The sequence below is a fragment of the Lichenostomus cassidix genome, chromosome 11 (assembly GCF_008360975.1).
Source record: "Lichenostomus cassidix isolate B80296 chromosome 11, HeHo_3.0, whole genome shotgun sequence".
NCBI lineage: Eukaryota > Metazoa > Chordata > Aves > Passeriformes > Meliphagidae > Lichenostomus > Lichenostomus cassidix.
Window position 1 is genome coordinate 1,366,102 of NC_139492.1, and position 1,118,334 is coordinate 2,484,435.

Here is a 1,118,334-nt window from a genome sequence, read left to right on the forward strand (position 1 = left end):
CCCCAGGTGTGTTTCCATCCCTGCCGCAGCCGCGGGGCGCAGCGGGGTGGGAGCGGAAACGGGGCTGGGAGCCCAGCGCTGGTGGAGAGAGCAGACAGCACTGCTGCAGGCCCTGTGCCCCGAGCGCCATGGCACAGCTCCTTCCTCACTGCACAGTGCACAGTGCCCCGAGCGCCATGGCACAGCTCCTGGAGCACTGCACAGCGCCCGGTGGGGTTTGGGTTTCCTCACTGCACAGCTCCCTCAGCACTGCACAGCTGTCCATGGCATGGCTCTCCATGGCACAACTCTGGCACAGTTCCCGTCACACAGCTCCCCAATGGATGCGTTGCATGGTTTCTCCCCCATTTCACAGCTCCCCATCACAGGGTTCTCTCTCCATCACACAGCTCCCTCCTCATGTCATGGTTCCCCATCACAACCTCTGTCCCCATTTCATATCTGCCCATTTCCTCATCCCTGTTGCACAACTCTGTCTCCGTTGCATGACTGCCATCACACTCCTCCCTCTCACTTTCTCACCAATGCACAGCTCCCTTCCCACTTCATCCCCATTTCTCATGTCCCCATGCCACAGATCCCTCCATGTTTCTTGGCTCCCTCCCCATGGCACGGCCCTGTCCCCATTTCCTCCCCATTGCATACTTCCCCATCACACACCTCCTTTTCCAGCTCCTCCCATCACACGACTATGTCCCCATTGCACAGCTCTCACACCTCCCCACTGCACACCCCTGTGTGCTCCATATCTCCCCACTGCACACCCCTGCGTGTTCCACGTCCCCATTGCACACTCCCTTCCCGTTGCACACTCCCTTCCCATTTTACACCTCCTCCCCATTCCACTGCCCCCCGAGCTGCTGCAGGAGGCTCCCCACACACCCAGCAGCCCCAGTGCCAGCGGGTGCCACCTCCCCACAGAGGGTTCAGCTGTGCCCACTACCCACCCCAGCCCTGCCACCGCCAGTGTCATTCTCCACACTCCTCACCTGTCACCAGCCTCCCGCGGTCCCCTGCAGGGATTAATCCCCTACCCGGGTGCCTCTGGAGCCAGGAGGTCACCCACACCCCCGCGGTGGTCCAGGGGGCGGCGGGGACAGCGTGCACGTGGTGGGGACAAGGGCTGGGACAGCCAAGGATGTGTCCGGAGCGGCCCCTCCAGGCCGGGCAGGGATCCCGCCCGGTGGGGGTGACACGGCCGTGCTCCCCCCGATGGTGGCAGGCGGCGGGGCCAGCTGGCCTGGGGTGACAGCAGATGTCACCCCAGCCACCCTCTGCCGCTCCGGCCCCCGGCACCTGGTGCCCACCGGCCATCTGGAGCCGGCCACATCCCCGGGGACGATGCTCGGCCGCGGCCGCTGCGGCCATCCCGGGATTCCGGGGCCGGGAGGGAGGGAGGGGTCAGTCCAGATGTGCCATCACAGCTGGAGCGGAAGCCAAGACCCGGGTGCACCACAGCCCTGCCCGCCCACGGAGCCCCGGGCCCGGCTTGTGGGGCTGCTGCCACTGTTCCCGGGGCGCCGGGCTGTCCCCAGGCTGCCACCGCGGGTTCTCACGTCCCTCCCAGCCGGGTGTGAGCCCCTCAGCCCGCGCCGGCGGGAGGGTTTTCCGCCTGCTCCCCCCTGCCTCGCTCAGCTCGGTGATTAATTATGGATCCAGCAGAAAGCTTTTATTGCGCTGGAGTTTACTTGTGGCACATCCGTATTTATTAAAAGAAAAAAAAAAGGAAAGTAATTACTGGGGTGGTGTAAACACCACAAACACCGCCGGGCTGTGGGAATGCTCAGGGTGAGCATTGTGGCTGATGGTGAGCTAATCCCAGTGCTCTGTGGCGGGGTGGGATGGGATGGGATGGGATGGGATGGGATTGGTCACTGGGAGCTTCCACTGTGGCACTGTTTGGGGTGAAGGTGCAGCACAGCAAGGTGGGAGCCTGTCCATCCCCACTGGGACACCCCAAAACTACAGGAAGCATGTCCCTATCCCCCTCCTGCCCCAGCCCAATGCAGGACAGAGCTGGAGCACATGCCGTGGTCCCTGCTGGCTGCCCAGGAGGGTGTTGTAAACAAGGAGCAGTGAAATGTTTGATCTTCACCCATCTGCCAGCCCCTAATCCCCCACCCCCTTGTGCCCCTTGTGCCTCATCACTTCCCAGCCTCCCTAAGCTGCTCCCCGCCAGGCAGAGGAAGGTCAGCGCTGGGGCTGCTGGCCCTTGTCCCCTGCCACACCCACGTGCCATCGGCACCACCGCACGGTTGCTAGGGCTGCCAGGGCCACGTGGTGGCAGAAAACAGATTAAGTGTCCCCGTTTTGGGGGTTAACCTGTGCTGCTGCTCCCATGGTGGGATGGCACGAGGCAGGGGAAAGGTCTCCCTCTTTCCCTCGTTTTCCTCCCTATTTCAGAGGTCCTCCCTTGCCTGCATCCCTCCCAGAATGAGCATCCGCTGCTGGAGCCACTGCCCACAGCCGGCAGGGCCTGCTCTGTCCCCAGGGGCCTGCGGGGGACACGATTGCCATGGGGACTCCCTGGGGACGGGAGCAGCTCGGAGCTGCTCGGCGTGAAGTGGAGCTGTAAGTGGCTCCTGCGTCACGTGGCGAGGATAAGTGCAAAATGGCCCTATTATGATAATTGCCCGGAATTATGATTGATGGAGATTAGCTGCTTATTTGAGGAAATGGCAGGCGCACGTGTGACACGGGCAGCCCGGGGACAGCCACCAGGGCACGGGGGCACAGGGCACGCTGGGATGGCTTCGGGAATATTCCTGTGGCACAAACAGTCACTGCCATCTCGGGAGCTTCCATATCCTTGGTTTGGGATGTGCCACCACACAGGGACACCGTGTGAAGCGTGGCAGGAGGATGGGATGGGCCAGTGTGACCCACTGACGCCCCATCCTGCCCTGTGGAAGGTTCCTGGTGGCTCCTGCCAACCCCATTAAAGACATCCCTGATTAGGGGGTAAAGCTGTTAACCAGGGATGGCCGTGGCTCTCTGTGTGCTCTCAGTGCCTGCCTGGGCCATGCTGTGGAGCTGGGGAGGGCAGTGGGAAAGCCTCACCACCCCTGTGGCTCCCAGTAAATGACTTGTTTTGGGAGACAATGAGCAGGAACTTGTCTGGCTCCAGACTGTTCCTGCCTCCTGCCCAGCCATTCCCATCGGTGTCCCTCAGCCTCAGGGACCCTCCAAGATCATTGACACCAGGAGCATCCACGCTGCAGTGGATGCTCAACCCACATAGCCATTTCTCCCGTCAAATGTGAGGAATTTTAGGAAGAAAAGCCAGAAAACGAATGGCTGCTATGCCAATGTCTGGCCAGGATGGAGTCATGGCACGACTGAACCGCTGGGGCCAGGATTTTGGCACGAGGTGGGGATGCTGTGCGTTCAAGGCTGAGATGGCCATGACGAGCAACACACGGCCAGAGGGCACCCCAAAACCCCCCACCCATCACCACAAGTCCCTCCTCCGCTCTCCCCTTCCCAATTTCCCGGGCCCCCCTGTGCAGCAGACGGATGCTGGGTAAGAGGTGTGTCTGTGGGAGCCGTCCTCGCCACGCAGCATCGCCGGTCTGCGGCGGCGCTTGCCATCCCTGCGATGGGCTTTCCGGCTGGGCTGGGGGCACCAGTTGGGACAGACGGGGCTGAGCCTCTCCATGTGCTGCCTGCTCCACAGACAGGCTCCAGAGCCAGCGCCGAGGGACGAGGACACCGCCCAGCTGGCTTTGGCGAAGGGAAGGGGTCCCTGGTGGGTCCCCGCCACCGGGCACGGCGATGCCAACTCCTTTCTCCGCGTTCTCCCCTTTTCCTCCCCCCGTTTGGCATTTGGCAGCGGAGCCGTGGCGGCGGCTGGGGCGCGCGGTGCCGGGGAAGGGCTGCCAAGCCTCGGCAGCCCCCCGCAGCCCCACGGCCCCCCGTGCCAAGGCTGGTGGCTGGCAGAAGGGCTGCCTGCGCCTGGCAGGGCTCCGTCAGCTGCGGGAGGATCCCTGTGCCGCGCTCGCTGCCAATTTCCCTGCGAGCTGGCACCGCAGGCGGCTCCGGAGGCATCGGCAGAGAAGGCTGGGGAGGACGGATTGTGAAAGGGAGACAGGGAAAAAAAAAATAATGGACACATGCCATCGCTGGAGCGGCGAGGCTGCCAAAACGCCAGCAGGCAGCGGGGGCCAAAACCCACCAGCGGCAGAGAGGAGGGTCTGGCAGCGCGTCCCGGCACGGGCACATGGAGGACGGGCAGCGTGGAAGAGGCACGGCGTGGCCGAGGCAGGACGGGCGGCTGCTGGAGGAGCCGGAGAGGACAGAGGTATTTGTCTTCGTTTCGCAGGGTGTGCGTGTGCATGCATGTGTCTGCGCCGGGCTCTGCATCCCGGCCGGCTCTGCTCAGCTCAGGCTGCCCGCGGCCTCCCGGGCCATCCCGCCATCTCCTGCCTGGCCTGTCCCGCCATCTCCTGCCTGGCCTGGCCCACAGCCCTTCCCTGCCTCCCCGCAGCCTGGTCCGGGCAGTCACAGGCTGTGGTGCCGGCTAGGGGCTGAGCAGAGGCTTTGCCGCACGCGGGGCTGGCCGGGGAGGTTGTGGCTTTGTGCGGTTGGGCTTTGTCTGGCGGCGGCGGAGCGGCCGGAGCTGGCAGGGCTGCGGGAAGGGAGGTGTGAGCCAAAGTCCTGCCGCCAGCAGCGCTGGCACGTGGGAAATGTGCCCTGATCCCAGCCCGGGGCTGCCGCGGAGCAGAGCCTTGGGCTGGGTGAGAAGGGAAAGGGAGGGTGGGCAGAGAGCTCCTGCATCCATCACCGTGCTGGGGAGGAGGAGGAGGGAAGGGCAGGAGTGCAGGAAGGTCATGGTTCCATGGCTATGACCCACACAGTGCTGGGGTCACGGCCACAGGGTGCTGGGTGAGGGACACGGGGTGGGAGTGGGGGTTTGTGTGGGTTGGAGGTGTGGGGGAGTGAGGAGCCTTGGGAGGGGGTTGAGGGTGCAGGGCAGAGATTGGTGCTGCCGTGTGCCCTGCAGCCTCCTGCCTGCCCGGGGTGCAGCAGCAATGTTGGAGCCATTCCCAAGCCGGGAGCACCGTGGCACCGCCGCTCCACTGGCACCATGTGGAGAGGCTGCCAAAAGAGTCCCCAGGCACCAAACCTGGCCCATGCCGGGGGAAGGAGCTGGCACCTGGAGGGAAACAGGGATGCTGGCAATCCCAAATCTCACACCATCTTTATTCCTGCTGCTCTGCACACCTGAAGGACCCTGGCTGTGCCCACCAGCACCCATGTGCCCAGGGATGTCCATTCTGCATCAATCCCAGCAGGACAAACCTCCCTCAGCACCCATCACCTGCAGGGGCCAGGGCAGGAACCCCAGCATCGAGTTTCAGCATCTCCCTGGGAGTGATGTGGAGTGAGGCAAGAGGAGATACCTCATCCCATCTCATCCCATCCCATCTCATCCCAATGTTCCAGCATCACTGACTGGAGGGCACCTGTCCACCCTGACTGAGCTGGAGGAGCAGCTCTGCCCATTCCTGCATCAGATATTGGGATTAAACACGGCGACCCACTGCAGCCTGGTCCCCAAAATGTCCAGAGAAGGATCCTCCACCTGGGTGGCACCACCACAAGCCTTTCCACCTCCCATCATTCACTGGAGGATGAAGCTCCCCACTCCTGTCCCACGCTGCTCAGTGCAAAGCCAGGAGGGCAGGAACGCTCCCCGTGTCACGGGATGATCCCCCCATCTCCCCCTCTCCCTCGTTTTCCTCCGTATTTCACAGTTCCTGCTTCCTGCACAAGGCAGGGGTCTCCAGGGACTCCAGCCAGATGTTCTCTGCAGCACACCACATTGCTTTCCTAATGAAATATTCATGGAGCCTCTCCGCCTCTTGCCATGAAAGCCTTCTGCAGCTCCCAGCCATGGAAACGCTGCGCAGGCAGCATTCCTGCAAAGCTCCCGGCCCCCTGCTTCCCGCTCGGCACCTCCACCTTCCTCTTCCTCCTCCCACCAGCCGTGCCAGAGCGGGGCTTTGTCCCATCTCGCCTTGCAGGTGAGGCAACAGCAAGGGCACAGCCAGAGCCACGTGTGGTGTCCCCACACGGCTGTCGCCCACCCCGAGGAGGGTCCCTGGGAGGGAGAAGGGGGCAGGTGGGTGCGGAGAGCGGCGTGGGGCACGGAGAGGTCTCACCAACCCGCTGCCCATCCCGTCTCCCGGTGCTGCTGGTGCTCCCGGTGCTCCCGGTGCTCCCGGTGCTGCCGGTGCTCCCGGTGCTCCCGGTGCTCCCCGCTCCCGCCGGCTCCCAGCCAGCCCGCGGCATTAGCGATGCTGTGCACTATAATCCAATTAGGTTGTTTATGCAAACAATCAGGTTTTATGTTTTGGTAAAAAGCTTAAATAACCTTAATCAAAGCGAAAGACCTGAAACTATTGCCGGCGGGGGCTGCGGGGTGGTGGGTGGTGGGCAGGACACCCTGGCTGGCTGGTGACACCCTGGCTGGCTGGTGACACCCTGCCCAGCTCACAGCCCCTGCAGACAGCCCCAGGATCTCCGGGGGCTCAGTGGAAATGCTCTGCTCCATTCCAGAACTGCTACCAGAGGATCTGAGCTGTTCTGCTGGTGCTGGGGGCTCCTGGTTCCTTTCATGTCACATCCAGCAAGCCCCAGCCTGGCTCCGAGATCCTGGGACCTCTTGTCACCTCTGTCCCTAAATGTGGCATCATGCCAGGGGGACACAGGAGATGCCAGCCAGTGACTGATCCAGCATGCTGCTACCATCCCACCTCACATCACCAGCCCTGGGTGTCCCAACAGCACCACAGCATCCCTGTACGGGGAGAAAATCCCTTCAGCCCCAGCTCGAGTCAGTGCGAGGTGACACAAGGGACTGTGCTGTGTCCCTGTGCCTGCCCAGGGATAGGCACAGCAAGGTGGGGAGCAGGGCTGGCTCTGGAGGGCTGTGCCCATGGCGCTGCCTCCTGCACACCCCGAGTTTCTGGAGGAGTAATAAGCTATGCATGTAGTGTAGAAATAAAACATGTTCTGCAGAACAAATGATGTTAATTTGCTGAGAGGCTCTGAAGCCGAGTATTAGCGAAATGCCTTGAGGGAGAGAGCGGCAGCTGTGCTGGAATTAATGGCAACGTGCCGAATTAGCACCGCTATGCATCATAGTCAGAGGGAAAAATTACCGGAGAGATGAGGAAAACAACCCCCTCCGTGTGCCAGCCCCGACCCCGGGGCTCGCTGCTGAGCACGGCTGGTCCTGCAGGTCCTGCTGCCCGTGGGGTGCCCGTGGGATGCCCTGGCCCTGACCAGCCCACCACGGCTCGCTCCGAGCCCAACAGCCTCTCCTGCCAAGGTGTGTGTCCTCAGGAGTGCTCAGATCCCTCTGGAATGCTCACCATCGCTCCTAGGAGCTCTGCACCCCCTGCACCAAACTGTGCTATTCCATCCCACCCCTCTCACAGGGATCGCCTCCTTCAGGATGTGTATCCCTGCTGCTCCCCCATCCCTTCCCCTGCTTTCCGGGGTGTTATTCATCTCCTCCTCTGTTTATTCCTTCTCTTCATTCCCGGTGGTTGAGCGCCTCAAGTCTGTAGCTCCTCATTGATTCCTAGCAGTGCATCTGGTTTACAGCTCTGCAGCCTCCTCCGGAGCATCCGTCTTCCTCCCCCGCCGCCCTCCGCCCACCTCGGCATGGCCCGGCTGCCGGGAGCACGCTGCGGATCGGGCAGTACCTCCTAATGGATGCTTCCAGTAGATTCCACACCTCTGATGAATATTTAACACCCACATCCATCTCTGCTGGTCCCACGGTGCTGCTGGGTCTCATGGGAAGGTTGGTTTAGCCCTTGGGTGGCTGCATCCAAGCCCGTGCAGATGGCAGGGAGCAGCTATCCCAGTGGAGACTGGGGCTGGTGACATCCTGAGCCAGTATTCCCATGAATCCCTCATCATCCCATGTGATCACCACAGCCTGTGGCTGCTCATCCCCAACCTAAAACATCCCCAGAAATAAAACATCTCCCTATTTGTCTTGTCACCCTTAACTTTTTCCCACTTTTCCTCCGCAGGTCTCAGTCCCATAGGAGCAGCACCAGCATGGCCCCAGATGTCACTGTGCCACCCTTCCCTGTTGTGGGACAATCCTGGGGCTGTGGCTAACATGATGTGATGGATGTGGAAGTGCCACCAGCCTGGTTCTTACTGGGATGTGCCAACAACTGCTGAACTCCAAATCCTCTGGGATGTGGCAGATTTCAGATCTGTTTGATTGATTGTTCAGATTGATTTCAGATCAATCCCAGAAATGCTGGGATTTTCCGCTGTGACCCTCCTGCAGTCACCAGGATTCACCATCCCCTGTGTAAAGGAGGTTTATCCATCCAGAGGTTTATCCATGCCAGCACCAGCACAAGTGGAGCTTTAGTGAACATGCCCAGGCCCTGCTGGATGCCTTGGGAGCCAGGATTCTGCCTGGGAAGGAGGAATGTGCTCCCAGCCATGCTCCAGACCATGGGAGCACAGAATGTCAACATCACCCAGAGCACCTGCATGGATGCTGTGAGAGCTGAGCCAGGAGCTGCTTTGCTCACCTGGAGCACCATCAATCCTAATGCCAGCCCTGCTTCTCCACGTCCTGGGGATGCTCGGGGTTATCTGCCCCATCCCCACCCCACACTCTGGCCCACAGGGCCATCCCACCCTTCCATCCCCAAGGAACTGAGCTGGGAAACCTTGTGAAGGGGTTGGTTTTGGAGTGGAGGAGCTGAGGAGGTTCTGGGGGTGCTGGGGTGCTGCGGGTGCTGCCGGTCACTGCCAGGTTACGCCTGCCGGGGCACGCAAGAGTGACTCCAGATGCATTAGAAGTGCCGTGCTCCAATTTCAATTTCATCGTCTCACAATCATTTTCAGGCTCCTCTTAGTGCCACATTAACGAAGCCTGCTCGTTTGAATGCATAATTAGCCCAAGCATTCTACCTCGCTAATTTCGAAGCAAGGGGGGGGGGAGAGAAGGGGGGGAATTTGCATATTAATTTAGCAGAGGGAGAGAAAAACTGTTTACCACTTGCTTCTTGCTGTTGATCACAGCGGACTTAACTCTTTCCCGGGTGCCATCTGGAGCTGTGGAGCCGGCGCCCAGCCGGCACGTGGGACGGGCTGCAAAGGTTACACACAGCAATTAAATCCTCCCGACCACCCGGGCTGCCTGCCGGAGCTCGCTGGGAGCACTGGGATTGCAGCTCCCGGCAGCACGGGGCAGATGAAGGGCGGCTGAGGTGGAGGTGGCAGTGCCCCCCAGCCCTGCTCCCCGTATGGTTCCCGGCTGAAAAGTGCCATTGTCAACCCCCTCAGGGTGGCAGGTTCCCATCCCGGATCTGTCGCTGCCATCCTTGGCAAAGCCGGGAGAAGGGATTCCCGGCAGTGTCATCCCTCCTGCAAAGGGTGGCTGCGTCCACTCTGTCACTCTCGGTGTGTCCCCTTCTAAGGGACACATTTGCCCTCGTGTCTCACTGATTTTTAACATCATCCACCCATAATATGATGCTGGATGAGCATCCCCAAGAATCCCTTTGCAGCGGGAATGTCCCATGGAATCAGTGTTTGTGGGATCCCCACAGATGCTGCACACAGTGAGCACCCAAGGACCAGGGTGGGCAGCCTGGCTGAGCACTGACAGCTCACTGCATCCCCCAAACGCCATCTCCCTTTGTTTGGGAGTCTGTGGGCGTCTTGAGCCGAGGTTGGAGGTAATTTGTCTGTCTCCTGCAGTGGGCTGTCATCTCGCATCTGTGAGCCACTTCCATTTGCACTGCCATTAAAAAAATCTCAGGTCTGACAGGTAGTAAAAAAAACCATTAAAAATAGCAACAGGATGTCGGGAATATCACGGGCTCATCTCAGCTGGACCACCCTCAAGTCCAGCTATCACCATCCAGGTATCGCTGGATTTCAGGGAGGTTGCAGCTGCAACTGTCCCTATTTTGGCCTTTGGACGTGTATTCCCGGGGATATCCCCTTTGCACCTCCATCCCAGCTCCCCGGCATGACTTCCTCACCCCCGGGGACCCCCTGCCCCACCATCCACCCCGTCTCGCTGGCTCGGAGCCATCCCAGTGCGTCACAGCGATTTGGGGACACCTCCATCCTCGGCATCCCCGTCTGACTCCCGCATCCCGGCCGGCACGGAGCGATGCGCGGGGGGTTTATCCTGCCCCCTGCTCCAGGAGCGCGGAGCTGCGGGGAAGGGGAACATCCCAAATGCGGGTGTGGGGTCTCCGGAGTGGCCGGAGCGGCGCCGGCGCTGCGGAGGAGCGCGGGGCCGGCTCGGTAAGGGTTAACAGTTGATTACAGCCTTTGTCTCCGCATCAGTGTACATAATGCGCCCGCATTTGCATACTGCAGTGTGCGCTCAATTAAAATGAACTTTTAATTTCTTCTAAGTAAATTACTTCTTCCCGCTACGTGACGCGCACAAAATGTCAGAATAATGGGAGAGCCTTAATGAGCTGGGAATGAGGGGCAGGGAGGGGAATGCTGGGGGCTCCGGCTCCCCTCTGGGCCACTCCTGCCAGGGGAAAGGATGGATCCTGCTCTCTTCTGCCTTCCCTGCTGGGCCACAGGACATCCCTGCTGCCAGGATGTCCCCCGGGCAGGGCAGGGGTCGTCACCTCCTCCCCATCGCCTCCTCCTGCTCGCGTTCCGGCAAGGAGCTGAGCTCTCCGGGTGCTGCAGGCAGCCCGACATCCAGGGATGTGTGGGGCACAGGAACATCCCTGCGAGGGGCTGAGGACACGGGGACATCGGGGCATCCCTGCGAGGGGACATCGAGCATCCCTGCGAGGGGCTGAGCTCTCCAAATCCTGCCCGCATCCCGACATGCAGGGATGTGTGGGACACACGGACATCTCTGCGAGGGGCTGAGCTCTCCAGGTCCTGCTCGCATCCTGGCACTCCGCACCATCCCAAAAATGCTTCCCGGAGCATCTTCTTCCCAGAATGCCTCACTCCACCCTCGGGCACCCCCAGCCCGCTCTGTCCTTCCCACGGAGGATGCTCGGGGAGGCACGCGGAGCCCCTCGCCCCGACCCTCCCGCTGCCTCCCGCCCGCCGGGGCGGCCGCGCGTCCGCGGGGGCCAGATGGCAGGCGAGATTACTGGAATTTGATTTTCAGATAAATCACAAACCTGGATGAGCGAGTGCTGCTCCAGATGCATTATCCGTAATCCCCTGGAAGGGAACCTTTCGGAGGAGACGGTCCCCGTGCCAGCTCGGCAGCAGCTGGGTAATCCCGGCCGGCGGCACAGCCCGCACAGCCCGGGGGGATCAGCTGCTGCCCGGCCGCTCCGCGGTGTGTCACCCGTGCTCGCCACGACCCACATTTGGTCCCGCCGAGGCCGGGCGGGAGCAGATGGAGCCAGATGGAGTCACACCAGGAGCGCACGGGCACCAGGACGAGCCCGTGCCCGCGGTGCCCGTGCCTGGCTGCCGCACCCGCTCTGCTCAGCCCCTCGGGAGGAGGGTGAGGGGGTGCTGGGGGTCTCTGCCGGGCTCTCTCTATCCCAGTTCTCCCAGTAAGTGCTGCCCAGAGCACCCTAATGCTGTGGGGAACATGGAGACCCCCTCTTCTTTCACCTCACCATGCCTGTCCACACCAACAACATTGCTAAATCCTAAAGATGAACCTACACATATTCCACAGATTAACTGGGATGTGGGAATGACTCCCAGGTTGCAGGGCCAGCCCTGGTGAAGCTGTTGAGGAAGAGAAGGGACAGTCAGGGCTTGGCACCCATGGGGACTGCCTCTGGCCTTCCCTGGGGTGCTGGTGCTTTGGGCTGCCATGGGGACACAGCACCACGGAGCTGGGCAGAGCAGGGAGTTCAAACCCCAGAATTCCTAGGGGTGCTCAGGGCCATGTTGGGGACTCTCCACTCCATTTTGGGGGCACATTGGGTTTTGGAGGTTCTGAGCAGGCAGCAGCTTCCCTGACCTCAGGTCTGGTCCATGCCCACCTGTCTTCTACACCACTGTGCACAAGGATGGTCCTTGCACACCTCAGCTGCATCCCTCCTAAAGGACAATCCCAACCGTGTCCCCCCTAAAGGGAAGGGACATGGCTGTTGGTGACACTGAGTGTATTAACAAATGTGTACCTGTGGGAATCAACAGAACTCCAAACCATGGCTGTGGCTAGACCCTGCTTTTTATTTTTCCTCCCCAACCCTCCTCTGTTTGCCTCCTCATTTGGAGAGAACGGCAGTTCATCTCCCTGGGCTGGTGGTCCATCTCCTGGGGCACATGGTCCATGTCCTTGGGCTGGTCACCCTCTCCCCAGGCTGTCCCCCCCTCTCCATGGTGACAGAGCTGGGATGCAGCACTGCCAAACCCCATCCTCGCCGAGGGCAGGCATTACCCATCCCCTTGTCCCCCTGGCTGGGCTCACTGCTCCCCCAGACCCCCCGGCAGGTCCCGGTGGCAGTGAGGGAGCACGTGCCAGCTTTCCCCCCAACGCCAAAATTTACATTGAACCACAAATTAATTTCATAATTTTTTCCTCTCTAATTATGCCAACATCTGCTGCGAGGCCCAAGCTGTGCGCATGCATTTTAATACATCCCTCCCCCCGCCTCTCTCAGCACTGAACTTTTCCGTAATTATCGCCAGGAGAAGGGCTCCTTTCTGCGGGAGGGAGAGGCACAGGCTGGCAGCGGGCAGAGCGCACGGGGTGAGGTGCAGGCAGGGGCTGTGCCCGGTTTGTGGGCTGGCATTGCCTCTGCCGAGCCGTGGGGCATGATTTCCAGAAGGAAAGGGAAAGAGGAGGGGTGAGGCTGCTCCAGAGGCAGCTTGTGGGAGCAAAGGGGCAGCAGGGACCCTCCATGTCCAGGGAGCTGCATCCTGTGCCAGGATGGGGCCTGTAGGGCTGGCTCTGCCCCAGGGATGCTTCCTCCCAAGCCAGTTCCCAGCTGTCCCTAGGGACGCTGAAGGCTTCCAATCCTGTTTTCACCCTGGCCTTGTCCCTGTCACACCGTCTGGGTGAAGCTGGTGGCGTGTCACTCCTGTCACATTCCCACTGCACGGCTGCTCCCACTCAGGGAGACGTTTCATGGCCTCGCTGGAAGATGCAAGAGGTCATTTGGCTGCCAAGTAATTAAACCTGGCAATTATCAATGTAGAGCAGCAAGCTCCTGGCCTGGCTGGTGCTCCAGGGATCACTGTGAGCTGCAGGAGCAGCAGAGGGGCAGCAAAGGGACAGTCGGACAATGCACATCCCCCATGCTGGGACCTCACCTCCTGCACGGGCAGCGCCCCTGGAGAGCCCACAGGGCTGCCACGATCTCATTATAAAGTTCATCAAGTGTTTTAATTAAAAGGTGAGGGGATGAAGGTGTTGCTTGGATACAGGATGAGCTTGGCTGCCATGCTCCAGGGAGGAATGTTCTGCTCCGGGCAGGGATGCACAGCCCAGCCCCAGGTTCGGGCAGCACCTCGGAGCTTCCTCCAGCCTGGAAAGAGCCAAATCCTGCCCGGGGCTGAGCTCCAGGTGTGCCACAAGCCGGGCCACCCACGGCACGACCCGGAGGGTGCAAACTCCTTTCCCTTTTCCTTCCTCGGGGCACCCAACCCCTGGAGCATCCCCCCGGGGGGGCAGCGAGGACATCCCGCACCCCGCCCGGCCGCCCGGGGTGCCACCCCCGCGCAGGGCCACCTCCCGCGGCAGCCCAGGTGTGACAGCAGGAGTGGGGCCGCGCAGCCCCGTTAGGCTGCTGCCGCCCGCCCGCCGCGCAGCCGGAGCAGATGGCAGGCGACAGAAGCTGCCGATGAATAATACACATCTAATGAGCGCCGCTCCCGCCGCCCGCCCGCGCCGCCGCTGCCCCGCGCGCCCCGCTCGCCCCATCTGCGCCCGCCGCCTCCGGGGGTGGTGGCCCTGCCGTGCGCCTGGCACCCAGGGGTCCTGCCCCACACCCTGCCGTGTCCCTGACACCCATCAACCCTGCCCCACACGCTGCCATGTCCCTGGCACCCATGGATCCATTCTCATACTGATGTGTCACTGCAGTGCAAATGGTACCCACAGGTCCTGTCACACACAGGGATGTCCCTGCTGTGCGCCTGGCACCCAGGGGTCCTGCCCCACACCCTGCCGTGCGCCTGGCACCCAGGGGTCCTGCCCCACACCCGGGTTCCCCTGCCATGCCCCCTGGTACACATGGATTCATCCCCACACCGTGGTGGCCCTGCCGTGCTCCTGTCACTCGCCAATCCAGAACTGCTCCTACCACCCTGAGGATGCTGAGGCAATAGGATGGCACCAGGAAGGGTGCTGGGGATCAAGCAGTGTCCCTGGTGTGGGGCTGGCAGGGAAGGAGCATGTGGGTGCCACAGAATATGGCAGCTCAACATCCATGCTGCAGGAGCAGAGCAGACAGGATGGGGATCAGCTTCCCAAGCACCTGCTGGATTCCTGTCCATCCCACAGGCTAACTGGGCTAACTGGGGCTCCCCAGCTCTGGCTGCTGCACCAGGGAGCCCCGAGTTTCTCCTAGTGAGAAGCACCCAGATGAATTTTCCATCATCTGGGCATGTGGGTCCTGCCCCTCTGTCCTGGGATGCTCCACTCGCTGGCTCCAAGGGGTTTGTGCCTCCATGCCCTGGGCTGATCTCCCACCCATCATCATCATCCTTCAGCCAAGCTGCCACCTCAGTTCCCCCCTTGGCTCCTCTCTGCCAGCCCGGAGCAGCACAGGTCAGTGGGCACCCAAAGCCAACACCTCGGGAAGGGGAGGAGGAGGGTGGAAAACAAAACGCTGATGGATTGTAAAGCTATTGAAGTGCCAACGAGTAAACTCCATATTTTTAACGGCATTTAAATGCCTCCAAGCAGATTAATAAGGTCTAGGTAATAGCAGCACCAGTCTATATTTATTCTATCTTAAACGCCAGTTTGTCAGGCTGTATTAATATTGATGGTAAGGCTTGGATTGAGGACAGGAAACGCTGGGACTTCACTTTATCTCTCCCAAACAGGCTGCTCAGCCCCTTTATCAGGGCTGCGGCTGCGGCAGCAGCTGCCTCTTCAAGGGCTCAGCGCATCCCCTCTCCCCCCCCACTCCCTCTTTTTAATCAGAGGAGGAGAAGTTGCTGGCTTGATCGTTCCATTTTTATCTCTTTTATTTACTCCATTTTCATGTCTTTCAGTGCATATTTTATTCCCATCAAGGCAGGACCATTGATAGCTTAAGCTGTGTCTCCCCCGGCTCCCTCCATGAGCCTGGCTGGGAAGGACGAGGGGTAATTACCAGGAAAGAGCCCCCCCTGCCCTCCCCTCCTGCCCCACGGCAGCCACACACAGCGTGGCCCCCCAGGAGGGGCTGAGCTGCCATTTGGGGGGTTTTGGGGGATGACAACCACTCCTGACCCAGCCTTGGGGGCTCCACTGCCCCCCAGCCCTGTGAACATCTCTTACTCCTGTTATGGTGCTGCTGCAGAGCATCCCAGCCCTCCTGCCACCGACCCCAAAATCCCACCCCATCCTGCCCCACTGTCAACCCCAAAAACTCCTTAAACAGCTGCTGGGCTTCCCAGGGTGATGCCATGTGGGGAGAGCACACGGAAGTGCCACAAGTTCCCACCCCGAAACCTCCGTGGGCCGAGGCGAGGCTGAGGACAAACCCCATTTTCTTCCTGAATATTCCCCAAAGCCCGGATTCCTGCCTGGCTCTTCCCTGCCAGCATTTGAAATGCAAAGTGCTCTGGGTCTTGATTAATGCTACAAATCATCCAGCTGGGGAGCAGCCGCGTGGCCACGTGGCTGGGTGCAGGACTGGCACTCCCCGAGCCTGGAATATTCACTGTCTGTGCAGCCCTTCCCTGCAGGAGTGGGGAGAGCGAGGCAAAGGGAATTTGCACGTGATTTCAAATGGGGCAGAGCGCTGGCTCGGCGGGTAATGAATGCAAAATAATCATAATAAATGCTAATTGCGGGAGGAGGGAGGCAGCCTGGCACGGGTTTTGGAGATAGTGTGGAAAAATCCACGGGAGCAGGACAAGCTGAATGGGCACTGGGGAGCCTGGGGGTGCTGAACACCCTGGGGCTGCAGGGATGCTGGGTGTCCTGGGAATGCTGAGTATCCCAGGGATGCAGGAATTCCTTGGGGATGCAGGGGAATGCCTGAGCACCCCAGGGACACACAGGAACGTTGGGTGCTGTGCTCCTGTGCAGGACAGCCCATCTCCCACCCCGGATGGCCACGAGTCCTTGTTCCCATGTGAGCCTGGTGGGGATGTGCTGGGAGAATCCTTATCCTCTCTCCACAGTGGCCCATGGCTCCCAGGGATCCATGGCAGGAGCAGCCCCTGCTCCCCATCACCCTCCAGCACTGGCAAAGCGAATAAGTTGAATTTAACAGCCATTAGTCCTGGAAACATCAAAGGGCTCCTCTGCCGGAAAATGAAAATCCTCATTAACTAATAAAAAACCCATCGCTCACTCTGCCTTTAATATAATTAACACCAGCCAAGACTTCAATTAAGGTTTTATCCAAACTTCAAAATGCCACTCTCTCTCCCTCTCTCTCTCCATAATTACGGGGGGCACAGCAGCTCCAGCCCTTCCTGGGATCCTGCAGCCATGCACACGGCCGAGGCTGCGGCGTGAACATCCCAAATAGGAAATGTTTGTGCTTGGCAGCAGCCAGGGGTTCTGCCGGGTGCCTCTGACTTCAGCAGGGAAAAATGCTGCCGGGAGGGAGTGGGATGCCGGCCGATGGGAACGGGGCAGTTCTCACCGCTCTCTTCCCTGCGGGGGCAGGGCCGGCAGAGCTCCTCTTGCTCCAGGGATGGGGAAGCCCAGGGATAAAAGCCTCACAGGGATATGTCACCCTGTCCCCTCGGCAGCATCCCGGCTGTGTAGAGGCAGCCCGAAGCCAGGGGGATGCCCTGGATACCCCAGGGATGCAGGAATGCTGGGTGTCCCGGGGGTGGGCAGGGATGCTGAGCACCCCAGGGATACAGGAGGATGCTGAGTGCCCAGGGTTGTGCAGGGATGCAGGAATGTTGAGCACCCCAGGGATGCACAGCAATGCTGGATATGCAGGGGATGCAGGGAACCCCAGAGGTGTGCATGGATGCTGGGTACCCCAGGGATGCAGGAGGATGTTGAGTGCCCAGGGTTGTGCAGGGATGCTGGGTGCCCTGGGATTGCAGGGATGCTGGTATGCTGAGCACCCCAGGGATGCACAGCAATGCTGGACATGAGGAGATGCTGAGTACCCCAGGGATGCAGGGATGCAGTGCTCATTGCAGGACTGCACTTCTGCCACCCTGCATGGCCATGAGCCCTTGTTTCCAAGCAGCCCTGGGGGTGACAGAGCGGGATGCCAGCCTAGATGGGTGCAGAGGGTCAGTGCTGCCATCCCCGGGGCCAGCAGGGACAAGGGAGAGCCTGGCTGGACACGCTGGGGCAGCAGAGCCGTCAGGAGACACGCAGATGGCTGCTCTCCTGGAGAGACGGGACTGTAATCCTCCCCATGGGTCCCATTATCATCCCTATCTGGTGAAAAACTCTCATCCTGGATGTGTCTAATCCTAATCACTCCCTATCGCCCAGGACCACTTCAGACGGGCCAGACGGACAGACGAGGCCTCTCCTGCCCGGAATATCTGCACAGGCAGCCCCCGGGGGGCTCGGGGGGGTGGGAGGACAGGCCACCCCTTCGCTCCTAATCCCTCGGCGAGCCCTTCATTTAAAAGGGGATTTGCTGTTTATTCCCTCCGCAGGCTCCACCATCATCGCAGGGGTCAACATCTGAGCTGGGAGAGCCTTGTTAAAACACACAAATGGTGTGTTAATTTGGGGGGGAATGGGTGGGGGGCTGGGAACTGCACTGGGTGGTTTCCAAACCCCAGAGCATCGCTTAGGCTCAGCACCTGCAGTGAAATGTTTGGGTCTCTGTGCTCCCAGAAATCCACTTTGACCTTCCCAAAACACCCAGAGGTGGTGAAATCCAACCTCTCCCCCCCGGCATTTCCTTGGTGGGGCTGAGATTTGGGTACCACACGACCCCTCTTGGGCATTTAATTCCCCCATCTCCTGCTTCCACATCCATATTTATGGCAGGGATGGGCATGGGGCAGGAAGGTCATCATTAGGGGGGTTCTCCTTCTGCCCGCCCAGCCCTGGGGGCTGCCTGGGGCTGCTGGGGGGATGGGGATTAAATCCAGAAGGGAAAATATCCTGCAGCAGGTGCAGCTTGCGACAGGTCTGAACGGCTGCCAGCCGGCTCGGAAATCCCAAACACATCTGTGCTCATCAGTTGGACACCAGATGGGCCCCGGGTTAGTATTTTGGGCTGAGGTTATTTGGGGGGGTTGGGCAAGGCTGGAGGGGGGGTTGGCTGCTCCAGCCCGGGATGCTCACACCCCGCCTGCATTCCCTCATAGTTATCCCGGTATTTTTAGCCTGTTTTATCAGCTGGAGGTCAGGCCTCTCTTGGGATGTGGGGCAGCTTGGGGCCACACCAGAGCTCCCAGCCAGGCACTGCAGCTTTCTGAGTCCTGGCTCTGTCCCCAGATCCAGCTCCTCGCCCCAAATCCCTCAGGGACACCAGCCCTGCCCCTCTGGAGCATCCATCAGACAGGAGCTGCAAATCCCTGCCTGCATTAAAGCCCTGCCAAGGTGCTAAATATTATCAGCCCTCAGTATTCTTATCCACAGCTGCACATCTAATTCCCCAGTGCTTTAGGACCGTCCCAACACCACCAGCATCTCGTCCCCATCCCAATGTCCTCCTGTCCCTGGCACAGGCTGGCACAGGGATGGCTGGATCCTTCCAGGCTGGTGGCTCCAAAGTCTCCTTGAGTCAAATTCTGCTGGGGCCAGTCCTGTGCCCCCCAATTCTGTTCACCCCAGTCCTGTGCATGCCAACTCTGTTCACCCAGTTCCATTCACCCCAGTCCCACGGGATGAAGGCTGGAGCTCTGTGTCTGCTCCCTGTGGCAGCAGATGCAGCTCTGCAGCCTCCCAGCTCCTGGCTATTTTTAGGAGCATGTCTGTGGCTAAATCTGGTGTTGTGTGGGCTCGAGGCTTCCCGGCCGTGTAGCTGCTGCCCTGTGAGGCTCTTCTGGGCTCTGTGTCTCCTGGTGGGAGCAGGGAGCATCATGAGCACCCTCGGGGCAGTGCTCCATGGCCAGGGTGTGCTGAGCATAGGATGTGCAGGATGGGAAAATCATCCCAGAGCAGGAATGGCTGCAGGAGGAGAGCAGTTTTCAGCCCCGAGTGAACGTGGGGCACAGGGTGGGTGAAACCAGGGTGGGTGAAACCAGGGTGGGTGACACCAGGGTGGGTGACACCAGGGTGGGTGACACCAGGGAAGCACCAGCACCCCCTGCCATATTGGACAGCTCCTGAGTGTCAGGGGAGAGGGACAAGGCCTGACCCCAAGCACAGTGATTTAGAGCCCACGAGGATCCCTGATGGCTTCAGCTGGCCTAAGCACAAGCAGGGAAACGCCACCACCACCCAGCCCCTCCTTCCCCCCGGCGCTGGGGCCATCAGGGCACCTCTTCCCTCCCTGCCTCCCCCTGGGCCCCGTGGCCCAGCCGAGCTGGGAGCTCATGGTCACTTTGATAAGAGGAGAAAGCTGTTGAATACAGAAATGTGGCTGTGGGAAGCTAGCAGGGCCTTGCATGCCCAGGAGGAGGAGGAGGATGTGCCTTCTTCCAGTCCTGCCTCTGCCCAGACAGAGCTGAAACAGGGTACTGAGAGGGGTCTTTCCCCCGTTTTCTCTCAGTCCCACTGCTCCTGTGCATGCACAGACCCATTCCTGTCCCCTTCCCCATCTCTGTCCTCATCTCAGTATCTGTCTGCATCCCTGTCTCCATCCCCATCCCTGTCCTCATCCCCATCTCTATCCCTGTCGCTGGCTCCATCCCGATATCTGTCCTCATTCTCATCTCTGCCCCATCCCCATTTCCATCCCTATCCCTATCCCTGTCCCCATCCCACCCACGTCTCTGTACCCATCCTCCTCCCCATTCCCATTCCCATTCCCATCCCCATCCTCCTCCCCATTCCCATTCCCATTCCCAATCCCATTCCCATTCCCATCCTCGCCCCCATCCCCGCCCCTCCCCAAAGCCGTGCCGGTGCCGGCAGAGCCCCGGGGATGCTCAGGGATGCTCAGGGATGCTGTGCCCGGAGCGCAGAGCCCAGCGCCCCGGCAGGGCCCGGCTGCGCGTCCCCGCGGCTGCCGACGGCCGCCGCGCTCCCCTCTCCCCCTCCCCTCTCTCTCCCTTTCTGAAAATTGATAATTAACCTTTTGTCCGTGGGGCTGTTGTGTTTATTTGGCGCAGGCGGCTGCAGGGCGCTGATATGGAAATCGCAGCCGGCAGCCAGCTCCCGTCCCCCCGCAATCTGCAGCCGCGCACAGCCGCTGGGCAGAGATAAGCAGGTGCTTATTCACAGCCCCGCAGCTGCCGCCGAGGGCAGCCCTACCTGATCACTCCAATCTCAGTGAAAAACTACTTGAGGTTGGGCTCCCGCGATGGAGAGAGGCGATAGGGACGCGCCAGACAGCTCCCCCGGCTCCCGCTTCGCCTCCCCGCGCCGCCTGCCTCCCTCTGCCCGCGTCCTCTCCGCTCCCTCCGTCTCCCTGCTCTGTCTTCCCTCTTATCTCCCTCTCCACATCCCTTTGATTTCTTTTTTTTTCCCCTTTTTTTTTCTTAAAGAATTTGTCTTTGTGTTCCCTGTGAACTCTCGGCAGCTCCCATCTCCCTGGCTTGGCCATCACTCTCCATTCCCAGCTCCTGCCTGAGCTCCTGCATCCCCATTTCCCAGGGCTGGAAGAGGCAGATTGAAGCATCGATGTATAAAAAGCCCCATCCCAGCCCTTTTTGGGAGGTGATGGTCTCATTTTGGTTCCGGCAGCTGCCGGTGATGTTTTGCTCACCGTTTGTTGCTGCTGCCTCCTTTCCCCCCCTTGTTCCCCCACCCATCGCTCTCAAATGGAAAGGGGAAGGCAGTGGGGCGCTGCAGGCAGTGGGGCACATGGGCACGGGGCATTTCCCAGCTCTGGGGAAGCTTGCCATGCCGTGCTGTGCCATGCTATGCCATGTCCCGCTGAGCGCAGGGCTTGCACAGCCATGGTACCTACGAAGGCGCCGAGACCCCAGCTGCCCCCGGGGCTTTTTGCCTTCCTTCCCCCACCTCGCTCGGAGTGTGGGGGAGGTGGGAGCCCGTCCTGCTTCTCCTTTAGCAGGGGGAAGTTTCTGCTCGGCAGCAAGAGCGGCTCTGACTCAGAGAGAAACCGGCTGGGCTCCCCGAGCGTGGGCGGGAGGGGTCACCTGTGACGGGGCAGACCCCGCGACCCAGGGGTTCCCCCGTGCCGGGGTGAGCCTCACACCCCCAGGGGCTCCTCTCCGTGTCAAACCAAACCCTGGCACCTCGGATGTTTCCCCTCGTGGAGCCAAACCCCGGCATCCTGGGGGCTCTCTGCCACAGTGAGGCAGAACTCTGGACCCCAGGGGTTCCCCCTCCGCCAAGCCAGACCCCAGAACCCCGGGGGTTCCCTGCACAGTGGGGCAGAGCTCAGAGCTCTCCCCATGCTGGGGCATTCCCTATCCCCGGCAGAGCCGGGCCTGCAGCTGCCCGGCCAGGTGCTCTCTGTTTCCTGGCGGAGAAAACCCTCCCGCGAGGGTGACACGGGGACACGGGGCCGCAGCTGGGTGGGATTTTCCTGGCCAGCCCTGAAACCCTCTTGTTTTGACTTGCTGCCCTGGGACACTCCCCAGAAATGGCCACTCTGCATGTCCTGTGGTGAGCCAGGCCCTGGCCAAGGGGCAGCTTGGCAAAACCCCGAGCGATGACACTGTGCCCACCTGGGCCAGCCAGAAAGGAAAGGGGAAGCAGCAAGAGCCTGAAACACAGCTGGAAACCCTGCCAAAAGCTCTGCCAGCCCTCAGTCCATACTCAGGGTGCTGTGCCTGTGCTGGTGAGGCACGGGCATCTCCAAAGCAGGGAGAATGGAGCTGGGATGTCCCAGCATTGCTGGGATGCAGCATGTGGGTCTGGGGCAGAACCTTGCTGGGACAGCAGTGCATCTTCCCCGAGCACACAGTCCTGGAAGGGTCAGGCTGTAGTCTGTAGTGCATGGCCCTTTCCCCAGCACATCAGCCCTGTGCTGGGGCTTCCCCTCATCTCCCTGCAGCACCCACACCGTGCTTGATGTCCCCTGGGGCTCAGGGCTGCACCCAGAGGGCAGAGACCCTGCTGGTGACACCTGCTTTGCCCTGTGCCCCCACAGCACAGCACCCCCACGCTCCGGGACCCTCCTCCCCACTTACACCCATGCCTTCCCAGCCCCCCCGAGCCCTGGGCGGGGGGCACAAAGCGGGGAGCCCCGGGTACCATCTGCGGGAGCCCAGGTGGCCGCCGAGACACGCCATCTGCTCAGCCACCTTCGGGGACCGTGCAGGCGCTGCTGTATTTTTAGGACACGTTTCCTCCCTCCCACCTGCAGCCCAGAGCTGCCTTTCGGGTTTCTAACAAGTTGTTTCTCTCTCGCTGACAGCTCTCGGGGAGCCCAAAGCCCGGCGCTGGGGGGCTGGCCGGGGGGTGCAGGGATGGGGTCACCCCACGTGCTGAGAAGGTCGGGGCGATGCTGCAGCTGCAGATCAGGGGGGCAGCAGCAGCCGTGGGAAAACCTCATCCCATGGATGATCCCGGTGAAGGGGCTGCAGCAAGGCGGGGTGAGCCCTGTGTTTGTGCCAGGCTGCAAACGGACAGCCCTGCCGTGCTGGCTGTGCTACTGTGCGCGGTGCCACCAGTGCCGAGTGCACCACGACAGCCGTGCCGTGCCGTGCCATGCCGTGCCGTGCCGTGCCAGCCCCGCACCGCGCCGACCCCGCGCAGTGAGGAAGTGAAGCCGGCGCGAAGGGGAAGTTGTTGGAAAGTCAGACCGGAATGGCTGATAGGGAAGGCAGAGCTGGGCTTGGTCACAGATGGTTCCTGTTGGGGAAGGACACGGGCGCAGCTGCCCGGCCACCCCCACCCGCCGCATTATCACTGCCCGGCAGCTGTTCACCTTCCCCTCGCCATGGGACACGGCTCCGCTGCCACCGCGGCCCCGGCCGTCACATGAGCGGCCCTGGCGGCCGGGCAGGCGCCGAGTGGGCAGGACACCCCGCGCCCCTCCGGAGCCCAGCATCCCCGGCACAGCTCCTGCCAGCACGTGGGACCAGGCTGGCCGCACCAGCCTCGGCGGGGCTCACAGCACCGGGGTGGTGACACCATCCCCTCGGGACCCCCAGAGCGGACAGTGACCACTCCTGGGCCAGGGCACCGCTCAGGACCAGCCAAGGTGAGAGCTGCAGTGGCGGGAGGGAGGTGGCGGTGCCATGTGCCATGTGCTATGTGCTGTGGCAAGGGTGACTGACCCCAGTGCCAAGCGCAGCCTTGGGCAGGCAGGTGCTCCCCGAGGGTGTCACGCGGCTGGCGCTTGTCAGTGCATCCCCTTGGGGACCAGCCAGCAGGAATGGGCAGCAGGGACATAGCCAAGTCCATGGCAAAGGCACCATGGGGCACCATGGCCTCACTGTCACAGGGACCCATTCGGAGCCCACTCTGCAATTAAACCTTTCCATAAGGACTAAGCAGCACCGAGGATGTTTTATTTCCAACATTTCAGTCCTCATTTTGCTGGGTGTTTTTGCTCATTCCGGGATCAGCAGCTCACATCTGACCCCACGGGCTCTCCGGGTGCTGCTGATCATTTGCAGTGCTCCGTGGGGATGGAGCTCCATCCGTGGGGATGGATGCTGGAGCATCCCAGGCACCGAGGGGCTGCGGTAGCTTTGGGGGGCCCAGGGGGCTCTGCTGGGCCTGTGCCCGGCGCGGGCAGGAAAGCAGAGCCGGCTGAGTCACCGGTGTGAACAATGCTGGCCCTGTGCCTCGCTTCCCCTCGCTCCCCCACCCCACACCGCGCTCCGGCCGCAGCCCCCTGCCCACCCCGGCAGCTGCCCGCGGGTCAAGGACACGGCTGGGACAGCACAGGGACAGGGTCTGGGTGCACCGTGGGTGCTGCACCCGTTGTGCCGCCTCACGGTGGGTGGGAACCGCGCTGGGGTCCCTGTCCCCACAGTGGGCACATCCCAGGCTCGGGCACGCGGTGATAAGATGCCGGGATAAGGCGGTGCGGCTCGGCGGGCACCGCGCTCCGGAAGGCTGCAGCCAGGGAGCCGAGCAGATTGCTGCAGGCTCGCCGGGCTGCCCGTTAGGCTTTTGGCAGGAGAAATGTTTATTTTGTTGGCCAAATATCTCTGCAAACTTCCTGATTTCCTTGCGGCCGGCGAGGCAGCGATAGGGCTGGCGAGGCCGTTGCCGGCCCCGCTCTCTGGCTTCGGCACCGAGAGCTGTTATCTCCTTTGCACAGCGGGCAGGGAAGAGGTGGAGAAAGGGAAATGAAATACAACAGAGGTGGCACATTTTTTGCTCTTGATAACAAGCCCTGCTTTTAGCCTGGGAACTTGGAAGCGATGCAGGTGGCCAGAGACAGCCACAACATCCCCCGCTGCTGCCGCGCATCTGGACCTTGTAACGAATCTCAGACCTCACCAGGCTCAAGGCCGTGACTCCCCATGGCATGGCCTGGCACGGCACAGGTTGGCACTGACAGCCACACAGCCAGAACCCCAGGCTGGGTGATTTTGGCCCTGGGAAGGTTCTGAAAGCAGCCCCAGGGCTTGGGTCTCCGTGCAGGCTCACACCACCTCCTGCTAGCTCGCATTGATTTTTGCAGGGAAGCGAGGTGTTGGAAGTGCAATGTCCTTAATAACAATTTAATAACAATTCCCATCGTTATTAAAGAGCCCTGTGCAGGCCGTTGCAGCCTGTGGGATGGGGAGGTCAGGAAGGAGCTGGTCCCCCTATTTAGGGTGGGCAAAGGGGAATGTGGAGCTGTTGTGAGCCCAAGGGCAGCTCGGGGCATTTTGTTCAGCATCTCCCAGTGAATTCCTGCTGGCCAAGGATGAGGCCGGCAGGACTTGCCAGTGGGTGCTGCTCCCATGGAGATGCCAGCAGCGTCTCTGTGCACCCCAAAACAGCAGCTCCTGGAGTAAGGGCAGCACGTGGTCATCTTCCTTTTGTAATTAAAACACTTCCCAGGCTCTCCATGGTAAAGAGAAGCTAGCAACTTGGCCCATAGCAGCCCCAAAACCTTGAGGCACCCAGAGGAATGGTGCTGTATCCAAAAGTCTCCCAGTTTTTAAGGCAAGCCAGTGATTTTCCGGAGCCAGCAATGCAGGATGAACGGGATGATAAGCAGTAGGGGGTGGTTTCCCTTTGAGTGCCACGAAGCAGGAACGAATCTATCAGCAAGGAAAACAGGATTTTAATTTTTTTTTTCTTTTAATGGGAGATGCACTTTTAAAATTTTTTTTCTATATGGAAGTTGTGGGAAAGCCACAAAGCCACTGGATCTGCTTCAACAGCCAGTGGGGTTGCTCCTTCCAGCCCGGTGGCTGCAGGGTGGCTGAACCCAAGTCTGGGGACGGCCAGGAGTGGTCACGGAGGGAAGCCAGGCACAAACGAGCCCCCTTTCCTTGGAAAGGCTGGCGCACGGCACTTCCTGCCGAGCAGATGTCCCCGGGCGGATGCAGCTGCGGCGGGCGATAGCCGGCGGGCAGGCGAGCGTCTTCCCCGGCCGCTGGCTCCCCACCAGCCCCTTATCTCCCTGCTGCATTCCCCGATGGATTAACGTGCAGGAAAATCCAGCGCCAGGGCTCCTGCTGCAAGCGGAATGCCAAGGGAAGAGCGCCGGGAGCTGCAGCCTGGCTGCTCACTCTGGGGTGGATTTGGGCACTGAGATTTGGGCCCCACATCCGTGCTTGCAGAGATGGGACCGTCCGTGGTCACAGTGACCTTCCCGGCCCAGCAGCTCCCTGTCCCTGCAGGGATGCTCCGAGCAAATGGGTCCCCGTGGGAATTGGGGACCCCACAGCCGTGTGGGGCTTTGCGTCACTGCAGCCGCTCCTGAGTACCTGGCTGCACCTTGTCCCCAAGCCCTGCCACACCCAGCGAGGACTCAGAGAGCTACCCAGGGATGCTCTGCTCCCCGAGAGGGAACAGATAGAGACTGAGAAACCCAGACGGACAGCCAGACTCGCTGGGGGTGACACAGGAAACCTGGGGCACGCCAGGGCTGAGCGGCGGCACGGCTCGGTGCCCTCGCCTGCAGACACAGTCCCGTGAGAGCTGGTGGAGGCAGGACCCCAGCAGGGCCCAGGGTGCCCTTGGAGGGACAGGGGCTGAGTCACTGGCCTGGCTGTGGGGAAGGTGTGACAAACCAGCACCCACCGTGGGCTTTTTCAAAAAGCCTGAGGCTTGCGTTGAGGGGATGTAGCCAGAATAGCAATCAGCTCTCAGTGGCACGCTGAGAAGTGCCAGGGCTGAGCTGGAGCTCTGGGGGAGCTGGGAGAGCAGGAAGGTGCAGTGCCAGGCTCGGGATGGGGCTCGGCAGGAGCAGTGGGGCACTGCTGATGGCTGGGTACCCACACTGTCTGCAGTGGGTCCCCAACACCGCTGCAAGGCAAGAGGAGGCATCTGAGGGTGCCTTGGGGGCAGTGTGAGCCCAGCAGCCACCATGTTGTCCCGAGAGCAGGCAGGGGTCATGTGCAGGGACAGATATGGGGCCTGCATGGCACATGGTGGTGACCACTTCCTGTGAGGTTTGGGTGCCAGTTGCCTTCATCTGCCCTCAGTGAGTGCTTTATCTCCTGGCACACACCATGTCAAGGCCTCAGAGCTCCCCTTCTCCCCCAGGCTGTGCCTTGGGGTGTCCCTTGCCCTGGGGCAGGTCCTTGGAGAAACCACTCCATGAAGTGCACACTCAGCAGGGATGACCCAACACCGTGAGCAGAAGTGACAGGTGACAGTCTCCCAAGGGACAGGGACACCCGTGGGGTGGGCAGGCACGGATGGGCACTGGGCAGGATGCACGGCGGTGGGAGATGCCAGCTCCCCAAAACAAAGGGATGGTGGATCACCACAACGTGTGTGGTTCATCCCCACGCCGGGCTCACCGCGCCATCAATCACTCGCTGGTGAGCGACACCGAGTCACGACGGGCGTTTCCACCCTCTCCGATGGGTGGGAACGCGCTGGGGCCCCATCCTGCCCGACTCCAGATTTGCCGGGGGAAGGATTGCCAGGCCCCGGGCTGGGATGGATCCAGCAGGCTATCGGCCTCTGGCAGGCGCTTATCTCCCGGCCAGCCGTTAATTTCCCACCGCAGAGCAGCAGATCGGCTCTGCCGGAGTTGGGCTGAGCCCATCGGCTGCCCCCAGGCACTCAGCGAGCTGGGGGGTACAGGGGTGTTTTCCCACCAGCACCGAGCCCAGGGAGCTGAGGGATGAGGGAATGTTGTCCCGAAGGGATGCCAGAATCCCTTTTTATCCCATCCGTGGGACCCGCGTGTGATGGATGGGTGGCCATGGAGCACAGACTGACCTCCCAGACTGGGCAGGGAGCGGCTTTGGGGCAGGAAGGGGTTAACCCGGGGAAGTTTGCTCACTCTCAGCAATGATTTAAACCAGACAGAAAGGTTCTGTCATCCATCACGCTAACAGCCAGATCATTGTGTTTTAAAGTGTCTGTAATTGCAGCAATACAGAGACCGGCAGAAAGATAAAGGCTGGGAAGATGCAAATGCCGGGGGGAAGCACCAGCCCCCTGCACCCAGCAGGGAAAGACCTGGGGACAGCCCTGGGGACAGCCCGGCGGGTGGCCCAGGCGTTCTCCTGCATAGTGAAGGCACGCCGTGGGTGATGGGGTGTCTCTGATGTGGTGGGAGGATCCGCAAAACAGCACAAAGGCACAAAACCAGTGACAGGGATGGGCGGGGAGGGGTCTGAGTAGGTGCTGGACTCCAAATATTGTCTAAAAAATTCGTTTATCTTCCTCGTTATCGCTGGATTAGCCACAAAGTGGCTCTTCTTCCCCCATCTCCATCGGGATCCGGGGTATCCCAGGGACAGGGCACAAAGGAGGGTGACTCCTCGCCCAAAGCTGTGAGGAGGTGGCCACAGCCACTGGCCCTCGGGCTTTGTCCCAGCATCCCAGGCCATGTGCAAAGCCGCCGGCAGGGAATTATTAACATTCAGCCGAACCCCGCCGAATAAAGCAAGCTAACACAAATGTTTATTTTCACAGTAGTGAATTATGACTTCAATAGACCAAAATTACAGGCTGCGTGCGTGGAATAGGAACGCGGCAGCCCCTGCCACCCAAACGCCGCCGGGGGGGATGCGGTGGCTCTGTCCCCTGCTGCTGTCCCAAGGGATGGTGGTGCCGCCTGCCTGTCCTTATGGCTCCCGGGGCAAGAGGTGCCAGGCAGGCGGTGTTTGATGGCATCTTTCAGCTGCACCTGAATTAACCAGGAGCTGGAGAGGTGGTGGCTGTTCCCAGCAGGTCCCTGTGATGTGCTGGTCGCCAGGCAGGTCAGCAGGGATGGCTTTGGTCACTGCTGGGCTCATGGCACGGCAGCAGTGGGGCTTTCACTGGAAGGTTTTGTGATGTATTGGAGCTTTGCACATGGGTGTGTGACACAGGCAGCTTGGCTGAGAGCGTGGTCACCCCTGTGGGCAGTCCCTGCTCTCCAGTGGGTGGCCAGAGCCCACAGAAGCCCTGTGCTGGCAGCCCAGAACTCTGGGAACACTCTTGGGCTGCCCCACTGATGCTGGGGGTCTGCAACACCTTGTCATGTCGGGTCTGCCAGGAACCACATGTCCAAATGCACACGTCCAAGTGCACGTGTCCCAAAGCAGAGGTGGTGCTGGCATTTGCATGTGCCAGCCGCTGCCATCCATGCACAGCCGGGGTGTGGCCAGGCGGCATGCAGCTGTGCAGGGCTGGATTTTCCTCCGATGCCCCTGTGCCAGTGGGGCCATGGCAGCTGTGCCAGGCTCATGGGGAAAGGTCCCTAAGGAAAGAGGGCAGCAGGACCTCTGGGAGCCCTCTGGGAGCAAGAGATAGAAAACTGGGGCTGGGGGTCGGAATGGCTGTGAGAGTCGGTCAGGATTTGGCAGCAGCTCCTGCTGTGACCCCATCAGTGGGGGGAGCTTGTGCAGTGACCATGCAGTGGTCATTTGGTGGCCATGTGATGGTCATTTACTGGCCATAGGAAGGTCACTCAGTGGCCATGTGAAAATCATTTACTGGCCACACAGTGGTCATTTACTGGTCATGCAGTAGTCACACATATGATATATGATGATATGATGATATGATGATATGATGATATGATAGCCATTTACTGGCCATGCAATGGTCATGAAGAGGTCATGCATTTGCCATTTACTGGCCATACAGTGGTCACATGGATGTCATGCAATGGTCACACAGAGGTCATGCAATGGCCATTTACTGGCCATGCAGTGGTCACACAGAGGCCGTGCAGCAGTTGTGCAGTGCTCATGCCAGGGCTGTGCAGTGCCATTGCAGTGCCCATGCAGTGGTCATGCTTCAGCCACACCAGTTGCCACGCAGCTGTTCTGTGCCACCCAAGCCCCGGTTGTCTGGGGTGACTGTGCCTGGCAGAGCTGCTGCACTCCCAATCCCTGGGAAGCGGGCAAGGATGAGTAATACACCCAGCACAGGGCAGTCGCAGAGGGAAGCAGCTGCCAGGCACAGTAATTACACACAGAGGCAGGGCTGGGGCTCGCAGGGAAATTTGCAGGGAAATTCGCAGGGAAATTTGCTGGGATTGTGTTCTCAGTGCACTGACAGGCAGCAGTGTTGTAGTAGGACTTGGGGAGGGAAAATTTGAATGCTGCTCCCCCCAGCTGGCACGGGGCATGCGGGAAGGGCGTGCCAGGCAGCCAGATGTGTGCACCGCTGCCGAGGAGGGTCCCACCGGCAATCCTAGCACTCAGCTGCCCTCGGAGCCCCCCGAGGCCCAGCGGGGTGGGGGCATTCCAAGGCCGGGCTGGGATGGGCATGTGGGATGTGGAAAGCCGTGCCTGTGGTCTTGTGGCTGCACGTGTGGCTGCTCCAGTGCAACCCCAGCCCTTGGGCCGCTGGAAGGGGAAGCTGAGCAACCACAGCTCCATCCCCCCGCAGACCCCCAGCTCCCTGCAGACACCCCTACCCTTCTCCAGTCCCTTGACTCTTCCCGTGGCCCCAGACAAAACCTGCCTTGCAGTCCCTCCACCTCCCCCAAAACAGCTCCCGGCTCCTTGCAGATCCCCAAAACACGTTACCTGCCCCGTGCAGCCTCCCACTCTCAGATCTGCAACCCTCCATCTTTAGCATCCTCAACTCTGAAGACTTTGCAAACCCCAATCCCTGCAACCCCCAAACCCCATACACCGCCCTGCATGGCTTTCCAGTCCCCAAAGTGTCACCAGGTCCCATGCACCCCTAAAGACCTGGGCAGCCCTATGTCCCCGTGCAGAATGCTGGTGTCACCCAGCTCCGTGTGCCCCTCAGTCCCCCGGTGCCCTGCAGACTCCCTGCTGCCCCACAGCCCCGTATCCTCGTCTATACTATCCCGCTCCCCCTCGTCTATACTATCCCCCGACGATGCCGCCGGTTCCCTGTCCCGTCCATCCCATCCATCCCGTTCCCATTCCCTGTCCCGTCCATCCCATCCATCCCGTCCATCCTCTTCCCGTTCCCCGTCCCGTCCATCCCGTTCCCGTTCCCCTCCCGCTCGCGCATCCCGGGGGTCTCGCTCCGGTGGCGGCGGCGGCGGGGCGCCCCCTGGCGGGCGCGGCGCCCCCGGTCTAAGGCAGCGGCGCGGGCGGGCCCCGCTCACTCCGGGCCGGGCGGGCGGCGCGGCGGCAGCGGCGGCGCGGCGGGGGCCCGGCCGGGCACGGAGCGCGGCCGCGGGCGCCCCACGGCCGCGACGCGGCGCCGGGAGGATGCGCCGCCGGGCAGCGCGCAGGGGGTGAAGCGGCCCCGCGGATTTACCGCGGCTTCTCCGCCCTCCCCCGCTTCTCCGGTGCCCCCCCTCCGGGGGGAGGGGAAGCGCCCCGACCCCCGGAGCTGGCGGCGAGCGGCGGCCCCGGGCGCGGCGAGCGGCGGCGGGCAGGTGCCGGGGGCGGCCGCCGCCGCGGGGCCGCGCTCCGCCAGCGCCGGCCTTAAGCGGGCCGGGGCCGCCGCCGCCGGGGGCCGCTGCCGGCTCTGCCCGCTCCTGCCGGGCCCGCCGGCCCCTGCCTTGGGACTTACCTCACGCCTCCGCCACACCTCAGGACGGTAAGTGCCGTCCGCCAACGGGAACGGGGACGGGGAGGCTGCCGGTGTCCGCGGAGGTTCCCGTGAAAGCGGGGCTCGGAACGCTCCCGGTGTTCGGGGGACGCTCCCGGTGCACAGGAGAATCGGAAGCTCCCGATGCCCGGGGAAGCTCACATGGAAAAGGGGCTGGGAGTGCTCCTGATGCTCGGGAGATGCTCCCGGCGCGAAGCAGGCGGGGAGGCTCCCGGTGCCCGGGGGACGCTCCTGTTGTGCGGGAGTCCGAGATGCTCTCGGTAGCCGGGAGAGGCTCCCGGTGTCGGGGAAGCTGAGGGTGCGCAGGGCAGTAAGCGGCTCCCGGTGCTCGGGGGACGCTCCCGGAGCGCAGGGGAGTCGGAGGCTCCCGGTGTCGGGGGAGCTGCCGGTGCGCAGGGGACGGGCTTGCTCCGTGTGCCCGAGCCAGCGCGGTCCCCGCCGCCGCGGCGGAGCGGGGCAGGGCGAGCAGGGCACAGCCGGGGCGAGCGGGCGCAGTGCTCGGAGCGTCTCCGCGGCGCAGGCAGCGCGGGAGCGGATCCCCTCGCCCATGGGCCCCGCTCCACGCTGCCGCGGGGGCGGTGGGGTGCAGACTCCTCTCCCCTCCCCGTCCGCGGTCGCCGCTTCCCGAGCGCCGGGGCGGCACAGCGTCCCCGGGAACCTAGGCGGGCGTGTGCCCACCCCCCAGCAGACCTCCCCGGCTGTGGCTCCCGACTCCTGCCCCGCAGCCCAACTCTTTGTCATCCCTGCATCCCTCCTCTTTGCCCGCCGAGCAGCCGAGCTCCGCATCCCGCTCCGGCTGCCGTGGGTTCGGAGCCGGGGCCGTGTTTGGTGGCGAGGAGGAGCTGACCCGCTCGGGAGAGTTTGCGGGAGGAATTCCAGGGCTGCTTTGGGAAGTTGAAGCTTCCGCAGCGTCGTTCTGTGTTTATGTGCCAGGGCGCGGGTCCGCGGTGGGGACACGGGGCTGTGGCGGGGACACTCGCGGTGTCCTCGCGCCTGCCGGGGGATGTTTGTTTGGATGTGGATTTGGAAGGAAGGCTGGCTCGGGTGCCTCCGGCGCTGCCATTCATCACCGCCTGCTCTTGCTTTCCCTTTGGAATTACGTTAAGCTGGGCAGCCCGGCTTTGCCAAGGGAAGGCTGCCAGCGTAGGGATGGAGCGAGGCTGGCCCCACGCTCCTCCGTGGCTCCTCCGCGACACTGAGCCGGAGCACAACCAGCTCTTCCCGTCATTCCCTCGCCGCTGGATGGTGCCTTCGGATACTGCAGAGCGTTTCTCTAGTTAAACACACCTTTTCTTGGAATTCTTTATTTTTCCCTCTATTAGCCAAGAAAAACTTTGCAACTTTCCTTCGCTGTCGGAGAGGAGCCACTGCCGCTGCTGGGTTTCATTTTGTTTTTTTAATTCGAGGTCACGTGTGCGTTGACAGTGTCTTTGATTCCAAGCGATGGTCTCGTCTCCAGCTTAGGAAGAGCTTTTGAGCTCTTCCCTCTGTTGTTTTCTCTCTGTTCAGGAACAAAGACATTTTTCTGCCTTTAATTAAAAGGAATATTAATTCCCCGCTCTTTTGTCGAGCGACTTGAAGACACTCTGCAAACATCCCTCTGCTCGGCGCCGCGGTGGGGTGAGCTCTGCTGTGGTACAGGGCATGGAGAAATGGGGGAACCATCCCGAAATGCCACGGCAAACACGGAGCAGCAGCCGGGGAGGATGCTGACAGCCACGGTCCTCGGGTGAGGAGCCCCATGGAGCTGAGCTGCCGCCTGGGGTGGGCTCTTGGATCCTCGGAGGTTTGTGAGGCAAACTGAGAGTTTCCACACGGGGAGAAATTCCATGCTTGGGGAGGCGAGTGGAGGTGAACTTGGCTGTGCCAAGGGGGTTTTCCTTGCCGGCTGCCTCCCATGCTGGCAGGTAAGGTTTTACCCGGGAACAGACAGACGTTGGGTGTGTTTTGTTTGGAAAATGTGAGTGCAGATGTTGGTTTATCGGGGGGAAAGCCGGGATGCGGTGGGGCAGAGGCTGTTCTCCCGTGGCTCTGGGTGCTGGCATGGGCTGCGTGCTGGGTTTGGGCAGTGAAGAGGCCTCGTGTGGGTGCAGGATTTGCCTCCTACATCGGGAACTCCCAGGCTGCAGGAGACAAAAATACTCCGGTGCTCAGCCCCACTTCAGGGGTGGGCTGCCTGCAGGCAGGAGGGAGCTCTGGCAGGTCCCACGGGGGAACTCGGGGCTGGCAGCTCTCTGCTGATGTCCCCCACGTCCCTTCCCGGAGTTCTGCTTCTGAGCCGTGGATGTTTGCACGCGTGGAAAGCCCCAGGCAGGATCCGGGCACTGTGGCTGCGGGAGTCTGGCTTTGCCGTGGAAATGGGGTCTGGGCAGCCCCCGTAAATCCCCGGTGAAGTCTGGAGGTGTTTCGGCTCTGCCCGTGCTTGTGCAAGGTTCCCTGTCCTGCAGCCACCTGGGGAAGGGGTCTGGGTGCTGTGGGACCCCTGGGGAGAAGAGGTACCCCATAAATATCTGTTATTACATCTCTTAACCGGAGTCAGTGGACTGGCGGTGAGTCAACCAGGAAGTGCAGAGCTGCCAGGGAATGCTGGCAGTGGGGCAGGAGCTGGGTCCCTCCTGGGGGGACACACAGCCTCCCCTCACAGGAGCACTGACCCCCTCCAGCCCCCGGGCAGAGCAGCACGGCCGCAGTGAGCACAAGTTTTGGGGCAGATCAGGGCTGGGTGCTGTGTTGGAGCAGGGAGGGAGCAGGGACATCCTGTGGGTTAAGCTGGGTTTAGTCGCTGCTGCTCGGGATGTGGTCCATGCTGCAGGTCGGATGCTGCAGCCTGACCTGTGCTTTCCAAGCTGGATCTCACGTGGGAGATGGATTTAGCTGCCCGGCAGGATGGGGACGGCAGGAGTCCCTGAGCTGGGATCAATCCCTGCCAGCCAGAGGCAAGAACAGACTGGTGGCACAGAGGACACCCCCTCTGCCCGGCTGGCCTTAGTGCCACTGCCCGCTTTGGGGTTATTTTTAGATTTCCTGAAGCTGTTTTCTGCCGTCCCTCCCACTGTGCTCAGGCTCCCCAGGGGGAACCCCACCTTGACAAACCCACAGCTTTCCTTCGGAAGATGCTGACCAATGGTTCCAGAAAACATCCGAGGGATTTCCTGTTTATTTTGCAAAATTCTCATTAATATTTTTTCCTGCGCCGTTCGATTCAATTTCACACGGGCAAAATCGCCTTGAAATGGAGCCCGCGGTTCAAAAATAGACAAAGAGTCGGTGAGGCAGCAGCCCGGAGGCTGTGGGAGAGCACGGCCGGATCCGGCACCCCCTCGGACCGGTACCGGGCTGGCGCCGGTGGGGCAGGGGCTGGCACGGGGTCCCTGGGGAGCCGCCGGCGCCTCGGCGTTCCCACGCTGCAGGGACCTCGCCGGGAGCTCCCCGCCGGAGCTGGGCTGTCGAGAGGGAGCTTTCCCTTCTCCAGCCACTCTCTGCCTCCAGGATGCCCCGGATCCCCAAGTGTGGCACTTGTCCCTGCTCCGGCCATCGAGGCCACCTTCGGGTACAGCATCCCTGTGCACGTGGCTGCAAACCCCCCGGTTGTGGCGCTGGGCTGGTTTCGGGGTGCCCCTTCGGCAGTGCTTTGGCGGATGGCGCAGGGAGCGGTGCAGCCCACGCGTGGGTGTTTCCCGGGTGGCTCCGGCAGGGTCAGCCCCGCTCCTCTCCAGGTGTTCCGGGCTGCCCGCGGCACTGTTTACTCCTGGTGTTTAGCCAGGATATTTAATTTCCAGGAGGGTAAGGCAGCTGGGGAGCAGCAGGCTGTGCGGGTGTGCCCAGCTCCCCACGGTGGCACCGGGCACGGCACTGCGGCGGCGTTTGCGGCAGATATTGTGCCCCTGGCGGGTGTCGCTGGCCAACAGGTCGGGGGGGACCCCCAAACTGTCCCTGTGCGTGGGGGACCCCTCCTCCCGGCCCGTCCCCCCGCCAGCAGCCACGTCGCCGCCAGCCGCTGTTGACTCACAGGCTCCGCCGTCGAGCGCCGCGGCTGAGCCCGAGATGCTTTTACAGGCAGGGCTGAAATGCACAAAATGTTCGACTTGTAAAATATGTAGCGTGAGAAAATAGCCTTTTCTGCTCTCCTCCTCCTCCTGCCGCCGCTCCCCTGCCGCATCTGCTCTCTTGGAAAGCTTCCCGCAGCCGGGGGGGGCCGGCGGCGCCCGGGGTCCCTCGCTAGGGATGGCACCCACCCCGAGCTGCCCTGCCCACCTCGGTGCCAGGAGGGCTCCCGGGGGCCACACGGGCACCTCGAGGACGCGCTCGGTCCGTGAGGATGTTGCCTCCTCCGCCGTCCTCGCCACCCCAAAGTTTCTCTCCGGTTTTGGGAGAGAACGCGGGTTGGCACCGGCAATGCCAGCGGGGCTGTGCCGCCCGGCGCGGGGGATGACGCAGGCGGCGTTGGTGAATCCCATGGGGTTTGGGGTTTCCAAAACCTTCCCAGAGGGTCCCGGGAAATCCCCCTGCGAGGCGCCCCGGCAGCACCGGGAGGGAGCCGCCACACCGGAGCTGGCCACGAGCCACGGTTTTCACCTTAATCCATCATTATCTGGGCACATTTCGGATCCTTGCCAAGAGCAAGGTGGGAAGGGGGGGTGTAAGCATGCTTTCCCTATTCCCCTGCCATCCTTTTTGCTGCCTGTGTGTAATTAACAGAGTAATTAAAAACAGGATGAGTTAATTGGTATTCATTTATGTGGCAGATGTTTTTAATTGAGATACGAAACAATTTACCTGTTTACATAAACAATAGCAAATGAAGGCTTGTAAAACAGAGAGGGCGCTTTTTTTTTTTCCTGGCTTTTTTGTTGTTTCGAGGAAAAATCAAACCCATCCCCATCCCCCACCCCTGGCCACGCCAGCTCGGGGCGAGCAGGAGCTGCTGGCACTGACTTGGTGGCACCGAGGCGGCTGGTTTGGGTCCCCGGCTGGATGGTTTTGGCTTGAAAAGTGGGATTTTGTGGCTTGGGGTGCGTGGAGAGCCTGGCTGCGGGTGCTGATGTCCCGTGTGGAGCTGTGCTGTCACTGCCACGCTGCGGGAGCTGGAAAGGGACCAGGGGCCTTGGGGCTTGCTGGGAGTTGATGGCCTGGAGCTGAGAGGGAGCATTTCCAGTGGAGCATCTCCCTGCAGCGCTGGCATTTCTGGGATGTGGGTGCAGGCAGTGTGATCAGAAAGCAAATTGGGATGTACCAGAGGCATGGGAAAACCTCCTTTACCCTGGAATTCTGTTGGTGGCAAGTGTCCCAGCTGGGCCAGTGGCATGGGATCTGTCTTGGGATGCCCGTGGGAAAGGTGGGGATGACCTGCAGGGGCTTCCCCAGAGTGGAGCTGGTTGAGTCTGGGTTCCTTTACAAGTTGTGCAGAGAGTTTAATTAATTGGATTTACTTTTAAAGGGTTAGTGTAGATGAGTGCTGGGGTGTGGATCGCTCCCTGCCAGGCTGGCTCCCCAAAATGAGCATCTGGGACACCCTGGTGGTGGGTGGGCAGCATCCCTCCACCATCATGATGGAATGGTTTGGGTTGAGAGGGACCTTAAAGCTCATCTTGTTCCATTGCCATGGGCAGGGACACCTTCCACTGTCCCATGGTGCTCCAAGCCCTGTCCATCCTGGCCTTGGGCACTGCCAGCGATCCAGGGGCAGCCAGAGCTTCTCTGGGCACCCTGTGCCAGGGCCTCAATGCCTTCACAGGAAAGAATCCCTTCCCAATATCCCATCTAAACCACCTTCTGTCAGCATCCCACAGCTGCTCTCCTGCTTTCTCCTGCTCCAAGTGCAGCTGGGGATGAACTCCAAGTTGCTCCTTTCCCTGTTGTCACTGTGAGCCCAGGGAAGGGATCGGGATGGGTGCAGGGCTGGAGGGAGCTGATCCTGGGTAAAGGGTCGGGATGGGTGCAGGCTGGAGGGAGCTGACAGTGCCGTCAGGTCCCACCAGCTCTGTCTCTGGTGCCCGTGGCTGGCGCTGCTGCCCGGCCTCAGGCACTGCACGCTTCCTAATGTGCTCCAGCTGGGACAGCTCCGGCTCTGCCATCTTATCGGGGAGTTGCTCTTGGCCCCGCTGGCTGCGGCAGCTGAGGAGCAGGAATGCTTCCCTGCCTTTGTTTCGGAGGCAGCCTGGCTTGGGGAGACGTCGCCTCCAGCATCTGGATTTCATTTGTGGCCATTTGGAGAGCATGAAGGATGCTGGGCGCTGGATTCCCTTTAACCCCTTCCTTGCCCGGGAAGCTTTGCCTGCAGGGAGCCAGAGCTTTCCAATGGCCACATCCAGGGCAGCTCCCTGCCTGTTTCATGCCCATCCCTGGGGAATGGAGAGCAGAGCAGTTAGCCCAGGTGCTTGGTGGTCATTGGGCTCATCCCCGAGCTGGCACATCCCACTTGTTGCCCAGGGAGGAGGCAGAACCCCGAGTTTGGGGTGGCTGGATGAGCTGCGTGGGGCTGTGGGAAACAGCGAATGCCAGGCTGGGATGGCTGCCAGCCCCATCCCTGTGGCACTGGTCCTGTCCCTCCAGCTCCAGGCTGCAGGATGCCGTGTGCCCACTGGAATGCTTGGCTGTGTGACAGTGTCACCCCAGCGGGGACCCTGCCCGGGCAGGTTAGACCCTGGGGTGTGACAAATGGGGGGCTCGGGGTCACACAGGGTGTGTGGGGGTCCGGCATCCGCTGGCCCCGGGAGGCAGGGTGGGGAACACCCGCTCCAGCCAGCCCAGGAGAAAATACTAATCCTTTTATTTTTATATTATTACTTATTCATCTGGGCTGCACAGACCTAATGGAAACCAGATGGAGGAAAACAGACACGGCCCCGAGCGGCTGGGACAAATTACCCCAAAGAGAGAAAAAAATAGAGGGAAAAATAATTCCAGCAGAGTTGGAGTTGTGCAGGGGAATCGCTGTTTGGAGGTGCTGAGGGGAGGCTGCACTTTGCCCCCCAAAACCTCCTTTGCCCTTATCCTGCCAAGGACCTGGGTTGGTGGCACAGCCGTGGTTGTGTCTTCTGGGCATTCCAAGCTCTTTATCCCATTGGATTTGGGATGATTTCTGTGCCTGCCTGGCCGTGTTTGGGTTGCAGACACCTCAGGGAAAATTTATAACTTGGAGAAAAAAATGAAAACACAAGAGAAAACACAACCAGGCCCTATTTGCCTGAGTCCTTGCTCAGCTTCATGGAAACTTTCCTGCTGATGGGAAGCTGTGGAAAAGCCATGTCAGTGCCAGGATGAATAAATCCATGTTTTCCCCTTGGTGTGGGCATGTGTATGGAGTCAGGGCAGTGAGGGGGACCAGAGCTGGGATGGGGATGGTGGCAGGGATGGTGGCAGGGATGCAGGAAGGATTGTGTGGGATCAAGGTGCTGCAGCTGTGACACCTCACAGGGTCACTCTGTGACACTCACACCTCATCCTCTGCTCTTGGAGCTGGATCCTGCTCCACTGAGTGACAGGAGAAGTTTGGGAGGCTGGAAAAGCTTTGCCCAGAGATGGATGTTTCCATGAAAAGGAAAACAAAAGGTGTTTTTCAAAACAAACCATTTATTCTAGCAGGCCCTGCAAGGAAACTTGCAGGGGAAGGTTTTGGGGGGAGAGAAGCTGCATAGACTTGGGATTTCTCCTGTGGATTAGTGGTTATCAGCCCAACTGGGTGGGGACTGTGCTGGGCACAGGGGGACCTTGCAGCCAGGGATGGCCATGGTGGCCACTTCCATCTTCAGCCAGAGCCAGTGGTGGCATGGGCACAATGACAGATCTCCACAACTGCTGGCACTTGTGGCCACCCATCACGGCCAGCGTGGCAGCCGTGGGGCCCAGAGCCATGTGCTGGCCAGAGGGGATGGTGCTGCATGCTCCCCCCAGAATGCACTGCCAGGTGTCACTGCAGGGAGGTGGCAGGGAGGCGGCAATGCTCGGTGGGGTGATGGCCAGGCGCTCCATGCTGCCTGGATTGCAGGGTCTGGCCTTGCAGGGCCACTCAGGACTGCAGGGGGACAGTCACTGGTGGATGTGTGGGTCCTGCTATTGCCACTGCCACCCAACGCTGCTGTAATGATCCCGTGATCCCTGCCTGGGGCTGTGCCAGACCTGGGTGATGCTGCCGGGGATGGTGAGGGGTTAGCAGGCAGTGGGAATTCCCAGGATGTGTCAGGAGGGTGCTGTGCAGTGGCAGCAGGGATGTGGCACAGGCTGGGACAGAGCTGGCACTGCAGGGCCAGAGCGGTGCCTGGTCCTGGTGCCACCACCCTGTGTCCCTGCACTGGAGGACAGAGCACTGCCCCCACCTCTGTGCAGCTGAACAGCAGCTCCATCACCCTCCCCACCATCCTGGGACACACAGGGCACCAGGCACCGAGCACTGTCCCTGTTACCCGAGCTTCACACTGGGACCAGAAATGCCCAGACCAGCCCGAGGTCCCCAAGTGTCCCCTCTGCCCCCTGACCCCTGTTTGCCAGGGAATCACAGCCCAGCCTGGCTCACCCCACTCACCACCCCGTGCCCTCTTCCCGCAGATAACGCGGAGACTCCGGCTGCCACCATGCCCGACTCGCCGGCCGACGTGAAGACTCAGGCTCGCTCCACGCCGCCCAGCATGCCCCCGCCGCCACCGGCCGTCACCCAGGGAGCCACGCGCCACCCCTCCTTCACACCGAGCACCAGTGAGTACCCCTGGGGGCTGCCCAGCTCCCCTCATTTCACCCAGGGCCGCAGAGACCTCAGCACGGTGCTGGCTGTGACATGGGGTGACATTCCCTGTCCTCAGGCTGGAGATGCTCCTTGGGGACACATTGCCAAGCCGTGGCTCGTGCGTGTGCCTGTGGGGAGCACTGTGGCATTGCCTGTGGCCAGCAGTGCCCTGTGAGGTGCTTGGGGACAGGGACATCCTGCTCATCCTGCAGTGCCAGCTGTGCGCTGCGAGATCCCTGGGGACAGGGACATCCTGCTCTCCTGCCACGTGGTCACCAAATGCTGGCACAGAGCAGCACGTGGCTGGGGGAGTCCCTGTGGATTGGAGCTGGCCCTGTGGTGGGTTCCAGGCATGTGGGGACATGTCTGTCCCTCTGTTTGTGGCACCCAGTGGTGGCATCAGGGGACTCCAGGTGGGAGTCTCTGTCTGTAGTTGAGCTGGGGACAGCCACCCAAGGCGGTGGCTGCACCAGAGGCATGTGGGCTCATTGCACACCCACAGGGTTTGCACCAAGGATTGGTCACAGTGCCATTGTCACCATCCTGGCACATGGATGGACAAGGCAGGATCCAGAAGGACAGGGGACCGGGCTGGTCCCTCTGGCAGGAGTGGCAGTGGCCACTGTCAGTGTGCTGTTCCAGCTCCATGTCCCGGGCAGGTGTGTGTGCAAGGGTTTTGCTCGTAGCTGTTTCTTGCTTAGTAAAACCCCAGTGAGGAAGGAAATGGTCACTGTTGAGCAGCTAGCAGAGCAATGAAGGCACCAGTTCTCAGTGGCAAGAAGGAATGACCTTTATTGTTTTGATTTCATCATATATATAGAGTTCTCAAAAGTCACCCAGATTGGTCGGTCAGAAGCCTTCCCCCAGGCCTGATTGGCCAGGCCTGCACCGTCCAAATACTGGGACACTGTTCCAATGACATCCAAACTTTATCTTTATTTACAAAACACAAGAAAATTCTCATGGGAAAAACCTGTGCTAGCCACAGGAAATGCCCAAAAACTGTCCCCAAGTTCATCCCCTGACACCTGCAGCCCCCAGCAGCACTTCTGGACAGACTCTAGAAATCAGCTTGTGCTCAGCTGTTCTCGGAGGGGTTTGGGTTTCAATCCCACCCTGTGGCTGATGCAGGACCAGGGGTGCAGGCAGTCTTTCCTTCACAGCTCAGCACGGAGCAGGGTTTGGGACACAGGACTGGGGGCATGGAGCAGCTTGGCATGGAGCACCACGGCATTTCGGTGGTGCTCTTGGTTTGTTCTTGGCCTTGGGGGACCTCATTTGGTCCCTCAAATGTGGGGACTTTACCAGGCAGGCGAGCATCCCTCCCCTGAACCCTCTCTGCGGCTGCAGTGGCACACAGGGACATGGATCCCTGGTGGCTCTGGTGGCATTGCCCACGGCACACGTGCCCACCATGAGGAGCATCCCGAGCAGAGCCCCCCAGGCCGAGAGCTGCCCCCTCTGCTCTCTCATCATAGCGTGTTTTATTTTGCTTGCAGATCGAGACGCTGGCCCTCCGACGTTTCTGCCTCGCGGCCGTTTTCATGGTTGCTTGAAATGGTCGATGGTCTGTCTTTGTAAGTAAAATGAAACACCCGCTCTCATGAGAGACCCGAGCGCAGCCTCAGCCCCCGGGGTGCTCCCCGTCGCCAGCCCCTCGCCCTGCCCTGGAGGGTCACAGGGATGCAAACCCCAGCCCCATCCTGGCCCGGGGACATGTGTGGTGTCCAACTTAGGAACGCACCTGTCGCGGGAATAAAAGCAGTTGTGGCCGCCGGGTTATTTTCGGCACCTCTTCAGCGGGCGGCGGGCACTGCTCGGCCGGAGAGCGAGCGGGAGATCCCCAAAGCAGGCAGGGCTGGCAGGGCAGCACAGCACCCCCAGGTCAGTGTGATCCCAGCGGGGACAGGGCATGCTGGGTGCCCAGGGTGACGCGCTCGGGATGTGGGTGACATGTGTTGTCACCGGCGCCGGCTGGGGAAAGGTCCCTGTGCTCACATCGGGCTGGTGCAGGAGAGAGGGGTCTGCCACGCTGATGGTTTGTACCCCAAAATACCCCCAGGGTCTCCTGCTGTGGGGTGTTCAGGCAGCTCCTGCCCTTCCTGACTGGGCAGTGGGGACAGAGGTGGCAACGTGCTGCAGGTCAGGCTGGGCTCCGTGGGGAATGGCTCGTGGATTCTCTCAGGGAGAGCTGAGCAGCTCCAGAGGGGAAGGATGGAGCTCCTTCTCCTGGCTGTTGAGGGGCTGGATCAGGCCCTTGCCATGCTGGGGGATGCTCTGCATGTCCTCCTTGCCTACAGCCCCCACAGCACCAGGACCAGTCTGGGATGCTGCCCAGGCATGCAGCAGCATCCTGAAGCCTTCCGGGGGTGCCAGCCCCACGTTACCCAGCAGGATGCTCTGATCCTTTCATCCCAGCCTTGTCCCCACAGCGCCAGGTCACAGCCACCCTCTCTCACCTCCCATTCCCTCTCTCCCCAGTGATGAATGGCAGCAGCCACTCGCCGACCGCCATCAACGGGGCTCCATCCACCCCCAACGGGTTCAGCAACGGGCCAGCCACCTCCTCCAGCGCCTCTCTGTCCACCCACCAGCTCCCTCCAGCCTGCGGCGCCCGGCAGCTCTCCAAGCTCAAGCGCTTCCTCACCACCCTGCAGCAGTTCGGGAACGACATCTCCCCCGAGATCGGGGAGCGGGTGCGCACCCTCGTCCTGGGGCTCGTGGTACGTCTGCTGGCCGCGGGGTCCCCACTTCTGAGAATCCTGGGTTTCCTTTTGGGGATGGAGATGCTGCTAAAAGGGAAAGAGGGGCCCAGATTGACCTAAATCCTGGAGAAAAGGGGGTTGTTTTCCCAGTGTCTGCACAGCGCGGTGCAGGGTTGGGTCCTGCCTGCTGGCATTGCCAGTGAAACATTGAGCGTGGCTTTCCCTTGAGTGTGGTTTTCCTGTGAGTGTGGCAGAGCTGGCAGAGGAACAGGAATGGGGGAGGAACAGCCAAGTATCCTCTGGGGGTGCAGGGGCTGTGCCGGGGGTGCTGAGCCTGGGCTGTCCCCACAGAACTCCACCCTCACCATCGAGGAGTTTCACGCCAAGCTCCAAGAGGCCACCAACTTCCCGCTGCGACCCTTCGTCATCCCCTTCCTCAAGGTGGGTGCCCCAGCCTGGGCATGGCGGGATTCATAGCAGCATTCCAGCACAGGGGATTTGGGGGTGGCTGTGGGGTCAGGGCTGGCAGCTGCCTGTGGGTCTGCCCGTGTCCCCCCAGGCACATGTCCCCCACACGTGTGGAGTCACACAGGCCCAGGGCTGGTTGCAATAAAGCGAGGGGTCGGCCCAGCTGGTTGCCATTTGCAATTCATTAAAAATTCCCCTCTTTTTTTTTATTTGCCTTTTAATTTTGCGCTGACTCTGCAGTGCCACCCTGCTCCGCAGGGATTCACCCGGCGCTGGCATGCCTGGCAGCACCAGCGCTGCTGGCAGATGTTCAAGCACGGTGTCCCCTGCCCCTCGTTAGCAAAGGAATAATTAAAAAGTGCAAAAATAGCCCCTTTTCCACCTCTGCATCCCAGCCCCCCCAGAGCAGGGCTCCATAGAATTGAGGTCTGTGCTCGCCACAAGAATCTACTGGAGTGCTTTGCTCCAGGCTGAGCTGGAGGGGAACAGCAGAGCCAGTTTGCAGGGTTTTTGGGATCCATGGGAGCAGGGAAAGGTGAACCCCCAGGCCCTGGCAGGCACTGGTGGCCCTGTGGCTCCAGGCAGGCTGGGATCCATCCCCACTGTCCCAGTGCCAAGAGCGTGGCCGCCGCGCCGGCCGCCCTGGCACCCCTCTCCTAGCTGTTCCCACCGCCCCTTCCAGATGTTTCTCATTATCCTAACTGCAACCAGCCGGGCTCGGCGTGCTTCCCAGACTGGGGACTTGCTGTTTTTGTGGGATTGCTCCCCCCTGGCAGGGGAAGGGAAGGGGAGGGAGGGTCCGACCCTGCTCACCGCAACTGCAGCCCCGGCTGGGGCGCTAACGTGTCCCACAGATGGGATTTGGCTGTGGCTCAGCTGCCTAAGGCGAAATCCAGGGCTGGCAGCCAGAGCGCCGGGCAAAAGGGGGTTCTGCTGCTTAATTCCTGCTGCTCCCGGGGTTGTAGCACCTTGGAGGGACATGGTGGGTGGGTGGGGAGTTCACGGCTGATCCTCACAGCTGTGGGTGCAGCAGTGGCTGGGGGCTCCCAGAGATGCAGTCCCCAGGGAGCAGGAGCAGTCGTGGGGACAGGGTGGCCAAGGTGGCTGATCTCTCCCAGGGGATGATGCTCTGCAGCCCTTGCCAGAATGCAGGTGGGCTCTGTTGAAGCTGTGACTGATCCCTGCAAGGTGCCACATGTGTGTCCCCTGAAAGCCCAGCTGGCTCCTGGGCACGCTGCTGGCAGCCCTGGGGAGGGGGAGCAGGACCCCAAAGGGAAGGTGGCTGCCCGTGGTGAGCTGGGGGCACAGCTGGGTGGCTCTGGGGGGCTGTGGGGCCATGGACTGCACTGTCACCCCCCTCGCAGGCCAACCTGCCGCTGCTGCAGCGGGAGCTGCTGCACTGTGCCCGCATGGCCAAGCAGACCCCGGCCCAGTACCTGGCCCAGCACGAGCAGCTGCTGCTGGATGCCAACGCCTCCTCTCCCATCGACTCCTCCGAGCTGCTCCTGGAGGTGGGCGAGAGCGGCAAGAGGAGGACGCCAGACAGGTGCCAGCCGGGGTGGGGTGTGTGGGATTTTTGAGGGACACATCCCTGAAATGGGGAGGTTGTTCCCAAGGGCCCAGCGGGGACCAAGCTCCTCTCCTCCGGCCAGGACCAAAGAGAACGGTTTGGACCGAGACCCCCTGCACCCCGAGCACCTCAGCAAGCGGCCGTGCACCATGAGCCCGGCGCAGCGCTACAGCCCCAGCAACGGGCTGAGCCACCCCCCGAACGGCCTGGGGCACCCCAACACCGGTCCCCCCCTGCCCCAGCACTACCGCCTGGAGGACATGGCCATGGCACACCACTACCGGGACACCTACCGGCACCTCGACCCCCGGGAGCTCCGTGAGCGCCAGCGGCCTGCCGGTGAGCCCTGCCATCCCCGTGCACGGGGGGAACAGGGGGCTGGGACCCCCCTGAAGGGAGAGGGGTCCTGTAGGGGGCTAACCTCGTCCCGCTCTTGCCTTGCAGCCGTGCACGGGACGCGGCAGGAGGAGGTGATCGACCACCGGCTCACCGACCGGGAGTGGGCGGAGGAGTGGAAACACCTCAACAACGTATGTAGTGTCCCCACCTGTCCCTTGCGTGTGTCCCTCCACTCTGCTCTCCATCCCCACCATGTCCCTTCACGGGGCTTTCCTCCCGAGCATCCTCTGCTTCTGCAGCCAGCACAGCCCAAATACCCCTGCCCATTGCCGGGCACCGGAGCCCCCTGGCTGCTTCCAGCAGAGCCCCCTCCCCATCCCTACCATTGCCCCCGCAGCTGCTGAACTGCATCATGGACATGGTGGAGAAGACGCGGCGCTCGCTGACGGTGCTGCGGCGCTGCCAGGAGGCCGATCGCGAGGAGCTCAACCACTGGATCCGGCGCTACAGCGACGCCGAGGACATGAAGAAAGGCAGCCCTCCCTCCGTTCGCCCCCACAACTCCTCCGCCGCTGCCGAGGCTCCCCAGTTAGGTACTGACCCCCGGGGCTGTGCGCCCCTCTGCGGGGTGCCCGCGCCGTTCTGCCGGGGGTTCCTGTTTTCCTGGGTGCGTCCCGAGGGGATGGCATCTCCTAAGGGTGTCCCCTCTGTCCTTCGCAGACGCTCACCGGGAATTCGCGCCGCGGCCGCTCTCTGGGTACATGCCCGAGGAGATCTGGAGGAAGGCTGGTGAGTGTGGGGTGGGCATAAGCCCCAGCTCCCCTCGTTGGGATGCCGGAGGAATTCGGGGTGGTTTTGCGGGAAGAGGGGATGCTGGGATGCCGACACACCCCGTCCATGCTCGGCTGCTGCCTTCTAGAAGAAGCCGTGAACGAGGTGAAGCGCCAGGCCATGTCTGAGCTGCAGAAGGCTGTGTCGGATGCCGAGCGGAAAGCCCACGAGCTGATCACGACAGAACGGGCCAAGATGGAGCGAGCCCTGGCCGAGGCCAAGCGCCAGGCGTCCGAGGATGCTCTCACCGTCATCAATCAGCAGGAGGACTCGAGCGAGGTGGGGACCATGACAGGAAGGGTTGGTGGCAGTGCTGGGGTGTGGGACCTGCTCCTCTTGCAATTGAGGCTGCAGTGTCTGCGTGCGAGGGTGGGAATGGGAGGAGAGGGGAATTCTTGCACTGAGATGGGGATGGATGCTCCAGGAAGGGCTGGACCTGATCCAGGAGAGGGGAGCACAGTCCAGAATGGCTGTGCCTTGTCCAGTATGGGGATACACAGTCTGGGATGGATGTGCATGGTGTGGGATGGTCCAGGACAGGGTGCCCGGTTTGGGATGCTGGAGTGCCCAAATTGGGATGCTGCAGTGCACAGTCTGGGATGCAGGAGTGCAGGTTGGGATGCTGCAGTGCAGTCTGGGATTCTGGAGTGCACAGTCTGGGATGCTGGAATGCACAGTCTGAGATGCTGGAACGCCCAGTCCCAGGTGGGTGCACAGCACATTCCAGAGCTGACACTATTCCCATCCGCGCAGAGCTGCTGGAACTGCGGCCGGAAGGCGAGCGAGACGTGCAGCGGCTGCAACACAGCACGCTACTGCGGCTCCTTCTGCCAGCACAAGGATTGGGAGAAGCACCACCACGTCTGCGGGCAGACTCTGCAGGGGCTGCCGGGTCCCACCGCCCCCGGGCCGGGCCAGCCCGACGGGGTGCCCGCCATGGCCAGCAGCCCCAGCGAGGCCGGCTCGGTGGCCGCGTCCCGCGCCGGCACTCCGGCCACGCCGGCGCCACTGGACAGCGCGTCCCGCTGAGCGTCCCTCGGCCGCCCGGAGCCACGGACTGCGCCCGGTGCGATTTCCTCAGCTACCTGACTCGTGTGACCTCCGAAACGACCTCTCTAGCTCTCACAACTAATCCTCACGGATCCTCAAACTGGGCTTTAAGTGGAGTTAAGGCAAATACCGGTCTCTGTTCTCTCTTCAGTCTTTGTTTTGGCTTTTTTTTTCTGGTTGGTTTTTCTATCGGTTGGGGGATTGTGGTTTGGGATTTTTTGGGTTTTTTGGTTGTTGGTTTTTTGGTTTTTTTTTTCCTTTTTTGCTCTCTGGATGAGGGATTTGGCTCCAGCCTCACCATGCAGTGCTGTGGGGAAAGACCAGCTCAATCCCATCCCACATCAGCGCTGCCAAGGGCCTCACTTGGAGGAGGAAAGAACCTACTTTTCTTCATCTCTCTTCCTTTTTTTTTCTTCTTTTTACCTTTTTTTTTTTTTTGTAAAAAAAAATAAAGAAAATAAAAAAGAAAACGTCGGACTCTTTGGCTTTAAGTAAGAAATTGTAAAAAAGGAAAAAAAAAAAGAAAAAAAAAAGAAAAATCCAAAAACCAGACGACGCGTGACGGACGCTCACCTGTAACTACCTTGCTAGCTAGCCAAGAACAGACCAGACTCACCTCTGCTCCAAAGGAAATCCAAAACCAAGGAAGATCCAAACGTCTCTCCACTGCCAAAGTTCGTTTCGTTCTGTTGTCGCTTCCTTCCCCTCCCCGCAAGGATGGATGGACCTGCCCCGGGGGCATTAAAGAGTTTCTATTAAAATAAAGCAAAAAACAAAAAAAGGTGTTTTTTTACTAAAACCCCAACCCCCAAGGTGTGGGAGGGGGAGCTGGGGCTGAGAACCGCCCGGGTGGGCGCAGCCGGAGCCGGCACGTCTCTACCTCTGCCCGCCACCGCCCTGGAAATGGAGATACAAAAAGGAGAATTTAACAAAAAAAAAAAAAAAAGAGAATAATAAAAAAAGATTATTACAAAAAAAAAAATTAAAAGACAGATTTTTGGGTTTCTCCCTCCCCGAAGCCGTCGGGGGATCCTCCCCCCATCCCTTCACTGCCAGGCTGCTCCCACACCCCGCGCTGGATTTGTTCCACAAGGATTTTTAAGAGGAAAAGGAAAGGAAAAGGAACAGCACCTCCTTCCTGGCCGAGGAGGCGGCCAAGGCCGATGTGGATTATTTGGGATTCTTGCCTCGCTGGAGCGGCGCAGAGGACGGAAGTGCAATACGGAAAGTCCGGCGGCTCCGAGCGGAGGCAGCAGTGCTGTGCGCTAATGTGAATGTAAATAGTGTCTGCAGAGGTCCAAAAATGAATAATAATAATGATGATAGTGATAATAATACGAGACTTTTGCCAAATAAAGGATGAGGAGGAAGCGTGGAGCTGTGGCGCTGGCCGGAGCGAGGCCTGGCATCGAGAGGAGCTGTAGTTTTTCCGCATTTGCAAAACCCATCCTGTGTGTTTTCTGTAGGGGAGGAAGAGGAGGGAAGGGCTCGGGGCTGGGGGGGTTGTGTCACCAGTCACCCAGGGCTGAGCTGGGCCACAGCTTGGGACATCCCAAGGTGGTGTCACCAGCCCTGTGCCACTGGCGCCGAGCCCTGCTGGGGCTTCTGTGCACCCCAAAGGGCTAGTGTGCACCCCAAACCCTTGGTACGTCACCTCGGATGAGTTCTGTGCACCCCAAGACCTTGATGCATCGCCCTGGGGGGTTTCTGTGCACCCCGAGATCTCTGTGAATCCTCCCAGGACTCTTCTGCTGAGGTCTTGGTGCATCCTCCAGGTGGTTTCTCTGCACCCCAAGACCCTGGTGCATCCCCTGGGAAGGCTCTGTGCACCCCAAGTTCTCAGTGCATCCCCTGGGAAGGCTCTGTGCACCCCAAGTTCTCAGTGCATCCCCTGGGAAGGTTCTCTGCACCCCAAGGTGCATCTCCTCAGGGGATTCCTGGGCACACCAAGGCCTTGGCACAACCCCATGGAGGTTCCTGTGCCCCCCAAGACCTCGGGGCACCCCCTGGGTGGTTTCTGTGCCCCCCAACGCTGGGAGCTTTGCCCGTGCCCCTCCCATGACTGTTCACTTTATTTATGGTGTGACTTACGTAACATTGTCTATTTTTCTTACGTTTCTTGAGAAGAGGTAATATATAAGAGTATTGCAGATGCCCCTGCTCACCCGGGTGTCCAGCCTGTCCCTGCCTGTCCCTGCCTGTCCCCTGCCTGTCCCTGCCTGTCCCCGCCTGTCCCCTGCCCCGCTCCTGCCGGGGCTCTGCCTCTCTACCTCCACCTCGCCGGGAAACCGCGGGCGAGAGCACTTCCACAGGGGCTGCTCTCCTTTCCACTCCCTGCTGGTTTGCTTTTTGGAACTATTATGGTTTTTTTCATTTTCTTTTTTTATTTTTTTTTCTCATTTTACTTTTAATTTCCTTTTTTTTTTTTTTCTTTTTTTTTCCTTTTTAAAAAAAGAATAAAACTACCCTACAGAACCTTGCATCGAAACCAAAAGCCTAGGGAGGGAGGGAGGGAGGGGACGGCGGTGACGGGCGGCACAGCCTCAGCGGGTGGCCAAACCAGAATGACAGCTTTAAATGTGAGATTTCCCAAAAAAAAAAAAAAAATTGTGCTGCGGGGAGGACGGAGCGGCCGCGGGGCTGGAGTGATGCTGGGGTGGCATTTGCTCCGAAATGGTGTTGTTGGGGTGTGTGTGGGGCCAAGGGACATGTGCCACGTGCTGTGCCCCTTTGGTGGCAGGGGACGAGCGGCAGTGCTGGCACAGCCTGGCCGGGGCAGGGACACTCCGGGGCTGCGGGACAGCAGCGTGGGGACACGGGGTGCCACATCAGGTCCCCACGGCTGCCCACAGCTCCTGGTTTTCCTGCTCCCATCTCGGCTGGGGACAGTGCTGGGGACATGGGAACAGCGTGTCGCAGGTCGCCGTGCCCGCGGGGAGGCACAGCCCAGGGCGGCTGGTGCTGCTGTGGCACCAAGCTGGGCAGGTGGCAGGAGAGATGTGACTCTCTGGTGCCAGCGGGGTCCTCTCTCCAGCCGCTTCCTCACGCTCCCAACCCAAAATCCCAGCTGAAACCAAAGTGCCACATCCCGGCGAGGCTGGGGCGGGGGTGCCACACCCGCCTGGCTTCTGCTCCATCACCGCCAGAGCCCCCCAACCCCAGCGCAGCATCTCCTCCTCCTCCTCCTCCGGGGGCTGCTGGAGTCCCCCCTTCTCCTCGGGGTCCCTCCCTGGATCCCAGTGGCTCTGAGGCTGGGGACAAGATGCCACTGTGTTCCCAGGTCGCAGGCACTGTGACGGGGTGTCCCCGCTGCGGTGGCAGCCCTGGGGGCTCCGATGGCACCGAGCCCCCCGGCCCGGGAGGGACGCAGTGCCAGTGTCCCCCTCCCTCCCTCCCGGCTGGTGCCGTGCGGGGCTGAGCCCTGCCCGTGCTGCCCTGCCAGCCCTGCACGGGGACAGCGGGCCACGGGGGACCCTGAGGGGCTGGAAACCAGAGCCCCCCGCCAGGGCCAGGCGTGGGGTGTGGGGCCAGCCCAGAGAGATGACGTGGTAGGACTTTCCTTCGGCATGCTGTCCCCCCCTTGCTGTTCCCCGCTTTCTCTAAGTGTACTGTATGTTTGACCTGTGGAAGATGTAAACTTTATGATTCAGGTTATGTCTGTTCTTAACTCTGTATCTGTGTAATAAAGACAATTTAATATCAATGAGAGGCTCCGTAGCCTGGGTTTGCACTGGGTGCCCTCGACCCCATCCTGCTAGTGTCTGTGCCACCAAACCTGGCTTGCGGGGTTCATTACAGCACCCCAAGACCTTGACGCATCGCCCTGGGGGGTTTCTGTGCACCCCGAGATCTCTGTGAATCCTCCCAGGGCTCTTCTTCGGAGGTCTTGGTGCATCCTCCAGGCGCTTTCTGTGCACCCCAAGTCCTCAGTGCATCGCCTGGGAAGGTTGGCAATGGCTTGAGGGGTTCCTTACAGCCCTGGGGTCGATCCCCGCCAAGGAGGAGTGATCCATAGCGGGGGGAACTCAGCTGTGTCCGCAGGGCACTCAAGGAAATGTGTTCCACCTGCTGCTCAATCACCCTTCAGGTGCCCTGCCCTGCCAGCTGGCTGCAGCCCCCGGCACCACCTGCACTGCTGGCACCACTGGCACTACTGGCACCACCGGCTGGGTCGGTGCACCGGGAGGGTGGGAGGGGACCCTGCTCAGGTGTGCCAGCCGCAGGTGAACGTCGCTGCCGGGTCTCGAACCCGCGATCCCAGGATCCCACCTCCCCCGCTCCCCCACCTGCCGGGAGGGGCGTGGCCTGGCTCGCGCCCCGCCCTGATTGGCCGCTGATGTGCGAAAGCGGCGCGGCGCGCGCGGGCAGCTCGTGGTGGCGGGAGAGCTGCACGTGGTCGCTGCTCCCGCCGGCGGCGCGCAGCATGTTCGGGAGCAGGGCCAGGTGGGTGCGGGGCCTCGGGGGCTCCGGGGCCGCGGGGGCTCCAGGACGGGGCACAGCTCGGCCACAGCCGCCGCGCCTCCCCGGGCTACAGCGGGCTCAGCTTCCCGCTCGCGGGTGGGAGAGCGCGTTCTCCTGGGCGGGAGGGTGTGTCCCTCTGTGAGCCCCTCGAGGCTGGGAGGGTGCGGCGCTGCCATCGCTGCGGGAGGCAGAGCTCCTGGCTGCTCCTTCTCTGCAGTCTGGTAGCCGTGCCTGGTGGCCATGTCCTCCTTCGTCTTTCCCTTCTCTACCAGCTGGCCATGTGCACCTGGGGGCCTTTTTCTACCTTAGGGAAGCTGCTGCCATGTCCCCTTTGCAGCCTCCATGAGCTGGACACATTTTGGTTGTACTCCTGCAGTTCTGGGGTTTTGCTGCACAGAGCACAAGCTGCATTAATGTCACTTCTTCATCCTTCTGCTGGAAACACCCAGAAAGCCTTTGCGTGGCTGAGGTTGTGCTTTAGCTTCCATGTTAAATGGCTGTTGGTTAAATGCCTTTTTGCCCCTTGTCCTGCCCAGTCCTCTCTTCCTGGACACTTCAGAGATCTGGTGGCAGGACCCACCATCCCTGCAAGCGGAGGCAGCGTCCTGGGATGTGACAGAGGTGGCAGCTGTGTGTAAGGCAGCAGATGAGAGCTCAGATCCAAGCCACCAGGAGAGGAACAGCACGGAGGAGCTGGATGTGCAGGAGCCAGAAGTGCAGGACCCGGTGAGTCCCTGCCTGGTGGGGAGCCAGTTTTCCCTGGTGCCCAAAGGAAATGGGGAACTTTTCACCCCTGGGGTGTTCCTGCTCCGTGTGCTGCTTGTGCAACTCGTGGTTTGGCATTCAGGAGCTGGAGGCCATCAAAGCCAAACTGCGGGAGATAGAGGAAGAGGATGAGAGGTTGAAGGAGCTGCAGCTGGAAGCTGAGAGCCACCTGTTCATGAATGCAGAGGCAGGTATGTGTTGTCCCCCAGGGGACACCTCTGGGGCACAGGGTGACAGTTGTATCCAGAGTATTTGGCTCTGCCTCTCTGGGCACATGGGGCTGGGCAGGTGAGGTGGCTGAGGGGGATCCCAGGCCTGCTGTGGTACTAATGCAGATTCTATCAGCTCTTACTGCCTACATGTGTGGGCCCAGATGTAGTAAATTAATTTAATTGCATTGAATTTAATTAAGTAATTCACCAACCATCCCAATAGAGGAGTCACTGTAAAGACAAAAGGGGCAAGGGGGTGGAGTAGGAGGCAGCAGTGTGGGGATTTGGATACACCTGGATGTGACCAGGGATGTGAGGAGCTTTGCAGGGTGTTAGCTCAGTGCTGGCTGCGCTGGGGACAGACAGCTGTCCCTCTGTCCATGACAAATCCCTCCTCTCCACAGTTCTCTTCCCACTGACAACCAAGGAGAAGATGGAGGCTGACCAACGTTCCATCTACGTGGGCAATGTAAGTAGGAGCTCCAAAGCAGAGCCCTTCCCAGTGCTCTGTGCCCAGCTGGGTGTAAATCCCAAATCCCTGCCATCTGCCCTCCACCAAAGGCTGCCTGTTCCATCCCAAGTGTTTCTCCTTCTCTCTGTGCCCAGCCCAGCCTGGGAATGTGGCTCAGCATCCACCACTTGCAGATCATCTGTTACAAGTCTCAGCTCCCCAAAAATATCCCCTGGGAGCTGTGGGTCATGTGGTGTGGCTTGTTCCCTCAAAACAGGGCTGATTGTCTCTCAGATTTGTGTTTCCAGGCTGGAGCACCCAGCTGGGAGGGTCTGATGACCCTCAGGAGAGGCTGAAGCTGTGGTGGGGAGGTGTGAATGGGGCCAGCTGGGCCCTGTGGATCCCAAACCCACGAGCTGAGGGTTGGGACTGTCGTTGCAGGTGGATTACGGGGGCACAGCAGAAGAGCTGGAGTCTCACTTCAACAGCTGTGGGCAGATCAACCGCGTCACCATCCTCTGTGACAAGTTCTCAGGCCACCCCAAAGGGTCAGTGCTGTGTGCAGGGAGGGCTTGGGGTCTCCAGAGCTCTCCCAGAGCTGCAGGCTGGCTCTGCTCACCCTGTTCCTCCACAGATACGCCTACATCGAGTTTGAGGAGCAGAGCTCTGTGAAGGCTGCAGTGGAGCTGGATGAGAGTGTGTTCAGGGGCCGTGTGATCAAGGTGAGAGCTGGGGGTTGCTGCAGCCACCCCCTCCTGACCCCAGGGTGCTGCAGCCACCCCCGGGTGCTCGGGGCTGTGCCAAATCCCAGCTCCATCAGCCTCTCCCCACCTTCCAGGTGCTGCCCAAGAGGACCAACATGCCTGGCATCAGCAGCACTGACCGCGGGGGCTACCGGGGCTGCTTCCACTCGCGGGGAGGGCTGGGCCGCTGGGGAGGCTACTATGGGGGGCAGCACCCCAGGCTGAGAGGGAGGACCTACAGGTGAGTCGCTGGGTCAGAGGGTTGCTGATGTGTGGAGCAGGATGGCCCAGGAATGGGGTTCCCTGCTCCTTGCTCCAGCTCTGCTCAGTGTCTCAGCTTTGCCCCTCGCACCCTGGTGTGGATGGGAGGATGAAGGAGGGCTCTGGCAGGAAGGAACACCTGGAAATTTGGTGTTGTCGCCCTGTCCCTGCAGGAATTTGGGGAGTGGTGGGTGGGTGTTGCGTTCCCAGCCTGAGCAGCCCCAGAGCTGTGCCTGGATTTAGGATTGCCCTGGTTTTGGGGGTGCAGCCCTGGGTAGCTGTGCAGAAGGGGGAATCCCAGCCCTTGGAAGGGTGAGGGATTGAGCAATGCCCCTGTGCTTCAGGATGTTGGTTTTGTTCCTGTTTAGGGGTCGGGCAAGGCTGCTGCCTTGGTATTTTCCGTACTAGGAAAGGCTGGACTGCCTGGTGATGCCGAAGGGGCTGAAACGAGGAGATGGGATTGGAGAGATTTAAAAATATGCCTACCCAAGCCAAAAACCAGATTAATTTTAAAAATGCCATCTGCCTGGCCGTGAGGATTACTGGTGAGCCCCGTGCTGGGCTGCGGGAGGGAAGATGGGATCTGCTGCATCCTGCCAGCATCCCAGGAGAGCTCATCCCACCTCAGCTCTGCCCAGGAGATCGTGTTTGCCAGAGAACAGGCTCATTCCAGAGAACAGTCCTGGGAAGGAAGAGCTCTCCCAGACCATCAAGTCTCCTTCTTATCCCGTGGAAAAGGGCAGTATGGAGGGTTTGGTTTGGCTCCTGGCTGGCTGGATGCCCTCCATGCTTGGCTATGAACCTCCCTCAGCTCTGCCAGCTCTTCCTACAGCAACTGGATGCTGCTTTGTCTTCTCCTAAGATCCTAAAGACTGTTTTCTGTCCCAAATCAGTGGAGAAAGATTTGGGTTGCAGCTCCAGACCTGATTGCTGGGGAGCTTTTCATCAGCCCTGTGGATGTGACCTTCCTCTTGGGAAGAAGATGGAGGCTGGTGTGGTTTGGGTCTGGTTTTAGCTCGCTGTGTTTGTACATCCAGGACAGGGAAAAAGCATCCCTCGTTTCTCTGGAAGTCTCTGGATCTCTGTGGTAGTCAAACAAGACCTGGGTGTCAAAAACTTTCCCCTTTTTTTATTTTGGATGTCAGCAACTCCCTCTTCCCTCCCTCCTGCTTTTACTCCAAAGCTCCAGGGATCAAAGGGTGCTGCCAACTCCTCACTTGACTTTATTTCCTGCAGTCGCAGCATTACAAAATCACCTTCACTGGTGCAAATTTGGCCTGGTCTTCCTCTTTATTCCTGTCACCATTCCTACTCTGGAGTCACATTTGGGGATGGTGTGAGCCCAGCTGGAGGCTCAGGACCAAAGGGCACCACGGGAGCTGGGGACCAGGGTAGAATGTTCCTGCCTCTTCCCTTTCCTGCTGATTTTGTGTTCGTGAGCTCTGAAGCTCAAGTGTTTTTAAAGGAAAAGCTTTGTGTTTGGAGAAGCAGGCTGGGAACCTCAGCAGAAGGCATTCCTGGGGGAAGTTCTGCATGGAAATGGGTTTTATTATGTAATTCTGCCACTAATCTTTCAGGATCCTTGGTTAGTATTCCTCTAACCCAGATGCAACAGATGCAACTGACTCCTAAAGCAGCTTTTCACAGCTCAGGGGCATTGCCAGGCTAAAAATCCTACTGATTTTTTTTTTTTCCCTTTAAGATCTCTAGGTTTTTTTTTTTAAGCTTGGGGCCTTAACTCTTCATGTTGTGTTGATATTGTGCTCGGTGCTGCTGGGACTGACCTTGATTTGAGCTACCCTTAGGCTTAGACTATAAACCAGCTTTTTCTAGGGCTTCTGTTTGATAGGATTATTAATTTTTGAGACTTATTTTTTTAATAAAAAACTACTTTGGGGTGTTTGGACTCTTGTGGAAGAGGCAACACTGAGCTGCTGTGTCTCTCTGAGTGAAAACAGCCAAGATTTTTATATTAAAATGTTTGGGGATAGCAGTGCACAGCTGTGCCTTGTGGAGATGGTGAGAGAGGCTTGAATCTCCCACGATTTTCCAGCTGGTTGTTGGTGAAATGTACTTAAGTTCTGTTTGAGAAAGTATTTGTAACTGTTACTTATTTTTAAAATAAATGATCCTGCTGTGTGAACCTGGTGTGCAGTTCTGGCTTTCTCCAGGCTCCTGGGATCCTCTGGAGCTGGGCAGCTCTGGTATTTTTAGCTGCTTTGTGTGGTTTTTAACTGAGGAGGTGCTTGGAGGAGAGGTGTGTGAGAAGCTCCTGCTTGCATGGCCTCTGCTGAACCTGGAGGGATGGAGCTGGGGTGATTTTCCAGTGCAGTTTGTGCTTTATTCCATATATCTGCTACTGATTTGGGAGTCTTGAATTAGAACAGCAGGGAGCTGCAGGGGAGGAGATGCTAATGGAGATTAATTTGGGATGAGGCAGGCAGCTGTGCAATCCTGATGGTTTAATCCATGGGTGGATTGGGTGGATTTATTCCAGATGTACTACCTGTGCTGGGAATCACTGTGGAGTGTCTGGATGAGGTGCAAAGTGCTAACAGCAAACTGAGTCACCCAGAAATCACCTCAGGAAGGGATCTTGGAGCAGCCTGGGACAGTAGATGTCCCTGCCCATGGTGGGATGGGACTGGATGGGTTTAATGTCCCTTCCCACCCAAACCATCTCATTCTGTGACCAGTGATTGCTGTGCTGTGCTCAGGTTTGCTCGAGTACAAATCCAGGCAAACCTTGCAGGTGTATCAGGTTTATTTTACACAGACTATTTAAATTATTACACATAATGGAATATTTACAGCACTGCAGGCACACTCCTGCACACAGGGGATGTTTTCCCAGGGGGATGGGAAGGGATTCAGCACACCTGCATCATCATGGAGTTCACCATAGTATCAAAAGCCCTGGAGAGGCAAATAAACACAGATTATTAAAGGCAGCAGCTTGTTCTGCACAGCTTTTGTAACACAACCACTTTCTCACCCTGCCTCTGCCTGGCTTTTTCCTTAAGCTGGACACATGGGGTTTTACTCTTTGTAGCACAGGCTGTTGAGTGATTAATGACTTTTAATTAAGCTGAAGTAAGGACAAGGACCTTACCCTGGACAAGGGTTATCTTTATCTTTAACCTGTTCTACTTAATAGGTTTTAATACTCAAAATTAAGTTTTTGCAAAAGACCTCTAAGACCATCAAGTCCAACTATTGCTTACCTCTATTTTCAGGTAATTTTTTCTCCTCAAAAAATACATTTTCTTAATGTTTGTAACACCATTTCTGAGGTGGAAGTTAAGAGTTCAGTGTAGATTTTTATGACATTATAAGTTTTTTGTGAGGTAGTAATGGCCCAAAACCAACCTCACTGTTCTCATTAAGGCACTCAGAGCAAAGGTTCTGTTGGTCCTTTTGCAGCAGGGATACCCTAAAAGTCCCAGAAAGGTGGCAAAGAGCTAGAGATCCACGTGGACAACACACTCACCTGGAATGGATCCTGTCCCCAGGGTTGTAGAAAGGGTTACACATGATGTCTGTGTAGGAATTGTGCAGCTTTCGGAACATCTGCAAAGGGAATGGGGGTGAATTCATTAATTGTTTTTGTTTTTTAGCACTTCCTGAGTGGCTGGAAGGAGCAAACCCAGCCAGGTGGCTCTGCTGTGCTGCACTCACACTGCGGATCTCGTTGTCCCTCAGGGCTGTGTTGGAGGAATCCACCACCATGACAAACTTCACCTTGGAGTTGGTTACGTAGCCATACCTGGGCAGGGGTTAAGGAGGGGCTTGTCACACACCAGGTGGGAATGTGCCCAAAGGGACAAACTGAGAGGAAATGTGAGGGGCAGATATGGAGCTGTTCATTGGTGACTAGGGACAGGACAGGAGGGAATGGCTGGTGCTGTCAGGGCAGGTTTGGGTTGGATATCAGGGAAAGGTTCTGCCCCCAGAGGGTGCTGGGCACTGCCCAGGCTCCCCAGGGAATGGGCACAGCCTGAGGCTGCCAGAGCTCCAGGAGTGTTAGGACAACACACTCAGGGATGCACAAAGTGAGATTTTGGGGTGTCTGTGCAGGGACAGGAGTTGGACTGGATGATCCCTGTGGGTCCTTCCAGCTCAGGATATTCTGTGGTTATAAACTAAACCCACAATGGCCTGGGAAATGCATGACAAAGATACACTTTGTAGTCTTCAGTGGGGTAGAGCAGCCCCAGGTAGAGCTCCCTCTGGTCCACCAGGGCTTTGCCCATGGCTGAGATCTTCTCATCCACCACATCCAGGGAGGTGTGCACAGTGTAGTGGAACTTCAGCTCGTTCTCCGTGGGGACACTCCGGATGTACAGGGGGTAGTTCTGGGAGGAGAACAAATCACAGACTGGGTCATGCTGTTTTCAGAGCTATTTAACCATTTATGCTCCCAGCACAGCCTCCTTCCCACCCTGCAGCACCTGTGGAGCACTGCTGTTCCTGTGACAGGAGAATCTTTTGCACAGGCACTGCACAAGGCTCAGGTCTCTCTGCTCTTCTGGGTCTGTCTCTTCCCAAGGAAAACCTTCTCCTCTCCCGGCAGCAGGACAGGACAGGACAGGGACTCACGCTGTCCCTGTGCTGGCTGTGCTCCCGTTCTGCCCACTGTCCCTATATCTGCTCTGTTCTGCTTCCCTCACCCCTGTCAAACCCCACAACCTGAGATCTGCCCGCTCCCCTCTCCCACACCCCACAACCTCACCTGCTCGCACAGCCAAAACCAGAGCCCCAGTCCCTCTTCCCTCACGCTTCCCTAGCCTCACTGCCCCACCTGATCCCATGTTCCCCTCAACCCCACACAACCCCAGGCCAGCCCCTGTTCCCATCCAGCCCTCACCGCTCCACCAGGCCCCAGGGTACCCCCTGAGCCCCAGCCCCAGCCCCGCGGTCCGTTCCCCCGCTCCCGGCCGTGTCTCCGCTCCGCTCTCGCTCACCTCCTTGGCGATCACGGCGATGCACACCGCCATCTTAGCCCCGCCCCTGCCGCGGGTCACGTGGGGGGCGCGCGGCGGTCACGTGCGGCGCGCGGGGGTCACGCGGCTCCCGGCGCGGTTGCCATGGCGAGCGCGGCGCTGAGGCGGCTGTGGCTGTGCTGCCTGCTGGGCCGGGCCGCCGCCGCGCCCAACATCCTGCTGCTCCTCATGGACGACGTGAGTCGGGGGGCCCGGCGGGTCCCAGCGGGGTGCCGGCGGGTGGCGGGGTGGTGTCGCCCCCGGGGAGTGACCCCGCGGCGGGGTGACATGGGGGAAGGGGTGTGGAGCGTGTCCCTGAGGGGAGCTGGGCATGGGCAGTGTGGGGCAGGGAATGCTGAGGGGATGTCACCAATCCGTATAAATGTCTCCAAGGAGTGTCAGAGGACAGTGCCAGGCTCTGCTCAGTGGTGCAGTGACAGGACGAGGAGCAGCGGGCAGAAACTAAACCACAAGAAGTTCTGCTTTAACATGAGGAAGAAGCTCTTCCCATGGAGGTGCAGAGCGCTGAGCAGCTGCCCAGGGAGAGCAGCGAATCTCCCTCTCTGGAGACATCCCAAAGCCACCTGGACATGTCCCTGTGTCACCTGCTGCCGTGCCCTGCCCTGGGCTGGGTGATCTCCAGAGCTCCCTTCCAGCACCAATGATTGTTGATGACAAGGAGGGGGTTGATGACCTGAAAATCTAAGCGAGAAGTAATTCTTTGATTACTCATTTTGGCTCTCTGGACTGGGCAAAACAAAAGGCGATAAATTATTACAGAGTAGAAATAATGACAGATTGTTTCTAGCTCACAGTCTTTTCAGTTTTGCACCCTTGGCCACATGGATAAGGAAATATATTCATTTCCAGCACGTTCAGGTCACTGCCATCTCCCTGGCTGGGATAGAGCACAGGGAGCTCTTTTCCAACCTCAGTGATCCTGTGATCTCAGTTTTCCATTCAGGAACATTCCCCCCTCCAAGCTGGTATTGTAATTTTCCAGAGGAAGCTCTTTGGAGCAGTGAATCTCCCCTTCCAGAAGTGTTGGTACAGCACGAGGCACAGCTCCTGTCTGGAGCTTCTGTGAACTATTGATTTATTTAATATGGTCATTAAAAATACATCTCCCTGGGTTTTTTCCCTTGATCCTCCAGGATTCTGTGGAATTAGAGCAACATGAGATTCTTTTTGTCTTTCTTCCTTGATGATAAAGAAAAATCAAGAACTCAGGGGGGAGAATCCATTGAATCCATTTGATTTCACATCTCAGTATCAGGGGGAGCCCTTTAATTGCTCCTCACCTCAGAAACCAGCTCTGCAGTAATTTTCTTTCCCAAACTCATGCAGCAGGTGGTTTCCTAAGGATCTGGATACATCCCACCCTGTGTATCCATTGCTCACCTGACACACACCTGGATCAAAGGAATCCACAGCCTTTTCTAAAGCACAATAGAATCCCCAGCACCTGTGGTGCCTCATGGCTCATTAAGCTGTTCCCTTCTAGGACTTTCTGCCTGAAGTTGTGCTTTGCTCAGGAATGGTTTTCAGCAAGAAACACAGACACTGTGATGGGATTTTTATGGTCCTTGTGGCGTGTGACCCCTTGGAATTAGGAGGAAGGACAGGGTGAAACCACCATCCTGCAGATAAGCACAGAGACATGTGATGCCTCTGGCAGATTGCTCTGGCTTTTAAAACACTTCCTTGCTTTTCCTGCAGTGCTGCTTTTGAGTTCAGACCTTTTCCTCGTGTTGTCAGTTCTGCAGAGGGATAGATCCAGAGGCTGAGGTGGATTGCTGGGATCCAGCAGAAAGACATGTGGGCAGGGACTGAAGGTTCAGATGTGGCAGCTGCACAACCCCGAGTAAACCACGTGTAACTTCCTCTTCCTCCTTGCTCTGGGTGTGCCTCAGGCTGCTGAGTAAGAGTGAAGGCACTGGGCTTCTGACAAGTGCTTTAATACCTGTTAATAAATCATTTAATCCACTGTGTGCCTCAATTTTCCACCCACCAGGGAAAAGTGTTAGAGTTCCCTGCTCCACAGGCTGGGAGAGATAATTTTTGCCACATTTGTGAAGTGCTGAGTAGAGAGATGAGCACTGCAAAAATGTAAAAATTAAGGGATACAATCAAAGTGTTATGTGGGCCCAAAAATGGGGTTGTGGGAAAGGACTTTTACATCTTCTGGTGTTCTTTTGACAGATGGGCTGGGGGGATCTGGGAGCTTTCGGAGAGCCTTCGAAGGAAACTCCTAACCTAGACCAGATGGCTGCAGAAGGGATGCTTTTCCTGGATTTTTACACTGCCAACCCCCTCTGCTCTCCCTGTAAGTAAGCTGGAGTTTGAAGCCATGCAGGCATGAGAAACATCTCCTTTGGAGAAGTTTGGGGTGTTTGCCAGCCTCTGACATGAGCTAACAACCAAACCAATGATTGCCCTCGGGCCAGGCATTGGATTTGCTGCTTTGATCTTGCATTTTGTTCCCTTTTTATTTGTGTTTGGGTTGGAAAACCGACAGTTTTCAGTTCATACAAAGCACTGGTTCACTGATCAGGCCAGCTAAAGGATTTTTATACCATTTCAGTTCATTTCAAAATGGCCATTGCATTCTTTTCATCTTTCTCATTTTGGGTTAAACAAAGCGGGATCTAAACTGTTGCTGAACATCTTTGGTCTGGTTCTGTTGGCTCTGGTGAGACTTTCATGCAAGGAAAAGCAGCAGGTTGTGTCCTGCTTTTGACCCTGGTGTTTTGCAAGACTCAGGACAGCGACAAGAGATAAAAGGAATGTAGGGACAAGAGATAAAAGGAACGTTTGGGTCTGGGACAGGCAGATATTTTCCTCCTTATTGTTTTTTTCTGTGAGGTGGTTTCTGTTTTTCCTTTCTTTTTTTTTCTCAACCCTGATTAGCTGCCAAGAACTGGAACAAAAACAACGAGCAGGTTCTTTTTATTTGGGCTCTCCTTTAGGATAGCACTTCCAGTGTGTTGATGATGTCCTTGCTCAGAAAAGGTATTTCAAATATGCTGAAATCCTGCTAAGTCCAGTGGTGGGACTGCTTAAAGTTAAACATCTGTTTAAATGTTCCCTGCAGTCAGCACTTGACTTTTATAGTCAAAACTGGACAGCTCTTTCTTTGTATTTCATGATTTTTGTTCAGTCAGGCTTGAAAGCTTAGCCTTGAGCATCTAATCAGTTTGTGCTAGGATTTCCTCTTAAATATGTAATAAATATATATATAACTGAGAGATAAGGGTTGCTCCATTGACTATTCAAAGTAATGACTCTTCAGTGTGGGTAATTTAATAAAGGGGCCAAATTTCACTCAGATTTGACCTGGAGTAACTCAAATGATGCATCAGATCCTGGCTGTCTGCATGGCTCACTGGACAGGGAAATTCTGCCAGTTCTAGTGTGAGTGATTTAGTGACTGTCTGTGACAAGAGGACTCTGCCACACTTCCTACAATAATCTTAATATTAAGCATAAAAATGAATGTTTGTGTTGTTTGCAGCGAGGGCAGCACTGCTGACAGGCCGACTCCCAGTCAGGAATGGCTTTTACACCACTAATGAACACGCCAGGAACGGTAGGAGCCTCATTCCTCACCTCCTTTCCTCTCTTGATTTCCCTCTGTGCCTTGTAGGAAGTTTTTTGGACAAAGGGGATCTTCCCCATGGATCTTCCAGAGTGGCACCAAAAGATGACCCTGCTAAGTGCTGGTAATCATGAAATTTATTGCTTCCTCCTCATCAAGCAGAAAACCTCCTCAAATGAAGAGGATAAACCAGGCTGGTTGATCCATTTGTTCCTGCTGGCTGAGAAATGTTTCCTCTGGGCTGTGGGATTGGGGTCTGGTGAAGGAAACTCATATTTTGGGAGTGTTAATACCCAGATTTCTGTCCAGTTCCAGAGCATTTTCACAGCCCTTGTGCATGTGGTGCTTCCAGGGAAGATCACTGGGTTAATTTGGATCCCAGGGTGACAAATGCCACGTGCTGGGACATGGCTGGGCAGGAATCAGCAGGCAGGGATTGATTCCCAGTGTCTGTGCTGAGCAGAGTCACACCTGAGATTCTCAGGGGCTGAGAGAGACTCTTCATTTCTTTCAGCTCTTGCAGTCTGGGCACATTTATTGGTTATTTGATTTAGGAAAAAACTGCCTTCGTTTTAGAAAAGAAAAGGTAAATTTACAACATAAAGACAACACCTGATTTTTTCTGACATCCCTTTTCAAGGGTCTCACCTTCACTCTGGACTGGCAGCTCTCTTTTTTGTTTGCCCTCAAGTGGGTGGAAATCTCCCTGTGGTCTCTTTGGATCAATTTATCCTCTCTCTCCCATGGGAAGACTTCCAAGGAATGACATTGCTGGGACTCCAAATTAATTGCTTTTTCTGATCCAATAATGCTCCTTTTAATATTAAGTAGCCGTGAGCTGTTTGCTGTACTATTTTTAAGAGTCAGAAGTTTTGATTTTTTATTTGTTTTTCACAGCATACACACCACAGGATATAGTAGGAGGAATCCCAGATTCTGAATTACTGCTTCCAGAGCTGCTGAAGAAAGCTGGTTACATCAATAAGATCATTGGCAAATGGTAAATTTATTTGGAGATCTCTTTCTTTGAGATTTCTCTCTGTGTGTGTTGGGAAGGAGCAGCAGAAAAAAACAGAATTACAGAAAAAAAAAAGTGTTTTGAAGCTTAAATATCCAACTTTGGAATCTGTGATGGATCTTCCCTCCTGGTGGGATCAATTCCTGAGTGTTCCCATTACAAGTACTTACATATCTTTTCATACAAAGAGCTGTGTGTATTTATATATATATTTATAAACTCCTCAAATCTGTGCTTTCATCCACACCTCACACCACTTACTTCATAAAAAACCACCAGGATATTCTGGTGGAATTTGCCTTGAGCACCCACATGGTTTTTATCTTTGACCCTTGCTATATGGTGGGTTTTTATTAATAAACTATGAATTCCTGTGCAAAGTAACAGGAATTTCTTTATCAGTTCCATTGACAAGTTGGAGAAGGCTGAGTTTGAATTGTGGTTGGATTCACCTGCTGAAATTGGGAAGAAAGCAAAGCACCCTAAGTCAGTGAATTATTTATCAGCACAAAGCCAAGCAGGAGAGTAACCCTGAAGAATCAGCTCAGTGGGCTGAGTGCAATAAGCTGCAGTTCAGTGCTAATAAATGTAAATTCATACACCCAGGGAAAAGGAATGAACATGGCAAATGCAGATTGGTTCTGGTTCTTTGGAAAAAGGCAAATCTGGAAGACCTGCAGGATCTGGAATTCCTAAATAGGAATGTGCAGGGCATTATTGTGAATCCAAAAACTTCTCCAGGGCAGGGCTGGGAGTGATACTGAGCAACTGGGAGTGACACCTGCTCCCTAGAAAGGTGTAAAGAAATGCAAGGTACAGGAGTTAAATTGTAGTCTCATCCTGGCCACACAGAGGATTTTAATGTTTTCCAGCAGAAAATTTTCATATTGTTTCATCATCCCTTCTAAAAACTTCCCAGTGTGTCCTGTGACAGTAGCTAAGTTCCATGGTTTAATTATAAGTTTGCAAGTCAAGTATTTTCCATGACCAGTGTGGAATTTGTTGTGTGTCATTAAATCTCAGATTTTTGTGCTGTGAGAGGCAGAGACTGATCTGCATCTCAGCCATTGTTTAATGTCTCTGTAAGTTCTCTAAGTGCTTTCTTAGAATAAGATGTTTTCTCATCTCCCCTCTTGTAGAAACAGCCAGGAATAACTTTGTGTTCCCATATGGGAATACAAATGGGAAAAGGGTGAAATCCTTCAGGTCAAACTTGTTACATCTCCAAGCTGTAATCATAGCTGGAATAATGATTATTCCTATAATAATTCAGTTTAGAGTAGCTCAGAGTAACTCCAAGGATCGTTTTACTCCAGGTAACACATTTTATGCCCTTGATGTTCAGAAAGTGCAGAGGGGGATGGCACAGAGTGGACAGGGGGCACAGCCAGGCTCATGAGTGGAAACTGGAATGTTTAAATAAACATAAAGCTGCCAAGATCCCCTTAAGATACAGAGAGGATGAGCATTCTCTGTCTTCAAGATGCTGTAAATGCAGGAAATGTAGCATTTGCACTACAAAAACTGCAGATTAGAGAGGAGCTTCATCTGGAAGTTAAGGATGGAGGATTTTCAAGCTGCACAGTAGAGAGGAGCTGTCATCAGGAGTAGCTAAACGTGTTTTATGTCCACATGTGCACATAAAAACCTCATTTCATTCCCATCCAGGTCTCTTTGTACCATTTTGGCAGTGTGAATACTCCATAAAGGGGATGAGGATGGAATGGTGCATTTCATGAGCTCTGCCTTGTGTTTTTACAGCTCAGTGGGATAAAAGGGACTTGTCATAGATCAGAATCCTTAAGTAAAACATTATGTGCATCTCTGCAGTGGTTTGGGGCAGTGTAGTCCATCAGTGCTGATCATCAGACAGCATGGGAGAAGACACCAATGGAAGGAAAAAATGGAAAACAGTGATTGGAGAGTAAATAAAATGGAATATAAATGAGCACTGGGGTGAGTCTGCATGGCTGTGCTTGCAACAAGTGTGAGAGAGCTCAAAACACTGCTCTGGAGTAATTTCTGTGATTGAAATGCTTGGAGTTTTTATCTTAGGCAAAGACTGTGTTCTTGCATGCTGCTCTGATGAGCTGAGTGGTTGCTGCTTTGCAGTAAATTGTAACTCAAGGTGTTGCTTTTGTCCCCAGGCACTTGGGGCACCGGCCCCAGTTCCACCCCCTGAAGCACGGCTTTGATGAGTGGTTTGGATCCCCCAACTGCCATTTCGGGCCCTACAATAACAGAGAGCGCCCCAACATCCCTGTGTACAGAGACTGGGAGATGGTTGGCAGGTAACTCAGCTCCTTCCTGCCACTGGGGTTTGCTGGGCTCTCCCTGCTGGCATTACAGGACAACTGGATGGGCTTTGAGGTTCCTTCCAACCCAAACCATCCTGGCATTCCATGGTTCTGTGGAATAAAATAAAGATCCAAGCACCAAACCGACCTGGAAGTTGCATGTGGATGTTGTAGGGATGTGGAGCTGCCTTCCCAGAGCTGTTTGCTCATCCCTGGCACCCCAAAGGCTTCCTGGGAGGATTCCACTCCCCTCTTGGAAGCTGCTCCCATTCTCTACTGAAAGACCTCTTTGTTCCTTCTCTTCCTGTTTGGAATAACGCTGTGTGTGTTTGCATAACTCCATTCCATGCTCCCACTCTGCAGCCTGTGCCTTCTTGTCCATTCATTTTTCACTCTGGTATCATCTCCTTTCACTGCTGTTGCTGCCCAGACCACTTCCCCAGGCCCTTCTCTGCTTTACTGGTGGCTAAAGATCTCTCTACAATAATGTTTCCAAAGCAGCCCAAATTCTGCTTCCAGGATTTCTCTGTCTCACTGAACATTGTTGTGTACTTCTGAATTTTTGACTCACATTTCACCCAGCTCTCTGTGAAGGCCCAGGAGATTTTGAAGCATTTTGCCCCTTTTCTGACAGGCCAGTCCTTCAGGTTTGTCCAGAACAAATAAACAAAAAAGTCATTAATTTGGATCAAGCTGTGTCACCACTTTCTCCCATAAGAACAATTATAGTGACATATTTTTAATATCTGAAGAGATTTTGCTGAGTGTGAACTGTGACTTGTTTGTCACCTCCTTACACAGGGGAAAAAATCTTGAAAGCAGAAAAAAATCCTTTTAGTGATGTATATTCGTTAGGATTGATTTTTTCCCTCTCTGATTCCTTTTGTCTTAAGATACTACGAAGATTTCAAAATTGATCTGAAGACAGGTGAAGCCAACTTGACTCAGCTCTACCTGCAGGTACTATTTTAGCACTGTTTTCCAAGCCAAGGTGACTTTATGTTTCTTTTTTTTGGAGAGCTTTCGACGGCAGAGGATAAATTAATTTTTATTGTTGTTTACAGGAAGCTCTGGATTTTATTAGCAAGCAGCAGGCCAGCCAGCAGCCCTTCTTCCTCTACTGGGCAATTGATGCTACCCACGCTCCTGTTTATGCCTCCAAACCTTTCTTGGGCACGAGTCAGAGAGGGCTGTAAGTGCTGCTTTTGGGGATGTTGGTTTGCTTGGGGTGATTTTAATTAATACCTCATGCTGCAAAAACAGCCAACCTAAGCAGTGTTTGTTGGATCCGAGGGTATGGATCACTCCTCAAGTGTGTGTGTGTGCTGAAATGCATTATTTGCTTGGATTGTTCTTCCATAATTTGGCTTTAATCTGAACTGAAGATCATGTGAGCCGAGGGGGAGGAGGAGAACTCTAAGCTCCTTTTCCAGTTGTGTGAGGAATGAAATGCTGGCTGTGGCACAGATGATTTTTTAGAAGGCTTTTGTATGATTAGTGCCTGTTTTAAAAGCCTATAAATCACACCAGCAAATAGAAAAGCACTCCTAAAAATGCAGTTTGGAGGAGGCTAAGAGCTCTGTAGACACTGGGAGTGTTGCTTCAAAGAGTTTCTAACCATAAGCAAAATGGTGTTATTACCTCCCAGTCTATGGCAAGGTGGGTTTGCCTGTATTTAGGAATTTTATAGTTGAATTTCTCTGTCCAAGAGTGGCTCAATTTCTCTGTCCGAGAGTGGCTCACACCTGAGTAAATTCTGACCCTCAATCCCTCAGAGAGCTGCTCTCTGCAGGTAAGAGACACAAGTTTGCAGTGGCAGCAGAAAACCTGATATGCAAGAGGAGGATTTCTGCAGCACAGCTACAAATGTAGTCCTCCAAACCCATTGTGCTGACTCTTTCTTTGCTGCTTTCAGTGCTTTGCATCTCCTTTTGCCTCAGGTATGGGGATGCTGTGCGGGAAATCGATGACAGCATTGGGAAGATCCTGAACCACCTGCAGCAGCTGGGGATCAGTGAGAACACTTTCGTGTTTTTCACCTCTGATAACGGAGCTGCCCTCATTTCAGCTCCCAAACAAGGTGAGGCTCAGCTGAACAAACCTGGCCTTGGGAAATCGAGGCTTAAATCCCTCTCTGAGGAGAAAAAGACCTGTGTGTGGGCTCTGAGTTATGAGTTAGGAGAAGCCTCAAAAGACAGAGTATTTATGTGTAGAGTAATTTATGTTCAGTGCTTCTGGTCACTGTTGGAGGAGGTGTCCTTGGCCAAATGGATTTTTTCCTGCCCCAGTGTTGCTGTTACCTGTGTGTATTTGCACTGTCAGGGAGGGAATATTCTGTGATTTATTTAGAACCAGGCTCAGCAACTTAGCAGGGTGTTTACTCTCCATCTGCCAAATGCATATTTCAGCTTTCTGAGCAATTACAGAGAGTTCAAGAGTCCCTTATTCTTTAGCTCTCATGAAAAATATCAAGAAGAGAAATTATTTTTGTTACCTCAAGTTTTCTTCTGTTTAAGTGATGGTTTCTCTGAAACAAATCACTGCAAATTGATTTTAGAACCTGCTCTCTTCTATTTGGAGGCAGACTTGTCTTGTGGTTATTGAACCACGGAGCAGGGAGTAACCTGAGGTCTGATTTCAGCTCAACCACTGGCTTTGGCTTTGTGTGACCTGGAATCAGTCATGAGACCTCCCTGGTTGTTCCTTGGCCAGCTGAGCTCCAAGGATGGCTTAAAACTCCAGATATTCCTGCAAAGCTCTGGTCATCTCTGAGAGTGAACATTCAGGGAATGCAGGATTATTTTGCTCACTCTTGTACCTTCGTCTAATATTGCTGTGGTACTATAAAATTTAAAATAATTATGAAAAAATGCTATGTCTGCCTGAAAGCATCAGATTTGCTTTAGCTACAGACAGCAGTTAACATCCCTAGAGGGAAGGAAAACACCAGTGAGGTATTTCCTGGTTTGTTTGGGGTTTGTTTTTAATTTGCTTGTTGATAGCAAGGTGTGTTTAACTGTCACTTTCTCCCCATGCTGGAAAGACACTCCTGAAATTTCATCACAAATGGATATTGAAAAAAAAAAGAAAACCCACAACACAACAAACAAGGAAATAATGACAAAAAACCCAACCCTGGACATATTGTTTGAAGAAGCATCCATGCAGAAATGAGAATTCATTTCAAACCAGCCTGGGTGAGAGTGTCCTTTTGAAAAGCTGGGATTTTGTGGGCTTAAAAGCTTCTTTTGTGTCCCCAGGAGGAAGCAATGGGCCTTTCCTGTGTGGCAAACAAACCACCTTCGAGGGTGGCATGAGGGAGCCAGCCATTGCCTGGTGGCCTGGTCACATCCCTGCAGGAGGGGTGAGTACCTGCTGTTGGCAGCTCTCAGCAGCCTTGGGGGCACTGCAGAGTGCAGTGGTCCTTGCTGGGCTCAGTGGGCTTTGCTTCACACTTGTAACATTCCCCAAATCCAAGGTTTGTGTAAGTGAGGAGCTGCTGCTGCCCCAGAAAACGATGCCATTTCTATTGCAGATTTGCATTTGGAGGGGCTGGGCTCAGCTTTGCTGGAGCACCCAGGCTCTGGCCTTGTCTTCCTGCTCTTTTAAAACCCTTTCCTCCTTTGGACCTCAGTGTTTCTCATGTGTTTGAACAAACTGGAGTGTAAGGACACACTGCTAATGCTGTCCCATTCCAGAGCAGGAATTTGTTATCCACACTCCCCATGCCCTGAGGTACCAAGTGGTTTGACCCTCACATCTCTCACTTTGGTGCTTGATGAAAGTTCCACTCAGGGAGGCTTAGACATCACATTATTGCTCTGTGCTCTGCCTGTACACAAATGCAGATATGATCACTTCAAAATAACCCCCAGTGGCACTGCCAGCCCCCCTTGTCCCAGCTCTCATTACAGAAGGATGCAATCAATCCTGCTGCAGGCTGGGATCACAGGGATAACACAGCTCCCCCTCCCCTTGATGAGCATCTCTCAGCCCTGAAGAAAGTGATCCTTCATTAACTGGGCACTGTGCTTGAGCCTGCAAACTGTTCATAAATAAAACATTTCTCGGAGTTGCATTCCATTGGGGTGCTTTAATTGAGGCAGGCTAATGATAATTTATCATTTGCATTTAGGAGGGACCATAAGGCAGCTCAGATCTGCAGCTGAGGGCAGGAGGGTGCTTTGGTTTCATTATTTTTCAAGAGTTCACCAAACCTACCAAGGATGGTTTATTATTTTTCTAATTTGAAATGAAAACAGTCTTTTTGTTTAAATTTAAACATTTCCATAAAGCCTTTGCAAGCCAAGTACAACAGCCCTGGGCTAGCAAAGGAGAACATGAAACTGCAGCTGAGTGTTTTGTTTGCTGGGTCCAAACTAAATAATGTGCTAAAAGTAAACATGCATTATAAATGGGGACTAGAAAATGCCCAAATTTAAAAATTCTTTCCATTGTAGTAACTCTGAGGATAATTAAGAACAGGAGGAGAGAGAAGTCCTTGTGCCTGCTTCTTTCCTGCCTGGCTGGGACCCTTCTCCCAGGTAGTTTTTGGGAGTTTTTGGGAAAAGGTATTGCTGTGCAGAGCTGTGTTTGCAGGGTGGGCTGGGACAGCTGAGCTGTAGAGTGTGCCTGAAGCTCCCAAATTTTGGAAGGCACCCAAAATCCCTCCTCCACCACACCCACATCACCCTGAAGCCCGTGCAGAGCTTGAAATCCTCATTATCCAGCTCCAGCTCGGGGTGCTCCTGGTGCCAGGGGTGTCTGTGGGCACCTCAGGAAGCCAATGCTGCTCTCCCTGCCCAGGATGTGCTGCTTTGCTCCCAGTTAAACCAGTGTGATGTCCCTGCTCAGTAACTGTGTGACAGAAACTCACCTGTGTTTTCTGCTTGTGTTCTTGCCATCGAGGCTCCAGCACTGCTCCCTCAGCAGCCCTGACCACAGGTGAGAGACTTGTGTCCACCACTTCATTTCTGCCTTTTTCCCTGCATCCTGCTGTAGCTTCACCATCCTCTGGATGAGTTTTAACTGCTCAGCCCAAGTCCTGTGCACTCCAAGTAGCTGTAAAATGTGGGGAAGTCACATTTTAACTCGTTTCAAAGTCTCTCGTTGCTCCTTTTGAAGAGCTGAAGGAAACAAAGGCTTGGGAGATCTGAACTTCAGCACAAAGCTGAAGGGTCAACTCGTTCCTGTGCTGGGTTTGCTCCCAGTGCAGTGGTTGTTCCTTTCCAGCCCTGGGTTTGAGGAGGCAGGAGTGGTTTCAGGTGGAACAGCTGGAGCCAGGAAAGAAGGGTTTGTGTCTCTGGCTAGTGAAATCCAATTATTGGGTGGAAAGCTCATTCTGGTGATGGGAATGCTCCAGGGAGACCTCACTGCAGCCTTCCAGTCTCTTGGAAAAAGGAGGGAAAGGGACTTTTTATATGGTAAGATAGTGCCAGGACAGGGGGGAATGGCTTCCCACTGCCAGAGGGCAGGGTTGGATGGGATATTGGGGAGAAATCCTTCCCTGTGAGGGTGGGGAGGCCCTGGGATGGATTTCCCAGAGAAGCTGTGGCTGCCCCTGGATCCCTAGAAGTGTCCAAGGCCAGGTTGGATGGGGCTTGAAGCAGCCTGGGGCAGTGGAAGGTGTCCCTGCCCACAGCAGGAGATGGCACTGGATGAGCTTTAAGGTCTCTTCCCACCCAAACCATTCCATGATTCCATTATTCTACCTGGCAGTTTGTTAATCATTTTATTGATATATAAAATTGGGGTTTTTTCCCCCTTTTTTTTTTATTAAAGAACACATTTGTGTGCTGAAAGAAAGGAGCACCTCTTGATCTACACACAAGAAGTAAGGGGACAGGGTGGGAGCACCTGCCAGGCTCTCTGTGGAGCTCGGGATAATTGGTGCAGTTGGCTGGTTTGCAGGTTTTTGGAGGAGAAAGATGCCTCAGGAGTGTGTGTTGCTCTTGGCATCAACACTCAGTGAGTTCTGGTCCCCCATCAGGAATATTTATTCACACACAAACAGCCTTGCTGCACTTCCCTCCTCGGCTCCGTTTTCCAGGTGAATTCACAACAAATCAGCGTTTCAACATTCCCCACATCACATCTGCCTTCTGGAAGGATCCAGCTGGAGAAAAAAAAAAATCATATTCTGTTGGTATTTGAATCCTCCTCCTCTCTCCCCTCGCCCTCCTCCCCTTCCTCTCTCGTGCCTGCTTCCTGAAGGAGAAAAGAACATATCAACCCAAAGACAGCATTGCAACCTTTTCTTCCCTATCTCCCATGGGGCGCAAATTGAAATTGAATTAGACAGGGATATCAGGTCTGCTCGCTGTGATAACTGTAAAAGGATTTTATTTAAAAACACCCTGACATTTGTTCACCCAGTTTCAAATATTTAGCTTTCCTCCTTTCCATTCCTGGCGGGGGCGACTTTATTAATTGTCGCCTTTGATTCAGAGTTAAAGCTTGAAAGCACTGATAACAGCACTGGGGACTATTTCTTCCAGCGCCGTGGCCCACAGCAAAAGGATTTCATTTTCTTAAAGACGTTGTGTGGATACTGAGAGTTTATTAAAAAGAAGGGAGGGGGGAAAAAAATCCGTCCTTACGTGCGTAATACCGGCTGTTCCTCACTGATACAGCAATATCTGATCTCCCTCCGTTTATATATTATTTATTTTCTCTGGGCTGTTGCCCTCTCTGGATTTTTCTTTTTCTTTTCTTAAAAAAAAAAAAAAAGGAAATAAATAAAAGGGAAAAACAACTAGAATGAAAGAGCCCTGTTGACAGGAGAAAAATGGTAATTTTTTTATTTTTTCTCTGAAAATACTTCAAAGTTTTATACAAATATTAACCTTTTTTTTTCTTTTTTTTTTCCTTTTTCCTTCTTCAATGCGGTGCTGCAGAGCACAGATAAATCCAAGTGGCTGTGGCATGGGCATTTAATTTCCTTAAGAAGTTTTCTCTGCTTCACGGCAAAAAATGTTGTCTGAGACCAGAAACGTAATTGGATGATTAAAGAGAGTCATCTACATCTGGTGCTGGTTAATAAGGGCCAGGACAAGGGGAGCTTGGTGGCCCCCCAGGATTGTCCCCACGTGCTGGATAAATGAGGTGACATTAAAGGCACCAGCCTGAGGTCAGCGATTGCCTCTTATCAAAAGATTGCGGCGCGGGGATGGAGCTGCAACAGCAAAAGTGACTTTTTGGATTAGATGGAGGAACTGGGAGAGCTCTGATTACAAAAGGGCTCAGCAGGTGGGGTGGGCGAGCAGGAGGGGTTGGATTTGCCCTTTTCCTGGAGTTCTGCAGGTGGGAATGAGGCAGGGGAGGAGCACAGGGGGCTGAGGAGCTGTGCTGAGGTGCTGGAGCTGCTCGTGCCCTGCACTGCCCTCCTCAGCCATGGCAGGACAGCACAGCACAGCATGGGAAGTTCCACCTTTCCTCAGTGCCCAGAGTGGGTGTGGAATTTCCCTCGGGAGATATCCCAGAACTGCCAGGACACCACCCTGTGCTCTGGGGTGACCCTGCTGGAGCAGGGAGGTGACACTGGACTGGCTTCTGCAGGGATAGAGTTGGGTGAAAGACCTGGAATCTTGATGTACAATCAGCTCTTGGGAACACTCACCAAGATCTGACAGCAAATATCCTATTTTATTGGGAGTGTCAGAGGTCAAGAGAGGTCTTGGAATTGGGATTTTGGTGAGGAATTTGGCAGCCAAGGAAATCTGACTACAATCATATTCTTTGAGAGACAGCAAGGAAACTTAGGCATGGAAAGATTTTTTGAGCTCTTCTCCTTGTTGGATGAGAGCCTTTGTGCTGTGAAAAATTCTTTTAGGGAGAGGAAAAGGCTCTAAAATAAGGAATAAATGTTCTCCAAACCCCACCCAAGCTGGCCTTGAGCACTTCCAGGGATGGGGCAGCCACAGCTTCTCTGGGAAACATCTCCTTGTCCCTGTCCCCAAGGCCAGGCTGAGCAGGACCTTTCCCAGGCTGTGGCCATGGAGAAATCCTGAACTCGAGGGCTCAGGGCCTGTTGATCTTGGTCAACTGATCCAGCTGCTTTCCCAAGGATTTCCATGGCCAGGAATTGGCTATGGTCCATGGAAATCCAAGGATTTCCATCCTCTTGTGCTTAAAGCTTTTGCACTTTGTTTCCTCCCAAGGAATTGTGGCAGAATTCTTGCATGCAGCTTTAATAAGATGTGTTCCTGCCAACACCTCCTGATGAATGAAAGCCATTAAAAATTGAAATGACTGTAATCAAGTAATGTGATATTGTAATGTTAAACTTGTAATTAGGGCCCTGCATGTTGCTTTCTCCAGTTCTTTTTTTTTTAAACTTCTTAATTCTTTCTTTGTTCAGCCCAGTCTCTTAATACAAGGTTTAGTGTCCCAGGAAAAATAGCATTTTTCCTTTCTTTTTTTTTTTTCTCTGGAGCCAGCATCTCACAAAAATTCATTGATCATGTCACCATTTGTTGCATTAAAATAATCAGTGCCAGCCTGGAGGCTGGGGGTCTGTTTGTGGGGAGATGAAATCAGAGGTAAAAAGTCTTTGATAGTCCCAACATTGTTCTGTTGGGATTGGATTTGGATTTCAGTCAGAAAGTGCTTCTGAACTCATGGATACAGGGTTGTATCCAATGGTTTCTTGTTTCCCAACGAGTGAAATGGCTGAAAATGCTCTTTTCATGTCACATCTCTCGCTGGTGCATCCTGGTGCTCTTGATTTAGAAGCCTCTGCTTTAATTTAGTGTGTCACTGACTAATTAAACACCCTGCAACAGCTCCCACAGTCAGGCTGGGAGCAAAGATTCAGAAAGAATCAGGCAGAACAGACTTGGTAGGGTTTTAAAATATAAATAATTAAGAGCAGAGAGATGAGTATGGCTTCCAAGTAAGGAAAAAAGGGAAAAAAACCCCAACCCTTGCACATCTCCATTGAAGCCAAACCCAGATGTTTTTCTCCCTTATTAAAATATGGACTAAAAATACCACAACTTTACAGTTCTTGAATTGTTGGAAATGGTTTGCAGATGAAGTCATCAGGCTCTTTGTGTTATTATCCATCTATCCCTGTGCTCTCTGGGAACTCTCTCAGGGTATTCTGGACTCCAGAGATGACCTGGAGAAGGGAACAAATCAAGGACTATTTTTTTTTTTCTTGGTGTAAATGCTGATTTTTCAATTCACAAACGAGTGGGAATTTGCTAAATTAAGTTGAGCCCTGCAACAACACGCTCCTGGAAAATGGATACACAGGAGTAAGGAGAGGGAGGGAAAAGTGGGAAAAATGAATCAAAATGCAAATTCTCCCTGGAAGTGTAGAAATAAGGATTGTTTCCTTTGCTCTATTATTTTCAGAGTAATTTGCTGATGACTGCAGCAGTTTAAAGGCAGAGATTTTCAGGGAGCTTTGGAGAGAACCTGCTTCCATATAGATTTCACTGAAAGGCTCTTTGCAAATGTGTTTCTGATGGGTTTTTTTGTTCCAGGTCAGCCATCAGCTGGGCAGTGTGATGGATCTGTTCACCACCAGCCTCTCCCTGGCGGGTCTGCAGCCTCCCAGTGACAGACAGATTGATGGCATCGACCTTTTACCTGTCATCCTGCAGGGCAAGCTAATTGACAGGTCAGTTATTATCCCAGAGCTGCCAGCCCTGCTCCTGGCTGAAGAGATGCCAAATTTGGGGCTGGTTTTTATTTTTTTTTTTTTTACACAAGCTCACAAATATTTATTAGAAACTGAATGGATGCAGCTTTGCTCCCAGCAGAGCTTCCCACTGTGCTCCCACCCCGCTGGAACAAGCTGAGGTGGGAATTCCTGACATGTGGCATGTTGCCATACAGTGGAGTCTGGGGACAGATGAAAATGTCACAGGGTTAGCAGGAATCCCTGGAACAACATATGGCAGTAGGGGAGATAAAAGCCTGAGAACTGGAGCCTGGCTAGGGAAAATACATTATTTATCACTGGAAAAACAGCCCAGAGGGTGTTGGGTCCTTGTCCTGCTGGAGGGGTGGCAGGTAAAGGCTGTGCTGCTGCAGGGGAGATGGAAATACACCTCTTGCCAAGGTCCTGGATTTTGGGATGCTTCTGCAGGGATAGGTTTGGGTGAAAGACCTGGAATCTTGATGTACAATCAGCTCTTGGGAACACTCACCAAGATCTGACAGCAAATATCCTATTTTATTGGGAGTGTCAGAGGTCAGGAGAGGTCTCAGAACTGGGATTTTGGTGAGGAATTTGGGAGTCAGGGAAATCTGATTACAATCATATTCTTTAGGAGATAGATAAGGATAACTTTAGATAAGGAAACTTAGGCATGGAAAGATTTTCTGAGCTTTTTTTGAATTGGATGAGAGCCTTTGTGCTGTGAAATTCCTTTTGTGCCTGCTAAGCAAGGAGCACACCTGAGACAGGAGTTTTGCAGGTCCCACAAACACAGCCTGGTCCATCTTCTGGAAGTTTGGAAAGCTCCTTTGTTGTTTTAAAAGGGAATTTCGTTCCACGCCCCGACCCCTTGGTGCTGTTTGTGTTCCAATAATATTCACTCAAAGCACATCATGGCTTTTTTCCTTCTCTTTTTTTCCACTCCAAACCTGACCAGGACAAAGTTTTCACAGCCCTCAAAAAAACTTCCCAGGAGATGCAGTTGTTGTGTTCTTTTAAGCAAAAAAATGGAAGAGTGAATGGGGAGAGAAAAGAAATAATTTGTAACAGAATATTGAGCACAAGCTGGAATCCTCCTTCAAAATGGGAAATACACATTTTAAAAAAGGGAAATCCTAAAACCTTCAGTCAAAGGGGCACATAATAACTGGTCAAATATTGATGGCAAGGAAAAGGTGACTGCAGTACTTTGGGGCATAGTTTTGGGAGGTTTTTGTCAATGGGACTGGTTTAGATCAGGTGCTGCACTTTGGCAGGTGCCTCACTGCCTTTATTTCACTTCCAGGTGTGTTAAGGATGCAGGATTGGGCTCTTCTGGGAGCAGCTTTCCCTCCTTCCTTGTGACAGAGTTGTTTCTCCTTTGTTCCTGGTGACAAAGTTGTTTCTCCTTTGTTCCTGGTGGCAGCTCCTGGTGACAAAGGAGGGAGGCTCATTGTTTGTTCGAGGCTAAGAGCTCCGAGGCCACACCTGTCATTCAGACAGGGATATTTAAATTTCACCTTGCACTTAGGGACAGGTTTTTCAAGGTGGCACCACCGGAGTGAGTCGTTTTTTGGAGTGGCAGCTGAGAGGGAAAGACAAAGGTGACAAACAGCTCCACTGTCCCTGACAGTGACAAACAGCTCCACCCTCGTGTCCTGTCAGCCCAAAACAGCTGGAGAGAGGAGCTGACCTCGTGTGAGGAGCTGCAGCAGCAAATCAACCCCCTCTCCTGCAGATAGTCCCTTCCAGTAAAATTTTGTGCTGTTCCATCAAAAAAACCGGGAGTGTTTTGCTGGGAAAACTGACAGGAACATTGCTGGGATGCCCAGGGAAGAGCACAGATGCAGCGAGTGAGATGCATTTCCCGGATGAATTATTAATCAGGGAAACCTCTGGGAACAAATGCAGCTTTAGCAGTATGTTTACATGCTGCAAAGTGAGGTTTGGGGGGGGAGAAAAAAATGGATAGGAGTTAAAAACACAGCCTGTCTGGCTGCCAGCTTTTTCCATATGGAGTTTCCCGGAGATGTCATCCAGAACACGCCAGCATCTGGTGTCCTCCTGGCCACCCTGCCCGTGTGACACTGACAGCTCGATGGCAGAGCTGTGGAGCTGCCTTGGTGCTGCTGGGAAAGGGAGATTGAGCATCCCAGAGCCCGAGAATCCCAGTTTTTCCCTCCCACCCAGGCACTTGAGAGCCGTTTGACGCTGAAAGCGCCACGCTCCAGAGGAAATCCCAGGGGCTGAGAGTTCAAGGATTAACAATCACTGGCAGCCAAGCTGCATAATGTTTCATTCTTGCACCGTGTGAGCTCTCAACTTGATGAACACTTTAAGAAATGTTAATTGAAAACCTTGCAGAGGAGACTATTAGGAGGCAGCCTGTTCCTGCCTGATATCCACATGGGAAGCGGGATGCATTAAGGGGTTTGTGGCCCTTATCAGGAGCCTGGGTTTGGGATGTTGGTGTTTCTCATGCTGCTCTGCTCTCCTCACCAGGCCCATTTTCTACTATCGTGGCAATGAGCTGATGGCAGTGAGAGTTGGGCTTTACAAAGCTCACTACTGGACCTGGAGCAACTCCTGGGAGGAGCACAGCAAGGTAAGAGCACAAGGAGTCACCAGGATCCTGCAGAATCCTTTAAACTGTGGGATGTCACCATGCTTCAGTCTCCTCAGAGCTGCTGTGAGGGTTTATATTGGATATTAGGAATATTTCTGCCCCAAAACGGTTGTTCAGCCCTCAGAGGTGGTGGAGTCCTAATCCCTCTATTTAACAGCCATGTGGATGTGGCACTTGGGGACGTGGCCAGTGGTGGCCTTGGCAGTGCTGGGGGAACAGTTGGACTTGATGATCTTAGAGGATATTCCAACCTAAATAATTCTGTGATCCTAAAAAAAATCTAAGAGGATTGATCTCACACACCCCTCTCCAGAAATTAGGGATGAGGAGAGGAAAATGAATAAATTCCAAGTTGTTCTGAGGGATCAGAACAACTCCCTTTAATCAGCATTTAATCATTTAATATTAAACTTCTTTCCCTGCTGAATTCTGAGCTTTTAGGTGTTCCCTTTTGCTTGGACTCCTGATTATTGTGGGTCCCTTCCAATTCAGGATATTCTGTGATTCTGGGAAAGTCTGGAGCCTGATGCCACACTGACCACACATCTCCCAATTCCTGGCACAAAACACCTGGTGCCCTGAACTGTTGAGATGGACCTGGGATGAGTTTGTTGGGTTTGTGATGTTTTAAAAGGAAAGCTGTAGGAAAGGCCCAACAGAAAGAACAGCAGTGCTTTAAAACAGCAAAATAAATGTGTTTAATCTGTTATCAGCACTTCTGTGAGCCCACATCACACCATGTGTAACATTGCATTTATTTTATTTATTTCCTGGCTGATCTCCTCACAGTGAGATGTTAAGCACTATTATTTCCTTTTCTTTCTGTACCTTTCTTGGGCTCTAAACTCTCTGGGGCATTTGCTGAATGGCAGCTTCACATGTGTGCCTTGCTGATGATACCTTTAGACAGGAAGCAGTGCATTAAGGCCCAGCTCTCAGCAACCCTGACAGCAGCCTGGGCTCGGGGAGGGATTGTTTGCATGATTTATTTTTTTTATGCCTTTTTTTTTTTTTGACTTATGGAAGGTCCTCAAGGCATCAGAGGTGCAGAACTAAGTGCTGGTGACATTTGTGGATATAAAAGTGCAGGGATTCTTTCATTGGCATGTCCTGGGGCTAGAAGGAAGCGTCAGCTCCGAGGGAGTCATTTGCATTCAGGGCTGGAAATGTGTGTGTTTGTCTTTTTGCAGACTGCAATGCTCCAGGAGTCAAAGCTTGTTTTACAGGCAACAAGGAGGAAAGGAAAGTTGGCTCTAGGAATGTGCTTTATGCTCTGTCTCAGTGCTAATTCCACACCGATAAAATGAGATAATTTATCTGTCTCGTGTGTGAGTAAAACCTATTTATCACCCATGGAGGATTTTCCCTGAGTGGGAGAAGCTTGGGAGCTCCTCAGTGTGTTTGGGTGTAGGAATGGCCTCCTGCTTTTCCCACGTGCATGGCAGATTCCCACATGAATTCTTGCTCTCCGTGGTGATAAAAGCCACATACCCACACTTCCAGCCCAGCTGGGAAATAAATAAACGTTCCCCTCCGTGGAACTGAACTTATTCCTACATGTCTGAGTGTGTAACAGTGATAATGGGGACCAGCTACTCCTTCCAGAGCCTCTCCCACTGTGAGCAGTGGCAGCGCTGCAATTAAGGAATATTTATTTCTTCCCAAGTCTTTGTTTAACTGCTGTCTGATAAAAGTCAGCAATTATCCTGTACATCAGAGAGACGATTACAAATCCACTCTCTTTCCTGCAGCTTGGATCACATGAGCTTGATGTGGGGAAAATTGGAGCACATTAGTGGCCAGAGCAGCCATTAACAACATGCAGAGGAAGCTGAGGCTGAGATTTGTTCCAATTCTCCTCATGTCCTCCAGCCATTAATTACAAACCTTGCAAGTTTAAAAATAGAAATAAATCAGAATGCAGAGCAGTTCTACAGTTCCCAGCCCTGTTGGAGGAGTTTCTAAGCTCACCTTACAGCACAGTTCCCTCTTTCAGTGCCTGGGCTTCCCAGCTGTGTTGATATTGGACTCTGGAATCAAAAAGGCCACTTTGTTTGCTAATTCCATTTGAAAAACAAATAGAAATCCATGCACATCTGTGGCATTTGGAATTCTGACTGTTGGCCTGTTTGTTCAATAAGTTTGATTTGCCATCCCAGTGGACCTCCAGCTAATGAGGATTTGTTAATTGTATGATTTAGAGGTCTTTCCTCATTGTGAATTCAATGAAGGTTCCAGATATGAAGCTCTCTGTGTCTGAAGGTCCCCACTCAGACCTGGTTTTCGTGGCATCCATTGGAAAGAGAGCTGAAGTTGCCCAGATGTGGCAAAACAGCTGCCTGCCCAATTTGAAGAGGTTTGTTTTATGAGTCGGTGAAGATTCCATGATTTTGACAGACAGAGTTTAGCCAGACCTCCTTTCACTTTCAGAATTCTCTTGCTAAGTGACAGTGCAGGAAATCATTGATACAGAAAACTCACCCTGGGTTCAATCCACATTTCTGTTTGGCTTTCAGATGAGATTATCCCATAAAAGCAGCCAGAACCCCATTTTTATGTTGCTGCTGGACACTGGTGCCTGTGCTGGGTCTGTTTGGGATGAGCAGGATGGGTGAGGGAGGATGTGGCTCCTCACCTGGAAAGCTGTGTTTGACTGGGCTGGGAGCGAGTTCAGCAATGAAGAATGTGCACACAAATAAAAAGCTACCAGAGAGACACAGCCTGCAGAAAGCAAAGCCTAGGAAAGCAGAGCAGGGATCTGAAGGCTCCTCTCCATATGGCACTCGGAATATTTACTCTGGAAACATCCCATGCAAGCAGCACACAGGTTTACAGTCATCCTCAGCTCCCTTGACAACAACATGCCCTTACTGGTCTGCATCCTCTGCCTTATGGCCTGGGATTAGGACTTGTCATCTGACACACAGATGAATTGTGCTGTTCTGTTCTTCCCAGGTTTTGTTTGTTTCTTTTTTAACCCCCAAGCAAATTTTTTTTTCCTAGTCTGACTCCTGTCAGAAAGTCTTGTAGTCTCTCTCAGTGCTGGAGGATACCTTGATGCTGCTTTTTCTGCTGGATTAACTGGATTTCTTGATTCTTGAAGGGGGTGGTCTCTTGAAAATATAAAGGGAAGGCTCACTCCACAGAATCAAGTGGGAATAAGCATTTTGTGGGACATTTTCCCTGTGGATTGCACAGGATGCTTCTTTGGAGCTGTTTACCTGGCTTCCATTTATATAGGTGGCTGATGTTTACCTAATTTGACATCTCTGACATTCAAGAGGTGATAAATGGGACAGAGGGAGATGAAAGGAAGCCTGACTTGAAAAATGTGTTTGTATTTTTAAATGGTTTGATAGAGGCTGAGAAATCTCCCTCCTGCACACGGGCTGAGTCCCTGGTGCTTTAGGACTGGTGGATATCAAGCTTTTCCATTGTTGTTCACCCTTTTTTCTTGTAGCAAAAATCAGCAGTGATCAAAATAGCCACGTGTGCTGGAAGCATAGGGAGAGCTAAGGATGAACCTGGGGAGATCCCTCTTGGACATTGTAACACAAGGGACTTTTGCTGGAAGTCACCTGTAAAATGCTGGGTGTTTTTGAAAGCAGGGGTCTGAAAGGGGAAAAAAAGGGTGTTTTCTGTGAATTTACCTGAGTAGGGCAGCAAGTCCTTAGGAATCTCCTAATTTAACGCTGTGCAGAGGAGGCAGGAATGGGAGGCAGCAGGAGAAAGGAAATTTCCTTTTCTCTGCCTGCCACCAAGAGCATCCAGCACAGAGCAGCCCTCGTACCTTCCAAGAGCACTGGTGCAAGGAGGGGAAAAAATAATAATTAAGGGAAAAACATGGAAAACGCCCTTTGGTGATGGGAGAGGGGCTGATAACATCAACCTTTGTGCTGTCAGCTCGTTCGGGGCTTCGGTGGGATTCCTTGAGCGCTCCTGCAGCTTTAAAGGCTGCGCTGCCAGCAGCCGCTATTGTTTTAACTCAAAATGCCAAAGGGGTTATTCCAGTCAGGCTCCCTGATTGCCCTTCTCCTCCACGAGAGGGGATCGATAAAGCCTTTTCTGCGCGGGGGGATGTGAAGTCAAGTAGAACCTCGCAAATAATGACATTTGATTGTGGTCCTCTGAGCATATGAAGCAGCCATCGATCGCAGCTCGCCGAGCTGCCCATCTCCGGGGGGCTGCCCATCTCCGGGGGGCTCTTCCGGACTGTTAACACATTAGAAGCAATTTGGGGTGCTCTGGGTTGGAGCTTGGCACTCACTCTTGGAGGTGATTTCTCATCCCAAGGAGGATTTCACCGGGAATGGCCAGCAGAGCGAGGACATCGTTAAGCTATGCTGTGACAAACAGCAAGAAATGACATTCCTGGTTTCAATGAACAGCTGGGCTTTTCTTCTAGCTATATTTTGGTGGCCTGGTGCAAGGAGGAGACCTGAGAAAGCAAAGCCAGGCTGGTGTGGCTCCAGCCCGATGTGCCTCCTGTCAGTGGAGCAGGTTGGGCTGCAGCCAAGCTCAGCAATTGCCAGAGGGCTCCCGTTAACACGAGTGGTGATTCCATCTCTTGGCCGGCAGCCCAAACTGGCAACCGGCTGTGTTTGTCTCATGTCTATATTGACACAGCATCTGTGGGCCATTTGCTCTGGAAATTAAAGCTGTGCAACCAAAGGCTGCTGCATCCCAGCGATGGAAAAACAGCCCTGGTGGTGTGGTGGCTGAGAAGGATGGGGAGGGGTGAGCGCTGGAAGGTTCACCTGGTGGGGAGGGAATGTTGGGTTTTAATCAGAGGAATTGAAAAGAAAGGATTGTTGGGCTTTCTCCTGCAGCAAACAGGTTTATGCAGTGGTGCAGAACGCTGTGAGAGCTGGGCAGGAGCTGAGCTGTTCTTGGTGCCACTTGATGCTCTTCATGGGCTCCCTGAGATGCTCCAGAGAGGAGATTGTGGTTTGGCTTTGATGGTTTTGTGATGGAGGAGAAAAGCTTCAAGTGTGGAGAAGCACAGGGAGTGACCTTTGTGCTGTGTGTGATCAGTGATTCCTGCAAACCCCAGAATCCTGGGGGTTGGAAAAGCCTTCCAGGGTCATCACCAAACCTACCTATACAAAATAAATAGTACTTAATTTTTTTTCTCCCTCATTTGTTGATGAACAGGTAGAAAATCATTGGAGCTCTCTCTGCAGGTTGAATGTTGGCTCTCACACAGTCCATAAAAACAGCAATATTCCATTTTATTTGCAGGGATAAAGTTGGAATGCCTCAGAAATGTCATAAAATGGTATGCTTGGGGTTTTATTTATTTACCTATTTATTTATTTGCTTTATCCCCTCTAGACTGCCTTTGAAGAGGGCACTGAGTGCTTAAATTAGAATGACAGGTAGCTTTGGGCTGGTGGCATCAGGCAAATTGTCCCAGCACTTTCTTTCCTGGGAATCTTTGGGATTGTGTTCTGGAGTCTGGGCTACAAGGATTTCCTGGGAAACACGAGATAAAATAGAAACAGAGCAATGTCTAAACAAACACCCGAGAGACGAAAATCTTTCACACTGAAGCATTTGCAGCCGAGGAGCATTGTACCAATTAGCAGGCTCTTAATTAAATTGCTTGTTTGATTTGCATCCAAATTATAATTTGGATGTTATGGAGGCTTTGATACCTTTTCATTAACTGGTCCTTTTGTGGGAAAAAAAACCCCACAGAAATCTCTTTTCCCTGTGTGTTTCAGAGGCCTGTGGCGTCACAGGGTGGAAAGGTCAATCAGTTTTGTATCCATTTAAAGTCCATTATTGGTAAGGCCACTCCAACCTATCAAGCAACTCCCTTATTTTTCCAGTCAGTGATTCAGGAATCTATAGCTCTGTGCAGATAAATGGGATTTCATGGGCTTCTAAACTTCTTGCTTTATTGAAAAGCAGAATATTAACTGCTCCACTGACCAGCTGTCCATTAAAAACGCGGGATATTTTTAGAAAATTGTTTGCCAATCAAATCCTCCCAACATCTGCAGAGAGCCTTTTCAGTTTGTTTTATAAGCAAATGCTACAGCTGCTTTCCCACTTCCTATTGAAACATTCCCATTTACCTGCTCTCCATGTCTCTGTCCGTGGCTCGGGGCAGTGTGGGGATTGTAAGGAACAGCGTGGGAGCTGCAATTGTAAAGCCCAGCTTTACCAAGTCCCTCCGGGGCTGGGCTGGGGGGCTCTGCTTTATTGGCCGCTCGGGGAAATGAGTGCTTTTGCATTTTTGGCTCTTGCCGGGGTTGAAATGGGCTCTGCTGGCCCTGGAGGCTGCAGGGATTAGGGAGCTCCCGAGTGGCTAATCAGGGCTGGGAAGGGAGCAGGAGCCTGGCAGGGCTGCGGGGGCAGATGGAGGGAGCTGGCAGCTCTGGTGCCCAGCGAGCATTTAACCCCTTGCTGCTCCCAGTTGCTTTCCTGGGGAGATTCCCAGTACCTGTGCCTTTCATATCCACTGCTGCTGCAGGGAAAATCCCACCTTCTGCCCCCACAGATTGTCAGAGAATGTGGGAATGTCTCCACTCCTTTCAGCCCCCCATCATGAGTCCCTCAATACCAGCGTGCCATGAATCAGATCAAAAACACACCCGTTTTTTTTCAAATTAACCAGATTTGCTTCATTCCTCAGAGAAACTGATCCTTGAGGTGCTGGCAGGGGAGTTTTCAGGGAGGCTGGCAGGTGCCTGTTGCCTCTCAGGGTGTCTGGATGTTTCTCCTGGGGTTTTGTTTCTGATCAGAAGTGCCGAGCAATCCCATCTTCTTGGTGCGTTCCAAAGCCGTAAAAACCAGACAGAAAATACTTTCCACGTGCAGGATTTTTATGATTAAATGCTTCCACCTCTTTGTCTTTTGTTCTGCCATTTCATTTTAATGAATATTTTATAGGGATTATATTTTTATAAGACAAGACTGCACAGCCTTGCTTCAGCTCTTATGTCAATGCAACACCACTTTGTCACCTTATTTTACCCCACCAGCTCAGAATGTGTTCTACAGATTGAAGTGGACTCTTGGTTTAACTTAATTCTGAGGTTTGTTGCTGTTTTGGAACAAAGTGGTGGAGAAAGTGGCATCAAATCAAATTTTTCTGCCTGCCCTGCATCACCTTAATGACTTCTCTCCTTTTCCTTGCAGGGCATTGATTTCTGTCCTGGCCAGAGTGTGTCTGGAGTGACAACACACACCCAGGAGGAGCACACTTACCTGCCCCTGCTGTTCCACCTGGGCAGAGACCCTGGGGAGAAATATCCATTAAGGTGAGCCACTTTGTGAGGTTTAATGAAAACTCAGCAGTGTCAGCATTCAAAATTTGTTTGCTTTGGTAGCTGCTTCTTGAAATCTGCTTAAAAACTGTCCCAGAAAGCCATTCTGGGAAATAATGGCTTTCCTGCTGGTCTTTTTTCAGGGAAAAAGGGACCAAACCTTGTTTTCAGGTGGTCAGGTGGAGATGGGTGTGCACATGGACTTGTCAGTCTGGTTGTTCCTGTTCATGTCCTGCAGCCCCTCGGGGAGGAGGAAAAATCTGGTTTTTGGACAGGACAGGGCTGAGTGCAGCACAGCTGTGCAATCAAACAGCAGTTGTGCCTTGGAGCTGGGGCTCTGTGGGTGTTTTGGGGCCAGGAAGGAAACAAGCAGTCATGTGTGCTGCTGGAATCTCTGCAGGGCACACTGGTAACCTTCCAATCTCCTACCCCAGCTGAGAGGGTTTTTAGCACGAGGACTTTGTGCCCAATCCTGCTCCATCCTCGGGCTCTCCTGGCTGTCTGAATCCATTTTCCTCTAAGCCTGCTATTGTAATATTTATCTCTGGCACACACCATGCCCTGAGAGATTCCTGTAAGGATTTATGCAGCCATCAGCCAGCAGAGCCCACAAAGAACTCTGCCACCTCCAAAAATGCTCCCAAGGTGTCCCCACCTCCCTCCCTCCCTCCCTCCTTGCAGCAAAACCAGGGACAAGCAGCCTCATTCCTCACCAGTGGCTCTGACTGGGAGAGTGTGGAAATAAATCAAGAGGGAATGAGTGCTGCTGGGACTGCCTGCCCAGAACTGGGTTTGTGCACAGCTCAGAGATGTTTTCTGAGCTGACAGGGCTGCAATTACTCAACTTTTTGAATAATTTTTGAATAATTGAGTGGACACACTCACCCCATTCCTTCCAGAGGAACTGAGCCTGTGCTGTCCACTGAGTGTTTTCATTGGAGAGAGGAGGGGAGGAAAAAGATTTGTTTTCTCTCTGGCTTAACAGAGCACTTTAGAGGTGCATCAGGCAGTGGATAAAGCTCTTTGGGAGCTCTGCTTCCACTGCATTCCAGCACTAATGAATAAAGCACAGCTGCAGCTCCAGGGCTGTAAATACAGCTCAGTGAAACTAAACTGGGCTGGGATTCCAGGTGGGACCTGGACAGTTTAACAACTGTTTTATTTCTCAAGGGCTTGGAGTGCCAGGGAATGGCTTCCCACTGCCAGAGGGCAGGGAGAGATGGATATTGGGGAGAAATTCCTCCCTGTGAGGGTGTTGAGGCCCTGGCACAGGCTGCCCAGAGAAGCTGTGGCTGTCCCTGGATCCCTGGCAGTGTCCAAGGCCAAGTTGGACAGGGCTTGGAGCAACCTGGGACAATGGAAGGTGTCCCTGCCATGGCATGGGGTGGGATAGGATGAGCTTTAAGGTCCTTCTCAACCCAAACTATTCCAGGATTCTGTGGTTCTGTTTCAGGAAATGAGTGTATAGAAATAATCTCTTTTTCCAAAACTCAAACAAAGGGGTTAATAGTAACTGAACTGTGGTTTGCCTGCTGTTTTTGTCACCTGTGTCACCTGCTCCAGGGGGATTGCACTGGATGATCTCCAGAACTCCCAACCCTAAATACTCTGTGATTTTGGGGTTCTGTGATGCTGTTTCCCCTGGATTTGAGGCAGAGGAGCTCTTCCCTCAGAGGTGTTTGCAGCTCCTGCTTCCCTGTGATTTCACTGTTCCTTCCCACCACCACAGAGTGAGCATTGAAATAAATCCCAGTGTTCCATCTGCAATCATTTCTCATATGGTTGCATTGATTTTTTGGATATTCACAAGCTGTTGCTTTGATTGAATTTTATAGCAAGATTATGACACGATTATGGAGAGCTGTGCTGGTGTTTATTATGCAGCCCCTAATAGAAACCCTCTTTTTAGCAAAGCACTCTTCCTTTCTCCAGCACATTCTGCTGCTATTGTCTCCTCTCTGGTCACAATGGAAAACTCCTGGGAAGTGGGTCTCCTCTATCGAATGTGGTAATTAAATTACCCTCATTTGTGGAGCTGTTCCTGGTGTGTATTTTTATTTAGCTTAATTATCCCCCTTGGCACGGAGCCTGCTGGGAGTCCCGACACTAATGTTTCTCCAAGGGGAATCCAGCATCCTCCTCCTCCCAGCCTGCATCTGTCAGTCCCTACATGCTGCCTCTGCTCTCCCTGCCTGCTTTTGCTCACTTTTTATTACATTTATTCCTTATTGAGTGCAGCCTTTTCTTCTCCCTCGAAATGATTTTAATAATCTCTCACCTCTCTTGATCTGCGTGGATTTGGAGTGGAGGTCATGTGCAAAGCCACCAGCAGTGGGTGTCACTGCTGCTCAGGAAGGGCTGGCATCACCTGCACCTCCAGAGAGATTTGCTGCTTCTGTATTTGGGATCTCAGAGCCAGGGAATCCCAGAAATCAGCAGCTCAGTCACCTGCAGCAACACCCCTGACTCACAGGACACACAGAGACAATGCTTCAAGGCTACAGTTTCATCCACCCAGGGAATATTTAAGATTGGAAAAGACCCTTAGGATCATCAAGTGCCATTAAGCTGGCCTTGCCAAGCCCACCACTATTTGGGTCATCTCATGGGGGTTGGAATGAGATGAGCTTTGAGGTCCCTTTGCACCCAACCATTCCATGATTATGGTATTCCATGTTAGGGAGATGAGTGGATAGAAATAACCACTTTTTCCAAAAGTCCAACAAAGCTTTTCAGTCTTTGTTGAAGTGGCTGCTAAAGGGATCCCTGGAGATACAAGTCCTGCAAGATCCAGAGGCAGCAGGTAACAAGTTCAGTTCCCTGGGATTCTTGGTGAAGCAGGACAAGTCCTTCCTCATCCTCCCACGGTTCACTGCATTTCCTGGAGCCTGCAGACAATACCAGCCAAAGCCTGCCTCCCACAGGAGCACTTTCCCTGCAGTGCAAAAACTGCTCAGGCAGCTCCAGGCAGGTCCTGTCAGCGTGTTGAGGACACGTCTGGCAGGGCTGAGCCATCTGGCACTCTGCACTTGTGTTCCCTTCATGCTCCCATCCCTCCCTCAGCTGCTCTGGGAGCAGGGCCTTCCAGCAGGGCTGAGGCTTCTCTTGCTGCTGCTGCCCCTCTGCATTTGGCTGGATTCCCCCTGCACCCCAATTTCTGCCAAGGGACACATTGTGTTTGCTCCTTTGCCTTGAAATAGCATCAAATCCTGGGATGGGTTGGGCTGAAGGGACCTGAAAGCTCATCCTGTTCCAACCCTGACACCTTCCACTATCCCAGGCTGCTCCAAGCCCTGTCCAACCTGGCCTTGGACACTGCCAGGGATCCAGGGGCATCACAGCTTCTCTGGGAAATCCATCCCAGCCCCTCCCCATCCTCACAGGGAGGAATTCCTTCCCAATATCCCCTCCATCCCTGCCCTCTGGCAGTGGGAAGCCATTCCCTGTGTCCTGTCCCTCCACCCCTTGTCCAGAGTCCCTCTCCAGCTCTCCTGGAGACCCTTGTATAGGAGTTACCTCATCCTTGGTGGCCAGAAGTGAACCATTTGTGTCTTTCTGTCATCAGGGAGATTACCTGGATCAGTGAAGGCTGGGGGATAGAAAATACCTCTTTTTATATAGCTCTCAACTTTATAACTGTATAACAAACTATATGATCTGTTTGTCAGCACAGAAAGCAGAAACATTTCCCTGAGTCTCAGCAGGGCTTTGTTTCCTCCCTGGATGCAATAATGGGGGGTTTTGCTTCATAGCAAAACACTCAAACTGCCCTTGTTACCAAATTTATCCAAATACAGAACTAAAAGATCTGATAGGTGTTTTTCTTGGCCAGATTCTGTTATCTCTGGGCTATGGGTGTGTGTGCTGAGTGCCACAGAGGGAATTTGTTTCTCCAATGTGACAAATTCAGTGAAATTATCTGTTGGTAACATCTTCACAAGCAGTTGTCAGTTTTATTATCTGAGTCAGATTCTTGTTTATGCACATAGTTACTAAAATACTGCATTACCACTCAAAAAGAACACAAATAATGATTTTTTATATATATATATATATATGTGTATATGTATATACATATAAAGCAAAGCTGGCACAGCTAAAAATACAGTTACTAAAATACCTAATGCAGCCTGAAGTAGAAAAAGTGTTTTGAAGCCAAAGAATTTATAGCAGAAATCTCTGAAATTCTGCCAGTTTGAGCCAGAGGTGCAAAGCTTAATAACAAGTAAGGACAGGGTAAGTACAGCCTGCTCACACCTTGTTGCTGGTTTGTAGCAGCTTCTGCTCTGAGCAATGAGTTTATTGAATTATGAACATCAAAATTCCTGTGTTTTACTTAGGGCAATGGATTTTACTATTATGGAAGAAAATGGAAGTGATAAGGCTTGGTTGATGAACATAATGATTTTAGAACACATTAATTAAGAAGAGAGCTCACAAGTGCCTATTTCGAGCAGATGGAAAATTCAGGAAATCATCAGAGAGGTAATTGCAGTGGTTATGGAGCCAGAAAAAAAAGGGAAGGAGCTCCTGAAGGGAAGCTAAAGGGGAAAGGATCTGATAGAAAAGTTGCCAGTCTCACCTTACTGCTCAGGGCACAAACCTGGCTGTGGGGAAGAGAGAGAAGGTGCAAATCAGGGGAAAAAAATGGGAATAATAACAAAGAGCAAGGATTGTGCCCAGGGGAGATGCTGACTCCTCGTGTTGGAAAAGAGGGAAATGGTAGCAGCTGCTTTGCAGGGGTGAATTAGCAGCTGCCACAGGAGAGGTGGCACTGAAAGTGTGGAAATTGGGGATAAAGAGCCTCAGAGGTGGCAGTAAAAACCATGGAGCACCAAGCACACTGGGGTGGATGCAGGAAGGTGGGAGGGAGCAGGTGAGCCAGGTGTGAGTGGTGCAGAGCCAGCTCACAGGGAAGAGGGGGAAAGAAAATAGTCTGTGGAGGAGAACTGTGGGAATGGAGAAAAACACATCTGCATCCATGGCTGCCCTTTTCCCATCTCTGGGACCAATGTAACTCGTGCTTCATCAGCCCATAACCCTGCAGGTGTTCTGGGTGGAGTGAGGCTGCACAAAAAGCAATATTGGGAGAAAAAAAAGCTGCATGGACCAGCTGCAAAAAGTGCAAAATGCAGTTTGAAATGGACATGGTCATCATCATCATCATCATCATCATCGTCTTCTCAGAGACAGGTCCAGGCAGTGCTGCAGCCACAAGAAAGTGGCCTGAAGAACACAGTGCTTAAATGATGATTCAGAAATAGCACTGGAAATTAAAATTCAGCATTCCCACTGGAAATCAAACTTCAGGAATACCCCATGAAATTAAAATTCAGCAATACCACTGGAAATCAAACTTCAGGAATGCCACAGAATGCCACAGCAGGAGGATCAGGTGGATTTTTGTTGTTTTCTGTCACCTGTTCACACACAGACAAAGGCTTTGCTGCTCACTCTGCCTTTATCCCCTTTGCCATTTCAATGCTGTGGTTCCTGGCAGTGAAATCCAGTAGAAGGGCAGGATTCTGGAAGCTGGGCAGTTCAAATTTCCAGAGGATCAGCACCATCACATCTCCCTGCTGCAAGGAGGGTGGTGATCATCACAGCTTGGACTTTCCAGGTCTTTTCCAGCCTGAATGGTTTTGGGATTCCAAGGTTTTCTGTGGCTGAGTGGCCACGATGCTGCTCATGCCTCCAGGGATGCATCTGTGCCCCAAAATGCTGCTGGACCTGAGGTGACTTGGGATAAAGGCCACCTTCTCACTTTAATTCATCATTTGTTTCCCATCAGCTCCTCTGAGTCTCTCCAGTAATTCCAGCAGCAGAGCCCCAAACCTGTCTCTGCCTCCTGCATTGTGCAGACCTTAAATTGCAAATAAACTTGATAATAGAAGAGGGGAACTGAGGAAGACTGAATAATAAGACAAGATCAAGGCTTGGATACCACGGTGCTGCGAAGCCTCAAAGCAGTGATAACTGATAAAATCAAATTATCAGAATCTGGGTGTATTTCACAATTTAAAATAATGGTTTTAATTAAAATCATTCCAGGGGAGAAGGAAGTGAAGTATCATTAGCTACATTTTGTGCTCTTCCCATAACTTCATATCAATCTGAGAGCTGCTATTCCTAGAATCATAGAATCCAGGAATGGTTTGGATTGGAAGGGACCTTTAAAGCTCAGGCATGGGCAGAGACACCTTTCAATACACCAGGCTGCTCCAAGCCCTGTCCAACCTGCTCTAGAGCCATTGTCAGGTTTCTGTCAATCCCATTTATTTAATTACGGGATTCTATAAAATGCATAATTCCCATTTTTTCCAGTCCTCCCAGTAACCCCATGGACATCACCAACAACCCCCCCAGGACACCAGGATGAGGTGTAAAACATCTTGAAATCCTGCTGAAAGTGCTCCTGGATTTGTTTGGGTGCCAATCTATTTGAGGGTGCATTTCCTGGTGGCAGAATGAGCCCCTGGTGATGCCAAAGGTGAGGAGCACAGGATTGAAGCAGAATTCTCACTCAGTGGGAGACAATGGCTGTGCTAGGAGGCCACGCTGGGGTTAAGCAGCAAAGCAAGTTCCACTGGAGCTGCCGGGGGAGGAGGGGAGCAGATTGCCAAGGCACAATTACAGTAAATGAAGGAAGCACAGCCCACACCTGTGCCTGAGACCCTGAGCTCCAATCCAGCCCTGATTGCATCTCCAGGGACTTCCCGGAGCTAAAGTGTCAATTAGTGTAATGACCCTGGACTTTGTCCACTCTGCTCCCTCCTGGTGAGCGTGGAATAATTTCATGGGCGCTGGGGGATCTCTTGGAGCAAACCCCTCACAACACCACCTGCTCACCCTCTCATTCTTGCAGTGCTATTCCCAGCTCTCCTTCTGCGGGACTGGGGAGCTGCAATGGGAAATGCAGCTCGCCCTGGAGGGCTGCAGCGTCACAGACAAAACACCTGGGCAGATAAAACCATCCCTTTTTGGAGCAGGGAAAGCAGCAAACCCAGCCTTGCAGCCCAGGCCTGCATATGCATTCCAGGAAAGGATGGGACTCCAGGTAGCAGAGGTTCCCAGCTCCCTTAACAGCTCAGACTGATTACCATGAGGTAATTATCCCCATTTTACATGCAAATTCGAGGCACTCTTGTAGATTTTGTCTCCAAATGCACTTGCTTAGGGCTGGAGGCAGTTTTAACCTCTGTGCAGTCAGTAAATGCTTCACAAATCCATGGATGTGGGACTTCGGGAGCTGAACAGGAATATGTGAGAAAAAAAAGAGTTTATCAGAGCCAGGAATCTCTATGAAGCCAAGGCAGGAAAACCAGCCTTGGAATGGGGATCTCCATGGGGTCAAGAAAAGAGAACCAACCTCCCTGGAGCAGGGCTAGATGGATATTGGGAAGGAATTCCTGGCTGTGAGGATGCTGAGGCCTTGGCATAGAGTGCCCAGAGAAGCTGTGGCTGCCCCTGGATCCCTGGAAGTGTCCAAGGCCAGGCTGGACAGTGCTTGGAGCAACCTGGGATAGTGGAAGATGGCATGGCAGGGTGGAATGAGATGATCTTTAAGATCCTTCCAACCCAACCCATTCCAGAATTCTGATTTAAATGCCTTGAGCCAACATTGTGATTCCATGGGGTTCCTGTGTCTGGTGTTGCTGCTGAGCCACAAAGCTGTGGATAAATATAGGAGTTGAGTTAAGAGCAAAAAGGACATTTTTCCTTGCAACAGGACTGGCATATTTGGAGCAAAAAGCAGCAGCCATGACAACACATTGTTCCTCCTTCATCCAGAGCACAGCTGTGTTTTCCACTGCTCTGTCCAGATTATGGCTAATTTGGAATCCTACATCAGAAGAGCCATTTCCATGGGTGACACTGAACACTCCAATATTTGCAAAGATGCTGCAAAGCTCAATTAGCAACCAGCAATATTTTATCTTACGTCTCCTCTTTCAAAAGAAAATCTTCACTGCTGAGAGATGACACAAGGGTGTGACAGAAATAAACCTGAGTGACGAGAGCAGCAGGAGGAGGCACGACGTGATTCAATATCTGGAGTATCTAAGTGTAACAATCGATTAAAATACTTATTTATTCCTATTAATCCTTTAGATGAGGATCTTAATGAAGAGGGATTACTTTGGGGTGGGAAGTGCTTTCAGATCATGGCACTGTAGGTCTGTTAGAGACCTAAACCACAGAAACACACATCTCCCAACCTGACTGCAGCTCCAATTCCATCACTGGACTTTTCTGAATATTTCTGAATATTTTCTGAATATTTCTGACTTCCTTATTTCCTCCCATCTCCAGCTCAAATGTGCATCCCTGGAGCTCCCCTGGTTTTAGGCATCCTCCTTGGAGTGTTTGTCTCACATCCTTCCCTCTTCTGTGTCTTTGTCAGCCTAGCTTAGCTTTAAATATTCTCTGCTCCTTGAAAAATCAGTTTTGGTTTGGTTTTTTTGTGGGTTTTTTTTTTTTTTTTTTTTTTTTTGCTGCCAGGCCTGCCAATCCCATCCCCTTGGAATTCAACCAGAAGGCTCCCAGATAAAATCCCACCAGGCAGAAAGTGCCATGGGGATGCAGCACTGGCTGTGAGTCAGAGATGAGTTTTGGCAGCTCCCAAACTTCTCTGGAGCAGTGCAGGAGTGAGCAGCAGGATGCTGGGAGAGCCCAGCTGGGATGCATGGGGAGAGGAGAGAGGGAATTCCAGTTATCAGAGCATGTAGTGAGAGGATGAGGAGGAATGGCTTCCTATTGACAGAGAGGAGCTTTGGATTGGATATTGGGGAGAAATTCTTCCCCAAGAGGGTGGGGAGTCCCTGGCACAGGTTGTCCAGAGAAGCTGGCAGTGCCCAAGGCCAGGTTGGATGTGGCTTGGAACAACCTGGGATAGTGGAAGATGTCCCTGCCCATGGAAATGAGATGAGATTTAAATCCCTTCCCACCCAAACCATTCCAGGCTTGTCTGACTCCATGAAATTCAGGAGCTTCTCAGGATCCTCTGGATTTCAGGGTGGTCTGTGAGCTCTCTCCTGCAGGATCCAGGCTGGGTGTGAGAGCAGCAGCTCCGTTTGCTGCTCATCCCACGTTCCCTTCCGGCTCTCTATCAGCACAGCTCAGCCCAGCCCCACAATCAGCCTCCCCCTGGCTGCCTGCCGAGGTGGGATATTTATAGGGTTTACTGGAAACTCTTGGCACATTGCTGGCCTTCGAAATGTGATTGTTTTGCAAAGAAGGAAATTAGCTGGAGTGTGGGGCTGCTGGCCAGCTTGGCCTGGGAGCAGAGGGAGCCCGAGGTCAGGACCCAGCTGCATTGTTTCTTTTATCTTCAGAAGGAATTTGCCGCTCTCTGTGGGGTTTTTTGGTGGTTTTTTTTAAGTGACTCTTAACGTGATGGACAAAGTGAGATCATTGTTAGGAATCCTGCATTTTAGAAATACTTGAGGTATTAGTGAAGTGCACCCTGAGCCACTCCAACAAGTGCCTACTGGAGGAATCGGGTGGATCAGAATCTGGTAATTTAGAACCACGTTTGAGGATTCTAAATTATGGCTGATGGAGCCCAGCTTGGAATAATCAAGCTGTAATGGAAGAATGTGGACGGGGCAGAACCTCGGGATGTTGTGGAATGGGGGAGGTATTCTTGTCTTGGACAAGGCCCTTCTATTCTTCTCCTTCTCTGTTTGCATAATTTCAGTTCATTTCCTTGGTGACTGTGGTGTTTAACTGGCCCAGGGTTGTGTTTGAAACCCTTCCTGAGAACACTCTTGTAAAACAAAATATTGACATTCCCTTCGCTTCCCTCCACCAAACACCTCCGCCTGGGCCAGGTGTGCAGGAGAGCCCTGGGAGCAGTGGGGGATGAGTGTGGGGAGCTGGGTGACCTCAGGTGGGACACTCCTGTCCTAACCTGTCTGGGAAGGTGTTTGTCCTGTGTCTGGGAAGTCTCCCTTGGTAATGATTTAAGGGACAGCCCCAGGACTACCCAGAAATGCCCTTTTATCTGCTAACACGATTCCCTTGGGAATCCACACGAGCTTCCAGCAGATCTGAGGAAACATTTGGGGCCCCTGGATGAGCAGTTTGGAAATCTGAGCTGCCCTGCCAGGAGCCACGTGCTGCTCTGGGGAGGACAAACCACTGCCATCCCTAAGCAGAGCACCTGGGCCCTGGCAGCCTGGATTTCATTCCCTGCAGAGCCCTGGGCAGCTGGCAGGATGTTTGTACATCTCCCCCCTCCTTGTGGCCCAGGGAAAATCTTCTGGCCCAGCCTGGTGGGCACTTTGGTGTGGACATTTTGGTGTGGACACCAAAACACAGCCCCAGCAGTAACATCTGTGCTTTTCCCCTTCCAGTTTTGCCAGTGAGGAATACCAGCAGGCCATGGAGAGAATCTCAGGGCTGGTCAAGCAGCACAAGGCCACCCTGGTGCCAGGCCAGCCCCAGCTGAACGTGTGTGACCAGGCTGTCATGGTGAGTGCCTAAAGCACAAACACCCTGGGGAATCCTTGGATTCAAATATGTTTTGTAAAGGTTTCAGAAATTGTCTCTGGTGGGAAGGGATGGAGAAGAGATGCATGGTCACCTGTTGGTGGCTTCCTTCCTCAGAGACAGGGCAGATCCTCCTCCTTTCTAATCCCCTTTTTGCAATTCTCAAAAGTCACAGAATCATCAAATCCTGCAGTGGTTTGGGTTGGAAGGACCTTAAAGCTCATCTTTCCATCTAACCCTGCCCTCTTCATTTTGATTCCTCTATGGGACAAAAGTACCTCTTTTTCAGTGATATATCTTTGATTTTGCTCTGTCTCCTCCAGTTCCACCCATGCCTGAATTTTCCAAAGTCCTTATGGCTTGAAACATTTTCAATCATGTGTTCTCTCTCAAGTCTCCTGTTGGAAAGTTACAGTTTGGCTTCCCTGTCAAACACTGCTTGGTTTGTTGAGAACCTGGGAAAGAAACTGGATAATCTGGGGGAGGTTGTCAGTTGACAGGAGGTTGTGTAGTCTGAGGGAATGTGTCTGTGGGCTGACACAAAATAGTAACAGGCAAAATCTTCCTGATGCAGAAATAATCTGAATCAGTCAGAACCTGCTGCCTCTGGTTTGTCAGCAGCAAAGAACAAAATCTGGAGCTGTGTCCCCTCAGTAACAAGGCAAAGATCTTTCTTAGCTTTGTCCCATCTCTTTATTTTTGGATGTTAAATAGGAAAAAGATTTGAAGGCCCATTGTTTCTGTGTTGTTTTCTTTCCTTATTCAACTTTTCCCTTAATAAACACTGTTCTGTGCTCCTCTGGGACCTTTTGGATTCAGGCACTGTCCCCAGGGCCTGGCTGCTGCCAGAGCCCTGCACTGCAAAGGCATTTCTTCCAAAACTGCTTCACAAATTGAAGGCCATCAGAGGCAGAAAGTGGGCTGGGGGGATCTTAATCCCAGGAGAAGTGTTTAAATCCCAGCAGGAAACATGGTGAGTTTTCCAGTCTGTGTACACTCCTCACAGGATGGTCACTACCCTAAAATATCAGGCACCAAATTGCTGCCTTTTGAGATCAGAAATGAAGATAAGCAAATCTTTTGGGAGTGATTGTATTGCTGGGGTGGATTGGGGCTTAAATCTGTCTTTGGGGGATGCTGGGAGATAAATATAATTTACTGCCACTATCTCATTTATTATCTTGTAAATCCTGTCACCTGTTTATTTGATAAGGGTGTTTGATAGCATTTTTGGGAGAGAGGAGAATTGTCTTTACTCACATGTAAGCAAAATGTGTGGAAGTGTTCAAGGGAATGTCCAGGGCTGTGGAGCAACAGGGTAAGGGGGAATAGCTTCCCACTGCCAGAGGGCAGGGATAGATGGATATTGGGAAGGAATTATTCCCTGGGAGTGTGGGGAGGGGCTGGGATGGAATTCCCAGAGAAGCTGTGACTGCCTCTGGATCCCTGGAAGTGTCCAAGGCCAGGCTGGAGCAGCCTGGGATAGTGGAAGGTGTCCCTGCCATGGCAGGAACAGGATGAGATGAGCTTTAAAGTCCCTTCAATCCAAGCCATTCCAGGGTTCCATGACAGCAGATGGATCATCCTGTAGCTCCTGCAGTCATGGACTGATGGAAGCCCAGCAGCCTCCCCTCCAGAGCTGGGGAGGTGTTTGCAGCCCATCTGTGCTGCAGCCCAGCAGTGTCCAGGGAGCTCCCCGAGCTGCCTCTGCTGGGTTTTCCTGCTCTGGGAGTGTGGGAGAAGCTGTTCCATGCAGCTCGGGGCTGGCCTGCCTCACAGCACACGTGGTGTCCCCAGGGCTCCCAGCACACACCAGCAGCAGCACTGGGACTGTGAGGCTGCAGCACAGACCATTTATTGTTCTCTTTTTTCCAAAGAACAGACATTTCATGTGTTCCTTTGGCCCTCGGTTCCTTCTGCAGAGTGGTCTGAATTTTCCAGCCGTGGTTGTGCATTTTAAACCAGAGGAACAGATTTAGGAAACGGCATTAATTGTTCTGAAAGGCTGTGGAGCCCTCGGTGCAGAGGTGTCTCCACCACAGCTCCCTCTGTGTCTGCTGCTCGGCAGGAATCGCTGGTGTCTCACTGCCATCTGTTGTCAGCTCCATGGAATAAAAACCTGCTCCAGCGGTCCTATTCCTCTTTTCCATAGGAATTTAATTCCAAGGAAATATTAATACTTGCAGGGTGAAAATCAGCAAAACAAAAGGCAAGAGGTCAGAGTTGATCTGGCCTTTCATAGGGGACAGCAGGAATGTCCCATGGATGGACAGATCTGAGAGAGGGAGGGACAGACAGCAAGCACAAGAGATTTCTGAAGGCAAAATGGGAGTTGTTACCTGCCCTTCCCATGACCACAATCCCTAATCCTAAATGGCAAAACCCCAATGAAATTTAAAGAGTTCATTTATTGAAATTCCTTCCTCCATGAATTCCTCTGGAAGGTGAGGTTGGCAGTGGATCTCCTCGCTGGTGTCCTTTCTCTGCTGTACACATTCAGGTAGCTCAAGAAACATGGAAACAAGGAAAACAAATGGTTTTGGTGTGCAGGCACTGGAAGAGGTGCCTCAGGAATGCTCCTGCTCCATCTGCTCATGGATTCATCCATCAAAATTCTCATTAAAATACCAACATTCTTATCTCTCTCACACCCTTGGCCTTCTGCTGCCTTTTGCTTCCTCAAAAAAGCGCCTGGAGAATGGGAACTCTCCTGGAATCCCAGGAAATTTGGGGCTGTCACCAAAACCTCCTGATCTGGTTGCTCTACAGGAGAGAGAGGATGATCAGCAGCATCCCAGCAAACCAGACTGGAGAGGCCAGGAAGGACTGGTGTATCCCAGAAGAGGATTTGTAGCCTTTCCTGCAGCTTTTATTTGACCAGTGTTTGGAGTGGGGAAGTTTATGAGCCCAGAGGCTTCAGCTGCAAGAGGAGTCTCATTTTTCAAGCAGCACATAAAAGTGTCTTTGTGAGGATTATAAAGAGCTGTTGGGGTGAGAGCTTAGCAGATACTTGGTGTGAATCATCGTCCTGTCTGTTTTTGTTTGTTTTTAACAGAATTGGTCCCCTCCAGGCTGTGAGAAGCTTGGGAAGTGCCTGAAAGCGCCAGAGTCTGATCCTAAGAAATGCTCTTGGCCTCACTGATGGCTGCAGCCCTCCAGAGCTACCCAGAGAGCCCAAACCAGCCGGACATCGAGTTTCCAAAGCATGTCTGCTCCTGTTGGCACTCCTGTTTACACAGGAAGGGTGTGATGTGTGCATGATATCATCACTTGCTCTTCCAAAAGGGACACTGTTTATATTCCTCATGCTCAGGGTTTAGCCTCTACTCCTCTCTTCTTCCAGTTGCTTCCCTAAATGGTAACTCCAGGCAGGGTTGTTTCAGCTGTAAAAGCTCTCTGCACAGCCACGACTCTGCCATCAGCTCCAAAAATGCCATGGATCACTCCTGCTCCTTCCAGCCAACCCTTGCTCACTCGGTGCCCCAACAGGAGCCACGGGATGGGTCAGGAAACTCAGAGCTGCCAGAGGGCCCTGCCCAAACTGCCCATGTTTTGTTTGCCTGGGACTTGTTGTTTTAACATTTCATTTCCATTGTGAGCTCTGGACATCAGCTTGTTTTTCCTTTCTCCCTAAATCTGGGAGTTCTGGGTGCAAACGAGGGATCCTTCCTGTTCCCAGCTGAGGGCTTGGAGAACACCCTGACTTCCTTCTGTGTGTAGCTGCAAACATTCCCTAGGTTATGCTGTAAGGAAAGGTGAGGATTGTGTTCAGGTGAATATTGGGTGAGGTTACAGCTCCTGGCAGTGCCTGAAAGGTCTCCAAGGGAGAGGAGAAGGGCCTGGATGTCAGGGTTGGAACTGGGTGATCTTTAAGATCCCTTCCAACCCAAACCATCCCAGGATTCTGTCATCTGATTGTTGGTGCAGGACCTTGTGGGGAGCTGGGGGTCAGGTGTTCATTTCGGGCCTTTCCTTAATTTCCAAAATCCTAAAGCTGTTCCAAGTCACGCTTCTCATCTGCTGCTCTGGGCCCAGCCCAGTGCAGGCTCAGAAATGCCCTTTTCCATCAGCCCTCAACTCTTGACCCTGTTTCCAGCACATGCTCTCTGAGGAATTCTCCTTCTGCAAACTTTCCCCAGCCTGGGCGTTGCTCTCCTTTCTCCAGAGTTCCTGGGAGCACAGAGCCTTTGCCCAATTCCACAGGGCAGATCCCTGCTCTGCCTTGCAGCCTGTTCCACACCCTCCCCTGTCTCTAATAAACCTGTCTTGAGCAAAACCAGCCTCCTCTGGGCCTTCAGGGCAGCAGCTGCAAGGAGCCCTGAGCATGTCTGGGTTCAGAGTGAGAGAAGGGAATTTAGGTCAGATATAAGGAAGGAATTGTTGTCTGTGAGGGTGGGGAGGCCCTGGATCCCTGGAATTATCCAAAGCCAGGTTGGACAGGGCTTGGAGCAATCTGGGATGGTTTTTTCCCACCCAAACCATTCCATGATTCTCCATTTGCTCCAACAGCTCCACTTCCACCCCTCTGGTGTTTTCCACATGCCCTGTCTGTGCTGCTGTGCTGCCTTAGGAAAAATCCAGGTGCTCTGTACCTGGAAACAGCTCAACTTCCTTCCCAAGGCTGCTTGAGAGCTCTGCTTCTGTGCCAACTGCTGTGCTCCTGCCTGCTCTGGGCTCTCAGCTGCTTGTTCCTCCCCTCCCTGTAATCCCAGACACTCCCATTCCCGTGCTTTATCTACCTGTAATCCCCTCCATGGTGATTCCCAGTGTGTGTCTCGTGCAGCTGGATAATCCCATAAAATGGGAATAAGAACAGCACTTGAGTTACCTCTCGCTGTTCCACCTCCCAGAAATCCCAGCCAGCATTTCATGGACCCCTGCACATCTGCAAGTGGCATTTGTTTATAGCCCACATGTCTTAGCTGCTTTAGGATGTTCCTGATTGTCCTTCAACGATATCATGGCATTTCCAGCTCCTCCATAACATTGCTCCTTGTTTAGACACAGCTCAAGGCTTGGGAGATGTGGCCAGCATAGTGGTGAGGAGAGGACTGGGAGGGCTGGGAGGAGCTGTGGGAGACCAGATAAAACCAGTAACTCCACACTGCTGGGGCTGCTCAGCTCTGCTTTAGTGCTTCTCCATGTCCAGGGAAGGGAACAGAGCTGGGAAGGGTCTGGAGTACCAGGAGAGGCTGAGGGAGCTGGGAAAGGAGCTCAGCCTGGAGCAAAGGAGGCTCAGGGGGACCTTGTGGCTCTGCACAGCTGCTGACAGGAGGGGACAGCCAGGGGGACAGGCTGTGCTCCAGGGAACAGGGACAGGAGGAGGATTGTGCCAGGGGAAGGTTAGGTTGAATATTAGGGAATTTTTTTTTAATGGAAATGGTGAAAAGGATTGGCACAGGGCAGTGGTGGAATCCCCATCCCTGGAAGGGTTGAAATCCATGAGGATGTGGCATCAAAGACATGGTTAGAGGTGACCTTGGTGGTGGTGCTGGGCTGAGGGTTGAACTCAATGATCTCAAAGGTCATTTCCAACCTTAATACCTTTGATTCCACAATTCTGTCACCAGAACTGTCAGAGCCCTGCTTTCACTACAAAAATCCCACCAGAGGAGGGAGTCCATGGCTGCAACTCCCTGCAAATCCTGTCAGCCCTCAGATCGTTGTGAGGTAACAACACTTGGTCGATTTTTGTGCTGTTCAGGGAGAATTCCCCCAGGGTCAGAGCTGAGCCCTGGCCTGGCCACACTCCTCAGTCCCCAGCACTTGTTGAACAGCCCTTGGGGAGGCTCTGGTCACCTACTCCCTGTCCCCTGCCTGCTGCTTCCTCCTTTGCTCCTTCCCAGCTGCACTTTGGAATATCCTGCTGTGCCCCTGGAACTTGCTTGGGCAAGTCACCCTGCTCTGAGCAGCCCTGGGCTTTGTCTGCCCTCCCAGCACAGCAAATCCTCATTCCTCCCTGCAGTAATCTCAGGACAAAGATCCTGGAGGTAAACTTGGCGCTAGAAAGCGAGTGAATTCATGGAGTGTCTGTTTAGAAGGAAAGGACACGAAGCAGATAATAAATAATCAGGGTTTAAGGTGACAAAGCTTCTGCTAGAAATTTAAATAAGAATAATGGTTTTACAGCTGGATAATAGGAATTTTAAATCAATGTCTATCCCAAATGTTCCCAGATTTAAATTTGTAAGATGAACTAATGAGGAAAATAAACTAATTTTTCAGAACTGCAGTCTGTGATTTCACCTGTAAGCCAAGGGAGTAACACCTTGCTGTGGGACACTCTCCCAGAGTCACCTCCTGGATCATGGGACTGACGTGGGTTAAAAATAACTTGGTTTGTTTTCCTGGAATTATTTTTGCCACGGATCAATCTCCCAGGGCTGCAGTTCAGAGGCTGGGGGGAAGCAGGGCCAGCACAGGGGTGAGGATGGTCCTGCAGCCCCCAGGACTCACTCAGGGCACAAAGTGACCTCATCTGCCCCTAAAAACCATCCTGAGCTGCTGGCCTGAAGCTTGCCAGTTTGGGAACTGGGGCAGGAGTGGGGCTGGAAGGATTTCCTGCCCACTCAGGGACTTGCAGCAGCCAAACTGCTCTGCTGGTGGCTTCTCTTCTCCAGCTAGGAGACAGAAATGCTGAAGGAATGCTGGAATTAAGGCTGTGATGTTCCTTTCTTTATATTTATTATGCTGAACGCTAAAAGCTTCATATCTTCCTGGGCTAAGAGTCCGAGGAATTTCTTTCTTGCCTTTAATTTCCAATTAGCTGAGCCTCTCAAGCCTCCCTGCTCTGCCCCTGAGGCTCTGTTATCATCCCACCCTCCGTGCCGAGAAGCTTCCGAAATGGATGGAACTAATAATCGTGGAGAAACTCCGGCTGCATTTCCAGGCTCTGGCTGCAAAAGCAGAGCCTTGGCTTCGAATCCTGCAGCGACAAATGGATTATTTCGGTGGCAAATTGGTCCCTGGGGAGCAACAATTTGGGGAGCTGAGCAGTGGAACTGGGAAGCAGCAGATCGATTCCCAACACTTGGAGCTGAGGTTAATGCCCTGCAAACTGCCTTGAGTGCAGCAGTGAAGGATGACATGGCTCTGCCTGTCCAAGGGCAACTCAGGAATGTGGTGTTGAGGGCAAAATGGGGAAGTTTGGGGCAAGGGATGTGAGCAAATCCCATGGATTTGCTGGTAAAATCTGAGGGCTGAGTTTTGGGCAGTGCCAGCGGGGTTTGACTGAAAGAAACGGAGCTAATGGCTCCAAAAAGGAGGTTGTTGGACTTGGGGCACTAGTGGAAGCTGGCAGTTCCCACACCTGCCACCTCGAGCCTTTCCCAAACCTCACTGACAGCACCTCAAAATTCCTGGTTTCACATGAAGGATCTCCTCAAGGTTGGACACTTATTTGCCCCAGTGACAACAGCTTTGAAATAACCATGTGCAAGAATTGCAGCAGCTGAAAAAGGACTTTTGGAAGGTGAGATCTGAACGGGGTGTGTGGGGGAGGAAGGTTTGGGGGTGCTAGGAGAGGATTTTTTGGCTGCAGAGTGCCCAGCAGCCTCTGGAGCACAGCCAGCTGAGAAATCCCTCCCCTTGTCCTCAGCACTGGGAAACTTTACAAACTAAACACATTTTTATTCTCTTAAGAGTTACTTTGCTTGTTCAGCTTCCAAATAACTGTTGTGCAGTTAAAATGGCCTGTTTTCCCTCTCTCTTAGCTGTTAGAATACTTGGAAACCGACTTTTTCCTTTTGTTTTCCAGTAGCATTGGATGTTTTTCTATGTTATCAGAAGGCAGCACTGTGGTGCCCCTTGAATTAAACTGTCAGGTTTTAAGAACAGCTGTAAGGGAAGAACTGAAATCCCATTTTAGGTTCTTTCTTCCTTTGGAAAATGGCTATTTTAAACACCAAGCCTCCATTTGCCTGTTTTCTTTATATCCCCTTCCACCGTTGCAAGTTTTGTTGTTGCTTGAAGTCGAGTTCGGATTATATAAATCCCAAATAAAGGTGGATCCGTAGCCAGGAGCTTGTGGTCTTTTAGGAGGGAGAAAAAAAAACCTCTGCCTTGCAGCTTCTGGAGAGAGGCAATCTGGCAGTTCTTCAGGCCTTTGTCCCTCTTGGAGTCACTTAACACCCTCTGGGTGATAGGAGGTTGGTAGCACAATTCCCAGCTGAAAGGGAGAGCAGATAAAAGCCAGCAGCGAGGAATTCGTGCCAAATCCATTAGTTCTGGATCAGACACAAAACCCAGGCTGGCCAGAGGAGAGAGAGGAGTTTTGTGCTTTCTCCTGATCCAACCTGCTGCAGCTTGGGCTCTGTGGGCAGCAGAGCTGGATCATGACATTTTCCCTCTTTTTGGGGGACAAAACCAGCTCTGAGGCTTCTATCCCGAGCCCAGGGATCTGGCTGGGGAGCTGCATTCTTCTGGTGTTGAAATAAGATATTTCAAATTTGGTTAGTTGTTTTTTTTGGTTTTTTTTAAAGGGTTTAAAGTGCATGTGTTTCCTCAGCTGAAATTGAAACGAAACGTTCCAGTGGATTTGCAGGGAAATTTTTGTGCTGGTTTTCCCCTCGTGGAAGTGGGATGTTGAAATTTGGGGCATTTTGTTCCACTTCACACTGAAGTTTTAAAATCCTGAATGGAACAGAAACTTCCAGACTCAGTGCAGCTCTTTAATTGCCTGGTTAAGCTGATTAGAGTTACTTCCCAAGCTTTTATATTCCCACTTTCTGTGTTCCCTGGCTAATGACATCTCTCCTCTCAGGATCTCAAAGCACTTTTAAATCACTGATGGCCTCAGTGTCCAGAAAAGTGGCAAAACTAGAGTCTCCTGGGGGAATTGAGATTCCAGGTGGTGATTCCTTTGCCAGGCACAGATCAGCCCTGAAGCTCTCCGAGCCACAGGCGGATGTGCAGTCACCTCCCGGGTGATATTCCAGAGCTCTTTGACATCACATTTGGAAAGGGGTGCTAGGAAAGTTCTTTGCAGATGGAAATTGCAGTAGGAGTCAGCAGTGTTGTTTGAAAGGTTGAACAATCCCAGGGAAAACTGATTTCCTTTGGGTTGTCACAAGCTGGTCTGTGCTGGTAGGTGCAGTTGGAATCCTTTGAGATGGGGAATAAATCAGGAGTTCTGACAAATCTCAGGGATGTTGCCTTTTAACCATGATTTCTGGCAGCTGAGTCACTGGAAGCCAAATTTGGTGTGACCTCTGTGCCCTTCCTGGCAGAACTGCTGGTGGCAGATCGATCCCACATCCCAGAAGGAGATCCCTGGCTGTGGGATGGAGCAGTGGGAACACTCAGCAGCTCATCCTAGTGAAAGCTGCTGGTTTGCCATGGATGAGGGACCTGGGAGCCTCGCTCAGCCTCGAGGAAAATGTGGTGGAGTCTCCTGCTAGAAAGGGTGGGACTGTGGGATGATTCCCAAACAAGACTGGGGTGACACAGACCCCCCATTCCATCTCCTCTGTTAGTGAAAGGCAGAAGCAGAGCTGCCTGACAGGCTGAAAAGAGCCTTTTTCCCGGGAAATAAGCTCCTGCTTATTTATTTCCATGAGTAGGCAGATAGATTCCATCAGCAATTCCATCTGCCAGGAAGAAGAGGAGTTGCTGGAATAGCTCATTGTCCAGCCTTGTGGTTGTAAGGTCACAAGAGAAACCCGTCCAGCTCATCCCGGGGAGTGAGAGGCTGCAGAGCTCTGGTTCCTCCACGGGAAGGCTGTGTCCTTCCTCCGGGTTTGCTTCCCTGGAACAGCTGCCCGAGAAGATTTTTCTGGTGCCAAAGAGATCATCTGAGTTTGGGGAAAATCTTAGTTTGTGAGGGAAAGATCATGAAGGGAGCACGGGCTGTGTCTGGCAGCAGAGAACTTACCAGGAGTTGGGATTGTTCAGCCTGGGGAAGAGAAGGTTCCAGGGGGATCTTAGAGCTCCTTCCAGGGTCTAAAGGAGCTCCAGGAGAGCTGGACAGGGAGTTGGAACAAGGACCAGGATAAAGGGGAATGGCCTCCCCAGAGGGCAGGGTTAGATGGGATAGAGGGAAGAAATCTTCCACCTGGCACAGGGTGTCCAGAGAAGCTGTGATGCCCCTGGATCCCTGGAAGTGTCCCAGGCCAGGTTGGACAGGGCTTGGAGCAGCCTGGGACAGTGGAAGGTGTCCCTGCCATGGCAGGGGCTCTCCAGAGGGTGTGGGAGGAAGTTTTCCCATCTCAGCTCTCAGCAGCAAACACTGAGCTCAGCCAGGGGTGTTACAGGCTCAAACTGCTTCTGCTTTCTGCAGCGAGCCGTGCCTGGATGGGCTTGGAGCAGATCCAAGGTTTGTTTGCTAATGGAAGAGGAGATCTGAACTCATTCAGTGGATTTTTCATGGCCAAATGACATTGACCACTGGGAGATAGGAGCTGTGGGATCTCCCTGTCCTGCCCAGGACCTGGTGACACCAGGAGCTGTTGGTGCAGGACCCAGGGCTGTGTTATTGTCCCTCATGGGTGTCATCCCAACCACCACTTTAAGCAGCACAGAGTAATTCCGGGAGTTCACACGAGGTGACAAGGGGTGGAAAAGCAGGAAACAACAAAGTCCTGAGGAGCTTGCTGGGCAGGGGAGGGGCTGGAAGTGGAACCCCCAGGCGTGGGGCTCCTTTCTGGGGCTGTGGCCAGGCTGGGGCCAGGGAGGCTCCCAGGGCTCTGTGCCCTGGGGAAATCAGCTCCTCATGGAGCAGGTGCCTGAGCACTTCGGAGGGGAGCCTGGGGCTGCAGCCATGGCAGTGCCAGGGCTCCATGTGCCTGGGAATAGCAGCTCCATGCACTGCGGGATCAGAGCTCCACACACACGGGAATTTGGGCTCTGTGCGTGGCGTGTCAGAGCTCCAAGCACCGGGGAGTCAGAGCTCCACATCCCGGGGGTATCGATGTCTCATGTCCTGGGGTACCAGACCTCCGTGCACTGGGGCAGTCAGGGCTCTGTGCATCGGGATACCAGAGCTCCGCGTGCCCGGGGGGATAAAGCTCCATGTGGAGCTCCAAATACCAGGGCGACTGGGGCTCCAGTGCCCCAGGGTACCGGAGCTCCACATCCCGGGGTACCGGAGCTGCACATCCCGGGGTACCGGAGCTCCCCACCGTGGGTTACCGGAGCTCCACGCACCGGGGGCACTGATGCTCCTCACCCCGGAATACCACACCTCCATGTCCCAACGGCACTGATGCTCCTCGCCCCGAGGTACCGGCGCTCCACGCCGCGGTACTCGCCCCCCGTGCCCGCCCCGGGGCAGGCGGAGCCGCCGCCGCCCCCGCCCCCTTCCCGCCCGCCCGGCAGTGCCGGAGCTGCGGCGGCTGCGCACGGCGGGGCCGCCATGAGCGACGAGCGGCTGCGGACCGTGCGGGATCGTGTCCGGCCCTTCCCGGACTTCCCGGAGCCCGGCGTGCTGTTCCGGTGCGGCCGGGGTGGGCACCGGGACTGGGATCGGGGTGGGGATGGGACGGGGACGGGATGGAGATGGGGACGGGGATGAGGATGGGGATGAGGACGGAACGGGGATGGGGACGGGGATAGACCGGGAATGGGACCAGGATGAGGGCCGGGGATGGGGCCGGAAACGGAACCGGGACCGGGGATGAGGATGGGAATGGGACCGGGACCAGAGATGGGAGAGAACCACGACCAGGGATGGAACCAGGCATGGGGATGGGAATGGGACCGGGGATGGAGACGGGGATGGAGCCCGGGCTGGAACTGCGGGGCTGGAGCCAGGCCGAGCACTCGCTGCCAGCTGCTGTCGCCACTGGCCATCCCTGCCCCTGGCAGCACCAGGCAGGAGCTTTCCCTGGGCTCAGGAGCTCCGCGTTTCCCGAGCAACCCCCGCAGGTCCCTCACTCGCTGCCCTCCCTCATTGCAGCGATATCAGCCCCTTGCTGAAGGATCCCGTGGCGTTCAGGACTTTGATTGATCTCCTGGAGGAACATTTGAGGGCATCTTTCCCCAAAATCGACTTCATCGCGGGTGAGTGTTGGTTGGACATCCCCGCGGCCAGGGCGGAGCAGTGTGTCCTGGGTGGGAGGTGCGGGGTGACCCTTTGGAATGTCGTAGCCCTTGTACATGAAAATCACCCCAACATTGGCCTCTGTCATGTGGTGACACCAGGACAGCTTATACCCTTCACCTGCTCCTGTAATTTCCTGAAATACTGGTTGGGCTGTGGTTGGTGTCCTCTACACTTCAGTGCCTGTTGGGTAATTCCTTGTTAAAGAAGAGGGAGAACACAAAGGTCCTGCTCAGTCAGACCCTGTCCCAGCTTGTTTTCCTCAGGGAGCTTTTCCTGAGGAGCAGCCTTGGAGGTGTTCAGCTGGCACAGTGCTGGGGCTGAGCCACAGCCCAGGGGTCAAGGAGCACTGACCAACCTGGCCAGGTGTCTTGTGATAAGGGAAGTCTGTGCCCAGACGTGCAAAGTCCCAGCGGTGTGGCTGAACTGATACCAGGGCTCTGCTGGGTTTATCTCTGAGGAGAATAGTCACAGGGCTCTTGGGGCCAAGCAGCAGCACAGCTCAGTGAGACCAGGACTCTGGGCTGTGCTTTCAACCCTCAGAGTGACTTTGAGAGCAAATTGCTTTTAGGGTTCCCCTGAATGGGAGGATAAAATGGTCATGGCAGACTCCAATCTGAGGGATGGGACAAGAGGAAAACGCCTCAAGTTGCATCAGGAGGGGTTTAGGTTGGATGTTAGGGAAAATTAATTCACTGGGAGGATGATCAGGTATGGGAACATTGGAGTCACCATTCCAAAAGTGTGTGGATGTGGCACTTGGGGACATGGCTCGTGGCTGTGCTGGGGAATGGCTGGACTGGATGGTCTCAGAGGCTTTTCCAAGGTGAAAGATTCCATGATTCCTGTGCTCTGCTCCACCAGGCCTGGACTCCCGTGGGTTCCTCATTGGGCCTCCTCTGGCACAGAGGTTTGGGATTGGCTTTGTTCCCATACGGAAAAAGGGGAAACTTCCTGGTCCCACTGAGTCTGTGTCCTACACCCTGGAGTATGGCAAGGTAACTCCTGGGGGGAGCAGGGGGGCTGGGGGGCTGAAACCAGTGGGGATGGTGGTTCCACACTGGGTTCTGATGCCATGGACAGCCTGGCACAGCACAACCCTCAGGAATGGCCCCGAGCCATGGTCACTCCATTTGTGCCCGTGGGTGATGGCTGGTGCTGTGCTGTGATTTTTTGGAGGGGGTTGGTGCTCAGGCTCGGTGCTAAATGGCTTTCTTTGGCTTGAATTCAGGGGCATGACCACGGAGAGTGTTTCCCACTCTGGCAGTGAGTGCTGTAAGTCAGAGCCTTCCCACACGGCTTCCCCACATCCTGCCCTGTAACCCCATGGCTGCTCCCAGGATTGAGCCTAAAACTGCTACTCCCACTAGGAACTAACAGCAGCAGAACCCCCAAAGCCAGGCCTAAGCCATGAGGATTGTTTGGGCCAACCCCAGCATGGGACAGGCTTATGTGACACATCCTAACAGGTGCCACTTTGGATCTGCCTCCAGCCAGAGCTCCCCAGTGCATGACAGGAGATTTCCCTCCCTGGAGAGCTGCTCTGGGATAAAATTCCACCATAACTCCCATGGTGAAAGTTCAGGATCTTTGCCTGCCAGAGGGTTGGCCCAGCAGTCCCCTCCCTGCTCTGTATTTCCGTGGTGCTCCCCTGTAGCTGCAATCTGGGGGGTTTTGGGATTTTAGGTGCTGAGTGTTGAGGCTGATGTCACTGAGGACTTGTCTGTGTTCCAGCATGAGCCAGCAGCCCGTGAGGGGTTTCTCTCCAAGGCCAGACTCAAAGGAAGCTGCTCTTTGCTCCCTGCAGGCTGAACTGGAAATCCAGAGTGATGCTGTGGAGGCAGGACAGAAGGTGGTCATTGTGGATGACTTGCTGGCAACTGGAGGTGAGGAAATCCCGTGTGACACGTTCCTGTCATGGTTGGGTTGGATAAATCCCACCCAGTGCCACCCTCTGCCATGAGCAGGGACACCTCCCACTGTCTCAGACTGCTCCAAGCCCTGTCCAGCCTGGCCTTGGGCACTTCCAGGGGTATCCAGAGCCCTCTGGTATCCACAGCCTGTTGACAGCAGCAGGGGTGGCTGTGGGGCTGGAGCTGCCCCAGAGTGAGGATGTTTCTGCTCCTCTCCACAGGCACCATGCGCGCAGCCTGTGAGCTGCTGAAGAGGCTGAAGGCTGAAATCCTGGAGTGCCTCGTGATCATAGAGTTAAAATCCCTGAAAGGGTCAGAAAAGCTGAATTCCATCCCTTTCTACTCCTTGCTGCAGTATGACTGAGGAGGAGCAGGGAGAAGGGAGAGCGCTGGGAACAAATCTGGGGCTTTGTTCAGTGACTCTGGGTGTCACAAGGGGGTGGGCAAGGGGGTTAAACACACAGCTTTGAGCATGGCCAGATGCTCTTCAGTCCTAAATCCTAAATTTCCCAAGTGCTGTGGTGGGTGTAATGATCCCTTTTGGAGTTCATCCTTTTGGGAAGAAGGAACAGCCTGATTGTTTGGCAGGGATGGAGACCGAGATGAATTTTCACTGAATCTGTAGTTTTTTGGAGACCAAAGTGACAACATTGCTGCTGAGGCAGGAGAGCTCTGACAGGCCACCAGCACACCCTGAGCTGTGCCTGTTAGCCTCCAAGGAACCTGCTAAAAATTCCCAAAGAAACAGTTAATGGGCAAAAAGCAATTCTTTCCCTAAGGGATAAATGCTGCTGTATTCGACCTCAGGGGATGGTCTGGTTGCTCTGTGTCACTCACAGAGGAAGTTGCTCTTCCATCAGGGCTGTGCTTGTTGAGGAGAATGAAGTGCCTGCTGTGTCCTGAAATCAGGATGGTGCTGGTGTGGATGAGCTCAGTCGCTGCTTTCCTTCCCTGGACACCACAGGCACCTCTTGTTCAGCTCAAATTCCTCATCTCCTGCACCACATCCCTCTCCCTGTGCTGCTGCTTTCCCCCTGCTCTGGTGGTTTGAGGATGTTGAAAGGCTGCTGGCAGTTCAGAGCCTGCTCTGGGTGGGAGTTTGGTGTCAGGTGAGGCCACAGGAAAGGTGTTCAGTGGTCCTAGGTGTGGGATGGATGATGGGGGTTTGGAGACGCTTCCTCCAGCACGGTTCAGTTTGGTCACAGCTAAATCCCTGTGTGCCAAAACTTCCACAAGCCTGAGAACATCAGGGACTGTGTCCCTAGCCCAGCAGGGACTGGACTCACGGGTAAAATAAATATTGACTTGTTTTTATGATTTCTAAACCGTCTCAGAGCAGTTCTTGCAGTAGCTGGAGCTGTTAATGACCCACGGGAGTGTCTCCCTCCAGCCCTGGCTGCTCAGTGGAGCAGGGCTGTGGTGTGAGCTCTCCCTCATCCCCCAAATGCTTGGAATTGTTTCCTAGGGAGCATCCAGGTACCTTTTGTCTATACCTTGCACCAGCCTCTGGCTGGAGTGGGGTGCACCAACCCCCCCAGCACTTGGGGCCACCTCCCACCCAGCCCTTCCCCTGCTAAGGACTATTCCATTTATCTTTATCCCCATTTCCTGAAAAGCCTCTTCGGTGCTGCTCGGTTTACTGAGGAGCAGCATTCCCTGAGGATCAGCTGCCCCAGGGAGCCAAGGCATGCAGCACCTCAGAGCTGGCACCAGCACAGGGTCGCTGCTGTGGGGAAGAAGGGAAAAAGCAGTTCCACCCCGAAGAGCCATGGAAAGCAGCTGTGTGCCAGGGAAGCAGCGTCAGCCCTGCCAGTGCCAGCAGGTGACATCAGGGAACGTGGGGACGATGCCTTGGCCCTGGCTGGGCTGCCAGCAGCCCCTGATGTCATTTGCTTGGAGAGAGGAGGCTGTGCAGGGGCAGCTTCCAGGTGGGAGAAGGGTTTTGTATGAGGAGCAGAACGGGAGCTTGCTGGGAGCTCTCCTGGGATGGGAGTGTGGCTGCCAGGCTGCTGATTCCAGCTCCTTTCCAATCCTGCTCCTGGAATCCAGCTCCTGTCCCCCACGGTGAGGTCCCTGAGAGCCCAGCCTGCCCCAAGAGCCCCCAACCCCACACCCAGCCCTGCACAGCCCTCCAGCCCCTGGGCTGGGATTAATCCCTTCCCCTCCTCCCTGGAAACGGGGCAAGCTCCTGCCAGCAGTGCAGAGCTCTGGGCTGCACATGGCCAGCACGGGCCTGGAGGAGGAGGAAGAGGAGGAGGAAGGCCTCTGGCTCCCTCGGGAATTGCTGTGGGATCTCTGGCACTGCCAGGCTCCAGCCCAGCACTTCAGGTGGGGAATGAGCCCAGGAGCAGCAATGGTGTGAAGGGGTGAGGGAGTCCCCTGTCCCTGCAAGTCCCCAGCTGCAGGCAGCCCAGTGTGGCTCGGGAAGCAGCAGGAGGTGTGTGTGACATGCCCTGGGCAGCTGCCACTCCTCCCTGTGCCCACACTGCCCCGAGCCGGGCACGGGGCCAGCCCAGCACCTCTGCAGCCACCCTCACCTTTTGTCCCTCTTCCCAAACCCCTCCAGCCGAGTGACCATGGCTGTCCCATGGGGGAAAAAGCCCTCCAGACCCCTGTCAGCCCTGCCTGCCCCTGTCCCTGCAGGAGCTGCTCCCCCATCCCCATTTACAAAAGCTGCATTCAGCTCCCTGCAAACCCACGCTCACTTTTTCCAGTCAGCCTTTCCCCAGGAGCTGGATGAGGACCCAGCCCTTCCCGGCGCCAATTGCCATGGAGAACCACGAGACAGGCAGCGAGGAAGAGCACTGGGTTAACACAAGTCAACTATATTTAAAACATTTAATACAAATATGTTTTGACAAGTCCTGGAGTTGTTTCCAGCGGGGACTGGAAGATGCGTTTTCCCTCCCTTAAAAACAGAACGAGGCCCGGAGCTCCAAAAACATCCATGTGTGACTTTTTCTCTCACTCCTTCCCGCCTGTCACCCTCTCAGCCTGCCCCGTCCTGCCTTCACCCCACCAGGACCTGTTCATGGAAAAAACCTCAAAATGGAACCTTCAGGAGAACCCCCATGCATTGAAACTTCAGGAGAACGCAGGAAAGGAGAGGAAGAGGTTCTTTCATCATCACCCCAGGACACAGAACTGCTCAGGGACTAGGGGATCTAAAATCCTCACAGCTCCCACTACAGGAATTCATTAAATTAAGGCATTTTGCCCTTCCTCAGGCAGCCCTGAGGATGAGCCTCCCACCAGCCCACCCAGAACCCGGAGAGCTGGCAGGATTTGCTACATTCGGAAGACATTGCACAGAGAAAACATCAACCCCTGAAGAGCTCAGAGGGCTCCAGCCTCCTTGGCCGCCTTGTTGAGCCTCTCGGTGACCAGGCCCAGGTCCTTCTCCTTGTCCAGCTTGACGTAGGTGTCCGTCCTGAGGGCGTGGATGCCCACCCAGTCGGGCAGCAGCTCCGCGAAAAGCCGCACATGCTTCTCCATCTCACCTGCAGCAGGGAGCACCGGGATCAGACCTCACACCTCCCCGCAGCCCCCTCCTCCCAGAGACCCCCGGAATTCCTACCGGGCGCCACGAGCTCGGGGCAGCTGTCGGCCAGGCGGGCGCAGAGCAGCTCCATGCTGAGCGCTGGTTTCTTCTCGGCCACGAAGACGCTGCGCAGGACTCGCGCCATGGCCGGCAGCCTGGCCAGCAGCGCCGCCCGCTCCTCCTGCCGCGCGTCCCGCGTCAGCAGCGCCTGCAGCCGCCGCGCCTCCTTCGCCCGGATCTGCGGGACACGGGGCAAGGGGTGAGGGCAGGGAGCACCCCCAGCCCTGAGGGGTGGGGAGTGGACAGGCAGCACCCCCGTGATGGAGGCAGGACAGGGGACTCACCCTGTCCAGCAGCCCCTGGGACACCCCTTTGAGCGCGCTGGAGGTGCTGGCAGGGGTTGGGGCTTTGGAAGGAGCCGGTTCCTCCGTGCTGGCTTCAGCCGTTCTTAAGGCCAGGTTGGCAAGAGCTTTTTCCATCTGCTCATGTGGAAGAAAGAGGAGGAGTTGGGTTACAGTTCAGGCTGGAGGAAGGAGAAGTTTCCCCTCTGCCGCCCCCGCTGTCACCCGGCAGGCCAGTGATTCCATCCCAGTGATCCCAGCCCATCCTGCCTGCACGGAGGAGTTTGGGGAGCTTCATGGAACTATGGGACGGTCTGGGTGGGAAGGGACCTGAAAACTCTCATTTGTGCAGGGACACCTTCCACTACCCCAGGCTGCTCCAAGCCCCCAGCCCTGCCTCACCTTGGGGCTCAGCAGCCCCCGGGCTGTGCTCAGCACCTCCTGCGCCGTGCTCAGCCTGTCCTCCTGCGGTGGCCGCGGCAGCTCCGCGGGGCTGATGTCCGGCACCTCGTCCACGTTGAAGCGGGGGTGCCACCGGGTTAGCTTCTCCTCTGGCACCACCATGGGAGGGCTGAGGGCAGCCAGGAATGCCTGGAGAGGGGAAAGAGCTGTGTCATGGCACCAGGAATGGGGGAGGAAGCCACTGCGCTGTGCTCCCAGCACGGCTTGGTGACACAGGGAGCAAATTCACAACTTATCTCCAAGAGCAACCTGTGTCCTTCAGCCTGGATGGCACCCTGCTCCTAATGACAATCCCAGAGCCCCAGAACAGCGGGAGCACCTCACCTTGTGGTGCTGCCTGACGATGTTCACCAGGTTGCGGTGGAATTCCCTCCGGCGCTCCAGCAGCCGTGATGCTGACAGGTGTGGGCGTCCATCCACCTTCTCCTCTGCAGGGAGGGACACCAGTGTCACCCACGGCACTCCAGAGAGGCCCCAAACCTCAGGAGCCTCGGGAAGGATGGGATCAGAGCCCTGCCAGAGTCACTGGCCAGCCATCCTCCCTCTTGGCCCAAACCTATTTCCCACTTCCAACATGCTCAGGCTCCATTTCATGGACCAAGCAGAGAGCATCCCCATGGATTCAGGGATCAGCTAGGACTGAGCGTACCCCAGCTCTTGGAGACCCCAAAACTCCATACCTCAACTCCTGGGCACCCCAGAGCTGTCCATACCTTCCCCCAGCACTGGCTCCAGTGTCAGCTGATACTCAGACTTCTTCCCAGAACTGCTGAAGGTGGGGACGTTCTTCTCCTGGCGCAGCTGGTACGAGCTGGGATACACAGCCTTGATCTGCCCCAAGTGCCGCTCCTCGAACTGCCTGTGACAGCACCAGAGAGGTTGGGGACCCCCAGAGTCACCAGCCCCGGCAGCTTCAGCTGAAACCCCAAAACAGGCTACTGGGACCCCAAAACGGGTCACCCACTCACCTGCGCATCATGTCCTGCACGCCCTGCTTGACCTTGGCGAAGGTGACGGTCTCGGAGCGGTTGAAGAGCATCCCGGTGATGGTGTCCACGCTGCGGAACATCTCTGCCAGCACCCGGAACTTGTAGGGCAGCGTGAGCCCCGGGGGAAGGTCCTGAGCCAGGGTGTGGAACCGCTGGTACGCTGGGAGCTTCTCGCTGCAGGAAAGGATGGGGTCAGAGAATGCCTTGGATGGACACTGGCCAGGAGCTGTGTGCCCAGCCCAGATGGTGGGAGCCACCTCTAACCCCCATCCCAAACCTTCTCTGAGCAGGTATTGGGGTCACATCACCTGGTGACATTGGTGTCCCAATGCTCAGAGTCCTCACACCCCCTCACAGGGTGGGAAGACCCCCACAAAAGCAGGACTGTGGCGGCTGCTGGGAGCCCCTCAAATCCCTCCTGCAGCTGCTCCTCACCTGGTCTCTCCTGCAGGAGCTGTCACCCCGCTGTCCCTGCATGGCTGTGCTCCTGCTGTGGCTTCCCTCGCCGCTCTCCTCTGCCGGACCCGCAGCTCCAGCTCCCGCACCCGCTCCAGGCGGCTCCGCAGCTCCGTGCTGCTACCGCTGGGGACACAGGGAACCTGGCCCAGCACCTTCATCCTCTGCAGGCGGCCCTGCAGCTCGGCCACGTCCTCCTGGGCACCGAGGGGACACAGGGTCAGAGAGGGACACGCAGCACCAAAGCCACCCACACCGGGAGCACGGCTGGGATCACCACGGTTGGGATCACCACGGTTGGGATCACCACGGCTGGGATCACCACGGCTGGGATCAGCACGGCTGGGATCAGCACGGCTGGGATCAGCACGGCTGGGATCAGCACGGCTGGGATAGCACGGCTGGGATCAGCACGGCTGGGATCGGCACGTACCCGCTGCAGGCGCCTGGCTGTCCCCGGGGTGGCTGTGCCAGGCTGTGTCCCCGTGTCCTGCTCACGGCTGGGGGAGCCGCTGGTGTTGGCCGGGGGGGACACTGCCAGGTCCCGGGAGAGGGGAGTCGGGGGTCGAGGAGTGGCTAGAGGCGAGGAGCTGGTGGCCTGCGAGAGAGAGGAGAGTTAGGGTGCAGGAGATCCACCCGCCCGGATCCCTTCCCCTGTGCCCCCCAAAGCCTTGCCCTGGGAGGGGGAGACATAGCGGGTCTGCAATAGGGGCAGAGGGGCTGAAGGGGGCAAGTTCTAGAGGTCCTGCATTGGAGAAAGGGGTGGAACACTTGCGGAGGCTGTTGTTTTATGGTTCCACACCCTCACGTTCACCCCCCACCCCTCATCCTCCCCCATCCCAGCTCAGGGCCGCAGGAAGTTCCCATCACCATCTCCCTACCGCTCCCGGCGACCCCTGCTCCGCAGCCCGGGCCAGCTCCAGCCTCTTCCGCGCCGACTTCCCGCTCGGTTCCCCGAGCCGAGCCCCGACCGGCGACTCCGTTTCCATCTCCCGGCGGCTCCGCTTCCTGCCCGCCAGGCCTCGCAGCGCCGGGGAGCCCCCGCGGGCCGGGGTGCGCGGTGAGCCGGGCAGCGGCGGCGAGAGGACGCTGAGCCCCGCCGGGGCACCATCCTCCTCCTCCCGCTGCACCGGGGCACCGGCGAGGGTGGCCTTGGGCCGGCGGCCGCCGCTGCGCTTGGCCGGGGCTCCGGTGGTCGCTTTCGTCTGGCCGAAGAAATCGGTGAGGCGGAGCTGGGCCATGGCCGCGGTGCCGATCCCGATCCCGGTGCCGATCCCGGTGATCCCGGTGCCGATCCCGGTCCCGGGGACACGTGGGGCTGGCCCCGCGCGCTTCTCTCTTGGCGGGAGCCCGCGCGCCGAAACCCCGCCCACCGGGGGCGGAGATTGGTCACGTGAGACGGAATTGGCGCCACTCGGCTCTTAAAGGCGCCGCGTCCCTCGGAGCGGTGCGGCACGTGGGGGGTCCGGGGCAGCTCCGGTTCGGTTCGGTTCGGTTCGGTTCGGTTCGGTTCGGTTCGGTTTGTCACCCCTGGGTCAAGGAGTGGCTGACGCGCTATGGGCACGGATGGAGGTTGCCCACTCTGGCTGCTGCCGGGGCACCGTCAGCAGGGGGACAGTGGGGGTTGAGCAGGGAAAAAGGAGGAAAGTGACACCTGGAATGGTGCTGGTGGTGACTTCTTCCATCTGCTCTCCCTAGTGCACCTGGGGGGCAAGCCCTGCCCAACTTCCATCGAGAGCTCCGTGGTGGTATGGAATCCTTCCAGGGACCAGCCATGGGAATGAGGGGCTGCAGAGACACGTGCAGCATCCCCCTGCCCGCCATTCCCTGCCCCACACTGACCCTGTGCTGCTGGCAGTGCCCGGAGCTGGGAGAAGCCTCCATCCCATCACTGCCAGCCCAGGCACTCAGGCCGTGCCCGCAGCTCATTAGGGAGCCTCACGGATCTCCCTCATCCCTCGTAAAACCCGAGCGAGGCCGGCAGAGTGGAGCAGGGATGGATTCAGCTGCTCAGGGCAGGGCTCTGGGGTGCCATTCCCGGTGCCCATTTGCTTCCGCAGCCTCCACTCCCGGCCTGGCTGGGGGTGCTCAGGGCTGGGTTGGGAGTGAGAGGCTGCTGTGGGTGCTTGCACCACCCTTTCCTGGATCCCTGCTGGGTGGGGGGTGCAGTGGGGGTTTGGCAGTGGTGATTCCACTATCCAGGTCTCATGGGCATGGTGTTAATGCTGAGCTTCACGTCTTTGTGATGGCAAGAGTTTAATTTACACGAGCAGATCCCTCTGGATCCCAGTGATAAGCGTGGATGCAGCAGAGTCCCTGTGATAATGATGCTCCCAGGAGGGGCTGTGCTTGCCAAATCCATGGATACTCACATTTGGGGGCCATAATGCCCATCCTGCATTGGGAGTCGTGGTGTGGGCAGGGGTGTCTTGGTGCTGGGCTTGGGCACGTTTGGGATGTGGAGAAGAGCCCCTGGAATTGTGGAAGGAGCCCAGCGAGGAGAGTGGGGAGCAGTCCGGCAGTGTGCCAGCTGGATGCCAGTTTATTAACCGAGTTGGGAAAACAAGTGCAGGGAAGCCAAGGAATGTGGAGAATTTCATGGGCTGATGGTTCCTGTTAGAGGCTGGTGGTTACCAGCACTGCCAGGTGTCACCAGCCGTGCTGCCCATGCCACCAGCTGTGCCTGGCGCCTTGCCACCAGGATTTGGGTTGGGATGAGACGGCGAGCACAGCTCCCAGCTCCAGATGTGACCCCAACTCCCTTCATCTGGGCTCCCAGTCCCATGGGGGTGTGGGTTTGCATCTGGCTGCACAGAGGGCACTGAGCTCTAGGGACAAGGGACTGTGTATTCAGCCCCAAGGATATAGGATCAAGCACCCAGCTCCAGGAACATCACCCACCCAGCTCCAGGAACATGGCACCCAGCTCCAGGGCAGCACATCAGCACTCCCGAACTCCCCTCTCCGTACAGCAGCTCCCAGCCCTGGTATAAAAACCCACAAATTCGTCAAAAACTAGCGCCAGCTTCTTTATTTCATTTTTCAACGAAACAAACAGGAAACACATCTGCTTATCTTACTTTTTTTTTTGTTTTTAAGCCGAGTTATTTCGCTGGCCGCAGAAAGCGGAACCCGGGGGGCTGCGGGGCCGTGCAGAGCCCGGACAGCCCGTGTCGGGCGCGGCGGGCGCGGTGCCGGCGGGAGGCGCTGGGGCCGCGCCGGCCCCGCGGGGGGGGCGGGCGGTGCCGCTTTATAAAGCGGCGGGCGCGGGGCGGGGGCAGCGCCTCGGAGCGCCGCGGGAGCGGGCAGCGGCACCGGGCAGCGGGGCCTGCCCAGCCCCGGCGGGGCGGAACGGCTCGGAGCGGCTCGGGCCGAGTTCCCCCCGCCGCGGCCGCCGGGCGGGATGAAGCGGCCGGGGCTGTGCGCGGGGCTCTACTGGCTGCTGCTGCCGCTCGCCCTGCTCGCCGGTGAGTGCCGGGATCGCCGGAGGTGAAGCGGGTGGGTGCCCCGCCCGTGGGGAGGGTGGCTCGGGGGACTCCCGCGCGTGTCCCCGGGGCGGCGGTGGCGCTCGGCGGTGGCTGCGGGGCTTTGCCCAGCACGTGGAGCGGGGGGAGCGGGAAGCGCCGTGAAGCCGGGGCAAGTGGATCCTGCAGCCGGGAACCGCGGCTGGGATCCCCGCGCCGGGAGGAGCCGCCGGTGGCTCCGGGGGCTGTCGGTGCCGCGACGGGCGGTGGCGCGGTCCCTCCGCGGGGATCGCGCGAAATTCCGCCCCTCTCCACCCGTGGCCGAGATCACTCGCGGGAAACGCTGCGACTTTCTCCGGGGCGGGAGGTTGTGTGCGTGTTTTCCTCTGTCCCCCCCGACAGCCGGGGCTGTTCGGGGCGCAGGTGACCCAGTTCGGTCACAGCAGTGTCACCACGCTCGCTGTGCTGTGGTTGCAGGGTGGGGGTGAGGAGGGTGGGCGATGCCCGGGGGCAGCTGGCACCTCTCCTGTCTCCATGCCCGGGTGGATCCCGGGAGGCAGAGTGCCCTCCAGACCCCCAGGCTGCCACCAACCCACTCCGAGCACTGTCGGCCTTTGATGGCAGATGTGCCACCCACCGAGGCAACCGGCTGGCCACCGGCCTGGAAAATCCCCGTGTCCCGGGACGCGCAGGACAAGAATCGGCTCTTTGAAGCCCGGCTCTCCCGAGCCTCTTCGGGGACGCTGCGTTTGCGTAGACGCAAAGGAAAAACCTCTCTACACACAGGATTGTTCAAGGGGCTCCTTGTGCCGGGCACGGGCTGGGGCTGTTTGCCACCAACACCGCGCTCACGCCGTGCCGGGGGGCTGAACCCCGGGAAACCCTGGCACGGCTTTTGGGGCAGCCCTAGAATGACTTTTGGGATAGAGTCACCTGGAGGGAGAGGGACGTGCGACCAGCCGAGAGAGGTGCATCCAGCCCCGTTCCCAGCCGTGTTTTGGGGAGCAGGGCTGAGTTTCGGGGTGCTGGCACGGGGCAAAGCCTCGCTGGCAGGGGAAGTCGGTGACTCTTGAAAAAGCTGCTTTTTCTTTGCTTTGCTGGGGTAGTGAGTCAGAGCATCGCGCAGGATGTGCGGAGGTTAATTATAACCCAGCCCACGAGCGGGGCTGGCGGCAGGGCTGCGCTCCCCGGCACGGCTGTCGCGGCCGGTTCGGGGCGCGGGAGCTGCCGGGTGATCCCATGGGTGCCCGGGGCGACACGTGGCCTCCGGGCGCAGCCTCCCGCGGGGCCCTCGTGCTCCAAATCCTGCTCGTTTGGCCCCAAATCGTGCCGGGCTTGCTCGGCTCTTCACCCTGCTCCGGCACGGGGCAAGCTGGGGACGCTGGCGACCTCGGTGTCCCCCCGGGGAGCGTGTAGGTGGCTTGTTTAAATTTGGGGCCCCGCTTGGGCGGGGACTCCGTCCTGCTCCAGCTGATTGGCGAGAGGGGGTGACTCAGCAGGGCCCGGGGGAAACTGAGGCACGGGGGGCTGCGGCTCGTCCCGCTGCACCTGGGTGGGAGGAATCGCCCCGGAGCACGACCCGCCCGCGGCCCTTCCTTCCCTGGCAATTTGGCTCTTCCCAAACGTCCGGAGGATGTTTGCTCGCGGCTCCGGGCCAGCTCGGGGCGAGTGGAGGTGCAGGAGTTGGGGCACACGGTGCTGCTCGGGGGAACACCGCCATCTCCCCACGGTGCCCCCCGGCTCCCCACGGCTGGCACAGCACAGACCCCATCGGGGGTCCCAACAGGCTGTATCCCCGCCTCGGCTCCATCCTTCCTGCTGGGATTTTGGGGTGCCCGGAGCCGCCGTGGGGGGCACAGCACACCCCACACAAGGGGACACTGGGCACCCCCAGTGCCACTCTGCTCGGGCAGAAGGAATGGGTGAGGGTGGCACCCCCTCGCTGTGGCTGCGGTGCCCCCCAAGCCCCCTGATGTGGGGACACAGCTGCCCCTGCCTGGTTAGGGTGCTGGGGGTCTCTGGGGGTCTCTGGGGTCCCGAGTGCCGCAGAGCTGGAGCCCAGCTGGGTGCCAGCGTGGGCTGCAGCAGCTGCCTCCTGCGGTCAGGTGCTTTTTATAGGGAAATAAAATAGAGGAGGAAAAAAAAAACCTATAAAAAAGGAGAAAAAAAAAAAAAAAAGCAAAGCCACCGCTGTCTCCAAGAGCAATAACTATCGCTTCCTCCCAGGCGCAGGGGGAGGGGATGGGATGGCATGAGAGGGTGAGATGGGATAGGTGAAGGGCCTGGGTGCTCTGTGTCCCCAGAACTGATCCCCCACAGCCCCTCTGAGGTGGGGGACACCATGGGGGGCTTCCTAGGGGTTCAGAGGGTCCCCTTAGGGTGAGGAGGGCAGGGTTTGGGCACTGCTTGCTGCTGCCATATGGGTCATGGCCCCACTGGGAATACTGGTGGATCTGGGAATGTGGGTCCTCCTATGTCCCAGTGCTGAGCCTGCAGCTCACCCTGTGGCACGGGCTGTGCCATCCTGGCGTGTGCCAGGGAAAGGGCTGTCCCCTGACACTTGTCCCCCAAGCTGTTGCGTTCCCTGTCCCGTGGCACGAGCTCCTGGCTGATGCTGGGATTTCCCAGGCTGGCAGCCTTGGCACTCGCTGGCACCCAGCCCAGAGCCCTCCTGGGGCATCTCCTGCAGCATTCCCAGAGCAGGGTCGGGAGCCGGTAGGATCGGGATTAACTTTCCACAAAAACAGGATATGGTGGGTGAACCGGTGGGGCTGTGCTTTCCTGGAAAGAGGAGCTGGGGCTGGGGCTGGGAATGTGCTGGTGGCCAGCTCTGTTTGCCCAAGGACTCATTGCTTTGGGACTGATGAGATTTTGGGATAGGAAGAACCACACTGATGGGATTTTGGGATGGGGCCTCCGTGCCCAGGGATCATCATCCTGCCTCTGGTTTGCAGTCGGTGGGTGCAGAGTCCTGGGAGCAAAGTGACACCTTGGGGACCCTGTCAGTGTCCCTGGGGACCCAGCTGGGGCTGGTGAGCTGGGAGGCAGCTTGGCAGAGCTGCCTGGCTCGGGCAGCAGGTAACGGGCCTGTGTGAGTGAGCAGGGCAGGGAATTAAAGAGCTCTGCTAATTAACCCTGAGCGGCTGCAGGTCCCTGCAGAGCAGCTGCACTGGTGCTGAACGTGGTGTGGATGCAGGTGATGGTGCAGGGCCTGGGGAGCCCCATTCCCCATGCAGCTGGGAGCAGATCCATGCTGGAAGCTGGCAGGGTGTGGAATGGTGCCTGGTTTGCAGGGTTGGCTGTGCCAGACCCCAACTCTCTCCCACAGCTGCTCTTCCCAGCCCAGTGCACTGGGAAAGATCCTGATACCAACTCCTCCCGGCTGCCCCCACTTTGCCCAGTGACCCCATTCCCCTCCCACGGGGAAACCCAATTAGGGCTGGCACGGAGGAACCCCAGCACATCCCGCCCAGCTCCCCAGAGGTGCAATTTATCCTCCTCCCGGCTCCTTCACGTCGTTAATATTTCCGTGCTGCCAGCGCCGGCCGCGGTGGCAATGAACTCCCGGCAGCGTGGGAGATGCTCCGGCTGCTCCCGGGGTCACGGGGCTTGGGAGGCAGGGATTCGGGGTGCCAGACTGGGATATCTCACTTAGGGGGCAAGGTGGGTGCTCAGAGAGAGACCCCAGGGTATGGTGGGCGAGGGCACTGTTTGCGTGGGGAGGGGGCTGTGGGTGCTGTACCCACCCAGCCGGCTGCTCGGTGGCTGTGGAGGGCGGGTTTGCTCTCCCCACATGCCAAACTGGTTTTTCTCCCCTCGCCGGCACTTTCCCCACTGTCAGCACTGCGGGGAACCGGTTCCCTCCGACTGTGCAGGACGGAGCACCCACGCACGGCGGCACGGCACGCCCCGCTGCAGCCGGGTGGGTGCCAAGCCGGGCTCCTTGGGTGCTCCCAAACCAGCCTGTCACCCCTTCTTTCCCTCCTTTTCCATCCTCGATCCCTGGTTGAAGCCATGGAGCACTGCTGGGAGCTTTCCTGGTGATGCCTGAGGGGTGGAGGATGAGCCACCAACCAGAGGGTCCCAGGGGTGCTGGTGACACCAATCAGTGGGGTCAACATCTGGGTGTCCCCCAGTGCCCAGCCACCCCTCTGGGTCACCCCCAATCCCTGCTCTCATTGGAACTCCCGGGATGCCACCAGTGTGCCATGTGCCCTCGGTGCCACCAGCACCAAACCGTGGCCGTGCTGGGGGCTCACGGTGGGACTGGTACCCCTCAAGGTGGGCAGTGGGTGGGTGGCTGCTGGCACAGCAGTGCCAGTGGCCAGGGTGCCTGCCTGTCTCCCACGGAAGCCGGAGCAGCGTCTCGCCCCCGTGCCGGGAAGGCTCCTCTCCTCTCGGCCGCGTCGCCGCTGGCGCAGGACGGGGAATATTTGCTCCATGAGATCATGGTTTGCCGAAACAGCCAGGAACCCTTGCAGGCGTGCGGGAGGTGACTCGGCCTGGGGTCACCGCGGGGAGGTGGCTGCTGGTGACCGTCCTGCTGCCCCCACCCTGGGCTCCCCGTGCCCCCCAGCCCTGCTCGGGGCCGGGCTGTGCTTCCCAGGTTTGGGGACTGTGGAGACCCCGCTGTGGGGCTGGTTTGAGCCCTGGCATGGGACACGTCCTGGGCACATCCTGAGCACTCTGTCCCACCGTCCCCGCGCCCTCCGAGGGTCCCCGCTGTCCCCGGGGGTTGTGCCGTGTCCCCCCCGGCCGCGCTGTCCCTCACCCCAGGATGTGTTGTCCCATTGAAACCTCGTAAACACAGGAAGGGCTGTGCCGGCCGCTGTGCTGAGCACGTCCCTGGCGCCCGGCCGGGCTCCCCTCACCCCCCAGTCCTGCAGGGTCAGCGCTGCCCTCTGAGCCCCCTGTGTGCCCCCCTTCCCACTCGGGGTGCCAAGGGGAGCAGCTCCCTGCCCTGGCCATGCAAAGCTGAGGTCCCCAACACCAGTTCCCTGTGCTGTCCCAGTGCTGGTGGATGTGTCGCTCTGGTTTGCAGCAGAGGGCATGGAGGGATGTCCTGGGGCTGCCTGGAGCAGGGCACAGTGACAAAGCTCATCCCCCATCTCCAGCCAGGCACTGTTCTGGGGTGTCTCGGCAGTGCTGCCCATCCCCGTGGCTTTGGGGCTGCCCTGGGGATGCTCCCAGCTCCTGCCGGTGCATGTGGCAGTGTCTGTCACTGTGGAGGTGCTGACAGGAACGCTGCGTCCCCAGCCAGGGCGGCAGCTGCCCTGCCACATCTCCACCATGCCGCCCCTGTCCCCATCCCTGTCCCCGTCGGTGACATCTCCGCAGGGCGCTGGCTCTGCCCAGCTCCTCCGACGGTTTCGTGCCTCCAAACAAGCTGTAATTTAGGTCTAAAAATAAGTGAGGGGGAAGGTGCAGAGCTGGTGGCACACCCAGAGCAGGGCTGGGGACAGGCGCTGTGCCAGCCTCGGGGGGTCACAGGTTGGGGTCCCAGCCTGGCCATGGGGCTCCTTCAGTCCTCAGGGTGGTTTTGTGGGAATGATGTGGAAATGCAGCAGATTTTTCTCGTGGCTCTTCTTCTCCTGTCACCCCACATGTCTGGGACCTCTGATGTCCCCTCTTCTCTGTGTCATCCCTGTGGGTGACAGGAATGGCACAGCCTGGGGTCCCCCCTGGGTCCCTTTTTCCGGTGGCATTTCTGGGGGGCTTTAGCATACCCTGCCTGGCACCACCCTAGGGCTCCAGCACCACCTGGCATTTTGGGGTGCCTCTCTTTTGGGGACCCCAGGGTGAGGGTGTGCAGCTGTGAGTGCTCCCCATGCCACGTCCCTGTCACTAACCCTGTCCCTCTGCCCCCAGCCTGCGTTTTCCGCTACAATGTCCTCTCCCTGGTCTACCTGCTCTTCCTGCTGCTCCTGCCCTGGTTCCCTGGGCCCTCCTCACGCTTCCCCACAGGTAAGGGGCTCACCTGGGGGGAGGTGGGCAGCAGGGTGGGCAGCAGGGGTGCTGCCACCCCCCTCCTGCACCTTCGCTGCGGTTTCACCCCGGCTGGGCAGTGTGGCTCCGTGTGCAGCCTCTGTCTGTTAATTATAGCCCAGCGTGGCTATTAATAGCCCTCCTGCTCCAAAATGGCCAGTTTGGAGCCTTATTAACCAAAACCCTCGGGGCTGGGCTGTGTGGGCACACCGCGAGCAGCCCCTCCGCCCTGCCCGGGCCACTGCGGTGTCACGGTGGCCACAGGGTGTCACCCACACCGGGCAGGTGTGCAGGGGGTGCCAAAGCCCCCCTGTGCCAGGCTCTGACCCCAGCCCCCGGCACCTGGCACGGCCACAGCTAAAAGCTTTACCCTCTGAATATTTCATGGGCTCTCACGGCCCCGGATCCCGGCGCTGCTGAGAGCCTTGCGTGGATTTACAGGAAAAAACAAGCGGAGGGAAAGCTGTTGGCCCAGGGCCCCCCCAGGCTGCTCACAGCTGTGGTGGGCTCGCTGCCCACCCCACCCCCTGGCCAGGAAAACGGGCACAGGGCCCGGAGAGCCGGGTGGGATGGGGGCATGGCTGCAGCTGGTGGAAGGGCTGATGGGGTTTGGAGTGGGGAGAGCCCCCTGGAGCCTTCCCTGGATGTTCCAGCAGGGATGGGGATGCTGACTGCACCCCGGTGTGGTCCCTGTGCAGTGGGGAAGTGGCTGGGAAAGGAGGGAGGGCAGTCCTGGGCTTTGGCTCTTGGGGTGCCCTTGGGCTGTGCTGGGCACACTGTGGGGTGGGCAAAGCCCTGGTGGGACCCCATCGTGGGGCAGATCCCTGCAATCTCTGGGCACAGTGCACCCTTCCCAGCTGCTCCCGAGGGTCCCTGCTGGGGACACTGCTGTCCCTGGGTGGTGTGTGACAGGTTGCTCGTGTCTCGCAGGTCACACCAGCCGCATCCTCAAAGCCCTGCTGGCAACCAGCATCCTCTTCCTCCTCGCCCACCTGGTTTTCCAGATCTGCCTGTACACGCTGCCCGAGCTGAACCAGCGGCTGGGGTCCAACTGTGAGTAGGGGGTGCCCATGCCCACCCTCACCCACCCTCAGTTCTGCTCCCTCAAGCTGCTGGCACGGGGGACCCATCCTGCTGGTGCTGGGGGATTGCTGAGGCTCTGCAGGGTCCCAGCCACGTGCCAGCTCTGGGGATGGATGTCCTGTGCCATGCCAGGGTGTCTGCTGGGTGCCCACTGCACCGGGCACAGAGCCCATCCTGCCCTGCCATGGTTGGGAGTGCTCAGAGCCTGCCCACATGGGGTCTGCCCCACTCAGTGCCCCCCTTCTTCCCACAGGCACCTGGGAGTTCCTTGCTCGGCACATTGGGGTCACCAGGTAAGGACACCTTGGTGGTGCAGGGCTGGGGGCTGGCAGTGGCTGGGGGTCACCCCTGAGCCTTCTTCTGCCCTGCTCTCCCCCCAGGCTGGACTTGAGTGACATTCCCAACTCAGTGCGGCTCGTGGCACCTGATGTTGGCATCCTGCTGGTGTCGTCCCTGTCCTTGTGCGTGTGCCGCCGCCTCGGCCCTGCCGCCTCCAGACAGAACCTCGAGTCCCAGGAGCCCTATGATCAGGTGAGAGCCACCCTGGTGCCATGGGGACATCCCACCATCCACATCCCACCAGGTCCCTGCCAGCCTGCCCATGGCTGTTCCCTGTCCCTTCCCTGAGCACAGCCTGTAACACAGGGTCATGGCCTGGGGACATCTCCAGTGGCTGGGGACCCAGTTTGGGGCAGTTTTGGCCAGGGTGGAGGGCTCTGTCATTGTCACACAGCCTGGGGTGATGCAGGCATGGAGGAGTGCCCAGTTTGCTCTGGCACTGCCGCAGGGATGCCAGCAAACAGCCGGGACAGTGGGGTGGGCAGTTTTGGGGTGCTGGCTCCAGCTGGAGCTCGATGGTGCCATGCCAGCTCTGCCTGGCAGTGCCAGCGGGTCACAGGGACACTGCAGCCATGACACTGGGGTCACCCCAGCCCTGCTCTGGGGGCTCCCCACTGCCCCAGGCTGCCGTGCTGGGCTGAAACCGGAGCAGCGGCCGGCGCGGATGCCTTTGCCGTGAGCCCAGGGCCGCCGCGGGAGCAGCCTGGAAAAAAGCTCAGTGCTGGGAACCCGGGTCGTGGTGCCAAGAAAAACAGCCGCCCTTCGGAGGCGCTTTCCAGGCGGCTGATGAGATAAACACGGCCAGGTGCCGGGCGCTCTGCCCGCCTGGCCGGCCACCCCTGCCCTCCCCAGAGCGGGGAAACTGAGGCACGGCCGGGAGCTGCCCGGGATCGGGTCAGGGAGCTCACAGCAGCATGGTTTTCCCCGGCAGAGGGAAGAGAAGGGTGTGGGGCGGCAGCGCCGTGCATCCAAAAGGGACGCGCTGCTGAGCAGCCGGCTGCGGGACAAGGCTCACTGGCTGCTCTGGGAGGCTGGGAAGAGACTGGCCATCCTGCAGCTGGCCTTGGCAGGTGGGCACGAGATGTGGGCACGGGGCAAGCTTGGCGAGCTCACTGGGTGTGCTGCTGGGGGGGATGCTTGGTGCAAAGTGGGGATGCTCAATCCAGGGGGTTGTGATGCTCAGTCTGAGGGAAAGCATGCTTGGTCTGTGGGGGGAGGATGCTCCATCCAAGGGGGAAAGCTCAGTCTGTGGAGGGAGGGATGCTTGGTTCGGAGGGGAAAACAGTCTGAGAAGGGGATGCTTGGTCTGAGGGAGGAGGATGTTCAATCCAAGGGGGAAATCTCAATCCAGAGGGAGAGCTGCTTGCTCTGAGGGTCAGATGCTTGATCTGTGGAGGAAGAGATGCTTGGTCTGGGAAGGAGGGGGTACTCAGTCTCTCAGTCCAAGGAAGGAGAGTGCTTATTCCAAGCAGGAATAATGCTTGGTCTCACGAGGAAGGATTTAGAGTCCAAGGTGGAAAACTCGGCCCAAGAGGAAGGGATGCTTGCTCCAGGGAGGGATGCTGGGTGCAGTGGGATGCTCTCAGTGCAGTGGGATGCTGCCCGGCCCAGGGGGCTGCCAGGCCATGCACTGACTGCCCATGGGGCTCTGCTCCCCAGGGATCACCCTGCCCTCCGCCTCCTCCAGCGTCTACTTCCTGCTCTTCCTGGGGCTGTGCACGTGGTGGGCATGTCACCTCCCTGTCAGCCACCGCGCCTTCAACGCCTTCTGCATCCTCGTTGGCATCTACAGCGCCTGCCACCTCCTGTGCCTCTATGCCTACCAGACCCCCTTCGTGCAGGGGGTCTTCCCACCCCCCACCATCTGGGCACGGTGAGTCCTTGGGGAGGGAGCTGTGCCCTGCATCCCTGTGCTGCTGAGCTGCTCCATCCCACCCTGGTGAGGGCAGCCAGAGCATCCCTGTGGTGTCTGGCTCCTGGTGGGGTGTCCTGGCTGGGGGTTAATGCCACCTCCTCTGTCCCCACAGGGTGTTCGGCTTCAAGGACATCATCCTGTACCACAACTGCTCCCAGCCCAACACCCTGGAGCTCAACACCAGCTTCCCCTGGCCTGTCTATGCCAACCCTGGCATCCTGCTGCTGCTCTACTACACCATGGCCACCCTGGTGAAGCTGCGCTGGTTGGATGCCAAGGTGAGGGCTGAGCCAAACCCTGTGGTGACAACAGTGACAATGGTGCTGCTGTGCCTGGCTGTGACTGCCCCGGTGCAGAGGGGAGCTGGGGGGCAATGGGGGTGGCTTGGCAGGGGGCTGGGGCATCATCCTGCACCCCAATGGTGGCCGTGGGTGGCCTGAGCTGGCTCCTGTCCCTCACAGAGAATGGTGGCACCAGCACAGCCACGCTCGAGGGACCTGGTGGAGCTGGAGAGCTGGCCCAAGGACACTGACCGCATGGCTGAGGACACCAAGGTGGGTTTGGGGTGCTGCACGGGGAATGGGTGAGGGATGGGGGTGCCAGGGTGAGCTCTGAGCCCTCTCTGCCCCCAGCCCATGCTGTCCACCCCCAACTCCGAGAAGCCAAGCGACACCCCAGAGAACTGCACCGTCCACATCTTGAATGCACGTAAGCCTGACCAGCCCCCTGCTCTGGCTGCAGCCCGGGGGTGCCTCACAGCCCCCCTCCCCAAGCCCTGCCTGCAGCCCAGGGGTGCCTCACGTGCCCCCTCCCCATGCCAGGCAGGAGGCGTCCGGTGGAGTGGCTGCCCCTGCGCACCCTGGTCCATGTCCTCATGCGGCAGAGCTACGTGTCCGCCCTCATCGCCATGATGGTAACGGGCTGGGAGGGGACACGGCCCTGGGGAGGGGACACTGACACGGGGGTGGCCGAGCCCTCATCCTCCCTGCCTGCAGGTGTGGAGCATCACCTACCACAGCTGGATGACCTTCGTGCTGCTGCTCTGGTCGTGCCTGATCTGGATGGTGCGCAGCCGCCGCAACTTCGCCATGCTCTGCTCGCCCTTCCTGGTGCTCTACGCCATCTGCCTGGTCAGCCTGCAGTACGTGTGGGCCATGGACTTGGCTCCCGAGCTGCCCACCCACATCAGCTTCATGAGGCTGCAGCCCCTGGGGCTGGTGCATCGCAGCTACCCCTGCCTGGTCCTGGGGGCGAAGGTGAGCGTGGTGCTGTCCCTGCCCTGTCCCTGCCAGCGCCAGGCTGTCCCCTGCTCACCGCCTGTCCCCACAGCTCCTGCTCACCCTCACCTTCTGGGTGCTGCTGCGGGAGTTCGTTAAGGAGAAGGTGCTAACGAGGAGAGCCCCAGCCACGCCTCTCCTGGAGGTGTCTGTCAGCGAAACAGGTGAGGGCTCCTGGTGTCACCCACAGGCTGAGCAGCCCACGGGTGTGGGGGTGACCACGGTGCCCCCTGCCCGGCTCCTGCAGCCCTTCCGTGCCCCACAGACACCAGCCAGGTGCGGGATGTGATGAAGAAGCTGGGGGAGGTGGTGAGCAATCTCTTTGCCAAGTTCTGGATCTGTGTCTGCGCCGGGATGTTCATCATGGTGACCTTCACCGGCCGCCTCGTCATCTACAAGATCGTCTACATGCTTCTCTTCCTCCTCTGCGTCATCCTCTTCCAGGTAGGGGGGCTGAGGACCCCTGGGGGAGCTGTGCCATCCCCAGGGTGGCCCTGCTGATGTCCTTGTCCCTGCAGGTGTACTACAGCCTGTGGCGCAAGGTGCTCAAGGGCTTCTGGTGGCTGGTGGTGGCTTACACCATGCTGGTGCTCATTGCCAACTACACCTACCAGTTTGAGGACTTCCCCATGTACTGGAGGAACCTGACAGGCCTCACTGATGAGCAGTGAGTGTCCCCGACCCACTGTGGGGTCTCTGCTGGCACCGGCCCTGTGGTGACACCAGGGCACAGCCAGGGGTTGGGTTGCACATGGGGAAACTGAGGCACAGAGCGGGTTGGGGTGGGATGGATGACGCCCCATGCTGACCCTCCTCTCCCCATCCAGGCTGAGCGACCTGGGCCTGGAGCAGTTCAGTGTCTCTGAGCTCTTCTCCAACATCCTCATCACGGGTTTCTTCCTCCTGGCCTGCATCCTCCAGCTCCACTACTTCCACAAGCCCTTCATGCTCATCACCGACCTGGCGCATGTCCGCCCCCCCTCTCCGCCCCCCTGCCACATCCCCAGGTAGGACCCAGTGCTGGGTGACCCCCCTGCACCCCGAGCCCCCCATCCCTGCTCTGAGCTCCCTTCCCACAGGTCTGAGGAGCTGCATGGGAGTCGCCTGCTGCGGGATGCAGCTGCTGCTGAGACAGCCCAGTCCGGAGACTCCGACACCGACTCCCTGGGTACAAGGCAGGGATGGGGATGGGCTGGGATTTGGGGTGTCCTCCAAGCCAGGAGGGACCCAGGAGATGGATTTGGGTTGGTATCAAAGTGTGGGAGGGTAAGGAGATGGACTGGAGCATCCTCCAAGTCTGTAAGGATACAGGGATGGATTGGGATGCTCTCTGAGCCAGGAGCAGACTGGAGGTTGCGGGGATGGACTGGGATGTTCTCCAGGTGTGGGAGGTTGTGGGAATGGATTGGGGTGTCCTCAGAGCCAGGGGGGCTGCGAGGGTGTCCATGAGGGTCCATGTCCCCACAGAGTCCAACAAATGGGGGCTGGTGCTGGAGCGCCTGATTGTGCTGGGCCAGACCTTTTCGGATGCAGTGACACGCGGGGAGGTCTTTGTGAGGCGCCTGCTGGAGCTCCATGTCGTCAAGATGGTGGCTCTCTACACCGTCTGGGTGGCCCTGGAGGAGGTACCCCCGGGGCTGTGGGGTTGGGGGGCTCAGCCAGGCTCCCCCCGAGGTGCTGACACTGCCACTGCCCCAGGTGTCAGTGATGAACTTCTTGCTGGTGCTGCTGTGGGCCTTGGCCATGCCCTACTGCCGCTTCCGCCGCATGGCCTCGTGCCTCTCCACCATCTGGACCTGCATCATCATCGTCTGCAAGATGCTCTACCAGCTCAAGATTGTGGACCCCCACCAGTACGCCAGCAACTGCACCCAGGTGGGGATGGTTCTGGAGGGTCCCTGGCTGCAGGGTGGGTCTGAGGGTGCCGAGGGGTGCTGACCCATCCCGGTGTGCTCCCCTTTGCAGCCCCTACCCAACAGCACCAACCTGGCCCCGGAGGAGCTGAGCATCTCCCTGCTGTACTTGGGCCCCGTGGACCCGGCCAACTGGTTCGGCATCCGGAAGGGCTTCCCCAACCTGGAGTACACCCAGGTGGGCACAGGGACATCGTGGGGCTATTCCTGGCTTCACACCGTGGTCCTGAGCATCCCCTGTCCCCCCAGAACCACCTGCAGGTGCTGCTGCTGCTGGTGTTTGAGTCTGTGGTGTACAGGCGCCAGCAGTACCACCGCAAGCAGTACCAGCTGGTGGCTCCTGTCACCGAGACCATCTTCGAGGACATCTCCCGCGAGCACCTCGACCTCGGCCTCGTCAGCTGCGCCAAATACTTCATCAACTACTTCTACTACAAGTTTGGCTTGGAGGTGGGAGCGTGAATATTGTGTGTGGGGCTCCCAGAGCTCGCGGGGCTCCCAGTGCTGAGCCCTGCACCCCCTGCTCCCCCAGATCTGCTTCCTGATGATGGTGAACGTGATCGGGCAGCGGATGAACCTGCCGGTGATCCTGCACGGCTGCTGGCTGGTGGTGATGCTGACGCGGCGGCGGCGCGCGGCCATCGCCCGCCTCTGGCCCAAGTACTGCCTCTTCCTCGTCATCTTCTTCCTCTACCAGTACCTGCTGTGTGTGGGGATGCCACCCGCCCTCTGCAGGGGTAAGGGGTGTGGGGGGCACCGTTTGCCTGTGCTGGGAAGGGCTGGAGGAGGGGGCTGGCACTGATCATGCCCCCCTTTGCCCCCCAGACTATCCGTGGCGGAGCAACACCATTCCCCTCAACTCGGCGCTCATCAAGTGGCTCTACCTGCCCGACTTCTTTGAGGCTCCCAACTCCACCAACCTCATCAGTGAGTAGCCCTGTGGTGTCCTGTTCCCCTGCTGCAGCCCCTGGCAGCCCCCTGGCACCTCTGTGCCCCCCTGTCACCCTATTCCAGCCCCTGACCCCCTCAGCCATGGTGCGGTCCCATCCTGCCTCCAGGAGGGGGAAGGACATCTGAGGGGGTGGGAGGAGCTTTAAGAGCCCCACCCTGTTGGAGGTGGAGCTTCAATGACACACACCTTTTTGGGGAGAAGTTAAGGCAAACCACACTCCTTTTGGGGGGGAGCTTGATTGTTTTCCCCCCCCATTTGGGGAGACGAGGGGCCTGGAGGGACTTGATTCAAAAGGAGGTGTTCTTGGGAAAGCCACCCCTGCCTGGAGGGAATTAATGAGCTCCCCATCCTGGGCAGGTGGCCCATGCCTCGGGGAAGGGTTTGGAGGGCAGCAGCATTTTGGAGAGCCCCGTGGCCCAGGCTGAGCTGTGTTCCCACAGATGACTTTGTGCTGCTGCTCTGCGCGTCCCAGCAGTGGCGAGTGTTCAAGGCTGAGCGCTCTGAGGTGTGGCTGCAGGCGGCTGGGGACAACTCTGACCGGCTCGACCTGGAGCAGGACCACTGCAACCCCACCCAAAACTTCATCTACTGCAAGTGGGTGCCCCTGGCACTGCCCCCCAGCCTGGGATGGGGCCATGGGAATGGGATCCCTGGTGGGCAGTGAATGGGGCGCTCCTCTGGGATGGGATCTCTTGGGGTGTGGACAGGATGGAATCACACCCTCGGAATCCCAAACTTTGTGGTGTGGACAAGATGGGTCCCCTCCATGGGATGGGACCCTTTGAGGTAGGGATGAGATGAGATCCCACCCTTGGGTGGCAGCTGCCCTGGGATGGGACCCCTTGAGGTATGGATAGGGTGGGACCTGCTGGGCTGGGATCCTCTAGGATGGGACTGGGACTCCTTTGGACAGAACCCCCATGATGGCTGGAGTGGGTATACCCTGAGGCTCTTCTGGCAGGAGATGAGGTGGTCCAGGACACCCCTGGTGATGGTGCTTCACCCCCACAGGCACTAGGACCCCACAGACTGGGACAAAGCATGACAGGGCTGGTGGGGGGTCTGTCACCATGCTGGTGGCACTGGGAGGGGACAAGGCTCCTGCTCTGAGCTGCCCATCCGCAGGTCCTACCTGGACATGGCGAAGGTGGTGGTGTTCCGCTACCTCTTCTGGTTCATCCTCATGGTGGTTTTCATCACCGGCGCCAACCGCATCAGCCTCTTCGGCCTGGGCTACCTGCTGGCCTGCTTCTACCTGCTGCTCTTCGGCACGGCCATGCTGCGCAAGCCAGCCCGTGCCCGCCTCGTGCTCTGGGACTGCCTCATCCTCTACAACATCACCGTTGTTGTCTCCAAAAACATGCTGTCGGTGAGCTCTGGTCCCCGTGCTGCTCCTCGGGGATGCCCTGGGGAGGGGATGGCTGGTGACAGCCATGTGTGCCTTTTCTGCCTGCAGCTCCTGTCCTGCGTCTTTGTGCAGCAGATGCAGAGCAATTTCTGCTGGGTGATCCAGCTCTTCAGCCTCGTCTGCACCGTCAAGGGTTACTATGAGCGTGAGTTGCTGGTCTGGGGGTGATCTGGGGGGCTTGGGGGTGCAGGTTTGGGCTGCTGCCTGACTTGCCTGCACCTCTGCCTGCCAGCTGAGGAAATGACCAAGGACCACGACTGCACGCTGCCCGTGGAGGAGGCTGGCATCATCTGGGACAGCATCTGCTTCTTCTTCCTCCTGCTCCAGCGCCGCATCTTCCTCAGCTCCTACTATTTGCACGTCATGTGGGACCTCCAAGCCTCTGCCCTGCAGCCTTCCAGGTGGGATTTGGGTCCTGGAGGGTCCCCGTGGGTGCTGGGAATCCCTCTGACCCTCCACTGTCCCTGTCCCGCAGGGGTGTGGCACTGTACAAGGCCAGCATCATGAAGAGCCTGCACTTGCACCGGCAATCCGAGACCAGGTCGCTGGCCCAGCTGAAGCGGCAGTGAGTGGGTTTTGGGGGCACTGGGACCTCCCTCCCTGCAGCCACCAGCACCTCAGGGCACCCCTGTGTTTGGGGGTGCCCCTGGGCTCTGGGGAGGGGCTCTGCAGCATCCTCTGCCCCCAGGATGGAGCGGATCCGAGCCAAACAGCAGAAGTACCACCAGGAGCATCTGCCCCGCAGCACCAGCCTAGGGCAGGTCGGGGCCAAAGCAGGTGAGAGCCGGGGTGTCCCTCCTGTGTCCCCAGCCCCTCTCCAGGTGGGACTGTGACCCATCACCACTGCCCCATGGAGCATGGTGGTGACCCCTCTGCACCCAAGTGCCCCCCAGCCGGGTGGGTGCCCTGAATGGGGACATTCTCAGTGCCCCTCTGCTGTCCCACAGCGCCCGGCGGCCCAGCTGACCCATCCCGGCAGAGGGAGCGCTGGTGGCGGCCATGGTCAGACCACGCTGCAGGTACAGCCCTGGCACAGGGCCATAACAGGGCATGGCAGTGCTTTGGCCAGGGTGACACCCTGCATGTCCCCTGTCCCCAGGCTTGGCTGCAGGGCGCTAACTGTGGCTTTTGTGCTCCCCAGCAGTAATGGGGTATTGGACGGGGGGTGCCAGGCTGGTTTTGGGGTCACTGATATCGGTCACCTCCGAATGGGAGGGACCCCACTGGCAGTTGAGTCGTTGGCTTTGATGTCCCCATGGGTGTCCTCGGTGCCAGGCAGAGCCCTGGGAGGTGGCAGGAGGGCCAGCCTGGGGTGTGACACCCCTGCCATGGCCCCGGCTGTGCCATGATCCCCTGTGCCCCCCGGCAGTGCTGCATTCCGGGGAATACTTCCTCTTCGAGTCGGACAGCGAGGAGGAGGAGGAGGTGCTGGAGGAGCCACATCCAGGGAGGCCAAGTGCCTTCCAGGTGAGCAGGGCTGGGGGACTGCAGGACAGCCAGGACTGGCAGTGTGCCCAGGGTGCTGACAGCTTCTGTCCCCCTCCAGCTCGCCTACCAGGCCTGGGTGACCAACACCAGGACAGTGCTGCAGCAGCAGGAGGAGACAGAGGAGACAGAGGAGCCAGAGCCACCCAGCACCGAGCGCACTGCAAGTGGGTCTGACATCCCAAAACAGGCATGGGGGCATCAGGAGGGGACACAGCCCTGCCTGGTGCCTGCTGTATGCCCTGGCAGGACATTCCCCATGTGTGTGGGGACACTCTGGTGGCTACAGTGGGGTTGGGCACAAGCTGTGCAGTTTCTTTGTTGTCCACCCTGCTTTTGTGGGAGGACAGGGGATGGGGTGGTGTATGGGAGAGCCCCAAAAATGATGCTCATCCTTCCCTGGGGTCTGACCCTTGCAGGGGCTGATGCAAGAAGAGAGGTGGAGGCTCCCGAGGGGGCTGAAGGCCGGGAGGAAGAGAACACAGAAAGTTCTGGTAGGTGGGCAGCAGGACTGTGACGCTGGGGACACTGGGGAGCTCTGAGGGGACACCAAGTGACCTCCCCACCCCTCTTTTTGCCCTGGCAGAGCGGAGCAACGTCTTGCAGCGGGCGCTGAACACGCTGAGGTTCCTGTGGCTGCTGTGCCAGGCGCTGGTGGACGGGCTGACGCAGTGGCTGGACGCCTGCACTCGGGAGCACTCGGACATGTCCCGCGTCCTGCGCCTCGAGAGATGGGTGCTGGCAGAGCGGCTGGCCAGGGTGAGCCGGGGGGACACCGGGGCGCGGCAGGTGGCAGTCCTGTAGTGGCACTGGTGCCCCAGCTCCGCGGTGGCACTGACGCCCTGCCTGTCACAGGGAGAGGAGATACACCCCACGTTCCCGGATGAGCTCTACCTGCTGCCATCAGAGGAGTCCTTGCCGGAGTTGAGGCGACCCAGCTCCTTGGCTGCAGATTCCCAAAGCGGCACTTCCAGGCAGGTGCATAGATACCCCCGAGGGGGCAGTTGGCAGTGCCACGGGTGGGGTGGGCGGGCAGGGGGGTCACTCCTGTCGCTGTGTCATCCCCAGCAGGTACCCAAGAGCCAGCCCTCATGGCAGCCATGAGCGAGTGATGAGCTTGGGGTCCCAGGAGGACATGACTGATGGTCATCAGTTCCTGACTGTGCCCTACCAGCGCAGGAGGACTGCCAGTGAGCTCCTCATGAGCAGGTAGATATGGGGACAGTAGGACGTGGGGACAGGGCTGGGGGGTGGCCAGGGGAGCTCATCCCACCTGTGCATCCTGCAGGAGGACGCACATCCTCGAGCTGGAAGAGTCAGAGCGATTCCACCAGTCCCACAACCGCTTCCTGAAGCTGCTGCTGTCCTGCTACCGCTGTGTCATCGCCCACTCCGAGCTGCTCTGTTACTTCGTCATCATCCTCAACAACATGGTCACCGGCTCCATCATCTCCCTCATCCTGCCCATCCTCGTCTTCCTCTGGGCCATGCTTTCCATCCCCCGGCCCAGCAAGCGCTTCTGGATGACTGCCATCATCTTCACCGAGGTGGGCAGGGGGTGGCCGGCGAGGGGACAATGCCACCCGGCCCCCTGCTGCCACCCACTGACCCCAGTGTCCCTACAGCTGATGGTGGTGGTGAAATACCTGTTCCAGTTCGGGTTCTTTCCCTGGAATGGCTACATCATCCTGCTGCGCAACGAGGGCAAGCCCTTCTTCCCACCACGCATCCTGGGCTTGGAGAAGAGCACCCGCTACCTCAAGTATGACCTCCTGCAGCTCTTGGCCCTCTTCTTCCATCGCTCCCTGCTGCTGGTGAGCCCTGGGCCGTGGGTGGGTGTTGGGGGGGAGCTGGAGCTGCTCCTGGGGTCTCTGGGCAGAACCCACTGGGTGCTGGGTGGCTCTGCTGTGGTTTCCCAGCAGTGCCTGTTGGGTGTTGATGCTGTGGGAAGGGGAGTGAGGTGTGTGGGGCTGGGGGCAGCAGAACCCCTGTCCTCCTGACTGTGTCCCTCTGCAGTCCTACGGGCTGTGGGACCGCGAGAAGACAGAGGAGAAGCCTGCAGAGGACAAAGAAGGGGAGGAGAAGCACGCAGAGGACAAAGAAGGGGAGGAGAAGCACACAGTGGACAAAGAAGGGGAGGAGAAGCAGGAGGAAGCCATATTCCCACCGTTGGTGGTCGTAGAGGGAGGGCCAGAGGCTCCAGCCCAGCCGGAGCCGGAGAGCGATTCTGTGGTGGAGGAAGAGGGAGCTGGGACCATGTGGCTCCGCCTCAGGAGGAGGATGCAGGAGAGGAAGGCATCGGAGATTGTTCCAGATGAAGGTGAGCACCAGTTCTTGGCCCTCGTGCTCTGGTGAGGAGCAAGGCTGGCACCCCCAGGGTGCTGGGGTCAGGCAGATGTGGCCCTGCAGGACCCTGGCTGTCACCCACACTGTGCCTCACTTGAAGGGGACGAGGAGGAGGAGAAGAAGGAGAAAGAGAAAGAGGAGGAGCAGGAAGAGGAGGAGGAGGAAGCGTCAGAAGAGAATCATGCCCAGAAGAAGCTGAAGGCATTTGAGTTGCGGGTCAAGAACTTCTTCCTCACCACGTGAGTCCTGGCAGTGCTGGTTGGGGTGAGGGCTGTGGGGTGCAGCCCCAGTCACCTGTCTCCTGTGTCCCTTGTCCCTGCAGGGCACACAACATGTACCACCCAGTGCGCAGGTTCTTCCACAACATCCTGTACACGGAGAACCGCGCGGCCACCGACGTCTACGCCTACATGTTCATGGCAGACGTGGTTGACTTCATCATCATCATCTTCGGCTTCTGGGCCTTTGGGGTGAGCAGGGAGTCCCACAGAGCCCTGGCTGGCCAGCCCCCACCACAGGGTGAGGCTGGGCTGCATCCTGACCTCTCCTGCATCCCAGAAATACACGGCGGCCACCGACATCACCTCGTCGCTATCAGAAAACCAAGTGCCACAGGCTTTCCTGGTCATGCTGCTCTTCCAGTTCACCACCATGGTCATCGACCGCGCGCTCTACCTCCGCAAGACAGTGTTGGGCAAGCTCATCTTCCAGGTCATCCTGGTCTTCGGCATCCATTTCTGGATGTTCATCCTCCTGCCGGCTGTCACCGAAAGGTAAATCCCAAAGGATTCCCTGCCCTGGCATGGTGTGGTCCTCGTGTGGCACCTTGGTGTCCCCAAGCCCACGTGGTGGCCCATGCTGGTGGCTGAAGGGTGACACGTCCCTCCCACAGGTTGTTCAACCTCAACTCGGTGGCCCAGCTGTGGTACTTTGTGAAGTGCATCTACTTCGCTCTGTCGGCCTACCAGATCCGCTGTGGCTACCCCACCCGCATCCTGGGCAACTTCCTCACCAAGAAATACAACCACCTCAACCTCTTCCTCTTCCAGGGGTATGGCACGGGGCCACAGGGACCCCAGGGCACCCTGAGGGTGCCGTACCACCCCCCCTGTCCCCGTGTCCCCTCAGGTTCCGCCTCGTGCCCTTCCTGGTGGAGCTGCGGGCAGTCATGGACTGGGTGTGGACAGACACCACGCTGTCCCTCTCCAACTGGATGTGTGTGGAGGACATCTATGCCAACATCTTCATCATCAAGTGCAGCCGGGAAACTGAGAAGGTACAGCTCCATGCCAGGAAGGGTCCCCACTAAATCTCTTGTTTCTTGGGGTGCCCCTAAGCCCAGCCTACACTGTGCACTGTCTCTCCCCACCCCAGAAATACCCCCAGCCCAAAGGGCAGAAGAAAAAGAAGGTGGTGAAGTACGGCATGGGTGGCCTCATCATCCTCTTCCTTGTGGGCATCATCTGGTTCCCGCTGCTCTTCATGTCCCTGGTGCGCTCCGTGGTGGGCATTGCCAACCACCCCATCGATGTCACTGTCACCCTCAAGCTGGGGGGGTATGAGGTGAGGATGTAGGGATGGGTGTTGGGGTACCCTGATGGGACACCAGAGTGCCCTGCCTGGCTGATGTCCCCATGTCCCCCCCAGCCTCTGTTTGCCACAAGCGCCCAGCAACAATCCATCCAGCCCTTCACGCCCCAGGACTACGAAGACCTCACCAAAGAGTTCGAGAGGCAGCCGGTAAACTTCCCCACCCCAAAAACTCCCTGCTGGCTGCCTGGGGCAGGGACTGGCAGAGCCCCCAGGGCAGGGGCTGAGCAGTGCCCTCCCCGGTGGCAGATGGCCATGCAGTTCATCACCCTGTACGGCGAGGAGGACATCGTGACCGCCCGCATCGAGGGCAGCTCGGGCTCGCTGTGGAGCATCAGCCCCCCCAGCCGCGAGCAGATGCAGCAGGAGCTGCAGAACGGCTCCTCCAGCATCACCGTGCACCTCACTTGGACCTTCCAGAGGTACCTCCAGCACGGCCAGGGCGGGGGCAGCCCTGCCTGCAACCCCTGCCTGCACCTCCTGTCCTAACTGAGCCTCTCCTGCCCACAGGGACCTGGGCAAGGGCGGCACGGTGGAGCACGCCTACGGCAAGCACACCACAGACCTGCAGCCTGGCGCACCTCAGCGCCTGGAGCTGGCCCAGCTGCTCGAGGGCACCAGGGATGACCCCGTGTGAGTGTCCTCTGGGGGGTGACCAGACCCCTGTGCTCGGTGGGATGGTGTGACCTCCCTCTCACCCCGCTTTCTTGCAGGGAATTGCCCAAACTCTTCCCCAAATACATCCGGGCGCCCAACGGCCTCGAAGCTGAACCTGTCAAGCAGCTGCTGCCAGGTAGGTCCCAACGTGTCCCCCCAGAAAATCAGCACTGGGTGCCACCTCTCTGAAGACAGGGAGGACGTGAGTCCCAGTGTGCCTCTCCCTAAAAGATAAGCACTGGGAACACACCAGTAGCTGTGCTGGGCCCTGATGATGCCACCCCCTGCAAAGGGCGAGGACATGAGTCCCACCCTGTCACCTGCCTGTAGCCAGTGACATCACAAGCCCCACTTGAGACCCCCAAAAACCATCCTTGAGAGCACAGCAGCCACTGCACTGTGCCCTGACGGTGTCACCCCCTCCAGATGATGAGGACAGCTACCTGGACGTGGAGGTGCAGCTGAAACGGGAGCGCAGGGGCTCCAGCCGAGGTGACAACTTCGTGGAGTGGTGGGTGGTGAGGCTGAAGGACGCCCCTCCTGAAGATGGCCACATCCTCCCCCTGGTCATCTTCAACGACAAAGTCAGCCCCCCCAGCCTGGGCTTCCTGGCCGGCTATGGGTAGGTGGAGGGTGCCAGGGTGGGGGGAATCCAGAGCGAACTGGTGGGATCAGGGATCCAGGATGTGTCCCCTTGCAGGATCATGGGGCTCTACGTGTCCATCGTGCTGGTGATCGGGAAGTTCGTGCGAGGCTTCTTCAGCGAGATCTCCCACTCCATCATGTTCGAGGAGCTGCCCTGCGTGGATCGCATCCTCAAGCTGTGCCACGACATCTTCCTGGTGCGGGAGACGGGCGAGCTGGAGCTGGAGGAAGAGCTCTACGCCAAGCTCATCTTCCTCTACCGCTCGCCCGAGACCATGATCAAGTGGACACGGGACAAGGAATAAGGGGAAGGGGCTCCAGCCCCCCCTGACAGGGACATCACCGCCAATGCCTTAACCAGCCCCCCTCAGGGGGGTGCATGCTGCCCCGGGGAGCAGTGGGGTGTGGGGTTCTGGGCGCTCCCTCGGAGGGAGGATGTTTTTCTGGATGTTTTTCTTACGTTGTTTCGAAGCCGTCCGACCTGCACAGACCACGTTGTGCCTTCCCGGGGAGGGGGACAGGAGGTGGCCTCCCCACCCACTGGGCACCCCCGGCTGCCAGGTGGGGATGGGGGGGTCGAGAGCCAGCCTGTGCCCCCTCCCTCCTGGCCCCAGCCCTGTTCCAAAACCAGGTTGAACTCAAAAGCAATAGCCTCCCCCCAGCTCCAGGATGGGGGTCCTGGGTTGTGGCCCCCCAAGTTTGGGGTGGGTCTGGCAGCCCCAGTTGGACTTCAAACACTTGTGACTTTGGGTTTGGTTTTTTGTTTTTTTTTTTTTATTAATTCAAATGGTTTATTTATACAGATATTGAATAAAACAAACTTGAGGCCTCCCTCACTGACAGGCAGCTGGGGCAGGGAGGGTGGGGAGAGCAGGGACCTGCACCCCTGGCCCCCAATAAACGGGGGTTTGGGTTTCTCCCCGCCCTTGGCTGTGACAGAAATGGGGTATAAAAGCAGCTGCCTGGTTGACAGGAGTCCTCACCAACCCCTGGGGTACCCCTGAGAGGTGGCACCCAGCAGGACTGGGGGCGTGTCCCCTGCTGTCCCCAAGCTCTTCAGCTCTTGCTGGGCTCCTGGTTCTCCTTGTTCTGCTCCATCTCAGCTCTGCAAGGGACGGACACTGTGGATGGACACAGCCTGGGGGGCTGAGCTGGCAGGGAGGGACCCCCAGCCCCATTACCTGTGCATCCTGCGCTGGCCCTCGGCGCGCACGTAGGGTGGCAGTGTGTCAAGAGGACCCTGCCAAAGAGGGGACATGAGCCTAGGGACCACCCTATCCCCCCCAGAGCTATCCCACTGCACCCCAAAGCCTCACCAGCTCCTTGAAGTTGAGGCGGCAGCTATAGCACAGCATGGGGATGTAGGCAGCTTTGCTCTCAGCCCTGTAGGGACAGGGACAAGGACAGGGACACTCGGTGGTGCCACTGTGGTGGTCCAGGAGTGGGTGTGGAATCCTGGAATCCCCCCTGCCCATGCACTCACCCTACTTCTGGCTCTTCCAAGATCAGCGTGGGCTCCAGAGCCAACTGCTCCTCTGCAAGAGCCAGGGGGTCACTGAGGGGTGCACGGCTGCTCCCCAAATCCCCCAAACCCCACACTGGTCACCCCACTCACCCCCATCAGTGTCCAGGCCACAGAGGCACATGAGGCAGCGCTGGGACTCACTGTTGGCCTTGGCTGGCTCCGGGCTCAGCTTCTCCCCTGTCCTGCAGCCAACACAGGGGTTAGTGGGTCCACCCCAATCCCTGCACCCCCCTGGTACCCCACAGAGCCCCCCATACCGGTACACAGTGCTGATGGTGGAGGGGAACTCCTCCTGCAGCCCCAGCAGGAAGCGCTCGATCAGCTGGTGGATACTGGGCTTCTCCCTGCGCTGCAGGAACCAACAGGGACGGCAGGGCAGGACTGGAGGGTCCTGTCCCCACCACGGGGACACACAGCTTGGGATCCCCACCACGGGACACCCCTACCTTGGTGAAGAGGGGTGGCACGATGACGGTGGGGACGCTGAAGAAGTGGTTGTAGAAGGCGATCTCCTTGGCCGTGTAGTCCCGCATGGGTCTCACCACCATCACGTCACCATGGCGCTGATCCGTGAAGCCCTGTGGGTGCAGGGCTGACAGGGGACTGTGCCACCACCGAGCCACCTCCCCATGGCATTGTGTCACCCCTGGGGTGCGGGTGACCATCCCCAGCTCACCGTGTCCACGGCGAGGAAGGCGCCACGCCCCAGGGACAGGTTGGTGAGGAGCTTGATGGCCACGCGCGTGAGACTGTCGCCCATCATCACCTTGCTGTAGCCCCTGTCCCGAGCTGTCTGCACGATCAGGTGGGTCCTGGGGATGAGGTGACACCGGATCAGAGCTGCCACACCTGGCTGGTGCTGGCAGCAGGCATGGGCAGCCCCTCACCTCAGCATCTGCAGCAGCTCCTCCCGCGCAGTCGCTGTCCGCGCTGCCTCGAAGATGCGCAGAAGCTCCTGGGTTTGGGAAGTGTTGGGCAGCCGGGGGGTGGCTGGGGGTCCTGCTGGCCTGTCCTGGGTGCTGGGGCCAGGCAGAGAGGTGCCACTGTCCCCATCCTGCCGCTGCTGCTGGATGAAGCTGTCCACAGCCTGCTTGTAGGAAGGGCCGGACGTGCCGGGCTTGCCAGAGCGCTCTGGCCCTGGCTGTAAGATGGATGGGGGCAGCTCCAGCGCCTGCGGGGCAGAGATGGATACAAGGGGAAGTTGGGGTGTCCAGGTGTGTCCCCCCACCTCAGCACGTGTCCCCATGTCACCCCAATACCTCCTCCAGGTGGATCAGGTGGTAGGGGAAGCCGGTGGCCTGCAGCAGGGTCTCCATCTGAGCCATGGTCTGCTCCCGCTGCTCCGGGCTCTGCCTGCACACAGCTCCCTCTGGAAGGCAGGGGGACAGTGCCAGGAATGATGTCACATTCCCAGCCCCATCTCTGGGGCCAGGGGGACACCCTGGGGTGCCATGGCTTCACTGGGCTGGGTGGCAGCACCCCAGCCCTGGCACAGCTCAGGGGATGCTGTGCTGGGAGTGGGTAATGGGGCAGGGAGCAGGGAGTGGGGCTGGGAATGGGGAGCAGGGCTGGGAATGGGGCTGGGAATGGGGAGCAGGGCTGGGAATGGGGTGGAGAATGGACATTGGGCTGGAAATGGGGCAGGGAACAGAAGCTGGGGTTGGGATGGGGCAGGGAACAGGCAGCAAGGGTGGAAGGGGGAGCGAGGCAGGGAACGGGCAGCAGGCCAGGGAATAGGTTGGGAATGGGCAGTTGGATGTGGAGAAGGCAGTGCAGCTCCCTCACCCTCAACGTAGACGAGGCCAGGGACGAAGCGGAGCCTCTTGGCTGCCTCCCGGCTGAGCCCCTGGCAGAGCAGTGGGGTGAGCTGTGGGGTGAGGGGGTGGCCGAGCTGTGCCCCCCCTGAATCCCCCCCGAGCCCCCATTCTCACCTCCTGCACCTGCCGGACCATGGCACTGGAGGCTGGGCCCCCTGACACTGCCAGCAGCACCTGTGGGGACAGCAGGGACAGTCACCGGCGCTGGTGGCACTCCCGGGTCCCCCCGTGTCCCCCATCCTGGTACCTTCTCTCCCGGGAAGATGACACGGTTCTTGCCCAGCATGGCACGGAACTTGTGCACGAAGTACTCGCGGAAGCAGCCACTGGGGGACAAGGGGACATGGGGACCTCTGAGCCACAGCTGGCTCTGACACCCCCAGACCCCAAAGTCCTCTTGATGTCCCCAACACCAGTGTCCCAGAGAACAAAGTCCTCAAGTCCTGTCATCCCAGAGATCCAATGATCTCCAGACAGAAGTCCATGAGCCACGTCCCCAAACCTCACTGTCCCCCATCCCCTGTATCCTCGAGACTCAATGTCCCCATGCCCTGACGTTCCTTAGCCCCAGTGTCCCCAAACCCTGAAGTCCCAGAGATCCAATGTCCCCAGCCTCAACATCCCAGCATTCCAGACACCCAACGTCCCCAAGACCAAATGTCCCCAATCCCTGATGTCCCCAAGACCCAAAGCTCCCAAGCCTTGATGTCCTGGAGACTCAAAGCCCCCAATTTCTGATGTCCCCCGCTGTCCCTCACCGGCAGAAGGGATCCCCGACGCGGATGACGAGAGCGGCTGTGCCCTGCTTGCACTTCATGCAGGTTCGGGGGTGGCTGCGGGGACACGGCCGGTTACCGGCGACACCGGGGACACCAGTACCCGAGTCCCCACAGGCTGTACCAGGAGAGCGGCGGCGATCCCGGTCCCGGGGCAGCGCCAAGGGATGCCCGGGATGTTACCGGGGAATACCGGGGGTGGCAGCGAGAGATACCGGGGGGGATTTCGGGAGCGGGAGATTGGAGGTGGCACTGGGGAGAACTGGAGGGATACCGTGAGCAGCACCGGGGGGATACCGGGGGTAGCACCGGAGACAGCCCGGGGGATACCGGTGAGATACCGGGGACAGTACGGGCGGGAAACCGTGGCGGTACCGGCGGGTACTGGGGATGTACCGGCGGCAGCACGGCGGGGATGCCCGGGGGAATACCGGGGGGTACCGGGAGCGGCCCGGGGGGTCCATCCTGAGCCCCAACCGGGATCTCACCTGTCTCCCGGTGCGCGGCGGCGCCGCGGCGGTTCAGTGTCCGCCCCGCAGCCACCACCGTCACCCGCCGCGTCGCACATGACCGAGCCGCTCGGCGGTGGATTCCCGCTGGTCCCGGTGAGTGCCGGTTGGTCCCAGTGTGTCCCGGTTGATCCTGATTGGTCCCGGTGAGTGCCGGTTGGTCCTGGTTGGTCCCGGTAGGTCTCGGTGGGTCCCGGTGGGTCCCGCTCGGCCCGGTTCGGCTCCCCTCCCGGCTCCTCCCGGCTCCTCCCGGCCCCGCTCTGTCCCGGCTTCTCCCGGTGTGTCTCGGTTGGTCCCGGTGGATCCCGGTTGGTCCCGGTGGGTCCCGCTCGGCCCGGTTCGGCTCCCCTCCCGGCTCCTCCGGCCCCGCGGTGTCCCGGCCGCTCCCGGTGTGTCCCGGTGCGCTCCCGTCGCGCGGCGATGACGCGCTGACGCCGCTCGGTGACGTGCCTCCCGCCCCGCCGGCCGCCGCCGCCATGTTCCGCAGCCTGCTGGTGGCGGCGCAGCGGCCGCAGGGCCCGGCCGGCCCCCCCCGCACCGCCCCCGGGCCCGGGGCCGCGGCCGAGGCGCTGGAGGCGCAGTTCAGCTGCCCCATCTGCCTCGAGGTTTTCCACCGCGCCGTCGGCATCGCGGGCTGCGGGCACACGTGAGACGGGGCTCGGGCGGGGGCGGCGGGGACCCCCGGGCTGAGCTGGGCCCGGGGATGGGCGCGACGCGGGCGCTGGGCGCTGTCCTGGCCGTGGGGTCCCTGCGGGCTCTGCCCGGTCGGCACCAGGATCCCCAGCTCACCGTCAGTCCGGTACCGGGACCCCCAGCGCACCCCGGGCATGGTTCGGTACCGGGACCTCCCTCTCGCCCCCGGTGAAGTACCGGGATCGCCGTCCCATCGCACACCGGCACCGCTATCCCACCTCTCCATCCCACAGCGGCGTCCTCATCCCAGCCGTGACCTCCATCTCATCCCAGCCACACCAGCGCTCCCAGTCCCAGTGCCAGGATCCCCCACTGCCCTGTCCCCATCCCAAATCCTTCCCTCTCCTTGTTCCCATCCCAAATCCTTCCCTCCCCGGGCAGGGGGTGCTGCCCTGTCCTGCTGCCCTGTGCCCCTCCATGTCCCCAGCCTGGAGCCGAGGTGGGGTGTCTCACTGCCCCCAGGAGCCCCCAAACTCTTGTCCACTTGTCCCTCCAGCATTCTGGGGACAGCTTTTGATCCCTTTTCCCAGCTGATTTTGGGGACATTTCCAGAGGGACTGTGGCTTTGCTTGAAGCCCCAGCACCACCTCACTCCAGCTTTTTGATTTCTGACCTCTCCATGATCTCCCCTCCTCATCCCTGCGCCCCTTACAGTGGCAGAGGCTTTGGGGTGTCTCATTCCCTGTTCCTGGTGGCTGGAGCTGGGTAGGAGAGGACAGGAATGTCAGGATAATTGGATTTTGGGGATGGGGCTCCTTTGCCTTTTGCCTGTTGGTGCCTTCCTTTGCCTCCTCCGGGCTGGGATTCCTGAGCCCTTGGATTCCTTTGCTCCTGGGGATATAAGGACCTTGGAAGGAGGTGATCCAGGCTGCTGCCTGGCCTGGATACTGAGCACCGATTTTGTTTGTCTCTTTTCAAATCCAACCTCGGAGCAGTGAAATCATCTGTGCGTGCAGGAATCTCCCTGGGGACTCTCACCCTGTCCCAGCCTCCCAGTTCTCCCAGTAGGGATGGTGATCTTTGGGTTTTGGGGTGTTGGGAGTCCCAGGGAATGGGGTGTCCTGCTGGGATCCTGCTGCTCCCGGGGTGCTCAGGGCTGGTCTGTGCTCGCAGGTTTTGTGGGGAATGCCTGCAGCCCTGCCTGCAGGTGCCCTCCCCGCTGTGCCCGCTCTGCCGCGTGCCCTTCGATCCCAAAAAGGTGGAGAAGGCTTCCAGCGTGGAGAAGCAGCTCTCGTCCTACAAGGCTCCCTGCAGAGGCTGCAGCAAGAAGGTAAAGCTGCCTGTCCCCGTTGTCCCCATCCTGCTCTGGAATGTGTCTGGAGAAGGGAACAGAGCTGGGGGAGGGTCTGGGCAGGGCTCAGCCTGGAGAAAAGGAGGCTCAGGGGGCACCTTGAGGCTCTGCACAGCTCCCTGACAGGAGGGGACAGCCAGGGGGGTCAGGCTGTGCTCCCAGGAACAAGGGACAGAACCTCTGCAGCCCCAAATCTCCATCCTGTCAGGAAGGACGGGCAGGTGCAGCATTCCCACTGCTGTGGGTCATCCTACATAGAGCAGAGGTCACTCCCACCTCAGCTGAGCAAAGCCAGCTCCACAGCTGACTCCTGCCAGGTATTCCTGCACCTCCAGGAACGTTTCTTGTCCTCCTTCTCCAGGTGACCCTGGCCAAAATGCGCTCTCACGTCTCGTCCTGTGCCAAGGTGCAGGAGCAGATGGCCAACTGCCCCAAGTTTGTTCCAGTTGTCCCCACATCCCAGCCTATTCCCAGGTATTTCTGCACCTCGGGTAGGGAAACTTCCCCTCCTTGCATGCCCTAAAATCCAGCTCTGTGTTGTCCCTTTCCCTGGGAGGAAGATCAGCACCTTTTCCCTCCTGGCACTGCTGCTGCGGGTTTGGGAGTGTGGGGTGGCATGAAGCATCCACCACAGCAGGGAATTGGGGTGGGAAGGGGCTGGACTGCCTTCTGCTGTCACAAACCTCTGCTGGGTTAGTTTGGAAGGAGTCAACCCAGCCCCTTCCCTGGGGGTCTGAGCTCATCCTTGCTCTGTTCAGCAACATTCCCAACCGCTCCACGTTCGTGTGTCCGTACTGCGGGGCCCGGAACCTGGACCAGCAGGAGCTGGTGAAGCACTGCATGGAAAACCACCGGAATGACCCCAATAAAGTGGTGAGTGAGTGCTACTGGGGTGCTGGGAGGTGTGGGATAACTCTGCAAATCCAAACACACCCCAGCTGATGCAGCATCCCAGGCCACAGCACGGATGTGTGTGGAAGCACAGCTGCGTTCCAGCTGGTTTGAGTCCCTTTGGGAGGTCAGGATCTGTCTGTGCTTTGTAAGAGGCTCCCCAGAATGAGCTGCCTCCATCCCCCTGTTCCTGCAAACCAGGTGGTGCTGGATTTCCTCCCTCTGGGTTGACCAAGGTGGGGGACTTGGGATCTTCAGCACAGGAAGGACATGGAGCTGTTGGAGCAACTCCAGAGGAGATCACCAAGTTATCAGAGGGATGGAGCAGCTCTGCCATGAAGAAAGGCTGGGAGAATTGGGATTGTTCAGCCTGGAAAAGAGAAGCTTCAGGGAGACCTAATTGTGGCCTTCCAGGACCTTCAGGAAAGGTGCAGAGAGGCTATTGACAAGAGCCTGGAGTGACAGGAAAAGGGGGAATGGATTCGAACTGCCAGAGAGTAGGTTTGGATTGGATATTCAGGAGAAATCCTTCCCTGTCAGGGTGGTGAGGCTCTGGGAGGTTGAGGCAGAGGGATCCCTGTCCAGGTGCCACCGTTCCGTGTCCCTGTCCCTGCAGGTGTGCCCAGTGTGCTCGGCCATGCCCTGGGGAGATCCCAGCTACAAGAGTGCCAACTTCCTGCAGCACCTGCTCCACAGGCACAAGTTCTCTTACGACACCTTCGTGGTGAGTGTGACCCTGAGCCAAAAAAAGGGGAACTCCCCTCCCTGTGTCCCGTGCCAGGAGTGAAACCAGCCCTTCCCTTGCCATGTCAGGATGAGCCCATCCTGCTAGGATGGGGACACATGCTCTCTTGGGCTCTGTGGGAAGCTCACGTGTGTCCCACCAGTGAGACCCTCACACCCCATGTGTCCTCACACACCAGGAGGGCAGGGAATTGTTCCTGCCCTCTACAAAGATGGGTTGTTCCATTAAAATCTTCCCCTGAGGAATTCTAACACAAAATCTCTTTTCTTGATGGTTTCAGGAGCAGGGGGAGGGGACCGGCCCAGCCCCGGGATTTGGGGGGTCTGGTTGCTGCACGTGGGGGGTCCCTGACCCCTCCTGTGTGTGGGAGATTTCTGATGGCTCAGCCTTGGCCCCAGGGGAGGCTTTGTTCCCATCCTGGTTCCGTTGGATAGATGTCAGGGAAAAGAACCTCCAGGAATATCCCAACTTCAGGAGTCATTGCGGAGTTGGATAAACCCGACCTGGAGCACTGGAAAAACCCCTGGCCTTGCTAGAAAGCTTCACCCTTTGGCCTCAGCTTGTGTGGGCATGTTCCATCCCTCCATCTCCTGGGAGATTCCAGGCAGGAGAGGGATGTGGGCACAAAGGACACCCCAAAGAGCATGGGGTGGCATTCCTGGGATCTGGGTGCCAGAGGAAGGGATGCTCCGTGGGGACAGCATGCCCTGGCTGTGCCAGCTCTCCTGAGCTTCCCTGTTTGACTTGCAGGATTACAACATCGACGAGGAGGCAGCGTTGCAGGCAGCCCTGGCTCTGTCCCTCTCTGAGAACTGAGGCTGATCCCTCTCCCTGCCTGGCTCCTTTTGCACACTCCAGGAGACACAGCCTTCCACTGCTGCCTCCCTTCCCGCTGCTCTCCGGGCAAATCCCACCTCGTTGAAGAAGGTGGAGCCTCTTCAGTGTCACAGTGAGCGAGCAGAGACACCTGGAGAGGGGAGCTGGTGCCACAGGGCTGGGATCAGTCCTTGGATAGGCATTTCATATCCGTTTTGGGAGTGTATCCCTCTGTCCGGATCTATTTATTATTAGATGCTTTTTGGCACACTCGTCCCTGCTCTCTGTTGCAACAGAATAGGTACCTGAAACTGATAGATTGGATGCAAAACGCCCTAATTTGGGACTGGAATCAGCCACATCCTTTTAAAAAGGAGGAAGACGGCACGGAGCATCTTTTTTTAAGCTCTCCAAGGATTTTTCTAGAGATGTCAGGCTGTCCTGACCCCCTTGCTGGAGGCTGGAGCTGCCTCCTTCACCTGAATCCTGGGATGAGACTGAACAGGGCTTCAGAGGAGCCCTCGAGGATGGCATCCAGTATCCAGGGAAACCCTTCCCTCCCTCGTTTTGTACCGGCTCTTGGGATACCAAATCCTTGTTTTTCTACACGAAGCAGCGCGACGCCTTTTCCACGTTTTCTAGAGCGGGATCAGAAGCTGTTCCTCTTCACACTGCAATATCCGTCACCTGGGACAAGAGTATTTTTATGGAACATTATTAAGAAAGTTTATTTTTTACAAAAATAACCCAAGCAAACGAACGTGTGGATTGGGAATGGAGTGGGAGGCTGGAGCTGGATCCCGGAGCGGCGGGTTGGACTCTGAGGTGGGGGGAAGTGCAGGGATCTTTCTGGGCCATTCCTGGATCTTTCTGGGCCATTCCTGAATATTTCTGGGCCATTCCTGGGTATTTCTGGGCCTTCCCCTTCCCTCACCAGAATCCCTCTGCCTGTGAGGGAGCAGGCAGGATTGTTGTGCCACCCTGGCACTCGGCATGGAGCAGCTGGATAGGATCCAGGTGCTGGTTGCCCATGGAATATCTGTCCATGCAGGATCCCAGCCCAAACACTGAGCTGCTTATCCCCCCAGAAATAAGGGATTGCACCTCCCTTTGCTAATCTCTCCCTAGGAACAGGGCACTGTTGATCCAGGAGGCTCCACAGCATCCTGGTGAGCTGTCCCTTCCTGTCCCCATCCTCTCAGCCCTGCCTGCTGCTGCTGGAGGTGGCTCTGGAGGGCTGGCAGAGGGTGGGAGGGAGATGGAAGCAGCCATGGGATGAGCCCAAGGCTCCCAGTGGTGGAGCTGAGGGAGGGAGGGATTGCCAAGACCTGCCGTGCTGCCTTCCTGCAGGGAATAGGGGTGGGAGAGGCCTCCCTCTGCGTCTCCCTGCTCAGAAAATTTATCCAAAACCTGGCTCCAGCTCTGCTCTAGCAATACTGGCTTGGTTTTTATTTTGGTTTTAGTAGTTCTGGATGATTTTGGGATCTGCAGCCCCGCGAGGAGCGTGCAGGGAGCCCTCTGTTCCCCTGGCAGGGCAGGAAAAGGGCTGGAGCTGCTCTGCTCCCCCTTCTGGAGCCAGGCCAGATCTTCTGGGGTCTTCTCTTACCTGCCCGGCATTGCTGGCACCTGGAGGATGTTCCTGGTGGGATGGAGAGCACTGGCATCTTCCAGGAGGGACCCAGGAGGGTTTCCCTGTGCTGTGCTCAGCTGCGACCCTGAGCTCGTGGAGCAACCTCCCTGCTTTTGGGCCAGCACTGTTAACCTCGGGCTCCTTCCCTCTTTCCTCCTTTTCCTTATCCTTTTTGCCCCACAGAGCCAGAGCAGGGGCAGCAAGAGCTGCTTTTGTAAAGCACTTTAGGGCCATGCTGGGATGGGATCCCTGAGTTCCATGGATCCACGGATCCCGCTGTGCCAGGGATCCCGCCGGCCGTGCCTGTCAGCGTGTCACCCACCACTTTTTTGCATAATTAGAACTTTTAACGAGCCGTCCTGTTTTTTGAAGAAGAATTAACTCGATGACGTATTTGTAGCAAACCATTTTTTCTCAATAAAGGCAGTTTCATCCACTCGTGGCCTCCCTGGGGGAATGGACGCTGGGAGCACTGGGATGCTGGTGGCCCTGAAGGGTCTGGGAGCACTCAGTGAGTATTGGGGTGTTTGGAGAGCTGGGATGTGGAGGCTGCAGGGGGTTTGGGATCACTCAGAGAGTTTTGGGGTGTTTGGAGAACTGGGATGTGGAGGCTATAGGGAGTTTTTGGGAGCACTGGGGCTACTGGGAGCACTGGGGCGGTGCTGGGTCATGGGAGAACTGATGCATTGGGGGCCTGGGGACAGCGAGGGCACTGAGCACGGGGACTGGGGTGGCGGAGGCAGAGCGGTGCGGAGAGCAGTGGGGATGGTATCTGGAAGGAGCCGGGAGCACCGGGGAGGGAGAACCGGGAAGGGACCGGGAGCACTGCGCATGCGCGGTTATTGCCCAATTCAAACATGGCGCCCCGCAGGCCCTGCCCAGCGCCCCCAGGGGGGCGGAGCCGACCGTGGTCCGATCGCTGCTATTGGCTGTTGGGAACCGGGCGCTGGACCCTCCGCCAATGGCGAGGCGGGACTCTCCGCACCCCACGGTCACGTGCGTGGCGCGGGGGCGGGGCTTGATGCCGGCGGGCAGTGGCGGCAGCGATGGCGGCGGAGCGCGCGCTGGCTATGGCTACCTGCACGGCGCCCGTGAACATCGCCGTCATCAAGTACTGTGAGTGCCGAGGGACCCCGGCCGGGCACCCGGGCGGGCTTGGCACGGGGCACGGGGCGTTCGGGGGCGCGGGACGTTCGGGGGCACAGATTGCGGGCTGTGCTGGCTGTGCCGGACAGTGCCGTGTCCGGCTGTGCTGTGACAGGTGGCACTGGGCCGGGCCGTGCCGCTCTGTGTCCTTTCTTGCCGTGCCATTCCAAGCTGTGCCATGCCATGCCAAGCGCTGTTATACCGCGCTTTGCTGTGCACATCAGTGCCATTCCTAGCCGAGCCATGCCATGCCATGTCATGCCATGCAAAGCTGTGCCATGCCATGCCGTGCCATTCCCAGCTGTGCCGTGCCATGCCATGTCATGCTATGCCAAGCTGTGCCATGCCATGCTCTCTTGCAGGGGGCAAGCGTGACACTGACCTCATCCTGCCCATCAACTCCTCCCTGAGCGTGACGCTGCACCAGGACCAGGTGGGTCAGCATTGGGATCAGGATTGGGATCAGGATTGGGATCAGGATCAGGATCAGGATCAGCCCCCCAGCCGTGTCGGGAGATGCTGAGCCCCTCACCCTCTCCCCACAGCTCAAGACCACCACGACAGCGGCTGCCAGCCGGGATTTCACCGAGGACCGTCTGTGGCTCAACGGCAAGGAGATGGACGTGGGGCACCCGCGGGTCCAGGCCTGCCTGCGCGAGGGTGAGCGTCCCCTGCCCGGGGGTGTCTCTGGTGTCCCCGCTGTCCCCTGACCCTGCTGTCCCCACAGTGCGACGCCTGGCCCGGAAGCGCCGCGGGGGCAGTGAGGACACAGCTGCGCTCAGCCTTTCCTACAAAATCCACATCGCCTCCGAGAACAACTTCCCCACAGCCGCCGGGCTCGCCTCGTCTGCCGCCGGCTACGCCTGCCTGGGTGCGTGTGGGACGGGGCACTGCCGCGGCGGGGTGTCCCCATCTCTGATCTGTCCCCTGTGTGGTGTTGGGAGGGGTGATAGGGGTGTCCCCTTGCTGTGACCTGTCTCTCACCTGTGGCTGTATGGTGTGGGTGCTATTGAGGGGGTGTGACAGGGGTGTCCCCTCTGCATGTCCCCGCAGTGTCAGTGCTAGCCTGGCTCTGGTAGCACCAGGAGGGTGATAGGGGTGTCCCCTCTGCATGTCCCCGCAGTGTCAGTGCTGGTCTGGCTCTGGTAGCACCAGGAGGGGTGACACGGGTGTCCCCTCTGCCTGTCCCCGCAGTGTCAGCGCTGGCCCGGCTCTATGGCGTGGAGGAGGAGCTGTCGGAGGTGGCCCGGCGGGGCTCGGGCAGCGCCTGTCGCAGCATGTTTGGTGGCTTCGTGCAGTGGCAGCGCGGGGAGCGCCCCGATGGCACCGACAGCCTGGCCCTCCAAGTGGCCTCCGAGACGCATTGGCCGGAGCTCCGTGTCCTCGTTCTGGTGGTGAGGAGCTGGGAAGGGATTTGGGTGGGATTTGGGGCTGGGGGGGTCAGGAGGGGTTGTGTCCCACTGTCTGTGTCCCCCCAGGTCAGTGGGGAGAAGAAGCCGGTGGGCAGCACAGCAGGGATGCAGACCAGTGTGGAGACAAGTCCCTTGCTGAAGGTATGGGACGCTGTGTATGATGATGTCCTACCCAGGCAGGGACAGGGTCCCCTTTCCCTTGGAATGGCACTGGAGGGCATGGAGTGACACCCAAAGGATCACAGTGCTGTTGGTGTCACCAAACTGGCATGACAGCGACCTGCCTGCTGTGGGTATCATCAAATTTGGGTTGCCCACAAGCCACCTGCTGTGTCACTGAATTGGGGTGACCACAGGCCACTTGCTGTGGGTGTCACTGGGCTGATGGTGACCCCCCTGCTGTGGCAGCACCGGGCAGAGGTGGTTGTCCCTGAGCGCCTGGCCCAGATGATGAAGCACATCCAGGAGAGGGACTTTGAGGGCTTTGGCCAGCTGGCGATGAGGGACAGCAACCAGTTCCACGCCACCTGCCTGGACACCTTCCCACCCATCTTCTACCTCACCGACCTGTCACGCCACATCATCGCGCTGGCACATCGCTACAACGCCCACCACGGCCACACCAAGGTACCCGCGGGGGCTCCGGGGGTGCCACAGCACCGTGACACTTTCCTGGGTCCCCATGTGTCCCCAATCCCACCGCAGGTCGCCTACACCTTCGACGCTGGTCCCAATGCTGTCATCTTTGCGCTGGCCGACACCGTGGCCGAGTTTGTGGAGGTGGTGAGGCGCAGCTTCCCCCCTGCCACCAACGGGGACCAGTAAGGCAGTGTCACCTCTTACTGGGGATGGGACGAGGGGGGGATGTGGGGGACATGGACTGAGTGCTGGTCCTGCCACAGGTTTGTCCGGGGGCTGCCCGTGGGCTCGGCGGCGCTGTCACAGGAGTTGGTGGCTGCTGTGGTCACTGAGCCAGTGCCAGGGGCTGTCCAGTACATCCTGCACACCAAGGTGAGGGACTGGGGGAGTGTGGCATGGGGGGATGTGTCTGTGCAGCCTCATGGGGAGGCTCTGACCCCATCCTGGCCCCAAGGGGGTGGTGGGACCCCATTCCTGGACGTGTTCCTGCTGGCACGACCCATGGGGTGACCTTTTGGGGTCTGTGGGTCCCAGAGCTGCCCCTCAGCCCCAGTGGCAGGGTCCCTGCAGGCAGGGGGCTCGCTGATGTCCCTGACCCGTGTCCTGCCCTACAGCCTGGCCCTGGTCCCCAGCTCGTGGATGATCCCAGCCAGCACCTCCTGGGAGCGGATGGACTGCCCCGGAGCCGCGCCTGACCCCGCTGACACCCTGGGACAGCTGGGACATGCCGGGGGGGCTCTGCCAGTGCCACCCGTGGGGCTCAGGACCCTGAGCCAGGCCTGCTGCCAAGCTGTCCCCAGCCCTGGGGCAGGATGTGGCCCCGGGGCTGGTTTTTACTCTTTTGTAAGGAAATAGAGGGTTCCTGGCTCCAGTGCTGTTTTGCAGTGTCGGGTTCTGTGTGTGGTGCTGGGAGGGGACAGTGCCAGCCAAAAGTGGGGGCAGGAGCTGGGGACAGTCCTTGGTGCTGGTTGTGTCCTTCTGCACAGCCTTGTCATGCCACAGGACCCCTGTCCCCCTGGGTCCCTTGTGGGGCCTCTCCTGTCCCATATGCCTCGAAGTTGTCACTGCTGGGGCTGATGCTGCTCCCCCACATGGCCCTGTCCCTTGCACATCCTGTCCCATGTCCCTCAGATGTCCCTGCTGGGACTCATCCTGTCCCATCGCATGGCCCCTGTTGTCCCCACGTCCTGATCCTGTCTCCCTGGAGCGGACTGACCCTGTCGCTCCGCGCCATCCTTGTCACCCCACATGTCCCGTGTCCCCGGTGTGGCCCCGAGACGATGCCGTGTCCCGCTGGGGGCGTGGCCTGTGTGGAAGGGGCGTGGCCAATTCGAAGTGGGCGTGGCCGGCGCTTCGTAGCGCCCCACCCGCCTTCCGGGTCGGGACCGGCCGAGCGCAGCCGAACCGAGCCGGGCCGGGGCGAACGGGTCCGGGAGCAGCCGAACTCTATCGGGCCGAGCGCACCGAAACCGACCGGGCTGAGCCGGGAGGAACCGAACCCGCTCGGGCTGAGCCGAGAGCAGCCGAACTCTATCGGCGAGGCGAGCCGAACCCGCTCGGAGCAGCCTAACCCGCTCGGAGCGAGCCGAGCGGAGCCGGGAGTAGCCGAAGGCGCTCGGGCCGGCGGGCTGCGCTGAGGGCCATGGGGCAGATCGAGTGGGCCATGTGGGCGAACGAGCAGGCGCTGGCCGCCGGGCTCAGTGAGTGCGGGGAGACAGCGGGGGGACAGCCCCCAGTGGGGCTGGGGGGCTTGGGGGGCCGGGCTGGGCGAGTGGGGGGAGCCGGGAACTCCAGAGAGTGCCCGGGAGCTGGAAGGAGTGAGCGCCCGGCGGGCTGGGAATGCCGAGCGCAGGGAGGGGATGCTGAGCCCCGGGGGTGTCCCCAGACAGGCTCCGGGGGACGGGGACAAGTCCCAGTCCCACCGACCGGGAGGCGCCGGGGGTGGCCGGGAAGTCCAAGTGGGGACAGAGCCTCTGCTTCCTCCTTTCTCTTCCTTCTCTGCCCTCTCTGGGGACACTGTGTATGATGTCTCTCTGCCTCGGTTCCGTCCTCTCCTCCTCCTCCGCTCTCCTCTCTTCCTCTTCTCGCTCCGGCCACGGGGTCAAAAAACTCCCCAGAACCGCCTGAGCCTGGAGCTCCCCAGTTCCCTTCCCTGAATCCAGAGGGTCCCGCATGTCAGAGTGCCCAGGGCCAGAGTCCCAGGTCTGGGATTTGCGGGGGATTTACTGCCAACTGTATCCCCCGCTGGGAGTTTGTATCCCGGGTTCGGGGAGGCATATCCTGGGTTAGGGGTTGTGTCCCGGGTTTGGGGTTTGTGTCCCGGGTTTGGGGTTTGTGTCCCAGGTTGGGTTTTGTGTCCCGGGTTTGGGGTTTGTGTCCCGGTTTGGGGTTTGTGTCCCGGGTTGGGGTTTGTGTCCCGGGTTTGGGGTTTGTGTCCCGGGTCTGGGGCCGTGTCTGGCCGGCTCCTCCATCGCGGCTGTTCCCGCAGTCCTGCTGACCGGCGGGATCGTGGCCGTGGCGGGGCAGTTCAAAGGCTGGTACTTCGCGGCGTATTCCATGTATCCTTCCCGACGGCATTCCCAGGAAAAATCTTCAGGAAAACCCTGATCGGCGCAGGGGACACGGAGGGGGTCACATCCTCCTCCCACCACTCCCAGTTGTGCTCTTCCTGCCCCACAGTCCCTTTTTGGGATGAGGGTTGCTCCTCGGGGCTGTTCCCGGTCCGATCCCGCCTTTCCTTGACCCTCCCGGCAGCGCGGCAGGCGTCCTGGTCTGCCTGCTCGAGTATCCCAGGAGCAAGCGGCAAAAGGGCTCCACCATGGAGAGGTGGTGAGTGGTGTGTCCCCCCTGCGTCCCTGGAATTGGGGGTCCTGTCACCCCCCGAATACAGGGATGTGGCACTGGAAATGGGAGCAATGGGGTGGAGCAGAGCTGGGTGGCTTCCTTGGGATGCTCCTTGTAGGACAATGCAGAGATGAGGGTCCCTGAGGGATGGGACACCCCCTGTGACCCCCCGATGTCACCCCGCAGTGGCCAGAAGTACCTGACAGCCGTGGTGAAGCTCTTTGGACCCCTCACGAGGAATTACTACATCCGAGCCATCCTGCACGCTGCGTGAGTGGGGTGTGGGGTCGGGACAGGGGGCTGGACCCCCCAAACCCTCTCTGATCCCCAAATCTCTGTCACAGCCTGGCTGTCCCTGCTGGTTTCCTGCTCTCCACCATCCTGGGCACTGTCTGCCTGGGCATTGCCAGCGGCATCTACCTGCTGGTGAGTGCAGAGGGGCTTTGTGGGGCTGGGGGAGGAGAACATCCCTAAACCCATGGGCTGCTGCTTCCATGCACATTCCGAGAACATTCCCGGGCTGGGCTGCAGGAAAACCCCATCCCAGTTGGGGTGGGAGGCGTGGCTGGAGGGTCACATCCTCCTCCCCCCACTCTGGTCCCAGCTGTGCTTTCCCTGCCCCAAACAGCACCATTTTGGGGTGAGGGTTGTTCCTTGGCACTATTCCCGATCCCACAGGCTGCTGTTCGAGGGGAGGAGTGGAGACCCATCGAGCAGAAGCCCCGGGAGAGGCCACAAATGGGGGACACCTTCAAGAAGCCCCCCAGCAACCCCCCGCCCCGGCCGCCCCCCGACGCCCGCAAGAAGCAGCCGGAGGTGGGGGGGCAGGTGAACCCCATCCCTGTGGAAGCAGAATAATGGGGATCCTCCTGCCCTGCTGCCCTGCTCCTGCTCCCCCTTCCCAGCTGCTCCCTGCATCACAGGGAATGGGCTCCTGGGGATCCCCAAAACCCCGTGGGTGCTCAGCTCCTTGGTGGGTCCCCAGCTCCTGGTGATGCTCAGATCCCTGGGATCAGCAGTTCCCCCTGAGTTCCCCAGCTCCCCATGGGATCCCCAAATCCCCTAAGATGCTCAGCTCCTTGTAGGATCTCCAGCTTGTGAGGATCCCCAAATCCCCTAAGATGCTCAGCTCCCGAATTCCCAGTGATGCAATGCTTCCTGTGGGGTTTCCAGCCCCCAAGGGGCTTCCCAACTTCTGGAGATTCCCAAATCCCTGGGGATGCTCAACTCCCTATGGGGTCTCCAGCTCCCAGGAACTCCCCGGCTCCCAGACCTCCCCAAATTCCCAAGGATGTTCAGTTTCCTGTGGGGTCTGCAGCCCCCAAGGGCTCCCCAGCTCCTGACAATCCCAAATCCTTGGGGATGCTCAGCTGCCTGTGAGTCTCCTGTTTCCAGGGGCTCCTCAACTCCTGGGAAAACCCAAATCCCTAGAGATACTCAGCTCCCTGAGGGTCCCAACTCTCCAAGCAGCCCCCAGTTTCCCAGGGGATTCCCAAATCCCTGTGGAACACCATCTCTCAGGGAATCCTCAACCCCCTGGGGGGATCAGGCAGCTCTGCTCCAGCTCTTCCTGTTTTTTGTCACTTCTGCAGTTGCTGTTGCAATAAAAACTGGGAAAGGCACCAGCTGCCCCTGCCTCCTGCTCCAGGGGGGAGCCTCCTGCTCCTGGGGGAGGCTTGAGCAAGACTGGGGGTGTTTTGAGGACAAACAGTGCAAATATGGGCAAATCCGGGATGGGGATGTGCAGGGTGTGGCCACGGCAGGGTCTCCTCCCAAAATCCTTGTGGATTCAATATTGGGATGGAACTGGGGGGGCCCACACTGGAACTGCACAGTGAGTCCCAAAGCAGCCCCAAATATCAGGGATGATCCCTCGGCAGGGAATGTGGGGGGCATTTCCCTCTCCAGTCCCACTCGTGGGCGCTGGAAGTTCCCTGGTGTGATGTGGGTGCCAAATCCTTGATCCTGCTGGGCATCAGCAGCTGCTCCAGGCCCCCCTCTGCCCCCTCCCCACACAGAGCCCTGTCCCTTGGGGCTGCAGGTGCCCCAGGCTCCCCCAGGAGCTGCCAGCACAGCTGGGGTGGCCCTGGCAGGTGGCACTGGGCCCGTGGGCTGTGGTGCCTGGGGGCAGAGCCGTGGGAAAGGTGTGGGTGTCGGGGTGCCAGGGCTGGGTCCCCCCCGGGGCTGGGGGTGTGGGGCACCCCTGTGCCCTGCCGCCCTCCCCATCACCTCCCAGCTCCTCCTGCCCTGCTGCACTGCTGCTCTGCCCACTCTGCAGGGGTTCAGGGATGTCCCACAGCCACTGGGCATTTTCACCCATGGATGTGCCTCTGTCCCTGCGCCCTAATTCCCAACATCCCAATGCCCTGGCTGGGGACAGAGCAACGACAGTGCCAGGGGTTGTTGGCTTTTATTTGCAGCATTAAATAGCACAGGGAGAAGAGACAATAAATAGCTTTTTGGGGGAATAAATAACCAGCAAGTGCCCAGCAGCACTCGCAGGGTCAGGCCGGAGGGGCTCGAGCACTGCTGGGCAATGCTGACCCCGGAGTCAGCCCTGGCCGGGGTGGTCAGCAATAAATACGGGGTACAGAAACCCCCCGGCAGCAGGGCTTATAAATAACTCATAAATAACGAGGGGAGGGGACGCGCTGGCGGGGGGCGGTGCTCTAAAACAAGCACGGGCGCGGGCCGGGCGGTGACACGGTCACGCGTGGGGCTGCGCGGGCTCAGCGCGCCGTGCGCGGCAGGACGCAGGTGCAGCCCACGGGCACTCGGATGTAATCCACCTCCAGCGTGACCAGCCCCAGCCCCGCGGGCCGCGGGCACGGCTTGCGCCGCAGCACCAGCATGGTCTGGTGGATGGTCACGGAGTTGAGCGAGCTCGTCTCCCGGCCCGTTTTCACGTCCACGCAGCCGCTGCACAGGCACTCGGCGAAGGCCAGCTTGCGCGGGTAGCGGTTCTCGTCCTCGTCAATGCTGCGGGGACACGGCGACACCCTTCCCTAGTGCCACCGGCTCGTCCCGGCCGGGGCACCCGACGGGAAGGGCGGGAAAGGGGTGTTTAGGGTGTCGGGGTGCGGGCGGCACTCACCGGTAGCGCCACGGGGAGATGGAGCGCTCGTGTGCCTCGCTGCGGAGCCCTGCGCGCAGGGACAGCGCGGGACAGCCGGGCGGGCGATGTCGCCGGAGCCGCCGCGCCTCCAGCCGCTCCAGCTGCGGCACCAGCTGCACCGGGACGTGGCGATCCCAGCGCAGGCTGCGCGCCACGAAGTGTGGAGGAGCTTCGTCGCCCAGCTCGGCGCCGCTGTAGCAGCGCACGGCAGAGTGGGCAGAGCCGCCCGGGGGACGCCGCAGCCCCCGGCACTGCCCCAGCACCGCCAGCAGGGCCAGGGCGCACAGCCAGCCCTGCGGGGACACAGCGGGGCGTCAGCGACACGCGGGGACAGCCACACAGCCGGGGGATTCGGGGACACCCGCAGGGACAGCCACACAGCCGGGGGACTCGGGGACACCCCCAGGGACACCCGCAGGGACAGCCACACACAGCCAGGCAGAGACCCTCCCCAAATGCAAGTGTGCACCCACAGCAGCAGGGCCATGGGCAAGTGTGCATCTGTACATCTATTTATCATCTCTATATCTCTATATCTCTATGTCTATATGTATGCATAATCTATACAGCTATCTATAGCTATATCTATATATGCCTAAGTATCTCTATATCTATATATGTCTGTATATCTTTGTCAATCACTATATACGCAATCTCTAGATCTCTATCTAAATGTCTAGATCTATATGTCTATATATTCTATATGTCACATCTATATCTGTCTCTAGCTATATATTTACATATCTCTATCTATATAGTTATATATAGCTCTATCTCTATAATCTTTATCTATATATTTATATATCTATATGTCTATATCAATATATCGATATATCCATATCTGTGTATCGCAGCCCCTAACAAAATAGCACACAGGTGTGCATATGGACACACAGAATATCCACACACACACTGTGCATACAGCAACACCTGAGTGTATAAACACACACACACACACATATATATATATATATACATAGAATATAGAAAAAAATTATATATATATATACACACAGAGTGCATACAGCAACACCTGGGTGTATAAACACACACACATATATATACATAGAATATAGAAAAAAATTACATATTTATACACAGACACACACTGTGCATACAGCAACATCTGGATGTAGAAACACACACAGATATATGTATAGATATACATAGAATACAGAAAAAAAAAAATATATACACACATACTGTATGTACACAGCAATGCCTGGATGTATAAACACACACACACACACACACATATACACACAGAATACAGAATATAACAGAATATATATATACACACACATATATACACAGACACACACACATATATATATACACACACACAAAACGGTGCACATACACACAGACACATGCACAGAGCATATAGACAGATCTAATATACACAACAATATATATGTACAATATACATTATATATAATATATAATATACACTATACACTATACACTATACATAATATATATAATTAAAGATACATAATAATACAGTATATAGTATATAGTATATAATATACACAACACAATATACAATATATATGTACAGTGCCAGGGCATGTATATGTCCATACATATATAAATATATTATATGTATATGTGTATATATATGTAGCCCAGTATACATATAAGAATAAATATTTAATATATAATATATGTGTGTGAATGTATAGCACAGTATACATATATACATATTTACATGATATATATGTATATGTGTGTATATTTGTATATATGTCTTTATATTTTTATATAGATTTTTTACATATATTTGTAAGATAAAGAAATAGAAATAAAGATAAATCTAATAAATAGAATAGAAATAAAATCTATAAAATATATAAATATAAACGTATTTTTAATAGATAAGCATATAAAATAGACATTACTATAAATAAGTAAATAAATATAATATAAAGAAATAGAGAATATAAAGAAATAGTGAATATAATTATCAATAGAACATGAAAATAAAAAAAAAATAAAAATACCCCAAAGAAGTGAATACAAATAAATATTAAATAACCTCCCTGTAGAAATAAATAAAAATCTGTGTGTGTTGGTAGAGGACACACACAGGGACAGCCATCCCACATCCCACAGACACACCTGCACACCTCTGTGAGTGCAGGGCTGCAGGCAGAATGTGGAGCTGCATTCCCACACATGGGAATCACGGACATCCATGGCTATAAATCCATATAAATCCATCTGAACACACAGAAACACACAGAAACACACAGAAACACACAGAAACACACATGGACAGAACTCTCACACAGAGTTACCTGCACAGCCTGCAGCTGGGAGAGCTTCACACACACCCACACACACCTGGGCACAGGAATACACACAGAAACACACAGAAATTAACACACAGAGAGGAAAACAGGCAGAAAATACACATAGAAACACACAGAAAAATGCACATAGAAACCCACAGAAATTAACACACACAGAAAAACACACACAGGCAGAAAAATACACATAGAGACACAGAGACAGAAACACACACAGACATAAAAAACCCACACATGGATACACAAAGCCCTGCACGTGGTGTGTAACATGTACAGATGTACAGATATAAACACACACATAAAATAAAAATACACACAGAGCTCTGCACATGGTGTGTAACACACGTAAAATACATACAGAACTCTGCACATGGTGTGTAACACATAAAATACAGAGAACTCTGCATGTGACATGAAATACATACAATAAACACACACATACACAATAAACACATACATGAAGCCCTGCACACGGCATGTAACACACACAAAATACACACAGAACTCTGCACATGGTGTGTAAAACACACACACAGAACTCTGCACATGGTGTGTAACACATAAAACACACACAGAACTCTGCACATGGTGTGTAACACATAAAATACACACAGAACTCTGCACATGGTGTGTAACACACACAAACACAAGAATACAGAGCTGTGCACACATGTAACACACACAAACACACAAACATACAAACATACAAACACACACAATCACACACACCCTCCCAGCCCCACACTTCCCCAACACCCCCCAACATCCCCCAAACCCCACGTTACCATCAGCCAGGTGTCGAGGGACCACGCCAAAATCTGGGGGGAGGGCGGGGAACACGCCCCAATTTGGGGAGGGAACGCTCCAAACTTTTCGGGGGGAACCCTTTTGGGAAGTGCAGCCCCAGGGATGAGGCGGCCGAGTGGCAGCGCTGCCGCCGCCGCCGCCTTTTTATAGGGCCGGGCAGGTGATGTGCACACACCTGGAAACTCCAGCTCCAGGTTCCTTCCTCCTCCCCGCGGGCCGCCACTTCCTTCTGCACTCCACGTGTGCCAGCCGGGAGTACGGGAGCCTCACACCCGCGCACGTTTGGGAGGGAGGTGGGCAGAGGTGGCCAGGGCTGTCCCGGTGACACGGTGACACCGGCCGGGCATCCCCCAGGCTGTGCCCTGTTGCGTCACCAGCAACCGTGAGATCACCGCCGCATTCCCGGGCAGAAATCCCAAATTGGGCAACCCTGGGAAGGGCTGAAGGGTTGCCATCACCCCCCGCTGGTGCTCCGGGATGCTGCTGTGGCCTCCAGTGGCACCAGTGGGATGTTGGTTTCATACTGGGGACAAGGGGCAGGGCTGGAGGGTGGGAAATTCCATGGGATGGGGGGTGTAGCAACCCCAAAAATTGTTTCCTAAATGAGAGGGGTTGGTCAGGGCACTCCCAGATGCCCCCCACTAACACAGCACCAGTAGGATACTGGTTCCACACTGTCCATACTGGGAAATCAGGGCCCCAAACACTGTTCCCTAAATTAGGGGGATTTTCCTGGATGATGCCAGGTAGGGCAGAGGCTGCAGAGCCCCCCAGTACCACCCCAGAGGGATAGTGGTTTCACACTGGGTGCTCCCCCATGACACAAAGCAGTTTTTCCAGCTCCACACGGCTCCCCATGCCCCAAAAACCCTCAAAGGGAGGGGTACAGATCACCCCAAGGCAAGGGAGAGGGGATACAGACAAGAGCAGGAAAAGGGAAAAGTGGTTATCAAAATATTTTATTTCAGGGAGATCCCTCCAAAAAAAAAAAAAAAAAAAAAGGAAAAAAAGGAAAAAAAAAAAGGAAAAAAAAAAAGGAAAAAAAATCAAAGGAAGAAGGACACTCCTGGCAGACAGACATGCCCACAACACCTGCAGGGCTCCTGGGAAATCAACTGAACCGATCTCCTGCTCCAAAGAAACGACAGGTCATTCCCGAGGGGACTGAGGCAGGAATATATATATATTTTTCCTGGGGGAGGAGGGGTGTTGCCAGCAGTTCACAGCAGTTTTCGGCTCTCTCGGCACACGGAACTAGAACTGCATTGCTGAAGACACTCAACACACAGCAGGGCTAACTAGGAGAATACAACTCGAGGCTAGCAAAGAGGAGAGGGGACACAGGAAAAGTGGGAGAATCCCACGGGGTGGAGTCCTCTGTGCAGAATTTACACGGCTCCGGAGCCCTTCCGGAGCCAGGCGTCGCGGGGCATTCCCGGCTGGACAAAACTTCCTCAATTTTTTTGTTTTGTGTGGGTTTTTTAAAAAGAACCGCGGCCAAAATGAAGACAGGAACTGCAAAATCCCAAAGTGGCCGCTTGTTTTCCTCCACTATTTATAAAAACATCAACAGTCACTACGGGGCACGGCCCACTATACTTTTCCTGGGATTTTGGCCCTTTTTCGGGCAATGGCATCTTCCACCGCCTTGAGCTGCTTCAGGAGCTCCTCCCGCCGGGACAGAGTGCTGGATTTGCTGCCCTTGACAGCTGCAGGGCCTGGCTCTGAGCCCTTGCCTGGGACACTTGTGACCTTGCTGGAGCTCTTGGATTGAGGGGACAGCTGGCGTTTCCTGCAGGGAGAGAGAGATGGGAGTGAGAGGAGCTGGAAATGCAGCCCAGAGGGATCAGCTCTGCTGGAATCATTGGGAAAGACCTCCAGGATTATCCAGGGTGAGCTTTGATTGAGCCTCACTGTTGCCACTAAACCACGTGGAAATATGGAATGGTTTGGGTAGAAAAGCATCTTAAAAATCCTAATTTCTGCCTCTCTCCAGCTGGGCATGGGGCACACTGAACCCACCATGTGGCACTGCCAAGCCCAGGAGCAGCAGGATTAGAGGTCAGGAATCTTGGATATGGTCATGAGTTGAGGTTCCTGTCCCAGCTGGAAAACAGGACCTGAGGGCTTGAGGGAGGACAGGGCAGGGGCAGCAGGGGGAAGGCTTGGTTTAGGAAGACTCTGAGGCTCATTTGTGGCCCAGGCAGGGGAGAAGGGATGGCACAAGTCCTGCCAGCCAAGGAACACTGGGATGTGTTTGCTCCAAGATCCTTGGACAGGTAACTCTGGAGAAAGGCAAAACATCATCTTCTGCGAAGGGCAGGGAGTACTGAGGGAGCTCCAGGGGTGTCACAGGTGCTCCACAACCCTCCAGCCCCTGGAGTCAACACATCCAGTCCTGCTCTGGGATATTCCCAGCATGGCACTGGGATATTCCCAGCATGGCACTGGGATATTCCCAGCATGGCACTGGGCACAGCCTGCCAGCAATTTGGGTGGGATGGGAAGGTGCAAAGCCAGGGCTGTCCCATGCAGGGGACACACTGAACACATCACAGCAGCCAGGAGAGCAGCTGAGGGTGTGCCAGGCTGGGAAAAAGGGAATCAGGCACTGGAGCCAGGAGGAGCTGGGCAGGGGGGAAGGGGCTGTACTCTGTTGCTCATTAACACTGTGCTAACGAGCACTGGCCAGTCTCACTCCTCACCCACTTGGCTCCTGGTGCTCCTGCTCTTCTCCCAGCTGGAGGCTCTGCACGAAGCCCTGGCACCCCTGGCAGCTGCCCAGGCAGCTCCGCGTCCTTCCTGCTGCTGTGCTCCATGGCAACTGGGACCTGCCGGCCTGGGAGGGCCTGGGAGCAGGGATGGAGCTCCAGAAGAGCCAGGAGAAGCAGCAGCACTCACCTGTCTGCCTGTGCAGGAGAAGGTTTGGGGTTCTGGCCCTTCTGCCGCTCCTGTTTGGGCGATGAGAGTCTCCCAGTTGCCTTCCTATCACGAGAGCCTGGCAGGGAGGAAAAGGACATTCCTTTGTATTCCTACTTGTCACCACGGCACAGGTCGCTCCCCTGCCTGCAGTGATTGACCAGACAGTGCCCAAAAAAATGCCAAGTCCAGCAGCAGCTGGAAAAACCTCCCTGTTGTGCCTCCCCAGAGCTCAGGGGGAGCAGAGAAATCAGTCAGGGCTGTGCTCATGGTGACCTGTACACATCACCTTCCACCAGCCCTTCCTCACCTCCAGCTGCTGGAACAAAGCTCTTCCATGGCATTTCTTGCCTGCAGAGCTGCTGGCTCTGCCCTGGCAGGGCACAGGGTGTACTGGCTGCAGGAGTGACAGGTGAGGGCAGCTCTGCTGCTTTCGGAGCCAGCGGGGCCTCCCCCGAGGCAGCAGCACCCCCGTGTTTGTGCAGCAAGGCTCAGCTGCCAGCCCTGCCCCAGCAGAGCTCAGCTGGGCACCCAGGGATGCTGGGGAGCAGCTGGGTTACCCCAGGAACTGAGAGGGAATTCTACCTGGAAGGCAGCCTGGGAATTCTACCTGGAAGGAACCTGCACTGACCTCAGCTGGAGCAGCACCTCAGGCAGCAGGGGTGCTCAGTCCCTCTGGCAGCAGACTTGCCAGGGCATCCCTCTGCTGCTGAGGACGGGCACTGGGACAGCCACAGCCCACAGATCCAGGTGACACACTCAGGCCACCACTACGGACCAGTTTGGTGCTGGGATCCTGAGGGGCTCAGTCCTGACTCAGCCAAGGACACTTTTCCTGCTGGATTTGGAGCTTCATGGCTTGGATTCCCATCCCTGGGAGTGCCCAAGGCCAGGCTGGATGGGGCTTGGAGCAACCTGGCATAGTGGGAAGTGTCCCTGGCCTCTGGTCCCTTCCAGCCCAAACCAATCTGTGCTTCTATGATTTGCTACAGCTTACAAATTGCTTTCCAAGGTGGAGACAACAAAAAGCAGGGAATGCCATCAAATATGTCTCTGGAAACACTGCTGGCCTGGCCCAGCCACTGGTGAGTGAACCAGACCCCAGTGAACTTCGACCCCAGGCAGGCCCTGGCCGGCTGCCCTCGCAGGAGGTGAATGTTGCAGGTTATTAGCACAGAGCTGCTGCTGGCTGGCACCCAGAGTCAACAAGATCCACCTACAGCTGAGCCACCAGGGAAAACAACATCACGTGGCAGCTCCAACGTCACCAGGAGCCACCTCTGGCTGCCAACCCCCCCACACCCCCTCTGCTTCTTGGCAGCCACGGCGGGGTGGCACTGAGGTCCCTCTCTGTGGCTGCCAGCTCGGTATTCCCAGGTGTTCCTGCTGCTGGGGAGGACCAAGGCCCAGGAGAACACTTGGAAAGCCCAAGTCTTTCTAAACATCCAGGGCAGAGCGGGTTGTGTCACCCAGAGGTGGGGAAATCAGCTCATTTCCCAGGCTGGGTGATGCAGGCAGGATTGCATCCCTCCATCCCGGGGCCTTGGCAGGCCAGGCTCCCTTTCGAAGCACCGCCTGTGTGTCAGGAAGAGCTCCTCGGGATGCGCTGGAATTCGGGACTGACAAAACTCCGCGATGCAGCAAAGGAAACTCCTGTGACTTAGAGACATGGAATGGCTGAGGCTGGGAGAGATCATCAAACCCAACCTTTAGCCCAGTATCACCATGGTCACCACTAACCCTGTCCCCAAATGCCACATCCACACGTTTTTTTAACACTTCCAGAGATGGGGACTCCACCACTGCCCTCACAGTCTATTTCAACGCTTTCCGGGAAGAAGTATTTCCTAATATCCATCCTAAACCTGATTTCCACAGCCACATCCAAGGCCAGCAGCAGCGAGCGTGGGGTGGATGTGGAGGTGAGAACTGTGTGTCTTCAAAGCAAAGGGGTTATTTTTTTGGAGAGGACTTGCAGGGACACAGTGGAGCCACACTGGGCACCTGTGGACAGTGTGGCAAGGTTGGGATTGGCCCTTTATCTGGTGGCAATCCCACTCTGAGCTCAGTTTTGGAATGACTTCTTTGGAATGACTGTTCCCAGCCTTTGGGAAGCAGGAGCATGGCATGGCTGGTGTCTCACCTCTGTCAGGGGACAGGTTGGCCCGTTTGGCTGGAGGAGAGCTTGGCCTCTCTTTGTCTCCTGGCTCGTATCTCTTCCTGCTTCCTTTGTCAGCTGCCTGCAATGGAATTAAAGCAGACAGTGGAGCTGAGCAGCCACTTCCCTCTGGACAGGCACAGCTTTCCCTGCTCCTGCTAACACCTCTCCCATTAAACTTTAGGCACACATCAGTCCCAACCATCCCTGAATCCACAGAATTCCCACCCACCAGCAGCCAACAGCAACACCCCCCTTGGACTGGGGTTAACGCTGTGCTATTTTCAGAATAGAAACAGGAAAACAGCAGCTTTTTGGGGATTTTTTTTTTCAGCAGCACCAAGGATAGCAGATATGAAGGAGGCATGTGGAGCTGTGCCTTTTTCCAGGCTGTCATGTGTCACTGCACACTCCTCCCTCTGGAGCAGCTTCCTGGCTCTGATAAAGCCTCCTCACGTCAGAGCACAGGGAAGTAGAGAAATCTGCAGCCTCAGACTGCGCCGGGGAATTTGGGCTGGCAGAGCAAAATCTCAGAAACAGGAACCTGCCCACGTGATGGGGCCAACACCCTGCCCCAGCACCAAACCCCACGAGGCCCAACTCCCCCACATGCTGCGGGTTGGGATCTGCGCCGAGGGCTGCAAACCGGGCAGGGTGGCTGGGAAGGGGAAGGGCCAGGTGGGCACCCCGGGAGCTGAGCCACTCAGAAAGGTGTTTCCCTCTGGATTGGGTGCCTGGCTGGTCCCAGCCCGCTCTGGGGTGGCAGAGGAAGCGAGCCCAGAGCATCTCCCAGTGGGAAAGGCCTCGGCACATGCAGGACTGCAGCCTTCGAGCAAGCGGGAAGAGCCTGGAAGCTGCAGCAGGAATGTGCCCCAGGGAAGCCGCCAACACAGTGCCCAAGTGAAGCCACCACAGGGTGTGTGCTGCCAGACTGGTTCTGTGTGCAACCCTCCAAGCCAGCTCCAGACTGAGCTCATCCCAACAGCGCCGAGCCCGGAGCTCCCCTCCCGCCAGGATCCATCCGGGAGCAGGGAATGGCAGCCAGCAGGGAAGCTCACCTTGTTCAGGAGCGTCAGTTTGATCTCCTTGTGCCCGCTGAAGCCACCCTGCTGGGCCTGGGGGGCTGAGGGCTGCTGGCCCTGGAGCAGCTGCTGGGATTTGCTTCCCGGGGTGGGCTTGGCTGATTTCAGGAGCTGAGTGGGCACATCCCGTTTCCTCTTCTCCTCTTTAGCGCTGTCTTCCTTTTTTGACTTTCCTGTTGAGAGCAGAGAGCACAAGTGGTGACTTGGGAATGATTCCTGTTGCCTGCTCTACCTTTGGGCAAGAGGACACTGCTCCAGGGATGGGAAAAGCCCACAGCAGTTAACTCAGCACGTGGCCCTGGGGTTAAGGGATTCAGGAAACCAGAATTTCCACTGAGAGGAACAGAAAGGATAAAGAACGAAAGGCTTTTGCCAGCAACTCTGCTATGGTGTGACACTGCAGAGGAAGAGCAACGTGACACTGGAGCTGTCCAGATTTACATCACCTTCCAAGGGTGAAGGAGAATGGGGTGTGGAAAAGGGATGAGACAACCAGAGGCACAGGGATGGAAGGACGTGGATGTAAATCTCCACAGCCTCACAGGACCTCCGGGCTCCTGTGTCAACCTCTGCTCAACTACTTCCCTGGAGCCCACAGTATTCCCACAGAAGCACCTCTGCTCCTCCCTCCTTTTCCAAAGAGGAATAAACCCCCACCCAAGCAGGCAGCTGTACCTTTCTTCTGCTGGGCAGGGGTGGGGGAGCGGGAGCTGGCCGAGGACACGGGGCTGGCCAGGTCCGCATACATGTCCTCGGAGTCGGCGCTGCGCACGGAGCTGCTGCTGGACGAGGCACTGGACACAGAGGAGACACTGCTCACACTCAGGGACCTGCAAGAACCAACAGCTCAGCACAGCCATGAAGGCAAGGAGGTTTTTTCCCATTCCCATGCATGGCTGGATGTTGGGAAGCTCCAAGGCGGGCAATGATCAGGGAAGACACACTAAGGCTGTGTGTCCTGGGGTGCTGCTGATGTGAAAAAAACCCCAAACTTGTTAGATGCAGGCCTAGAAAGTAATGTTTATTTATAGCCAGGATTAAGGCAATGTGTAAACAGGTCACTGTTTGCCCAGGAAAACAAGGAGTGAAAGCAGGGAGTGCACTGGCACATCCAGGTCAGTGTTACAGCTCAGGGCAAGGTTCCCTGGCACAGCTTCTGCTCTTGGCACACAGTGACTGTCACGACTGGGAACGACAGGGAGGTGCCTCCAAAATGGGTTATTTCCCACCAGTGCCTCCCCCTGCAAGTGTCAGACCAGGCTGGACGGGGCTGGAGCAGCCTGGTCTAGTGGAAGGTGGCAGAGTTGGACTGGATGAGCTTTAAGCTCCCTTCCAAGCCAAACCATCCCACTCCATGAATATTCAGGCAGCCTCTCCAGCCTGTTCCACAGGCCACCCCCACCTGCCCTGCCAGCAAGGCCCAGGCTCCCTGGCTGGAAGCTGGATTGGCATCACTGAAGGGGCTGTGGCAGCTTCAGCATAGACCAACCCTCTGCAGCCTGGCAGCACAACGGAGCTGAGCTCTGAGAGGTCTCATGGATTGCTCCAACAGTGCCAGAAGGAGCCAGAAACTCCTCCAGGCTACCAGGATGTCCCAGCAAAGCTGCTCTGGGCACACAGTGCATCTCCCACATTTCCCCTTCGCACAGGAGCAGCACAGGCATTGTGCTCACGTTTCCCATCCATGCCCTGGTGCTTTCAGAAGCTCTTGCATCACCCCTGGCTGAGCTGATGAACGTGACAAGCACGGAGTAAACAAGCCGGGATTTCCGTAAAATAACGCGGATGTTGAACCTTGGAGCTCCACTGAGTTCACGGATGAGAATTTGCAGCTGCTCAGAGCCAAATCCTGCTCCATCCACTGGTTTTACACCACAGGACTACTCTTACACCGTGTGTGTTTCAAGGCTCTGCCTGTGAGGATTCAGGGAATCCTCTGTGTCAACAGATGAAAGGAATGACTTGGAAGAGGTTTGTTTCTCTTTGCTGGAAGGAGTTTGCTGTTTACACATCCCACAGACCAACACACTTGGAACTATTCACTTGGGGCTAAACACAAAGGGAACTGGCCCTGCAACTTTGCCAGCAAAAGAAAAATATCATTAGCTGGGCCTTTTGGGGATTTTCTGACCTACCTCTCCTGACAGGCCAAGCATCTTCCCTGAGGACATGCAGTAACCAGGGGTAGGAGAGGCTCAGGAGAGCAAAGCTCCATAGCCTGAAACTGTTCATTTGTAAATTAATTAGGTTGTGGGATCACCCTGGCCAGAAGGAGTTGTTCTGGTCACCATTGAGGTTAAATGGGTACTTGGACACACATGACAGGATTATTTCCTTGAATAAACCACAAGGGAAATATCAGAGAATCATGGAATGGTTTAGGTTGGAAGGGACATTAAAGATCACCCAGTTCCAAGACCAACATCTCCCAACAGACCAGGCTGCTCCAAGTCCTGTCCAGCCTGGCCTTGGACACTTCCAGGGATCCTGGGGCAGCCACAGCTACTCTGGGCAACCTGTGCCAGTGCCTCACCACCCTCACAGGGAAGGATTTCTCCCAAAAATCCCATCTAAACATTCTTTCCTTCAGCTTAAGGCCATTATAACTTGTTCTACCACTCCATGCCCTCATGAAAAGTCCATTTCCAACATTATTCCTGCCACAATTCAGGACTTGGGATTTCTAATACAAACCCAATCTTGTCCCACCTCCCAGGCACCTGCAGCTTCTGCCACTGGAGCTACAGAGAGTTTTCACTGCAAGAAACCAAACCAGGGGAAGAACAGTCACAATCTCTCCTACTTAAATAAAGGGAATAAAGGCTCAGGGCTGTACCTGGATTTCCTGGACCCAGAGGGAGAGTGGGAGACTGAGGCAGAGGATGATCTGGAATGAGATCTGGAGAGAGATCGGGACAAGGACCTGGATCGGGAGCTGGAGCCGCTGTAGCTGCTGGCACTGCCACTGATGCTGCCACTGACAGTCCTCCTGCAAGACAACAAACACCCCTCAGAAAATGGGAATTGTCAAGGGAAAGACAGGGAGGAACCCAAGAGAACGAAGCGATGCAGAGGAGATTAGCTCAGCACTCTCTGATTGATGCCCAGGCTGCCCTGAGGGGTGCTCAGCCCCTTGCAGCCACCTCTCCCAGTTGACATCTTGGGGATGATGTTCTGTGGTGGGGAACATCCCTGTGGCCAGTGTGGGTCACCTGCTGGCCCTCCAGCACATCAGCTCTGTGTGGGACCAACCACTCCTTTTTCCCCTCTGTGCCACCTGCACAACCAGCAGCTCTCAAAAATGCCTTTTTTCCCCACTCCAACTCTGATTTGGACACATTTCCTGTATTCCACCTACTCCATCCCTCCCAGCCTCCAGAGGCAGGAGCCACTCATGGCAAGTTAGGAACATCTCCCCCAGCTCTCTTCTCCTTTTTTCCCTGCCCCAGGAGATGCATTTTTCCTTTAACACTGGTAGTCATGACTCCAGGATTTACTGCATCTTCCAGGAGAAAGAGACCCAGGATTTGCTGGATCTTCCAGGAGAAAGAGACCCAGGATTTGCTGGATTTTCCAGGAGAAAGAAACCCAGGGTTTGCTGGATCTTCCAGGAGATCAAGCCTCACTCCACCCCCCAGCTCTCTTACCTCCTGGGTGGAGTCCTTGTCTGACGTTCCTTCCTCCTTGCTTCCCGATTATCCCCTGGCTTGGCTGGCTCTGGGGCTGCTGTTGTAATTTTTGTGAGAGGCTGAGGGACTGGGAGGGCAGTGAGCTTCTTCACAGATTTCTCCCTGGAAAAATGGCAATTTTCAGGTGTGTGATCCCAGGGGGTGGGCACAGACCATTGACACCTCAGATATTACGTGCTCAGGTTTGCTGTTGTTTAATATTCTAAAGATTAGGGAATCTTGGAATGGTTTGGGCTGGAAGAGACCCCAAAATTCATCCCATTCCACTCCATCCATGGACAGGGACACCTTCCACTACCCCAGGTTACTCCAAGCCTCATCCAACCTGGCCCTGATGTGATTCCTGCAGCTACAAACGCTTGGCTGTTCCACCAAAACACAAACACCATGGATTTCCCTAAAGGGATTTGTTCCCCGTATTCTAAATCAATTCATCTTCTCAGAGACAAATTACTCTACAACAGCCAATTTTGGAGATATTTGACTTGTAAATTAACTCCTGAAGCAGACTGGGTGGAAACGTTGTTTCTTATCCATTTAATTCCATCATTTTTATCCCAAACACTTCCACCTGCTTAAAATCTGCCAGTCAGGCTTCAGAATGAAATACACACAGTTAATGCATAAATTCTCTTTTTAACTCCATCACACAGATCAGGAGGGTGCAGAACATCCTGTGTGTGCAAATATCCCTTGGATCTGTCCCTTGGCTTGTGTTCCCTGTGGAAAACTGGATGGGAACACCAGACCTCCTGCATGGGATGGGAATGGCCAGTTTGCCCCAGTGCTGCCCAGTCTGGGGCTCAGAGCACTCCAGCTCTGCTTGGACAGCTGGACACTGCTCAGCTGATGATCCTGGAATGGTTTGGGTTGGAAACACCTTGAAGATCATATTCCAACTCCCTGCCATGGCCAGGGACACTTTCCACTATCTCAGGGTGCTCCAAGCCCTGTCCAGGGGACAATTCCAGGGATGGAACAACCACGGCTTCTCTGGGCATCTGTACCAGGGCCTCAGCATCCTCCCAGGGAACAATTCCTTCCCAATATCCATCTATCCCTGCCCTCTGGCAGTGGGAAGCCATTCCCTGTCCCTCAAGGCCTTTATCCACACCCCCTGGAACATCCCAGCACTGATTTCACACCTATTAACTGGGGAGGAGGTGCTGTCTGCACACAGAGCCTGTTAATTCCTCCTGCTGTGCTCAGGATCTGCAGTTATCCCCTGCAGAACACAGGCTTAAGCCCAGGGCACAATATTCAGTGAAAATAATCCCTGTGCTGGGCCAGGCTGCTGTGCTGTCACCAAACCAGCACTGCCAGGAAGCCAAGACATCACTGCAGGAGCCTCAGAGGGCTGAGCCCCAAGCAGAGGGGAAAAAAAACCCCAAAAGGCAGGATAACGAGGGACAAGAAGTGTGGCAAAGGGGATTGTCCTAAATTCTGGAGAATTCAGGGGGATTCCCAAGGTGTCATTGATTTGCAGGTCAGCTTAGAAGAGGTGACATCACTACGCTGTTGTGTCACCCTCCAACGTCTCCCTAATTTAGCACTGCAGGGTTTGTGAAATAGCAATTTCAGGAATTTAAGAGAGCAGCAAGACTGTCAGAATGTGCCAAACCCAGCTGCAGAGCTCCAGTCCTGTTTTCATCTGTGTCCAGTGTGAAAAGTTGAGGAGGCTGAACTAATTTTTTTATTCTAAGGCTGTGGATTAACCAAAACCACAGCAGAGGAAGGAATTAAAACTTTCTTATAGCTCCTTTTATATATATTTAGATTATAATATATACATTATATATATTATATATATTTAGATTATATATCTGCACACAAAGAGTATTTAGGCAGTAAATCAGATGTGTTCAAACATGTTAAATACATGTAATACTTAAGGATACTTGTACAGTTTAACTTGGATTTAATAAGTATCGTTATTTAATTAAATTTGCCAAACTAAAACACTTCCAATACAAGTTGTATTTTGCATTTTCATTTCTTCCTCAAACTCTCAAGCAAGTTTAGAATGCCAGAATGATTTGGATGGGAAGGGACCTTAAAGATCCTTTTCCACCCCCTGCCATGGGACACCTTCCACTGTCACAGGCTGCTCCAAGCCCTGTCCAGCCTGGCCTTGGACACTTCCAGGGATCCAGGGGCAGCCACAGCTTCTCTGGGAATCCATCCCAAGGCCTCCCCACCCTGCCAGGGAGGAATTCCTTCCCAATATCCCATCTAACCCTGCATTCCTCCAGCTTAAGGCCACTGAAGCTCAGAAGGGTTTGTCTGGACTCTCTGCAGAGGTATCCAGAGGAAGATGGATCCTTACCCTTTCCCAGGAGGTGGCAACAATTCCCCTTTAGCCTTCGCCAGTGGCTTGTGAGGAGATGGTGTTGGAGAAGGAGAGGGAGAGGATGAGAAGGACCTTGACCTGGAAAGGAAGGAGACATCACTCAGCTCAGGCTCTGGGATTGCAGGAGCTTTTCCTGGCTCTCAGGGCATTCAGCCACTCAGCCACCACTCTCTTCTCCCTGGGAACCACTCCTGAGCTTATCCTGGTTTTATATTTGGACTCCATGCAATAAAACTTAATTTCTGTCATCAGACCAGTGATAAAAGTCAAAACCAAAAGGACAAAATAGGATCAGCTGGAAGTACTCCAGGTATTCCACAGCAACACCTGAGGCTGCAGCCACCCTCTGTATTCTCTCCTTAGGGAGAATAAACTGGAAAATAAGTAGGGTTTTGACTCCTATGTTCACCACTGCTTTATGTCCTGTATCTCTTGGGGCAGTTCATCCTCAAAACCCCAGAAAACTTGGCAGAAAGACAAAAAATACACCTAAACCTAGTAATTCTCCACAATTTCTGGAACACATGGAGAAACACGAAGTGGTGCAACCCAAATGCAACAACCAAGGGCAGGAGGTGTTTCCTAAGCCCAGGGCTGACCTGAGCCCCTGGCAGGGCACATCATGTGCTGCTCTTGGGGTGATTCATCCCAGGAGTGTGACTGCTGCATGACAGCTCTTCTGGGGAACAGCTGGGCAGAGGGTGTTCACTGTGCCACCTCGGGGACAGGCAGCCAAGTGTGTCACCCACCCTGGCACTGTCCTGCATGGAGCAGAGCCTGGCATGGGGGAAGCTCATTCTGCTTCCCAGATGGAATCAGCTCCCAGCTGAGCTTTTCCTAGGAGAAATCAGCCTCCAAAAGTGACAGTGTGTGCTCTTCCATCACCTGTGGGATCTGCTCTGGGTACCTGGGTGGCTTCAGCCCTGAAGAGGTGACTATCTAAGGAGCCAGTTCTCCTACTATGGATATTCCAGACTTGGGAAACTGTCTGCAGGGGCAAGGAAGTCGCAGAGGAATAAATATTAATCAGCATGGGACACTGGATTGCTACTTTGAAGTGTCAGGACTATCACAAGACACAACTCCTTTAATAAAGAAGCGAGGTTTGCCTCTTGAAATAGAAATTCCAGCGCCATAGAAAAGAGACACTGCTGAACTTCTTCCAATCAGAAAATGCAAATGCTGGGAATGTTAATTACCACAGGCATGGGAAAGAGCCACAAGAGCACTGCACTCGTGGGTGGGAGCACTGGGGAGAGGAGGGGGTGGCTGACAGATCTCCTTCATCCAACAGCCACAGCCTCCCTCACTCGGGGAAGTGCTTGGAATGGTTTCTTTTAATGGAGCAAAAAGGGGAAGCCTTTGGAAACCATTCCACCATTGGCTCCCAGTGCCAGGAGCCATTACCTGGACCTGCTGCCTGAGAAAGAGCTGTGCCTGGAGGAGCGACTGGAGTAGGAGCTGTAGGAGGAGGATCTGGATCTGGAGCGGGAGGAGCCGGAGCCAGAGTAGGTGGATGAACGAGAAGAGGACCTGCAAGAGAAATATTAAAGTTCAGAGCTTCCTGAAAAGCCCCCCAAGGTCTTGATTTCAAGGATGTTCTTCCCAAGTTCTGCTCCAAACCTCACCTGCCTTCTCCTCGGGGAGCTGTCAGGATTTACAGCCTCTCCTCAGATTGCCCTTTCTCTTTTGGGAAGGATCCTGTTGTTGCTACTGTTTTTGCACCCTTAAATAATCCTCCCCTCCATTAGTTATTGATTTTCCATCCTTTTTGGGAACTGATCCCACATATTTTATGGCTTTTCACTGGACAATCCCCTGACAGATCACCTGACTGGGTGCAGTGATCCCAGCAGGAAAATCTGCTTCAGGAGGGCTCTGGGTTTTAGATCTCTATCTCCAACTGAACATGTTCCTCATTCCTCCTGGATACCTCCCCCCCTCTTTCAGGAGCTTCAAGTTCAAGCATTTAAAGGACATGGATCCAGTTTATGCCTCGAGGGTCCCAGATTCAGGGAATTCCTTTCTGAAAGGTGGTTTCTATCTTATTTTACACTGTAGGCTTCCAATCTCCATTCCAGCCCTCCGAGGGTCTGTCAAACCTCCACAATCCCAGTTTTCCCAGTACCATCAACCTGCTCTTACTGGAGTGGGCTCAGCTCCTCCCACCATCCATCCCAGAGTGACCAGGATCCAATTTTTCTGCTCCATTCAAGGTCAGTTTCCATCCAGCTGAGTTGCAATCATCCGGACTGCATCCATCCGAAAAGCGGCTTTTCCAAGGATTTGCTTTTTCCTAATCTCCAACATGTCACAGCACAACTCCTACAATTTCCTGCTCCTTTTGCCTTCCTGAGCAGCAAGTCCTGGGCTGCTTTCCCAACCATAAAATCACTGAATGGTTTGGGTTGGACGGAACCTTAAGGACCCTCCAGTTCCACTATCCCAGACTGCTCCAGCACGGGATGAGGAATCCACAACCTTTCCGGATAACCTTTTCCAAACACCTCAACACCTTCCCTGGCCACGAAGGATCCACATCCCATTCCTGGACAAGCTGTCAGGCTCTCCCTCTTGCCTCACCTTGAGGAGCCAGAAGCAGAAGCCGAGGACGCTGAGGTTTTCCGGCGCCGCCGCGCCCGGCTGGGGGACATGGAGACTCCCAGCTTCTTTTTGGGAGACTTGGATCGGCGCCAGGGATCCTTCCACTCGTCTGCCCGTTTGGATGGAGCGCTGCCAAGCGTGGTGGCATCCTTGTCCTTCTTTGGTGGCTCGGGCTGGCGGCTGCAGAGCGAGGAGGAGGTCAGCAGGTGGGATTTTGGGGGGATTTATAGAGGAAGGTACACATGGGGCAGGGAGAGATACCAGAAATGATAAATGTATTTATGATGAAATGTATGAAGAGATCCACAGGGCCATGGAAAGACTCCACAATTCATCCCTTAGAGCTTCTAACCTCCACTGGGGGATAGCAGCACCATTTTGGGGTGATGAGGTGTTAGAAGAACTCTGTTTGTGAACCAGTGACAAACCAGTGCTGCTTTGGAAACCAACAAAGCCCCAGTTTTGTGAACTCCTCTGTCCCACTGAGCACTCTGTGACCTCCTGGTTGATCCCAGCTTCAGCTCTTGGCCTTCAAGGAATGGACACAAGCAAGAGGGAAGGCAATGGGAAGCCTATGGGAAGTCTGGTTCTCCCTACAGCAGTGCCCAGCACAGAGCTGGAGCAGCCCAAGGTCCTTCATTTCCCCTTTTTTGGTTCTCCAGGTTTCCTTTCTCCTCTCCAACCCTCTGAAAATAATTCAGGGCCAACTCTTCAGCACCTGCACCAGACACTTCCTCAAGTGCTCCAGGATGAGTTTCTTCAGGCTGAGACTTTATTACCTCTCTTATCTCCGGGTGATTTAACTTGGAATTTTTCCTTGCCCTCACTCTAACCTGCACTCCACTCCTCAATTACCTTCCAACCTTCTCCCTGGGGTTTTAGGCAGAGTTTGTGCTGGATTGAAGTTTTCCCAAGTCTTTTGCACTCACCAAATTCCCAGGACAATGATGCATGTATTCCTTTCCTCAAACGAATGAGCTCCCTGGGAATTTGGGGAAGGAAAGGCTCCTTCCCTGCTGGGTTCAGCCAGTACCACCCCATTACTCACCCCACTGAGGCAACCACTCCCCACACAACTTCCTCTACCTTTTGGAAATAAAAAAGGCACCTCCAAGTTTTCTAATAATTCCAGGGACACTTCAGCAAACCCCAGGATAATGAAAGCTCTTGGTGAGCAGCCTGTCCTGCCCTCTGAAGGTTTCACACCTCACTGAGAAGCCTCATCCCCTCCTTGCTTGCAGAGTTTCCTCTTCCCCAATGCAGGACTGGGATGTGCTGACCTAAAAATCCAGCATCTGACTCTTGCCTTATCTCTGCTGATGTCAAAGCAATTTTGGTTTTTGTCCCACATCTCCCTTGGAATATTCAGAGGAAAAACTCCACTCTTGCATTCACCTCTCCCACAGATCTCATTCCAGCTCCAGGAGAGGACAATTCCATCCAGCACAGAAGTGCTGAGTGCCCTGGCAGTCCCAGGCAGGGTTTTGGCTCAGCTTTATTCCCCAGCAGCTCCATTCCATCCTCCCCCTTTTCCAGCACTGCTCCAACACACACTATTTAACTCAGCACAGTGTATTTGCAGTGGATTGGTCAAGTTTTCCATGTTGTAGTCACAATTCCATGAGTATTTCACCATGGAGGAACACCATGTGGAATATTGGGCTGAGACACACAGAACCTATTATTTATAACCTGGTAACATTACAAAGTCCAAGCTGGGGTCAAGGTCTCCTTCCAGCAGATGTTTACAAATTCATTTGAAATTGCCAATTTAACCTCTGGAATATCCTCAAATCAACCAAGTGCAGAGAAGGAAGAAAAGGAAGACTGGGAGAAGCCTACACACCTTGCATCAAGCAGCAGGATAAAGAAAAGGAGGAGAGAAAACCACGTGAGGATGCTCATGGATAATGCCTCAATATCCTGATCCAATGTCCCTTCCCATGGGATCACAGTCTGCACACTTTGGGAGATGCAAAGGGAATATTCTGCTAGCAGAAAAACAGCTTTATCCAGGATAAAACCTACAGAGAAGTTTCTCCTGCAGTGTCCAAGATGACAAATCTGGAAGCCAACAACTGTGCCAGGGGAGGTTTGGGTTGGATACCAGGGAAAGGTTCTCCCAAAGGCTGGAAGAGGCTCCCCAGGGAATGGGCACAGCCCTGAGGCTGTCAGAGCTCCAGGAGGGTTTGGACAACACTCAGGGTGGGATTTGGGGTGTCCTGGGCAGGGCCAAGTATTGGGCTGTGATCCTTGTGTGTCTCTCCCACCTCAGGATATCCCATGAACTAATGAATGCCCTCACTCCTCTCCACGCTCAACACCCTCCTGAAAAAGTTTGCAGAAAGAAAAGCCTCCTACAGGATTTATTCTCCCTTAAAACCAAACCACATTCCCATCCCACAGCACATGCTGGGAGCTGGAGCAACTCCAGCTGAACTCCAGAGCTTGGGTGCCAGCTGGGAGCAGGGATGACTCTGAAAGCAAATCTCATTTACCTGCACCTATTACCTGGTTTGATGCAATTCCCTCTGGATGAAGTCACTTTCTGGAGGAAAGGTTTTTCCCCAGGAAAACCACAACAGAAAGCCTCATTTTGGGGTGTGCTTGGCTTTTTGACTCAGCAGTAAATGCTACAGACAAAGAAGATGCTGCTCCTGTCAGGACATTTTCAAAGCCTTTCCTCAGAGCTTCCGATGTGTGGCATCACCAAAGAAACCAGCTCAGCCTAAAACTGGGATCTGATGCTGCTGGACTTGCCTTCTCCAGTGGAATTCAGGAGTCAGAATGGAAAGTAAGCTGGAGCAGCTGCCAGGATCCTCAGCAGCTCCCCAGAGGAACATCTCAATCCCAGCCTGGGAGGATTTCTCCTCGCTGTCACTCTCACAAAGAGGTAATTCTGTCCTGGATCTGGTGCTTGGTGGAGCTCCCAACTCCTTTACTTAATAAACTAAAATGCAATAATGGTTTGCTGATGGCTCAGTGAGTCCAACCTGCCCCTGGCAGGGGCTGAGCAGCTGCAGGAGCTGAGCCATGGTGGAAAGGAGGGAAGGAGGGAAGAATTCCAGAGGTGATGAGCCATGGGATCAGCTCAGGAGTTCATCCTCATCCTCAGCACAGCTGCCCAGGCTGCTGGCAAACTTCACAGACTTCAGTACAGAGAGGGCAAAGCACTCTCCTGTTCATCCCAATCTTTTTCACCAAATTCCAGTGCTTAGGAAGCCTTTGAAATATTTCAGAATTAACTCCTAAGTCTATTCCACAAGGTGTAAAAAAATCAGAGGGAATAAGAGACAACAGTGACCAAAAGCACCTCAATCTCCACCCAGATCCTCAAGGATCAGCTTCCAAAGGCAATCTTACCCTTAAACCAACTACAAGCTTTCTTTTCCAGAGGGAACACACTGATGCCCATTTGGCTGGAATGCAGTGACAGCAATCAGGAGGAGAGCTGAGGCTGAGCGTGGCTTTGGCAAGGACAGGAGGAGCAGAAGCAGCTCCAGCTGGCAGCACAGCCCAGCCTGGGTCAGCCAGCTCCTGACCGCACGCGCTCAGCTCCCAAAAAAACCCCAAAAAAACGGTGAAGCACGTCACTGAGCCCAACAAAACTTTGGAGAGGGGAAGAGCAGAGCTGCACAGCTCGAGTTCTCCTCATGTATTATGCAAATGCTGCCGAAGCACTTCTAATCTCGGAGGGGAAAATGAGCTTCCCGGGGAAAGCGCTTCCTGTCCTTCCCCCTCCCGTGGGACACAACTCCCACAGGGAACGCAAACCTTATCACCCCTGGGCAGCAGTGACGTCAGCCTGGCTCCGGGGCTGCTCTTCCAGCTCACTTTTCTCCAGGAGGAAAGTCCAGGGATGATTTAACAGCCTTTGCGTTTCTCGCAGGAAAGCTGGGATTGCGTCAGCAGCGCCGGCGCCGCTTTTCCTTCAGCGGCAGTGGAATTTTCCAGAGGAAGTGGACTCGAGGAATGACTGGAGCCATGTGCCAAGGCAGTTGTGAAGGGAGCTGTAATTGCTGCAAAATAAATTCCAACAGAGTGCAAGCACGCAGGAATTTTTCCTGTCTCGGAGTAATGGAGAGAAATGGTGGCTTTTTGTCCGGAAAGCCACCTGTGTGTGTCCAGGACAGGGAATGCTGGACCTCAGAGCTGCTGCCCGTGGATCTTGGTGAAATATCTGCAGGGACAATGCTTTTCTCAAGCTGTTTCCATCTAAAGCTGAGTTATCAGTTGCTTCAAAAAAAAAAAAAAAAAAAAGGAAAAAAAAAAAGGGAAGGATTTCTTCAAAGCCTGATGGGGAGAGGCTTGGAAATTAAAAGAGTGGAGATACAATCTGAACCTCCAGGATGAAATCATCCCAGCAGGGAGATAAACCTATCTGAGATGGCATCTCCCCTAAGGGCTGAGCATTTGACGCCTCGAGAGCCTCCTCTCCATGAGCAGGAGGCAGTGATCCTGCCCTGGAATGGCCTTTTTTCACAAAAATCCAGTCTGGGGGAATCTCCCAGTAACTCCATCTCTGAAATGCTGAAGAAAAACACATTCCTTGAGATCCACATCTGAGTCACTCAATGCCCTTCGTCTCGATTTGGGGTTACGAAACTCTTCTCCTGCTGGGGAACTGGAGGCAGCACCTCAAGAACCATAAGGACCAACAGCAATTCCAGTCAGCAGGAATGTTTTGTGGAGAACTTGGAAAGTTTGGTTTGATTCGCGAATTTTTTTATCATGGGATCACAACATGGTTTGCATGGGACATTAAAGCTCATCTCATCCCACTCCTGCCATGGGCAAGGACACCTTCCACTATCCCAGGTTGCTCCAAGCCCTGTCCAACCTGGCCTTGGACACTGCCAGGGATCCAGGGACAGCCACAGCTTCTCTGGGCAACCTCAATCCTCAAAGAGAAGAACTTCTTCCCAATATCCCATCTAATCTGGCAGTGGGAAGCCATTCTCTCTTGTCCTGTCCCTCCATCCCTTGTCCCCAGTCCTTCCCCAGCTCTCCTGGAGCTCCTTTAGGCACTGGAAGGGCTCTGAGGTCTCCCTGGAGCTTTCCCTTCTCCAGGCTGAACACTCCCAGCTCTCCCAGCCTGGCTCCAGAGCAGGGCTGCTCTTATCACCAACTTCCCAAAAGAGCTGGGAGCAGAAATGAAAGCAAAGCTGTCTAAGCAGATTCCACTGCTCCAGCTGGGAGCTGCACCACAAAAACTGGGGATGTAAACAAGTTGTTATCACGTTCATCACCGCAGTGCTTCCATGCAGGGCACTGGACTGGGATTCCAAAGAACCTTGGAGCAGTTCTGGATGTGGAAAAAAGGGAAATCCCCCTCTGAGCAGTCCTGGAGCACTTGGATTGTGCAGGAGCAGAGGTCCTGCTGGATCAGATAAACCTCATTTCAGCCTGGGAAACTCAAGAGTCCAGGGCCACTTGCTTCCCTTAATTCCCTGTGCTCAAGAAGCCACCCAGAGCTTCTAGAGCCACCTGGAGAGCAAATCCATGCCCCTGGATGGAAGCTGTTTTTCCCCCTTCACTAATTTTTCATGGATACAAGACTAAATCAGGGCATTGCAGAGTTTTACCTATCCCCAGCTCAAAACCAGGGAGAGCACACAGCTGTCTGCCCTGCCTGCTCCTCCTCCTGTGGCAGGACAAATGGGAACAAATGAAGGGTTTCTTTCAAGAAATGACTAAAACTTCCACATTGAAAATGAAGAGGAGCCAAAATCCACCATCCTCCCACAGCATCTTTATGCAGCAGGATGAGATGCCATCACTAAGCCCCCCAAAACTGAGTAACAGCTTTCACTCAGAGCCTCTACACCCAAAAAATAGGGAGCAAATCCTGCTGGCAGCACTGGGGACCAGCAGAAGCTCTCAGGAACACTTAGAATTAGAGATTCTTCCAAAAAAACGAGTTCAGTTGCTTTGTGGTGCACACACCACCATGAATCACTCCATTTGCATTCCCTTCTTTTTGCCACTCCTTTATCTAATCAAGCTCATTCCAACACTTTCTGACTTGCAAGCCCTGGATAACCTGCACCCATTGATTCCAGGGCCTGGGTTATCCTGCTCATTAATGAGCTCACTGATTAACAAAGTCAACTTGAACCAGCTTGGGAAAACAACACAAGGGTGAGCACGGCCATGGGATCACGTCACCTTTTGTCCCAGGAGGTGACACTGCAGGTGACACCTCAGGGGCAGCTGGGAAGAAGCTCAACACTCCTTGCAGGAAGGGTTTGATGAGGATTTATGATTTGCCCTTCCTGACTTTGCTTTCAGTTGTCAGAGGCACCACTCACGGGGTTATTTTGGTTTTTAATAGCTGGCTAAGTGCTCTCCATCAATAGGTTTTAGTCTGGATGGAGGGAACTTCCTTCCAAAAAAAGTGTGGTGTGTGCGATAATCACAGGATGGGCTGTCGGCACATTGCTCCTTCCTGGCACCTCCTAGGAACACCTCTGAGCACAACAGCCCCTCCTTCTCATCCTCATCCAACCTGGCATTGGTGTTACACGGAATTTGGGGTCCATATTGTGGGAATCACAGACTCACTGAGTTGGAAAAGACCTGAAGAGTCATCAAGTCCAACCTGTGACCAATGCCCACCTTGTGCCACATCCAGTCCTTCCTTGGACACCTCCAGGGATGGAGACTCCACCAGCTTCCTGGGCAGCCATTCCAATATCTGATCATTTTTTTCCAAGAAGAAATTCCTCCTGATGTCCAGACTGAGCCTCCCCTGGCACAACTGTTCCCTGGGATCCTGTCACTGGTCACAGGTCACTGCTGCCTCTCAGGAATGAACTCCTGCATCTCCCTCAGTGCTTTGGGAATACAACCACCAACAGGTCCCACAACACCGTGTTGCTTCATGAGCTCCTGGAACAACCAGATTTGCTCAGATGCCTGTGGGATAAAGGCCTATGGCAACAACAGAAAGGATTAAAGCAAATTACTTCAGTGTGTAGAGCCTCTGCCCCCAGCTAAGGGTCGGAACATCTTGCACTGCTCCAAGTTTCTTCAGAGGACATATTTCATGTCACTTCTTTATCCCTGAAAGGCTTTGCACAACAGGGAGCTCCACCGGCAAGACGGAGAGAAAAAGAAGGAATTTTGCACTCAGCAAAAATCAGGCCCAGCCTGGGGCATCAGAACTCGTTCTGGAGATGGGAGCAGGAGGACAGACAGCCAAGTTATCCCTCTAATTGATCATAAAGTGTCCTGGCTTGTTTGAGTGTTCGATGCCTGAGGAGGGAGGAGGAGGAGGAAGGGGAGGAACAGTTTTACCAGCAGTGCAATCTCAGATTTTTAACTTCTTGGAGTGCTCATTTTAAGCTTGGGAAAAAAACCCAACCCAAAGCACAAAGCAGCAATTGCACATTCACAGAATCATGGAATGGTTTGGGTTGGAAGTGACCTTAAAAAGCATCTCATTCCACCCCATGCCATGGGCAGAGACACCTCCCACTATCCCAGGTTGCTCCAGCCTGGCCTTGAACAGTGCCAGGGATCCAGGGACAGCCACAGCTTCTCTGGGCACCCTGTGCCAGGGCCTCCCCACCCTCACAGGGAGGAATTCCTCCCCAATATCCAATCTAAACCTCCTCTCTGTGCCTTTGAATCCATCTCCCCGCATCCTATCACTCCACGCTCTTGTTAGAAGTCCCTCTCTCTATTTCCTGTCAGCTCCCTTCAAGTACTGGAAGCCAATTTAGTGAGTTCCTTCAAAAAGTCCAATCCACATGTGACAATCCCATTGGAATCCAAGCATTGCAGCCTCTTCTTTCTTCCTGGCTATTTGCTGTTTGGGTTCTCTCATCCCTTGATTCTGTAGGCCCTGATTTGCTCCTTCCCTCCTCCAGCCTCCACCGACAGAGAGACCAGCCTCGACCTGGAATTACCAGGCAAATCAAGTGGCAAAGCTCACTGCTGCTTGCACAACCTCTGTGCAGCAGTGTCCCAACCTCTGTGGAGCAGTTTTCCAAGCTCATTAGCGAGCAGGGCTGTGTGGGCTCTGGAAGTGGCAGGAATGTTAACGGGCAGCTGTGGTGTGAGCCAGCCCAGAGAGGCTGGACCTGCCAAAAGCTGGGATCCAGCAATTAGGGAAAGCCCAGAGTCTATAAATAGAGTCACAGGTGAGTGCTGTGGCACTGCTGTGCATCCTGCTTCCCAGGAAATGCGTTGCAATGCCAGGAGTTTGACACGTTAAAAAGTCAATCTCAGGATGCCAAACTTGCCCCTCAGGAGCTATTTGGGGAAAAGGTGAGACAGCTCGAGCCACTGCACTGCCATGAGGAAGGTGGGCACAAAGTGACATGGGACACAGCCCAGAGCCAGGGCACAGCACCAGCAGGATGGGGATCCTGGGGAATGGCAAAGTGATGGATGAGGGATGTACCCTCCAAGGGAGAAGTTGGAATGATGCTTTCACTTGTTAAAAAGCTTTTTCAAAACTTGTTTCTGCAGGTTTGTTTTCCCCTCCAGACATCCAGGCACCTGTGGTGCTGTGGGAAGTGGTCATGGTGACATGGATGTCATCCACGGGAAATGAAGTGCCACGGCAGGGATGGGATGGGATGGGATGGGATGGGATAGGATGGGATGGGATGGGATGGGATGGGATGGGATGGGATGGGATGGAATAGATGGCTTTAAGGTCCCTTCCAATGTGGGCACCCAATGCCAGGGCCTCCCCACCCTCACAGGGAGAAATTCCTTCCCCATATCCCATCTAACGCTGCACTCTCTTCAGCTTAAGGCCATTTTCCTTCTCCTGTCACTCCACGTCCTTTGAAAATCCCTCGCCATAGCAAAAAAAAACCCAAACAAAAAAACCCCAACAAAAAAACCCCAAAAAAGCAAAGAGATGCATCAGAAACTAGATTTGAATGACCAACACTCATCTCCAGTAGTCTGTTCTGGGATACAAGAAGCATCCACAGCTCCCCTGTGCCAGAGGGAAGCAGGGAATGTGTATCCCCAGAATGCTGTCAATCCCATCTCTGGGCTCTCACAAGGTTTCATGGAATGAGAGATCCAACATTGGTGAGCACAGCCCCTGCTCCTACCCAGGCCCCTTTGGGCAGCCCAAACCCTCCCATCAAAGCCCTGCCCAGGACTCCAGGAGTGCCAAGGGAAGGAGCAGCCAGCCGGCTCAGCATGGGTCACGGTGACTGTCAGTGACTCATGACCCTGAGCTGCCAAGCAGGTGACATCACTTTCATTGACATCATCTCCATCCCGTGGATCTGGACAGGATCTGCCCCATCACCAAGCCAAGGAGAGCAGAAACCACCAGGCAATGTGGTAATTAAGGTGCACGAATCGTGGTTGTTAAGTGAAGATTGTAATTAAACGGAGCATGCAATTATGGTGGTGCTGTAACTGCTCTGGGCTGCTACTGCTCCTCCAGACCGTTCTGAAACTGTCACTTCCTCTTGGGAAAGAAGGTCAAAAATCACCTCTCCTTTCAGTAATGCAGATAAAAATTCCGGGTTGGATTCAAGACTAAGCCCTGTTCCCACCTGAAACCACCCAATTCCACGGGGAGCCTCATTCCTGGCATTCTTAGCCCTGCTCTTCATTGATCCAACTCTTCCTCATGCCCATCGTGTTTCACAGCTTCCTCCAGCGCAGAGGAACAACACAGACAGCAGGCAGCAGGAAAAGCTCCCACAAGCCTTGGGAAACAGCTTCCCTGCACCTCTCGTTGCCCTACACGTGTCTGTGTGTCCACATGATGCTCTCCACCTGCCACTCTTCCCAAGAAATTGTAAAGCAGTTTTCCTGGAGATCACAGAATCATTGGATGGGTTGGGTTGATAAGGACATTGAAGTTCATCTCATTCCACCCTCTGCCATGGCCAAGGACACTTTCCACTAGACCAGGGTGCTCCAAGCCCTGTCCAAGACATCCCTCAGAAGAAATGTGATGCTATTCCATGATTCTGAACCAAAAGAGGTTGGGACACGAGAATTTCCCATCAGACAAGTTCCACATTCCACTGGGATATTGATCCAGAGCTGTACAAACACATCTCAGTCAGAGGAGGCTGGGAAGGCAGGGTACGTAAATCATTGACAGAGAAACAACACAGAAATCACATTCCTGGACTTTCAGTCTGTCTGGTTCCATTTTCTCTTTCACACACGTCAGAAACAGGATTTTTAGAAACAAAGAGCAGTCAGAGGCAACAAACCTGACTCTGCAATGCAATTCCACTGAGCAGAGACATTCTGAGGACAACTCCTTTACCTTTTCCTTTTGGAGCTACACTTAATAAATCTCCAGATACTTTTGCTATCCACAAACTCCCAAAGCAGCCCTGGCTTTTGTGGCAGAGATTTGTCAAGGCCTTAAAGAGAATCACCACAGAGCTCACAGGGAATCAACCTGCAGAGCCCCTCATCCTCCTGAACTCTTCTCCAGCCTGAAGGGAAGAGGAACGAACTGAACATCTCCACACCACAGGACAGACACTCTTTCAGGGCCACACTGTCACCCTCGCTGTGATGTTTTAGCTCCACTTAGTGGCCACAAAGCTCATTAACTACTACTCAGTCACAACCAGCAGGATCTTCACTCCCACGAGCCGCAGCAACTCCCAGTCCCAGCCAACACTTACCTGGGGAGCAGCGGGGAGCGAGGCTTTGGCTTGTCCTTGTCCTTGTCGCGCTCCCTGTCCCTGTCGCGGTCCCTGTCGCGGTCACGGTCTCTGTGCTGCCTGTCCTTCTCGTCCCTCTTCACTCGCTCCCTCTCCCGTTCCCACTCTTCTTTCCGCCGCTGCCGCTCCTTGTCGCGCTCCCGCTCCCGTTCCCGCTCGCGCTCCCGCTGGCGCCGCTCCCGCTCCCGCTCGCGCTCCCTCTCCCGCTCCCGCTCCCGCTGTCTGGTCTCTCTTTCCCTCTCCCGCTCTCGCTCTCTTTCCTTGAAAAAAAGAAGGGAGAAACCGTTGTGATGCTGTGGGAACGGCTGCCAGTAAAGCGGGCTGCAAGTGTTGGACTGGCAGGAGTTACATCCACCCTCCCACATCAAAGGATTGAGATCAGTAATCTGCAGATCAATAACCTGCAGATCAATAATCTGGAGATCAATAATGTGAATCCACACACATCACATACACACAGCAAGCACAAACACAGCATCATATCCAACACAACTGTTGTTTTCAAAGGCAACACTCAGGCTAACTTGGTTTATTAAACTATTAAACTTATTAAATAAATGTATTGATGTTTGCAGGTCTTTCCTCTCGTTGCTAATTGTTTTTATAACCGGCTAATTAACTTTGTAAATGAACAGCATGAAAATAATTGGTGATGTGCGGCCACAGTGAGGCCCAGGCTCCTGTCTGGGCACTACTTATACAAAAACCAAGAATTTAGAGCAAAGGAAAAGCTACTTTTGAAAGGATTTGACGGAAAGTACTGAAAAACACCCCCTGAGCAGGACTGGTTTGATCACCGCTCCAGAGGCACAAAGTCTACATGAGGGCAAAAGGAAGAGAAGGGAAAGGGTTCAGAGCCTTGTTTTCATCCAGATCTATTTTTGGTGCAACACCATCCCACTGCTCCTTTCCTGTGCCTCAATCCCCCTGTGCAGCTCCACCAGCACTGCACAGGCTGGAGCCTCTGCTGGTACCCACAGCACACCTCCCCACATCCAATCCTTTCCTTCCCAAGAATTAACAGGGAAACCTCTCCTCAGCCAGGCTGTTTCCTGGAAATGTTTCCTCCCTCTCCAGGATGTCCAAGAATGGCAGCAGAAGTGGCTGCAAGCACTGCTCAACTGCCTTGAACACCAAGGAGCAGCCCAGGAGCACCAGGAGGAACCACTAACCAGCACCCAGCACCACACCATGGTCACCACTGACCATGTCCCCAGGCACCACATCCATGTGGTTTTTTGAACACTTCCAGGGATGGGGACTACACAGCTCTCCTGGGCAGCTGTTCCAATGCTTTACAACCTTTCCATGAAATAATTTTCCTAATAATCTAATCATCTTCTGGTGCAACCTGAGGCTGTTCCCTTTCATCCTGTTCCCTGTTCCCTGGGTGCAGAGCCTGACCCCCCCGCAGCTGTCTCCTCCTGTCAGGAGCTGTGGAGAGTGAGAATGTCCCTCCTGATCCCCCTTTTCTCCAGGCTGAGCCCCTCCATCTCCCTCAGAAGTTCTCCAGCCCTTTCCCAGCTCCATCCCTTCCCTGGACACACTCCAGCCCCTCAAGGTCTGTCCTGGAGGAGCCCAAACCTGACCAGAATTGCAGGTGTGGCCTCAGCAGTGCCAGCACAGGGACAATCCCTGTGGCCACACCAGGGCTGCACCAGCCAGGTGCCAGTGGCCTTTTCAGCCCATTAACCAGCACTCCAGCTCCTTTTCCATCAGGCAGCTTCCCAGCCTCATTCCCAAGCCTGAAGTGCTGTTTTTGCCCTCATGATGGTGGAACAGAACACCCTCCCCTCCCCTCCCATCCAGTGTGCTCTGTGCCATAACTAAGCCAAGATGAACTATTGGAAAAGTCCTTTTTCAAGCCCAGAAGAACCTGGAAGAAAGCTGGGAAGGAGAAGCAGGGAAGGGAGGGGGGATTACCTTACTTACTCTGTAGTTACGGTAGGGATCGGGGTCTGTGTACTGAACCCTGAAATTCTCATACTGCCCACCACGCCAGAACCGTTCTATTTCATAGTCATAATAGGGATCTGAATAGGGATCAAGCCTACAATGAAAAACAGGGAATGTTAGAGAGGGAAATGGCACCTTGGCACCACAAAAACTAATTGTTCTAGGTCAGCTCAGTCACTGTGACAGGAAAACCAAGTCCAATGGAGCAGGGCTGTACAGAGAGGTTTATTTTCTACACAGCCCAACCAGACAGCCTTTTTAAAGTGAGGCTTATCAGAGAAAAGCACAAACCTTTCTTGATAAACACCATAAAAAGAGCTACCGAAAATTCAGCCTTCAGATCAATGCGGTGAAAACACAGAATTGCTTTTGAGAGCTTCTTCCAAAGGGCTGCAAAGGGAGCAGGACGTGTTTTGCCTCATTGATTGAGAGCTGGGATTTCTGTCCACACCTCCACAGCTCACCCCAAACACCTTCAGGAGTGGAAGGGATGGAGATGTCCCAGTTCCCTGCCCCTGGAATGATGGGTTCATCCCAGAGCCACCAGGGCAGGACAGGAACTCTGCCTCTACACCTGGAATTTCCAAGGAATGAAGGCACCACTTCTCCAGCTGATATTCTCCAGTGGGAATCAGCTGCTGGCCCACACAAAGCAAAACTAGGGATTTTTGGGGAGGAAAAGGATTGAAACCCCACCCTCCTTAATTCTGTTTCCTCCAGCTCCTGATTTCTGTTAACATTGTTTGATGCTTTTGATTCCCCAACTCAACATCCAACCACCTGGAGTGCAAATATCAGATCCACTGGAAAGATGGGGAGGTGGGAATAGGAAACTTCCAGGGCCACAGAGGAGTTGGTGGCAGAGCTAGGATTATAAAGCAAAAGCTCCCAAATTCTAGATTATTCATAATGAGACTGATTTCCAACAAAAAAAAAAAAAAAAAAGGAATAAAGGGCCACTTTTTGCATTTTAAAAGTGCCAAATAACCTAAACCAGGCTAAGATTAGATGCTGCCCTGTGAGTCAAGTGGTATCTGCATTTCTTCCAGTGCATTTTAATAATTTAAGATTTCTATTTTGGACTGAAGCAGTAAGCCAAGGGAAGGAGAATCAGGGAATCTTGACTAGGGATGCAGCAACAAACTCCTGATGCCAACCCAAAACCAGCCTGGATTCAGTGACATCAGGTGTTCAAAGAGACAGAGAAAAATCTCAAGCCACGCCAGAAAGGATACTCTATTTTTTCACACAGCCTCAAGCCCAAATTTTCCCTTCCTATAATACCAGTAGAATTTTTTTTTTAATTTCAAAGAGGAACACTGCTGTGCATTTAGATAATTCAGTGCTTAAATCCTTAGAAAATAAATTTGTATCACCCCAAAATAATCCAATATATCCCTTGAGCCAACAACCTGCCCAGCTGGTGGGACAGTGGTTGGTCTGTGGCCTCGGAAGTTTGAGGAAATGCAATGGAAAAAAAATAAAAAGAAAAGGAATATTTTCTTACAATTGCAACAGTACTGGAATCAAAGACCTGCTTACCCATAGTTAATGTTTTCTTTGATGTCCACCTCCCTATAGTTATTCAAAAAAGAAAAAGGGATTCATGAACTATTGAGACAACTCCACATGTCACAAGACAGTGCTGAAAGCATTTTCCACATCCCAGCTGCACTTCCAGGGCTCAGTTGGCTGCAAAGTGTCCAACTGGGCAATAAAATGTGTGTGGGGGAGAAAAATCAACATTTTCTAGAGTTTACAGCAGCAGGAGCTTCGTAACTTTTCCCTTCACACCCAATGAAGATATTTTAATGCCACAGCCTGCTTGCACATCCTGGAATTTTCAGGAATTCCAGTTGTTGGATGACTTCTGTTTAACACTGGCTGTGTGCAATACATTTTTTTCTTGACTAGATGAAAACCAGGCCTGTACTTAACAACTCCTACATCACAGAGGCCCAAAATGCTGCTGGTGGATTTTATAGGACAGTCATAAAATAAAGTTAATGTATGAACAGCCTCCAGAACATTGGGGATAAACCCCAGGTACCTCTCAGAGGAACAGAAGGCCAACATCCAGAGCTAATTAAACTCTGGAAAATAAGAATATTTTAAAAATTTCTTTTCTTTCGGGCTGCAGAACTGAAGACAGGTTTGTTTTTTTTTTTTTCTTTTTTAAATTAGGGAAAGGAATTGCACTGCAGAGCGAATCAAAGAATTTTGAACAAAAGCTTAATTTACTCCTTTTCAGAGTTTTTTTTGTAATTCATCCACTCTAAAACAGACAGAACCAAGCCATGCAAACCCTCTGGGAGTGGAAATATTTCCATAATCTGTCCATGTAGGAATAACAGAGGATGCACCAGCAAGGAGAGATGGATCCAGCTCTATTCCTGCAGAATACAAGTCTCTTCCCCAAAAATTCTCTTCCCATTCCTTTTCTCGGCTTGAGAACTACTAAACAACTTCCCAGAGCTGGGGCTGAGGTCTCCAACATTTTAAATTTCACCTCTTGAAAAAAACCAATCACCTGAACACTTAAACTGAGGGTGCTTGTTCTGGCCAGGTAGCAGCTTTGCTTCTGCCCAGTGCCCAGGTGATGTGGCACCAGTTAAGGTGTTTGCTCAAACCAGCTGCTGCCCCAGAGCAAAGGGAGCCCCAGCTGGGGCCAAGCAGCTCAATATGCTCCAACTCTGCAGCCTCAGCTTGAATATTGTTCAATCCTCAGGGCTGGGATGAGAGAAAAAAGAGGGGAAAAAGCTGGAAGAATGCAGAGGTGTGCGGGAGAAGAATTCCAAGGAGATTGAAGGCAGGAAGGGCTAAAGGAAACTGGGAGGGGAGGTGGGGTTGAACTGGAGCGAGCAGAGGCGCCTCAAGGTTTTAACTTCCTGCCTAATGGATGCTGTTCCCACGTTTTGAGGTGAGCATCCCCTCAGTCTGGAGGAACAAATTAACCCAGGACAGCCTCCCTGCAGTGAGTTCCCACCCAGCTATCCCTGCAGCAAACCCAGAGTGCCTCTTACGCTGGGTCTCGGACGTCTCGGGTGATGCGATAATTCCAGTCGCGGAAAAACTCGTTCTCCTTGTCGAATTCCCGCTCGTCCTCTCCGATGGTCACAGTGAATCTTTTCTCCTCAAAGTCAGGCTCCTGCTCTTTTCTCATGGTTGCTTTTTTTAATACCTGTCAGAACGAAAACAGAGTGAGGAGGGGAAGTTCCTGGGGTAGGGAGAAATTGGAATATTAGAAATTCTGCACTTGGGAGAAGCCTTTCAGCTAAAGCATCTTCCTCCCTTAGGATTATGGATTTTTCCTGATTAATTCCCTATTCCATCAGCTCAGAACAGCAGGAAACAGAAGTTTCCCCCCACTGGAGAAACAGGTAGTGAACTTGGATCAGGTTAAGGTTTTGCTTTGTGGAGGGCTGGACTTGAGGGCCACAAATTCCCAGTATTTTTTAATGATGGAAAAATTAAAAATGAAACCCCCCAAACTGGGATGTGAGCTCCCCTTAGCTGTCTAACAGCTGTGATGCACAGCACATAATTAATATGTTAAAAGGCAAAAGGAAGAGAGAAACAGCAAGACACTCATGCTCCAAAAGGAGCTTTTCCAGTGGATTTTGGAGGCAGCCAGGGACTCCCTGAGGAAGGAATTTACCTCTTTAGCATGCCGGAGTCCTCTCTCCCAGGCACTTTCTGTTGGAGGGTCTGGAGGAGGTGGAGGTAAGATTTCATCAACCACTGGTCCTCCCTGGTGGAAAGGTGAGGAGAGAAGACACTTGAGTTAATTTTAAATACAAAGTCATGCTTTGTAAAGTTACCACAGAGGATCTTCAGATCCTCCAGAGATGCCTCAGCAGGATATAAGCTGGGAAACTGTGGAAAATTATCCCCCTCTACTGGCAACTCCAAGATCACCACATAAAAATCACGAATACAATCGTGGATTTAATTTTGCTGAGGTATTTGCCAAAAAAAAAAAAAAAAGGAAAAAAATTACAAAATCATGGAGTGGTTTGGGTTGGAAGGACCTTTGAAGCTCATCTTGTTCCAGTGGGAGGAACACTTTCCACTAGCCCAGGTTCTCCAAGCCCACCTGGAACCCTTCCAGGGATGGGGAAGGTGCTGCAGAAGCCATAAATGCACAGGAAAGATTCCATACCCAGGGGTTGGCTGGCATCAGCGGGTGAGGGCCGATGGGAGGGGCACCGTTGGGGGAGAAGGGCTCAGGTTTGGAGATCAAGGAGTAATTTCCTTTGTCGTTCACTCCGGGGTGGATAAAGCGACAGTTCATGCCCCAGGTGCAGTGCCCTGTGGGAATACACTGCTGTTAGATCCCTGCTTTCCATCAGCAAGCATCACTTCAGCCCCACAACCATGAGAAACCCCCAAAGCGTTTAAAATCTGTCAAGGAATAAGGTTGTTTGAGATGTTTGATTTTTGCTCTCTCTGACTGGGTTGGGATTTACCTGTTTTTATACACAAGGGGAGACACTTGTCACCCTCCATCTGCCAGAGGGGACAAACAGATCCAGACACAGATGGAGGAATGTACAAGAGCCTTACTCTGGTGGGAGAAGGGAGGGACACACACTGTTAATTAAATGCAGGAATAAGCCTCATTTGTTCATGACAAACATTTCCAATTAGGAGCTTTGCATTTCCCAGAAAACCTGAGAGCAAAGCAAGCACCAGAGTGCATCCCAAACACACAGTGGTGAGGCAGGGAATAGAATCATGGAATGGTTTGGGTTGGAAGGGCCTTAAAGATCACCCAGTTCCAACTTTTTGCTGTCCCAGGTTGCTCCAAGCCCTGTCCAGCCTGGCCTTGGACACTTCCAGGGATCCAGGGGCAGCCACAGCTTCTCTGGGAACCTGTGCTAGGGCCTGGCCACCCTCCCAGGGCAGGATTTCATCCCAATATGCATCTATCCCTGCCCTCTGGCAGTGCCTGAGCACCAAGTGCAGGGGCTGAGATCACCTTCCCCTGACACAACTCCTCAGGGACAGCAAGGACAACATCCCAAATATCCTCCTGGGCCCAGGTGAGCAGCACTTCCCCTCCCCAGTGCCAGCAGCAGCACCATTCCCTGAATCCAAGCACAGATCCTGAACTCTGCCCCTGGCAAACATTCCCAGCTGCCCGAGGTGTGCTTCACGTTAGAACCTCAGAACAAACAGCTCTCCCTGCCCTGGGATCTCCCTGTGCCCCCATGGCACCAACCCCTCCGTGCCAGGGAAAAGGCTCCAGCTGTGCCACAGGAACACATGCAGGAAGGCAAGGGTGGGATATCTGAGTGCCACAGCTCTGGAAAGCCCCACGCTGCACTGAGGCAGGGAATGGAGGCTCCACCCTGCTCCCCACCCTCCTGCTCACTTCACATTTTCAGCAGTTGTCTCGAGGGAGATTGGCAATAAAAGGAAATAAATGAACAAACATTGAGTGAGGTGAGTGAAGCTGCAGGAAGTGGATGAGAGCTGTAATCAGGTTAAATAAGGAAAGTTGTATAAAAAGTGAACACAGAAAATTGCAGGATAGTTTAAGACAGTTGTTGTGCACGAAGTTTGGGAAGTGTGTTACTGAGAAGAATTGCAAAAAGAATAGAATCATGGGATGGTTTGGGATTTCAAAGCACATCTCATTCCATCCCCTGCCTTGGACAGGACACTTCCACTATCCCAGGTTGCTCCAAGCCTCATCCAGCCTGGCCTTGAACTCTTCCAGGGATCCAGGGGCAGCCACAACCTCTGTTTTATTCCAAAAAACTCTGCAAGTTTTCCTTTATTTGCTTCCTCCAGGCTCACCACGCTCAGGGTAAAACCCTTTTTGTGTAGTGACTCCATGAAAATTCATCTTTGGCCAGCAAGGAACAGGAAGGTGATGCTGAGGCCACCTGGGGCAGAGTTTATCATGTAACAGCAGCTTAATGGGGAGAAAAAAAAAACCCAAACAAGAGCAATTGCAGCACCTTTGGTCCCTCCCACATCCCAGAGGGTCCTTACCTTTCATGAAGAAGCGGCAGGTGGGCCGTGGCCTCACCTTCCTGTCGTTGGGGTCTTTAACTTCTCCCTCTTCCAAGTCATCATCCTGGAACAGACAACAAAGCTGACATTTCTGTGTGGGGCATTCCCTGCAGGACCTGACATTTCCCAATCTGCTCAAACATCAGTCACTGAGAACCACCCTGGGGCAAAAACCACAGGAGAAAAACAAGATCAGGTTACAACAAAAACCTCAGAGCACCTTCACAGTGTGCTGCTCCCAACAGGGAGATACAGAAGGTTTTGTGTTTCAAAGGTACCTGTAAAAGCACCTTCCTCCATCCCAGGTTGCTCCAAGCCCTGTCCAGCCTGGCCTTGGACACTGCCAGGGATCCAGGGGCAGCCACAGCTTCTCTGGGCAGGAGGAATTCCTTCCCAATATCCCCCCTAATCCTGCTGATTTAAAGCCATTCCACCTCCTTCTATCACTCCATACCCTTGTCCAAAGTCCCTCTCTAGGGACAATCTCACACATGAACTTTTCAGGATAATTCCAACATATTTCTTTCTAGTCTTCTCCAGCAACACCTTCCCTTCTACTCCTCAGCTCCACACAGGAGTGGTGAACCAGCTCAAACAAAGCTCTGCATCCTCCCCAGAGACTGAAAGGAATACATTCTGGGAGCAGGAGGTTGCCCCAAGATTAAGAAATAACAGCCAGGAAACACTTCCAGAAGGATGTTAATGGAACTTTCAAGTACCAGCATTTGCTTTTGTTCTCCAGAAAAAAACCAAAAAACCAAAACAACCACAAAACCTTTCCATGGCTTTGTTAGCTGCACCTGGAAAGCCAAATGGAACTGAAAGGAGTTCATCCATCTGGGGATGCAGAAGGCAAAGGCACAAATGACCAGAGAGGTGTCAGAGGTATCTGGCCAGGAAACCAGGATTTTATCCTAAAAGACATCCTGGTTTTTCCCTCTCTCTGCCTCCATTTCCCTATTTTCAGCACGTGAAACGTGAGGGAGCATCTGGATGGGCCTTTCCTCTGCCTGGCAACAGCAGCTTTCTGTGTGGAAAAGATGAGGAAAATTCCCTCCTTTGATCCACTGAGCAGCTGGGAAAAAGGAAAAAGCCACCACTTGGCTGTAGACAAACAAAGCAGAGAGAGAGGTGGGTTAGGAGCCTCTCCTGCTGCATTCCTGAGCCAGACAGGGAGAGCTCCCCTCAACAGCAAGGATTTAAAAGCCTACACTTATATTCCAATTAAAATTTGCATTAATATTCCCCTCCCTCCACACCAGCAGCCTGAAAGCAGAAGAAAATGCAGAGATTGAAGTTTTTCCCCAAAGCTGGGGTTGGCTTTCAGTGCTGCCTGAATGGAGAACCAGCTCCACTCTGCTGCTTTCAAAAGAGCTGTGTGAAGTCTGGAACAAAAGGGGAAGTATTTATTTCTGTGAGGTCTCCTTGGAATCAGGCAGCTGGGAATGCTGTTATGAGTTAATGTATGAAAACCAGGGTACAGATTCATCTTGTGCTTTGTAAGGAGAGCTCCCAAGAATGCCTCAGGCTCCAAAGGAGAGCATTCATATTTTAATCAAGGAGCAGGCATGGAGTCAGGACTCCAGGAATTTTTTTTTTCACCCCATAACGTGCTGGAATTCCTTCTAAGTGAATCAGAAATACACAAAACCTTTGGAAAACACGTGTTGAACAAAATCACCTGCCAGGATGGGCACGAGGAAGACAAATTACAGCATTTTTTTTTTTAAGCAATTAAACTTGTCAAAGAGTTATGAAGAGTAAAAAAAGATACCAAATATGATTCTTTAATAAAAAGGGAGGAGGAGGAAGCTCCTGTGGCCAGGTCAGATCCACAGGAATGGGGCCTGGAAGGACACAACATCTCCCCATCTCAGCTGAGGAGCCCCACCAGTGATCCTATCCACACTCCAGTGCTTCCTTGCCTGTTCCCTGGATACTCCCACAGCCCAGCCCAGCTGTGCAGGTGGAATTTTGGAATGGGGACTCAGCCCAGGTGCTCTGGACCTGCAATTTCCCTTTGCAGTGCTTTGCACTCCCACTGTTGGGAGTCAATTCCAGACCAAACCACAGGAGGTTTTTGCTGGAATTATTTTCCTGTGTTTTCTCCACGAAAAAAAGAGGGAAACTGCTATTAAGCTGCATGAAACAGCTGCTGCTCTGCAGAGCTCCCTACTGAACACAAACATGGATAAAGATGAGATTTTCCCTAATCCCCACTGCAATTAAACCCCGTTTTGCCTTTTTCTGAAGAGCTGTGCTTGTTCAGGGCTGTGAAACACTGCACATCCCTCACCCCATCCCCAAACCAGCCTTGGGCATTTTCCAGAAATCCCAGCACCTCCCCTTCCTCTTCCACACACCCAGATGCTGCTGGAGCCCCACAAACCAGGATGAGGGTTTCCCACACACAGCTGATGGTGTGAGAACCACAGCCACCCTCCAGCACCAGCCCATTGATCTGAACAGCCCCTGGACACCTAATCCATGGGATTTGCTGTCAGCATCATTCCCAAGGCCTCCAGGAGCTGAGGCAGAGCAGTTTGTTAAAGCACTGGAGCATTGCCATACTGAGAGGGAACAGAGCTCATTTGGGATGGCTCTGGCACTAAGTTTTGGTTCAGCACGTGGCACCAGAGGCCCCAAACCCCGAGATCCTCCATGCTGTAGCCTTACCTCCAGGGAAAAGGGTGTTCCTTGCACACTGGGGACACAGATATTCCCATCAGGAGGAGGAAGGAATTGCAATGGGAGAACTCTGAACCCCCACAGGGCTCTGCCCACCTCCTACTTACATCGATTTCTCCATCATCAATTTCTCCATCATCTTCTTCTTTCTTCTTCTCCTTGAGGGGATCCTGCCCATCCTTCTCATCATCACTTTTGCTGCTGGATTTTTTCTCATCTTCAGGGGCATCATCTCCTTTCTCCTCCTCCTCATCATCCTCCCCAGCAGCTTTCTCCCCATCCTCCTCCGCAGCAGCAGCACTGGGTTCCTCGGGAACCTCCTCATCATAGTCCAGCTCGTGCTCATCCAGCTCCCTGGTGACAGAGGACACTTCCAGGTCATTTGTCCTGTCTTCCTCCTCTCCCTTGCGGGGCCGAGGGCTCTTCAGCTCCACGCTGTGCTCGTTGGATTCCTGCGATTTGGCCTCGCTCAGCCGATCCTCCTCATCCGAGTGGTTCTCCTCTTCCCCGCGGCTCAGGGCCCTGACTGCATCCTCCTCCTCGCCCAGCAGGCTCCCCTGGCCACCCTCCCCATCGAGTTCCCGCTCGGAGCCGCTCTCCTTCAGGACCTCCTCATCGGAGAGCTGCTTGTCCTCTTCCTCAGGAGAGCAGGGGTTTCGCTCCGGGCTGTCGGAAACGTCCATCAGTACCCGAGAGTCTGAGGGGAGACAAGAGCTCTGGTTATGGGGAGCAAACTGGGAAATTGGGGAAGGTTCACCCTGATAACCTGCTCTGTGCTCTGCCTTGCTAGAGCAAGTTGTTTGAATTCCTGAGAGGCCCTGAGGAACACAATTTAATGAGTGGCATCCCTGCCCATGGTGGAGGTTTGGAATGAGAGGAGCTTTGAGGTCTCCTCCAACCCAAATCTGGGATTCCATGGATTCAATATGGTTTCTCATAGATCCTCCAAGAGGGAAACAGAAATTTTAAACACAAAGAAATGACTGAGACAGTATTGTCTCTGATTAGAGCGTGCTACTCTTCACATAGAATGATGGACCTTGAGGTTGGGATTTCACAAAATCCCAAACCAGTTTGGGTTGGAAGAGATCATAAAGATCCTGTTCCACCCCTGCCATGGCAGGGACACCTTCCACTATTCCAGGCTGCTCCAACCTGGCCTTGGACACTTCCAGGGATCCAGGGACAGCCACAGCTTCTCACCTGAGTGGGGCAGAACCCTCAGTAAAGACCCAAAATTCCTTCAAGGCAGCAGATCCACTTCCTAACTGTCTGTATGGAGAATTTTGCTGGAAGATGTCTAAACATGTGCTTGGGAGAAGTTAAAAATCCCATGTCTGCTGAATATAAGTCCAATAAATACAACAGAAAAAGGCAAGGTGCAAAGCACAGAAAAAAGGCAGAAAAAAAAAGGCAGAAAAAAAAAGCCAGCCCATACATTTATTTATTTTAGTCCAGAAACAAAAACCCCATAAATCATAGAACTGACCCGGAACTGGCTGAGCTGTCCCTTCCTAGGCAGGTGATTGGTTCTCATCTACACAAAAGCTCTTGTGCATTAAAAACCCTAAAGAAAACCCACTGAGCTACAAATCATCTTCATTTTAATATGTCCCACGTTTCACTCCAGCTGCTCCCAGGTATGACATCCCTGCAAGTTCATTTTGTGCAGCCACAAAAACATGGCATAAATGATCAGAGTTTTACCTGATATTTCTAAGACCCTTGGAGCAGAAATTTGACAAATGTCAGACTCTGGTTGCTCCTTTAAACACACCCAGCAATCCATCATGAAATCAGAGTTTATTAATCTTTTATTAAGCTGCTACCTCACCTTTTCCTGAGACTTTCCCCAGTTTCTCCTGCTGCTTTTGCAGAGGGAAGGTGATTTCCCACCCAAGAGCCACACAGACACACCAAACACTGCCTCAAGTAAAGCAAATTGAGCTTTCCCAGCACCTGAACCCCAAACCTTTTGGTAATGAACAGAATCTGCAGCAAACTCTCAAGATTAAAGTCCCACTCCAGCAAATCCTGTCTGCAGAGGAGTTAAAACCAAGAAATAAATTCAAACCACTCCCAGAAGCGCCTTAAGCTGCATTTTAGGACTAGCTGTACTCTCCTCAAGCCCTGCTGACTTCAGTTAATTGATAAACACAAGATGATCTCAACATCAGCAGGGCCCAGAGCAGCAGAAAATCCACACTTTGAGCTTCTTCTCAGCTCCTCTGCACATCTGAAGTTGGTTGCTGCTCTCCAGCAAAGTTCTGATTTCCCTGGCAAGGTCAAACCCAAATGAAAAGGCAGAAGTTTCCTCCTGGAGACAACAGCTCTGAGCAGCTCCCCAGGATGGATCTGAAGCAAATCATCTTATTGAGCACATCAAGCCTGATGCTGAGCTCATAAATTCCTGCACAAATCGTTATTGGCTTTCAGAGGCAGCTCAGAGCAGGGATTTTAATTGCCCAAGTGCCTGAGAAGTGACTTTGTGTGAACACAGAGGTCAGGCTGCAGAGGCCACCAGAAATATAAAAGCTGCCAGGGGCACAGGGAGTCAGGAAATTTGTTTTCTGATTTCTTGCAAATAAGCAGCACCCAAAAAAAAAAAAGGTATTTAAGTGAAGCAAATGGCTTTTTGTGTTTGACATGGAGACCTTTGGAGGGATGGGAGGAAACAAATATGTTCTGATGGTGAGGAATATAAAACATTGACCTCCACAGCAGCTATTAAAGCTCTTATAAAACTCCAGAGCATCCAGCAGTTGTAATAATTTCCTATTAATTTCCATCAGCAGAAATGATAAGAAACACAATAAATGATGGCCCAAGAGAAAGGTTCACAAAACCCAGGCAGGGTGGGGATTTTGGGGTGTTTTTCCTTGGATTCAGGGAACAACAGGTTTCACTTTGATCACAGGTTTTGCATCCTCCCTGCTGCCTCTCCCCACGTTTAATTCCTCCATCACTTCCTATTCCAAATTATTTTGGGGAGAACCCCAGCCCAGCCAATCTCCAAGGGCTGTTATTCCAAGATTCCCCCAAACCAACGAAGATTGAGTTGGCATCAATCCTAACCTGGCATGGAAATGCCCCAAAACAAAGCCAAGATGTCCAAAGGTAAAATCAGCAGCAGGAAAAAAAAAATTGAGAGGTGGAAATTAAATGGAAAACTATTTAATGATGGAACAAAACAATCAGTTTAATTCCAGTTTGAATTGTTGTCTTAGAATAATCTGCAAATCAGTTTTTTCCCAATCTCTGGAATCCTACAGGGTTTTTGGGTTTTTTTGAGGTAGTTTTTACCTGCAAATCACAAATTTTGGAGGTGTTTTTTAGGGGTTGCATGGGGGTTTTGTACATTGGGGTTTTTTTTATTACTTTCTGCTCTCCTTTAATTAAACACAAAGACAAATATCACAAAAAGCTGAGAAAAATAACCACAAGGAAGTATTTGAAATCAAGCAGAAAGCCCCAGGTTTCACCCCTCCCTCATCACAAACTTGACTTTTTTTGGGCCTTAAAACTAAGCCAGTTTCCTCCTGATTCAAAACCAGCTATAAAAGCAAAAAATTAACTCCTAACCCGCAGATAAGATTGTTTGACTTGCAGCTCAGGCAAGAAGCAGGGATGTATTAGTGCTTCTCACTGAGCAGCCTTTTGTCTTTAAAAAAATCTTGAAAATTCAGGCAAAGCTGCCTTTGGTCCCAGCTGCACAACTATTTCTGTTCCAAAATTGGCTCCATTTGCTCAAAGTGTGTCAAATATTCCTTTCCTGGGGAAAACCAGGAGCAGCCCAGGGCACTGGGAATTCCATCCAGGCTCACAAACCTCTCCTGTTTCCAGGCTAAACAAGCTGGGACAGCCTTTCCACAGGGAGGTTTGGGAGTAAATGTGAGAAATAAAGTGCATTTTCAGGCAAAAAAAAGTGTTTTCCCTGGCTCTGGAATGACTTGGGAATGCCTCAGTGAGGTGAAAGCCTCTTCAAAGCAGGTTTTCAGGGGAGAAATTGAGGATGTGGCAGCAGAACTTCCCAGCCACCCTCCCTCAGGGAGCAGGTGACACTTGATGGCCCCACAGGTGGAGCAAGGCTTTCCCTCCAGTTGTTCCCTCTGGATTCTGGAAACATTTCAAATTACACATTTCCCCCACTAAAAATCAGATGAGAAAATTGTGGAGATGCTACAGAAATTGAAATTCATCTGCTTCACTTCCTTTATAACATATTTTTATCAAAGCTTAGGGATATCCAAGATTTTTTTTAACTCCAAGCACTGAGATTAAGCAGCCTTGACAAAGGGAGAGAAAAGCTCTTTGCTACTTAAGTTGCTTTTTAAAACTCCACTTCCATCTCGCCAGTCAATTCCCAGGATACATTTGAAATAATATTCTGAACCTCACACTTTTCTCAGTTGATTTGTCCAAGGCCAGAGGAGTCAGAGCTGGAATTCTTAACCAGCAGCTCCTTTTGCAAAAATCAGGCCAAACTTCCTCTTTTTTTGTTAATTAAACAGCACCAAAAGGTGCAAAATTAAGAAGGAAGAAATTCCAGCCAGGCACTGAGTACCTATAAAAACCCAGAGCTTGGCAGAGCCATCAGCTTCAGCCTTAAAATCCTACAAATTTTCATGGATATGAAGAGTCAAGTGCATTCCCAACTTCTGTCCCTCTCACAGCCCTGGAGCAGCTCACAGGACAGATGGGAAGGAAAGAAGAGAGGAAGATTTTTCCTTCAAGCTGAAATCTTTTGGATAAAAAGATAAAAATCTCACTTCCTAAAAGCCAATCAGCTCCATGAAACATGAAAATATTCCTGTGAACCACATCCATGAAATCCAGGGGTTAAAGCAGAGCAGAAAAATTCTGGAGCAGAGGCTAAGTGCAGGCAGGAACAGTGAGGGAGCTGAGGAAAGTGAATGGGAATAAATAGTGCTGACAGGACAGGTGAGGGGAGAAAGGCAGCACAAAAAAAGATTTAGGGAACAAAGCACTGGAAAAACAGAGGCAAAGCAGAAATGAAGGGCAGGAAGCAACATGGGGAAAACACAGAAGAGCAGCGACAGCAGGAGAAGGAAATTAAATGCCTCAGGATCCAGGAAAGGTGAAACTCAGAACACTGAAAGGGTGAACCTGTGTGCAGAACAGAAGGGAAGTACCCAGCCCTGCCTTGATTGGAATTCTGGTCATTAACAGGGTTAATTAACCACAATTCTCATTTCTCTGCCATCCTCAGAGAGCTCCAAGGTGGAGGATGCCCAGGAAATGGAGCAGGGAACCCTTTAATGCCCCAAACTCAGCTGCCTGGGGGGATCAGTTTGCTGGTGAGAGGCATTTCCAGGAGCTGGGATTGAAGCAGAGCTCCAACTGGGAATGTTCCCCATGGTTTTGTATTGGGAACCTGAAGGGAAAAGCAGCTGGAGTTTGTTTTCACAGCACAGCTCATTTTCCTATTGCTCCTTCCTGCAGCTCCTCCCCAGCAAACGCTGAGTTTGAGTTCTCAGTGTCTCAGGAAGGAAAAAACACTCAGGTTATACCTGAATCCTGCAGGATTTGGGGATAATCCCACTCAAAGGGCTGATTTTACTCAGATATTCAATCAGCAGTTTGGCAAAGAGCTGTCCTGATAAACTGGAACCCTTTTCCTGAATCCAGGCAAACCTCAGGAAGAAAGAATTCCACACCCTGAAGGTGCTGCTCTTGCTATAGCTCTGAGGAGACTCACCTCAGGACTGACCCTACAGGGGATGGACCCCAAAACCATTCAGGACTGACCCTACAGGGGATGGACCCCAAAACCATTCAGGACTGACCCTACAGGGGATGGACCCCAAAACCATTCAGGGCTGACCCCATTGGGGATGGACCCCAAACCCACCTCAGGACTGACCCTGCAGTGGATGGACCCCAAAACCATTCAGAATTGACCCTACAGGGGATGGACCCCAAAACCATTCAGGACTGACCCTACAGGGGATGGACCCCAAATCCACCTCAGAACTGACCCTACAGGGGATGGACCCCAAACCCACCTCAGAACTGACCCCCGGGCTGATGGGTCTCAAACCCACCTCAGAAGTGTCCCCCACACGCAGCTGATGTTGCTGCAGGTTGCCCGGTTTGTGTCCCCCCGTGCCCCCCTCACCTCCGAGGCTCTCCTGCCAGGCTGGGCTCCTCTGCTGTGCCCCCCGGGCCGCGCCTGCTGGCGCTGTCGCTGTTGCCACTGCCTGCGGACGGGGGACAGTCAGAGCCACCTGCACGCTGGGCTCTGTCCCGCCCGCCCACCAGCCGCGCTGACACCCAGCTGTCCCCCAGCACCCACCGCAACCCGCGGCTCCCCCCAAGCCGGAGGCACCGCTTCCCATTCATTCCCCCGCAGCACAGGGGGGCGTTCATTGATTCCCCGCTCTGCCATCCCCAAATGCCCTCCAGGCTCCCGCCGCCCCCCCGAGCCCCGTTTAGCGGCGCGCCGGGCGCTCTCGTCCCCTCCTCGCCCCCCATCCCGGCCGCCCCCCGGGCTGCCCGCCCTGCCCCTCTCCCGGTTCGCCCCCGCCCCGCGCTGCCGCTCCCCCCGCCGGGCCCGGCCCAACCCCCCTCCCGGCCGCTAGGCCGCGGCGGCGCGGGCGGCGCCTCACCGGTGTCGGGGGGCGGCGGGGGCCCGGCGCGGTGCGGGGCGCGGCGGGGGCGGGCCGGGGGCGGCGGGGGCCGGCGGGGCCGGCGGGGCGGCGGCGGCAGAGCGGGACGGGGCGGCGGAGCGGCCTCTACTCGCGGCGGCGCAGGGCGGCCATGGCGTGACGTCATCCGCGCGCGACGGGCCCCGGCGCGAGGCGGGCGGGAGGTGGGGGGGGGCAGTGGAAGCGCGCGCTCTTGGCTCCCCCCGCGTGCCCCGCGCGCGCCTCAGGGGGGCCGCTCTTAAAGGGGCCGCGCGGTGTGCGCACAGGTGAACACGGGTGAACACAGGTGAACACGGGTGAACACAGGTGAACACGGGTGAACACGGGTGAACACGGGTGAACACGGGTGAACACGGGTGAACACGGGTGAACACAGGTGAACAGGGCGGGGAGGGGTGTGCGGGAGCGCACGGGAGCACGTGCAGGGGCAGGGACGCGCATGGCTCCTCGCACACCCAGGGCCGCACAGATGTGCGCGGGGCACGCGATGTGCAGATCCAGATGTGCACAGCTTACACACACACACAGGGACGGAGCACGCGTGTGGCACAGAGTCTGGGAATATTGAGGGTGGAAGGGAGCTCTGGAGATCACCCAGCCCAGGGCATGGTCACCCGCAGCAGGTGACACAGGGACATGTCCAGGTGGCTTTGGGATGTCTCCAGAGAGGGAGATTCGCTGCTCTCCCTGGGCAGCTGCTCAGCGCTCTGCACCTCCATGGGAAGAGCTTCTTCCTCATGTTGAGAGAGAGCTCGTGGTTTGGTTTCTGCCCGCTGCTCCTCGTCCTGTCACTGCACCACTGAGCAGAGCCTGGCACTGTCCTCTGTCACCCCTTGGAGACATTTATACGGATTGGTGACATCCCCTCAGCATTCCCTGCCCCACACTGCCCATGCCCAGCTCCCGCAGTGTCACCTCCCCAGGGAGATGCTCCAGATGCCCCAGTTGGGCTGGGCTGGGGCGGCAGGGGGTGTGCCCGGGGGAGGAGTCCCTCTGACAGGTATATAACGTGGGTGAAGCGGCTGGGGATGAGCCCGGGAGAAGAACTGGTGTCTGCTGGAGGTGAGGGAATGGGGAATGGGGAATGGGGAATGGGGAATGGGGAATGGGGAATGGGGAATGGGGAATGGGGAATGGGGAATGGGGAATGGGGAATGGGATTGCTCCACTGGACCCTCCATGAGGCTCCTGGCTGGAGCTATCCCTGGATCAGCAGGACTGGCGGTGCTCCCATGGGCGTCCCTGACTCCCAAAGTCCTGGTTGCTCTCTCCGAGGCCCCAGAGCACGGGCACAGCCCGGGGCTGCTGTCTCACCTTTGCTCCAGCGCTGACTCAGGCTCCCACGTGTCCCTTTACGCAAGAGCCCTGCTGGCAGGGGACTCTGGCCGGGTGGCCACCGCTGGCCTAGCCCTGGCCAAAGGGCAGGACCAGCCCCTGTAAAGACAGCAGTGCTGCAGCCCAGCCTGGAATTGCCAGTGGGAAGATCTCACAGAGCAGAGAAGAGCCCAAAGTGCCGGTGGAAAGATCTCCTGGAGCAGGCAGGAGCTGAAAGGAGTGGAAGATCTCCTGGAGCAGGCAGGAGCTCACTGCCAGTGGGAAGATCTGGAGCAGACAAGAGCTGAAAGGAGTGGAAGGCGCTGGTGGGAACAGGTCTTCAGTGGACAGGAGCTGACAGTCCTTCCTCCCCACAGGCTGCTCTGTGCTCCTGGAGAAGATGGATTACGCCAAATCCCTGAGCCAGCGCCTGGCTGCCCCTGTCTCCAAGTAAGTGCCGTGCAGCCCCTGTCCCCAGGGTGGGGGACATCCCCTCCGAGCCCTCCCTGCTGCCGGGGCATGGTGCTGGCTCTCAGCACACCCCAATCCCTCTCTCCCTCCCCAGATGTGTGTCGGCCAGTGCCTCCATGACCCAGCAGCTGCTGGCAGGCCCAGCGCCGTCACCCCGGCCCTTCCGCGTGTGCAACTGTGACCGCAGCCTGCGCAAGGGCGTCATGGCCCCGAGCCTCGCCGAGCTGCTGCGCCAGGTCTGTCTGTCTATCTGCCCAGGCTCTGTCTCTCTGGCCGGGGGCTGTCCCCAGCCCTGTCCCCAGCCCCGCTCACCCCAGCCCCGTTGCAGGCTCAGAGCGCCCTGGCCCTGCCGGCCCCCATCGCGCTGGTGCTGGATGAGGATGGCACCGCGGTGGAGACAGAGTCCTTCTTCCGGACACTGGAGGAGGGCACGGCCCTGATGGCCCTGAGCAAGGGGCAGACCTGGGCTGCCCCCAAGGTGAGGAGACCCCTGACAGGTGGGAGGCTGGTTTGCTTCATCTACGCCCTGCTGGGATCAGTGGGGAGGTGGGACTGGGAGGGTGGGGTGCACTGGGTGATAGCAGTCCTGCTCTTCCTTAGAAACCTGGCTACCAGGTGAGCCTGTCCCGCAAGCCCCCGCGCAGGATCGACGTCGCCTGCGTCACCTTCGACCTGTACAAGACCCACCCCAAGGACCTGGGCTGCCTCAACGTCAAAGCCACCCTGTATGGCACCTACAGCATGTCCTACGACCTGCGCTGCTACGGCGCCCGGCGCCTGATGAAGTGAGTGTGGGGTGTTGGGGACACTGGGACTGGGGACACTGCCCAGCCTTGCTGTGGGGTGCTGACCCCTCTCTCCCTGTCCAGGGAAGCCCTGCGCTGGACGCTGTTCACCATGCAGGCCACGGGCCACGTCCTGCTGGGCACCTCGTGCTACATGCAGCAGCTCCTGGATGCCACCGAGGAGGAGCAGAAGGAAGAGGAGAAGAACTCAGTGCCCCTCCAGAACCTCCTGCCCCGCAGCCTCCCCGCCCTGCCCTACAGGAAGATGCTGCAGTGAGGGCTGGGTGACCTGTCCTGTCCCCTCCCCTGTCCCCCCAACCCTCGGGGGTCCCAGCACCCCGCTAGGTCAATGCCTGGGCAGAGGCTGCCGTGGTGCCTGGCACAGCCTCTCCTCCCACTCCTCCGGCTGAGTGTGGCCACATCTGCTCTGGAATAGCTGCTGCTCTGTAAATATATTTATTTAAGTAAAGGTCTCCTGAATTCAGCTGTGTCTTGTGTCATCTTTGTGGGGAGGGGGGGACAGGACACTCAGCCCTTGCACTACTTGGCACTCTGAGCTGGTGATGTAAGAGGTGCGAGGAGGGAACCTGTTGCAAGCGCTTCCCCAGGGGAGCTGCTGCCTTCATCCTCCTCCTCCTCCCTGGCACCAGAGCCTGGCTCCCACCCCCTGGCACAGAGCCGAGATCCTCCTGGCACTGCAGCCAACCCCAACAAGGTGATGGGGCAAACCCCAAACCCCCATGCCTGTTCTTGCCACATTTAGAGGGATGAAAGCTTTCCCTGCTCCTGGTGCCCAACTGTGCAGGGCTGGCACAGAGGGACAGCCCTCATGCCCTGAAGGGGGTGTTGCAGTCCCTGGGGTCCCCAGCCCCCTTGGCAGCCCGGGGCAGGGGGAGTTGCTGTGCCCACCCTAGCCTTGCACAACCCTGGCCTGGCCACATCCATGGGGATCACAAAGGCCTGGCAGCTCCAGGGATACCAGCTGGGAAACAAACAGAGCTGGGGGCACTGGGTTCCTGTGAGCTGGCCCCTGGGGACTGACCCTGAGTCCAGAAGGATCCTGGAGCACAATCCCTGCCAGACAGGGTGGGAGGGAGGGGAACAACCCACTGCCCACCTGTGCTGGATGGGAAACACTGGGATAAGCCGTGGGGAAGTGAGAACCCACACTCTGGGGGTCCTTAGGGCCAAACCCCCCCTGTCACAGTGTGGGGGACACCTGACCTGAGCCACACTCATCTGGGCATCCACGGCAGGGTCTGGAACTGCAGCGCAGCAACTCCTCCTGTGGCAGAGACCTGAGCCCCAGCCAGGGCTTGGGGGGTTTAATTAGCCTGATAATTAATGAGTCATCAGCACCAGCTGAGCCCCATGTGGGAGCAGCCGCTTTGCCCCATGGCACACACGTGTGACCTCCCTGGGCTGACGTAGGTGTCACTCAGGGGCACCAGGGACAGGGTAGGGACGTCACGCCCTGCCCTCCTCCTCCTGCCGTCCTCCGATGGCTGTACACACCCGATGTGCCCATGCCCTGGCCCCACGGGGTGCCAGTGGCCGTGCCAGCCCCCGCAGTGTCCCCCACCCTCACACAGGCGTTTAGCAGACATATTTATTTCTGTACACACTTATACACACAGCTCCCAGGGCAGCTCCATCCTTGCTCCAGTGCTGGCTCCGCTCTGCGGTGGGGGCTCCCCTCTATTTCCTGGGGTGCTGGGGCCAACCCCGTGCCCCCCACATCCCCTCCCCAGCCCTGTAGTGTCCACCGGGGGGAAAAGCCCCCTGCAGCCCCCGGGCAGGGCCGTGCACCGTTCCCCTGCCTCAGTTTCCCCCCGCGGGCAGGGGGTGGAGGGCTGACCAGCACCACACTCCCACCGCAGGGTCCTCACCCCCAACCCGGCTGAATTTTGGGGTCCTCCATCACCTCAACCCCTGCACGGGGGGTTTCAGGCACCGGTTCCACCCCCAGCCCCTGCAGCCCCCCAAGCACTGGTGGGGGGCTATGGGGGGGTTACTTGACGTGCTCGGCGGCGTGGGAGGAGCAGTAATACTTCTTGTGGGCGATGAAGGTGGACAGGCTGCTGAACTTGATGTTGCAGAGGCGACAGTACCTGTGGTTGCCGTTGGGCACCGGGCCGGGCACGGCCTTGGCCGGGGGGGTCTGCACCCCCCTGTCCGTGTAGGCGGGGGGCGTGGGAGGCTTGCGGGCAGCTTCCCGCAGTCCCTCGGGGGCTCCGGGCGAGGTGGGGGCGCGGGGGGAGCCGGGGGGCCGCGGGCTGTCCCTGCCCTCCTTGGCGGTGACGCTGTCCCGGCGGAGGCGGGGGCCGGGCGGGCGCGGGGGGGACGCGGCGGGCAGCGGGGGCTCGGGCGTCCTGCCGCCCCCGGGGGTCAGCGCGTCCGGGAGCCCCTGCCCGGCCCCCGCCGGCGGCTTGGCCACGAACAGCCCGTGGGCGTTTCGGAAGTGCTCCAGGAGGTCGCCCTTGATGGCCCCGTTGAGGGGACAGTAGGGACAGGCGGCGAGAGGACCCTTGGCCCCCGGCGGCGGCAGGGGAGCCTTGGGGTGACGCTGCAGCGAGTCCGCCCCGGGGTAGGGCATGCCGGGGCTCCCCGCCGGCGCCGCCCTGACCCGCAGCCCTCCTTCGGGGTCCCCCTCGCCGGGGCTGCCGGGGCTGCGGCGGCCCTTGAGCGGGGCGGCCATCGCCCCCTTCATCTTCTGCAGGTGCTCGAGGGTGCGCGGCTGCAGCGGCGTGGCGGGGCACTGGTACTTCTTGTGCGCCAGGTACGCGTCCAGGCTGTTGAAGCTGATGCGGCACGCCGTGCACTCGTGGTAATCGGCCAGGGGCAGCAGCGGGGCCGGGGTCGGGGTCGGGGTCGGTGCCGGCTCGCTCTGCCACCGCGGCTTCTTGCTCAGGTCGATGGGACCCTCGGCGTCGGGGCTGCCGCGGGGCTCGGGGGCGGCGGGCGGCTCTGCCGGCGGGGGCTCCGGGGCCGGCGGGGGCTCGGCGGGGCGGCGAGCGGCGCCGTGGATCTCGTAGAGCTTGCGGCGCTTGCGGGTGCGCAGCGGCTGCGGCAGGAAGGGCACTTTGGGGGCGGCGGGGCGGCGCAGGGGGGGATCGTGCCGGGAGGCGCAGTAGAAGCGCTTGTGCACCACGTAGGTCTCGTGGCGGCTGAAGCGGATGTTGCACGCCTCGCACAGCGTCTTGCTGGGGTCCTCGTCCCCCTCGTCCCCCGCCGAGCTGCCGGGGCTCTGGCTGTCCTCGCTGCACCGCCCCGAGTTCCCCTCCGCCTCGGGGGACCCCGCTTTGGTGCCGCCCTCTTCAGCCTTCCCGTCCGGCGCGGTGGCCGGCGGGGTGGCATCGCGGCTGGCGTCCCCGTCCCCCGGGCCCTGCCCGTTGCCCGCCGGAGGGGACAGCAGCGTCCCCGGGCCGGGGGGACCCTTGGGCGCCCCGGGGGGGGCTTTGAGCTTGCGTGCCCCGGGGGGGCTGTCCTCGGCCAGGTGCCGGCTGGAGCAGTACAGGCGCTTGTGCACGTAGTAGTTGTTGATGTTGTTGAAGGTGATCTCGCACTCGAAGCAGGTGGCCCCCTTGGGCACCGGCGTGCCCGGGTAGATGGCGGGCGGCACGGCTCCCCCGTGGCCCTGCTTCAGCCGGCTGTGCACCAGCTCCGACATCTTGGCCAGGATCTCCGACGCCTGCGGCACCACCGCGGCTTCGTGGCCGAACACGTACTGCGGGAGGAAGACGGTGCCGCCCGTCCCCGGCTCGCTGGGCACGGGGCTGGAGCCCGGCGTGGGGCTGGCCAGCTCCGACTTGACCTTGGCCGAGGGCAGGCTGCGGGGGGACGAGCTCCGGGAGCCGCCGTCGGGGCTACCGGCCCCCTCCCCGCTTTTGGGCGCCTCGGCCTCGCTGGCCGGGCTGCCGGCCGGCTCCTCCTTGATGCGCACGGGCTCGCCGGACGTGGAGGAGGAGGAAGAGGAGGACGATGCCGATGAAGGTCCTTCCCCGTTCTGCGGCTGGGCTGGGGGCGACAGTTTGGCGGCCCTGGGGTCGGGGGGCGAGGCGGGCGGTGCCGGTGCCGGTACCGGTACCGGAGCGGAGTCGGGGCCGGGCGCGGGGCCGGGCAGCACCACGTGCTGCGGCAGGGCCGGCAGCGCCTCGGGCAGGAACGCGCTCAGGCTGCACTTCCGCAGGGACGCGTTGTTCGGCTGGCTCAGCCCTGCGGGGGAACACAGGTGGCAGTGTCACCGACAGCCCCGGCACGGGGACGCTCAGCACCGGCATCACTGACAGCACCGGCACAGGGATGCTCACCGCATTCCCCATTCCCAACAAACCAGCACTGGGCACTGCCCCATCCCCTCCTCCCTCCCCACCACTGGCCCCACAAGCCCTTGGTGACAATGCCATCCCGTGTCCCCCATAGCCACAGACCCTGGACTCACCGGGAGCGAGGGGTTTGGCGGCAGGAAGGGCTGATCCCGGTGAGAACACCTCACCCTTGGAGCCTGGCTGGCAGATCATGTGGTTGGTGACCAGGTGGCTGTACAGGATGTCCCTCGTGGTGGAGATGAAGCCACAGCTGTGGCAGACACCTGAGGGGACACAGCATGAGGCTGAGTGAACAGCCAGCAGGGTGGGAAGGACAGTGGCTGTCCCTGGGCTGTGCCGGAGGGGACAGGGCTGTTCCCATGGGACACTGACCGTTCAGGGTGTCTGTGTGCACCTTCAGGTGCCGCTCGCAGTTGGCTTTGGTGGTGAAGGCGGACAGGCAGATCAGGCAGACAAACGGCCGCTCTCCTGCCGGACAGATGGACATTCAGCATGGAGGGAAGGGGGACAGGGACTCTGGGGACACCCCATGGGGACACCCACAGGGCCATCCCACATGGCCAACTCTCTCTGTCTCTACAGGGCTGAGATGGGGGAAGACCTACAACTGAGCTGTGCCAAACCAGTAACCCATCCAGGGAGAATCCCATCTAACTGGTCACTGTGCTCCATCCCTGCCCCAAACCAGTAACCCATCCAAGGAGAACCTCATTTAACTGGTCACTGTGCCCCATCCCTTCCCCAAACCAGTAACCCAACCAGGGAGAACCTCATTTAACTGGTCACCATGCTGCCACCCCACAGCCTCCCTGTCCCTCCATGCAGAGGAGGGGTGCCATGCCATGCCATGCCATGCCATGCCATGCCATGCCATGCCGTGCCGTGCCGTACCGCTGTGGCTCCGCATGTGGATCTCCAGGGAGCTGGCACTGGGACAGCTCTTCTTGCACTGGGGGAAGGGGCAGACCCGCTCGTTGGGATACGTCTCCTTGGGTTTCTCATCCAGGGCCGGGGAGCCGGCGCCGGCGCTCTGCCGGCTGGCACAGTAGTACATCAGGTGAGCCTGCAGGTTGCGCTCGCTGCGGTACCAGATCCCGCAGTCCTTGCAGGGGAACACATCCTCTGCGGAGAGCAAGGGACAAGGACACCGTTGGTGTGATGGCAGGGCCGTGGTGCCGCCTGTCCCTCCCCACCTGTGCCCAGCACTCACTGTTGACCACGGCGGTGGCCAGGATGGCAGCCATGCCGGCCTGCTGCGGCAGCAGCTGGATGTCCGAGTGCAGCGCCGCTGGGTATGGGGACTCGCCGGGCTCTGCTTTCACGCCGTGGTTGGGGACAGCCGGTGGCTCTGCCACCACGAAGGCGCTCAGGGGCTCCTCCTCCCGCAGGGCCCGTGTTGTCCGGCACCAAAGGGCTTCGTCTGGAGTAGGGGGACAGCGCTGAGCGGGGATCGCTGGATCCCGTCCTGCCGCCCGTCCCCTCTGTCCTGCCTTGTCCCCGCGGTCCTGGCAGCGGCTGCTGCTTCCTCCCGGCCATGGCCTGGAGATGGCGGTGTCTGCCCGTGCTGAGCCCCGCAGAGCCTGCCCGGAGCCGCCGCTGGGGTTTGTGCCCATCTCTGCTGTATTCCTGTGCCCATTCCTGCACATCCCTGCACCCATCCCTGCACCCATTCCTGTGCCCAACTCTGCATCCATCCCTGTGCCAATCCTTGTGCCCATCCCCGAACCTGACCCTGTCCCCGTCTTTACAACCATCCCTTCGCCCATCCCTGCATCCATCCCTACACCATCCTCGCTCCCATTCCTGCACCATCCCTGCTGGGACCCTCCCAGCTGGGACAGGGACAAGCCCAGGGACAGGCAGCAGTGGGACACGGGGGGCAGCCACTGGGACAGGGGACACGGATGGGGATCCCTCCCACCCCCACTCGCCCCAGTACCAACCCTTCCTGTAGATGACGGCGTTGGCATCGGGCTCTGCGGGCACGAGGGGCAGGCGGGACAGCCAGCAGCTCTCGTCCCCCAGCACCAGCGTCACCGGGGGGCTCTGTGGGGCAGGGACAGGGGGTCAGCACTGGGGTTACACTGAGGGGCTGCCGGGGGGGCACACTGAGGGGGTCACAGCACTCCCCAAACTTGCTGGGGTCACACTGAGGGGCTGCCAGGGGGGTCACAGCACTCCCCAAACCGGGCTGGGGTCACACTCAGGGGGTCACAGAGCTCCCCAAACCGGCTGGGGTCACACTGAGGGGCTGCCAGGGGGGTCACAGCACTCCCCAAACCGGGCTGGGGTCACACTCAGGGGGTCACAGAGCTCCCCAAACCGGGCTGGGGTCACACTGAGGGGCTGCCAGGGGGGTCACAGCACTCCCTGCTCAGCCCAGCTCTGCCTCCCCGCATTCTAATGAATATTAATGAGCCTAAGGGTGGGGGGGAAATTAATCTCCCTGATCCTCCGATGGCTGCCGCAGTAACGATATGAAATCTAATTATCCATCCCAATATTTCCAACCCCTCCAACTCAGCCTGACAGTCGCAGCCGGTTGGGGCCTTATCACTGCCAGGAGCCGAGTGCCGGCAGCGTGATAAAGCCCCCGACACACGTGGGAGGCACTGGCACAGGGTGTGACACCCTGGCACACATGTGTGCACCTCTCACAGTGGTGGGGGAATCCACCTGCCCCTGCAGGCACAGGAAATGGGGCTGGGGGCTTTGGGACCCCCAGCATGGACACAGGGATGGGACTGCTGCTGCCACAAGGGCTGAGCAGCCTCGGGGAGAGGAGGATCCTTTTGGAATTTTGCCCCGGGTGTGGGGAGAGCTGTGGGTACCCCCGGTGGAGGGAGGTCCCTGCACTGCCCAGGGCCCTGCAGCACCCCAAGGTGCTCCCAGCACCCCAGGGTGCTCACCCCAGCTCCCCCCGGCGGCCCCAGCCCGGTGTGAAGCCCTTCCTTGTTCTCCCTGGAACAAAGAGGTCGCTGTCTCCGCTCCACACCGGCTGATAACCATCGGAAACCCTATCTGCTCCGCATCCGCCGGGATGGCGCATCGGCACGGCCCCTGCCCTCGCTGCAGCCCGGCCTGGGGGGGACACGGGGCACGGACAGACTGGGGGACAGTCCCCGGGGGGAGTCACGCTCCCTTGGCACCCCCAGGCTGGCTGCCAGAGGGTTTCCACAGCCCCTCAAGCAAGGATTTTTTGGGGGAACCCTGTGGGATCAGCTGGGGGCAGGCAGGTATCTCCCTCCTCCTCCTCCTCCTTGTCTTTTCCCTCCTCCTCTTTCTGCTCCTCTCCATCAGCAGGCAATGGGCACACACTGCTCCACGCCACGGAATATTAAAGCCACCCAGTGCTCCCAGCTCCCACTCAACCCCCAGGCTGGGATCATCCCCCACACGGAGATGAAGAGCAGAACCAGGCAGGATTTGGGGGAGACCCCCTCTGCACCCCCCCAGCGCCGCCAGCAACAAAGACAGAGGGACCTGAGGGCGACAGCCCCTATCAGGGATGGGGCTGCGATTCTTTCCTCCCTTCCCTGAGCAGAGATAGGGAGGGAGGAGAGTGGCAGAGGAGAGCAGGGCTGGGAATCATCAGCCGGGCTCGATAAGGGAGCTGCTGAAATGGGAGCAAAAATATTTAGACAATAAATGAAGTATCAGAAAAAAGCCGCGCATATCTTGGGGAAATCAATCATCCTGTACCGGGTGTCTGGACACACGGCGCCAACCGGGAGATAGGGAGCCAAACTGGGCAGATAAGGGTTAATCAAGGATTTAATTCAGCAAAGATAAACGGGCCTGAGCTTAAAAAAAAAAAAAAAGAAAAGGAAGAAGAAGAAAAAAAAAAAGAGCAAAGGAGAGAAGAGGAGGAGGAGGAGGAAGAGGTGGGGATGGAGCCAGGCCTTGAGGATCCTGGGCTGGAGCTGCCTGTGTGCAGCTCTGGGGGGATGTGGAGGGAAGGAGGTGGCTGGGATGTGAGGATCCAGAGTCTGAGAACACCCACAGTCACACTCAGGGACATTCCCTCCTCTGGTGCTCCCACCAGTGATGGCACCAACAGCCACCAACAGCCACCACCCTCGGTGTCCCCTCGGTGCTCCCCTCCTGCCCCTTCACCACAGCTGCTGGTGCTTTCCAGGCACAGCCAGAGTCCCCAGGGAGCAAATTTGGGGTGGGACACCAGATCCCATCTCCCCCGTGAGGAGACAGGTGCCACCAACAGCCTGTGCAGAGGGGACAGAGGAGATGGCAACATCCTGGCTGTGGGAAAGCTCTCAACCGGCAGGGAAACCTCCTGGGCACTCAAACCAGGAGACTCCCAGGGGCTGAGGAGCTCAAGGAGGGCTTGATTGAAAAGCAATTTGTTTCCTCAGGATTTCTCCCACCCCATCCCGGGGTGCTCCTTACCGTGTCACCATGCCCTGGCGACGCTGGCTCGCTGTGGATGCTGCCCTGGAAAGGTCCCCAGGAGAATCCCTCGGGCAGATTCCTGCGGCTCCTCACCCTGCTCTGCCCATCCTGCACCTCCAGCTCCAGCTCATCTGTGGGGAGACAGGCACAGTTTTAGCGAGATGCACCCCAATCCTGGGGCGTGTAGCACCCCAAATCCGGGGGCTGTGGGCACTGTGGTGGTGGGTGGGTGTCCCGTGGGGGGATCCATCCCTTCCCGGGGGTCCCGGCACAGCCAGGGGGGTCCAGGCCCGGCACGGCAGAGAGGAAGGAGCGTTTCCCATCCCCACACCCAAAGTCGCAGCAGCTTCAGGGCTTAATGGCTTTGATTATCTGATAAGGCTCTGGTTTAATGGGGTAGATAACATGTTAATACGCTATGAAGGCTGCTCGAAAATGTTTTAACTGTGCCTTTGTCTTTGGGAGCGCAGATAAGATGGCAGGTAACCAATACCCAGATGGATGTGCTGCCTGCCCCTCGCCGGCTGCTGCCCCCCAAAACCGAGCTGTTCCTTGGGGACAGCGAGGCACAGCCAGCCTGTCTGTGGCTGGGAGAGCTCGGAGCAGCGTGGGGAAGCGGTGGGGTTGTCCCCAGATCCAGGACAAAGAGCCCCTAAAGCCCCGAGGGGACACAGCCGGTCCCGGGTGCCTGGGCAGGGAGGAGGCTGTGCCGGCTGAAGGCAAAATTGCCTCTGGAGCCGGGAGAGCAGGGAGGATAAAGCGATCCCATGGCTGCGGAGATTGAAATCTGATGTGTTTATTAGCAGGGCTGACATCTGGATCCTGCCGGCGCTGGGGTGAGCTGAGGTGAGCGCTGGGTGGTGTCACCTGCCATCGCCCAGGTGCCACCAGCGCCCACGGGTCCCCTCTGCCCACCCCGGGCCACCGGGGACTCTGTCCTGAGCACATCCCAGGGGAGCAGCTGGTGTCACCTTGCTGCCCCTTGGGAGGTCTGGGGAGGTGTTTGGGGTCACCAGGCTGTCCCTGTGACACGTGCCACCCTCTGTCCCCGTGCCACAGTCTGGTGACAGGCTCTGCCACAGCTCCCCTGCCCTGCCCTCCCATTCCCATTCCCACAGTCTTTTTGGAATGTCCCAAAAGCCACCCTGGCCATGGAGATCCCTGATTCTAGCTGGCATTTCATTCCTGCACACTGGTTTTGGGAGTGAGTGTGGCGCTGGCTCTGCCCGCCCTGCACCCCCAGCATCCTCCCACCCCACATCCCTGACATGCCCCACATTCCTGGCATCCTCCTGCCCCACATCCCCCTGCCCATTTCCCTATCAGCTCCATCTCAGCACAGCGAGGAGGAGGAGGAGGAGGAGGAGGGATGAGGCCTTTGAGCAGATGATAGGATTTATTCCCTGGCACAAACTGACCCTGAGGAAGGGCACAAGAAACCTCTTGCCCAGCTGGTCATTCCCATGAAGGACTTGAAGGCAGGCAAGGAGCACAGTGACCACCAGAGTGGCATCAGGGCTGAGGGAGGCAGTCAGACCCTCACAGTGGGACAATACCTTCCCATCAAATTCCCAAAATGCTGGATTCCCTCCAGCCTCAGCATCCCAAACTGCCCACCCTCCCTTACACCCCTAAACCCCCAGGACAGCCCCAGCACCGCTGGCTCCCCTCTTCCTCTGCCACCCCAAATACCCCAGCAGCTTTTGGGGACCAAAGCCCAACGGCCACGTCCCCCCCGGGTGCCCCCCCGGCGCCCCCCCTTCCCCGTCTCACTGGTAATCAGCGGCGTTTGGGTCAGGAGACCATGTCTCCGAGATAAGAGCATTCGCCTGACACTTCCCATGTCAGAGCACTTCATCTTGTGTGTATCAATCCCCAGCAGAGAAAACACGCAGGCGCTGATAAAGAGAAAACCGTTCCAGACAGGGGGACAAAAATAGTGCTGCCGGAGCCGGCCCTGTTCCCGCCAGCGCCCCACGGCCTCCACCCACCCCAAAACGGGGTGCTGGCACCCCAGGCTGGGGCTGAATCCCAGCTCAGCGTGCTGAGAGCTCCTCTGTCGGGATGGGATTCCCTGTGCTGGTTGGGGATGCTGCCAGAGCCCCTGTGCTGCACCCACGGCGACACAGCGAGGAAAAAAGGGAGGGAAAAGATGAATTTTCCAGCTGAGCACACGGCAGTGCTGAGGGGGAACAGGGAAAATGATGGGGAGGCCTGGGAGCAGCTGTGTGTTCCACACTTGGGGACAAAGCCGTGTCCCCCCCAGGCTGCAGGGAGCCATCCCACCATGGGTCCAGCCACATCCCACTGCCTGCAGCCTTGGGAAGAGCTGCTGCCAACCCCCGGGGTGTCCTGGAGCAAAGTCCGAGGCTGCAGCTCCCCGTGGGATCCCCTGGCAGGTGAACACCCCCCAGGTATCTCACCTGGCCATCGGTCCCGGCAGGCCCTGCGTTATCGCGGGAGCAGAGCTTATCTCCCAGCTCATTAACCAAATTGGGCAGGGGCTGGCCTGTTTGCTCTGGGGCACACAGAGAGGCAGCAGGAAGGAAGGAAGGGAGGCAGGAAGGAAGGAAGAAAGGGAGGGACGGAGGAAGGGGGGAAAAGCCCCCAGAGAGCCAGGTGCACCTGCCTGGTGTGACACAGAGCCCGGGAACACAGCGCTGCTCCCGGCTTATCTCTCCATCGAGAGATTCCAAAGGAATCGGCCGAGCTGTGCCGGGAGCAAAGATTATTCCTGTCACCACCCCATGGCTGTGCGATCGATGGCTGAGCTGGCACGGCTGGCACCAGCATTCCTGCCCATCCCGAGGGTCCAGGGTGGGCACACGGGAGGGAGGAAGCCTGTGGGGATGCACAGTTCCCGGGGGGACATCACCCTGCCAGGGGGTGTGATGGAGATGGAGGCCATATGCAAGGTGAGCCACAGCATTCCCAGGGCCAGGAAATGAATGGAACTGCCAGGAGCAGCACAGAGCTGGGCCAGTTCTTCCTGGAAGCTCTGGAGATGCAGCCATATCCAGGCACCCACATTTGCTTTCCTTGGGGGAAAACGAGGGAAGGGCAGAGCCACCCCAGTCAAACCCACTCATCCCATCCCACCCCATTCCAGGCTGCTCCTGCATCCCTTTTTATCTCAGCTGCATCCAGAGGACTTGAATCACATCCAAACCAACAGCTCTGCCCCTCAGTGGGCATCCAGGCTCGGAGGTCCCTGCAGTGTTTGCAGCTGCCTGGATACTATCAGGATAAATACTGCTATCGGCGTGTCACGGGATCACATCCCGGGATCAGCCGCCTTGCTCCGATTAAATTCAGTGCCCTGTGCCAGCCCTGGGGGGCCACAGGCCAGATCTGGCCCCGGCATGAGCCCTGGTGATGGAGAGACTGGAAAACGGGGATGGATGGATGGATGGATGGATGGATGGATGGATGGATGGATGGACCCATATCTCTGCCAAGTGGCTGAACAGTTAGTGATTCAAGCCCTGTGGATGCAAAGGGATGAGGGAGCAGCTTGGAATGGGATGGGTGGGTTTGTCTGAGTCCCTCTGCCCTTCCCTCCTGCGAGGAAGGCAAACATGTGTGCCTGGATGTGGCTGCACCTCCAGAACATCCAGGAGCAAACTTGGGAGGCCACAGGAGCTGGCCTGGCAGTGGGATGGATGCATGGATGGATGGATGGATGGATGGATGGATCCATCAATGGGTACCCAACCTCCCATGGCTCTCCTGCTCCTGCCCAGGGAGATCCAAGCTGGAGAAGCCCTGGTTCCCCCCAGTTCCCCCCAGTTCCCCCCGGCAGCCCCGTCCCGGCCCCAGCTGCTGTTTTTAGAAGCGGCGAGAGCGCGGCGGAAGGAATAAATCCTGACAACTCAACTACTGCAATGATGTGATGGCACCGCTCCGATAAGATGGAGGGAGGCGATTGGGAAGAGTCTTAAGCTGTGAACACGCAGCATCTCCACTCTTCACCTCCGCTCACAAAGGGAAATCTCTCCAAAGGGGCTAAGGAGATTATCCCGGCTTTGCCGTCCCGGGTGCTCGAGTAATCAGGGCAGCCTTGGGGACGACAAAGGAGTGAGGAGGGTTTCAATCGAGCCTTGCTGGGCTCAGCCTGCTTGGGCTCAGCCTGGGCTTGCTCTGAGGATGGGGAGGGGATGGAGAGGGAGAGCTGAGCTTTTCCCCAGGTTTGGGGAGGTGGGGACACCCTGGTGGGGCTGGAGCCCAGGGGGGATTTCTGCCTTTATCTCTCCTGCCCATCGCTCACCACTTATTGATTGTTTGCTGCCCGAGTCCAAAAGCGACTCCTTATCGGGCTGAACTCTGCCCCCGGATAATGGAGCAGCCAGGAGCTGCCCTGCGCCCAGAGCAGCACCACCCGGCTCTGGGGGGGCTGCAGGGGCACGGCTGCACCCCAAAAGGGCCCGGTGCCCGCTCACCAGCTGTGGGGCACAGCTGGCAGGCGCTGGTGGCACCGGCTGTGCCATGTGTCCCTCAGGATCACCCCACGGAAGCTGGGGTGCCCTGCCCCAGCAGGATGGGCTGATAAGCATTGCCAGGACGTTTGCTTTTGGGGTGTTGCTGTGCCTTGCTGGGATGGGGCTGGCAGGGGGTCCCTGTCTCCAGAGGGTCCCTGTCCCCAGGGGTGTCATCCCTCATGACAAGGGTGTCACATCCCAGGAAATCAATGGGATCTGTGCCTGCAGGGATGTGGATAGAAACACTGGGAATAAGATCAGAAAAAGCTCATCAGGGAGGATGGGAAGGAGGAAAACTTCCTGACTTCCCTGGGGCTGCCAGGACCTCTGTGCCAGGGTCCCCTGTCCCTGCTCTGTCCCCACTCATGGGACATCCCAAGGGGTCCCCATGCCTGGGGTGCTGCCATCCCAAGGGCTTCTCCTCACAAGGGACAACCAGGAAACACATAGAACCTCTGACCACAGGGCTGGGGACAGGAATAAACACCGGGAAAAACACCAGAAAGCACTCAGGAAGGATGGGAAGGAGGAAAACTTCCTGGCTTCCCTGGGGCTGCCAGGACCCCCGTGCCAGGGACACCCTGTCCCTGCTCTGTCCCCTCTCCCAGGGCTGCTGGGACCCCCTGGCTGTGCCCAGGAGGCAGGAGGAGGGCACTGGGGGGGCAGGAAGCAGAGGGGGGAGGAAGGGGAACGCAGAGGCCCCCGGAGCTGATGCAGAGGGAAGATATCCTGTCCGGAAGAGGGGAGGGGACCGCAGGGGGGTCCCTGCACAGCCACAGCCTGCGGGGGACAGCAGGGACCCCAGGAGGGGGAACCCCGATGGAGGAGGTGGACCAAGCTCCAAATCCCCACCGGGCCTCAGATCCCTGCAGGGCAGAGCGGCAAGGTGAGTGATTGACAGCTGTCAATCAGTGCCAGCCTGGCAGCATCGCCCTCAGGGAGTGTAATGTACTGCTTCCCGAGGGAAAATGGAAGGGAGGATGGGAACAGAGATGCCTGGGCATCCCTCCACACTGCCAGCGTTCCCAAATATCCTGAATATCCCAAATATCCTGAGCATCCCTCCACACTGCCAGCGTTCCCAAATATCCCGAGCATCCCTCCACACTGCCAGCATTCCCAAATATCCTGAATATCCCAAATATCCTGAGCATCCCTCCACACTGCCAGCGTTCCCAAATATCCCGAGCATCCCTCCACACTGCCAGCATTCCCAAATATCCTGAATATCCCAAATATCCTGAGCATCCCTCCACACTGCCAGCGTTCCCAAATATCCCGAGCATCCCTCCACACTGCCAGCATTCCCAAATATCCTGAGCATCCCTCCACACTGCCAGTGTTCCCAAATATCCTGAAGATCCCAAATATCCTGAGCATCCCTCCACACTGCCAGCATTGCCAAATATCCCAAGAATCCCTCCACACCAGCTGTCTCCCAAACTGGTCTGATCATCCTTCCACCCAGCAATGTCCCCAAACCAGTCAGAGCATCCCTTCACCCCAAACTGTCCCCTCCACCCTGCAGTGACCCCAGGCACATGTGGGATATCCCCCAGCAGGGACAGGTGCCCTTCCATGTCCCAAATCTGGGACAGGTGACACTGCTGGGATCATCCCCATCCCACTGCCTGCAGCAGGAGGATTTGCAGGACACAAGCTGGGCAGGGGAAGGATTTCAGGGTGCTGGGCACCCCTGATTTGGGATGGCAGGGGTGCCAATTCCCTGAATCCCACCTGCCCCCATCTCCAGCAATCTCCCACAAGCACAACTCCCTGCTGCTCCACTCCCAGCGATAAAAGGGAATAGCTGGAATAATTTTTCCCACCCACACACTGCAGGGCGGAGGGGGAGGGATGGGGCAGATGTGGCAGGGGCTGTGTCCCCCCCCGGACCAGCTGTCCCCCCCATTGTGCCCTGCTCACCCCGATAATAAACCCTGAGGTTTCCAGACAAACTCCGGGCAGCTGGAGATTATTGAAGTGGGAGATAAACACAACTGAAGGGGAGCAGGAACACGAGGGAAGGGGGAGCTGGGGGAAAAAAAAAAAAAGGAGTTGGGAGTTTTAATTAGATGCACCAAAAATATGAGGGGTTGCTCTGTGCCATCCTGATATCCTGCCTGGAGGATGGGGGGTGAGGATGGGTTTGGGGGATTGGGAGAGGAGCCTGAGCTCTGTAATCAACCCAGAGCCATCGTTACCACCCAGAATAAATATGAATATTAAATTAATATTTAATCATTAGACGTTAATTATTAAATAAAGCCTAAATAGGCAAGACAGCAGCAGGGCTTGGGGTTCAGCAAGGTGGAGCTGAAAATAGTGATGCAGATGTGGGGAAGGAGGTGAAGAATTCCCTGGGAAGCTGGTGGGACATGGCCAGGTGGGATAATGCAAAAGCCACCTTGGGTTTGGCTCCTCTATCCTGTTCCTGCCTGAGGTGTTTCCAAAGCAAAAAGCTTCATCCCACCTGGTGGAAAGGCAAGAATCTGGGATTCCCAGGGGGAATTCTCTGCTGGCTCATCACACAGTTGAGCAGCCTGGCCCTCAGCAGGGCTCTGCTCTGCTCCATTCCCACCCCAGCTCCACGGGAAATTTGCCAGAGCTTTTCACCTTATCCTTCTGGGAAAACTGGCTGGAATTGTTGGGGTTGGGATGGGACAGCTCTGGGATGGGATTTGGAGGCTGTGGGTGCTCCTGAAATTCTCTGCTCCCAGCCCTTCTCCAGAGCAAACCGAAACGAGAGGGAAAGATGGAGAACGGAGGGGCTGTGGGGAAGGGTTTGGGGGAATTTGGGGTGGCTTGGGGCAATCTGGGAAGGAGGGACATCCTGTCCCCAGCACCACCAGAGGATGGAGTGAGCACAAAGCATGGCCAACTCCATCCTGCAGTCCCATTGGGAAGCAGAACAGAGCCAGGGTATCCCAGCACCCTGGGTGCACATCCATAAAGGCACCCAAATTTAGGATTTCAGCCTCCAGCTGCTGGGAATTTGCCCATCAGCTGGACGAGCTGCAGCCCCTCCAGGAAACAAGGTCATTTCAAAGATGAACCAAAATCCTTCTCCCTCCTGCCACGTGGAGCCCCAGGGCGAGGTCCTGGCAGGCCACATCCCCTCTGGAACAGCGGCAAATGCTTTGGGATGACCCACCCACAGCGGGGGTGACCCGGTGACCCCCAAAACTGCCCAGGGGGACAGGGAGGCCCCGCGGGGCTCCAACAAAGCCCCCCCGGCGCGGCGCATCCCCGCGGCCGCCATCGCTGACACCCGGCGGATCCTGCCAGATAAAGCAGAAAATTCAGGCTGCTCCGAGCTTCCCTTTTCGCCAGCTCCATCCCTGATAAGTGGCGAGCCTGCAGAGCTCCTGATAGCCGGGGCTATCGCGGCGGTTGGTGCGAGAGGAACACCCTATCGGCGCGGCATCGCCGGACCGCCCGCCGCCCCAGCCGCAGCGAAATGAACACCACTCCAATTACCAGAATAGAGATGGGCTGCGAGGGGCCGATAATAAAATCTCTTTTACATAAAGAATGCAAATAGCCCGCTGCAGAGGGGAGGGGGAAGGGCCTGGGCCAGGCTGGCTGGTTGCTCTGGGGAGATGGGGTGCTGGTGGGATGAGGGGCTGTGCGATGCGGTGATCCCATAGGGGATGGATGGGGGATCTGGGGGGTTGGAGATCCCAACTCTCTCCAGCCCCTCTCACCCTGCACTGGGATCCCGGGAGCGCCGGGGGCAAAGGGCTGGGGAGCAGATAAGGAGGAGCCGGGGGTGGCCTCGCAGCTCCTTCCTGCCCGGCACGCAGGAAGGGCTGGGATATCAGCGGGGCCGGCAGGAGCTTCCCCTCGGCCCGGCGGGAAGGGGGAGCGAGGTTCCCGCCGGGCCGTGGGGATTCGGGCAGCTGCAGCAGCACGTGTGCTGGCAGCCACCACTTCCCAGGGCTCCCGGAGCCGCTGGCCTTGGGGACACAGTGGGACATGCCTGGTGCATCCATCCCCGAAGGGGGATGGCTGTGCTGGACTGGGGTCACCACTGCCCAACATGTTGCTCAAAACCATCGCCCAGCTGGGAGCTCCTCATTGGAGCCCAAAATGGGGCACAGCCACCCTTGGGGGTCTCAGCTCCCCCTGGTCTCATCCCCACCCCCCTGTCAGGAGCCATTCCCAGAGGATGGACACCCATAACCCCAGGCAAGGAGTGATGGCCATGAACTAAACCACAGGAAATTCCACCTCAGCATGGGGAAGAACTTCCCATGGAGGGAGGCAGAGCCCTGAGCAGCTGTCCAGGGAGGTGTGGAGTCTCCCTCTCTGGAGACATTCCAACCCCACCTGGATGTGTTCCTGTGTCCCCTGCTCCGGGTGACCCTGCCTGGGCAGAGGGGTTGGTGGATGATCTCCAGAGGTTCCTTCCAACCCCAGACATCCCGTGAATCTGTGAATCCGTGCAGCACAGCCCCGTAACCCCGTGGCTTTGGAGATAGTGGGTGATAGGGCTGGGGTGCCCACAGGGCCAGCCTGGCCTCACTGGTGCCCGCAGCCTTGGCATGGAGATACCAGCAGGAGATAGAGGCTGCACTCGCTCCTTGGGGTTTTGATAACCATCACCAAACCGCCCCAGCGTCGCTCTTGTGGTTGTCAGGATGTTGGTGAAGCGCCCTGGTGTGATGCAGGATGGATCCAAACCCTCTCAGTGCCAGGGAGTGTGATGCCAGCTCTGGGAATGGCATCCCTGCTGCTCCCACCTTGGGTTTTACCATCCCAACAGCACCTCAGGGATGTGGGGGACAACAACCATCAGCTCACACCTCCCTCCAGCAGAACTGCTGGGGTTTGCAGCCTGCCCAGCTCCCAGTGCTCCCCATGCTGGTGTTTGCAAGGGGTGAATGCTTGAGGGCTGCTCCAGCAGATCTGGCCAGGACAGGGATGGAGCAGGATGACAACACACCAGGGACTCACCTGGCCCATTCCATGGCTCTGGCTCTTGGGGGTTTTCTCCAGGATCTGGCTGTTCTGGCTCCTTGGGACTCTCTGGAGCATCTCTGGACTCTGCAGCAGGAGGGGGAAGGCAGCAGGTCAGGAGCAGGGAATTTCAGAAGCAGCCTTCCACGGGGATTGGGACCACCGAGGCTGGGATGAGCACAGGGAGGGCATTCACACCCCTGTGCCCAAAGCCCCCATCCCCCTGGGAACACCCCACGGGGCCAGCCAAGCCCACCCACCCCAAACATTCCCCAACTGTGCCACATCCCTGCCAACACCAGGCGCTCCCCGCACGGCTCTATTTGTGGCGTATTCATAGCAACTTGATAACAATTATTTTCTCCATTAACTGCTGCTGGAGATGGGCTGATAAAGCCAATCTGCATATGACAGTGTGGAAGATTAGTGCCCAAAGTACATGTTTGCCTTGGCGGCCCGGGCGGATCGAGCAGCGCGGAGCCCAATCGATCGGCGCCACCGCGGCCGCCCAGGGGTGACGTCACCGCCATTGGAGATTATTAATACAGGTGATAAGCGCCATGATTAACATCAAATAAATCAATCACCGGGTATAAAAGTCCTATTATTTTTGGCTATAAATCAAAGTGCCTGGCATATCGATTTTTATCCATCGCGCTGAAAGCTTTAGTGGCCGTTATTGCTGCTCGGCCTTATCTCTGCTATCACCTCTTTATCGAGGCAGGCCAGTGCCAGGTGCAGCTCCGCGCCCCAGCTCCAGCTCCTCGCCCCCAGCCCGGCTCCCCCATCAGATAACAGCCCTTGCTTCCCTCCACTGCTGAGCAAAGTTTGCCTGGGAGACCTCCCTGACTCAGATACTGGGGTCCTTCCCTGCTCCAGTTATCAGGTCCCCTCCCTGTTCTGATTATCAGGTTCCCTTCCCTGCTTTGGCTGTAGGATTCCTTCCCTGCCCTGGGTATTGGGGTACTTTCCATGAAATTGGGGTCTTTCCTTGTTCCCACTATCAGGGTCTACTCCCTGCCCTCTCTCCCTGTTGCAACTATCAGGGTCCCGTCCTGTTCTGGCTATTGGGGTCTCTCCCTGTCCCCATATCCCAGCTATCAAGGCTGCCCTGGCTATCAGGGTCCTTCCCTACCTCATCTGCTGGGGCTCTCAGGGTCCCTTCCCTGCCCCAAGGGGTTCCTGACTGTCCCAGCAATTTGGGTCCCTTCCCTATCTCGACTATCAGGGTCCCTCCCTGCCCCAGCTCTCAGGTCACCTTCCCTGTCCCAGCTCCCAGGTGATCTCAGCCCTGAGATCCAGCTGGTGTGGATCCCTGGTGCATCGTGGCCTGGCCACCCTGCTTTTGGGGACACTTTTCGGGCAGTCCCAGCGGCTGGAGCAGCGGGGTTTGCCGGGAGCTGCAGCTCGGGGAGGTGGCGCAGCCTTGCCCCGGCGCGGTTATCTCAAAGGGCACTGCAAACATTAACTGATTGGGATTTGCCCCCACCTCCACAGGAAGGAACTTAAAGGATATCTGGGACTGTTTCAGCCCGGCCCTGAGTCGCAGCCACCTTTGGGGCGCGGCACGGCTGGGCACGGCGGCAGCCTGGCGGCTGCGTGGGCAGCACGGTGACACCAACGGCCCTGTGCCCCCAGCCCACCCGTGGCACGGCCAGTGCCACCACCCGTGGCCTCTGGGGCTGCGTTGCACCCTGGGGGGATCGCTTTGTACCCAGAGGGATGTGACTTTGTCCCCTGGGAGGGTGAACTTTGCACCCTGAGGGACGTGACTTTGCGTCTTGGGCGGGGAGAGGAACTTCGTGCTGCCAAGGATGTGACTTTGTACCCCAAGGGATGTGACTTTGTCCCCTGGGATGGGACGCTCTGCACCCTGAGGGATGTGACTTTGCACCCCAAGGGAGGGGGAAGGGTCACTTTGCACCTAAGGGGTCACTTCACATGCCTGGGAAGGGTCACTTTGTACCCCAAACTGTGTGACTCTACACCGCAAGGGGGTCACTTTATACCCCAAGGGTCATGACTGGGAAGCTTGGGCTGTCCTGCCCCCAGCCAGAGGGATGGAACCCTGCAGGGACACAGGGTTGTTACTGACCCAGCAGCTCCGAGGGATGGCCAGGCTGCTTCATTAGCTAATTAACACAGCAGAGCCCATGCCCAGCAGCTTGCTCCTGTGGCAGAGCCTGTCCCCATGGTGTGGGGACAGCAGGGACAGCCCCAGAGCTCACCTTCGCTGCCGGGGGGGCTGCAGGTGTCGCGCTCAGCAGAACCCTCGCGGTCCGAGGTGGCCCCGTCCCTCTCCGAGGGGCTCTTGTCCCCCACTGGGACATCCTCGCCTTCCTCCATCGCTGCCAGGGAACCTGCAGGAACACACACAGGGAGGTTAGCAGGGGACAACCGGAGGGAAAAGACCCCAGCAGGTTTCCCCAGTTGGGAAATCAGGGTGCTGGGACGAAATGCCCCACGGGAATAGACGGGAAGGAAGGGACAGTCCCTGCCCAGCCATCCCTGTGGCCCAGCATGTCTGGGCATGTGGCCCGGGTGTCCCCTCCCTGAGGCATTGTGGGCAACAAGCCTGGCAGCAATGGGGTCCCCGTGCACCACGGGAACACAGATGTGGTGTCAGCTGTCCCCAAAAGAGACCCCAAGAAAGGATCCCCACCACCCCTCATCTGACAGAGGGTGATGATGCTGCAGGGGTGACAAACAGGGCGCAAAGGGGGTTCACACAGGGGACACCCCTCAGCTCTGCCATCCCGTTTGGCCGTTTCCATGGCAATGCAGCATCCCCAAGCAGCAAGGAAGGCCCGGCAGCGGTGGCACACATGGCTGTCACCACACGACGCCGCGGTGCCAGGGGCTGCCCGGGACCAGGGGGATCACGGGGGGATCGGAGCAGGGCCAGCCCGTCTGCAGACCTCAGCTGCTCGCCGTGACTCCAGGCATGTATATTTACAGCAGCAGAACAAAGAGCCCATAATCTATACAAAGCACACAACAATGAGCGTGAATAAAGAGGCTGCCGGAGAAGGGAAGGCAATTTATTCTAATTCTGCTAATTTCAGTTCCAGCACAATTAAAAAGGCTCTGATAATATTCAGAAACAATCGCCAGCTAACAAATCGTTTCTCCCGCTGTAAATGAAACATTGTTAGGCTAATTTCTTCCTTCACGCCTTCACGGCTCTTGGGCTTCTGATAAAGTTAACCCGACGCTCGCCTGCGCCGGGGTTTGGCACCTCCAGCCTGCCCAGGGAGGGGTGGATGGGGCTGGGAAGGGGTGGGTGGGACCAGGAGGGCATGTGGCACCCACCCCGGGGTGCTGAGACCACCCACATCCTGCCCTGGAACAGCAGGAGGCAGGATGGGTTTGGGTACCACAGCATCACGGCCTACAGGGATGATGGGTAGCCAGCAGCATCCTCTCCATGGTCTCTGGAGCATCCCATATCCCACCCCAAAATATCCATCCTGAGCCAGGAGGGAGAGGGGATGCTCCATATAAATCCAGCTGGATGCTCCATACAAATCCAACCAGGGTTTGGGAACTGTGGTGTCACCCAGTGACCACGGGGATGATGGGGAACCAACAGCACCCCAATACCACATCACTGCAGTCCCTGGATGCACCCTGAGATGATCCAAACCTCACCAAGAAATAACCATTTCCCACCAGGAAGGAAATGGGGATGCCCTATATAAATCCAACTGGATGCTCCATACAAATCCAACCAGGGTTTGGGAACTGTGGTGTCACCCAGTGCCCACAGGGATGATGGGGAACCAACAGAATCCCAAAATCACATCACCATGGTCCCTGGATGCACCCTGGAATGACCCAAACCCCACCCTGAAATACCCATTTCCCACCAGGAAGGAGATGGGCATGCCCCATATAAATCCAGATGGGGTTTGGGTACCACAGTGCCATCCTGTGCCTACAGGGATGATGGGGAACCAACAGAACCCCAAAATCACCTCACCATGGTCCCTGGATGCAGCCTGGGACCACCCACATCCCACCCCAAAACACTGAGGCCCAGCCATGAGGAAGATGAGGATGCTCCATATAAATCCAACCGTGTCAAAGCTGGTATGGGGATGATTGGTGGCCAACAGCATCCTGGAATCACATCACACAGCCCCTGGATGCATCCCACATCCCACCCCAGAACATTCCCAGGCACAGGGGAAGATGGGGATGCTGCATATAAATCCAGCCATGTAAAACCAGGGGTTTGGGGACCACAGTGTCACCCAGCACCCATGGGTGGCCAGCAGCATCCCAGCATCATGGGATCATCCCTGGCTGCATCCCAACCCCCCTGCAGCATCCCCTTCCCCCTCCATCCCCAGGGATGCTCCGCCGGCTCTCCCAGCTGCGCGGGTTAAACAAACCACTGGAAAAAAATGCAAAAAAAGGGGAAAAAAGGAGGGAAAAAAAAAAAAAAAAGCTAGGGAGGGAGAGGGAGCAGGGAGAGGAGCGTCACTTGCCCGGGATTGCTGGGAGCCCTGCACAGTTATCACCGCACACAGCCTCCCTCGGCTGGCCTGATCTGTCTATTCTTCATTAAGCAAATACGCTGAAATGGAAATGAAAACATAATAGCTATTTGATTCTCGGCGAGATATTTTGCATATTGGTTCAGTGCTGATAGTGGAATTTCATCAACTCCCTTTTTTCATGCTTTAAAACTGAATTACTGAGGCTGGTTTTACAGAGAGGGGAAGAGCCAAAAAACGCTCCCTTCCAAGATACTCCGCTCCGACGATTAACTCTTCTCCCTCCCTCCTTCTCCCTCTTTTTTTTATTGATAATGAGCAAGGATTTCTTTTTTTTTTTTCTCTCTTTTCTTCTTTTTTCCTCAAAAAAAAAAAAATTTACAGTGACTCTAAAAACTTGCAGGAAGCCGAGGCAATGTGCCCAAGTCAGCAGGGCTGGGGATGAGGGTCGGCATTCCCGGGGAAACCCTGACTTATCCAGGTAATGATTTGATCACTGCGCTCCAATTAAGGTTCTCCCAGCACAGGAACAATAAAGCTTTTCTTGATTCTTTGTGCTTAGCTGGTAAATTAAATAAAAGGCAAAAGAATATAGGGAATCGAGGAGGAGGAGGGGGGAACTTTTCCAGGCTGCCAAGAGCGAGACCCTGGGCGCTCGGAGAGCCAGCACGGAGACAAGAGCAAAGCGATAAGAGGCCTCGATAACAGATAGAAAATAGCAACAGCCACAGACTTTCCCACTGGTTCTGGAGCAGGGAGGAGGAGGAGGAGGAGGAGGAGGAAGAGGAGGAGGAGTTCCCGTGGTGGAAAGCAGGTCCTGGATCAGGAACACGTGCAGGCTGGTGGCAACCTGCCTTTGCCGGCTGGCGCTCGGCGATGCAGTCAGGTCCAAGTGTTTATTTTTAAATACGAATTTAAATAAAAATTCCCATCCAGCTTCTTCCAATTCCCATCTCTGGAAGCGTTCAAGGCCAGGTTGGATGGGGCTCGCAGAAACCTGGGCTAATGGAATGTGTCCCTGCCTGTGGAGGGGGAGGAATGAGATGAGCTTTAAGGTCCTTCCAACCCAAACCCTTCTGGGATCCTGTGATCCTTATTTCTAAAAATAAAAATTCCTCCGAGTCCCACTGGGCAGGGGATGAGTCCAAGGAAGGCTCCAGGAGCCAGGGAATGAGGGATAGAGCCTGGAGCCGTGCGGCCTCAAATCCCAAACCTTCTCCCAGGCACCTCAAAGCTCAGCCTTGGCTCCAGGGTGTCACTGCAGGGGACAGGGGGGACATCCCAGCTGTGCCAGGGGATATTCCAGAAGGGAATGGAGGATCCCTTCTCCACCCTTCCAGCTCCTCCTCATCCTTCTCCAATCCTCTTCCAATTAAGAAACCACAATAACAACAACAGCAATAATGATAACAACAATGAAGAAAGCCAACCCAAAAGCAGGAGGGCAAGGTCTTGGGATGCCCGAAGCATCAACAGGATGCTCCTCCATCACCTCATGCTGCAAACGTGGGAAATTCCACTCAGGCATCTGCCCCTAAATCACCTCATTTCCCCCCAGATCACGCAGCCAGGAGCAAAGGGCTGCAGGAACAGGCTGCCATTCCTTAGGGAAAGATGCTCCTGGAGCCATTCCCAGTTCCTCCTTCTGCAGAGCCATCCCTGGAGGTTCGGTGGGATGTGTCCCCTGCCGGGATTCCCCAGGGTCTCAGCTGGTTGTGCCATGCTCACCCCGCAGCCAGAAACACCCGGAGAGCAGCCTGGGCTGCAAATCCCGGCTGCGGTATCTGATGGGCCAGCCGCCCATCTTCTCACCCAATTCCTCCCCGGGACGAACCGATGTTTGTTTTACCAACGACCTCGGCTGCTCCCGCCGTTCCCTGCGGATTGGGAATGCCGAGCTGGGATAACTAGGTTTCGGTGGATGTTGGTCCTCAAAGGTCCTGTTAATGGATTTTCCCTTCCCTAGGGTGATGCTGCACTAAATTCCTGTAAATTCCTGCCGTTTGGGAGGAAAAGGGGCTTTTTTGAGCACAAATCAACCCTGTCCCCTATCAGGCTGGCTGCAGCATCCCAGGGTTGGGTTCTTCCCATGGATATCTCCCCGTGAAAGATCAGCCCCATGCGTGGAGCTGATAGTGCCCGAGGCCGGCCCCAGGGGGCTTTATCTCCAATTTGGGGCCCTTCTCCATCACCCCCTGATAAAAGTCACCCCAAGCCTGCCCGTGGTGCCCTGGGGGAAAAGGGCAAGGGAAAAAAAATATGGTTGGGGAGTTGGAAGGTGGAGGGGGGATTTGGAATGTATTGATCATGATTTGTTGTTAAATTATTACTGGTTTATCCAGGAGGTGGTGGGGATGCTGTCATTGCTGATGGGGGATATTTATAATAATTTATAAATTACATTTATAAAATTATCAATTTTTTGTATTTAGGCCTAATTTATCCAGGAGGGGAATAGGGGACAGAGGTGCTGGGTGATGCTGTAATTCTTGATGGGGAAGATGCTCCAACTGCTCATGAGGGGTTTTATAATAATTAATATTATTAAATTTATAATCTATTAGGCCTAATTTATCCAGGAGAGGAATCAAGGATGGTGGGGGAATGGAGGTGGTGGGCGATGCTGCTATTGCTCATGGGGTGGTATTTACAGTAATTATTAAATTTACCATTATGAAATTCACAATATACATAGGCCTCATTTTTCCAGGAGGGGAACGAAGAACAGGGTGGGAATGGAGGTGTTGGGAAGGGTGGGATTTCCCACCATGGGATGGGATGGGATGGGATGGGATGGGATGGGATGGGATGGGAAGCTGCTCCGCCCCACCCACCACAACCTGCTCTAGGGAAGGCATCCTTACCCTGGAAGCGGATGAGCTTCCCATGCACCCATTCCACGATTCTGGGGCCATCCCTGGGACAGAGCCCCAGGGGAGCCCCCCGAGGAAGAGCAGAGGCAGGGGGAGGCCGAGGCAGTGCTGCTGATAGGGGAGGGATTGGTTTCAGCCGGGGCTGCGGCGCTGCCAAGCGCAGGCGGGATCACGGCGGGTGCAGTTACTGAACATTCATCACTGCCTGAACTCTGGAACTTTATCAGCGGCGAGCGGCGCCAGCTCCGGCCCCGCCAGCCCCGCCAGCCCCGGCTCCGATGGGCCGATAAACCTGCGGGAGATCCCGGGAGATTGGGGCGCTCCGGGGGCTCCATTCCCAACAGGAGCGGCCGGCGGATCAACCGCGCGCGAGGGAGGGGAACGAGATCCGGGGACAATGACAATGGAGTGACTTTAGGTTTCAGATGGGCTCGATAAGGCCCTGATAGATTTGGAGAGAGGAGAGAGTGGAATGGAGCCGTCCCTGGAGCAGCAGATGGATGGGATCGCGCCGGGAGAAGGGATGCGCTGAACGTGGGCCTGAACTCCCGGCTGGAGAGGACACGGAGCCAGCAGAGGCTGCTCGGGGAAACTGAGGCAGCTGGTGAGAGCAGCAGAGAGGGACTGGTCCTTCCTGGGGGGACTGGAGCTGTCCTCCATCCAAACCCCATCCCAGAGCGGTTTGAGGTGTTTATCCCATGGTGATCCATGGGAGCAGCTGGATGGAACAACACAACATGGAAAGGAATTCCATCTGTGAAGATCAGACTCCAAGCATGTCACCACTGCTCCCTGCCAAAGGGCATTTTTTTGGGGAAAACCCCTCAATTTGGATACTTCTCCCACCTGGAATAAAGGCATTCCAGCCGGGAATGGCTGGGGGTGGGGATGCTCAGGCAGTGCACTGAGCACATCAATACCAGGTGACAGTGAGGACAGAGGTCAAGCTCTGGGCTAATCTAGCGACAAATTACCCTGGAGATGCCGAGTGGAGCCATTCCCCTTCCCGTGGGAAGCAGCTCCAGGTCCTGCCAGGCCCATCCCGCTCCCAAAAGCCACGGAAAGGGAACAGGGATGGTTTTCAGTGTCACCCTAAGCCTTTCAGTCCATGGTAGCCCTGGGTGACAACAAGGCCAAAGGGATGGGGGCAAGGATGGGGATGAGGATGGGGACATCAACAAAGATGCTGCGCCTGGGATGTCCCTGCTGCTCCCAGTCCCACAGGGTGCCCGATCCCAGCTCCTGGTGCCATCCTGGATCACTCCAGGGAACACTGAGGCAATCCCATGGAAGGACCCTCAGAGGGTACAACCAGGTTGGGTCACCCATCTCAGAGCAGCTGGCACTGAGCCTGGCACATGGAGACCCCTGAGACAGCACTGTGCCCAAAAAACCTTCACTGCCTTCACCCAGCACCCCAACCCTCCTCTTCCTCCAAACTCCAAGCCCTTCCTGCCCGGCTCCGTGGACGCCGAGTTCGCTCGGTGCAAACGTGCCTGCGCTGCCTCTTTCTCTTTCTTTTTTTCTAATTTTTTTTTTCCTGTTCTTGGCATTTTGGTGGAGCGAGATAAGAGTAAAAAACAACAGAGCTGCTCGGAGAGTGAAAAAGGGAGATAGATAACGCAGATACCGACTCCTACACAAAACAGTCCTGGCTTTATCTCTGCTTTTTATCACAGTTCCCCTAAAAAAAATAAAGAGAGCAGCCCAACTGGAATGGGGCAGCACATTAAAAAATGAACTTTATACTGTTTGCTCTTTAGTTTTATATTTAGATGAAACAAACTCAGATGCTCGTGGTCGATACCTTTCCCAAACCAAAAAGTCTGGAAGCTCTGTTTGCTCCAGAGGGGATGAGTGAGGAAAGTCAAGGAGCTAAGCATGGATGGGGCAGTGGGATGAGGTTTTTCCAAGGTATCCAGGGCAGCATCCTGAAATAGAAGCAGCAAGACTCAGGCTAGAGATGGATATAGAAATGGAGATGCTTCCCAGGCATCCCTGGGTCCTGCCAGCTTGGGGACAGATGCCACCTGAGATGTCCCAGCCAGCAGCAGGATCCTGCCACGTGGCACAGCTGGCACAGCCCAGCCTCCCCGAGATGGGAACAGATCCCTGGATCCAGAACAGCATCTCCCTCCCAGCACAGGGATGGGACTGGGTGTCCATACACCCCATCCACGTGGCTCCCAAAAATCCTTTGCCCCTCTGTTCCTGAGGTCACCTCACAGGGCTCTGCCCTCCTGCTGCCAAGCCGGGCACAGGCTGGGAAGGGCATTTGGGAGCAGCAAGAACCCAACTCCCAGGGCACGGCCAGAAAGAGGGAAGGAAGAAAAAAAAAAAAATAATAAAAATGGACTGGAGGTTTTTCCCTCCCCTCGCACTCCCTTCCCTACCTTCTTTTTGAAAAACATAATTTATCTGTGTATTATCAAGAAATCCAGACACTTTAATCAGTGAGCTATGAAGTCAGTATTTCCATTCTTATCTAGCGGAGGAGTGGAAATGGAGAGCAGATAGGCAGCTCCGAGCCCGGCCGTGGTGGGGAATGTTAATGGGAGGAGCGGCAGAGCCATTGGCTACCGAGCTGCCGCTATCGCTGCCATTATCGGGCTCTTATCGCGGCAACCATCGCAGCGCAGTAATGGGGCCAGTTCAACTTTCCGCATTATCATAGGAGCTGCGAGTAGCATGAGAGGCCTCGGCTGGGAGACGGAGAAGAGAGCGAGCGGCCAAACTTCCCGCTGGAGCAGGGAGGGGAGGGAAAAGCGGCTTTTCCTCCTGAGCTGGGGATGGATGCTCTCCCGGCTGCTCCTGCATGCCTAAAGTCCTGGGTGCTGTCCTGGAGGAGCATCCCCAAAAGCCAAAGGTTCAGTCTCAAAGCTACAGGCACTGACCCCATCGAGCATCCCAAAAGATCTGGGTATTGACCCTAAGGCACATTCCCAAAGCCCTGGGCACTGACCCAGAGAAGTATCCCAAAACCCCAGGTATTGATCTCATTGAGCATCCCAAAACCCTGGGTACCATCCCAAGGTGCCTTCCCAAATATTCAGGACTGACCCTGCTGAGCACCCAAAAGCCCTGGACACGGACTGTGAGGCACATTCCCACAGCCCCAGGCAACAACTCCTTCAAGCATCCCTAAATTCCTGGGCATTGACATCCTTAAAGCCACAGGCAACGACTCTGCCAGACATCCCCAAAGTACACGGTGCCAAATATCCCAAAAAACCATCCCTGGACACTGCCCCCACCAAGCCTCCCCAAAACTGCAGGCACTGACCTCAAGGCACATCCCCAAACCCTTGGGCACTGATCCCACCGAGCATCCCCAAAACCACAATCACCATTCCTAAACATTCCCAAAGCTGCAGGCACCGACCCCATCGAGCATCCCCAAAACCCCACGCACCGACCCCAAAATCTCCAGGCCATGGCCCTGCTGAGCATTCCCAAAGCTCCACCAACCCCACAGAGCATCCCCAAGTCCTGTGCACCGACTGGTGGCACATCCCCAAATCCTGGGGTCATGCTGCCGGCTGGCCAAGGCCGAGGGAAAACAATGGATCTACATTTCATCAGATGAACAAATTAGAGGAGCACATTTCCTCCACGCGCTATCGAATGGGAGATGTCAAGAAAATATGTTGATGTGAGAAAGAGGAGATAAAGAATTATTTTGGAGGAAAAAAGCCGTGGAAGGCTCTTATCTGGAGTGACTCATAGGCACACACTCCTTAACCCCACTGCAGCCCAAGGTCAGCAGTTACATTCCTTTCGGCATTTCAGCCCTTCCAAAAAAACATGTTGCTGCAGGAACAATGTGGAGCCTTTGCCGGGCAGCCATCGGAAGAGGGAACTGTATTACCCCCGAAACACTTGAACTTTCCTGATAAAAGGAGCAGCGGGACACAGCCCGGCCAAAAGCCCTGAGTCAGGCAGCAAAAGCAGTCATGGGATGTGGCGCAGAAAAAAAAAGGAGATATTGGCCTCCTGCTCCTATTCCTGCTCTTCTCCAAAGCGGGGGAGCTGAATCTTGGCCCCACAGGAAGAAAAATCCATGCTCTCGGCATGGAGCAGAGGTGCAGTGCAGTGGAGGGGTGGCACAGAGACCTTTTCCATTTTATCTTCCTAAATGGAGAATCCCGAAAAGCTCCAGGTTCCTCGCTCCTGCCATCCTCCTGGCTGCTCTGCTCACATCCCTCTCTCCAGGCAGCATGGGATCTCAGCCCTGGCTGTGCCTCTGTGGAAGGTCTGGGTGGTTTTCCCTCCACAGCAACGCCCCATCCAGTGTTTTCCAAGGCGGATCGTGTTTTTTTTGCAGTAGGACGGAGAGCACGCACGGAAAACATCCTCTTCCTTTGGCCAGCGTGGCTGTGCTTGACCCCAAATCCACCAGCACCACGCAGGGCCCTGCAGCTCCATCCCCAGCCCTGCTGCTCCCGCTTTGGGCAGCGCTGTCCCTTCCTTTCCCAGGGATGTTAGTGTCCCCTCAGGGCTGGCAATGTCACACAGCACAGGGATTCTGCACCAGTGGGTTTGGACACAGTGATGCCTTTGGGATGCTGCCATGGCCAGGTGGCTCTGCTGGCTCCCCAGCGAGGGGATCCAGGGCTGGCCCTCTCCAGGAACCTGGGCTCACCTGTGCCACGGCACTGCCTCCTTGCACAATTCCAGCAACACCCGTGGGGAAAGCATTGCTTTCTTCCCAAGCCCTGATTGCCGAGCTGGCCGCATCGCAACTTGGCCAAAGGCGAAGCTGCAGCTTGCTAGGTGGCCTCGTGATTCACCACGGAAAATAAGACCTTGCCCAACCTCGCCACTTCGGATCCCGTGCAAATCCCGGCCGGAGGTGGCTTCCCCGGGATGCCAGGGACAGTCCATCGCCGTGGCTCCGCGCCCGCCCGGTGTGCCCGGGCTGGGGACGGCGCGGAGGCGTCCCCCGGGGGCTCGGGAGGCGGAAGAGCGGCAGCAGACACAAAACCGACCCAGCCCTGGCGCCCACGGGCCCTGGAAGCAGCCGCCTGGCAGAGCCTCCCTCGCCGGCGCGGCTCCAGAGCCCTTCCCGCCCCGCGGCCGCGGCACCGGCAGGGACGTGCGCCGGGCTCTCGGCAGAACTGGTTTGGCTGTGCTCGTGGCTGCCGTGGCCAGCCTGGCTCCAGCCCTCGCTCCCCGAGCATCCCCCTCATCCTCCCTGCCTGCTGCGGACATGGGGATGGCCGGGAAGAGCCATCCTGGGATCTGCCCCGAGCACGGTCCCAAACAGCCTGCAGGGTTCCCTGGCATCGAGGGAAGCCACATAGAACAGCCATGAAGTGTCCCGTGGCTGGCAGGGCTTGAGGCTGGTGGCACTGGCACTGGGAATCCATTCCCCCATTATCCATGGGGAAAGGATTCCCTGCTCCGAGATGTCCCCTTGGCCACCAGCTGCCAAGCACGGTGCCAACCCTTCTGCCAGAGCTGGGGCCTGAAGGGATGCTCACACCTGGAGCACTGGCTGTGGAAGAGGAGGGAAACTTCTTCCAGCATCGCCTGAGGCTGGTCCAGACCCTGCACTGAGCACGAATGGGGTTTGTCCATGGCGGGAAACAGCTGGGGATGGCTGGGAGAACTCCCCACGGTGGGTTCTGCCGGGTGCATCCCACCAGTATCACACTGGAATCCCACCAGTTCCACAGCCCACGCGGCACTCCCACCCCACCTGTGGGCACCACGATGGGTCCCCAGCCTAGGGAGCCCCCGATGTCACCCATGGCACATCCCAAGCGACAGCCGGCATGGGCAGAGCCACTGCGGGGGCAGCTGTGCCACAGGGCTTTGCCACCTGCAGCCCTGCCAGCTCCGAGGAGCCGCCGCCGCTCGGATGCCACCGCGCCAGGGCTGGCAAACGCCTCGGGGTGTTTGCACAAGAGGGGAGGGGTTGGCAGGCAGGCAGGCAGCGCCCGTGGGTGTAGCAGACATGTGGGACACGGGGATGCCACCCTCGGGATGCCAGCAGTGGGATGCAGGGGGGATGAGAGGCTGAGGAAACCCCCGGGATGTGCAGAAAATACCGGTTTTGGGAGCTCATCCCGGGAGCAAACCCTCCCACCCCACGGAACAGCCCGGGGTAACCCCTCCCCAGACACCCCCCACCCACCCCGGCCCGGAGGCGTGGATGGGGAAACTGAGGCACGGAGGTGGCGGGGATGGAAAAGTGCAGCAGCATCAGAGCGCTGAGGGAAAAACAGGCAGCAAAAACAAGCAGCGAGCAGAGGAGGTTGAAACAGAGTCACCTGAAAGGGAAGGAGCGACTCAGGGAGGGAAGGCAGCGGGAAGGAGAGGGCAGGAGGCGTGCCGGGAGCATCCCACGCCACCGGCTCACCACGCCGCCGCTAAAAATAGACGCTGGGTTGGCCACTGTCATCTTTACAAGAAATGCAATTTTCCAAGCTCCCGGGAAGGATGGCTCCCACGGCCCCACAGGCACTGCCACCCCCTGCCCGGCTCCACGACCCCTCCCCGGCATCGCCGCCGAGCCCACGCGGGACTGCGGAGCAGCCGAGCGTGCAGGAGGGAAGGAAAAAATAAAACCACCCAGCCCAACACACCCCATCAAGAGACGGCGGCTTTAACAGCGCAGATCGCACTCGTTATCTGACACCATCTAATAGCAATTAAAGAAAATCCACATGCAAAAATATGACGGTGTTTTCACCTCCCCCCCACCACCCCAGCCCATGCGTTCGCTCGGCGGAGCAGAATGGGAGATAATCATCAAAAAAAAAAGTCAAAGCTCTCATCAAACTAATGCAACATCTGCAGCCGATAACAGGCGCTGGGGAGAGCTCGGCTTCTCAGCCCAGCTCGTTTCACAGAGCACGTGGAGGGGGGGGGAAAAAACCACCCCACCACCTTGAGAAATAAAAACACACATGCAGCTGCCCCCCATCAGATAATTAAAGTGCCTGCGTTAATCACATTTGCCATGGAACAAATTGTTGGAGCCCTTTTGCCCCTCTTTGCTGTGTTTGTTGTTGTAGCGAATCCTGCTCCGGTCTGGTGGGGAGAGATAAGTGATGCTTATCGAGCCTGGCAATCTCTATCAGGATGGAGATCGGGGCTCGGTGCTTATCAGGAGCTCAGATCTACTGTAGCTGAGCGCAGAATAAAAAGGGAAAAGGAAAAAAAAACACCCTAGAAAAAAAAAATAACCACAAACAGGCCCATGCAACTATGACAAAACACTGGCTTCCAGCTCGCTTAGGAACAAAAAAATAATAAAAAAAAATCAGTATTAAAAGAACAAGGGAGGGGGAGGCACATCAGCACGATGAGATCAATCTCCCGCTTATCAGGCTCCCCCATCGCAGGACCCGGCGCTGCGAAAGCACCGGCAGCTGCCAGAGCCTCGCTCATCAGCTGGGCGCCCGCGCTCCCATGTTTGAAGTTAATAAATATAACAGGCTATCTGGGTTGGAGATCAGCTCCTGCTCCCTATCAGCCCCTCACATCTATCTACCAGCAGAACAAAAGACAGACACACACAAAAAAAAAAAAAAAGAGAGAGAGAAAAAAAAAATAAACCACCCCATAAAGCAGCAGCAGCTGCAGGGAGGTTGGTGGTACAGGCAGGGATGGAAAGAAACTGTCCTCTGCGGGCAGGAACCCCCAAAAATGAAAGGAAGAGATGCGCGGGGTGTTTTCTCTGCTATCAAAAGCCACCATCGCGATGCAATCGGCTTTCAAAGCCTCCCCACCGCGTGCCACCGCTGCTGCCGGGGGGGCCGGGAGGGAGCGGCACCCCCTGCCCCTCCATCCCTGCTCGGCTCCAGCCCGGAAAGGCAAGAAGAAGAGGAAGGTTAAAGCAGCCGGTTAAATATAGTCCGGTGTCTGATCTTTGTCTTATCTCTGCTGGCGATCGCCCGCTCTCCCGGCGATCTCCCCGCGAGCCTTAATCTGCGCCTCGCATCGGGCTTCAAAAAAAAACAACAAAACCCCAACCCCACAAGAGAAGGCGAAGCCAGAGCGAGAACATCGCGTCACCCAGGAAAATAAAATCAGCAGATACCAATCTGGAGGAGGTTTTTAATGCTCCAGCCGAGATGATAAGGAGGATAGACTTTGTGGAAACAGGTCCGGTCTGTACATGAGAGGAGTCTGGTTACCGGAGCCCTGATTCATGCATACCTTCCCCGATGGAGCAGCGGCAGGGCGCTCTCGCCGCGCTCGCCGTCTCTAATGACTGTTTTCATGTTGACACATACAGGAAGGCTTCCAAGCTCTCAGCTTTTAATCAGTTTTGGCCATCGCCGGCGGCCTGAGATCAGCCTCCCACTTTATCATTTCTTCACATCTCTGCAGAAAAGCAGCAGAGGAAGGAGATACGAGGAGCCGCCGCCGCCCGGCCGAGCTGCCACGGCCTCGTCCTGCCTCAGTTTGCCCCGTAAAGTCCACGCTGGTGGGCGCTGGGATCGGGAATCCCACCAGCGGCAAGAATCCCGCAGAGAGCAGCGTCATTCCAGCGCTACCGCTCGCTCCGGTCGGAACGCTCCCGGTTTAACGAGCTGCACTCACCCAGGCAGGGCTCGCAGGGCTTTTTGCCGAAATAAAGCCGCGGAAGTTGGATAAAGCCAAAGGAGAAAACTATCCCACAAAAAAAAAAAAAAAAAAAAAAAAAAAAAGAGAAAGAAAGAAAAAGGCAGCTGGGACTATTTTTAACTCTCCCCGGGTAAAAGTCTAGCTGAGCGTTATCACCAGAGCAATCACCCCAGGCAGGGAAACAGGTAGGTGCAACTCAGCCTTGCAATTATTTCAGGAGAAAGATAAAGGTAGATTATCACATGGTGGCCAGCCTTCCCTATCCTCCCATCTCCCTCTTATCACCAGCTTCCATCGACTCGAGGGGGAAAGAAAAAAACAGACACACACACACCGGAGAGGAAGGAGAAAAGCCAAGCTGAGCCCGGCACCGAAAAACTTCCAGCACTTTACAGGATTTCTCTGCCTCGCTGGTCCATCCTCGCTGGAGCAAAACAAGAGCCCGGCTGATGGGCTGGACTGTGGGCAGCACAACCCTCTGGAATCACCATTGCCGAGGGAGAGCCAGGGATGTGGCCAAAGTCCCGTGGGATCCTGAGCTGGTTCCTCACGGCCACGTCCCACCTGGGCTGGGATGCAAAGCGGGACTTGGGGGGCCACTGGGCAGGGCGGAGGGTCGAGGACAGCGTGGCCAGCAGGGGCGATGGCACATGGGGAGGGCGGCACAGCACCATGGGATGATGGCACAGCGGGTCCAGCAGCGCCCAGGCGAATGGGGGTGCTCCTGAAGGAAGGGGAGTCCCTGGCAGGGTCAGGGTGCTGTCCCCGGGGTGGGGAGCCCCTGGCAGGGCTGGGGTGCCCCAGGGCGGATGGAGAACCCCGAGGGGGGGTCGGAGAGCCCCTGGCAGGGTGAGGGGCTGGTAGCCGCGGTGAGGAGCCCTTGGCAGGGCTGGGCTGGCCCGCAGGCGACGGGGAGCCCCGGGGGGGTTTGGGGAGCCCCTGGCCCCGGCTGCCGGCGCTGGATGGGAGGCAGGCGGGGGAGATAAGATCACAATTTCAGGCCGTCCCGACAGAGCGATGTTATCAGGACGGGACTTGCAGAACGGAATATTTTAAAGCCTTATCGGGGCCCCCATCGGGAGCCGGTACCGGAGCCACCGCGCTGGCGGGGGGAGGCGGCGCGGCAAGGGGGGAAGCGGCGGGGACCGAGAGCAACCGGCGAGCGGCCGGTAGCGGGAACGGGCACCCAGCGCGGCCGTGCCGGGCGTGTCCCGGGTGGGTCCCGGGAGTACCGGGGGGGCCGGGGAGGGAGAGCCGCCGCCGAAGGGGTGCTGCAAAAAAACACGGGGGGGCCGCGCGTAGACGGCACAGAACGGGGGCAGGGGTGCCGGTAGCGGCGACTCACGTTTGATCTGCCGGGGGTTGCTCTGTTTCCTCCTGGACATCGCTCGGCGAGGGGCGAGCCCGGCGCCCCGGCTGGCGGCTGGGCGGGCGGCAGGTGGGTGGCGGCGGGCGGGCCCCCGGCTGCTCGCATGCCCGCCCGCCCGCCCGCGGGGCCGGGCCGGGGCCGGGGCCGGGGCCGGGCCGGGGCCGGGCCGTGCTCGGCGGAGCGAAGCCGCCGCCGCCGCCGCGGGATTTTCTCAATGGGCGCCGCGCCGGATCAAACCCGCGGAGCGCTCCGGGGGGCGGGGCCGGGCCTGCCGCCGCGGCCGCCCATAGGCCCCCGCCCCCCGCAGGCCACGCCCACCGGATGGCGCGCGCCGGCGGGGCGGGGCTTGGCTCGGGGGCGTGGCTAACGGCGCGGGGGGCGTGGCCTGAGGGGCCCGATCCCTGCGGGGCTCCGTGTCGCGATATCCGCAGAGTCCCCAACACCCCGCGGGGCTCCGGGAGGCTCCACCCCTGCTCGGGGGCTGTGACCGCACCCCGCTAGGGCCGACACCCCGTTCTGGGTTCTGCCATCCGTCCTGACCGTCCCCAGCTCTCCCTTTGGGGTCCCCGACCCTTCTTGGGGTTCTCCAAATTCCCCTTTGGGACCCCAGTGACCCTCGTGTCCCCTCTGGAAGCTCCTACGCTCACACCAATCACCCCTCTGGGACCTCACTGCCCTCGCTGGGGTCCCTCCAGCTTTTGCAGAGTCTCAAAGCCTCTTATGGGAACCCCCAAACCTTTCCGGGGGGTCCCCGGGGCCTCACTTTGGGATCTCAACCCCTGAAAACCCTTCTCATTTCCAGACGAGTGGTCCAAAATGTCCTGCTTGTGACTTCCAGGGTCACCATCTCCCTGGCTCAGGGTGGGGGGACACCCCAGGACACCCCGGGGATGGGTTAGGGGTGCTCTGGTCCCCCCTGGCAGCATCCCAGCCAAGTGACCTGTGAGCATGAAGCAATTTTGGGGCTAAATGTGGATTAAACAGGAGCCACAATTTTGGATCCATGATGGCAATATTTTCCTGTGAAAAAATCCCTGTTTTCTGTGAAAAAATCCCAAACTGGACCTTGGCCACGGCTGATCTTGGACTGTGAGGTGATGGCTGGTGGTCCCCAAATAACTGTGGAGTTTTTGGGTCAATGGAGGGGCTGGTGGGCTGTGGGGACACGTCACAGCTCGGTCATATCCCTTCTCCATCTATCCCCGGACACGGGATGTGCTTTTTCCCCCCTTTTCTTTTCCTTTTTTTAAAGGGTTTTTAATTAACTTCCTGTTTCAATGGTGGGATAATGAGTTTTAAGCAGCACATGATTCCAGTAAAGAGGTCAAACCGGCAATGAGGATGTCAAAAGAAATTAAGTTAGGAATTAAGAAAAGATCCAGGGGGAGAAAATAACCTGTGTAGGGAGGGAGATGCTGCTGAGGACAAGGCTCTGCTGTCCCCCGCTCTGCTGACCACCCCCCAAAACGATCCTGGCGGCGCCTTTCACCTCGAGTGGCCTCGAATCGCTGCTTTCCTGGAGATCATCATCCTCCCGGCAGCAGCTCTGCTTCCAGAGCCTTTCCCTTCCCTCCCTGCCGGGTCCGGCCCGGGCAGCGCTCTGCTCTGACCGCTCTGACTCCATCAGGGAGCCAAAATCCACCCCAGCGCTTTCGGGGGTCCCCAGCCTTCCCCCGGCTCTGCTCCCGGGGTTTTGGGGCTGGGGGCACTGCAGGTCCAGCCCGTTCCCCTGGCACCTCCGTGGCACCTCCAGCCGCGCCGCAGCTCCCCTGGGATTTACCTGGCGCGTTTGCTTGCGCCGAGATAATTAGACAGCCGTTTAATTAAACACAGCCTCGTTAATTGCGTGGATTTGAGGGGCTGGGGGTGAGCGAACGCCGGCGAGGCGCCCAAATTTCCTCTCGCCGGGAGGCAGCGGGAGGATGGGGACTCTCCCCGGCTCTTGGTGCTGGAAGAAGCCGTGGCAGCATCCCTTGAGGGGGTGAGGGGACATTGTCACACCCACGAGGGACCCCAAAAAGCCTGTCCGGAGCGGTGGGTGCTGCACACAGTGCCGCCCTGCCCTGGGGAGCGAAGGAAACAGGTTGCAGTCCTTCCCCTGGCACATTCCTTGCCAATGTCCCTTTAATCCCCTTTTTGGAACCACCTTAGAATCACTCAGACCTCCCCAGACCTGAGAATCCGCAGTCTGAACCACCACCCCAGGGCTGGATCCCGGCCTGGGGATGTCCCCAAATCCCGCTGTCCCATCCCCTGGGGGACCCATGGGTGCCCCTGCACGGGGACAAGCGTCACGGCGCCGGTGACAGCGGCAGGGCTGGGTGTCTCCCCGCTCCCTTCCCGATCCCGTGGTGTTTGCAGAGAGATTGTTATAGGGGAGCCGAATAAATAGCGTGTTTTCCCGAGGAGTGAATTACACGCCTGCAGAGCAGAGATAATGCGGGAGCAGCCGTTCCCCCCATTGTGAGCGAGGTGACATCTTTTTATGGAGCTGTGTACATTTGTATTAGTGCCAATTAATCTGGGCTGATATTATTAGAGACGCGGGGAGAGGAGGTGGCGGCGCAGGAATGTCAATGGGAAGAGCCAAGGCGCTGCCTCAGCCGGATTTCAGGGCTCGGGGATGGCTGGGGGGATCCTGGGGGGCTTTGCTGAGCCCCCCGAGAGGGCTGAGTGCCCGTAGTGACCGCTGGTGGCACTGCCCGCCGGCACGGTCTGCCAAGGCTCCAAAACCAGCTATTTTTCCACCTCAAAATGTCCTATTTTGGGGTTTTTTCACCCAAGAGGGAGGATTGGCATCACCATGCCCCACCTGCAGAAGGGCCCTGCCACCTGCTGGCAGCACAACCTGGCCCTGGGTGCCACTTGTCACCTGCCTGTGCTCAGCCCCGGGTGGCTGCCAGCAGCCCAGGGTCCTCCATGGCTTGGGTACGGAGATGGCACGGATATGACATGGATATGACATGGCTTGGACATGGCAGGAGCAAAGCCTGGGCACGGTTTGGGCACGTCTTGGGCATGTCCCTCCATGACTTGGGCACGGCTTGGGCACGTCCTGTGCAGAGACACTGCTGTGCAATTCCAGGCTCCCGGCAGCTGTGGTGGCAGCATGGAAGGGTTTGGGATGAAAACAAATCACAATCGTGGAATTATTTAGGCCTGAGAAACCTCCAGGATCATTGAGCCAAACTGTTCCCCCAGTGCTGCCAAGGCCACCAGTAACCCATGTCCCCAAGTGCCACATCCATGTGGGTTTTAAATCCTCCAGGAATGGTGACTCCACCACTGCCCTGGGCAGCTGTGCCAGGGCTGGACAACCCCTTCCATGAAGAAATTTTCCCTAACATCCAACCTAAACCTTCTCTGGCACAAATGATGCTGGATGCTCCTGAAACCAGATGGGAATGCATGGATGAGCAACTCCCACATCCCAAATCCAAGGCTGGGATGTGTCTGTGCTTATTTCCCCTTCTCTCTTACTGATCTCCCACTACAGGAATGATGCTCTAACTCCCAAGAGGAGCAATCCAACCAGTCCCTGGGGACTGGGCAGTGAAACTGGGCTGCAGGAGCATCACTGCTGGCAGGATGGCATCCCATGGGGGTGCACAGCTCCTGTGCTTCTGTTCCCACCCTGCAGAGCCCCCCGGGCTCCAGGTTTTCCTGCATGAATCCAGCATGAGGATTGCAGGATCCCTCTGGTGCGTGTGGTCCCTGTCACACACCTCAGGGGGGAAGGTGGGAGCTGGGCTTTAAATTCCTGCTGTGCAAGGAACGGCCAGATTTGACTCAAAAGCAAGAAAAAAAAATTCTAAATCTTCAGCCCCTGCTCGCAGCGTGACAACCATGGTGGATCCCGTTATCCTGCAGGCTTTATGGAGAGGCTTAAAGCACCACCAGCTCAGAAACTTGGGTGTGGGGTTGGGAAAAGAAAGGCTGGCTGGATTTGGGGGGTGTTGAAGGGCAAACAGCTTGAGGAAACTTTAGGGTGGTGGCAAGGAGCCAAGAAATCCCCCGAGGGGCTCTGTCACCTTCCATCAGACCCTCCCTGTCACTCCTGGCTGGCTCTGGAGTTGTCCATCCCTGAGGATGGGGCAGTCTGGCCCCATATCCCAGAGGGGTGTAGGGTGGGGAACCCCAGATGTGCTGGGTCCCCAGGGAGCCCCCCTGTGCTGCTGGCCCCTGCTGAGCAGGGAGCTAATCCACAGCAGGGAGAAGCTGCCTGGCTTTGCATCCTCGCTGGAATTAGGGTGACAGGGGCCTGCAATCTTCCAAGTGACACACGCTGCTGGATAATGCAGGACTCAGCAAACCCCGGGGCTTTAGGGAGCTCAGAGGAGCTGATGGATGAGGGGGCTGAGGGAGTGGGATGTGGGTGAGAGCAGGAGGAGAGGATGGGGAAAAAAGACTCACATTTAGAGGGGAAAAGGATTAATTAAATAATTCAGCCCCCAGAGATGTGGGGATGATGGCAATACCTCCCTGGGGAGAACCCAAGGTGAGCATCACTTGTGTCCTGGACTTCAATAAAATAGGTGCAGGTTTGGGATGGTGTCCCTACACCCATCTCAGGGCTCCACTGCTCCCAGGAGACTCATTTCCAGGTGCCCAGGTGATGAATCCAGAGGTGTGGGAGAGCTCTGGTAACAACCAGCCATGAAATCCTCCTCCTCCACCCTGCAGGTTTGCTGCCCTGGTGAAATATAGCACAGGGAAAACATAAAAGTCCCATTTCCAGCTCCATAATATTTCCTGCCAAAACAAAGTAAAATGTGCCGCCTTAAATTTTCTGCAAAATTCTTTTGAGGTTATTTTTTTCCCTAAATTAAGCCATACTAATTATTTTCAGCCACTTTATCTCCACTCTGCAACACACCAGGAGGGTGCAGGCGGCAAGCATTTTAAGCCTCCATAAACAAAAGAGTAGTTTGGAAAATAATTCTATCAATTAATCAAATTAATCCTGCAGTTTTAGTTACAAGCCCCGAGTGGCGAGGATCCCAGCCGGCGGTGCCGAGCTATCTCTCACTGACAGCGTCTCCGTGTTGTGATTGCAGCAGTAATTAAAGGATGGAATACACTGCCTTTGTGGAGGCTCCTACCCCACCTCAGCGGGGCGCAGAGGTCAGCTCGAGGACAAAATGGGGACAGGAGAGCTGGGCTGTCACCAGCACCATTGTCGTCACCGTCATCATCATCTTTATTGTCATCACCATCATCATCATTGCCTTCACCAACACGGTCAGTGTTGCCATCATAAACTGGGGATGAGCAAACTGGGCCCTCACCAGCATCATCGTCATCGTCATCATCATTGCCTTCACTATCACCATTGTGATCATAAATTGGGGATGAGCAAACTGGGCCCTCACCAGCACCATCATCATCATCATCATCATCATCATCATCATCATCACCATCATAAATTGGGGATGAGCAAACTGGGCCCTCACCAGCATCATCGTCATCATCATCATCATCATCATCACCAAAACTGTCATCTTTGGCATCGTCACCGTCACCATCACAACTGGGGATGAGCAAACTGCATCACCAGCACCATCATCATCATCGTCATCATCACCATTATAAATTGGGGATGAGCAAACTGTGCTGTCACCATCCCCATCCCCATCATTGTCACAGCCACCATCATCATCATCATCATCATTGTGATCGTTGTTGTCGATCATGTCAATCGCCAATGTCATTATCGTCACCATCATAAACTTGGGATGAGTTAATTGGGCCTCACCAGCACCATCATCATCATCACCATCATCACAACTGGGGATGAGCAAACTGGGCCCTCACCAGCACCATCATCATCGTCATCATCGCCAAAACTGTCATCTTTGGCATCGTCACCATTGCAACTGGGGATGAGCAAACTGCATCACTAGCACCACCATCATCATCATCATCATCACCAAAACTGTCATCATTGCCATCATCACCCTCACGAACTTGGGATGAGTGAACTGGGCTGTCACCAGCACCATCGGCATCATCACCATACCCACCATCATCATCATCATCATCAACATCATCATCATCACCAACACTGTCACCACCATCATCATCATCAACGATATCACCAAGGCCATCATAACCACCACAAACTGGGGATGAGAAAACTGGGCCATCCCCATCACATCACCAATACCAACAACAGCACCATCATCACCATTAGCACCACCACCATCACCATCACCAACAGGTGATGACCAAACTGGGCTGTTACCATCACCATCAAAAATGGGGGATGATCAAACTGGGCCATCATCATCCCCAACACCATCATCATCATCTCCAACACCATCACCTTCACCAAAACCATGACCATCAACAATTGGTGATGACCAAACTGGTCTGTTACCATCACATCACCTTCACCAACACCATCACCATCATCACCACCACCATCACCATGGCTGCTACCACCTTCACCACAAATTGGTGATGACCAAACTGGGCAGTCACCATTAACAGCTGATATTGACCAAACTGGACCATCAACACTTGATCATGACCAAACTAGGTAACCCCATCACCAACTGATGATGACCAAACCAGTCCATCACCAATTGGTGACCAAACCAGTCCATCACCATCACCAACTGATGATGACCAAACCAGTCCATCACCATCACCAACTGATGATGACCAAACCAGTCCATCACCATCACCAACTGATGATGACCAAACCAGGCCATCACCATCACCACCACCATCACCTCGAGCTTTTTCCCTCAGAGACAAGACTCTCCTGCTGTGAGCAGCACTCGGACAAGATCTGTGAGGAAGAGGAGCTGCAGGAGCATCTTCACCGTTGAGAAGCTCCAGCACTTTGCAAACCATTGAGGTGATGGCAGTGGCACCAAGGTCCTCCTCGTCCCTTTACAGAGGACACCTCAAACATCCCACAAACATCACGCAGACAGGGAACTTCTGTGAAAATATTGGAATATATTTGAAAAGATTAATCATGGATGACTTTACAGTACCACCCCATAATTTCATCTCATACTTTATTTAACAATATTAAAGAGGCACTTTAAAAGCACACGGACAACATCATAAAACGGCGTTTCCTGCTCTCTCTCTGCTTATCTGGACAAAATATCAAAATAAAAACTTTTGACAGAACACATTGCACCCAAGGTAAATTACCTACAATAGTTTTTTATACAATACAAAGAATTGTAAAGATACATATTAACAGAATAAAGCCTCTTTTTTTTTTTCCTTTTAACTCTAAAACAAAACAAAAAATCATTGCAGGACAGACGCAAAGTACTCTGACTGTTCATATCACATCAGTGCATTACTTCACCTCCTTGACTTGGGAGTATTTCAATAAAATCTTTCCATGTCCTCATTTGCACCTGAGATTTCTTTCTGGATCCAAAAGTTCGGTTGTAGAACATGCTTGTTTAACGTGACGTAACCTTTTCGACACTATGGAGTACCAGCATAGAGGAGTTTTAGCCCTAAAGTTGTATTTTCTTCCCTAAGTTTGATCTATTTTTTTCCCTTAAGTTGAATTTTTTTCCCTAAGCTGTATTTTCCCCCTAAAGTGATTTTTTCTCCCTAAAGCTGTATTTCTTTCCCCTCGAGTTGGCTTTAAAAAAAAAACTTCTCTTTTCCTGCTTGGTTTTTTTTTTGACAGGTAACGGCTTCTTCCTACCTATTCCCTTTTATTTATTTTATTTTTTTTCAATCAAGGAAGTCTGTATTCACATTACAAATGAAGAATAGCACCAGTAACTGCATAGTACAAGCGGATACCTATAGAGCCACTACGTCAATACAGTAAGAGAGTTTAGAAGTGATACCATTGAGGGCACTCGGTTTTCGCTGCGGTAAATTGGCACAGTTTTCTCGTTGCACAAAAAAAAAAAAAATAAACCCCCCCACAAACAAAAAGAAAAAAAAAACCACACACACAAAACAAAAAAAACCCCAAAAACCCTAAAAAAATCAGAGTTTGTCACAAGTGTCAAGGTGCAGTTTGCTCGTGGGGACGTTTCTCCTCCAGTCCCATCGTCTACAGTGGTCAAAGAGTGGCAGCATCCTCTGGAGGACTCCGACAGCCCTGGAGCCCCAGAGCTGAGTCGTTCTTCTCTTGACGATGTAGAAACAAAATTCTTAGGGATGGCTGTCAAAATATAGGACACTTGGGTCTTAATTTAATTTTTTAATTGTATCATCGCTTAGGCCAGCTCCCAATTAAATGAATTGTACGGGATTATTTGTGCAAAATCTTCAAATAAAAAAAAAAAAAAAATTTGCTTTCTACAGTGTACTGCACCTTATGAATAAGACGTCTACGGAATGAAGTTCATCTCTTCAAGTACTTTGTACAAAGATAACACAGACACAGACTCAAAAGGGTCTGAGATTTGCAAGTATCCTTATAACCTCAGCACTTCTGCAATAAAGCAATTGCTCTCGACGATTCAGTCTGCCCAAAGCGATTACAATTTCAGTTCATGAAAATCATCAGCAACATCAAAGTTCTAGCATTTGCATGATAAATCAGGTGAATTAAAGTAGATTAGTAGACACAAAGCAAACTATTTCACAGAGGCTGCAGTGCAAGTTCATTTAAGCTAGACAGAGAAATCATGCTACACAAACGAATTTAATGCTTTGATAATTTTTCCCTTGCAAACCCCATGAAAGCAGCTGAGGATCACCATAAGTCACTTCCATAAATTATTCTGAAGTATCTCTTCTTAAAGGAATTTTAAAGCTGGTTAATTTTTGCCCAAAGAGTTGGCTGAGCAGGTTGTTCTGGGACTCGGCGCTGCGGTAGCTGGCCGGTCCGGCCGCCTTGGCCCCACGGGTGGCACGGTGACCGTGCCAGGAGCCACGTGGGGACGGTGCTGGCCCTTTGGCCAACACTTGGTGGAGGCTCTTGCCCAGAATGGCCTTCCTGCGCTTCACGTCGCCGTTGGCGTGGCGGAGCTCCCCCTTCTTCTGGTTGTAAGGGTCCAGGACCATCTTCTTCAGCTGGGGACCTGCCCTGGGCTTGGGTCCCAGCTTGTTGCAGTGCGTGTCCCTCCTGCCGGGGGACAGGGCAGGAGCCTCGGCGTTGCTCCAGCTGCCACGTTTGAGTTCAGCGGCGCTCTCGCTCCTCACCGGGCACGGCGGCCGCGCTTTCTTCTTCTTCCCGTCTCCTTCCATGTTCTCCCGGGAGCCAGAGCTGCCCCGGTGGCTCAAGGACTTGTGTTCTTTCCTCCTCTTGGGGTGAAGCTTGCTGGAGGCTCTGCCAGGCTCTGCATGGCCGTGTCTCACGGCATTGCTGGCCGCCTCACCTCTGGGCTGGTGGCTGCTGGATTTGCCTGGGTTGCCACCTTGGTCCTTGGCACTAGTGCTGCTGTCCTTAGCCTCAGGCATGGATTTCTCCTTCCCTGAGTTGGGCTGCTGACCCTCCTCGGTGCTGCTGCCGGGGCTGCCTGCACTGGGAGGAGCCTCACTACCCACGGTCTTCTTTGGTGGGACCGAATCTTTGGCAGTTCTGTTGAGTGTGGGTGATGTCACCTTGTCCTTCAGGGGCAGGGGCTGCTGGGCACCTTCTGGAGATGCAGCCTTAGGTGTGCCTTCCCAAGCAGAGGCATCACCGGCACTGGGGTTGCCCCATTTGTGGGTCTCTGAGGCTGATGGAGACTCTGCCTGAGGGGAGGGAAGCTCTGAGACCTTCTTGGCAAGCTGGAGAAATGGGATCCCATCCATGGCGTTGGTGTTTGCGCTGGGATTATCCAGGACACACGCCCTATATTCATCTTTGTTGCCTGTGCTTGTTTTTTTATGGGCATCAGCACAGCCACGTTTCTCGGTCAGGTGACAAGCCAGGCCAGCAAGGTCCATGGGAAACTCAGGTGAGTCCATGAAAGGAAGTGGTTTCCCATCAAAGGCTCCTTTTTCCAGCTCCTCGATGGACAGGCCAGCGATGTGGCTGAGCTCGGGGCTGCCTGAGGCAGCTGGTGGCAGGGACTGGGACAGGCAGGGTGGTGGTGCCAGGGGGTCAAACGGGGACTTCTCCATCTCTGCCAGGAGCTCTGAGAAGTCACCCACCAGGACTTCTGCTTTTACTGAAGGTTGGGATGCTCCCGGGTCATCAGGTGCTGTTGGGAAGGAGTCAGCAGCAACCTGCAGGCTGGGGCTTGCATCCTCCACCAGCTGAAGGTCACTCGTGGGGTCCAGCTGGATTGGTGACCTGTGTGGGATTGAGCTGCCATGGTGAGCCACCTTGCGCTTCTTGCTCGGCGGCATTCCCTCCCGGAGAGATCCATCCTCCTTCACCTTCTCCCTGCCCTCCCTGCAGGCAGCGCCAGGCCTCATGACCCCTCGGAACTTGAAAGTCTTGCTGCTGCCCGCCAGGTGCTTCTCCATGTGCCGGTCGTACTGCTCCTTCTTGGAGAAGGTGTAGTTGCACATGCTGCAGATGAAGGACTTCTTGATGACGTGCATGACGTCGGCGCAGAGCTCGCAGGCATAAAGGGTGGTGTGCTTGATCTCCTGCTCCTCCACCACGCCGTGCTCCTGGCTCAGGTGGCTCCGGAGCTCTTTGGTCTCCTGGTAGAACATGGGGCACTTGTGGCACAAGTAAATCTTCTGCAAGCTGTGCACCACCAAGTGCCGCTGGAGCTTGAAGGGTTTGGGGAACTGCTTGCCGCAGTGATGGCAGTCCCGGGAAGGATCCTTGCAGTCTGGGTGCATGGGGACAGATTTTGGAGTGCTTTCACTTTTTGCCATGTGCTCTGGAGATGGGGTGGAGGATGCTTTGGAGGAGCTGGGTGCAGGTGGCTTCACCTTAGCGTTGCTTTCCAAGGGGTCTTTGATCACCTTCTCCTGCTCTAGGAGCAGCTCCTTGGGACTCTTGCTCTCTCTGCTGACCCCGTGCTGGCCGCTGGTTTCACTGTGCCGGGAGGACCTGCCAGGCTTCCTGTACATGATGGTGTTGAGGAAGTGGGTGACAGCAGCATTGTCCTCACCGAAGCAGCCCGGCAGGCCCATCACCGATTTCTGCGCCTGCCCCTTGCGCGCGAACTGGGTGGCGTGCTCCCGGAGGTGCTCGTTGTACATCCAGACGTCGGAGATCTCCTTCAGGCACATCCCGCACGCCCACAGCCCAGCCTTGTTCCTGGCGTGCTTCTCCTTCAGGTGGTCCCGGAGCTGCTCCCGGGAGCTGAATTTCCGCTGGACGCACATGTAGCAGGTAGGTGGAGGGGAAGGGTTGTGGGACAGCTTGTGGAAGTCCAGCTCCCCCAACGTCAGGAACCACTGGAAGCAGACTTTGCATTTGTACTGCTTGTCTTTGGTTTTGATGGTTATCTCCCCGCGGTTTTTCCCCAGTTTCCCATCTTCCAGCTTGCTCCTGTGCTTGCCTGACTTTGGCTTCAAACTCACAGCGTTGTCTTCCCCGTGGCCAGCAAGATCCTCGCAAGGGCCAAAGAAACACACGTCTCTCATTTTCAGCTTTGCGTTCAGCATCTCGATGTCGATGGTGTGGAATTCGGGAGAATCCGAATCCTCGTTATCCTTGGCATCGTAGGACTCCTCCACCAGGTCAGGAGGCTCAGAGCTCACTTCTCGGAGAGAGTGCTCATCCTCAAGGTCCATCAGAGGATCAAACATGTCCTCAGCAGAGAGGCTTTCCCCCTCCTTCTCCAGACTGCCCCAGATGTTCAAGCCAGGGACACTGTCCATGTGGCTGCTTTGGCACAAGAAGGTCAGCATGTTGTCCTCCAGGTCAATGTCCTCCTTCCCTTGGTCAGTCACCTCGTGGTCCAACCTCAGCTCGATGCTTTTAGATCCGTTTGGAGCAGCATCTCCACTCTTTGCCTCGCTGCCATGACACATGTTCAGCATCAGGGCATCATCAACAGAGATGGTCTCATACTCGCAAGGGTCCTCCCTGGTGACACAGAAGGAGCTGGTGTCACTGAGGTCAGAAGCCAGGCGGATGGTGAAGAGGTCGATGGCCCCCTCTGGCTGCAGGCTGACTTCGGGGACAGGTTTGGGTTTCTTGCTGCGCTTCCCATACACCCGTGTGCACTTCCTCCGGACAAACTGGTCATCCCGGGGAAACAGCTGGGAGAACGTGGAATCATCATCAAAAAAGCTCTGGAGCTCCGAGGTGGCCGTGCTGTCCCCGCAGTGCTCCCTGCCTGGTGGCACGTCTGCCTTTGCCCAGTGCTTTGGCTCTGCAGGAGGAGGGCTGGTCCCTTGCAAGGTCTGCAGAGTGCTGTGCCCAGAAACATTCTGGGGGGCTCCCAAGTCATGGTTTTCCAGCAGCAAACCCCCTTCAGCAGGAGCTGTGGGGCCCTGTGGGGTGCCATTCCAGTTCCCGGTGTTGCTGCCTGCCTCAGCACTGTCCCTTGTCCCAGCAGCCATGTCCTCTGTGCCATCAGCACCACGATGCTGCTCTGTGCCCACCTTGCCCAAACCCTTCGCCACTTGCTTCACAAACCCGCTAATCCATTTTTTGCAAGCCTGTGTGTCTTCCACTCCATCTGTATCTTCCACCTCCCCAGGATAGGTGACCACACCTGTGGCTGTGTCCTTGCTGACCATCTCCTTTAGAGACACCATCCTGCTGCCCAGGTCTTCTGCAAGCTCGGCTGCACAAGGGGATTCTTTGGCTTTTTGGGAGTGCTGGGCTGTGCTGGTCCTGTTTTGCTCCTCTGTGGAGATGCAACCACTTGGCTCGTGCAAGCTCTCCATGATCCCGGGCAGGCTGGAGCTGAGGGCAGTCTGGGGAGGACCTGTGTTCTTCTCCAGCTCACACGGACCATCGGGCTCATTCCTGCTGCGAAACACCCTTGCTTTCCTTCGCCTCACTTTCCTGCTGAGCTGCTTCTCAGAATTGGTGTTCTCCTCTCTGAGGTCTTTGCTTTGGCTCCTTCTGCCCTTCTCTCCCTTCCTGACCTGCCATCCTGAGTCCAGCTTCCCAGACGCTGCCTCTCCCGATCCCCTCATCTCCGAGCGTGGCCCCTTTGCCTTCACCTCCCTCTGCAGGACCTGGGTGTGGTGCAGCTCCTGGGACATCTCCAGGGAGATCACACTGAGGTCATTGAGCACTCTGCTGACCACCTCCTGCATCTGCGTGCTGGGCTCCTTCTCCAGGTCTGGCAGTGTTTTGCTGGCAATGTGTTCAATGGTGGAGGTTGACAACTGTGAGCTGCAAGTTTTGTCTTTGACTGATGCCTTCAGGCTCCTCCTGGCCACCTTTTGGGCTGCTCTTGATGTCTTGTGTGCAGGAATCAGAGAGGACCTGGGAGTCCTGCTGGGCTGTGGCAAACCACCATTCTTCACCTGGTGCTTGACAGCTTTGTGCCTGGTCAGGCCGGGCTTGGACCGGAACGTGGCTGAACAAATGTCACAGGTCACCGGGAGTGCACTGGGCTTTTTTCCTTTGTGGAGTTCATTTTGGGAAGGGTCTGGAGCACTGTTGGGTGTGTTGTCTTCTCCTTGGCCCACGCTGTTTAACGCACAAGCTTCTGCAGCCCCATGGCTTCTGGATTTCTCCTCTTTTAAACTCTTTTCTTCACTTTCTGTGGTTTCAGAAAGACCAAGTCTCACCTCTGCTGCCCCTGAAAACTCGTCATTTAATTCAGCAGGACCAAGATCTCTAACCCTGGTAAGACCTCTGCTGATGGCAGCTGGCATGCCCTGAACAGCAAAACCATTGGACAAAGCCCCTGGTTCACTTTGATGGTTATTCCCATTGTGGGAGAAGCTTTCAAGCTTGTTCTCTTGGTTCAGGTCTACCTCCCTTTCTCCCATGGGCAGATGATCTGCTGTGGGCTGCGTTGGATAATCCTGGATTTCTGGAGGAGAGGAGTTGATGGCTGTGTCTGTGATGGCACATCCTTGGTTGTCTTTAAAATTTGGCAACACAACACCGGCACTTTCGGGAATCTCTTTCCCAACACCCTTTTGGTTGAAAGGAGGTGAGCAGGGAACAGAACAATCGTTCCCAGGAGGTTCCTGGTGACCATCCATCTCCAAGGCAGAGCCCACCAGACCATCACTGTGCAGCAGAGCACAGGGTTTCATTTTCCCCTCTCTTTCAGGTGATCCACAGTTACCCAAAACACCACCAGGGAGGTGATGATGACGTTCCTCAGCTGCTTCCATCCCGCAGGGATGCAGTGAGGGAGGGAAGGTGGCTGCTCTTTTCCATGTCCCTTGCTCTGCTGGGCTCATGGTGTGATGGATGTGATGGCTGTTGGGCTCGGGAGGACAACTCTTTGTGACGAATGAACTCGGTGTGGCAGGCAGGGATGAGCTGTATTTCTTCTCATCTGAGAGCTGAGTGCCAAAGCTGGGGACTTCTTCCCCCTCAGCCCCACTGCTTTGCAAGCATTTAAGGTCACAAAATTTGGCTGGAAAAGGCAGGCTGGCTGGAGATTCACCCACGTAGTCACAGCCATTGAGGGACAACTTGGCATTCCCTTCTCCAGGAACCTCTGCAGTGACTGTGCCAGCTTTTATCTCTGTCCCCAAGCTGTGATCCTGGTGCAGAGCCTCCCTGGAGGGCTCTGGGGGTCTGACAGGACACGTGGGAGCACTGCCTGGGGGTTCTGCCCCCTTCCCCACCCAACCCCTTTCCAGCTTCTCTCCCTCTGCTCTGCCCAGCATTTCTTCCTCGAGCAAACCACGGCTGAGGTGGCATTGCTCATGTTTCCTAAATGCCAAGGTCGTTGTGTTGTTATCTTCCTCCTGCTCTTCCCTGAGCCGATCAGCTTTCCCTGCCTGCCCTGGCAGCGGGGTCACTGCGCTGCTGTTGGGTGGCGAGAGGTCATTACGCTCCTGGGAAACACCATCTGCAGGGATATTAATGTCCCCTGGCTCCGTGGGTTCATTTGCTAAGTGCTGTGGCTCTGTTACATTATTTTGCAGCTCCGGCTTTGCTGACATGGATTGTTTTGCATGGTAAGAGGGCTCTGCATCCAATGACTCCAGCTGCTCACAGCCACTGGGAAAAAGCACCTCTTTTCCTGGAGCAGCAATATTTCCTGTGCTGTTTCCCAAGCAGATAGCCCCTTCCCCTTGGGTCTGATTTTCCCCTTCCAAGGCACTGCTGCTCTGCTCCTTGTGCTCCGCCTGGACGTGGGTGGTGGCAGAGGGGTGGCCGGGAGCCAGGAGCCCAGGGAAACACGGCATCAACAACTCCTCCTCGTTGTTCTTCACCGTCCGGGCAACGAAGAGCTGGAGCTGCTGCAGAGGGTTGGCAGAGGTCTCCTGGGATGCCACCACCTCCTGGGAAGGGCGGTCGCTCTCCTTGGGCAGGCTCAGCATCTCAAACAGCAGCAGTTTGGGCTTGCTGGCTTTGTCACTGGCTCCAGGGCTTGGATAGGTGGTGGGGCTCTTCCTCTCCTCTGCTTCCTCCACCAATGCAGACTCACCACCATCCCCTCTGAGATCCACAGCATTTTTCCCTGTTTTGGGGGACTCAGTCTTGCTGAAGGGTCTTTCTTCTGTGTCTGGGACCTCTTTGACGTGAGGTGAAAAGGCGAGATCCACGGCTGGGGCTGGACCCTGCCGAAAGCCAAATTCAGGTTTAGGGCTCGGAAGATGGGCATCAAACTTCTCCAGCTCTGCAGGATCAGTGTCTGCTTTCCCTGGCACAGGGAAGCCCTTGGCACCATGCTGGCATGGCAGGGATGGCAGGCAGTCTTTGGTTAGCTGTGCTGCATCTGTGATCTTGGGGAACATGGAGTCGGTGACAACAGGAGGGCTTTTTGTCACAGGGTCTGCGTAGACAGAAGCCTCTGTTTGGTCAGTTGAGTCAGGCAGACTTTTGGAAGGAGACCTATTTTCCATCTTCCTGGGCTCTCTTTCCTCAGCAGCCACAGCTCCCTGGAGCTGCTCGCTGTTGTCTTTGGAGCAGAACTGGTTTGTGGTGAGTGGAGTTGGCACACACATCCCAGCTTCCAGCGAGCCCAGCTCCAGTGGGCATGGCCAGGGCTCCCTGGGCCTCTCGTAGCCCTCACAGGTGGTCACCATGTCCGGCTTGTCCCCTCCCAGCCTCTCCCTGATGCAGAGGCTCGAGCTGCCCAGCTCATCTGCCAAAAACAGCCCTTTCTCCTGGCCTGCCTCTGGCCCTGGCAGTGCCGGGAAGCGCTCAGCCCCCTGCGCTTGCAGGTGGGCAGCCATGCTCTGCTCAGATTTTGGGAGGCTGACAGACACTTCAGAGTCCAACTTGCTGGTTTGCAGTTGGCTTTCCAGCTCTGTGACCAAGCGCTTGATCTCCAGCTCATCGTCTGACATGTTGCTCATGAAAGTCACGTTGTAATCCGCCATCCTGTCTGGCAGCGGCAGGGAGAGCTGGCTGCTGGGGACAGCTCCTTCCTCGGGGAACTTCTTGGCTGGTGGCTTCTCCACGGAGAGGCTGTGGAAGTGACTCATGTCTTCTGGCAGCATGGGAGCCACCTCCTCCATGAGGGACCAGTCTTTCTCGGGCATGAAGGGAGGATATGGTTGCTCGAACGGCAGCAGCTTGCGGGTGGCATTCCCAGGACAGGGGAACGTTGTCACATATCCATCCTTGCTCTCGTACGGATCGAACTCGGAGACGGGAAGCTCTCCAAATATCGACGAGGAATCGAAGCTGAGAGGGGAGGACACTTTGCCCTGCGGCATTTCCGCGGCAAAAGGGGAGATGTTGGAGTGCTTCTGCTCAAAGGAGGTGGCGCTGATGTCATCCCGGCACAGGTACATGTCATCCATGTGGGAGGAGCCCAGGGCTGGGGCCTTTGGGAAGAGGTTGTCATCATAGTGACCTGGAAGGCCTTTGGGATCAAAAAATGCGTTGTCACTGCTGATGTACGGATTGGGTGCCTTGGCAGGGAGCATCATTCCCACTGCATCCCCACCGTAGGTGGGAGCTGCTGCGGGATAGTCCTTCTGGCTGTCACACAGTCCCTGGCCCTTCACGTATTTCATTCCTGCTCCCGAGTAGGTGGCACTGCCCTGGCCAGGACTCGCTGCAGTACTGCTGTGGGGTGCAGCAATCACCTCCTCTGTGTGGTACTTCAGCCCTTCGCCTGGGAAAGGAGCAAACTGGTGCCTCTGGTGGTCCATGGGCAGCTCAGGAGAGTTCTGAGCCTCCAGGGTGGGTTCTCCTGCCTCACCTGGGTGCTTTGCTGCTCCTTTGGGCTCTTCCAGCCCCTCCTTGGAAGACAGCCCAGTGGGGCTCCTGCCTGGGGTGGCTGTGATGGGCATTTGCCCTTCCTGGGGCTGTGGTGACAGATCCCCCTTTGCACAGTCCATGGCAGCAACATCTGGCTCAGTACTCGGCCGTGTCCTGGAGCCTGCCAGCAAAGGTTTGGCTGAGCCAAACCTCCTGCTCCCCCTGGGAATGTCCTCTTTGCTCTCCTGGCTCATCTTTGGGCTGCTGTCCTCGGCAAGGCTGAGCGGAGTCCTTGGCACACGGGCCGGGCTGCCCGAGCGCCTCCTCCTCTGGGTGCCACCCTTGTCCCCAGCCCCAGCAGCACAGGGCGAGCTCATGCCCATCTCTCTGGGCACACCGTGGTTGCTGCCAGCAGATGAGTGGCTGCTCCGCCTTCGGGCTCTGGCAGCACAATCCTCTTTCTCAGCATCCTGCTGACTCGAGACTTCCCCGTCCTCCTGTGCCTCCTTTTTCTGACTGTCCCTTTTCCGGCTGTAGCTCCAGGCTGGGTCTTTCTCTCCAGCTCTCTCACTTCTGCCCAGGCGTTTCCTGCTGAAGCTGTACTTGCTCCTCCCGATGAATCCCGTGCCACGCTTCTTCCTGCCCCGGGGCTTGCTGCACTCTGCCCCCTCCTCATCCGAGTCAGACACGTAGTCGTATTCCCTCAGCCTGCCCTCCTTGGTGGCTGCCAGTGGCCTCTCGGTGGCCTGGGGGAGCTGGGCCTGCTTGCTGCTCTTCACCTGCAGTTTGTGGAGTTTGTTCTTCTGCTGCACGATCTTGTGGATGAGCTCCTTGCTCCACGTCCCGCTTCGGGGCTTCCGCTTCTTCATGTCCTTCATGGAGAACCGGGGTGGCTTGGAGCTCTTGGTGGTGACGCCCTGCCCCGCCTCGCTCTTCACTGGAGGGTCCTGGCTGAGTTTTCTGGGTTGCTTTTGGCTGGAGGTGGTGGCAGGGGGGATGCTGTTCTTCCTGCCTGCCCTCAGCCTGGCTGTCCTCTCTGCTCCCTCAGCCACGGGATCTGACTCCTGCAGTGCCACCCTCCGTGCCACCCTCCCCTTGTGAAGGTGCTGCTTTCCTGCCCCTCTCTTCGCCTGCTCCCCACCTGGGTGGCTCTCTTCATAAACACAGCCAGCCTTGGCCTCTCCCACTGCCTTCTCCTCAGCTGCCTGCTTGGATTTGCTGTCCGAGGCCAGCCCTTCCTTGGCCTTTTGTGCCATCCCTGCCCCGGCCGCCTTCACTCCCGGCAGCTCCTCGTCAGCAAACACATCGATGAAGCTGCTGTCGATCTCCGGGTTATCTGACTGGTATCCCAGGCCATTGAGTGCCTCAGTGATCAGGCTGTCCAGCTTGGCATCATCAATGTCCAGGTCGGAGGCGCTGAGCGGGAGGGAGCCGCTGGCCAGGCTGTGGAAAAGGCCTCCCTTCAGGGCATCCTCCTTGCCCTCGCTCTTGCTTTCCCCATCCAGCAAGAAGTCATCACTCTTGTTTAATGCCAACAGCTGCCCCTGGGGGTCTGGAGAGAGCCCCAGGCTGGGGGCTTTGGGAGGCTCTGGTGGGAGAGCTTTCCGCCCCTCGGCTGCCCGAGGAGCATCCTTGGGCTCTCCCTGGGCGGTGGGGTGGGAGGCGCAGAACTGGCGGTGCTGCAGGAAGGAGGACAGGTTGCTGTAGTTCTGGTCACACTGTTTGCAGGTCAGCAGCACGTCCAGCTGGTCCAGGCTGGCGCTGCTCAGGGAAGTGGCCAGCAGGTGATGGGAGGAGTATGGTGGAGGAGGCTGCTCCCCGTCCAGCCCTTCCGAGCATCCTTTGGCCAGCTCCCCGCCCGGTTTGTGGAACGGGCTGGCCGGGGCGCATTTCAGGAGGTTGTCATCTTTCAGAGCATCCGGAGGGAAGTGGAAGGACTTGACAGAGTCTGGGGGGTGGTAATGAAGTGAGCTGGGACTGAGGATGTCGGAGGGGTGGAAGGCTTTGTTGGCATCCTTGGCATGGCAGGGGTGCTGGAAGAAGGGCGAGGGGGTCAGCGCTCCGGACATCTGGCTGTCGTCGAAGCTGGGATTGAGTGGACTGCTGGACATGGGCGACAGCGACGAGCAGGTGCTGCCACAGGTGGGGTTGGGGACAGGGGACGGCAGCGGGGACTCGCAAGGTGAAGCAGCCACCAAGGCTGAGGGCGGCAGGACCAGTGCCGAGCCCGACGAGCTCCTTGAGGGAGGAGGAGGAACTGCTTGAGCCATGCTGTAGAACAGGGCTTTGCTTCTCGAGTCGCAGGCAGGAGATCCTGGTTCCTTCCCGCCCTCAAAGGAAAAAGCTCCCGTCACGCTGGGATCTCCCCTCTGGAGGCTCTCTCCTGACAAGAGCTTTTTGCCGTGATACCCCGGAGAGCTGCTGATGGGGGGCCCTTTCTGGGCTTTCCCACTGCCCTGCCAGTCCGATGTGCCCAGGGGGTAGGGGAGCTTCTGGCTGCTGATGTGTCTTGACAGCTCCAGCCTGTTTGCACCGGGCATTGCAGAAGGGAGGTGCATCTGCTGCCAAGGCAGCCTGGCATTCTTCTGCCTGTGCTGCCTCTGCTCGGGGCCAGACTGGCACTCGAATGAGAACTGGTTTCCAACAGGGTTTGAATAAGGTGCTGAATTCTGGTCCATGGGAGAAAACGCCTTCGTGGCACCTTCCCAAGCTTGCACAAGCCTGGGGTGGGTGGGTGCCGTAGTGGGAACGCTCGTCTCGAAAGGCACGGCTCCCGCGCCGGTGCTGCCCGCGGGGGAGCTGCAATAGGCCTTGCTCTGAAAGTGCACTTGGGACAGGGAGGTTGGTGGCACCGTCCTTCTCAGGGGGCTGCTCTGCACCAGCAGCCGTGGGCTGGGGACACTGTCCTTGGCCGAGGCTTGCCTCTTCCCGGCCGGCTTTGGCATGGTAGGCGAGTGTAAACTAGACGGAAAAACAGCTTGGTTTTCTTGGAAAGTGCTTGGGTTTTGGTCGATAGCACCAGACGACGGGAGAGCACCGGTGGGGTCGGCGGGATGCTCGGCCCTGCCCTTGCAGCAGGGCAAGGGGCCGTGGTGCGGGGCGGGCGGGTGCAGGAAGGGCGGCGGCGGCGGGGGGACGGGCAGCACGTACAGCCTCCCCTCGGGGGACACGCTCTCGTAGGCAGCCCCGCTCAGCGGCTCCTCCGGCCACTCTCGGGAGGACGCGTGGAAGGCGAAGGCGCCGGGAGCCAGCTGGGCGGCGGTGGCGAGTCCCACGTCCAGGTAGTCCTGGCTGGCGGTGTCGCCGCGGAACGGCTCCTTGCCCGCCTCGTGCAGCAGCTGGAAGGGGAACTGGCACGGCAAAGCCCCCAGGCCGTGCACGGCGCCTTTGCCACCCTCGGAGAAAGAGCTGGGCTTCTGCACCGAGATCCCGTAGGTAGCACCGGCGAAGCTCTTCTCCGCGGAAGGCCAGGACTCGGCCCGGTTTGCCTGAAACTCTAAATAATGTAGCTGCCCATGGGTGCCGGGGCTCTTGAGGGGGATGCCGGCGGCGGGGGGCTGCCCCTTGGCGCCGAGGGAAGGGCCGGGCTGTGAGGTATAGTTGCTGGAGGTCCTGCCGCCGCCGGCATCGGGGAAGCAGCGGCCGAAGCCGAGTTCATCCGGCCGCAGCTCGGCGTCGCGCTGGGGGATGCCGGGCACGTGGAAGCGATAGCTGCCGGCCGCGGGGGCCACCTCCGCCTTCTTCGGGGGTGTCACCTTCTGCTGGGGGTAGGCGATGCCGATGGTGGGGCTGGGCCGGCTGCCGGCGATGCTGAGCCGGTAGAGCTGCTGGTTGCCCCGCTCGCCCTTCCCCGAGCGCCGGCCGCGCTCCCGGGCTCGCCCCTTCCCCGGCGGGGACGGCGGGCTGCCCTTGCCCTCTCCCCAGGCGCTGTCATTGCCGAACTTGGGCTTGCACTGGAGGGATTTGAAGTCGATCTTGCCCGCTTGCTGCGGCCGGATCACGGCTTCCCGCTGGCTGTGGGGCTCCTTGTCCTTGGGGCCGGGGAAGGGGGACGTGCCCTCCCCGCCCAGCGCCCTGCCATCCTTGTCCCCGCTGCCTTCACAGCCGAAGTCCTTGTCGGGCTCTTTGGGGCCGGCCTCAGCCTCGCCGGTGCTGTAAACATGCTGGGTCTCTCCAGTCATGATACCGAGGAGGGGACAAGGCTACAGAGCGCCACTGTCCCGTCCCGCTGCCAGCTGCCGCGGCCCCGTCACGGGCATGGTCCTCCCCCGATGGGCACCGGCGCGGGCAGAGGGGCAGCAGCTCCCCGGGGCCGGGGTTGGTCCCGAGGGCCGGCGGGGCTCTGCCGCATCCTTTCAGACCTGCAGACAACAGGACAGAAGAGGGGAAGGGTGCGGGTCAGTCAGGGAAGGGGCCAGAGGAAGGACGGGACAGATTTCGGCCCCTTTTCTTGGGCTGTGATTAGAGGAAGAGGCACTGCAACCCCCCCGGGGTGAAGCCCGGCAGCTTTGGGCTCTTCAAAGGATGCTCCGAGCAGTTCACCTCTGGCAAAAGCTGCTGAGGAAGCACTTTTTTTCTCCCGGGAAAGCTATTTCTGGGTTACTTCTTAGCAACATAAGCAGAAAAAGATGACAGAAGAGCTCCACCTACGGATTAGTGGGAAGGGCTGTCGGGATGGGCTGGGAGAGGCACCCTGGGAAGGGCTCTCTGTCCCCATGTCCCCGTGTGCCCGTGTCCCCGTGTGCCTGCGTCCTCATGTTCCCGTGTCCCCAGCTCCCCGCTGAGCAGGGAAGACGAAGGGAAAAGCTCTTGCTCCACCACTTTCCCCCTGGAGCTTTCATTCTTCGTGGCTCTGAAATCCTTGGAGAAAAAACCTGAGCTTCTGCTGCCTCTGCCTTAACTTTATACCACCCTCCCTGCAAATTGCTCTGGAAATTTTAGACGTTATTAAGCAGGCAAAGGCAGAAAAGCCGAGTCCCGAATTTACCAGCTGATTTTACAACCCAGACCTCGGGGCGTTGGACACGGAGCACAAGTCGAGCGCAGCCTTTTAAAAGGCGCCACCAGGATTTTATATGAAAAAGGTTTTAATAAAAAGAAGGGTAAAGTTCTGCTTTAAAGAGTCTTTTTTTTTAAAAAAAAAAAAAAAAGTCTGTTGGAAACAGTGAGGGTTTATTTCTCCTGCCTCACTGGAAATGTTTCTTTACCGTCTGCTGCAGTGGGTCAAGGCACGGCACTGCTGGGAGGGGGTGAGGAGCAGGAAATTCAGCTTATTCCTCTCCTCCTGGATGTAATTCCCTCAGTTCCCAACCCCACTTTATCCACCCATCCTGCCCGGCAGTGCCCTGAGCAGAGAAGGAGAATTCCTGCAGGAAAAGAGGAGCACCCTGCATCTCTGCAGTGTTTCTGTGGCTCATCTCTCCATTCCCACCTGGAATCTGTCGGGATGAGCACCCCCAGTGCTGCTGGGTTATTAATAACAATATTTGGGACAGAGAGCGGCGGCTGCATCCCCCTGCACTGCCGGGGGTCTCCTCTCTGCTTCGAGCTCCCAGGCCTGAATTCCTCCCCAATTTCACACCCTGCCGAGCGAAACGGATCCGAGGCCGATAGGGTCGGAGCCGACCGTGCCGCCTCTGCGGCCAAAGCTCACACGCGGCCCTTTGGCACAAAGGGCTCTGCTGGGAAAACAATGCCCCACTTATGCCTGAGCCAGCCACAACTCCAGAGCCCGTTTGCTGCTGTTTAAATTTGCAAAGGCTCCTTGCCAAGATAAAATACCCAAGGCCAGCGCTCGCTACATTATCACAGTCGGGCTTTTCAGCCACATAAAGGAGCCTTTTTTTTGTTTTCGGGAGGGAAAGGCTCGTCGGTGTGGCTGGAAAGCTGCGGGATTTGCACGGCAAGGGCTGGGGGGGAGCCAGGAGACACAAACATCCTGCTCCCCGTGCTGGCAGAGGGATGGGGATGGGGACAGCAGAGCTGGTGGCACGCAGGGCTGTCCCACTGACGATGGGACCCACGGTGGTGGTGGCACCGGGCAGGAGATGGGTGTGAATTCACTCCATGCAAAGCACAGATGGTGCATAGGTATAAGGGCAAGGTGTAAATTCAGCATTTGTTGGGCACAATGCCCGTGCCAGGCTTTGGGGGTCCCCTGTCCCTGCCTGGGGGTCCCCTGTCCCTGTCTCTTGCTGGCTGTGGCCGCTGGGATCACTCTGAGGTGGCCCAGCAGCCCTGGGAGCAGGGAAATCCGGGGCCTCATACGGCTCCGATGGGGCCATCGATAAGGAGGGCTGGGCGTGTTGATTTAAAGTGATATTCCCCAGGCACCTCCTGCATCCCTCCCCCGAGGGGTTATGGATCTGGCACAGGCACAGTTCACCCCCAGTGGGATGGGAAACCCAGGAAAAAATGGAAATAGCGCCTATTTCATGCGGCTTTTCCAGCCCCAGGCTCCTCTCTGGGTTACCACTGGCATCGCTTCTTGGATTCTGACATTTCAGCTCCTGGAAGCAGAGCTGGAAAGGGATGGAACGGAGGCGAAGGAAGCTTGGCTTTAAAAATCCCCATGTGATGTTTGTTGCCAGGCTGGCTGGCTGCAGGGAGAGCCATCCTCACCTGCCTCTGAGTGTCCTGCCGGGGTTTGGGACATCCTCCCGCTCCTGGGGTCACCTGTGTGGCTCAGGGGACAGGGGACACTGCGGGCAGGCTGGCAGCAGCCTGGCTGGCACTGCAGTGCTGCTCAAGGGACAGGTCCCATCCTGCCGGGAGCCCGACGTGCCAGACGGGTTGTGATTCACCGCCCTGCCTGCTGCTGCCTCCAGCGCCGCCTGTGCCCACGGGGCAGAGCTCTGAGCGCCTCGGAGCTCCCCAGTCCCTCTGTGCTTATTCCTGTATTTCCCCAGCAAATCCCGGGGGATCACAGCCCGCCCAGCATGGGTAAAGCCTCCTTCCCAAGGGCGAAAAGCTGGAATTACACCAGCAGCTCATTTGGGACACCCGATAGCACCACAGCATGGGGAGGGGACAACCAGGTCCCCACCGCAAGCAGGACAGTGACAGGGGAAGCATCTCCCCGGGCTAAACCCACGCCAGGAGGGAACAGAACGGTTGTGTGAGCTGGAAAAAGCCAAACATCCCACCGGGAAAGCCCAGCAGCTGCTGGGGAAAGCAGAGGCAGGGAGAGGGGCATGGCTCGGCGGGGCTGGCAGGGCTCAGCCTGGGCTCAGCCTCTCCCCGCGCTGACCTTGGCGAGTGGGTGACTCGCGGTGACTCGCGGTGACTCAGCTCCATCTGCCAATCAGCCCGATAACGAGAGCGCTCCCGGAGCCTATCGCTGCCGTATCGCCCGAGCCCATCAGCCGGGAAGGGAATGTTCCTGCTCGGCCTCCGCACAGCGCCCGGGGCAGGCCGAGGGGCGAGGGGCGAGGGGCGAGGGGCGAGGGGCGAGGGGCGAGGGGCGAGGGGCGAGGGGCGAGGGGCGAGGGGCCAGGGGCGAGGGGCGAGGGGCGAGGGGCGAGGGGCGAGGGGCGAGGGGCTCCGCTCGGGGTTTGGCACAGGGGAGCTCAGCGGCTGCTCCGTGCCAGGAGGGGTCTGTGTGTGACCAGCGACAGCACAGGAGATGTGCCAGGGGAGGTTTAGGGTGGATATCAGGGAAAGGTTCTTCCCCCAGAGGGTGCTGGGCACTGCACAGGCTGCCCAGGGAAGGGGCACAGCTTTAAGGTTGCCAACACTCCCAACCCCACTTTAAATTACTGGGGGCTCAGTGCAGGGCCAGGAGCTGGATGGATGATTCCTTCCAGCTCAGGATACTCTATAATTCCATGGAGCTGCTGCTGTTGTGTTTGGGAGCACAGCAGCTCAGGGATCAGGGACAGGCGTGGGAGTGGGCGGCTGGAAAAACTCAGGATGCCAACGGGGTGGCATCAGCCAGGGAAATGCCCTTTGCGGTGCTGGTGGGAGGGAGATGGGTGGGGGCAGCATTCCAGTGCTAAAGGGGCTCCAGGAGAGCTGGAGAGGGACTGGGGACAAGGGATGGAGGGACAGGACACAGGGAATGGCTTCCCACTGCCAGAGGTCAGGATTAGATGGGATATTGGGAAGGAATTCTTGGCTGGGAGAGTGGGCAGGCCCTGGCACAGGTTGCCCAGAGGAGCTGTGGCTGCCCCTGGATCCCTGGAAGTGTCCAAGGCCAGGGCTTGGACCAACCTGGAAGGTGTCCTTGCCCATGGCAGGGGGTGGAATGAAATGAGTTTTAAGGTCCCTTCCCACCCAAATAACTCTAGGATTCCACGAGGGGGTTCCACACAGAATCCCTTGGCTCTGGAGGCTTTCACTGGCTCCACACGACACGAGGGTGACTCTGAACACACTTTGTCCCCAAAAAGAGCCTTTTAACCCCTGCCTAAAGGACTGAAATCCCACCCAGATGGATCAATCCCAGAAAGGCTTTGTCTGAAGCTGGGAAAAACCCCTTTCCTTGTCAACTCTCCCCTTCCCCAAGCCCTTTAAACTCCCTCCCTCTTGCCTCTGAGCTGCAGCAGGGCCAGAGAAGGTCTCTGAGTATCCCTGCAGCCAGAGGTGTTCCCAGAGCCCATCTGGGATGGGGAGGAGAGAGTCTGGCTCCCAAAAATAGCATCCCAGCCCGTGCTGTCAGCTGGCCCCTACCTTGGCACCCTCCGTGCTCAGCTACTGCCGCGACTCACTTTCACCTCCCATGAAAAATGGATTTCTTGGCTGCAAAGGAAAGAGAGAAATATGTCAGGAATCTGCCTTTGGCTTGGCTGAGGCAGCGCGGCGTGCAGGGAGAGCTCAGAGCCAAAAGTGGGGATTCCACCCCAAAATTGCCATCCTGGCCACTCCCAGCTGGGTGCCTCAGGTGGGGGGCTTTGCCTGGGTGCTGTGGGAGGGAGGAAATTGAGGAGATGGGATCCAACCTCCTCCTCTGCTGCATCCCAGCTCTGTCCCTGTATCCCTGCATCCCACTGGGATACCTCAGAGCTGATGAAACATTTGGATTTTCATCCTATCCATGGTCAGGATTCGGCTCTGAGAGGCAGGAAATGATGGAAAAGGAGGAGGAGGAGAGGGGAACTGAGGATGGCCAAAGCCCAAAGCCCAGCCCTGGGCATGCTTTGGGCACAGGGAGCTGCCAGCCTGCTGCCAGCCAGGCCTGATCCTGTGCTCCTGCCATTCCCAACCCTCCTGCCCCCCACAGGGAGCTTTTCCCCAAATTTGGGTAAAAATGGGGATTTTAAGGGCTCTCTGTTACCTCCCTGCTCCTCGAGAAAACATCCTGACACATCAAACCCTCTGTTAACCCACCTCCCAAAAACAGAGAAAAGCAGGATGAGGGCTCTGCTTCCTGCCTGGACACAATGCAGCAGTGGGAGCATCACATCCAGAGGGCTGGGACACCTCCCTGCCAGCCCAGGTCCCTGCTGTCCCCAAGGAGGGAGGCTGGGAGTGGGGACTGGGGCTGTTCCAGAGGGACAGGTTTGGGATGGACACAAAAATTGGGAAATGGCTGGGCTGGAGCATCCCTTGGGAAGAAACCACAGCAGGAAGGAGCCAAGTCTTGGTGCTGAGAGCTTGAAAAGGAGCTTGGGTGAGGGGATGGGAAAGATTCTGGGGATGCAGACACACAGGGACACACAGAGGGACACACACAGGGACACACAGGGACACACACAGGGACACACAGGGACACACAGGGACACACACAGGGACACACAGGGACAGTTCTGCATGTTCTCATCTGGCTGTGTTGGGGCAAAAAGTGATTTCCAGCCGATTTTTCTGGCCCAAAGCAGCTGGAAGGTTGTTCAGAAAGTTTCTTTCCTGCCCACAACGATCCAAAACTGATTTGCTGGATCTGAGCTGCTTGGGATTTCCAAACTGGTGAGGCTCCAGCTTTCACTGGGGATCCAGATTTAGCAAACAGAGCTAATCCTTTAGAATGCAAAATCACGGAGGAGGAGGAGGAAAAGGAGGAGGAGGAGGACAGGCTGAGCCTGGCAGCTCCCGGGGCTCCCCACGGGATGTGGGGGTGTCACAAGGTGGTGTCACAAGCCATGTCTCGGCGCCGTGCCCACGGTCCCTTCCCAAGCCCCAGGCGCTTCCAGAGGAGGCTGCAGTCTGGGATTCTGCTGGGATGGGGGAGAGGAGGAGAGTCCAGATCCAGCTCAGCCCCAGCTGGAGGCCATCCCAGCCCCAAGGGATGGAGGCTCAGGGTGACCTGGCAATTCCCGGCTCTTGGAGCTGCTCCAGCGCTTTCCAGAGGAAATCAGACGGCTGGAGACAGGGAGAGGGGAGGCTCTGCCCAGGGTCAGCTCCGCTTTTTTCACCCATCACGGAGCGGGAGAAGCACTGGGATGTGCCAAGCAGGGCCGGGAGCTGCCAGGTTGGAGCCACACCGGGGAAATTCGGGTTGGATCCACATCTCCTCCTTGGAATAGCCAGGAGCTGCATCCTCCTGCGCTGCTCCCGAGGGAAAATCAGCTCCCAAATCCTCCCTGCGTTTTGATGCCCTTCAGAGCGTCTGCATCCCTAAAAATCCGGAGGCATCGGACATCTGAGAGCTCCCGAGGCTGCGCTGGGTTTAATCTCGCTGGGGATCTCGCAGGGCTGGGGCTGACAGCAGCATCTTTGTGGGGCTGGAATAAAGCCTGACTTCTTCTGCCATTTATTTAAGGAATATTAATCTTTCATTTTCCTCCTAAATGCCCCTCTTTGCTAAGGACCTATCTGTTACCTAAGTGCTCCGATAAATCTTCGAAGGTAAAATTACATGTTGGATGCTGCCAGAAGGGTACATTTAAGAATACTTCCTAAATTATCAACTGCATTAATCTTAATTACTTGGGTGAAAGTAGAGTCTGGCATTAGGGTGGACTAAATTGAGCGGGTGTTTGTTTGTCTTTATCATATCACATATTTGAGATCATTTAACAGAGCCCAGATAAAAGGGGCAGCGAGGGGCAGAGCAGCTGCCTGCTGGAAATGCTGGCTCTGGGAGACAAAGAGCAGCTGGGAGGGGACCCTGGGGGTGCCTGAGGTGGCAGGACCTGCCTGGGGCAGGTGGCACCCAGGGAAAAAAATCGAAAAAAAAAATCAAAATGGACTTCTCAGACAGCAGGTTGGGTGATAAAAGCAGTTTTGCAGAGAGATGGGATGGGGGAATGATTTTAAATGGAAGGAGAGGAGATGGGATATTGGGAAGGAATTCCTCCCTGGGAGGGTGGGCAGGGCCTGGGATGAATTCCCAGAGAAGCTGTGCTGCCCCTGGATCCCTGGCAGTGACCAAGGCCAGGCTGGAAAACACTGCTGATGGGAAATGTCCCCATCCCAGGGCTGTGGGACTTGGCCACATTCCTCATCCAAGAGGGAATTTGCATAAACCAAAAGGGAGGAATTCCCTCTCTCTGGTTCCCTTTCAAATATAAGGAAAATTTGTCCCTGGGAATCCTTGTGCATGGGATGCTGAGGGTGGCACGAGGGCAGAAATGATTCCATGCTGCTGGGGAAGTGCAGAAAAGATGGATTTGGGAGAAGGGGAGCTCAGAGGCCACACCAGGACCATCCACACCCCTGGCTGACCCCTGGGCATCACCAGAGCACCTTCCTGTGACCCCAAATCCCACTCATCCCACTAGCCCAGCATTTGGATGCAGATTCCCAGTCTGCATTTCCCTCTCAGCCTCCCGTGACCCCCAAAAAAGGGAGAAAAGAGCCAAAAATCCCAGGCAATGACAGCATCCCCAGACCAATCTCACGTTTCCTTCCTGCCTGGGTCTGCTCCAAGCTCCTGCTCCTGCTCCCAGCCCTGGTCAAACGGGGACAGGAAACCCGAGAGCCATGAGCACATCCCAGGATTTTCACCCAAGCCTCATCTAGCTCCTCGTCCTTTTGGCATCCTGATCCTCTCCTTGGGAGCAGCTGCTCAGGGCTGGGCTGGTTCTGCCTTTGGGCTCAAGCAGGGATCACTGGCAGAAATTAATTGGCTCCCTGCAATTAAGCAGTCCCAGGGTTCAGCTGGGGAGGGGGGAGGAATGGCAGAATCCAGAAATTCCTTGGGATGCTGTGAGGCCCTGGAGTGGCAGAGGGACAGAGGGAGGACATGTCCCTGTGGGTGTCACCCTCCTCCTGGCTGTGCCCAGGGTCACAGGTCCTGCCCAACCCCGCCAGGCACAGAGGGATCAGCAAGGGCAGGAAATCCCAAAGTTCTTCCCAAAATGCTCTGGATGAAGGGATGCAGAGGCCCAGAGACCTGGACAGAGCTGGGATTGGGCTGATGGAGAGGGCAGCACCTCGCCTGGGGCTCAGGGGGACTGTGGGAAGGACAAGGACCATGGGAAAGACAAGGATCTTGGGTGGCACAAGGACCATGGATGGCACAAGGATCCTGGGTGGGACAGGGACCATGGTGGCACAAGGACAATGCAAGCACAAGGACCATGGTGGCACAAGGGGGACAAGGATTCTGGGTGGCACAAGGACCATGGTGACACAAACACCATGGGAAGCACAAAGACCATGGGGGCACAAGGACCATGGTGACACAAGGGGGACAAGGATTCTGGGTGGCACAAGGACCATGGTGACACAAGGGGGACAAGGATTCTGGGTGGCACAGGGACCATGGTGACACAAGGACCATCCCAGCACCGACCAGCAGCCCAAGCACAGACACTCTGGGCTCACCCACCCAGCTGGCTGGATGATCCTGTCACCCCAAAACCCCAGGATGAGCCACACCCCTGCCACCTCAGATCCCTCCCAGAGCCCATCCCAGTGACTCCCAGCATCCCAAGGCTGTCCCACAATTCCGGATGCTCCCGTCCAGCCTGAACCAATTCCCACAGCATCTGATAGGAGGAGACTGCTGCCAGATTTGGGGGCTTTTAAGCTGTCAACTTTCCTATAATTATTAGCAATGTTTTCAATCAGTTCTCCTCTTGAAATTTGCTTCGGAAAGACAAGATTAATGAGCATTTCCTTTGGGGATTTATTGCACTGTTAATTATTCTCGACCAGAAATTTGGTGCAGAATATTATCAGCTTTTTTTTTTTTTCTTTTCAATTAAAAGCGATTATAATTTGCTCTCCATAAAAGAAAAGTGGATTTCAAATAAAAAATATATTATTCCCCTTTTCCTGATTAAGTATAATAGTCAAGTGATGGAGATAAAAGTAGCCGGTGGCTCTGGCAGGCCACGTTGTGCAGACATGAACTTGGGCCCCCCCGGCAGCACTTCCACCCCTGCTGGGGTCCAGAATTTTGGGATAACGGGACTGGGAGAGGCCAACTTGCAATTGATGGAGTTTTCCTGCAGAGGGAAGCAAAGGTGTCTGAAAGGAGCCGCCGGTGCAGAGCCAACTTTGGGCGAGGGGCTCAGGGAGGAGGAGGATGGCGATGGGGATGGGGAGAGCCGGGATGCTGCTCCAGCAGCCACCTTCTCCCAAATCAAGTTTGGCTGCAATTCCTCGAGTCGGGAGATGCTCTGGGGGATGTAAATCCCACCGGGAAGGTGTTGGAAGAAGCCCAGATTTCTCTTTTCACACAACAAACGCCTTTTGCAGCGGGTTTGCTGCAGGACCCGAGCGGGGCCAGCCCTGGAGAGGTGGCTTTGTCCCCTCGCTGCTCCCCAGGCTGTCCGCCCTCCCCAGCAGACATTCCTCGGGTGTCTCCCGAATGCGAAACATCCCGAAAATGCTGCGAGGACAAACCCTTGCGTGGTGGGGGTTGGATCCGATTTCACCCGAGCACGGTGGGGAGCACGGGGGCTTTGCTGGAGAGCAGCCTCAGCCCAGATCCTGCCGGATCTTTAACCTCAGCTTTAACCCAGGCTTTAACCCAGGCTTTAACCCAGCTTTAACCCAGGCTTTAACCCCAGACTATCTTTAACCCAGGCTTTAACCCCAGCTTTAACCCAGGCTTTAACCCCAGACTATCTTTAACCCATGTTTTAACCCCAAGCTGTCCCTGCAAAGCCCAACTGCTCCCCTTGGCTCTGGGAAGCAAAGCAGAAGTTGAGTTAATGTGGATTTCGGTTGGGAATGTCCCGTGCTGGCAGATTTGGGGGTTCCTCGGTGGGGTTGTGGCTGGGGTGTCCCTCAGGGGGGACAGGGTGGTCCTGCTTCCAGTGCCACCTCTCCTGAGCAATTGCCATTGCTTGTCCCCACGGCAAAGGGGATGCAGAGGGTTTTTAGGGAAGGGAATCACATCCCAGAGAGCAGTGAAAGCAGCTTTGGAATTCTGGGGTTTCCCTTCCTTTAGGCTCTCTCTCCCAGCTATGGGGCTGGGATGCTGCAGTGGGTACCATACCCCAAGGAGAGCCGCACCGATGGGAGAGGAGCTGTCACGGTTTGGATGGAAAACGACCTGGTTTGGATGGAGAACGACCTGGTTTGGCTTCCTCCAGCTGGAGCTGCCTGGAGCCAAGTTTGCCATCACCTTGCACAGAGTTTCCCTGGAATTCACGGCTCTTGGAAGGCAGGAGGGATGTTCCAGGCAGGGAAAGGTTTAGGAAAAGGACACTCCCTGTGCTCTGCCGCATCCGAGCTACAACACAAATCAGCTTCAGGACACAGCCAGGGGGCTAAACGGGAATTTTGGGAAGCAGAATCCCAAAGAGCCGTCCTGCCGCAGCCCCCGCGGCCCCGCTGGCTGCAGCCGCCGGCGCTGAGCGATGCTCTCTGTTCTCCACGGGAGCAGCAGCGCTCGGGGCCAAGAAAAACGCCCGGAGCTATAAAAAGTCTGGGGAACAGAGACACATTCATGGACAACTTCAAGGATGCCGCGGCAGCCGGGCGGGATCCAGGAGCAGCCCCGGGCGGCAGCAGCGGGATGGCTCCAGCCCCGGGCAGTGCCAGCCAGCCCCGCCGTGCCAAGGCCGTGGAAAAGCGCGATGGATTCGCACTGCCCCTGCTGCATCCCGGGGTTGGGGGGTGGGGAGGAGCTGCGCTCAAATCCCGGCGTTTCCCGTCGGTTTTCCCGGTTTTTTCCAGCCGCTCTCCTTGCCAGCCCCGGGTCAGGTTTGTGTGCAGGTGCCGAACACGAGCCAGGCACATGCCTGCGACTTCAAAGGGCCAGGAATGAAAACCATCCCGCCGAGGGATTTCCAGCCCTTCCTGCTGCTCCAGCTGCTGGGTGGCAGATGTGGGACACGGACACATCCCCGAGCTCCAGCCACGGCACCAGCCAGGCTGTCCCCAGCTGGAGAAACCCCTCCGTGCTGCTTCTCCTTCTTTTCCTGCTTTTCTGCTTCCCCAGCCCCATCCGAGCACCAGCAAAGCCGAATAATACCAATATTCACAGCCCAGACAAATCCAGGCTCTGTTTGCTCCCAGGAATGTTTTCTCCAGAGACACTCCAAGCGACAAAATCCCCTTCCTCACGCTGCTGGATTCTTCTTTCATCAGGCAAAAAGAAAATGAGCCGAGGGTTGAAGAATGGCATCCTGTCGATATTTTCCTTTTGCTGGTGCTGAATGAGCTGGAAAAGCTCTTGGAGTCCAAGGCCATTCCTGCTGTGTTGGTCCAGGACAGCATCCTTCTTTAGGGATGCAAAGCAAAGGTTGGGAATTTCTCATCTGCTCCAGGATATGGTTTTCAGGCAGAACAGGGAGATTTTAAAATGTTGTCTCAGAGCTCTGAGGAAAGGATGCTGCTGCTCTTCCCACAGCTCCCAAGGGATGCTGAATGGGAAAAGGTGCTGGAAAGCACAGAAATGAGGGAATCTGGGAATTTCCCCCAGCCTGGGGTGGGCAGCACCAGCAGGGAATGGGATCCATGTGACTCATCCCTCTCCTCATCTTCAGCCACTCCAAAATTCCTCCAAAAAGGAGGAATGAAAGAACTCAACCCTCTGGGAGTCTGGGGAAAAAAGGGATATTTTTATATCCTGGCTGGAAGATGGAATTCTTCCCAACAGCAATAATTAAGAAAAAAATTTAAAAAAAAGGTGAAAGCCACTGATTAATGGTTTCTCTCCAACCCCTGGATGCAGGGAGGAGAGGGAAGGGATCAGGACATCACTGCCTGTCTGACAGGCCACACTCATCCCAGGAATAACTCTCCTGTCCGCAGAAACCATCCCAGACAATACCTAATCCCATGGACACCGGAAAGGATTCCTTTCCCTCAGCCCAGTGCTAACGCAACACCACCAAACCCCACATACTTTCCCAGTGAATTCACAGACCGAGAGCATTTTTTTCCTTCACCTGGAGATTTAAAGCTCTGGGAGGAGATTTTTTTTTTTTTTTTGCAGGGAAAGTCATGTGGGATCTTGCACGGGGATCAGGAATAACTGTGCATCTCTCATCTCTGCTGCTCCTTTTCCTCCTTTTTCCAGCCAAACGTTGCAAGTAATAATTTTCCCACATGGAGCAGGAGCTGCTGTAAAGTGGCTGCTTCTTCCATTAAAGCCACGGCTGCTGCTGGATCTGGGGAAAGGGGGTGTTGGAGAGAGATCCCCGTGGGGTATCGTTTTCCCTGCTGCTTCCTGCCCAGGTGATCCCACACAAACCTGCCTGTGTGATGGAAAACATTCGGGATCTGGGAGATGATTCCAGGAGAAAACGCAGCCTGGATTCAGCTTCCCTCCCCTGCTTCCCAAGAATCCTCTTTTTGCTACAGAAAGTGCTGTTTATCCCGGGATTCCTCAAAGCCACGGGGTGAAAAAACAGGGAAAACATTAAATCTAGGTCTGGTGTCTGCCTGCCGTGGCTGCGCCCACAATTCCCATCTCCCCTGGCACAAAAATAGCGATTGGAGCCGCCTGGGGATGCTGCGGGATGATCCCAAACCAACCGACCCTCCAACAAGCCTTTGGGATCATCCAGAGGGAAATGGATTCTCCCGAAAACCAGCTGAACTGGCGACAAGGACAGACAGCAGAGGGACAACTCCCAGCGCATCGCAGCATCCTGACACCCCGCCTGGCTTTCCCAGGCACCCTTTAATCTTCCTGGCCGCTGTTTCCAAACTGAGACTCGCAAGGATTGACCAGGGCAGGACCTCCCCGGGATGGTTTTTTTCTTTTTTTAAAGCTGCTTTGCAAAAAAACCACCATTCGAAAGAGGAAAAATAGGGAAAAAAGGAGGAAAAAGAGGAACAAACGCTGCCCCAGGAGCCCGGAGGGGCTGCAGGGGCTGCCCGGACAGAGCTTGGGCGTTGCTTTTCCCTTTCATCCCAGGCCAGGCTTCAGCCCAGGATTCAGACGGTCAAATCCAAGAATCCCTGGAAGGCAGGGCTCGGCTGCAGCTGCTGCCTTTCCCCGCTGCTGTAATTACGGCCCCAAACTTAGAAAGCGGCGGAAGAGCCGCGTGTAGCGCTGCAATTAAGAGGCTCTTTAATTGCAGGGCATTGTTTGCCTGTGCCCGGCTGCGCTGCCAAGGAGCGGCGGAGCTCCGGGAGCCGCAGCGACATCCCGGGAATTGCAGCTCCACGGGCTCGGGGACAACAGGTTTGTCACCCCAAAGGTGACCCTTGGGTCAGGGCAGAGCAGCCAGCTGGGGAAGGAGCTGCCAAAATCCATCTCTGCTCCATGCCAGGAGGTTTTTTTGAGGAACAAACATTCCCCTCTCCCCGAGACTCCCTTTCTCCCGCTGGAGAGACCTCTGGAGCAGCCAGGAATGATTGTCCCTGTCAGGCTGGAATTAAAACGGATCCGTGTGTGGGAATCAGCAGCAGCCACGGAGAGGACATGGAAGAGCTGCTGATTTACATCCCAGCGCCCCTGCTGATGCTCCCATAAATCCACTGCTTCCCAAGGCCAGGCGGGAATGGGAACAGCTCTGCTCGGCTCTGCTTCATCCCCTCACTGACTCATCCTCATCCTGTGGGAAAGGGCTGGGTGTCACAGCCAGCAGCCCGGTGTCACAGCAGGGATGTCACAGCGCCCAGTGGTAATGGTGCCACCACCAAATCCATCCTTGGCTCTGGAGAAAATGGGGATCCAAGGGGAAAAATCCAGTTGTTCCCAGTCTGGCACAGGCAGGTGAGGGCAGAGGCTCCTCTTGCCCACAGATGTTGCCACATCCTCGGGTTTAAGCTGCAGCAAAGCCTCCTGAGATTCCCAGCAGCTCGGCAAGAAGCTTCCATGGATTTATCCACCAGGAGAAGGGGTGAGAAGGAGACCTGGAGCACATTCCCCGTGTCGGGAAGCTGGCTGGTGGAAAACACCACAGCTGGTGGGAAACACGGACAGAACCTGGGATCTCCAGCAGGACAGCTCCAGGATGACAGCAGTGCCAAAATGAGGGATTAAATCCTGAAATTTGAGGTTTAAAATGCTCTGAAAGCGGGAGCAGATTTGGGGAGAAAAACGGGAGGAGCTTCATGTTCCCACCAGGACAGGGGGAGCTCCAAACCTCTCCCTTCAAAACACATGGATATGGTGACTCAACTGTCCCATTCCATCCCTTCAACCCCAGAATCCAACGTTTGGGAGGTGCTAAATGGGGCTGAGCATCCTCCAGTGGCCACAGCTGAGCTTCCCAGTGCTCCCAGTGCTCCCAGTGCTCCCAGTGCCGAGAGCCCTCAGCTCCCCATCGCAGGGCCGGAGCTGTGCCGGAGGGTGGGACACTCCCCTGTCCCCTGCAGGAAGAGACTCCTCTTGTTTTCACAGCTGGAGAGGATTCCCTGGAGCTCCGAGGAGGAGGAAGAGAGGCACAGGAACAGCCGAGGCTGCTGCACCTGGGCTGGGGAGCACGGAGGGCTCTGGAGGTTTCCAGGGATCAGCTGCTGCTCCAAACCCTGCAGAGCTCTGCTGGGAATGGCAGAATCCATGGGGGATGTGTCCACTGGGAGAGCTGCTCTGGTCCTGTGAAGCTCTCCAGAAGTTCCTGGGATCACTGGGTGGGTGAGGAGCAGCCACAGCCTGGCACTGTCACCAGTCCTTTGTCCTGGGAGGTGTCACAGACATCCTTGGAGGAGGATGGAGAGGATGTGGGAGCTGGGATGGCAGTGGGGACAGGGATGGAGGGATGTCCCATCACAGCCAGGGATGTGCAACCACCCCAGGCCCTGGTGGCAGCAAGGACAATATTTGGGAAAATTCCTGGCCCTGGAAACAGCCCAGAGCCTCCTCCCTTCCTTGGATGAGCTCTCAATAAAGCCCCAAAAGGAAATCCATATTTATACATATCACAGAACATATATCACAGAATCCCAGGAGGGAAGGAACCTCACAGCTCATCTCATTCCATGGCAGGGACACCTTGACACCTTCCACTGTCCCAGGCTGCTCCAAGCCCTGTCCAGCCTCGCCTGGGACACTGCCAGGGATGTTGGGACCTAACTCTCCCATATAAATATGTAAACCTCACATAATACGTAATAATTTGATATATATAATAATAATACAATTATATAAATAATGGTATGAGCAGAGCCTGAATCCCCTCATCCCATCCCGCTGCCAGACCCTTCCCAGAAAGCTGCTGCTGAGCCCTGCACACTCCTGTCCCCAGCAGCCCTGTCCCAGTGCCACCGCCTGTCCCCCCCTGCACAAACACGGCGAAGAAAGAGCCCTTTTGTTCCTGGCTGCTCTATTGACACAGCTGGGAGCGCTGGAGCCGGGGGAGCTTCCTGCTCCGGAGCCTCTGCTCTCCCCTCGGAGCTCGGGAAGAGGCAAACCTCCTCAGCCACCCCAGACGGAGCATCCCGGTCCATCCCAGTCCATCCCAGTCCATCCCTGTCCATCCCAGTCCATCCCGGTCCATCCCAGTCCATCCCAGTCCATCCCTGTCCATCCCAGTCCATCCCTGTCCATCCCAGTCCATCCCTGTCCATTCCAGTCCATCCCAGTCCATCCCTGTCCATTCCAGTCCATCCCTGTCCATCCTGATCCATCCCAGTCCATCCCAGTCCATCCCAGTCCATCCCGGTCCATCCCAGTCCATCCCAGGGCTCAGAGCGAGGGGACAATGTGAAATGTCACCCAGCAGCCCCTCGGAGCTGGCAGCAGGAAGGATCCGTGTGGGAACGAGGGGGATGTGCAGCCCCAAACCTGCAGCTGCTGGTGGGAAAGGAGCCCAGCTGAGCTCCTCCTGCATCCAGCCACCTCCAGAGATCCCAACCCAGGGCTGCTCCCGCAATCCCGAGGGATTTGCACCAGCCTCATGCCATCCCGAGCTCCCTGGATGCACAAAGCGCTGGCTGTCACCTTCCTCTGTCCCACAGGATCCTCCTGGCTCACCTGGACACAGCACAGGTGGATCCACATGGATCCCACTGGCTTCTCCACGGGAAGGAGAAACATGAAACATGAAATTACCAACTCCTCTCCCTTCCATTCCTGCTGGATTCCCCAGATACCCAGAGCCAGTTTTATTCCCATTTACACCAAGCTCTCCAATCAATGCCATGGGAAGAGATTAATGATTAAATCCTAGGGATTTGCTATTTTTGCCCATAAATAACCCCCAGGTGTTGCTGTGTCTGTATCCCCTGCCAATATATAATAGCATGAAGCATCCTGAGCATCACCTCTGCTCATCCCTCTTCCAGGATTTTCCAGGAGCAGAATCCATTTAGATCCATGGGTTTGCTCCTCTTTGCCTCCAGCCTCTGAACATTCCTTTATCTCCTGCCTGTCCCGAGCGACAGGCAAAGCAAAGCAAAGCAAAGCAAAGCAATAAAATGCCTTTTTTTTTATAGAGCCGTAAACTTAATTTCCTTTTAAACCATTTGCTTCCACTTAGAACTCCATGGAAATCCTGCCCTCCTGGCAAAGCTGCAGCATCCCAGCCCTGCCATCAATGTATGGAGTGTTTTGGATGAGCTTAAAAGTTCATGGAAGGGAAAATGGGGGAAATTCTTAGGGCATTAAGGGCCTATTTTCCATCTTCCTCGTGAACCTTCCTGCAGGGAAGAGCTGGAGCTGCTTTATGGGGCACAATTAAATCTGGCTCTGTCTGCAGGGCAAAAGTTCAGCCCCAGACAGAGCTGAGGGGAAAAAAAAAAAAAATCAGGATTTTCTGGGCTGAAAAACCACCTGGAACTTTAAAACTTCAATCCAGAAGAAGCACCCTGGGCTCATGGATCTGTTCAGCATCCTTCCACCTTCAGGAATCCAGAGGGAATTTTCCCAGGGAGCAAGGCAGAATTTTGGATGTGCAGAATTCCCCAGCTCAGCAAATCCCAAAGGCTGGAGAGGCCATTCCTGCTTGTCCTCAAACCCCTCCACACTCCCGTTATTCCAGCTCAGGATCCCAGTGGTGATTCCTCAGGGCTGATCCCATCACAGAGCCATTTCTGCAGCTTCCAGCCGGATCCACGCAGCTCCGAAAGAAAAAGGTGCCTTTTTGGGGTGAATTTTAGGGCAGAAAGCCACAGCCCCAAAGCACAAAGGAGTTTTACAATGACCCAGACAGCCCCAGCCCTAAAGCCTCATCCCAAAGCTGGAATCAGGACGTGACCCATTTCCATTTCCAGCGCCCCGGGACAGCGGCAGAGCCAGATGTTCCCAACAGCAGCACGACACCCAAATCCTCCCCAGCCACATCTGGGCTCCTGCAGGCATCCAATCCCCTGCTTTTCTCCCAAAATGGGCTGTCAGTGATGCCCTGCACACCCCGTGGTGCCACAATCCCTGGGTATGGAATTGGGGTGATCCAATCCCCTGGGATTCAGGAGCTCTGAGCTTCAAAGAGCTGCAGCTTCCTCCCTGATAACACCGGGAGTTGGGATCAAAGGCTGCGTCCTCGGAAATCCAGCAAGGCAAGGGAAAATAAAATCGCTTCCTCCGGAGCATTCCTGGCTGCTGGAAATCAGCTGTTGCTTCAGGAAAATCCAGCCATTGTGTTAAAAAGATGGATGATGCTCAGTTGTGCTGCTCTGATGGATTTTCTTGGGTTGGGAAGTGTTTTCCTCAGGCAAAGGGGCAGCAACAGGTGCCTGGTGCTGTTTGAATCCTGTCCTGCACACCAGGGACATCCAGCTCTGTCCCAGGGAGGGATGTGGCTCCAGGCTTTTCCCAAAAATTGACATGAGCCAAGGGAATGGCTGCAAGGACAGCCCGGGATGGAGCAGGGAACACAGGGAGATCTGCCCAGCCAGGGAAGGCTGGAAAGGACCTCAGAGCTCATCCAGCCATGGGCAGAGACACCTCCAACCACCCCAGGCTGCTCCAAACCCTGTCCAGCCTGGCCTGGGACACTTCCAGGGATCCAGGGGCAGCACAGCTTCTCTGGGCACCCTCAATCCTCACCGTGAAGGATTCCTTCCCAAAATCCCACCAAACCCTGAAGCCATTCCCTCTTTTCCCACCACTCCATGTCCTCACAAAACACAGGGGAGCATCCTGATGGATTCTGTGCTCCAAGGAAGAGTCAGCTGGAGAGGGAGAGCTGAGGGAACAGCTCTGCTAATGCTCAGTGACAGCCACGATTTCCTAATCTGTCTGAGGAATAAATGGGAGGAATGTGTGGGATAACAGCAGAGCTCAGGGCTTGCCTCGCCGGGGCACTCACAGCAAAACCAAACGTCAGGATTTATAAACGACCTTTCCATGGAATTCCCTGGCCAGGCCCGGGAGGGAGCAGGGAGTGGCTGCCAGGGAAGTGCAAAGGCAGGAAGTGGGTGCTGGATGTGGCCAGGCTGGGATGGGATGGATCCAGGCTGGCAGGAGCAGCAGGGAGATGAGCCACAGCCATCGGGGGAACATTGGGATGTGCATTCCCAACATCCAGCTCCCCTCAGGATGTGCATTCCCAACATCCAGCTCCCCTCAGGATGTGCATTCCCACACCAGCACTCACTGGGATGTGTATCCAGCCATTCCCACCTCCAGGGTTCATCCCAAGCTGTCCCACTGGGATGCAGAGCTGCATGCAGACATTCCCTGCAAGTCAAGCCCTCATACAGCTGGTGCCACTGTCTCAGGGAAGCTCCTGGTGCCTTTGGATGCTCCAAGATTCCCAGTGCTGCTGGCAGTGACACCCTGCCAGCCGGGGGACGATGTTCCACTGTGAAATCCTTCGGGATGCAGTCTGGATCAGCACCCTGTGAGCTCTGTGACCATCCCAGGGACCTCGGGGTGAACTCTGAGTTGTGCAACTTCCCCTGGCCCACATTCCCAGCCCATCCGGGGAGCTCTGGCTGCATCTCCCAGCAAGGATTCCTGTCTGCTGGAAAGGGAGATTTTCCAGAGGAATCTGCTCTTGCCTTCCTGCTTCTCACTGCTGTCACAGCCCGGGAATCATCCTGGGAAGGGAAGGGATTGCAGCAACCAGCAGGGATGGCTCAGCCCGGGGAAGTGCTTTGGGATGGAAAGGATGGGATGAATTAATATTCCTGCTCTTCCCTGCCATCAGCCAGGCATGGCACTCATCCACCAGCTGAAGGCTCTGAGTTTTTGCACTAAAACTGGATTTAAGCTCCTGGCAGGATCTGTCCCAGCTCCCTGGGAATGATCAGCCCTGGGCTCCCTGCTCTGGCTCAGGTGCCATCCTGGCACTTTGCCCTTGGGTATTTTCCATGGATAATCCCAGGAGGCAGAGCACCTGCAGGCATCCCCAGCACTGCTCGTGCTGCTTCCAGAAAAACTGCTGGAGGGGGAAAAGCAGCAAGCTGGAGGAAGGGATCCCTCCAGGATTCTCTGGAAACACCCACCTTGCTCTCCATTCCTTACTCACAATTCCTTGATTGCAATTCTGTGCTTCCACCTGGATCACTCACAATTCCCTGCTTGTAATTCCCTGCTCACAATTCCTTACTCCCAATCCCTCCACTGTGGCACAATAAATGTCCAGGAAATGCTTCCCCTTCCCAGAGGGAGAAGAAGTCACTTGCATTTATTCAGAAGGACTTTACACGTGGAATAAACTCCTGGCATTGCTGGGAATGCAGCTGGGAAGCACTGCCTGCTGCTCTGCTAGAGTTGGGGGGAGAATATTATGGAAAAAGGGTTTATTCCTCCCAAATCCTGGAGGAATGAATGGATTAACACCAGCAGAGATGGAACCCAGGTTTTCCATTTCAATGCTCCACCAATGAATCAATTTTTTTTTTTTTTTGTAATTCCTAAGAGGATGGCAATGGGATGGATGAGGCAGAGACCTGGCACAGATCAAATTTCCCATTCCCAACACCCAGGATGGGCTCTGCAGTAACACCACCGTGTTGGGAATTCTCTGGGGAGATGTGGGAATTCTCCCTGTCACTATCTCCCTCTGAGCTCCGGCCAAGGAAAACCCTTGGAGTGGTGTTGGGAGCAGCCAGAGGGAAACAGCAGCTCTTTGTGTCCCTCGGAATGCCCAGGAGCAGCTCCATGCTCCCAGCCTTCCTCGGGATGGAGGAGATGGGAAACAGCAGGGATGGTCGGCATGGAAGGGAAACGTGGAGAGGGAAACTCATCCTCCTTCCCAGGAGGATAAGCAGGGATGGGAGCAATGCCAGCATGTGGGATTTGCCTGCCCCATCCATCTCTTCCATCTCTTCCATCCACTCCATCCATCCCTTCCATCCCTTCATCCATCCATCATCCATCCATCCATCCATCCATCCATCCATCCATCCATCATCCATCCATCATCCATCCTTCCATCCATCCATCATCCATCCATCCATCCCATCTCTCCATCCATCATCCATCCTTCCATCCATCCATCATCCATCCATCCATCATCCATCCATCATCCATCCATCATCCATCCATCCATCATCCATCCATCATCCATCCATCCATCCCATTCCCAGCCCACAGGGATGCACAGCCAGGTTCAGGGATGCTCCATGCCTGCAGTCACTCCAGCTCCTTCCAGCCCTTCCCTCAGAGCTCCATGGATTCAATTCCTGCCGAAATCCCTGGCCCTGAGGGAGGTCAGGAAGAGCTGAGGATGCTCCAAGCCAGGGCTCGGCAGGGATTTGTGTTTATCCCTGATAATCGCTGTGGGAATTGGGATCTCGGTGCAAATCCCGCTCTGGGTGTTACCATTTGATCCATCACTAATGGGTGAGGGAGGAATAAACTCCAGCAAAGCTCAGGAAAACACTCAGGGAACCAAAATTCCCTGGTTTAGAGGGGAAAATCCCCAAAAGCACAGCTGGCTCGGCCACCAGTCTGAGGACACTTGAGCAAGGTTGGGCTGAAGGGCCAGGGAGCCACCAGAATCCCAGGAAAGACGGAAAGAGGATGGGAGATCACCTGGATCTGAACCAGTGCTGCCTCAGTTTCCCCTCCCGCTTTTCCCCTAGCTCTGGTTAGACCTTCCCAGCTGATCCATCCCTGCCTCCCAAACTTCAGGCTCCGGTGGACACTTCCACACCTTCCCAAACACCCTCCACGGGCAGCTCCAGCCTTGCCAGCTCCCAGTTTGCCACAGCCATGGAAAAAGAGGGGGAAAACAGCTCCATGCCCCACTGGGCTCCTCTCTGGAGGGTGTGGGGTGGGCAGGAGAGGCTCTGTGAGCCCCACGTGGGAGTCCTGCCCTCTGCAATCCATTTTCCCTGCTGGCACGGCTCCGAGGGCTATTTTGGGAAGGAATTCCAGTGTCCCCAAGCCAGCTCCGGAGTGTGGCTCCAGGCTTTGTTGTCGTGCTCAGAAAGGGCCTTTCTGGCCGTTTGGGAGCGAAAGGCAAACACAGGCGGGCGATGGGCGCCGGGCCAGGCCAGCTCCCTGCATCCCTCCATCCATCCGTGCTGGATCCTGGCCATTCCCTGCCTCAGAGCCTTCCCCAGCTCTCCAGAGTGCTGTGCTCTGCTGGAAATTGGGGAAATTTGGGTTCTGGCTGCTGGTAAGCGCTGGGAGGGCAGGGGGATCCTGTCCATCCCATGCTCCAGGTGGCTGGGATGAGGACTCCATCCCAGTGACTCTGTTTCCAGCCAGCTTTCCGCATCTAACCGATCCAGGCTGATCCTGGAACTGCCAGGAGATGCCAAACAAATCCATCAGCACTCCCCACACACCTCCAGGCTGGCAGGAGACATTCCCAGGAGCTCCTGGATGTGCAGATCCAGCTGTGGAGGGCAGAGCCGGGAAGCTGCTTTAGCTCTCCATCTGAGCTGGGAGCTTCCAGCCCTTCCAGGGCTCCTCAGTGTCTCCAGCTCCGAGCCTGAGGCTCATCCTTCATCCAGGGAGTCCTGACTGCAATGATCCAGCTAAAAACAAACCCTGCCCAAGCTGGATGGGGCTTGGAGCATCCTGGTGCAGTGGAATGTGTCCCATTCTGTGATTCCATGATTCCCTGAAATTCCAGGAGGAACGTCCCTCCCCGTTTTTGGAAGCCTCAGGGCAGCCCTGGGTGTTGCTCCAGCCTGGTTGGATCCCAGCGATGGGAAGATGATCATTAAGCATCACAGCTTGACTGGAAGGGGATTTAAATAATTCCTAAAATAATTCCTTAAGTAATTCCTGCCATCCTGTTTGTCTCTGCAGCTGCATGGGAGAGGGAGGGACAACCAAAATCAGCAGATCCAACCAAAAACAGGCTGGGCTTTGAAGAGGACCCTGATGGTTGCCAGCAGCTGCATTTTCCAGGTGCCTCTGGAGAAGATCTCCACAGAGGAGCTGCGTTTTGGCTGGAGACACATCCCTGCCCAGCTCCTTCCTGCCCACATGTGGGACAACAGCGCTGGACAAGACCAGGAGAAGGGAAGGAGTCGGTGCCAGGCTGATGCCAGGCTGGAATGCCAGGTGGGAAGGCAGGGAGGGCTGGCAAGGGGGCAGCTGGATGAGCCAAAACGCAGAGCAAACACCTGCCCGTGGCTCTGCCAGCTCCGGCAGATCCCGTGCCACATTCCCCATCCCGCTTCCCGCCGGCTCAGCGACAGCCGACCAGGAAACAGCGTCCAGACCCAAAGAAAACAGATTCAAACCCAAAAGCAAACACAGGCGACAGGGCCAGGCCCTGCTGGATTTCATCCCGATGGAGCAGGATCCTGAAAAAAGGGGGATGAGCATCCTTGCAGAGCAAAATTCATCCCACATCCCACTGTCGTGGAGAGGGATGATTCCAGACCCTGTGGCCATGGGAACGTGAGGAAGAGTCCCACTTTTGGTCTGTCCTGGTGTCTCTGAGAGCATCCCACAGGGAATGGTGTGGGGCATGGATCCTGCCCGTGGGAATGCTGGTGCTGCTCAGCACTGCCTGGGCTGGAGAGCTGGATATTCCCCTTGCAGCTGGAGTTGGGGTAACCCTGGATGGCTTTCCTGGATGTGAATGACCCATCCTCTTCTGGGTTTTGTCCATGGATTCTTCATTCCAAAGTCCAAGGCACTGGATCCTGGTGCCTTCAGGAGATGCTCCAAAGGGAAACCCATCCCTGGCAGCTGCTATTGTCAGAAACTCCCACCAGGAAATCCTCCCATCATCCAAACCTTCTCTCCCAGCCATCCTGCTGTCCATGAGATCCAAATTTCCCAGAATTCTGGCTCTGGATCACCACACCTGGCCTTGGATGTTGCTTCTTCCAGCTCCTCCGGGATGCAGAAGGGTGACAGGAATTCCTGGTGTCACAGGGAGTTCTGCTCAAGGACCTGTGGATCATCTGATTTGGCCACACGCAGCCCTCGGCAGTGATTGCAGGAATTCCAGCAGCTGGGATTTGTAGGGAAACCCCAAACAACCCCGCGGGATCCCCCGGGATGCACAGCCAGGCTGTTCCTCCCCACAGGCACCAAATCCTGCCGTGTTTGGGATAACAAACAGGCTCAGACTTCCCGGGAAGCCACATCCAGCCAGGTGGCTGTTGAGTGACAAGGAACACCCTCGGCCATTCCCTCTGGGACTCATCCAGCTTCCCCTTCCCGCTCATCTCAGGAGGGACAGGGAGGTTCCTGAGTGGGAATTCAAACTGGGAGCACAAAGCAGTTCCTGCCGCGGTTATTCCATGTTTACCCACAGTCGGGATGCTCCCACATGGATGTGACACAACCCTCAGCTTCTCCTCGCAGGAACAAGGATCATGGACACCTCCTGCACATCCCCAAACCCCTCTGTGCCCGCAGGCCCAGGTGTCCCCAGCTAGCCACTGTGACAAACCCTGTGACAAACCAGCTCAGCTCACCCCGAGCTCCAGCACTCCCCACGGCATTCCTGCATCAGCGCAGGTGAATTCCCAGCCCGTCACACCCCAGGAGGTGAATTCCCAGCCTGTCACATCCCAGCCGCAGCAATCGCCTCTCCGGAGCGCTCCGGTGCCAAAATCCTCCCTCCTCCCGGAGCCACCGCGCTGCCGGAGCAGCATTACCAAACCCGCTCGGCTCCGAAGGGGTTAAGGGAGCCGAGCCGCTCGGATTCCTCCACCTACCCCTCCGAAGTCCCGCACAACCAGACTTGGCACTTGGAGAAAGCTCCACAAATCCAGAGGCTCAAACACACTGCTGCCTTCCGTTGGTCGGGAGAAGGCAATTCCCAGCTAATTGAGGAACCAGAGCCTGCCCAGCCCCTTCCAGGCCCTTTATTTATTTAGGGTTTTTTTCCCCCTTCCTTTTCTTTTTCCTCTTTTTTTATTTTTTATTTTTTATTTCTTTTTTTTTTTTTTTACTCTTCCCAGGATAGAAACCTCAGGAAAAGAAAGTGGGAATTAATTTGGTGGGGAAGGACTGCAATTTATGATTGCTCCCCAGCTGGTGAGGGCTGTTAACCCCTGGCTGCCCGGGGGCTGCATCCTCCCAGCTCCCTGAATTCCCCACCAGCCCATTCCTCCCCAGTCAGGGATTTGGGAACAACATCAGGAAGCCAAAGGGAAACAGTAGCAGATGGCTTTTTTCTTCCCTAATTCTCCTTTTTTTAAACTTCCCTAAATCTTCTTTCCCCCCCGCCAAATCTCAGTTTGGACTTTATACCTCATTTCCCCCTAAATCTCATTTTGCCTCTTTTTCTCCCCCTGTCTTGGAGCTGCCAAAGGTTTCCCGAGTAATTTTTAACTCCCTCTGCCTCCTGCACACGAATTCAGAGGAAATCTGGGAAACCGAATTCTCGGCTCTCCAAAGCGGCGAATGGAAAGTCACTTAAAGGGACACTTCTGCCTTAAAGCGGCAGCGGCGCTTTTCTCCAGCGGCGCAAAAAACGGGGTTAAAACCCCATTAAATCCCCCAAAAGGAAAAATCCCATCCCAACAGCACCCAACACCACCAGGCTCAGCCCTCCGGGGCCACCCCGGGTGACAGCACGCTCGCCACCCCGTCCCCTGTCCCCAGTGTCCCCCCAGCCCCGCGGGGATGAGCATCCCGGGAATGGGGTGGCGGTGGGGGACAAAAAAAGGGGACATTCCAGTCCCCAGCGTGTCCCCGAGTGTCCCTCCGCACCCCTGCCACGCACACGGAATTCCCGGGCCGCAGTTCCAGGCAGACACCGGGAAAAGGGTTAAGGGGGGAAGGAGGGAAGGAGGGAAGGAAGGAGCGAGAGCAGGACCGACATCAAAGCAACTCCTCTGCTCAGCAGATGAGCGGATCCATCCTCACTTCATATTTTTTGCAGCTGAACTGCAGGGAGGGGGGAAGGGGGGGGTTGGATTAACTCTTTCTGTCCCCGCGGGTGGCTCCGCCGGGGCGCAGGCGACACTTTCCCGGCAGAGGTGGCACCGTCGCGGGAGGTGACAGCGGCAGAGAGCAGCCGGGGGGGAGCCGGGGGTGGCTTCGGCCTCGGGAGGGAGGAATGGGAACGGCAATGATTTTCCTCTGAAAGTTCTGGGATGACACAAATATCCCGAATAGTTCGAGCAAAGAGCATCATTTTTTAACTCTGACAAACCTCGTTGAGTCATTGAATGAGCCAGAGAGGGGGGAAAAGGGGGGAGAAAAGTTGTGTCTGCCGAGCGAAATTCGGGAGCCTCCAGGCGGGAATGCCGAGGGGAACAAACCCTGGGAAAAGGCTGGAGCGAACCCCCAGCAGCCACAAACAGCACATTCTCCTTCCCCCGAAGGAAAAAAAAAAAAAAAATCCCGTTTTTATGACATCAGGCAGCAAAGCGGCGCTGGAAAAGGCGATTTACTCACCTCATCATACGGCGGGCGGAGGGGAAGGCTGCATTCTCCTGGAGAGCGGCTGGGAAAGGCAAAAGTCGGGAATTCGGGAGCTGCCGGCTGGCCCTGCGCGGCGGCTCCGTGCTGTGGGGATAAAAAGAGCAGAAAGTCTTCATCACTGACCACAGGCACGGAGCTGCTCACGCCCCTCGAGCGGCACCAGCCAGTAGCGCGCACCATCCAGCTGGGATACGGGAGAAGCTCAGGAGCGCAGGAGAACCGGGAATGCTGCGAGCCGCCGGCACCGGGAGGGGAGAGGAGAGGGAGAGGGAGGGGGAAAGGAAAGGGGGAAAAACGGGTGGGGAAGGGGAAAAGGGAAACGGGAAGGGGAAGGGGAAAGGAAAGGGGAAAAGGAAGGGGGAAAGGGAGAAAGGGGAAAGGGGAAAAAACGGGTGGGAAAGGGGAAAAGGGAAAGGGGGAAAGGGAAAGGAAAGGGGGAAAGGGTAGGGAGAGAGGGAAAGGGGAAAGGGAAAGGGAAAGAGGGAAAAACGGGGGGAAAGGGAAAAGGGAAAGGGGGAAAGGGGTAGGGAGAGAGGGAAAGGGAAAGGGGAAAAAACGGGTGGGAAAGGGGAAGAGGGAAAAGGGAAAGGGGGAAAGGGAAAAAGGGAGAGAGGGGGAAGGGGGTAGGGAGAGAAGGAAAGGGAAAGGGGAAAGGGAAAGGGTGAAAGGGAAAGGAAGAGAGGAAAGGGGAAAGGGGAAAAAAACCGGGTAGGAAAGGGGAAAAGGGCAAGGGGGAAAGGGTGGAGAGAGGGGGGAAAAGGGGTAGGAAAAGAGGAAAAGAGAAAGGGGAAAAGGGAAAGGGTATGAAGTGGGGAGAAAGGGGTAGGGAGAGAAGAAAAAGGGAAAGGGGGAAAAACTTGCAGAAAAGGGAAAAAGGGAAAGAGGGAAAGGGTAGGAAGTGGGGGAGGAAAATGCATAGGGAGAGAGGAAAAGGGAAAGGGAAAAACGCATAGAAAAGGGAAAAAGGGAAAGGGGGAAAAGGGGTAGGGAGAGAGGAAAAGGGAAAGGGAGAGACAGGAGAAAAAGGGAAAGGGAGGGAAAAGAGAAAGAGAAAAGGATAGAGAAGGGAGAAAGGGGAAAAGGATAGAAAAGGGTGAAAAAAGGGGCAGGGAGGAAAAGGGGAAAAAGGTTAGAAGGGGGAAAGGGAAAGGGGGAAAAGGACGGAAAGGGGTGAAAAAAGGGATTGGGAGGGAGGAAAAAGAGGAAAAAAGGGTACAAGGGGAAAAGGAATAAAGAGGAGTATAAAGGGGGAAAATGAGATAGAAAGGGGGAGAGAAAGGACAGGGAGGGAAGAAAGAGAGGGGAAAAGGGGTATGAAGGGGAATAGAAAAAAAGAGGGATAGAAAAGGGGGAAATGGGATAGAAAGGGAAATAAGGATAGAAAGAGGGGAAAGGATAGAGAGAGGGAAGATAAAAGGGATATAAAGGGGGAAAATGGGATAGAAAGGAGAAAAAAGGGATAGAGGGGGAAAAGAAAGTGACAGGGAATAAAATGGATAGAGAGAGGAAAAGGGAAAGACAGAAGAGGAAAGGAACAAGGAAAGGAAGAGGAAATAGGAATAGAAAGGGGGAAAAAGAGGATGGAAAGGGGGGAAATGGGGATAGAAATGGGAAAGAATGGAGAGGGAAATAAAGGTGATAGAAAAGAGGGAGGAAGGGGTAGAAAGGGGGGAAAATGGTACAGAAAGTGGGGAAAAGGGAGTGGGAAAAAGAGGGGATAGAAATGGAGGGAAAATAACAGAAAGGGGGGGAAAAATAGGGGATAGAAAGGGAGGAAAATGACAGAAAGGGGGGAAAAAAGGCTTCATCCCGAATGTGGCACAGGGGGAAAGCTGAGCCCTGGAGCTGCCCGAGGTGCCAGAGGCCAGCACAGACCAAATCCCTCGGGACAACTCCCCCCAGCTCTTCAATCAGCCCTGGGCCAGAGCCTTAATTAAAAAAGCTGCTCCCAACTATCAGATAATGGATTGCCTTTCCAGGCCCCTCTGGGAAAGCAGCGACGGTTCCAAAGTGCTGCCAGAGCGGGGAGAGCTGCCAGGTTGGGTTCTGATAGCAAATCCTGCACTCCAGAGTCCCTCCAGAGCCACCTCTGCAAGCTGATCTGGGAGCAGATCCCACCTGGGGAAAAGTTTGGCAAATTCTCCCTCTCTGGATGGGAGGATTTGGGAAGTTCAACCCTCATCTGGGTTTGTGGTTCAGAGGAAAAGGATGAAATAATTCGAAAATAACGGAATATTTGACCCCAGTGCACCCAGTGCCATCTTCCCAGAGCTCCCCAGAGAATTCCCAGAGATCTCCAGAGAATTCCTGCTGCTCCTGGAGTGCAGAAAGACCTCCTTTAATCCCAGCAATCGAGTGGAATTGCAATCAAACCCCTGGCCTGGAGTTCATCCAAGCCCCTGGAAGAGCAAATCCTTATTTACAGCAGCTGCAGGAATCCTTGGAAATGCTTGGAAAAGGATATTTTTGATGGTGAGAACTGGGATGAACCAACTCCTGACTGGGTTTGAAGTGCTCACTTTTAATTATTGGGAGTTGAACAACTTTTTTCCCCTATTTTTTGGTGGTTTTGCAGCTCCTAAAGGGAGCAAATATTTCCTGGCATCTCTGGGATAAGATTTGGGACATGGAAAACTTCTCATCCCTGATTTTGCTCTCCAATCCCCTCTAGAAATATGGGGTGTGTGTAAATAAACACATTAAACATGTGAGATCTATGTGTGCAAAAATAAATGCGTTAAAAATACGAGATCAGTGTAAATAGATGATGTGTGGATACACAGAAAAATATGGTGAATATAATATATGACGTGTGTGTAAATATATTAAAATATAATATATATATATGGGGTTTATATATATGGTACGAACAATACATGGAATCTATTCATATAAAAGATATTAGAACAATATATAAAATCTATATTAAAAACAAATCTATAAAACAAGAGCCACTCTTTTGGATCCCAAGGCCTCCCAAGGCCTCTGCAATTCCAGCCAAGGCCAATTTTAGATGAAAACCAGAACCAAAATACTGTTTTTCCCCCATTTTGCCTCCAGCCCATCCCAGCCACCCGGAGCTCTCCATGTGGGAACACTCCAGGATGCTGCTGGAGGCATCCCAGTTCTCCCAGTTCCCTCCCAGTGCCACACTGGTTTAGCTGCTTCTTTCCAAATTCAACACCTGAGGCTCTTTCCCTGATTTTTCCCTGAAGGAAACACCCCAGACCATCCCTGAACAGCAAATCCATGCATCCATCACACACATTCCAGGGAAAAGGACACCCTGGGCTGGTTTTTAGCATCCATTTGGTAAATATTCCCAGGAATTCCCTCCATGCTCATCTAACTGAAATGGGAATTTTAAGCTTATCCTTAAAAATATTTTCCAAGTACCGCTGGATGTGTTATTTTTAATTAATTATAATTATATATGAATGATGAGTCATTAATATCCTGCAGTGCTGGTTCCCGTGGAACATTTCCCTCCTGATTCCATCCCTTTGATCCAGAGGCTCCCAGCACCCTGGGAGCTGCAGGACAGGGGATTTGCAGGATCTCCTGCAAGGACCCAGCTCAGCGTTTGGCTTCCTGGTTTCCCTGCTCCACCAGGATGTTCCCACCGCTGGAACGGGATGGTTCCCAGGAACTGGCTGAGGATGCAATCCCAGAGACCAGCCAGGGGTTGATTTACAGAATTCCTGGGTGGATTGGGCTGGAATGAACCCTAAAGCCGATCCCATTCCACGGGCAGGGACACCTCCAGCTATCCCAGCTTGCAGGGACACCTCCTGCTATCCCAGCTCGCAGGGACACCTCCAGCTATCCCAGCTTGCAGGGACACCTCCAGCTATCCCAGCTTGCTCCATCCGGTCACAGATGGGAATTCTGCAGGCAGCATCACTCATTTCCCCCATTTCCCTGTTCTTCCTCAAACCCCAATCCAGGTGGCTCCAGGGTGGAAATCAGAGACCAAAGCACGGGAGATTATAAAACTGTGTTGGAGCATCCCTGCCCAGCCCTTCCCAGTCCTTCCCAGTCCTTCCCAGTCCTTCCCATCCCTCGCCATCCCTCCACCCGGGAACGCTGCTGAGGAAAGCAGAGCGGAGCAGAGGCCCAGGGCGTGGTGACTCCAGAGGGAAGGGATGAATGGAACCTTTCACGCTGCTCCAGGGGAGCCTGAGGAGTTCCCGAGCTCCAGAGCGGGCGGGGACCATTCCGTGGGACACGGGGACACCGTTCCCTTCAGCCGGGGACAGGGAGAACCACGGAGGAGCTGCAGGAAGGGGGGAAACAACCCCTGGCTCAGCAGTCGGGGGGCTGCAGGAGGCTGTTTGCCCAGCGCTGAAAGCTGTCCTTATTTTTTCCTGTAACTCCGTCTCGGAGGGCTCCCCGAGCATTTACATTTTCCTCGGAGCTGTGGAGTTTATTCACGGGGAAAAGCTGCGCTCATAAATGGCTGCATTGATGCTCACACTTCCATACATCCCCCTCACACAACCGGCCTATTTTGCCCTGCTCCATATTGTGAGGGAATTATTCCCGAGCTCCGCGCTCCCCTCACACCCCCAGCCGAGCCATGAATGGCCGCAGTGTCCACGGGCTGCTCCCGAAACCATCGGAAAAAGGGGAAAAAAAAAAAAAAAAAAACCCCACCAAAAAAAAAAAAAGCAAAAAAAAAAAAAAAAGCCAAAGGACGGGGCATAACGATCCCTTCACGCTCTCCAGCCGGGATTATTTCACCTCCACGCCCTCCTCCCGCTCCCTTTCCCGCTTGAAAAATAAATATATAAAGGGGAAAAAAAGCCGAGGAAATGATTCCTGAACGCTCCTGCACAAGAATCCCGTGGCTTCTCTCCCTGGTGTCTTCCCGCCGCGGCCAGAACAAACTCCGAACTCCGAACTGCTGCTCCTCGCGGGGAGATTACCACGGGGAAATGTTTTCCCTCCCACACTCTCAGCTGCCTTGGAATTCTTTCTGTGAAGCTCAGCTGGAAGCTTCTCCCCATTCCCAGAAATTCTGGGAAGCTCCAGGCGGTGGGGAAAGCCTGGATGAGGCTGGGAAGAGGTGGGATGAGCTGGGGAGGTCTCAGCCGTGGATTTGGGGAGCAGCGCCATTCCCTGCTCATCCCTGAACTCTGCCCCTCCCACCAGCCGGGAATACAGGAGTTATCCCAGTTTTTATCACTTTTCCCAGAGCCAACACCTTTATCTGACGCTTCATCCCCGCACAGGGAATGCCATCCCTCTGCCCCATATCCCAACAAAGCTTCCCTCGCCCCAAACCCTTTTCCAAGTGGGAGAACAGCATTCCCGGCAGGCAGCAGCCTCAGGATCCCTTTTAATCACATTTTCCCAGAGCCAACACCTTCATCTGACGCTTCATCCCTGCACAGGAAATCTCAATCCCTCTGCCCCACATCCCAACACAGCTCCCATTGCCCCAAACCCCTTTCCGAGGGGGAGAACAGCATTCCCGGCAGGCAGCAGCCTCGGGATCCCTCCCAGCATCCCTGCCGAGCCGGGGATGGCTCCGGAGGCAAAGAGCAGCCCTGTGTGCCTGCGGAATGCTGCCCCGCGGACACATAGGTGCCATTATGCTCCGCTGGCCCCAGAGCTCGGCGATAATATTTTTTTTAGCGCCGGACTAAATATTTTTAACATATGCAAACATCCATGACTGAGGCGGCCACAGAGCCCGGGAGCTGGGATGCTGCTCCGTCCAGGACGGAACAATGTCACCTTTCTCCTCCCTGTCCCCGGCACGACGAGAGGGATGGGGGAAAAGGGGGCAAAGCCAAACGTGGCAGCTTTCCAGGGTGGATTTCGCAGCGGGAAAAGGGGTCTGGATGCCTCCAGGGATGCACAGAGCAGCGGTTTGTCTCTCCGGCAAACATTCCCTGCGTGCGCCCGGCTTGGCCGAGGGGAAGCATTCCCGGCTTTGGGCAAACAAAAAGGTGCTGGGTCAAATAAGTGGAGCAGAAAGTTCTGCCGGAGGGAAGTAGGTCAGTCCTGGATGGAGCAGCAGGGCAGGGAATGTGCCAGCCTGGCTGGGTGTGAGCCCAGCATCGCCGCTTTATGGATGGGGAAACTGAGGCACGGAGCCAGGGATGTGCCAGACCCTGCATTGCCGCTTTACGGACGGGGAAACTGAGGCACGAGGCTCCCGGGAATGCCCCGGGATTGGGGGAGCTCTGGATAAATGGATTTGGGGCACAGCCCCGGGTTCGTGCTGCAGTTTGTGGTGTCCGTGGTTATCCAGGAAGGTGTTCTTGAGGATTTGTCTTCCAGGAACCTTTGTGGGATGCCCATCCTGGGGTTTCAGCAGCTTTGGGATGGCAAAGGAGGATCCCAGCAGGGTTATTCCGGGGAGCAGAGGGGCTGTGGGATGGGCTTTGCCCATGGAAGCTCCCTGGTCCTGCTGGGCATTGTCTCCCATTCCATGAATTTCTGTCTCCCTCTCTCAAATCGGCCCAGATCAAATCGGCTCCCTGCTCCACATCTGCAGCTCCTGCATGCAAGATGATTCCAGGGGCCAGATGTGAACAGGCTGATGGCTTCCCATCCTCACTTTCCCCTGCAAACGGGCACATCTGCCTGGAAAAAACCTCTGGGTTGGTGAAAGATGGATCCCCAGCTCCTTGGAGCAGCTCCCGGTGACCCAAGGCAGCATTCCAGAACAATCCCAGAACAGTTTCCCATCCCAGGTGAGTGATGTTCCCTCGGGAGCTGCTGAAGGCAAAAGGAGAACCCCAGGGGTGGAGCTAATCCCGAATTCCCCGTGGCCTCGGCACAGGGCTGGGATTGGGATGTGCTCCTGGATACCACAGGATTGGGATCTGCTGCTGGATGTGCTGGGATTGGGATCTTCTCCTGGATAACACAGAATTGTGTCTGGATTATTGTGTCTGGATAACATCCAGAATCCTGTGCTGGATGCCACAGGATTGGGATCTGCTCCTGGATACCACGGGATTAGGATCTTCTCCTGGATGCCCCGGGATTGGGATCTGCTCCCGGATGCCCCAGGCTCTCCCAGCTGGAGCAGCTCTGCCGCCGCCGTGAGGATTTTGCTGCCCGGCTGGGATGTGCGGGTTTGGGACTGGGACATGCAGCCCCAGCTGCTTTCAAGCTTCCTTTGGAACTGGAATCAAACCAACCAAAGCTCGCCCAGCCTCTGCTCCTGCTGAGCCAAAACCCCTCCAGCCCCGTGCCCGGGAAATGAGCGGAGCTGGGAGTGGGCAGGAGGGCAATGTGGCTCCGAGGGACTGGTGGCACTGGTGAGGTCACTGAGCGGTGGCCCTGGGCTCATCCTGGGCTCTGCCGCATTCCTGAGGCTCCTGGAGGGAGCTGGGATCCTGCCGATGTCCCGATGCCATCCGGGATGCCAGCGCTGTGCCAGGGGAGTGCCCAGCGCTGTCCCCATGCCCGAATCCCCCCAGGAATCCAGCACACACCCAGGGCTCCAGCACGGCTCTGACCTCGCAGATGTGAAACTCCAGGCTCGATTTCCCGGCTGTTTAGGTGCAGGAAGATGGGGATTGTGCCAAGCCAGGCACGGTGCAGGCAGTGCAGTGTGCTGCTCAACCCTTTCCCGAGCCGTGGGGCTGCAGGGATGCTCTGGAGCTCCCAGCCGGGATGGGACTCAGCCAGATCTGCTCCCTGCTCCCCTCCGTGTCCCCAGCGGGGCTGGGGTGCAGAATCTGTGCCAGAGGTGACTCCAGGGTGGCTGGTGGCACTGGCAGGAGCAGGAGCCACCTTGCCCATGGGCTCAGCTGATCCCACGGCAGAGCTGTCGCTGCTCTGGGGTTTCCATGGGGACATTGGGATTCCTGAGGGACATCTCAGAGTGTCCTCGGAGCAGGAAAGCTGGGAGCCTTCCAGGAGTGAGGCAGGGTGTCCTGGAGCCTGGCACCCTCTGGCCACCACGGGGGTCACCTTCATTCCATGGGCTCAGCTTGGTTCTGCAACAGGACTGATTATCCTTTTCCATTTCCAATCTGCCGAGTTCATCCTGGATTTTCCAGCTCCATCATCTCCAAAAAAACCTCCTGGGTGTCACCTGCAGAGGCTGGAGCTGCCCTGAGCCCATCCCTGCTCCAGCCACCCTGAACCTGGCTGGAATTGAATCCTTTTCCTGTTCTTTTTTGCATTTTGAATGGAACAAGAGCAAAGAGGAGGGAAATTATCTTCACCTCCCTCCTGCCCTGGACCTGGCGATCCCTCAGTCCTGCAGGGATCATCCCAGAGCTACTCTGGATGGACCTGTGCTGCAACAAGGATGCTCTGGGACACCACATCCATTCCCCAGTGTCACCACAGCTTTCCCAGATTTCTCCACCACCAGTCAGGCTTTCCCTCACTCCCATTTCCACCCTGGCTCCTTCCCACCACCGAGTCCAGACCCTCTTTAAAGTTTTATTGGAGTCACAGTGGCTCAGGCTGAGTTTTGCTCTAATGTGTGAATAAAAAGCAGCTTTTCAGAGGGTTTGGAGCTGCTGGAGGGTTAAACTGTCATAAAAAGAGGAGGAGGAGGTTTCTGCCCTGGTCTGGGTCCTTGCTCTACACAGACTTCATTCCCACCCTGAGGTGCTCAGGATGGAAGGACAATCACTGAGGAATTCTGGAGAAGTGCTTTTCCTCCAAATTACGGCGAGGGAAATTCAGGATTTTAAAAATAATTTTGCATAACAACACACGGCGTGGGGAGAACAATTCCATCTCCACACCAACAGCTCCCAGTGAACTCCAAATATTTCAAATCCTGACGTATTTAAATGCACAAAGGTCTCGTGGAGTCATTTCCCCTAAGGCTTCTCCCAAAGCAAAGCCTGATGGTTAATCCATGAGCACATTATCCCTGGAACCTGGGGGAGCACGGGGTGTTTATCCCAAGGGTAGGAATATCCTACACCTGCTGGATGGGCATGGAAAAGCTTTTAGCCCTGAGGGGAAGGAGGATAAACCCAACATGGGAGGAATCCTGAGTTTGTTGTCTGAGATCTGAAATATCCCAAGTTGTTAGCAGGGCCTGCAATGGGACACAGGGAATGGCTTCCCACTGCCAGAGGGCAGGCAGAGGTGGGATTTTGGGAAGGAATTCTGCCATGTGATGGGGGTGAGGCAGTGGCACAGGGTGCCCAGAGAAGCTGTGATGCCCCTGGATCCCTGGCAGTGTCCAAGGCCAGGCTGGTCAGGGCTTGGAGCAACCTGGGATAGTGGAAGGTGTCCCTGCCATGGCAGGGGTGGGATGGGATGAGCTTTGAGGTTTCTTCCAACCCAAATAATTCTGGGATTTTATCTGGGAGCTCTGTGAGCTTTCAGCGACTCCACATGACCCAAGGGTGACTCTGAACTTTGGGTTTTCACCCTGACCCTCTCCTGATGTCGAGCTGCCCCATGGGCTCACCCTGGTGGGATTCACCCTCATTTGGCATTTTCCAGCGGGGTGCATCCCGATGGGCTCCATCCGGCTGGGTTCTTCCCGGCGGTGTCCATCCCGGCGGGATCCATCCCAACGCCGTACATCCCGGTGGGATTCCTCCAGCCGGGATTCTCCCGCTGTACGATCGCGCGCGGCACGCAGGTGGCGATGTTGTACTCCGCGATTGCAGCTTTCCGCCCCAAAACGCGGCTGCTGGCCGAGAGCCTCCCGGCAGCCTCCCTGCTCCACGTTCCCCCCAGGAATCCTCTGGGATGCAAGGAGAGGAGATGCCGCGCTGATCCCAAGCTTTCTCCTGCACTTTATTCAAGATAAACTCAAGCCAAAGCCTCTCCTTCCATTCCATTCCCTTTAAATCGAGGCATGGGATGAAACTCCATCCCTTTCAAAGTGCATTTTCCCCTTGAGCTTGGAAGCGAAGAGGAAAGTCAGGATGCTTTGGGAAAGGTTCATCATCATCCCACGGCTGGAAAACCAGGATTAGGATGCACAGATGGGACACACGAGGGTGTCAAGCAGAGGGGAAAATTCCCGCCGGGAAGCAGAGCTCCATCCTGTGAGATGGAATTCTGCAGGATCTGTGAGTGCCGAGCCTCTGGAGCAGCGGGAATGTAACCGGGATGGGGAAATTCCTCATCTCGGAGGGAAGGAAGTGCCTGGGATGTGCTGGATGCTCCCAGGGATTGCTGCTCGTGTGACCCCAAGGGATGTGGCACAGAGGGGACAGAGGTGGCAGCACGGGGACAGCTGCCACCTCTGCCCTCCCATTCCCTGCAGAGCATCCGGAGCGATGCCACCCGAAATTCCCACCCAAAATTCCCACAAAACCAGAAGCTTCCAAGGGCTTTGCATCCCCACCTCCCGATTTTCCACAGCAGCAAATCTGAAAGCACTGGAGTCATTCCCTAACCAAATCCCCGTGCTGGAATCTTCCTCCTCCTCCCCATCCTTCCCGGGGAAAGGTGGGAGCTCCGGGAGAAGTCACTCCTGGCAATGTCCTGGTGACTGTCACCGCAGCCAGAGCATCCAGGCAAAGGGACAGCAGCTCCAGAGGCACCTGGATCAAGGTCTCCATCCTTTCCACAAGTGTCCAGGAAAGGCTGGATGTGCTGTGGAGGTGGCAGCCACACATTCCAGGGGATCTTCAGCAGCTCTGGGATGGCAGAGGCTGGGAAGCTCAGGGAGCATCAGTGAAGAGAGGCAGGATGAGAAATGATGGGAATTCCCAGGTGGTGACAGCAATTCCCAGGGTGATTCCCACAGGATGAGTTTCAAGGTGTGTTGGGAAAAGCAGCTGCACTTCCCTCCTTGGAGTGATTTCCTGCCTTTCTGCCCTTTCCCGTGCCTCTCCTGCAGGGAGCTGTGCTCTGCTGCCCAAAATTTCCACCTTGGAGAGGGAACAGGAGTCTTGGGAGGTCACAACCACACCGCTGCAGCAGCCAGCTCCTCTCCACCAACCCAAATCCCATCCTTTTTCCACAGCCAGGATCCCTGGGAATTCAGAGCCTGCAGCACAGCCCATGGGGTGGTCCTGGCGTTGACACTTTTCCTTGCTGTGCCCAAATCCTGGGAGATTCTGGGAGCACACCATGCCAGGAGATCCAGGGAATGCCTCTGCGGATGGAGTTGGACAGACGGACACTTGTCCATGGACAGTTATTTACATGGAGCATGGGAATGACAGCTCAGAGTGAAATAAATCCACCTGCATGTGGAAAATGCCTTTCCAGCCCTTCCAGCAGCAGCAGGGCCATCCTGGGAAAGCTGCCTTGGGAACAGCACACTGGATAAAATCACGGGTTTTTCAGAGGTTTTGGGTAAATGTCAGTTTTATGTTCGCTCAGTATTCCCTGGAATGGGAATTGGCAGCAGGATGGGCACAAAGTGATTCCTTTGGATGGAGCCAATGGAATTCTGGTTGTTCCTCTTGTTCCATCTCCCTCAGCCAGCCCCTGAGGGGGGATTTCTGTGGAATGGAATCACGGAATGGTTTGGGTGGGAAGGGATCTTAAAGCTCATCTCATCCACCCCTGCCATGGCAGGGACACCTCCCACTATCCCAGGCTGCTCCAGACACTTCCAGGGATGGCATAGCCATTTTTTTCTCTGGAAAACCTGTGCCAGGGTCTTGCCAAAATTACCCCTGACCAATCCACGTCGTGAGGATCTACATCAAACACCACTGGGATAATTCCCTTCCTTCCACACCTGGATTTCCCTCCTGGCTGGTGCCGAGTCTAGGCCTGCTGACCTTCCACCAGCCCAAAATTCCCAGGAAAAGAGCACAGGGCATCGGGAACATCCCACAACAACCCTAAAAACCCCGCCCAAAGCACGGGAACGTGCACATCCCAGCTCCTGCTCTCCCGGCAGCCAGGGAAACGCTGGTTGTGTGAAAGCATCGTAAATATCCCGGGATCTGCAGCCCGCGAGGGTTGGATGTGTGGATGCTGTCATCGAGGAAGGAGCAGGGAGCAGCAGCCACACGCTCCTGACTCACCCAGCGGGGACGCTGGGAAGCAGCCGCCGTTCCCGGTTTCCATCATCTCCCGGATTTTATTTGCCTGAGGTTGTTGGTAACTGTTGCTTAGTAGTGGCCATGGGCTCTTTAACACCTTTCTGCTCCAAGCGCCGCCGGCCAAAAGGGCTGGGGGACATTCCAGGAGGGGCTGAAGCCCACAGGATCCATGGGAAGCTCCTTTTGGGTGATTTTTGGGTCTCAGAGTGCTGCAATCCCCCGAAATCTGCGGCAAAAATCCCAACAGCACGAGGAGCGACCGGGATATTTGCATGGGATGCACAAGTAGAAAGTTCTGGAGCAGCTCCAGCCGCAGTGAGGTTTGGGAGATGGACAAGATCCATGTGCTGGTTGGGCAGAGGTGCATTCCAGCGTTGCAGGTTCTGAAATGTGCTCCCATCTCCCTCTGAGGGCAGCCGGGGCTTTGCCACCCACAGCTGGCCACATCTGGACCCCCTGCAGGGTGTGGAGATCAAATCCTCCCCATGCACAAAAACGGGGAATTGGGAATTGGAGCTCATTCCTCAGGCAGGATACACGAGGGAAATCTCTGATCTGGGGAGCCTCAGGATCACCCCGAAAGCTGGGAGAGGGAATTGGGGTTGGGAAGGAGCACAGAGATGGGACACATCACCAAGGACCAGGGCATCCCAGAATCCCAGAATGGTTTGGGTTGGCAGAGACACCAGAGATTATCCAGTCCCACCTTGGACACCTTCCACTGTCCCAGGTTGCTCCAAGCCCTGTCCAAGCTGGCCTTGGACACTTCCAGGGATCCAGGAGCAGCCACAGCTTCCTGGAAAACCTCTGCCAGGGCTCACCACCCTCACAGGGAAGAATCTCCTCCCAAAATCTGCTCACCTGGGCTTGCCCAGCTGTCACCCTGGAGTGCAGCCCATGGTGACCAAGGTGCATTTCCAGGAACAGAGAGATCCTGCCAAGGGACAAACTTCCCAGAAAGGTGTCCCACGGCAGGGGACACGGAGGTGTTTTCCAGGGATTGCTCTGCTTTGGGACAGAGATATTGCTTTTCGAGTAACTCTCACTTTTTGGGATATGAAGAAACGATGCTTCCAGTCAGGATTCAAAATGCCATCGTGTCACCAGTCCTACTGTGAGTCCCTAGGCCCAAAAATGCAGTAAACACTGCAATCCCGTTAACCCCACATGGACAAAATCAGGAGATTTTGGGTTTTTACGGATGCATTTTTGCAGAGAGGTATTCCAGGAGATCTCCTAAACCCAGAAGCTGGGTGTCTGCCTGCCTCGAAATCCTCGCAGTGCCACAAGCTTGGACACTGCCCCGAAAGGAAAATTAAAATTCCATGAGGCAGAAAACACAAAATTCGGGAACAGCCAGACCGAGGATCTGCACAGCTCTAAACCCGAGGCAGCCGCTGAGTCACCAGCTCGTTTCTAACCGCTGGAAAGCGATCTGTGCTCAGCTTATCCCAGGAATAATCCTGGAATCATCACCCTCAACGGGTTAACCTCGGCTGTTTAGGAGCGAAACCTCCTCTGTATATTGTTCTTGCATTTCCCATAAACAAAAATGCAATGTTTTCGTGGGGTGATTTCTCACAAATTAAACAGCCCTGGCGACTCATCAGCTCCAGCATGGATTTGGCCACGCTGCAGTTACCGGGTTTAGCCCTCAGGCTCAACTAAAACTTTGCTCTGTCTTAAGTTTCTCAATTACCCCCAAAATCCGATTTTTACAGCGAAGGTAGGACCTGTGAGGTGCCAATCCCGAGAGAAAGGATCCAACCTTCCCACAGTTTCTTTGCAAAGTCCCACCGGAGCAGGAGGATATTTTTTAATGCTCCTGAAGCTGCCCACGGATTTTTCCAAGTGGGATCAAGAGGGGCTGCTCCTGCTCCCTACCTGGACACTGCGGGATTTTTGGGACACCTCCATCCCCCAGACCCCACTTCCCAAACTTTCCAGCTGCAGAGCCAGCACCGTTTTCTTCCAGAAACTCCCCCCTTTCCCCACCCCCAGCAGTGCCACAGCCCGAGCGCCGGCGACAGGGAGAAACCCAAGGGATTTTCCCGGGAGAAGAAGGGATTTTCCAAGAGAATTCCCTCACCTTTCCCGCAGAGCCGGGAGCTGCCCCGCGCTGTCTTTCTAAGCCTCTCACTCCGCTATCTCCAGCCTTCCCGCAGCTCCCGCCGAGCTGGAAATATCATTAAGCTCCAGTGAGGCGAAAAGAAAAAATAAAAAATCCCAGGGAAAGCGTGGCAATATCCAGAGGGAGGGGAGCGAAGGCGGCGGGGCGGCCGAGCCGCGGATCCCTGCTCCACCTGCGCCCCGCTCCGGGAATCCTGCGGCGTGGAGCAGGCATGGATACTCCTCGGCTGTGCGCGGATGACTTCACTTCATTAGCATGCTCCTGAGAGTTCTCCCCGACTGTCTTTTTTACTGACTTTAAGGCTCTGCTAATCAAAATCCCGGAGTGGTTAACTATTTCCTGGCGCTGGGGTTTGGGGAGGATGGGAATCCGCGGGGCAGCGGCGGCTGGGATGGAGCGGCAGCGACAGGCAGCGGCTCAGCCTCCAGCCCACGGCAATCCCAGCTCCCGGGATCTGCGGGTCACGGCTCCGAGAATATCCCAGTTTTATCTCCTCAACGAGGGAGAAACCTCCGAGCTCTGCCGGGAGCTGCCAGCGCCGGCGGAGGGAAAGGGAGAGCAGGGATGGAATTGCCACCCTGGGCCGTTCTGTTCGGGGAGAGGGTGAAGCGCTTCGGGCAGTGATTAACCTGTGCCATGGCACCAAATGGCTCTTCCAGGTGATCCCAGGAGCAACCTGGGAGAGCGGGAGGTGTCGCTGCCCAGGGAATGGGATGAGCTTGAGGTCTTTTCCAACCCAACCTATTCCATGATCCCGCTGGGTCCCAGGCGATGCCAACCTCCAGAAATGCCACTGCTGCCGTCACCCTGCTCCTCACGGATTTTGGGAACACGAAAATGAAAATTTCAGAGCTGCCATGAGTACCCAAAGCGCCTTCAAGAGGGAAACCCACTTGGAAAAGGGGAAAGCAAAGCATGGAGAAATGAAGCAACTCCTCTAGGAGCACACGACAGGGACAGGGACATTGCCAGGTGTCTCCTCCCTGTCCTTTGGGATTCCACCTGGTCCCGAGTCCATGTCAGGTTTTACTTGAGCAAGAAAAAATGGGAGTAGATTTTGCAACAGTGGGATAGGGAAAAAAATAAATTAAAAGAGGGACCTGCTGCCATGGCCACGGGGTGCACGTGTGGCCATCGGTGTGTCATGGATGTGAGTGACCATAAGGGTGTCCATGGACACGTGTGACCATCAGTGACCATTGGTGTGTCCATGGATGTCAGTGACCCTCAGTGTGCCCATGGCAGCATGCCTGTGGTCACCCCTGTCCCGGTACACACCAAGCACACGTGTACGCACATCCATGGGTTGGGAATGCCGTGTTTACCCACTCGGATCTCCCAGCACCAACTCCATCCCCGGAACATCCCCAGCACTCTCCCGCAGTTAACCCCGCAGAGGAACCAACCCCACAACCCACCCACAGCCTTTCCCAAAGCCCCCGGAGAGGGTCGGGAGCAGCTATGGGGTCGGGAGCAGCTATGGGGTCAGGAGCAGCTATGGGGTCGGAGCAGCTATGGGGTCGGAGCAGCTATGGGGTCGGGAGCAGCTATGGGGTCGGGAGCAGCAGTGGGGTCAGGAGCAGCTATGGGGTCTGCCCGGCTGCAGCTCCGATTCCGCCCCGCACACCGAGGTCGGGAGCAGCCGAATCCCGGAGCGTTCCCCGCTCCGCACAGGAGCTGACCCGCATTTTTTCCTCCTGATTCACGACTCAGCTGCACTCAGGGCTATCTTTAGCCCCAGAGAGACGAGCAGAGGGCCCCTCCGAGGGCTGGGATTTTTTTGCGATATAAATATGTGTACACACCTTCCCTGCTTCCTGCGGCGCCTCCCGGAGCAGAGCGGCACGAGCTCCCGGGTCGGGATGGATACACTAACAGGGAGAATCCCAGCATCATTCCAGCCGGGAAAACCCTCCCGGATCACCCAGCCCTGCCGCTAACCAGCACAAAATCCCACACGGAGCCCAGGGGTCTCCTCGGGATCAACTCCCACCCACCCAGAGCTGATGGAAACGGCGCCAGCTGGGAGGATCAGCGAATTGAGAGTTTCCCAAAACCATCCTGCCGATGGCTTGGTGGCACCAAGGAGCCACCAGCACCCATCCTGCAGCACCCATCCTGCAGCCACCCCTGACCTGAGGCCCCCCAGAAGGTGGGGAGCTGTTGATAAGGGCAGACAATGCCAAACAAATCCCTTCCCAGCTCCAGCTGCTCCCGGCCGAGCTCCCAGGCACTTTCCCGGGCTGGGGAAGAACTTGTGGTCGTGGCAGCGTCCAGCACCCCCGGCACGAATGATAACACTCGAGCACTGTTTATCCCTGTCCTCCAGGGCGGTATTTTTGGGATTTAAGCTGTTTCAGAGCCCTACAGCCCGTGTTTACTTTCCTGATGAGTAAAAGCGCAGCGCTGGTGCAGGGGAGCCGCCGGAGCTGGAGTGAGGTTAGGGATGTGCTTAGAGGGCTAAAAATGGATTTTCTTTCTTTCTCTTTTCTATTTTTCTTTTTTTTTTAAATGCCAAGAAAAGACACAACGCAGCAAACACCCCATTCCTGGTATTGGTACATGAGGACAACCCTGCAACCACCACCACCCCCTCCTTGGGCAGAGCCCTGCAGAGACAAGTGGACTTTGGCCCTAAATTTTGGACGGTTTTGGCCCTAAAAGGATCCAGAGTTGAAACCTGTCAGCTGAAGATGTTATTCGGCATCCCGAGCCAGCAGCCAATTTTATGCCTTTTAGGATGGAGGGGTTTTGACCATTGGATTTGCTCTAGGTGGGAACATCCCATCAAGAAATAGGCTGGCACTGTCCCTACAGCCCCAAATCCCTTAAATATCCCCCTTTTCCAGCAGTCCTGCTGAGATCACAACATCAGATCACCACCATGACCTTGACTCCTCCCCTGGCTTTGGGTGATCTCCCTTTGGAAGCACATATCACAAAAATTCCTTTTCCTAAAGTCAAGAATCAGCGATTTAAAAGCCATAAACTCCAAGAAATGCTGCTTAAACCAAAGATGTCAGACCAAAAATGTTTCTTCCAACCCAAACTATTCTCAGATTCCATGAAGACCATGGATAAAAAAATCCTTGCATGGATCCAGCTCACTCCTGTAGTGTAACCACCAAAAAAACCATCAGTCTGGGAATTTAAAGGCCATTTAAAGCTATTCCTGACTTATTCCATGCATGGACACCAACATCACCAAGCTGATGCCCCACAAATTCCCAGATGGGGCATGTTGGGATGGGTGGGTGCTCTCCATCCATCCATCCATCCATCCATCCTCCATCCATCCATCATCTATCCATCCAACCATCCTCCATCCATCATCCATCCATCCATCATCCATCCCTCCCTCCATCTGTCCATCCATCCATCCATCCATCCATCATCCATCCATCCATCCATCATCCATCCATCATCCATCAATCCATCCATCCATCCATCATCCATCAATCCATCCATCCATCCCTCCCTCCATCTGTCCATCCATCATCCACCCATCCATCATCCATCCATCCATCCATCCATCCATCTCTCCATCCTCCATCCATCATCCATCCATCCATCCATCCCTCCCCTCCCAGCTATCCCACGGAACGTGACTCAACTCTTTCACAACAAACACAACTTGGGGAAAACCGAGGGGAAAAATAAAAAAAAAAAAAAAAAATCCCCCGCAACCCAGGCGGCAGCAGCGGCGCAAGCTTTCTTCAATAATAAACATCTAAAAATGTTAATTAAATCATGCTTTTCGTGGAAAACGATGGGAAAATACTTTCACACAATGCTCAAATCAACACAGCTTTTTTTCCCCCTCTGTCTCCTCGCAGCCAAAGGGATGCACAGACCGAGTGGGATGCTGGGTGGGAGCTCTGCAGACCCAAGGAAGCCACTCTGGGCTGCAGGGAAGCATCTCCAGAGGACGCCGGATGACTTCACGTGCCACGAATGTGGCTCCCAACGAGCCTGCGGTAAACAGGGATATCAGAGCCAGATGTTTGATGCTGGCTGCTCCTTCTGGGCGGCTGCAGCCTCCCAGCGGCGCTGGAAAACCGCAGGGAAGCTTGGAGGTTTCCCATCTGGAGATTGCATCCCTCCAAAGAGGGCATGGGAGAAACGCCAGCCTTGGGATTTGGGGTGGATAAGCCCAGGTGACAGCTGGGAGGGGAAGGAATGCTGCAGTGTGGGGTGATCTCTCCAGATGTGTGAGCTTGGGGCAGCAAATCCCTTCCAGGAATAGCAGGGTCTTGGAGAACATCCATTCTTTTTGCCAAAATCCCATCCTCAGGGATGTTTTGGGGACAATTTCCAGGGTGTCCCAGAGGGGTGAGCACACCTTGCAGAGGGGTCTTGGTCTCCTCGCTGCCTCTGCATCCCCCTGTCTCCTCCGGAGCTCTGCTGTGCTGCCAGCACTTTAAAAAGGGCTCATTCCATGAGGAAATTTATGGGATAAATCCTGCCTGGCTGCAGGAAACACCGCACAAATTGTTTTTCTCGTGCCTCTTTTCAATCCTGGGTCCCAAAGAGTTGGCTGCAGAGGAGCTCTGAGCCCTGTGCTCATTCCCAAAGTTGGGAAATGATGGATCCTGAGTCCCTCCTGGACACAACAACATGTTGTTGTTCCAGCAGCACCAAAATCCCACAACATCCTATCTCCAAAGGGAGCAGATGGAGAGGGACAGGCATGGGAGGCCAGAAGGAAATTCCTCTGCTGCCACTTGTAAGGACTTCATGATCCAGTCATTCCTGCAGGAATTCCTTCTGTGGCATCCCTCCTGGTGACAAGGATCAGCCCCAGGTTGGATCCAGTGACCTTGGAGCTCTTTTCCAACCTGGATGATCCTATGGATCTACAGCCTCTGCAAAGGTCCCGTGGGGATGTTTGGGACTATCAACCCTCCCATCCCAAACCCATTCCCATTTAAAGCTGGGAGACACTCGGTGGGTGGGAAAGGCTGGGGTGGCTTTGGGTGGCTCCTTGGTGGCTCTCCAGCAGCTCTGCCTTTCCCAAAGTGCCTCTGATGGCCAAAATCCAGGGATTCCCATGGAGTGTGTCTGGGCTGGGTGACGGAAGGTGGGCTCAGCTCCTCACCAGCTGCTGCCATTCTGGAAGTGCTATTTAAAGCCCTGAGAATTCCTGGAAAAAACCAACCCAGAGCGAGCGGAATGGCAAGGGAGAGGGAGCAGAAAGGGCATGTCTGGCACTTTTAATGAGCTCTGACACTCCCAGCAGCCACATTTTCCTGATTTTCTGGGATTCTCTGAGTGTCTCCTTGAGCACTGCTCTCACTGAGCCACCCCCAGGAAGGAACCAGACGAAAGCTGGTTAGGAAGCAGTCAAACAATAGAGCAGCAGATCCCATGGATGCACTCCAAGATCCCATGGATCCTCTCCAGCCGGCACCAAACGCAGGAGGGTGAGGAAAAGCTGACGGAGAAGGGACAGGGAAGCAGGAGGCTTCCTCAAAACCCAGCAGCCACTGTGCTCCTGGCTGGGAGACACTCTGGGGCGGGATTGAAGTGGCCTGAGTCAGACAAAAGCATCCTGACAAAAACGCTCCGGGGCCAGGAATTCAATGGGAACCGAGAGCTGGAAGTCGCCCAGCAGGATAATTGGGAGTGTGTGGAGCTGGCTGCTCCCAGCTGCTTGGAGGAAGCCAAATCCGTGCCACCGTCCCCTGGGCGTTCCCTCCACCCTCTTGGAAGGAGTTCATCCCAGTTCTCATCCTCTCAATCCCACAACCGATGCTGTCATTCCAGAGCTGTCATTCCAAGCCTGGATCCACTGCCTCCGCCCCTTGTCAGTTCTCCCCACGCTTGGAATGATGGCAGATCCTCCTGGGAATGCCGTGGTGGAGCTGGCTTCCTGAGCAGCCATGGGAATCTGGTGGAACCTTGGACATGGACAGGGTTCCAATTCCCAGTAAATCATCCCATCTTGGAGATGCTGAGCTTTGCTTCTCTGAGGAATTCCCTGTGGGAATGATCCGAGTTCCAGCTCTCATCACATGGAGAAGGACAGGTTGGTGTCACACAGAGCATTCCCACATAACCCAGGAGCTCCATCCCAAAGGCAGGGGTCTGACCCCAAAGTCCTCCCATCCAGCCTCGTTCTCTTCATCTCAGAAGGAATTCTTTAGGAATTTTTCTGGCAGCAGCTCCTTCTCCCCACGGCGGCAGAGCCCTGCTGAGGGGGAGCAGCCTCACCTGCTGACCCCAAATTCCCAGCAGTGGGATCCACCAGGAAACCCCACAGAGCTCCCAGAACTGTGTCCCCAGCTCCAAGGTGGGCACAAGCCAGGAAAACTCAACATCAAAGCCAAGATCCATCCTTCCATCCATCCATCCATCCATCCATAGACACGGGACAGCTGGGGGGAAAAACCACCCCCAAAAACTGGGCAGAAAGGGGTCAGGCTGCATTTTTGGGAGCAGTGTTTGGCTGCCACGGGGAGAGGGATGAAGGAGCGAGGAGAGGCCATGGACAGTACAGGAAAGATGTGGATTCCATGAGGAGCAGCCGATGGACACGCTGGGAAAAACTTCCAAATAACTCCAGAATCCCCAGACTAAAGCAAACAAAGCCCACAGAGGGACAGACTCAGCCCCTTCCCAGGATGTTTTCCAAGCATCTCCGATTCCTTCACTGGGGGCTGAGAAAGGACAGGATCCAACCACGACCCAGCCAGGTCACGGCAGCTTTCCCAGCACGTTTCCAGCAGTCACAGCCCAATTTTCTTTGGATGTCCCTCACCCTTTGGAAGCTGGAAATGCCTTTTTTCCCCCCTTTTTCCATGTTTTCTCCCATCACCTAAGACAGCAGCTTGTCACTGTAGGGCTGGAAATTCACCAGTCTGGAATGGGGGAATGTCTGGAAATGTTGTAGATTTTGTTTTGCACAATATAGGTCTAGATTGCCTTTGTCTATTCTATTTTATTTTATTTTACTCTATTTTATTCTATTCTATTCTATTCTATTCTATTCTATTCTATTCTATTCTATTCTATGCTATGCTATTCTATGCTATTCTATTTCATTATATTTTACTTATTTTATTTTTGTCTTAATCAAGAAAAAACCATCAAGAAAATCCCAGCTCCAAGCTTCAGCACAACCCCCTGGAGCAGCCAAATCCAGCACAGACCACTAAACCACGGGAGATTCGCTGTTCCCAACAGTTCCTGCTTGGAAGCCCAATTCCCATGGAAAAAGGGGATTTTTCCAGCACAAAAATCACCACTCTGCTCTTTGCTAATCCCAATTCCCAGTAAATCATCCCAGTCTCAGGTGGGGGGCTGGAAAAACAATGGATTTTTTGTGATCACCACAAATTCCAGTGAACCTGGAGCGGGAAACACTCTGAGGGCAGCTTGGAGAAAAAAATTGGAGGTTGGATAAGCTGGAAAACTGTGGGAAAAATCCATTTTGGGGGAGCACAGAACCTCAGCCAGACTGAATCCATCTCAATTATTGTGCCATTTTCACCTTTCCAAAGGAAACCGAGCGTGCTCCCATTCCCCAGCGGAATTTTGTGATGCTCCAGGTATTTTAGGATGTTTTTCCCTTCAGCACCTGAGGGAAGCAGCACAGAATCTCTGCAGGATCCACATCCTTATTTTTCCCCTTCAAACAAAGCCGTTCTGACCAAAATTTCCCGTCCATCCACGCCGCCTCCCCTCGCTGAGGGACAGCCTGGATTTCTCAGGACTCTCATCTTTCCCTTTGTTTTGTTTCCCAGAGATTTCTCCTTCCCCTGCCTTAGCTCCTGGCGTTGGGGCACAATAATTTCCTGCAGGCGGCCAGAGCGACCTGACCTTCGAAAACAACCTCTGTTCCCAAATTTGGACTCCGAGATCCAATTCTTTGGAAGAAGGAGAGATCCTGGTGCCACCCAGCCCCAGCTTTGCAAAGCCACAGCATGGAAAGGGTGCAGAATTCCTGCTGGAATCCCAGCGATGGGATCGGAGCGCAGCGTCAACGCTTTGGGAAAAACTGATTTTTGTGGTTCCTGCATCCCTGCACGGCACTAAGAACTTTTCCTAGGCATGATATCCAGGGAATCCTGTCCTCCCCAGGTGGAAAATGCCACCGTGCGGGAAGTGCTGTGGGGTGACTCCATCCAAGGCATCGTTCCTGTCTTATTCCTGCATCATTCCCACATCATTCCCATATCATTCCTGCATCGTTCCCTCATCATGCCCTCATCATTCCCACACCATTCTCGCATCATTCCTGCCTCATTTCTGCATCATTCCCTCATCAATCCTGTATCATTCCCACATCATTCCCACACCATTCCTGCATTATTCCCTCATGATTCCTGCATGATTCCCGCATCACTCCCTCATCACTCCCTCATCATTCCCACATCATTCCCACATCATTCCTGCATCATTCCTGCATCATTCCCACATCATTCCCTCATCATTCCCACATCATTCCTGCATAATTCCTGTATCATTCCCATATCATTCCTGCATGGAATTCCTGTATCATTCCTGCATCATTAACACATCATTCCCTCATCATTCCCTCATCATTCCCTCATCATTCCCATATCATTCCCACATCATTCCCTCATCATTCCCGTATCATTCCTGCATCATTCCCATATAATTCCTGCATCATTCCTGCATCATTCCTGTATCATTCCCATATCATTCCTGCATGGAATTCCTGTATCATTCCTGCATCATTAACACATCATTCCTGCATCGTTCCCTCATCATTCCCTCATCATTCCCATATCATTCCCTCATCATTCCCGCACCATTCCCATATCATTCCCACATCATTCCCTCATCATTCCCATATCATTCCTGCATCATTCCCATATAATTCCTGCATCATTCCTGCATCATTCCCACACCATTCCTGCCTCATTCCCGCATCATCCCTGCCTCATTCCCGCATCCCAGCGCTGTCTGAGAGACTCTAGATGACTAAAAACTACCTCAGAGCATTTTCACCCCCCAGAGGCTGCTCTCTCTCTCATTCTCCTTTTCCCAGCAGCTTTCCCAACGACTCCCGGGCAAACCCCAGGGAATTGCACCACAGAGGAGCTGCGAGGGCCACGCCGCGCTCTGCCAGAGTGTGAATCACGCTCACGTTATCAGCCAGCGGGAGAGAATTCCAGGATCCAGCCGGGAGCAGCTCGAGGCTGCGGGGTTGTTTGGACAGGGCTTGGCACGACCCGCCCCGCTCCTCTCCCGCTGCTGGTATCGTTTCGTTCAAAAGCATTGTGGAAGGAGAGAAATCAAGGAATAGGGGGAAAGGGAGGGAAAAAAGGGATTTTTTTCGGGCCAGCCCGAGCTGGAGAGTTGAAATATTTCAGCGCAAAATGTGTTTTTTCAAGACATTCGCTTTGCTTCCTACAGAGGAAAGGAGTTTATTTATGGGATTATTATCCACTAAAGCAGGAGGAATTGGAGAATTCCTTAAGTAGCACCTTGGCCCGCTGGCTTTAGGAGCCTTTTAGGAGCTGGATCCATGGAAAAGTCGCTTTTCCCTCCACACACCACCCCAAAAAGCTGCTCTCCTCCAAATCCACCCAAACTTTCCAGGGCTTCTCCTTGCTCCAGCGCTCGCCCACATCCACCCTGCTCCAGCAGATCTTCCCACTTCCCTGCCAGCTTGGAGCTCACCGGAGCAATCCAGCCAAAACAAGCCATGGCTGGGATATTTTTGAAAGGTTTGGGTTGGAATTTTCGCTCCCTTTTGACAGATGGAGCAGCAGCTCGGCCGAGGGAGAACTCGCTGCTCCAAGCTGGGGAAGAACAGTTGATTCTCAAAGAAAACCCGTGGTGATTTCCCAGTTTTACAGAGGAAATGGAAATATAAAGTTGGGTCAGGGGAGGTGTTTTCGCTTACAAATCCCACCTAACCTGGTTTCCTGGGAAAGCCCTGGGGGATTTTGTGGAGTGGGAGAAAGAGAGTCCATTCCCTCACATGAGAAAAGGACATTTCCCACCACAAAACCCCTCTAAAAAATGCCAGGATTTGATGAACTTGGGGAATCTGGGCCAATTTTGCATCCTCTGCTGCCTGGTAATTTTATTCCTGAGAAATATTCCCCTCTCCCAAGCCCTCTTCCCTAACAAGCAGCCACCTGCCATGAGGGTCGGGTGGGACACAGTGACTCCTTGGTTTTGTAGGGCAGCAGCCAAATCCCAGCACACTATCCCAGTTTCCTTTGCTTTTTCCAGATATAAAGATTATTTGAGCAATACAAAGTTGAGATGTTATCCCACCCAAGCCCTGGATGTCATCCCATTGGGATTGACATGGGCATCCACTGCAGGCAGCTGGAAAATCCTAATTTCAGCTTCCCCAAGGGCAAACCAATCCCAAATTGGGAATTTGTCTCTGACGACACATGGATAGTTTTTTCCCTGGGAGGATGGGGAGGCCCTGGCACAGGTTTTCCAGAGAAGCTGTGATGTCCCTGGATCCCTGGAAGTGTCCCAGGCCAGGTTGGACAGGGCTTGGAGCAGCCTGGGACAGTGGAAATGTCCCTGGCCATGGCAGGGATGGAATGGGATGAGCTTTAAGATCCTTCCAAACCCAACCCATCCCACCATTCTCTGCCTGCCCCACCTATGGATCTCTCCATCCTCCCTTGGGAGAAGTAAAAAGGAAGAGCCAACACACGGATGAGGAATTCCAAAGGCTGCCCAGCAGGACAGGTACCTCCCGGGAATGTCTGCCGGGATGGCTGCCTGCCAACCCCTCCTCCTGCTCCCGCTGGATTTTCCAGCAGCCTGCAGCTCCTCATTGTTCCCAGTCCCACCTGCTCCCGATCCCCTCGTCCCCCCAGGCTCAGGGAACAGCGGGAACAAGCCCCAGCACGCTGGGTGTTGTTTCCAGCAGCCTGACAGATGCCAAACCCGAGCGCGGCGCTTGAGAAACCCAAGGTCAGGAAGGAATTTTAACTCTCCTTAATTGCCGGGAGGCACCTGGGATCCGCAGCACACCCCGGCAGGCTGCGGAGAGGCAGCTCGGGAGGGAAAAGCTACGGAGAGAATGAAGGGATTAGCTCGATTTCTTGTTTGGGTTGGGTTTTTTTTTTTTTTTTTTGAAATCCCGCTTTCTGCCAAGTTTTCTTGGAGCAAATGTTTCTGTCCTGCTGCCAGCCCTGCCAGCCTCGAGGAGGCAAAATTCCTGAGTCAGATTTCGCCAGGCAAGGCGGCGCTGCCTTCAAAATAATTCCACGGGTGGGAGAAAAAGGGGTGGATTTCCTATTCTTTCCTGTTCTATCCTCACTCTGACAAAGCTTCCTTGGGCTTCCAGTTCCATCATTTTTAGTCCAAATGAGCCTGGGAATCTCCAGAAATCTCCAGGAATGTCTGCAAATGAACCTGGGAATCTCCAGGAATCTCTGGCAGTTGGGGATTTGAGGGATTCAGTGAGCACCACAGGATTTGGGGTACCAGGAATTCAGAATTCTCCTGAATTCCTGCTGGGAGAGCTTCTTCCCGTGCTCATTCCACCGCTCCATCCCTCTCTCCATCCTGCTCTGGATCCTGCTGCTGCAGGGGAATCCTCCCTGGGGTTTTCCAGCCAGCACCCATCCCAGCCGTGGCCTCCAAGCCCAAGCTCCCATCAGGGATCAATCCCTTTCCCTGCTGGATGCAGCAATCTGGCCGGCGGATCCGCCGCTCCTCGGCCGCCGCCTCTCGCGCTGCCCTCCCTTCCAAGAAAAATGGAAACAGGAGACAAAGGAACTTTCCTACGCTGCCTCCAGCTCTGCCCCTGCCAGGAGAGCATCGGGAGGTTGTCTGAACGTGCAAATCCCGGTTGCTCCCAAGGAAAACCGGCAAAAGCCAGAGCCGGAGCGCAGAGCGGGAGCTCCGCCGCGGCCAGGAGCAGAGCTGGGATTGTGTCACCGCAAGGGGCTCAGGAGGGATTTCCCCCCCGGGAATGTTTTTAGCAGCCAAAAATTCCCTCTTCTGCCTTGCCTTGTGCTGAGGTTTGCCCAGAGGGGCTCCTGGAGGTGATGGGTGTTTGAGGGTTGTGCCGGAAGGGAGAGGATTCCTGTGCTGGAATGGAAATCCCAGAGAAGCTGTGATGCCCCTGGATCCCTGGAAGTGTCCAAGGCCAGGCTGGACAGGGCTTGGAGCAACCTGGGACAGTGGAAATGTCCCTGCCATGGCAGGGGTGGCACTGGATGGGATTTAAGGTCCTTTCCAACCCAACCCATCCCATGATTGCATGTGAGATGAGGTTTTTGGGTTTGATTTGGAGATTTGATCCAAGCTGGATTGGATTTAAATGGTTTTCCTATCGAAGGTATGATAATCTCCAAGCTGAGAATTCAAATAAAAGCAGGGACAATCCCCCTCAGGACTGTTTGGGATGAGGAAGGGTCGCAGATTCTGTCCCTAAATTGGTGTTTCTATTTTTCCATCACATTCCCACTGAACCCAAGGAGCTGGTAGTGGAAAACTGATTCCTAATTCAAATTATTTATGGGTGTCTTGAGTCAACCCCAAGAGCTGAAGCCTCATCCCAGCATCTCCAGTATGGATCTGTGCAAAGCCTTATCTCCAGCCAATAAAAGAGAAATTAATGAATTGCAGGAAATTAAACATTCATGGAATTTGTCACCACTTTTACACCACAACTTCCACTTTTTGCTCAGCAGAACCAGGCAGGGACCATTTCTCGATCAACCCTTTGAAATTCCGACCTTCTTGGGAGGAAATCCAGTAAAACCTGACCTTTCCTCAAACACCCATAAACATTTTCCATTTTTTCCTTTTGCCTAAAGATTCCTCATTTTTATTGGGCCCCAAATGCCGAGTTATTCCTCATTTTTATTTTCCTGCCCTTTTTATTTCCCTCCCCTTTCCTTGCCACCGAATCCGGCAGGGAACATCCCGGAGGAGGAGGAATTTTCCACCCTTTCTGGTAGCAAATTCCTTAGGTTGTATTTGAGCCTTTTGTGGCTTCAAAGGAACAGCTTGAGCTCCACGAGGCTCCGGATTGGCCAAGGAAACCTGAAACATCCCAAGATTCCTAAGGGGAGAAGAATTTTTAAAAGGTTGCATCGTGGAAAAAGAAAAGCTGGAAAACTTGTGGAAGCCAGGAGGGTTCCTTGGATGCTCCAGCAAAAAAGGGCAGGAGAGGGGGAGGGAATATCCAAATTCCCCCCTGGATGCAAATTCCACCCGACAGAAGGAAAAGCGTTTGATGTCCTGCAAAGCTGAAGTGGTAAAGAGCTTTCCTGAACCTTTTTCCCAGATCCATGTGGATAATTTTCCCTCTTTTTTTTCAGGCACAGCAGCCCAAAGCCAACCTGTGCCGTCCCTAGAGCTGCCTGGAGATGTCCAAATTCCATTTTAGGGCTCCAAAAATGGGGGAAAGCCCTGGGATCCATCATTCACCCTTCGACAGCCGCCAGAAATGAACCATAAATGAGCTTTAACCCAAATCTGCCCAAAAATCAATGAATTAATGTGTTTGAACCCTCCTTATCACTTCAAACCCCCACAGGTGGATGTTGTCCTGCTTCCCTGCTTTCTCCTGGAGCAGGAAAGCTCCAGAGGGAACTCTCTGATTGCCAGGAACGCCGAGGTGTGGAAAAGCTCCGGGATGAAGACAAATGGGGAGTGTGGAACAAGAGGTTTCTGGCTGTTGCTTCCCACAAATAAACAACCCCGGAGCTGATGGCAAAGGCAGATATTCCTGGGAGCTGCTGAGCTACGGGGTTTTCCCACAGCCAGGGATGCTCCCAGCGCTCTGCCAAGGATGCTGCTCCTCATCCCCAAATTAAGGATTGCTGCTGGATAAACGGGAAATTAGGGAAACCACAGCAGTGCTGGGATGGGGGGAAGGAGAAGGAGAGCTGGGATGTGGTGTTTAGGAAAAGCTCGTTAGTGCAGCTGCAATTAGAGCTGCTCTGGGGTAATTGTCCAACAGCCTCCATCCCATTAATTAATTCCCTGCGCTTTCCCTCCTGGTGCTCACAGAATTCCTTAGACCAGCTGTGTGGGAACAGCCAGAACTCACTCAGTGTCACCCTTTTTCCCTACTTTGGGCATCTCCAAGCCTCACCTCCAGGTCTCCCAGGACTGGGATACCAGAATCTTTAAGGATTGAAGATTGCCTTTTTGGGTTTGCTTTCTCAATCCTATCCCAACATTCCAGGAAAAACCTGTGATTATCCCACAAAACCCAGGAAAACCCGGATGGTTCTGGCAGCCTGCGTCCTGCCTGTGAACTCTGCTCACCGAGGGCATTTTATGTCTGCGTTTTACGACTGGAAAACCTCTCGGGTCTGTTTTTCCCATCGCCGTTTTCCACGGACGAGCCTCTGGAAGCCAGGAACACCCGGAGCACTCAGAAAAACCGTTTGTTAAAAGCTGAATTCCAGCGCTGAAAGAACGGGGGGAGCAGAGCTGGGGGATGCCTGGACCCCATGCTGGGCCTGAGCAAAGATCCTCTGGAAAAGGACGGGAATGTTATGAAAGGGAAGAATTCTTTGTTTTTTGGAAACGAAGCCAGGGCGGCTCCTGGAGAGGAGCTCAGGTGCATCGGGGCGGGAGGAGGGAGAATATGGGATTGTTTAGGGGGCTTGGAATTGTGATCAAAGCCCTTTCAGCATGCATTAAAGGCAGAGAAGCAGGAAAATCGACTTGGACATTTGTTATTTTGTCTGAGGGCGTGTGTTGGGTTAGCTGGAATGAAGTGTGGGATTTATTTGGGGTTGCTGGTGGAGCTGGCACTGGGACAATCCACGCTGGGATCATCCTGTCTGCATTCTCTGCTCCTGCAGAGCACCTGAGTGAATCCCTTCAGCCATTCCCATGCTCAAAGCCAGGTTTTCCATGGATCAGGTGCTCCTGGCAAAGCTCAGCTTGGGTAACTCTTGGTCCTACAAGGATCAGAGCTGAGGGGGACATGGGGATGAAGGACAAGGACATCCCACACAATTTGGGATCATTGTCACACCTGGCACAACACAAGCAATCAAACTCTGATTAAACTCCGATTAAACTCCAATTTAACTCTGATTAAACTCTGATTTGACTCTGATTAAACTCCGATTCAACTCTGATTAAACTCCGATTCAACTCTGATCAACTCTTCAGCTCTGATTTTTCTGGCATTCGAGCCACAAGCATGAGGTTTGAACACCACATGGATCATTTCGGTGGGGATTGCTGGAATGCTGGCCCAGGGAACGGCTGGAGGAAGAGCACAAGATGAGATAAGGACCAGGATTCTGCCTGGAACTCGATATCCTCACAATAAAGAGCTTTATTCCATCCCTCCTGGGACCGGCGAGCGTTAATTTAACCTAATTAAGGTGCTATTGCAGCAGATTGAATTAATGACTCCACTGAGGGCAAGGAAGATTTTATCCAGGGATTGGGAAACCTCGTTTGCTGTAAAAAATGCACCGGATTGGGAATAACCTGCAGAGGGAGTGGCAGAGCCAAGGAGAAACTCTGGTTTTGTCCAGGTTTGTAACCCTGCAGGTTCCAGTGGGATGGAGACACAGCAGGACCAGCATGGAGCATCACCCCGGGATATCCATGAGTTTTGCTCTCTTTGGGGGAAATCTGACTTTTTTCCATCTTAATGGGAGAATTCCCAGCTGGAAGAAAATCTGCAAGGTGTGGTGTATTTCCCAAATCCACCTCTGATGTGGAATAATACCAGCCTTGCTTCAAAAAGCTGAGGCCATTCCCTCTCATCCTGTCACTCCAAACCCTTGTATGAAAAAGTGTGAAGCAAGCAATTTCTCCCCAAAACACTCCCCTGCACTGCAGGGCAGAATCCGAGCAGCTGGAAGAGCTGAAAAGGGGTTAAAAAAAAATGGAAACCCATGGAAAAGGGGTTAAAAAAAAAAAAATCCAGGATTTCTATCCTAGGATTGCTATTCCAGGGCTGTGCTGTGCTGCCATGAGAACAGGGATCTGTTTTCCATGCATCCCTGCTCACACCTGGTGCCCGAGGAGTTTGACCTTTCCTTCCCTCCCCTCGGGCAGCTCCTCCCAGCCAGCAGGACAATTGGGCAGCACAGGAACATTCCAGCAGGAGGAACTGGAGCTTAGCTGGAAAACTCAGCTAAGCAACCCCAAAGGCTGAGCATGTCCGGAGCCAGATCTGTGGTTTTTATGGTAATCCAAAGGATGTTTTGGGAAAAGAGCTGGGCTGGGGTTTGGAGCTGCCTGGATGTGCCACTGGCACCTCCAACACCACCAGCTGGACCAGTCTGCCCAGAGCTATGGGATATTCCAGAGCCATGGGATAATCCCAGAGCCATGGGACATCCCTGAGCCATGAGATATCCCTGAGCCAAGGATATCCCTGAGCTATAGGATAATCCCTGAGCCATGGGGTATCCCTGATCCATGGGATAATCCCTGAGCCATGGGATAATCCCAGAGCCATGTACATCCCTGAGCCATGAGATATCCCATGGGATATCGCTGAGCCATGGATATCCCTGAGCCATGGGATAATCCCTGAGTTATGGAGTATCCCTGAGCCATGGACAATCCCTGAGCCATGGGTTATCCCAAAGCCATGGGATAATCCCAGAGCCATGGGGTATCCCAGAGCCATGGGACATCCCTGAGCCATGGGATAATCCCAAAGCCATGAGATCTCCCATGGGACATCCCTGAGCCATGGGACATCCCTGAGCCATGGGATAATCCCAGAGCCATGGACATCCCATGGGATAATCCCAGAGCCATGGACATCCCTGCTCCACAACCCTCGGAATGCTGACTCCCCACCCAGAGCTGCTCCATCCCATCACCATCAGCTGCACTTTCCAAACCTCTTTCATCCTCCCCGTTTATCCTGCTGAACTCTCTGCTTCCCCCACAGCAGCAGGAATTTCCTGCTCCCTCAGGCAGCACTGAATACTTAAAAATCCCAAACGAGGCTCCATGGCTTCTCCTCAGATTTTGGGGAATGTGGGCTTGGATTCTGGAAGAGCTGCCCAATCACCAACACATCCCTCCTGGTCTTCCCTCCATCCTCATCCTGCTGCATTTTTAATTCATTTTTAGCAACAAAACCCCAGCATTTTTCTTGGTACCACCAATTATCACCGTGTTGGAGAGAATTCCCAGTTCAGCAGGATTTCATGGAGCTCAAGAACAAATTCACTTTTCCTTCTATTTCTTTTAAACATAAAGAGAAATCTTTCTCCCTGTTTCTGCTCTCCTTTTAATTCCTAATTGGACAAGGCAGGTTCTTTCCTATTTCCAATAGGGCTGAGCAAAATTATGAGATCCATTAGCTTTCCAAGGGAAAAAAAAAAAGCCTCCAAGCCTTCTCTGCTGATTTCCAAACCCTGCCCTGCAGCTCACGTGCTCTGGGCAGGGTAATTTTGTTTAGAGTAATTCATTTGTGCTAATTTCCTGGCAGTCTTGCAGGATGTATGACTCCAATTTTTGGTGATTTTCCGCATAAATTTGGGATTGATTTCCCTCGGAGCAATATTTAAGTGTAAAATATCTCTGAAGACAGCAGAGGGATATTTTTTTTTTTTTTTTTGGTGGAAGGTGGAGTTGGAATCGATCAGTTTTAACCAAATTCCAGCCCAAACCATCCCATGATTTTGTGGATCCAACGCCTGGCTCATTCACTGCTGTGTTTTGGAGCTAACAGGGAGTTGTTATCCCAAAAAACACCTCAAACCACAGCCCCAGCTTCCCCCAAAATCCTGAGTGCTTGGAATTGTAATTCCAATTAATCTGGGTAACTTAATCCCCATGAATTGCTCCTAACTGAAAAATTAGGATTCTCTAAATCCCCCATGAGTGGTTAGAAGGTTGAAGGGTGAATATCAGGAGTCGAGGAGAGGATTGCCGGGAATATTTAGGCTAAATCCTCTAAATATTTAGAATAAATCTGCAGAAGCACAAAAACTTCAGCCCTAAACCCAAATGGAATTTGTGCCCTGGGAAGGGAGATCCCATAATTCCAATTAGGGTAGATCCTGTAATTCCAGTCAGGGGAGATCCCTAATTCCAGTCAGGGGAGATCCCTAATTCCAGTCCTCCCAGCTGGACCCAAAAAGCTCCTCAGTGTCCTGGCAGAAGGTTGGGATGGAGGCTGGAGAGCTGCAGCAGAACATCTCCTCACACTTCCCAACCCCTTTGCTTTTCCCACCGTGGATTCTTCTCCTCAACAGAACCCCAATTCCAGGGAAATCTCTCCCCTTTTTTGGGATGGGCTGCTGCCATACAAATCCCAGCTGGAATTTGCTTTTACCTCCAGGTGGAGCAGGGCTGCTGTGGCAGGGTTTGGTCCTCCCTGGATTCATCAGGAAAATCCCACCCAGAGATCCCAAATGCCACCACTGGAGCCACCATTTTTTGGGACAGATGGACAGAGGTCCTCAAACCTCAAACCCACCACCATCCCGGATTTTCTGCAAAGGACTGGATTTTGGGATGTCCCAGTGCTATGAAGGGATGCAGGTTTGGAGCATCATTCCCACGGCAGCAGGAAGATTTTGGGCTTCCCTGGAGAAATCCACCATTCCAGGGTGGATTTTCACGCTCTGAGAGGCAGAATTTGGAAGCCAGGAAGGGAAAATTGCTCTCCAGGAGCAGGGAGGAGGGGAGGGAGCTGTGGAACCAAAGCCTCCCTCCTCACTTACAGGAAGGCAAGCGGGAGAAGGCAGCGTGGAAACGAACTTCCCAAAATAACGGGAATTTAACGCTAAGCAAAACAGCCGGCCGCAGACGGACTTAATCACTCCGAAGCGAGGGAAGGTCATTAAACAAACAGCAAAACCCAAAGTGTTGATTTTGGGGATATATTCAGCTATCAGCTCTTCGGGAGAGCAAATAAACCTCGGGAATTGCACGGTAAAAAGGTTCCTGGAGCACTGAGACAAAGGGAAAAACCCAAAGCCGAGCCTGTGCTGACACACGAGCTCCAAAAAGGCTCTTTCACAAGGAGGGAGGCAGGGCTGGGAAGGGAATGGGGATTTCCACGGCACTTTATGGGCATTTTGCTTCCCTGATTCCTCATTTTTCGGCACCGTAATCCCAATTCCGCCATGAAAAATGTTCATGTGGATTGTGGTTGGTGCAACCATCGCTGGCCATGGGCTGCTGCTTCCCTAAAATTGTGATTCTCTGGTGTTCCCATCAACCTTTCCCAACCCTGAGGTACAAACTGGGATAGAACTTTTTATCCTCCTCCTGTTCTCCTTCCTATCCAGATTTGGTTTTGGAACAGATGATCCCAGGCTCAGGGCTCACTAAGGAGTTTCCCACTCGATTTGTAAGGAAATCTGCACAAAAAGGGCATGAAAAGTTCAGCTTTTCCATGAATCCAACATCCTGGAAGTCTCTAGGAGGGATCCTCACACTGGGCTTGATGGGAGTTCTCTGCATGGAAATTGTCCCTGAAAATTGTGGGACCATAAAATCAAAATTCACCCAAGGTGCTTTTGACCTGGAATCCCTCTCCAGTCTCCTGGATGAGGAGTTTCAGTGATTTTATGGGAATAAAGCTGGATAAAACCTTTGGAATGATCTTTTCTGTCACACCTCCTTGTATTGCAAAGCAGCAGAGGAATTTTCCTGAACAAGCAAAGATCCTTTACAGGGATTTAGGAGCAGGAATGATGCAGGATTGCTGTGGAGCCTCTGGAGAGAGGATTTTCACGGAACAACCCCTTGGAATAAATCACCCTCTTGGAATCACACCTCTACACCATGCCCAGGTGCCAACGCACACACTCAGCAGAAGCGAAGAAATCAAAGCCAAGAGCTAAAAATTCCAGGAAAAATCCCCCCAGGAACCACGGGGGCTGTGAATCCTCCTCTGGAGCTGCTTTTGGAAGGATTCCCTGGAGCTCCCCAGGCCAGCAAAAGCCCTCCTGACTTTCCCGAGTCATCAGACGGTCAGGCAAACATCAGGCACTGGGTTGGTGTCCAAGGGCAGAGCAGATCCCAAAAAAGGTGATTGTTCCGGAATCAAACCCGGCGCGGACAAACTCCCGCTCCCCAACCAGCCCCGATGATTAGCCTTGATTAATGGGGCTGCCAGAGGCTCATTCATCACCAGTAACTCACAACATCTTTTTCCACAAGGTTTCCAACTCCCCAGGAGCTGGATGGGGAAATGGTTCTGTTTGATGGGTTTTTTTTGCGTGTTCCCAAACATAGCTCGGTTTGGGATTTTTTTAGGGTTGCCCACAAGGCCTGCCCAGGGCCAAAACCTCTGCACAGCACAGGGGTCTCCAGGAACAGCCATCTCTCTCCCATATTTTCCTAAAATCGTGGAGTCATTTCAACTGGAAAAGCCCTCTGAGTCCAACTCATCATTCCCTCAGCATGGCCAAGGCCACCACTGTCCCCAAGTGCTACATCCCCACGGCTTTGGAATCCCTTCAGGGATGGGGATTGGTTGGACAACCCTTTCCGTGCAGAAATTTTCCCTAAAATCCAACCTAAACCTCCCCTGGCACACCTTGAGGCCGTTGGAGGATCACCCCTAACTCAGAGGCTGCTCTGTGGTGCTCAACTTATAAAATTATTTGGTTTTTTCCCCCCACAGTTTCTTTTTCCTGCAGGAAAGAACTGCCATAAAATCCTGGATTGGGAAACCAGGCAGCCTGGGGATGCTGGATTGGGAAAGATTCTGCACAAGGAAATACTAAATCAGATTTTGGGCTGCAAACACATCCTTCCACCCCAAAAACAAGGAGAGTGTCCCACACTTGCTCCTTGAACATCCAGGAAAACATGGAAATACAACGTCCCACATCCAGCCTCAATGGCCAGGATTCCACCCAGGACATTCCCTGCTTCCCAAACATGGGATTAGAGCTCTGGATTTCACAGGTTCCCACAGAGGAATTGTCTGGAAGGCTCAGGATGAGTTTGGCTCACCCCATAAAACACATCATGTCCTAAGAACACACAACCCAACGATCCACGAGGAAAGCACAGCTCAATCCCTATGGATGTGGGAATCAGGGAGCAGCCAGGGGGGCCTGAGGGCAACCAAAACCTCACAAGCAAAGTCCAAAACAAGGGAAATATTCTCCACTGTGTTGTTTGATTGACCAATCCAGGATAAAATAGGGAGCTGTTTCCTTACCGTGCTCAGCAGGATCCACACTCTGGTGGGAAGCAGATCTGTTTGGGATGACCTTGGTGTCAATCCAGGCTCCTGCTCCAGTCCCAGCCCCTCATCTGCTGCTGGACACCTTTGGGATGAATTAAAAATCCCCATTAAGCCATTTTATTTTAGCAAACATTAAGATTGGTGTTGCTGCTCCTCTGTTTTCCCACTTGTGGCTTTATGCAGGGATATCAGCAATGGAACAGCAACGAGGCAAAGCACCTGAGGAATGGGAGGAGAAAAAGCTGCAAGGCAGAGCAAAAACCCCTTGTGCCAGTGGAACTGATCCCTGTCCTCCAGGAATGGGGCTGGGAAGGCTTTCCCAGCAAGTTACACAGCTGGGGGTGCTGTGGATGGAATTAGGGCTCTTCAGAGCCCCAAAAATTCCATTTTTTTCCCCCAAACATTTCCCATCTCTCCAGTTCCCAGCCAGGCCCTTGGGAGAAGTGGTTCCTCCAGACTCTTGGAGATGACTCCAGTGGTGGAGATCCAAAGTTCTCCTTTCCATCACCACTTCCCTGTGCTAAATGTTGGCATTTCCTGGAGATCAGGCAACGCCAAGCCTCAGGAACGGCAGGAATTTTCACCAACTCCTCCTCTTCCTCTGCTCCTCTCCACACCCAAGAGGTGGAGCAGCCAGAGCCCAGTCTGAGGCACAGGCTGGCTGTCCCCTGTCCCCATGGCAAGGGACAGAGCTGCTCCAAGCTCCCACTGCAGCCAGCCATGGATCAGCTTTCCATCCTCCCTCTGACAGCTCCTGGCTGTTTCCAGCCCGCTGGACTCACCTCCTGTCACTGCAGATAGGAAAAAATCTCCAATCACCCAAAAATGGATCCCAGCAGGCCCTGCAGGTAATTCCTCAACCTGCAGACAGGCCTGGAGAGCGATCATTCCCTCCTTAATCCCCTAAAAACATCCATGGGAATGGCAAGCTGGCTTCCCCCCCATGTCTGCCCCTTGCCCTGGAGCTCCTCGCTCCCTGCTCGGAGTCGGACAGGCTGGAATCCTGGCTTTGCCAAGGGATTAATTCCAGGTCAACGAGCCCATGAAGAACGGCTGGGTGGAAGGAATGGGATGGGATGTGGCCAGAAGGGTTTTCCCCAGCTGATGCTGTCCCTGGGCTCAGTTATTCCTGCCCCACCTGGGTGCTGCTGATCCCGGGAATGCAGCAGCTCATCCCAGCACTGGCAGCCTCTGGAATTGAGCCCAGCTGGTGGCTTTTCCCTCCTTTTCCTTCCAATTTCCACATTTTATGTGTTAACAAGGACAATTTGGCACCCTGGGAGAGTGGAAGGTGTTCCTTCCCACGGCAGGGGTGGAATGGGATGAGATTTAAGGTCCCTTCTGACCCAAACCACTCCAGGATTTTCCAAAAATGTATTTATAACATTTATCATCTCACTCAATGAGTTTATATTTCTATTTTGCAATAATTTGGTGTTAATGTCAATTATGCATTAGGTAGAGGCTGCCATGGTAAGAAAAGAAAAGCTAATTAATTGCTCATTAATTAATCCCTGCTCCAGGCAGGCTTGTGGGCACTTCAGGATAAAGTTTTGGCAAACAAACTTTCAAAAGGGTTTTTTTTAAAGGCTTTTTTCTTCTCCCTTTCTAATGATGACTTCACATAAATAATGAGAACATCCCACCAAAAATGGATACAGCAGTGGGTTTGGGGATAACAGTGTTGAAAAAAAGGAATCACAGGATAAAAGGCAAACTGGGCATCAGGAATGTCCTTAACCCCGCAGAGGAGTCTCTGGAATAAGTGCCACTAGAAATGTCCCTTTTCCCATCAACCTTCACAGTGGAGCATCCAGGGTTGATAGATGAAGGTTTCTCCTCCCAAAACCTTTCTGGTGACCACAACCCACTGCCTCTGCTGGGGATCCCCAAATTTAACTGGGTAAGATATTTCTCCCCCTTTTCCTCCACCCCTTAGGGATTTTGCTCTTCATTCCCATAAATATCCTGCAGTGCTTTATCCTGCTCCTCCCAGGACTGGATCCTCCAGGACTGGATCCATCCTTTGGTAGGACTAAACCAGCACAAGGATCCTGACCAGTTTGTTTGCACCCAGCCCCAAGGAAAAATGCAGATCCCACAAAAATGAAGGGAAGGAAAGGAAAGGAGGAGAGAAAGCATGACTCCAGCAGTTTTCATGGCATTTGGCCAGGCTGGAAACACTGATGGCAGTAATTGCCTGGAGCCTCCCGAAAAGTGCTGGCCGCGGATTTTCCAAATGCTGAAGAAGACCTATATTTGTGAGTAACCACCAGACTCCATCGGCTCCCCCTGACCAAACACTCCCCACTGACATCATCCCGCAATGCCATCATCCCGAGAGACAAACCACAGCATTCCTGGAGCCCCAGCAGAAACTCCACACATGGAATGCCTCAACCTACAGTGGACTTCATCCCTGCTTTCCTATGAGTCATTTTCCATCCCACTGTTGGTCCAAAAATGCTTTTTTGTTGTTTATTTGTTGAGGATTCTCTCAATGGCTTCATTGATGACAGGAGAAAGGAGGGAGCAAGGCAGGGATTGGGCATCCCAGGGATCTGCCACCGAGGCTGGCCTCACTGAGATGTCCCCCAGCTGCTGGGGACATCTGTCACCAGACCTGCTGCCAAAATCTGGGACAGTGCTGGAGTGGTGGGATGCAGACCAGGCTTTGTGTTCTAAAGCAAAGCTATGTCACAAATAACAACAGAAAAAGAAGAGATGTTCATTAATTTGCCAGGAGTGACACGGGATGGAGGGATGGAGTTGTTTTGGTTGACTGTCAAAGCTCCATTTTCTGGCACAAAAGGAAAGACCCTCCAGGCCTGTCTGGAAGAACCAACAGGAAATGGAGAAAAAACCATGGATCAAGCCAAAAAAGTGAAACTGGCTGGTCCAGATCCACAATCCAGATCCACAAATCCAGCCTTTTGCTGGATCCAGGCTTTGCCTGTGCAGAGCTCAGCATCAGCCCTGTGGGTGCAAGGCAAGAGGAGGATAAAGCACCCAATCATTTAATAAACACAATTAATTGTGCTGTTTGATCACCTCCATGACCCCAACAACTCCAGCCACGAAGCCAAGGAGCTGCAGCAGATCCTGCTGGTGACAGTGCCAGGAAGGAGCACATTGTCCTGGCACGTGGTGGGACACGCTGTTCCCGTGAACACCAAAAATCACGGATATAAAAATACAACATCAGCAATTCTCTTCCTTCAAAGAGAGGCTCTGTCTTCCCCAGCCTCAGCCAAACGCAAGGAATTAACTCCAGGATGTGCATTTCTGTCCACGTGTCAGAACCCAGGGCAGCCAAGCCAGCTCCCGACCTCTCCGCGGCGCTGACAGGAGATTCCCAGAGCAAATGTTCCACGTTTGTCTTCGATTTGTTCTTTGACAAAAGGAGCAAAGGTCAAGCCTGAGTTCCCCCAGGAGGGAGCATTTGCTGTCCAGATGTACCAAACGGGAGTGACTTTGCTGGGAGCAGAATGGACAAACAGATGCTCTGCAGCCCCAACGCCATTCCGACTTTCCCTGGGAAATGGGAAATGTTGGGAATGTGTTTTTTCCCTTGGGTTGTGCACCAGAGCTGGGGTTTGGGACCAGCAGAGCAGAGGGCAGGGAGGTTTATCCATACAGCACCTGCTTGGTACTGAATCAAGGGATCATGGAATGGTTTGGGCTGGAAGGACCTTAAACCCATCCAGTGCCACCCTGGAAATGGACATGGACATCTTCCACTGTCCCAGGTTGCTCCAAGCCCTGTCCAGCCTGGCCTTGGACACTTCCAGGGATCCAGGGGCATCACAGCTCCTCTGGGCACCCTGTGCCAGGGCCTGCCCACCCTCACAGGGAGGAATTCCTTCCCAAAATCCCATCTAAAACTCCTCTTGTTTGGTTTACAAGCCCAAGAAGCTCATCCTAGAGCCTGAACACCATCCCAATCCCACTTCCAGTGAAGACAAGGAGAGACAGAACCCTCTGAGCTCCCACCCTGCCCTCAGTGCTTGGGGGCTGCTCAGGTCCCACGAGGGTCCCATGGCAGCTCCATCCAGACCACACAACTCCTCCCGCAGAAAGCATTGGGCAAAACCTCAAATCTGGGGAAAAAAAACCAACAGGGCCATGGCCTGGAGTCAAGAAGAGCTTGATCCAATGTCCTGGAAACTGCAGTGATTCCCAGTTGGTTCTGCTTTGTTTTCTTGGGCTAATTGCTTTCAGGCTGTCAAGGCTGCACATCCTCTGCAGAGCCAAGCCTTAATCAGGTCCAATCCTGACTTATCCCAGAGCAAAAAACATCCTTGCTGTCACTCCAGCCAGGAATTCATGTGGTTCCATTGGGCTGGGAAGTGCAATCAACCTCAGAGCAAATCCTTGCCCACCTGCCACCTCCTCTTTATCCCACACAGATCAACCTTCCCAAACCTGCTTTTATTTATTTTTTTTTTTTTTGAGGTTGAACTACCAAGTGAGAACAAAGATCTCCCCTCCCGACGCCAAAATTAATGTGATGGGAAAATTATTACCCAAACCCAGGGAAAGTTAATTCTCCAGGACAGTCTGAGACGTGCAAATATAGCCATGACCTTTGCCATTTGCAGCACAATGGAAAATTGCTAAGAAAAGTTCCCATTGTGTCGGGGATGCGACTCCAACGTCGTGGAATTTCTCCCTCCCTCGCTTCCCCCTGGCAGCTAAAAATGGCTTCAGACTCCCCAAAATGCTTGAGGTCCACGAGGAAAGGGTGGAAGATTTTCAAGTGCACAGCCCAGTGCTCCCAATCCGTGCTCCAAGACTGATGGATGCTCCAAGGGTGGAGCTCCCTGAAGGCTGTAGGAATCTGTAGGAATCTCCTCCAGACCCCAGATAATCCCATCCCAAGATCCTGGCGCCAATCTATGGGACAGGGGACATCCTTCATCCCTGACATCTCCAGTCTTTCATCCCTGACATCTCCAGTCCTTCCCACCACCACAGAAAGTGGTGAAAGACTTTTCCCAATCCTCACGTGACACACACGAGATGCAAAATCCAACCTTGGATCTTGACAGGCTGCTGGAAGAACTCCCATTCCAGGGCAAATGGGGGAAACTGGGAGACTTCAGCTGGAACCATTGGACTCAGTGCTTCCCAGAGGCAGCCAAATGGTTTGATTTCTGTATATTTGTTAATTATCTCATTATTTCCAAGACCCGTGTTCTCCCTGTTCCTTTCCCTTTTTCGATAGTGAAGGGACATCTGAGGTTGGTTAAACTCTTTGTAACAGGGCCATCTCCAGCTTTTTGGAATTTCCTGGTTTGGCACCTGCCCAGATCAACACATTTTCCACGTACAACAAGAGTCCCTCCGAGGAGCTGCACTGAGCAATTCCCTCCCTCAGCAATTCCTGATGCACCAGCTTTAGGGACTTCATCAGTTTTAGGAAAAAAAGCCCCAAAATGGAAAAACAACAACAAACTCTAAAACCTCTTGGATTCCAGCAGTTTCCTGATGAGTGCAGGCAGGAAAAATAGTTTGGAGATTGGGGATGTTTTCAATGAGGAGAAATTTTTGGTTCTTCCTTCAACTTGTGGCTGACAGAAGCCATGGAAGAAGCCCCATGGAGCAGCAGCATCCCTGCCTGGATGCTGATTTAGGAAGCAGCAGTCTGAAATCTCTTATCATGTCTGGAGTAGAGGGAATTCTTGGGATAATTCCCAGGCATCTGCAGAGATGCCAACACAGGTCACACCCTCCTCACAGCCCTGAGAGCAGCCAAAGCCATGGAAAATGATCCTGGACCAGCCTGCCTCCATCCTTTCCAAAAAACACCTTCAACATCATAACCTATGTCCCAGAACCCCAGGATGGGTCAGTTTGGAAAGGATCCCACTGGGTCATCTGGCCCAACCTCCCTGCTCCATCCAGCTCATCCCAGAGCCCTGGGCTGTGTCCAGTTCTGGAATATCTCCAGGGAGGGAGGCTCCACCACCAGCCTGACAGCTGGAAGTGCTGGGGACCACCACAAGGTCCAGCTTCCCAATCCCTCTGGACTGGCTGGACAGGGAGGTTTCCTGGCATTTCGGGTTTCTCCGAGGTTCACGGGTGGCCGGAATGTGACACAATACTGAGTTGTTAGCAAAGCCCAGGGATCTGGGCTGGAGTTCCTGCCTGGAAGTGCCAGATGTGTCACTTCTCCTCGGAGCTGAGCTGGCAGATCAGCATCACCAGGGAAAAGCTGGAGGGGAAGGGAAGGAAATCCAACCACTTCCCAAATCACCTGTTTTCCCTAAGCCCAGCCTGCAGACTGAACTGCTGCTAAATGGGATTCCTCTCCACTCCTCCATTCATTCCCACACTCCTCTGCATCCCTGGAGTCGCCATTCCTGAAAATTTCACACCTAATTACTCATTATCCCTAATGAACCCTCATCAAGCATCCACTGCTGCCTGGAGCTGGTTTGAATTGGGGAGAGTTGCGCAATCTCTGGCGCCAGCCTTGCTCCACCTCTATTTTAATCCCAAAAATCGACTCTGGAGGACTTTCCCTGGCCTGTCCACTCAGTCAGGGCAGAGGGAGAAGGGATTTGTCTGGGATAACGTTCCAGGCTGAGGTTTCATCAACACGGTGGCCTCATTAACAGCACGGCCCAGAGAACTCCATGGATTTCCTCAGGGCTGGGCAGGAACAGCAGAAATCAGGGAGAGATCTGGTGGGAAGGAAGAGCCCAGCTCTGCTCCCACGTGCTCTGCTGGTACAGCTTTCCACCCCAGAGGTTCCAAAAATCCTGCTGGGATGGAGCAGCCAGAGGTGATCAACACCTCCCTGGCTCCCAGTGCAGTGATCCCCAAGAGATCCATCCAGCCTGCCTCAGCCACTGGGCAATCCCAGTAAAATCAGCACCTGATGGAGGTGCTGGAAATCTGTCCCACATTCCACTCCAGGGCTTGGACACATCTCCCAGCTCATTTTCCTCTTTTACTGAGGAGCAGACAGTGACTTGGATCTCCTGGATCACTTCCAGCGAGCTTCACCTCCATCTCCTCCGGGAGTTTGGGACCTCAGTCATTCCAAAGCCTTCTGAAAAGGTCAGCATTCCAGCAGAAGCCAGTCGGGGCTCGAGCCAGGCCTGGTGACGGAGAGCTGAGCTCAAAGCTTTGAACTCGGGGCAGCCTGGGAAGCTGAGGGAAGCCAGAGCAGGAGGTGACATCAGCCCAGCTCCGAGGCGAGCGCACGGATTCTCCCCAGCCCTGCAGCCACTGCGGAATGGTTCCGGGAAGCTGGAATGCTGGAGGGATGAGTCACGGCCGCCGGAGGCTCTCCGGGGAGGAAGGGGCAAGATTCCCTCCCAAGAAGGAGCTTTTTTCCACTGTAAATCCTCGGAGCACAGCGAGGAGGCTGAAAGGTCACTGGGGCTTGGCGCGGCTTTGGCAACTGGGAGCCAAATGGCTTTGATGGGAATGAGGAGGATGTTCTCTCCTCCCGAGGGGTTCTCTCCCACCAGGATTCACCCTCAGCTCGTCTGGGTCACTGTGGAGCAGCTTTCCTCGTTCCCTGGCTGCTCCAAGGCAGGAGGAGGTCAAACAGGGCTTTGGCAGGGTTGGGAATGCTGGTCCTACCTAAGGGGGGTTTTGTCTTTGGCTTCCACAGCAAGGGAAGAATTTTCAACCCAGATCCCAATTTGTGCTTGGAGAGGGGAGCCCTGGTGAGGAGTGAAGTAAATCTGCAAGTATTCCAAGGGTTTAAGGGGATCCAGAGCTTTTAAATTTGCAGGGAACCCAAATCCCATCGGTGCTTTGCCCCCATTCAGATCTCATTCCTGACACAAATCCATTCCTTCACACAAAGTTATTCACCGAATTCCCTTTCCTTGGATTTGAGAGAGGATCAGCAACATGAAAAGTCACAGAGACAGCAAAGCCTTCCCCTGAAAATGTGGGAAAGATTTTCTGTGCTCCACGGCAGAGCTGACCCAGGGGAAACAAATCCCACCCTGGAGGCTGCAGCACCCTCAGGAGCAGAGGGTGGGAGATCAAAGCCACAAAAACCAGCCAAGACTGACCTCTTGAGAAAGGCTGGTGGAACCACAGCCAGAGGAAAAGCCGGGGAAGAGCTGAGGAAAGGTGGGAAGGCAAGCAGGGTGAGGATGATGACAACAAAAGCCCCTCTGTGCAGCCATCCCTCAACACCTCCACAGCATTAATTACACACAGCAACACCCTGATGACACCCAGTGTGATAATGACTTTCCAGGCTCTATCCAGCTCAGTGTTTCGTCCCTGGAAACGGCCAAGGGCAGATTTTAAGGAAGGATTTAAGAATACAATAAACACACTGTGATTTTTTCCCCCCCAGCCTAACAAAATCAGCAGCTGAGGGATTTCCTGAGCTGAAGGAGGAGTTGTCTTTGCATTAAACGGGGCTCGGGGGATTTTCCTCCTACAAACCTCTCCATTGTCCCTCAGTTCATAAGGAAAGAAGAGAAAGAAACATTACAACCTTTGCTGATGATGAGGTGTCAGCTGCGAATGCAGGGCAAGAAATTAAATTTCTTCACCTGCACCTCCAGTCGGGTCAGAGAAAGCCCCAATTCTTCCTCTGACAACAAAGTTTGGGTTCATTAACAAAAGTTGGGCTGTAAAACCTTTCCCCTGACTTAATGGGACAGCTCCAAGGTCCTTGGAAGGATTATTTCAGCCCCACAGGCTCAATGAGTTGGTTCATTAAGCAGCAAAAGTTGGGAAAATCCACCAGGGATTCCTTCATCCGACATTATTATTCTTGCTACAAAATGTCCCTCTTGATTTGTCGAGCAGCTGTGAGTGAGGTTTGGGTTTTAAAGCAAATGAGTGGAGACCCATCAGCACCCAAACACATCTGGGTGAAAGTGTTAAAGGGTCTTTTGGGGTGAATCCCAGCTCTGGCGAATAAATGGAATTTAAGTGGAATTTAAATGGTGTTTAAATAGTATTTAAATGGTATTTCAAGGCACTTGCAGGCCTCTCCTCCTCGCACATCTGGAAGGAGCTCCAGATGTTTTACTGCTCCACCATCCTGCTTTCTAAAGGAGTTTGTTGTGTTGCTCCCATTGACACAACCTGGGCAAACACAGAGGCTCTGCCCTTCCTCACATCCCTCCCTGCATGGCATCCCAGGAATGCTGCTGGATAAACCCTGAGTGCATCCAGCAGGACAAGCCTGGGCAGCAGGCTGGGCTAGAGGACCTGCCTCAGCCTAATTCCCAAATCAGGAATTTCTGCCTGGCACCTCCAGGTCCCACAGCGACACCACTGGGCACAAAACCCGTTTTTGGATGAAAAATGTGAGCTGATGCTGATTTCCACCCAAATCCTTTAAAACCAGGGCTGCAGCACTGAGGCCCTTGGGGACAACACAGAGTATGTGGAAGAGAATGAATCTGAAAGGAGAGGTGGGAAGGAAATTTTGGGAAAAGGAGAGCAGCACTAAATTAGCACCACAGCAGGGCAGGTGAAAAAGAGGGAAAGAAACTCCTCATCACACAAACACACCAAATTCCTCATTTCCATGGCAAATGCAAATTCATCTCCACACCTTGGCTGTGCAATTTAACCACCAATCCCACATCCATCCCCAATCCCACACCCATCCCCAATCCCATATCCATCCCCAATCCCACACCCATCCCCAATCCCACATCCATCCCCAATCCCACATCCATTTTCAATCCCATATCTAATCCCAATCCCACATCCATCCCACATCCCACATCCATCCCCAATCCCACACCCATCCCCAATCCCACATCCATTTTCAATCCCACATCCATCCCCAATCCCACACCCATCCCCAATCCCACATCCCCACATCTGGCTGTTTCAGAGAAGGAGTTTGGTTTCACTGCTAATGGGAGAACAATCATGGTGAGAATTCAGAAACGCCTCGTATTAAACACAAAAAGCACCAGGAAATTAAAGCTTTGACTGAATCACATCTCAAACCTTCGGGACTGGAAATTCCCAGTGGGAATGCAGGACCGAGACAAGAGTTACTATTTGTTGACAAGCTCTTGAAACCATCCTCTCAGAAATGTTGAGTGACTGGAAATCATTGCCCTCCGAATTTTCAGCTCGTTAAAAAACATTATAAATTCATCTCAGATTGCTACAAATGGTTTGCTTCGCTTTCAACCACTGGATTCTTCCCTATCCATTTCTGAGCGGGATTTAGGAGAATTTCCAAGGAAAAAGAGGTTCCAGCCACCATAAGAATTCCTCCCTTCAAAACCCCCAAACCCCTTAACCTCTAAAAATGTGATATAAATAAAAAAGAGGCACAAAGTCAGCAATGAGCTCCCTGCACATCATCGTGGGATGAAAGGAACATTTAACACAAACCACGTTGGAGCAGCTCGGCTTTGCCACGGACTGTGATCCCTGAAAACCTCGGCTCCGAGTCACATCCCTGCTCCAAACTCCCTCCCCTCTGCTCCCCTCAGCAGGGAGAGTTGTTTGTTTGGTTTTGGAAGTCTCAGCTTAATGCAAAGCAGGAGCAGAGGCAGAGCGTCCCTTCCCTGCCTCCTCCCGCCGTTGCCGTCGCAGTTTTGGATGCTGACGGTGTTTGGGTTGGGTTTGTAAATCATTGCTGACAGGCCTGGTTGGTGGCTGTGCTGGATTGTGGGAAATGGTCTCAGGATTAGCTTGGTTGGGTTGGGAATGTCCCACAAATGGTGCCTCATTCCTTATGGATTTTCCACCCTCTGTCCCCAAAGGACATTCTACTTTTGTCAGCAACCCCAAAATCCTCATGGCACGGAAATGATCGACCCTAACCCAGCCCCCTTTCCCGTTCTTTTCCACAATACTCATTCTGGTCCTCAGGAGGCTCCAAAGGCTGCTCCCAGCAGGAATTCCCAGCACATCCCTCATCCCTGCCCCGTGCTGGCCTTTGCCAGGGCGTTGTGCAACAGCTCAAGGACAACAAGTGGAAAAATCCCTTCCAAGTGGGAGGTGACGAGATGCAACCCTGTCTGCACGGGACAATAAATCACCTCTCTGGGCTTTTCCAGCCTTCAGATATGTGGAGCAGAGGCCATGGAAGGATTGAGGGAAAGATCACAGCTGAGGAAAGATGCAACAGCAAACTGGAGAGGAGAGGAATGAAATCTGTTCTGCATCCCCTGTGTGTGAGACAAAGCATGGAAATATTCCCCACCAGAGTCTAAACAAGGAATCAGCTCCGGAGGAAATGTCACATTCCTGAAAATCTCAGCAAAGGCACTTTTGGGACAATGACAAGGGAAATCCACAGTCTCCATGTCTAGGAAGGATCCCACCCTCCTGGAGCAGGCAGGGAACCTCGAGATCAATGAACCTCACATCAAAATCTCCGAGCAGGAGAAAGGCCTGAGACACATTTTGGAAATCCCAAAACCAGGGGAGCCTCAGGAGGAGCTCACCAGGAGCTGATTTAGTGCAGAGGCCTTAGGGATTCCACCTCCCTTCACCTGCTAAACAAGAAATATTTTTTTCCTTCTTTGGCACATCTCTGTCCTTATAGTGGCAGCCTGAGAGAAGCAGCAGGAAGGTAATAAATGAATAAATAATTTAATCAATTAGTAAGAGACTGAAGTGCCTGGATCAAGCATCCAGAGCCTGCACACTGGATGACTGAAGGATTTCCAACAAGTAGCACTTGACACACTTGATCTTTTTATCCCCCTCTTTCCCATTCCCTTCTAGTGGCTCCAAAGCAACTGGCTCGGGATGTTTCCCATCCTCTGTCTAAACTCGGAGGAGGAAAAGCATAAACATTCCAGAAATATCCACGGAGACGTTTTGCTAATTGGCAAATGAGGCAAATCCCTCTCCCCTGCTCTTTCCCCATATGTTCTGAGTACATCCAGTGTTTATGGCTCCAACCACAACCCCACTAACTGTGCTCCTCCCGGGATCACTGGGAATCACAGTCCTGCCCCAGACAAAACAACAGCAATTTCAATTTTGGAGAATTAATAACAACGTCTAGCACTAATGAGCCCTTCCATAACATCTCCCAAGCTTTATGCAAATTAACAATTCCCATAAGCAATGAAAATTTCGGATGATCCGAAAGGTTCCTGGGCAATCCTGGAGCAGAAGGAGAAACTTTGCCACCCCACTTTTCCCTGGAGAACGTGGCAGCTCAGCAGGGAGGAGATTCCAAGCTCTCCAAGATTGTGGACATCAAGGGAATTATCCAAGGAGAGCAGTGCCAACCCTTCCTGAAAGAAGGGAATTTTACCACTTCCAAAAGAGGGGTTTGACAGCTGAAGTTGGATCCATAAATAATGTGGGATGGTGGTGGCAGTGCCCATCCCAGCACAGACAGCCCTACAGCAGCCAAAGTGGGAGCAAGGAGTGGCAAAAGCACCCTGAGCCACCTTTGTGTGACCCCAGAGGCTGGAAAATCAGGATTTGGAATGGTTTCCAACAGGAACACAGCCCAGGGTTCACAGGGAGATGGGAATGCTGGTGGATCCTCTGGAAGGTGCTCCTGCTCATCCAAAGAGGGTTGGATGAGGTGACCTTTGAAGGTCTCTTCCAACCCAGAGCATTCCAGGATTCCTGGCTTGGAATTCTGGCTTGGAATTCTGGCTTGGAATTCTGGCTCATGCCCATGAGAAGCCTTGCACAGCACAAGGATCAAAGTTATCCCATCCAGGATCACTTCCAAGGCGATAAATCAACATGGATCTGCTCACACAATTCCAGGCACTTCAAAAGCTCAAATATTTGCTAAAGTCATTGCAGGTATTCACCACCTCCAAATCCCAATTTCCCCCCCAAAATCCCAATTCAGCAAACCCATGATGAGCATGAAAGCACTGCAGGAGATCCCTGAGGTGGCTCAGCCTCCCCACCTGCAGGTATCCCAGAGAAAACTCTGCTCCTCCCAGATTTTCTCCACCAAACCCCAACCTCATCCCTGAGGTTTGGGTCGATCCTGCGCTGCCCTGGCTGCAAACCAAGGATCACAAGGGTGATTATTCCATCTTTTCAGCCTGCTGGCATCCAGAAGCTCCAGTGTGGAGCTTCCACTTGGCAAGCAGTGCCTGCCCCTGCTCTGGAATGCCACGGGAGCCTCAATCCCCAGAGCTCTGCAATCCCAGACTCCAGCTATAAAATCCTTGCTGCAGGCAAGGACTGGGATGTGGGGAAGGAGATCCAAGGAATTTCTCCATCTATAACCATCACAGCTCCATAAAGCTGTTTAAAGGAGAGAACTGGAATTGTTTTCCTTGTGGAAATCCTATGTTTATTATTAGTTCTGCGTCGGAGTATAAATAACTCCGGAATGAAGTGCACGGTGCTTCATTCCCTTCATTGTGCCCTTAATTGTTTCCTTGTTTGCTTTCCACTTTCCACTCTGCTCTACCCTCCTATTCCAGCATCAACTCCTCCCTTCCACGTTTGTTTATTGTGTCTGCATTTCCAGCAACTGAAAGGTCAGGAGAAAAATATGAATTTTTTATGGAATTTCCTAATGCCACCAAGGCTTTACCCTCCCCGCCCTCCCTTGGCATGGTTTCCCTCCCAGCCAGACGCCACCAGCCTGAATCCCAGAGCCATTCCAGCTTCCCTGAAACACTCTCCCTGTTTTCTTTCCCGGACAGAAGGCTTGTGTTGGAGCTCACATGGGTTGCTGCCCAAGAAGCTGTGGCTGTCCCATCCCTGGGAGTGTCCAAGGCCAGGTTGGAGCCACCTGGGATAGTGGGAAGTGTTTCTGCCCATGGATGGAACTGGATGATGTTTAAGATCCCTTCCAACCCAAACCATTCCGTGATTATTGCCCTCAGTCCTGCTGCAGAGGTGGATCAAGCCATGTTTTCCAGGTGGATCATGTACAGTGTTTTCCTGCCCTGCCACCCCCAACCAGCACTGGGGTTTATTTATTTCAGTTTTCAAACCTCACCTCAGCCTCTAGAGCCACCCAGGGTTTCCAACAAGCCTCTGCCCACTGGGATTCCCACCCTCAGTCTGGTTATTCCTTGTGCTCCTCACACAAATAGGGCTGAGTTTTTGGGAGGCTTAAAATTCCTCCCTCAACCTCAGCAGAGGTAAGGAGAAAAATATGCAGGGATGTGAAGTGAATTCCTGCCTAATTCCTCGGGAGACCCAATGAATGGGAGACTTCTCCTCTCTGTTTATTTTCTTCCCAGCAGAAGTCCCAGTCTGCCTTCTCCCTCTTCCAAAAACCCACACCCAGGAGCTGTGACATCAGAGGATATTTTGGGAAGGCAGCTCTGTCCCCAGCCCAGGTCTGGGGTGGTTCCTTTTCCCTCACACGACCCCGCAGTGCTGGGGTTGTGTCACAGATCCACCGCTGCCTCCTGGATGCCAAACCTGGAGGTGAAATGGGAATTTCAAAAAAAAAAGCAGGAATTGTCTTTTCCAGCCGTTTCCCTCCGAAGGAATAACATGCTTGGCTTGTGGTGGTGTTGACACAAGGGTGACTCACGGGCCCAACAATGTGGGATTGTTGGAGGTTCAGGGCAGGGAGCTGGAGTTGGCCCTGTGTCCCTTGGCAGGGGCTGAGCTCAGCTCAGAAATGCACTTTCATCCCTGGAATGCATCCGGAATGCAGCCCTACCTACAGCTCCCATTCCCAGACTCCTTTCTGAGGCTTTTCCCTGCATCCACTGGCTCCTGGCTCCGAGTTTGCCTGGAAAATCACCTTTGCAAACTCCACCCCTGCCCACCCTCCTGTCTTTGAGGAGGATTCCACCCCAGCTTTGTCTCTGCCTATTCTCATTTCCCCCATGTTGTTCCAACCCCAAAATCTGTGGATTGTCATGGATTTGCTGCAAAGCTTGGAGCAGGCAGGAGTTTCCAACCCTCTCAACCCACCTTGGACACCATTCCTTGGAAGGGATCTGGGAGACATTCCAAAATATCTCCCCAGCTCCACCTGAGAGATGAACAAAGCTGCTCTCCACAAAGGTTTGCAAGGATATCTCCAACGAGACCAACCCAGAGTGAGTGGTATTCCTGCTGTGAGTGATCCCAAAGAGCTGATCCCCATCCTGTGGGGACAGTGATCCCAAAGGGCTGATCCCAAAGAGCTGAGCCTGTGGGGACAGTGATCCCAAAGAGATGATCCTGTGGGGATGGTGATCCCAAAGAGATGATCCCAAAGAGCTGATCCTGTGATCCTGTGGGGACAGTGGTCCCAAAGAGATGATCCCAAAGGGCTGATCCTGTGGGAACAGTGATCCCAAAGAGCTGATCCCAAAGAGCTGAGCCTGTGGGGAGAGGGAGGATGAGGAGCAGCAGCTGCTCCATATCCCTGCAGCTCCTCCAGCCTAGATCCATCCCCACTGCCCACTCCTCGGCACAGACCTCCCACATCCCCACATGCCTTCCTGCTCCTCTCCCAACCCCAAATCCCCAAATCCCAGCTGCCCCAGAGCCCCAGGCGAGCTCCCTGCGTGTCACCCTGACATTGGAAATCTTGGCTCCTCCTTGCAAACCTCAGCCTTGGCTTGTGGCACCCCTCAGACAGGGAACAGCTGGAAAACGCTTCAGCCCAGACAAGGAGCCTTTTCCCGGGATTTTAAAAGGTCAGGAACTAAATCCATCTTCTTGCACGGAGCGCGGAATTTCTCTGCTCTGCTCAGCCAGCCCTGCCCACCGCTGGCATTTCCATGGTTTCAGAGCAGGATTCTGCTCCTGAGGGATGCTCCAGACCTTCTGCAGGATCTTCACAGCTCTGACATTCCCCGAGTTCAGCTCGGAGTGAGGAAGGATTTTCCCTTTCCCAGCTTGGCTCTGTTCCCTGCTGGCTCCATGCCTGTAGCTGGCAGCTCCCTCATCCCAGCAGATCCATAAATAATTCAACAGCTTCCTAAAAAGAGGGATCCATCACGTTCAGGGTTCTGAACCAGGCACAGAACTGGGGTGGAGCACCAGGAATCAGGCAGGAGAAGTCAGGGAATATTACAGGGGAAAGCACTGGAGGCTCCAGCCACACCAGGGCTGAGGGAAGAGGAAAAACCCTCAGACTTTGAGTTAATTCTTCAACAAAAGAAAAAACCCACAACTTCCCTAATTCCAGACAGGGCCCTGAGCAGCTCTGTGAGGAACTCCAGCTCCAGTCAAAGCAGTTTTCCACACTTCCAGTAGCATATCCTTTAAAATTCACCCGAGAGGAGCAAACTTGTCCTTGGCTGTCCATTCCCAGCTCCAGGAGCAAAGAATGCCACAGAGCCAAATTCCATCCTCCTTGCAGCTGCTGCTGCTCTGCTGATGGGCAAATCCAGCCCTCACCAGGCTCTGGGGGAACTTTAGGAGCTTTCTTCCCACATTTCTGTTATTTTAGTAATGCCATCCTGACCTGGAATGGGAATTCCACGTCCTGAGCACTGCAAGATATTGATTGTGAATTAAAAACCCATTTTCTTCGGCAGAGATCTCCAGATCTTTCTGGCAGGGAGGAGGAAGGGAAGGGAAGACAGGGCTGACAACTCCAGCCCATGCTGCTCAGGGCTCTTTCCCTGCACTTTTCCTTTCCTTGGCTCTTCTGCTCAATGGAGTGAGGACAAAAACCCAAAAGGTGGGAGAAGTGGCAGCAAGGCTGGAATTCTGTCAGGAGCCAAGTGAGCAGCAGTGCCACCCATTCCACCCTGAGCCACATCCCAAATTCCTGCTCCCTGCTGACCAGAGCTGAGCTTTGTGGGAAACCTCATCCCTCCTTCCTTCATGTCCCAAAATATCCTGTGAGGAATAAACTTCCAGCACTTCCTCTTGGCAGCAGCAGGTGTGGGGAGTCAGTGCCAGGCAGCTCATCCCAAGGGAATGGGGATGGAAAATCCACCTCCTCACCTCTCCACGTTCCCTGGACCAGCACAGCCCTCCAGGGCTTCCCTAAAACTGTGACAGGCTTTGCTGTCCACGGGGAGCCACAGAGGTGACACTGAGAGGTGACATTCCCAACAAAACCTCAGAGCACTTCCAAGGACCTGCCAAGCTTCCAGGGAGGAATTCCAGCCTGGGAGGGCAGGATAAGTGAAGGAATGGGAGTTAAGTGTTGCCACACACGTGAGGGAGAGCAGCAATTTCCTCCTTGCCACCTCCCCTCAGCTCCAGCTCCAGCACGTGGACACAATTCCCACTCACCTGCTCCAGGAAAACACGGAGCTGCTTTGAAAACAGAGAGGCAAAAAAACCATTTTGCTCCACCAAAATAAACTCAGATGGGAGGTGACCGCCCGATCCTGCCTGCAATACAAACGACTTGCCAGAGAGCAGCAAGAGATTTGGATTTCCTAAAAACACTCCCAGCCATCCCAGGAAGGGTAATTCCCATTCGTCAAGTTGAGTTTTTCCTGGCAGCACCTTCCAATCTCTTGGCACTGCTTCCGAGCTCCAGCAAGCAGCTGTGGATGTTTGGGGATGGAGCTGCTGCACGCCAGTCAGGTGTGGGAGCTGATCAAAGCCCTGACAAATGGCACAGCTGTGCTGGGATGATAAACTCAGATTTAATTAATTCTTTCAAATGATCCCTTTCCCCAGAAGATAGCAGCGATTTGGGAACAAATTTCTCTGTCGCGTTTTGTTCTCTCCAGGAGAAAAATCCAAGTTTTCCCTTGGGCAAACCCTTTTTATTTCTTTAGCTCCAGCTACCTGCACGTGCCATCACCAAACTGCTCCAGGAACTAAAGTGATCCTGACAAACCTGACAGGAGCAGCAGCACAAAGCCGGAATTCTGTTCACATCACCACTTTTCCCTGAGCATTCCCACAAATGTTTCCCATTAACCTCGGGACAAAGTGTTACCTCCAGAGCAAAGCTCGTGTTGCCTGAGTTCCCTGGGAGAAATTCGCATCCCTCCCACGGAAACACCCTCAGCTGGATGATGGGATGGGGGGGAAAAGCCTGGATCAGGTGTCCAGATGTGAGCCCGGCCCTGGCAGAGCCCAGCACAGCTGGATTTTGGGATCAGTGTCCTGCAGCTCCCCGAGCATCGCTCAGCCCAGCTGTGCTCCCAAATCCGTGAGGATATTGAGCTCTGAGCTTCCCTCCCAGCAGCACCTCAGACACAAACCCTGCCATCCACATCAGGTGTCCATCAGGGAATAATTCGGGCTGGAAAGGAAACCTCCAGGCCCTGAAATATGCAGGGACATCATCAGGATCAGCTCGCTGAGCGCCTCGTCCAGCTGCTCCCAGGGATGAGCATTCCAGGCATGTCTGGAGGAGCTACGTGGGCTGGCCGGGCTGCAGCAATCCGGCACATCCTGCCCCCAACACCACCCAGGATTAGGGACACAGGGTGGGACAAGCCCTTCTCCTCACGGATTCCTCCTCCTCCTCCTCTCCCCGAGCCAGCCGTGGCGGGGGAGGATGGAGCTGCGCAAACCCCGCGGCCCCAGGGAAGCCTCTGGATCCGCTGGCAGCAGCCGAGGGCTCTGGACAAGCTGCTCCGCACGCAACGCTGCCGGGACAGCCCGGCTGCCTGTCAGCAGGATTCCCCTCCTCGTAATTTAGGGGAAATCCCGGGAGAAATCAGACCGAGCGGCCAACTGGTAACACCCAGGAGTTCGGGGGCTCCGTGAGCTTGTGGATATTCCAGGGGTGTGAAAGAGTTCCTGAATTATGGACAAGAAAATTATGGACAAAAAAATTATGGACAAAAAAATTATGGACAAAAAAAATCCCAAAAGGGACAATCAGGGGGAGCAGCAGGGGAGCTGCTGGTTTCCCATCTCCCGGTTTTTCCTCCAGGAGTGGAAGGAGGATCTGCTGATCCTCCTGCTCCAAGGATGCTTTGGGATGAGTGCCACGGCACCTGGGGAGCCCTGGGGCAGAGCTGTCCCCAGCTGTGACACCCTGACGCCACCCCAGCTTGGTGACACGAGCTCAGTGACAATTCCAGCAGGAGGTGCCTTCCATTTTCCACTGTTTTTTTTTTTCCAGTCGGGACAGCGTTTGGATTTGCGCCATGGAAATGTCGTCTTGTTGGAAAAATGAGCTCAAAAATTAACATTGAGCCCAGGTTTGGAGTCCTGAGCACGAGGAGGATGTGGACCTGCTGGAGCAAATCCAGAGCAGAGCACAAGGATGCTGAGCCTGGAGAAGGGAAAGCTCCAGGGAGACCTCAGAGCTCTTTCCAGTGCTTAAAGAGGAACTGGGAAATAGAGAGAAAGTGATTTTTTTGCACAGGCAGGTAGTGCCAGACAAGGGGGATTGGCTTCCCATTGACATACAGCAGGATTATTCGGGATTTTGGGATGAGACTCAGAGCTACATCATCCCACAGCCCTTTGGAGAGGGCAGAGGCCACAGGGCATCTTTCCAAGTGGTTCTGCTGCTGGGATGGGAAGCAATCAGGAATCCCCCAAGATATGCAGGAATGCTCAGAGAGCTCCCAAGATTTACCTCACACACCCAAAGCAACCAAACATTTACCTCCAAAGAAGGCAGGACGGAGGAAAATAATTATTATTTAAAGGACAATATGAATTATTAATCAAAGTACAATATTAATTATTAATTAACAGGAAGATGCCATGTTCTGCTTTTTTCCCAGCAAAACTGAAATCCTGGCAATTGATTTACTCCACTTTTCCTCTATTTTTTGAAGCACAAATAACCCACCTAGGAAAGGGCAGGTCCTGCTGTTCCCACTTTGGAAGCAGCTGAATTTTGGGATGTGCACCTGGGAGTGTTCCTAGAGCAGCCTGGGCCATTCCTGCATCCTCCAGCACATCCTCAGTGCTGCTGGCTCAGGAATCACATCCCAGGTCTCCTTGCTGAGTGATTCCTTGTTTTCCTCACCGAGGAGAGGAGAAGGGAGCTGCAGCACTGCCTGGTTCCTGTTGCTGCTCAGCTGCAGCTGCTGTTGCTCTGAGGCAAAGCTGATGGGATTTGATTGATTTCTGGGATGATGGACACACCTCAAAAACCCACAGCTCTGAGGGGTTTGTTTCAAGGGGAACATAAATCAACCCACACCAGCTCCCTCTGTCCCTGCACGCCACCTCAGCCTGTCCTTTGTCCCAAATCCTTCAGGAGCTGGGCTTGTCCCACTTTGCAAGCTGCTGCTGCTGGGCTCAGCCCTGCATCCATGGGGCATTCCATGGGCAATCCCAGGTCTGCACAGCCTGATGGAGGAAATTCAGCCTGATTCATCCCCCAGAGCAACCAAGGAAAAGAGTCTCTATACATTGGGTCCTTATTTATTTCCCTAGGGATAAAGGTTGCACAGATTCCCAGAGAAGCTGTGGCTGGCCCTGGATCCCTGGAAGTGTCCAAGGCCAGGCTGGACAGGGCTTGGAGCAGCCTGGGATGGTGGAAGGGTCCTGGATGACCTGGAAGATCCCTTCCCACCCAAACCATTCCATGATTCTGTGATGTCACACTCAGCTTTTGGCTCCAGGGGTAGAGGGGAAGGAAAAACCCCTTCAGAGGCTTCACTGCTGCTGGTTGTGCTTTACATCAACAATGGCTTCGTTTTTAATATAACCTTGTCATCTCACCTATGTAAAATATGCATTCAAATTAAACCCCACAGATTTGGGGTCTCTTGCTGTAGGTTAAACAAACATCCCTGTGATTTAATCCTATAGAAAAATGCTCAAATTGTTCCCATTATTCAGCCAACCCATTTCTCACTAAAAAAGAGAGAATTTGCAGAATAGCACAATTCATGCTCAGCAGCTGGGACTGTGCCATGAGTTTTCCTCACTCACGAGAGATGACACAAAAATTCCACACCTCTCCCAGCAAACCCGTGCTGCAGAAATAGAAATTATTTGGACACAAGATCTGAGCTCTGCTGCAGGTATTTCACCTGGAGAGGGTGCCTGGATATCTGCCAGCTTGTTCCCAAGAAATAGAAACAACCCCCAGTCCCTGAAAAAGTTTATCTTAGCTCAGAGAGAATCCAACCCTACAAAAACAATTCCACTACTGGATTGGGATCTGAAACAGCAGAAGGTTTGTTATGAGGCTGGCAAAACAACTGGCACAGCTTCCATTCCTGGAAGTGTCCAAAGCCAGGAGCAGCCTGGACAGTGGAAGGTCCTCCTGGCAGGGCAGGAGTGAGATGACCTTTGAGGTTCCTTCCATCCCAAACCATCCCATGATCCTACAATTCCCAGGATGTGCTGGAAGCTCCCTTTCCCCCCGGGCTCTGCAGTCCCACCCTCCCTGCTGCTTTTCTTGGCTGCACAAGAAGCACCTGAGAGCACCTAGTCCCACAGGCACTCACCAGCCCACCTGGATGCTGATCCAGGGCTTATGGTGACCCAGGGACAGGATTTTTGGGAAGTTTATAGGATTAAACACCTTTTAATACAACACACACACACACCAGCAGGAGCCTTTCCAAAGGAAAACATCTCCCAGCTCCTCACCTACACCAGAGGGGAGATTCCCTCTCCTCCTGCCAAGCCTGACACGGATTAAGCTACAGCAGGGAATTCTTTGTCCCTGCAGTGATTAAATCTGGGTGAACCCACAGCCCTTCCACGACAGCTCCAAACCCAGCCCCGTCCATCATCACCTCCCCAGAGCAGCAAGTCACGTCTTGCTCCCATAAACCAGCTGGGAGCACCAGAAATGTCACTGAATTCTGAGGAACTCTCCGTGCAGGCCTGGGCTGGGGGAGCTCCTGACAGAGGGATGATTGATTTCCAGAGGAGGCAGGAATGTGATGCTGAAGAGAAGTCAAGGATATTTATTGAAATTTTCTACTCTGCAGGGAAATGCAGCTCTGCTTCAAGTGGAGTTACTAAAGGGCTACTCAGGGGCAAGGTGAGAGTAAATCCTGCCCTGCACTACTCCCAGCACAGTGTGCCAGCTGAGCCCTGGCAAATGTACATTCCCAAAAAAGCAGAGAGGGAAAAAACCCCACAGCAGCACAGCATGAAGGATGGGAAGCTCCCCCAGCCCTGGCTCTGTGCTGGTGCAGAAAACATCTGTGTTTTGCACACACTTGAACACCTGCCTGCATGTCCTGAGCGCTGCCACACAACTCCCTGGATCCTCGGGCTGGAAAAGCTCCCTGGCAGCACAGATTACATCACCAGGGCATTGCCAAGCCATGGGATCACCACTCCTGCTATTCCCAGTGCCAAACCCACAGCCTGCTCTGCATTCCTGGCCCTGTGCTGCTCTTATCTCACTGCTCCCCTCCTTGGCCAGGTCTCCAGGTCACAGATCCCTCCCCGAGGATGGAGCTGGGGAGATTCCACGGTTAAACACGACACCAGGACTCCCACGCCTTCCCCAGGGCTGCTCCAGCCCTTCCACCCCTCGCTGCTTCCACGGCTCTAAGGTTTCTAGGAACTCTGCCCAGGTGCTTGGGAGCTCAGGATGCAGCTCAGCAGCTCGTGTGGCCTTTGGCCTCAGCGAGGGCTGAGCAGGACAGGGTGATCCAAGCTGGGGTCACTCCACACAGCCCACGAGCTTTGGGAATGCAGCTGTGGGGAAGAAGCTGCGGGATTAACGCCCCTGCTCTGCTTGGAAGGGAAGCACAGGGGTGTCAGGGCTCTGGGAATCTGCCAGGCTGTCACCGAGAAATGGAACCAACCCAGAGGCCAAACGAAGTTTGGTTCAGCTGGGGGGAAGATACAATCCTGCAAAAATAAAGGCATGGCTGGATTGGGATCTGAAGGTTTGCAAGGAGGGTGGTGAGGCACAGGGGAGCTGTGGCTGTTCCTGGATCCCTGGAAGTGTTCCAGGTTGGACAAGGCTTGGAGCAACCTGGGATAATAGAAGGTGTCCCTGCCATGGCATGGGGTGAATGGGATGAGCTTTGAGTCTCCTTCCGACCCAAACCACTCCCTAATCCTACAATTCTTCCAGAGCAAGGCTAGGGACACACATACCCACTTTTTTTCAAAATTAATATATCTAAACTTTACTTACACTAATCCCAGGAATCACAGCATTCCAGCAGCCATCCCTCCCGGAAAGGAAGCCATTATTTCTCATTTTCCCCACTGGCCCAGCAGCAGGTTGCTGTTAACTTCTTCTGAGCCTAAAAATAGTTCTCCTTCAAGGAAATCCAAACCCTGCACTCTCCTCTTTCCCTCACTCCCTAATTAATGGTTTCCAGGTCAGCCCAGCTCTCTGGGAACATCTGTTTGTTTTCACTCCATCCAAGGAAAGGCAGAGCTGACCTGAAAGGGGAACACGGAAAAGGGTTTGATGTCTGCAGAGCCTCCCTGCCACAGACATCCGGATTTTGGGGCCTGGGAGGGAAAAGGAGCATCTCCAAAGGCACATTCCCCACTGCAGGGCTGCACTGTGGGTGTCCCCAATTCCCACAGGGATCCTGAGCTCGGCAGGAACAGGCAGATCACCCACAGGTGCTTTTAGGAGCATTTGTGCAAAAATGGAGAAATAAATGCAATTAAGTTGAATCCACAGGGATAATCCAACTCCAGCTCCTGGCCCTGCACAGACACCCCAACAATCCCACCCTGTGCATCCCTGAGAATGTTGTGCAAACACTCCTGGGGCTCTGGCCATTCCCTGGGGAATCTGTTCCACCCTCTGGATGCAGAACTTTTCCTGATATTTAGCCTAACCCTCCCCTCATGCAGCTTCTTGCTGTTAAACCACCTAAAACTCCTTGCTGGTTTCGTCACATGAGGAAGTTGCCCTCTGGAATAATTTTTAAATTTATTTTCTATACGTGGGGGTGACTTGAGCAAAGCCAGGAATGGTTTTGTCTTTCAGTTTAAGTGAGGTTTGCACATTTCCAATCCATCTTACAGCAGGACAGGGAATATTTATCCTACTTTGCGTGGATTTGAGAGGAGGCAGGAGGCTGGGAAGCTCTGAGTTTGTCACAGAGGAACATCCCTGTGGCACATTTCCCAGCTTCCCTCAGATGAAAAAAAAAGGTATAGGAGATGGGAATTTTGCCCTACCAGGTGCTTAAACTGGTTAAATGATCCCCAGCTCCATAGCCAAATGGCAGAGCTGGGAGATGGCACAGGAATCAGGAATGTGTCCTTAATAAACATGGAAAACCATGGACAAAAACTGCTCCTGACAGCAAAGGCTGGAGAAGCCAGGAGGAGACAAGAGGGATGAGCAGGAGGAAGATGGAGGAGAGACATCACCCCAAAGGGAGTCTGAATGAAGAGAAATGGGTGATCAAATGCAGAGCAGCCAGGAAAGAGCTGGAGGATGGAGGAGATGGGAGTGTCCTGGTTTTCCATCCATGCAGGAACACAACCTGGCCCCAGGAGCTCCCTGGGAACCTGTCAGCAGCTCCAGCAGAGCCATCACTCGTCAGCACAGCCCTGCTGGGGCTCCAGCCTGGGACACCCCAGCTCAGCTCCTGGCCATGGAGCAGCATTCCTGCCTCCCCAAGGCGGTGCTGCCTGGATGGGGAGGTGCTGACAGGATGAAGCAATCCTTCATTCCTCCTCCTTGTCAGAGCACTGATCCACCCAGGAACACCCAGTGCTTGGGTGGGCAGCACTTGGAGGGACCCTCGGTGGCTTCTCGAGTGACATCAGCTGTGGGATTGCTCCCTGACAAGTCCCTGGGATTGCTCCTGGACAAATCCCCAGGATTGCTCCAGGACAATCTCCTGGGATTGCTCCTGGACAAACTCACAGGATTGCTCCCAAACTCACAGGATTGCTCCCAGACAAGTCCCCAGGATTGCTCCTGGAGAAGCTCCCAGGATTGCTCCTGGATGAGCAGGAATGGCAGAGCTGTGTGTCCCACTGTCCCACTGCATCCCACACTGCACATGCCAGGCCTTGGCAGGGTTGGGATAAAACCAGCACTGCATCACTGCTACAGACCAAACCAGTCCATGGAATGCTCTCTTGGAGCAGTCTGGTCTATGGAAGCTGTCCCTGCCCATGGAATGAGGGTTGAGATCCTTCCCAGTCCAACCCATCCATGATTCTGTTCCAAAACTCTCCCAATTCCTGACCAGCACAGGCAGGATCAATATCATGGAGCAGGAACGTTCAAACCCCACCAGGGATCCTCTTCAGCCCTAAGGAACACCTTGCAGGAAAAGAGGTCAATTTTATGGATGCATTCCAAGAGCTCAAAGTGCTGCCCTGAAGTGCAACAAGTTCCTAAAAGCACATCTGATCTTGAACTCCGCGTGTTAATTGATTAATTACCCAGTTAATTGAGGCCTGAATCTGCCCTTCTTGCATCCACAAGCATTTAACTCATGTCCACCCAAGGCCAGAGTGACCACGGACAAGGACAGGGGCTTGTTGGGAACAGGCACAGGGAATGAGGATCTGGAAATTGCACTTCCCAAGATCAAAGCATTAATTAAATCCTAATTCACCCTCCTGATGAGAAAGCAGAGAAAGCACCCAGGATGTGGAGATTGGCTCTGCACTCCCAGTGAGGCCAATCCCACAGTGAGACTCCCTGGCTCATTCCAGGGGTGAGGGAAGGTGATGTTTGCACTCAGACTGAAAAGCTCCAGATTTATTTTTCCGCTCGGCAAAAGAAAAACCCCAAATAATCCTTTAAATTCAGGTCAACCCAAAAGCATGACCAATCCCCTTCGTTTTGCTTCGGTGCTCCTGATCGTTTTTTCCCCCTTTTGCAGAAAGGTTTGGAGGCTGAGAAATAAAATGTTACCAGGAAAGAGAAGAATGGGAATATTGAACTCTGAAAATGTAAGAACAAAACAGAGCTGCCCTTTTACAGACAGATGAGCTCAACTGCCAACTCAGTAAAGAGCTGCAGTCAACCCCAAAATTGCATTTCTCGGCAAATAAACTCCTCGTCCTGGAAAAAGTTGCCCAAATCTCCACAGATTCCAATAACAAAGGTCCAGGATTTGAGCTCAGACCAAATCTCCATCACCACATCCAGGTTTGGATCCTCTCCGAATGTTCCCCAAACCATGACAGGGAAACATTTTAAGAAGGACTTTGAGAAAAGTGATTTAATGGTGTTTAGCTTTGTTCTTAAGAGGAAAATAGAGAAATAAAGGGATTTTTTTTTTCCTTTATTCAGATGGGAAAAAAAGATATAGGAGATGGGAATTTTGCCCTGCCAGGTGCTTAAACTGGTTAAATGATCCAAGGAAACATCCCAAAAAATTCATGGCCCCACTACCTGGCTGTCAATCTGCCTGTACTGCCCTCCCTTTGCCAGCCCATTTTGTGGCTTTTCCCAGTGGAAAGAATTGGGGATTTTTTCCAGTGGTGGTTTGACCCAAAAAGCCCCAGGAGATGCCAAAGGCAGACCCAGAGTCCCACTTGGGTTTGGGTTGCTCTGGGTGTTTTTCAAAGTGCTGACAGCAAAATCCTTTCATCTGCTGGGAAAACAGCACATGGTCTCCCAGAAAGCAGCAAACTTGTGACCCTGGGAATTAAAATGCTCCAAACTCTGCTCCCTGCAAGGCAAAGCTCTTCCTCTGTTCCCAGAACTGCTGCTCCTTCAGGAGAGCTGGAGAAGAGGTGAAGCAGCACCCAAAATCCCCTTATTGAACAGCAAAATTGACACAGAAATCACAGCTGGCAAAGATCTGCTTCTTTGGGAGGCAAATCTCAAGAGGTGACACATTCCATGGGGAAAAGTAATTCCAGCACAACTCCAAGCTCATGCCACCCAAAGATGGGCTTGACCTGCACACAGCAAGTGTTTAGGATTAAAGTATTGCCCAGAAGAAACACAGCAAACAAAATCCTCGCCCCAAACCCCTAAAATTTGAACAATTAATGATTCAGCAGGAAAAGGAAAAGGTTATAGGTGATGATTTGATCTTCTGAGTGGCAAGGAAATGAAATATTCCTGTTCCAGGTGGGAAAACCTCCACAGGGAAACTCCAAACACCTCCAGAGCTCAGGGCTGAGGCAGCAAGAGCAGCAAGACTCTCAGTCTGAACCACCACAGAAATATTCCATATAACCTGGGTCAAGCATTTTGCACATCTCTGTCAGGAGAGGACTGAGGGATGGCAGAAGATTCCCACTCCACCAGGGCCTCCATCCTCCAGGGAAACACTTTCTGGAGGGTTTCCTGCCTCCTGGCCAAGCTGCTCCTGGCAGGGCTGAGCTCCTGAAGCAGCCAGCACGGGATGGAGCTCACTGCCTCCTCCAGACAAACCCTGCAAGCTCTGGCTCTGCTCACACTTCCAGCCGAGCCCACGCTAGGAAAATCCAGCAGATTTCCATGAACTGCTGAGCTGTCACCCCGGAGAGCAGGGCAGAGGGGCTGGGGGTGCTCCCTGCTCTGGCTGCAGGCCAGGCTGAGCTCAATCCCCGTTTTCCTGCAGCCTGGGGTGGCTCAGAGACACGGCTGGGTTGGGCTCAGAGACAACAGGGTGAGCTGGGGAGTTTGCATCCGGATGCAAAGAGTTCAAACCCAGGGGGTAGGGCTGGATCCATGTTGAGGATTCATTTTCTAGACATCCAAACCCACCCAGGGGACCTGGAAGTGACAGCACTGCTCTTGCTGGGGTCTGACTGACTCCAGAGGGATCCCAACCCATGCCAGGGCAGCAGGGAAGTGATGCTCTGTGCTCACTGCCACAGTTCCAGTGGACACAATCACAGCTGCTCACTCCAGAGCAGGCACAACTCCTAATGTGCTTCCCATCCATGGAGCAGCAGTGCCAGAGCTCCTCTGACTGCATCCTGAGCTGCTGGTTTTGTTTTGGGGAAGTTCTGCACAACTTCTCTGCTCTCACATCCAGATGGGTTTTTTCATCCTCATCCTCATCCTCATCCTCATCCTCATCCTCATCCTCATCCTCATCCTCATCCTCATCCTCATCCTCCTCCTCCTCCTCCTCCTCGTCCTCATCCTCATCCTCCTCATCCTCCTCCTCCTCCTCCTTGTCCTCATCCTCATCCTTCTCATCCTCCTCCTCCTCCTCCTCCTCCCATTCTCCCTGGAGCTCTCCCTGCTCCATCCATGCTGGGAATGGGAGCTGTGGGAGCTGGGAATGGCAGGAAGGCTCCTGGAACCTGCTGGGCTCTGCCTGCTGCTCCAGCCAGGTCCCACCAGAGCTCCTCAGGATTCCCATTGCTTCACACTCCACAAAGGATTCTCCTCTTCGGGAGAAATTCCAAAAGCTCCAGGGTCAGGGGTGGAGAGCAAGGAAGGAAATGCAAGCTCAGGATGAGCAGAGCTGAGCACACCTTGCCCAGACCAAGGGGTAGACGAGCTGGGGGAACCACAGAGCAATCCAAAGGCCAGGAAAGCTGGCAAGGACCACAGGAGTTCTCACCCAAATTGATCAAATTCCCAGTGCTGTGAACCTTTGGATTCAAAGCAGAAGGAGTTACTGCAGGAGAAAACCCGAGGCAGTGGGGTTTTAAAGGATCATACATGAATTTATAAATCAGAAATATTGGGAGTTTCTAAGTGAATTATTGATGGAAAACCCTGGAGTTTGGAAGAGCTGTGCAGCCCCTCTTGCTCCAGAGTCTTTTTAGAATTAAACTACCAAGAGCCAAGGCCAGCTCCATCAGCAGGGATCCCCAGGACACACAGGATTGGGGCAGGACTGGGGCTCTGCAGGTCCTTACAGCCCCCAGCTCCTGGAGGAGAAATTAATGACAGCAGCGGAGAACAAAGCATCACCCAAGGGAAAAGAGCAGGACAGAATTCCTGCCTCTCACCCCTCTCTGAGGAACAGCTGCCAGCCCAGCACTGCCCACTTTGATCCCCATCTCCCGGGAAATCTCCCCCTCTTGGCCACAATCCCCAGATCCCATCAGTCCTTCCAGCTGCATCCCAGCACAGCCCCAGGTAGGCAGAGTTCAGAGCACACATCTGGACTGGGGCCAGCCCAGCCCACATCTGGCTTTGCTCTGGGCTTTGTTCCTCCCCGAGGCCACCGAGCATCCACCTCTCCCTGGGCCTTTATCTCCTCCCAGGATCCCTGGCTGGGAGCTGCTGGGTTTTATTGAAGAGTTTTTCATGGCCCAGCCCTTTGCAGGGCTGTTTGTGATTGTATCAGGTTGAACCCAGAGCCCCAGGCCCAGATCTGCGTCTGTGACACAAACCAGAGAGATCTCCCCTCAGCAACTCCCCAAACCTTCATTACTTTGCTGTTATTGCTTTTCTGCTTCAGAGGCCACTGCAGGGTCTCAGAGCAGAGGGATTGAATTCTGGGAATTCTCCACAGAGCAGAGACAGAGGCAATCCCAGATTCCTGCCCTAGGGAAGGTTTGGGCAAACCATGGGGATCCCATCCTGATCTCATCCCTGGTTTTTGGGTGAGGTCGATGCATGGAGCTGCCCAAATTCCCTCACAATGTGGAGAAACATTTAAGTCCCAGGAAAACCTGCACAGAACCCTCTGGTCTTTGCCCCATTCCTTGTTTGCACTGTTTGCTCACCACCTCCCTGTGAATACTCCAGCCTGCACTGCCCTTTTCCAGGCTGGATAGCAGGTGCAGAGCTATGGGATTTCACAGCCTGGGTTTCTTTGGAAATCCTCACTGCAAAATGCTTCAGGCTGGAGGGTGGGGCTCTGCCTGCCTCAAGGTGCTCCCAGCAGGAAGAGCCAAGGAAAACTTCAGGAGCAGCAGGCGAGTGGTGGAAGCTGATCCCACAAAATTAAAGGGATGAGTTCCCAAAGGCTCGTTAATTGCTGCAGGCAAAGGGAAGCTGGAAGGGTCTGGGGAGGCTTGGGGAGTTCAGGAGGCTGCTGAGGAGGGGATTTTGTTCCTGGGAGTTCTCAGCCCCTTTTCCTTTTCCTTTTCCTTTTCCTTTTCCTTTTCCTTTTCCTTTTCCTTTTCCTTTTCCTTTCCTTCCCTCCTTCCCCAGGGACACTCACAGGGATCAGAGCTGCACACCCAGCCAGCACCAAAACCACACATCCAAAACTCAGGATAACGCAGGGAAAAGCACATGCACAGCCCCACTCAGCAGCACAGAACAATAAATCCTCCTCCGAGTTTCCAGGAACCTGCAGGCTGTGCCTGGAGCTTTTCTTTCCGACACAAATCGTCAAGGCGATGACATCAGCACATCCCGGTACGTGCAGGTCTCATCCTGCTCGGAGCTTCACTGATTCCCCTGAACATCCACCTCCCACTCCTCTGCACTTCCAGGGTCATCAATCTCCCTCCTTGGGGCACTTTCAGCCTGAACCTCCAGCGATGAAATCATGGATCTGCCGGGGGATGTGACTCAGAGGGGCTGTGAGTCACCCGCCTGAGCACTGCAGCAGCTCCATCCCCTCATCTCCAGGAGCAGCTCCATCTCCTCATCCCCGGGAGCAGCTCCATCCCCTCATCCCCAGAGCAGCTCCATCCCCTCATCCCCAGGAGCAGCTCCATCCCTTGATCCCTGGGAGCAGCTCCATCCCTTCATCCCCAGGAGGAGCTCCATCCCTTCATCCCCAGGAGGAGCTCCATCCTTTCATCTCCAGGAGCAGCTCCATCCCCTCATCTCCAGAAGCAGCTCCATCCCTGGAGCAGCTCCATCTCCTGATCCCCAGGAGCAGCTCCATCCCTGGAGCAGCTCCATCCCCTGATCCTTCTATCCACACAGGGTTGGTCTGAGATGTCAGCCACTGAAATGTCCCAAACTTTAGCATGGATGCATCAGGAATGCTAAACTCTGGATATTCCCAAACAGCTGGTAGAACATCAGAGTGAACACCGATCCCACACTCCTACTTTCCCTGCCCTGGGATGAAAGGGGAAGATACCACTGCAGCAATCTGGGAACACCTGGATCTTGCTCCCATTCCTTTGCTTCTGTCACAGATTGAGGCTAAATGAGGAGGAAAATCAGCCTGGAGCTTCCAGAGCTGCTCCTTGGCAGAGCTACCCACGAGCAGACACACAGTGAGGACAGTTTGCTTTGGCAGCTTCCTTATAGAAATACAGAAATGTATAGAAATACACATATTTTAATACCTTTGGCAAAGAAAGGATCATAAAAACAAAAGCTGGTTGGCCTTCCTGGCCGAGCCAAGAACGTACTTTAGGTTAAAAAATAGACACTGGAAAGGACGGAGCCAGAAAATAAAAAATCCAAACCAAATATTTTCCCTCTCTGAAGCTGCTTTAGGAATTGCTGATGCCACAGATCCATGTCAGGCATGGAGCACGTTGCTCCTGGAAAGTGGCTGATCCACCAAACACAGGCCACACCTTGAGGGAGACATCCCAGAGACAAGCAGCTGTTCAATCAGCTCCAAAATCCCATATTTATCCATCTGCTCTCACGCTCTGGACTGGATCTCACCAGTGTAAATCACTGGGCTGACAATGCAGAATCAGGCAAAAGAGCAACCATGTGTTCCAGTGTGGAATTGTTCTCCTTTTCCCCTTTCCTCTTTCCCTTTCCCTGCCTGATGTTAATCCCAAACCCTGCAGACTTTCCCTGCCTCCCCAGCTGCTCACTGACCTTAGATCCCATCAGCTCCTTGACAATCAATGTGGATTTTTCACACAGAAAAAGAAATTTTTCACTTCCAGAGGGCTCCAGGAGGCCAACTGGATGGACTTTAAGGTCCTTCCCAACCCAAATAATTCCAGGATTCTATGACCCAGGAAGTCTGATAATTAAATAAGGAGACAAGAGAGGATTTTAAGGATGAGAGGAGGTTATGGAACACCTTGGCACTGCCCTAATCCTGCCTGCAGGAAGATGAAATGACTTCAGAAGTATTTGCAGGAATTTTGCTCTGAGCTGGAAAAGCAGCAATGGGAAAAGCCAAAAAAAAAAAAAAAGAAAAAAAAGAAAAAAAAAAGAAGATGAAAAGGGAATATAGAAAATCTCAAAAAAGAGAAGAAACCCTGAGAAAGGGGGAAGAGGATGGTGAGAGATGGAGGAGGAAGCTGAGAGAGAAAAAGCAAAAAGCAGCTGGAGATCAGAGATAAGAGGAGCTGCACAAGGTAAGAGCCCAAAGGAAGAATCCAAGGAGAGGAAGCCCAAGAAGCATCAGGGCTGAGGCACCTTCAGGGAGCTGAGAAAGCCCTTGGAAACTCCAGGGGCTCCCAGAGCATTCCCACTGCAACCCCACAATGTGTTCTGGGGCGAGAGCCAGGAGGTGATGGGAGCAGGGAAGAAAGAGTTTGTGTTTTATGAGTTTTCCCTTGGAAAAAGCTCCTGGAGAAAGGGCAGAAGGGCCAGAGCAGCTCCTGTGGGCAGGAGTCAGACCCTGCCAGCAGCACAGCTCAGAGACACCCCAAAAACCAGGGGGGAAATCCTCCAGATTCCCCTTTCCTGGGAGGAAAACCAGGACCCTTCCCATTCCAGCCCCAAAGCCCAGGGGGATGGGAAACAATGGGTTTTCCTGCCTTGCATGTGCAGCCAAGATGGAAAGGCAGGTGGAAAGCATTTCTGGTGGCGAGTCAGGAGACTTCTCCTCGTGCCAGCTCTGCAAATGACATCACTGCAGCAAACTGGCTGCAGGAATTAGAGCTCAGGAATGCCAGGAGCAGGCACTGGAATATTTGGGAAAGTTCTCCTCTGGATGGATGGGATGATTCCCATCCCACATCCACAAGGCACAGCAGGATCACCCCAGAAATCAATTCCTGTAATGAAATAAATCCACGGGTTGGGAAGGAACTCCCTGAGGTTCCACAGCCCAGGTTTCAGCAGGAATTGGCTCCAGCCCCTCTCCAGGGTGGAGTTTTCCTGATAAATCTGCAGGAATCACATCCACAAACTCTGGGATTTCTGCTCTCCCTCCCTGGCACGGTGGGAATTTTCCCACCGAGGGATGAACATCTTGAACATTCAGGAATGTCCTGAATGTCCCCAAAACTGAGTCACAGCTCCCTCTAACCTAATAAACACTTCCAGGGCTGCTGACTCCATCTCCTTGTCATTCCCAAACAGATTTCTCACTCATGCCCAGTGGTTTTCTCCTCTCCCTCCCTGGGGAAAGCCACCAAAAAAAGCTGCTTCATTCCAGCCCTATCTCAGTGTCACCCACACAAAATTCCAGCATTCCCAGGTTTCTCCCTGTCCTCCTCACATCCTGGACAACAAATCCAAATGCCACCAAAAAGCTGGGAGCAGCCCTGGCTGGGGTAGTGCTGGCAAATCATAAACACCCCCAGCTCAGGGTGTTTAGAACTAAAATAAAATGAAATAAAAACTAAAAAAAAAAAGAAAAAAAAAACCCTGCAAGAAGTCCCAGGAACCCAAATCAATAATTCCCCTCTTTTTATTACAAAGAAAAACATCTTTAAACTCAGAGAGCCTTTTCCTTTCTGTAGGTCCAGAGATTAAATTTATGTCCCTCTTGCAACTCTTAATCCAAAGCATTAAAGCAGCAGAGGCATCCAGGATCCTCTGGAAAACCCTGGAATATTTATGAGGAGGCATTGGGCCTCTTTATATCAGCGAGGAGTGTTGGAGGGAATGACTGCAGAATGCACTCGAGGAGATTTACTTCCCTCCCGCCGGGAATTCAGTGTCTGGAGCAGCTGCAAATCCTGCCCATGACATAATATTCCATAAAAGAAAAATATGGCACAAATGGTTTATTTGTACATAAAAAGCCTCGTTTTAATTAAAAGGAAAAACACAGAGGGGTCTTATCAGGGGTTTTGGCAAGAAATAAGTGATGCCTTCAGTGTTATACAACCAAAAACTACTGGGATATTTTATTTTTTTTTTTTAAACTTCATTTTTATCTAGCCCGAGACACATTTCCCCCAGCAGAGTTATTGGGGAGGATTTTATTCTGGTTTTGTGGAAAGAATAGAAGGATAATCTCAATTCCTAAGAACATTTTAATTGTGTCACCCCCCAGCAGCCCCCTCAAGGTCACTGTCCCCAATTCCTCAGGGACTGGAGCTCCTTCCCAAAGGGAATTCAGCCCAACTCCTTCCAATCTCAGCACCTTTCCCGACTTTTGGCACCTCCTCTGTGCCTCCATCCAGCTCTGGTTTGCACCAATTGCAATTCCAGCTAATTTCTCCTGGAGCCAAACTCAATGACTCAATCCCAGCACAGTCCAAGACATCAACTCCTGCCTGCCTTTGGGTGGAAATCTGGGATATTTTCCCTACCTTGGCCCAAATTCTCACCCCCAAGTGTGAAATGACCTTCAAAGCCCCGGCTCAGGGTGGCTCCTGCTCCCTTTGGAGGCAGGTTGGGTCTATTTTGGGTGAAATCCTTCCTGGAGTGACACCAGGACACCTCTGGAGGACCTCAGTGTCTCCATGGGCTGCTGCTGCTCATGGGGAGCATGGAGAGGAGGGAAAAATGCTTCCCTGCCTTTCCCTCGCTGGCCAATTCCACAATTCCCTGCAAAACCGTCAGCCTTTGGTCACCTCTGTTCCCTTAGCCATTCCAGTGGCCACCATGGAATGGTTTGGGCTGGAAAAGACCTCAAAGCTCATCCTTTTCCATCCACCTTTTCCATCCTTTTCCATCCACCTTTCCCATCCTTTTCCATCCACCTTTCCCATCCTTTCCCATCCTTTTCCATCCACCTTTTCCATCCACCTTTCTCATCCTTCTCCACCCACCAGCACCTCCTGGAAAGGTGGGAATGCCACACCTCACCCAGGGCTGTGCCAGGAGCAATCCCAGCTGGAAAAGCCAACTCTGGGATCACAGAGCAGCCTGGCAGCCCTCCAAAAACCTGGATAACACCCCCCAATACTCCAGAGATGGAGCCAGAGCAGATCCCAGCACGGCTGAGTCAGATCCCAGTTATTCTGCAGGGTTTTCCATGCCCTTCCTGCCCCTGGCCGGGAGCTGGGCAGGGATCTGATCGCAGGGAGCTGCAGCAGCCCCAGCATGACTCATGTCACACACACACCAGTCTGGGCTTCTGGAGTTGATTTGGACTCCAGTAAAACATCCAGCTTGCCCCTGAGCAATCCCATTAGTCACGCTGGCTCCTGGGAACGGGCAGAGTCCAAGCGGGATCGGGAGTTAGATGTGGTTTCCTCAGTTTTTTGATTGGATTATTATTCATCAGCAGGGAAATTCCTGCCTCGGGATGAGCCCTGTCTGTCCTGCAGCCTTTCCGTGGAATATAGGTCACCCAATTTCACCCCTGAGGACACAAACAGCTGCTGAGAAAAATCCCTTTCAGATTTCCCCAGGAATTCGCCGGGACAGGAGGAGCACTTGTTCTGTCTCGGTTTAAATCTGGAATTCTCGGTTAAATCACCCTTGCAGAGGGGAAACATCCATGGAAAACAGCAAGTCTCATTAGCACGGAGGGAGAAAAGCCCCAGGCAGTGATTGAGGGCGTTAGGAGAGCCCTGGGGGACTTGGTGAGTGATTTGTTGTGTTTATTGCTCAGGATGAACCCATCTGCTCCAGCTCAGAGCCATAACTGCAGACCAGAGCTCAGAGCTGGGATGGAGCTCCAGGCAAGCACAGCGAGTCCTTGGGATGCTCTGCATGACTCAGGATTCCAGCCCAGCACCTCCCCAGGCTAAGGGACTCCAAATTTCCTCCCAAACCTGGACAAAATCCTCCTCTCCACATGCAGAAAGAGGGATTTAAACACCGGATGGAGCGAAAAGGAGCTGCTTTTCCAGCCTTTTCGGGAACAAAGCGTCCCAGAGGACAGGGGTGGGGGATCCTGATTAAAAAGCAAAGTTAAATGATGATAAATTCTACTCCAAGCCCTTCCAGCCATGGGTGTGTTGGAAGGATCCTCCCTCAGAAGGGCTCATTCCACAATTTGGGATCATCCCAAAGCTCCATCCCATCCAGGTAGATCCCAGGGCAGCAGGAGGTCAGCAGCTCCACCTCAGCCTGTCCCAGCAGAGCTCCAATTCCAGGACATTTCACACCAATCCTGACAGTTTTTTATGGAATTTCCTGGTGGTAGAGTTGTCCTTTAAGGAAAACCCCATAGAGCAGCATTTGGTACAAATACCATCCCTGGGATGTAAGGAATGTGAGGAGTTGTCACCTTTGCTTTAAAATAAAATAAATAAGGAATAAAAATAAAAAAGGAATAAAAATAGCACCTGAGTCCGAGCCAAAGGGAATTCTCTCCCAAAGGGAGATCCTGGATGCCTTTAATGCTTTGGATTAAGATTTGCAAGAGGGACATAAATTTAATCTCTGGACCTACAGAAAGGAAAAGGCTCTCTGAGTTTAAAGACGTTTTTGTTTGCAATAAAAAGGGGAGAATTATTGATTTGGGTTCTTGGAACTTCTTGCAGTTTTTTTTTTATTATTTGTTTGTTTGTTTGGTTTGGTTTTTGGGGGTTTTTGGGTTTGGTTTTTTTTTGTGGGTTTTGGTTTTTGTTTTTTGTTGGGTTTTTTTATTTGGTTTTTTGTGGGGTTTTTTATTTTATTTTGGGTTTTTGGGGTTTTTTCTAGTTTTTATTTCATTTCATTTTAGGTATAAATACCCTGGAGCAGGGGGTGTTTATGATATGCCAGTACAATGCAAAGGCAGAGAATCCCTCAGATTTTCTCCAACTCATCCCAATTTTTTCATACTCCCAGCTAATCCACCAAACACCTCAGGAGCTACCAGGAACATGAAGCCCAACCCAAAACCCACAGGGGGAAAACAGCAGATTTTTGGACAAGCTCCCCACTCCAGTCCCTGTCTGCAGACACAACATCCCTCAGCACAATCCATGGCATTCCTCACTTCCACTCCTTGCTGCCAGCAGGGGAGGAAAATGGGATTGGGAACGTGTGGCTGTGCTGAGGGACAGCAGAGCTGCATCTTCTGCTCCTCAGCATCCCCTGCTGCCACCACAGCCATCCATCCATCCATCATCCATCCATCCATCCATCCATCCATCCATCTCTCCATCCATCCATCCATCCATCATCCATCCATCCATCAGAATTCCCAATCTCCCAGTTCCAGCCAGCAGCTCTGAGCTCACACCAGTTGTTTCCAGTCCAGAGGCCTCACAGAGATGAATTCCAGGATTATTTGGATTGGGAGGGAGGTTAAAGATCTGATTCCATCCCTGCCATGGGACATCTTTCACTGTCCCAGGGTGCTCCAAGCCCTGCCCAGCCTGGCCTTGGACACTGCCAGGGATCCAGGGGCAGCCACAGCTTCTCTGGGAATTCATCCCAGAGCCTCCCCATCCTCACAGGGAGAATTCCTGCAGCTCATCCCTGGAATTACAGCTCCTGCCTCACTGCCACCCCGGGCTGCACAACACCCCAGACTCAAATATTGCCTCACATTTCCAGGTTTCATTGAATTCTCCCCATTCATTTGTTTTAAAACAGGACAGGTGCAATATCCAATATCCAAAATCCAAAATCCAATATCCAAAATCCAATATCCAGCTGGTTTTCCCTGAGCCATGATGAACCTTCAGGCTCATTCCACAATAATGACACTGAACACGACTTTACCTCTGGAAAGGTTCAAGATGGAAAACCAGGCAACATAAAGGGATGTGAAACATGGAAAATGAGTCAAAACAACCAAAAAACACCCCCAACCAACCAAGGGTTTCAGTAGATTCATTCAGTGCAACAAAGCAGGAATCCTGTGGTGAAACACAAGCAGAATTGCAGGGATTTCACCTCTGAGATGCATCCCAGGGCAGCAGACTTGGGTTACAGTGCAGGACAGGAAGAACTGAAGGAGGGAAATGCTGTAATGAGCTCTGAGAGGAAAAGCCTCCCGGAATTGATGGTTTTTAAAGCACTTCCAGAAGTCAGCCTTGTTTGCAGGTTGGATAAGAACCACAAATTGAATCAGAGCTCACTTTGTTAGAGCAGCACAGCCGCAGAGTTCCAGGCAAATAAAAGGGCTTTTATAAACACAAATATATACATTTACACAGCCCTCAGCCTTGCCTTGCACGGCACCCTCACATTTGCATTTCACAGCAGGAAGGTCCTTTGATTCCCCAAAAAACACCCCCTGGAGCTGTGGGCAAAGCTCCAGCTGGAAAACCATGGGGAGCAAACAAACAAACCAACCCCAGTGCAGCCCACAGAGCCAGGGAAGTGCCAAACCATCCCAGAACCCATCAGGAATGAGCTCGGAGATCCTGCAGGAGGAAGGAGGAATGGCTGGGATGGGGAGAGCATGGAGAGGGAAAACTCCACACTGATCCATGCCAAGGGCTCGGGGTTCACTCCAATCTTCCTCCTGAGGAATTCCAGCTCCATGCAGGTGGCAGGGCTTGGAGAAAAGCTGGGAAAGACCCTCAGCTCGAAGCTCAGCACCTCCACATTCGCTCAGATTTACCTCCAGGCACTGGCATCCCATGGGATTCTCCCGCTGATCTCTCTCCAGGCACACAGCAGTGGCACCTCAGCTCCTCTCCAGCTGCTCTCCCTCTTTATCCCAGCCCCAGCTCCTGCCTGCCCACCCAGCAGCCCTGTGACGTGAGCAGGGGTGATCCGGAAGCTTTGGCCCCAGGGATTGCTCCATCCTGCCCACTCAGAGCCACGGGCAGGAGTGGGAATTCCAGCCGCAGCTGCCGGAAGCTGCACGGTTCCTGGGTGGTCCTGGAGGGAGCTCCTGACAACATCTCCACTCGCCCACTCCCCAGCCCAGCTCCCATGGACAGCAGGGATCATCCTGGACTTCGGGATAAAATCCATGAAGCTGGTGGGGCAGTGGTTAGCTGTGTCATCCCACAAGCATCCCTGGCTGCTTCCAGCTCTCCCGTTCATCCCGTTCCCAAAATCTGCACAGGATGGAGCTGCCATCCAGAGTGAGGGATGGAGCTGCCATCCCCTGGCACTGCTGGGAGGCTGTACCAAGAGGAATGGGATGGAAAGTCAGGGCTGGCAGAGTTTTCTGCTCCTTTCCCAGCCTTCCTGAGCCTCTGGATGCTCAGTGCTGTTCAGGTGCTGCAATTCCTGAACACCAAACGTGGATCAACAGAACACCAAGGGAGCTCAGATCCCATTCCTCTGGCAGGAAATGGATATTCTGGTGGAGTTTGGAACCCTCCACACCACAATCCTGCTTGTCCTGCTCTTTCCCATCCTAAACATCCTCAGCAATGCACAATCCTTGGAGGCAGCAGGGGCACTGCCAGCCAGGGAGCTGCTCAGGGAAGGTCATGGAGAGCAATTCCTCCCTTGGAATGATCTCCCAATTCCTCTCTGCCTGCCCACATTCCTTCCCCACACCTGGGAATTCCCCATCCCTGCAAGTGTTCAATGGATGGAGAACACTTGGAGCATCCTGGAGCACCTCATGGCAGGGGTTGGAACTGGAGGAGCTTTAATCCCAATCCAGTCTGGGATTCCATGCTGGGAGCTCACATCCCATCCCATCCCATCCCATTATCCCATCCCATCCCATTATCCCATCCCATTATCCCATCCCATTATCCCATCCCATTATCCCATCCCATTATCCCATCCCATTATCCCATCCCATCCCATTATCCCATCCCATTATCCCATCCCATTATCCCATCCCATTATCCCATCCCATTATCCCATCCCACCCAGGACGAGCACGCCGACTGACTCCACCCCCTAAACCCAAGAAAGGAAAAGTTGGGGGAATTTTTTCTCCTCCCATTTCAATTTCTCCACGGATCTGTAACCACAGAGCAAACAGCTGCCATCCACGTTCTGCGTGCAGGAAGGAGAGGGGGAGTGGAAAAGCTCTTGGGAGAGGGCTTGGCTGCTGAGCAGGATGTTCTGAGGGAAGGCAATGAAATCAGGGCTGCTCCAGACGAGGCAGGTGGGGTTTTCCTTTCTTTTCCCCTCTTTTTCCCCTCTTTTTTTGTGTTTTGCACACACCAATATGTGATACAGCACATCCCACAGCCCGTCCTGCCAGCAGCGTTCCCACCTGGAGCTCTCCCTGCTGAGAGCAGAGCTGTGGAGATTCACCCAAGAGTTGGCATTTTAGGGAAGCATTTTGGGAATGGTGAGCCCAGGGTCACAAAGGCTGGAAAGGGAGTTTGGAGATGCAGATTCCACCCTCTGGCTGTGAAGAGGATTTCTCCAGGATTTTTCGCCAGGAGAGGATTTTTCCTGCTGGTGAAATTCCCTTTCTAGAACAGGAAGGTGAGGAAAGCTCAGCCAGCAAAGAGGAGAGTTCCTGAGGTTTATCCCAACTCATTCCAGCTCTCAGATCCTGATGACAGCCCAGAAAACACCAAAAAATGCCTCATTTTTACACCTGTGAGGGAAACTCCCAGAAAATCTGTGATCCCAGCAGCTCCATCACCATCACCATCATCATCATCATCATCATTTTAACTCTCCTTTTCCCTACCAACTCCAATAGGCTGGATGTTCCCTGAGCAATACAGAGCAGGAAATTGGAATTTCAGGAGGATTTTCAGACACAAGCAATGCCCAGGCCACTTGTCCCTGGTGGGAGTTAAACTTCGAGAGCTCCACTAAAGGGATTTTTCCCGTTCCCCTTGAACTCAGAGTGCCGAAATCCAGCGGGGCAGGAATTTCATTTCATTATTTCATTTCACACAAAGGCATTAACGACATTCCCATCCAAACCTATATTCCAGCAGGGCCAGCTGTTTGCCTCCACAATGAGCTCAGAGCAACTTAAACACTCATTCTGCAGCAGCTGGAAATTTGGCAGGGCGGGAGGGGAACATCTGAGTGCTGCAGACACCCTATGGATGAGGAGCTCTGCCCCAAATGTGCCCTGAGGGAGAAATTTGGGGTCACACGGGGCTGGGGACCCTAAAATCCTCTGCCACGAGATTGCAGGAAGGATTTCAGGAAGGACAAACGATCCTGGCAGGTTCATCACCATTCCCTCCCAATGGCACCAACAGATCTCGCTCCGAGGGTTTGGGATTGCTCTGGAAAAGTTGAAGCTCCGCAGGATTTTCGGATTTCAGCCAAAAGGCAAAGGGATCAAAGTCCAGGCTCTCTTTATGACCTCACCTCCACAGAATGGTGGAATGGTTTGGGTTGGAAGGGAACAAAGCTCAGCTCATTCCAACTCCCTGCCAGGAGCAGGGACACCTTCCACCATTCCATTCTTCACTAAAAGCATTACAACTTAAAAAAAAATTGAATTATCCTTAGACAAAAAGCCCCTCATGCACAAAGGAGGTGTCTGCCACCTGTGAAAATGTGTTTCCCAAGCAAATCCAGTGGAAAAAACCCCTCATCCAAAGCCAATCTAAAAATCTCCTCTCAAAAGTGAGAGGAGAAAGATGCACATTGAACACTGATTTATGTCACTCAGCGACTGATAAATTCTATCATTTGACACCCAGCAGATTTCCATTATCCAGGATTCCCAATAATCCTCACGCTGCTGAGCTCAGAAATTCCCATTTTCCTTGCAAAGCTTCTCTCCAGCTCCCAAAAGGGCCATTTGGAGGTTTCATTCAGCACATGATTGAACTGCAGTGGAGCACAAAGCACAGGAACTTTTCTCCCTAATTCTCCCTGATTCTCCCTGTTCCACACAGAAAACTCTTCCCTCCAAATCCATCTGTGGGGATTCTCTCCAGAGCAAGAGGAAGAAGAGATTCTGGGCTGGTTTTAGGCAGAATTTTGGGACGTTTTGGGTATCACCACCACGAAGGTGACGAGACTGTCACAGCTGGGTTCACCCTGCAAACCCCTTTCCCAGCACATCTGGCCAGATGTGCTCCCCCTCTGCTCCCCAGCACGGCACAGCTGGAATTCTGCACTGCATCCAGACTTAGCTGATGGCAAAAAGAGCTAAAATCTCCGTGTGGCAAATTCCTGCCAGGTTTTGAGTCTCTGCACACCCAGCCCTGCAGACAACCCAACCTGGGCTCTGCCTGCCTTTTCTCCACAGCTTTTTTTGGGAAAATCCCATTGCTGTGCCCAGGAATAGATTGTGGAGACGCCATGAAATCAGTTGGATTAAAAACACAAAGATCAAGGAGAGTAATTTGTTCACAGCCTCAGCTCTTCCCATCTTTTCCAGGTTGTTTATCCTTTGGAAATACTGGAAAACTTGGATCAGCTGGAAGAAGGGAGCAGCAGCTCCTCTCCCTGCTTGGTTCCTTGCAAATTGCTTTTTTTTCCTGCTCGAAACGACACATTTTTCATTGGATGGGATGAGCAGGGAATTCAGGAAAAGCGACCCACGCCCTGAAAATCCTTTATCGCCAACAGTTCAACTCCAGGCATTTTTTGGAGGTTAGAAAACCCTGCTGAACTTGGGAGCTTGGAAACTTCTCCCCCTCTCTAGGAATCCAGGAAAAAAGAGATTTCCTGGGAGCTTCATCCAGGCTGGAATCCAAGGATTTGGGAGAAGCACAGGGAAGTGCAGCACAATTTATCCAGGAAAAAGAAAACAAACCACCTCATGGGTCCTGTGGGCAAATCCCACTGTGGTGGAAATGTGAATTATTGGGGAAAAGATCTCGTTACAAAGCAGGGAGGTCTGACAGGAGCTCCAGGAGCAGACATTTTATAGCCTTCCTGCTGCTCAGAATTCCAGGTGGGAAGAAATCTCAAGGAAATCTGGAAGAAAAAGGGATTCTGCTGCAGCCCATGAATAGCTCTGACCCAAATCAGGGGTTAAAGGACCCTTTGGAAAGAAAGCAGATCTCTCTGCCAGGATCCAATCATTCCTGGGGGGAATTTTCTCTGTAAGACAAAACCTGCTCCAAATTCAGGCAGCTCAGGTAAAAATTTGGATTATTCATTCAGTGGCGATGGGGAGAAAATACATAAAAATTCCCAATAAACATTTCCAGGAGAAAGGAAGACTGAAGGATCAATGACAGGAAGTTTTCCCAGACTTGATAACATTTTAATAGGAAAGTTTATGGACACCCACAGGAGGAGCAAACAGATTTAAAAGGAGAATATTCCATTGAAAAACTGGTTTGTTTTTCTTGTCAAAATCAATTAAAAGTTCTGCTGGAGAAATTTCCCTGCACCTTTTCTTCAGGTAATTACACAGTCAAAATGTAATAATTCACATTTCTGACATGAAAATCTGCCACCCTAGGGACACCTCCCACTGTCCCAGGCTGCTCCAAGATCCATCCAGCTTAGATTTGGACACTTCCAGGGATGCAGGAGCAGCCACAGCTTCCCTCTTACTGTAAAACCATTCCCCCCTTTTTTTTTTTTCCCTTAAAATACAGGAGGTTTCCGAGGAAAAGAATTTCCTTTTCCATCTCTTTTCACCCCAGCCAGCAGCAAGGAATATTTAGCTCCCAAGAATTCAGGATTCACCTGGGATCTTCCCATGAGGTTTTTTTTTTGTGCTCAGAGGATGCATCAGGGTTATTAAAACCCTAAATATGATTTGGGAAAGGTCCTGTTTCTAATCAAAGACAGGGAATAGAGAGGATGGAAAAGGATGGAGCTGAAGCCAGAGGGAATAAAAGCTGGAGAAGTGACAGTGAGGCTCTTTTAGGACTTTCCAAGGTGATTTTATTCTTTGCCCGTTCTGAAAAAGGACAAGAATTCTGCATGAAGGGAAAAAGAAGGAAAAACAAAGGGAAAGGGGAAGGTTTGCTCCTGTCAAGTGGGATTAGAGTCCTGCAGGGTGGGATGATGTCATCCCACCTCCTGCTTTCCATCAGCGAGGAGCTGCAGCTCCAGGGGAAAACCCAGATTTTCCAGTTTCCCAACCCCAGATGGGTTAAATGAAGGAGAAAACCAATTTCCAATTCCAAAGTATCCCTTCAGTCTTCCCTGGGAGGGTGGGGAAAGGCTGGGATGGAATTCCCAGAGAAGCTGTGGATCCCTGAAGTGTCCAAACCCAGGCTGGATTTTGGGGCTTGGAGAAACCTGGGATAGTGGAAGGGGTCAGGATTGGAACTGGATGAGTTCCAAGGTCCCTTCATCCCAAACCATTCCATAATTCCATGATCTCTGTCCTTCCAGGTACCTTCTGCTCATCCTCCCAAGCCTCGTGGGGATGAATCATCAGATCCATCTTTTCCAGGGAAGGAACTGAGCCAAACCAGAGCTCAGATCCAAAGGCAAAATCCAAACCAATCCTGCAGGCTTCCCGAAGGCTCACCCCTCAGAAGGAATCCTGCTGGAGCTGGATCCACACTCTGGATCTGATCATTGACTTCCTCACGGAAATGTGGTTGTTCCTCCCTTCCCTGTTCCCTCCACAGCTGCTCTGGGTGGTTTGGAGGCTGGAATTAGGGATCCTCGTGGATTTTTGGGGTGATTTGTTGTTTAGTTCCCTGGAGCTTGGGTCAGCAGTGTCCATCCTCCAGTTAATCCAAGGAAATAAGGGCATTCCAATGCCAATCCAAAGGCAGGAATCAGCTCAGGGCAGGAGCTCTGGGTGAGGCTCCAGCAGAGCAGGAATTCGGTGCTTTTCCAGGCTTTTCCAGGCTTTGGGAGCTGGGATTGCCATGTGGAGCTGATATCCAACCCTAATCCACACCAATCCATCCCTTGGTGTTTGCCAGGTGCCCAAAGGGCCACCAGGGCTGGGATTCCTCCCCAGCCAGTCCTGAGGGATCTCTGGAGCTGCAAAACCACCTGAGGGATTGGGAGATTCTCCAGGAATCCATCCTGGAGAGGAACACCTCCTGCTGAGGCATCTCCACCTCCTCCCCCTGCCCTGCTCCGAGCCAGATCCACGGAGCAGAATGGCTGCATGCAGCTGCTCAGCACATCTGGGAGCCCAACCAGCAGGCAAACAGCTGCAAACAGCTGGCTGGGGATAAAAATGCCACCCTGGAGCTCATCTCCAGTCGGGCTGGATGTGCAAATAAAAACCCCAAAGCGCTTTGTTTGCTGCCATTCCCAGACAAAACACGGCTGATCCCGACAAACCCAGAGCAGAGGCTGCTCCTTCCCAAGCAAGCACAACCAGAGACAGCTCAGCTCCAGCCTTGGCTTTTCCCACTCAAATCCGGGTGGTTTTGCCCAGAGGAGATCATGGAAACTCGAGCAAGCAGCAGCAAACCTCAAAGAACGGGAGAAACCTCCCTGCATCCCCAAATCTGCGGCAGGGGAGATGCCAACTGGCAGAAAGCAAGGAGGGAACAGAGTATTCCTAAGAAAACTCCTCGTTTTCCTCATCCAAGGCAGCCAGGAGGAGGGGGGAGCTCAAACCTTTGCCCCAAATCAGGGTGAGAGGGAAAGAAAACTCCGGGAGATTCCAGAATGAGAATTTTTACTGTGACCACACAGTGAAAGGAAAACAAAAATAGTAACAGGGAAAGCAAAACCTTTTTTTCCCCTCAGTCTTTCCTTAGTTAACCATTTGCTTAGGAATAACCATTTTTTTAGGATGTTTCCCACATCACTCCAACCATCAGGATTTGCCACAAAGCTCTGATATTCCCTGAGAATCAAACATTTGGGTGGCAGGAATATTGGAATGGGATTTTCAGGCACCAGACAAGAGTCACCCCAAGGATGGGCCCTTCCTGCAGCTGCAGGGATATCAGAACTGGGAAAAAAGTCCTGGAAAATCGTGGTGTTGGATACCCTGAGTGCTTTCAGCTGGGATTCTGCATCATCCTCCTCCTCTCCTTCACCTCACTTGCTCTTCCCTCTGCTCCTTGTCCTGCCTGGGCACCACACTGGCAGTGACAGATGCCAGCCCTGCCTCCAGGCACTTCCTTGATAGCAGTAAATGACTTTTAATAACACAGAGCTCACCCAGGAGCCTCCAGAGGAAGCTTTCCCTCTCCAGCATCCACCCTGTGCAGCCCTGGAGTTCCCTGAAAGCCTCACAGAAAAGATGCACAGCTCAGGATGAAAGAGTTCCTTCCTCAGCTTCCAACGTTCACATGAAAATCCCTTTTTGGCTAAAAACCCCTGGAGGTTGTTCTGAGCTCCTAAGGGACTCAGAGATGTGGAAAACCTGCAGGAAGTTGGGCAAGGCTGCACCAGGAGCAGATGGAAACCAGAACCAGCTCCCCCTGCTCCCAAAAACTCGGGAAATTAAAATTACTTTCCAGCCACCCCTGCACTCCTCACATTTCCCTCTTGTTTTCCTCATCTCTGTAATTCCATGGGCTCCCTTTGGCTGTAGCTTAACCCCTCTCTGACAAAATCAGGTACAACCTAAGTTCTCTTCCCACTTTTTTTAAAGCTTTTCCTGCCAGATTCTGACAGTTCTTGGGGTAGTTTGGCTGAATTCTGATTTCTGCATCCCAGGCAAGTCCATCTTCCCTCATTCCTTGGAATGTCTGCCTGCTTGCTCTGCCTCTCCCTGCTCCCAGTCCTGCTCCAGCCAGAGGAACTTCCATGGATCCCAACAGGATCCCAGCAGCAGGGAACAGCTTGCAGAGGTCGACACAACCATCTGATGCTCTCCAAACGTCTGGATTCCTTCTCTCTCCGACAGAAAAAGAATGGATGGAATGAAGGCAGGGGGGCAGGCAGCCCCAGCTCCAGGTGCAGCCCACCCCAAACTCTTCCCAGCCAGCTGAGCTCCCCTTTGGGCATCTGCTAAAATCCCCAGAAAAGCTCAGGAGCCATCAGGTGGTCACGAGACGAGGAGCTGCTGTCAGGAAATTTCTCCACCGTGGTTTGAGGTTCTGCCTCGCAGCCTGATTTCCCTCAAGCTCCCTTTTCCTCTCCTTGAAAATAATCCCTTCGCTCGGATTTTTGCGGTGCAAAGCTTCCAGTAAGTTCCAGCCTGGAATCCAGGCAGGGGGATGGATTATCTGCTTGCAGTAGGACCCCTCACTCCGAGCAGCGTTAGAAATGACATTAAAATGATATATCTGAAGTGCTGCTCTCCCCAGTAATACCTTTAAATGGACTCCATTGATTTGAGCATTATAAATAAAATTGCTGGCACTCGTGGAAGTTTCTCTTGGAAAAGGGGAACGATGAGCTCTCCAGCTCCTCCAGCCTCTCCGAGCTCTGGTTGCCAACCTCGGGCTTGGAGCTCCAAGTGACTTTAATAAGCAAAATATTCCATTTTCCGTGCGTTGTCGCTCTTCGGAAGGGATCCGAGGAAAAGCTGCGGATTTCTGCAGAGCAGAACCAAAACTCAGCCAAAGCTGCTCAGAGCCCATTCCAGGGGCTGTGGTCACCACCTGGACATTGGCTCCATCCTCCTCCAGGAAAACAGGATCAGCTCCACGCTCATCTCAGCAGCTTCCAGGTGCCTCTCGCTACTGCAGCTTTGGTCCTTGCAAGAAGCCAGAAGGTTATTCCAAGCTCCAAGTCCCCCAAAGTCTGGAAAACTGCAAATCCAGACCCAAACCTTGGTACTTTGAGCTCATCTTTTAACGGGAGAAGCTGGAATAGCCCTGAAAAGATCCCTATCAGTGGTGTTTTCAAGAGTTCCGCGAACGCTTTCTCCGCTTTTTGTTTTTAATAATTCCAGCCTCAACTGGGAGCTCCAGGGGATTTTTCCATGGGATTTTTCCACATGTTCTGACACACTGCCTCCATCCCCTTGGATGGTGAGCTGTTCCTGGAGGGATGGATCATGTGGTGCTGACAGCTCTGAGCACCCCATCCTCCAGGAAAGAAGAGCTAAGAGCCTTTCCCTGGATTAAAAAGTAAAATAAAATAAAATATAAAATAAAATAAAATAAAAGGAACTTGAGGAGCTGGAGCTGCTCTGCAGGGAGGATGAGGCAGCACCTGTGGGCACAGAGGGCTGAGAACACAAAAACCTGTTTAAACCACGATCCCAAACCTCCTGGAAGCAGGTTGACCCTCTGGATACACGGCTGAGCTGCTTCCAATGACTTCATCCCGAAGAAGGGTGGCCATCGGGCTTGGATCCTCTCCAGTATTCCCTGGCTCAATCCCCTTCCCAACCCCTTTATCTCCAGTCGTGCTCGGAGCTCATCCCGCCGCTCCGGAGATTCCCCAGGCGATTCCTCCTTCCACCCCGTGGGTTTTTCCCTTGCCAGAACAACAGAGCGCAGTTGACCTCCCCGTTCTGGCATCGCCGCTTCCCGTGGAACGCGCGGCGCCTCTCGCCTCCAGCTGGGACCGGCCGGCCTGTTTGTGCTGTAGCTGCGATCCAGCTGAGCGCTCAGACATGGAGCAGCCCTGGTTGTCCTGGTTTGGAGCTCCCCGGGATGGAGCAGCTGAAGGGTGGGTGTGCAGCTCCACCAAGGGCTCCCCACCCCAGCCAGCTCTGCTCTGCTCTGCTCTCCCCGAGGTTGTTCCAGGAGGGTGTGTCGATATTCCGGAGTGGGATTTCGTAAAGTGGGAGAGCTGTGCTCATCCTCGGGGTCTGGTCTTGGTGAGGGTCAGGGAGAAATGGCCTGGGATGGAGCTCTTCCAACGTCCCTGGTCAGGTGGGTGTGAACACCACACCTTCCAGTGCTTTCTCCAGCCAGGATTGGCTCCCAAAGGATCCCAAGGTCTGGAATGCTGGACACAGAGCACAGCCAGCACTGAAGGAATCATGGAATGGTTTGGGTTGAAGGGACTTTAAACCTCATCCAGTTCCAACCCTGACACATTGCACTATCCTAGGTTGCTCCAAGCCCTGTTCAACCTGGCCTTTGACACTGCCAGGGATCCAGGGCCAGCCACAGCTTCTCTGGGAATCTGTGCCAGGCACTCATCATCCTCACAGGGAATGATTTCTCCCAAATATCCCAAAATGTTCCATTTCCCTCCACACCCCAAGGATGTGCTTGCACTCATTAAGAGTTGTGTACATCCTTCTAATTAAAACTGGAATTAATTTAGGACACCCTTGGAACCCAAATCCCTCCTGCAACACTTCACTCCCAAAATACACCTCAACTCAAGGAGTTTCTCCTCATTTTCAGGCCCTTTTCCCCTCCCAAGCAGCAGATTCCACTTTGTGCCGAGGGTGAGTTACAAGTGCTCCATCCCAGCCAGCCCTCCCTGCAAATACATCCTGATCCGATCAATCCCTGCTCAACTCCTGGAATGGCTCTTGTTTTTAAAGGCAAGACCTACAGCAGGACACTCAAAATATTTCATATCAGGCTACGCTACAGTGCCTTCCTGACTGGCACGTTCCAAACCCTTGGAACTGCTCCGGCTGGGATCACAGCTCCCCAGCCTTCGCCTGCTGATGGGAATTCACATGGAAAGCCAGCAGTGATAAGAAAAGGAAGTCAGGATGGTGAAAAGATGAGATCCTCGTGAAAAGCACTGGCACTGTCCAGACACAAGGAAACCTCCCAGTGGGAGTTGTATCCTGTTTCAGACACAGCTGGGTTTAACACTTCCCTGCAATCTCTTCACACAAACCCTGAGTTTTCCAGCAGAACAACCACTAACATCAAAGATTAACCCAAAGTGGCCCAGAAAAAAACCCCAAAATCACAGAATTCTGCTCTTTGTCCTTCTCCATAGGCAGAACTGTGGATTGAACAAGAATCTTCCCAGGGAAAAATACAATTCCTCATCTTTACAGGGATCCTGAGGAATTTTGAGAGTCAAACTTGTGCCAACCCCTTTAAACAGAAATTAGCAAAGCAACAGAACAAACCTTACACTATCCAAGTTCACTTCTGAGTTTTCCAGTGGATTTTCCTGCTGTTCTCATTTCCTGGGTGCCAAGAAAAAAGGAAGAACAGATCCCACCCCAAATATGTGGAACATCCCAAACAGAGCCCTCACCTCAGCCCTCTGCTGCTCCCAAAATTCAAACAGCTCTCCCCTCCACCTTCCCTAGGAACTGCAATTCCAGGTCAGCCTCAGAGGACAAACCATTGCTCAACTTCAAGCACAACGTTAATCCTTGAGGCAAAACCCAGCCTTAGTTTAACTCAGCTTGGCACAAACCAAAGCTTCAGCGGAAAAATCCTCAAGTATCGAATTAACACGGATGTGGGACAAATTTCCACATATTCCAGTTTTTTTTTCTGACTGGGAATCTTGGGGGCTATGAAAGGAAGGCACAAACTGGGCTAAACCTGGTGACAAAGGTGAGGGGGAAAAGCACAAACTGGGCTAAACCTGATAATAAAAGTAATGGAAAAAAGCACAAACTGGGATAAACATAGAGACAAAAGTAATGGAAAAAGGCACAAACTGGGATAAACCTGACAAAAGTGAGGGGAAAAAAGCAGAAACTGGGCTAAATCTGACAACAAAAGTGAGGGAAATAAACGACAACCAAGGAACCATAATTCCACAGTGACGTTACAGGGAAACATAAAAAATAACCCCAGCAGCGATGTCTGAGTGCTGAATTTGATGAGTTTATGGAGCGTGCAGCAGGTAGGAAGCTCTGCCTTCCCACGGGAGCTGCACCACCCTTCGAGGGGAGGTGAAACCCCCCAGCATTGGCCCCAGTTTGAGGAGCAGCCCCAGGACTCATCCCTGGCTGCGCGATAGGGAAGGATCTGCTCACGTTCCGAGCTCCGAGCGACCTCAGCCTTGGCTCGACCTCATCCCCTAAACACACTCCAGACCTGCACGGCTCGGGGGGACTCAGCCCTCGCCTGGAAGCTGCAGACCTCCAGGAAATCGATGGAAGAATGTTACAGCTCACAGGCAGGCGGGGTGAAGGGCAGAGCGTGTGCGGAGCGTGTCGAGATGTGCGCGGGAGAACACACGTGTGCGTTGGGCTGGAAGGGGTGAATCCCCGAGGGAATTGTCTCCTCCTCCCCATCCCACGGCAGGGAGGGAACGGTGGGGTTGTTATCATCCACTGTGGGCCAGGAAAACCCAAGTCATGCGTTTGCTCTTTCCAACACCTTTCCAGCCCGAGATGCTGGAGGAGAAGGATCCAGCCTGGGATCCATCCCTGCTTGCAGGGAAGGGGAGAGGGAGAAGTTGAGGGAGGCAGGAATGTGCAGCCTGCTCTGCCATCTGCTCCTGGAACGGGCCAGCCGTGTCCCAGCCATCACACAGCGTGGAAAAGGCACGATCCCGTGCCAATCCTCCCTGCTTGGAGGTTCTCAGGGCTATATTTAGGGTTTTTGGGAAGGACAGGGGTGTTGTGGGTCGTTACCAGGACAAAAACATGTGATTCAACCGGCAACGGCTCCATTCCAGCGGGCCACGGGATCATGTGAGTCCTGCTAACAGCCATGCCTGCCAGCTTCCCAAGCATCCTGGAGTATTATTTTTCCTATTTATCGCTCACTCCTCAACATGTTGAACAAAGACAGGGACTTGCTGCACGCTGCAATCCGGACCCGCCGTGTCCCATCCAGATCCGAGCAAAACAGCTTGGGGTTGGGCAATGCACAGCGTGGTTTAACCCATAACTCCAGGATTCCACTGGCACAGCTGCTCCTCTGGAACATCACGCCAGACATCAATGAGGAAAGGCTTTGCTGGCACTGCGAGAGCCCATCATGTGGCTCGGCTAATTAAAAACTGACCTCGGCCATCATCATTAAATGTTGTAATCACGAGCCTGCAAGTGATTAGATGGAGAAACAACACCCCCCGTCCTCGCTCCCAGGGACCAGCAGCTGACTAAGCCCAACTCAAGGCCCTCAATCCTTTTTACAAACAGCAGAGCTCAGCTTTTGTCAGGGATGAGGACACCCAGGAATTTTGACCAGCCAGCATTTCCCTCTTGCTCCACAACCAGATTTTTGCCAGACGTGGAGGAGTCGGCGTTGAGCCCAACCCTTCTGCTTCCCCATCCCACCAAGAGCTGGATGGCAGCCAGGGAATTCAGCCTAACACATCCAGAAAGGTGATTGAGGTGGACACGATACCATCAGCTACCAGAGGATGAGTTCCAGCCTTGGCACTCAATCCCTGACAGGTCCACGACGGCAGAGAAATTGATTTTCAATTCTCCGGGAACTTTGCACTCCCTCCGAGGTTAATCCTGGGAGGTTGTGCACTCAGCAGAACGGGAGAAGTTAATTAAGGGCAGATGAAGGATGATGGAGGCAGAGAGTGGATAAGAGGCAGGATGTTCCTTGGAGGATGCAGAGGGGAGGTTGCACTGGGAGTTCTCCATCCCCAAAGCCCTGGATTCACAGAAGAAATTACAAAGGTGATTTTCCTGAAATTACCTGGATATACCAGAGGTACCATGGGATTTCTTGGAAAGGACTTTCACCTGTGCACCACCAGCATCTCTGCCTCTGGCAGAGGATGGAAAGGAAGAAACTCTCTCAAATTGTAACAGTAAAGGAAAAACCCCAACACATTATCCTCAATTACAAATCCCTGTGTTCATCCTGAATCATGGGAATCATTCATGTTGGAAAAGACCTCTCAGAACATCAAAAACCATATTCCCATCCCACCCCTTGGGATTTCTACTCCTGGATATTGTTTAGTTGGGATTTTTGTGGGGTTTTTGTTGTTATTCAGGGGTTGTTTGAAGTTTCATCTTTGGAGGTTTTTTTGGGTTTTGAAGGGGTTTTTAATCTCATTTAACCCTTATCTCAGTGGCAACCTGTGAAGCTGACAGTCCCAGCCTGATTCTGCAACATCCACAACATCTGCCACCCCAGTTTGCTGATTTTCCTGCTCAAGCACCTCTTTTGTTGTGTATTTGTAGAAAGAACCTTCAGATCAATGCATCTCCTTCTTTTACACTCCTTCCAACTCATTCCAAATCCACTGTGGACAAAACACCTCCCAAACCCTCCAATGCTCCCCCTTTCCATTGCTCCTTCCTCTGAATTCCTGGTTTTTCTGCCTCCTTGGTGGGAGGAATTCACTCGAATGAGAGGCAGCACTGGAGGCACTCAGCCCATTTATATAATCCAAGATATTTTCCATGTGTTTTGTCGGGCTCTTCACACTTCTGTTTGCTTTTTTTCCACCACTGCTGTGCCTGGTGCCAAAGGCTACATTGAGCAACCACCGAGGGCTTGAAGCACTTCTTCTCCATTAATATCATAAACTTGGAGCAGGGAAAAAAAATGGGAGAAGCAGGAAAAAAAAAAATGGGAGAAGCAGCTCCCTGGCATTTGGCAGGGAAGAATTCAGCTCTCAGCAGCTTCTCCCAGTGTCACATCCCAGGGGACAACGATGCAAAGCCAGGTGGCCAAAGGGCTACTGGATGTTTCCATCTGCTGGTCCATGGATGAAGCAGGATCAAGAAGGAAGGATCATAAAATAGTCAGTAGTGGATTCATCCAGGATTTTCTGGGCGTGGGGAGGGTTTGGACACCCTGGAATGGGCTGGGCTCTGCACAGACCCCAAAAGATGACACTTGCCCACCCTCCCAGCACCCAGAGGCCAAATGGAAGCACAGAACAAAAGCAGCTCCAAAGGAAAGCTTTCCTGGAGGATGTTTTTCCTGAGGTCTCCAGGCTGCACTCCAGGATGCTGTTCCAGCAGGAGTTTCATTCCCCAGGGTCAGTGCCATGCCTCAGCTCTGAGTCCTCTGGGATTCACCTTGGGTCAGAGGCAGGAGATCAGGGATTTGGGATGAGCCTGGATCCAAGATCCCAGCCAGGTTTTTATCAGCATTTCCCACTCTCAGACCTCCTCACTGTGGTGTCACACAGCAACCATGGGGACACATCCAGCAGGATCCCTTCAGGGCAAAAACTGATTTCCTCAAACACTGGTTTTGCAGGGAATAGAAGTTCTGGAAGTTGTCTCCATTCCCACTTTATTTCCAGATCACTGGATGTTCTGAGTGGGAAGGAATTCATGGCATCACTGAGTTCAGTTCTTAAGTGAGGATTCATCCAGGGATTGAACCTCAGCCTTGGTGTGATCAGCACAGGCTCTGAGCAATGTCCTCAGAGAATTCCAAGGTTATCCCTCGATTATTCCAAGATTCCCTTGGAGCATCACTTACAGACCCAAAGCACATCACAGGCAGCCCTGAACTTGGCATGAGATGAGACAAAAATCCAGATTTATCCATCCTTTTCCCTCTCCCTCAGCCTCTAACACCACAAATACCCTGGTTCAGCCACATTCCATGAGGCTTTTCCCTCCAAAGCCAGAATTATGACAAACCCCACAACAACAGCCCAGACCATGTTCTCAGAGCAACTTCCAGAAGATCCTGGAATGGTTTGGGTTGGAAAGGAATTTAAACCTCTCCTCATTCCAACCCCCTGCAGGGACACCTTCCTAGTCAAAAACATGGGAATAAATGTCCTTGGGAGCTGCTGATCCACAAAGGAATCATTTATTTGGGGAAAAACAAACCAACAAATGTCCAGCCCTGCAACAACCAGGTGGTGAATGAGAATTTATAAATTTAACACAAATCCCTGTTAATATGTGGACAAATTGAGGCCCTGGAGGCTCCTATTAATCAGCACTAAAACCTCCTCCTATTAAAGGGGAAAATCCTCCATTGCAGGCTATTTCCTGGCACAAGGTAACATTTCTGATTTTTCAGAACTCACCCCATGTTTGTGATTTTATATAAAATCAATCATGTATCTGCACAAGGTTGATGGAAACACCCCCAGAATCCACAGGGACCAAAATCCAAAAGAGTCCTCCAGACTGGCATTTTCCCTGGATAAGTTGTTCTCACATTCTTCCAGTTTTGATACACAAAACAAGTGTGCAGAGAGACTTTTATCTTTGGGAAAAAAAAAATGCTTAGCTTTCTGATAACATCAAAAACCCCCCAGACTGGGAAAAAAAACTAGGAAAAAAAGAAATACTATAAAATCCTGGAAAATAATTGATAGATTTTTCTGTGCTTTCATAATAACATTCACTTGGGTAACCATAAAAAGCGATTATTATGGTAATAAAAGGATGAATAATTTATTATGAATCCCAGACAAACGGTTCCCTTCCAGAATTCTAAGATGACTCCATGCATATGAAAATCATCTCTTAAATGTCTGTGCTCAACGTAACCATGGGGCCACAAAGGTCTTCCATGGGTTTATAGGATTGGTTTTCATTTCCAAAGCTTTTCCTAGGAGTTAAAATGGGAATATAAACCTGATCATGTTGGAACTCGTGTTCCCATTTATTCAGCCCAGGGATCAGTTCTGATTGTTGCCTTTCCAACCCCAAATTTGGGAAGGGGCTCCATGTGCAGCTCCCTCAAACTGGCATTTCCTCAACACACAGAACTCGATATCCAAAATATTGCTCATAACTCTTGCTTGCAGCAGCAGCAGCATCCAGAATCGCAGGGGTTTGGTTTGTTTTTGTGTGGAGTGACCCTCCTAGAGACTGTAAACCGTCAAAAACAGGGAATACAACCCAATAAATCCAAACAATAAATCTGAAATCCAAGAGAGGAACTTTTCATCGCCGAGAGCTGAAGACGCTGTGAACAAACTTGTGCAAACCTCAGCGTTAGTGGAAAAATTCCTGACAAAGCACAAAGCCAGAGTAGGGATAGATGGGATGTTGGGAAGGAAATTTCCCTATGGAGATGGGGAGAGGCTGGCATGGAATTCCTAGAGAAGCTGTGGATCCCTGGAAGTGTCCCAGGCCAGGCTGGACAGGGCTTGGAGCAACCTGAGACAGTGGAAGGTGGAACTGGATGGCTTTAAGATCCCTTCCAACCCAAACCATTCTGTGATTCCATGGATAATCCAGCAGTTCCCAGTCCAGGGAACCAAATCCATGCCTTCTCCACACCTGCCCAGGGCAGGAGGCTCCATGGAAACCCTGATCTCCAACACCAGGATTCCACCAGGGAGCACAGAGCAGGACAACTGCAGCTCCTTCCAAACCAAAGCCAAAATTCAGGATTTGAGACTTCCCAAATCCCCTCTTGAAAAAAGCAGGAGCTGATTCCTACTAAAGCCCAACTGCCTGGTTTGGGTTTCCCAGCTCCCAGTCTGGAGTTAAACAGAGCTAATCCAAACCATAAACATGAACCATCCCTTGGATCAGATCCCCAGCCCTCTGCTTCCATCCCCAGCTCGCTTTCCCGGAGTTCAACGAGAGCCAAATCAACCTCCCAGAAAAGCAAAAGGAATTGTGTCAGCGTCTCGTGTAACCTGCTGTTAAACAAGTCCTCGCACAAACCAGAATAAAATCCAATTTATTGTCCTTTGTAAAACCTGATTCCCCACCTTGATAATTAAAAAGATAGTGTAATGAAAGCTCTCAGCCCTCGTGTGCTGCGTGTTTGTTCCCAGCTGATTTCCATCCCAGCAGGGGGATTGTAAAACCAGGGGATTGCTGGTGCAGCCTTTGCGTGCAGGCAGAGCATCAGGGGGATCATCCTGGTGGCACAAGGAATTCCCAGCTGGGAGGTCTCAAAGAATCACAGAATCACTGAATTGGAGGAAAACTCCAAGATCACCCAGTCCAACCCATGCCCTAAAACCTCAACTGAGTGCCACAAACAATCTTTTTTTAAACACATCCAGGGATGGTGATTCCATCACCTCCCTGGGCAAAAGATTCTAGAACTTTACCACTCCTTCAGCAAAAAACTATTTCCTAACATCCAACTGAAATTTCCCTTGAGCTGCAGGGTCAGCCCAGCCCAGCATGGAGCACCACAGGCCAGTCCTGCACCTTCCAGCTGGGCTTCCCAGAAAGGCAGATTCCAAGATTTTGGCACCAGCCTGGGTCAGGACAGGGGGATTGGTGCTGCCCTTCCACCTGGGATTCCACACCAAGCTCAGAGCAAAGACTGCTTATTTTTGGTAAGAAGCAGCAGAGGTTTAACACTAGCCCTTCCCACCCTGATTTGCCAATGCCCAGGATCTCCCTGCCTGGTTTCCAAGAGAAAAATGGGAAGCTGCTGGACTCTGACTGAAAAACATGCACACCCAGTGTTTTCAGTCATCTTCCCTAACTCCAGCAGGAAGAAAATTCCCTTCCAGACATTTCCAGCTAAATCCAGCACTCTGGATTTAACAGGATGACCTCCTGCTCTCTTGGCATCATCCTGGGGCACAGCACTGGCATCCCCAGTGGGATTTTCCTGTCCATTTGTCCCTTCTGACACAGATTTCCCCAAGCCAGCTGGGGTTCCAGCCCCACTCTGGAAATTCCCCCAGCTGGTTTGGATGCAGCTCCTCTGCAAGGCCAGAGCTTCCCCAGAAGGGTTTGGGTTGGAAAGGACTCAACCCTCAAAATGGGAATTTCCATTGTTCCACTTATCTTGGCCAAGAATAAAAGAGGTTGGATTGTTTCCCCCACTGAGCTGGGGCTGTGAGCAGCAGAGCCTCCACGAGGTGCACTCTGGAATCTCCATCCTCACAGCCAGGGATTGATGCTGGAATTGGGCTGGAAGCAAAACAGGAGGGACAAACCACCAATTCCAACCCAGATCCCACAGAATTTTGGGATGATTTGGGTTGGAAGGGACATTTCAAGGCCATCTAGGCCAACCCTGGGCAGCAAGATGCTAAAGATGCTGGACAGGACTGGCTCTGCAGGCTCATCCACATGGACAATGCCTTTGGGTGAGGCAATTCCAGTCCCTCTGGATTCCCCTGGCTGGATCCAAGTGGGATCTCAGCCCTTGGAGTGAGTGCAAAGGGAACCCAACTGGGAAACAGAAATCCTTCATCCAAACACATCACCCTTCCTAAAAACCAGGCAAACACACCCAGCCCTAGCAGGGCCCAAGCTGCTTGTTTATCTGACACACATTCCTGGGGTAGATTCAATCCATCCTGCTGGACAAACATTCCCAAATCCCAGGGAAAGCAGGCAGACTGTGCTCCTGCAGCAGGGAGGAGACACCAGCAAAGCAGGGCTAGAAACCTCATCAAAGGCTGAAGCCTCACTGGATTCATTATTTTTAAATCTGCTCAGAAAATATTCCCCCAAATCAAGTTAATCCCCAGCACAGGTTCTCCTACAATTCTGAAAAATATTAAATTTGTAAGTGTATTTATTATAGGATCAATCTAAAAGCACTGCAGCTTCCCAATCCACAGATGGGCCTGGAATGAAGTTGATTTCTCCACATCTCCCCAGATATAAAATCACATCTGTGCAGAGAGCAGATAAGAGCTCCAGGCTGGATAACTTCACCCTGATAAATCCCTGCAGGAAGAACCCAACTGAGATCATCCAGAGAGGAGCCAAGAGCAAAACATGGTCATCAGTGGAGAGAGAACACCTCAGGAGCAGCAGCTTGGGATGGATGATCTCTGAGGTCTTTCCCAACCTCAGTGATTCCAGAGATGAGGAATGTAATTGATTTTCCCTAGCCAGGGAATTGATGGGTTTGGGGAGCAATTGGGAGATTGGGCAAAGAGAACACAGGAGAACATGCAGGTTTGGGAGCTGTAAAATCAGGAAAAATCAGGATTTGAATCTCCCTGAGCACTTCAAACAATCCCACTGCAGTGCCAAACAGTGGTGGGGAAAACCCAAACCAAACCCATGCAGAAATGCACATTTGGATGGGAAATTTTCTCTTTGGGGACATTTCTGAAATTGGGATGTACACCTTAACCTTCCTGGCTGTGAGCTGTGCTGCTGCCACTGCACACAGAGCAACCTGTGCCAGCTACAGCATCAAAAAAATCAAAATAAAACAATACCCCCAAACAAAAAAACCCCCACAAAACAAAACAAAAAACCAAAAAAACCCCCCAAACCAAAAACCAAAATTAAAAAAACCCAAACCCCAAAACCCCCCAAAAACTCCAAAAACCAAAAAAATCCCCAAAAACCAAAAAACCAACCCCCCAAAAACTACCCCAGACAACCAAAAAACAAAACAAAACCAACAAAAAACCCCAAACAAAACACCCACAAATAACCAAACAAAAAACCAAAAAAACTCCTCAAACAAAATTTTAAAAAATAAACCATTCGGTTTTCCCCCTACTAGAATTAAAAAAAAAAAAAAAAGTGTATTGAACTATAAAGTATTAAAAAAATGCTCATTCCTTTACACATTTTGACACCTCAGCCACAAAATCCTTTCGAGCCAGAGAGATTAAAAACCACAAACAATGCACACAGATCAGGCTGAGTTCCTCCTGCAGAATCCAGGAGGGTTTTGGGAAGGCTGGAGCAGCACACGAGAGGGCACTGTTCTGTAGGCTCAGCACGAGTCCATCCCATCCCAGCTGCTGCTGGAAATCTCAGCTCAGCACAGAATCCCACGTGCAGCCAAAGCTGCCAGGGGAATCAGCAGCATCCTCAACACCTTCTGGAGATCCTCCCCTTCCCTGCCTGGCAGCATCGATATTTGGGCAGGAAATAATCAATTATCTGCCCCCAGTTCTTTCCCCAGTTACGAGAATTCTCATTTTTTAGGTGCTGTGAGACAGGAGCTGACTCAGGATAAGGGTTTTTTAGCTGGGGGTATAAATCAGATGTGCTGGGGACTCCACAGGACCTAAAAACCTTCAGGAGACTCCCAGGTCCAGCCCAGGAGGGAGAAGTTATCCAGATTTATCCCAGGATTTAAGGTTTAAACAAACTGAACCAGAAACCCAGATTAAACCCAGATTAAACCCCGTGGTGAAGTAACTGGAGGGAAATTCAAGTGGTACCACAGGGTCCTCAGCTCATGATTCCTCCAGCTGCCAACACTTTGGGATGGGACAGGAGCAGGGGGGACAGGGACAGGGAGGACAGGGACGACACCAGCAGGGCTCTGGCCAAACCAGCAAACCCACAAGCAGGTGTCAGAGAGGTTCCCAAACCCCACGGAGCTGCAGCTCCTCCAGGCTAAACCCTAACTTTCAGCAATTCCAGATCCACCTCGTGCCACCACTCTGCTCTTGTCCCCAGCCTGCCACACGTGTCACCTGCACTCCTGCCACCTTCCCTGCCCTCTGAGCCCCAAACCCTGCTGCCCATCCCACCTCCCCAGCCTCAGGGAGCAGCAGGGCTGTTGGAACATTTCAAACACACTCAGCCCCTCCTGCCAAGCCCTGCCTGCAGCTCCTGTGTTCCTCCTGCTGCTGACAGACGCCACATTGCTGCTGCTGCTGGGGATTCCTGGGAATTCCATGCAGACTGGAACAGGAGGAAGGCAGGAAATTGCTCTGTTTGGCATAAAAAGAAACGTCTGCATGGCTTCTCTGAGGACAGAGATGTCCCCACTGGGAGCTGTGCCTCCACATCCCATTTCCTGCCCCCAGAACAGCTGATTTCCATCCTGTTCCCATGAGAGCTTTGCAAATCTTGGAGCTAAGTGGCCAAAAAATTTATCAGTTTGGTCATCCTGGCTGCTCTAGGGGGATTTTCCCTTTTTCTGGGCTGGGTGACACTTGGAATTGGACATCCCAAACCCACTGTGGCAGCCTGTCACTGCCATCCCTGTGGCCACAGCCAGCTCAGGACATCCCCAGGAAGCTCTCAGCCACTTTTTGGGTTTTCAGGACATCCCCAGGAAGCTCTCAGCCCCTTTTTGGGTTTTCAGGACATCCCCAGGAGCTGCTTTTCCCCTCCCAGCACCAGCACCTCCTGCTGGGACTCTGCAGCCAACCAGGACCTTCTCGTGGCTCCAAGTCCCAATCTCCTGTAAATCTCCAAGAACAACACTCCTTTCCTCTGGAATACAAGAGGATTTTCAAGAGCATTTCTTCACAAAGCTGTGAGTCCTGCAGGGACCATGAACTCATCCACGCTGACCTCCTGCACCACAACAACAATCCCATTTTCCCCACTCCACAAAGCCCCCAAAAACACAAAATCCCCTAAAATTAAAGCTCCTTGGGGTCCTGGCTGAGCAGCCCTCCTGTGCAGGGCTGGTTTGAGGAGCACCAGGAGACAGCAAATCCTCTGTGGCATTTCCATCACGAGCCCTGGGCTGTTTCCAAGGCACAATGTGCTGGGCTGTAGCTTCCAGCTCGGATTCTCACTCTATCTTTCCCTTTTGTTTCCAAAGTTTTCTCTCTCAAAATGATCCCAGTGCATAAATACCAAGTCACTCCATTTATTTTATTTTTTTTCTTCAGAAATGCAGTAGATTAAGAGCTTTTCTATCTCTTACTCTCTTTTTGTTTAGCCATTTAAAAATATCAAATCCCTCCATCTATTTTTTTTTCCCCTTCAGAAATGCACTAGATTAAGAACTTTTCAATCTCTCGCTCTCTTTTTTTTTTAGCCATTTTTAAATACCAACTTCTACTTTTTGACATCCTTTGGAAAGGAAAAATAAGACCAACACCCCATGGTTTGGTGGGGAACACGAAGCTCTCCTTCACAGCCATCCCAACACCTCCCTGACCTTTCCCTGCCCCTTTCCCATGAGTTATTCCCATGGAAATGCCACCAGGAATGCCCAACCTGCAGAGCTCTGGCTGCATCCAAAGGCTGGAAATGGCTGGAAATGGCTGGAAATGGTTTTATTCCCATTATTCCCTTATTCCCTTTACTCCCATTAAACCCTTAAGGGTTTTATTCCCTTATTCCCAAGGGCTGAGCTTCCCAAATCTCCCAGAGCACAACCCCTGAGCCACCACCCTGCCCTTCCCAGCCAAGCCCAGCCGCAGCAGCAGGAATTTTATCAGGATGAAGGGAGGATGGAAGGAGAGCAGGCCAAGCTCACGGAGCCCAACACCAAAATCCCGATCCCACCAGGGCTCCCCGATGAGGAATATTTCACTGTCAGATGTCTCAGCCAGTTTTGAATCCCTTTGGTGTGGCTTCAGCCCGTAAAACACTGATTGCTCTCCTCAGATACGCGGCCAGCCCTCCGGAAAAACATCCGGCTTTATTCCAGCCACCTTTGTCACGCAAATCCTTCAAGGATGAGGCAACTTTTGCTTGACCTCCATTTCAAAAGTGTCCACCGAAGCCCACATTTGTCTCCAGAACCACAACTGGAACAGTTTATTGGGGCTTTCTGCGGGAAAACAGAGCAACCAGGGGATGCTTTGCTCAGCTGTGAGGTGCACAGCTGCTTTTCCCGATATTTTTCGAGGAGAGAAGCGGAAAAACATAAAATTATCCATCGGTGCAGGGCAGTGGGAGCAGAGAATTTGGGACCAACCATCAGTCGGGAGCAGCTCTCCAGGAGCACAGGCATTAAAAGTGAAAATTGCTTCAAGAGCCCTCCGAAGGGGAAGGTAAGTAAAGTCCTCACGTTTCCCTAACAGAGAGCACTCGGCTCCTTTAGCCGGCAAATCCGCCTCTTAGGCCAAGTCATAACAATCCATAAAGCGACTCAGAGCCTTCCAGCAATTCCTGCAGCTCTGAGGAATGGCCTGAGCAGAGAAATGTGAGTTACTACGGCGAGAAAGGAGTTACTACGGCGAGAAAGGAGTTACCACAAGTCAGGGCTACCAGTGCCACCCCATTACTCAAGCCAGCCCTGCTGCTTTCATCCCCAGCCAGCCCCAACCATCGACAGCTCCCACAAATCCCGACTCTTCCCAACTCTCTTGCCCACCCAACGGCTCCAAACACGCGGTGAGCCTCTGGGCTGAGTAATGGGAAGGGAATCTGCTCCGTGGCGGCGCTGGGGGCTCTCGGGTGGATTTGGATCGGCGCGGGTGTGCAACGTGACGCGATTTCCCACAAATGTTCCTGCCAGCGGGATTCTGCGCTCATCCCCGGCGGCTGGGGAGTAAACAAAGGAGCAGAAAGCACCAGAGAGGCGTAACAGCGGGTTTGGGGTGGGAAAATATCCACAGAGGACGAGCCCGAGCGCGTGATGGGAGCGGGGCTGATGCACGGGATCGCTTTCCCCGTGTTGGGAAAGAGGGAGAATTGGCCTCGCTTCCCCCTCCGCTTTTACAGCCTCGTTTGGAAGAGGAAATAGAGGTAACAATTCATAACCCAATAAAACCCCATCTGAAAGCCATCCCAGAAATTGGTTGAGAGCTCCCCGGTTCGCCTGGGGCGCTCGGCACACGCCAGAACTGCAAGGTGATGGAAGGGGTGGGGGGATGAGGCTGACAGGAGCACGAAAGGATTTCAGACAGGGATGGCTCGGGTCACAGATGGGGCTGCTCCTCCTGACAGCCTCCAGCTGGGATCACAAACAGCTGGGAAGGGATTGGGTTACACAGGCACGGGGAGAGCAGAGAGACACCCAGGTGCTCATCCAGCCCTCAACACGCGCACCGGAAAAATAGCCTGGAAAAATATCCAGTGACTCCTTGGACCTCCATTCACTCTGCACAATATCCCCATTTCCAAGGGTCCTCACCACGTAATCCAGGAGCAACTGGGATAAAGATCCCAGGTTTTCCAAGGTCTTCATGAACCTCCATTCACTCTGCACAACAACATTCACTCTGCAAGAATGAACTCCCACAAGTTTTGGGAACAACTGGGAATAGAGATCCTGCATTTTTCAAGGCCTCATGGTTCAACCATGTGCTTCAGGAGCAACTGGGAATAAAGATCCTGGATTTTCCAAGGCCTCCATGAGGCATTCGATTCACCCTGCACAACAATATCCCTCTTTCTAAAGGCCTTCACCACAAGCTTTGGGAACAATCAGGAATAAAGATTTCAGGTTTTCCGAGGTCTCCATGAACCTCCATTCACTCTGCACAATATCCCCATTTCCAAGGGTCCTCACCACATAATCCAGGAGCAACTGGGATAAAGATCCCTGGTTTTCCAAGGTCTTCATGAACCTCCATTCACTCTGCACAACAATATTCACTCTGCAAGGGCTCTCACCACAAGTTTTGGGAACAACTGGGATAAAAATCCTGGATTTTCCAAGGTCTCCATGAACCTCCACTCACCCTGCACAACATCCCTGTTTCCAAGGACTCTCATCACATAATCCAGGAGCAACCAGGATAAAGATCGCGTGTTTTCCAAAGCCTCCATGACACATTTGTTCACTGTGCACAATATCCCTGTTTCCCAGGGCCCTCACCACAAGCTTTGGGAATAACTGGGTTTTTCAAGGCTTCATGACACAACCACGTGCTCCAGGAGCAACTGGGATAAAAATCCTGGATTTTCCAAGGTCTCCATGAACCTCCATTCACCCTTTACAATATCCCTGTTTCCAAGGGCTCTCACCACATAATCCAGGAACCACCAGGATAAAAATCCTGGAATTTCCAAGACCTCCATGACACATTTGATTCACTGTGCACAACAATATCCCTGTTTCCAAGGACCATCACCACAAATTCCAGGAGTAACTGGGATAAAGATCCCAGGTTTTCCAAGCTCTCCACAAACCACTCAATTCCCTCTGCACAACATCCCTCTTTCCAAAGGCTCCATCACCTCCTCCTGCAGTTAAAATTTGGGATGCCAGAGGAAGGCGACGACCAAAAGTAAAATTCAAATCCAAGCACAGCACAAGTATCCCAGCATTAAAACCTTTGGAAGTGGCATGAAATGGGAAAACAGCACGGAAATGGAATGAAGGAAATGCAGTACCTGGTGCAGGTGTCCAGCAGGTGAATTCCCACAGTGCTGAATCAATAATCCTGCCTGGGAAAAGAGAGGAGGAAAATGAACACTCTTTTAAAATTTAAAATAAAGACCTTCTCTAATTGAATAAAATTAAGATAATTAACTCATTTAGTGTCAACACTTTAGCAGATTTATTCATTAAGTAGTAGCGACTTTGGGTTTGTATTTTTCTTTACACCAGGAGCTTCTTTCTGATAATAATAAATAATAATAAATAGTGCTAATAATTATTAAAAATTAATGATAATCATTTATTACTAATAGTTATTAAAAGATGTGCATTAATAATAAATGATGTCTAATTACAATTAATACTATTTCTGTCTAATTATATTTATTAGTTATATTTTATAGTCATATTGTTTATATCATTATAATATATATTATAATTAATTACAATTAATACTAATTCTAAAAAAAAATTCATTCTAACAAATAAAACGCTCAGAAGAAAAGTCTGGAACAATCTTGAAGGAATCCCATTACATGGAAGTTACACAGACAAGCTCCTTCAGCAGCTGATTCCTTCAGGCACCAAATCAGGGAATTTTTTGGGAGCACAAACACTAGCAATGGCCACACATCCCATTTACTCCACAGAACTCTGGAAAACCCTTCAGGAAACACCATTTTATTTTCATTTTCTCAGTTAAAAAACCGAAACAAACAGTTAAACACCTAAACCTTCAGGACGTGGTTGGCATCAATGATCTCAAAGGTCTTTTCCAATTGAAATGATTCTGTAATTCCATAATTCCCATTCCCAGTGTTCTCCACAGGCACTGATGGCTTAACAACCAAGCAGGTTCACTAGAGCAGCAAGAACAAGATCCAAAATCCAAATGTCTCTAAAATCCAAATTAATCCTCATCCCTTAGAGCCCACAGAGTCTTTTCCTGCCTCTAAACTGAGGAGACACATCCCTGGAAGTGTCCCAGGCCAGGCTGGACATCCTGGAGCGCCGTGGGACAGTGCAAGGTGTCCCAGGGCAGGGGTGGGACTGGAGGAGCTCTGAGGTCCCTTCCCACCCAACCCACCCCATGATCTCACCCAGAACCACAGCGATTGGGAAACCAACCAAAATCCTCCTCCGTTTCTTAATTTATTACAAATCCATGATTTTTTGGAAACGACTCCTGATTTCTAAGTGCTGGGGGTTGGCAGAGCTGCAAATCCTTTGGACTCTGAGCATCCATGGGGGAATCCCCAGCTGGCCTTTGCTCCACACCCACTCAGGGAAGGGCAGTTCCTACCAGGATCCCAAACACATCCAGCAGGGAACGTGCCTGACGTGCCTCCCTGTCCGTGATGACCACCAGAGAATTCCCTGTCAGAGCATCCATGGCAAAGCTCTTGCACAACAAACAACACGAAATATCCCATTAAATCACAGCCAGGGATTGGAATCCTACAAGGAACGCTCAGGATATAAATATTTATGGGGGTTGATGAGCTGCAGCCCTGCACTAATGAAAGCAAGGCTGGAGAGATGGGCCTGGAGTGTCCTTTGCCCAGAATGAGGAAAAGTGGAGTGGAAATCTTCCTGCTCCATGAACCAATTCCAGCACATGTGGTGTACTGAAAGCAGGGAATCTGTTCCTGGAGCTGCAGAGGGAATGCTCAGCCAGCCCTGGCCTAGGTGTGCAGATGGCACCAGAACACCTGGGCTGGCTCATCCCAGCACAGCTGGCATTCCAACCCAATTCCCTGGGGTTTGGATGTTGCCCAAGGCACAGACAGGGAGGAAAACCCTCCTGGGAAGGGGAGATGGCAGCCAGAGATGGCAGGAGCTGAGCAAAGGGAGAGAGGGGATTCTCCTCTTCTGCTCAGGTGAGACCCCACAGGAGCTCCAGCTCTTTTGGGAATTCCAATACCAGTGTGAGGAGCTGCTGGAGTGAGTCCAGAGGAGGCCAAGGAGAAGCTCCAAGGGCTGGAGCCAGGCTGGGAGAGCTGGGAATGTTCACCTGGAGAGGAGAAGGATCCAGGGAGAGCTCAGAGCTCCTGCCAGCGCCTAAAGAGGCTCCAGGAGAGCTGGAGAGGGAGTGGGGACAAGGGCTGGAGGGACAGGACACAGGGAATGGCTTCCCAGTGCCAGAGGGCAGGGATGGATGGGATATTGGGAAGGAATTCCTGGCTGGGAGGCTGGTGAGGCTGTGGCACAGGGTGCCCAGAGCTGCACAACTCCCAGGGGAGACTCCTGCAGACATCCTGCTCTTCCCACCCTGCCAAACGTTATTCCAGGAATTCCATAGGAACGCCTCTCCCATAGGATTACATCCCCCAGCAAAACCAACCCAGATAAGAAATGTCTGCCTTGAACACATGGGGACTTCAAAGAGGAAAAGCTGCTCATCCCAGCAAATGTTTGCTCCAGAGTCTTCCAGTTGTCTGATAAATTTATGGATTCTCCCAGCCATTCCCAGGTGGGTGATAAACTCCTCCAAAAGGCTCAGGGAGTGAGATTAGATAGAACAACCCAACCATGTGGGCAGCAGCTCTGGCCACGATGGTTTTCCAAGGAAATCAAAGCTCCCTGCACATTCCACAGCCTCTGGGTTCACTCTGGGAACAGATAAAAGCCACATTGTGGCTCCACCTCAGCCACTCCAGGGGAATTGGTGTGATCCCCCTGATGCCAGGATGAGCTTCCTGAGGGATTTGGGATGAAGGCAGTTTTTATGGAGGAGCTGGTAGCCACCACCTCCTGCAGCTCCATCCTCTCCCAAAGCCTCCACGAGCCAACAGTGACACTTGGGAAGTGCTTGGAGCCCTTTGGAAAAACCAGGCTGTGCCCTTCTGCAAAGGGAAAACAGAAAAATGGGATTATCCTTGGGGACAGCGCTTCCCACCCGGCACTGCCAGCACCTGAGGGGATCTCTCCCTGCTGGGGACAATGACAATCCAGCCCCTGCAGGGGGACAATAACAATCCACCCCCTCAAGGTCCCTCAGGTGGCTGCAGATCCAGGAGTACCAGCTGTATTCCCACCAAGGAATAAAAACAGGGAATGAGGCACAGGAAGTTTCCCGTGGCACTGGATTCAACAGGACCATCTTTGCTGGCTGGAAGGGAAGCTTTTCATGGCAGGTTTTTTTGGGATTTGGGCTTAGGGCTCAGGACTTGGTTCCTCTTGGCTGCATGGAAGGAACTTGATGTTTTCTGCCCCAACAGTGCAAAGGGAATGGGATTAATTCCGACAGCATTTGGTGGAACAGAATCCCAGGTCCAGCATGATCCCTTGGCTGCCTCTGGAGAGATGAGGGGAGGCAGAGGGGTGGGAGGGGGAGCCTTTCCTATCCAAAAACCTCATGTTTTGACTCCATTCCATGCAAAAAAGGGAAAAAACCCAACACCTTCCAAAATGCTCGGCCTCCAAGGCCTTGTTTTCATTCCTGTGTAGAACTCGACCCCTCTGGCTTTGGACAAAGCACAGTTTTTGTTCTCTGGGCATTTAGAAATTCCCCTCCACCACCATTCCCAAGGCACAGGTGGAATTCCCAGCAGGAAGTATTCCAGAGCCAGGAAGAGTTTTACTCCCTGTTTTCCTCAAGGACACAAAAAAGATTATAAAGACAATTCCTGAATTAACTTTTAGCCTCTAGAAAGGTAAAAATTCCAGGATAACCTGTCCTTCATCCCTGCAACTTCACCTTGCAGAACTGGGCTGCAGCTCCATCCCATCTTCCCACCCTCCTCCCTCTGCCAGGGCCAGAGGATTTGGGGTTGGATTTGGGAAGATGCAGGTTTGGGCCCTGGGGAGGTCCTGCCTGTGCCCTAGAGCTGGAAAATGGGGATGAGGAGGGAAGAGCAGGATATTATTCCCTGTTTTTAGCAGTTTTATGGCAGCTGGGAGTGTAAATCTGTAAATTCTGCTCTTTCAACGTGGTTTTGGAATTGCAGGGAATGCACCACTGCCCTGGGCAGCTGTGCCAGCCTGGCCAACCCTTCTGGGACAGAATTCACCCCAAAACCCACCCTAAACCTCCCCTGGCACCACTTGGGGCAATTCCTCTTGTCCTGTCCCTCATTCTCTGGGAGAAGAACCAACTGAGGGGAAGTTTCATCTCCTGTGAGCAAGAAAACAAATCCTGGAGGGGAAACTTCCCCTCAGTTAGTTCTTCTCCCAGAGAACGAGGAACAGGACAAGAGGAATTTGCCATCTTGTAGTTAGCAAACTCTTCCCATCTGCACCATCCCATGCCCATTTTATGGGTTTATTACACATATCTCTGAGGCAGGATCTCCTCCAGAGCCTGCAGTCTCTCTAGATGAGCCATTTATCTCCAAACCCAAATAATGAACATTTTTAGGCTGGGCAATTGCATGGGAAAGATGCACTTTGAGTGAACAGCTTGAATTAACGAGCCAGTAAAACTTCAAATGACCTTTTTTTGTAGTTCTTGGCATTAAAGGAAGCAGCAAACTCCCTTTTGTTTTTTGCTGGAATGGCAGAAATGGGTGAATAGAGCACAGTTATGGTATCAAGTGATGCAGTTCAGGTTTGCTGTCTAACAAACAGAAATAAAAACCCCTTTTTTTTCCTCTCAGAGAGCCTTTTCCTGCCTGATAACCAGGATAATTGGATTTTAACTGGGCTGCCCACAAAGAATCAGCATTCCAAGCATCCCCTGCCTGCTTTCCCAGCTGAAAAGGCTTTGCAGGGAGAAGCAGGGGGAAAGGAGGAACCACAAAAACCCCATTTCAACAGGATCCTTGTGTTTCTCGGGGCAAAGCCATTAAAAGATGCACTGATACCTGCAGGGTTGGGTTCCCCATTTGGGGGAAATGGGATGTTCATTGACCAGGGCTGTGCTGCAACCTCATCCCAAATCAGCTCCCTTTATTTCCACCTTTCCTCCACCTGAGCCCGGGATGCTGAGCCAGCTGTGCTGCAGATGTGCTGCTCCTGCAGCCCACACTGCCCTGAGCACATCCTGAGCTTTTGGGGATTCTTCCTGAACTTCCCATGGAAAATGTGGGCTCAGCAGCTATTTGGGAAAGCTGGAGGAGTTGGAACCACACAGGATCTGCCAGGTCCATCCTTCCAGCTGCTCACTCTCCACTTCCATTAATCTCCCTGAGATCCCAAAGCACTCCAGGTGTCAATAAATTCACTTTTCAGGTCCCAGTGATGCCATTGGAGCCTCCCAGCCAAGGAGGAGGTGAAATCCTGGACTCCACCTCGCTCCAGAACAGCCCATCCAGCGATGTCACCACAGGCAGGGACACCAGCCCTTCCTTAGGGACACCAGCCCTCCCTCAGGGACACCAGCCCTCCCTCAGGGACAGGCTTGGGACCCAAACCTCTGCCACCAGCAGCAAATTCCTCCACCAGACATGGGATTTGTACTTTTTCCCTCCTCAAAGAATTGTTTTCCTTCCAGTTGGGAAGGAAATGGGTGCCCTGGAGGGGAGGAAGGGAAGGGAAGGGAAGGGAAGGGAAGGGAAGGGAAGGGAAGGGAAGGGAAGGGAAGGGAAGGGAAGGGAAGGTAAACCAACGCAATCATTGCCACTTCCAAAAGCAGATGCCAACCTTGGACAGCCATCAAGGCACAGTTCCTGCTGCCCCTTTCCATGGCTCTCCAAAAACCAGCAGCTCCCCATCCCAGTTTCCTGCAGGGCTAATTCCCAAACCAGAGCCCACTTCCCACCTCCTCCTCCCAGCAGCAGCAGCCTCTGAAGGAACAGGAATGGAGCTCCTGAGAAAACAGCTTTTTTTCAAGGAAAACACCCCCAAAGGTGTTTTCCTGCAGAGGTTCAAGAGTGCAGCCAAATATTCCAGAACCCCTAAATCAGATTTTTAAAGCTCTTCAAACACCTGATGGGGTTTTTTAAAGCTCACAACCGAATCAGCACAGGGGCTCTCAAGTAAAAAAATGAAATTAAATAAAACAGCCCAGCTCAGCTGCTCTTTGATGCTGGAATTATTCAGACCCCATGGACACTTAAAGGAACTTTAAAGCTCTCCAGGTATCCAATATTCTGCTTCCAGTCAGGCAGGATGGATTTATTTGGGAGAAGTCTGTACCTCAAGCTCTATTTCCAGATGGAATCAGATCATCATCCAGGAAACACCCAGGGAAGGGAAGCAGATCTGCCCAGGACAAACTCCAGACACAAATTCCAAGCACGGATTTGGTGTCCCACACGCCTTTCCCTTCTGTTCATGACAATTCCCTCTGGAGGTGAAAACCCAAATCCAGGACAGGCTGGAAAGCATCCCTGGCAAGGCACGTGGCCGTTTGTCCTTAATGAGCCCAAAGTGGAGACACCTGCCCAGGCCAGGGTTAATTATCTAATTAGCTGGGTGGGATTGGGCTGATGAGCGGCTGTGGCTCCAGCTGGGAGCACAGGACACTCAGCTGCGGAAGGAAAGCAAAAGCAACTTCCAAAGAAAAGGGAGGAAAATGTCCCAGAGCCCGTTAAATCCACGAGAATCTTCCAGGCAGCTTCCCGAGGTTTTGGCTCAACCCCAGCCGCTGCTTTTCCTCCACAATTCCCAAGGAATTCCCCACGGGGGGAACACAAAGCCCTTTTGTTCCCCTTTTCCAGATGGGAGGAACAGGGGAAGCTGGAGCAGAGCAGGTCACGGTGGCAGAGCCTGGGGTGAGGCTGCTCCTGCTGCCCCAAAAATTCCAGTTTGGAGGGGAATTGGAGCCTCCAGCTCCAGCTTGGAGCCTCCAACCAAACCCATCCACGCCAGAGAGCAGGAAGGGCTTGGATTTGGTTTTTTAATGCAACAACTATTTAAAAATGAAGAGGACTTTTGTGGCAGAAAGTTGTCTCTCCAAGGTGGTGCAGAGAGATATCAGACACCCCAAAATTCAGATTTCAGGGGACATCACTCAGGCTGAGCTCGAGGGACGCAAGGAAAGGAATAAAAGAGGAAAACAACACAATGCAGCACAATAAAAGCCAAATATTCATTACAGCCACTTAAATTGATAAAAAAGGAGATTAGGAGAAACAACAGCCATACCTTGGGATGCCAGCAGAGCACAGGAGGGATGAAGTTTGGGAGAAATGGAGAGGAGAAGTGGGAGCTAAGCAGGGAATATCCCCGTGCAGCAGGAATGGTTTCCATCTCCTGAGCCCTCCCAGCCCCAGGGATTGGCACCAACCCCTGCTCTGAGCAGAGGCAAGGAGCAGGACGAGCTCTGCATCCCAGAGAGCTCCAATCCCTCCTCACAGCAGCAGGAGCAGAGCTGAACCCTCACTCAGCCCAGCTCAGCCTCCCTCCCACACAGCCCAGGAAATCCCAATCCATTCAGCCGCAGCAGAGGCGGTTTGGGGACACGGAGGGGACAGAAACCTCACTGACCTGCCAAGCTCTGGAGCTGCTCAGGAAGGAAAGGACTGCGCTGGGAAATGCCTGCAGTTCCAAAGGAGGTGACAAAATTCCCATAGCACCTCGTCCCCAAAATCCAGGGGGTCACCGAGAGCTGTGCAGCTCCCTGAGAAGGGGAAATCATCTTCTCACCCCCTTATTTCCCTCACAACTGAAAAATGAGTCAACTCCAGCTCCAGGTGGTAGCATTACCAAAAATTGCCCCCAGCTGGGCAGCAGAGCTCCTGAGGCGTTCAATCCCTCTGCCAGGTGGGAGATGGGATGGGTGGGGATCTTCCACCCCACTGAGCTCCTCCAGCTGCTCCTGATGAGCTGAGCCCTGATGGTTCCACCTGGGCATTGCTGAGCTCCTGCAGGGAGCCAGGGAAGGGCATTGCTGAGCCTGGCAGCTCTCAGCCCTGTGGATCTTATCTTATCCCATCCCTGTGGATCTTATCTTATCCCATCCCTGTGGATCTTATCCCATCCCCATGGATCCCATCCCCATGGATCCTTCTCTTCAAAGTCCTTCCAGGTCTTGTTCTCCAGCAGTCCTGGATGAATTCCTCCCTTTTCCTTCCTCAGGGAATCTGAGCAGCCCCAGGGATGCTCTGGTCCTGCCCAGGCAGGGGATCAGCAGTCCAGAGGGAATCCCTCCCAGAGCCAGGAGCAACTGAAATGGTTCAGTTTGCCAGGGGTTTCTGTGGGTTTTCTCCAAAAAGATGGGGAAAAGGATCATCCCATTCCACCTCCTGCTATGGGACACCTTCCACTGTCCCAGGTTGCTCCAAGCCCTGTCCAGCCTGGCCTTGGACACTGCCAGGGATCCAGGGGCAGCCACAGCTTCTCTGGGAATTCCATCCCAGTTTAAACAGCCTGGAAGTGCCCTGGCTGCTCTGCCTCATCTCCCCTCTCTTTTCTAGGTGGAAATCACCCTGTGGAACTACAGAGCTCTGGCTTGGCTCCACCTCTCCCTCCAGCCACCCAGGGGAGCAGTGCCCTGGCAGAACAGGGATCCATCAGCAGGGGCAGCCAGGAGATTCAATTCCCTGCGGGAGATTTGGGAAGGAGGAGGAGGAGGGAGATATCAGCACCTGATGTGGATTTCTCCCACCTCTGGAGCCTGCAGAGGTGAGAAAACAACAACCAGCACAGGGAGGAGCTCTGTGATGGGAGAGCAAAGTGGAGCAGGGGAGATTTCCAATTCCATCTGCCCTTGGATAAAGACAGATAATGAAATACCTCTGGAATGAGGAAAAATATTTCCAGGGTGATGGAAAAGCTGTTAGCAGGGGGCAGCAGCTCCGGGGGTTTATCTCCCTTGCCAGGACAAAGGTTCATTAATCACTGGCACTGCTTTATGCACCAATCTTATCTTCCCAGAGCTCCCTGTGCTTCCCTTGCAGGACAATCTGGAGCAGCCCTGCAATGCTGATTCCTGCTGTTAAATCCTTGCTCTCCTCTGGAATTGCTGTGGTATTTAGGGGAATGGGAATGCAGGCGTGGCTTTGCCCCAAAATGCAGCCACCAGGGGAGCGTTTGGGATAAGAACTGGAAAATCCTTTTAATCGTGAGGAAAAATTATGGAATCATAGAATGGTTTGGAAAAAGGACCTTAATGCCCATCCAGTGGCATTATCCAGATCCTTCCACCATCCCAGGCTGCTCCAACCCCATCCAGCCTGACCTTGTCACTGCCAGGAATGAGGAATCCACAGCTTCCCTGGGCAATCTCCTAAAATAAAAGGCTTGAGGAAAGGTGGGATATAAGGATATAAATAGGAATTAGGCCAGAACTACCCAAAATCCCTTCTCTCTCGGGAAAGTGCTGCCAGAGCTTTGCAGAACACAGCTGGTGGAGACCCTGCTCCTTCCTTAGCTCTGGAAAAATGGGAATATTCATCTGCCTCTTTCTGGCTCAGCAGATGAGATTCCCCAGCCATCAGTTGTTGTTTTTTAGAGTTTTTCCTGAATCTCTTGGCAAGAGGTTCCCTTGTCTGACATCTCCAACAGGGGCTGTGCTCGTGCCTGGGTTGGGAACGAGCAGAGGAAGCTGATTTTGAGGAATCTCAGCCGGGGAAAGCCCAAATCCCAGTTTCCCATCCACCAGCAAGGCACTCAAGCCTGGCTGACACCACGGAGGAGCTGCTGAGCTCTGGGCTCAGCTTCACCTCTGTAAAACCAGCCTGGCAGCACTTCCAGCAGCTTCCCACTGGGAATTGCTGCTTCCCAAGGGGCTTAGCTGAGTCCCCAGCTGGGAGCAGCAGCAATCATGGACATCCCTGGGGAAGGGCTGCAGGCTGAGGGTCACAGCCAGAGGGATCCAGGGATGGAATCTCACCAGGAGCAGGCAGGGAATGGGATGGGATGGGATGGGATGGGATGGGATGGGATGGGATGGGATGGGATGGGCAAAATGCTGGGAAAGAGCCAGAGGGTTCAAAATAAACCCTCTTTGCCTGATACACTCTTCCTGTAGAAACAATAATTTCCCAGCAAAGGGGTGTTGGGAATGGGTGGAGCATGGGATGGGTGGCAGGGCTGGGAGGTGACCAGGAGGTGACCACCACAGTGATGACCACCACAGCGATGACCACCACACTGATGACCACCAGAGCTCCTGAGTGATGCCATGAGGAGTCTGAGGCTATTTTTGGGGTCGCTGGGTGGGATTGGGAAGGATGGATGGGCACTGCTCCCACGGGAAGGCAGTGGCACCATGTCCACACCAGCACTGGGGACACCCAGAGCTGCCCATGGGGGACAAGACCCTCTGGAACAACACAAAGGAGGACCTTGCTGGGAGGAGAAAAGCCCCATTTCTGCAGGAATGGCCTTCCAGGAGGTGGAGCCTGACGAGCTCTGGAGCCACAGCCGCTCCCCCTTCGGCTGAACTTACGCAATGATTTATTTGCATCCTGCCCGAAAACAAATGGATGTTTTCCATATTTATATCATAAGATAAAGTGATCCTGCAGCTGATCAAAGGCAGGGCAGATCTGGAGGCGATTACAGCAAGTGTTTGCTTAACTGAGGTCACGATGCTCTCGGAGCGGGCGAGGCTGTGGCTCTGCTGCGCACATGTGAGCTCCAGCAAGGTCGGGAGAGGCCCAGGCTGCCTTTCCAAGAGCATGGACACTCCAGGCAGAGCTGAACCTGGCTCCTCACACTGGCCTTGGGACAAAGAGTTGGTCAAGGGGAGCAGCGTTGTGCTGTTGGGGAAATGGAATGGAGTTTGTGGAGCCTGGAGGGTTTGGTGGCTGATGGAAGCTCGGTTTGGTTTCATTTGGAATTCTGGAGAGGCTGAGGGAGCTGGAAAGAGTTCAGCCTGGAGAAAAGGGGATCAAGGGGACCTTGTGGCTCTGCACAGGAGGGGACAGCCGGGGGGTCAGGCTGTGCTCCAGGGAACAGGGACAGCAGGAGAGGGAACAGCCTCAGGCTGGCCAGGGGAGCTCAGGGTGGACAGCAGCAGGAATTTCTCCATGGAAAGGATGCTCAGGGATTGGAAGAGACTGCCCAGGGAGGTTTGGAGTTCTCATCCCTGCAGGTGTCTGAGGAATTCCTGGCTGTGGCACTGAATGCTCTGGATGGATTGGTCACAGGTTGGACTCAACGATCCTGGAGCTCTTTTCCAGCCTGGAATGGCCTTGGAGGGATTCTCCCGTCGGAATCCGAGGTTACCCTGAACCACACTGCTGGAAATGGGCAAAGGATAAAGTGGATGTGGAGTTTCCTCTTGGGAAGCTCTGCAGTGCCTGGGCAGAGGCTGCCAGATCCAGGGATGACTGTCCAGCCTGGCACTGTACTGGGATATACTGGGAATGCTGATCCATCCCCCGTGGCAATCCCAGGAGGGATGTCTGTGGTGCAATCCCTGCCACTTCACTAATGTCATCACAGAGAGTTTGATTTCTGTCTGCTCCCTCTGAAACAGCAAATCCCTGCCCTTACATGAGAGCCTTGGGAAGAGCCAAATTCTCCCTGAAAACCAGAGTCAGGAATTTGCCTTCTCCCGATTTTCCAGCCCTGCAAAGCCACGTTGGGATTTTCCCCTCTCTCTCCACGCAGCACAAACGCCCAGGAGAGCCAGGCAGGCGGGATTAGCAATCCCTGGGATCTCATTCCCGGCCCCATCTGGGGCCCTGCCGCCTCCATCCCGACCCGATGGGATGAGAACATCCCTCCTCCCGTTTAATGGATGCTGAAGTGAAAACCACATCCTTATCTCCCCGCCCGCTGTCATCTCATCTCCCGCAGCTCACTGCCGTTCTCCCGCTCCTGTTGGCACCTCCGGGGCAGCGGGAGGACAGCGAATGCCACATTCCCAGCGCATCCCTAATCAATCCCGCGTGTCCCGGCAGGAGCTTCCCGCAGCCCAGACCTTCAGCGGGATGTCAGCGGGGTGCGATAAGAGCTTCTGCCGCTCGTTATCAGCGAGTGCGGGGCGGGATGAGAGCTGCTGCTGCGCGGGATGGACACAGCACGGCTGCCTGGGGAATGGTGAGGACAGACTCCCCGCAGGTGGGGAACCCCCGGGAGCTGCGAAACCACAGGAATTTTTGGCAGGATTTCCCTCCAGTGCCAGCGGAGGTGACTTCGCTCCGAGCTCCTGGGGGATGCTCCAGTGCAGAGCTCTGCTGAGCCTCTCCTCTCCTCTCCTCTCCTCTCCTCTCCTCTCCTCTCCTCTCCTCTCCTCTCCTCTCCTCTCCTCTCCTCTCCTCTCCTCTCCTCTCCTCTCCTCTCCTCTCCTCTCCTCTCCTCTCCTCTCCTCGAATTTTTTTTCCATGTGTTTATTCCCTTGCACACCACTGGAAGAGAAGCCAAATCTGCAGCCAAATCTCATCTCACTCGTGTTCAGTGCATTCCCAGCTTCTCACAAACCCCAACTTTCCCAGCAGTTCCAGCCCTCGAAATTCCACCTCATGAAAACGGCCCTGAAAAACAGCAAAAGCCTGGAAATTTAACCAAAAAAAGCTAGAGGCTTCTCTTTTAGAGGGAAATCATCTCAGCAGCATGAGCAGGTTGGAGCAATCTGGGCACAGGGCAGAGGCTCCACCATGGAAAAGGAATTATTTGGTCTATAAAGGGATTTTGATATAAAATACATGGAAGAACCGAGACTTCCTGTAGCCAAATTTCTGCATAAAACATAAAACCGGCCGAGACTTCAAACAGAACCTCTCAAAAAACTTTCCAGCAGATCCATTAAAAACTGTGTTTTTAGGGAAGCCAAGGGAACCAGGGCTGCCACCCAGCATTTTGCTGATTTTATTTGGGAAATTTCGTGTTCCTCACCACCCACACTCAGTAAAAAGGGCTCACCACGGGTCTGAAGCAGATTTCTTTGCTGAAATGGCAGAGGGGGTGAATCCAGGCTGGATTCTGCCAGGACTGGGGAGCAGAGGAGCCACAACCTCCACCCCACTTCATTCCCAGGACATTCCCAATGTGGGGAGCAGCAGCTCCATGGGGAAACACCTGAATGCCAACAGCTGGACAATGCAGCACAAACCAGGATTCAGGCAGAGCTGGAATGTCCCCATTGGTGGGACAAGGGTGGCAGCTGCTCCAGGGACAGCAGGGAATCAAAGCCAGTTCCAGGGATGGAGATCCTGGATCCATTTTCCCAAGGAAGCCTCCATCCTGCTGGAGATGGATTCTGAGCAGGGAGGGAGGAGACACCTGCAACATTCCCTGAGCTTCAATTAACACCTTCTTTTGCTTCCAAAACATCCCCCTGGTTTGTCCCGAGGCAGAGCTGCTTCCTGCAGCTCCAGAGTCCATCTGGGCTGTGCCAGAGATGTGCAGCCAGGCAGAGAACACAGTGTCCTGCCATGGCCGGGGTGTCTCCATGACCTCCCCCTCTCCAGCCTTCCAGGTTTTTTTTGTTTGCACTCTCTGCTCGTTTTTATGGTTCCCCCGAGCTGACAGGCTCAGCACAGGCTCTGCTCCCATCGTTCCCACATCCCATGGCCAGACAGAGCCTGCAGAGCAGAGCCAGCCCCGTGGAAAACAGCTCCTGGGAGCTGGTGGAACCAAATCCCGAGGAAACCAGGCTGCCCTGGTGTGCCAAAGCCCTCAGGAGAAGTTCCCAAGGTGGTTTTTTCCCGATGAGCAGAGCCAGTGGAGCTGCCTAAAGCTGGGATTATCCAAGGGCAGGTGCACACATGGATCAGCCTCATTCCAGCCAGGAGAGGCACCTGGAGCTTTGGCACCTGGAATTCTGCAGAACTGAAGTGTTTCTGCCTCTGGCTGAGCTCAGCCTCCTTCCCAATCCAGTCATCCTGGGATGACTTTCTTGGGATTAAATGGATGTGTGCAGAGCTGATCCAAGGGCTCTGCTCACTCCAGGGGGATTTTCCTCAGCTGCTCCTCACCACTGGCTGGGCTCTGGGTGTCACCAGCTCCCAGGATAACTGGGTGTCACCAGCTCCCAGGAGATTTGGGTGTCACCAGCTCCCAGGAGATTTGGGTGTCACCAGCTCCCAGGACATTTGCCTGGTGGCTTTTGGCAGCACTTTTCCCAGGATCTGCAGAGCACCAGGCACCAAACACTTATAAAGGTTGGGAATTGTGCACAGCTCAAGCTCCATGGAAAATCCCAGCTGTCCCAGGAAGGAATGTTCTCCTCCCTCCTGGGAGCACCAGCAGTTCTCACTGAGATCAAGGCAAGTGACAATCCAAAGAGTCCAACCTTTGCAGGGAAATTCCAGCAATCAGGACATGATTTCCTTCTCCCTCATCCTTCCAAGTCAACCATCACCAACCCCATTTTCCCCTTGAAGCTGAGCTAGTGGGATTGTCCATTGGAATTATCTCCCAGTGGAGGGGCAGATGCAGTCCCAGCCTGAGGAATTGCCCTTTGGAATTTTTCCAAAGTGGATAACTCCAAGCCCCAGGAGTTGCCCATGACAGAGCCAAGCCTTGATTGCAGCTCTCCTGTTCCCTGATCCCACAAGCTTCTCCCTGTCTTTGGTTCCTCCAGCAGCACTGAGCAGCTCAGCTCCCTTGTGTTCAGTGCATTCCCAGTGTTCCCAGCAAAGGATTCCATTCCAGCCCTTGAATCCCATGAGAATTCCCTCAGACCCAGGGGTTTGACTTCTGCAGGGACTTTGGGGGAAGAAAGGAGCTGCTGCCCTGGAATACAGCTGGACAAGACAAGACAATTCTATACAAGAGGCAGCAGTTGCTGCAGAATCCTCTGCTGCAGAAGCCAAAGTGGCTCCCACTGGGATCCTGATCTCCCAAAAACACAGCATCCATCCCCAAAATTGCAGCATCCATCCCATCCCACCCTGCATTCCCAGCCCCACAGTGCCTGGGGTTTGCTTCACACCCCCAAAACCCCCACAGGAGCCCAGAGCTACTGGGAAAGTGCAAATTCCTGCAGTTTATTGCCATATAAAAGCTCTTGCTGGGACTGAGGATGAGGAATGGAAACACATCCTCAGCAGCCCACGCACAGTCTGGCTCCCACTGGCTGCTCCATCTGGATCCCACCCAGCTGCAGGGAGCTCTGACCCCAGGCAGGTCCTTATCCTTATCCTGGGTGTTGGATCAGCACAGCCTGTCCTCTCCTGACCATTTGCTCCCCGTGGAGCAGCTCTGGATTCCAATCTCTCTCCGTGTGGTTTGCTCTGCTCCCTAGCCCAGCTCCCTGCCTGGGTTTGCTGAGGGATGAATCCCAATTGCTGCCTGGCTGCAGGAAGGTTGTGCCCCTCGGTGGCTCCTCTGAGTCACTTCTTGGCCAGACACAAGCAAAACTCTGCTGAAGGGACCAGCAAAGCCAAAGGCCCAGCTTGGGCTTTGATTTGATGACAAACAAATCATTTATCTGTTGGGACTGGATGGGAGGGGAGGGAGAAGGTTCAGGCTCCATGCACAGCCTTTTCCCATTGGGAATGTCCTTCCCACTCCTGGCTGTCACCTCTGGGCTTGGAGGTGACCTCGGGGTGCTCAGTGTGGTGCTGATTTTGGGCTGAATAACCTCAGATTTGGGGTGTCTGAGATGGAGCAGCCCTGGGGGGTTCTATTGTTTTAAAATCAGACAAAATGCTGCAAGAGGCTCTGCTGGGAGCAAATCCCTGGGAGGTGTTCCCTACTGGAAGGGCTGGGAGGATGCTGGTGGCTCTGAACCTCTCATTTGTCACCTCCAGTGCCACCACCTGGAGGTGGGGATGAGATCCCTCTGCTTAGAGCACAACCAGGGCACCATTTCCACCCCAGTTCTGGGTTTTGGGTGACACAGGTGAAAGCAGCTCAAAAAACAACATCCTACAAATGCTGGAAGCTCAGAAATGCCATCAAGGAATTGGAGGGATTCTCCCTGCACATCCCAGGGAGGGAATATTCACCTGGCTTGATTGGAAGCACCATTTCTGTAGGAATTGGGCACCTGGGAACACCAGGGCTGTGAGTCAGAAACAGGAGAAGAGCAGAAGGAAAGAAGGGAGAGGTGTGGGAGAAGAACAGGAATTGAACAGGCTGAGACCTGGAAGGAGACAGGGAGATAAAGGGGAGAAAAAGGGGAAATAAAGGGGAAATAAAAGGGAAATAAAAGGGAAATAAAAGGGAGATAAAGGGGAAATAAAGGGAAAATAAAGGTAAATAAAAGGGAGATAAATGGAAAATAAAGGGGAAATAAAGGGGAGATGGTGCTCCAGACGGCAGGAGCAGAACAAACACTGGCCAGTGCTGCCATCCAGCTCTGTTTAGGGTTGGTTGGGCTTTATAATGGCAGGAATTAACAGCACCAAAGCAGAACTCTGAGCAGTGCAGCAAAGCAAAGCTTTGCCCCAAAAGTGGGGAAGAGACAAAGCCCTGAAGCCCTAGGGACATTGCCAAGGAAAATTCCCAGGGGATCTCGTTTTGGAGAGCAGGATTTGGTGGGACTGGCAGCTGCTGCAGCCCCTGCAGGATCCAAGGGGATCAAAGCTCCATCCATCCCAAGCTCCTGCACAGCCTGCTCAGCAGCCCTGGGGGTTTATCCAGGAGGTTCCTGGCAAACACTGCGAGGCAGAACGGAGGGTTGAACCAGGGTGGGCTCGGGGTGGCTTGGAGACAGTTTGTCATGGTTTTCCTGGGGTGTTGAAAGAAATCCTTCGTTCTCCATGACCCTGGAGAGCAGCAGGGTCGTGCTGGAGCTCTGGAGCTCATTAAATCCAAGCACTGAGGCTCAGGAGCTTGAGAAACCTCCCTGAGCTTTATTGGGGATGTCAGCACTGCCCTGGGGCTGCTCCCAGCCTTTTCCTGCAGCATTCCTTGAGGCTCCCTGAGAAGCCCAGGGTGGAAATGGGATGATTTTCCAGACTGCCAATCCCTCAGTGCTGTGCCCAGAGCTGGCACAGCCTGGGAATGATCCCAAAAGGTGGGGAATGGCTGCTGGGAGAGCTCTGAGGGGACACAAAGGGAATTGGAATCACCAAGAAATGAGGTTTTACATTTTGCATCCATCTTCCTTTCCCAGGAGAAAGGAGCCTGGAGAAAAGAAGACTCAGAGGAGACCTCATCATCCCTACAACTACCTGAAGGGTGTTTGTGGTCAGGTGGGGTTTGGTCTCTTTTTCCAGGCAGCAACTGACAGAACAAGAGGAAACAGAACAAGCTGCACCAAGAGAAATTTAAGTTGGGTGTTAGGAAAAAGTTTTTTACTGAAAGAGTGATAAAGTTCTGGAATCGTCTGCCTGGGGAGGTGATGAAATCACCATCCCTGGATGTGTTTAAAAACAGATTGTTTGTGGCACTCAGTGCCATGGTTTAGCTGAGGTGGTGTTAGGGTATGGGTTGGACTTGGAGATTTTGGAGTGATCATCCAACCCTGTGATTCTGTGATTCTGTAATTCTGTGATTCTCTGAATTCCTCCCATGAACTCCATCCTTTTCCTCTGAACTCCCCAACTCTACACTCCCCCTGGAAGGCTCTGGTGTCACTGTGTGACAGAAAATGGAGAAGAAAGGAGGAATAAAGAGCTCAGAGCCTCGGGAGGTGCTGCATTTCCCATCTGCTCTCATGATGAGCTCTGTCACGAGACAGGGCAGCAATTGCCTCAGTGCAGCCAAGCTGGAGATTTCCCCAAATCCCTGAGGAAAACAACTCTCTGCTAATCCCAGAGGCTGCAGGCCAGCCCTGAATATCCATCAGACTGGGGCAAAGCCAAGACTCCAGCTCAGGGCTCTGCTCTGGCTCTTGGTGTTGGTCCTGTGCTCATTTTCAGGGACTCTGGGGCTAAACCACCTCTAGAGGCCCCAGGGCCACCACTGCCCAGGGCCACCACCATGTCAGCTCTCCAGAAGCAAGAAGGTGATGAACTCCTCCAGCACATCTCCCTCTCTGGGAGCTCTGGAGATCTCCCAAAGCAGGAATTCCCCAACAGAGCAGACCACACAGATGGAACCAGCTGGAAAAAAGGGCCTGGAGTTCCTACATATATATATATATTTTTCTTTTTTAATATCTTTTTTTATATATATATCTCTGTTTTTTCTGTGCTGCTGTAAGCTGCAGACAGTAATTCAAAGAGGTGCTGCTCATCTCCTAAAGTTTCCTCCTGCCCAACCTTAAATGACATCCAGGGAGGCACAGAAAGCCCTCTGAGCTCCTCCTGGCATCACCCCAAGCCACAGACACTGAGGTGTGAAGCCCCCAGAGGTGCCAGCACACCTCCAGACCAGCCTGACACCCTCAGTGTCCCCAAACTCTCCTCTTCCACCTCAAACTGAGTTCATTTGGAAGGCAGCAGTTGCATAAGCACTTCTGCATGTGGTTAAGCTGTAAAACTTGGCCTGAGGTTTCCCTCACTGTGGCTCAAGTGTTATTTTAGGGGGGAGGGAGGTTGTAGACACTGAAAAACCAGACCTGCCCAAGCTTCAAATGAGTCTCTGGATTTTTAGTTTTTTTTTTTGTCCTGCAGACTGAAATTCCTGGAGTTTAAATCCCTACTCTTTTATGGAATGGCACCTGGGAGAAGGTTTAACCCTCTGAACAAGCACTGCCTCGGAAAAAAGGAAGTTTATTAGTCCTGTTCTTTGGAGGAATATAATGGATGATTAACAGCATCAGGGATTATTAAAAGCTGGGGAAAGCAAATTAAAATCGAATTCTGTCCTCACCATTTCCAGCCATTTGATGCTTTTCCTGCCCTGGAGTGGGAGATGCTGCACAAGAGGGGAGGGAAGATGAGAAAAGCTTCAATTGCCTTCCCTGCCACTGAAAACTGCTCTGGATTTCCCATTCCTGCTCCTTTTCCCTTCCCTGTCTCCACACACTGCAGAGCGAAACACTGGAAGTTCCCAGAGCCAAAACATTTGAATTTCCCCCCAGCTCAGCTCCCAGTTTGCATGAAATCTTCATTTTTCTAGAGTGCAACTTTGGATAAAATAGGAAATAAGGCAAAATCCAGACTCTGGTGATCTGAGTGCAACCCTTGAGCAAAGCAAACTCAGCACTGGGAAGAGACTCAGGGAATTCACTCATTCCTGGTGGAGCTCAAAGTTTTCCTTAAATGTGTGATAAAACTTAATTAAATATGAGTTCAATAGCAGAGTTTAATAGGAGAATAATCAACACCCAGCTCTGGTGTTGCTCTTTCTCACCCTTTGTGATATTGTCAATTTATACAAATTAAAATCATTAGTAAAAAAAAATTACTTCTCTTGCAAGGTGCAAACAAACCCAGGCTGCTCTTCCATCCAGGATGGTGGAGAGAGAATAAATTAGGGAAAATAGATTCCTCTGCCTACCTCACCTTTGGAAACACTTTTCCATATCCTTGTGACCTTCCTTGCAGGGGATATTTATCCTCCAAAATCATTTCACATCCTGTTGCAGTTCCAATGGATTTTTAAAAGGATGCAAATAAAATCCACTAACCTTGCAGCCCTGGGTGCTGAGAGCTCAGATCCTCTGCAGATCTCACTCCTGAGGGAATTTCCTGGAGGGAATCCTTTTTTCCAAGTGGGACACCACGAATTCCTGGTGAGAGGGATCAGAATTGGGCTGTGTGTTAATGGGGTTTGTGGGACAAAGCTCCACCCAAACATCCCAATCAACAAAGGGAGGTAGAAACAAGTGGGAACAGTTGATTTCTGTGAAATCCTCCAGGGTTTTTCGTGGAGATGTGGATTTGATGAGAGCAGACAGGCAGGTGAGCACAAAACCTTGAACAATGCAATGCCACCTGCACACAACTGGCCTTCATCTCCACCCTGGGAAAAACCAGGTTTTCCAGGGAAGATGCCATTTCCTCTGGAATGTCCCATCCTGGGGGTGCTGTGGGACATGAGGTGTGCTGGTTTTGGGGACCTCAGAGTGTCCCTGCTAGAGAGTATCCTCAGCTCCCTGTGGAAAGCTGGGGGATGTGACCCTGAGCAGCCTCGGGGTCACCCCAGGGAGGGACAGGACCCAGTGCAGTGTCCCTGCAGGGATTCAGCTCCAATCCCCAAGGAAAACCCCTCTGGTTGAGGCAGGGAGTTCTGCCCTCACTGCCCCTGAGTTTCCCTGTTTTTCCTGGGATATTTTGCAGATTGAAAACACCACAGGTGGTGATTTGGGGTCTCTTTTCCAATCCATCTCTGATGTCCCTGAAGAAGGAGCCACTAGAAATTCCCATCAGTTCCTGGCTGGGATGATGGGGAGGCCCTGGCACAGATTCCCAGAGAAGCTGTGGCTGCCCCTGAATCCCTGGGAATGTCCCAGGCTTGGTGAACTCCTCTCCAGGACCTTGGGGTGGATGAGCAGCAGTGTCACCACATCCAGTCTGGAGGGGACAGCAGGGACAGAACTGCCACATCCAGAGTCCTTTAGCTCTAGGAGTCAGGAGATCCAAGGTCAGTGTGAAGCTGAACCAAGCTGGTTTCCATCTTCCCAAAAAGCTGGAAGGAAGGATGGAGTCCATGCAGGACTCCTCCATCCTGGCAATCCCAACTTCCTCGTTAGAACCTTTGCTGAAAGCAATGTCATTTAGCCAGCCAGGGACAAATCCCAGCACAAGCAGCATGGAGCATTTATCTCCCTGCTCTCCCATCATTCTCCTGCTCTTTCAGCACCCACAGCCCTGCCTGGGAGCTGCTCTGATGCTTGCTTGGTTTAGGGTGTAATCAGCACCAAGAATTTCTCCACACCAGGATTGTTAGGCTCAGTTGGGAAGTGATTTCCCACCCTCCAGGGGCTCTGCAACCGGATACCTAGTGTGCTAAACCATGGATTTGCTCCACTGCAGTCTATCCTCGAGGAAATCAGCAACCCAAACAGATTCTGCTGGGGTTTCAGAGATGAATTCTTGTAATAACACTGCACTTAGATTGGATTGGGGCTGGAGACAGCTCTGTGCAAAGCCAGGCACAGTGTCCCAGACAAAGAGGGATTTGCCCAAAGTTCAGCTCAGCTGTCACGTAGTTTTGTGTCCTCCCTCCCTGTGCTGCTGGTTACCCTGTATTATCTGTAAATAATTACAGATTATTTCTGTCTCAGCACAAGTTCAGCCACTTTTCCTCATCCAGCAGCTCGTCCTTTCCACGGGTTCCAGAGAAAAATGAAAGGGAGCAGATTAAAAATAGAAGAGCAAAAAACACAACCCAAACAACTTTCTATCTCAACTGCCTTTTGCTTCTGGCACTTGCAGAGCTGTTGCTTGTTTTGTTTGCTTTATTCCTTGCCTTTTGGTCTCCCCTTTCCCACCAGAGAACGGCAAAGGTCAGACACTGCCACGCTCTGGGTGTCCTGAGGAGCTGCTGGGCTCTTGGCAGGCTCAGGATCCTGAGAATTCCTTAGGAGAGATCCCAATCCAGGCTTGGGAAGAGCAGGACGTGGGAATGCTGAGCCATGCACAGGATTTGGCACAGGTTTGGCCAAACGCCAGCATGGAGCACTGAGGGAAGAGCAACATCCACTAGGGCAGAGCTAGAAGGGCTCAGAAAATCTGCTAATGATGAGAGGAGACAGGAAAATCAGGGAAACAGGGATTGGGAAGCCTGCATTTCATCCCTTGTCCTCTGAAGAGTGAATGAGGTGAGAGGTTGGTTCAAGGAGCTGAAATCTCAGCCCAGAGGAGTTCAGGGAGTGAGGAGTTGGGCTTGGATTCACCTCCCTGCCACAAAACCCAGGGAATTTAAACCCCAGCGTGAAAAGAGGGAGCAGCAAGTGCACAAGGAATCCCAAAATTCTGTGCATTGGCTGTTCCTAGCAGGAGGTGACTCAGCCTGTCCTTCCAGGAGCCTCCAGCAAATCCCCACCTGGAAACTGGGAAAAGCTTCCAAAATTTTCCAGACACATGAGGACAAGAGCTCAGACTTGCTGGACAGACATTGCCCCACGATGTGGAACTACCAATTTATTTATTTTTAAACTTTTATTGTTATTATTATTTATTACTACTGAGAAACTGAATTTATTCATGGCAAATATTAAGAACTAAAATAACGAAAGACAGGGAAGAGCTGGGAATGTTTATGTGCTACAGGATTCTTATCCATTGGGGTGTTGAAGGTTTCCCTGTGCTGATGAGGACTCAGCAGGCTGAAGATGTAAAAAAGGGTTTATTTCAACAGAGAGTTGGTTGGATCTGCTCTTCAGGGCACGGGGAAGTTGTTAAAGCAGAATGAAAACCAGAACAAGGTTTCTCATCTGTAACTTGAGCCTTGGGTTTATTCATGTGTCATAACTCTGAGCTAATTATGCTTAATCATAGCATAATTATAATTAAAAAGAGAAATATCAGTGGTGCAGAGCTCTGAGCTGGTGACAGCTGAAACTCAAGGATGGATTACTCTTGGTTTCCTGCAAAGAGTGGTGGGTGCTGCACAAGGAAGGATGATCCAAACTCAGAGGGACAGAGAACATGAAAACAGGGAATTCAGGGCAGGAAGGGACTGAAGGATGAGAAGTGAAGCAGTGGAATTGCATTGAAATTTTGCATTTTCATTGTTTGCACTGAAATGTTGGTCCAGCCAAGGGCAAGGGGCAGCAGGGGGAAGGAGCAGATCCTAAATGAGAGCAGGAATGGGGTGAGGACAGGCCAGGGAGGACAGCAAAATCCTGAGGAGTATTTGATGTGACAGGGAAGGAAAAGGCAAGGAGAGGAAGTTTGTGAATGGATCTGCTCTGGGCAAAAGGAACCTTCCAGCCAGGCCAAGAGCAAAGGATGTTGCATCAATGGAGATGGGATGAGACAACAACTTGGCCACGGCTTTGACCTGGAAAGTTGAGTTCTTAGGGCTGAAAACACTTAGGGCAGCAGCAGGAAAACAGGAAGATGTTGCCTGGCCAGAAAAAGAAGGAAAAGCTCTCCCCACCACCTGAACCACATCAGCTGAGACAACTCCTCTCAGGAGATTTTCCTTCCCCTCCCACTCTGTCCAGCTTCCTCCTTTAACTCTGCTTCCCATCCCAGCTTTCTGTTATCATTTGGATGTTGGGATGATTTGGATCATCCTGCACAGGACCTGACCCAGGGCTGGCAAAGCCAGCAGCCCCACGGGGCCTTTTGATGTCTGCAGCAGCCAGCCAGGCTGCTGGGATTTATGGCTTCCAAGGAGGAGTGGGAAAGGGAGAAATTTATGTTAGGAAAATGTGAGTGTCATCTCGGTTTATCTGCCGGTTTTGTAATGGAAAACAGGCATTTTTACAACCATGTAACCCAGCGTGAAATGGTGCAAGTTGAGCGTGTTAGCTGTGAACTCTGCAAAGCCTGGTCATTAGAATATTAATCATAATTATAATAATGGTGCAATAAATGCCACCCCAGCTGGACCATCCCATCCCATGCACCTGGCAGGGTTGGTTTTCCCCATGGAGCAGCAAGGCAGCAGCATCCCTTCCCTCTTCCATCCTTCCTTGGGTCAAGCAATCAGAAATTCCTGGGATTTCCAAAACACAAACCCCCCTCGCTGTGCATCACTCAGGAAGCACAGAAAGCTCCACCAGGATGCCCCAAAATTCAGGAAATCCCATCCTGAACATGTGGACTACCTGGGATCCTGCAGCTGGAGCAGGTCAGGAGAGCAGCTCGAGCTGCTCAAGCTGCAAGGAGTTAAGCCATGCGAATCCAAATGCTCCCATTTTTATAGGAAATCCACACAAATTTGCATTCCCACTCCATGAGTTTGTTTGCAGCCCTTGGCAGCTCACGAGGACTTTAGGATTTGCAGCAGGAGAGAGCAGAAACTCTGTCTCAGCCCCCCCAAGCTCATTCCCAGAGCCTGTCTGCAGGAAAACCCGAATTAAAAGAGCATCTCTTGGATCTGACACCAAACAATCCGAATCCACCTCCACTCCTGAGCTTCCCACCGAGCCATTCCCCAGATTTAAAGGATTTCCCAAGCGTTTAGACAGGAAGTTTTTCCACACTCACCCTGGAGGAGGTGGTGGCACTGCTGCTCCGTGTCCTGCTCTACACCCAGCGTGGCTGAGGAGTTATTTATGTGCTTTTCCCGACTGCCTTTGACAGGGAGCTGATTGCAGAGCTCTGTGATTACGTCTGCATCTCCAAATCTTTCTTTCTCAGCTGGAAAGTCTCAAGTTCCAGGCTGGGATTCCCTCTCCACCCCCCTTTCCCCTGGAGTTAACCCTCCTTTTGCTGGAAGGGGCTGTTTGCTCAGCGCCCACCAACATCTCAGGGACCAAAGGGAGAGGGAAGGTGGCATTTTAAGAGAAAAATCAGTATTTTCTGGGATGTTCTCTGATTATCAATGCCGTGCCATAAGAAAGCTCTTTTTAAGGATGATATTTTTAATTCTGGTCCTTCAGAAACCAATCCTAAAGGATTAAGGGTTTCAAGTCTTTTCAAAATTGCTTTTATCTCAATTTTTTTTCCTCATGATCTTGATCAGCCCCTGGGTTTCCAGCCACAAATTTGCTGTCCCCCACAAACAAGGGGACAAGAACCCATCATTTCCCTGGTCACAACCCAGTAAAAAGCACTTTCAGCCCAACTCAACCCTCCAGCTTTCAGAATTTCACGTGAGAAAGACATTTCCTCAATATTAGGAAAAACTTCTTCCCCAGAAGGGTTGTCCAGCCCTGGCACTTGGGGACAGAGGTGGCCTTGGCACTGCTGGTTGCACTTGATGGCCTTAAAGGTCTTTTCCAACCTGACTGATTCCTAATTCCCTAAATTCAGGATATTTCCCACATTATTGGGTGGTGCCTTCTGGCACGGGGAGAGAACAGAGGGAACGTTGTGTGATGGAGCTGGGAAGGGATCCAGTGGCTCTGGGCTGTGTGGATCCAGCACTGGGAGCATCCCTTGGGATCAGCCCTGCACACCCAGCCACACATCATCCCCATTCCCTATTCCCCATCCCCATTCCCATTCCCATTCCCATCCCAAGGCACCTGCATTTGGTGACATCTGGCAGTGACAAAAGGGACTTAAAGATGAGGAATCCACCAAGAGTTTCTTGGTTGTGAATCCTCCTCCTCCTCCACATCCACATCTGCCTCATTTCCCACCTGGATTTCCTGGCTGGAAGTTCCTGCAATTCCCTCCCTGCCCAAACTCTTCCCTAATTTTTCCTCCCAAGAGCAACACTCCAATCATGAGCTTTTCAATTTGCCCTCGACTTGATAAATCTGCACGTTGATTAAAGCTGCAAATAGCTGGACTTGGAGCCAAGAGCCTGATGGACCTCAAATCCAAGGATATTTGTGCAGCACAGAGCTGGAATTCCAGCAGGATTGGAGCAGGGAATGACACAGGAAAATCCCAAAGAAAAGCAAAACCACACACACAAAACCCACCTCGAAATGCTCAACCACTTCCCGTTGATAAAGTTTGCTCAGTGCCACGAGTGGAGAACAATCAGAGAGAAAGGATCAGCATGGAAAACTGTCAATCCATGCAAAGCCAATCCCCAGGTCTTTTAAAGGAATAGTCTGACAAAGTTGATTTTCTGGCAGAAAAATGAAGACTTTCCATCTTTTCCAACGCGGAAAACAAAAGGCAATCACTCGTGTCGCTGAGCCCAAAGTTCATTGAGCTCTTTGCCACACCAGAAAACTTCCATGAAAACTCAGGGAAGTGTCGGAGGGGGAAAGTGTGGGGATGCACTGTTTATTTTTGGAAAATCCTGAGGCAGAACCTGCCAAAGGAGCTGCTGGTTTCGTTCTAACGCTCAATTGAACGAAACTCCCAGGAATTCCAGGCAGAACCCAAACCAGATGTGATCCCCCCAGATGTTTACAGACTCTTTCAAAACCCAGCGAGGGATAAACAAAATGGAAAAGGGGAAAAAAAGATGGAAATTTGCCCCCCGAGCTTCTCCCCTCCGCCTCACCCCTGCCTACCTCCAACGCTGCTGCTCCTCGGGAAAATCAGGAGATTTGGGCAACTGGTTTATCCCAGAAAATGAGGAACTCCTCAGGATCCTCCCTGGGCTGCAGAGAGGAGGGAAAAGCAACCTGAGCGTGGAAAAGGAGGGAGGAATCCAACCCAACCAACAAGCTGCTCCTCGTTGCTTGCCTCACTTCTCCCTGGATTCCTCCTCCCGCCTCCTCTTTGCCGAACGGTTGGATTTTTTTATTTTTTTGCTTTCTCTTTCTCCTTTTTTTTTAGATTTTTTTGCTGCAGAGAGCAGGGAGCTCGTTAGAGCAGGGGGATTAGGAGGGTTGAAGGATTGAGCAATGGCAAGGCTGGTAAATAGCAGGAATTGCATAAGGCAGATGCCCCAAGGAGTGAGGAATCCCAGGATGGACAAGGAGCTGAGCTGGAAAATCCCATCCTTTGGGGCTGATTGAAAATCCCATCCTTTGGGGCTGATTAAAGCCACCCCAGCTGGATTATTGGGAAATGCTGACCCAGGAGGAGGTGGGAGCAGGAATTTTGGGGAGAAAAGGCAGCAAAGCAGGAGTTAGCTGTTCCACCTGAAGTGGGAATCAGCAGAATTCCCAGTGCCATCACCTGGAGGTTTGATTTCAGTGCCACGTGGGAGCAGCAGGGAAAAATCTGTTTATTGAGTGAAAATGTTCCTAATTAGCATCAAACGCTGGGATTTCCAACTGTGGGATTTTGGGAACTGTTAGATCAGCCCAGTGAAAAGCATCTGCCCTGGGCATGAAATTAAGGGTGAAAATGGCTTTTTTTATTCCTGATTAATGGAATTCAGAATCCAGCAGAGCAAGGGATTTTTATATCTATCTATCATCTATCTATCTATCTATCTATCTATCTATCTATCTATCTATCTATCTATCTAAAATATATAGTATATAAACATAAAAACAAAAACAAAAACAAAACCATAAATATAAATATAAATATAAATATAAATATAAATATAAATATGTATTGTATACATGGAGTATAAATATCAAAATACATATATATAGTGTAGATGGTGTGTTATATAAAAATAATTATATATATGGTATCTATGCTGTGTGTACATAAAATATATATAATATATTGTACATATTGAAGATATATGAATGAATTGATATTTTATAGGTGGTGCATATAAAAATGAATATACATATTTTGTATATGATATATATATAAATAAATATATATTTAAAATAAACATAAAAATATATATAGTTATATGAATAAAGAAATAAATAAGTGTTAAGTAAATAAATAAATATTCAAAACTATATCTGCAGTGCACCTTTCAGCCACTCAAATGGGATAATTGGGAATTGAAGAGGAAAACTGATTGCTAACAGGAGTTGGAGATCCTGTGGTGATTTGGGGTTTTTGGGGAAGATTTTTGGGGTTTTTGGGGAGGATTTTGGGGTTTCTGGGGAGGATTTTTGGGGAGGATTTTTGGGGTTTTTGGGGAGGATTTTTGGAGTTTTTGGGGAGGATTTGGGGGTTTTTGGGGAGGATTTGGGGGTTTTGGGGTTTTTGGGGAGGATTTTTGGGGTTTTTGGGGAGGATTGGTTTTCTCCCCGTGTTTTTCTAACGTGAAATTCCATATCCAGAGAACTGGATAATGAAATCCACCAGAGGATTCCCACACAGCAGGATCTCCACCAGAGCAGCTTTTTGGATGGAATTTTTTCACTTCACAGGCAAAGTGTGGATGCTGAAATGCCTGGAAATGCAGCTAGTGAGGACATTCCAGTTTATTTGGGTCACGGGAGTGGTGATGGTTTTTATAGATTTGTTTTGCAAGACAAAAGACAGAAAACTAACAGGGAAGAAAGGGAAGAAAAAGAAAAGCAGGAATAAAAAATACACCACATCCCTCACTTTTTTTAGAGCAATTTCTAACTGTACAACCCACCAAACCACAATATTTTGATTTTAATCAGGAGCATGGAAACCCTTAAGAATTCCTCTTTTCAGGTGGGATTCAAGGTTAAAAGAACTCTTCTTTTCAGGTGGGATTCAAGATGAAGTGGTCTGCAAGGTTTTAATAATGGTCACCTAACAGAGTTTTAGTACAAAGGGAGCAGGGACAGGGAATACTCACCAGAATTCCTGCTTTAGTTCTGGACTCTCCAGAGCTCAACCTCCTCCTGAACCTCAGCTGGAAAAGGCAAAGAGAACAATTCTGAGCTCACCAGAAAGCACAGAGCAGAGAGCAATTCCCAGCTAGAGCTGCCAGGACACAGGGAATGGATTCCCACTGAGGGTTAGATGGGAAGGAATGGAATTTTCTCCTGGGATGGAATTCCCAGAGGAGCTGTGATGCCCCTGGATCCCTGGAATATCCAAGGCCAGGCTGGCCAGGGTTGGAAAACCCTGGGATAGTGGAAGGTGTTCCTACCCATTGCAGGGGGTGGATCTGGGTGATCCCTAAAGTCCTTCCCAACCCAAACCATTCCATAATTCCAGGACTTTTCAAAATCCAGACCTTGCTTTATTTTTTGGTCTCTCTTTGGGTGCCAAGCTCTTCCCAGGCTGAGAAACATCCCAAAGGAGCTGAGAACAGCCAAATTCCTGGCCTGCTGCAAACTCTGTGCTTCTGCATCAGGAAATGTCCTAAAGGAAGGAGGAATTTCTAGGAAGTGTAACACTTACCAGGGACAACATTCCCAGGAGCTGGGGGTGTTCAACCCTTCCCTTGGCAATGAAAAAATAAAAATTCAAGTTAACCTGAGTTCAGCCACATGGGATTTGTGGCTATACCTCAATTATCAATTCAGTTAATGCATTGTGAGCCTAAATTGGCAATGAGCACATGGAAATCAGCTGAAAATCAAATACAAAGCAGCACCTCCCTCTCTGTTTTCCAAACTATTTTTCAAACCCTATTTTTCAAACTCTCTTTCCCAAACTCTATTTTCCAAAACATTCATCACTGAAATAACCAGGTTATGGCAAACAGGTTTCCTTTCCACTCAAGATTAGCAAAGAGGAAAATGGTGTTTTGTCAAAATTCATATTAAATTTCCCAAACTTTCAGAGGAGAGGGGATTTCACCTGGCTGTTGGATGTTGGGTTCTGATGGATGAATCCCACTCTGGGGAACTGCTGGAAAAAGAAGGCAGGAGGAATTAAATGGGAGAGAGCTCAGAATTGTTCACACAAAATAAAATTATTTCATAAATTCATTGAATAAATTGGATTTGCAGAATCAAAACTCGACTACCCCATTTTTCTTGCACTGGGAATTTAGATAATAAAATAGTCTGAGATTGGGAATTTATGTAGCAAAATGGTCTGAAATTGGGAATTTGGATAACAAAATGGTCTGAAATTGGGAATTTGGGTAACAAAATGATCTGAGATTGGGAATTTATGTAACAAAATGGTCTGAGATTGGGAATTTAGGTAACAAAATGCTCTGAGATTGGGCTCTTCCTCAGAGGCTCAATGTGGATCCATCCCCAGCTCCTCCAGGACAATATTCCTGCCCACCCAACCCAGACTCATTCCCAAGGCAGAGCAACTTAGAGCTGCACTATTCATAAATACACATTTATTTTTTTCATTAGAAATGCATAATTACAGCATTTTTAAAGCATTTTCCCCTAGAAAAGTAGTTAAGCAACAGTACAAACAAAATCGTTAGTCTTCTGCAAATACAGTTTTCATGACACTGAACAGAAAACACCAGCAAAAGGCCAAGACTTGCTGTCAAGGGATCTTTCCTTTTTTTTTTTTTTAAATATTTTCCTTTTTTTTTGTTATAAACACCGTAGCAAATAAAAAAAAGGCTGTTCCAACAGTGAAAAATATTTGAGCTCTGGGATTTCCCTCTATGTGGCAAAGCAGGTCCTAAACATCTGCTGACATTCCGACGGTGTTTCCACGGGAGAGAAGGACAGGGATGGAGTCTCTCAGTTGGGATGCAGGAGATTTCTTCCTCTCCCTCTGAAGGGTTGGGTTTGTCCTCTCTGAGTGGCTTGAAGTGCAGAGCACTGGGGTGGTTTTTTTTTGGGGTTGGATTGGTGTGGTGCTGCAGCTCCAGTTGGGGTTGGAATTGTTCCGGGTGAGGAGAATTCCAGGTGTGGCTGGAGGTTCCACCAGGCTGGGAGGGATTTCCAGCCCCTTGCACTCCTTTTCTGGCTGGAGTTCACTGCCAGCTGCCCAGCTTTCCTCCATTCTCTCACTGGATCTGGATTGCTCCGTGTTCTATCTGCATTTCTGGCTGGATTGCTGATTGAAGGGAATCAGTGCCCTGCAAAGGACGGCAGGAAATCAATTCAAAAGTGCTTTTTGGTGCTGTGACCAAGAGAATGGGAACTCCTTCTGCAAATGGAAAGTTCTTGTGTGGTACCAGTGGAAAAATTCCAGAGCAAAATCCACATGGCTGTGGGCTCTGTGACAGTGGGAATGGGAACACACAAAGGCACCAAAAATAACATCCAGAGTCCCCACCAAGCCTAATGAGGAGGCTGAAACAGTGCAGTTAGGATAAAGATCTCCAAAATCACGAGTGGCACCAAGGCAATTATTCCCTCTCTCTTCCCAAAAAAAGAACCAGCTCCAAAGAAAGAGAATAAACACAGAGTTTGGCACCAAATGCGCTGGAGCTGTGGAAAGGCTCATCTCAGCAGTGATGTTGGGAACAGGGAGAGACCACCAAGGAAGAGCCAGGAGGAATTCCTGGATTTGGGATAAGGGCAGTGAAATCACCTGTTGGTTTTGTCCTTGGGGTTTCCCAGCTGGAGCAGGATAAGGTCTAAAAATGCTGATTTTTCCCCCACTGCAGCCTTTCAATATTTTATATAAAATGAGAAGAGCACAACCACAGTCAAGATTTCCTCAGAGAAAATTCCTCCTGCAGGATTGATTCTCCTCGTTTTCCACGGAAAACCAGAAAGAACTAAAAGCTTGTTAAATCACAACTGACTGAAACTTTTAAAGGAAATCTCTTTACAAAAGAACTCGCTGGGGAAGGATGATCCCACAGCAAACTCCCACATTCCTGGGAGTCAGGAGAAGCATCTCCAGAGCTGTGAGAGGAGCAGAGAGCAGAGCAGCTGCCCTGGCTTGCAGAGAATCCCTCACACCCAGAAAGCTTCCCCTGCCAGCAGCAGGGATCCCAGCAGGGAGAGAATTCCAAGAAAAGGGCAAAAATTTCATGCTTTATTCCCTCGAAACTCCCCCTGATCCCACAGATCTGCCCCTGCTGGATTTTCCCTCATAAACACCTCCAATGGACAAGGATTATCTCTCTGACAGCATTTCTGGGAGAAAAAAAATCTCATTTAAGTCCTGCTTTGTGCTCCCAGCCTCGAACTTGCCACAGGATACACAGGGGTGGAAAATCCAGATTTCCCAGTTTTCAGGTTTGACTACACAGTCCCAGCTCCTTTATGATTCAAATGAAAACACCAGAGGTTCGAAATCATCCTAAATTCAGATTTTCTTGCCCAATTATTTCTCTCTGCCTCGTTGCCAGTAATTGCACTTGGCTACAGGAATTTTTTTTGAAGGGTATTTTGTGTTTGTTTGAAAGTCCAATAAATTCATGCCAAGGTGCTGAATAAATCTGTGAGATTGCTAAATTCGATAGCACAGAAGTTTTTAAATAATCCTCCAAGTTTTCCTTCCCATTTAGAGGAAAAGTGTATTGAGTAAATAGAATTATCAAATATCAGCACAACGACAACACCATATATTTATCCAACACTCAGAGCTGAAGGGATTAGAAGAATTGAAATTTGGAATGATGGTGGAGTTTTTTTCCAAATCTAACAAAATTTACCACCAGCACTGCATCTGAGCACAGAATTTTAATCCAAACACTCTGTATTTCTTGACTTTGTAAACTGCTGTCAAAACATGAACAGAAGCCAAGCAAAAATCATTCATTAATAGACTGAAAATACAAAATTCAAGTGGATTTTGCACTGCTCCAGCTGAACTCAGAGCAGGAATTCATTTCAGGAAAAAAAGGGCAGAAAAAAGGCACCTTGCTGTGAGACATGAAATCAATTCCCACTTGTGCTGTTTCAACCAGGGAATTGGCACAGAATCCACCCCAGGTGGAAAATAAATTCCACTGGAATGAGCTTTGATTGACAAAGAGCTCCAAAATCCTTGGGAACATCTCAGCACCTTGACAGAGAAGTGTCAGTGCAGCCTAACTCAGAAGGATTTCCCTTCCCTCAGGTAAGACTTTTCCCTTTAGATAAAAGATCCTCTCCACAGGACAATTCCATAATTTATTCCATCATTTTATCCTCAACTATGGATCAACTCAGAGCGATGCAAACACCAACTTGGTTTCTCCAACTCCTTTCCAGATCTTCAGTTTTCAGTCGCTGCAAACTGAGGAAATATTTATGGCCAACTTGTTGTTGGGCTTGTCTGGTTTTCCTTTCATCCCCTTTTTCCTGTCACATTCCTTCCCTGCTTTCCCTGGGCTCCTGTAAACCTCTGTGGTTAACCACAGCATGAAAACCAACGTGGTGCAAAGTGGCTCTGAAGAGGGAGGAACTCCTGGGCTGCTGCTGCTGGTGGGAGCTTTGCTCCAGAATTCCTTCCTGGAGAGTTTCTGGGTGAGGAGGAACCCCAAGGGAGGGAAATTTGGGAATTTCACAGGTCTGGAGTGAGGACAGCAACACCTCTCACTGCCTGCTTCACTTATTTGGGGTCCTGATCCTTGTGGGTCCTTCCCAACTCAGGGTATCCTCTTGTAGGATTTATTAAATCCTCAGCAGAGATGGAGGATCCATCAAAAACAAGGCACAATCCCTGCAGAACACCCTCAGTGTCCAGAGCACTCTCACAAATGACTAAAAATATATTTTTTTTTATTTTTAAGGGCAGTGCTGAGGCAAAACAAATTCCACAACCACTTGGCTTCTCCAGGGAAGAAGCCCATGGAGTGGGATTTTCAAAACCGTGTGTGACCTCCTCAGGAAAAGTTGTTCCAACTGTTTGAAATCAATTTTCTGGTGCTGTCACCAAAGCTTCAAGCTGATGACAAACTTTTTCTGGCCTCAGACACACAACTGTTCAAACTGATTTAAAAAGACCAAAAAAACCCCAATAATTCCTCCTCCACAGCAGAGAGGATCAAGTGTTCATTTCCAACTGCTGCAGGAATTTCTGTTGATCAAAACAACTGGAAAACTGCTGTCAGAACAGGAATAACTTTCCTGAGGGAAACCTCAGTATGAAAATACTTTTTGGCTGATTCAGGCACACTTTTGGTGCTGTCCTTTGGGATAGCTGTCACCCTTCCAGGACACAGTGGTGACCAAAATAACTTCTCTGGAGGCACCGAGCAAGGATAGAAAAGCAGGATGGGTCACAGATCATTTATACCTCAAGAAAAATTAAAAAAAAAATTTAAAATGTATCTTATTGTAAATGATGGGTTTTATGGCTTGGCAAGAGGCTGATTTGGGCACACTTTTTTTGGGCACACTTCAGCCTTCCAGGACACAATGGTGACCAAAATAACATCTCTGGAGGCACTGAGCAAGGACAGAAAAGCAGGATAGGTCACAGAGAATTTTCACCTCAAAAAAAAGAAAAAAGGATGTATCTTATTGTAAATGATGGTTTTTATACTTTGGAAAGAGGCTAATTTGGGTACATTTTGGTGCTGTCCTTTGGGATAACTCTCACCCTTCCAGGACACAATGGTGACCAAAATAACTTCTCTGGAGGCACTGAGCAAGGACAGAAAAGCAGGATAGGTCACAGATCATTTACACCTTAAAATAAAAAAAAAAGGATGTATCTTATAACGAAAGCTGGTTTTACAGTTTGGCAAGAGGCTGTGTCTGTGGGTGGACACCAAACCTATCTGAGAGCTGCCTGAAGCCCACTCAGTGAGAAAGGAGGGCAGTGAGAAGCAAGAGGTCACTCGTACTTGGCTGGTGGCAGGGTGGTCTGGCACAGGCGTCAGCTGCACGTACTGCACCTGGATGTCACTGCCCTGCAGAGGAGAGCCATCCACACTGCCGGCTGCCGCCTCCGCCGAGGCCACGGCGATCAGCTGCGCTCCCTGCAGCACCTGCGGAGGGAGGAGAGCGGGTGAGCAGCAGGGAATTGAGGGGTGGGGCTGGGAGGATCAGGGAATCGAGGGGTGGGGCTGGGAGGATCAGGGAATTGAGGGATGGGGCTGGGAGGATCAGGGAATCGAGGGATGGGGCTGGGAGGATCGGGGAATTGAGGGGTGGGGCTGGGAGGGAGCTCAGGGGGGCCTGGGGACACAGGATGCCCTGCCCATGCTCTGGGATGGCTCCTCGTGGAGACTCCACACCCCCCTGGATAGGCTGTTTCCTCACAAGGAAGTTGTTCCTCATGCCCAGGTGGAAGTTCCCATGCTCAGCTCCTGCCCATTCCCTGCTGTGTCCCTCCCTGCAGATGGACATGGATGAGGTTCCCTCTCAGCTGCCTGTTCCCAAGGCTTCACAGCTCCCTCATCCCTTCCCTGCGAGAGAGATGCTCTCCTGCACCAGGAATACCCCATGAACATCCAACCAACCTGAAATACCCCATGAACCATCCAAAGAGAACCTGAAATACCCCATGAACCATCCAAACAACCTGAAATACCCCATGAACCATCCAAACAACCTGAAATACCCCATGAACCATCCAAAGAGAGCCTGAAATACCCCATGAACCATCCAACCAACCTGAAATACCCCATGAACATCCAACCAACCTGAAATACCCTATGAACATCCAACCAACCTGAAATAACCCATGAACATCCAAACAGAACCAGAAATACTCCATGAACCATCCAAACAGAACCAGAAATACTCCATGAACCATCCAAACAAATCCAGACCCAGCACCAAAACCCACAACAAGATCCTCAAGAGAATCTGTCCCTCAGTCCCAGCTGCTCCCAGCCACGAGGTTTCCCAGAACTCACAGATTCCCATGCTGGATGCTCAATGCATTTGGCCTTATGGGATTGATAATTATGTTAATTATGACTAATTAATTGGGACAGAGTGACAGATCACCCTGAGTGTGATAACATCACCAGCACTGAGCAAGGTTTTCCTGCTACACTAACACCCCAATTCCAAGATATTCCTTCCCACAGCAAAAGACATTCATTACAGCAATGTTTATATTCCTATCAATAGGAAGGTGTAGATTTAGGAATTCCTAATGAATATTTATGTTTATCCCATCTGCATTTGACTGGGGAAGACAACAAGTCCCTCCCAGGCTTCAAACCCACAGAACAGTTGATCCATCTCAAAGCACTTAAAAATGGGCTTGGGATAAACTCATTTTCATTCCCTTCTTGAAACAAAAATCACAATAAAATCCACGTATGTAAATAATGACAAGTCCCCCTTGCATTTCTCCAACCCAGCCTCACGTCCAGCTCTCATTTTTATGAGCCACAAATGAGGGATTTTTAAACATTTGAACACAAGGAACAAAAGGAAGCTTTCAAACCCAAAGAAGAGAACAAAGAGCAACAATAACATTGTTAACAAAGGTTGAGCTGAACAAAGAATGATTTCTCAGCTGATCTGCAGATGGGTGGCCATGGAGGAAGGGGTGAACCCAAATTTCCCCGGGGAGAGTGGGAGGAAGAGGAGGTGACCTGCAGCAATGACCTCAGGGTGTTGTCAGGATTTTATTGGGATATTGGGTGTTCTGGGATAGCATCAGCACCAAGCTGCTCAAGGATGTCCCAGGCTGGTTTTATAGGAATAAGCAGAATTCTCTCATCCCAGTATTTTGGAACTACCTGATGCTGTCAGGATCTCAGTCTGTCCCACTGATCACCTGCAGCTTTGGAAGGACTTTTGTTCTCATTTATTTCTCAGCTGTAAAATTCACAAGGAGTGAACAAACCCATTAGCACAGAATCCTGGAATGGTTTGGGTTGGACCTGCTGGGATGGTGAAGGTGTCTCTGCCCATGGGATGGGATGGGATGATCCTAAAATCCCTTCCAACCCAACCATTCTGGGATTCTGGGGTTCTCCCCCTGAGTCATCCCACTGACATGAATCTCTGAATCCCATTCTCTTTGGGATTTTTGCTCTCCTCTCCCCCTTTTTTCCCCTCTGTCAGTGAGGTTTGAATCACAGAAAGAGTGGATATTTCTGGAAGCTGAAAATCCAGGGACACTGATGGCCAAACACATCCAAATGACAAACAGCTCCTTCAGATGATAAGAAGCTCTGCTGATAACAGCTCTCTTCAAAAACAGAACTCCTTGTCCCTCATTCTTTTCAGTCTGAAACTATTGGAGCTTTAAACTAAAACCATCTCCTGCATTTAGTGCCAACAAAACATTCATTTAGTGGCTCACATCCTCAAATATTCCAACAGGAAAGAAATACAGTGTTGTGGGATAAGGGCTTTGCAGAAAATCCCACTGCTTTATTCCCATTAATGTCTCAATTAATTGCTCTGAAAATAAAAGTGTGTTGGGTTTAGGTAACTGAAAACAGAATAAAAAGCATCCACTGCTCTTAAAGCTGAGGGGATGACTGGGAATTTAATGAGCTACTTCCTAAAGTGGCTTGGAGACCTTTCCTCCTCCAACAACAACGTGTCCCTGAATTTGTTATTTCTTCCTGACATGAAATGCGCCAATATGAAAGGAAATTCAGCATAAATCCATAAATCAAAGCCTCTCCTAAAAGCAGTGCAGAGCAGAGGAACTGTCCCTGCTGTGCATTTCGGGGAGTGCTGAGTGGAACTGTGCAAAAAGTGACCTTAAATCTGTCAAAACTTCATTAGGGAACCCCCTGCAGGGCCATAGAACAGGGAGCACCTCCTGGAAATTCCCCAAAATTACAGCCATGGAAAGGGAAACTGATTGCAGCTCCACGGAGTGGGGAGAGACCAAAAGGAGAATTCAGAGTGTGTGTTTAGCAGGGGGATTATTTAATTGTGAAACAAAGAATGAACCATCCCAGCTGATTTCCCAGTGATCCCAGCTCTGAGATTCCCTCCCCATTGTGGAGAAACACAGGAATAAACCTGCAGCCACTGTGTCACCTGAACTTCCCCAAAATTTCCTTTTTCCTGGTCAGATGGAGTGAGAGAAATGATGGCAAAGTGTGGCTTTCCTTTGTTTTCCAGCAGGGATGGGTTCAGGCCCTGAACAGTGATGTCAAATGCATCAAATTAAAAATTAAAAAGATTAAAAATCCACTCGAAAGCAGCACACGTGCAAAGGTTAATGATAATTAATTGGCAGTTGGAGCACAGATGGAATTTCAGTAGAAATGGTTGTGGAAAGAGGAGTTACCTCATCTCCATTCCCTGTATCAAGTTCAGGGGATGTTTGGAGTAAGGAAATCTGGATGGTTCCTCTGACTCATCTCCTGCTCTAGGAGCCTCCCAGGGAATTGTTCTCCGAGGGAAACTGCTCAGGACAGCTCTGGGGTTATCTGATGGCTCTCCTTGGGCACTTCCCAAAAACCTGCACTCCAGAGGGGTAGAGCACCTTTCCTACTGGGAAAGGCTGGGGGGATTGGGATTCCTGAGCCTGGAGAAGAGAAGCTTCAGGGTGAGCAAACTGTGGCCTGAGGGAGATACAAGAAAGATGGGGAGAGACTTGGGACAAGGGATGGAGGAACAGGATACAGGGAATGGTGAGAGGGCAGGGATGGATGGGATATTGGGATGAAATCCTTCCCTGGGAGGTGGCAAGGGGCTGGGATGGAATTCCCAGAGAAGCTGTGGCTGTCCCTGGATCCCTGGAAGTGTCCAAAGCCAGGCTGGAGCACCCTGGGATAGCAGAAGGTGTCCCTGCACATGGCAGGGGGTGGCACTGGATGAGCTTTAAGGTCCCTTAGGAATCCCCAAATCTCCACACTTGCACAGAAGGGCAAGAAATGGTTCAGTGCCAGCAGCAAGTAGAGCAAAATCCATGGAGCTACTTCCCAAAGGAAGAGTTTTCAGGAGTGGGCAATTCCAGATCTCCAGGATAATTCACTCTTTTGAGCAATACTAAAGAAGCCTTTGGCTTAAACATTTTTTTTCCAGCAGAATGTTATTGTTGGGTTTTATTCAATGTACAACTGAGTAAGAAAGGGCTGGATAATCCAGAGGAAAATACTCCAGTGTCAGGGAAATCTTCCTAAACTGGAGCTCAGGGAAGGAGTCAAAGACAAGTGACCCAGACTGCTCCAAGTGCCCAGCTCTGGAGAGGTCATCCCAGGGAATAACTGAGGGTGACTCACACAACATCAGCCTGGTGGGAAATTTGCTGGAGTGACATAACCCAGCCAGGAGGGAGAGGATCCTTCATTCCTGAAGGAAAGGCTCCCTTTCCATCTGAACGGGGCAAATCCCTGAGAACTACAAACATGGCTTGAAATGTCACCCTGTTCTCCAGTTCCTGGTGGGATTAGTTCTGCTAAAAACAAAAGGTCGGGGGAAATGCTGGAGTATTTTCAGCCTTACTATGAAATTCTGCCGAAGTGCTCAGGCAATCTTTTCCTAAATAAATTCAGAGGAGGATTTGGCCTCTCAGTGCTGCTGAGAAGGTCCATCCCCTCCAATGAGGCTGGCAGTAAATATGCCACTTAAGAAGAGTCCGAGCAGATCGCCGAGGATCTCCCCAAATCCCACACAGCTGGGAAATGTCTGCTCCAATCCCTCACTTTGCCCTCAGAAGGGTCATTTCACTTCGACTCCAGAAAGAAAAGAGATTTAGGGGGAGCTGCAAATGTTTACATCATAACTGGCAGTGGGGTTTTGTTTTTTTTCTTTTAATACAAGCAAAATAACATCTGAAAGTTTGGCTCTTGTTGCCAGAGAAACAAAACACTGCTCCTATCGTCCCCGGCAGGATCCCATTAAGTGGGAGAAATATGGATGGGGGAAAACGAGCAGAGCAACAGAGAAGTTCTAGGATTGCACTGCTCAGGAAAAATCCCAAGAAAATGGATCTTCTCCCTTCCTCCTGCACTTTAATTATGGGATGATGTCACCAGCTCGAGTTCCATCCGTCAGGATCAGAAGTTCGTGGTGGCTTCAAAGGAAAAGCAGGAGGAGGATGGCAGGAAAAAGCACAGTGAGGAGGCTGAGCTATAAATCAGGAGCTGGAGAAAGTTCTGAGGCAGTCCTTGTCGATTAAAGAGCACTTAAAGCAGCAAACAGTGCTCTGGAGAATTACCTGAACTCCATGAATGAGTTCTTTACAGAAACCTGCACCAAAAACAACCTGCTCTGGATGTAATTCATGGAAAAAAAATTCCCTAGGAGAAGGAAAAGGGGAAACTTGACCCAAGTTAATGAGCAGATTCAAAGCCTCGGGGTTCTTCCTCTTTAACAGCCCCACACCTTTGGGAAGATGCTCCCTGATTTCCTGGGCAGGGAAGGAATCCAGAACCTGGAGCTGTCTGCTGTCTTTGGTTTTCCTTTCCCACCCAAAGCTCCTGACAGCAATGACAGAGCTCTACTGAACACGAGCAGGTCTCCATGTCACAGGGGGTATTTCCACGTGGAAGGGGAATATGAATCCCAGAATTCAGGCTAAAAATAAACACATGGAAAGGCTGGGGTTCAGAATGAAAACCACATGACAGGACACCTGCACTTCTCCAAATCCTCCTACAAAAGGCCACAGGATGCAGCTAGGAAAGGAATTAAAACACCTAACTCCAGCTCTAATCCTGGCTTTTATCTGCTAGCAAAGTTCATGTGCAAAGAATCCAAAAGAACAGAAGTTTTATCTGTTTGATTTCAGTTCCTGGCACTGGGCAAGGTGAGTGTGGCTGCAGTGGTGACCAGAACTAGGAGCAGCTGCGCTGGATATTAAAAGTGATCCATCATCTCCCAGCCCAGAAAATCATCTCTGATGTCCAAACCCTTTTCCTGACGAAAAGCAATTAGGAGAACGGATGGATTTCCTCCATGGAGGTGGATGTTGTTCCCCACAGCCGCTGTCACTTTTAAAATATTGGTTTTTGATAGATTTAATAACATCAGAGCTGCACAAATCAGCACCTTCTGATTCCCACCAGGACTCCCAGGTAAGACATGAATTATCTGTGTTTTCTCCACCTGAGGTCACATCATTTCTGCTGCCCCAGAGCTGGAATTCCACATGTGCTTCCCTTTAAGCCAAGGCACTAAGTGGACAAATGTTTCCAATCCCCTGGAGAAAAGCTTGGGAATTGGTGCTTCTTTCACAGCAAGCCTTTGCAATGATGCAAATGTTCTTTTTCTCATTTCAAGCCATAAAATGGAAATGAATCCTAAGAGAGTGTCAGTTTGTTTAAGTCATGTACTACAAGTTCTGGGGCTGCACATGATGCCTTCCCAATTTTGCAAATGAATTCCTGGTTCCTTGAATTAATTTCCTCCTTTATGGACTTGTCTCAAATCGAAGCCAGTAGCCTGACATGTAAGAATTGTACAAATCCCTAAGAAATGGGATTTGCCAGTTACATTCCACGTTGAGCCCACAAAGAAAATCACTTTTCTAGGAGGGTTTTTTAAAATTTCATTTTTTTTTCTGCCTGCACGGGAAAGCATTCCCATAAAAATTCAGATTTGAGCAGAGAACCAAAGCTCCGTTTCAAATGGGAACAAAGAGGAATAAGAAGGGATTTGTTTATCCACTCCACTTCCTGCATCGCTCCGAAAACTGCATCGAGTCATTCTAAAGCCATTAGGTAACACATCCACCCTGTTCTGCTATAAATCATTAAAATCTCTTTGCTTTGGGGGTGGAAAACAATTGGCACAGGCCAAGTGGAGTGCCTGTTCTCCCCTGTGGATTAAACTCCAACCATATGTGAGATGTCAGGGCAGTTTTACCCTTCCCGGGGCTCTCGGAGGTTCCATGCTCTCCTCACCCCTCTGTTTACCCTTTCTGCTCATTTTCCACTCCAGCCACATGCAGGGGATGGAATTACAAGGATCCAGCCCAGCTCTGAATCCCTGGCTTTGCTGTAGAGCTCCAAGTTTCACCTACGTGGAGCTCCCAGCCACCCCTGGCCTGTGCTTGAACCTCACTCTCCCATGAAGCCATAAATTTCTATTTTGCTACCAGCTGAGCCTCCAGGCCAGCCAAAGGTCTTTCATTCCCCTCTCCGGATTACATTTGCATACATGTTAAACTTTCCCAGCGTCATTTGCATGGTTGAAAAAGGCATTTTGGAACTCCTCTCCATTTGAGTTGATTTTTTTTTGTGTGTGAGTTTGAGGCAGACATCAAGGAGAGCTCTGGACCCAAAGCCATTGTTTGCTCCGAGTCCACATCTGCTGTTTCCCACCAGATTGCCAGTTCTGGAGCTCACTTTAATACCCAGCTGGGATCGTGGAAAATGAGGACAGAACCTCAAAAATAAAAAAGGCTGGGAGCACGTATTTGTGCTCAGGAATAGTTGTGTGCAGTGAGTTCAGCCTCACTCGTGTTCTACCCACCAAAATTTCATCTTAAGGAAAAGGGGAAAAATCCCAGCCTGAACCAGACCCTGTGTCTGGCCACACGAGTGGGAAGTGGAACTAAAGCTCACCAGAGCTGGATAAAATCCACTTTTAGAAGGTTAAAGTCAATTATTTTTACAATCAACCCCTCGGTTTTTAAAGCAAAAATGTGGTTTTCTCACAGGGTCAGAAAGGAATTACCAAAGTAGAGAATACAGAATGTTCCCTGGGCTGCTGGGAATCTTCTCCCTCCCCAGCTCTGAACTTTCTTCTGTCTAATCCGTGGGAAGTCTGGTGAGAAAATTCTTAATTCTTAGGGCACTCCAGCTATTGGAGCACAGTGCTGCACAAAGAGAGCTGAATCGATGGAATAATTCGCTACAAATCACCCATTTTGGCAGCTTTGGTGGCCCAAAGATCCACCAGGAGTTGGGCAGCAATAAAAGTGATACCCTGATAAGGTTATCCCAAACGCTGAGCTCCGTCTGACAGGGATTTGTGGGATGGGGAAGGAGTTTAGAGAGTGTCAGGGAAAGTTATTCCTCCTCCCAGCCCATTAAGGGATGAATTATTTGGATTTAGATTAGCAGATTGTTCTCCGCACAACCACTGCACATCCTCCAGGCTGAGGCTGACTCTGTCTGGCCCTTTGTGGAGAAAGGTTTCAAACGGGTTCAGCGTTGGAGGGAAAATGCAAAACCCACCCACGGTTGGACTGGCTCAAGTCTGGTGCTGATACAAATGACAACATTTCCACGGATCCAGACGCTGCCTTGGGAGTGCAAAGTGCCAAGATCCCATTAATATAAAGATTCCATACAGCTTGTGCTCATAAAAAGCAGTTTTTCATATCTAACACGGAACATGCTGGGGTTTTTTTTTCCTTAAAAACATATGGAAATTCAGCAAAAGCAGCTTGTGGAGAGACACCTGGAATAACCCTGGTGCCACCGAGCTCTCCACAGAATTCCCAGTTCCTAAGGAAATTCTGGGAATATTCCCTCCTAATTTGCAACTTCTTGCTGAACATGAGGCTTTCTCTGAAGCCTCTTCCCCTCCTGGTACCAATATTTTCCCCTTGGGGTTTTATCCACCTGGGATGGAACAGTCCAAGTGCAACAACTCCAAACCTTATCCCCCAAAAATCACCTCACAGCTCCCACTAAATCCAAGTTTCACACTTCTGGAGGAGAAAGGGAGAAATGGGATTTAAGGAGAAGGAGGTAGTAAGTGCTATTTAAGCTTTTGTCATAACAAGGAGATAAAAGCACAGGAAAGGAAGGGATAAAAGACTCTCCAAGGAGATTTTCAGCTGACCAAGAATTCCCTCTGATCCTTTTGTTTACCTACTTAGAGCTTTTTCCTGAATATATCACTCAGGAATTGGATCACACAAAGCACAAAGAAAGCCACTGTACAGTAAATAAGCCACAGAGGAGATCAGTCATGAAACAGCACCGAGAAAGATCAATTTAATTTTTTTCCCCTCCTTTTCATGTGCAGTCAGATTAAAAAAATCTTTAGGAATTATCCATTCTAAAATTGGAGATCAATAATAAAGCACTGGATATCCCAGAGTATGGTTGGGCAGTGTTATAAGAAGAGAAACAATAGTTAATAATGAGATTTTAAATTAGATTTTAAAGTTTAAATGGTGGCACCCAGAATGGAGCAGGAGAAGAGCAAACAGAGGAACTTTTCAAAGGCTTGGGAGTCTCCAGTTGTGAGAAATTCCATGTTCCAAACCCATGGAAATGAACATTTCTGGCCATTTTCACCCTGGATTGGCTGCTCAGGGGTTAATTGCAGTGCTGCAGTGTGCAGAGCTGCAGCCAGCCCTGCAATCCTGTCCCACCCTGCTGCAGCTCCTGCAGATCCCCCAAATCCATGTCCAACTGAATTTACAGGATCAAACCCCTGTCCTGTCCAGAGCTGCTCCTCCTCCACCTGCAGCCCCCAAATGTCTGTTCTCAGGGCTCAACGTGTTCCTTCTCTGCCCTGCTGAGGAGCAAAGCTGAGCCCATGGCATGGACCTGCTGGTTTGACCCTCTGGAACAATCCCATTCCCACCTTCCCCTTGGTGCTGCAGCTGAATTCAGCTTTTCCCACTTTTTCCCAGCTGCAATTCCTGCTCAGCAGCAGCAGCAGCAAACCCCAGCATTGTTCAGCCTGTGACTCCCAGGGTCACCCCAGGCTTTCTGCTGAATGTTGCATTAACTCACCCGAAATGTCAGCAGGGAATTCCAGGAAAAAATCTGCTTTTTTTTGGGGTGAGCTCAGTGCGGATTACAATGGAAATGCTGGAATTTGAACCTCGGACAACATCTGACATTTCCCCACTCCGTGCAACATTTTCCATTTCTGCCACAGGAAAAATTCCCCAACCTCGAGGGGACATTCCCAGTGTCCCCCCTGGTCATTCCCAGCTTTATTTACAAAGAGTCCCTTTGAGTATTCTGTATTATAGAATTCATAAAATTATAATAATATATTCTGTCACACATATTATACAAGATATATTTACTTTACACAGAAATACTAGATAATAATATTGTGTATTTTTTCTTTTCTGTTATAAACTATATAAAATTATAATATAGAATTATAATATGCCGTGAATATTATATCATTTAACCATATTAAATTGATTTTAATTGAATTTAAATGAGTACAAGACCTGGATAGAAACCCAGAGGTCCCTTTGCTCCTTCTGTAGCTGACCTTGTGTTGGGAAGGAGTAAATCAGGAGTAAATTCCACCTGAGGTTTGCACCGTGTTGTATTTCTCAATACTTAGCACAACTATAAATTAACGACCTTATTAACATTATCCTTGATAAACATTTCTTTTTCAGACCAATAACTGATATAATGCAAAGATTAAATTCTAAAAACCCAGTTTGACGTTGGAATAATCTGCGTGGAATTTCTGGAGGTTTTTTACTAGCGAGGGAAGTTTGGAATTATTTGGATGCTGCAGAAAAACCCCGGAAAGGAACAAGGTGCACGTGGAAATACTCAGTGTGGATAAATCCCGAATAATCCTATTAATGGCACAGGAATAAATCTGGAAATGTTTACACACAACACGTGGGAAGAGCAAATCCCGGATTTAAATATCCGTAAGGAATCCAAGACTGAGGAGGAACAGAAACTCCACGGAAGGGATTAAGGGAGAAAATGAAAAGTTTGAAGTCCCCCTGGATATATTTTTTTCCAGGATAAAAATTCCAGCGGAATATTGAACACTCCAGAAAAATTAAAATATTGGAGGCTGCGCTGCCATTCCTGCAGCTCCACAAAACCCGGGATAAAAATGTTTTATTCCATGTGAAGATAAATCCAGGGCACAGGGAATGGGATTTATATCCAGGGGATGGGATTTGTACCCTGATAAACAGCTGGGAAAATCCCCGGACATGATGGGCAGGAAATGTTAGTTTAAGATAATTCTGCAGGAGGGAGAACTCCTATTTATTTTTGGTGTTCTGGAGTCGTTAAGGCTTAAAGCAGAGAGGGGAAAGTGTAGCGAGAAACAATTAAAATAATTCAAAATTTGAGGAATGACACTTAGTTCTAAGTGGAAATGACAAAGATCATTAGTTAATTTAAAAACGAAAATCTTTATTCCTGCACAAACTGAAACCACTTGAGCAGCAGCCAGTCGTGCAGGGAAAGCAAAGCTCTCCTTCCAAAGCTTCCAGTGGAAGAGCTGAGAGATCCCGAGAAAACTCAGACTACAGCAGATTTATCACCAGAGGGGCAACAAAAGAAAGCAAACATCAATTCGATTGTTTTTCCTGCGGCTGGAAATGAGATTTGAGCCTGAAAAGAACAAACAATTGCGGGTTTTGTGTCTAAATATGTTTGCTCCCCGGTTGGGAACTGGGGGAGGATTTTATCCAAGGAAAACAAAATCCCAACAAAGCAAAGGCTGAGGGAACCTCGAGCCTGGGTGATGCTGAGGGTCCAAATTCTGTGAAATTCCGTGGTGAAATAGCAGCAGCTCAGCTTTGCAGCCCCAACATTTCTCACGCTTGTATAGATTTTCAACATTTCTGGCTCCAATCCTGCTCCAGGCTGGAGCACAAGTGGATTTTGGCCACCAAGGAGTCAAAGGGAGCACTGCCAGGCACCCCGGAGAGCCAAGCCAGGGTTAAAATCCTGATTTGGGATATTTAGGAAGGGTGGGTGATTTGGTTTTAAAATTCAATTAGATAAAATCTCTCGCAGAACTGAAAAGGAAGAACGAAAATGAAAAATAAGCTGCTAATTCCCTCTGTTTTTCTAAGTTTTTATTCTCTCGGTGGTAACAAAAGGGAACAGTTCCCAATTGCTTTAAGAAGTTTTTGTGTCTGCTGGTCACTTATGACTTAAAGTGCTAAAAGCAGCAGATTAACAATTTTAGGGGATTTTTTTCCGACTGTGAAAGTGCTGTTTTCAAATCCCTTCACAGCACTGTTGGCTATTTTTATAAAAAGCCAGGGATTTCAAACAAGGAATATTTCAGGGGGTTTATCTCACATCGCTGCCGTTATTTCCTTATTTATGGGGTGGCAAAAGGACCTCAAATTGTCGCCGAATTTTGAACTATCTGCCTAACGAGTGACTTAATTGTTGAGTAATTCCATGGCTTCCATCGCTGCAATCCCAGGTAAATAATAGGAACTGCCCAGCCACGGAATGTTCCCAGCTAAGTGTCCAAGATTTGGGAAGCTGGCTGAGGATGAGCCGCGTGTTGGAGGAGACACGAGGCTGAGGAAGGACTTGGGGAGATTCCTCTGGAGAGGCTGAGCTCAAGGAATGGTCAAAGGTTGTGAAAGATCCCTTATGTAACCAAACCACCTGGATTTTGCTGGGGAAAACAGGGAATTTGAAATGGATCTGAAGGTTCCCAAATGAGGGCGGTGGGGTTTGAAAAAAGCAGAGCGATGCTGTGGAAAGGAAGGATTTTGTGGAAGGCTGGAGAGCAGCACAGGACAATGAGAAATGCAAAACAAATTAAATTAAGAGATGACTATAAAAGCCTTGAGCAGATATTCCAAAGGAGAGACACCCAACCCCATTCCCAGAGCTCCTTAAAGGCAAAAACGTAGAGAGAAAATCTTCACCATTACAATTCTGTGTCAAGCACTTGTTTTGCACGAGCCCAGCAGTGACAGGAGCAGCTTTTGCCAATATTTATCTTTACAACGAAGCGAAATAATTCCTATTCTGTGCATTCCTTGCACTCCCCTGTTAGGAAGGAACAACTCAGTTTAACCCAGACCTAGCAGAGCTGAGTTTGCTTAACCCCAAGAGGCTCCAACCCTGACCTCTGCTCCTCCAGCTCCAAGGGGTTCCTTGTCCTCATTCCCTTTTTTCTCCTGACCTCACCTCACACCTCACTAAACACTGCCAAGTGTTTTACAGACTCCCTAATTCCCTGCTCCGTGTCGCTTTATTGGGATTGTAACCTTTTCATGAGCTTGTAAATCACAGACGTGACAGAGCGAATAGAAACCAGCGATGAAGATATTCCAAAGCTGTCGTGGACAGTTTTTTAATAAAAACATTTTGAAGCATTTCTTTTTTAGCTGGAAACAAATTCCTTTTTTTTTTTTTTTTTCCCCCCCTCTCTTTTTTACATGCAGCTGTCAGCAACTGCTCGGCAAATTAAATATTCTGCTTTCAAGAAGCAAATGTTTCGAGTTCAGATATTGAGATTAAACCCAAAACTCATTAAAAGACACCCAGAGCTGACCTGGGGCTATCCCTGCTCACATTTGGTTCCCACTTCAGAAGGGCTGCCAAGAATCCATGAAATATTTTTCAAAATCTTTGGACTCGCGTCGATCACGGACGAGTTTTTCTCGCAGAGGCTTTAAGGAATTTGCACATCAAAAATCAATAGTGAAAAGCTAATATATTAAAAGAGTACAAGGAGCATAAAAAGAAGATTTTTTTCAGCTTGGAAATGAAACACCGAAGTCATAAAACACTGATTTTTCTACCACAATAAACAAGTCACTTCATTGTGTCAATTGAAGTTAAAATTAAATTAAAAGTTTCCTGAAACCTTTCAATTTTGACGCAACAAAGGAGAATTTGTTCATCTGAAATGTAACAGTGAAATCAAACCCATCCCAAAGATTTTGAGGGAAAAACTTTGTCACAAATGTTAAGATCCCTTTTGAATCTCAAGTATTTGAACAGTTATTAATATTAATATTATTAATTATATTGATTTCTTGTTGTTATTATTATTGTTGTTGTTATTGCTGTTGTTGTTATTATTATTATATTGATATTTGAGCTTGGAAAAGAGGAGCTGCCCTTGGAGCAGAGAACTCCAAAATTAAGAAAATGTGAAATTCCAAAGGTTTTCCTGTGGATTTTCCTATATGATTTTTAGATTTTTCCTGATCGTTCCATGCAAACCAAAACACATTTCTGCTAATTCACAGCAGGGGAAAAACAGGCAGAGGTTCTGTGATTATTCCCATTCCTCAGCAGGGAATTTTATCCAGGGTGAGTTCTTATATCTCAGAATATCCTCTTTATTTCCCTCTGTTTTTACAGATTCCTGTGAGGCTGATTGCACCTAAATTTGGCCAATTTTTGGGGTAATAATTATTATTATTCCCATTAAAAAAAACAGATCTACAATCTAAAAACTACATTGGGAAGGAACTTTAATTAAACAGTTCTTCATTAATTCATCACCACTGGAATTACAATATTAGGATTTCACAATAGTGAGGAATATCTGTGCTAATTCCTCGGGATTTTTCCTTTTTGTTTGTTCAAATGAAAAAGGTGGAGTTAAAACCATTAATGGAGTTAAAATAATTTATGGAGTAAATATCATTAATGGAATAAAAATCATTAATAGAATAAAAAAAGTCATTAGCGGGATACATTTTAATTACTGTCTAATTGCAAATTTATGGATTTTAAATCCTGCAGTGTTGAGCAAAAAATAATTCTGCTTTAAAATTGGAAATTTTATATTCCTCACACTGCACCTCAAATGTTCTTCGCCGTTTTATTAAAAAGTTCCATAAAATGTAATTTCTCCATTCAGCCGAAAGCAAATAATTTTTAATCTGCTAATTATGATTATTTAGAGAGTATTTAATTTGTACCTGTAATGAATAAAAAAACATCAACCCCGAATCTGTCTGACAACAAAAAAATTTGACCCGCAGGGAAATAAACACAAATCCCAAATTCTTCTATTGTTTCAGATGTTCCTAAATTCAGTATATTTGGGAATATTATGGAACAAATCAGCACATGCACACAGCAGAATGTTTCAAAATTCCTTCTAAAATCTTCCTTGAAAAGCACAGAACTTTTACCTTCATGGAATTAATTCCACATGAAAATAAAATTCCACGTTTTTCAAGCCAAAAGATCAGCTTTGCTTGCGGAATCCTTGTTTAATTTAAATTATTCTTGTCTAAAACTGCATTTTTTATCCTCCTCACTCTGCTCCCACCACCTGGTCTGTATGAATTGCTATTATCTGTATTTTTTTAACTTCTTCTATAATTTTTTTCCCCTAAAACCTCTCCGGGAACCAACACAGGAAGATTTCCACAGCATTTTTCCATGCGAAACCCTTGTAAGAATAACAGGGCTTTATCTTCTGCTTGATTTATCTGGTGGATTTTCCCCCTTTTTGAGGTGATTCGCAGGAAGAGCGAATAAAAAGGGGGAAAAATTCCAGGCAGAGCTGATCTTTCCGTGACAACAAATCCTCTCCTCTCCCTCCCCGGGGCTCTCCCAGCCTCGGGAGCTCTGTTTAGATAGGCAAGAATGAGGAACAAATGGTTATATTTGTCAGAAAGTGAAAATATTTCCAAGCCTTCCTCTTTTTTCTATGGATAATGTGCATCCATACGGATTTCACTGGCTCGGCCAATTAGGACAAGTGGTTCAAGATGCTCTTTAATTTCGGGTTTGAAGGAAAACAATGATAAATTTGGAAGCCCCGCTGGTGTCAGATGAGCACGTTTGGCCAATTTTTGAAGCATTTTCTCCCTCCTCCCAAAGCCTCCAGGGGATTTCACAGGGATTTCATTCCTCTGGCTCCTGAGAGGATGGACAGAAGGGTTTGCAGGGAATATTTGGGAATGTTTAGAGGGTGAAGTGATAAGGCAGGGTGAGTTTGGCCAGGAGCAGGATTGGGGGATTCTGGCTGCTCCAGAGGGAAGCAGAGGAAGGTGATCCCATCAAAATCCCATCAAAATCCTATCAAAATCTCATCAAAATCCTATCAACATCTCATCAAAATCTCATCAAAATCCCATGGAAATCCCATGGAAATAAGGGTTGTACTGCTCCAAAAGCAGGACAACAATTCCAGTGCAATACAACCCGGGGATTTGGAGCTTGGGAAATGCATCCCTGAGCTGCCATGGGATCCCAGGTTGGAAAAGCTCTCTGAGGCCATCAAACCCAACCATTCCCAGCCCTCCTATGGGAACAGATCCACGTCCCCAAATGCCACATTCCCGTGGTTTTAAACCCCTCCAGGAATGGGGGCTCTGGGCAGCTGTGCCAGGGCTGGACACCCCTTTCCATGAGGGAATTTTCCCCACCATCCAACCCAAACATCCCCTCCAAATCAAGGTGTTTCCTCCTCAGTGTTCCCTGGGAGCAGAGCTGAATTCCCAGCCAGCTCCACCCTCCTGCCAGGGAATTTCCAGGTCCCCCTGATCCCCTTTGCTCCAGGCTGAGCCCCACCAGCTGCTCCTGGTGCTCCCAATCCTTCCCAGCTCCCTTCTCTCCACATCACACAACAAACGCTGCGTTCAGCTCTCCACAACTCCTGAGCCCAGAAAGGAGAAAATACCAAGGAACTCAAATAATCCCGAATCCTAAATTGGTTTAGGTTGGAAAAGCCCCTCCAAGGCCGTGGAGTCCAACATTCCCAGCACTGCCAAGTCCCCAAGCTCCACATCCACGCGGCTTTTAAATCCCTCCAGTGATGAGTCTTGGAGTTGGAGCTGAAAACGTCAAGGTCTGATCCAGGTCCTGTCAAACCAATGGCAAAACTCCCAATAGTTGGAAAGGGAAAAACATGGAATCAAAGCGGGGAGGGTGTGAGGAGCTGATGTTCATCCCGAAAGAAGAATTCAGCTGGGAAAATGAGTAAGAGGCACATGAGATAAGGCAGGGAAACCCAAGGTGCCCTTCCCAAAATTTGATAGAACCTCTGGAATTAAGGTAAACACGGAAAGTTGTCTGCTGTCCAAGCCATGAGCAGCTTTTCCTGCAAGTGTGTAACTCCATGTTCTTTAATTCCTCGGCTCTGCCTCCCCAATCCCTGACTCCAGATAACACTGCTGCAGCCACAGATGAGTTAAGATAAAATATAGGTACAAAACAGCCCCACAAAACCCTGGATATTTCCTTTTCCAGCTGCACTCCTGCTCAGAGTGAGTATATATTGAATATTTTGTTGATTTTACGTGGACTGAGCAAGCTAAAGAATTGTGTGGTGCTTCTGGGCTGTTGGAATTACAGTCAGGGCTCCAAAAAACTCTGGTTTTGCCACACAGATTGTCCTGTTCCATGGAAAAGTAAATATTTCAGGGTGGCTATCCATAGCAGGACATAGGGAAAAATTGAGGGATAAATCTATACATTATATATAGGGATAAAATATAGAGATACGTATATATTTTTCCCTATAAAATATATAAAATTATAGGGATAAAATATAGGGATACATACAGGAATATATTTTTCCCCTATAAAATTTAGGGATATATATAAATATAGGGATAGAATTTAGGGATAAAGTCCATTAAATCCCTCAGCACTCTCCCTCGTAATTCTAATAACTTTTATTAAATTCAAGCTAATTAGACTCGGAAGTGAATTAACATCTACGAATTAAATCCTCTGGAATTCTGTCCAACACTGCCCACACAGGGGTTTATTGGGGTTTAAAATAATCCTCAGGATGTGGATCTTTGTTAATTTAGATAAGGTTTTGGGAATATTCTTGTACAGAGGAGCCCAAAAGAACCTGGGCTCTCTCTGAAAGACGACTTTAGGAGAATTAACAAAGTTATTCTTCCTATTATTTACAATTTTTGGATGATGCTTTTAAGACATAACATAAAAATGAGTGTATTGCCATTTTTAATGAGTTTTTAACCTGCTCCAGTTCGTGCTGAGTGCTGGCAATGATTATTATGTTTTTTGGATGTAACATCCACCCATCTTCACCCAACCTCACACTTCCCCCATTGTCCTTCACTCTTCCACGTCACCAAAGGAGTTCCAACATCCATAAAACTACATAGAAACCCTTTTTTTGTAACAAATCTGCTCTTCTAGACCACCACCCTAAAGATTCTTATAACCAATGCCCACACAGACATTTAGGAAAATGTCTAACTCTAACTCAATTATATTTCCCTATTAATTAGGGGCTTTATTTACTGGGTTTAGGGTACTGGGTTTAGAACATTTATTTACTAGCAATGCTGTCCATTGGGTCTAATCCTCACTTTGCCTCTGTCCTTTTTGGGATTGCCATGGAATAAGACTCCAAGCTTTGGGAACACCAATTTTAGGGGGCTGGCCAGTCCCAGCCCCAAATCCATCCATGCTGCACATTCCCAACATCCACACAAAACCCCTTGGATATTCCCCTCACTCCAGGAGGCAAAAGTTCCCGGAATGTGGGGATTGATGCCAAAAGCAAGTCCAGGTCTGAACCCTCTGCTTTGTGAAAAAACAATAATGGAGAACGTAGCCGAGATGCCGCGGCTGGAGCACGATCTGCAGATCCTGCTGGGAATTCTGATTCCCTCCCTCATCTCTCACACCTCCAACATGAGAGGTTTAATAAAGAAAGGGGGAAAGGCAGGAGGGATTTGGGGAAGATTGCAATCGAATGATCACTTAAAATTTTGATGTTACTCTTTAACAACCACGGAATTTGCTCTCGTGTCCTGCGTTGTTACAAACCACAAATATCATCCCTCTGCTCTATACATCATCATTAACAGAAAAGCACAATATACAGCAATCAACTAGCCCATAGACCCCAAATCCACCTTTTATTTAGCACAAAACAGCTTCTCAGGTGTTAAGAGCAAAGCCAGCCAAGAGCCCCTGCAGCTCCTGTATGAGCACAACTTCTATGTGGATTTTGTGTTTTGTTTTCCATTTATCTCCTTGAAATGCCTTTTGAAAGGCAGCCAAAGCCAACCTCTCCCTCACCTGGAAGCCTCACAGAGTGAGGATCCCAAGACATCCATCACGTGCATCTCCACACTTCCAACAGCCTGAGAAATCACTAAAAATTTAATTAATAGAGGCACGAAGTGGTTCAGGTTTCCTTTTCTCGGTGGAAGCCGCTGCCTGTCCCCGATGAAGAATTGTTTTCAAGATTCCTGAGCTCTGTTTCTTGTTTTAAATACTTGTAACTAAAGGCAGCAAGAAATAACTCAGGGAAAAAAATATTTACAGGAAAAGCTGCGCTGAAATATTGGTTTTATGGTTTTCATAAAGAAACATTTGGGTTTTGTTTCAACAGAAGTTGGAATAAAAGCTGCTGAAGTCTTTAATGCCTTAATCTACAGAAATAAACAGCAATTGAAGTCACATGGCTAAGAAACCAGGAGCAAGGTATATATTTGATGGGGAGTTTTCATGTTTTTATCTCAATTCAAAAATCCATGGCTCATTTCAAAACACGAAGTTGAACATTCCCATTTCTCCCCCTTTTTGTTATCTGAGTTTTCCAAAGAATCACTCCACAGAAAAGATGAAAGTTCTTCCAATTTCTTTTTTTTTTCTTTTTTTTTTTTTTTTGGTTAAACAAGATTTGAAGAACACAAGGTTAGAGTTGAAAGATGCCCCTGCTATTGTTGGCTGGCTGTTTGTGAGTTGTCTGAAAATCCAGCTCTGAAGTCTCGCCGTACAAATGACCTTTCCTTTGGATAACTGCAAGAAAGATTTCCTTGGCAATTCACAGAGAAAAAGGCTTCACATATAGGGTTGTTTTTCCATAAAAAGACCCAAATGAAATGAGAGATAAGAGGACAGAAGTCTGTACGGTGAAAATCTACGATGATTTTGGAAATTCGAGATTTAAGGAAGAAAAATCAACAGATATTAAAAAAGGTCCCACATAGACCCTTTTAGCCTTGCTCAAAAGATGAACCCAAAGCCTTGAAAAAAGGGAAAAAAACTATTTTGGAAAAAAAAAAAAACTACATAGAAAAGAAACTACTTAACAATTTTGAAAAAAAAAAATTAAGGGAGAAAAAAATCACCACAGATAAATTGAAGTCCCTTTAGGTCCCACATAAGCTCTTTTAGCCTTGCTCAAAGGCTGAACCCAAAGCCTTGAAAAAAAAGGGAAAAAACTATTTTGAAGAAAAAAACCTACTTAACAATTTTGAAAACAAAATATTTAAGGGGGGAAAAAATTCCCCACAGATAAATTCAAGTCCTTGGTGACTCTGGCTCAACCCCAAAGCTCATATTTTATTGGATGCCAAGGCTGGAGCTGTCAGTTCAGCTCCACAAAGGCACCAAAATCAACCTCTAGCAGTTCTAGAAATGCCCTCAGAAATGCAGCTGCAAGAGGATCTGAAACCCCCTGCAGCCATGGCTGGGTCAGGCACTGAAATTTGGACATTTTTGGGCAGTTTTGGAGCATTTTGGGTTTTGTCTGTGCGCTGATGGTTCAGGCAAACAAGGATGTCATTGGGAACTTCCTTGGAGGTGGAAATGCAGGATTTGAAAAGGGAAAACTCACTAGAAAAGCTTCTAACTCCCCAAATCTTTCCCTCTCTCCAGAGCTCAAGCACAGGCTGGAAATAGACCTGAAGGTGCTGGGGCAAAGCTAGAGTTTTAAGTATATAATATATTTTTTTTTTTCCTGCAGGTTCATTATTTTTAATTATCAATACAAGATATTTTAATGATCAATCTAAGACATTTTGAAGGGATTCATTCCTAATTCTGTCTCAGCAAACCTTCCAGGTTCAGCTGGGGCTCAAAAATCAGATTTTATTTAATCTCTATGTTTTATATAAACTGGATTAGGGAAAGAGTATTTTTTTTTTAAATTCATGTTTTAGTAAGTGCACAGGAATAATTAGAGACACCAGCAGAACTTAGGTCTCTTTAGTTGAGAATTCTTTAAAGAATTCCTCTTTCCTTGGAATTCTGTGTCTCCTCCCTTGGAATTCTGTCTCCAGCTCTGAGCTTGCACTTCATCTGTCCACACTCCTCACTTTACAAACACAATTAAAAACCTTTGAATCACCTATTTTTATCTGCAGAAAAGACACTTCCCAAACCAACCCTCTTTCTCGAAAAGCTCCCAGCCAGCGCTGCAAACCCCAGCCTAGCTCACATCGCATCTCTCGACTCAAACAATGACTCCTTTTTCTGTTCTTGTGCAAGTCAATGTAGGAAGGCTGAGCTCTGAGCAGATGGACCTAATTCCCCTCGAGTGATTTAACAAAATTAATTTCTGTGGGGTGTTTTGAGTGATTTTCCCTTCCCCAAAAAGGAGAAATGCCAGGAATTGAGAATTTACACACAATTTAGCAGGCACAGAGTGAATCTGTTTGACAACTTAAAGAGGGGAAGCAGCCTTTGTTTCAGCTGTATCGTATTTACTGGGGAAAAAGAGAATATGGTGAAGTAATTCACAATATTTTGACTTAAAATATACAGTTTGCAGAATGTTTTTCTTCTTAAATATCCCTTAGTAACATTATAAGTTCTGCTGGGAATGGGAATTAGCTTATCTGTGAGAAAGCAAATCTTTAGTCAAAACTCTGCATCAAAGACATGAGGAGAAACACTTCGAGATTTTTCAATTGCCAGGAATTTTTTTAACCTTAACCCTCAGAAAAATGGATGTAAGGAGTATGTAAGGAGCACATCCTGAGAGATTCTGAACCCAAAGCAATGAAGAAACACTTCAAAGCATCACAAAGGCAGGTGAAATTCATCCCCAACAAATAAATCCCACAACGATTTCCAGATTAATTGCATGAATTCAAGGAAAAGAAAGCACAGCACAGGTTTGTAATGTCAGCCTAAAGCGATGTGAAAGGCTTGGGAAACAAGGAAATGCATTTTTGGGAAACAGAATTCAGTGTTGTGCATATAAATAAATCCGTGTCCAATTTTAGCTTCTCAACCTCAGAAACAAACCAAAGCAAATAGAGCAATCGGCCCAGAGGAAAGCACTGAAATCTCTGAGAGACCTGCAGGTTCTTTCCTGTGGAAGGGAGCTCAGGAATGTTGAGGATTCCCAGGATAAATGGGCACAGCAGGGCTGCGTTCGCTGCACGGCAGTGCCGAATCAAACCACCTCCCCACACTGCCCGGGTTGAATTCAGCACCACGAGGCGTTTTGCTGCTTTTCTGTGCAGCCTGTGAAGCTTTTCCCCAGCGCACAGGGCATTTGGGAGCTCCTGCAGTACAGCTGCTCTGTGTATCCCCAGCACCAGCGCCGCTCTCGTGCAGCTCACCCCGAGCTACAGAAACCCCCTGGACACCAAATCCAAGCAGGAACCACCTCAGCAAGGTGAGGAGAGAGAGGATGAGAGAGCCAAGGGGAAAAAACATGGACAAAGAATGAAATATTCTTTAAATGAAGCAATGGGAATGACTGGAAAAGGCTCCCGGAACACTCAACTGCTCTGCGTCGCTGTTGCAAATTCAGAAGAATTCCGAGAGGAATTCGAGCAGCAGGAGGATGAGTTTTGGAAGGGAAAGGTTTCATTGTAGGACTGAAAGCCACATCTGAGCACTGTCACTGGGTTTTACTGAGAAGTGACAAAACTCCTGATGCTGATGGCACAGATCTGCAGCACACGACGTCTGCTGACAGCTGAAGTGACTGACAACAGTATTAACGACTAATTCGTTAAAAGCCAAATTAATCAACAAAAATAACATCCAAATTATTAATTACGGTCTATGCTGAGGCTGTTAAAAACTGCTATTATGGATTTCACAGCCTGCCAGATGAATTTCTTGCCCCCACAGCAAAAAGCAATTGGGCGAACTGAGACTAAACCCCAATCATTAAATATTAAAAAGTAAATTCTTACCCCTTTCATGCTCTCCACTACCTCAGGGCTGATGCCGAAGCTAAACTAAGTGTAAGGAGGATTCCTCACTCTAAAATGGCTCATCCTGAACATTCCCCCTGAAATGTGAGCACCCTCTCCACGGCAATTCTCTATCTGCTGCTCAAATTTTCAGGCTGCTGCTTCCAAATCCATATTTCTGCCTGCATTGCTGAGCAGAGCTGAGCATTGTCACTGAAATAAAGCAGAGCCAGCTGGGAGTGCAGCTCCCCCAGAACGGAGACTGCAAAGACTTCAAAGCTCTTGCACCAAAGGGCTCTCCTTGCAAAGTGGCTACAGGGAAATTGTGCATTTCTAATCACTCCCTAAAATAGAAAAAGTTTAGAAATGTTTCATCAGGTTGAATAAAAATATCTCATTCCTCTTTTATATTAGGAATTTTTGCACAAATATCTAAATAACACTTTTTTCAAACTCCACAACCCCCGTGTTTGACAAGTACCAATATCAGATAAAATCAGAAAGTTCAATCCACGAAAAAGATTTCTCCATATCTGTAAAATCCACATTAAAAGAAAAAAACAACCTATTTATTTTTAACACATCTGTTTGACATCAAGAAAAGAAAATTTCTCTTTTAAAATCCATCAGCTTAGACATAGCAGTAAAACACTGGTAGTAAATTAAAGAGTATTTTTATGTAAGTCCACAGATTTTACCAATACAGTAAAATCCTATTTCCACCCACATGGGTTTAAAAGTTTTTACGCAGGATATTAATAAATAGGCAAATACTAGCAGAGGGTATGTATTCAGTAGGGTATTTCTGCAAAGTTTCCTTTCATCTATTAAATTCTGGCTTGGTTTGGGATCATTCTTCAAAATAAAAAATGGAGTTATCAATGAAGAATGTTACCCAGAGAATGAATTACTTCAGGGATCAGAGAAACATTTGTTATTTTCCCATTTCTTAACGACAAAAAGCATCCAACCTGCTCTCTCCTTTGGCAGGAATTCATTAAAGCTTTGCAAAAATCAGCATTAATAAGGGTATTGCCAAGGGTTCCTTTTTTCCACGTAGGCTGTAGGATAATATTATTTTCCCCAAATGAAGGTTAACATGAAAAATCAACTGTTGGTTCGATTTGGTGTTTAATGATGTACTAAACTGCAGTGATCTCTTTTTCCAGGATAATTCTGGAACATTAGGCTTCTCCCTTTTTTCCACTAGAGGAAAAGGATCTTTGCCCAACACGAGGGAGAGGTGGAGAGCTCTGCTGGGTGATCCATCATCCCCAGATCTCCTGGAATCATGGAATGGTTTGGCTCAGAAAGAACCTTAAAGCTTCATCTGGTTCCAAGCAGGACCTGACCTTAAAGCACTGCCCCAAACCCATCTGCTCGTTATTAATTAGCAGTTAATGGAAGCAACTGCTTTGAGAGAAAGGCTGCAAGGACTGGGTCCTTCCATGAAAGCAATAGGACAAATAAAATTGTGTTCATTGGTTTTTTTAGCACCAATCCCCACATTCCCTTCCATTGAAATCAAGTCCAAATTTAAAAGGGGAACACTGAGAAAACACTGGTTAAAGCAAATTGTGTGGAATTATTTGTGATTCAAATGCAAGCACAGAAAGGCATTCATAAAAAACAACTTTTTTATAAACCTTAACACGCTTTTTGCCTCTTTTTTCCCTTTTTCTCCTGAATATTTTTCCGCAAACCAGACCTGCTACACCTGGTGCTCAACCAAATCCGTGGGAGTGCCTGCAGGGGAGCCAAGGGCGCTGGGCTGGGAGCTGGAATGTGCTGGGAGCTGCCTGCCCTGCTGGGATGTCAGCTCTGCCCCTCTGTTTGCTCTGTCCCACTGGATGCTTTCCTTGGCATCCCCACAGGTGAAGCTTTGGCAGCCAAACTCCATCCTGCTCCGGCTGCAAAACCCTGAGCAGGCATTTGGATGGGAAAGGGAAGGGCTCTGATTGGAGCTTTGGCTGGGAGATGAAATTCTAAATCCTAAGAACCTAATAAAAGCCTGAAATAGTCTTATAAATATTTATCATTTGTTCTTATTACATTTTATTTATTACTCCAGCAAGCCTGAACCATGGAAAATTACACCGAAGCCGTCGAGCTTAGCATTGACTGAAAGGCCATTTTTAACAGATAAACAAAAGGGCTCCTAAATAAATCCTGGAAAGCTCCCAGTCCAAGACAAACAGGACCATTATGATTTTAGGATGCTCCTGCAGAGCATTGTTGGGTGCTTTAATTGTTTTATGGGGTGGAAATAAATCTCTGCTGATGGGTCGTGGTTAAAAGCTGGGGCACTTCTGGGGAATCCACACATCCTAACAACATCCGTGTCCAGACATGCAAAAAACCTGTGAGACCAACTGATCTTCCTGCTAAGAACTTTTGCTGATATTCCTGCTGGAATTCAGGAATTCCAAGCAATTCCATTGGTTTTCCCAGTGGCAGCAATGATTTTCCTTGCCCAAGCAGTCACCACACCCTGGGGAAGTTGGGGTTTGCTGGTTTGCTTCTCTGCCAGCAGCTCCAGGGAGAACCTGGAGTTGCTCATGGAATCATGGAATGCTCAGGGATCATCCAGGACAATCCCCAATCCCATCCTGTGCCTGAGGGCATTGGCCAAACCCTCCCTGAGGGAAGAACCTTTTCCTAAAATCCAACCTATCCCTCCCTGACACATTTTGAGGAACTGGAGTATCAGGATGTTCTATCCAATGCTATGATTTGTCATGTAAAACCTAAATGTCAATCCATGGAAGAAAGTTCTCTACCACTTGGTTTTAAGTCTCATTAACACAGAAATTTCCTCTGAATTTCCAGTGGAACTCGAATTGTGGCCAAATTTTGCCCTGTGGCACCTTTTTGCACCAGTAAGTGTTTCAGGCTCTTGTTTTTGAACAAGTGACTGGAGAAAACAGCAAACTCAGGCTTACCCTCCCAATTCCATATATTTAACCTACATACTTCAGGAAGGAAGAGGCTGGATAACAAACTGATTGTCTCTTTTTTTTTTGTGGATCATCTCCGCTCTGAACTTTTTTTTTTCTCTTAGCCTTCTCATAACCCTGGAATCCAATAATGATAAAATTCCAGAGATATTCTGGAGATGACAAGGGCATTTAGTTGAAGTGTAGTGCTACAGATATGACATTTAAAACTGGGCCTGGAGTTGGCTGCACAGCCTCTAATATAATAAAAATAGCCTTTTCTTTCCCACATTTTACTATCTGCCTTTGTTTATCCAACCATTCAGCAAACCCAGCTGGATCACAGGCATTGTCATCAAAGAAACATTCTAGGTCAGCCAGAAGTGGATGCCAATTGTCTAAAAATAAATAGAGGCTTTGTCACTGGAGTATAATTTTAAGGCCCCTGTCATGAATAATGGACGAGAAAATCTTTCCAAACAAGTGGGATACTCTGATTTCCAGCAGAAAGATGTCACAGTTATTGTAAGCTCCAGATAACCTAATTTTTAGTTTATTTCAATTTTTTTTTTTAAAAAAGGAGCTCATGCAAAGGTTTGGGATTGGTTTGGAATGCTGGAGGAGCTGCAGAATTCCCTGGAAGATGAGCTCCCAGCTCTGAACTGCTGTGGTGAACCAATTTCCTCGGGGTCACCGAGTGGCACGGCTGGCATCAGATTTCACACTTCCCACCTCTTATCCCCGACACAATGCACAAATGATTTCCTCTGAGCTAAAAGAAGAGCCAAGATAAGCCCTCGTGGCTTTATCACAGCAGCCTAATTGCTGAAGATCTTAAAGGAGCTGCGATGAGCAGCTGAGCACCTCCAGAAGCCCGAGATGTTGTAACAACGTGGCTCTGGAAATATATTCATTTAAAGAAAATACTTAGCTAAATTCCTTCAGGGAAGTTTGTAAAAGCTGCTTCCTCAGTGGATAAATAGCAGAGTTTTCCAGCTGACTTTTGGCCAAGTCTCATCAGCAAAGACAGGGTTTTGTCTCGAGTGCCTGACACTGAGGAGGAAAGGATCGTGTGGAAAATCATTGCAAAGCTGCAAATCAAAGGGAATTTTTGCTCCATTTTCTTTAGTCTTTACTAATTCCTACATAGGATATTTCCCCATTTTTTTTTCTATGCAGCTCGAGGTGCACTAAAAGTGGGATGGTGCAGGGAAAACACTTCCAAGGTCTGTCTGCAGTGGGGTTTGCACTGAGCAACCTAAGAGTCCAGAAAAACTGGGAGGAAATGTGGGAGCCACAGGTAATTCCCACAAAAAAGACCTGAGGGACCAAAATCCCAGCTGTGCTTCCCTGGAACTCAGCTGGCCCAGGACAGCCTTGAGCTCTTTTCTCACTACTGCATAAAATCCATGGATAATCCCCAAAAAAACAGTTTTAAAAAGAGTTAAAAAGTGATGCTGGACACTGAGAATAAAAACCCCACTAAGTGGAATTCAGACAAAAATCTCCTGATTATTAACACTGTCACATCACCTCAGTTGGGAGCACCAGGGAAGCCCAAAAATCTGGGATAGAGCAGCATCAGGGTCCTTTCCAGAGTTAGAAATGTTCTCAGTTCAATTTTTGTATAAAATACCAGTTTTGCTCCCCAGTTCTTTCTGTTTGCCAGAATGAATCCCAGCTTTCCAAATGAATCCAAGGACACAGGGATCAGAGAATCATGGAATTGTTAAGATTGGAAAAGACCAACCATCTTAACCATGTCCCCAGTGCCACATCCATGTTTGTTCCACACTTCTAGGGATAGGGACTCCACACTGCCCTGGGTTGCCCAGAGCTTTTTTACAACTCTTTCCATATGGAAATCCTTCCTAATATCCAAACTAAATCCTCACTCCCTGCCCTAGACTGCCCATTGTGTAGGTTTGCGTTTTATATGTAAATTTTTGGACTGCACCAGTTTTTAAAATGCTAAAATATTACATATTAAGAAGCTCCACAATGCACTAACAGTCTCTTTTTTTTTTTGTCCTATCACTGAAGGGACTTTTTCCCAAATTCCACTTTGCAGTGGCAGCAGAGGAGTGCAGAAGTAGCAATTTTTGGCTTCCTGAGCACCACTCAATGGATTATATGGCATTAAGGAATGGACTCCATCCCCAAGAACCATAAATCCAAATCCTAAAACAACAAACTGCGTCAATATTTCTCTTACAAACGGGAGGCACTAAATTGATCTCCACTGAACTGGTGAAACACTCGTGGTTTTCACTTGTTCAGTGTTTTGAAATCATCAAGAGAAAATGTCCAAAGAATGACAGAGCAATTGAGGGAGATTTGAGGGAATATAATCCATGGCTTCATGCAGAAATAGGGAATTACTGAGTGTGTTGCTGCACTTCTGGCATTGCCTCAGTGAGATATAAACCCTCTCATGCTTTTAACATCTGATGTTGCTGTGAAATGAATTAAAAATTATGTTCTATCTCTTCAGAAGGAAATCCAACCACTTCCTAACCCTCCATAAGCTGCAGAAATTGTTTAAAATCTAAAGCAAACTATCCCAGACACAAATAATTTTCTTTTCTAATTGGCTGGAACTCTACTGCTCCTTAAAAAAAAATAATTAAAAAAAAGCTCTTCCAAGTGCTCTGATTCTGCAAATGTTACAACTCTGAAGTTTCAAAGATTTCTCAAAGTGCTCATGGATAAAAATACTCTGGGGGGGGGGGAAATGGGTGGGGGGGAAGAAAAGGATTTTTGCACGTTTTTCTCATCAGGTCAGATCCTGGTTTTCCATTCAAGTGATTCCAAGCAAGGAATGATTCCCAGTGCAATCAGTGGAATCCTCCATGCTCAGCCTGCCTGCAGTGGGAATGAGAAGCCACAGGATTGACAGGAACGTGGAGCCGATGCTTCCCAGCTCTCTGCACCACAAACCAGCCTTTGTTTGCTCTCTTGTGAAATCCTTCATCTCCCAGCGCTTCTAATGAAGAAAATCTGCTCCCGAGATAATCCTGAGACAACTCCCTGCCAGCGCTGAGGCACAAACAGGAGATGCAGGAGATAAAGGCTGTCCCAGCTCCTGGGAGAGAACTCTGTGTTAACTGACACAAAATAAGGGAAAACATTTATCAGCAGCCTCATCTCGTCAGGAGGGAGGGATGGAAGCTGCCAGGCCTGCAGAAGGATCATTTTATCCTCTGAGCACCCAGAGGTGCCAAGGTAACCCAGGTGGTTCTGCATGGCTGGCAGAGGTGATTCCTCCTGGATTAAAGGATCTGCTGGAGGGGAAACGGAGCAGATTGGGCTCTGTGGGGTTGTTTGGTGATCCCTCAGTGCTCACCCCATCCCTACCCAGCTGGCTGAGAGCTGAAACCCTGACCATCACATCCTCCTGCCCAGGCAGAGCTCAGAAACATTGACAGGAACAAAACGTGGAATATTCACAGTGGGCCTTGTGGTTCTCTTATTGCTGTTTTAGAAGGAAAATGTTCTGTGCCATTGCTGGAACCACAGGGAATAAAGGGGACTCAGCAGGGGCTTTTTGCTGCATAAAAATCCCTGACAGAAGGGACAGCCAGGCTGTGCTCCAGGGAACAGGGACAGGAGGAGAGGGAACAGCCTCAGGCTGGGCCAGAGGACACAGGACACCAGGAGGAATTTCAAGTTGGACACCAGCAGGAATTTCTGCATGGGAAGGGAGGCTTTAAACTGCCAGAGGGCAGGGTTAGGTGGGATTTGGGGAATGAATTCGTGGCTGTGAAGGTGGGCAGGTCCTGGGATGGATTCCCAGAGAAGCTGTGGCTGCCCCTGGATCCCTGGCAGTGTCCAAGGCTGGTTTGGAGGACCCTGGGATACTGCAAGGTGTCCCTGCCATGGCAGGGGTGGAATGGGATGAATTTAAAGCTCCTTTGCAACCAAACCATTCCACAAACCCTCTGTTTTTCTACCTTAAATAAAATCTCCTTGAGGCACTCCCAGGCCTGCAGAGCTCCCACTGACATTGGAGAGCAGCTCCTGCTGCAATAGTTGGAAGAATTTTCCCCAAGATCCCAACGCTGTGGTGGCTCTGGCAGCTCTGGAAGCCACGCTGGGCTGGAGCTGGACAGGCTCTGTGTGGAGTTGGTGTTGATCAGGTTGTCATGGACTAAATTTAACTCTGCTCTTTGTTCCACTGAGCTCTTGGCCAAAGCTCCACAAACAATGTCTGCAAACATCAGTGCCTCCCAGTCCTGTGTTTCACTGGGAATCCTGGAGCAGCAGTCAAAACAGCAATCTCCATATTCCAGTGGGATGTCACCCATCTGCTCTCCCTGGCAATACCAGTTCATGGCCAGAGCTCAGCTGATTCTCCCTGTGGAGCATGGAAAGTTTTCCCAGAGCTGCAGCAGAGCCAAACCCTCCTCCTCCTTCTCACTGGGCCAGTGCTTAATTATTTTACACCAACTCCACATCCCAATTCCTGATTTTATACCAACTCCACATCCCAATTCCTGATTTTATACCAACAACTTGGTCCCAATTCCCAAGCTCTGGCTCCTGATTACACAGAGGTAAAACACAAAAAGGCAGGAATTTTAAGCCTTTCTGGTCCTGTCTCAGTGCTGGGGCTTTCTGTGTTTCATTGCTCTGAGGGGAGCAGGGTGAAGAATTTGTGGATTTATAATTATCCCACAAGTTATCTTTATCCCTCACATTCCTTGGCTGCTGATTCAGACATAGGAATCTCTTCTGCATCTCTCCCCCTGTCTGGGACAACCCAGAAGTGGCAGCTGCACCTTCAGGGTGACCTTGCTCTTCTCCAAAGGGATCACAGATCCAACACATGATTTGATGCCTTCCGTGGAGATTTCCTCCTTGTCCCTTTTGGAAACTTTGCACTCAGGTTCTTTCGAAAGAGATTAAACACCTCTTTTGAAGGACATGGAGAATCAGTGCTCTTTCCTTCCTCCTCGCTGCTTTCCCTCTCTCCTGTGCCCCAGGCTCACCCTGCTCCAGAATCCTCCTCTCCTCCTGACCCACAGCTCTCCCAGCACCACAATTCCAGAGGATTATTTAGCACTCCTCCCAGCCGAGTGCACTTCCAAAACAGTGACAGAGCTGCTCAGGCTCAACGGAGATTTTTCTAACCCAACCACCCAGATCCCAACAAACACTCATCCACTCCAGAATTCCTTCTGGCAGGCCAGACTGTCCCCCTGGGCTGTCCCTTGGCCATCACTGCTCTGTGTGAGCAAAACCAGGCTGCAAAACTCAACAGGGCTCGAGCTGAACTCCAGCGAGAATCTGGGAAAGCTGTCTGCTTGAAAGAGATTAAAACACAAATAAAAATATAATGGTGCTTCCCAGGGGCTGTTGTTGTGACCCTCCTGTCCTCGTGAGGAGGAAGAGCTGCTGGAATCAACACAATGAAATATTTCACTAATCTATTTCTGCTCGACTCCAGCTCTCTGATCCATGAGGTTTGTGGCTCCAGGTCTCTCCTCCTGGAGTATTTGGGATTTCTCCTCGAGCCCAGCAGCCTTCCAGTACCTAAAGGGCTCCAAGAGAGCTGCAGAGGGACTTTGGACAATGACAGGATGAGGGGGAATGGCCTTAAGCTGAAGGAATGCAGGGTTAGGTGGATTTTGGGAAGGAATCGTTCCCTCTGAGGGTGGGGAGGACCTGGGATGAATTCTCAGAGAAGCTGTGATGCCCCTGGCTCCCTGGCAGTGTCCAAGGCCAGGCTGGACATTGGGGCTTGGAGCAGCCTGGGACAGTGGAAGGTGTCCCTGCCATGGCAGGGGTGGCACTGAATGGGTTTTAATGTCCCTTCAGCCCAAACCATTCCAGGATTCCATGATTCTGGAGCTGCAGCCATAGCTTCACCCCAAACCTTGTTTTGATGGAAAAATCCTAGTGCTTTAAAGAGCATTTTCCTCCTGAGGCTCTTCCATTATCACAACCTCATCTCTTCCCACAGGAACAATTAAAAAAATCCTTCAGAACCAAAAAACAGTTCTGGAATCTTCACTCAGTCCCAGGGTTTGCTGGGATTTCAAGCACTTCCAGCCCCTCCTGCCTCAGAGGGTAAAAATGCATCTTCTGGTGCTTCAGATCCCCTGCAATGCTCCCATTTCATTCATCCAACTTCCCAGCGACCTTTTCCTTCCAGAGTTAAAAGGAAATGAAATGTCCAAAGCAGCAATTCCTGCCCAGTTCCATTCCCTGAAGTTGAGCTCAGGCCATTCTTGTTGCAGCTTTCTCATGTAGCAGGATTTCACTGCAATGCATGTTTTACATCCTCTGCTCTCCCACTGAGGAGATCCTTCTATTTTCCTTCTGTGCCTTGTACCACATGGAGTTCAGCCATCCATCACTTCCTTGAAAAATCATGTGCACTTTTGGGCTGGGCTTTTTTAAAAAAATTGTATTGCTTGTTCCAAGTTGGCTTTGCCCAAAAAAAACCCCCAAAAAACCCCGAAAAACCAAACCAAACAAACAAAAAAACCCCAAAAAACAAACAAATAAAACTCCAAAAAGAACCCCAAAACAAACCAAAAAACCAACCAAAGAAAAACTAAAACAAAAACCCAAAACAAACAAAAAAACCCAACAGAAAAATGCCCAAACCAACCAACCAAAAACCTCCACAAACCAAAAAAACCCCACCAAAATAACCAAAGCAAAAGAAAACCAACCAAACAAAAAACGTAAACCCAAAACAACCTTCTCTCTGTGTATTTTGTCCCAGAAATTCAGCTTTTCAAGACGCTGTCCCCACATATTGCACCTTGCTGGTGAGGGAGGAGTGACCTGACAGACACAATGCAGATTTTCCCTGAAATAAAGATTTTTGGAGCTCTCCTGTTGCTCCCCAGTGAGGGGAAGGATTGATTCTAAAACATAACAGGGCTGATTTATAACGAAAAACCTGATATTGATGAGGGGAAATGGCCTCAAACAATTCCATGGAAACCCCACCAGCACAGGAATATGGAAGCACCAGGTGGAAAAGGAGCTGGAAAAATCCCAGTGGCATCCTTGTGTTTTGTGATCTCATCCCAGCAGTGTGGTTTTGACACGAGGTCAGCATTTCACATCCCACTGCTGCTGCTCTGCCAGAACCTTCTTGGGATGAAAGGTTTGCCCTGAGTTGCCCAAATTCTCTGAATTTGAGAAAAGCTGTGAAGTCTTGGAAAATTATTCCCCAAAAGTGGCAGGAAGAGATTCCAAAGGGCACTGAAACAGCAAAACCAGGAAATTCCAGCTCAAAGCAGAATTCCAGCAGGAATTCCAGGAGGAATGTGAGGGAGGTAGAAACCAGGCAGCCTTTGATGGGCTCTGAGAACACAGAAAGAGCCACAAAGAGCCAAATTTTTCCTGGAGCAAGTCAGGAAAAAAGAATCCAAAGACCCTCCTGAGGGAGAAACCAACCCCTGATTAAACATATGGAGGAATATTGTAAATAAAATGGAGGAGTAGAGAAAGTCTGGGGTTTGACCTGAAAGCAGCTCAGAAAGGTCAAAGGGCAGGACAAAAATGAAGGTTTTGTTGAAGTTCATTCTCCAGGCAGGTCTAGATAATCCTGAGAGCAGAAAATCCAGTTCTTACTTGTTTTTCTACAGGTGAAAAAAAAAAATCCAGCATCAAAATAATTCTTAAAAAACTGAAAATTTTTGGCCTGCACAGAATGAAATATTGGATATAAAATATCCCAAAAAATCTGGGCAAAACCACTCAAAGAACTGCCTTCTGTCAGCTCTCAAACCCAAAGGCTCCAACCCACAAAAATAAACCCTGAGCTTCTTCTTTGGGATCCACCTGCCAAATTTCTCTTCTCTCCAGAAATATCTATTGAAGTGTTCTATATATTCAGGATTTTCTAGTAGAGGGATCACCATTTTTTAATTTGATCAGTGATAAAGAAAGTTTTAGTGCTCAGAAAATATGGTTTTCTGTTCCAAAATATCCCAGCAGGAATCACCTCCCTTGCTGAGGAATGCCAATTCCTCGGGATGCTCCAGGATCCCACTCTGTTTCACTAATTGCTCATTTCATTAATTGGAAAACTTTGAATATTTCTGTGCAGCAGCAGCACACCTGACACCAACTAGTCCTTCTTTTAATTCCTTGCAGCACCTATTTCTTGGTTGGAAAAAGCAATGGGAAGTGTTGCTCCCCATTTTTTCCTTCCAAAAAAGGAACAATTCCCCTCCTTGTCACACTTTCACCTTCCCACTGCCCGGAACGGCAGAGAGAAAGGAAAAAAGAGGAATTTTAAAGCCATTTTCTCCAGGAACAGATCACAAAATGCCATCAGTGCTGCTGTTTTCCTGGGATTTCCATTCCAGCTCTGCAGCACCTGCTGGGCAGGGAACACACCTGAGCCTTCCTGCATCCTCCTCCTCCCAAATCCAGGGGAAGCAGGAGCAGCTGGGAGGAAAATTGAACACAGATTGCTGCAGAGGGGCTGGAATGGTTCATTGCTGCCAGTGGGATGCTATGGAGCAGATAATGTTGGATCAGCCATAAAAGTTAACGGAGCATGGAGCCAAACACATCCTTCCTTCCCCAGCTGCTGCTCCCAGATATCTCCTCCTTTTTTGGGATGATCCTGAAACTGGAATTTATATTAAATTAAATTTATATTAAATTTAAAATTATAAAATTGATATTAAATATTAAACTGGAATTTAATAAATTTTCATTTGTTTAAAAAATAATTTGCATTCTTTTTTAACACCGAGAATAATTTGTACTTTCATTCTTCCTCTCATGGAGATATTTAATTCTAATCTAATTGGGAGTGAACATTGGAAAATTAATTATTTTGCTGCCATATTTCCCTATTTTTACTGCTTGTGAGTTATTTTTACTGGGATCATGGAAGGTGTCTCTGCCCATGGAAAAGGAGAAACTCGATCTTTAAATCCCTTTATCCCAAACCATTCCATGATTCCATGACACTGCAGCTTTTCTCCCTGAAATAAATAATTTTCCAAATTAGGGAAAAAAGGAATTTTTGCAGCTTTTGCTTTTTGCACTCGGTTGGGTTGAAGAGAACCCAGGGATTTTTGGTTCATTCAAACATTTTGCACCAAATTTCTGCTTTATTCACAATTACACTCAAAATGCAAACAGATGACAAATCTATTTATCATTTTAATAAAATGTTTTCCTTGAAATGGAAAACACAATCCTTGACAAATTCAACATTTGGAATTCATCTGGCATTTGAATGAATTCAGAAAAAAATTTCCCCCAAAAATGGCACTTCTTGTACTGACATCAAGGTCTGCTAATAAAGCCCAACCCAATTAAGAGCAATGGCTCAAGAATGTGACTTTTAAAGTCATTTTCTTCATCATTAGTGCCTGGAAATGTTTGGGAAAAGGGCTGCTGGATGCAGAATCAGAGATGGGAAAAGCAACTTGACAGTCTAAGCAAAACAGATTTGAAGAGGTATTCTTTTCACTTGGAGGGAATAATTGAAATAATTATTAATTTAAACAGCCTTGATTTTCTTTATGAATTTACTGCTCTTTTTTACTCTTCTGCACTCATCCACGGTTAAAAGGATTTCAGTTTTTCATGATAGGAAGTTCTGAAGAGACAAACCAACAGATTTCCCTGGAAATGTCAGGAATTTAAGGTGTGAAAATGAGGAATAGCAAGATCTCAATATTGACGAAGTTTGGGAAGTTGGACCTCATTGTTCTAATTTGATAATTTATATTGATTTGAGGTCTGAGGCTGAAAGAAAAACCATTTCTAGTTGACATTTCAGGCTATCAAACCAAACTAACAATAAATACTTACAAAACAATCTGGCTCAGTCTGATTAACAGAACAGGAAATCAGATTAAAACTGTTAAAAAGATGGAATGTTCACTCTGGAAAACTCTGGCTCTGTAAGGGTGCCATTCCTTTCTCATTACCCAACTGTCATCAGCGAGACCAAATTCTGCTCTTGTAGAGATCAGGGACAGAGCTCTGAAGAAATCGAGTTTGACAGCAGACTCTGAATGTATTCCACTGTCTTCCCATCAAAATGAAAGTTATTCAACACATGGAAAATGAAAGGATCTTGTTGATTCAATAAAATAGCTCCACCAAGGCTTCAAAGCAAGTCACCTAAATAAAGTTTTCCTAAAGGAGCATCTCCAGTGAAAAGGGAGAATTTGGTGCATCACAAACCCCAGAGAATGCAGGATGGGTTGGGTTGCAGTCAGAGAATCCTGGAATGGTTTGGGTTGAAGTGACCTTTAATCCCATCCAGTGCCACCCCTGCCATGGCAGGGACACCTTCCACTGTCCCAGGCTGCTCCCAGCCCTGTCCAGGGGACATTTCAGGGATCCAGGGGCAGCCAGAGCTCCTCTGGGAATTCATCCCAGCCTCCCCACCCTCCCAGGGAACAATTCCTTCCCAATCTCCATCCATCCCTGCCCTTTCCCAGTGGGAAGCCACTCCCTGTGTCCTGTCCCTCCATCCCTTGTCCCTCTCCTGTGCCATTCCTGTGGGATGAATCCCTCCTGGTCAGTGTCACCTCCACCAAAACACTTCCCTGGAAAATCCCAGTGCCACGAGGAATAACTCAATCCCAACACTTCCTCCTGGTGAACTCTGTGACACTTGTGCTGTTTAACACAAATACTTCGCAACATTCCAGGGTGACACATTGCAGGAGTAAAAATAGTTGTAAAAAATAATAATAAAAAAAATTTTTAAAGCAGCAATTTTTCAAACAGATTCATTCCCAGTCAGGCCTGGTGGGAGCCCAGAGTTTGTATCAAAGGAAAAGAAGGAAAAACCTCTCTGAATCACTTCTGCTTTTGCTCCCAGCCCAGGCAGGAACTGAGAGCTCCAAGTGGATAATTGATGGAGGAAGGAGACAATTAATCCCAGCAGACTGCATCAAATCAAATGAAGCAAGTCCCTAATTTCCAATCCTTACTCCACAAAGTGGAATTCTGTTCACAGCACACCAAAGAAATGGCTACAGAGGATGAGTTTCCAACCAGCCTTTCCAAATGTTCCTCCCAGTCATGTGCTCAGAAGAAAGGAAATATATTCCAGCTAATTAAAACAGCAGCTGAGAGGAGGAATTAAAACTGTGCTGCTGAGGGGGGATTTGAATGTCTAAATCAATCAGCAGAGTGCTCATCTGGTAGGGTTTTCTTTTAATAGATGTGCAAACCTAATCCCAAACTCAGCATCTTGGATCATCCTTCTTCACTTTATCAGAATGCAGGAGATAAAATTTATTTATTGCTCAGCTAGTTTGAAATATGTGAAGGGTTTTGGAAAGTTGGCCTGGAAATTGAGTTGAACTAAGGGAAGGATTAAATCTAAGAACACAAACAAAAGTCAATCAACTGTCAAATTTCCCTGTATTTAACAGTGTCTTGTTAAAAATCTCTGTAAATCACACAGGGCTGCTTTTTAAAGGAGAAATGGATCCTTCAGCTGAGCCAGTGGGGTTTAATGTTTAAAAGAGATGGGTTTTATGGCCAAAATTGGCAAAAATCAGATGTTTTACCAGAGAGGAGGTGAAAAAAGGAGCAATTTGTCACCTCCAGCCAGCAAAGATTCCCAAGCACCACAAAATCCCATTGAACCCTGACACAAAATCTGGGAATAACTGAATCCTCAAGATTCCTGCTGTGCTTCCCATAGTGGGAAGGGAGAGGGAAGATGCCCTGAGGCTCCTTTTCTCCAGGATAAATATCCCCAAACCTCCCTGGGTTGGGATTTGGGAATGTGGAGCTGCAATTCCCGAGCACAGGAAATCCCTAAATTTGAAAATCATCACCCCACACATCCCTAAAATTGAAAATCTCTGGAAGTGGCACTGCTGGGATGGGAGAAGGAAAAAAACCTGGAGCTATGCAGGCTGGGATCACGTGATGAGAAAAATCATAAATGAAGAGCAGTAAAAAAAAATAAACAAAACAAGAAAAAAAAAAAGAAATTATTTCTCCAGATGAGGCTGATAGCTTTGTGAGCAAAGCCATTCTACAAGCAGAGATTTTTATTACCAAAAGCTCTAATAAGAGGCAGCTTAGACCTCTGCCTCCTATCAAGGTGCAGAAAATTATTTTTCCTTATATTTCGAAGATTATCGCTTCTTATCTCATCTCTGCTTATTAAGTTTACAGCAATATTAAAACAAGATTTGGGTGAATAAAGAACATAATATACTCCAAAATAGAGAGCATATTCTTTGCAGCATTATAAATGCTCCTGTCGGCTTGAATGGAATTTTAATGGAACAAACCCACCTTGTGAGGAGGAGAATCAAAAAATAGGCAGAAAATATTCTCCTCTTGCAAAGCTTTCATTAAACAATCTTGTTTTACAAGCAGCACAGATCACTCTGTGAACTGAGGGACTATCAGAGAGGTGTCTGTAACAGATTAACAAATCACCTCGATTAATTCCTTCCAGCAGCCAGAATGTTTTACAAATGGAAAAAAAAGTCCTTCAGGGGGATAGAATAAATTCCTGTTTCATCCCAAAATTAAAATAAAAGCTGATTTTGCCATCTCTCTGTGCATTTTGGTGCTTTTGATCAGCAAGGCAAAGAAAAAGGAGAGGTTTGGGAGGTGAGGAATGGCCATCAGTGCCCAAAAAATGCCAAAAATCTGAGGTTTTGCTGCAGCAGAGATTTCTTTTTTCAGAATTAAAGATAGACAAGGACAAAAAAAAATATCCAAATTACTGTGTGGTTGATGCTGGTGGGTAATTAATGATAATTAATAGATGGGGGAAACTTCAAGTTGAATTGAAAAGCAAATGCAAACTTATTTATTTTGTTCTCTCTGTTACTGAGCTGCTGGAGGAGACAAAGTGTTATCCCAATGAAAAGAAAGTTATCCCAATAGAAGTTATCCTAATAAACTCCAAGTTCTCCCAATAAAATCCAAGTTATCCCAATTCCAGCCCACAAATAAGACAAAATCAAGGACTCCAAGTGATGAGCAGAGCAAATAAAAATCACCTGACTGATGAGTAATTCAATATTAAATTGAACATTTTTAGGAAGATGTTTCTTCTTCTACCTCGTGGTGAAGCCAAAATCCTTGATAAAGCTCAGAGCAGATAAACCTTGGTGACTTTGCTGCTCACAGTTTCCTATATTCCCATTTTCAACCAGATTAACAACAATTAACAACCATTAACAGAGCACAGCATAGAAATATCCAAATTCCAGCACAATAAAACTTCATTTTTTGCTTTATCTCCACAGCAGCAACTCCTTCCTTCCCCTCCTGACATTCTCAGTTAAACCTCCTCCTTTCTTCCTTCTTTTCCCACATGGATCCCACTTGGATTCACTGATCTGAAATTCCCCACAAAATGCCTTTTTCCAGCCTCTTGGAGTTTTATATCAGTTTTTTGGTGCATTTAAGGGCACAAAAGCACAACCCCACAAGATGCTGCCTTTTCTTTCCTCATCACACAGAGGCTGCTGGAAAACTGAGGGGAAAAAAGCCAAAAATCTTTGCTAATTTTGCAGTTTTTTTCATCACTCCCTGCTCCAGGTTGATCAAAAGAAACCAACTTAATCCAGGATCAACTCCCAGCCAAGGAGAGATTTGTTTCTATAGCTGAAGATATCAGAAACAAACTGATATTTTTTTATTTCTTTTATTTCTTAGCATGGCATTTAGAGAGCTAATTTTTAGTTTTCTGTGGAAAAGTTTGGGAAGTTCTGCCACTCCATAAAACCAAAGCAAACTCCATAAAAAGTTGTGGATTTTCTGCTCACATCAGGCCAAGGACTCATTCTGCCTTTGTTCTTCCACTGATTTCATGGAAATTTAACTAATATCTGCAAAAGAAGTCCCTGCTAAGCACTTGGAGGATATTTATAGGAGATAAATGAAATACAGTTGAATTTTAAGAGGATTTCAGTCTGAACAAAACGACAGAGAATCCCTGAATTTGCCGTAAATGTGTTTATCAAAATAATTTCCTCATTTGCAGAGCAGAGCTGAGGAGCTTTAATGAGCTCCTAAATCCCTCATTTGCCCCCAAAATGGATCAATTCTGTCATGGAGCAGAAATGATATTTTCAATTGAATACCTGAATTCTGTAGCTACAGAAAATCTCTTTTCCCACCCAAATTGCTTAAGGTTTTTCCCTATTTTGTTATGTTTGGTTGAATGTCACTGCAGGTCTGTCCTTCACTGTGGGAATTCTGTTCTTTTAGAATGAAATCATTGATAATAATCTGGATTAAAAAATGGGCACAGTTTGTTTCAGGAATCTTACAGGGACTGGAACTCAGTTTTTAGCCTCCTGGGCACTGGTTTGTCCTGTTTTAGAATTATAAATTCGGTGCAAACCCATTCTAAATTCTAATTCTAAACTAAATATACACAAATACGTGTTATATATATATATACATATATATATATATGTATGTATCCTAAATATTTAATTACACTTACTTTTTAAGCCAGCCTTAACCCAAATATTCCTGTTTTCCTTATAAAATCCATTTTTCTAGAGATATTTGGGATGTTACAGATCACCAAGCAGTAGGATTTCCCCTCAATTCTTTTTTATCCTCAGATATAGGACACTTAACTGCTTTAAAATTAATTTTCTCAGTTTTCATTTGCTGAAATACTACTTTGCCTAAAAATCTGAATTTTCAGAATTAAGAATATGGTGAGTTTTCTGGTTTTGATGAGATATTCTGAGGGACAAAGTTGAGAACACCTCTATCAATACCAAATTAAAAGGTTTGTGCAGAAAAATCCTCAAGCAAACCCAAAGCATTAAAATGCTTCTATTTAAGTGTCATTAAGTATTGAATCACTCTTACTTTATCCACAAATGGTGTTTCCAGAAATACTCAGGGATTTCATAGGGACTTTGCACAAAGCCAATGTTGTTCCCAAATTACTATTTTCCTTTTTCCTCCTAAAACCAGGAGCAAACCTGCCAGACTTTAGGATAATTTCTCACAATTCCTGAAGAAATATCAGTTAAAAATAATAATTTCTTCGTCTCCAATTTAAATTCTCTCCTCATTCCTTCAGAAAACAACTGAGGATCATCTTCATGCTACTGCCCTCTACTGCTGCTGGGCTAGGGAGAGGAAAAAGCTTTTTAACTCAGATTCATTTGTGATTGAGCAACTCAAATAAAGGATTTGAGGCTATTGAAATCCAGAATTTTCCTATTAAATGCATTATATACAAATTAAAAATTGCATAAGATGGTTGTTGTTTTGGATAATATATGGAGTTTTGGATAATGTATGGAGTTTTGGATAATGTATGGAGTTTTGGATAATGTATTGAGTTTTGGATAATATACTGAATTTTGGATAATGTATTGAGTTTTGGATAATATACTGAGTTTTGGATAATGTACTGAGCTTTGGATAATGTACTGAGTTTTAGATAATATCTTGTTATTGAAGCTGTCAGAGGAAAGGTTCAGGAGAAGATAATGCAGTTCCTGCTCCATCCCAAAGCCTCATCAAACAGCAGGGAAACAGAAGGAATTCCCTTCCCTCTCGCCAGAGGGGTCTCAGTGAATCCCTCTGAATCCAAACTCACCTGAGACAAACATATCCACAATTAATCAAATTCCACCTTCCTTTTGGAAAAACAGAGAGGCAGAAGCAATCCTGCAGATTTGCACACAGACAGATCCCACAAAAGCACTTTGCACTTTGGTTTTTTCCTGCCAAACCTCTCCTGGATCCTCCTGCTTTTTCTAACTCCCCTACAGTGAACTAAAAGCTGCAATTCTCCCCTAGTTTTTCATTGCTGGAGCAGAACAAATTGTTGGCTCTCCAGGAAAACACACAACCCTATTTCAGATTTTCAAGTACATCAACTTTTCCATTCAAGAACAAAGCTATTAATTAAAGAGTGCTTGCCTGGTGCCATTTTAATGAATTCCTAAATTGCAGAAACACTGGACAGGAGGGTGTATCAAGTGGCTAAAAAGCAGAATTAAGGAATGGGAAGCTGCTGGAATTGTCTTTTTCCACCTCTTTCTATCGCAGGTGTATCCCTGAGGCTCCACCCCAGTGCAGGACACACTGAACATCTCCTGGGATGATGCAAACTCCAAGGAAAAAAAGGATGGAGGCAGGGAAGAAGCAGGGCAGGTAATCAGAGGAGACAAAGGCGAAAACTCCTGGTAATTCCTAAGGATAAAATGCAAACACCAAAAAAAAAAAACCCTTCCCAGTGCTCTGAGGTTTCAAGCCTTGGCTAATGGGAAGCCTAATTATTTTTGCAGTTTGGTATTTTTATTAAACGTGCACTGAAATGTGAAACTTCCAGCTAATAGAACACATGTGGAGGTAGCCAGAGCTCTCTTTGGAATGATTTCATTCATTCCATGCACAGGGATGCCAGAAAAACAACATCTGAGTTCAGAGCAACTACCAGCACAGAGAAGGCAAGAAAAGTTCCAATCAGCAAGTGGCAAAATGCTGCAGGAAAGCCAGGATTTGGTGCTTGAGCATCTCTGTCCCCTGGGAGATTTCCCTGCTAGCATTCCATGGAAGTTTTGGGTCATTTCTACCTCAGTTCCCAGGAAATTCCCACATTCCTGCTTGGTCAACTTTCACTCAGGACTGGGAGGGAAAAGCTGCAGCAAACCTCACCTGCTCAGGGGAATCTCCAACATCTGCTCCAGGCACAGGAAATCATGGAAAACAGCAGGAATTGCACTGGGAATGCTCAGCAGCCAGGCTAGGGTTCAGTTCTCTAGTGAGGATATTCATGCAGAACGGAGCTAAAATCCCCTAAATGTTTGCTTGCTCCTCTGTTTTAATCCACTGCAAAGTAACCATTTCCCAGCAAATACTTTTGGAAAAGCTGAGGGTTCCTGGGAATGTTCCTGGCAGCTCCTGGCTGCTGATGCTCAAGACACTGAAATTATTCTTTTTCACACTGAGTGAGTGAGGAAAAAGGAAAAACCCAGCACTTCATGCTTTGTTTTTGAGAGAAGTTTAAAAGCAGAGCTCAGAGCACAGTTAGTTAATAAAAAAACTCCACAAAAATCTCCACAAAAATGGGATGTTAAACTGATTTCCCATCCATGCTCAGCCAGCAACCACTGAGGCAGGAGCAAGGTTATCCCAAATCTGAGGTGCTGTGATAGTACAGATGCCTTTGGATAGATAATGTGATTTAAATCCCAAAAAAAAGGGAATCAATCATGGTTTTCTTCCCTACCTAACATGTGCTCTCCACAATCATGTATCACAAAGCCCTGTGAATGCACAGACATGGACACACAGATTGACACAGGAATAGATAATCAAGGGGAAAATAATGCTGTGAGGTGTTAATTACAAATACATTCAACTTCATCTCTGTGCCACACTCAGATATAAAACCACTCAGTATTGTCCCTGTGAGGAGGTGGCATTTGGACAGCAATATTTCACAGAGAAGGGAAAAAGAACAATAAGAACAGTAAGTGCAACAATGTCCCCAAAAACCACCTTTCCCAGCCTCACTTGTGCAGAACTGTTCTGCTGAACCCTCAGCCAAGAACACTCACAAGGGTTTGTTTTCCTCTTTGAAACCAAATCCTGAGCCAAAGTTCAGAGTGCTGGCAGCTCCTCGGAGCTCCAAACCCTGCTGGTGGCACAGCCTCCATCCCAGGCAGGATCCAGCTCTGCCCAGATGTCCTAGTTCATTCCCATTCCCCAGGTTCCTCACAAACAGTTCCTCACACTCTGATTCCACGGCCTGGCTTGAGAGGTTGCTGGGTTTTAACAGAGCTCAGCGTTTCAGGTGTGTCTGAGATCCAACAGGAGCAGTTCTGCTGCCCCTGACACAGAAACTGCTCAGTCCCACCTTCAGGGACTCCTCGTGCAGGAAAAGCTGCTTTTCCTTCAGTCCCACCTTGAGGAACTCCTCATTCCCAGAAAAGCTGTTTTTCCTCCATTCCCACCTTGAGGAACTCCTCACTCCCAGGGAAAGCTGTTTTTACTTCAATTCCACCTTCAGGAATTCCTCACTCCCAGGAAAAGCTGCTTTTCCTTCAGTCCCACCTTCAGAGACTCCTCATTCCCAGGAAAAGCTGCTTTTCCTTCAGTCCCACCTTCAGGGACTCCTCATTCCCAGGAAAAGCTGCTTTTCCTTCAATTCCACCTTCAGGGACTCCACATTCCCAGGAAAAGCTGCTTTTCCTGCCCTCACATTTCCATGAGCACCTCATGAACCCAAATCAGTGACAGGAACTAAAGCAGGTGGGGGAGATCTGCTCCTCCCAGGACAGCCATGGGATGAAACATAAAAAAAAAAGGTAAAAAAATAGAATAAGTGCTTCAAGCCCAGGAATAAATGTTGGGTTCACAAGGACTGAGGCCACACGTGGTGACAGTGGAGAGCAGAGAACACTCTGCACACATTGTCACCAGTGCAGCTCCTCCATGGAGAGGGGAAAGCCAAAAGACAGATAAAACACAGGGACAAAATATCTTGCAGGAATGATGAACCAAGCTGAGCCAAATACTTTCTGTATTTATATTTCCCTCACGTTTTATCATTTTACAAGTTATTTGTTTCACCAGAAAGGCCCCAGAGCAGGTCTGACTCTTTCAAGAAGCATTTATAATGTGGGTTTATCCCAATTATCCCAATGCTACATCAAAGACCAAGGAAAACACTGTTCAAACCCTACCTGCCCATCCTGACCCACGTGGACTTGGTGGATCTGCAGGTTTCCCTGGAAAAGGAGATAACAGACAATCAGCACAAGTTTGGGATTTCAAAACTGCAAAAAATCTGCTTCAATCTGAAGGAGAACTGTGAATTTTGAAGGTTCTTTTGGCAATCCAGCTCCAATCAGCCTCAAAAGAAAGGAAGTGTTTCACACCCAGTGTGTTTTGCTTTTGGAAGTAACTGTGTAATTTATTTTTATGCAAAATTTTTCTGAGGTACAATTTTTGGGTTTCCTTCTTGATATAAAACTGGAAATGGAAGCCAAACCCTCACTAAGGCAGAATTAGCAACAGAACCCTTTTACAGTGTTGCAGAGCTATTTACTATTTGCTTTTGATTTTATCCTCGTTCCATACTGAGGAGCAACACAGTTCTATTACAGGAATTACATCTACTAGCAAAAAAAAATCTCAATAAAGCAAAGTATTTTAAGGGAAACTGTAGCTACGAAGTCGAATAAGGAAATCTTTATGAAAAGCAGTTTTTATTCATGTGCTCAGATGTCTTTCCAAAAGTACACTTGGATTAAGGAAAGGCAGCTTCCCAAAAGAGCCTTGCAGTGAAACAGCACATTTTGGAGGAGAAAATCTCAATTTTTGTGCCGTTTCTCTTGCTGGCAGCTCCCCTCTCACTTGTGTACATTGTCATCAATTTAAAACCAGATGTTTTCATCTGTCAGGGACAAATGCAGCCTTGAAAGTCCCACAGACAAGAGGAGCCAAAGGATCTGGGGGATGCTGGAACCTCAGGATCAATTCCAACAACCTCTGCTGAATCATCAGTTTTTTTAGTGGCTCTTTACCCAAAAACTCCTTCAGCTTTATGGCAGCACCACACAGCAGAGCCAGGATATTTTAATCCTTTCTTCTTTCTCTCAAGGCCTGACAAGCCCTTCAAAGGACAAGCCTTTAACTACAATATTTATAGAATTTTTATGATAATATTTATTCTCCAGTAGCTGCCTGTGTTAACAATATTCCCTCACAAAGTGGTTTTATGAGCTGTGATTTGGGTTCTTTGGACAGGGATTAAACTAAGCCAGGCAGATCCACTTCCCAGTGAGGGAGAAACCTTGACAGGGAAATGGGACAGATTCAAATTGTTGCCTGTATTAATGTTTAACCTGATTTTTCTATTCCTTTTTCAATTAAACAAAGGCACAAGGAACATCATTGCAGTTTCAGCAGTCAGGAGCATCAATATATTCTTAAATAACCAACAACTGCAGCAAATGCACAGGGAAATCCATCTGGCTGCAGAGCTGCTTTGAGCCCAAATTGGAGGGTTTAGGATTGAGTTGAGCCATTTCCATTCATCCACATCCATTCCTCCATCCAATTCCACTGAACTATTTTTCTGGAAAAAAATTAAGCAATGCAAACACTGTAGTGCCAGACGAGTTGGTCAGGAATGAAGGGAAGTTCATTCTGGAATATCTCATTATTACAGGGAGGCTGAAGGTTTCTCCAGCTCCTGTTCAACAACTAAAGGCACTGAGTGTTCTGGGCACAGAAACCTAAACAGTTTAGGTTCACAAACCGAGACAGAATAATTTCATTTTCATGGCAGTGCAAGCACCTAGATGGTTTCCTATCAGACTCTGTAAGTACTAAATTCCCAAAGACCATCAGCCTTATGGAACAACTAACACCCACTGAGATGTCTTGGCTGGTGAGGGAGGGAAAAAGAAACCAAAATAATCAAAATAAAAGAAATAAAAATAACAGTAGAAATAAAATCAGAAATTAAACAATTAAATTTTTAATTTAGGGCTCCAGTCCCACCATCAGGGCACCCAAGCTGTGCTCACCTCGCTGTCCTGGGTGATCTGGACCTGCTCCCCCTGGGGCACCTGGGCGATGTGGAGATGGCCCTGTGGGATCCACAGCAAAACAAAACACCAAGGAGCATCAGAGGAAAAGCACAACTGCAGCAAGCAGCTCCTGCCTTGGAGCAGCAGAGTTACATGGAGGGAAGGAAAGGCTCGTGCAATGAAACCATTGGAGGGAGGTTTAAAAAAGGGAAAGTGCATCTGCACTGCCCCACCTTGTGGGAAGGAAAAGCAGAGGGGTTTGGGCCAAAGAATGGCTAATTTCCACTGAGGGGAAGGAAAACAGGCATCATCATAATTAATAATATTGAATAAATCTAGTTTTCTTTTGTCTTTTTGATTGGTACTCAAAGCCTGGGGCTGACTTGCTTTGTAAATTGAAACTTGAATTTAAAGACCTTGAAAAGTCAGTTTTTAAGACAGATATGCCAACTTTAAATATCACCAAAGTGAGGTTTCCAAAGGTAGCTTTATCCTCCTGTTTGTGCACATCCACCCACACCAGGCTGAGGACTCTCAGCTGCTGGGACTGGGCAGGAAATGTTTAATTTGAGCAGTTATTATTGGTTATTATTGTTATTATTGGTGACAATCTGCCCTAATGGCTCTAATCCTGTCCATTTGGTGCTGCTGACCATTCCCACCACTCCAGCCTGGTTTGATCCCAGCATGGAGAAGAGTGGCTGGAATTCCTGGTGCATCCTGCCCAGCCCAGCCACTGTGATTTACCTGGGGGGGAGATTGGATTCTAAATAACCTCCTGGAGGTTTTATAAAGCTTTGTGTTCATTTTAATATGCCTGCATGAGATTAAAGATAATCAGCTGGAATTCTGTCAAAGGCCCCTCTGATTTTATAACACAAGAACAATTGCCTGTGATTTTCAAAGACACACAGATCCCTCTATTTCCAACAGTTTCATTTCCTTTGGAAGGAAACTGCTATTTATAGGGAGCAAAACCACACTGCAAGTGTCCCTCTGACAATAGGGGCTGGATAGAAAATTAGAGCACTGCCCAGCCCAGGGGGAGATTAAAATCACTTTGCCTCCTTCACATCAAACTCTCAGGGCTCCTGGGAAAAAGATGGAAGGTTTAGAAGATCCATTTATAGTGGGTTTTTTCCTGGATTTCACCATTTGAGGGATAATTAATGTGTCCAGATCTTTTAATGAGGCAGATTTTCATCACTTGCATCTATAAACAAAAGCATTTGTTCGAATAAAGTGATATATTTAATAGAATTTTCCCTTCTGGCTTGTCTTTCATGACTTGAAAAATACTTTTCAGTCATCAATTGAATCTCATCCAGAAGATCCACTTTTAAAATCTACACAGAAACCAAGAGACAAAGAAATTCCCAGGATAATACTGCAAAGTTATGGCAAAAGTGAAGTGGAAAAGGAAGATTTCCACCCAGTTCCTGCACAGAGAGAAACATTGCACTGAGGACACTTTTAAAAAATAATTTGAATTTCAAACAATCCTAGTGGTGTCCTGTGGGACACAAGAATGAAAGCGAAGGTGGTTTTTTTCAGAGTACACTAAAACCACACGTAAAAATCATCAGGCCTGAGCTGTGGTGGGAGTGGCAGCCTTCAAAAATGTCAATATTTCAAATTTTCACTGATAGACACGGAGCTAAATGAACACACGTGGGAAGGACTCACTCCCAGATGCTCACAAACGCCTGAGAATGCAGTTTTGCAGAAAAACAAACACAGAAATGGGATTTTGCTGTGGAAGTCACACCAGAACTACCTTGAAGTGTAAATCACACACTGAGTGACCAAACAGCCGGGAAAAGGTTGATAATTCTCTATACAACAATCAATGTGCATTAATTTGCAATGATTGAGCAAATCCTGCATGGATTTGCTCCAATTTTTGCTCCAATTTTTGCTCCAATTTGCTCCAAAAACTCCGATTTTTTTTCTTTTTTTTTCCCCAACAAGTCTCCAGTGTTTATTTTCTGGAGCCCTGAAGTGGTTATGATTTGAGAACCCAACGTGCAGGGAGGGATGGAGGGAGGGAGGGAGGGAGGGATGGAGGAAAAGCTGAGCACATACTACTTGCACTTGTCCATCCTCTCCGATCTGGTGGATCTGGACCTGCTGGGCGTTGGCCAAGGCGTAGTGCAGAGCCTGAGGTTGGCTCTGCTGCAGCTCACTGGAGGCTGACACTGAGCTCTGGGATCCCTCTGCAAAAAAAAACCCACCAAAATGTAGGTTTAAAATTCCAAAATTTGAGCCCAAAATTCCCAAGTGGCTCCTGCAGAATGCCCTGGGTGTCTGTCCCGCCCTGTTCCCACAGCACTGCTGGAATCCCAAAATCTTGGGATGGTTTGGGGTGGGAAGGATGTTAAAGCTCATCCCATGCCAGGGCAGGGATCTTGCACAGCCCAGGGTCCTCAGGAGTGAACTCAGGGCTCTCTGTGCCCATGGAACTTTTTACTCATAAATCAATTTAGTGCAACTGAGGGGAAAAAAATCAATCATCAACTTAACCACAACAAGAAATCCACCCAGCCTATGATCCTGCAGCCTTCAGGAGACAGGAACCCACAGAGTCTGGGTTTCCATCTCTACACAGGTGTCTCCAAACCTCCAAAGCAGATTAAAGATGAATAATTTTAATAATAAATCCCAACACCACTCAAGGAGTGCAGGCTAATGAGCACAGGCTGTAATATCCACCTACTGCTGCCTCTTTATCCTGAAATACTGATTGCTAAGGGACTGAAAGTAAAAACCCCATCAACATATAGGGCTTATGGTTATCATTACATTGATTAGTTGTTTTAATTTGAGATTTTTGGATGGGATTCCCTGTTCCAGCACATAAAATTTTCCATTGAAAGCAGATTTTGTCATTCTTTGCATAAGATACAGTGGTTAGTGTTAACATGCAACCAAAAATTTTATGCAGGCAAATAAACTGACTTCCTTTTCTTTGGGCTGCCTTCCAAAGCCCTGTTTTTAATATATAATGTACAAATGTCCCAGAACACTGCTTTATATTGAAAGCATGAGCCAGAAATGTCCTCAGAGAACACTCCTGAGGTCAGGATTTTTCATTTGTTATTGCTCTCCAGGCCTCTGTACCTAGATGGAAAGATGGAATCACCTACAGCAGATTCCATGTCTGCAGAGGAAAACACTTCAGGAACAACATTTAGCACGTCCCACAGAATGGTGTGAACACTCTGGGAAGGATTTAGTCACTTCATTCCTCTGAGGAACAACAACTGCAGGGATATTTGGGTTTTCTACTCAAAGAGCTGAGCGTGGTAAAAATCCAATGTGAGAGCACAGAGCTGCAGGAGTTGGATCCGTGTGGGTGGACAGAGAGCAGGGGTAGGTGGGATTTTGGGAGGAATTTTGGGAAGGAATTCTTCCCTCTGAGGGTGGGCAGGCCCTGGCAGAAGTTCCCAGAGAAGCTGTGGCTGCCCCTGGATCCCTGGCAGTGTCCAAGGCCAGGCTGGAATAACCTGGGATAGTGGAAGGTGTCCCTGTCCTGTGGCACTGGATGGACTTTAAGGTCCCTTCCAACCCAAACCATTCCACAATTCCACATTCTCAGCATCCAAATTTCCACCCAGGCACTTAAAAACCACCTGGGATTTGTGTTTTGGGGTGGATGGTTTGGTTCTTACCTGAGCCACTGTAGGAGGAGGAGGAGGGTGTTCTCCTGGAGAAGCTTTTCACAGCCAGGCTCTGCCCTCGCTGCTTCCTCCTCCAGGCTGTCCTGCACTTGGAGTCGATGCTCTGCTTGATGCGATACCAGTCTGACTCTGTGATGCCAAATTTGTAAAACAGGTGGCCTGGAATGATGGGAAAATGGGATAAAAGTCAGCACAGACCTGTATTTTCCAGAAAACACACAAGGTCACTACCACTCTGAACAGGCTCTGTACCTCTGCAAAGACCCCCAAAGCAAAGACCCCCCCAAGCACTCTGCAGTGCCATGAATTTAACAGAATTTATTCCCAGAACTCAGTGATTGTTCCTCTGCACGGTTCTGGCTGTAAAAAATGCCAGCAGTCCATGGGATTTTATGCCCTGCACTTGTATCCATGGAAGCTGCACTGCTAACCCAAACTGTGCACAACCAAGAGGATTCAGCACTGCAGAGCCAAAGCTGGAGGAATTTATTCCTCACTGATAATGCCCCACATAAATCTGAGTGTAGGAAGTTCAAAACTGCCTTCTACCGATGTAGGAAACTGCATAAAACTCCCTGTAAAGAAAAGAAATCAACTCTTCTCAAGCTCAGTTCAAAATTGATCCGAATCCAGCAAAAACACAACACAAGATGAGAATGTTCTGCAAAGTCACTCCCAGAATTCAGGCATTTCAGAGCCACAGGATGCACTTTGCAGCCCTTGGTGCTGAGGTGCCAAAGTGTTCCATAAACATGGCACTGCCTGACTCTAAAACTGGGAATTGAACTGGGAATGTTGTGCACTCTCAGCTGCTCCAAGGTCCTCCTGTTATTTCACATTTTTACCATTTCACTCTGAGCTTCTGAGGGGGTTGAATTTTCCTAAAGCACCAACAGTTCAGAGCAAAAAATTCAAAACCACCACGACTGCAGAATAAAAAAAAAACCACCTGAAAAATCCTGACATTATTTGCCCATCCAAAAAAGAGGGAGAGAGACTTTTTGTACAGACAGGACACGGAATGGCTTTAAACTGGCAGAGGGGAGAGTGGATGGGATTTTGGGAAGGACTTCTTCCCTGGGAGGGTGAGAAGACCTGGCACAGATTGCCAGAGAAGCTGTGCTGCCCCTGGATCCCTGGCAGTGCCCAAGGCCAGGCTGGAATAACCTGGGACAGTGGAAGGAGCTCCTGCCATGGCAGGAGGTTGGAATGAGATGAGCTTTAAGGTCCTTCCAACCCAAACCATCTTAGGGTTCTCTGATTCCATCGGGTTCAAACCCCCTAAATCCAACCAGAACTCTCTGAACATTTCACAGCCTCTAAACCTTCAGTAGCTCTAAACTGAGCTGTGCAGCACAGCAGCTCAACAAGCCAAGGCTGCCACGGATGCTTTTACTCTCCATGACAAAGCTTGAAGTATCTCTACAATTCTCATTTTCCTTTTCCTACGCTGCAAAGTAAAATAATCTTTTCCACTTACTGGGCTTTCCATCTTACTCTCAGATGGGCTCCTAATCCTGTGAAGGACTTGCTTAAGCTGTTGTATATAGAATCTAAAGAACAGGATATGGGCTGCTGCTGCAAGACAAATGGTTTGAAGCCTGGAGCCACAAAATTCCAGGTTTGCACAAACAAAGAGCTCTGGAGTTTCCTCTGCATTACAAATGAGCCCAGAGTCCTCAAAGCCTGAAATCTGCAGGATCTAACAGAGCCAAGTGGAGAACTGGATCTCTTAGGGCATCGGTTTTTAAAATAAAATTTATTTTTCAATGCTTTGGTTTTTTTGTAGGAACAATTTGAAATAAAGGAGAGAACACACAGGAGAAAACCGCTGGAATCCAAAATCCAATTCAGAAGTGCTTAAAGACCCTGAGATTTCTCACTTTTACTTGACAACAAGAACTTAGAGAATTTTCCAGCCCTGTGTGGCGTCTCCAAAATGGGAAAGGAGGAAAATGGACTGAAATTCCCAGGAGTTTCCTTTCCACAGGTGTCAGCAAAAGGAGAGCACATTCTGGGTTTCAAGGCTGAGCTCACATTGCTCAGCCTCTTCCATTCCCAATGTGCATCACCCAGAGAGATGCTCAGAAATAAATAAAAATGGGGTGGCCAATACAAACAAGTTGGGCTTTAACTCCTTCCCACCCTCAGGAGGCACAAAAGCACTTGAAGTCCACAAAAACACCACCGCAGGCTCTGGGGTTGGTTTGAAGAGAAAAGCCCATATTTCACGCAGAAGTGCATTTTAATGACTTTCATGTTGTGTGCTGCCCTGGTTAGTGGCTGAGCTGCAGGCAGAGGAAATCCCAGGGAAAAGCTGTCTGGCTGGGAATTTTAAATGTTAATCTGTGGGATATTCCAGGGTGACACTTGATTCAAAGAGAAATCAAAGGGATGGAAATGATTCAGACGAGTTTCAGGTGCAGTGACTCGGTGTGAGGAACAGGATGAGCACCAGAGTTTGGACACAAAACATCCCAAAATGCTCTCTTGAGGGAGGGCAGGGAAAGACCTCCTGCAAAGGGGAAGAGAGGAGGTTTTGATGGGATATTGGGATGAAATCCTTCCCTGGCAGGGTGGGAGGGGCTGGGATGGAATTCCCAGAGAAGCTGTGGCTGCCCCTGGATCCCTGGCAGTGTCCAAGGCCAGGCTGGAGCACCCTGGGATAGAGGAAGATGTCCCTGCCATGGCAGGGGTGGGATTGGATGAGTTTTCAATCCCTGCATCCCAACCCATTCCATGATTCCTCCTACTGATCAAACTGATCAATAATCAATGTGATAAGGAACGGCCAGAAAACGCTGGCAGAGACACCACCACCTCCATAGAGAGACCACAGCTCCAGAAAAACCACAGAAAACAGACACCAACCAGAGCAGGGCAGGGTCAGACAGGAGCATTTTAGCCTCCAGAGCCCTAAAACATCAGGCACAGATTTTCCAAGCCAGGCATCCTCATTTCTTTCCCTTAATTCATGAAATTCCCAGTGGCTGTGCAGTGGTCAGAGGTGTCAAACTGGTCTAGACAAGCAGTGCTGTCTGCAGAGATTTCTACCACGACTGCAGACTCAGTCCTGTGCAAATCAGGCATGAAAAATTAGCCCTGGAGGACAAAAAGAACTGCTAGAAAAGTGAAATGGATTTCAGATGTCAAATCCGTGCAGTTGCTATCACGAGCTGAAACGTTGTTTTACAACCAGCTCTTTAGTGAGACATTTCCTACCAGGAAAAATCTCAACCTAATGGCAGTGGAGGGGTTTTTAAGCAGATAAAAAGTTCCCAGTGCCATTAAAAATCTGATTTTACCTGCAGCAGAGAGAGCAATCCCCCAAACATGTGCACACAATAGCAGCAATGAGAGCTGCTGACTCTGCTCCCTCTCCATAAACGATCCCAGGCAGGAGAGATCTCAGCTGTCTCATTCCCAGCATGTCAAACACAGGCAGAGAAGCAGGATATTGGAAATGAGAGCTTCCACTTGGGGAAATCCATAGGAGGAAAGGCAGGAATGCTGCAGGGAGAAGGAATTTGACTTGTTTTGGACCATTAGCTCTCCGAAGCTGCATCAAACGCTGACATTTTACACAGCAGAGCATCCATGAGCCGCAGAACAGCACATAAAAAATCCATTCAGGAATATAAATCAGCACCTGGACAAAAAGACAGTATTTTGGAAGATGGATGCCCACAAAAGAAGGATAAACTACAGGACTGAGATGATTTAAGACAGGCTGAGTGTGTTTTTAGTGGTCTTTTCATGGATTGTATCTCAAAAAAAGGTGTCCTTGTTTTTAAACAATAAAGACCCAAAGTTTGCTTTTTTGGTGGGGGGACTTCACTTCCTAAATGAAACTCCACGAAAACCAGACCAGAGGCTTAAAAATAATTCAGAGATTTAATAAATGGCAGGAATTTGAGTCATTTCTACAGACCAGAGAGATCCTGGCTGCAGCGTGGGAGACAAAAAGGGCTGCAAAGAGAATCCAGGGAGACACAGGGGAGAAAAAAGGGGAAATCAAGGATCAACATTCCAGTCTGATCAAGGAGAACCTTAGGAAAAAAGCAAAAATCAGGGAAATTGAAGTCAGCTTGAAAAGTCAACAGGTGCATCACGCTGAGCTGTGCCTTCCACAGCCTGGATCAGAAACACAGGGAGAGCTTTGGGAATTCTGTAAAATGAGAAACAGCAACACAACAAGTTCTGAAAGAAATCTTTCTGTGGTTCTTCAAGAAAAAAAAAAAAACAACTCAGAAATGCAAAGGAAAAACAAGTTTGGAAATGCAAAGGAAAAGAAAGATTTGATTTGGTACAAACACAGAGATTGTGTCTGAAATGATTAAACACTCCCAAATTTTGAGAGAACCTGATGTACAAAATAAGGAGAGAAAGGGTTGGGTTTTTTGAAAACCAGGAGTAACTACAAATTAAGACAATCCCAGGAAAACAATGTCCCTGAGAAAGTAATCCTCTCTTTCTTAAAGGTCAGAAGTCAGTGAGCAGACGAAACAATCCCCACAAAACATGAAACTGTAAAGAAATCTAATTAAGAACAAATTGAGGAGGAAGAGAAGACATTTCTGAGATCAAAACCAGACATGAAATATTCCATCTTGATCCTGCATTCAGAATCAGCTCCTAAAAAACAAACTCTGTGGCAGGAGTTTCATTTGGACACTCCGAGTTTATGCTGCTTCCCATTTCCCACAAATCCCAGATTTCCTTAAAAAATTAAAAGGTAAATCATGATTTTCATGGGCTTGGCAGAGCTGAGCTGAGATGGCACAAAAATTCCCTCTGGTTTTGGTACATTTGGAAAGATGAGGGATAGTGCAGCACAGAATCCAACAGCCACATGTATAAAATACATATTTATATGAAATACAGAATCCAAGCAGATTTGGGTCACTGCTCCTTCATTTTCCAATTCCCTCTCATTTTTAAAGGCTAAAGGAAAAGTACAGGATGGGGAATTCACCATTAAATGCTTAAAATGATGGACAGAAACCTTTTTAAATGGACAGGACTAAGATGGATATTTCAGGAAACAAAGGCTTTGGCTCCTGCCTGCTCAGAGAGGAGAAGAGGCTTTGATTCCCAAAGGAATTCCCAAAGGAATGACTCTTTGGTGCTTTGGCTCCCCAAATGCATTTTTCCTCAGCAGGGTCACACATTTGGAGTCCTTTGGATGAAACCAAGAGCACATGACAGCAAAACCTGCTGTTCCAAACACTGGGGGGGCAGAGGAGAAGCTGAAGCACCTCTGGAGCTCCTGCTGGAGCCTCCAGGCTTTGATTCTCCCAACCTCACCCAGGGCTTGCCCTGCCCAGATTGAAACCATTTGAAAGAGGAGTTGTTTCCTCCTTGGACAGCTGGGGGATGATCTGCACAGCTGGGAGGAACTTCCCCTCCAAAACTGGGGATGGTTAGGTTTGGGATGCAGGAGGGGAGGGCAGCATCTCCTCCCTCATGGAAAATTTATGGGATGGCAGAGCCTTGGAGGAATGTCACCTTCCTGGGAACATCCATGCTGTCACCAAAACATCCCTTTCCATGGCATTGTGCTCAGCCACAGCACCCAAAAAGACAGGAGGAGCTGCTGGGAACTTGGAGAGAGGGAGGAGGGAAGGCAAATTCAGCTACCAAGACATTACTCTGTTCGTTAATATTTATTTAGAATATTTGCCTGAACATTTCATCTTAAATCACCTAGTCAGAGGAGACATGAAAACTCAAATAATTTTAAATGTCTTTGTTCTTTCAATTGAAAGAACCCTACCAGAAGTTTCAAAAATAAAAAAAAATTAAAATTAATTAGGTTCTAGGATCTCCAAATTGCACCAAGGAATTCTGTTCCAGAGCAGGAGAGATCCTACACTCAGTCCCACCTCACTACCTCTCTGGAAAAGCAGCCAGGCTATCTTTGCCTATTTTACAGAGAGCAGGACCTGTTTTATTCTGATTTATGGAAGGAGCCATCAGCATTCAAACATTGCCATCTAGTGGGGTGTCAAATTCCCAGGCTGGCAGGAAAAGATGGATTTTGATCTGTTCCTGGGTTTGCTCCATCCCAACTCCCAGAGGACACAGAGAGAGCTCAGGGAGCTGCAGGACCAGAGAGGGGCTGGGAAATGGGGGCAAGTGAATTTAATTAATTAATTAATTACTGCAAAACTAATTAATCACAGAGTATCTGTGATGTTCCTGGCACACACATTCATGGAATTCCACAGCCATACAACATTCCCAGAGGGATCCTTTGATCCCAGTGCCTTCTTGGTGACAGAACATTAACAGCTGCACAAATGGAACTGTTTAATACCCTGAGTATAATTATTATAAATGAATCAATCAACCCCACAAGGAAACAATTCTGGACCAAATCAGAGGGTTTGTAATCTGAAAAAAGCCTTCCTGTTCTCTACTCCAGCCTTGCTCCAGGTCCCAAGTTACACCAGAGTTACTCCAGTATGATGGCACTGAACAAGTGACATTTGCTTCTATTTTTTTTCCCATCATTTTTAAAAAATATCCTACATCATTTCTATTTTATCCCCCATTTTTAGGAGAGGAGATGCTGCTTGTTGCTTCTGTTCCACTTGGAATGCAGAGCTGGGTTGGATCTTCAGCCCTGATAGAGGTGAGCCTTGCACGTCTCACCTGAGGTGTGAATTATGAACAGCCCAATGCTCCTTGCTGCCATCAGGGGCTGTGAATACAGCAATATCTCATCTAATAGTGATAACAATCTGCTATCCAATGACCTCTGAAATCCATGCAAACTCTCTGGGTTACCATTCCAAAAACACTTAACTGAGTTACAATAGTTGCAGCAGAAACTTTCCTAAAGAGCTCATCTTCACATCCCCCAGTTTGCCCTTTTTTCCTTTATGCACTCCTGAAACAACACTTCAAGCCCCTGAAAAAGCTGGTTTTACATTCCCAGCTGCACAGGGCTGTTTTCAGCTGCCTCTCCTGCAGTGAAGACCTGCACACTTCAGCACGTACTTGAACTAAGTCTGGCCAAAAGGGAAAAGCACTGAGGGGTGGAAGGAGCGTGGAAAGAGATGGTCCAAGTGACCTCATCCATTCATTTGGTGTTTTCTGGAGAGCCCAGAGCTCACAAGTGCCTGACTGCACATCACACACAATCAACTCACACACAGCAGTGGGGACTGACAGACTCCACTGCTGCTTTTCCAAGAGTGGAAAATGTAATTCCTCACTTGGATAATGCAAGAACAACAAGAGAAGCGTGAGGAGGAGACAGAAAACAGACAATTAATTTTCTATCCCCAAAATTGCTGCCTGTTTTGCAGTTCATTAACAAGAGCCGGCCAGGAAAGTAATTGAAATCCACAGAAGTGCCCAGGAAAGAAGCAAACTCCAGGCAGCCCTGCATTCCAGCTGAAAGCAAGTGCCAGCAGTGATGCCATGGATGAGAACTGTGGTGCTGAGATAAACTCAATGGGTTCTCCCATTATCTTCGTGCCTGGCCTCAAAGGAGGTTATCAGTGCCCTCCATGTGGCAGCATTTCATTGACTGACAAAGCAGCAGCTCTTTGGAACTGCAGCCAGGCTCGTGCAGCTCGGAGGAGACAACGTGGGAGAGCAGCAGCAGCACGAGGTCCTTCCTTCCCCAGCCGGCTGGACCAACAGGAATGACAGCTCTTCAGAGAGGAGAAAAGCCCAACAGAAAGGATTTCTTTTCCTTCGTGCTTTTTAGAGATGTGCTGAACTCTCAGACTTTGCTCCTGAGGGGGAGAGAGTTCAGCAGCTCTGCCTCCTCTCTCCCCCATTTCTGTCCCTCACCACAGTCATGGACTTCCCAACAAAGCCCAGCCCAGCTTTGCTGGCACTGCCAGGGCGAGGAGAGTCCTTGGCAAGGCTCAGAGTTGAGGTTCTGAGCAGCACAAAGCTCAGCAGGACCTGCTCCAATCCCCTCATCTGCCACGGGCACAGTGCTGCAGAACTGGGCAAATTCTACTCAGTTTTTACTCAAATAAACCTGAACTGCCCCTAAGCCATCTAGAGGAGGAGAAATGTCCCCCAGCATGTGACTGGAGCAACCTGGTCTAGTGCAAAGTGTCCCTGTCCATGCAGGGGGCTGAAAGGACTGATTTCAGTCCTTTCCAAAGCAAACAATTCCAGGGCTCTATGATAACACCACAGGAACAGGCTGAAGTCAGTCTGTATTTCCCAGCCTGTGGTATTTATCACTGGGAGAAGAAAATGCTGGCCAAAAGTATTTCCAGGGACCACAAGATCAGCTCATCCATCAGCTGCAAACCACAGGACTCCTGTTCAGGCTACCATGGCTTGGAAGAGGAGTTGTTATCCTACAGAGTGAGGGAACAGCAGCTGCACTCAACAGCTCAGGGATCTGCAGGAAATTCCTGGTTGAGCACTGCCTCTGTCCCTCAAACCTCCAGAGTATCCATGGCTGATTCCTGAGGTAGCTGTCTGTCAGGGGGAGGGATTGAAACAACAATTACCAATTTCCAAATCACAGAAATCCATCAGTTTTGAGTGCTGATGAAACGTTAAAGACGGAGCACAAAATGCCAATTTGGATCATTTTTCTTGAGGCTCCCCAGCAGTCTCCAGATGGAATCCAAGGTCTGGATCACATCTACAGCTGCTGATCTTCCAGACTGTAGCATGGAGGTGTTACAGTTCTAAACCATGGGGTGTTATTAAATACTCCAACAGCCACGGACTTGTGGGATATTTAGAAATGAGACACGAGAAGCCCAAAATTATAAACAGGAAATGAAAGGAAGACAAAGAAAACGCAAGAAAAACCTGTACAAATATAGGAAATAAGGAAAAATCAGCAGAGTTAATCAAAATGTAGTAAAAAAAGGCTTTTTGAAATGGAAAAGTAAAAGAACAGAAGATCCTGATGCCATTCTGTATTTCCAGTGCATGGCCTCAGTAACTGTAATGTTTGTTTCGAGCACCTGAAGGGAAACAGAGGATGGAGAGAAACTATTTACAAGGGATGGAGGGACAGACACAGGGAATGGCTTCCCAGTGCCAGAGGGCAGGGATGGATGGGATCTTGGGAAGGAATGGATTTCCCAGAGAAGCTGTGGCTGCCCCTGGATGCCTGGAAGTGCCCAAGGCCAGGCTGGAGCACCCTGGGCCAGGGGAAGGTGTCCCTGGATCATTAAGGTCCTTCCAACCCAAACCACTCCAGGACTCCATGATAAAACATCCTATAAAACAGCAACCAGCCTGGAGAGTCTCGTATAACAGCTCCACCATCTGAGCTCCCAGCTCATCCATGAGAACTTCCTGCCCTTCCTCCAGCACTTCCAAGCAGGATAATCCCCAAGAAGGATGGAAATGTGATCTATTTGCTGTTTATCCTGCACTGTTATAAAGATCAACCTCTCCACGACAAGCTGGAGCAGCAGTGCTGATCTCCCCCACATCCTCCCCAACACCACTGACAGCTCAAACTGGCCCAACCTGCCTGAGCTTAGCGCTGTAGAAAACAAATATATATATTTATATTTCTCTCTCCATACATAAACTCATCTCCCTGACAGCAATTACCCAGCCCAATGTGGTTCCCATTAAGCAGCCGTGTGTGGGCTGCAGCTCCAGAGCTGGTGTGTGGATTTTTGGGAAGCAGAGCCAGTGTTTAATTCCATTTGGCCTCTGCTGAGGACACAGCTCCTTTCGGAGTGTATTAACATCTCTTTCAACTCCTGCAGTAGGAAAAGTGCTCCCATCCCCACTGGAAGCAATGGTTTATAGAACAGGAACACCAAGCTCGGAGCAGGGATTGCTTTCTGTGCTGTGTTTTTAATTGGGGCTGAAAAAGTGAAGTTAGTCGGCGTTTGAAGCAGAAAATGCATCATTTTGGAGTTAAAAATCAGATTTTATCATTAGGTGTTCCCAGCTAACGCTTTGGTTTATGGTATTTAAAAGACAGGGATGTACTCTGGATGAAATTGAAGGGAAAACAGGGAAATTCACTCTTCAAAGTAGTCTTGGAAGCAGATGGGAAAATTCACCAAAATTTTTCACCACAGTTTCCTCCCCTCTGTGAGCACTGGAAGGTTTGCATGGGGGATTTATGTTTTTGAGGATTTTTTTCAGCAACAATCCTGTCCCTAACACGGAAGTTATTTCCATAAATAATTCCCTAAGCAACAGATACTGTCTGGAACCAAAAAAAAGAGGATTTTTAGGGTCTAATAAGACAAATGAACTGAGAGCACAGATTCCCCTTAATGCAATTAATGATTTTGGATCTCCTTCCTCCACCCAACCACAAATCCTGCATTCAATTTGGAAGTTCTGATCTTCCATTCTCTTGGAATAATTAACCAAACCTGACAAAGAAGTGGGAAAATGATTGGTGGGATTCTGCAAAAACCCATGTGGAGAGCAAGACGTTTGCACAGAAATGATCCATAAAGTTAAACACACTAATATATAAAAATACACATTATATATATAAAATATGTGTCTATATATAAAAATGTGTATATGTGTATATGTATAATGCTAGTTTATTTTCACTTAATTACTTAGATTATTTTGAAGAATAAGGGCCACTAATAAATTTTCTTTTCTGACCTTCAGAAATCCCCTCTCCATTTTTTCCAGCGTGCCATGGAGAATCATCTTTTCTATTATACCATTTCTTATAACTGCAAAATTCTGAATTTGGGAATCTGTTTTTTCCAAACTCACTCGTGGAAATTGCTGTAAAATCTCCAAAGAGCTAAACCTGTATTTTCTGTTAGGCAAAGCAAATTACAACTGAGGATGTTCTTGTATCATATTTCACCAGCAAATGGTTCCATTTTTAGTAGGGCTGAGGTAATCAGCCCTTTAATGACAGAGATTGTGTTTAAGTCATTCTGGTTTCTTGCCCAAAAACTCTCCTCAATACCATTGCCACCCCACAAGCAAACTCCTACCACAAATGAAAATGTAGACTTCCAAAGAGAAACTTTCCTCTCTTCTTGTGGTAAACCTTCTGCAGAGCATCAAGAATTTTTAATAAACACATATCTCTTCGTTTTCTATACTTTCTGCATATTATACAAAATACTTTTTCTATTAAATACAGATTTGCTTGGTGGTTTTCTTATGAGGGAAAAAAAAAAGGATGGAGTATCTTTCCACTAACAAACTGCAAGAAACTTGAACCGAAAGGAAAAAGAAAATCCTTTCTATTTCCTTGAGCTCCTCTGGCTGTGATTGGCACGGGTCAGGCTGATGACATTGGATTTTTCATTTCTGTTTGAATTAAGGCATCAAAGCAGGGCTGCTGAGAGCAGAAACAAATCCCACTGAGGTGGTTCCCATGCCAGGGCAGCTCGGGTTTGGGTCAATTTTCTGGGCCAACACTTCATGGATGAAAAGCAGATGTGTGTGGACTGGGAAGGGGATCTGGGATGGCAGAGCTGTTCCCAGTCCCCAAGCCCAGGATGAAATCATGGCACACATGAACTCAACAGGAGCTCTGCCACTGAGCTGAGCATGGGCAAAATCCCATCCTCCACCACAGCACATTCCTCACCAGCCTGCTGGGATCCAACTCCACTTCCACTTAATTACTGCCAGTGATGACACATGGAGTTATTAAGTGAAATCATCATTTCTGGACCACTGTTCTCACTGTTACATTTGCTGCTCCATCAAGTGTTCATGTGTGTTTTCTTCACTGGTTGCCACAGGATTCTTGGTCCTTGCTGGTAGCAAATCTCAAGAACCATCAACAGTTCACTACCCAAACCAGTCTGCCTGGCCAGATCCCCACAGGGTCTATTTTTTTTCCAGAAATCCCTCATTTTTTATGGCCTGGCTCCCAAAAGAAAGCAGCCAATATTAGGAAGGGATGAAGCTGTTTCAGATACCTGGATCCCAAATCCATGCTCAAGCCATCAGACACTGATTGAGAGCTCTGCTGCTCATGATCCCCTGCTCACATCTGTGCTACTCCAGACCTTCTCCAGCTGCAGGAATCACTTCCATAATCCAATTTCTTCATGGCCAGAATGCCTCACAGCAATGACATAATCCCCAGCTTGAGCAGCTGGTCACATGGACACATTCCTTCCCCATGCTCACACTGGCAAACATCTCATCTTCCTCCACGACCAGTTACAAACTGACCCATGTGATTTGTGCTCTCAGATTTAAGGGATGGGAAAAGAACTGCCTGGGAATTGCTTTAACACTGGAGCAAGAGCCATTTCTTTGTGTTTCTAAAGGCTCTCAACAAAAATCCAAGTTTTAAAAAAGCATGGGGACAATATCGTTGGCACTGGTGAGATCAACAGACATAATTAATTTGAATTACCACCTCTCTTAAAAACACATATTTAATATATTTGCAGAAGAAGACAGAAGTGTTATGCTTCAGGTAAATGATGAGGCAAAAATTGCCCTAATGCAGCCACCTGAGTGGGTTAGTTTTGGCTACCAATTTCCCCAAAACAGCCTGAAAACCACTGGAAACAACAGCAGGAAAAGAGGAATGTGCTTCCTGCCATCATCAAACACTGCTCACATTCCCTTCCCTGTAACTTCTTCAAACACCACCCCAAATAAGCTCTCACTGCTGTGATCCTAAGCCTTACCTGGCATTTCAAGTTGGTAATTCCATACAAAACTCACCAGTAGAATAAGTTATTCCCTCTCCAGGCCTACTGGTGACACAAAATGTGACTATAAAGAATCTTTCAGCAACAAAACTCCTGGTTTGTTAGAATCCAGTCCAAGGCTCATTCCTGGCGCTGCCCAGACACCCCAACAATCCCAGCCTGTCCTGGCAGTGCTGTCCAAACACTCCTGGGGCTCTGGGAACTGTTCCCTGCTCTCAGTGCTCAACCACCACCTGGCAGAAGAACCTTCTCCCAATATCCTGGTTACCCTAATTTCCTGGAAATCAAGGCCAGGGAACAGCCTTGGCTGTGCTCAATGTGCTCACTAGAAGTCACCACACCAGAACACGATGCGCACGTCCAGATTCCCCTTTTCATTTCAAACCAGTGGCTGTGCCTTTGTTCTATAGGAAACCACATCTGATTCCTTTTAAATGAACAAATATTGGGCCTTTAGCACAAGTTATATCAGTTCATTGCTCCATAACAGCTTAAATAATCCAAAGACTCGTGCATATGGAGCAGACAGAAATCCATCGGCATCGTGCGCATTCCTGCTGTGAATCCACAGATTTTATGGTCCTGAGATTGCAAACTTTTTCCATCACAGTCTCAGCAAGTCTTTTGGAAAGACAGACATAAACGGCAAGTCAAAAACTAGGGTTCAAAACCATGCTGGTTTGAGCACTTGAACAGTATTGAAATTCATGCTACTTATTATTCCTACAATATTTACTACACTCACAGCTGCTGGTTGCAAAGAACTCAGAATTCAGAATAAAAGACTGAGGAATTTCTGATGAATACCCACAAACTTTAGTCAACCAGCCTATTAGGATTTCTTCCTAAAAACCCTGAGCATTCTTCATAAACAAAAGCCACCAGAACACCTCAACATGCATCAAACACACTCTTCAAATTTCATTTAATACATCAGTTTATCCACACCCTTAAGTCCCAAGTGTCACTCACAGCGAATGCCGTAGATCATGAGAGGATCCAGCTGCTTCTTGCCGTGCTTCCCCTGTCCTGAGAGGTTGGAGATGGCCTGGATCTCCCTGTGGAAGAGGTAGTCCAGCAGGGTGAGCGCCATCTTCTCGGCGGTGCGGCAGTTGGTGCTGATGTGCAGCATGTCGGCGGGCGTGATGGGGCAGCGCACCCTCATCTCGGGGTTGTTCTCGTCGCCCAGCCACGTCCCGTTGGGGTAATCCTCTGCAAACACACATGGGGACAGCCTCAGTGAGGAGGGAGGCTTGAGGGACACACAGAATTTCCTAATGTGGCATGGTCTCCCCCCCAGCTTGCTTCCTGGTGTCCAGGAGCTTCCCAGCTGAGCACAGCAGGATTGCGAGATCGGCTACTGAGAGAAAGAAACCCAAACTCACAGCAGTGACCAAAAATGACTGTCATTCCCATTCTGGCTCACACAGGAATTGCTGCAGCCAGTCCAGATGTCCAGCTCACCCTCAGAGATCTCTTTTATTGAGAAACCACTCCAGTCCCAGTGTTCTCATCCCCTAAAAGGGAAGGTTGCTGCAACTCTGGGATATTCTCAAAGCACGGCTAACTTCACGCAGCCAACAGCTTTGAACTTTGTTCTTGCCCCAAACTTGTTCTTGTTCTTCCTTGAGAAGAACCTTGTTCTTCCCCATGGGATTAAAACAAGGCTAAGTAAAATTATAGATTTAAGAAATGATAATCAATAGTGAACAATAACTTGTTAAATCATTTAAAAGGAGTACATCAAGGAATGACAATCATTTAAGATGTAGCCAGAGATCCCAATCAAAATTTGGGTCTTCAAATTTACTGGTTACATCATTCTCTAAATAACACTTTACCAAGGAACAGGCCCAGCAGAAAGCTAATTAATCAATCACTAATCATCTTCCCTTTGATTCAAATATAAGACCATCAGCAGCACAGTTATACCCACCTACACACACACTCTATGTATTAAGAAGCTTTTTTATGTCTTTCCCAGTTTGTCAGGTAAAAAAAAGGAATACTAGGGATTTAATTAAATAAAGAAATTAAATTCAAAGGAATACTAGGCTCTCCCTTAAATGAACCTGTGCAGACACTGCCAAAAGTAGAGGATTCAAGACTAACCAGAAACTGGACCAGAGCTCAGGATCAATCCCCACTCAGGTGGAAGACAGAACACAGGACTGAGGATGAGACTCCCATTCCAGATATAAACCAAACTGCCAGAATTCCTGACAGTGCTAACAGGATCTGGGTAGAAAACCACTCCAGTAGTATTTCCACGTCCACTGACATGGACCATTTGGATTTGATTTCTGTATTTGCTCAACTTTGTGCAGTAAAACAAGGTTTGCTGACTCAGGGGTCACCCAGGCTTTACAGTCATTTATAGTGAACAACACTGAGTTACATAACTTTCACTGAGAGCAGAGTTTTGTGGGATAGATAAAGTCACAAATTCCCGATTTCCGTAACCCTTCCAGTCCCCAAGGAAGGTGACAGAGTTCAGGTCAAGCAGCATCTCCTTTTCACACTGAACAGGACCCAGAGCAGGCGGCATCTGTATTTCCAAATCCTGCTCTGGGCTTTATCAGACTACACAAGCCAAAAGTACTAAATAAAATATAACATAAAAGCAACTCCAAACACTAAAAACTGCTTTTCCAGCCTGACCTTTGGGTTGAGTCACCCCAGATGTCAAGGGGAGTTTAGAGCAATGAGTAACGACAGGATGAGGCAAACGTTGGATTGTGCAATCCTGATTTATCACTGCACACAGCAGATTATCAGCTGCACCAGAGCCACGGAATCAGGGAATGGTTGGGGCTGGAAGGGACATTAAAGCTCATCCCAACCCAGCCCTGCCAGGGCAGGGACACCTTCCACTATCCCAGGTTGCTCCAAGCCCTGTCCAGCCTGGCCTTGGACACTGCCAGGGATCCAGGGGCAGCCACAGCTTCTCTGGGAATTCCATCCCAGGGCCTCCTCACCCTCACTCCACTCCTTCCTTATATTTAGTAATTTGCAAGGAAAAATATTTGTTGTTGATGTACGTAGCAACTCAACCCTCAAACCTCTTTCTGCTGAAATCAGAACTTCATACCCTGTTCTGAATATATTTTTATACCCTTGCAAATTGTTTATTTTCATTTTTTTTTAATTTGATCCTTTCCTTTTTATCCTGAGCCAGGATAGGTCACACTGGCTGCTTTCTGCTCCCAGTACCAGGTGCCATCTGAAAAATAAACGGGTTTGGATGAACTGTGCCTTGTTTTGCATGCCACTGTGTCTGGTCTCACCACAAGTCTGGTTACCATTATCAAGGAAAACAACAGGCTGTTCCTCAAGATAAATGGACTGGGTTAGAAAAATTTGGGCAGATCTGGCGAAGCAAAAACATCCCTGGATCAATGTGTCCGTTTTTCAAAGAAATTCTAGGAAGGCTGAATAAATTATCCTCCAGCCTATCACAATCTTACTTCCTTACAGCTCACAGGATTGCTGTTGGATATAGGAATTCTTATTCCTTATGGAGCACCTTTTGCCTGCAGACTTTTTTAACAAACGTTGTTAACCTACATGAACCTAAGATTTTGTTCAATTTGCAGAATTCTCTCTTTTTTTTCTGCTGGCACAGAGTCCAGAACATACTGTTTTTACCACATGCAACTGTTCTTTTATTGCTCCCAGCCTGGAAAAAAAGACATTATCTTGTTATTCTGACCTATGACCACAATCCCCCCACTAAATTATCTCTTGCATTTTCCTCCTGCTTTCAAAGTTTCAACAGAAAGGGAATTTATTTTATAATCATTTTGCATTAAGCATGACTGAAGTTAACCATGAATCCACTGCCTCATTGCAACTCCGGGAGGGCAAAAAAGCTGAATTATTCCTTATTTTATATCAGAAACATTCCTGCCAGGCTGCCAACACATCTGGCTCTTTGCAGGGAGCAAACATAAGATTGGCACCCAAAAATCTGGTGAAAAGAGGAAATCCAGGGCCAGTTCTGAGTGAGATAGAAATGCTTGGAGCTCTGCTGTGGTGTGGATGAGAGAGAATGGATAAGGAAAGAAAACACAGAGCAGGAATTGGGTGGAAATCCTCTCAGAACAATTAAATACATAAACACCATTGACTAAATCTGGATCACTGGAGGATCCCAGCACTCAAACATCCCTTAATGCATTTGGAATGGCTCTTTAGGTGTGTTATCAGCCTTTAGAGGTAATATCCAGATGGAATCTGGAGGAGTTGGGTTATTTAGTGCACCCACTGTCAGAGCCAGACTCCAACCCCACCAGCACTGCACATCCACAGGCAGCTGCTGCTATTCCTTGAAGACTTTCAGAAGATCAGCAAATGTGAGCCCAAAGACCACACTTCCTTAAAAGCAGTGAAGCAGAAATGCACACACTCAGCTGGAGCTCAGTTCATCACACACCTTCTCATTCTGCCCTGTTTTTCTTTCCTTAATTAACTGAGGAAGGACTTCATTCTCGGCAGGGTGGCAGAGCCCTGAACAGCTGCCCAGGGAGGTGTGGAGTTTCCTTGTCTGGTGACATTCCAACCCCACTGTGTCACCTGCTCCAGGTGCCCTGCTTTGGGCTGGATGATCCCAGAGCTCCCTTCCAACCCCAACCATTCTGTGATTCTGGGAATTCTCCTGAGGACTCTGCTGGATATTGAAAGGAAAGATGTTTCCCTGCCTTTTCTTACACCAGATATTAGATCACCACAGAAGTGGCTCTTGCCCATTTCCACTTCCAGTGCCCAACATCCTGCCAGCTTTATCCAATCCCTCTCTGCACTCAGAGCCTCATTCCCATCACACACCCATTTCTAGTTCCTCTTCAACATTCTTTTGTCAACATCACAACATTTGCCTTTATCTCCATTCTACTGAACCCAGTTTGCTTTTCAGGGCTGCTTTTGACTCTTTTTCACTGCATGAAGCGCATTTCTCTTCCTCCCAGCACAGCTGACCATCCATCCCCCCCTGTTTGGGGACGTGCTGGTGGATGCCACGCAAACAAGGATTCCTCTGGGAACAGGAGGAGCCACTTTGGGGTCAGCAGCAAGAAAAGTCCTGTCAAGAGAACAAAAACCAGACAGGAGCTGCTGAGGCTTCCAGGCTCACTCTGGATGTGCTCTCCCACCCAGGGAAGTGACACCCACAGAGCTGTTCCTCACGAATGCTCCCCCGGTTTGACACAAGAGCCTGGCAAAGCCAGGCTCTGCTCTCTCCCTGGGAGCTGTCAGTCATTCCTTTAAAAGAAGGGAAAACAAAAGGAAACACCTGCCCACAGAAACACTTGAATTAACATGTTCCATTACTCCAAGAAGTTGTGTTTATTTTACTCTCAAGGCTGGGTGCAAACTTGGCAGCGGCAGCAAAAGACCGGTAGGTGCAGAGAGGCAGAAAGATGAATTAATCTTTAAAAAATTAAAATAAACCCCAAAAAAGCAAATCCTAACCTACAAAAATAAACCTCCATTTCTAGAGAAATTAAATAATATTTTGGCTGATGTATAAATTCAACATCAGCATCATATGGGGGGTTGGAACGAGATGAGCTTCAAGGTCCCTTCCAAGCCAAACCATTCCATGATTCTGTGATCTTTTAAATGAGCTCCTGTCAATTAACAAGAGTTCACAGGGGCAATGATTAATTGGCAGAGACTCCAGAACACTGACTTTATTAATTAAAAATCATTAAATCCTTGGAAGGGAGGGACAGCCAGGCTGTAAATTCTCCTCCAGATCCAGTGGTGGGATTGAAAGCTGTGCTAAAAGAAAGGTTAAAGAGTTTTAAAGTCACTTTCACCAAAACCTCCTCCCACCACCAAATGGAGTACAGGCACTGGGAATTCTGGATAAGGAACAACACAGGCCTGGAGTTCTTCCCTTGACTGTTCTCATCTGGGGGGAAAGAAAGGTTTCATTTCCTTGTGAATATGAAATAAAAATCACAGAATGCTGGAATGGTTTGGCTTGGAATGGACATGGAAGATTATCCAACTCCAACCCCAACACCTTCCACTATTCCAGGCTGCTCCAAGTCCTGTCCAACCCGGCCTGGGACACTGCCAGGGATCCAGGGGCAGCCACAGCTTCTCTGGGAATTCCATCCCAGGGCCTCCCCACCCTGCCAGGGAGGAACTCCTTCCCTATATCCCACCTAATCCTCCTCTCTGGCACTTGAAATAACTCGTGCTCCAGGTAAATATTCCACCGCACCCAAAGGCTGTGGCTGCTGGAGTTCACTGCCAAACCCCTGGGGATCCAGGAGCAGCAGATAGTCTGGGAACAGTCCCTGCACTCACAGCTTCTTCAGGCTCAGCACAACATCAGGGAGATCACTTGTTTGTTAAAAATAAGCCTCAGTTTTGGTTAAATTCGAGAGAGATTCCCTCACTTTATGACTCATGGAAGGATGCGATCAGATAAAAAGTTCAGAGAAAAAAAGATCCAAATAAAATTCAGAAAATTAAAATACATGGACCCAGAGGGCTTTTTAAAACCTTGGAAAATGTGTTTCATGTCAGAAAAGCAGATTTCTAATTTGGATTTTGCCCTTTTTTTCTTGTTTAAAGCCTCTTTGTTATATTTGAGTGGAGGTGAGTCAGTGTTAACTCCAAATATCACAGTGGCAGACACCTGCAAAAAACTCTTGTTCATCTGTTGGCTCCCAATAACTGAAAAAAAATCCAAAGCAATTCAATTTTTATAATTTTCTTTGGCTCTAACAAGTCCTGAAGCCTCATCAGTGTCTTCACATCAGCCCCACATCATTTTCTTTCAGGGTACAAAAGGTTCACTCCTGCTCTGATGCAGTTCATTCTCACTGTGCCTGTCCTAAGGAGCTTGGCAGCAAAGTGCTCATCCCAAATGTGAGATTGGATCCTGCCCTGAACTGGAAAATCCTGTGCACAGATAAGTACAAAGAGCTGCCTGGATTCCCACTTGGAAAGCAAATCCTGAGCGCTGCTTAATGCTGCCATTATCAAATGACTGCTTCAGATGCCAAGTTGAAGAGACAATATGTGACCGAGGAGTTTTCTCTGGAAAAAATATCAGTCATGCTTTAATTAACACCCAGTGCAGAGCAGCCTCCCCTTATCTGCTCCAAAAATACGTGTTTGCATTTCAAACTTGACGTTCACTGCACCAGAAACTGGAGGGACAGCGCAAGGAATGGCTTCCCACTGCCAAAGGGCAGGGATAGATGGGATTTTGGGAAGGAATTCCTGGCTGGGAGGGTGGGGAGACCCTGGCACAGGGTGCCCAGAGAAGCTGTGGCTGACCCTGGATCCCTGGAAGTGTCCAAGGACAAGGTTGGACAGGGCTTGGAGCAGCCTGGGATAGTGGAAGGTGTCAGGGCTGGAACTGGATGAGCTCTAAGGTCCCTTCCCACCCAAACCATTCCAAGATTCCATGTTTTTTGACAAGATGCAGCGAAAGCAGATGTGGCACAAAGCTACACCTGTGGTGCCAAACATTTCCTATCAGTGCCTCAAGTGCAAAGTTCCCTGAACCAAGTCCCAAACCAATGGATGTGACCATTTCTGTATCACTTACAAACAGCTTCCATGGAGCTCTTTTTGGGAATATTGGGAGACACCAAGGACACTCTGTTTCTGCCTCAGTAATTTCAAAGGCTTGGCTTTGGCACAGCCACATTTTCAAATCTCTGCTGAAAGCAGCACAGCAATGCTGAGTGGGACATTCTCCCCCAGGGATGAGAGCTCCTGCTTTTTCCTGCCATATCAGACCCAGGACAGTGACTCTTGGGGAAGATTTTACAGATAACACAATGGTTTAGGAGCAGATGCTCCTCCTGTTTGTGTTTAAGTCACAGATTAAGTGTTTTCATTGTTACTTTATACTAAATATGTATAAGAACAGTATGGTTATAATAGTCCTACAATCCTGAAGCCTGAAATTTTGAACAGCAAGTTCTTGTCAGGTTTTTCCAAGTAAAATTCAGCACCTTCAGAAGAAACACAAAACTGCCTGATCACAGCAAATCTGATGTATCCAAAAAATTACTAAATTAGTTTTAAGGTCCTTTTCAACCCAAACCATGCCATGATTCAATATCTTCAGAGCTATGAAAGCCTAAAGAATTCACAAATGAAGTTCTGTCCAGAAGGGCACTAATTCTGCCCCAGCTAATGAAAGCCAAGGGCTGCTGTGACTGGGCCTCTCCCTGCTGAAGAAAACTCCCTGCACACCAGCCCTATTATTCTCCATCTCTTCCTTTATTAATAATTGAATTTGTGCCACCCTGCAGGTGAAGTCACTTAGCAATTCCCTCCCGTGCAAGGGCAAGGGCAGGTGGAGGGGGGATCACTGATCTGATCCTCAAAGCATTCATCAATCTCACAGATTTTTAATGGATGAGTGTTCCAAAGGTCTGAAGGAAATCAGATCTGGAGACATTAATGGATTACGTGTTTCTTGAGAATTTACATACACAGCAATGGGATAAAACATCACGTTTGTCTGTGTAAATCTGTGCCAGAGCAATGCAAAAAGGGAATTATACAGCAAATATCCTCCTGATGTTGGAAACTTTGCTCCTGGCATAGCTGACAGAGCAGTAAAAACCCCAGGATGACTGAGGCTGGAAAAGAGCTCCAGGATCAGAGTCCAAGCTGTGCCCAATCCCCACCTTGTCCCCAGCCCAGAGCACTGAGTGCCACAGCCAGGAATTCCTTGGACACCTCCAGGGATGGACACTCCAAACCTCCCTGGGCAGATCCTGCCAATCCCTGACCACCCTTTCCATGGAGAAATTCCTGCTGCTGTCCAATACAGAGGGACAATCCCTTCCCTAGTCCTGCTGGCCACACTCTTTTTGACACAGAAACATTAACAGACTCCACAAAACCCACACTTGATATTTTTTCCAGTCGCAGTCTGCTGTAATTCCCCATTGACCCCGAAAGAAACAAATACCCTTGGAAACAACCCCAAACAAACAGGCCAGCACCTAAAATCTCTTCGTAATACACGCATATTGCACAAATACCCATCAAGCTGGAGAATCCCGTGAAAATATTTCCAGCAAGCAAATTATTCAGATAGATTCACCTCTATTTGATTTCCACTGTGGTATCTAAGAATTCCAAATTGGAATTTCCCCGCTGGCCCTCAGTCCATCCCACCATGCCCAGGTTTGTTCTGCTCACTGCAAACCCAGCGTACCTTCGGAGTTGAGGGTGATGAGGGTGACGTTGTTGCCGATGCTCTGGCTGCCCAGCTGGCCGCTGTTGGACACAGAGTCACTGGCCTCGGAGCCACTCTCGCCGTCCTCGTTGTGGCTGTCGTCGTGGCCTGGCACCTTCACCACAATGGTGTTCTGCCGGCGGCCTGGCACCGCGCTGTGGGGACAGGGAGTCACCTCGGGAACACAGCCCTCGGCGGGAATTGGGGATGGTGGGTGAGGGAGGGAATCGCCTCAGGAAAATAGGCCTTAGTGGGAATGGGATGGTGGTAGGTGAGGGAGGGAATCACCTCAGGAAAATGAGCCCTCAGTGGGAATTGGTGATGGCAGGTGAGAGGGAGTCACCTCAGGGAAATGAGCCCTCAGAGGGAATGGGATGGTGGTGGGTGAGGGAGGGAATCACCTCAGGAACACAGCCCTCAGTGGGAATTGATGATAGCGGCTGAGGGAATCACCTCGGGAAAATAGGCCTTGGCGGGAATCGATGATGGCGGGAAAATGAGCCCTCAGAGTGAATGCAATGATGGTGGGTGAGTGAGGGAATTACCTCAGGAAAACAACCCCTCAGTGGGAATGCAGTGATTGAGGGAAGCAAGGGAGTCACCTTGGGAAAACATCCCTCAGCGGGAATACAACAATTGCGGGCGAGTGAGGGAATCACCTCAGGAAAATGAGCCCTCAGAGGGAATACGATGATGGCAGGTGAGTGAGGGAATCACCTCAGGAACACAGCCCTTAGTGGGAATGCAGTGATTGAGGGAAGCAAGGGAATGACCTCAGGAAAATGAGCCCTCTGAGGGAATGCAGTGATGGTGGGTGAGGGAATCACCTCAGGAAAACAACCCTTGGTGGGAATGTGATGATGGCAGGTGAGTGAGGGAATCGCCTCAGGAAAACGAGCCCTTGGTGGGAATGCAGTGATTGAGGGAAGCGAGGGAATCACCTAAGGAAAATGAGCCCTCAGTGGGAATGCAGTGATTGAGGGAAGCAAGGGAATCACCTCAGGAAAACAGCCCTCGGATAGAATGCGGTGGTTGAGGGAAGCAAAGGAATCACCTCAGGAAAATGAGCCCTCAGAGGGAATGCAGTGGTTGAGGGAAGCAAGGGAATCACCTAGGGAAAACATTCCTCAGCAGGAATGCAAGGATAGCAGGTGAGTGAGGGAATCACCTCGGGAAAAGGAGCCCTCGGTGGGAATGTAAAAGATTGCAGGCAAGCAAGGGAGTCACCTCAGGAAAATGAGCCCTGAGAGGGAATCGATGATGGTGGGTGAGCAAAGAGTCACCTCAGGAACACAAGCCCTTTGTTGGAGGCCTCCAGGGGCAAAGATGGAAAAATGTCCACAAAAGTCCACCTCCATTGGGTGAATGCAGTTTTAGAAGTTTAGCAAATTAGCATAATTGACAAAATCACCAATTAGAAGCACAGGTGATGAGGTAATTTCCCCTTGTGGTTCAGCTCTTTTCTGCTGAAAAATCCAGCTTTTAGATTACCTCCTGTACTCATATCATCCCCAAAGTGTGTTGTTTCATTTCTAGGGCCTTTAAAGCATCACAATCGTGGAATATCCAAGTTTGAGGATCACCGAGTTCAATTCACAACCCTGCACGTCATTATCAGGGAATTAAAGCCACTAATCAACAAAATAAATGTATTATATAAAGTCAACTCCTTTAAACCATTCTACTCCCCGGAGCTACCCAGTGAAATAAATAAAAAATATTAGATATCAACTTTCTACATTTGCCTCAATGGAAAAGGCTAGGCCCAGTGTGCAAAACAAAAGAAATATTCAAATAATATATAAAAATATATTAATTAAGACCATTTTCCACCCAGAATCCCCAGTTCTGCTTGTTTAAAATTTGCTCTAGATAGTCCAAGTTTTCCTTGGACTGCATATCCCTCCTTCAGCTGGTTAAATACAGGATCCTGGCGTGTTCCCAAGGGATTGTGCATCCATGGAAAAATCCATAGCTATGGAAATCCTCCTTGAACTGCCAGCTGCCATTGAACATGGAGATAATCCCAGAGGGAAGCAAGAGAAACTATCCAAGCCCAGGTTCAATGTTTCCTCTCATTGTTACCTCGAGCATTCCTCGCTTTTCCCTTCAAACTGCCTTTGGAAGTAGAGCTGCCCAAGGAGGGGATGAAGGGAGGATTGCAGGGAAGGTTACTAACTTGCTGAGGATGTTCTCCAGGGAATCTGCTGCTCTGCTCAGCGGCTCCTCCTGCCCCACCATCTTGGCCACGATGGAGTTCTGCCGGTCGTTGTTGAGGATCACTGTGGTCTGAGGGACAACACTGCAAGGAAATCACAGAGAACGGGAATGTAAAAGAGTAAAGCTCATAAATAAACCATGGAGAGGTTTGAATAAGCCAGGGAGGGCCTGGGGGCTTCTCTCCCTCTGCTGACACCAGCAATCCATCCAGGGTGACACCTGCACCACCTCAACCAGCCCGTTCCTCCACAGGATGGATGGCTCCAGTGGAATTATAGAAAAGTCCACGACCCCTGGGGAAGCAATAAGGAATTCATCAATTCAGGACACACAGGAGGAAGTGTGTAAATAACAGCTGAGCCGAATTCTTTCTGGGAGAATCAGAGCATTTCAGAGGTACTGTGGCCAATTTCCAAGGTAATGCACTAGTTTCAGTGGGGTAATTCCTAGGAAAAAAGAATTTGAATGGATTTATTGCAAAAGTGGATGATGAGCTTGTTTAAAGAGCATGTATTGTCCTCCAGGATGGGGAGATGAGCACCACAAGGAGCATCAGAGCAAACAGGGCCAGACTGTAAGTTGAAATAAAAACATTATTAAACCACTTCTTGTGTGCATTTCACATATTAAAAAAACCTAAAACCAAACAACAAAAAGCATTTCATGTGTGAGAAACCAGAAAAACCTTCTCTTATCACTCCTGATGACAATGGAGAAGGAAATAACTCGAGATATGTTAAGTTTACACTGGACTGCAAAAGTAAATATGAAGTAAACAACTGTCTGCACATGCAGATTAGCACTTCATCTGTTTGCAGAGATTATTAACATTGCTGCCACACCATCACTCAATATTCCAAGGTGTGCATTTCACAGTTCAGACTTTTTGCTGTGCTCATGGAGAAGTTAAGGAGAGAAATTCTGGTTTAAATTGCCGTTTCTTCCCACATTAAACAGCTCACTCTTGTTTTTCCTGGTCCAACATCCCAAACGTGACTGATGGGCATTTCTTTTCCCTCAGCTAATTGTTGAAACACAAATTAAGGCAATCTGGCGACAGCAAGTGTTTCCTTCAGCTGCACCAGAACACACTCTTGAACATGCATGTGTCTGTGTGAGGTTGAAGTGCCAAATTATCCATCATTAGGGAAAGATAAGGCCCTGTCATGGAGCTAGGAAGGAATGGATCCCAGTTTTGGCACAGATAAAACGCTTGACCCCAGATTTTTTGGCTCCAAGCACCCCAGGCTGCAATGCCCTGCCTCTCCTCCTCCCAGGAACTGCATGTGTTTCTTGTGACATATGGGATTCCTCATGGAACCCAAGGATCACTGCAGAGCAGAGCTGGGGAAGCTCTGGAAGATGTTTGGCTCATCCCAGACAAGGGCAGGCTGTGCCAGAGCTCCTCGTGTGCACGTGGAGCTCAGATTTTAGAGAGCAGTAAGCAGGGAGTGCTGTTGCTTTCCTGTTGTTCTCAGGAGAATCAGGATTAAGGGCACTGCCAGTCACCTGCTCAAGGGGTAAAACCCACACAGTTTGATTTTTAGCAAAAGACAACTTCTGCCTCTTTTCTCTGCACCAAACATTTCAAAAGCTCCACCAAATATTTGATAAAGCAGTGAGATGTGGCAGTGCTGGCCAGCAGCAACGTGTGTGAGCTCATTACATTTCCCAAATTGTCCAAACAGCTCCCCTGGAAGTTCTCCAGTCCCAGTTTAAAATGTTCAAGTGTTTTTACTCTTCCTTTTAGCCACTGCTCTTTATCACCATCTCCCTTGCAATCATTTCTGAAGGCCTGTTTAAAATGTCACTTACCAAAGCTTATTTTTAATGAAGACTCTGAATAATTAATTTCAACTGTAGAGATAAATGCAATAAAATTACATTTAGAAAGTCCTTAGCATTTTGCTCTTATTAAGTTTATATTTGGGAAAAAAAAGTTTTAGCACTAAAAATTGGAATAAAAGAAGGAATTGGGGGTGGGGGATTTCTACTTAAAATCAAAATATTGGACCAACTTGACAAAAAAACCATTAAAATTCATTACATCCAAGTGCATCCTCACACAGGATTATTCCAATTTCTTTCTTTAATCTCTCCATCTCTTTTTGAAGATGAAACAACTTTAACCATTCCTTCTGTACTAAAATAGAGAAAATACAAGGAAGGAGGAGGAAAGCTTTGGATATTCCCTCAGATCCCAAGTGAAGCAATTCTTTCTGAGTGCTGCCAGTACTCAGGGGGAAGATGGAAAGAAAATATTCTGGGGGTCAGGGGGAGTTTCACAAACCCAGAGTGTCTGCACTCAGAACTTTCCATTTGTGCTCACATATTCCTTTCCCCATAAGCATTAGGACTTGGAGAGACTGGAGCAGCAATTTGCCTATTCTTGGACACAGCTCCCTAAAAAAAATTTAAATGCATGCAACCTGCGGATATTAGGATATTTTGGGAAATTTTTTAATGCAGTTTACTGAATAATCAGTCAAGTTACAGGTGAAAATATTCCTAAAAAATAACCATATCAACTAATGATTGCATATTTAGCCTCTGATTTTTAATTTTTTTTTTTTTTTTAATACAAAAGGCCAGTCTATATTTTGCCTCAGGAAATTGCTGCCAAAGGTCATTTTCAGTATGGAAAATGTGTGAGTCAGACCTGCTCATTCATCTTCCCAGCTGGGGTTCCATTGCCAATAAGCTGCCAATCACCCAGAGTGCAGCCAGCGACCCACAGGAACTTTTGGCAATGCCAGGAACATCCTCTCCTCCTCTTCCCAGCTGAGCTTTCCATTTGGAGAGAGAGGAAAACCAAGCAGGAAAAATTCAGTGACATTTCTCTCTTCCACGAGAGATCAAAAGTGTTTCTCCAAATGGCGGAGAATGGCTTGCAGTGAGATTTTCAGACAGGTTGTTCCCCTTCTCCTCCTCCCATGGATGAGGGTGGAGAAGAATTAATGGGAAGAGGAGCTGGAATTCCTGCTGGAAACTCTGCAGCCTTAAGGAAAGCAAGTCTGGGGAAGAGCCCTTGAACTCTGGCATTTCCCAGTTTACTGCTGGGAATTAAAATTTAAATTCACAGTTCATGTGTGGGAGCTCTGGAGGAATATCACAATTATCCCTACCAAGGAGAAAATCTAAATATAACAAATATTGTTTTAAAAATGTGGTGTTTTCCTTATTTTTTTTCTGCTTTATCTTTCACTAACACTCGTGTTCATCCCTAACAACAGCCCCTCTTTGCATCTTTTCATCACTATTTAGGAAGATAATGTCAAAATGCTCCTTCCTCCTGATGGCCACCTGCTTCCTTTGCCTGCTGCTCACACAGTTAAGGATCCCTATCCAAAAAAGGGATAAAACCCACTTAGGATCTCACACTGAAACAAAACCACAAATTGGCAAAGAAAACATGAAATTACATTGGATTTATGCCCCAAAAATGAATGCAGCTCCTCCAGAGAGCAAAGCTGTCAGCAAGCAGCCTGTTCCCCGAGCAGGTGGGAAGCCAAGGCTGCACAGGCACCTCAGCAATTCAACTTTCAACTCCCAAATCCATGGTCCAGTCCCAGCTCCATGCCAAAAAAGCAGCAGTGTCATCCATCATTTTCAGGGAGAGTCGAGGCATTGAAAATGATCCTTGGATTCTGTTTGACTCTTGCTTGTAGCAGACATCGCACAGACAGCCCCAAGGATGAGGTTCTGCCTCGGGACAAGCCAAAGTACACCAGCCATGGCTGGAAAATCCATGGAGCTCCGAGGGCTGGGATCAATTTATAATGAAGATAAGGCAAATCAGGGTTTATCCAAACAATTTAAGAACAGTCAACAGCAAATTTTCAACTCCAGTAAGTACAAATCAGATGTTTTCCAAGTTACAAAATCCATCCTTACCTACAGAAGAGCCTCTGGCTGGCTGGCTGGAGTCAAAAGGACATCAGTTATCAGCTTTAATTAACTTGATCCATCAATTTGAAATGCTGTTAAACTCTCCTGTGGATTACTGTGCTCTGAGAAAAGCTAAAGGCACCTGGAGAACCAAGTGGAGTCATTCCAAAAGGACAACACCCATTTCCAAGGAGTTCATCAACTCCCCAAGAGCCACAAGTGACCCCAAAGCCTCCTCTTCCCAAGCCAGCCTTGTTATTCCAGGGGTTTTACACCACCTCTAGGGTACACAAACCATTTTAGATTTTGCTTTTTAAAGAAATACGATAAAATTTAAAAATCTCTCATTTTGAACACGACTGAAACTGTCAAAATGAAGTGTGGTGACACAGGGTCCAAGGAACCTTTTGCCTTTAAATTATACATAAAACCAGCAAAAATAGCAAAAAAATAACCCCAAACCAGCCAAAAAATAGCAAAAAAACCATCTAGGCCACGTCTGACATAACCAGGATTGAAAAGTGCTAGAAATTACATTAATTATGAGTCTTCCACTTTTGATTATGGCCAAGAAAAGGCCAGGTCACGCCATAACTACCAGGTCAATGCCACCCTTTCTGAAGATAAATGTACTCATAAAAATACAACAGCAAAGATATCTTGTTTTCAGACAGTCTGGAAAGAAATTTACAGTTATTACCCTTCTTTGAGCCTTAACTTCCTGAGCCAGATAAGGAGCAGCACTGCAGCAACTGCAGATTGTGCTCAGTGTGAAATGAGGGAGGCTGCACTGATCCTGAGTAGGAAATTGTTGACTAAAACAGAAATTGTGGGTGTTCAAAATACATCTTATGAAACAGGAGTAAAGACTTGGAATGCTTTATTATACAATTAGTTACTTCTAGGTGATTTTCCTGATTTTCTGATAAATGTTTCTATCAGCAGAAGTCTGATTTAAGCATTAAAATCTCGGGGATGGAGGAGGCACCGTTATAAATTGGCTTTCAAGATATTAATTACAGTAAGTAATTACAGGAAGCAAAGCCTCACTGATCACCAGGTAACCAATAAATACAATATCAGGTTTCTACAAACACCACTGAGCTCTTGCTGAGGGGTTTGTAAGTCATTTCCACCAGGTAGTTCTAGTTTTCCTGCTTTTCCTGCTGTTCCCAAGTCCCCAGCCAGCTCTGTGCCTTTTTCACCACACAGACATTTTCTAGCCAAGCCAAGGATGCTGCAGAAATCCTTGAATCCCAAGAAAGCTGGGATTGAATCCCTAATTTCCAGATCCCCTGAGGGCACGGGAAAGAAATCCCACTCTTCCCTCGGTATGAGAAACACAATTTCAGGAGTTATTGGGAGCAGATTTCCTGCCTCACCCTGTGCTTATGGAACAAAGAGATGGAGCTGGAGATATGCAAAAATGTGCAGCTCCCGAAAAAAGGGGAAAATGCTGCTTGGGAAGACAGTCCAAGTGCAACCAGAGGGATTTTTAGGGCTGGAAATGCAGTTCAGTGGCAGCTCTGCCAAGGAAAGCAGATGGAACAGTGGCTCCAACCTCAGAGAGACCTGGGAGATGTTAGAGAGCCACAAATGTTGGGAAAGACCTTCAGGATCAGCAATTCCAGCATTTTAGGCTGATTCATCCTTGGGAAGCTCTGAATGCACCTGAATGCTCTTTTCCATCCTGCTTCAGGTAAACTGGGGCTCTGCAAACCCTCTGCAAATTATTTCTTTTTCAAACTTCAGTGTTTAAAATCACTATACATTTCAATTATTCTATTATTTTCCAAAATCAAGTCTGGTTGGTTTTGCTACTTTTAAAACCAGAATCGCTGGTATTTTAAACTGCTGGAAATTTGGATTCTGGATCACAACCTAAATTGCTGTCATTGCCAAACCTTGTCCCTTTAATCACTAATGGATTACCTGCTCTCCTCTCCGTTCATTTTCTGGCACTGAATTCACTTCCCAACCTACAGGAAAAGTTTCCAGGCAGTGCTTTTACTGCTGGATTTTCAAACTCCTAGTGACTCTAACAGTCAGAATATTTCAATTCTGCAAGGCTGGAACCCAAAAGAATAACTAAGGCTTTTCTGCCCCCTTCTGTTTATTGTCTGCTTGAGAAATTCCTTTCAATATATTGTGTGGAACTCAGGCTTGCACAACCCAATGCTCTGCTTCACACAGATAAAGATTTTTAGAGTTTCACTGAACTATTATCCCATTTTCCAACATCCATGAGGTAAAAGCTGTCCCCTTTTATTAAATAAAATCATTTTTTAATTGTTTCTTTAGGCAGAAAGCAAAGCATGAGCCATATGAAGGCGTTTGGCCTGAACCAAATTCCAAGTCATGCACCTTTTCCATTTATTCCTGGAATGCAAGAGCTGGCTGTGCTCATGGAGCCATAGAATTCAGTGCTCTGCTTTCCCTGGAATTCATCTCATCCATGGGATTTGGCAAGGGGGGAGGTTAACCCACATTTTAATGCTGCTATAATTGATTTTAAATGTTCTCAGACACTCATTAGACCAGTAAATGTCTCCCTAATCTGTGTCTAAACTCAAATCCTGTTGGATTTCCATGTATTCCTCTTTTTTTCCTTCCCAGAAACCCTTATATTTAATGGATGGAGATTCTAAATGAAAATAAAAGGATTCCCTGAAGTCTCTGGCCCAAACCAAGTGTTTCAGCTAAGTGGGAACAAATAAACTGTTTAGCCATATGGGGTTCAGAATGAACAGGAATTACTTCTGAGCCTTCAAATATCCCAAATTAAAGGGTTTCACATTTATCCTTGGCTAAGTTAACAGAGAAAATGTACAATTTCCTGGCAAAAATTAAAACATCTAAACCTGTAACACGTCTGAAGCCTTTGCCTAAAACTTGAAGGAGTTTTATTACCTAAAACTTGATTTTCAGTGTAAATTCTCTTTAAGAATCCAAAACTACATCTTTCTAAAAGTTCATTTCACTGTTTTCAGCCTGACAGCACAATTAAACCCCCAATTAAAGATCCAAGCCACACGTTTTCCATCCTTTCCTCAACCCTAAATCAGCAGCTGCTACTTTCTTTGCTCTCCCATTATTGGACTCTTATAAATGACATTTCCTCAGAAACAATTAACTTCAGACAAATTGCCCAAGGAATCCACAGTTCAAATCTTGGTCAGTTTGAAAAGCTGTGTGGATTAATTCCACCCCATCCACACAGGAATTATTGAACTCTCCCAAACGCAGCTGAAAAGTGAAATTGTTGGTTTAATTCCATACCTGACCTTTCCCTCTTCCCCTAAATGCTGTCTGGAAATCAGACTTTGCTTCCCAATTTATCAAATCCCACCAACAAATTCCTGGACATTTGGCTCCCCAATATCTCAGTGCAACACTAATGGAATGTGAAATTCTACAGGAACTCTGCTGTGGGAGCTGCAAGATGTCACTTCTTCCTAATCCTGGGGGAATTTGGCATAAATAAAAATCACAGCCACTATTTTTAGCTGAAAAAAATCACAGCCACTTTTCAATCTCCAGTTGAACTGCTCATAAATAGAATGGATCACACAGATCCAGAGCATTCCACAGGAAATCCATGTTTCCAGGAAGGCAAAATAAAACTCTGTGGATCTCCAGAGGTTGAGGCTGCCAAGATTTGTGACAAATTAGGAGACTCTGGAAAGCATTGTCATGTTTTCCAGGGAATTGAAGATGTCAAGTTTTGGGTTTGTTTTTATCATACCACAGCCAAAGAAATAACACAACCCTGGAGAAAGAAAGAGCAGCTGACAGATAATCTAATAATGCCTTTATTTCATTAGTTCTGTTTATAAATTCTATTTTTGAATGCAGGACAGAACTGTGATTTTCAGAGAAACTTCTCTGCTACACCTCAAGATGGAATTTGGGGTTTTCATCACGTATTTCAGGCACAGTAATTTTTCCAGGCTGGAAGAGTGCTCAGTGCTGGCATTAAGGTGACACACATTGACTTCCTTCACGTAAAAAAATCATAGAAAATAAAATTCACAAATTCTACTTGAAAAGAAAGTAGGTTCATACACAAATGATGTGTAAAAACCCCTTGATCTCTTTATCAGAATTGAAAACAGAAGACCAAAAAGGCTCAAAAAGTAACAGTCTTGTGGCCCAATCCATGAAATTATGAACAGCCATTCAAATTCTGACTCCCTTAATTAAAATTTACCAAATTATTTTTATCAAAAATATCCAAATTCTGCTTCTACTCCTTCTGTGCTCTTTAAAAATCTTGGGATTCTAAAGAGGATTTTTAAATTCATCAAGAGGGTCCTGAAGTGTTAACGATGATCTTTCCATGGTGTCAATACTGACTTTGTCCCCCAGCTGGGAGTGGAACCAAAATGAACGTGGGGAGCAGAGATCCCAGACAATTGTGCCATTTTCCTGCAGCCACTTCCTCCTCAATCCTTCAGGAAAACAGCAGAATTCCAGCTGGGAGAATCCCTGGGAATTTCAAACCAAACTTTGCTCCCAGTGCCAGTGAGTGCTGGCAGAGAGGAAAAGATTGGGGATTTATTGATCCCAGAGGGTTCAGCCAAAGCCAGGACAAAAGTCCAGCTGTGGTTGTGTCCAGGTCTCCCAAAATTCCCAAAATATTTGCACATTTGCTGCTGGATGAAGCCTCAGGAAATACAGACACACCAAAGGATAAATAAACCTGGATTGCTGCGGAGTGACAGGAATTCCTGACATCCTGGAGAACTCCAAATCTCCAAATCCAACCTTTCCAACTCACCCTGATTCCACCCCAAACTGTAATTTTGAGTAAATAAACAAATTTTATCTGTTATCTGCCTCCCTCTCACTCCCAAACACATCCCACCTGCAGCATCCTCTGGTCCTCAATCCACACTTTGTTTCAAACCTCCTCCTTCAAAAAAACTCAATTAAAACCTTCCTGCAATTCAGGGGCTTCAGAAGCAATTCCAACAAGGGACAATTAGCTCTTAAATTATGTTAAAACCAGTGAAAATCCTGAAGGAGGATGTTAATTTATTTATCACAGAGTGAAATAAAAGGAAAGAGAGTGGTTTACATCACTTAATGAGTTATAATATCAACTGCAGTGAACACAGGGAAGAGACTCAGCAGCCACTGCTCAGTGATAAGAGCTGAGGAATTACTATTCTTTCTAAAAGTCTGGATTAGCATAGTGGGATAGTTTATTATAATCTGTAAAAATCCTCCTGATAAAAATGTAATTAGGTTGGCCAAAGGGTTTGTAACTCACGGAAAAAATAAATATATGGATGTATATAAATTTTTAAATAGAATTCTGGCTATTTTAGGTTTTATACACCAACACCTTGATTGTATTTCTTTGGTTTGTTTGTTTTCCTAAAGGTTTTATGCAGGAGCAACAGTATTTTTGCTAAATCTAGAACAGTCCCCCTGCAATTCATTCCACATTCCCTGCTTTACAACCTCATTTAAAATCATCTCAACTCTCCAAGTTGCATTATTTGACCCCAAACCCACTTGTAAACAAGGAAACAATCCCACAGCAGAAGCACAGCTCTGGAATTTGGGGGATCTGGAGCCAGGAGGTTTTGCCAAAAGGCACATTGCAAAGTGGGTGGACAAATCTCGTTCTGCAAAACCTCTTACAGCCTGGTGATAAAATCCAATGGCAAAATAAACATGTTAATGATCCACACCTACAAAAATACAGCAAATTCAAACATCAAACTCATCTGGTACACAACTGCATCTGAGGAACCTCCACGTTAATAAGCCAATGTTCAACCCCCACCACATCTTGTCCAAGGACACTGGGCTGGATCTTGGCTCATTAACTGAGTGCAATTAATCCACAATTCCATTTCACAGCCCCATTCCCGAGAAAGACAAAAATCTAAACATTTTTATCTCTAGACTTGTCATGATCAATTAGCCACAAATGCACATGGTACAGAACCACGTTTGTGGTCTGTATTGCACTTTTCTCACAAAAATGGCTCAAGGAAAATCCCTGGGCTCCATCTACCTCTGGGTTTACCCCATTTACCTCTCAACACCTCCAGCCTGGCTTTGGACACCTCCAGGGATCCAGGGGCAGCCACAGCTTCTCGGGGAATTTGTTACAAGGCCTCAGCATCCTCACAGGGAGGAATTCCTTCCCAAAATCCCATCTCTCCCTGTTGTTAATAACAACAACTTTGTGTTCGAGCAGCAAACCCAGTGTTAGTTTGGTGGCAGGAGGAGGAGGAGGAGGCTGGAGAATCCCATTGCTAGGGAGAATCTGAAAATCCCTATCCCAAAGGAACTCCTGGTGGAATTCCCTGGACAGGGAAGAGGGAATGCCAGGGGTGGAACAATGGCACAGCCCTTGCAGGCTTTGATTGGAACCAATCAGCAGTGATAAAGGGTTTGATGGATGAGAGACAGGGAATTCAGGGAAGTATTTTGTCCCTGTGCAACTGGAGTGACCCCAAAGCCAAATTAAACACATCCAGCCCTATTTGCTCTCCAGTCCCACAGGCCACAGTCTGCTCCAGAACAAAAAGCCCTCAGTGCTCTGCTGGCATCACACGTGTGATAATGTGCAGCTTCAGACCAACAGCAACAAATATCTGGGGCAGAGAATCTCTCTGCCTTCAAGACTTCTATCTGAAGGATGTTCAGCCTGGCTGAGAAGCTGTCAGCAAAAATCTGTAACCCAAACCAGAAGATGAAACAGCATTAGCACACAGGACAGGTTTCTGATGGCTGCAGAGATTTAAAACCAAAACAAAACAAGCAGCTCAGGCCTGACAAATCCCCTCAGAAACTGAAAACAGTACAATTTACAGAGGAAAGCATTCACTGAGCATGAATTAATAGGGTCCCAAAGGGGCTGTGGGCTCCTGAAAAGGTTTCTGAAGCCTTTTGTCCACAAACCACAGTGAAAAGTTCAGCTCGTGCACAAGAACTGGAAGATCTCTAAAAGGATGACCAAAAAAATCAGCCCAGATTTCAAGAAGATTCTTTAAGAAACAATGATTGATAAAAGAGTATTTAGCAAAAATCCTGGTGTCAAACTGTGGTTAGTTCCTCTGTGATCCAAGTATTTATTCCATGTACTTTATTTCTGTTATTACAGAACTCAGCCATAATTAATCTTTTCAATGTATGAAGCCTTCAAAAGCAGAGGTAAAAGCAGACACTGCACCTACTTTAAAGAAAAATCAAATGCCTGCACACCTATGTAATGAAGAATAAAAAGTAGTTCTTTAGAGAAGTATGAATTGTTTTCTAGCTGTAAAAAATATGAAAAAGGAGGAAGAAGTGTTAGAGAAAAGAGTCTTTTGTTAAGCAGCTTTCTCTGGCTGGGATCACCTCGATGATAAGCTGACAGACACATCAAGATTTTGGTATTTAAAACCACATTAGGGAAGTCAGACACAAAGGGACTGCAGGTCAAGCCTGCTCTTTCAGCAAAGTGCATTAGATTATTCAACAGATTTTCCATCTCCAACTTCTAACTCCAAAATAAGCAGAGATATTTCTTCTAGCAGGATTCTTTAGCAAACAAGCTCATAAAACACACTCCATTGTGTTTCTGGTGAAGAGAAGTAAAATGAGAAGCAATTAGAATGATGATGATGAACTCATTAAGTCAAAACAGCTATAAATAAAAGCAGAGCAAGTCTCCAAAACCTGTCTGAAAGAGCTGCTGAGGCTTTTCCAGGGGATGGATGAAGGAGTCTGGTTTAAGTCAGGATGAAATGTGGGAATAGCTGCAAACTGTCCCTGGATCAGCATCTGGGGCTAAGTAACATCACGAAACAAGAATTACCTTCAGGGGGAATGAATTCTACCACCAACAGCCTCCTGCCAGCTGTGCAGAGAGGGGAACACAACCCATCCTGATTTCTGGGGCTGTGGAAGCAGTGCAGAGTGCTGTGTCCTTACCATCTGACTTTATTGCAGGTCTGGGTGGCACCCAGCGGTGACCCTGCCACCATGGGCACCTGGATGGGGCTGTGCTGCTTGTTCATCACCAGGTCCAGCTTCTCCTCCAGGGACTTGCAGGTGGCCTCCAGAGCCAGCAGCTTGGCCTCGATGCTGTCCAGCCTCAGGCATATGGTCTGGTTGATGGAGTACAGGAACGACTGGAGAGGAGAAAAGCAGCATTAAACACTTCTCCTCCATCCCAGTGCTGAGGAAGCTCCGGCTAAACGTGACTGGGAAGCAATCCTAAAGGAACTCGCAGCCTGTCTGGTGACAAAATTCACCCCTGATGACATGCAGGAGCGTTTCAGCAGGCTGATTCTTCCAGATCTTGACGCCAAAAGCAGCCCAGCCAAAGCCATTTTCACCTAAGCACTTTGTCAGGATGATTTCATCCACCGCAAAATCATCTCTAATGACTTGCCAAAGCCTTCCATTCCACATGTGAAAACAAAAGGATTATAAATCTCTGAATGCATCCTCCTGGATAAAGTTAAGTGAGTTTTTTTTTTTTCTCCTGCCCAAACAGATAAATTCAGATGATTGCAGTGGAAATTATATCAACACAAAAAACCTCCGAGACAATTAATGCCACTCACTTCAGTTTCCTGCTGAACAGCAAATCAAGAAAAGCAAATAAATAAAATCTGTTTTGCTAAGCAATCTTTTTCAAAAGAAAACATATTCCACTAGGGCTCTCCTGGGAAAACAGGCCATTAAAGGGAAGAGCTGCACACTGTGTGCTTTGCAAACAGCAGCTGTGCCACCTTGTGGCTCTGCAGCCACCAAACACCCCAAAGCCCTCCCTGCAGAGCTCCAGCGCCTGGCATCGCCCCAAAAATACAGAATTACCCATGGCACTGCCTGTGGCTCTAAATTCATCAGGTACTCACACTGCAGGGCAACAACCAACCCTAAATCACACCAGTGAGAGCAGCAGGGCAAGTTCTGAGCTCCTGAGCCCCAATTAAATATGAATTATCTATCAGGAGAATGTTGTTAGCTTCAAATAATATTTTAAAACATGCTGAAAGTATCTACAAATCGTAACATAAATACACCCTCGAGTTTATCTTTTTGGTCAACTTCATTAGCTTTATCAAAAAATGTACCAATTCTGATGTTTTGAGTCAGTGGAATTAATTCTGGTGATATTTTATATTGCATATAAAATCCTTGCAACCAATTCTACACTGGAAAATAAGACAATTATTCAGATTTTAAAATTTAAGCCTACAAATGAACAAGAATAATTCCAGTATTAGGTATAAACAGTTCATTTTATATTCTTGCAACAACTTTCCCTAAGAAAGCAAACTTCATTTGCATTAGAAATCAAACCAGCAAAGGGCATTGAACAACCTTAATGGAGGGATCCTGGCAGTTGATTTCTATCCTCTGCCGTTTCAGGGAAGGTTCCACATCATCATCTGCCACCTCATGGTTCTCCAACACAACTGCAAAGGGAAAAAAACATTGCCAGAGTTTAGAACCCAAGAGGACAAAGCTCAAATTCAAAATACATACATGAAGTGGAAAAGAGAAAAGCATGTAAAATGTATAATTAGCATATTTAATGTGTTCTTTGACACTTCTTTAGGTTTCTCTGAAATATCTGACAGTGGTGATGGGAGCAGGTTTGACTTCCTCTACCAAACTGAGCAAAGACTTTGGAAGGACAGGAAGGTCTCAGCTTCTCCTCCAACTCTTTGGGAACATTTCTGAAGCAACTTTTTCGTTTTGTATCAGAAAAGCAGTTTTTTGGTCTGTTTTTCTCATTTCCATTATTTTCTTTCAGTCATTAACTTGCATTGGCCACATCTCCAGGATCAACAACTCAATATATTTTTACTTAGCAGATCAAGTTCTGCTCAAGGAATATAACAATATTTGCTTTCAGAAGTGTTCTTTAATTTTATTGTCCAAAGAATTTTAATAATGTACCAGAGAAACTGTTTTATATATAGAACAAGAATTCCTAATGGATGGGTGGTTTGAGGGAAAGCCTAAACTATGTGTTTGGTTTAGGGAAAAACGAAAAGCTGTAGGAGGTCATGTTTCATTCAGTTTTTGGGGTTAGGTTAACATTGCACACACCAAAAAAAAAAAAAAAAAAAAAACCCCGAAAAACCAACAGACAATAAAGAAAAGTGAACTAATCAGATTCCAAAAAAACGGTTTGGAGTAGCACAAGAGAGGCTATGGAAAACATGGGATGTAGTCTTGAAAAGCATCTTGAGGAGTCAAATCCTGGTTTGCACTTAAAAGAAAAGCTCAGCAGTGATTTCCAGCTCTACAATGGGCACAGCTGGAAATGCTCTTCCTACCTGGATCGTCTGGAGCGAGGTCCTCAACAGCAATCTGAACCACATCTGCCAAATCCTGCTCTGACATCATTCAGAACCAGGCAGCAAAGGCTCCCACAGCACGGCAGCTCCCCAGGGCACTGACTGCCCAGGCATGCAACCCTGCAAAACAGCAGCAGTGTCAATGGCTGGGAAATCTCTGATACAGCACAGTGCCGCTCGGTTTGCATGTTCCTTCTAGGAAAGAGGCAGTTCCAAGAGAAATGACCAACCTAAGAGGGATTATCCAGTGGCATCCACAGCTCCTTCTTTTTCCACCTCATCGAGCCCTGCAGCAGCTCCATGGGTGAATCTGGCCCAGGCTGACTGCAGCTCAGGCTTTCCTCACTCTCCCTTGCACATTCCCAGTTGAGAAAGGAGTAGTCAAATAGAAAACCCAAATCTATTTGCACTTCAACTATTCCTGTTTCTTTGAGCTTTTAGCCCTTCTACCAGCACGGCGCCCGTCACTTCTGGCCTTGTGGCTTCCCTTAATCTTAGCAAGATAAAAGGGGGCAAAAGGAATCCTTTTGCCATTGAGCACAAGAAATCGCGAATGATATTAATGACTTATGAGAAGTAATTTATATAACCGCTCCTATCCTGGAGAATTTAATGAATATTCATGAATTTTACCTATAACACTGTGTCTTTGGGGTACTGAAGTGTGTGTGTTTGGTGGAAACAATTCCCACACATCTGGTGCATCAAATAAAGCAAATACCCACTGCTCTGACTTGGTCTCTGAAGTGTCTCTGGGCTCGATTGGGACGAATCACAGTGGGTAAGGAGAACATTCAGGGTCACAGATTGAAGGGATCACAAAGCTCACAAAGCTCCAGACCACGCTAGGTTTGCAAGAACTGCAAATTCATGTCTGAGTCTTAACAGGCTTCTAAAATCTTCCCAAATTCAGGGAGAACGAGGAGCTCCCTCACATCTAATCACACCTAGACTGAAAATAAAACTTTTTTCTTCAGGATGATCTTGCCTGGTTTTTCTACAGCTCAGCTCCAATGAAACATTTTCAGGATATGGTTCTGATTTTAAAGTCAAAATGATTTCTGAGCCTAGCTCCCCCAGAATTCTCAGTCCAGGTTATTTGTTAGTGTTTTAAGAGAAACCTTCAACTTGTAAAATTGAAATAAAATCACTGCAATCTCTCCTATCTGTGCTTTCTTACAAAGGGATGGACAAGGAATACCAAGAGATCAGTGGATTTTTTTCTTTTTAACCCGGAGTAAAAAACCCTGGAGAGATAAATCGAGATTTACTGATGGAAATGATAATTCATCCATTAACACTGACAAGGAATCAAAGCCAACTGTGCATAATGATTTTCCTCTTCCACTTGAGCCCAAGAAATCCATTAAGCCAGACAGGGAGAGGATGAATTTTTCGGAGAGCAACACAACCCAGAGAAGAATTCTCAGCAAGCCCATCCAGCTCCAAACATCTCCAAACTGTTTACTCAAAATACCAGCACTGCCAGCACTGAGTCACTTGAAATTCTGCTCATGGTGAAAGGCTTTTGGGCCAGCACAGACTGTGGCATTAAGCCCAAAAATCCTGGCAACCCTTCCGTGCGTGTGGATGCCATTTTGGCAAAGGGAATTTGCCATTTCTGAGAAGTCCTGGTGGGCAGCCAGGCTGAGCAGAACAAAGCAGCTGTGCTGCACTCGCTGTTCCATCGTGCTGCACATGGCTGGGGAGAGGGAGAGCTCTGCCCTCAGCTCCAGGCACTCGAAAAGGCTGAATTAGAACAAAACCCAACTGGGAAAAATCTGATTATTGACTGTAATTCGTTTTGTTGTTTACAGGACTCACTGACATTGCAGGTGTTGCACTGAAACCACTCAGAGCTACAAATGGATGAGGATTTTTAAAGCAACCTGAAGGAATTGGTTGCAGGTTCTTGCAAGTGTTGCACTGAAATTGCAGGTGTTGTACTGAAACCACTCAGAGCTACAAATGGATGAGGATTTTTAAAGCAACCTGAAGGAATTGCAGTGGTTTTGTTTGTAGCCACTTTAATGCTTTGCATATTTAGCACAGAAAATCCTAGGTTTGAAGGGATTCCCATGGAACATCCAACTCCTGGCCCTGCACAGACACAATCCCAGCATGTGCCTTCAAAATTAAATATTAAATAACCACTAAATTCAACCTTTCTTCAACACAAGCACAAAATAGTTTTGCATTTCCAACAAGTGTTCTCCACCTCTCATGAGCCATAGTCTGGAGGTGTTCAGTCTCATATCAGGAATACTCAAATATTCTGTCCCAGGGCCTTGAAACAAGGGCACAACACCAACCTACGACTGGCAGAGCAGCAACAACACACACACAGAGCAATGTGTCTTCATGACATCAGTATTTATTCCCATCTCAACTAATTTTATTCCGATTTCACTAAGTCAGACACAGCTTGGAAGAAATCAGCCATAATTCTGCCTTCCCAAAGCCAGAACAAAATTCCCTTCTGCTGCCACCAGATCCTGAATCAAACCATAAGGGGAAAACAAATAGATTTGTTATCAGCCCTGGGTGTGGGGATTAGGAAAGCAACATCCAGGGAAGCTGCAGCCACTGCAGTTATCACCCCTGAATAAAGTGTCCCTCTTCCAAATTCACCATTTCAATTTCTAATAGTAAATTTTACCGGTGGGCTGACCTTGCTTTCAGATCCAAGGGGAAAAGCCTGATAAAATTTAACAGGATGAGAGTTAGAGGAGTTTATCAGCTTCAAAAAGCTTCAGTCAACAAATTTAGAATAACTTTACCATTCTAGTTTCCATGTACTTTACTCGGTGAAGTATTTACCAGAGTTTCCTCACATAAAACACCCTTTTTCTGGAAATTTGCTCTATATTCCCCCTTTTCCCCCCTTAATTTCCACCTTCTGGCTGAAACTCTAGTCCCCATTAAATCTAAATTAAATGTATGTACATTGGCATTGAGCCACCAGCGCTGAACCATTCCCAGGAACAAATATTAAGTTATAAAGAAGAAATATTAACAGAAAGCCGGGGAGCTGAGGATAAACCACAGGATAAACCACTTCTCCTCCCCCAGGCAGCATGTGGAAGTTGGATCAACACAGGAATATTTTATAGTCAGTTTGCCATTTTCTGGGGGAAGGGATGGGGAGGAAGGGATGAGGAGGAAGGTTTTACCAGGCGATGGAAAATATTCCATGAAAGGAGGCTCTGGCCAGCCAAGCTCACACCAATTCCAGCCCAGGGCTTTTCATGGATCTATGCTGCACTGATGGATTCTCCCAGAAAATTCCAGGGGCTGGAAGAGCCTCCTTGGACTCTTAAAGTGAGGAACAGGTTGTGGTGTGTCCTGCTGGGATGTCCTCCCCTCCATTCCCAGTTCAGCCCTGGGTGACCCCAGGGTGACAGGCTGGATCCATGGGGAGCTGGGAGGTTCCACATTGAACACAACAACCCCTGGAGCTCCAGCCTGGGCACAGGGGCTGGGAAGCTGGGAAAGGACTGGGAATGCTGGGAGAGTGGGTGAACAGAGCCCAGGTGTGCCCAGGTGGACAAGAGGCCAGTGGCACCTGGGTTGTCCCAGCCCTGGTGTGGCCACAGCCCCAGACTGTCCCCTGTGCTGGCACTGCTGAGGCCACACCTGCAATTCTGGTCAGGTTTGGCTCCTCCAAGACAGACCTCGAGGGTCTGGAGCATGTCCAGGGAAGGGAACAGAGATGGGAAGGGTCTGGAGCACCAGGAGAGGCTGAGGGAGCTGGGAAGGAGCTCAGCCTGGAGCAAAGGAGGCTCAGGGGGACCTTGTGGCTCTGCACAGCTGCTGCCAGGAGGGGACAGCCAGGGGGTCAGGCTGTGCTCCAGGGAACAGGGACAGCAGGAGAGGAACAGCCTCAGGCTGGGCAGGGGAGGCTCAGGGTGGACAGCAGCAGGAATTTCTGCATGGAAAGGGTGCTCAGGCCTTGGCAGGAGCTGCCCAGGGAGGTTTGCAGTCCCCATCCCTGCAGGTGTCTGAGGAATTCCTGGCTGTGGCACTCAGTGCTCTGGGCTGGGGACAAGGTGGGCATTGGGCTCAGGGTGAGCTCTGATCCTGGAGCTCTCTTCTAGCCTCAATATCAATTCTGCGAAATCCAGTTACCCCAAACATTTCTAACCCCTCAGACCTCTCACAGCCAATTCCCAGGGCAGCTCTTGCACTGTTCCCCCTTTCCCCACCCCAGAGACCCCACTTTGCTCCCCTCATCCAATAATCCCATCACACACCTCTTCCTGCTGGATAATTTTCCCTCATTTTCCCTCAGAAAAAGGAGCAAAAAGCCTTGAGCATCCCTATAAGCACTTCCCTCAAAGTGGCTCCACTACTAGAACACTCAAAAAAAACTCATCACAGACAACTAAAGATATAAATATAAAGCTGATTAGATAAATTACATTAAATATCTCTGCCAATACTCTTACTCAGAATTGATACACTTAACACAGAATTCAATCAGCCTTTGTTTAATTAAGTAAATTAATATTTGTAAGCAACTAAATTAAATTCACCTGAATTCCAGATTAGCTTTTCCACACACAAGTTTAACGTCATTTAATTAATCTATTTTAAAACATTAATTCCAAATAATTCTTCTGAGCAGCCCCTTGTAAACAAAGCTATTTACTGAAATATCTGATGGCTTTACCAAGTCATGGGGCAGCATTCCAAAGTGGATAATCAAACCCATCCAATGCCTTGTTAACACAGGAAAACATACACAAAACATAAATCTTCTCCCTCATATTAATTAGCCAGGGTAAACATTATCTTTTAAAAAAAATAAAACCACATTCTAAAGCTCTGTTTGGAGTGTGGAGTTGAACTGCTCTGGGTGGAGCAGCTGAGCTCTCTCTTGGACAACATTTTCAGTGCTATTGATAAATTAAATAACTTCCCTCGGACTCCAACTTGCACTGTGGCAAATATTCCCTGCTGGTTGTGTGGGAAAAGCTGGAAGATGCCATTTCCCTAACAGCCCCAAGTGTTCTTCCTCTTCTTCAGTCCACTTTTCTTTTAGAACTATTAAAGGCACTTCTCAAATATGGCATTTCTGTTACAGAGATCTTTATAGAACCTCACTGAGAAACATGGAATTATTTGGGTGGGAAAGGACCTTAAAGCTCATCCTGGGAATTCCATCCCAGGGCCTCCCCACCTTTATTTCTTCCCAATATCCCACCTCATCCTGCCCTCTGTCCATGTAAAACCATCCCTTTGAATTGAGCCAATGAATTGAGCCCAGCAGCCCAATTTTCTGAGCCAATGGGACAAAGGTCCTTATCCTGCAAGAACAGTGACACTTTAGTGACAATTTGACTAATTTAGTGACACTTTCAAAGGTGAACACAAGGAATCAATCCAACACATGTCAGTGCTGATCTCCATGAGGACAACTCTGCAGGACTCATGCTGAGCAGGGATTATGGTATAAAATCATCCACCCTCTCCAGGGAACATCCAGAGGACAAATATTATCTTGTATTTTAAAAATGGCATTTAAAATACTATTCATTGGGGTTTTATTGAAGCCCCTGAGGTCTCTTCCCTGCAGGGAAACAGCCCAGAAGGGGCACAGAGCTGTCTCTGGGCAAGGAATCATCCACAGCACTTAACTCCACTTGGGAAGCAAACCATGGAATTCCAGCAGAAAGAAGAACATATCAGAATTGTCCCCATGAAGGTGTTCAGAACTTCCTCTGGAGGCTCCAAAGGCAGCTGACCTGGCACAGCTCTGCCCTGACCCTCTGGAGTGTCCTGGGGAAAAAATCCTGGAGCAGCTCGAGGGACACAACTGGGAATGTTGGCATCACTGGATACATGAAGTTATTCCCAGAGTTACAAAGCTGAGGACACAACAATTCTCTTTTCAGTCTTGCACTGTGACTTGCAACAGTTTTATAATCCAAAGCTTTTCCTCCAGGATAAAATCGCTTGGGTTGGCAGCTGGAATTGAGCCTTCCTGCACTAACTCCCAATTCCCAAAAGTCACAGCAGTGCAAATGTTGCTGCTCTGGAACAGGGGAGGAACAGGATAAAAAGCAACAATTTCAGAGCACAAAAGGCTCAATGTAAATCCAAGAGCCTCCTTTGAGCCCTAGCTCTCTGCAGTCCATCACAATGTGAGGTTAAAACTCAATTTCGGGGGAAGAGATCAGATTTACACCTCTTTCTTACTACCCAAAACTACGGAGGAGAATAATTTTTCTTAGCATCTGTTTGGCTGTCACCCTTATTCTCAGTCTGCTTCGAAAGGCAAAGAAAAACATTTTGTTTCAGTAAAATTTCATAGCAAAATTGCCCAAGCATTTCAGTTTAACAGTTTAAAAATCAGTGTAATAATAGACAAGCAGCTTTGGTTCAGCCAAAGATCAGAAAAAGTGTCTATTCTCAAAAAAAAAAAAAAAAAAAAAAAAAAAAGACAGAAATATTCCCTATCTGGGAAAACAGGACAGCAGCAACAACATTCTGCAGATGGATCTATCAAATAAATATCACTCAGAGATAATATGGTGATGGACTTGAGTGCAAGTGGTAAAATTCAGACAGCAACTGAAAAAAGGAAGCTATTGCTCCAGAAATAAAGGAGCTGGAAGCTTTCCGGAGTACAAAACCTCCCAGGGAGGCAGAAATCCTCCAATATTACCACCAAAGCTCCTGTTATTATTGCTGGTTTATTGTTTTGCTTTCAGAAATATTCGCCTCTTTAGGGTTTTTTTTTCATCCCAGCTGGTACAAGGCGCTGTTTTGCTTGGATGTCTTTTCCCAACTCTTCCAACCAACCCTGGCAGCAATCCTAACACAACACCCAACAAATAATCCAGAATGCCTTCCCTGCTTCCCGGTGTCCTCCAGCAGGCTCTGGCACGAGGAGCAGCAGTGGGTGGTCACCCAGCCCAGCAATTCCAGCCCGAATTCCCTGTGGATGTTGAACAAACCCTGCTGCTGCTGCCATGCCAGCCCTCCTCTGGCACAGCATGGATCGAATCATTCCCGAGGGAGGAGGGAAGGCAATGTTCACACATGTCACAGCTCCATTTGCAGGTGCTTGCACACACCCAGAGGCCTGAATTCAATTTACAGCCATTTAATCCCATTGAACTGCAGCGGCTGAAGCCCGGGGAGGATCTAAGTGCTTGCAGATTCCAAATCTCTGCATCCTGGTGGGATTGTTCCCGGCAGGGATCACTCACACCACGCACCATTTGTACAGTTTGCTGAAAAGCAGCGAATGTGAGACAAGAGCTGCCCAGACAGCACATTCTGTCACGTTGTTTTCTTGTTTTCATCCACTAGATGGAGGGGTTTTATTGGTAACAGCTCCAAAAATCCTGCTGGAGCTTCCCGCGGAGGGTGAGGGTGGAGAGCAGGGAAAGGTTCTTATCCCAAAGGGTGGAACAGGGCATGGGCACAGCCAGAGCTCCAGATTTTGGACAGTGCTGCCAGGGATGGACAGGGTGCGATTTTGGGAATATTCTGTGCAGGGCCAGGAGCTGGGCTGGATGATCCCTTCCAACTCAGGGGATTCTATTATTCCAGGAAATTCAAAGAACAAACCTCCAGAATTAGTTTCATACCCCTTCCACTGTCCCAGGTCACTCCAAGGCCCAGTGTCCAGCCTGGCCTTGGACACTTCCAGGGATCTCCTCACCCTACAGCAGGAATTCCTTCCCAATATCCCATCTATTCCTGCCCTCCTCCACCTTAAAGCCATTCCCTCCTGGCCTGACAGCTTACCTTCAGCAACAAAAGAGAAGAATAACACTAATCATTTATAGTTTTTCCCCATTTTCTATTTTTCCTAACAGGTGCACTGCAAGTCCTCTACAAACTGGACAAATTTCTGATCCAGCAATTCCAGAGGAGACAAGGAATCTCCAGGCAAGGACAGACCATGGTGTTGGCACAGACTAAAAAGCAGGAAAGCCAACATCAAATCCAACCTGCTCACTCCAAAGTCTTCCAACAGATTTTCCTGCTGTAGCCATCAAGGAAAAGGAACCATTCCAGCTGCCAAACCACACCTCAGTGCTGCTTCAAAACACAGGGATAGCAGGATTTTCAAATTCTTGCCAAAAAATATTAACGAAAATAAACTGAAGTGCATCATTTCAGCAGGGAAATATAGAGGGAGTAGTTCTTCAAATTCTGAGTTATTTTCCTAGGATTATTTAGGGTGGAAAAGAGCTCTGGGATGATGGAGTTCACCCTGAGCCCAATGCCCACCTTGTCCCCAGCCCAGAGCACTGAGTGCCACAGCCAGGAATTCCCTGGACACCTGCAGGGATGGGAACTCCAAACCTCCCTGGCACAGCTGAGGCTGTTCCATCTCATCCTGTCCCTGGGAAAAGAGACCAACCCCCATCTTGCCTCCAGATTTTTTATTTTTCATTTATACCACCTGATCCTGGCTTGTCAGTTCCCCTTCCTTTAATTAAACCAAAAAACCCAACTGAATTCAGCTTTAAACTCCCCAAACCATGAATTCAGGGGATCAGGGATGTAAAAGGTAACTTCCCAGCTGCCACCAATTCCCTCCATTCTTTCCCACTATAAAACTGATTTTCAGAGTTTTGAACTGAATCTATTTTTCCCTTCAGTGCTCTAAGTCAGGGAACAAATGGGAAACAACATCAAATGATTCTGTTCAACAGACAACATCACAAATTACTTTATTTCAAGTCCCACGTGCCCAGGGTGTGACGAAATTAAACCTTTTCTGTATTTTTCAGTCTAACTGGTTGCAAAATTCAGTACTTAACACCAGCTTTAAAAACCTAAACCTGCAAGGAAACAAATGGTTTATGTGACCGTGAAGAGGTTTTATTCTTTTTATTTTACTGGGGAAAACAAAAAGATGATGATGAGCCTTTCAATGAGTATGGATAAAACAGAAAATAAGATTACTTCAACTGTTAATGACTAAATATCAAGTTTCAGACTAAAGGAAATAAACCTGCGACCAAAATTTTATTGGCAAAGTTTTGTACACAAAGATATTTTGTGGTCTCATTCCAACCCCTGGCTTTGCTCTGTCTCCTCCTACAAGTAGCTCAATCCCAGCAATCCCAATTGCAGGGTTCCCCCAAGGAAAGAGATGAAAACCCCGAAATTGTGACAAAACAAAGCCACTTGTTGCTGCTGCACCTCCAGAGCTTTAAAGTTTTGGGGAAAGCTCAGGAGAAAAACCAGAGACAAACTGAATGCTCACAAACAGGAGGATCTCCCTGGAACTGCCATGGTGAGAATCCCACGGGACAGAACAAATCCCTGCCAAGTCAAGGAAATTCCAGCAGCAGCAGCTCTGCTCACACTGAGCTGTGACTAAAAGCTGATTTCTTCCTCACCTGATCACCCAAAATTCCACAAAAAGGATGTTAAAGCAGGCAGGAAATGAGCTTTTTCCAAATTTATCTGAGCAGGTGCTGCTGGAAGCCGTGCAGCTGTGAGCATTCATAATTAGCACCACACCCTTAATGGGTTTATTCAATTACTCTGGATGTTATTAATCAATTAGTCCTGTAAAAGACCTTAATTAACACCTGCTCTGGAACCACACAACTTGCACATGGCTGGGTAATTCAGACAGAAAACCCAGGTGCTGGAAAAGAGATGAAAAACTAAAAGAACAAAGTTATAAAATGTTCTCGTCCTCTGGAGGAGATGGAATGTTTTCCAAATGCAACCTCTGTCTTTTTATGCTCTTAATAAATTAACTCATCTTTCCTCCTAACATCTATTGCTGAAAATGGAACTAATGCCAAGGTGTCATTTAATGATGGAAAAAGGTGCTTAGGGTTTCACAATCAAAGTCCTGTTATTGTGGTCCATTGATATAAACATCTATTTTTCACATATATATATAAATACTTCCTAACAAAGAAAATCCACTGTTCCAAGAGTCACTGCTATGAAACTGAAACACGCTTGGTATTTTAAAATCTTAATTTCAATATTCAAAGTTATACAAATTTCAGGTTTGCTCCTTGAAATCCTGACGTCGACAGGGCACCACACCTCAGGTAACCTCACCGAGAAGGAAACAAAGTAGCAAAACCCACTCCAAAATAGCATTTCAAAGCTGCTTCCACCAAAGCAATTGCTCAGTTGCTAATAACCCTTGTTTATTTCCAAAAAATCTTCCCTGGAGAGCTCCAAAAATAACCTGATCCATAAACTATCCGTGCCATAGTGGGATAAAATGACTATATTTGGTTAAGTACACAACTTCCCACCGTGGATGGATTTAAAAATAAAACAAAAAAAAAGGGGGGAGAGGAAGGCAACACTTGAATTTCAAATAAGGGCATAGGGATACCGAGTGTGTTCAGAGAATCATGGAATCCTGAAATGGTTTGGGTTGAAGGGACATTAAACTCATCTCGTTCCACCCCTGCCATGGCAGGGACACCTTCCACTGTCCCAGGCTGCTTCAAGCTATGTCCAGCCTAGCCTTGGGCACAGCCAGGGATCCAGGGGCAGCCACAGCTTCTCTGGGAATCTGTACCAGGGCCTCAGCACCCTCCCAGGGAAGGATTTCATCCCAAAATCCCACCTACACCCACTGTCCTTTGTCAACCAGCTGACCGGGATGGAGAGGACACAACCAGCAATCCTGATATGGGTGTGAGAATCCTTCTGTGGCACTGAATGAGCGCCCAGCCCAGCCCAGCCCCTCCAGGGCTGCGGGGATGTTCCCTGTCCGTGCCCCGAGCTCGGCACTGCTGCCCCGGGACAGGACGGACAGATGGATGCACGGATGGATGGATGGATGGAGGCAGCGCTCCCAGCCCAGCCCCACCGAGCAGTGCGAGCTCCCAGCACATCCCGGGGGACAGCGGGACACCGAGCCAGCACTGGGCAGCCCGGCAAGGGGGGGAGCCCAGGAAGAGCCAAACCTTTGGGGAGAAGGGACATTAAAGCTCATCTCATCCCAGCCCTGCCATGGCAGGGACACCTTCCACTGTCCCTGTCCAGCCTGGCCTTGGACACTGCCAGGGATCCAGGGGCATCACAGCTTCTCTGGGCACCCCGTGCCAGGGCCTCAGCACCCGCACAGGGAGGAATTTCTCCCGCTATCGGATCTCGGGTGACCCCCTGAGAGCGCTGAGGGGAGGCGGAGGGGGGCGCGCGGCCCCCCCGCCCCGGCCGCTCCCTCCCCGCCGGCTGGAGGCCCGGGGAGCCCTGCGGGAGCGCGGTGAGTGCTCGGTGTCCCCGTGCGGGGCCGTGCGGGCGGCCGGGGGTGGCCGCGCAGCGGAGGCTCCCGCCCGCGGGGCGCCGCGTTACCGTGTGAGGCGGGCGCCGAGTTCTCGTGGTGTTTTGTGCGGCGGCTGCGATAATGGCGTCCTTCCTCGCGAGAGATCCGGCCCGGCCCGGGGCCCCGCGCCGCGCACGCGCCGCGCCCGCGCGCGCGATGCCCCCGCCCTTCCCCGCCGAGGCGCCGCAGCGGGGACGGGACTACGACTCCCAGAGGGCAGCGCGCGCGCCCCCGCAGGAGCACGCCGGGACCTGTAGTACGCGCGGGTGGCGCGGGGCGTGCCGGGAAGTGTAGTCAGGGGATCGCGGGATCGCGGGAGCGCTGAGGGTGGAAAAGAGCTCCGGGATGATCGAGTCCCGCCTGTGCCCAATGCCCACCTTGTCCCCAGCCCAGAGCACTGAGTGCCACAGCCAGGAATTGCTCGGACACCTCCAGGGGTGAGCACTCCAAACCTCCCTGGGCAGCTCCAATCCCTGAGCACCCTTTCCATGCAGAAATTCCTGCTGCTGTCCAACATGAACCTCCCCTGGCCCAGCCTGAGGCTGTTCCCTCTCCTGCTGTCCCTGTTCCCTGGAGCACAGCCTGACCCCCCGGCTATCCCCTCCTGGCAGCAGCTGTGCAGAGCCACAAGGTGCCCCTGATCCACTTTTCTCCAGGCTGAGCTCCTTTCCCAGCTCCCTCAGCCTCTCCTGGTGCTCCAGCCGTTCCCAGCTCTGTTCCCTTCCCTGGACACACTCCAGCCCCTCAATAACTTGGCCAGCAGAGCTGTCAGCCAGCAGATTAAATGTAGATCCACACCTCGAGAGTCATCCACACCATTCCCATCCTCTACTCCATCACATTGCTCCCCCTCTGCCAGCTCCCGAGCACTGAACTGGGATGAATTGAATGTCAGCTGTCATGACAAAGAGAGAAATGTCACCGTGCCTGGAGCAGAGCTGAGGAGCAGGCAGCAAGTGGGAACTTGCTAAATTAGCTCCGCAGCCTCACTTTTCTGGCACTTGAGCTCCTGTGTGTGCTGTGAGAACAGGAGGGCTGGGCGAAGGTGGGGAACGCTCCATGAACCTTCTGGGGATGACAAAAATATGCAAAAGCCCCAAAAAAGAAGCACGGAGGAAGTGTGTGCAAGTGGATCTGAAAGAGGACAAAGATTAGATGGTTTGATGTCTTTATATAGCACAGTGTTGCCCAATAAAGACCAAACACGCTTCATTTTTCAGCTTCAGTGTAGCCAGCAGTGAATTTCAGACTCCTGCATTCAAATATTCCTTAAATAAGGTGCTTAGTGAGGTTGTCCAGTGCCATGTCACACAGCTGGATCCACTCTGGTTCAGCTGTAACTTGTTCTGCTGACACCTGCACACCTGGTGTGGTAGAAGTTGCTCCCTCAGTCACGTTTGGAAATGCTAGCTGACTCTGTTGATTTATTTACTGTGTTCCCCCCCTTCACAAGCAGATTGGGCGGTTCAAAGGTTAAACTACTTAGAAACTGACTTTTCACACTGGATTATTTCACGCTTTGCTGCGCAGATTTGCCCTGGAACAGTTTTGCCTACGAGTTTCTGCTGGACTCAAGCAATTGCAGGTCCCAGGTGGAAAAACAGGGATACAAATATCTGTGTTGCACCAGCTGTTGGTAAAAGCTCTGCCATCCTAAAGCTGCCCTGAGTTCTCATAAATTCATAATATTCCCATCCCAAAGATGATTAACTCCTGTTTGCTGGAGGTGTGAGATGCTGCTCCTCTGGAGAGCTGTGGGTCATTGCACAACACAAACACAAGAGCTGTCATTGTCATAAACCACTTACAATATTTGTCTAAAGTTACTTTATCTCACATTAACTGCAGGAAATGCTGGCGGGATCCAGCTGATGTCTGATCAGAGATAACAGCAGAACAAACAAATAAAACAATTTAGCACTAAGGGAGGCTGCAGCACCTCCTGCTGCCAGTCCACTCTGATCCAGCAGTTGGGAATCCACAATTGCCCTTGTCAGAGTTGTTCCCTTTTTACCAGATCTTTCTGTTAAATCTGAAGGCCCAAATTTGGCTTTTAGTCTTTGATTCGCAGTACCAGTGAATGATTGACCAAAGGCTAATTGCTTCCTGTGCTTCATCATCTCCTGAGCTTTAGAAGCTCCCAAGAAATCAGCTCACCTGACTATTTCTGCAACAATTGAATGAAATTCAGTGAAATCCCCCTCTAGTGAATGAGAACTTGACTTTACCCTGGAATAACTCTGCCCATGAGCAAATGCCAAGAAGAAGTTGATACACTGGATGGTTTATTCTGATTTAAACCATGATCATTTGCTTAGGTGCCTACATCAATTCCATTCTTAATTTCCTTTCCCCATATAAAAATGACTGAGAAATTCAGGGTGCCAAAGTATCAATTTAATTTTTTAATTTTATAGAAGAAAATACCTCCTGTTACACCACGTTAGTCTGTTGTCCCAAATAAAACAAGTATTTTTTTGTTGTTTTATTTCCTCACATTTTCATGCTGTTTTTTTCAGTCTCTCTCTTGCATTTTATGTCTGTTTTTTGCCATGTAATGAGGAATCATTTGCTTCCAGGAAGTATCCAGCTCATTTTACCCTGGTATCAGCATTCATTTCCTATTGTTTTCTAAGGAAGTTGCTGCTTTCACATGCTTTGTGTGGATCAAGAGAGATTGGTATCTCATTCATTGGTTTCTTTTCTTTTTTTCATTAGAGAAAAAACCCTTCCCATCGCATCAAAGGTAAAATATTAACACACTGTGCACACAGTTTTGCAGCTGCAGCAGCAGCAGGAAAACAAAGGTTGCCAAACAAAGCATTTGTTTAAACAAGGGACAGACTTTCATAATTATCCTCAGTGCTGAGCATGAGGATAAAGGGACAAAGGGATGGAGAAGATGTGAGCAAAGCACAGAAGTCACTCCAAAGCATTTGCTGGAAGAAGAATTTTGTTTCCTAAGGATAAAATCCTCAGTCATATCCAAGTAAAAAGAGTACTTGAAGTTCCCCTGTTCATTCATTTATTTCTGTTGAAGTTTTTTCATTTTCTCTCCAATATCTCTTGTAACTGGAGAGGGAAACAAACCCAGCCTTATGGACACAGCATGTCCTAGATTGTGACAGTGATGCTCAAGGAAAAGTTACATTAAATACATCTTTAACCAAGAGAATATTAATCTTATTTGTAAATGTGCTGTAGCAGCATATGAGGAGAAGTTCATAATTTATTTTTCAGACACCACATCAATTTTCAAACCTCTCAGAATTGCTCTGTGATTTGTAACAGAAAACAGGGCAGGATCAAGTGGGTTTTGCTTCTGAACCTACTTCAGCTATGTCTGTATCATTATTCTGATCTCATTCTGGTTTCTGCTGAGTAAACTCCATTTTATTCAATGAGAATACTCCTAATTTTCATAAATAAGGATGGAAGAAAAGGCCTTGAATCCCCTCAGCAGACAGAAAAACATCATTACACATTTTGCCATCTGTCTGGTCAAAGTCCATGGTCCTGCAGGGTTATTTCTGCCACTCTGAGAAATGAGGTGAGAAGGGTCAGGCATGATCTCAGTGTTCTCTTATTTATTTACAGACTTTTCCATCTCCCTCTACACATCATGGGAAAAAGAAAACCTAAAAAAAAACACCAGGAAAGGAGGCTCTTTCCCTTCTGAGAAATCTGTCACAAGCCCTGTGTTTACACTTTGCCTGGCTGGGATTTTCCCAGGATCCCTCAGAGCTGCTTCTCTGCCCTTTTACCTCCCCTTCACAGCTGAGATTTGCAAATTTGCACAGCTCTGGTCAGGTTTGCCTCAGACCAAATTTACTTGGTCAGGTATGATTATAATCTGAGTATTTTTTAGGGGATTAGCAAAGCCTGAAGGGGAGCTCATTCCACTTACAGATTTTTGAGGATTTTATCCTTCTACGATTCTAAACAGAATTTGACCATCTCCTAATTCTGGACCTGCATCCATTCAGACACATCCAAAATGATTTGTAACGTGACCCAAACGTTTCAGGTGTGAGAGGTAAAATCAAGTGTAGATGTCCACCTGTGGCCAGAGTGACAGGAGGTGACAGAGTGACAGTGTCCCCTGAGCAGGTTTGCTCCCAGCTCCACGTGGCAGAGGCAGGAGGGCAGGGCTGCTCTCCTGAGCACTCAGGGCAACCCAGGTCAGCCGGAACCTCAGCCAGGGCAACAGAGGCAAACTGCAACCCCTGCTCCTGGGATGGTGTAATCCTGCATTTCCCTCCAACCTGGGCGTTGCACAGCTCTGGAAACAGTTTTTCTTCAGTCCCAGGTGTTCTCCAGTAGATTCTAGAATGCACCTTTGCAGATCACAGTCCTGCACATCACAGGACTGTTCCCCCTACTCAGCACTAGTGAGGACAAATCTGGGATGTTCTGTCCTGTTTGGGGACCTCAGGGCAAGAGAGAGAATGAAAAAGCAGAGGTGGTTCCCAGGCTGCTGAGCTCAGTTGGATGAAGTGTCCCAGCAAAATGAGGGCATCAAAAAGAAGCTTCACTAAAGTAAAATCTGCCAGGGGAAGTGTGAGTCAATCCTCAGGGAAATGAGGGGCAAAGCCACTCAGGAATGACCTGGCTTCTGTGGGGAACCCGCCCTGCCTGACATTTTTAGCCACCCCATAGAGGTTTCCTCTCCACTCACTCCTCAGCAGCAAAAATCCCAGGCAGCTTCCCACGACTTGGCTGATTGTCCTGTCGATCAGACAATAATTAGGAGTGGAAAATGCTCATTATTAAATCACTTTCAGGATCTCTCTTTAAGTACAGTAAAACTGTAACACTGTATTTTTTCGGAATTACTGGGTGTGACTTACAACTGAGACAACACTAGGGCAGGAACACCCTTCCAAGCAGGATGTCTGGGAATCAGATTCCTTGGACTCACTGCAGTGAGGAGGTGATTTTCTCTCTGCAAGTAACACAATTAATATGAACGATGGTTATATAAAACAAGTAAATACCAGCAACGCTCTAGTAAAGAAAATCCCAGTTATTGATCCTGTCTGCCCAGCCTGAAGGCACTTACAGCAGAAGTCAGATGGGTGAGAGCAAGAAATTCCTAGAATTTCACTTGTTGCATTTCTGAAGAAAATACCCATTTTCATTGTGTACAGTCACACTCCTCACCCAAATGCCCCATTTGTGAACAGTTGATGTTTTAGTTCTTTGGGCAGAACAACACAGGCAGTGCTCCTGCTCCAGAGCTGGCAGCTCAGGGAATCAATGACAAGCAGTAAGGAAGATTCTGCTAAACTGGAGGGGTTGGAATAATAAATAGCACAGCTAAGCTGGCCACTTTAGGATACCAAAGAGGATTCCCTGAGGCTGAGCCCTGCACTGACACCCTGTGTGATAAGAGATGACACACATGACAAACATGATGTTTCATGGAAATATCACCAAGAAGTTTCTAATTCAAAACACCAGGTTGTTAAAAAAAAAAAAAAAATCAAACCAGAAACCAAACCCATAGAAAAACATTTTATGGGTAATTTATGAATTAAGAAAAAGGATGTGTTTAATGGCAAATTTTTAACGGTAGAATGTTAATAGTCTTATAATTCATCACTTCTTGCTCTGTCCTTGACAGATTCTGTAGCTTTCAAAATATGCCAAAGTATGTATTTAACAGAGAAAAAGAATCACATGGGTTTTGTAAATACTTTCATTGTATCATGAGCCTGAGGGATTTTTTAATTAAGTTTTAATGACCCTGATAATCCTCACCTGCAGCCTCCACCCACCCCGATGAGCCAGGAGCCCATTTAAACCCAGGCCTGGGCTACTTAGCTCTGCTATGGGGACTCTTGTTTTCAGGGTTGTCTCCATCCCTGTCCCTAGGAAGGACATTTTGCAGGTTGGCTTTGGCCCTGTCACCTTTTGCTCCTTCCTGTCTGTGCTCCAGGGTTGGACCTTGGACCTGGTTTGTCACGTTGTCACTCACAGGAGCTGGGATTGCCAGGGGACCCTTTGGTTCAGGCACAGCTGTGTTGGGTCATCCTTGGCTCCCTGGCTCTGGGAAGGACAGTTCCATCTTCAACGGCTCCCCATCTCCATTCCTACTTAGCCTGTAATAATCTCTAGCATTGAGAAGTCTTTATAGGAAGAATTCTTGCCTGTGTTTCTGTGCTTGGCCTGAGAAACTGCAGCTCTGACTCAGATGTTCCTTTTGTCTGTGCCACTGACATGGATTTTGGCCACTGGAGGGAAAACAAAGAGCCCAAAGAAAATTGAAGTGTGGGATTTCTGCACAGAATTTTCACACAAGGCAACAAAGTTATTGGAATTGCTCCTGGAGACAGCAAGAGAGTAACATTCTTGCTTTCATCTCTGAGAAATATAGGTCAGGAAAACATCTCCATCTGTTCTCTCCCAAACAAAAATTCCAGCTGGGTCCAAATGTGAGCAGAGAAAAAATTATGCGTCCTTATGTCATTATTTTTAGTCTATACAAAATTGAGATGTTTTTGTTTGTCGTTGGCATCATTTGTTCTGCAATTCCTCACCTGGAGGCTGCAGTGCTGCTGAAGTAAATGCTTAGAGCTAAAATGCTTCTCTCCCTGTTCCCCCGGGCCAAGCCCTGCATAGCTGCTGGATTTCTGGGAATTCCTCCGTTTGAGCCCCAGCCCGGAGCATTTCAGCTGCTCCTGATAGCAACTCTTGGCTATCAGTATTTAAATATACAACTATTCAAATTCAAAGTGTGCATGCATGAAGGAGTGATAAGAACCTTCTCCTTGCATACCAAAGAGGAGTTTTCTGCAACTCTCTGGTGTTCTTGGAGCCAGATGAGGGGGGAAAAAAAAACCCTGGAAAGCACATGTGGAATAATTATCAACCAGCCAGCTCCTGGGAGAGAATGGAGAGCCAATGAAGAAGACAGTGCAGGGACAAGTTGAAAATTAACTCCTGGGTTGGCTCCACCTCTTAACCAGCAAAGGGTGCTCTCAAAATCATTTATAAACAGTCCTGGCGACCCCGCAGTTGTGCTGGAGCTCTATACCCGCAGGATTTGTTATTCTCTGTGATGCTGATGGCTTGTTAGGCTGCGGAAGGCTCCTCTGAGGGAGGCAGGGAAGATTTGGAGCGCCCAGGTGGCAGCGATGAATGGTGTGAAGGTAAAATCCCTCGTTCGTCTCGCCAAGCAGCTGAAAAGCCTGCGGGGCGCTGTGGCTGTGCCAGCACGGCCCTGCAGCCTGGCCGCCTGCTCCCGGGAAAGGAACAGGAATGCTGCCTGTAAGTCACCTCATTTCATCCAAATGGGTGAAAAATGGGATAGCTGCCTGAGGGAGATGCTGAGGTGGGAAGGGAGATGGTGTGGTTGGGTGTTGTTCTTATTTATTGGCGAATTAAAAAGGGGGATTTGAAATTGCGGCTGAATGATTGAAGAAAAACGAGTGAATAGAATGAAAGAAATGGAAATACCTCATGGAATTTTAGGGTTCTAACCTTGTTCCTTATTTCTGCTGTGTCGGTGGCACTGGGTTGGTTGTGACTCCAACGTGTACCAAAATGCAGTCATTACTTGTGAGGCTTGACTGCTTTCAATGAAAACTGTATTTATGAGCATAATTCAAAACACGTTTAGCCCAAATTGCTTCTGACTTGGAATTTCATAGCCACTGCAATGTTTGATTTGGAAAATGAGGCCTGGTGGAAGCCACAACCCCCTCCAAATGTGCTGTGCAGCCCTACCATAAATCACTTTGAGGTGCAAGATACTCGTGGAAGATGTTAAAGATTTAGTTATTTAAAATACTGATTAACTTACTTACAGATAAGATGAGGCCAGCCAGAGATCGTGTCTACTCACTGCTGTGCAGATAATGTCAGCTGGAGAATAGTAAAGAGTAATTTTTTACAGCCAGAAAAACCTTTTGTTTCCCATTTTTTCCTCTGTAAATTTATTCAGTGTAATAACTTTTCCCAAAGAACAGAGCCAGGTTCCTCCTTGAATGGTGAGGTGTGATTTCCTTCTATTTAAAGTACCAAATGCAAAATTTTGGATTTATTTAGTTATGAAAAACAGATCACTTTGTGATGTAAACTAAGGCAGAGTGGAGATAAGCACAAGGCTTTTTATATTGCAACTCCAAGAAATATTCATTAATGTCCAGTTTTTCCTTTACATGCACTCTCAGAAACTTCATTTTTCCCCCCATTAAAACAAGGATAAAGACCTTGTTCTTCAAAGAAAAGCACCATTGTAAGATTTGGAAAAACAATGATTCAACCTTAGAAAATAATAGCCTTTGTAGTAAATTAGTATTAATTAGGTTCATGTAAGAGCATTTTTCCTAGTGAATTAATATTAATTAGATGTGTTAATTAGTCTGTCCAGCTGTGTGTACCCCCACTCCACAGATGGGTGGGTGCACATGAGAGAATTTATTCCCAGGCACTGTCCAAATCACTCCTTTTCTTCCACTTTATCAGCAAACTTGGGCAATTCAGGAGAGGCTGAAGAGCTAAACCCCAACCCTGTGCCAGAAAGAGCAATGCTGGGCTCACACCAACTGCTCCTGGTGAGCACTGACAGGGGTTTCTGCTTCCAAGGGGAAATCCAGAAAATCCACTGGAATTGTGGTTAAAAAGCTGTCATTAGTCTGTATTTTTATTCATTATTTTTGTATCTGAAGACACAAACCAAGATTGTAAGGGAATATTTATGGTGAGTCCAACAACTTCCAGTTTGGAAGCCACAATGTAAGTTGTTAAAAAGTAATGAAATCCATGGAGCAGCAGCACAGAATCCCTCCATGCAATCCCAATTTTTCTGCTTGTTCAGTGGTAACACCACCAAAATTTATGGCCAACAGAATTAGAAACTTCTGGACTGGAGTGTGTTGGAGTTAAGTGCTCCACTTCTGTTTTATCAGAGAGGTGTCACTCTGGGAAAGTGATGTGAAATTGTTCCGTGGTGTAAGAGGTTACATTGGAGAAGAGCTGAGCTCTAGATTTCCATATGGATGGAGAAAGGAATTGTTTTATGATTACCCAGGGTAAGGAGGGATCCCAGAACAGCATTCCAAGAAGAGATCAGACCAGGTTGTTCCATCCAAGGACCATTTCTGATTAAATGAACTACAACTGGTATCTATTTTTACTCACATGCCTCTTTTTAATTTAAGACAGATACTATTTATTCCTTAAATCTCCCTCTTCTCTGTGCCATTCCTGCAGGAAATGCCAAAACAAACAGATTCAGGAAAACCCTATCTTTGGAATGGCTGTTTTTGGCAGGCAGGGAGTGGACAGGAGCTCTGTAACCAGGCAGGCTCTGGGTTACTCCACACTTACTCAGACAAGGACTAAACAACTCAAAGGCTGACAATTTCTAGGGCTTTTTGGATTCCCCTTGTGACCCTGCAAGGACAAAGGACTTTTCCTGCACTTTACTGGGAAAGAGCTGTAGAAACATTGGTGACAATTGTGGATAGCTGTCAAAATTCCCAGCGCTGTGGAGGAACAGGGGGTGTCTGTGCCAAGCTCTGAGGTAAAGCTCTGAGGTGTCTTGTGACAACATGTGGAGATTTCAGACATTAATTTTTTACAATAATTGCTGGAAATGCTCTCCATGGAGATTTCAAGCCTATAGAGTAGGCTTGAACTAGTAGGCCAACCCAATAATTATTACTAGAGCAGACTTGAATGGCTTTTTCCTTTCTTGTCCTTTTAGAATTAGTTACAAGAAAAAGCAGAATCCTTCAAGTTTCTGTTTCTTTTGGGTTTTTTCCCCCAAAGAATGGCACAATCCAGGTGTGCCATCTCCAGGCCTGCACACACAACTGCAGTGCCTCCCCAAATTGCCCATGAGAGCTCTTCCAAGCCCTTTCCACGCTGACTTCCTAAGCCTGCATGCATAATTCTAGCAAATGTTTTTATACAGAAGAAGATAAAGCCTCTGTTTGCTTTACCTTGCCAGCTGGAATTACCTCCCCCTTATCTGGGCTCAGCCACTGCCTCCTCAGCCAGGCTCCTATCTCAGCCAAACACTGTGGAGGCAGAGAAAAGCTCAGCATTTCCCAATGTGCTGCTGCTGCCCTGTCGAGCTGGGAGCACCCTGTCAGCTACATCTGTTTGATAAAAAGCACTGGGCTGTTTATCAATAAACTGGCCTAAATCACAGGCCCCATCTGACATCAATTCAGCACAACTTTCAGCACCTTGTCATGATGGACTGGAGCCAACTGGCACTGTTATCCTCCAAAATCTTGATTCAGACAAAAAAAAAAATAGCTTAAAGGAAATCAACCTATCTTGGATTTCCTCTGCAATATTTAAGCCCAGTGGCTGAAGCAGAGCGTGGTCCTTTAAAGTTTAAAGTGGTTCTTTACTGAGTTTCAGCAGTATGTGTATTTTATTTTCTCATTCAGAATGTGTTGCTATGGCAAAAAGGGCTTTATTTCCTTCCCCAGGGTGGAGTTTCTTAGCTATTCGCACCACACTGTCTGCCCTGGTTTATCTCATTGGAAAGTCCCTGTATAAACAGATCAAAGCATTTGATTCAACAGGTCTTTTTCTTTTCAAAGCTGAAAACCGGTATTTTCACCTGGATCTCCTGATGATCTCCTGATGATTGTGTGGCCACTCAAAGCAATTCTTTCGCCAGATTTCAACCTGCTCTTACTCAACTCAGGAGTACTTTAAACATGTTACGCTGTGAATGCAACGGAAACTTCTTACCCAATGTTGGTAAAAGAGCAAACACTTCTTGGCTCACTCTGGTTGAGTCTCTGGTCTGGTTGAGTCTCCATTTCAGTAAAACATTCTCAAGGCTTTATCAGGTTCCTCAGGAAAATTCAGAAGTACTCATCCTAACAAGAAAAAAAAAATCCCTAAAAGATAAACACAGCTTTGCAAAATGATTTTAAGTGAATAACTAAGAAATGTGATCACGCAGCAAGATGAAGGCCAGGAGCTGAGGGTGGTGTTCTGCTCCTGGCTGCCCAAGAGAGCTTGCAGAAATTAGAACATTTACTTATCTCTGTGCTTTCACTGATGCTTTTAGCTTTCTACAGGCTTTCCTTTTTTTTTTTTTAACTGTATTTTTTGCTCTGTGTTCCTTACTGGCAGCTGGAACAGAAGGAGTAACCAAGGTTTTAACTAGCTTCATCAAGGTTTTGCTGTCTCAAGCAGTGTCAGGTGAATATTAAGATCAGTTAAGTTGAGTTGACCCTTCTACCATCCAAGGTGGGACAATTTTGGCCTAATGCTTTTGGGACAGCCAAGAAAAGTGAAGAGAATGTTAACTTTTCCTAACTTTTCCAAATGTGGCTTGGAGGGGGACCCTGCTGTACCAGGGCCACCTGTATCTGTGCATTTTTTGTGCAAAGAGGTCACTTCTGCTGTGGGGGGAAACCCTTGTCATTAGTGAATAGATTTTTGGTGTGAGAGGATGCATTTTTAGTGCAAAGGGATCAGTGTGAGGGGACACTTTTTGGGGTGAGGCAATACTCTTGGTGTCAGAGCATGTATTCAGTGTGAAAGAATCACTTCTGGTGTGAGGGAATAAATACTATTTTGGTATGAGGGGAGACATTTGGGTGAGGGAATAAATATGATTTTGGTGTGAGGGGAGATACTTGGTGTGAAGGAATAAATACCATTTTGGTGTGAGGGGATGCATTTTTGAGTGAGGCGATGCTCATTTTGTGTGAGGGGATGCACTTGATGCAAAGGAGCCACTTTTGATGTGAGGGAATAAATACATGCGAGGAAAGACACTTTGTATGAGGAGAAACACTGGCGTGAGGGACTAAATACTATTTTGGTGTGAGGGGACGCATTTTTGGGTGAGGCAATGCTCTTTTGAGGGGATATACTCGGTGTGAAAGACTCACTCTTTTGAGGGGATATACTCGGTGTGAAGGAATCACTTTCGGTGTGAGGGAATAAATAGATGCGAGGCAACACACTTTGTATGAGGAGAAACACTGGCGTGAGGGAATAAATACCGTTTTGGTGTGACAGGACACATTTTTGGGTGAGGTGATCCTCTTTTGGGAAGATGTACTCGGTGCGAAGGAATCGCTTTCGCTGTGAGGGAATAAATGCGCTTGACACACGGGAAGACACTTTGCATGAGGAGAAACCCTCTGGCGTCAGGGAATAAATACCGTTTTGGTGTGAGGGGCTGTATTTTTGGGTGAGGCGATGCTCTTTTGAGGGGATACACTCGGTGCGAAGGAATCGCTTTCGCTGTGAGGGCCGCGCTAGGTGTGAGGGGCCGCACTTTGCTTAGGGGCCGCACTTTGCTTAGGGACCCCCCTGAGCACACGGAACGGCGAATTGTCACCTACAGCGAGCTGCTGTCGCTTCCCCACGGCTGTCACAGCGTGAGGAGCGGCAGGGCAGTCCCGGCCCGCCCCGGGGCCATGGCAGGGGGGCCGTGCCGGAAGGGGCCGCGCCGGGCCGGGCCGGGCTGGGCGGCGGCTCCGCGATCTCCGCCGCGATGCTGCCGCTGCTCCGCCGCGCTTGGGCGGCCGCCGCCTCCTCGTCCTGCTCGTCCCGGCGGGGCAGCCGCCGCTGCAGCCTCGGTGCCTGCTGCTCCTACCGCCTGCGAGACGCCCGTGAGTGCCCCTCAGCTCCCCTCCGCTCCCGCCCGGCTCTCCCCGCCATCGCTTCCAAACTTTGTGTAGAGCTCTGCCTGCCTTTGTCCCCGGCTGAAGCATCAGGAAGTTACACTGTTTTGGATACAGGGAATGCTTTGCGCCGCCTTTGCCTGAGTTGACCTTGCAGAGCTCCGTAAAGTTTGCTCCTCGCTGAGGGAGAGGAGGGGGGAAGTTTTTCGGCCACCCCTGGTGTGAGTGGTTTGAAGGTTTAATTTAATTCCTCGTTATAAAAACCCTTGAGCAGCCGTAGCTAGCGAAGCAGCCTGTGAGGGGATGCTCGGAGCGTCACAATTTGGGGTTCAGCAGATGGACAGGGCACAAAAAGCCGGATGTGGTTCACCAGGTGAACAGGTCCACACAGCTGTCAGTTCTGGTTTGGGGCAGAATAAAGTCCTGTGGAAGCTATTCATGTACCTACCCTGCTTGTGCCAGTTCGAGGGACCCAGGCTGCCCCCAGAATGGCTGGGTTTGGGTTTTACAGGTGTGGGATCAGCTTCCAAAAGCCTGAAGCAGTTTTGGTGTGGTTGCTGCAGGAGCTCTGCAGCCCCTGTGGTAACCCCTGTGCTCCTGCTGCCTTCGGGAGAATGGTTTGTTTCCCAGAGGGAATTACCCATCTGAATTATCCCTCTCTGAAGCACTCCCAGCTCAGCTGATGGTACTGGTGTGTCAGGAAAGCTGCAAAACAAAGCCGCCTTAAAATCTGGCAGTAATAGGAAAACATTCTGTTTTCCTGGAAATAGGGGGACAGTTTCTTTGCAGAGAGGTACTGACATGTTTCTAAGTATAATAACTGCGCTTTCCTGTGTGGCTTTGAGTCATGCAACTGGAATGTTTTATTTTTCTTTCACTTTCCTGGGCACCAGCTGACTCGAATTAGCCTTTGGTGACACAGCACCGTCCCTTGCCAGAAAGTTCTGTATCCTGCCTGACAGCCTGACTCTCCTCCTCATCTTCCAGTGCATCCTCTGTGGCAGAGCCCGCTGGAAATTCCTGGGGGCACCAGGCAGTCTCCCATCAACATCCAGTGGAGGGACAGTGTTTATGATCCCTTCCTGAAGCCTCTGAAAATCAGCTACGACCCAACCACCTGCCTGCACATCTGGAACAATGGCTACTCCTTCCTGGTGGAGTTTGATGATTCTACTGATAGATCAAGTAAGCGAAATTCAGGAAGAAAATTATTTAATGTCTCATTAATGCTTAGGGAGGATAAATACTTGTGGGATGTAAAACCTTGTGTTGAAAATGAATATACAGTAAAAAACACTGGAGCTAGATGTGGATTTACAGTGGTGAGAATCATAATGAAGAAATTCTACACAGACTTCACATTTATAATGTTTTTATTTCCATGGACATTGTGCACAAATGCCTTGCTGTATGTTGAAACTCATTTCTCAAGCCTCCATGACCTGTCTTTTACGTTTTGTAATATGCCAGCTTTGCCCACATGAGTCAATCTTCAGTCATTTATATATGTATCTACTCAATTTGAAACCTGATTCCATCGTTGCTCTTTATTGAAGTAATCTGCCACTTATCTTTTGTGGTGTTAATAGAGATATTTAATGCACTTGAAATAATCAGCAGCCAGATGAGTTGCAGTTGAAAAGCACACATGCTTATCTCCATGAGGTTTTAGGGAATGAAATAACATTGAGCTCTGCCCTAGGGAGCAGGTGTGTGTGTTGCTGGTTTTTTAGGGGAAGCAGGAGTGCATGGAAAATCCAGTCATGCATTCCAGTAATTTCAGGTGAACAAGGCTCTGACCTGAGCAGCTCAACCTTTGCAAATGCTCAATAGATTAAAAAAATCGACTTAAAATTAAGGTATTGCTCTCCAATTCCAGATTTTCTGTCTGTTGTTCCTGCTAAAAGCTGCATTTACCAAAGGATATTGCAGAATATAAAGATATTTCATAAGGACAGGTGAGCTGGTAGCAATTGGTCAGGGGTGTTGTGAAGCACCTGATTGCCCAGCTTGTCCTGCAGGGAGGAACTGAGGGACCCTGGGCAAGTGGGAACCTGTTGGATTGGAGTAATTTATGTTGTGGCTTCTCACCATGAGAAATCCTGCAGCTTCCTGGGGGATTTAGCAATGCCCTTGGGAAGGGAGCCTTCAGCACACAAACACTTGGTCTTCACAATAACAAAATTATGGTTGATGCTTGGAAAGAGGCTGATAAAACAGTGCAGCAAAAATGGTAGTGGTGGAATGAAGGGAGCATGTTCGGGGCTTGTTTTGTTTTTCTTGTTTCTAGCTGTTCACTCAGAATATCCATTTCCAAGAGGGAATCCCCTTGCCCTTGCTCATTTGAGCACTCAGATCATGAAGAAGCCAAATCCTGCCCTTCTGTTTCTACAGCAAAACTGCTGGGCTTTCTGTGAGGTGGAGCTAGGGGAGAGACATCACTTGTTAACTCATCAATGATTTTAATTTACTAACTTTAGATTGGCTTTGCTTCTGATTTAACAGCCTCTTGCTTCATAAGCCACACCCTGCTATCTGTTGAGGATATGATGCTGAGAAGTGTTTAGTGGATAAGAAAGTTGGGGTTTTTCTGCAAGAATTGATGGAACAGAGTGGAATTGCCTATAGGGGGTTCAGAAATGTGCAATATTTAACTGCACAGGGGCAGTCTAGGCTGGAATCATCAGGACTCAAGTGCTCACCTCGGAAAAATCTTACTGCTTTGTCTGTAAGACTTCCCTTGGGGTAAATCTTTCCCTGTGAGAGTATTCTTGCTGCCTCTTCAGCATCCTCATCTTCCTGGAGAGAATTAAAGCCCATGAAGGGAGAGGATGGCATCAAACAATCAGTGACAGGGCTCCAAAATGTCAGAGAAACAGCAGATAGCGAGGTGTTGCTGTGTAACCCCCCAGTTTGCAGGTGCCTGCCTCTCTCCTCCACCTTTCTCTCTTTACTCTTGCTGTTTCTGGTTTTTCTCTCTGCCAGCTTCTGTCTAACAATCATAGAAACCCAGAGAAGAAAGCTTGGGAGCAAACAAAAGCACCACAGTTGAAACAGAAGATGAGAAAGACACCCAGGATAGACAAAAATGCCTGAATCCTGAGATGGGGCAAAGCAAGACTTGGGCTAAAGCTGAAGGTAGAGCGGGAGGAGAGGAGGAGGAAGACGAGGGTGAGGGGAAGGTATGTAGTGTGTGTGTCTGTGTATGTCTGTCTGTGTGTGATGCCACCAGAAATGAGGCTGAAACAGAGCCAGGGCTCCAATCAACAGTGCAGTGATTCTTTCTCCTGGCTGTTGTTAGAGCCCCTGAAATTTCTGTTTTGTTTTGCAATTTTCCAGATTGGCATTTGAAAGGAAATGCTTCTAAAAGGGACTGTGAGTTCCTGTTTGGCTTCTGTCACTCTCTGGTGTCCCCTACAGGAACCTGAGTCTCTACATTTGTGTGTCTGTGCTTAAAGTGACTTGTGAGGCAAATAGTGGAAGTGGTTATTAACATATGTAGTTATAGTCACTTGTGTGTTTGCATCATCACTTAATCAGGAATGGACAGTGTTAGAGCACAGAAACTTCAGTTCTGAAAGGCTTGGCAGTGTGAACCACACCTTCATCCCATCCTTTCTCCATCACTGAATCCCAGGATGGTTTGGGAGGGAAAGGACCTTAAAGCTCATCCCATTCCACCCCCTGCCACAGGCAGGGACACCTTCCATTATCCCAGGTTGCTCCAAGCTCCATCCAACCTTGTTTTGAACACTTCCAGGGATGGGGCATCATGATTTTCCAGTGATGGTCAGTATTGCATTCATGCCCAGAGCTCAGCAGCAGGGGATGAAATGAATCCAATGTCACTTTGCACAGCTTATTTTAATTTATTCCTTTATCACAGCCAGGCCTGTCTGGTTACAATTTCAAACCTGCTGGCTGGCTTTCAGGAAAGAAAAAAATAACACAAGAAAATCTGTTAATTCCTCTCATTGTTTTCTCCTTAGCATGAAAGTGATTAACTTATTTTCAAAAGCAACATTAGGATTAGGTGCTTTATACCATGGTTTGCTGTAAAGCTTCCCCATGTCCTGCAGTTAGTAAAAATCAGCAGATGCTGATGGTTTAGTGCTGGATGAACAGTTGGACATGAGGATCTTATAGCTCTTTTCCAACCTAAATGATTCTCTGATTCCAAAAGTGTTATTAGCCCTTGGGAAGTAATTAGGGTTTCTTATTCACCAGATGCTCTGATACAATAATTAGCAATGCAGGATGGTTTTGGTCCATTTAGGAGGGAATGAGAGGAAGCAGAAAGCTGGGCATGGACTTTTTCATTCATGTGTTTGCAAAAGGATGAGAGACCTTCTGAAATCAGGAGAGCAGATTGAAGGTTTGCTTTTACTCATTGATGAAAAGGACATGAAATCTTTCAGAAACTCACCCAGAGGCAGACTGGGTGTTTAAATACTTCATGAACAGTTTGTAGGCACAATAATCCATATTTTTGGCTGTGCAGCAAATCCTTGACCTTTGGCTGTGCAGTCTGAAAGCTCTGTTGAAGCAGAATAAGATGTTTGGATTTTTGTAACTTGGAGGAGAGTTGAACATTTGACTCAATATACTGATTTTTTTTTGCTGGCAAAATTTGCTTTTTGAAGTCTTGTCATGCGAAATGTCAATATTTTTCACACATCCTGAGGTTTATAGGGATGTCATTTAATGCATTTAATAGATGTGTCACTGCTGTGTCACCTGGACAGGCAATCTTCACACTCCTGCTCTGACAGAGGAGTGAGAACATCATCACTGAGATTCAGTGTGTCAACTGGAAAAACATTCCCTTGAGGGGAGATGGGTGAGGAGACTCATTTGATGCAGGGAAAACCAGGAATGTGATTGCTTGAGTAATTTTGTCATAGCAAAGTCTGGAAATAGCCAAGCAATAGGACACTATCTCAGTGAATACAGTTTTTTCTACCTGATATTTTTTTCCTGGGCAAATTTATTTCAAGGATTTACTTGTGTGGCCAATTCTAGCTAATATTTATTGACATGTGTGTCTTGTTTTGTTTTTTAGTCATCGTTGGAGGTCCCTTGGAAAACCAGTACAGGCTGAAGCAGTTCCACTTCCACTGGGGAGCTATAAACGACTGGGGCTCAGAGCACACAGTTGACAGCAAATTTTACCCAGCAGAGGTATGAGATTAAATCCTGAAAAATTCAAATGCTGGTCTCAGGTGTGTCTGTGAAAACTCCCAAATGGAGGAATTGCAGTTTACTTTTAAGGGTCAGACATGGTGGATGCTACAGCTCATCTGCTGTTTTGTTCTATAAAAATTCACTGTGTTTTCTAGAGAACAGCCTGAAAATTGGACATTGGCCCCTTTACTGAAAGCTAAAAATCACTTTCTTTGTGGTGGTTAAATCTTTCAGAGAAGCAAAGCACATACTAAGTACTCTAAAAAAGCCCATCACTTTATTTTCTGTTTGCAACTCTTTAGCAGTTACTAAAATAGCAAAACTTTGATGCCTAAGTAACTAATAAGGAAGAAAACGTCAATGAAAAGGATGGAGTCAGTGGGGGAAAATGTGAAAGTGTGACAGCTTTGAATGCAGTTCTTTGCCAAAGGAGGAGAATTTGTGAAGTGATGATGGGTTATTTTTAAGGAGATGTTTATCTCCTGTTGATGTGTTCATAGTGATGCTGCCAGCTTGGCAAGCTCCTCATTAACAGGGAGACTGTGACTAAGTTTTTGGGCTGAGGTATTTATTTACCACACAAAACTCTTCAATGTATTGACTGTCAGCAGTGCAGAGGAAGATTGTTATGTGCAGGAGGATGTTCCTTGGAAGGACAGTGTGCTCTGCTCTTCTTGGGAAGAGATGGAAAAGCCATTTAGGGAATATTCCCCCAGGAATACTGAGCTTTGTCTGCCTTTGACCTGCAGAGATTCCCACAGACTAAATCCCTTTCTTGTATAGGACATGCAGTGGATGGGTCTTTAGCTATGGTTTAAGGCTAAAAAAAATTAAAAGGAAGGACCATTATTTACCCAGCAGCACATTGTTCCTCATTTCTGTGGAGTGTGGTTTCTGAGGCAGCTCCCTGCAGTGTCTCACCCTGCCAAGGGGCAGCTGGAACCAAGCTCCAAAGTCAGGTGTGATGTCTGTGCTCTGTGCAGCTGTTGATTTCTCCCTCATTCCTGTTTCAGCTGCATTTGGTGCACTGGAATGCTGTGGAGTACCCGAGTTTTGAGGAAGCTGTGATGGAAGGGAATGGCCTGGCAGTTATTGGAGTGTTCTTAAAGGTAATTTCAGTCTGTGTGATCAGCTGGAGAGAGGCCTTTCTGTTTGCATCCTGTTCAAGCCAATTTAGGGCAATTAAGGGAACGCTGAGGGGATCCCATCAATCCATACAAATATCTCCAGGGGGTGCCAGAGGATGGTGCCAGGCTCTGTTCAGTGGTGCCAGTGACAGGATGAGCAGCAATGGCCAGAAACTAAAGAAAGTTTCACCTCAATGTGAAGAACTTTATGTTGAGGGTGGCAGAGCCCTTGAAAAGCTGCCCAGGGAGGTGTGGAATCTCCCTGTCTGGAGACATTCCAAAGCCACCTGGATGTGTTCCTGTGTCACCTCCCTTGGGCTGGATGATCTCAGAGCTCCCTTCCAGCGCTAAGTATCCTGTGATTGTTATAAAAAAACCACTGAGGTGGATAAGTGAATGGATTGATTATTGATCAGCTGATTGACTCTCTAACCCCTCCATGTCCCTGCAGCTGGGAGCACGGCACGAGGGGCTGCAGACCCTGGTGGATGCCCTGCCAGCAGTCAGACACAAGGTCAGTGCTCTGAGGTGTTCCACCCATTGTCACCCACCAGAAAGAACACTTGGAGAACAACAAAACACTGGGAAAAGCTTTCTTTCTTAACTTTTCGGGTGAGGGGCTGATTGACACCTTGTTGGCTCCAGTGGAAGTGGGAGGAGAAGCTGACTTTTCAGGAGGAATTGGAGACTTGAAGCTTTCCAAACCTCTTGAAGAAATGCTGGTCTTAAGATTGTATCCCCTCTCAAAGACATACTTGAAGTGGGGGTTTATTTACTGTGGAATTAAGGCTTTTTGGGTTTTGTCTGCTCTTTGAAGAGGAGATTATCTGCTTTTTTATAAACACCGAATTTTCTGCTGGGGGAATGGGAGCTTTCCTAGCAGACTGCTGCCAGGAGAGGGAGTGCTCGGGTCTCTGACGGTGCTCAGAAGCAGCTCCTCCTCCTCCCCGTGCCAGTTCCCTTTCGAAAGCAAACACAAAACACCACAGCGACCTTTTCAACTCCTAATCGCACCCAGCTGAAGTCGCTGTGCCACTATTTCTCACAGGAAGGCGTTTTTAAAATCCAAATAAAACAAATACCTGTGTCGGAGCAGTGACCATTCTGCCAGATAAACACCAAACATGTCAGTTCAGTGTCAGAAGACCTCCAAAAATCTGAATATACATCTGTTATGACAATATAATAATTTACAGCATGTGAATTTAAAAGAAATTAAACCACGACCTGTGAGTTTATCCTGAGAATCCCCCAGGAGCAATGTTTGTGTGGGAAATCCTGGGCTCTGATGCTCCCCACTTGTGGGATTGAACATTCTGGAGACAGGAATATTTGATACTATTTAAATAAAACTTTAGTCCTCTTCCTGCTGCCTGAAATCACGTGGTGAAAAGTAAAATACTTCTTGTTTGCAGTCTTTTAAGGATCTGGCACAGCTACCTGAACTTATTCCACCACTTACTCCCTTTTTCCTGGTTGCATCCAGCTCTCCCACAAAGCCTCAGGCCACTGATCCTTCTCACTCCTTGCTTCTCCTGCACTGAATTCCTAATGGCTTGTGGGGACAGCAGAAATATTTAAATTTTGTCTGCTCAGCAGCTGCTCCTTCCACCTCAAACCCAATTTCATATGAGTTTGTGGGATTGAAAATTCTGACATTATTAATATTCACACCACCTCATTTCCCATCCACACACATAGCACAGCTTCTAATCTCATTGTCAAGATCCTTTTAAATTTCCTGTAATTTGTTTTTTTCTTCTCAAAACACCATCCTTAAAACTGCTTTTTCCTGCTGTTTAGGACACTGTGATTGAGTTTGATGTCTTTGACCCCTCCTGTCTGATCCCCTCCTGCCCTGATTACTGGACCTACGCTGGCTCTTTGACCACTCCTCCCCTCACCGAATCTGTCACATGGATCATTAAGAAGAAGCCAATAGAGGTGGATGAGGATCAGGTAAATCTCACCTTTTCCTTTCACACCACACCTCTTGCTGCCACAGAGGGGAAGGTGCACAGAACCAGTTGTTTATCAGCAGTTCTCTGTGAAAACACAGAGATTTGTGGCTGCTTCAACCCACAGTTTGGGGAGGAATCCTGGCATTAACAGCCTGAAAGACCTAAGAACTCTTCAAGATGTTTTTCCAGTTTTATTCAACTTCCCCAACCATTCTCAAGAGTTTTATTTTGATCTGTGATACACAATTCTGAAAGCTCCCCCTGGAAAACTTAGGGGGTTTTAGGAACTTACTGGAATACTGTATAATTTTGCTCTCCTTAGCATGATGCAGCCTTTTTTGTGGAGGGGAAAAAGGGAAGATTTTGTGAAATGGAGATTGTTAACAGAGAACTGCAGGCATAATGTGGCATTTTTCTTTTAAATTGAATTTTTTCTCATTTTTCTTTTTTTCTTGGCTCTTTCCTCTCATTCCTTTATGGCATAACAGTGACTTACCATTGGAATGGGTTTATGAGCATGAAAAGCTGATCTGCTGCATACTTGATTGTAATCCCTGTTATAAACCACTGAGAGAACAACTCTGGGAACTGTTGCTTGTTGGGTGCCAGGGAGGTTGTAAATGAAGGTTGGATGAAGTATTTGACTTGAAATAGCTCCCTCAGGTGTGCCACATTTGGGATTTAATTTCCCTAAGGATGGCAGATGGCTGGCACTTCTTCCATGTTTGTATGGATAATGGGATCATCTTTACCAGCAGGTGACAGAGGTGTTTGTGCTAAAATTCCTCAGAGTGCAAACGTAGTGCTACCTTTGATTTTATTTCCTTCTCCGAGAAGAAATGATCACCTTTTGCCATGAATTCCCTAAGTGGGGAATTTCTGGGCAGTGACTCAAATGCCCATTTGTGCTTGGTGATTCGCCCAAGCGAGCCCAGAGACAAAGTCAGAGAAGTGGGTATTTGCTTTTATTTGCGTGTTGGGGAGTTCACTCCTCCAAACACACACCTTGGTACCTCCAAAGACACAGTGGTATAGGTAGAATTCATGAATATTCGTCATATTCCCCAGGATAGGAGTGGTTATACAAATCATTTCTTGGAAGTCAGTAATGTCATTAGCATGTGCACCATGCACATGCATATCCCAGTGGTCTTTGAGGACCCCTGAAGTTGAAGATCCCAGCAGTCTTCATCACAATGCATTTTCACCTTTCCCTCTGGAGCATGCCTAGTCCTTCATGGGATGATTCAGCAATTTCTTGTGCTGGCTTCAAACAGATCCTTTTGTCCCTGTTACCTTGATAAGATGAAGGGAATCCCATTTTCCTAGGTTTTAGAGTTCACCTATTCTGTCTCGAGTTACCTGCTGACTGCTCCTCTCTCCCTGGCAGCTGGAGGCCTTCAGGATGCTGCTGTTCACATCAGATGGGGAGGAGGAGAGGAGGATGGTGGACAATTTCCGTCCCCTGCAGCCGCTGATGAACCGCACGGTGCGCTCCTCCTTCCGCACCCAGCACCTCCTGGACCCCCAGCTCCAGAGGGACCACGGCCAGCAGGTCAGCCCCTAGCTGGCCCAGCAGCCCCAGGCCAGGCTGCTCACTGGTTTGCTTTGTCTGGTTGTATCCGTGCCCTTTCAAAGCCAGTGTCCCTTGGCCTTTGCTAGAGAAGCTCTGTGTTGCTTTTTTTTTTAAGAATAATATTAACCCATAACAACTTACTCTAAGGCAGGGATTGCTAGAAGGAATTATTTTGACGGTTAAAGGAAAAATAAGGAGAGGAGAGTTCTTCCCCTGCCCCTTCTCTGAATTGTTTTGTCTCTTTAAATGCTCTTTCAGTGCCTTGAGTGAATTAATAATCCTGGGGAAAAATTGTTAGGAAGGAGGGAGTGTGAAGAAATGAAAAGCATTAATGCTGATCAGGTTCTTTTGGGGGATTGTTTGATGTCTGGGAAGAGAACTGGAAGAGAATTTGGCTTCTCTCAGAGGCATTTTACCTTCTTCCTTGTTCCTTGGATGACAAGAGAAGGACCCAAATGACTTCCAGGATCTCTTTCCATTCTCTTGGCTGCACATTCCATGTTTGCTGTGGGTGCCACAAAATGCCCACTGTAACCACACCACGAGCCAGAAGACGTTTTCTAAAACCTCTTAACAAATGTAGAAGCTTTTGGCCTTGGCAGTTTTTGCTCTCCTGGGTTAGTAATGTATCAGGAGAAGAGAGGAGAAGAGAGGAGAAGAGAATAGAATTCACCAGTATCTCAGGATGGGAAAGAGCAGCAAATTAGGTGAAAATGTCCAGTTGATCCCAAGAAACTAATCACATCAAAGGAAAGCAAGATTAGATAAGGCCCAGCTGACCTTCCCAGTGGGATCTGGAGGGAAAGAAAACCCAAACCAGTTTCTGAAAACTCTGCTAGTTTTTGTGTAGACAAAGTGCAGCACTCAGAAAGAGTTTTTATATCAACAACTCATAGAGCACCAGTGCTCTCTTCAAAGTTCTGCCTTAAGATGTCTTTTCCTATAAAAGGTTTACCCAGCTCCAGGACAAGTGGGGACCAATTTGTTTTTCTAGCACCTTATGGTCCAGTGGGGGTTGGAATTCATGTGTGGACCAAGCAGAGCTGCAGTGTGAGCTCAGCCTTTCCCAGGAGGATTACCTACCTCTCATGTGCTACAAACCTCATTTTCTCTCAAGCACCTTTCTCCCTGGCTCTTCATGCTCTGCTGTGTTTAGCAAGTGAAATTCATGTCCCACATTTCTGACGAGGAGCAGCTCCGTCTGGAGATCCCAGTGTGATCTCCATGGGTTGTGTTTGAGGAGTCTTTGTTCCCTCTGCTCTGATTCCTGGTTCAAGTATTGTCATGGAAGCTCTGTTAGAGAATAGTGAATTATCCAGTGGTATAGTTAAGCTACATTCCATATTTACATCAAATCACATTTGTTTTTCCTGACAGAAAATGAGTAATTTCCAATTTAAGCACTGATCATTTCAAATATCTGGAAACAGGGTAATGTAGATAGAAAATAATTCTGCTGTGCTCCCAAAGTTTTACAGGGGGGTTTCTGTTACATTTATTTTTGCTGTTTCTTGAGTCCTGTATTTATGTGTAGTGTTTTAGCATCTCTTTCAGGCAGGCAGGAGCTCAGCTGCAGGGCAGATTGTTGGAATTAATCTGGAAATGAACACAAAGGGATTTTTGGGGGGTTTTGTTGTTTAGTTTTAACTTTTCTGTTAAAATGCCTATATTTGCCTTATGAATGTTAATTTCAGGAAGATAATTGTGTGTAAAGCAGGAGAAGGGACAGAATTCCTGTCCCTTATTCTCTCTGTTCTGTGTGGAAAAATGACTTGATTGTTGGGTTAGAACTGATTTTTGTGATGATTTTGCACAACTAAGTTAATGAAGAATCTTTGGGTCTTTTGGGTGGCACAATATGAAAGGGTCAAAGCACATATTTGTATTTTCCTTGTATAAAAGTCACTTTATTACTTCATGCTGCCCTGGGAGGCGTTCCTGGAGCAACAAGTCCTAGGAATTAAAGACTGTTTTAGGAATAATTCTGGGACAACTCCTTGAAAAGGGAGTAGAAGGTTTGGAGTTTGTGTCTGTGGTGGCCTCTGACTTCCAGCTGCCTTTCAATATTTCTCTGAAATGTTCCTCTTACCTTGTCCTTGGTGACTTCATAGTTGGGACAACTGCCTTTGGTGTCTGAATGTCTGATCCCTGTTCCTACATTCCAGAACTTTCACTCTTTAGCTGTTCCTCACCACTCTTGTGCTGCCTGTTCTGTCAGGAATGACAGGAAGGTCTCCCCTTTTTTTTGGAAGCTCTAGAAATGGAGTTTGCCTTGATTTCCACAGAGTTTTAGAGGACTGGAATTCTACTTTGGAGGAAGGGTCCCTTTGTGCCTTAATTTGGGATGTTTTAACTTGTATTTCCTGGCACATCTTGGCTTTTTTTCCTTGTGCATCTCGTTTTTGTGGCCTTTGTTACATTGTGTATTTAATGTATTTTATCTGCCTGATCTTAACTTACTGAAATCACTGTCTCCGGAGATAACACCTGTAACAGGAAAATGCTTTGTTTTCCTGGGATACAGGCCCTTCCCCTCAGTTTTTACCTGAGGTATAGAACCTTTTAGCTGCTGGACTTTACACTGTTACATTAGTGTGCAACTACAATAAAGGAACAGAGAAACCCGTGCCTGCATCTCCTTGTGTAATTAAGCTCTTCAAGTAAAAAAAAAAAAAAATCAGATTTCCTGTCAAGAAAAGAATAGAATTCCTCTTTGGGAATGACCCAGTTCATTAGGAGTGGAGTCTGCTCAGCTGTCAGATGGTCTGTGATACTTCCAGGCTCTGAAAGACTCTGCTGAACTGTGTTATAATGAGAGCACAATGACCCCTCTGTGCTGCTGTGCTGATGGAAGGATGTCTCATGATTGATTCCATCCAGTTAGATACCACAGGCATCTCCAGCAGGATTCCAGGGCTGGAGGATCTTTGCTGAACTCCTTCACTGGACACTGCCCATTCAGCTGGACCTGTCAGCTGAGCTTCTTCCTCTGTCCTCTCAATGGCCTTGCTAAAACTGAGCCTTGGGACTTGGTGCTTATGGCTGCAAAAATGCTATCAAACAACCCTAAAAATCCCCTTGAGTAATTTAAATTATTTATATCAATTAAAAATTGATATGAGAGTCGGTTTGGATTTGATATTGGGAGGCTGGGGAGGCCCTGGCACAGATTCCCAGAGAAGCTGTGATGCCCCTGGATCCTGGCAGTGTCCAAGGCCAGGCTGGACAGGGCTTGGAGCAACCTGGGACAGTGGAAGGTGTCAGGGTTGGAACTGCACGAGCTCTAAGGTCCCTTCATCCCAAACCATTCCATGATTCTATGAAAATTGGGTGAACAAGCATTAATTTTTCTGTCTCTGCTGAGCCATGCTTGGAGTCCAGCTGTCACACAGACAGCTTTTGTTTAGCTGGATTAATCCAAACAAATTTCTTTTCATAGGAGAACAGGAGTTTACATTCCTGATTATCCCCCTAAAATAATTGCAGATTATCTTTACAGAAGGCTCCCCAACTGTGCTGGTGGGTGGGCAGCCCATTTTCTTCTGGAGGGAGAGTGGCACAGCTTGGGAGTGAGGCCAGCGCTCCTCTTGGGATTATTTAAGGGTTCTACAAGCTGCCACCACTTCCATTTCCCCAGGAAAAGCAGCTCTGAGCTTTATCAGCACAGCTGAGGTGTTTGCTGGAGAAATAAGGGATTTGCTGCCAGCAGGGTGGTTGGATGGAGGCAGCTTTGCCAACAGCTGGTTAAAAACATCCCCATCACACAAATGGCCAATTTGCTCCTGCTCCTGCTCATTGTTTGTCCTCCTGACAAATCATTCCTTCCCTCTTCCCTTTTGATGTGCCAAACTCTGAGTGTTAGCACATGGAGAACTGATTGGATAATCAAATAGTCTTCAAAGATCCTGCGGAATAACTTGGGGGCCTGAGGAGAGCTAATGTCCTGGGCCAGGCTGATAACAACACTTGGCATTTGGGAAGTGCTTTGAAGATATCAAGCACTCTGGGAACACACCCTCACGCCAGGATGGTGTTTTCTCAGGAATACAAATGGAAAAGAAAGGTTGCAGAATTAACTTTTGATTAATTTGCAAGAGAGTCAAGTGAGTGGTTGGTTTGGAATAGGGCAGTTTGGTGCTGGTGCTCCACTGCCTCTGGAGCTTGGGATTTCCAGGTTCTTAGCTGGGAGTCTGTGCAGAAATTCCCTTTTGGAAGAATCCAAACAGGATAAGTCAGTCCCATTCTTGTGGGAGTTCATGGAAATGTCTGTGTGGGTTAATGTCAGGTGTAAAATCCAATCCTGGTGGGATTCTTGGGGCCAGGAGTAGGACTTGATCCCTGCAGGTTCCTTCCAACTCCAGAGATCCTGGTTCCATCTCACTTCTTGGCCTTGAGGAGCTTGGCCTGGAGCACTGGAGAAGCAAATCCCTTGATAAATGAATTTATTCCCCCAATAGATAACTAAATCTGAGCCTTCATCTGAAAACACCTGAAGCAAATATTTTATTTTAATCCCAATCCTGTCTGCCCCATCCTGATGTAACAAGGCTGACACAAAGACAATGCCATGTACTGTAAGTATCTGGATCTTTTTCTGATTTCATGGTCCTGTGAACATTTTACCTGGGATAAATCATCAAAGGCAGTTAGAAAAATTGCTTCTAATCTTGAACTGAAGGTAAAGAAAGGCTTTTGGAGTTACAGAATAACGTGATAAATGTTTTGTTGTTTATTTTCAATTAATTGTCAGAGTCTTTCCAGTCTCTTCAGGATCCCATTTCTCTTTGAAAACTGGAGGACCATGCTCGGTGCCGAGGTAATTTTTGTCTTTGCTCTCTGCCTAAATCTTGGTGTTTACATGAAGTCAGCAGCAGATTTCTGAGCCCCTGAGCAGCCACTAGATGTCAGGTTTGGATTAGTGCTCCAAGGCTCGGGCTGGTTGGGATCCCTGGAATGGCTGGAAGTGGTCATGATGGAAATTAAATGTTACTGAAATGTGCATTTTCCCCCTCAGAAAGCTGATCTCATGTTTTCCGGGAGTTCTCTTGGAGAAAACCTTCCATCCCACCTCCTGCCTGTCTGAAACGTGCCCAGAGGAGGCTGCTCCAGGAGGATGGAAACCAGCCTTGGGATTTTGGAGCTTGGGAAGCAGCTCCTCACAGGTACCACTTCCACCCTCAGTGGGAATGTTTGGAATCAGAGCTTCCAGGCTGCAGCCTCTGAGCTCCTCTCCTATCCCACCAGGATAAGAGGGAGTCTGAATTGGCTGAAGCATTGGCTCCTTAGAAATCATTGTAGTACCAAAAGAGTATCCCTGAATGCACAACCTCTGCCTTCAGTGAGGCAGACATTGCCCTTTTTGCCTGCACGACTGCCAGATCCGTGAATTATTTTATATTTTGCAAAAAATCATTTTACGTTTTGTAAACACGCATTTTTGGTGACTTAGCCATCTGCCAGCTTTGAGATGGGTGAATTATTTATTTTGCAGAGGAGCCTTTTTGGCCATTTTGGTGTGTGACACGAGGGGCTGATTGCTCTGATTCCTGCAGCGCCTCTGCAGAGCTGCAGGTGATGCAGCGCCGGGCCTTCCCTGGGCTGGGGAATTCGGGATGGAAAAGCACGGCAGGGTGGGGCTGGAGGAGCTGGAGAGGCACGAGCTGCGGGTTTGGACACACACAGGGATCCGCTCTCCTTTATAGGAACACAGCCCTGCTCTATAGGAACACGGCCCTACTCTGTAGGAGCACAGCATGCGGGGAGAAGCTGCTAGCACAGAGCCGCGCCCTGCACCCGAGCATGTGCCGGAGGTGCGGGGTGGCCGCTTGGCGAATTTTGTCCCCTGGGCAGTGGCAGGGGTGCGGGGTGGCTCCTTTTGTCCCCTCTTGGCGCCGGCGGAGGTCGGAGGGGCAGCGCCGGCAGAGATGCGGCGCTGAGCAGCGCGGAGCAGCGGGAACCGAGCGATCGCCACGCGATCCGGGGCGCAGCGCCATCCCGCCTTCCTCCTGCCGTCCTCCTCCTCCTCCTCCTCCCCCTCCTCCCCCCGGAAAGGAGCCCGGCCCCGCCGCGCTCGCCGCCCACCGCCGCCGGAACAAAAGGGGCGGCCGAAGGTGGCGGCGCTGCCGCTCCGCCGCGCTCCGCCACCATGTCCGGCAGCGGCGGCAGCTCCGCCGGCAGCGCCGTGAAGAAGCGCAGCCCCGCCGGCTCGGCCGCCTCGCTGGGCCAGGAGGATGAGAAGCAGGCGATGGAGAAGATGCTGGAGCCGGCGCAGGAGAACGGCTGCGCCCGCTCGCCGTCGCTCGCCGCCTCGGCGGAGGGGGTGACCCTGCAGCGGAACATCACCCTGCTCAACGGCGTGGCCATCATCGTGGGCACCATCATCGGCTCGGGCATTTTCGTGACGCCCACCGGGGTGCTGCGGGAGGCCGGCTCGCCGGGGCTGTCGCTGGTGGTGTGGGCCGTGTGCGGCGCCTTCTCCATCGTGGGCGCTCTGTGCTACGCCGAGCTGGGCACCACCATCACCAAGTCCGGCGGGGACTACGCCTACATGCTGGAGGTGTACGGCTCCCTGCCCGCCTTCCTCAAGCTCTGGATAGAGCTGCTCATCATCCGGCCCTCCTCGCAGTACATCGTGGCTCTGGTCTTCGCCACCTACCTGCTCAAGCCCATCTTCCCCACCTGCCCCGTGCCAGACCAGGCTGCCAAGCTGGTGGCTTGTCTGTGTGTCCGTAAGTAGCCGCTCGTGGCTTTCGGCTGACAGGCGGGAGGGTGCGGTGGGATATCGGGGAGGAATTCTTCCCTGGGAGGGTGGTCAGGCCCTGGCACAGGCTGCCCCTGGATCCCTGGAAGTGTCCAGGTTGGACAGGGCTTGGAGCATCCTGGGGTAGTGAAAGGTGTCCCTGCCCATGGGATGGGATGAGCTTCAAATTCCCTTCCTACCCAAGCCATTCCATGATTCCGTGACCTCTCCAGCTCCCCGCTGTCCTACTCCACGTGGTTCCTCACTCACCATCACCCTCCCGGAAAGATCTGCACCATCTTTCCTGTGCAATGCTGGCTCCGTATGGGGGGATTTTTTTGGGCTATTTTGAATAGCCTTATTAGAAAATGTGACTCCATCCCTAATAAACTGATAAAAAAAATCCCCAAATGCCAGCTGTGGGCTAGTGAGGCTCTCTGATTCCTGACAGTGCCACGAGCAGCATGTGATAAATGCAGCATGCTTTTTCTCTGGGAGCAGAAATAGGATTTCTTGTGCTTCCAGCCCGGGTGGATTTCTTGTGCCCGGGCAGGGTAAAATCCCCTTGAGCAGAGGCTCTGCAGTGCCGGCTGGGCGTTGATGTGCGATTGGGGTGAGGAGAGCAATTATCTGTCACCAGCAACTGGTGCTGAACGCGCCCTGAGCTGATTTCAGCACCAGCTGTGAGATATCTGCCGGCCGTGTGTGCACTGACATCGTGCTCAAAACTTGCTTTTGTGGGTTTTTTTGCTGGTAAACATTCTGTCTCGTGAGGCGTTGCCTTGCAGAGAAGTTCAGTCATGGTGGGCTGGTGATGCCAGCCTGGGCACACGGATCTCTGCCAGGGCTCACAGATTTTTGGGCACACACATCTCTCTCCTGATGCAGTTTTTGTCACCTCTCGGCTGTTTTGGGGTCTGCAGTTTTGCCGCTCAAATCCTGTTTTCCATTCCTCTGGTGACTGCAAAGTCACCCCATCCAAATTCCCCATCTTTCAAATACAGGACCATGTCCTGCCTTTTCCCTTCTCGTTTCCCATTCAATCTCTTCTGCTCCACTAGAATTTAATGCCTTTATAAAGATGTTTATTGGGAGAGAATATAATTTTGGTGAGGGCTTCATAAAGCATTTATTCACTGTACCAAAGTACAGCCAGGTAACCTGTATTTTTGCATTTTGAGTGCTGAAGAGGAGGCTGCTGGTTCGTGCTGCCCTTTCCCAGAGGATTGTGTGAGATTCCTTCCCTCCCTGAGGATCTCAGGAATCCCAAAGCTGCAGCACATGGTCGTTATGGGAAGATAGATTGTCTGGAAATGTCTTCCTACCCAGCCTGACCCAGGCTTTGGGAGATAAATTATATGGCTAATTACGGGATTGATAACAGGCAGGGCAGTGGGTTGTGCTTTCTTCAGGCAAGGTTGAAACTTCTCAGTCCTCAGGTGAAATTTTCAGAATATAAAGGAATATACCTAGGCAGGCATGTGGATTTCCATCCAGGTTTTTTACAGCGTGGAGCGTGTTTATTAGGGAAATGTAGTCATTTAACTAAGCAAGCTGTAACAAAGTTAGGAAACAGTTCTACTGATGGGTGTCTTGCCTTTTGGAAATCGGATTTTCGAGCTTTCCTGCCACTCTGCACTGTGGTTTCCTCAGAGACACACTGGAGAGGGGCATGGATGCCCATGGCATTTGTGTTCCTTGCTGAAAAACCAAGGAATTAGGGCATAATTTAGGGTATTGGTGCTGCCTTATGGCAGAGTTTTGCTGTGCAAGCACAGACTGGAGCTGGCAAAGCCTTTGAGGACATGTTTCTAACCATCAGTGACTTTTCATCTGCAGGATCATTCCCAAAACTGGGCCCTGTTCCCATTTTATTGATCAAAACCCAATGCAGGGATTAAATAGATTTGCTCATTTTGGGATCTGGTCACTGATGGGGGATTGGCAGCATGAAACTCCTTGAAGCCAACTCTCATTCCCATTTATCCTTCTCCAAGAAATGTCTCCAACCTTCCTTTGGTAGCAATTAGGAGTTTCCCTGCAGCAGAATTTGTTCCTGAACCTTTATCCTGAAATGCCAGAGTTTGGAGTTCTCCAAATCTGCATCATTTCCATGTGTTTCTCCTCTAAACTTTGCTCCCCCCTGCACCGCTGGCTCTTGTTTTGTTTCTGCTTTGGGTTAAATTCGGGGTTGTCTCCTTTGCTCCAAGAGGTTTGTTCATCCTGCATTGCCTTCAGCAAAGGCAGCTTTCGGCAGCTTTGATTTGTGGAATTTTGATTTTTGGAAGCAGCTTTTCATCTCCCTGGTGCCAAAACCACACCACGGCCCAGGAACAATAAATGAAGTAAATCTGCTCCGAGGGCTCAGGGAGTCACACAGCACTCTTGTGGACTAACAAACAGCTTTGTTCCAAACACAGACTGCCCAGGGAGGGACTTTGCATTCCTTTCAAAAGCTCTAGAGTAGAAAAAATGACCTATTTGTGCACAGGCTGTAGCACATCCATCGATGAGGTACCTCAGAGAGGGGAAGAGCAGTTTGGGAAGCACCAGAGGAATTGGGGAGCTGGGGTTGCAGTCCAGTAGCCAAAACCCAGCCTTGCAGAACAGTCCCAGCTCTCTTCCTTGCAAAGTTTGTATCTCCACACGAAGTGCACTTGGCTACACAGTTTGTAGTAAGAGGAGAAATAACAAAAGTTATTTGTTTCCACTTTGCTGCAGTTGAACAGTTGAATAAATAATGTGTTGTTCACTGTTTACCACCGTGAACTTGAGAGACTGAATTAATGCATTAATTGAAACTAAATCACAGGCTTGAATGAGAGGGAAAAACGGTTGGAATAAGGAATTTTGTTCCCTTGAAGGTGCTGAGGAAAACAAGGTGGGTGGCAAGGAGAATTTAACTACAAATAGGTATTTTCTGCTCTGGAGATTGCAATCTACACGCAGTTGGTATGCAGGGCTTCTTTCATGAGGCACCATGAATGCTTGTGGTGTTTGCCAAATGAAGGGTGGGAATTCACTACAGGGAAGTCTTCCTGGAGCAGGATGGGTCAAGCTGTTGGTTCATCCTTAGCCTGGCTCATTTCATGTTCACCAAAAATTTGGCTGAAGGCTTTCCAGGCTGCAGATCATTTGGGTAAGTCAGAAATTGGAGCATCTTCTTTACCTGGGAGATTGGATGGTTGATAATTTAAAACTGATGAACCAGAGCAGTAAATGCCAAGGGACAGCAAACACAAAGTCCATCCAAGTGTTTGGAGCACAAAGATTTAAAGTTCAGGAAACAGAGTTTATGCATTTGTGTGCAAACCCAGCAATAATTTGGATTCTCTCACTCCTGATCTCATCTAAACCAGATTTACTCCTCCTATAGTGGGTGGAGTAATTAGGTCCTGAATTTGCATATTTGATTATTTCATTACAATGTCAATATTGGACATCGCAAAGAATTCAGTTGCTGTGCATCCTGTGCTGTGGCTCACGTTGTCTTTCACATCCTGCTGCCACTTGAGTGAACATTGCTCCGATTCAAACTGATAAATCCTGACAAAAATCATTAAAAAATCACCATATATGTTGCAGAAGTGGCTCAGGGATGCAGAGTGTTCAATTGCCATGGATATTCCTCATTTCCCACTTGCACAGAGGGACCTTCCCGGGTATTTGGGTTGTGGTACATTAAATTAATGAATTCCCTGTGCATCAGGGAGACAAGGGCTGGAGCTGCCTGAGGTGTTCATCCCACACATCCTCACACCCTGAGTGCCACACACAGCTTCTTCTGTCATTCCCTAATTTCCTGACAATAAAATCTGCCCCAGTGGAAAGCTGGGATTGCACTCGATAATCCTTGTGGATTCCTTCCAACTCAGGATATTCTACATGTGTTATGTATTATTATAATATGATATCTATGTAATATTATTCTTGCTCTTCAGTGTCAGATCAGCAGTTTGATAGTTTGCTTCTGAATCCTTGTCTCACTTGTTAATTAAATATGCAAATCTGGCATGAATAACCCCAGCACAGCCAGGGAATTTTAATCTTCCTCATAATTTATCTAAACTTCCTTCACTGCTTCTGCACTCTGAATCCCAGGGAATGGTGATGAATTCCTCATTTGTCTCTCTTGTTAGGAGCAGCCAAAGAGTGAAAGGACAAGCAGCAGCCAGGGCAGAGCTGAGTCATGTCTGAGAGCACTTGAGATGGGGAAGTGCCTGACACTCCTGAGGACCCTGGGAGCACAGGGAATCCAACCCAGGCTGCAAACACATGCCCTGAGCAGCTGCCAAATTGTCCTGAAGGAAATACTCAGTGTCAGCGTTGCGCTCAGAAATCACAGGTGTGGAAAGCAGGAATGGCTTTATTGGACTTTGAAGGGTTTTGCTTCCAAGCTGCCAAGCTCAGCTCTTTGGCCAGGTGTTGCAGGGAAGAAGAGGTGGATTTTCACCTCATCAGGTACTAACTGGTGAAAAGCAAACACAAAACACACCCAAGGCCTGGCTGGCTGAGATGGATTCATCCTGCAGCATTGCTGCTCTTAATTAATCAGCCAGGACAAGCTGGGTGTGAAGCTTTGAAGATTTATTTTTTCTCCTCCAGAAAGGTGGATTAAGGAGCTAAATCTCCATCAGCAAATTGCCCTTGTTGGAGTGGAGTGGAAGGAGAGGAGTCTGTGCAATCCCTGCTTTTTTAATCTGTGTTTAATTAGAGCAGCATTAATGAAAACAGGCTCTGACACTTGCAGGATTCTCCTGAAATCAATGAGGGCTTGGAGGGCTCTTGAAACACAGCAAGCAGCCGCTGCAATGCCAGCACCCCTTTCCTGAGTCTCACAGCAATTATCCCATTAAATGTTATTGTGTTTGGATGAGTTTTGTTATCACTGAGATCATTCAGAGTCTCTCCCCTGGCATAAACAAACTGGGAAGGTTTTTGTGGAAAACCCCTCAGGGTCAGCCTCATTCAGAGCAGCATCACTTGTTTGGAGTGTTCCAAGAGTCTCAGTGTCAGAGGTGGCCAGGAGGTCGATTCCAAGGGATAGGAAAACCATTTATTCCAGCAGGGATGCAGAGCTGAATTCTGTGCACATAAAATAAGTGTTGCTGAGTGTTGGGAAGATGATTCTGTGAGCTGAGTGCAGAGGAGATGCTTCAGTTGGGATAGTTCATTTGCTGGGAATGGAAGAAAGAGAGAAAAAGAGCTTTTCCATATATTTTCTCTGTGCATTTTGTGGTGAAATGTGCTGTTAGTGGAATTGCTGTGTCATGTCCTCTGGAAACCTTGGCAGTAAATCACAAGTTTCTTCCTAAGGAGACAAAACAGCAACTCCTACCTCCGGGTGGGACCAACCTCTCCCAACACTGAGGAATCCTTTGGAGTTTTCCTGGGTCAGAATGTCTCACTGCTATTATGGGATGTTGGCACCACAGGGATGGGGATGTCCCATAAACCTGACACATTCAGGGTGTCTGGGGCTGTTTGCTGGGACATCCAGAGCTCCTGGTCTCAGGGTAGATTGGGAGATGATCCCTTTTTACAGCTCCTCGGTAGGGCAGCCTTTGCCTCCTCCTTTGTTGTTGCACCCATTCCCTGAGTGCTGTTTTGGGAACAGAAATAAAAGGGGAGCTGGGAAGTGTTGCCAGGGATGTTGATTATTGTAAGTAGATTTTAATATTTGCTCTGGGGCCAAGTGGTTTCCAACAGTCCCATGTACCCCCAGGCCCTTCCCTTTCCTGGACTGACTGCCCTGATCTTGAGTTTCTCCAGGGATTTGCCCTTGAAGAAATATCTGCAAAGTTTTCCCCTCTGCTTTTTCCCTTCCCCACCTTGCAGGGCACAAAAATCTTCAATCAATACCTGTCAAGTTGAAATTCCCTGAAGTGTTTTCTGCCTGTGACCTTGTCTGTCCCATGTTGGACTGTGCAGTTGGAAACACCTGAGGAGACTTTTTTTTGGGAGACACTGTGGCATCCCAGCCACTGGAATAGAAACCTGGTGGAGTTTCTTGCTTTGGTGAATTGATTTTCCCATGGGTTTAAACCACTGTCGTCAGTATAACTTAATTCTTTGTTTGTCCTGTGTGGAGTAACTCTTTTCCAAGCTCTGCTGAGCTTAGGCAGCAATTCCCTAAAACCCATGGAGAGTTCTGTGCCTGTAATGTGCTCTGCCATCCCTGAGATTTGTTCCTCAGTGGCCACAGGCTCAGCTTGTCTTGTCTCTGCCTGAAAGCTGCTTTCAGCATGGCTGGCAGGAGAGAAAACTGCTACATTCCACCTGCACTGCATGAGGAGGGAAAGGAGCAGCCTGTGCTGTGGGATGGGGAAGGGAAAGGAGCTGGAGCTGTTCTGGTGTGAGAGAAAATCATCATCACGCACTGGCAGATGGCAAATGGGAGAATCATCTTACAGTGCAGGGCCAGGCACTTGGGAAATGGGAGTTACAGTCATGCATGATAGAACAGCTCATATCCCCTGTTTTCCTGCCAGGGAAGCTGGTGGAGGGGATTTCCCTTCGTTGTCCCCTTTTTTTCCACAGGTTCCCAACTTGCTGTGCATTTTCATTGGGTCCTGTAGTTCTACAAACAGGAATGCCTGGGGAGTTAAGAGCAAGTTAATGAGTTTAGTCCTTTAAAGGCACTAAGCTCCACACATTTATCCCGAGGTGTGCATGGAATGGCACTGGCAGCACCACAGGTCAGGAGCAGGAAAATCCTGCAGGAGGTGGGATAAGGGACAGAAGGGACATTGTGCAAGTGTGTGACCCACAGGCAGTGTGAATGCAGCTGTGTCAGCACCTCAGCAATTCCTGTGCTCATTCCTGAAACCTGAAAAGCTGCTGAGGGTCTTGGCTTGAGCTCCTGTCACCCCCAGCCAGTTCCATATGGAGCTGGAATTGGATTTTTACTCCATCTCCACTCCATTCTCCTGGGAAAGCTGCAGCCCTGCCTGTTTTATAGGAATGTTGCCCAGGCTGTTGCATCAGAAGTGTGTCAGGCTCCATTCCCACTGTTTGCTCTGGGCAAAACCTCAGCTCTCCCCCATCCTGCCTTTCCTCCAGACACACAGGAGCTGTTGTTCCATGCATTTATCATGGATGTGTTCTAGGTGGGATTGATCAGTCAATCTCTGCATGCTTTGGAGGTGTTTATTGCTGTTGTCATCTAGGAATTGTGTCTGGGAGGGAGCTGGGGAGGAAACTTCAAAGGAACGTGACCATAAAATGAGAACTGTGGGTGTGAAGTCCTGGTGTTGGATTAATCAGTTTGTCCTTGTTCCTATCAGGACTGGGGAATTCCCTGGCTGTGCAGGTGAGTGCTAGTGGAGCAGGTTCAGTGAGATGCCTGAAGCCAGCAGGGGCTACCAGACAGGGGAAATATTGAATCCTGTTGTCTTGAGAAAGGCAGACCTCTCTCTGAAAGCCTCTGGCCTCCCCTGTGGCTTCAGTTGCTCTGGAATGATGCTGGGCTGGAGCAGCCCTGGAGGGGTGGAGGGATGAACAGCACCTGGAGAGCAAAAAACCAGAATCTGTCTTGCCAGAGTGATAAGGAATAAATAATTTGAGCTAGATTAGATGGAAGGGAAGCATCTGTTGTTGTGAGGGTGGGGAGGCCCTGCATCCCTGGAAGTGTCCAAGGCCAGGCTGGAATGGACTTGGAGCAGCCTTGGATAGAGGAAGGTGTCCCTGCCATGGGATTGGAACAAGATGAGCTTTAATGCTCCTTCCAACCAAACCAGCCTGGGATTCTATGAAAAATCCCCCCCCTCTCCATCTGCCATGCCTTCAGCTTTCGAACACTTATTATCCCAATTATGTAAAGCTTTGCAGAGGGGCTGCTGCCTCAGCCAAGCCGTGCCACGTCAGATCATGCTGAAATCCTTGTTCCTAGAATGATTGCTGAGCACAGCCCGATGGGTCACTGCAGAGCTCTGCCTGGCTGCCGTCTGACAGGGCCTGGAGCCTTCAGAAAACCCTGCAGGAATGAGGGCAGCACAGCCTGATCTCTGTCTCACTGCCCTGATTTGTGGCAGAGCTGGGCAGCTTTGCCGTGTTTTTCCCCGAGCGGTTCAGCCGAGGTGAGGGAGCACTGCCAGGAGGATCCTGCAGCCCCTCCGTGGATCTGGGATCAAAGCAATCAAACCTGCTGCCCTGAGAAATCCCAGCCTCCTGAGACACTCAGCAGCCACTGGGATTTCTCCTGGAGTTTTATGGAAAAAGCTCTTATCCTGGGTGGTGTCTGTAGGATTTTTTCCTGATGGGTGAGACTGGGGGATTTTTGGCCATTCCTATGTTGAAAGTATTTGAGTGACTCCACCATGCTCCTCTAGGAAAGACAAATATTGCTGTAAAGTGGGAAAAGCAAAGCAGAGGGAATGACTGGAAGGGCTCTGACTCACAACTATGGCAGAAACTCCCCTCCCTGTTCACTGTCTGATCCCAAAGTGCTTTCTCATTTTTAGGAGCCTGTTTGGCACCGGTGGGATTTTGGGGCTGAACACAGACACTTGGACTGTGCAGGAAACTTTGGCCTTTTATTTTCACTGCCACCCTCCAGGGGACTCTGTACAGAGCCAGGACATGGAAAACAGCCCCCAAAAATCTGTGCTGAAGTGGGGGTGAAGCAGTTATTGTCCCAGACACAGAATGCCTAAACGGGGCAGGGAATGTCACTGTCACACCTCTCAGGGCTGTCCTCACAGCATGGTTTTAGATGGGTGAGCTCAGCCTTTAAATATCCCTCTGTAAACAAGGGCAGATTTATTTTTATCCTAATCACTGGTGTGAGGGAATCCTGGATCCACAGCTCCATGCCTGGTAGGATTCACTGGAGGTGCTCTCAGTGGGTGATTGGGAGTTTTCCTGGTGCCATTCCCTGTGTTTCCTTGTCCCCTGTGGCACAGACCCTGTAAGGTGCCTTGGCTGAGCTGTATTTTCTCCTCCCTGCTGTCTGCTGTGTCCCTTTGCTGTCCCCTGAGCAGGGACAGAGCTGTGACCCCACAGGCAGTGCTGCTCCAGGGAACCCTCCAGGCCTGAGATACGGGACTGTCCCTGTCCCATATCTCCCAGAGCAGCGTGGGTGGAGGGCCCTGGCACGGGGACAGTGCAGTGGCACATCTGTCATCACAATCCCTCCCCCTGCTGCTGGCCAGAGCCCAGCTCGTGCTGTGCTGTGACCCCAGCACAGCTCTGCTTCCCCAAAAACAGCTCAGGGTCATGGCAATCTCACCCACACTCCCAAAGGGGCTTCAAGGGCACCATACAAAATCCATCTCCAATTCCTTGTTTACTCGTGGCTGTCACTCTTGAAGAGTGGATTGGATTGTGTGCTTTCCTTCCTGAGATATCCAACTCTCACTTCTCCACACTTTAAACGCTCTTGTGTTGGAATGGCAGTGGATCCTGGAGATTGGAGGGTGGGGGAAAGATCCCAAAAACCACCAGATGCTGGGATGCTGGCACAGGTTGTCCCTGGATCCCTGAAGTGTCCGAGGCCAGCTTGGGTGGGGCTTGGAGCAGCCTGGGATAGTGGGAGATGTCCCTGCTGTGACAGGTGGTGGCACTGGAACTTTAAGGTCCTTCCAACCCACCCACTCTGGGATTTTGGGATCAGATGCTCTGAGTGCCAATCCAGCTCATAATCCCAGGAGAGAGGGATTGGGATGTTTTGGGGAGCAGCTGTTTGGCTCTGGTGGAGGCTTTGGGCTCCTGTGCAGAGGAGCTGCAGGCTCTGGGAAGGAGCCTTTGCATGAGGGCAGAGACCCCTTGGGAGAGGATCCTGCAGGGAATCACCTCCAGCTCCAGGAGCAGTGGGATCTGCTCCTCCCTGAGCTGCTGGGGACAGCGAGGGGACAGCAAGGGGTCCCTGGGCTGCAGGGAGGGCATCCAGCATGTGGCCACTGCCACCCTCAGGGTGCCATTTGCTGTGTCCATGACAAGAGCAGGCTGTGGGGAGGGAGCAGGGCACTAAAATAGTCAGGGATCTGTGAGGGCAGCAGAGCTTTGCTGTTCTTTCCTCTGCAGCAGGTGAAGCTCAGCCAGGAGCAGCTCTGGGGCTTTGGACAAGACCTGGGTGAGGCTGTGCTCTGCCTGGCAGGACTGGAGACAGAGGAGCTGAGGGGGGGTAAAATATGGCAAGAAAAGGTCAGAAATTAACCCCAGTGGTTGCATTAACCACAGGGCAACTTGGAGCAGGAGCTTCTCATCCCGAGGAGCCCCACAGCTGTCCCTAAAACTAGCAGTGGGACAAACCAGAAGGCAGAGCATGGGGCTTTGCACAGCTCCAGCTCCTCTTCCCACCTTGCCCAGTGACCTGCAGGTGCTGTTTGTCTCCAGGTCAGGATCAGGGCAGGCACAGCTCCTTTCCCTGCAGCAGGGTCATTCCCAGAGCCTTCTGGGTGCTATTGTTGTAAAATAACCCTGGATCAGTCCTGGAGGCTCAGCCTGACATCCCTGAAGGGTTTCCACACAACACCAGCACTAAATGGGGTCGATTGCACAATCAAACACTTTGGGGCTGGGGATGCAGTCAATCCTTTCATTTCCAAGCCCTCAGAAGTGTTTGCCAGTGGCCCAAGGACCACAGGCATTGTTCAAACCACTCACTGCCCAAATAAAGGGTGAGACTGAGAAGTGTGAGGCTGCAGAGCTTTCAACGAGTTTCTCTTCTAGGAGGAGACTCTGGCTGGTTATGTTTTAGCAAAAAGGAGCCACAGGATGGTTTGGGTTGGAAGGGACCTTGGTCATCATCCTATTCCACCCCTGCCATGGCAGGGACACCTTCCTCTGTGCCAGGGTGCTCCAGCCTGGCCTTGGACACTGCCAGGGATCCAGGGGCACCACAGCTTCTCTGGGAATCTGTGCCAGCACCTCCTCACCCTCACAGCCAGGAATTCCTTCCACATATCCCATCGAAAGATTCCTGGTGGTGTTTGGTGCATTGGGAGTGTTCCCCTGGGCGCTGACTCTGTCCCTTTTCCTGTCCCCAGTGCTGCTCACGGCTGTGAACTGCTACAGTGTCAAAGCTGCCACCCGAGTGCAGGACGCCTTCGCTGCTGCCAAGCTGCTGGCGCTGGCTCTCATCATCATCCTGGGCTTCGTGCAGCTGGCCAGGGGTGAGTATTGGCTTTCTTCTCCTTCTGGGGCTGTGCAGGGAGTGCAGAGCCCAGGAGTGCAGCCCTGAGTGCTCAGAGCTTTGCAAACCTCCTCTGTTCTCTCTCAGAGATGTTTCCAGCTGTGCCAGGGGCTGGGGTTTTGCATTTTGTTTGTGGGATTTTATATTTCTGTCACTGTCAGGCTTCATGCTACTGAAACCACTTCAGGTCTTTCCCACTTCCACAGTGGCTGTGGCTTCTCCCTTTGGGATTGCAGGGAGTGAAAATTTCGGTGCTGTTGCACTCGGAAATCTCTTGGTAACGCGTGGCCTTTTGCTCACCGAGAATTATGTGCATGTGCAAACCACTCCCAGCCACCCAAATCCTTCCACAAACTCCCCTTCCACATTTCCCTTCATCCTGTTCCAGCTATGGAATGGCTCAGGCCAGCTTTGGGTCACCCAGGGACACCTGGGTCAGGCAGGGCTGCAGAGAGGCACAGAGAGATTGGAACTCTCAGCTGGCACCTGGAAAAGGAGATAAAAATGGGAAGATAAAGCAAAATTTTTAGTGGTTCTGCTGGTTTGCTTCATGCACACATAAAATCCTCTCAAACCATGGGGATGGTTTGTTCCAAGCCCACTTGAGTTTGTTCCAAACATGATTAACTCACAGTTAAAGCAAAGTGTGGCTTTTTTGTGCAAGTTTTGTGGAAATAAACATTTCTTGGGGAGCAGTCCAGTTTCTATTTGCTGAAAGGGGATAAAATCTCCAGGGAATCCTGTCCCTGCACAGGGGGTGTCTGTGTGCTCGTGGGTCTCTAATTCCTGTCTCAGCTCTGGGAGCCAGTGCTGTCTTTGCAGAATTTCTTGCTTTGTCAGAGGTTTTATTTTCTTCCAGCTCAGTGCAGACACTCAACAGGGACATTGTTTGAGGCTTATCACAAAATACACCTCCTCCCTCTGCCCAGCTCCCCAGCCTGCTCTGCTGAACCTTTTTATTCTCTCCCAGGAGGAAAAGGATAAGTCACTGTAAATCTCTTTCAGTTGGTTAACATTTTACCATGAAGATCTTTACAACTGGGCTTTGTTTGCAGATATAATCTTAATTTGCATCTTCAGAATGTACTGGTTTTTTTCTTTTTTGGGGAGGCTGAGCCACTGTTTTCCCTACTTCCTCAGGTGTAAATCCATGAGATTTCCCTTGACTTCTGTCTGTAACCAAGAAGGGATTTCTGCCTTGGGTACAAAAAAAAAAGAAAAAAAGAAAAATCCACCCTCCCCTCCTGTGTCCCAGGAGTTGTTTGACTTCCTTTGAAGTTTGTTGGAGTCTCAGGTGTTTGTGGCTCTGCAGACCTGGCAGGGCAGGGAATTCTGTGGCATTTATTTTCCTGCTGAAGCACCTGGCAGGGAGGAATGTGTGGAGATCCCAGAGCAGTTTCTGGACAGTGACAGCTGAAGGCAAAGGCTTTTTCTCCCTGTCTGAGCACCCAGCACTCAAACCAGGCTGGATCAGAGTGCAATCCTTGGCAGATCCTGGTTCCCACCTTGTCCCAGGTGACACATTCCTGCCTGGCTGAGTCCCTGTGCCACAGCTGGCATTCAGCCTGGATTCCATTCATGTCCTTAGGGAACTTCCAGGCTCTCTGCTCAGTCCTGAGCAGTGTGCAGCCTCCTTTCCTCAGCTCCCACCTGCACTGTGCACCTTGCTCCATTTCCCTTCCAGTCATCCCAGCTGGCTCCATGCTTTTAGCAGGAATACACCAAGAGATTGGGTTTTTATTTTATTTTTTTATTGCAGGAAAGCACAAACCCCCTATTTTCAGTGACAAAGGGAAAACCCAGCTTTGTCCCACACAGAACCCAACATTTCCATGCCCTTGTGTTCTGCTGTTCCCATTCCACTGCATTTTTTTGGGTCAATCCAGCCAAGCTGGCAGCTGGTTTGGGACTGAAATCTGCACCCAGTGCTCTGTCTGAGCTGCTGTTCCAAAGGGACATCCTGGGCTTGTTGTGGATGTTGTGGACAATGAACTGGTTTTACTGGTTCCTCTCCCACTGCTGCTTTGTGTTCCCAATGTCCACAAACTGACCGGAGCAGCAACACCACATTTTTTGCTCAAATGTGGAAATTTCTGTGCCTCCACAGAAATCTCTCCCTCTGCATTGACCTCCCACCTTCAGCTCTTGGCTTTTTCTCTTTTTATCCTTTCCTTGGCTCTTTTCCTGGTTTCCAGAGGAGCAGGAATCTCTCAAGGACAAAGGACTTGGTGGCAATTTTGCCCCACAGGAAAAAGCTTTTCCCTGTGATGTCCTTGTCAGCAGCTGTTTCCCATCACTCCTTCCATGCCTTTTCCAAAAGTTGATTTCAGCTTGGAAATAATAGAAATAATTAAATAAATAAAAAATAACTTCCTTAAATAATTTACTTATAGAAATAACTTAAATAATAGAAATAATTTACAGTATAGATTGAATCGAGGGTTTATTTTTTTCACTCCAGAATTACAAAAACAAGGTTTATTTTGGTTTTCTTATTTCGCCAGCTCTCTCAAATTTTTCTCTGTCCAGCTGGGTATTTTTGGCCATATTCCTGGGATATCTGGGGCTGGATCATGGAGGAGGTTTGGGCAGCAGGTTTGAGGGATATTTTTGCACTGGATGACACAAAGGTCTGTGGTTATTCCTCTCCTACCTGCACCTTAAAAACTTCCCTTAAAAACCGAGTGAAATGGTAAAAAAAAAATTGGGTGATCCTTAAGGACATGCTCTTACAGGTGAGGAAGTTCAGGAAAGGTTCTGATGTCAAAAAATTAAAAAATCACAGGCATGTTTCAGATATATTTTTCCTGTTGATGATGCTTGGGGGTTTCTGGAATTTCTCTGCCCTCAGCAGAGGTGCAGCTCCAGCCCTTGCTGTGATCCCTCACCAGCAGCTCTGCTTAAAAACCTGGAATTGGGCCTTTGGGACTTGGGGGAAATAGAATTTAACACTGCTCTGATTGAATTATTTTGATTGGATTTATTGTCTCTTTATTTATTGTCCCGTTTTCATTTTCCTGGCTGATTCCTGGTGTAAAATTTCTGCTCTGTGGTGCCTCCAGAACCTTTTTGGTGGCAGCAGCATTTCTTCAAAAAAAAGGCAAGCAAAATAATTTGGGCTGGGAAGTACCAAAATAACCCCCAGGGAGAAAGACAAGAGAGCAGAGAGGCATTTCCTAGCTAAAGGGATTTGGTAAATGAGAGCAGCACCCAGATGTCTCAAACCCACAGTGCCAGACGTTGTCTTGCACCTGGAGTCCTAAAAATGGCATTTTTAAGAGCCAAACTGTGCTCACTGAAGGTCTGAATCTTCCTTCTGGCACTTTCAAAACCCTCCCAGCAGAACTGAGAATTTCCAGCCACAACATCACCTCCAAACCCCTTTTTTCAAACAGTATTGGGGTGGCAGAGCTGCCTGGGATTGTTTGTCTGTTGGGCACAACAAGGGGATGAAGGCTCTGTGCTGCCCTAACTCCTCAGGGTGGGAATTTGCCTGGACACCCCTGAGCTGAGCTCATTTTGGGGACCCTGGGTGGAATTCCAGGGGGCTCAGGGGTCCCTGCTTGCCCTGGGTGGGTTTTAAGGCAGCTAACCCAGCAGGCTCTGTTGGTTACTCGTTTTTCCCAGTGCAGCTCTCCCAGCAATGCAGATGGATTTCATGGAGAGCCCTTACTGCTTTGGGATTTGTTCCTTTGCCTCTGTGTCCCTCCAGTCTGTGGTGGCAGCAGGAGCTCTCCTTGTGCCACAGGTGGTTCATTGGCTCTGTGTGCACATGGACTTCTCCTGGCGCTCCAAATCCACCTTTCCCCACCCCCTTTGATCTGTGGTGCCTGTGGTGCTGGAGGCACAGACAGGAATATCTGCCCTCCCCAAATATTCCAGCTGGGTGCCTCCCTTAGCCTCTCCAGTGGTTCCTTCAGCTCCTGCACAGGTTTTTATGGATGTGGATTGAACCTCTTGTGCAGCAGACATGAAAAGGAAAAACAAACTTATGTTAGTGGCTGGGACCCCCCTGGGTGCTTTGTTCAGGGTCTGCACCTTGCTGTAATGGGGACACATTTAGGATTTGTCTTTTCCTCGTTATGCCCAGGATCAAAGGGGCACAACGTGGGAATGGCATTGCCTAAATGTATTTTGGGTTTTTGTCCATCCAGGGGCTCTGCAGTGACTGGAGAGGCCTCACTCCAGAGCTCCCAATGCTGCCTCTGCCTCATTTCCCATCAGCAAATGTTCTGCCAGCACAGAGGGTGTGAAAATCAGGAGGTGTTTGCTTGGCAGGAGGAGGGAAAAGGTTTAGTTGGTGGCTCAGCAGGACGCAGAGGAGATGGGAAAGGTGACAACACGTCGTGTGGCCTGAGGAGCATCCTGGGGGAGCACTGGGAATGGAATTGGGAAGTTGGAGTTGTGAGGGATGAGCTCCAGAGCTTTGGGGTCAAAAGGAGAAAGAAGAGCTCATCACAAATGTCTCTGGTAGAGCTCCCCAGCCCTGAGAGCAGAGGAGCTTTTCCGTGGAACAGGGGAAGCTTCTCAGGAGCTCCAAGTCCCCAGGGATGCTCTCCTATCCCTAGCCTGTGCCTCTAGCTTGTTTCCCTGACTCAAACCCCTGAATTCCCCCTGCTTTTCCCAGGAAAAAAAATGTGTCCCAGAGCACATCTCCGGGGTGTTAGGTGCAGACTGAGAGCCTTCTCTCCCCATGGCTGTGTTCAGTCTCCTCACTGTCAGGGCAAGTCAGCAATCTTTAATCACCCCGCAGTGCTGTGTGCAGGAGAAGATTGCCGTGCCATTCCAACCAGACCAGACACGACTGGGGAGCAGAGGAACATTTTTGCAGGCAGGCTCTGAGCAGAGGGGCTCCTCCCGCAGCAGGGCCCCGGCTGAGCCTTGGCAGCTGCAGCAGCAGCAAATGGGCTTTGTGTCACAGCTTGTTACCTTAATTCGGTTAATTGTAGAGCAGAGTGCGGTCGGAGAGCTGGTTCAAACCAGGCTCGGGGCTCTCCGGGGTGCAGGCAGGGCAGGGCAGGGCAGGAGACAGCGGGATGAGCTCAGGATGCCCCCGAGGCCATGCTTGGCAGCCTCACCTGCACGATTGTAACCCTTGGTTTGATCCAAAGGCAGCAGTTCCAAAAGAGCCTGGAGGCTGGAATTGCAGTTTGAACCTCCAAAAGTCTGGAATTGTCGACGCTTGAAGGGTGGAGTGTCTGGGAGGCTTTGTAGATGGTCCAGCAGTCACCTTTCCCTCCTCCTTCACATGGTTGACAAGGTGGGGTTGGATCAAAGGTCCAAATTAGGATCAAACCTAAACAATTCCGGGATTTTTTACCCCTCAATCCCTGTTGATGGGATGAGGGGTAATGGTTTTATACTGGAGGAGGGCAGGTTTAGATTAGATACAAGGAAGAATATTTTTATGAGGAGGATTTTTGTATGGTGAGACATGGGCACTCCTCTGGGTATTTAACTGTGTCCTGACATGTTGCTAAATCCATTTTACTGTGGGGCACAGGAATGAGACGTTTAACAACTCACTGGGAGGTTTTGGGGAGCTCCAGCTCTCCAGAGGTGGGGTGGGGTGGGGTGGGAAGGGCAGTGAGGTGTTGGCTGCCTGAGGAACAGGAACATTTGGCCTGAGGGGGTTTTGCCTGTGACAGACAGAAGGAGGATTTTTGGAGAGCTGCTGTCCAGCTGTGGGTAAGAAATAGAGTGGTGGTGAAGGTGATGATCCATGGATCAGGGTGGGAGCATGGAGAGCCTGAAACCTTTGGGAAGAGCCATCCTGAGGGGTGCTGGAAATGCCTGGAGAGCCTCCTGCTCTCCCAGCCCATCTCCAGTAGTTAATTCCAGGCACAGCAAACAAAAAGTGTCTCTTATTCCCATAACAAAAGATCTGGAAAGAAAGCAGACTGGTAGTTATTCAGGAAGGGCAGCAAATGCAGTGGGGAAAGCTGAGCCTGAGGGATGCAGTGCAATGTGATCCCTGCTCAGCCCTCGGACTCACCTGGGCTAAACTGGGATTCTGAGCAGAGCCTGAAAGGCAGGAATTGAGCTTCTTCACCTCAGCCTTTGATCAATCTCTTCATTTCCTGGCTCTCCTGGAGCACTTGGATGTGTTTTTAAAAAGGATTGGTGCATTTTCCTAAGGGCTCCAGGGCATGAGATACATCCAGCACATCCCAAGGGAAATGCAAAGGTGACCCCAGTGGAGAACAGCAGCTGGGATTGGGATCTGGGCAGGATCTGAGCCTTGCACACCCTGGCTTTCCAGCTCTGGATGGATTCCCAGACTGTGCAATCACACCCACAGCATGCCCCTTCAAATGGGATGGCTGCAGCCAGGAAAAGGCAGAGGGATGCTGGTTCCCTGGGCAGCCTGGAATTTCTTTCTCCCCTGATAACGATTCAGCAAGGAACAGGAGGGAGAAAGGAGAAGGGAGCAATGCCCAGGGTGGAAAGGATGAGGATGGAGCTGGAGCTCTCCCACACCCAGGGCAGCCCCATGAGGGACTGATGCTCCAGGAAACCGATGGTGCTGCTGGGAAAATCCCTCTTTGCCAGCGCTGGGAAGAGCAGTGGGAGATGTTCCAGGGCTGCTGCATCCGTGTTTGTCACCAACCCGTGCAGCAGTGGCACAGGGAGGGAAGGTTTAGGGAGGGAAGGTTTCCAGCAGGAGGTGGGGAGAGAGGCCATCCAGAGGGAAAATTCCTGCTGCTGGAGCATCCCTGTGCCTTCCCAGCAGCACCTCCCGGGTGCCCTGTGCTGGGGGATGAAGGGTTAAGCTGCAGGCCCTGCTGACTGCCTTGTGATGCAGCTGTGGGGTGATTAGGACAGATCTGTGCCCTAAGAGGAATCACATGGGGCTCCCTGGGTTCCCCTCTGCATCCCACCACCTTCCCCCCACTCCGGCTCCGGGCTGGGACTGTGGCTCTGCCATCCCTGTCCCAGAGCCTGCATCAAAGGCAGGGAACACAACAACTGCAGAGCATTTGAAAGCAAAATAAATAAACCTGGGGCTGCTCGGGGAGAGCTGCGAGCAGAGGCACAATCAAATCTTCTATTTCTGGCGTTTTCTTTCAAAAGCAGATATGCAACAGGAACTTTGGATCATTAGGCCCTAAAGAAGGTGACTTCTGATATCCAAACCCCCAGAACCTGACTTCCCTCAATCAAAGGCATTGCCACAAGCCTCTGCTTTATCAGGTGGCTGGTGGGACTGGAGGAAATCCTGGGTTTCTGGGGGTTTGGGTGGCTGGTGGAAGTGCAGGAAATCCTGGGGCTTTATCGAAGGCCAGCAGCCTCGAGTTGAGAGGCCAACGTGACAATCTCTGTTTGCAAAGCATCTTCCAGCAGGAAGGTCCCCAGGATGTCCCTGGGCCATCACCTTGGTGACAGCACGTTGGCAGCGTGAGAAAGTTTTTGGGGTCATCATTTGGGGATGAATCCAACTGGATTCATCCCTGTAAAGCTGGAGGGAAAACGTGTCCATGCTCTGCAGAACCTGAAATGATAATTAAGATAATTAGTCCTGAAGCAGCTCTTGCCTCCAGGTTTCTGTGGAAGCCTTTGGGGTTCAGAGCCATTGGCACTGAGCTGGGTTTGTGTCCTGCAGGTGATGTGGAGAACCTGAGCCCTGCCAAATCCTTCGAGGGCACCAAGGTGGGCGTTGGGAACATCGTGCTGGCTCTGTACAGCGGCCTCTTCGCCTATGGAGGATGGTAAGGCTCAGCTTTTCCTCTCCCTTCCACACTGAGTGAATTCTGACTCCAGTTCCACTCTGTGGCTCCTGTAGGGCTCCTCTCTCAGTCCTTGGACTGTGCAAACAGCCCACCTGTAGCCATCCTCAGCATGGAACCATGGAATGGTGTGGAGACCTTTGAGATCTTCCAATCCCATGGCAGGGACACCTTCCCCTATCCCAGTTTGCTCCTATCCCACCTGGCTTTGGACATCAGCCATCCTAAGTTTCCCCACAGGATCAGCCCCTGTACCCCTCTTGAAATCCCTGATGAGTCAGACTGAAGGGTTTTATTCCTCCCATGGATTAACCAGAATTAACTCCTGTCCTTTTTCAAATTACAGGAATTACTTGAATTTTGTCACAGAAGAGATGATCAATCCCTACAGGTAGGTGTGAGTCCTGGGATGACTTCCCTGGGGGAAAAACAGAGGAGGAATCCAAGGTTTTTTGTCTGGGAAAGTAGAAAACAAATGGATTAATGACCTCCTACCTCCCTGGAATCAGGGAAAGGGAATAACAATCCCTGCAGGAGCAGGGCTGTTGTTTTCCCTGCCCTCCTGGGCCGTGTTATCAGTGCTGGGGGAAAGCTCTGCTTCCTTGGCCTGACACCTCTGTGAGTGATGGGCCAGGAAAAAGCACTCAGGGCTTCACTGCTGCCTCGCTTCAACTCCCACGGAGCATTTGTGCTGCTCTGCCTCTGTTTGTGTTGCTCTCCATGCCTCTGTCCCGTGCTCTTCCCATCCTGTTGAGCAAGAGCTGCTTCCTGCTCTGCCCGTGCCTCTCGGGGTCATTTGGGGGCTCCAGCAGAGCAGGACAGAGCTGAGAAATCCCTGCTGCTCCTGGGAGCTGCTGTGGGCTGAGCCTGGGGGGCACTTGTGCAAGAGGCTGTCCTGGCTGACCCTGGGGGTGCTTGGTGCCTGCTGGGAAGCACTGGGCTGGATCCACCCCATTCCAGAGAAACAGCACAAGGGGGGCTGCATTTTCCAATTATTTCCATGTCTGCTGGATGCAGCTGTGGTATTTGACTCTGCTCCTGCAGCTTGGAGCTCCACTGGACCAATTAGAGCGGCACCAAGCAGGGTTTCCTTTTTCACTTTCTGCCCACAAATGAAGTTAAACTGTTGGGAAAGGCAAATTTGCAGCACCACAGGCTGTGCACAGACCCACTCAGGCTGGGCCTGAATTCCTTTTTGTTGAGTTTCCTCGGCTCAGATGGCTGAGTTTAGGTAGAGCCTAAAAACTGCCCTGTGCATCCCTGAGATTCCCATCTCCCACAGGAATCCCCCCACACTCCTTTGCCCAGAGAGAATCCCATTGCTGATGCCACTGGGTGATTTTAATTATTGCCTTTGCAGTGAGCTTGGAGTCCTGCTCCTGCATGGAGCCTCTCTGTGCAAAAAATCCCTTCTGCCATCATCCTTCCCTCTCCACCTGCAGCCTCCTGGCTGTTCAGGGAATCACTGAGTCCTTCAGGTTGGAAAAGACCTTTCAGACCATCAACCACCACCACTAACCACGTCCTCAGGTGTTTTCTGAGGGATGGTGACTTCAGCTCTCCTTGGGCAGCCTGTTCCCACGTGGATATCCCCTCTGCCGTGGGAGCAGTGTGTGCCTGGGGCAGAGGAGAGGAGCCAAAGCACACAGCCGCTCTCATAAAGCTTAGGAGGGCAGCAATCCTTGCCATCAGCAGCTCCCTCCTCCCAGCTGCTCCAGGACAATGGATGTTTTTTTCCTAGAAACCTGCCTCTGGCTATCATCATCTCTCTGCCTGTGGTCACTCTGGTGTATGTGCTGACCAACCTGGCTTACTTCACCACGCTGAGCACCGAGCAGATGCTGACGTCCGAGGCTGTGGCTGTGGTAAGATCCCTGCTGCTCCCACGGGACTCGCCCAGGGCAGGTGGAATCAGCCTTGGAATCACTGCACACATCTCCTGCTTCGTTCTTCACAGCAGGAGATAAAGAGCAGCTGTGACGGGAGCAGGGAGGAACAGTGTGATCCCGAGGGGAATTCATCCCAGGCACGGGGAGGCTGGGTGGGCACTCAGTGCTGCTCTTCTTTCTGAGCTAGGGAAGGTTGCTGCTGCCCTTGTGACTTCCCAGAGCTTGATATTTATGGGGAAAGGTCATTCTGTCCACACTGAACTGGATTGTTCTCTCTCCGTGTCTTCTTTGTTTTAATTAAGAGAGAAAAATAATGCTTGCATTAATCAAAATGGCAGTGAGGTCAGGAGCCCTGATGGCTTCAGAAGGGAGCAGACTGAACCTGAGCAGGATTGTTCAGGGGGACTCCTCATGCCCAGGATGAGCTGAGCTGAGCCCCTCAGGTGACACCACTCCAGGTGACACCACTCCATCCTTTGGGTTGGGACTGAAGCCCTGCTCAGCCCACAGCCTGTGCTGCAGGGAATCTGGAACGCTCTGGGTGGGAAGGGACCTGAAAGCTCATCCCATCCCACCATGCCAGGCTGCTCCAAGCCCTGTCCAGCCTGGCCTGGAACAGCAGAGGCTGGAAATCAATCCCCTGTTGTTGGTGCAAAGCTGCAGTGGAGCAGCCCAGGATCAGCCTGCGACAAAAATCTGCAAGGCCAGGTCGCTGCGTGTCCCCAGGGCTGTGTCCCCAGGGCTGTGTCCCAGCTCCTGACTCAGCACTTGGCAGCAGCTGCTGTCTGAGTTTCCTCACAGTTTCCGTTTGGTCTTGAGCTCGGTGATAGCTGTTGGGATGGATGTTGTGTCCTGGCCCCGAGGGAAAGGCTGGCTGCTGCTGTGGTTCAGCAATTCCACGATCTGCTTTCTCAGGAGAGAGGAGCAGCACATGGGGATATGGGAAACTCCGTCACAGCTTCAGCACTGAGCTCTGTCGTTTGTTGGGATTTCTCCAACTATGCTTTGTGGGAAGCTCTGAGCTCTTTGGGACTGTCTGGGTTTGAAATGTGCCTTGTTGTCCCCCGTGTAGGATTTTGGGAATTACCACCTGGGAGTCATGTCCTGGATCATCCCTGTCTTCGTTGGGCTGTCGTGCTTTGGGTCTGTCAATGGATCTCTCTTCACTTCTTCCCGGTAGGTTCCTTGCTCAATGCTGTGGCTTTTGTTTACAAGCTGTGCTCAGTTCCTTTTCCTTTGGAGTTCTCCTCCAGAGAGTGGCTGTGGGCAGACACAAAGTCTGAAGGGCCTGGAGGCCATGTGGGGAAAGCAGGAAGACAAAGTCAGACTTCAAAACCAGATCAAAGGCAACCTTTCAGTGGTTCAAATCTTCTGTTCCTCAGGCAGAGTCCTGGTGAGGTCAATAAAGCAGAACCAGACACAGGCTCAGGGCTTGGGGATGATGAGAAAGTGGCTTTAATGAGAAGCAGAAAGTTGGGAAACTTCAGGGATGAGAATCCCTCAGGAAGGGGAGAAAGGCTGGGCAGGACTGAGATGGTTCAGCTCTGACACATCCCTGGGCTGGCTGAGGAAAGTCACTTCACTGCTGTCCCTGGAGAGCAGGGTATGAATCCATCCTCCTGCATCCCTTGGCCATCTCCAGCTCCCTGGGAAGTCAGGCACTGCTGCTGCTCAGGCTGGCCCCACTGGCTCTGTGCTGAGCACCAAGCCCTGCAGGGCTGTGACTGTGTCCCTGCTGTGTCCCTGCCAGGCTGTTCTTCGTGGGATCCCGAGAAGGACACCTGCCTTCCATCCTGTCCATGATCCACCCCCGGCTCCTCACCCCTGTCCCCTCCCTCGTGTTCACGGTAAAGCCCTGGGATGGGGGGAGGGCTGGAGCAGGGCTGGGATCCCATGGGGATGGTGGGAGCCTCAGCCATTCCTGCATGTGCCTACAGCAGATAGACCCTTCCCATCATATCCTCATTCTGTCTTGATGCTGCCCCTGCATCCCTGGCAGTGTCCAAGGCCAGCCTGGATGGGGCTTGGAGCACCCTGGGACAGTGGAAGGTGTCCCTGCCTGTGGCAGGAGGTTGGAACTAGAGGTCCTTCAAGCTTTAAGGTCTTTCCAACCCAAACCATTCCATGAACCTATGAAATGGTTCCAGGCACCAACTGAAAATAGCTTAAATAAGTAAAAAACCAATCAGTGTGATCCCTTTGCTGGCAGTAGCTCTAAAATGCCCCTGTTTAGTGCTGTAGCACAGGTGGATTTGCCTGCTCCCTTTCCTAATGGCCTTTTCCCTGCATCCAGTGTGTCATGACCCTGCTCTATGCCTTCTCCAACAACATCTTCTCAGTCATCAACTTCTTCAGCTTCTTCAACTGGCTGTGTGTGGCTCTGGCCATCATCGGCATGATGTGGCTGCGCTACAAGAAACCAGAGCTGGAGAGACCCATCAAGGTGAGGACACTGCCAGGGGACCCTGCCCTGTCCCCTCCCAGCACCAGGGAGGCCCAGCTGCTGGTCCTGCATGGAAAAGGGCTGGGATTGCAGGGAAATGTTGTGTTGGAGCTCAAGGAGGTTGTCCTTGCTGCTGAACCCGTGCAGGAGAACAAAGAGCTGCCCTGGGGACAGCTGGGTGAGGGAGCTCTGGGTGACAGGACAGGGTGCTGTGGTGGGATGACTCCTCTCCACGAGGAACATCCTCCCCAGGACAAATCCCTCTCAGTATAGCACTCTGTCCCAGCGTGGAATTCCCCCAAAATAGTTTTCTGCTAAAGCCCCAGCCCCTTGCCAAGCTCTGTCCCTGCTGTCCTTGGCCAGCTTGGCAGCCCCGTGGCCCAGCTGGGGGGAAGCCAAGATCCTGTCAGGCCCTGCAGCCTCTCCCCAAAGGCTGCTCTTCCCTCATCCCACAGCACACTCGGGTCCCTGCCAGGCAGCAGCACCCCCAGGGAAACAAATCCATGGGCCTGGCACCTTCCCAGAGGGAATCTTGGGGTGTTCCCTTAGGTTTTGGGGTTTTCTTCTCAAAGCTGGGCTGCTCTGGTGGGTGCAGCTGACCAATCAACCCCAGTTTGTGCCGTGCCTCTGGTGGTGCAGATGATTTGGATAAGGAATTATGGAATTATGGAGCTGAGCTCCAGAAAGGTGCTGAGAAAGGCTCTTGGCCATGGCGGGACAATAATTCCCTCCCTCCCCAAGCTGGAGAAACTTCCCTGGAAAGCCTCCCCTGCCACACCTCCTCACCTGTGCCTTGCTCCCTGCTCAGGTGAACATCTGCCTGCCCATCTTCTTCATCCTGGCCTGCCTGTTCCTCATCGCTGTTTCCTTCTGGATGACACCCAAGGAATGTGGCATCGGCTTTGCCATCATCCTCAGCGGCATCCCCATCTACTTCTTCGGGGTCTGGTGGCAAAACAAGCCCAAGTGGGTTCTCCAAGGCATCTGTGAGTATCTTATCTCCAGCGAGGAGCAGCTTTGGCTCCCAAAAAGCTCCCCAGTGCTGTGGAGGAACTCCCAAACTCCTGCCTCTGATCCATTCTTCTTTCAGGCTATCAAGTTTCTCCTGATGGTTGCTGTGTCTGCCAAGCACCCAAAATGCAGTCTGATTTGCAGTCATGGCAAAGTTGGGGATCAATACTGTGTTTTCAGGGTTTTTAATAGAGCAGAATTCCCTGCTCCTGCTCCTGGAAAAACCCAGAGCCAAGCCTTTGCTCAGCAGAGAATCCCTTCCAGTGGTGTAGGAAGGGAAAAGGCAGAATTGAGCACAGTTGGCCTCAGTTTGACTGCTGAAAATCCACAATTATTCCCAATCCATGGCTTAGCCATGCTAACATTTGGAATCCAGGCAGAACTTTCTTTGGCATATCCCTGTGGCAGCAGAGCAGTGGGAGAGGGAAGTGCCCTGGCTGTGTTCTCTCAGGAGGCTTATTTTTATTTTTAAGGTGTCTAAGGTGTCCCAACAGTGCCACAAGGGCAGGGTGTGTTGGGAGGGATGGAGAGGCTGTGCTTGGCACGGGGAGCTCTGCCTCAACTGAACCCAGCAGGTCAATCCATGGTGTCCAAGGAGCTGAACTCCAGCAGCTGCTTCCCAGCTCTCCTGCAAGGGCTGACCTAGAAAAGCAGAGGAGGAGCAGTGCCCAGCCTTGGCTGGGTGTTTTATGAGGGAGAAAAAGGCTTTCAGCAGCACTCAGCACTCACTATTCTCCTCTTCCCCCTGTCTCTCTCTCTCTCTCCCCCACACTCACTTTTTTATCCTGAGTGTTAGGCTCAGTTCCTGGAAAAGCCATTTTTGCAATGCCTGGGTGGTAAATTACCATATTCATTGTTTTTCTCCTCTGAAGGATTGTAAGGAGAATATTGAAAATATTCTGGGAACACACAATGATAATCCTGCAAATGCCCAGAGAGAAACATAGGAACTTTCAATGGGATTTATTGATATATTGAAGATAATTCAATCACCTCCAACTCATCTGAGTCTCACTTGGTTGTGTTTAGAATTAGATTTGCCAGGCAGGAATATTCAATGATCTCCAACCAGAGTGGAGCAGCAGTGAGCAGAGGAGTGTTGGGATGGGTGGGAAAATAAAACTACTTCAGTTTAGCACCTTTTCCTGGGAAATCTGCACCTGGAATGATCCCTGGGCTGGGCTGGGCTGTCCTGTGTGCAGGACAGGGAATTTGGGTGACTTTGTCCTTCACAAGAGCCTGTGGGCTTTCAAAATTGGAAGGAGAAGCTTCACCTTGGATTTTCCATGCCATTCCTGACTCAGATTTGGCTGCTCACCCTCAGAGCATCCCAAATCCTGTGTCACCAGCAAGGAGCAGCTGTGTGCAGCAGGCCTGCAGCAGTGCAGAGACCTTGCTGCAGGAGCAGAGCTGCCAGGGGGAGGTTTGAGTTCTGGGGATGGAGTAGGGAGTATCCATGGAGTATTCCAAGCCTTACATTGTACTTGAGCTCAGAGTGGGGAGGCAGAGAGCTCAGCCCTCCCCTCACAAACCCAGATTGCTGCTGGCTGCCATCCCTGACCTCTCCTTTGCTCTCTCCCCAGTCTCCACCACAGTCCTGTGCCAGAAGCTGATGGAAGTGGTTCCTCAGGAATCCTAGGCGGGACAAGCAGGGACACTGAGCTCGAGGAAACGCACAACGCTCGCGATTCTGAGATGACCCAAGGATCTGACCCCTCACTCCCCAACCCCAGGCACTGGAGCTGCTTCCTGCCGACTGCACAGCCCCAGGGCTCTGCTCTGCCTCCTGCAGCCCCACCCTGAGCCCACAGCCCAGCCAGGAGGTGTTGGTACGAGCAGGAGCCAGGAGGAGCAATTCCAGAGGGGTGCTGCCCTGCCCTCGGTGGCTGTGTGGGTGTGAGGGCTGTGCTTGGCTCTGGGGGGCTCCTTGCTTTGGGGTTGGGGTCTGCTGGGGCCTGATTGGAGTGTTCAGAGTGCCTGGAGGGCTGGGGCTGTTCTGGGGGGTTCTGAGCTGCCTGGCCTGGCCCAGGGGAGGGTGGGAAGCAGAGGTTGGCTGGTGTTAGCTCATCCCCTCAAACCCCCACCCCACTGCTGCTGGACACCCTGGGCTCTGTCCCCTGGCCGTGGTGTGACTGTCACTGTGTTCCTCACCAGAGCACCCTGCCACCCTCTGGGTTTGGATCCCACTCTCAGATCCAAGCCAGCTCCTGCTGCTGAGCCAATCCTCCAGGATGCTCTTCCCCACAATGCCCATCCCAAGTCCTGGGAATGAGCACTGAGGGGCAGTTCCTGCAGTCAGCAGAAGGCCAAGTCCTTGGCTTGCTCATTCCATGCTTTTCTGTGCCAGGATTCCATGCAGCATGGGATGAGTAGCACTGGGCTCTCCTCATGGCTCTGCTCAGTGAGCCACCTTTGCCCCTAAACCATTTCCAGAGAGGAACAGAGGGTGGGATTCCCCTGGCACATTCCATGGGGTCTCTCCATGTGTTCCCTGGAGCTGTTCCCTCTGTCCTGCTGTGTCTCCTCTGGAATGTGCCACAGAGATGGGACCAGCCAGGTCTGGGATGTGGAGAAGGGCAGATGTCCTGGCTGGCTGGAGCCTGGCTGTCACCTCAGGCTGCTGGAGACATGGGATGGGTGGGGTTGGAAGGGACCTTAAACCTCATCCAGTGCCACCCCTACCCTGGGCAGGGACACCTTCCACTGTCCCAGGCTGCTCCAAGCCCTGTCCAGCCTGGCCTTGGACACTCCCAGGGGCATCACAGCTTCTCTGGGCACCAAAAGTGTTTTGCTCCAAGGAGCAGGGCTCAGGCCCTGATCCTCCTTCATGCACCAGCTCTGGCCTGATGAGATCCCCCAGCACCACCCTCCCGTTCCAGGAGCGATCCTTGAGCACAACCCACATGTGAAATCCCAGTTTGCTGTCGTGGTTGGTGCCATCCTATCCCCAGGCACCCCCAGAACTCCTGTAGTTCCCCAGTAGTCAGCACTGTCCCCTCAGGGACACGTTGCTCTCTTTGGTCCAAAGTGTCACCCTTTGGAAAGCTGCAGTTCTTGCCCCGTTTGCTCATTGTGCCTCTGCTCTCTGATACCACTTGGAATTCCGAAGCATCTTGTCCCCACTGGAGCTGCTTTGCTGTCTCTGTTGCAGATCTTTGTGCTCGTGCTTTGTGCAGGTGGCTTGGTGAACTATTTCCCTTTTTTTTTGTGAACTTGGCCGTTGGGAAGCTGGGATGCTCCGGGAGCTCCTGCTTCCTGCTGGATTCTCCTCGTGGTGTGGAGTTCTTTGGGATCAAGGGGCATTAAGGACACCATGGTGGTGGCTCAGGCTTTGTCCTGGGAAGCTCCTCAGCACTGCAGGGTATTTTGGGACAGGGGCAGCTCCATGCTCTGCACTGCCAGCCCCGTGTCCTGCTCCAGGGCAGGAACAGGGGAGACAATCAGCTCTTCATCCCATGGCAGCTGGGTGGACATTCCCAATCCAGCTCGGTGACAGTGTGGAGATTCAAAATTCAGAAATTCCCAAAGCAGGAGCTGAGTTAATCCACAGGGACTTGCAGCTGGTTTGGGAATACCCACAGGACAGACCCCAGAGTTTTTGGCCAGTGCCTGGCTGTTCAGGGACTCAGTGCAATGAGCTGGAGCATCTCAGATCAATGCCTGTGGAGAGGCTTTGGCGTAAATAAGGTCACGAATTTCAAACCCCAAATTCAGTTTTTGGCTTCTTCCAGCTGCAGGCTGAGATGGTTTTGAGCAGAAATGGGAAAGCCCTGCTCCTGCTGGAGCTGTTCCATGGAAAGGGGACCTCAGGCTATCACCTGCCACAGGTTTGTGACTGTGAGCTCTCAGGCAGCTCCTGCAGGAGCTGGGTTCAGCATGAGGGCTCTGTGTGACAGTTCCCACCAGCAGGATGGCTTGGGATGCAAAGCAGAGACGTTGGGCTCTCAGCCACCTCACCCCAAAGTCAGCTGGCACCAAGGGCTCTCCAGAGAGCTCAGGATTGGGGCCAGAGCTCCCAAAAGTTGGTTTGGTCATCACCAGGTGATGATCATCACCACACAGTGTCCTCCTGGTGACCCTTTCACATTGATTTTAAAGAGGAGCTGTCACACTAAAAAATATTTTTTTTTTATTAAATAGTGGATTTTAATTCAATCCTTAACTCGCTTGCTTTGCTTTGTGTGGATTTTCATGGTTTTTCACTTGCTGCTGAAGATCTTTGTCATGTACTAACCTGAGGCTCTGGCACTGATCCCATGTTCATGGGGATCTTGTCAGCATCTCCTTGGCAATAGAGGTTTAGGAAGAAACTGAACCAGGTACCAGCAGAGAGCCATAAAAACGCTGCATTTGGTCAGCCACAGCTCACATCTCCAAGTTTATCTTCCAAAAACCTGATTTCTTTCATGCTGGAGTCGTTGCCCCCCATGGCTGCTCTCCACCAGAGCTTGGTGACATGGCTGGAAGAGTTGGGTTGGTTTTTCCTGGAGGTTTGGGAGGCAATGGGGAGTAGGTAAAACTGAATTTCATTTGATAAAGCAAAGACAAAAAGTAGTTCCTGCAGTCAGGGAAATGGCTGCCAGCACTCTGCTGTCCAGTGGAAGAGCTTTTCCCTTGGACCAGCAACTTGGCTTGCCCTGTTCCAATGGATTTTGGTGTGGAAAACAGGAGAACATCCCTGAAAAAGTCCTCCTTGCTGCTGTTTTCCTCCATCATGGAATGAGAAGTGTTAGGGAGTACAGGGGGAGTGACAGAGAATCCACAGAAGGTTTCCCACCATTCCCAGCACTGCATGTGGGATTTTTCCTGTAGTTTCTCAGCTGTGCCCTTTGGAGCTCGTGGTGATCACAGCTCCTGCACCCACTGGGAGATGAACTCTGCAGCCACAGCGACCTAAAGGAGGTTCCATGGGAATCTCTTGCCTATGGCAGCTCCTGCAAGGTGTTGTGTCCATGGAATTGAGGTGGAAAAGCCCTTGGAGGTCACAGAGCCCAGCAGTGCAGTGGTTGTGCCTCAGCCACCCTGAGCTCCTCAGGCTGACCCCAGCTCTCCATTGCTGCTCCTCCTCAGTTGTTTTGCAGCTCAGGCTCCCAGGCAGGCACTTTTTGGGGTGTTCACAGAATTGCATCCTGCAGGGATTGCTAAACAGAGCAGGAGCTGCTGGCCAGGCATTTCTGTACCCCTTGGGTTCCTCCTTCTGTGAGAACCCTTCCTCCAGCTGGGAGAGGAACCAGCCCTGCTCAGCCCTGCAGAAATCAGGGGCATTTATGTCATCCTGGTGGATTTTTAATGATTTCTTCTTTTTTTTTTTTTTTTTTTTGAACTTCCTGCAGAATTTGCAGTGTTTTCCATCCCAGACACCGTGTTCTGGTAAACAGGCTTTTGTTTGGAAAGGCCCCCTCGGTGGCCACCGAGTTCAAAGGGACTCTGGCACACTTGAACAAACTTTAAAGGCCCTTCAGCTGGACTGAAGCTCCTGGGAAGTGGCTTTGTTGTTCTCCAGGTCCTCTCCCAGTGGGTGGCTCAGGCAGGGGGATGAATTGGGTTCCTCCCAGGGCTGCTCGGTGGTGGGGCTGGGCAAGGGCAGTGGGGTTGCAGCAGAGCTCTCCCCTGGAGCTGAGAACTCCATGGAGAATGGAATTCCCAGCCATGGAGAGATGTCCCCAGTGGCAGATTCTGCAGGCAATCCCAGGGAATGTTTCCACTCAGTCTGGGAAGGTACCTGTGCCTTCAGCCGAGGCCACGGCGCTCTCGGGCTCTAGCAAAAAACAAAATTTAACAAGAAAAATCCCTAAGGAAACTGCCAAATGTTGTCGTTGCACAACACTGCGGCTGCCTGGGGCCATTCCCGTGGGATTCCAGCTTTTCCAGCGTCCATTGTGCAACGCCAGTGCTCAGCACATGAAAGGAGAGGGCGATGCCGTTGGAGCAAAGCAGCTCCTGGAGCTTGGGAAAGGGCAGCCCGAGGGATTGAATCCCAGCCTTGTGCTGCCCCGGGAGCATCCCTGGCTCTGGGATGAGCTGGGCTGCCAAGCAGGGAGATCCCTGCAGGGATGGGAGTTTGCTCCCTCATCCCTGCCAGGCCATCCCGGGAGAGCTGGCTGCTGAGAGGAGCTCCAGGGGCTCCTCAATCCCGGTGGTTCCTTCAGGAGTTACACCCAGGGATTGAGTTCTCCCCAGCTGGAGCTGGAGCTGGGTTGGGAATGTGGTGGGGAATGCTGCTGGTGGAACTGGGAGCTCCCAGTGCTAGGAAATGTGGCTCGGGGTCGGTGAGCCCTAAAATTCTGATATCCAGAGGATTATTTTATGCTTTTCCCCCCTCCCAGTTCCTTGCCTGAGAAGGGCTGTTGCTTCCTCCAGCTGTTGAAGTGGTAATGAGTAAAAAAGAAAAGTATTTTTTTAAACACTGAATTAATTTCTAAACTGCCTAAGAGAGACTTTATAGCTACACCTGAATTCTTCCCAAGGCTGCCATCCAGCCCGGTGCAGGAATCTCCCACATCCCAATCCCAATCCCAGCCTGTGGGATGTGCCAAGCTCTGCCTGCACTGGGATTGATGTCAAACACAGGGAAGAAATTCCTTATTTGTTCAGGGGACAGGGGGAGGTCCATGTCCCACCAAAATCCTAGGAGAGGGAGGATTTTGGGTGGTTCCCAGACCTCACTGTGACCCTCGGAACAAAGGGAGGGTGACCTTCACTCCTGGTGAAGAATCTGACTTTTCTGAGACACTTTGCTTTGTATTTTTGTTGGTTTGTTGTTTTTTTTAAACACACAGGAAAAAAAAGCTCTTAACACACGCAAGAAAACCTAGACCTGATTTACAATTGTGTTCCATTTGGTTGCTTTAAAAAAACACCTATTTTACTAATTTAAATATTGCTGTAGATGACACTCTATTTATTTGAAAGGGGTAAATATCTTTTAGTCTTAATTCTTCTCCAGTCAGCTGTGTATTCCCAGTATTTGTGTTCTGGCAGCACAGCAATTCCACAGGTGAGGGTTGGGCAGCCAATAGCTCCTGAATCCAATGGCCTTGGACAACAAGATGTCTCTTGCAATGTATTTTATTTTTTTTTTTTTGGTAGTATTTCTCGATTCTTTTATGTCTGTGGTTTAACAAATCTGTTCAATGTTTGGGTTGTCCTATGTTTTTGGGTTGTTTTGTTTTGTTTTTTTAACAAAGAAAGCTGAATTACAACACTCTCTGCTGTTGCTGGTCTTTGCCTCCAAAATTCTTCTTTCTTTTCCACGATGATCTCACATCCATCAGCACCTGAGCCCTGAGTTCCCAAATATCCCTCTTGCAGCTGGATTTGGGAGCAATGCCAGCATCCATGCCTCCATCTTCCTTTTTTAAATCCTAGTTCATTTTCCTGAGGCTTGGACAAGGAGGGAATTCACAGGGAAAAGGCAATTCATGGTTTATTCCTGAGCATTATTTGGGAAGTAACACTGGAAGAGAGAATCTGCTCAAGCCCAACATCCCCCTAAACCCAACCCAAACCACAGCAGCATTTCACTGGAAATATTTCTTTAGAAAAGGAGGAAGCTGGAGGTGGAGAAATGGGAATGCAGTTAGAGGGCTGCTGAGTGCAGTGGGGAGGCTCTCCTGGAGGATCTCCCAGACTCATATTAGAGGCTCTTAGTGAAGGAATTGCAGTAATCTAAGAAAAACATCTCCCCAAGCCAGCGTGGCTGAGCAGTGGGATAACCTGTGACTCCAGAGAGATCACTCCAAAAGTGACAGCTGTGGCCAAAGAAGGAAACCAGGGCAAAGAATGAACTGGCAAATTCAATATAAATAAATAGAAAACCTCCCAAGGACAATGCATGGGGACACTGGCAGGGGGACATGGAGGAGCAGGGCTGGGATGCCCCAGGAACACCCCAGAGGACTTCCAGGAGGTTGGAGTGGAGGATGAAGGGAGCAGAGAGATGGAGAGGAAATCCTGGGGGTCACAGAGCTCTCCTACAGGGAGGTCACCCCCAGCAGGCTGCCAGTATTGATCTTGGGTTTTCAGCAGGTTTGGGACTCACTGAGCTCCCCGGGGGGTTTGGAAAAGGGAATTATTGCTGGGGAGAGAGGGAACGGTGCTAGAAGTAGTTAATGATGGAGGGAGGTGCTCTGCTGAGCTTGCCCTGGGATCATCTTCAGGCCACTCAGCACTCGGGAAAGGAGGCAGACAGGGTGGCAAAGGCTGGAGGAGAGACCCATGGAGTGCAATCCCACTGGATGTGTGCTCTGCTGCTCCCTGCTGCTGTCCCCAGCCGGGCAGTGACCCCTCCCAACAAAGGCAGGAAGTGCCTGCAGTGCTGGGGCTCATCATGTGCTCAGAGCACTGGGCTTTGTGCATTCAAGTTCAAACAGCTCAGATGAAAGGGTTTGTTATTGACTGCGGGAGCCTCGAGGAACGCTCTGTGAGTCCAGGGAAAACCTGGGAAGGGATCACACCTCCTGTTCCATGCATTCCCTGGAGATCACCATTGTTGGCTGCTGCAGACAGAGCCCTTTGGCTCTTTCCTTGTGCCTTTCCTTGGTGACCTTTCCAGGTGACCTTTCCTTGGTGCCACTGTGCCCTCAGAGAACCATCATGGAATGCCTTGGGTTGGAAATGACCTCAAAGCTCATCTCATTCCAACTCCCCCAGGTTGCCCCAAGCCTGGCTTTGAGCACTTTCAGGGATGGAGCAGCCACAGCTTCCCTGGGCAAATTCCCCTCTGGAAAATGGACATCAACTCATCCAGGGCAGAGGGAGCCTCCTGCTGGGCTTTTCCTGGGAAGGACTCCTGGAATGGGAGCCACATGTGCACCCAGCACTGTCTAGACACATCCCAGCTCTGCTCCTGCGGCTGCTGGAGGCTGGAGGTGATGGGAGAGGGCAGACCACATCCCTCTGGAAAACACCCAGGCAGCAAGGCTGACATTTTCCCACCCTCCGAGCAAAGCCAGGATGTTTTTCTCCCCAAATCCAAGAGCTCCTGCATGGGAGAGCAGCCCAAGGAATGCCACCAAGGCAGGGTGAGCCCTTGGAGCAGCAGGTGGGAATGTCCCAGGACTGGAGGCGATTGCAAAAGCCATAAAAGTGGTGTTGCTTTGAAGATTAGTGAGGAAGATGAAAGGCACTAAATGTGTTTGGGTTGGGAAGAAGCCACTGCAGGGTTGGGTGTGACACAGAAAGCTCCAAGGGTGCACAGATAAATCAGAGTGAGGAGCTGACAAGGAATTGTGGCTGGAACTAATCAAGGGATGCTCGGAGGGAAATGAATTAATCCAGTGAAAACGAGCTCCAGGTATGAGGAAAATTGGAGAAAAGGAGAATTGATGTTGACAATTCCCTTGCAGCTAAAGAACACCCAGCAACAAAATTACTCCCTGAATATTGAGGCAATGGAAGTTCTGCCTGGAAGGTTTGGTTTTTTTACCAGTTTTTAAAGGAGTTGTTGGTATTTAACCTGAAAAGCCATGAAATAAAGGTGTCTCTCCAGCTGATTTTGCTGGAAGTTTATTTTAGGTGTCAGAGCTCAGCAGCACAGGATTTTTGGAAAATCCTTTAACACAAGGATGTCTCCAACCCCCTAATTCCAGACCTTGAAATGTAACAGGGATTTTTTACAGATCCCAACAAAGTTTTTTCCCCCTGCATGATTCCTGGAAATGCAGATTTCCTGCCTGTTTTGAACTGCAATTCTCCCAGCTGGGAATGGATGCACAGGAAACAGCAGTGTGGGCAGCAGGGACCTGGAAATCCATGGAAAGCACCGTTGTTCCTGGCTGTGCCTCAGTTTCCCCAGCTGAGAAAAGTCCTGCTCATCTTCCCAGAACAGACTGAAAGCTCTGTCTCAATCAGATGGGGCAATAAGTGCTGGAAATTCCCCTGCTCTTCATCCAAACTGCACAATGGGAAAGATGAATCCACATTTGGATCCTTCCACAGAGACCAGGGAAGCAAGAAATGGCAATTCCTGTTGCCTGAGCCTCTTTCCTAATTTAATTAACGTGTCCTTCAGCCACTGTCCTGGGTGCCCCATCCCCAAAAACCAGTTTGCAGTCAAGGTTTGCTGGAGCAGCAAATGTCCCTGTTGCCTTAGGCCTGTCCAATCCACACCTTGGAGCTCCTCTTCCCAGATTTGGGGGAGCTGGAAGTGCTTCCAGCACAATCCAATCAATGTGTGCACCAGGAGCTGTGGTAGCTCCAGGATGGAGTTGGGAGGGCAGAGCAGGAGTGAGGGACAGTGCCCAGACAAGGGGAACAGGCAGGATGACACATTCTGTAGGAAAAAGAATTCTTTTTTTTGCATTAAGAGTTCTGTCCAACACCTTTTGGAAGTGGTTCCCTGCCTGCCTTTGCAGGGCAGGAGCACTGGAATGGCTCAGCTCGAGGATCCTACCCTGCTCTCCCAGTTTTCCTGCAGGAGCTGCCATCTCTTGTCACTGTGTCCTTCTGAGTGACAGCTCAGTGCTGACAAAGCTCACAAAGCCACCTCAGTGCCCAGGGATGTATTTGTCCATGGCTGCCTGCCTGCTTTGGATCCCAGAATCATGGGATGGTTTGGCTTGGAAGGTCGAAGCTCATCCAGTTCCACAGGCAGGGACAACTCCCACTCTGTGTGCTCTGTGCTCACCGTGCCAGCTGCTCAGAGCACCACCAGGGACAACAGCAGGTGACAAATCCTGCAGCCTCCAGAATTATCCCAAAAATGAGTGCTAGGAATCAAACCCCAGAGCCCTGTGCCTGCTGTGCCAGAAGCAAATCCTGGGGATGTTGCAACAACAGTGTGTGCTCCACTTGGGAGAATTTCCTGGCTGCTTTGGTCAACATCTCCAGCAGCCTGGCTCTGGATTTCAGTGAGGGCATTTCTGCTCCCCTTTTCCTGGGAAAAGCAGGATCTCCCTCTCTCCTCCCGCAGTTCCTGGACTTGTGTAACCACGGGGAGCTGCAAGGGTGGAGAGCTGTCCCTCGGGCTCCCCGGAGCTCAGCAATCAGGGCTGGGCACCTCAGCAATTCGGGAGCTTTGTGGTGCAGTGAGCTGCTGCTGCACGTTGGAGCTGGGAGCACAGAGGCAGCAGCTCAGGTCCAACCAACCCCAGTGTCTGCAGGGGCTGTGGGGCTGGGCCAGCAGCAGGGTGAGGGTGCAGCTCCTGCTCAGCTGCAGGGATTTCAGCCTCTCCAGGCTCTGTGGGATGGAGAATATTCCAGACACACTGGGGCCTGCAAGGACCTGACACCAGAGTGCTGCTGGTCCTGGCATCCAGCAGGGCAACTGCTCGTGGATGTGAAACCAGCAGGCCATGGAATGTGTCTGGGAAGATCCAGCTGGAGGCTTTGGGGTTGTCCAGCAGCAGCTGGGCAGTGGTGCTGCAGCCAAGGGAACCCCCAGGGCTTGGACTGCAGACATCCAGGAGAGCCTGGCCATCCCCTCTGCCAGGCACTGGGAGCTGCCTGGGCTGTGGGCACTGCTGGATCAAGGGAAAGAGCAGGAGCACAAAGGGATTGTGCTCTGGTGACCAGAACCTGCCTGTCATGCTGGGTATTGCCACCTTTTCCTGCATGTTTGGAGGCAGCTGGATCTTTGAATGATATTCCTGGTGAGGTTGGGAATGCTGGTGGTTGCTGTCTGTCTGTCTGTCTGTCTGTCCACAGCCTTGCTCCTGTTAAATGGGATTTATCCCTGAGCCAGCGCTGGGTCTGCATTAGGGGGAGAAAAAAAAAATCATAATCCACATTGACAAAGTTGCATGAAATAGGCTTTTCAAAGAGGCACTGGCTTCCCACAATGTAAAGAGTTTAACTCTCACATGATGGCTCAGGTTGTGCAATTACTGCAGGAATCAGCCTTGGCTCTGGACAGCCCATCCCCAGGGGAGAGCAGGATCCTGGGAAAGCAGCTGCATGGCAAGGTCTGGGCTGTTAACTGGGGAATCCTGCCACAGGTAGAGCAAATAATGGCTTCAAAATAAAAAATCCCAACTCCCAGGAGAAAGTCATTTAAAGCCACAATAATCCCAGCGTGTGTCAGACCTCTGAATGATCAAAAATTACTATTGCTGGTCGCAATTTTTTCTTGAGGAGGAACATTTGGGGATGGAAAAATCCTTTTGTCCCTTGTTTGTGTTTGTTTTCTTCATGTATCTCTAATATTTTCCTGAAGAACCAAAAGCCTGGTATTGCAGTTAGAAATCCTGCAAGCCTCAAACCATTCTCTCCTTACCTTCCACATTTAATTGAAATTAATCGAAACTGAAGCAAAATTAGCCTTTTTTCCTAGTACCCCATGGAATTTCTGAGCAGGTGCTATCACTGCTGAGCAAAGGTTAAACAGGTCTTGTCTCCCTTATCCATTAAACCAAATCTGAGAGAAGCTCCTGTACCCAAGGCAAACAAGATAAACCCACAAATCCTGCAAAATATTCTCTCTGGGATTTGCTTCTCGCTGGGTGGGCCAAATACCATCTGGATTTCTTCCCTGCCCTCCACACTGAAAACTCAGCCTGCAAAAAGCACTTTGACACCCTCCTCCTTCTGGCCATGGGCTTGCAGCATCCTCAGGGATTGATGCAAGATCCTGCCAAGGGCTGTTGCATCAGAAGAACCAGCAGGAATCAGTTGGCTTTGCCTTGTTTCCCCCCAAATTTGCAGATTCTGCTTCCTTCCCTTTTTTTTTTGGTTTGATTTGGTTTGGTTTGGGCTTTTTTTTTGTTTTTTTGGAGGAAAGGGACTTAGACTCAAGTCAGCAGCCACGAGGCTGCTGAGTGCAGAGCTGTGCTGGTGTCTCAGCCATGGGAAGTGATGCTCCAGGAAAAAAATTCCCTCAGGAACACAATTTATGGCACCTCCTGGATTTCCCCAGCTGCCTGTTGTTGCCTGTTCTCCACTAGGAAGAAAGCTTCAGCCTGGAGCCTTTGGATGCTGCAGCTCTGTTGATTCATGCAGGGGATTAGGCAGGCAAGGATGCTTTCATTGGATTTTTCCTTGGCCTTGTTAAATGAATTCCAGCTTTTCTGTGGAGCTGCACACCCTGCTTTGTGTGCCACAGCCTCCCAGGCGCCAGCCTTCATCCTCCAAGGATCAGGGAGGGCTGACTGCTCCATCCTCACCCCCAAAATCCTGCTGGATGATCAAATCCCATCATCTGGGGGCTGCAACTAGCAATAGGGGGGAGACTCCTTTGCCAGTTCTCTCTGAGAACACAGCAAGGAGAAAATGAATCCCTGGCTGGCTCCAGAAACAGGGCTTGGGAAGAGATGGGAAATTGGAGACAAGAGGGAAACGGAGCTGGAATGAAAAAGGGATCTTGATCCTGCAAGCAGGAATGTTAGGAGGAGATTCCCTGCATGGTTTGGTGGTGGGCAGGAGGAGGAGTTGCCAATCCCTGCATACATAACCCCCAAGGGCTGATGGAAAGAGCTGGGGCACAACCTTTGGGGTGCAGTGCCTTGGGAAGCAGAGGGCTCTGGATCCAGCTGCTCCAAGGCCAGCCCAGCCTCCCTGCAGCACCTGGAGTTCCATGTTTTCAGCTGGGGCTGAAGGAATTTGGGAGGATGCAGGCAGTGCCCAACTCACTGCCTCTCCCCAGAAAATAACCCCTGGCTTGTTCAAACCCCTCTGCCCTCGGGCTGCAGGGGATAAAGGAGAGGGATTTGGGAGGAATGAGCCCAGCACCAGCCCATGCCTGCCTCCAGCTGAGCCTTTCTCCAGGCAAGTCTGTGCCTGGGCAGAGCTGCAGCCTCTCCTCACAGCATCTCCAGGTGCATGGATGTGGGTGAGACTCACAAATTCCCACTGCTTAAACCTTCCAGTGGAAGTGCCATGACAGCAGTGCCACATGGAAGGGCTCATTGCCCTGACTGGGCTGTGCAGCTTTTTTGTTTCATGGTTTGCCGAAATATCCAAACTTTTCTGTGGACTGGCATCCCCCAGTGCCACCAGGGAACATGAGGAGCCTGTCCATGAGAGCTGAGGGGAATGGGCAGATGGTGAGCACAAATACATCCCTGTGTCCTTCTCTCCAGGGGCTCTCCTGGACTCTCACTTTGTACTTGGAGAACAGGGAAAAGCGAGTGTATAAAACACAGGAATTGGATTTCAATGATCCTTAGGGGTCACTTCAACTCAGGACATTGTGGGACTCTTCCATGGAACAACCACCATGCCTGCTGCCTGCTGGGGGGACAGCCTGGAAAAGAGGAATAACCCTTCATGGACACCCTGCAGCCCCCCAGGGCCTCAGCCACCATCCCAATCCCAATCCCAATCCCTCCTGGGCTGTTTCTCCCCCAGATGTGCTGATTTCTCTGTGGGAAGTGTGAAGCTGTGCCGAGTGCCAGGAGCCACCATAGAAACCCCGTTTGCACTCCAGGCAGTGCCAGACAGAGCTGCCCAGCAGGGAGCTGAGTAAATATTGGTTTTCCAGGGGGATGTAATTCCCACCTGCCCACCCGATTGTGTGTGGGGTGTCAGGTTGTTGTTCTTCACGTGGTCAGAATGAAACTCCTGCTTTCCACTCAGGCAGCACAGAAAAGCCCAGCTGTGACGTGTCCCTGACACCTGGGGGTGGCCTTCCTGTGTGACTCTTGTCTTTTCTAGGAACAGAAATGACATCTCAGGTCAGGAAACCAAGGGGGTTATTTTCAGAGAGAGCAGCTCGTGAGACAGGATGGAAACGCTGCTCATTGAGAGTGCAGGTTAAAATTATACCTTTTCCTTGAAAAATGAGTCAGTGATAGAGAGATATGGGACAACCACTTGTTACATCACGTCTGTAAAAACATCCTGAGATGTGCTCAGGAGTGGATGTGATGTCATCCTTTAAAATCTAAATTGCTGGAGTATAAATCCATGCAAGCAGTCGTGCAGGAGCACAGCGCTGTGAGGAGGTGGGGGGCTCTGTAGATGACACTCAGTGTTCTGAAAAGTTTGATTTTCTTTTCCTAAATTGTCACCCATCCCTGGAGACTTTGGGGGTTCACAAGAAATTCAATATCATTTCAACCATGGAGCAGAACTCTCCCATGTCTCCTGCACTGACCCCACCACAGCAGCTCCTCCTCCTCCAGGTTAATGCTTCAGGAGAACATTCCTGCTCCAGAGAGTGGTTAACACACCCAGTTGTACCTTTTTAAGCCACTGAGAATGAACAAATATTTTCTTTCCTTTTGCAAAACCACAAGGAATCTTGCCAGGGTCATCATTTCCTCAGGGTAAAGAGATGTAAGAGATGTAAGGAGTTATCTCACTGAGGGGCTCAGGAAACCAGACTGAACTGGAGCAGAGCACACCAAATCCTCCCCAGTGCTTTGCTCTGACTGGTAAAGCCTTGTCAAGTGCCTTGACAGCAGCAGGTAGGGCAGTAAATCCCTAATCTGATCCCACAGCACCACCAGGAAAAGCAATGCCAATCAGTTGTGGAAAAACCTACTCACCCATCAGGCCAGGGTCAGTGAGCATTTGTGAAGATAAAACACAATAATGTCGTAAATGGCACTGTTACCAGGGCTGAGGGAGGTAAAATTCAAACACTGAGGGTCACTCCCTGTCCTTCACACCTCAGCTGGGCAAGCTGGGCATGGCAGGGCAGGGAGAAATGACCCAGATCCACTCTTGTCCCAGAACAGGTTCCTCTGAGCCTCTTGGACAAAAATCTGCCTCCCAGGAGCTCAGACACAGCTTTGGAAAATCCACAGCCACCCCAGTGAGTCCCTTCTCATGTTTCAGAGAACTCAGTCATTTCTCTCTGATGTCTAAATTAAACCTTTCTCTGGTAATAAATACAGGATCCTCCTCACCCTCTTTGCCATGAGATCTCCCCCTCCAACCCAGGTGAGCCACTGAGCTCAGATTCCTTAGGAAGGGACAGAAGAAAATGAAAAAGATGCTTTAATGAAGGCATTGTCTCCTGGATTGCAACAAAAGCCAGTGGGACACTGAACCCTGCCCTGCCACAGCCTGGCTGTAGCTCACTGCCGATTTCATCCCTCCCAGCACTTCCTTCCCCATCAGAGGGAAACATCTCCAGCATGTTCTGAGCCCTGTGAGGAAGGGCTGGTGCTGGGAACTGAGCGTTGGCTGCGAGGTAACTGCATGTCAATACAGCATTTTAGGTTATTTGAAAGGGAATTTCTATCTGCTTCCTGAGGGCCAACAGGGCTGAGAACTGTGGCCAGTGTGACACAAATCAGAAATTCTGTATTTCTCCCAATCCATAGCAGACAGTGTATCCCAAAAACCACCCATGGGCTCTGCAGGCACCTCATGGCAGAAGTCCCTGAGTGTGCTTGGACTCATTCTCCAGCAAGAACACGACATTAATAGTGAGAATATTTTTTCTGCTGCTGAATTCCTGAAGCTGGAGCAACTGAAATCCAGAGGAACATCGTGCCCCTTCCCTGCTGGCCTCCTGGAGCGGGAACATCCTCATCCGTGAACGCAGGGCTGAGCTGGGAGCTGATGCAAGGCTGGGTCGGGTGTTGCAGCAGCAGCAGCAGCAGCAGCGGGGCTGCACTGGCGCTGACACCTCGTGGGGCTCCGCAGCCACTGCAGCCTGACTCCACTCCAGCCAGGGTTGCATCAGACTCCCAATTTGAATAATAGGAGGGGGAAATGCTCCTTTGCATAACAGCAGGGGATTTTAAGGTGTTTTTTGGTTGCTTTGCTCTCTGAGCAATATGATCTCACACCGTAGAGAACTTGCTTCTCACTTCTCACCTCTGATTTTTCAGGGTTTCCTTCTACTCACTTCATTTCTCTCAGGTTGACCCAATTATTTCTTCAAAAATTTCAAAGTGGGTTCAAAGATATTGGGTTGAGCCCCAAACTGTGCCCCTGAGCCTATAAAACCTTGACTCTAGATAAACCAAGGACCTGTGTGATGACATTGGCATCTGAAGTGCTTCTGGGTCAGCTTGGGACACAAATGAGTGGAAAAATATCAAAGCTTGTTCATCAGCAAATTGGGAATAGAGCAAAACAAGGCTGGTGACAGGTAAGAAAAAGCAGTTTCAGCTGGTGTCAGCTGGATCCATCCCTGATATTGTGAGCCCTGCTTGCCCAGGGAAGATTAAGCATCTCTAAAGAAGCTTAGGTAGCCTAATTAATGGTTCACCAGGCTAATTAATGAAGTTCCAGGACAGACCTCAAGACAGTGTAAGATTTCTGCTTTCTCATCGTCATGGTGGTGCTGGCACACGACAGGAGCAGCCTGATGGGGGTCAGTGTCACAGAAAATGTGACAAGAGCTGGACAGAGCCTTTTGGAGAAGCTGCTGGAGCATTGCAATCAGGAGCAGCTTCAGTTCCTGGGCTGGTAAATCCTGTCACAGCTCGGTGACACACTCGAAATATTCCCAGCAAAGGTGCTCTGATGGAACAATGGCACCAAAGCCCAGCCCTGCAGCCATCCCTGCTGTGCTGGGACTGAGTCACCAGAACCTTTCCCTGAAGGCAATTTGGGGATTTGGGTGCTTTTGAAGGTGGGGATGAGCTGGAAATGCAGTGAACAGTGGGATTAGAGCCCTCTGTGGCAGCTGCTCCTGGCGAGCAGCTGAAATAATCCCACAGTCTCCCTGCTCTGGCATGGAAGTTGCTCCATGCAGAATCCCAGCACTATCAGCGTTCCCTCGGCAGGGTCAGCTGTTTGAAACAAATCAGAAATTCTGTGTTTCTCCCAATCCAGCTAAAACCAGAGCTCAGGGAGGGAGGAAACTTAGGCTTCTTTGCTCTGTGGTGGAGACATTCTTATTTATTTCCTCCGGTTTTCCTCCCAAAAGTGCAGAAACTCCAAGGAAATCCTGCCGGAATGGCAAAAGTAAGGGCTTTCACAGCTTCACAGGGAATTTTTGGCCTCAAGTCCGGCGATTTGCTGATGGATTTAGAAGGATGTCCCTCGGGACACGTATCTGATTACAGCCACGCTTTGTACTTCCCTCAAGGGAAGCCTCGGCCTGCCTTGGCTTCCTCTGTTCTCCAGATATTAAAGCACCGATTTCCAAACAGAAAATCCAGGAAGCCAATTCAATGGCTGGGAGATTTTATCAGCTCCTGGTTATAAATGAGCCCTCGAATGGAGCAGCAGCTCCAACCCAGTTCCAGGTGCTGCTGGCATAAGCAGGGACTGAGGGGCCTCTGCTGGACTGTGAGAACAGCAGATAAAAACCAAGAATTCCCAATTTTTTTTTTCAAAGTGAGCCTTGGTTATGGATATACCTTTGTCCCTCATTTGGATTTGCCTGTGGAGATGAATGACTCTGGCTGTCACCACATTCTGGGTGGATTTCTCCCTGTTTTATCTGTGTGGAGGACAAAAATTGCAGGCTGAGCCCGGAGACCAAGGGTTATTTAGATTTATTTAGTGAAGTTTTCCTGCATGAAGCTGCTTCCAGTGACAGGATGAGAGGAAATGGCCTCAGGATTTGCCTGGGGAGGTTCAGAGTAGATACTGGGGACATTTTTCACAGAGCCCTGGCTCTGCTGAACTTCTCTGACTCTCCCACGTTCCCAGGTGTCACTGCCATGAGTTTGTGTTCCCTGCAGTGCTCCACAGGCCTCCACCAAATTCCCACTGTGGTGCATCCCCAACATGGTTTGAGTCCCCAACCCTGGAAGTGTCCAAGGCCAGGTTGGATGGGGCTTGGAGCACCCTGGGATAGTGAAGGTGTGGTGGAATGAGATGGTTTTTAAGATCTCTTCCAACCCAAACCATTCCATGGTTCTATGGAATCTCCCATCAGCAGCCCCACAGCTCTCTCTGTTTTCAGGGCTTATCTTTATCCCCATCTTTCCATACAGACAGAGTCAGAACTCTCCAACACCAGCAGTTCTGACCATTGCAATGCTTTTTTGGTTGGTTTAGTTCCTGTGCTGTCAGCATGTCCTCCCGCTTAATCTGCGGCATTAATTCCTTCCTTGCTACTGGCTTCAGAAAGCATTAACAAGGGAAAAATAAATCAAGTGTTAGAGCACAAAGAAGACTTGTGGGAAAAAGCTTTTGAGCCTTTTCTGAGGCTTTCATGCCTGTTATTCTTTACTTTGCTGATACAGCTGGATTTACCATCCTGTTGAATGAGCATATTCCAGACTATAAAAAAATAACAAAGTCGACCCACGTGGGCTCTGTATAGGTCAGAGCTGGAGAGGGACTGCCAGAGACAACAGCACAGGACGAGTCCAGAGCACGAAATGTGCAAACACAGCCAAAGTCCAGCTTATGTTCCTCCAAACAAGGCTGGGACCAAACCTGAGGCAGAGCAGCAAGGAGTGTGGGACATCTGGGTGTGGGAGCTGTGTGTGTGCCCCAGCTCGGAGGCACAGCTGGCTGCCAGCTGTGTGCAGATGTTGGTGGCACTGTGGGAACATGGAGTGGCCTTTCCCATCCTGGCTGATGGGGAGCTTGTGGAAAGAGCTCACCTGAGTCAGTGCTGGAGTTTTAAATGGATGTTTTGGGGCATGTTGGTGCTCTCAGGTGTTTAGGATCATCTTTTTGGGAAGACTCATCCCTTAAGTCACCATTAATTCCTCGCTTGGTGGAACATAATGGAATTCCCTGAGGAATTCCTGCCCTGTTTCATTCTCACATCGTGCTTTGTGCTGCTTTCAAAGAGCAGCACAAAGCTTTGGTTGTCCCCTCATCCTCTGTTCTCACATCCCCTGTGAGAAACAGGACTGTGGAGTTCAAGAGATCAGAGAACTCACACCAGCCATGTCCTGCCCCGTGTGGGACACAGCATCCCACATCCGAAACTACACCACAAACATGGAAAATAAAGGGCTGAGAATGTGATTTGAGACTGGAGAATCTCTGAACTTACGGAAATAACCACGAACGATGAAGCACCAAAAAGGGGCAACAGGAGCTGGGTATGCAGCAGGTGAAAAACTTCTTGCTCCCTCAGCAGGTGAAGACTTTGAGGGTTAATTAGTTTCCTAAAAATGCAGCTTTTTCATCTCAAAGCCCCCCTAAAAATTGTTGGAAGATCTGGGTGCAGAGGAATCATCAGTGGACACCAGGAGAGGACGTGTTTTCACACACTGCTGTCTGTTTGAGGTTGAAGCCCACGGAGCAGCAGGGAAGCTTCCGAGTCTGTCTGTGGTGCCAGGGAACTCAGCAGAGCTCCCACATCTGGGAATTGCAATTGTCCCATTCACTTGACCCTCTGTCTCCATAGCTTCTTTTCCCCTTCCTGCACATAAACACAGACACGCCGCAGCCTGAGCTGGAACCACAATGTTTCCAGAACAAACAGAAACACAAAGTGCTGCTCACGGCGTGCATTGTCTGCAGCCTCAAAATAACTTCCCCAGCTCTTCCCTCCGTGCTCCAGGGTTGTGTTTTCCTCATCCCAGGGTGGATGTTCAAAGCAAAGGATCCATCCTGCAATTCCATGGCACATGCTGGATTGTTTGGGATAACTCAGTGGGTGTTGAGCTGTACCTTAGTACAGCTCACCATTGAGATCCTCAATGGTTTGGGGTGGCGAAGACCACCCTGCTTCCAGGAAATGGGAGGTTTTGTGGGAACTCAGTGAAAAATATAATGATTTTCTTCCTACCGCCCTGCAAGAAACAATCACGGTGGCAATTTTTGATGGGCAGCGGGATGAAACTCACAGCTAAAAGGTGTTTTTCAACCCCTATTTACAGCACACATGCTGGTTAGGTGTTTTCCCAGGAATTTTTCCCTGGATTCAGCACCTGTGTGAAATACCACGTAAATCATCATTATTCCTTCCCCATCACTGAGGGAAAAAGCAGCTGCCTGGCATCACCTCGCAGTGCCTGTGCTTCCTTTGGCTCGCCAACAGCTCAGCACTTGGAGAGTGGCCTGGATAAACCCCATTCCCAAAAGTCTGCCGCTGGAAATGAAAACACTTGTGCAGCGCCCCGATCCCTGGGGAGTCCTGCCCGCCGTTTATTTTTATTTTATTTTATTTTATTTTATTTCTGCACAGGGCCTCCCCCAGGCCTGGCTCATGTCTCAGGTGACAGAATCACGGAATGCCGGGATCGCTGAGGTTGGAAAAGAGCTCTGGGATTATCGAGTCCAACTTGTCCCCACCGTGTCACCATCCCAGAGCACTGAGTGTCACAGCCAGGCCTTCCTTGGGATGGGGATGGAATCCAAACCTCCCTGCGCAGCCCCTACCAATGTTTAACAACCCTTTTTGTGGAAAAAATTCCTCCTAATCACTGAATGATGGAATATGAAGGGCTGGATCTCTGGAGTGGGTGACAGAGGGACATATCCAGGTGGGTTTGGAATGTCTCCGGAGAGGGAATTCCATAACCTCCCTGGGCAGCTGCTCAGGGCTCTGCCACCCTCACGCTGAGGCGGAATTTGCCGTGCTTTAGTTTCTGGCCATTGTAGCCCGTCATGTCGCTGGGCAGCACTGCCCAGAGCCCGGCACCGTGACCCTGTCCAGCCTGTGGCCCGCCATGCGCTCCCTCCCCTGAGGGGGGGCCATTTTGTGAGGGGAGGGGAGGGGGCCATTTTGTGGGCTCCACGTTCTCCTCGGGCCGAGCATCAACCCCAACGCGCCCGAGCTGTGCCAGGCCGTGCGGGCTGTGCCAACAGGGGTGCGGGGCTCCATTTCCCCCTCTGCCCGGCCCTGAGGGGCTCCTCACACCGGCTCGGGGCGGCAGCGACCCCTCAGCGAGGGCGGCCGGCATCAGTCCGCCAGGCCGCCAGGGGGCGCTGCCGCCCGGTGCAAGGAACAGCCGGGGCGGAGCGGCTCCATGCCGGGGCTTTCCGGGGTATCCCGGGCCTGGCCCGCTGGAATCCCGGGCTATCCCGGGGTAACCCGGGCTATCCCGGGCTCGTACCGCTCTGATCCCGGGTATCCCGGCCCCTTCCCCCTGGGATCCCTCTGAAATCCCGCTCGGGTCCCGGCCCGATCCCGCTGGAATCCCTCTGAAATCCCACACGGGTCCCGGCCCCATCCCGCTCCGATCCCGGGCTATCCCGGTCCGATCCCTCTGAAATCCCGCTCCGATCCCGGGCTATCCCGGCCCCATCCCGCTGCAATCCCGCTCCGATCGCGGGCTCTCCCAGCCCCAGCCATGGGGAAGAAGGGGAAGCGCGACAAGAAGGGCAAAGGCGCCGAGAAGACGATGGCGAAGCTGGAGAAGAAGGTGTCGCGGCGGGCCAGGAAGGAGGAGGTGACGGCTGCGGGGCCAGGGGGGACGGGGGAGGCAGGCCGGGGAGAGGGCTGGGAGCACAGCAGCGAATCCTGACCGAAGCTGGGCTGTGCGGGGAAAGCGTGGGTCAGAGAATGGATGGAATGGAGCCACATGGACCATCCGGCAATCCCACCGTGTGCCTGAGAGCGTCGGGCAAACCTCACCGAACCTGGATTTCCAGGGAGTGTTCCAGGCCGGGTTGGGCAGGGCTTGGAGCAACCTGGGTAGAGGAAGCTGTCCCTGCCTGTGACAGTCCCTGATTTTCTGATTCTAAGCAGAATGAGTAGCTTGGTTAAATCCCCCGGGATCCGTTGTGTGTGACAGCAGGTGTAAAAGAAGGACAGGAAAACACAGTTTGAGGGTTCTTCTTGCTTTCCATCCCCTTCATGCTTTTCTTCTGGGCTTAAAAGCAAACGAAAGTGTTAATTTCTCTCAATCCTAGAGGGAATGCTTGTATTTAAGCCTCCAAACAGTGACTTCTCCTTGGTCAAAATGTGCTTTAAAAGGCCTGATTCAAAGCCAAAGACACGTGCCACTGTAGATGTGCCCTGGCTGCAGGGAGAACTGATTCCATGCTGCAAAATTCCCAGACTTTGGAAATCTCACGTTCAGAAAGGTGACCTGGAGGGAGGAGATGAGCAGGGAGGTTGTAGGACAGACCCTTGGCTCAGAACCTCCTCATTGCTGCAATCCTGCTTCTGCCCTTGGTCTGTCAGCAGCTTTGGGAGGCAGATTGTGGTTTTAATTCAGTGAAGTTGAAAGGGAATAAAGATACACGAGGTTTCTCTGGATGGAAAAGAGTTTCCAGTTGTATTTGGGTAGTTGTTTTGGTTTGGTTTGGATTTTTTTAAGGGAAATTGTGAGAGTGAGTGCTGGTTTCAAGTGTGCATCTGAGCAGGTCAAGCAGCTCATATCTGGGTTTTTATTTCCAGGAGGATCTTGAAGCCCTGATAGCAGAATTCCAGAGTCTGGATGCAAAAAAGACCCAAGTAATTGAATCATCCTGCCCACCCCCCTCCCCCAGGTAAGAGCTTGTGTGAGCCTTTGGCTGCCACTTGTGGAGCAGCTGGGGATGCTTTTAATGGCATTTATTTACGTAAAGTTATTTCCCAAGAGTGGAAATTACCGATATCTGATATCTGGATTTACAAAACCCTTGGAATACTGAATTCCTGGTTAAAAAAGGGACCAAAAGCCTTTTTTTTGGGCAGCAAAATCCACTTTTTAACCATCCCATCAGCACAAAAGAGGCGAAGCAGGGTGAGATGACAGACTTTGAGGGGAAATAAAAGTGAAGAGGAAGTTCTGGATTTGGACTAGAGGGCTGAAGGGAATTCAGAGGCAAAAAAAAAATAAATCATGAGGTAAAAACCACTTTATTCAGTGGGGTTCACATACCTGGGCTATTCAGGAGAGCAGAGACCAGCAGCAAGTGCAGAATAATGACACAGATAAATGGAGAGGAGACAGCCCAGAGTTCTGTGCCCTCATAAAAGTCACTTTTGTTCCTGCCACCCCAGCATTAAAATTCAGGAGCTCACGTCAAAGGGGGAGTTCAATCACAGAGTAACGTGTGCTCCTGAAATAGGAGAGGCTCTCAGACAGTGCCCAATTCATCTTGTGCTGGAAGTTTTGGAAGAAATTAATTTCTTCTGAGAAGTTTTTAGCCCTGGGGTGAAGATCACAGCAGGGTAATTTGGCAGATGATGGAGAGACCTTTGTGGCTGGAGGGCAGAGGTGCTGCTGCCTGAATTAAAGGCTCCAGAGTTCAGGGTTTTACAGGATTTTAACATGTTTTTTCCATCTTTTTTTTTTTTTTTATTTTTGCTTTCAGGCTGAACTGTTCCCTTTCTGCTCACCCCGAGAGAGACGAGCTGATCCTTTTTGGAGGTGAATATTTCAATGGCCAAAAAGTAATGTATACTTCCATTTTCTTCTTTATCTCCCCCCTCCCTCCTTTTCCTGTAATCTGCACGAGTCTCATTTGAAGGGAAATTCAAGGCAGAGTCATAAAATATGCATTTGTCCCTGAATGAGAGCAAAATAGCCTTTTAATTCTGCCATGGCTCTATCTCATGGCTGAGCAGTTGGCAGGAAGGAGACACTCTGGAACCCATTAAGGAGGCAGAGTAATTGTCTCAGCATCAATATTTCAGGGCTTCATAATTTCTCCAGACTTAATTGTAGCCACAGCTGCCCCTCGTTTGGGATAACTAGTGAAGAATCTCTCCCACTTCTCAAAACAAGATATTTCTGCACCTTTGCTGCTGGCAAAGCAAAGCAAAGGTGCAGAAAGCAAATTGTTGCACTCAGGAGCACTCTTGTTCCTGAATTTCTGCAAGTTGCAGGTGGTTATTGTGCTCCTGGAGACAAACTGGACTGGAAAACTCCTGGCAATGATATTTGGCCACCTCAGGGTTACCCAGTGGGATGTGCTGAACTAATTCTGCTTTTTTTACCACCTGCAGCTGTTCTTTGCTCAGGAGTTGAGCAGCTTTAACCTGAACATCTGTGTTAAGCTCCAGCTTTTTAAGTCCTCCTCTCCCAAGTGTCCCCAGTGGTTTGGGATAGAACATTCCAGCCCAGTGGGTCACTGAAACACTTGGTGGCTTCCAGTCCAGTGCAGGAGCTCACTGTCCTTCCCTGCCCACTGAGGAGGTTGTGTTTTGCAGTTTTTTGGGGAATTTTTCACCCCAAATTCCCCCGTGCAGAGCTGAGCTGAGGTGCTGTTTCCTCTCCCTGTCTCACAGACCTACCTGTACAATGAGCTCTACATTTACCACATCAGGAAGAACAGCTGGGCCAAACTGGAGATCCCCAACCCACCCCCGAGGCGTTGTGCTCACCAGGTAAAGCTCTGGCTGCCAGAGCTGCAGCTGGAATTGTTCTAAGGATGACTGGGAGGAGGGTTTTTACATTTCTTCTCCTGCTGAGGGTTTCTTGCCTCTCTTTTTTTCTCCTTGTCATGCTGCCAGTGGTGTCACTTCATGTCCTCTGCTGAGGGGTTTGTCCAAGGTGCTCTGATCACTGGAAATGTTCAGTGTGGAATGAAGATTCAGGGCTGTATCTGTCCATTTGGCAGGACTCAAGCAGAGCTAGGGTGGAGATTCTTCTTTAGAAATGAATCCTCTTTGCTGCATTATACAGGGAGCAGCTCAAATCCACAATGCCAGGGGCCCCTGAATTTTCAAAATGGAATTTGCCCAAAGTGCATGATTCCCTTCATGGCCACAAAGCTACATCCCTGAGCATCCCAGCCACTGCCACAGCTGCCAGCAGGGAGCACTTGGGCTCTTCTGCACCTCTCTGGAAATCCAGGTCACTGGCTGCTTGTGAGGAGGAAGGATTTGGGTTTGTTTACTCTATGTGAACCCCTGCACAGTAGAAACTGGACCAAAGACTTGTATTTTTTGCAGGTCTTTGGCCCTCACCAGCTGATAGATTTCCTTACCTGCTGCAGCCAATGGGTGACTGGTACCTTCCAAAAGCTGCCATAAAGGATGTGAGTGTCCTTTTCCTACCCATCCCAAAGCTCTCCAGAGCTCCCTGGTAAGACCCAACACCCCATTAGGTTCATATTCCTTTGTTATGTCACCAAGTGCCAGTCTTGCTCCGAGCTGTGTATGCTGGAATTGCCAGGTTCTGACTGGATTGTTGGGCTCCTTTGTGTTGTTTAAAATAAAACTTGATTTCTGAGGCCACATGCCAGTAGCCAGCAGGTGGCTGTCGAGCAGCTCAGTGCAAAGGGAGCAGCTCAGGAGCTGCAGCTGGATGACAACAACAACAAACTGAGGAGCCCTGCTCCAGCAGTGTTTTCTGTCTGAGAATTAATTATGATTTCACAGGGGACAATTCAGCCTCAGGAGCTGAGTGGATTGTCTTCCTTGTGGCTGTGTATTTAATGCACATTCTGCATTGGCTCAGACTTCAACACAAGTGTCTGTGGGCATGTTTTCACTTTCATTTGTCACCTCTGGTCTCTGACACACCATCCACTGTTGGAGTTGAGGTGAGAGGAGCTATGGGCAGATGTTGGCACTTGTTCAAGGAAAAACGTTGGTTTTGTCCTGAATCTCAAGCCAGTTCTTGGAAAGGTCACCCACAAGCATGAGCAGGCTGTTGCATAAACCTTCCCCTTCAGCTTTTAAGCACTGGATGCCCATGGAATTCAGGCACATGTCCATTTGTTCAGGTAGCTTCATGTTCCCACAAATCCTGCCTGGAAGCACACCCTGGATTTTCTCATTGAATCCTTGCATGTTTGGGCTGGTTTATGGCAGGGCATGGTGCTAAAAACCTTCTCTGCTGTTTTCTGGGAGAGGTGGGCAGAGAATGAAGGCCTTCTGAGCAAAGAGATCATTATCCCAGTGTTGATGTGTGATGGAAAAAACACAAATTGAAATTTGCACAGTCACAGCATTTCCTTTTTGGGATTCATTCCTTCTTCCTTAGTCCTAACTCAGATAATTTTAATGAAGTGGAGTCCTGTTTTCCTCTGCTTTTAGCTATCAGCTTGCATCCTAAAGGTGTTTGGTGCTTCTCTGTGCAAAAAAAAAAAAATAAAGAACCTCCTGTCTGCTATGGCACAATCAGAGCAGGAACAGTTTATCCTCTTGTCCAAATGCTGCACATTTCCTGCTGTGTTTGGGGTTTTTTTGGTTTTCTTTCATTTGTTTGTTTCTGAACAGAGAGAGCTGAATGATTTTTGTTAAACTAATCCCAAGATGCTTCCTAGGAAACACTGAACTTCCCCCAGGAGGTGGGAAGAGCCCAGCTCCTGAAGAGCCCAGCTCCTTGGCCAGCTCTCCTTTGCTCTGGGGAAGGTGTGCTAAACACTGAGCACCTTTTATTCCAAATTCTCCTTCCTTCAGCCCCAGAGAGCTGTTGTGTTCCCTGGGATTTGGAGCTGTGTGTTTAACTGCTGAAGTTCTGTGCCTGGTTTAGGAATTGTGCTCTGATCCAGCTCTTCCTCCTCCTGCAGGCAGCTGTGGTGCCCACGGCTGGGGGGCAGCTCTGGATCTTTGGGGGGGAGTTTGCCTCTCCCAACGGGGAGCAGTTCTACCACTACAAGGATCTCTGGGTGCTGCATTTGGCCACCAAGACCTGGGAGCAGATCAAGTAAGTGCTGGGCCCTCTTGGCTGGAGGGCCAGACAGGAAATTGCCCAGAAATGTGGGCTGGTGATCCCTGAGATCCCTGCTGCTCAGGGATTCTTTGGTGCTCACCTCCTGAGGGGCTGTGCCAGTGTGATCCAAGGGTGATTCCCGTGATTTCCCAGCTCAGCTCTCCCTTGAGTACAGAGGTTGCCATCCTCCAAGGGAGAAGTTGGAATGAGAGATGTATTCCAAGTCAATTGAGGCCAAAACTGGTTTATTTAATACGTGATTTTTGGGGCATGGATGTTCCTGGGTGTTGTTTAACCAAAGGGAAGAGTATTCATGAACAATTCTCTATTCCCAGCCCTGGCAGATCCAGATGTCCAACTTCAAACCAGCTGCTCTGTTTCCCTGTGCTCCTCCAGTGGGACAGTGTGAGGATCTCCCCAGTTTTAACCTGACTGGAAGAGCCAGTTTGTATCTATCCACACTCCTGGCATTTGCTGCCTTGAGATTCCTGGGGATAAACAAGGCAGTAATTCAGCCCTGTCAAAGTAAACGGGTGCCAAAAGCCCTGCTAGCTTGTGACAGGAATGAAGATGTAAATATTTTCAGTGGATCTGGCCCAGAGTCCTCTGTTGATGTTTCCTTAACCTTTGGCTTTTCCCTCTGGCTGCTCAAGTTTATATTTGCATGAGAGGAGTCGTGCTGTGACACCCAGTGGGCTGAGAGGCAGGAGATTGGCTTTGGTCTGAGCTCCAGGAGTTGCACTCAGGAGGAGCTGCAGCAGCAGCCTGGGAGGGAATGGCTTTGTGTTAATGCTGACCTGGCTGAGCAGGAAAATCCAAATTCTGCTACCTCTTTGCTTCTCCATGTGGCATCTTGATAGGAGGCTGCTTGGAAAGGGGAAAAGCAAAGGGCAGAGATGATTGTTGACTTGTCCAAGGGATTTTTTCCAGCTTTTTCTAAAACTCTGGCCATGACACCTGCTGCATTTCACTGCCTTCAGCATTTCCCATTTGTGGATCTTGGTGAAGAACCATTCCTGGTCCAAAGAGCTTTCACACAAGCCAGGCAATAATTCCATGTGTCCAGAGTGGTGCCAGTGTTACCTGAATAAATGCCAGGTGACAGGCATGGGGTACAGACTAAACATGGGTTTAGAAGACATCATTTTAGTGCAAAGAATAAAGTAACAGAATTAATTATTCATGAAGAAGTGTCTGGACAAGAGAGGCACAGTTTCTATTTCTGTTCCCATGGGAAGGATCACCACGTTCCAGGTGGGTTTGATGTGTTGCTTTGTCCAAGATAATCCTGCTGTGAGCTAAACTTGAATTTCTAGGAAATTTAGTTATTCCAGCCCCACAGTTTAGATTCCAGACAATGATGTTGTCCTTCCTGGCCTACAGTTCCTGCCACAAACCCTCCTGGTGCTGTGAGGGGCTTGACTGTGACACACTTGGAAAGAAAAATCCTTCAGTAACTCTGCAAACTTCCCTGTACTAGGGAAGCAGAGCTCTATTTCCTCCTAGCACAGAGCACAGTGGTGCCAGGCTGCCTGACAGAGTTAAAAGTCACTATATTTAGCAAGATTTCGCTGTGTTTCCTTGCATTTTGCATGCACAAAGATGATCCAAACACAGCCATTCCCAGCCCCTTAGAAGCTGTGCCAACAGCTGACTTTGACTTAGTGCAACCACCTTATCTTGTGTGTGATGCACGAGGTTCCCTCAGTCCATGAACTGCTTGTTACCCTGCCTTGGAGCAGCAATATTTTAACCTAATTGCCTCATTCCTTCCTAGAGAGAACATTCCCACTCAGCTCTGTGGCCCAGTGCACTCCCTCAGGGTCAGACAGAGCATCCTTGCCGCTTGGGAATTGCCACATCCCTCCTCTGGAGCTGTTTTTTGGGCCAGTGCAGCTCCCTTCACTGAAATTCTGGAATGCTGGTGGTGATTCCTGTAGGATTTGGTGGGATGTGGTGCTGTGAGTATCCCAGTTTCACCAGTGCCTGTTGAGCACTGGGTAACTGGAGCAGTCCCTGCAGAGCAGGATGGCCCAGCACTGGTTGGTGTCTCATTGATGCTTCTTGCTCACCAGAAAAATCAGGTAGAATTTATCACATCAGGTAGAAAGTGCTTGAAGAAAAGGGTGTTTGTGTGTCAATCAAGTGGATTGTCAGCCCAGAAATGAGCTTGTTCTTTGGTGGATCAGGAAACAAATGTACAGCTGTTGATGGACTTTGCAAGGGGTTGGAATTGAGGATTTTGTGCCTTGTGCAAGTTGCATTTTCCCTTTTTTCCTTCCTATCTGTGTGTCCAAACATGAGGGGAGAGGATCTGTGTGTCCCACTGACCCCAACAAAGGGACATTCACAGGGAGAGGTGTAAAACACCACAAATCCTGAGTTCAGCTTCTGAAGGATACAAGTGCTTTGTCCTGAAGTGCCCCTTTGATGGGATGTTCTCTTCATCCCCACTTTTCTTATTAGTGAACATTTTATTATGTTATTTTTATTATTGTTGAACATTCCCAAGGTTCACCTGAGCATCCTCTGCATGAAGAGGTAACTCCTACAGCCTCTGAGACAATTAATTCATAATTCTGGGGGCTGAATTCAGGTCTGGTTTGTTACTACAAGTCCCAGAGTAACTCCACAAGCAAAAGCAAATTCCTTGTGGAGCAGCTCAGATCAGCCTCATTCTGTACATGTGTAGAGCCAGTCCTTAGCCAGACTTTTTAATCTATTTCTAAAAAAAGTCTGGAGAATTTACAGCTCCCTCCCACATGTCTGCTTTCTGGTGTCAACCCCAGGAAACAGAGCATTAATCATAAAGTCTGGGGAACCATTTCCAAAATGTTTCTTTGGGACCAGGAGCAGTGAAACAGGTAAAAGGGAGGAGTTTGCATTTGGAAAACAAGTTGCAGGAAGATCCTTCTGGAGTGAGGAATGAGGTTCTGCATCACTGCCAGCCCTGCCTGGCTGTCCCATTTGTGCCTTGGAGTTAATTCTGCATTTGTGGGAACTTTATTAAAACACATCACTAAATAAACTTTTTATTGTTCAGAATGGATTTGGTAGTGGAGGAAACCTGTTTCAGAAATAAGGCGTGAGATACTCTCTGAGAACAGGATTTTAGTGTTCATGTTAGGTTTGAATTCATTCTCTCCTTAAAAAAGTAAAAAGATGATTTTAAAAAGTGCCATCTTTTGGAATAATGACACAGGAGCTTCGTTACAGCCAGAGAAAATAATGATTCCAGGTCTTGATGAAATTAATACCAGAGGTGCTGTTCTGCAGGGTGATACTTAAAAACCCAGTAAATGCCTGGAAAAACCTCGTCTCTTTTAGAATAAAGAGTCCAAGCAATCAATATTAATTCAGTCTTCCCCAAACGCTGCTGTTCTGGTGGAGTTTCTCATTATCACTGGGGTGAGGTTGTCATTTTCCAGGGTGAATAAGGACCCTCCTCTTCTCTCTCCACAGAAATCCATCGCCACATTCCCAGCTCCCTGCTGCCGCTCCAAGCATGGCAGGGCAGTTGTGGGTTTGGGTTTTGCTGCTGTTCTCAACTGATTTATTTGGGCCCTGATGGTGCAATCATTTCCACACCTTAAAGCTGCCTGTTGGAGGAGTCTTGCTGGGCTCAGTGGTGCCAGCTTGGCACTTTGGGAAGGAAAATGGGATGGATCCATCCATGGGGGCAGAGAACACACACAGCAAACCCTGCTTGCCCTCCTGTTTGGCCTGAAGTTGGCTCTGTTTGCAAATTCTTGAGGTTTTTGTTGTTTGTCTCTCAAATGATGCTGTGGGTGAAGGTGGAGGAAGGTGAATCCATGTTGGAATGGTGTGTCCAGCTCCATTGAGCTTGGGGATGTGACAGATGGGGGTTTGCTGCTTGTTTCTGGAAATGGAAGCAGCACATTTAACTGAAAGGTCAGGGAAGCTTGCAAGAGCAGAACGGGGATGTGCAGCTGCTTTTTGGTGTGTAGGATCAGAGAGTGAGTCAGAATCATGGAATGGTTTGGGTTGGAAGGACCTTAAAGCTCATCCAGTTCCACCCCTGTCATGGCAGGGACACCTTCCACTATCCCAGGCTGCTCCAAGCCCTGTCCAGCCTGACCTTGGACACTTCCAGGGATCCAGGGGCAGCACAGCTTCTCTGGGAATTCTTTTCCAGTCCCTCCCCACCCTCCCAGGGAAGAATTCCTTCCCAACACCCCATCTCTCCCTGCCCTCCTTCAGTAGGATAATGATGATAACGAGGATTTGTTTTGCTGCAATGCCTTTGTTCTTGAGGAAATCTGAGTAATTCACAAAGTGTTTTCCCTGCTTTGGTGTCATACCCAAACTGCAGGGGGCTGAGTGAAGGTGTTGTGTGATTTCCTGAGACACTGAAGGAGGGGAGATGTCAGAGCCACTCTTTGTCTCTTGGTGCTTGGAGAAAACATCAACGTTTGGAATGTATTCCCTTGCAATTGTGCAAGTTAAGTGCTGTTCATTAAACTCTCCTGAAAAATTAGCTCCTGAGTCATCACTGAAAAGATTTCAAGACTTTGGGTGCTGTTAGGGTGGTTTGTCTCTAGGAGTAAAATTGCCTGTGCTGCAATCCCAAGAGTTCCAGGGAGAGCACACATCCTGTTTTGGGGAAAAGCAGACATGGATTGAGGAACCCATGGTTCACATTTCCAGGAGAAGCTGAGCTCAGGTGCCAGTGGCTTCAATAAAAAGGGACTGATTTACTCCCAGGAAAGGGGATTTTGCTGATAAATAGAATTTCTGTGTGTTTCAGGGCACCCGGAGGTCCCTCTGGACGAAGTGGCCATCGAATGGTTGCGTGCAAAAGGCAGCTGATCATCTTTGGAGGTTTCCATGAGAGTGCCAGGTGGGTTGCTGGGGGATTGAATCCTCCTTAAAAAAAGGAACAGAATTTCACCAGTAACAGAAATCTGGGTGTCCATGGGAGGATTATCCTCAGCAGGGCTGGTACTGAACTAGACTTTCACATTAGAAAGACGACAGATCTTGATTTAAAGTCTTCAAGTGTTGCAGAAATCACTGAAGAAGCTAAGTAGCCAAAGCTCCAGTTCAGCATTTTTGACCTCTGGATCTTGTCAGATCCTTGTCATAAGATAAACATTAAATAAAGAAACAGCTTCTCCAGTGGGCTCTGACAAGCTGTGCTGCCCTGGGGGCTGTGAGCAGAGCTCTGAGGTGCTGTTTTATCCTGCCCATCACAAAACACTCTGCCCACGTGCTCTCCCCAGGGATTACATCTACTACAACGATGTGTACACCTTCAACCTGGACTCCTTCACCTGGAGCAGGCTGGCTCCAGCAGGGATTGGGCCTTCCCCAAGGTCTGGCTGCCAAATGACTCCCACTCCCGAGGGCAACATCATCATCTATGGAGGCTACTCCAAACAGGTAGGGGACACTCTGTGGTCAGTCAGGTGTTGGCCACAGGCTGGGAGCCAAAACTGGCATCTTCTCATGATGCCTTTTTTTATGCAGTTTTGCTAATCTGGGTTCAGATGAATTCTGTATTTTCCCTGCTGTTCTAATCCGATACAAGGAATTGATATCACCGAGGGAGGAATAAGCAACTGGGAGAAATGACATTTTTTTGGCAACTTAAAGCATTCTCAGGTATTCCTTCGTGTCTCAGCACTTTCAGAGTAAAAGCAGCAGTTGCCAGGAGACTTTTATTTTGTGCCATCAGTGCCAGAGGTGAGGGAGCAAACTGAATAAGCCAAAAAAGGCTTTTGATAAGCACCAGGCTCCCCCAGCTCCACTCCTTGCTCTGTAAATCCTGGGAATTTATACCAGAGAGCCCTTTGGAGCACATTCCTCACCGAGCAGGTATCCCTGGGCAGGAGGAAGGAAGTGTTTCATTGAGCAGAAGGCTCCTGCAAAAGCTTTTCATGTTGGGAATGCAGGCAGAGGCTCCAGATCTGCTGCTCCCCTGGAAAGGCACCAATTCCAGCTGGGGGAGGAGAGGAGGACTCCTTGTTCTTCTGGGGGATAAATGAACAAAACAGGGGAGCAGGGAGAGGGGAGAGAAGGGAGTCAGTGTCTGTATATTTAGAAGCATTTGTGCCTCCTCAGGGCCTGGGCTGCCTCACCAGATGTGAGTTGGATTAAACAGCACTAACACCACAGAAAGGGCTGAAAGGGCTTTGTCCTCTTCCCCTCTCTGCCCTGTATGCTCACTGCTGAGGGTGGGAAGGAAGCAGAGCCTGCGTGCTCTGCTAGGTGTGGAGCTCTGCTGGAGGCAGCTGGGCTCCAAATGCCCCGTGGAAATGTAAAAGTCACATATTTTTGCAGTTGGTTCTGTTCCATTTCTGCTCTGGGTTGGTGTGGGCTGCTGAAAATGAAGAAGGGATGGGGGGAATGCAAAGCTGCCCTCAGCCTTTTGCAGGGCACTGGGCAAGGATGAGAGCTGGGGGTAGTTCTCTGCAGCCTGGAGAAGAACAGCTTTTCCATTAAAAAAGACATTTCTGCTCAAAATGTCCTGCCTTTGTCACATCGAGCTCTGTGTGCTTCTCTCTGCTGGGCCATTCCTGACAGGCTCTGCTTTAGCAGCACAAACTGACCAAAGCACTGGACAGCATTTTCTCTGCAGCCTTTTGGAACATCAGACCTTCAGCCTGCTCCTGAAAATTAAATTCAGCAGGATATGGCCCCTCTAGGAGAGACCCAGTTCTGTAAATGTGTGGCTATTTAATTCTCACTGTGTCTTCACTTGGAGCTGATTGTGGAGCTGAGTGTCTGGGTTTGCTTTGAAGTGAAGAAAATGTGTTTGCCTGGGATACCCTTGAGAAAAGGTAGACATGAAGAAAACAATACTTAATTAGAGTTGGGCAGCTACAGGAGAGGACCTATTCCTTGTCTCCAGTTCCAGAGGCAGATACTCCATTCAGGGGGGCTGTGAAGACATTTTGGGGCACATGAAGACATTTTTTTCCACGTGAAACCAGGCAGATATCCAAGCAGAGCATTGTTTTCTAAGTCATGTGAAATATTCTGAGAGGAGGCAGGACTAAGTCACACGTGTGATGGGGAATTTTGGAGGGAAGAGGGGGGAAAATCATAATAGCTCTTCTTTTTGAATAGGGAGATAATTTGGCTGTCACATTGCTGGAGGAGGGTGGTGACATGGCAGGGCTGCTGTCCTGTGGCAGACAGGGAGCTGGGGAGGCAGAAACAGCTTTGGTCCTTGCAGAAGTGAGGTGTAGAGTGTGTTCCCAGTAATACCTGTCAGTCTAGGGCTGAATTCCCTTCAGGGGACCTGGATAAGAAAGTCTCCTTCATGGCTGGGGAAGCAGAGGCAGAAAAGATGAAGGGATTTGTCTGAGGCACTCAGGACTTCCATGCAGAGCCAGCAGCAGCTCCTTGGTCGCCACACACCTTGGCTGTGCCAGCCACTGGATTTTGCTGACCAAAACCAGGATGCAAATGGTGAAAAAGGAGCTTTCCAGCCCTGAGTGTGACTGGTGTGTGATACTTGAAAAAGCAGGATTCTCAGCACAATGGTGTCTCTGTGCTCCTGTTTGATCAGCAGCCTGGAGACGATAAAGAGAATTTCTGTGATCTCCTGCAGAAGGGGATGTCGTGGGTGCTGCCAGCTCAGCCTAGAACAGACCTCAGGAACCCCAGAGGAGCTCAGCCTTGCTGTCCTGCTGGTGCTGAAGATGTGCTCAGCCCTTTCCCAGGCTGGGGATGGGGCTTGCTGCAGCGAGCTGCAGTTTGGGCTCTGTGAGGCACCGAGGCCTCTCCATTGCTAGGCAACAGAGGGGCTGGAGCTGCTGCTGCTCCACCTTGCAGGTGCAGCCTACAAGCCAGGGGAGGGCTGGAGTTACACGTGGGCAGGGCTTTGGGATGCCAGAGATGGGGATTTTGGTGTTGTTTTGGGTTTTTTTTTTTTTTAGTGGCAGTCATTGCCAAGCTGAAGTGGATTCTGCTGGGAGACGTGGAAGGGCTGAAGTGCCTGAATTGTAAGGTCTGGTGGGACTGGTTCCCTCTGAATATTTTTGCTATTTGGGTGTTTTTTTGATCTCATCTCAGACATTTTTAGCACGTGGAGAATCCTGATTGCACTTCTCAAGCTCTCCCTGCCTCAGTTTCTTTGCTGTCTGTGAGCAGAGTTAGAATTTCCAGCTAAAACCTCTAAAGCTCCTGTAACTCCCCACTGTCTCTGCATGTGCAAACTACAGGCTGTGCAGAGTGGATTCCAAACCAATTTTGTGCTGGAAAACTGGAACTTGAAGGCAGGAAGGGCAGTGAGGGAACAGGAACCTCTTGTGAGTGATGAGTGATTTGTTCAGGGCAGGAGCTGTCCAGGCTGGGAGGGGATGGATCTCTCCAGCAGCTGGAAGTGTCTGCTTGGAGCCACTGTGAGCTGGGAGAGACAGGCCTGGCTGTGACAACAGGAACTGACAGTCACTGCACCTCACCGGGGTTTGCTGAGCCCAGGGAGTTCTGTCAGGTTGCACATGCAGCATGTTTGCTCCAGGGAGCTTTTCAGGAGGAAAGGGACGCAGCAATTCCACACAGCTTGGATGGTGCTGAAGCCAGCTGCTCTCTGGGTTTGCTGCCCTGCCTTTCCTGCAGTGTCCATCTTGCTGTGTGGAGTTGTGGAGCTCCTGGAGCACATTTCCCTCTGCTCTCCCTAAGAACTGAACAGCATTCCCAGGAATTGGATACCAAGCCTGCAGCAACAGCCCAGCAACAGCAGAACCTGTCAGGTGTGCCACATCTCAGGTGTGCCACATCTCAGGTGCACCCTGCAGCTCATGTCCCACTTTGGGGAGTGAGAATGTGCTGCCTTTTAAGGAATTAAGCAGAAGTTACTCTGGTCCTGTCTGAGGCAGAGTGAAAGGCAGGACCTTGGGTTTCCTGTTCCTTCAGTGCTGCTCATCCTTCCTTTGTTTGCAAACCAGCTGGTTTTAACCCCCTGTGCCAATTGATTTCTCTTTCCTGGGTGCCAAAATCCCTGCATGCTGCAGTCTCCATAGAGCCACAAATCCCCCCAAACCTGCTGCAGCCTGGAGAGTCCTTCCTGCTGCCACAGGCAGGACTTGTGGCTCACCACAGGGAGTATCCCTGGTTTGAATCCCATGGTTTGGAGCTGCCTGGTGCTCCAGAGCTCTCTCTGTGGCTCTCCCTGCCCAGTCACAGTGTTTGCATTTTCAGCTGGATCTCCTCTGTGATCTGAGCCACTGAAACTGTTTCCCTGAGCATCCCTGTGTTTCCCTTCCCTGCAGAGGATCAAGAAGGATGTGGACAAAGGCACCCTGCACACGGATATGTTCCTGCTGAAGGCTGAAGGGACAGGCAAGGAGGAAGGTGAGCACTGCAGGAGAGATGCTGCAGCACTGGGAAGGCAAATCCTCCCCCTAGCTTGGAATAACACACCAAAAAACCCCAAACCTGGAAACAAATTCCCCTCTCAGTGGTAACCTCTGTGCCCTGGTGTTGGCTCAGGAAAAAAATCCAGGAAAACAGATTTTAGTGGGGTTTTTTTCAGTTTGTATGTGGGAGGGAATTAAAACAACATTTCCAAATTCCTGTTTCTGGGACATTTTGATCAGCACTTGCCTGTTCCACAACAGAAAATCTTTGGGATTGCAGAATTCTCTTCTGGTGGGGTATTCCTGGGTTGATGCCAAAGCTCCTTAACTGGAGAAAGGAGAGAAAATCCAATGGGAAACTCACGGATTGAGATAAGGACAGGGAGAGATCACTCAGCTCTTTACCTCTCCCTGGCTGATCCATTGTGGGTTGTTGGTTATCTTTGATTGGAATAGGAATTCCATCCTTTTCCTTAGGAGAGAGAGTATTTTGTCCTTGACTCAGGCAACAGGACAATTTCCTTGGAGCTGAATTTCTAAACTGTTAAAACTGTGATTGATTTCTCCAAACCTGCCTGGCTGGAATGGGATTTGGGGAGGAGGGTTGGTCACCAGCACTGTCTGGATTCTCCAGGCCCTGTTTGCATTATTCCTATTTATAGTTTTATCCTGTTGGAATTGCAGTTCCTTTGGAAGCTCAGTGCTTCTCCCAGCCTGCATTTTAGGGATTTGCTCTGAAGTCAGAGCAGAAGGGGTTGGAGAAAAGCAGGAGGGATAGAGGACGAGTCTTGTCCTGCTGCTGAGTCCTTTTTTAGAGCATGGTTGGGGCTCCTTGGGCTGAGCTGTGTTTATTTTTGGGGGTAAGGCAGCACTGCAGGTTGGCAGAGAAGGTGGAAAGAACTGCTGGAAGGTGGGAGAGCTCCATGGGATAACTGAGGGAAGTTTTTTGGGGTTTGAAGGCTGGATCTGCCCAGGCCTTGTCTGAACTCCACCCTCCTGTAAAGGACTAAACACCTTTTAAAAGGTTCTTTGCCCCAGAAAGCTCTAAAAACACCCAGAAGATGCCATGAGAATGTCCAGAATGGATCATGGAATTCCTTGCTGGAATCCCAAAAGCCTTGGAACCCACAAAGCAATCAGGGTTCCCCTCTGCTGATGCTCCCATGTGTTCTCTCCCTCCCAGACAGGTGGAGCTGGAGTCGCCTCAGCCCCTCTGGAGTCAAACCCACTGCCAGGTCTGGTTTTTCTGTGGCTGCAGCTCCCAACAACCGCTGCCTCCTCTTTGGGGGAGTGCATGATGAGGAGGAGGAGGAGAGCATCGAGGGAGATTTCTTCAATGACATTTATTTTTACGACCTGGGGAAGAACCGCTGGTTCCCTGCACAGCTCAAGGTCTGCCTTTGAATACAGTAATTCATAGCTGACACATCCTCTAGGCCTGGTTTGGTCTCTTGGAGCTTTCCTAGAGTGTCACAGTTTTGTTTGGGAGGGAAGGAACCCTAAATCCATTTTATTCCACCTCTTCCACGAGCCCAGCTTGCTCCAGCTGGTTCTTGGACACTTCCAGGGCTGCAGCAAGGAATTTTCTCTCTTTGGAGGAAGCCTGTATTTCTGGTAGCTCAGGGTGCACCTGGGCAATCCCTCTCCTCCAGGAATCAGGCTGTTCCATCATTGTGGAATGCAAAATGAAGCAGAACAGCTCCAAAACATGTTTGTGGTGTTTTTTGAGGCTATCTGCAGGTCAGATGGCCTCTCAGTAAAAGCTGCTGGGAAGATTTTGGGATCAAACCCCTCCCTCTTCTTCCCAGTGTTGATGAGCTCCCAGAAGAGGTGAAATACTAACCTTGGCTCCAAGAGCTTCAGAGCTCAGCTCAGCCCTTTGATTGTGTTTGAGCCACTCTCACAGGGCAAGGGAGCAGCAAACCTGCTTGAACTTCTCCTTCTCCCTGCCCCTTCCTGCCTTTGTTCTCCACATGGAGAAGTCAATCCCATAATAACAGGCACACATCCACTCAGATGGTTCCTCCTGCCTTCCCAAACTGATTGTTTCCCAGCCCTTTCATGCAGTGCTTCCAAGACCTGGAGTGCTGCCTGGTAATGGGCTGTAATTCAGCACCCAGCAATTGTTGTGATTTCAGGAAATGGTGGGTTACTTTCCCTTGGCCTCTCTGTGTGTCTGTGGCACCTGGGAGCAGGAGAGCTGTCCCTCTCTAAACAGAGGAAGCAATTCCACACCGTGGATTCTCCAGGATCTCTGCTGCTCCTTGTGTTAGGCTGGGAGAAGCTCATTCTCTGGGGGGAATTGCACTGATCACTTGAGACTTTAAACCCTGATGAAAAGCAGAAATTGGAAAAATATGGATACTCCTCCTGGCAGCTTGTGTGCTGTTTGTATGAACTGCTGTTAGGTGCACCCAATTCCCACAAAACCCCCTGTTGTTGCCATTTTTAGGGCCCAAAATGCGAGAGGAGGAAGCGCAGGCGCGGCAGGCAGGCTGAGGCAGAGGCTGCTGGAGAGGAGGAGCAGCAGCAGCCACCTCCCCAGGGTCCCCTGGAGGTCATCAAGGAGCTGCTGGCAGAGGATGGCACCGTCATGACCATCAAGCAGCTCATCCCTGCAGCTGCAGAAGACAAGGCCAGGTCTGGCTCAGAGGAGGAGGAGGAGGAGGAGGAGGAGGAAGGTGGAGCCCTGGGCCAGCCTGTGGAGCCGTGCCCACGCTCCAATGCCATGGTGGCAGTGAAACATGGCATCCTCTACGTCTATGGGGGCATGTTTGAGGTGGGTGACCGCCAGGTGACCCTCAGTGACCTGCACAGCATCGACCTGCACAGGATGGACGAGTGGAAGGTGTTGCTGGAGATGGATCCAAGTAAGCTCTGCTGCTGGCATCTGCCATTGCCTTCAGGGCAGCAACACTGGGGAAAAACAGCTGAAAAACAGCTAAAAAACTAGCTAAAAAACTAGCTAAAAATATTCCTCAGGGGGTGCTGGTGAGCCTTTGAGTGGAGGTTTTCCATGGATGGGAAAGTGTGTGATAATGCAATATCTTGCCAGAGAGCTGTGTGGCCCAGAGCTTTGGGGTCACTGTAGGGTGAGCTCTGCCCTGTTGCTGGGACACCAGGAGCTGTAAACAGAGCAGGGGTGGCATCCTCCATCCTAGCAATCCTGCTGGGCCACCCTTGTCCCCTCCACCCACAGGGATGCTCTTTGGTGTCCCCACTGGCTCAGGGCAGTGAAGGCTTTGGGTCCTGCAGAGCCCTGGGTTTATCTCTTTGTACCTTGATTACCTTCAGGGTTATATATTTGTGCTTTAATTATCTCTTTGTGCCTCTCTTCTCTTCCCTTTCTCATCCAAGAAACCCAGGAATGGCTGGAGGAGTCAGAGTCAGATGAAGAGGAGGATGATGATGATGTGGAAGGTGCAGAGGGAGGGGAGGAGGAAGAGGAGAGCTCTGAAGAGGAGAGTGAAGATGAGGAAGGTAATTATTATTAATTAATACTATCTCCATACGAATCTAAAGGGGGTTTAGTGCACTGCCAGCCTGCAAGGCCTCCCTGCCACCCAGGTGAGTTTTCCAGCAAAAGCAGAGCTTTCCCAGTACATTGGGGCTAAAAGAGGAATTTGCCAGGTTGCTGGTGGATTTTCAGGCTGTTCATTGCTGAGCTGTGTGTGACCTGTGTGTGACCTGTGTGTGACATGTGTGTGACCTGTGTGTGTCCCTGTGTGTGACCTGTGTGTGACCTGTGTGTGACATGTGTGTGACATGTGTGTGATCTGTGTGTGACATGTGTGTGTTCCTGTGTGTGACATGTGTGTGTCCCTGTGTGTGACCTGTGTGTGACCTGTGTGTGTCCCTGTGTGTGACCTGTGTGTGTCCCTGTGTGTGACCTGTGTGTGACCTGTGTGTGTCCCTGTGTGTGACCTGTGTGTGTCCCTGTGTGTGACATGTGTGTGACCTGTGTGTGACCTGTGTGTGTCCCTGTGTGTGTCCCTGTGTGTGACCTGTGTGTGTCCCTGTGTGTGACCTGTGTGTGACCTGTGTGTGTCCCTGTGTGTGACCTGTGTGTGACCTGTGTGTGACCTGTGTGTGATCTGTGTGTGACATGTGTGTGACCTGTGTGTGACCTGTGTGTGATCTGTGTGTGACATGTGTGTGTCCCTGTGTGTGACCTGTGTGTGACCTGTGTGTGACCTGTGTGTGACCTGTGTGTGTCCCTGTGTGTGACCTGTGTGTGACATGTGTGTGACCTGTGTGTGACCTGTGTGTGACCTGTGTGTGTCCCTGTGTGTGATCTGTGTGTGACATGTGTGTGTCCCTGTGTGTGACCTGTGTGTGACCTGTGTGTGATCTGTGTGTGACATGTGTGTGTCCCTGTGTGTGACCTGTGTGTGACCTGTGTGTGACCTGTGTGTGACCTGTGTGTGTCCCTGTGTGTGACCTGTGTGTGACATGTGTGTGACCTGTGTGTGACCTGTGTGTGACCTGTGTGTGTCCCTGTGTGTGATCTGTGTGTGACATGTGTGTGTCCCTGTGTGTGACCTGTGTGTGACCTGTGTGTGATCTGTGTGTGACATGTGTGTGTCCCTGTGTGTGACCTGTGTGTGACCTGTGTGTGTCCTGTGTGTGACCTGTGTGTCCCTGTGTGTGTCCCTGTGTGTGACATGTGTGTGACCTGTGTGTCCCTGTGTGTGACCTGTGTGTGACCTGTGTGTGACATGCATGTCCCTGTGCAGGAGAGCAGCAGCACCCAGCTGTGCAGCCCGGGGAGCAGCAGCCCCACTATGTCACCAGGACAGAGCAGTACTGGCTCAGGGTGGCCCGCAGCCACATGGGCCCCGAGGCCAAGGACAAGAAGGTGCTCAAGGTGGCTCATGCCATGGCCAAGACTTTCTATGAAGATGCCATCCAGACGTCCTGAGGCTGCTCCAGCAGGGAAGGAACGTGTTGGGAGCAGCAATCAGCCCTGCTGAGCTCAGCCTGATGTCCAGCCTGATGTCCAGCCTGCTCTCCAGGTTCTCTGAGGTTCTCCAGGCTGGGTGGATGGTGTGGATCTGCTGTCACTCCTGGGAATGCTGTGGGAGGGCCTGAGGAGCAGGATTGCTGTCCAAGCACTTGTTCTGCTGAGGTGTATAAACTCCTTAGCTGTACAACACTGGCTGTTGTGCTCCAGAGTGGTATGGGGTCTGTCTGGACAAGCTGTGCACATGACAATGGTTCTCTGGTCCCAAATTGCTGACTGGGGCCAGGATGTGTCTCCAAGGGTTCCTACAATAAACTGACTTGGTTACATCAGCTTGTTTTGCTCACTAAATCCCATCCTGGCTTTCCTGAGGGATTGCAGTTCCTGTGTGAGAGATGCAGGTTGTGAGGTGCACCAGCAGCTCTGAGATGCCTGGAAAACCCTGGGAATCCTTTCCTACCTTACCTGTGAGATGCACATCACAGCAACCTCTTCCTTTCTCGTGTTCACTGTTGTTTTCCCTCTGTGGAATCTCCCAGTTCAGTTTTTCCCCTTATTGAGAAAGTTATTCCCCAGCTGTCCTGTGAGTAAATTCTTTACAAGCAGTGAAATGTCTTACCTGGAGCCCTTGCTGAGCCCAGGAAGGACTGGGCTGATCCAAAGATTAGTTTTCCCCCCATTTCAGCCCCTCAAGGCATCACTTCCTTCCCAGCAGAGCAGTGCTGTGTCCTTGGGGACAGCAGATGGCATCCAAGGGTGTGCTGCAGCCACCAAGTGACGCCTTGAGGTGCCACCAGGACTGGCTGGCCTTGCGCAGGGAATTCCAGGTGCCCTGGGGGTTGCTCTGGGAGGCAGGGCCTTCCCCAGGGATGCAGCTCTGGGATCTGCCGGGTTTGTTAGGAAGGAACAAAGATGAACTAGAGCTGACAGGGAGCTGTAATTGTTGGGATAAAAATGTGTCTGATAGGGAGGGAGCTTCCCCATAAAATAACAGGTGAGAGGTTAAAACAAACCATTTGTTGATGGCCTGGGGAAGGAGAAAACTGCATTTATTGATGGTCTGGGAAAGGAGGAAACAGCATTTATTGATGGTCTGGGAGAGATGGAAACAAAGCATTTACTGATAATCCAGAAAGGAATCCCTTGTGCTTGCTTGGCCACTCACCCTGTTCTCTCACCTGGGGGAGTCCACATCTTTCTGTGCAAAGTTTTGGGGAATTTGCCACTCCCTGTGAGGATGCTGAGGCTATGGCACAGGGTGCCAGAGAAGCTGTGGATGTCCCTGGATCCCTGGAAGTGTCCAAGGCCAGGTTGGACAGGGCTTGGAGCAACCTGGGATAGTGGAAGGTGTCCCTGCCATGGCAGGGGAGGGATGGGATGAGCTTTAAGGTCCTTTCCAAGCCAACCATCCTGGAATTCAGTGACCCTACAGCTCCTGCAGTCATTCAGGAGCTGTGCAAGGAGCTGAGCTGTTCCCCTATGTTTAGCTGTCCTAAACCAGGACAAGCTGCCCCATGTCAAGATTCTGTTCCTGCAAACCCCACAGGCCCAGCTCAGCAGATCCCATCCCATCCCACCCCATCCCTGCTCTGCCCTGCCTCAGCACAACCCTCTGGATCCACCCCCCGAGTGTGGCAGCTTCCAAAATCCCTGCTTCCCATCCTCCCTTACCTTGCCAGAGCTGCCAGGATGTCTAATTAGCCCTCAGGTCTCAATTAAGCCCTTCGCGTCGCTCCCACCCTGTTTCTCCTCTCGCTCCTCCCCTTCTGTTGCAGTCTGGCTGTGGTTTCCCGGCAGCACACGAGGTGCAGGGATGCTGCCACAGCTCGGGAGGGTTTTGGGAAGGGAAGGGATTTTGGGCTCTCCAGGCCCTGGAGAGTGCTGGAATTTGGGTCTTGAGTACAGCAAACCAGAGCCCAGATGGGCTGGGGAGAAGCTGACATGGCATGAGGGGTTTGTTTCCTTTCTTTTTTCCTTTTCCTTTTCCTTTTCCTTTTCCTTTTCCTTTTCCTTTTCCTTTTCCTTTTTTTCCTTTTCCCTTTCCTTTCCTTTCCTTTCCTTTCCTTTCCTTTCCTTTCCTTTCCTTTCCTTTCCTTTCCTTTCCTTTCCTTTCCTTTCCTTTCCTTTCCTTTCCTTTCCTTCCCTTCCCTTCCCTTCCCTTCCCTTCCCTTCCCTTCCCTTCCCTTCCCTTCCCTTCCCTTCCCTTCCCTTCCCTTCCCTTCCCTTCCCTTTCCTTTCCTTTCCTTTCCTTTCCTTCCCCCTCTCACACAGGTGGGCTCTGCCTGGGGATCCAAAACTCCATTCCCAAATTCCCCTTTACCAAATTCCCCTTCCCAAATCCCCCTTCCCCACAGCTCTCCAACCCCTCAAAGTGCTGCCTGTTCTGCTGTAAGAACATAAAAATCCCAGTGCAGCCTCAAAAATGATCCAAACCTTCACCTGCCTGAGTGCCTCTGCCAGGCTGGGCCTAAAGCAGCAGGTTGGATGATTTCCATGGATTTCTGACCCACCTGGATGGGCATTTTACTGGGATTTAGGTAGATCTGCAGGAGCCAGGCTGGGAAGATGGAAATACACTGAATTACCTCTCTCTCTGGGCTACTTCTCAGGAATATTCCTGGCCCTGGGCAAATGGGAAAACCCCAGAACTCAGACAAATCACTCAACTCCCCGGGATTAAGAAAGGAATAATTATTTTGGACCACGTGGGTTGGGAGCCAATTAATATTAATCTGTGGCTGTCTTTCCTACTGAGCAAACCTCAGCTTGACTGAGTGGAACTGCGAGATGGAAAATCCAAGCTGGATTTCTGCTGCTCCAAGGGCAAGAGCAGGAATAACTAGTCAGTCACCAGTGGGAACAATCCAGTCAGGAAACCACCAGTGCTTTTATTGGATGGATTACAGGAGGCATTTCGGTGCTGTTTTACAGATATCTGAATATCTGTGTCTGCAGGGCTCTGGTTAACCTGCTCCTGACAGGACCTGGGTGTCATGCACTTGAATGCACCAAAAAAAAAAAAATAGTCCTCGAGAGGTTTTCCAAAGAAAAAAAGCAGAATTCCAAACCCCAGGGGTGAATTCCCAGGGCTGTGATCCCAAAATGTCATTTTTTTGGTTCATTTCAAGTGTGCAGCAACCGTTGAAGAGGGGAGATTAAAAAAAAAAAAAAAAGATGACTAAGGACCTAAAAGGAAAATCCAAAACAACACAAAAAAAAAAAAAAAAAAAGGAAGAGGTGGGAAGATGATGGACAGTTCCTGTGGAAAATGGAATTTCAAAATTATCCTTTTCCCCTGTCCACCCATAGCCCTGTGCCTGGAGAAGGGAAAGGAAAGAGAAGAGGAAGCAAAACTGCGACAGGAGGGAATCAGACCATGTAAGGAAAAGAACTGAATTTAACTGGCACATGCTCTAATCCTTAGTTTATTTCTGGTTAAAAATATAGCAATCCAGTGCAGTGTAATAAGAAATCTGCTGAAAAGGTAGCAGAGAAACAGCTAAAACAGAAGCAAAGCAAAGCTGAGTCCACGAGTCCGGGCTGGATTCCAACAACTCTGGATGTCAATGTCCAGGAGGGTTTTTTTCCCCTCCTTCCCCACCCCCAAAAACCTCCTCGAGGGTCTCACCTGGGTGAGTTTTCACCCTCCTGCACCCTCCTCCTGCTGCCTGCAGCTGCAGGATGGGGATTGAGGCTGGGATGAACTCCCAAATCCCAAATAATCCCAAATCCCAAAGGAGATCGGTGGTGGTGGTGGTGGTGGAGCACCGTGGGGTGGGAATTTGGGCTTTTTTTTGGGGAAGCCACTGGCGAGGGATGGAGCTGAGAGCAAAGTGTGATCGGGACAGGAGAGCTCGGCATCTTTAATGAGTGTGCAGGTTACCCCTGGGGACGGGGAGGGGACAGAAATCAAGGCAGGCAGAGTACAAAGATGGTAGAAACGAACAAAGTAAGTGACATAGAAAAAAAAAAAACCAAAAAAAAGAAAGAAAATACATCCTTAGAGGCTGCCATTGCCAATGATGTTTGGTTTGATTTTCGTTTTTTTTTTTTTCTTTTCTTTTTTTCCTTTTTTTTCCCTTTTTTTTTCCTTTTCTTCCTTTTTTTTCCTTTTTTTTTTTTTTTTTTTTTGTATACAGGGACATGTTGGAAGCTGGAATATACATCCCGCATTACAAAGTGCAAAAATACGACATGCTCAGAGCCCAAGCATGATGTCTGAAACAGTCCACAGCAAGATGTAAGAAGACAAACCCACCACCCTCTCCCTCCTCTCCTCTCCGGGACATGCTCCAGCTGCTCCTCCCCAGGTGCCTTTTGAGAAACAGTTGGGATTTTTGCGCTTGGTTTTGGTTTTATTGTCGTCTGGAGTGGGTTGGAATTGAGCCCTCTGTGCCCCCTGGCCCTCCCCACCCACGTTTGGGATGCTCCTCACCAGCACAGCCACTCCATCCGTGCTGCTGGAGGTGCCTCCGAGGTTTAGTTTGATTTTTTTAGGGAATCCAAGTATGCACTTTTACCATTTTTACCATTTTTACCATTTTTACCTTTTTTTTTTTTACCCAGGAGAAATGGGCTGTGAATTCCAGGTGGTTTTGCAGCCTTGCCAGGGGTGAGGAGCAGCCTGGGGAGGAGGAGTGAAGGCAGGAGGGTTTTGGGGTTGCTGCTCACACCTCGTGCTCCCCATTCCCCCCCTGCCCCGGGGAATTCTGCAAAAAGCCAAGTTGGGTTTCGACAACAAAATGGGGTTTGTTCTCCCATCTTCCCCACCCAGCCAGGGTTCATTCCTTCCCCGTGCTCCTTCTCTCCTCCTTCTTCCAGCAGCATTCCTCCATTCCCAAAGGGAGAAAAGTTCGCTTTCCTCCCCCATTTCTCATGAAAGCTGTTGTGGATTTCCCCAGGAAACTCAGCCTGGAGCATCCCAGAGCCCATCCAAACTCCACCCAAACTCTCCCCACAGTCTCATCTCCATTTTGGGGTTCATTGCTGTTGTTACAATTATTATTTTTTTTTTGGGGGGGGGTGAGGGGAAGGGAAACGAGGTTTTTTTTTTCTTTTGTTGGGATTCCTTCTCATCCTTCCCAGTGTTGGGGGGGCAGAGTGTTGATAGCATTTTGCCATGCCACACAGCATAGTGTTATACAAGCAAAGAATTTTGGCTAAAATCCAAAAAACATTACCCAGGAAAAAAGGCAAACTGTGAGTGAGACTCGATCGTTTGTTGTTCTTCTGTGAAAAGACTTGGAAATTGTCAGAGGACAGTTCGAGTTATGATTTTTTTTCCTTTGTTTTTTTTTTTGTTGTTGTTTGGTTCTGGTTTGTTTGTTGGTTTTTTTTGTTTTGTTTTTTTTTTTTGTGGTGTTTTTTTTCCCCCCATTCATACATGTAACTGTTATTTTTGCAAACAAGACAGTCTTGAATTAGATGAAAAAGTTAATAAACAAAATGGCGACTCCAATATTTAGTAAGATCACCATGACTACCAGGATGGGAGCTGAACCCTGCAAGAGAAAGAGAAAGACAGGAGTTAGATGGATATTTGGAATCCTGCAGGGAATTCTGGGGAGTCCAGGCAGCTCTGGGGATGAGCAAATCCCAATTTACACCTCCCAAAGTGCCCAGGAACCCTTGGAGGATTTTTTTTTTTAAGCTGCCAAGCAAACATTTAGCTGCACCCCCTAAGATGGATCATCCCATGTCAATCCCATAGGAATTCTGACCTTAAAAGCATAACTAGTATCTCTTGTTTACCAGGTGCTCATTGAACAGGAAGAAAAACACAAAAACCCAGATGATATTGGATTGTAGAGTGGTTTGGGGATGGTTTGGAGAGTGTCATTGCCCCCTAAAAAATGTCCCAACAGGAAATTTCCCAATAAATACAGTTGTTTTCCAGGTGTCCCAGATATCAGACCAGCACACGAGGTTCAGTGTTCAGGCAACCTTTTGGGAATGCTCTAAAAACCTAATCCTGAGTTTATATGGATCAAATGAACCTCCTGGGAACTCCCTGGCAGTGTCCAAGGCCAGGCTGGACAGGGCTTGGAGCAACCTGGGACAGTGGAAAGTGTCCCTGCCCATGGGACAGCGAATTTTAAATTCCCTTCCCACCCCAACCATTCCAAAATTCCACCTGGAAAACATTTCAGGAGCACTCAGAGCAGCTCCCCTGTATCTGAGCATCCCAGGAGTGCTTCCATCCCTCCAGCAGCATCCCAGGAATTCTGTGGAGCTGCAGCCAAGCCTCCAGCTCATCCTTCTGAGGAGCACTGGTCAGGCAAACCTCCCCCTGGCCCCTCATTCCCAGTGCCACGGGCTGAGGGTGGTAGCTATTCCTTGGGATGGCTGGGATCCTCAGCTCTTCCTGAGGACCATTCCCGAGGATTCCTGTGCCAGCCTCCAGCCCTGGAACGGTCCCAACGCCTGTCCCTGTCCCTGTCCCCCTCCTGACGCTCCCCACGCGGCTGGGATGGATGGGGACAGAGCTGGACACCCCTTGGGAGTTTTCCCTGGGCTGCTCCGCGGAGCTGCTGGACTAAAAACGGGAATAAGCATCTCCTGGCTGGCCGGGAATGGTTTCTTTTCCGAGCAGCCTGATTCAGGCGGCGCTCGGGAGTGGGTGGCAGCTCGGGAGGATGCTGGAGCCTGCTGGAAAGGCACGCTGGTAGCTTAGCAACAGGGTCAGAGGCAGGGATTGCGGAGCCGCTCCCGGCAGCCAGGTATCCACGGCTGGCTGATCCCAAAAAACCTCCTTCCCGAGGCTGGATCACCTCCTCCTCGAGCTCCTTGCCTTCCCCCAGCCCGGCCGTGCCAAGCCTGGCCTTGCCGGCGCTGGGAGGGATTAGCTGCATTTCAGAAGATTATTGGGTTTAGGGTTTTGGAGCTGCTGGGAATATAATAACAGATTGCAGGCGATTATCAGTGGCATTGTTTGCCTTGGCACTGCCCTGCCGAGGCACAAACGCCCTCCTGCCCTGGCTGAGCAGCAATTCCAGCGGCCCTGGGCTGCTCCATGCATGAATTCCCTGCCAAAGCAGCCCAGCCTGAGCTGCCCCTGCTCTGCCCATCCCTCCCATTCCCTGCTCCTTTCCCAGTTCCTGCTTTGGGATGCAGCTGAGGTCCAGCCCTGGGTGGGATGTGTGCAGGGAGGGAGCACAGCCTTCATCGGGTGGTTTTCCCAAAAAAAAAAAAAGGAACAGGATGAGAGGAATCAGCCTCGAGTTGTACCAGGGGAGGTTTGGGTTGGATATTTGGGAATAATTCTTCACCTGGGGCAGCGGTGGAGTCCCAGTCCCCAGAGCTGTGTGGATGTGGCACTTGGGGACATGGAGTACAGGTGGGAGTGCTGGGAGAAGGTTGGACTCAAGTCTAGAGTATTTTCCAACAGAAACAATCCTGTGGTTCCATGATTTCCACCCAGGACATCAAAGCTGTGCCCTCATCTGGCAAATGGGGGATCCAACACCCAGATTGGTGTCAGCAGCCCCTGGATTCCTGTGCTGTCCCAACTCCTGCATTCCCATTCAGGGAGGTTCTGCTCAGCCCCTGCATTCCCATTCAGGAGGTTCTGCTCAGCTCCTGGATTCCCATTCAGGAGGTTCTGCTCAGCTCCTGGCTCAGGCTGGGCCTGTTTGCATCCTGCATCCCCTGGGCAGTGCAGGGACAGGAGAAATTCCTTCCTTTCCCACTGCAGCCCTGGGATCTTCCCCGTTCTCCAGCCAGAGCATCCCAGGGTTAGGCTGACCAGGGAGGGTTCTGGGAAGCAAGCAGCTCAAATCCAGCTGTCTGACACCTCACCAATTCACTTCCTTTTGCCAGGAAGAGGAAGTTTTAGCTTCCCTCGTTTTAACCCCCTGTTGGCCGTGCTGCTCCAGCAGGGCTCTCCAGGTGGGAATGGCAGGGCTGGAGCTCAGCCCATGGCAGCTGCTGCTGGGGAAGCAGCTCTGCCACTCCAGAGCTTCTGGTTTAGCTCCAAGTACAAACCCTGCTGCACTTCTAAACGCCTCTGTCTGCCTCCTTGCTGTCTGCTGAGGTGTTGGTGCTTCCCCTGTGCCCGAGGGGATGCTGTCCTTCCCTCCTGGGAGTTGGGACAGCCCTGAGCAGCATTCCTGCTCTGCTCCTGGCATCAGGAGAGGATCAGCTCTGGGGCTGAGCACTTCCAGGGCACTGGATCCCTTTTGCTGCAGCAAAGAAGCAGAGCTTCAGCACCAGCAGCTTTTAAACCCTTCCTGCTGTGGTCCAAACCTCCAGCAGGAGCTTTTGGGAAGAGGAGACACAGCCCTTGGTTTGCAGCTTTGCTGGGTTTGGTGGGGCCTGAGCTCATCTTTGGCCTCCTGTGGAATCCCAGAATGGTTTGGGTTGGAAGAGACCTCAAAGCACCTCATTCCAACCCCCTGCCAGGGGCAGGGATCTCCTGGAGACTTATTTTAATTTTTATTTTATTTTAATTTCCCTGGAGTCCTTCACAGGAGAAGAGAAACACCTGCAAAGGATGGGAATGTACAGAAGAAAAGGATTCTTCTCTATCAACAGGTTGACTCTCAGATTTTTTAAGATTTCCTTCCAAGCTTAAAGAACAGAAACTCAGACCTGAACCCATGGAAACACTAAAATAGGAATAAAACCCCATTATAGCACAGGGATAACATCAGCAAATCACAGCTGTAGAGCAATCCCTGCCCCTCTGCCTTGTTTGTTTTTCTCCTGGAACTGTTGTGTAGCAACTCGGGAGTTTTCCTGGGAATACGACGGACAGCTGCTTTACAAATGCAATTGTGGCATAATTAATTTAAGCCTCAGCAATCCATTATTATCTGTTATCACAGGGTACAAGCTCTGCCTCTCTGCCATGGAAACCACAGTGCAGGTTACCTAGGAATCCCTCCGGGATCTATTAAGTGTAATTACTAAGGACTTGGATCAGCAGGAAAAAAAAAAAAACAAAAAAAAATTAGAGATATGCACCATTTTCCAGCCTCAGCACTGCAGAAAGGGCTGCAAACTTAGCAGCTCGGTGACATTTGTGCTGAATTGTCACATCGTTGCCAGGAATGGGCTCTGGGAAATGGTTAAGGAGCGTTTAGCAAAGGAAACATCAGGGATTCGCTTGGCTTTCTCCAGCGGGTTGCAGGAGCTCCAGAAAGGGCCCAGGAGATGCCAAAAGTGCCCGTGTGAGTGAAAGTGAGTTGGGTGGGGTGGGAAAAGCTTCTTCTGTGGGGAAAAAAGGCTAAAAAATTGAGAGTTTATCCTCTCAGAGACCCTTTAGCCTCTTAGGGAGCAGGTTTGTCCCCCCTGGTTCAATCCTGGCCTGACAGATGAAGGGTTGAGCTCTGTGTGTTTGTTTAGGTGTGTTGGGAGCTCTGATTTTAAGATTTTTGTTCTAAAAACAGCAAGTCGAGGTTTGGTTCTGAGCAGCAGGCAAAAGCTGGTGTTTCACCCCAAATTTTTCCACGCTGAGAGATGTGGAATTGGGTTCAACCCCCTGAGCCAGGTGACAGGAGCAGGCAGGAAGGTGATCCCAGGGACATCAAAGGTCTCAGAGATGAAAAGGCTTTGAGAAGGACCCTGTCGGGTGGAACATCCCATTTCCCTCTGAAGATTATTTACCTCGTGTTGTCTGAACACGAAAGGGATTAGAGGAGGAGCAGTTTGTGGTTATTATTTGTCTCGAGGAGAGACAAGCCCTGCAGCAACGCTCAGCCCTGCCTCATTCCAGAGGTGTGATGGCAGCAGGGCTCCTCTTCCTCCTTATTCCCACTAAATTATGGTTCCTGTCTGTCTGGACATGCAGCTGCCACCTGGGATTTGGGGTGAATCTAGTTGGTTGAGATGGGAGGAATAAGGGAAACCCAGGGATGACTGTGTTGGGAGAGCTGGGGATGGCTCCTGGTGGGAAAAAATACATGGAAAAAACTAAAGGGAAAAAAAATAAATGGAAAAAAAAAACCTAAATAGAAAAAAAAATTGGAAAAAAAACCTAGATGGAAAAAATAAATGGAAAAAGCTGAAGCTGGAAGACCACAGGGATAAACCACAGGGTTGAATCCCAGGGAGGTTAATGCCAAACGAGTCCCCAGGTCCCTTTCCCTGGCTGGTCCCACCTGGGAACATCTCCCTGCACAGAGAAGCTTCACACCCCAAACAGGGGATGTGATAAACCACCCAGCTTTTATTTTAAACTCATTTTAGGGCTTTTTTTTTTTAAACCTTTAGGGCTAAAGGTGCCAAACTTCCCTGAAAAAAAAAAAAAAACCCGCTGAAAGAGATGAATCCCCTGAGGAGCAGGAGGAGCGGGCAGCACGCAGCGGGAGGAGGCAGTGCCGGAGCTCCAGCCCGGCCCCGGTGCCGGGAGGCTGTGCCCATCCCCTGCCCGCAGCCCGGGCTCCGGCAGCTCCGCGCAGCCCTGCTCCGCCTGCAGATTGGCTGCTGGCTCCAGCCTTTCCCCAGCGACAGCGAAACCTGCCTGGAATATCTCGCCGGCAAATCCGCCCCTCTGCCGCTGCCTGCGCGCAGGAGGGAGGGAGGGAGGGATGGAGGGAGGGATGGAGGGATGGAGGGATGGAGGGATGGAGGGAGGGATGGAGGGAGGGATGGAGGAATGGATGGATGGATAGATAGATGGATGGATGGATGGATGATGAATGGAGGGATGGAGGGAGGGATGGAGGGATGGAGGGATGGATGGATGGATGGATGGAGAGGCTGTGGCTGCCGGGGTCGCTCCCCGCCGGGCCCAGCGGGGTCTCTCGGAGTTCCCTCACCCTCCGGCTGCTTTCACCTGCCTCTATCGCGGCTTTTCCCCCGGAATGCTGGCGGGGAGAGCTCTGGGGTTCCACCCGGCACCGTGAAATGTCAAAGCTTGGCTGATGCGATGAGCCAGAGCATCCCAAAAAAGGCTCAAACCTCCAGCCTGCTCACACCCCAGGGAGCCTTCGGTGAGACCACGGCGCGTCCCTGGAGGGCTCCCTGGAAATGTCGCTGACTGTCGCTGCTAAATGAGGACAGCAGGATGAATCAGGCTCCGGTCGTGCCTGACCCCAGCCCTGCCCGAGCCACCGGAGCTCCTCCGTGCCCAGAGCGCTTCTGCTTCCCTTCCAGGGGCTGCAGATGCTCAGCGCCGGCAGGAGAGGAGATCTGTTCCCTTCTTTCCTCCCAGCCCTGCAGCCGGCTGGGGTTTGTGCCCGTGGATAAAAGAGCATTTTAGAGAGTGTCTTTCCCTTTCCAGCCTCATTCCCCTTTTCCTTTCCCGTTTTAGCTCTCCTGAAAGCCTTCAGGAGCCTGTGAAGCATCCTGGCACAGGTCTGAGCTCTGTGCCTCGTGGGTCTTTAAGGCCAGGAAGGACAGTGACGTTCCTACAAATCCCTTAATCCCACAGCACCGGCACCACTCCTGCCACGTTGGCTCCCATTTGCCTCTTCCCCAGCGCTGACAATGGCTGGGAGTTTGTCCTGTGTGTGCTGGGGTCACTGCCCAGAGAGGCACGGAGAGATCAGGTGGCTCTAAATGCCATTTTAAAGCATTTGTGTGGCTCAGTGACCCCGAAACCCCAAATCCCCCGAGAGCCAACACCAAGCAGCGCTGAATTGCATCGACGTTATTGAGCCGTGGCCTCAAGAAATGACATTTCTGAGAGTATTTTTCAACTCCTGACGTGCAGGAATTGAACCCAGCGGTTCTGGGAGCTTCTTTTAAAGGACTGGGGCAAAGTGACAGAGGAGAACAAAGTTCTCTCTCCAGCATCCTGCCTGTCTGACTCCTGTGTGGAGTCTGCATCCCTACCTGTGCACATCTGGATTCAAGGCCCCGTGGCTCTCAGCTTGTTTTTAAGACAGAAATCAGCAGTAATGATTTTTTTGGAGTGTGTTTTGTAAGACCTGCAGCCCCAGCCCGTCCTGGCTAGCACTTCCAGAGGTGTGCTGGCTCTGGGAGCTGGAGCTGGCATTCCCACCCAGAGCCAAGCCCAGGGCTCATGGATGGCTTGTGCAGAGCTGGTTTAGGGCAGATTGTTTTTAAAACAAGCTAAGATGCGAGGATGACCTCAGTTCTGTGCAGGGATACTCCAGGTGGGGCAAAAACAGCTGTGCTCAGCTCCAAGCATCCTTCTGCTCATTGGCAGGTGCCTTTCCCAGGGAGCCTTGGCAGTGCTGGGATCCCAGGGAAGGGGCTGGGAACAGGCTGGAGCAGGCTGGGATCCCAGGGAAGAGGTTGGGAACAGGCTGGGAGCAGGCTGGGATCCCAGGGAAGGGGCTGGAGCAGGATGGAGCAGGATGGAGCAGTGCAGGCTCTCACACTCCTGCACACAGCCAGCCTTGCCCCAGAGCTCACAGCCAGCCTTGCCCCAGAGCTCACGCCCTGCCAGGCCACAGGGAAAGGGGATTTCAGGCCAGAGTGGGAAATTGGGCTTTTGGGGAGGTTTGATTTGCTGTGGGGGATGTGGAGCTCGAGCAGGATGAGTGGATTTTTGCAGGGCCAAGAGTGTGAGTGTCCTGTGGCACTGAGTGGGGTCTGTGGGATAAATCCTTCCTCCTTAGCCTTCCCTTCCTCTGGGATTCACCACCCTCCCTGAGGTCTGAGATGGTTTGGATGGCAGGTGAGGTCACAGATTTGGGAGGAGGTTGGAACACAATTCCCATTCCTCCCCTGCTCCTGTCCGAGCATCCCCTCCCTCCAGGCCACTGGAACAAAACCCTGCTAGCACCGAGCAATCCCTGCTAGAACAAATTGTTGCTGGCATTGTGGGTTATTTAAATCCACATATTATCTCTTCCTCTGTATTACATTAGCTTCCTCCCAAACCTTCGCCATCTGTTCCACCCTCGGTTATGAATGTGAGAAAACTGAACATGCTGCTCCCCAGCTCCAGCACTTCCAAAGGATGATGTGCATCCTAATGGCTTTTCCATGCATTTTTCCATGCTGGCTGGGGCCCTTCACTAGTGCCCAGGACTCTGGGAATGGCCGGGAGTGTGTTGGTGGATTTGCCTCCAGAATAGTGGAGGGAGGTTTATTGTGGCAGCTCTGAACATCTGACAGGCTGGGTGGGGTGAGACCCCAGGGCTGCTTGTGCCAGTGACCTGCCAAAATTATGTGGCTCTCAGCGAGGAGAATCAGTGGTTTCACCCCTGCTTTGGGCTCAGTGTCTCCCAGGCTGTGCTGTCAAAGGTGCTGCAACATCCCACACCTCCCAGGGTGCTGTCTGTGCAACTCCTGCTGTTGCTCTTCCCTCCAGGAGCTGTCAGGCTCCTCACGCTGCCTGTCATGCCTGCAGTGCTCCCCAGGCCAGCAGGTGAGGACAGCCTGGCTGGCTGTGGCTCTGCAGGGCTGCAGGATGTGTGCTGCTGAGCAAACCCCCTGCTCAGCTCCCCCTCAGTGCTGAGTGGGAGCTGTGAGCCCCTGGAGAGGGAGGCAGGGAGCTGCAGGGCTGCTGGAGGGTGGGATTGATGCACAGCCCCGGCAGGGAAGCTGGGGCAGATCCATCCTTCCCACATCCCAGGCTGCTCCCTTCTGTCTCTCCAGCTCGGCTCTGCTGGACGTGTGGCAAATGTCATCACACCTCGATGCCTCTCACCCAAATTTTCGGCCTGACTGATAAATTAATTTCAGTCTCATGACCAGGCACTATCCTCTGCTCCCCTGACAGGGAGATTTGGCTCCTTTCTTCTGAGATGTCACCCCCTGAGCGTGACAGGTTTGCCATTTCTCCTGGGGAGGTCTGGAGCATCCCCATGGGACACCTCCAGCCCTGCCCTGTGCTTGGCACTGGCTCAACAAGGGACAGCTTGGGGCTGTGGTGGCTTCCCCACTGCTCCCAGCAGACCTCACCTCCTCTCCTGGCAATGCCAAACCAACAGGGACAGCAAGAGAGGAAGCTTCTGGTGGGAAATCCAGGAACCATCAAAACCCAGGGCTGCAAAGAACCCAAACCCCACAGAACTCAGCCTTCTCCTGAGGAGGTTCAGCTCTGTCCAGTTCTGGTGATGTCCAGCCAGGCCTTACCCCCCTCACTCTCCCAGCTCTCCCAGCCTCCCCAGGCAATTAATTACACCCTCACCTCATTAGCGCTGGTTAATGGCTCACCCTCCTTGATTTAAGCCCATTAATTCTGTTCATGGAGAACAGACTATTCCCTTCCATTTTGCAGTAGTTTTACATGTTTGAAGATCGCTCTGTCTCCTCCCCCGAGCACCTCCAGCCCTTCCCAGCATCCACTTCACGCCCAAAGTGTCCTCATGTCCCCAAAATGAGGAGCCCGGGGTGGGATGGCTCCAAGGGGCTGTTTCCCACACTCTCCTGGACCAGCATGAAGCTCTGTTGCCATAACCACAACCCGAGGAAGCATCACCCATGCCTTGCCTGCTCCTGCAGCTTTCCCACCAAACCCCCAGCAATAATGGGTTTTTCTTGCTGGCCCTGGGCTGGGCTGAGAACTCCAACTTGCTGCTCACATCCTCCAAGGAAAACCCTGAGGGAACACCTCCCAGCAACATCCAGCGGGACGGGAGAAGGGAGCAGAGGGGATTCAAGGCACAAAGCGACGATAATTCAAATTTTCCAAACTCCCCTCCCACCCCACCCCGCCCAGCTTCCCGAGCAGAATTCCACAGCCAGCTCCTTCACTCACCGTACTGGATTTGAGCGCATCCCCACTGTCCTCTTCAGATTCTAGTGCAACAGGTAAAGATTTCTGTGGCGGGGAGAAGGTTAAGTCCCACCTCAGTAGCCGAGGTTCAGCTTTGACCCCGAATCTCAGGTTTTCCAGTTTCTGCACCGTGGGCTCGGCAGAGGAAGCTGGCCTGAAATTCTCTTTGTTCTGGGACTTAGACCTCAGTCTCTGCACCCCGAAGCCCCGCTCTTCCCCGCGGTGCTCGTCAGCCCCGCTCCTGCATCCTCCCCCTTTGCTGTAGTGTCTTTTTTGGGTGTGAATCTCTTGCATATAAGAATCCATCCTCATGAGGGGCTTCATCTCCATCTCGTAATTGCTCATCTTCTCCTCGTCCAGCTCAAGCAGCTTGGAGCTCCCTGAGCTGTGGTTGTGGGACCTGTGGTGGGAAGTCCATGAGACCGTGGCTGGGGAATCTGTCCACCTCTCTCTCGGCTTGTGGTTGGAGGCCGAATGTTTGTGTCCCCCGCTCCGACCTCGGTAGTCTTCGGGGACAGGATTGGAGCCCAGCTGCCCGCCGCGCACCGTCCCGCTTCTGCCGGCGCGGCTCCCGCCCACCTTCTCTTCGCTCCAGCTGTTGGGGCGCAGGTAATCCCCGCCGCGCCCCTCCAGCAACATCTGGATCTCCCCGCCGCGCTCTTCGTCCACCGACATCTGCCGGGAGAAGTGCGCGCTCTTGTTCCTGCAGGAGGGGCCGAGCGGCGGCGTGGAGCAGGGGCTGGCGGGGAAGCTCTGCAGAGGGCTGTCGTCGGGGGTCAGGTCGGACGGGGTGGTGCCCTTGCGGTACAGCTCGGGGCTCTCTTGCTGCAGGGGCGTCCCGGTGGAGAGGACCTCGATGTCGTCGCTCGAGTTCTGCCGCTTCGGCCGCTGGCATTCGAGCCCTTTTGGGGAGGGAGAGGGAGAGAGAGGGAGGAGGAAGGATTATTTCTGTTTTTAAGGATGTCCCCGCGGGTTTTTCGGGGATGAGAGGGTTGGGTGATGGGGAACAGCGGGGTGGGGTGGGGACAGCAGTGTCACAGCTGCTGGCAGCACTGGTGTGACACCAAACTGACCCCTGGCCGGCACAGGAAGGATTTTCCAGCCCCACAAACGTGGAGAAGCCACCAAGAATGCAGAGCTGCTGGGAGAGGGTTCTGATGGGTTTTTGGGATCCATCTGACCGCATTTCCTGTCAGTTCCAAATTTGGGAGCATTGGAAATTGGAGAGGGGAGATCTGTGATGTAGCTGGTGGCACACCCTGTGCTCTGTGTATGCTGGGTGACATTGGGATCACCCTGGGTGCCACTGGGATCACTCTAGGTGCCACTGGGATCACTCTAGGTGCCACTGGGATCATTCTAGGTGCCACTGGGATCACTCTGGGTGTCACTGAGATCACTCCATCCCAGCAGCCCTCACACCTGTCCCGCATGGAAGCACCTCAGTTTTTTGGCTGTGAGGTGCAGGAGGGACGCCTCACCTCCAGGTTTTCATGGTGAAATGGCCACATCTGGGCAGGTGTGTGACAGAAACCCCACAAACCTTAGATCCAGGAGCTTTCCTGCCCCACAGAGCCCAGCAGGACATTGAAATCCCCCCTGAGCCCCCCTGGATGGGATGGCAGGACAGGGTGGTTGTGCCACATCCCGTCAGGGCCACCTGAGGCCAACACCTCCCATCCTCCTCATCCCACCCCTCATTCCTTCCACCCAGACACCTCCCAGATAGTGTCCCCCTGGCCATGGGGACTTCAGCAGGGGCTGAGTGTCCTCTGCTGCTGGAGGAACACGAAACAAAAACTCCAATGTGTTCATCACTGATGAAACACCCAACGATTTCCAGCGAGCTAATAGTGGTTAATTCTCCCTTTCCCCTCTCCAGTTGTTCCCTGCTAAAGCCACGCTAAATTAGGTGAATAATCTGATAAATATATTAAGTGCCTAATGCCCCTGAAATGCATCTAATTGCGATTGCCATGGCGAGACAAGACATGAGTGTTGGGGAGGGAGAGCTCCATTCTCGTGCCGTTGTTCAAAAATAAACGCTCGGGAGCGCCTGCTCGGATCTCTCCACTTCTGCAGAGTGATTTTGCCTCTTGAATCTTTTTGGGGAGCTGCTGGGATGTGCCTTCACCCCTGCCAGGGCTGGGATACAGGCAGGGAATGCCCCAGTGTGGGGATGGATGTTCCCATCGGAGCAGTGGCAGGGGAGGGAAATAGTGAAAAAGTTCCTTGGAAATCCATCGGAGGAATTTGTGGGAAATTGTCTCCTAATGACTCGAGTTTCTGGGACGATATTCACATAGTTCAGCCTTCATTTTTGCCCTGTTTGTATGAATGTTTGGGAGAATGAATCTCCTGGGATTTATCCAGGGCGCCTGAGCAATGCTGCTGTTGGTGGGGAATTGCTGGGAAGGAGAAAGGTGGAGCTCATCCCATCCCTTTTCCTGCAGATTAACTGGCTCTGGGATAAAAGACAAACTTTTTTGGTGGCTTTTTTCCAGGCACTGCTGTCCCAAACACCTTCCAATATCCCAAATGGGAAACTGAGGCACAGAGGGAATAAATGACTCAATGTGAGAAAGCTGGAAAGCCACCTGTGGGAACGGGCTCAAGACTTGGGGTACCCCTGTTTTTTGGGCTTTATATTCCCCAATTCAGGGCTTTGGCAGCAATTCCAGGGAATTGAAAGCTTCCCACCAGCTCTGAGCCCCCAAAGCTGATCTCCAGCCCCACAGCCTTGCTGACCCACTGCTCCTGTCCCCAGAGCCCCCCGGAGAGACAATAAACCCCAGCGCTGCTCCACCACACCCACCCCGGGGAACAGGTTACCGAATCCCCCTCACCCCAAAGCCTCCCCACCCACCCCTGCAGCAATCTGCAGGTGACTCTGCCTTCCCGTGGCTCATTCCCGGCGGGCTGGAGCTGCTGGGATGTCGGGAACAGCTCCCCCAGCCCGGAGCCCGCAGGGATGGAGGCGTTTCCTCGCTCAGGGACGCACCGGTGCAGCCTTTGGGCACCCGAGGATGTGCAACAATTATCCGCGGCTAAAATTAGCGCCGCAGCACGTGATGTTCCTGGAAGAACGGTTGTGAGAGCGCGAAGGAGGATGCGGAGCTCCAAATGTGGATTTCCAGCGGGATGGAGGCAGCGCAGCTCAGCCCAGCCGCCGAGGCTTCAAAGGCCAAGCTGCGCTGCCCTGAGGAGCGAGATTTGGGATTTGGGAGCAGCGCCAGGCTGGGCTCTGGTGCGCTGCTGTCACCTGGGGGGACTCAGCTCTGCGGCACCACCTCGGGCTGATCCAGGATTTGGGGTGAACGGCGGGGATGGGGAGCTGGAGATGCCCGCGGCTGGAGATGGAAACCACGGGCTGGAGGGCGAGGCAGGAAACCAAACAGGGAGATTTCTGGTTTTGTTGGGCTCATGTTGAGGTGGGTACAGACCCCCGTGTGTCCCTTGTGTCCCCCAGCAGCCAGAGATCCCTCGGAGCCTCGCTGTGCCAGGGGGAGGCACCCAAATCCCACATCCTGCGGGAGCATGGGTGCTGTGCAGGGAGAGCAGCCAGCAGCCAAGGGTGGGTGACACCCTGGGGCACCGGGGGTGGCACTGGGGACTTGAAACACCCTGCAGGGAGCACAGCCAGCACCCAGGAGAGCAGGGAACAGCCAGCACCCAGAGCCTGAACCAGGGGGAACATCCAGCACCCAGGATCCTGTGGAAGAGGGACACATCCAGCACCCACCACCCTGGAAGAGGGGAGCACATCCAGCACCCACAATCCTGAGTGAAAGGGGCACATTCAGCTCCCAGGAGCTCGCACAGGGAAGACAAATCCAGCACCCACGATCCTGCATGAGGGGAGCACATCCAGCACCCAGGGTCCTGAAAAAGGGAGACAAGTCCAGCACCCACGATCCTAAATGGTGGGGAAACATCCAGCACCCATAATCCTGTGGAAGAGGAGCACATCCATCACCCACAGTCCTGAATGACGGGGAGCATCCAGCACCCACAGTCCTGAGCAAGGGAGAAAAATCCATCACCCACAATCCTGAATGAGGGAGGAACACCCAGCACCCACAATCCTGTGGAATACATCCAACACCCACAATTCTGCATGAGGGGAGCACATCCAGCACCCACAATTCCGAACAAGGGGGCACATCCAGCATCCACTATCCCGTGAAAGGAGGTCACACCCTGCACCCGCGATCCTGAGCGAGGCTGTCCCGCAGAGAGGGTGGTGGCAGCTCCCCCATCCCGTTCAGCCCCCGGGAGGTCGCAGGCTCTGTGGCTGCCACAGCCGCTCCCAGCCCTGATCTGCCCGGGGCGCTGCAGGTCTGCCGGCACATCTGGGATGCTGTGTTTGTTTTTCGCTGTACTCTGAGCCGAACCGCCTCTCCTCCCCTCTCCTCCCCTCGCTCACACACAGCCCCCCCGGCCCGAGCTCCAGCCGCACCAACCCGGCACGAGTCGGGAGGTAGTAAAAAATGTATCACCTAAAAATACATCTCCAAGAGGTGATTTAAACCAGCAAAGTCTCCTGGCAGGAGGAAATGGAGCTGAGGAACATCTCGGGGCTGGAGAAGCCCCAGGGACCGCGCAGCCCTGCGAGAGAGCTCGGATCTCCGATGTACAACCTCGGCAGGAGGAGGGATGAGGGTTCGGAGCGAGGCTGAGCATCCTTCCGCAGGCACGGCGATGCTCGGCCAGCCCGAGATGCCCTGGAAGGGCTGTGCCCTGACTCAGGCTCCCCAAACCCGTCCTGCTGAGCCCCGGGATGCCCCAGCCGCCCCCGCAGCCTCCGCGCTGCGGATTTTCCAGCCGGGCCGGGCTGGCCGGGCGGATCAGCGATCCCTGTTCCCGGGAGCAGCCCGGCCGTGAGTCAGCGGCAGCAGCCCCTGGAGCAATTAACGAGTGAGTAATCCTCGGTGAGAGCTGCGAGGGGGAGAATAATGACAGCCGCCTCCTGAGGAGGGCTCGGTGCTGGAAAACTTCTGGATAAAGCCAGGCGCAGATTAATTATGACGTTAATTAGTGCTGGGGGGACTTGGAGCTTCCCATCGCCACTCGGCTGCAGCCTTTAGTCTGACCCTGGTTTGGCTTCGGCTCTGTGCTTCCTGAGCCTCTGCTGGGGAAAATGAGGAGGGAGAGGAAGGAGAGGAAGGAGAGGAAGGAAGGAAGGAAGGAAGGAAGGAAGGAAGGAAGGAAGGAAGGAAGGAAGGAAGGAAGGAAGGAAGGAAGGAAGGAAGGAAGGAAGGAAGGAAGGAAGGAAGGAAGGAAGGAAGGAAGGAAGGAAGGAAGGAAGGAAGGAAGGAAGGAAGGAAGGAAGGGAGGGAGGAAGGAAGGGAGGAAGGAAGGAAGGAAGGAAGGAAGGAAGGAAGGAAGGAAGGAAGGAAGGAAGGATTCACCACCAGGCAAAGCTCAGCTGTGGATTTTCCCAGTGACTGATCTGCACGGCCGAGGGAAGGGTCAGGTCCCAGGGGATGCCTGTCCAAGCATTCCAGAGAAATCAGGAACCACACAAGCCATGGGTGTGAAATCAATGCTGACCTCTGGGATCAGCTGTGTTTGCATTTTCCTTCCAGAGCCCTTGTTGGGCTCTTTCTGTGCAACCACCGAGGACGATGAATTGAAAAATTGGGAGTGTTTTGGTGTGGAAAGTGGCGATTTCGGGGCAAAAGCACTGAACAAGGTGAAAATGTTGCATATCGACAGCCTTGTGCTAAATCTCCCAAAACCTCGAGCTTTCCCAGCCCAATAATTCCAGAGAGGATCAGGAGCTGCGGGCACAACCTGACCCTCCCCTCAGGGGAATTTTGGGAGGTTTTGGGGTCTGTGCAAGGAGTGGCAGGGCTGCTCCCGGACTGACCGTTTTCCCTGTGCTGGAAGGAAGGCGAGAACTCTTTGGCAGTGATCCTGGCGATCCGCGCTTCCTCCTGAGCTTTCTGCGCCGCCGTCACGGCCGCCTCCGCCTTGGCCCTGGAGTGAGAGGTCCTGCAAGGCAACGGCAGACACCAGCACCCCGTTAGGCAGCTCCTCCCACCACGGAAAAACCCCAAATTTCCCCCATAAATTGATCCAAAACCCTTTGGTTGCGATAGGGAAGTTCGGCCAGGAGGTTGGGATTTTCTAACAGCATCGTGAGTTGCTCCCTCAGCCTGGGAATCACCCCAAAAAATTTGGAATCAGGGGCAGGATTTGTTCCCCCTCCATCCCATTTCCCACCCCATCCCAGCAGCATTTCCTCTGGGGCTGAAGGCCTGAATTGAAAACCTTTTTTTTTTTTTTATTTTTTAACCAAACCCATTTGCTCGGGGATGAAAAAATTTTTTAAAAAATGCACATTTCCACCCTCACCCCCACGTTTTGCGTAAAACGCTGGATGTAAATAAATACCAGGAGCAGAGGTAGGAGTGGGGGGTTTGGCTCCTGTGCCTCCTCCACCATCCCTTCACACATTCCCATCAGGGCCTTTCCCTCCCTCTGGATCAACAACTGTCCCCTGCAGTCGCCAATGAGTCCCCAAAGGCTTTTTTTGGATGGCATTTCAGCCCATCACTCAGGATTTACAGCATCCTCCGGAGGCTGCTTTGCCCCTTTTTTCCCCTTATCCGAGCTATCCAGGCACTTTTCAAAATTCCCCTTCCCACCCCGGTGCAGGCAGGGATAAAAATAGCTCAGCTGATTTCTTTTTCCCTCCAAAATCAGGCCCTCCATCTCCTTTAATCATTTTTTTTTTTTTTCCCCTGCCTCTCTCTGAATTCCCTCTAATTTCTCGACATCTGCGTGGAGAGGGAGTGCCATTTCTGACAGCTTCCTAAAAATGGAAAACAGGGCCAGGAATGTGCCTGCCTTGCTTGGAAGCATGGCTGGGGCTGGGGCTGTGCTGTCCCCTGAGCCATCCCTGCTGCTCCAGGGACACTTTGCAGGTGTTTTCACTCTAAAAAAATGCTTTATTCCCAGCTGTTGGCTGCTGGAAGTGGATCTGAGATGTTTTTTGGAGTTGTTTGGGGTAGAGGAGGGCGATGCTGGTGGAGATCCTGAGGGTTCTCCGTGAGTGATGCACCCAAAAATTCGGTTTAAATGGGTTTTGATCCATCTGGAGTGCATGGCTTTCCCTGCCCAGCACTCAGGGGGGGTTTGGAGCTCATTCCCTGGCAAAATCCCTGCCCTGATCCTCGAGGAGGAACAGGGATGTCCCAAAGAGGAGCTGCAGCAAACTGCTGGGCGAGGAGGTGCAAACTGCTCCATTTTCCATGGAATCATGGGATGCCTTGGGTTGGATTTTGGGTTAAAATCGACCTCATTCCAAACCCTGCTGTGGGCAGGGAGAGATTCCACCAGTCCAGGTTTTTCCAGCCTGGTTTTGGACACTTCCAGGGATGGAGCAACCTGTGCCAGAGCCCCAAACCCTCACAGATATTGGGAGTTTCTTCCCAAAATCCCATCTAAATCCACCTTTTTACAGCTTAAATCCATTCCCCCCATGCCCTGTCCAAGTCCCTCTCTCCAGGTCTCTTTTTGGCCCCATTTTTGTGCCCATTTTTGGCACAAATGTGCTCTGGGGGAAAGGCTGAGGCATCCAACTTGTGGATGAAACCACTGGAGGTTCAAATCCACATTCTGCCTCCCCAAGCTTGCGAGACTTCTGGCATCTTCCACCCTTTCTGTGAAGAAATTCCTCCTGCCATCCAACAGGAGGAACTAAAACCCAACAGGAGGCTGGGATGGCATGGGACAAACAGGAATGGTGATGGCACCCTCCGAAAAATGGCTCTGGAGGTCACATTTCAAGGGAATTCAAATAAAATCCAACAGCAGGAATTTTTAATCCATTTAAAAATTGGATTTAAAAAAAAAATTTTAATCAATTTTTAAATGGATTAAAAATCACCCTCCCTGGGGGATGGATTCATTTTCATCCCTGGAAACTTCTGGGATCCTCACAGAAACTTCCTCATCCTCACAGACTCCCAGAAAGTACAAGGAATTTAAAAACCCAAAAACCTGTGGCTTTGGCTCAGAAAAGGTTAAAAATCAACCTCATCAACGAAATCCAAGAAGAGGGTTGGGATGCTCTGGATTCCCCCAGAGCAGAAGGAACACCCTGGATTCCCCAGAGCTGCAGATTAATTGTTTGCAAAGCTCCCCGAGACGCCGGCAGGAGTGAAAAGCAGAATTATGGAGATCCATACGTTGCATAATAAAATCCATAAGTATTCCCAAATAAACGCTGGTAATCCAGTTAGGGCTCGCATGACTTTGTCACATCCTAAATTTACCAGCTGTCTCCTTTCTCCACGCCTGCTGCTCGTGGCGTGTGCTAAATCTTAATTCCCACTTAATTGCCTGGAGTTGATTTCCCTGGAAAAGTGAGGGTTTTTTTTTTTTCTGGTTTTTCTCCCTGATACATGGACAGGCCCTGATCTCATCACTCTGCTCTTCCTGCCCTAAGTGATGCCATAAATTGGGGTTTTTTTTCCAGCACAGAGATGCCATCCTGGAGATCAGAGTGAAAACCAAGCTGGATCTTTCCTGATAAAAATGGAATTCTGGGATGGTTTGGGTTGGAGAGGACCTCGAGGATCACCCTGTTCTTGTGGGCTCAGGATGGGATGGAGGGAAGATGGGATGATGCAAGAGGAGCTGTTTAATTCCTCCCACCCCTGAGCATCCCCAGCCTCCTCCTCCTCCAGCTGGGATGAATCCAGGAGGGTGGAAGGTGTTCCTGCCCAGGCAGGGGTGGGATGGGATGGACTTCAAGGTCCTTCCAACCCAACCACTCCCTGATTCCAGGATTTTAGAGCACTTTGCTGTCCAATCCGAGCTCTTTTTGGGCAAAGATTGGGATTGGGAAGAGCCAGAGTGGGGAAAGCTGGGATGGTTGATGGCTTTTGAGACCCCATTTTGGGTCAGGGCACAGAGTCCCTGCTGGGGCTGGCCTGGAATGTCTCATTTAGTAATTTTTTTGCCAAGCTGACTCACTCTTCTCGGAGGATGAGCGGGCAAGTGGTCAAACTGGCAAGAGGAGCTGGCAGGAGGCAGGGAAAGATCCCAACCAACCAGATTCCCGAAAACCTTCCCAGATCTCTGCGATTTGGCTGGAGCTGCCAGGGGAAGGGACAATACCTGCTTCCTAAAGCCAGCTCCATCAGCTCCAGCTAATCCATAACGAGCTGGAATCAACTGATTTGCAAGGAAGAATTTGGCTTTTTAGGAATTCCAGCAGTGATTTCGGGCTGGCTTGGGGAAAGCAAGGAGTTCTGCTGCAGAGCTGATGCTGGGGGCTGCTGCAGCCAAAAAGGGGTGAACTCTCAGCAAAATCCTCAGGGATTCAGGAAGGAAGGAAGCAAAATTCAAAGCAGGTGAGGCTCGGGAGGTGGTTCGGTTCCAGGAACGCTTTGGCAGGAGAACAAGTGGGACAAAGTGCTGTAAAATGAAGCTGGAAATCAGAGCGAGTTTCCAGATCCCCGGGAAGGTTTGTGAGCTGGAAATGTGACACCTGGAATTGCCAGGATGGCACTGGGAGCCTCGGGAAACCTGGATCACTGGTGAGTCCTCCTCCTCCCATTGTCTGAATCCATCAGGTGAGGGATTTACCGCCTTTATTCCTAATTTTCCTGCATTTCTGTAAGGAAAATCCATTCCAATGAAAACCAGACCCTGAGCAAACTCATGTTTGGGGTTAAAAGGAGCTCCGTGCTGAACACAGGTGAAAATCCATAATATTGGGAACATTAAAAGCATCCTCTAGGTGAGATTTCTGGGAAGGAAGGTCTGTTTCCCAAAATTCACATGGCAGCTCCTGCTGCTGTTTTCCAAACTTCTCACTTTCCTGATGCCTCCCTGAACTCAAAGCCTGGCTGAGGAAGGGAAGGATGGAATTCCTGCTTTATTTAGGATCTGTGCAGGGATGGAGAGTCTCAGCTCTCCTCCATCCCACACCCCGAGCTCTCCAGCTATCCCAACTCCCCACAGGAGCACAAGGGAGGCTGCAGCAAGTCCCAAACCCTTTCCCACCCCATAAAACCACCCCGTGGTCCCTATTTTCATGGAAAACCGGGAAATTGGCTGTGCTGGGAGTGGTGAGGATGGAGTTAAGCTGGCAATGAGCTCATCCCTAACGAACAGCCTCAAGTTTTCCTAAGGGGCCAGGCTGGCTCCATCGGATCCACTTTGTCTCCAGGTCAATACTTCATCAGGCAGCTTTGGGCTCGGGTTTTTTGGTTGGTTTTTTTTTTTTTTTTCCCCTCTTTAAATGCATCTTTATCTTCCTGTAGGAAGGAATGTTTTCTCTCCCTCCATTACCGAGCTTCATGTATTTTTCAAGCGGCGAAATTCAATTAAAACACACACCGGCTGCAAGGAGATACTTCAGGAAAAATTCAGAGAGAGCGTTTGCCGGGTGGTTAAGACTTCCCGGGGTCAGGAAAGCCTTGGGATGTCCTGGGAAGGGATGGCTGGATGAGGGAGGAAAAGGAGATTTTCGGTGGAAAAGCCAGGCTGGGCAGGGCTGGCTGGATCAGGTGAGGAGAAGGAGATTTCAGCCTCCCCAGCCTGGATCCCTGTGTGGCTCCGCAGGGGTTGTTTTCCAACCCCTCTGGCACGGCAGGGAGCAGGATCCAGCCCGAATTGCATCCACCGAGGAGCGCAGAGCCAAAATCCCCGAGCGATCGATGGCGACACCAACCCCGAGCCCTGGGAGAGAGGAATGCTGCTGCAATCCTCTCCCGAGGGTATCGGATCGCTCCGGGATGGGATGGGATGGGATGGGATGGGCAGAGAGGCGATCCCACATCCCTGCCAGAGCGGGATTGATCCCTGCACCAGCCCCGGGCAGAGCCGGGAGGGGAGGCTTGGCCGGGCTCCGTGCTCTCCTAGATGGGACAAATTGGGACTGAATTATTAATAACCACTGCAGACTGTCTGCTTCCCACCTCTGCGGGATCTCTCTGATTTAGGGCACAGCTGCAGTGCCCATTCCCCATTCCAGGGGTTCCGCCGGGCACCGCATCCCGCATCCAGCCCTCTCCAGAGGGTCGGGACGAGCTCAGCCCGGAGCCAGCCTCTGTCTAGACATCGCCCCGAGGGAACGGCGAGATGGCAGCGATTAACAACCTGTTTGTTATTTTCCCTATCTGGCGTTTAGTGCCCCGACCAAAGCCGCTCCTCATTCCAGCCTGGCTCTTCCCACCGCTCTCCTGGCTTCCCTGTGATTGCACCAGGCTCGCCCTGAGTGATTTGTGCAGGCAGAAACGCCGCGCTGGTCCTCAGGGGGTGGAATATTAGACACACCAATTAGCCGGCTGAGGATAAATTCCCATTTACCTGCTCAGCGCAGGCAGTTTTCCCAGCCTGCTCCCTCCGTCTGCTTTCCCCTCCATCCCTCCCCATCGCTGGAATTCTTAATCAAGGGGGAAAAAAGCTGCTTAATGTGACCTCTGACATGACGTAATGCAGCCCCGGAGGTCTGCCCGGGCTGTTTGCAGCCAGACACGGAGCAGGGGCTGTGCATGGCAAAGAGAGGCAGGCGGGGCAGCTCCGGGTGGGGATTTGGGGATGGAGGGATGGATGGATGGATGGATGGATGGATGGATGGATGGATGGATGGATGGATGGGATGGATGGAGGGATGGATGGATGGATGGAAGGAAGGAAGGAAGGAAGGAAGGAAGGAAGGAAGGAAGGAAGGAAGGAAGGAAGGAAGGAAGGAAGGAAGGAAGGAAGGAAGGAAGGAAGATGGATGGGAGGGATGGATGGAAGGAAGGATCAGGGATGGATGGAGGGGTGAATGGATGGATGGCAGGTTGTGGCTAGCACAGGTCTTTGCCATGAGAACTTTCCTCTGTGTTTTACAAACAAAGATAAAGTTTGGATGTTATTAAAAACAGTGTCTCAAGATTTGGACAGTTCAGGCCTGGCCAGTCAGGCCTAGGGGGAGGTTTCTGACTGACCAATCTGGGTGACCTCTGAAGAGCCTATATAAGTTGGAATCAAAATAATAAAGCTCTCTTTTTTCTTGCTACACTGAGAACCTGGGTCCTTTTCTCTGCTAGCGGCTCAACAGCAACAGAGGGATGGATGGATGGATGATAGGAAGGAAGGAAGGAAGGAAGGAAGGAAGGAAGGAAGGAAGGATCACTCCTGCCTGGGCTCTGAGCACCAGGATGAGGAGCAGGAAATCTCCCATCAGCAGGAAGGAAGTTTGGGAAAGGCTGGGATGGCATGGGACAAGAGGGAATGGTGATGCACACTCCAAAAAATGGGTCTGGAAGTCACATTTCAAGGGAATTAAAGAAAAAAACCCCTCAAACCTTTTAATCCCAGGAAAATCCACTCAATGTGTTTGTCGCTGCCCAAAAAAGCAAATTACAGAGAAGCATGGAAGATGTTGTGGTCAAAAACCCAAATCCAGGTTTCCCTGTAGTTTTACACTGGGAAATGTCACGTTATGGGGGGAAATCATTCCCAAGGCAGCTGGGAGAGCCTGTGGAGATCCTGTGGCCCAGCTGGGACATGGAATGCACGAGGTATCCCAAATTCATGGAGCTGGAGCCAATTCCCATTTAGCTCATTGCTCCAGGGACCTCCGACAGAGCCTTCCCTACCTTTATATTTTTATATTTTTATATTTTATTTTTATATTTTTATATTCTTATATTTTTATATTTTTAGAGAGCAAATTCACTGAGGAATCTTTTGCCATTTTACGTGGAAATTCCATTTTTTAATCTGAGTAAGGGGAAAAGAAGAACCCCAGGCCATGTCCTTGAGTCCTGTGCCTTGCCTTGGAGTGGACAAAAGGAGTTTTGGTGGAAAACTGAATTCCCGACATGGAAAGGTGCAAAGTCTTGGTGACTCAGGGGACAGGGGTGGGTCATGTCCCCAAAATTCCGGGAGAAACAACTCCAACCACATCCCTGAGCTGAGTCCTTCCCAGTGGAGAAAGCAGATAGAGTCAAAGGGCTGTAATGCCATGATCCTCTCCAGCTCACCTTATTCTCACCATCCCAAAAAGGTGCTCGGATTTCCATGTTTTATCCCCTGGTTTTGCTGAACAAAAAACCGAAAAACCAAAAAAAACCCAACCCAAACAAACAAACAAAAAAAACCAAACAAAAAAACCCCAAACCAAAACCCAAACAAACAAGCAAACAAACAAACAAAAAAAGCCAAGAAAATCCAACTCCATTGACTTTAAAAGGCAGGGCCAGGTGCAGTTGGTACCCAGAGGCACATCTGGCACTGCCAGCCAGGACGTTCCCAGCATTTCTCTGGCCAAAGAGCACATGGAATTAGCAGGCAGATTCCTGCATTTCCCTCCCAGTGAGTTCCCTTCCTTTTAACTCTGTGCCCCCCAGCAAGGACAGAGCTGATGGGCTCTGCGGGGAGATGATGCCCTGGATGTGATTCACAGCTGGCAGGAAAAGCAACATCTGGAGAGGGATCGTCATGCCCTGCCATCTGTCACTGGGAAGGGAGCTCTGCAGGATGCAGGTGAGGGGCACAGCCAGGCTGTACCTGCTTATCCTAGGGTAAAACACTGGGATTTGCCTTGGGAAAAGGGGCTTTGTCCCACCTGAGGTTTGGCCTTTGTCCCACCTGAGGTTTGGCCTCTCTCCAGATCGGTCACTTTGTCACTCAGAATGGGCACTGCTGGGACAGAGTCACTCCCAGGATGTAGCCAAGCTCTGGGAAGTTCCCTGTCCCAAATCAGACGTGGAGGGAAGAGCAAACTGCAGCTGCAGGGATGGATTTCCCCCTTTCCTTAGAAACTGGGGAAGGCAGGAGGTAATTGCAGAGCTGCTCTGAACATCAATATCCTCTGGAAAAGGATGGAAAGCCTGTGGGAATTCATTTGGAGCAGTGGATGGATGGAGGGATGGAGAGATGGATGGATGGATGGATGGATGGATGGAAGGATGGATGGATGAATGGATGGAAGGATGGACGGATGGATGGAGGTGGTCAGAAAACTCCTGGCTCAGAGTGGACACTGGGCACTTCCTCCTGCCCCAGGCTGAGGGAGAAAAGGTGGAGAAACCAGTGGACCATCCCCATCCCATCCTGGCCTCCATCACCAGGAGGATCCCAAAACATCCCAATCCTCCTGGCTGAGCTCAGGATGGAGACAAGGAAGGAAACCTCAAATGCAGAGGTGCCAAATGCAGCAGAGGGAGAGAAGCTGAACCAGGCAAAGGGAGCTGAGGGAGCTCTGCTCTGCTCTGCTCTGCTCTGCTCTGCTCCAGAGAATCCCTCAAATCCCCTGAGGATCCACCAGCACACCTCAGCCTCTGGGGAATCATTAGAGGCTTTTTTCCCCAACAGCCAAGGGAAAAGTGCTCCTAAGAAGAGAATTTGGGGATTTCAGGCAAAAATCTCCAGGTGAGGGAGGTGCTGACAGAAACTCAAAGCTGAGCTGGCTGTTGAATTTCAGTTCCATTCGGATGCCTAGAAAGGAGTTAAACCAAACTCCAAAGCAAACCACACCAGAACCACAGGGAAAAGTCTTTTTTCCTTTCCTGACCCATCACCCCCTTCGGGTTTTGGCTGAAACTCTTTGGCAGCTTCTCAAGTTTTGGTCACCTCAAGCAAAACAGACTTTTAGCAACTGAACTTTCCAGGCAAATTTTTTTTTTCCCTGCTGTTGGATGCACAAAAGTCCGAAATGTTGTCCCTCCCTTTCCCCTGGTGATGCTGAGGGATGATCCATGAATTTGCTCTGTTTTAACCCAACAGCAAAACCCACCTGGGAAGTTTTCCTGGCCGGAAAGGACATCCAGCAGTTACATCTCCATCCCCCACTACCACCTTCCCTCCCATGTTTGCTCACCAGCAACGCCCAGGAATGATGAGAAAATGCAAACAAGGAGTGATTTGTGACATTTCTCATCATTTTAAGCCTGATCTGAGGCACAAATCACTCGATCCCCTCACCCTCTGCACCGGAGGTGTCCCCAGGACTCTGTCACTCCTTTGTGGTGGCCACAGCCTTGATGACTTCGGGGAGAAAAATAATAAATTTCCCCAGTTGCCACAGCAACGAGCATCTCCTGCCTGCCTCAAACTTCAGAGCCCACCCAGGATGAGCCACTTCCCTCATCCCAAACCCTCATGGGTTTATCCTGCTTTTCTTGAGCATCCAGGAGTCTCAAAGTCAGCTGCTCCCCCAAAATCCCCCTTCTCCTGAGGCTTCTCAGCCTATTCCTGAGCTGCTGGGTCCCTGCTCAGCCCTGCTCCTCAGCTGGTGGGTTCTGCTCACCCCAAGCATTCTGTGGGGTGCCCTGGGTGGCTTGGGGACCTGCGGGGTGTCCAGTCTGTCCCCAAACCCCGCCGTGCCCCGAGATTTGCAGGGTTTGCTTTGCTCCGAGGCAAAGCTGTGAAAATTTCCACTCGAGCAGCCAACAGCTCAACAGGGAAGGGGTTGGGAGCTCTGCCCTGCCAGGAGAGAATCTGGGATTTTAATGACTTCTGCCTCACCTCCGTGCTCCGGGGATGAGAGACACATCCGACAGGGACACCGCCGGGAGCGGGGCGGAGGCTCAGCCCCTTCCTGATGTCCCCCAGGCCCTGCCACACCCAAATCCCCTCGGAAAACACCTCATCCCTGGCTGCCACCACCGCCCTGCAGGGTTCAGCCCCAGCGCTGAAGGGTTGGGAAGATCTGCCACCTGCCAGGGCTCTCTGAAGGTCCCCAGGGGTGTCCTGATGTCCAGCTGCCCTCCCGCCAGTGGGGACAGCCGCCGTGTCCAGCTTGCAGCCCACAAACACATTTATTTTCCGTCAGGGAATAGGATCCTGAGGAAATGCTGGTTCAGGGCAGTGTCACGGAGTCACCACGGCTCGCGGGGACACTTGGTGGCAGGGTGTGACACTGCCCCAGCCTGAGGCCAAATCGGGAATACCAACAGCCCCCGGATAACATTCCATGAGCCCGGAGGGAGACAGAGAGGGATGGGATGGGATGGGATGGGATGGGATGGGATGGGATGGGATGGGGCGGGATGGGGCGGATTTGGGATGGGGAGGATTCAGGATGTGGTGGCAGCGAGGCTCTGCTGGTCCAGTTAGAAGCTCCAGACTATGGAAAAGGGGGCTGGAAAGGGACTAAAATTGAAAATAGGTCCCACCGGATGCTGGGCTGAGCACCGGACACAGCAACCGTGGGATTTTAGGGTGCTCAGCACCCTGGAGAATTGGGACTTTCTTAGTCACAACTCTAAGGGGATAATCAGTCGGATCCATGGGTTAAATCCCCCTGGGATTTTCAGGGGGGAAATTTGCTTAGCAGGGTCTACGGTCAAATCCTTTAATTTCCTGGATTAGGAAGTCAGGACGGCTTGGCATTTGTCCTGTGGGGCGGAGGCGACAGAAACCTCACTGCTTGGGGCTTTTCAAACCAACTCCAAGGGCACGGAGGGTCTGGGATAGCCCAGCCCATTCCCTGCACTTCCCAGCATCCCAAACTCGGCGGGAAGGAAAACCAGCAAGGAAAATATTCAATATTTTGGCTCAGTCTGCGTTTTCCTCTTGGTTGTGCTCCTGATATTGCTTTTGCCTCTCTCCAGGGATGAAAGGGTTTGGGGAGGGGCGAGGATGGATGTTGCTGAAGGGAAGAGGGTGGGAGCAGCCAGGAAACCCAAAATGGGAGCTGGGAGATGGAAAAACAGGGAGACCTCTCTGCCGAGAGGGGAAAACAGCAGAGCTGAAGCTGAGAGATCCCAACCCTTCCCCTTGGCTCTTCTCCGCGATCAAAGCTTTGGGATGTAGCAACCCCGGGACACGGCTGGGGTTAGGGGACATGGGACACGGCAGGGACACGGCTGGGGTTAGGGGACATGGGACACGGCAGGGACACGGCAGGGACACAGCTGGGACACAGCTGGGAGGCCACAGATGCCCTGGGGACTGGCTGTGGGGTTGGGTGTTCCCAGCAGCTTCCCTGCACCCCAGAGAGAGCGAGGATGAGGATGGAGAGCGCGGGGCTGCGAGGGGAGGGAGGAATCTCTCCTTCCCTGGCCAGGAACAGCAACGCCGCACTTTCTGCCCGTAGAATGGGAAAAGCAGCAGGAAGGGAAAGCAGGGGTTGGGTTTAAGTTCCTGTTGCTGTATTTTGCTTTCCCCCCGCCTGATGAAGGGCTGCTCCTCCCGAAAGCCCCGGGAAGAGGCTCCATCACCGCGCTGTGTGCGGGCAGGGCGGGCAGCAGTGCCTGGGTCACTCGGGATGTTGCAGGGCTCCGCGGTTGGGATCGTCCCGCTGCCTTCCCGGGAAGGGCCATCCCGGAGGGGCTGCAGCCGCTCAGCCGGTAAAGGGCTTGGATTCAAATCCCGGTGATGATCCGGGTGCGATGGGCGGCGGGGAGATGCCAGGGAGGAGGAGGAGGAGGAGGAGGAAGAGGAGGAAGAGGAGGAAGAGGAGGAGGAGGAAGAGGAGCAGGCAGCCTCCCCTCGCCCCCGCGCTGCCCCTCTCCTGCCCAGCTCTCCGGAGCACCCCTCCCCATGGCAGCGAGTGAATCCAGGAGTGAATTCCCTCCAGGAGCGAATCCCTCCCGCCCTGTCCCCATCCATCCCTGTCCACCTGCTGTGACCGCGGGGCAGGAGCGGCTGGCACAGCCCTGCTCCCCATCCCGCATCCCAAACCCCCTGCCGGCTCCATTCTCTGGCCAAAGCAGCCCTTCCAGCTGTGCTTTGTCGCGACACACACCGCGTGGATTTGGGAGATGTTCCCTGGCGAGCACAGGACGGAGCCAGCTGGGATGAGGGAGAATCCAAGGCGCTGGAATTTCTGCTCTGCCTGTGCCAGCCCAGCCCAGCCCAGCAGAGTTGGGAATAGCGACAGGAATGTTTGTCACACACCTGGGCTGCTGCTGTGGGGTGTTTTGGCTCCTAATGGACTCAGCGGAGAGGGAAAGGGGTGGGAATTGCGGAATTGGGATCAGTGCTGGTGGTTGAGGGATGGGAAGACAACAAAAACCAAAACCCCGCTGAGCTGCTGTCCCAGGAAATACCCTGCCGAGGTTTTTCCAGCTGGATTAACTTGTAAAACACCATTGCTGTGAAAGGCTCTCCATTTTCCAGCCTGTCCGTGCCTGTGGATGGATGCACCCCGAGGTGGGCTGGCAGGTTGGCACACACCGAGCTGGCCCTGCACGGGCTGCTCCTGACTTTTGACACGGCCACAAAAGGGCTTAGGGCTGCAAATCCTGTCTGAGCAGGAAGTCATTAAGTCAGTTGGCATGGCAGGAGCACGTAAACAGTCACGGTGCCCACAGCACATCCTGCAGGAGCCAGGGCAGGGATGGGACTCGCCGGGATCTGCCATCCCTGGGTGGCCTGGGCTGAGGTGGAGTTGTGAGTCAGAGGTGCCCTTGTCACCCCTGGCTGACAGCGACCAGCAGGAACAACAGCTGATCCTATCTGATCCCCTGTCCCCTGTCAGCATGGGCAGCAGCAGGCAGGGAGGTGGCAGGGAAGTGACAGGGAAGGAGGGAATGCTGCCAGCTTGGGCTTTGCTCCTCTTGGATTGCACAGGGAATGTCGGGCAGAGAGGGCTGGGAAGAGCAAGGAAAAGGTGCTGTGAGGAGAATCACCTCCTGCCCCAGCAGCCTTTGAGTCACCTCCATCCATGTGTTCCTCCATCTCTTTGTATCCCTCAGGGAAAGGATGGAGACAGGGAAGGGATGGAGGGAGAACATTCACCCTACAGGAGAGCTGGAGAGCACCAAGTGATGCCCTCAGTGACCCCAGCAGTCCCCAAATCATGGGCTGAGGTGACTCCTGCAAATCCCAAGCTCCAGCTGGCTGCCAGGGCCTCACAGGGAACAGCAGCACTTCTCCAAGGGGCCACGAGCAGAGAAATCCACCCTGGGCTCACAGCTGCCCAGAGAAGAGCTGGGGGAGACCCTGACCCACCTGGGCATCAGCTCAGCCCCATCCCTGCTGTCCTGACCCAAGGAAAGGGACACAAACCCCTTTTTGGGGCCCTAAACCCCAACCCCTCCTCCTCCTCCTCCCTCTCCACCGCAGCAGGAGCCCCTGGGGCAGCACGGGGTGGGATCAGGGTGACCCTCATGCGGGAGCCCTGCAGCCAGCGCCCCCCAGCACCCGGAAAGCAGCAGAAACCCGAAATCAAAGGCAGGCAGACAATGCAGAGCTGCGGGCTCAGGCCTGGCAGAGCATTAAGCAGCAGCATTAGCGGGGCTGGGAGCGCCGGTGGGGACATTACCGAGCACGGCTGCAGCAGCTCGGCTTTTCTCTGCCTTCTGCCCGGGCTGGCTTTGCTTTTTTTTTCTCCAGAAAATACCTGTTTGGCTCTTAACAGCCTCCTGCACTTTGCTGCTCGGGGGTTTTTCCTGCCTGCCTGCTCTCCAGCCAACGTCAGCCGAGGTTTCACCCTCTCTGCAGCATCCTTAGGGAGCTCCTCATCCATGCTCGGCCCAAAAATTCCCCTCCACCCCTCCTCGCTGCCAGCTGCTCTTTATTTGACTCCTTCTCCTGTTTTCCTCCAGTTTTCCCTCTCTGAAGCTGAACGACACTGTGCTAATTTGCGGCCCAGCTCCTCCTGAGACTGTGGAGTTTAATTATATTTTTCTCCTGGCTGGTGGATGGCTGGGCTATAATTATGCCAGGAGGAGCATTACTTAGTCCTAACCTGGCAGCAGCATTCCCCCTGGGAGTCAGGGCACTGGCTGCTCCTGGGAATTCTCATTTAAGGTGCTGATCCCATGGAAGTTTGTGCTGGAGAGGAGAGGAGTGTTTGCCATCCCTGGGACTCATCCCCAGCACCACTGAAGGTCCCACTAACAACAAAACCTTGAACTGTGGAAGCAGGAGAAAATCCTGGAGAGGTTTAGGGTTTGTCTGCTTTGATTTGAAACTCACATCATCCATCCTGGAGAGCTGGAGTGAGCCCTGAGCTCCCCCTGACATTCCCTGTCAGGTGGCTGAGCCAAAAAAACAGGGTGGGATGAGCTTCCTGGCTCACCTCTGTTGCCTGGACATTGTATTTTGGGGGATGATAAAAATAATAATTTGGATAATTTGGCTGAGGTGTCAATTAGCACTAATGAGATGGGAATCAGGGTGTCCAGTGCACCCTCCATCCTTCCAAGGGGGCAGCAGGAGCAGTGGTGGCTCCTGGCTGATTTGGGAGGGAATGATCCCAGAGCACTCAGAGAACACCCTGAATGTTCCTTTCAAACAGTCTGGAAAAGGAATTGTCTCCCTCCTTGGCTCCCTCTGAACACTGATCCTGGAGTCATGGAATGATTTGGGTTGAAGGGACATTAAAACCCATCCAGTCCCACCCCTGCCATGGCAGGGACACCTTCCCTGTCCCAGGCTGCTCCAAACTTTCTCCTGAGCACTTCCAACTGATATCAACAGGAGCTCCTCAGCCCTCATCCAGATCCCTTCTCCCCTGTTCCCTCCACCTGAACAATTCCAGCGAACCAGCAGGAATTAAGCATTCTCCCCATTTAATTACAGCAAGGAAAATTTAGGAGAATCTCCTCAAAATCTCCTCTCGACCCTAAAAGCTGTTCCTTGAACCAGCAGATATCACTGCGCTCTAGCCAGACTCCAACAACTTTAGGGAAGCAATTTACTTGTCTCCAGCACTCTGTGTTTTTAGCCTACTTTCCTCAGGAAATGGGGCTCACTCCTGTGATTGTGCTGTTTATATATCTATATGCCATCACTCCCACACTAATAACTTTTGAACGTGTTGGCCAATTCCAACCAAATCTGACAGAGCGGCAGAGTTTTCAAAAACACTGAATTCTTACAAATTTAATGAAAGCCGTGGGTGGGCACATATTTTTTATTTTTTTTTTTTTCCCCCACCAAGGGAAAGGCTGCAGAGTGAACTCAGGATGATTAGACAGTAAAGAATACACACACACATGCACAGCCATGCCAGTGCTCTGCAAAACCCCCAGAAAACCCCCAGATGATGGGAAGTTGGAGTTTTTGTTGGCATTACAGGGAGGATGTTGCTCCCCTGAGCCCCAAAACTTCAGGAATGAGCACTGGGATTCTCCCCAAGCTCTGTTTGGTGGTGTTGGGATGATGCAGTTTGCTGTGGGCACTGCAGGGGAGGGTTCCTTCATCAGGAAGCTTTAAATTAATCGGACTAGTGATAAGAAAGCCTTTCTAGCTGGATCTAGGTAGGTAAAACCTTGCTCTGCTCAGGTTCTGCAGGCTCAGGGACTCTGCCAAAACCTCGCAGGGGGGGAGAGATGTGGGATTGGAGGTTGCAGACAAAGCTGTTTAAGGTGAAAGAGCTGAGATTCCCATGGGATATTGGGAAGGAATCCTTCCCTGGGAGGGTGCTGAGGCTCTGGCACAGATTCCCAGAGAAGCTGTGATGCTCCTGGATCCCTGGAAGTGTCCAAGGCCAGGCTGGAGGTGGGAACTCCCCACCCAAACCAGTCTGGGATTCTATGATTTTATGATTTGGGCTGGAAGGAACCTTAAAGCTCATCCCATTCCTGCCATGGCAGAGACACCTTCCACCACCCCAGGGTGCTCCAACCCCTGTCCAACCTCTCCTTGGACACCTCAGGGATGAGCCTCTCCCTGGACTCCCCTAACTTCCAAAATCCATCCCACAGAACTCCACACTTCCATGATCCATCCCACAAAACCCCAGAGCTCCACATTTCCAGGATTCCAGTCTTTCGAGGCATTCCCATCCCCACATCACAGGGAAAAATCTGTTTTTTCCGCTGCTCTGCAGTCTGTTTCCTACCTGGCATTCTAGTGGGATTTTTAATTTTTTTCCAACCATCAGCTCAAAAACATCATCAAGCCCAAATGTGCTCCCAAAGCAGGCCCGGGAGGCTCATTCATATTGCAGATAAGCCCTTGGCAGACGTGCTGATAAAGATTTCAAGTGTGACTCTGCATACAAATATCCCAGACCCAACAATTAATCCAGCCCAGGAGGCTGAGGAGGTACCTGGGTTTTTCCCCTAACCCCAGCCCTTTTTCCCAGCCTGCCTGCTAAATATAGCCCTTGCTCAGAAAACAGAAAGGAATGACATGCTCTGATAAACCATCCCAAAATGTGAGACGAAGAGCCCTGAATTCTCCAGAGGAGCTTTTCCTCCTCTGGTCTGGGAGCTTCCTGCAAGGCACAGGGCTCCAGGTGCCTTTTGGGAGGCAGCTACAGGGTGCTTGAGCTGGCCCTGCTGTGAGCTGGGACCTTATTTCAACCTAAATTAGACATGGCTCGTTTTCCCCTTCCCTCCTGCTGGTTTTCAGCCGGATCAGATCCCAGCTCTGGGTCACTGAGCAGATCCATGAGGGCTGCACAGGGACAAGGGGGATTTTTGGGCACCCAGAGTTGCTGTTTTCCAGCAGAGCCTCAGTCAGGGCAAACCCTCCCCAGGCACCAGCTGCAGCCACATAGTTGACTGTTTTTCCGCTCAAAACCCATTTTGGGAGCTGAAATAGCTGGGAATCCTCCCAGCACAGGCCAGCCCTGGGATGGATCCTCTTGGCTGTCAGTCAGGCAGAGGGTGTGGGCAAAGAGCATCTCAGGAACTCTTCTGCTCAGGGTATGACCCTGCTTGTCCAAGGGGAGATGGGAAAATGGGATAAATAATCCAGTATTCCCTGAGGGGATGGGAAATTTGGATAAATAACTCAATATTCCCTGAGGAGATGGGAAAATGGGATAAATATTCAATATTCCCTGAGTGACAGCTCTCGGCCTGTGACCCCCACCACGGTGCCACCACCCCTCCTGGAGCACTCTGGTGACACTGTGTGGCCTCCCTGCCTCACCTGGGGAGGTCACACATCCCCAGCCCACCGGGAATTGCCAGAGGGACAGCTGGGCTCAGATCCACCCCATGACAAAAACTCATCCCATTTATCCCATGACAAAACCTCATCCTACCATGACAAAACCTCGTCTTACCATGACAAAACCTCATCCTACCACGACAAAACCTCATCCCATTTACCCCAAATCACCACGGCACCATCCCAGCTCGGACACAACCTCCGGACAGACGGGAACCACCCTACCTGGACGCCGCGATCTCCGCTTTCTGCTTGGCGATGGTGGCCGCCCGCTCGGCCGCCTCCACGGCCCGATCCACCTTCTCCCGGATCTTGCTGGCGCGCAGCGGGATGAGGTTCTTCCTCTTGCCGCTGACCAGGATGTTCTGCTTGTACTTGCCCTCCTCCTTGGTGCCGTCGGGGAAGGTCATGCAGCCGTAGCCGTGGCGCTTGTTGTTGGCCCACTCGCCCTCGTACTTGAGCCCGTCCGAGCGCTGGCTCACGCCCGAGCCCGAGCGCTTGTCGTTCTTCCACTCGCCCACGTAGATCTCGGTGGTGGTGGCGTCGATGTCGTCTTCGATGACCGACAGCTCGGCCTCGCCCTCGCCCAGGCTGATGGTGGAGTTGATGTCGCTGGCCGTGGAGCTCACCGTGCTCATGCCGGCCTCGCTGCGGAACGAGCTCTGCTTGCTCCGCTGGCTGGCCAAGGAGCTCTTGGACTCGGACTTGCGGAGCTTGAGCCCGCTGAGCAGCGAGCGCCGGAAGATGCCCTTCTTCTTGCTCTTGAGGATCTCGGCGTCGCTGTGGGCCATGAGGACGAAGCCGCCGCGGGACACGGCCGGGCTGCCGGCCACGGCGGGCGAGGCGTCGGGGTGCAGCGCCGTGCCGTTGGTGTGCTCGCTGCGCAGGGAGTTGATGGACGTCCTCAGGGGTGACCTGATGACCGCGGCCATGCCGTAGGGAACGCTCTGCCGGACGCCGTAACCCTGCCGCATCCCTCCGACCCACTGGCCCTGGTAGGTCCCTGCGGAGAGGAGACAGGAGGGAATGGGGGGGTTGTGGTGTCAGACTCCCCCGGGAGCCCTCGGCGGCTCTGGATCCCAGTCCTGACCCCGTGAGGGGGATTGCAATGTCATGGAGTGGAGGAAAAATTGGGTGGGTTATGGTTTTGCACTCCAGCTGCAGCACAGGAGTGTTGAAACCAGCCCAGGCAGTGAGGAAATGCCCTTTGGATCAATCCCTGAGCTGAAAGGGAAGGGAGCAGGGGCATGGAATGGGGGAATTGAGAAAGGAGGGGTCAAATAGGCAACTCAGGTTAACTGTTGAGAGACAGAATATTAATGACTTCTGAGAAATTATTTGTATAACCACTCCTATCCCGGGGAATGTGATGAATATTCATGAATTTCACCTATAATACTGTGTCTTTGGAGGTCCTGAGGTGTGTGTTTGGAGGAGTGAACTCTCCACACCTCGTGCACCGAATAAAAGCAAATATCCACTTCCCTGTCTCTGAGGTGTCTCTGGGCTGGCTTGGGGCGAATCAGAATGGTTATCCCAGAGAATGGTAATCCCACTCTGATCCCATCCACACTGCTGGCAGCAATGGGATCTCTCAGTGGATGGATAATGCAGAACAATACATTTATTTATTTATATTTATACACACAGTGCCTTCATCCGGCGTGCTGCAGAAGGAAGCAGCTCTACAGAAATTAAGGCCTCATGGGGAGAGATCCATTTGGATATTCCCCCTGGGAATGTGCCCCTCTTGGAGCTCCTGCATTTGCTCCAGTGGGAACTTCCTGGAGCTTCTCAGCTGGTTGTGAGTGGCATGGAAAACACACAGAGCTCCACCACAGCACTGGGAATGGGGGGCAAGGAACCCACCCAGCCTGGGGGGCACGGCTGGCCCTCAACACCCACCCTGAGCACCAAAATGTAATCTGCTCGGGGTTTCTAATCCCATCCCCTCCTGGAGCTCCAGGCTGGCACAGCTCCAGGCCTTATCCCAGCCGGTTGAACCGCAGGGCTTGTTTTTATTCTTAGGTTAGCTTAATCTTCTCCAGACCAGCTCGAGATGCAGTGATTCACTGCTCACCTAAGCCCTGCTGGGGCAGAGTGAGGAGCCCCAGGATGCATCCTGGATGGGCTGCTGGAATGCTGTGAGAGATCCCAGACCGGGATGGGAAGAGCTGGGATGGGCACAGGCAGCACCTCGCAGCACTGGGACCTCCCTTTGTGCCAGCCTTGCTCCCACATGCCAAGGCAGTCCTAAAATAGACCTGCTGAAATGGTGAACCCTGCATGGATGGAGCCAATCCTACCCCCAGGACTCCCCCAGGGATTTCCATGCCTGGTTCTGGGGCTCACAGGAAGCTCTGCAGAGGGGTGTTGGCTGGAGCAGCTCATGCTGAGCACAGGAACTGCTTCCTGAGGGTGTGGAACCAGCACCTGGCCCCATTTTGGGGTGTATTTTGGGGTGCATCAGCTGGCAGAGCTTTGCAAAAATCCCCCAGGATTTGGGCATCCTTTCTGTAGCTCTGATGGAAGCAACACCTCAAAGTGTTACTGTACTGGGGTGACAGCTTTGTGCACCCCAAAAAGAGCCAGCACCAAGCTGGGGACACCACAGGGACTGCCCTGGAGAAGGGACGTGGAGAGGCAGGGGCAGGCAGGCAGGATTTCCTGAGGGTTTATAGGATTAGCACCGGGATTAGGGCAGGCACTGGCAGGGCAGGGCGAGGAGGTGGTGACAGGGAGAAGGATGGGGGACAACTAGCAAGGTGCAGCTCGGGGGACACGGCAGACACGTCCTGCGGTGGGTTTGAGCAGTGAGCCTGCCTTGTCCCCTGTGGTGTCCCCAAGCCAGGAAACAACCAGTGCTGTGCACCCACAGCTCTCCCCACGCCTGGTGGCACCCTGGAGTGGTGGCTGTGGCAGGGGACAGCCTGCTGAGGTGTCCTGGCAGTACTTTTCTTCCCTTTCTGGCTCCACCCCAGAGCATCTCAGCAGGACAATGGTGGAACTGGGGGAGAGATTCCCCCAACACCCCCAGCTGCCCTGGAAAGGAGCCCCAGGATGGTTTGGGATGTCCTCACATCCTGCTCAGCCTCCTGCTTCCCTAGAGAAGGATTCAATGGATTTCAGGCAAAGATCCCATGTGACAAGGGGACAGGGAGAGCAGATCCTGCACGAGATCCACAGAGCCCACCCTGCCCCAGCTCCCATCTCCCTTCTCTCGGCTGAATCCCTTCACTTGATCCCTGACCCCACCCTCCACCTCCTCATCTCCTGGCAAATCTGCAGCTGAAGGAGCTCTCTGGATGGATCTGGAGCACTGGGAAGGATCACAGCCCTGTGCTGGAAGCCTGAGGGATGGCAGAGAGCAGAACAAAGTGCTCCAGGCTGAGTGTGACAGCATTCCCGGCTGGAGCACCGGCGGCCACTTGGTCCCAGCAGGTCCCAGTGCAGCCTGTGAGTGTCCCCAGCCAGGCTGAGGTGTCCAGGACACTGCCATCCCTGTCTGGCCTTCAAACCCAGCCCTGGAATGGCACAGCTGCCAGGAGAAACCTCTGTGTCTCCTCAGCATCTCCTCGGCGAGGTGGATTTTCCAGCCAGTCCGTCCTGCCTGTCCCCTCTGAGCATCATGGAGCAACTCCTAACCCTCAGCTCTGCTTTCACAGGTGTCACTGTCCCCTGCTGGAGGCAGCAGCATGGATTATCCCTAAGGATTGCCTCAGAGGCCATGCTCATGTCCCCAGTGGCCACCAAGCCATCTGGGCACCTTCACAGCCACCAGCAGATTGTGGCTAGCACAGACCTTTCCCATGGGAACTCTCTTTTCTTTTCCTGTGTTTTATAAACAAAGATAAAGTTTGGATGTTGTTAAAAACAGTGTCTCCAGATTTGGACAGTTGAGGCCTGGCCAATTGGCTCAGGGGGAGGTTTTGGACTGACCAATCTGGGTGACCTTTCAAAAGTCTATATAAGTTGGAATTAAATAACAAAAGACACTTTTTTGATGCCATTGAGAACCTGGTCCTCTTTACTCTGCCAGCGGCTCGACAGCACCAGCAGATCAGAGAGTTCCTGCCAGGGAGCTCAGTCCTGCCTCACCCAGCAGCTCTCCTTCCTTCCTTCCTCTGCCTTCACTATGCTTTAAACCCCTCGATATCCCAGGATTTGGCCATGGATACCAGGAGGCTCCAGAGCCACCTGATCTGCATTGCCAAGCACCGCCACCTCCTCCCCGAGCCCTGCTCAGCTTAACCTCTGCCCTGACATTTGCAGGGATGTGCACAAAGCTTGATCTCACACGGAGCCTGGAGACTCCTTCTCCCTGCAGAGCAAACAGGATTTCAGCATATTCCACTCCACATGCCAGGATGGACTGAGTGCAGCTGCTCTGGAGCTCGGGAGATGGGATGGGAATGTGCAGAGGGAATCTGGCAGGGTGGGGACAGCAGGGTGGGAGCGATGGGATGAGTACTTCTGCTGGAACAGGACCCTGGAGGGATGTGCTGGAAGGAGAATTCCAAGGATTTTTGTTCAGAGCACCTCACAGGGTCAGGGAACAGGAGGGGAAGGTGCTTGGGAAGGGAAGCAGGGAGAAATCCAAGATATTCCTGAGCACAAACTGATTGAATTGCCCAAGCCAGAGAAATATCAAAGCCACCGTGATGGGGGAGAATCCCTCAGGAGGAAAACATCCCAAAATCCTCCCTCAGCCACGCAGGCCACTCCTATGGATGCCTCCAAGATGCCACAAATATCCAGCCCACTCCTGTGAGGCCCTTTTGCACTGGGGAAAAAGGACAACAAGGGAGAAGAAAGTGTGGGACATGGAAATCAAGATAATGAGATGCCAGGAAGGGTGAGGAAGTGGCCATGGCCATGCCAAGCAGAGCTAAGGATGGGGGCAAAACCTGAGGCTGGGAGAAAACAACTGGAGTCATCCCAAAAGATGGACTGGAGAGAATGTTCCTCTTTCAAAATTAACTGGTGAAGAGTAAGAAAGGGAATGAACTCCTGGGAAAGACAGGGATGGGATGGAAACACAGAGAGAGGAAACCAGGCAATGCTGTTGGACACATCCACTGCTGTTCCTAAACCTGAGTTTGGGGTTTTTTGGCTCCCTCCCCTTGGAGAAGGGCTGGCTTGTTCCCAAAACTCCTGCAGGAATTGCCACTGCCCTGAGGAGTGTGCAGAGCCCCATCCTTGGCTGGAGGCTGGGAGCAGAGAGCAGGGAGTCCCTGGGCTGGGAAGCATCATTCCCCATTCTCCAGCAGCTCACACGCCTGAGCAGCGACAAGGAGCAGAGCTTCCTCAGCACTTGGCTAAAATCCATGCTGGGGAGAGAGCTGAGAGCCTGCAGGACAGCTCCTGGTGGCCCCACAGTGCCAAAATCCCCCAAATCCCCCCAATCTGGGCTGGCCTGGGTTTGCACCTTGCAGGACCCTGCTCCAAGCTGGTGCAGCCCCTGTGCCTCCACATTCCCTGCTGGAAACAGGGATAAGGCAGCAGGGAATAATTCCAGCTGAGGTTTGGGAGCACTCATGAAGCTCCTGTTTGCAAAGCTCTCCATGAGGGTGGGAGGCATTGCAGGGAGAGCGACGTCTTCCCGTTCATTTCCTTTAATTTTCTCTTTGCCAAAGAGATTTTGGGGATTTTCGTGGGGAGGAGAGGAGCAATCTCTCATCCCTCTGGGATACAGACACTGGGGGGATCCAGGACTGCTCCAGGACTCCCAGGATTCCCAGGATTCCCAGGATTCCCAAGATTCCCAGGACCAGGACAAGGTCTTTCTTCTCCATGGCTGGGAAGGGGAAACCAAGCCATGGCTTTCTGCCCCAAACTCAGGGGTTTCCTGAGTCCTTTCCCATTTATGGGGAGATGGTGAAACCCCACAATGATGCCTGGGAAATCCAGCTTTCCCACAAATAAACATCCCCAGGATCTCCTTGAGGGAATGCTGGAGGAATAGCTGGATTTTGAACAGCACGGGAAGAAGTGCAAAGGGATGATGAGGAGATGCTCAGGTTTGAGGGGCTTCCTCTGCCTTCAGGCAGGATCATGCACTTGGATATAAACCCGATCCATGATGCTGGGAGGAAGAAAAAAATCAGGATTTCTTGGGTGGAACGACTGCGTTTTCTCTCCACCCTCTGCCCACACCCAAGGTTTGGCATTTGGTAGCCGCTGAGCCCTCTGGCCCCTCTCCAGGAACACCATTAAGGAGAAGCTTCACGGCTGCTCCCAGGCTTTTCCCAAAGCCACAGGGCTGGTTCTGAGTCCTGCAGGATGAATCCTTTGGCAAACCCACGGATAAAGCCCACGGGAGGTTTGCACAGACCTGCCCTCTCCCAGTTCCTCATGTGGAGAGATCCAAGCAGGAATTTGGGATTTTGGGAAGCATTTTGAAGCCACTGGACACACACATGTCATTATCACAATCTGATCTCAGAAAAAGACAAATGTGTGGAAAAATATTCTTTCTCCATCCCTGACACTGAGTTAAAAACCCAAACACACCCACCATGGTGGGTCAATATTCCCAGGTTAGCTGAAATAATCGGTGACAGGGATGCAAATTCCCAGGTTTGCCTGGAAAATGGGAGTAGCAGACTCTTCCAGTTCCTCATATGGAGACATCCAAGCAGGAATTTGGGATGTTGGGAAGCATTTTAAGCCACTGGACACACACATGTCATTATCACAACCTGACCTCAGAAAAAGACAAATGTTTGGAAAGTATTCCTTCTCCACCCCTGACACTGAGTCAAAACCCCAAACACACCCACCATGGTGGGTCAATATTCCCAGGTTAGCTGAAATAATCGGTGACAGGGATGCAAATTCCCAGGTTTGCTCAGAAAATGGGAGTAGCAGACTCTTCCAGTTCCTCATATGGAGACATCCAAGCAAAATTTGGGATGTTGGGAAGCATTTTAAGCCACTGGACACACACATGTCATTATCACAACCTGACCTCAGAAAAACACAATGTTTGGAAAATACTTCTCCATCCCTGACACTGAGTTAAAAACACAAACACACCCACCATGGTGGGTCAATATTCCCAGGTTAGCTGAAATAATCGGTGACAGGGATGCAAATTCCCAGGTTTGCCTGCAAAATGGGAGCAGCAGGCTCTAAAGGGCAGGTTCTGTGTCCCATCCATGACTCACAGCCAGATCCTCCTGGTCCAGTTGGGCACCAACAACATTCCCAACCTCCCAGTTTGCCTTCCCCACTCAGCAAAACCCCAGCAAGGAGGGTGGAGTGGTCCGAATTGCCCCTCTGCTCTTCCAAGCCAAAGCAATTAGGTTTTACAAATTGCTGATTTATCTGGCAAGGGAGCCTTCCTGGTGTGCTCAGCCCCCCTCTTATCTCTGGCCTCTGCAGCATATTAATTAGAGATGGCTGATGGCAATAATTAGGGCTGGATCTTGAATTCTGACCCAAGGAGGGAGTTTTGCTGATATCCCTTTGCAGCTGCTCGATACCAGAAATCCCAGAGGATTCACACATAAATCATCTCAGGAACACCTGGAAAGGAGTCTGGGAGAAAAGAGAGGATTGCAGGGTATTCATCCAACTTTGGTCCTGGTGGTGTGACAATGGGGACATCCTTGCTGGTCATCTTGGGGAATCACTGGGAAAAATGTGTCCCCAAGTGTTCTGCCTGACTGGATGAGCCCCCTGAGCACAGGATCATGGAATCCCAGGGTGGTTTGGGTGGGAAGGAAACTCAAAGTTCATGTTGTTCCCATCCCCTGCCATGGGACACCTTTCACTGTCCCAGGTTGCTCCAAGCCCTGTCCAGCCTGGCCTTGGACACTTGCAGGGATCCAGGGGCAGCCACAGCTTCTCTGGGCACCCTGTGCCAGGGCCTCACCTCCCTCACAGCCAGGAATTCCTTCCCAATATCCCACCCATCCCTGCCCTCTGGCAGTGGGAAGCCATTCCCTGTGTCCTGTCCCTCCATCCCTTGTCCCCAGTCCCTCTCCAGCTCTCCTGGAGCTCCTTTAGGCCCTGGCAGGAGCTCTGAGCTCTCCCTGGAGCTTCTCTTCTCCAGGAGAACATTCCCAGCTCTCCCAGCCTGGCTCCAGAAGAACTCCAGCCCTGGATGATCTCTGTGGCCTCCTCTGGAATTGCTCCAGCAGCTCCATGTCCTTCTCAGGCTGGGAAGCCCCAGAGCTGGACATGGCACTGCAGGTGAGGTCTCAGAGAGGGACAGTCCCCTCCCTCACCCCAGCAGTCACTGCCTGCACGTGGGGACACATTTCCAGCCAGGACACCCTCCCTGCCCTGTCCCTCCTGGACACCATGCCATGCTGGGTGACCACCACACCCTGCCCTGTCCCCAGATGTCATCCTCATCCCACAAACATTCCCCTAAACCTCACAGTGCCATGGCAGGGCTGGCTGGCAGATGCCACCTGCACTGCCCACCTCGGAGAGTCAAAATCAGCAACACTCCCTGTTTCCAGCTCCACATGGATCCAAATCCCACAGCAAATTATCCCCACTCCAGCCCTGCCAAGGCTTTCCACCACCAAGCCATGCTAAAAACACAGTCAGATGCTTCTGCTGTGGCTGCTAATTTGCCAAAAATATGCTCTGGTAACTGCTTACACAGGGGAAGGAATAAAGTATGGATTTTTGAGTATGCAAATCTAATCTGCAGGCACGGACACGTGATGGGTGTTAGTCATAGTGCTAAGGCTGGGTGCATCCAGACACGGTGGGCACTGCCAGGGAGGCATGGAGGGCAAGGAGGAGGGAAGGGAGAGGAGAGGAAGAGGATGGATGAGGCTGCTGGGCTCCTGGCTGGGCGCTGGGCAGAGTTGAATCTGGTTTGGGGCTCAATAAATAATAATCACAGCTCGGAAAAGCAGGGAGGCTCCAGCAAAAGGCTCCCAGCAGTGGAGGTGATGGGTTTGGATGGGGTTTGGAGGGAGATGGGTTTGGGAGGGGTAGGGATGGGAGTAGGGAACAGCCAGAAGCTCTGCAGGAGCAGGAGCTGGGGGCTGCAGGGAGGAGATGGATTTCTACAGCCTCACAACTCAGCCAGGGAATCTGCCTCCTCCTCCTCCTGTTCCTCTTCCTCCTCCTCCTCATCCTCCTCCTCGTCCTCATCCTCCTCCTCATCCTCCTCTGGGTGCAAATAACAACAAAAGTATTTCTGGCTGAAACACCAGGGAGCAGGGATGGCTCAGCCATTCTCCATGGGGAAAAGCACTGGGAAATCACAGGTGGTAAGAATGCTCCTCTGGAGGATGTGAGCCCCATCCCAAGAAATGGGGAATATTTATATCCTCATTGCCTGTCCCAAGGATACTCTGCAAGCAGCAGGGTGAGGCCTCCTCCCTCACTGGGAAACATTAAAAAAAGAAAAAAAGGGAAACATTAAAAAAAAATTTTCTCATATGGAAATGAACGTTTTCCAAGGCATTTCAGATATTGGCTTCAAGGGGGAAAACTCTGTGAATTCTCCAAGGAAAACCAAGTCTGTCCTGAGCATCCCTCCATCCTCATTGCTTCTGCATCTCCAGCTTCCCCAGTCCTGTTGGGAAGTTCCTTTTCCTGCCAGAATTCAAGGGAAGGCTTCAGAGCAGAATAAAGACAATCAAATCTCCCATGGGGCTCACGCTGCCTCTCAGGCCACTTGTAACTCCTCTGAAAGCTCCAGGTCCTGGAGTCAGGGAAAACACTTTTAAAAAAAAAAAGTATATTAAAAAAAAAAACTTTTAAAAAGGAAGCAACCTGAGAAAGATATTTCCTGCTGCCAGCGCTGGGAGTGGGAAGGGCTAGGTTTGCCAGAGCCAGGGAAAGTCAAGGAATCCTCATCCCCTGGTGAAATGGGGCCACGGTTTTCCCAGGCTGTGTGAATCCCTGTGGCTCCAGCTGCTGCCTGGGGTCACAAGCAGGATGAGGCTTTATCCCCAGGGATGCAAACCACATCAGGATATTGCTCAGCACCTTCATTAAACCAGTGTGCTCCTCTCAGGGAGCAGAGTGAAATCAGGCTAATGCTGATTGCCTTAATCCCCCCCTGCTCTAATCCTGCAGCAAGCCTGGGAATTCACCCCATTCCTGGTGGGGATCTGGGAGGAAGGGTTGATTCCCAGTTCTCCCAAATGGGGTGATGGCAGGGCTGGGTTTTGGGGGCTGCAGCCCCCCTGAGTGCTCAGAGGGGTTGGGATGAGGCTGAGCTCCCCACGGGGATGGGATGAGGCAAGAGAAAGGTTTGTTTATCCCCTGTGGAACAAATCACGGAATCCCACAGTTGGAAAAGACCTTCAAACTCATCCCATCCCACCCCTGTCCCCTCCCACCATCCCAGGGTGCTCCCAGCCCTGTCCAACCTCCCCTGGACACTTCCAAACCTTTCTTCATGCCAGGGAAACACCCTGCAGACCCCAAGTGATGCCCTGAGCAGGAAATAACACCTTTGGAGTGATCAGCTCCTTGTGAAAATCAGCGAGATGAGGGGCCTTGCTCTGGCTGCTCACTCATTCATGAAAATTCATGATGCTCTGCCGTGTGCTGGGAGTGAGTGGAACCTCTTCAGGGAATAATGCTGGGGAAGGAGTGGCTGTTCTCAGGGAATGCTCAGGCACCCACTGCAATTTTTAAGGATTTTTGATTCAAAAAGGCCAGAATCCCTCTTTAAAAATCCAATATTAACATCCAAAGTATAAACAGTTGCCTTTCTAGTTGTGTTTTCTCCAAGCTGCCGAAATTTTTTTTGTTAAAAAATACTTTAACTGTGAGTCAAGCAGCTGATTGCAAGGACAAATGACCACCAAGACTCTCCTCTAACTACTGCAAACTCCTGCAAAAAACGCCTTTCTTGCTCAGGAGTTCAATCACACCAAAACCAGAGCCAAAGGGACAAAAAAAATCCCACAAGACAGATGCAATTCACCCCTACAAGACCATCCCCAAGCTCATCCTGCCCTGCTCCTCCATCTCCAAGTCATGCCCACATTAATACAGCTCATTCATCTACGTCAGCGTTACCTGACTCAAAGCATTCAAAATTCATCAGGTTCATTTTAAAATCGAGGCATTTTTAAACAGAAGGCATTTTTAGCTCTCGTCTGCTGCTTCCCAAGCCTGGAAGAATGACTTTTCTGCAATAGCCTGGGTGGAAAACCTTGCTTCCAAACTGAAGCTGAAAAATCTTGCAAAATCACATGATTCCACAAGCTGGAGCTTCTAAAGGGGAATAAAAAAAAAAAAAAAGAAAAAAAAAAACAACAAAAAAACCCGTTCAGCTCCAGGAGCAGATGTCACCCAACCACGAGGAGCCCCATGGGATATCAAATCACATGCAAATATCCTGAGATTTGCATTCAAAGCCATGAGAAACCCACCCCGGTGAAATGGCATGAATGCTGAGCTGCAGGACTGAGGGCACCCTCTGGGGTGGGGCAGGGACAGGGGGTGCAGGGGGTGCCCAGGATTTGGGGTTTGGCACCATTCCCTGGAGAATCACACCCTGCAAAAAAAAAAAAAAAAAATTTGGAAAGATGGAGTGAGGCTCTGAGGCCTGTCTGGCAATTTCTGTCTCATGTTCTTTTCTCCGGGGTCAAAATCCTTCTTCCTCTGTCCTGAGCTGTACCTGAAACTAAGCAGCCTGTTCCAGTGAGAGAAGTAATTACCATGAGTTCATAGCATTTATTTTTAATGAGCCTGGTCAGAACCTTCATTTAGTATTTTGATTCATTTTTCTGTGCTCGGCAGCTCCTGATGTCTCTGGTTTTGCTCTCCTGGAACTACTGCAAGCAGCTTCCAGACCCAGCCCAGACAGCAAGATGCTCCAGCACCAAAATCCTTCATTTTTAAAATGAATTCTCAGGTTCTGAGGGGTTTTTAGGACCAGCTCTGGGCGCTGCAGGAACGGGAGGATCGAGGATCAGGGCGCTCTTGTATTTGCTTGTTTCCGCCCACTGTTTAAAGTGCATCAACAATTCCTTCCCGGCAGCAAAACAAGGCAAGAGCTGGTACTTTTAAGGTAATTCTGACATCCGTGCTATGAATAGATCCTCATGGAAATTTGCCCTCTCTCCTCGGTTCCCCGTGCAGGAGCCCAGGGGAAGGCTGGGGTGGGGAAAGGCACAAGGTGCCATGGTGGCACTGTGGAATCTGGGAATGGTTTGGGCTGGAAGGACCTTAAAGAGATCTCATTGCAGCCCTCCTGGCTGGTGCTTCGTCCCAAACCATGGCTAAACTCAGGTGAGGAGGTGCAGCTCCTTCCCAGCCAGGCAAGTCCCACACAGCTCCATCCCCCCAGAGCAGCCCTTTACTCTGTCCTTTGGGGAAATATTCCCTGTTTTTCCCTCCCTCAACCACTCCCAAGCCATTTGGTCGGTAGCTCCTGGTGCACCTGCTGGGAGAGGTGTCACCAGTGCCACTGCAGGGCTGGGAAAGTGGGACACGGAGCAGGACAGCCCCACCCTGGCAGCTCCCTTCCCTCTCCCCGTGGCAGGAATATTTCCCAGCCCGGGCCAAGAAAACCCACTTGCCTACTCAGCCAGTGCTAACAATGCAAACACTAATTATATTTCCCTCACCTATCAAAGGATGATTCATTTGAGGTGAGTGGGCACGGAGATTACACAAGATGAACACCACCATGCTACTGCCCGGCCCTTTCGGGGTAACCCTCCCGAGAAATATGGATTTAGGAGCATCCAGGATATCCAGGAGAGCAGGATGAGCCTGGTTCACAGCAGGCACCTCCAGCCTGGCCCATTCCCTCAGGGATGCTGGGCACTGGGATGGGGCTGATCCCATCCCACAGCCCCTGCCTGGTTTTGGATCCCAGATGTTCGGCTGGGAAGAGATGGAAGGAGGAGGAAAATGGCACTGCCAGGGATGGAAAGGGCAAAACCAGATTTGGGGCTTCCTTCATCCGTCTCGTCCAGCCCCACAGCCATGGTTCCAGCAGCTCAACCCAAACCCAGCGCAGAGGATCCCATAGGAATTCTGTAGCTACAACTCCAGCTGTCCCAGGGGTGAAATCCCAGAGCATCCCCAAAGTGTCCAAGGCAGGAACCAGCTGGGATGTCTCCTGAGCTCCAGACCTGCTGGGAAGAGGTCTCCAGCCCTCTGCTGCAGCTCCCACAGCCTCACACGGTGCTCATCCAGGCGGATGCAGCTCCTTTCACCCAAAACAAGGGAGCAATCCCTGCTCCCTCTCCAGAGCTGGGGTGAATCAGACCAGCTTCAACTCCAACATCCTACCGAAGCCATCCCTGGGAGGCTGGTTTATGTAATATCAGGGTGCTCTGGAGGGGGCTTTGGGCAGGAGGATGAGGATCTACCAGCAGTGCTGGGGAGGTCTGAGGGACACCATAGGGACACCAGGACAGGGCACAGGCCGCGTGTCAGCCGCGCCAGGGATGCTCAGCAACGCGTGGGCTCCTGGGAGGATGGCATGGCTCCCTTGGCTGGTTAGGGCTCCGTGTTGATGGACACCAATCCCCCGGGCTGGGGGAGCAGCGTTTGCTCTCTCTGGGGGTCAGGGAGCGCGTGGGAAGGGCGTGGGGGGCTCGGCGGCGTGGGGGGACAGGCGTGGGGAGCACGGCGTGTGCGGCGTGGGAGGTGCGAGCAGCTCGGCAAGCTGCGCGTGGGGGCAGCGCTGCCTGCGGGCTGCGGGGCTGGCGGGAGCCCCAGGGCCACCGTGTGCCATCCCTGCCACCCGGCGTGCCCAGCAGGCACACCAACATCCCTCCCCAACACGGCACTGGTGTGCCCTTCCCGGCTGTTGGGCCGGGAATGGGAAAACTGGAGTGAATCCATGGATTCTCCCCGAGCCTCGCTGCGCATTTAGGGCCCCATCCCCTAGCCAGGGCTGGGGAGCTAAAATAAAACGATGTGCAAGGGATGAATATTTATCTGTGGGTGGCAAGTGACAGATGCTGGGGCGAGGATTCTTGGATATTTCAGTTTGCTGGAGGTAATAAGTGGAATGAATTAATGAGAAACATCCTTCCCAACAGTTGCCTCCCCGGTGCCACCGCTCCCAGCACAGCGGCCTCTGGGACCCAAACACACAAAGTTCAGCAAGGCTGGGTGGCCAAAAGGCTGGAGACGCCCAACTTTGGTGTTTTCCACCCAGAATGGAGCTAGGCAGCTGGGAGAGGGATGTGGCCCCTGGGTGCTGGGAGCTGAGCTGGTGAAAGTGGCCTTTGAGGTGGCTCTGGCCCAGCTGAGGTGGGGGAAGCTGGTGTGGAGGAGCAGCCACAGTTATCATCACTCTGCACCTCCCCAGCACAGCATCCCTTCCTCCTCGGAAGGTTTGCAGAGTCCCATGGGGACCATTTTGCCACAGACCCTGCCCTTTCCCAGCACCGATCCTCTTCCCTTCTCCCGAAATCGCGACATCGCTTTGGGTCCCCGAGCAGCGGCGAGCTGCGCCGGCCTGACAAGATGGAAGGAAAAGCCCCGTGCTTCTGGTAGGTTCTCAGAAAACGCCAAAACTGCTGCTAAGCCACCCCGGCGTGGGGATGCTGCCCAGGTTTCCCTAAAAAACGCTGCGCTGCAGAGGGTGGGGAGCGCGGCGGGGCGGGGGCACGTGCGTGGATGGGGACAGGGCCAGCCCTGCAACACCCAGCCCTCGGAGACCTGTAGTTAGTCCAGACTTGTGTCTGTCCTCCCTCAAACCTCCCAGGCAGGGGCTGGGTGCCAGGAGGAGACAGCACCCACGTTGGGAGCAGGCAAAATCCCCCCCGCAGCCCCTCCTGCCCGCCTTGGACGTGGGAGAGCGCGATGATTCCCTGCCCAAGCTTTATTCTCGGCTGGAGGGCTGCTGGGATTTCTCCATGGCTTCCAAACACACACCCGGCACATCCCAGCCCAGTCCCCAGCATCCTCCCAGGCGGCTGAAACAAAAGGTTGCATCTCCCTTTTTTCCTTTGAGAGAAAACCACCGGCACGAAATTCTCATCAAAAATCCCGAGGCGGTTCCACCTGTCCCTGCGAGAGCACCGAAAAAAAAGCAGCTGCAGGTGAGGTTTAACCTCCCCTCCCCGTGCAAGCACAAAGCAGCCAACTGGCTTTTCCAGAGCGAGGTCTTGCAGCACCTTTCGGGAAGGCTGCGATGGATGGAGCTCCCCGACGCTGCAATTTCCTCGCCGCGGCCGTATGGAAAACCATAACGTCCTAAAAATAACCCGGGAGGCTGCTTTAGGAGGCCACGATTCCCAGGAAAACAAGGGGCCAGCGGAGCCCAGTGCCCCTGGCTGCTGGCAGGTAGGCCTGCCTCGGATTATGGTGGCAATTCTGACTGTGGAAGTAGCCACAACCCAGGGGAGAGGATGATACAGCCACTTACAGCACAGCACCAGCTGTTTCTCCCAGTTCAGCCCTAAAGCTTGTTAGCCCAGCAATTTTTTTGGGTTTGATCGCTCCAATTGGGTTTTCTTGTTTTTTCTCTAATCCCAGTCTCCCCTCAGCGTCTCGTTAAGCCGTGTTGACGGCAGAGAAGAGCTCTGGTGATCCCTCTGAGCCCCTACGCTAAGCATTAAGCCGTAAACTAGGAATGTAAGACTCTTGTCTGAATTAAAGTCTTTTCCCCGGTATTATTGAGCGTGGGGCTGCCTTTGGAGGGGCTGGAGGAGGTGCAGAGCCCCCCAGCCCTGGCTGGGAGCACCGGAGCAGCCCCATCCACCCCGGATCATCCCCCACACTCTCTTGCCTCCATCCTGCCCCGCGTTGTTCCCATGCAAATCCTACAGGTTCCAGTGGTGCAGTCAGAACTGCCAATCCCATGTGCAACTTGGGTTGCCTCCCAAAGGCCTGGCCCACCCCATCCTCCGACCCCTCTGGGCCAGGGCTGGGCATCCCTCTGCCAGCACAGCCCGTTCCACACCCCAAAAACCTGCGTGAGGAGGGGAGGGAGGGAGAACTCGGTGCCCAGAGACCCCACGGAACATATGGGGCTACCTGTGGCAAAGAGCTGGGCTGACGCCACGCTGGGCTGGTTCCTCATCTCCTGCGGGGTGGGAGCATCCCTCGATCCAAGCCAGCAGGTCCCAAACTCCAACCCAAACCCCTCCAGGAGCTTTCCACCCCCTCCTCCACCCCCCCTGCCCCAGCCAGGAAGGGATCAATGCATCACCTACCTCCATCCGAGTAGGTCTCTGTCCCGTAGCCATCCTGTAATCCATTGCTCCAGGTGCCTTCGTACTTGGCCCCGTTTCCAGTGCATTCCCGGACCCCGTACCGTCCCTTAAATCCATGGGTCCACTCTCCTTTGTACACCCACTTCCCTTTGCTCTCCATGCCAATGCCATGGCGCTTGCCCTGCGCCCAGGTGCCCTGGTAAGTGTTGCCACTGGGCCAAGTGTAGACCCCCAGCACCTCAAAGCCGTGACTCCAGGAGCCCGAATATTCACCTTGACCCTTCGGGCCGGTACAGATTCCATGGCCATGAGCCTTTCCGTCCTCCCAGCCTCCACAGTACGACCCTCCATCGTCAAAATTAAACCTTCCCCCACTGGACATGCATGTAATTCGGTTTGCAAATCTCCCAAAAGGTGAAAAAAAAAAAAAAAAAAAAAAAAAAAAAAGGGAGAGAGAGAAAAGGAAGAAATGCAGGAAATAAAATGCGAACGATGACTTGGGGAAAAAAGAGAAATAAAAATAAAAAAATTAATTCAAATCGAACTCAATCGAAATCATGCACCAGATCCAGGGAGCTGCTTAAGCCAGTTTCTTGTGATTATTCATTCTCTGGGAGTATGTTGAGGATCAGTTCTCTCTTCCCCTGCTGTGGAAACAGGATCATTAAAAAAAAAAAAAAAAAAAAATAGCAGCAAGAACAGCAGCAGCTATTGGGTTTTGGTGCAAACGACTCCACCTAAAAACCATCCAAGGCAGGGAACGGGGGTGGGGGAAAAGGAGGAAAAAAAAAAAAAAAAAAGAAAAAAAAAAAAAAAAGAGGCCAAATGCCAAGAGAAGGGAAAAGGGGGAAAAAAAAAAAAAAAAAAGGGAAAAAAGCGAGCGCTGGGCAGCCCCGGGGGGAGGATGCTCAGAGCCCCCGCGGAGCCCCCCGCCGCCGGCCGGGCTGGCTGGGGCGCAGGGCCGGGGGCAGCGGCGGGCGCGGCGGCATCGCGGGGCTCGGCAGCAGCAGCGGCAGCAGCAGCAATGCGGTGCCTCCTCCGCCGCCCTCCCGCACGGCTCCCGGCCGCTCCCGCACCGCGCACGCCCCGCGCCCCGCGCCCCTCCCGCGCCTCCCCCGCGCCGCTCCGCTCCGCTCCGCAAACCTCAGCAAACCGCGCCCGGCCGAGCCCGCATCCCGGCCCGGGGATGCTCCGGCCAGCCCGCACGCCGGGCCCGGGGGCTGCGGGCTGCTCGGGGGGCCTGGGCGAGCCCCGCCGCCTCCCCCCCGTTCCTCGCCGGCTCCCTACGGGGATAAATCCCGCTTATTAATGAGCGGGAGCTCGGGCTTTCTGCTCTGCCTCGGCTGCCGGCGCCGGGCTCGGGGTGGATTTAAAGAGACAGGAACTGCGTCGCCTTCCTTCTCCTCGCAGCCCAGCAGGGCCGCAGCCCCCCGCAGCCTCCCGGGATGCTCCCGCGGGTTTATTTATCCCTCCGGCTCTCCCCCGCCCCGCCGCCGCTCGCCCACGGCTCCCGAGGGGCGGACGGGGGCTGACATCCCCCTCCGGAGCGGGGGTCCCCGTGGGCAGGTGGGTGGGAGGACAGCGGGATGGACAGCGGGATGGACAGCGGGATGGACAGCGGGAATGGCCAGCGGGAACGGGCCGAACGCCGCCAGCGCCGAGTCTCCGGGCAGGCTGTGCTCCGTGCCGGGTCCGGCACGCCGCAACTGCAACACAGATTATTTATTCATGAAAAGGCCGCGCTGTCGCTCCGCTCCGGGCTGGATGGCAGCGCTCGGGATTTACGGCAGCGCTCCGGGCTGGCTCCCCATCCAGCCGGGCTGCGGCTCCCCTCCCTCCAGCACAGCGCATCCCAGCGGGGTCCTCCCCATCCTTCGGGAGGCCCTCAGCGCTCCGATCCGCAGATATCGGGGTGGGTTTTTGTCTCCCCAGGATTGCTGGAGGTGTTGGAATCCTCCCCGGGCGGCGGCGGCAGCTCGCGGTGTGCCTCTGGAGCACTCGGGGTCCTGCTTGGCATGCCCCCGGATCCGAACGTGCCGAACCTTTGCGGCACCGGGGATGCGTGTGCGGGTCCTGTGCGGGTCCTGTGCGGGTCCTGTGCGGGTCCTGTGCCCGCAAATATCGGTATGTTTGTGTTAATACACCGGGGAATTCATACAGCACTGTTAAACGGGCAGCTCTGCTGGAGAATCACTAAAAAGATGCTCACAAGCGCTTATAAAGCAAAACCTGGGCGATGGAGGAAAAACTCAGCTCTTCCCCAAAATCTTGGATTTGCCTCCTGCCATCACCATCACCACCAGCAGCGTTACTGGAGTGGTGATTTGGAGCCAGAGGCAGCCTGGCCAGGACTCCAAGGGAAAAACCAACGTGTGTAACTGCTGGTGATGGGAAGCTGTGGGATTTAGGCTGTGCAGCCCCTCTGGAAGGGCTGCTTGGGCTCAGTACCTGCCTCATGCCCACCCACTGGGAACTTGCAGGCTGTGTCTTCCCACTCAGTTGTTTTTTTTTCCTCTCTCTCTCTCTCTCTCTCTCTCGATGCATTTTCGTGTCCATCCATGGAAACACATCACCACCCTCCTCTGGAAGAAAACCTTCCCCTCTCTCTCTCTCTCTCTCTCTCTCTCTCTCGGAGCTGGAGGGAAGAGATGCAACTGGAGTGGGTGGAAATTTTCCCACTGAAGCATTTCTTTCCAGTAGAAAATGTCTTTTCAAACTACGCCGAGTCTTTTGTGAGTGCAGGAACTGTGCTCATTATATATTGGAGGGTTTTATTGTTTCTTTCCCTAAAAATCCCACACTTCAGGTACTGCATTTTTTTTGGCAGCTGCGAACTCCTATTTTTATTTTTTTTTTCATGGAGAGAGAATTTGGGTGGAAACCCCCAAACTTTCCAAGAGAAACACCAAAACTGAAGCTGCCTAAATGCATATAAAAATTTTGGCAGGGAGCAAAAGAAATTCCAGTCCCCTTCTGTTGCTTTCTCGGTAGTTCTAGACAGTTATGGTCGTTTTACATGTTAATTAGTCAATTAATTATTGGCCAGAAATTCGTTTGGGGGGATTTGGTGGGACCTGAGGTGAACACCTGTGCAGGTGTGTCACCCCTGTGACCGATGTGGGATGCTGCTCCTCATAAAATAGGTGTTTAAAAGAGCAGCAAGTTTAATGGCACCTGCTGAAAAAGCAATTCCTGACAATCTGCTGAGGGAAGAGAGGAGAATGGGATCCACTGTTAGGACGGGGTGGATGTGAAATGAGGGTTATTTTGGGAACAGCACCTTTGTGTCTGAGGAATGGGCAGATTCCACTCTAAAAACGCAGCCATGAACAAATCTTCTGGTCAGCAGCTGATTTAGGTTTCCTGGGAACTCCCAGCCTGTCTTGGTGCCCCATGGCTGGAGTGGAGGCTTCGGTCAGAAAGGGATATTTCGGTTATTAAAGGGTTTAAGGTCAGATCCATGGGGGAGAAGGATTTTTGGCATTAGCAGCAGCTTTGCAGGACCTCCCAAACTGCCAGCAGCTCCTGGGAATGCCCAGGTGATGCTGGAGGGGAAGCACATCCTAGTGATCTTAAAAATACCACCCATTTCCCAAGGAAAGAAAGGGAAAAGGCTGCTAAATGTGGGGTTAGACACCAGGCTGGGCAGGGGATGTGGGAGGTTTGTGTTTTCCATCTGCACTGGAGCTGTGGAGCTCCAAAGGGAGCAAAGGGAAAAGTATCATTGCCAGCCAAGCCAGAGGGACGTCAGGCTGGTGATGGAAAGGGGAGGAATGATGGAAACAGTTCAGATTCACCCCAAAAAAATACTATTGGGAGGTGACAGGATGTGAAGAAGAGTAACTGCGGCAACAGCACTGGCACAAGGGGGGACTGCTGAATGGAATCCTGGAACCCCAGGATCCCAGAATGGGTTGGAATGCACCTCAAAGATCATCCAGTGCCACCCTGTGCCATGGCAGGGACACCTCCACTACCCCACGTTGCTCCCAGCCCTGTCCAATCTGTCCTTGGACATTTCCATGGGAAGCCACAGCTTCTCTGGGCAATCTGTGCCAGGGCCTCACCTTCCTAATATCCCATTCTGATCAGGAATTCCTTCCTAATATCCCATCTAAACCTCCTCTCCTTCAGTTTGAAGCCATTCCTCCCCTGTCCTGTCACTCTATTCTCCTGTAAAAACTCCCTCTCCATCACATCCAAGATCACCAAATCCACTGAACACACACCACAGCCCTGCTCCCAACGCCTCAGGGTGACAGGGATTTTTCCTGGCTGGAATATTGTGTTATAACCAACCTTTCCATTTGATTTCCACTCGTGCTTGGAGGTCTTGACCTGCCAGTCCTGACTGGCATCCCACTGGGAATGGCTGGGAGCAGATATCTCCCTCTCCCAAGCACTGTCTGGTTCTGAGTCATTAACAATGAGGAAATAAATGATCCAGAGTGTTTCTGGATCAATATCCCAGGAAATAAAACACGAGGCAAGGAGGGTCTGCAGCAGGAATCGACACACTCTGCTTCTTTCAGCAGCCACATCCATAATATCTAATAAAAACCTTGGGATCGCTGGGGAATTCAGGCTGAGCGATGGATGCTGGAGGTCCTGAGCTGCCAGTATTAAAATATCCTTAGAATTTGAGGGGGAGGAGGAAAGATAATATCCTAAAGGAAAAAAATATTGTCTCCTACATGAGGGAATTCCATATTCCACTCCATATAGCCATATATTCCATATATTCCATATATTCCATATATTCCATATATTCCATCACTCCAGCAGGTGAAGGTGGATTTCTCACTGTACCAGGCACAGTGGCTTGATTAGATTTGTTATGTGCAAATGAAGTTTAAAGCAGTGATAGATGTAAATCTGTGTTTACTTGCCACGTTAAAAGGTCCTGTTTCCCAAATCAGAAAATAATTACAAGGCAGATCAATCTGAAGGAGGACTTTAAATGAAAAAGATGTTGAAAAGGGAGAAACCTTTAAGAATATTATACCCAAAACACAGACAGGAATCTTTGTTAAAATAACCAACACCACTTGAAAAGGAAGGGAAAGAGCCGCCAAGACTGACATATAAACTATAAACACACAAAAGGAAGAAAAGGGAAGCTGGTTGTAATTAATAAACCTCAGACACTGCGGAAATTAAAGACAGAAGGATATTTTCCAGGATTTTCAAGCAGAGGAGCTTCATGTTAGCAGGGGTGTGATCCTACCCAGAAATAGGAGGTTTACCAATAACACAGAAAAGGCAGCAATGCTCAGTGAGGGATTTGTCCTGGTATTTGGTGGGAAAAAAGACAACATGCTAGAGAACTATGTTCCAGGAGTGCCCAGGAGCATCCAGCTGATGGAGCTCCGTGATTTTAAACCAGCAGATCCGAATAACTGGAGAGAATTGTAAAGGAGGTGGCCAAGGAGCTGTCTGGGTGGTTAGTGGTGGTTTTGGATAGGGTTTGGAAGAGCCATTGGAAGCACCAGAGGACTGGGAAAAAGTCAGATTTGAAGCATTTAAGGCTGGGAGGTTTCTTAGACGATTAATGGAACCACAAACGCTGAGCTGGGTAATTAAAAGAGGGTGGAGTAATGGCAAAAATTGGTAATTAGAGAGGGTGGTGTGATGAGTGGCAAAGAGGAGTCTGAGGGATGAGGATGTGAGGAATATTCCCTCAGTGAATTGAATTCCTGGAGTGTAGCATCACCTCATGTTGCCCCCAAGTTTTCTCTTCTCCACTTGGTCTCTGGCTAAATCAGCCCCCAAACCAATTAAAGCCCAGCAAGCAGAACTGCTGCTAATCTTCCAGAAGATTGGAATTTATGGAAGTGATTGAAACGGTGGGAAATTACATTACTCGGATGGGGTCAGCCTTGGAGTTGTAAGTAGCATTTTTCTTTTTTAACACGGGGCTGCTTCAAGGCTAATAATCTCGCAGGTCAGGAAAAGCCAGGACCTGGGTTAACCAGAAAGGAAAACTCCTGAGTGTCCTTGGGGTTTTTTTCTGCAGGGCTGTGAAGAGCCGAAGAGAAAAGGATGAAACGTTTGGCATGGTGCAGCAACCCTCGGAGGGGAAATGGGTTTGCAGGGAGAGGAAGGACGGGGCTGGATAATGGGCATGTTGCAGGCATGTGGACAATAAATTACCTTGATTGTCTTCCCTGCACTGAGTGCATCCCCTGGTCACTGCCTGTATCGCATTAACCTGCTGCACGCAGGACGTGTCTGTTTATCCTGCCAATTACTGCCAATCTAATCAGCTTGAGCCGGGTAAAAATAGAGCCAGTTTCCGTGTGGAAATCAAGAGGCTCAGAAACAGCAGCAAAGAGGCTGATCCTGATCAGCCCAGCACATGGGAGGGAAGGTTTCCTTCCTGGCGGCAGGAAATGGGTTGGGATGGTTTTTCCTGGTGAGCAGGTGGGTTTTTTTCCTCCGGGGTTGGGTTTTGCCCAGCGTCCATCAGGCAGCCTGAAGGAAGGAGAGGGGAGTGTGGGAAGCACAGGGAGGAAGGCTGAGAGCTCCTCAGAGTATGGATGTTCTGGTGCTTTCAGGAGAGAAGGAATAGGGCTGGGATTGGCTCAAGGGACACCCAAGGGGAGGCTGATGGATGGAATAGAATCATGGAATGGTTTGGGTTGGAAAGGACTTTAAAGCCCATCCAGTGCCACCCCTGCCTGAGCAGGGACACCTTCCACTGTCCCAGGGTGCTCCCAGCCCTGTCCAACCTGGCCTGGGACACTGCCAGGGATGGGACAGCCACAGCTTCTCTGGTCTCACCACCATCACAGGGAAGAATTCCTTCCCAATATCCCATCTAACCCTGTGCTCTGATGGCTAAAGTCATTCCTTAAAGATGGAAGGATGGAGGGATGGATGGATGGATGGATGGAAGGAGGGATGGATAGAAGGATGGATGGATGGATGGATGGATGGATGGGTGGATGGATGGATGGAGGGATGGATGGGATGGAGGGATTGATGATGGATGGAAGGATGGACAGAGGGACGGATGGAGGGACAGATGGATGACCAGATTTGAGCTCCTGAGTGCCATGGAGCACACCCAGCAGCTGTTTGGTGAAATCAAGCTGCTGTCCCATGGAAAGGCCTGTGAAGGAAGCATCATGCAAGGAGAAGAGGAGCAGCCATGGCTCTGCACTGCTGGCATCCCATCCTCCCTCCTTCCACCCCTCTCTGATGTCTGCTGAAGGACAGAGGTAGATTTTTTCTCATCCTGCAAGGTGAAAAATAAAACCAAGGGAAAACCATGAGATTTCTCCCCAGGATGTCTCATTTACCCTTTTATTTTACTGCATCACCCTACAATAAATGAGTGTTGAGCTCCTGATAAAGCCCAGATCCATCTCCAGCAAGACACAGCCTGCCACAGGGAGTGGCCCTTCTTTCCCCTCCTCACCCCAGCTGGCAAATCCCCTTACTTACAGGGACGTGGCTTCCCCAGCCACCCTCATCTCCCCAAATTTTCCACCCTGCTTGCCTGTCTGGAGCCCTGGGATCCCCCTTGTCACGGCAGAAACCCTAAGGGGACCAATTTCCCCCAGCTGAAAGCTGCCTGTAAATAACCCTGAGGTAGCCAGGCTTAACCAAACCAAGCAGGGCCTGCACTTCAAGGCTCAGAATTTTCTGTCTGCGAGCGAGGAGTGGCAATGCTGCCGATAATTAAGGGACATCTGTCACCCTCGTGCTCCTGCTGGGCTGGTCAGGAAATGCTGACATAATGTGAGGACCAGAAACCTGCTTTGGAGCAGGGCTTGGCATGCTGGGCTCCATCCCCATCCCTGCCACGGGCTGAAGCTGCTCCTGCCCAGCCATGGGAAGGGTTGGAGGAGTTAATGTGAGGCTCATCCTGCTCTGCCAGGAAGGATCACATCCCAAGGATTTGCCAGACCTGGAATAAAAGCCATTTCTGCTCCCTCTGTCCCACTTCAGCTTTGAGATAACGTTCAAGCTGCACGAGGGTAAAAAAAATCAACAGCTTGGAGGGTATTTTTCTGCTTTGAGGGCATTTGGGGTATTTCCTGCAAAGAGCTTGGTTTTTTTCTGGCTTAGCAGCTATAGAAATCAGATTTTTAATTTTTTTTTTTAAATTCTGAGAATTCTCATAATCCAGAGAAGTTGTAGCTGTGGCTGCCTCATCCCTGAAGTGTCCAAGGCCAGGTTGGACAGGGCTTGGAGCAACCTGGGATAGTGGGAGGTGTCCCTACCCATGGCAGGGGCAAAATGGGATTATTTTTAAGGTCCCTCCTAACCCAAACCATTCTGGGATTCATAAGAACTACTGGGCTGTGGCAGCTGGGATTTGCAAATATTGGCCAAATGCCTTTTTTTTTTTTATTATTATTTTTTTATTTCCCCAAGCTCCCAATGGGCTGAATCCCCATGTGTGACATCACTGCTGGGGAAACTGAGGCAGGGAGCAAGGCCATGCTGTGCCAGAGGTGGCTGCTGTCACCCAGCCATGGTGACAGAGGAAAGCTCACCCCTCTGGTGTCACCCTTTGGAAAAGGTGCTGTTCTGACCCTTGGGATTGGAATCTGCTCCTGGAGGAAGGAATAAACCCCAACCAAGGGTTTTGGCACCTGGTTAGAAAGCAGAGCTCCCACTCTCAGTTTAATGGGGCTGCTGATGCACAAATTCCTCTGTGAATAATGAATGTTTGGAAGTGCTCAGAGCACTGTAAATGGGAAGGACACTGTTATTTCCCTGGGCTCTGAGAGCCAGTGGCAGAAGTTCCCAGAATTGTTTGGACTGTTAGCAATAGGGATTTATAATTCATAACAAAGAAGAAATGTCTCTCAGTGAAGCAAGAAGAGACAGCAGTGTAAAAAAGTTGACATTACTCATATTCTTTTCTTGTGAAATGCTGTCACACAAGAGTGTTCAAGGATCTTTTCTTCTGGGCAGATAAATACCTCTGGAAGGATTTATTCCATGTTTGATGTAGGTTTTCAAACAAGGTTTCCTCCTTGCAGCCTGTTTTGCAGGGATTTAAACAGATGCACACTTCAATCTGGAATAGCATGTCCAGGCTGCCCAAACAAGTGATATTCCTTTGTTTCCCAAAAGCCAGAGAAGAAGGTTATCCTAGACATTTCGTGCATTGGGTTTAAAGAGAAAAAAAAAAAAAAGAAAATAAAGAAAAAAAAAAGGGGGGGAAAAAAAAAGAAAAAAAAAAAGAAAAAAAGAGTGGGGAAAAAAAAAGGAAAAAAGAGAGAGGAAAAAAAAAGGAGCAAAGCACAAACAAAACTCCGAGGCAGATTCACAGGGTTTCCAGATCTGCTTAAGGAATCAGCGAGCAGGATTCAGGAGCAGTTAATAACAGACTGTATTCCATGGTTCCTATTAACATGGGATAATCCAGGAGGGAAAGAAAGGGTGAGGGATAAAGGGACGTCACCCTACAACAGTGAGACCTTTAGAAATCAAGGCAGGAGAATTGCAAACCAGATTAGCTCGGCTGTGGCTGTCAGGCACAAGGCAGGGATGGGGAAGAGGAGGATGTTTGGATTTTCCCTGGGATGAGATGCACACCTCAGCCCTGCCAAAGCAGAGGAGCCCAGGTGCTGGTAAATCCATCTGGGAACTCTTCTGAGCTGGGGGAATTCCTGGATTTGGATGGAACTGCACTGCTCATCCCAGATATGATGGGATGAATGGAGCTCCCCAGAGGAGCAGAGCTGGGGCTGCATTCCCTGCCCTCCATCTCATTCACCTCTCACCCAGCTTCACCTCCAGCCAGGAATACAATCTTCCCTCGATTTCCACCTCCTGGGAAAGCTCTTCTCACCACCACTCCAAGCTCCTCTTTCACCCTCTGCTCATATTTCCCAATATTACTTGACCCTTCCCTTCAAATTTCCTTTATGACTGACAGGATTTTCAAGACCCTGTGAACTTTGGATGGTTAATTCTGGAGCTCTTGGGGTGAAAACTGGTACCAAATGAAAACCTGCTTCAATTTGTCACTTACCTTGAACGCCCCACCTTGATCAGGAAACAGAAGAGCACACAGGGGGCTGAAATTTTGAATTAAGGGGCCCAAGTCAAACTCTGGAGTGAAAATCCTCCAGGTTATTTGCTGGAAGAGAAAATTTGGAAGGAGCTGGCTTTCAACCCGCATGCAGGCACCCAAGTGATTAGCAGAGCTGCTGAGCACTCAGGTTTGGCCTTCAGCTCTGGATTTATCGATCCTGAGTGCTCCCACACAGCTCAGCAGTGCTGCAGAGCAGCCTCTGCTCCTGCTGGCAGCACCCAGCCTGACAGGAGCCATCCCCAAATCTCTGTGCAAGCCTCCAAAATTCCTGCTGGGCAGTGGGTGGCAGAGGGATACATCCCAAAACGGGGCAATCACATCCTGGGAAAAAAGCAGAACCATCTGAAAGGAAACGCTGGCCCAGCTGAAGTCAATGAAAGCTTGAGCAGCGCTGAGGTCTCGCTCTGTCTGCAACAGGCGCCTGCTCCAGTGTCCCAAAAAAACCTCCTGAAACAAGAGCAGGCTGCCCATGGTTCTCATCAGTCTCGAGTACTTCCTATGTTTATTTGCTTGGCCCAGCCCCAGCTTTGCCAGTTGCTGCTCTGTGCACTCTGCTGGCCCCGTGCTCCCTCCCATGTCCTCACACCTCGTGGCTTCCCTTGCCGTGCCAGCCTGCTGAGCTGTGCTGAGCCCTGCATCCCACCCCAGCCTCCTCCCCAAATGCCTCTGGTTTAGATTTACCCCACAGGATCCGTCGGGATCGTTTTGGGAAGAAATGCTCTCCAGCAGTGTGACTCCACCCGTCTGTGGCTCTTCCCGTGAGGATGTGGCTGCAGCCCAGGATGCTGCTAGTCCCATCCCATAAATCAGGCTGGGATCAGGGATCAGGGATCCCTAAAAATTTGGGGTCAGGGTTTTTTCTTGCCCCGTGGCCACAGCAGCAAGGAAAGAGCAGGGGAAGGGCTGCCCAAGCTCTGCATGGACCACGTGTGATCCACAAAATCCACCCCAGTGACACCAGAGAAGCCACCAGGACCAACTGGGTGGCCACAGCCAACACCAGCACTCAGCCAAATGTGGTTTTATTGGAAAACTGCTGTCTCAGACATGTCTCTTGATTCTTTACCATCCCAGTTTTTTTTCCTGTCAGCCAGAAATAATTGCCAACACATGCTCCTGACTTCTGGGTCCAGAAGCACCAGATTCCTCCAAAAACCAGGGGAAGAAGCCTGCTGACACAGCCCTCACCCTCCTGCTCAGGACATCGCTGCTCCTGCTTTGTGCTGAATTCCCAGTCAGGGAGGCAAGGCTCAGCCTTGCTGGTGTGGCTCGGGGTCAGCCCTTCATCCCATCTGCTCTGGATCCCCCACTGTGCCCTGGGACAGGAGCAGACGGCTCCAAACCTGAGCCACCTTGGCCGAAATCCACAGGGAAAGCTGTCAGGATGTGATGCAGAGTCAAGCAGCGCTGGGCTTTGGGATCTAGACATGTTCCCTTCTCCTTCCCCTCCTGGCTATCACCTGTAGCTTTGCAGACACTGATGCCAGGAAGGCTCTCATCCCCTCATCAACCAGAAATCCCTGTGCTCCAGAACACCCCATGCTGGGCAGGCAGGAAAAGTGATGGATGTGCCCAGGATCTGCAGAGGCAGAGCAGGGACAAGACATCTCATGGTCCAAGGATTCATCTTGCTGTTTCCATGAGCCAGCAGCAGTGTCCCCCTGCAGCTGCACTGCAGAGGAAGTCATCTCCACACTGCTGGGAGGGACAGGACAAAGGGGAATGGCTCCATGATGGACCTGAGGTTGGATGATTTTTGGCAGAATTGAAGATGAGGCCAATCCTTTACAGTCTGTCCTCACCACTAGATCCTGAGCACAAGTGACAGCCATACAAATTGGTTTTTTCCCACCAGAACTATAACTTTTATTGTGGATAATGTTTTTTTAATGATGGTTTCCTGTTCACATCCAAACAGTGCCCAGAATCCCATGGCAATGCTGAGATCTCATGCTCTCCACATCCATTTCTTAAAAAAAAAAAAAATCTCTGCCTGCAAAATACCCCCAGTGCAGTTTGGACAACACTCAGGCACGTGGTGGGATCCTTGGAAACATCCTGTGCAGATCCAGGAGTTGGACTTGATGACCCTTTTGTGTCCCTCCCAACTCAGAGCACTCCATCATTCCATTATTCTGTGATTCCGTTATTCCACTTTAGCTGCGCAGCACAAGAATTGGGTCCAAAAATGGGTATGGATTTGCCTGGTCCCGAAATGCACAGGGCAAAGCCGTGTTTTCCACGACTCCTGGGCTCTGTAGCAACAGTAGGTTCCTGGCACCCTCTAATGGAAAAGCTCAGTCACTGAATCACCGTCTCGGGCTGCGACTCTTGGCTCCTGCCTTTCTATTTTTAATCCAATATCACAGGAATAACTCCGAGCCAGGCACGATACACGGCGTGCCAGGAAGGACCTGGAGAATGTGCTGAACAAATGTCAGGGCTGCTCTGGGGAAGGAGAGGCTGCCTTGGTGTTCTCCCCCAATGCTGGGAATCCAATGCGCTCAGGGATTGCTGCTTTACTTATGGAAATGCGAGGGAAGAGCTCATCAGCGCTGACATTTGGGCCTTGTTTGTGGATTTCAGACTAATCCTCGGGTCCTTCCCTTTCCCCCTCCTCTCCCGAGGCCACGTTGATAAGGTGGAATTTTCTAGGATATTTTTCCAAGTTTGGCAGCCTGGAAGTGGCTCAAATCTCAGGTCGGGCTTGGCTCTCGAGGTGGTTTGTAAACAGAATTCCTGGTTGAATTAGAAGGTGTTTTTGAAGCTCAGCCCTTGCTAGAAAGTGACACCCACGGCCAGGGAGGCATGCAGCCCTCAGGGAGAGCTCTCCAAGGATTTGTCCCCGGCTGGGGGGACATTTGGAGGCACAGAAAAAGCTGGGATGGTGGCAAGCATGGGGTTCCTGTCAGCCTCCAGCATCTCATGGCCAGGAGAAACAGGCAGGACACTGGATTTTGGGACTCAGAATCAATTTGGGATTCAAATTCAAGATCTGAGGATCCCAGGGGGGATCAGGGGGAAGAACTGGCTTTTCCATGAGATCCCTGCCCAGGTAAAATATGGAATTTCTGCCAGGTGAGAGTCTGCCCATTGCTGGGCTGGCAGAGGAGGAGTGAGATGGGAAGTAAGACCCAACCCATCAACATCACCCTCATCCTTTACACTCCATGCCCAGAGATAAATAAAATAATTGAAATAACTGTTTCACACAGTGAAATCCAATTTCCAGCACACACTGCTCCGTGGCAAACTCAAAGCTCTGGAGAGGAGCTTGGAATCCTCAGAGAGAAGCTCTTCATCAGGAACTGGAGCACCAGGACAAGGAGGAATGGCTGCAAAATGAAAGAGGGAAGGAATAGATGGGATATTGGGAAGACATTCTTCCCTGTGAGAGTGCTGAGGCCCTGGAACAGATTCCCAGAGAAGCTGTGCTGCCCCTGGATCCCTGGCAGTGTCCAAGGCCAGGCTGGACAGGGCTTGGAGCAGCCTGGGATAGTGGAAGGTGTCCCTGCCATGGCAAGGGGTGGAATGGGATGAATTTTAAGGTCCTTTCCAACCCAAACCATTCCAATTCCATGATTCTATGTTTGGCTGCAGCGTGCAGGAGATTTGCAAACTGAACAACACACAAGGTGGCGTTTCCCTGGCAAAAGCCTCCCAAAACCCAATAAAAGCCAAAGAAAAAAAAGCAAAATGCCCAGAGCCTGGCAAATGTGCCACTGGTGACACCAAGGGTTTGACATTCCCATGGCTACCTGTGCATCTTCTGTCTCACAACAGAGAGCAAAATCCAGTTTGTGATGTGCCACACCACAAAAACCACAGAGGATCAGTATTCCCCAGTTATATATATATATTCCCCAGTATTCCCCAGTCCTGGAGGGTTACCTGAGACCTTTGGATGAATTTTATCTCTAAGTTTAAGGTATGGTCAGACACAGACCTCTGGGAGGGAAAGGCAGTTCTGAAATTCGGCAGGTCCCTTCTCAAATCCCTTCAAAACCCTTTTTTACTTTTAGAATCCCAGTTTCCACAGCAACAAGACACACAGCTCTCTGCGGAGTTTAGGGCTATAAATAACCCCAAGATCTATAGTTGTGATATTAGCTATGAGGGCTTTAAAAAAAAAAAATTGCATGTGATAATGAAGGGAAAGGCTCAGCGCTGAAAGGAAACAAATTTAATGAGGAGAAGATGGTTCCTAACTGGCTTTAGAGCACAGCTTTGAACAAAGGAAAGCTGCTCCTGGTAAGATCCTGCCTTTTCTGAGAGTCAGATTGATTTCAGTCAGATTTTTGGGAGTGGTGCTTTACAATCTCCCTTTTACCTGTGTTTAACTCTGTGTTGCCTTAGAAAAAGAAGGAAAAAAAGGCAATTAGGGGTTGTTTTCCCAGCCTTGCTCGTTGTGGGGAAGCAATGAAAAGGTAACACCGAGCCAGCTTTTATCCCAGCCTGACCCACTCCATCCCTCTTTGGGAAAGGATGGCTCCTTGTGCTAACTTTAAACACGGATTTCAATCCTAATTGCTCCTCTGATCCCGGACCGCCCGCAGGGAGGATGCTATTCCTCGGGATGCAGTCAGAGGGCAGGAATTCGGTCTGCTGACCCCAAAGAAGTGCTGGCCTTCCCCCCCTGACATCAGCCTGTAAACAAAGGCGCAATCCCACGGGGGGAGATAAATATTGGCTGCGCTGGAAGCAAGGAGGAAATTAAATAACCATCACATGGCGTAAAAAGCAGCCCAGGGGAGGGAGGGCTGGTGGCTCGGAGCTTGGCAGAACAGATTTGTATACAGTAGTGAGGAGGAGGAGATGAGGAAGGAGAAGAAAGGAAACACAAATCAAAGAGTTATTTGGAGTTTCCTCTCTCCCAAACAGAAGGTCTGTGTTATTCAAACAGATGCACCGCGTGTCACCAGCTTGCTGGTGTTTGTTATTTTAAGGATGGTCTCAGGAAGAAAATAAATTCCACGCCGAGGCTCCTTTCTACCCATTTTAGGCAGTCTGTGGAGAGGAGCCCAAAGAGTGGGGTTATGGAGATTCCTCCAGGCTGAGCTGCTGGTACATCCTCTGCTCTCTCGCCAGGAGGGAATTTCAGTGAATTGCTGGGGAGGAATCCCACAGCAGCTCCAGCTGGGCTCAGGCTGGGGCAGAAACCCACCAGCAGCACTGTGGAGCTGTACTGCTGCTGCTCCTGCCAAGGGACACCAAAGGTGGGAGGAAAATGTGGCTGGTGCAACATGGATAGGATAAATGCCACAAAATGTGGAGATGGGAAGCTGTTCTCTGGCCAGAAATTCCCTGAGTGATGACACCTCTGCCTTGGGCCGGGGGGACAGAGGATTCTGCAGCAAGACTGGAATAACTCAATTAAATGGGATCCCTTCAAGTCCAAGCTGAGATCTGAGCATCACCACCAGCTGGGAAAATCCTGTGGTCAGTCTGCAGAGGTGCCTCTCCAGAGGAATTGGCTTTGCAACTCAGAATAAAGCAGGGAGCAGAACAACCTCCCATGAGCCACACCAAAATCAGGGATTATTTCTCCTGAAGGTGTTGATTTGTCCATGGGGAGAAAAGTGAGGTATAAAACCTGTGACTCTGGTCTCTAACAAGTGGTCTGGTGCAGATCTGCTGTGGATGTGACAGAGGCAGCAGTGTGAAAAATGTCTTTTTCTAACATTGCCACACTCAGAGCTGTGGGTATTTTTTGGTGGGAAAGACCACAAACTTTATCCATATACAGAAAAAAAATATATTAAATGCCCAGCTGCAATTTCTGGGCTCAGAGTGCAAACATTTAATTCCAGCACCTCCTGGCCTAGCAACATTTCTGGATGGATTGTGTTTTCCAGAGGATTTTCAAGCTTCTCTCCTCCTTGGAACCGTTTAGCCTGGAGAAAAGCAAAGCAGAAGGAGACATGAAAAACCTTTCCCTCCAGAGAACACATCAGGCACAGGACACACCATGGGGCTGATGGAACATTTCTGTTCCTGTGATTAACTGATCACCACACAGGACATTTGAGAAGCTTTTTTTAATAGGAGACACAAAGCACTGGAATCAGTAAGAAATAGTAAAAGGAAAAGAAAACACGAGGCATTGCAGAGGGAGCAGGCACCAGGCCCATTCTCTGAGGGCTCTGTCCTGCTCCCACTGAAATCAAAAGGAGTTCTAGAGTTGGCTGCAGTGGGAACAGGAACAGTCCTTAAGGCACTAATTAGTACAGCTGGCTGAATAATGCATAATGAACAGTTCATTCAGCTAATTTCATCTCTTTTTCTATTCATGACTTGCCCGTGAACCAATCCCAATTTTCTCATTTTGGTCGGCATTCAGAAGCTATTTGTGGGTTTCTTCAGGAAATCATCCCCAGTGTGCAATTCCAGCATGCATCCCAACATGTAAACACTGGGAGTTTGGCACAGAAGTGTGTCAGTGTGGGACCTGCAGGTGGGACAGGTGACACCAGCTCTCTGACCACAGGCTGGCAGAGCTGGGGCTGCTCAGCCTGGAGAGGAGAAGCTCCAGGGAGAGCTCAGAGCTCCTTCCAGTGCCTAAAGGAGCTCCAAGAGGGACTTTGGACAAGGGCATGGAATGACAGGATGAGGGCAGGAATAGGTGGGATATTGGGAAGGAATTCTTCCCTGAGAGGGTGGGGAAGGGTGCCCAGAGAAGCTGTGGCTGCCCCTGGATCCCTGGAAGTGTCCCAGGCCAGGCTGGACAGGGTTTGGAGCAACCTGGGACGGTGGAAGATATCCCTGATCATAGCAGAGCATGAAATGGGATTATCTTTAACTCCCTTCCAACCCAAACCATTGCTTCATTCTTTCCCAAGCTGATTTTCTATAGCCAAGTGCAGCAAGGAGTTCAAACGTTGCGAAGAAACACTGAACTTTACATCCATATTTCACACATACTTGGGCACTTTCCTTTTCTTCCTCATATCTTCTCCTCCAGCACTTTAAACAGATTTTGTTGGTTATTGGAACGCTGACCCAAGGCAGCGAGAGAAAGGATATGAGGTGAAAACACCCCAAGGAATGTCACTGGAATAATCAAGTAAATACTTCCAGATTTCCCTTTCCAGCTCTGAAGTGTTTTGGCTCCAGCAAGGAGCAAATTAGCATTGTGTAATGGATGAGGGCTGGAACCAGCCTGTGGGTCACAGAGGACAGCTCCACGCTGGGTTGTTGCACATCCCTTGTTTGGTGAAGTCACCCCAAGTGTGACTTTCCTGGGGTAAGACTGAAGTAAGGAACTACTCCAAGCAGAAATAGCTGCCCTGTGAAGGGGCAGTGAGGCCAGGCTGAGGCATCGCCGTCCTTCCAGCCAGGAGAGGTCCAAGCACAGGCAGGGGAAGACAGGGAAACCTGAGTGTTTTTTCTGCAGCAATTCCCGAGATGGATGCAAGGAGCAAGGGATGGGAGCTGGGAAGTGTTCTTGGCAGGCAGGTAATGTGGATTTTCGCTCTGAAGGAAGTCCCACAGGGAGCCATGCAAAGCCAGAAGGACATCCTGGCTTCTGGGGCCGAGGAGGGACGTGCCAGCACTGCTGGAAGGGACACGGGGGACACAGGGGTGAGGGGTGTTCAGCGCTGCTCACGCTTTGAATTTTGAAAAATGGCAGATGAGGCAGGGCGGGATTGAGGGGAGATCTTCGCTGAGGGAGAGGTGAGCTTATCCCTAATGCCTCCAGCTGGAAAAACCCCTGGAAAACCCGTGTTTGCAGGCACTCTGAGCGTGCCGGAGTCCATCGGCAGAGGGCAGTGACACTCGCAGGCACTCGCTCATCCCTTCAACCCATCCCGCTCCTGCTGCTGGCACCGCTTACAACCTTCCCTCCCCACCCTGCCCAAACCATACCTGCTCAAATCCCTGAAAACCACACTCCAAGGGATGCTGCAGGCCCGACATCTGGCCGCTTTTCGGCTTGGTTTTTTTTTTTTTATTTTATTTTTTTAATCCCCTTTTCCCAAAGCCCACGTGATATTTTTCTGCGCGCTTCAAAGCCGGGGGTTTGTTTGTTTTTTCAAGCCCGAGAGCTCCAATTCCAGCATCTGCGCAAGAGCCGACAGGAAATCACCCGTGTGCACAGAAGTAGTTGAGCGAACACGCCAGGGCAATATTTATCTCCAGCCCGGAGACACGCAAGGCTCCTTCTCCTGCCGCTCAGCGCATCCCGGCAGGAAAGGACAGCGAGGGATTTCGGGTGGAGCCGCAGCATCAAAGCCTTTCGGTGTGGATTGGGAGAGCTGGGAGGCAGGAGGGGCGGGATGGCAGTGAGGGGTCAGGTTTTGGAACAAAGGAAGGGGTGAGGGAATTTGGGAGAGGTGGGATGGAGCAGAGAGAATGCAGTGCTGAGTGTTGCCAGCAGCTCCAGGCTGAAAGGCACAGAGATCCCACGTGAAAAACCCAACGCTGCTCTGCCAGGTTTTCTGTTCATCCATGCAGAGTGGGGCTTCTCTCAGCACATCATCCTGGGGAAGCATTCACTCCCAAAAGGAAGGGAAGCTGTTTTGGCACAGAACCCACCCGAGGGAAGGCTGCCCATCACAGCTGACTCACACCCAACACAGCAGTGGGTTCATCTCTGGCTTTGGGAGTCATTTAGGTAGAAGATTTGGAGCTTCCAGGCTGGATTTCCGGCGGAAGTGCTGAGATTTGAGCCACATTTAGGAGGTTTAAAACGTCAAACGTGTCGTCAAATGGGCAGAAGTTTTTGCAAGTGTTGAACAGCCTCCTGAAGGCTCCTCAATGTGATGGGGAAAAGCTCGAGAAGGTCCCTGTGGAGGAGTCCTGTGGGCACTTGATGGATCTGGTAACTCAACCAGCCTTTGCTCCAGCAGCCTCCCAAACAAATCTCCTCCTTTCCCATGGTGGGGATTCTCATTTCCATTGTCTCCGTGGATGAACAGAGAAGTGAACGATCTCCTTTCACCCTGGACTCAGTCACCCACCCCACAGTGAATTATTTCTGTTAATTTTCATACATTTTGGACATTTCATGTTGGATAGAGTCAAACTCACAAGAAGGAATTGTCTGGGTGGATTTGGCTACGATGGCTCTGAGGTGCTGCTTGAAGGGAAAGCAGCAATCCAGCCAAGCTCCTTGGTTTAACAGGACTGAGGAAATCCAAACAGGAGAATTCAGAGCCTTACAACAGCAGGTAAAACTGAAGGGTTGAAGGACTGGACCCTCTGTGAGTCCTCACCTGATTCAAACATCCAAAACCAGCCTCTGGACGCTCTAAAAATATAAAAAAGAGAAAAATAAATTTCCTCTTAGTTATTGTTTACTGATTATTCCAGCAAGGAATCTTCCCCAATTGTCTCAAACACGCACGGAGAGAATTTTCCAGGAGAAAGGCAGGCAGTGGGATGATCTGGGGATGAAATGAGGAGCCAGTTTGGGTGTGCTGAGCTCGTAGGAGGAACAGGGCTGCACAGACACCCCAGAACGACCTTCACTCCCAACCCACTGCCTGGACAAGTGGTAACACGAGCTCTTCCACAGTTGATTTATCTCCCTGAAGGCGGTTCCTGGCTCTGCCCCTGGACAGCCAGGAACTCTTGGTGACAGAATGATCTGTCACACCCCTTTTGGTTTCCTCAGGCTTCACCCAAAGCTACTTCTAATCAGAGAAAAGGCTCCCAGTTCCTTTATTACGCTTCAGGTTAGGGTTTGTTTTGCTGTCTGGCATCAAAGACAAACAATTCCTGGCTGCAAACCACAGACTCACTCTTGAGCGGCAAAATTCTCATTCAAATTTTTATTTAGGCTCAGGCTTAGACCTGATTCCCAAGCAGAAAGTTTAAACCTTCTTCACCTTTCAACAGAAACCTGACTTTGAGCACAGTGTGCTGCTTTCAGGATGGATTAGTGGATAAAGGATGTGCTTTCAGGATGGATAAAGACATCAATATAAGCAGAAATGCCACCAGAAAACTCATCCTGCTCATGCCAACAGCCTGGCCCCTGCTAGAACTCAGCACAGACCTTTCCTAAGGGACTGAGAGCACTTCCTCTGTTTTCCACACATCCCTTCCTCCCGCGGACAAAGCTGGGCACAGCAGGAAAAGGAAGCACATATGGTTTGCACTCCATGAGGGATCTGTGTGAGGGAAGGACACAGAGAGCCTGTGGGGTTGTCAAGGACCCTCTCACAGCAGGAGGCTGCGACAGAAGCAGGGTTGTGTCTCTTTACAATATATGGCATTATTCAGTAAGTGCCCTTTGCCTGCTGACTCTTGCATTTCTGTGGGACTCCAATAAACGCAGGCGGCCCGCCATATTCCACAGGGAAATAAAAAAGGATAAACTACCAGCATTTGGAATTTTTTGTGGTGCAGCAGTTCGTCTCAGCAAGGTGTATAATGAGATTTCCAATAAACCATCACCCGGAGGAATGGGACTTTTTCTCTTCTGTGATAGCAACGCAAGTGGTCTCACAACTCATGTGAGAGTTCACGTCCCGCAGTTGGGCATCTGCACATCCCATAAAGATCAGCTCCAGATAAAATGCAATTTTGCCTTTAAAAACATCAATGTTGGGTCTTTTGTTTATCTGCAGCGCGGCAACATAGCGCTTGTGAAAATAAACCACGCGGTCCATCTTCCAAGATTACCATCATATAAAAACCAAGCCTGGATTCATTCACTGCCTGCCTGGGGCTGCATTTAAAAATATTATTCCTGGCTTGTCCCGGTTAAAGATCTTCCCCCATGTCACTCATCCAGCTGATGCACAGTCTGGCTCCTGGGCTACCACAGCCAAACAGCCGAATCCCATGGAAAAAAACCATGGAAAACAGAAATTGTGTGTCCACCCCTTGGCCACCCATGCGATCCACACCGCTAGAAAATGTGCATTGCTACATCTCTGCCCGCCAGAATCCTGGTTTGGAATGGAGAGTGGCAATGTGGGGGCCGAAAAATGACCATTTTGAGAGGTATTTAGTGTCTCTTTTGTTTCCACACTGTATTTAAAGACAATCTGGAGTCAGGTGCCAAGCTGGCGTTGACTGAGGCTCGGGTTGGTGGCTCAGGCGAGCGCCGCTGCCAAAAGCTTTATTGGGGTTTTGGCATCAGCAGCCAGCAGCAGCTCCGGCTGCATCCCTGAGGCTCTTTGTCATCCTAAAACAGCGGCTGAGGAAGGAGAGCATCGCAGCTCCTCTGCTCCGTAAGGCTCCTCGTGGCTGGGATGAGGCGTTTTGGCTGGAAAGGCAGGGAAAAGGCACCTAGTGCCCAGAAGGGAACCGGCAAAGAGCGCGGGCAGCACTCGGAGCTAGGGGACAGACCGTCCGTGAAGGAGAGGAGGAAGGAAGATGCGCACACACTTTGGGATGCCAGTCAAGATGCGCGCCGAGGCTCCTCTCCAGCCTGCAGGGACAACCCTGAGGGGGGACAGGAGCCCCAGGCCCGAACCTGCCAGCTTTGCGGGGTCACCTGGGGCAGGGCAAGGCGCAGCTCTGCCCTGAGAGGGATCACCGCCCCTCAGAGACCCCCGGGGCCGGGGCGGCCGCACCCGCAGCCCCTCCGAATCCACAGCCCCTCCGAATCCACAGCCCCTCCGCATTCACAGCCCCTCAGCACGCACAGCCCCTCCGCACCCGCGGGCCGCCACACACAAAAGGTGCCTCTGCCGCCCCTCGCCTATTTAAAGGCTCTCCGACCAATCAGCGCCAGGGGCGGGGCTAAGGGGAAAATTGACAGGAACCGGGACCCCGCCCCCGAGCGCGCGGAAGGGGGCGGGGAGAAGCGCGGCGGCAGCCAATCGCAATGAGCGGGCGGGCGGCTCGGCCAATCAGCGGCGCGGGGGGCGTGTCCCGCCGCGGGGTCAGGCCGGGAGCGAAGGCGCCCGTCGCTCCCTGTTCCTCCCGCTCCGCTCGCGGCCGAGCCTCCTCACCGCGGGATCCCTCCGCCTGCGCGCAGCGGCCGGCGGGGTGTGCGCGCCGCTCCGTGCCCCTCCGCCCGGGAGGGATTATTTCCCGCGGTCGCGGCGGCGGGGCGGCCCCGGCGGGGCCGGGCGATGGAGGCACCGGGCGCCCGCCGGAGGGACGGAGGAGCCGCCCCGTGAGGGAGGAACGGGAGCGCAGCGGCCTCCTCGGGGCCGCCGGCGGGCGGGGACCCCGCGGCCAGGCCGCGCCTCAGCGCTCGGGCCTGCGCCGCCCTCAGCGGGGCCCGGCCCGGCCCTGCCCGCCCGGAGCTGCCCCAGGCCGGGTGTGCGAGCCCCGGGCGGGGCGTGCTCGGCGCGGGGCACCATGGTGGAGAAGCGGTGCCCGCGGCTGCAGCGGGACGGCGTGTACCGCTGGTTCTCCGAGCTGCCCTCCCCGCAGCGCGTGGAGTTCCTGTGCGGCCTCCTGGACCTGTGCATCCCGCTGGAGCTGCGCTTCCTGGGCGCCTGCCTGGAGGACCTGGCCCGCAAGGATTATCACTCCCTGCGCGACTCCGAGATCAAGGCCAACAACCCCGCCGACCTGGGCAGCCTCACCAACCTGACGGACGAGGTGGTGCGCAGCAAGCTGCTGGTGTCCCTCGCCCTGCTCGGCTCTGCCCACCGCGAGGCCGCCGGGGTCCTGTTCCGCACCCTCACCCACATCGACTCGGTCATCAACAACTACGGGCTGCAGCTCAACGAGGGCCGCACGGGGGATGAGTTCCTGTTGCTCTTCACCATGGCATCCAACCACCCGGCGTTCAGCTTCCACCAGAAGCAGGTGCTGAGGCAGGAGCTCACCCAGATCCAGAGCCTCATGGCCAGCACCAGCAAGAACCCCAGCACCTCTACCCTCAACACCATGGCAACCTACCCTGGCTGCCATAAGGTGGGTATCCGGCTTTTTCCACGCTAGAATGGCACCGGGCTGTGTGTTCTGCTCTCATTTCAAAGCGTGCTTTAGCACGGTGGTAAATGGCAGCTCCAGAGGCTGGCAGTGGGTTGGTGATGGGGATGGTGAGCTGAGAGCAGAAGGAGGGGTGGATGGATGGAGTTTTTACGAGCTTGTGACATTTAAACGAGAAGGGGTTCACGAGCAGATCGACAGCAACAATGTAAGCCTTCCCTGATTGCTTCTCAGAGCATCTGCTGGGGGAATGGTCCTGCCAGCTGCATGGAAAACCAGTGGTTTAGCAAGGGAAACAAATGCATCTCTAGATAAAAGCCTCTGTTTGAAAGTTCCCCTGGAAAAAAGTTGTCAAGGAGGAGTAGCTGTCCAGTGGCAAAGCATCTTGGTGAGCCTGGGTTTTGTTTAGACGGATGGGATGGCAAACATTTGGAGTTGCTGGTGTTAGGCTGAAAGAAATGTTGTCGTTTTCTGTCACTCTGCGTCCCTCGGGTATTGATCCTGGTGTCGGGGTTCACCGTCATTAACTCGCTGTTCTTTCATTCAATTGCCAGCAGTTAGGCCAGCCAGGAGCGTTTTAAGACGTGCTGTAAGTAATTAGATATGTGACTGCTTAATTGCTCTCAGCCTGCTACAAATTGGGGAGCCAAACCGCCTTTTCTGCCTGGTTTTAACCCGCCTGAAAGTTCAAACGAAGCACCAGCTTAGTGGGTGCTTGGGAGAAGTGAGCAGGCTGCAGCCTTTGAGGATGTCGGGACTGGGTGAGTGATGTGTTACCCTGCTCTTGGGAAAGGTGGGGAACACCTAAAAGCTGTGAAAACCCATGTGTTGGAGTAACAGCCTAAATAAAGCTGTTTCTGAGGGCTCAGCAGAGGTTGCACTGAGTTGGGCATTGAATTCCAGACTGAGACAGAAATCTGTGCACAGTCTTCCCCTGAATACAAATTTCTTTCCAATTTCGTGTTTCTTTAAGCACTTCTGCATTGTAAAATTAATATGTGTTGAACTTCATATTTTCCTTACTCTTCCCTTCCTGTGTCTTGTGCCTGTTCCTAACCTCCTGTAGTAAGGGGAAAGAACAAGGTATGGGAGAGCCTCTTCATTCAGCTGCAACCTCCATGTGGATAAAATATAGCTGGAAAGCATATTTCACACAGGATGTAGAAGGCTATAATTAAAACCAGAAAAAAAAAATCTTTCCAAATACTTAACTACTTGCAGCTTCCCTCATTTAAATAATGCAGCCACCCTGGGTTGGAAAGGAAAAACTGTAAATCATATACAAGTTCCCCCAAAATAAGACAAACAAAAGATAAAATCAGGCAGGCAAAAAGGTTTTTGAGAGTCTTCTTTGCTAGCTGCAGGATTTGTGGAGCTGGAAAACTCCGGCACTATTTATGTCAATCTAAGATGGACGGAGAATCCATCCTGCCATTTTTCCTGCCAGGAATAAGGCAGCCAGGATGGTCGCTGGATTTTTCTTTTCTCCTGAGCTCACTGAAGGGTTGTCTCTTTAAAAAAGCACATTTTTAGAGAAATCTGTACTGAAGAATCCTGGTTGCTAAGTACAGAGTAGTGAGAAGGAACACAAAGGTGACTTTGCCTTCACAGTCTCTGAATGTGCATTTTGTTTGAAGTGATGCAGATTTCCTTTAAATTCTTTTTTCACTGTTCACTGGGTAATTCTGCTACTTTTAGAATAAGCAGTTGGCTTAAACCAGGAGTTGGATGGAGCAAGTGGAAAAAACAATGTCTTTCCCCATTCAGCCCTGTTTCAATATGCTCAAATAAATTCCAACACCGAGGCCTTAGATCTCGTGATGTTCCCAAGTGATGTTGTGACAATCCTCGGGTTGTAACATCACCTAGATAAAACAGCGTGGATGTGGAGAGAAAGGGAGTGCCCTGGGTCCTGTGCTCCTCTTCCTCCTTGGAACTGGAGGAGAGTTCCCTCCCTGCTGCCAGCACTTTCTCCTGGCTCCTGTTGCTTTACTCCAGCGTGAGCCACGCTGAGCTGCTGCTGGAAGCTGGGTGTTAAATGGGGGAATCTCAGCACAAACCTCTCTGAGGAAAATCATCCATAATCGGAGGAATGGTCACCATCTGAGGTCCTGAACAACTTTGGGAAGCTGGGATGGCGTGGATGTGAGCTGGGTTGTGAACTGGCTGACTTATCCCTACAGCTTTGCCCCGTGAGGGTGGGAATGGGGTGTAACTCCTGTGTAACTGCACTGTTGTACTGATACAATTTCTGATTTATGGTTAACTTGTTTAGTCGGGGAGATGAAACAGAAATCTGAGCAGTGCTCTTTGTTCTCTCTGCAGAAACACATGGGAATGTGCTGCTTCTGCTAATCCAGTCCCATTAAAATATGGCCCAACTTGATATTAGCTATAACTTTTTCTGGAGGATTGGACTTTGCAATCCTTTTTCCATCCCCTCTTTCACATTTTACAGTGAAATATCTCAAAAGCAAAGTGTGTTTAACAGTGAACAGTTGATACAAATTTACTGTAGTGAGTATTTCATGATTCCTCAAGTAGCTCTGGGCTGGGTGAACCCAGCTGAAGGTGGTCAGTGATGCAAACTACTTTCTGCTGTTCCCTTTTACTGCCTGCAATTGCTGACCATGAGGAGGCTCAAAACAGCTGCCCATATCTTTTTTGTTTGCTTTAATTTGTGCTTTTTTAGATGCTTCTTGCCTTGTGTGACTCTTAACTTTGCAGGAAAAGGTGGCTGTGGCTGTCTTTAAGTAGGTCAGTAATTATTAGATTCCTGGTTCCTACCTGATGATATAAAATGAATATTGTTTCCTTGCCCTAAGGAGGGAAAACGCTGCCTTCTCTACATTGCCTTGGAGTCTGTGAGGATGGAATCATGGAATATCCTGGGTTGGAAGGGACAAACACACAGAGCATTGGGTCCAACTCCTGGTCCTGCACAGGACATCCCAAAAATCTCTGCACAGCTCCCTGACAGCAGGGTGCAGCCAGAGCAGTGGGCAGGGGAGGCACAGGTTGGACATCAGGAGGAATTTTTTCATGGAAATGGTGGTCAGGCCTTGGCAGGAGCTGCCCAGGGAGGTTTGGAGTACCCCAGAGGTATCCAAGGAATGGTACTCAGTGCTCTGGGCTGGGGACAAGGTGGAGATTGGTCACAAGTTGAACTTGATGACCTTGGAGGTCTTTTCCAACCTCAGTGATTCTGGGATTCTCTGCTGGAGTGGATGGCAGATGGAAACACAAAGCTGAATTGGGATTCTGTGACTTACATGGACATCACAGTATGAATCTCTGCAAGGACTTTCCCCCTCAAGAACTCTGCTGTAACTAACTCTGAGGACAGAAAGAACTTCAGAACTAGGGAAGTTATTAATGAATCTGTCACTGTGTTTCCTGGAGTTGTTTCATCTCCTCATTGAGATCGTGCTGTAAAAAAAGGGAAATAAGATCATGCTTTTGGGTACTCAGCACCTGCTCTGCTGTGACAAGAGCTCTTCAGTGCTCTCAGGGTGATGAGATGAGCTGTAGGGTTAGATCAGATGGTGAAATTCTTCCCTGGGAGGGTGGGGAGGCCCTGGGATGAATTCCCAGAGAAGCTGTGCTGCCCCTGGATCCCTGGAGATGTCCAAGGCCAGGCTGGACAGGGCTTGGAGCAGCCTGGGATAGAGGAAGGTGTCCCTGCCATGGCAGGGATGTCACTGGATGAGCTTGAACTCCCTTCCACCCCAAACCATTCCATGATTGTGTGATGATGATTCTGCTCTGGTTTTGGGTTCAGCTGCAGAGGCAGGGTCAGAAATAGCCCCGTGAGTGCAGTTTGTTTGCAGCTGAAGGGAAGTGAGGGGCAGTGACCCTGTGGCTGTGTGGCTGTTTCGGGTCGGTATCTTGTGAATGGGAAAGAGAATTCTTGCCCAGTCAGCTTCCAAATTCTGCACCAATGGCTATTTCCAGTTTACAGCATAAGATACTATTTTTCACTCATGCTAATTCCATAGGCTCCTCTGAAACATCCAAATAACTAAAGGCTGTATATTGGGAGCTATGGAGTTGCTCTGAGGCATCCATTTCAAATATCTTCCCCTGCCTACACTGTATGCCTCAGGAGCAGGAATGGACATAACTCCATTGAGAAATATTCTGAGATTTTTTTTTTTATTTCACCAGTGGAGTGATGAGTTATAAAAAACTATCACTTGTTGGGTTGAAGCTGAGTCCTCAAGGCCTCACAGAGAAATCTATTAAGTGATCTGTGTCAGCTGCCTTTATGGCTTTTATTTGAGCATTGCAGGAATAGAAAAAATCATGATAATTCTTAGCCTTTTTGAGGGCATTTCATGGCTTTAGCAGATGACCATGCTAAGAGCAGTTGCTGGCTGGGATTAGAGCTGTTTACTCACTGATATCAGCGAGTAAACTATCTATCTCAAAATGATCTCACTTTCCAAACCACATGAATCCAACCTCAGGAGCTGTAGGAGCAAGTCCTGTAGCTTCCAGCTGGTGACATTGCCAAGCTTTGCATGTCTTTTGCATGTCCTTTGAGAATTTTGGGTACTCGAGGCAACATGAATTGCACACGCCTCTTGATATTCCACTTTAAAAATGTGAGGCTTCCAGTTTTGGTACTCTTCTTATTCATAGCTTTGTTTGAAAGCTGAAATGGTTCAGACTCAGACCTGCAATATTTTCGGAAATGAGCTTTCCATATAAAGGAATCCTTGGAAGACAACAGTCTGGGGTAGTAAGAGTATTAATTAATTAGGCAAATTCCCTTTGCTTAATCATATATTACATGATGAACTTGAATTTAGGAATCTAAACGAGTTTGCTTGGGAAATGCACTGTACATCCAAACTTTAGGGACAGAGCAGCCAAAAAAATGTGTGTTGAGCTAATAATGATGATGTTTTTTCCATGCACTGTTTTCCCATTTGTTTTTGCACGGGCTGAATGAAGTTTTTGTTTTAAGAGTGCATTCCTCTTCACTTTTTAAATTCACTCTATTTTCTGCTCATTACCTCGTAACTGTTAGTTGTCAGTGAAGCAACACTGAAGTGAGCCTCATTCTTGTGGAATAAAGATTCCTTTTGGAAGGTGTTGGGTGTTTTGGGCTGTAGCAGATCCAAACTGTTTTCATGGAATCAGGGCACGAGCTGGAGGAGATCCTGCAGCAGATCCTGTGTGGAGGAGCAGAGCCAGCAGCAGTTAACCACACCTCACAGGCATTCCAGAGGCTGACTTCAAAGGTGCTGAACAGCAGCCTTGTTTGGAAGTGTTGAACCATTTGGTTTAGTGGGTTTGTAAATGTTTGAGTTGCTAAATCTGAGATCCTGTCACCTTCAGTGACAGCAGGTACAGCACTGCCCCTTCCTGGCAAGGCAGAGCTCGGCTTCTTCTGTCATCTTTAATGTTCAAATATTCCAATGTCCATTTTTCTGCTTGCTCTGGAGTGCTTTTTATCTTTTAAAAAAGCAAATACAGTCCCAAGCACGTAGATAAGGTTTCTCAGAGCCCACAGAATTTTATTGTAGAAATGCTGGATCTAATTTGTCTGTGGAAACGAGAACCACTGTCACGTTTTGACTCGAGTTTGACTTCAGTCTTTGGCAAAAGAACTGGAGCCAGTTGAATTGAAGTTGTTCCCTCCTGAGGTTTGAAATGGGTATTAATTTGAGCAAAGAGATGTTGATGTGGTACAGATCTGTGTTTCTTTGCATGGGGTTTGTAAGGATCAAACTTCTAAATTCCTTGCCCTCACCTCATGCTGAACCAGAATTTTTCCCTTGGTTCCATTGGGATGATTATCCAATAATCAGCATTGGGAGGGATAAAGCTTTTAACAGGTGTTCAGCCCAATACAGGGTTTCAGGGGCTTTGTGAATAGCTGAAGTGATCCAGAAATAATCAGATCAGTTACTTAAGAGCAAGATCTTCATTTTAATTACAGACCTGCCAAGTCCTGATGATAAATGGTGAAAGTGAACACTTTTCATGAGTATTATGAATTCTTCTCCAATGTCTTCTCTTTTTTTTCTGCGGTTAGTGGAAGAAGGGAGAGTATTGAGGGGCTAGAAGGTGTCCAGGGAAAGGTCTTGAGCACCAGGAGAGGCTGAGGGAACTGGGAAAGGAGCTGAGCTTGGAGGAAAGGAAGCTCAGGGGGACCTTGTGGCTCTGCACAGCTCCTGACAGGAGTGGTTGGTTGGCTTTTGGTGGCATCAGGTGAAGAAACAGGGAAACATTTGTGTAGCAGTGCTGGGATAGAGAGCAGCAGGGTCTGATCCAAGGTCTGGTTAGAAGCAGGAATTTGTTTTGATTTTTGGGGTGGTTTGAGTGATTGGTTTGTAAAATTCAGATTTGATGATTCCAGCAACTCTATAGTAAATTTATGTCCCTATTATTAACAGTGTTCACAATTCTTTAAGCAAAGGGTTTTTAGTAGAAATGAGTCTATAAAATCCAACCCAGCCTTATTTTGGTCCATCTGTTCTGCTGAATTCATAAGGAGCCTTGGAGCAGGTGCAGGATTGTCCCGTAGTGTTTAACTACCACATGCCTCATTTCATTCCAGAGAGTCTCCCAGGACAGAACCATCTGATCCATCATCCATTATCCCATTTCCCTGTGAATTGCCTCTTCACCCTTTGTGTTCCTTTGTGTTCCTTTTCCAGGAGAAAATGTGTGTTTTGTAGCTGTTGAAACATGGAGGCACCTGGCTCTTACAGCTTTTTTTGGCTGTTGGAACTGCTTGAATTTCTAGCACAAACCAAACCCTTCCAATTGCATCCACGTCCCAGTCCAACAAAGCAACTAAACACCAGTAAATTTAAATGCTGAGGATATGTGGAAAGCTGGAGGTGTTTGTGAGTGCTTCTTAAACATCCTTGGGGAAGAGCCTGAATCTTCCAAAGGAAGAAGGTTGTAATTTTCTTCTTCTGGTAGGAGAACAGCCAGGTGTTTGGATGGGTGAGTAAATGCAGGGCTGGTGCCTGAGGCAGTGGTTTCACAAGCAGCTGGGGCAGAATAATGATTTGTTACTACCAAGAGGAAGATGTCTGCTCAGTCCTGCTCCTCCTGGGCTTGTCTCAGTGGATTGGGAATTCCACATCCCACCATTGGCTGCTCTTGTCTCCAGCTTGGGTTTAACCTGCTCAACAATGCCATGTGGTGTTATATTGACAGCTGAGTGTTAGCAACGCCTTTTTATTCAAATTATTTAAAAACCTGGCTTGTGTCCCTTTGTTGGGAAACAGCAGCTTATCTGCCTGAGCTTGCAAGTGCCATATCCTTGCCATCCAACTTCTCCTGAGCGTTGCTGCAAACAGGATTGCACCATGTTAAAGACCTTGGTGTTAACCTCAAAGTAAGCTGCTGTTAATACTCAGTAATACGACCCTGGCAGGAGAGGAGTTGAGTGCTTTTTACCCCCTGGATTCACTGTTGCAGCTCCTGAGCTCACTCATACATGTTACCTCCTCCTGCAGGGCAGTTTATGGCTAAAAAACCACTTTTTTAATGGGTCATTCCAAAGCCAGGATGGGCAGAAGCCTTTCTCTGTGGGACTCTCCATTTATCAGTGGTCATTGTTGAAAACTGAAACACGTGGAAAGGTTTTCCTGTGTGATCAATGGGAGAATGTTTGTGTGGCTTGGAGCTCCAGGATCTCCCTTAACTCACTCACTGCTCTTACATATTGTTTGCTCCTCAATTTCATACCTAGCCAGGTGCAGAAATCCATATTTTGTTCCCTCAGATCCTATATCATTGTTCCATGTGTCCATGCTGCTTTGGGTAGTGGCTATGTTGATTTTATTTCTTTTTTTTTTAGTATTTCTGGCTCCACTTCAAACTAAGTCAGCAAATACTTTGCTATTAAACCATGTATTTTCTGTGCTCTGTTTATTTTTCAAAGGAACAGATAATTGCTGTTTTGGTAAAACTCTGACCACATGAAGTTTGACTCCTATCAGTCCTGTTATTTTTATGAAAGACTTTGCTGTATGAAATGTTAGCAAAGCTAACAGTTACCCAGCTTCCCAGATTTGCTGTTTTCCAAAGTGACTTCCACTGTCTGGGACAGAGACTCCAGGCAGCAGTGGCTGAAAGAGCAGCACCACCTGTGGAAATAACTGGGTTTATTTTCCTGTGTGCTTTTTGATGGATTGAGAGTTTGGGAGAGCTTTCTAGAGCTGCTTTTGCTGTCTCAAGAAGATCTGAACCTGTTAGGACCTTTCTGATGCTGGGGAGGAAATCACTGCACCCTGTGGGGAAAAAAAGGTTGGGTTTGGATGATGACAGGAGAAAATGGGAAAAACGTGATAATGGCAGAATTCTAGCAGTGGCTTCTGTTGCCTTGACACGTTTGTCATCAACCCTTGGGTCAAAGTAATTGTTTTCCTTCCTGGTAACTCCCAGGGGAGGAGGGCTTGAGGACAGCATTTAGTGTTCCTTCTGTCTCCTCTGTGCTGGGAAGGATCCACTGTGCAGTAGCTGATAGCAGTTTTGATCCTGTCCTCATTACCATGGAGAATGAAGCAGAGAGGAATTCACTTTGAACCTCAGGCACTAAGCAGTGATCAGTTTTCTTTGTTATTTCCAGTTTTGGGTTTAACTGGAAATGCAGGAGGCAGCAAGGTTTGCATCTGGAAAAATCAGAAATCCATCTGTGAGCCAGATGAGCTTTGCTATGGAGAGAGCAGATCAAAGGATCACAGAACCATCACGGTTGGGAGAGACCTTAAAGCTCATCCCATTCCAACCCCCCAACATCTTCCTCCAGTCCAGGTTGCTTCGAGCGAAGATGCAACATTAGAGTTGAGTAGGAGTAATTTTGAGAGTATTTTTAGTTGAGTGTTGCAGCTTTTAGAGTCGTTGGAGAAGCCTGAAGGCCTCTGTGATGTGAAAGGAATTTTTTGAACAATGCAGTGAAACTATGGAGAGGTGCATCGGAGGGTTTTCCTTCTCCCTGACCCTCTAGGAAGTGCAGTGCTGGGGGTAAAATTAGGCACAGGGACAAATATTTAACTCTGGGCTTGCTGCTCTTTTGATTGCTCTTCATGGACTGTTTCTGCTGCTGTTCTCAAATAATTCCTGTAGAAAAATCCAAAGTCGTCTATTCAAAGGTCTGATGCTGTTTTCTTCTTAGACCTTGAGTGATTCATGGGGATTTTTTCTGCGTTTATCAAGTGTCACTCCTGTGGTTTGTTATGATGTATGGCCTGAAAATTCCAGGTTCCTGGGATGCCAACTTATCCATCTTCACCATGGCCTGTTACTGCCTCACAAAACAAGCCTTGAACAGTTCTTGAGCTGCAGATGTTTATTCCTTAATGGCCTCTTGGCTTTCTCAGAGATGTTACAGCTCCTAAAAGGTCCAAAGCAATTTATTCCCTGCTTCTCCAAGTCTTTCTCTCCCTGGAATGCCTTGTTTTTTATTCCAAATCCACTTTTTCCTGAATAGTTGTTTGTGCTTAGCACGAACCAGGGATTTCAGGAGTGTTCAGATATCTATGGAGAACATTCCTTCCTGAATTTACCTGCTGCTGAGTTTCTACAGCTGAATTTGGACAGGTCCTTCCTGCAAAGCTTTTCCCAGTGTTTCTCTCAACCCTCCCAGGACAATATCTCCTGCAGTTCTGAGCTGATGGGTTATTGTTCCTCTGTTTGGCTTGGCCTCATGTTTAAAAAAAGAAAAAAAAAAGGATAAAAAAAAAATTGCTGTTACTATTTTGGAACTAAAACTTTGATTTGCAAACCACTTTTCATTATTTTACTTTCCCCTAAACAAATCCAAACCGTTGCAGTATCGTGATGTTTAAGTCAGTGGAAAAAATTATTTAAAAACTTGGAATGGAAGCTTTAAGCAGTGGGATTCAGTGGTTCTAACACCATTCAGCTCCCTAACAAAGTGCTCCATTTGGAACTAATCAGAGCTTTGTGATTTTTCTAGGCCAATTTGGAACAGCTTTGATGTGCGACGGGATCAGATAGTATGAGCTCAGGCAGACAAGACATATGGGCTAAATTAATCCTTACCAAGTCTAGGAAAATTAAATCTTTATGGAAAAAAAATGGAGGTTATGTATAAACAAAATGCAAATTATAAGCTGCACGCGATGCTCGTTGTAAGGAGAGTGGAGAGGAGGGAATACAAGATAAGAGGCAATAAATTGTAACAAACTGCTTGCTCAGAGATTTTTCTGGAGCTGCCTGGCTGCTCTCACTCACTTTCAAGCATTCTGAGTGTTTACATTTCTGATTGTTGGGGATATTTGGAACCTGGTCGGGCAGGATAACGCAGCCCTGCCTGAACTCCTTTCCCAGCTTGCTGCTCTGCACTGTCCCTTTGCCAGGAGGATGGTGCTCAGCCCTCTGGAACTTCCTCCCAGCAGCCCTGGGCTGGAGTGAGAGTTTAATGAGCTCCAGGAGAGAGGCTGAGCGAGATAAGCTCTGCTAAAGACTGACTTTGGCAAGGAAATTTAAAGTCTTCCCCACCCTCCTGCCAAGCTTGGAGTTTAATGGTTGGTCTGAGTGAAAGCTTGGTGTTAAGTTTTGTTATTGGTGGGAGGCTGTGCTGAAGAAATACTGTATAATTAGATAAATATAACACTTCAGTGTTTATATATAAAATAAATTTCTTTTTTTGATGAAGAGGTAGTGCTGGAAAGGAAAGCAGCTACCTGTAACCTTCCTTTCTCCTGACACCCATCTGCCATTCTAGATTGATTTCTTTACACACAGGAGCTTTTTTATGGATGTCAAGTATACAGTGCCTTTCACTTGTTCTACTGCCTTCAACTGTGTATAAATCTATAAATGTCACCCTCAAAATGGAGCTTACAATAGGTAATTGTATGGAGTGGGGCTGTGCTATTTCTGACTTGCATTGTGTGTGCTGACTGACGGCAACATGGAACGGGAGGGTGTGCAAAGTATTGTTTTCAGCAGAAATTGTCCCAACTCATGGCACTGTGTCAACTGAGCAGGGTCTGAGGGAGCTTTTTCCCTTACAGGGACCTGGAGCTGCTGCTATTGAGTTACCCTGAGTGAAGGAGAACTAATTTTGTTATGGCAAGATGTGCGTTTTCTCCTGTGGTTTGTGCCAGGCTAAAATCCGTGCGAAATTCTAATTACAGCTCTCCCTACCAGCATTTCAGGTTGATTCCAAATGTGACAATTGAATTTCAAGTAACACAGTTACTATGAGCGTTACTAGGGGTGTTTTTGTTGGTCTCAACTCCTTCTTCAAAGCATCTTTTCCTCTTCAAGGTTCTTCAACCCTTTTTTGTTTTGATGCTGCAACCTTCTGCTTGGGCATTGGTAGTATAGAAGTTTCCATTGAAATATGATCATAACAGGTTATTAAATGGCAAAGACGAGAAAATCAGGGTTTTGCTATGAATTTTTCATTGCAATCTGTGTGGAAATACTTGGGAATGCCTTGAGTCTCATCCTGCAGAGGTAATGGAGCCACTTGGAGCTGCTTCCTGCTCCCCCTGTGTTGGGATGGGGAGAGAGTGGGAAGAGTAAAAGTGAGGAAACTCTTTAGTAGGGAAAACAAAAGCCACACATGCAAGCAAAGCAAAGGAATAGATTCCACACTTCCCATGGATGGGCAGGGTTTGGCCATCCCAGGTATGGGATAAAGACCCCAAAAGGCCCCAGCAGGAACCAAAACATCCCTGAATTCTCCACAGCTTCCAGCACAAATCCAAACCAGCCTCACACCAGCTACCGGGGAAAAATGTTAACTCTGCCCCACCCAAACCCAGCACAGTGACATAACATAAAAATGACATTTTCCAACAGCCCTTTCCCCCAGTTTTCTTGTTGAAAAGTTAAAATCTGTGGTGTGTAGAGGTTAAAGGCCTTGCAATCTCTCTCCAATTGACTGCTGGGTGACTATTGTTTAAAAAAGAATTATGCTGTAAGTAGCTTTTTAGATTAGCCAAGATAATCCCAGTTTGTGAATAGCTGCTGACTGAAACCACTTCCCTGAACTGTTACTTGGGGAATATCAGGAGTAACACCTTCAGTTTTCAAAGCAGCCAACTTCTCCTGCCTGCCTTCCCAGGGGATCCCTCACTCCAGAGGAAGGTGTGATCTTTGTGTATTCCCTCCGTTTGTTTTAATGGATTTTTGTACTTTCCTTTGCAGGTCACTGCAAGGTCTGAGACCCCAATCAACAGTGTCAGTAACAGCTTGGAAAATGTGCTCCATACATCAACACATTCCATGGAGGAGTCATTACCCAAGAGGCCTTCGGGGAAACACTCCAAAGGTGTGTCTGGGGAATCAGCTCACATCCTTGGTGCTCAGCTTGATTTTCACTGGGGTTGGAGGCTGGAATTTGGCTTTGCTTCTGGGTTGGACTGAGCAAAAAAAAAGTCCCAGAAGGGTTTGTAGGAAGTGTGAGTGCATCGAGGAGAAATGGGCAGTGAGAGAGGAGTATCCTGATTTTTCCACTGGGAAATGAGCAAGAAAGTTCTTTGAAATACCTTCTTTTGAAATCCCAGCTTAGCCCTCATGAAATATTCTCCAGGAGTATCTTGGACATTCCACCTCTCATCCTTACAGCAGCAGATTATTTCTTGGGTGAAGCATATGGTGTTGAGTTGCTCAAAGGGAAGAGGCATTTAAATAGTTTGACTTCCTCCTTTCTCTTGCTTCCCATGGATGTCAGTGAGAAACTGAGGGAAGAGAAGTGGAAGATAAGAGAAAAATCTTGCACAAAATAAATAAAATATTATTACAAATAATATGATGTTACAAAATAAATCTGTTTTTTGTAATGCCATGTTGCACGCTGACCTGGCTAAAAACTGGGCTTAGCAAATCAGGGTTAATGACTCCATTTCCACACTCCAGGCTCTTGATTGTAAATATGAAAATGTCCAGGTTAAAATATGACTAACAGTATTTTTATTTAATGCATTAAAAAACCCACTGGTGAATGAGGGAAAATCTTTGAAGTGACAGCTGCTCTTTGTGAGCTCTGTGGGGCAGAATTAATATGATTATAATCAGAGCAAATATATACCCTCATATATTACCTTCAAATATTAAAAATACTGTTATGGATGGTCTCCATTTTTTAATTTGGAATTTGTCTTGAGTTCTGTTTTCCTCTCTGCCACTGGCTTCCTCCAGAACTCTGCAAATATATTTTGATACCACAAAAATCAAGGTGAAGAATTTCAAAGCACATCTTCACTGGGGGATCTGATAAAGCTCAGAAAGGGTTAAACGTCCCAAGAAATGCTCCCTTGCCTCCACCAGCCCTCCTTTCCTGTGACACCCTCCCCTGTAATCCCAGAAGTGTAAGGAGCAGTAATTTTTTTACAGCACAGTAATGCTGCAAGTAGCCATTTCTCCAGCTGTAAAAACCATCAGGGTAGCAGAAAACGCAGCACTAAGCAGAAGCATGGCTGGGTTTGTGGCTTTCATCTGATTAAAAATAGGACAGGGTTCAACACTGTTTTCATTTGTACTCAGTGATTGCTATTCCAGTACCATATATGCTAAGATTAGTCATGGTACGCTGTGAAAATTAATTAGCTTTTCCTCTGATCTGTTTTTCCCTTATAGAATACCTGCCTCGTGTTCAGTTTAATTTACAGACTGCCTCGGTGATGGTTGGGAAAAAGGGGGTGTGGAGCAAATACTGATACTCTGCTTTCTGCTTCAGCAGCAGCAAAGGCTGTGTTGAATCCTCCTTGATATTTGATGATCTGCCTGGGAGTTCTGTTTCTTCAGCTTGGAGTGCAATTTAGGATTATTTGCCAGCTTGAATCCGCCGTTACTGACTTATATTCCTTATTTTCATAGCAAACACAGCTCCTCATTTAGCAGGACCCACTAACTTTTTAACCCAGAGCACAAAAACTTGCCATGAAAGCATGGGAAGCTTGATTTTTGTGTTATTTTTTAGCTGTGACTGGTTTCAGACAGCTTGACAGGACAGGATTTCTCCCCAGAAGTAATGAGCTGCCCAAGGTCATCATTCCTCTCCTGGCAAAGCCCTGGAGCTGGAAGTGTCTCAGTGAAAAAGGCTGTAGCTGAAACATGAGAAAGAAAAGAAAAAAATGAGAAAGGTGCAGTATTTGTTGTGCTTAGCTGGATTAGAGACAGTTTGTATTAACCCAGAGAATGTTTTAATCCTGATTTGGAGAAATACCAGTAATTTAACTTACTCTCCACAGCTGAGCAGTGACTGGGGTTGGAGTAGGCTTGGACCTGAAAGCTCTCAGTTGACTGTGTTTTCCTTAATCCACCACTTCTGGCATCAAATATTTTAGTTTCTACACGGGAAGAGTGGAGCATTTTGCTGGATCCTCTCAGTGGCAGTGTGTGTGCACTTGGAAGCTGGAGCTGGGAATGTTCCTCCAGCTTCATGCAGAGGCTTGTCAAATACCTGGGAATAATTTCACCAGAACTGTGCTGCCTCAGGAAATGAATTTATAGCAGGAGTGTCAGCCTGAGAAGTGCACAAAGCTTTGCTTTTGCCTCAGAGGCTCAACTTGCTGTGGAACTACTGTCAGCCTTTAAATCCTAGAATTATGGAATTACTAGGATGGAAGGGACCTTAAAGATTGTCTTATTCCATAGGTGAGGACACCTTCCACTAGACCAGGTGCTGGATCCATGCTGCAGTACCCAAGCTGTTGAGAGGAGGGACCAGTAAACCCTGTTTTTTATCAAAATTCCTCAATTTTTTCATGCTGTTTGTCCAGTCTTGGCTAAAGCCCTTTGTCCCTGAGTACATATCAGTGGTAAAATGGGATAAACCAGGTGGACATTGCTGCAGAGTGAAAGCTGTGGCACTGGGAAGCTCCTGACCTGCTGCCATAAACATTTTGGGGATCTGTGCTCTATCTGGGCTTTTCTTTTTTAAAATAAAAGTTTAAAAATTTGGCCTTTGCAAGTCGAGAAAAAAATACAGATGAGTTTTGACAGAAGGATGTGGAGCTCTTGTGAAATCCAGCAACTGTAACATGCAGTGTAAATTGTGTTTTTTACTCCTGTTTTGCTCAGCCATTTAGGGTTGTCCAAAGGTGTTTTCACACATGTGGAATTGTTTTAACTGGAGGTGACTTTGGGAAGTGGAGGCTTTCCCTGTTCTCAGGAATTGGCTGTTGTTGTGCTGGAAGCTGCAGACAGGCTTGTTCACAGGTTTGGAGGTACTGACAGATCTCACTGGTCAAGCACAACAGAGAAGAAACAGAGAGAGATTCTTGGGTTACATGTAATTAAAATTCCAAGAGAGATGTGTTGCTTTCTGTCCCTCTCCCCACTCTTCATTGCATTCCTAGAATGCAGTCAGGTTTTAACACCAATTGAACAGAACAAAATCAAAGAAAGGTTGGGCATTTTTTGTCTCCTGAGCTTTTCCCAGTAGCAAGGTTGTTTAAAAAAAATCATGAGTTAAAATGACTTTTTGCTATTTTATTTTGCAGGCCATTTTCTGCTGGTAGCAAAGAGAAATTCAGGAAATTCCATTTTTATTCCAAAGTCCAGGAGGAGCTATGTGACCCATGGGAAGCCCCATGCACAGAGCTAATTTTTAACAAGCCTGTGGATGTAGACTTGTGACAATTCCCAAAAGAGAGTAGTTCTGGTTATCACAGCTGAATGAAAAAACCAGCTTATTTTGATTTGTTCAAAAAAGCAATAGGAATTTTCCATGCTCCAGAGATGTTGTTAATTACTCCTTTGCTGTAAGGTTCCAAGGATTTGGCCATGAGGTGGATAGCACTGGAGGCAAGTCCTGCTCTCTGCATGTGACATATTTTAGCAATGTATTAAACATGCTCAGTGACCACAGCATATTTTCCAAAAGCACAGAGGAATGAAGTGCATTAGACCAGATGTTGAAGTGCAGAACAAAAGAATCTTTATTATAAAGACAACGTAAGTTTCAAACATCCCAGGACAGAGACTTTGCAGGCTTCATCCTCTCAGTGCTCACAGTGCTGAGCAAAATTCTGATTTGTCACAGCCTCTGGGGGAAGTTTTCAGCTCTGGTTGGTTTTCTTTGTTGGTTTAGAAGTTGCTCTGACCCTTTGCAGGTGGCACTTCTCATGTCCCTCCCCAGAGCAGCCTGGACAACGATTTCCTCGACTGAACAAATCCTATTTTCTGCAAAGTGACAGAAATTCTCCCATCCTTGTGTTTCCTGTGTATTTATCTTGCCTTTCCGCTGTTGCCACACAAAACCCTCTGAATTGTCTCCACGCCAGCCTGATTTCAAGTGAGGCAACTGTTGAAATCTGATCCTTTTAGAGTGAAGCTGAATCATAATTCTTGCAACACAGGATCTAAGGATAGGCACAAACTGCTTCTGGAGAGCAAGGAGTAAAGCTTGGAGATGGAAAATGGGGGCAGGAGGCTTTATTCTGCAATCTCTTCTCCATTTAGCTCTGCTGAGCACAGGAAAATTAATTGCTTAATTCAAGGGATAGTCTAAGTCCACACACAGGGTCCTGTAAAAACTTGATGTGTCCCAGGCTTGGATAAATACATGGAATAGCACATGGCTGACTGGATAAAAGTCTATGGACATGAAGGAAAACAAGCTCTAAATGCATCTCAGTACTATATTAATTTAATTTTTGATCCATATTAGGATGGAAATCCCTCCCTGTTTGCAGGATGCCCGTTGAGCTCAGGTGGGATGGGTTGGAGGTGGGTTGTGGTGGTTGCCATGTGCAGCAAACGGTTGGTATCTGAATTATTTCATGACAATAGTTAGCAGCAATGTGTGATGTCAGCCTTGCAGAACTTTCTCGCCACTATTTTTGCCACTCTGTTTTCCTTGGCAAAACGTGTTTGTACGGTCTTGCACCTTTTTTTGTCTCCCACTTCCTTGACTCATTCTTTTTCCATAAGAAACCAGGCTGCAGGAGCTCTCCCAGTTTAATGGTGATCCACAGCTTTTCCTCTTGAAATGTCTGACACCAGTGCTTCAGTCTGCTGAAGGCAGGGAGAAAACAACAGGGGGAGAGAAAAAACCCTCTGAAATCTATTTTGTTCAGGTCCAGACTTTAGAGTGCCTTGTTCTGCATCAGTTGTGGAGCTGGATTATTCTATTTTTAAGTCACTACATCATCTCCAACGATATTGGGTCAACTACTGGTAGGGTAGGGCTTAAAGAAATATTTAGGCTATGATAATCCTTCAGAAAAAAAATCTCCCTCTCCCAACTGTATATAATTTTTCAGCTGTTTGTGTATGTCCTTGTTCATTTTCCCTCAGAAGGAGAGAGCTCTGCTTCTAAACTTGAGCAATGTAGGTTGAGATCACACAGCAGGCACTGCGTTCCTGACCTTCTGTCTGTGCCACACGAGTTCTTTGAGGAGTAGCAAGTATTTAGAGTGAATTCTAGAAGTCAAACCCGAGGATTAGCGTGCTCCAAAAAAACATGTTTTGCTGTTGCATATTTCCCCCTGAGCTAGAAGATTATTGTGTGTTGAGGAATTTCTTGAAGCCTTTCTGATGCATAAATCACATTGCTCAATCTGGAGTTGGGAGTTCAGTTGAGGTTGGAGGGTTAATTTTGCAATAAACACAGTGCTCAAGTTTAGAGTTTGGAAAACATCAGAAATGTTGCATTTCACCCCAAGTTTTTATTGATAGTGTAATTATCCTGTGCATACAGTAGCCAATTTTCTGTCCCCATAGCCAGGGTGATGAGTGGCTGTTGTAGAGCTGGGAGTGGAGCTCCTCACTCCTGGGGCTGCACTTGGACTCTGGCAAATCGATGTTGTCAACTGTTAATAAGTGAACTTTTATACTCTTTGGAGGCTGGAGTCACTATTTGTCACCCTCATTAGCTGCATTTCCACGAAACAAGCCTTGTGAGGAGAATCTGGGCTGGCTGTGACAGGGGAGGGAGGGACAGGAGGGAGCAGCATGGACACTCCTCACTGCATGGGAAGCTGGCTTCTGGCTGCTCATGCAACAACTGTCACAACCTTTCTGTGCAAATCTGGAAATGCTCCTGGCTGAGCTTTGGAATCCATGGATTGGAATCCTTGATTCCTTGCCTGGGGCAGCTCTTTGTGCTCTGCAGGAAGGACTCTCAGGTCACCCCTTGGCCAAGAGCTGCACTGCAAAGTGATGCTCTGTGGCTCTTTCTGACTTCCTATGACAGCAGATTCATTCATTTCCTCTAAGAAGTTTTAGTTGTGTCTACACCATATGATCACACCTTCCCCTAAAATAATGGAATTCAAGCATTTACCTGAGGGCTTTACCCTGAAGCTGCTGAGTGATTCTTTACCTTCAGTCTTGTTGGGACTTCCTGCTTGTTTTTCCTCAGTAAGGAGGTGGAGTTGCTCTGCTTGGGCAGCTGTTGGTCTCTACCTAATTAACTGCTGAGCCTGTTGATTAAATTCATTCAAATTTGACAGAGCTATTTAGAGATTTTATTTACAGTGGTGTCTGGATAGAAGAGACTCATTCATGCTTTCTCCAGGAGGAGAGGTAAGAACAGTTGAGGTACAGAATGGGAAATAAGGCTTTGTTTTGCTCCTTGGTAATCCACAGATTCCCAGAATTTGTGTTGGAGGAGCCCTTAAAGCTCATCTCGTTCCACCCCTGCTGCCTTCCACTAGACCAGGTCACCCAGAGCCCCATCATTCATCTTGCTTTTATTTATCCTTACGTTAAATAGAAATTTGTCTATTGGGCAGTAAAATCTCCTTATTAAACATTAGGCAATGAGCAGTTTTCTGCTACAATAGGATCTGACAAAGAACACTTAATTTGGAGTACTCTGAAGCCCATTCAGTTTGGTTTCAGTGGGAGCTGGATGATACTTTTGTTCATTATTAATTAGAATCAAGCTATTCTGAAAAATCCAAATTCTAAGAATAGGATGCTGGTAAATCCAGCTGTGCCAAGGAATTTACCTCACTGCAGTGCAATCTTCAGGCACATTCCTATTTTGGATAATGACTACGTAGTCATCAAAATGTGAGATTATAAATGAATATTTAATATTATTTCTCTTTTTTTCCATGGCTCTCTCAGGAGGCCACACTTGGGATGTGAATTCCTAGAAGGATTCTCCCATTTCCCAGTCCATGTCTGTGAAGTCCTGGAAGTGCCTTCTGTGGCACATGAGTTGTTAATGAAGGTAAAATTAATGGTCATTACCTCAACAGCTCTGGAAGCAGCAGCATGACCTTCTCCCTGTAATGGAAACAACAAAGCAACTTCAGCTTTTAATTAAAATTGCATTTAGTGGGGAAAAACAGTTTTTCTCAGCTCTCAGTGGTAATAGCTTAATGCAGCCCATCTTCTGAGGCAGAGAAAAAGGTGTTGGGAGAACTTTTCCTGTGGTGGAACTAATGCTTAAACCTGCATTTTTTTCTGAAAATCTTTAATTAAAGGCAGGAGATGAAACTTGAAATTAAAGTAATTACCGAAGGATAACAAATACGTAATTCAAGACTCTAAAAACCCCCCAAAAACCCAAGAAGGTGAATTTTAACTGCTGATTTTTTTTTTCCTCCTGGCAAATTCCTGCTACAAGCTGATGGGAAAAGGCTCAGTGGGGCTGGACATTGGCATGTCTGCTGCCTGCAGATTGAGTGAGGGATGTGAGAAATGCTCAGAAATACTCAGCTGTTCCTTGGGCCTTCAGAATGGAGCAGCCTGGAACATCTGGGAATGTCAGTTCTGAAATAGCCCATTTTGCTGCCATCTTCAACAGAGGCAAGGATTCAGGAAAGAATTTAAAATAAATGGCTTGCTTATCCTACTCTAGGCCCCCACGTATCCCTTCAATGAAATTGGATCAAAATTGCCACTTTAAAGGAGAAAATAGGAGTGATTCACATGTATTCCTAGAAATCCAGCACGTCCCTGCCCATTTTACATACTGTCACCACTGCACTAATGACTAAATGGCAATTTTCTGGTGCATGTCATGCTTAGGAAGCTTTTACAGCTGGTTAGTTGTTAGCTGGTAAATATTCCTTCCCGTAACAGTTTATTCCTAAATCCCTCCATTTTCCAAAGCACATTTTTCATTTCCATCTACCTTTCCATTTAGATGAATTCTTGCCTCCAAAAGCTGAGGGTAATAGGCTTAAAGTACAATAATTTTCTCTATAGGTAGCTGGAGTTTTTACAGGTATCTGAATATACAAGTTTAAAAATGGTGTCATCTCTCACAGATTTTTGGGTCCAGACCTGAACATTTCAAATAAATCTGAGGTTTCTTGCTTGCCTTTGTTGTCAGCATTAGAATTCTCACATGGGGGCTTTTCTCTGCAGACATGGGAGGCTGTAATTGTGGAAAGAACCACACTGCAGCAGGGAAAAGATACCAAATGTTTTAGGGCTGGAGAAATGGGTGATATTGGGAAATGGAAATAATAAATTAATGGAGTTGGGGCTGTTCAACCTGCGGTGAAGCTGGAGAGGAGCTTTTTGTCAGGATCTGGAATGACAGGACAAGGGGGAATGGCTTCAAAATGAAAGAGGGGAGGAATAGATGGGATATTGGGAAGGAATTCTTGGCTGGGAGGGTGCTGAGGCTCTGGCACAGATTTCCAGAGAAGCTGTGATGCCCCTGGATCCGTGGAAGTGTCCAAGGCCAGGCTGGATGGGACTTGGAGCAATCTGGGATGGTGGAAGGTGTCCCTGCAGGGATGGAGCTGGATGAGCTTTAAGGTCCTTCCCACCCAGACAACTCCATGATTTGAAAGAAAAAAAGCTGAGAAGAGTCAAAGCAGTGGAATTCTGTCCATTAATTCAGTTATTTTGGGGTTGTTTAAAGGAAGTTGTGTTCTTGTGTTCAATGACAGCTTAATGTAGTTTTGATAAATGGCACATGTTGGAAAATGTCAGAGCAGAGCTGATCCTGAGACCTGCATGGAGAGACTGGCCAGCTGTTGGGAAGGGAAGCATCTGGAGCTGTTCAGGGATTGATTCTAAGGAGTAAATTCAGAGTGGAATCTCTTTGGGGGTTGCAGACAGTGGGAATTGGCAGTTTGAGGGGTGATAGTACCCCAAAGCTGTGTGAGCACAGTCCCTTGTGCTTCCCTTGAGCATTTCATGGAATGATGGATCTGATCCACATGGTAGATCTGCTCCTTTGTGCCACACAAGTAGAGGAGACAACCAGTCAACTTTGGCATTGTTTAGGTGCTTGGAATTTCCATTTCTAATTTCATTTTCTCTTGTTCTTTTTAAGCTGGCGAGTCACAGGCTATAATTATGCAAGACAATGCTTTTGATTAAAGGAAATGTGCTTTTTTGGGTGCGCAGAAATGCTAAGCTAAAAGGTTAATGTTTCATTTGCTTTCTGATTTGTTCTTTTATCTTTCCCTGGAAAAAAAATGAAGGAGAGGACTTGCTGTGCTGCATGATATCCCTGCCTGGAGTGGATGCATTTCATCAGTGGAGGGTGTGGGTGCTATTTTTAACCAGCACTCAGAGGGGCAGCCCTGCTAAAATTACATCATTAATATCCCCAGCTGAAAGGAAATGGCAGAAAACACAACAGGCCCTTCAGAGTTTCTCCCTATTGTGTTTTCTGCTCCTGGGGGTGAATTATTCCAGGTGTTTCATTCCAGCAGAGTTGTTTACAATCAGACCCTTGTGAACAGGCTTGAGGAAAAGTGTAATAAATAGATTTGTCTGCAAAAGCAGCAGGTATGAAATAGGGCTTAGTGGCTTGGAGAGCTCCAAGTTTGTATTCTTCCTGTCCCTGTTATTAAAGAGTTCAGGGATTTGCTGGATAGCCAACTATTGCAAAAGAAGGTGGGGACCTAAAGCTTTAAATGCTGATTTTTGCTAGAAGTGGGGTTTGTTTTATTCTTTAGGCCCTGCTAAAGAATTTAGTGTGAAATGTGAACATTCAGAGCTTCAGGGCTTGGAGGCTTTTAGTGGATGGTGGTTTTTCCACTCTTTTTACCTCAGTTTCTGAGCATTGTCATTGCCCTGGCAAATATTGATAAAATCTTCTTTGAGTTTTTCCCTCCTGGATTTACCTCATAAATGTATTACAGCTGTCTAATAGCTGTCTAATGTCTCCAAATCAGTTTAACTGCTGAACTAGAACTTTTCTTCTGTCTCTTTGAATCACTGCTCAGACCTTGTCTGGGATCCAGAATTAAGGAACAATGAGTTGTACAAGAGTAAAAAAGGGAATATTGAAGCCTGAGAGCAGAGACATGAAAATGTACCAGACCCTTCTTGCCACAAAAGGGGAACCTCACCCAAGTGGCTGTGCAGGGATATTTGTTTCTCCCTGAACTGAGCACTTGAATGCATTTGTGGCTCTTGGCAAGACTGTCTGTACTCAAGGATTTTTCTATTCCACATGAGTCCCTCAGTCTGGTGTTTTTTCATAGCGTGCTAGGAGAATATTTTTGTTGTTGTTGTTAACAAGGCTATAATTCCTTAGAAAACAAAAATCGAAGCTGCTATAAAATGACTTTGTCCTTGCTGCTCCTACTTGTTATTGCAGCCTTAGTCATGAGTTTCCAGCGCTGAGCCTGATCTCAAAAATGCAGCAAACAGCACGTGCTTATTTACAGGAGCATTAAACCCTGCTGGCCTGGAGCAGCCCTTTGAAACCAGGCAAGCTGCTCCCTTCATCTGCCTTGCAGGCTGAAATGCTGCATTTTGCCTGCTGGTTGGAATCTCTGAGCTCCTTTGGGTAGGGGCAGGAATCCCAGGGCCAGCCTGGGAGCCATCTGATCCCTGGGCTGTGGTGGTTTAGCACCAGATGCCCTTCAAGCCAGGGCACGTTGGCTGAGCAGCTGCAGCCTCATCCCCTCCCTCTGGGCTCCAGCCATGCCGATATATGGTTACAAAGTGCACCCTCAGCCTGGGAAACAAACACCCCCCGTGCTGGGAGAAATGTATATTTATATATGGAGCACACGGCTTGAGTCGTGCTGGGCGAATCCTCATCATGCAGTTGGGGTTGGGTTTATTTTAATAGAGCACCAGTGGATTGTGATTAGCTAAGTGGTCTTAAATCAGCTTTATTCGTTCATTAAGTGAGTCAAATCTTGGGTGATGAAGGAGAACTAATGGGTATAACAGCTTTAGCTCAGTTCCCATTTCCTCACCTCCAGAAAAGGTGGTTTGTAGTTAACTTCAAGCTGCAGCCGAAGGTGGTTTGGTGCTTTATCTCACTGTGTGTTGCTGTGAGAGTCAATTTATCCACTGGTATTTAGGACATTGCTCCAAACTTCAAAGCAAGCAGCAGCTCAGGTCCCCAGCTGTGGTGACCAGCAGAATGTGTCACTTTTTCCCCGTTCTGGTTTCCTTTCTGAGGTTTCAATCCTCTCTCTGAGCTCAGGGTAAGCAGCTGCTCCGTGCAGATCTCAAACTTCAAAGGCTTCAGCTGAACTGGGTTTGTTCTTTTGGTGATATTTAGGATTTAGGGAAGTCTGGGGTTTCTGCTCTTTGCTGCACCTCAGCACAAAAACTAAAGTTTCCCATGGAAAACTGACTTTGCATGTGTAATTTTGTAGGTGATTACAACATTCAGATCAGAATGGATCATGAGGCTCACCTTGGGGTTGAGGGGGCTCGGGGAATTTTATGTGCCACAGAAAATCCTTTTTGGGGAAAAGCAGGAGATTTCTCTATGATGAGCAAAGCCTCTCTTAAGAATGAGAAACAAAGCCAACATTTTGTTTAAAAGTGCTCTAAGAATAGTAAATAAAATAAGCACTCCATCAGATAAAACCAGACTAAATATACAACTGCATCTTGCTTACCCAGAAAGTAAAATTATTTATATCTAAAGTTGAACATTTCTCTTGATTGCAGAGATGTTTTTGTTAGATAAACTCAACACAGGCAGCCTGCTTATTTAAATTGCCTGTACAAGGATGAATGTTAGTGGTTACTGAAGCTGCCCTGAGCCCCAGAGTTTGGGGTTTTGGTCACTTTTGCAGGAATTCTTTTCCATTTTTCTATGCTAACTGGGAGAAGGAAGATGAGAATGCAATCCCTGAGCAAATGAAGTCCACAGCTGCATTCAAAACTTACATGAGCCCTTCTCACTTATATGCAAATATTTCATTAGCTGCAGTTCCATGTGGAATTAGGCAGTAAATACAGTGTGCAAATTAAATTCCTGGAGTCCTTCAAAATGCAGCCTGCAAGGCACAAAATCTGAGCACGTGTTGAATCTCACTGGGACTGAGACCTCTGAATTTGCTGTAGGAAACCTTCAAACCTTCAGTGCTGAATGTGTGTTTACCTCAAATTTTGCCTGAAAATGCCCAATTATTTCCAATTGTTTCCAATACTGCGGGATTCCTTTTTCTCTGTGTTCTGCCTGATATCCTGAAGAGCTGTTTGAATTAAAGAATATATTGCTGGGTTGTCCCTCCTATCAAGCTCTTGCAGTCTTTGCCTGATACCCTGAAGAGCTGCATCTCTGCTTGATGAGAGCAGTTTGAATTCAAGAATTTATTGCTGGGTTGTCCCTCATCCCAAGCTCTTGCAGCCTTTCGTGGCTCTCTCTGCTAACTCTCTCCACCCAGAGCACTTTTCCATATTTCAGCAGCAGATCCTGGATGTTCCCAAGCCCAGCACCTGTTCAGTTCCATGTGTTGATGCTCGGATTTAGGAAGGCAGTGGAGCTATTTCTCAAATACAGCCAATCCAGCAGCCCTTTCTGGATCATTTATTCTGCAAAAGCTTTTTCTGGCCTCAAAAAAGAAAAAAAAATGGGCAACTTGTGTGCTCAGTGGCCATGGCAGGCAGGAGCAGGGATGCAAAGTGCTCTTGGCCTCAAGGATTTGGGAAGAAAACCCTTCAAATAGTGTTTGAAGCCATGGCTTGATTTTTTTTTTTTTTTTTTCCAAAGTGATTCTTCAGGGTTTTACATTTTCCTGCCCAGATGGGAGTTTTCTCCAGCCTCCAGCACAGGCACTCTAGGGTTTAGTGAAGCTTTTGTCTCCAGGGAAGTTGCACAACCCATCTTTAGGTTGATTGACTTTTGTGGTTGGCTGAAGTGCTGACAGGATCATTCAGGATTACTCCAAAAATGCATGAATTCAGTTAAAAGCTGAGATGTACAGGCATGTTTTTGAAAAGATCTGCCTGTTTTGGAGAAACATAAGAAGGTCACTTAGTTGGCAGCTTAAATCAGCCCAAGTGAGGAAATAGCAAGGCCATGAAAACTCCTCGTTTGATTGGGGTGAGTGATACAATCCCAGTGTGTTATTGCTTCCTCTGGGCTGCCAAAAGTCAGCTCATGGCCTTGCTTTTTTAAAAAAAAAAGCTGTGTAATTATTTCCTGTGGAATATTGCACTTCATGGGCTCCAAGCCTTGCAGTTCAATTAAAGCAGCATTGATCTGTCACCTGAACTCAGGTTGGTTTTGATTTGAAATATTCTGTACGTTAGAAGAACCTTTATTTTTCACACAGGAAAAGGCCAATTCTGAGAGCTTTTCCTCTGCTGACAGAAATTTTTCATTCTGTCCATGAGACTTTAATTTCCAGGGTTTTCCTGTAGAGAAGCAGCCAGCCAGAAGTCTTCCTTGCTAACTTGTAAAACTGTTCTGTTTGCTTACAGGTTTTTTTCCTAGCTGCACCTTCCTTTTCCATGGAAAAGTTGTTTTGTCTGCTTGTCTGCTTTTAATTTTAGGAAATTTTAGCAGAAAACTGGATGGTGGATCCTATTATGAGGCTGAGCTGGATCCAAACAAGTCCAAATTGAGTTGTGTTTTCCTTTTTCTGTATTACTTCATTAATTTTAAATTTAATTTTTTTTTCAATCTGATGAATATTCAGTTTAAGTATTCCTTAGCAAGCAGCAGCTTTATATTGGCACCAAGGATTTAGGATCACTGAAATGTCCCAATTAGGCCTCTTCACTTGGTGTTTTCTCCATCCATAACCACTGTAGGATGTGAAAACAGGTTCATATCTTTATTATTTTCATTCTGTAGAGGTCTGAGATGTCATTTCTCACTATTAATGTAATTACAAAAGGTCATTTTCATGGAACAACTCAATGCAATGAACTGCAGAGAGAATTGCTCCATCCTTTCGTGCATTTGACGTTTTCTGGACGTAGCAAAATATGATGATTTTCAAAAAGAAACATTTGTTTCTTCCCCTCCTTTTAAGGGAATATTTGAAACACCTCTTGGTGCTGTTGAGTGGGAGCATTTCCCCCTCTGCTATCTCTGCAGACAAACCGTGGCTCATCAATGAAGCTAATTATGCCTTTTAATTGTTTGCTGCAGTTACACTGAAGAGTGTATTTGGTGTTTTTTGCCTCCCCAGCAGCAGTTTCTGTACCTCCTGTTCTTCCTGCACTTGGACTCTGGCCCATCCATTGATGCAGATGAGATATCTCTGGGGAGGAGTGCTTTGTGCAGGAGTTAATGTGTCATGGAACAAGCTGAGGTGTGTTTTTGCTGCTTGTGGAACAGAGCAGAGTTCAGGTTGAATGGTTTCAGGGTCATCCTCTCCAGATTTGGGGGTTCAGAGCCTGCTGGCTGCAAGTCTGGAAGTTTGAAGTGAGGTTTTGGGATGCTCTTCCAGTGAAATCTTCCTCTGAAATCATCCCAGGGACACATCAGCAGGGACAGATCAGCAGTGCCAGCTCTTTCTTGGCTTCAGTGACAAAACCATTACAAAATAATATTGTAATTCTGTGGTTTGTTAGGAACAATTTTAATAAATAAACACGAGGCTGGCCTGCTCTGAGCTCCTGGGACACAGTCCCCATCCCTGGAGGTGACCCTCAGTGCTGTGGGCTGGTGACAAGGTAGGGAACAGTCACAGGTTGGATTCAATGGCCTTGGAGCTCTTTTCCAACCCAGATAATCCTGTGGTAACACCAACACCAAGTTCTTGGCACCCTAAAGATGCTGATCAATCCCTGAGTTATTTAGATCTCAGTTCTCATCCTACAGACTCAAAACCCAATGTTTGATTCTGCAGGATTTCCTCAGGCCTCCAGTATTCCAGTTAAAGGATAATTGAAGTTTGGAGGAGCAGGAGGCAGGGAAATCAAATTGAGTGATGAGAAAACTTAGTCCTTGTGTGTTTGTGCAGAGGAGGATCGATGTGTGTGCTGGGAACAAGAGGGTATCCTGAGTTTTTTCATTCCCCATCACAGCCTGGATAATAAGCTTTAGAAAGATTAGAAAACAGCCAAAAAAAACCCTCTTAAGCTGAGACTTACTAGCTGCTAAAAACCCAAACAAAACCCCCACAAACCCCTTTAATTTCTGGTGGTTTGCTGCCATGAGTATGCTTTGCATGTAGCAAATAAACTGGTTTTTTTTCTGTTTCCCTTCCCTCCTGCCTGTATGTATGGGAATATAAATCACAGTGGGTTTGTGGGGAGCCTCTGTGGGATTTTGTTCCCAGATTTTGGCATCTAATGGACAGCAGGGATTGGGAAATGCTGCTTGGAAAGCATTTCTTCAGCACACCAAGAGGAGATGCCATGTGAAAGTGGTGGTGCTGCATTTCTTCCCACTCCTGTGTAAACAGGGATGTGGAAAGTGTTTTATGAGTTCCCTTTTGTTTGCTTTTTTCAGCACAAACTCAGTTGCTGTCCTTCTGTTTGATGCACAACTTCATGAATGAAAATTTAATTAATCTTTAGATCCATAGGCTTTATTTATGATTAGGGCCTCCTATAGAAAGGATTTTACTCAGGATTTTTTTCCAGCTTAAAGATAACTTGCAGCCTTTCTGCTGTTTTTGGTCAAATACCACAAACCCAGATGTTGAACCCAGTTTGAGAAGACTCAGATTTTGCCTCTTAAAGAGTGGCATTTCCATGCTCCATCCCACACAAACTGAGTCTGCATCCAGGGATTTAATAAAAGAAAAACCACTAGCTAGGTATGGAGTGGTGAAGCAGTGGATATCATGGAAAAGGGCTGGGCTGATTTATCTTCTTATCTTGAATTACTTTTTTCAGGAGGTGCACAAAATTCTCAGTGGGGATTGAGGCACTGATCTATCTAATCCTTTTATTAGGATTGATCCAGCAGTTGTAAAAAGGGAATCATAAAAAAATCAATATCCTATGGGATATTGAAGTGGCTTCCCAAAATGTCTTTTCTAGCCTTGCCCACATCCACTGCAGGTTTTACCTGACCTTGACCAGCCAAGAGCAAATCCTAAAGGGGTTGGAATTGCCTTCTGCTTTATGTAGCTGCTGACATTTTGGGAAGAGCAGGAGATCCAATCCCCTGCTTTTTTGGAGGCTAAAAATCCAGAGGATTTACCACCTGGCCATGAGGAGAGGGAGGGAATTGTGTGTCTCTTCCCAGCAGCACCGAGCTGAGCAGATGAGAAATGCTCTGATACCATCCAAAAGGGTGAAAATCCCCGGCTGGAATAGGAAACCAGACCTGAATAAAATGTCTTCAGGCTGCCTGGCTCTGTTTTCCCTGGATGCTGTGCAAGGGGGTGGGAGGCAGTGGTTGAAAAGGAGACAAGATGACGTAGCTCCTGTCCTGGCTGTGATTCCTGGCTGTGCCTCTGGGCTGGAGTATTCCACACACAGGATTCCATGCTGGAGGCTTAAAAACGACATGGAAAATGCTTCTCTTGGGTTCAAACAAAGCAGAAAATAATAATAATAATTTTAAAACCCCTCTTAAGGAATGATGCCAGGAGATGTTGGAGCACAGAGGGTGCCACAGCCTCGCTGGAGCTTCTCCTGCAGCCCTGAGCTTCTCCAGCCCCCTTTGTTTTCCTCATCTCATCCAGCTGTTCCACTTACCTGCTGGAATCTCCCAGATATTTATGGCTAAATCTCCGTGGCAAAAAGCCTTGTGTGCCCCTTTGCCAGTGCCAAATATACTCTGGGAATGTCCTGAATTAGAAATCTGAAATTTTTATATCCTCTGGGTTGGTGGAAGTTGGAGTTTTGCTGAATTCAGCATGCTGAAAAGACATCAGTATTATGTGTCCTTAATTCTGTACAAAGGTTTTTCTGCTCCTGGACTCATTTATTGGAATACTGGGTAGAGAGCAGCTCTTTGAGCTTTTGAGAGTAAAAGCAGTAAATAAAAATCCTTTTTTTTTTTTTTTCCTCTCCCTTGTGCTGATGGATGGCACCTTTTCTTCTGGAGTTCTGTACTGACTGAATAAAGTAAAGCTTCAGGGCAGGTTTAGAAAGGTTATTTTAATAAAACCATCCAGAAGTTAAACAACACAAAGAGAGATGAGAGGCCACAGAATAAAAACATACAACTTGATAAAATAAACAGGATGTTTTTTAGGCAGGTGATATTTTTTATGGTATTAGCTTGCTGGGAGAAAATTCCTGCAGCTTTTTGTGTAATATTAGGAATTATCCACTCAGTTGTCCCTAAAGCTTGTTCTGCAGCACGCTAAATTGTATTTCATGCTCTAGAACAGACCTAATGTTAGAAAATTGGTGCAAAAATCTTTACCTAAAGGTCCACTTTGCTAATTGCAATCATTTTCCATGGATATAAATTCACTGCAGTGGATTTTATTCACTGAGCAAGTGCAGCCCAGAAGTTGAGCATGAAAAGATCATGTCACTGTCAGCACCACAAAATCCAGAGGTGATTTCAGGTTTGTTATTAAGCCACGGAGTAAAACAGGAATAGCTTTATTTCATGTCTCTGGGTAATCCAATTCTGCTCAAATTGCTGGGGAGGAAGAATGAATGAGTGGAAGAGATGGGATCTGAATCCTTTGGAAATGCCAAATGATAAGAGCAGTTGCAGGAGAGTGATGCTGGGTTTGCTATAAACAACAAACGTTGCGTAACGCTGGCTGTGTTTTTCAAAAGCAGATGTTGCAGCAGTTGCCGCCAGGATTTCTGCAAGTTGTTTGCTCATCCTTCAGCTGCTTCATCACATTTCCCCTCTCCATACCCATCTTACACATTCTTTCTCATTCTAATCCTGTAGTACTTACAATTCCAATCAATATTCAATATATTTGAACTGTGATCACAATTTCAAGGGGCCCTAAATTCTCTTAAATAAATGTACTGAGGTAGATTTTTTTTAATTACCTTCTGCATGCTAAAATCTTCATGTTCAAACCTTCATGCCACTGAATTTTGTCTGGATGGCTCAGCAGTGTCTGCTGAGCAGATTTATCCCTGTGGTGCTCAGCATGAGGCACAAAATCATTTCAGAAGCGTGAGAGGAACCCACTGGAATCTTTTGAGAGGAACAAACCTCTACCAAAAGCAGGGTGTGCAGGAGAAAGTAGTAAGTAATGAATTGACATTATTCATGAGCCCAGGGATTGATGTAATTGTAATTGGGAATTACATGGAGGAGGAACAGTTGAGAGGATGAGAAAAGGAATGTTCATTCTCTGTGTAAAGAGAGGCACAGACATCAGTAGATCTGAATTTGGAGGCTCTAAGAAAATTCACTGCAAGTAAGACTCAAAGAAGAGATTTTTAAGCAGCCAAGACCCCAGTGGCAGCATTTTTAAATGACCAGGACCTGCTCTGCTCCCCTGAGACCTCTCCTGCAGAGCTGCTTCCAGCTCTGGAATTCCCAGTGTGAGGAGCTGCTGGAGTGAGTCCAGAGGAGACCATGGAGATTCTCCAAGGGCTGGAGCCAGGCTGGGAGAGCTGGGAGTGTCCACCTGGAGAGGAGAAGCTCCAGGGAGAGCTCAGAGCTCCTGCCAGGGCCTGAAGGGGCTGCAAGAGAGCTGGAGAGGGACTGGGGACAAGGGATGGAGGGACAGGACACAGGGAATGGCTTCCCAGTGCCAGAGGGTGGATTTAAATGGGATACTGGGAGGAAATTCTTCCCTGTGAGGATGGAGAGGCCCTGGGATGGATTTCCCAGAGAAGCTGTGATGCCCCTGGATCCCTGGAAGTGTCCCAGGCCAGGCTGGACAGGGCTTGGAGCAGCCTGGGACAGTGGAAGGTGTCAGGGTTGGAACTGGATGAGCTTTAAGTCCCTTCCCACCCAAACCATTCTGTGACTCTCTGAGGACACAATAAAATATTTAAAAGGCCACAACAAAACCTTCAGGCCATGACTGTTTGGAGGCAGAGGGAACTCGAGCTCCAGATGGGTGAGAAGGTGGCTTTGGGTGGAGCCTCACTGGGGACATGGGAGGTGACACCAGCAGGTCCCTGATGCAATGGTGCTGCTGTAACTTTTGCACTGCAATGCTTTGTTGAGCACTTAGGAGGAAGTTCCATGTGACAAACACTGGTTTGATTCTTTCTGGTGACATAGAGTATCAACAGTCCTGAAAACAGGTAAATAGCTTGTAAATAGTGATTATCTGGAAATAAAGTGACAGAATTCTGGGCTTTGCTTGTCAGGACTGCTCAGTGAAAAGTCACTGTCCACAGCACGTGTCCCTTCAGGCAGCTGTCACTCACAGGTAGAATTTCAGTGACTTTGGGTTGGGATCATTTTACTTTTGTAGCTTTAAGCCAATGTAAATTGGCTTTTTATAAGAAAAATTCCGTGTGTATCCCCATGTGTGTACTCAAAAGGAAGGAGAAGTTTATAAGAGAACAAAAAATTGGTGAAATAACCTTCATCAAGTTTTTCATGTTGGAATCCCTGATCTGGGTGTGTGGGGCACTGGGAGTCCCCAAGAATTCAGCACATCAAATACCTGATGTGTAAGGTGGTGTAAGGCTGAGGGATGCAGGCAGTGACCTTCCTGGCATTCCATCCTTTCCACACTCACATCCTATTTTCACTCACACCTTATTCCCATGGAGGCTGAAATTTTCCGTGAAGCTGCAGGAATGGAGGAGTCAGGATGTCAACAGAGCCATAAAACCACCCTGAACTTGTAAAACCAAGCCCTGAAAACATGGAGATTTTTTTTCCTCCTCCTGGTTTCCCTGGGAGGGATGGTGTTTATTCCTTGATGTTATTAGGATAATTCCATGGGTGTGGAGTGTGTTATTGCAGCGATGAGTGAGGTGATAAGGCCGGGAGGAAATGAAGAGCTTTGCATGGAGTGGATTATTTGGGTTGAAAGTGCTTGGAATGAAGCTTTCCCAAGGCTGGATGTGAAAATAGCACAGAGTGGTGATACCAACATCCCTGTCTGAGGGAGGAAACCACAGCTGGGCACCTGGAGCACCAAAAACAAAGCCTGGCACTTCCCAAAAGTCATCACTTCTGCCTGTATTCAGGAATATCCTCATCATTCCTCTTCTCTCTTTGTTTTTCCATAGTGAGTGTTGAAAAAGTGGAATTAAAAGGACTGGCACACAAGAAGAATGAAAGAAATGTTGAGTATTCCTTTGAGGTAAGTTTGGGTTTCTTTTCCTGTGAAAAAAAAGGGAGGATAATGCTTAAGGAGGAGTTAAGGAAATTCTCAAACTTTATTGTTAGATCCCAAGAATTGGTCTAGCAGCTCCTTTGGGATAGAAGGTTGTTTTTAATCATTGATATGAAAATCATAAATGGCTGTGGATGATGCACAGGTTGGTAGGTGGGGACTGGCAGAAAAAACAATAAATTCATTTTAATGCGGGAAATTTTGGCAAAGTGTTTATTTAGGGGGAAATATGATGCCACACCTACAGGATGGTTATCCATATCCACATTCATTCTTCTGCTGGAATGCAAAAACCAGGGGGAATTCAAGTCTTAATCTGGACAAAGACAGTGTGGGCTCTGAGGGCACAGCTGCTGAAAAGAGACAGGAGGGGAGCCTGTGGGTTCCAAAAGGTTGGGGAGTACAGAAGAGCTCTGGAAATTATTCCAAACTTGAGGAAAACTGTGGAGCAAGAGTTGGAGAACTTAACTGGAAGGGGACTTTCGCAATTATCTAAGAGCATTTCCAAAGGGAATAAAAACTCTTCCCAGCAAAGGGGACATTAACCCAGCAGGAAAGGCTCAACAGGAAGCACTGTCTGAGCTGAAGTTCCAGTGATTCCAAGTGGAAGTGAGAGCAGTGCCTGTGGAATGGCTGTGGTTCACCACACACCACCAGGAGAAGTGGCTTCCCCCGGATTGACGCAGCTCTGCAGCTCCAATTGCTGCTCCCAGTTCCGGTGGAGGGATGAGTTCATCCCTGAAAACCCTGGGGGGGTGGCAGGGACAGAGCTGGGTGCTGCTGAGGAGCTGAGGAATGAAATATTCCAAATTATAGGATGCACAGCCCAGAAAATGTCTTTGGTTTGTTTAATGAGGACCCAGAGCCAAACGGGAGGTGAGAAAAGGAGAACCCGAAAGGCTCTGGGCAGGAGAATCCTAATTATCCCCAACTTTCACCAAGTTATTCCTTCAAACTCCCAGCAGCAGCTCAGCATCTGTTGGGATGTTGGCAGCATGAACCTCTGCAGGCCTTGATTCATGGAGAATGTCCCGAATTTCCTGAATCCCCAATTGTTCCAAATGTCATCAATATTAGACAGGATTTTTCCAAGGGCTTTTCAAACTCCGTATGAAGTCTGCAGTTGTCTCCACTCCAATTAAGATCTCGTGAAACTTCTTTTCCTATTACAAATTTTTCTATAAATAACAGGAATTACTGTACCCAGTGTTTGCCTTGACAGCTTGGACTGAAGGAAGAGAAGAGACTTCAGCTGAGCTGATAAATTGCTGTTTGGGTTAAATATCCAACTATGGGATGTTTTGTTCTGTTTGGGAGCTTGGAAATAGCAGATCAATGGATGGAACAGTTTAGTGTTTGCAGTGCTATTGTTCCCCTCATTTACAGTTCACGTTATTGTTTTATAAGTATTGAAAATTCAAGTTAAAACAGAAGTCGTGACAATTGTTGAGTTGTTACAGAACTAGAAAAAATGAGATTTTTTTTTCCCTGAAATTTCTCATGAATTAAAAAAAAAAAATCACAAATTTTAAAAGAAACCAACTTGAAAACTTGGTAAAACTGCTCAAGTTTTTCTTTCTTCTTTCCTCCCCCCCCCACTTTTTTTTTTTTCTTGTCTAACAACTCCGCTGAGAGGAAATTCCTCCCTTATGTAATATATTTTGAAATCCTCTCCTCTCCCCACTCTTTTTTGGCAGCTTTTGGCTGGCTGGAAAAACTTTGTGTATGTTTTCAGTTGTCATTGAAACTAATATCATGTGAGAGGCTGCTGTGTGATCCCCAAACACATCCACCCAGCTCCTTCCCCATGGATCCAGAGCCTCCCAGACGCCTCCAGTGGATATTTGGAATCCATAGGGATCCAGCCCTGGCTCCTCTCACCCTGATGTTCCTCGTGCCAAGAAATCCTGACTTTTGGCTCAGTTAAACTTCAATTTTTGGCTCAGTTAAACTTCATCTCCCAAGCAATAAATGCCTCAATATTTAAGGGTGTCGTGACTTGTTTGTGTGGGGTTGAGATACTGAATATTCCCTTTTTTCAGGGCATGGACAAGATGGAGTGTGGAGCAGGAGCTCCAGGTTTCCTTGGGAAGGTTTTGCCTGGTTTTTTTGCTGCCATTCCCAATTTCACGTGGCATATGGAGTTGATTAATTAGCAATAGGCAGCTTTGTGTGGGGGGAGTCATTGCTGTTGGAAAGCAGGTCCTCCAAACCAGCTGTTTTCTTTAACAATAATGAGGGGAAAAAATATTCCATGGCTCCGTGGTTGGTTGCTTAACTCTGGATGTCTGCAGTGTGTAAGGATTGGGTAAACTCTGAGGGGCTTTTCCAGGCATCCAGAGTAGTTGTTAAATGTGAAAACAAGAATTGGGCAGCAGTTTTGTCCTTGTGCACAAAAAATAAGTGTTTCCTTATTGATTTCACCCATCACAACATCTGTGATAACTGATAATCTGATCAACATCTGATAATTGAGAGCAATTATTGAATTTGAGGAACCAAATTAAATTCATTACTGAACCAAATCCTTCTTGCTCCTCCCCAAGGTCCTGTGGTCTGATTCTTCGGTGACGTTGGTAACCAAATCTTCTGCTGAAGTGACTGAATTTATTTCAAAGGTAAATACCATAACAAAAACATTTTCAAAATAAAAACATGTTTTATCCCTCTCTATAATTTTGTTCAATTATGCTTTTCAAAATGTGCTGAGATAATTTAGATTAAATGTCATAAAATATTTGACTTTTAACTGGCAGTGGCTTGAATCTCGTAGAAACAACAAGACTTCTTTTCACTTTTTATTTGTAATATCCTCCCTTCCCCTTCAGCTATCTCAGCTGTATCCAGAAGAAAACTTGGAGAAATTCATTCCCTGCTTAGCTGGTCCAGATTCATTTTACCTGGAACGGAACCACATGGACCTGGAATCAGACCTGAGGTATGCTGGGATTTTGTGGGTTTTTTTTTAATCTTGACACTTGGCTTCTTTCACCAAAAAAAGGAAAAAAACCCCAGGAAATGGAAACATTATCTTCATATTCTGAATTACTTAAAAGAAATTAGAGCCTGATCCTAAGCTTTTTTCCTTGATGTTCCATTAATTCCAGTGCATAACAATTTTTCAGGAATTTTTTTCTTCAGAAATACAGATGGTAATAATATTCTCTATTAAGCTTCCTGGAGAATTGATATTTCCTCATTCCTTGTGAAAAACAAAGAGAGGATCATTGGCTTTGCAAAAGTTTGTTTTGGACTCAAAAATAACCAGAATTGCTTAAAACAATCCCTCAAAACTCAGGAAAAAATAGAAGCCTGAATATTCATCCATCTGCACTGAGGAATGGGTTGTGGGGATTTTTTCCCCTTTACTCTTTCACAGAGTTTTTATTGTCTCAGTTGTTTTACGTTGTCATGTTTATTTTACTTTATTTAAAAAAGGTAGGTATGTATTTAGATATTATTAAATGATTGCGTTTTTGGAAGCCTTTAACAGCTAAGGAATTCTTGAAGCCTTAGTTTCTACCTCCTGAAATTATCACAAACCACCTGGCCATTATTTAATATAAACCAATATTTTAAATATCATAATCTGTGGCAGATCACATCAAATCTTTCTTTGTAAATATGATTTTCCTATGAAAATTGGAGGGACTTCAGTAATTTTCAGATGCTGTCTGTATCTATGCAAAATGAGATTATTGCAATATTAATATTATGCTGATCCTAACACGATATTATTATAATATTAAATGACACTTTAAAATATTAATTACCTTTATTAGGGCTTCTGCTTTACACTTACTTTCCCTAAGCCACGGTGGGTATTGGGATTGTTTTCCATGGCAAACAGCATTCTCAAAAAAAGGCAATCCTGTGCTGTGCTGCAAGGAGAATTTGGGAAGCTGCAGGGAATGTGTGTGGCTGCTGTTTAGGAACAACAAATCTGGGTTAATGGGGCAGCAACCTGCAGAGCCAGAGCTCACTGTGGAGCAGGGCAAGGAGATGCTCAGCTGGGAAATTCAGGGATCAGCTGTGGGGTTTCCAGCTGGGAAGCACCTCTGGGTGTGTGGAGGTGCAAAGTTTTGGGAGATTGGTGTTTGTTCATGGAATGGTTTGGGTTGAAGGGACCTTAAAGCTCATCCAGTGCCACCCCTGCCATGGCAGGGACACCTTCCACTGTCCCAGGCTGCTTCAAGCCCTGTCCAGCCTGGCCTTGGACACTGCCAGGGATCCAGGGGTAGCACAGCATCTCTGGCACCCTGTGCCAGAGCCTCAGCAGGGAAGGATTTCTTCCCAATATCCTGTCTAAATCCACCCTCTGTCAGCTTAAAGCCATTCCCCTTGTCCTGCCACTCCATCCCTTGTCCAGAGTCCCTCTCCAGCCCTCCTGTAGAGCCCTTTAGGCACTGGAATGCTGCTGTAAAGTCTGTTTTCCCTTAAAAGAGGCACAGGGAAAACGTGACATAAGTTTTTTCCCTAAACTGCCAGACTCTGCATCTGCTGTTTATCTCCAAGAGGAGGAAATTCAATAACAGATCCATCTCTATTTTCTATTCCTCAGGTTCCTGCATTTGAAAGGCAGTTTTCAAGTTTACATTTGAACATTTTCTGCCTTAGAAGTGTTCAGGGCTCCTAAATGAGGCATCTTTGCTGAACCACTCAACAGAGTGAAAACAACCCAGGGATAACAGGGTTTGGTATTGAGGATAAGAATATCCATAAATTTCCAGAGTTCAGAATTGCATGGTGTGTTCCAGCTTTTAAATTTCCAATCTAACTCCAAACTGTGCTGTCCAGAGTGCAATGCTGATGGATTTGGGATATAACAGAGCTGGGGCTTTGTTTGCTGCAGGTACCTGGCCCCGTTCCCTTCCCATGTGGTGAAAAACGACCACGTCAGGAAGTTCTTCAGCACTTCATCTCCCTCACAGCAACTTCAGAGCTCAAGTGAGTTGAGATAAAGTTTCAATTTTTTTTTTTTTTTTTTGGTACTGATGTGCATTTCCTAAACTGATGCCATTTGTAACTCTGCTCCTTGTTTCCAGATCCTGGCAACCCCTCCCTTTATAAAGTAGGAACTACGCTGGGAACATCTGGAAGGTGAAATATTTCTCTTGTTTAGAACTCATTTATAATTCATGTTTATAACTTGTTTATCTTGTTTATAACTCATTCTCTTAAGAGCCCATTTTCATTTTCTACAACAAAATCCAGACCCCCTCCATGGAGCCAATATTGTGGCTTCTTTTGCCACATCCATATGGAAAGATTAAAAATTTCCATAGGATTATATTTGGGCTTCTTTACTTCTTTTTAATAATGCAAAGATCGTTCTCTCGAAACCTTCTTTAAATCACAGAGAGGCAGCAGAATATTTAATATCTGTGACTATTGAAGGAAATGACTGAAGGAAAATTCTGTTTAAGATGAAGATCAGCTTTACCCTTTACCAGAACTGTCCTGTTTTACTGAGCTGTGGATCAGGGCAAATCTATAACTCAGCTCCAGTGGGGCAGTTTTTCCCAAAATCCAAATTTCTGGGTGCCACAGCTTATCCAACCTGCTAAACCCAACCCTGTTCCCCTTTTGCAGACCCATCTGTGGGGTGGCTGGAATTCAGTCCTCGCAGAACCACGTCCAGCACTCTGCTGCTGCTCCTGTCGCTCTGCCCCACTGCTCCCACTCCGGAGGCTCCGGCTCCTCGCTGGGCTATCGCTCCCAGATGGACACCTCCTCTCCCTCCATGCTGATGTCTTCCAGCCCTCAGACCCCTCAGACACAGGAGCAAAACGGCATCCTGGACTGGCTCAGGAAGCTGCGCTTGCACAAGTATTACCCTGTCTTCAAACAGCTCACCATGGAGAAGGTAGGGTGGGAAATGGGGAAAGGCAGGCAGGTTTGCAATGATCCCCCTGTTCTCCAGGCTGGAGACATCTGCACTGAGGATCACACAAGTTTCTGGCGCTTGCTGGGGAGGTTTTCACTTTCTGAAAGCAATAATGAGTTGATGAAAACCTTCTTGCTGTTTTCACTCTGGGCTGTGGCTTGAGCTGTCGGACAGCTGCTGCCTCTCCCAGGCTTCCTCACAGAATGCTTGGGTTGGAGATCCAGCCTGAATGCTGCCTTAGGAATTCCCTTTGTGTGCAGCAGACAGCTAAATTTGTTGGTTTTTTAAAATTTCTGCTTCTTGACTGATTTTTTTCTCCCGAAATATTTGATTATCCTTGTTTTAAAAAAGAGATTTTCAGAGACTCATGGCATGAACATGAACATGAGTGAGTGAGGTTTGCTTCCTGCAGGAATTCTTGTGGAGAATTAATCTCTTATGTCTTTGCATTGTGAGAGTCACAAATAACACCTGTGCATGCTGGATTTTATCTAAACAACATTTTAGAGCATTTTTCCAGCTCTATGGGGAAATTCTTTGTCCTCTGTCTTTTGGGCTGGAACGCCCTCCAGTGGAGGGAGAGCTTGGGCTGAGCTTTGTGCTGCTTCTGAAATATTTTATGGATTTCATTTTAATCTCTTACCAGAGTCTTCTGATTTAATTTGCTTCATTATATGACGGGAAATATACTGGGGTTTTTTTTCTGTAATGAAGTAGTAAAACTGCAGATTCTAGTATATTTTTAAAAAGCAATTATTATTATGCATACTTCATAGGCTTTCATTTTAATTACATTACAATATAAATATCTGTGTTTTATTTTCCTTCTCCTCTATATTTTATTATAAAACTTACAATTGGTGTGTATTTTCCACTGCAGTTCTGTGGTAAATGACACACTGGGAAAACTGGAGTGCTTTTCTAAGATCCTTAAATTCACTGATAGCACCAAGTTCTATTTTAATTTAATTCTATTTTAATATGTACGCGAGTTATTTCATCTTTATTATGACTGGTTAATACAAGCACACACTTAATTAAATTAAATCTACAGGTGGTCTTTCTTCCATGCCATCCCCCACACTTTCCTTTTACTCTGATTCTATAATTGAAAACTGGAATGGAGGGTTTCTTTGAATTTAAAAATTACTTTAAAGTTGCCTTTTACAATTACTCTTCACTGAAAATGGGAATAAGAATATTCCAGGTTATAAAACTAAGCACATCTTTTTTTCTTTCCAAGTTTCTGAGTCTTACTGAGGAAGATCTGAATAAATTTGAATCCCTCACCATGGGAGCAAAGAAGAAGCTCAAGACCCAACTAGAGCTGGAGAAGTAAGTGAGGGCTGGGGGAATTCTCTCTTTTTAAGGTAATAATAATAATTTAATTCAAATTTTACAGTGAATTTTGCTTTCCAGATCTCAAACCTACCAGGATTCCCACCTGGAGATATGGATGATGCTTATCTTCCTTACTAAACAATATTTACTACTTTCTGGTTTACTGCTGCCTATTCAGGGCTGTGATGAGGATAGCAAATTTTAAAATAATCTACAAAAGATACAGACTGTGTTTAGTTTTTTTAAACTTGTACCACAGTTATTGCAAGGATTTTGGGTTTCCCACCCACCTGAGATTGATGGGATCTGTAGGGTTTGCAAGCCCAGGAGATGCACACCCAAAGTCAGGGTGCCCAGCAGGACTTTTTTTGTCCCAGGAAGTGACATTTTTTTGGCTCCAATCCATGTGGATGGAGCACAGCTACTTTGGGAGCTGCCTCAGTGCCCCAGGGTGACCCCAGGCAGCTGTGACAACCCTTTGGGGACACTGACGCAACAGATTGTCCTGGTTTTTGCATCTCCACTTACAGAGAAGTGTTTATTCTGCAGCTACTGCTGTTACTTAAAAAGCAATTAGAAATCCAAATCCATGCCCATTTATCAGAGCTCCTTGGCAGCGTTTTTCAGCACTCTTAGTTTTTCCAGAGTGTGTTTGGAAAAGGAAAACTTGGGACTGTGTTTGTTTTCTCTTTGGGTTTGGTGTGCAGGGCTGGGTTTGGGATGTGCTGACATAATTTTAGAATTCAGCTAGGATTTGGTGATGTTTTGCCCTGGACAAATTAGTGTTGGAATCAGATGGCAAATAGTCCAGCCCTGACTGCTGGCAGTTATTGGTCAGCACTGCTGTGATTTCCAAGTGTTTCCTTTTGAAATGAGCACAGCATCAGTGGATTGTTTAATGGGCTTTGTCTGCTTCGGTTTCATTCAGAAATTGATTTATTTGTGGTTGTGTCTTAGCCAGTTTCTCTCTCTTCATACTTCTCTCCGTCACCCTGTAGGGAGAAATCAGAGAAACGGTGCCTAAACCCCTCAACACCTTCCTCAGTGACCAGCAGTGGGGTGGCCAGGGTTCCCCCCACGTCCCACGTGGGGCCTATCCAGAGCATCCGGGGCAACCACGCTGCAGGTAAGGGGAGCAGGGGACACTGCTGTGCTGTCACAAGGGTCAGCTCATTCCTGTGCTGCTGCTGCCCCAAGCTTTATCTTCCAAAAGCCTTTGGCTTGATAGGGAGTGAGCAAAAAGTCTGATTTCAGTGATCATTGGGGGCAATTAAAGGTAGTTTCTACTGCTTGGTTCCCATGGGAATAGGCAGCTGCTGTGGTTGGACTGTTCCACCCCAGTGCTTCCCTGTCAGTCCTGAGCACTGCTGTGTTGGTGTCCTGAGGCTGTCAGTGTCACCCTGGTGTTCCCTGTGTCCCCAGAGCTGCGAGTGGACGTGGATCAGCCAGCGCACCCCCTGCCCCGCGAGGGCAGCTCCTCCGAGTACTCCAGCTCCAGCTCCAGCCCCATGGGCATCCAGACGCGGGAGGAGAGCTCGGACAGCGCCGAGGAGAACGAGAGACGTAAGCACAACCCCCCAGCAGTGTCCCCAGCAGTGTCCCCTCACCCTGCTCAGGGCTGCCCTCACGGCTCCTCTCTCCCCAGGCATGGAGCTCCACCTGGACGCCTCGGACAAGGAGAAGCCGGTGATGCTGCTGAACCATTTCCCCTCGAGCTCTGCCAGGCCCACCGCCCAGGTGCTGCCCGTGCAGAACGACGCCGGCTCGGGTCCCGCCGGCCACCACGCGCTGCCCATGCAGATGATGTCCCCCAGCCCCTCGCACATCACCCCCATCCGCATGCTCAGCTCCGTGCACAAGCCAGAGCGCGGCTCCGCAGACATGAAGCTGCTCTCGTCCTCTGTGCACTCCCTCTTGTCTTTGGAAGAAAGGAATAAAGTGTCTCCCGGCTCGAGGGGCAGCATAAAGATGGAAAAGGGCTTTGGGAACGCCGTGGTGGATGTCATGTCGGCGTCCTCTCCGCACCAACCCCTGCAGGTGCTGTCGGGGGGTGCCGAGAGCAGCTCTCCCACCTCCACCATGAACTTTGGGCCTCGGACCAAAGTCGTCCACGCTTCCACTCTGGACAGAGTGATCAAACCAGCCCAGCAGCCAGGACTCATCGTGGAGACGAGCACTGCTGCCACGGTGACATCCAGCACGGTCTTCCACGTGGCTCGTCCGCCCATCAAACTCCTGGTGTCGTCGTCTCTTCCCACCGACTCCGCCATGGCCGGACAGACTTCCTGCTCCAGTAATATGCAAATAACGGTGTCCCCCGCAATAATCAACCCCCGGACTGCTCTGTACACAGCCAACACCAAAGTTGCCTTTTCTGCCATGAGCAGCGTGCCCGTGGCGCCCATGCAGGGCAGCTTCTGCGCCAACAGCAACGCGGCCTCCTCCAGCAGCCACCCGTCGCCGTCCTTCACCACCATGGCCAACCTGCCCAGCTGCCCCGCGCCCAGCTCCAGCCCCACGCTCTCCTCCGGCGCCGACAACAACTTCTACAGCAGCAGCAGCAGCAGTAGCAGCAGCAGCAGCGGCGGTGGCTCCGCGGGGACCGTCCCCGTCCCCAACCAGAACCACCACCACCACCACCACCAGCAGCCGCCGCCGCAGCCGCCCGGCTGCATGGTGTGCAGCTCCTGCGGCTGCAGCGGCAACTGCGGCTCCAGCGGCATGACCGTCAGCTACGCCAACTATTTCCAGCACCCCTTTTCAGGACCTTCCATGTTTACTTTCCCTTTCCTGCCCTTCAACCCCCTGTGTAGCAATGGCTACATCAACACGCAGCAGTACAACAGCAGCACCACGTTCCCCGTGGTGCACACAGCCTACAACAGCGGCCTGGCCCCCGACTCCGTCATGGCCGGACAGTCCACCTTCGCCGTGCCCCCCATGCAGAACTTCATGGGCACGGCCGGGGTGTACCAGGCGCAGGGAATGATGGGCAACGGCAACGGGTCGAGTCACAAAAAAAACGGGAACCTCTCGTGTTACAACTGCGGGGCCAGCGGGCACAGAGCTCAGGACTGCAAACAGCCGCCCATGGATTTCAATCGGCAAGGTAAAGGGGGGGGAAACACGGGGAGTGGCTGATGGCATCTTGGATTCTCTGCTTGATAAAAGTACCTCGTTCTTGAAAGTTGATGGTCTGAGCTGTTGGCAAAAGTCGCAGCTTAGTTTTAGGCAGACCCGTCAGGAGAACACTCTGTGGTGTTTGCAGTGTTTTTTTAGGAGGGATGAAACATCCAGGCAGGGAGGGAGCTGCTGCAGACAGGTTGCAGCAGAATTGCTGTTGCTGCTTCTACCTTCTCAGCCAGGTCAGCTTCGGTCATAATTGCAAGTTCCTCTGGGATTTTACAAACTGAAATCTCTGTTCCTCTTCCCTTCCTGCCCAAAACAATAAGCTAAATGAAGAATTACTGTTCAAACACTCCTGAAGGTCCTGTTTGCTGTTATAATTATTTTATAGGACACGTTGTTTACACACAGCATGGCCTTCTCCAGGAGAGAGCTGAATCCTTAATTCCAGATGGAGACAGCTAAAAGAGAAATGCTGATTTACCAAGAGCACTTTTTGCCCCACTCTTCTTTTTTATTTTGATTGTTTTATGTTGAGATAATTTGCAAGTGGTGTGGGCCAAAAAATGAAATACAAACTCTTGAGTGAAGCAAACAGCACTGAGGTTCCATTTGACATTATGTCTTGTCTGTAGCCTTTACCTGGATTAATTTTTATGTGGTCTCAGACATTTAAACACCGTAAATTAACAGGTGTCAAGTGTTGGGGCAGCAATCTACAGCAGCACTAAAAGGTAAATAATGAGTGGAATTCCTGTGGTGAATGTTTTGATAGTGGCCAGGGGGAAGCAGAACCTCTGCCCCATCAGTCCTGGTTGGAAGAACTTCAGCAACACAGCAGACTCTGATGTCTTTTTATATTGGATTTAATTTCATTAATTAAATTCCCATTTAAAGTCTGCCAAACTTTTCACAAGGGCATGGACTGACAGGACAAGGGGGAATGGCTTTAAACTGAAGGAGGGCTGGGTGAAATGGGATATTGGGAGGAAATTCCTCCCTGGGAGGGTGGGGAGGCCCTGGCACAGGGTGCCCAGAGAAGCTGTGGCTGCCCCTGGATCCCTGGCAGTGTCCAAGGCCAGGTTGGACAGGGCTTGGAGCACCCTGGGACAGTGGAAGGTGTCCCTGCCATGGCAGGTGTGGCACTGGATGAGCTTTAAGCTCCTTTCCAACCCAAACCATTATGGGATTCTCCAATTCCATGAAACAAACTCATGCCAGCCCTCAAACTCCAACACTGCAAGAAGCAGCAGCAGCAGCAGGGTGTTTTGGGAAGCTCTGGGAGGTGCCTGCTGTGTAACCCCTGTGTCCCTGTCCTGTCCCAGGTACGTTCAGGCTGAAGTACGCCCCTCCCTCTGAAAGTCTGGACTCCACAGACTGACGTTTCCCCAGCTGGCACCACGATGCTGTAAAGCCATGGAGAGCGACGGAGATGGAACTACAAGACTGAGACGTCCAGTTGCTGTTAAGCTTAATGTATTTTTTAATCCAAAGGTGCTTTACTTTATTAGACTAGGTAGAAAATCTAGCTTAGGGGTGCAGCCAACCCAGTTTTGATTGCCAAATTCAAGTTTTGCTGTTGGAACTCCTGACTCCGTGTCCTCGGACCGATGGATGGATGGATGGATGGTGGGGCTGGCCAGCTGCAGTTCCTGCTGGAAGTACAACATCCCCTGTACTTTTTTGGCTGGAAAATGTTGCCATAATTGGACTTTCCAAGGTGAAAGGTCTGACTCCAGGGCAGCTCTGTTCTGAGGTGGAAGGTAGGAGTGGCCAGAAGGACTTTGGCACCCCATGGCTAGGTAAAATGTCTACTTTTTTTCAAAAGTGATCAGGCACTAATCTCTGGGATTTTTAAGGATTGCACTACAGAAGAATGTAAAACTCTTCAAGCTTTCTGCACTTTTAGCAGACAGTGTCACTCTGAGACCAGTGCAAGAGGCAAAGAAGTTCCAACCTTTACAAATTGGCACCAGCAGGCTTACGGGACTTAATTCCACTATAAAAATCCTAAAAAGTCTCTCTTTTTCCCTTCCAAAAGAACACACACGGCAGTTTCGGTTCCTTCTGGAAACAAACTCGTGCTTCATTGTCTCACCTATTACTAGCTAGTGCTGGCTTCCCAGCACTGGAATAAACTTAGTTTCCAAGGGTCCAAGTCCCAGAGACTCCAGAGTCATAAAGGCTTCAAGGATATTTTCCTGTAATACACAAAACCTTTACGTCCTGTTACTGTATATAGGTCTCTTTCACAGAAACCTTATTATTCTGCTTTTGTAAATGAATTTTAAACCATCCTCAAAAAAAAAAAAATCAAACTAAGAACTCTGGCAGCAGAGTTGATAAGCTTTTGCTTTACTTTATATAAAATACCCTTTGGCTCCTACCCCAGGATTCAGGAATGGTGGGAGTCAAACATGTAAAAGGTAGTAAAAACTTCATTATTATCAAGACTTGGAAGGATTTCTTGTCGGCCTCCTTCGTTGCAGTAGGTTGTAGATGAGTAGCTTTGGTGTTAACTACTTAGTCCATCATTTGTGGGTGACAAATCTAAATTAGGACTCGAGAGGAAGCCAAACCCATCTCGAACTGCTAATTTGAAACACTTTGGTCCTGTCTGGTTGAAAGAAGATCCTAATCCTCATGGCTCCCCCCCGGGAATTTGACGGCATTAACTGGGTGAGGCCTCCTCTGTAAGAGTGTCTGACAGAGAGATATTTGCATCCTGTAATTCGGGAGACAGCCTTGAAAGTCTGAAGCCTTGTTTACACTCGGAGGTGTTCCTTCCAGCAGGATGAATCCATAGGATTGTAGTGGTGCAGGGACTCGGGAAGTCCTCTGGGAGCAGGAGGGTTTGGAGCTGTGCAGAGCTGTCCCCGGGAGAGGAGGCTGTGTGACAGGGGGAATGCAGCCCTTCCTGGGCCCTGGGCATAGGAAAGGAACATTCTGGGCCATCCTTGTGTCCCTGTCTCTCTCCAAGGGTGGTCTCAGCCTTGCTGGAAGGCAGGGATCATGAACACTGGGAGAGGCTCGGGAATGTGGGTGGGCAGAACCAAACTCGGCCCAGGGAGGGATCCAAAATCTAAATTTGCAGAACGGTTGGTCTAAACAAACAACAACAAAAAGCTACTTTTTATTGCTATGCAATAAGAACCCCTGGTTTGTGTATTCCCAGCCCAGCTCCTGCTCCCTGCTGGCTCTGCCTGTTTGAGGACGTTCCCTGTGTTCCCATGAACAACCTTCAGACCTACAACACTAAAGGGATGAAAACTGACAATGCAATTTACTTTGCCTTAATGAGCTCGAGACAATGGTAGGAACAGTCTGTCCCACTGCATCATGCCCAAGGAAAACGTGCAGTTCCATGTTTACTATTTGCAGCTTTGAGGGTCTCTCCAGTGGCCTGGAACATGTGCTGAAAGCCAAACTTAGTGTTGTTATTATTATTATTGTTATTATTTTTCACTTTTTTTAAACGATATTTTAAAATTGTGTTTAAAGAAACTGTATTTCAACACACATGTGAGTGTTCAAAACCCTTTTGAAATAGCAAAAAAACAGCAGCAAAAAAAAAAAAAGTAATTTCTGTACCAGTTGTGTTTTGTTTTACTGCCCAAGGCTGGGCACAGTTGTGTCTGATCTTCATCACAGAAAAAAATTGTATCAAAAGGACTGTAAAACTGAACTTCTGTCCAGCAAATTGTTTCATTCCTTTCTCCAGAGCTTTCTTTATGATCCTTTCCTGTGTGTAGAGTTAAGGCTGATGTTTCTTTCCAGCAAACTGTTTCATTCCTTTCTTTGGGATTGTTTCCTTTGTGTCAAGTTAAGGCTGATGTCTCTTCAAGTGGCTCACGGCTGCGTTTGGAACGGTTTGGGTCTGGGTTTGGAGTAAGATCCAACCCAGAAGGACCTGGAGCAACACGAGTGTCCGAGAGGAAAACCTGGTGAGGCAGCAGCAAGCTCAGAGCCTTCCCCAAATCCCAGCGAGTTGGGGCTTCAGACCTGCCAGTGAACACCTTCCACTCTGTACCCAGAACAACCAAAGTTGGTAAGTCCCAACAGAGCACCTTAATTCCATAAAATTATCCTTGATCTGTTCTTCAAAGGCACAAATCCCATCTTTTTTCCCCTCAAAAGCAAGGCAGCTTGGGGTTGGAATAGTTAAGTTCCAGCTGCTCTGCTTGAAGGAAGCAGTTCTTAAACCCTATTTTTGTACATTGAAAGAGGGAGAGTTCAAAGAATGTTATTTAGCCCTATCTTTGTCCTACAAGTTAAGTATTAAAAGAATTAGTTCTCCAGATGGATTTCACTGTGGAATAGGAATGATTTTTCAGTGGAAGAGGGAAGGGAATCCCCAGCCATCTCCTGCAGGGGCATGGAGAAGTCAGCGAGGAGCCTTTCCCAGAGGAGGGAGCAGCAGCTGGTGCAGTTCCAGCTGCATTTTCCATTTTGATGATGGAAAGACTCGAAATAGGATGGAATTTCCAGCAAACTCCTCCTCACCCTCTGCAAATTAAGCATTAATAAATATTCTGGGCTCAACCCTAACAGGGAGAGCAGAGAGGGAGGAGAAGGAACTGAGATATTGATAAGAGGGTTCCACCCTATTTTATTGAAAACTACATTTGAACTGTTATTAAAGTTCCTCAAAACTGGTTTTTATTCAAACCAACTCTGTCACACTCAGCTTTTTGTGAAACCTTTTCATACCACGGTCATTAAATCTTGGCAAATTAAGCGCCAGACTTGCCAAAGTAACCATGGTCCAGCACCAGAGCTTGGCCATCTCCCCAAATTCCACCTCCTGGCTGGCCAAGCTCCAGGCAGAATTATCCCAGGATGAGCCAGGCTGTGGCACTGGGCAGAGCAATCCTCCCAAAATCCTGTGGGGAAGCTGTGGCTGTGCTGGACTCAGAGCGCTGGATTTGGGCTAGTCTGGAACTCCTGTAAAATGGGATAAATGTGGGCAAATCTGGACAAAAATCCCCATAATGGAGTGTTTGTGAGAGTAGGAATCACTACGGCTGGTTGAGGCCCCACAGCTCTTGTAATAAACCCTTGGAATTACCCATTTGTCCCCTGACATTTTCCTGATGTACGCAAGAACCGTGTTGGTACTGAAGCAGAAAGCAAATCCCGTGTGTTTTCAAGTGCAGATTAACAGCTTCTCTTGGACATAACTTTCCATTAGGAATGAAGGAAATTCCTGCTCCATTTGAGCCATTTCTTTTACTTCGATCACTTCTAGTATTACAAATTCTGCATGTAACTTTATAAATATTTTAAATAGTTTTGTAAATATTTAATATTCAGCTAATTTGATTTTGAATTGTAAATGTCAAGTATTCTGGTATTGGGATTTTTATGTTTTATTATACTTTGTTAAAAGTTAAATTGTACATTTTTAGAATGTTTTTATCTGAGTAAATTTAATGTATGGAAAATAAAGAGTTAAACAGAATCCCTCGGTATTGGTTTTCATTTCACAGGGATTCAGCTGTGCGGGGGCTTCTCCAGCTTGGCAGTAGAATTATTTTTAATTCCTTTAATTATTTTGCTGTGAAAGCGCCTAGGAATAACCACACGAGCCGGAATTAAGTTGGGATGTAATCCATCCATATCAGCACTGTATTAATTTTAAAAAAGCAACATTTGTACAGGAATATCAGTCGATCACGTCGTAATTACAAGTACAGTTGTCAGTTATGAGTTAAACGAGTTCTTCCACGAACAGAACTAAACAGAGAGAACAAGCTGCATCGAAAAATTCACGTCGGAGTAAAAACACAAAGGACAATAAAAAACGGGCAGGGGGAAGGAGATGCATGCAAAGAGTGGAGGAGGTACAGCGTGCGCACCCCGGTGAGTGCCAGGCGCAGTAGTATTGCTTCTGTCCCTGGGGACACGCAGGACAGCCCGGGATCTGCCACGCCTCGCTCGACAGCACTAGAGGAACACACAGGTTTGTCCTAAAGAGCTCTCCCCTGCACAGCCTGCTCCCGGCCACAGGGACACTGGCAGCCTGCAAATGCCACTGATCGTTTGTTCGTCAACTCTCGGCGGCGACTCCCAGCCCTGAGCTGCTTCTCCCCGAGTGCCAGGCGAGGGAACAGCCAACCTCCGGGCTAGGGAATGATCCTATGGATCACTGGGAGCCAGCTCAGATGAACACACAGGGATTGGGAATTTGTAACAGACTGGAGTTTATTTCAATGTTACCTGGCCAGGTGTGTATTTTACAGTTAGACACTTCCTAAAACTACGATAAAGCTGTGGTGTTTGGTGTGAGTATTCCAGAAAGCGGCACCGCCCCGGAGCGTGCGGTGCCCAAAAACCGGAGACACAGAGAGTTGTCCTCCCCCAGCTCACCCCGAGCACTTGCCTTAACTCCCTGCAGCACTGACACGAGTCTGATGGAGCTGCAGAAGAAAAAGCTCCCCTTTGGAACATTAAAATGCATTTGCTCTCATGAGAAACCTTCCTTTTTTAAAAAAAATAAAATTAAGGAATCATAGGGAGATTTTCCAGCAAACTCACAGGAAACATGTTAGCTCCTTCCTGGTGCCTGTTTGCTTATTAAAAGTCAATCGAGTGTCCCTTTCTCTGCAAGTGTCACATGCACAACTGGGCTCCTTTCGTCAGGTCCAGACATGTAAATGTGCCTGTGTGGAATATTATTAGGGCAGGTTTCAAAGCTGGAGGTGCTCGTCTGTACTGTTTAATAGTCACAAACAAGGCAAGGTGAGATGAGACACCTGCGAAAGCAAGACTATGCTAAGGACTGAGAGCGTAGGTGACATCCGGTTCTTTCCCTGGGGGGTGTGTGGGGAAGAGTGGGGGTGATGGCCAAGGGTCAACCCAAATCCTAACGACTGGCGTGTCCTAGGCGGAAGCTGGCGCTCCAAAGGTCTCCTGGGAGGCGTAGACCATGTAGAGGAATCCATCCTCGTCCTTCTCGCTCTCGTACACCTCGGAGATGGGCGTGGAGACGCTCACCATGCTGTGCCCGTTCACCAGCAGGAAGAAGGCCTGGTTGGAGTTCAGCTGCAGGCGTCGCCTGGGGAAGGGGTGAGGGGAAGGAGGGACAAAGGACAGATGGCAATGGAGAATCCTCAACACTGACAGCAGCAAGGTCACGGTGGAGAATCAGATTTTTTTTCTCTTTTTTTCCACTTTTGGGGTGGAAGGACCTTAAAGCTCATCTCGTTCCAACCTCTGCCATGGGCACCTTGCCCTGCATGTCCCCACCTAGCCCTTTCCCTCTGAATTGCTCCACTAAATCCAGGCAGGTGTGTCCACCAGCAGAGCCTTTACTCAGGGGGAAAACTGCACTCCAGAAGGACATTGAACTGGAGGGACTGGGAAGAGGCACCCCTGGTACAACCAGGGACCTCTGGCTTGCAGCTCACTGGAATGAAAATCAGAGATCTGGGGGAAGATGGGGAAAGGCAGGCAGAGCTTCTTTGCAAAACCTGGGAAACTTTCAAACTCACTTTGTCCCTACCTCTGTAAGGGTCTGAGTTTAACCCTGGAGCATCTTGCTCCCTCTGGTCCCTCCCAGGAGCAGCATCGTGGGAAGGGCAGGGAGCCCCAGGCTGCACAGGCTGCCTGGCACAGGAAACAGCTGATTTCTGGATTTCCCTTGGATTGCTCATTCCATCAGGAGGGAAATGGGTGTTTCTGCTAAACTGCCTCCTGCAGAGCAGGTCTGCAGAGAGCAGCTCTCTAACCACTTGATAAAGCAAGTGAGCAACAGCAACTTGGGTGTGTGGAGCTGCCACCAAAGCAAGAAGGAAAGAACAGATCAGAAGAGTTCCTGCTGCTTCCACTCGGTGCTGAGGGGCAGCAGCAGCTGGAAACAACGATTTATTTAGCTCCCAACCACAGCCCTGGACACAGACCCTTACAAAAGCAGACTAATCACTCCAGAGACAGCAGGCTGAGGGAAGGCAGCAGCTCTCTGAGGTTTGGGAAGGATGGGCTTTGCTGTGCATCACTGGAGCTGGCCAAGGCCCAACTCTGGCTGCTACCAAGTTACCTATTAACAGTAAAGCCAGAGAGAAAAGGTGGGAAAATCCTTCAGCCTGCAGTTAACCTCTTTGCCCAGGGCCTTTCATTTTCCTGAGAAGTTCTGAAAGACTTGAGCAACCTGATTCCTGTCTCCAAAGCCCTACCTCCCCTTCTTATTCATGCAGGACCTGGGACTTGCCTGTGAGGTTTTTTGGACACCCTGGACAACTCCCACAGCCTGTGGCCTCCATGAACCATCTCCTGCTGCAGCGTGACCAACACAAAACAACTTCACGTGCTTTGCTGCTCACTTCCCAGAAACCCCTGGAGAACCCTTAGTAATCAAACACTGCAGCTGAGCCAGCAGAGATGCACTTCTAGCAGAACTTCTGACCACAGTTTTCGATCACACAACTTCCACACTGTGCTGTTTGCCTTTCCTGTAAGCTGAGCTCAAGGCAGGCTGTGCAAGCAGGGCACAAACACTCTGGCCTGAGTGGGGATTTCCCAGGTCTCAGCGCTGTCACTGAGGGAAATCTCAATTCCCAAAGGATGCCAGCAGCATTCCCAAGCAGCAGCACAGAGCTCTGGCTCTGAGCCCAAACTCCCCTTCCCAGTGGGTGGGAAGAGGGGACTCCGTGGCAGAACACTGAGGAGGCATCCCAAAAATAACCCAGCAGGAAGTGCTGGAGCCCTGGGCAGAAGGACCCATGTTAGGCAGGGATTCACAGCCCCAGACTCCCTCCTACAGCTCTGGGAACCAGTTATTTCTCTTGGAAGCAGACTACCAGCCCAGCTCTCTTCAGAGTGGGGTTTTTCCAGCAAAGCAAAAGGAAATTTGCTTTTCCTGGATTTGTCCTAGTGGTTATTAGATCAATTTTCCATTTAGACCTCCCAAGTGCACCAGGGGGGAATTAACAGAGCATCACAGTCTGAGGTTGATCAGTTCCCACTGGAATCCCAGCAATAAATACTACCTGATAATTTTGATTAGCTCGCTCATGTTGACATGATCTGGCACCAGGAACTTGGTCTTATCCAAAACTGGAAGCTGCTTCTCTCCCTTGTACCTTTCAATGATCACCTGAGAAGAAACACAAAAAGCAGAAGATGTGAAAGGCAGGATCAGTGTCTGGTGCCCTCATCTCCCCCTCCCAGCTCCATTTCCCTGCATGTGTGAATGAATGCAGCATCTCAAATCTGAAAAGCAACAATTCATGGTTGGGCTCAATTATCTTAAAGGTCTTTCCCAACCCAAACAATTCTTATTTACAAAAACATTAATTTTTTTCATGTGCTCCTCTGTTCTGTTTGCAAGAGCCAGGGCACAGAGGGGTAACTCACAGGGATTTTACAGCACACATCCACAGCTTCTCTGCCATTTTAGAACAGTTCCTTTGCTGCAATCATTTAATCCAGCACTGAATTACCCAGCAACAAGGAAATCCAAGGAAAGATCAAGCCTGTTTCCCTCTAACACACTGCAGTGGCTAACCAGGGGCTTGGGCTACTACAGAGGTCTGACAGATGAAGCTGTTTTCACTGGAATTTCTCCCGTTTCAGGCCATCTCTTTAAGAACTACAACTCCAGATGACTCTGGATGTTCCATTCACCTCCCATGGTTCCTCTAATGCATGAGAAAAAGCTACTTGGGAAAGATATAAACCCTCCCATTTCCAAATTAAGGAGAAAACTTCCCCAAGCATGCTCAGGAACCAGTAATTCTGCCAGGATTGCTGTGCACTAACCACTTAATTCACAAAGTGACTGCAGATTTCCCAATTTAAGGAACACCCTGCCCAGCAACTGAGGGTAGTTCCTGCTTTTAAAAAGTGATCTCAGAATTGGTGTGCTCCCGTTTCCACGGCCACGTGGGGTTTGTTGATTTTCAGTCAACAGGAACTACGTGACACCAGTCCCTTGGATCCTCTCCATGCTCATGGCATCTGGCTGGGTTGATCTTTAAAAGCTGCACCTTAAAAAGGTGAAGAGACACGGAGCTGATTTTAATTCTACCAGAGAAAGATCCTGACATCAGCTGAAATAAATGCTGGCTCACTCTGGGCAGCAAACCCCCACTATTTTTAAGCAGTTAAGACTCTAGAAGTAGGTATTTCTGACGGCAGAATGGAGGATGTTGGCAGCACAGGAGGGATTTACTATCTGCTGTGACATTGCCATCTTATCTCATCCAGAACTGCTAATGACAATAACGAGGCAGTGACTGGCCCAGCAAGACTCCAGGGATCCCAGCAGGGATAGCTGGGAGTTTGCATCACCACATCTCACAGCAAGTTCCTCAGGCACCTCTGAATTTTTGCTTGGAATTTGTCCATGGCTGACTTAAAATGAGAGTTTTGCCATAAATCCATGGCTTTCAATCTGTGGTCACAGAGCTTGGGGAGTACAGCTAAGTGGTCTTTGAAAGGTGAGTGAAAAAACAATATTTGTCAGGAAATTTGCAAGGCAAGTGCCTTTTGGGAAAATGAAACATTCCAAAAGAGTCAGAAAATCCCTACTGTGAAGAATTCCTTCTTCCTTTACCCCACTGCACAGGAAAACAGCACTGGCAGCTCCAAGGTGAAGGAGCTGAAAGCCCAAGAAAGCTGAAAACCTTTCAGTTTCTGTTTCCACAGCAGCTTCTGTCAGTGAAGGTGCTCAGGAACTGGGGACAGTTTGCAGCAGTTGGTTCACAGCAGAATTTCCACCCACTGGGGTCACCAGATCTCATCACAGAGTCAAGAATTCAATTCTCTCTGCTGAAGAACTCATTGGTGACAGAACACAATCCATGCCTTCTGCTTCTGGGATGCTCTCTGCATTTTTTAACTTTGAGGACGCCGTAAATAAAATAAAATACAAACTCAGGCAGCATTTGGAGCTGAGTAGTGAAGAGTGACAAGGTGAGGGCTGATATCCAGTGTGAGGTGAGCTGGTTGGACAGCCCAGCAGCAATCCTGAAGACCCAAGCACATTTCTCCCAGGAGAAATTCCCAGCATTTCTGTCCTTCTCAGCACAGGCTGATGATCAAATCCATATCTGCTCTACATTCTTGTCTGCTCTTCCTGGTAAGCCTCTCAATTCAGCCTCTTCATTTGGAGAAGAAAACCACTGAGGGAAAAGAGCTGAGCGCTCAGGAGGATCTCAGAGCTCAGCTGGGGTGTGGTTTTCTCCCAAGTTACAACACACAACTGCAACAGGCCAGAAACTCCATTTCCTCCAACCCCCACCTTGCCCTGCCACCCTAACTGTGAGAATTACTGCTTTCAGAATGCTCCTGAGATCCAGGCTTAGCCACCCTGAACAGCCACCTTTTCACTTGGTCTCCTCAGGACAGCTCTTTCATAGATTTCTAACTGCTAAAAAGAACACGAGGTTGGAAACTGAGGTAAAAAATTAAAAGAACTGGACTTACTGGTATTTTAGTGGGATGCTGATCTCGAATCAGTCGTACATCTTCCACTCTTTGTTCTGCAAGGGATTAAAAAAAAAGTCTGTTTAAACATTCACAGTTAATGCTGTTACTCCCTTGTTTCTCCACCACTGAAGAGAGGGACCACGTGTCAGGAAAAGCCAGAAGAGGAAATTCAGGCAAAGCAATTTCCAAATGGGCCAGCGCTATCAGAAGTACAACCTCTCCTGTGACAGCTGATCCCCTGCTCCTTAACCCAAGGTGACAAGTGCTGTGTGCACCTGCCTGGCACTCCTAGAAAGTGTTAAAGGAGATCCTTTTCTCCCCACACCCCCTCACTTTCTGCCCACTGAAGCACACATTTAACCTCACACAGTTACAGCCTCAAATTACACCACCCGAGTCAACAACCAAATAGCCTGGGCTATTTCTGTGAGGTCCCAGAAGAGGAAATGGTCAACAATTATTTGAGCCCCGGGACTGGCTCAAGCCTGGCAGCATCAGCTTTCCCTGTGTGTGCTCGTGTTACCGAATTCCAGGTTTTATTTTGGCTCGGCCGCACCCATTGTCGCAGGAGGCTCTGCCGGACCTGCACATTCTGCCACTCTCCGTGCCAGTTTTCAGGATAAAGTTCACCTCTCCTCAGACAGAAATATTAATAGAACAGATATAATGAACCAGGCTAAAGTACACGAGGCAGAGTAAACAGCCCCGTAGCTTTGCTGTATCTGTCTATCCCCCGCCTACTTTCGGATTCAGTGAACTCAATTTTACCCCTCTGTTTTTCAGCGGGACGGGGCTTTCCAGGCTGATTTCCTGTTCCAAAGAGCCCTGAGAGAGATGATTTGGTGTTGCATCACGGCTTGAACGCGCACCTGCCCGGGGAGAGAAGCACTTATCCCAGCTCCCCGCTGGAATGCTAATGGCAGGACAACAACATCCCTCAGTGTCCATTAGTGTTTGTGCCCATGGAACACATCCTCCTTGAGCCCGGCAAGGAATGCAGCTCCCGTGAATCACCGCTGGAAGCTGCAGGTGAATCAAGCAGAACTCAGGCAAGGAGCACGCGAAGCCTTCACCTGAAAGCCACCCTGCACCCCGAGACACATTCCCACAGACCAGCGGGAGCGCTTCAAGGGCACAGAGTTCCACCTCGTTAAAATACTTTTTAAGATTAACCAGCGACACAAAAGATACGTGGAGGGAGTGAGACCAACCATCCACCTGGCAAGCGCTAACTTTTCAGCTGGAACGGGTTTGCTCACAGCGATGTTATTCTCCCTGGAGTAGAAGGAACATAAACCGGGCAAATTGCGGAGATTATTGTGTGTGCTGTGCTCAAAATCAGGCCCCAGTCAGCCACAGATAAACACTGTTCTCTGACGACAGTAGTTGCAGTGGCAACTGCTTGGCTGCCATCCTAGCTGAACTTAATACCTGCAGCAGAGGCTGCTGACAGGCGATGGGGTCAACAACACTTTTGGAAAGCTCCGAGAAAAGGGGCAGCATAAACACAGACTTTTGCCAGATCAAAATCCTCCCAGCTTTCATTCACCACAACAGCAAAGGCAAGGGTGGGCACATCACAAAGCTCCCTTAAGCAGCTTGACTTCAACCCAGAGGCAGGAAGAAAGGAAAATCTGGATCAATTACTTCCACCAATTCCATCTCGCGTACGGGATTTTATAGTTCATGCAGAAATAGGTTACGCTGCCAGTTCTTGTTACCCTCGCAGCGCTTCAGCCTCTCTCGCTGACACACATGAGCAATCCGGAGCCTTTGGATTGCTCCGGTCCCATCTCCAGCACACACACAAGCGTGGCACGGCTCTATCGACGCTGCTCCTTCTCGAAAGGGACTAATCTCATTTTCCCAGCCGTCATTACACAGCTCTTTTCGATGCCCTGCTAGTTTTCAACAGCCAAGCGGCGGCAGGAGCCGCACGGCCCTGTCCAGCCGCAGCTGCCCGGCTGGAGAATTCCTCACCCCGCCAAGCCCCGGCTGCCAGCGGAGCTTTAATTGCCGGACACCGAGCAGCCAGCGGAGGGAAGGGCAGGCCCCGCTCCTGGCACACCCGCCGAGGATGTTTCCAGGCTCCCGGGAGTTTTGCAGTCGATAACGGATGATGCCACCACAAGATCTCCCCCCGCCGAGCCCCTCTCCTCACGGCGGCACGGCACTGCCGCCACCCCACAGCTCGCCACAGCCCCAAACCCCCCTGCCCGAGCCGCCGGGCTCCGCCGGGTAAACAACCCCGCAGGCCGGGCCGAGCGGGGACTCGCCGCAGCCCCGAGCAGGCCGGCACACCGGGGTGGCCCCGGGCCCGCTCCGCCCGCTGTCAGCAGGAGCCGCCCGGGATCTCCGCGGCTCCCACCGCCATCGGCCCCCTCCCCTGCCCTGCCCTGCCCTGCCCTGCCCTCCGCTGCGCTCCCCGCCGCTCCCCCGGCCCGGCAGCACCAGTAGCACCGGCAGCACCGGCAGCGCCCCCGCCCCACCGCGGAGCTCACCGAAGGTGCGGCGCTGCTTGAAGCTCTTCTCCGAGGGCATGGCGGCGTTCGCTCGGCCCGGGCCCGGCGGCGGCTGTGCGCGGCGGCAGCAGCGGACACCTCCGAGTGCCGGGCCCGCCCCCCGCGCCGCCACGGCCCTCAGCTGACCCGCGCGTCACCGGCTCCGCCTCGCCCCGCCGGCATCTTGAGTGTGGCACCGGGCACGGCTGGCATGGCGGCTCGGGGACACACGGCCATGGCTGTGGCAGTGCCAGGCCGTGTCCTCCTCAGTGACACATGGCCGTCGTGCTGGGCGAATGGCATAGTGTCACGGTGTCGCCGCTCTGTGACACACCGCTATGGCCGTCTGCTACCAGGCCCTGTTCTCAGTGACACACAGCCATGGCTGTCTCGGTGCCAGGCCATGTCCTCCTCAGTAATACACAGCCATCGTGCTGTGTGAATGTCATAGTGTCACAGTGTCCCCGCTCTGCGACACACAGCCATGACCGCCTCGGTGCCAGGCCATGTTCTCAGCCACACATGGCCATGGCTGTCTCGGTGCCAGGCCGTGTCCTCCTCAGTGACACACAGCTGTGGCCATCTCGGTGCCAGGCCGTGTTCTCCTCAGCCACACACGGCCATCGTGCTGTGCGAATGTCATAGTGTACTGTCAGTGTCCCCGCTCTGTGACACACAGCCATGGCCATCTCGGTGCCAGGCTGTGTTCTCAGTGACACTCAGTGCCCTGCCATATCCCCTCCAGAAACAAAAAAAGACCAATATCCCCAGGAAAGTGATGGATTCCCTGACACTTTTAAGGTGAAGCCGTCTTGTCTAGATTGTGCTTTTGCCAAGAAAGGTTGGACTGGATGATCCTTGAGGTTCCCTCCAACCTGGTATTCCGTTATTCCATGATTCCATGAACTCATAGTGATGGTCACCTTGGAATGGCCCACAATGTCCCCTCCAACACGAGCACTTAATCACTTTTCTCCTCACAAAAGCACAAGTTCAAAGATCTGTCACCAGTTTGCCTTCACATTGACATGAGTATGTCACATCTTAGAGTTTACATTAGGGGAACAAAATTTTAGGAGCAGGTGTTCCAATTCTCTGGGAAGTCACCCCCTGGTCTCAAGTGTTTTGTGAGGAATTGATTCAATCACAATTTCAGTCGCAGATACCACATTGTGAGTAAAACTGCCCAACTGTTTCCTGCTTAGCAGCTTTCTGACACAAGCTGTTGGCTGGAGCCTTTCAGCTGCATCTCTCTTTCTCTCTCTCTTTCTCTCACATACATTCCTGGCACCGTGTTTTGAAATTTAAGGATGATTTTGCAGCAACAGGGTGACATGATCTCACAGTCCAAGGGACAAGGATCTAGAGCCAGGATTGTCCTTAGGAATACAGGGGGAAGGACAGTTTTCTAACCAGCTTAGAGATTATTGGTGTATTTGCATTTTTGGGGTGGAGCAATGCATTGAATTCAGAGTGAATCTGCACTCATATGAAGGAATGAGGGTTCATTACCTAATTTTGTGATTCAGGGTCACACAGTTCCGGTGGCCTGTAATTATGAGGCCATTAAAGATGTGACTAACAAGGAAAAACAGCCCTAAGGTGTATGATTGCTTTGTCCATCACATCACTGGCCAGGGATAGCAGGTGAGACATGGATGACCAGCAGAACACTGATACATCTGCAATCCCAAATTTCTGTGTCAACAGAACTCTTCTTTATTTAAACGTCTGCCTTTTAAAAGAACATTTTCCACGCTGAGGAAATTCTGCCATACACTTGGAATTGTGTCTGAGAGCTGAAGGCAGGAGGATGAGCCCTGCTGAAACCACCTCATGTTATTTTTGGGGTGTCCAGGTGCATCCTGGTGCCAGGGCTGACAATTCCGAGCTCTGTGTCCCGTGCAGTTTGCATCCACAAGCCGACTGCTAGCAGGGCTGCAGCTCCGGCTGAAAGCATCCATATGGTGCTTGGGGAGAGCCACAATCAGAGTATCTGCTGACAGGCTGGGCTATCACATGTTCCTCTCATAAATAATCCGCAGAGACTGTGAGAAGGAAACTTAGATCCACACCGAGACTCGCCTGACCTTTCCCTCGTCATCTCAGCCTTCGCCCGTGTCTGTGTGTCGACAGCACAGACAGTTGGCGAGTCTGGATTTCAGGAAGGTGTTAGGAGCAGTTGGAATGACAGCATGGACATAGCCTTTGGGATCAGCTCTGCCTCAGCACAGCTCCCCATCCCTAGTGAGAAAACGCTGCTTTGGAAAATGCTTTGGCTTCAGACTCGGCGACGGCGCTGGAACAGAGCCCTTGAAAAATGGAGCCGCAGAGTGGTTTTATCCTGGCCTTAGAACACTTTATAAAGCATTTAGGCTGAAGAAGAGGAGATTTAACTGAAAGGGAACATTACATTGTCTTCAAATATGCAGAAGGTTTCTGCAGACAGAAGGGAATTAGCGCTTCCCTGCCTGCCGTGGGACCAGGATGAGAAATAATGAGCTTACAGTGTGGAAAAGGCCGTAGAAATTAGGCACTGGGCTAAGGGTAAGAATAGTGGAGCACTAGAAGAAATACCCTAGGAAAGAAATGGAATAATCACCTTTGGATATTTTTATTTCAAGAGACATTAGTAAAACATCTGTTCTGAAGGGTTCAGGGAGAGTTGTTCTTGTCTCAGGGAGAAGGATGGGGTAAATAATCCCCTGCAATCCCTGTCAGCCCTAGTTTTTCCTGAGGCAAAGGAGATGTGATTTCCCAAATTTACAAAAGCAGGTTAGAGCACAGGCTGGGCTTGGATTCCAGCTCAGATCCTCCTGTCTGCACCTAATACACCAGACTAAATATTAAGCTAAAAAAAACAAAAAAAAAAAAAAGAAAGCAAAACAGGTTTTCCCAACTGCTCCATCTTCCACAAGGTTGGGTTAGTATTTTTTGTTAAAAAGCCAGCATGATCAGTGACTCCAAACCGTAGCTGATATTCACAGCATTTCCCTGGGGAAAAACTCCCACTTTTCCTATTTTTTTTCCCACATGAGCTGCCTCACAATGAAGCGAGTGTATTTCACATTCAGAATTATAAATCATCCCCTCATTTTTCTGCTACAAGGGGACTGAAAAGGCTTTTTTTCCAGGGAACAGACGAAGCTGTTGCTCTGCAGTGCTGCACCCTTCCTGGAAGACAGCACTCAGTGTGTGGGGCTGTGAGCTCAGCAGCTGTCAGCAGTATTAAATTCACCAGGAACACGGAGAGAAAAGCCCCATAAAATAAAAAAACCAAAAAACAGGACACTGTGCTGATAATAACTCGCATTTCAACCTGAATTAAAATACCTCCCCTCAGTTCTTTCCTCACAAATTGTTCTTATCGATCCAGCTCAGCTCAAGATTAATGTGGGTTTGTTTTTCTTGTAACTGTGCAGCCATTACCCAGCTGCTATTGGAGGTTTTCAGGCAGAATTCGATTGCAGACAATTGTTTGCAATGCCTTAAAATAACTCTTCTGGGAAGTTTTCGTGTTAAATTTGCCTTAAGATGGTGGCTACCCTTAAGAACAAATTCTCAAAATTCAAATTTCACCTTCTGAGTTAGGAGAATTCTAGGAAGAAGTGATGAGAATGACAAAATATCTGTTTTGGGGGTAGAAAAGTGTAATTTGAGAAAAGTGAAGCTAAAGAAACCACTCAAAGAGCATTTTGCCTGGGTGGGTTTTCTCTGAGGTTTAATAACAGCTGAGCCCATCCCTCAGTGGGAACACAACACCGTCTTTTGGAATATAACATATTCTAGACTCTTAGACATGTTTCTTTGGATGGTAAATCCAAACCAACACACAGATGTGTGCAATGTCATCACAAAAACATCATTTTCATAGAAAGCTTGGCTAAAACCTCATTGCACTCCCCCTTGCATGAAGGATTGCCCAAGCCATCATTGCTGTGTACCACAGCTGACATCAGTTCCTGCTGTTCCTGCTGTTCCAGCACACAGTTCTTGGCTTCAGGATCCCGTTTTAAACGGGAGATGTTGCTTTCACAAGGGAACACGGTAAATCAGTTGGTGTAAGCAACAGTGAGTTGTGTTTGTGTACTGCTTTTCACTCAGAAAATCCATAACATCTTGGCAAGCAGCACCGCCAGCGCCAGCGCGGGAGGCAGAGCGGGGAAATTGTGGAATAGCACGGCGTGTAGCAAGGTCTTCCCCTGATTTTTGATACTCCTAGGGTTGAAGCAATTCCCCACGTGTTCACATATTAACTGGAGTACTACGTAGCCTGTGGTTCAGTAAACACCTCCTTTTGTGACGCCGTGAGGAGTGGAACTGTGTGGAGGTTCCGTGAGCTGCCTGGGATTGCACAGCCATGGATCAGCATCCAGGAATAGCACCTCCAACACCTGACTGCCTGTCCCGTGACCTCTCTGGAGCAGAGGATCCTTCTGCCAGCTGAGCTGCTGGTGGTGTTGAACAGAATGAAATTGTTCAGCCTGGACAAGGGCCAAAGCTGGAGGGACAAGAGCTGTTTGTGAAAGAAGTGCTGTGATGTCTCCAGGCCCTCATGGCCTTCAGAATGACTGATTGCTCATGGCAAGGACAGCACGTTGAAGAATGATCATACCCTCTTCTATGAATCATAGAATCATGGAATGCTTGGGGTTGGAAGATTGGAAGTATTAAAGGTTTGGGTTGGAAGGGATCTTAAAGCTCATCCAGTGCCACCCCCTGCCATGGCAGGGACATCTTCCACTATCCTAGAGTGCTGCAACCTGGCCTTAGACACTGCCAGGGATCCAGGGGCAGCCACAGCTTCTCTGGGCACCCTGTGCCAGGGCCTCACCACCCTCACAGGGAAGAATTTCTTCCCAATATCCCAGTTATTCCTGCTCTCTGGCAGTGGGAAGCCAATTAAAGAGAGGGCACTGAGCTCTGCTCCACAGCAGAAGGATGTAACCACTTCCTGAGTCATCAGCAGCTTTTCTGCCGTGCTCTGGATTTTCCCTGAAGAGCCCAGCCTGTAAAGGGGTGTTTATCCTGCAAAATCTGGTGAGATCAATGTCCACAGAGAAAGCAAGGAGGTGGGAAATCATAGAGTCAGGACAAGAAGAGCTGTTTTCCAGCTTAAAATACACACATTACAAAAAGCACAGCAAAACTCTTCAGCCTTTCTATTGGAATATTCTCTCCTTGATGTGTCCTGCCTCCAAGGATGGAGGCAGTTTTTTAGGAGGCAGGAGGAGCCTTTGTTTTGTATTACAAAGCAGAAATCTCAGTGCAGCCCCATGCCAAAAAACCATGCTGCAAATACTCTCTGTGGCAAGCAGGGCTTTCAGAGAGGGTTTGTTCATCTGTCTCAGCCTGCCTTGCCATATTTTTCTGTGCCTCCTGCCAAATGGAAAATAAATAATTCTCTCCTCGCTGTTCTGGTTATAATTGGCTGGATATGCCATCAGCTGGCTCATCCCCTCTCGGAGCCTGGGAAGGAGTAAACACTTCCAGGATTACAGAAAATGAGGACACTAACTTTGGGACACATCCAAAGCCCTTTAGTGAGCGTGAAGACTAATTGACTACAGTGAGAGCTGCATCAGCTCCTTAATTGCTGGAGGGAAATGAAACAATAACATCTCCCCTTTTGCTACATCCCTTTTCGAGAGTCCTGTGGTAATGACTGCAAGCTGCCTGCTCGAGACAGCAGTGCTGGAAAGCTCTGGGTCATTCCTCTGGGAATTTTTTTTCCAAGGAAGGTGGTCAGACAGTGCCACAGAGGATGGGAGATGATGATAACGCACTTTTCTTGTTTTCCCAATCGTCACAAACAAAGCTGGTTGATTCAGGTAATGGATTTGGTAAGATAGGGGGAAAAGCAACAATTTTATAGTTTGGTGACAGGGTGGTGAATACTGAAGTCAGAGGTGATATTCAGTTATAACCACCCTGCTGTGCACCAGCTCTCCACCCTTCTGGGCCCCAAGGACCTGGGATGTGCCCATGCTCCAAAACTATTGTGTGTTGCTCCACAAAAACAGCACTGGAAACTGGAGACAGCGTTTGTTTCTCCTCTCTGATGTGATGAAAGGCTGGGATTCCCTCCCACTGCTCCGTGGGAAGGGGAAACATGGTCACTTGGAGCTCTGAGAGCTTTGCTGGGCTCTGGGTGACATCAGTGTGTGATGGAGGTGAGCACTGCTGGACAGACTTTTCCCCTTCCCCTCCTTCATCTGGAGGAAATCAGCACGGGGCAGCGGATCTCCGTGGGAATTGGCATGGATTTGGGATGGGCTGTCCTGCCTGCTGCTGGGTTGGACTGGAAAGGGGGTCAGTGGGCCAAGGGAAAGTCTGATTGATGGTGGCTCAGCACCCACAGAGCCAAGGTAAGGTTATAGGGGTCAGGTGGGTGAGGGAAAGGAGAGAAGGCTTAGGGTGATCAGGCAGCAGGAGCATTCAGTGGGAAAGGAGAAAGAATAAAGTTCAGATAAAAATAGAAAGGAAAAAGAGGGGAAAGCACGTGTGTGCTGCAGACTGCCGTGTTTCTGCTCCAGGCAATGTCACCCAGGACATCTTTTGTTTCATTCACACGAAAATCCTTGCCATCAGTGCTTTTCCCTGTCCCCTCCGTGAATCCATCAGTTCCCAGACAAACAGACATGACAAGACCTTCAAAAGCTATGTCAGAACCTTTGAGTACCAGTTGAGCATAATGTAACATGTGGGAAAAGCCATGTGATTCCCTACAGGTGGAAAACAGCTCCAGCTGAATTTCCAAAGACTCGATATTTGGTTTGCATGACTCACTGCCCATGTGCCTTGCTTTGGATGCTTGGAGCAGCTTTTTCTAATGTAATCAGAACTGTGGGCACCAAATTTGTCCATCACTGAGGGCCCAAAGGATTAGCACAGCACTAAAAATGACACCTCATCCTGCACGTGGGCAGAGTCAGAGGGTGGAATGCAGCGGTTCAGGCTGGGAGAAGCTGAGCGTTTTACTCATCCCAGGGTTGGAGTGATGTTGTTTGTACCACAAAGCAGCCTGGACTCCTCATGTGATCATCTCATGTGCACAGCCATCCAGATCCTTGGGATTCAGGGCATCCTGGCCTGACAAGAGCTGCCCACCAGAGCCTTGGCAAAATCCTTGGGCAACTCGAGCATCCCGTCTTGCCTGATGGGACTCGAAAGGAATGTGAGCAGTGGGACAAGGGAGGTGATTGTCCCCCTCTTGTCTGCTGTCATAAAACCCCACTAGAGCACTGCATCCAGCCCTGGAGCTCCCAACATAAGAACCATGTGGAGCTGCTGGAGCAAGTTGGGAGGAGCTATGGAAATGCTCCAAAAACTGGAGCTCCTCTGCTCTGGAGCCAGGCTGGGAGAGCTGGGGGTGTTCACCTGGAGAAGAAAAGGCTCCAGGGAGACCTCAGAGCCCTGCCAGTGCTTAAAGGAGCTCCAGGAGAGCTGGAGAGGGACTGGGGACAAGGGATGGAGTGACAGGACACAGGGAATGGCTTCCCAGTGCCAGAGGGCAGGGATGGATGGGATATTGGGTGGAAATTTTTCCCTGTGAGGATGGGCAGGCCCTGGCACAGGGTGCCCAGAGAAGCTGTGGCTGCCCTGGATGCCTAGCAGTGTCCAAGGCCAGGCTGGAGTAACCTGGGACAGTGGAAGATGTCCCTGTGCATGGCAGGGGGTGCAATGGGACGATTTTAATATCCCTTCCCACCCAAACCATTCTGGGGTTCTACACCATCCAAAGGTCTGTTCCTCCTTCACGCTCTGCCAGCTCCTCGCTCTGCAGAGCAGCCTCCCTGCAGCGATTCTCGTGGGCGACGCTCACAGACTTTCTGCATCAATTAAATCTCTGTTTTCCTGTCTTCTGCCAATTTGGGGGATTTGTTGCTCGATTGTCATGGCGACTGCTGCTTTGGGACCCTTGCTGAGGGTGAGGCTCCTGCATTAGGATTCAGGGCAGCGCTTCAGCCAGCATCGCTGGGGACCCTCTTGTGCTGAGCCCTCTCTGAGTGCACAGAGCTCATTCCACCGCAGAAATCCCAGCTGAACTGCGTCTCTTCACAGCAAACGAGGCTGGCTCTAATTTTTGTTAATTATGTGGAAGCAACTTGATTTCCTCCCATGTTGTCAGCGCAACCCTCACAGTCTGTTCCTGGCCAGCAGGATGAGGATGCTTAGGAACCCCAAAGGACTCTTTCCAGCTGTTTTGCGGAACAGTGTGGGGAAAAAAGGAGCCATTTCCAAAATAAAAAAAAAAGACAAAACCCAAGATCTTTCTTGCGGAACAGTGTGGGAAAGAGGAGCCTTTCGCACAAATTGTGAGTTCTGGCTGGCAGAAAAGCGGGGGGAAAAACAACGAATCAATCAAAACAGGTGGACAAAAGGAGCTTTTTGTCAGGAAGGAGGTTTCTCAGGCAGCAGCCTGGGAATAGAGGTAATGACACAGATGGGGAAGAAGCCAGGGAACCAAAGGCACAGGGACAACAGCAGTGCGCGGAGCAACTTTCTTCGAGGAGCCTCGTTAGCGCAGTAGGTAGCGCGTCAGTCTCATAATCTGAAGGTCGTGAGTTCGATCCTCACACGGGGCAGAGATGGTTTCCTCCTTTTTTTCCTCCCCCTTCCTGGAGGCAGACATTCCCAAGGGAAGGGAAAGTCAATTTTTTTAATGGAATTGGAGCAGGAGGCGGGGCGTGGCGGGGTGATGGCGCTCCCCAGCCCTGCACCGGCCCGCAGCGCGCCCCGTTACCGGGCACCGGCCCCGCCATGCGCGCGGTCCGCCCGCCCGCTAGGGGGCGCGCACTCTGGTTTTGCCGGTTAGGGAACAGCATCCGCTACCGGCGGGGGCGTGGCGCGGCCTCATTATGTGGCGGTGATTGGCGGAGCCGCGCGGTAGGCGTGGCCCAGGGGCGGGAATGGCGGTGGTGATTGGCGGAGCTTTGCGGTGGGCGGGGTCAGCGGCGGGCACGGTGGCGCGCCCCCGAGCCGCGGTCAGAGCCGTGGCGGCCATGGCGGTGTGCGCACGGCTGTGCGGTGTCGGGCCGGCCCGCGGCTGCCGCCGGCGCGGGGCGGCGAGGGAGCAGCGCCGCGGGGCCGCCGACAGCGAGCCCGACACCGATACGGACCCCGAGGAAGCGGGCGGCGGCGGCGGCGGCACGGAGGACGAGGAGGTGGCGGAGCGCATTGAGGGCGGGCGGCCCTTGCCGCCTGTCATCGAGGCCGGCCCCGCCGGGCGGGCCCCGCTGTCCCTGCTGGAGCTGCCCCCGGAGCTCCTGGTGCAGATCTTCGGTTCCCTGCCCGGTACCGACCTGCCCAACCTGGCCCGCGTCTGCACCACCTTCCGCCGCATCCTCCGCACCGACACGATCTGGCGGAGGCGCTGCCGCGAAGGTACCGCCGGCCCGAGGGATGCGCGGGCCCGGGCTGCAGGGACACCCGGCTGGGGGCTGCAGGGACACCCGGCTCTCTCCCGGGGCTGCAGGGGCACCCGGCTCTCGGGGCTGCAGGGACACCCGGCTGGGGGCTGCAGGGACACCCGGCTCTGGGCTGCAGGGGCCTGGAGGACGCGGGAGGGGATGGAGTGGGGCTCCTGCAGGGCTGGGCTCTGGGGGTGCGGGGAAGAGCTACGGGCTGTGGGGCCATGACCATGGAGAATTGTCCACCCTGGGGCACGGTCCCTTCGTGGCGTGGGATATCGAGCTGTGGTTGTCCCCCGGGGGCAGCTGGAGGGGAGGAATGGGGTGAGAGCAGGCCCTGGAGGGGATGCCTCCATCATCAGTGGGGGAGTTTGAGGATGGGGGATTTCGGCATAGAGGACAGGGAATGCTCAGCCCCTGCCCCGGGGAAGAAAGGGGCTCTTGGGATTGCTGGAGCCATGGAGACAGCGGATACACCGGGAGCAGGGAGCCTGCTGGGTGCAGGACGAGGGCAGGCCTGGATAAGAGCATCCTCTGGGGAAGTGCAGAGCCAGGTGTGGAGAGGCTCCAGGCTGGTGTGTGCGTTTTCCAGGGATCCTCTGCTGCCAGGATGCTGTGCTGCAGTGTTGTGAAGGCCTGGGAGGTGTTTTTCCCTCCATCCTGCTCTGTGAGGCTGCAGTTCTCCCTCATTACTCCTCATCCTCTTCCTCCCACCGTTGTGGCTCTATGTCTTCTGTTTGTTAATCCAGTCCTGTCTCACCTCCCAAGGTCTGCCTTGCTGTGCTCATCGTCTCTCCAAACACTGCCAGCCTGCCAGCTTCTCCTGCTGCCAGCACATGAAGTCATGTGTATTTCCCTGTTTGCTTTCTGTTTTTAGTACCTCTGAGGGCACAGGGATGAGGTTTGGGTATGTCAGTGGCTGCCTGCAGTGGGATCTGTTGGAGTGCCTGAAATTAATTCATGCCTTATCAGCACTGTTCAAAAACCTTTGGACAATACAAAGGCTGCACCTGGAAAATGTAAACCAAAGCATTCTGATTTCATAGTTCAGCATTGTCCCAATAATTTAACATTGAGTTTAGGAGACATGCTAATGAAGTGGTATTAATTCTTTCCTTACACTCCTCTAGTGACTTAGAGCCCTCATGGATGCATGTGGATTTGATGAATGGTGTGTAGAACTTCACTGATGAATTATTTGAATGGGTTATGATCATGGCAGAATGTTTATATAGAAATATATGGGACTTTTAAATATAGGCTGGGTTGGCTTGTATGGGAAGCCTGATGGAGAAATACATTTATTTATCTATCTAGTTCATGTGTGCTCCATGGATTTTTTTTCCAGTAAATAAAGCAGTGTTCAAAAGCTCAGCTGAAATTTAAGGAAATGAAGGAAACAGTGGAATTGGTATGGCTAAAATTAAACTGAACAGGAAAGGAAGGTATCAGGACTACACTTTTGTCTATGGCCCTTAACTAACTACCAGGTGAGAGGTGCATAAACCAAATTTTGATTCTTTTTGCACATTATTTCCCCTGTTTTCCAAGATGTCCATTCCAAGCACTATCAGAGTGCCTTGGTGGCTGCAGGTGTGGCTGAGGAGGATCTTGTACCAAAGGCAGGTGCCCAGGCTGTGCTGAGCAGATAAGGGACAGTTCCTGGCCAAAATGTTCCTGCAATGGTGAAACTGATACTGAATCTTTTAACCAGCCCTGGTTTTCCAAGCAGTTCCTCAGCTGGACTTCTCAGGCTCCTGGTGGTGCTTTGCATTTTGCTCTGCTGTGGTTGGACTGTAACTTTGAGTAGTTGTGCAAATGAGTATAAAATCAGGCATTATTTTGTGGGTAAACATCAGGTGTTGGCGTATAAATACACATTTAAAACTTCAAATATTCTGTGCTGTGTTTCTTCACAGCCATACAGTGGTGGCTGTGTGAGAGTCAAACATAAAAAGTCATCACTTTTCATAATCTTTTCCAAAACCAAAGCAATTCCCAGCTGAGGTCATTGCTCCAGTGTGTGTTTGTATCTGCCTGAGTCGTCTTGTGAGGCTGCACATCCTAAAAACAGAGCAAGAACACATGTGCTTTGGTGGTTTATTCCCTCTGAAGCCTACTGATGATCACAGAATAACATCCTGAGTTGGAAGAATTCCACAAGGATCATCCAAGTCCAGCAGTAACTGGGAAACTTCAGCTTGCTGTCAGGTGCACCTGCAAAAAAAATACTCGTGTTTTTAGGAATGCACAGCAGTGCAGAGGCAGGAAAGACCATCCTATAATAACCCAGAGCAGAGAGAAGCTTCTCTGGGAGAAGCTGTTGTTGCAGTGCTTTGTTTTTGTCATTTTTCACTTTCCCTCAGATGCTGTGAGGATGTGAGAACAGCCTGGCTGTGTCCCAAGTTGGATGGAGCCCTCAATCCATGCACTGCTGATGTTTTGCTCTGCCCTGCTCTGCTCCAGCTCAGCTGTAGATCAGCCTGAAAACATGATTATTCCAACTGTCCAGAGGACTTGTCTGCCTGAAAGTGAAGTGGCTTTTGCTGCTGCTGGGCTGAAGCAGGGGGAATTGTGTAACACTGACATGACAGGGCCGCTGTCCTTTTATCATTGCAACTGTTTGGGGTAAACATTGTCTCTGGATTGCTTCCTTGGCAAGGAGAGGCTTGCAGTCACTTCCATGTTGTCTATAAATAGGAGATTGCTGATCTCTGCAGCAGGAGCAGAATTAAAGCTCGTGTCACCCTGGCTGGTGGCCTGACTTACCTTGATTAACACCTCCTAGTCCATTTTTAATCTTCATTTCTTTCATCTTCAACCAGAACAGGGCAAGTGCTGCAGCAGACACCTGGGAACAGACCAGTAATGCAGAATAACCAGTTCTAGAGCTTGGGTGAAAAGGCTTTTTGTTTGTGAAAACAGCCTCCAGCAGCTTTTGGGTCTGGAGCTGAAGTTTCTGACCTTCAGATTGAATTGAAAGAGGTGCCTGTGGAGAAGAGTGGGAAAAGAAGAGTGGGAAATGTGGTTTGTACTCTCAGTGAGGAGACTGTTGGGAGACTGTTGTGTGCACAGTGTGTTAGTCTGTGGCTTTTCTTCATCTCTGATGACCTTTTCTGGCTTTTAGGCAACAATTTGGCAGTGGTTGGCTGTTCTCACTGCTTCAGAGGGTTTCAGAGCTGTGTGCAAGCTGCACATCTGGAGCTGCTCATCTTCTGCTTTGGGCTTTCCACAAATGGTTGCATTTGTTGCAGATCAGATCTCCTCCTCCTCGGTGCTGAAAATCTCCCATTTTTGTGGTGTCTGGGCTAATCCAGTGAGTTTTTATGCCCTCTGTTCTGTGTCCAGCCTTGTGAAATGCATTTATCCATGGATAATTAGAGGGCTTGATTAGCCAGGGCACAGTGGAAGTTCAGTAATGGTATCAAAAGGGGATCAAGCTCTGCCAGACATCCTCATTTCCTCTGTGTCCACACAGCTCCCTGGTGTTTCCATGCTGAGAAGGGCAGCAGAAAAGCAGGAATTTGGGGTTCTTTCTGGAATGGAAGAGCCTTGTCCAGCATAGGCCATGCAGAGGAGGGGGTGACACATCTTATTTTGGGGAGAAAAAAGGGGAAAGTGAGGCTTGGAGCAGGGCAGGGAATAAATGACACTTGGAGAAGTGTTGGTGCAGCTCCTGCTAAATGGAAACTGCTTTTCCAAGGCCTTTAAATCCCCGTGCATGTGACCATGGAAACAGCAGCCTGTCCCCGAGTTTGGGAAATCAGCACTCCTTACAAACCCACTCCAGCAGCCTTCCCAGCTGGTCAGTGGGAACTTGAAAACCAATTTCCAGCCTTGCTTTGGAAGCAGGATTAAGTAGCCATTTTCTAAGGGTGTGAATTTTGGTGCCTGTTAACTCCTTAAAATAAAAATACTCACTGAGCCTATTGCACTGAGATGCATTTCCTTAAAATAGATTTAATTGCACTGAAGTGGAATTTTCCAGGAAGCTTGAGCCCTTCAGATCTTTCTTGGAAAGGGATTTCTGTTCTCTGTGAAGAAAACCTTACCAGTTTTCTTTTTCTGTCATTATCTTGACACTCTGCTTGCTGTTAATTTATGTTCCTCTTGCTTTCTGGGTTACAAAGAGATGGCCTTTCTTGCTTATGTTATTTGGAGGGGTTGTTTTTAGGCACTGTGGGGCAAAAGATTGATTTTTGCCATAAAATGACCATCCTGATGTGAGCAGCTGGGTCAGAAGAGCTGCAGTAATGTATTTATGGAGCTCAGCCATCACTGTGGCATTTCCACTCTCTGTAGCTGTTTGGTGACCAAAACAGGATAAGAATTAGTTTTAAAATGAGTGCTAAATCACACTAAAATTAGATTATTTTTTCCTTGATAATAAGGTTTGGATAGCTAATGTCAAATAAGGCATAGCAGTATAGAAATCCTCAATTTTTGTGTTATTTAAAGGAATTTGTTGTCACTTGGAAAAAATTTGCATCTTCCCAGGGAAGATTGGAATTACAACCACTTTAATAGTGGTTTGGCTTTCTTAAAATTGCACTGCAGGTTATCAGGGGAGCTTTGCCATCACATCACTTCCCAGCCCACCCTGTTATTGGGAGGTGGCTGCAGGTAGGGGATCTCCCATGGCACTGCACAGAACCTTGAGGGATTTGGGGATTAGGGAGAAAGCTTTGGGAGAAAGCTTTGGGAAAAACCAGCACCTCCTGGAGGAAGAGGCGATGTCACTCTCAGTGCTGTCAGAGCTGCCATTTGGGCAGCATCCTCCCTTTCCCACACCCTCCAAACCCCTTCACTGCCTGCCTGCAATCTCCCTGCAGTGGAAAAAGCACATCTCACCAGTGCTGGGGTCACTGAGTCTTTGCTCACATGGAAAAGAGTTTCTTGTCCCCAAACCACGCTGTTCCTGCCCCCTTCCAAAGGCTTTCCGACCAGCTGGGGACATTCCATGCTGATCCCTGCACCCCTGTGATGTGTTCCTCCATCCCTCACGTGCTGGAAAGCCTGGAGGGCTCTGGCTCTGCGTTCCCAGCCTCCCTGGGAGCTCAGCTTTCAGTTTTCATGGATCTGCAGGGCTCAGCTGGCAGAGCCCCAGCACTAAATGGTTTGTTGGTGCTGGGCTCTTCCTCCTGCCAGCTCGTCTGGCCTCTCCTGATTGTGCTTCCTCAGCCCACCTTGGGCTTGGGAACACTCAGAGCTTCCTCTGGCTTTGCAGGAGGAAATCAGCAGGAGTTCTGCTGTGACTTTGGTGGTTTTTGGTGAAGGGCACTGTGTTTCCAGACCCCAGAGGCCTTACTGGTTTAGTGTCAGGAAGGTTTAGACTGGAAACTGCCCACAAAGCCCTGGACAGCTTTGCAAAAATGAAGTGACTTTGTGGTTTGGTGCTCTTCAAACTTGATTTTGGAGGTTTGGGTTTTTTTTCCCCTTTTTTTCCTGTGTATTTGCATACCAGGTGAATTTATTTATAAATTATAATAATAAATAATTATTCATTTTATAATATTTTTTTAACTTGTTATAAATCAATATATTTATTTCTATAAATAAAGGGTACTTGCTGCCCCCTCTCACCTTTGCTGCCCTTGCTCCTTGCCCAGAGTGATGTGTGCAGGATGGGTATTCCCTGGAGACAGGGAATAATAAACCCTGTTTGTGCTTTCTCATCATGTGCTTGTATTTATAGACAGGAGGAGGCTGAATTAATTCAGGGGAACTTCTGCTTTTCTCATGTATGAAACCTGAATTCTCTCCTGCAGCAGGTTCCCAGCGTTAGGTGGTGCTTTGCAGCCACAGTTGTTAATTCAGGGATGCTCAGCCGAGGATAAAATCCTTATTTAATGGCTTGATGAGGGTCTGCACAGATCCTTTTTGTGTCAAATATCTGGCAGGTATTTGTGCTGCTGAGGAAAGCTGCTGTTTGATCTGTGCTAGAGATGGCTTTGATGTCAAGGAGGGCAGTTTTTGCACTGAGATCTATCGGGGTCACTGCAGCAGGGTGGCATTGTCACTGCTGATTTTTTGGGATCTCCCTCCTCTCGTTTCCTCCCTCTGCTCTTCTGAGGATTTCTGCCATTGAGACATTAGCACTTGCTTTTATTTTTTTTTGAAGTTTCTTAGAAGCTCAGCATTGACTTCCTGAAAATGAAAGGAGAGAATCTCATTTTCTGCTTCAAAGCCACTCTGAGCTTTAACTCCCTTTGTTTTCAGGGGCTTCTGGAAGCAATCAAAGGCATCTGACTGTACACCAGCCCCGTCTCCATCTGATCTCCTTTCAAGTGTAACCATATTTGTACACGTTTCATGTCTCCATTCCATCCTTTTTCAAGTCTGTGACCTTTCCTTTAGGATCCTAACAAGCAGTTTTCCCCCTGTTGGGTACCCCGGTGGGAATAGCTAATTGCTCCTCAGGGCGGTGATTTGCTGTAAACAGGCACACAATCCCAGCTGGAGTGGGGATGTCTCCCACATTTCACACTCCTCCTGGCCGAGGTGTGAGCAGCTGTGACTTTGCTCTGTGTGTTTGGGCCTTATGGTGTGCTTGTTGCTCGGAAAATGTGTTGCATTCTGCAGTGAAATTGCATCCAGTTTTTAAAAGCAAAAATAAAATTTCTTGGTCTGCTTTTTTGCACCTTCAAGAATGCACCTGAGCAGATCTCAGTGGTTGATACCAAGACCTTGGGTCTAAACCCCCACTTTGTGCCAGAATTGACCCTTTTTTCCCGTGTTTTTTGCAGAATATGGAGTGTGTGAAAACCTGAGGAAGCTGGAGATCACAGGAGTGTCCTGTCGAGATGTTTACGCCAAACGTAAGTGACAAAGCCAATCCAGTAATACCAATTTGGAGAGCGCAGAAATGTTGAATATTTATTAAACTTTGGTATTCAGACTGACTTGCAGGGGTTTCACTAGGAATTCACTAGAAAACTAGACATGTTTGGAGTTTCATTTCATAGTAAGCAGGTGCCAAGAGTTGGGATTTCTGTGCCTCCCAATCCTTTGGTGGGAAAAGAGGATGTAATTTAATTTTTTAATAAAGTGTGTTGATAGCATTTCATCCTGTTTTGCCATTTTCAGACCTTGCTAAGGAATTAATGGGTATTTTTTCTAAGCCTTGATCTCAGTGAAAGGAAATGGCTATAGGAAAATGGGGAAGTGATGAGCATTCCCTGAAGGAGGAGAGGCTGGCAGGAGGTGTCTGTGTTTTGGGGATGTCTGTGGGACATTTTGGGACCCTTTTGAGACCCTTTGGGACATTTTGGGACTATTTGGAGCCTTGAAGCAGCAATGACCTCAAGCATTGATCTTAAAGCTGGTAAGAAGAGCAGGTAGAAAGGGTTTAATCCTATCTTTAGTAGACTTGCTGGGCATCCACAGGAAAATTATTTCATCACCTAATATCTGTCTTTCCCTATTACACACTACACTAGGGATGGAACTGCCGAATTTTCCTGGCTGGGAGGGCTGAGTGATGCTGAGCCAGCACACAGATGGCCCCAGAGAAATCCCACTAGCCCTCAAGGCCTCCCTTAATTCCCATTTAATCCCATCTCTTGGTGTGGTGACAGCCACCCAGCACAAACCAGGGCAGATCTCAGCTCTGCATTGCCATTTGGAAGTGGGACAACATCTCTTCATCACCTGTGGTCCCTTTTCACTGCATAACTTTCATGGTTTAGAGATACTAAAGTGATATTTAGTGCTTTTGATGCACAAGTTGTGGGTAAAAATGGCTTTACTGGCTCAGGACAGTGGTGACTCTCTAGCCCAGCATCTCCCAGCCATGGCTGAGGAGAGGGCAAGCCTATTTTAGGATATTTTCCTAAACATTCTCACTGTTTCCAGGTTTCCTGGGTGTAATCCCTTTGTTTATTGAATAACCTGCAATAGATCTGTCTCACACATATGTCTCCAGGAGAAGTTTCCAAATCCATGGCATCCATTAGCAAAGAGTCACACTTGATGTGTGAGAACCACCCTGTGATGGTTTTTCCTGCTCTTCTCTGTAAGGTTTGTGTCCAGATCCATCCAGCAGTGGTTGGATCCAAACTGGGAATGGTTGCTCCAAACTGGGAATGGTTGCTCCCAACTGGGAATGATGGTTGCTCCAAACTGGGAATGCCTGGCAGCCTTTCCTGCCTTTCAGGATTCACCATCCCAGCTCCTCTGCTCAAATGCAGCTCTTTGCCCAGAGCAGTTTCCTGGTGATGTCACCCCATTTTCTCTACTGTCCCATAAACCTCTTTAATTGCTGAGGAGTTAATTTGGTATTACTGCAGGACTCAGGGGCTTTTTTCCATTCACTGAGTTTGATTCTGTGAGAAATAGTGTGGGAAAATGGGAACTGAGCTCAAGTGCCTGAGAGCAGAACTAATCCAAGGCCTGGGCTGCTGTCCATGGAGCTACTTGGAGTTCTTGAGCAGCAGTGCAGGGTTTGAGGAAGGACTTTGATTCCACTTGGAACTCACTGGAGTTTTGCCATTTGCAATAAATGCCTGTGGGAATCTGGAGCAAGTTCTGTGTGACAAATGCTGCTGACGTGAGCATCCTGGGGGTGACAGAAACAACCGCCAGCAAACTCCAGGAGAGAGCTGGACATCCCTGCGTGGTTGATCCAGACCCATGGAGCTATTTACTGATCCCAGTGGAGCAGAGTTTGCTCTCACTCACCCTGCTCTGTCTGTTCAGGTATAAACCCTCGGGTGAAGTCGGGGCGCTTTATGAAAATCCTGCCCGACTACGAGCACATGGAGTACAGAGATGTTTACACCTGCCGTACGTACCCTGCTGCCGCTGCTGCCTGCGCCCAGCCCGCCCGGCATGCTGCATGGAGTGTGCCCTGGCTTGGAGCACAGGGTTGGGGATCACCTGGGGACGGCAGGGAGGTGCCACCAGCTCGGTCTGGTGGGTGGTAGGGGAGCGCAGTGACCCTGCGGGGTGACAGCGGGAGCAGGGCAGTGTCTTGCATGGGAGACAGGAGTTTGATGTGGTTTTGCAGTTTGGCAGGCTTTCAGATAGCTAGTTCCCCAAGACTTAGTCCCTTTTGCAAGACTCTTTGATATCTGGCTGATTTGTCTAAAAATACCATTTATTAGACACAGAAAATAACAAACATACAAACATAGAACAGATTGACACACATAAACACACAATGAATGCCTAATTGCAACACTATGATAGTTAAAAATGCAATTATGGGGTAAAACCTTGCTTGAACTATAAAAATAGTTAAAAATGCAAGAAATGCTTGCTTGAACTATAATGCAAGTTAAGAAATGCTTGTTTGAGCTAGCTGAAATGCAAGTTAAGAAAGGTACCTATAAGTTAGCTGGAATAATACAATCTAGGAAACTCAATGATCTTACCAAATCCAATTTTTGGAGCTGGAATACATTGGAATTCCTCACCCAATCCCAGGGCAGTAACCACAGGGCTGCGTCCAGACCTGGGGAGAGGCTTACTTCACGCTCCAATGTCCATGTAGAAAGCTTCTACCTTTTCTGAGATTTCATGAGCTTTTTATAGGATAAAAGTGTGTATTTGTAGTCACTGAAAATTTCTCACATTCTCTCTACATTCCACAGGGGAGTGTCTTTTCAGACTTTCAGTTGCCAGCACCAGATAGCTGTTGAATAGGCTATCAACCTAAACTTAGCCATCCATTTTTTGGGACTGATCAGAGAGAGAAGGGGGAAGGGGGAGCATCCTGCCACAGGCAGGCACTGAGCTGTTTTTTTTTGAGGATCTCCCTTCACAGAACAGGACCACTCACCCTGCTTATTGGGAGTTGCTCCTTTCTTAGAGGAAAATGCTCAGATACCCTGGTGAGGCCTCCCAAAAAATATCAGGCAAAGACCTTTGTCATGATCCAAGCGAGCCACAGTCAAATCCACAGCCTTTTGCAGTGAGAAATGCTAAGTGTTCCCATATTAATTCCCTCCCTGCACGCTGAATCCTTTTAAGCACCATCTCTGTCTCTAGGAAACGTTCTGCTAATGTTTTAAAGATTGTGATTTGCCTTCCTCACTTTGGGTAACCTTTTTTTTTCCCCCCCTCCTCGTGTTGTGCTGAGGGAGGAATAGTTAAACCCTTGGAGTTCAGCGTTCAGCAGGAATTGAGGGGGAAGGACTGATTAGTTTACATCAATTAAGGAAGCCAGGAGTGTTTGGTGTTTATTTGGAGGGGGTGTTGAGCTGTCTCTGATGCTCCTTTGGGTCTGCAGAGTTTGGCAGACTGCAGTTACTAACTCACTGCTGCTTGGGAATGGAGTTTCTCACCCACATTAATGAGGGAGTGGATGCTGCAGAATTCCCTGTGCTGAGGGAAGCAGCCAAGCAGGGGAGGTGGGGACTTCACTGTGAGTCAGGACAGACCAGCAGCAGGAACTGGGACAAAGTTTTGGGTTTGGCATCCCGGGGTGCCTGTCAACACCAGCTGTGTTCCAGGGCTGGATGGCAAGGAGAAGCACATCCGAGCTGCGAGATGATGGATTTCTTTGGAGATGGGATGTTTGCTCCAAACATGCTGTTTTTGACAGCTCTTAAATGACATTTAGTGGTGCTCCCTCAGCTGTTAATTCTTTAGCTGCAGCCCCAAACTTCTGATGCAACCCTTTTGTTGTGTTCCTTGGGGAAAAACTCAGACTCGATGATCTTGGAGGTCTTTTCAAACCTAAGTTATTCCATGCTTCTTTAAGTCCGTGTGGTCCATTAAGTGGTCCGTTTTCCCCTTTTTCTTCGCTGTGTTGTCAGGATTTTCCATGGCAGTGTTCCCTAGGCAGTGCCAGCTAGGTGAGCTCAGATCACTTTCCCCAGGGATTTAAACTCCCCTGGATTACCCTGAGCTCTTCCCCTGAGCAGGTCAGCTATCACCAACCTGGGCACTGCTTGCATTGCTCCAGCTCATTTTGCTTACAGAGACCTTGCTGCATCCCAAGGATTGGATCTTTCCTGGTCAGGACCTTCCCCAGGGAGCCTTCTGTCCATGGGAATTTGGCATTCCCTGCTTTTCCAAGCCCCTTTCCATCTGCAGAGTGTGCAGGGCTGCTTGTGGAACGTGGGGAATATCCAGGCTGGATGAAGGTTTTCCTGGAGCATCCAGTGGATGTGGTTTTGCTGCATTTGGCAGGATGTGGACTCAGAAATTTGGATAGGCAAGAGGTTTCTCCAGAACTGAGCACAGGCAGTGGGAAACCTTGGAGAAAGACCCAAGTGCTGTTTTCTTTCGAGGAGCAGGAAAGGAAACAACTGGCAGATCCATCCTGTCTCCTACCAGGAAGAGCCAAGGATGGAATTCGTCAGGTTTTCCCTGTAATGAATATTAGCTGCTGTTTTGCTGGAGCCCAGAGACAGCCCAGGCTTGAAAACTGATCTGTGCTTTTGCTTTGAGACTTGTTTGGGTCCTTGGCCAAGCCACCAGCATTTTCCCCAGTAACTTCTGGAAGTGAATGGGATTTTTTTTTTTAGCCTCCTGTGTCGAGGACTCAGCTCTGTTTCCTGAAATTGCTTCTAACAGGAGCTGGGGCATTCTCATCCCCTTTGCATAGCTTAATTTCCTGTCCTAAAAATCATAATAAATTAAAAAGCTGCGTTTTTATCAGGCAGACAGGCAGACTGTGGTGGGTGGAGCAGCTCATCCCATTAATTAATGTGTAATTACTGAGCTGGAAATTGGGTTTGCCTGCTTGCCTCAGTGCTGTTTGTGCAGCTCTTGGTTCCCTGGGCTAAAATTGTTTACTGCCCAGGGAAAAGGCTCCTCCAGGCCAGTTGGCAGCAGCTCTGGACATCCTTCCCTGCTGTTCTAAACCTCTGTGGAAGTTCTTGCTTTTGGTGGAATAAAAACACTCCTGTAGTTCTTGCTGGCTGAAGTAATTAATGAAACAAAGCTGCTGGAGCCAGCTGCACTGAAACACAATTCTCCTTTTAAACTGATGCAAACCCAAACCTGTTCTTCAAGCCAGTCCTGGAGGTTAAAATGAGTTATTGTGGCTTTCTGAGTTGGCCATGGACATCACTGGAAGGCAAGTGAAATACCTTCTTGCCATCTTCATGGAAATAATGTGCTGTTCCTGCCCAAAATGCCAGGCTGTGTAATGTCTTCTTGTGAAGGTTATTGGTCATGTGAGGAAATCAGATGGACAAAAGGAAACTAGGTGGACGAGAGGAGTGGCTGTGTAAGGACTGGAGGCTGTTCCCATCCCTAAGCTTTCCTCACAACAGGAGGTTTAAGATCATTCTGTAATAGCCTTTTCTCCTGCTTGCTGAAAACATTCCTCTGTTTAGGTGGGATTGAAGGGACACCTGGCTCTGAGATGAGAAACTGAGAAGCCTCAAGTCCTACAGTAGATTTGGAGCGGGTTTTGGAAGCAGCTTCAGGGCACTGCTGGGGTGGAGCTGCTTCTGCAGAATTTTCCAGGCTGTGACTGAGCTGGCCACACCACCAGACTCCCCAGCTGGAGTGATCCATGTGCTTTGCCCCTGCTCCCAGTGGCTGTTTTTAAGGATGCTTAACTCTGGAGCCAAATTTGTCTATGCAAGGCAGGGAAATGCTTCTAAAATACCTAAATTTCTCTGTTCCTTCCTGCCTTCCTGCCCTTCCCTATTTTGTTTTGCTTTGCAGTGTGAAGCATCGAGTGTGTTTTTGGTAACTGGAGGCGGCAGATGCTTTTATTTGTTTTTAGCTCTGATGGTATCATGCAGTTTGCATTAATGGCACCGTGTTGCAAAAGTTTTGTGGGAATTCCTGGTGAGGTAGGTGGTTCTGCCCTTCCACAGGGCTGGGAGCAAAAAACATCAGTGTGTGTGAGCTTGTGGGATGCCTCAGCTCAGAACTGCCTGGCTGGGCTTGGACACAACCACTTCTCCTCAGCAAAGGCAGCTTGGGTGCTATCAGTCAGCGCTGTGTGCAGGCCTGGGAGCAGTATTTCATTCCCAAAATCCCATTTCCATGGCTGGATGTGCTCACTGGAGTGTCTCCCTGTTCCCTAGTGCTGCACCGCTACCGGCACATCCTGGGATTGTGGCAGCCAGACATTGGACCCTACGGGGGACTGCTGAACGTGGTGGTGAGTGAGTACCTCAGCCTGGGCCTTTGGAGCACTGAGGGGTGGTTTTTGATACTTTCCAGACCTTTTATACATTTCCATACCATTAAGGAGTCTGAACAGTCAGCCATCATGCAGTGGTTTGGACCCAGAGGTTGCTCCTTGGTTCTTTTTGGTTTCTCTTATGTTGGACATCAGGAGGAATTTCTTCACAGAAAAGGTTGTTAAACATAGGAATGAGGGAGGTGGTGGAATCTCCATCCCCACTCGTTGCTCTGGGTGGGGATTGCTCACAGGTTGGACTCCATGATCTTGGAGCTCTTTTCCAACCTAAATAGTTCTGGGATTCTTTTCATCATCACCACGTTTCTCCAGACAGTTCTTTTATTTTTCAGCTCTACCCCAAACAGCCCCAGGAGCAGGTAGAAAACATGATTAATATTTGAGGGAAAGGCTTGATTTAGAGTTTAATGCTGATATTCCAGTGGTCAGCACAGGAATCTGTTCACTTCATTTTCTTGGCCTGCAGCTGAACCTTTTGCAAAGGTTTTAGCAGCTGTGTGGTTGGCAAACCTTTACAGCAGTCCTGTCTAAGACTTGTGCATCAGATGCAGAGTGACACTGCTGCAAGATCCATGGAGTCTGGCAGCTCTGGAGCTGCTGGCAGAGCAGTTAATGAACAACATTTGAATTGGTTGAGAGCTGAGCCAGGAGTTTACCTGAAGCCCTTGTGCTCTGCACCAAGGTTCAGTAACTGCCAGGTTGAAGTGTAACAAATCACGAGGCCTTTGGCTTTTGCAAGATTCTGTTCCATGAACTGTGTGTAAGAGGGCATCCAACTGCATCAATACTACCACTGTGACCTTATAAAGATTTGTGGGACTGCCCTGCCTTGGTGTCAGATCCCTGTGGTTGGAGAATTTCCTGCCTCTGGAACTGCAGGGCCTGAGGGGAAAGAGGTGTGCAGGAAGGGGATTGACACTTGTGCCTCTTAGCAGAGGAAAGTGTTTCTTCCTCTGTTCTCTGAGTACTAAAGCCAAATAATTCCTCATCCAAAAGGCAGGGATAATCACGGGAAGCAGAATTCATCTGGCATATCTGCCAGCAGGAGCTCTCAAACCAATTAGAGTCTGACTTGCTGTGTGGTCTCTCCCTCTGGATGCTGCTCCAGGCACCCGGAACAAAGTCGTTTGCAGCAATAAAGGCCTGAGCCTTTCCAGCGGTGCAGGAAGCCTTGTAAAGATCCCCTCTTCACCCAGGGAGTGCTGGCAGTGCATATGGTCTGGGTTAATGGCTGGAAAGCTGTTTGGGAATGCAGCAAACTGTTGTGCAGCTCCTGCCCTGGGCCACAAGAGGCCTCAGAGTTTGCTGCAAACTCCTTTAGGAATCATGCAGGGCTGATCTGGTGGGTTTTGTGTGCTGTCCCTCTGCAGGTGGATGGTTTGTTCATCATTGGCTGGATGTACCTGCCACCTCACGACCCTCACGTGGATGATCCCATGAGATTCAAGCCCCTCTTCAGGATTCACCTCATGGAGAGGAAATGTGCCACGGTGGAGTGCATGTATGGGCACAAGGGACCTCACAATGGCCACATCCAGGTGAGCTCCTCTGCCCCTCTCAGCATGGTGTGAGCACTTGGGCTCTGGAAATGGATCCATCAAAATGCTGGGAGAATGTTGTTTCAGGGATGTGGCTTTCACCACCCTGTTGTGTGTGGGGATGCCAGCTTTACACTCGTTATGTGTCTGACGAGTTGTGTGGGCTCTTCCCTGCTCTGAATTCCTTCCCTGGCAATGGCACAGCCAGGCTGTTGTGCTGTTTTCTGTTGGGCTGGGAGCACCAGGATGTGCACAGGCTGGGGGAAGGATGTGTGAAGTGGTGAGTGTGCCCAGGCAGACACAGACCTGTTCTGCAGCTCTCTCCATGGTTAGACCTTGAGAAGGTGATGCAGCATCCTTTGGATGTTTTCAAAAGCTTCCTGACAGGTTTTTCTTTAAAGGAGGAAGGTGAAATGGAGAAGCAGCGTAAAACTGTTATTTTCATTAGAGTGCTTTGAGGTTTTACTGCTTTTATTTCTCTGTTCTGTAGCTGCTGCTCTTGGTATCACTGAATGATTTCTCTATTGTACCAAATTCAGTAATGTTTGTTTTTAAAGTATTTACCATGAACTGTCTTAGCTACACCATCCAAAGCATCTCTAAACAGCTCTCTAACCTGTTCCATTCTCCTCCATGGTAACTACAGATTGTGAAGAAGGATGAGTTCTCCACGAAGTGCAACCAGACAGATCACCATCGGATGTCAGGGGGGAGGCAGGAGGTGAGTGCTCTGCCAGGGCTCTGCACTGAGCCTCTTGGTGTGTCTCTCCCTGAAGATCAGCTCTCAGCTGCTGTTGGGCTCTGGGAGGTGCCCTTCTCCCTTCTAATTTCTGTGTGATTGAGCATGTATGAAACCCCTGGCTGGGAGCTTTTGGCTGATTGCCTGTTTCAGGCAGGTTTGTGACAAGGTGCTCTTTGAGCTGCAGCTCCCTCCTCCTGTTTTGCTGCTGTCCCTCTCCTGTCCAGAGAGGGACAGCAGCACATCTCAGACGTCACACAATGCTCCAGGCACTGATGTGTGTGGCACTGCTGTCTGTGTAATTAAGATCTTTCAAACACAGTGAGCACCAGCTGCATTTGGATACCTGCTGGTCAGTGAGGCACCTTCCCACTGCTTGTCTTGCTCGAGGGATTAAAAGCTTCATTTGGTTCTTTCTCCTGTGTGTGTCAGCTCTACCCAACCAGGCAGATTCCTGACTCAAATACCTGTGTTTAGGTGTAGGAATAAATGTCAGGATAAATACCTGTGCCAGGTACTGCTGTTTGCTGCCAGCTGGTTCCACGTGACAAACATGATATTTCAGCTGCTTCTGAGGAATGCTGTGAAATATCTCTGTGCTAATGGGAAACAGCTGGGTGAAAGGTTTAGTTAAGTGTCTTCTGGTGCTGGAGCAGATGAGAAATGCTTTAATACTTTCAAAGCACCACGTTAAGTGTGCGTGGCATTATGGTAATTGGAGGATCTGCCTGGGGAAGATAAAGCAGGCAGGTTTGGAATATCACTTGGCAGGCTGCTATCTCAGTGTAAGCTGTTATCACACCAACTCATGGCAGGGTATTAACTTGTCAGAGCTGCAGTTGGGGTACTTCAGGAGATGCTTTCAAAGCACCCTTTGGATTTAGATGCATCAGTATTAAACCAGCAGGATTTAACCTCCTAAACCCCTCAGTGCTTTTCAAAAGCTTTTTCTTTTATGTTGAACACGTCAGGACAGGGCACAGGAGTCAGCTTGTGGGCACAGAAATGAGTTGCTGTGAGAGAAATAGTAGATGAGCTACTTTGCAGTACCAGGCCATGCTTATGCTTTTATTCTGAGGAGTTTTATGGTTCTACCAGGGATTTACTTGAAGGGGAGCCTATTTATGATGTGCTGACTAGCATGATCACTGTTGGTTAAGCATATTTCCAAGCCAGCTGTGCAGCAACACGTGCCTGTTCCCAAATCCAGCCACATTCCTCTCTCTTGGGCAGAGCATATTCCCTGTCTGTGGCTCTGCCAGTGCAGTGTGCTGCCACAGAGTCACAGAGTGAAGTCATCTTGGGGCACATCACTGAAATCACCTCCTCTCCCCCCTTTTCTCCTCGTGCTGCAGGAATTCCGGACGTGGCTGAGGGAGGAGTGGGGTCGGACTCTGGAGGACATCTTCCACGAGCACATGCAGGAGCTCATCCTGATGAAGTTCATCTACACCAGCCAATATGAGTGAGTCCTGCTCTTTGTGGTGAGGCTGCTGCAGCTTCACAAGCATTTTCCAGCTTCACTGGAGCATTTTCCCCCAAGATAAGGGTTTTCCATGGGCTTTCACAGCCAGGGGAATGTTGTGTCTCTGCAGTGCTTTCCAGCTCTACAGGGAGATGAGGTGGACTGACAGCAGTAGGAATAGGATTTCAAGTTCTGCACAGTGACTAAGGTGCTTTTGAGTCATTTGGCTGTGTTTAATTTGAAGACAGAGCAAATGCCTGTGATCCCAAGGAGTGTGTGGTTATTATCCATATTAGTCAGTGTGCTTTGTAGTGCAGGAATCAGAGTGTCCCTGAGAAACTGGGGGATTTCAACCACCTCTCCAAGCTTCTATTAGCAGCCACCTCACTGTAGCAGATGTTTAAATATGCTTCACTCTCAGGTTCTCTGGGAATCTCAAGGGCTGAGGAGGTTTCCTTGCTGCAGGAATCTCCTGGTTTGCTCATGAGGATGGCAGGGAGAGACGGGAAGGGAGGGAGGAAGTGCAAATCCACCGAGCTCGTTTGCATTGCTGACAACACAGATCCTGCCTGTCTTGACAACATCCCCAAGCTGCTGGAGGAGCAGAATGCAAACACATTGCTGGTGCTGAGGGGTTTTTTCTTAACTTCCCTGCCATTTTTCTCCTGCACAGCAACTGCCTGACCTACCGGCGCATCTACCTCCCTCCCAGCAGCCCCGAGGACCTCATCCAGCCAGGTCTCTTCAAAGGCACCTACGGGAGCCACGGGCTGGAGATTGTCATGCTGAGCTTTCATGGCAGGAAAGCCAAAGGCACTAAAATCACTGTGAGTGTGTTTGTCATTCTCTCAGGTGCTTGTTGAAGTATTCTCAGTGCCGTGGATGCGCAGGAGAGATCTCTCTCTGGGAGCTGCCAGCCCAAACCCTGTTCCCTGTGGGGATTGCTGGCACTGGGTGAATCTCTGCACATGCAGAGTAATCAGAACCTGCTCTGCAAAGTTTCTCCTGACTCCCCCTGGTTCCTTCTTCTTTTCCTCTCCCTTCCAGCTGCTTTTTCTGTGAGCAGCTGCTAGCAGGTCACTTGAGATCCCCTGTGTGTGTGAGGAGCAGGTACCAAATGCTGGCAGCTCTTCACTGAAGTCAGGCAGGGGAGCTCCTTCCTCCCTGCAGGGAGAGATTCTGGTGAAATGCAGCTGCAGCTTTGACTTCCCTTCATCCTTGCAAGTACAACTTTTGATTTAAAATTCCGTTTCTGGAAAGGGGGAAAGCAGAGATGTCAAAGAACAGCAAACAAAATCCAAGCAGGACTTTTTGTTGTCAGCTTGGTGATTGTAGAATAGGGTGAGCTATGAGTAAATCAGGTGATGATGACTCTGTAGCACCCAGGGTGTGCAGCTGTGCTGTTCCTTCCTGTCCCTAGGGAGATCCCAACATCCCAGCTGGGCAGCAGACTGTGGAGATAGACCTGGCACATCCCCTGCAGCTGCCTGACATCGAGAACCTGCGAGACTTCAGCGAGCTCTCCCGCATCGTGCTGGAGGTGCAGGAGCAGGTCCGGCGGGAGGAGCGCGAGAGGGAGCAGCAGCAGGAGGAAGAGGAGCATTCCCAGCAAGCTTCCTCCCAGCCTGCCAGTCCCCTGGGAGCAGAAGGTGCTGAGGGGGAAGAGACTGCAGCTGGGGCAGAGGGGACGACCCAGGACAAGGCCCCAGCTTCCCAGCCCTTCGTGCTGCCTGCAGGAGTGATCTCGAGGAATGAGGATTATCCCCGCACCTGCAGGATCTGGTAACTGCTGGTTTTGTGGCCCACTCACTTTTTGAAAGGGAAAGGGGAATCTTTGAGGTGTGTCCTGAGTTTGTGTGCCCTTTGCCTGCCTGTGGATCTCCCAACCCCTTGGGCCTGGGTTTCACAGAATGCCAGGATGGTTTGGGTTGAAAGGGAGCTAAAAGCCTGTCCTGTCCAACCCCTGCCATGGGCAAGGACATTTTCACTATCCCAGGTTACTCCAAGCCTTGTCCAGCCTGGCCTTGAACACTTCCAGAGATGGGGAATCCACAGCCTCTCTGATTCCTGCCCCTGCTGCCTGATCTCCCCTGCTTTGCTTTTTTCCCCTCTCTCACAACACTGTCATCTGCCATCCCACTTCCTTGCTAGATTTATTTCTGAAGCTGGCACCTCTCCTGAATTCCACCCCGCTTTTTTTTTTGCTGTGTTTTATGTCCCAGAGCTGCCCAGCTCATATATTTAGAACTGTTCAAGCTGCTTCCCATTGCTGTGTGTGTCATTCATGTTCTTGCTGTAAGAACACAGTGCTCTCTCCTACCTTTCCCTGCCCTGTGGTGCCTTGAGGCAGCCCTGACAGGAGGTACAGGCATGCAGAGAGCTGTGTTCAATGGGAGCTGAGGCTGGTGAAGCAGCACACTCAATGAAGTGTGGAAAAAGAGCCCAAAAGCTGAGGCTTAGGCAGGTGACCTTCAGCCAAACAGCTGTGCTCATGGAAAAACCTACCAAGAGCTGGTTAATCCCAGAAGGCTCCTGCTGTCACAGCTGAGTTCTGCTTGGATAAAACCCTGCTCCACCTGCTGCCTGCTCGGAGCTTTGAGTGACCTTTATTCCTCCTCACATCCTGCTAGGTTTTTCTGCTTTTTAGATTTTTCTCTGCCTTCCTTTAGGTTTTGCCTCTACGGTCACGCTCTCAACATGCCTTTGCTTTCCTGGGAGGATTATGTGAGCCTGTGCTGATCCTTGAGTTGCACAAGTTAATCTCAGATGGGTTAGGGGGCTGAACTACCAAAAAGCCCAGCTTTGGTGTGCAGGTGCTGATGAGAAGAACCTCCAATCAGCAATGGGGAATTTCTTGCCTTAATAGAAAAACCGAGCGCAAAACTCGCTATTCTGTCACACCCAGCAGAGCGCCTTCCTCAGAATTTTGTGCTGATTTTTTAACTAAATACCAGGAGATCGTAGCTGTCCTCACACTTATTTTATCCCTCTCCCCTTGCAGTTTTTATGGCACAGGGCTCATCGCTGGGCACGGCTTCACCAGCCCCGAGAGGACGCCGGGAGTGTTCGTCCTGTTCGACGACGATCGCTTCGGCTTCATCTGGCTGGAGCTGAAATCCTTCAGCCTCTACAGCCGCATCAAGGTCTCCTTCCAGAACGCCCAAGCGCCTTCCCGGGAGGCCTTTGATGAGATGCTCAAGAACATTCAGTCCCTGGCTACTTGATGAGTGGTTGGTGATGGACAGGGCTCGGGGTGGCAGAGGCTCCCCAGCCGGGGCTGCCGTGGGGAGTCGTCGCTCTCGGTACCTCTGGATAAAAGCATGCACTTTGAATAAAGCCTTTTTACCCCAAAATGTTGCACACATCCCAGTGCAGACATCCCAGACTGCCCTCTCCTCTGTGCCACTCCACGCTGCTTCCCAGCAGTCCTTGTTTGCCAGGCTGTGCTTTGTAGAGCTGAAGGGATCCTGCAGGGGAGGAAGCAGACCTTCCTCAGTGTGAAAAACGATTATATTGGGACAAAAAGGATGCCAGGTCGGAGCTGGACAGAGGAACAGGCAGTGACAAAGCACATCCTCCTCTCCAGAAACCTTTCTGTGGGTGCAGCATTGCCAGGAGAGGCTGATGTGATACCTGCATCCTTAGCTTGGTAATTGGAGTGTGTGGTTTCTTCTGGAGAATTCCCTCAGCAAGGGCAGGATTCCTACTGCAGATGAGTGTGTGCAGCGTTGTCCTGACTTCTGGAGCTCCAGCTCTGGGTGTCTCCCTGAGCACAGAGATGATTCTTTCTCCTTGCAGCAGCTGGCTGTGGGACTGGAGCTGGGTGTAAACTGCAGGAGCTCTCACGTGTTCTGATTTATTCGTACCTGAAAGGTTTTCTCAGATCTTGCAAAGTGTGTCTGAAAAGGCAAAGGAAGCAGAAAGAAGCCCAGCTGTGAGATGAGCCCGCTTGCCTCCAGATGGGCAGCAACAGGTGGCATGTGTCACTGGTCCAGTGTGACCCCAGGGGTGGCATTCCTGTCCAGGTTGTCTTTTGGAGTCTGAAGGGATTTTCCTCATGTTGTGTGGTTTGTTCTGGCTCCTGGAACACCAGGTGCTGCTGGCTGGGTGCTGCTGCTCCCCTCACAGGACCTTCCTGTTCTTTCTAGCTGCACTTGTTTCATCCCAGATGATTTTGTGGTGAGCTCTGCTGGGAATTGTGTGCTGCAGACAAGGAAGCAGATTCCCAGCAGACAGCAAAATCCTGGCCAGTGCTCATCTCCAGGCTGTGAGTTGTGCTAGAAACCATCAGCACTGACACAGTCCTTTGCTGCAGTTGCTCTCTGGCTGTGATGATAACCTCCAGGTCCCTTCTCTTCTCCCCACATCAGTGTCTGACAAACCTCTGCCTTTACATCTCTGCAGATTTAGGTCTTTAAATGGACCTGTACCTGTGCTGGGAGGTTTCAGATCCCTTCTGTGGAGAAGTGTCAGTCCCTGCCTGAGTTCCAGTGCCTGTGAACAGCTTTTATTCTCACTCTCACAAGGGCTTTTTGCCATTTCTGGCTCTCCTGTGTTCCCTCAGCTGTGTGAGAACCCAGGCTCCAGCAGAGATGTCTAGCAGCAGCTCATGTCACTCACAGGATTAATTCCTGTCTGGATATTCTCCAAACCTCTGGGAAGCTGAAGGTGATTTAGGGCACTTTTTGCTTTGTTTCCTTCAGCTCTGTGAGGAATGGAAAAGCCTCAGTGCTGGAGGGGAGGAGCTCCTTGGGGAGTGGGCAGAGAGGTGACCTGGAGCTGAAATTGGGCATCTCAGCCTTCTGCTGCAGCTGAGCACTGGGCAAAACTTGTGTCAGGTTTGCAGTTTGGTGCAGGTTTGCAGTTTGGTGCAGGTTTCTGACAGCTAAAGATGTTCAGTGCTGGGTTAATGGGTTAATAGTTGGTTAACCTCCATCTCAGAGGTTTTTTCCAACTGCAATGGTTCTATGGTTAGGACTTCATTAGGTGATTTGAGATCAGTGGCCAGTTTATCTTGGAGTTTGCTGTCAGGCAATCTGTTGGCTGCTTTGTGTTCTCTAACTGCTCAAAGGGATGGGAAATGTCCCCTTGGGCAGGTGTTCCCATTGCTTGTCCCTAAACCCAGCTCTTCTGCAGCTGCATCCTTAGCTCTCATTGCAGGTTCCTCCTTCCTTCAATATCCCCACCAAAAAAAAAATCCAAATCCTAAAGTTTTACACAACTCACTTGATAATTTTTGCTTTAAAATCACGACTAAATTTTTTTTGGTGGAGATTAAAATCCAGATTGCATTGAATGCCCTGCAAGTACCTGAGGCTTGGCTCACTCTCCCAAGTCCTGACCTGTCTGTAGCCTCTGTCCTTTGTCACCTGGACAGGATGTCACCTTGTTTTCTGCTGGCACAGGTTATGCATCTGCTCTTCTCCAGGCTTTTTGTCCTTTCTGAACCTTTCCAGCCTCAGTGCCAAGGATCTCCTGAAGGCCAGACCTGCTTGGCTGGTTGGAGAGGAGGGTTTGGTGGAGGCTGTGGGAATTTTTCCCAGCTCTGCCTCACCCTTGTAGTGGCATCTTTTTATTTATGACTTACCTGGCTGGCCTCAAAACGTCAGGATGTGCTATTCCTGATGAAAGGGAAAACTGCTGGTACCCCCTGGCTTTGTTCTGTCTGGAGCAAAGCAAATAGCAAGTTTGGTATTAATGTTCCTCCTCTGATGCCTTTTCTCACCTCCTGCTGCTCCAAGCCTGGCAGGCTTTTGTGGCATTTCAGACGAGAATTCCCTCTGATTTGGCTGAGGGTGAGGAGAGCTGTGAAGAAGGATTTGGGAATGCTGGGGATGCTCCTGTACTCATTCCTTTGTGCATAGCTCTCTCAGTGCTTCCAGAGCAAAGCAGGATAACATGGAATCAAAACTCCCAGCTCCCAAATCTTTGGGAAAGGGGAGACAGATTTAGGAGCAGGCAGGTTGGATCTGCTCACCATGGCTGAGAGGGATTCTCCTGCTTTCCCAGTCCATTTCCTCGTGGGAAGCAGTGCTGACAGGACAGGGCTTTGCTCTGCTTGCTCATGTTTGGTACAGGCTGTACCACCCTTGCCCAAATCCCAGTTTTTCCAGCCTGTTGGGATCTTTTCTGTGAGCTGTTGACAGGGATAATGTGTGGTGGAGCCCTGCAGATGGTGATAAATTTCTGCTGCCGACTTCTCCTCGTGCTGTTGGCTCTGCAGGAAGTCTTGGGGACAGTTGGCTGGATTTCTTCATCCCAGATGGGTGGGAAGTGCTGGCGAGGCTGGAAAACAACTTGTCAGGGGTAGGAATACTCTTGGCAGGAGGCTTTTGGATTGAGCAAAGTGTTTGCAGTGAGGTTGTGGAGCCCAATGGCCACTGCAGGACCTGGGGCTGAATTCTGGCTCAGGAGCAGCGAGTGACAGGTTTGTGTGCTGAGTTCTGCTCCTCCATCCTGCTCCCTGTGTTGTCAAAACACATGGATTTGGCCAGCTGGAAAACAGGAGCAGCAAAGCTCCAGTTTGTTTGCCTTGGGCTTGATTGGAGAGCTGTGAATGTGCTGTGCTCAGGCAGCGTGGTTGGAGGAGACTCTGCCTCCCCCAGGGATCTGTCAGGCTGGATTTTACTAAGGGGAGAGGAAAAAAGGATGGAAATTTTTGTAAATTTGGGTGTCAGCTCCATTGTGGAGTGAACACACATTGGAAATGTGTGCTGGGGAGGAAGGGAATTCCTGTGCAGCTGTGCCTGGAGGTGTCAGCTCCTGGGAAAAACCCAAACTGCAGCTGGCTCAGTGGTCACCTTTTTCTCGCTTTTTATTAATTTAAACCTAGTGGAACTCGGTGGGAGTGTTGGGTGTTGTGTGGAAATGGGTTGTTTAGGCTCAGCTTGCTAGTTTAGGGAATGATAATGTGTAAACTCTGTCTTGTAGCTGGCTGCTCACGTGGCCAATAATGTCCTGTTCAGCTGCCAAAGGCTCAAGCTGCCCTTGAGTGGGACAGTGAATTATTTGGGATGTGCAGTGGGAGGCAAAGGTACCAAACTGTGAGTGCCACTGACCTTTGGGTGTTTTGTGGGCTGAACTAAAATGTCTGATTGTGGTTTTTGTTTGGATTGCAAATCCTTGGAACTTTTGAGGCAAAGAGCACTCGGATTGACTGCGTTCATTAGCTTAATTAAAGCAATCTGCACTTTTGTTTTGGCATTGATTACTCCCCTTCCCCTGTTCCCACGTGTATTTTGCACTCACCACTTTAACATGACACTGATGGATTAATTTGGGCATTTCCTGTAGGTTTTGAGTGTGGATAAGTCTCTGTAAAGTGTTAAAAATGAAGGTGGAACAAATCCCTGCTTTGTACAGAGGGCAGTGGGAGGAAACCATTGGATATCCACCACCACAGATATCCATGTGGAATGTGATAAATTGTGGTTTAAACACCTCACCTGCCCAAGGGATGTGGTTTTTCCTGTCCTTTCCTTGGTGGTTTTGAGAGGAATGGGATGTATAAAACCACCTGGCCTACTTCATCCCAAGTTTTGGAAAGCTGAGCAAGCCCTGTGTGTTACTTTTACACCTGATCATTGTTACCCAAGGAGCCTTTTCCAATTTCAAATAATAAAAAGCAAAGTTTTGTGAACTTATTTCTGTTTGCTTCTTTTTTTTCCCCCCCTTGTCCCAAAGGAAAATGTCGAGCCAGTTCCACCCTCCTGGTGTTCAGCTGCCTGTCATCCAATGTGGCATGAGAATGAATTTTCCCTGGTTTGGTTGCTTGGTGAGCAGTTCTGATTTCCTGATGGTGTGAGACACACCTCATGCTGTGAAACCCCAGTTCTTATCCCTGTTTTCTGCTCTGCATCTCCCCTGGGATGTCCATGGTGCTCAGCTCCCTCCCACAGCAGATTTGGGGTGCAGAACTGACACCCTGAGCCCTGACTGAGCCTCTCTGCCCTCCCAGGCCCAGCTTTGAAAGGAAGTATGAGGGTATTCTGGAGGGTTTTTTCCCATTCTTCCTTCCACTTGGTCTGAAAGGGATGAGGAACAGGAGACAGTGAGATGGAGTCACTCCATTCTCTGTGGGATCAGACTGGGGAGTTTTATTCCTTCCACCTCCAATTCTCACCCACTCCAGCTCTGCGCTGCTTTTCCGAGTGATTCTGTAGGAATGGGAGAACTTGTGGCACGAGCTCAGCTGCCACCACGGAGCTTTTCCTCCTCCTGCTGCAGGTCCTGTGCCAGCCCCAGCTCCCTGGGTGCCACCTCTCCTGGAGGGAATGTCGTGCTTCAAGTTCTGCAGCCCAGCTTTGCAGGTAAGTTCCTTGGCAGCTGATCCTTTTTGGGAGCAAACCCTGGCTGTGGAGCACCGAACTCCCCAAATCCAGGCATGAACTCCTAATTTAGGAATGGCTCTGCTTTCCTGCTGGTGGATAATCCAGGCTGGAGTGCTCTGTCACCCACAAGGCTTTTGTTTCCAGGCAGGAAGGAAGGTTGCTCTCCATTCTTAAAACTACAAATATGAGCCTGAAAATCCCTTCCCAGTGTGACCCCAAGCCCTGGCAGCAGCTGGAGCCTTTCCCTGGGGTGAGGATGGGCTGTGACAGCATCAGGCTCTGCCATTCCCTCTCAGTCCAGTCCTTCTACCTGCCTTGCCCTCTGATCCAAGGGCTGCCATTCCCAGTTTCCAAAACTTTGGGAGGCACCTAAATGGGAGGAAGGAATGCTGGGCTGTCCACACTGAGTTCTGTCCTTCCCTCTCTGCATCACCCCAGTGCATCACCTGGAGGAGGCTGAGCAAACTGCTGTGTGTTTTGCTCATCTTCCTTCCCTGCAGGAATTTGCTGCTTCTTCCCAGTGCACAAGGTTAATTAACGGCTAATTAAAGCCTTCTGAGCTCCTTCTGTGGTTCCATGGAGCTGCACCCCTTTCCTTGCCCACTGCCACGATCCTGCTGTCCTTGACTGCTGTGGGTGATGGGCTCTGCTGCTGGCTCCTGGTTTCATGTCACCTCGTCCCTTCAGAGCCCCCCGTGGGATTGACACGCCGGGGGTTCACTCCCTTGGGATTCACTCCCGTGGGATTCACTCCCGTGGGATTCACTCCCGTGGGATTCATTCCCGAGGGATTCTCCCCGAGCAGCCACTGCCGGGCGGGGCTGGGCCTGCCGTGTCCGCCAGGGGGCGCCTGGAGACCGGACACGGACACTCGTGGGGTCAGATGGATATGGACACAGATACGGACACTCGTGGGATCGGATCAGATGGACATGGACACTCGTGGGATCCAGATGGACACTGACATGGACACCTGTGGGATCAGATGGACACAGACATGGACATTCGTGGGATCAGATGGACATGGACACTCGTGGGTTCAGATGGATATGGACACAGACACGGACACTCGTGGGATCCACATGAACATGGACACTCGTGGGAACAGATGGACACAGATATGGACATGGACACTCGTGGGATCAGATCCATATGGACACCGACATTGACACAGACAGGGACACTCGTGGGATCCATATGGATGTGAATATGAGTTCATCTAGAGCCATGGATGTTCCTGGGACTGCGATCCATGTGGATTTGAACATGTGTCAGACAGGGATGGACATGGACGCTCGTGGGATCAGGATCCATATGGACACTTTTGGGATCAGGATCCACATGGACACTTTTGGGATCAGGATCCATATGGACACAGACATGTGTGGAACATCACACCCTGAGGCTCAGGGTCAGGCCACCTGCTGAAATCGGGACCCCTGGGTTATCCCACAGGTGGGGACACATGGAGGTACCTGTGGGACTTGAGACCCCTGGAGCATCCCCCAGGTGGGGACAGGTGACATCACCTGTGGGACCCAATCCCTCCTTCCCTGCTCCCCCACCAGCACCCTGCACACCTCCCAGCCCTGTCCAGCTGATCCCAAATCATCAGTTCCCATCAGCCCATTTCTGGTTGTCACTCCAGTACCCGGGGAACAACCCAAAATTCCCTCCTTCTGTCCCTTCCAGCCTTTTTGTCTTATCTCTCTTGGAAACATTTTCCCCCATGCCTAGCTTCTCCCTGGGGCTTTTTGTCACCTTGTCATCCCCCACCTCCCCTCTGGGAACCCAAATTAGTCCCACCCAGAGCTGCAGTCCTGCTCTTCTCACGGAGCCTGGTGTGACCCCTGTCCCTCAATCCTGGTGTCCCTAACACCCGAGCCCTCAGCGGGAGTGTCCCTTTGGCAGTGACCCTGTTCCCTGCTCCATATCCCATCCCTGCTCCCAGCCTGTTGGGGTGATTTTCCTGATGTCCCCTGGCTCAGCCCCTGCGTGTCCCTGCTAATTAAAAACTAACGAAGAGGGAATGCTGCTGACTGATGAGCTGGGTGGATCCATTCCATTTAGGAGTTCTTGGATTAATAACATGAAAATCTAATTTTCTGCCATTCTGGAAAAGAGAGATCTTGGATATTCCTTGTGCACCTTTCCAAGGGTCGTGCCTGCTGTGAAGAGGAACCTTCCCTCGCTTGGGACCTTCCCAAAATTTCCCTCATGGATAACGTGCATGTTTCATCCCTGCCCACCTTTTGGCTGGTGCTGATTTTTAGGGAGAAGGTGCCAAATTTGCCCTGTGCTGAGCAGCGCCTGACACGGGGGCAGCTGCAGGAAAACCTTCACCTCTCCAAACCAAGCGGACGGGAAAAGGCAGGGCTGGGAGGCAGGAAGCAAGAGCTGGATCGCAGCCCCGCCGCGCCGCGCACAATTCCCCTCTCCCTCTTTGTTTTCTCTAATTGCACAGCCAGGCCTCCGGGCACAGCCTGTTTCTTCCTCCGCGCCGGTGCACAGCCCTGCGGAACGGGGCTGGGACGTGCTGACCCGGGAGCAGGGAATGCGACCTGGGGAGAGAGGAGAGAGGGATCCAGCCGCTCTGGGCTTCCCTGGGGAACCCACAGCCCTGCTGGAGCCTCTGCTCTCGGGACTGTGCCCTGGAGGGGTGGAAATGCTGCTCCCGGGGGAGCAGAGCAGGATGAGAATCCCAAATCCTCGGTACTGCTGCTTGGGCATCCGATGGATGGAGGGATGGATGGATGGATGGATGGATGGATGGATGGATGGATGGATGGATGGATGGAAGTGCTGGGGCAGACCCCAAACAGTCAGAGCAGAATCCCCGCTGGGCTCGCAGCAGATTTAACACTTTCCCCCAAGCCTTTGGGGCGGAATATCAGCTCCTCCCGCTGGGCACTTATTCCCTGCCTCATCCCTTCCTTCCCCAACCTCTCCCCTGCCCGCGGCGGGGTTGTTTCCCACCGGAGATGGCTCAGGGAGGCGAGGTGGAATTACAGCATTACAGACAAAGCCCGAATATAATCTTCCCTGCATGAACAGCGGCGCGGGGGGAACGTTCTGCCGCGCGGGCTGCAAATGAGGCACTCGGCGGTGCAGGATGTACGAGGAATTGCTCCATCACCGCTCCTAATGGCTTAACCAACAAAATCCATATTCATAAATCAAGCCGGCAGCGGCAGCGACCTCTGTGCAGCGGTGCAGCCAGGAAAAAAGGCAGATTAGGAATTGCACCGAGGCGCTGCAGCTGCCACGGCTCGGCCTCGGCATTAAAGGGAGCCCGAGGAGAGAAGATACCATCAAAGCTGTCTGGCGGCAGCTGAAGGATTAGCTGAGTCAACCAGCGAAGAGCTGAGCTCATTTATCGGGCTATTTTCAGGGCTGGAACGCACCCTGGATGGAATTTTACCCTCAATTACGGATCTCGCACTTGGGCAGGATGGATTCATCAAAAATGGGCTTTTTGCACGTGCTGGTTTGGGCATTGCAGTGGTGTGGTGGAGCTCACCAGCCAGGGGAGATGAGGAGGGCTGGGAAGTGGAGCCAGGGAGAGAGGGAGGAATGGATGGATCTGTTCTCTTTGGCCACGGGAGCTGTGGTGCAGGGAGTGTCACAAAGGTGTTGGCAGAAGGTCTCTCACCACTGCACAGGGCTGTCACCAGCACTGGGTCAGGCCAGCTGCAGCTCTTTCTGTCCCCCAAGGACACAGGATTCACCATTTTCCAGCCTGAAAATGACCAATGACTCCTAAAGTGTCACTGGAATGTCCAGCATGAAGTCTGGCTCTGCCCCTTGGCAGCTGAGCTTTGGGTTATCACAGAATCCCACAATGGTTTGGGTTGGGAGGGAGTTTAAAGCTCATCCCATTCCATCCCTGCCGTGCACAGGGACACCTTCCACTGTCCCAGGCTGCTCCAAACCCTGTCCAGGGGACACTGCCAGGGATCCAGGGGCAGCCACAGCTTCTCTGGGCACCCTGAGCCAGGGCCTCCCCACCCTCACAGGGAAGAATTTCCTCCCAATCTCCCATCCATCCCTGCCCTCTGGCACTGGGAAGCCATTCCCTGTGTTCTGTCGCTCCATCCCTTGTCCCCAGTCCCTCTCCAGCTCTCCTTCAGCCCCTTTAGGCACTGGAAGGGCTCTGAGCTCTCCTGGCAGTTTCCTCTCTGAGCCAGATGAGTGTGGATCGTGCAGCTTGAACCAAAACTGCCTGTTTGCCCCAAATCCCATCGGTTTCCCAGTGAGTCTGGCAGCAGGAGCGAGGGGCTCTGCAGGGCTGGCTGCTCTCCCAGCCCATGGCGGGCGCAGGCAGCAGCTCCCTGTGACGGAGGGGCCAAAAATAGAAACTTTCCCGGGAGCAGAGAGGAATCATACTTTTCCTGACACCCTGCAATAGCCTTGAGGCTGCCAGCGCCGTGATAAGCAGCTGTTTGCCTGTGCTCTGGAGCAAGCGTGGTTTAGCCCTTCCTTGTTCCAGCCCTGCAGGGAAAAAACAGCGATTTTGCTGCCGTGGGACCCCCCAGGTCTGTATTTTATTATTTCTCTCTTCCAGCAGCACCTGGATTTTACCAGTTTGAGTGGAATTCCCAAGCCTGGCAGGGCTCAGATTAAAATCCAGGAGCAGGAGGTGCAGGGGAGCTGTGCAGGTTTTAAGAGGGGTGAGCTGGGTGGATCTGGTTCCTGACTCAGTGGTGTTTTGGAGATTTGGGAAGTCAGGGATGTGAGTTCCCAGCCGGGCTGCTCCCTCCGGAGCTTTTCCGGGAGGAGGAAATGTTCTCAGCCGCCTGTGCAAACAAGAGGCCCTGAGGAGGAAACACATTAGGCTGGGGAAAATCCCGACCTTCTTGTGCAGAGCTCAGGGCTCCAAGAAAAGACTCAATCCCAGAGAAAACTGGGTTTACCCTCTCCCTCTGCCCTGCTGCCCCGAAATTCCTGGTTAGGGGTGAGGTGATGCCATTGCTTTGTGCAGGATATTGTGATACTGATTTTAGTGTGCAGAGTTCGCTGGGCAGGAGAAAACCTTCCTGACACCTTCACGAGAGATTTCTGCTAAATATCGAGCTGATTTTAGGTATTTTTTAGCCAGCAGCTCCTGGGGGTGATGTCTGACTCCAGAGGCCACAGCCTCTTGCATCAGCAGCACTGCCCAGGTTCAGCTGAGCTTTTCCCTCCATCAAACTCCTCAAATCCCCTCCTTTGCTTCCCACCTTCCCTGCAGCGTGCCTGATACAACCAGAGGCTTTTCCAGCCCATCTCTGGGCAGCAGGATGACATTCAACTCAAAACAAATTACGCTGTGCACTCGAGTGAGGCTGCTCGGCTGCGTTTGCCTCCCCTAATGATGGAGGCAGTGGGAATTGCAGCACCATTAATTCCTCTTTTTTGCCTCCCGCGAGTTGTCAGCGCCTCTCCCCCTTGCCTGGTAAGTGCCTCACCCGATGATGCTCTGCTGTGTCCCTTTTGTACAACCTCAGTGCTGGAAAACCTCCCCGGCAGCCTGGGAATGCTGTGGGGTGAATTCCAGAGCTGTGGGTTTGCAGGGATCAACCCAATCCTGGCATCCCAAAGCGTTTCCTTCTGGTTTGTGCCTTTGGAACCCTTTTGGGGTTTCTGGTGCAGGGTGAGGGGATGGAGCAGCTTTTCCAGCCTGCAGGAAGATCAGCCCTGCTCTTGGGATGGGAAACTGCTGCCCAGAGGGCAATAAAGGTTATTAAATGTCAGGGTGAAATAAAGCTGCCTTTTCCCCCATTATTTTTCCTGTTTTTTCCCCTGGCTGCGCTGGTTTGCAGGAGCTTTGTGCTGCAGATGGAGCAGGGGGAGATGGGGATTGGGAGCAGCTGCCTCGGGGCATCCCGGATTTGGGATGGGGGGTGACTCCTCGAGCATTTGGGGTCCCGGTTAGGTCCAGCCTGACTCCAGGGTGGGTTAAATGTGTTCATTCCCGTGGCTGAGCAGCTCTGCGCTCACTCTCTGGGATGTGGGATGCGCCCAGCCGGCTGCCAACGTGTCCCCAGCGCTTTGCCAGGCGTAGTGACAGCCGAGGGGCGGTGACAGCAGCCCTGCTGGCCTGTGCCACACCTCTCCCGCCAGCGCCGTGCCCTCCGGCTCCGGCAGCAGCACCGACAGGTCTTTCCAGTCCCGCCCTGGGCACACGGAGCGGCGGGCGGCACCCGGGGACAGGGAAAAGCATCCCTGCCTCACCTTGTTTGGCTTTCGCTGTGTCACCCGGAGCTCCGATCGATCACTGCACAGCGGTAAATGTGGCGGAAGAGTCCCTGGCACGCCAGGCTGTGCCACCCGGGCTGGGCACGCTGGGCACGCTGGGCATCGCCGCTGCCGGACGCTGCTGGACGGAGCAGCACCGCGGCTGAAGGTAAAGGGAATTTTTGGGGCTCCTCCGGGAGCAGGGTGGGGCTGGAGGGTGGGTGGGTGCTGATCCCGCCTGGCAAAGCCGCGGCAAGGAGGTGTGGAATGGGAAAAGTTGGTAAGTTTGGGGGCGTTTGGAAACTTCTTGGCGTTTTTTCTGGGAATTTGGAAACATTTCTGCGTTTTTTTTTGAAAGTTTAGAAACTTCTTGGCGGTTTTTGGGGGGAATTTGGAAACTTCTTGGCGTGTTTTGGGGAGTTTGGAAACTTCTCGGCGATTTTTTGGGTGGTGAGCGGGACGAGCCCGAGGGTGAGTGGTGGAAGTGTGGCTCCCATGAGACCCTCGGGGGCTCATCCATGGCACTGCTGTGACATACCTGTCCCCTCTATTGTCCCTCCCCTGCCTGGCTGCCGGCTTGGCAGATGGCTGGAGTGACAATTGCTGCCTCCTCCAAAGACGGTATTTATAAATTCCTTTTTGGGCTGTTACCGGGCATGTGGCGGAGCTTTGCACAAACAGAGAGCTGGGAGGGAAATCACATCCCACACTAGCTTCCAGAGAGCACAGGGGGTTGGCCAGGGAAGCAGCTCTGGAGGGTAAAATCAGAGAATCATGCAATGCTTTGGGTTAGAAGGGACTTTAAAGATCGCCTCGTTCCACCCCACAACTGGAAATGAGTTTGGTTTAGGTAGATTTGGTGCGTGTTGAGAAATAATAATTTAGGAGCAACTGGCACTGGCATCTCATTCCATCCCATCCCAGCCTGTCTTATCCCATTGCTTCCCATCCCAATCCATCCCATCCTCCCAGAGGGAACACAGCCCATCACAGGGGGCTGCAGGACTGGGAGGGGAAGTTGCCTTTCATGCCTGGAGTTCATTTCATCGCTCTTGTCCTCTGTTTGGTTTTGTTGCTCACGAATTTGGAAGATCTTCATGCAAAGCAGTTAGGGGTGGAATTCCCTGGGGATGCAGTGATTCCCTGTCTGGAAATGCAGTGGTTCTTTGGTCCTCCCTGTCCCTCTGGGATGCACGGGGGGATTGCAGAGGGTGCTGGTGACACTGGGAAGGGCAGCTGGGACAGCAGGGAGGTCACACCTCAGTGGGATGCTCAGGACAGGATGGGGAAGCTGGCCTGCTCAGGGATCCAATCTTTGTCAGGATTTGGGAATAAAAGCAGGAATAGGGCATGGATCCTCTGCCACAGCTGGTGTATCCTGCCATCCCAAGGCTCCTGCTGCTGCGGGAGCCACCGTGTGATGCTGGCCAGGTCCCTGCTGCCACCTCAGCCCGGTGACACTGCGACAACAGAGCTCCGAGCTGTCACTGCCGCTGCTGCTGCAACCTTTGCCCTCCCGGCAGCCCCAGGGCTGCTCCTGCCCATCCCACTGCCTGGAATGGGCGGGAGGGAGGAAAACCAACCTCCTTCCTCCCAGCTGCACCGCTGCTGCTGCTCCACGGGTGATTCTCCATGCTCCAAGGGCTGGTTTGCCGTGGGTTGAATCCCTCTGGAGCTCTTCCCCAGGCCCATGTGGACCTGCAGGCAGCAGTGGTGGCTGCAAATCCCTGAGGGTGTTCCTGTGCTGAGCTGGATGGATCCAGACCTGATCCAGGCTTATTTGGAGGGGAAGCAGAGGGAAAAGAGCCTCATTCCTGCAGCCCCAGCCTGGCCACCTGTGTCTCCCTTTATAAATAGATTCGGCTTTCTCTTCAGGGAAGATAAAACAGGTTTCCTTTCCCGTGGCACGATTTTCCTGCAGATTCCAGGGAGGCTGAGGGTAATTATAACACTTTCATCCTCCTGGCTGCCGCCTGCCTGCCTGGCTGAGCTGCTCTGACACGTGTGGTGGCAGATGTTTGCTAACCGAGAGGACCCTGGGGACACCCGGGAAGGGTTTTCTCCTCCCTGGAGGAATGAGCATCACGGAGGAGTGTGGCTGTGACAGCCTGTGGCAAACCCCGTGTTGCTCAGTGGTGTCCTCCTGGCGTGGGATCCATCTGTGGGATGGCCTCGGGGAGGGCAGAGCATCCCCAGCTCCGAGCTGTGGTGGGGAACGTGGCTCTGGCACCTTCTGTGGGAACAACACACCAAATTAATATGGTTTGGGGGTTGTTTTGTAAATCCCAGCTGGGATTTATGGGGGAAGCTGGAGCTCAGAGCAGGGTTTGTCCCCTCCAGCTCTCCCCCTGTGTCTGGATAAGGTGGAGGAAACTCTGTTTTAAAGCACATAAATCCCAGCCAAGCCGAGCTCCTGGCTGTGTCCCACTGGCACAGGGAGAGGCTTTCCATGCCCAGCCTGGTGTGACATGCAGGGGATGTGCCAGTGGGATTTGGAGCTGGCAGTGCAGGCATTCCTGTCCCCAAACACCCCAACACATCAGGAGAAGGAAGCTCTGGTGGCTTCTTCATCAGAGCTTCAACCAGCACGAAGAAAACACGAGGATTTCCCCAACTGTTGAGCAGACAGGGGCGTTGGGTATGGGAGGGTCTGACTTAATGCCACAAACAAGATTGGATTAGGAGGGATTTGCAGAGGGTCAGTCTGGAAGAGCGGCTTATTTAGGTTTTTAGCAGCTGTGTCACAACCCTCCGTGGTGTGGCAACGCTCGGTTGCGTTGTGCCTCAGTTGGGTGTTGGGTTGGAGGGCTCAGGGAGCAGCCAGGAGCTCCAGGGCTGGGCACAGGGTTCTGGGCTGGGAGAGGGCTCTGGAGCACAGATCAGCACCAGGAACCCGGCATTGTCCTTCTCTGGGGAGGGTGAACCTCATCTTTTAGCCCATGAGATGGTGGAGGGTGAGTATCCTTTGGGGCTTGGTTGGTTTCATATTGTGTGTCTTTTTAATATGAATTAATTCATCTTTATGCCAGTGACTGGGTGGTGCTGCAGCCTCTCCTTGCCCCTGTCCCTCTCCAGGTGCTTTGGCTCTGGTGGCACAGCCCTGCCCAGAGGAGCTGCCCCTCTTTAGGCATGGGGTCAGCATGGCCCTGGGGGGTTACAGGACCTGGGCTTTGGGGTTTTTATCACAGTTTTTATCCTGTTTCTCCCCAGCCTTGCTCGGCTGTTGTTCCTTACAGGATTTTGTGTTGCAGTGGGAAGTGGAGGGGCAGCTTCTCTGTGGTGACAGGGACAGGACCTGAAGGAATGACACAAAGCTGGGCTAGGGGAGGGTTAGGTTGGATATCAGGGAAAGGTTCTTCCCCAGAGGGTGATGGGCACTGAATTCCCCAGGGAATGGGCACAGCCTGAGGCTGCCAGAGCTCCAGGAGAGTTTGGACAGGGTGGGATTGCTGGGGGATCTGTGCAGGGCCAGAAAAGGACTGGATGATCTCTGTGGATCACTTCCAACTCAAAATATTCTGTGATTCTGGGATCCTTCTGCCATCAACCCCCTGGCTCCTTCCTGGCTCTGCCAGCTCTTCCCCTGCCCCTTGTCCCCAGCCCTGCCACTCAGGGCAGTGAAGCAAAAAATTGCCCAATTTTTTGGGCAGGACTTCAGCAACTTCCACAAATGATTTGCTTCCCCTTGCAGCTGCTGAGAATGTCACCGTGGCTCAGCACCCACCTCCCCTGTGCCTCCCTCCTGCTGCTGGGATCCACCCCTGGCAGATGCGAGGGTGGCTGTGGAGCTGCTGCTGTTGGAGCTGTGCTGGGATGAGATGGAAAATAGGGAAAATAGGGAAAATAGGGCACTTGTGGTGTGTGACAGACACAGCCGCCCCCGGAGCCTTTGTCTGCAGAGGGAATGAGGGGAGGAACAGCCACGTCACCGGCAGCTCCTCCTGTGCCAGCCAGAGCTGCAGCTGTGGCCCCAGCGGGGTCAGGGGTGTCCTGATGGGCCAAGGACAGGGGATGGCCAGAGATGGGTCTGGGCTGGGGGTGGAGCTGGGACAGGGGTCACTCCCCCAGGAGGAGGTTTTAGGAAGGTGGCAGGAGATAATTCTGAGCTGGGAGAAGGGTCAATCTGCCAGGAGTGTGTTTTGGGGGAACTACTGCGGAGAGATTTCTACCTGGAAAACCTTGGATATCTCGTGTTGGTGCAGGGGGTTAATAACCCAACCTGACCCCTGGTGAGCAGCCTGGGGCCTCTCCTTTCCTTGTTAAGGTGAAGAATTTCTGGGGACGACTGTGAGCTACAGTGGAGGAGGTGAAAATCTTCATAGAACCATGGAATGGTTTGGATTGGAAGGGACCTTAAAACTCATCCCATTCCACCCCCTGCCATGGTCAGGGACACCTCCCACCGTCCCAGGATGCTCCAACCTGGTCTTGGACACTTCCAGGCGCCAGGAATATGTGTATTCCCAGATTTCCATCTCTCATGCTCCAAATCCATCCTCAAGAGCAGAATAAACAGCTAAAAACAAACAAAAGACCAGGAATCCACATGAAAACCCAACCGACACGAGCTGGCAAGGGGGAGGCACTAAAACCCTCCCCATCGTGTCAGATCAGAACTGGAGAGCTGGGAGGTGTTTTTTCCATGTCACTCGCAATTTCTGAAGTCTGGCTTAATTATAATAATCACCTTGGGCAGGCAGTCAATTAGTGATGCTCCTGGGTTTCTGCTGAGCTCAAGTGTTGTGTCACAGGCGCGCTGCTCCCTCCGTGGGCTGATGGTGACGAGTGTGGGGACAGAGGGGGCAATGAGTGCTCTCACACTAATTGGCATCATCAGAGCTCTCCTGACGAGGATGCAGCGTGGCAGGAGTGACTCACCCACCTCCCTCACTCCAGCCTGGCTCAAGAGGACTGGGAAGCCACACAGCTGAGGGTTTGGACTTTTTTCCAAGGGTGCCCTTGAGCAGCAGCTGCTGGGTTTGGCCAGGCTGTGCCAGGGCTGCTGCATTTCCCATCCCAAGTGATATTTCCCTGGGATCACACAGTTTGCTGCTCCTTGGCCATCCCTGCATGGCATCTGCAGAGATTGGAAGGATGCTGTTCTTTCTGATTTGTGCTCCCCTCGGGGATCAGGGCAGGACTGGCTGCTGCTGCTGCTCCTGCAGGCTGCACTGGGTCAGCAATCCCTGTCTGCCTGGCCAGGGGGGATGCTCTGGTGCATGGAAAAGGTGATGCTGGGGCAGGGAGGGTAAGCAGGAGCAGGGGTTCTGGGCTGATGTGGGGATTCCTGTCTCCCCTCGCTGGCTCAGCCTTTCCCTATTTCCCATCTCCTGCCATGAAACCCCTGGAGTTTTTCTCCCAGACCCCAGCACTGCCCTCTGGGTTGGCAGTAATTCCCCTGAGCTTTGCCCTTGTCCCGTTGCTGCAGGAGCTGCTCCCACCCCAGTTCCTCCTTCCCCTCTGATCTCACCTGGCACTTTTTTCCCCCTAAGTGGCTCATCTGGGGAGGACCAGAGCAGAAAACTCACAATCCTCAGGGCTCTGAGTGGTGGGGAGGCCTAAACACCAGCTAAAGGTGAGGCAAAGGGCTGGAGAATCCCTCTTTGATGGGGATCCTGCCTAGTTTTGATTCATATTTAGGATATCTGCACGTGCAGGGAGTTAGGCAGTTTTGGGTTGGAGAGTTCTTCCTTGATGTGAATCCTGCTTAATTTTGGTTAATATCCCAGATGTCAGGGTGATTCCTAACATCCAGTTAGGCTGTTTTGGGCTGGAGGCTCCCCTCTCGATGGGAACCTCACCTCATTTTGGCTAATATTTGGGATATCTGCATGTGCAGGGACTTAAGCTTGTTAGGGCTGGAGAGCACCCCTCTTGATGGGAATCCCCCATCATTTTGGTTAATATTTGGGATATCTGCATGTGCAGGTAGTTAGGCTGTTTTGGGCAGGAGAACTCCCCTTTGATAGGGACCTCCCGTCATTTTGGTTAATATTTTGAATATCTGCATGTGCTGGGACTTCAGCTTGTTTGGGCTGGAGAACACCCCTTTTGATGGGGACCCTGCATCATTTTGGTTAATATTTGGGATATTTGCCCGTGCAGCTCCTCAGGCTGGAGAACTCCCCTTTTCCAGGGATCCTGCCTCATTTTGCTCCACATTCCCGACGCCAGGGAGCACAGGGGGGCTCGGCCAGGCTGTTTTTGGGGGGTGATGCCAAACAGCTCAGCCAGGCTGTTTTCGGGGGGCGATGCCCGGCGTGGGAAGCCCTCCCCACGCAATTCCCCCGCTCCACACCGGCCCGGTGCCGCAGGAACGAGTCCATCCCGGTTCTCCCGGAGCTCTGCCGGCCGTGCAAAGCGTGGCCAAACCCCACCGGCAGCTTTTCCCGGCGCTTTGCCGTCCGCCGGCGGGCGGGCTGTGCGCGCAGCCGCGCGTGGTGCGTGGGCACCGCGATGCGCTGGGGCTCCGCAGGGAGGGAGGGAGGGAGGGAAGGAAGGAGGGACGGAGGGATCGCCGCGTCCCTGCGCCTCCTCCATCGCCCGCTCCCGGCGTGCAGCCCACGCCGGCCAGCCCCGGGCCGGATGCCGCTGAGCCGCGGGGGAACCGAGGCGCTGCGAGGCTGCGGGCTGCAGGTAAAGGCGGAGGGAGGGAGGATGGGGATGCCGCGGCTCTGCCGTGACCCTGCGTGAGGACAGGCCTGGCCACGGCCGGGCTGTAATCCGTGCGCTGTGCCCACCGCACGCCGGGAGGTGCCAGCCCGCTGCTTTCCGCCTCTCTCGGAGCTCAGCGCGTCCGGCTGGAGGCATCCATGCTTCCCGGCAAGGATGGGGGGTCTCCCCGTGATCCCGGTGTCCCCAGGCTCCATCAGCAAATCCTTCCTTCCCGGCTGCATCCCGAACCCCTCCGCAGGGGCTGGAAGCAGCATCTCCCGCGGGAACGGGGGGCTGAGTGGGGTCGGGGCAGGGAAATCCTCCCTGCGTGCCTTTCGGGGTCTCATTTCCACAGCACATCCTGCCATGGCCCCCGGCGTGAATTTTTGCCAGGTTAAAACGGGAATTGCAGGCTAAGTAGCCCCATTTCGGGGCTGCCTGGGGATGCGGAGGGGGATGTGGGCGTGTGGGAGCTGGGAAGGGTGAAAGGAGAAACCGCTGCTCGGCACAAAAGCCCGGCTTGCGCCGCGCAGGGCTATTCAAGAGACATTTAATTCCCCTCTCAAGTCCAGGCGAATGGGGAGCTGCCATCTGGTGTCTGATGGCAGCGGGGGGAAAGGAAAAGGCTCTCTGGGAAGCGGGGCAAGCTGGGAGCTCGCCGGGCTTCCGATTTCGTAGAAATGGCTCCGTTACGAGGGCTCGGCGGTGGTTTTGTCGGTGCCCGGTGGGCGCTAAAGCTGGGTTTGGGAAGGGGAAGGATCCAGCTGGAAGGCAGCAGCGCCCCGACATTTGGGCCAGCAGAGGAGATGCCATTGGGGAAAAGACCCTCTGGACCAACACTGGCCAAAAATTCTCCCTCATCAGGGACTGGGACCCCCTGCAGGCCCGGGATGAGCTGGGAGCTGACTCTGGCTCTGCCCCACCTGTGCCAGCCCAGTCCCCCCGGTATCCAGGGAATGCTATCCTGAAGTTGCAGAGCTGTGGGCAGTGCTGCAGCACGGCTGTGCCTCGGCCAGGGCACAGCTTGAGCTTCCCTGATAAAGCCAGGAGTGTCCTGGCACAGGAGCAGAGCGGATCTGCAGAGGGGACAGCAAACCCGGCGGGGACAGCAAACCCGGCGGGGAGGAGCTCTGGCTGTCCAAAGTCCCAGGATGTGTTTAAGCGAGCAGGTTGGTGTGTTTAAATTCACCGGGGCACTTGGGAGGGGGATAGGAGCGGCAGCTCTGGATTTAGGGTGGGTTTAGGGATCTGGCACTCAACGGGTCTGCATCCCAGAGCCGTGACCCTGCCCTCTCCGCGGGAGGGACACGAGGGAACAAGACTGACCAGTTCCCTGGGAGGAAACACGCTGTTCCCTCCCGGCACAGGGAGTTTTCCTTGGCAGGCACTCAGCCGTGCCCAGGGTGCCCTTGCAGAGCCCTGCCGGGCTGGCTGCGCTCCCGCGGTGGCACGTGTTTGGGACAGCCCGTGGGTGCAGTGCGTGTCCCCGGGCAGTGCCACCGCCGGGAGCAAGTGGCATTGCCCCGTGGCAGGGCAGTGCAAGCCCCCGGGACCCCTGCGTTGTGCCCAGCGTGGGTTTCCCTGGAGGGCCGCAGCGTGGAGAAGTGCCAGCAAAGAGCAGTGGCACTGTGCCAGTCCCTCAGCAGCGGTGACTCCCTGCCTGTGTCCCCCTGCACCGGGGCTGCCTCCTCCCCAGGGCAGCAGGACATGGCGTGGGAGGAGGCAGCAATGCCCTGACCCCTTTCCCGCAGGGTGGGAAAGATCTGTGCCCTGGCAGAGCTGGCAAAGAGACGTGGGATGTGTTTAAATTGTGTTTCCATCCCCGGTGCTGCAGCACGGGCCACAAACTGCCCTGGCCAGGCCGGGTTCTGCCAACGTGAGCATCCCTCGCCCCCGCACAGCAGCGGGATGAAGGCAGCCTTGGCATCCACAGCCCTTGGCATGAATGTGACACCAGAGCTCTCTGCAGAGCTCGTGGCTGTGTCCCTGTTTCTGTGTCCAAAGGAGCAGAGTTGTCCCCTCGTGGCTGTGTCCCTGCTCTGTGTCCAAAGAGGCAGAATTGTCCCCTCTGGGCTGCCAAGACAAGTTCTGCAAGAATATCAGTTGTGGCTTTTCCCCTTCCCTGGAGCTGAGTGTTCCCAGGGTTTCTCGGAGCCCTTGGACTCATGTCTGGGTGTCAGACTGCAGGGATGAGGCTGGGAGGAGACAGCCAGAGGTTTCTTTGCTTTAGTTATGGTTTTGAGTCATCCCTGCCAGCTCCAGGCTGGAGCACTGTCTCCATGTAGGATCCACATTCAAACAGTGTCATTGTGTGGGATGTCACCCACAGCCTGAGCTGATAGCAGAGATTATCAGTTTGTCATCCAGCTCTGGGGACAGGCTGGGAAGGACTCACTGGGACTCTGTTATTGAGGGGGAGAGGAGAGGAGAGCCACAGCCTGGCCAAATCCTGCTCCCTCTGGGATTCCCATTGCAGCAAACTGGGATTGGATCTCATTTCCGAGGTGTGCAGCAAACCCAACCTCAGCACACCTGGAAAAAGCCCTGAGGGGAAACTCCATGCAGGGCTTGGGGATGCTGGGAGATCCAGCCAGGAATGCTGGACCCAAAGGCAGGTCATGGATGAAAGCTGCTTGCACATAAATACGCAGCTATGGGTGAATCATTCACATCTACCCCAGCATTTCCTTTTAATAAAAACAGGAGTTTTCCAAAGTTTCAGGGCACTCTGGGTTTTCTGTGGGTTTTCTCAGCACATCCACAGATGGAATTCCTGGGCTGGTGTCTCCAGCTGTCTGGTTGTGGGACCTGAGGCCCTTGGATTTCTATTTTGGCTATTCCTTCCCTGGATTTGTTCTGCTGGAGCAATGAGCAGGTAGTGGAGTGGAGACAGGGCTGGTGTTGCAGCTTGCTTTGGTTTTGAAGCTCTCCTGGGCTCTGTGCTGAGAACCCAACCCCCTCTGGATGTTTTTGGGAAGCCTGGGCACCCCCAGCAGCTGCCAGCGCTTGGAACACCTTTGGTGGCCTTTGCTCAAGGACAGGGCTTTGCCTTGAGCTGGTCAGTGAGAGATTAAACCCTTTCCATCCCCCTGTGAGTGGGATGCACTCCCTGGGGCTGCTGGGCTGAATTCCAAATCCTCTCTCCAAGAGGGTCTTGGGGCATCCTGTGCCAGAGCCTCACCACCCCCCCAGGAAAGAATTCCTTCCCAATATCCCATCTCTCCCTGCCCTCTGGCAGTGGGAAGCCATTCCCTGTGCCTGTCACTCCATGCCTTTATCCAAAGTCCCTCTCCAGCTCTCCTGGAGCCCCTTTAGGCCCTGGAAGGAGCTCTGAGCTCTCCCTGAAGCCTTCTCTCCTTCAGTGCCAAAAGGGACTTTCCAGCTGCTGTGGGAGTGGGAAGAGAAGGGGCAGTGGGTTGGATGGATGGATGGATGATGGATGGATGGAGCACAGCGAGGTCCCTGCAGCTGCAGGGGTGCTCTGGGGTGTCACACTGCCAGGCACGCCGAGCCAGGCTGCAGCTGCCTGTCTCCCACGGGAACCCTGCCAGTCCCTGCTGTGCCGCAGCCTTGGGCTGCTGCTCTCCCCAAAGCCGATGCCTTGGCAGCTCCCTGAGTGCAGCAGTGTCCCTGCAGCTCCCTGGGAGCCAGCCTGAGGTGTGTGCTGGGGGCTCAGGGTGAGGGGATGGCTGCCAGCAGAGGTGACTGCGTGAGTTCTGCCACCCGAGGTGACTTCTCTTCCTGTCCCTGCTGTCCCTGGGGGACAGGGGCTTTTCCTAGCCGTGTGCTGAGCTCTCTGATGCTCAGGGAGTTGTTCTCCCCTCGCTGGCCAGTGGGTCTCTGCAGGGGAGGAGGAGGAGGAGGATGAGGATGAGGATGGGGATGAGGATGCTGTGGGTAGAGCTGCTCCTGCATCCCAGAGGTTGTTTGCCCAGGGCCACTGTGCTGTGCTTGGTGAAACATGTCAGATTTGGTTTCTATTTGAACTCCTGCTTGTCTGATGAGCTGGACGTTGATCCTTTGGGGGATTTTTGCTGTGGGGGTGGTTGCCTGTGTCCTGGGATCAGTTCCCTGGAAGGCAGCAGGGCTGTGTCAGTGTTACTGTCGTGCCACCCTGGGTTTGTCACTGTTACCTGTCACCTGTGCTGCTGTCCCTGCTCCCTGTGCCCAGATGCTGCAGTGTGTACCAGGTTCAGATGTCCTTTGCCACCTCCTGGGGCAGGAACACCCTCACTGTGGACATCAGTGACTCTCTGACACAGAGGCAGCTCCAGGGTGGTTTTCTTCACCTCTTGCTGCACAGCAGCTGCTGCAGTGCTGCTCAGGGTGGGGTGTGCTGGATTATCCCAGTCCATCCCCATCCCTGTGCTCTCTGTACCTCCCTTGCAGGACCTTTGCAATCTGGGGTGGATCCCAAACCCCTTAATTGCAGTCCAGACCACTGTATCCTCATCCCATCACAGTTTCTGTTGTCTCCAGCATTCCCTTTCTAGTCTATGTGTGTCAAACTCTGGGATGCTCCATCCCGGCGATGATCCCATTTCCAAACGGGGTCAGATAGACCCTGACTAGAGACAGGCCAGGGACAGGAGGATGTCAGGGCAGCTCTGGAGAACCACCAGTGTCCTGCCAGCTGCTGGCTCCTGCCAGCCCAGTTTTGCCAATCAGGCCGTGAGATGTCACATCCCAAACGTGACACGTGGAGCTGGGGCTGCGATTGTCCCTTTTCTGGGCTAAAGGATGGAAAACCCTCTCGAGCACACGAGCATTCCATGGGATTGCTGATTCACGTGGCTGGTGGAGAGGAGCCAGCTGGGTCTGCCTGGTGATCCCTGCCTGTCCCTGCACTGCTGGTGGCATCCTGGGGACATTGCGGATGGTGGCCTTGCCCAAGGTCCATGGTGGCAGTTCCCTGTCGTCACTCTTGTCCTCCCTCTGTCTTTCAGATGTCCTGTGCTAGCCTGTCCCCTGCCCAGAGCTCCTGCCTGCCTTAGCCAGCACCCTGCCAGCGATGGCTCCAGCACCCCAGTGAGGGCACAAGGACAAGGAGCAAGTGTCCCCAACACTGCCACATCCCCGGGAGAGCCATGGAGGCCCCTCTGGATGTGCCCGTGGGGAACCTCATTGACTTTGACACCGAAACGCCCGCCTGTGACCCCTCGGGTCCCGCTCCTCCCGCCGCTCCCAGCGACAACGGCCACCCGGGGGACACAGGGGACGTGGCCGCCGAGGAGAGCGATGCCACCGAGTCAGCAGACAGCGAGAACGACATGGGGGACTCTCCCAGGCACTGGGGTGGCTACCGCCGCTCCTCCTCCAACGAGTCCTTCTCCTCCAGCCACAGCACGGAGTCGGCGCGGGACGAGGCCACGGCTGAGCGTCGGGAGTTCATCAGGAATTACGTGGAGAAGATCTTCACCGGGGGGTGAGTGAGCAGGGCTGGCCGTGCTGGGGACATGCTGGGGACATCCCGTGGGGTGGGATTGGATCTGGCTGCTTTCCCACTCCGGGAGCAGTGAAGTGTCCCTCCCTGAGCTCGGCTGTCACTCCACAGCCTCGGTGCTAAGGGGGATGTGGCTTTTTCCTTGTCACATCCTGGCCACATCCCAGCTCATCTCCCACCCTCCCTTCTCCCTCCCCATTCCCAAGCCATGGTGTCACCGTGCTGGGAGTCTCCATCTCCTGTCCCCACGGATGCTCCTGGCAATGCCAGCAGCTCACAGGTGTCCCCTGTGCCAGCCCTGGCTGTGTCCCCAGCCCTGCATCCCCTGCTGTGGTCTCTGTGACTCCTCGTGTCAGGCTGGATGGAGGAAACGGAGCGTGAGGAGCAGCAACAGGGCTTGTTTTTGCTCTGGGGCTCAGTGCCTGTCTGCAGCTCAGCTTCTGCTCGCGCTGTCCTTGGCTCTTCCCTTCTCCCTCTGCCTTTGGTTTCCCTCCTGCCAGGGAGGAAGAAAAGAGCAGCACAAGGGATGACAAAATGGATGCTCCTCTCCTCCTCTTCCTCTGCCTTCCTCCCTGGGATGCTGATGCCAAGAGGGATGAGTGCAGCTCTGCTGGCTGGAGGAGGGTGTCGGTCACATCCTTGGCTTTAATGATGTTTATTAAATTTTTCTCTGTTTCAGAGAGGATTTGGACCAAGAGGAGAAGGCCAGGTTTGGGGAGCTCTGCAGCAGCGAGAACGGGAAGGGCAGGGAGTGGTTTGCCAGATATGTGAGCGCCCAGGTGAGGAGAGCGATGGGGAGGGAGCAGGGATCCTGCACAGCCCCAGGCCAGGGGGATTTATCTATATCCCACAAAAGTATTTTCAGAGGACAGGAACTCAAGGAAAGCGAGGAACCACAGTAGAGGGAGATAGAAGAGTGAATAAACACATTTTGAGGCAGTTAAATCCACCCTTGGTGCAACGTGGGAGAGAATTCACTCGTTCTATTTAAAATCAAATCCCACCAGCTCTCCGACACATCCTATTCCCCAAAAAAAACAACCCAGACAGGCAGAACGCTGTCTCTGAGGGGGAGAGCCAGCCATGGATGCTCTTTTTCTCTCTCCCCTGGTGGGTGGTCGGGGGGAGCTGAGGTTTTCCCTGGTGCTGTGCTGAACCCTGAGCTCTGTCCCTGCAGCGCTGCAACTCCAAGTGCGTCTCGGAGCAAACCTTCTACCGCCTGATGCAGTCCTTCGCCCTCGTGCTCTTCGAGTAAGTCCTGGGGGCACTCTGGGGGATTTTGGAGACCCCCAAAAGCCCCTGAGGGCTGGGTTTGGGTTCTCATCACGGGGTGACCTCACTGAGCCCTCCCTCCATGCCAGGTGTCATCAGATGGATGATTTCAGCCCTGCCAAGAACCTCATGACAATGTGTTTCACATATTACTACATAGGTAAGGCGACCTGCATCCCTGGGGTGGCTGTGCTGGTGCTGGGGACAGGTTTGAAATGTGTCCTGGGCATGGGAAGGGTGATGGTGGAGCTGGAATGAAGTGGAAAAGAGCCTTCGTGGCCCAGAATCCATGCAAAGTTGGCACAGCCAGGGGTGGTGATGCTGATTTGTCATCGTTTCCAGCCAGGAATATTTTACATGACAACCAGAGCCCGGGGTGGGATGGGAACACCCCAGCCCAGAAACACCTTGTTTTATTGCTTGGTGTGTGGTGCTCACTCCTCCATGGGGGGCTGGATTTTTAATCCAAAATGGGAATGATGAGGATGAAAACAAAATCCTACAGGAGCTGGGATGGGATTTTGGCTGTTTCCATCACTCAGTGATGCACTGTTTAGCTGGGTGCAGATCCCCAGGAGCTGTCAGCCCTCAGAACCATGGGATCCATGAGCTCCTGGCACATTTTCCCCAGGGAAACCTCACGCCCTGCCCTTGGAGGCCAAGGAGAAACCCACGGGCAGCATCGACTCCTACCTGAAGTCAGCCAACACCTGGCTGGCCGAGAAGAAGGACATCGCAGAGAGGCTGCTGAAGAACACCTCGGCCAAGACAGAGAACGTCAAGGGCTTCTTTGGGGGCCTGGAGACCAAACTGAAGGGTCCTGCCACCAAAAAGAGCGAGTGGGTGACACTCCCTGGGTGGGCAGGGTGGGCTGGGCTGTGTAGGGCCACCATGAGCCAGGGGCTGCCATGGCATGTTTCTACCCTGGTCCTGTGCTTTGTGCTTTAGTCATTGTCACCTCGTGGTCTGGGAGTCCTGTGTCCCACAGCCATGGAGTTATGTGGTTCCAGGGTTGTGATCTGGTCTGATGGGAGGGATGTCACTGTCTCTTTGTCACCTCTCTGGCCCTGGGGATGGGAGCAGGGGTTCTTTCAAATGGGGGTGCCAGGTGGGCTGTTGGGGGGACAGGATTTTTGGGGCTGACGTTCATTCCTGTGCCACAGGGAAGGTGAGGACAAACCAAAGGAGAAGCTGAAGAAGACAGGTGAGTGCAGCCAGGGCATGGCCAAGGCACCCCTGGGGAGGGAGAGAGGGTTGGGAATGCTGGAATTCCTTGGGGCTGGGTTGGAAATGCCAATCACAACTCACCCTGTGAGGATCCTGTCCCCAGTGTCACACGCTGCAGAGGTTTGGGCACCCACTGAGCTTTCGTGGTGCACCAGTCTCCCCCCAGCAGCTGTGGGTGCTGCCAAACTGGTGCTCCAGTTCCTCCAGTATGCTCCTGGGCCATCCCTGCCTCCATCAGGGTTAACCCCTGCCCTCCAAGGGCACTCAGAGCTCCTCTTTCTGTTGCTGTGGATGTGTTGAGGATGAGGCTTTGGTTTGCAAACCATCCCAGATGCTCAGCCACCAAACTGGGCGAGGGCACAAAATCTGTGCGTGGGTGGGAAGGTGGGAGCAGCCCAGACCTTGACTGTGTGTCCCCACAGTGTCCCTGCAGAGCCCAGAGGAGGAGAAGAAAGGGGAGAAGATCTACCTGTACATGCACCTCAAGCAGCAGCCGATCTGGTAAAGCCCTGGGTGAGGTGGCTCCTGCCTGGGGAGGGGTTTGTCCTCCTGGCCACATGTTGCCAGATGTTCACAAGGGCCCCTGACAGAGCTGTCCCTTGTGTCAGTGAGAGGGTTTGCAGCCGCCAAAGAGCTGGTCCAGAAATGCACTGAATTTGTTGCATGGCTTGTTCAGCCATGTTTCTGATGCCAGGCTTGTTTGGCTCATCCTGACCCTTGGGAGGACTCAGGGACAGGCTGGGTGAGGTTGTAGAATCTGGAATGGTTTGGATTGGAAAGGATCTTAAAGCTCTTCCCATTCCTGGACAGGGACACCTTCCACTATCCCAGGTTGCTCCAAGCCCTTTCCAGCCTGGCCTTGGACACTTCCAGGGATCCAGGGGCATCACAGCTTCTCTGGGCACCCTGTTCCTCACCACCCTAATTATAAAAACCCAATCAGCCATTCCCAGCATCTCCCTCCCTCCGTCCTGCAGGCACAACCTGAGGTTCTGGAACGCTGCCTTCTTCGACGCCGTGCACTGTGAGCGCAGGAAGAGATCTCCCACCACCAGGTAGGACATGTCCCCGTGGGAAAAGGAGACTCCGTGTCCCCTCCAGCCCCCCAGGGTGTTTGTGACAACAGCCCCAAGCTTGACCAGCCCTGGGGATGCTCTGCTGTCCATCCCTGACTGGAAACCTGCTGGGCAGTGGGGTGGTGAGATCCACGGCCTGGTAGGGATTTGGGAATGTGGTGATTTTCCTGCGTGTTTTGCAGCATTTTTGGAGGAAAAAAAGCCCTAGAGGTGCGGCCAGAAATCCCAGCCAGGGCTCGGGCTGTTGGTGCTGAGGGAATGTCCTGTGTCCCAGCTGTCCCCAGGAGGGACAACCTGCAGCCAGCAAGGAGAGCTGGTGATGGCAGCACTGACAGCCCCGAAATTTGGGATAAACCTGCCAGGGAAGGGGCTGCTCTTGTCAGAGGGGCTGTTCCTGGGCATGGAGGTGCAGGCTGGTGCTCATCTCTTGCTCCACCACAGAGGGCTCCAGCAATTCCCACCTCTCTCAAGGAGATTCCCCACTCCCTGCTGGCTGTGCAGTGCCCTGAGCCTCTGAGATCCAGGGTGGGAATTGCCGCACTCAGAGCATTTCAACCACCCCTTTCCAGAGTGCTGACAGCATTTCTGAAGCAGCCAGCCCCCCTCCCTGTCCTCCCCAAATCCCAGCTGAGCCGCAGCAGCCCTGGCTCACACCCCAGGATGCTGTGCCAGGCTCAGCTCACCGATCAATCCCTGTTTTCCCCCTTTATTGCTTTCCCTTTTTTCCTCCCGAGCAAGCAGGGGAAGAGCCTACCGAGCGGTAATGTAACCACAACTGCATTTGCTTTGATTAAACCCCAAATTAGCAGCAGCAAATGTCTCACAAGGACAGACGCCACCGGCAGCTGCTCCCTGCTCCGAGTGCCTTTCCCAATTAATCTGATGGCTGAGTCTGCCTCGGCTGCAGGAGCAAGCCTGACTAACAAATGAGCTTTGGGAAGTGCAGCCTGGAGTATCCTGAGCGTCTCGGGGGGGCTGGAAGGTGGTGGTGAATCCCCCAAATCCTCTGGAGAGGAGGCAGGACGCTCGGAGTGAGCTGGGAGGCTGAGCATTGAAACCCCTGGAGGGAGGAGGCGGTTGGTGAGGTTTTGGAATTCCAGGTGGCTCCTTGGCCATGGCAGGTGGCCGGTGGGGATGGGCTTGTGGCATCCAGGACCTCTCTAGGGTGGCCTCGTCCTCCCAGGGCTGCAGCGAGACCTGGGGAAACCATCCCGGTGGTTTTTTCTCTCCTCTGGGCGGGGCGGGCAGGGAAGTGGGGAAGGAATCAGAACTAAACTCCTCTTTTTCTCTCTCTTTCCTCTCTCTCTGCCTCTAACGACCTTCTTCCGTCTCTTCTTCTCTCCGTTCCCCTCCATCCCTCTGTCTTGCATGACCTTTTCACGCACCACTCTTGTCGGCCCCGTTTCTGCCGCCGCTCCAGAGGGAACACTGGGGAGGAAGAGGAGAAGAGGTGTGTCTGTCCCTGTCCTTCCTTAGCTTCCACAGGCTGACGCTCACTTCAGGTCCAGATCCTGCCCTGGGGAGGAGGGGAAGGCGTTTTGGGGGCTCTGAAAGGGTTTTTCTCTGTGGAGGGAGAATGGCTGATGGAGGTTGGAGCATGAGCATCACCCTCCCCGAGGGCCAGAGGGGTTTAGATCGGTTCCTCTTTCATGTGGTTTGTAAAAAAGGAGCCTGGATGGTTTCAAGCTGTGATATCTTGCCGGGAAACATCCCTCTGGGCAGGTTTTGGACACGAACTGAGTTTCTTTGTGTAGAAAGCATCTCCCTCTCCTGTCCTTCCCGCTTGCTCCTGGCTTCTGCTGCCACTCAGAGGTGCTGGGGATCCCTTGCCAGCTGGAAAAGCTGGTCCTTTGCCATTTTTTAAATGCACTTTTCTGCTGCCATCCCGCAAGAAAATTAAAAATGCAATTGGGGGGCTGCATGTCATGACTGGGAGTTTGTCCTTGGGGTCACATCCATCCCCACCCCGAGCTGGCTTTGGGACAAGGGGACAGTCACCACTCTCCTGCTGGTGTGTGGGATTTGGGAGCAAATCCCTCCAAGTGGTGGCATCAGCGAGAGGATGAGGGCTCTGGGAAGCCTGGCAGTGAATATTCCGTGGGGCTAAGGAGTGTCCTGGCAAAGGGATGATGGAAATATCGCTGCTGGGGTTTGCTGTGCAGGGGTTGAAACGCTGCTGCTGGAAGAGTTGATGGAGAATTCTCCTCACTTCCAGGCACGGCAAGACTTCCCTGGATACCCCAAAATACAACCCCACAGCCCGGGGGGTTCCTCACCCCTGTGCCTGTCCCGCTGGGCCAGTGTGAAGATCAAAGGCTCCGAGTGGAGCCACATGTGGGTTTTCCCTCTTCCCAGGCATTTTGCTCTCCAGTAATAAGCCAGAAACGCAGCCAAATTTTTTTTTTTCGGGGTGCACTTTGATAATGTTTTTCCTCCCTTCTTCCTCCCTCAAGAACATAAAAAAGCAGGGGAGAAAAAAAAAGAGTTACAAACATGCATCTTCTGTGAGTGAGCCAGGGGGTCTGTGAAGTTTTGCTTCCAGATTTCAAAGCCCCTTAATTCGATTCTTCCCCTCGCCTTTCAGCCTCTCCATTTGGCTGTGGGTTTTATTTGCTATCCTGAGCTTTATCTGGGAGAAATTACACCTTCTTTTCTTTAAAAAGAATCCTCTTAAACACATTGTGTTCATTTCCAGAGCCCTGTAAATAATGGAGGTGGCTGGAGGTTCAGCTCAGTGACTTTGTCCATCGGGGTTGGGGTGATTTAGTGGGGACAGGCTCAGATTTTGGGGTCTGGCTCAGCACCCATCCTCTTCCACTTCCAGCCACACTGGGGCTGAGCCAACCTCACTGAATTTAGGGTGAAACCTCCTCTATCCCATTTCCCCCCCAGCACAGCTCCCCACTCCTGCTTGGCATTCCGGCGAGCTGCAAACATCTGTTCTCCTCCTGGTGTTCTCCTCTTCCTTCTCCTCCATTTTTCTTCTGCCTATCCCTGTTTTTCCTCGCTTTTCCTCCTCTCACCCTTGGCTGTACCCTCACCTGACTCTCGGGAAGGGGCTGGCTTCACGGTGGAGCTGTAGTCCCCGTGCATGCACTGAGCCCTGCTGCCACCACCGCGGTGACATCCCTGTGGCACAGGCTTTATTCCCGGGATGGCCACTCCTGCCACCGCCCAGAGCTGGTTGCCAACACCCAGAGCTTTAACCCCTCCGTCCCTTAGGGCGATGCTGCGCTTGCAGGGAGCCGGAGCGGAGCCGGGGCATCCTCAGGGCATTTTGGCTCGTCTGCCCCAAAAAGGGCCGGGGGTGGGGTTTGGGAGCTCCCGCCCTGTCGGAGGGGGAGGTATGTTTGGGAAGCGGCTTGGTCGGGATTCGGGAGTTGCTGCAGGTGAGGGACAGGTGCCTGGTGTGGCTTTGTCACCCTGCCAGGCTGGGTGGCTCCAGCAGAGCCCTGCTGCCATGGCCGTCCCCTGCTTCCTTCTCCCAAGGTGAGCTCTGTGCTGGAGGGTTCAGCGCTATTTTTACCTCTTAATCAGGGCCTTTCCAGGCAAAGCCAAGGCTGAATGAGGTTTTCCCTGGAGCATCTCCTGCTTTGCCCCAGGGCAAGAGCTCTGCGGGTGGATCCGTGTTGTGAACTCATCCAACACTCTGGGTGCCCTTCTGTCCTCTGAGGGGCTCTGGGTGCCCTCCTGTCCTCCAGCAACGTGGCCCAGGGTGGGGGGAAGCAGCCAGGGGGTGCCAGGGTGACAGTGGTGACAGAGTGGTGCCAGACTGGCTTGTCCCTTGCAGGGAGAAGTGGTGCCACATGACGCAGGAGGAGCGCGACGACAGCCTGCGCTTCAACGAGAACATCACCTTCGGGCAGCTGGGGTGAGTGGGGTGTGGGGATTGTCCCCGTGGGGACCAGCTGCTCAGGGGGGACACCTGCCAGATGTTGCCCAGCTGGGGACATCCCTAATGGCGCAGAGGATGTTTGTGCTTCTCCCTGGGAGCTGCTGCTGCCCCTTTTATTGACATCCCAGGGACTGAGCTGAGCATCATCCCATGCCTGGGCCAAGGGGTGTGGAGAGCAGGAGGAAGGTGGGGGGAAGGAGGGGCAGCCTGGCCGTTCTCTCAGCCACCTCTGTCCTCCCTCAGCACCTTCATCCACAACATGCTGGCCTTCGGCCTCAGCAAGAAGCTCTGCAGCGACTTCCTGAAGAAGCAGGCGACCATCGGCAACTTGGATGAAGGTAGGGCAGAGCCTGGGGGATTTGCATCACTTTTCCAGCATTCCTGGAGGGATGGAGCATGGTTGGGATGGTCCAACAGCCTCCCAGAGCCCTTTTCTCTCTCCTTCCCAGAGCAATACAAGCTGCTCAGTGACCACATCGAGCAGATGGCCGCGGAGTAGCCGCCTGGCCGGCATGTGACGGCGGAGAGACAGCGGCCGGAGGGGTGGGGAGCGGAGAAGAGCCCACCTCCGGGGCTACCTGAGACTGAAGCTGGGCTACGTGCAAAACCAACCACACACGAGCTGCAATAAAACCTGCATGATCATCCACCAAACTCTAGAGCTGCCCCGGGGCAGCCTGTAGACATAGGAGCCGAACAGCCCCCGCCCTCGCCACACCCTCCCGCCTCGGCTTTTGGAGCAGACGGTCCCCAAAAGTGACTTTTGTTGGTTAAAATCAGAACAAAAACACGAGGGGAAAGCAGAGGGAGTGTGGCTGTGCAGCCCCCAGGTGCTGTGAAGCGCTGGGGTGGTCTCTGGTGGTAAATCCAGAGTGTCCAAGGCTGCCTTTCCCTCGATGATGCTGGAGCTGCTGCAGGGATGCAGGAGGTGAGGCAGGGAGGTGGGGCTGCATCAGGTTGTGTGGTGTCTCCAGGGTTGTCACCACTCTCTGGGGACGTGGGCAGTGCGAATCTTGAGGGGCTTGAGGGCTGCTGCCATCCTCGGTGTGCAGCTCCTTGGGAGGGAAACCCTCCCCTTGGGAAGCCTTCACCGTGCTGCCTGTGTGGGTTTGTACCTCTGGGCAAAGAGAAAACGGTTTGCTCCATGTCATTAGCCTGGATCAGTAGGAAACAAGCCATGGCCTCGGGCAGGATTGCGGGAAGAGGAGGCAGAGGAGCTCTGCTTGGCTGGGGAGGAGATGGCAAAATGCATCATCCCTCTGCCTGCTGCCTGTCAGTGTCGGGATGCTGCTGGATTGTGACATTTCCCAAAGCCTCCTGGCTTCCTGTGGCAGTAGATTAATTGTCCTCCTTCCCCGGGCTGCTCCTCTCTGCCCTCTCCTTCCCCAGCTCTCGGCTGCAGCTGCTCATCCATCAGACCTGAAGCAGCCCTGTCTTAATGACATCTCCTGCTCTGCTCGAGGGCTGGCAGATCTGTTTGATCCCCTTGGACTTTGGCACGGCGTTTGCAGAGAGGCTGGGGACGTGGGGACATCGCTGGGGACATCCCTGGGGACACGGGGATGTCACTGCTGCCCTTTTCAAGGAGTAGCCGACAGGGTCAGGAACCCTCAGCCCTGCACAGCCAAGAGTCTCACCCCAAGAACATCATCCTGGAGCACAAGTCCAGGCTTCAGGATCCCATCAATCCATTTTTCCCCATGCTGCCAGCTGTATCCCATAGGAAATAGCATAAAAAGATATTTTTTTCCATGTAGCTCTTGGCTTCTGGTGTAATTTCCAAGCATCAGTGATGCTTTGACCTAAGCTGGGCTGCCCTTGCTGCTGGGGATTGGACCTGGCTCCGTGCTGGGTCTTGTAGGAAGGATGGATCCAGCACTGATTTTCCCTGGACCATTCCCAAAGCTGGGCAGAGTTGCTGGAGAAGGGTTTTTGTTGGGCTGAGGGGCTGATTTTGGTCCTACATCCCACTGAACACATCCCTGATGGACAAACTGGGCTGGACCATGAGCAGCTCAGCATCCTGCAGCATCCCATCCCCATGGCATCCCTGTCTCTGTCTCCACTCAGGTCTTTCCCAAATCCTCCTTCATGTCTTTATTATTATTATTATTTTTTTTTCCAACATGAAGAAAAAAAAAGGTTCAGCGCTGAAGTATATATTATTTGCATGTGTATTTTTCTATAAAAAACAATTAAACCCCAATAAAAAATAGCCATAAACCCTCCTCAGCCGGGGCTGTGTGAAGGATGGGGTGACAGAGAGAGAGAGAGGTTGGAATAAATGATCTTAAAAATGAATTTTTTTTGTCTTATGTTTTAAGCAGATGCTTCTCCACTCTGCCTCTTCAACCTCAGTGGTGCCTCCATCAGCTTCTCCCTTTTGATACTCCATTTTTTTAATAGAGAAAAAAAATATTTCACCTTTTACAGAGATGTTCACATTCACCCCAGAGCCAGAGAAGCACATGAAGGAGATTTCACTTTTATTTTCTTTTCCCCTGTGCTCTCCCTCTCTGCCAGCGGCCGCCGAGCTGACAGCAGAGCTGGGCTCCTGCTCTGGCCTCGGGACATCTGATTTCAGTGTGTTTAAAAATCAATTACTCAGTATTATCTCATTAAAAAGAAAAAAATAAAAAGATGTTCCCTTAGGTGAACAGGCTGGGAATGCCATCTTCCAGCCAGAATTCAGAGATCAAATCCCCTCGGGTCTCCATGTGGCCAAGCTGAGCCTTTTCCTTGCCCTGCAGGGCTGCTTTCTCTCTTGGTAGCCCAACGGGAGGGGTCTGTGGCCACATTTCTCCTAGGAAGGAGCTTGCCCTGCTCCTTAATTTTATTTTAATTACTCCTGACAGCCGGGAAACCCACCAGCCCCACCTGGGCTGTTTTCCCTGCCTGTGGACTGCTCAGCTATGGAAAACAAAGAGCCTGGGATCATTTATTTCCCCTCCATCTGCCGAATTCCTTATCACCCGGCTGTGCCTGATAAGTCTGTGTGTCTAAGAAAGGAGGGGATTGTTCCTGAGGTATTTTCCCAGCTCCAGGTGCCTTTCACAGCGCCCTGACACCTCCCAGTTCCTGCTTCTGCTGGCTGGGTGCTTGGAATGGTTTTGGGAGGATATAGGGGCAGGTTGGGAAGAGAGAATGAGATTTGGGGCTGCTTAATCCCAGCCTGGGAGGGAGTGACATCCATGGCCAGTTACCCTGGAGCTGGGAGATCTCCTGAGCTCCGGGAAATGCCAGGAACAGTGTCCTTGTCCTGCTTGGGATGTGAAAAGGAATTGTCCTTGTCCTGCTTGGGATGTGTCATGGAACTGTCCCTGTCCTGCGTGGGAAGTGCCAAGGAACTGTCCCTGTCCTGCGTGGGACATCCCAAGGAACTGTCCCTGTCCTGCTCCTTGGGAAGAGGTCGCTGAGCCAATTTAGTCATTACCAGATCAAGAAGTGGTGTCACCACGCCCAGGAGGGTCATTGGCGGAGCTGACCCCACCCCACCTCCCGCTTAAATCCCTGCAGGTGGGTTGGCCCAGGTGGTGCAGGAGGAATCCCTGGAAAAGGTACCGGATATCCCTCCTGTCCCCTGTCCCTGCTGGGTGTTAACTACACCCTGCAGCAGCTCTAGGAAAGCTGATCCAGCTCTGGGCTGATGCCACCCATCCATTAAACCTCAGGGTCAGCCCAGCCAGCAGCTCTCAGCCCCTCTCCCTCCCTCGGCAAGGATCAAAGGACGTCTGCTCGCCCAGCTCGGGGGGTTTTACTGCGTCTCTATTAAAGCTCTTCAAAACCTTCCCATTGTAGCAGCGTCTGGGAGTGATAAGTATTCATAACAGAGGGGATTCGAGATGGGTTTGGTTGTAAAAACACCTCTAAGCTGGCTGGATTTATGGCTGTTAAATCATCCCTCCTCTCATCTGTCACAGCCTTTTCAGATGTTGGTGGCTGAACAACGGCGAAGTTGGGACCATAATTTGTGCTGCAGTGTGTGGAGAAGGAAGAGGAGAGTCCTTTCCATCAGTAACTGCCTCAGGATTTATGGACACTTCTCCCTTTTTTTTTTTTTCCCCGAGTAGGAGAGGCTTTGCCTCGCTTTCTGCTGCTGCCAGCTTGTTTGGCCAGCTGGAGCTGAGGCAGTCCGGGTGGATTTAGAGCCCTGCTGGGAGGTTTGGCAGCGTTTTTGGGGGAATTTGGGGCTGGCCCTTGCCTGCAGCGGGATCTGCAATGCGGGGCTGTGCCTCTCGCTGTGCTCAGGCTCTGCTTTGGGGCAGGATCTTCCCATCCTGCCCTGCTCTGGGGATGAGATGTGGGAAAATCCCACTGATCCAGCTGGCAAAGAATCCTGGAGTGGTTTGGGTTGGAAGGGAAATTAAAGATTTAATAGCTCGCTGATTTCCAGGTGTAAGGCTGAGCTTGGGGGATTCATCAGGTTCTGAGAAGCTCCAGGCTGCAAACTGGGGTTTCCTCCCTGCTCTGGCAGCCTGGGGGGGAAATTTCTGGAAATCTGGGGTGATATTTAGAGACCTTCTGGCTCTTTCCACCCATCTGACAGGAGGCTGGAGCCAGGCTGGGGACAGTCTCTCCTCTCAAGGGACAAGAGGAATTGTGAGATGCTGGAGATAGGGAGGTCAGACTCCAGCATAGATAGATAAATAGATAGAACTAATTATTATCCCAATTAGCTTTTTCCCTTGGAATTCCAGCGAGCAAATTGCCCTCATCCCACCCTGCAGCCACAGCTGAGCAGCACATGCACTGCAGGATGGGCTGTGCTCACCACCCTGAGCAACAGGAATACAAGAGAGGTAAAATTAAAATTCTCTGTTAGGACACATGGCAGGAAATTCAACACCACACTGGCCTGAGAGCTGGTAGGAGGCTCTCCTGTAGTTCATTTTTGTCTTATTTGCAGGCCATGGTTATCCCTCCTGGTTTAGGGAAGGGGATTCAGTAATTTCTCATGGGATGTTTGCTTGTGTTCTGTAAAGATTTTTTCAGTTCATTAATTAATAAGTCAAAAAAATTTAGCCAAATCATAATGATTCTAAAGCCTTCTGAGGCGGAACTGGGCAGGTTGGTAAATTAGAAGGTGTGATTTCAAATAGGTATAAATTCTTATATCAACTCTCAGGATAAAATTGATTGAAACAAATTATACACCCAGAGAGTTTTTGCCACACCATTTTCTTGGAGTGTTGTGTAGATTCCCAGGAGTTTGTTTTTTTTTTGTCAGATACTTGCAAGGTTTTATTTTATATGAAAATAAAGTATGGATTCAAAGATGACTTGTGGAGTTTTTTCCCACAAACAGAAGGGTGGGAAATGCTTTCCATAATCCCATGGAGCTTCCAACAGGCCACATTTACACCCCTGTGGCTGCTAAAAATACACTAATTAATGCCATTACTAATAAATCTACTGTTTATTCTAATAAATAATCATACTTTTGGGTTGTAACAGGTGATTATATCACTGGATCCTAAAAGATGATATTGTAAATAGAATTTAATAGATGCCAACAGTGGAATTTATTGAGAATTGTGTTAATAGCTAATGCCAGTAATAGAGATGCTGATGCTTACAGGAGATGATAAGAAACACCAATAATATAAGAAAACCTCATAAAATAATAGAATAAATTATAATTCAATAAAATATGAAATATAAAGTATGAAATATAAAATATGAAATATAAAATATAATAAATATATAATATATAAACAAAATATTATAGAAAATATAAAATACAATCAAATAGCATAAGATAATAAAGAAGAACACCATAAATAAAATAATAAATGATAAAAATCCCAATACTCGTAATTAACAATAAATAGCAACAAAGCTAATTACCACCCCCTGTCACTCCCCTGACAGGACAGAGGGCAAAGGATGGGTGACACCAAAGGCCACCAGGTGACCCTGGGGCCTTGGGCTATGCTGGACTGTCCTGGCAGTGTCTGACCCATTCCACCAAAGTGCCTCTTCTCATTTAGCCCAGGCTCATCATAATTAACCCATTTGACCCCTGGATCAATTATTGGAAACCCCAATGACCTCAAGTAACCCCTGTGACCTCAAGTAACCCCAATGACCTCAAGTAACCCCAATCAGGGTCTCAAATGACCTCAAGTAACCCCAATCAGTGTCTAAAATGACCTAAAGTAACCCCAAGTAACATGGATTTGAGACTGCAATGACCTCAAGTAACCTCTATGACCTCAAGTAACCCCAATGACCTCAAGTAACCCCAATCAGGGACTGAAATGACCTTGAGTAACCCCCAATGACCTCAAGTAACCCCTCTGTGACCTGAAGTAACCCCAAGCAGGGTCTAAAATGACCTAAAGTAACCCCAGGTAACACGGATTTGAGACTGGAATGACCTCAAGTAACCTCTATGACCTCAAGTAACCCAAATGACCTCAAGTAACCCCAATCAGGGACTGAAATGACCTTGAGTGACCCCAATGACCTCAAGTAACCTCTGTGTGACCTCAAGTAACCCCAATCAGTGTCTCAAATGACCTAAAGTAACCCCAAGTAACATGGATTTCAGACTGAAATGACCTCAAGTAACCCCAATGACCTCAAGTAACCCCTATGACCTCAAGTAACCCCAATCAGGGACTGAAACGACCTTGAGTGACCCCAAATGACCTCAAGTAACCCCAATCAGTGTCTAAAATGACCTCAAGTAACCCCAAGTAACACGGATTTGAGACTGAAATGACCTCAAGTAACCTCTGTGACCTCAAGTAACCCCTATGACCTCAAGTAACCCTGACCAGGGTCTCAAATGACCTCAAGTGACCCCAAGTATCATGGACTGAGACTCAAATGACCTCAAGTAACCTCTTGACTGCAAATATGACCTCAAGTAACCCCAATCAGGGATACAAATGACCTCAAGTAACCCCAATGACCTCAAGTAACCCCAATCAGTGTCTAAAATGACCTAAAGTAACCCCAAGTAACATGGATTTGAGACTCAAATGACCTCAAGTAACCTCTATGACCTCAAGTAACCCCTGTGACCTCAAGTAACCCCAATCAGGGACTGAAATGACCTTGAGTGACCCCAAATGACCTCAAGTAACCCCTCTGTGACCTGAAGTAACCCCAATCAGGGTCTAAAATGACCTCAAGTAACCCCAAGTAACACGGAGTTGAGACTGGAATGACCTCAAGTAACCCCAATGACCTCAAGTAACCCCTGTGACCTCAAGTAACCTCAATCAGGGTCTCAAATGACCTCAAGTAACCCCAGGTAAAGTGGCTTTGAGACAGGAATGACCTCAAGTAACCCCTATGACCTCAAGTAACCCCAATCAGGGACTGAAATGATCTTGAGTGACCCCAAATGACCTCAAGTAATCCCTCTGTGACCTGAAGTAACCCCAAGCAGGGTCTAAAATGACCTAAAGTAACCCCAAGTAACACGGATTTGAGACTGAAATGACCTCAAGTAACCTCTGTGACCTCAAGTAACCCCTATGACCTCAAGTAACCCTGACCAGGGTCTCAAATGACCTCAAGTGACCCCAAGTATCATGGACTGAGACTCAAATGACCTCAAGTAACCTCTTGACTGCAAATATGACCTCAAGTAACCCCAATCAGGGATACAAATGACCTCAAGTAACCCCAATGACCTCAAGTAACCCCAATCAGGGTCTAAAATGACCTAAAGTAACCCCAAGTAACATGGATTTGAGACTGGAATGACCTCAAGTAACCCCAATGACCTCAAGTAACCCCTGTGACCTCAAGTAACCCCAATCAGGGACTGAAATGACCTTGAGTGACCCCAAATGACCTCAAGTAACCCCTCTGTGACCTGAAGTAACCCCAATCAGGGTCTAAAATGACCTAAAGTAACCCCAGGTAACACAGATTTCAGACTGAAATGACCTCAAGTAACCTCTGTGACCTCAAGTAACCCCAATGACCTCAAGTAACCCCAATCAGGGTCTCAAATGACCTCAAGTAACCCCAGGTAAAGTGGCTTTGAGACAGGAATGACCTCAAGTAACCCCAATCAGAGTCTCAAATGACCTCCAGTGACCCCAAGCAACACAGATCTGATAGTCAAGTGACCTCAAGTAACCCCTGGGTGACCTCAAGTGACCCCTGGGTGACCCTCAATGACCTCAAGTAACCCCTGGGTGACCTCAAGTAACCCCTGGATGACCCTTAATGACCTCAAGTAACCCCTGGGTGACTCCAAATGACCTCAAGTAACCCCTGGGTGACTTCAGGTAACCTCTGTGACCTCAAGCAACCCCAACCAGGGTCCCAAATGACCTCAAGTAACCCCAATCAGGGAGTCCAATGACCTCAAATAACTCCTGTGACCTCAAGAAAATAGCATGAAGAGTTCAGCATATAAAACTTTATTCCAATGTAGTTCTTCATTAGTATTTACAATGAGTCAAACAAGTAACAACAACAGTAAAAAAATATTAAAAAAACCAAAAGCACACTAACAGCTTTCCCTGGGCTGCCAGCCGCTTTCCCCTTTGGTGCAGTTACAGTCACAGCCAGCAGGGGCGCTGTTGGCTCACAGCCGGCCAGCTGCAATGATTCCTCCGTGCCCGCAGGTGGCGCTGTGGTGCGAGCTCAGCCCAGTCTCCTGCACGTGTCAATGGCGGCTGGGCTGGCTGGCGGGACGAGGGGCAGCAGGAACCTCAGAGCAGCGAGGGAATGGCAGGGCTGCCTCAGCAAACACGGGATACAGGAACTCCCCAGCTGTGGCAGGAGCCGTGCTGAGTTCCTGTAGACAGGCAGTATGGGGTGTTCCCGGATTAGTGATAAAATTCTATAGGGAAGGAGAGCTCTGAACAAACGCCTCCTCCGAGAGCCAAGGGCTCTGACACCCCTCCGCCACCCACGACAGAATTTCTTAGATAGAAGTGAAGAAAAAACTATTTATTTAACAAAACCACGCAGAGTGCCCTGCAAGGCGCAGGGGAAGGGGAGAACAGGGAAAAAGGAGTTATTAAACCTGATTAAAAAGCTGGTAATTTTAGCGTCCTTTTTCTTCAGATGTACTTTCCCCCCTTGGGGGGGCTGAGCGGAGTTGCCCCAGTAGCTCCCCAAAAGCTCTGCTGTCCTCCAAGCCCTTTTGGCTTTTCTGGGCGACAAAGCAGATCGAAGAAAAGGGTCCAAATGAAGAAAAATGGTGAAAAAGAAAACAGAAACAGAGCTGGCCACCCCGACAGCCGTCGCAGCGCACCGTCTCCTGAGAGAGAGAGAGAAAATTCTCCTTCCCCCTCCTTGCTCCCCCTCAGTGAGGCTTGGGGAAAAAAGTCTTCAAACCAACCTGCTCTTCTCTCCGCGGCTGGGTGTAGTTAAAGTCACAGGACCACATTTTTTTGAGCAGATAAGCTAACAATGGAATGCAGGATTATCATAACTTCACTCCAAGACAGGGATTACAGAAAGGAAGGAGTGTTGTGCTCTGGCAATTGTGATGAACTCTCCCACAGGAAGCAGCAGCTTGACTGTTGCCTCTGATGCCCAGAGAGCAAGGGAGCTAACAGCTGGCCCAGCTCCCTTTTTCCTAGCCCAGTTCTTGCCATATTCCCCTTTTCCCCAGAGCAACCCGTAGATGGGAGAAGTGCAGCCAGGTGCCCTTCTACCCTGAGCTTGGCGACTTCTTTTGTCTCTCTTAAGTACTCGGTCGTTACATTTCTTTAGCAACAAAATGGGGAAAAAATCCCTGAACTCCAAAAGAGACCGAGATCAGAGATCTCCAATAGGGATCCTACATGGGATTCTCCAATAGGGATCCTACGTGGGATTCCATCTGGGGCTCAGTCATCCCAAAACGGGCTAACTCTGCCTTGTGCCATCTGTTTAATGAGCAGTGGCAGCGCCAGGAATGAACTGGAAAGAGAAAGAGAGCGAAAAATGCTGTCTGACTGGGATTTGAACTGGAATTTCCAGGATTCAAGGAGTGACAGTTATCCCACTGTGTCCCCTGGCCGAGCTGTACAGCCAGTCTCAGGGCAGTGTTAAGGAAAGACCATTCTCCCCCTCAGTGCCAAACCAAATCCCTGCAGGAACTGCGGGAAAACAAAACATATGGGATGAACAAACCCCTGCTATGGGATCCCCTCTGGCTTCTTTCCCACCCAAAAAAAAGCCACAAGAGATCCCCAAAATGCAAAATCCACAAATGCCGGCAACAAAATGCCACCTTTTTATTGTACCTCTGCTTCCCTGCTGGGTTCTGGAGCTCCTGGAGTTTTTCCAACCACCATGAAAAGCCCTAATTTTTAAAAAAAAATATTCTGGCAGGGCAAGGGGACTGGGGTGGTCTGCAGTCCAAGAAGATGTGTCACAAATCCCTTCTGTTCCTACAGAGCCACCCAAAATGGATGCCTTTTCAGTGGTGTTGAAATAGCAAACCAGGCAGGGTTAGGTGATAAAAAGGGGTTACCTTTATAAGGATCCTTACAGTGCACAACACACTGGATGAAAAGTGCTGAAAATGCACCCTGGAACATAAAGCAGGTACAATTTTTTATGTTTAGCAAATCAGCATAACTGAGAAGAATTCCCAATTAGAGACATAGGGGATGAGGTAATTCCCCCTGGGTCTAACCTTTTATGGAGTCCCTGTTGGGGTTACTTGGGGTCATTGGGGTTTCCAATAATTCATCAAGGGGTCAAATGGGAACACAAGGGTTAATTGTTATGAGCCTGGGCCAAATGACAAGAGGCACTTTGGGTCAAACACTGCCAGTCCAGTCCAGAGGAGCCCAAGGCCTCAGGGTCACCTGGTAATGATGTCACCCATCATTTGCCCTCTGTCCTGTCAGGGGTTAGCTTTAAATTTTAAATTTATTTAAATTTAACAATTTTTAAATTCAAATTTTAGCTATTTATGATTAATTAGTAGTATTAGTTTATTATTTTTTAGTGTTTCTTATAATTTCCTGCAAGCACTTTCATCTACAGTATTGATATTAGCTATTAATATAATTCTCAATAAATTCCACTGTTGGCATCTATTAAATTCTACCTACAATATTATCTTTTAGGATCCAGTAATATAATAATTTATCACTAATCACTCTCTGCTGCTGACTTTTGCTCTAAACCCAACATGGAGAGGAAATAATTAATGCCTGTCCCACTGTGATCCCCTCCATGTGTGTTTGGAAAGGACCCTTTCTCCCCAAACAAGCTCCAGTGCTGCCCCAGGATGCAGATTTCAGTACAAAAATGATGTTTTCCCCCCAGCCCAGCAGCCAGAGCTGCTCTCCCAGCCCAGCACTCATACAGAACCAGTCGGTGCAGGTGTAGGAAACTGATGCCTAAAATGCTGGTAAAAAAATTTGAGATGCAGACATGCAGTATAGGAAAAGGGTATTACCTTGGTTTAATAGGATCCCAGGTGCACCACGATGGAAAATAGAGCGACGAAATCACAAGTATACAATTTATGGACTTCATAGACTAGCATACCTATCTAAAATTCCCCAATAAGAATGAAAAAATGAAGTCATTGCCCCCTTATTCAAATTACCTCCCCCCAAAAAGGTTACAACTTAGTTTACAAAAACATGTCCCAGTGATAAAGCCCTTTCAAGGTTGCCACCTCATGTTCTTGAGATTGTGGAGATTGTTTCGTCTTTTCCAAAGAATTCTGAGCAAGGCTAGAGTACAAGGGTTATAAACATGTGGAGCTAAGGTACAGGGAGTGAAAAGTACAGGAATGGGAAAGGGTAAAAAGGATATAAAAAGAGTATAAAAGTATGATGAAAAAGGACAAAAAACCCATCAGGCATCAAAGCATTTTTGGGATGTAGAAGTTGCAATCACTCCTGGCTGTGCTCTCAATCTCCACTTCCACCACAGCTGGCATGGAGATTTCCAGCCTGCTGGCTGCAGCTGTGGGGCAGGATTTGCTGTTAGGGACAGGGAGAATGGGGAAAAATAATGGGGAAAAATAATGGGGAAAAATAATGGGGAAAAATAAATAATGGGGAAAAATAAAATAATGGGGAAAAATGCTCTGTCTGAGCACAGCCTGTCCCCGTCTCCATCCCCCAAAAGCTGTGGGGCAGATGTCCTGTGCCAGTGTCCCCTAGACAGTGTCCCAGTCCAGCAGGAGTGACAGCCAGGACTCCACTGCCACGCTGCCTTCAGCATGCACAGAGAGTCCACAGAGGCCACCAAGCCTGTCCCCAAACAAGGGACAGGGCATGTCATGGGCGGCATTCATCCTAGCCCACACCGGCTGTGTCCCCAGGACACCGTTGGGAGGCAGCATGTCCCTGACCACCACGGGACAGCCAGGACTGCCAGGACACTCCACAAGCTCTGACCCTTCTGCCCCAGCAGGGACCCAGCAGACAAAACATCCATCCCTGCAGCATTCCCAAGATGTCACCTCACTGCTCCTCTGCTCCCTGCCCGGCTCTGCCCACCCACAGCAGGGGACAGTGTGGTGGCACAATGCCAGGACACAGCCAGGAGCTCTTCTGCCACAGCAAAGGTCCCAAATTGCCAGACCAGAACTCCCCAAAACACAGGGTTTGGCCCTTGCCCATCCCATCAGCACATTAAATTTGGCACTAAGCAAAGAGGGATGAGAAAAGCACTGCACAGCAAAGAAGGTGAGAAAAACAGGTGAGACAAACACCTGGAAAAACAGGTGAGAGTCCCAGAGATGAACACACAGTGCCCATCCTGGCCTTGGACACTTGCAGGGATCCAGGGACAGCCACAGCTTCTCTGTGGTGTTTCCCACCCTCACAGGAAAAAATATCTCACTGATATCCCATCCCACCCTGCCCCTGACAACGTGAAGCCATTCCCTCTCCTCCTGCCACTCCACACCGTTCTCCAAAGTCCCCAAAGCGCTGGCATTCAGGAGGTAGGAAGGTCACCTCCTCTCCCCGCTGCAGCACAAAACTTCACCAGCACCTTGCAAGGCAGCGACTCCCACTCTCCCTTCCCATCATGGAAACATGGAAAAGCTTCTGGAGGTGAAGCCTCCAGCTTTGCCCAGCTGCTGCCAAGCCTCACATCCAGGAGAGGTGCAGTGATTCCACCTGGTCCAGCAGCCCACGCGGGTGGTGGCAGCTGTGGCACCGCAAAGAGGGACCCCCAAACATCTGGCGGGGGCCGTTCTGCCCCCCAGCCGCGCCAGCTGTGCCAGCTGTGCCGTTACCGGTTTCGTAGCCCCATCCAGTGTCTGCCAGGCGAACTGCACCGCTGGCTGCCGGGCAGGGCAGCGCTCGGCCAGGGGTCATGAGGTTTGGCTCCGTGTGCTGTTAAAGCCGGGATGTGGCTGGAAAAACCGCCTGGCTGATGTGCTCCACCTGCTCTCCTGCTTGGGAAACCCCCCAGGTGTGGAGGATGGGGTCGGGGCAGGGCCATCACCCCGTGTGTCCCTCATTACCTGGTGACAGCCATCGTTACCTGGTGACAGCCATTGTTACCTGGTGACAGCCGTGGACAGTGAAGGTGAGAGTGCCAAAGGCTCTTTGGGGGTTGATGAGGGAAGGGAAGCTCTTCCCAAAGTGGGGAGCTGTGCTGGGATCCCACAGGAACCCCCAGAAGTGATCAGCCATGCCCAGCTGGCTGAGAGGTCCCCTCTTGAGATTCTCTGATGTCCAATACTCGGTGGCTCAGCCTCATCTCGCTGCTTTGGGCCTCTCTCCAGTAAATGCTGCCGAATTTCCTCGGGATTGCGGGAAGCAGACCTGTTGAAATCCCCTAATTCCTCCCTCCAGACGTGGAACATCTCCAGGAGATGTTTCCTCTCGCCCTGTGGGATGTGCCCAAGAAAACCCAGGGGACTCATCACTGTCTTTCCCCTGGGATTGGGGCATGTTCAGCTTTGGAGTCTCCAAATGCAGAGAGATGAATCCCACCACTAAGGCATTTGATTTTATCCTCTTCTGAATGATTTACAATGGAAATTGGAAGATTCCCATGGAGAAACATCACTTTGATTTGTTTTAATTTATTTTTTTTCCCCTTCGCAGGAGGCTGATCTTCCCAAATCTGTTTTTCCAGCAGCAGAGGGAAGCTGCTGGGAAGGGCTGTGCTGTGCCTCCTTTCGGAAAGCCCTGAAGGCAAGGCTGAGTCACTGAGGCAGAGCAGCAGAGAGGGGCTGGACAGTAATAAAACACATCTGTCCTCTGTGGTCACATCCCAGATGTGAGTCACATCCTCTCCTTCCTCGCTTCCAACTCCAGGCCATGTTTGGACAAGGTCACTGCAGCTCCCTGTCCGGCCAGGAGACACAGGGGGTGTCTTGGCTGAGCTGGCTTTTTCCCTGCTGGTTTTCCCAAAGGACTTGGAGCTCATCTGCCAGCAGTCCTTGCCGTGGGCTCAGCCAAACCTCCCAAGCAGGATGGGCAGCTCTGTAAAGCCTGGATAAGCTGGAATATCCCAAAAAATCAGCATGGTTTCTCTCCCTCTGGAGCTGGGTGGGTATGGAGCTCAGGATGGAGAAGGATGCAGAACTGAGGGGGCCAAACCCACCAGGCAGCTCCCTTCCCTCCTGGTGCTGTTTCTGACAGCTCTGCAGAAGCTTTCTGTAGGTTTTTTTTCCAGCCCTAAGGCTTTTCCACGCATTGTGCCTTCCCAAGGAACAGGATGAATGCTGAGCTCAGGATTGGCTCGGGACCAGCAGGCTCAGGAGCCACAAACAGCCAGAAATCCCAGCCCTGATCCCGGGAAGCTCCTGCAAAAGGTGAAAGCCTTTTGTCCTTGCTGGGAATGGAGACTGAAGGGGGATTTTGCTGCTCCTTTCCCAGCTGGGATGGTGGCAGGTGTGTTTCCCCTGGAGCATGCTGACTTTATCCGGCAGCAGATCTGCTCAGCTGCTTCCCCAAGCTTCTGCTTTACGAGCCATTTCTGCACTTTCTCCCTGAAACATGACATTTTTGGCTGCACCCCTGGGATAGAAACCCCGTGGGGCCAGGTGGGACCCGAATTCTCTCGTGTCACCTCTGCTCAAGGTCACCCTGTCCAGCCTTTAGCTCTTAATCAAGGATAAACACCTTTCCTTCTCCCCGGGGATTGAGGATTCAGGGTGTGAGCAGCCCTTTCAGCAAGAAATCCAGGGATGTGGCTCAAAAAAAAGGGAAAAAACTGAGGTCCTCATGGGATTTCTGTGGGGCTGGCAGCCAGCAAAGCCACTTCCTTGCCGAAGGGAGGCAAAATCGAGCAGTTTTCCTTGGCTGGCCTCTCCTGCCACTGCGTGTGTTGCTTCCAGGCAGGCTGCTCGGGGACAGGAGGGGACAGCAGGGCCACTGCTTGCTTCCCGCTGGCTCCCAGCTTTGCTGTCACTCAGGCCACGCTGGAAGTGGGTCTGAAATGACCTTTCCCCGCTGCAACCCCGTGGGGTTGTTGCTTTTGCCTGTGGGTTTTGGCATCCAGCCCCTCCATCCCTCCCAGAGGCTGCTTGCAGAGGAGCCCAGCCCTGAAGCAGGCGAGGAAAAGGATGCTGGAACTGCTTAGCTGGGAGGTCAAATTTCCCAAGATGGCACTGTGGTGGCTTTTTAGAAGCTGTCACTGTCAGCAGAAGGGAAAAAAAAACCAAAAACAACCCTCCTGGATAACGTGGGTCTGCGCAGGGCAAATATTTGACGTGCTGAATAAATGAGCAGGAGGGAGACGTCAGGGAGAGCAGAGAGCTCTGACTCATGTTCCCCCAGCGCTGCAGACACCTTCCCGGCAGGCAGCTGCCAAATGTCCCTGTCCCTGGAGCACGGCAGCCAGAGGAGGGTGTTCCCACAGCTCAGCTGGCAGCCAGGGATCTTTGCAGATCTCCTGGGGTGCTGTGGGTACCCCCAGGTGGGCTGGGACAGCCCCAGGAGTGATGGAGATGTGTGGGAATGGGATTTTGGGTTGGGCCTGATGGTTCACCCCCCCCTCCCCTCCTTTTCTGGGGGATGCTGAATTAAATCCAGCCTTATTCCCTCTTAGAGTGCTCCTGTTGAACAACCAGCCTGAAGCTGCTGCAGCCATTCTCTGTCAGCGTGACGAGCTTCACCTCCTGGCTCTGACACAGCTCTGGGGTGAAAATACCAGGCAATTTCCTCCCTCCCAACGTGCAATTTAAGCGTGTGGCGAAGCAGCAGCGTTTCTCTGGCTGGGAAGCTGCTCGGTGAGAGCGTTTGAGCAGAGCTCTGTGGTTTTCCTGCCTGTCCGCCTGCAGCTGCAGGGGAAAAGCGGAAGATCTCGGCTGAGCTCTCGTTTCCCATCAGGGCAGCGCTTGTGCACAGCGGGGAGGGCCAACCTGCCATTCAATCTCCAGCTCCGGGGACAATACAGCCTGTGTCCTGTTAGAGACAGCCATCCTGTGCGGGGACAGGCTGTCCCAGCCTCGTGCTCGCGCTGGTGGCACTGGTGCCTGGAGGGACAGCTTGTGCCTCTGAGGACACGGAGTGTTTTGTGATGCGCAGTCGGCTTTGCTGCCTGCGTGCGACTGGGAAACGCTCTCTCCCCCCAGCCGGCTGCATCCTGAGGTTTTGTGGATATGAGAGTCCACATGCCTCTTTCTTCTTTTTAATTGCTGTAATTTGTCTGCCTCTTACCCGTGGTCAGGAGCGAGGCTTGGCTCCGAGTTGCCTCCGTGGATTTATTTTGGTTTCGACGCTGCGCGAAAAAAAACCAAACCGCCCCAACCCCTCTCGCCGTGCCCTGGCTGTGCATCCCGGGCACGGGTAATTTTCCTCGCTGGAGTAATTTCCTCACCCCCAGTGGGACTCCTCTTGTGAATAAAGCTATGTGGGATCAGAGGCTGAAAACCACAGCCTGGGAAATTTATGCAGAGGAGGGAAGGAGGGAAGGAGGGAGATTGTTCCTAGCAGGCGAGCGGCGGCGCTGATTGCTGTTCTCATGGCAGGCGGACGGGGCTGGGGCTCATTAGCAGGCGGCGGGAGGCAGGGCAGGGTTCGAGAGCTCACAAATTGCCTCGGAGCAGAGGTTGGAGCCTCCTGCCCTGCCGATGGGTGCCCAGGGGGATGGGGTCGGGCTGGGAGAGCTTCCCGGTGCCAGGCGTGGGCTGCTGGGTCGTGCTCCCGTCTTCCAGTCAGCCTGCGGTGCTGTTTCCTCTCCTGCGCAGGAAGGGAGGCTGGATGTGCTGGTTTTGGGGTGCTCTGGCAGCGAGTCGGGGCTCTCCGTTTGCAGCGTCCAGGGCGGGGTGAAGATGAGGGATTGAAGGATCAGGAAAAGGAGTAGTTGGGACAAATGGAGGCTTCCGAGCAGAGAGAGGTAAAATCTGAGGTATCATGGGCAGGAAAAGGTGAAGCCTGATGGTTTTTCATGGCGAGAGTGACAGGGAGAGCCTGGGCTGAGCAGAGGGCATGGAGCAGGCTGAGCCGTCATGGGACACATCCCTTGGGAAAGGTCCCCATGTCCTTTTCCTGCAGGCACTGCACTGTCCCATCCCTGTGACACTTCCCAGGAGCAGCTCCCTCAGCCAGGCTCCCCCTGCACCCATCCCTGCGGCCCGGACACCCCCAGCCCTTGGCACAGGGCAGCAGCACGATCCCCCCGACCCGCTGTCACTCCGAGCCCCGGCAGAGCCGCGTGTCCCCACGCCGGCGCTGCCACCCCAGGTGGCCTTGTTTTCCTCGGCAAAGGCGGATGGGAGCCACCATCTTCTGAGCAAAGAGCATTTTTAATCTCCTGCTCCCGCTCCGTGCAATTAACTTGATTCCCTCCCCTCGTTTCCTGCAGAGGTTTAATTAAAATGCATTGTTCGCCTCGCCAATTATTTGCTCTGTCCCCCGGATAACCTCTGTGCAGCGGCTGCTTCTTGGGGCTTTTTTTTTTTCTCCCTTTCTTTCTCCTTTTTTTTTGGTTTTTTTTTTTTTTTTTTTGTTTTGTTTTTTGTTTTTTTCTCCCCTTGTTATTATTGAGGTTTCTCTCCGCTTCCCCCCCGGGCAGCTCCAGCAGGGTTTACCTGCCCGGGAGAGCGGGATGGGGGGAATTCGGGCAGCAGGGGCGGGCGGGGGTTGCTGCATCCCCGCGGAGCCGGGCGGGGGGAGCGCACGGAGCTCCGTGCCCCCGAGCAGCTGAAACAACAAGACCTTGTTGACTCGCTTTGAGTTCCCGGCACTCGGCAGCTGCTGCTCCAGCAGGTGATAATTGAAACCGGGAGCCAACCTGGATGGCGGCAGGGGTTGAGATGTAGTTCAGCCTTCATCCCCCTCTCTCCCTCCCTCCCTCTCTCCCTCCTCGCCCGATGCTGCTGCTGCTGCCACCGCGATTGGCACGGCGTGGGGACCCTGGGGACGGCGGGTGACACTATCGAGGACAGGGGTGGTGGGCAAGCAGCGAGCTGCTGCCGCAAGGTCATCCCTGGAGGAGCCGTTTGGGAGAAGAAGGGGCGTTCAGCGCTTTCTAAAAATAGCCCCTAGCAGGACCGAAATAACAAGCTGCTCTCGAGCCGTGCTGGGCTTGAAGCCGGGCCAAGGCAGCTGCTGCCGGGCCGGCAGAGCCCCTGGGGTGTGCCGTGCAGCTGGACCTGCCGGGGGGGCAGCGGGAATCCTCCCCACCGGCCGGGGGGCGAGCAGGGGCTGTAGGATGGCTCAGAGAGGTGCTGCTGCTCAGCCCTAAATCAGGGGAGGAAGGGCGGGCTCTGCTCTCGGGAAGGTCCCTTAGGATGGGGGGTTGAACCCCTCGGAGGTGTTGGAGGAGGGACACGGCCATGTGGTTCCCTCCTTTCCCATCGGGTCCGGCTTGGAGAGCAGGGCTCGTGTCTGGATCTGTTAGGAAAAGCTGGCTGTCTGCAGAGTGTCAGCAGCATCTCCTCCTGCAAATCTCCTTAACGTGTCCCCAAAGGCTTCCCTGCTCTTGCCTTTCACAGATCCTGCCCCAGTTCTTGGCTCTCCTTGCAGGAGCTCTGGCAAATGTCATCTTCCTGGTGGTCCCACACCCTGGGATCTGCTGGCTCGCTGATATCGAGGTGTGAGTCTGAGATTGGGGGAGCTCAGCAGGCTCTGAGCAGCTCCAGGCTGCAAACTGGGGCTCCCTGCCTGCTCTGGCAGCCTGGGGGGAAATTTCTCCAGGTTTCAGATAATATTTAGAGACCTTCTGGCTCTCTCCACCCACCTGACAGGAGGATGGAGCCGGGTGGGGACAGTCTCTCCTCTCAAGGGACAAGGGCCAGGACAAGAGGAATTGTGAGATGCTGGAAGTAGGGAGGCCACGCTGTGTTTTCATGTGCCCTGGGATGAGTTTGGGAGCCAAAGCTGCTCTTCCCACAGGGAATGGGGTTCATTGGAACATGCAAGGGTTTGCTGGGGATGGGATTCAGCCATCCATGGATCTCTGCTCCTTGAAGTCCCAACCCAGCAGCCTGGCTGGATCTCCAGGAACCATCCCTGAGGGATGCAGGTGGAAATTACTCCTCCAGGACATTAGGATGGGCTGCTTTTGGGGTTCCAGGGTGAGCAGAAGTCCCTCAGGAGGTCTTGGCTGGGCGTTGCACTCAAGCCCAGCAGTGCCAAGCTCCCCTTACCTCCAAATCCACTTTCCAAATCCACTGATGAAACTTGGAGCAATTTCCAGTCTAATTGCAGCTTCAGAGTGGGAATCCCCAGCCCTGCAGGGAAGATACATCCTCTTTTATCCCCCTGGAAGAGGGTACAGCAATAGCCTGGGGAGCAGAGCCCCACTCAGGCATCCTTCGAGGGAAAGGTCCCAACCTGCCCCACATTCCTGCTTAAAACCTGGCTGGGGTTCAGCGTGGCACCTCCCCAGCCAGGCCTGCAGGGCTGATTTTTGGGGAGAGGAGGGCTCAGCTCCGTGTCACAAGCTGCTGGCACCGAGGCTGGGACAAGCACATCCATGTGACAGGGACGTGGTGTCCCTGCCCCACCCAGCCAAGCAGCAGCTGCTCCCTCCTGGAGCACCGTGTCCTTCCCAGCGCCTCTCGTTCTGTTTTTATTTTTATGTTTTTTTAGGCTTCAAATCCATACTCCTGGCTGTTCCTGCCCTTATATGCAAGTGCTCTATAATTGAAAACTCTCAGTTGTGCGCTCCTCCCATGCACAGCGAAGCCTTCAAAGCAGCAGGTGGAAATTGAGCCGATATCTCGGCTGCCGAAGTGAAAATTTGAATGAAAATTTAATTTTTCCTTCGCGAAGCAGGGAATTGGCTTCCTGGGGCCCTGGCCAAAAGCCTGACGTGACCTTGGCTTGCAGGGGCAGCGAGGGGAGCAAACCCCAGCTCAGTCCCAGGGATACAGGAGACGAGGTGAAGGAGAATTTTCTGGAAATTCCCTCGACCAGATGGAGTTTCAGCTTCTGTGCGACAAGAATGTGATTTCCTGATGGGTTTATGGGTTGAGGAGAGGGGAGTGAGCATCTCCTGGGTTTGGAGCATCACCAGGCTCAGTCCCTCCCTGCAAGGCCACTCTGCAGGCAGGGCAGGAGCCTGGTGATGGAGCTCAGTGGTGCTCTCTGACTCCATGTGCACCTCATCCAGGTGCTTTTCTGCAGCATCAAGCTGTCCCGGATCCTCTTGGGCATCCTGCTTTTCATCCCCACCCACCTGGTGGCCCTGGTGGCTGCCGTTGTCACCTGCAGAAGGCAGCTGGAGGTAAAACATCACCACGAGCATCTCCTCCCGGCCTGGGGACATCCAAAGGCTCCTGGGGGTGGCCAAGAGCTGGATCCACTGCGGAGGGTGCAGGAGGGGAGCTTCCCATCGCCACGGTCCCATTTTGGGGATCAGAGCCCAGAGGGATGGCAGGGAGGGAAGCGAGGAGAGGGAACGTGGCGCTGGGATGTCACCGCCTGAGCTGGAGCTGTGCCGCTGCTGGGCTCTGCGAGGGAGGAGCGTTCCCCCCGAGGGGGCTTTTTGGGAGGCCGTGTGGCCCCTTAGGAGCTTCTTCTCGCATCCCACGTGGATCTGATTTCCCAGCCCGCGGATTCCTTTCGGCTGAGGGAAGCCGGCCGTGCCGCCCGTGCGAAGGAGAAGCGGGCGGAGCCCTCCCGCCTCTTGTTTTGCGTTTATTTTTAATTGAAAGACAAAAGGCCGCGTGCTGGAGGCGGCCCGCCTTTCCCTTTGTCCTACGCCTTCGTGGGATGAGGAGGAGGATGCGGAGGGAGAGCGGCAATCCCGATTTTATCCATCCCCGCGGCCAGCATTCCCCGTTCCCGTGGGACCCCCAGACCCCACCGAGCAGCAGCTGCTCCTTTCCTGGGGGTGAAGGGGGAGCAGCTGCGAGGTGATGCCACCGGCAGGTGTGTCCATCGCTCCCGCTCTCCTGAGCTTTAGTTCTTTCTTCTGGTGGTTTTTTTTTTCCCCTTTTAATCCCTGCAAACAAAGCCAGAGGGCAGCTGCGCCCGGCAGCGCATCCCGCCGCAGGCAGGCTTTGGGCTCCGCAAAGCGGGATCTCGGCTTTGCAGGTGATTCCCCAAAAATCCCTTTGCCAAAGCGAACCTTCTGGCTGCCAGGAGGGTTTCCGGGCAGGTCAGGGTGTTGGAGGAAGAAGGGATGTTTTTGGGAGTCCAGGAGAGGAGCCCACCCTGCGCTGCCCGGCGATGGGGTGGCTATTTCTGGGCTGCAAAAGGAAAATTGTCCAACTGCTGAAATTGGCAGCGAACCCCAGGACTATAATAAACAACTTCCCGGCCAAGGTCTCTGGCTATTTTCTCTCTGTTTTGGCTCGGAGAGGAAGATTTATGTTGTTTGCCGCTCAGAATTTTTTTCCCTTGTCTTTTTTTTCTCTCTTCCTTTGGGGGTATTTAAAGCCAGCAACCCCCCCGGGCTCAGGCTGGGGTTGCTGCTCTCCTGGATGTCGCTGGATCCATGGAGGTGACAGTGCCACCAGCTGCCATGGTGACCCTCCAAGCAGAACCTTTTGGGATGTATTCAAAGCCCATCCCTTTACAGAGCTGTTGGGCATTTGTAGCTTCCAGATGAGCCTTGATATTGAAAAAAATGAAATAATAAAAAGAGGCGAGCAGGAAAAAATTCCACCGACTTCCAGGAAGGGTTTTCCAGACTGTGGGACTGACCAGTGAAGCAGGAAGGTGAATTCTCTGTGCAGCCTCTTCCATCCCCATTCTCCTTGAGGAGGTGTGGGCTGCCACAGCTTGGTTTGGGATGTCCCACATTGCTGTGCTGTCCCTGGGGGTCCCTTTCCCCGTCCTTCAGAGAGCTCCCAGGTGCCACAACTCATTCCTGTGGGACACCAAGGGCATCAGGCTGGATAAATCAGGCAGAGGTGACGAGTGCATGCAGCATCTCCATGCAGTGACAGCTCTGGCGGTGCTGCAGCATCCCAGTCCCTGTGCCTGCAGCAGGATGGAGCACTGCAGGTGGGATGTCAGCAGCTGAAATCCATGGTTTGGGATATCCTTGGCTCTGCACGGGTGATGGAGCAGTCAGAGTGAGGGACTGGCAGCACCCAAACCCACTGCAGGGCTTCCCTCACAGCCAGAGCTGAGGATGCAGCTGGAAATTTGTCATGGAGGGAGTTTGGTAGAGGCTTCTCCCCTGTGCTCCTTTAAAATCCAGGTTTACTCTGGATGGCATTTTCCCCATCAGTTTTCCTGCAGCACAGCTTGCTTTGCTCTCCAGCCAGGAGCAGGGTGAGGTCCAGGTGTGTTTTCCCTGATCCCAAGTCCTTGAGGTGCTGCCAAGGACAGGAGGATTTGGTCATGGTGTGATTCTGCAGCCAGCTCTGGTCCCACAAAGGGATCAGAGGGGATCCCAGAAAGGGATCCTTTGGGATTTTTCCTGGAATTTCTTCCTTTTCCCACAGAGCCAAGCTGGCTGGTTGTTGCCAAGCCTCTCCAAAGTCTCTTCCTGAGGGAGGAGCAGTGTTTGGCCACCAGTTCTGTTACTCCATGATGTCTGTGCTGGTGCATCCTGGGTTTCCTGGGGCTCATTCCCCACAGGAGGTGAAGGGCAGGGCGGGATGGGGCAGGTGGGGCTGGCAGCATTCCCACAGGTAGCCTCTCCCTGCAGAGAGCCCTGTGGCACACGAGGTGCCATCCACAGTGGGTTCCTTTGGCATGACCCACATCTGGCTGGAGTTTCTGTGAGCCTCAGAGCCAGCTGGGAACCAGAGAATGGGACCAGGATGAAGCTGTGCAGAGCACATGGAACGAGGGGGACAGGAGAAGGCTCCCTGGGGCTGAACTTTGCTGAGCTGGATGAGCTCAGAGCTCTGCTTTCACCTCTATTCCAAGCAGATTCAGTGTGTCTATATGGGCAGCTAATCCCTTGGCACCCGGAGGTGTATCTGCCATCCCTACAGCTGGCACTGGGAGATGGATGGGATCTTGGAGGGGTTTCCACTGGGGGCAGATGGGTGACACGGCCCATGGGGCAGATGGGGCACACACCCTCTCAGCAGGGTGACAGCTGGGCTTTGCTGCATTTTCCCAACGAAAAGGGGGTGCTGCCCTATCCCGAACCCACATCCCTGGATCCAGCCGGCCCGGGGAGGCTCTGCAGCACCTCCTGGGTGAGCTGCAGCCCCGGGGAGCCGGCGCTGACACGAGCCAGATTTCGGAGCCGGGCGCAGGAGGCTGGCGAGGGCTCGCCTTGGCAGAGCAGCCAGGGGAACAGCTTGTGACAGCCTCTCTCCCTCTCCGAGCGCCTGCTGGGGTGCGTTCCCTAACCTTTCCTGCCTCCGTTCCACTCCTGTGTTTCTCTCTCTCTCCTCCTTTTTTTTTTTTTCCTCCCTTCCCTTTCCCCTAACTGTAAATGCGCCATAAAAATGGATCAAATTGCTTAAATCACTGTCATTAAATCAGTGTGAGTCCCCCCTCCGCCCCTGTGCTCGAAGCCTGGCAGAGAACATTTGTTCCAAAGGCTGAACAGCCGTCTTATTGCTCTGAAAGCATATTTGCTGCTTGATGGAAGGAGGAGAGGGGGAGAAAAACAGCCTGCAAGGGAAGGAGGGGGGTGAAAGCACCGGGGGTTGGTTCTCCTTGGACACGGAGCGAGGAGTGGGGGCTTCATCCTGCAGGCTGGCTCTGTGGGAGGTGATGGGGTGACAGGGATGAGGGGACAGGGGACACCCCCTGGGGCTGGCTTTGATGGTGAAGTGAGGGTGTGGAGGATGCTGGAGTGGAGATCCCAGTGCCAGCACAGACCACACAACCCCATCCTGACACCCTGCAGATGTCGTGGGGCTGCTTTCCATCCCAACGGGGTTGAAACCCAGCAGGGATGCTGTGGAACAGCTCAGCCTGGTGCAGCACAGCAGAGCAATGGATCCCCAGCAAACAAGGCGGGTCGAGCTGGTGAACCTTGCCGAGGCCCTGGCTTGATAAACCTTGCCAGTCCCAGCTTAAAGAGCAGCTTCAGACCCGCTGGTGTTTGCACATCGAAATAAAAACCTTTTGCAAACCCTCATGTGGACCCTGGTGGCTCAGGGGAGCTGGGGAAAAGGGATTGCTCTGGAAATTCAGAGTATTTTGGGAGCCTGGCTTTTGGCATGGCAGAGCAAGGCAGAGCCAAGGCTGACTCCAGGAGGTGCCGTGTGTTCCCTCGCCGGCACTTTGCCACACGGGGGAACGCAGGAATGTTCTCCCCAGGTGGTCTGGAAAATCCCTAGAGAGAGCAAGAGGAGTGCCGAGGGGAGCCGGGAGCGGGAGGAGGATCAAAGCCTGGGGAAGGGGAAGGGGCTGCCACAGGTGGCAGGTGCTGGCAGGGAGAGCACATCCCAGAGGCACCTCCCTGCAGAGCCCTCCTGGTTTTCCAGAGCTCCAGCCTCTGTCGCACTCAGCAGAGCCTTTCTGGTGCTTTGTCGCCGGGAAGGTTTCTCAGAGGATGCTTTTTCCCTCCCCATCCATCATCCTCCACCCCGCTGAGCCGGGATGCCACCTCCTGCCCTGCAGCTGCTTTCTGGGCTCTGCCTGAGCGCTGAAGTTGTCCCCAAGGCCACAAAGTGATGCTGAGCTGTCTGTGGGCCACGGCAGGGCTGCTTGTAGCCTCCTGCAGCACTGGTCGCTGCTCCAAAGCCCTGAGGAAAGCAGGGAGGTGAGATGTGCTGGCACAGATCCCGGTGAGTGGGGCAGAGCTGGGGGGCACAGCCCTGCTCCTGCCTCTGCCCCGCGGGCAGCAGCTCAAAGCCAAAATGCAGAACAGCTCCGAGGGCTGGAGAGGTGCCCGAATTTCCACAGCTCCAGATTGAAACCACACCAGCTCGGAAAGGCTGGGGGAGCTCAGCCTTCCTGAGGCTCAGCACTGCTTTGGGGAGGCAAGGTGGCACTTCCCAGCCCTCTGGACACCCTGTTCCAAGCCAGCAGGGACCCCCATGCCCCTGAAGATCCCATAAATAGCGATGGGATCTGACTGGAGCAATTCCAGGGTCCCTCTTGGAAATGGGAGCACGGAGAGGGCAAGGCAGCCATTCCTTCTCTTGGGATTTGCAGATTAATTATTCCCAGGGTGAGGAGCTGCTTGATGACTCTCCCCCTCCGCCCCTCCTTCCCATGGGAAACTGCAGGGACAGCTTCTCCTTGTCCCTCAGGGGTTAATCCCTGAGCATCCTGCTGCTGGCTGGGGACACTCAGAGCTGATCCTTGGCCCTGGGCTAAATCAGGAATGACTCCCTTAAAGGCAGCGGCAGTGAGTTAGCATCTCCCAGCGCTGTGACACGGGAATGGGCCATGGAGGGAAGCAGGATTGATAGGAATAATCAGGTTTTGTTTAACCATATTGAACTTTAGGGTGAGGGGCAACTCCCCCGTTCCCAGCTTTTGGTCTTTACTTTGGTTTCCGAGTGCCTGAGGGCAGCAAATCTGTCTTGACAGAAGTGCTAATGGAGAAAAAAATGGATATTAATTCAGGGGAAGTGCTTCCAGACAGGGATTCATCTCTGTAAGCACCACTGAAGTACGTGAGCTGCTCAGCTCAAAGCGGGAGCAACGATTTTTTTCTGGCTTCATCCTGGTCCACAAGGATGCTGAGGGACAAAGCTCAGTTTGGGCTCATCTGGACCAGATACAGCCCTGGGGGTCTCCCAGCTGGTGATGACAACACATCCAAAAATCCACTCTCCCTCCACCTTCCACATGCCACGGGGATGTACAGAGCAGAGGGGGTGATTTCCCTTCTTTCCACCCCAAAAACACCCTGAGAAGCAGAGATACATCATCATCTCACCCATGGCCCAACCCTCAGCTTGAGATCCCTCAGCCAGGCATCCCAGGAAGGGGAATTTCTGCCCAGGGATGGTGAGGGGAGCAGGGAACACCTCCCTCCTGGCAAAGGCAGTGGCTACCGCGGAGCCCTCGCAGCTCCCTTTAGTGCAGGCATGTGTTTATTGCTTCCTGCAGGGAAGGGCCACAGCTGGGATTTATTTGCTCAGGACCTTGCTGGGGGCTTGTGGTCTCCGTTGCTCTCTGCCTCTGCAGCAGGGATAAATCCTGGCAAACCCATCCTGGCGTGGAGCTCCAGTGATGATGCAAGATGCTTCACCAGGAGATCCACCTTGTTTTGGTAGGAAGCCAGCCAGGACCTCTCTGCATTGGCCAAACTCTCCATGAAATTCATCCTGTTGCACCTGGGATTGCCACAGTGGTCTGAAAAATTGAGTCATGATGTTCCTCAGCACAAGGAGCTCTCTTTCCCACCTCCTCAGTGGCTGGGCTGTCATTCTCCTTGACCACTGGCTTTCCCAGGAGTGGTGGCCATCCATCAGATGGCTCCTGAGGTCAAGGATCCAGCAGAACACACCTGGACAGGGCTGGCAGGAGCTGTGCTTGGTCCTCCAGCCTCCCCATGGCTCCTGCCCTCCCCGGTGTGCCCTGGGTTGATGACTGGCAGGACCTTGAATTTCTCCTCCCTTTGCTATCACTCCTCTGCCAAAACCGAATAATTTCCAAGCTGCTCTGGTGCCCCTAAGCAACGTGGGGTCAAGCTCTTTCACCTGGATGAGCTGGGCACCAGTGAGAAAAGGGAACTGGGACCAGTAAGGCAGAGGTGGGAAGAGCTGACTGCAAATGAAGGGTGAGGGAAAGCTGTGGGGGCTCAGGGCAGGTCTAGAGAGGATTTTCTCCTGAAACAAGGGATGTTTTGGAAGATGCTGGGTGGATTGGGATGCACAGGCCTCTTGGGAACACCACCACAGCCAGAGCCAGCAGGTCCCCACCCCAGGAAAGCAGTGGGGATGAAAGGGACCTCTCCACTGGGAGGAACACCTGGGGCAGGAAGGAGGATGCAGCCCGGTTGTAGCTGCCTGGGAAATTCTTGGGCTCTGGAGCTTTTTTCCTGACGAGGCCCCACAAATCCCACGGCGGGATCTTGGCTCCGACGGCACGGAATAACGTATGGATCCAATAGAGCACAGCCCCTGCTTGTCAGAGCAGCCTCTGAGCTCCAGCAGATGTGAAACCTCGAGGAAATTGTGGTTTCTCCATGTGGCTCTAAACTCCTGATCCAAACAGGGTCCTTCTCCTCCACCTCCTGCTCTCGCTGGGAGGTAGCTGGACAGCAGGATGCTTCTCTCCCTGCTTTCCTGCCTTGAAAGGGCTGCAGGAGGGGCTGAGATTCCCTGCACATGGATTCCCTTGGGGAGTTGTGCTGGTGGGAGAATAAACCCTCTTGTAGTTGGGAAATGAAGCTGGTGGTGGCAGCCAGCTCCAGCATCCCTGTGCAGGTAACTGTGCCCAGGCATCACCGCTGCGCTCGTTTTCAATTAAAAGCTGATTTGCTACAGCCCTTTCTGACCTTCAGCCTGGCAGGCTGCTGCTCTGCAGGGGAAAACAGCTCTGCTCCCCACCTCCCTCCCTCCCTCCCTGCTCTTGTTCCTTCCCCCATGCCGGAGATAACTCTCTGTCTTGCTCTGTCATCATGTCTTTATCTTAACCCTACAGATTTTTCCCTTCCCCAGTGAGCTGGATGATTTCTTAATGCTTATTGACAGGGGTTTGTGAGCACGATAGAGGACCGGGCTGTGGGGCACGCAGGAACCCGGGGGAGGTCCTGCTCCTGGTGACAGGAGGGGACATGAACAGACAACACCCTCAGCTCGCCTGGCAGACCCACAGCTGTGCCCACGCCCAGCGCCTGCAGCTGATTCTGCTGCACAACCGAGGTCCCGAGGGATTCTCCTTCCCAGAATCCTGAGACATCTCCCATTCCCCATCTGTGCCAGGGCTGCTGCTGCATCACCAGGGCCCCGTGAGATTCCCGAGTCATCATCCCTTCCCACTGCTCGCAGAGGATGCCTGGGAGCTTCCAAGGCCGTGGCGTGGGCAGGAATTGCCGGGCAGGCTCTGGCTCAGCAGCTCTGGTGCCAAGCCCGGGGCCCTGCAGGCAGGGCAGCTTTGGCAGGGCCCTGTGCCAGTGCTGGGACTGCAACGACAGCTTTGGATTTAGCAATCTGCAGACTTTGCCTTCCGGATGCCAGCCTCCCAGTGCCTCCTGTGGATTTGCTTGTGACAGGGAAAATTATGGAGCTTTGGAGTGAGGGAAGGAGGAGGGAGCTACCTGTTGGGATGGGGACTTTCTGCCTGGGGATGGAGATAGGGGTGGGAGGCAGTGTGACCTCAGGGTAGGCTGCAATCCCCTGGGGGTGGAGGTTTGATCTCTACCCTGGAGATTTGATTTATTTCCTGGAGATTTGATTTATTTCCCGCATGAAAGGCATTGTCCAGCTGGGCTGAGTGACTCTGGAGCTTCAACCCATAGCAGGGGCTGTAAGGAAAAGCTCTAGGTGAGAGATAGCAGAGCCCTGGCACCAGGAAGGCTCTTTGCCAGCCAGGGGGATGGAAAACCCACACAAACGTTCGCAGAGGTGGTGGCAGCCGGGCTGAGCATGGCACACTCAGCACACGTGTGGCAGCAAGGGACAGCAGTGACCCTGCCAGCCCGGCTGGAGCCCCCGGGGTGGGAGCAGAGCTGTCCCCGCTCTCCCTGTCCCTGGACCAGCAGAGGGCAACAGTGACCTTTGCAACCGGCTTGTCCCCAAAAAGTCACCCTCCCTGCGCCGGGGAGGCTCGGCTGGTGCATCCCTGCTGCAGGGGACACGGGTGGCCCGGGGGGTCCCATGGTCCTTTCCTGGGAATGCAGCCTGTTCTCAGCATCTCTGTGCAGGGTGGTGGCGCCTGAGGTGTGACCCCAGGGGTGGAGTGGGAATTCCCACCTTGGAGCTCATCCATGGGAGGGAACAGTCACTCCAAAGTGGGAATGACCATCTCAGTGATGGCTCCGAGGTGGGAATCATCACCCCATCGATGATCTTCAAGGTGGGAATTGTCATCCCATTGATTCCATTAATGGCCTCCAATGTGGGCTGTAGAGCAGGGAGAGCTGCTCTAGACCTAAATTTCGGGCCTGAGCAAGGCCTGGAGTTGCCTCCAAGGGTGATGGTGTTAGCAACAGCAGATCTGCTGTGTTCCCTAGGCTCTGAATCCTCCCCAGGGACACAATTTTGGGTAAGGAGGTAAGGAGCACTCTAGCTCTGATGGAAAATGGTTGGATGCTCCCTTGAAGCCCGAGCAGCAACCGCGGTGCTTTGGGAGGGAATGACTTATGGGATGTGCGCTGGGATGGGCTGTGGGGTGTGGATATAGAGGAGCAGCCTTGCTGGGCTGCTGGAGAAAGGCTGCGATGAGAGATGAGCCCAGCCAGACCCTGCTCAGCTGCAGTTTGGAGGCTGAAGCAGGATGAGGGAAGCGCTGAGGGACCCCAAACCCAGACGAGATGTGAACCATCACCCCCCATCCTCGGCGCTCGGCAATCAGCCTCCCGAACCAGCCAGCGGGCTGCAGCCGCAATTCTCCTCCTGGATCACCTCGCTCCCTCGACCTGCGCCAAGGTCACACCCGGAGCGGTCGTTAGCGACACATCGACCTCCCATTAACGCCCCGAGCTGCTGGGAGAGGCGGTCTGGCAGCCCTGCCAGCCGGAAGGGTGGGCGGGGGGCGCTTCGATCCTCCCGCAGGCGCGGCAGTCGATCCATTCGCCGAAATGAATGGGAAATGCTTGAAAGGCTAAACCTCAAATGAGGTATTGACTATCTGCCGAGCCGGGCAGCGCTACCTGCCGCAAGCTGAGCGGTGTTTCCATCGCTCTGGGGGTGCTCTGGACCCCTGGGGACCCCCCAGCTGTGCCCGAGGGCTGTTGGCATCCCAGCGCAGGGATGCTGCCGCAGGGATCACCTTGGGATCGGGTTTGCCAGTGTCCACTCGTGGGGGAGCTCGGTGAGGCTGTGCAAGGCGAGACAGTAGGGCTGAAATCCTGCCGTCACGCTTGGGTTAATATTAAACCATTAAATGTGCTCAGCTCTTAATAGAGGGGCTGGTTGGAGCCTTAACCCTGTGTTTGCTGGCAGCTGCGGAGTGTCCGCCTCTCCTCCCCCCAGGGATGGCAGTCCTGGCCCTGCTTTGAGTGCTCTTCCTGCTGTGGTGCTTGCTCTGCAGACTATTTTATTATTTTATTTTTTAATTTTATTTATTTTATTTATTTTACTTATTTTATTTAATTTTTAAATTTTAATTTATTTTAATTTTTAAATTCAATTTATTTTTAAAACTTAATTTAATTTATTTAATTTTAATTTTATTCGCATTTTATTTTCAGTTTTCCCCCCTCCAGATATTCTCCTGCCTCCTTCCCAGGTCCCAAACCCAAGGCCACCCCGCCAAATATGTTTTTAAAAGTCTATTCATTCGAAATCCCGCGGTACTCTGCAAAAATGGTGTTTGAACAAACTCGAAATCATACTTTAAAGAAAACACAGCTGTTTAATTACAGCCTGCATGCAAAGCAGCCTCCATCATGTGAGTGGAAGAGCTGGGTGCTGACTGTGTGTTTGGCCTCTGATCCTCTTTAATCTCCGCAGTCAAAGGATTTCGGTTTGATTTCCTTTTATTTCCCCACCCGCCTTGGAATCTGCAACCAATTTGTTGTTGTTGTTTGGGAAACAAACCCCAGGGAAAAGGTCTGGATCCGGCACAGCCGGGCTCGCACCGGCTCTTGCCGTGCCGCCTCCTGGTTACCCCAGCGCCAAGAAAAAAATCTGTTTTCCCTTTGCCCATCCTGCTCTGCTGTTTTTGGCCCGTCTCTCTCCCGCCCCGAAGGAGCCGATGACTTTCGCATCTGCTGCTGCATCTGTTTTCCCCATCGGGTCCGAGTGTGCCGAGAACTTCAGCTGGGAATGGGAACCCACCGTGAGCCAGGGCTGGGGGGAGAAACCTTCCTCCAAGAGTCCCTCGCTCCGGGAGGAATTAAGTGTGAAAAATGGGGGGAGATGGCGATGGCTGGGTGTTCCACGGGGCTCGGAGTCCTTCCGAGGTGATAAATCCAACCTGGAATTCTAGGCGGTGAGGAGATAGGGATGCCAGTTATACAACCTCCTTCTGCATCGTATTTTTGGGATGGGGAGCCCGAATTTTAGGGATGGGGATGCTTGGCCGGTGAGGAGACACAGATGTTACCGCAGGCTGCAGCCCCACGTTCATCCTGGTGCGAATCCAGCGCTTCCAGGCTCTGCCTGAGGGGGATCCAACAGCAGCGAGCAACAAGGCAAATCACCCCTGGCCCTGGATTAAAGCACAGAGCTCCAGGCGAGCCCTGCTTTGCATTACTGAGGGGTGGCCAGGGGCTGTCCCCGCGCTGCAGTGGCAGGGCTGGTGTCCCAGGAGGTCGCTGGCTGCCGACCAGGACCACCAGGGCGGCAGGATGAGCTCCCTCGGCTCCGGCAGCCAGTTGCTCATGCAAACAAGATGTGGGCAAGGTGGGAGGGTGAGTGTCCTCGCGGTGCCTGAGGTCACCAGCTGTTGGGGACAGTGAGTTATGTCTCCTCGCCCTGCTTTGTTTCCCTGAGGTGACCCCGGGATAGCTTTGGCCAGGCTTCACACAATCCCAGGCTTTCTCTGTGCCTCCCCTTGCCCCGATGAGCTTTATCCCGTGTCTCCAGCCTGGTCAGTCCCCTGCCTGGCCCCTGCACCCTCTGTGGGCTCCAAGCTGTGCTCAGCTCCCGTCTCCAGCTTTGATTCCCCCTTGGAGGCTGCACCAGCCTTCCATTCCCCTCTCCTCCGCCGTGCCCAGTGCCTGTGCCATGAGCCTTTCCAGGCGAACATTAAAGCCTTTGTCTGGTTGGGAGTGCGGAGCAGACCATTTAGAAGGAATTAGTGGTTACATTGAAAGGGGAAAATAAGGGCTCCTGGGTTAAATGCACTTTAAATGTCTTAATAATTGCAATTGGCCAACTCGTTCCTCCCCGGAGCCAAAAGCCTGTAATATGGGAAGCTTTTCTCTAATCAAGAGCAGCACTGATACCTTATGTAGGAAGCCACATAGGATGGAGGGAATTATTTCTCAGCGCTGCCTGTCTGTCATCCCCCAGCCGCCGGCTGGCCCCTCCGAGCCCGCCGGTCACCAGCACAGCCGGGATGGCTTTGGGATGGCCGAGAGCCATCCCCATCCCAGGTGCCGTCTGCTCCCAGCGAGGGTGGCTCTGCCTGTCGCAGTGCCACCCCCCAGGGCTGTCCCCTGCCCAGGAAGCCCCGCGGAGCCCCGGCAGCCGCCGCGCTGCTGGCGGGCAGCCTGTCAGTGCCATCCAGGTGGCTGGCTGAGCCCCCGTGCAGACGCAGCCCGGCTCCCTGGCTCCAGCCGCCGCACAACCACGTCATCCATCAGCGATGACAAGCTCCTTTTGCAAGGAGCCTTTGTTGGCACCCGGTGCCGAGCCAAGGGAGGGGGGAGAATCGGGCTCGCTGGCTTGCGGCAGACCTCCAAGGCGAGAGCATCGGCCCCGGCAAGGAGCAGCCCCCTCCCTGCCAGCAGCCGGGGGAGGGAGGTTAAAAGGTGCAGCTTGGAGGAGGTTGAAAGCAAAGCAGCTTTTAATTTATAACGTGGCCGAAAGAGAAATGGTAGCCAAAAAAGATAAAGATGCTGGAATAGCTGGAATTCTCCAGCCGCCGCGACTCCGAAGGGTAAAGCCACTGGAATGTGTGTGTGTGTGTAGAGTGGGGGTTCTGCTCTGTGCCCCCCCGGGTGTCCCCCACGTCCCCTCTGTGACAACAGGGTGGCAGCAGAGGCAGGAGGGGTGGAGGTGGTGATGCCCGAGCGTGCCCAGGTACCCACCCTCAGGATTGGGACTGAGGGATGCAAGTCTGCCCCTGCTCCCAACCCCCCCGGCTGCTTTTGGAGCCGAATTGGACCTGCTGCCACCCTGGCCGGGTGATGGAGGCCCGGAGGTGCTCCCAGGGCAGGGCTGGGGGCCAAAGCTCCTCCGTATTTGGGCTCAGGGCTTGGCTCGGGCTTTCTGAGAAGCACAGCTCAAATTGAACGGCTGCCCAAGGAGGAGGCTGCTCCTGCCCTGGAAAGCAGAGAGAGCAGGGGCTCCCCCCAGCCTGCACCCCTGGGTGCTCCCCCGCTGGCACCGTGGGTGGCAAAGAAGGGGTGCCAGCTAGAGGGGAGGTCTGCTCTTCCAGAGGGGCCATAAGGCTGCGTCTGCCCTTCTGCAAGGTCTTTTGCAGCTCGGGTTTCTCAGATCTGGGTAACCTTCAAGCAAGGCTGGCCTTTAGCACCTGGCTGCATCGCTCAGGGCTCGGGCCACCGGCCCGTGACGGGGACAAACCCGCTCCCCATCTGCTCCCTTCCCTCTCCCCAGCCGCTCACAATAGCCCATTCACAAATCCAGCCCGGCTCCTGGAGGAGAGGAGGAGGAGAGAAAGAGCCATCAAACCCTGTCTAGATGGAGGAACACCCCCAAAAACGGGTGGGAGTGCTCCATCCCCTCACTGCCAAGCTTGCAGGGATGGGGCAAAACTCATCCCTGCTCCAGGGATGAAATTCCTCTGTCAGGGAGGTTCGAGATGGAGCTGGTGATGCCCGTGCCGCCTTCCCTCTCTGTGCCATCTGCTCCATGCTGGGAAAGCCGGCTGGAGCCTTCGCAGGGCTTTGGGGACCAGGAGAGGACAGATGCCCCCAGCACCCCGGTGTGCCAGCCCAGCGCTGCCCTGGCGACGCTCAGCGGGAGCTCTGCGTGTCCCGGCGCCCTGCTAGAGGATCTGTGCGTCTCCCCGGATCCAGCAGCATCTCCAGCCGTGGGTCAGGGCGAGAAGGGGCTGCCGGGGCGGTGCAAAGGGCAGGAGCTGGCTGTGGATTCAGCTCGCAGCCCCTGGCAGAACAAGGAGTCCCTGTGTGGCTCTGGCAGCGCGCAGCGGGCGCGGCTCGGCCGCAGACACCGCTCGTGTGTCTCTGAGCGGCTCCAGCCGCCGGGAGCTGGGCTGCATGTCCACACCCAAACCCCTGCTCTGCCCAGACCCTGCCCAGGACTGAGCCTCCTGCCCCGGCCTCGCCAGCTCTGCCTGCACGGATGGATGCTCTGACCCAGTTATTGGCTCTTCGCTGTTGGGAACTCCAGCCAGGCATGAAAAGCAGGGCTGGGGCTGCCTTGGTGGAGATGGGGGAGCTTTTGGGGTTTGTCTTCCATACAGGGCTGTAGGCAGGGTTTGTTTTGGGGTTTCTTTTCCATACAGGGCCTTCCCAGCTCCTCCCCAAAGAGTACAAAACCAGCCAGAGCATCCCGGGTGGTGTCAACAGAGCCAGGCTGAGTTGCTGATACTTATTTCAACTCCCTGATTTCTCCTTTTCATGGTTCATTTTCCTTCCCTTCATCTGGGAGATGGGACAAGAGGCTTCCTTGATTTTTTCCATGGTGTTTGTAACAGCAAATCTGGAACCTGAGGTCGTTTAATGGGAACAGCATTCAAGCAATGGAGTTTATCTGTTGCTGCACCCCCAGGCTGCCAAGCATCCCTTTCCCAATGAGACTGGAGGTAAAATCTGGGGTAGGCAGCCAAATTATCCATGTTTTTTTTGTGGCAAGAGGCAGCAGCTCTTGGTGTGGCACAGCCCTGCTGCTGGGACAGAGAAGGTTGGGATGCTTCCCCTCTAGGGTGAAAAAATCCCATTTTCCAGTGTCTACAGGGGAATGTGAGGAGAGGAGTGTGTATTTCCTCCCCTTCTCTTCCAGACTTGCACAGAAACAACTGCCAGCATTATTACAGCCAGAGAGGAGCTCCATCCCATCTCCCATCCAGGTCCCAGCCAAGGTCTGCCTGGCTGCTTTTATCCCAGGCTTTAATACAAATAATATCATTACCAGGAGCTAATGCAGCAAGTGTGCCCCGACTTCCCTGCTCCTTGCTGCACCTTCCTTATTTACTTCGAGTTATTTGGAGGGAAAAAGAAGTAAAACCAAGGCTGGGCCCTCCCCCATTCCCACTGCTGCATAATTAGTGCTACAGAAAACCCTTTAATGCCATCCCTGGAACAGGAACTGCTCCAGCCGCTGGCCTGGGAAACAAAAGGGATTTTTTTCCCCCCCCATGGCTTTCTTGTTATGAGAATACCCAGTGCCCCAGCTCAAAGCCATCTCAGGCAGATGCAGCCAGCCTGGAAATGCCACCTCCTGAAATCCCATTCCTCTTGCTCCTACTCTTCCCTAGTGTTCCTTCCCCTCCCCATGATGGAGGGATGAGGATGGAGCTCCTTCTTCCTCCACCATCCTGAATCAGAGCAGACACCAGAGGGAATCTCCATGGATAAACCAGGGAAGCAGTGACAGGGAGAGTTGTTTTCCCTGCTAGAATCTGCTTGGCTGCTGAAAAAGCTGCTTTATTTTACCTGAGGTGAGTCAAACCTGAGAGCTTTCCCTCAGCACAAGCTCCAGCTGCTCCAAACCCAGCAGGTCCACCCAGGAGGGTGCCCGTGGCCCAGCGCGGGGAGTTATTTCATCCTAAAATTAAAGCAGCTCCTCTCTCCGCTCTGCTTTCACCCCGAGACTCAGCAGACACCGCTGAGCTTTTCCCAGCTTGTTAAGCTCAGGCCTGAGCTTTGAAATGGCAGCGCTGTCCCTGCGCTGGGACGCCGGGTAAAAATAACGCCGGGGGGATGAAAGAGGATTTGCCGTTCTTAGTTGAACTGCTGCAAGTTCTGCTTTTTTGGCAACTCGTCAGGGCGCTGCAAGGGGGGCTGCTGCCGTGGTTCCCCACGGTGTGGGCTCCTGGCTTCAGCGTGGTGGAGACCCCACGTGTGTGGAGCTGCTTTAGCTAAAGAGAAGCGGCTTTGCCAGATGGGAAATGTGTTGTTTTGCAGCCTATGTTCAATAATTTTTAACCTAGAAGCCGTTAGCTAATAAAAACTCTGTGGTATAGAGCGAGGCGATGCTCCTCGTGCTGCTTTTCCATCACAGTGTGCCCGAGGGCTGCAAAAACCAGCTCGGAGGTTCTTCTCTCCTTATCAAATCGAGCAAAACCTCAGGTTTTCCAGTGGCTGGGTGTCAGGATGGCAGCAGGGAAAATCTGCCTTCAGATCCGACTGGATTATGGTCCTACAGCCTGAGATTTCCTCCTGTGCCCATGGTTTTTATCACCATCAATGTCCCCACAGATGGTCTCGCTGTCCATATAACGGCCTGGGAGATATTTATTTGTTGGGAAAGGAATTAATCCATGCCTTTAATCCTGTTGAGCTTCCAGCTTTACCGCTGCAGAGCTGGGAGGAATTCCCCAGGTTAACACTGAGCTCCGTTCTGGGGAAAAAAGGGAAGTAATTTTCTTTCCATGGGCTGGTTCTCCCTGCTTAATGCTTCCTCTGCAGCTCTCCTGGTCCCTCTCCATTCCATTGCCCAAGGCCTTATCCTTCTGCTCCTGCATTTCTGTGCTTGGCTTCCCTGCAGGGAGGCAGCGTTGGGCTGCAGGGCTGCTCCAACCCCTCCTCTTCCTCCTCTTCCTCCTCCACTGCCTTTGCCTCCTCTCTGCTGGTGCCTCCCCAGGCTAGGGTGCAGGAGGATGAAGGGTTTGCATTGATCCATCTGCTGCCACCCTTGGATCTCCTTCCTGAGGGATTCCAGCTCGTTTTGAGCCTGGCAGCGTTCAGGACTTGCCTGCTCCCCCTTTCATGTGCCTTTCCTCGCTGCCGAAACGCAGCTCCTGCTGGCTGTCCCCAGGCCCTTCCCCAAAACCCCCGAATGTGCTCAGCACCAGCCCCACAACCCCCTCTGCTATCCTCCAGCTGGATCAGGCCCTTATTCCCTCCCTCTGGAGCTATTTCCAGCCTTCCCAACCTCGCTGACCTCCGCGGAGGCTGCGGCAGCCTCTGGCAGTGCTCTGCACCCTCCACCTCCCACCTCCCTGTCCCCTGCCACGCACCAGCCGTGGCATCTCCCTCTGTGCACGAATCCTGCTCAGCCCCTGGCAACTCCCCGTGCCAGGAGCCGTTAGTGGGAATGTCTTGGCTTGGCCGAGCTCCCTAATGGGAAGGTTCGCCTCCAACACGCCCGTGCTGGCGCCCAGCGCTGCGTCTGTGCTGCCGCGTGGGTGGTGGGGAGCAGGTTCAGATGGTTTCCCTTTACGGAGGGAGGAAAGGCTACCCTGGGGATTTTTCAGCCACAGAGCTGCTGTTTCTTTTCCATGGATGGAGCCTGGGACATCCTGCTGTGGTCCAGAAGAGGGGGATGATCAGGGAGGTGGGGACACAGCATGATCTTTTGCCAGCTCCCAGCTGGTGACAGTGGCCTGAGGTGCCTGAATTGGGGCTGGGGAGCCTGGACCATGTTTATCCATTTTCCCAGCCTCTCTCCATTGTGTTGCTGCCTTCTCCTCCCTCTCTGGGAATCCTGGCCCTAGGGGGATGCTGGGGGTTCCTCAAGCTGAACCTCTTTACCCTGGTAGGGGTGAGGGGGACTGGGCTGATATTTATAGGAACTATCTCAGTGTTGGTTCAAAAAAACCCCACAGAGTGCCGGGCTGGATCCGTGTTCTCCGGGACTTTCCCTCCCGCATTTGTCAGTGTCAGCAGGACTAATTCCATAAATATGCTGGGAGCAGGGGTGGGGACTTCACCCAGACTTTACGTCAATGTAAACAGCCCTAATTGGTGCTGGAGCCTCATAATTCCAGGATTTCCCCCCCTCCTTGCCCGCGTGCATCGAGGAAACTCGCAGTGCCAAGGCGGAACGTGTTTTCATTCATAAATCCTGGGAGGGGGGAGCAGGGGCTCACTGCCATTCCATGCCTTGGGGGGGCTTTCTTTACATCCCCCCTCTTCACCCTCCCCAGTCTGACTTATCACTGGCTTAAAGCAGTGGCAGAAACATGGAGTGTTTAATGGGGGAGTGCTGGGAAGAGAATAAAGCCATTTACTGCTCAAATGCTGTGCTGGAGGCTGCAGAGGGCCCCTGGGAGCCTTCATCCCTCTCACAGCCACTCACTCGATGGCCTGTGTGTGACTGGAACCGTGTGAGCTTTGCTGGGGGGGCAAACGCACCTGCCTGCACCCCACCTGGGGGTTTCAGGGCTGGGACACCCCCCTGGGGGGCTGTGGGATGGGGGTTTTGCAGGTTGGTGCCTTGGATCAGGCAGTGATCCCTGTTTTCTTGCTGGTGTGCATCACCCGGGTGCTGTTTGTGTTTATTAATCCATCCTGCGCTGGGAAGGGAGGGAGGTGGGTGAGGGTGTCCAGCAGGGAGGCACAGAGCCCTCCAACCCCTCCTGGGCAGCCTCCAGCCCAACATTCCCAGGGGGCAGCTGTCAGTCATCCACTCGTGCTACAGCTCTTTTCTTCCTATGAAATAAGGCTCCTAAAAAAAGTAAAATCAACTTGGCAGCCCCTGGGGCAGGGACATGATCAGCTGCAATCGCCCTTGGTGGCTGCCATGTCCCCTTGACCCATGGCAAGGGCTGGGTGTGAGTGTGGATTTGGGGTCCCAGGAAGGACAGCATCACCCCTTCTTCTCCTTTCAAACCTGGCAGCCTAGCTCTGCGGTGTGTGGGGAGGACTGTGGTCTCCTTCTTACTCTGGGAAAAGGGAAACTACTTCTGGTGTCCAGACTCAAACCCTTCCCACCCACTCTTCCCCAAATTCGGGGGAAATCAACCATCATGGCTACAGTTGCTTCCCACATCCCAGTCTGTGGGGACCATGATGGATGGATGACCGTGTTGGGGACCCTGGCTGGGGGCTTTGCATGGGTCAGACCCCTCTGCTGGCACCCGGGAAGGTGTGGGTGCAGCTTTCAACCTCTGGGAGGCTGCTGTGGGTGTTGCACGTGGCTTAGTGGGGCCAGGGTTACACTCCCACTGCACTCTGGGCTTGCCTGGGTAAATCCAGAACGAAACAGAGCTGGGCTCCATCCTCCCCGAGCAGCTCTGCCGTTGAAGGCAGCCTGTTGATTTAAACCGTGTTTTAGCACCTCTGGGCTCCAGCGCTGAAGGGAAAAGGCCAGGAAGGGCAGCGGGCAGGATCTGGGTGTCCTCCAGCGGGACTGGCTGCTCTGGTGCCCCGGCGGCGGACACGGGACGTGCTGGCCCTGGTGTCACCCTGCCCTCGGGCACGCACACGCTCGTTAACGCCCTCAGCCCCCTCGCTGACTTTGAGGGATTGCAGATGTTTTCCTCGCAGCCCGGTCAGTGCGAGAGGAGCGGCTCCGTGTCCACCGGAAGCGCCGTAAATCACCGCGATGGGTTCCTCAGAAGGGCTTCCAGCCAGGGCCATAAACATCTTGCCTTGGGCCAACGTGACATCCGTGGAGCTCCCCGGCTGTCCCCCCGGCCGGCGCGGCTCTAGCCCATCCAGCTAGCACTCAACAGCTGATAACTTTTCCCCCCTGCCTTTTCTTCCAAGAGTTGAGCTGTTCTTCAAACTCAAAAGCGCAGAAGGGCCTCCAGCCAAGAGTTTAAAACGCAGGATGAAGGTTTGGTGAGCTGGGTGGTTTGGTGGTTATGGGACACGTGCTCTGGGACCCCCAGCGCTGGCCAGGTCCCCCCAGGCAGAAGTTCCATCCCTCCCCAGTGTGCAAAGGCTCTGGTAACTCTGGGAAAGGAAATTTATTTCTACTGGCCACAGCAACTCCCCCTTCTTTGGGGAAGCAGTTAAAAAAAAAACAACAAAAACCTTTGAGCACAATTAAATTTTTTAAACCATAGTCATCCCCTCAGTTCTCCAGTGATTTCCCACCGGCAGGGTTAGGAAATCGTGTTTTACATCATTTTGGCTGCTGACCCTTGTGAGAGCTGATGGATTTCGGAGAGGAGCTGGAAGGGATCTTCTGAGCTCACCTCAGCCCAGGCAGAAGGAGTTGTTCCATGGAGAGGCATAGTCAGCAGTTTGATCTAAAGAAAACAGCATGAAAAAAAATTCCTGAGTGATGGATACTCTGGTTGCATTGTGGAATATCACATCTTCTGTGAGGGAGAAGGTTTCCTGCGAGCAGCTCTGCTCTGTGTTTCTGAGTCCTTTGGGACCTTTAGGGAAGGATTGCCCTCCCAAAAAGTTTGTGGTGGATGTGGTCTGATGGAGAAAAGTATAACGGGATGATTTTAATTTAAACTTGTCAGTATTTAATCACTGCACAGTCAGTGTTTCGTGCCCAGGTCACAGCATCCTCGGCAGGATGGCCAGGGTCACAAGGGACACGGTGGAGCTGGGACCATCATGAGAGTGGGAGAGTTTTCCAGCTCCCTTCTCTGGTGCTCTCAGCAGGCTCTGGCTGGGATTTTATCCTGGCTCCCAGTGGGTCTTTCCATATGGGTGGCTGCTTGGCATAAGCCTCTGGCACAGCAGAGCTGCCTGCCCTGGGAGTGCTCCCGAGAGCCACAGCTTGGCCTGTGCACAGGTATCCTCTGCCTTTGAAAGGCTGCATCCTGGCTTTGATGCTCTGCCCCTGCCACCTCCAGCTTTTCCATTGATCCTGGGGGATTTGGGGACAGCTCCATGCTGGGGTGCTGCACTCAGCATCCTCGCTGTGCCATCCCTTCCCATTCCATCCCAACCCAGACCACCGCCGTGCAGGTGAGCTGCTGGCAGCAGAACAACCCGGGAGCTGCTCCCCCACCTCCTGCTCCCCCTCCCTCCCTCCCTGCGGAGCGTTTGGACAAATAAAGTTCGGAAAAAATCCGAGCTGGAGCTGCTGACTCCTTGTGCAAGCGGTTTAAAATAGGCCACGCTGTTCCAGGCTGGCGGCAGCCAGCTGGCCCCGCGGCCTCCCCGCTGGAAAACAACCGGGAACAATAACACGGGAGCCCCGCGCCGAGCCTGTCACCGCGGCGCTGCGACGTGACCTGCTGCCACCCGGCCTCGCTGGCCCCAGCACGGGGCTCAGGGACCCTGGGGGCATCGCGGGGCTGGCGGGAGCAGAAAGGCAGCTTGGGGACGTTGATGAGACGTTTCCCTTTGCCGTGCAGGTGGGATCCCAGGGCGGGGGAGTGGAGATCAGCATCGGGAGGGTGGGATGTGTAAAGGAGCATCTCCAGTGGCAGCATCTGCCCCACGTTGTGCCCGTGTCGCTGCTCCGGCGGGTCCTGGGCGATGCCCCCGCTGCTCCCATTGTGTTTCTGGATTTTGAAGACAAAGCAGCGCTGCTGGCCGGGAGCCCGGCGGGAAGTGGCCCCAGGTGGGCTGGACAAGGTGCCGGGGGGCAGGACCGTGTCCCCCCGGGGCTGGCCGGTGCCTGAGCCCGCGGTGCCTTTTCCGTGCTCCGCGGTCCTTCGGGGACAGGAAGGGCTGCATTGTAAGATGGCCTTCCAGGATTTCCTCCGGCAGCCCTCGGAGCAGGATGAGGCCGTGCACCAGCTTCCAGGGGAACCTGCGGGGATGCTGGGGTGTCCTGGGGACTCTCTACCGCTCCTTCCCGAGCCAGACCCAGGGCAAGCCCGGCTGGTGTGCTCCTGCTGATCTCAGGGTTGGAGAATGGCTTGAGGAAGGGCTGAGAAGCTGGCAAGGAGGTGGGAGCCCCACTAGCCCTGGGTGGATCTAGCTCAGCCAACAGGCTCATGCACCACCCTGTCCCCAAAAAATATTGTGTGAAGGAGGCAATGAGATCCCAGTGCAGGTGGCTTAGCTCAAAGAGGATCCTTGGCAATGTCCTGTAATGATGTGGCAGTGAGAGCTCGGCTGGACAAGGGGCAGGAGGAGCACAATCCCCTGAGGTAGATCCTGAACTGCAGGTGTGGTGCTGCAGCTTGTGGGGATGTGAGCAATGTCCCCGAGCTCCCAGGGGACCAGGGATGTCACCCCATCCCAAGCCAGCCTGCACACAGAGGCAGATTGTCCCTGCCTTGTTCCCTTGTCCCTGGACACCCCTGCTGCCATCTGCTTTGCCTCCCCTTGTCACAGTGCTTGGATCATTTTGGATCTTCCTTCCAGCGTGGTCTGGGAAGGCAGGAGAGCAAAGGATCCACCCGTGGGGACAGAGCAGCAGCTGTGTGCTCCAGCAGCACATCAGCCCAGGGTTGGGACATCAACCAAAACCTCTCCAGGGAGTGCAGCATCCTCCCTGTCACCAGCCCTGAGGGACATCGGTGCCACCACTCGTCCTCTGCCCGTTCCCTCTGCTCCGAGGAGGGAGATTGCTCCTCGCAAGGATTAATGGTTGCGTGCAACTTGCCTTGAGGAGCTCTGCACCTTGGCTGGGGGGAGGAGGAGGAGGATTTGGCAGCCGGGAGCAGGGGGGATTAGCAGAGATTTGTTGGATCTCGAGGAGAGAGGTGCCAAGTTTTATTTGTCAGAGCAGAAGTCCCGCGGGCAGGAGACCCCCGAGGATGCTGTGTGTCCTTATCAGCTGCCTGCAGCACCCAGGGCTGGCTGAGGGGGACCAGGGCTTTCTGTGTGGGACACCCCATGGACCAGTGCTGTGGGGAGATACCATGGAGACAGATTTTGGGTTGGAATAAATCCCCCAGGCTCCTGGATGGCATGGGGGTGTTCTGGAGGATGGAGCTCTGCGGGGCAGCCTGGAATGGAGCAAACACGACACTCCTTGAGACATGCAGGTTAAAACCAGCTTGGCTTTAAGCTGATCCCACACAATGCTGGTCCCAAAACGCCCTTGGGATGCAGATCCCTGCTGTTGGGAAGCAGGGAAGGGGCTGAACTCGTACCCCGGGCACGGGGAGCCTGCAACATCTTGTGTAACAAGGAGCGAGCATCAAAGGGAAATGCCTGAGCGAAGCAATAACCCACGCTAACAACAGAAAAAAAAAAAACCCTCTCCCCTTTCATTTCCCTCCCTCCCCTCTTGACCTTGAAGAATGCTGGAAGGTGTCATGTCATCAGCATTTCCCAGCCGCTGGGAGCTTGGGGGGGGAATTTTTTTCTTCCTTCGGGGCACCCTGCCAAGAATAACAGCCGACTCCAGCAGGTCGGCACAGGAAGGGAACGGCTGGAACCTGATTTGCAGTCAGACGCTCGGAGAGCCAGAATGCGTTTTATTGAAGAGGTCTCCAAGGAGGCATAAACCTTTCCCTCAAAAAAAAAAAAAAAAAAAAGGAAAAGAAGAAAAAAAAAGCCTTTCCGATGAAGCTGTATTTTTTATAGGAATTTTTAAAAGCCTTTAAGATAAATTTGCTTTTGGTTCACGTTGGTTTAGTGGGGAGGAATGGGGGGGACAATGGGGTTGGGGTGCACCCTGATGAGAGGCTGTGGAATCCCTTGGATGAAAGCACATTTTCCTGGTGGGATCAGGCCTCATCCCTGCTGCCTCCAGCAGGGCCAGAGCATCCCTTGGGATGGATGTGTTTGGCAGAGGTCAGAGAGAAACACACAGGCACAGCTCCTCCCGGGAAGGGGATGTTGCTTGCCCGGGAGACAGCTTGGGCATAGGTCAAGAGGTTTGGTGTCCCCATCGTACCCAGTGCTGCTCTGTCCCACAGTGTGGGAGGTGTGGGGGGACAGCTGGGCACTGAGAGGGTCTGGAAGGGGCAAATCCCTGCTGGAAACCCAGGTTTGGTCGGGAAAGTGATTAGCAGGGCACAGGGATGCATTACAGCTGCACAGACTGGACATGGCAGTGCCTGGCCTGTGTGGGATCTGTGGGATGAGGGAGGGCTGAGGGGCTGGGGGTGCCTTGGACAGGCAGGTGGGGAGCAGGGCTTGGAACAGGGGAGTGATGAGCTGGTGGTTGTCAAAATCTGGGAGGTCTGGGCTCACATTCCTGCAGATTCCTTGCCTCAGTTTCCCCCGGTGTGACAGCTCAATTCTCTGTCTGAAGGGATGTGTCCATCACGGCTGGTGAGTTCCAGTGCCACACGGGGAGGGTGAGCCCTCAGTGACAGAGGTGAGTGCCTGTCCCACCTGGATGGTGGCACCTTTCCCAGCCATCTGTGCTTACCTTCTCCGGCTGAACTTGTCCCGTTATTCCCAACAAAAATCCTTCCAACACTGGAGTTTTCTCTCCTCACCCTTTGGCTGCAGAAACTGGACATTGATTCCTGATCTGCTCCAACCTGTGTTTGAAAAAGAGCAAACCCAGACCTCAACCATTTCTCGGCCATGCAAATGCACAGGAGAACATCCCAAACAAGCACTTCCGCCAATCCTTAGGGCAAAGGCACTGGAGGGACACCTTGATCTCAAGCTAACGGGGTGAACCTTCAGCCCTTAGCCCACTAGCCTCATCCCACAGCTCCCTAAATCCAGCAGGATGTTCCCAATAAGGAGCACGGGCTGGCTTGTTTGCAGAGCTTCATCCTTGGGAACATCTGGTGACATTGGCTCCTCCCAGCCCCAGTTGGTCACACCCTGCTGAGTGACCCCAGGGTGCCACAGGGTTGGGGTGGCAATGGGGTGACAATAGGGTGACAATGGGGGTGACAACCACCCTGGGGTCTCAGGGTGCTGCTGGCTGGGTGCTGGGCTGACCTCTTGGCTCCTCCTGGCACCAATTCCCATCCCAGCAGCGGGAAGAGCTGGGAATGAGTGGGATCTGAGCCGCCAGGGCTGCGGGATGAGGTGAAGCCATGCAGCTCCCCAGCTCCCTTTTAATTCCTTTCCCAGCTGCTTTGCCTCATCGCCATGACCAGGCTGTAACCGGAGCAGGTCAGCGTTTTGCTGATGGAATGTTTTCCCATCGGGAAATACCGATTTCTGTGGGAACATCTCAATTTTGACCAAGGTTTTCCTTTTTTGGGGGGGAGGTGGGAGGGAGAATGCTTGAAAACCAGGCCTTTCCAGAGGGTTACCTTCCTCATCTCAAAATTGCTTTTGAGATGAGCGCAGAGGGTGGCTGTGGCATGGGAAAGGGGGGAATAAAAGGTGATGTGGAAATAATAATATGGCTAAGGACAGACCATGGTGCCATTCAAAAATAGCAAACAACAATATTTTTGAAAAAGTCAGAAGGGAGTAAACTGGCGGATTATCCACATTGTATTTTCAATTTGGATTTTAGAGTAAGATTCAGGCTTTGCTTACCTTTCCCTCTGCTTGCTTTGCCTTTCCCATGTGGTGCTACTTGAGCATCCCTACATCCACTTGGGTTTGGCAAGCTGGCAGGAGGGAGAGGCAATGCCAGGGGGGATTTTCAGCTGGGCAGGAGCTTTCACCTCCAGCTGCCTCCTAGAGGGGTGAGAGTGCCTGACTCCAGCCCCAGCTCCAGCCCCGGATCCAGCCCCAGCTCCCGCGGCTGCCCTGCAGGGCAGATCCATCTTTGCCTGGTGAATAACGGGCTGGGAATAGAAAGCTGAAACCAGAGACCGCGTCTTCCCGTTGCATCTTCGGAGTCATGTGAGAGGCTCCTTCCCTCCCATCCCACCCGGCAGCAGCCAGGGCTTGCCTAGAAATAGCTCCTGGCGCTCACGGGGCAGGACCTCGACCTGCCTCGCCCTGTCCCCGGGAACTGATGCCACGCTCAGCCCCGCTGCGGCTCCCTGCAGCAGGGCCTGGAGGCAGAGCCAGGAGCACAGCAGGCTTGGAAAACCCTTGGAGCTTGAAAAACACTCTGTGCTGCCCACAGGGGATGCCAAGTTGCTGGGATGGGTTTGTGCTCTGGAAAGACGCGGGGTGCACAGTCCCTGCTCGATGCCATCACCCAAGGGCACTGCAGGGGTCCGGCTGCTGCTCCCGGATTTTTACTGCTCTGCAAACTGTTATTATTTGCACTGACGAACCTTTTCTTCTGTTTTTCACCCCCCCCTCTCCCTCTTCTCCCCACCCTTTTTTAATAGCAGCCTCTAACAGCCACACTCATTCTTCTTTGTTGACACGGCCCTTTGGCATCAGCACTTGGCATTTGCGGAGCTGCTCGCTCTGGAAAGGAAAAGAAAAAAAAAAATCTGTTAAAAAAAAAACTTGTGAAAAAAACCCCATAGCCAACAACCCTGGTGCCTTGCAGGGGACGTGGCTTCCTGCTGGCACGTGGGGACATGGGGGGAGTCAGGGCCTGGTCACAGTGGGGGTGAGAAGGAGGAGCAGCACGAGGTCAGCGCTGCTGGGTGGGAGTTGGGGAATGGACTGAGGCTGCTGGATCTTCCCCATGCATTCACGGACTCACAGGGTGCTCCTGGAGATCCGAGCTGGACCCAGCGCTGTGACCTCTGTGCCAAATGTGTCCCTGCATGGCTTTGTCCTCTGGCTGTCGCAGGAGCAGCAGTTTCTTTGCCGCAGCCTCTCCGGAAGTGCTCGTTGGAGCAGAGAGGTTCAGGGTGTCCCCACAGGGCTGTGGTGGCACTCGGTGGCTCCCTCCTCTCCCCAGAGTCACCTCCTCCTTCCTGCCTGGTGGGGACAATCCCAGCAGCATCCCTCCCTCTGTCCCTGCATCCTCGCTCGGTCTGTGGCTGTGATTCCAGCATGGCATGGCCGTGTCCCCGTCCCCTCCACTGCTCTCTGTCACCTGTGCACAGCTTTCCTTGGGTCATTATTTTTTGATTCCAGGCTCCTCGCTGTGCAGAGGCAGATGTTCCTGCTCGCACCAGCTGTGATCTTGGCTGGGAGCATCCTTGACTCACCTGCATGGCCACGGGAAGGACTGTGGAGAACAGTTTGCAAGCGGGAGAAAAACTGCCTGGGCTTTTCCAGCGAAAGGAACAGTGGGAAAAAAATCGATGAAGTCAGTCCAGAAGTTCAAAGAAAGGTTGAAGCAGCAGATAAGGGATATATCCTGACTATTTCCATGAACCAGCCCTATCTCTCCCATCTGAAAAATCAGCACCAACGGAGTGCAGAGATCAGCCTTTTAAAAAAAAAAAAAAAGGGAAATAAAAGCTTGCAGAGACAAACACAGCTGTTGAGCGCAGAGTTCAAGGTCGCTGAACCCCAGACCAGTGTCCCTGTGTCCCATGGCAGCCACGCTGCCACCTTGACCCTGGGCAGGTGACACTGTGGCGCTCAGACCGGCCGCCTCGTGCCTCAGTTTCCCCAGGTGGCATAGCAGGGATCGTCACCCATGCTGGCACGTGATGGCATTTAGATGTCCCTGCAGGATTTTGAGCAGGGGTGATGACAGGGCTGGGCTGCCCTTCCCAGTGCCCTTCCCTGCCTGAATTTGCTCTCTGCCAGGCTGCCAGGAGCCCACGGGCAGAGGTGGGAGCTTGGACAGGCGCCGTGGAGGCAGTGGCTGTTCTGCTTCCCTGGCCACGCACGGCTGGGAATTGCCTCCTTGGAGAAATATTCCCTTTTCAAACACCAGGCCCTGGCGAGGATTATCCAGAGGGGGTGGCTGGGGGAGCAGTCACGCTGTCTCGAAGGCACTGTGCTGTTTGAAATGCTCTTTAAGGCACTTGATGACTCACAGCAACAGCTGGAAGGAATAAGCAGTTGGTAATTTCCATATTAACCTCCCGGTCCTGGGGATGTGGGATCTGCAGCTCGTGCCTGCTCCTCAGGGTGCTGTGGAAGGGGTGCTGCTGGGCACCGTCCTCAGGGCCCCAAAATCTAAAGGGGTGGGGATAGGAAATGGGATAGGGATGGGGTTGAGTGTAAGGATAGGGATTGGAATGGAGACAGAGATGGGGATGGAGATGGGGATAAGAGTAGGGATAGAAATAGGGATGGGGATAGGAATGAGGATGGAGTTGAGGATGAGGATGGGGATGGAGATAGGGATAGAAATGGGGATGAGGATGCAGATGAGGATGGGAATGAGGGTGAGGATGAGAATGGGGGCAGAAATGGAAGAAGAAAGGGGAAAAGGGACAGGCACGGGAATGGAAACAGGAATGGGGATGGGAATGAGGATAAGGATGTGGAGATGGGATGGAGACAGGAATGGGTATGGCGATGAGAAATAAAGATAAGGATCGGCCTGGCAATAGGGATGGTTGGAGGAATGGAGGCAGGAAGGGGGATGGAAATGGGGATGGGGACAGGAGTGGGGACAAGGATGTGGATAAGGATGGATACAACACCATGTGGGCTGCTTGTGAATCCATCCTGAATCCCTGCCTGATCCCAGCCAAGGGAGCCCCTCCTGCCCCACGAAGCTGATCACAGCTCTCTGTACAGCACCTTGCACAGCTGAGGTGCTGAGGCCCCGTGGAGGACAGGGCCTGTCCCCTACCTTGAATGGGACATCTGTCCCTGGGCTTATCTTCGAGCAAGGGGACAACTCCACACCGCGAGCCAGCAAGGCGCAGTGAGATATTTACCATCCAGAGCGAGCGAGGAGCCTTCCTGCCCTCCATCCCGCTATCCCCACAGCGCTGGGCTTGGAGGAGCAGCCTGGCTGTCAGCACCCCCAGCCCTGGGGTGGCTTTGGAACGCCAGCTCAGGCAGGAGGGCTGAGCGCCGGCGGGAGCCGCGGTGGAAAATCCTGCGCTAGGCTCGCCTTGATCCCCGCGCGCCCCGGGGGACGCGTTTGCCGCCAGGGCATATGTTTTCAGTTCTTGCCGAGGCCGACTTGAGAAATTTTCTCTCCCTCCCAGCTTCTCTGTTGCAAACAGCAACCGCAGGGCCGGGGCGGCACAGGATGATAAATGAGCTGCTCTGTCCGGGCGCAGCCAAGGCCCGGGAAGCTGCTCCGGGGCCGTGTCCCAGTGGGGTGCAGGGGGAAAGGGGGAGCTGGGGGCTCACGGAGCCTCCAGAGAGGGGCACGGAGGGTTGGTGTTTCAGGGCAGGGTGGGGAGGGGGGTTTTGGCCCCGCTGAGCTCTGGGCTTTGAATGCAGCGTGTTGTTTTCTCGCCCATCTGCGGAGCAGGCGGGAGAGCATCTGTCGGCTGCGCTCGAAGGGTGGGCTGAGCTGGTGGCCGCAGCTCCCGGGGGAACTCCAGCTGGGCGACTGGGCTGAGGCATTCCCAGATCCGGTGCTGCCGCCCGGGGTCAGGGATCCCATCCGGCCCAGTGGTTCCTTTCCATCCAGGAAAAGGGGTGACGCTGAGAGATAGAGTGCATCTCTAAAGAACATCTGAGTCATGTCCACCCCGACGCGTGGCGTTCCCACTGCCCTCGGTGCATAGAGCAGCCACCACATCACCCCTATAAATAAATAAAATATAACGAGACCCCGCTGTCTTCTGGAAACCCCTGAAAAAGCCCCGTAGAGCCAGTTCTCCCAAGGTATCGTATTCCCGCTTTGTGTGTTGCCTCCCACCCCCTGCTTCTTTACTGCCGGAGCCATCTGCGTGGAAACTGGATCCGGGTCCCTGAAGAGCCCTCCTGCCCCTGCCCGCGCTCCAGCTGATGTCACACAATCTGTTTGATCTCGGGGCCAGTTGCTGGGGAGCGCCGGACGCTGTCACCCGCGATCCGGGTGGGAGGTGACACGGAGGGTTGGTCAGTCCGAGGGGGATCCAGCCGGGGTGCCCCGAGGAGTGATGAGGAGCGGCGACAATGTGGCTTCTGTGCATCGTCTGGGTGTGCTGGCACGTGGCTCAGGCATCCATCCTGCTGTCCCTCTGTCCCTGTGTCCTATCCAAGCACTGACCTTGCCTCTTTGGGTTTCATTCCACACCCTCCAAGCTCAGGGATTTGCAAGGACAGCACCTGGGATATTGCAGCGACTTGCCATGAACTCCAACTCCACGGCGCTGCCGGGAGCAGGCTCCCTCCTAAAACGACTGTTTGAAAAATTCCCCTTCCAGCTCCTAATATATTTATTCAATCGGTAGAGCCGTGCCGAGCCGGTGGGCATGCTGACGAGCCGCTGGGGTGGTTAATCAGTCAGGTTTAATTGTGGCTGGCCCTGGGTACAGTTTGCGCTTCCGCGGTGCCTATTGTCCAAGGACAGCAAAGTGCTTTCCAAGCATTAAATCTTATCGCAGGCTGCGAGGCAGGTAAGGATATACCGGGATTATTGCATGCGCCGCTGAAACGCCGCCAGCTCCGGCTGGGAACACATCAGCTATTTACCAGTGAGTGGCAAAGCGATGCAGCATTTTAGGACCGAGCGGGAAATAGAATCTGGTATTGAACTGGAACAGCGGCAGTAGTTTGAAAGTGGGAAATAAATTACCGGGGGTGGTCGGGACACGGAGTTAATGGCTGGAAAGGGCAGGAAAGGGCCGGTGCTTTCGGTGGGATCCGTCCTGCCGGCGTGAAGCTGGACATGGTGCCTTCGGGCAGCGGGAGCCGCACAAAGCGCCGCGGCGCGGGGAGGGGGTGGCGGGTGGGACAGCGGTGACGGGCGCGGAGGGGACAGCGCGTGCGGGCCGCCCCGAGCGGGGACTGCCGCGGGGATCCCCGCGTGGGGCCGGTCAGAAACCCCCTCGGGGGGCGGTTTGTAAATCCCCGCGTCCCTCCCCCGCGGGGTCCCTCGGCCGCGCTCCGCGCCGGGCTGGCGGCGGGCGGGCGGGGGGTGGCAGCGGCTCGTTCCTCCCCCCGGGCCCCCCCGGGCGGGCAGGTCGCGGCGGGGGGGCCGGGGAGGAGCCGGGCCGGGGGCGCCGGGGCCGGGAGGCGGCCGGCAGCCGCCCTTCCTCCGCGCCGCCGGCGGGACCCAAACTTTCGCACCGAACTTTTATCCCAGGTTTATTTTTGTTGCCGTTCGTGGATATTTTGTTGCCGTTGGGAGCTTTTTTTTTTTCTTGTTGCCGTTGTTTTATCATAATTTTTTTTTTCCTTTCCTTTCTCGCTGCCTTCCCCCGGCGGGAGGAGGCGGGCGGAGGGGTGGGGGGGGAGCGCTCCGCAAACCCGCCCCCCGAGCCTGCGTGTCCGGCGGAGCCGCGGGATGAGCCGGGGGCGGCGATGAGCGCGGCGGGGCCGGGGGCGGCGGCGGGGCCGGGGGCAGCGGCGGCGCCGCTCTCCCGCAAGCAGCGGCTGATGGCCGCGCTGGCGGCCGGCGAGGCGGCGGCGGCGGCGGCGGCGGGGGGGGGCGGCCCCGGGGCCCCGCAAACCCCGGCGCCCCCGCTCTGCTGCTTCATCTGCGGCGGCGGCATCAGCCGCGGCAAAGAGCTCAAGCTTCAAGTGAGACCCCCCCGCGACCACCGGCCCTTCTTCCCCTTCCTGCAGCACCAGGAGCCGGCGCCCGGCGCCCGCGCCGTCTCGGCGGAGGGCTGCGCCCTGGTCTGCGCTGTCTGCCGCTGCTTCCTGGGCGAGCAGTGGGACTCCTTCGAGCGCAGCCGCACGCCGGTGGAGAAGCGCATGTACTGGCTCAAGCGGCCCCATCAGTGCGAGGCGGCGGCGGCGGCGGGGGGAGCCGGGCTGCGGCGGGGGGCCACGGGCTGGGACCCCGCCGCGCCGCCGCGCCGCGCCGCCGGCCACCCGGAGGAGGAGGAGGAGGAGGAAGAGGAGGAGGAGGAAGGGCCGGCAGCCGGCTCCGAGCTCTCCGAGCTCTCCGACGCCGAGCCCCTCTCGGAGCCCGAAGGGGCGGGCGGCGCGGCTCGGCCCCCTCCGGCGGCGGGGAGCGAGCGGGGGCCCCCCTGCTGCTCGTCGGACAGCGAGATCAACATCACCAGCGAGGAGGAGGAGGAGGAGGAGGAAGGCGGCCAGCGGCCCGCTTGGGCACCGGGCACCGCCTGCTACATCTGCGGCAGCCCCTTGGCGCCCGGCGCCCAGCACCGCGTCCACGTGCAGAAGCAGGAGAAGAGCTCGCCGGGACCTTTCTTCCCGTTCCTGTGGCTGCACAGCCCCCCGCCGGGCGCCCAGCCGCTGTCTCCCACCGGCAGCACCCTGGTGTGTCCCTGCTGCTTCGCCTCCCTCATGCAGCAGTGGCAAAGCTTCGAGCTGGCCAACGTGCCCGTGCTGCAGCGGCTCTACGTGGTGCCCCTCAGCGCCGGGGCCATGCCCGCCAAGGGCCGCCGAGGGCTGAAGGAGGACGGGACGGGCATCCCGCCGGTGCCCGAGGCTTGCTACCTCTGCGGGGAGGAGTGCGGCAAGGAGGCGAGGCCGGTGGCGGCCAAAATCACCAACGGCAACGCGAAGAGCACCATGCATTTCCCCTTCCTCAGCCTGCTGCCCTGCCCGCCCGGCGCCAAGGGGCTGAACAAGCACTGGGAGGTCAGCAGCTGCCGCAAGTGCTTCGGGGTGCTGCAGGACCTGTGGGCCATGTACAGGGCCTGTCACAACGAGGAGCTCATCTCCTCGGTGCAGAGCTTCTTGGGCAGGTACCACCAGGTCTTCTCCGCCGGTGACCTCGCCGGCCACCCCGCTGTCATCAAGCCCGGTCCCACCTCTGTCTGCTACATCTGCGGGGCCGAGCTGGGAGCTGGCAAAGAGTTCCAGCTCAACGTCAACCCGCCGGGGCGATTTGGGGAGAAGGAGCCCTTTTTCCCCTTCTTGACGGTCTACCCGCCAGCCCCGCGGGCCAGACCGGCCGACTCCACCGGGCTGGTGGCCACCTGCATCCTGTGCTACCACGACCTGCTGGGACAGTGGCTGCAGCACGAGGGCAGGAACTCCCACCACCCCAGCAGCGCCTGGTCGCGGCAGTACAAAGTGGAGACCTTCGTCTGCTTCTTCTGCCGGCAGGAGAAGAAGCGATGCCTTGGATTAAAAGCGGTTCAAGTGGCCCGACTTCCCGTCTTCCTCTACACCCTGCGCGTGGCCAACAGCCTGCTGGTGGACGATGGGAAGCAGCTGACCATCGGCGCCTGTGCCGAGTGCGGGGCTGTGGTCCTGGCTGGCAAGAGCATGACCCCGCCAGAGCTGCTGGCAGTGGCACCTCCGGCTCTCCTCCCCAAGGTAAGGCAGTTGGCCCAGACCCCATCCCTCCTTTCCCAGCACTTCCCACCTCTGGAATCCAGGAGGAGTTGGAGCAATGACATAGATGGATGCTCTTCTTTTGGGTCTGGTTCCTAGGGGTGAAGGCTAATGGATGGGGTGCCTTTAGCAATGAACTTTTGGAGCTGTCAAGCTGCGAAGGAACAGATAAAAGTCCTTCCAGGAGGTGGGAAGAGCCAAGACCTGTCCCGTTCCAGAAGTGTCTGTGTTATTGGCAGCTCTGCACGAGGGAGGTGGGAGCCAGGACAGAGGAAATCCCAATCCTGTCCTGCTTGCCATCGAGGGTTCTCAGAGGTGCCAGAGGGGCAGGAGGGCTGCCTGGCCTGCCCTCCTTGGGAGCATCCTTGGGAAGCTGGAAGGAACTCATGGCCTCCGCAGGAAACTTCCCAAGTTATCCCACTTTTACCAGGCGCCCTAATCAAGGGGTTTCCCTCAGAGAAATCCCAGTTCTTCCCACAGCTGGGGGGCTGATGGGTGGGCACAGGGCTGGGCGCCCCCCACCCGTGCTGCCCTGGTTATCCTGCAGTGAGAGCCCCCAAAAGCCCTGCAGCCCTGAAGGGTGTCACGGGTGTCATCGCCCAGGTGCTGCCAGTTTCCCCAGCTGCTCACTTCTGTGCCTCTCCCTGGGGTTACACAGGGTGCTTTGGGGGCATCACCTCAAAACCACATGGCAGAGCAAAACTTTATCCCTCCCAAGCTTGTCTTTCTTGTGGGATGGGGAAATAACGGCTTTTACCCCCAAATTTCCAGCTTGCAGGAGCTCTCCAGAGCCGCTGCCCTGTGTCAGCAAACCAGGCCCCAGGCTGGGCTCTGTCGAATGCCAACATCCCAAATCCCCGAGGTCATTTCCAAAGCCATTCGGCTCCATCCTTAGCCAGAACCCTGCGGCTCTCCGAGGCACTGGCATTTTCTTTAGAAATGTAAACCATCCCTTCCAAGACAGCGCTCCTTTTCTCTCCCGTCGCTCTCCCTTGGCTGCTTACAAATTTAATTTTCCATTCAGCTGTCTGCTCCTGAACTGGGGGGACACTGCTTGGAAAGCCACCCAGCACCTGGAGAGTGCCAGGATGGCACAGGAGATTGGCTTGGCATCGGTGCTAGGAATCCTTTGGACGCCGTTGCTTTTTGGGGGATTTCCCCCAGGGTCTGTCAGCCTGAGCTGGATGGTCCTGACATAATTTTGGGTCATTTGTGGATGCAGGTGGTTTATTTTCACGGTTGCTGGGTGGGCTGTGATGCCCATGTGGTCACGGGTTTGGTGGCATTAGTGAGGTGCTGGTGGCCGTGGAGGACTTGGGAGTCAGGTGGGCATCCCTGATGGTGGTGCTGACCCAGGGGTGCTGCCCCAGCAGAGCCCAGGTGGCTACAGCTGGTGAGAGTGGCACCATCTGCATGTCCCCAGCTGCTTTGCCAGGCCCTGGCCCCCTTGGTGTCCCCAGGCCACCTCATGGGGACAACATGAACAGCAATTCTGTTCCAGCATGGATGAGTGCTTCCTGAGGGGCTCCTCAGTGACCCCCCAGCTCCCAGCATTTCTCAGGCACGCCAGTCCTTGTCCCTGCTGGCCCCAGTCCCAAACTCCCACGAGGACACACGGTGTCCCAGAGAAGGGACACTATTGAGTTGCTCCTCTTGTTCCCGGGTTTGCTAATGAGCAAATTAAGGGGCTGCTGCAAGGGGCTGAGTGGCAGGAGGCACAGCAGAGCTGCCTGGGGACAGCATGGCCGGGCTCTGCCGTGTCCTGGTGGGGACTCTGCCTGCCCAGAAGGTCCTGTTGCATTTTTCCCTCCCTGTCTCCACGTGCTTTCCAGCAGGCTGGGACCTCACAGATGTCAAGGTTATTTAAAACATGGCTTAATGCTTGGGTAGGGCACTTGGTTAATTTAGCTGTACCCTCGTTCAGCCTGAAAGTCACCCCAGACGAGCCTTTCACTCCTGTGTGACACCCAGATCCCCATTCCAACGGGACCAGGCTGGAGGGAATGAACCTGAGCAGCTAAAACCATCTCCCCCTTCCTCCTCGCAGCTCTGCAACTTCATTTTTGGACTGCACTTGCTTTTTCACACCCCCCTGCATGCAGAGCTGTGGTTTGCTGTCCTGCCTGTGTGTGGGTGACAGAAACGGCTCAAAGTTTGGGGTCAGTACCCCAAAAGCCACCAGTCACCCCCACATGTCCCTTGTTTAGCAGGAGCAGGATGGGGCTAAGGTCCTTTCTGCAACATTGTGGAGGTGCTGATGAGGAACTCCCCACATGTGAGGCTTGTCAGGAGGGAGGAGCAACCGATATTTTGGGTGGGTGGTGCCTGTGCTGCTGGATGTGTGGGGTGGCTTTGGGTTCTCCCCTCCCAAAAAAATGGTAGTGCTGGGCATGGAGAGGTCACCCACCATGGGTGTCCTTTGGCTTGTCACCCCTGGTCCCCAGATGTGCACCTTGAGAATGGATTTTCTTTCCAGCTGTGCCCCTGTGCTCACCAGGAAAAGCTTGCCCTGTCTTTCAGCTCTTCCCATCTTTGCCTTCCACTGCTCTCACTGCAGTTATACACCTGTAAAAGTGACTCCTCTTGGGGTCTTTCGTTTTTATTTTCCCCCTTAAATACAACTTTTTGGAAATACTTTCAGATTTCTGGAAAGCTCTCAACTCCCACTGTAACTTCAGCAAAGCTGTTCAGGACAGCCAAGTGATCAGGCCCAGCCCACATGGGTTCATGGCTGGCAGGTCATTGTCACCTGGCTTCCTGAATGGCAGGTCATTGTCACCTGGCCTGCTGTGACAAGGTGACCCATTCAGTGGCTGAGGGAAAGTTCTGGGCATTGTTTATGTGTCTATTTAGTGAAGGCTTTGGTAGCATTTCCCACAGCATTCCCCTGGAGAAACTGTCTGCTCGTGGCTTGGATGGGTCACTGTTCCTTGGGAAAAAAACTGCCTGGAGAGTGGCAGTGAGACACATCCAGCTGGTGGCCTGTCACCAGTGATGTCCCCAGGGCTCAGTACTGGGGCAGTGGAGCTGGGAAGGAGCTGGAGCACCAGGAGAGGCTGAGGGAGCTGGGAAAGGAGCTCAGCCTGGAGAAAAGGGGATCAGGGGCACCTTGTGGCTCTGCACAGGAGGGGACAGCCGGGGGGTCAGGCTGTGCTCCAGGGAACAGGGACAGGAGGAGAGGGAACAGCCCCAGGCTGGGCCAGGGGAGGTTTGGTTGGATATTGGGGAAAATTTCTCCTCTGAAAGGATCATCAAACCCTGAAACAGCTGCCCAGGGCACTGGTGGAATCCCCATTCCTGGAGGGATTGAAAAGACATGTAGATGTGGCACTTGGGGACACTTGGCAGTGTTGGGGAATGGTTGGACTCTATAATCTCAGAGGGCTTTTCCAGTCTGGTTCTGTGTTCAGATTTCCTCTGGTGCTGTGACAGTGCTGCCATCCCCCTCCTCGGGATCTCCCACCCTCATCCTCAGGCCGAATTCTGCGAATCACATGATGTTTTCCATGCCCCATTCCCACTTCTCAGCCCACACCTGGGGCTGTGCCTGTCAGGGCACAGTCAGGCTCCAGGGGCTGAGTTCCCTGGATTTCCGAATTGCCAGCAGCGCTGTTGGCTCAGCTGGGAATTTGGCCCCTTCTGCAGGTTCCGAGCTCCAAAGGTCATGGCTGCGTTTCCAAATCACTGCGTCGAGCTGACAGCTGTTGGTGGGCACTTTCCTTTTGGCTTTCCAAAAGGGTTTTGGGCAAAAATCAAAGAGTTCTTGTGTTCTCCGCTAAACCTTGTCCTGCTGATGCTGAGTGGCAGCCAAAGCTCCTGGATGCCAGGAAAGCAAACCCTGGAGGCAGAGAGGGATGCCTGAGCCCTCCTCCTGCATTGCACCAGGCCGAGTTATGGGTTTTTTGGGTGCACTGCAGCATGAGAATGACGAGATCTGTGTAGGAAGAGCCCCAGGCACATCTGCCTTCCTTGCATCTTCTACGGATTTTGGAGGAAATCAAAAAACCTTCTGGTTGCCAGCAGTGTTATGGGTGGTTGTGCTTTTTTGGCCAAGCTGATGGCACCACTGTGTGTCCCCAGGGGTCTTGTGTGGCTCCAGAGGGGTGGCAGAGGCTGTGTTGGGCTTCTCCTCATCCCTTAAAGAAGGAGCAGAACTGATTTTGTTCATCTCAATCTTTAGGCTTCCAGCTCGGGTCGGTTTTGGTGCTTCTGCCCGTGCTTGTGCCAATTTCTGCCATCACCAATCCCAGCAGATACAGGGCAAAATCAGGCCAATTTAAGCCAACTTTATCAGCATGAACCTCTTCAGTTTGCCCATGGAAAGGTGTTTTTAGCGAGGCCCAGGCTGCCTTTCAGCAAAGCAGCTGCTGCGGCCACACCGACCCAGGCTGGCATTTTCGGATGAGATCTCAATCCCGGCACGGAGGTGGCAATATAATCATGAGATGACCTCATGTCTCGGGGCACGGCCTCCCTCGGGATCGTGTTCCCAGATGGCAAACAAAGAAAGAACACGGGGAAAATGTGCCCAGGGCTTTTTCCTGCCCATGAGGTCAGGGGTGCATTGCTGGTGGGAATTCACACCCCGGCTGTCTCTCCTCATCCTCACCCGCCGCTTAGCTGGTGTCACAGTCACCCCCTGGGGTGGTGGCTTGTCCCCCTGGGATTTCCTTCCTGGGCTTTGTGTCCTTCAGCCTGGCTGGGGGGAGCAGCACAGGGGTCTTTGCTTTGGCCAGGCTGACCTTGCTGGACCAGCTGTCCGAAATTCCAGGGCTCCCGCGCCGCTGCCAGCGCCGTGTCCTCCAGACCTTGTGCTGACTCCACAGCTCACCAGCTGGCTGCTATATATTTATTTTTCATCCTGCCCTCCCTGCTCCTCGCTTTCTCCCCGCCTTTCCCAAAAGCAGCAGCACTGCAGGGCTGGCAGCTCGAGCAGGCACCTGCCAAAAATGCTGTCTGACACTGCTGCACCCCCAAAATATCCCCTGTGGCCCCTCTGGGGAGAGGGAGAGGCTCCACTCTCACCCCATGCAGTGAAAATGCTTTTGCAACCACCCGAGCATCTGCAGCAGCCTCTGGAGCCGCAGCCAAGTCTGGAGATGGGGTAAAGGGACAGACGGGTGGCTCTGGCTGCGGCGGCCGGACAGATGTTTTGTCCAGACACTTGGCCTTTCTCAGCCGTCCGGGAAGCTCTGTCGCAGAGGGCAGCCTGGGATGCTCTTTGGCTGCTTCCCAGCGAGGAGGGACTTCCCTGCAGAGCAGCGTGGGTGCCTGGTGTTCTGAGTACATCAGGAATGGCAGGAGCTGGCTTTTCAGCCCCCAAGATGTCAGCTGGGTCCTGTCCTGACACCTCTGTCACTGTCCTCGAGTGGCAAGGAGCTGTGTCCTGAGCAGGTTTTGGGGACCAACGATGTTTTGGGGACCTCCTGGGCACAGCTGGTTTGCCAGGAGCCTGCTGTGCCCTGCATCTGTTCCCATGCTGGTTTTTGGGGTGGGTCACCCTGATGCCACCTTGGAGCATGGTGCTCCTGCTGGTCCTGTGCTGCTCGACAACATCTGGCCAGCTGTTCCTCCCTGCAGCAAAAGGCCTGTGCCTGGCATCCTGGCCTCGAAGGCACAGCATGGAAATGTCCCTCTGGTGCATAGAGGGGATATTGTCCCCCAGGCTGGGGACTTGGGGACAAATGCAGCAAGGCGGTGAGGCAGGAGCATCCCTGGGAGCCAGAGCGGGAGCTGTGGAGCCCGACAGACAGTGGCAACCTCCCAGCCGTGCTGGGCTCTCTTTGCTGGGAGCAGCTGGCAGCGGGAGCCCTTCCAGAGGCACGATTCCCCCGGGCCCCGTCCCAGGGCTGGGACAGCCCCGTGTCCCCACCGCCAGGGCGGGTGGCAGCGGTGCCTCGAGCGTGCCTTGGCTCCTGGCGGCGCCGGTGCCGCACTGTGCCGCGTGCCAGCCGCTCCTTCAGGGCTGCTCCTGTGCCAGAGGGAGCCATCCCAGCCCGGTTGCCCTCCCTGGGCCCTGTGGAAGGTGGCAGAGCCGCGGTGCCAGCCCAGCCTGCTGCGGGCAGGTCGTGGTTTGCTCCCGGTGCTGGATGAGCAGCTGCTCCGGCCTGTCCTGGCACACGGGAGCCGAGCTGTGCCATGGCTGGATAAACAGCCTCGTGCAGCTGCTCCAGCTGCTGTGGGACTCGTTTTCCCTGCTGGATCTTCGGTAGCAGGGCAGGGATGAGGGGAATGGCTCCGGGGGGAGTTTTGGCTGTGCTAGGATGAAGTGGGACATTTCCTGGGTGTGCTTTGCAGGCTGGCATGGGTATGACGCTGCTTCTCCCGCTTCATTTTCCTTCTTTTCCTCCCCCCTTTCCCGTTCGTACAAGAGTTGCCGGGCTTTAGTAGCTCTCGGGAGACTGAAGTCATCTGTTTACCCACAGAGCTGGCGTGCCTGGAGCAGCAGCTGCCCCGGCTTTCCCTCTCCAACCTGCCAGCCCGCGGTGAGGTGCTTGTGCTGAGCGTGCTGTGACCTGTGCTGGGGCAGGGCGAGCCCTGTGGCATCCCATAGCATCCCATGTCATCCCATAGCATCCCATAGCATCCCATTGCATCCCATAGCATCCCATCGCATCCCATAGCATCCCATAGCATCCCATTACATCCCATAGCATCCCATCACATCCCATTGCATCCCATCACATCCCATCACATCTCATAACATCCCATTGCATCCCATGGCATCCCAAAATGGGGCTGGGGTGTCCCTGCTGCAGTGGTGCAGGTCTAGGAGCTCTCTCCACCCTGAGAATTCCCAAGACGCTGTGTTTTGGTGGCTGTACCCAAGCACTGGTGCTGGATGGGTCATTCCCGGTGGCACAGGGAGCTGCTGCAGGATTTACCAAGGGTTATTCCATAACCTCAGTCACAGAAGCTCAGGAAATCTCTGTCTGCCTCGGTGCTGCTTCTTCCTGCTGGCTTCTGGCAGACCTGGCCATGGCATTCCCTGCTCCTGGGGGAGCCAGGTCTTGGCAGGTGAGCAGCTGAGTTTTGGGGCTGGCTTTGACCTGGAATACAAGAGGAGGGTCCTGGAGGGATGTGGAGAGGGCAGGAGGCTTGCAGGGACTGGTTTGCCCTCTCCCAGCTTCTCCCAGTGAGTTTTGTCTTCTACTTCAGAGCTGAAATAAGAGACCAGCTGGGATGAGAGGGAAGTGTCTGTGAGCCACTCAAGGCTGTGTCCTGGCATGCTGTCACCCAGTGTGTCCCCAGCACCTGCTGCTTTGGGCTGGGGACTGCCACTGTGGGGACATCGAGCCACAGGGTGTCCATCCCTGTGGGATGTGCATCCCATGGCACAGGAGTTAGCCCAGTTAATCCTCCAAAATGGCTTTAATTGTTCTCCCCAGCTTTGCCCCTCTGTGGAACAGGGAATGCATCATCTGACGGATCTGAGGGGCCACCAGCAGCCACCTCTGTCCCTCTGGACACCAGGGAGGGGCCTTGGAACATCTTGGTGACAGCCAGGCCATTGGGCTCTTGCTCAGTGTTTTGCAGCTGTGGCGGGACAGACAGAGCCGGGAGGGAGGGAGGGACACACAGACAGCTGAGGGTGTGGGGCAAACAGCAAACTGCCACCTTCCATCTGCTGCCAGCATGTTTCTGCAGAGGGGTTTGACTTCAGCCAGCCGTGCAGCTTTACATCCAGTGATGATCGAGTGCTGATGATTCCAGTTATTATCCTGGCCAGGAATAAGTTTGTATTTATATATATATGGATGGATTCTCCTGCCCCCCTCCTTGTCCTCACTGCTAAACCAGCTGCATTTTCTTCTCCTTCTCACTCCCTGTGGCTCTCAGAGCAGGCAGCAGGAGTTATCCCAGAGTGCAAACACGGCGAAGACAAGGCCCTTCAGTTTTCCCGGGAGGCAGCGGTGCCAAGGTCAACCTGGCTCGGGGACAGGGCTGGTTTGTCACTGCTGGCCCTGCTCTTGGTGTGAGTGGCACCCCGGGGGTGTCCTGGCTGTTCCCAGTGAGGGGCTCCCGGGCAATGGGGGGAGCCAGCCCTGCTGCCTGCAGACACAGTCCAGATGCTCTGGCTGCGGCGTCTCTGGAGGGGGAGATGAATTCGCTCCTGCCGTCTTCTGTTTTCAGTCCAGAACATCTGCACAGTAACTGGGAAATCTGGGCTTTCTCCTGCTTCTCAGCCAGGTCCTGTCAGCCCTTTCCTCTTCCAAAAAGGGGCTTGGTGGTTTTTTTTTTTTTCCTCCCTTTCCCGCTGTTGCTTGTGCTGTGTAACCTGCTCCCTGCTGTGCATCCTGTCAGGGCTCTGCTCGGATTTTACTCTTTGAGCAGCATTTTTGGGGGACCTCCCCATCTCAGCCACCCCCTGAGCTCAGGGATGTGGATCCCCAGGAGCCAATTTTCCTGTGGGACCATTCCCTTGTGGCACTGGGATCACCCAAACTGCTGTATCACTCATTCCATATTTTTTTTTTTTCCCCCTTGCTGCTGCCCCCATCCTCATGCTGACCCTGCATCCTGGGGCACGCTCTGTGCTTGGGGCTGCCCAACCCTTCCCAAAAGCTGGCACTGGGAAGCATTTGAGGCTGCAGCAGGGTGGGGGCCACCCTGCTCCCTGTTCTTTCCAGCACTGAGTGGCTTGGCCAGCCTGGCCCTGGGCTGGCCAGGACAGCTCTTGGCTTGGCAGTGTCCCACGCGGGTGAGGTTTGTTCCGCAGCCGCTGGCTCGGGCTGCTGGCAGGGCTCTGGGGGGTGCTGGGCACCTCCTCTTCCTCACTGCTGCTCCCACCGTGCCACTGAGACCCTTGGAAAGTGTCACCCTGAGAACTGAAGCCCTGGAGGAGGAGGAATAAATCCTGCTGTGTCCTGCCTCCCTTTCCTGTGCTCTCACCCTGACCTTCCCCACCGGAGCTGCTGGGGTCCAGTGAGCCCAAACCCAGCTCCATCCTTCATCCATCCCTGCTCCTTCTTCATTCACAGCGATTTCCTCCCTCTGCCTCGCTCTTTGCTCATCTTTTAGTCCTTTTTGCAGTGTTTCCCCACCCCTCGCTGCCCTAGTTCTGGCTGTGCTGGCCCCGTTCCCGGTGCCCTGGGCTCGGAGCGGAAGGAAGGGCTCTGGGGAAGGACGGCAAAGCCTGGGTGATGCCAGCAGGGGTTTGTCCTCGGCTTGGACAAGGGGCTGACCCACCAGAGGGGATCTGGGGCCGTGGATATCATGGGTGCTGCTCCCCCAGGCGAGCAGGGGTCTTGCAGGATGCAAAGATTCAGTGGAGGAGGGAGATGTCACCCCTCTTTCCGCACTGTGGGGACCTCGGGACAAAATGCAAGTGGTGCTGCCTCCTGTGGGGTTCCCTGCTCCCAGAGGATGGGGGAACCCTCAGGATGAGGTGATTTGGGGTGCACTCAGGGACCAGCAGGCTGCCTGAGGGGGTGGCTGGGCAGCGTGGCTGCTGGCCGGGCACCCTCAGGCACCTGGAGGTGACGTGTGCCCGGTGTCCCCGTCCTGGGGACAGCCGCACAGCGCTGGCTCCACAGCTGCTATTTCTGGCCAGTCCTTGGCCTCTGCACCGCAGTCACCACCGCCGGGGCCAGCAGCTGCTGCCCTTTCCCTCCCCATTCCCTCAGACCCGTGGGATGGATGGATGGACGGCTGGAGACAGGATGAGGAATCCCCCCAGCGTGGGCAGCAACGGAGCAGCTCAATCCCTCTGGGGATCTTCCCTCCAGCCCCGTTTTCCTCCCGTTTAAGCCCGGGATGTGTCTCTGTTCGGTGGGCGGCTGTAAAAATAGCACTTGGTTTGAGTTAGGAGGGTGGCGGGGAAGGGCTGGGAGGGGGCCGGGGTGCAGGGGGAGGTCCGGTTTCTCCCTTTCCTGGAGGAATTAGGGAGGCCACATGCTGCCAGGAGTGTTTGGCTGGTAGAGGCAAGCGGAGGCTCCGAGGAGGCGAGCAGGCGTCCGCACAGATGGAAATTTGATCACCCACGGCTCAACAGATTGTTTGATTTATTTTAAAATCAAGCAGATGGCTGCAACAGGAGTTTGTTTAAGTTCAGCTCCGAGCTGGGCCAACGGCCAGGATACTCGGGGGTAGGCGTGCCAAAAAATGTTCAATGACTTTGGTCATCACCCACCTCTCCTCCTCCTCCTCCCCTTCCCTCGCTCCAGCGCACACACCCCGCTCCCCCTCTTATCGCATCCTCGCCTTCATCTCTTGGCTCCTGCATCTCGCTTTGTCTCTCCCGGCGGGCGCAGCCTTGCCCTCCACTTTTCCTCCCCTTCCACGAGCTCCAGAGGGTTTAACTCTTCCCCAGCCATCCCCTAACCCTGGTTCCCTTGTGCTGGAGGGGTGCAGTGGGGGTGGAGAGAGGGAGAACCCCCATTTCTGGGCTCTCTCCTCGTGTCTGTCTTCTCTGGCACCAGTTTGGGGGGAATGGAGAGGTGTGGGTGCTGACTGGGTGTCCAGAGGGATACCCTGACCCATACCCTGACCCCATGGCTGTCCCTCCATGGATGGATCCTGCTGTCCCCCTACCTTGCCCTGAATGAGTTGGGGTCCCAGCAGTGTGTGACCCCCATTTCGGGGTGTGAGGGGTGGCCTGGGCATGGAGAAGAGCCCCTGCTGCAGCACGTGGTGGCTCTGGATGTGCTCCTGGCCTCGCTGCCATATGGCCAGCAGGGAAGGGGCTGGAGGAGCCGGTGGGAAGCAGCCTGGGATGTGCTAAAGTGCTGCAAATGGGATGGGGCTGGCTGTGCTCAAGGTTTTAATCACTCCGTGCCACCTGGCTGGCACTGCCCGGGGTGTCTGACCACCCCGGGGTGGCACAGGGTCCCCATGTCCCCTCAGCTTGCCGAGGGGCATCTGGGACACTCTCTGCAGCAGGGACAAGGAGCTCCCTGCCTTTCCTGGGGTGAGCGGGTGGGATGCTCCAGGACCATCTTGGTGGCCTCAGGACATCCCTGTGCCCCATGCCAGCTCCCAGCACCACAGCAGATTCGGTGCACACTCTCCCTGCAGGTTTTCCTGCCAGGGAATTGCCCAATATCCCATTTCTGGGAGCAGGACAGCCAGAATGTGGGATGAGACTTCTCCCCAGCTCCCATCTCCTCTCCATGACACGACTGGGGACTGTGGGTCCTGCTGGGAAGAGCATGTGGGGCTGGAAGGGGTTAAGGCAGGCAAAGGAAAACAAGAGTGCTGCAGGGCCTGGGTGGCTGACAAGCCAAACAACTGTTTTTGACTCACTGTTGCTGCCTTGCCAAGTGCAATTGCTTCCACATTCCCATCCCCTGGCTGGAGGGGCGCAGGGAGATGTTGGCTTTTTGCGGTCAGGAGGGGAAGGGGGATGCCGGGGGGAGCAGCAGCGGGAAGGGCTGGCTCTGCACTGCTTTTTCTCAGCTCTTCTCTCTTCTATTCCCCTCCCTGGCGAGGGGCAGGAAGGGGCAGGGGGTGATGTGATGCTGGCAGGGGGTGATGCTGTTGGGGTCACTCGGGTCAGCTGCTGGTGGAACATCCCTTCTGCCAGCCCTAGAGGTGGGAGAGGGAACGGGGGGCTAAAATACTCCCCCAAATTGCCTGCTCTGTCTTCTCTTGCTGTCTCTCCTCCCTTCCAGGGGTTGCTGGGGATGTTTGGGATCAGCAATATCCCCAATTCTCCAGGTCCTGTCCCCCCAAGGATGGAGCCCCACATCCTCAAAGCCCCTATTCCAACCCTCCATCAGGATAAGGAGTGACCCCACTGCAGCCCTGCTCAGGGATGTGGGGTCTCACATGGGGCTGGGCCTCCCAGCATGCCTGGGTGGTGGCAAATCTGTCAGCAGGGTTTGGGGGACACACAGAGCCCCAATAAAATCCCCAGGCTTCCTAGTGCTGGTGCTGTTGTGTTGGAGACAGGAAGAAATAATTCCTTGGAGAAGAGGCTGGGGAGTTACCGTGAAGATTTGAGCTGCTCAGGGTCGCTGCTTTGTGGAGTTAATTATCTCCTGAGTCTGGGTTTTTTTGGTGTTTCTTGGTTTGGTGGTGATTTTTTTTTTTTTTCTTTCTTCTCGGGATTATTTCTTGGCAAATGAGGCGTCGTGCTAAAGCACTGAGCTCTGCTCCCTGGGAACTCCTGGCTGCTAAGTGCTGTGGAGGAGATCCTGGTCTTAAAACAACAACACACCAAAAAATACCCTCAGAAAAAAGCCCTGCTGCTTTTGCAGTGCGAATATGGGGTCTGGGTTAGCTCGGGCTGGATTTTGTGTGTGTTCCTGGAGCTGTTTCCCTGGGGAAGCCAGAGCAGGAGCCTCCTGTGGGCACTGGGATGGGCAGGGGAGGATGTGGAGGATTGTGAGCTGTTTGGGACCCCCCACAAAGCCCAGCCTGGATTGGGGGGCCTGGAGGGAACCCCAGCATTTGGGAAGGTGTGAGGATGTCCTGCGAGCTGCCCCTTGGATGAGGAGGGGGTTTTTGGGGCATCTCGTGTGGCAGCTGTTTCCCCTTTTGGGATGCTGCGGCGTTGGGACTTTGCTTTGGCATCACATTTCCATCACCCTGCGGCTCCTGGGGCTCTGCTGCTGCCTCTCCCCGCTTTGGAGAGTCCACTTCCCCCTCCTGACGGTGCAAAGGGCCCGGGGAAGCCGGGATTGTGGTGCAGGGGAGCTGGCCTGGCTGCTGTGGGACAAACGCGACGCACACCTGGAGCTGCTCCTGCGGGATGTGACTCCTCCTGTTCCCGCTCTCTGGTTAATCTCAGCCTCGTTTGCTGGCTCCTAGGGGAAGGAGGCAGCGGCAGAGCAGGAGCTGGCGGCGCTGGAGGTCGGGATGGAGATCCCTTCCCCTGTTAACGCCGCAGGAAGGACCTCCAGAGCTTTGCCCAAAATATCCCGTGTCCAGCAGGGATGTGGGATCGCCGGTCACGCCCCGGTCGGGCAGCTGTGATGTCGCACCGCTGGGACAGACGCCATCCATCATCCTGTCTCCAGGAGAGCTGCCTGCCCACCCTCTGCCCCCATCCCGAGCATCCACCACCCTGCAGGACCCATCCGTGCCTCTCCCATCCCCGTGTCACCGTGTCACCAGGGCAATCCCCCCAAAACCCGCGGGGGAAACCCGAGGGCCCTCCCGGTGCGCCCCAGCCACAAGTGGCAGGGGATGCTCGTGTCCCTGTTGTCGGACACCTTGTCAGCTCCTAATCCCGACATGAGAAGGCAATTAGGGGCCGGGATCCCCTTGCCGAGGCGGCAGATGGGGCGCGGTGCCGCCGTGGGGCTGGGGCTGGGGCCGGGGCCGGCTCTGCCTCCTAATGTGTTTGCAAATCCTCCCCAGCTGAGGGGATTAAAGCCGGCATCTGGCTCGCTTTAGAATATTAAAACAAAGGGAGTTGTAGGCGCCATGATCGGGGGCAGGCGAGGGAGGGAGCGGGGCCGGGGGGGCTGCTCTGCTCTGCTCGCCGTGCTGGGAAAGTCTGCAGGAATCCCCCCTTCTCCCAGCCTTTCCACAAGGTTTTCCCCGAGGAATAAACCCAGCCGAGGGGTGAAGACAGCCGGGCACAGGAGGCAGCACCCGGGGATGGAGGGGTGCTGGAGGGAGGGGGTGCAGCGGGGGTGCTTTTTGGGGGGGCGAGGGAGGTTTCTCTCTGCTTTTTCCACCCCGTTGCGCTGTTCTGGAAGCGGCAAGAATTCAGGAAGCCGGCGTGAGGCGAGTGCCAAGTCAGGGCTGTACCGCAGCCAAGCCCCTGCTTGTTTTCTCGTCTTGCTGGAGCCAGTAAGTGACCTTATTAGCTTAGGGGGCAGCTGCCTTATTAACACACATCTGGCGGCAAGGGGGCCGCATAGGCCCGATATTGTCTCCCTGCCTGCTCCCAGCATGGCTGGGGGAGCTCCCCCCGGGGCTTCTCCCACCCCTCCCGGTAGCAGGGCTGGCATCCAGGTGGCCCCAGTCCCCCCCAGGGTGGGGTTTGTGCTGGGGGGGCAGGATTAGGCAGATGGGGTTGGGATTTGTTGGGGGATTATAATTTAAGATTATAATCTGTGTGAGGTTCTAGTCTGCAGGGGAGGGAGGGGGGTGAGGTTCCCCAGCAGCCTGGAGCCTGTGCTGCCAGCATTCCCATGGATGCTGCCCCATCTCCCACCTTCCCTGTGGAGCAGGATCTGCTTTTTGGGGCACAGCATCACCCTCAGGATGGGATCACTCAGAGGGAGCAGACCACCCATGTGGCATCCTCACATCCCTGCCAGCTCTGGGGTGGGCACTGGGATTTCCTTCTGGATCAGCGTTGGAGTCTCCTGCAGCAAGGAGAGCCTCCAGCATGCCGGCTGCGGGGCTTTTCCAGCACATGCAGCTCCTGAAGTGGGTGGGTTCCCCAGAGGATGGGAGCTGGGAGGCTCCTGCTGTGCCAGGACAGGGACCTGGGGACTTTGCCACGTGTTGGGTCACGCCAGGCTCTGCTCCGGGCTGTCCCCGTGGGTGACATCCCATCACAGCTGCCCCCGTGTGGGACCAGCCCCGTGCCCAGTGTCCACCCCCACCCAGCACTGCCCATTTCCTCTCCCTGGATATAATCAGAGCCAAGCCGGGAGGACCCTGTGCCACATCTCCCCCAAATCCAGTGTACCCCGGGGGGAGCTGGGTGCCTGCCCTCCCCTCCGGCGCACAGGGATGCCCTTTGTCCTTCTTGGCGTGTGGGGGAACTCGGCAGCTCTTGGCTTCTCCCTTCTGTTTTGGAAATTCAAAACATTTGCAGGGCAGCCCACTCGCGCCCCGCCGCCACGGAGAGAGGCACTTGGCTGACTCCTCTGCTTTCCTTGGCTGCTGCTCCCTCCCGCTCACGCTCGGGGGGGCCTTTTCTCCACCTCCTCACCCCCCTTTTTTCTTTTTCCCCGTGGTGTCTTTTTTTTTTTTTTTTTTTTCCTATGCTGTAAGCTTGGAAAAACACCACCAGGCTGCAGGAAAGGCCACCGAGGGGGCCGGGAAGCAGAGCCCAGGTCAAGCGTGGTGCTGGCAGTGCCACTGGCCCCTGGCACTGACCTTGCTGTCCGCTGGGAAGGGCGGCTGTGCCGGGCAGCCCGAGCAGCCCAGCGCTGCACCAGCGCTAATGAGCTCTGCCTGAGCAGAAGGATTAATTAGCTGCCGGGAGGAGGAGGAGGAGGAGGAGGGGGGCATCCTTCTGCGGGGACTCCGGTGCCACCACAGCCTGGCACGGCGCAGCGCCCGGGGCTGCGGCACTGGCGGCGTTTTTGGGATGCCCCTGAAGGAGATGTGGCTCTTCCTGGTGCAAATGCCGTGAGCCAGGCGGGGAAAAGGAATCCCAGTGCCGTGCTGGGAAGATACACGAGCTGCCAATCAATCACCCAGGCTCCTGTTCTCTATATATTCCTTTATTTCCCCCCAAAAAGCCTCGTAGTTTTGTTTTTTTTTTTTTTTTTTTATTGCTGTTTCTGTGCTGTTGTCCTTGTGGGGATGGGAAGTGAGGGTGTGACATGGATGTGTTAAATGTGTCCTGTGGAATCTAAAATGACACCACAGGGGATGAGGTGGCAGCTGGCTGGGAGCTGTGTATGGGCAGGGCCTGGCTGCGTCATGGGGCTCAGCTCTCACCCCAAAATCCAAAGGATTCAGGGGCACTCGTGAGCACTGTGCTGGGGACTGTCACCCTCCTGGAGGGGGACCCCAAACCTGGCTTGGGGCTTGTGGTGTCACATTTAGCTGGGGGGATTTTTCGGGGGGATGTGGCTGTGTGCCTTGTCCTGCCCGTCGGTGTCCCTGTCCCCTCTGGAGAACCAGACACGGGGCAGGGGTGACATCAGGGGGGCCCCGGAGAGACAAGCAGGGACATGGTGTCGAGGCCGGGAAGGTCGTGAGGACGCGGAGCTTGAACTTGAATTAGATGGTAATTGCGACGTGCCTAATTACAGGGAAAGAGCAAATCACTCCGGTGCTTCATAAAGTGTCTGACACGGAATAACGAGGATAATTAGCAATCAGACGGGAAGCTGCTGCCTCGCCGTCCCCCCAAAGCCCTGGGGAGCCCTGCTCCCCCTCCCCTCCGCAGAGCATCTGCCCCTCCCTGGGCTGGTTTGTCCCCCCCGGATGGGACATCTGCCCCCCAGTGTGGGACATCAGCCCAGCAAAGCCACCCGAGCTCGGTCCCCTGCCCAAGGGGGTCTGGTGGCCGTGCCCGTGTCCCTCCCCCTGTGTGTGTGCACGTCCAGGTGTCTGTCCCTGTCCCCGTGTCCAGCCGTGCAGCTCCTGCCTGCTGCCAGCAATGCATTAATGCTGCCTGACGCTAGAGCGCACCAGAAGCATGTCGTGACATCCTCCCGGGGACACGGCTCCCAGCAGGGCCACCTGCCCCGGCCACCTGCCCGCGGCCACCCCGGCGTGACCCCGGAGGCACCCGCGGCCACGCCGCTGGGGACCCCGCCTGCCCTCGGTGGCCGCAGGGGACGTTAATGGGTGTCAGGGCTGAGGCTGATGGCTAATTGCACTCCGAGGGAGTGGGAAGGATGGAGGGATGTGGCACCCTAAAAACCCCTCTGCCATCCCAGCCTGGCTGCTGTCACCCCTGGGGACCTGGAGGAGGGCGAGGAGCATCCAGCTCCCAATTAGCTGCACCTTTTAATGATGCTGCAGTTGGTTCAGGAATTGTGTCCCTCCTCAGGGAGGCTGGCTTGTGCTGGGGGATCATCCTAAACCTCCTGTCCTCCCATCCCAGCACCCAAAGGGTGAGGAATGTCCTCCCTCTGGGCATGGAGGGACCTCCCAGCCCCAAAATGCCCATGGTTACGAGGTACCAGGCTGTTTTGGTGACTTCACTCCAAGCTTTTCCTGGAGGTCCTGCAGTCACCTCGCCCCTGTCCCCAGCCTGTGCCCAGCCTGTCCCCAGCCACCCACCAGTCCATCACCCACAAGGCCCATTCCTCTGCCCCCTTCCCAGCACCTCCAGGGACCCCCACAGCAGATCCCACCATGGTTTTCGGACTGGGTTTGCAGAGAGGGCTGATCCACCGTGGGGATGATGTCCCTGGGTGTCCCCGAGTGCTGGGACAGGGTGGAGGTCACTCTTCCCTGTCCTCCTACATGCCTGTCTCCTTCCCGCCTCTCCTCCTGCCTTCTCCTTTTTTTGTTTCCCCCTCTTGGAGCAGCTGTTCTCTAATAAGCTGTTAATGATGATACAGTAAGTAGGAGCGGAGAGTCCTGCGGGAGCTGCCACGATTTGTGTAATTGGCCTCAGAGGAGACAGAAGTATCTAATATTTACATGCTGGTATTAGTCCCCTGGGAGCCTGTCTGGGCTGGCACGGGAGGCAGCTCCCAGCCTCAACCTGTCTGCTCCCAGCTGATGGATCCTCAGATCTTGAACGGATGGGAATAGCCGGCTGGGATTGGGGGGGATCCCCTCAAAAACCTGGGGGTGGCTGAGCATCCCCACAGCTTGGCGCCCAGCCGGTTTGTGGGAGCAGTGGGGTAGGGCTGAGCTTCCAGAGGGAGGATGCTGAAGTTTTGGGAGCTCTGTGCTGGTGTGGGGTGGAGGCAGGAGCTGGGGATGTCCCACGCTGGGTTTACAGACTGACCTGGCTTTTGAGACACAAACACATCCCTGAGCTGGCTGTGCCTGGAGCAAGGAGCGGGGTTTGGAGAGAGATGCTCGCCATGTGGCCACCAAGCACCCTGTCCCCTGTGCCCGTGGCTGGGGTGGGTCCCTGGGAGCTGTGCTGGAGCTCCTGGAAGGTCAGGTTTGGAAGCAGCGCTGTCACCGTGCTGCCAGCGGGCTGGGTGAGCCGTGGGGCTGGGCAGGGTCTGGTGAAACTGCCCGTGGTGTTCCTGCCTGCAGCCATAAGCCGGAATGCCGGGGGAAACTGAGGCATGAAGGGCTGAGGAGCACCTTGCCCCCCCTCCTGCCCGCCCTCACCCTGTGGGGTGTTGCCCTGGGCTCCATCCTGTGCTGTAGCGTGGCCAGGGTGCCACCAGGGCTTTCCCGCTTCCCTCGGTACCCCCTGGTGTCCCCAGCGCTCTGGGGCTGTCCCCTCTTGCTGGGGGTCAGTCTCTGGCCGGGATTCCCTCAGTGTCACTGAGCTGAGCGGTGTTGGGATGCTGGGGCTGTGGTTGCTCACATTCCTGCACCCCAAACCTGCAGTGACCCCCAAAGGAGAGGGTAGGGACTGGCATGAGGACACCCAGCCCTGAGCAGTGGGGCCAGGCAGTGGGTACATGCCAATTCCCTCCCTGGGGTGGGAGTTGAGAGGTGCCACAGCCCCCCAACCCATCTCCCATTGACACTGGTGCTCTGGAGGGACCCCCAGCCCTGCTCCAGATTGCATCCCCCTCCAGCCCTGTGGGATTGCATCCCCAACCCTCTCCACCCAGATTCCTGCTCTCCCATTGCCTTGGCAACCCACAGCATGGTGGCTCAGCGCCTTCTGCAAGGGGATCTCCCCATGTGCCCTCCCCGTGCTTGGGGTGCCCTCAGGGGGATGAGAGGGATGTGGGGGCTGCTGCAGGTGGCCAGGGGGGTTATTTTGCAGGGTGCCAGGCTGGGCACTGCTGTTCACCCCACAGAATCAAAGGCGCGGTGTTTTCCAATTGTTTTCCAAAAGGCAAGTGGGCAGCTTTGCTTTGGAGGCGGCCAGCCTCATCCTGCCCCCTGGGACTGGGCTGGGAGCCACCAGGACCTGGCATCCGGGATCATCTGGGGTCTCCAGGGGGCTGCGGTGGGAAATGGCTGTGGGGTGAAGGTCGCTGAGCCCTGGCGAGCTCGTGGCAGGGATGGAAGCGCTTGGGTGGAGCTTTGTGGTTCCACGCTGGTGTCGCAGGGGTGAGGAGCTGTTGGCTCCTGTTCTCCCCTCCCTCCCTCATCCCTCCCTCCCTCCCTCATCCCTCCCTCCCTCCTGTCATCCCTCTGTCCCTCCCTCCCTCCCTCCGTCCATCCCTTTTCGGTTGTCCTCCCTGCTCAGGATGTTCCAGCCTCTGTGTCCCTGGCTTCCTGCCAGCCCTTTCCCACACTCCCTAATCCCGGGCTCCAGCCCTGGCTGCTGACGCCCTGGGAGCAGCTGCTGCAATCTCCCCGAGCCAGGGAAATGGGACCTGGCCCTTGACCTCCCGGGGAATCTGGGGGGTGGCAGGTTTGGCGTGGGGACAGCAGGGGTGTCCCCAAGTCCCCTGCTGTGTCTGCCACCCCGTGTCCAGGGCAAGGCGGGTGGGTTTGTGCTGGCGAGGGGTGCAGTGGGGAGCAAAGCAGCACCCCTGGGTGCTCGCGGGCTCTCGTGGGGTGCAGGGGGGAGTGCACAGCCCCTCACACCCCTGTTCGGTGGGTATTTGGGGGGGAGATCCTCCCACCTCCTTCCCTCCCTCCTGCCTGATCTGTTCAATCTGCTAAGCAGGGGAATAGTGCAGCCGCCATCTGTGAGCCTGCCAATAATGGGATTAACTCCTTCCCCTGGCCGGGGCCGAGCCTGACGCTGTTTCTGGCACCCCCTTGCCGGGGTTACCCCCTCCTCCTGCCCGCTGGGGGCAGCCAGCCCGTCAGGACATGCCGCTGCTGTGTCCCAGGCCGCTGATGTCCCGTGGCTGGCTGGGGACGGCCCCGATTTGCCCCCGTGCAGATCTGAGCCATGGGGATGGACTCACCCCCTCCTGCCTCAGTTTCCCTCCCACCTCAGTGTCCCACTCCTGCCCGTTTTCCTCTCTTCTGCCTCAGTTTCCCCTTCTGGCTAGCAGGGTGGCTTTGGGGCATTCCAAAGGGCTCTGTGCTCCCGGCAGGGCAGGAACTGCCTTCCCCGCGTGGGAGTGGGGACGCGGGCAGTGGGGTCGTTCTGAGCCGTGCCTGAATCCCTGCGTGGCTCTGGCTCCTGGTCTTCGAGGCAGAGGAATGCGAGATGGGAGCCCAACCCCCCCGGGACGCTGCCCGGGGCTGGGGCGGAGGCGACACCCCACGTGGGGGGGTTTCAAGGGACCCCCACCCCCAGCCCTGCATCTTCAAGCCCTTTTCCCGGGGGCGGGATGCCCCCGCTAATCCTCTTAGGCTGCGCCCCGGAGCAGCTGGCGAGGCTGGCCCGGCCGCTGCCCATCCTCCCTCCCAACAGGTGCCCCCCGGCCCCCTCCCCGCCGGGGCTGGGCGAGGGGCGAGGGGCTCCCCGCAGCAGGCAGCCCCCCCTCCCCTTCCCCCCGGGGCCGGCCCGGGAGCGCTCATTAATTATCTAATCTTCCCTTTATGTTTAATTTACAGCCCCGCGCGGCTCTGGCCATATGCTGCTTTTGTTGTGTCTGGCTCTTTGTTGTGGCAGGCAGCGGGGGCTGGCGAGACCCCCCCCCCCCAGCCTTTGATCCCCCCCTCCCCTCCCAGCGCCACCCTCCAGCCACCCCCGCGGCACGGTGGCGAGCCCCGCGGAGGGGGTAAGTGCCTTTTTCTCGCTTATTAATTTCCCTGACCCCCCCACCTCGGCACAGCCCCCACCTCCCCAGCCGTGCGTGTGTGTGTGTGGTGTGGTGTGGTGTGGTGTGGTGTCCCCCGCCTCTCGCCGGCGGCTCGGGATGTGATCGCGCGTGTGCGTGTGCGCGGCGCTGCCTCCTCCCGCTGCCGCCGCCGGGGTCACCGCGCCGCCCGCTCCCCGCACCGCACCGCACCGCGCCCCGCAGCGCCCGCGCAGGTACGTGCAGGGCAGGCAGCTGCCGGTGCCCTCCCCTCGGATTGTCCCCCGCATTACCTGGATCCCCAGCACACCCCCTGGTTGTAGCCTCCGTCCCGTCCCATCCCATCCCATCCCATCCCATCCCATCCCATCCCATCCCATCCCATCCCATCCCATCCCATCCCATCCCATCCCATCCCATCCCATCCCATCCCCACCTGCACCTCTCCCATCTCTGCCTCTACCCCCCACACTTGTACCCCCATCCCCATCCTAAATGCCCCCACCCCTTCCTGTGTTCTCCCACCTCCTCTGTCCCCCCCACCTGCCTGTACCCCCCACTCGTGCCCCCACCCCCTGCCTGTGTCTCCTTCTCCCTAAACCCCTTCCACACCCCATTCAGCCTTGAGGGGGGCACCCCACCAACCTTGTTGGGGGAGGTATAGCCCTATAGCCCCCCTGACTTGTTGCGTGTGCCCCCCCAGTTTCTGTGTGTGTGTTGGGGTTCCTGCTGCGGGTGGGTGTGAGGACGCAGTGGGGTGACAGTCGGGGGAACCCCTGTGGCCCCCTGACCTGTGGCGGGGATCTCTGTGGAACTTGCTGCAAACTTTGTGTGATGTTGCCAAGCACCTTCTGCACTTGCGGGGTTTTTTATTTTTTTCTGAATTTTTTTTTAAAGTAGTGAAATGATTTCCCTGCACCCCAGCAGGCCCACACGCAGCTGTGATGGGGTGCATGGGGGGTACCCCAACCCGGGGGCTGCAGCACATGCCCCCACCTTTGAGGGGTTCAGGCCTGGCCCCCAGGGGCAGCGGGTGAAGGGTTTGGGGGATTTTGCCACTGGCAGCACGAGGCTCCATCTGTGGGTGATGTGGGTGATGTGGGCACCCCTGGGTGCTCTGCTGGGGTGCTGAGGTGGGATTTGACCCCAGTGAGGGATGCTGGTGGCTCTGCCAGTCCCTGTGGGGTTGCCCACTGGGCTTTGCCCATCCTAGCATGGGTAGGGGATGCCCAACCCCCCAGCCCAGGGCTCGGGGTTTGTCTGTCCGTCTGTCCGCACCTCCTGCAGCTGCCGCTGCCCTCTCCCTGCCAGCCCGGGGTGAGGAGGGTGGCTGCCCGCGCCGCGGGAGGGTGGGTGCCAAGCCGCCAGCCCGCCTTGGCCGGAGGATCCGAGTGCCGAGCCAAGAGCTGGGCTCGGAGCGCTCCGGCAGCGGCGCGTAAGGTCACCGCGACCGCCCGCGAGGTGGCCCTGCCAGGGCGTGCTGCCTCCTGCGTGCCAGGAGCCACGAGGTGGTGGCAGGAGCCGGACCTGGGTCACCGAGCCACTGGCCAGGTGAACAAATCTCCTTTCATGGGCACAGGAGGCAGCTGGCTCTGCTGGCATCCTGCTGCCAGGCATTCCGGGGTTTCTGGACAAGGGACTCCTTGTCCCCGAGGGGATTCAGTGGCTCGGGGAACCCATGTCCTAGAGGTGGGATGTGGCAACAGGGGACAGTGCCAGCTGCTGGTGTGGGTGATGACATGGGGGTGGCACCGGATGACCCATGCACGTGTCCTGGCAGCAGAAACAGGGGCAGGGTGGACACCATTCCACCAGCACTCCTCGTCCTTGCATGTGGGGCTGGCTGTCCCCATGCTGCCCCCTGTGCCACCAAGGTGGTCAGGCTGGTCCTTTTTGGGGTTGTTTTCTGCCCACCAGATGTGGGAGGGTCGTGCCACCATGCCAGGTGGCTGCTGCTGCTGCCTGGCCACGCCTGTCCCCATACAAAACCCCACTGCCCCCTCCCTCCTGGCCCCATGCCACGCGGTCTCTTCCCAAGGGAGTCACCACAGCTCTGTGTCACGACAGGTTCGTGCTGTGTGTCACAAGGAGCCACAACGAGGCTGGGGTCCCCCCATGGCAGCGCACCCCCTGCCCTGCCAGCTGGGGAAACTGAGGCAGCGGGGCAGGAGGCGGCTTGCCCGAGGGATCCGGTGCCAGGGCAGGGGAGAGCAAACAGGATTCTTGGCACGGCCGGCAGTGCCGCGCTCTGCCTGCGGGCAAGGGTTGCTCTCTGCCGGGTGTGTTTTGCTGCTGCGCTGCACCCCAGCCATGGCTCCCTGGGGACTGCGGCTCTGTCCCCACAGGTGACACCCCCTCACCTTGGCGCTGCTGAATGGGGTGGCTGTTCCCCCCCGCTGCCCGGCGCTGTGTGTGGCAGGGCTGGCACAGAGAGCAGCTTGGCCTTGGCCCCCTGCCTGCTGCCGTGCCCTTTTCCAGAGGCAGCTGCCTGTGGGTATGGCTTGGCAGCTGTCCTGCCTGCGGGCTGGGCCGGGGCAGGACCCTGCTCCCCCGGGCCGCCGGATCACCTCCGTGCAGGGTTGCAACACCCGGACCCGCAGCTGTCACGAGCTTACAGTTCTCAGCTCAGCCTGGCTGTTTCTCCCAGGTTTCCATGCCAGCTCCATCCCTAAAGCAGAGTGGGGGGATGAGCGAGGAGCCGTTTCTCCCTACCCAGCCGAAAAGTCCCTCTGGAGAGGTGCCCGGTGGCGTCACCCCTTGCAGAAGCGATGTGTCAGCTCTGAAAGCCCCTGGTTTTCCACCTTGGAGCTGTGTGAGGGAAGGGGCTGTTCTGTCCCCATTTCCCGGGCACACTGGAGCCTTCGGGGTGGTGACACTCCCTGATCCCCGCTTGGTTCCGTGCATCCCTCCCCTCCCAGCTCGCTTGCCAGCTAATGGCGCGGCTTATTCCTATGGCTTTTTAAGTGCTTAATGGCGCGCGGGGCTAATGATGCAGCTCCCTCTGTTCCTGCCGCCTGGATGGATGGGTGGATGGATGGATGGTGTCGGACGGCGCGGCCCGAACCTCCGGGAATGGGGACAGGGACGAGCAGGGGCCCAGCCGGTGCCCCATGGAGCTGGGGTTGGGAGCGGGCGCCCTCCTGCCTCTCCTCCCTCCCCTGCACGGCTGCTCGGAGCAGTAATGTCACCATAAACGATATTTATCACGAGGTGATAAAAATCTATTTCCAGCGACCTCTTGGAAATGGCCCTCGTAAAACCAGGCAGCAGACGGAGGCAGGAGGCAGACAGCGGGGAGGGGGCACGGGCAGGGAGATGGCTGTAATCAGCCACGGAGCAGAGGCTGGATCTGCCGGGGAGTCGGCCCTGCCATTCCCGACCCCGGGAAATTGATGGCAGACGTGAAGGCCAGAGGGCTGCCCGGGCACAGCTGGGAGGATGCTCGGGCATCCCAGGGCTTGAGCGTCTTGGGATGCAGCATCCAGGCTGTGAAGGGAGGAGCAGAGTGATGCTTATCTTTAGGGGAGCAGGATGGGGGGCTCTGCCCATCCTGGGACATTCCTAAAGTGGTGCCTGAGGGATCTGGAGCAGCAGATTGGGACGGGATGCTGTGCTAGCCAGCTTTCCCTCAGTGTTCCCAGACACAGGGGTATCAGGAACTGCTGGGTCACCCCACTTCCTACTGTATCCATCCTAGGGGGTCCCCAGAGCCCCCCCAGCTCCATCCCTTCAGTGCTGATGGCCAGGTGCTGATTCAGCATCCCAACACTAATTACTGAGCCCGTAGTGGATCCTGGCTGTAAATTTTCCATCAGGAACAGGCTGGGCGGTGGAAAAACTCCCTGGCTCCTTTCCCTGCTGACCTGTGATCCTGTGTAATTCACCGGGGTGCTGAGTTGGCAGGAGGGTGTCTCATCCTCCCCTACCCACCTTTAGGGTGCACTGCCCCCTCGAGAATCCCTCCTCCCTGCAGAGGTCATTCCTGGCTGTGTGACACTCAGCCCGGCTCTGTCCCCACCAGCACGAGGGACAGCCTGGGTGACCCCGTGTCCCTGCTGCACCTCAGATGATGCTGCTGGTCTGGGCATCCCCGAGGGCTTTGCTGAGCTGGGGGGACAGAGAGCTCCTGGGCAAGCTTTTTGGGGCTGGGGAAGTGGAATTCGGTCTTAAAAATGGGGACAGTGCAGGACCCCCCGTGTTGTCCCCTGGGGGAGGAGATTGCGAGGGAAAACAGCTCCCAGCTGCAGGGTCTAATCTGCCGCCCTGATGAAGAGACTTTAATTACTTAAAGTAATTAACCAGGTGGGGCATTGGCTGGACCACCCTCCCCCATGCCTGGGGGTGTCCCCTGCCTGGGGGGGGGGGCTGCTTTATGGGGGACACAGCCTGGTGAGGCGGGGGCTGGCTGAACGTGCAGCTCCCAGCCATGCATCCTCACAGGGCTGCGCCAGGAGGGGACAGCAAGGACGATGGGGACATGCAGGAAGATGGGAACACCATGTGCAGAGCCTCAGCACCGCCATGGAGGGACACGGTGCCGCTCAGGGACTCGATGCCACCGCGGGGCTCTGCGCCCGCCTGGCCGTGGCGCGCGGTGACACGGCGGGGTGTGTGTGGCAGGTATTATCCTGCATTAAAGTTTCCCCTTGCAGATGGTTCACGTTTAATCCGCGGCTTAAGGCAGCGCCGGACCTGGCGGTAAGTCCGTCTTTAGATGGCAGGCGGGAGCCGGGAACGGGCGCTAAGCTGCCCGCGGGATGGAGAAGGGGGACACAGCGGATTGAGGGACACGGATCGAGGCTTTAATGCCACCGCGCAGCGAGCTGATGGCCCAGCCCTCGCTGGGACCGTGGGGATTGCCGTGGTGTGGCATCCCCAGATGTGTCCCCTCACCCAGCAGAGCCTTGTGCCCACCTGGGTGCTCCTCCCTGCCTCAGTTTACCCCTGAGCACGTGGGGATTGGCACGTGTGGGAATGTCCCGAAAACATGAGCCGCCCGGGGTGGGTGGGGTTTTCCGGAGTGAAAAGCCCCGTGGGGCAGCTGCCGTTCCCCATGACAGGTATTTAGGGTGGTTGGGAGGGGACAATTGTGACAGACTGCCCGGCAGCTCCGGAGCTGGAGGTGGGTGAGCTGTGCTGGGTTGTGGTGTCCCTGAGGTGGCGATGGGGCTGAGCAGCAGCATGTCCTCTGGGGCTCAGCAGGATTTGGGTGTCAGACACCAAGCTGCATCCCCTCCACCCCAGCTCTGGGCCCTGTGGTCTCAGAGGGACCTGGAGCCAGGGCTGGGGCGTGGTGGCAGAGGGAGGTGGGAGCTGCAGGGACATCTGAGGCCAGGGAGTGACTGTCCCAGCCAGGGCAGTTTGTCTCGGTGTGGAATGGCAGCATTGCAGCTGTTGACTCTGGAGTCTAACGATGACAGCGACGGCTCTGTGCTGCACAACCTTGAGGAAATCCTTGCGGATTTGAAAAGGCTGATTGTTCCCTGCAGGGCCAGGACCAGGAGTGGCAGTGCTGGTGAGATGCTCACGTCCTCCCCTGCCTCAGTTTCTCTGCCTCGAAAGAAGGGTGAAGAGAGCATTCCCCAGCCTGTCAGGGACTGGCAAACATGAGCTAGAAATGTGTGTCCCTTCGGTGGGACAGGGACCGAGCAGGATGCGGGTCACACCCTGCCCAGCCAGCCTGGCCCTGGGGTGATGGAGGGATGAGCATGGGGGGAATTTTGTGTGGACGTGGAGCAACGTGGAACTCAGCACGGCCCGGCCGTGGGGTGCAGGTGCTGACATCCCCACCAGCCACGGCTCTTCCCACAACCTGGAGAAACTGAGGCACGGGAGGTGACACGGCACGGCCAGGGCTGCCGGAGCAGCGAGCAGCCGCCGGTCCCCACGCCCAGAGCCCCGGAGGAGCTCGAGGAAAAGCCGGGAGCGGGCGGCTGCGTGCCCCCCGCCTCCCCCTCCATCACCTCCCTGTTCGCTGGCGAACAAATGTCTGTTCTTGCAAAAAAAAGAAGTGACAGGGGTCGGCGCAGCGCTTTCCACATGACCTGCCCGGGAACAGAGGACGTCTTTGTTAATCCAGCGAGCTGTCAGTTCAGCCTCTTCACAAAAGGCATAAACCACTTATTGCTGCTCTCACCCCTGACCCCGGATCCGCCTGCGCGCCCTCCATTGTGCCGTCTCGAGGAAGCTGGCAAACAATTTCGGCTCCGGCTCCCCCTCCCCGCCGGCGGCTGCACGCGGGGGCTGCCGCTTGCCCCGCCGGCGTGGGGAGCCGCTGCGGGGGACCCCCCTACACACACAGCCCACCTCCCCCGGCCGCATCTGCGCGCCCGCCGCCTCGCCTGGCAGCTGCTGCGAGGGGATGGGGGCTGCCACAAAGGGAGCACATCCCTCCCTCTCTCCCTCCCTCCCTCCAGCCGGCCTTCTCTCCCGGGGCTGCCGGAGCAGCTGGCCGGAGCCCGCAGGCTGTGGAGAGGGGGTGCTGGGTGCTGCACCCCGTTGCCCCCTGGCCCAAACCCCTTAATGAGAGGGGACAAAAGCTCCTTAGGGTCCCTGGCTGGGACGGGCTGGGACGGCGGCTTTAGCCAAAGCCGCTTATGGCCCGGCACAAAGCTGCCAGAACAGCCCAGCTCCTCGGGGCCAGCGTGGATGGGGCGACGCTTGTGCCCCGCCAGCCTCAGGGTGCTCGGGGGTCACACGGGGTGACAGCCGGGGGAGGGGGGCTCAGCACGTGCCGCTCGCCCTGTGCCCCTGCGCCCAGCACCCAGACCCTGCGGCGGGGCCGGTGCGCGCTGGAGCAATTAGATGCAGTCACTTTGGGTCTATATATAACCCAAATTGCTGCCTGCAGCTCGTTAGCTGCTGTCAGAGCCGCTGTGGCCGCGGCGCTGAGGTGGTGTCGCCGGGGGTGGCTGGAGAGTGACGCGGGGACCCGCTGCTCCCTGGGGATGGGGGCATGAGGGGGGCTGTCGTCGTGTTGAGGTGGCCACAGGGTCAGACCCTCGCTGTAGATGGGGTCCTGGAGGGTGGCATTTCACCCCATGCATCGCAGCAGCTTCTGCTCAGTGTGGTGCAGGGTGGGCTGCAGTGACACACGGGGGTCATGGCCAGGCCTGTCCCCTGCCTGCTGTTCCCAGGGCTCGTGGCACAGCCTGAGTGAGTGTGCTCAGGCCTGGGGGACCACTGGTGCATCCCTTACCCACGCCAGTGGTGTTTCCAGCCATGTCTGCCCTTGTGGCACCCAGCCTGACCACAGTCTCCAGCCCCTTCCAGCCGTGCCGGTTCCCGCCGTGGCTCTGCCGGCACACACTGGGGAGGAGCACGGCACCTCGGGCTGTCTGGGGGCAGCTGCGAGATGAGTGCGAACATATTGTGTGGGCTCCTGGAGCAGGCGTCACGGTGTCGCTGCTGGAGAGCGAGCGGGAACCGCAGCCCCGCCGTGACAAACGGCTCTGGCACAGCCGCAGCCGTGCCCACGCGGGCGCCGTGGCACAGCCGCTGCACCAGGACATGGACTGGGGACCCAGGTGGGCAGCGATGCTCCTGGGCAGACCCTCGGCACACGGTGTCACCTGTCACGGCTCTGACCCATCCCTCCAGCTGTATGAATTTCCTGCGGGGGCCACATCCCCATCTTGGGAAGGGTTAACGGCACCGCGTCTCACTCTGGAGCCTTTTGTTTCTTTCCCATTTTTTTTTCCCCCCTTCCCCTCTTTAATGAGGGGTTAGCACAGCTGTAATTGCAGGTTCCAACTTTCCTCCAGCAAACATGGCTGAGAAACTTTAAATATGCTGGAGATGCATGGACCCAGCCACCACCCCTCCCGTGGGCACCCATCAGAGGCCAAGCCGTGCCACCAGCAGGGACCCCAGCTCCCCAGGGGGACCCCAGCTTGCTCTTGTGGGAAAACCCTCTGTTTTCAGGCTGCTGGAACAAGGATGAGGAGGGCAGAGGCTTCCTGGAGGGAAGAGCAGCTGGAACTGTCTGGGGGAACACACATCAGGGGCTGTGCTGTGATAAAGCCCCAGCGGGAGCCAGGGGCCTTGAGGGCCTCAGCGACAAAGGGAACCGGGGGAAGCCTGCTCCTGCAGCCCTCAACACTCCAAAAACACCTTTTATCCTGAGCGCCGCCTCCCAGGCCTGGGGGAAGCCGGGGGACAGCGAGGGTTTGTGTCCCCTGGGCCTTACAGCCGGGTGTTGGCACTCTGCATCCCGTGGGAAGTGCAGGGTGTGACCCCTCTGCGCCGGGCATTCTCCTCACCTCATCCCTTGCTCGCTCACCAGAGCTGGCACCGAGGCTGTGCCAAACCCCATCGCCGGTGCAGCTGTGCCGGTGCTTGCCGGGCTCTGTGCCTGCTGCCTTGCCAGGGCAATGCCAGCCAAGAGCCAAAGATTGCATCCACCCCCGGTGCCCTGGCTGCTGGCGGCACGGGGGTTTTCCAGGGTGCTGCCACCCGGGAGGGTGGAGGTTGGGGTGATGTGGTGGGGGCTTTGCCGTGCCCGCGGTGTTCCCGTGGGCGGAATTCCCATGGGTGGCATTCCCGTGGGCGGCATCGGCGCTGTGCACGCTGCAGCTTGTCCCAGCAGCAGGCGAGGCACAGGGGAGGTGGAATGGGGAAGCCACGTTTTTGGGTGTCCTGAAGGCACAGGAAGTGTGCTGGCATGGCCTTCTGCCCTTTGCTTTCCTGCTCCATCTCTGCCATTCCAAAGCTGGGGGCAGAGCTGGGGGCAGAGCTGGGAGCTGCAGTGGGGATTTGGCTCATTGATGGGAGCAGAAGGAATGTGCCTTTGGCAGGGAGGGACCGACTGGGGACATGGGGGACACCATCCCCTGCCCTTGGTGCCGTCGTGTCCCCTGACTGCCACACTGCCATCTGGGCACCATGCCAAGGGCAGGGGAGCACCATGCTGGTGGTGTGGGGCACAGGTGACATGGCTGATGTGGGGTCTCGCATTGCCTCTCCATTCCTGTCCCTTGAGGCCACCAGCTGTGCTTTGACCCCACTCGAGTACTCCATGTCCTTCCTGCTAAGAACCTGCTGGGGTAGATGGGGGAAAATGCCACCCAGGAGGGGTTTGAGGAGTGTCATTCCATGGGGCCATCCCTGCCAGCTCTGGCTGGCACCTTTTCTTCATGTTTTGTCACTTGTGGGTTTTGTCACTTGTGGAGCTGGCCTGCATGCCAGCTCCATTTTCCCCGTGTTAATAACATCACATAGCGATGTCACATTGCTGTCACCTCGCTGCACACCTACCCCTGACCGGGCTGTGCCTGAGGCTGTGCCCTGTGTCCCTGATCCCTGCTGTGGATGTCCTGGGAATGTTGCAGGCTTGTCCATCTGCAAGCTCCTTTGATTCATGTCACGAGCAGCCTGGCCTCAGCTCAGCACCATTCAGCAGGCGCAGATCCTGGTCCTCTCTCTCCATCCCTGGAAAGATATGGGATAAGCATCTTCCAGAGCCAGGAGCAGCTGAGTTTCATCACAGTGGGACGTGAGGGATCTGCCAGCCCTCCCCTCAAATTTCAGCTCTTGGAGGCAGAGCACCCTTCCCTCCCAGCCTCCTCCTGAGCACCTCAGGGTGCTGCTTAGCAAATTAGCACCCAAATCAACCCGCTCGCCTCTAATTGGGGGTGAGTCTTTGAGGATGTGGCTGGGGAGGAAGGCCCCCCCTCCGAGGGGCTGCCGCCATGCTTTATCTGGGTGGACAGATCCCTCCTAATTGAGCAGATATTCCGTGTTCGCAAACAGATGGCTCCTTTGCATCAATTATTCCTTATCTGTGTAACCGGGGATGATTTGCTGACAGATAGCGCCGGGTGAAGTTAAAGAAAGGAGGCAGCCGGTGCTCTGTGTGGAGCCTGGGGGTCCCAGGGGACACGGGTGGGGAGGGGGGTCAGGTCCTGGCTGCCCTTGGGCAGGTGGGACCCATCTCTGGTACCTTTGGATCTTGGCATCTCTTGGCAGGAAAATAAAAGTGGTGCTGTGGGGCTGATGGGTGGGTTGGGGTGTGGGTTGGGGTCTGGGGGAGCTCAAGAGGGTGCCAGCCTTGGCCCAGCTGTCAAAATCCACCTTCCCCACCAAGACCCTGGCCTGGTGCTTCCCAGCTGCGTCTTGCCCAATGCTGCTGTGACACGTGACAGGGAGTGATTAATGCTAATTAATGATTAGTTGCTCCGGGTATCAAAGTGCGCCCCAGCCTTTTCCCATGCCCACAGGTAGGAGATTGCTGCCTGCAGCTGCCGGTGGCATTGTCCCAGAAGGAGGAGCAGTGGCACAGCCTCCCCCCTGAGACATCCCTGCCACCTCCAGGGATCCCACACCAAGCTGTAAGGATGGGGACTGATCCCTGGGCTGTCCCCTGCCCGCTGTGAAAGTCACCTTCTGTTAGTCATTGGGAAGGGGAAGAGCATCCCGCCATCGCCGGGGCAGCCGGTGGCACCCCGCCAGTTGGAGCTGGGACGTGGTGGCACTCGAGGACTCACAGGATGTGCCAAGTGCTCGCGGTTGTGCGGCGCTGCCATATGGATTCCATAAATTAAACCTTTCCAGGAAGCAAACGGTAAATTTATACGTCCTCTCGTGTGTGTGGCTCATTGAGTCTGAGGGCTTCCCAGCAAAACATTCGCCGACCATCCATCTCTGTGTTTATAGGAGTAATCCTGAGAAAAACAGGATCAACATAAAATCCTCACTGTGCCGCAAACATGGCCTTAATGTCCCAAAATCAGGGGCGCACTGTCCGCTGTGGATGTCACCTGTGGCAGGGGGAGGTCACCTGCATCCCACCACGCCCAGGGTGAGCGCAGCATTCTGGGGACCTGGGTTATCCGTGTGTCTTCCCCAGAGTGGCACAGCAGTAGTGGGATGAGCGTTCTGTCACTGGCTGTTGCTTTATTAAAGCTAAACAGGAGCGGTGACAGCCCAAGCTGTGTGCCTGGGCAGGAGGGTGACAGCTACAACAAACCCGGGGCCACAGCAGCGCCCGGGGGTCGAGGAGGGCGACTGTCCCCAAACAAGGCGCAGCGGGAATGCCATCCCCATCCCAGCAGCACGTTTCCCTCGCCCGCCTGGCAGGGAAGGCGATGGGGGGTTGTTGATCTCGAGTAAACACTGCCCGGTTGAGTAATCGGGAGCTGCCTAACCGGCCAGCTGCCGCCGGCGGGCGAGGGGACGCCGCTTTGATTCATGTCCTCACTCCCCCTGCAGCCTTTCTTGTCTGGCTGTGCTGGGAGCCATCGGCCGGATCCAGCTGTAGCCCCGCGGCGCGGGCTGGCGTGCGGCTCCCGCGCTGGCCACGTGCACCGGCCGGCAGCAAAACAAAAGCATCTTGTGTCTGTGCTCCCCGAACCCCCCCGTGCCCCCCACCCGTGCCGGCGCTGCTCCGACCGGGAGAGGCGACGGCGCTGAGTCTCTGTCCTGCTTCTCTTCCAGGCGTCCTCTTCGTCCCTGGAGACAGCCGTCACCAAGCCTGCGGCCGGTGAGTCCCGGCACCGGGTGGCCAGCGCTGGGGAGAGCCCGGGAACGGGCAGCACTGCCCCGGACATCAGCCAGCGCACGCCTTTGGATGCGGAGGGCGCGGACGCTGGAGCCACAAGTAGGTGATGCCGGGGGGTAGCGGGGGGTAAAAGGCTGCCATTCCCAAGGGATGTCCCCTGTCCCACTGTGGGGTGACCATCAGCCCGTCGTGCTGCTTGGGTCTCCCGGTGAAGGCTCACACCCAGCGGTGAGGGGTTGGGATCCAACACCCGCAGCCCCGCTGGGAAGGTGACCCCGATGGCACTGCGGTCCCTGCCCGCCATCCCTGGGGCCGTGAGTCAGGCCGTGGGTGCCAGGGAGAGCCGCGGTGTTGGGCTGGCTGTACTGGGGAACTGGGGGGCCCCCGGGGCTGGGATGGACTGCGACTCCAGGGACTCGGCCGCCCCGTCCGTCAGGAGCAGCAGCATTTTTAGGAGAGGTATCATGCGTGCTTCCCGCCTGCCGCCTCCCTGGACCGGCTTGTTTGCCAGCCCTTCCCGGCGGGCGCGCCGGGCCGTGTTGTGCTGGGCCACGCCAGGCTCCTTTGATCCGGTAACAACCGCCGATGCCGGTTCCTGGCATTGGGCTGGGAAGAGTCAGGAACCGCAAGGTGCAGCGGGCGGGAAGCAGGGGAGGGCAGGGAGAGCAGGGGACAGCAGCCTGGGGGGCTGGATGGGCGGGATTGGTGACCCTGCACATTCCCTAAGAAGGACACTTCCCAGGAATGCAGTAGCCCATGTCACCCATCAATCAGCCCCACGGGGATCTGGCCATGGTTTGGGGACCCTGCAAGGCGCTGTGTCCCCCGGGGGGGGCTGGGATGCATTTACAAGCTGCTCACAGCCCAGCCGGCAGCGGCGTGGAGGCAAGCTGGGAGCCGTGGCCTGGAACGGGCCTGCTGGAGTCAGCCCGGGATTTATTACCCTGCCAGTGGCTGCCGGGCAAAGGTGACAGTGACTAATGGCTTGTTACACGCCTGCCACATCTCATCTGCGCACCGCGTCCGGCTGCCGCGCTCCCAGCCCTGCTGTGCGGGCAGCCTGTGCTGCGTCCCTTCCTGGGGGCGACACAGGGGTGACCCCCCCTTTGCCCCCACGGGGACCTCTGCCAGAGAGGGTGACAATGACAGCTGGATGGCTTGGCATGGGATCTACCCCCGCGCTGAGCATGGAGACCATTCTGTCAGCATTCTCTGTGGCCAGGCATAGCCAGGCTGGCATCCCTGGGAGCACCTCCATATCTTGGGGGTGGTGACACATCCCGGGGTGTCCTGCTGAGCCTCGTGTGACACCTGGGACTTCCCAGGGCACAAAACCCCTTTGTGGTTGCCAAACCATGAGCCACTGCTCTTCCAGCACGGTGTCAATCCCATGCTAGGGTGGCTGGGCTGGGATGCCGAGGGGATCCTGTGTGCGTGTCCGGATGGATGCTGACGGAACCACAAATGCATTCACCAGGAAAATTAAAAAATTAACAGGCATTGGCTCGCTCTAGATTAGTAAAGGCAGGAGATAAAAGCGGCTCTTTATACCTTGTGAGAATTGCTGATAAGGGCATTTGTTCCTCTGTATTCTTTAAAAAGAATGCAATAAAAATTTAAAATAGAACGGGAAAAGGGAGTTGGAGGGGGGGGAAGCACGAGGAGGGTGGGGGGGAAGCATGAGGAGGGTGGGGGGGTGGCGGGCAGCAGCGGCACCACGGCAGCACCGGCCTGGCAGGCACTGGGGCCTCTTGGAGGAAGAGGAGGAGGATGGAGGGGATGCAGAGGTGAGGGTGAGCTGGGAAGGGGTTTGGGGGGGTGGCTGTGTGGTGTGGCAGTTTGTTTGGGGACAGCCGGGTGGCTCTGTCACGGCATCTTCTCCCGCAGAGATGCCAGTTCATGGCTGGCAGTGCCAGGATGAGATTCCTCGCTGAAGCCTCCCTCCTGCCCGGGGGAGATGGGGGTCTGGCCTGTCCAAGCCAGCCAAGCCTGTCCTGCACGTGGAGCCAACCAGCGTGCCTGGTGAATGATGGGCAACTTCCTTCCCTGTGAGTGGGCTGAGCCCCACCCCACTGGTGTCCCTGGTGTCCCCAAGACCAGGTGACAGTGGCATGGCGCAGAGGTGCCCACCACCATCCCCACCTGGAGGGAACAGCGCTGTTGCCATTCCCACACCTGGTGCAGGGGGTGCCCCGAGGGGGCTGCCCTGGGAACACCCCGTATGTCAGTAGGATCTGGATTCAGGACCACCCTGGGTGCACACTGTGCTGGGCCAGGCTGGCACCCCTGGTTGTCTTGGAGCAGTTTTGGGGTGGGGGTCAAAGGCCTGGATCCCACCCCAACCTCTTGCCCACATCAGTGCCTGGCACAGGCATCCCCCCATCTCTACATTTGGGGAGGGGTTACCTGTGCACTGGGGTCAGGGGCGACACTCCCATCACCCTAATTCTTGGCACGCTGCGGAGGGACTGAGACCCCGCGGGACCCCCGCACCGGGGGAACCCCCATCCCTGGTGAACTGGGGGGTGGTCCCGGGCCGGGGGTCCCGCTCTCTGCCCAGCATCCCTGTTTTCGGAGCCCCCCGTGCCTCGCTCCCGGTGCCCGCCGCCCCCGCCCCCGCCGCCCTGCCCTGCCCGGCCCGGCCCCCGGTGAGTCACGCTCCAGCCGTGCGGCTCCCGGGGCGGCGGGCGGGCGCCGAGGGAAGCAGGAAGCGGCGGGGGAAGGCTCGGCACGGCTCGGCTCGGCTCCGCTCCGCTCCCTCCGGCGCTGCCCATGGAGGAGCGCAGCCCCCGCTGGACGGCGCGGCCCGCGGGTGAGTGACCCCCCCACGGGGACCCCCCACCAGCGCCGTGGGGAGGGGACAGCGGGGTTCCCCCCGGGCGGGGGTTGTGCTGGAGGGGTGGCGTGGGGCTGGTGTGATCCCGCCGCTCACAGACCCCCCCCAGCCCCTCTTCTGGGGGGTCCCGCCTGGGGGATGGAGGTCACTCTGGGGTCAGGGGACCCTGTGGTGTGGGGAACAGAGGTCACCCTGGGGCTGAGAGAGACGGTGGTGGGGGGGATGGAGGTCACGCTGGGGTTGGTGGACCCCATGATATAGGGGTTGGAGGTTGCCCTGGGATTTGGGGACACTGTTGTTTGGTGGAGGTCACCCTGGAGTTGGGGGACCTCATGGTCTAAGGGGCAGAGGTTGCCTTGGGTTTGGGGGAACCCATGGTGTGGGGGATGAAGGTCACCCTGGACTGGGGGACCCTGTTGGGACCCTGTTGTGCAGGGGAGAGAGGTCACCCTGGGTCTGGAGGAGCCCATGTTTTGGGAGACCAAGGTCACCCTGGGGTTGAGAGACCCCATGGTTGCCCTGGGGTTGGGGATCCCTGTGATGTGGGGTATGGAGGTCACCTTGGAGTTGAGGGACCCCACTGTGTGCCTACTGACGTCACCCCAGAGTTGGGGGACTCCATGACATAGAGAGTGGTGGTCACCATGAGCTTCAGGGGACACTGTTGTTTGGGGGTGGAGGTCACCCTGAGTCAGGAGGACCCTGTGGCCTGGAGGATGGAGGTCACCTTTGGCTGGAGGACTCTGTTGTGAGAGTGGCCCTGGTGTTGGGGTACCCCATCATGTGAGGACAGAGGTCACCCTGAGCCTCAGGTGCCTTGTGGTGTTGTGGACAGAGGTCACCCTGGCCTTGGGGGACACCACAGTGTGCAAGATGAGGATGGGCCTGGAGTTGGGGATCCATCTGGGAGCTCATCAGGGAGATGAGACCCTCTGGGTGCTTCAGGCTCAGGGTCCAGTGCCAGCCAAGGCGCTCAGTCCCCATGACCCACATTCCAGAGAGACCCTTGGGGTCATTTCCAAAGGCTGGCAGGGCACGGGGGCACATGGTGGCCCTGACCTTGACCCTTCTCCTTGCCTTGCTGCCTGTCCCTCTCTTGATGTCGGCACACTGCTGCATGGGGCCGTGCCTCAGTTTACCCACCCACCACTGCTGTATATCCATATTTCTGGACACTCAGGACCGCTGGAGCTGGGGAGGGACCGTGTTGCTGACTGAGCCTGACGCGGGGAGCCCGGGCACCGCACCCTGAGCCGGGGTGATGCCGCGGCCCCGGCGTCTCGCCTGCCTCCACCTTTATTGCCCTGCTCCATCCTGGCTCTTCCAGCCCTGCCTGTGCCGCCTGCCGTGCCCTTCGCCCTGGGGCTGCCGTGCCCTGCTAGCGCCCGTGTCTGCTTTGCATGGTGACATGGGTGCCAGTCCCAATGGGTGGCATCTGTCAAATGAGTACCCTATCGGTGGCATCTGTCCCCAAGCCCTGGACAAGTGCCCACCGCCAGCCCTTGGAGCAGCAGGGCGAGTGCCCCACTCTCTTCATCCTCATCCCCATCCTCCTCCCGCGGCCGAGGGCGCGGAGCTGTGGGGTGGGCGCCGCGTGGGTGCTTGCTGGGCCACGAGCAGGATCCAGGTCCATGGAGGGAGTTAATGGAGGGAAAAGGCAGCGGGAAGCCAGCGCCTCTTCCTGCAAGGGCGCGCGTGCGCCGGCGAGCACCGGGGTGAGCCCGTGTGGTTTGTGGGTGTGAGCGAGGCGAGCGTGCGCCCGGCTGCGTGTGCGCTTGGCAGCCTGTTTGTGTAACCTGCCGGGGAGGTGGCGGCTCTGGCGGCCTGGCAGGGCTGGCTGGCCAGGCCACAGGGCTGGGGGGCTCGGTGTGCGGGGGGAGCTGGCTGTGAGCACACGTGTGTGTTAGCGTGTGTGCGTGTTGCACAACCGCGGGGTGTTGAGCACTGCGTGCTGGGCGCGGTGACCCCTCGCCGGGGGCACAGGGGGTGCGTGTGCCTGCACGTCCCGCCGGGCCTGCGCTCGTGTGTGCACACACGGGGCCTGTTTTGGGAGGCGCAGGGGGGTGAGCGTGTTGGCTGCAGGGCAGGGAGCTGCAGCGAGGAGATGGTGGCTTTGGCGGGGGGCCAGGCTGCCGGGGGGTGCAGGGGGGGTGCCGAAGGACGCCGGATGGTTTATTGCTTCCTGGCATGCCAGCAGCTGGGGCAGGGGTACAGGTTGGGGGGCAGCTTGAGGAGGGGGTGTTGGTTTTAATCTCTGCTCCTCTGTTTGTTCCTCTGGCCCCCCAGCCCTCTCCCTCGCCCTGGCGTCTGGCCTGTGGGAGGCTGAGGCCTGCAGGGGCTGTTCCTGGGGGTCTGTGCCTGTGCCAGCCGTGTGGGAGGTGGTTGTGCTCTCCCCCACGTCAGGGCACGGTGCCATGGGTCACACCTCTGTCCCGGAGCCCTGGCACCAGTGCCAGCCCTGGGTGCAAGGCCTGGCCTTCCTGCATGCAGCAGCAGATGGCCTCTGCCATCACGGCCCAGTGAGGACTCCCAAGCCAGACCCCACGTGCCAGCGATGCTTGGGTACATCACCCACCTGTGGGGTGCTCAGTGCCCCCGAGGGGCTGTAGGGCAGCCCTGCCAAGCCCCTGGAAGGAGCAGCCAGCACACAGCTTGGCCTGCAGCAGCTGCCCGGGCAGGCTGCCAGGGGGATTGCCCTTGAACTGGCCCTTGCCATGCCTCGTGCCTCACGCCCTGGCTGCCCCGGCTGCCCCACGTCCCCCCAGGCCCCCCAGCCCGGCACCCCACTGCCCGCCGGCGGTTTCACCACGGGGTGGGAGGAAGCGCCCCGTAGCTCCCGTGCCCATAACGGCGGCTGCCTTATCTCGGGGCCTTCTGGGCTCCCCCAGCCCTTATCTGCCACGGCCGTTGGCCCAGGCTGGGCTCACAGCCCTCCTCGGGCCCCCCCAGCCCCGCGGGGTCAGCCCTTGGGGGCGGCCGCTTGGCAGCCTGCCCCCTCGATCCTTTTTGAAGTTTCAAATCCATTTAAGTCAAGAGGAGGGAAAGTTATTGCCTCTAAAGCCCCTTGCGTTGAGCAGTAAATCCTCTTTGCTGGGCCAGCGCCGCCTCCCAGCACCCGCAGGACCGGGGGGTGACTCCCGGGGGGGTACAGCCTGAATGTGTGTGTCACCTCCCCAGCACCCCGCGGGCTTTATGGCTGGGAGGGAGTGGGGACCCCAAAACATGGTCAGCATAGGGTTGGGGTTCCTCTGAAACCCCCCCAGCTGAGCAGGCAGGAGCATCACTGCTGCCTGCTCACCATTTGCTCACTGCCTCCTTGCTCACCCCGATTTGGCCCAGAAAGGGGGTTCCCCTTGTGACATCAATAGCCTGGTGTCCCCAGCGCTGTGGCACAGCACCCCCACTGCTGCCATGCACCCTGTTTGAGGCCTATGGTGCGGGAGCTGGATGTGCTGCCGGCACGCTGGCGTGTTTTATTTGATTTCCCTTCTCCCGAGCTGGCAATATTTAAATATTAATGCCTGCCTCTAATTGCTGGGTCAGAGGAGCGGGGCGGCGCGGGAACGGGCGCAGGGGCGGCTGATTTTGTTGTCTCAGGGAGTGTTTGCCGAGGAAAAATGTTTGTGCACACACACACATAATTTTATACTCCCTTGGGATTTACTTGGCCTTGGGAGCGATGCAGGGGGGGAGGCTGAGCTGAGATGCCACCGGGCCATCATTTTGCAGCAGGGCACCCACCCCCCTCATCCGGGGGCGCTTCTCCCGCGCCTGCGGAGGGATTGTTAATGGCAGGGGAAGGGGGTGTTTTATTTTCTCTCCGGGCAGCGCGGCGTCAGATGCTTGCGTGCTCGCTTCCTGTAATAAAGCGACCGCCGGCGCGCTTGTCACCTGCTCTCTGTTGTGCTGCCAAGCGCAGACATGCCGCTTCTTGCTGCGGGCCCTGGCGTGCTCCCCGCCGCCGCCACCGCTGCTGTGCCCGCCCCGGGCGCTCACCCCGTGCCAGCGCGGCGGTAGCAGGTGTTTGGGGAGGGTGCGACGGTGCCTGTTGCTGCATGCCCCGTGCGGGCGGGGGCCGTTTAACTGTTCTTTGCCTCGGCCATGCCCCCTCTGACACCCTCCCTGCTTGGCACTGGGGTGTCCTGTCCCCTGGGAGTGTTGGCGCTGCTGTTCCGCAGCGTTCGGGGTGCGCCGTGGCAGAGCCAGCCCAGCTGCAGGCAGGTGGCTCCGGCTGTCCCCAGCTGTGCCGCGCAGTTGGATCGGGGAGGTCTGTGTGGCGTGTGCCACGCTGGGGTTGTGCAAGCTGCTTGGCACTGCTGTTGCCCACCGTGCTGTGCCGTGCTGTGCCATACTCTGCCATGTGGCTCAGTTGAACACCAGGCCACTGCCCATGCCATGCCATGCGGCTCGCTTGGACACCAGGGCACTGCCCACTGTGCCATGCAGCCACCTCAGACTGCCCACCGTGCCATGCAGCCCCTTTGCACACACAGCCCTGGTGCCAGCACCTTCCCAGTGCTGTTAGGGGAATTTTCCCCATTGGGGATTCTCTCTGCTCTCCCTTGGATCCCTCACTGGTTTGCCACCCCCACAGCTGTTGTTCCCTGGCTGTGCAATCTCCTTCCTCCTGCCCTCATGGCACATGAAGTACCCCGGTTAACTGCTGTTTGCCAGGTCCTGCTCCTGTTAACTCCAGCCAAGGGAATTCTGTGCCCTTGAACCTGGCAGGGACACTCACTGGAAGGGGCTAACACGAGGTCTGCTCCCCACAGGCAGCCTGGAGAGTGGTAGACATGGAGTTTAGGGATGAATTACACCCAAATATCCCCCGTGGAGGAGGCAGGCTGGGTTTTCCTCCTTCCCACCCGCATCCTGCCCCGCTCCAGCCCCGGCTCCCGGCGCTGCCTTTGTTTCCGCTGTATAACAAGATGATGGGTTAGGGTCAAGCTGCGGGTTCATAACTTGTTGGAAGACTTTGCCGAACAATAAAGGTGTCTGGCTTTATATCTGCTCGTATTTTATCCGTGCCACGGCCTTTCCCCAGCGCCGGCTGGGATTTACGGCGGGGGATATTTGAACGTGTCGAGGCGAGCCGGGGAAGCCGAGGCCGACCCCCTCCCCGCGCCTTTGCATTCAGTGCCTGGGCGCTGAAATATTTACCTTCCAGCTCCTCTGACAGTTCAAGCCGTCTCGTGAAGCAAAGGTTATTGAACTGCGAATGTTATGACATTACATTTTTGTGTCTGCACTTTCTAGATGCGTGATGCAGCCTGAATGATAAGTGATCTCGGGGTTAAGGGTGGGGTTTTTTTTTCCTTTCTGTTCCTTTCCCTCCCTCCCTGCTCTCCTCCCTGAGCTGTCAGCTCTGCTGGGGCTTGATAACGCTCCCTTTTATTGCCCTGCCTTTGCATTCCTGCTGCTGGGCTCCCTGCAGTTGAGGTGGGTGCTGGGAAGGCGGGAGAGGGACATTCCCAGTGCACAAGCCTGCCTCACTGGTGTGTGCCTCAGTTTCCCTAGCCCTCATGCCATGGGTGGGCACCCATGCCAGCAGCCCCTCTTGCTGGTTGGGCCCCTAACCCTTCCTGCATCCCATTATAGGGAAATGCTGAATCCTATATCCCATCAGGACCGTAGAATCACGATAGTCTGAGTTGGAAGTGACCTCAAAGCTCCTCTCATGCCAACCACTGCCATGGGCAGGGACACCTTCCACTATCCTAGGTTGTTCCAAGCCCTGTCCAACCTGGCCCTGCCCTGCTGTGGGGGCAGGAGGTGATGCCCGGGGTCACTGGTGCCAGTCTGTGCCATGGTGCCCATCTTGCAGCCCCATTAGTGGGATTTTGGGGTGCTGGGGTGAAGCTCTCTGGTACCTTGGTTACTTGGGCTCTGAGCATCTCAGCAGCCGTCCCCACTTGAGACACAGCATCCTGGGTGGCCAAGTGGCTGGACGGACACGTGGGGAGGGGGACAAGTGACAGCAGGCCTGCCTGGGCTGTCCCATACACACTAGAGGGCAGCAATAAACTGGATCAGCTGGCTGTGTTCTGTCCCTGGGGGGATTAAAGGCTCCGACCCCCCAGATTTGCCCTGGCACAGTGGGTTTGCAGCAGGGGCACACTTATTTTTCAGAGGTGCTTAAACAAACCCATTGCAGCAGGATGAGGGCTCTCCAACCAGTGGGACCCATGGTGTCATTTCATCCCAGGAGCAAATTAATTAAGTCATTCCAGAACTTTGGCTGCATTTGCCACTGGTAAATCACATCTGCACCTCCCTTTCCCCCCTGGCTTTTCCCTGGGCTCCCCCTCTCCGCTTGGCTCCCTGCAGGATTTAGGATTTCACCCTGCAGCACCTGGAGATTTCCGTGGGCTCGGGGCTGGCCGAGCATCCTGAGCATCCCAGGACTAACAGAATCCAGCTGTGCTGGCGGGAGAGCAGGGGGGCTGCGGGGAAAAGGGGAAAAAAAAAAGAGGTCAGGGCCCAGGAAATTAAATGTTCATAAATGTAGGCCCGAGCGCTTAAAAAGTAGGGCAGTGCCATTAAATCTCATTAAAGTTTAATACCTATCAGTGCCACTTCAGGCAGCCCTTGGACATTGCTTTAATTTGATGGGTGTTAAGGGAGAATTATCAAATAATTGTGCTGGCTGGGGACTTGCTTTTATCATGTTACATGGAAAGCTCTCCCGGCTTTGTGCCGCACATCAAAACAGCGGCGGGTAGGTATTGTTCTGGGGAGGGGATGGGGGCGGCTGCAGGGGGGGTCCCTGCTGTCCCCGTCACCCTCAGCGGTGGCAGGAGGGATGAGGGACACCGGATCAGGTTGTTGCAGGGATTAGTTGCCCCAGCGATCAGATTTTTCTGCCCAAATTTAACCCATCTGCCCCCAGCAGGGGTCTGCTCCCCCTGGGGGTGGCATGGGGACAAGGAGCATCCTGCCATCGTCCCCATGGATCCTGCCACTGCCCCTGTGGGCCCTGCCACTGTTCTCATAGGTCCTGCCACCATCTGCACGGGTCCTGTCACCATCCCTGTGAGTCCTGCCATCATCCCCATGGGCCTTGCTGGTGATCCCATGGGTGCTGCCACCATCCCCATGGGCCTTGTTGGTGTCCCCATAGGTCCTACCATGGTTCCTGTCATCATCGCCCACAGGTCCTGCCATTGTCCCCATGGGTCCTGCCAGTCTCTCCTTCAGTTCTGGTGTTCCCATGGATCCTGCTGGTGTCCCCATGTCCCAGCAGGGTTGTGTCACCCTTCCTGCACTCGTTGCCCCAGGATGCCAGTGTGGGGCTGTGGGTACTCCTAATTAATACTAATTTTTGGAGAGGCTGTGGGGTCTGGGGGGAATTGCAGATGGGAGGTGCCGGGCATGGCCAGCTCCGTGCGAAGGCGAGGACGTGGGTCCATGCATTTTTTATAGGGTGCACCCGGGGTTATTTTTATTTCTCTCTATTTCCTTCCTCCTCCCCTCGCTGTAAAAGTCCCTGTTGATAAAGAATTAGTGCCAGGTCGTTAGTCCTGGTTTTTATGAGATAAACCCAGGCGCAAGGTGCTGTCGTGTAAACGCCGGGGCCAGGGGAGCGCGGGGACACGGAGAGCGGAGCCGCTGCCATGAATTATTCAGCAGCGCCTGATTTCACATTATTCTCACTGATACTTTTACAACCTGTCAGTAAATAAAAAGATTCTACATTATTTATAGAAATGGACCCGAATTGGGTAGGAGAATTTACTGTTGCTATTATTAGGGGCTGCTCAGCACCGCGTTAATGAGAGCCAGGTGATGGTGAACGCTGCTTCCTGCGGGCGTGGTGTCCCCTGTGTCCTCCTGGGTGCCACCTAGCTCTCCAAGGATCACTGTGTCCCCTGTCTCACACTGCTGGGGCTCCATGGGTTTGGGCTGTTTGAAGAGGGATGTCTCCTTCCTAAGGGATGTTTTCTTCCCATGGACATCTTCTTCCCAGTGACACATCCCTGCAGATGACACCTCCCCCGGGACATCCGTGCTGGGGATGTCTCCTTCCAGGGGATGACATCTTCCCAAATGTGTCTGCTTCCTAGGAACATCATCTTCCCCGGGACTGTGTCTTCCTGGAGACATCTCAGGCACATCTCCTTCCTGAGTCTCACATCTTCCCAGGGACATCCTCTTCCTGACACTTTCCCAGAGACACCTCCTTGTGGATGACACCTTCCCAGGGACATCCTTGCGGGGGATGTCTCCTTCCAGGAGATGAGATCTTCCCAGAGACATCTTCTTCCCAGGGACAACTCCCTGTGGATGACACCTTCCCAGCGATGTCTCCTTGCTGGGGACATCTTCCAGGGATGTCTTCTTTCCAAACACATCTCCTTCCCAAAGACAGCTACTTCCCAAAAACATCTGCTTCCTGGGGACATCTCCTTCCCAAGGACCATATTTTCCCAGTGTCATCCTCTATCTGGGGAAGTGTTCCTCCCTAAGACATCATCTTCCCATGGACACCTTACCAGGGATATCCTTCCTGGAGGTGTTTCCTTCCAGGGGATTACATCTCCCCAGGGACATTTTCTTCCCAAAAATCTTTTCTTCTTGGGAACATCTTCTTGAGAATGTCTCCTCCCTAGGGATTGAATCTAGAGGAACATCTCCTTCCTGGTGACCACATCTTCCCAGGGCTGTCTCCTTCCCAGGGTCATCTCCTTCCCAGGCGCCAGCCCTGGGACACACATCTCTGTCAGAGGAGGATGATTTCCAGTCATGATGCAGCTGAATTTCTGTCTCCATCCAGTGAATTGTTCCCACCATGCCCATGCCCTCCTGGCTCTGCATCCCAGCCTGTCACAGGAGCTGGAGGGGCTCCGCTCCCATCCTGTCCCCCCCCTTCCCATCATTTGCCTGTCGCCGGAACGGGAGCCATCCCACCCACGCACCCGCCAGCCCCCCGGGTCCCATCTGGGCTTCCCGCGTCCCTGATGTGACAGCTCCAGGGAGGTGGAAAAGCATCACACGGGGTTGGGAAGCCCCGAGGAGGAGGGTGCTGGGCTGCGGGTAAACCAAGGCAGGGCGGCGATGGAAAAACCAGGAGGAAACCCAAGCTGTAATGGTTTGTCTGCGGTGTCCTAAGGTGGCTGCTCCCAGGCTGCCGGTGACAGGTTTATTGGCAGGCAGGCTGGGCTGGAAGGATTGTGGGCTATTTACAGTGCTGGGGCCGTGACTTTGCGAGCAGACAGTTAACATAAATTCACATGATGGATCAGTTATCACTTCATTGAACTGGTGGCGGATCCATTGAAGGCTGTGCAGTAACATACTGTTTCCTGGCTCTGCGCAGCGCTGGGATACATTAAATACACTTTATTTATAGCTTACCATTGCTGCACTGTGGGCAGGAGAATGCAGCTTTTGCAACTATCATCTAATTTTATGATGAGCATTAAAGCAAGGCCTATAATTTGCACCTTTTTATTCATTAGACACTGGTGCAGCCATAAGTCAAGAATGCCCAGAGATTTAGATGCAGATCCAGAAGATAAACTATTGACAAGCCAGATGTATTTTTACATTAGTGTGCCTTTACAATAGTTTATGTTGAGAGTGGAATATAAATTGCATTATTAAATACGAACCACTCTTGTAACCGCTGCTCTTCCTGCGTCTGTGCAGGCAGGGTGGGATTCGGAACCGCAGAGCACGGAGGCTTTGCCTAATGGCTCCAGGTTGGGGGGGAATTGTTATTTTGGCTTATTTTATCCGTGGATGTGCTGATGCATCAGAGCAGGGGTCTGTCTCGGCGCTGTCCCTAGGAGGAGGCATCCTGTGGGATGAAGAGATGTGGCATGTCAGAGCAAAGCCATCCCGACCACGTGCCCCCAGCAGGGACCTCGGCTCGGCCGCTGCCACCCGGCCAGCAGCGAGTTAAATCCTTTTGTTTCTGAGGCAATACAGTTTATATTATGAGCATGAATAAAAGATGGTTGTGCTAGGGGTAGCTGTCAGGATCTTCGCCGCCTATAAAGGCTTCTACTGTAGCTTGACAGTAAAAGACTGTGTTTGGGGACTGATGTGGTTCCTCAAAGGAGCTAAATAAATAAGGGGCGCTTATTTTTACACCAGTAAAGGCTGCTGGAAATTTAAAGCCCTGTTTATCTCGCCGAAATCACGGTGTTTATTGTTATCTCGTGGAGGGGGAATTTGCATGTTCGCTAATAATTAACCCAACCCAGCGCTTCTCCCTCCCGTACGTGCGGCAGCCCCGCCGTTATCTGGGGGGAGGAAACGCTTGCAAATCAAATGCAAATATTGACCCTGCCTGGGCCGGGTGCTGCGGTGGCTGGGTGCTCCCGGTACCTGTCCCACAGCTGGTGTGGGGACAGGAGGGCAGGATGGAGGGGCTGGGTGCTGGTGTGGGGCATGAGAGGGCTGATGGGAGCCATGCCCATGGCCGCCCTATCCCCGTTGACATTCCATCTGCACTGCCATCCATCCATATTTCCACCCCATTCCCATTGCCATCCTGTCCCCGTTGCCACCCTGTCACCATTACCACTCCATCCTTATTTCCATCCTATTGCCATGGCCACCCCATACCCACTGTCACCCTCTTTGCCACCCCATTCCTATTGTCACCCTGTAGCCATACCATCCTTCTTTTCGCCCTATCCCATGGCTACCCCATCTTCATTGTTACCCAATACCCATTGCCATCCTGTGTCCATTCCTGCCCCGATTGCTACCTCATCCATATTTCCACTCCATGTCCATGCCCACCCTGTCCCCATTGCTACTGTATCCTCATTTCCACCGTGGTCACCCCTTTCCCATGTCCATGTCATCTCCACTGCCATCCTATCCTTACGGTCACCTTGTCCTCATTGCCATCTCATCCTTAATCCCACCCCATCCCCATGGCCACCCCATCCTTATATCCACCCCGTCCCCATCCCCACCGCGTGGCTGCCCCTTTGTGGTCGGCGCTAACAGGCGTCCCGTCCCGGTCGCCGGTCCCCATGCCACCAGATGCTGCCGCTCCGTGTCACACCATCATGTCTCTAGCGGAGTGTAACGGGGAGAGCAGTCGGTGCCTTTGTTTCTCCTGCTCTCCGCACAGCTGTCACTTCCAGTGATCAGTAGAAAAATCATCACCCCACCGGATCATACATATGGAACGGTGTCTGTGCGGAATATTTATTGTAACATGTGTCGGGGCTGTGCCGGTCATGAGCCCCAGGCTGGGCTCACACTGCGCCAGCTCCGGAAGGATGCTCTGATACCCCAGGCTCTGCCTGCTGGGGAGGTGTGGATGTCCCCCCCGGTGGTGTCCCCACAGTGGCTGGGGGATGCAGGGCTAGTTGTGCTTGGTGGCCTCAGGCTGTGTGACATCCTCTGCCTCGTGGTGGATTGGGAAAGTGCTCCCTCTCCCATCCTGTCCCAACCTTGTTCCCAAAGGATGTCTTCAAGCTGGGGGAGCAGCTGAGACACGGGGGTGTGCATGGCCACAGCTGGTAAAGCTGCAGGGGAGCAGAAGCCCAGCGGCTGCCCCTTGCTGGGGTCACCTGTGGGGTGGCCTTCGGGGTCTCCAAGGGCGGGAGGTGAAGACGCGTGGGCGCCTTGGCCCCGTCAGTGTCTCCGGGAGCTCTCTCCCATCTCGGGAGCTGTCAGCTCGGCACCTTTCATGTGTGATGGGTAAACAGCGTGGCGCGCCTGCCGGGGAAGGCTGTTGGATCCCTGCTGGTGCTAAAGCGGCGTCTGGCAGGGACGGGGAACGTGCCGTCGCCTGCGCGAGGCACGGCGGACGTGACGCCCCGCCGGGGCTCCGTGCGGCTTTCCTGATGGAGAGCAGAGCCCGAGCCGCCCCGGTGTCAGGGTGAAGCCGTGCCGATGGGATCCGCGATATTCCCCTGCAGGTGTGCCACTCCCGTCACCAAAAACCAGTTCCCATGTCCCCATCCCATGCGCTGGTGGCCTATGAGGACACAGAGCCCTCCCGTGCCCCCTCTCCTTGCGTTTTCCCTCTCCGGGGTGGACAGATGCCGCGCGGGCAGGACGGGGTCACCGGGTGCCCCCAGCACATGGCTGGGGGAAGGTGTTGCCAGCGCCTTTTGGCACCCGCTGCCACACGAGCGCGCTCCTCTGACAGCTTTATCAAGCCTCCAGACTTCCCAATTCCATTGTTCCTGACATCTGTTTCGGTAAGTGATTAATTGCAATTAGTGAACGGTTTGAAAGCCTGTGGAAGAATATTCAGCAGAAAACTCGTCAAGATTAATGAGTGGTGGCAGTTGTCAGAAGGGCTGCTGCCTCGCCGGGATGCGGCGGCGGCGGGGAGGTGCGGGAGGCTGGGCGAGCGGGGTGCCCCCCTCCCCGCGCCCGTGTCCCCCCCCCACCGTGTCCCCCCCTCCCGGAGAATAACACGGGCTGATTTTTCATCCGAACGCATGAATTATCCACTAATGCGCTATTAATAAAGCGCTGTGGAGTTTCACCGAGATTAGGTCCTAAATCATGCAGAATGAATTTTAATCAGTCCGAAAGACACCGGTGCTCGCCCCTCCCGGAGACCTGCGGGAAACCAGCCTGGATCCAGCCGGGATCTGCTGCCGGAGCAGCCGCGCCTGCACCTTTGCCCCCGTGCCATGCCGTGCGGGTGGTGACAGAGCCAGGCACCTTTGTGCGCTGCTGGCGAGGCAGGGGGGTTGCAGGGTATGAGCTCTGCGGGCACATCCGGCTCTCCAAATCCTTGCCAACAGCACGCGGGGATGCCAGCCTGTCAGGTGGCACCTGGCTGTGGTCCCCGAGGTGCCAGGGGTGCCAGGAAGGAGCAGGAATCCTTCGCGCCGCTGTGCCGTGCCCAAATTCCCAAAGGCTCCACGTTTTGGCGGTGTCACTCCTGCAGTGAGATTCCCAGGTCTCTGCAATGCGCCTGTGCTCTCTGGTTGTGCCCCCAGCTCGGGGCAAGGGACCACCCCGAGGTGCCGGGGGGGGTTGTGGGGGTGCCGAGCCCGCGGGTGACACACCCACAGCCCCGGGGGGGAAGGGAGGGTGCGACATCTGCTCCTGCAAATTGTTTGCCTTGCCGAGGTCAGGGCGGCTCGACAGCCCCAGGTCCTGCGAGCAGATGGCTCCGGCATGTTCCCGGCCGCGCTCCACTGTGCCGCACCCATGAAATTCCCCATTAACTGGCTGTGACCGGAGGGTGGAGGGCGAGGAAGCATCCCTCGCTCATCTCTGCTCATCCTGGAAGCACACACAGCCTGTGCGTCCCCAAGGGCAGCAGGGACTTGTCCCCTCCACTGGGAGAGAGATTCCCCCGTGCTTTTCACAGCCTCACTAATCCAGGGGGGCTGAGGAGCAGCCGGTGCTCATTTCCCGGGTGCAGGGGGTGCACCCTCGTGCTGGTGGGGAGGGAGTTCCCATCCCCATCCCCATCCCCATCCCCATCCCCATCCCCATCCCCATCCCCATCCCCATCCCCATCCCCATCCCCATCCCCATCCCCATCCCTGCCTGCCGGCCTGTCCCCATCCCATCCCCTTTGATTTATTGCTCTTTTGGCGGAGGGCAGGGGTGGCGGGGGTCGGCAGGGGCTGGCAGGGGTCGGGAGGTCCCGCCGTCGGCCGCCCTTTGTTGGTGTCCGGCACAATGACCCGGCGCAGGCTGTTTGCTCGGCGCGGTGGGTAATTACCGTGCCGGGGAGGATGAGGAGGTCAGGGCCGATGGAGCCGCCGTGACCCGCCGCCGTCGAGGCCCTGTGTGGCAGCGGCTTGTCCTTCCCCTGTCACCATCTGCTCGGAGGCGGCCGCTCGGAGCGGCGGGGCTGCGGCGCTTAGACGGACGGACAGATGGTGGTGGGTTTGAAGAGGTAGAGTGTGTACTTTGTTCTGGAGAGCTTGGAGGAAAAAAAAAATTAGCAGGAGAAAAAGACGGCGAGAGGAGAAGGAGGGGACGTCCTCCTGTGTCCTCACCGCCTGCCACCGTGCCACACGTTGTAGTGGGGATTGTCACCATGCCATGGATGGGGCTGGGAGTGCTGGCACCATGGCGTGCTGCACTTCGAATGACAGGGAGATGGGATGGCTTGCGGCTGGCCCTCTGAGTGTCCCCTGTGCCACCATCTCCATGGAATGTGGAGGTCCCTGCGGTGCTGCCAGGGATGCCCTCATCCCCGCTGCCTCTCTCCAGGGCCTGACCCCAGCGTGCTGCCCGCCAGCACTGCACGTCCCCGCCTGCCAGCGGTGCCAGCCAGGCCGGGGCTGATGCAAGCGGCACTCCCGGGCAAGCCCGGCCGCTTCCCAACCGGCTGGGGCGGCCGGACCAGGGGGGAGGCGCGGGCGTGGGGTCCCTGCAGCGGTGCTGCGGACGCCGGGCACAGGCAGGGCGACGCGGCGTCTCCCCGGGGCGCTCCTGACCCGCCGGACCCGCTCGGGGAGCGGCGGCGTGGGTTGGCGGCTTTGGCTTCGGTGCAAGAGGTGGGGCCGGCCGCCCCTGCCGCCTCGCCGCCGCCTTTTCCAGCGGCGCCGGCCTTCCGTGTCCCGGCATCGCCTCCGCGCAGCGGGCCGCGCTCGACGCCCATGCAACGGTGCCACGGCGGGGCCTGCCCGGCGCCCGCGGGCAGGGCGGGGGTGCTGGCACCGCCTCCCGGCACCCGGGTGGCTTCGCTGGAGCGCGCCGGCGTTGTGCCGTGGATGGGGGTTTGGTGCAATCAGGTGGGGCTTGAGGTCACGGTGCCTGGGCCAACGTCCTGGTGTGGGGATGTGAGTGAGCTCCCTGAGGAGGGATTCCCAGGGAAGTCAGAGGCTCCGGGTTTGGGACTCTGCCCGCTGCCTGCCACCGTTGCAATTCTGGCTTCGCTGCCTTTTAATTACCGCCCGCGCCAGGCCTGGCCCCGTGTTCCACTTCATTACGCGATTGCGATCGGGGCCGCTCCTCCCTCCCGGCCGACTCCGGTGGATAATTAGGTGTGTTTTCTCCCGCGTGCAGACAGACACTTAATACAGCTTTAATCACCTGCTCCAGCGGCTCCCACCCACCGCCCTGTGCCCGCTGCTGCCGCTGCTGCTGCTGCCCACAGCCCGCCCAGCTGGGTAATGACAGGCTGCGGGTGCCCGGTGGAACGCCCGCTAATAACCCCCGGTGCAGGTGCCCGGTGCAAACAAACACCCCCTGCGAGTGCCCAGGGAACAGCCCACTGCAACAGCCCTGTGCCAGCACCTCGTGAGCACCCCTAGCGCAAATCATGGAACTGTGGAATGGTTTGGGTTGGAAGAGGCCTTAAAGATCACCTTGTTTCCACCCCCTGCCATGGGCGGGGACACCTTCTGCTAGACCAGGTTGCTCCAAGCCCTGTCCAACCTGGCCTCGAACACTTCCAGGAATGGGGAATGCCCAGTGCCAATGCCCAGTGAACATCCCTGATGCAAATGCGCCATGCAAACACCCCGGTGGACATCCCCAGTGCAAATGCCCCATTCCAATGCCCAGTGCCCATCCCTGGTCCCAATGCCCGGTGAAAACACCACCCAGCCGGGCACCCGGCCTGTCCTGGGGTGACGTGGCGCTGGCAGGCGGTGCTGCCCGGCTCCCGGCCGGCTTCTCCGGAGCAGGCGGCCGCCGGCTCCTCGCAGGTGTACGCACAGACTCCGCGGCGCCCGAGCTTCTGTGCGGCGGGCGCGTGCCAGCACACTGCTGTGCCTTGCGAAGGTAGCAGCCATCTGCACTGTGATAAAAAGCCCTGAGGATGATAAATAGACAAGTAGCACTTTTATTGGATTGCCGTTCCGAAGCAGCCACTTTGGGTTTGGCACGGCGCTAACGACAGACTCGCCGCACGCTGTGCCCAGCCACCCCGGCCGGGGGAAAGGGGCTGCCCGGTGGCGATGCCAGCGCCTGCCTGGGCACCACGGCTCAGCCCGGAGCTCTCCCCCTGCCTCTTCCCCCCTTGGTTTTCAGGTGTGGCATGGATCTGTGTGACCCGGGATGTGGTGGATGGCAGGGCAGTGTGGCTGGCTGTGGCAGGAGCGGGGCTGTCCAGCTGGCACGGCTCGGCACGGCGTGGCACGGTGTCCCAGCTGCCGCGCTGGCCTCGGCGTCACCTGCGCAAAGCAGCTTGTTTGTCAATAATGGAGCAGGGAAAATTGCAGCCGAAATGCCTCTCGGCTCTGCTTTGTGCTGCCTTAATGCGTCCACCCCGGAGGTGCTGGCTTGGCGGCGGCACAAAGGCTGCTGGAAGGGAGGGAAGGAAGGGATGGGGGGCTCAGTGAGGTTCCAGGGGGGATTCATTCCCCACTGCCCCACACAGACCCCCAGTGCCAGGGCAAGGGGGCAGAGACAGGCTCTGACCCATGTGGTTGGCACCATCATGCTCCCACAGCTTGGCCATGCCTGATGCCAGGGATGTCAGCCCAGAGGGATGTGAGTCTTGGGGGCAGATTTGGGGCAGCAGCACTGCTCAATGCTTGCCCAAAACTGTGCTGGGACATTTCTCCGGCCTTGGGGATGCGATTTCCAGTGAATTCCATGTGAATCCTGGTTGCAATCGCCATCCCAGCTTGCCTGTCCCACTAGACCCCTGACATGGAGGTGACACCGGTTTTTGGGGTGGTGTGGGAAAAGCGGTGACCCCCTGCTCACTGGTTTGGGCTGGGAAACATGGGGTGGTTGTGAGCACCCTTGTCCCTGTGTGTGTCCCTCTGCAGTGGCAGCTTCTGCTGTGGGATGGGACAGTTGGGGACAGCAGTTCAGGCGTGAGACAGGACAGGCTGGGGACTATTTCAGGGGTGCTATGGGACAGGACAGCTTGGGGACACCCCTTCAGGCATGCTGCAGGGCACAATATCTTGGGGACACCATTTCAAGGCACAGTCCCCATGTTACAGGGATGACAAGGGGAGGCTGGGCTGGCATTGGGGGTGCTGAGGGGGGCTGTCTGTCCCCACACCCTGCCAGCCCCCCACCTGCGGCTCAGGGGCCGCATGCAGCTGCCTGCCCGGGCGTGCATCCCAGGAATTCGGGAGCGCGGGGGGGCCGGCTGCCTCCGTGCCCTCTGACCCCCCGGATGATACAAGCCCTCTTCTGTTTCTCCTCAGCCCGCCGGCGGGGTCAGCCTGACGGCTGGCGCTGGCTGCCTCACCGCGATAAAACAGCTCGTCTGTCACGACACAATAGATCCGTCAGGCTGCTGGCACGGCCCAGGGGACACGGCCCCGGCGCTGGGTGGGTGCTGGCGTGCCCCTGCAAACACCCCCAGCAGTGCTGGGGCTCCCCGGGGTGGTCAGGGTGTCAGCAGGGGGGTAGGGACAGGGACAGGATCCAGGTGTCCCGGCTGATATCCTTGCCAGCCCCTGCTCTGCCGCAGGGAGATACAGCCCCGTGTCCTGGTTCCCTGCCATGCCCGCTGCCCTCACTCCTCACCATCCAAAAATACCTCGGGAGGCCCCAGCACGAGGTGCCCCTCATGCAAGGAATGCCCCCGAGGGAATTGCTCACCTTCATCCTCCCCAGCCCTGCTTTTCTCCTGACTTCAGGGTCTTTTTATCCAATTTTGCATCACCTTCTCAATAATTTCTGGGCTCTCAGTATCCAGGATGCTGATGGGAGCAGGCTGGGCGCTGCATCCCCCTACAGCACCACCCCTTGGCATGGGTGCAGGACCCCCCCAGGACCCCCAGCCCCAACTGGGTGGTTTTTGAGAACTCAAAAGCATCTCCAATTAGGAGCTGTGGTGCTGCAGAGCGGTGGCGAGGCACTGGGGCTGTCACTGTGCCGCCTTAATTAGCAGCGCCAGGGCAGGGGTCAGCACAGCTCGGCGGTCTTGACAAGGCTGCTATCAAGTGCAAGGAGGGAGGAGGAGGGAAGGGAGGGAAAAGCAAAGCTCCCCAACTCAGGACCAGCCTGGGCGGCGGGGAGGGGGAGGATGAGCGCGCCGGAGCCACGCAGGCAGAGTTAAAAGGGAATAAAATGGTCGCTGTCACCCGCCGGCGGCTCAGCGCCGGGGCTGTGCCTGCCACTGCCGGGGGGTGGGATCGGCCCTGGGCCCCCCCAGCAGCCTGAGCAGCGGCGTGAGGAGGGGGGCACGGGACCCCCACCATGCTGGAGATGAAGAGCTGGTCATCCTTGCTGCAGAGCCTCAGTAAGTGACGGGGGTGGCGAGGCTGGGGGCTGTGGGGACACCCCTCCTGTGGGGACACCCCTTCCTGTGGGGACACCCCCTCCTGTGGGGACACTCCACAAGCCGCCCCCTCCCCGGTCCCACCGTGCAAGGGGGAGCGGGTGGGTGGCACGGCCGTGGCGAGGGTCCCGCACCCCCCGGCCCCACGTGCCGCCCCGTCCCCTCTCCGGCGTCCCCAGCCGCGGGGTCAGCGCCCGGCCGCGGCCAGGCTTAACCTCTGCCCTTACCCTCCCGACCTCCAGCCCTGTTAAAAAGGGTTTAAATGCAAAGTTATTTGATAGCTAATTCCAGCTATCCTGGGGGCAGCCCCGGGCTTTGGCGCTGGGAATGGCCCCGAGCCTGGACCCTCGGGCGGCACCGCCGGCACAGCCGGGGTTGCACCGGGGCTGGAGGTCAGGCAAACGCGCCGATTAAAGTCCGGCGGGTGAAAAGAGCTTAAACAAATCCCAAATCCCTCAGATGCCAGATGAAGCTGGTCGAAATTTGCTCAGGAGCCACTGTGGGGAGGGGGGTCAGACGCTGGAACTCTGGGAGCACTGGGGAGGCTGGAGCTGGGTGGGTGCTGGGAGGGCTTGGGGCTGGGCAGGGGGCTCAGCTGGGGTTGTAGGGGCCACATCAGTGCTGGGGGGCCCTGTGTGCCTTCCTGCCCTACACCCTTTTGCTGCTGGGCCAGGAGGGACCAGCATCAGGGAACCTTGTGTTTCACCATCATGTCCCCATTTTTGCTCATCTCTCCTCCAAAATGTCCCGATGTTTGTGGGGTGCCAAGAGGAGACACAGGTGGCTGTCCCCACTGCCAAGCAGTCACCAGCCAAACTGCTTGCTTGGGAGCAACAAATCCTGATTTTCTCCTTCCAGGCGTCGTAACATGGAGGTGCTCACTTGTCCCCAGGGCTGTGTCACTGAGCAGGTCACCAGTCCCTGGCCTGCTGTGTCCCCTTGCTTTCCCAAGAGGAAAAATGTATCCTGGAGGTGCCAGGCTGCAGCCTCACCCTGAAGTTCAGCAGGATGGGGACTGAAGAGTCCTTGGGTAGTCAGATCCTGCCATCCCACTGTGATGCCATTAGGGAAACTGAGGCACACACAGCTGGGAGGTGCTGGTGTGGTGGCACCTGTGGTGTGGGGTGGGGTGGGACGGGGGTTGCAGCCAAGGGAGGAGGAACAGGGGGACAATTCCTGGTGACAGCTGTCCAGCCTGGGGCTGGGGTGCCCAGACAGGCTCTGTCCCCTCAGTCCTTACCTGTCACCCATGGCAATGAGTCCCCAGAGCACCGTCCAGGCCAGCTGGACCCCAGCCCAGAGATGGAGCTCACAGATGCTGCCAGGAGCCACACAGACCCCAGGCCACCCTTGATCGGGGAGGATGGATGGGCTATGGGAAGGGCTAGGACCCCTGGGCTCCACGTCCAGCAGCCATGGGATGTCCTGAGGTCCTGTGCCAGCCTCTGTTTTCACCTTTCAGGCTCCACCATCATTTCCATTCCAGTGTGGTGCACCCTCCTTCCCACCCACTTGTGACAACCCCAAATCAGGCAGCTGGTGGCAGGATGGGCTCTGCACAGGGACCATTGGCCTTGCTGACTCTGTCACATCCCACATCCCTGCCCACCAAGGGTTAACCCTGCGCAGGCAGGATGCCTGCAAGCCCTCGTGCCAGTTCAGAAATGAATGTTGCCTTTAATATACCATCCTTCAATCCTTATCTCTCCTAATTTATTGGACATAACTGGTTGCGCTGATGGATTCGTGGCTTAGACCTTGGCTTCTAAATTTCAGCATTAATAATCTGCCCCTTCATTCTGCTCTCCAGATGTCTTTCATTTATCTGCTTATTCAGTAGGGGTGCAACCTCGCGTCCTCTGTGCCAGCGCTAATGTGGCCCGGTGACAATAAATTTGGACTTGTAATAACATGGCCAGATGAATGAATTGACCTCGTGGTGACTGTCACTCCCAGCCTCCCCCCTCGTTAGGTACTGCTGGGGACAAGGGGGACCCCTAACAACAGATTCTGGTGTCAGCCCCTTCTTCCTCGCTTTTTCCCCCCAAAATTTGGGAAAATTTGTAAGGAGGTAGATGAGGAGACAGCTGAATCTTGAATCAGCTTTGCAGTAGGGTGAGAGCAGCCATCCCCAGCGAAATCCTAAAACCAGAGAGCCCTAACAGTGCCCCCCAAGGGCTGTGACCCCTTGCCCAGGTGGGGATGTGTCAGCGCTGCCAGGCTGAACCTGAACCGGGCAGGTTGCACACCTGAGAGCGTGCGGAGGAATGTGTTTGCTTAATTAATTGGCGGCGGGAGCGCGCCGGGGGTGTAAATCTAACGTGGGCCTTGGCAGCCTGCAGTGCCGCGCACGCAAGACTAGACTTTAAATAAGGGTGCAATTATTGTTTGAATAATTGACGAACAACGGGCGCGCATCGGCGCTCAGCCTAATGGGCTTTGATCGCTCGCCAGGGCCGCCCGGCGCGCCGGCATCCCGCCCAGGAAGGATGTGAGGGGTCCGGTGAGGGGTGCCGGTGGGTCAGCAGGGGAAATTGGGGGGCTGCTCCCCTCTGGGTGGGATTTTCGGGGTAGATGTGGAAAGCGGGGTGTTATTCCCCCCCGCCCTGGCCGACAGCATGGCGCCGCGGGGTCGGCCGGGGAGGAGGAAGAGGACCCTGCACGTAGCAATTGATTTAAATCATTTTAGAGAGGACCTATGGAAAATAAAAAGCCTTTAATCACATTTGTATCCATTTCCAGCCTCGGTAAATCAATTTGGATTGAGCTGGGTGCCACGGTTACAGCTGATTAGCGTGCGGCGGATGGGGTCAAATTAATGCTAGCTGGGTTCGCTTAATGGGGTCACCGTCGTGAGCATCCCTCCTCCAGGGCAGTGGGGTGGGGAGGAACATTTCAGTCCTGTCCATCCCATGGAGAGCTTTTCCAGCCAGGAAGTGCCAGGATGTGAGCTCCATGCTGCTCCGTGCCTCAGTTTCCCCTTGAATCAGCAATAACCATCACAGAGGACCCAGTGAGCAGCGCTGGGGATATTTAGGGGAATATTTGGGTTGTCCCACCTTCCTCCTCCTGATCCCACCGTGCATCACCCACGTGTCAGAGCCACTCACGTGTCCTCCCTGCTGCCCCACGGAGGAGCCATAAATAGGTCCCCGCGCCCCGGTGCCGGTTAATTTGTTTTCAATAGGTTCCAATCAATTAAGCGTGGTCCTGGTGAAGGGAAAAGTGCCCTGGTAATTGGTGAAAATAAATCACTCGGCGCAGGCCCCGGCAGAGGTGCTTGGGAGCCCGGGCTGTGGCCATGTGGCGCTGTGGGGATGGGGACACTGGGGATGGAACCCGCTTTTCCTAGCTGGGATTCCTGTGGGGCCAGCGTGTGATCCGCTGGGAATGGCGTGCTTGGAGGCTCCCAGCTCTCTTCCTTCGCATCTCCCTGCCTGCCCTGCCAGCTCCTTGCACGCGATGCCTGCCTGCACCCCGGGGCGAGGGCGATGCCTCCCTGCCCATCCCCACGGTGGGGAGCATCCCCCCCATCCCTTCACCCGCCTCCCCCAGCCCTGCCCCAACCCGGGCTGTAATTACCGCACGCTGTGCTTTGATTGCTCCATTCCAATTAATTAAACCCGGCGGTGACCCAAATTATGATCCCTTGTCTTGTCAAGCGCCGTATTTTTAACCTTAACTGGCTGGGCTGTGTTTAGATTTCCAATCCGGGCAGAAATGTCACCCGGGGAGAGTGACTGGCATTGAACCCAGCCTTCCTGTGACGAACCCCGTAATTAGAAACCCTCGTGTCCCCGAGACGGGTCTTTAAAGCTGTCAGAAGCCAAGATCCAGCCATTTGATACAAGACTATCATTAGCTGCGCCCAACCTATTAGCTGCAGGTAAATAACAGGCTGTACCGGAGCCGGGGAACAGGCGGGTTGGGGAATTGGATGGTTCTTAATTAGGAGAAGCGGTGCGAGGGATGCTTTCCCCTCTAATTGCCTTCGTTAGCAGCCTGGGTATGTGTCCCTGGGCCTGGATCCTCTTTCCTGGCGTGGTGATGGCTCCTGTGCCCCATCTTCCCATCGTGGTGCCCATGCCACCCGCTGTCCCAGCAGTGGGATGGGCACCGTGATGGGAAGGCAGGGGCGCGAAGCCATTTCCCAGGGTTGGATAGGGATTGATGGTCTCCGGTCCAAGCGGAGGATAAATCTGGGCTTGCCGCCGCTTTCCGAGGGCTTGTCTGGGTGACATATTCGGTTGGTTTGAATGTCTGGATGGAAAATCAATCACCGGGGCTGTTTCCGTCCCCCCTTTCGCGCTACGTTTTAATTTGCCAGGCTGCGGGGTCCGTACTCCGAGGATCCATCTATATTTGTGTCAAGTGCCGGCGTCTTTGTCTCCCTGGTGTGGAATCGTCCTTCCCAGCTTGGCACACTCTGCCCTGGGCATGGTGTTGGGGTGCTCCTGGGCACTGGGAGGGTTTCCAGGCCTTCTGCGGTTTTTCACAGTGTGGAGCTTCTCTCCTTCACCAGATAGAGGGGCACAGAATGTGGGGAAACTGAGGCATGCGGATGGATGAGGATCCCACCCTGCTCTGCCCCTGCTGACAGCAGGAGGACCCCCCATCTCCACCATCTGGGGGGGTCAGGAGACACCCGGCAGTGCCGCGGCAGCAGTGCCGCCCGCCTGGCCCTCGCCGGCCTGCCCCCGCCTGATCCCTCTCCTGCAGACGCTCTCCCTGACACCGGCTGACAAGAGCCATTTCCAAGATGGATTGATTCAATTTAGCACCGATTTTTTGCCGGGGCCGGTGACGTACGGCTCCCCAGCCGGCGCTGGGCGGCACGTGACTCCCCAGCGCCCGCCGTCATTAGAGCAGCTCAGCACCGGCTGCTGCAGCCTAATCAGCCCTGGCTGGGGCGGGAGGGGTCTCATCCTGCCCTCCCTCAGCATTCCCACCAGGATCCGGCCCTGGGAATGTGGGGGTGGTGGGGCACCCGGGATTCTGGCAGCTGTTACCCAGGGTGGTACCCAGGGATGCTGGCAGTGGTACCCAAGGATGCTGTAGGTGGTAGTCAGGGATGCTGGCAGTGGTACTCAGGGATGCTGTAGGTGGCAGTCAGGGATGCTGACAGCAGTACCCAGTGATGCTGGTGTTGATACCCAGGGATGCTGGTGTTGATACCCAGGGATGCTGGCAGTGGTACCCAGGGATGCTGGTGTTGATACCCAGGGATGCTGACAGCAGTACCCAGAGATGCTTGCAGTAATACCCGAGGGTGCTGGCAGTGGTACCCAGGGATGCTGGCAGCACCACCCAGGCATGTTGGTGCTGATACCCACGGATGCTGGCAGTGATATCCAGAGATGCTGGTGGTGGTACCCAGGGATGCTGGTGGTGATAGGCAGCGGTGCCAGAGCTGCTGGTGAGGCTGCGCGGGGGTGATTTTGTTTGTTCCCTCGTTTTCTGGGTTTTTCTCCAGGCTTGATGAGTATGTCTGGTTCTTTCTCGCTGTCTGTCTTCTCCTCTCTCCTTCCTTTGGAGGCAAATGGCTGACTGATTGCTTTTCATCTCCCGCTCTGAGGAGCTGTAAGAGCTACTTTATACAAACATCAATTACAGGCACGTAATAAATTAAGGCTCCCTTACACCGAACCCATTAGAGTCCACTCTCATATCAAAGCGCTCCCATCACACACGGATTGGGGTGGAGTGGGGGGGAGGAGGGAGAGGGAGGAAAATGTCTTATTAGCCGGCAGATTGTTAGCAGAACACTGATTTAATTGTGTCCCCGCGCCCGAGCGCGGGAGGAGGACGGGGGGCGCAGAGGGGGGGCACCCGGGGCCTGCCAAAAAAGAAATGCCCAGGGATTGTTCCCTTCCCCGAGGTGCTGGGGGGCCACCTCCCTCCCGGGCTTGTCCCTGTGCCAGCGCCGGCTGCCAGCGATTCTCCTGGTAACGGCCGAGGGGCTGCGTTTTGGAGGTGCCCCCACCCTGGTGGGCACCGTGCTGAGCAGAAAAGCCCAGGGTGGATGCCTTGGGGTGCCACCTCCAGCCCCCTGGCCTGGGTGGGTGATGCTGGGGGCTGCTGGGGTGGGGGGAGCGTGGCAGCTGCCGGGTGTCCTTCTGTGCCAGAGCCTTGTGGCGAGTCCTGCCATGGCACAGTGGGCACCGGGGCTGGGAAGCCTGGCCTGGGCCCCAAATGCCTCCCCGCGTTTGGATGGTGCAGCGGGTGTGGAGGTGGAAAAACAGGGAGATGAGGGGCAGGCAGGAGGCAGGGAGCAAACTTCCCTTTAGGACAAAGGCGGCTGCATCCGCCAGCAGCTCCCGCCGCCTCTGCCTGCGAATAAATAGCCTCCAGGCTGTCAGTCTGGCACTACCCCGGGGCTGGAGGCTCTTGGAGAGGAACGGAGCCCGGGAACAGCAGGCATGGCTGGAGCGCTGCCCACCGGGGCTGTGCAGGCGCTGGCACGCCGAGCCGGCGCGCTCTGCCCGGCCGGGGCTGCCGCCCAACCCAGCCTGGTGGCCCATGGCCCGGCCACCATCCCTCGGGGTGGGCACAGCTCCCCGGGAAGCCAGGATGGGGACTGTCGTGGGTGCACGGGGGTGCTCAGGTGTGCTATGGGGGTTCTACATGGATTGGGACACATGTGAGGCCACTGAGGTTGAGTGTCCTTCTGCAGGGGTGCCAGGGGTGCACCCTGTGCTGCCCAGGGGGTGTTGTGCACACGTGTGTGAGTGCACACACATAATTCATCCCTCTCTGCTGAGGGATGTTGCACACACGTGTTTGTGTTCAAACACACACACCAATCCATCCCTCTCTGCTGAGAGATTTTGCACACGTGTTTGTGCTCACACATACACACATCCCTCTCTGCTGAGAGATATTGTACACATATTTGTGCTCACACATACACACACATACACATCCCTCTCTGCTAAGGGATGTCTCACACACATTTGTGCTCACACACACACATCCCTCTCTGCTGAGGGATGTTGCACACACACATTTGTGTACATGATGCACACTCGTGTGCACACACACAACCTCCTCTCTGCACACTCCATCCCAGTTGTGCCTCCCCCTTCCTACACACCCGAGGGTGCAGGCTGGGGGTCCTGCTCGCCCCCCTCCCTTCCAGGGCAGGTTTTATCTCCCGGCCTGCTCCCTGCCTGCTGTTCCCTCGCTGCCCTCTGAGCCTGACATTTACATATTAATATTTTCCAGGGAGGCAATGCGTTGCGGTGCAAGTGTCTGCATTGTGGTTGCACATAATGTAAAGTGAGATAAAGCGCCCGGCTCCGCTATGAATAACTGCAAATGAAAACCCATGTGGCCATAAAAGCCTTCACATTTGCCCTGTCAGCATGTGGTACATCGGCTAAACAACTGATTTAGCTTTTCTTTTTTTTTCCAAGGTTTATCACCACTTACAGAGGACATGCTCTTTGTGTACTGCCTGTCGCTTTCTGCTCAGCTTCCTTGTCACTTCCCCTCGGCGTCCTCCCAGCCGGGCCCCGAAACGATGCTCTGCTCCTCTAAACCGCCCTGACAGCCCCTATTAGCTTCTGGCCGAGTACAGCTTGGCGCTGCTGGGGCTATTTATCTCGCCGGCACAGAGGGCTGTTATCTATCACCCTCGCTCCGTACGGCCCCTCTCCTGCGCTTCTGCTGATGGCAGGGATTTGGGATGGGGTCCTGGTGGGGCCTGGGGGGAGCGAGGGGACCTGGTAGCGCTTATCCCTCCTCCCAGAGGGGCTGGAGCCAACCACCAAGCTTGGCTTTTTTGGCCGTGGCGGCTCCTCATCCTGGTGCTCTGACCCCCGCCGTGCCAAGGGGATGCAGCCAAAACCGCTCGGGATAACCCGGAGAATTATGCCTGCTCCTACGCGGCGAGGCTGGTGTCATCCCCACGGCGGTGGCCCCGGGCAGGGGTGATGTCCCTGCGGGACCGCTGGCTCCTGAAGGCGCCGGCTTGGGTGCCAGACCTGAAATACCGGGTGGGGAGGGAGCAGGCGGGGTGGTGACGCCGGGGAGCGGGACGAGCAGCTCCGTGCGGTGCCTGCGGCAGGGGGGGAGGACGGGGGTCCCCGCTGGGTGCCCGCAGAGCTGCCTGGCCCTCGGCCAAGGGCGCTGGCACCCAGCCGGCCCTCGGCACTGCCGGTAACCAGAGCTGCCTCCCCTCGCTGTTATTTCAGCAGGTGGGGGCAGATCGGTTTACAAGGCCGGGGAGATGCCTATCTGTCCCCTCCCGCCACTTCGTCCCCACGCCACCTCTGCCACGTCCCCGTTAGCGGGGCTGGACATCACCGGTGATGGCAATTGCCATCACCAATGGTCACCTCTCCTGGGCACGCTGCTCTTTGGGGTCACACCCTGGCTGGTGCTGGCAGAGGGGCCGCAGTGTCACCAGCATGGTGGGCTTCACCCCTGGCTGCCCCGTGCCACTACCTGGGCTCTTCCCCTTGAGTCACGCCTGCAGCTGGGATGTCACGGCAGGCGCCGGCGAGGTGTTGTCCTGCAGGGCCAGCCTGGGCTGGCGCAAGCTCTGCGTCACCCCACGCCCTGCCCGGGGTGCCAGCATCCCTGGGCGCCACGCAGGGGCTGGGGGGGCCTGTCCCCCCGTCAGGGCTTGCATCAGAGCACCAAGGGGGTGTTGCACAAGTGTTTTCTGTCTCAACCTGCCCCTGGCCAGTGCTTGGGGAGGGCTGTGGGGGGCCGTGGGTGGGAAGCGGGGGGCCGGGAGGGTTGTTTACAGCCACGGAGCTTGTTTCCTTCCACCTGCCTCGGGGGAAGCAGTTAGCGATTTGTTAGTCAAACCAGATGAGCCTTCCTGGAGCGGCTTCCTGCCAGGCTCAGCACGGCCTGGCTGCCCCGCCGGTGGGGTCCCTCGTGTCCCCAGCCCTGCTGTGCCCCCTGCCGCAGCCAGCGCTGCACGGAGCACATGTGGGTGGGATGTGGGGAGGCTCAGCAGCTTCCAGGCATCACCACTTGTTGTGACTCCCCCAGCCTGTGTGGGAGCATGCTTGGAAAACCGGGGTGGTGCTCGTTTTGGGGTCTCTCCCCACATACCTCCGGGAGGCTGTGCTGGGCATGGGTGCCTCGGGGGGCGGTGAGGCAGAGGGGTGCTCTCCAGGGAGATGTTTGGGTGCCTGGGTGATGGTTGAGTGCTGCTCTGAGCACCGTGACAAGTGCAACATGTGCCAAGTGCCACCGACCCTCGTGCATTGTGTGCCGAGCCCTGTGCATCAGCCGTGATGGGCCACGTGTCACACATCGTGTCCCATGTGCCAGGTCATGGGGCACGATGTGCTGAACCCCACACACCACCATGCACTGCATGTCAAGCATCATGCCTTGATGCACTGCAAATGATGCATCACAAGCATGCTGACCCCACAGGCCAAGCCCAGCGTGTCCTACACACCTGTACGATGTGCCAAACCCCCTGCACCGAGCGCTCTGCCCATCAGGAGCCCCAAGCTTCGAGCAGCGCCATGCCCTAAGCCCCACATGTCCCCCACGGTGTCCCCGGGCCTTGTGCCACGCACGGCTCATCCCGCACTCATCCAGCCCCGCTGCCCCGACCCTGCGGGAGCGGGAAGTGCCAGCCCCGCGCCCCCTCGCTCTTCGAGTGGCGCCGGGTGATAAATAAGGAAGTTAACACCCAACCCGGGCTGCTAATTAGCTTTTAACCTGTACTAGCAGTTAACTACAAAAGGCAGTCATTTGTTCCGGGGAGCTGGTAGCGTAGAAAGAACGAAACATGGCCAATTTTGTTCAGGATGAATTAAGACTTGCAAATGTAAAATGAGTTCATCTATTTAATTAAGTAGCGGCAATATGGATGTTAAATTAAGTTAATGGCAGGCATGCCAAAACAAGGTTATACAAATCTTGTCCTGGCGGGGTGGGTTCCGGATCCGGCCCTTGGATGTGGGGCGCTGGGGTTCTCGGGGGGCCCTGAGGTGGGCTGGTGGCCCTGAGGACACCCTGCTGGCCTCCACAGGGATGGAGAGAGAGGAAGATGGAGGTGGAGGGAAGAAAAAACAAGGCAGGAGGAAAGGAAAAGCGCGTCTCGCCCAGCGCCACAATCTTATCAGGGCTGAACTTTACTCTCCCGCTAAAGATATAGGATACTTTAGGGACATCGGAAAGAAATAATAACCCTCTGATTTGTAGCTCTTGGGCTCTGGCAGCCGAGGGGGAAGGAAGACTGTCTTCTGCCATTACCATTTTTTGTATGAACTATTCCCCAAAGAAATCAAACCCTTGTACAAGCCCTCCCGTGCGGCAGCCCCTGCTCCGGCGCTGACCCGAGCCGTACGGATTATCACCGCGCATCGCAGCCGGAGACAGGAACATTCATTAAAATTTGAAACACAAATGGAAAATTGCTACTTGAAGCCTCCTTGCCGGAGAGCCAGCCGCTTGATCAGAGACCTCATTAATGTATCTAATGTGTAAGGAACAATTAGACTTTTCAAAGACATCCTTTTCCCAGCCAGGGGAGGGGAAAAAAAAACCACCAGAAGCAGCTTGAGCCACCCCCCAACCCAACCCAACCCAACCCCAAAGCTGCCCCGAGGGATCGGGGTGCACAACCCCAGAGGGAGCCTACGAGCCGCCGGAGAGTCTCGGCTCCATCTCGGCACCCGAAATGCCCGTTTCTCCTCAAGTTAGATGGGGAGGAAAGTGGGCTGATTAAAAAGCTGATTTCTTTTCCCAGCGACCGGCGGGGTTTTGCCATCCTCCCGTAATTAGCCGGTTACATGGCCGTATGTTTTATTTATGAGCCGAGGGCGGAGGGAAGGGGAAGCAGAGGAACGACCGTGCCCTATATATCTGCAAATAAAACACTTCATTTCCCTCCTGGGGAATGTCACCTCGAGAAACCATCGCTTTCCTGCTCACTGCCCCGTCCAAATCGCAGGCTGTAAATGGCTTTGTGGGCCTGGCTGGCGCTCAGATGGGTTTAAAATATGGATTTATGTCTTTATTCTGCATAGTCAAAGGTCAACAAGAGCAGGAAATCATCGCTGAGCTGCTTATTTACGATGGGAGGCGACCGCTCCCTCCTCTTGATCCCGTGTCCCCACCGCTGGATACTCGCCGGGCGCAGGGAATGCAGTGCAGCCTGTGCCTCAGTTTCCCTACAGCGGGCATCACACTGGCATTAGGCATCACACCGGGGGGCTCCAGGCTGGATATCCCAATCACAGCCACATCCCATCCCGTGGGGAGACCCACGGGGAGGTCGAGTATCCCAGGGATGGGTGTCCCGGTGGCGATCCGGGATGCCCGAGCGGCGTGGCGGTGGCGTGGGCAGGGCTGGCCCCGCGAGCTGCGCTCTCATGCTTTGCTAATCCCGCCTGGCACCTGCCCCAGCTCCCGGCGGCTTCGCGCGAGCAAAGGAACCAATTAATCCTCCCGGCGCTCGGGGAAGTGGGTCAGGCTCGTCAGGCTCTCCCGCTAACGAGGGGCGAGGCGCGGCGTGGCCCAGCCGGCTGCTGGGTGGCCGGGCGGGTGTCTCGGCCGGTGCCCGGCGTCCCGGCTCCCGCGGGGTGGTAAGTGGGTAAACTGAGGCAGGGTGGTCGCCCGCAGAGCGGGAACAGGCCGGGAGGGTGGCGGATAATTCGGTTGGGCCGATGTCGCAAAGGGCAGGGGTTTCCCAACGGGGCTGCCCGGCCGCTGTGCTTCGGTTTCCCCATCCCAGGCCAAGCAACGGGTGCTCCTGGTTTGGGGTGTTGGGGTTTTGGGAGGCAGGGCGGGGAGCGCAGGCAGGGCAGGCAGGGCGCCCCTTTGAAGTGGAGCCCAACTTCCAGGAGTGAAGCAATTCTCGTTTGCATAATGAATAAAGGGAGCGGAGTGGAGGTGGGGGGGTGAAACCCCAAAACCGGAGCTGGCAGGCAGGTCTGCCCTCCCTCCCCTCCCTGGCCTCCCCTCCCTGCCTGCCCGCTCCCCCAGCCGCCTGTAATTACAGGTTTATTGCCTGCACAGCTATTGTGTAATGAAATGTTTGCAAATTAATTTTTACGGCTCCTGCCATGGGGGGGGAGCAGGGGAGGGGTCCCCCGGTGCTTGCCTGAACCCAGCAAATCCAACCCCTCGAGGAGCGAGGTGGGAGCTGGGTGGGATTTGGGTGACGTGGTGACCCCAAAGCTTTCCCAACACGGGGTGGGGGGTCCCCATTGTGGGGGGGACATTGGGTTAGGGGCACCCACAGGTGTGTCACCCCATAAGTGACATTATAGAGTGCAGCAGTGAGGTGGGGTGGGGGGACACGGTGGAGCAGCACCCCACGGGTGGGAGCAGCAGCTCCCAGCAGCCCGCAGAGCTCGGTGACACAGGGGAGCTGCCTGGGAGGGAACGGGACGCGAGCGACGATGACTCAGGGGACGGGCCAGAAATACTCCCAGCGCCGATCTTGACAGATGTAGGTTAGGAAGGAAGAGAAGACATAATAATAATCCCCCGACCTGGAATCGGGAAAGCAATATTTAAGGGGGGGGGGGGGAGGAGGAGGGTGCAGGTTTTCACAGGCTCTGCCTCTGCCAGGTGGGTTTTTGGGGAGCACGGCTGGCAGGGTGGCAGTGCAGGGACACCTGTGTGTGCACACATGCACACGTGTGCATGCAAGCGTGCAAAAGTGTGCACACCACGTGCGTGTGCAGCCAGAGGGCCTCTCACAAACCCCCTCCAGCCATCCACGCCCAGCCGTGGGGTGACACTGTGACCCCCGTGCCCCTCTCTCCCCACGCTCTGCAGCAGGCTGGGGCCACCTGGGAATGGATGGATGGCTTTGGGGTGACACGGTGACCTCCGTGCCCCCCCGTCCCCACGCCCCGGTGCAGGCAGGGGCAGGCAGCGGGCGCCTGGGAATGGCCTCTGTATCTTTAAGCTGTTTGAAGGGCTGGTCATTATCATACAGGATGTGGCTTCTCTTGCAGGGGCGAGATATCACACGTCGCCCTCGTGAACTTTGGTGTTAAAACCAGTTTGGGAAGAGAGGGACGGAGCTGGGCCGGGGCGCGGTGGGGGTGAGGGGGTCAGACGCACATCGCGCACCCAGGGGCGCGCTCCCGGGAGGAGAAGCGCGCTCCCGCTGGCAGCGCGTGCCCGCGGAAGCGCGCCCCTGCGTGCCTGGAGCCAGCGACGCTCCCCCCCCGCTCCCCTCCCCTCCCTCTGCTTTCTCCACCCCGCCTTGGCTGATCGTTTGCTTAAAGCAAATTAAGCCGGGCCCTCGTTACTATGGTGCAGCCAGGATCTCCAGCCTCCCTCGCGCTCCCGTAATAGCATTTATTAGCCCTATTTGCCTGCAAGCATGTCTTCCCGGATCTGCTAATGCATCAGCGGAGAGGGGATGGGGGAGATCCTATCGGGCGGCTCATTACAGCCCCCGACGACCGGCGAGACCGGCGAGGGGGGATTTAGGGGCTCAGAGGGGATTTGGGGGGGCGGCAGGAGCTCACCCCCAGTCCTCCGCGCCGGGGTTGGGGCAGGCAGCTCTCCTCGCCTGCCTTTTGTGAAGCAGCACGCAGCTCCCGGCAGGCAGGAAAGTTGGGTTATTTATTGTTTTATTTCCTAATTTTCCCTCCTGAAGCGACTGGGGCGGGGGGGCTCCTATTTTTATTTTCCATATCTCTCTCTCTCCCCCCCCCTCCCCGCCGCCCCGCTCCGCCCGCCGCATCGGCAGCTGTTTGAAAACAGAAAAAAGGCAAGAAAGAAAAATTTAAAATTATTCCGTCTGTAGGCGAGGAGGAGGAGCGGGGGGGTGAGGGGGAAGGAGGCTGCTCCCCGGGGCACCCCGGGGGTTCACCCCCTCCCCCGAAACCGCCGGGGCCAAAGGCTGGAGCCCGGGGGACGCGGGCGGTGGGCGGAGGGTGCTGGGGCGAGCAGCTGCCGGCCGCCCTCCTGCCCGCTCCCCGTCATTAGGGGAGACAAATCTGCTGTCAAGGAGCCAGATTTCCAATTTACCGATAATGATTCTTGCATGAAAATTGATCGAGGGGCAAGTCTGCCGCCTCTCGCCCGCCCGCCTTGGCGCAGCCCGCGGAGACGGGGCTTTCCGGCCGCACGGACGGACGGACGGACGGACGGACAGAGGGACATCGGCTTGCAGCCCCCGCGTGGGTCACCCGCCCCACGCCCCCAGCACCCTCCCCAGGCTGGGGGGAACCCCACTGCACTGATCAGGGGGTGCGTTCCCCGCAGCCGAGGGTCCCACCGCCTCTTCATCATCCTCCTCCTCCTCCTCCTCCTCGTCGCTGGCTTTTTGTGTGCCTGCGGTTGGCAGCTGGGGGCTCAGCGGCAGGAAAAACCCCGGGAAGGCGTCACGCGTGGCAGCCAGGCTCCTGCCCTGGCCCCGCCGGTGACAGCCGCCACCGCCACCCTCCGCCGGCGCCCTGGGCTCGCTGCTATTTCAATTTTTATTTTTCCTCCTCCCCCCACGCACTTGATTCCCCCCGCTCCTCCTCCTCCTCCACCTCCTCCTCCTCCTCCTTCTCCTCCTCCCCGCTCCACCGTATTTTTTCGCCTCTGGTTTATTTTTCCAACCCCCTCCGTGTGGCTTGGTGCTAATTTTTGGGGTTTTTTTTTTCCTTTTCCTTTTTTTTTTTCCTTGCTTCCTGACACATCCTCCTCACGTTGGCTCTTTTATTTTTAATTTTTTTTTTTCCCTGGCTGCAATGGAACTGTAACATAAATCATGTTTGGGTTGAAACCACCTCTCTATTACTTACCAGGTAAGGCACCGAGCGATGCTGCCGCCAGCCCTCCGCACTCCCTCTCCCCCCACTCTGGGGTCTCCCCGCGGGGTCCCCCCCATCTCGGAGACTCCCCTTTGTCTGCCCCAGCCAGCCTTGGGTGCAGCCAAGGGCGATTTGGGGGTGAAGTTACTTTCTTCCAGCACCTTACAGAGGTTTTGGGGTCGGGGGGAAGAGGGGGGAGCAGAGAGCCCTGGCACGGCACTGCAGTGTTTGGGGGTGCTCGGATCCCCCTCTCCTCTCCCGCTGCCACTCCCTCGCCCTGGGGGTTTCTCCGCTCCCCGAGGACCCGGGGGCGTTCTGGCCGAGGCGGGATGGGGAGAAATGCGGGATGCGCTGTGTTTTTGGGGTGGAGGTCCCCCCCTAGCAGCCCCGGCACTGCGAGGGCGCGGGGATTTGGGGCACCAAAGTTTGCTGTGCCACCCCAGCCGGCAGCGCCAACCCCCGCGGCAGCCGGCGAGGGAGGGGGATCCCCCCGGGGGGGTTTGGGGAGCATCGGTGAGGCTGGGGCGCCGGCTTGGGGGGTGCGTGCAGGGTGTGTGCTCAGGGTGAGTGTTTGGGGGGGCTTTGGGGTGCTCTGGGGTGGGAGCTGGAGGTGCTCAGGGGCTGCAGGCTCAGGGTGCGTGTTTGGGGTGCACACCGGGGCTGTAGGCTCAGCACACTCGGGCTGTGAGCTCAGGGTGTGATCTCGGGGTGCTCTCGGGGTTCACGCTCGGGGTGCAGCCTCCGGATGGAGCCTTGGGCTGGCAGCCCCGGCCGTGAACTCGAGGCGCTTTCGGGGTGCAGGCTGGGGGGTGCAGGCTCGGGACGTGCGCTCAGGGCTGCTCCCCAGAGTTGGGGAGCGGTATCGGGCCTCTCTCCGGGGCTCGGTGCCCACGCGTGGCCGTTCCCCCGCGGATGGTTGTTTGTTTCAGGAAATGGCTTTGGCATGTGGCAGTTCTTACCGGAGCGAGCGGCTCTCCCACCGCGCCTGCGCCGGAGCGCACGAAGGCGAGCCGGGAAGGGCGGCCGAGGGGCACCGGGGTCGAATTGGGGGTCCCCCCCTCGGGGACGGGTTGCGCTGTGACATCCCCTGCCGGCGCTGTGCCGCGGCGGGGACGTGGGTGACCTGCTTTCCTGTGACACCCGGCGCGCTCCCGCCGCGCTCCGACCCTGCTCCCTCCTCCGTGCCGGCTGTGGGGGTCCCGCTCCCCGTGTCCCCCCAAACCGCCTCGCCCTCTCCTCGCCGTTCTCCCCCGCCTGCAGCAGCCGTGGGCGATTCCTGCCCGGCCTCGGAGCAGTCCCTTGCGGTGGGGAGCTCTCCGAGGGCTGCAGGTGCAGGGAGACGGGTTGGGGGTTGGCTTTTTTCCCCCTGAAATTCCATATTTAGCACGCGCCGGTCGAGCCGGGGTTCCCGGCGGCAGCTCCTGTTGCGTGAAACTTCTGGTTTCGCCGTTGTTGCCGATGCACTCATTCCTGCGCCCTGGAAAACCCTGCTCCGGCCGGCTCCCCAGCCGCCTCGGAGGTGGGGGAATAATAAAATCGGAGGAGAAAAGCGAGCCGGAGAGGAGCATGGAAGTGTCAGGCTGCGAGATTTAAAGCAATTAGGGGGAATGATGCTGGAGGCGCTGGCACGCAGCGGGATCGCTGGCGGCAGCTGCCGGGCGTTGGGAGATGCCGGTGGGCCAGGTCGGGTGGGAGCAGATGGAGATGGGAACCTTCCCCCCGCCCTGGGCTCGCGGGGCTTTCATCAGCGCGGGGCTGGTGGCGGTGACTCAGCGGCGCGAGTCCTGCTGGGGACTGTCACCGCCTCGGGGACTGCCTGGCCGTGGCCCGTGTCACACGCTCCTCGGTGGTTTGTTCTCTGAGCTTGGCTGGCCCGGGATCCAGCCGGTTCCTCTGTGTCCCCCTCGGTCCCTCTGGTCACCGATGCTCCTGTCCAGTCTGGTCGCTGATGCTCCTGTTCCCTGTATCCCTCCGGTCACCAACACTCCTGTCCCCTCTATCCCTCTGCCCTCAGAAGCTTCTGTCCTTCTTGTCACCAATGCTTCTGGCCCCTTTTATCCCTTTGGTCACCTCACCAGTGCTCCTGTCACCTCTGTCTCTCTGGTCACTGATGCTTCTGTCCCTTTTTATCCCTGCGGTCACCGATGCCTCTGTCCCCTCTGTCCCTCTGGTCATAGGGCTGGATTTGTGTCACAGAGCTCAGCTGGCTGCGAGGGGACACCGGACACTGTGGGGACCTGCCATCAGGCATCGCTGAGAGTGGGGGGACAGGGAGGGGACCCCATTCCCTGCTGGTCCCTGTGGGGACCACGCTTATGCTGATCTTCCCTGAGATAACGTGGGTGCATTTGTCACCCTATGGCCGGTGTCACCGTCCCTCGGGGACATCACCCTCCTTTGGGGACAGCGGCACCCCTCGGGGACACAGAGCATGCCCGGAGGGCCTGGCTGTTCGCTCCAGCAGGCACAAGGATGGCACCTGGATACACCCAGCCTTTTGGGGGGTCCACGCTCCCCACGGGTGTCCCCAAATCCGGCAAATCCCCCAGGTGCCGGAGGGGCCCCGGGGCTCCCCGGCGGGTGCCTGGCGTGCCGGGGAGGATGGCGGTGGGTGCCGGCAGCGGATGCTGCTGACTCAGGACCTTCCCAAATGGTTCCTATTTTTATGCCGGGGCCGGGAATATTTAGCCCCTGGATCAAAGCAGATGGAAGGAGCTGGGTGATGCCGCGTAAACACCCCGCTCAGCGGGTGCTGCTGGCACGAGGTGTGAGTCACCGGCGGCTCTCGGCAGCGCCGGGCGGGCACAGTCGCCCCCGGGCTGGGTTTGGGGTGCTCGGAGCTGAGCCTCACTCTTGGCATCCCCTCAGCTCGCTCTGGGGTTTGGGGATACCCTTCCTCATCCTCGCCGGGTGGGTGGTCGAGGGGTGCACAAGGAGGTGCTTGTGGGGTGCCGAGGGGGGGGCTTGGTGATGCCAGGGGGTTCCAAGCCGTGTTGGGGTGCCGGGAAGTCCTCCTGTCTTCCTCCCTTGCCCACCCCACCATCTTCCTCCTCCTCCTCCTCCTCTCGCCAGTCCTAAATTTGGTCGCCATGGCAACCATGTCAACCACTTTCCAGCTTCCCCGTGATGGTTTGAGGAGAGGAGGGGGGGAAGAGGGAAGCCAGGGGAAGGAGGGGACTGGGGGCATTGCTCGAAGCTCGGGGGGATGCTTCCCAGATGGTTTTTTCCTGCTGGATCCTGTCTGGCGAGTGGGGCTGGTGCCAGCCCAGGGCGTGCCAAGGGGTGAGGGGGTCCTGGCCTGGGGAGGGGGCTCCATCACAGCCCCCCGGCTTTGGGGCACCCCCCAAATCCGGCGCCTTTCTGCAGCCATCCTGCTCATGCCAGGGCCTCTCAGGTACCCAGGACATCAGCAGCCACGTGGCTGGGAGGGGGGTGGATTATTCCCAGACACCCCCTTTTCCCTTCCTTCTTTCTTTCTCACCCCCCATAATCTCTTTATTCTCAGGCTAAACCTGGTTCCTGATGGTTTTACAGGCAGATTTGCCTGTAGCTATATAGGACAGGGTGTAAAGCCGGGTGTCAGTGTGGGTGGCTGTGTGCTGGCAGCACCCCACGGCGGGTGGGCACCCGGCTACCCCCGGCAAGGGCTGTGCCAGCACAGAGCCGCGGAGCTGCCGGGGCAGAGGTGGAATTACCCCAGCGGGAGCTCAGCTGGCGATTTGGGACACCCCTGCCGCCATCCCACCCTGCTGGCACCCCAATCCCCGGGGTGCAGCGGGCACGGCTCACCTCCAAACCCAAGCGCACCGCGGGGTTCTGAGGGGGAGCAGGTGCTGCCTTTCTCTCCGGCGTGTCCCCCCCTTCTCCCTCGCCTTGGCACCGGCTGTCGGCACCTGCCGGGATGCTCCTTGGCACGGCACCGCGGCACGTGCGCGGGCACCGCCGGCGGCAGGCGCGCTCGAGGCACCGGCGGTGGCAGCCGGGGGTGGCAGGGGGTGGCAGGGGATGGGGGGGAGCGGGGCCAGCCCTGCCCCGAGCCTGGCAGCAGCAGGAGCATCCCCCGCCCCCCTCTAATTTTATGACTGATTTTTAACTTTATTTCCCGAACGCTGCGCTTAATTAAACCCAGGCGCCTCTCGCCGCGAGCCCGACGTGGGGGATTTATGACTCCAAACACCGATCCCCGCCGAAAAAAAACCCCTCCGACAGATTATTCCCCCTGGATTCAAAGTGGGGGTGACTCTCCAAACCCCCCCACATCCCTTGCAAGATTCTCTGAGGGGGAAAGACGGCTGTGCTTCAGCATCCCCAAGCTTCCTCCTTCCCCCCTTCTTTTAATAATAATGCTTTAAAGATGTTTGACATCTGTAACAAACAGCTGGCATCCTGTTATGGAAGAATGTCCTTTTATTTCCGAGCAGGTTGAACTGTCATTAATAGTATAATTAGGTGATTATCGGCATACAGCAGAAAACTGCTTAATTGCACAGCCAGCTTTCCGAGGATCCCAGCTCCTTTATTGCTGGATTTGTTTTAGCCGCCTGAATTTTTTCGCACTGTTTTGTTGGGTTCGGTTGTTCGTTGTTTTTTTGTTTTTTAGTTTTTTTAAAATTTTTTTTGCCACGTTGATTATTATTATTTTTTAATGCGTGTGACAGCTGGGGGAATGTGGCAGCACCGGGGGGGACACACAAGCCAGCGCTGGCACTGGTCCCCATGTGTCCCCCCCACTCCAGGTCCCCAGGGGGTTTAGTTTTAACCCCGTGTGTGCTGGAGTGGGGGAAAACTGGTTATGGGGGGTTTGCTGGGTGCAGCACCCATGGGTGGGAGCTGACGGTTGTTTGAGGGAATAAAGGAGGTGTTTTTATCGGGGAGCACAGCTTGGAGGGCACCCATCACCGTGGGCAGCCTTCCCACCCCTCCCTGCCGGGACCCTCCTTATGGGGCTCCGTGTCAGACAGACGTGGCTCCCTGCGCTGCTGCCATGGTGTCGCTCCATTCCCCATCCCCACCCTCATCCCTGTCCCCGGGATGTGTGGTTTTGGGGGCAGAGCAGCTTTTTTGGCGCCTGCCAGACAATAGCGCTTTGTATCTCCCCCCGGTGCCGCCAAACACACTTGTTAGCGCCGCAGCTTTGTGCTGTAAATTTCCATGGAGTAATTACGTCTTAATTTATGATAATCCCGGGCGGGCGGTGGAGGGGGGCAAGCGCCAGTCAAGTTTGGAAGTTGCCCGCCGGGGCCCGGGGTCCCCCGTGGCTCCTGCCGACCGTGAACTCCCCGGCCGGCCGTGAACTTCTCCATCCCGGCGGGTGGGGAGAGCATCCCGGAGCAGGGAACGGGGCTGTTCCGGGGGGGACAGCAGGGAGTGAGGCCGCCTGGGGTTTGGAATTGGTGTCGTTTTGCACAGCCGGAGTGTCCCCAGCGCGGTGGCGGGGGTTGGCCATGCCACCACCCATCCAGCAGCTCGGGATCATCCCGGGGTCACCCTGGGATGCTGTGCGTGTCCCAGTGCTGGCTCTCCCCCGACACGGAGGGAATTTCTCGCTTCCCCAAGCCCCTGGCACCGCTCCGGCGTGGGGCCGGACCCTTCCCCCTTGCCGGCGCTGAATGGCTCATCCCGCCTTTGTCTGGAGGGCTTATTACCGGCAAAATAGAGGCTCTTTTCCCTCGGCCTTCCCAGCGGGCAAATTAGACGCTTTGGCAATTTGCGGGGAGGAGGATGGGGAGGGGAGGAAGGCTCTCATCGCCCGGAGGGAGACCACAGTGCCAGGCAGGGCTCTGGCACTCTCTGGCATGGTGTGGGAAAGGGAGAGGGGGGGCTCCCCGTGTCCCCCCCAAAGCCACCGCAGTGGGAATCCCGTGGGATTTGGGGAGCTTCCCTCCACAGGGAGGTTGGGGGGGAGGCATGCTTGGTGTCGCTGAGCATTCCTGCAGAGCCAGGAGGCTGCTGGCATCCCACTGCCCTTCCCAGTGGGGCACCCTGTCCCCTGCTCCGGGGTGGGATTGATCCCTGGAGAGTGGCGAGAGCCGGGGGCTGTGCCCGCTGCACCTGCAGCAGGGTCCCCGTTGGGAGGCAGCGTGCACCCACTGACATTTGCCAAGCGTAAAAATTCAATTAATTCCAGCAGGCAGATTAAATATAAGTGAATTTTAATAATTTGCTCGAAAGGCTGAGGATTACTGTGGGCGAAAAGGGAAGATGCTGCTCGTGGGGGCACGGGCTGGCCTTCCCAGCACTGGCACATGGGATCACCGCTATTAATCACCCTAAATCCTGGCGTGGGAAGTGAAGAGGGGTCTGCTCCCCTTGCTGGGGTTTTGGTTGATCCTCCCTGCGATGAGGAACGTGCTGGATCTGTCCCACCAGTGCTGGCAGCGTGCTGTCCCCATCCCTGGCACAGTCTGGGTCCAGAGACAGCTCTGCTCCTTCCAACCCTCCTCACTGCTGCCCATTTGCTTGAGGACCACCATTGAGATGGAAAAACCATCAAGGTGGCCCTGGGGGACCATGGGACACTGCAGGTGCTCCAAAACTTGGAGAAAACCGAGGTCTTCCCGAAACCTCCACAGCATCTTGTACCCCAAAGCTGAGGATGTGAGGCACCGAGCAGGAGCAGGTGGCGCCAGGATTGGGCAAATGAAAATCCACACGGCAAATTCCCTGCTTGCCAGGGATAATTTCTTATCCCAAAATAAAACCCTCCCTCTGGCCTGTCTGGGGGAATCCTGGCAGTGCAGGGTGGGCTCCCCATCCTGTCTGGACCCCCATGCTGGCCGGACCTGTGGCTCTGCAGTGGGATTGATGGAGATTGCCTGTGACCTTTGCTAGGACACGAGGAATTACCATTAATACTCCTGTATTTCCGGACTTCGCGCCATCCATAAATCTCATATCGAGCCGGGCGGGCGGCGTAATCTGCCAGGCGGCGTTATTAATGCTCCTTATTAATACTCGTTATTAATGCCCGTTATTAATACTCGTTATTAATATCTGTTATTAGTAGCTGGTATTAATTGCCCCTGGAGCCTGGTGGGAGCTGCCCGTGGATGGAGTGAGGGATGGGGGCTGCAGAGCTCCTTTCTGCTTTTTGGGGTGCAGCCAGGGCGGATGCTGGGGAGTCCCTGGTGCCAGCAGAGTCACCCACCAGCACTGGGGTCCCCTGTGGGGTCCCACCGCCATGGTGGGGGTGTTTTTTGGCTGTGGGCCCAATGCTGCAGGAGGTTTCAGCAGCTGGAGGGCAGTGGGGTGGCATGAGGTATTTCCTCACCTTGTCCTGGCACTTCCCAGCTGTCCTGCAGCCTCACCCCTTGGCTGAACCCTGGCCCCCCACCCCGCCTGCAGCCCCCTGCCCCTCTCTGCAGCCCCCCTGCCCTGCCCCTGCCCCTCCAGGACCTGCCCCGTGCAAGATCCAGCCTGCGTGAAACTCTAATCTCCAATTTTATTCGCTCGGCTCCAGCCGATTTGCATAATCCACATAATCACCCTGGTTTTAATTGCCTACAACTCTGCAGAAAGATCATGTGGTTAAGTGGTAAATCATAATTAGATAAATAATTGGCTTGGCCGCAGCAAGCTGCTTTGTTATACCTGCCATCTGCTGGGCAAGGGATCCTGCGCCCAAAACAATGCGCCGCTGCCTCACGCCTGCGCCAGCCTGGGGACATGGGACACGGGGACATGGGGACATGGGGACATGGGGACATGGGGACATGGGGATGTGGGCATGGGAGGGCAGCACATTCGGGCTGTGCTGTGCCTGGTGGGTTTGGCAGCACCGTGTGGTGCCTGGCTCTGACCCATGTGTTACCCAAGGGCTCTCTGGAATGCCCAGTGCCACCGTGCAGTGCCCTGTGGCATCTTGGAGTGCCCAGTGCTGCCACCATGGAATGCCCAGTGCCACCATGCAGTGCCCTGCGGCATCTTGGAACGCCCAGTGCTGCCACCATGGAATGGCCAGTGCCACTGTGGAGTGCCCTGCGGCATCTTGGAGTGCCCAGTGCTGCCACCATGGAATGGCCAGCGGCGCTGTTCAATGCCCAGTGCCACTTTGCAATGCTCAGTGGCACCATGGGATGCCCAGTGGCACTGTTTAATGCCACTGTGCAGTGCCCAGCATCACTAAACAGTGCCTGGCAGGGCCATTAAGTGCCCATCAGTGCAATGCCCAGTCTCTCCCAGTCTATTCCCAGCATCCCAGTGCAGTGCCCAGCTCTCTCCCAGTCTACTCCCAGCATCCCAGTGCAGTGCCCAGCCTCTCCCCAGCGATGCCTGGCAGCCCCATGGAGCACCCAGCACCCCACAAAGCCACTGAGCCCCAGAAGACAGCAGTGTGAAGGGGTGAGGGCTGTACCCCGCTTCCCCCAAATCAAGGGGATCCTTGGAAGATGGCTGGCAGCTGGATCTGGGCATCAGGAGCCAAGAAGAGCTGCCAACCCAAGCTGGGAGCTGCAGAGGGGCGTTCAGGACCCAGCAGCACCCATGGGGCACAGGGGCTGGATTTTCAGAGCCTCCAGCTTCAGAACAGGGCAGAAACAGGGGAGAAAGTTGCTCTGGAGTAAATCTTTCGCTGGCTCGATTTCCTGAGGGCTGTAAAGGCTCCTGGGGCTGTGTGGTTGGGCACAGGAAGGCAGGGAAGGGAGACAAACCACCCGGCATGGCTCCATCCCCAGCGCTGCGCCCTCCAAACGAGCTCTTATTAGTTTGCTTGTTGTCATTTGCCAGATCAATGGTCCATGGAGGAGTGATCGATGGAGGCCCAGCCGGATAATAGTGCTGGATGCTTGGTGCCGTGCCGGGCTCCACAGGGAGCCCCAAATCCCACCCTGGGCCACCAAGGTGCTCCTCACCATGGGGGACCCATGCAGACCTCTCCAAGGGGTTGGGGGTTGCTCCCAGGATGTGCCCTGGGCTCTGCTCTGCAGACCCTAAAATTGGACAGAGGTTGCACCTGCATCTCTGCATGCCTGGGGACACTTGGGGACACCAAACCTGGCCACCTCTCCTCGTTTTAGCTGCGTGCTGGGAGGTGGGGAGGAAGGGCAGGAATGCGGGCTCTGATCGATCAATTAATTAATTAATGGAGCATGTTGGAGGTGCGGCGGCAGAGCTGCTTTAATGAGGGGTGGAAAACGTGCAGCAGCTCGGCGGGGCATCACCGGGAGAGGAGCTGGTCCCCTCTGCCTGTCCCCTGCCTGTCCCCTGCCCGAGGGGGCGACAGGGTGGGTGACAGGGGGACGATAGGCACGTGCTGGCCCTGGCCCCCTGCCCTCCATCCTGGGGCTCTGCCTGCTGCATTCAGGCGGCGGCAAGGGGGGCTGACAATGCGAGGCCATTAGCGTTGAAAATCCATGCAGAGCAGCTGTTCCTGCTTGGAGCGTGCAGCTGGATGTGGCTGCGGAGCGGGAGCAGAGAGGGGGGAAAGGCTGAGGGGGGACCTCATCACCCCTAATCCCTCGGGGAACCATCGACAGCCAGCGTGGTGGAGCCTTCCAGAGGGTTTGGCCAAGCGGGCTCCGTCCCAGGCGCGGTCCTGCGGGGCGGGTGCGGATCCATCCCGGGGGAGGAGGATGCGGGATGCTCGTCTCTCCCCACTCCCTCGGCCTCCCGCCGCACTGGGTTTTTTTCCGCTCCATTTGCCAGGGGCTGGAGCTGCTGCCTGATCGTATTTGGTAATAAATTATTAGTTCCAGCACTTGGGAGCCCGGGAGCTCAAAATAGCTGCTGTAAGAGCGGGCGGCTGGTGCAGGTCGAGTTCAATGGCAATCTGCTCCCAAGGGCACTCCACGCTCATTAGAGGCCTTTCAAGGTGCTGGGAAGGGGGCAATCGGGAGCCAAGGTGCTAAACCTGCCCGCTTCCCGTTTCCCGACAGCCGGACCCCGTGCCCAGGGATTTCAGGGCGCTGGGAGCACATCCCTGCCCCTCGCTGCCCGCTCCTGCCTGCCCGCGGTGGCTGCCAAGGGGTTTTATTTGTCTCCAGCCCCACCAGGCAGCCAGACTGGTTCTGCTCTCGCTGCCGGAGGAGGCTCCCGCTGCCAAAAAACCCGCCAGCATCATCAGGAGCAGATGGAGAGAACATGGCACGCTCCCAGCTCCCGGCTCCCGGCCCTGAGCTGGGGATGCGGGGGGACAGGGGGGGCAGGAGCACCGCTCCGGGAGTCAGGGCTTTGGGGTCCTGTGCCGTGGGAGATGCCAGCCCCATGGCGGGTGCCATGTGAGGCGCTGCGGGAAGGAGTGGCACGGGGAAGGGTGAGGGGGGAGCAGCAGTGACCCTGCCATCCCCTCTGCTGCTCCCGCGGGCGGGCGGCCAGCGGGCACCGGGAATGCCAGACACTCCCTGTACTGCTGTGCCCGGGCCCATGCTGTGGGAGGGACGGGGACAGGGTGACACATCGCCTGCTGCCCGCTTCCCGACCTCCCCTGTGGGCTCAGCAGGGGACCCAGGTGGCCCCTGAAGCCCCCCTGCCTTGGTGGGGGAGGGCACAGGCACAGCTTCCCGGGGTGTGGCACTTGGGAGCGCCAGCCCTGTACCCCCGCAGGGCTGGGGACAGTGGAGGGACAGCCTGTCCCGTTTTGGGGTTCATCTCCCCACCCTGCTGAGGCAACCACTGCCATGACCCCGGGCTGCTCCAGGCACCAAACTTGACCTGTTTTTCTGCACGGATCTGCCTGCTGGGAGAAGCAGCCGGGGAGGGGCAGAGCTGGGGGGGCCCCACCTCACCGTGGGGCGTCACGGCGTCCCCAGCCACCCGCAGGGGTGAGTGGCACCCACGCCGTGCGGTGACGGGATGCCGGAGGGATGGGGGGATGCAGCGCGGCCCTATATCCCATTCCATCCCATCCCCATGCGGATGCTCCCGCCCAGCCAGCTCTCCGTGCCTCAGTTTCCCCAGCTGGCAGCTGGCCCACGGAGCAGCCCAGGGACGCCCGGACAGACGGACGCCAGCGCCGGCGGGGCACGGCGGGTGAGCGGCGCTGCTCGGGCCCCAGCCGGGGCGGAGGCGCCGATTTTATCACCGGGAAGGAGCGGCAGAACTGGTTTGGAGCGCGGCTGGGGCAGCGGCACAGCTCAGCCCGGGGGGCACGCGAGCTCCCCGCACGCTGCCCGGCCACTCTCCCAGCTGCCCTGCGCTCGCCTGGCAAATCCCGTCGGGATCATGAGTTGGCCGGGAGGCGTTTGGGGCCGCGGGGATCAGCTGAGCATCACACGGGTGATGCCCTGCCGCCAGCCCCGTGCCCGTGCGCCAGCCTGCTGATCCCACCGCATGGTTGGCAAAGCGTCTCCCGACCTGGATCGGGGCTGGGAGAGGCGGTTGTGCTGGGGTTGATAAGTGGGGAGAAACTTGGGGGGCACTGGGAGGTGTTTGGGGGGTGCAGGGCTGTGCCTGGGGAATGTGGGGCAGCGCCAGGGGGAGGCAGGGCTGTGCCAAGGGGATGCCTGGCAGTGCCTGGGGGATACACGATTGTGCCTGGTGGATGTGGGGCGCTGCCCGGGGGATGTAGGATTGTGCCTGGTGGATGTGGGGCAGTGCCTGGGGGATGTGGGGCAGTGCCTGGGGGATATAGGATTGTGCCAAGGGGGTGCCAGGCAGTGTCTGGGGAATGTGGGGCAGTGCCTGGGGGATGTGGGGCAGTGCCTGGGGGATATAGGATTGTGCTTGGTGGATATGGGGCAATGCTCAGCGGGTGCATGGGAGTTGCAGGCTGTGCCTGGAGGGCTGTGATCCCTTTGGATGGTGCGTGGGCGCCTGGTGCTGCAGGCACATCCCGGTGCCCCGCTCTCGGGGGAGCACGGAGCACTCACCCGGGGCTGGAGCAGAGCCCGGGGGTGCCAGCGCAGAGCCCAGGGGTGCCGGGGCCAGGCTGGCGTGGCGGGTTGGCTTCCCAGCTGTTCCGGTAATGAATTTACATGAGCCGAGCGTGTCGACAAGGCGGCAGTCAATGGCTGAGAGCACCGGAGTTAATAAATGCTTGTATAATGAGGGCAGAGGGGAGCGCGCCGCCGCGCCGGCCGCCTCTCCTGGGGCCGGGGGGCAAAGATTAATCAACGCTGAGTGCCCCCCGTGCCCCCCCCGGCTCCCGCGGCGCCCGCCGCACTCCCTGGCCATCCGCTGCCACGGGATGCTCCGGGGATGCTCCATCCGCCCTCCGCAGCGGATGCTCCAGGTGTTGTGCCGTCTCAATGCCTCGAGCTGCCTCCAGGCCCGCCGGGAGTTGGGGGCTGCCCCACGACCCCCCCGCCCTCCTGCCCACCTGGGAGCGGGGCTAATTTTAGGCTGGTGTTAATGAAGCTGCTCGGGGAAGTCTATTTTAAGGGCCCTGACATCAGCAGTTGCTGTTTTGGGAGGTGGAGAGCCCTGGAGCAATTGGTGTGACAGCTGGGGGGCTCCGGGAGGGCTGCACCCTCCTGCTCAGCACCTGAACCACACTTTTGGGGTCGCTGTGCCCTGTAGCACCTCGGTGCTTTGGGGTGCAGCTTTGGGCATTTGGGGGGAGAGGATTTGAAGGTCCAATGTGGGGAGCTGGGGATGCTGTGCTGGGGATTTGGGGGTGCAGTGGTGGGGATTTAAGAACACGTTTCTGGGGATCCAGGGATGTGTTATTGAGGATTCAGGGGTGCAGTGCTGAAGACCCAGGGATGAAATATTGTTAATCCAGGATGCAGTGATGGGAATTTGGGGCTGCAGTGCTGGAAATCCAGAGATGCAGTACTGGAGATTTAGGGTAGAATGATGGGGATTTGAACATGCAGTGCCTGGGATTTTGGGGTGCAATGGTGGCAATTAGGGGTGCAGCAGTGGTGCTTTGGGTTTTGGCAGCACCATGAGATTCAGGGGACTGTTCCTCTCCCTATCACCTCCATCAGGATGCTGAAGCCCATGTGGCCCCAAAATACTCCAGCAGAGCTCTGCTGAGCCCCCTGCTCTGTCATCCAGGGGTTCAGTGGGGCTGTATGATGCTGGCATGCAGGCCATGCTTCCCCCACATTACCTGAACTCGGGGTGCATTTTGGGGTGGGATGGTGAACCACAGGAAAACTATTGGTCCCAGCTTTTGGGGGAAATTGAGGCTCCACTCTCCACGTGAATCTCTAACTCTAACCCTGGCTCTCTCGTTCGCAGGCATGAGCCATGAGCCGAAGTCGCCGTCCCTAGGAATGCTCTCCACTGCCACCCGCACCACGGCCACCGTGAGCCCCCTGACCCCGTCCCCCCTGAACGGCTCCATCGTCCCCAATGGCAGCCCCGCCGCCAGCAGCACTTTGTCCGTCCAGGCAGCACCTTCCTCCAGCTTCGCCGCCGCTCTGCGCAAGCTCGCCAAGCAAGCCGAGGAGCCCCGAGGTGGGGACAGGGACAGGGACAGGGACAGGGGGGTGACAAACACCAGGGCCTTTCCCAGCAGCCAGAGATGGTGTTTTCCTGCCGTTTCCCAGCTAATGCCTTTCCCCAGCGTTGCGTCTCGAGGGAGCAGTTTGGGAATTCAATTCATCCGGAGTAATCCAAGTGCTGTATCACTCACTGTGCCCTGGGAGAGCACGGCATGGCAGGGATCAGCCCTGCTGGTTTTTCCAGAGTTTCCTCACATTTGCTGCTTCCCCAGCCAAATTTCCCAACTGAACAGTCCCAGGAGGTCCCCAGCTCATGTCACCCACATCCTCCATCACTCCCCTCTCTGCTTGGATGAGGGATGCTGGGTGTGAGCTCCTTCTGGAGCACCCTGAGGTCCCCACTGACACAGGGAGGGTGTCCCGTGGGAATCACCACATCCAGATGGGGAGGCAGCCAATCCCCAGGCTGGGAAGTGTTTCAGGAGACTGCTGGTACCCTCAGTTTGGGATGGAATAGTTTTTATTTCTGGTATTCCATTGGTGGGTGCTCCTGTTGGATCATTGCCCACTACCTGGGCACTTTGATCCCTGGAGAAGACACCCAACCACTTCTCAAGTTGTTTTTTGCAAGGTCTTCTTGGAAGACCCCTTTTAAAAGGCCCTTTTGGCACAATCCTTTTCCAAGACCCCTTTTGCAAGGCTCTTTTTGGATAATCCCTTTTGGAAGCACCATCTAAAAGACCCTCCTTTTTTTTTTTTTTTTTTTTTTGCAAGATTTTTCAGCCCCAAAATTTTTGGCACAGCCATGACCTGAAGCATCAGCTGCTTCCAAGGAAAACATGTGGGGATACCAGGCCCCTGTAACTCTGAGGGAACCAGATCTTGGTGATGCTTCATCCTCACTGGAAGCTCCTGGATTTTCCCAGCTGCTTCCTCTGGAACCCATCTGCTTCCTTTGGAGTGACTGATTGAGTTTGGGGAATTATTTTGCTTTTTTTCCCCTCTCCACACCCCACAGCTTGTGCCCTCCCTGTGCTGCTCAGCCCATCCCAAGGGATGTCAGCAGGTTTGGGCATGGATTTTGTGGCACTGGAGAGAAGCAGCCACGTTCCCTTTGGATTTCCCCTTAACACCTGCATAGTTTGTTTGCAAAAACGCCTCCCTCACCCATTTGTGTGCCTCACATGGCCCATCCCAGAGGCTTTTGACCCGTGTGGGTTTGGGGGTGTGTTGGGAAGGGGGTTTCTCTCCTTGCTGTGGTTTTTAGCACCAGGAAACGAATTGCTTTTCCCTCAAATCCTCACCCACTTCCCTTCCCACCTCGGGAGATGCTCCGCTGTGGCAGATGCTGGATCCACCCAAGATCACTGTAGTCTTTCCAGCTTTATGGGCTCACAGGTGTGCTGGGACATCCCTGGGGATGTCCTGCTGCTTCACAGCATCCCAAACTGCCAAGGCTCATCCTGACTGACCCCTTCCCAGCAAATCCCCACAAAGCCACCGCCTGCCCGGGGGCTGCTGCCTCTTGTCCTGCCCGGGGCTGTCCGCAGGGTGGGTTTTATTCCAACCCCCCTTCCCTTCTTTTTTCCCAGTTCTCCGTCAGGGTCTCAGCTGTTAATTACATTTGCCTGTCAGCCTAGGCTGCTAATCTGCTATCGCCGAGCGGGAAGCGGGAGGTCAGAAAACAAAGGTGACACCATCACACTGTGCCTCTTGTCATCTCCAATCCAGATTAGTTTCATTGACTAACTCCTGGCTGAATACCACCAGTTAATTATAACGATCACAAACCCTCCCGTTTAAAGCCACACAGCGAGAATTAAGGTTCTGAAGTAAGACTTTAGCTTCATTAATTGCCGGGCTCATTGTGATGGTATTGATTGTTAACGCTATCGCGTGGTGAGTAATGGCTTCCCAGCTCAGAGGGGATTAGGCTGCTAATTGTTGTTGGCCTTGCGCTGACAAGATAGACTTCAGTGGGTGTCAAATCGGCCTCCTTTGTCGGGGACAGCCTTTCTCCTTCCCCCAGCCTTGCTGCTCTTCAAATGAAAGCGATTCGGAGCGACTCGGGAATAATTAATCAGGGAGGGCGGCCGGCAGTGGGATGCTCCGCTTGGCCTCTGCTCCGCTGAGTATCCTTCCTGCCGAGCGTCCTTCTGGAGCATCCTTCCCTCCCAGCATCCTTCCCGCCGCCTGGGGATGCTCCTGCCTGCCCTCGGCATTCCCAGCCTCCTGGTTCCTTCCTGGTTCCCTCCTGGTGTTGTGTGGTGTGAGGAGGGCGAGGGGATGGAGGGTGAGGAGCTGCTGGCATGCTATGGGACCTGCCTGGTGTGCCCACAGGACAGGAGATGGTTTGCACACTCAGGGGAGTGGCCTTGCACACTTGGAAGGTGAGGAGACACCTTGCACACCCAGAGGAGCCAAGGCTCCTCTCCGTGCCCTGAGCCCTGCCTAGGAGCATCGCTGTCACCTCACCCTGCTGTGACCACACACACTCCCCAACAGCTGGTCCCTGCTGGCGTGTTGGGATCTCCCTCTGACCCAAACTCTGGGATGGAGGGAGCAGAGTTTGGGGGGTCAGAGCCCTCCAGGCTGCCCAGCTGGGTTTGAGGAGTGGGCAGTGTTCTGTGGAGCAGGCACCAAGCTCCCTGTGCCCTGCTTAATGTGGAATTTGTATTTCTCAGCTTTTCCTGTTCTCCGCTTTCACTCCGTTTTTATTTTTCCTTTGGAAATATGGCCAGCATCCCTGGGGTGGGGATAAGTTAAAGTACAGATGTATTATGCAAATGAAACCAAAGCCTTGCCCAAGGGTTTCGAGGAGTCACTCCTTCATCCCAGTGTCTCCAGAGGCTTGTCCGTGACAACTTTTGCAGCTGGATTAAGGAATCTCTGGGTATGCCTTGGGAAGACGTGGCTGTCTGAGGTTGGCATTGCATTGGTGTCACTTGTGCCAAGAGGCTTTTTGTGCCTGGGGGTTTGGCAGTTTGGATGGGAGCAAGAAGCTGCCCTGTCCCACCATGCTGGGGGAAGTCTTTAGCACCCCTGGGAACCTCCCTTGTGGGATGGGGGTCCAGCCTGGGGGTCTGGCGGGATGCTGAGCACCTTGAGTGCATCCCAGAGCCCCATCCCTGCTCCCTGCAGCGAATTCCCTATCAGGAATGACTCCAGCTCCTCCACAGGGTTGTTTCATCCAGTTAATTGCTCTGTTTCCCCAACTTATTTCAATTTTTAATTTCATTCCAGGGTCCTCACTGAGCAGCGAGTCGTCCCCGGTGTCCTCGCCAGCCACCAACCACAGCTCCCCCGCCAGCACGCCCAAGCGTGGCCCCATGGGCCCCATCATCGTGCCACCGGGGGGACACAGCGTGCCCAGCACGCCACCTGTCGTCACCATCGCCCCCACCAAGACGGTCAACGGGGTCTGGAGGAGCGAGGGCAGACAGGTATGGCTGTGTCTGAAGGATGGAGGGTGTGGGATGCCATGCACTGCTCCCAAGGAATCACTGGGCTGCCCCAATTTGGTCCCTTGCCCTCCTCACCATGTCCCCGAGCTGCCGTTGTCACCGGGGCTGCCATCGTCCCCCTGCTGCCATCATCATCCCCGGGCTGCCATCATCATCCCCGGGCTGCCATCACCATCCCCGGGCTGCCATCCGGAGGGGAGTGCGAGGAAGGCGGAGGAGTGGCAGGGAGGGGGGAGAGAGCGGCTAATTAAGAAGCATCGTTAGTGGTTCTCCTCTCCTCCGCATGCTACAAGCAGATTCCCGGGGGGATTATGCCACTTGGAAAGACTAATTAAACCACAAAGCGGAGAGGCGAGGGTAGGGGATGAGAAACGCCGGGGGCGGGGTGGGGGGAAATGAACGGAGCCGCGATCCCCGGGAGCTCCGGGGGTGCGTGGGGTGTCCGGGTGCTTCCCAGCTCGGTGTCACCCCCGTGTCCCTCCCGTGTCCCCCCCCCGGCGCGGGGGTTAACCGAGCGTGGTGATTGTCTGGCAGAGCTGCGCTCGCAGCGTGACGCCCGAGACGGGAGGTAATTAGAGCAGAGCCTGGCACGCACAATGAGCTCCATGCGGGCGGCAGAGGTGGCGGCAGAGAGGGGACACGGCACCCTTTGTGGCGACCTTGGGGCTGGCCGTGCCCTGGCGGGGTTGGGGAGGGATGCTGGGGGTGGGCGATGTTCCTCCACCTCCATCCTCCTCCTCCTGAGCTGCCAAATGGAGAAGGTGCAAGGAAAAACAATAATTTTTAAACCAAAACTTGCCTTGCTGGGTGCCACCCCGCTAATTCTCAGACCCCTCTTGTCACCCCAAGTGGTTCCCCCTTGCCAGGGGTCTGTCCCCAGCTGCAGGGAGTGACCTTCATGCTGACACCGAGGGTGGCAGCTGATGGAGAGCGGCTGAGGCCCTGTGGGAGGGTGCTGGTGCCGGGGGGCTGCCGGGGGGATTCCGGGCTGACCCCTGGGTTATGGCCCTTATCAAAGGCCGGCTGGATTTCCCCCAGCCGTGTCATTCCTCCCCGGATGATTAATAGCTCTGGAGAACAAAGGGGCCCATAAATCTCGGGGCAGGTAATGGGTGTCTTGCCCTCAGCTCTGCCCTGGCTCCAGCACCTCCTTTCCCACTGGTATCCCCCCAGTGTCGCCACCCAGACCCTCCCACCCTTCAAACTGCCCTTCCAAAGCCTGGATGCAGGAAATGCTCTGGTGGATGCATCCTCTCCTGGGTGCTGCTGCCAGCCAGGGACTCTGTGGGCACACTGGGGACTTATCCAGGGTCTTGGGGTGAGGACACAGCAGGGATTCCCCATGCCCTGCTGTCCCCTAATGCCCATCTTGGCATTCCTGCCCCTTTTGTCCTCCAGCAGGAAGCAGGGTCGCGAGGCAGCAGCAGCAGCGCCGGCCGCGAGCGCCTCATCTCGGAGCCCCCCCTGACACAGGAGAAAGCGGGGGGTCCCACTGTCCCCTCCCACCTCCTGGGGACACCCTACTCCTTCGGGCTGCCCCCCAGCTCTGTGGTCCAGGACTCGCGCTTCCCACCTCTCAAGTGAGTCTGCTCGGAGTGGACGGGGTGGGTTGCGGGATGTGGGTGTCACCTGTGAGCTCCAGTCCCTTTTGGGGGAGGTGACATCTCCCCAGGGGGACAGGGAGAGATGGTGACAATCTCCTTGTCCCCCAGCCTGCAGCGGCCGGTCCACCACGTGGTGCCTCCCAGCGCGGTGACCGAGGATTACCTGCGGAGCTTCCGTCCCTACCACACGGCCGAGGACCTCCGCATGTCCTCCCTGCCGCCCCTCGGCCTCGACCCGGCCACCGCCGCCGCCTACTACCACCCCAGCTACCTGACACATCACCCCTTCCCTCATCCTGCCTTCAGGTGGGCACCTTGGGATCCCTGGGATGCTGCTGGATGAGCTTTGGGGTCTGAGGAGGTGGCAGCATGACCCGCTGAGGGTGTTTTGGGGCTCTCCATTAGTTTCTCCCAGTAGAAGGCAGACCTGATCTGGCTCCTGGGGGGGGAATTGGGGTTTTTCTGCCTGCCTGAGTATCCCTGTGTTCCCAGGATGGATGAGTCGTACTGCCTGTCAGCACTGCGCTCCCCGTTCTACCCGCTGCCAGCGCCGGGCTCGCTGCCCCCCCTGCACCCCTCGGCCATGCACCTGCACCTCTCGGGGGTCCGGTACCCCCCCGAGCTCTCCCACTCCTCCATCTCCGCCCTGCAGTCCGAGCGCATCTCCAGTCTGGCCGCCGAGAGGTACGGAGGGGCCAGTGGATGGTGGAGGGCATGGATGGGGCACTGCAGAGGATGCTGACAGGGCACTGGGGGTGGTTTTGGGGTGCTCCAGACAGGTGGCCAGGGGTTTGGGGGTGCTCCAGAGGATGCTGGCAGGCGCCCAGGAATTGTTTTGGGATGCTCTGGAAGTTCCGGGGTGTTCCAGGGGATGCTGACAGGAATTCAGAGCTGCTTTTAGGGGTACTCCAAGGGGTATGTTTGGGGTTGGTGCTTTTCTTTTTGATTTTTCCCTGCAGGCTGCAAATGGACGAGGAGCTGCGGCAGAGGGAGCGGGAGCGCGAGCGGGAGCGGGAGAAGGAGCGGGAGCGAGAAGCCGACCGGGAGCGGGAGAAGGAGCGCGAGAGGGAGCGGGAGCGCGAGAAGGAGCTGGAGCGCGAGCGGGAAAAGGAGCGGGAACGGGAGCTGGAGAGGCAGCGGGAGCGGGCCCGGGAGAAGGAGCTGAGCATGGTGAAAGCCATGGAGGGGCCCTTCCTGCCCGTGGCGGAGCTGCATGGGCTGCGGGGACACCCGGCCGAGGAGCGGGGCAAACCGGTGGAGCCGCTGGCACCCGGCAGAGCAGGTAATGCCCACCTTCCACTGTGGTCTCCTGTCCCCTCCAGATGGCAAAGCTGAAGGGGTTGGTGGCCCTGGGAGGTGGCTGGGGATGGGGACAGGCTGTCCTGGCTGCCAGCTCACTCTGCCAGGAGCCCAGCTGCGGCGGCTTGGAGTGGCGGCGCGGTGCCTATGCCATCTGACTCAGGCCGGGGTGGCACCATGCCTGGCGCACTGCGGGCAGCTGGGCTGGCACAGGCGGGCAGCCCCCTGTGCTGAGCTCTGACCAGTGGCTGTCCCCCCCTGAGTCCCTCCCACCCACAGCGGTGCTCACCCCAAAACACCCCACTCTTCCCACACCCTGACTCTCCATCACCCTTTTTCCAACGCAGACAAGCTCAAGGACTCGGTGCTGCCAACGCCAAAGCCCATCCAGCACCCTCTGCACCCACCGCCCGGCTCCCACCACCCCGTGCCCAGCCTCATCCCCAACCACAGCGTGTTCCCTCTGCCCGGCAGCAGCGCGGCCACGGCGCTGCTCATCCACCGCACCAACGAGGAGGAGAAGTGGCTGGCCAGGCAGCGCCGGCTGCGCCAGGAGAAGGAGGATCGGCAGTCCCAAGTCTCGGAATTCCGGCAACAAGTGCTGGAGCAGCACCTGGACATAGGGCGTGCCCCGAGCCAAGCTGAGCCTGAGCATCGACCCGAACATCCCAGGTAGGGATGCTGCCAGCCCTGCTTCAGGGATGGAGCTTTCCCCCAAAATTGAACTGTGTTTTCCCGTGTTGCAGCTGTCCTTGCTGTAATATCTGCATCTTAAGCTGGAGAGGAACTTTGGATGAGGGAAAGGAATGATAGGACAAGGGGGGATGGCTTTAAATGGAAAGAGGGCTGGGTTAGATGGGATATTGGGAAGGAATTCTTCCCTGTGAGGGTGCTGAGGCCCTGGCACAGATGCCCAGAGAAGCTGTGGCTGCCCCATCCCTGGAAGTAGTCAAAGCCAGGTTGGACAGGGCTTGGAGCACCCTGGGATAGTGGAAAGGCTCCCCTCCCGGCATGGGGGTTGAACAAGATGACCAGTAAGGTCCCTTCATCCCAAACCATTCCATGATGCCACAATATGATGATCTATAGGATTTTCCCCCAACCCATGGCTGTGCCCACCCCATTCCCCAGCTCTGCCCCCCTCAGGCATCCATCATCCCACAGCCATGCCCCTCACAGATCCCACAGACTGAAGCCACAGTGCCTGGGCAGTGCCAGCAGGCTCCTGCAGCGTGGTGCCAGCCAGGCCGGCTGTGCTGGCAGCGCCTGGCGTTCCCGGTGCCCGACATCTGCGCGGTGGCAGGCACCGAGCCCGGGAGGTGGCCAAGGGCCAGCGGCGAGTGGCCAGGTGCTGCCCAGCCACCGGCACAGCTAATTGCAGCTCCCCCCTCGCGGGCAGCGGGGCCGGGCAGTGCATGCCTGGTTTGGGGGCACCTGCGCTGAGCCCGGGCGATTTGGGGGGCAGCAGAGCGTGCCCACACCCCCCGATTGATTGACAGAGCTTGCTCGCCCTCGTGGCTGAGCACTTAAGCAGTGCAGGCTCATCCAGCCAGCTCTGCCGCCTGCTCCCTTTGTTATTTTTGGGTATCCAGGGGATTAGCGCGGCTCATCGAGGATAATAAGGCGCAGATCACGGGGCGGCACAAAGGCGAGCGCCCGCCGCAGGCTCCCTTCCCCATCCGCTCCTCCCACCCCAAACCGGAGAGGAGGCAGCAAGGTCACCCCAAAACACCTGCAGCAGGGGATGTTCCATCCCCATCCTTTTCCTGCATCCAGCGGGGCAGGAGACGGATGGATCCCGGGGGGCAGGCGGTGCTCCCCGCCGGTGGTGACACGATGGCGGCGCTGAGCTGAACCCGCTGCTCCACACACCGAGCTCTGGGGCGCTGGAGCGGAAAAGTGTTAAATGCACAGCTTGGGCACATGAAATATTTATCCCGCTAACGGGCTGGCTCCAGCTGTCGGAGGAGGGCTGCACCGGGGCGCTGTCCTCGCCACGGGGCTGCGCCAGGACTGGTGGCTCACTTGTCCCCGCGCCGGGGTCAAGGCTGGGGTCTCCTGCCCGGTGCTCCTGGGATGCAGCCACATCCCTGCCCAACCCCCCTGAACAACCTGAACTGGCCCCGTCCCTCAGCTTGGTGGCAGGGAGGGGACGAGTGCGGCAGCCCCACATACACAAACCCCTCCGGGGTGTTCCTAACAGGCGCGTTTCTGCCCAAAATCCCTCCGTGTTGGAGTGCTGCCAGCTCTCCGCTGGCAGTGCCAGCTCCTCACCTCTGCCGTGCCCTCCTGTCCCTGCAGGTTGGGATCGAGCCGCCACGAGCCGAGCAGCCGGGAGCCAGGGCAGCACTTTGGCGGGCCGCCACCCCTCATCTCCCCCAAACCGCAGCACCACCCCGTCACCACGTCCCTCTGGAACCCCGTCTCGCTGATGGAGAGCCCCCCCGACCCTCCCCGGCGCCTCCCCGAGCCCCACGCCCTCCACAGCCACCCGGCGCCCTTCGAGCCCAGCCGCCAGGGCATCCCTCTGGTGAAGGTGGAGAGGGTCTTCTGCCCAGAGAAGCTGGAGGAGGGACCGAGGAAGAGGGACGCTCTGGAGAAATACCCTCCAGCACGGGAGCCTGGCGCCCCGGAGCACGGCGCTTTCACCCACACCCCCTTCCTAGCTGAGCTGGAAAAGTCCACTCAGAGCATCCTGAGCCAGCAGAGAACCCCGGCCACTCCATTCCCCGAGGCCACCAAGCCCAGCTCGCCCTACCGGCCCCCCCAGCCGCGCGCCCAGGACCCCATGTACATCTACGACGAGTTCGTGCAGCAGCACCGCAGGCTGGTCAGCAAACTGGACCTGGAGGAGCGGCGGCGGCGGGAGGCCCGAGAGAAAGGTGAGGGATTGGGGATCCCCCCAGCACCGGGAGCTGGGGGTGCTCCTGGGGGTCTCCCGGGGATGCCGACGTTCCCGCATCCGAGCGGTTCGGTAAACCCTGCACTCCAGACGTGCCCAATTAATAAATGATGAACTGAAGCTAATAAGAGGGTTTTAAATATTGATGGAGCTGCTGGAGTGGGGATGAGAGCAGTGGTGAGGAGGAGATGGAGCGCTTGGAGGGGCTGGAATTGCTGTCACTACTCCAATGTCCCCAGACTATGCCCCACTGACCCCCACCACCCATCCCAAAGTGATGCCAAGAGGATACACAGGGACGGGCAATGCTCCTCAAGGTCCCACAGGTGCTGGAGAGGGGACAGGGCTCTGTTGGGTTGTGCCCCCCACCCTGCTGGGCCACACATTGGATCCCCATCCCTCCCCTCTGACATCCCACCCTGCTGTACCCCCATCCCCAGCAGGGTTCCCCATGTCCCAGAAGATTCCCCAGGGTCCCAGCAGGTCCCCATGGTGTCCCCAGTCTCACGTCAGCCTCTCCCCATCCCCAGGGTACTACTACGACCTGGATGACTCCTGTGACGACAGCGATGAGGAGGAGGTGCGGGCCCATCTCCGCTGCGTGGCCGAGCAGCCCCCGCTGAAGCTGGACACGTCCTCTGAGGTACTGATGGCACTCACTGTCCCCTCCCTGTCCCCTGCTGTCCCCTGGGGGAGCAGCCCCTCCTTTACAGCGGTCCCGAGTGCCCTGTACAGTCACCATCCCCAGATGTTTGCAGAGGCACTGGGGGGTTGCAGAGGCACATGGAAATGGGGATAAGGGTAAGGAGGGGATTGGAATGTGCATGGAGGTGGGATGAGGATGGGCATGGGAACAGGAATGAAGATGAGGATGAAGGGAATGGGATGAGAATGCAGATGGGGAATGGAGATTAGGATGGAGACAGGAGTGGGGATGAAGATGGATAAGGTTGGGGATGAGGATAGAGATGATGGGGATGGAGGTGGGGAATGGAGATGGGGATGGGCATGGTGGCAGGAATGAAGATAAGAATGGGGATGAGGATGAGGATGGGAACGGGGATGAGAATGGGAGTGAAGATGGCACTGTTCTGGGGATGACCCTCCTCTGCTCTCCCCCTGGTCGCCCCAGAAGCTGGAGTTCCTGCAGCTCTTCGGCCTCACCACGCAGCAGCAGAAGGAGGAACTGCTGAGCCAGAAGCGGCGCAAGCGGCGGCGGATGCTGCGGGAGAGGAGCCCCTCTCCGCCCACGGTGCAGAACAAGCGCCGCACGCCCTCCCCGCGCCTCCCGCTCTCCACCCGCTACAGCCCCGACGAGATGAACAACAGCCCCAACTTCGAGGAGAAGAAGCGCTTCCTCACCATCTTCAACCTCACGCACATCAGCGCCGAGAAGAGGAAAGGTAACAGCCATGGCCCGTGCTCGCTCGGGTTTGGGGGTGCCGTGGGGGTCCTGCCTGGGGCCCCGAGCTGGCTCTGCTGAGCTGAGGCTACACTAAACCTCAGCTTCCCATGCCGCAGACAAGGAGAAGCTGGTGGAGATGCTCCAGGCCATGAAGCAGAAGACCACGCCGGCTGCCGTGGTGGTGAAGAGCTCCCCGCGGGACAGCCCCAGCGCCCCCAGCACCGGTAAGCACCCCAAAACCTTCCCTGGGTGTCGGGACAGCTTTGCCCTGGGGACACACAGAGTCCTGGCTGCGGCCAACTGCTCCTCCTCTTCCCAAAGAGCCGCCGGTGCCGCCGCTGCTGCTGGATCTGGATAAGCCCGTGGGCATCGCCGTCTCCGTGCCGGAGGTGCCGAAACCAGCGGAAACTTCCAGGTTGGAGCAGCTGAGACCTCAGGAGCCACCGAGGCCCAAGGAGTCGGGCACGGCGCCGGAGAAACCCCGGCTGAGCGACGGGCACCCCGGGAAGAAGGCTCTGAGCATCCTCAGCTACGTCAGGGGTCCCCTCCCCAAGGACATCCCAGTGCCGCTGTCACACAGCATGAACGGCAAGAGCAAGCCCTGGGAACCCTTCATTGCCGAGGAATTTGCCCACCAGTTCCATGAGTCGGTGCTGCAGTCCACGCAGAAGGCGCTGCAGAAGCACAAAGGTAATGGGAGGCTGTTGGGAAGTGAGAGTTTTTGTAAGGTGTCTTAAAAAATCGGCGGCAAAAGGATTGGCAAAACCAAGTTGGGTGTAAAAGCAACAGCACCATGAGGTTTGTTGACAAGGTTCACTCTGTGGCTTCCTAGATGGTTGAAGCACTCCAGGGAAAAGCAAACAAAAATCCAAGGTGAATAAATAAATCCCAGACTATCTATGTGGAGGCTGGAGGGGGCGAACAAAAGGATAGGAAAGAGTAAGGACAGAAAGGAATATGGAAAACCCTTGTGTTGAGTCAGAGCTTCAGAGTGGATCCCTGTGCTAAACTGAGCCTGACCTTGATCAACAGGTCATGTTTAAAGGCACAACAGAACCTAAACTTAGCAGCATTTCAACTTAAACCTAATTGATAAGTTAAACAATTTAGTAATAGATTATAGATTATTCTATAGATTCATATAGAATTTACCACAACAGTAACTTATTCACAGGCCTAACTTACAAATCTAAACCACTTAAGAATCCAGGAGAGTACAATTCCCAGGATATTTGGGGTGGCATATTCACCCTCACACATGGACATAAAGAGTCTGTACAAGGTACCTGTGAAAAATTCCTCTGGAATTCAGTGAAATGCTCACTTTGGATGCCTTTGCATCTTCTTGACGAGTGAAGTGTTGAGCCTTGAGGAGTGGGGGGATCAGCCCAGGGTCTGTCATGGTTCAGGGATCCCCTGAGTGCAGGAAATGTGAGAATTCCCTGGATCTGAGAGGCCCCACTTGGAGGGAGTTTGCTGGTCCCATCCCACTGTGGTCCAGGAGAGCTCCAAGGGTCTCAGGGCTGCTCTTTGTAGGGCTTTACTCATGGCAGTTTTCCATCCTGGCCCCAGTTCAGGTCGGTGACTTTCTGTGAAAGTTTGATAACAAAATTATGATCCCTCTTGGGTTTTTGGCGAGGCAAGAAAGATAAGTTTGCAAGGCAGTTGGTGGAACAGCAGGAGCTCGTTGGACAGCAGCAGTTCCTGCAGCACAGGGTTTGTGATAAGCCCAGGAACTGAGCCCAGGTGCTCTTCATCAAGGCCAGGGCCTAATGAGCATTTCCCAGCTCGTGCTGTGAGGGGGACACACCACCACAGCAGCACAAATCCTAGAATTCCAGAATCATTGGGGCTGGAAAAGACTTCCAAGGTGGAGCCCAACCTGTGAGCAATCCCCATCTTGTCACCAGACCAGAGCACTGAGTGCCATGTCCAGTTGTTCCTTGAACACCTCCAGGGATGGAAACTCCACCACCTCCCTGGGCAGCCCATTCTAGTGTTCAACAATCTTTTCAGTCCAGAAATTCTCCCTTGATGTCCAGAAAAATAAGCAGGAATGTGGGAAACTGGCTGGGCACCATTGGGATGTCACCCCCTTGTCCCCACACTGGGGTTTAGCACTGACAGCCTCATTCCTGGAGCATCCCAGGAGGTCATTGGTGAAGCTAAAAACAAGGTATAATGCAGCTCTGACCATCCCAAACTCAGTCCAGTGGTTGGGATAAATAAAACTCCAGTGCATGGAGAGTGATGAAAACCCACAGACGATGCTGTAAGGGTGGAATGAATGCCTTGAGGGGCCATGGGGAGCAGGCAGGGGCTGACCGTTGGTGCCCACAGGGGGGACGGCGGCGCTGACGGCGGAGCAGAACCACAAACTGGACACCTCCATCCACTACAACATCCCGGAGCTGCAGGCGTCCAGCCGCCTGGCCGGACCTCCGCACAACGGCACGGCCGAGGGGCCGCTCCGGCCACTGCCCCCCCTGCCCCGGGACTCTGCCTCCGAGGATGAGGAGGAGGAGGAAGAGGAGGAGGAAGAGGAGGAAGACTACCCCAGGCCCAAGTGGCAAGGGATCGAGGCAATTTTTGAAGCTTACCAGGAACATATAGAAGGTAGGGAGGTGCAGGGGGTTGGACAGGGAGGGTAAAATGCTGCTTTGTGGTTTGGTGTATTCTGGGAGGCATTGCTGGTTCCTGCTGGGATGGGCTGGGGAGGCACTGGGGGATCTCCAGTACTGCAGGAGCAGCATGGAAGCAACAGGCGCTGTTGTTGTTGCAAAAATTGACGTGTGCATGAAAAATTGGTGTATTCATGGCAGCCCAACGTCCTCCTGGGGGGAGCTGGAGGTTCCCCACAGGCAGTGCCAGGGTTGGGAATGCCCTGGGATGCTGGGGGTGATCACTGCCTGCTGGGCAGAGCCTCAAGCAGGCCTGGCACCCTCCATGGTGGCACCTGTGCCATGCAGGGAGCCCGAGGTGCTCAGCCCCTGTCCTTTGCATAACAAAGACATACATTTTGTTGCAGAACAAAACCTGGAGTGCCAGGTGCTGCAGACGCAGTGCCGGCGGCTGGAGGCCCAGCACTACACCCTGAGCCTGACGGCCGAGCAGCTGTCACACAGCATGGCGGTGAGTGGGGACAGGCACACCTTCCCTGGGCACCCCATCCCCTGGACACCTCATCTCCTGGACACCGGTCACCTGGGCACACATCCCCTGGGCACACATCCCCTGGTCTGCAGGGCTCTGTGAGGGATCCAGCCTCAAGACACCCAATCCTCCCATAGCAAACCTGTCTACCTACACTGCACCCATTCCCTGCAGTGCCCAAACTCTCGGTGTCCCATCCCTGCAGTTCCCCATTCCCTGCTGTATCCCAAACCCTGCCCTGCCCATCCCCTGCTCTGGCCATTCCTTGCCCCCCACCCTGTTCTCCTGCTATTTCCCATGCACCCACTTTCCCTATGGGGGCATCCAGACAAGCTCAGCACCCCACAAGGGATCCCATTCCCTCCAGTGGCCATTCCCTGCTGTATCCCAAATCCTGCGCTGCCCATCCTGTGTTGAATCCCAACCCCAGCGCTGTGCATTCCCTGCAGTGCCCAAACTCTGTGTCCCATCCCGTGCTTTATCCCAACCCCTACACTACTCACCCCTGCGTTATCCCAAACCCTGCTGTATCCCAAATCCTGTGCTGCCCATTCCCTGCACTGCCCAAATTCTTAGTGTCCCATCCCCTGCTTTATCCTATTAACCATCCCCTGCTTTATCCCAACCCCTACACTGCCCATCGTCTGCTGTATCCCATACCCAGCACTGGCCATCCCCTGCTATTATCCCAAACCATGCTGTATCCCAAACCGTGCTGTATCCCAAACCCTGCTGTGTCCCAAACCCTGCTGTATCCTAAACCATGCTGTATCCCAAACCCAGCACTGCCCATCCCCTGCTATTACCCCAAACCCTGCTATACCCCAAGCCCTGCTGTATCCCAAACCCAGCACTGCCCATGCCCTGCTATTACCCCAAACCCTGCTGTATCCCAAACTCTACATTGCCCATCCTCTGCTGTATCCCAAACCCAGCACTGCCCATCCCCTGCCACACCCCAAACCCCACATCACCCACTCCCCGCAGTCCCCCCACCCCGTTCCCCCTCTCCACAAGCTCTCCAGTGCCCACTGACCATTCCCATTCCCTGGCTGCCCGCAGGAGCTGAGGAGCCAGAAGCAGAAGATGGTGTCGGAGCGGGAGCGCCTGCAAGCCGAGCTGGATCACCTGAGGAAGTGCCTTGCCTTGCCTGCAATGCAGTGGTCTAGGGGTTATTTCAAGGGGTATCCCAGGTGACGCTCCTTGGGCCAGGCCGAACATATAGTCTAGAAATAATAATCTATTTTATTACCTTGAATATTTAATATTTTTCACTGGGAGGTTTGAAGCTAAAAAAAAAAATAAAATTAAAAAAAAAAAAGAAGAAGAAGAAGAAAAAAAAACAACGACAAACCATTGATAATAAAAGGAAGAAGAAAAGAAAGAAAAAAAAAAGAGAAATAAATAAATAAATGGAGAATGTGCCATGCATGAAGTAAACGGGAGCCGGGAGGAGCCGGGAGCCCATCCCACGGCCAGCAGCCCCCGGCACGTCCCCTCCTGTCCCCTCCTCTGGGGGCCACGGCGCTGAAGCCCCCTTTCCTCCACCCACCCACACTTTATAACGCTCATTTTTGTTGGTTCTTTGGTTTTTTTTTTTTTCTAAAAAAAAAAAAAAAAAATAGACAATGAAAAAGACTCCACCGACAACACTAAACCCGGCGGGGCCCCGCGGCGTTGGGTGCTGCCAGATCCTGCTCCCGGCACGGCACCCCCAGCCCGGGGCTTCCCCTGGAAATGCACTTCGCTATCAAAAAAAAAAAAAAATAAAGTCAATAAACTGGTTGAAGGTCCCTTTTTGTTCCTGGTTGGCGGGGAAGGGGCAGGGACACGCGCGGGGTCACTTTGTCACCCCGGCTTTGGGATTGAACAGGCGGAAAAAAAAAAAAAAGAAAGGTGCTTCAGCCTTGTACTGTGTATATATATTAAAAACCAACAAAGTTTTGTATGTTTTTATTGCTTTAATTATTGTTATAAAAAGCTTGCCTTTTTTTTTAAGATGTTTCTGCTTTTTTTTTTCCTCTTTTTTTCAACCCCCTTCTCCCTCCCTGTTTTTGTTTTCTTTCTAGTTTGGTTGGTTTTGGTTTTTTTTTTTGGCAAAAGGATTTACTCGGTTTTAGTGCTTGTACTGCTGCTGGTTGGGCCAGGAAAGATATTGAAGTGTTTTAAAAAGAATTGAAACCCAGAAAAAAACAAAATCCCCTTTTCCAGTGGGGCAGGTCCTGTCCCACCACCAATCCCTTGAGAAGCTGAGCCCTTCCACCCTCTTGTTTTGTTTTAAATAATTTTTACCCTTTTTCTTTGCTTTCTGGAGCTTTTTCTGCTCCAGCTGGGTCGTCGTGGGTGTCACAGTGCTGGGAGGTGTCTGAGCCTTGCCCAAGCTCCATCTGCCAAATGAAAAATGAAAAACCCCAAGGAATGGTGCTGAGCGGGTGGAGGGTGGGGGGTGGGTGGCACTGGGGTGTCCTTGTCCCTCCCCAAAATCCCAAGACAATCAGAGCGGCACTGTTTGGGCACAGGGAGAGGAGGCCCTGAGGGGTCTCTTGGTGGCACCATGGGGACAATCCAGGCGGAGCTGTGCCTGCAGGCGGGCAGGGATGTCCTGGTGCCACCAGGCTGCGGTGACAGCGTCAGGCTCGGTGTCACTCTAAAATCCATCCCGTGCCCCACCTCCCCCGGGCACCTCCACCTTTTTGTGATTGTTATTCTTAAATTATTTATCAGAAATTGTTTTTAATTCGCCACGAGACCAGCTCACATCTCCGGGAAAAGGTGACCTCTGCTTCCTGCTTTAAATTCCCCCGTTGCACTCGCAAAGAAAAGCATTAACCTCCCCCCACGCCCCCCCTGCTCCCTGCTCTCTCATTGGCTTCACCAAATAAAAAAAAAAAAAAAAAAAAAAAGCTGGGCAAGATTAAAAAGCAAAATGCCCTTGTGACAGAAATTAGTTTAATCTTTTTTAAATCCCCCAATTGCCTCGCCAGCCTCTGGCCTCGCCGCTGCCAACTCCGGGCTTCACAGGGAATTTTAACGCGGCAAAATACGCTCGTTGCTCTGCTCACTTCCCTTCCTGTGTGCCGTGGCAGAGGGAGGGGGAAGAAGCCAGGGGTGGGAAATCATTGGCAATTTATCCCTCGCCGTGCTGAGGAGCCTGGCTGGGATGCAGCCTCGCTTTGTAGCAGCTCCTGTGCTGAGTTTCCCTCCTCACCAGCCCGGATTTGGGTTTTTTGGACCAAATTTTCCCCCCCTGCCAGGGTTGTGGTGAGCATTTGTGTCTGTGCACACCCCGTGCAGAATTGCTGGAGCAGCTGTGTCAGAGCCTGGAAGGGCTGGGAGAAAGGAGAGGCAGGCAGAGCCTGCTGGGGGCAGGTTGGATGCTGTGAAGCAACAAAAAAAACCCCTGAAAACCCAAAAAAGGAGAAAAACCCAACCCTAAACATGTTCAAAGTGTACTTGTTGGAATTCATTGTAATGTAATATATCATTTGTCGAATGTAGTAATTAGGTATTTATGAATATATCGCTGTAATTCCTGAAAAAAACCCAGAAAAACCCAAATAAACTCTTCCACCATGACGGCAAGGAATCCTTTCTGCAGCGCCGCCGGCGGCGTTGGGAACGCAGCCCTGCTCCGAGCATCCCCAGCCCCGCTCCGAGCATTCCCGGCAGCTCCTGCCATCCTTCCTGCCATCATTCCCGCCGTGCCAGCCCTCTGGGGCGCAGCCCAGGCAGGCAGGGCACAGATGGCAGCGGGAGGCTGGCCCAGATGCTCGGGGAAGGGCAGCGCTGGCAGCCTGGCACCCTCGGGCGCCAGGAATAATTACATCTGCCATCAGCACAGCCTGGCTCCGGCCGGCAGCGCCTGCATCCCGCCTGGATCCTGCCCTGCATCCTGCCCTTGCCTGTCGCTCTGCCGCAGGGAAACGGGGCTACAGCCAGAGGAGAGCTGCAGGTTTTTCCAAGCATTGTTTAACCCCTGCCTGCGACACAAGCCAGGATTAATTCGATGCTGCTCTTCGGTTGTGATTATTTTTTATTGTTGTTGGTTTTTTTTTTGCACGCGGTTTCGGATTAAAACCCAAACTATTACAAAAATAAAGATGGATGATGTTCCCCAGCAGCCTGGTGCTGGGGAGGGAAAACCATTTTCTTTTGTCCTTCTCCAAAGAGCAGATGGATCTGCTTCCCAGCTGATCTCCCCAGCAGACACCTCATTGCCAGCACATCTTCCCCTTTTTTTTTCCTTTTTTTTCTTTTTTTTTTTTTCCCCAAGGCTCTCAGAAAATCCATGGAAGCACCGCCTCGAAATTTATGGCTTTCAAGGCAGTGTGTGGCCTGTGCTGCCCTCAGAAGTTCCCTCGCTGAAGTACAACCCGAGAGATCCGCCCAGAGAGTCACCGCCTGCACAGAGGCTCTCGGGGATGCTCTGGTGCAGCTCTGGAGCGATTCCCACCCAGCCCCGAGGGGACAGGAGGGCTGGGAGGTCCCTGCAGGGAGGTGGGGCTGGCCAGGTGAAGCAGCTCCTTCCCTGTTCCCTCTCAGAAATCCTGGGATTGAGAGCTCTCGCCAGGCTGGAGGTTAGTCCGGAGCTTGTACATGTGATCCAAGGCCTGGGTAAGGAAAGTCCCGGTGGTGTTGATCTCCATCAGGGTTAAGTTATCCAGCTAAAAGGGGAAATGATAGAATCTGGGAAGACAAGGCACTTGGGAAGCAGCTCACAGCCCACAGTTCCCTTCGGTGACACCCCAAGGGACCAACCCAGCTGCTCAAGAGAAACACCCAAGCACCATTTCAAGAGCATTCCCCATTTCTGGAAGTGTTCAAGGCCAGGCTGCATGGGGCTTGGAGCTGGCTGGCCTAGTGGAAGGTGTCCCTGCCCAGGCAGGGGGTAGAACAAGATAAACTTCAAGGTCCCTTCCAACCCAACCCAACCCATTCCATGATTCCCTCCTTCCCACAAGGCACAGGGAGCTGCCCCTGGCCTGCAAAGCTCAGCTCACAGCTCCACCTCCCCAGTGACACAAGCATGCCCCAGGCAGCCTTTCCCAGCAGCTCATTCCCCATCCCTCAGCACCCCCAGGACAGCTGGATCCCTCTGGGATGAGGTCCTGGCCCACCTTGGCGTGAGCCTCCTGCTGCCGCACGAAGCTGTCCGCAGACAGCCGCAGCTTGGCCATGCGCGTGTCCCACGTGTCCTTCACCAGCGTCCGGATCTCGTCCGCTCTGGGGATGTTGTCAGAGGCACTGGAACAGGGATGGGAGAGGGGAGGATCAGAGCAGGCTGAGAGGGATGTGTGGTTATGTCACTGAGTGGTGTTGTCACCACCTCGTCCCCCCCGAGGCGCTCGCAGGACAGTTTGCTAAAAACCTGCGACTCCACGTGAAAATCCACTCTGCTCCTTGTGCAGCTGGGATTTCTGGGATGCTTTATCTACCCAGGAATGCTCAGCTCCAACGCAGCAGCTGGTTGTCGCTCGAATCCTTCTGCTCTTTAATTGCCCAGCTGGTACGAGGCTCACAGAGGGCCCCTAACCCGGCCAAACTCACGGCCAGCCGGGGAATCTGAGGGCTCAGCCACGATGAAATCCCAGCTCAGGGCTCCCGGGGCTCCATCAGGGAGAATTAAGCAGGAGGGGCTGGATGGGATGTGCCACATCGCCCCATTAAGGCCATTCAGCACTGCCATAAGGATCTCAGGAGATGCGATCGATGCGCACGGACAGAGCTGTCAGGGTTGCTGGAGCGTGCTGGGAAGGAGCAGCACGCCAGGAGCCTCATCTCCAGAGGAAAAGCCAGAGCTGGAATGCCCACCCTGCTTAATCGAGGGCTTAAAGTCAGCAGAGCCCTCGCCGAGACAAATACCAGCCAGCACATTTTACAAGTGAAATGCCTCAGCAGGCAGGAGCTCAGGCTCGGAATATCCCCGGCCTCCTGCTTCCCAGGCTGAGGGAAGAGGAGCTTTCCTCCTGAAGGAGAGCCAAGGAAGAAGCCTGGAGGCTTTAGGCTGCTGAACAGATTGCAGCCGTGGAACGTGTGGCGGATCCTCCAGGCCTCCACGCTGAGCTGCTGCTCAATAAAGCGGCACAGCCCCAATTATGAGGCCACGGAACAAGCAATCCCCCAGTTCCCGAAACGCGGAGTTACCGCGAGGGAAGTGCTGCCGCGAAATCTTGGCAGGCTGAGGGATAAAGCTCCCTTAACTCTGCCTTCCCCGCCGCCCTGCGGGGCTGCTGCCAAGCAAAGCTTGAAAAATTGTCCGTGCTCACACGTAGTGGGGTGGAAAATGGCCCAGCTCAGCTGCTACTCACTAGTTCAGCAGCAGCTTGGTGAGTTCCATGTAGTAGGGACTGGGCATGGGAGTGAAGGTGTCCTCTTTGCGCTCCTGATCCCGGATTTCCTCCAGTTTCCCTAAAATGCAACCAGGGATGCTCAGGTGTTGCCAGGCCTTCAATGCTCCAGGTGGATTTTTTCCCCTCCCCAGGAAAACCTGTGTTGTTTCTGTAGGATCAGCTCAATGTCCAAGCCTCAAATGATGTGAGGGTAGGAAAAGGCTGCTGTGAGGAGGAACACAGGAGACATGGATGCCTCCAAAGCCTCCCTCATCACAGAGCATCATACAGAGTTTTTCCTGGGGAATTAGTGACAGGACAAGAGGAATTTCTGAACTGAAAGGGTTGTTAAACTTTGGAAGGGGCTGCCCAGGGAGGTGGTGGAGTCTCCATCACTGGAGGTGGTTAAGGAACAACTGGATGTGGCACTCAGTGCTCTGGGCTGGGTGACAAAGTGGGGACTGGTCACAGGCTGGATTTGATGACGTTGGAGGTCTTTTCCAGCCCATACAATTCTGGGATTCTGTGATTCAAGGTCCCTAATGCTCCTTCTGAACAAGCCTCATCACCCTCAGAATAATTAAAGAATTCCAGTGGTGGAACATGAGATCCTTCTCTCTCTGTTACTTTGTGTTTTTGAATTAAGCTCCCCACTAATGGTGAAAACCAGATTATTTTTAATTTCATGTTTCCACTGCACCCACTGAAGGCCAGAGCTGAAGCCAAAGCCTCCATCCTTACCAACATCCATCCATTCTGGGGGAATGAGCCGACACTTCTGCCTCTGCTTCAGATTAATGGCCAACCACACAGGCACTTCCACTGGCAATCCAGGATTGAAGGGACCCAGATCTCCCTGGAAAACAAATTAAGGATGAGAGTTAGGCAGCAGCCAGGGCTCAGGCTGCACAGTCTGCTAATGCAGTGTGAGTTTCCAGAGGATTTGGAAAAGCCTGAGTCAAACAGATTCTGTATTTCCTCCTCTCGCTTCCCATAATTCTTGCTCTCAGACTTTTCCCGATTTCCCTCGAGAAGGAATAACCAACATTTCCAGTGCATTTTCTATTTCAAAGCCTTTCACAGGAGTTACAGCTACAAATTCCTTCTCCCCGGACATGCAGCCTCTGGGTTCACCCTGAGGGCTCCCAGAGGTTTCCCAGGTTCTGGTCAGCACCCAGGACAGCTGGACATTCCCAGCTGGGGTTCAGGGGCTGCAGGAACCCCCAGAGCTGTGGGGGACAGCACAGCCCCTTCCCAAACCTCCTGAGGGCTGCACTTCCCTCCATCCCCACCATTCCCCAACCCCTTAATCCCTCCATCCCCAATGAATCCCCACCCTTCCCCACGACCCCATCTCCTCCTCCTGTTCCCAACCACCCCACACCATCCTCATCCCCCCAGCCACTCCTCATCTCCCCATCTCCTGCACCTCAACCCCAACACCCTAAACCCAATTCCCCACACCTAATCCCCCTGTCCCTGCCCCTCAGACCCACACAGACCCTGCCCTGCCCCTCAAGCACCCCAGACCGGTTCTCGGTCACCCCTGTCCCCAGCCCAGCCTCTCCCGGAGCTCCCTTAAGCCAGGCCCGACCCCGATGAGGTGAATCCGGTCGAGGCTGAAGTTGGGCACGATCGTCACCAGCTCCTTCTCGGCCAGGAACTCCACCTCGGCCGGCTCCATGGACACAGAGGGGACCGAACCGGGACGGGACCGGGATCAGACCGGGATCAGTCGGGGATCAAACGGGAACCAGACCGGGCCGGAACCAGGACCGGCTGAGGGCCGAGCCTGCCGCGCGCCCTCGCTCTCTATTGGCTGCCCGGCCCCAAGCCCCGCCCATCGCGCCCCGCTCCCGCCGCCGGTCGCGTTTTCGCGGTCTTCGCGAGGAGGCGGGGCCTGGCTCGGCGCGGCGCACGCTGATTGGCTCTCCCCGTCGCTGCCGTAGCGCACGCCTCTCTGATTGGCCGTCCTGCTCGCGGCGCGCTCCGGCCGCGGCCCCGCAGGGGGAGGTCCGAGTCGGGGCACGGGAACCAATCGCGGCGCTCCCCCAGGGCGCTCGGCCAATCAGCGCTCGGCACTTGTTGCCGGGGCGCCGCGGGAGTGGCGGAGCTTGCCGCTACCACCCTCTGGCGGCCGGGAGCGGCAGCGCCCCGCGACCCCCGGGGCCGTGCGCGGGTGTCCGGGCTGGGGTGGGTGACACGGGCTGGGGTGGGTGACACGGGCTGGGGTGGGTGACACGGGCTGGGGTGGGTGACACGGGCTGGGCGTGGGTGTCCCTGGGCTGTACCCAGGCCCCAGCAGCTGCCCTCCTGCGCAGGACCAGCAGCAGCATCCATCTGCCTGTTCAGTGGTCCCTGTGCAGACACCCACACTGGGGGACCTGCCATCACCTGTCCCTTCCCTCTGTTCCTCATCCATCCATCCATCCATCCATCCTCATCCATCCTTCAGTCCACACGTCCACCCACTCAGCTATTCACCCACCCACCCATCCATCTATCCACCCATCCACTCCTCCATTGCTCATCCATGCTTCCACCTGACCATCCATCCATCCACCCACCCATTCAGCCATTCATCCACCCAGCCAGCCATCCCTTCATCCATCCATGTCTCCATCAGTTCAGCCACACCTTCATTCATCCATACCTTCCATCCATCCATCCATCCATCCATCCAGTTCTCTATCCGTCCTCTATCCAGTCATCCATGCCTTAGAGGAGCAATCAGTCCTCTTTTTGTCCATGCTGCACATCATCCATCCATCCATCCATCCACCTGCCCACACCCAGCCCAGCCAAGTGTCTTCTGGATGATCCGGGAGGGCTGCACCCCGTTTTCAAGTCCCCATGGAAAAAGCACCCCCAGACAAAGCCACCTTTCCCCAATCCCTCTCCCAAACCACCTCGGGCTCAGCCCCAGCACCACCCGTGGAGCAACCACGACCCTTGGGATGAGCATTACCCCTAGAATGGGTGGGAGCCAAGCCTCGGGGACCCCCAGCCACCCCCCGCCATGGGTGGCACTCGGAGGGTCCCCGAGCCCCCATTCCCGGAGCACCCCCGGTGCCGCCGGCACGTGCCGGGCGCTCCAGGAACGTCTCCCCCACGCTGCGCCTCCCCTCGCGTGTCTTTTGCCATCTGCTGCTGTCATTAAAAAATTAAATTTCCATCTGCTTTCACACTCCCGCCTCTCCCGCCGGCTCCGGGTGCCGCCGCTCCCCGGGAAGCATCGCCCCCGGCTCCCTCCCGGGATGCGGCCGAGCCGGCGGGATGCAGGTGACGCCGAGTTCATTTTCCCGGCGCTGTCTGCCGAAAAGGATTCTTCAATCCCGGCTGGAGAGGTGGGGGGTCACATTTTTGGCCACCCAGGGGCACGAGGGCGGCTCCGGGACGGTGGTGATGGATGTTCTGGGGGGACAACCCACTGCCCCCTCCGCTGACACAGCCAAACCGGGGGTGCGGAACCCCAGGGGTTTTATTCACCGGGAGAGGGATCCCGGTGTTAGAAAAAGGGACAAAACCCAGTCCCCGGCGTCCAAACCCAGCCGCGTGGGTGCCCCGTGTGTCCCTGCGGAGCTCCAGCCGAGCCGCATCCCGGAGGCTCCATCCCGCCGGAGCGGGGCCAGGTCCCGCCGGGCTGGCTGTCCCCCGTGTCCCCGCTCAGCGCTGGCTGTCCCCCGTGTCCCCGCTCAGCGCTGGCTGTCCCCCGTGTCCCCGCTCAGCACTGGCTGCAGGGTGTCCCCCCGCGGCGCCCCTCGCGGGACAGCATTGTCCCCGTGGGCGTTGGCGGCGTGACGATGATGGAGGGCACGTGCAGGTGCTTCTGTCCCGAGGTCGCCGCCAGGGTCCCGTCGCCGCCGTTCCCGCTGCTCACGCACGTCTTCAAGCCTGGGGAAATTTGGGGGATAAAAGGCGGATTAAAAGACAAATCAAACACGAGGCTGCATCCCCGCCCTCCTCCGTGTCAAGCCTTTCCGAGCCGCTGGAGAATCCACAGCGCCCTCACATCTCCTCCCCTGGATCCACCTTGGTTTTTTGGGGGGTTTCATAGATGGATCCCCTCCTCCCCTCGACCACCTGCCCGCAGCACCCCCCATCAGGGGAGCAGATCGCTTTAATCTGCTTTTTTAATCAGGAGAAAAGCCCCGTGGGGCACAGGCAGCATCCAGGGAGGTTTCAGCTCTTCCCAAGCAGGAAAATGCCCGGAGGGGACAGACACTGATATTTTTAATCTCTTTTTAATTAAGGATAAAGCCCTGCCTTATGTAAGGGAGCTGGAAAAGGGGGAGGGTCTTTTCTTTTATTCCAGACTCCGAGCTTGTCTGAGGGGTCTGGAGCCATGGGGGAATATTTTGGGGGATTTGGGGCAGGATTGGGATTCTCTGGCTGCCCACTTCCCCTCTTCAGATATCCTGTGTTGGACTGGAGGGGTTGTGGGACCCCCAAACCCCCCAGACCACCCCCTCCCAGCATCCCTGATGCAGAGAAGGAGCAGAGCTCATTTTTGGGTGATGCACCCAACTCCATGCCCATCACAACCAGAATCTCCCAGAATCTGGGCTTGGGAAAAGCCAGGGAAGAGGCAGCCCTGTGTCTTAGAGAGGGATACTCACTAATTCCCATCCCTAACGACCCCAAGGATGGTTAATAGGAGTCAGTGGGACGCAGAGCTAATGGGAGATGCGATATCCAGCCTTCGCCCTGCGAGGCCAGGAGCACTAAAAGCTCCCACTTTTCCCCTGTGCAGACATCCCTGACGCCATTCCCAGCCTAAACCCATTAAGAAAATGAAAGTTGGGGAAGAAGCTCCTGGTTGGAGTATCCCTGGGGAGAGAGGAGCAGTGAGGGATGCTTGGGGTCAGCCTGGAGGTTGGGTGGCTGGACCCTGGCTCTGGGCTGACCCCTGCATCCCATCAGAAACCCATCCTTGCTGGCCTTTTCCTGCTTCCAAGGAAATCCCACCTGATTTCTTGAGGGTTGCCATCAACCCATGGATTCTCCAGAGCAAAGTGTGAAGGACAAGCACAGAACTGGGAAAACAGAGCTGGGCAAATCCTCTCTGGGGTGATCCAGGAGCAACAGGTCACCCGTGGGACTTCAGCAATCCCACCCCAACCCCAAACTCCACCAATCCCTAAACTTTCTCCAGGTACAACCACCCCCTAGAAACCTCCAGAGAGCAGGAGCCACCCCAAAAACCCCCACCCCAAACTCACCTTTCAGGCAGGACAACTTGAGGCCCATGTTTTCATCCTCTCAGCGGGATCCGGCTCTCCAGCTCCGCCGCCGGCCCTCGCCGCTGGCGCTGGGAAAGAGAGGCGAAGGTTGAGGGAAGCGATCCTGGGAGGGAGGGAGGAAGGAGCAGGAGCTAAAAGCTCACATCTCTCCGTGCCTGTCGCTATCTATAGGATCCTGGGCACCACAGGAAACGTGGCTGCTCGCTCGCAAAAACCACGAGTGATGTCACAGCGCTTCGGTGACTCAACCTGGTCCGATGGGGTTCGGGAAGAAGTTTTGGGGAGGGTGGAGAAAGAGCCTGTTGCTGGGTGAGGGGTGCTATCCCAGCTTCTCTGCTCCTGGGGTCTGGGCTGAAAGGATTTGGGGATCCGAAGACCCAAAGAGAAGAAGGAATTGGGTTGGTTTTAGATTGGGTTTGGGAAAACTCCGAGTTGACACACAAGAAATAGAGGGATGCTCCTGGGGTTGCCTCCCTGGGGCTGAGCTGGATCAGCTGCCAGGGTGCACTGCTGGAATTCACATCATCCTTCTCCTCTTGGGTATCCCTGATGCCCCAAGAGCTTTTGGATGGACGATTCCCACTGCGGGACATCACTTTTTTAAGATGCTGGAAATTTTTCTGCACAAAAAAAGTCCCTTTCTTGGGAAATCTTCACCCCTCCTCCCACAGCTGCTGGGAAAAGCTTATTGGGATGAGGCTCAGTGACTCATTTTGGCTCTTCCAAGCTCTGGGCCACACAGAGAGCCAAGGAAAGCCTCAGCTCCCCCTGCATGACCTCTGCCTTTCCAAGAAGCTCTGAGGTGGGCCGGCAGCAGCCAGCAAGGGGAAGTGAAAATTTGCTATCTCTGCTGTTAATTCTTCATTTTTATCAGCTCCCCAGGCGCAGCCTGAGCTGTGACCCCCTCAGGGCTGGGGAGTGGAGTCTTCCCCTGCACCCCACTTTGGGAGGCTGCCCAAATATCAAGAAATCTGGTTTTGAGGCAAATCCTGTGGGTTTTGGCACCTGCTGGTGGCTCACACCACTCAGGGACAGAGGAGGGTCGTGCTGGGACACCCTGCTCCATACACAGGGGGTCTCCTCTGGGATTTGATCCTCTGGGATCAGCCCCGCATGGCCAAACCCTTGCAGGACACAGCAGCTCCCTCCCCACAACGAGGGCCAAACTCCAGCACCCGAGTTCGGGTCGAGAATTCCCCCTGTCGGCATTCCAGCGGGATTCCCGGCGCTTGCCGCTGGGGCTCCAACTTCTCTCCCGTGTGCCAGCCAGCGCCAGGCCAAGGAATTGTTTGCATCCCGACGAGTTCACGCTCCAAAAACCCCCAGACGCTCATCGCGGGCGTCACTGGAGCGGGGACCGAGCCGCCCGGGCAGGGGGGACACTCTGGGGTGAGCTGGGAAGGGGAAAAGGGGACAAAGCTCCGAGCGGGTGGCACTTACCCGGTGGCCGGAGGGGCGATGCCCGCTGTCGCATCCCACCTCCCTCCTTGATGCCGGAGGCTGGCGGGGGTTGTTCCCCTCGGGACCAGCCGTGCCCCGGGAAGAGGGCAGGAGGAGGTGGCAGCTTTGGGCTCGGCGAGGTTGGTTCGGAACCTGGTTAATCAGGTTAGCGGAGCGGCGGCTCCTCCCCTCCAGCCCCCGCTGCAGCCCCAGCCGTGCCCAGCAAAGCCCTTGGGTGCTGAGGGAACGCTGCTTTACTCTCAGCCCGCTGCACAAGCCACTCCAGAGCCGAGACAGAGAGAGGAAGGAGTGCCCTCGGCTACAAGCAAAGCCCCTGGGCACCGAGCTGTCCAACAAGTAGCCAGAGGGCTACCGAGTGCCCGGAAAGGCGAGAGCCGCTTGGGTGTGAGTATCCACACCCAGCTCTGGGCAAAACCCATCGCCATCCCTGAGGTGCTGATGTCAAGAGACATCAACCTCTGGGAGCATCTCCACCTTCGCTAGCTTGCAGGAAGGATTTTTTCCCCTTCCCAGCCCCAAACCCAGCTCCAGGCAGCGCGTTCCTCACCATTCCCAGGACGAGCGCTCCGGCTCGGGTCCCACCCCGCTGGGAGGATGCCCGGGAGGAGAAGGCTGTGCCTCCGGAGCAGCCGCTTTCTCCTGCATTAGCAGCAGCCAGAGGCTTTTCCATGCTCCCCTCCTCCGCAATTAAGAGGCGAGGCCCCGCGCCGGCTCCTTTTCAGCCGGAGCTGAAAGGCAGCGGTTCAAATGCGGGGCGCCGGCCTGCAGGGAACGCCGGCCGCACATTAAACACCCCCCGGCTGGGGGAGGCACGGAAGGGAAGGGAAGGAAAGCTTGGAACTTCACCCAGGGATGGGGAGAGAGCAGATCCCGGCAGTGTGGGAGGTCAATGGTGGGGTGAGAGCCCCACCAAGGCTGGTTGGGATGGGCAGAAAGGGCGGCAGGGAGAGGAAATAGGGGGTTTCGTTCTGCTTTCTGCTGGTTTGGTCCTGCCATGTCTGATGAAAATCACAAATCTGGGAAGAGCTGATTTCCTGCCCGATCTGACTCCTCTGATTTGTCAAATAACTGAGTGCTTGCAGAGCTCCAGGAGCAGGCAGGGTGGCACAGGGGCAAGGCTGCAGCTCCAGCTGCAGGCACAGCCCTGGGCAGAGATGTTCGCAACCCACAGCTCTGTTTTTTTTCCCCAGAAAACCAACAAATTAACTGATTTACATGAGTTTTTTTCCTATTCAGCTGCAAACTCCAGGAGTTAGAGGACAAGTCCTGAGCCAGAGCCTGGCAAACCTGATCTTGCAAGATCCCATCCCAAACTCAGAGCACGCAGCATCCCGCGGATGCCAGGGATCTCTCCTTGGCAGCACAAATCCAGCCAGAGCAGCAAAAATCCCGCCTCCACACTGAGCTATTTTGCTGCCTGTCTCCAAAACTACCTGTTTGCTGCTGCTGGGTGAGAACAAACAGCCCCAAACCCACGAGGGCTGGAATTATCCTGGCCTGGAGCGGCAGTTGTTGCTACAACGGTGACAGAAAGCGATTGTCTTGCTGCAGCAGGGGAGGGAAACATAAACACCAGGCCGCTAAAATACCTGTGGTTAGTTCTGCGGGTGCAGCACAGCTCCAGCTGCTCTGCTGACACTTGATAGGCACAAACACAGCGTCAAACACAGCCCTTCCTGTCTTCCCCAGGGCTGGGAAACAAAGCAGAAAGCTTCGTGCAGGTTTAAAAGGTGGGGCGTTGTCCACCTTGAGTGACTGGGAATGGCCTGGAGCCCCTCTGGTGTGGAAGTGCTGGTCACTGGTGGGTGACCAGCGTTAGGGAGAGCTGAGTGCCAGGAGCAGGAGCAGCCCAGTGGGCTCAACAGCCCATTTCCAGGGTCACTGTGAGACCTTCCAGGAGTTCCCGAGCCTTGTCACAAGGCTCTGAGATGTGACTTGCTGAGTGTCACATCAGGGCGAGTGACCAGAGCCCACCAAGAGCCAGCTGGCCAGGGGGAGGAAGAGGATGAGCTGAGGGGATGGGTGGGTATGGAGCCACCTTCACTCCCCAGGGATTGCAGGCACAGTGCTGGGCAGAGATGTTTGCAACCCACAACTCCTGTTTTTTAACTTTTTCTTTTTTTTTCTTTTTTTTTTTCCCAGAAAACCAACAAATTAACTGATTTATGTGATTTTTTTTTTTACCCGTTCAGCTGCAAAATTCAGGAGTCAGGTAAAAAATGCATATAAATCAAAAAAGATTGTCCCTCCAGAGCTGGCCAGCACCTGACCATCAATGCTCAGGGTGACCACATCACCCTGATGTGGTCAGTGATTGGTTTCCAGTCCCTTTGGTAGCCAGGCTGCTCTTCTCCCAGTGCTTCCCAAGCCTCCTGCTGAGGAGGGAGAGGAGGCTGGAGGGGCTGAAGCACGGGTCGGGGTGAGGATGGAGGGCAGGCAGCCTCTGAACTTCCCTCCGGGGGAAGGGCAGCGAGCGCTGACGCTTCTCAGGCGCCAGAGGAACCGCAGGGACAGAGCTGTGTTTAGCAAACACTGGCCACAAGGCAAGCTTTGGCTGGAGAGCCCGGAGCGGCTGTGCTCTCCTTCGGGGAGCTGCTCCTGCAAACACCAGCTGGGCTCCTTTCGGCACGGAGCGGCAGGAAGCAGCTTTCTGGGTCACAGAGTCCCAGGGTCTGCTCACGCAGGTGACACGTCACCCTGGCTCTGTGCTAACGGAGCAGCGAGGCCACCTGTCCCCCTCCTGCCCCCATCCCTGCAGGGGAAAGGGATGATCCCAGCCTGGCTCTGGAATTGCCCCAAAAAGGGGCTGCGGGGTCCTGCCTGGCGCTTGCTGGAGCTGGAAGTGGCAACCGGTGTTGGGAGGGGGAGAGAAACTCCCTGCCAGGGATCAGCAGTTCTCCGGGGCTGGCGAGAGGTAGCGGAGGGGATGCCAGGCGTGGGGAGGGAGGAGGATGTCACGAGGAGGCAGCTGAAGATGCAGGCTGCGGGGAAACTGGAGCAGCTCCAGCGTTCCCCAAGCTCGGGCTCTTGGCAGGACCGGCGGAGTGAGCAAGCGGCAGGAACCGCGTGGGCAGGAAGCGTCCCCGGAGAAAATCCACCGGGATGAGGGGTTGGGAACAGAGCGGGGAGCGAGCACGTACCTGAGGCACAGACCCAGGGCGTGCCGGGCTCTCCTGCATCCAGAACAAACCATGGATCCAGCCGGGAAGCCACGGCCGGGAATTGGCTCAGGGAGCTGGCCACGGCTGCCGCGCTTCCCGGCTCGCTGAGCTGCAGGTTAATCTGGGCCCGGCTTTCCCTTTTATCCCCTGCTACAACCTCGAGAGAGTTGTTTTTTTTCAATTAGGCCCATCTTTTAAGCTCCGGGGCGCATTTCTAGGAAGGGCTGCGCCGTTTCCCCGGGCCGCGGCGGGCTGGCTGTGCGCAGAGCGGGCCATGCCTGGCACGGATCCTGCCCGCATCCAGCTCGAGTGCTGCAGCCAGGGCTGCCTGGAAGCGCTCACCGAGTGACCCCTCAGCCCCAGCCCACCTACCGGGTGGTTTTAAGAGCAGAATTCCCTGCTTCCCTCATCCCAGCTCCGGCAGTCCCCCTCTGCCAGCCCCCCGGCTCCGTCCTCTCCGAATCCTCCTCTGCCGCCTTCCACGGGAAAGCAAAAGGAAGGGATGCAGCTGGGGTGTACTTTCGGAGGAGAAGGCTGGGTGAAAATGTGGTCTAAAAGCGACAGGGAGAAAAAATAAAAGGGAAATCGATAAAGTCCTCGGCGGATCCTTGGGCACACAGCGCTGCCGGCTGCGGGAGGGCTGGGCAGGGAGCTGGGGGAGGCAAGGAGGGGGTTTGGAGCAGAATTGGGATGTGGTGAATCGGGATGAGGTGCTGAACTCTAGCTGGGAATAGCAGAGCCCGGGCAGGATGGGAATGGAGCAGCTTTGACCAGCCCAACAGTGACCAGCTCGTGTGGGTGCTCTAGCTCAGCTCCAGGAGCTGAATTCCACCCCAACGAGAAGCAGAGCTCACCAATCGAGCACATTTCCCCTCGAGGCCATTTTCCAAGCTGCACTCAACCGCGAGCCCACCCCGCTAACAGCCTCCTCCATTAGCATTAGCCTCGCTCTCCCGTGGCGCTGCCCTCCTCCAGCAGCATCTCCAGACGCTTCCCAGATCGCGGAGTGCAGCGATTAGGCCTGGAGCCAGCGAGCAGAGAGACCCGGGATTGCTTCCTGCATTTGTCACTGTCACCTCGCTTCGCCTGCCACTCGCAGGAGGAATTCTTGGGGGCAGGGAGCTGCCTCTCACGGCTGGGGTGGGCTCTGCACATCTGTCTGCTGCTGGCTCCAGCTGTGCCAGGTGAACTCTGAACTGCTCACCTGCTCCCGAATCCACATCAGCTCCAGGAGCAGGAGTTACATCTCTGCTCGCTCTCCTAGGGGAGGGAACATCCCATGAGCAGATGGGGAGAGGGAAAATGCCAGCAGCAGGCTGCTTTGCTTGCTGGATGGGGAAAAACTTCCACAAATCCTCATATACACACAGAGTGATGAGCTCAGGGAGAAAATGGCACCTGGGATTCCCTGGGAACAGGTACTCCATGGCTCCTGTCAGCCATCTGTTCATGGGGATGTTTGTCACTGTTTCGAAAAATCGGGTTGAGTGGGAGAAAAAGAATTCTACAAGGCTGGGAGAGCTGGGGGTGTTCACCTGGAGAAGGGAAGGATAAAGAGAGACCTCAGGGCCTCTTCCAGGGCCTAAAGGAGCTCCAGAACAGCTGGAGAGGGACTGGAGAGTTTCCAAGGCCAGGCTGGACAGGGCTTGGAGCATCCTGGGACAGTGGAATGTGTCCCTGCCATGGCAGGAGTGGAATGACATGATCTTTAAGGTCCCTCCCAACCCAGACCATTGAGGGATTCCAAGTGCTTCAGCTCGTGTGGATGAGCTAGAGCTGGCAGTTAAAACACCTGGTCAGGCAAATGCCAAATCTCCAAATTTTGGTGGATAGAGAGAAAAAAGATCAATCCTGCACGTCATTAATTGCTAACAAACCAACAAAGAGCAAGGCACCCATTCCCAGCGCTGTCATCCCAGCTCTCATGACGACTCCAGCAAGAGATGCCTTCCCCAAGATTTCCTCCCCCTGAAGTTTAAAAAGGAATTACCTTGAATTCCTGCGCTGAATCCAACGGATCAAGCAGCCAGGAAAGCAGCATTTGCTCCGGGCACATCAGCAGGAAAGGGGAACACAGCCTTCCCTGAGCCCTGCAGCTTCCTCATTCTTTCAGGAGAGCCACGGTGGCTGCCAGGATTTATGGAATTGCTGCTTTTGTCCAGCCTTCAATGCAAATAGGCCAGGGGAGATAAGATCTGCAGCTCTTGTCCTCTTCCCTTAAAGCCAGCCTGGGCTTCTGCTGGTGGCAAAAAATCCTCATTTGAAAGCACAGGGAAGATAAAAAAGGGGAAGACAAAGCACTGAAAGTGTGTCCCGAGTTAGTCACAGGGAATATTCCAGCAGGTTACACACTGAGGAGACACTTTGCCGTACAGGGGGAGCAGGATTAGCCTGAATTTGCATATGATCAAAGCTCGATTATGAGAATCTGCTACAAAGAACAAGAAACACTCTTCCTGTGGCTCAGGAGACACAGTAGCTCTTTCTGACAACCCCTCACAAGGAATCTCGCTAAGATAACAATTTGCCTCTGGAACAACGCCTTGGATTTCACTGGGTGTTTGTACAAAGTCCTCCTCCTGCAGCCTGGGTGCTCCCAGGATACCTTTTCCTCCAGAAGTGGAGTGGAGCAGCCACTGGAATGTGTTATCTCGCTGTTTTTGGGAGCGAAGTGCATGTTTTCAGTCAACAAGTGAAAACACTTCCCTGTCCTGCAGGCCTGACTCAGCCTAGGGAAGGTTCTTGACTCGGTGCCAAACTCTTTGTAATCACACCTCACTCCAGCACAGCAGGGAGGTAAAAAACAAATCGGCCAAACCTTCCTCTCCTCACCTCGTGCCCTTGTGGAATCTGGCCTGGAGGGAACTCCACAGCCTGGAGTCCTATTCCCTGCTGGAAATGGGATTTTAGCCTTAATCCATCCCTCTCCAAGACCAGGAGTAAAAATTGGGCTGATTGAATCAAGAGGTTTTGACAATCCCAATTTCTGTGTTTTCAAACAAGGCCAGGTTGGATGGGGTTTGGAACAACCCATGGAATGAGATGATCTCCAAGCCCCTTCCAACCCAAACTTTGCTGTGATTTTGACACTAAGATTGGGGACAGGCGGATTGTTTTGCGGATATTTGGATCTTCCTTGCAAAAACATTTCTGGGCAGGAAGAGAAGGAAATCTGGAGGGATTGTTGCAGGTTGAGGCTGTGTTTAACTACAGTTGGGCAAACAAGCACGAGGAGTGAGGCAACAAGGGTTTACAAAGAGCTCTTCTAGTCTGGTACAAAAGCTTCATTGTCCAGGAAACTTCTCCTTGGATATAAATATTAATGGGAAAGACAAGGCAAGCTGAACCAAACTGTACCCAGGCTCCCTGATTCCATGCACTTGGATGCCTTTAACTCAGAGGGATATATTTTGGACCTCCTTAAATGGATACCACGTGGAAAATGAGATTTGCTGATTAACCCACCCCCCAGAATGCATGAAATTAGTAAAGTATTGCACTACTGTAGACTCAAACTCAGCAGTGTGCTTCCAGTCCTTTTTATAAATCATTTACTTTGGGTTTAACACATTCAAGCAGTAACTGTGCTTGCCAAGCCCACGGAGAGCAGGAATCACCAGATTATTTGGGAATACTGCTTTAAAAGACTCTCTGTAGCTGTGTCATGCTAAAGCACTGCAAAACAGGTGACACATGAGCATGGAACATCCTCAGCAGTTTGAATTTTACTGTGCCAAGAGAGTTACAATTCCAACCCAGGCCAGGAGAAACCATTCACCTCCCATGTTATCTATTTGCCCTTAAAATCTCTCATCATCTGAGGACAGGATTGATTTTTTTTGGAAAGGTATTTCCATAAATCGTTAAAAAGTAACCTCCCTAAAGATTAGAAAAGCTGAAGTCAAAACTTTGGAACAGGAACAGTGGGGGCCAAGCAGAAGCAGTTCTGGTTTCCAAGGAATAGCAACATTCACTACAAGTGGGATGGTGTCCACGAGGACAGCTGGAAGTGACAGCTGGCAGCTCTTCCAGGGGATGTCACCACCGACACAGCACCGTGCCACGGGACAGGCCACTCCTCTTTAATCAGTCAGCTTTCCACACCAGGTACTGAATATTAACTCTATTTACATTCAAAAATAGCACTTTTTCTCTCTTCAGTACAGAGTGGGAATGCCCATGGATTAGTCAGGAGGATCCCTCCTAGCACAGGTGCAGCACAGCTTTGTTGATCTCCGGGTTTGTCCAGTCGTTCCGGATGTCGTCCAGGTGATTATCGAAATCCACCAGAGTCTCGTAGGATTTGCTGTCCAACAGGGATGCAGCGATCCTCTGGGCCTCAGTCCAATCTTCACAGAAGTCACTAGGATGGGAAAGAACCAGGAATAAATAGGAATCACCAAAAAAACTCTGGGATATTAACCCACAGTGCAGTGTGGACACGGTGGGAATACCATGGCCTGCCTGTAGGAACCAACTGTTCCTCTCACTGAAAGAAACAGCTTTAAAATCCCTGCCAGCTACACCCACAGGGTCACTCAGCCACAAAGTTTTGCCCTCATGTAGAAAACCTCTTTTTCCCCACTCCCCAACCCCCAGTAAACTCCCAGTTTACTCACACGTGTGGGTCCTTGCACCTCCACTTGTTCTCGTGCAGCTCGTACACGTGGATTGCAGGCTCCACACACTCCATGGTGAACTTGGTGTTGTCAACCTGGGGTGGGAAACACAAACACCACCTCAGGCTCCTCCTCAGCAGCCCAGGAGATGAAATAAACCCCAAATCAGTTGGTAAAACCAGGGCATTTTACACCCATCTATTGTTCTACCCTCAGTCAAATTTAAGGTGCCAATGTCTTTCACCACAGCAGTGAGGAGGCAAAGCCCCACTGGTGACATTAAAAACAAGAATTTAGGTTGCCCAAGGGGGTTGGAGCCAGAAATTGGGGGGCTGGAGCCAGAAATTGCTGCCTGAACACCCAGAGAAGGCCTCCAGTCCCTCTGAGGTAGCAGAGAGCTCACCACAGTCTCTCTGTGGATTTACTTTGTACCATACTGCTCACTGCAGCTCTTCCCCAGAGCATTCTGGAGGGGAAGAGAAACTGAATGAATGAATTCCTCATTGTAGGACCCAGAGAACAGCATTTCCCTGGTCCAACAGCAGAACATGAAGGGGTGAGGGGAAGGAAGTTCTTTACCATGATGAGCGCCGTGTCCGTAAATCCCTCGGCAATCCGGGAGGCAACTTTCTCTGCGACCTGGTTTGGGCTGGAGCAGAAGGGAAAAGGAACTGAGTGATGGGAGGCACAGAGCTGCAGCTGAGAGCAGCAGGAAATGAGCTCAGGGAGATGTGAGAGTGGCTCTGGGTGATGGAGAACAGGAAGGAGATAAGGAGCTGATGGCACAGCTGATAGGAAGCTCTGCAGCACCCAACCTGCAGCTCAGCTGGGTTTAGGAAATGGTTTTGGGATGACATGGAATCAACATTTTGTGGCCTCCTATCTTCTCCCCCCCAGACCAAAGACTCTGCCCTGGCAGGCATTTGAAAGAGAAACTGAGTTTTTTCCCCTGGTTTGCACTTGAAATGTGTCCAGTTTCTCTACCAAAATCAGATAACCTTGAAAACCTTTACCACATTTCAAAGGTGACAATCTCTGTGTGGTGCCAGTTATCCTCAGAAATTAAACGGAAATTTAAAAAAAAACTATCAAGCCTGTGATATTCTTTCAAACCTCAAAGAGAACAAACTGTATCTTCTCCTTAAAAATGTGTCCAGCAGATTTATTTCCTTTGTGAGGAAAGGACAAATAATGCCTTTATCCCTGTTAGATACCTTAGAAGTAACAAGTGTTACTTTAAAAACTGAGTCTGAATACACATTAACAAATAACTGGAATGAGATCATCATGGAATGATTTGGGTTGGGAGAGACCTTGAAGATCCTCTCATTCCAGCCTCATCCATGGGACACCTTTCACTATCCCAGGTTGTTCCAAGCCTCATCCAACCTTGGAAACTTCCAGGGAATGTGGCACAATAGTTTAAATAAATTGGTTTTATTCTCATTAGTCCCAATCCTGAATTTGTCCAATAGATAGAGGGGAAAACAGAGAATACACAGATCTAAAATTTAACTGTGGCTCCACAGGAAGGTCCCTTAGTGCTTAGTGAGTAATCTGAGTCAGCCAGCAGGGAAAAAAAAATGACTAATCCTGAGGCAAAGAAGTGATAAGTGAGAGATATCACTGCTTGACTGACATCAGCTTCCACCTCAAAAGCATCCCTTTACCACGTAGAAAAACGCTCTGAAAAAAACCTCAAGAGATAATTAAGAAATTTAGAAAGAATTAGGTCACTCCTGACTTTCCATAAGACCCTGGGAGTCGTCAGCCTTTACAAGATCCATACTGCACGAGCAAACACTCCGCAGATTTTGGCTTTTTCCCTGACAACTGCAATTAAAAGTGGCTGGCACCCGTTCAAAGAGTGGCCTTTTATAGCAGCCACGGGAGAGGAAGGGATTCTGGAAAGCCTGGACTTTCTGCACCTGACCAAAAGGCCACATCCCGCAGCCCCACGGAGACAATGTGGAAGCAGCTGACAGTTGTCAGAGCGAATCAACACGCCTGATTTATGGGGATGATTGCTGCTGGCAGAGTCCAAAGTACAGCCGAAAAGAGCAAACAGAAGGAAATATTGGCCCAACACACCTGGCATCTTTCACGCGTTCGTTCGCCTGGTAATATCCAGCTATCACGTAGCTGTTCTCCTTGCACCAGGAGTCAATCTGGAAAAGCAATGGGAACAATAAATCCTTGGGGGGGGAAAGAAAAAAAAAATAAAAACCCCAAACAAAGCATTTTAGGATTAAGGAAATCTCATGGCTGTGCTGTAAGAAAGCCAGTGTTGTTACATCTCTGCTGCTTGGTACTTTAAATAAATCCATATTTGTGTCTGTTGGGTGGATTGAGCTGGGATGGAGAAACCCAATGGAGCATTTGGAGGATGATGGGAAACGTTAACCAAATGGAGCAAAAGAGCAAGGAGTTGTCTGAGTCACAGCCTGGCCTAAATTCGAGTGGCAGGACAATTAAACACTGCCTGGAGAGGGTTTGGGTCTCACCCACCAGTGATTGGGACAATTTTCTGTCAGTGTTCACCTGACAGGAGACTTTAGAGAATCTTCTCCTCTTGGGTGTGTGGCTGCTCTGCCCTTGCAGAAAGATTTGATTTCTAGGTTCAGATGTAACCATTTTGGGCCTTCATCAGAAAATAAAGCTTGAGGTGAAAGGTAAACGTGAGGCAGAAGTTTGTCCCATTTACCAGCTTTTCAAATTCTTTTCCTTTGAGAGCACTTCCTTATTTAAGATCTCTATGTAAATGCTTAAACATATGTATTTTTTGCATATAATTTACACAACTTTTGATTCACACAAGTGCAAAACTCAGGTAGTTTTGCTGGTTGTTGTTTTTTAATTAATTGAATTTTAACACCGCCGTTCTTTCTGCTTTAAACTGGATCTGAATTCCTCCTGCTGAGCCTGTCTTTGAAAATATCTATCTATATATATGATATCTATATATATCTAAACATATATATATAGATATGATGTTTTTCCATAGAATTGAGAGTATCAAGTCAGCAAAATGCAAAGCTCTGGAAGACAGAAGGGGAGAAAGCAGCTCGAATTTTCCTTTTCAGTCCCTAGAGAGCACGGCCTCAAAAAACCCCTCCCAGCTCTATTAAAAAGGACTCCAAAAATACATCAGCCGCTGACCTGTCACATCCTGCAAGTCAAATCAATCTCATTTTCAGCAATAATGATAGTATTAGACTGCAGAACCAACCAAACAAAACAGCCACGTGAGTAATCCAAGGGATGACATGGATTTCAAGTGATAAAATAAAAAAAGCTGTGCAGCCCTGCTCGAGCTGCTGTTTCAATTTCAAACCCATTTGGAGGGCTTAGGACTCTGGTTTTAATTGTTAGTGGCTTGAAAGCTTGGCATTAGAGCCAGCAGCTCAGACAGTAAAATTAATAATAATAATAATATAATAATAATTTAAAAATAAGTCCATCAATTTAAAAAATGAAAAAACCTCAAACCTAAATCCATTTTTGTTCTGTACCAAAAATTGCTTCGGGAAGAAACAAGAGAATGATTTTAAGTTCTCACTTTTCTAACTGGTCATTGAAAATTGCTTCTGCCTAAAAAAAAATGAAGAAGAAAAAGGGGAAAAATAATCTGGTTTGGGAAAAAAAGCTGTTTCCAGCTGTAATTTCCAAGCACAGCACTGTCACCACAGGTATCCTACAGCAATTAGCTCCTGGTATTTTTAGTCACATCCAGCTCTGCCAAAGGAAAAATCCAAAGTGGCTTTGCTTTGTTGCAGCCACCAAAGGGGGTGCCTGGAGGTCTGGAAAACCCTGGGAAGAGGAGGAGGAGGAAAAAAAAAGGAGGAGGAGGAGGAGCTGAGTGCTGTTCCAGAGGGGAATCAGGCGTGGGAAGGAGAGGGAAGTGCTCCTTGGTTTCTCCTTTTTCGAGCTGTGGTTGTAAAACCACATCAATTAGCCGAGAAATTCGGAGGCTCAAGTGAAACTTAATTCGCTTTTTCTTAATGACTCTGCCTTTGAAAGGGATTTCAAAGTGCAAATTAAACGCAGCAGCTTCTGCTCTGCCCTCCGGAGCGACAAGCCTCAGGGAATCAGAGGATCCTGGAATATCCTGAGCTGGGAGAGACGCTGAAGGGAATCAGTGCAACTCCTGGCTCTGCACAGACACCCCAAAATCCCACCCTGGGGGTGCCAAACGCTCCTGGAGCTCTGGCAGCCTTGGGAATGTGAGCATTCCTTGGGGAATTCAGTGCCTGACCACCCTCTGGGGGAAGAACCTTTCCCAATGTTCCACCCAAACCTCCCCTGGCACAGCTCCACCTTCGGTTGTTTGTTTGGGGTTTGTTGAGTCCTTGCACCCCTGCAAGTTTTGGAGAAAAAAACCTAAAATTTGGGGGTGCCTCCTTCATTTCCAGATTAAATTTGGAGTTTTCTCCTCCCATTTCATGCCCTGGGATGACTCAGGGCAGGGAGGAGGAGGAGGTGAAACTCATGGGGTTGGTTCTAAAACTTCTCCCACAGTGCCACCCTCCACCGAGAGAATCAAGAATTCACCAGCAAGAATTGAACTGGAAAAGAACCAGATCCCATTAAATCCCACCAGAGCTGGGAAATCCTTCAGACACGAAGCTGCTTGGCTACAAAAATGGAGTTTAACCACCCTGATCTCCCTGATTTATTCAGGATCCACACGTCACGTTGTACAGAAGATGGGGAATCACCTCCTTTCAAGCCTTTCCACGGGAAAATCCAATTTTCACAGCTGCTCTGACAGGATTTATTGACACCTTTGCCTTTGTTTAAACCCAGAACAGCAGCCAAAGGCCCTGAGCTCTTGTAAAATTCTGTGTTTTAAAGGATCACAGGAGCGGCTGTGAACCACACAGAGCTGTAGCAAATCCTAATTAATGTGGGAAACACTAGAAACTTCCAATCTTTACCTGTTTGCACAAAAACTGAGAGTAAATAAATAAAATTCTGCCACTGCTTTGCCTCCAGGATAATTTTCTCCCTGCAGATGTTGCAAGAAACAGGATTTATTTCCTAAAAATCTCATCCTGCTGCAAGATCTACACTAAGAAGCTGCACTGAAGGCCTAAAGTTTGCCAAAGTTCACTGCCACAAACCCTGTGGAAAGACATTTAATGGCAATTTAATGAAAACACACAGTGCTCTGCTACTCCTACAGTGCTGTAAATATGTTTAAATTATCTATTTTGTGTGTTCCATGGCAAAACCAAATGGTCAGAGCTCAGGCTCAGGTCTTGTCTCTGTACCTCTGCCTGCATTTCACCATTTCCAGGCTTCTCAAAGATGTCAACATTCCCATGGCATCATGGAGAAAACAGGAATTTATTTACAAACAACTGAAATTTATTTACAAATGAAACCTTTTATGGATGAATAAGAATGGAGGAAACATTAAAGCCAAGGAGGCTGGAGGAACCAGAAATCAGTTATTTTTAATGATATCAAAAAGGGACGGATTTTCCTTTGCTCATAATCATATAAACATGGAATCAGGGAATGGTTTGGGTTGGAGAGGACTTTAAAAATCATCTTGTGAAAGGGACACCTTCCACTGTCCCAGGTTGCTCCAAGCCCTGTCCAGCCTGGCTTTGGACACTGCCAGGGATCCAGGGGCATCACAGCTTCTCTGGGAATTCCATCCCAGGGCCTGCCCACCCTCACAGGGAACAATTCCTTCCCAATATCCCATCCATCCCTGCCCTCTGGCAGTGGGAAGCCATTCCCTGTGTCCTGTCCCTCCATCCCTTGTCCCCAGTCCCTCTCCAGCTCTCCTGCAGCTCCTTTAGGCCCTGGCAGGAGCTCTGAGCTCTCCCTGGAGTGTCTCTTCTCCAGCTGAACACCCCAGCTCTCCCAGCCTGGCTCCCAGCACAGTTTTCCACCCCTGGATCACCTCCCTGCGCACTCCAGACCCAGCATCTCCACATCCCGCGCTGCCCACAACCCCCAGCCCTGCCACCAGCTCCGCCAGCCCCGCGGCAGCGCCTCACCAGGGTCAGGGCCACCTCCAGCATGGGAGCGAGCGCCAGCGTGCCGTGGAAGAGCGGGATGCAATCCACGAACAGCGCGGGCTGCGGCGGCCGCGGCGCCGGCGGCCGCTCCGCCACCAGCAGCCCGTTGACGGCGCAGTGCGGGTACTTGGCGCCGTGCAGGACCATCTTGCAGTAAGCCTGGGTGGTTAGCTTCATGGTGTCCCGCTGCGGTGCCGGTCAGGCCCGTTCCAGGCCCGTTCCAGGCCCGTTCCAGGCCCGTTCCCGTTCCCGGCTCGGCACCGCCGCCGCTCCCGCCCGCCGCCAAGCGCCGCCGCCTGCCGGGAAGCGCCGCCAAGCGCGGCCGGCTTTGCGACAGAGATTTTGGGCGGGTTTGGGGTGTGAGGGGAGCAGGAGGATCCGGATGGGATCTGTGGGGTGTGAGGAGGGAAGGGCAGGAAGATCCGGATGGAATGTGTGAGGAGAGCAGGAGGATCCGGATGGAGTGTTGGGTGTGAGGGGAGCAGGAGGATCCGGATGGAGTCTGTGGGGAGAGCAGGAGGAGCCGGATGGAGTGTGTGGGGTTTGAGGGGAGCAGAAGGATCCGGATGGAATGTTTGAGGTGTGAGGAGAGCAGGAGGATCCGGATGGATTGTTGGGTGTGAGGAGAGCAGGAGGATCCGGATGGAGTCTGTGGGGTTTGAGGGGAGCAGGAGGATCCGGATGGGATCTGTGGGGAAAGCAGGAGGATTCGGATGGATTGTTTGGTGTGAGGGGAGCAGGAGGATCCGGATGGGATCTGTGAGGGGAGCAGGAGGATCCGGATGGAGTCTGTGGGGTGTAGCTAGCACAGGTCTTTTCCGTGAGAACATCTTCTTGTGTTTTATTAACAAAGATAAAGTTTGGATGTTTTTAAAACAGTGTCTCGAGATTTGGACAGTTCAGGCCTGGCCAGTCAGGCCTAGGGGAAAGTTTCTAACTGACCAATCCTAGGTGACCTCTGAAAAGTCTAAATATATATTGAAATCAAAATAATAAAGTCTCTCTCTTTCTTATCACACTGAAAACTCAAGTCTCTTTCTCTGCTAGCAGCTCAACAGTGACAGTGGGGTGTGAGGAGAGCAGGAGGATCCAGATGGGATCTGTGAGGGGAGCAGGAGGATCCGGATGGAGTGTGTGGGGAAAGCAGGAGGATTCGGATGGATTGTGGGGTGTGTGAGGGAAGGGCAGCAGGGAGAACTGCTGGTTTTGGGGTTTAGGTCACGACAGCCACATGGAGTGAAGGATCCATCCCTCACATCACAGGGTGGGTGAGGTTGGAAAAGGCTTTGGGACTGTGGAGTTGGCAAAGAGCTCTGGGATGGTTAGGGTTGGAAAGGAGCTTAAAGCTCATCCCATCCACCCTGCCATGGCAGGGACACCTTCACTGTCCCAGGCTGCTCCCAGCCCTGTCCAACCTGGCCTTGGGAATCCCAAACAACGCAGGAGAATGGCTTTCTGTATAAAGGATAACAGCCAAAATTAGTTCAGTGATGTCTCAGCCACATTTGTCCCCACATGTCACACTGATCCCTCTGGTTTTCCCATCCTCTGGTTTTCCCATCCAGCCTCAAGCTGTGCCAAGGGAGGCTCAGGTTGGACATCAGGAGGAATTTCTGCATGGAAAGGATGGTCAGGCCTTGGCAGGAGCTGCCCAGGGAGGTTTGCAGGTGTCCAAACCAGGAGGTGGCCAAGCAATGACTGGCTGTGGCACCCAGTGCTCTGAGGTTGTCACACCATCTCACAAAACCACAGAAACCCTCCAACACCATTTTAATGTCAGAGTGTCAAGGCGTTACTTTATTATCTGGCCAGGATGTTGTTCTGGCCAAGATGTACCACAGAAATCATCTCAGCCACACACAGCCTGGCTGTGCAGAGAGAATCATTCCAGGTTACATGCCTTTTACTCGATTTCTCAGATATTTTATACAGTAAAAATACATAGGAAAGCATTGGGTCAGTGTTCATTGGTCTAAAGTTGAGCAAACCCCACTATTCAGTCTCTCATTGGATTTGAATTTCTTCACCTCTGATGCTAATTAGATTCTTCATTCTTCAGTTTTTCTTATCAGCCCTTTCCAGGCCAGGATGTCTTCAGCCCTGCTGGAGGTGCTCTGGGGTAGCTGTTTGTGATAATCACTGATGTCCTGCGGATTTTCTGTTAACAGCCTTTATCTCTCTGGCTATCTTCGGGGTCACTCCCAATCTGTTGATCTGCTGGAGTCCACCAGACCTCACCTGGTAGAACAATGCCTTGAAATAAACCTAAAATTCCTTTTTTTGGGGTAAAGACAAACAGAACCTTCGACTAAAGTTATACAGAATTTTTAACCTGATCTATTCCCCAACAAGACGGCGACAAGGCGGGATTTAACAACCCTGGAGTTCTTTTCCACCCTCAACCATCCAGGGATGCTGGAAATCCGGGATAAACCTCCAGCGCCGGTCCGCCCGCTTCCCGTCATCCCCCGCGCGCGGCCGCTCCGGCCCGCCCCTCTCGCTGCTCCGCGCTCCCGGCCTGCCCCGCACTTCCGGCCGCGGCTCCTTCTGGTCCCGCCCGCGGTAGAGGACGGTCGCCAGGTCGTGAGGCCGGGACGGGCCGGGACGGGCCGGGAGGGCAGCGGGAGCGGCTGGGAAGGGCTGGGAGCGACAACGGCAGCTCCCCCGCCATCCCCGTCCGCGGCCGGGCTGGCGGGGCAGCGCGGGTTGGCGGGTTGCGGGGAAGGGCGTGAGGGGCACAGCCGCGACCCCTCCTGAGGGTCTCAGCGTGTCCGTGAGGGGTTATGTCGCCGGTGTGGCGACATGCCGGGCGGGACTGAGGTGACACTCTGGGAGGGCGAGGTCAGGGACAGGCAGCGTGTCCTGGGGGGAGCTGGAGCGGTTTTGGGGTCACCGGAGGCACTCGAGTCCCGTGCGTGTGTGGGAATCCGTTATGTGGGATCCGGGTGTGCGAGACTGCTGCAGTGACTGCGGGATGTGCTCGGGGCTCCTGCAATCTGCCCGGGAACGGTTTGTTTTGGAATTACAGCCTCCCAGAAGGGTGATTTAAATCAGGGTATGTCCTTTGCTTCGAGTGTGCGAGGCTCGCGTTAAAAACGGAGAGAAACGCTCATCCAAGTCAGCTCAGTGTGAGAATATCCCTGAAAAGCATGGAGTGATGTGCTGAGAAGGAAAAGGAAATCTTTAGGCTGTATTTTCTTTTTTTTTTTTTTAAATATAAACTCGTGGAAAATGTTCTCATTTCACCTCGGGCACTGACCTGTCGCTGCCTGTCCCTGCAGGATGTTGGCTTCCAGAGCGTTCAGCCTCGTCGGGAGGAGATCCATCTCCACCTCCCTGTGCCTCAGGGCACACGGACACGGTGGGTCAGGGGAATAAAACATGTCCTGGAGGAGAGGAGCAGGATAAAGCTGCTCTGGGAGTCTGGGTGAGGGGAGGATTGGGCTGGAGGGAGCTTTGGGAGGTGGCAGGAATCACAGTCACGGAATCATTCAGGTGGGAAAAGAGCTGCAAGGTAAAGTCTGAGCTGTGCCCAATCCCCACTTTGTCCCCAGAGCACTGAGTGCCACATCCAGGAATACCTCAGACACCTGCAGGGATGGACACTCCAAACCTCCCTGGGCAGCTCCTGCCAATCCCTGACCACCCTTTCCAGCAGAAATCCCTCCTCATGTCCAACCTAACCCTTGAAGTCCTTCCCAACCCAAACCCTTCTGTGATTCTTTCCTCACTCTATTTCAAAACCCTTCACCTGCAAGTCTCTTCCCACCTGGATTCCTGCACCTTTGGGAGCTTTTATGTCATGACCAGTGAGAGCTGTTCGCCCAGGACCCTGACAGGTGTCTCTGTGTCCCCTCTGTGTCCCCTCAGCGGGCGTGGTGAAGGCAGAGGATTACACCCACCCGCCCTACGTGGACCGGCGGGATGTCCCCCTGCCCGAGGTGGCCTTTGTCAAGGACCTCTCTGCGCAGCAGAAGGCGCTGAAGGAGAAGGAGAAGGCGTCCTGGAGTGCCCTGTCTGTGGAGGAGAAAGTGGAATGTAGGTTTTGGGGTGCTGGGTGACCTCACAGGCAGCAGCAGCACAGTTGCCATGTTCACTGTCATGGAGTGGGTTGGGTTGGAAGGGATCTTGGAGATTGTCACATTCCACTGTCCCAGGTTGCTCCAAGCTTCATCCAGCCTGCCTTGGACAATTCCAGGGCTCCAGGGGCAGGCCCAGCTTCTCTGGGAATCTGTGCCAGGGTCTCCCCACCCTCACAGGGGAGAATCTCTTCCCAATATCCATCTAAACATACTCTCAGCTCAAAGCCATTCCCCCTTGTCCTGTTCACTCCAGGCCCTTGTCAAAAGTGCTTCGACAGCTTTTTATTCCAGGCCATGCCTGGAACAGCTCTAAATCCCTGTTTTTCCCACTGTGAACAGAGGTGATCCTTGAAGGAATTTTATTATTTATGCTGGAGCTCCTTGTGTGCACAGAGGTAGAGATCCATGGTTTTAATCCCCAGGATCTTTGGTGCTGTTACAGAACATGAAATGCACCTGCTGTAGCCTCTATTCCAAACCTCAGGCTACATGCCACCATTCCTTCCTCTTCCAGAAACCAAGTCATAATAATTAGATTTATTTCTTGATGCCCAACTGCTTTCAACAAGCCAGGAAAAAAATCCCTTCAGTACAACAAGGTGCCATTGTTAGTCCAGCTGAGTGAAATGAGCCCCAAACACAAACGTGGATTTGAATGTTAATGACCACTGACCTTGGCATGAACCAAATTCCAGTGAATTAAAGCTCCCCGTGGCTGTTTGGACTTGCAAATAAAACTGCCTCATCTTTTCTAACTGCTCTCGTGGTATGAAGGGACAACCTGGTCTGGGAAGGTTTTAAAACTCTTTTAGGAACTGCTCAGATGTTCCTGAGCACTCTCCAAATCCTCTCTTGTTTTGGGTTTTAAATTCCTGTGGATTTCAGTGACATTTCAGTTTCTTTTGAGCTCGAAGCATTCTTGGTGGAATTAGTTCTGCTAGGAAGTTTTGGGGTCAATAACCACACTGGGAATTGGAGGGGAGGAAGGAAAGCTCCCATTTTTCCTTCTTTCATGTTTCTACTGCAACTTTTGCCCAACTTTTAGGATAATCTATAAAATGGAGACTAACACTGATGTGGGGTTGGAACAACTCATTGGTCTCGTTGTGGGAGAGATGCCAAACCTGATTTAACATTCATCCCCTTCTTGGCAACCTCAGGCTTTGTTCACCTCCCTCTTCAGAGCTCAGGGTCACCTGCAAATCCCAGGAAAAGTTCAAAGAGGTGATTTGATACTTTTTTTCCCCAGTGTATCGGATGAAATTCAACGAAACCTACGCAGAGATGAACAAAGGGACAAACCAGTGGAAAACCATCCTGGGGGGAGTGTTGTTCTTCCTTGGTGTCACTGGAGTCATCCTCATCTGGCAGAAGCACTTCAGTAAGTAACTCTTCCATGGAGAGCAGGATGGATGAGGTGATGCCTGGTGGGAATTCTGTGGGGTCAGGCTGGTTTGTGGAACAGCCATAATGGGGACTTTCCCAGCAGGAGCTGTTTGTTAGTCCCCAAAAAACTCCATCCTGGAGTTGTAACTTGGAGATCAGTGGGGATGTAGCATAAATCTTCAGGAAGTGACTCACAGAAAGGTGGTGGAGCTCTGGGAGGACAGGAAACGAAGGGGATTAAATGATGATACTCCTGATCCCAGAACTTCCCCTCTCTGCTGCTGGAAAGGCTTTTGCTGGCTTGGTAGTGAACATTTGGGTTTCTGCCATGCTTGGCTGCTTTCCCAGCTAAAGATCCAACCTCCAGGGAGCCTCCAGCTGCCGGGAGGCAGAGCAGCAGTTAAAGGAGCTGCTCCCTGCCTCGAGGCTCCCAAAAAAAGGAAAGCAGGAGGCTGTTATCTCAGGGATGAAGGAAACCACTAGAGAGTCCGTATGGGAATGTGGTCTGAGCTGGATGCTGCAGAGACTGAACAGATTACAGGATCACAGGCTGGTTTGGGTTGGAAGGGATCTCGAAGATAATTCCAGGGGTGGAATGGGATTATCTCCCACTATCCCATGCTGCTCCAAGCCCTTTCCAGCCAGGCCTTGGACACTGCCAGGGATGAAGCAGCCACAGCTTCTCTGTGGGGTGACTTCAGGAGGGAAAACCCTTTTATCAGTGAACCTTACCCCAAAATCCCCACCTTGCTCATTTGGCATCAGGGCACAACTCCCTAATTTCCCTTCCCGCCCTGCAGTGTACGGCCCCATCCCGCACACCTTCTCCGAGGAGTGGGTGTCAGCTCAGACCAAGAGGATGTTGGACATGAGGGTTAACCCCGTGGAGGGCATCTCAGCCCAGTGGGATTTTGACAAGAATGAATGGAAGAAATAAAAGCAACTCAGTGGAACCTGCTCTGCTTGAATATGAAATGATTCCATCACCTGTGTGTGACCTCGTTGCTTGTTGTACTGGAACACCCTCTCCACCTCCAGAAATGCTAATAAATGTCTGGTTAACTTGAGAGGTGCCTGTTCCTGGTTTCTGGGTGTGTTTGGTGGGGTGGGAGGTTGGGTTTCTGAACGAGATTTGCTTTCAGGGCTAACAAAACTGCCAAATTTCTCCCCTCAGCTAAGCTGGTGGCTCCTGGACTCTGCAGGGGTTTGGTGTAAAAATGCCTCTCTGAAGACTAAACCAAGCTTGGACTTCAGTTTGCTCTTTTCCTGATGACAGGAAACCCTCAGGAAACTTGATGTTGTGATTTGGGGGCTGTGGTGGGGTCTCAGCCACTTCCTGGTCCCTCTTTCCCTTCCACTCCAAAATCTGGGGAAGGTTTTTAAGGTGAGATAGTTTGGTGGGAGTTAATCAATGAGCTCCCCTTCCTGCACCTGAAAAATCCCTTAGGTGAAAAATTTGTCTCTGGGGTGCTGAGAATGATGAGGGTGACAGAATCCCAGGCTGCTGATGGTTGGAATTTTGCTTTTCCCTGCTCTTTGCCTGGTGGCACCGAGCTGGGTGAGGAACATGGAGCTGCCAGGGGTTTGTGCCTGGAGAATGATTTGAAAGAAAAATTTGAAGGAAATGCTGGAGTTTCAGTGCTGAAACTGCTGGGATAAGGGAGTTCCTCCTGGGAACGTCCTTCCCCAAAAGGCTGTGGAACCCCAGGGAGCCCAGGAGAGAAACCTGAGCCTTGCCATGATCCCAGATCCTTATTTCATCCTCCCCTTCCTGGCTCCAGCCACTCTCTGTTCCCTTTGCCCTCCGGAGCAGCAGCAGGACCTGCCGGAGCAGCCTGCAGGTGAGCTGAGTTTGCCAGGGCTCTGCTTGCTCCCCTCCTGGCGTGTTTCCCTTCCTCCTGCTCTTGGCAGAGGTTTGAGCTCTTGGAGGGGGTCAGATCTCACTGTCCTCTTTGGGATTTTTGGGTGTTTGTTTGCAGGCAGCCTTGGAGACGGAGAAAGCACCCAAATCCTGATCCTGGGGAGAGAAAATCCATGGGGAGTGGCATGAGCAAGGTACAGGGGGACAGTGGGATGGTGGCCAGCGTGTCCTCTTCTTCTGCAGCTCATGGATGCACTTCCCAGGCCACCAGGATTCCCTAAGGACAACTATTTCCACCTTCTTGTTTCCCACAGCCCTTTGAAATTCCAAGCACTTCATGAGAATTAAGAAAACAAACAGGGATTTCTATCCGAGGTTTATAATCCTCCGTGCCTGCAGGTGTCAGAAAAGTGACAGCTGGCCTTAAATGCTCTTCCCTGGGGTGGTAAAGCCTTGGCATTGTCATCCTTAGGGGTGACAGGGGTCCCTGCAGGGAAATTCCCTCCTTCCCACCCTAGGATGTGCCCCAGCAATGGGGGAAGTGGGGCTTCATTTCTGCTTTTCCCTCCAGGGCTGGAGGAGGGGATCGATTTCTGTCGGTGTCCTTAAATAACCACTTGGAACGTGAGTCCTCCAGTTTAAAATTAGACTCTGGGACAAAAACAGAGAGATCAGATCAGGGCAAACTCCCTCTGCATGGCTCTGATGTGGTTTAACACCCGAGTTTCACCCGCTGTGAACTCAGCCTGACAGGCAAAGTGGCTTTTACAGCCCCCAGTGTCACCAAAGCCTTTTGGGGAGCCCAGGCTGTTGTTGCCAGGGGTTGGGTTGGTGCAGATACTTTTGTAGGATCCAATTCTGGACTTGATAAAATGCAGGGCTCTGCAGCCCCCTTTTAGTGGTCACAGTTTGTGCTGTGCTGAATCCAAGTGGTCACACCCAGGGATGGGCTGGGCTTCAGCTGGATGTGACCCAGTAGTGTTGAAAACCCTAAAACTTCTCAAACCAGGGGTTTTCTGCCAGATGGGCACCAGCAAATCCATGTCACAATCAGCTTTCTGTGCCTCTGGAAATGCTGTGGTGGTTTTTCACACCCCTCAAAGACCCTGAGCTGCCCTTTTTCTCCTTCAAAACCCTGCAGCAGCAAGCTGGAGACCAAATCTGCAGCCTTGCCATCTCTTAACTGCAGTAATGTAAATATTGCTATAAATAGCCTGTGTCCATCCATCCCCAGCTGGCAGATGCAACCTTTGGAACTCTGCAGGATCACATCCAAACCCCTCCCGTTCCTGTGCTGAGTTTTCCTGAGCTCTGCACTCCTCCAGGGAGTTTGGGTTCAGCCTTTCTCCTGGTTGTTTATGAAGATGGTCCATGGATTTGGGTGGTTGGTTTGTCATGCCCTGGGGAGTTTGGTGCCCTGCTGGAATCAGATCTGCAGCTCAATCTTCCCACCACATCAGATGAATCTTGTTCCTGGTGCCATCTGAATGCTCTCTCCTTTTTGTCACCTCCCAGATTGTCACCGGCCTCTACCTCGGGAATATCCGTGGTAAGTGTCTTTCCCAGCCTCTCCATGGTGCTGGGGGGTCCCTGAATAGCTGGCAGGGCTGGAGGATTCCCTCCCCTTGGGAGCTCCATGTGCTCCCAACTGGGAATCTCAGCATCTTCCAGAGGTCCAAAACTGCCCAAAATTCCCATCCCAATTGCCAGTGATCCCAGCCCAGGACAGGGATGTCCACTGGGAGCTGTGGTCACCAGTCATGCTGGAACACCAGGAAATTCATAGCATGTCCGAAAACCTCTTCAACAGCAAGGACAGAACAGCCTTTTCCAATTTTTCAGGATAATTTCTGATTTTGGGGGTACTTTAGGCACCTGCTGAGTACCCAGGGGATCCAAGGGAGATTCTGCTTGGAAGGAGGTGTCCAATCTCCCTCCCTGCTCCGTGTGGGATGAGAGGCAGTGGGAAGGGCTGGACTGGGGGGTGAGGGCAGTAATTCCCACGTGGCTCCTGTTCCCAGACTCTGAGGACCATGAAAACCTGCTGAGGAAGGGAGTGACCCACATCCTGTCCGTCCACAACCGCGCCAAGCCCGTGCTGGAGGTGCGTGCCTGGCTGGGGTCTGGGGGATCACCCCGGGACAGCAGGAACAGGGAAAGTGCAGGTGGGACACACAGGAGCTTCTCCCGGCCCGTGGAGGAGCAATGCTGGATTTACACTGATTTACACACTGATTTACACACCGATTTACACTGATTTACACCGAGCAGTGCTGCCCAAAGGGGCTCAGCGCCAGCTTTAGGGAGGAGCAGCGGGGTTTTTAGGGCTCAAGGGCACCATACGCTGGTTTTTGGGGGACGGCGCTGTCGGGACCCGGTGCTGGCGGGGGGTCCCCACGAGAGGGCGGCGCTGCCCTGTGAATGGAGTCCCGGCGGGGAGGTGACACGGCGGGACCTGGCACTGCCGGCTCGGTGTCCCTCCCGCTCCTGCCGCGCTGATCCCGGGCTCCCGGTGGGGAAACTGAGGCAGGATGGAGCTGCCCTTGGGGTGATGGCAGAGGTGTGACACAGGTCGTTTGCGCACAAATCCCGCCCGGGTGGTTCATTGCGCCTGGAGCAGCTGCAGGTTTGGCTCCTGGGATGTGCGAGGAGTGGGAGGCACAGCCCTTGGGGGGTGGGAGGAACACCTTCCACTGTCCCAGGTTGCTCCAAGCTCCATCCAGCCTGGCCTTGGACACTGCCAGGGATCCAGGGGCATCACAGCTTCTCTGGGCACCCTGTGCCAGGGCCTCAGCACCCTCTCAGGGAATAATTCCTTCCCAATATCCCATCTAATCCGGCAGTGGGAAGCCATTCCCTGTGTCCTGTCCCTCCATCCCTTGTCCGCAGTCCCTCTCCAGCCCCTTTAGGCCCTGGCAGGGGCTCTAAGATCTCCCTGGAGTCTTTTCTTCTCCAGCTGAACACCCCCAGCTCTCCCAGCCTGGCTCCAGAGCAGAGTTGCTTCCTTGGAGCATCTCCTTGGGCTCCTCTGGATTCTCTCCAGCATCTCCACATCCCTCTTGTCCCGGGAGTGCTTCATCCCAGTGTTGGGATGCTGCAGGAAGGGAACAGCACTCCCAGGGCTCCTCATCCCTTTAGGGCCACCACGGGGAGGGAGGGAACCCCAACCCAACCAAACCCCAGCTGGAGCTTTTCCCCAGCGAGGCGTTGAGCAACGCGGAGCGGGGCAGAGCGAAAGGGAAGGACAAACGGCTCGTGGCTGGGGCTGGGGCAGCAGCTGTGGCTGGAGAGCGCAGGGATCAGCCAGACGGGGAGCAAACCACACGGAGAGCTTACAACACGGAGCAAAGCCGCGCGGAGGGGAAGCGGAAAGGCACGGGGGTTGAGCAACGTGTCAATCACAGCCTTGCGCCGGCAACCGCAGAGCCCAGCGGGTTCCCATGCCTGGTCCTGCTCTGCTGGGCGGGATGGGGACAGCCAGCCCCGTGGGGAAGGGTTAATCTGGGGGTGGGATTGGGGTTTGGGGTGGGTGGAGGTGGTTTTGGCTGCTCCACGGTGGGTTGGATGGCGTGGCGGCTCTTCCCGCTGTGGGGAGGTTGGGATGGCACCAGGATGGGATGAGGTGATGCATGGGAAATCTGTCCATCCTCATCCTTCCCAGCAAGGAGTTATCCCTTTTTCCATCCTTCTCTGCCCCTTCCCTCCTGAAATAAGCCACTTTTTCCAGCCTCCTGGAAGGAGGTGGAGGGTGGAGGACCATGGAGGGTGGTCCATAGGGTTGGGCTGCATGAGCCAGGAGGGATCTGATGGAGATGGGACAATCCCTGGTGCTCTGGCTGCAGGATTTCCCCCCATTTCACAACAAAAAGAATTAAAAAAACCCCCCAACCCCCAGATAAAATGGATCTAAATTTAGCTCCGAATGGGGAGGATCGAGGAAGCGACGTTTTGAGGAGAGGAAAGTAATCTGACCTAGGCCAGGCAGGCAGCAGATGATTTATGGGGTATTAAAAGGACGGGGAGGAAATAACTCATTGATGAGAGTGGCTTTGTCAGTGCATGTTCACACCCATCTTCCTGGTGGAGTTTGGGGCCTGGAAAAGGGCTGGCTGTGCTTTGGGGAGCATTTTAGGTGTCCCCACAGCCTGGCCTGTCCCCGGGGATGGAATGGGGAGAACTAGCCTGGGGTGGGATGGATGCACCCATGCCTGGGAGAGGAGCAAACCCCAAAGTGGTTTTCAGCTTTGCCCTCCCCTCAGGGTCAGCTGAGGAAGGGAAAAAGAGAGAAATAGAGGATTTGATGCTTCTTGGAGGTATTTTATTGCTGTTTTGTTTTGTGCTGCAGGACATGACCTATCTGTGTATCTCAGCCTCGGATTCATCCAGTCAAAACCTGTAAGTGATTTCCCAGCCTTTCTCCTGTTGGCAGTTGTCAGTCAATAAAAGCTCGGGGTCAAGGTTTAGTCCGTTCATGCTGTGAAATTTCATATAATTCCTGAGCTTCACAGAAGCTGGGGTTTCATTTTTGTGTAGTAAATAACACTTTAGAGCCTTAAATCCATTTTTTGTGTGTGTTTGCAGTCAGGAAATTAAATTTTTCGTCAAATTTCAGAATTATTCCACTGAGCAGGGTTGAAAATTGGAGTTAGATGATTTGTGTCAGTGTTTCAGGCATTTTTTTAAAAAAGAAAAATTTATTAAAATTAACTCTTTTTTTTTCACCATATAATGCACAGACGCTCATAAGTCTTGAAATGATGTTTTGGAGATGAAGCTGCTGAGAGGTGCTGGGAGGAAATCCCAGGATTTCGTGGGATGCTGCTGCTTTGGGCCCCCATAAATCATCCATTTGCACCAGCAAATTGGCAAATCCCAGGGATTTTTCTCTCCAATCAAACCCTAAAAAGCATCAAAACTTAATTCCCAGGGCCCAGGCTTAGCCCTGCCTGTGGAGATGCTGATTTTTTCCAGCATCCTCGGGAGCAGCCGTGCCTGGGGTGGAATTCTGCTTGCTCATGCTCCCGCTGAGCGGAAAGAGAAGCTTTACAAGAAAACCCTGCCTCAGCAAGAACTGGGATTTTTGGCTGTTATTTTTTCCCCTTCGCTCATTTCTTTGCGTTTGTGGCGTGTCTACAAAAGGGGAAAAAAAAAAAGAAAAAAAAAAGATAAGGCTGCCTGCAGGAAGGAAGAGTTATTCAAGAAACTATTTTCTGCTTGTCAGTTTATGCCTCGGGTTTCACAATCCTGGTGAACTTTGTGTCCTGCTGGCCACTGAGGAGCTCAGTGGCTCTCAGTGTTGCCATTCCTCTCCCTGATCCCATGTTTTGGGGCTGTAAAAGCACAGGGAGAGCTTCCCTCTGCCTTCCTGCCTGGGGGAAAACACCCCTGGAGGGGGTGAGGATGGATGGGAGGCTGAAGTTCTTTGGGATGGGGTGGGAAAGGGATGCAGGATGTGTCCTTGCAGTGTGGGAATTCCTGCTGCTCCTGCCGAGGGATTGGGATCTGGAGAGCCTGGAGCTGTGCAGGCAGCGCCTGCAGCCCCTGGGGGGTATTGTCTGCTCTGGGAAGACCAGCAGGACAAGATGAAATCCCCTGAGACAAACTTCAGGCAGGGGAAATCCTCCCAGATGGTGATGCTCCATTTGCTACGGTGCTGGAAGCTCCTCAGACTGACATCTCCTTCCAGGAATGAGAGGCTCAGTATTTTTATCCTGACCACAGTGACTCCCTCATCTCTCCTCCTCTTTCTGCAAAGCAGAACCTCCTGCTATTCCTGAGCAAATTCATCCCTGTTTGGCTTCTCAGAAGCTGCCGGGGCAGGGTGAAAAGCACCTTTTCCATGGGCTAGCAGGCATGGAGGAGATTCTGGATTGCTCCCAGAGGGAAACCAGCTCCCTTGGCTAGGGAGACAGTGGGAATGAGTGTGGGAGGTCATGCTTGGCTTCTGAGAAATCAGGAAGGCTGCGTGGGCTCACGCCCACTCCGTCACGCGGAGCAGAGGAAGTCCGGTGCTGGAGCAGAGATGCTGCCAAAGGGACTCTCTTCTCCTCCTGGAAAACCCAGGGCTGGGTGATTAGGGAAGCCACCAGCAGCACAAGGGACCAGAATTAGGTTTTCTGCCTCAAAACTGCCCCCCAGGGCTCGGTGTGGTGCTGAGGGCAGGGAGGGACAGGAAGGTTTTATTGGAAGGAAGGGAATAGGTGGCTCAGTGTGGGATCTCAGTGGCACAACAGCTCCTGGATTCCCACCCGGGGGTGAGCAGGAGGGATGTGTCTCACCAGAGCCTGCCACAAACCTCTAGCTCTATCCAGTCAGTACATATGGAATTAGTTCTCCAGTTTTCCAGGTTTCCATGGGGAAGCCCAGGCTCCAACCTGCCCCGTTTTGCTGCGAAATGCTCTCATTTGGGGGAATGTGCTCCCTCTGCTTTGCCAGCAGCTCCTGGCTGTGCTTTTGGGAATGCTGGCAGCCATCCATGGATGTGCCTGTGCTGCTGCTGGCAGCTCTACCTCCCTGCCATGGGCCTTCCTGTGCATTTCCTCCCTTTCCCTTTCTCTTTCTCCCTTTCTTCCTCCCTGCTGGCATCTCTCCATGTTTCCCTCGGGGGGAAGCAGGTGTGCTTGGCATTGTGTGGGAATTAGGGGTGAGGCAGGAGAACTGCACAAGGTGGCACAAAGTGGCACCTTTCCCTGCAGGCTGAGCTGGTTTGTCTGATCACCATCATTCCCTGTATCCCTTAGGAAGCAGGAAACCCCCTGGGAACACTCCCAGGTTATTTCCTTCACCCGGCAGAGGAAAGATCTCTGCTCCAGCCCCACACTGGTGGCCCCAGGGTGGTTGGAAATCTCTGGGAGTGACACCACTGCTGTTCCTGGTGCCTTGCAGGGATGAACAGCCCATTCCCTCCTCACCTCCTGCCTCTCTCCCCACAGGCTGCAGCATTTCAAGGAGTGCATCCAGTTCATCCACGAGTGCCGGCTCGGAGGGGGAGGCTGCCTGGTGCACTGGTGAGAGCTGCTGGCACCCCCTGGGAGGTGGGAAAGTGTCCTCAGTGCTGGACATCCCTGGGGAAGGGCAGGAAGGAGAGGAGGAGGCACAGAACAGAGGGAGGGTGATGGGAAGATCTCCAGCTCTGGATCCACGGGGATGGTGATACCTGAAACAGGCTTACCTGAAACAGGGGCTAGATAAAGTTAGGAGAATAAAAAGCAGATAAATTTATTAAAGGCTTTTAAGGTGCATTTAGGGCAGACAAAACCTCCTCAAGAGGCTACACCCAAAATGGAGAGTAAATTACGAGTTCTTCCCATTTTTAAGTTCTGTCTATTAACATATTCAGCCTTAATTCTCAATTACACCTTCAGGTGATGATGTCAATTTCCCCAAGCCTGCTCCCCCCAATTCACTGTTGTTTACATATTTTGGCGCTCTGAGGCAGTGAAGTGTCCTTGGATTTTCTAACTGAGAGGAATTGTTTTGTCTAAAAGGCTGGGGACAGCATCTTTAGCACCCTGTGTGGAGCTCAGAGTCACACTAAAATTACAGAAAAATATAAAAGCTAAAAATCCTGAGGCATCAATGGGGATCCTTGCCCTGACAACCTGAGCATCCAGGATGTGGGGTGGAGGGACAGGGGGGTGACAGCAGTGATGAGAGAATGAGAAAACTCCTTACCCCTCCCAACCCATGCCAGGGAACCCCACTGGCATGGGAATTCCATGGGTGATTCCCACGGGATCCCTCTCCCTGATGTGACTCCTTGGGCTGTTCCAGCCTGGCTGGGGTGTCCCGCAGCACCACCATCCTGGTGGCTTACCTGATGACAGTGACAGAGCTGGGCTGGGAGAGCTGCCTGGCTGCCACCAAGGCCGTGCGCTCCTACGTCAGCCCCAACTCCGGGTTCCAGCAGCAGCTGCAGCAATATGAGAGGACCCTTCTCCAGGAGGTAAAACCCTTTTTAGGATAAATTTTGGAGCAGTTTGCAGGCAGGCATGGCTTCTTGGCATGCAGCTCTCTGTTTGCCCCAGCTGGATTTTGGGAATGTCATTTATCACCTGGGAATCTCGGGGTTTGCGTGCAAAAAGGAAAAGGAAAAAAAAAAAAAAGGAGTGCCTTGATATGATGTGAGTGCACTTTAAAAGCCCTTGGAAACTCTAAACCCTCGGTTGTTTTCTCGAGGGTTCAGTTAGGACAGGGTGGGAGGGACAGGAGAGCAGTTTGTCACTTGGGAACCTCAGGAAGGAGCTGAGCCAATTCCCGGCAGTGCAGCACAGCGGGAGCTGGAGGCGGAGAGGGGCAGAGGAGAGGGAGAAAGGCTCTTGTGAGGAATTCCAGGATGTCTGGGCATGCTTGGATCTGCCAGGGCTCCTTGTGACAGCAAGTCTTCTGCTCTCAGAGGCAGGTGACAGTGTGGGTGGAGAAATCTCCAATCTCTCCTGCCCAAAATGAGGTGGAGCAGCAGGTTTTGGGAGATGGATGGGTTCCCATCCCGTGCAGGGGAGGGAGGATGGAGCAGAGCCGAGCTGGATTCCTGCAGCTGGGATGAATGTGGAACTTTTAACCAGGAGAGCACTCAGTGCAGAGATCAGAGCTGCACTTCTGACCTGGAAAGCCTTCGAAAGCAGAGGGAAAAGCCTTTAAAGGCAAAGGGAAAGGCCTTAGAAAGCAAAAGGAAAAGCCTTGAAAAGCAAATGGAAAAGCCTTGAAAAGCACAGCTCCCACCTGGCTCTCCAGCTGCCTCCAGCCTCCCACTCTGGACGCTGCTCATCCACAACTAAGGGTCAGAGTCCTGGACTCCACATGGGACACAGATGGACCTCAGCAAGGAAAGGGTGACCCTGGACAAGATGTGTCTGAGGGATGTCACAGCTCGTGTCACCCAAACTCCATCCCAATCCCTGGAGGGAGAGCATCACACTCACTGCAGCCACGAGCATCCTGCAGTGACCCCGTGACAAACAGGACCCCGGGGTCCCTCTGGCCATGCTGAGCCCTTGCAGAGAATTCCTGTCCTCCCAGGAGGGAGCAGGGACAGCAAGTGACATTGTCCCAAAGGCCAGCCCCTTCCCCAACCCCAAGTTCCCTTCGCTGTCACATGAGGGATGTGGCTCTGCCCCGTTGTCACCAGCTTGCAGAAACGGTGGAAAATGCTCCAAGGGATTACAAAACACCCGCGGGGCTGGAGATTCCCTGCAGGGCTTCCCCTGGCTGGGCCAGCTCTCTGCAGCCCTTCTGACTCTCTGGCCACATCCCAGCACAGACCCTGATGTGGGGTTGGTTGTCTCCTCCCTCCATCCCAGTCATTCCTCCTGCTCCCCAAATCCCTGACTGGAATCCAACTCAAATTCAACAGCCACCACACTTTCCTCCCTTTCCCATCGCCTTTTCCATCACCTCCAAATTTTTCCAGTGGCTTTGCAACCCTTTCCCTGAAATACCCACGGCACAGCCAAGGGTGGAGGCGCCTGGATGTGTTCTCCTGACACATCCTGGGATTTAGCAAGAGCTGCCTTTTCCTTGAAACTCCCACCAGTGTTCCCTGTGATGTCAGCACTGGGGAGGGAATGGCCCTGGTGGGTGGAAAGCTCAGGGTGGGGAAAAAGCCTCATTCCTTGGTGGTTAAAACCTGGGAGGAACAGCTTGGTTCTCCTGGGGACCTGCTGGGGCTGTGGTGCCTCAGTTTCCTTCATCTCAGGGACCTCAGATGGGACTCTGGGAGGGAGGAATGGGGAAGATGCTCCCTGGGGCTGCCCAGCCTCGCTGCTGGAGCGTGCAGCTGTGGTTTCAAGCTGGCAAATGGGGCTTTCTCCGGGCTGGAGGGATAAAGAAGGAAGGAAGGGACCAAGAGCAGCAGCAGGGTGGTGGGTAAGGTTAGAAAAGGAAGTCAGTGGGTGCAGGCAAGACGGTGTGGATGTGACAGAGGGCACAGATGGGCATTCCTGGGACAGACCTGTCCCCTGTGGCGCTGGCACACCTTGGCCAGGCTGCCTTCTTCCCCCTGCTGCCACCCCAGATGGGCTGGGTGCTCCTGGCCTGGGGGAGAGGAGGAGGAGGAGGGCAGTGGGCTGGTGGTCAGCACTGGAGGAAATGGGCTGTAACCACTTCTTGCTCTGGCTTTAAAAGGAAATGCCTGGCAGCTTCCCCCATCTCCCACCCGCTCCTGCCCTCCTCCAGGATTCTGGGAGTCATCTCCAAGCTCAGGAGTTGGGTGCTGAGTCCTGGTGGGTGCCAGGCAGCTCCTCCCATGGAGCTTCACCCCTCTGGATGGCTTCCATGGAAGGAATGTTCCCCCCATGAGATCCTGGCATGGATTCTTGCCCTAAATCCTGTCTCAAGTCCTTTGGGTCTCACTTCCCAGGGGTTGTTTTCTAGCAAGGAAAGGTCTACATCTGTGCACTGTCCTGAGCTTGCAGGTGGCCAGCTGTGTACCAGCTGTGGTGAGTCCTGCTGGCAGAGGGAGCGGATTTGGGAAATCCAGACATTCCCAGTGGAAATCCCCCCTGCCCCAGCTGATTTGCCCTGGCTGCAGGAGAGGGGGATCCCACCAGGGTCAGTCTCTTTTTTCCCTTGTGACTCGTCCAGTCCTAGCAGGACAGGTCTGAGCTGCCAATTCTGCCATCCTGCATCCCAAACTTTTCCTGGGAGCTTGGTGGCTTCTGCTTCTGCCCCAGCACCCCAGGAAGAGGAATCCACAGGAAAGGCACCTCGTTCTGGGGGTGCCAAGGCTGGGCAGCTCATGGGAGCTGCTCCCCTGTCCCTCTGCATCCCTTGGCATCCCATCCCTGTCTCCAGGCTCTGATGCTCGATCCCTCTCTGCCCCCCATCTTCCCTCAAGGTGTTTTGTGTCGCTGGCTGTGCTCCTGCCATTCATCCCAGTAAATCCCTGCTGGAGCAGCCAGTTCCCAGCTCCTCAGGGAGATGGCAAAGCCTTGCCTGCTCCATGTGAGCCCCAGGCGGTGGGAATGGTGAATCCCAATGGGAATGGTGAATCCCAGCGGGAATGGTGAATCCCAATGGGAATGGTGAATCCCAGAGGGAATGGTGAATCCCAGAGGGAATGGTGAATCCCGGCAGAGCTGCCCCTTCCTGCTCCTCGCTGCTGCAATTTGGGACTCTCTGGCTGTTTCCTCATCCCAGCAGTAACGGGAACAGTTTCTCTGGACCATCCCTTGCTTCCCAACCACCTCCAGGCCCCAGGCTGCTGCCAGCTGGCCCCTGGCCACTGGGATGCTCCTGCCTCTGGAGCAGTGGGGATGAGGGGGATGAGAAATTCCCCAAAAACTCCCAGCAGTGAGCAAGGTGCTCTGACAACAAACCTGCCTCCCCTTGCAAGGACCAGCTTGGCTGAGCTGCTTGTGGGGGAAAAATACATGGGGAAACATTCCTAATGGGAATTCAGGCACATGAGGAACAGCAGCAGCTTCTTGGCAAGCAGAAGTAAATAAAGCTGCTGCTGTCCCAGCTGCAGCCAGGGTGGGAAGCTGAGGATGCTGCCAGCTCTGTGCCGGGCTGGGGATGTGGGGAATGCTGGGATGGGGAAATCCATTGCATCCATGGTGTGAGGAGTGTGAGCTCCTGTGGGATTGGGATCTTCCTGCATGCTGGATGTGCCTGTGGAGAGGCTGTGGAGGGCTGGGGTGCAGCAGGAATTGCTTGGCTCGCTGCTTCCCATCAGAGCTATCACAGCCCTGCTCTCTCTCTGGGGGTCTCCCAGCCTTCCCAAGTGACCCTGACAACCTCTCCCGGCTTTTTCCCGGCAGTACCGTGCCTGGATCTGCCGGGATTACGGCAGGAACCCCTTCCGGGACCAGGAGGAGCTGCAGCGCTTGCTGGGCCGGCAGCAAGAGGGGCAGAAGGAGCAGCAGCTGGGCAGCAGGGATTGCTCCTGGCTTCGTTCCCCAGCTCCCACCTTCCCTCCTCCCTGCCAGGCAGGTGGCACCGGTGGCAGCAGATGGATGAACAGATAAGCAGCCGGCTGTTCCCGGGCAGGCGTTGGCCCTGGGGCTTGGAAAACTCCATTTTCCCTTTGCCAAGCACCTCCGGGGATTCATGTCTAGGGCACAAAGCTGCCAGGGGCTCCAGCGTTGGAGCGAGGGGACAGGACTGCCAGACCCCCCTCTGGGCTGCCAGCTCCAGTGAATGGGTGACAGTGTCTTGCTGTGTCCCATTCCCCCATTCCCAACGGATCAGAGCAGATTTTCCACCCTCAGAGCAGCAGCCAGCCCTGTCCCTCTCTCCTCGTTGAAATACCTGAGTGCTCCTCTGGCAGGGCATGGGAATGGTGCTGCAGACCTTGGAAATCCTAGGTGGGATGAGATGGAGAGAGCTCACATCATCCTCTGCTTCCCTGAGGAAGGAGGGATGAATCCTGGGATGTGGGGACATTGCTGAGCCCCAGCTGGATCCCAATGGGGTGGGGAGAGAGGCTGGAGGCTCTTTGGGGTTGCAACTTTGGATTTTCCCACTCCAGCCTGTCCTTGGTGGGTGAATATTTGGCATTTTCCTCATCCCAACCCCAGGGAGGGGGAAAATCCAGCAATGCTGGAGGCTGCCTGTCCCACTGCCTCCATCCCTGCAGCCAGAATGGTTTTGGGTTTTCCCTGAGCCCCATGTGAGTGACCCTGCTTGCAAAAGAAGCCAAAATCTTGGTCAGACTCAGCCAACTCATGGACCAGTTTAATTCTGTCTCCCTCCAAAAGCCATTTTAATACTTAAAACCTGTGGCCATGTCCAGTTTTTCATCCCAAACTCATATCATGCTCTTCCAGAGCTTTTTTTTTGGCAGGAATTCCCCCAGCTGCCCTACAAGGAAGGTCCCATCCCATGGATTCACCCCTTCTACACGGAAATCTTCAACCCTTCCATGCCATCTCGGCCTTCTGCTATAAATACCTTATTTGTCCACTCAAAAACGTCTGTTCTGCAATTCCTTCTAAGAAAAAAGGGACTACAAACATTTCTAGGAATTCTCTTAACGAACATTTCTGGGTACTCATCGTGTGACAGCACCAGGGGTGACTCACCTAGCTCCCAAAAAAAGATGAAAGTGATTAAAATCATGAGGGTGGCTGGATTTGATTTGTGGTGTTCCTGGTGGGAACGCAGAGATGGACTGAAATGACCACTCTGCTTCCCATTTTCTCCATGAGAACCACCAGCAAAACGAAAAGCTTTAAATATTCAGCGTTTAGCCGTGATGTATAGAACTCCAGTGGGAAAAAAATGGGTATTTTCCCTATTTTTTTAGGTGGAGAAAGGAGTCCCTGTGCCTGTTTTGTGCCTGTGTGGGAAAACAATTAATGAGATCAAGGCTGTTGGTGGAGTGGACTGAAGGGAGGCTGAGCAAACACGATCAATATCGGATTTAAAGGCTTTGCCATCGTCGCAGGCAGCAGAAAAAATGGAACTTGCAGGCAGGAAGAGAAAAGAGAAGAAAGTGGGAGTTAATAGGAAGTCATCGGAGATGGGAGATAAGCAGAGATTAGCTTTGCAGGAGGTGTGATAACCTCCCCAGCCCGGCTGGCTCTGTCCCTCCCAGCCATCCTGGGATTCAGACATTCCCAGGGAACAGCAGCACCAAAATAAAACCTGGGAAAATCCCCCCGATTTGGGGAGTCACAGGGAATGCCTGGGAGCTGCTGCACCCTCCATGCCTGACATCACAGACACACCGTGTCCAAAAACCTCCCCCTAACCCAAATTTCCCTGGAATCTGAGGGGAGCCCCAGGTGAATATATCTATTTTCCCGCTCTGGCCTCCATCAGTGGGACCTGAGGTGGCTTTAGGAATTCTGGGAGCTGGGAGGCAAACCCTGAACAGGTAAAACCAGGCTGGTTTCCTCCTCTTCCCACATTGCCAAGGGCACCTCACGCTTGGCTGCTCAGCTCTGCTGTCCCACATCAGCATTCCCAAAAACTTGGTGCCTCTGGCACGGCAAAAAGGGCTCTGCTGGAGTGTGACCAAGCTTCCCAGAGTGCTGCTAGCGCAGGGAAATCGTTCACAACAAATTCCTGGCCCTGCTGGCATCCTCATCTTCCCTTCCCAGCAGCAAACAGGGCTGGGCAGCTCCCAGCCTGCTCCAAGGTCCTGAAAACCCATTTAAAATGGTTTAATATTTTATCCTCCCACGGGCATTCTCCTCACTCCAGGGAATTTAGATTTCACCTTTCCAGGCTGCCTGTGAGGCTGCAGAGCCAAAATGAATTTGGGAATGATGAAGTCACCCCGTTCCATTGGAATGAGTCTCCAGGCCTTTGGTCTCCAGAGGGGATGGAGAGTTTGATGATGTAAAGACCCTTTAAAACATCACAAATTTGCTAGGACCTGTACCAAATAAACAGTTTTTTACAGGGGGGGGTCTCCATCTGCCAGGGGGAGGTGGTGATGCAAACCCTCTGCAAAGCTTAACTCGTATTTTTGGTCAAAAAACTGAATTAATCCTCCTGACTGTATCTGATTGCAAAAGAAGTTTTTTGGCTCTCCCCAAATCTCCCGGGGGGGATCCAGTGGGGATCAGCAGGGTGTTTAAAAACAAGGACCATTGCAGCCGTTCTTTATTAGAAATGACAGGAAAGGTTGTGCACCTCGGAGCGTTATTTTTATTAAACCATCTGTGCCGTTCCATACATTTCCCATTTCTCTGTATTACCCACGTGGGAGTAATTATGGTTTTCTTCCAAGAAATGTGTGTGTAATCTGGTAATCCCAAAAAAAACCCCCTCTGAAGTCAGGCTGCAGATGGTCCTTCACGCTCTGGTGGCTCTGGCTGGGGTTGGCCAGGCTGGGCTGGGGCTGCTGGGGACGGTCAGGGCACCAAATCCAGCTTGGGAACAGGGACAGGGAGGCAGGGAATGATTCAGGATTGGGGGTTGATCCAGAAAGGAACTGGGAATGGATTAAACTGGGATTGGGGAGATTGACTGGGACTGGGATGGACCAATCTGGGATAGGGGAGATTGGTTTGGGAGTTGGGAGGGACTGATCTGGAATTGTGGATGGACCAGTCTGGGACTGGGGAAAGTGGTCTGGGACTGGGAATGGACTGTGCTGGGACTGGGAAAAGTGGTCTGGGACTGGGAAGGCTGATTTAGGATCGAGGATAAAGTGATCTGGGACTGGAGAGGGACCAGTCTGGGACTGGGGAGGATGACGTGGAAATGGGGAAACTGATCTGGAAATGGGGAAACTGATCTGGAAATGGGGAAACTGATCTGGGATGGAGAAGATTGGTAAGGGACTAGACTGATCTGGAACTGGGGACACTGGTTGGGAACTGGGGGGACTGATGTCGGGATATACTGGTCAGGGGCTGAGGATGGATTGATCACGGACTGGGAATATGGGTTTGATATGGGGGATGGATTGATCTGGGACTGGTGATGGATCAGTCTGGGGACACTGCTCTGGGACTGGGGAAACTGGGTTGGAACCGGTGATGGATTAATTTGGGATTTGGAGCAATGCGGCCGAACCCGCCCGGGAGAGACCGGGACAGGTTAGCCCCGCCCCCTCCCGCCAGGCGCCGCCCCCTCCCCACAGACCACGCCTCCATCCGCCCAAGCCCCGCCCCTCCCGCCCAGGCCACGCCCCCTGCCGTCAGCTGATTTCGGGGAAAGCCTCGCTTTCAGAGAATAGCGGCGCGAGCCCCGCCGGAACGCTTCTCATTGGCCGGCCGCACACGGCGCCCTCTCCCCATTGGCAGCAATGAGGGGCCGGTGATTGGTGAAGGGCGGAGGGGGGCGTGGAAATGGGCGTGGCCACGGCGTTCGCGCTGTATATAAAGGCGGGAGCGGCGAATTTCGCGGGCGCGGCTCTGCGAGCGGGAGCGCGGATAGGGAGCGCGCACCGGGACCGGCCGGGGGACAGGACAGGACAGGACAGGACAGGACAGGTACGGCTATCCTCTGTCGGGGGACACCGGGAAGGGGAACACTTACCCACACTTCCTCCGACTGCCCGCACGCCTCCGAGCTGCGGGGAAGAGCGGAGAGCTCGGGGGAGAGGAGAGATGCGCGATGTCCCCAGCGCGGTGCTCGCGGTCCCCTGCGCAAGGACAGAGCCCTCCGGGGCTGCGGGATGTGCTGTCCCCGGTGCTCCACGGCAGAGCCCGGGCTGGGCGGGTTGGAGCCGCGGGGTGACGTGGGGAGAGCTCCTCGGCACTGTACCGAGTGTGGGACTGCCGGTCGGGGAGAGGAGATGGAGCTCCGGCCTTGGGCGGTGATGGGAAGGAGCTTTCTGGAAAACGGGGGGGTTTCGGAGCGTCCCGTTTCAGCTGGATTTCTGAGGTTCTTCCATTCGGCATGAAGGAAGAATGACTTCGTGCATGAATTCGTGCAGGATCCCCTAGAGAGGCTGTGTGTACCCCATTCCTCCAGGGATGAGCTTTGGGGCATCCCGAGCTGTGCCCTCCGTGGTGTTTGGGCTGGTGGCATCGGTTCTCACCATCCCTAAGATCCAGGCTGTGTGCTGTGAGTAGCCAGAGCCATCTCAGTGTCCTGCTGGCCGGTGGAGAAGGGATGGAAGTTGGTGGCACTGAGCTGGTGGCAGCCCATGGGGACTGCTGGGACTCAGGCTGTGCTGGGAGCATCCTTGTTTTCTCCCCAGAATCTTCCAGTGAATAACGAATGAATGAAGGAGAGGCAGTCCAGTAGAATTTGGAGACAAAAATGCCTGGGAAGTTGATTGAGGAGCTGCTGGTCACTTCTGCCAGGCCACCAGCTCCTGTCGTGCCATGGAGGTGACAGGGAGGGTTGAACCTGGCACTTTGCTTCTAGTGGCTGTGTGTTCCTTGTCCCTGTGAGGATTTGGGATGCAGTTTGGATCCCAAACAGTGCCTGGTGAGAGGAGCTGCTGTCTCCTCTGGGACAAACCCTTGTGCCAAGGCGAGGTGTGTCTGCCCAGGGTGACCTGTGCAGTGTCACTTGCTCAGGTGACAGCACAGCTGGGGGCTTCAATCCCCATCCATCTGCTTCCTATCCTGCAGCAAAATAGGAATAAAGCAGAGCACTGAGTCAGCTGGTTCTGGGAGGGGAACTTTGGTAGAGCTGGAGGAAGAATTTGTAGTAACTCAGAAGGAAATTGCCTTGATTTTTTTTTTTTCAGTTTAAAAGAAGCAGGGTGTGGGGTACTTTAATTATAGAGCTGTGAGAAGGGTTTGGGTTGGAAGGGACCTTAAAGATCATCCCATTCTGTAGGCTGATATTAGCATGTTTGGCTTCCAGAGGTGCCACAAGCTGCAGGTGGTGCCACTGCCACCTGAGCATGCATCAAACCCCCCCAATCCCCGTGCTGGGCTGGCAGTGGGAGATGTGACCCGGCTTGCCCCGTGTCCCTGCAGGATGTGTGACAGGAACGGCGGCAGGCGGCTGCGGCAGTGGCTGATCGAGCAGATCGACAGCGAGCTCTACCCGGGGCTCATCTGGGAGAACGAGGAGAAATCCATGTTCCGCATCCCCTGGAAGCATGCAGGCAAGCAGGACTACAACCAGGAGGTGGATGCTTCCATTTTCAAGGTAGGGACAGGCTGCTGGTGGCTTTTTTTTGGGGAATCCTGGGCTCTGGGGTGCTGCTGGTGTCCCTTGGTGGGACAGCAGCTGTGCTAGTTTTTTACATCTTTAGGCTGTCTCTGGTTTTTGCATCTTTAACCCTTGCAGGAGATGCTGCAGTTGGTCTTCCAGGATTTTTTGGGGATGATTTATTACCTTTTTATCAAGCATGAATACCAGTTTTAGGTTTGTTTTTGGCAGGTTTGAATCCAGGTCTGACTTGAGAAGGAGCTGGATGTGCTGCTTTTGGTCTGATCTAAAATTACCAGCTTTTCTTGATAAAATGCTGGATTTATATTAAAAATAATACAAACCTGAAAAGGCTTTGCACAAGGAAGGATTTCCCTGAAAGGGGGGATTTCCACTTTTGGGGAAAAAATGGGAAAATTCCATCCTGAAGCAAAAAGGTCAGGTCTTCCCCAGGAATTCCCTCTGTCCCCATTTCCAGGTATCTGCACTGGCAGGGAGTTACTTTAAGGACAGTGACAACTGATTTGGGATCACTGAGTTATGAGGATGGCATTGAACTCAGCCAACTGAAAATCAGAAATATTGATAAAATAAATAGATATGAATATATTTTAAAAAATGTATTTTGCAATCTCCCTTCAGGCCTAAAATGTATTCTCTTACCAAAAGCACAAAATACGTTCTCATCTTAGAGAAACAAGTTAAAGTATTATTACTATTAATTATAATTATATTTAAAATTATTATTATTAGCCACGAGCTGGAAAACTAAGGTTTATTTTGATCTTTAATTGAGCAGCAATGCCTCATGCTCCCAGCAGCTCCTGACATGTAGATGCAGAGATGAATCAACACACGATGGTTTTGCCTTCTGCTTTTTGAAAACCTGCATTTTAAAGGACTTTTCTCTATTTTTTGGGGGCAGGCAGTGCTGCCCTGCACCCCAAAAGCCACGCCAGGTGTGGTGGCTGCAGGTGGCTGCAGTCTAGGAGCGAAACACCAAATCCCCAGGGGATGCTCAAGAGGCTGCAAGATGCAAAATGCTCTCTGCAGCCCCAGCTCTTCCTCCCTGGCCTTGGGAGGCTTTGTAGAGCTCACAGGGAGGATTTTCTTAATTTTTTTTTTTTTTCAATTCTTTGCTTCAGGCCTGGGCAGTTTTCAAAGGCAAGTTCAAGGAAGGTGACAAAGCTGAGCCAGCCACGTGGAAGACGCGGCTTCGCTGCGCTCTGAACAAGAGCCCTGACTTTGAGGAGGTGACAGACAGGTCCCAGCTGGACATCTCCGAGCCCTACAAGGTCTATAGGATCGTGCCAGAGGAGGAGCAGAAATGTGAGTTCCCCAGGGAAGGGCTGAGCCCTGCTGTGGGTCCATCCTGTGCTGCTGATCTGCACCTGAGCACAGCTTTTTTTCAGTTTCCCTGCTTGTCCTGCTTTGCTGATGTCCCCCTGTGGTGACAGGGAGGGGAGGAGAAAGGCCAGGCTTGTTTTTTAACCCCTAGGAAATCGGGGAGAGCTGCAGCCTTGTGGAAACTCCCATCCCCTAAGGATGTTTTGGGGCAAATCCCACTTTCCCTGCTTGGGGAAAGGATGTGAACCTCAACCTCTTTTCCTCCCACCCCCTGCCCTGTGAGGATGCTGAGAAGCTGCAATAAATCCCTTTTCTTGCCAGCACTGCTGGAGGAGCAATAATTTTGCAGAGAGCTGCTCTGATGCCTGGTGTGGTTCAGGTCACACTAACTATAACTCATTTGTGGTTTTTCTGCGCGCTTTGTCCTTTTTTTTTAACTTAAAAACTTGCAAAAAAAGAATGATTTTGCAGTCAGGAAATCTGCCTTTAGCATCTCTGTCCCCTCCAGCCCTTTCACATAGGGGCTGTGCTGCTCCTATGCAAATGGCCCTGCAGGTTCCCACCAGCAGCACCACGGCACTGGGGTGGCTGGTGGAAAAAGGAGAAGCAGCAGCCCCAGCCCCAGTCTCTGGGGTGCTCAAAAAAACCCCAAACCTTCTCCTCTGCTCCAGCTCTGTCTCTGCTACCAGCCAGGCTTTTGGTTTGCCTCGCTGCTGATCCCCGTGCAGGGAGAAAATGGGTTGTAAAGTGATTTTTGGCCCTGAAAAGCAGCTCTGGAGGGGCTGTGAGTGTCCCCAAGGTGCTGTTTCTTGGGTTCATAACTTTCACTGGGTGAAAAAGGGTGAAACCCTTCAGGGAGATGAGCTGTGCTGGGGAAGTGTTGGTGTTCTCACTGCATCCCCTCCTCTCCCTGCAGGCAAAGCAGGGATTCCCAACGGCAGCAGCCTGAATGATGTCACCGAGATGGACTGCAGCTCCTCTGCCATCGATGAGCTCATCAAAGAGGTGAGTGCTCACCTGGGCTGCAGGTGGAGTCGTGGGTCTGATTGTCCAGTAAAGCATTGCCTTCCCAAAATCCCAGCTGCAGAGCTGGATTTGCAGCTCATTCCTGGCAGGCAGCAGCAGCATGTTGGCTCCTGCTTGGTGTGCATCCAGCTGGGAGGGACATTCCCTGGGGACAGAGCCTGCCACAGCTCTGTGTCCCTTCTTGTCACATCTGGCTGCTTCCCCTCAGTAGCTCATGAGGGACTTCAAGTGTCCAACCTGGGCAATGCCAGACTTGATCCTCCTGACCCCAAAATTGGTTAGCATTGGTTTTTGGACCCTCCCTGAGTGCTGCAAGGTGTCAAACCCGCTCTGATCTTGGTGTCTGCTGTCCCACAGTCCCCCTGTGTGGATGAATACCTGGGGATCATCAAGAGGAGCCCCTCACCCCCCCAGGAGGCCTGCAGGAACCCCCCAATACCCGACTGGTGGGTGCAGCAGCCCAGCCCTGGTGAGTGGCCAGCAGCTTGTGTGGTGGGTTGGGAGATTTTGTGGTGTTTGGGAGGTTTTTGGGGCAGGAAAAATCTTCCTGTGCAGGGATGTGGAATGGGGAGCAGTTTATTTTATCTTCCTTGTTAAGAATGTTTAAAGTACTTGTTAAAAAATCCACCTGGGAGTTCTTCCTGGCATCTCCCATGTGGAAGATGGGAAGCCTGGGGCAGAAAATGAGGGGGCTGGTGGGAGATTGGGTTGAAATTGGGACAGAAAATGAGGGGGAACGGGGAGATTAGGATTTGGGAACTGGGAATGCAGGCTCAGCTTGGCTGTCTGTTCCCACAGCGTTGCCCCTGATGAATGGATACTCCAGCTACGAGCAGTATCACTCAGGTGAGGCTCCTCAGCTGGCCAGCAGTGCCTCTGCTCTGGGTGGGGTGGCAGGAGGTGGCTCTGGCTCTGTTCCCCACCTCGAGGGAGGCTTTGCTTGGGGTTTGGGAGGTGCTGCACCATTCCAGCTGCCCACAGGGATGGATCCTGCCTGGTGTCATGGGGACAGGGAGCAGCTGCTTGGGATGCTGGGATCAGCCAGCCTTTGGAATTGGGGGATCTGCCCATGGGGTGGGGGAAATGTGGAGCAAAGGAAGGAGGAAGAGGTTTGATATATTTCATGGCCATAAACTAAACCACAAGAAGCTCCACCTCAGCATGAGGAAGAACTTCCCATGGAGGGTGGCAGAGCCCTGGAACAGCTGCCCAGGGAGGTGTGGAGTCTCCCTGTCTGGAGGCATTCCAACCCCACCTGGCTGTGTTCCTGTGTCACCTGCTCCAGGTGACCCTGCCTGGGCAGAGGGGTGATCTCCAGAGGTTCCTTCCAACCCCAACCATTCCATGATTCCCAAATATTGGGAGCTGCCACTTGCTGGTCAGCACTGCACCAGCCTGGGGGTGATACCCCTCCATCCAGAGAGAGCCACTCCCAGGAAATTTGGGATTTGGGCAGCGAGGAGCTGGTTTGCCTTCTGACAAAACGCGTGCATCCCTCACCTCCCAGGTTATTCCCAGATGGTGATCAGCTTCTACTACAGCGGGAGGCTGGTGGGCCACGTCAGCACCTCGTGCTCTGAGGGCTGCAGGATCTCCCTGGGGCAGCCCTCGGGCCATGGGGAGAAGCTCTACGCCCCTGATGCCCTGGAGAACGTCCGGTTCCCCTCGGCCGACGCCATCCAGAACGACCGGCAGAAGCAGATCACCAGGAAGCTCTTTGGGCACCTGGAGAGAGGTGTCCTCCTGCACAGCAACAAGCAGGGCATCTTCATCAAGAGGCTGTGCCAGGGCAGGGTCTTCTGGAGCGGCAACACCATGGCCTACAAGGACAGGCCCAACAAACTGGACAGGGATGAGGTGGTGAAGATTTTTGACACCAGCTTGTTCTTCAGAGGTTTGTGGGAGCTTCTTGCTTTTTGGGGGGTGGGAATTCTGCCCTTTCCTGTGGGAAATCAATCCCTGGGTTGGGTGGTGTGGTGATGTGGTGAACAACCCTGGTTGGCAGCAGTTTGGGGTGGGAAACCTTCAGGAGGAGGGTGGAGGAGGAGATGGGATAAGGGGGTTAATCCCCATGGCTCTGGCCAGAAACTGCTCCCTGGAAAAGCTGAGGCAATTCTGGGATCTCAAAACCTTGGGAAAATGCACGAGGAGTTTCAGGAGCTCAAACCCAGTGTGGGACCCCCTTGGGCCCTGTGGTGGGGTTGAAAGGGTAGAGCCCTTTCTCCTTGGAGCACTTTGAAGCCATCACTGCTGGGTTCCCAGGTGCTCTGGGTGAGCAGGTGACACCACCAGATCTGGGAGGAAACAACGGGCTGGTGGGAAATGCCTCCCAGTTGGAGGCTTCCTTGCAGGGTGTTTGATTCCAGGGATGTGTGACAAAGGCTGGCAGCTGCTGGAGGGCAAATTCCCACTTTTCCTGTGTCCTTGCAGAGCTGCAGCAGTACTACAACAACCAGGGTCGCTTCCCAGACAGCAGAGTGATGTTGTGCTTCGGGGAGGAATTCCCAGATGCAGTGCCACTGAGGTGCAAACTCATCCTTGTCCAGGTAAGGAGGGCTGGGAGAAAAAGGGATCCAGACAAGGTGGGAATTCAGCCAGCAGAGCTCCACCCCCTGGAGCCACAGGGAATTTGGGTTGGATTGCAGGGTGGAAGTGTGGTGCTTTTCCACAGCCTCCTGAGAGATGCTTGGGCTGTTGGTTATCAAATTCCCGGATCTGGGTTTGCAAGTGAAGCTCCCAAACTGCACAAGCTTGTGTAAACTTCAGGGAAATCAGTTCTTTTCCTCCTGACCCTGCATTGGCACTGGGACTTCTGCCTTTTCCTGTGGGAAATAAGGAAGTAAATCCCTGGAGTGGTGGATTTAAGATGAGTTGATGATGTGGTGAACACAGGCAGCAGTGGGATTGGGAAAACTTAGGAGGGGATGGAATATGGGGTCAGTCCTTATGGCTCTGGTTAGAAATTTCTCCCTGGAGATGCTGCAGCAGCTCTGGGATCCAAAAGCCTCGGAGGAGGAGATTTCTGGAGCCTCTGCTGTGTGTCCCCCAGCAGCTGGGCTGGATGGAGCAGCAGGAGATTCCCCAGAGAGCTCCCTCTTCACTCAGCATCTCCCTGACCTTTTTCCCGTGTCCCAGGTGGAGCAGCTGTACGTCAGGCAGGTGGTGGACGAGGCTGGCAAGAGCTGCAGCTCCAGCCCCATGCTGCCCATGGCTGATGAGCCCCAGCACGACCAGGGCTATCGGATCTTCCAGGACATCTGCACGACACACCCGCGGCCTCTCTTCCGAGAGAACCAGCAGATCGCAGTCTGAGCCCCTCAGCTACACCCAGATTAGTCCCCTGAGTGCCTAAAATCCCTTTTTGTTTTGGTTTTTTTTTTTTGGAAAGTTGGGTTTTGCTCTTTGCTGTTTCCAGTGCAGAGTCTGTATAAATCCAGTGGTGAAAATTGCTGCGACCAAATAAGTTGGATGTTTGGTGTTTGTCCTGTAAACAATTTAGGATGAAAATGACTTTTCTAGTCCCAGGAAGGTCGGGGCTGGCTTTGCTTTGTGTTGCCTTTGTTAATGGCCAGTCAAGCAGAACCAAAAATCAACAGCTATAACCACCTGCCCCAGCAATCTGCAGCTCAGACCTTGCTGAGAGCAGCAGTTTGATAGGAGGTGACTCTTGGAAAAGCCTTAGAATGCTCAAATTTAGGAAATTATATCCAGGAAGCAGCTTCCTCTCTTCCAAGAGTCCTGCTGATGGAAGGCAGGGTGTACCTTCCAAAAAGAACTCCTGAGATTATTCTTTATTTTTGCTACGAGATTGATGTGTTTATCTTTCATACCGAAGCGGATTGAAATTTGGAAACAGATGCAGAGATTCTAGATGTAAACATCGAGGATGACAACTTGGGAATCTTAATTTTTCCTGACCGGAGCCAGAGTTTATATAAATACATAGAATTTGAATTTTTCAAGGTTGCAGCGCAGTGTGAATAGCTTGGCTTCACCCTCCCCAGCACACCTGTGGGGCTCTCCCAAGCGTGTCCAGGCAGCGCCATCCATGTGTAAATCCTCATTTTCACCCCCTCCATGTGTGGCCCCCAGCTCTGGGGAGCTGCTGGTGCCTCCCAGACCAGCACTGCACATGTGTGCATGCCACCAAAGCTGCCTATTTATTGCATTCCTCAAGTTTGTTAATTTTTTTGGGGGTAAATTTTTATATCTCCCTGCAAATAAAGTGCTATATTTTGTATTTCTCTTGCAGCGTGGTTTTTTTTTTGGGTGCATTGAGTGGGGTGGGGAGAGTTTGGTATCTCTGATGTGCCCCTAGTTTGGTTTTACCTGTGGTGGGGTTTGTGTTAAGCATCTCCTTCCTCTTCCATAACTTCCTGGATTCATCTCCAGGCAGGAAAGAAATGAGTCAAAGTGTTGTAATGTTGAGGGAAATGAGATCACTTGGAGATCCTTCATTGCAGGGAGGAGGAGGATCTCTCCCTGCTCATCTGCCCCAGCACTGCCCTGGGTGTGATGCTTCAAGGTCATGGGGTGGGGGAATTATTTATGGTTTTGCTCCAAGGCTTCCTCTTTTCCTTCTCCCGTGGGAAATGGGAGCATTTTCCCCACTGTCATCTTGTGGTGCAGCCCAAACCCTTCTGGTATTCTAATTATAAAAATATAAAATCTAATAATTAGAGAACTGTAATAAAGGAATAAAAACCAAAAGAAACAAGTGATGCACAGTGAAGAAAATAAATTTTATCCCAGCAGAAATAAGGACACTTCACCCAGATTTCTGGTGGGAAGACATCTGCTCTAGGTGGGGTTACCCTGAGCTGGGAGAACCAGTTTGAGCTTTGTGATCCAACACTAGGATTAAGGGAATTCCTGCATCCCTGCAAGAATTGGGATGCACATCATTGCAGGCATCACAGCACCTGGATTTGCTGCTTGTGAGACGAGCTGGTTTTTTTTTTTTAGGATGCACCAGGATCCCAAGTGCAATCCCTGTAAGCTCCCATGGGGTGCTTTGTCACAGAGGTGGGGATGGCACCTTCAGCACTGACCTCAGTATTTCTCTGCTCTTCCTGAGGATCCTCATGGGCTTTAATCCTGCTCCAGTCCTCAGCGGGTGAGGTGAGGTGCCCGGCAGGGCTGAAGTGGGCTGTGCTGGAATAACATGTGATGGCTTCAAAACCCAAAACCCCACTGGTGGTTTCCCCAGCTGTGCAGGGCCAAGTCCTTCCTCAGAAACCACCACCTTGAGCACCACCTGCTCCCAGCCAGGGCTCTCTCGATTTCCACCCCAGACCGCGGAAGAGCCGTGGGGAGCTGAGGGAGCTTTTGTTGGTTATTTTTAGTGTTCCAGCGTGGCTCAGAGCCCAGGGCTCGGTTTGGGACCTTCACCAGCAGCATGGCTCTCATCCCAAACATTTCCAACAGGAAATCCCTGGTGGCTGAGGAGGGACTGGGAAGGAAACTGGGATGCAGGAAAGATAACAGGATGGGCAAATGACTGCCGGCAGGGATCCTCTTTTTGCTCATGTAGGGCTTGCACAAGTGTTGGGTTTGGGCTTAAAGCCTAAAGCTGGATTTCCCCATCCTGAAATCCATCCTGAGGAAGCCTCTGAGGCTGATGTTCCAGCACAGATTTCAGGGTAAGTGCACTGATTTCCCACAGGGCTGCTCTGGCCCAAAATCACAGCGATCCTTGTAAAATTCCAGATGGAATTTCTTCGCCTCTCTCACTTTTCCTGCAAGCTAGGCCAGAATGGCACTGCCATTCCCACCTGGGAACATCCCAAATCTGGAGCCTCCATCCTGGGCAGCCATCCCTGCCCCTTGCTCTGGGGAGCTGCTGCTGCAGCTGTGCCCTGCCTGGTGGTTTGGGGCAGCTGGTGACTCAAATACTTTCGTTGGTTTCTGTTCATTTGGGTTCCTCTCTGTCACCTCCCTGAAGTGAAACCTCAGCGCTGACATCGGCTTCTCTCTGTCACTGCCTTGTCCACTGACAAGCCCCAGCTGTGGCCCAAATTTTTGGCTGAGGACTCTGTCCTCAAACCCTGGGGGTGATGTTTTCCCCTCTGCTGAATGATCCTCACAGTGTAGCAGGATGGTGGAGCATAAATGAGCAGCTCACACTGCCCTCCCCAAAATTCTTGCTGTTTTTTTGGTGGTTTCCTACACTTTGAGTCAGAGCAGCAACTCCATCCAACTCCTGCTTGATGTCAAGATATTTCCTTGCTTCCCAGGGAGGCCAACCCAGGTCCAAGAGGGCTGCAACCCTGTGGGAATGGGAAGGGACTTTCTGGGAGATGCTCAGGCTAAACTGTCTTTAGGAGCTGAAATTTCCACATGGGAAGGAGAGAGGAGTCTGGTTTCCATGAAGGAAACCTTCACTTGCAGGAGATAATTGGTTTCCTCAAGAATTTTTGGGAAGGAGCCACGTGCTTACCAAATCCTCCTAACGTCAGACAGAGAAGGGTGGACCAGGGCAGGCAATGTGGGGGAATTCTCTAAGATTTTCCAACATAAAAACATCTACTCCATGGCGGACATGGGAACACTTTGATTTCCAGGTGCTGCAAAGGATTTGATCAACACTTCACCCACCTGATGTTTTGCTCGCTGACTCAGACATGTCATTTGGGTTCAGAGCCAACCTTACTCCTGAGAATTGTGATTGGAAGGCACTGGGAAACAATTTCCTCAGGAGAAAAGGAGCTGGGTTATATCCTGGGTGGTATTAGCCTTGTTCATAACGTGTTTCTGGAGTTTCCCAGGACATGCTCCTCACCAAATGCCAAAAGCACCACTGCAGGTGGCTTCAGGAGAAGAATTTGATGTCCACGAGGACAACCAGTGTCCATCCATCTGTTCTACACATCTGAAACCCAGTGTGAGGAGTTTCCTAGTGCTGAATCTGCATGGAGAACTGGGGAGGCAGAAGGTGAGGTTTATTCCAGATAAAACTCCTGAAATTGAGCCCAACTCAACCTGGAGAAAGAGGAAAAGCTCTGCAGGCATCTCCATCCAGTGCTCTGCAACCACAAGGCAGTGGCAGCTCCCAGCTCACGGTTGAACTGCTCGGGAATCCAAGACCAACCATCTCCAGCTGCTTCCTCCAAGCTGCCCCTGCTTGGCACCGACCCCCCCAGACGCCTCTCGAGGCGTTAGAAAACAAACAGTCACTTTTTATTTCTAGCCACCGGCCTTTCCAACTGGTCTGATTGCTCAATGCCCCCATTTCAGCACAGCAGCCTTGTCCACGGCGAGCATCTCTGGGCTCTTCCTGCCAGAGTGTTGTAATTTGGGCAGCAGCTCCCTCCACGTGGGCTCTGGCAGGTGGACATCTCCTTGGGGTGATGGGAATCTCTCCAGAGGGATTTATAGCCCCTTGGGTGGTCTGATGGCCAAGGATGATGCCTTGTGATGGGAAAACCCACCCAGAGTGGGATTTGGTGGATCTCAAGGGGTTTGGCCCATTTTGTGACTGGTTTGTTTTTTTTTTTTTGACGTGGTGTTATGTGACACTTTTTAATTTTCCTCTTGGTTTTAATTGTCTCTTGGCTGGTGGGATTTGGCTCAAGGGCCAAACCACAGCTCATATGAGGTGAAACCTGTGGAGGCAACACGGGGATGATCCACAGTCACCTCCTCAGCTCCATCAAAAGAAGGAAGAGGAGGTGGTGGGAAGAGCTGAGTGCCACAAGGCTGAAGCTGCAGGATTTCCTCAAGCTGGACTTGGCTGCAGGAAGGTCTCGTGCAGAGCAAAGGAGATCCCAAACCCCAGAGAACCTGACAGCCACTTAATTTTCAGAACCAGCTTTTGTGAAATGACCTCTGCAGGTCTGACAGCAGGTCATGAAAACAGACTCCACCCAAGCCACAGCGGCAAAAACAACACAGGGACGAGGAGAAATCTAGTGACACTCGTTCAGAACTTTGGGTTTGTTATGAGACCAAGTCTCAAACCAAGTCCTGGTTGAAATCCCCTCCCTTCCCCCTCGGTTTGCATGTGCTCCGGGGCTGAGTCCTGCTCTGACATAATTTTATTGCAGGTGGCTTGTTTGCAATAGTGAAACACCCGGATGCGCTGAGGAGCCATAAAAATCAGTCTGATTTTTTGTGGGTCTGTGTGACCCAGAGCCACCAGGTAATCTGGTCTCTGCTGCTTTTCCTTAGAGTAACGTGGAAGAACTTGGAGTCAGCCCTAAAATGAAAATGGGAAGGAGCAAAAGGGCATTTCAGGCCATTGCACAAGGAGGTCTTTGCAATGTGATGATTAAAAAAAACATACTCCAAGCTGTAGAAACATCTTTTTCCTTCTTTTTCCCCCCAGTGTGTGAGAGGAGCTGGGTGTTCAGAAGAGTTACTCCAGCTCCAGCTCCAGTATAATTCACATGGGTTTTGTAAAACCTCCTTACTTTGTGCTGGGTGTTTTGTAGAGAAATGCAAATCTAAGAAACATGGAAGGGTTCGGGTTGGAAGTGACTTAAAAATCCTCTCATTCCAGTGTCCCTGCTATGGACAGGGACACCTTCCACTAGACCAGGCTGCTCAAAACCCCAAAATAACAGGAAGATTTTAAATTTTGGAGCAATCAGACGGCGAGTTTCAATAATATCAATTTCCAGCATCCCATGGCTCCTGCTTCTTCTTCTGATGGGCTTCAGAGGGAGGCCTGAGGGATGTGGAAGCGACAGGGTGGTTTGAAACAAGTGATTCCCTCGCCTGTACCTTTCTGTTCTGTATTTGAGCAGTAACCACTTCTCCCTGAGATAAATCTGGCTCACGGACAGGTCTGCAGGGTGCAAAAGGCAGTGAGCCCACAGGTTGGTTTTCCCATTTGGGATCACGACTAGAAAATAGCAGGAAGGATCATTTTGAGGAATGTTTTTACACCTCCGCACCGGGAAAGGTAGTCTGGTTTTGTTTTGGAGGAGGGTCTGGATGCTTCTTTTGTAAAAATCCCAAATATTTCAAATCTGCTGATTTACTTTGCTGTTTCAATTCAGATTTTTCCTTTTGGCTCCTAAGTGCTCCCAACCACTGCGACCTCCTGTCCTTCCTTGGCCAGCTGGTGAGGTCTGGAGGAGATTCTCTCCATGGAGAGATGGGAAGAGCCTCTCAGCTCTGTTTTCAGGAGATAAGGGAAGGGAAAATTTGGTTGCACTTAAGTCAAGGAAGGAAAAAGCAGTGGGAAATGTTCGCTTGTGGTGTCACCAGCAAGGGCAAGGAGAGCCTGGAGGAAGGAGACTCGTGGTTGGGAAGGTGGGGAAGGTGGTCTGTGGTCTTCACCACCGAGCAGGAGATTGAAAAGGTGGGGGAAAGTGAGAGATAGTGATGGTTGGAGGGAGATTCATTCCTGAGGCAGCTCAGGAAGTCAGCAGAGAAGGGTGAACATCTGCTCTGCCAAACATCCACCCAGTCCTGGTCCTAAATATCATCCAACAGAGGGAAGGGAAGGGAAGGGAAGGGAAGGGAAGGGAAGGGAAGGGAAGGGAAGGGAAGGGAAGGGAAGGGAAGGGAAGGGAAGGGAAGGGAAGGGAAGAAGGAAACATGGCTGAGCTAACCCCAAAACCAGTGGCTGAGGGAAGCCTGGACTGTGGGTTGTGTCTGTAATGTGGAGGATCACAACTCCCAGCACAGCCCTTCTCCATGGACATCTTTAATGACCTTAACCTGCTCATGGCTGTGGGGATCAACCCTATGGAGTGATGGCCAGGAGCTGGATTATGTGGGGATGGGATGGAAGAGGAGAGAGGGGTCAACCCCATTGCAGGATACAGCACCAGTGTCTCCTGGAAGAGGGGAAATCTCCTGGGTTCCTCCTGAGGAGCATCTCCAGCACACAATGTCTGCTCGGTTCCTCTTTCTGCCCACAGCCAGTGACAGTTCAGGCTCTCCTTTCGTGGGGCTGAGATGAGGCAGGAGATCAACGTCAGGCTGAGTGGTGGGGAAAACAAACCTGCTGTGCCCACCCTGCCTGGCTGCCCTCGGGGTGCATGTGGGAAACTCTCAGTCTCTACAAGAGCCTGGAAATTCTGGGGTAATTTTAACTTTGCCGTGGGTTGTGAGAAACCCAGGGGTTTTACAGCTTTGCTGTGCTGGCAGTGAAATCATGGGGTGCAACTCTCCTGGGAGAAACGTTGAGTGCCAGCTGGAGCAGGGCAGGATCAGTGTGAGCCCTCAGGACTGTGACCTCCTGAAATGTCCCTTCCCATCTTCTCAGGCTGAGAGCTGTGCCCTCTGATGAAATATAAGAAATTGATTTTCAGGGGAAAATTGATTTTCAAGGAGGGCAATGGTCTGGAGCGTTAAAAAGCACAGCTTTTTAACTTTCCCCCATCAGATTTTCTGGGTGAAGCTTCTTCTCACCGTCAGGATGAGTCATGAAGCCAAGAGATGTCATTGCAGGAGGATTTTGAGTATCAGGGAGGATTTTGAGATGCAGGCTGGTGTCTGGCCAGGCCGGTTGGCCAGCATCCATCCCATTTGGATGGCCTTTGGGCCATCTAGTTTGGACTGGATGACCTTTAAAAGTCCCTTCCACCCCAAATTATTTTATCCCTGGAGGTCTTACTGCTATGAACTTGAAACTGCAGAGGTCTTGATGTGAAAGCAAAACCTGGCCTTGGTTTTGCCTTGTTCAGAAATTTTTCCGTATTTCTCGTAAAGTGACATCATCTTTCAGAGCTGTTGGAAAACAGATCACTGTGTCTTTTCTGGTCCCTTTCTCCTAATTTTGGTTTTTCACAGAATCCCAAAATGATTTGGGTGGGAAGGGATCTCAAAGCTGATCCCATTTCACCTCTGCCATGTCAGGGACACCTTCCACTCTCCCAGGCTGCTCCAAGCTCTGTCCAGCCTGGCCTTGGACACTTCCAGGGATCCAGGGGCAGCCACATCTTGAATAGTTCAAACTCTGAAGCCCAACAGTGGAAAACTGGGGATTTCACCCTAATTTTTATTCAACCGGTAGAGTTTGTAGCAACCTCTTTGTAAAGTGAGAGATGATATGAAGGGAATAAACGATGCTTGGAGTCTCTGGAGCATTTTTGCACAGGAGCAGCAACTCCAGGTGCAGGAAAAACTTTTCCTGTCCATGAAGGTTTATTTTCCAAAGGCTGAATCGCCCAGGACCAGTTCTTACCTTGCCCCATGGTGATTTCATGGATCTCCAAACACCCAGGAGCCCTTCAGGAGGAGCTGATTCATCACAGCCCAGTCCTTGAGACATCCTGTTCCTTATCATCCCCGCAGGGCTATCAGGAGAGGTCAGGCTGGAAACAAGCCTGGTGAATTTAATAATTCACTCCTGATTTGTGTGGCCATCACCAATGCCAGAGAGGGGATCTGATTTCAGGGCAGGGCCAGATCTTAAAATAGGAGGACGGGAAGGAAAGGTAACGTTTGTTTTCCCTGTTTATTGGTGAGCTGTAAAGGTTCACCTCCAGCCCTGACTGTCAGTTGGGCACGATGTGGTAATCCCGACTTTCCGGGAATCGTGCCTGGGGTTGCCCACGGACCTGTGACCCCAATCTGGGCTGACTTTTGCACACCTCTGTTTTTCCTTGAGATAAGAAATAGTGGTGAGTTGATCATATCTCTCTTGTTCCTTATTTTTCTGCTGTCTTAGCTATTTTATTAGGGTTTTTTTGGCCACCCGTGAAGGCTGGCAGAGGTAGAGCCATTGCCCTGTATATTCAATCAGCTTTCCACAGGCTGGATGAGGGACAGACACAATTCTCCCCAAAACCAGCATCTTTCCATCACATGACTATTTCATCTGGCTCTATTTAATTTGTTCCAGGTAGCCCCTCTGCCTGGTAAAGGCAACCTTTGAAAATTTACAGAGCTGCAAAAAAAAATTCCCCAACTCCTTTCCCCCAACACCAAGAGCTGCTCTCAGTTTTGTGCAGGCAAAACCTGGAGTTTCACTGAAACGAGATGAAAAGCACAAATGAGAAGCTCACACTGCTTCCTCTCCTTTTCCAGCTATTTATTGTGTGCTTGCGTTACAGACTCCCCTCGAATCTGGAATTTAAGAGGAATTCTGGCTTGAGACCAAATTTTCAAAAGCAAATAGGGAAAAAAAAATTAAACTAATCAGCTGCGGTGCACAAAACCAGTGCGCAGAGAAAAACAAAATTCACTAAATAAATATTTACTTTACTTGATAGAACACCCTAAATAGCCAGGGAGGACTTTTCCTGCTGGGATGAGCCAGGATGAGACCCATTCCCTGTGACAAAACGAGTCTTGCCTTTGGACTTCGGCCTCTGCAGGAAATTAATTAATCTGCAGAGCGCTGCTATTAGCGATGTCTCAGCTGAGCCCGGGGGTGCCCCTGCTTTAAAAACCAGAATTTCCTCGCAGAAATTCTGGCAGAAAGGGTGTTGAGTGCTGGGCTGGGTGCAGGAGTGGCCTCGAGGCTCATTTACATCTCGGCGGGCGAGAAGTCGGCCGTGAGCTGCTTTCCTGTCAGCGCCAGGTTCAGCCCTAAAATCCCCCGTTGGTTTCATCTCTCTCAGGGCTGGCAGGAAGATCTTGAAGGGGGAAAAGCCCTTAGAGCTGCCAAAACTCTTTTTCTTGGGGTGGATTCACTGGTGTCTTGTGATGTCCTCTCCTTCATCACCTCTCTTACTGGTGGCCTTGGCTGGTTTAACGCCTGGACTTGATGATCTCAGAGATCTTTTCTGACTTAAACAATTCTGTTGTCATATTTGCCCTTCCCAGGAGGCTTGCCCCCTTCTTGGAAGTGCTGGATGGGGCTTGGAGCAAACAGAATTCCCCAACAAAAATTCCCAAAGCTATTCCCAAGTGTTCATCTTTGGACCTGGAGGAAATGAAAGCGCTTTGTGGAGGGGAGCTGGCAGTCCAGCCATGCTGGGAGATGGAGTCCCTTGGTCTGACCCTGGAATGCTGTGGCTGTCTTTGTCCCACGTCCCTGAAGCCCCAGCCTGCTGGCCATGGGTGCAGGAGATGAGCTTGGGGACAGCCATGTGGAAAGGGACACGTTTAATAGGGTCAGTCCTTTATGAAGGAGCTTTTGTGGCATCCCACACTTTCCTTATCCTATAAATGCTGTGTCAGACCAGCTGCAGGGCAGGGGAGGAGGTTTATTGTGCCATACTGAAGGAGAGAGGTGTATTTCCTTTTTCCTGCTCTTATTGATGCCATGGACTCCTTGTCCCTTTTTTTCCCATCATTTTTTGGTGCAGGAGGTTGCAGGGTGGCATGGGACATTCATCCCTGTGTTCCTTCCACCTCCTTGCATCTACACTGAGGTTGGAGACAGAACTGAGCATCCCTTTAGGGCCAAAGGGTGTTTTATTGGGACAAACAATAAAAAGAGGGACAAAACCAGGTCAGAGATGAATCCAGGCCTCAGCGGGTTTGCAAAATAGCTGGAGATCTCACAAGGCCGAGTCGCGCCTCATGAGATTTCTGATACTTCCCACTTCTGGCTGGGCCAGAAATACCACAAGAACAACGCTGCATCATCATTCTCAGCTCTGCCTTGGCTCTTCCCACACTCCCAGCCGGGATCAGCCTCCCAAACGCCCTCCAGGCTGAGGATCCGCTGGCACCGGCTGCGGCATCGCCAAGCGCAGACGGCATCCGGCTTTTCCCTTCAGCCCCGTGTGTTGAGGAGGGAGATATTTTCGGTCGAGAAACCAAATGAGTCATTTTGTGGATCCCAAGAGCTATTTTGGAGCTGGGGCGTGCGCCTCCCCCGGCGAGCTCCCCTTGCTGATGCTGCCTGGGGATCTTCATCCACCCGGGGCAGGTGGGTGCATAAGGGACTCTGCGCCCCAAATCCCGGCGGATCGCAGAGCCTGGAGGCTGCCAGGGATGTTGTGCAATCCCACTGTTCACTTTTCAGCTCGGTCCTTACCCTTTCCGCCCTCTGGCAGCGTTTGTTGAGCAGAGGAAGCTTCTTAAGGAGCCCCGACAAACAGACAGGAAACCGAGTCTTTCGCCGCGCGGACACATTGTCTGCCCGGGGCTAAATTTGAACATAAAAAGGCCTTATTTATTTCTTTTATTTATAAATCCTGAGCCGTGTGCTTTGAAGGCAAGCCCCGGTTGGGAAGGGTGCAGGAGAGGGCAAGGGGAAGGGCAGCCAGTGTGGATCAGAGTTTGGCTCTGGTGTGTGGGGTGGGATCAAGGCAGGCTTGGATGCTCCGTGCCATGAGCTGGAGTGATGTCCAGGTGGGAATGGCCAGCTGAGATGGTGGGACAGCTCTGTGTGACCAGGCTTGGGGTGGAGACTCCACCCAGGAGCTCCTGGGTATCCCCTGTGTTGATGGTGGTGAAGGTGGTGCTGAATTCTAATTGTCCCACTGAGGATGAAATCCTGGGTGGCTCCATGTTCCCCCCAGAGGTTGGGTCATGAGGGATTTATATCCAGGATTGGATTCCTGGAAGTGTTTAAAGCCAGGTTGGACAGGGCTTGGAGCAATCTAGCAGCAGGTGTCCCTGCCCATGGCAGGGGTTGGAATGAGAAGAGCTTTAAGGTTCCTTCCAACCCAAAATTCCAAGATTCCATGATCAGCAAGGCCAGGTAACCACGCCAGATCCACACTTGGAGTCACCACACTGGCCTTGGCCACTGCCCCTGGAGAAGCTGCTCCCACCCACCCATGGCCTCCTGGTCCCCACTTGTCCCCAGGGACTCTGGTGATGCCATCAGGGAATCCAGACACTCCATTGGAGAGGGTTTTTTTTCATTTTCCATGTACCAGTGGGTATTTCCAGGCCAAGGTAGTGTGAGAAGGGCAGGCAGATCTCAGCCACCGCAGCAGACTTTAAAAAGTGAAAACACGAAGTCGAAAGCTGCCAAACCTGCGCCAACTTCCCAAATCCCACCTGAGAAACAGCAAAGGGCACAAGGAAAGTAAAAGTTCCAGGGTTGCTGTATTTGGGTGATGTTTTTTTTTGAACTGTTGTTGATGTCCTTGGAGAAACACCACACTTTATTCTGAGAAAAGGGAAGCGTTGGGCTCTGGGGAGAGGTGGATCTGCCCCTCAGGAGAGTGAAATTGGGGTGAACTCCAGCAGCCTGGGTTGCACCAGGGCTCAGGCCATGCAACAGCGATGCTGAGGTGCCTGTGGCAGAGCCAGGAGCTGCAGGAGGAGACCAGGGGGGATGCAGACGAGGAGAAACATCTTCTCCTCCTCCTCTGCCCTGTTAGGAGCACAGTTTGGGCACAGAGCTGCTCCATCTCTCCCCTCCTGCCGGTGAGGTCGAGCTCAGCTGCACAAAACCCACCAGTCACAGCGGATTTTTGCTTTATTTAACCCTCCCCGACCCCAGGATCGAGGAGCCACTTCCACATTTGCTGCTGGCCACGGCCAAAAGGCCCTTGGAGCCGTTTCTGCTCCTCCAGCCCGGCCTGTCTCGCTTGCAGATGCTCAAACCACACGTTCCTTCACCCAGCCTGGCCCGTCACAGATGGACACAGCTAAAAATACCCCAAAATAACGCCTGGCCACAGGAGTCCTGTGAGGGTCTCACAGCCAGAGCAGCTGGGACTGAGAGGACAGGCTAAAAATAAGGGTGTGGTGCAAGTTGCTAAGGTGAAACTCAGTCTGGGTTAACTGAAAAGCCGAGGGTACCTTCGGGGTTATTTCTGCTTGAGGGGGCTCAGCAGGGGCATGGATTGAGAGGGGTGTCCCCATCACCTCAGGGCATTGCTTTTTGGGGTCACCACCCTTGCAGGGAGCTGCATTCTGGGGACCAAAGGTGCTAGGGCTGTGCTGTGCCCACAAATTTTAGTTTTGTGGGTGAAATCTGGGGGTTTGGCTCCTTTGCCACACCCAGAGGGTCCAGTCCAGCATCTCAGAGTAGCTTCACCCTCCAGCTGAGCCCCATCCTGCCCCAGAGAACCCCCAAATCCTTCATCCTTTTCCAAAGACAGCAGCTGGAGTGTGCAAACCTCTCTGATATTTCCATCCACGAGTTGGGGACACCCCTGGAATTAACTGTGTGTGGCTCCATTAGGACATCTCCATTCCCCACCTCCATCCCCCCACCTTGCACAACCCTCCCAGTCCTCCTCCTTCTTCTTCCTCGCGCTGGCTGAAATCAGAGCTGTTATTTCAAAGAGAAGCTTGTGATTTATCGCTGTAATCTCAACCACAAGCTGAGCTGGCAGGAGTGAGGGGAGCCACGAGGGATAACAGAGGGGTTTGGCCGCTCCTTTCAGCATCCTCTCTGCTCTTGAGGTTTTTCTGTCTTCGGCGAGGAAATGCGAGGTTCGGATGGGTAGAGAGGAGAAGATGAAAAGGGAGGAGAATTGCTCGGGGTTCGTGCTGAAGTTGCTCAAAATCGGGCTGTTTATTTGCATTTTGGTTAAAAAAAAAAAAAAATCAGCTTTTTGAGCTTTAAAACCTGAGGTTGTTGCAGCAACAGGAGGCACCAGCCCTGCCTGGGGAAGGGAAACACCCTGGGATGGTGCTGTGGATCCATGGGCAAACCTGAGGGGGTTTATCCTCTCTTTTTCCCTTTTTTCCCTTCTCCATAAGTCACTTTTACAGCTCCCAGCAGCCACCGTGGCAAGCACAGCTTTGCAGGGATATTTAATGAGTCTTTAAATCAAAGGTTTGGGGTGGCCAAAGCAAGCCTGGTGTCTCCTTGCAGAGAGAAAGGGCCACAGAGAACTCCCCAACACCCACTCTGTGGCAAGGAACAGCATTTTCATCTTGAATATTTCACTTTTTCCTAATTTATATCTGGTTTTACACTTAATTTGAGGCTTTCAATCCGATTTTCCCCACTTTTTGCTTTGAATGGGCCTGGAAGCTGATTTTTTTTTGCAAAATATCAGTGAGCTGCAAGGTGATCTTATGACATTTCAAACCTTGCAGAGTTCCTAAACCTGCCAAATTTCCCAATTTTCCCAACACTTGAGCTCTTCACCCCCAGCATTCCGAGCTCCTGGTGTGCTCGGGAGAAATCCATCAATTTTTTATGTCTTTTCCTTGTTTTACAGAAGAAAAGGCTGTTTTTCCAGGCTTGCTGCAGACTGTGGGGGAGTCAGACGGATTTTAACCCACTCTGAGGAAATGACAAAGCATTAACTCCCCTGCAAGGCACTGAAGCAGTTTTCATTAAAGCCAATCTTTGCACAGAGTTGTTTTCCAAGCCAAAAAAAAAAAAAGACCAAACCAAAAAAACATCAATAAGAGAAAGTAAAAAAAACTTGCTCTTTCTTGGCCTTTCTGTTTTGCTAATCCACTCTGACATTTATTAGCAATTATTTATTTCCTTCCCCGTTGGCTGTTTATGGTGCAATTTTTCAACAAAATAGGCATTACTCAATAATAACCCCTGCAGAAAGGCAATTAGGAAATGTGAAGTGTGTGGCAGGGGTGGTTACTGACATCCTGAGGTTTTTCCCATCCCCAAAATCTCATTTTTCTGGCCCAAATGGAGCTGAAGGTGCTGCTCAGGGCAGCAGAAGCCAGCCAGGCTCTGGGATTGGAGCATCACAGCTTCATCCCATCCTAAATCTGGATTTTCTCCCTGCTGTTTGCAGCTTTTGCAAGGAGCCACGAGCTGCAAACCCCAGATTTAGGAAGACCCACTTTCGTTGTCTCCAGGGTAATAATCTTCTTTCTTCCCTTTGGGTTTGGGTGATGAGGAAGGGCTGCAAAAAAAGAAAAAAAAACAGGATTCTTGTTCCTTAATGAAAATGCTCCGTGCCTGAAGACTCCCACGAGTTCCCGTGAAGCCACAAGGTAGTGCAAAACTGAAAAGAAAATTAAAAATATTAAAAAAAAAAAACAACCAGCTCAGCCTTTCAGTGCAGCATCTCAGGAGTGTTTCCCCATTCCACCCCTTTGTGGGGAGAGCTGGGTGCAGCTCACCCACCCTCCAAAATCCCCCCTGAGCCACGGCTTTCCCGAGAAAAGGCTCTTTGCATGCGAGAAGCCACAGTGGGGGGAAAAAAAATAAATGTTTGAGTTGAAATCATGGAGCTCGTAAGGAAATAAAACCCTTTTGTGGCATCTCCTCGCACTGCTCAGCCCCTGATCTTGCTGGGGGAGCTGGGGGAGCATGCTGGTGGCATTTGGGCACCTCTGTCATGCCAGCCAGCTGGGGCTCGGTGACAAAAGCCACCCCAGGCAGGAACCACGCTAGAGAGGGGTGAGAGCAGAGCGGGTGCTGCTCGAAGGTGGGGACAGCCCAGTGCTGGTTCTGCTTGGCTGGAGCTGGCACCCAAAATAATCCCCCTTGCCCCAGATTGCTGCTGCTGAGGGAAACTTCATGTTAATTTTCTGACCACTTTCCCTGCAGGGACACGGCGAGGGCTGCTCGGGGTGGGGAGGGTGGGGGTTCTTGGGCACCAAGTGACACTGAAATGCCACTTGGGGTGGCTTTGGGGTGGCTTTTGGCCTGGGAGGGTGGCGTGAGGGTGTGGTGGGGAGGGGATGCAGCCACTGGGAGAGGGAATCATGAATCATGGAATGGTTTGGGTGGGAAGAGACCTTAAATCTCATCTCATCATCATCTCATCTCATCTCATCTCATCTCATCTCAATCTCATCATCTATCTCAATCTCAATCTCATCTCATCCCACCCCTGCCATGGCAGGGACACTTTCCATGATCTCAGGTGGCTCCAACCTGGCCTTGGACACATCCAGGGATCCAGGGACAGCCACAGCTTCTCTGGGCACCCTGTGCCAGGGCCTCACCACCCTCCCAGGGAAGAATTCCTTCCCAAGATCCCATCCATCCCTGCCCTCTGGCAGGTTGAAGCCATTCCCCCTTTCCTATCCCTCCAGCTCTTGTCCAAAGTCACTCCATCTTTCCTGTGGGCTCCCATTAGGCACTGGAAGACTACAATTAAATCACCCTGAAATTTCTCTTTTCCAGGCTGAGCAATCCCAATTCTCCCATCCTTTTCCCCCAGCAGAGCTGCTCCATCCCTCTGATCACCCAACACTGAGTGGAACATTGTGCAGCTCCCATTTCCTGCTGCCTGTGGGGGTCACAGATCGATTGGGAAGGACTCCCTGCCCATTTCCAACCCAAACCATTCCACGATTCTATAAATCACACACTCCCCTCCCCTCCAGGCTGCCATGAGCTCGTTAAATCACCTCCCCTCTAATCAGCCCCACACACAAACCCTCCACAGACACCAACCGCTCCTCCAGACAAGATTAAGCTCACCAATAACAAATCCAGAGGGTTTTCCCCTCTATTTATGTGGACCATTAAGGCTTATGGACAACCCCTGGCGCATTCCTTGATGTCTGCCATGAATCCCACACTCCCTGCTTCCCCAGCCAAACTGCTCCCTCTGCCTGTACTGAATATTTCCTCGGCGCTTCCAGGGGCTGAAAACATCTCTCTGTGTGGATTCCTTTAAAATTCCACCCCCAAAGCAGCCCTCTGGATCATCGAAAGTGGGAATGTTTGCACTGAGGATCTTACAGGGAGCCTGGGAATTATTTTGCTGCTACAAACTCATCTCACGCCTTAACAAAATGCAAATATCCCAATTCCAGCGTTGCCAAAACACAGAGCTGAGATCACAGGGACTTGTTCGGGATGTTGATTTCTGTTTTAGCTGCTTATTCTGGGTATTTGCTTGGAGAAAAAAAAAATGTATTTTTCTGTTTGTAATACATACAACAGAGTGAAAAACATGACTTCTAAGCAAATCTCAGAAATTAGGATCTTCACATCCTTCTGGATTTCCCCCTTCATGGGGGAAAAGATCTTGCTAGAAATAACAAGCGCAGCCTGAGAAGCGAACAGTGGGAATATTCCATCTGAACAGGAAGAATCCACAGCCATTAGAGTCAGTGTTAATTAGGGCTGATTGACTGAGAACAGAGTCTGACACCAGCCTGGCAGAGCTGCCGAGAGCCTGTGTTGAGTCACTGGGAAAACCACAGGCTGTTGTCAGAGGGGAAAAAAAATTAACAAACAATATAAATACATGAGCAGGTGCAATTTTCCGTGGTCCTGAGTGATGGAGGAGCCTGGAATTGGGATCAAGCCAAATTAATGGAAATGGTGTCCCTTTTCCCCTGTTCCAGCCCTGTTTTGCAGGCTCAGAGGGTGAAGGGGATCCTCTCCAGGGATATGCATCCCAGGAAGTGTGAAGGCTCCACATCCTCAAACAGTGGAAAAGAGGGAATGGAGAAATCTTCCTCCTCCATCCCTGTGCAGGCAGAGCTCCCAGGGCTGGATCTAGCCCTGGATTAGGGCGCTCTTCTCCCCAGAGAAAGCTTTGGGGCTGTGGAAAATCACTTCCCCAAATCCTCGCGGCTCTCTCACTGCTGGAAGGTCCTGCAAAAACCAGATGGGTGCACTGTGTGTTACTGAGGGATAACGCGGAGAAAGTAGAGAGAATCCCAGGGAAGGAGGGATTGCCAGCCTGGGAAACAGCTCCTCTGAGCTTTTGGAATGTGCTTGCTGCAGCTCAGAGGATGGAGAACCTCTGATGGGTGGAGTGGTCATTCCCCTGGGAACCATCTCCCTGCCCCTTCCTCCAAATCCGAAAACTTCCAATTTCATTACTTTTCCATTTTTTTCTTCTGTCATAAATTCATACAGCTTTCCCAACCCTGCTGGTGACATAAGTGACAATCCTGGAACTCGTGGTGCCTTCTGCAGCGCCAGGAGCAAATCACCACCACCACCACCACCACCACCTACAGCTCTCTTTGGGTCTAGAAATGGCAAAAACAAACCTCCACCACCTCTTGCTGAGTTTTTTTTCCATGGTTTGGGGCTGGTTTGGCTCTGTCCCTCCTCCCTGCACCCCTTGACCCCCTTCCCCACGTGCTCCGGCCATAAATCTAACGGCACGGTCAGAGTCTCACCATTATTGTTCATCCTGTTTTGTATAATAACCAACTTTGCTCTTTTGACTCGCCGACTGCTCCCTCCAGCAGGAATTGTGCTGCTGATCGATCCAGTTGATGCAGGAAATGGTCACGGGTGTGGAAAATTTCAAATATTCCCTGGAACTGGCTGGTTTGCACCTGTGTCTGCAGGGCATGGATTTGGGTCCCTCTCTGCAGAGTGGTTGCTTCACTGCCAAGTGTCTGCTCTCCTCTTTGTGGTTTTTCCCTCGGTAAAATAGATTTTTGTAGGAAAATCCACTCCTGGCTCCTGGGAATTGGCAGGAGGCACAGGGAATGGGATCCATCGCTGCCCAGCGGCACTAGAAACCTTGGAAAAAACCCAAGTAGCTCCAAACGGAGCACTGTGGGGAATTACTGCCCCAGAGCATCCCAAGGAGCTGTCTAATAACCTGTTAATCATCTGTTAATCACCTGTTCCACAGCAAAGCCTCTGACTGTCCCGACTCTGGGTTTTAAAGCTCTCCCTGTCTGCCTGGTCCTGGGAATGTCCCCGAGAGTGAAGTTTTGGGTTTGGAAATTGCTCTCAAGCTCGTGATGTGATTCCTGGGATTGTCCTGTGCAGAGTGAGGAGCTGAGGGTCCCTTGGAATTCAGTTTATTCCATGATTCCCTGAGTTCTGTCCCTCCTGCCCCCAGCCTGGTGTGTCCTGCACTCCCTGGGGCACAGAGGGGTGACCTTGGCCGAATGGCAGTGTCCGGCTGTGCATCAAAGCAGGGCTGCGGCTCAGTTTCCTGGCTGAGTCCCCAAGCAAACCTGATCCCACAAGTAAATGAGAGTTTATTGCACCCAAACAATGGGGAATTTGAACCCAGCCACGGTGCAGCAGATAAAATCTGAGAGATACCCAGCGGCTGGCAGGGAAAGCTTCACCTTTAACCATGACTCTGCCCATCCTGCCAAGTGTGTTCAAGGGATGCTCCCCAAAAAGGAAATCCCTTCTCTCTGCTCTGGCACTGCTTTTTGAGGTCCTGGAGCCGGAGTTTCTCCCTGGCACGGAGAAAAAATTCTCCATGGTAGAGGAACAGAGAGAGCTTCATATTTAGGAAGTTAAAGGGGGAGCGAGTTCCCTAAAGGGATGGGCTGAGGGTGAGGAGATGGTGAAGAGGCAAAAACACCCAGCTGTGGAGCCACAGGGACTTTGTCCCCAGTGTCCCTGCTGTCCCCAGCACGGCCAGCCACCGGGAGCTCCCAGCCACCATCTCTGCTGCCTGCAGGTCACAGCGAGCCACATGATCTGCGGGGTCGGAGCAGCGACAACAACAGGAACAATCTGTGGGAGAGGAACTTAGGGATGAACCCAACTTCTCTAAAGTATAAAAAGAGCCCGGGGGGCCTCGAAAGGCATCGGCTTTGCACGTCCTGCCCTCCCTCCCTCCCGCCGCCGCTGCCTCCTCCGAGCGCCGACGGTTGGGAGCCGCGATGGCCTCAGTTGTGCAACACCAGTTGGGTGCTCTTGGCATCGAATCCAGAAAAGGAAACGCAGCCCCAGCCAGGCCTGAAGGGCCTTTGCAAGGTTCAAGTGGCAATGCAAGGTTCAAGTGGCAATGCAAGGTTCAAATGCTCAGACTCTGCCTGCTCAGGGGTTCACCTGGGTGATGGTTCCATGGAGAGGGTGAGAAAAACTGCAAAAATCATGTCAAATTGCAATAAACACAGCCCCAGCCAGGCCTCAAGGGCCTTTGCAAGGTTCAAGTGGCAATGCAAGGTTCAAATGCTCGGCCTCTGACTGCTCAGGGGTTCACCTGGGTGATGGTGCCATGGGGAGAGTGAGAAAAACTGCAAAAATCATGTCAAATTGCAATAAACGCAGCCCCAGCCAGGCCTGAAGGGCCTTTGCAAGGCTCTGCCTGCACGGGGGCTTCAAATGGGTGGTGGTGACGTAGGGAGGTTGAGAAAACCTGTAAAACCCATGTCAAATCATACTAAACTCAGTCCCAGCCAGGCCTGAAGGGCCTTTGCAAGGTTCAAATGGCAATGCAAGGTTCAAATGGCAATGCAAGTTCAAATGTTCGGTCTCTGCCTGCTCAGGGGTTCACCTAGGTGATGGTGCCATGGGGAGGGTGAGAAAAACTGCAAAAATCATGTCAAATTGCAATAAACACAGCCCCAGCCAGGCCTGAAGGGCCTTTGCAAAGTTCAAATGCTCGGCCTCTGCCTGCTGAGGTGTTCACCTGGGTTATGGTGCCATGGGAGGGGTGAAAAAACCTGCAAAAAACAATGTCAAATCACACTAAACACAGCCCCAGCCAGGCCTGAAGGGCCTTTGCAAGGTTCAAGTGGCAATGCAAGGTTCAAATGGCAATGCAAGGTTCAAATGCTCAGCCTCTGCCTGCTCAGGAGCTCACCTGGGTGATGGTGCTTTGGGAGGGGTGAGAAAACCCGCAAAAACCATGGTCAAATAGCACTAAAAACAGCCCCAGACAGACCTGAAGGGCCTTTGCACAGTTCAAGTGGCAATGCAAGGTTCAAATGGCCGTGCAAGGTTCAAATGTTCGGCCTCTGTCTGCTCAGATGTTCACCTGGGTGATGGTGCCATGGGGAGAGTGAAAAAAACTGCAAAAATCATGTCAAATTGCAATAAACGCAGCCCCAGCCAGGCCTGAAGGGCCTTTGCAAGGCTCTGCCTGCACGGGGGCTTCAAATGGGTGGTGGTGACGTGGGGAGGATGAGAAAACCTGTAAAACCCACATCAAATCATACTAAACTCAGTCCCAGCCAGGCCTGAAGGGCCTTTGCAAGGTTCAAGTGGCAATGCAAGTTCAAATGGCAATGCAAGGTTCAAATGCTCGGCCTCTGCCTGCTCAGGGGTCCACCTGTGTCATCATGGTGCTTTGGGAGGGGTGAGAAAACTGCAAAAACCATGCAGACACTAAAAATAGCACTAAATAATAATAATAGCTCTAAAAATAGCACTAAAACCAGCCCCAGCCAGGCCTGAAGGGCCTTTGCAAGGTTCAAATGGCAATGCAAGGTTCAAATGGCAATGCAAGGTTCAAATGGCAATGCAAGGTTCAAATGCTCGGCCTCTGACTGCGCAGGGTGTCACCTGGGTGATGGGGCCATGGGGAGAGTGAAAAAAACTGCAAAAATCATGTCAAATTGCAATAATCGCAGCCCCAGCCAGGCCTGAAGGGCCTTTGCAAGGTTCAAGTGGCAATGCAAGGTTCAAATGGCAATGCAAGGTTCAAATGCTCGGCCTCTGCCTGCTCAGGGGTTCACCTAGGTGATGGTGCTTTGGGAGGGGTGAGAAAACCTGCAAAACCCATGGAGGCACTAAAAATAGCACTAAATTATAATAATAGCACTAAAAATAGCACTAAAATCAGCCCCAGCCAGGCCTGAAGGGCCTTTGCAAGGTTCAAATGGCAATGCAAGGTTCAAATGCTCGGCCTCTGCCTGCTCAGGGGTTCACCTAGGTGATGATGCCTTGGGGAGAGTGAAAAAAACTGCAAAAATCATGTCAAATTGCAATAAATGCAGCCCCAGCCAGGCCTGAAGGGCCTTTGCAAGGCTCTGCCTGCACGGGGGCTTCAAATGGGTGGTGGTGACGTGGGGAGGATGAGAAAACCTGTAAAAACCACATCAAATCATACTAAACTCAGTCCCAGCCAGGCCTGAAGGGCCTTTGCAAGGTTCAAATGGTTCTGCTCGACCTCTGCCTGCTCAGGGGTTCACCTGGGTGATGGGAGGGTGAGGAAAACTGCAAAAACAACTTCAAATCACACTAAAAACTCTAGGGGTGGGAGTTGTGAGGAGTGTCTGTGTTTCCCATCAAAGGATGCCCATGCAGCGCAAAAAATTTAATTCAAACAGACTTCCAGCATCTTGCTGGATATTCACCCATTATGCACAGCTACACCAGGGGGAATGAGGGGTTTTGGGGTCCAATTCCCATCAATTTTACCTTTTTTTCCTTTGAATTAGTGGTGTTTCCACTTGCTGACCCAAACCAGTCGGGGAAGGATGTGCCCCTGGTGCACCACAGCTTTCACAGCAGCTCTCTGCAGGCACCCTGAAAATAATTAGACATTTGAAAGCCTATTTTTGGCTTGGGGAAATACTATTTGTGTCTGAAACCTTCCAAACAACAGAAAAAAATCCCACAGAGGATGAAGGCAAAACTGGTGAGGTGACTCTGCTCCAGACCAGGCACATCCCACACTATAGCCAATCTCCAAGGCAGACCTAGTGGCACCTCCAGGAGCTGGAATATCATCAGGCACATCTAAAAATATTAGTTATTTTTTCACTGTGGGTTATGAGCTAAGAAAAAGTGGCACCCCATGTGGAAAACTTTGTTTCAGGTGTCCTTTGGCCTCAGGATGTGACAGAAGCCATGCACAGTGTGACATTTTCTCCTCTCCTAAAGGAAAATGTTTTGCTGATTGGAGAGAGTGGAATAACAGAGGAGAAAATAAAATCCTAAATTCTAAGTCCTTGTGGCTGCTGGAAAATTGGCCATTAGTATTAATGGAAATTGATGGGACCAGAAGGAAAAAAACTCAAAGCACGATGAGATTTTAAAACTACAGCTCGTGGCCACTTGCAAAGCAGCTGTGGAGTTGGTGTTTCAATATTTTTTGTCTAGGGAGTCACTTAAATGAGATTCCAGGAATTTTGGTTTTATTTAACTTATAGGAAAGGAGGAAGAAACAGACAGAGCTGCTGCTCCTGAACTAAAAATACTGTTTAGAGAAGGACATCTGCAATGCAGCTTTGAATGTCAAGGTCCTCAGTGTTTGGGCTGTTCTCCTTCAAACGTCACCTCCTGATGTTTGGAGAGGTAGGGAGGCTGGAAACGGAGTGATTGCAGCCATTCCTTTACAAATCCTCGTTCACCTGGAAGTTTTGCAATGAAATGGGGAGGAAATCCCATTTTCAACCTGCAGCACAGGGATGGGGATGCCCCTGACCTGTTTTTCCCATTTTGGGATCCCTGAGGGCTGGATCTGGACCAGTCCCAGCTGCTGGAGGCTGTTTGGGGACGTGAGAGCCACCGAGAAATCTGACAAGTCATTCATAAAACTTTCTGGGAGAGTATTTGTGAAAGCCAAGCAAATTCTGCCCCTCCCAGCATGGAATGAGTGACCTTTGTCCTGGCTTTTATTTTCGCTTTCGAGCTCTTGCCTTCCGAGGTCAAGCTGTTTACAAAGTTTGGCAGAATTAAAGAGGCAGCATTAATCACCCCAGTTGTTTTATCTTGCTGGCCACCAGCTCGTTGTGCTTTTGCCAAGGTCAGGAATTACGCAAAAAAAAAATCAAGATGTTCCTGAGTGCCACAAGTCAGCCCGGAGAAAAGCCAGAAAATTTGGGTTAAAAGGCACAATCTTTGTGTAAAAACACCCGTTTGTGTCTTGTCCCTCCATTCGGGGAGCCTTGGCAGTTCTTGTTTTTCAAAAAAAGGAAGAGTGATGTTCTCATGTAATGACAGGACTCCAGGAGCTGGAGATTTACAGGGAAAAAAAAATTAACAAGCATTGTACAACTCATCCTAAACTGGTGAATAATCACCTGTGCTTCCCTCTGGTCCTGTTAAACCATGGCTGCAATAAGGGACTCTCACTTTTCTTCTAGACTATGGTGTGGTTTATAAGATAATACCAATATGGGGCAAAGAGTGAGCGAGTCAGGCCATAAACTCCATCAGCTCTGGTGTGTTATTTAATCCCTGATTATTTAATCCCTGATTATTTAACTCCTAGAGTAGGATGTGCTATCTCTTATCAGGGCTCGGGGGAATATTGCCTGTGCTGTGATAGCAACAACCCCCCAATCTGGAGTTAAACATTAACGAGCTGTCACAGCGCTGGATTCCCAGAAATCTGCCGAGATAAGGTCATCCATGGGGATAAATAATGGGGTTGGTTTGAAATCTCCGTGGGACGGAGTGGGTCAAGGCTGAGAGGGAAGACTCCTGTGGGTGTCAGCAGTCCCTGGTGTGGCTGAGGTCTCTCTTGGCCAATGTCAGGACTTCATCAGGCTCTTGCTTCAGCCTTGTGGTCCAGCAGCTGCTTCCCTGCAGATGTTGAAAGGAAAAGAGCAAGAGAGGCGGGGGGCCAGGCTGGGTTGCTGAAAGCCCTTTCAGAGCTGATTTTGTTGCTGCTAATAGCAGAGCACATGGAATCCTTGTTGTTCCCGTGAACCTCTTCAGATGGTGGCTTCAGCCTGAACTCCCTGCTCTAATTACCTCTGCCAAGAGCAAGTGCTGCCCTTTGGGGGGGTTTGATTTCCCATCTATTGCTTTCATCTAATGGCTCCTTGTGCTCCGAGTCCAAGCCATGAAAACAGCTCTTAATCTACCTCCCGCCTCCCACCAATTATTTAATACCTGGGTTTTATTCCTCCTCATTTGTCTTTCTAACTACCCTAATTTCTCCGGTTTCCCTCATCAGCGTTTTCCCAAGCTCTTTATTGTTTTCTGATTGCTGTAATTCCGCAATATCTTTTGGCACTAAAGCCCGGCTCCCCAGAGGAATGGGCTCATGAATTTATACAGTGACATTACCCAGGCTTTGCAGACGATTCTCGGGGCTGATTCGGCTGCCCAGAAATGCTCCTTCTGTTCCTACCTCTCCTGTCGCTGCATCCCTTTAACGAGCAGGAATTGGCAAAGTAGGAATTGCACAAGCGTTTGCAGTCTTGGGTATGAAGAGCCATGAAAAGTCAGAGTCAAGAATTTTGGAGATTAAATGTAGATTAAGTGCTCAGCCTCCTCCATCCTTCCCCACTCTTTTCACCCGTGACTCGGTGGGGCATTTCTCTCTTCATTTGTCAAGACAAGAGTTTCAGCCTGGGAGGAAATTTTCCCCATGGTATTAATTTCTTCTACTTCTTGCGACTGAAGCACATTTGAGAATTCGTTCCTGAAACTTCCCATGTTCTAATTTTACATGATGGGACTGTCAGAAGCAGCACATGAGAGAAATGAGATCTCCTCCCCAGCTTTGGGGTGGCTGTGCTGCCCTAGAAGGGCTGATGAAACTCAGAGCTGCTCCCCTGCTCATTAATACCAAATTTCCTGCCTTGGTCACAGAGCTTTTTAAGTGACAAAAACTCAGCCTGGGCCCGAGATGAATTCCATTAAATCCTCTTTAAGCAATTGCCACCTCTTTTTTTCCTGCTTGGCAGAGGAATCCACCTCCTAACCAAATACTCGAATGCACTCATGCCAGGAGAGGAGTTTTAAATATGATCAGTATGAGGAAATACATCAGGGTGCTGGGAACAAACATGTTCCAGGGAGTTTATCTATTTATCTTACAGGGCTGCCCCAGACTAAGGATCAGCTCAGACAGGAGTCATATGTTGCTCTAAGGGTGCTTTGCCTTTTCCAGTAATTTGTTTCTTTTTCTGTCTGAGAGTGGAATTAAGAGAGTCACAAATTATGACGAGGGATTGCGCTTGTGAAATGTTCTGCATTTTTTGGAGGGCAGGAGGAGGCAGCTGCACAGTGAGCACTGGTGGGTGGATGGAGCTGGGATCTGGTGGAGTTGCCTGGTCAGAGACCAAGGTTTGGATCTCTGATCCCCACAACTCCTTCTGGTAGCTCTTCCTGCTTGAAAAGACCCAAAAAATTACAAGTTCTGTCAGAATCCAGTGCTCCTAAAAATACCCCCAGAGAGGCTGCTCAGGGTCAGAGTGGGAAAGTGGTTTCCTTTATGGCTTGTTGGGTTTTGGCCTCCTCTTGAGTGCAGGGTGACATGAGTGGAGACTGATGTGGAATCACTTGGTTGGGAATCAGGAAGAGCTCAGAAAACACAACCGAAGATCCAAACACCTCCAGTTCTGGGAAGATTTGTGTTGGCACTTGGTGGTGGGACTTGACCTCAGTTGTCATCAGGCAGAACTCTGAATTTGCAGACAAATCTCAGCTCAGGGTTTGATCATGAATCGATCCATGCAGGCTGGAGATGTTGGAAACACCAATGCGTGAATCCATGGACAGAAATCAGTGTCTGCCAGCTCCCATGATCACGTCTGGGAGGAGGAAAAAGTTTTCCTCCTCGGATAGAGCTCTCTCTGTTAGCTTTCTTCTCCCACATCAGTTGGACAACAAGGGTCCAACTCTGGGCCGAGCCTTGGAAATCTCCCCAGAACCACACCCAGTACAGCTCATGGCACCCAGTGCTGTTTTCCAAGTCCCAATTAGCAGATGCTCATTAGCAGGGGTGGTCGGGGGGCCTGACACCACACTCCCTGGAGCTCGCCGTGTTTCACCACCTCGGACATCTGTTGGAACTCTGTTATTTTGAGCCCAAAACTGTCATCACCTTCTGCCCGCTGTTTTTTTCCTCTTTTCTGGCCCTGCGGTGGCTTGACGGGAGCAGGTCATGGGACAACCTATCACATGGAACCAACCGACCGCATCTTGGCGTGGTCCGTACCTACCTTTTTTTATCTTTGGAGAGGCCAGATTATGACCATAAAAGGGAAGAACGGAATTTTGGGCGAGGAGCCCTGCTCCGATTGGCTGAGTGCCGATTCGCCGCGGTTTCGGGGGGAAATAACCAGATGGGAGTAATTTTTGGGCCCGAGAATAAAAACAATACAACAAAAACCGTGTGGTTCACCATTGAAACCAAGACAGGACTTTCAGTGCTGGTGCCTCCCGTTGTTCTTGGTTCCACCTGCATGAAACTGCAGCAGGGCCCTCACTTCCACATGGGCACAGCCACACAGAGCTCCTGCTTCCCACAAAACCTCTCTGCAGACACAGCCAGCTGATGCCAATTTAGATAACATCTCCTGCAGGTTAACGGGAAGGACCCGGTGGTCGGGTTGGTTGAGAATGAGAATTGCAACCACCGCCTGTGAAGCCATCTCTATAGCCATGACTGGCTGATGTTACCTGAGGTGACATCTGGAGATGAACTGGAAGGGTCTGGAGGTCCAGTTGGCCAGAGACAAGGTCTGCAATCAACTTCAGAGCTGGGAGAGCCCAAGCAACAGTTTGTTGTGTTTATCTGCAGATCCATGTCTGGAAAACCAGCAGAACAAAGTCCTTTCGTGCCTGAACATCTCTTCCACCCAACCCTTGTTAGATCATTTGCATGGTTTAAAATCAGGATTTTAATGCCTTGAGACACTCTCCTAAAATGTGCCACTGAGTTACAAAACTGAGTAAATCAGATAAAAGAGGCTCAGAGGGTTTCCTGGGAACTTTGGCAGCCATACTTTGGGAGCAGATGTTGGCCACAAGCAAAGTTCTTGTGAGCCATGAAGGCATTTTCCTCTTTAATGCTTGGCATGAGAAATGAGACAGCTGGCTTAGGGCATTTGTGTCCAGGAGACCAAAGACGTTGGCTTCACCCCTTCTGGGAATGCCACGCCCATGCCAATCCTTCACTCATGGCTTGCATCCAGTAAGAGCAGGATTGTTGTACGGTTAATGCTGTTCTTGGAGTTGGAAAGGAGCTCTTGTCGCTGAGGTGATGACAAACACTGCTTTACCTGCGTGCTCAGGGTGGCAGTGGGGCCACCTGTGACCAGGTGAGGGGAACCCAACACCTGCGGAACGAGGCAGCCTGGCTGCCATGCTGGAGGAGGTTTGCTTTGACCACCTCTCAGAAGAAGTGAGGCCATCAGCCTCTGGCTTCTTCCCTAAACTGAAATGGGGATTTATTCCCGCCTCTCGGGATGCTCCTGGAGCATCAAGTCCATCGTTGGCTCCTTTGGCGAGTCCATCTAAGCCCACAGAGATGCACTTTGCAGGTGACTGCAGAGGTGTCTCATCCTGCTCTGTTCATCCTTCAGCTTTCCTCCCTATTCCTCCTCACATCCACTCTTCCATGCCAGCCCCACCTTTTCCCCATTTCAGATAACCCACCAACCCTGGAGCTGGTCCTGCACCACCACCCCACCTCACCTCTCCATCACACCCCTTCCTCTGCCCTTGTCCCAGTCCCAAGTACCTTGAGCTGTCCCATTGTTCCTTGGTTCTCCTCACTCCACCACTGGCTGTGATTTCTCTGCCTGCTCCACTGCACTATTTCTTCAGTGCTGACCACAGTGGTGACTCCAGGGACCTATCGCAGCATCACAAACATGGTGTTTGGCCCCACAAAACCAGAGGGGAACCACAGCCTCTTACTCACTGGCGCCCGGCTGATGCTGTCCCATCGCCTCCTTCCTGCTGGGCAGTGGTTTGGGGACAGGGGGAAGAGGTGGCTGTGAGTGTTTGCTCTGGGGTGTTCTCCATGGTCATCAACCCAACGTCTTGGGGCTCTCCAAACCCAGCCTTGGCTGCACGATCCAAGGTGTGGTTCAGGCATCTTTGCAGGAGTGAAGGTGGTGTTGGAAGGTTTGCTGTCACTGTGGCTGAAGGTGGTGTTTGTAGGTTCATTGTCAGTGGGGTTCAGGGTTGAAGGTGGTGTTTGTAGGGTTGTTGTCAATGGGGTTGAAGGTGGTGTTTGTAGGGTTGTTGTCAATGGGGTTGACAACAAGTTTGTAGGTTCGCTGTCAGTGTGGTTCAGGGGTGAAGGGGTGTTTGTAGGGTTGTTGTCAATGTGGTTGAAGGTGGTTGTAGGGTTGTTGTCAATGGGGTGGAAGGTGGTGTTTGTAGGGTTGTTGTCAATGGGGTTCAGGGGTGAAGGTGGTGTCTGTAGGGTTGTTGTCAATGGGGTTCAGGGGTGAAGCAGCTCTGGAAGCTGCAGTGGACACCTGGGCAGGCCAACCCCAAGGGATGCTCTGTGTGGTGGTTGGTGTTCCTCTTGCTGATTTAGGCTTGAATCACCAGGGTTTGTGTCCAAACTGCGTTCTGCAGGATAAATGAGAAAACCTGCTGGAAGTACAGCTGAGGCACTCTGGGTGCTTCAGGTATCCCCTTGTCCTCAGAACTGCTCCCTGGGGCTGAGCTGTGCTGATGTCCCCACTGTGAGCAGGGACCAGGGGACACAGAGGGACACCCCACGGCTGCCCAGGAAGCCTAGGCAGGAGAGCAGTGAACCCCCTCCAGCTCCCACCCCAAGCAGGCTCCAGACTCCCAGGCCACAGGTTTCCTTCCCAGTCCTTCAGTCCTAACCCCAAACCAGCCTGCAGAGAGTGAGGAGAAATTGCACAAAAACCTTGGCTGTGTTTCGGAGCAACCTCCCAAATATTGCCTGAGTGGCCCCAAAATGCTGCCAAGCCCAGTCCTGGGCACAACCTGGTGCAAGAGACACCCAGCCCTGCTCAAAACAACCAGGGAGAGCAAAACAGAAGTATTAAGGATAATTCTGACCCTTCAAATGACAAGGGAAACTTTTCCCCTGCAGGATGAAGACTTGGAGCAACCTGGTCTGGAGGAAAACATCCCTGCCTGTGCCAAGGATTTGGGGCTAGAGAGTGTTTAAAGTCCTTTCCAACCCAAAGATTCCACGGTTCTGTGCCACCGTGCCACCCCACAGTTCTTGCAGACAAGCCATAAAACCCAGCAAGATGCAGCAGGGCGAGCAACAACAGGCAAATGAGCACTGAAAAAAAAAAAAGCATAATTAAAAAATAATAAAAAAAAAAAGCTTTAACTACATGACAGCTTGGTTGAGCCCCTGTTCCTGTATTTGCTTAGCTGAGGGCTATCTTTATAAGTCTTCTCTGCCAGATGTTGCCATATTTGCATGCGGGGCGGAGGGAGGGATGCTCGGCGGTCCCGGGGGTGCGGGCTGGCGCTGCAGCCGGATGGCGATTGCCACCCAGCGGCTGCTCGCACTGAGTTTCCTCAGCCCTGCGAGCTCTCTGAAAAGAAACCATCGCTTCTCCCGGCGCAGAAAATCCGCGGCTTTTCCCTCCATCAGGGATGGAGAAACACTTGGCACAGCATGGAGGGATCCTTTCCCAGCCGGGAGGGTTCGGCTGCGTAGAAGAGACACAAAATTACTTTTTTTTTTTTTATTTTTTAATTTCTTTTTTTTAGTCACTGGTGCTGCTGCAGGGAAACTCTGAGAAAACCTTGCCAACACACCTTGGGCCATATCCTAAAAGCAGCTCTACCTCAATAATACTTGCAGACCTCATCCTCAGGGAAGGTCCTGGGGGAAATATTCTCCCATCTCCACGACCCCCTTTTCATGTAATCACAGAATTTTAGGTTTAAAAGGAACCTCTGGAGATCAGCAGTCCAACCTCCTTTCTCCCCCCCCAAATCCTGAGCTTGTTTCTCAGCTCAGATCATGCCAAACCATAAAACAGGGCCTAATTTCTTAATCTGGGGCTGCTGCAGGTTTTTGTCACAGAGAACACGGTCAGAGACACCCCAGCCATCAGACACCTGGCTTTGATGGTTTTCCAGGGGATTGGTACCACGTTGGGGTTCATTTTCTGCCTTCATGAATTTTTTCACAAAGCAGCAAAATCCCCTCAGCAATCACAACTCTCTGCTCCAGCTCTCCTGGGGATTTTGTTTTGCAGGTATATTTTGTATTTCTGCATTGTTACCTCTAGAAATCGTAGCCAATAAACAGAATTATTCCAGCTACCTACAACAGCAGCAGCTCTAACCCTAAAACAGGATTTTCAACCCTATTTCCATCAGTTACACAGCCAACCACCCTCACCTTTAGGCAGACACATCTCCCACACACCTATTTAACCACAGACTCTTTAAATTCAGCGCAGCGCACCCTGCTGTGGCTAATGAGGCTAATTAGGAGCAGAGGAAACGAAATGCTTTTGCTGCAGCATTATTATTGATATTTTTTTCTGATGCTTCAGTGGTTGGAGCAGCTCGTGTAAGGCTGTGACCTACCAGGGCTGGAGGTGTTTGCTGCCATGGCTGAGCCAGCTGCTTGCTCCTTTTTGCTTCCAGCTGCTGCTGGAGCTAGTAGGGCAGCAAATTCCCCTGGATTTCATTTCAAGTGTGCTCTGCATCCCTTGGAAATGCTTGGAGGAGGTTTTTCCTGAGCTGGAGCTGGCTGAGCCCGCCGGGAGCTGTAGCAGAGTTAATGGCTGCTGGCAGGTTTTCTGTAAGGCTTGCATGGAGCATAAATTCCCTGATCCTGGAATTGTGGGGAGAGAGCTGGGAGTCCAGAAATCCTTCTGGTGTAGTGGTGACTGCTCTGGGGCAGCTGGAGAGGGGTTGCTGCTCCCCTTGTCCCCCTGGTCCCCCATCATGGGGTGTCTGGGTGTCCCCTCTCTGCTCTCCTCATTTCCTTGGGGTTTTCTGCTCAGAAAATCCTGTTAGGCTGCTCTGCGAGGAGAAAAGCTCCTGTGTGAGCTGATAAATACCTGCTTGGGCAGTGGATGGGGATGAGAACCGGGATGAGCTCCCTTCCTTTCCCCATCCCACAGGCAATGGGAACAACCTGCTCGGGGACACCTTTGGGCTGCTGCTTCTCAGTGTCCTCCTCTTTCCCGAGAGGAAGCTTGGCAAAACGAGCAGGGCTGGAAACCTGGGAGGAGCCAGGTGCTCCCTGTGGGCTTGTATTGGATATCCAGAGCCAAAGATTCAGTTCTGCTCTCATCCCCTGATCTCAGGTGCAGCTCTTGGGAGGCTCTGGGTTAAGAAGAAATTATTCCCTCAATCCTGCTCTCAAGGCACAGGGCTTAACCTAAAACCTCTTGCAGGAATCACCTGGTGCTTCTGCAAGGGAAAAATCCTGATTATTCCAGCACTAATCTGGTTGTTCCAGCAGCTGTTTGGGCACCACTGCAGCAGCATTTCCTCCACCAAACCTCGTGTCCTGCAGCACAGCTGATCCCCTCCTGCACAAAGTCACCCGTGGGAACTGCTTGACCACTGCTAAACTTTCTCCCCGTGCAAAACTCCTTCCCTGTTGCTCAGCATTTAATTTACACTTGGTTCATCTGCAAAAAACAAAAAAAAAAAAACCACCCAAAAAACAAAACAAAAAAAGAAGATTTGCAGCCTCCAAACCATTTCCTCTTTCTGTGGGATGCGCTGCTGAGCTGGGGATAAACACAGCCTGTGTGGCTTTGACAAACTCTGACTGTGCACCCTCTTTGGGTTGGGTTTAGTGGGGATAAAATCATCTTTTTTTTCTGATATAATTGTTGTAAATTCTGTGCTGAAAGGCAGAGCAGCAGCACCACTGGGAACATCTGCCCCAGGCTCTCCTGGAATATTAGGACTAAGCACTTTTTACAACGTTAATTAAATAAAAGGAGGAAGATTTTGCAATAAGGTGGAAAAACACCACTGTGCATTGCCCAGAGTGGTGGTGGCTGCCCCATCCCTAAAAACATTCAAGGTCAGGATGTCCAGGGCTCTGAGCAACATGAACTAGTTGAAAATTTCCCTATTAATTGCAGGGAGGTTGGATTTGATGAGGTCTCCCTTCCCTAGGGAAGCTGCTCTGGGAGGGATTTTGCTGGAGCAGCCCTGACAGCTGAGCAGCAAAAATGTCCCCCTGAGTGCTAATGGGAAAGCAGAAACTCTGCTTTTTCCCCTAAATCAGCCTAGAAAAGGCACTCTGGAGTTTCAAAATCGAACCTTTTGTCAGACTTCCTTAAAAATTTAACTTATTCCTTCGCTGGGCTCTTGCTTTCCCTAAGGCGAGAGGGGAAGTGGAACCATTCGCCCCTATTGGTTTGTAAATATCTGATTTTCTCCAGAAACACTCAGGATTTAGATGCAAAGCTCAATGCTTCAAAAAGAGATTTTGCACCACATCTTAGTAATTTTTTATTCTCTTTCCCTCTGGCAGGTCTGGGTATCAAATAACCATTAAATGTGTAACAAGTTGCCCAGCCTGGCAAGTGATTTTCTAGATACCTTAAAATAGGGATTATATTGTGTTTTAAAATTGCTCCTTGTTCTTGAAAACCTGGGAAGGATGGTCACATTTATATTTTATTTTTGTATTTTTTATGCCTCAGCATAATACCTGTGCATCTATGAATAATACTATTTTCAAACTTTAATGTCCCAGCTAAAACCCATCCCAAATCAAACCCATTTGGAGAAAGGAATTGAGGCAAAACCCTCAATTTTCTGCTTTTTTACTCATTCTGCCTTCTTTGAAAGGCCTCTTCTCAGCACCTTCATAGTTATTTTTTCCTTCAGAAAGTCCTGGTGCAGTGGGAAAATGCATTTATCAGTCCCATTCCTCCACTCCTGCCTATTCAGGCTGGCAATTAGCAAACTAACTCCCTGGTTGTAATAGATTTCTTATTTTATAATAAATATTTTATTTATGAAATTAAGAAATAATTTCATTTATTTTATCATAAATTGAGGGGAATTGCTCTTTTCTGTGCTGGTCTAAACCACCTGTGAGAAATGCTTGGCCTGACCCCTTTAATCTGTGCTTTAATCCCCACAGAACTGATTCCCAGGAATTCTCTGCACAGTAAGGAATGGAAGGAAAGGAGATCAGATGGAGATGGAGGAAACCTGGATTATCTCGAACCTGGAGCTCTGCGCAGAGAAAACTCCCTGGGGGAATGGTGCTGGCACATCCCAGCCTCTGAGGATGTGAGATATTAGGGATTTGAGGGGAATTTAGGCATCTCAGCTACCCAAAATCATGCCAGACAAGCCCGGATCTCCATGAGAATCCTCACAGCTTCAACCCCGGGGAGCTCCAGGATCTGACAAATGCCCCAGACAGGAGCACAGAACTCCCCCAAAAGCTGCTTCAGTCCCTCCTCAGACAGCCTGGAAAGCTCCTGCTGCGCGGAGAGCTCCTCGGGCTGCTTCTCTTGGACACTGCCTCCCTCTAGTGAGAGCCAGAGCCTCCAGCGCGCCGGGCTGGGCTTGTTGGCAGCTGAGCCCGGCTTTGGAGCTTTGGGTGCTCTCCAGCACCTTCCAATGGTGCTGTGAACATTTTAGGTGCTCTCCAGTGCATTCCAAGGAATTTTGGGTGCTGGTTTGGATGCATCGAGGTCGCTGCCCGCATTTTGGGTTCTCTCCTGCACCTTCCAAGGTTGCTGTGCACATTTTGGGTGCTGTGGATGTCGGGGATGTCACACTGCACACATCCAGCCCCTGTGAGTGAGCCTCAGGTGTGACACCTGGCTAGGGCACAGGCTCTGGTGCTGTGCCTGCCGAATCCTGGGATGGTTCGGGTTGGAAGGATCCCGGAGGATCCTCTCGTTCCACCTCCTCACCCCGCCGGTTCTCGATTTACCGGAGCGGTGTCAGCCGTGCGGTGCTGCCTGGGGACAAGCGGTGCTGCCTGGGGACAAGCGGTGCTGTCCGAGGCAGGAGGCTGCAGTGCCACAAACAATTCCCGAATCCACCCGGGATGTGCCAACAGGCGGCTGTGAACCAGCAGCCTGGATTCATCCCGACCCGTCTCTCTGCGGCAAGTGGCTGCTGTGTTTTCAATCCAATCCCAGAGCCCCCAGGCAGGATTTGTTGTGCTGCTGGATTTTTCCTCTGCCAGCCAGGGTAGGATTTCATCAAACGAGCTGGATAATTTCCCCACATCCTCAGGGGTTTGCCGGCAGCTCAGCTCCTCCGGGCTGCCCTTGGCAACCCGAGCAGGAAAAGCAGAGCTGCCACACCAAAGGATCTTTTCCAGCCTCTGGAGCAGCACGGGCAGCACCTGGGCATGTCCAGCTCCTGCTCTTTGCCCTCTCCTTTGTCACAGCTGAGCCGCAGCTCCTGGCACAGCACAGCCACAAAACCAAAGGGTTTGGATGCCATCCTAAATCCTAAAACCCTAAATCGGCGGCGGCTCCTGCGGGGGGATGTGCGGGAGGAATGCTGGGGCTGGAAGCACGCAGGGCAGCGAGCTAAGAGCATCCTCAGCTCCTCCAGGCTGACCTGAAGGTCCTTGACCCGGCTGGGTGGAGGGAAAAATATTTATTGTCCCAGCAGCAAGGAGTGGGATTTTTCCAGCCGGAGCAGCTCAGGCTGCTGCAGAGCTCTCAGCGAGGTTCGCTGGAGGGAAAGGGGAAAACAAGACCAGCAATTCCCTCACTCATCCTTGCAAAAAGGTTAATTCCCTTCCCACACCACCAGCGACCTCGGGCAGCCCAGGGTGGTGTGAATCCCGGTCAGGAGAGGCAGTGGGGTCAGCTGCTGGAGGCAGAACTTCCAGCTGGGGAACACATGGAAGTGTGGCAAGCAGGAGCAGGCAGAGGGGTTATTTCCAAGCCCTTCTGCCCTGGTAGCTGGAGGGGTTTGCCGAGGAAAAGGTTGGTTTCAGGTTTGTGGCAGGGATGAACCTGGCAGCTGTGAAGGAACAAGAAGTGAGGGGTCAGCCACGGGCAAGAAATGTGGGAATATTTCAGAGTCTGTGCTGTTCACAGTCAGAGAATGAGCAGGATTTACTGCATGGAAGGCAAAAAAAAAACCCAAAAAAACCTCTGAACGTGCTCGAAAAATGGGGCTGGAGGGAAGCACAGGGCAGGGGATGTGTCTGTGATTTCAGGCAGTGAAAATGTCAATATTGAGGGCCAAAAGCAGAGTGTGGTTTTGCTGTTTTCTGGATTTGGAAGCGAAAAATGCTCTACCCCTCCCTCCAGATTTGGGCTAATTTCTGTTGTGTTTCTGGCACCCATTGATAAAGGCTGAATATTGATGCTTTAGGGGCTACCAGTTAAGCAGAAGAGCTCCCAGGCACTGGAGCCAAATGGATTTTCCTGAAGGAAGCCTGGTCAGGAGTCAGGAGCACAGGCACCTCAGCCTCTGATTCCTGTGATTCCTGTGCACCTCCAAAAGGTGTCAATAACAGCCACATCCACATCCCAGGGATGGCTTTTCCTCCTCAGCCCACCTCTCCCCTCTCATCTTCTCCCCAACCTCTTGGTGGAATCAACCAGGGCTTGGATTTCAAAGCATCCTTTCCCCCCTCACCCCTCTTTTTCTTCCTGTTTTACTTCGCCCTCCTGCTAAATTCCCTCCCTCCTTGAAGATCCCTATCTGCCCCACCGTGGTCTGTTATATGGCACCTCTCACCCTGCTGCCTCCGTGGGGATGAGGTGAGCCCAGCTGTGCTGCAGCTCCCCAAATCCCCCGCGATTCCAGAGGTCTGGAAAGGCGACAGCCGCAGCTCCCCTGGATGCCATATAACAGCAAGGGGGCTGTTTGCACCAAAGGCTCCCTGCCACACGCCCGGCAGCTGGGGGCTTTGATTCAGATAGTGATCTGCACGGGGTTGGCCTCCAGTGAAGGGGGAGGGATGGGGTTTATGGCTTTGGTTTCCCCCACTGGCGTCGGGAGGAATGGCACTGGATGTTAGTGGGGTCTGAACACTGCCATGGGTCTTGTCCTGGTGGCTGCAGGGAAATTTGGGCAGGTTTGTCCTTCTTCTTCTCTCCAGGAAAATGCTTGCTGGTAATTGAGCCTGATTGACTCCTAGATAGAGAGCTGAGAATCCCTTTATTTATTTATTTATTTATTATTATTTTTTTTATTAGGGATCGTTTGGGGAAATAGGAATGGAAGAAAATGCTTAAAAGCTGTATTTGAGTTTTTAATACTCCTCCATCCCCTGAGACTGGACAGACACCAGCAGTTGTGCCTGAATGCATGAGCTTTTTTATTTGCTGCGAGGTGAAATGGGGATAAATGAGGGAAAATAGGGAGAATTTGGGGTTTTCTGGGATAATTAAGTGCACCTCCTGCTGGATTACAGGATCAGGGAGCCCCCATGTGCCATCTTTCACAGTGCCCACTGCACTGTCACAAGATGTTCCCTAGTGCCAAGGCTGCCTTCAGTCCCAGAGCTGGAATTTTGGGGTGTGCAGCACAGGGAACATTCACATCAATCCCAACACAGATCCCTCTGCATCCCAGCTGCATTTAGGGCTGCTGGAAGCAAATCTTGGACAAATCCCTGCTCAGCCTTGCAGGGGGTGTCACCCCAAATGTGTGGGAGCATCTCAGGTGTGGGAGCTGCTGCTCATCCCGCTGGGCCAGCCTCATTCCCAACATGGAATTCTGCGCTGTCAGTGCATTAATTACAGGAATCTAATGGGAAATGTAAACAGGAAAGCTCCGGGGGGAGATAAGGGGAGCAGAGGGGGCAGGCAGGGGCTGACAAGCTCCCTCTGCCGCGAGGAATGGAGTTCAGAGCAAAGTTGACTTCCCAACCCGCGGCTGGCGGCCGCTCAAAGGTGTTAATTAGGGTGGCCAGATAACGAGCGGCACACTGTCCCCAGCTGGTCCCCTTTTTGGGAACAATCACATTCCTGGGGCTGGAAGTTCAGCTGCAGAGACCCAGAGCTGGTGCGTTAGGGGGGTGAGGAGGCTTTGCATTGCAGTGCAAGAGAGAGGGAATGGCTTCAGACTGAGTTTAATGGGAAATTGGGATGGGATTCTTCTCTGGGAGGGTGGAGAGGCCCTGGCACAGAGAAGCTGTGGCTGTCCCATCCCTGGAAGTGTCCCAGGCCAGGTTGGACAGGGTTTGGAGCACCCTGGGACAGTGGAAGGTGTCCCTGCCATGGCAGGGAGTGAGACCAGATGAGATTGAAGGCTCTCTCCAACCCAAACCCTTCTACAATTCCATGGTTTTCATCCACTTCAACTGAGTTGAGGAAATGGGGGGTAGGACTGTATTTCCCTGGTGTTTGTGGCATTTTGGTGTCCCCACAGCTCAGGTCTGTGGTTAAACCCACACTGGTGACACTGCTCTGAGCAGGAGAAATCCCCAGCACTGTCCCACATCCTCCTCCCCACCAAGAACGTCTCCCCTTTAGGGGATGAGAGTTAAATACAGAGAAGAAATGGTTGGAAATGGCTTGTGCAGGATTTGGGGGATCTGAGTTGTGTTCAGAGGCAAAATCCCCTTCCCTGGGGTCTGGGAATGCCTTAGCATCTCAGAGATCCTTGTTCCAACTTCCCTGAGAACCAAGTGAGTGTCATGACTGGAGTGAGTTTTAATTTAGTGACCTTGTTGGAGGAAATTATTTTGCTCAAACCAAGCTATATTTAGATTTTTTTTTTTAGATTTTTTTTTATTCTCAGCCATTTTTCTTTGCGAGCAGGTTTCACTTCTCTTTCTGAACCTCTCTTTGTGTTTTCCTTTGCAAAAGGAGAAAAAAAATCCCTCAATGCTCTGGACAAACAATTTTCTTCTCGCTGCCCCCTGCACTGCAGAGATCCTGCTCATCTCTGGTCAAAGCTCGAATTGAATTAATTTTAAAGGTGTTGGAAGTGGTGGGAATCTCCTGCTCTCCCTGCCTTTTGAGGAAATCCACAGTGCCTCCTCTCCTTTTGCTTTGCCTTCCTCTGGATTTATCTCTGTGCCATTGACAGCAAAAACCTGAACCTCTTTGAACTCCAAAGGACAGGGAAAAAGTGCAAACCAAGCCAATAAAAAACCTCCATTCCAGTGCTGCTCCACTTAAAATCCATCTGGAACAATAAAAGGAGTGGCTGTGCCAGCACTGTGCTCTCCCTGAGCCATCACCCCAAAGTCCTGCTGGCCATGAGGCTCTGCCCTGTTTTCCCTGTTTTCCCCATTTCCCATGTTTTCCCTGTTTTCCCTGTTTTCCTTCCTATCCAGTTGTCTCCTTTACAACCACAGAAAAGCAACGCATCCCCAGCCAGATCCAAACCACACCATTCCCAGAAGGTGGATTTGTGAATGCTTGGCTGCTCATGCTGTGCCTCAGGGCCTTCATTTTCGGGATTTTTTTTTTTCCAGGCCAGCTGAGGGAGGAAGTTTGCAGGATGTTATCAGCATCCTGTTGCTGTGACCTGCTGAGCAATAGCATGGAAATGTCTCCCCTTCACCACACCCCGGTGGCAACCTTTTGGCTCCTGTCTGCTGGCCGTGTTCTGCGAGATTAATGTGTTTCTCCACACATCCATGGCGAAAAGGCATGGATTTTTTAGTTTTGCTTGGGTGGTTTTTAGGATTTTTCCCGATATCCAGGCGTTTCTGGCAGTGTTTATAGTGTGTGAATGGCTTCTGGCACTGGGGGATATCCAAAATATGGTCAAGGTGTCTCAACTGCAAGAGGGGTGGAGAAGGATTTTGGCTTTTGGGGGAGAGAGTAAATGGTCGGAGAGCACTGATGAAAAAACCCAACTAAAACCCCCAAAAAACAGTGAAAGAGAATGAAACTAAGAATTACATCACCTTGGTGAGGATAAGTGTTTGATTTTCAGCTGTTGGGGGGTTTTCCTCTGGAGCAGTCAGTAAGGAACATCTTGGATGCTCCATGTGCTGTGTTTCCACCATGATATTGGCCATTATCCATGAAATTCCATATTCCCATTATCCGTGTAATTCCATATTCCCTGACACTGGAATTAGGCAGGCAGAGCAGCTTTCCATAGGAAATGGCTTTGCTGCAATCAAATCCTTCTCAGGAAGTGCCTTCGTGTCACCAAATTATATCAAGAGAAGAATATAAAAGAAACCAAGTTGAGCCTTCTCCTTTCATATTGATATTCATGTAATTCTGTAATTCTTTAATATTACCATCATATTTCAATTGCCCTGGAAGAAAACCTTCCAGTGGTTCCAAATATCTGTATTTAGACATCCTTGTTCCAAGGGGAAAAAAGAAGAGAAAGTGAAGTGTGGAAACAAAACTCCCAAGCTCCTCTCAGAAGAGGTTTTTTGCTCTTTCCACATCCCATTCCCCAACCCTTCCCATTGCTGTCCTTGGAGCATCAGCAGCAAAGGGTTTGAGCCCAGGGCTGAAAGCTCTGCTGGGGTTGAGGCCAAGGAGAACAACTGGAGCTGCTCGTGGCCCCTGGAGCAGCCAACATCAGCATTTATCATCCCAAGGATTTCCAGCTAAACGCCCTGAAGTTGTGACATTGTTTGCCCAGGGTCTTTCCTATTCCTGGCAGAACAAGCTCGTGTTTGTTAGAGGGAGAAAAAGCCACCTCCAGCAGGAATAATTCTGATTTAAGGTCCTGGTCCTTTTTCAGGGGAAAGATAATTCTGACCCTATTTCTATCCAGCCACCTATTTTTACTCAGCTCGATGGCAAAGCCTTGGCTGGAGCTGCCAAGTAATGTCACCTCTGTCCCTTTGCCCCCTGCACCTGAGGGACAGTAAATCTGTAGGCAAACATTAAGTCTTCCTGAAAAGCCTGGCATTGCCGGGAGAAAATCAAAAGCTGGAGGGTTTTTATTATCTCTCTCCTTATTGTCTGTTTTTTTATTGCCTTTTGGAGTCACCCTGGAGAGCAATCTCCATCCCACAGCGTGGCCTTGCCAGACTTCCTCTGCTGTCGCTGTGACCTAAGGAATTGAGGCCAAGCCTTCCTCTGCTCCGAGCATTAACCAACTTGGCTGATCCCTAAACTCCAGGGATCCCTTTTTCCTTGTGTTCCCAACCTCCAGCAGGACTCCCAGGGCTTTCCCTGCCTCCCCAAAACCATCACCCCAACCAGCAAGAGGCTGCATTTGTGTTTGGGAGTGGAAAGCCCGCGGATTCCCCGTCTGGTGCCGTGGTGGGAAGTCTCCGAAATCCCCTGATAATTCCTGACTCCCGGGGAGGTCTGCACGGGGGAGAGGCTCGGAATCTGGCAGGAACCCGGAGAGATGCTTCTTGCAGGGAAACTATGCTCTCTGCTAACTCATTAAGCCCTTATCTCCTGCTCCTGCTCCGAAGGAGGACGCGGTTGGAGCGGAGGAGGCGCAGGACACACCAGGAGGGCAATTGCAACAGGCACAGATCCTCGAGGAGAAGGTGGAAGTGAGACACCATTGCTGAGGTCAGCGTGAGGTTATAGGGACTCCTTTTTGCCCTTATCATTCCCAAATATGCAGCCCACCTCTGCTGTCCTGGGAAATCAGTGAATAAAAACTGTGCTGATATCAACTGCTCAGCTGAGCCTAGCTGATCACAAAATTGTGGAATGGTTTGGGTTGGAAGACAATGGTTTAAGACATCTTAAAGCTCATCTTGCTCTCAATATCCACATTCCTTCTCACCATCCCATCCAACCCTGCCTTGTGCTTGGAAGCTTGGAAGCAATTCCTCCTTGTCCTGTCTCTCCAGGTCTTCTTCCAAAGTTCCTCTCCAGCTCTCTCAGACACCCTTTAGGTCTTTCCAGAACCTTCTCTTCTCCATGCTGAATGATCCCAATTCTCTCAACCCTGCAGGTACTTAGTGCCTTATTGCAGCATTGCTGTAATCAGTGGGATTTTCCAGTAAAAAGTCATATTCCATCATGCTTTGGGAACTGCTGGACGTCAGAAGTGACAGCGATAATTTCTAGGATACATCCATATAGAACTTCTCCATGCTGACTGATGTGCAATTTGGATTTTCCCCTTGGCAAACAAAGAAATTGCTTAAGGAAAAAAGTCATTGCAATTTCCTCCTAATTTTTGCTTGTTCCAGGAAAAAGGGGATTTTTCAGTCTAAGAGGAAGGAAGGGTAAAATTCCATGGACAGGTCAGTGCCTGGCAAAAGATTCTGAACTGGGAAGAAAATTGTGCCCAAATTTCCATAACTGAATTCCCATACCTGGATTTCCAGTGTTGGATGAGTTTTCAGGATCTGACCTTTCTCTCCTGACAGTGACTCAGGTCCACCTTCCTTCCCTCCTTATCTTCTCCCTGTCGCAACAACTCTGATATCAATTAATTAATTAATAAATTACACATTTCCACACCTCCCTCTGTGGGTCCAAAAATGACCTTGGCTTTGCCAGGACATTTTACTGAGAAACCTTTCCTGGCCGAAAATCAGTTCAACTGGATTTTCTTTCTCTGCCTGCTTTGAGGCATGAGGCATAGGATGAACCTCCTCAAAACCTGGAAAAATTTGGATTAAAATAGGAATACACTCTGGAACTATTCAGACAACCTGTTTCTCACCATCCCATGGGTCTCCATGCAGGTTGCAGCCACTGAGGAGACATTTTCCTTGGATTTGCCTTTCTGCTGGAAGGTGGCAGAAAGGTAAATCTCTTCCCCACACCAGTGCTGCATTTGAGCTCAGTCAGAGCTGTGATCTCATCAGCTCCTGGCTCATCCCAGTGCTCCACGCTGCAGCCGGGCTGCTCTGCACTCCTTTTATGTCACACAACATTCCCATCATAATTCCAAGGTCAACATTTTGGCTGACTCGCTCTGGGCCAAGCAGGGGATTTCCAGAAGCAAAAGCTGCAACATGAATATTTCTTTTTGCTTTCATTTTTTGTATTTTTTTCCTCCTCTGTGTATGTGAACCCACTGGAAATTGTTTGGTGTGACTCTGCACATCCTGGCAGCTCTCAGCTGAGCTCATTCCAGCTTCCTCCTGATCCTTCTGGGAAAGGTTAGAGGAGGTCCAGGATCCTCATGGATGCATAGGAGGTCTTCTTGCACTTTGGGTGATGGAAAAGGGTGCAGCTAAATCATACAATCATGGAATCAGGGAATGGTTTGGGTTGGAAAGGACCTTCAAGCTCATCCATTCCACCTCTGCCATGGCAGGGACACTTTCCACTATCCCAGGTTGCTCCAAACCTCATCCAACCTGGCCTTGGACACTGCCAGGGATGGGGAAGCCACAGCTTCTCTGGGAAATCCATTCCAGAGCCTCCCCACTCTCACAGGGAAGGATTCCTTTCCAAAATCTCATTAACATGGAGCTTAAGTCCCCCAGCATATATATATTTTTAATATTTTTAGATGAGTCTTGAAGTTGGGTCTTCGAGAGAAACAGCAAGTGAAGCATCTATGGAGATATCCATGTGTTGCTCCAGTCTGGGATCAACAAGGCAGGATCCTGGTGGAGAAACAAAGGGATTCCCTGTTAAACCTGATCCATGCTGGCCTTGGACCTTCCCTTAGGAAGCATCCAAGCCAAGGTTTCGTGTGTGTCTTGTGCTGTCAGGAATGCTTATAGCCACACCCCATTTTTATTTGCCTTTGCCCATCTCTCCCCAAACCTAGAAATGTCGAGAAAGAAAAAAAAAAAACAACCAATTTTCTCCCCAAAACTGAGCATTTTGATTTCCCAAAGTGCAACATCATTCTCTGGCTGCCTCTCCCATCACCCCAAGTGCTGGAGCAGAGTCAGCACTCTGAAAACTCTCCAGGAGGGCAGTTGCTCCCTGGGCTGACCGATGTCCCCTCGGAGCCTGCAGGGAGCTGACAGGGCAGTAACAGGGGACAGGAAAGGACAGGAAAACAACATTCAGCTGTGGCAGTTGCTGGTTGCGTGCAGCCGCAGGCAGGAACTGCTTCCTCTGTTTCCAGGCTGTTAGGGAAAGGGGAGCTCCACCGAGTTGCTAAATTGGAATGAAGTGGAAAAAAAAAATTGGTGAAAAGATACTGCCGCAAGGAGCTGCTGTAGGAATTGCCTGCTGCACTAGGAAAATCTCCTCTCTCCAAATCAGTTATCTGAAAATTCTCTGCTTCATCTGAGCCACAGAATTAGAGAAAATTTCCAGGGATTTCGTTTGTAAGACAATACTTCCAGCCATAATGATATCCAAATTCTTCCGTAGCTTATCCATCATTTCAGTTACATTTCTTGCTCAGGGAGGACGACTTTTCCAAATCAATTTCCCCACCTTTGGAAAGCCCCACATCTGCCAGCAGTCACTGTCCCTGCTTGAGCCCGATTTATTCTTTTTCAGTCCACCTTGTCCAATAACTCCAGTTTGAGAAAGGGGACTTTATTCCATTTGTTTCACAGATCCCAATATTCACTCAGAAAGTAAACTGCCCAAACCTAGAGAAAAGCTGGAAGCTTTATCCTCATTCCTTTGGAGCTCAGCACTTTCAGCTTCATGTCCTCACGTTCCCTGAGCTGATTGAAGCATATTCCCCAGATATTTCTGAGGCTCTGTCCTGGCCAGCCTCAGTACAGATTTTATGGCCAATTTTTTCATAAGTCTGATATTAAACTGAACTACTTCCTTTATTTTTTTCCCAGCTGCCAGTTTTCCTTGTTTTATGAATGAAGATTATCACTTTTCCTAATTGCACAGTAAGGCCAGGGATCAGATCAGGATTGCCCCTTTCCATCCTTCATTTTACAAACAGGACTTGAGTTACAGGATTTGGTTGCCAGCAGCTCCCTTTTCTGCCCACCTTTCCAGGCATTCATCAGGGCTGGGGTTTGAAGGGACCAGATGTGCTCCTCCTGGTTTGTTAGTGTGTAAATTGATCTGAAATATCCCATCAGACAACCCTTACATTTCAAATTACAAGTTTGTTTTCCCTGCTGATTTCTCACCTCACAGAGATCACTGGCTGACAATCATTTGTTACACTGTGGGCTTCAAATGTGATCTATGATTCTTTGCTTCGGTTCCAAAATTAATATTTTAGCTTATATCTTCACCTGACCAAGACTTTACTCCTTTCTGCTATTTTCTGGAAGCTTTCTGTGTGATGGCAGTCAGATTGCTGGATGACAATGAGCTTGTCAGCTCAGCCCTGGAGATCTGTATTCAGCCATCCCACCTGGCCTGGGAATTCTGTAGATGTTCCCAGAACTTTCTCTTTTATCACAGGTCTGAGTCCTTCCAAAAAGACCTCCAGATGTGGCAAATTCTTGTTGCAACCACATCTGGCCACCTTTGATTTCTGAGTGAGCCCTGCAGAAAACAAGGTGCTTGAGAAAAAAAAAGAACAAAAAAGAAGCACCAGCTTCTCAGGTACTGGTGTTTAAAAACACTGTCTGGATGTTCTGGATTAATATTGTGTTAGAAGAAGCCAAATGGTTTACCTGAACCCCTCCTACTCTGGGTTTAAAAAAAAAAAAAACCCACAGCCCTCGAGGTGTCTAAGAACTGGAGGTGGCAAGGTGGAGATTGGTCACAGGTTGGAGTGATGATTTTGGAGCTCTTTTCCAACCCAAATAATTCTTGGATTCTTTGGTTCTAAGTGAGCTGGGTCTGTCCATGAAGATGCTTTTGGCTTTTGGGCTGACATGACTTGCACTGAGAGATAATTATTGATGAGGTTCTGAGTGAATTTGAGTGTCCCAGGAAAACCCAGTCTGGATTTCACCCTGAACTTCCCAGGGTGTGTAGAAACCTGGTGTGTGGGATTGACCCCCAAACCCCCACAGCCCTCATTCACCACGAGCCATTCCAGGAAGTGAACTCAAGCCTGAAGGGTGGGAAAAGCCGCCTCAGATCTGGGATTTACGAGGAGCAGTGATGTCAGGGTGAATTCCTCGTGCTCTACAAGCCCCCGGGGAGGATGTTCACGACGTGGGGCTGACGTGGACACGCCGTCCTGAACCATGCGGGGCTGAGCGCTAATTATAGACTAATTAATGTCATTTGCAGAGCTCAGCGAGGGGCTGCACACCCGGAGAAGTCTTTGTTCCATGAGCTGCTGAGCAGATGGAGCCCTGGCCCCACGCTCAGGATGGCCAGGAGGTTCATGTGTGCCAAGGACAAAGGCTGGCAAGGGATGAAAGGACTGCAGGACTCGTTTACTGCTCACACGAGGTCGGGGAGGATGGAGCTGCTGTTGTGGGGTGGGATGGACACAATGGACACAACCCTCTGGATTGCTCTTCCAGCACTGTGTGGGATCCAGATTTTGGGATAGAGGTGCATTTACCTGCGGCGGGCTTTGAATATTCATGGGATCTTCCATGGGTGATGAACATTTTTTCACCCACAGGATGTTCCTTGAAGGGTTGCTGGTCACCAGACCACCAGGACCATCCTGGGAATGTGCTGGGAAGGGGGAGGGATGGTGAGAGAGGCTGAAGGCAGCTGGCTGAGGAAAGCCCTCTGTAAGCATTTTCCTGCCCTGGGATGACCAACGTACATCCTGAGCAGAGGGTACCTCATTGTGAGCCCCGAGCTCTGCCCATCCTGCCAGGAACAATGGGCAGCTCTGCAAAACAAGGAAAGGAATTCTCAGGGTTGTGGGAGAGAAAAGCAGGGGGCACTGGGGGAGATGACGCAGTGCCCCGGCTGGGTAAGGTCAGACAGCCTGGACATCCCAAATTTATCAACCAGGTTGGTCCAGGCAGCTGGGGAGGCAAGAAATCAGGGCCATGGGTTGGAATTTGTCTCCAAACCACCTCCCAGAGGTGTTTAAAGCTTTTCCCACTGCTCTGGAAGATGCTGCTTGGGAGTGGAGAATGCTGGTGGCATCTCCTCATTGTGCTGGAATCCCAGAGGCTGTGGGATGTGGAGTCCAGGTAAAGTCGTGGGTGTCCAATGCCAGGGCTCAAGACAGAGGTGGCAGCCGTGCCAACCTTCTCTCCTAACTGAATCCTCCCTCCTGCCTGGTCTTTCTGCTCCTAAAATTCCCTTTTCTTCCCATAACCTCTCTGGACTGAAATGCTTTTGTGCTGCTGTTCTGACAGAAGCTGAGTTTTCCATTAGTGGAAGTTCTTTGAAGCAGGAAGCATTTTTGGGTCTTTCAGGAGCACAGGGGGGTCCTGTGAGGTTCACAGGCCATGCAGGTGAGGGCTGAGGCTTCTCATGGACTTTTTCCAGGCACGGAATTTTTTCCACCAGAGTGGTTTGGGTTTCAAGCTTTGCTGCAGTTAAAAAACTCCACATCTAGGTACAAAATACAGAACTATAATCCAAGGGAAGATAAGAATGCAAAAGGTTTGGATTTTTCCCCAAAACCAAGTGGGGACAGCATTTTCCCTGTCAAATAGCCTCAATATATCCAGATTAATCCTATGATCCAGTTTTTCTGTCCCAGCTCAGCCCTGCCATATGAAAGACACTCCTGTTAGGACAGATGGAGTTGGAGATGGAAAAAACTGTATCCCTTCTATTGGGAAGCATCCTGCCCTCCACATCCCACGATCCATGGCCACAGAGAGCTTGTCCTCCTTGCCTTGGTGATCCCTAAATCCCATCAGGGCTGGCAGGGAGAATTTGTAAGGATAGCATCAAATTTTGCTGTCGTTGCCAATTAATCTTTAGAGCTCCTTTAATTTCTGAACAATCCCCTCTCTCCCAGGCCCTGCCGCCTCGAAGAGCAGCAGGAGCACCTCCCCTGTGCAATTTCCCTTTCCCTCTTAACCTTGACCTGTAATATGCTGAAAGTTGTTACTGGGAACTACCTTGATCAGAAATGACGTTAGAAAAACTTGCACGGCCAGACGCAGCAAAAAAAGCCCCACCAAAATAAAAATTCCCAGAGCCAAGAATTTGGAGTTAGGGACCTACCGTGTCATGGAATAAGGAGTTGACTGCTTCAAGGTAGCAGCGATTAAGATTTGTTTGCTTTCTTTCAGAGGGGCTGTGCTTTGTAAAAAGAGGGGAAACCTTGCCCAGGGCCCTTGGGTCCTTCAGGGGTTGGGGTTTGTGGTTTTTAAGTCACACCTAAAACTCTGCTGAGGTTGAACCAGCTCCCAACAGGTCGGCTTTGTGGATTGAGGTTTGAAAGGAACCTGAACAGAAGGTTGAACATCAATTCCTGTTGTGCAAAGATGGAGCAGGGTCTGGACAAAATTCTTTAAATGGCAAAATTTGGCAAAATTCTTTAAATGTTCTTTCGTTTTTATTTTTTTCTCCCCAGGATCTTTATTGCCTCTGGGAAAACTTTGCTGAAGCCTTTTCCATGCTGGGTGGCAAATCCACAGACTCATCCTTGACCCAGAATGTTGCTGTGAACATCTGATGATTTGAATACTTCTCCTCAGCCAAGGGGCATTTGTGTATATTGAATTTGCTGAGAGTTAATTTTGGAAAGACCAGAGCCTGGAAATTGAAACATCTTTAATGGGTTCTGCCTGAAGCTTTTATTTACTGCAAGCTCGAGCAGAGAAATCAAGACCCAAAGTTGTTCCTCCTTCAGGCAGTGGAAACAATCTCTTTATAGCAGTGAGACTCCAACCCTTAACTTGTGTCCAACCTGAACTCCTCCAGTCTGCACGCGCTGGCAGGGAATGAACTGCTCTCAGTCTCTGCTCTTGGAGCTCTGGAATTCTTTTTGATCCTGGAGATAAGGAAAAAGGCTTCTAAGCAGATGCGTCATGCCTGCTTAATTTTCCATTAAAAGCAGAGAAGAGATTTAACTCTCTCCTATCAGGGTGTGTGTGTGTGTGTGGAAAAGCTGAGCTCTCCTGGTGCCAAAATCCATCCTGTTCGTGGAGATACTGGGCAGACCTTGGAGTATTCATCCCTGGAAACATCATTAGTTGTGGAAAAGCCATTCATTAGTAACAGGCAATATGTTCTTCTCTCCTCTCCTCTGAAGAATAGGCAGTGCTATCTAAATAAGCTGTTTCCTGAGGAGTTACTCAAAGTTACTGCTGGAGCTCCAGGCCAAATCTCCTCCCCCAGGAGCTGGACAGAAACAAAGCTTTTGGAGAGGGAAAAGCTGCCCTTTAGTCCAGCAGACGGTGCCATTCCTCTGAAGTTCCTCCTTTCTCCTCAGCCTCCTCAATGGTCTCTCTGCTTGTTTTTTCACCTCCCATCATTTGCCAAGCCCTTTCCATGTCCACACACGAGCTGCAGGCACTGGGGCTCTGCCACCCCTCTGTGCTCTTGGTTTGTCCAAAAGCAGCTGCAAAAATCATGCCTGACATCCCACCCTGCTCTCTTCAGATTCCCATTCCTTGTCTTCCTCCTTCCTCATCCTCCTCAATGCCACTGACCTCCCCAGCCAAGAAACCGTGGCCAGGCACTTTCTCAGAGGGTTTGCTTTGGAGCATCCTGGTTTTTCATCCCCAGGAAGCAAGAGGCTGATACTGTAGGGGCAAATTTGGGAACACCACCTCCAAATGCCTGAGTGGCAGCAGCGCTGGAGAAAAATCCTTCCCACTTCACTCCTTGGCAAAAAGGGACAAATTTGTGGAATGCTGTCTCCAGTGGGCTGGTGGAAACCTGGAGGGTGCAGTTGGAGGAAGGAGAGTCTTTCTGTGGGAGTTGTGCCCTCTGCTCTGTGTTAGCAGCACTTAATTCCACCTTCTCCGTTAGAAACACTCCCTTGCCCTCCGCAGTTCCCTTCGGGAGGTGTTTGGGACAACACGTCAAAGCAGGAAAGACTCTCAGAGGAGAGGGCAGCTGCAGGGACATGGATGGATGTCCCTGTGCTGTCTTTCAGGCCAGCCCCACACCAGGCTTTTCATTTTTTAGAGCTGTTAATTATCTCTATTTAAAAAAAACCAACAAGTGTGGTGGCCTCTGCATGGTCACATCCCAAAGGGAGCCAATTGTTGTGGCTTCCCCTGGATCTGATCTCAACATCTCCATCTTCCAGTCACTGTCACATCTCCAGCCTCATCCCACAGGGAGATTTGGGTTGTCACAGTGGCATTCCCTGCTTTGGCTGGGCGATATTTCTGGCATGGTCAGTTTTACTAGGAACACAGAAAAATTTGAGTGTTACTGAGCTCTCACCAGAGAAACGATGGGAAATAATTTTGCTTGGAGCAAACCACGGTGTGTAGCACCTATCCCACATTTACCAGGAGGTCTCCAACAGATCCAAGATCCACATCCAAGCCGAAGAGGAACAAAATGTATTAAGCCCACCCTTGGAGCGCCAAGCAAAGAGGATTTAGTGTGTATAATAAACTGCCTGTGGATCATTTATCACAGCTCGGCTCTGATTGCCTGGGGGTGATGATGGACACCAGAAGTTGGAAAAATCCAACGACGTGTGGGGAACGGAGCGCAGGTGTCCGAGCGGGAAGCGGCAGGAAATCAACCTGACAACCCTAGGAAAGCGCCTGGCGCTGGAATCCGCGCAGACCCCCGGCTCGTCCCCCGCCTTTCCCGGCGGGAGGACTCTGCTGAAAGGCTCCTTTCTTCCCTCCCTGCGTGGATGATCCACCTCTGAAGACAGCCGCTGTTTTCCTTTGGAAAAGGGAACAGCTGGGGCAGATCTCGGCTGCTCCGAGCAGCCAAACCCCCCTGCCTGCCCTGCACCTTGCTGCTGGGTGGGAGACGGCAGGAAAGCTGGCAAGAAATGTGACGTTTCCCCCCGAATCTCCACCAGCTTGGCATCACGCACATTCCCATGGGAAAAGCCCCATCCGAGGGGCTCAAGGGATGAGATTCCAGGGTAGCTCCCATTCCGTGGCTCCTCAGTCCATCCCTGAACATCTCCGTTATTGGAGAGCCCCTGACCTCCCCTGACAGGTTTCCCCATTGTCTGCCTGACCTCACCATTATAAAGCATTTCCTACTATTTAGCCTGATGTTTTTCTTTCTTAATTTTAGGCCATTAGTGCTTGTTCTTCCCAAATTTACTACTGAAAATGACTCTGCCTCCTCCCTTCCTCTGGCTTGACGGATGGCTACGGGGTGACCCTCCAGGATTTATATCCCCAGTGGCGAGCAGGACTCCTCTCCTCTCTAAATCCTCTCAAGGGCATAGAAAAATAAAGTTGTTGTCTTTAAATCCGAATCTGTTACAAGCTCTGTCTCAAAGCAGTGACGTTCCCCACCTCGCTGGAGTTCAGCTGTATTTGCTTTTGCAGCTTTGTCCCAGAAAGTCCAGGAATGAAACAAAATGTTTCATTTTTCATCAGGGTTTTTCATCAGTTTTCATTTGCCACCTTTATTTTCAATTTCTTTTTTTATTTTCCCTACGCATAATACAAAGGCCATTCACTTCCCAATCAGTTTGAGGGGAAAAGTTTGTCTTTCATCTCTTTTCTTTAAACCTAAGTGAATAATTCTTTTTGGGGTTTACTGCTTGAGCAAAAAAAAGTGAAAAATAATTTCAAAGAATTTTTTTTTTCCAAAAAAAGGAAATAGTTAAATGAGTAGAACACCAATTTTGTTGGTTTTCTTGGCTTTTGGATTCTTAATAATTTTGACTTTGGCTGTTAAATTTTGAAGAAACTCACAAATAATATAAAATTGTCATTCAATGTGAGAATTCATGGAATGAATTCTCTTCTCTTCCACTGGTATGAAAAAGAAAACTGAGTGAACAAAAACTTCCAGAACAGGAAATTATGTTGAATTGTGGATGAAATTCCCTGACAAAAAATTTCTCCTGGATGCACTTGGGAATTCCCACTTGAAAGTGTGGCACTTGGTATCTCCTTAATTTGTGACCAAGAAAGGCTGTGATCCAGTTGGAGATGTTTGGAGATGTTATCTCTGGAATCATCCGAGCAAAAAACATCCTGGGTCCTGCTTGGGTGCTGGGATGGGAAAATTTATCTCCTGTGCTTCTTCCAGGCTTTGTAAGTCTGGGGTTGCGACTGTGGGAGACTTATTCATATTAAAAGATGGGATTAAGCCCATGGAAAATGAACTTGAGGGTGAGTTTGGGGAGTTATTTTGGAGCTCTGCCCTCGGCGCTGCTCCCACGAGGTGTGCAGTGGGCAGGGCTGCCGGACACCGCGGCCTGAGTGGCTCCTTCCTACCACGGGCTGCCTCCTGCTCCCAGGGTTTATTTCTGGGATCTTCCAGCCATTCCCCTCCAAGGAGCATTTCCTTCCCGCTTTCCCTCTGGAGGAGCAGGATGGGAGTGGGGAGAGGCAGCAGTTCCAGAGGTGGGTTTTGAACAGAGCCAGGAGCCTCCCTGGGAGGTTGGAAATCAGCTCCGGCCACCAAACCCGGAGTCGCTGCCAATTTGCGACGTTTTCCCTTAAAAGTCGAAGATTTAATGGAAGGAGAGGTCAGGCTCTGACCTGAGCGCTGAGCAGGGTGACAGAGATGGCTCCTTCGTGTCCTCTCCAGGGGTTTGTTAGTCTAAAGTTTAGTCCCCACGTCGGATGATGCATTTTCCAGGGAAGTTAATGGATTCGCTTGCACCGCCACGGAGTGGTTGGCGGGGGTGGGAGGGTGACTCTTTCGTGAGAGACAAATGACTTCCTCTGGACAAGCAGCTCTGTTTTAACTTGGAAAATGATGGATGAGTCCCAAGGAAAGGCTTTGCACAGGCAAGCGAACATGCAAAGCTCACGTTGTCAGAGGTCCAAGGAGGCAACAACAAATCCCAACCGCGATGAAAACGGAGCACGGCGATGGCGGCAGGGTTGGGATCGGTCTGTAGAGGGAGACTGGGCCAGACAAAACCATGTCACCACCATGCCAAGGGACATGGAGTGACACCAGAGGGACACTCTGGAGCTCCAGGAGCCTCCACACGAGTGGGGTTGTGGGTTTGTCTCCAGGAGCTCCCAGCTCCGGTTAAATCCCAGCCTTCCTGTGGCACACGCAGCCTTACCCTTCCGTTGTCCCTCCCAGACTATTGTTTGGATTTTCCTTGGGCCACCATGTTTTGCCAAATGTTTCCCTCGTGTCTCTCTCCTGTGCTTACCTTTATTAATGAAAAAGTTTATTTATTTATTTTTTCTTTTTAAATATGGAGATATAAACACTTGGCAAGTGCTGGGCACTGCGGCCACATCCGAGTTCCTGTTCCTAAGGCACTTGTGTATCTCCCTGTCGCATCTGCAGCCCCAAATCCTGACTCCAGATTCCTCTGCTTCGCGTGGGGATGGAAAAGATGGAGAGAAGAGCTGCAAATAAAACCCAAAAATCCCCCATGAGGAGAATGCAAAGGTGAAAGGTGACTTTAACCTGCTCTTTTCCCTATTTTTTACCATCACAAGTTTTAGGAGTAATTCAGAGCCACAGATAAAAATAAAGAGGAAAATAAATTGAATTTTAGGTAACCTGTTTGCCTCCTGCGCTTAGAAATCTTTGCACCTAAGAAATAAGCAGATTGATTTTTGAAAATTTCCTTTCCTGCAGAGTTGCTAAGTGGGAATGACCTTGAGAGCTGCTGGAGTATGACCTTGGGGAAAAACATCCTGGAGGGAAGAAGATGTAGGGATGAGGAGCTGGAAGAGGCACAGGTTGTTGCCACTAGAATTGGTGACTCCCAACCTGTTGAGGCTGGAAAATGGTTTGATTTACACCTGCAGTGACAGAGGGGGAAAAAGATATATGTCACATTTTGTGACTGCATGGAACCTCATTTAATTGTTTAGTTAAAGCCTCTCATCTGCCTGCTGCAAGCACAGATACCCCCTTTAAATCCCAGAATTAATTGCTGATATTATTGATTGCAACCGGCACGGCTGAGACTGGGAGTTATTTTCTTATGCAACTGTTCAATGTCGTCATTGCGAGGGAAAGGCAAAAGGCAGCACTGGAGCTGCAGACTTGATTTATAGATATTAAACATTTTATAGCAATTTTTTATCACTTTCATTCCTCTCTGTTCCTCCTTCAGATGTTGGCTGAGCTGGAGTAAGAAGGGTGGGGAGGGATGGGGAGACCGCAGACTTTAAACTATCATAGCTCTGGGAGAATGATGGATCTTTGTGGGTTTGGGCAAACCCAATTTTTGGAAAGCTTTGGCTGTGCTCCCTTTTCAGAGGGAGGCAGCACCTTATCTCCCTCCTGCCAATCTGCATCCCTGCTCTGAGTGGGAAGCCCTGAGCATTCCTGGTGGGTGTTTTCTGCAGTCCAGGTGTGGCAGATCCAGCTGGATCCCCATGGAAACCCTCCCGGCGCCCAGCCAGGACCACCCCGGCCCCAAACCCACCTCCTCCAGCACCACCTCCCCAAAAAATGCTGAACATCCCTTCACCAACACCCCAGAGCCACCTGCGGCTCAGCCAGGCTTCTCCCCAACACATTTCTCTCTAAAAGCCCAGATTAGTCTGAAATTCTGCTGGAGATAAAACCCTGCCTGTTATCAGCCAGCGCATCCAACCCCCACGCACTGCCGGCGCTCCGCAGGCTCCGGCCGTGGCCAGTCACCACAAGAGAGGAGCTGTTTTCCCAGCAGAGCACCGAATCCATCATTCCTGGGCTTTCCTGGGGCAGGGCGATAAATCCCGCTGAGGCGAGGGGTAGGTGAGACCTGAATTCTTCTCCACCACGCACTCCCTGGGGAATGCACGTCCAGCACCTCCTCCTTTTCCAGGCACTGTTCCTCTTTCTCAAGGGATTCCTGTTCCTTCTGACCATCGTTTCATTTTTGTTCCCAGCAGTGTTTCTCTTTCTCAACGGATTCCTGGTCTTTCTGACCACCATTTAATCTTTTTTTTCCGCTTTTCCCCCTTTTTTGATTCACACCTATTACGCTTCCAAGTGCTTCTCTCCCATCTCCTGTTAAGGTGGGCAAACGGGAGAGGGAATGGAGTTGAATCTCACGTGGATGAAGGATGAAAATCTTTCGTGGGATTGGGACACAACTCTCAGAGTTGCAAAAGGAAGGAATTAATTGCTTAAATTAAAGAATTAATAGCTTAGAAAAGGCATTAATTCAAGATGCTTTGGTTAATGGGAGAAACTGGAATGGCAACCAGAAGGCAGTGATGACTTTAGCTTGGAAAAGCCAAATTTGCTTTGAGCTGGTAGAAAGACAAATATATTTGAAATTGAATCTGTTTTTTGAATCCTATAATGGTCAAATCTGACCTATACCAGCACTGGAACTGGCATATAAATATTAAATAAAAAAAAATAAGATATGTGCATGTTGTGGTCGGAGAAAAGGATTTACTACATGGGAATATTTTCAGGGACAGCCCTGCCTCTGCTGATATGATGGAATAGGAACTGGGGTAGAGCTTTTCCAGGGATAACCTTTAAAGGCATTGATCATGGCTCTCCCCAAAATTCTGGATACACCCAAGGCCTAAAAAGCAGGGAAAACCTTGCCTGTATGGGGTTTAAATACAAGACTTTGCCTGTGTGGTCATTTCTAGCTGCTCACGTGTTCTCCTGATCCCTCATCCTTATCAATAAACACCCGTGTGAGATATCAAGCCTGGCTGGGCTCTGGCAGGGTTATCAGAGGACAGACAGTAGTTCCTTCAGCCAGAACAGCCAAGGGCTCGGGGTTAAAAGCCAAGGGTCATCCCAGCCACTGCCCCATGGGGCATGGATTAAATCAAAAATTATCTGTGAGTGGCGTTGCTGCAGAGCAGCCCAGAACATCCATCTGGGAGCTCAGCTCTGAGCATAAATCACTTTTCCTGGAGTGGGGTTGGGCTTCAGGGGCTGCTTCTCCTTTTTCCAGCCCTGCACCTCGTGTTTGGTGGTGTAAATTCAGGGTAGAAAATCCAAGTGAGAGTCATTGGGTTAGGGGAAAGTGGATTTTTTGGTTGGTTGGGTTTCTTTATGGGTACTTCTGGCTCCAGCTGGAAGTGAGGCATGAAAACCTCTGAAAAGTTTTTCTCAGCTCCATGAAAATCAATTTCAGCATCTGATCATTTGCAAATTCACAGCTTTTCCCTTTCCATCAATACATTAATCATGGAAGAGAGAGAAAGAAGAGCTAGAGAGCCATAGAATCATTTATATTGGGAAGGACCACTGGGATTGTCAAATTCCAACCATTAACCCAGCACTGCCAAGTCCACCACTAAACCATGACCCTCAAAGGAGGGATTATTACCAAGAGATCATCCTGAATTTTATTTCAATTATTTCTCCAGGTTTGTTCATTTATTTTTTTTAAAATTATGGATAGGACCTCCGTCCTCACACCACTTTTGACTCCAAAATTCCACTTGTTCATGGCTGTTTTAATGCTGAACTTACAGCTGAGAATGGATTTTATTTCACTTCTGTCCAAATTCCTGGCACTGAAGGATCCAGCTCGAGCAAAATTCATCAGCTGTCACATAATTTTGTTCTGTGCCTGCAAGAAGCAAGCTGGGCTCAAATTTGTTTCCAGTTGAGTGCAATGAGCAGGAATAAAAGTACGAGCAGCTGGAATTCTGTCCGTGGGACGCAAAGAAACACTTCAATGCTATTTCCAAAAAACTCCAGCTGGTGGCAGCAGCAATTTCTTTTCCGCCAAAAGTTGAACAGAAAACTAAAAGGGGAAAAAAAAAAATCCCTAGGAAGGATATCTACAAGCAATGCTGTGGAAATCTCAGGTGTGCTGCCCAAAAATGAGATAAAAAGTATTTATTGCTTCCTTAAAATGGGGAAAAAACCCTCATCCGTGCTGGATTTAAAGCAGCAGCAGGGAGAGCTGATGACAGAGTGCCCTGGGATGGATGTGTCGGGACAGAGGTGTGCTGAAAGGGCCCTTGAAAGCTTCCTTGGAGCTATCAGGTGCCATTAGCCACGGAATGACCCCTGGGGGAAGCAGATTGCCAGGGCAGTGCAGATCTTCCCCCCTGTGACTGTCCAAACCACTCTGTGGGAAAAGCAAGAGCTGGGTTTTTTGGGATAACTGGGACGTGGAGAAATTCCCAAGGAAAAGCTTGGAAGGATCAGATTTATAAAGGGCAGTGGCCATGGTCTCAGGATGGGATTTGGACACAAAAATTCCTCCCCAGGAGGATGACAGATCCCTGAGAGCTCCAGGGATGTGACACCTTGCAGGTGACATTTTGGCTTTGATCCACTCCCCTAAATGTCCCTTCCAAGCAACACCTCTGCCTTTCTAACTCCTTCAAATCCACCCTCTTTCCTCCTTTTTTCCTCTGTCCCACCTGTAACACCTCATCCTCTTTGGATCTCCATTTCCATAAATTCCAGCACTGAGTCTTTTCCTCATCCTCCAGCTACACCTCCACCACCAAACACCACCTTGGCACGTTTCCCTGCACAGCCAGGATGTCTGGGAAGGGCTTATTCCTGGTGGTTTCCCTCTAATCTTTGCATCCCTTTGGGAATATCTCCGTGGAAAAAAAAAAGCTGCTTTACCATTGGCACTGTTTCACTCCCAGAGGAGATTGGAGGGAATTTTGGAGCTCTCTGAACATGCAGTCACAATCACGGCTTCTGTGATTGAGTCGTTTCTCTCTAAATAAGTAAATTAACTCTAATACCCTTATTTGCTATCAACCTTATAAAACGTAATAAAAGCCAGATGTCTCTTCCTTAACCTGATGTGCCATAGATGGATTATTTTTTCCAGACTTTATGAAAGTGATTTTGCTCTCTCTCTCTCTCTGTGTGTGTTTCCTCTGGTGAATTCATTGCAGGATCTGATGAGAAGAAATCTGGAAATGAGTAAAAAAATAGAAAAAGCTGGTTTTATGTGGATTCAGATCAAACCTTCCTCTCTCCAGGTCTCATTTCTGTGTGTGGGTGGCTTTGGGCCTGGGAGGGTCACTCTGGACTCAAGGAGGTGGTAAATTATTGAGGGATTTCAGTTCAAAAGGGTACAAAAGGTGCCAAATGAGAGTCCTCACCCCAAGAACCTCCTCAACGCCTGGTTGCATCACAGAAGTCATCCAGGACTGGAGTCACAGAGAGGATTTGGCTCCTGGTGCTCCTGGATGGATTCCAGTGACAGTTTAGTTTGGCAAGATGGGAACCAAACCAAACCAGACCAAACCAGACCAAACCAAACCAAACCAAACCAAACCAAACCAACCCAAACCCCAGCAGTTCTGTCATTTTCTGTGATTTCTTTTTATTTTAGGTGGGTTCAGCTGAATCACAAGACACTTTCTGAGCAGAAGCTGGACTGAAACCACGCTGTGCTTTGTCTGCAATCCCTTGGGCTCAAATGAAGCTCCAATCTCCGTTCAGCTCCCTGAAAATGAGCATGGGATTGCAGTTCTACACAAAACCATTGAAATCCTGAAACCTATACCTGCTTACCTCACTGCTCCACCATAATTAGGCACAGGGAAAGCCTGGAAAAAAATGTAATCATGCTGAAAAAACCATGCCTTGGGATTGGGTTTCCTGCTGCTGGCGGGAGAGGGGGGACAGACGGGAACAGGGGGTGACAAAGCCACTTCCAGCTGAGAAATGAAATTATTCTGTTCTGCAACCCCTCCGAGCTACAGGACTTGTCCATGGAGTCATTTGAACTTCCAATTACACTAAATATTGCTTTTACATGAATAGCTTTTTCCCCAGCTGGGCTGATAACAGGATTGAGGTGTTTGCGTGAGGTTTCTGGGGAAGCAACTTGGGGTTTGGTGACATTTGCTGAGAGTCAGGCTGGTTCCTCACCCAAAATCATAATAAGCAGGGAACACATTCCACAGAGCTGTTCTGAGCTCGGGGAATCTTCGTTCAGGCACTCATCTCCAAGAGTTCATCCACACACTGCTTTGGGGTCAGTGCCCTTGGCTGGATCTCCTGCATAATATTCCAATTTGCACTTCAAATGAAACAGAACAAAGCCACAGTGGGGCAGAGCTGTCATTTTTCCTGGAATTCTATCCCGTGGGTGCCCCTGGAATGTGGGAAAATCACTCTTCCTTGTGGCAATTTTAGCAATGTTGAGATGGCAGAAGGTCCTGCTGGGTCAAATTGCTGCTGAAACACCTTTTCACCATTTTCGTTTGGTTTTGTCTTAATTTCATCTGATAAAATCGAACAGCAAGGTGACCTGGAAAGTGTTTGAGGATCCATTCCCAGCTTTGCTCTGCTGATGCTCTGAGACAACCCAAATTTCAGAACCACAACAAATTTTAGAACCACGGGAACAGAAATTCCCATCCTCCTCCACCCTTTTTCTCCCAGAACATGTCCCAGGCTGCTGGCTCAGTTTCATCCTCCTGATTTGTACAAATCATGTCGGGTTTACGAGTGTGTCAGATGGCATTAGGGGTAAGGCCCTTTGCCTATCTGATTTTCCTGCTGATTCCCCTAATTCCAGACTTGGAATTCCTCCCCAGCAAGCCAACCTTCGAAATTAGCAAAAAATAATCACGGAAAACCTCCGTGGTGAAACGAGAGGTATCACTTTGGGATTACAGAGGAATTAAAGGCTTCATCTAGTGAGGAAAGGGAGACACCAAAAGCCTGCTGAGCAAAACTGTGCTGGATGTCAAAGCAATTTGTCCCAAACCCCCGGCACGAGGACGCCTGACGGAGAATTAGCGGGAATCGGTTGTTTTAAGCCGCGACCTCTTCCCGCGGCGCAGCTACCGTCTCCCTTGAGCCGCGGGAGGCTCCGGCCGTTCCCGTGGCTTTTAAACACAACATTTATTATCCCTCACCCCCCGGATTAGGGGGATCCCGGGATGGGCAGCCCGAGCAGGGCGAGCATCTGGTTCTCATGTTCAATCTCAGCTCTTCCACTCGGGCTCGAGTGACAACACAACAATGCTCGCCCTGCAGACTGGCTAATTAGGAGGCATCTGGAGCTAATTAAGCGTGGAGTCGCGGCGAGGAGGGAGCTCCCCTTATCAAACCAGCAGCAGGGGTGAGACAGGAGAAAAATCGCCGCTGATAGGGTTTGGTTTTCCGTGGAGGCAATTTGAAGGAGGGAGTGGAAATCAGCGTTTTGTCTTGAGGAGGAATGGGAGTGGGATTGGTTTTGGGATGATGAACCTGGGTTGGTTTTTTTTTTTATGGATATGGGGAAAGGTGGGAGCTGGAGATATTTCAAATAATTAATTAGGGTTGTCTTTGAACTGTTGCTTCCGTGCGTAATGTATGGGCATGAAGATGCCTCTTCAGCATTGATACCATTTAATATTTTAGTTTCTGATACTCCGTGGTGCTTGGAATTAAATAAACTGACCTTTGCTAGGTGAAATGCACCATGATCTCTTGGTTTTTTTAAGTAATAAAAGGAATTTTTATTGTGAAATGTTCTAATCTTCGTTTTGTTTTGGTCAAAGCTAGGAGAAATATGGTTTCCATTGCTTTATCAGCCACTAATTGGGATGAGGCTGCACATTTTTTAATAGCTGGACAGTTTTATTTATTCCCTGAATGAATTCTTGTGGAGGTCCAGAAAATCCAGAGTACAGGGAGTCACAGGAGTTTAAACATGAAGTAGCAGAGTTTATTTTTGATGCCTCTATTTTTCATCGTAGCACTTGCAATGCCAATAAACGGAGAGAAATCCCCCAAACTCCACAGATAAATTTGTCATGGCTTGGTTCAGAACAGTAAATTATTTTTAGATCCATTTTAACTCCTCTCTTCTGACCTGGAAATGTTTTATTTCCAGCAGGGTTTAGCTGCAGGTTCTCATCATAAAGGGTTTTTTTGATGGATTTTTCTTCTCTTTTTGCCATTTCTTGTCTAGGAGTCTTTTATTTAATATATTGTACATCAAATTTATTAATATTTGGGGTTTTGGTCTCACCAGTTGGATCAACTAAGAGCTTCAGAATTCCTCTGCTCCCAATGTTGGACACTTGGATTGATTTCCATGTGCTTCTTTCCCTTTGCCTTCCCTCCTTCATGGATTCACAAAATCATGGAATTGTTTAGGTTGGAAAAGTCCTTGAAGATCACTGAGTCCAGCCCTTAACCCCGCAGTTCCAAGGCCACCAAGGAACATTTCCCATGGGGTTTTGAACATTTGAACATCCAGTTCCAGCCTGGGATGGGAAGGGGAAAAAAAATACTCACAGAGATGCTTTGCATCCATGTAAAATCATCACATCCTTCCTGAATTTTGAGATTTTGGGATGTTTCTTTTCTCTAAGAGGAGTGGAGTGGAAGGAAAGAGGAGTTGGGACATCCTAGGCACTTTCCCAGTCCTTGGCTCTCACCTGGAAGGGAAGAGAAGGGAAATGTAGGAACAAAATGATGACTGGATTTTTGGTCTTGGGGTTCAACGAGCAGCTCATGCGAATTGCTGCTCCCTAAGTGGGGAACACAGGCTGGAGTTCATTCCCAGTGCCTTTCCTTGCAATCCCAGACCCTGTCAGTCTCCAAATTTCAGCATTCTGGCGCAATTTGCCACATTAAACCACGGATTTTCCTGAAGACAGACCTCGAGGATCAGACAGTTCCATTTTTAGGCGAATGTGTGTGTGTGTGGGAGTGAAAGGTCACCTCAGGCTTATCTCTAAATAAACCCAGGAAACTCCAAATCAGCTCCTTTTTTTTTTTTATCCTGTGCAGCCTGGACAGCTTTTTTTTTAATATCCAAATATCCCCCACTGAAGCATGACCTCAAATATTAGCTTTCCACCTAGCAAGACTAGACAGGAGCAGGGCAAAGGCACGTCTGTTCCTTCGCCCTGGTGCAGGGAAACTCTTTAGATCAGTTTTTTTTTTTAATTATTATTTTTTTCAGCCCCTCCTGGGCTTGTTTACTTTCTTTGGGGCTCATGAATGGCCGCCTCAGAACCCCCCTCATTGTGATTTTCCCCCAGTCCCTGCAAACATCCCTTTCTCTCCGTGCTTTTTCAAAAAGAGCCCTTTTTTTTTGCCCTCCCTCCCCCGTGTTCCCGCGTGTTGTGATTTCACTGAGGCTTCCAATGGTCTTCAACAGTTCATTTATGCCGGGAGCTTTCTATAAACTGTACAGCCATGGTCTCCTCGCCCGGCCACCCACCGACCCAGCCTGTCTAAACAGCATCTGTCTCCATCCCAGACACATCCAGCCAGCTCCAAATGGATTGAATCCAGCTTTTTCCCCCCTTTTTCCCCCTCCCTGAGAAGCCAGGGTGGGAGTCAAGAAGGGGGCAGTGGGGTTGGGGTGCTCCTCTGACACCCCTGGGTTTGTTTGGGGAGCACAGCAGGATCTCCATCCCTCAAGTCCCACCAAATCTCTCCATCGGGAGCAGATGCATTATTAGTGACGGGAGCCTATTTAACCTTAATCCCAAATGCATTACCCGGCGAGTTTGGCTTGGCTTTTTGACTTAAGGTATTGGAGGTTATTACCTCTGGAATGCAGGCATTGCTCTGAAGGATCTCTCCGTTTGGGGAGAGGGCAGGGATGGATGGGCTTTCCCTTGCTCAGGCAATTTGGACACATTTTTGAAAGATTAAGTCAGATCAGCACTTGAAAGGCTCAGTTACCTCTTGAGTGTGACAGCACAAAACCCTCTCCCCTTTGGAGAGCATTGTTCAGCTCTGGAAAAACCAAAAAAAATTAAGAGAGGGGTTAATTTTGCTTGGCAGCTTGGAGAGGTTTTTGCTTGCTAAACCACTGCTTTTCCTCCTGTTTGCCCTGCAACGTTGTCCAAAAAGATTCCTGCCTGGAGAACAAGCTGCCCTCTGCAGTCACTGGGTGCTTCCATGAGGTTTATCCACATCCATGTCAACACTTTGGATGTGGCAAAAAGCAGATTTCCAAGGGCTTGCTTGGATTTCTGGCCTAGAAAGGTGTCACCTCTATTAATTAGTGGAGCTGTCATTGCGGGTAGAGGGTATTTTAGGGAGAAAAGGTAATAGTTTTGGGCTGTCAAGAGCTGGGCTCAAAAATTGCAATTGAATTTGTGATTGAGTATGGAAAATTGTCGTAAATTCTACGTTTAAATCTGTTGGAATGATCAGCCTGCCCTGAGTTCAGCAGGGATGTTGTATTTGATGAATACAGCTCAGAAAAGCTTTGCTTTTCTTTGAATTTAGTTTTCGAGACAAAATGAAAACTTGTGAAGGTTTGTTTGCCTTTTGCCAGGTCCCTCTGAAACAAAGCAAACCTGCTGTTTTCTTTATTTGCAACCTAATTGACCTAAAACAATAAAAAAATAAAGATGAAATGGGAGGGAACGCCTCAGAGTGAAAATACTGGTTTTTAATAAAGCAGGAAAACTACACATAAATTAAGGAAATTTTTAAAAAAGGAAAGAAATGAGAATGAAGGGGATGGGGGGATCAACTTTTAATTTTAGAGGGTAGGATTAGGTTGGCTATTGGGAGGAAATCGTTCCCTGTGAGGGTGGGGAGACCCTGGAAAGGATTTCCCAGAGAAGCTGTGGCTGCCCCTGGATCCCTGGGAGTGTCCAAAGCCAGGCTGGAAATTTGTAAAACGAGACAAATTTTGAGATCCCTTCCAACCCAACCCATTCCACGTTTCTGTGCTCTCTGGGGTGGAAGGAAGTGCCCAGAGCTCTGGGTTTGGAGCTGTCAGCTGAGCCAACCCAGCAGCTCCAAGGGGCTGCTGATCCCCTGCACAATTAGGGCAGAGCCTGTCGACATCCCTGCATTTTGACATTCCCTGATTTATCCCCAACTTCAGGTGCCTAAAGAGATGCATGTTTGGCTCTCCAGCCTCGTTCCAGCACTGGGGGGATCTGTTCTGAAGTGAGGCATGGCTTGAGGAATAAAAGAAAGGGATGTTCTCTGTGCTGACTGCACTTCATTGTTCTCGTGCCTCCTCCCAGCGCAATTCAGATTAGATTCCCTATCAGTCATGATTATGGAAAAGAAGTGATAAAACGTGGCTTGGAAAAAAAAAAAAATCATGTTTGGACAAGAATTTGCTGACATATTGTGGAGTGATAACATGATAGTGAAAATAGCCAGATCCTGCCTGGCCTGGCGTCTGGAATCAGTAAAAAGAGGCAGGCAGGCATATTGTAATTTGGCTTCTGTTCCCTTTCCAGCACAAAATCGGCACCTTTTAGGATTTTTTTAGAATCCCACCGATAGGATTTGCATTGAAAACTTGCTGTAATTCCTGGATCTTGGCTCCAGCCTGGACTGCATTGTAATAATTTCTCACCAAAGCCATGAGGGGAGTTACTGGAGGTAAAAAAGGAAGTTTAAAACTGGGTTTGCCAATCCCAGCCAGATCATCCACAGCTGATGCTGGAGGAATGTGGCTGTGAGTGGAGAAGCAGAGCAGAGTGACCTTCAGAAATGAGAAAACTGCCTGGTTTTCATTGGGATTTAGCCAGTGTTGGGTCCTGGGGATTCTGCTGGTGGTGGTGTGAGGTGCTGCTGAATCTCGTGGCTTCCAGGGAAATGGGGTGGGCAACTTTCACTTCTGAACCTGGCAGTGCATTCTGGCCGAGGCTGATGAGCACACAAAATCAATTTATCCTCACAAAGTCCTACAAATCATACAAAATTTGGTGTCTGGGGAGAAAAACAACACAGCTGGGAACACTGCAGAGTCTGGCTGTGTCAATCTCATCAGGCTGATGGTTGAACTCCATGAATCCATAATTCTGTGCTCCTAAAACCACATTTCCCCATCAAGAAAAACTCCTCCTTGAAGTTACTTTTTCCTTGGCTATATTTTGCACACAAAGAGGGAAGGCCTGGAAAGATCTGGACTCTTCCACTGGAATTCCCAGGTGCTCAGCCATGATCTGGTATTGAACAAGAATTTGCATTGGGAATAAGGAAAAAGGGGATGAAGGAGCACAGAAACAGAGGGATGGTTTTAATAAGGGAGTGTGGAAAGGCAGTGAATGCACAAGGTGGGCTGGAGAGCTGTTTGTCACTTGCTGGAGGTCCCCACTGTGTTTGGGTGTCCTTGGGTCTATCCCTAAGCACAAGAATTATTCACCAGGTCCTCTGGCCCTTCTGCCAGCACTGTGATTTTAGAGTATTGGATACCTTCAGTAATAAGGTTTCAATCTTTTCTCTTAAAGGGCTGGATATGCTTTGCCATCAAAAAGGGATTTTCTTTTCCTTAATTCCACCCCATTCCTATCCATTTAATCCATTTATATTTTGCATCTCCACAGGATTCTGCTTCTCCACGCCTTGAACAAGTTTTGCTTTGTAACGTCTTCTTTGAATCAAAAATACAGAAATCCTTGAGCATTCCAAAAGAGGAGAAGAGAGGGAACATCTCCCAAGGAATGGGCGCAGTGTGGGTTTTCCATAAAAATGCTATTTCTGTCGTTTTATGGCTGAGCGTGCCTAGAGGAGGATTCTTCTTGCAGAAGGCAAAAATGCCATGAAATGCCTGGGATCCTCTTGCATCTGGAGGAATGTCCATGTTGCAAGAGACCTCTGTAAATATTTATACCTGATGACTTCGCAGCTGGCTATTAAGTGCCCTGATGGTTCCTGTAATGCAGCTCGCAAATGGAGATCTGGCATTTAAGGGATGCAGCACAAATTGTTCCCTTGGCCTTAGCTGTTGGTCAGAGAATTTATTCAGAGCTGGTGATATCACTGGGGAAACATCCTCTCACCCCTTCTTTCCATCCGTGCACAACGAGCATGGCTCTCCTGCATGGAAAAAGGGAAGAAAAGTGAGAAATCCTCCCAAAAATGACCAATTTGGGGGCTCCAAAAGAAAAAAAAAAAAAGAGGGGACCTCTCTGGGGTCATCTCCCAGTGTTGGGGTGTTGATGGTACCTCGAGTGGTCACTGCAGCTGCTCTTCCTTGGGCTGGACAGTGGCCAAGCCACCGCGCCGGAGTGACCTCGGAGTGTCACTGACTCACTTTTGCCGCGGATCTGCTCCTGACAAAGCCTTTCCTGCCCGGCTGGGCTGTTAACCCCTTGCTGGTTGGGATTGGGGTTGGTGCCAGGTGGGTTTTTACCATCCAGAGGTGCCAAAGCTGTGAGGATCAGGTGAGGACGTGATGACCCCAAAGTAGCTCCAGTGTGGTTTGGGATTGGCACTGCTGGGAGAGGAAATTTCCACTGGGCCAACAGGCTTTTTTTGGGATCCAGCCCTCCAGGGCTGGAGGGAAAGCAGAAAACAGCCACATCCTCATATTATCCATCCTCACTACAAATTGAATTCGACCCCAGGCATGTGAAAACACCACTTTATCATCACCACAGCCCGTGCCAGTGTCAAGGAGACCTCTGTGGCCTCCTGTTTTTACGTAATTTAATAGTTCAGCTGCACCTTTGGCTGCACTAAAATCAATCCTGAGTTTGAGTTGGGCAGCCAGGAGGATTTCAGAGAGGGGACAGAAACCATTAAGAAACCAAACAAACCACAAAGTGCCTCGTTCTGACTTTCTTCTGAAAGGAGCTGCTTTCAAACTTCTCCTTTTGAAAAGTTGTCTCATCGTTGGGCTAATTTTGAGCTAATGAAAAATAAATCGACCCCCTCGGGGCCTGCCAGGAGAATCCTGTGTTTCATTCTGCTGGAAATGAAGCAAATAAAACCAAATTAATCTTGAAAAGCTGAAATACTGGCACGGGGTCTGTGTTTCTGACGGGGTTTTGGAGGCTGAGGCAGCAGGTGATTCTTGCTCTGGAGAAAAACCAAAACAGCAAAAAATGCTGTTTTTATTTATCTGATCACTCAGAAATAATGCAGGCACCATTCAGAGCTGCCCCATTGCCTTTGTTTGACCAGGTTGCTCCTTCAAATTGTTTGGAGGAATAATTTGGGTGATATTCTCTTCTTCCTTTGCCCAATTTCTACAAATCCCTACATCACAGCCCTACAATTAAACCCTTTGTAGCCTTATGATCCCTCATGGAAGTCGATGGAATAATTTTTCCCAAGAATGCATCCCAGGAGTTCCTCCTCTCCTCATTCCCTGGCTGCATTTAGGCTCAGTTGCCACCTGCTTTCCAGGTAATTATTTTTCTTCCTAATTATTATTTTCCTTCGGGTGCTGACACTGCAACAACCCAAGCCTTGAGGAGATCCCTTGGGTGGGCTGAGGTTCAGGCTGGGCTTAGCCTGGGGTTCACAACTTTGGGATTCTTGGGGGTTTATCTTTGGGACCTTTCAGCTTGGAAAGGAAACAAAATTTATATGAAACCTCACAGCTCAGATTTTAAACAGAGAGGATGTGCTGTGCTCGGTGTAAGTAGAATATTTACAGTTCTGAGGCAGGATGATAGATGTCCCTTTTAAATAATAAATAAAGGTTGAGTGTTGGGAAGGAGATTCATAAGGATAAAACTAATAATGGAATAGTCTTTATTGAGGAAAACGAAGCAGTCTTACGGCTGGGATACAATCCCAAAATAAATTTACTGTTTACTGAAACACCGTGGAGTGGTTTAGATGTTGTTATAAAATAATTTTTATCGTCTGTGCAGAAGATTTGGGTCAGTGGGGCTGTTCCAGGTTTCCTGAAAAACTCAAACTCAGCTTGAACAGTCACAGGGAGGTCCAGACAGCTCCAGCAAGGCTGAGGGAAACCCAGATTCCTGCAAAACACAGGGAATGTGAGAAAGGGAGTGGATGAACTGACCCGGAATTGCTTGGTCTGATTTCACATCTCCTGATGTGACTTAAAATATGTCCCAATCCAGACTAAGCCAGGCAGCACATCTGGAGCTGCTAAACGAGGGGCTGTGAGGGGCTGGGGGTGCATCTCTGGCAGGCAGAGATTCCTGAGGATTCCCAACACATTCCCAGGCCTGGAGGGTCACATCCCTAAATCCTCACTGCTGAGCAGGGAACAGGCTCCCAATAAACAGCATGGTCAGCTCCAGGCACTGGAAAAGGCAATTCCCTCTCTTTTGGGGTGGTGTGAATTACCACGAGAATGTAAAATAATGATTTAAATTCAAACTCAGTGGAGGATATGGTGAGCAAAATGTGTTGGCTTTGAATGTCTTCAGAAAAGGGGGAAATAAATGTTATCTCCAAGGTTTGTGGAGGGTGTTGATTATGGGATCTCTGTGCTAGGAAGAAATGTGGCAAAGCTGCTGAAAGAGTCATGTGGGGCAAGAAGACAACAATGCAAATCAGCACGACGAGTTCTAACGAGAGACAGAAACACAATTTTCCTCCTTCCGAGCTTACATTGCACAGCAGCACCGCTAAAAGCACAGCCTGAGCCATCAGCCACGCTGAGAAATCCCTTTTGGAAAGTGTGTTTGCTCTCCAGCACGCCTGGAAAGGCTTATGAACAGCCAGAGACTCAACCTGGTGACCGCAAGCTGCCTCGCAGCCCAAGTTTGGAGAGAGGACAGCCCAGGTATGGCCAGAAAGAGCAGCAGCACCACAGGCATGTCCTGCGCTCTGCCCTCGGAGAGCTCTGCTGGCAGCCAAGGAGATGAGCTCTGGATGAGTCCAAAATGATCTGGACTGTCAGATGGGTGCAGAATGAAGCCAGGCTTGCAGCAGGAGGACAGATGGACACAGAGCAGCTTCCCCCTGGCATGCACAGGGGTGTTGGCAGCACAGTGGCACAGAGCTGCTGGGGCAAAACAACAGTGACATTTGGGACGTGGAGGGAGGACTTAAAATACCCAGCCTGGTGTGCTTTCCCTCTCCCAAAGGTATTGTCCCCTTGCTTTTTGACACTGTCCCGTTGTTTTTCCCAGTTTTTTGTTTGCATCTCTCCCTACAAACCTTCTCAAAATCCTCTTTGCCCAAAGAGGTGCTGGAGATATCACCAGCTCTTGCACTTTTCTTGAGGAATCCATCACCCGTGGCTGAGGGACCTCCATGGGGAGGAATTGTTCCCTGTGAGGGTGGGGAGGGCCTGGTGCAGATTCCCAAAAAAGCTGTGGCTGCCCCTGGATCCCTGAAAGTGTCCAAGGAGCACCCTGGGATGGTGGAAGGTGTCCCTGCCCATGGCATGAGATGAGCTTTAAGGTCCCTTCCAACCCAAACCATTCCATGATTCTATGAAATGGAGAATTTCTGTCCCTTGATTTTTTTTTTTTTTTTATCATCATGGTTTCTGCTGCAGCAGATTTCTTGAACATCAAAGTTTGCTCCAGCAGCCAAGGAACCAAAAAAGGGGTGCAAAGGCTTTTTGGAGTGACAAAACAATGATGGACCCGGTAGGAAGTAAGGAATTAAAAGGATTGCAAATAATGCAGATATTTTGGGGGCTGCAAGGCTGGGAATACTCATAAAACCTCTCCTCCTGGGGTACTAAAGGGGTTTGTCCCCACAAGAGATGGGGACACAGAGCTAAACCCCAGCCCATGGGTGTTTGAGGTAATCATCATTTATCCTTATATTTTGCAACCGAGTTAAATGAAAAAAGCTGAAAGCTTTATCGCTCGCTGGAACAATTTCCTCCCTTTAAACCTTTGAGCAATAGAGATAAAAAGTGAGTGTTACTTGTGATACTGGGAGAAAGAATGCAGTATTCTGTGTGGTACAGTCTGGAAGAGCCCCTCTGCTCTGGCCTTGCTTTCTCCCCCTCAGCCCCAGGCATGGAGACCAAAACTCATCCATTTAACAAGTAGAGGACATTATTTTTGACCTGAAATCTTATTTTTCGCCTTTTTTTTTGCCTTGGACAGGTTTTTATCCCATTGAAAAGCAAGCAATATTTGACTCAACCAAATCTGTGCTAAATGTGGAAACTCAGATGAAGAAAATAAGATGGGCATGGAGGTGCAGCACTTCCAGTGGGTCTCATTCAGTGGGAACTGTTAACTTGGGTTCAACATTTCCCCTCTGCCCCTGGAGTGCTAAGACTCCTCTTCCTTTGGTGGGGCAGAGAAACTGGGGACCCTGGGGGAGAAGATAAAAGCAGCTCTGTCTTTTGGGAGGCCAAAGATGCACGTCCAGCATCCCTGCAGGACGAGGGGATTAGGGGAATATGTCGAATTTCCAAATTTAGAGCGGAGGAATCGCTTCCCGTAAACAAAGGCTGCTCTTTAAAACGAGATGCTAGGGAGATAATGCACAAGAAAAAAAAAAAATAAAAGAAAAAAAAGTTGCCTTTGTGACTAAATTCTGTTATTTTGCAGCCAACCTTCAAATGGGCTGTTGGTGCAAGTGAACAAACGCTTCCTGTCTGTGCGTCCTCATGGGTGGTCGCGTTTTAAAATGAAATATCCAGGCTGACAAATGCCTTTACAAAGGCCAGATTATAAACTGTAAACCTACTGTCAGCTGGGCAGGGGAAAAAAAAATCCAAATGCCTCTTATACCATTTAAAGATTTAGTTTGGCTTCAACACTAAAGCACTTCATCTTGAAGGAGAAAGGAGCTCAGAGTTTATAAATTGTTGTTTGGGCTCTAGTAAGCTCTGGATAAGGGAATCTCTCTGCTAGGAAACAAATGACCTTCCCAAAATTTAGGGAGCTCTGGGTATTGTTACGAAGACAAAATGCCTTGGAAAAATGTCCCTGGAATACAAAGGGATTTGAGGCTGCTCTGTTACTCTTAACATGCAGTTCATACAGCTGCAAAGGGCAAACCCTGCAGTTCCAGCCTTTAAAAAAGGGTGGAAAAAAGTTAAACATATCAGGGTAATAAAATAAAAGCTGTTTAGCTTGTCCCCCTCTGTCTAAATCTGCTCTAGACTAGCTCTTGCACAGGATTGTTGAACTCAGGCTGAATATCCGTATAATTTTGGCAGAAAAACTCCCAAAATTTCCTGTACTTCCCCCAGCGGTGATCGCAAAGGGAAGTTTTCTGGCAAATACAGCCGTTTATGACAACGTGGTTGCCACACTCAGCAGTTTGAACCCAAAGTGGAGGAACAAAGAAACTCCAGGAGGAAAAACTGCTGGCATTGCACACCTTTGTGTGCACCAAGTGAAACCCTGCAGCTCCTTTGTGCATTCCTGCTCTGTGGCAGCATTTCCAATCCACCCTGAGCTCAGAATTGCACTGCAAAGCTCTGATCCTCTGCTCTCCAAATGCCATCCGTGGCCTCCCTTTCTTCCATGGGTTGTGTTCACGGATTTTGGGATGGACCTGAACTGGCCATGGGGTTTCACAGGCAGAAAACTGTATTTGCTCTGCAAATCCTTGCTGTGCTCCTGTGGCTTGCTGATTTTTTGGCCAGGAATGTTGCAGGTCATGCTGCCCTTGCTGGAAGCAAGCAGAAATTTCAGTGGAATTCATCGACTCCAGGAAAGGAAGGGATGTGCGTGCTGGGTTGGGTGGGAAACAAAAAGGAAAACACGACTTCCACGGGTTTTAAATGTTCATTTTCATCCCAGTCATCTCATGGAAATACCCACGGCATCCATTCTCATTCCCTTCCCAGGGAATTTTTATTATTATTGATGCCCATACTGATGAGCACAACTCCTGACACTCGTTCCTTGGGAAACCACCACCTCCATCTCTTGGGATGTCCACCCTCAATCCTGGAAACCACATTTTTCCTGCGCCTTCCTCCTTTTAGGGCACTGAAAACCCTGCAGAGCATCAAGCCAATTACCCGAGATGGCTCTTGGCAGGTTCCAAAGGGTGTGAGGTAGCAACGTGCTCAATTTTCTAAGCATGTCCAATTTTCTAAGCCCTGTTCAATTTCCACGCCAGAGGCTAGAGCTTGTCGGCACCAAATTCCATGGGACCTTGGGAAAAGATGACTATTCCAGTGCCCATCAGATTGTTTTAGGGCTTGGATGGGATTCCTGTTGGGATTCAGGCTTTTGGCTGTCCCTGCTCTCCTACCCAGGACAGTCATGCAGCTGCATCCAGGGCTTTTTTTTTTTTTCCCAAAAGGAACACAAAGGAAATTACTGGAAAATCTTCACAGCGGATCTCCCTCCGCCCACGGGGTGGTGGGAATAAACATCACCACTTCAGATCTTGGTGAATGCAGATAAATTGGGGCTGAGCTGATAAGTTAATGACACACCAAAAGCAGATTGCTTCGGGACTGAAGGGAGAAGTGGGCAGTGAGCAGAGCACTGGAATCCTGACAAATCCTGGAGTGCTTTGACGCTGTGTCACCCCTCTGCCAGGAGGGACATCCTGCAGCCCTGTGCAGTGGGAATGAGGCTCTCAGCATCCACAGCAATCCTGGTTTTTAGGCTGCTTCACCCAGACATGTCCTAGAGGCTCCAATTCTCCTGCAGGGATTTCTCCAGGGTGTTCCCTGCCCTGTCCATCCACACTGCTGGGTTTTTTCCCTTGACTCCCCTCAGCTCATGCCTTCAGCCTTGCTATCCCAGGAGATCCCAAATCTTCACATTCTCTCAGAAAATCGACTGAAGTGAATGAAGAAAGTGGAAAGTTGGGGGAAAGATATTTAGGAAAATATTTTGTGAATTATTCCTGCCCTGTGTTTCTCCACGGCGCTCCAGTAGATTGATGTGTGCATACAAATCCTCTCTGGGCTCTCTCAGAGGTCTTTTCCAAGCCAAATAATTCCATAATTCTATTATTCTATGCTTTTTAACATATCACAGCAAGCACGATATTAAAAATAAATCATCAAAACATCTTGAAAAACAATTTTGTTCCTGCATGGCAGAATTTGTGCTTCCTTTTGGAAATTATAATAAAGAGTTCATAGCTAAATGACAGGACATCTGACACCCAGCCTGACCTGTGGAATGCTGCTTGATCCTCCTTGTATCCTTGCAGGAATTCCAGCTCTGCAGGGAAGGATCTCTTTCAAACTGTTCCTAGTGCCCTGTTGTTGGCAAACCAGAGCTGCAAGGTCCTTTTTAATGGAAATAATTTAAAAAAGTTATATTAAATTCCAACACCACTTTCCTGGTACAGCCAGTCTGTGTTTGGATTGGGTGAGGTCCCAACACTGGGGACAAACACAGAGGTTTTAATGGATATCTATGGCTTTGGGGACACTGTGAGGTGACACCCTTTTGCTTTGTCTCTGTCAGGTCCCAGTGATCCCATTCAGGACAGGATGGAGTCACTGAGGTTGATTATTTGCCTGCTGCACCTTGGGTCTGAGGCAGTCATGGCTGTAAACATGAGTTTGCTGATGTTTTGGGGTTCAGCTCTTCAGCTGGTGGTGTCCAAAGCCTCCCAGTCCTTCTAGGAACAGCTGGAATTTCCCATTGACTTCCCAGGGCTCCAGAGAGCTGGAGGCAGATCCTCTGCTGGTGGAAAATAAATCCAGCAGCAATACGCACCAGCTGAGCATTCCCAGCATTTCTCCAAGCCCTCCACAAAGAATCTACAGGGAGAAAACCAATAAAAAAATGAATCCTCCCCTCCAAAACATTCCTCCAACTGCACTCACGACTTTATCTGCTTTTTTTCTGCATGGGCTGCTCTCCCCCCAGCTTTTTCTTTACAAGCTCTTGCTGCCACAGCAAAGGCTCTGCACGATGAATCCGGGCTGAGACATGGAAATATTTCACATTTCACAGCAGTTTTCTCAAAATCCTGGTGCTCTGCAGCCTGCTTGGGACTGCTGAACAAGACATAGAGCTGAGGAGAGCCTGGTGGCTTCCTCCAGCATCCTGTCACAGCCTGGAGCCGGGTGGGGGCATTAAACCAGATTTTATTTTAGTCCCCTTTTCAGAGGAGTGGAACTCTTGAGAGCACCCAGCTGACGGGCCAGGGTTTGTTTTCCTCCTTCCAAAGGCAGCCTGACACCCGTGGAGGGAAGATGTCAGTGCTGGGAGCAGGTTGGTGGGGAGGAACAGGAGGAAGCCGTTCAGCCCTGATTTATTCGCGCCTCCGGAGAGCCAAGGCTTGATCCCGCCTGCTCGGCAGAGCTTGGCAGTTCACAGGATCAGGCCGCCGAGTAAATGGGGAATTCATCCAGAGATATCTAGGAAACACAGGGAATAAGCTGCCAACTCGACTCCGAAAGCCAACAGTTCACTAATTTTAATCAACAGCTGGATATTTTTATAGGGAGTGAAGGGATGGAGGGGTATTATGACAGAACAAGGGAGGTGGGATTAGACTAATCTAGCCCAGGCCAAGTGGGCTCTTCCTGCTCAGCCATGTGGAGTGTCATGACTGTGTGATTTAGACTACTGCACACTCACCCACACTGATAAGGAGGACAATTATGGGGAATACACAACTCTTTGTGCAGCTCTCAGCCAGCTCAGCCTCGCTGGAAATGTCAGCTGGGGATCGTCTCCAGCTCCGAATTAGAGAGGTCCCCATCCTGGGGACACAGCTGTGGCGGGGAGTTGCTGCAGGAAAGGATCCTGGAGCTTGCATGGAGGTCACCTTTGCCCTGTCCCTTTCAAAACTTCAAAGGGACCTTTCTGGTGAGCCTCGTCACCGTGGCGGTAAAACCCGGTGGGTGGCAACGTCATTATTCAGCCGTGGGGAGAAGGTTCCTCTCTGTTGTGACTCCGTTGGGTCCCTCAAGGGCAGTTTCTCCAGCGTTAATTGTCGTGTTTCCCCGTAACTTCTGGTTCTCTCCATGTCCTTCCTCACCTTCCGCTGACTCATTCCCAGCCGAGCCCAAATGTGACCCAGGGAAAAGGCAAAATATTCAGGGCCACCTCCCATAGACCCCATCAATCCATTATTCCTCCTGGTAGGAAGCATGGGAAGAATATTCCCAGCCAGGTTTTTCCCTTTGGTTTTTTTTTTTCTTTTGATTTTTTTAAAATTTTTTTCTTTTGGAACAAACCCCCGATTGGCGCAGAGGAGCTTTTGTTGTTGTTTATTTGTGTAGCTTTTCATCTTAACGAGGATGTACGGAAACAATTACCACATGCTTCATTCACAAGATCAACTCAAGCTTTTCCTGTCTGGGCCACGATTGGATGTAGCCACTCAAAAGTATTCAGCTTTGCACAAATCGTGCTTTTTACCTATTTTTTTTTAACCTGTATCGTACAATAGGGATGATTCTTTTTTTTACCCCCCCTGCTAAATAAAGTTTGGGCTTTTCACCAGGTGGCTGGAAATGTCACACAGTTTCTCCTTCTTGGCAGTGGAAAGTCCAAAGGCTTCAAGAAAATGCACATTTTTTCAGGAGGGCAGAGAGAGGTCACGATGCACTGACTAATTCAAGATTTCCTCCGCTGGTTTCCATAACAAAGAATAATTTTTTTCTTTATTTAGCTGCACTCTCTGGTAGGTTTTCATTTGCATCAAAGCTTTGTTCTGCTCTCATTTGGGCTGCCTCCAGAGACCAAACAACATCACAGGCTACTCCTGGCATGTCCTCCAAAGAAATGGGCCAAATTCTGAACTGCAAGTTGGCTCCCACGTGTAAACTCTTGCAATAGAGATCCTGGAGCTCTGCTCAGGGTGAGAGAGGTTTGTGGCAGTCAAGAGAGATTTCCATGGAGTTTTAAAGCGAAAACATTTTGGATTTGGTGTGATCCATGTGGATGGGGCAACCATGCTGTTGTTAAGTTGGTAACAACTCCTGCTCTGAAATCTTCGTATTCAGAAAGTGGTGGAAATTTTACCTCCTTGGGTGACATCCTTCCATACACACATCCCTTACCCCAGCCTGGTTTCATGTTCCCATTATTCTCTGTGGAATTTCAATCCTAATAATTCAGGAAATGGGTCTTCAAGCTCACGTCCGAAAACCGTGGCTGGCTTTCCTGCGTGAAATCCTGGCACGGCCAGGCTGTGGAAATGATGGGGAATTTGGCAGGCGTTGGCTTTCCAGAGGCTGTTTGCCCTTTTCCTGTCCCTGCCGAGAGCTGCCCCAGCACAGCAAGGCGATAAGGAGCTGAAAAATTGTGTTTTTGCCTGGGAGATCTGCTAGGATTTGACAGCTGACTTCCCTGGAGATACTGGTTTGGGCTGGGTGTGCTCCAGCCGGGGTCATGGGAGTTTGGGTGGGATTTTTCCAAGAGATTGAGGATTTAGGCATGAGACTCAAGAGTGAGGAGATGTCTCTTGGTACCTTTCAGTGGTAAATGAGGTGACCTGGCTGGCATGTGAAGGGTGTAAGAATAAGGAGTTGCTTTAGAAGAAGATAACAAGGGAAGAATATTGGTTTAAAAAAGAAATTCAAAAATGGGGGTTTAAATTGGACTGCAGAGGAGATGAGATACTGGGTGAGAGCAGCCAATATTGAAAATAAAAACCAAACTAAAGGGAAAAATCCAGAATTGGAATGAAGTTTCTGCCCCAAGGGCTCAGTGTGTTTTGCTGGAGAACTTTTCAGTGCCAAATCCATCAACAAACCCCATGCTGGGGACAGAGCCATGTCCTCTCCTACTCCAGTGACCATCAGGTCATTCCCTGCTTGGTGTGACTCCCATTAAAACCTTCCCAGGTCTCCACTGATCCATCCTGCCTTTTTTGGGAGCTCCAACCATCCATGCTGTGATTTCTCCCTGGCATCTGGGAGTCCATTCCCAAACTGCTGCTCTTGGGTGACTCCTGAGCATGCACTGTGAAAAATCCCATTTCCAACTTGGACATCTCCATGCTGCCTTCATCTCAGCCAAACCATAGCTAAAGAACTGCTCCCTGCCCCAAACCCTGTCCTTGATTAGTGATCCATGGCTGCATTTGGATTTATCTGATGCACAGGGACATCTGTTTATCATACATTGCACGTCTGCTGAATGACTATTTTTCCTCATCCCAAGGCCCGATTAAAGATTCCGATTAATGGAACTCGCTGGAAGGTCCTGTAAGGCAGCTCTTAAATCAATGTCATGTAAAGTTTGCTGGGTTAATCCTGCACATCTGAATGCAGCTAAAACCCAACGCTGCAAGGTCAGCCTGTACAAATTGATGGATTTTTATTCCTTTAACCTCAGAAGTGTTGCCGAGAGGGGAAGAGCAGCAAGAGTTGCTTCTTCCAATTGCTTCTTTTTCCTGCACCAGAAAAGACAGATATTTTCCCATTTCAGATGTCCACATATGTAATGTATTCATATATATAAAAAAGATATATATTTTTAAAAATGAGAGCTATGTAAATCAGCAAAACACTACTGCTCCTTTTCGTGTTTATCTTGTTGTTCATTTTTCTTGCGCATTGATTTGATAAGGGAGTAAAAGATTTTGGCATTGAGGAATATCCCTCCTGCCTTTCGAATTTATTTAGTTCTAAAATAAAATATATCTTTAAAGACATCCCAGAGCATTTTGTGGCTCATGAATGTTGCAAGACTAAATCAGCATGAACTTGCAGAAAAAATGCTGTGCAATTTATGGACTTTTCTTGTCTTCTAGGGGAAGATTTTTGCAGTGTGTCTGTGACTCAGGAGTAACAATCTCTTATCAAAGCTCTTTAGTGCCTTTGCACTATCATCAATACTTATAAACAAAGGATAAGGGAGCTAATTCCTTGTGGATAACTTTCTGCAGGGAAACACAGCTTGTGGCAGAAGAGCAGCTTTATCAGCTTTAAACTAAGGAGTGCATTTTATTTACGGAATTCACCGCTGCAGGCATTCCTGGTTCTGTGTTGGAGGATATTTTGTATTTCCCATATCTCATTACTTGGTTTTGTTCAAGCAGAAATGTTGGATAATTGTAAAGACCTGCTGGAGGCACTTTTCTTGGTTTGGCATCCTGTGGTTTTATTTTCTCTCCTTAAACATGAGAACTTCCATGGAATAATAATAATAATTACATTAATTTATACCAACTGGATCATTGCCCCTGAGCTTTATCTCTTTTTTCCCTTAATTTATTTTTCTTCTCTTTTTAACCTTTCTCCCATTGTTTAATATCAAACATTAAAGCCAGCAGAGATATTTCAGGGAATTCCTCACTCTGGAAAGAGCAACTCTGCCTTTGTACCACTTTGCACCTCCAAAGCCAATAGAAAACAGGAATGTGGGTCTTGTTCCTTGCTCAAGTGCTGATCCCACCTGGACCTGTCAGGACCCTCCTGGGATGACAACATCCTGCTGAATCCCTACCAGCCTCCCCTTTGGAAAAGGAAAGGACAGTCCAGAAGGTCGTGGTTCCTGAAGACAAGGATGGGTCAACAGGATCATCTATGCCCAAATCATGTTTTGGTCCTTCCTCTGTCTGTCCTCCTGAGCGTGGCTATTTCACCTTTTCCCTTTGTTCTTTCCTGAGGTCCATAATCTTCATCAGGACCAAGTGAGCAGAGCCAGGATTTTAGCTGGAGCTCCTTCTGCTGGTGGGATGATCCCTGTGCACAGAAAAATTCCCCTGCAAAGCCACACTAGATCCCTCCTTCCTTTTTTCCCTCCTTTTTCTTTACATGTCCTTCTTCCCAGCAAAGGAACGAGATTAATAAAGATATATATTAAATATTAAGCATTAAGCTAAGTATTAGGATTGGTATGTGTCAATCACAGTTATCCACAGCTTGCTCTAATGCCAGATGAATCTTCCATGGCTTTTTTTATCAGCTTCAATGATTTTGGTAAGAGACTGAATATATCAAATGTCCCAATAACTCGAACTGTGCAATGAACTTTTCTGGAGCTCAGCTGGTGTAGGATCCTCACGGATGCATAGGAGTAACATTTCTGCAAAAAAGAGGTATTCTGCAAAGGCTTTTGCTTCAAGAGCTGGGAGTATTTCTAAATTTTCCTTCCTCTCTCTTCCTCTTCCTCTTTCTCTTCCATTTCCCCCTTTCCCCTTTTCCTTCTCCTGCTGCACTAAAAGCCAAGAGTGATCAGAAAAATTATTTTGCAACTTAAAAATCCAATCTCCTCCAAACCCTGGGTATTTTAGAGTGAAATTAAAGAGCAACAGTAAAACGAGGTTAAAACATGGAGTAATCTCCCAGCACACCTGGAATGTTTCCCTGAGGCCACAGTTCCAGTGAGGTTGGATTTGAGTGTAGAGAAGTTATTCCTTGTTTTCTAGGAATAAAAGGAGATGCTGGTCCATGGCTCTGCCTGAGGTAAATGGGAGCATTATCAGGAATTAAACAGACATAAAAGGAGATTTTTCCTCTCCAGGATTCAAGGCTGGTGCTGGCAGGTGGACACACATCCTCCTTTTTGGGGATGCTCCTTCCTACCCACAGCAACACCTGCATCCCATGGATATCCCTCTTCTTGGCTCAGAGAGGCAATGCCAGGACAAATCCACCTAGTCCGTGCCACCCAACCAGTCCCCTCTGTACATTTCCTGAGCGTCTCCTCTAATGGATCAGGAATAAAAAAAGCCATCCCTCTCCTCCCTCCTCAGCAGCCCCATTTCTCACAGAACAGCCTCTTGCTGGAGATGGCTCCGTGCCATCCTTGACCAAGGCTGCGCTTGAACCGCGCGACCCAGAAGTGAAAGGCTCAGTGTCACACTGCCAGCTCCCCCAGCCATCTGTCCTCCTTCAGTGAGCTTCCTTCCAAATTCCCTGCACACTTCATAAACATCCCAGCCCTCCTCACCCCTCCAGCTGCCCCCTGCCTCTAGAAGAAACAGCAGTTCCAAGGAAATACCACTCATTTTTTTTAAATTTTTTTTTTCTTCCAGGCGTGTTGAAGCCGACATCTGCGATCTGGCAAAGAGAAAGCCTTTTTCATCCACCCTGCCTTTTAAACCTGGTGCTTTCAACCAACCATCCTGAGGATGGAGAAGCCAGGGGTAAACTGGTGGAGATGATGTGGTGCACGGTAGCAAAACCGACTTTGAAGACCAACAATAAAGCAAACTTCCATTTCCTTCCCATAACATGGTCATGTCACAACCCCGAGAGCTCCACCTTCCCTTTCAAGAGGCTCGAAAGCAGGACTTGAGACAAAGAAAAATAGTCTCAGGTGGGTTCGCCATGGATCATTTTGACTATAATTTAAACATTTAAATGTCAATGCTTAGTCATAGACAAGACATGATTCTTATCTATCTCCTCGTGGCTTCCAGCAGAAAAAAAATTTGAACCCGTGCCATTTCCTGTTGGAGAGAGCTTAAACACAGGGGTGACAAGGGCACATCTATTTTGGAGCCCTATTTTAAAAGCCTCCGAGATATCATAGAAATCAACTGGCACAAACAGAGGACTTGGAGTTTCTTTCATGGTGGTGGCAAATTCCGTCTATCAATGAAACACATACTTAGCGAAGCGGAAGTGAGCACCAGCAATACTTCAATCAGCCCTGGCAGATGTGTACATTATTCCGTTTGATCTCCTAGGATGCTGGATTTAGATGATATAATACATTCTGGTTATCTTCCTCGAAGTTGGAGGGACGTAAGGAGATATCCACTTTCACAAGATAAAATTAGCACCTCTTTATTTTCCACATAAACATTCTTCCTTTTTATTTTTTTTTTTTTCCCTTTTCTTTTAGCAGGAAAACGCTGATTAGAGTTACAAAGCATACCAATGGGTATGAGTTTATTCATATTCAACCCAAATCCTATTTATAATATCAAGGAAATAACATTGGAATTACACAGGGCAACTTGGACAGCCGAGATGGAGGAACGGCGAGCTCCGCTCAAGGCAGGTCCCTTCAAAAGCGCCGAAACCCGTTGTTTTCCAAAGTCATGGTGGGAAAGCAAAGATTTGCCTTCAAACTGGGCAGTTGCACAAGAAAAATGGTCAGACCCCACTGATTCTGTTATTTTAGTGTATTTTTCGACAACACCGTGTTAAAGCCATGAGTTTAAGGTGCAAAAGGCGGAGTTGAACTTCAGACAACGCATTTTCTTCTGCACCCTGTGATCTTGACTCCCACCTACCACAAATACCTACAAATATTACCCAGATTTCCTTGTTAAACTCTTGATTACGGATAAATTTGGTGTTTCCAAGCATTCCAGCGAAAAGTTATTTTTGTTAAGCAGCAGCATGGACCTCTTGGGCACGGGAAATGCGCTCCTGGGTAGATCTGTGTGAATAAAGGATTGTTTGGTTCTCTTGCTGCTCCAAACAATCGGGGGAGAAAAATGGTTTCCGTTGGATTGAGCCTTTTGTGCGGCATGGAAGGCCTTAATGGACCTTTGAACTTTTTTAAAATAAAGGAATCCGTGGCATTATCTGCAGTGCTTCCACGAATGTCTAAAAGAAGGTGGTGACCTTCAAAAGGCTTTTGATGGGGAGAACAATTCAGAGAAATCAACACAACTTTTTCCAAATGTTTCGGTCAATTTGAGTCTCCGCGTTGGAATTTGGGAGGAAAAGCTCGGCTGAGGTAATTTTGCCGTTGTGTTTATGAAAAATCATATCAAGGGCTTGTTGGGGTGGAGTTCATGTTGATGATTGACTGACTGATGTCCATATTTATGAATTCAGTCATGGAATTATGGGATTGTTATGGCTGGAAAAGACCTCGGAGGTCATCCAGTCCAACACTCGGGTCTTGTTTGGGAACATGACGCTAATACTGCATTTAAATACACGTTGGTTGAGATGAACTCTGAGGTCCCATTTCATTCCCTCCTTAGGAAGAGTCTCCTCAGCAGCTCTGGCTCAGAGACCTGATTTCAATTATTGGCAGAAAACTTAAACAAAACGAACCAAGAAATTAATTACAGCGTCTGCAGCAACTTTTCCCTCTGCAAATCACCCTCACATTCCCGTGGCAGATAGGAACTGAAGCCACAGGAGATATGATCTGCTGAAATATGATGTGAGGCCTTATCAGGATATGAGTTTGTGCTGCTCGTCCAACGTGAAGCTTTCCAGTTTAATGCACGATGACAGAATGAGATCCTTTTACAGGGAGAAAGCCGAGATCATTTTCAAGACCGAGTTTAGCAACTTCTCGAATGTCTGGTGTTGTCTGTGCCGTTAATTGGCCCCGTGGCTGTAGTTTGTGTGGGCTGCCCATTATAATGTCAATAAATCCAGGGACTGGGGATGAAATTTGATGCAGAACTGGGCTGAGGGGTTTGCTAGGAGAGTTTGGCTGTGTGTCCTGGTCATGGGATTGGGGTGGACGACGTGGAGTAACCTCATACAGTGTAAAAGTGAAGATTTCTGGAGAAAAATCTAAGCAGCAGCTTTTTTATTGGGACATCACCAGAGTGGCCATTTAATGGTATCTGTGTTTTCATGGAGAAAAGGCAGCTGGAGAAAGTGATTTTTGCTCACTCACTCACCTCCATGTTCTTGAGTCATTTAGGGCTTCAGTGTTTCCCTGTGGGGCACAGGAGCTGATTTTCCTGCTGGCATAAAATTTCAGTGGAAAGAGCCTGTTTTGTGGTGGTGTCAGCAGGCAGAGATGCTGGGATGGGGAGCAGAGAGGGAGAAGAGAAGGAATAAATCTGATGGGGAGAAAATACTGCGGAGGGATTGGGAGGGATTGCTGAGAGCAGAGGGTCTGGGGCAAAATTTTTGTCCAAATCTCACCCATCAATGACATTTCACTTAAGAATACAACCAGAAAAATGTTGTAAAAAACCCAAAAACCAACCAAAACCAGCACCAAAAACAGCCCCAAATTTTGCATCATCCCTACTCATCCCTAAAAAAAATTAACTCCCTGAAAACACCCTCTCTGGAAATGTCAATTAAGAGCACAGGACTTCATGCTATCCCTGGAAAATTATTAGGGAGGGTCCACCATGTGCTTCTCTTTCCACTCACACCAGCAGCAAGAGCTTGTCATCAGTTGTCCAAATTTTTGCATTTTCATCTAAAAATTGTAATTTCTGAAGGAGTGCACTGTGGAGGAGACTGGGGAGATGCTTCAGACACCTTAAAAAATAGTTATAAAATGCATGAAAAGAGGGGAAATAAACTTCTCTCCAAGTCCAGATCTTGTAAAATCTGCCGATTTATTCCCCCAGAATTCACAGCAAAAATAACAGAAATTCAGCGTCCATATGTGGGTGTTTCTATAACTTTTCAGCCTTTTCATTCCCCGGAGAGCTCAGATTTCCAGGGGATCATTGAGCCCTCCCAGCCCAGAGCCACCACTGCCACAATTAGCTGCAGCAGCCCAATTTGGGGGTTTCCTCATTAACCTGTCATGTCAAATGCCGCACGATAAGATGTTGAAAATCGGGGGGAGGAGTGGCGGTGGAGGGGTAAAAGTTCATTTTGCCGAGCAAACAAACAGCGAGTCACTTGATTTTACTAATTATCCTCCCCTGTGGCTCTCCCAGCCATTATTTTTCCCCCCACATCAGCATAAGAAGTGACAAGATAAGATAGGAGCTGCTATTTTCTAAACTATCCCGGCTGAGGGCATAGGCAGATAATATGAGGATTCATTTGAAAGAGCCCACGGAAGATTAATTGATTTTCTTAATGTTGGAGTCATCGCTCATTAGAAAAATAACTGCTGGGATTGTCGGGAATGAGTGTTGGGAATGCTCCTCTCCAGGCTGTGTGCTCAGAGCAGATTTTGGGATGAAGAAGGGTGATTTATGTGTAATAAAGGGCAAATTATTTATAATAATGGGGAATTATAAATGTGTGGCTATAAATTCTGGGTCTGATTCACAGCTTGAGGACAGCAATGGGTGGGTAAGGGTTGGTTTACACAGGTTATAGATTTTAATGATATGTTAAATTATGAACTAAGACCTGTGCACCTCTCAGACCTGCAATTTCCCAAAATTGTTGGTTGGGCATAGGATTGGCTGGCCAAAAAATCCCAGAATTTTTCTGTGCTGATTATCTAGATTGTATCTAACCTGTATTCCCTCTTTCTGAGGTTAAAGACAATTTTCTTCCATGCAAAACCCTCAAACCTTGTGACAGAGATCCAGTACGAAATCAGTGTCCCAAAGATGGGGAAGAAAAGGCAAATTTAATGATTCTATGGTTTGCCAAAGACCTTGCATAAAATCAGAGTATAAACATGAAATATGCGCTGCTTTAAAAAGATAACTGCTTTTTTTTTTAAAAATGATTTAATAACTAAATGGATCTTTGAGCATGTGTTACCTTTTTCAAAATGAGCTTTTGGAGCTTCCATCCTCACTGGGGGAAAGGAAAACGCAGCTCAAAGCCAGCAGCTGCCAATGGCACCATTAAAGAGGGAAAAATCAGAAATCCCAATATCAAATTCGAACCCCGGGCCAGTAAAACGTGTTGTGCCAGAACAGATCTATAAAGCACATTTCAGCAACAAGTTACAGCTGCTGCTGCATATTTATAGCTTTAGGACAAAAAAAAAAAAAAGGAAAAAAAAAAATAGAAACCAAAACACAACAGGCTGGAAAGAGTAGAAAGGATTGGAAACAGCAAATTTGTCAATGTTTTTCCTCGCTGCTGAGTCGCTGCTGCTTTAGATTAGCCCTGTCCCCTGCAATTTGACAGTAGCGCCGTGAACCTGCGGATCCCGGGCAGAGATAGGGCGAAAGGAGGAGGAATTTAGGGAATGTTTTCCCTGGGAGCACCCGGGGAAGAGCCGCCGGTGGGACCTGGGCTGCGGTGACAGCGCTAACACTTCCCAGAGCCGCGGACCTTGCCGCTGGAATGGCATTGCCCACCCTGAAAGTGAGAAGGTAAAGTTTATTTTTTCTGGTTTTTTTTTTTTCCTCCCCTTTCTCTCATATACAGAAGGGATCGAGACCACCAAGAGTGGTCTTGATTTTTAATTTTTTTAAATTTATTTTTTTAATTTTTTTTTTCGCCACGATGATGTACAATTTGCATTTGTTAATGATAATAATAATATTTTAAAAAAAGTCCTGCCTGAGGTCATCCACCTAGATTTGATTTTTTTTTTTTTTCTTAAACAGGAAACAGGTTTCAGATGTTTGGATGTTCAAAAAGTAAGACTGCTAATCTGCCTCCCAATTTACCACTCATTGACAGCTGTCAAATCTTTTCTCTTTCCACTGCTGGCTGAGGATTTGTTTCATATTTTTATTTTACATCACGCAATCCCAGGATTTGCTTCCTAATTCCGAGGAAAACTGCTTTGGGAAGAGCAACCCAGGGTTGACCCATGGTGGCTCACGAGCTGGGTGGGATGAGCTCTCCAAGGAGGGCGTTGAAGGAAGGGTTGGTGGGGTTTGGAGAAGGACCTTGGGGTTGGGATGAGCATGGAAAATGCAGCTTTTCACTTCCTAGTGCATCGGGATAAATGGAGAAATGAATCTTCATTTCCAGGTTTCCTTAGATAAAATAATCTGCGTTTCTAGATTCCCTTTCTGCTGTCAGCACCACATGCTTGGAATTCAAACAATTGCTGGTTTTATTTCCTTCATTTAATCTCCATAGGAAAGCATGATAATATTCCAATGTTATTCCAATGTTATTCCAATAATATTCCAATGTTATTCCAATGTTATTCCAATAATATTCCAATGTTATTCCAATAATATTCCAATAATATTCCCTGGGAATACCTCTCTGGTATTCCATGCAGATGATGCCTGAGACTCTGGGAAAGGAGGACTCTGCCTTGCCAACAATTTCCGTGTGGATTTGGCACCACAGCAGTCACAGTGTTGTTTTTCCCAGCATTTATTCCCATTTTTCATATGGATGTTATCCCAATTTCTGCTGTGCAAGTTATTCCTGTTTCTCAGGTCAAATATGCACCAGATTTTTGTGTCTTTTCAAGGTGTTCAAGGAGTTTTACAAGCATGAGGATAAAACTAAATGAATCAAGTGCTTCATTTAAAAAAAATAGTAAAATTAACAGCTAAATTATTTCAGTTAATTGTCTTCTCTTGCAGATAAATCCTGTGGACTCCAGTGCAGAATTTTCAGGAAAAAAATGTTGAAGGATCATATTAATATTTTATTAAAGCCTATTATTTTGTGAATATTGCTGGACTACGTAATTATAATTTTAATAATGTTTTCCTGGGATGTGGGTGACAGGGAAGCAATGGGAAAACCTGTTGAGATCCGAGTGCTAAAGGAGAAGGTTTTGCTATTCCTGCAGAGGCAAACTGAGCCCCAGAAAATATTTTCCCTCCTGAATTAAAACAACAATTTTCTGAGTTACTTCGTACCACTTAATTAACGACAGTTTTTCTTTCTAAGCCTTCCAGAAACAAAACCTGGCTTCTGACCTGCAATAAAAAAACGGCGATAATCCAGCGTTAAAAATCAATGTTAAACTTACACGCAATCAAAAACAAATTTAAAGAAATTGGTTTTATTTTTACCATTTTGACAACTTCAGAATACATCCTGCCTGGTTCTTTTTGCCCCGGTTCCAAGAAAAGCTTTGCACTGAAAATGCAGCTGGATGTTGTAAATATAAAATATTTTTTGATGGCATAAATAGCATTAACATTTTGTGTGATGATAAGTTGACTTCTTAAAAAAAAAAAAAAAGTGAAAACCAAAACTATAAAAGCTGTTTATTTCCCCCATTTTAGGTTAAAAATTGTCTTTTTTGCATAAAGAAAACTGCACCAGAAACATGAGACTCACACCCAGTCTCTGAGCAAAAAAACCCCTAATTTAATCTAAAATATGGATTTGGGGAATTTCATTAATTCTGTCAATAAATCACCAAAAATCAGAATTTCACCAGATATAAGTGACACTCCTGATTCCTGCCACATCCCCTGTGACAAACGAGGTGCTTCGCCGATGACCACAAAAATATTGGAAAAACGTGCAAAGCCCAGGCAGGGATATTTTCCAAAAGAAACACCTGGAAGGTGTAAATCAGAACTATTGTAAACACGTCAGCTGGGAACATACGGCAGGCACAGGGCGAGCTGTGGAAATCCAAACAGAGAAACCAGAATTTGGGATCTTTGCAGAAATCCCAATAATTATTATTTTTTTTTTAAATTGCTGCACAAAGAAATTTTCAAAATCAAGCTCTGGTGGCTTTGTGATTTGTTTATATCAGCAGCAAAATTAATGACATGAAGAGTTTGTTTATTTTCTTATAAATGCTTTCCAGGCATTATTTTCTCCAATTTAAGCTGGCTAATTGTTGATAAAATGTAAAGGTTTTTTACACCAGCATGATATTTAACATTTACACTGTATTTTATCTCTGCACAATATTTTACATCTATGTTATTTTTACCCCTAAATTGTATTTTACATCCACACTGTATTTTCTATCTACATTATATTTTACACCTACATTGTATTTTCTACCTACATTGTGTTTTCTATCTACATTGTATTTTACATCTACATTTTACATCTAAATTGAATTTTCAATCTTAGTTGCCTTTTCTATCTACATTATATTTTACATCTATGTTATATTTTATATCTACATTATATTTTACATTATATCTCACATCCACCTTGTGTTTTAAACCTACATTTTATTTGTTATCTATGTTATAATTTTTATTTCCACAACCAAAGCCTGACAGTGAAACCAGAGGGACAGAGGAAGAATTTGAGGGAGCAGATTGCTGAAAAAAACAAAATTCCAAGAGAAAACCACCGCGTTGAAAAAAACCCCTTAAACTGAGATTTTCCCTTATGGACTGAAAGAAGCCCTATTAAAACCCTATCTTCTGGAAAGCGTCAGAGAGGCAGGAGGTTGGTAAACATTATAAAAACAACCCCTCATAAAATTTTTATTGCTTTACATTTCTGTACATTTTACGGCCGGCGAGGGGGAAAGAAGCGACGGCGATTTCTCCGCCTCGAGAGCAGGCAGGAACTTTTTCCCCCCTCGCTTTGTGCTCATCCAAATAAATAAAAATGCTGAAGCCTGTCCGTTTCTCAGGCGTTGGAGGGAATAATTCCACGCTCAGAAGGAGCCAAGGAAAAGCTGAAGGCTAAATGAACCTCCCGACGTTAATCTGGGTGTTCTAAACAGGTATTGTCCTTTTTGGACACTGCGATAATTTCACAATTAATTTTATTTCATATCCACGTGTTTTCTGATTTTTAAAAAGCAGGGAAAACGCTGTTGGAATTATTAACCCTTGGTAGAATTAACTGCTGGTAGAATCATTAAAACGGGGATTTAAAATTGCTCCCCAAAACCCAGCGTAGACTTTTGCTTCCTGAGGAAGTATTTTTAGCTTCTGAATGAATCAAGTAATGGACAGAAAAAAAAAGGTAATTGTGCTTTGCAAGTAAGTATTTAAATATTTACATTTGAAATATATTTGCTGCCAGCTTCTGTTAGCGAGAAGAAAAGTAATTTGGGAAATTACAACCCTTCCTATTTCCCACATTTTTTAGGATAATAAATGCAGGGCTGGATTTAGCATGCCCTGGAGCTCAGCTGGCCCAAGTCGAAGGCAAAGAGGGAACCAGGATATTGGTTATTATTCCAGGATAATTCATGGAATAAAGATGCTGCTGGGGAGGGAGTTCTGCAGGGTTTGGGAGGTGCCTGGGATGGAGATAATTTTCCTTCAGGGTGGGAAGTGCCTGGATGGCTCAGAGCAGCTGTTCCAGATGTGAGGAGCCAGCAGTGACCACCGGCCGAGCTGTCCTCGTGCGCTGACCTCGAGATGTGCTGGATCTGCTCATCCTCACAAGCTGGCAGCTCCTGAGTCATGTTCCCCAACCCCTCCAGCACGTGGGGATGATGTCTGGGGACACGGATGTGATGCCTTTCCCTGCATCCCAGCCTACACTCCAGGCTGGAAAATCCGGGATGTGTTGAGGCGTTGGGGATGAGTAAAAATGGGGGTGGAATGAAGCACAGAGAGATGATTCCTGCAGATCCCAGCCCTGGGTCAGGGTCAGGACATCACCCCCAGCGCCTTCTGCAGGGGTTACAGGTGGCCAGGCCCTGTACCCTTGCATAATTCTTTATTTATTTTTATTATTTCTCTTGTTTTTCTTTTGGCTTCCTTGGCATCCATATAGGCAGGGAGTTTCTGAGGAAAATTCCTGCCTCCTGAGCAGAATGAGGAAGGAGCTCACTGGGGTCACACAAGATGTGACACCAAAGAGGTGGTTTGGGTCCCTCCTGGAGAGGTTATCTGAATTTTTCTGATGTCAAGAAGCCACTAAAATCTCTTCCAAAATGAGGTGTCCAGGTCACATCCCAGCACATACCCAGCCAAACTCTCTGTTTTGCCCTTAGTTCTTAGAATCCCAGGATCATTCAGGTTGGAAAAATCCTCCAAGGTCATCGAGTCCAAGCTGTGCCCAATGCCCACCTTGTCCCCAGCCCAGAGCACTGAGTGCCACAGCCAGGAATTCCTCAGACACTTGCAGGGATGGACACTCCAAACCTCCCTGGGCAGATCCTGCCAATCCCTGACCACCCTTTCCATGGAGAAATTCCTCCTGATGTCCACCCTGAGCCTCCCCTGGCCCAGCCTGAGGCTGTTCCCTCTCCTCCTGTCCCTGTTCCCTGGAGCACAGCCTGACCCCCTGGCTGTCCCCTCCTGTCAGCAGCTGTGCAGAGCCACAAGGTCCCCCTGATCCCCTTTTCTCCAGGATGAGCTCCTTTCCCAGCTCCCTCAGCTGCTGCTCCCAGGATGGATTCTTGGTTCATCTCCTCTCCAGCGAGTTGATCCCACAGTCCAGACCCTCCTGCCCTGGGATGCCTCACCGAATTCCTGCAGCCGAAATCCACACTAACCAAACAATCCTGATGACACACGTTGTGGTCACATCTGCTCTCTCACCTTCCTCTTCTGACGAAAGGGAAAAACCCAAGAAGCTCTGCAGTGACGCTCGGCCGTTGTTGATTTAATCAGATTTGGGTAAATCCGTTCTTCTGCAAATGCTCACCAGGGCAAGTTGTCCCTCCTTGAGCCCGTGCAGATAAAATAAGGATGCAAACCCCAGGCTGCAGATTCTCTGAGTTTGTGGTTCGTCCTGACATCAAATTTCCTTCTACAACTCAGTTTAAATTTTTGCAGTGTTTAATAGATGCTCTTGCGGTTTTTTGTCACCAGGTTTTTATGCCACCAACTTTGATGGGCAAGGGAACAGCAGAAATCTCAGCCACCAGGTTTTCTCCCTTCTTTTAGTTCCCAAATTTATGTTATTATTGGTTCCCAATTTATGGAGGTTTTGGGCTAAACTTGGCCCTGTTAAAATCAGTGACCACTTTCCCACTGCCTTCAGTCAGGCTGGGATTTCACTCCTACTGCTTTACCTTCCCCTGGTTGCTCCCAGTGTGAAAAGCTTTGGTTGGGAATTTACCAAAGCCAGAAAATCAGCCCGACTCTGAAAATTCTACTGTTTACTTTAAAGCACATTTTGTTTCCATTCTGCTATAAATATGGATGAAGTGAAAATCTGCTGTTGTGGAGAGCCTGTCACTCCAGCAGCAGCTCCAGCAGGATTTCCCACATGGTCTCTCCAAGCCATGGAAAACCATCCTGGGGATGGTGGACACAACCCTGGGAGGCATCAGTATATCCTTTGAGTGCCTCTGCAAATCGGTGGGAGCTTAAAATTGCTCTGGCAGAAAAAAAAATGGAATAAAATGTTATTTCTTCTTGAGAGCAAGTGGAGTGTGTGTCCCACAGGGAGGGAAACAGCAGGAAAAATTCAGAAAGATGACACAAATTTGTGTTTTCAGCAAATCCCTTTAATTACACTGCAGGCTCGCGTGAGATGTGTTTAGATACTTTGGAGTCAGAGCTCAGAGTGGAAGTATCAATTTTAATTAATATTTAAATGCGAGAACACAGAAGGTGAGCAGGGAAATCAGACTGGTAGGAAAACAAAAAATGGAAAATAAATGTAAGCTGCTTTCAGTCAGCTTCCTGGAAGGGTTTTGTAATATCTTAAGCTCTTGTTTATTGAAATTAAAATGCACCTGATCCTTGGGCAAGCAGAACAAACCAAGTCCTGCCCTCCCCAGCAGGACTGGAATGAGGAGTTGGGAGACTCCTTGGAGAATCCTGGGAGGGATAATGGGTGACTTTAATTCACTTTTCCATCTCCCCAGCCCCTCACTGCAGCCTCAGCCCTTCAGAGCATTGAGGAAAGAGGTGACTTTTCCATCCTCATCTCCTGCATGCTCCCTGATAATCCCCAAGACATTATTTTGGATTTTTGGATCACCTTCCCCAGCCAAATCCTGCCCCACTGCCTGGAATCGAGGAGCACTCACACCCTCCACCTGCCCTAGGCTGGAGCATTTTCTTCAGATTTTAAAAGCAAACCTCAGTTTTATGATGTGAATTCCAAGCCTGTGAAGGACAGGGAAACTGTGAGGAGGTTTGATCCTTTTCCACACATTTTTTCTCCTTGCTGCAGATGCAGGAACACCGAGCTGGAAGGCAGGAGCTCGAGGCTCTGCTGACATCTCTATGAAAAGTTGCTGTTTACAGATCTGTCAGAGATTCAGCTTTGATGATGTGACATTGGCAAATGTCACATGGACCTTCCCTGACACTGTTTTTTTTTAAAAATGTCTCTTTTTCTCTGCCGTGACTCGGAAAAAAGAAGGAGTTTGAAAGGATTCTGAATCTTAAAGCTCTCTGAGTTTTGCTCAACGTCTACAAGATTTGGTTTGATGAAATATCTGACCTCCCACTCCAAACTTATCTCCTGGATTTGCTGTCCCAGTGCTGCCACTCACAGGAAATGTTTTCTTTTATTAAATATTGTGCAACACAATTAAAATTAGTCAGGAACTCTCTGCTGTATTTCTAGGATGGCTGAAGATCTCAGGATGAGCAGGGATTTTTTGGAAGATCTCAGGTATCCCAAATCGTGGTTCAGCAGGGAGAAAAATATCTTGTAGAGAAGGGGAAGACACCTCCAAATGGCAGAGGGAGGAATTCAGCCCTGGAGCTGGAAAAATGGGGTGAATTTAGGAGAAATGGAGCACAGAAGGAACCAGGAGAGCAGGAAGGGATAAAACCCCAAAAATAATGAGCAGGAGGATTTCTCTTAGGGTTTAGCATCTCTTATTTTCAGAAGAGGAGTCAGGGAATTGGGGGAAGACACTCTGGATTTCCAGGAAGATTCTCCACCCCACAAAATACCTCCCACAGTCACCCATCTGGGATCAATATTCCCTCCCTGTTTCAGGAGCTGCCCTGGGAGATGCTCAACCCCGATTATTCCAGCAGTGCCTGGGGAGGGCAGGAGGTGGGAAAGGTGAATTTTAGCACCTATTTTACCACCCCTTTGCTGGGTTACCTCTGCCTGAGTCATTGCTGGAAAATCAGCCAAGGCTTTGGAGAGAGGGAGAGGAGAATCTGGGAATGAAAGGGGAGCCTAATTCATTTAAGATGTGTGTCATTAATTAAGGGCATTAAATCAGGGATGAGTGTCCTGCAGAATTTGCCCGACTGAGCTCAGCTCAGGTTTGTGGTGGAGGGAAAATCTCCCCCACGGCAACAATTTCACGAATTGCCCACAAAACGCAATCCCAGGCCGAGAGAAATTCTTTGGTTTTGACCATCTGAGGCTGTAAATGAGCTGTCAACTCCCAAAAATGCATTAATTTAGCCCACAAAAATGTGCGCTGAGCAATCGAGGGAGAGCAGGAAAGCACCTCAGATGTTGGTATGGAGCGCACTAAATCTGGTCTGGAAAATGGGGTGACACTGCTCCAGCAGCAGCCAAAGCTCTTTTTTTGGGGAGGAATGTGTGCATCTAGCGGGGACAGGTGGAGATACTGAGGTCACCAGTTTTAATCTGAGTTTTCAGAGAGGCTCTGGCTTGGTTTGTGAGGAAAAGGCTCAGATTTCTCTGTAGAGAACCATTTAAGAACTTGTCCATCCTTTTTTTTTTTTCCTTGGATATGGGGAAAAACATAATCCTCCTAAAAAATTCTAAGGTTTTGCCAGATCTGGCCACTATCAGTGAACTCAGCACAAAGCAGGAAGGTGTTCTCTGCATCCAACCTCTCCCTCCTAACCTGTGTGATGGAAAATCTCATCAAACTCTCCCTGTCCTTCCTCTCCCAAGCAACAAAGGTTCCCTGGACATTGTCCAGAGCTGAACTCACTTGGCTCTGATGAGTAAAGCCTGGGCTCCAATTTTATTTACCATTCAAGCTCACTCTCCTTAAAAACCACATTATCCTGGATTTCTGGCCAGTCATCCAATTTTTTTTTTCTTTTTATTGTCATTATTTTCTCCAGCTCATCAGTCCTGGCAAACAGGAAATCCATTATTCATAGCAAAGCAGCAGTGAGATGCAAACACATCCCTGTCGCTGATGCGTGTGGGGTGGAAAAGACTCATTGAGATTTGTTCATAATTAGTCCCTTGCCCTGTGATGATCCTGATGACAAACCAATGCCCTTGAAAGGGTTTTTGCTGATGTGGATCTTGGTAATTTAAATAGGATGGTATATGGATGAAAGGACATGGAAAATTGTGGGGTTGGGTTAATGAGCGAACACTGAAAATTCAAAGTATCACAATTTCACCACTTAAAAATTGTACAAATCCACTTTTTCCAGGCTTGAAGTGTCCAAGACCCAGGAGAGGAAAAGCATTTGCTGCTGGGAAGTGATGAACACATCTTTCCTCCCCTGTGCTGCAACAAACTCATTTCCCTGGCATGGCAGTGGTGGCTCCAGGGGCACCACACCTTCAGATGCACTTCAAAAATCTAAAAGCTGAGTATTTTCCTTCCTTCCTCTGCTGCCTTCTAAGCTATCCAAGAGAAGAAAAACAGAAACAAATCCTGGATAACTACATATGTCATGAATGCAGTCTGGCTCCGTTGGTGGAGTCCAGCAGAGGGTGGATGGAGATGGGAGGAAGGAAGGGAATGTTCCAGTCTGGGCTGTGGCTGATCCCAAACACATCCAGGTGTTCTCTGAACACCTCCAGGGTTCACCACCTCCATGGGAAGCTCATTCCAATTCTTAACAACCCTTTCCATGAGGAAATTCTTCCTGAATCCCTCAGAGAATTGACCTTGGGTGTTGCTAGCCATCCCACAGGACATCCCAAATCGGTGCTGGTGGGGAAAGGGAAATGGGGACAACAAGTGACAACTCTCCATGAAAATCTGCCACAGAATTCCACCCCTGGGCTGGCAGCATTCTGGACAGTGTTTTCCTTCAGCTTTCTGCGTTTCCAAAGGAGAGTTTCTCCATGTTTTCCTGGCACTCTAGGGAAGATGTTGGTATTTAAAGGAGAATAATTCACTTCCCTCTGCAAGTGGCCTTTCCATGGTGAGCTCATGCTCTTCCCAAAAGTGCGTGTTCACTGCTGCTGGGCCACGGCCAAGGGCAGCCTCCCCTCTCCTTCTGGAGGTGGCAACAATGCACATGTGTGTCATTTCCTGGTCCCAGTGGAAAATTGCGGGATTGATACTCACCGCTGGGGGGAAAAAAATAAAAAAAATCCCACTTGGAAAATCAACGCCCACTCCCCTCAAAAATTCCACCTTTCCCGATTGCTTCACTCCTCGGTCAAGTGCCTCTGCACATCTTGCTCTGCCCTGCCGAGGCTGTGTCCTCCTCTCCTGGTGACTCAGCCCCGCGTTGTCCTGCTGGTCCTCGTGGGAGGGACGGAGCCGGCGCGGCGGCGGCGACTCGGGGATGTCTCACATTCCCCACCTCCCGCACTCAGCATCTCCTGGGGGTCTCCAGGGAGTTGTTCCGAGTGAGACAATGAAATTTGAACCGAAAATAATCTCTGAATTATCAAAATGCATCAAGGCGGGGCTGCGTTTCCCTGACACGCCACGCAAAGAGGCGCATCTGGAAGAGCTGTCCTGCATCCAAGATTTCCCCGAGGATCTTTCCTCTTCAAATGTTCACTCCCTTGGGAGCAAATCTCCTTCAACAGGGCACAGCCTTTGAGATCTCGAAAAAAATCTCCATCTAGCCGTCCATTTCCCTGCTGGAGTTTCTTTGGGAAAAGCGTTCTGTGTGTGGTTATTTTGGGGCATGTCGCTCCTGGAATGGCTCCACGCAGTAGGAGCCTGCAGAAGGAAAGCTTGAATCCCTTCCAGCCCCTCTATCTGGTGTTGCTGCATTTTGGCAAGCCCCAGAACAAATGAGTGGCAGAGCCAGATAAACAAGCTTAAGGTAAACACGATCTGCATCTCTCCTCCTGGTTTATAACCTACGTGCGTCGCTGAAAAATCGACTCGGAGTTACCGCAGTGTTTGAAGTAATGTTATTAAGAATGTAACTTCTTAGGAAAACTCAGCCTGTTTTTAGCCCAGACATGCAATTAGGGGAATTAGTAACGCGATACGTCATCCCGAGGAGCACACGGATCCAGTGGGCAGGAACCTCATGCAACCCTCTGGAAGGCAGTGCTGCTCCCAGCATATGGGAATTCTCTCTCACAATCCTCCTAATTCCCACTGAGGAATGATCCTTGCTCTGAGGCAGCATGTGGCCTGTTCTGAGCTCTCTGAGGGGTTTGAGGTCTCCTTTTTCTGGGAGAAAAGGGATAATAAAAGGGGTTTTGAAGTGTTCGTGCAAAGCGAGGCGTGAGGAATCTGTAGTGGAGAGAAGGAGATCTTGGAATTCTTGCAGTTCCCAGCTCTCTCCTCATGTAGGTGAGATCAGGGTTTGGGTCATGCTCCTTGCATGGATTTTTGGGTGTTTAGGTGTGAGGATGGACAGGAAAGTCTGGTGGGAGTTTTGGGTGGGGTGTGGAGGAGCATGGCAGTGCTGGGTTTGGGGAGCAGCACTGTGACTTTGGAATATTCAGGATTTCTGCACCAGAAATCAAATCACACCTGAACCTCCAAAGTGCAGCAAACCTTGGCACATTCTCCTCTTTTTTGGCCTAAATGAAGGAATAAATGTTTGGAGAGACAGGGAAAAGAGAGCATTAACTCTCCTGAAGCTCTTCCACTCCACCCCACTGCCATCAGACAACTCCTTGGTCCATGGAAAATCACAGAAAAAAGCACCAAATCCCTCCATCCTTTCTTCCTTCCAAGAGTTCCAGAAACTCCAGCTGAATTTCACAAATTCAGGAGGTTGGCTGGTTTGCCTGAGCCGGAATCCACATTTTTGGTGGCTGAACCAATCCTTGAGAGGAGCCTTTGAGGTTTTGTATCACTGGCAACGATCTTTGCTTTTGGTTTTGTTTCACTTCAGGCCTGTGGTGCTAGTGGATGAGGAGCTGATCCTACATGGATCTACGTGAGGGCAGCTCAGAGGATTGCAAATAATAAAAAATAATAAAAAAATACTACAAAAATGCCGGAAAATATGAAAAGGCCAATGAAGCAGGGAAAAAAAGAGTGACCCAATGCTCTTTGGGTTTTTTTTCTACCCGTAAGGAATAATTCATTATCTGGAAATTCCACTTCATAGCTTGGAATTTGTTTTTTGTGATGGTGTCTTTCAGTGTCTGCACCAAGTGTGACCTCAAAAATCAAACACCAAAGCAGCAGCAGTGGGTGGCAAATTTCTCCCTCACCACAAATATCCTTCCATCCTTGACAGCCCAGACTAAAAACATTTTGTTGTTGTCGTTGGGTGTCTCATCTTCAAGCGGGTTGAAGGAAAAATGATCAATTTGATGGGGTTTTGACCCCAAAATGTTGCTGCCTTCTTGTCTCTCCAAATGCCCATAGGATCATTGCAGTGTGAAGCATCCAGGGACGTTCTGGTCCATGGGAATGGTTTGGGGTCATTCTCCACAAGCCAATGGCCAGATTTAAAACCACTGTTGGTTCCCTCATGTGGGATTCCTGCAGAACTGGAATTACCTGGCCAAAAATGGGTTTCTCACCTGAGAAGTGCAAAGTCACTGCATGTTTTTTTTTTAATTTCAAATTTTTGGCTGCAAAGATCCCAGTCAGGGAGATGCCTCTCCACAGTGAGGATCCATATCCCCCAAAATATGGATTTACACCTCCAGCCATGCACAGCTGCATCGTTTAGCACGTTTATTTCTGCAGCTGAGCTCTTGCACCATAAACTGTGGCAGGCAAGACTCTTGCCAGGCATCCACACAACATGCTCCAGCCCTGATTTGTGTCAGGATCTTTGCAAGGCATAAAAACATCATCCAAACAGAGCCACTCGGAGCTCTGCCGGCTCTGCTGTCTGCCCACAACCTCTTGTTTTCACTCCCAGCCTCTCCTGTGACAGAAAGCATCTCCCACTGCTCTTGGCTCCTGCTCAGTGTCAAGGTTTGTCCTTGGAAAAGTTGCTGCGGGATGAAAAAGCCACTGGAAGCACCAGCTTGTGGCAGGAGCTGAGATCCAGCCCTGATTCCACGAGCTGTGTGCAGCTCCAGTGCATTTTGCAGGAAAAAAATTGGATATTATGAGCCTGAAGTGAGACTGAAGTGGAGCAGCTCAGCGAGGGCCAAATGCAGATGGCTGAAGGGGAAATAAGTTCCCACAGCATGAGGCTGTTGCTTAATTAGGGATTTTACTGGAGGCGGAGCCATTTTATTTGAAATTTCTCCATTTTTCTTGATTCCAAAAGGCTCATTTTCCCCGGCTTCTCTTTGTGGGTTTTGCGTTGAGCTCAGAATTGAATCCGGGCACTGAAAAACGTAACGGGATACGTGCTGTCCTCAGCTCTTCCCTTGCAGGCTCTCCTGCCTTCCCTGGAATTCATGGTGAGAACAGTTTTCAGCTTAGCAACAACTCCCTGCAGTCATTTCTGCACGTAATTCCAAAGTGTGTTGGCCCAGCTCTGCTGCTGTAATTCCTTCTCCTTAGAAAAACTTTGTATTTTCCCAGCTCTCAGGTGGTCTCCTTGTAGTTATTTCTCCTTGTAGTTATTTCTCTTTTTTTTTTTCTAGATGATGGGCAGTTAAATCCAGCGTAATAATTTATTTTTCCAGGGAAAACGACACCTTTGTGGCTCCCCAGCTGGGTTTGAGGCATGGTCTGTCCCTCAAGCACTAAAGCTTGCAACACCCCTGGTTGTTTTAATAATCAGATTAAATCAGGGTAGCACTAATCATCCTAAATATCATATTGTGATGAAAAACCCCACAGATCTGATTCACAGCTCTCTGCAGCAAGGAAAAGGATGAAGTTTTTACACCAACCAATGGAACAACTTGATTTTGTTGTCTCAAACAGCCAGAAATTCTCCCTGGTCTGGTGTAAGAGCTGCGAATTGGCTTCAGGGAAGAATCTCCATCCAACAGAAAACATCATTAAGGCAGGGTTTGTCCAGAAAGTCCCATCATTTTCCCTTTGTGTGTTCTCCCTCCCATTCTGGATGAGGGCAGGACTGAGAAGTGAGCCCTGGGATGCTCAGGATGTGATTTCTCCAGCTTCAAAGAGGCATTTTGGGAACAGCCAGGCCCTGCTGGCACACAGTCTCTGCCCTTCGCCCTCCTCCAGCTCCGCTGCCCAGGGAAAGCCAGGGAAGGGCTTGTTGTGGAAGGTTCCAGCATCAACAACCTGACTCGGGGGGCTGGCAGCTCCCACCAGGCACAAAACAACCCAAATTAGCCAAATTAGCCTTGCCAGCACCACGCTGGGATGCTCTGCCCCCCTCACACCCCAGGGGACAGCAGGGACATCGTGGTCCCCACTCTGCCCTTTGCCACCCGTGGATTCCAGCATCCCATTTTGACAGAGGTGTGGAAGAGCTCTGTTAATTCCCCTGCCAGTTCAGCCCTTTTTGTTGTTGTTTTCCATGAGAACAGGATATGTTTATCTAGCTTTGATTTCTTTTTATTTTTTCTTTTTTTTTTTTTTTTTTTAAACTTTCCGCTTTGTAGCTGAATGAACTGATTATTACTTTCATCTGCTTCCCTCTGAAGGGTCAGCCGAAGCCCAAATAATCAGATGGGATGTGAGTGTGTGTGTGTGTATTTGTAATTAATAGGTTGCATGCTGAGGGCTGTGGGGTCCCAAAAGAATGTGCAAGGAGAAAATGATCTAAAACTTGATCCTGATTTTGGTTCAACCTCAGCAATTTCCTGCAGAGCAGAAGCGCTGAGATAATTTGGGGCAGATCAAACCAAACCCTGATTCTCTTCTGCTCCTCATGCCAAATGTCATCCCCTTAAGATGTGCTTTTCTCCATCTGGCGACTTTGGCTTCTCTGTTCTCCCTGTAAGTCTTTGGACCTTTTGCTGAAATGTTTCTCAGATGACTCAGAGTAACAAACAAAATAGACCTTCTTGGAGTCCAGCAATAAATAGAGCTGGGTCCACCAGAGGGTTTTAATGACACCCCACTAAACCCCAAAGGGGGGAAATAAATTAGCAAACAATGCTTTAATTAAATTTTTAAATAGTTTTTTTTAAGAGGAATCAAGCTGTTTTTCAGCAAAGCCCCAACTTTTCCATGTTTTCACCAAAACAAACAGAAAGCAGGTGCGTGCTGAAGGGATTTTGGCTGGAAGAGCGCAGAGGAGTGCACATGGGTTTTCCTGTGAGAGTTTACACTTCACAGGCTGGGGTTTGCTTTTGTCCATGCGAGTTTTGCCGTTCCCTTCAAAGGGAGCAGGCACAGACACCTCTGGAGTCATGGTGTTCCTTAGGGAAGAGGGGCAGACGTGCTTTTCTGGCAGTCTGTGTGTTTTAAGGTTTGTCACAATGCCTTCAAATCTGGATGCAAAATGGTGCTCTGCTCGCTCAGGTTTTACTCCAAAAAAACAGAGCTTTTCCTTCATGTTTCTGGGGAGAACAGAAATCAAGGGTGATCCCATTTTCCGGCACTCCTCTGCCACCTTTTTTTGGCAGCAGTTTGGGTTTTGTTTCTCTGATTCAATGCTCAGTTTTGTTGCAGTGCTGGAAGTTGGTTCCTCTCAAAACCATGTGGGTTTTTCCACGGGTTTGAAGTTCCCACCTGGGAATTCCTCCTTTTGTCCTGTAAGAAACCATTTCCTACTGTTTTTCACCCAGACTATCTCCACCATGGCCGTGATTACCTAACCATGCAAGCCTGGAATTTGAGACCATATTTTTTTTTTTTTCGGACAAACCAGGACAGACATGGGAGAAGGTCCCATGCAAGCCTGGAATTTGAAGCCATATTTTTATTTTTAGTTTTTTGGGGACAAACCAGGATAGACATAGGAGAAGATCCCATGCAAGCCTGTAACTTGAGGCCATATTTTTATGTTTTTTTGGGACAAACCAGGACAGACATGGGAGAAGATCCACGAGCAGGAAAATGACGAATGGCTCCTCCCAGAGCAGGCAGAGCCTCTGCTTTGTGCCAACCCCTCCATGTCCTCTCCGGAGCACCTCTGAGGGATATCTGAGCCAACACATCCTAATGCACAGAAATCCCGAGTGTTTAAACCTCCCTATCCATGCCCATAAAAGTCCAGCAATTCCATGAGCTCGGATGCCTCCCACGTGTGCCTGGCTGCAGACAGGATGCCAGTTTGGCACTTGGCAGGAGGTGCCTGATGTGGGCATTTGTCACCCAGGGCCGGATTTAAGCTGTTTATAGAAATCCTAAAGCCGGGCAAATGGGTTTTCCTGGAGTGCTCAGAGGGAGAGGGGAGAGCACAGATGGAATATCTGCCGTGAGGAGAGCTGGGATTAGGGAATTCTGCTGAAATGCCAAGGTCCAGGCTCCTCCAGGCAAGCACAAGGACCTTTCCTGCCCCAATCCTGTCCTCCTGATGTGACCATTCCTCGTGGGGATGTCACATCTTTAATGTCTTTCCCACCACGGATCCCTTCCTATGGAACAGAAAACTTGGCTCCTGGCTAGGAGCCTTTGGGAAAAAAAAGGAGAAAAGAAGGGCTGAAATGCTCCAAAAGCACAAAACAACTCTGTTTTCCACTTCCCCGGGATGGGATTTATTAAAGAAACCCTGGGATGTGAGCAAGGAAGAGCAGCTGGGGTTTGGTGCTTCTGAAGGCTTTATTTACCTGGAGGCTTGGAAAACAGCTCTGCACCAGGCAGGACCTCAGCTGGGGAATGAGTTGGAGGAGATCTGGCTTGGCCAGGTGAATGAGGGATTTTGTGGGATTTTGTATCCTCATTCCCAAGTGTGTCATCCATATTTTATTCCTGTCTTGCTCAGGAACTGGGTGAAGGCACCTAAAACCTTCCAGTCAGGACCTAATAAATAAATTGAGGTTGATTTATCGTTGTTGCCATCCAACAGTGACCTTGTGTAACCCAAATCCCTTTTCAGATTTGCTTCCCCCTTTTCATCTTTAGGATTTCTATTGTTGGGTTATTGGATATTTGATTATTGATAATCCCATTGTTTAGCCATGGAAGGGCTGATTTTTCATGTGTATAAGAATTTACAGGGATCCTGTTTGCCCTTAGACTTTTGCCATAAATAAGAAAAATTTTTAAGCACAACCAGATTTTCAAGCCAAATTTCCAACCAGATTTTCTAAACCCTCAGTTGGATGCACAAAGTGACGCTGGGGATGAAACAAAAACCCCCAAATTTGCCAGAGGAGGGACAGAAATTCCAAAAAACTGGTTCAGATGTGACACTGAAATGTTGCTGGAGAGTATTTTACAATCCTGAACACTTCTTCCCTTCAAGTTGTAGACATGGGATGATTCAGTGGGCTTGATTGCTCCTGCTTTAGGCAGATTTATTGCTCTTTGCTCCTGGAGGATCCAAGCAGTTTTCCCGTGGGGAAATCAAAGGAAAGGGAGGCAAGGCTGAAGTTCAGCTCCATGGGAAAAGCAGGCTGCAGGGAGGCTTGTCCATGTGCCAAAGGCTGCTGCCTCTCGAGGTGTTTTCCTAGATTTGTGGGACTGGAAGGATTCCAGAGCAAGGATTCCCATGTGGCACTGTGGGATGAGCAGAGCAAGGGAGAGAAAAGCACGGAATTTTGCTGGGTGTTTTTTGGTTTGGAGCTGCTCCTCGGGCACTCCTGAGCTTGTCCTGCCTGGTTTGCATCTTGCAGAGGCTCCCAATCCACCCTTTTCGTGTTTTGATGGAATTCCAGTGCTTCCCATCTGTTAGCTCCTGATGCAAACCCAGCTGCACTGTCCCATCTGATAAGTGGATGACGTGAGCTCTTCGGTCTGGAAGGGTTTTTAAAAAGGCACAGAAAAGTCGTGGATTCAGCCTCCAGAAATCAGATGAACTTTCCTTAAATGGGGAGTGTGGAAGAAGGAATGGGAAAGTAAAAAAAAATACCCTGGAAGTTGTGGCTGAATTGATAAGGTTTGGCTAAGGGATTCACAGTCAGGGGGAATGCTTCCAGGATTCCAAATGGATTGAAGGCATTTCCTTTCCCCAGGAAAATCCAGGACTGGGTTGAGGAGGATCAATCAAATTGGGCTTTTAAATCCTGAAAATAACAGATCCTGGGAGGAAAAGGTGTCAGACCAAGGGTTGGATGAAACAGTGTTTCTAGGACAGAGGAACTTCCCTCCCTCATTCCCAATCTGGAGAGGAGAAAGAGGTGAACTTTCAGGCTTGAAAGTTCTTTTTAGGAGACTTTTGAGCATTTTTTGGATTGATCCTTTTCTCCCTGAGTCCCAAGCACAGGAGCTGATCACCCTCAGGGGGAGCTCTCCCAGGCTGATCCCGAATTTCTTCCTCCCTGTTTCACTTTTTCCAGTAAAAGGTAGTCATGCATTTATGATCACCCCCCACTTTTATTCCTGGATGTGATTTTATGTCACTTCGGATTCTCTCCTTTGGAAAGTCCCCGTGGAAGCATCGCCCAGGCTGAATAACCACCGGAAACAATAAAATGGGGAAAGATAAAATCAGGAGGAATGAGCTCTGTTTATAGATGTGAACAGCTTTTCCAGTAAACCACCAAATGAAGGGATGCTTCAGACGTGGAAAGGCTGAAAATGGGGTGGGTGGGAAAACAACTGGAAAAAAATTTAAAAGAACACAACTTTGTCTCCTGAAGAGAATTTTTAAGAGTGTGGAATGAGAGACAGGAGTGAAGCAAAATATCAGATGTAACATCACCCTCCCCTGGAGCCTGAGGGGAAGAGAAGGATGCCCTGTGGAGTCAAAAGCATTTTTGGGAAGCTGTTCTTTCCTCCTTTTGAGCTTGTAAATGATTTGAAAAAGAAGAGGAACCAAAATTAGGGGGGAAAAAAACCCACCAGATGTGGTTTGAATGGAGCTTGGTGTGGATCCAGCTGAACACAGGAGTTAAGGTGTGTTTGTCTCCATGTGAACAAGTGGAATCCTGGAATGGTTTGGGTGGAAAGGGACCTTAAAGCTCATCCAGTGCCACCCCAGACATGGCAGGAACACCTTCCACTGTCCCAGGTTGCTCCAAGCCCTGTCCAGCCTGGCCTTGGACACTGCCAGGGATCCAGGGGCATCACAGCTTCTCTGGGAACCTTAAATAAGCTCCTTTTCCTTAGAGCAAGGAGCTCCATGATGGATGTTTCCTGGGAATACTCTCAGGCTTCTCTACAGAGGGAAACCTGCAGTGAA

The 1,118,334-nt window shown here is 52.3% G+C and overlaps 31 protein-coding genes, 7 long non-coding RNA genes and 1 other non-coding gene across 83 annotated transcripts; 23 read left to right on the plus strand and 16 right to left on the minus strand.

Moving 5' to 3' along the window:
• The first annotated feature begins 3,259 nt into the window (after positions 1-3,259).
• On the plus strand, positions 3,260-10,415 carry LOC146432014 (uncharacterized). The gene is made up of 2 exons (XR_014854462.1): positions 3,260-4,300; positions 8,052-10,415. It is a non-coding gene; the product is annotated as an uncharacterized LOC146432014 (long non-coding RNA).
• Positions 10,416-23,025: 12,610 nt separating this feature from the next.
• Positions 23,026-50,628, plus strand: CBFA2T3 (CBFA2/RUNX1 partner transcriptional co-repressor 3). Of its 8 annotated transcripts, none has more exons than XM_085071344.1 (12): positions 23,026-23,339; positions 39,788-39,934; positions 41,462-41,539; positions 42,444-42,685; positions 43,019-43,108; positions 44,500-44,681; positions 44,788-45,044; positions 45,150-45,235; positions 45,442-45,637; positions 45,765-45,833; positions 45,964-46,154; positions 46,629-50,628. In XM_085071344.1, exons 2-12 carry the CDS (start codon positions 39,814-39,816, stop codon positions 46,902-46,904), a joined length of 1,788 nt encoding a protein of 595 aa, XP_084927470.1. In that variant the 5' UTR covers positions 23,026-23,339; positions 39,788-39,813; the 3' UTR covers positions 46,905-50,628. The 8 variants fall into 8 exon arrangements, with proteins under 8 accessions (XP_084927470.1, XP_084927476.1, XP_084927472.1 ...); XM_085071350.1 differs by lacking the exon at positions 23,026-23,339 and adding an exon at positions 31,095-31,231; XM_085071346.1 differs by lacking the exon at positions 23,026-23,339 and adding an exon at positions 32,092-32,972.
• A 580-nt stretch (positions 50,629-51,208) lies between these two features.
• Positions 51,209-55,695, plus strand: PABPN1L (PABPN1 like, cytoplasmic). The gene is made up of 8 exons (XM_085071367.1): positions 51,209-51,368; positions 51,923-52,112; positions 52,234-52,342; positions 52,768-52,832; positions 53,256-53,362; positions 53,449-53,536; positions 53,653-53,798; positions 54,187-55,695. Exons 1-8 carry the CDS (start codon positions 51,262-51,264, stop codon positions 54,224-54,226), a joined length of 852 nt encoding a protein of 283 aa, XP_084927493.1. The 5' UTR covers positions 51,209-51,261; the 3' UTR covers positions 54,227-55,695.
• An 869-nt stretch (positions 55,696-56,564) lies between these two features.
• TRAPPC2L (trafficking protein particle complex subunit 2L) lies at positions 56,565-58,870 on the minus strand. The gene is made up of 5 exons (XM_085071375.1): positions 58,783-58,870; positions 58,001-58,173; positions 57,497-57,584; positions 57,309-57,388; positions 56,565-56,734 (listed from the first exon to the last, which is right to left on the minus strand). Exons 1-5 carry the CDS (start codon positions 58,813-58,815, stop codon positions 56,689-56,691), a joined length of 420 nt encoding a protein of 139 aa, XP_084927501.1. The 5' UTR covers positions 58,816-58,870; the 3' UTR covers positions 56,565-56,688.
• Positions 58,871-58,884: 14 nt separating this feature from the next.
• On the plus strand, positions 58,885-100,035 carry GALNS (galactosamine (N-acetyl)-6-sulfatase). 10 transcript variants are annotated; one of them, XR_014854457.1, is made up of 15 exons: positions 58,885-58,998; positions 61,003-61,126; positions 62,315-62,389; positions 63,296-63,398; positions 65,564-65,707; positions 66,607-66,673; positions 66,778-66,905; positions 67,654-67,793; positions 68,974-69,077; positions 75,205-75,341; positions 77,865-77,967; positions 85,138-85,259; positions 89,606-89,750; positions 90,453-90,660; positions 95,624-95,741. XR_014854457.1 is itself a non-coding variant. In XM_085071356.1 (14 exons), the coding sequence occupies exons 1-14, from the start codon at positions 58,906-58,908 to the stop codon at positions 98,899-98,901; spliced, it is 1,545 nt and encodes a 514-aa protein (XP_084927482.1). In that variant the 5' UTR covers positions 58,885-58,905; the 3' UTR covers positions 98,902-100,035. The 10 variants fall into 10 exon arrangements, 4 of the variants coding, with proteins under 4 accessions (XP_084927482.1, XP_084927483.1, XP_084927485.1 ...); XR_014854460.1 differs by lacking the exon at positions 95,624-95,741 and adding an exon at positions 93,768-94,194; XR_014854459.1 differs by lacking the exon at positions 95,624-95,741 and adding an exon at positions 91,599-91,755.
• Positions 100,036-107,030: 6,995 nt separating this feature from the next.
• APRT (adenine phosphoribosyltransferase) lies at positions 107,031-111,034 on the plus strand. 2 transcript variants are annotated; one of them, XM_085071371.1, is made up of 6 exons: positions 107,031-107,189; positions 107,653-107,756; positions 108,661-108,794; positions 109,028-109,062; positions 109,604-109,682; positions 109,931-111,034. In XM_085071371.1, exons 1-6 carry the CDS (start codon positions 107,110-107,112, stop codon positions 109,958-109,960), a joined length of 462 nt encoding a protein of 153 aa, XP_084927497.1. In that variant the 5' UTR covers positions 107,031-107,109; the 3' UTR covers positions 109,961-111,034. The 2 variants fall into 2 exon arrangements, with proteins under 2 accessions (XP_084927497.1, XP_084927496.1); XM_085071370.1 differs by lacking the exon at positions 109,028-109,062.
• Positions 111,035-112,518: 1,484 nt separating this feature from the next.
• On the minus strand, positions 112,519-116,841 carry CDT1 (chromatin licensing and DNA replication factor 1). 2 transcript variants are annotated; one of them, XM_085071341.1, is made up of 11 exons: positions 116,380-116,841; positions 115,932-116,096; positions 115,478-115,695; positions 115,022-115,216; positions 114,767-114,912; positions 114,378-114,481; positions 113,994-114,182; positions 113,595-113,729; positions 113,287-113,488; positions 113,035-113,209; positions 112,519-112,734 (listed from the first exon to the last, which is right to left on the minus strand). In XM_085071341.1, the coding sequence occupies exons 1-10, from the start codon at positions 116,737-116,739 to the stop codon at positions 113,046-113,048; spliced, it is 1,878 nt and encodes a 625-aa protein (XP_084927467.1). In that variant the 5' UTR covers positions 116,740-116,841; the 3' UTR covers positions 112,519-112,734; positions 113,035-113,045. The 2 variants fall into 2 exon arrangements, with proteins under 2 accessions (XP_084927467.1, XP_084927466.1); XM_085071340.1 differs by having other exon boundaries at positions 112,519-113,209.
• A 1,930-nt stretch (positions 116,842-118,771) lies between these two features.
• Positions 118,772-141,388, plus strand: PIEZO1 (piezo type mechanosensitive ion channel component 1 (Er blood group)). Its single transcript, XM_085071329.1, has 51 exons — positions 118,772-118,965; positions 124,831-124,926; positions 125,878-126,000; positions 126,284-126,323; positions 126,411-126,561; positions 127,301-127,439; positions 128,029-128,242; positions 128,397-128,562; positions 128,746-128,838; positions 128,917-128,992; positions 129,106-129,197; positions 129,280-129,540; positions 129,614-129,725; positions 129,827-130,005; positions 130,080-130,228; positions 130,389-130,568; positions 130,641-130,729; positions 131,029-131,186; positions 131,260-131,436; positions 131,527-131,652; positions 131,724-131,924; positions 132,007-132,211; positions 132,300-132,401; positions 132,867-133,020; positions 133,552-133,795; positions 133,883-133,979; positions 134,067-134,235; positions 134,310-134,399; positions 134,523-134,611; positions 134,782-134,853; positions 135,204-135,301; positions 135,381-135,486; positions 135,739-135,813; positions 135,906-136,078; positions 136,175-136,293; positions 136,388-136,528; positions 136,608-136,866; positions 136,945-137,133; positions 137,336-137,639; positions 137,766-137,904; positions 137,988-138,135; positions 138,224-138,438; positions 138,558-138,716; positions 138,794-138,941; positions 139,040-139,228; positions 139,313-139,405; positions 139,505-139,677; positions 139,766-139,888; positions 139,969-140,048; positions 140,339-140,534; positions 140,613-141,388. The coding sequence occupies exons 1-51, from the start codon at positions 118,902-118,904 to the stop codon at positions 140,860-140,862; spliced, it is 7,485 nt and encodes a 2,494-aa protein (XP_084927455.1). The 5' UTR covers positions 118,772-118,901; the 3' UTR covers positions 140,863-141,388.
• CTU2 (cytosolic thiouridylase subunit 2) lies at positions 141,309-145,367 on the minus strand. The gene is made up of 15 exons (XM_085071361.1): positions 145,164-145,367; positions 144,658-144,732; positions 144,147-144,225; positions 144,014-144,073; positions 143,868-143,928; positions 143,342-143,451; positions 142,970-143,253; positions 142,759-142,894; positions 142,529-142,660; positions 142,340-142,431; positions 142,173-142,264; positions 142,041-142,092; positions 141,874-141,940; positions 141,739-141,797; positions 141,309-141,662 (listed from the first exon to the last, which is right to left on the minus strand). Exons 1-15 carry the CDS (start codon positions 145,241-145,243, stop codon positions 141,614-141,616), a joined length of 1,428 nt encoding a protein of 475 aa, XP_084927487.1. The 5' UTR covers positions 145,244-145,367; the 3' UTR covers positions 141,309-141,613.
• A 267-nt stretch (positions 145,368-145,634) lies between these two features.
• On the plus strand, positions 145,635-151,686 carry RNF166 (ring finger protein 166). The gene is made up of 6 exons (XM_085071368.1): positions 145,635-145,830; positions 146,991-147,147; positions 147,530-147,642; positions 147,927-148,041; positions 148,676-148,783; positions 149,555-151,686. The coding sequence occupies exons 1-6, from the start codon at positions 145,661-145,663 to the stop codon at positions 149,618-149,620; spliced, it is 729 nt and encodes a 242-aa protein (XP_084927494.1). The 5' UTR covers positions 145,635-145,660; the 3' UTR covers positions 149,621-151,686.
• A 531-nt stretch (positions 151,687-152,217) lies between these two features.
• Positions 152,218-155,320, plus strand: MVD (mevalonate diphosphate decarboxylase). Its single transcript, XM_085071363.1, has 10 exons — positions 152,218-152,366; positions 152,759-152,829; positions 152,942-153,056; positions 153,124-153,267; positions 153,591-153,790; positions 153,875-153,949; positions 154,217-154,435; positions 154,514-154,629; positions 154,711-154,819; positions 155,062-155,320. The coding sequence occupies exons 1-10, from the start codon at positions 152,297-152,299 to the stop codon at positions 155,140-155,142; spliced, it is 1,200 nt and encodes a 399-aa protein (XP_084927489.1). The 5' UTR covers positions 152,218-152,296; the 3' UTR covers positions 155,143-155,320.
• A 462-nt stretch (positions 155,321-155,782) lies between these two features.
• Positions 155,783-158,913, plus strand: CYBA (cytochrome b-245 alpha chain). The gene is made up of 6 exons (XM_085071374.1): positions 155,783-156,147; positions 156,936-157,005; positions 157,202-157,276; positions 157,478-157,561; positions 157,636-157,717; positions 157,970-158,913. The coding sequence occupies exons 1-6, from the start codon at positions 156,090-156,092 to the stop codon at positions 158,147-158,149; spliced, it is 549 nt and encodes a 182-aa protein (XP_084927500.1). The 5' UTR covers positions 155,783-156,089; the 3' UTR covers positions 158,150-158,913.
• A 772-nt stretch (positions 158,914-159,685) lies between these two features.
• On the minus strand, positions 159,686-163,627 carry IL17C (interleukin 17C). Its single transcript, XM_085071373.1, has 3 exons — positions 163,504-163,627; positions 160,386-160,699; positions 159,686-160,270 (listed from the first exon to the last, which is right to left on the minus strand). Exons 1-3 carry the CDS (start codon positions 163,504-163,506, stop codon positions 160,021-160,023), a joined length of 567 nt encoding a protein of 188 aa, XP_084927499.1. The 5' UTR covers positions 163,507-163,627; the 3' UTR covers positions 159,686-160,020.
• An 841-nt stretch (positions 163,628-164,468) lies between these two features.
• ZC3H18 (zinc finger CCCH-type containing 18) lies at positions 164,469-206,467 on the minus strand. 7 transcript variants are annotated; one of them, XM_085071332.1, is made up of 21 exons: positions 205,811-205,893; positions 201,161-201,238; positions 200,875-201,008; positions 199,779-200,368; positions 196,963-197,047; positions 195,122-195,270; positions 194,618-194,710; positions 193,983-194,140; positions 192,502-192,534; positions 190,927-191,053; positions 188,965-189,263; positions 178,307-178,507; positions 177,131-177,256; positions 175,700-175,801; positions 173,332-173,475; positions 172,521-172,673; positions 170,360-170,514; positions 169,661-169,857; positions 168,588-168,684; positions 166,427-166,523; positions 164,469-165,317 (listed from the first exon to the last, which is right to left on the minus strand). In XM_085071332.1, exons 4-21 carry the CDS (start codon positions 200,352-200,354, stop codon positions 165,119-165,121), a joined length of 2,991 nt encoding a protein of 996 aa, XP_084927458.1. In that variant the 5' UTR covers positions 200,355-200,368; positions 200,875-201,008; positions 201,161-201,238; positions 205,811-205,893; the 3' UTR covers positions 164,469-165,118. The 7 variants fall into 7 exon arrangements, with proteins under 7 accessions (XP_084927458.1, XP_084927456.1, XP_084927460.1 ...); XM_085071330.1 differs by lacking the exons at positions 200,875-201,008; positions 201,161-201,238 and adding an exon at positions 206,301-206,466 and having other exon boundaries at positions 205,811-205,892; XM_085071334.1 differs by lacking the exons at positions 200,875-201,008; positions 201,161-201,238 and adding an exon at positions 206,301-206,465 and having other exon boundaries at positions 190,936-191,053; positions 205,811-205,892.
• Positions 206,468-207,306: 839 nt separating this feature from the next.
• Positions 207,307-209,393, plus strand: CIDEC (cell death inducing DFFA like effector c). Its single transcript, XM_085071378.1, has 6 exons — positions 207,307-207,401; positions 208,031-208,103; positions 208,219-208,360; positions 208,453-208,602; positions 208,725-208,909; positions 208,994-209,393. The coding sequence occupies exons 1-6, from the start codon at positions 207,368-207,370 to the stop codon at positions 209,184-209,186; spliced, it is 777 nt and encodes a 258-aa protein (XP_084927504.1). The 5' UTR covers positions 207,307-207,367; the 3' UTR covers positions 209,187-209,393.
• Positions 209,394-210,504: 1,111 nt separating this feature from the next.
• Positions 210,505-244,622, minus strand: ZFPM1 (zinc finger protein, FOG family member 1). The gene is made up of 10 exons (XM_085071377.1): positions 244,388-244,622; positions 229,316-229,447; positions 227,085-227,174; positions 217,645-217,778; positions 215,181-215,283; positions 214,448-214,657; positions 214,129-214,359; positions 213,610-213,705; positions 213,351-213,500; positions 210,505-213,124 (listed from the first exon to the last, which is right to left on the minus strand). Exons 1-10 carry the CDS (start codon positions 244,425-244,427, stop codon positions 210,921-210,923), a joined length of 3,390 nt encoding a protein of 1,129 aa, XP_084927503.1. The 5' UTR covers positions 244,428-244,622; the 3' UTR covers positions 210,505-210,920.
• Positions 244,623-252,303: 7,681 nt separating this feature from the next.
• Positions 252,304-416,694, minus strand: ZNF469 (zinc finger protein 469). Of its 3 annotated transcripts, XM_085071381.1 has the most exons (7): positions 416,298-416,694; positions 409,887-409,988; positions 390,655-390,708; positions 326,729-326,837; positions 291,514-291,624; positions 270,231-270,299; positions 252,304-265,921 (listed from the first exon to the last, which is right to left on the minus strand). In XM_085071381.1, the coding sequence occupies exon 7, from the start codon at positions 265,739-265,741 to the stop codon at positions 253,133-253,135; it is 12,609 nt and encodes a 4,202-aa protein (XP_084927507.1). In that variant the 5' UTR covers positions 265,742-265,921; positions 270,231-270,299; positions 291,514-291,624; positions 326,729-326,837; positions 390,655-390,708; positions 409,887-409,988; positions 416,298-416,694; the 3' UTR covers positions 252,304-253,132. The 3 variants fall into 3 exon arrangements, with proteins under 3 accessions (XP_084927507.1, XP_084927508.1, XP_084927509.1); XM_085071382.1 differs by lacking the exons at positions 409,887-409,988; positions 416,298-416,694 and adding an exon at positions 398,012-398,177; XM_085071383.1 differs by lacking the exons at positions 326,729-326,837; positions 390,655-390,708; positions 409,887-409,988; positions 416,298-416,694 and adding an exon at positions 305,590-306,276.
• Positions 416,695-419,861: 3,167 nt separating this feature from the next.
• On the minus strand, positions 419,862-523,683 carry BANP (BTG3 associated nuclear protein). Of its 5 annotated transcripts, XM_085071385.1 has the most exons (14): positions 523,572-523,663; positions 512,492-512,612; positions 512,241-512,381; positions 511,276-511,370; positions 509,875-510,074; positions 498,008-498,130; positions 495,808-495,983; positions 487,575-487,814; positions 473,962-474,129; positions 472,376-472,506; positions 470,288-470,359; positions 468,437-468,481; positions 424,229-424,378; positions 419,862-420,580 (listed from the first exon to the last, which is right to left on the minus strand). In XM_085071385.1, exons 3-14 carry the CDS (start codon positions 512,308-512,310, stop codon positions 420,509-420,511), a joined length of 1,542 nt encoding a protein of 513 aa, XP_084927511.1. In that variant the 5' UTR covers positions 512,311-512,381; positions 512,492-512,612; positions 523,572-523,663; the 3' UTR covers positions 419,862-420,508. The 5 variants fall into 5 exon arrangements, with proteins under 5 accessions (XP_084927511.1, XP_084927514.1, XP_084927513.1 ...); XM_085071388.1 differs by lacking the exon at positions 512,492-512,612 and having other exon boundaries at positions 424,235-424,378; positions 470,288-470,350; positions 523,572-523,683; XM_085071387.1 differs by lacking the exon at positions 512,492-512,612 and having other exon boundaries at positions 470,288-470,350; positions 523,572-523,683.
• Positions 523,684-528,657: 4,974 nt separating this feature from the next.
• On the minus strand, positions 528,658-535,009 carry LOC146432032 (uncharacterized). Its single transcript, XR_014854463.1, has 3 exons — positions 534,265-535,009; positions 531,350-531,411; positions 528,658-529,778 (listed from the first exon to the last, which is right to left on the minus strand). It is a non-coding gene; the product is annotated as an uncharacterized LOC146432032 (long non-coding RNA).
• On the plus strand, positions 530,532-548,637 carry CA5A (carbonic anhydrase 5A). Of its 2 annotated transcripts, none has more exons than XM_085071390.1 (7): positions 530,532-530,814; positions 537,150-537,347; positions 541,225-541,343; positions 542,360-542,455; positions 542,925-542,987; positions 544,277-544,432; positions 545,825-548,637. In XM_085071390.1, the coding sequence occupies exons 1-7, from the start codon at positions 530,682-530,684 to the stop codon at positions 545,999-546,001; spliced, it is 942 nt and encodes a 313-aa protein (XP_084927516.1). In that variant the 5' UTR covers positions 530,532-530,681; the 3' UTR covers positions 546,002-548,637. The 2 variants fall into 2 exon arrangements, with proteins under 2 accessions (XP_084927516.1, XP_084927517.1); XM_085071391.1 differs by lacking the exon at positions 530,532-530,814 and adding an exon at positions 535,989-536,150.
• A 134-nt stretch (positions 548,638-548,771) lies between these two features.
• SLC7A5 (solute carrier family 7 member 5) lies at positions 548,772-584,157 on the plus strand. The gene is made up of 11 exons (XM_085071389.1): positions 548,772-550,826; positions 551,025-552,738; positions 563,738-563,863; positions 571,487-571,592; positions 571,957-572,001; positions 573,352-573,475; positions 574,572-574,675; positions 575,250-575,346; positions 575,793-575,942; positions 576,751-576,928; positions 578,537-584,157. The coding sequence occupies exons 2-11, from the start codon at positions 552,156-552,158 to the stop codon at positions 578,590-578,592; spliced, it is 1,569 nt and encodes a 522-aa protein (XP_084927515.1). The 5' UTR covers positions 548,772-550,826; positions 551,025-552,155; the 3' UTR covers positions 578,593-584,157.
• A 14,737-nt stretch (positions 584,158-598,894) lies between these two features.
• Positions 598,895-618,873, plus strand: KLHDC4 (kelch domain containing 4). 2 transcript variants are annotated; one of them, XM_085071392.1, is made up of 13 exons: positions 598,895-598,953; positions 598,997-599,104; positions 600,058-600,149; positions 600,960-601,038; positions 601,876-601,974; positions 604,107-604,243; positions 609,018-609,110; positions 609,493-609,652; positions 613,492-613,573; positions 614,762-614,970; positions 616,031-616,448; positions 616,936-617,058; positions 618,315-618,873. In XM_085071392.1, exons 2-13 carry the CDS (start codon positions 599,006-599,008, stop codon positions 618,497-618,499), a joined length of 1,776 nt encoding a protein of 591 aa, XP_084927518.1. In that variant the 5' UTR covers positions 598,895-598,953; positions 598,997-599,005; the 3' UTR covers positions 618,500-618,873. The 2 variants fall into 2 exon arrangements, with proteins under 2 accessions (XP_084927518.1, XP_084927520.1); XM_085071394.1 differs by lacking the exons at positions 598,895-598,953; positions 598,997-599,104 and adding an exon at positions 602,542-602,627 and having other exon boundaries at positions 600,064-600,149; positions 600,960-601,015.
• Positions 618,874-620,853: 1,980 nt separating this feature from the next.
• On the plus strand, positions 620,854-623,155 carry LOC146432036 (uncharacterized). The gene is made up of 2 exons (XR_014854464.1): positions 620,854-621,919; positions 622,681-623,155. It is a non-coding gene; the product is annotated as an uncharacterized LOC146432036 (long non-coding RNA).
• Positions 623,077-673,170, minus strand: JPH3 (junctophilin 3). The gene is made up of 5 exons (XM_085071395.1): positions 672,116-673,170; positions 656,220-656,997; positions 639,052-639,176; positions 633,162-634,081; positions 623,077-624,042 (listed from the first exon to the last, which is right to left on the minus strand). Exons 1-5 carry the CDS (start codon positions 672,495-672,497, stop codon positions 623,962-623,964), a joined length of 2,286 nt encoding a protein of 761 aa, XP_084927521.1. The 5' UTR covers positions 672,498-673,170; the 3' UTR covers positions 623,077-623,961.
• Positions 673,171-690,113: 16,943 nt separating this feature from the next.
• LOC146432038 (uncharacterized) lies at positions 690,114-693,788 on the minus strand. Its single transcript, XR_014854465.1, has 2 exons — positions 692,502-693,788; positions 690,114-691,425 (listed from the first exon to the last, which is right to left on the minus strand). It is a non-coding gene; the product is annotated as an uncharacterized LOC146432038 (long non-coding RNA).
• A 237-nt stretch (positions 693,789-694,025) lies between these two features.
• Positions 694,026-743,121, plus strand: ZCCHC14 (zinc finger CCHC-type containing 14). Its single transcript, XM_085071396.1, has 13 exons — positions 694,026-695,003; positions 707,178-707,301; positions 727,200-727,273; positions 729,853-729,924; positions 730,135-730,244; positions 732,159-732,253; positions 732,352-732,406; positions 732,899-733,172; positions 734,437-734,528; positions 735,533-735,660; positions 735,957-736,097; positions 736,180-737,643; positions 738,986-743,121. Exons 1-13 carry the CDS (start codon positions 694,440-694,442, stop codon positions 739,039-739,041), a joined length of 3,249 nt encoding a protein of 1,082 aa, XP_084927522.1. The 5' UTR covers positions 694,026-694,439; the 3' UTR covers positions 739,042-743,121.
• A 133-nt stretch (positions 743,122-743,254) lies between these two features.
• Positions 743,255-751,749, minus strand: MAP1LC3B (microtubule associated protein 1 light chain 3 beta). Its single transcript, XM_085071397.1, has 4 exons — positions 751,592-751,749; positions 749,088-749,143; positions 746,648-746,754; positions 743,255-744,717 (listed from the first exon to the last, which is right to left on the minus strand). Exons 1-4 carry the CDS (start codon positions 751,629-751,631, stop codon positions 744,543-744,545), a joined length of 378 nt encoding a protein of 125 aa, XP_084927523.1. The 5' UTR covers positions 751,632-751,749; the 3' UTR covers positions 743,255-744,542.
• Positions 751,750-752,144: 395 nt separating this feature from the next.
• On the plus strand, positions 752,145-757,005 carry LOC146432041 (uncharacterized). Its single transcript, XR_014854466.1, has 2 exons — positions 752,145-754,138; positions 754,726-757,005. It is a non-coding gene; the product is annotated as an uncharacterized LOC146432041 (long non-coding RNA).
• A 3,101-nt stretch (positions 757,006-760,106) lies between these two features.
• On the plus strand, positions 760,107-760,179 carry TRNAM-CAU (transfer RNA methionine (anticodon CAU)). The gene has a single exon. It is a non-coding gene; the product is annotated as a tRNA-Met (tRNA).
• Positions 760,180-760,571: 392 nt separating this feature from the next.
• FBXO31 (F-box protein 31) lies at positions 760,572-785,503 on the plus strand. 2 transcript variants are annotated; one of them, XM_085071398.1, is made up of 10 exons: positions 760,572-760,978; positions 767,751-767,822; positions 769,702-769,788; positions 774,000-774,076; positions 775,489-775,656; positions 776,303-776,377; positions 777,751-777,860; positions 778,534-778,687; positions 779,281-779,642; positions 780,862-785,503. In XM_085071398.1, exons 1-10 carry the CDS (start codon positions 760,597-760,599, stop codon positions 781,082-781,084), a joined length of 1,710 nt encoding a protein of 569 aa, XP_084927524.1. In that variant the 5' UTR covers positions 760,572-760,596; the 3' UTR covers positions 781,085-785,503. The 2 variants fall into 2 exon arrangements, with proteins under 2 accessions (XP_084927524.1, XP_084927525.1); XM_085071399.1 differs by lacking the exon at positions 769,702-769,788.
• A 5,071-nt stretch (positions 785,504-790,574) lies between these two features.
• On the plus strand, positions 790,575-814,274 carry KIAA0513 (KIAA0513 ortholog). 5 transcript variants are annotated; one of them, XM_085071402.1, is made up of 13 exons: positions 790,575-790,725; positions 804,007-804,485; positions 805,183-805,282; positions 805,681-805,754; positions 805,865-805,935; positions 806,407-806,614; positions 806,939-806,979; positions 807,425-807,503; positions 807,980-808,057; positions 809,499-809,528; positions 811,869-811,949; positions 812,217-812,311; positions 812,423-814,274. In XM_085071402.1, the coding sequence occupies exons 2-13, from the start codon at positions 804,148-804,150 to the stop codon at positions 812,470-812,472; spliced, it is 1,245 nt and encodes a 414-aa protein (XP_084927528.1). In that variant the 5' UTR covers positions 790,575-790,725; positions 804,007-804,147; the 3' UTR covers positions 812,473-814,274. The 5 variants fall into 5 exon arrangements, with proteins under 5 accessions (XP_084927528.1, XP_084927527.1, XP_084927526.1 ...); XM_085071401.1 differs by lacking the exon at positions 790,575-790,725 and adding an exon at positions 791,972-792,575; XM_085071400.1 differs by lacking the exon at positions 790,575-790,725 and adding an exon at positions 798,863-799,042.
• Positions 814,275-862,807: 48,533 nt separating this feature from the next.
• GSE1 (Gse1 coiled-coil protein) lies at positions 862,808-961,550 on the plus strand. 4 transcript variants are annotated; one of them, XM_085071406.1, is made up of 17 exons: positions 862,808-864,764; positions 896,603-896,765; positions 945,520-945,738; positions 948,969-949,168; positions 950,588-950,769; positions 950,902-951,099; positions 951,286-951,477; positions 951,753-952,075; positions 952,440-952,764; positions 954,394-954,974; positions 955,525-955,637; positions 956,127-956,397; positions 956,501-956,623; positions 956,721-957,089; positions 958,740-959,015; positions 959,428-959,531; positions 960,615-961,550. In XM_085071406.1, exons 1-17 carry the CDS (start codon positions 862,830-862,832, stop codon positions 960,747-960,749), a joined length of 5,709 nt encoding a protein of 1,902 aa, XP_084927532.1. In that variant the 5' UTR covers positions 862,808-862,829; the 3' UTR covers positions 960,750-961,550. The 4 variants fall into 4 exon arrangements, with proteins under 4 accessions (XP_084927532.1, XP_084927534.1, XP_084927533.1 ...); XM_085071408.1 differs by having other exon boundaries at positions 956,516-956,623; XM_085071407.1 differs by having other exon boundaries at positions 950,591-950,769.
• LOC146432046 (uncharacterized) lies at positions 920,352-921,366 on the minus strand. Its single transcript, XR_014854395.1, has 2 exons — positions 921,233-921,366; positions 920,352-920,860 (listed from the first exon to the last, which is right to left on the minus strand). It is a non-coding gene; the product is annotated as an uncharacterized LOC146432046 (long non-coding RNA).
• Positions 961,551-963,567: 2,017 nt separating the features above from the next.
• On the minus strand, positions 963,568-967,673 carry GINS2 (GINS complex subunit 2). Its single transcript, XM_085071410.1, has 5 exons — positions 967,476-967,673; positions 966,623-966,737; positions 965,861-965,960; positions 964,670-964,796; positions 963,568-964,216 (listed from the first exon to the last, which is right to left on the minus strand). Exons 1-5 carry the CDS (start codon positions 967,563-967,565, stop codon positions 964,091-964,093), a joined length of 558 nt encoding a protein of 185 aa, XP_084927536.1. The 5' UTR covers positions 967,566-967,673; the 3' UTR covers positions 963,568-964,090.
• Positions 967,674-969,344: 1,671 nt separating this feature from the next.
• Positions 969,345-973,114, minus strand: LOC146432048 (uncharacterized). Of its 2 annotated transcripts, XR_014854468.1 has the most exons (3): positions 972,565-973,114; positions 971,104-971,475; positions 969,345-969,775 (listed from the first exon to the last, which is right to left on the minus strand). It is a non-coding gene; the product is annotated as an uncharacterized LOC146432048 (long non-coding RNA). The 2 variants fall into 2 exon arrangements; XR_014854467.1 differs by lacking the exon at positions 972,565-973,114 and having other exon boundaries at positions 971,104-972,558.
• A 6,155-nt stretch (positions 973,115-979,269) lies between these two features.
• On the minus strand, positions 979,270-986,623 carry EMC8 (ER membrane protein complex subunit 8). Its single transcript, XM_085071411.1, has 5 exons — positions 986,380-986,623; positions 982,457-982,533; positions 980,945-981,014; positions 980,366-980,460; positions 979,270-980,109 (listed from the first exon to the last, which is right to left on the minus strand). Exons 1-5 carry the CDS (start codon positions 986,575-986,577, stop codon positions 979,950-979,952), a joined length of 600 nt encoding a protein of 199 aa, XP_084927537.1. The 5' UTR covers positions 986,578-986,623; the 3' UTR covers positions 979,270-979,949.
• A 2,230-nt stretch (positions 986,624-988,853) lies between these two features.
• COX4I1 (cytochrome c oxidase subunit 4I1) lies at positions 988,854-992,935 on the plus strand. Its single transcript, XM_085071418.1, has 5 exons — positions 988,854-988,980; positions 989,682-989,761; positions 990,271-990,438; positions 991,732-991,863; positions 992,669-992,935. The coding sequence occupies exons 2-5, from the start codon at positions 989,683-989,685 to the stop codon at positions 992,803-992,805; spliced, it is 516 nt and encodes a 171-aa protein (XP_084927544.1). The 5' UTR covers positions 988,854-988,980; position 989,682; the 3' UTR covers positions 992,806-992,935.
• Positions 992,936-993,012: 77 nt separating this feature from the next.
• On the plus strand, positions 993,013-1,006,640 carry LOC146432051 (dual specificity protein phosphatase 22-A-like). The gene is made up of 8 exons (XM_085071417.1): positions 993,013-993,709; positions 993,848-993,923; positions 995,245-995,278; positions 995,751-995,833; positions 998,075-998,124; positions 1,000,662-1,000,736; positions 1,001,503-1,001,674; positions 1,005,489-1,006,640. The coding sequence occupies exons 2-8, from the start codon at positions 993,903-993,905 to the stop codon at positions 1,005,693-1,005,695; spliced, it is 642 nt and encodes a 213-aa protein (XP_084927543.1). The 5' UTR covers positions 993,013-993,709; positions 993,848-993,902; the 3' UTR covers positions 1,005,696-1,006,640.
• A 2,895-nt stretch (positions 1,006,641-1,009,535) lies between these two features.
• Positions 1,009,536-1,017,856, plus strand: IRF8 (interferon regulatory factor 8). Of its 4 annotated transcripts, none has more exons than XM_085071414.1 (9): positions 1,009,536-1,009,619; positions 1,011,066-1,011,240; positions 1,012,389-1,012,572; positions 1,013,507-1,013,595; positions 1,013,974-1,014,085; positions 1,014,415-1,014,462; positions 1,015,124-1,015,510; positions 1,016,047-1,016,162; positions 1,016,752-1,017,856. In XM_085071414.1, exons 2-9 carry the CDS (start codon positions 1,011,067-1,011,069, stop codon positions 1,016,926-1,016,928), a joined length of 1,287 nt encoding a protein of 428 aa, XP_084927540.1. In that variant the 5' UTR covers positions 1,009,536-1,009,619; position 1,011,066; the 3' UTR covers positions 1,016,929-1,017,856. The 4 variants fall into 4 exon arrangements, with proteins under 4 accessions (XP_084927540.1, XP_084927541.1, XP_084927539.1 ...); XM_085071415.1 differs by having other exon boundaries at positions 1,009,540-1,009,596; positions 1,011,063-1,011,240; XM_085071413.1 differs by having other exon boundaries at positions 1,009,544-1,009,606; positions 1,011,063-1,011,240.
• The last annotated feature ends 100,478 nt before the right edge of the window (positions 1,017,857-1,118,334 follow it).

What these genes read in the sequence shown, in the direction of transcription:
- CBFA2T3 (XM_085071342.1), top strand. An exon ending in CTCCTTCACACCGAGCACCA is followed by an intron (nt 39,935 to 41,461) that starts GTGAGTACCCCT and finishes TTTTGCTTGCAG; the next exon opens with ATCGAGACGCTGGCCCTCCG. An exon ending in AGTGGAAACACCTCAACAAC is followed by an intron (nt 45,236 to 45,441) that starts GTATGTAGTGTC and finishes TTGCCCCCGCAG; the next exon opens with CTGCTGAACTGCATCATGGA.
- PABPN1L (XM_085071367.1), top strand. Translation starts at nt 51,262, where the DNA reads ATGTGCGAAAGCGGCGCGGCGCGCGCGGGCAGCTCGTGGTGGCGGGAG. An exon ending in ATGTTCGGGAGCAGGGCCAG is followed by an intron (nt 51,369 to 51,922) that starts GTGGGTGCGGGG and finishes TGTCCTGCCCAG; the next exon opens with TCCTCTCTTCCTGGACACTT. An exon ending in GTTCCATCTACGTGGGCAAT is followed by an intron (nt 52,833 to 53,255) that starts GTAAGTAGGAGC and finishes CTGTCGTTGCAG; the next exon opens with GTGGATTACGGGGGCACAGC.
- TRAPPC2L (XM_085071375.1), bottom strand. Translation starts at nt 58,815, where the DNA reads ATGGCGGTGTGCATCGCCGTGATCGCCAAGGAG. An exon ending in GGGACAACGAGATCCGCAGT is followed by an intron (nt 57,389 to 57,496) that starts GTGAGTGCAGCA and finishes TTCCCTTTGCAG; the next exon opens with ATGTTCCGAAAGCTGCACAA. An exon ending in GGGGACAGGATCCATTCCAG is followed by an intron (nt 56,735 to 57,308) that starts GTGAGTGTGTTG and finishes TTGCCTCTCCAG; the next exon opens with GGCTTTTGATACTATGGTGA.
- GALNS (XM_085071356.1), top strand. Translation starts at nt 58,906, where the DNA reads ATGGCGAGCGCGGCGCTGAGGCGGCTGTGGCTGTGCTGCCTGCTGGGC. An exon ending in CAACCCCCTCTGCTCTCCCT is followed by an intron (nt 61,127 to 62,314) that starts GTAAGTAAGCTG and finishes TGTTGTTTGCAG; the next exon opens with CGAGGGCAGCACTGCTGACA. An exon ending in TAATGAACACGCCAGGAACG is followed by an intron (nt 62,390 to 63,295) that starts GTAGGAGCCTCA and finishes TGTTTTTCACAG; the next exon opens with CATACACACCACAGGATATA.
- APRT (XM_085071370.1), top strand. Translation starts at nt 107,110, where the DNA reads ATGAGCGACGAGCGGCTGCGGACCGTGCGGGATCGTGTCCGGCCCTTC. An exon ending in GAGCCCGGCGTGCTGTTCCG is followed by an intron (nt 107,190 to 107,652) that starts GTGCGGCCGGGG and finishes CCCTCATTGCAG; the next exon opens with CGATATCAGCCCCTTGCTGA. An exon ending in TGACTTGCTGGCAACTGGAG is followed by an intron (nt 109,683 to 109,930) that starts GTGAGGAAATCC and finishes TCCTCTCCACAG; the next exon opens with GCACCATGCGCGCAGCCTGT.
- CDT1 (XM_085071341.1), bottom strand. Translation starts at nt 116,739, where the DNA reads ATGGCCCAGCTCCGCCTCACCGATTTCTTCGGCCAGACGAAAGCGACC. An exon ending in GCTCCTGCAGGAGAGACCAG is followed by an intron (nt 115,217 to 115,477) that starts GTGAGGAGCAGC and finishes CCTTTCCTGCAG; the next exon opens with CGAGAAGCTCCCAGCGTACC. An exon ending in GTGCAGGACATGATGCGCAG is followed by an intron (nt 114,913 to 115,021) that starts GTGAGTGGGTGA and finishes GTGCTGTCACAG; the next exon opens with GCAGTTCGAGGAGCGGCACT.
- PIEZO1 (XM_085071329.1), top strand. Translation starts at nt 118,902, where the DNA reads ATGAAGCGGCCGGGGCTGTGCGCGGGGCTCTACTGGCTGCTGCTGCCG. An exon ending in CGTCAAGGGTTACTATGAGC is followed by an intron (nt 133,980 to 134,066) that starts GTGAGTTGCTGG and finishes TCTGCCTGCCAG; the next exon opens with CTGAGGAAATGACCAAGGAC. An exon ending in CTCACTTGGACCTTCCAGAG is followed by an intron (nt 139,678 to 139,765) that starts GTACCTCCAGCA and finishes TCCTGCCCACAG; the next exon opens with GGACCTGGGCAAGGGCGGCA.
- CTU2 (XM_085071361.1), bottom strand. Translation starts at nt 145,243, where the DNA reads ATGTGCGACGCGGCGGGTGACGGTGGTGGCTGCGGGGCGGACACTGAA. An exon ending in CGCCGCGCACCGGGAGACAG is followed by an intron (nt 144,733 to 145,163) that starts GTGAGATCCCGG and finishes GTGTCCCCGCAG; the next exon opens with CCACCCCCGAACCTGCATGA. An exon ending in ACCATCAGCACTGTGTACCG is followed by an intron (nt 142,265 to 142,339) that starts GTATGGGGGGCT and finishes TGTTGGCTGCAG; the next exon opens with GACAGGGGAGAAGCTGAGCC.
- RNF166 (XM_085071368.1), top strand. Translation starts at nt 145,661, where the DNA reads ATGTTCCGCAGCCTGCTGGTGGCGGCGCAGCGGCCGCAGGGCCCGGCC. An exon ending in ACATCCCAGCCTATTCCCAG is followed by an intron (nt 147,643 to 147,926) that starts GTATTTCTGCAC and finishes TGCTCTGTTCAG; the next exon opens with CAACATTCCCAACCGCTCCA. An exon ending in GGAATGACCCCAATAAAGTG is followed by an intron (nt 148,042 to 148,675) that starts GTGAGTGAGTGC and finishes CTGTCCCTGCAG; the next exon opens with GTGTGCCCAGTGTGCTCGGC.
- MVD (XM_085071363.1), top strand. Translation starts at nt 152,297, where the DNA reads ATGGCGGCGGAGCGCGCGCTGGCTATGGCTACCTGCACGGCGCCCGTG. An exon ending in TGACGCTGCACCAGGACCAG is followed by an intron (nt 152,830 to 152,941) that starts GTGGGTCAGCAT and finishes CTCTCCCCACAG; the next exon opens with CTCAAGACCACCACGACAGC. An exon ending in CCTGCCACCAACGGGGACCA is followed by an intron (nt 154,630 to 154,710) that starts GTAAGGCAGTGT and finishes GTCCTGCCACAG; the next exon opens with GTTTGTCCGGGGGCTGCCCG.
- CYBA (XM_085071374.1), top strand. Translation starts at nt 156,090, where the DNA reads ATGGGGCAGATCGAGTGGGCCATGTGGGCGAACGAGCAGGCGCTGGCC. An exon ending in GGCGCTGGCCGCCGGGCTCA is followed by an intron (nt 156,148 to 156,935) that starts GTGAGTGCGGGG and finishes CTGTTCCCGCAG; the next exon opens with TCCTGCTGACCGGCGGGATC. An exon ending in CGAGCCATCCTGCACGCTGC is followed by an intron (nt 157,562 to 157,635) that starts GTGAGTGGGGTG and finishes TCTCTGTCACAG; the next exon opens with CCTGGCTGTCCCTGCTGGTT.
- IL17C (XM_085071373.1), bottom strand. An exon ending in ATCTCCCCGTGGCGCTACCG is followed by an intron (nt 160,271 to 160,385) that starts GTGAGTGCCGCC and finishes GTGTCCCCGCAG; the next exon opens with CATTGACGAGGACGAGAACC.
- ZC3H18 (XM_085071330.1), bottom strand. Translation starts at nt 200,354, where the DNA reads ATGGACGTTTCCGACAGCCCGGAGCGAAACCCCTGCTCTCCTGAGGAA. An exon ending in GTAACTACAGAGTAAGTAAG is followed by an intron (nt 189,264 to 190,926) that starts GTAATCCCCCCT and finishes CTTTTTTTCAAG; the next exon opens with GAAAGAGAGCGAGAGCGGGA. An exon ending in TTCTCAGGCAGCAGGTCCAG is followed by an intron (nt 175,802 to 177,130) that starts GTAATGGCTCCT and finishes CTTCCTTTCCAG; the next exon opens with GTCAAGGTCCTTCTCATCCT.
- CIDEC (XM_085071378.1), top strand. Translation starts at nt 207,368, where the DNA reads ATGAGCCCGGGAGAAGAACTGGTGTCTGCTGGAG. An exon ending in TCGCCGAGCTGCTGCGCCAG is followed by an intron (nt 208,361 to 208,452) that starts GTCTGTCTGTCT and finishes GCCCCGTTGCAG; the next exon opens with GCTCAGAGCGCCCTGGCCCT. An exon ending in GGCGCCCGGCGCCTGATGAA is followed by an intron (nt 208,910 to 208,993) that starts GTGAGTGTGGGG and finishes CTCCCTGTCCAG; the next exon opens with GGAAGCCCTGCGCTGGACGC.
- ZFPM1 (XM_085071377.1), bottom strand. Translation starts at nt 244,427, where the DNA reads ATGTCCAGGAGGAAACAGAGCAACCCCCGGCAGATCAAAC. An exon ending in CAGCCCCCCCGGCAGCGAAG is followed by an intron (nt 227,175 to 229,315) that starts GTGAGCTCTGGG and finishes CTCCTGCTGCAG; the next exon opens with AGTCCAGAGATGCTCCAGAG. An exon ending in GGCCACCGCCGTGGTCAACA is followed by an intron (nt 214,360 to 214,447) that starts GTGAGTGCTGGG and finishes TGCTCTCCGCAG; the next exon opens with AGGATGTGTTCCCCTGCAAG.
- ZNF469 (XM_085071381.1), bottom strand. Translation starts at nt 265,741, where the DNA reads ATGACTGGAGAGACCCAGCATGTTTACAGCACCGGCGAGGCTGAGGCC.
- BANP (XM_085071384.1), bottom strand. Translation starts at nt 512,310, where the DNA reads ATGATGTCAGAGCAGGATTTGGCAGATGTGGTTCAGATTGCTGTTGAG. An exon ending in CCTCGCTCCAGACGATCCAG is followed by an intron (nt 511,371 to 512,240) that starts GTAGGAAGAGCA and finishes TTCCCTTTGCAG; the next exon opens with TTGTGTTGGAGAACCATGAG. An exon ending in CATGATCTACGGCATTCGCT is followed by an intron (nt 474,130 to 487,574) that starts GTGAGTGACACT and finishes CCATCATTCCAG; the next exon opens with GCCACCTGTTTTACAAATTT.
- CA5A (XM_085071390.1), top strand. Translation starts at nt 530,682, where the DNA reads ATGAATGGTGTGAAGGTAAAATCCCTCGTTCGTCTCGCCAAGCAGCTG. An exon ending in GCAAATTTTACCCAGCAGAG is followed by an intron (nt 541,344 to 542,359) that starts GTATGAGATTAA and finishes TTCCTGTTTCAG; the next exon opens with CTGCATTTGGTGCACTGGAA. An exon ending in TAGAGGTGGATGAGGATCAG is followed by an intron (nt 544,433 to 545,824) that starts GTAAATCTCACC and finishes TCTCCCTGGCAG; the next exon opens with CTGGAGGCCTTCAGGATGCT.
- SLC7A5 (XM_085071389.1), top strand. Translation starts at nt 552,156, where the DNA reads ATGTCCGGCAGCGGCGGCAGCTCCGCCGGCAGCGCCGTGAAGAAGCGC. An exon ending in GGTGGCTTGTCTGTGTGTCC is followed by an intron (nt 552,739 to 563,737) that starts GTAAGTAGCCGC and finishes TCCTGTCCCCAG; the next exon opens with TGCTGCTCACGGCTGTGAAC. An exon ending in TCTCTCTTCACTTCTTCCCG is followed by an intron (nt 574,676 to 575,249) that starts GTAGGTTCCTTG and finishes TGTCCCTGCCAG; the next exon opens with GCTGTTCTTCGTGGGATCCC.
- KLHDC4 (XM_085071392.1), top strand. Translation starts at nt 599,006, where the DNA reads ATGGGGAAGAAGGGGAAGCGCGACAAGAAGGGCAAAGGCGCCGAGAAG. An exon ending in GGCGGGCCAGGAAGGAGGAG is followed by an intron (nt 599,105 to 600,057) that starts GTGACGGCTGCG and finishes TTTTATTTCCAG; the next exon opens with GAGGATCTTGAAGCCCTGAT. An exon ending in GGTTTCCATGAGAGTGCCAG is followed by an intron (nt 609,111 to 609,492) that starts GTGGGTTGCTGG and finishes TGCTCTCCCCAG; the next exon opens with GGATTACATCTACTACAACG.
- JPH3 (XM_085071395.1), bottom strand. Translation starts at nt 672,497, where the DNA reads ATGTCCAGTGGGGGAAGGTTTAATTTTGACGATGGAGGGTCGTACTGT. An exon ending in AGAGACCTACTCGGATGGAG is followed by an intron (nt 656,998 to 672,115) that starts GTAGGTGATGCA and finishes TCCTCTCCGCAG; the next exon opens with GGACCTACCAGGGCCAGTGG. An exon ending in CTTCCAGCACAGGGAAAACG is followed by an intron (nt 634,082 to 639,051) that starts GTCAGTCCGGGA and finishes CCTCCCCAAAAG; the next exon opens with GGCTCGAATGCCAGCGGCCG.
- ZCCHC14 (XM_085071396.1), top strand. Translation starts at nt 694,440, where the DNA reads ATGGTGGAGAAGCGGTGCCCGCGGCTGCAGCGGGACGGCGTGTACCGC. An exon ending in CCTACCCTGGCTGCCATAAG is followed by an intron (nt 695,004 to 707,177) that starts GTGGGTATCCGG and finishes TTTCCTTTGCAG; the next exon opens with GTCACTGCAAGGTCTGAGAC. An exon ending in CGCCGAGGAGAACGAGAGAC is followed by an intron (nt 736,098 to 736,179) that starts GTAAGCACAACC and finishes CTCTCTCCCCAG; the next exon opens with GCATGGAGCTCCACCTGGAC.
- MAP1LC3B (XM_085071397.1), bottom strand. Translation starts at nt 751,631, where the DNA reads ATGCCCTCGGAGAAGAGCTTCAAGCAGCGCCGCACCTTCG. An exon ending in CAAGCAGCGCCGCACCTTCG is followed by an intron (nt 749,144 to 751,591) that starts GTGAGCTCCGCG and finishes AATCCCTTGCAG; the next exon opens with AACAAAGAGTGGAAGATGTA. An exon ending in GAGCTAATCAAAATTATCAG is followed by an intron (nt 744,718 to 746,647) that starts GTAGTATTTATT and finishes CCCCTTCCCCAG; the next exon opens with GCGACGCCTGCAGCTGAACT.
- FBXO31 (XM_085071398.1), top strand. Translation starts at nt 760,597, where the DNA reads ATGGCGGTGTGCGCACGGCTGTGCGGTGTCGGGCCGGCCCGCGGCTGC. An exon ending in GCGGAGGCGCTGCCGCGAAG is followed by an intron (nt 760,979 to 767,750) that starts GTACCGCCGGCC and finishes TGTTTTTTGCAG; the next exon opens with AATATGGAGTGTGTGAAAAC. An exon ending in CTCACAATGGCCACATCCAG is followed by an intron (nt 775,657 to 776,302) that starts GTGAGCTCCTCT and finishes TGGTAACTACAG; the next exon opens with ATTGTGAAGAAGGATGAGTT.
- KIAA0513 (XM_085071402.1), top strand. Translation starts at nt 804,148, where the DNA reads ATGGAGGCCCCTCTGGATGTGCCCGTGGGGAACCTCATTGACTTTGAC. An exon ending in GGAGAAGCTGAAGAAGACAG is followed by an intron (nt 806,980 to 807,424) that starts GTGAGTGCAGCC and finishes GTGTCCCCACAG; the next exon opens with TGTCCCTGCAGAGCCCAGAG. An exon ending in CTCAAGCAGCAGCCGATCTG is followed by an intron (nt 807,504 to 807,979) that starts GTAAAGCCCTGG and finishes TCCGTCCTGCAG; the next exon opens with GCACAACCTGAGGTTCTGGA.
- GSE1 (XM_085071406.1), top strand. Translation starts at nt 862,830, where the DNA reads ATGAGCGCGGCGGGGCCGGGGGCGGCGGCGGGGCCGGGGGCAGCGGCG. An exon ending in CGCGGACGCTGGAGCCACAA is followed by an intron (nt 896,766 to 945,519) that starts GTAGGTGATGCC and finishes TCTCGTTCGCAG; the next exon opens with GCATGAGCCATGAGCCGAAG. An exon ending in GCAAGCCGAGGAGCCCCGAG is followed by an intron (nt 945,739 to 948,968) that starts GTGGGGACAGGG and finishes ATTTCATTCCAG; the next exon opens with GGTCCTCACTGAGCAGCGAG.
- GINS2 (XM_085071410.1), bottom strand. Translation starts at nt 967,565, where the DNA reads ATGGAGCCGGCCGAGGTGGAGTTCCTGGCCGAGAAGGAGCTGGTGACG. An exon ending in ACCGGATTCACCTCATCGGG is followed by an intron (nt 966,738 to 967,475) that starts GTCGGGCCTGGC and finishes TTTGTTTTCCAG; the next exon opens with GGAGATCTGGGTCCCTTCAA. An exon ending in AGCAGGAGGCTCACGCCAAG is followed by an intron (nt 964,217 to 964,669) that starts GTGGGCCAGGAC and finishes TTCCCCTTTTAG; the next exon opens with CTGGATAACTTAACCCTGAT.
- EMC8 (XM_085071411.1), bottom strand. Translation starts at nt 986,577, where the DNA reads ATGAAGCTAACCACCCAGGCTTACTGCAAGATGGTCCTGCACGGCGCC. An exon ending in TGGAGGTGGCCCTGACCCTG is followed by an intron (nt 982,534 to 986,379) that starts GTGAGGCGCTGC and finishes TTGCTTTTCCAG; the next exon opens with ATTGACTCCTGGTGCAAGGA. An exon ending in CGGACACGGCGCTCATCATG is followed by an intron (nt 980,461 to 980,944) that starts GTAAAGAACTTC and finishes TTCCCACCCCAG; the next exon opens with GTTGACAACACCAAGTTCAC.
- COX4I1 (XM_085071418.1), top strand. Translation starts at nt 989,683, where the DNA reads ATGTTGGCTTCCAGAGCGTTCAGCCTCGTCGGGAGGAGATCCATCTCC. An exon ending in CCTCAGGGCACACGGACACG is followed by an intron (nt 989,762 to 990,270) that starts GTGGGTCAGGGG and finishes GTGTCCCCTCAG; the next exon opens with CGGGCGTGGTGAAGGCAGAG. An exon ending in TGTGGAGGAGAAAGTGGAAT is followed by an intron (nt 990,439 to 991,731) that starts GTAGGTTTTGGG and finishes TTTTTTCCCCAG; the next exon opens with TGTATCGGATGAAATTCAAC.
- LOC146432051 (XM_085071417.1), top strand. Translation starts at nt 993,903, where the DNA reads ATGGGGAGTGGCATGAGCAAG. An exon ending in GGAGGCTGCCTGGTGCACTG is followed by an intron (nt 1,000,737 to 1,001,502) that starts GTGAGAGCTGCT and finishes GGGCTGTTCCAG; the next exon opens with CCTGGCTGGGGTGTCCCGCA. An exon ending in AGAGGACCCTTCTCCAGGAG is followed by an intron (nt 1,001,675 to 1,005,488) that starts GTAAAACCCTTT and finishes TTTTCCCGGCAG; the next exon opens with TACCGTGCCTGGATCTGCCG.
- IRF8 (XM_085071414.1), top strand. Translation starts at nt 1,011,067, where the DNA reads ATGTGTGACAGGAACGGCGGCAGGCGGCTGCGGCAGTGGCTGATCGAG. An exon ending in GGTGCAGCAGCCCAGCCCTG is followed by an intron (nt 1,014,086 to 1,014,414) that starts GTGAGTGGCCAG and finishes CTGTTCCCACAG; the next exon opens with CGTTGCCCCTGATGAATGGA. An exon ending in GCAAACTCATCCTTGTCCAG is followed by an intron (nt 1,016,163 to 1,016,751) that starts GTAAGGAGGGCT and finishes CCCGTGTCCCAG; the next exon opens with GTGGAGCAGCTGTACGTCAG.